General features: G+C 46.9%; 3 protein-coding genes across 15 annotated transcripts; 2 read left to right on the top strand and 1 right to left on the bottom strand.

The window, feature by feature from the left end:
• The first annotated feature begins 53,007 nt into the window (after positions 1–53,007).
• On the top strand, positions 53,008–60,213 carry nrn1a (neuritin 1a). The gene is made up of 3 exons (XM_072510021.1): positions 53,008–53,260; positions 56,206–56,350; positions 58,875–60,213. Exons 1-3 carry the CDS (start codon positions 53,206–53,208, stop codon positions 59,098–59,100), a joined length of 426 nt encoding a protein of 141 aa, XP_072366122.1. The 5' UTR covers positions 53,008–53,205; the 3' UTR covers positions 59,101–60,213.
• A 223,684-nt stretch (positions 60,214–283,897) lies between these two features.
• Positions 283,898–896,233, bottom strand: fars2 (phenylalanyl-tRNA synthetase 2, mitochondrial). 10 transcript variants are annotated; one of them, XM_072510013.1, is made up of 8 exons: positions 896,127–896,233; positions 889,501–889,536; positions 764,357–764,983; positions 762,203–762,362; positions 697,522–697,653; positions 504,312–504,472; positions 409,249–409,400; positions 283,898–285,382 (listed from the first exon to the last, which is right to left on the bottom strand). In XM_072510013.1, the coding sequence occupies exons 3-8, from the start codon at positions 764,966–764,968 to the stop codon at positions 285,244–285,246; spliced, it is 1,356 nt and encodes a 451-aa protein (XP_072366114.1). In that variant the 5' UTR covers positions 764,969–764,983; positions 889,501–889,536; positions 896,127–896,233; the 3' UTR covers positions 283,898–285,243. The 10 variants fall into 10 exon arrangements, with proteins under 10 accessions (XP_072366114.1, XP_072366113.1, XP_072366111.1 ...); XM_072510012.1 differs by lacking the exon at positions 896,127–896,233 and adding an exon at positions 895,723–895,869; XM_072510010.1 differs by lacking the exon at positions 896,127–896,233 and adding an exon at positions 895,719–895,823 and having other exon boundaries at positions 889,501–889,537.
• LOC140425572 (LYR motif-containing protein 4-like) lies at positions 895,835–1,141,164 on the top strand. Of its 4 annotated transcripts, none has more exons than XR_011947895.1 (4): positions 895,835–895,987; positions 931,632–931,752; positions 1,041,030–1,041,121; positions 1,140,130–1,141,164. XR_011947895.1 is itself a non-coding variant. In XM_072510018.1 (4 exons), the coding sequence occupies exons 1-3, from the start codon at positions 895,902–895,904 to the stop codon at positions 1,095,369–1,095,371; spliced, it is 279 nt and encodes a 92-aa protein (XP_072366119.1). In that variant the 5' UTR covers positions 895,835–895,901; the 3' UTR covers positions 1,095,372–1,095,389; positions 1,140,130–1,141,164. The 4 variants fall into 4 exon arrangements, 3 of the variants coding, with proteins under 3 accessions (XP_072366119.1, XP_072366120.1, XP_072366121.1); XM_072510018.1 differs by lacking the exon at positions 1,041,030–1,041,121 and adding an exon at positions 1,095,300–1,095,389; XM_072510019.1 differs by lacking the exon at positions 1,041,030–1,041,121.
• The last annotated feature ends 12,269 nt before the right edge of the window (positions 1,141,165–1,153,433 follow it).

The following is a 1,153,433-nucleotide window of genomic DNA, read 5'->3' as shown; positions in this document are numbered from 1 at the left end:
GCCCAATTCACGCCTGTGTTCATCGACCTTGAAATGGCTGACGTCAGGAAACCATTGAGAGGTTTTACGCACTTCTGGGTCGAGGGTACCCAGCCCAGACCCGTTTCTGGCCATGTAATAGGCTGCACGCAGTTGTACTCATCTTCTAATGACTCCCAGTTACTCGCTCCAAATTTTCTTTGTAGTGACCACAGTGACAGTGGAAGACTATGTACTTTGTACTTTGTACTTTGGCTGGTAATTATTAATGTACTTTGGCTGGTAATTATTAATTTTGACAACAAAATCACTTTCCTAGTAAAGCACTGAAAACACATTTATCTGCACGGGGAAAACCAAACTTTAGTCCATTCAGGGTCAGATCACTAACATGACTCCAACAAGTACCCTTTGCTGTAGATACAGGTCCCTCAGTGTTACACATTGATACAAAAGTGGCAGCATGACTTCACTCTGAAAAACAAATTTGCGATTGAATGGTTCATTCTGGAGAATCTTTTATGTTATTTAGAAAACATGCAAAGAAACTCTGCAACATGGAGATGTTCCCTGAGGTTCGAATTATGCTACACTGGCGCAAACTCAAAGTATTATGGGGAGCTTCCTGGAGGCATTCCCAAACCTAACTATTGTATTGTGATTCGTATGCCTGCATGCCATTATAATGTAAAGGTGTTTGGCACAGCAAGGGTTAATGTGGGACTGTAGCACAGTACTGCCCACGGTATAACGTATAGAGTCACATGGTATTCGGCTCAAAGAGAACACTCTCGAGGCAGCCTGCATTGAGAAGAAGCAGCACGTATTACATCAACGGGGATCTGTAAAAAGCTAAGGATTAACAATAAATGCCTCAAGATCTCAACATTGAGACACCACAGATGAAGCCACAACGTAAAATGGTGCTCACAGGTGGCACCATAACACAACAGTAACAACTATGGTGTAATGAGCAAATCACCAGTAAAACTGTCATTTCTTTGACGACATGCATCCGAAACAACTTTGCCTCAACAAGTAGAGCATAACATTGTCAAAGTGAAATTCGACTGTTGAATATCTTTCAGCAAATAGAACATTTGTTTAACAGAAGCAAACTGTATTTAATCATTGGCCAACTATGTCAGCAAGATTGCATCTTCAAATAAATAATATTATAATCGATTGTAGGCAACAATACTGTTTGACTGAAAAGGGGCATATCACGCCATAGGATGTCCCAAATTTCTTCAGGTACAATGAAGCCTTTTTTTTGAATTGTAGTCACTGTTGTTATTTAGGGACATGCAGGAGCCAACTTGCATACAGCAAGATTGCATAAACTGCAATGAGATTAATAAACTGATCAGCAGTTTTAGTGGTACTGGCTGAGGAATAAGCATTTGGTCAGGATCTCGGGAAGAACACCCTGCTCACAATCATCCACGAAAGGTTAACTTAAATACGATTATTTTCAAGGGAAGAGTAAGGACTGCTTTGTGATAATGCCATGTGTTTTGTGTGAACTTTGAGGGCTGGTTTATGTTAGAAAATCATTCATGCCAGAAATGTACCTGTCAGATCTGGCACTCGGATGTCAGTGGAGGAGATAGAAAGAAACTGGAATCCATTCTGAAGAGAACATTAAGGCTCATAAATAGTAATATCACATACTGCCCAGAATTAGCCAGCTTCAAATTGGACAGGCTGATGGTTAGAAGGACAATTATTTGCACACGATTGTTTGATGATGTGAAAGGCCCAAACCACAAACATTATTGCTTACTTACATCCACACAACAAACATAATTACCTGACTTGAAAACGAATAACTGGCACCAATAGAAAGTTTTGGGAATGCTTACTGCTTTTGTGAGCCATTAACTGTAGTCTAAATGTGTGGCACATAAAAATGAATGTGGGACTGAATATAGTAACACCCACATGTGACCCGCACCAAGGAGTTAGTGTTGGACAGAGCCGTGTGTGAACCCAAGCATGAAATCAGCTGCGAGCTAGTACCCTTACTGTATATTTGGTGACAAAGAACTACAGCTAACCTACATCAGACACGAGGACTTCATTAAAACCTACCTGGTTGTGACCAACACCTCAAAATCTGGTGGCAGCTCATGTAAAAACCTTGCTAAAAGGCAGAGACAAACAAAAATGCTGGGGGACTAAGACAACATTTAGCAAAACTGTCTGACCTAAAAAGAAGCTCCAGAAACAGAGGACAGAGGAACAACAGCCAGGAAAAAGCTTTGAAGAAAGGCTCGGAAGCTTGAGTCAGACATGAGCAGCACAGGGCCATTTTAAGGCGGGTGGACAAACCGTATTGCAGAGGCCAACCTACAGTTCAGCCAGTTAAGCAACAAAGACACAGGGGCACTACAGACTCGGGCATCCAATATCCAAACCGGCCAACAGAGTGACCATGCCAACGCTCTGGAGAAAAGTGCCCCCACAGGTAAGACCAATGCCCTGCCATTTCAGCTCAATGCTTTCAGTGCAACAGGTTTGAACACCATGGAAAACTATGCAAGATAAAAACTCTGAAATGCACAGAAGGCCCAAAGATTATCCACAAGGTTGAGATTGCAAGCCCAAAAGGCACACAGCCATGGATGAGTTCAAAGGTCTTGATTTCCCATTTTGGAACCCAGACATTTCAGTCAATGACCACTTAGCAAATTTTACCTTAAGCACAGGAATGAGCATAACAGTCCTGTTGGGCAAAGAACCGTGACCAAAGGACCTCATGCATCAAACAAAAGGCACATCATTTCATAGGTCCAGAGGAATCCAACGTCCAGTCAGAGGCATGATTCTGGACCCACTAAGGCATGGTCGCAAACAAATCTTGGAGCTGATGTACGTCACCCGCCACCAGCCTTTCTCTCTCTTGAACAGAGGTGCCTGTGTAGCGCTAAATCTTCTCAAAATGGCAGCAGATGTCAAGACAACAACTGTCATTATTCAGACAGAACTGCAAGTTCCTGGGTACTGAAATGAAAAAGAACTTCCTGACGGGGACCTCAGCTCTGAACCGTCTTCTCTCTTCGTAGAGCAGGTTTGTCCATTCTTGTTACAGGCGCTGGAAAAACCTCAGTATCGGACCAGCCAACCACCCAAGAGCTACGCACGACACATCCAGGGCGGCAAGGTGGCACAGTGGCTAGCACTACTGCTTCACGCCGCTGGGGTCCCAGGTGCGATCCCAGCCCCGGGTTACTGTCCGTGTGGAGTTTGCACATTCTCCCGGTGTTTGTGTGGGCCTCACCCCCGAACACAAAAGATGTGTAAGCTGGGTGGATAGGACATGCTAAATTGCTCCTTAATTGGAAAAAAAAATAATTGAGTACTCTAAATTTATTTTTTATAAAAGCACGATGCCGCCAGTGGAGGAAGTAAAGAGGGTGATCGGCAGGCTGATGAGGCTCAAACTCCGGCTCTGATGGCGGTACAGCAGGTCAACACTACAACCTCTGACCATACACTGGGACACCCAGCCTGCACGTCAAAGCCTCAGAAGCTGCTGGAGCCAGAAAGCAGCTGTCCATGGCCGACAGCGGAATGCAGAGATGAGCGTATCACTAAACCTCATTCTAGTCACAGGAATGCTCGACCCCCGCCGCAGAGGACATCGGCATGACCCACACAACACCAGAGAAAGCACAAGAAGCGACAAGGAGCTGAGTGCAATGCTCGTCCACACCACAAAAAATGTGTTTGGGTAGCAACCACCAGCCAGCACAACAGCCAAACCGACTGAGTGCAGTTCAACACGCAGGAAGGGAAGGAAAGGATGAAAAGGTTCCCAGACACCAGAACACCCACCGAACCTCCAGAAAGAACCAGCGGCTACAGAGCCTATCTCTCCTCTGACAGTACGAATGGGATGTGGAAGAATTATAAGGCCTCCAGGCTTCCTGAACCTTTGAATTCAATGACTTAAAGGGGAGGATGGAGCAATGATAATGCCGTAATAATTATATGGCAGTAATACTGAGAATGTAGCAATAACAATGTAAGACATGTAGTAAATTAGTATAACACAAAATACATTGGATGAAGACTTGTGGGGGAGGTGTAGTATAAGGGCCTGGCACATATCGGGTGAATGTCAGACTGTGTATAGCACCGCCCACGCAGTGATGTAAAGAACACATGACCCACACCTAGGAGTCAGTGTGATGTTGGGCAGAGCAGTGTGTTGACCCGAGCATGATGATAGATCCCAGTTTATACCCTTTGTTGTGTATTTGTAAACAGTTCCTGTAGTTCATGAAGACTGACAGTTAACCTACTTCAGAAGATTTCATTAAAACCTATCGAGTTGTAACCAACACCACACAACACTAACCTCCAGCAAAATATACACAGCCTTTGATGTTCCGTACAACATGTAAAACTGGCAGGATTTTTACTCTCCTGAGTTCAAGCATTGGGAAATTAACAATGCAAAAAAAGTGAAGTCTTGCTTTGAACTACACCTGGGGCGCCACTCTCCGACCCCCCACCGGACCGGAGAATCGCCGGGGGCCGGCGTGAATCCCGCCCCCGCTGTGTCCCGAATTCTCCACCACCGGAGATTCGGCGGGGGCGGGAATCGCGCCGTGCCGGTCGGCGGGAATCCCCCGGCGATTCTCCGGTCCGCGATGGGCCGAAGTCCCGCCGCTGTCAACCCATGCCAGCCGGCGTGGATTGAACCACCTTTCGAACGGCCGGACAAGGCGGCGCAGGCGGGCTCTGGGGTCCTGGGGGGGGGCGCGGGGCAATCTAGCCCCGGGGGGTGCCCCCACAGTGGCCTGGCCCGCGATCGGGGCCCACCAATCCGCGGGCGGGCCTGTGCCGTGGGGGTACTCTTTTCCTTCCGCCTTCGCCATGGTCTCCACCATGGCAGAGGCGGAAGTGACCCCCTCCACTGCGCATGCGCGGGGATGCCGTGAGCGGCCGCTGGCGCTCCCACGTATGCATCGCCCAGCCAAGTCATTTCCGCGCCAGCTGGCAGGGCGGAAATCAGTCCGGCTCGGGCCTACCCCCTCAAGCTGAGGGCTCGGCCCCTCAAGATGCGGAGAATTCCGCACCTTTGGGGCTGCGCGATGCCGGATTGATTCGCGCCGTTTTTGGCGCCGGTCGGCGGACATCGTGCCGATTGCGGAGATTCCCGCCCATAACTCTGTATTTATCTCAAATATTTATAAAATTGTGTTTAACTTGATTTTGCAATATTTAAAAGAGCTAAAAGAATTACCTGTTGTTTTAGAATGTGGATGTAGTGTGATCCATACTTGGAAAGCTCCGCCAAAGGTTATTTCAGATGGAGATGCTGGACTAGAATGTACGGGCAGCACTGTTAGCACAGTGGGTAGCATATTGTTTCACAGCTCCAGAGTCCCAGGTTCAATTCCCGGCTTGGGTCACTGTGTGTGCGGAGACAATAAAGATTATTATTATTATATATATAAATTCCTGATGCAAAACATTGTTAGTTTCGATGAAGCATCTCACTTTGCGAAATGTGGAGTGCGACAAGTCCCTCAGTGAAGAGGATCTTCACAATTAAAGGAAAAAAGTTGTTAGTTTAATGATCTTTTATATCATTCTGGAGCAGTGATGGGCAATCTGGGCTGGTGAGTGGCTGCATGAGTGTCTCTCCTTCATCTCAATGGGTCACAAGACTGAAATCGGGCATGTTCATTAACCATGACCCCATGAATAAGATTAAATACATTTAATACACGTCAAATATTTCATAACCAGTTATAGAACATAGAACATAGAACAGTACAGCACAGTAGAGGCCCTTCGGCCCACAATGTTGAGCCGACCATTTATCCTAAACTAAGGTCAACCTAACCTACACCCCTTCAATTTACTGCTGTCCATGTGCCTGTCCAAGAGTCGCTTAAATGTCCCTAATGACTCAGACTCCACCACCTCTGCTGGCAGTGCATTCCACACACCCACCACTCCTCCAATCACCTTAAAACTATGTCCCCTTGCGACAGCCATTTCCGCCCTGGGTAAAAATCTCTGGCTATCCACTCTATCCATGCCTCTCATCATTTTGTACACCTCCATCAAGTCACCTCTCTTCCTTCTTCGCTCCAGTGAGAAAAGTCCTAGCTCCCTCAACCTTTCTTCATTAGACATGCCCTCCAGTCCAGGCAGCATCCTGGTAAATCTCCTCTGCACCCTCTCCAAAGCATCCACATCCTTCCTGTAATGAGGCAACCAGAACTGTACACAATATTTCAAGTGTGGTCTAACCAGGGTTTTATAAAGCTGCAGCAAAACCTCGCGGCTCTTAAACTCAATCCCCCTGTTAATGAAAGCAAATACACCATACACCTTCTTAACAACCCTATCAACCTGGTTGGCAACTTTGAGGGATCTATGTATGTGGACCCCAAGATCCCTCTGTTCCTCCGCATTTCCAAGAATCCTGCCTTTAACCCTGTATTCAGCATTCAAATTCGACCTTCCAAAATGAATAACCTCACATTTATCAAGGTTGAACTCCATCTGCCACTTCTCAGCCCAGCTCTGCATCCTGTCAATGTCCTGTTGTAACCTGCAACAGCCCTCAACACTATCTACAACTCCCCCAACCTTCGTGTCATCGGCAAGCTTACTAACCCACACTTCCACTTCCTCATCCAAGTCATTTATAAAAACCACAAAGAGCAGAGGTCCCAGAACAGATCCCTGCGGGACACCACTGGTCACCGACCTCCAGGCGGAATATTTTCCATCCACTACCACTCGCTGTCTTCTTTCGGCCAGCCAATTCTGTATCCAGACAGCCAAATTTCCCTGTATCCCATGCCCCCTAACTTTCTGAATGAGCCTACCATGGGGAACCTTATCAAATGCCTTACTGAAATCCATATACACCACATCCATTGCCCGACCTTCATCAATGTGTCTCGTCACATCCTCAAAGAATTCAATGATGCTTGTGAGGTATGACCTGCCCCTCTCAAAGCCATGCCGACTATCTTTAATTCAACTATGTTTTTCTAAATAATCATAAATCCTGGGCGGGATGCTCCGACCTCCCGCCAGGTCGGAAAATCGCCGGGGGCTGGCGCGAATCCCGCCCCCGCCGGTTGCCAAATTCTCCGGCACCGGATATTCGGTGGGGGTGGGAATCGTGCTGTGCCGGTCGACGGGCCACCCTCGCCGATTCTCCGGCCCGCGATGGGCCGAAGTCCCACTGCTGGAATGCCTGTCCCGCCGGCGAGAATCAAACCATCTCTCTTACCGGCGGGACCTGGCGGCGCGGGTGGGCTCCGCGGTCTGGCCCCGGGGGGTGCCCCCACGATTGCCTGGCCCGCGATCGGGGCCCACCGATCGGCGGGCGGGCCTGTGCCGTGGGGGCACTCTTTTTCCTCCGCGTCGGCCACAGTCTCCGCCATGGCCGACGCAGAAGAGACCCCCCCCCTGTTCATGCGCGGGGATGACGTCAGCAGCCGCTGACGCTCCCGCGCATGCGCGGATTCACGCCGGCCGGCAGAGTCCTTTCGGCCCCGGCTGGCGTGGCGCCAAAGGCCTTCCACACCAGCCGGTGGAGCGGAAACCACTCTGGCACGGGCCTAGCCCCTCAAGGACACTAATGGTGCGGAGAAATCCACACCTTTGGGGCGGCCCGACGCCAGAGTGGCTCCCGCCACTCCATCCCGCCGGGACCCCCTGCCCCGCCGGGTGGGGGAGAATCCCGCCCCCTATCTCTCAGAATCCTTTCCAATATTTTGCTCACCACAGACGTAAGACTGATGGGTCTATAATTCCCAGGGATTTCCCTATTCCCTTTCTTGAACCGGGGAACAACATTCGCCTCCCTCCAATCATCCGATACTAATCCATTGGAGAGTGAGGAAGCAAAGATTTTTTTTTAAATAAAAAAATTTAGAGTACCCAATTCATTTTTTCCAATCAGGGGGCAATTTAGCGTGGCCAATCCACCTCACCGGCACATCTTGGGTTGTGGGGGCGAAACCCGCACAAACACGGGGAGAATGTGCAAACTCCACACGGACAGTGACTCAGAGCTGGGATCGAACCTGGGTCGTCGGCGCCATGAGGCAACAGTGCTAACCCACTGCACCACTGTGCTGCCCTGTGAGGACTGATGCACGATCAATTGCACAAAGACTAAAGTTGGGTACAACTGTGGCTTTATTACAGTCAGATGCGTGGCCTCCTGCTGCAGCTGGCGAAATGGCAGGGCACTGGAGGTCATGCATATTTATACAGTTCTCCGTGGGCGGAGCCAGCCGGCAGGAGCTACCGGCGAACCTGTAGTGCAGGTCCTACCTCACATCTCCTATTACAGTGGTTCACCGCATTCACCCCGTTAAAAATGAGGCCGACGGGGGTGACGTTAAACTATATACAATTAGTGCAATTATGTACAGTGGCAGGGAAAGAAAAGTCCATGTTGACGGTCCCGAGTCCGTCAAAGATTCCGGTGATGGAGGTGGCACCGATGGCTGTGGTGGCGCTGCTGATGCTGGCCAGTGATCGGGGAACTCCGGGAGCGTGCAGAAGTCCTCTTCATCTTCTTGTGCGGAAAAGGGGAGGGGGTGGTCTGGTGGGGTCAATATTGGCGGCGCGGTGGGAGGTGGGGGGGCGCATTGGTGGGGGTGTGTGCTGGGGTGGAACCGGACGGTGCCAGGTCCCTGAGTGAGATAGCATCTTGGCGGCCGTTGGGGAACTCAACGTAGGCATATTGAGGGTTGGCGTGGAGCAGGTGAACCCTGTCCACTAAGGGGTCCGCCTTATGGAGTCGGACGTGCCTACGGAGAAGGACCTGTCCTGGAGCAGCGAGCCAAGTCGGGAGCGACGCCCCGGATGTGGACATCCTGGGGAAGGTAAAAACTCATTCACGGGGTGTGTTATTCGTGGCGGTGCACAATAGTGACCGGATGGAGTGCAGAGCGTCAGGGAGGACCTCCTGCCAGCGAGAGGCTGGGAGGTTCCTGGACCGTAGGGCCAGCTGGACGGCCCTCCATACCGTCCCATTCTCCCGTTCTACTTGCCCGTTTCCCCGGGGGTTGTAGCTGGTCGTCCTGCTGGAGGCTATACCCCTGCTGAGCAGGAACCGACACAGCTCATCGCTCATGAATGAGGATCCCCTGTCACTGTGGATGTAGGCGGGGAAACCGAACAGAGCAAAGATGGTGCTGAGGGCCTTGATGACGGTGGCAGACGTCATATCGGGGCATGGGGTGGCGAAGGGGAATCTGGAGTACTCATCGACCACACTGAGAATGTACGTGTTACGGTCGGTGGAGGGGAGGGGCCCTTTGAAATCCACGCTGAGGCGTTCAAAGGGGTGGGAGGCCTTCACCAGGCACGCATGGTCCGACCGGCAGAAATGGGGCTTGCACTCCTGGTGACTGTCCTTACTTCCTTGACGGAGTAGGGCAGATTGCGAGCTTTGACCAGATGGTACAATCGAGTGACCCTCGGGTGACCAAGCCTGTCGTGTAGGGCCCGGAGTAGGTCCACTTGTGCGCTGGCACATGTACCTCGGGAGAGGGTGTCTGGGGGCTTGTTGAGTTTACCGGAGCGATACAAGATCTCGTAATTATAGGTGGAGAGCTCGATTCTCCCTCGCAAGATTTTATCATTTTTGATCTTGCCCTGCTGTGTGTTATTGAACATGAAGGCTACCGACCATTGGTCCGTAAGGAGAGTGAATCTCTTACCGGCCAGGTAATGCCTCCAATGCCGCACAGCTTCAACGATAGCTTGGGCCTCCTTTTCAACAGATGAGTGTCGAATTTCCGAGGCATGAAGGGTGCGGGAAAAGAATGCCACGGGCCTGCCTGCCTGGTTTAGAGTGGCGGCAAGGGCGATGTCTGAAGCGTCGCTTTCTACTTGGAAAGGCAGTGACTCATCCACTGCGCACATCCTGGCCTTGGCGATGTCTGCTCTGATGTGGGCGAAAGCGTGTTGTGCCTCGGCCGCAAGGGGGAATTGGGTGGGCTGAATGAGTGGGCGGGCCTTGTCCGCATAGTTTGGGAGCCACTGAGCGTAGTAGGAAAAGAATCCCAGGCAGCGTTTGAGGGCCTTGGGGCAGTGGGGGAGGGGAAGTTCCATGAGGGGGCGCATGCGGTCGGGGTCGGGCCCGAGAAGTCCGTTTTGGACTATATAGCCGAGAATGGCTAACCGGGTCGTGCTGAACACACACTTCTCTTTGTTGTAGGTCAGGTTGAGAAGAGTGGCAGTGCGGAGGAATTTATCGAGGTTGGCATCGTGGTCCTGCTGGTCATGGCCGCAGATGGTGACATTATCTAAGTACGGAAAGGTGGCCCGCAAACCGTACTGGTCGACCATTCGGTCCATCTCTCTTTGGAAGACCGAGACCCCATTTGTGACACCGGAAGGGACCGGAAGGAAGTGGTAGAGGCGACCGGCCGCCTCGAAGGCAGTGTATGGCCAGTCCGACTTCCGGATGGGGAGCTGGTGGTCGGCGGATTTCAGGTCAATTGTTGTGAAGACCCGGTACTGCGCAATCTGATTGACCATATCAGATATGCGTGGGAGGGGGTACGCGTTGAGCTGCGTGTACCGATTGATGGTCTGGCTGTAGTCCACACCATCCTGTGTTTCTCCCCAGTTTTAACCACTATCACTTGGGCTCTCCAGGGGCTGTTGCTGGCCTCGATAATACCCTCCTTAAGCAGCCGCTGGACTTCGGACCTGATGAAGGCCTTGTCCTGGGTGCTGTACCGTCTGCTCCTAGTGGCAACAGGCTTGCAATCCGCAGGTAGATTGGCAAAAAGGGAGGGGGGATCGACCTTGTGGGTCGCGAGGACGCAAACGATAGAGGGGGGGGTAAGGGCCCGCCGAATTTGAGGGTGAGGCTCTGGAGGTTGCACTGGAAGTCCAGGCCCAACAGGAGTGCAGCGCAGAGATTAGGAAGGACATAGAGGCGGAAGTTACTAAATTCTACGCCCTGGACCGTGAGGGTGACTGTACAAAAGCCTCGGATCGAGACGGAGTGGGATCCGGAGGCCAGGGAGATCCTTTGATTGGCAGGGTGGACCGCGAGGGAGCAGTGCCTTACCGTATCTGGGTGAACGAAGCTTTCGGTGCTCCTGGAGTCCAGCAGGGACGAGGTCGCGTGGCCGTTGATTTTAACCGGCGTCGACGCGGTGGCCAGGTTGTCCGGGCGAGATTGGTCCAGCGTTATCGAAGCGAGCTGCCGGTAGCCATCGGATGCTTTGGGTGGCGAGCGTGTGCGGTTCCGATGTCGGGGTGTCCGGAGACCCTGTAGGGGACAAGATGGCGGCGCCCATGGTGCGCACATTGTGGGGTTGGGACAAGATGGCGGCGCCCATGGTGCGAACATTGCGGGGTCGGGACAAGATGGCGGCGCCCATTGGTCGCACATGGACCCGGGAGGAGAAGATGGCGGCCCCCATTGGGCGTCTGGCGCGGGGGAGGGGGCGATAGCGGGCACGATCGCAGCGACTGCACGGGCCTGGCACACCGCCGCGAAGTGGCCCTTTTTACTGCAGGCTTTACAAACTGCAGTGCGGCCCGGGCAGTGTTGGCGGGGGTGCTTCTGCTGACCGCAGAAGTAGCAGTGGGGACCCCCGGGGTGCGCAGATCGGCGTGCGGCGCAGGCGTATTGGGAAGGCCGTGCCCCGGCTGAGGAGGTTGTCGGCGGTGTCCAGGAAGGGTAGGAAGGAGTAGAAGGGTGGGCAGCGCGGCGGGTGTGGTACGATTGTACGTTACGGGATGCGACCGTCATGGAGAGCGCCAAGGTTTTCATCTCCGCCAGTTCGAGCGTGGCCCCTTCCAGTAATCGTTCTCGGATGCGGTCTGACGCAAACCCCGTCACGAAAGCGGCGCGCATGAGGAGATTCGCGTGTTCGGCGGCCGTGACGGCCTGACAGTCACAGTCCGGGACGAGTGGAATTAGGGCCCCGCAGAAGTCTTCGATGGACTCACCAGGGAGTTGCGAGCGGGTGGCGAGTACATGCCTGGCGAAGAGCGTGTTTGCCTTCTGCGCGTCGTGTTCCTGAAGGAGTTCCATTGCTTTTGTGTAATTTGTGGCGTCTTGGATCAACGGGAACACGCTGAAGCTCAGTCTGGAGTACAGGACGTTTATCCTCTGAGCCTCCATTGGCTCGGGGTCCGCAGCCTTGATGAAGGCCTCAAAACATGCTAGCCAGTGAGTGAAGTCTTTTCTGGCGTCGGGCGAGTGCGGATCCAGCTGCAGGCGATCGGGCTTAATTCTGATATCCATTCTGTGGAAAATCTGACGGTAATAAATTGATGCACGATCAATTGCACAAAGACTAAAGTTGGGTACACCTGTGGCTTTATTACAGTCAGATGCGTGGCCTCCTGCTGCAGCTGGCGAAATGGCAGGGCACTGGAGGTCATGCATATTTATACAGTTCTCCGTGGGCGGAGCCAGCCGGCAGGAGCTACCGGCGAACCTGTAGTGCAGGTCCTACCTTACATCTCCTATTACAGTGGTTCACCGCAAGGACGCAAAGACCATCGCCAACGGCGCAGCAACCTCCTCCCTCGCTTCCCGTTGTAACCTTGGGTATATCCTGTCAGGCCCAGGGGACTTATCTATCCTGATGCTTTTCAAAATTTCCAGCACATCCTCCATCTTAATATCAACCTGTTCGAGTCTATTGACCTGGTTCACACTGTTCTCATGAGCAACAAGGTCCCTTTCTCCAGTGAATACTGAAGCAAAATATTCAATTAGGGCCTCCCCCATCTCCTCAGACTCTAGGCACAAGTTCCCTCCACTTTCCCTGATCGGCCCTACTCTCACTCTGATCATCCTCTTATTTCTGACATAAGTGTAGAACGCCTTGGGGTTTTCCCTAATCCTTCCCACCAAGGCTTTTTCATGCCCCCTTCTCGCTCTCCTTAGTCCATTTTTGAGTTCCTTCCTGTCAATTGTAACCCTCTAGCGCCAAGCCAGATCCTTGCTTCCTCAACCTTACATAAGCTTCCTTCTTCCTCTTGACTAGAAGCTCCACTTCTCTTGTCAGCCAAGCTCCTTCACATTACCATTCCTTCCTCGTCTCAGTGGGGCAAAACTATCCAGCACCCACGGCAAGTGCTCCTTAAACAACTACCACATTGCTGGTGTGCATTTCTCCAAGAACAATTGTTCCCACTTCATGCTCCTGAGCTCCTGTCTAATAGCAGTATAATTTCCCCTCCCCAATTAAATACCTTCCCATAATGTCTGTTCCTATCCCTCTCAATGACTATGGTAAAGGTCAAGGGGTTGTGGTCACTGTCACCGAAATGCTCTCCCACCGAGACATCTGACACCTGGCCTGGTTCGTTGCCACGCACCAAGTCCAATATGGCCTCCCCCCCTAGTCGGCCTATCTACATATTGAATCAGGAAACCTTCCTGTACACACCTGACAAAATCTGCTCCGTCCAAACCATTTGCACTAAGGAGGTTCCAGTCAATATTAGAGAAGTTGAAGTCACCCATGACAACAACTCTGTTACTTCTGCACCTTTCCAAGAGCCGCCCAATCTGTTCCTCTATCTCTCTGCTGCTATTGGGGGGTCTATAGAAAACTCCCAATAAAATGACTGCTCCTTTCTTGTTTCTGACTTCCACCCATACTGACTCATAGACAAACCCTCCTCAACTACCTCCTTTTCTATAGCTGTAATGCACTCCCTAATTAACAGTGCCACACCCCCTCCTCTTTTACCTCCCTCCCTATTCTGCTGAAAACATCTGAACCCCAGAACATCTAACAACCATTCCTGCCCCTGTGAAATCCATGTTTCCGTAATGGCCACAACATCATAGTTCCAAGTACTGAACCATGCTCTAAGTTCATCTCCCTTATTCCTGACACTCCTTGCATTGAAACAGACACACTTTAACCCATTCCACTGAGTGCAACTTTGCCCTATAACTTCTCTCCTTCCTCACAGATTCGCTGCATACGATTCCTACCTGTTCAACAGCAGCTCTATCCTCTGATCCATAGCTCTGGTTCCCATCTCCCTGCCAAACTAGTTTAAACCCTCCCGAAGAGCTATCGCAAACCTCCCACCCAGGATATTGGTGCCCCTCCAGTTTAGGTGCAATCTGTACTTCATGTACAGGTCCCACCTTCCCCAGAAGATAGCCCAATGATCCACATATCTGAAGCCTTCCCTCCTGCACCAGTCCTGTAGCCACGTGTTCAGCTGCACTCGCTCTCTGTTCCTTGCCTCACTTGCACATGGCACCGGTAGCAATCCTGAGATCACTTCTCTGCTTGTCCTGCTCTTTAACTTCCGACTTACTCCCTAAAACAGAAAGTGTTTCATCATTTATTTATTAATAGAACTCTAATCAACCTCAAATGGTAAAAACAAGAGAAATATTTACACTTTGGATACAGAGGGAGTGCACGGCTCTCACTGTCAATGTTGTGAGCAATCAGCACGCACCTCACGTCACTTGTCCTGCTTTACGTGCCTATCACTTCGGTCATACTGGTAGGAGAAAAACTGACACGGATAGAAATCATCAGAATGTGGCAACCCTGAGCGAGGGCAAGGGTCAACAAAGTGTCTCCTGGGCCGCACTCAGAATCCAGGTGGGCCACATGTGGCCCCCAGGCCACAGGCTGCCCACCATTGCTCAGCTTTCCAAGTTGGTAATTTCACTTTTTTTCCCAGGAGAATATGTGGTTGCAGGAGTGAATGTATAATTGTGTGTATTTACACAGTTTTTGTATGTAGGATTTGGATGTTCCTCATTGCGTTTTCCTGTTCTTTCTGTATGTTTGTATGTATTACCTTCAGGCTTATTGACTATACTACAGTCTTCCTCCCAAATCCCCAAATTTCCCAAGCGCGCGTTCAATTTTTTCATCTTTTTTAAAGGCCGTGTTTTCCTTGATATGGGGGTGGAAAGCATTTCTGGTTACGTTAATTTTGCTTTTGAAAATTTCAGGTTCGATTCCCGGCTTGGGTCACTGTCTGTGCGGAGTCTGCACGTTCTCCCCGTGACTGCGTGGGTTTCCTCCGGGTGCTCCGGTTTCCTACCACAAGTCCCAAAAGACGTGCTTGTTCGGTCATTTGGACATTCTGAATTCTCCCTCTGTGTACCCGAACAGGCGCCGGAATGTGGCGACTAGAGGCTTTTCACAGTAACTTCATTGCGGTGTTAATGTAAGCCCACTTGTGACAATAAAGATTATTCAAATTACTTCAAGAAATTTCGGCGCACAATGGAATTATTCAAAGTTATAGAACTCAGCTTTTTGGGAACCGTAATATTAATAATTTTGAAAATCCTGCCGTGACAATACAGATTCAGACGTCGCTCTAGTACAGATCGAAACTCGTGTGGGCCATCGTGCCCAAATTGATAAAGAAGACCGCCTACTCCTACCTCTGTCACCTCGCCCATCTTCTGCCCCAACCTCAGCCCAGTCACTTGAAACCTTCACCCTATCATATGGCAGTTCTAAACAGATGATTCCAATACTGTTCCAGACTGCCTCCCAATCTCCCGCCTCCATAAACTGCAGCTCATTCAAAACTCTGGGGCGAGATTCTCCGACCCCCCGCCGGGTCGGAGAATCGCCGGGGGCTGGCGTGAAAGTCTCCGGCACTGGAGATTCGCCGGGGGCGGGAATCGCGCCGCGCCGGTTGGCGGGCCCCCCCGCGTGATTCTCCGGCCCGGATGGGCCGAAGTCCCGCCGCTAAAATGCCTGTCCCGCCGGCGTAAATTAAACCACCTACCTTACCGGCGGGACAAGGCGGCGCGGGCGGGCTCCGGGGTCCTGGGGGGGGCGCGGGGCGATCTGGCCCCGGGGGGTGCCGCCTGGCCCGCGATCGGGGCCCACCGATCCGCGGGCGGGCCTGTGCCATGGGGGCACTCTATCCCTTCCGCCTCCGCGACGGTCTCCACCACTGCGCATGCGCGGGAATGCCGTCAGCGGCCGCTGACGCCCCCGCGCATGCGCCGCCCGGAGATGTCATTTCCACGCCAGCTGGCGGGGCACCAAAGGCCTTTTCCGCCAGCTGGCGGGGCGGAAATTCGTCCGGCGCTGACCTAGCCCCTTAAGGTTGGGGCGGCGCGATGCCCGACTGATTTGCGCCGTTTTGGGCGCCAGTCGGCGGACATCGCGCCGCTTCCGGAGAATTTCGCCCCTGTTGTCTACTGTCGATCGTTTGACAAGCTGTGTTCCCCCGTCACCACCAAACAGCTTTCTTTTCTTCTTCCTCTTTTCCCTTCCCATGAATAGTGGCTTCTGAAGCAGACAAAGTATGTGTTTATATCTGTTTCCACAGCTAGATTTTCCAGGAACAGGGTGCAAAGCTGTCGCCAGGGGCTCGAACCAAACAGACAAACTGCTCATTTATTTAATTTGCTACTTCTGGGATCTTGCTGTGTGCACAGTGCCAGTAAAATAAGAGCATCTAACCATCAAAGTAATTTGTCCACTGATACGTTCTTTCTAAGGATGTGAAAGACACTCCAGAAACACAAGTGTTTTCCTTCATTAAGTGTGGAGGGTATGGACCCTATCATCCATGGAAGGGCCTTACATCTGTTTTAGTTGGAAATCGCCAATACCAATTACAGGTTGGATAGGTGCCCTCAGGATGCGGAATTTTAGTCCCCAGAATTGAGCCTTATTACAGCCACATTATCCGTACGATGGGTGCAATGTGCTCCTTTTTCTGCCCTGCAATCCTCGAGGTAAAGTAGCCAAGCAATTAATTGAACCAAATATTGTCAGTCTGTCTTTCGAAAGATTGGAGAGGTGTATGTGAGGATATATTGGAAAGATATTAGCCTTGATTTACGAGGAGACAGGGAAGATGCAGGAAAAGCCATAAAATTTGGCACAGCTGGGGTCATGATGGTGCTGCCAAATTTAACGGCAAATCTTCATCAATATTTTATTCTCCCATTTACTGCCTCACAACAGGACACGTGAACAATCTGGCCAGCTGCCTGGCAGTAAAGCCAGGAGCAGGAGGCCAGAGCCTTCCCTGGGGGCAATCCCTGACAGTTGCAGTGGTTAGGGTTTGGGGCTGGGGTATGTTACACCTCAGATCTCCTCACAGAGAGAGATGTAATTGGCGCTGTTAGGGGGAACAAGGGGTAGGTCAGCGATTACAACAGCCTGGAGAGCGCGGCCTTGATCAGTGGTGGGATGGGGAGGTCAGAGGCCTCTGTGAGGAGCCTGGAAAACCACGCCTGAGGCTTCTCCTGAGGGGGATGCTGAGAAAGGCATTTAACTAGGGTTGCCAACTGCCACTAAATATATTCCTGGAGGTTTAATCATATGACCTGCCTCCACGCTCCAGCCATTAGTTGGCCAACACCTTCAACCTTGTGATGCACTGCCTTCCTACACCAATTAGAAGGCAAAAAGATTAATTATCCAATTGAATGATGCTTGACTATGAGCCAAAAAACTATTTTATCCCATTTTGAATATTTTTGTATCTGGTTAGGAGAAATGTTTTTTAAAAAAGTTTTTTTTAAAAACTCTCTCTTAATGCCTGATGACATTTCTCAGGAATTGCACGTGGCAGTGTCCTGGAGATTGATCTCCAATTCCTGGGGACTCCAGGCCAACCCTGGACGGGTGGTTTCCATACATTTACCTCATGGACCTGGCCACTCCCCACCTCCCTCTCACTTCCGGGTTTGACCATTCCTGGGAAACCCAGCGCAGCAGCAGCAGGGAGTTTTAAATGAGGCTCCCCAATATACTGGAGGAGCTGACAGGAGGGCACACAGACACTGTAGAATTCTGTGTAAAGTTAGCGACAGACAGCGATGTGACAGGTAAGAATTTTATTCCCCGGTTTTTAATTTTCAATCCTCTCCCACGTTTTCTCCTGTCTGGGGAAGGGGTGTTGAGGGGGATGGTTCGAAGTAATATTGAGGTCACGATATTTAACCAATTGGCATCTGTATCTAAGAGAATATTCAAGTAAACCTTAAAGGAACATCTACACCCAGTAGCAAAAGGGAACAATTCCTATAAAACAGTGTTGGGCAACCATAAGACCAGAAGACACAGGAGCAGAATTAGACCCCTCGGCCCATCGAGTCTGCTCCGCCATTCAATCATGGCTGATATGTTTCTCATCCCCATTCTCCTGCCTTCTGCCCGTAACCCCTGATCCCCTTATTAATCAAGAACCTATCTATCTCTGTCTTAAAGACACTCAGTGATTTGGCCTCCACAGCCTTCTGCGGCAAAGAGTTCCACAGATTCACCACCCTCTGGCTGAAGAAATTCCTCCTCATTTCTGTTTTAAAGGATCGTCCCTTTAGTCTGAGATTGTGTCCTCTGCTTCTAGTTTTTCCTACAAGTGGAAACATCCTCTCCACGTCCACTCTATCCAGGCCTCGCAGTATCCTGTAAGTTTCAAGAAGATCCCCCCCTCATCCTTCTCAACTCCAACGAGTACAGACCCAGAGTCCTCAACCATTCCTCATACGACAAGCTCTTCATTCTTGTGAACCTCCTCCGGACCGTTTCCAAGGCCAGCACATCCTTCCTTAGATACGGGGCCCAAAACTGCTCATAATGCTCCAAATGGGGTCTGACCAGAGCCTTCTCCAGCCTCAGAATTACAACCCTGCTCTTGTATTCTAACCCTCGCCATGAATATTTTTTCTTTAAAAAAAAAAATTTAGAGTACCCAATTCATTTTTTCCAATTAAGGGACAATTTAGCGTGGCCAATCCACCTACCCTGCACATTTTTGTGTTTTGAGGGCGAAATCCTCGCAAACACGGGGAGAATGTGCAAACTCCACACAGACAGTGACCCAGAGCCGGGATTGAACCTGGGACCTCTGCGCCGTGAGGCCGCAGTGTTAACCCACTGCACCACCGTGCTGCCCACACTCTCGCCATGAATACTAACATTGCATTTGCCTTCCTAACTGCCGACTGAACCTGCACGTTAATCTTAAGAGAATCTTGAACAAGAGCTCTCAAGTCTCTTTGTGCTTCTGATTTCCGAAGCATTTAGAAAATAGCCTGTGCCTCCATTCCTCCTTCCAAAGTGCATTACCTCACACTTTTCCACATTGTTCCATCTGCCACTTCTTTTCTCCCTCTCCTAGCCTGTCCCAGTCCTTCTGCAGTCCCCTTGCTTCCTCAAAACTACCTGTCCCTCTACAGATCTTTGTATCATCTGCAAACTGAGCAACAGTGCCTTCAGTACCTTCTTCCAGATCATATATGTATATTGTGAAAGGTTGTGGCTCCAGCACCGACCCCTGAGGCACACCACTAGTCACCGGCTGCCACCTGCAGCCCTGTATTAAATGTGTTTGCTATTATTCATGGGGTCTTAGTTAGTGAACAAGCCCCGATTTCAATCTTGCGCCCACCTGAGATGAAGGAGGGCCACTCCTGTGGCCCACTGACTAGCCTAAGTTGCCCATCGCTGGTATAAAAACTGTCTGAGAAGAATGCATCTTTAAGCAATAGAATGCACACAAGAAAAGATTTCAATTCAGTTAAATAATCTATTCATCTCAGGCAATATACATTAATAATATATGTTGGAGTTCCTTGAGTTAACAGAACATATCTTTTCATAATTTTTCCAATAAAACCTTGCATTAGGAGCTCATATTAAAAATGGACAGTAAAACCACAATGTCTGGAGCTTTTAACAGCATTTAGTAATTATGTCTAGCTGCCATGTAACTAACGCGAATGCCATTTTCTGCTTTTCTTGATGTTAATTTAAGTAAGTCAAGCCATCCAATCTAAAATTAAATGTAATAATGCAAATGAAACAGCTTAACAACTGGTAATGACCCTCTTGACCTTTGTTAATGAGACTGGATGATTTTGTGCAGGACGTAGCTCCTGCAAAATGGGCTTACCAAGCTTCATAAAGCTGCATTTCAACGAGCAGGAGCTTCATCTAATTTGAAATTATTCATTAAAAAGAAGAAATTAGGAGCTTTAAAATCCATTTACCCACAGCAAATAGACTTTGCATTTCCAGGACCAAGTTGCTTCCAAAATGACCAAAGTCAGAGGACCAGAGAAAGTAACAAAATGAACTCAAGGATTGGCAAGGGTAAATCCTAGCATGCTAGAATCACTACAGTGCAGAAGGAGGACATTCGGCCCATCGAATCTGCACCGACCCTTCGAATGAGCACTCTATCCATATCCACCCTGCCCTATCCCTGTAACCGCATAACATCACCTCCACATTCCTGGACACAAAAGGGGAATTTATCACGGCCAATCTACCTAGCCCTCACGTCTTTGGACTGTGGGAGGAAACCGGAGCACCTGGAGGAAACCCATGCAGACACGGGGAGAATGTGCAAACTCCACACAGACAGTGACTCAAGGCTGGAATTGAACCCGGGTCCCTGGCGCTGTGAGGCAGCAGTGCTAACCACTGTGCCGCCCTAAGGGTGAAGCCAAGACAACTCTGCAGCAATAAACACAATCCGGGAGGCAGCGTAAACAGGCTAAGAGTTGGAGCCCTCGGTGAGAGGAAACCCCGCCCTCGAGAGCTGCCGGCTGGGAGTGCAAGTGGGCCCACGAAGATCGAAAGCGGACACCAGGCCCAGGTAAGTTGCGTGGAGGCACCCTGGCGAGGAGGGGGCGAGAGGGTTGGGAGGGAGAGGTTTGGAGGCCAGGCATGAAGGTACAAAGTGGGGGTTAACATCTTTTGAGGGTCTGGAGGCTGCCCCAGCGTACGGAGGGCACATCCCCGAATGATATGTCTCTTTCTTCTCACAAAAGTTGTTCAAAAAAGGCCTTCCCACTCTCATCTGCCTGCCATTGTTCAGTGAATTGAGGTCCTTAACTGGGTGATAATTGGCCAGTAGGGTAATTACCCTCAGTAGGGTCAGGCTTAGGTAGCGCTCTGGGTCACCTGGTAGAGGTGGACAGGAAGATGGTGGGTGAACCACCTGTCGAAACACACCTGGCTGGGTGTCATAAAATCCAAACCGTCATGCCCTCCAGATCTAGAATATTTTTTCAATGGTGTGACCTGTCACATCATCTAAGCCAGTGTTCTTCAATTTTTTTTTCCGGGGACCCATTTGTACCAACCGGCCAACCTTCTGGATCCAACCCAGCTGACCTTCACGACCCACGCCAGCCGACCTTCATGACCCACGCCCGCTGACCTGCGCGACCCACCATTTTCTCATACCTTGTTTGCTGCTGACAAAAATGGAGGAAATGGTTTTGGGTCCCTTTGGCCCTCGTACACGCTCCTTCAATGGAACCTGCTGGATGAAGGTGAAGCCTTCCGGTGTCGGAAAGTATGGAGTCTCCATCTGTCCAAAGTTCTGCATTTTTTCCCGGTAGAATTTTATCAAATAAAATCCCCCCGAACTTGTAAAAAAAAATGAATGAAAAAAATAAAAATTAAATGAATAAAATAAATGAATAAAACCTCTCCGAACTTGTAAAACTAAAAGCTGCGACCGTTTAAAAAATAGCGGCCGCACTGCGCATGCGCACCGATGATCTGGCATGCATGCGCAGTGCGGCCGCATTTCTTTTACATGTTTGCGGCCGTTTTGAAGGCCGCTTGCAGCCGGCGTTATTAACAGCCAGCTGCTGCGGCTGTTGTGTGCAGATTTGCACGATCGGGAGCGCCGCAACGGACGGCTCCGCGACCCTCCTGACGCCCGCCCGCCCGCGACCCACCCACGGGTCGCGCCCCCGAGTTTGACAGAATTGTTCTGGGTTCAGGAACCACTCTGGAGACTTGAGCACAAAACTCCAGTCCAGCACTGAGTGCGGCGGGAGGGGGGGGGGGGGGGTTCCCTGGGGGGTTCCCTGTGGGGTTCTCTGCCAGAAGTGGTGTCCTTTGGTAAGATGTTAAACTGAGGCCCCGCCTCTTCTCTCGGATAGGTATGAAAGATCCCATGGCACTATTTTAAAGAAGATCAATGGAGATAGCTCCAGTATGTTGGCCAATATCTATCCCTCAATCAACATCATGAAAGCAGACTATCCCGTTGCTCTCACATTGCTGTTTGTGGGATCCCGCTGTGCGCAAATTAGCTGCTGCATTTCCTACACGACAACAGTGAATACGCTTCAAAAAGGATGCGCTGAGACCATGAAAGGCGCTATGTAAATGTAAGTCTCTATTTTTCCTTATCACGGACCATTTAGGCCTGTCAACCATTTTTGACTCAGACTACGGTGGTGCAACTATTCAAAATGCTTTAGACAAATATAAAAGCATCTGTATCTTTAGCCAGCATGCTAAAATAGTTCGTAAACAGGGACACTGATCTGTGTCTCACGCACCAATACTTAAAATAGAAACTGATGCAGGTGATGCAGGGTTCAGTGTTACATTTTCGCGGAACGTTTCCAAAGGTGTTGATTGGAGAATAAAAGGGACATCTGTCCCCAACTGTGGAGTTATTAATTACACTGGATGCCAAGTTTGGCTTGGACTGAGTTCTTTAGGATCATGCTGGAAAGGAATGAGAGGTCTTTTGGTCTATCTTGTTGGTCTTATGAAAAGGTCGGACAGCCTGTAATTGGAATCTTTTGATAACCAGCCTGGAAAAATAATTGTGCCCTAATTGCCTCTGTTAGCCTTTTTGTGACTAGTCCCAGGATCTGGTCTTTGAGCACATGTCTTTCTTTAATAGAATTTCATTTCATTATCATTAAGTTGTACCAATTTATTCACACTCTCATTGTAGTGTACAGAGTAACAGTCAAGATGATAACTCCTGATTTCTGCTCAAAGACAAATTGATTCCTTCTGCACAATTCTTCATATGGTTCATTCCCCAGAGCAATGTCTTGACCAATCGGAGTTGACCGGCCTGGTTTGAATTTGAACAAAGCTGGGTAGTTAACTGTTCCATGCTGCATTCTCCTGCACAAATAAGAGTCCACCTGCCAATCAATCAGCACTCTCTTCTCATGCAGTATAAATTGTTGTTCCCCTTTTACTGTTGGTAATTTCTTATGAATTGCCCTGTTGAGTGCAAGAGGAAAAGCTTTGATAGGATGCCTCTTTTTTCAGCAATACACAGTTTTTCTCCATAGAGTTAAATAATAGTTGGCAAGAAAATTGTTATTCATTGGCAAGAGGCTCGGATGCCATGGGGAGATGCAGAATGCACAATCTCTTTAGGTACTGACTTGAATCGTGTAGGTGGGGATATTTCCCAGTTGCAATGGCCGCGAGGCTGTCAACATTATGCTTTCATTGTTTAAAACGCCCCAAAATAGGAGACTGGCTGAGTGGCTTGTACATCTGCTGTGACTATGGAGCATAGCCGATTCTCCTCCTTGAGTTCTCTGCCCCAAGGCAGATCCGACCCACAATGCCATGACTTCCATCACAGAGTGGGGCAAGGAAGCAGGTCCGAAATACACTCAAGCCAGAATGGAGATCAAACCCTATGCTGTTGGCACCAATCAGATCAACACTGGCCATCCAGCGAACTGAACCAACCTGCGCTCTCCACCGCCCCCCCCCCCCCCCCCGCCCCCCCCACCCACATCTCCTTTCCCATCTCCTTCCCACTCCAAGGAGTCAAAGATGCTGTGGCAACATACACTTACAAGCATGTTGTAGTCCTGCAGTGTTGGATAGTGATGGTAAGGACTCTGGGGCGTCATTCTCCGACCCCCCCCAGAGGGTTGGAGAATGGCCGTTGGCCACCGTGAATCCCGCCCCCGCCGGTTGCCGAAGTCTCCGAAGGGACAAAAGTCAGCGGGGCGTTAATGTCGCCGCTGCCGCGGAGAATGTCACGGGTCTGCGCAAGGCAGCCGATTTTCGGCCTGCCGATATTCTCCCTTCCGGATGGGCCGAAGTCCCGTCGACGTGATGACCGTTCACGGCGACGTAAATTAAACCTCCTTTTCATCGGCGTGACCCTGTGCTCCAGGTTCACGCCGACCAGCGTGGAGGTGAGTGACGGCCTGGGGGGTTGGCTCTGGGCAGGCGATGGCGTGGCCGCAGTCTGAATGCGTGAGGAGAGGTGTGTCTCGGGTTGTGTGTGTGTGTGTGCCGCCGGGGTGGAGATTGGGGGGGGGTCCGTGCCGGGGAGGGGGATGGGGGGGTCCGTGCCGGGGAGGGGGATAGGGGGTCCGTGCCGGGGTGGAGGTTGGGGGGGGGTGTCCGTGCCGGGGAAGGGGATGGGGGTGTCCGTGCCGGGGTGGAGGTTGGGGGGGTCCGTGCCGGGGAGGGGGATGGGGGGGTCCATGCCGGGGTGGAGGTTGGGGGGGGTCCGTGCCGGGGTGGAGGTTGGGGGGGGTCCGTGCCGGGGAGAGGGATGGGGGTGTCCGTGCCGGGGTGGAGGTTGAGGGGGGGTCCGTGCCGGGGTGGAGGTTCGGGGGGTCCGTGCCGGGGTGGAGGTTGGGGGGGGTCCGTGCCGGGGTGGAGGTTGGGGGGGGGTCCGTGCTGGGGAGGGGGATGGGGGTGTCCGTGCCGGGGTGGAGGTTGGCGGGGGGTCCGTGCCGGGGAGGGGGATGGGGGTGTCCGTGCCGGGGTGGAGGTTGGGGGAGCGTCCGTGCCGGGGAGGGGGATGGGGGGGGGTCCATGCCGGGGTGGAGGTTGGGCGGGGGGGTCCGTGCCGGGGTGGAGGTTGGGGGGGGGTCCGTGCCGGGGTGGAGGTTGGGGGAGGGGGTCCGTGCCGGGGGGGGCGGGTCACTGCTGGGGAGGGGGGTGGGAGGGCAAGTGAGTTGGTCCACCTGGCCAGGTGCCAGCCTCCAACAGTTGGACCCATGCGGTCCATGCCACCTGGCTGGGGGGAGGAGGGGATATGGGCAATGATGACATGTCGTCGTTCCCCTCCCCCCACCAGGCCGTCATGTTTTCAGATCATCCAGCGATGTTGGCCGCCATGGCGACAGCCGCTCATGTCTATGTTGCCCTGGATGAGGAGGAGGAGGAGGAGGAGGAGCGTGCCAGAGAGGCGGCGCAGGCTGCTGCAGAGGGGCAGGCGGCAGCCGCCCAGGCTGGAGGGACACCCGACTGACAGGACGAGGAGGGGGAGGAGGACGTCGCGGCCCCACGGCAACGGAGGCACCCGAGGGCGCCCCGTGTGTACCGGCCCAGGCAGTCATACCAGGACCTCACGGACCGGGAATGCAGGAGGAGACTCCGGATGAGCCGGGAAACCGTGGCACACATCTGCCACCTGCTGGCACACATGTCACCGCGTGGCACTGGCGGGGGACACCCTCTCCCCGTGTCCGTCAAGGTTACGGTGGCCCTGAACTTTTATGCAACGCGGTCATTCCAGGCACTGAGTGGGGACCTGTCCGGCATATCGCAGACATCGGTGCACCGGTGCATCCGGGCAGTGACAGATGCCCTATATGCCATGGCGCACCGCTACATCCGCTTCCCCGATGACCGGGCCAGCCAAGATGCCCGGGCCGTGGGCTTCTCTGCCGTGGCCGGGTTCCCCATGGTCCAGGGCGCGATCGATGGGATGCACGTCGCCATGCGGCCACCTGCAGATAACAGGGCCGTGTTCACTAATAGGAAGGGGACCTATTCGATGAACATACAGGTGGTCTGCGACCACCGCATGATGATTCTGCACGTCTGCGCCCGTCACCCAGGCACTGTACACGACTCATTCATGTTGTCGCGGTCATCCATCCCCTGCATGTACGAGGGACGCCATCCCCGGCTGAGGGGCTGGTTGCTGGGCGACAGGGGCTACCCATTGCGATCGTGGCTGATGACGCCTATACGGAGGCCACGCAATGAGGCGGAGACCTGCTACAATGATGCCCATGTAGCGACAAGGGGAGTGATAGAGAGGTGCTTTGCCGTGCTGAAGATGCGTTTCAGGTGCCTGGACCTCTCTGGGGGCGCCCTCCAGTATCGGTCAGATAGGGTCGGCCGCATCATTGTGGTGTGCTGCGTCCTGCACAACATAGCCCAACAGAGGGGCGATGTGCCGCAGGCAGAGGAGGGCGGAGTGGAGGAGCAGCAGGAAGAGGCACAGTCCTCCCCAGATGAGGGGGATGGGGGTAATGGTCAGGGCAGACGGGATAGACACAGGCGGGTGGCTGTCCACCGTTACCGGCTGGCCCAGCGGGCACGGGACAGACTGATAGACGCCCGCTTCACTGACTAGATGGGCGTGGGAATCGGGTAGTATGGCCACAGACTGCACACCATGGCAACAGCCGACCACCCACACCCCCAACCCATCCACCCACCCAGCACCCTCACCCCCCTCCCCAACCCCACCCACCCCACCCGCATGCACACCACCCCCCCCCCATTGCCGATCCACCTGCGGCACAACGGGCCGGGCTCACACAGTTGCGGGTGGACGCGTGTCTATCGCAGGCCATGGAGGATGATGACAACCCGCCCTGCGGTGAGCTCCTGGCTCTACATCGTTGGACTATGTCTGACCCATGGCCACAGTACCACCATCCACCCGGACCATCCCTGCATGCGGCTGTGACACTGCAGCGCACGGTCCCGTCCTCTGCCCGGGGGATGTTGATGGCGGCCCAGGGGGAAGGGGGCAGACTCACCTGGGCTGAAGTAAGACCACCCCTCACACACACACTTGCGCTCAACGTTCATGACACCCCCGCACACTTTGGACAGAGCACAAAGGCAGCTTCTGTAGGTGTAACATTGACTTTAATAACCAAAGGAGTTCATGCACGTGCCCTAGCCCCTAAAACTCATCTGTGCCCTGCAACCGTGCCAACTTACTCAGTGTCTAATTGTTTGGCCTTACGGGCCCTTTGACTACGTCTACGTGGTTCCCCAGACGGTACAGCAGAACTGGAGGTGGACTCCTGTGATTCCTGCCCTCTGACACTGGATCCCTTTGGCGGCCGTTTCCTGGGGCGTCCTGGCCTAGATGGGCCAGGCTGCGGCCCGGGCGACTGGGATGGCGAGCTGCCAGCCTGTCCTGCCCGTTGCCCACCCGATGCACCTGGGACGGAAGGGGGGGAGTCCGAGGTGTCGCGGTGTACCGGGACCTCCCCTACAGAGGGAGCCGGGACGGACCACACCACCTCCTCCTCCCTCGGGGTGCCCGATGGCCCCTAGGCCTCTACATGGGTGGGGGATGCGAACGGACTGGCCATCCGATGCCCCCCCCCGACATCTGGCGCTGCCAGTCCTGGAGGCCCGTGCTGGTATCGACAGGGGTCTGCAGGTTTGCAGCCATGGAGCCCAGGGGGTTGGCAAACCCTGTTTGTGACAGTGCGACGCCGGCTCGCACATGGCCACTGGCGCCGATGCCCTCAGCGATGGCCTGCAGAGACTGGGCCATGGCCTGCTGAGACTGGGCCATGGCCTGCAGAGACTGGGCCATGGCCTGCTGAGACTGGGCTATGGCGTTGAGCGCCTCTGCCATCTGGCGCTGGCACTGGCTCATGGCCTCCTGTGAGAGGGCAGCCATTTCCTGGGCCACAGACGCCACCTGCACGGAAAGCCCCAGGTCTCGCAAACCGTTCCCCATGTCTGACACCATCGCACTCATTGCCTCCACCGCGGACGCCACCCGTGCGGTGTCGGCCTGGGTGGCACCCATGACCGGCACCACTCCCAGCTCCTGGACGCAGGTGGACTCCTCCACCTGCGACCGCAGCCGCCGCAAGCCGCCCGTCACCCTCTTCGCTTGTCTCCGGGTCGGTGGTTGCATCGGATCTATGTGTGGGTGTGGTAACTCCAGGAACCCGGGATCCATCTGGGCGGCAGATGTTCGCTTGGGCTGGGCTGCCCTCCGACCGCCCGTCCCCTCTGCTGCTCCTACCTCCACCTGCTGTACCGGGACGGCTGTGTTGTGCGCACCAGTGAGTGTACCAGACGCCTCATCACTAAAGTGCCCAACCGAGGTAAGTGTGTCTGCGATGGTGGAGGGTGTTGGTGACAGCAGTGGCGTTGTGTCGTGCTCTTCGTCCCACTCTGAGTCCATGGCACTTTGGGGTGGGGGTTCGTCTCCACCCATCCACTCTGAGTCACTGTCCGGTATTTCGTCTTCCTGGGTAGTGCTGTCCCGGGTACTGCTGTCCCGGGTAGTGGTGTCCTGGGTAGTGGTGTCCTGGGTAGTGGTGTCCTGGCTCGGATGTGACGGGGGCCTGTGGCTGCCCCCCTCATCACTGGGTGGTCGCTCCCGCACGTGACGGGGGTGTCGTCTCCCTGTTGCTCCAGGTCTCTCCGTCTCCCGTGGTGTGCGGGGGCATCCTGCGGGCGTCGCATGCTGGAGGGTGCGGGTCTCTCCGTCTCCCGTGGTCTCCGAGGGACATCCTGCGGGCGTCGCATGCCGGAGCGTCCGGGTCTCTCCGTCTCCCGTGGCCTCCGAGGGGCATCCTGCGGGCGTCGCATGCCGGAGGGTCCGGGTCTCTCCGTCTCCCGTGGCCTCCGAGGGGCATCCTGCGGGCGGTCTGCATCTGCGGGGATGGGTGCCTGGACGTTTGGTCCTGCGATACACAATGAAGCATGCATGGTTAGACATCAGGCAGTGATCAGGTGATACGGGGAGGGGGATATAGGGGAGGGGGGATATGGGGACGGGCTGTCGGTGGCTCACTTGCTACTACGCCCCCGACCTCTGCATCAGCAACCTCCCGGTCGTCAGGTCCACCAGCCAGTTCCAGGGCCCTTTCCTCGTGTTCGGTCAGTGGCCTCTCATCAGCGGGGCCTCCTCCAGTCCTCACATGCTCCCTATTGTTGTGTGCGCGCTTCTCTTGTGGGGGGGGGGTGGCAGGGATAAAAGGCAACACTGTTAGGCAGGTATATGAATGCACGCCATCGGTTGCGCGTGCATTGCAGAGGTTAAGGTTAGGGCTGGATTCACTTGGGGATATGGGGGAGGGGGGATATGGGGGAGGGGGGATATGGGGAGGGGGGATATGGGGGAGGGGGGATATGGGGGAGGGGGGATATGGGGGAGGGTGGGATATGAGGAGGGGGGGATATGGGGGAGGGGGGATAATGGGGAGGGGGGATATGGGGAGGGGGGATATGGGGAGGGGGGATATGGGGAGGGGGGATATGGGGAGGGGGAATATGGGGGAGGGGGGATATGGGGGAGGGGGGATATGGGGGAGGGGGATATGGGGGAGGGGGGATATGGGGGAGGGGGGATATGGGGAGGGGGGATATGGGGATGGGGGGGATATGGGGGAGGGGGGATATGGGGGAGGGGGGATATGGGGGAGGGGGATATGGGGGAGGGGGGATATGGGGGAGGGGGGATATGGGGGAGGGGGGATATGGGGGAGGGGGGATATGGGGGAGGGGGGATATGGGGAGGGGGGATATGGGGGAGGGGGATATGGGGAGGGGGATATGGGGGAGGGGGATATGGGGGAGGGGGGATATGGGGGGGGTGTATGGGGGAGGGGGGATATGGGGGAGGGGGATATGGGGGAGGGGGGATATGGGGGAGGGGGGATATGGGGGAGGGGGGATATGGGGAGGGGGATATGGAGGAGGGGGAATATGGGGGAGGGGGGGATATGGGGAGGGGGGATATGGGGGAGGGGGGATATGGGGGAGGCTCACCCTGCCTGCTCTGACGAGGTCGTTCACCTTCTTGTGGCACTGGGTGCCTGTCCGTGGTGTCAGGGCCGCAGCGGTGACGGCCTCTGCCACTTCCCTCCACAGACGCCGGCTGTGGCGTGGGGCAATTCTGCGGCTGTGCCCGGGATACAGGGCGTCCCTCCTCTGCTCCACCGCGTCCAGGAGCACCTCCACATCGCGTGACTCGAACCTCGGGGCTGAGCGGCGGCCAGCCATCCAGTCGGGTGTTGCGGTCGGGTGTTCCAGTCGGGTGGGGGGGGAGCAGCGCGGCCTTATGAGCCGTCACGCCGTGCGGCGAGTATGACGCTGCACGGCGTGAACCACTGCGCAAGCGCGGATCCCGTTACGTCGCTGCTAGCCCATTTTGGGCCGGAGACTATCGACCCATTTTTCCGACGTGACGCAAGTCGGATTTGCGCCGTTTTTTGCGCCGATCGGCGGACTTTCCGCCGATAACGGAGAATTTCGCCCCTGATTTCTGTCCATCAAGTGCATCTGTGTTCCTTGTGGAGAAAGATGATGTGGGTATAGAATGGAAGGGGGGAGGGGGGGTGGCTGTGATATAATTGAACAGATTAGCATTGAGAGGGAGGAGGTGCTCGCAGTTCTAGTGGGCTTCAAAGCAGATAAACCCCCAGACCCAGATGAGATGTATCCCAGGGTGCTGTGTGAGGCAAGGGAGGAGGTTACAGGAGCTCTGATGCTAATTTCCAAATCCTCTCTAGCCACAGAAGAGGTGCCAGAGGGATTGGAGGTTCGCCAATGTGGTACCATTATTCAAGAAGTGATGTAGAGAAAAAACAGATATTTACAGGCCAGTGAGTCTAACATCAGTGGTAGCAAAATCATTGGGAAAAGGTGCTGAGGGACAGAATTAATGTCCAATTGGAGAGGCAAAGATTAATCAGGTACAGTCAGCATGTACAGATGTACAGATCACACTTATCAAATTTGATTGTACTTCTCGAGGAGGTGACTGTATGGGTGTGTAAATGAGGGCTGTGCAGTTGATGTAGTCTACATGGACTTCAGTAAAGCTTTTGACAAGATCCCACATGGGAGACTGGTCAAGAAGGTAAGAACCCATGGTATTGAGGGCAAATTGGATCCAAAATTGGCTTAGAGGCATGAAGCAGAGGGTGATAGTTGAAGGTTGTTTTTGGCTGGAAGCACGTATCCAGTGCTGGATCCCTAGCTATTTGCAGTGTACATTAATGATCTGGCTGTGGGGGGTATGATCAGTAAGTTCACAGATGACATGAAAATTGGTGGTATGGTAAATAGCGAGGAGAAATGCCTTAGATTACAGGATGATATAGACGGGCTGGTCGGATGGGCAGAACAATGGCAAATGGAATTTAACCCTGAAAAATGTGAGGTGATGCATTTTGGGAGGACTAACTAAGCAAGGGAATACACAGTGAATGGTAGGACACTAGGAAGTACAGAGGTCTGGAGGGGCAGTGGGGTGCATATCCAAAGATTCCTGAAGGCAACAGCGTAGATACATGAGTTGGTTAAGAATGTATATGGGATATTTGCCTTTATTAGTAGAGGCTTAGAATTAAAGAGCAGGGAGGTTATAATGGAGCTGTGTAAAATGCTGGTTGGGCCACAACTAAGTCTGTGCAATTCTTGTCGCCACACAATAGGGCGGATGCGACTGCACTCGAGGGTGTAGAGGAGATTCACCAGGGTGTAGCCTGCTCTGGAGCATTTCAGCTATGGAGGGAGGTTGGTTAGGCTGGGGTTGGTTTACTTAGAGTAGAGAAGGCTGAGGGGGGTCCTCATCAAGGTGTACAAAATTATGAGGGACATAGATAGGGTAGATAGAAAGGAACTTTTCTCCATAGTTAATGGGTCAATAACCAGAGGACATAGATTAAGATAAGGAGCAGGGGATATGAGGTGCCTTGAAGGAAAATATTTTCACTCAAGAAGGTGGTGGGACTCTGGAACTCACTGCCCGAAAGAGTGTTAGAGACAGGAACCCTCACATTTAAGAAGCATTTCTATGAGCACTTGAAACGCCATAGCATAGAAGGCTATGGACCAAGTGCTGGGAAATGGGATTAGAATAGATAGGTGCTTGATGGCCGGCACAGACACAATGGGCTGGAAGGTCTCTGTGTTGTAAAACGCATGACTCTATGGCTGACCAGGAATTACTCCCACTCTTACCATCTGCCGCTATCAGCACTTGCTTTAGTCTTCAACACCACCATTAACACTCCCTTTTGTCTTGTGTGCATGATAACTTTGTCAAATCTCTCCTGAGCTCATTACTGTACCTGGCCTTCTATTTTGCTCCACCCCCTCTTAAACAGTATAAAATCCAACACATTTCTCCCTCTCTTTACCTCTGAAGAAAAGTAATACGGACTCAAAACGTTAACTCTGTTTCTCTCTCCACAGATGCTGCCAGACCTGCTGAGCTTATCCAGCATTTTCTGTTTTCATTGTTCATTGCTACCCTCGAAAGAAACAAGGATTTATAGGTCTTTCACAGTGTAAGGAGGATGTTGCAAAGAGCTTTAAAGCCAGTGAAGTACTTTGTGAAGTGTAGTCACTGTTGTGATGTAGGAAATGCAGCGGCCAGTTTGCGCACAGCAAGCTCCCGCACACAGCAATGTGATAATGACCAGACGATCTGTTTTTTGCAACGTTCACTGAGGGATAAATATTGGGCGGGTCACAGAGAATAATTCCCCTGCTCTTCTTTGAAATGGTGATCGTTTACATCCATCGGGTAAGACAAGACAGGGTTTGGTTTGATGTTCCATCCAAAAACCAGCACCCCTGACAGTGCAACCCAACCTCAGCAATGTCAGGCTTGCCAGATAGATGTCTGGGCTCAAATCCCTGGAACTGGACTTGAACTCACAATTTTACAGCTGAGGGACGGGAGTAAACCAGCCGAGACACAGCTGACACATTCGGAGACAGTGCAACGTCCAGTAAGTATCTACCAAAATCTTTGCAGTTCATTTGGTCTTCAATCCTAAAACACTTCTTCAGTTGCATCATCGCGAATGACAGCAAATGCCAATAGTTCATGGCAAGCTTTCATGTGATGTAGAATGTGGCAGGCTGCAGCTGCATATTTTAGAGAAGGGTCCTATTCAACGCGACCTCTAAAAGCCATTATAAGGACAACTTGATTGCATTTGCAAGGAAGATGAAACATCCTATATTGGCTGATTACAGCTAGATTTTACTTTTAATAACCAGGTCCTTTATCTCGTATGACTTTGCAGCTGTGTTCAATTAAATGAAGAAAACATAAGTTTGTCATAATTATTCCAAATGTAGAGCGAATCCCAAAGTAACTAAACTCCTGTAACAGATGGTTACATTAACACTGACAGTGTAACTTCTCCCGGGGGAGGAATTCCTCATTGTTACATTTATCCCACAGCAAAACCTTAACATGGAGGAATATGAAGTATTTACACTCACAAAGCAACTATCCATGCCTCCTCGTATATCTCCTTTGCACAAGCTGGTGTGACAAACAGTTCCAGGGCTAGCTGAACTGAGCTTGCTGAGGTCTTACTGAGGTACAATGAAGGCGAAGACAGGCAAAAGGCCTGCATTTGTGGGCTTCCCCTCTTTTTGGTTTGTAACATAAGCAAGAGCTGGGTTGGCGAAAGGAACTGGCAATGGTGCACCAAGGGGCTGAGCCGCCCAGAACCACGGATGGAGTGTGGCTCCTGGGTGTGTGCATTTTGCAATGAGTATGGCATCAGCATCAGCTATTTACGTTCAACATAGCGAAGCATCCCAAAGTGTCTCACAAACGTAATTTGACACCGAGCTATAAAGAGGTAGCTTTTAAGAATGGAATTGAGTCAGAAAGTCAAAGATGTTTGCACAGGGAATTTTACTTATTGGGACATAGATAGCAGAAATCACAGCAGCCAATGGTGCAACATTAAGTCCAGAGTTAGAGAAGTGCAGAGATCTCAGAGGATTGTAGGGCTGGACGAGGTTACATGTATTGGAGCTGGAGTTTCCATTCCAGGGATTAGGTCCGGTGTGTGTGTGTGTGTGGGGGGGGGGGGGGGTGTGTGTGACTTGCACCCCTGGTGAACACGCCGAATCGTGCGCTGTTTACCTCATTAATTATGCAGCCATGAGCTTCACGTCAAATCTCGTGGCGGCGCAGGCAGGAAGTCGCGCTCGTTGGCCTAGCACCATATTTAAAAGGCACTCGGAAGGCCATTCAGTCATTGCCCCAGGGAAATATCAATGGGAATACAGCAACTTCTAGCCCCACTCTTCTGTGATGTGCCTCCTTGGTGATTCTTCTCCAGGCCGGTGAGGAAAGTCAGGAGGTCGTCTTTCTGAAGGATGACAGCAGGAAGCCCTCCCAGGCCACAGCAGCCTGGGGTGAAGTCGCCAGGGTGGTCAGCACACCTGGGGTTCACAAGAGTAGGGCCCTGTTGGGCAGTAAATGGATGAATGATCTCGTCCACTCTGCTGGGGTAGGTGATCCTTCTACTCCCCCAACTCACATGAACAATGAGTTTTTTTCTCACTTTTCATGGGATGGGGATGGGCCAGCTTTATTGCCCATTCCTAATTGCCCTTGAGAAGTGAGTGGTTAGCTGCCCTCTTGAACTGTTGCAGACCCTGTGACCCAGGAACACCCATCGTGCTTTTGGGGCGGGATTATCCAGTCCTGCCAGGGATGGGCACCATTGCGGGCAGGACGGGAAAGATCTGGAGAATGGCCAAATGTCCAGCCATTCAGGGACAGGATTGTGACTCAGCAGCAATGGGTGCAGCTCCAAGTCAGGACATGTGGCTGGGAGGGGAGCTTGCAGGTGGTGATGTTCCCTTCTCCATCTAGGTTGCAGAGGTCGCAGGTTTGGAAAACGGTATTAAAGCAGCCTTGGTGAGTTGCTGCAGCGCACCTTGCATGCAGTGCTGCTGCCACTGCGTCGGTGCTGCAGGTGGTGGATTGGCTGCCAAACAAGCTGGATATTTGGTCCTGGATGGTATCCAGCTTCCTTATTGTTGTTGGAGATGCATTCATCCTGGCACTTGGAGAGTAATCCATCATTCCTGAATGAAAGATGCTGCACAAGCTTCAGGAAGTCAGGAGGTGAGGTATTCGCCACAGTATTCCCAGCCTCTGATCTGCTCTTCCATCCATTGTGCCAACACCAATTCATCTGTCTACGCGCGGGACTAGATGGCCCACGACAGGGGGGAGAGGGAGGAGACAGGGGGTGAAATGGTGGAGCTGTGCCACCTCACACAATTTGAGCAGTGAGTTGTCGAGCTGGTAGGGGGGGACACAGACCGTGCCTGCACGCTTGGCGAGGCCGGACACTCCCGACAACCCAGTGAGGAATAAGAGACTTCGGACAAGAATGTGAGTCATATCTGTAATGTCTGAGCCAGTCTACACAGGCACTCATTCTCTCTCTTTATCCATTCCAGGTGACAGCAGGGTACAGGGGGACCAATCTCCTCCAGTGAAGAAAGCCCCGGCTGCTCAGGCACCCTGTGGCCAAAGAAGGCCCTTTCACACTGGTCGAACCATCGCTGCCTTCACCTGTAGCCTGTACCGGTGCTGAGACACACGCACATCAATGGGTTACAGTCCAGAGCAGCAAGGGGAGGCAGTGAGAGCAAAGGTCTCTGACGCCTGGAAGACTGCTGGAGAACAGGCCACTGCAATTATACCAAAGACATATGCCGCAGATTCAATTAGACACGGGGGAACATTAGGTGAAGCTGTCAGATGCCTTCAAAGAGGCATGAGAGATGGAGGAGTGCGTCTCCATGTTCTCTGATATTGCGACTCCAGCATGCGAGCATTTCAAGGTCTCCATGGAAAGAGTGGTGGCCGCATTAGAAATCCAGGTCGCGAAGAACACACAGTTTCTGCCAGATATCAAAGAAGGAAATAGATCAATATGTAGACTCTAATGGTGTCAAGGTGTATGGGGAGAGTACAGGGGTATGGGGAGAGGACGGGAGTATGGGGAGAGCACGTGAGTATGGGGAGAGTACGGGGGTATGGGGAGAGCACGGGAGTATGGAGAGAGCACGGGAGTATGGGAAGAGCACGGGAGTATGGGGAGAGCACGGGAGTATGGGGAGAGCACGTGGGTATGGAGGGAGCATGGGAGGTGGGGAGAGCACGGGAGTATGGGAAGAGCACGGGAGTATGGGAAGAGCACGGGAGTATGGGGAGAGCATGTGGGTATGGGGAGAGCGTGGGGATGTGGGGAGAGCACAGAGATATATGGACAGCACGGGAGTATGGGGAGAGCACGGGGATATGGGGAGAGCACGGGAGTATGAGGAGAGCATGGGGATATGGAGGAATCACGGGAGTATGGGGAGAGCACGGGAGTATGGAGACAGCACGGGAGTATGGGGAGAGCACGGGAGTATGGGGAGAGAAAGGGAGTATGGGGAGAGTACGGGGGTATGGGGAGAGCACGGGAGTATGGAGAGAGCACGGGGGTATGGGGAGAGTACGGGAGTATGGAGAGAGCACGGGAGTTGGGGAGAGCACGGGAGTATGGGAAGAGCACGGGAGGATGGGGAGAGCACGGGAGTATGGGGTGAACACAGGAGTATGGGGAGAGCACGGGAGTATGGGGAGAGCACGGGAGTATGGGGAGAACACGGGAATATGGGGAGAGCACGGGAGTATGGGGAGAACATGGGAGTATGGGGAGAGCATGGGGCTGTGGAATGAGCACGGGAGTATGGGGAGAAAACGGGGGTATGGGGAGAGCACGGGAGTATGGGGAGAGCACGGGAGTATGGGGAGACACGGGAGTATGGGGAGAACACGGGAGTATGGGGAGTACACAGTGGTATGGGGAGAACACGGGGGTGTGGAGTGAGCACGGGAGTATGGGGAGTGCACGGGGGTGTGGAGTGAGCACGGGAGTATGGGGAGAGCACGGGGGTATGGGGAGAGCACGGGGGTATGGAGTGAGCACGGGGGTATGGGGAGTGCACGGGGGTGTGGGGAGAGCACGGGAGTATGGGGAGAGCATGGGAGTATGTGGAGAGCACGGGGGTATGGAGACAGCCCAGGGTATGGGGAGGGCACGGGTGTTTGGGGAGAGGACGGGAGTATGGGGAGAGCACGGGGGTATGGGGAGAGCACGGGATTATGGGGAGGGCACGGGGGTATGGGGACAGAATAGTGGTATGGGGAGAGCACGGGAGTATTGGGAGAGCACGGGAGTATGAGGAGAGCACGGGAGTATGAGGAGAGCACGGGAGTATGGGGAGAGCACGGGAGTATGGGCAGAGCACGGGAGTATTGAGAGAGCACGGGAGTATGAGGAGAGCACGGGAGTATGGGGAGAGCACGGGAGTATGGAGCGAGCGCAGGAGTATGAGGAGAGCACGGGAGTATGGGGAGAGGACGGGTGCATGGGGAGAGCGCGGGAATATGTGGACAGCACGGGAGTATGGGGAGAGCACGGGAGTATGGAGAGAGCACGGGAGTATGGAGAGAGCACGGGTGTATGGGGAGAGCACAGGGGGTGTGGGGAGAGCATCGGTATGGGGAGAGGACAGGAGTACAGGGAGAACACGGGAGTATGGGGAGAGCACGGGGGTATGGGGAGTGCTTGGGAGAATGGGGAGAGGACGGAAATATGGGTAGAGCATGGGAGTATGGGGAGAGCACGGGAGTATGGGGAGAGCACGGGAGTATGTGGAGAACAGTGGAGTATGGGGAAAGCACGGGGTTACGGGAAGAGCACGGGAGTAAGGGGAGAACACGGGAGTATGGGGAAAGCACGGGAGTATGGGGAAAGCACGGGAGTATGGGGAGAGCACGGGAGTATGGGGAGTGCACGGGAGTATGGGGAGTGCACGGGAATATGGGGAGAGCACGGGAGTATGGGGAGAGCACGAGAGTATGGGGAGAGCACGGGGGTATGGGGCGAGCACGTGAGTATGGGGAGAGAACGGGGGACTGGGGAGATAACGGGAGTATGGGGAGAACACGGGAGTATGGGGAGTACACAGTGGTATGGGGAGAACACGGGGGTGTGGAGTGAGCACGGGAGTATGGGGAGTGCACGGGGGTGTGGAGTGAGCACGGGAGTATGGGGAGAGCACGGGGGTATGGGGAGAGCACGGGGGTATGGAGTGAGCACGGGGGTATGGGGAGTGCACGGGGGTGTGGGGAGAGCACGGGAGTATGGGGAGAGCATGGGAGTATGTGGAGAGCACGGGGGTATGGAGACAGCCCAGGGTATGGGGAGGGCACGGGTGTTTGGGGAGAGGACGGGAGTATGGGGAGAGCACGGGGGTATGGGGAGAGCATGGGATTATGGGGAGGGCACGGGGGTATGGGGACAGAATAGTGGTATGGGGAGAGCACGGGAGTATTGGGAGAGCACGGGAGTATGAGGAGAGCACGGGAGTATGGGGAGAGCACGGGAGTATGGGCAGAGCACGGGAGTATTGAGAGAGCACGGGAGTATGAGGAGAGCACGGGAGTATGGGGAGAGCACGGGAGTATGGAGCGAGCGCAGGAGTATGAGGAGAGCACGGGAGTATGGGGAGAGGACGGGTGTATGGGGAGAGCGCGGGAATATGTGGACAGCACGGGAGAATGGGGAGAGCACGGGAGTATGGAGAGAGCACGGGAGTATGGAGAGAGCACGGGTGTATGGGGAGAGCACAGGGGGTGTGGGGAGAGCATCGGTATGGGGAGAGGACAGGAGTACAGGGAGAACACGGGAGTATGGGGAGAGCGCGGGGGTATGGGGAGTGCTTGGGAGAATGGGGAGAGGACGGAAATATGGGTAGAGCATGGGAGTATGGGGAGAGCACGGGAGTATGGGGAGAGCACGGGAGTATGTGGAGAACAGTGGAGTATGGGGAAAGCACGGGGTTACGGGAAGAGCACGGGAGTAAGGGGAGAACACGGGAGTATGGGGAAAGCACGGGAGTATGGGGAAAGCACGGAAGCATGGGGAGAGCACGGGAGTATGGGGAGTGCACGGGAGTATGGGGAGTGCACGGGAATATGGGGAGAGCATGGCAGTATGGGGAGAGCACGGGGGTATGGGGCGAGCACGGGAGTATGGGGAGAGAACGGGGGACTGGGGAGATAACGGGGGTATGGGGAGAGCACGGGAGCATGGGGAGATCACGGGGGTATGGGGAGAGCACGGGATTATGGGGAGAGCACGAGAGTATGGGGAGAGCACGGGGGTATGGGGCGAGCATGGGAGTATGGGGAGAGAACGGGGGACTGGGGAGATAACGGGGGTATGGGGAGAGCACGGGAGCATGGGGAGATCACGGGGGTATGGGGAGAGCACGGGAGTATGGGGAGAGCACGGGAGTATGGGGAGAACACGGGAGTATGGGTTCACTGCCCCGTCTGATCCCCGTAACCCCGCACATTGGTCTTGGCCAATCCACCTAACCTGCACATCCTTGGACTATGGGAGGAAACCGGAGGAAAACCACACAGACACGGGGCGAACGTGCAAACTCCACACAGACAATCACTCGTGGTTGGAATTGAACCCAGGTCCCTGGCGCTGTGAGGTGGCAGTGCAAACTACTCTGCCACCCCTGTTGTTGCTGACTGTTGTGTTGGAATGACAGTTTACTTTAGAATTGAGCCCCCTTTCATTGTCAGCTAATTGATGCTAATTGTGATCTGTGGTCTAATGCGTGCATGAGAAAGAATGAACCTCCTCGATGTTGATGTGGCAGCAGGATGTATGTGCACTGCAATCAATTCCCAAGAATATTAAACAGATCATTGTGCACATTTCAGAGGAAGTTTCAGCTTAAGCTTGCATAAGGGCAGTGTGTAGAGGGAAGCAGAATTGAAACACAATGGAGAAAAGATCAGTGTGAGGTGAGGGACTTTGCCTTAAAGTGAGAAAAAGTATTTTATTAAGTGCATAGCGAATAAAGCAACAGCATTAACTTGCCAATAATGCAGATTTGCTACTGACAGGGAATATACAGGGCTGAATTTCATCCTGTGCCAGCAAACTACGCACATCACCCTGTCAGCACCAACTCCTACTTCCTGATGTGGACCTCGTTAGGGTGGGCTCGGAGTGTTGTTCTCGCTCCTGTTGCTGAAGCAGGGAGGGAGGTTACTCTGGTTGAATTTCAGTTGATAAAATGCTGCAGCTACTCATTGAGGCAGACTCATTGAAGAACTCACAACTATGGCAGACGGAGGAGCAGCTTTGAGGATTTCAACACAGCAAGACTCCACAGCTTCTCATCTGCAGCAACGGGGGTTCCTCCAGGCATTCAAGAGGGCAAGCAAGGACCATCTCCTAGGACAGGTCTGAAAACCAGTGAAGAGGCTAGTGTAGATATAATAGAGAGGCAACGCTGAGACCAGTGATGGGCAGCCTAGGCCGCATGGGTGGTCCTCCTTCATCTCAGTGGGTCAGAGATGGAAATCAGCAGTATGTGGCAACCCTGTGTGTGGGCAATGGTCAACAAAATGTCTCATGGGCCAGACTCAGAGCCCAGATGGGGCGCATGTGGCCCCCTGGGCCACAGGTTGCTACCCACTGGTGCAGGTGGTGAATTCTATCTCTACTAGGCCATGCACGGTCATGCTGTGGAAACCTTACAAGGTTAACCAAAATAGGTGAAGGCATAAGTACCCATGCACATCCTGAAACAGTCATTGAAATGTCACTGGCCTCCATAATTACCTCACCACAAAATCACAAACTGGGTTTCACAAGAAATCTCACACTCTGCAGACACACATCCTTCCCACCATGACAATACGTTATCGTTTGGTGTCTGAGAATAAGGGTGGTGAGGTAATAAGGTAAGGAAAGGAATTTTCCACACCTGAAAGAATTTTCAGCAAGGAATGGGTTTGAGTGAAATTTATCATTGTGCCTTTCTCACTCTTCATTCACCTTGCAAAGAAAAGGTTACAAGAGTCACAGGAGGGGAAATGAATACACGGATGCTACTAACTATATTCAAGCAGGAAGCTCACCCCTCAAGAAACAAAGCGTGAGGCAGTAGAAGATGTGGATGTAAGATGTAAGCTAGCGGGAGTAGGTTGGTAATAGCTGGGATTATCTGCAGCTCTGCCAGTATCCATAGTTCCAGTTCAATAAAATTAAATCAGTTCCTTTCATTGCAGAGGATGATTTTCAACCTCAATTCTTAGAGCATGCTGAAAGTCCTCTCATTCGCACTGTCATAGATATTAGCCAGCCAGATAATAACCAGTTTGTGGAGTCAACTGCCTTCTCCACCTCGACAACTGATGGACCTTCTCATCTATCATCGCAGCATCCATCACCAGCCCATTTTTACCCAGGAGGGGGTGTGCTTTGTGAGTCAGAAGGAGTATCATTGAGTAATGCATGGAATACCAATTAACAAGTGCCTGGCTTAAGTGTGGGTGAGTGACTGGTGTTAGCTAAAGAACCTAAGTCCCAAGTCTCAGGGATGAGAGCTAAAAATGACACATCTTAACACTCATCTGTGCATTATTACGACCCCAGACCAGACCCCCAATAATGGCTAGGTTACTGGATAGAAACCCCAAAATTTTGTTTTAATTTTGCAAGACTTTGTGGAAACGATACCTCACTCCAGGAGTGATTGCACGAAGAAATATGAATATGGTATATTAAAACAAAACTTTATTACTAACGCTGTATTAAAATATCTTTAACATCACACCAGATAATAACTTACAATTACCCCGTAAACAATACTACTCAATACAGTGAACACAATACCCTTAACAGCTATCTTTATTCCCACTTAAACAACAACAAAAGAAATATCTCAGCTCCCAATCCACTATTAAATACCACTGGCACTCAGGACTACTTGCTTTACAGAGATGTCCTTTGAGAAAGAGAGATCTCTTGAGATTGTTTTAAAGGCAAGATCTGACTCCTGTCAGACTCATGCAGAAATTCTGCGGTATTTCTTCAGAAGCTATTTCAGCTGGTCTGTTCCCCTTTCCAACCACACTGCTCTTCCGTCTGCAGAGATAGGTTTTAACTGAACTGCAGAGAGCAAACTGCTTGACTTGTAGTTACAGCTTCAGCTAGAACTCCACTGACCTGCTTTCCCTGAAAAATGCCTGCTAACTTAACTCCACCCAGTAATGTCATCATCGTATCAGGCTGAAATTTAATTAACTCCACAGGGAATCCCCTGAATCAAAACAACATTCCATTAGGCCAAGCTTATTATGATGCTTTAATTGCACCCCTGGCTCCCAAAGGCTTTGTTATCTTTCAAACTAGGATTTCTTTTAAAACATGATGGCAGCAGTCACTAACTCAGGCTTTTAACCCTTACTGCACCAAATACCTATAATACAATACAAATAAAATTCCTATATTCATCACAAGGTACCAATGATGATTCCCATGAATGTAGTGCAGATAATGAAGAAATTGGAGGAGCCAACTATCTGGATTTATCAACCAAGAACAAAGAACATTGCAGCACAGGAACAGGTCCTTCAACCCACCAAACCTGTGCGATCCAGTTTCTTTATTTAGATCTACTACTTGTTGCCCAAACGATGTGCATCTCTCCATTCCCCGCTTGTTCATGTGTCTATCATGATACACTGGCAACGCGTTTCAGGCGCCAACCACCCTCTGCATGCAAATCTTTCCCCGCACATCTCCCCTAAACTTTCAATATGGTCTCCCCTCAGCCTCTACCTTTCCAACAAAAACAATCTGAATTTATTCAACCTCTCCTCACAGCTAACACCCTCCAGACCAGGCAACATCTTGGTCAACTTTCATTGCACTCGCTCCAAAGCATCCACATCCTTCTGGTAATGTGGCGACCAGAACTGCATGCAATATTCCAAATATGGCCTAACCAAGGATTTATACAACTGTAACATGACCTGCCGACTCTTGTACTCTGCCCCGATCGATGAAGGCAAGCATGTTGTTTGCCTTCTTGACCACCTTATCCACCTGCATTGCCACTTTCATGGAACTATGGACTTGAACACCCAGATCCCTCTATATATCAATACAATGAAGGGAGTTTGCACTGCAATGCAAATCACCATGGGGAAGGATCTGAATACAGTCATAATCTCCAGATTGACAGTTACGACTGCATTTGTTAATTCCTCAGAAGGCAACCTTAAGAACTTAACTCAAACCTTCCAAGACTTAATCGGGACTATTCGATCTGCTCTCTAGCCTATTAGTGGAGCAAACAACCAATAGAGCCAGTGCCTCATACCATTGGACAGGTAGGTAAAGAAGCCTCTACCTCCGGATACTGAATCAATGGTACCATCTTTGCAGAACTCTCGGATGCCACCACAGGACAGACCTTCCCCCAATGAGCTTTCATACAATCACTTAATCTGTGGCCTCCATTGTGCTCTTATACATTTGGGTAATCATCATTTTTATAATTGTTTCCTTGAGCTGGATCAGAATGGGAATACAGAAAAATGCCAGGGTGGCTAAACTACACCCAAACCCCCACACAGACATGTGCTGGCTGGGTGGGTAACGCTCTGGTGGATGCAGTGTGATGTATTTTTGACAGATATTTGGAGGGGTGGGTAAGGGTTTCCGCTGAATTTCTCCAAGACCCATTTTCTTCCTTGACCACAACTACACAGCCCAAAATTGGAATGTACTCCCAAATAACTCAGATCATTATGTTAGTCGAGATGGAACTAAGGATGCCGCAATTCTAATCGTCTAGCGTTGCCTGTAATTCAGTACAATATGCTGTTTAATTCACCAGTGGTCTTAGTCTCCAGTGTTTAACTTTATTTATGGAGAGGCATCCAGCGACAGATGCCCACTTCCCTACAGAAAGAAGAAAGAGCTTGGAGAGGGAGACGTTTCTTGTGTACACCTCAAAATAGAATAAACAGGAGTCTGAGACAGGGTTCTCACGCCCACAGATGTGTATGTTCCAAAATGAATATGTTCCATGTCCCTCTACATTCAAGTTAAGACTGAACAAATCTGGAGATGTGTATCGTGCAGTCTGAAAACTTGTGTTTGGGCTAATCCATGTTTCAAATTCACAGTGTTATTTACAGAACTTATATAGGCTTCCCTATTATTCTACCCACATGTGACATCAGAAGGGTTAAAGATCACGTATAGGAGAATGAACACAAACATCAGGGTTTAAACTGACCCCTTCCAAGATACAAACTTATGAATAAGGAGTAGGCCATTTAACCCCTGGAGCGAGCGCCGTCATTCATGCCGTAGATCATGGCTGGTCTGATTGGAACCTCCCACTGTGATGAAAGTAGGAATTGTTTATAATTAGAAAATGCTGCTCGCTTGTTCATGGCTAACAGAATTAAAGAGTATTTACTCAATTAGGATTCATTACATAACCTAAACAATGCAAGATGTATTATTCATTAATTACTGAATATCATCTTTCGCTCCATTGCCCATTGTCAAACGTTCTGGTCAGGCTGAAGGGAGTGTAATGGTAAGAAACCATACGATCTATTTTGGTCACAATACGTCCCCCATTTTCAGTAGGAATGGGACAGTAGCAAGAGGAAGATCACCTACTTAACAGCTATTCGCGCCCACTAAGATTATGGAGCAATTCAGAGATTATTGCAAAGCAGGATTCTATGACATTACATAGAGCCATGAAGCAATTTTCATGCTGTAATACACTGCTAAAGCATTCAGAGGGCCTGCACAATGGACAGCAAAGTAGATTAGCAAAACTGTAGATTAGGCTGTTCAGAACGTCCTCCAGGTACTTTTTTGTGGGCCGAGGAGAAGATGGATTTTTATCCCCAGCCTTCTTCTTTCAATTGGTGTTCTCCAAATGGACTGGCAGTTTAACAATACTGAAATCAGACATGAAAATGGTGCAGGCGTTCAATCATGCTCTCACTAATTACAATAATGTCAGTAATAATTCAACTGACACAATCATGCACAGCTCGCATACAGTGGGAAGGAGTTGGCAATTTTGAAGTGGGCTGTATATTGGGCGGGGAGTGGAAAGAGTGATCACAACACTTCTGTCTGATGTAGCTAAAAAGGGCGCAAGAACTATACCAATTTTTGGGTTCCCTTGTGGAAGGAATAGACTGTCCGTATTAGCACTTTTGTGGAGGTGAATAATCCACTGCCGACCTGCAGAAATCAATTGAAGGAAGGGCCAAGCCAAATCAGAAAGGTGGGCAGGGGATGGATGTAAAATTAACTTTTGGGAAGGTTTTTAGTGAACTGCAACTGAAGGATGAAAATGGCTCAGAACAATTCTGCTATTCTTGTGGAAAACATTTAGCAGTTATGGGCAATTATCTGACTTCCCTCCCCGCATTTAATTTTTTTCCCCTTCCACTTCAACTTTCCTTATTTTCCTTCCTCCTCCCCATCCACATTCCCCTCTTCCCTTTTTCCTTCCTTCTCCCCTTCCTCCTGCATCCATCGCCTTCCTTCCTCACTCCCCTTCCTCCAATAAACAGCAACTGGCATTCATATACCAGCTTTAACGTAGTAAAACCTACCAAGGTGATTCGCAGGGAACTTTGCCAAACAAAATTTGATACCCAAGCCACACAAGGGGCAGATGACCAAAAGCAAATAGATAGGTTTTAAGGAGTGTCTTAAAGAAAGAAAGACTTGCATTTCTGCAATGCCTTTCACCATCGTGGGAGATCCAAACACGTTTTCCAGCTAATTAGGTACTTTTTGAAATGCCATCGCTGTTGCAATCTAGGAAACAAAGTACCCAATTTGTGCACAGCAAGCTCGAGCAAACAGTAATGTGATAATAACCAGGTATTTTGTTTTAGTGGTGCTGATTTTTTGAAATAAATTTACAGTACCCAATTCTTTTTTTCCAATTAAGGGGCAATTTAGCGTGGCCAATCCACCTAACCTGCATATCTTTGGGTTGTGGGGGTGAGACCCACACAGACACGGGGAGAATGTGCAAACCCTACATGGACAGTGACCCAGGGCCGGGATCAAAACTGGGTCCTCGGCACCGTGTGGCAGCAGTGCTAATCACTGCACCACCGTGCCACCTTTAGTTGATTGAGGCATAAATGTTGTCCAAGACAACAGGTATAACTTCCCTATTCTTCCTTCAAAATAGAGGCTTGGGCCTTTTACATCCAACTGAGGGAGCAGGTCTCAATTTAACATCTCACTCAAAAGAAAGCACCTCCAACAGTGCAGCATGAACCTGTCAGCTTTGATTTGCTTGCTTAAAACCTCAGTGGACAGACGTAAAGGCAGAACTGCTCACAACTGATCCACAGCTGATCCACACGGAGGAGAGAAGACAATAAGCAAGGTGGAGGTATTTAGGGAGGGACTTCTTGAGTGAGGGGGCAAGCAACTAAAGATGGAGCAATTAAAATCAAAGTTTTTCAAGGGGCCAGAATTGGAGAAGCATAGAGGGGTTGTGGGTCTGGTGAAGATCACAGAGATAGAGAGACATTGGGTCATGGATGGCTTTGAAAACAAGGATAAGGATTTTAAACTAGAAGCATTGCCTAGCTGGAAGTTGAGATAAGTCACGGATGGGTGAATGGGAGTTGGCGCAAACTAGGTAGGGCACCAGCAGCAGGATTTTGGATGACCACAGTTTGTGGAGAGTAGACTATGGCAGAAATGTGTAACCCTGAGTAGACCGTATCCGCGAAACAAGGAACAGCCAACAATGATGATGAACAGCTTCACAGCTCCAGGGTCCCAGGTTCGATTCCCGGCTTGGGTCACTGACTGCACGTCCTCCCCATGTCTGCGTGGGTTTCCTCCGGGAGCTCCAGTTTCCTTCCACAGCCCAAAGATGTGCGGGTTAGGTGGATTGGACATGCTAAATTGCCCTTAGTGTGCAAAAAAGGTTAGGTGGGGTTGCCGGGATAGGGTCGAGGCGTGGGCTTAAGTCGGCTGCCCTTTCCAAGGGCCGGTGCAAACGTGATGGGCTGAATGGCCTCCTTCTGCACTGTAAATTTGATGATTCTATGATAACATGGGGAGTGGGGAGCTAGGAGTGCATTAGAATAGTGAAGCCTAGAGGTAGTATGGTCATGGATAAATGTTTCAACAGCAGATAAGCAGGGGGCGCGGAAATTGGGTAATGTTACAGAGGGGGGAAAGCAGTCGTATTGGTGATGTGGACATGTGCGGAAAAACGCATCTCAAGGCCAAATATGACATTGAGGATGCAAAGAAGTTGACTCAGCCACAGACAGTTGGCAGAGAGAGGGCTGGTGTCCTCTTCTACATTCTCCTCCCTTCTTCTCCCATTTTCATCTTTCCTTTCCTCTCCTTCCCCCTCTCCCTCTTTCTCCCAAGGTCATAGGGATAAAATATGCAAGTTGGGGGGCAATAAACTAGAATACCTGACCAAATGTGCGGACGCTAGATCGTTTTGGAAAGATTATCTTACTGGATGCTGTGGTTAGATTTCGACCTGGGTTCTTCTTTCTCTTATTATTTTAAATGGCTAAAATCCCACAGCAGTATTTTCGTTTGATTTGTTTTTTAAACAGGCATCAGAGGTTGGTTTCTTCTGAATTAATTGCTTTTACGTAAAATTCAGGAGTGGAGCAGGTGGGAGGAACAGGTGGAATCTCAGGCTGACAAAATAGGCTCATTTTATTTTTGATACCCCTGAGCTGGATAATGTTACCCCCAGCGGAGTGCGGAGAGAGAGACAGTGGAAGAGAGGAAGAATGAGGGGGCCTGTGTCACTGGAATTCTATAGAGCAAAAGGGGAAGTAGAGAGCGGGGCTAGATCCTTCAGCGACATCAGGACAGAGCGAGAGAGAGAGAGAGAGAGAGAGAATAAAAGAGTTCAATTCCCCTCTCACTCTGGATCAGGGTGCAGTTGCCTCTCTGTTGAGAAAGATGGAATGACTGAGGGAGGGCAAGAGAAGGAGTGTGCGAGTTTGAGTGGGAGTGCAAATGAGATGAGTCAAAGGAGTGAGTTTGAAAAGACTCACATTTATATAATACTTTTCACATGCACAGGGACTTCCCAAGATGTTGTACAGTTAATGAAGCAGTTTTCTAAATCCAGTCACTGCTGTAATTTAGAAAACGCAGCAGTTAATCTGTGCACAGCAAGATCCCACACACAGCCACGTGATAATGACCAGGTAATCTGTTGGTGCGATGCTGACTGGGGGAATAAATATTGGTCGGGAAGGCAGGGATGAAAGTAAAAAGAACCTTTTATTGTCACAAGTATGAAGTTGCTGTGAAAAGCTCCTAGTTCTCCACATTCCGGTGCCTGCTCGGGTAAGCCGGTACGGGGATTGAACCTGTGCTGCCAGCCTTGTTCTCCATTACAAACCAGCTGCCTAGCCCACTGATCTTAACCAGCTCTTATAACCGCAGATTATTGCAGATGCTGGAATCTGAAGGAAAAACTGAAAATGCTGGACAATCCCAGCAGGTCTGGCAGCATCTGTGGAGAGAGAAGGGAGCTAATATAGACCTTAGTTAGGCCACACTTGAAGTATAGTGTTCAATTCTGGTCGCCACACTACCAGAAGGATGTGGAGGCTTTAGAGAGGGTGCAGAAGAGATTTACCAGAATGTTGCCTGGTATGGAGGGCATTAGCTATGAGGAGCGATTGAATAAACTCTGTTTGTTCTCACTGGAACGAAGGAGGTTGAGGGGCGACCTGATAGAGGTATACAAAATTATGAGGGGCATAGACAGAGTGGATAGTCAGAGGCTTTTCCCCAGGGTAGAGGGGTCAATTACTAGGGGGCATAGGTTTAAGGTGAGAGGGGCAAGGTTTAGAGTAGATGTACGAGGCAGGTTTTTTACACAGAGGGTAGTGGGTGCCTGGAACTTGCTACCGGAGGAGGTGGTGGAAACAGGGGCGATAGTGACATTTAAGGGGCATCTTGACAAATACATGAATAGGATGGGAATAGAGGGATACGGACCCAGGAAGTGTAGAAGATTGTAGTTTAGTCGGGCAGCATGGTCGGCACGGGCTTGGAGGGCCTGTTCTGTACATTTCTTTGTTCTTTGTAGAACATACAGTGCAGAAGAAGGCCATTCGGCCCATCGAGTCTGCACCGACCCACTTAAGCTCTCACTTTCACCCTATCCCCATAACCCAATTACCCCTCCTAACCTTTTTTGGTCACTAAGGGCAATTTAGCATGGCCAATCTACCTAACCTGCACGTCTTTGGACTGTGGGAGGAAACCGGAGCACCCGGAGGGAACCACGCAGACACGGGGAGAAGGTGCAGACTCCGCACAGACAGTGACCCAGCAGGGAATCGAACCTGGGACCCTGGCGCTGTGAAGCCACAGTGCTATCCACTTGTGCTACCGTGCTGCCCAACGTTTCGAGTCTGGGTGACTCTTTATCAAAGCTGAGATCGTCCAACATGCTCTGCTTTTGTTACAGCAGGTGATAACGCCCCGGCCCTTCCCATGGGATATTTCTCCATGCTCCCAGAGAAGGCAGACAGGGGTTCAACGTCTCAGCTAACAAAGATATTTCAACAGTGCAGCACTCTCTTCAGTGTTGGGTGTCAGCCTTGGCTTGTGCCATGAGGTTCTGTTGCTACCAACTGGGCCACAACAGATGATAAATGCGAGTCTGCAGAAGAAGTAATATTGGGCTGGAACTCCCTTGTTTCTCTCTCTCTCCAGATGTTGCCAGACCTGCTGGGTACTTTCAGCACTTTTACTGTTTTTTTTCTGCCAGATTTCCAGCATCCGGAGTATTTCATTTCCATTATTATGTGCAGAGGCGTCGCTGACTGAGGAAGATTGAGACTGATATATATGTGCGAGGGAGCAAGTGGATATGGCAGTAAAGGGACGAGTCACTGAGAGGGTGAGCTGGTGGGGAGGGGAATGAGCCAAGATGTGATTGTACAGACTCCATGAGGGAGTGGGAGGAGGGGGGGGGGGGGGCGGACTGAGAATGAGAGTGGGCGCAGGGAAATGAGTGCGAGTGAGTGGGTGATGAGTTAGGAACAGGTACCGACCCCAGAATTCACCCTCTCACCTCCAAAACCCACACCCACTCCCACAGCCCTGGCTGAGGTGGGGGGGGGGGGGGGGGGGGAGAATTCAGCTCTCAACTATCACTCGTTGTCCCCGGGTGTTACACAATACTTCACTGCAGTTGTGCAGAGGGCAGCTTCGTTTGCAAGTTGTGATGGAGGCCACATATTAAAGTCGCGCGTTCAAGGCCCTTCAGTTTTCCTGACTTTTGCCACCGGTTTATCATGCTGTCAAATCTGTTTCTATCCCCGAGTGCAAACCTGCCTTGTCTAGAGTATACCCGCGAGGATTTGACACCAGATTAGGTGGATCGTATTTATAACCAATTGTCTACCAAACCGAACGCTGACTCTACCTCTCCTGATTTATTGTCAAGTAATTATGTTTGAAGTGCAGTAAATAATATTCTAATTACACCAGGGTTATTGCAATGTTGATATACACACCCTAAGTAACTGCATTTAATTATCTATGATCTGCAATAGCGTTTCTGCAGCAAAACTTAAATATATTTTCTCCCCCCACCCCGATTTTTATTAAATATCAGTAATGAGTAACGCAACTTCCATTCCTAGTCGCTGGGTGAGCTTTTGTTTTGCAATGTTTGCATTGCATTTCCATACAATGCCTTCTTCAAATGTTTCCATTGTGAATACAGCACTGCATTGTTCGCACACAGACCCAGCCTTCAGAGAGTCGCATAAACCATCTCACGCGATTTGAATGGAGGATAAAACATTCTGCTTGGGTGACCCATCATTTTCCCCCTTCTTAATTCTCTGCTTCACCGGCGATCGTTCCAGGGGCGTTTTCGAACGCGCTTCTGCGATCTGAATTTATTTGACTTCAATTCGTTTCGTGGATTTTGATACCAACGTGCAATTTGTAATAAGGAAAAATAAACGAATGAGGGTATTTCGAGGAGTGCCCTGCCCACAATATCACTCAAATTGCTCAAGCCTGGCGGACGATCCGGTTCCTTACTCAAACGCATCCTCGTGGAGGTCAGCAATCCTCCTTCCCCCTGTGTGGATCACTCTCCACTGGACTGGTCCAGAAGTTAAGAGGAATGGCATAAACCCCGTGGTGAACCTAAATGTCACCACACACGTAAACACACACACAAACCCACACAGCCATAAACTCACAGACACAAACACACACACAAACACACGCACAGACAGACACACAAACAGACATACACATACATAAACACGCATAGACACACACGCAAACAGTAGCACACACAAACATAGAGACACACACTGAAAGACACACACAGATACACACAAACACAAACAGTAGCACACACATAGAGACACAGAGAGAGAGGCACACACACAGAAACACACACAGAAACACAGAACCACACACACAGAAACACACAAACAGACACACACAGAAACACAGAACCACACACACAGAAACAGACACACACAGGTACACACACACAGAAACACAGAACCACACACACAGAAACAGACACACACAGGTACACACACACAGAAACACACAAACAGACACACACAGAAACACACACAAACACATAAACATACACAGGCACACACACACAGAAACACACACAGAAACACACACAGATACACACGCACAAATACACACAAGCACACACACAGATACACACAAAGACACACACAGATACACACACACAAACACACAGATACACACAAACACACAGATACACACAACACACACACGCAGATACACAGACAGACAGAGGCAGGGAACCCAGTTCTGATTGGGACTTGGATTGATGGCTGTATTGTAGCATCCTAACCAATCCCTCCCACCCCCGCCCCTGGGAAATCTCTGCGCGGTGGACGTCCTGCTTAAATCGGAATTTAAATTGACAGGAAAATGTATATTTAATGATTTGGTAAAATGTGCCTGGTGAAAGCTGACATCCCTCTGCAACAAAAAATGTCTCCACGACCCTATCCTTGTGAATTAATGTCAGCATTAATCCCTGTGGATGGAGTGACGTGAGAGCGGAGGGGATGGGGGACTGGGACCTGAATTCTGGGGGGGGGGGGGGGGGAGGAGGGTAAAGGGACAGACTTCAGCATCTCCCCCTCTCCAGGCTCTCCGGTAAGAGCTGTGTGTGTGGAGAGAGGGGAGGGGGTTCTTTCAGCGGCTGGCCCATTGCTCGGATTCCCTGTCTGATTATTATTCAGTCCATCAGTTTGTCAGGGGACATGGAAACTGCAAGTGGCGTCAGGGCAGGGGAGAGACTGTACTTGGAATGAGCAACCACAGGTTGACGTCATTGGTTTCTCCAGTAATCCCACCGAGGGATAAATTATTTAAAACGGCAAAGGAAGCAAATAAAGACAGAAAGAGAGAGGGGGGAAAAAACCGGACCCAACCCTCAGGGTTACCCTCCTCCACTGACAGAGTCTTTGGGCTGCTTCCGTTTTGTGCTGTGCCTGTGATTGTGATCCCCGGTTGTGCCCTGTCTGCCACCCCCCGGTTGAACAGTTGTTTCTGGAGGGAGGAGTGGGGGTGGCAGTAAGGGCGAGAGTGGTTTAGGAAGGAGATGAGCACCTTGGTGTGTATTTGAGTTTTTATATGTCTCGGTCCTCCCATTCCTTAGCCCGGTATACACTTCCAAATACCTATTTCAGCATCCACATGGACAACTGTTCGCCTGGGGATAGGTTCGGGGGGGGGGGGGGGGGGGGTATTTGACGGGTTAATTTTGGATGCACCGTGATTTGTGGGAGATGTATTAATCCCCAGAGAGGCCGGCAGTGAAATTAATTAGGGGAAAGTGCTTGCTAAGTTTCGAAGTGGTAAATTCTGCCGTTAAACGTTCTGACTTTACTCCTGCTGCATAGCTGGGGGGGGGGGGGGGGGGGTAGGACAAGCTTGCTTCAACAAAATGACCCTGCAGACCCCAGACCCTGCCCCAGTGCATCGCCGCCTGTCTGAGCGCGTCCGCCCTGAATGCTGAGCACAATGTTTTAAAACACCGCATGATACACGCATGGAAAAGATGAGACCCCCTAAGACGGTTCACGGAATCCGGAGGTGGGCGTTTGAATGTTTAACGCTCGTTTAGCCGGGCCGATTGGGGAAGGGGCGAATGTGCAATCGATGATAATGCGCTCTTTTCCACCACTAAATCGGCGATCGAGCCACTGAAGCTTCACAGGCGCCAAGCATTCCTCGGAGTGGCATCTCTCTCTCTGTGTGCCTCCCTTTGCCCCTGTCCCAATTCTGCCCCCGGTGCTCCAGTCAGTCAATTATCAAGGGGTCAACTCCGTGTATGTGTGTGTGTGGGGGGGGGGGGGGGGGGTTATATAGACCACATTAACGCACAGGTCTCAATAATAGTCTCCAGTGGCTATAAATGGCGCGTCTTCTTTTGCCAACCCCAGTAAGATTCAGTAAATGTATGCCATGCGTCAGGAGTGTGCGTGGCCGGCTAGGCTGAGCCCACAGCCAGCCCCCTCCCCCCTCCCTCCCCCCTCACTCAGACAGGAGTGAACCATTCCACCCCACATCCACTCTGCCGTTCTACTTGTCGGAATTAACTTGTTGGCAATGTGCGGTGTCCGGCCTTTCCCACGTTTTCCCAGATTATCATCTGAAAGCCTTCAGTCTCCAATGGTTCTACTCAATGTAGGATGGGACATACGTTGAACGGAGTGTACCTTGCACTTTCTCTCGCTGTCCAACTCGGTGAGTTAAGAGATCAGAATAATGCCTGCTTCATTCATTTTTTTTTGTGGTTTGTTTTCAGGCGCCAGGAGCAAACCTTTGATCCCCCCCCCCCTTTCCCCGGTCCGCCTTCGCCCCCTTTCCCTGCTGTGGTGTCAAGCCAGCACCGAGATCTCAGCTCTGCCTTCCCGTTCACCCTGATCTCAGGGAAGGTGCTCTTTGACGCAGCGCACAGATTGGTCTCAAACCAATCTCCCCCTCTCGTTCGAACGCAAGAGCGAGTTTCTGATAAAGGGTATTAAAAAAAATCCCAGCGCTCGTCCATTCCTCATTTATTTTCTTTTTTTTGTCTGTAACTTTGAGTCGGTGTCATCTTATTTCCTCTCGGATAAAGGAGTGCTGGTGCCGGGGGTAGGGGGGGGGGATATCAGAATTGGGTTGATATGTAATAATTCTTCTCTAAGAGTTTTTCTCTCTCCCCCCCCCCCCCCCCCCCCCCCCCCACCCCCTCTCTGTCTAGTGGCGTTACACGACCTGCCGGTTGTGCAAAATGTATCTGTCAATTTCTTCAGAGAAAACGGGTGCTGATGAAAGAGGAAAATTCGAGTTTTCCAAATTCGGTTGGAAGCGGCTTGTTCACATTCAGCCACGATTCAACAGTACTAACCCTCTCCCCCACCCCCACCCCCAGTAATACCGCAGTACTAACCCTCCCCCCCCCCAGTAATACCACCCACAGCTACAGACAGTAAACCCCACAGTCCCAGAGTTAGATTGAGAACTGCCTTTGCCCGCAGTTTATTAAGAATTATTTCGAGAGCTGCCTGTTGAAATGGTATGTCCAAAATATATTATCACCCCCCATAGAAAAAATGCAGCAAATCAAAATATATAAATTCATTCGGGGTAACACTAGGATTACTGTCACTCACCCGATGTTGAAAAGGTAATCGGATTAATTCACGGTGTGATTTTTAAATGCTCAAAATGATCGGTAAGGAACACAGGCAAAAAACCCCGAATTAATTTATGATGCTAGGCGAGGAACGGGAAGACGCTGCAAATCCCTCTCTCTCTTAACTAAGTAACCCAGACTCAAAATAAAACCCCGGGGTTCAGGGACCCAGATTGACACCGAGAGCAAACGACACCGGGGCGGGGGGGGGGGGGGGGGGATAATTTGTCCCGTTTGTTGGCGAAGAATCAAAAATATTACCGTTGTGAAATGTATAGGGTGAGAATCTCCAGAACAAGCGGGATAAATACCCCCCCCCCCCCCCAACCCGGGTAAAGATTCCAGGGATTAATTAAGCGATCACTGCACCATCGCCAAGACACGGCATCTCCCCATGCACATTCACAGACAGACCTGCTCCTGGTAATACATCTATTGCATTTTTTGTAAAAGAGGCTGTTAATCACCCTCGTCGTTTTAATGCACTTTAATAAACGCCCCCACGAATACTTCGCCTACGACAGTACAATGTTAGTAAGTGCATTGTAATGTATTAAGAAATGATAGAACAGGTCTCGGATCCACTCTGAATGGTAGCCGGAGACGCTGTAACAAATGGATATCTGTAGGTTTGGTGAATTTCGAAGGCAGAGTTCTTTTTTATTTGGTTAAAATTAATTACTTCCTGAGCTTTCATTGGGACAATTCGCTCACCAAAAAAAAAACACCTGTCAGTTAATAGAATTTAAATCTAAGATGGCGTTGGTCAAAATGCATACCTCAGGCCCTGAAAATCGAATTTTAAAAACACGTTGCAAATGGGCGATGCATTTATTGAGACTCATTTTGAAAATATCATCGACATTTACAATTGGGGGCTTTTCCCAGTAACTTCATTGCAGTGTTAATGTAAGCCTACTTGTGACAATAAAGATTATTATCAGAGGAAGGGGGAGAAAAACACCCTTTGCTGAACAATATCTCCGACCCTCTCTCACATGTCTGTGTGTGAGCCGGTTCCATCCACCAGCTGATTATCAGGCAAGATCTTGCAGCACCATATGGAGCTGGGTTTACCCTTGTTAGCGACGCACATTTGGTCAGGACCCATGGAGCGATCAATTAGGCAAGCACATCCTAATTCTCCAACACTTAGGACAGGATCGAGAGGGAGGAATAACATGTACACGGTTCCGCTCGCAATTCCGCCCAGTCACCCGCGAATTTAATTGAACTTTAAATTAAAATCAATTGAGTGTGATCTGACCAGCCAAGCAGAACAGGGACACAAACGAATCGGGCAGTTTATTGGGGCGGTTAGAGGATTCCGAGACAACAGTGTTTGAAACTTCTGAGTGGACCCTCCCCGGTTGTGGGGGGTCCAATCGCCGTCTTTAAACATTGCCTCTTGGCGAAACCTCTTGTCAGATTATATCTGGGAGCTGTGTCTCTGTGCCCTTATCCACCCTGAAGCAGAAAGCAGCCCCCCCCCCCCCCTCCCCACCACCACCACCAAAAACACCCCAAAACAACTCGAGGACAGGCTGCCCAAATCCTGAACCTTCCAATTTAAATTCCCATCAAATAAAATCCAATAATGTGTCCGGCATGGGAACACGGGGAGGCTGCAGGTTTGTGTAGGTGACAGATTGCAGAGGGAATGGCGGGGGGGGGGGGGGGGGGGGTCACAATCATGCCAACTGGCGCATTGTAAAAATATCGAAGAAAGTTTAAAAATAGACTTTAAGCAGTCGGGAATGTCACGGTGTCTAATAGTAATAGGCTTACTCCTGTCAATATGTAACAGAACAGAGGACATTGCAAGTTTCTGACTTTAACAATGACATATGTATAAATATATTTGCATCACATGACAGATTTTAAAAAAACGTTAGTTTGAAAAAGACCTAAAATGAAAGCAACTATTAATCTTGACTGTTTTTAGTTCTCATAATTGCCTTATTTATGTTAAGATTTTATGGTCACTGTTTGAATTCTCCTTCCTCTGCAGCCTATCTGTTCCATACTGTGCGGGCGGCCGGCAAGTGCGATGCAGTGTTTAAAGGCTTCTCCGATTGTTTGCTCAAGCTAGGGGACAACGTGGCAAACTACCAGCAAGACATGGACGACAAGCAGAACGTGAAAACCATCTGCTCGTAAGTATGGCCCCAGTATGCACACGCACACACTCTCGCCACTACCACGTGGACACTCGGGCAGGGAAACCGGCTCATTCGCCGTCTGGCTCACGCACCACTCTCCCACATGGCCTCCTACACTCCCTCGCTCAGCCTCACGACCTCCCCTCCATTCCCCCCTCCCCCCCCCCCCACACACACACATACTCACGCACCCAGCACATCCCACCCCCTCCCAACGCAACCTCTATCGCGCTCACATGTTGGTGCTATGTTTTCCCAACACCTGTACAGGCAAAGGGTACATTTCCACGCATGGGCAAGGGAACTTTACACCAACAGTACTTGAGTTTCGTCAGAGGGAAGAGGCAAAGCCGTGTGTACCGACCTTTATACGCATAAACAGATCTATCTCACATATACAACCACGCCTATAACTCACATTATACTATTCATGCCTCCAAACTATAAGCTGCAAAGCACAATAGGAATATACGTAAATCTCCTGATTTACCTGCTGCACAGGTGAATAGAGGGATATTTACCCTGTGCAGAAATGTTGCCCACAGTGATTCTCCATTTCCCCACACGGTACAGGCAGACGCAGCTATGTACACAGAATACAGGACAGGCGGCATTTAAAAGCTGTATCTGACAATTTAACAGATAATATTGTGATTAATAAAGGATTGTCTCAGGCTTATTTGAAAAGTCCCGGCTTTATCTATTTAACGTTTTATAAGATTGCAAGTGTCTCCTTTCTCGTTGATTTGAAGTTACGACTGCGGGTTATGACGGTGGCTTGAATGGATAGTAAATTAATATCCACCGGGAACCTTTCTTTTGGCGGCGAATGCGATTATTCTTTGAAATGCCCGATAGCTACTGATTTGTGCAAACGTTATAGACTGCATTGTGTAATGTTACGGACAGGCGGGAGGAAATGAACACGGGGGTGGGGGGGGGGGGGGGGGGGGTGGAGATGCTAAGCAGAAAGCTTTTGGGAATATGTTCCGACCGTGAGTTAAGTGTTGAATTATTCTCTGCAGTTCAGCACATTATAGCTGTTTTCTCCGAGCAAGATTCTATATCATCACCATAAGACCATACGGCATAGGACGAGAATTAGGCCACTCGGCCCATCGAGTCTGCTCCGCCATTCAATCATGGCTGATATTTTCTCATCCCCATTCTCCTGCCTTCTCCCCATAGCCCGATCCCCTTATCCGTAGAGAATAGTTGGTGTCTATGGTGATACGCGAATCAAGCAGCAGAAGTGTGCTTGCTTGCATTTTCCCAGGCCAAAACTATTAATAACCCGATGGTCCACTGCAGCATTCAAACTGAAAACTGCATGTCTTTATATTCGGCATTCTGATCCCCGCTCGCTCCCTGTAACTGGTTAAATCCCCTCTTCTCTGGAAGGAGCGAGAGAGGGAGAGCCAGGGGAAATCAGAAATGATTCAGTTTCCCACTGGGACATGCAATTAGGGCAGAATTACTACCAAAGAAAAACCTTGGCATCTCAATATCTCATTACTTATTACATCTGTACAAAACACGGGCGGCTGCTGGCATTTTGCTCATTAAATAAGCTCTACCATTGCAAGAATCCCGAAAACGATTGTCCTTTATGTTTCTTTCTCGTTTTAAATCCGGAAAGGAAAGCAAATCGCGTTAAAATTGTGCAGCCTGATTTATGAATCAACAACGTATAGCTTGCTATATGCGTGTGTATATGTCTGTGTGTATGTATGGATGTTTGTAGATCTGTGTTTATTTGTTTGTGTGCATGTATGTATTTGTGTGTGTGTGTCTGCTAGTATGTATTTGCGTGTGTGCATGTGTGTGTATATGTCTGTGTGTATGCATTTGTGTATGTATCTGTATGTATATATTTGTATGTGGGTGTATGAGTCTGTGTGTATGTATTTGTGTGTGGGTGTATGTATTTATGTGTGTGCCTGTGTATGTGGATGTATCTGTATGTATATAGTTGTGTGTATCGATATGTCTGTATATGAATGCGTGTGTATTTGTGTATGTGTGTGTATGTGTGTGTGTATTTGTTAGTGTAAAGATATATATGTATGTGTCTTTGTGTGTGGGGGGGGGGGGGGGGATTTCCCACAGAGAGAGATTATTTTGGATTTAAATAGCTGTAAATTATACAGTGGCTTGCACAGTCCGAGAGAGTTTCAGGGGAACCTATGGGAGCAACTACCAGTGAGCACTGGTGTTCAGAAAGAAATGGGAAAACCGTGAGAATTGTAATAGTGCTTCCCCGTGCGGGTGACACATTTCGTGACGATTAAAGACATGTCTTGATCACGAAACGTGGTGGGAAATGTGTGTGTATGTGCAGGGAGGGGGGATAGTGAAAGTAGAATATAGGAGCACTTTACTGTACGTGTGTGTGGGGAGGTGGGGTCATACCTGAGACAGATCATGTCTCTGTAATCTGGGTTTGCTTCAATATCTTGACACACTTTTTTTGATTTCTGAATTCTCCCCCCCCCCCCCCCCGCCCCCTCCCCACCAGATACTGGAATGATTTCCACGCATGCGCCACGACTGCCATCGCAGACTGTCAGGAAGGAGCGACGGATGTTTGGGAAAAGCTCAAAGAAGATTCCAAAAGCCTGGATTTCGAAGGCAGTTTGTTTGACCTGTGCGAAAGGAATAACTCTGCAGAGGCGATGGCGCCCCGTTGCTTCACCTTGGCTGTGTTAACATTGTCCGCTTTACTGACCTGGATTCTAATCTAGAAACGTGACCACAACAGCATCCCGGGAAGCAACACAGACACAGCAGAGACACAGGCAGAGACAAGAGCCAGAGACAACACTCACACAACTCACACACACACATACAGATGGTGGGGATTCTGCAAACCATTTCAGAATTACAGGACCTTGTGATTCACCGGTGACCCAGAAGGTTACTTCCCAGGACTGGAAAAATATCCTCATTTCCTTTTGGTTTTCTCGCAGTGACAACAACAAACAAACAACAACAAAAGCGGTTTTGTTTTCCCTGTTGCTTGCCGAAATGTTAGCGGGCAGCGGCAAAGCTCTCCGAACCACGCCTCAAACTCGACAGGAACCATCTCAACAAGACTACAACCCCGGGAGTTGGGTTTCAAACTCAGGAACGGCTTCGGGCCAAGCGCTAATATATCTGGTGGGTCCTACGGAGGAAGGGAGAGGGGGGGAAATAAAAAGAGGAAAAATAAAACGACAGAGAGACAGAAAAAGCAAAAAGATGTCCACTCTTGCGTGCGATTCCAGGCTGAATAGCTTCTTCATTCTCTCCTTACTACTACCGCCCAGTACGTACTCAGTCCAAGAGTTTTTATAATTTCACAGCTCCCATTAACGACCAGAGAACTATGGCGATCGTCCTTCCAAAACGACTAACACAATAACCATGGTCGCGCTTCGACAGAGAGTCCTAACAATTGTTTCGTAACGTAAAGATATATTGTCATTCTCACCGGCTTTTTAAAAAAATTCTTTATTTGAAATATATATATACATAATATATATGCTCACTTATTTTTGGATGTCGCGCAACAGAATAGATCACAAAGGGTCTTAAATGTATCTCAAACGAAACAGTATGAGAACCAATCATTATTTTAGAAAATTAACAAAAATAAATGAGTACTCTCAAACGCAAACCGGCAAAAAATGAATATAGCTACATTATAGAGAAATAAATATATATATATATGAGTTTTTGTGTTTGAACTGACAGTGTCGCTTGATGTTTGAGCGAAAATTAGACAATATAAAATGATACAAGATGTTAACACTTGCTAGATTATGGTTATAACGCTCCTGTTGTACGATTTGTATTAAAATCATTACTTAAGAATATCTAAATCCCAGGCTCTCTGCTTATCATGCTTCGAGCATCAGATGGGGGCTCCTTTCATAATTAATAAGGCGAGCTACTCAAACCAGAGACCTGGCGAGAATCGATCCCACATAGAAATCCTTCTCAGGTTTCCCATTTGGAGTCTATTGTTGTCCTCAGTTTAAAAATAAATACAAAGTTAGGGCGGGGGGGTGATATTAGTGAGTAGGAGGGGGGCGGAGATAGCGTCAGCGCATCTTACAGGAGAGATAGTTTCAGGTCTGATAGAGAGCGTGAAAGGTCAGGAGACAATTTATTGGAGAAATTCGCACTCAAAAGTGGTTCGGCACTGCAGATCAATCCATTCAATGCCCTCGTGGGCGGTTTGATCAGCTCCCAAATTGGATACTTTTCCCACTAATGGAATATTTCTCCCCCACCAAAAATGTAATGTGCCGGGGTCAGGCGAAATATCGTCCATCAGTTCAGAAATTATCAACAGCCCGATTTGCAGTTTCCCCTCAGCAACAACTGAGGCCTCCTCGGCTGCTAATAAGATGCGAGCTGAGGGTCGGCGTGTCTCCTGAGCAGAGATGCAGGTCCCCAGTCATAGATGTATTGGGGCGGGGACGAGGGAGGGTGGGAGGGGGCTTCGATTTTCCTGACTGTACCGAATGTGTAAAGGGCTGGGGAGTGAAGGGGGTTGTTTCAATTTTCAGAAGAGTTTTGGAGGTAAACCATGATAATCTTCCTCTGAGCCAAAGTGGCGCTGATGTGCTAGCATTTAACATGAATCAGAGAGAAGAAATCCTATCAGAAGTGGTCAGGGTAGATTCAATGAATCGACCGGGCCGACTCGTTCTTTTCGATTTGTGAATCACGTTGCGTTTTTTAAAAAAAATCAGAGCACAGGATTTTATTATTATTCTAAATCCTCTTTTTTTTAAACAAGAAGTTGAGTTTGATTGAATTGGATCCACAAAGTGTTGAACTCGAAGTGCGGCAAAAGGGGAGTTTTTAAACGAAATTAAGATAGTGTTCATCCCTCATTTGGGACGCGGAGATCTCGGTATAACTGGGTGTGTACTTATTCGCTGACTCTCTTGAGAGTTTGAACCTTTTCTGATGAATGGAGGCAGATTTGAACGGGGGCCCTATAAAATAGCCGCGCTGTTTAGGCTGGCTCGCTTGGGGCAGGGTCGTGGCGGGGTCTGAGAGGTACATACACCGGGTAGAACTCGTCTATTTTAATACGGATTTCTATATAAACACATATATATATATATATATATAAACAGGGGAGTTAAATATATTAACAGTATTTTAGATGACAGTCTGCGTTAAACAGAGTGGAATTATTTAGTTTTAAGACGGCAGTAGACGAATGTGATTCAGTCCAGTTGAATTTTAAATCCTCATTCTGATTGTCGGGCGAAATTTTCTATCGACCGGGGCTGTTTAAAAAAAAATCTAATCTGATGTGACTAAAATGAATATTGGTTCAAGCACGGGCTAAAACGTCGCACCCCCTCCCCCCAAAAAATATATATAATCGCCCCCCCCCCCCCAGGTCAATCTAATCCAATCTTCCCTCTGTGCAGCCGACTCCAGAGACGGGCGTGAGTGGAGGTTGCCCCGGGGGTGGGGGGCAGTTACTTCTGTCAGATTCCCCCACCCCACCCAATACACCCCCCAACCACCCCCCCACCCCCCCCCCTCCCCGCCCGCCAAATTCACTTCATTTGCAGAAGGAAGAATATTTAATCCTCAACATGTGTTGCCTTAATGCCTGTGTCATAGTGAACTGCAAAGCACTTGCGTGTTTTCAGCACGAAGGTTGAATCACGCAATTAGCCATTATTTTCGTGCGCTGAACTTGAAAATTTGGCAAGGGGGCTTGACGCTGGAGATTTCGGTGCAGCTCTTGCGCGGAGCTTGAAGCTTTTATGTGCGTGGAAAGATGAATTTCGAAGGGGAATTTCTAGAAAGACGCTAGTTTTCCTTTGCTGGCGGCCACAGTGCCCAAAGAGGAATGCATGGGAAAGAGAGAGTAGTCATTTAATGATTCCAGGTTTCCTGGTTCGTTCTGCAGGCGGGAAGGCATCGTTACCTAGGCGACCACCGCGGGGAGGAGCCTGATGGACACTTTCAGGTGTTGTCTCTTTGAGCAGAAACCAGTGAGTTGCAGGGGCGGGAGGAAGTCAGAGAGATAGGGAGAAAGAAATAATAAACCGTTGCTGCTGAAGAAGCGAACGAACCCTTGGGCTCAACTCAACCAAATGTATTCCCTTGTGCGGCGCCAAAGTGCGGGAGGATCTCCCCCCCCCCCCCCCGTGCTTTTTAATCGCGGCTAATTTTGTGATGTGTGAGGGAAGCTATTTATAGAGCTGGTCCCTGCTGTGCGTATTGAGCCTGACTTGCGTTGGTCTCGGCTTGGACCATTTCAGGTGCATCCAAGAACTATGAGGCAGCATCCCTTAAATCAGCCCGACCAGATTAATTCCAACTACTGGGGGAAAATAGATATGCCGGTTTGCAATTAACATTTAACTGAAAACACACAGTTACAGATTTGTGGTTTAACAGAATATTGTCACGGGGATATCCATGGTGAGGTTTTTCCACAACCACACTGGGTGATTTTTAAATTCCTTTATTAAAATTTAGGATTTTTTTCCTGTAAGTTCCACTTGAACTTTGAAAAAACACCCATTGTTATGATTGTAGCTTTTGTTTTTATTTTCATTTCTGGGCATCGTATGAAAATGTTGGAGCTTTATCCCACACTGTATTTCTGGCTGCAGGTTCGTTAATGGCGCTGGAGGTGATTTGGGTGATAGGTTTATAGCTCGGACTAGTCTAGCACACCTTTAAGGCATATCACCGTGGGGTATGTTTCGTGCAGGCATTGAATTAGCAGAGTGGCAACACTGAGTGAGGCCTCGGGTTGGACAGGATGGCAGCTGCTGTGCCGAGTTCACAGCTTACAGGCGAGAAAACGTGTTCTCCCGGCTCCTGCTCATTTCTGACGGAGACCTGATCCAGTCTGCAGCTATTCAAGCAACTCCTCGCCCAGCCCCAGCGGCGGCCCAACACGATGGTTTTAACACAGGCTGTTGGCCATTTAAAAAATCTTAACATAGTGGGAGTCACAAGACAAATTTTCAGGTATGCAGAAAAAGGTTGAAGTGTTTTTTCAAGAATATGTAACAGCGTCGTTAAACTGGGCATTTAAGCTTCCGAAGTCACACATTCTTCAGTAAAAGTAACGTTGATACCGGACCTAATTTTAAACAAACGCGTTGATGGTGAAAGTTATTCTCAAAAATGTTACAAATCGAATGAGTTTTCGCGCCATTGACTTGCAGAAATCGCTCGGGTGTTAATGCGGTTTATGTATAAATTGCCCCAAATAATTCTGAACCAGTTGCCTGTATTGTGCGAGAGAGAGAGAGTTGGGACATCTCCTCCCAATTGTTGTGCAACTCTGAGCTGCCTTCAACCAACCACGAAGCTAACTTCGATATGTCATTTTAAATAGAGTTTTCAATCGTGTTTGTTATCGGTTTCGTTTTGCATATTTAGATGTCCAGGTTTAAGGTGCACAGACGCCAGCGGCGATATTGCAGGTTGGCATCGTCCTTCCCATCCCCGTGCAGGATATTTCCAGCGTTAGGACTCCCAGACTTTTCCCGTTTTGGGGGAGATTTATTTTTAAATTGAAGTCGACAGCTGAGACGGCGTCCCGAATGCGCCTGTTGTGATTATTGCATTTCTCCTGAAGAGCGTGGATCCCGCTCTGGCCGGGTCTCCGGCCGCCTTCAATCCTGGGGGAATGGCTGAAGAGCAGAAACGGTCTAATGCACAGCTCCGGACCCGCTGTAAACCCATTTAACAATTGGCACAGAAATCCGGAGCTTTGGGTTTGGGGGAATAAATAGTAAATCCCATTGCTGTGCCCAATAAAACAATATCCAAAACAAAAATAGTTACCTCAACCAAACAAAAAAAATAAATAAAGGCAATTCGCAAAACGTGTAGTTTTGCTGCAGTCATTAGTAGCAGGTGAAATGTTGACTGATTTATTTGGTTCTCCTTCTGTTTTTTGAGGTATTGTACTGCATCGAAGTGATATAGATAATTTTTTTTCGTAAATGTTAGGTCTTGTGCGAACAAGTAAATTAAGTGTGTTAACATGATGATTCTGGTAAATTGCTTGCGGCCCATCAAAGGCGATGCCTTTTATTCTTGTCTCACGTAAACCCCTGTGCCCAGAATCATCCCCTGAACGAACCTGTGCAAAAAGTATTGTGAATGTAACGCCTGATGTATTTTCAAGAACAGCCATTGATTATTTATTTAAGATTTTTTTTCCCTTCTCTCTGCTGGACCGTTGTAATAAAATGTGGCAGCGTTACGTTTGGCTTGTCTTTAAGAGACGCGTGTCTCTTAGCTGCAAAGGTGAGATCGGGAGGTCACGCCGGGGCAATGCTGGGTCTCGGCTAGGGTGCTTGTGTTTTTTAAAAAATCATATTCTCTTACCGGAGAGTCTCGAAGGAGCCATCGAGGAAAGATTGCAAGGAAATGACCAATCAGTGGTTTTAACTCCGCTCCTTCTATTGCAATAACATAAATATTTTTTGTTCAAAGAAAAAAACAACTGGGGGTGAAAAGGCCTTTGCAAATCGCCCAGACGCACTCTTCTGCTTCCTGATGAAGATTTCACATGCATGGAACTTTTTCAATTTTATCTGCAGATTCACCCAGTTGCTGCATGTATTATGCACCCAGACCTGGGCGGTGCGCTATACCGACTGTTAAACTGCACAATTGTGTCTCTGTGTCCCTTTGTTCTTTGTAATAATAGAAGGGCGGTGTGGGCTGGGGGAGAAATCAATCTCTTCGGATATAACATTTTCTATCGTTAAAGCCAGGTGTTTTTTCGGGTTTGACTACATCATATACTTTCGTCCACCTAGAATTATAAATAACGTTTTTTCATTTACTTTTTATATATCTATATATATATATATATTAGTTGTGTCATTTCATTTGTATTTTGAGAAATGCATATACAGTATTTTCCAAAATCAAACACCCGTCTCTTTTTGTCAAGTTTCTTTATCATCTTTCCTGCGCGGGTTAAATGGTCACTTGTAACACACCCCGGAACATTAAAACAAAAGATGCACAGCCCTCAGCCAAATGTTGCTGTAGCCGGCACCAACACCCTGATCATTCACACTCCAGTGAGAGAGACAATTTGCAGGCGCCCGGGCCGCTTGCTTCCCATTACATTCACATTTTACATTTGATCAAATTCCCGGAACACTTTCTGCTCTTCCCGTCTCCTCGCTGCTTCGCTGCGGTATACCGTTGGGTATTGATCCGTGCCCAGGGAATGTTGTAATGGGTAGCTCAAACCCCGCCCCGCACATGCAATTGGAATAAGCATTGTCTAAGCACATTGCCAATTTTCTTGTAAAAATGAATTCCAGTTTTCACCCTGCCTGCCTGGCAATTTCTCTCTCCCCCCGCCCCCCGCCCCCCCCCCCCCCGCGCCCCCACCCGCCAGTTTACATCAGGGCACTGATCTCAAAATAATCGATCGAAAGTTCAGAATATACTCAAAAGTGTGCAATGTCCTTTTGTTTTGAGTCTGGAACAGGTGAAAGGGCGGCTTCCTCAGACACTGTTCAGTCACCCAAACTTAAATCCAACACTGAAGCTCGTCCCGCCCCTTTTTCAAACCCCGGTGTACAAGAAACACCAAACTAAATGTGTCTTTGGAAGGAGGACTTCAGTTCGCAAGTGGAACACACACACAGACACACACACAGACATGCAGACACACATAGACAGACAGACATAGGCACACACAAACACACACAGGCACACACAAACACACACAGACCTAGGCACACACAGACATAGACCCATACAGACACACAAACACATGCAGACATAGGCACACACAGAAAACCAAAAACACACACAGTCACACACACAGACACACACAAACGCACTCAGACATAAACACACAGACACACAAACATACATACACAAATACACACACAGACACACACACAAATACACAATCACACAAATACACAGACAAACACACACAAAGAGACACAAACACAGATACACAAACACACAAAGACAAACACAGACACACACACACTGGCACAGACACACAAACACATACAAGCATAGCCAATCCACTATGGGTGGAGGTTTAAATTTCACAGCTACCTGTTTTGAAACTGAAACGTTTAAGTGTGGAAATGTTCCTTTCACCTTCAAAACCCGGTGCCTAAAGATTTAGCTCCTCTCCAGCTTTCTAAGTTCTACTGAACCACAAACTCTTTCAAGTTTAAAGATTTGTTGAAATATTGTTGATCATTTGCCCCATGTTTGTCGAATTGGGCGCAATATCGACCACCCTGTGCAAGAGGAATTGTGCCGCTCTTAATGTAAATCCAGACTGTCCAATACACAGAATAATGTCAAGGAACATCCGCTTGCCTCAGCAAATGACACCGAATTTCCCAGCAAAGCCAATCCATGGCTCTGAATTAGCCTGAATCTGATCAGAAATATTCATAACTGCGGTGGCAAGGCGGGGGTATTATATTTAAGAGCACGGTTAGATTATCGATTATGATTTCAATTAAAGACAAAAAAAAACTGCAGTGTAAATTCAGTCATTGAATGGAGAACGTTTGATAAACTATTGCCCAAAAGGAACCCGGCTATAGATAGCTCCCAGTTTTACACCGTCCCATTGTACTATTGGTGGGAACACAGGCACTTTGCAAGTCAAACATCCAGCACCTTGGGGATGGGACAGGAACCGCTGTGGATAGAATGATGTTTTATTCTGTAAATCTGATTCTAGCTCGTTAACTGGTATACATCTGCGCCACACATCCTGGTAACCCGATGCGCTTTCCCCGTGAAAGTTCAGCAACTCTCAAAATGATAATTTAAAACCGCAGTAATTCCTGAATGTATTCATTGCAGCTACAGGGTTTATGGCCATCAGCGAGAGAGTGAGGGACAAGACATTCATTCCACCGGGTTAGGCTGGATTAAAACTGAAATCTTCCCCAAACCGAAGTGGCAACGACCTAATTAACTCCACACCTAAATCCCAGTCCAAATCTCTCAAAGTTATTTCCTGTGACTGGAGTATTATTAAATGCGGACATGCTGGAAATCCCCCCATGTGGTCAGTTCATGATTTCAATGGTCAATCCCTTCTGCTCTGCGGGAGGCAGAGAAATCCATTGGAGCCAGTTATACTGAGCTGCCGTTTGTGGCACCTTTGCATCAGTATTAACGAAGGCGTAATGAAATGTGAAGCGGGAAGATTGTCTGCAGGAAGAACATATAAGAAGCAAAACGAGACACTCTCCTGCTCCCTCTTGTCTCTATTCTGCACACCATTTGTCAGATTATCACCCGTCATTGTCAATGCTGGAATGTGATCGAAGCCTGCAGGTCTGGTATCTCGCCCCCATGGGAAAGTGTCTCACCTTCTTGCTTCTCCTTGATGGCTTGGCTCAGATTGGTGATTATATAATGCAGCAGCCTACAGGGCTGATTTTTCACTGCCAGCAGGGGACAGGTGGGTGGGAATCCCAAACCACATTTATGGTCCATCAGTGGGCACCAGATGCACCGAAATCAGCCTGCACCCACACTGAGCCGGGCACTCTAGAGGAGCGGGTCTCAGGCCGGCTAGCAGTTCCTCTTAGTGGACCCAGCAGAGACAGTTGTTCTTCCTAGCTCCTCTAAGAAGTATTTCCTGTATAATTTGAGAATGACCATCCATCATCTGTTTAAATTGTAGGTTGGGTTGCTCAATGCCTGGTGAAATAACCACTGCATCCATGTGTGCATTGCAGTTACATTCAGAGCCTGATGTACAGCGTAAGACCCTAATTTATAAATTCCAAATAACCTCCCCACATCAGGATATTCCAGCCACCTACCTCAGGATGGTGCCCAAGTTTGCCATGGGTGGAGTAGCAGGGCATGTCTTAGAATCTCCCAACAGTGCAGAAGGAGGCCATTTGACCCATCAAGTCTGCACTGACCCTCAAAAGAACCTACGACCTGGGCCCACTCCCCCACCCTATCCTCGTAACTACGCTAATTGATCATGGCCAATTCACCTATTTGCACATCTTTGGACTGTGGGAGGAAACCTGCGCAGACACAGAGGAAAAAGTGCAAACTCCACACAGTCACTCAAGGCCAGAATTGAAGCCGGGTCCCTGGCGCTAACCACTGTGCCACCATGCTGCCCATGGGGCAGTCATTTTCAGGGTGACTGCGGCTGCATTCATCCCAGGGACAGGGAATTAGAATCAGGCTTCACATCTTTGAATTCACATACTATCATTCTATGCACCCACATGCTGAACATCAAATATTCTTTGATCCAGTAAAGTACAAGTGGCACGGTAGCACAGTGGGTAGCACTATTGCTTCACAGCGCCAGGGTCCCAGTTTCGATACCCTGCTCAGGTCACCGCCTGTGCAGAGTCTGCACGTTCTCCCTTTGTCTGCGTGGATTTCCTCCGGGTGCTCCGGTTTCCTCCCACAAGTCCCGAAAGACGTGCTTGTTAGGTGAATTGGACATTCTGAATTCTCCCTCCGTATACAGGCGCCGAAATGTGGTGACAAGGGGCTTTTCACAGTAACATCATTGCAGTGTTAATGTAAGCCTACTTGTGACAACAATAAAGATTATTATTAAATAAAGATTATTATTATTTTAAAAATTGTTTTCCGCTTGCATCATATGACGACTTCAGAAAATTGCCTGAGGTTTGACTGGAAAGTAGAGTGGAACTTGAACCAAGCATAATCTCCTACTGATATTGTCCCTTTTGCAACGTGGAGCAAAACCTACCCCCGCCCCCCCTCCCCCTTCCCCACCCCCACCTCCCACCCACCCAGGTATCAGGAATTCAAATTATGAGCAATGGAAGTTAGGCATTCTTTAGACAACAGATGATTTAATGTAAGTCGTTACGATCAGGATGTAAAATTAACACAGGCATCTCGTCCACTTTGGCTAAGGGGTGATATAATCAGGAGCGCAGACATAGAACATAGAACATAGAACGATACAGCGCAGTACAGGCCCTTCGGCCCACGATGTTGCACCGAAACGAAAGCCATCTAACCTACACTATGCCATTATCATCCATATGCTTATCCAATAAACTTTTAAATGCCCTCAATGTTGGTGAGTTCGTTCATAGTTGGTACACATGCTCATCATACTAGCAGCTTGCATTGATATAGCACCTTTAGTGTCAGCAAAAACACCCAAAGATGTTTTCCGGGGGCATTATAGAAGAAAATTTGGCATCAAGCCACATAAGATGTTCAGATGGCTAAAAACAAGTAGGTTTTAAGGAGCACCTTGATGGCGGAATGGGAGGCAGCGATATTCAGGGAGGGATTTCCGGAGCTTTGGGCCTTTGCAGCTGAAGGCACGGCCACTAAGAATAGACAAATAAAGTCAGGAATGCTCAAGAAGCCGGTATTGGAAGAGTGCAGAGATCACAGTGGGTGGGGGGAGGGGGGAGCATTCTCGGACTGGAAGAGATTACACAGAGAGGGAGGGGAGGCCATGGGCTATGGTGGGATTTGAAAGCAGCGATAAGAATTTTTAAATAATCAGAATTGCAGTTTTATTTCTGCAGCAAACATTAGTATAAAATGCTGGGATATTTTTGGAACATCTTCTTTTACAATGCTCCCTCTTTGAGACCTGGAGATGTCTGATAAGGGAATTCCCTCACACACTCCATAATTTCAAACTGTTCAAATTTATGATGCTGGTAGTCTAAAAGTTCCTCCCAGTTATTTGTTTCAACAAACAAGGACCGTGGGCTGGATTCTCCGTTCCTGAGACTGATTGTTGACATCGGCGCAGGATTCGTGGAGTTCCACGACAGCAAAACTGGTGCCACAGCTGGACCGATTCAGCGACTGTTAAGGGGCTAGCACCGGAATCAAGTGGAACAATCGATTCCAATGAGAAACGGTGCTGGACTCGCCGGATTCGGGATTGACATTCAGGAGGCTGACAAGCTGCAGCCGCATATACACACTTCACTCCCCACACACACCGTCCCAGCCAACAAGGTGGCAGCGAGGAGATAGCCCCATGATTTACGGATGCCGAGCTGGAGACCCTCCTGGACATGGTGGAGGGGAGGCAGATGACCCTGTACCGCGGCCCGGGAAGGAGGTGTCAGCCGCCGCCATTTGCCGTGCCTGGGTGTAGGTGCAGAGGTGGTCAGCTCCACCAGCAACACTGTTTGGACCGGCCAGCAGCACCTTTTAAAACTGCACGACCGCTTAGGGCGGCCAGGGTGAGGAGGCAGCACTGTGCTCCTGGCACTAACCCCCACCCCGCACACCCATAACATTGTCCCCTGCTCCCAGAGGGTGGCTGAACCCCCACCCCCACCGAGCCCACCAGATACCCACCCACTGGGCTGCATGCGTAAGACTGTCTAACACTGTGCATTTTCTGTGTCTTTCCCCCACCTGGCCAGGAGAAGGCTGCCCATAAGCGCCGGGAGCGGGATAAGACTAGAGGGGGACCGCTGGACCTGCGGCCCTTCACCATGGCTGAGCAGAGGGCCCTGGTCACCAGTCCAGAGGGAAGGGAGGTCGTCGGGGTGGAGATCGGCCGCGAGGAAGTGAGACCCTGCTGAGTTGCGGTTCCCCGTGACACGTGTGTCAACCCCGCACCCCCCCGCCAAGACCACCTCCACACTCACCCCCCCCTACCCCTACCACCCCCACTCTCTCTCCCCCCCCCCCCCCCCCCCCCACAGTCTAATCATGCGTCGAGTCTTGTGTCTTGCAGGGCCTGCAGGTGATGGGACGGTCCATCTGGTGCCCTCTGCCTCTCAGCCAGTGCCACAGCTGGAGCGCCGGGTGCTGGGCAGCGATGAGGGGAGCAGCACAAACGCAAGCCATGGACCTGTGACCCAAGATGCTCCGGAGCTCGAGTCCGAGGATGACCCAGATTTACGTCACAGCTGTCTCTAACCGTCCTCCAATATCCCAGAGACATTCACCTAGGTTGGGCACCTTTGTGAAGAGGCTCCTGGGACATGATCTGGTGCGCACCATGCAGCTGATCCAGTACAGCAGGTGGAGGTAGGAATTCCCGAGGGGGTGGACGGTCGGAGAGCAGACTGACCCCAGGAACGAGCTGCCGTCCAGCGGGTTTCGGGCTTCTGGAATGAACAGTCCAATTGATTGTGGAGAGGCAGTCGCAGAGCCAAGGACTACATGAGGCATTGTCGGCGAGCATTCAGCACCTGCAGGTGTAGTTCAACCGCGTGCAGGAGATGGTGCCGATCATGCATGACAGCCCGACTAACACCGCATGGGTGGCGTCCGTGGTGGAGGCATTCGGGACGAGGGTTGCGGCTGTGGATCAGCATGTCCAAAGCCTGGACATTCTGTGCAAGTGCTGGCCGAGGCCCAGGACAGGGTTCCTGCCTCGCAGGCAGCCATGTGCGAGAGCCACCTAGATACTGCGGCAGCGCTTCTGAGCGTGGCCGAGTCACAGCAGGCCATGGCTGGGAACGTTGGCGACATTGCCCAGGCGCTGGCCGACGTGGCGAAGACACAGAATGAGGTGGCCCAGCCCCAGAGGGAGATGGCTCAGTCATTGGCTGATGTGACACAGACCCAGAAAGTGATGGCACAGTCTCAGCGTGATGTGGCACAGGTTCACGCTGTTACAACTGCCTTGGTGCTCTGTCAGATGGGTGTGAGGGGTGCGCTGGTCTGGGTTGGCCAGAGGGGAAGTGGGGGAAGGAATAGGCAGACGTTGTGGGTGGGCTGGGCTTACCACCCTCGTCCGCCCCCGACCATCCTCATTACCTTCACCCCAGTGATTCGATGGGACTGTGTGATGGAATGGCCAGCTCGTATGCTGGGATCACCCAGGTGGACAGTGGAATGTGCTGCCTTGGGCAGGGGTCAGACATTGTCAAATGATGCGGAGCAGCAGAGCTGATCGCAGAGCGGGTTGTCATCATCCTCCATCCCATAGACCAGACGTGGTGTTACTGCCAACCCAGAGCTCATACCCTGTAGTGCGGCAGGTACGTATCATGGGGAACATTGCAGGTGAGGGTGTGTGGTGTGGGAGTGTGATGCAGTGTCCGTAAATCTGGCCAGATCCCCCACCCTCCAGTCGGTGAACCTGGAGGCAATCAGAGCATCCCGTGCATGTTGGCTCTGGCGCACACATTGTGCGGCCTCCCATGCCTGCCTGGGCCCCATGTCCTGCCCACCTTCACCCTCCCCCACACCCTCCTTGTCAGCCAAGGCCTGCCGTTCATCCTCCTCCTCCAGCACATCGCCCCTCTGCTGCGTGATGATCTGTCCCCTGTAAGAACACTATTCACGACGCCCTATGCTGCTCTTGCTCATGTATTTGCTTTGGCCCCTTGTTCCACACTGTAACCAATCACTGTTCTGTCGATGTAACATTTGTCAATGTTCTCTGTTGATTTTTCTGGTGTCTACTATGTACATACTGTGTACGTTCCTCGGCTGCAAAAAATACTTTTCACTGTACTTTGGTACATGTGACAATAAATCAAATCAAAATCAAAAAAATCAAATGTTGTGGAGGATGCAGCAGGCTGCTACGATGCGGGCGACTCTGTCAGCATCATACTGGAGGGTCCCTGAACCGCATCTTCAGGAGACCGAAGCATTGCTCGATCACACCCTTGGTCGCTGTATGGACATCATTGTAGCAGGTCTCCGCATTGGTCTGTGGCCTCCGGATAGGTGTCATCAGCCATGACCACAGCGGATAACCCCTGTCTCCCAGGAGCCATCCCCCCAGCCGGGAGGGGGGGGGGGATGGGGTGGGGGGGTGGGGGGGGGGTCTCGAACACGTCAGGAATTCACCCCTACCAATACCCTCTCCATCTCCCCACTGACCACCACCACTACTGCTGGTGCAGTAAAAAAGGGGGTTTGGTTTGCTTACCTGCGACTCTCGACACATGACCTTGGGAACCCGCTGCGCTACACTGGAGGCCTTGTGGCGCAGTGGGTAGCACCCGTACCGCTGCACCAGAAGCGGGCGAGTTCAAGTCAAACGCAGAAGGAGTTTTCATCGTGGTTCAACAGGCTGACATTCTGCTCAAGAATCCTTCCCTCACTCTTTCCCAAAGACTGAAACAACAGCATGTGGGTGCAAACAGACACTAACAAGAACAGGGTTGAACAGCTCCCATATTGTGTGGAAGATGTGAGGTGTGAGACTGTGAGTTGGAAGGGCAGAATGTGAGCAGCAGCAGGAGGAGATGCAGTGAATGAGGCAGAAGAATGAAGAAGAGCAAGGGAGGGAGTATTGTGTGGCGAGAAGTGAGGATGAAAGCGATGCAAATTTGAGGAATGAGAATTGAGCTCAGATTCTTATCTTGACAACCCTCAACTGTATAAAACGTTGGTTAGGCCACAGCGAGAGTATTGTGTGTAGTTCTGGAATCCACATTGTAGGAGGGATGTGATAGAGCTGGAAGTGGTGCAGAGGAGATTTACCAGGACATTGCCTGGGCTGGAGAGTTTTAGTCATGGAGAGAAATTGGATTGTTTTCCTTGGTGCAGAGGAGACTGAGGGAGGGCATGATTGAGATGGATAAAATAACAAGGGGCATAGATAGAGTAGACTGGAAGAAACTTTTCCCCTTGGTGGAGGGATCAATGATTGGGGCATAGATTTAAGGTAAGGGTAGGAGGTTTAGTGGGGATGTGAGGAAAAACCTTTTCACCCAGAGGGCGTGGGAGCCTGGAACTCGCTGCCTGAAAGGGTGGTGGAGGCACAGACCCTCATAACATTTGAGAAGCAATTAGATGTGCATTTGCAATGCCAAAGCATACAAGGTTATGGGCCAAGTGCTGGGAAGTGGGTTTAGAGTAATTAGGTGTTTGATGGCTGGTGCGGACCCGATGGGCAGAAGGGCCTTTTCAGTGCTGTACACCTCGACAAGCCTGGTGAGGTCATTAAAACTGCTGGTCGTGGGAACTAAGCTCATCCCATCCATCTATTTAACCACCTTTTCCTTGCAAGCCATTGTCTGGGGAGGGCCTTGCAACTCAGAAAGGAGGGTATTGGGGAATGAGCCCGTCCAGGTGGTTGAAGTTTCAGTAGGGGAGCATTTCGGGAACAGTGACCACAATTCAGTAAGTTTTAAAGTGCTGGTGGACAAGGATAAGCATGGTCCTAGAGTGAATGTGCTAAATTGAGGGGAGGCTAATTCTAACAATATTAGGCGGAACTGGAGAACCTAGATTGGGGGCGGATGTTCGAGGGTAAATCAACATCTGACATGTGGGAGGCTTTCAAATGTCAGTTGTCCCCATTGCATCCATGGGAGTGGCCTAAAATGCCTTGTCAATGTCTACACATTGACTTTGCTGATCCCTATGAGGGACACATGTTCATGGTCGCATTAGACGCACACTTCAAGTGGCCTGAGGTGTCCTGATGAAGTCACCAACCCCAAAACAAACCATTGAAAAGCTTGAGGAGGTTTTCACCAGATGTGGGAAACCAAAACAAATTGTGAGTGACAACGGTTCACAGCTCAGGAGTTTGAGGACTGTTTAAAGCTTTAAAAAAAAAAAATTTTGAGTACCCAATTCTTTTTTTTCCAATTAAGGGGCAATTTAGTGTGGCCAATCCACCGACCCTGCACATCTTTGGGTTGTGGGGGTGAGACCCTCGCAGACACGGGGCGAATGTGCAAACTCATGGAGGGACACTGACAGTCAGGGACCTATATATGGACGGCAGGATCGCCACACTGGATGAACTGACAGAGAAATTGCAGCTAGCCAGGGGGAACGAGCTAAGGTACCTGCAATTCAAAAACTTCCTATGAAAGGAGACAAGGACATTCCCAGAGCCGCCACGACAGACATTACTGGAAGAGATTTTGGGCGCAAGCATCCTAGATAAAGGGAACTGTAGCGAGATGTATGACCGACTGGTAGAGAGGGCCGACACCGTACTGGACGCAACAAGAAAGAAATGGGAGGAAGACCTGGGGATTGAAATAGGGTGGGGACTCTGGAGCGAAGCACTGCATAGGGTCAACTCCACCTCCACGTGCGCAAGGCTCAGCCTGACGCAACTAAAAGTGGTACATAGAGCCCACTTAACAAGAACCCGTATGAGTAGGTTCTTCCCGGAGATGGAGGATAGATGTGAACGGTGCCAAGGAGGCCCGGCCAACCACGCCTACATTCTGGTCTTGCCCCAGACTTGCTGGGTACTGGACAGCCTTCTTCGAGGCAATGTCCAAAGTGGTGGGGATGAGGGTGGAGCCATGCCCGAAAGTGGCGGTCTTCGGGGTTTCAGACCAGCCAGATCTATTCCTGGGGAGGGGGGCGGACACCCTTGCCTTTGCCTCCCTGATCGCCCGCCGTAGAATCCTGTTTGGCTGGCGGTCAGCAGCACCACCCAAAGCTGCGGACTGGCTGTCCGACCTCCCAGAATCTCTCCAAATAGAGAAAATCAAATTCGCCATCCGAGGGTCAGACGGCGGCTTCCACAGAACGTGGGAGCCATTCACCCAATTGATCCGAGGCCTGTTTGTGGCCAACGAACAAGCAGAAGAATAGCCAGGTAGCCAAGAATCAGGGAAAAGTAGCTAAGGTGTGAGAGGGAGGGATTGACCGGGGGGGTGTGGGAGGGGGGGGGGTGGAGGAGGGTGGCGGGAACAGCTAAACCAAGAGAAAAGAAAGGCGAACCACAGGAGAAGGGGGGTGGGGGAGGGGGGAAGGGGAAGGAGGGAGGGAGTGGGGGAGAAGAGGGAGGAGACAGGGAACAATAGAGGGGCACCAGAGAGGGGGGGGGGAGGCAAGGGAATGATAGCCGGAAGGCGGGCACGGGAAACGGTAACAAACTTGGCAAATATAGGAACAGCGAGCAAGGAAAATACGGGCGAAAGACGGGACAAACGGCCGATGCGGAGGTGAACGCGAGACGACAACGGCAGCGAAAACCGTCTGGGAGAAGCAAGTAACAACACCAATACCAGATCCATTCGCGCATTGCCGTCTCCATATTGGACATAACTAATACAAGGGTTTCTCCAGCACCCAAGTGTATATGTACCACCCCAGATCCCCCCCCCCCCCCCCCCCCCCCCCCCCCCCCCACCACCACCACAAACAGGTACCTACTTATGTGTTAAAAATAATATTGCCAATTGTACAGAGTGGCTGTTGTTGAGCTAGTGCACAATATCCTACCAGTTTTTTAATGTTTTCTTCTCTTCTATATATATATATTTTATTCTGTGTACATAACTGTAAATATACTTTGTTCAAAAACCCAATAAAAAAGATTTATAAAATAAAAGGAATGTGCAAACTCCACACGGACAGTGACCCGGGGCCGGGATTGAACCTGGGTCCTCGGTGTCGTGAGGCAGCAGTGCTATCCACTGTGCCACAGTGCCGCCACGAGGACTAGTTAAAGATGAGTGGTATCCAACACATTAAATCAGCACCTTGCCACCCATCCACGAATGATTTAGCCGAAAAGTTTCTCCAGGCCTTGAAGCAAATGCTGAAAGTTTCTGAGGACCAAGGTTCATTACATCGTCCCATAAACAGTTTCTTGGTGACGTATCACAACACCACACATGCGGTTACACTGAGTTCCCCAGCTTTACTACTAATGGAGAGGAATCTGAGAACTCCATTTGATCTACTCTTATCACAGGAGATGTCCGAGATAGTAGAACATGATTAGCAGGTCCAGATCATGAAAAGAGAAGATAATTTGAGAAGACATTTGTTTGAGTAAGGAGAGAAAGCACTGGTGCACGTTTGTAACACTAGCAAGAATTGGGCTCCTGTAACTCTACTGGCTCAAATTGGCCCAGTGTCTTATACAGTGCAAACTGAAGATGATCTGGTGTGGAGACGACACACAGATCAGTTGTTATCCACATGTATCAATGTGCCTGTACGGTATATACCAGAACTACCTCAGGAGGAAACATCATCCATACAACGTGTGACTATGACTTCCAGTCAATGCGCAGAAACAAGATTGCTGAAGAATCCCCTGTTGCTACTAGTCTCCCTTCTGCAAAACAGACTTGATGTGGAGATGCCGGCATTGGACTGGGCTGAGCACAGTAAGAAGTCTTACTGTGGAAGGAGCAGTGCTCCGAAAGCTAGTGATTTGAAACAAACCTGTTGGACTTTAACGTGGTGTTGTAAGATGTCTTACTGTGCAAAAGAGACGTCTTACTGTGCAAAAGAGACATCCACGGAAGAAACTAAGAACTCATCCACGATCAAGATGTGGGTTGTTGTTGTGTTGCTGAATGGTCACTTTAAAGGTTTAGTCATGTGATAGTCTGTGACATCATCGGCTACTTCACGGGCTTTGAGTCAGTCTAGACCAAGCCTTTGTACAGTTCACAGCTTCATAATAAATCTTTGTTGATTGTTGCGTTCAACCCACGTGCTTCAGCATTTCCATACATTTATCCTGAAAGTACAACACACAACAATGTCCTGGAGCTGAAATGACTGACCTCCAACAGCCACAACTATCTTCCTTTGTGCCAGTTATGACTCCAACCAGCAGAGAGTTTCCCCCCTGATTCCCATTGACTCCAGTTTTGCTGGGGCACCTCGATGCTGCACTCGATCAAACGCTGCCTTCATGTCGAGGGCAGTCACTCTCACCTCACCTCCGGAGTTCAGCTCTTTTGTCCATGTCTGAACCAAGGCTGTAATGAGGTCAGGAGCTGAGCAGTCCTGGCGAATCTCTAACTGAATGTCAGTGAGCAGGTTAGTGCCGCTTGATAACACGGCTGATGACACCTTCCATCACTTTATGCATGATCAAAAGTCCTCCTAGGTGGCTGAGGTCATGGGTTTGGAAGGTTGATGTACCTTCAATCCACAGAGAAGCAGCGAGAGCGAGTGAACATAAGGCGTTATTAGTCATGAACTTGCCTAGCCAGAGTCAGTAGTACAGATGAATGCCGTCCACAAGAGGCCGGCCTATATATGCCCCGGTGTGGGCGGAGCCAGAGACAGAGCCATACCGGGGTCACAGTACAGTACCTGGAAGCAGTTCATATCACCACTTCCAGGTCATAGGTCACAGGTTTTGGTATCATGCGTGCATTATGGTGAATACATTCACCACAAAGATGCTGTTCAAGGAGTCTTGGTAAATTACTGAGTTTGCTGAATAACAACAGTGACTGGTCTTCAAATGTCATCGATTTGCTGTAAAGTGCTTTAGGACATCTTCAGCATATGATAAGGTGCCGTGTAAATGCAGGTTCTTTCCACATCTTAACTTAACAGCAAACAGTTCATTTTTGATTTTAAAAATACCTATACTGAACCATTTAATTGTTTTATTGGTGTATGCTCATCAGTCCCTTGGTAAATTAAATATTTTTTGATGTGGGTTTTCTCTGAAATATGCCTAATAGTGCCGTGTACCAAATAAATTTAGCAAGATTTGAACCAGTGTGGTGCATGCAATCTCACCATTTTGACCGAGGGGAAGGGTCAGTTTGGGGGAAGGGCCTGAATTGGGAGAATTAGATCTTGAACTAGTGTAAAAGATTGCAGAAAATGGAATGTAACTTGGGGCATTATTCACTTAATTTCAGATGCTCTGATCTTTGTTGCTTAGTCGATTCTGCCTTGCACTGTTCTGCTGTGACTAACAGGCGTAAGTGGGTAATGTATCCTCAAATTCGTGAAGGGTATTAGTTAGCAGCCTTGCCCCGGTGGACACATCAGTAGAATTCCTATTGAGTGTAAGATTTTGTAATGCTGAATATATTTTTAAATTTAAAGTACCAAATTCAATTTTTCCCAATTAAGGGGCAATTGAGCGTGGCCAATCCACTTACCCTGCACATCTTTGGGTTGCCTCTTTAAAAATAACTGTTAGAAACGAAACCTGCTCAAAAAAGGAACCACTTCAGAGTTAATGGCCCATGAAGAGCTATAAAAAGAAGCAAAGCTAATCCCTCTGAGATAGCCTGGATCTGTAAATCAAGAGGCTCGGAAAAGGTAATGGACCATGAAACTGAATGTAAGCAATGCAGTTCAAAGCTTGTAGGCTTCTCGGCATGCCCAGAGGCTTGAAACTGGTAAAGGGGAATTAAATTGACTGTGAAAAAAGCACTTCAAAGACTTCCAACACATCAGAGGGAGGACTTACACCTTCTTCTGACAGATGTTTGAACTTGGCAGGGTGAGAGAGATATCAAAGTGTTTCAAACATGCAGAGGGAAGACTTTTATCTTAATCTGACAGATCTTTTAACTTGACATCCTGTGAGAGACATCAAAGGGTTCTAACACATCAGAGGAAGACTTTAAACTACAACTTGACATCTGAAAGATGTTTTAAAGATTTTCAAAGCTAGAGAAGGGAGACCTGCCAGAGGACCCACATCCCAGGAAAGAACCCCGACCTGAGTCCCTCCAACCCGAGACCCCCGACACCCACCTCCCCTGAAGGAGCCCACTCAGCACCCTGGAGGTAAGTGTAGAGAGGGTACTCACGCACTTGTCACCCTCGGAGTCCAAGGTGCCTGGTCACTGCTTGTCAATACCAGGAGAAATTGGTGCCCATTGGACGTTCAGCTGGTGAGCAGGGGGTGCGGGAGCATACCGGGATGCTGGTGCATCCGGCCTCAAACCCGGTAATTATATTTAAATGCATGTAAATGAGCCGTGAGTGGGAGAGAACCTGATTGGGCCAGGCACAGCAGGCCAGGTGTCACGTACTGGGCCGTCTCACCCAATTCAGTGGGCCATCGTGAATCCCAGTTGGGATTAGCGGCCCCGGAGAATCTCCCTCATAAGTGCTCCTGGAGCAGTTCGGAGAAGGTTCACCGGACTCAATTCTGGGACGAAGGGCTTATCTTATGAGGAAAGGTTGAACAGGTTGGGTCTATACCCATTGGAATTTAGAAGAATGAGAGGTGATCTTATTGAAACCCACAAGATTCTGAGGGTGGATCCCTGGAGGTTGCTTCCTCTTGTCAGGAAGGCTAGAACCAGGGGACCCAGTATAAATTAAGACAGAGATGAGGAGAAGCTTCTTCTCCCTAATGTTGGTCGGTGTGAGGAATTCTCTTTCCCAGAAGTCATGGAGGCTGAGCCTTTGAATTTAATTAAGGCAAAGAGCTTTTTCATAGGCAAAGGGAGTCGGGGGTTCGGGGGTACAGACAGGAGAGCGTAGCTGAGACCACAACCAGGTCAACCATGATCTTATTGAATGGTGGAGCAGGCTCAAAGAGCCTAATTGCCTACTGCTGCTCCTATAATTCTATGGCCAGAATTTAACGTTGATTGGGCAGGTACGAGCCCGACCCAGAAATGCGTAAAATCATGTGAGGAGATATCAGGCATGGGTCCCAACGTTATCGCACAATATTTTGGTCAGCGGGAGTTGCCTGTGCTGCCATTAATAATTAAGCAGCCACTTAAGACAATTAAAAATCCAGTTAAGGGTAAATTTATTTTGCAGGTGTGAATTCTAGATCAGTGCCTGAGCAAGATGGCAGGCAGCGATCCTCTTTTTCACTTTTCTCATCGGTGGGTAGGATAAAAGTGGGTAGGAGCACTGGCTATGTGAGTTGTGAGGAGTACAGAGTTTGCTGTAGCGTTACTGTTGCGATTTGAGGTCTCTGGTTTCTTGTGAGGTATTGGCTTTGTTAACCTTGTTCTGAAGACTCTTCTCGCAATTCTGTTTCAGCATTTCTGCCCATTGCAGCCTTCAGTGCACGGGGGCGCGCTGCAACTGCATTTCAGCAGAGGGGGAAGGTGTGCTCCGCAGGAGGGACCTTAGCAGAGGAGGAAGAAGAGGGTTGGTGTCTGCAGGTAGCATCGCAGGGAGAGGCACAGGCACAGTGTGGGCAGGGCCAGCAGGGAGACCACTTCTCCCATTGTCCAACTGTTTCCTTACTGCTATGCCACCCAAGTCCACTACATATAAAACGGGCCCTGGCTTGGGCACGATCTGGCCTGGTAGCCATAGTGGGCGTGAGGCAAAACTTTCTGACACCAAGCAGGTCACCTCCTCGGAAAGATCTTTCCCCTTTTCGCGAAGGGGATGTTTCTTCTGGGAAACCTGCCGTACCTCCATCAACTCCGCCAATTTGGGGAAGATCAAATCCAACTTTGTCCTTAAACAACGGCCCATCAGTAATTCTGCTAGTGTGCTGCCCGTAGTAGCATGGGTGGGGGGGTTCACAATGTGGGACAAAAGAAAGTTGGCCAACCTAAGATGTAATGGTCATCTAGACTGTTTCTTCAGAGCTGCATTGAAAGTTTGTACAACTCGCTTTGCCAACCTGTTTGAAGCAGGGTGATAGGGGGCTGTCCTGGTATGGTGAATGCCATTGGTTCTAACAAAATGCTGAAAGTCCTCACCAGTGAAAGGGGTACCATTGTCCGACACAATTACCTCGGGGAGGCCATGCATAGCAAGCACCCAACGAAAGGCCTCTACAGTGGCCGCCAAGGTCGTCATTCCATTTCTTGAACCTTCAACCACTTTGAATGGGCGCTGCCCTTGAAAGGATCAGAGTATTCCATATGTACCCTCCTCCATGGGCATCCAGGCCACTCCCAAGGATGGAGGTTGGATGTAGGAGCAGTGTCTGCTGTGGCTGGAAAGGCTTACACTGGTGCACCATGCTTTCAATGTCCTCATCTATTCCAGGCCACCAGATGTAGCTATGAGTGAGCATTTTCATTTTTGTCTGGCCGGGTGGGCACTATGTCATTCTTGCAACAAGGGCTCTTGGGCTGGGGTGGCACTGCCACTCAGGAGCCATAGAGTATGACTCCTGAAAGATGCTGTCCGAGATTTAAAAGAATTTCAATCAGTTCAATTTGATTTGGCGCGGCCAATCTCGCCTCATCCAACCTGGTTGATGTCCCTTGACAATGATCATAGGTAACATGGTGGAAGTTCCGAAAAAAATAGTAGTCGATAGAGGACAGGGACTGAAAATCGTCACCAATGTGGTGGCTGGAGGCAATACCAGGTAGGCAGTAGTAATGAAGAATGAACTGTTTATTGGCAACTGACAAGGGGAACCTATGTGCAGCCACTCTGGCAGTCGGGTTCACTTTGACCAGAACCGTGCTGTTCATTGGTTGGGGTTCATGTGCTCCGGTACGATAGAATCATAGAATTTACAGTGCAGAAAGAGGCCATTCGGCCCATCGAGTCTGCACCGGCTCTTGGAAAGAGCACTCTACCCAAGGTCCACACCTCCACCCTATCCCCATAACCCAGTAACCCCGCCCAACACTAAGGGCAATTTTGGACACTATGGACAATTTAGCATGGCCAATCCACTTAACCCGCACATCTTTGGACTGTGGGAGGAAACCGGAGCACCCGGAGGAAACCCACGCACACACGGGGAGGATGTGCAGACTCCGCACAGACAGTGACCCAAGCCTGAATCGAACCTGGGACCCTGGAGCTGTGAAGCATTTGTGCTATCCACAATGTTACCGTGCTGCCCGAGCCATAGACACCGAGCCAGTCATGTGGACTGTGAGGACATGGCCCTTAAAGGGGCCACGGTACTACAGCCGCTTACAAACAAGGAACAGAACATAAAATGGCTGACACAGTTACACAGGTAGCTCGTCTGCCAGCGTGAGGCACATCTAGACCTCCCTGCTCACCAATGATGGATGGGGAGAGAGACTGGGTGCCTCACCCATCTCTCACTCTGGCAATAACCTCCATTCCAACCTGAGCTATAACCACCAAAGTGCCTCTATCTGCACTGGGGCTTGGTGCAGGGAATGGACGAGGGTGTATCGCTTGGTGGTTCCTCCTCAGGTGTCAAGAGGAGCTCCTCGGGGTCTGTGGCACGTCCTGAGGGTGGCGTCTCTGAGGGAAAAACAGATGATACCATTAAGAACATCCTCACTAAGTGTCTGTGCAAACACGGCAGTAGCTTGCCTCAATGGACACATACCTCACTGAGTGACTAATCTATGGAATCTCTGGATTTACCCATCTCAGTCAAGATGCCAGAATCCAGCCTTTCCTGCAGATTCCCCTAGTCTCTCATCTGCCCACGGAACTCTTACCATCCTCCGACTCCTGAAAATCTTTCACTCGCTTGGCCTCCAAGTCCAGGGTGCCCATCTCAAACCTGGACTGGATCAGGATGTTGGGATCCCACCACCCATCCATGTGCACTCTGATGTGTCATGGCTTCTCCTTCTTAGTCCAGGCTTTACCAGCTACCCCATTCCAGTCTCACAAGCCTCCCCAGAAACGGCAGCTTCAAATGGGTGAGAGGGACTTCTCGCCCATCCGCATACACAAGGTGAACGGCTAAGTCTCGCACCCTTGCCAGGCACAGGGATATGTGCTCTTTGGCACTCTGAATCTTTCACCCCTGAGCACCTCACCTTACACCCACCCCCAAGACAACTAACCTCAGTTCCATGCCAGGTTGGTGCCCATCCTTGTGTAGCGCAGAAGATCATTGAACTGCTTCTGGCCCTGGATCCAAGTTTGGCGCACCACATCATTCCTGCTCACCTGTGCAGCCACTTCCATCCGGGCCTTATTCATCTCCTGGGGTTGCCTCCGCTTGCCATCCTGCGCATGAGTATTCCACAGCGGGCACACACTACCTCCACCAGAGCGCAGAGACAGTCATCAGAGAAATGTGGGGCTACGTGACCACCCACATTGCCGTCCTGCCAGCTGTGCCCACCGGGTACTGAGGCCATCACCCTCTGCAAAATTGTGAAGTTGCTCCTCCACAGCTTTGGTTTTCTCCTCCACATCTCCAGACAGCCTTCAGGGAGCTGCCTGGTCTCATTTTAAACCCCCCCCCCCTTACCCGGGGTACCATTGGAGCCAGCATCAGCCCCCGTCCCCACCCGGGCCAGCAGTACTGCATCAGTGACCTGTCGCGTTTCACCGGCTAACCAGCGGGAAATCGAGTTGCTCCTTCATTTGTGGGCAGAAGCAGGCACCGTTGGCATTTCCAGGCCCACAGATTGCATGCGTTCAACGAGTGAAAAATTCACGCCTCTGTTCCCTTTTGAAGCAACTGTTGTATTTATATCCACCACCTTATCAAACAGTGCTTTCAAAACCCTCACCGTTCACTGCATTAAAAAAAGGTTTTTCTCATGTTGCCTCCTTATTTTGTCAGTCACCTTTTATCTGTGTCAAATCTTGAGCCACTGAAAACAGTTTCTCTTCATTTACTCCATCTAAACCCTTCATAATTTTAAACACGACCATTAAATCTCCTCTTCACCTTTACTGCTCTAAGGAGGAAGTATATTCAAATAGTTTGGTTTGTACGTCACAACCAAGATACATTACAATATCATCCCTTTTAAAAGACTTGTTGAGAAGTCAAGGACTTGAACAGTAAAACAGTAAGGTATCTTTTAAAGCCATCTTCAATCACCTAAAGGTGCAGATCATACATTACCCCGACCTTGGAGACAAATAAGGCTGTTAATCTGAACTGGTTTAAACTTGCACGCATGCTTCTGCATGTGTATTTACTGAAGCTACTTAGAATCTCTTTATCTGAACACTCAGGTTCCTGGTATATGTGACAAATAGCCAACACACACATCAGACCAATAAAAAGTAAACACAAGCTTCCCGAGGAGGAGTATCTTGGGACAATCTCTTTGAGAGGTTGCTGTTGATTTCAGACAAAGTTGCCGACACTAATCTCTGTGGAATAGATTTCCCCTTTCTTGATTGTAAGTTTGAATCTGGTGGCAAGTTGAGAGGATCTCCTGGTATCTGACTACACTGATGCCATTCAGCGGCGTAAGCATTCTCACAGACAGCCAATCAGGAGTAAATTGCACTGATCACCCTTCACTTTGAAGAATGAAATGAATGAGTAGGGCATGCACACGGGATCAAAATAGAAGCTGAAATATTATAACCACGATTTAAAAAAATTATTATTTAAAAAATCTATGGAAATGCTTTGTCTTAAATGAATAAATTTGACATTCCACAAATAAAAAAATGTGTTTTTCAGGGCCATCGAAATTGTTCAACAATAATTATGAATTTTGCTGGCTTTGAAAGCAGACCAAGGCAGGCCAGCAGCACGGTTCAATTCCTGTGCCAGCCTCCCCGAACAGGTGCCGGAATGTGGCGACCAGGGGCTTTTCACAGTAACTTCATTTGAAGCCTACTTGTGACAATAAGCGATTTTCATTTCACTTCATTTCATTTCACCATTAAAACACCAGTTCCATCTCAGTCAACTAGGCTTTTTCTATTTTTAAGAGTTTTTACAGTGAAATTAATAACATACAAGTGCAAATTCATGTCAACTCCATAATTTCTAAAGGTCAAAGATTTAAACAGCACAGTCTATGGAGACAGCAACATCTGGATATTCCGCATTTAACTGCAGATGCATGGATGCTGGGAGTTGCTGTTAGTTTCAGAGGAGTGATGACAGTGAACTATGACAGTTTTGCCATCAGTGCTACCACAACATTAAGGCCAATGGTTCTTCATTTTTAATCCAGCGCTCATTCCAAATGTTATGAGATCAATTCTATTTTCCATTGTTAGTTCAACACTTTAATACATTGATTCCATATTTTGTTGGTATATGCTCTCGGTATTTTGTCAGATAAACATAAATCAACAGGTTGGAAAGATTACTCTTTCTCACAAGCACATGCATCTAACAGAAGGATTACAGTAAACCTTTCTGTTTATAGCAGGAAGTTTTAATAATAGCATTGGGCCTCAGACACAGTGGGTATGCAATTTCAGTTCTAGGCTTATGGTATTTTATTAAAATTACAACAGGCCTTCAAGTCCAATGGAAAACAATGATTATAACTGATTGGATTGGATTTGTTTATTGTCACGTGTACCGAGGTACAGTGAAAAGTATTTTTCTGCGAGCAGCTCAACAGATCATTAAATACATGAGAAGAAAAGGGAATAAAAGAAAATACATAATAGGGCAACACAACATATACAATGTGACTACATAAACATTGGCATCGGATGAAGCATACAGGGTGTAGTGTTAATGAAGTCAGTCCATAAGAGGGTCATTTAGGAGTCTGGTGTCAGCGGGGAAGAAGCTGTTTCTGAGTCTGTTCGTGCATGTTCTCAGACTTCTGTATCTCCTGCCCGATGGAAGAAGTTGGAAGAGTGAATAAGCTGGGTGGGAGGGATCTTTGATTATACTGCCCGCTTTCCCCAGGCAGCGGGAGGTGTAGATGGAGTCAATGGCTGGGAGGTAGGTTTGTGTGATGGACTGGGCGGTGTTCACGACTCTCTGAAGTTTCTTACGGTCCTGGGCCGAGCAGTTGCCATACCAGGCTGTGATGCCGCCCGATAGGATGCTTTCTATGGTGTATATGGTCCAGACAGGCCTGTTTTTACAGTACAGAGTTCCGATATGTGTTTATATGCTGCCGGGAGGAATGTCATTTCACAGTAGGAGTGTTGGCTTGAGTACTGCTGCTTCAAGGCATCAACCAAAGAATTATTAATATGCCAGTCAGTAAGTGAAGAAAGACTTTTACACTGAAAAGACAGATCTCTGGCTTACAAATAAACATACCGGAAATCTTTTGTTTCTTTAAAAATTGAATAGTGAGAAAATAAAACATTAGACCAACATTAGACTATGATGCGCTAATGATCTTCCTGTGTCAAACAGCTTTAATAAGTGAATAAATAAATAAAATGTCCATTTAGATGGGACAAAGTCATTGAAACAATGAAATAACTGAAATGTCATCCAGTTTGATGATATTCAAGGCCACAGGTTTACGAGGGTTGTGTGCTGAATTCCATATTCATTGCATGGCAACGCAGGATTCGCTGAGAATTCTTACCAATGTTTTGGGGATAGTAATTCCACAATACTGTCAGATCTTATTTAGGGAGCTGGTTTATGTCAAGTGAATATGTGGAATTCCTTTTTTAATGCATGGGTTTATAGGACTTTGTATTCGGGACACATTTACACAATTCCATTTTAAAGACCCAGGAAACTGAGCGGTAGGGTGAACGCTGGTTTATTCACGGTCATGAGAAATCTGCCCTGCGCAGGAAATCCACACACAGTATAAGTCCCGTTGGGTCAACCAACATGCTGGTCCCTGACCGGGCCAGCATTTATACTAGTGGGGAAGCTCATATTCCATGGGTCCCACGGGGAGATCAATCTGGGCATCCCGGTGGGCCTGGTTTTACACCCATTGATAGAGTCTAGTTTTATTCATATACAGGCTAGTTGAATGCATATAGCTAGAAGAAGCTAAATATTAAAAGTGACTTGACTGTGGGTATCCAGTCATTGTCTCATATAATGAATTAACCATTGTATTCTCGTGTATTCAGCACTATGATTTTATTGTTCTCAGTCTAATCAACTAATCAGTTCTGGAAAGGTCTTTGGCAAGCTGTGTAACATGGAAAGTGTGGGAAACATATCCAGTAATTTTCCTAAGACTGCGCACACAGACACTGAGCTAGTTTTGATAGGCACCATTCAGCCTTAAGTTATGTCCAATGCTTGATTAACAAATCATCCTCTGAGTAACAGACATTCATTTGAACAACCAGGAGGTCTCAGCTAAGAATTAGAAGCCAATGAAAGTAAATGAGGAGTTAAACCAGAGATAAAAGTTCCCTTAAAAGTAGGACCTTGTGGTCAAGGTCTTTGTTCCTGAATTCTTGAATCGTCTATATGTTTGTTTGTGCTTTATGCTTCTTGCCATGTGCTTGACTTTTTTATGTATTGTTTGATACTTTGCTTCTAAGTTTTTAATTCAGCTTTTACTGAAGTGTATTCAAGTGAGTAATTAACAATAATAAAGCCGTATTTTGACACCTCCCACCAACCGGACTACCGATTCTTATTAGAAGGTAAAATAAGAGCCCCACACCCATTCATTCTGTTCCTGTGAAAATCCTAAAGAATTATTATAGGTTAGGGGTTCTCAACTTTTCTGCTTCTGAGACCCACTCCTATATAATTAAAATCTCATGGAACCTCCAATCCAAGTATGATTTCCTTAGAAGCATCCATTATATAATTATATATATATATATATATTGATAATACATTCATTTTACTCAGCACGAAACATCTTGCTTATACCAAGCAACAATTCCATCAACACACAGAGGTTGAATTAAACACTTATTCATATTTGATATTTAAGGTTACAATAATATTTCCTATTCTTTGTCATTGAGTTTGCTCTTTCAGATTTTTCTTTTGGTGGGATTGGCCGAGTGTTATTGAAGCTATCACTGAGGTTTGCAGAGTGCTGCCTGAGATGGTAGTGTTGGAGGTTGGTGAGTTGGAGCTGAGGCTACTCGAGATATTGTGATGTTGAGACAGTCTCCGAGGTTGGCAGAATTCTGCTTGAGTTAGTAGATTGTTGCATAGGGTGGTAGAATTCTACTAAAGTAAGTTAGACTGGCACTAAGGTTGGTAAAGTGTTACTGAAGCTGATAGGTGCTGATGGGACCAATAGTGTTGATGAGTTCTCACTTCTCGTCTTCATTCACTAATGAGCAAAGCAGAGTGCGCCCACTCAGACAGGCCAGCTCGATGACAACACACCGGAGAGATGGCCCTGAGCCTCTGGGGCCGAGCAGCAGTTCACACATCAGACCCAGATGTCATTCAGAGATGTTCCTATAGCAGGTACAGGAATTTATCATTATTAGTGGACTGATGGAAACCTCGCAGACCCGCCCCCGTTTCAGAACCCTTGGTATAGATTACGCTTCAATATTCTACATCTTCACAAGGTGTCTCATCACAAACAATCAGCTTGGGTAAAAATATTTCTCTGAAACAGGGTAATTTAAAAGTAGAGGCTATACTGTAATGCAAGTGTAGAGATTTTGCGCCTCCTGTCAATCTCCCTGTGTTGAAGTGAAGACCCAGCACAACTCCCTCTTACTCAAACTGACTGGGATAATGTTTGATTTGGGTGCACACGGGACAGTCAGCCTGCCTCTCCAAGGTCTCCTATGAGAGGATTGGTTTATTTTTGGGAGTGGGCCTCATTATTGGAAATCCATGCTGATTGGGACGTGGAGAGAAAAACCCGGCAACATTAACGCTACTCCTCTCTCACAGAATCATATAAAAACTTACCTTTTCATGTTTTTAGCCCTGTAAGGACTAATGATTAGGCCACTTTGCATTCAGTAATCAAGGCTTTCCAATCATGCACAATCTAGGGCCTCACACTGGGCAAGATGTTAAATCATTCAAAACCCACCCACTTACACAGTGTTAAAAGTAGGCCCACTAAGTCCACAGTATGCACTTTTGAGAAGGGAGCAAGGGTGATTTTTTCTTAATTAGCTCAGCGATCAATTTATCTTCCCACAAACTGGACTACCGATTCTTATTAGAAGGTAAAACACTGGGAGAACAAAATTGAAACACTGCCCTTTATACATCTTAGAACCCTGACTTCAATGTAATAATGAGATTCCCACCTGTTCCAGGCTTGATCGTGGCCACCCATTTGAAGACCCCTCTGAGAAGTATTATGGGCCAGGGTTTAGAGAACACCAAAGTATATCATGGAGTTCACCTGACCCACAACTTTGAATAGATTTTGGTTATGCGGAGCACAAGGGTCCACTTTACAGGTGTGATGCAACAGAGAACTAAAAGTATTTTTTAAACAAAAACAATGTTTATTCTATGAATCCAGTTAACATTTTATAAACAAGCAGTAAACATCTTATCAACTACCAACCCTGAAACACCCCCCCCACAAAAAAAAAGATACAGTACTCTGTGGATGACCCTTAATAACTTTCCAAACAACATCCATAAGTCAGAAAAACCTTTTAACAAAGACAATAGATTTGCATTCCTTACAGAAACAGGTATTACTTTGAAATCATCAAGTGATCTGGAGACATTCTTTAGATTGCAGTGAGAGAGATAAATACACACATCTGCTTGGTTTGAATGCAGCTCTCCAACTGAAAGCAAAACCAAGACACACTGCAGCTCCCAGCTCAAAACGAAAGTATAAGACAGAATCACATTCCAGCTCCGCCCACACAATGACATCACTGCAGCCATTTGATGCAACACACTTTTCTTAAAGGGACTCTCACATGACAGAAGCCAATTGGTCAGTGTTACATTCTCCTCTTGTGATTTCTGACTTGCCACTACCACATTCTATGATGACAAATAGAACAGGAACAAGGTGGAAGCTGGATCACCTTTCTCAGGCTCTCAATACAATGAAAGTCCCCTTCAGACTTCTCTCCCTCCAAAAGTCTAAAGGTTTGCAAAGACAAAGTTTGACCTAATCACTTAATTCAGTGCTTCCCAAACATTTTCCCGGAGTGACCCCCATTTTAATGCCTCAGACTTCAAGCGACTCTCGAGTAGAAATTTAGGAGGTACAAAAGCTGTTGTGTGTGGGGTGGGGGTGGGGGTGGGGGGGGGGGGTGGGGTTTGTGGGTGGGAGTGGCTTCAGTTACTGATCTGGGGTTCTTGACTGGAAAAGGGGTACAGGAATCATTGAGGAGCATTGTGGGAGTTGATGAAAAGGTAGGATTTGTCCCCCCCAAAAAATCACCTACCTTTTCATAGGCAGCAGCAACCGAGCCTCAGAGAGCAGCCCATTGGGCTACACCCACCAATAGGTGAAAACATGAGATTTAAAGGGGGCCCACAGATGTTAGAATTCAGTCCGAGCTCCATGGACACCATGGTAGTCTAGGAGCATGCAACCTCAAAATCTCATCACAATATCTCACTGGGGGGTCACATTCCACATTTTGGGAAGCTCTGACCTAATTACTACTTAGCATATTACACATTATCTCCTACTCATCCCAGTTTTAGATAGTGTCCTGGGATTTGTACATTTCTCAAAGAACAAGAACAAAGAACAAAGAAATGTACAGCACAGGAACAGGCCCTTCGGCCCTCCAAGCCCGTGCCGACCATACTGCCCGACTAAACTACAATCTTCTACACTTCCTGGGTCCGTATCCTTCTATTCCCATCCTATTCATATATTTGTCAAGATGCCCCTTAAATGTCCCTATCGTCCCTGCTTCCACTACCTCCTCCGGTAGTGAGTTCCAGGCACCCACTACCCTCTGCATAAAAAACTTGCCTCGTACATCTACTCTAAACCTTGCCCCTCTCACCTTAAACCTATGCCCCCTAGTAATTGACCCCTCTACCCTGGGGAAAAGCCTCTGACTATCCACTCTGTCAATGCCCTTCATAATTTTGTATACCTCTATCAGGTCGCCCCTCAACCTCCTTCGTTCCAGTGAGAACAAACCAAGTTTATTCAATCGCTCCTCATAGCTTATGCCCTCCATACCAGGCATTCTCATTTAACTTGGTTTTGCCATTTAAACTATCAGTGAAAGACAGGCTCAATACTTCCATCGGAAAGAGGAGCAGGAGTCGGCCATCCTTTGAACCCGCTCCACCACTCAATAAGATCATAGCTGACCTTTTACCTACACCTTTCCACATTGCCCTCCATTAGATTTCCTTAGAGCCCAGAAACCTGTCAACCTCTTGAATATACTCAATGACTGACCATCCCCGGTCCTGTCGGGTAGAGGATTATAAACATTCACCACTCTCTGAGTGAAGAAATTTGTCCTCATCTCAGTCCTGTGTGGCCGGTCCCTTATGCTGACCCCCTAGCTCTCAGGGAACCGCCCCCCCCCCAAAGCATTTAACTTGCCAAACCCCTTAAGGATGGTATCTGTTTCAATGGGCTCACGGGCTGGATTCTCCGTTTTTGTGACTATGTCTCCATGCCGTCGTGAAAACTGTTGTCTTTTACGCCAGGAAAACTGCCGTCAAGAAGCCACAGATTCCCCGTCTTGCAAGGGGCTAGCAGGCAGCTGTCGTGGAGCTTGCAGCTCCAGCTGCTGATACGGCCCCCTGTACTTCCGGGTCCGAGGGCACGCATGCACATGGTGGCGGTCTCCACGCGGCTGCGCCGTGCTCCATGGCGGACTCAGTCCGCGGACCAGGACCGCCGAAATAGTGCCCCACATTGGCCGCTCACCCGACCCGGACCGCCCACACACATAGCCCCCAGTCCCGAATGTAGTCCCCCTTGCCCTCCGATCGACCCTCCCCCGACTGTGGCAGCCCCGGACTGAGGCCGCAGCTGCCATGCGAGGATCTCAGACAGCAGGATCAGGTTAGAACCACGCCATCAAGAATTCGGCCGGTCGGGGACGGACAATAGCGGGGCGGTAGATACTCGGTGCGGCGTTCTCCCCGAGTCCGCCGCTTTTTGGGGGGCGGAGAATAGCGGAACCGGCACCGGTCCCAATGTCATGCGGGAAAACGGATTCCCTGCCCCGTCGCCGAACGCGATTTTGGCATCCGGGTGCAAAGAGTCCAGCCCCACCTTACTGGGGAATATAACCCTGGTTGTACCCCACAAAGAACATAGAACAGAGAACAAACAGTGCAGAAGGAGGCCATTCAGCCCATCGAGTCTGCACCGACCCACTTAAGCCCTCACTTCCACCCTATCCTTATAACCCAATAACCCCTCCTAGCCTTTTTGGACACTAAGGGCAATTTAGCATGGCCAATCCACCTAACCTGCACGTCTTTGGACAGCGGGAGGAAACCGGAGCACCTGGAGGAAACGCACAAAGGAAAATCCCTGTTGTGTTCCAAATCTCAGCCTCCTCGAAAAAACACATTAGGTGAAAGATCATCATCAGCGATACATGACCAATTGTGCGGGCAGTGCCAGCTTTGGGAAAAATGATTTTTAAACCAATATTACAGATTGCAGAAGCTGCCCCAATTAGCGCTTGAAATAACTTACATTTTAAAATTCCCAACTTTCGCTCTGCCAACTTCACCGGCTTGTGCGAAAAAAACTAGTGCAAATATTACAAATTTTATCCCATGTTGATCTCCTTACTTTCCAGGAAGCTGCTGGTTTTGGTTATCTTGGTGAAATATTTCAATATTGACAGGCGGAGCATAATGTCACTATCTTGTTTTTATTTCTTTCTCATTTCATTTGTTTCTAGTGCACTTGAAATGCCCATCTACTTGAGAGATTTTTCAGTCAGATTAAATGTATTTCTGTATCAACTAGACTGGAGCTTAATTCAATAAATCCATACCTGTTGGGGTGCTTTGCAAATATGAGGAAATTATTTTGAACGTTCAGTCAAATACTAACTCTCCCAGGGTTCCTTTAGCAGCTGTAGTATGTTCATTCGATCGGTGCAATTTGTAACTGCGTAACTGCGTACGGAAATGGCAAGCCCCTCATAAGATCCATCATAAAGAAAGAACTTGCATTTATATAGTGCCTTTAGAACATAGAACATACAGTGCAGAAGGAGGCTATTCGGCCCATTGAGTCTGCACCGACCCACTTTCAAGACCTCAGGATTTCTCAGAGTACTTTACAGCCAATTAGATACTTTTGGAAGTGATTGCTTTAATGTAGGCAACCAAATGATGCACAGCAAGCTCCCACAACAGCAATGTGATAATTGTCCAGAATTTCTAGTTAGTGGTGGTTGGGAGTGCACTTTTGGGTTTTCCAGACCCGGAACCAGCAGGGATCCAGCGGCAAGGAGAGAGGGAGGGGAGGATTAGTCGCAAAGTGTTTGCCTTACATCAGTAGCAGGGAACATCCTGGAATTTGTGATCAAGAATGTGATGAATGGACACTTCGATAATAATCATCTGACTGGGCATAGTTAACATGGATTTATGAATGAGAAATCATGTTTGGCGAACCTGTTGGTGTCTTTTGAGGATGTCATTAACAGAATTGATAAAAGAGAGTCAGTGAATGTAGTGTACTTGGAGAAGGCTTTTGATAAAGTACCCACAGGAGGATGGTTAGCGACAGTAAAAGCACATGGGACAGGGGGCAATTTACTGGATTAAGGATTGGTTAACAGGCAGAAAACACAGAGTAGGAATAAACGGGTCATTCTCTCATTGACAGGTTGGAGTTAGTGGGCTAACGCAAGGTTCAGTATTTAGGCCCCAGCTGCCCACAATATAGATCAATAATTTGGGTGTGGAGACCAAATGTAATATTTCCAAGTTCAAAGATGCAGCAAAGCTGGGTGGGAATGTGTTGTGAAGAAGAGGCAAAGCGGCTTCTTGACGATTTGATCAGATTTATCGAGTAGGCAAGAACATGGTAGATGGAATATAATGTGGAAAAATGTGAGTTCATCAACTTTGGTATTAGTTAAACGGTGAGAGATTAGAAAATGTAGACATACAAAGGGACTTGGGTGTCCTCGTCAATAAGTCACTGTCGACTAACATGCACAGGGAATTAGGAAGGATAATGGTATGTGAACCTTCATTGCAAAAGGATTTGAGTAGCAAGGCCTTGCTTCAATTTTATAGAAACTTGGTTAGAGAGCACCAGGGGTACTATCTGCAGGTTTGGCCCCCTTACCTTAGGAAGGATATTATTTCCATCGAGGAAGTGCAACAAAGGTTCACCAGACTTATCCCCGGGATGGCGGGACTGTCCTATAGAAGGAGATTGGGGAAACTGGACCTGTATTCTATAGTTTCAAATAATGAAAGAATGATCTCATTGAAATCTAGAAAATACTTAAAGGGATAGACAGGGTAGATGCAGCACCGTAGCACAAGTGGATAGCACTGTGGCTTCACATCGTCAGGGTCCCAGGTTCGATTCCCCGCTGGGTCACTGTCTGTGCGGAGTCTGCACGTTCTCCCCTTGTCGGCGTGGGTTTCCTCTGGGTGCTCCGGTTTCCTCCCACAGTCCAAAGACGTGCAGGTTAGGTGGATTGGCCATGTTAAATTGCCCTTAGTGTCCAAAAAGGTTAGGAGGGGTTATTGGGTTACGGGGATAGGGTGGAAGTGAGGGCTTAAGTGGGCCGGTGCAGACTCGAAGGGCCGAATGGCCTCTGTAGTGATCTCTGTATGTGCATCTACATAAGGGGTTAATGTGTAATCAGGAGCACCACATGATCACGAGAGGGCCGGACAAACAGGGGTATAGAGGCAACTACATTGGGTCTTCTCCCTCTCTTTTGGATGGACTGATTACCCCCACATTGTTCGCACCCCCATTACCTTACACTCCCTGCCCCAGGCTCCCTCGACCACACATCCAGACAGTGCTGACTCTGTGGATATCAGCTGGACAGAAGCCAGGCATTCCAAAAGATGAGTCATGAGATGGAGTGTGTCCATTGTCAGGGGATGTGTGAGGGGGTGAACATTGTGTGGGTGTGGGAGGGGTGACCATTGTCAGGGGGTGTGGGAGGGGGTGAGTATTGTCAGGGGGTGTGAGAGGGGGTGAGTATTGCCAAGGGGTGTGGAAGAGGGTGAACATTGTCAGGGGGTGTGGGAGGGGGTGGGTATTGTCAGGGGGTGTGGGAGTGAGTGAGTATTGTCAGGGGGTGTGGGAGGGAGTGAGTATTGTCAGGGGGTGTGGGAGAGGCTGAGTATTGTGAGGGTGTGTGGGAGGGGGTGAGTATTGTCAGGGGGTGTGGGGGTGGGTGAGTATTGTCAGGGGGTGTGGGAGTGGGTGAGTATTGTCAGGGGGTGTGGGAGTGGGTGAGTATTGTCAGGGGGTGTGGAAGAGAGTGAACATTGTCAGGGGGTGTGGGAGGGGGTGAGTATTGTCAGGGGGTGTGGGAGTGGGTGAGTATTGTCAGGGGGTGTGGGAGGGAGGGAGTATTGTCAGGGGGTGTGGGAGTGGGTGAGTATTGTCAGGGGGTGTGGGAGGGGGTGAGTATTGTCAGGGGGTGTGGGAGGGCGTGAGTATTGTCAGGGGGTGTGGGAGTGGGTGAGTATTGCCAGGGGGTGTGGGAGGGGGTGAGTATTGTCAGGGGGTGTGGGAGGGAGTGAGTATTGTCAGGGGGTGTGGGAGGGAGTGAGTATTGTCAGGGGGTGTGGGAGGGAGTGAGTATTGTCAGGGGGTGTGGGAGGGGGTGAGTATTGTCAGGGGGTGTGGGAGGGAGTGAGTATTGTCAGGGGGTGTGGGAGGAAGTGAACATTTTCTGAGACCAAAGCTTTGACAAAGGATCATCTGGATTTGAAACGTTGGCTTTTTTCTCTCCCTACAGATGCTGCCAGACCTGCTGAGATTTTCCAGCATTTTCTCTTTGGTTTCAGATTCCAGCATCCGCAGTAAGTTGATTTGAAACATTTTGTGAGGGTATGGGAGGACGTGAAAATTGTGTGACGGTATGGGAGGGGGGGGAACATTGGGGGTGTGGGAGGGAGTGAACATTTTGTGGAGGTGTGGGAGGGGGGGGGGACGTTGTCTGGGGTTGTGGGTGGAGGTGACAATTGCGTGGGGGTGAGGGAGGGGTGAACATTGTCAGGGGGTGTGGGAGGAGGTGATATTGTAAGGGTCTGTGTAAGGGGGTGAGTATTGTCGGAGAGTGTGGGAGGGGGTTAGAATTGTCAGGAGTTGGAAGGGGGTGAGAATGGTCAGAAGGTGTGGGGAGGGGATCAGCACTTTTCAGGACTTGCGAAGGTGACTGAGCATTTGTCAGGATGTGGCAGGGGTGCTTTGTCAGGGGGAGAGGTGGGTAGGGCTATACATTGTTGGGGTTGTAGCAGGATGAGCATTGTCAGAGGGTGTGCATTATCAGGGTGGGTAAGCATGGGAGGGAGGTGGGTAATGTCAGCAGGTTGCTGAATTGGATCAGGGTTGCTCTGGGTGCTGGATGCATTGACACTCTGCTGCTGAACAGGATTTACACCTGCTGGGAAAAGCTCCAAGTAATGAATGCATAAACTAGTGTTAGTTCTGGGCAAACAGCTCAAGGCTGCGTGGTTATGGCCATTTCATCTCACGCTCATAGGAATAGGGCAAAGTAACCACAGGAGTTCTCATCTTCCCGCCTGCATTTGCATGCATCGGGACTTCCTCGGGATCCTGATGCACATCAGTAGTTTAAATTGAGCCGTTCACTGCTCCCCAGATTGGAAGATTCAGGCCAATGAGTTCGTGTGGAGTGGATCTTGAACCCCAGCCTTTTGATTTGGAAGCACAAGTGTTATTAACTAAGCCATGGCTGAGTCATACTCGGAATGTAACAAAACTCATTGCTAGAATCGGGAAGATAGTTACCCGTTATGTTGTAGTATTGAGCTGTGTAAACCACAAAGGCACCATGTGTAGCATCTGGTTTGCATGGAGTCGACTAATCTCAGAGGAGATTGGGATTCTTAATTCAGTTGCAAGGGAGGGATATTAATCCAGCTACTGCTGATAACTACCACCAATCCCTTTTAGAACGTCCAGATGAGTGGTCTTTGAGTTGGGACATTGCAGCCATTCGTCCTGTTGCCCAGTAGCCTTCTAGCTTACAGTGTACACTGATCAAAACAAAATAGGGAAAAGGGAGTAAAAGTGAGGATTAGGAAAGGGTGACCGAAGGTCATACCTGGAGCACGGGTGTAACAGCAAAGTTATCACCATCCACACAATACAGCCAAAGTTAAGTCAGTTACAACATAATGCAAGGTGCTGTTGGGGAGCTAAGGAGAGAGTTGAGAAATGATTGCTCCAGAGCTAATTTTGAACGGAAGCTCCCGGCCAAGGAATACACTAAACTGAACTTTATACAATACTGTGAAACTAATCTGAGGATGTGGTCTGTGGTAAAGCAATAAAGAGGTTGCTGCTATTGAACATGATTCTGGTAATAGACACATTCTCTGCTGTATATTCCTCCTGTTTCGCAGGAGTCAGTAATTGCTTTACTGGAAGGGACCCAGATGAAAACTGACCTTAAGCAGCGAAAGAGCTACGGAAGTACCGAAAGAGCCATGGAAGGGTATGTGAATCTAGATGGGAAGCACTTAGAGAAGACCATCCAATGGAACCATCAATAATTATAACAGATAATTAAATAACTCTACAGCATGTTGAGAAATGGGAAGAAAGATAATTTTAAAGATGTAAAGTGCGAATGAAAGAGAAGACGAGAAATACATATGGGCTGGATTCACCGTTTTTGAGCCTAAGTGCGGAGGATCTGTGGTGGTTTTACGTCAAAAAAATTGGCGGTGCCCCCTCAACAGCGCTGCGTAAAAGTCCTGGCTCCCACGATAAAAATGGCTGGAGAATGGCTGGGTCCGGGCCACGCATGTGCACGGCGATGACCTGCAGCAATCGCCCGTAAAACATGGCGTCGGCCGTGTGCGGACCTGACCTGCCAGATAGTACCCCCCTGGCCACACCCTGGCCACAGCCCACCAGTCCACCCAACCCTCGCGGAAGCTCCCCCGGTCAGCAGCACGACTGTGGTGGTGCTGGACACAGTCCGCAGCCGCCACGCGGGGTTCCCGACCGCTGAGACAAGTCCCCGCTCGAGCCCTGGAACGATCCTGAGGTTTAGAGGTTGAGGGCTGCAGTGACCTTGACGGCCACAGAGAGTAGGTATCCTCCTCCCTCATGTGGTTCCAAGTCCACACAATGCCCATGTTGAAGTGGAGCCTCCTGCAGCAGACACTGACCTGGGCGAAGGAGAGGACGAAGTGCACCTGGGAAGAAAACATGCTGAGGATTTACCAGACCTGGGTGCAGAGTTGGCCAAGAGGTGGGCCGGGTTCGATCGGATCAAAGCAGCCCTCTGCAAGGAAGGAGAGAGGTTTGCGGTATTTATCCTGTTCGTCTGTGGATCACGTACCAGAATCGAGAGTTCTGTTTTGATACACTGGAGGCGAATGAATTTATGATGCACCATGGATTGGGTGGTGTGTGAGGACATTGAACTTTGGAGATGCTGATGTGGGGACTGTGGGTGTGCACGCCGGGCGGATTGTCGTATTTACTGTGTTTGAGTGCAGAGTGGGTAAATGTGGTTTACTGTTTTGGGGAATTGCGAGTGAATTGGCTGAGGGGGAGGATGGTAGGCGACGGCCTCAAGTGGGGCCACCACGCTAGCTGGCTGGCTAGTGAACGGGAGTGAAGTGGGGGATCAATCTGTGGAGTGAGTGGGGGAGGGGGGCGGTTGGGTTTTGTTTTTCTTTGTTCATGGGGGGAAGGGGAGGGGAGTGGGGGGGGATACTGACTTGTGCCGAAAGGTTGAAGTGGTTGTGACGATGGACATGGAGAAAGCTTTCGATTGGGTGGAGTGGGCGTACGTATTCGAGGTGCTGAAGCGTTTTGGGTTTGGGCAGGGATTCGTGGACTGGGTTCAGCTGCTGCATAAGGCACCTAAGTTGAGTGTTCAGACTCACAAGTTGAGCTCGGAGTACTTTGGGTTGCACCGGGGGACAGGCAGGGGTGCCGTTCTCCCCATTGCTCTATACCCTGTTGGCAATGGTGCTTAGGGGTTCAAGGGGGTGGAGGGGTATTGAACAAGGGGGGGGGTTGCGGTGAGCGGAGGTTTGGAGCACCAAGCGGATGATCTCCTCTGTACATTTAGGACCCGGTTGGGACCTTCGACAGGATCATGGGGATTTCGGGCAGTTTGGCCGCTTTTCGGGGTGCAAGCTTTAACATGGGGAAAAGTGAGATAATCCCAATTAATGCAGGGGATAGGAAAGGCAGTTGGAGGAACTGCCGCTCCAGTTGGGCGGGACGGCTTTTCGTTATCTTGGGATACCGCTGGCAAGGAGTTGGGTCCAGCTGCATAACTTGATTTGGCGCGATGGCGATGGGAATGGTGGCAGAGGTGGGATGTGCTGCCATTGCCGTTGGCTGGTCGGGTCCAGTCATAAAGATTTTTTAAAAATATAAATTTAGAGTACCTAATTCATCTTTTCCAATTAAGGGGCAATTTAGAGTGGCCAATCCACCCAGCCTGCACATAGAACAGTACAGCACAGAACAGGCCCTTCGGCCCTCGATGTTGTGCCGAGCATTGTCCGAAACATCTTTGGGTTGTGGGGGCGAAACCCACGGCAACAGGGGGAGAATGTGCAAACTCCACACGGACAGTGACCCAGAGCCGGGATTGAACCTAGGACCTCGGCGCCGTGAGGCAGCAGGGCTAACCACTGCGCCACCGTGCTGCCCGCCCAGCCATAAAGATGAAGGGGCTGTTGAAATGTTTGCTTGTGTTCCAGAACCTCCCGAATGTTGTGATAATTGCAGGTTTGCGCCAGCGGGGTTGGATGTGAGGTTCCGGAAGTGGCGGCAGGTGGGGATAGAATATTTTAGGGATTTGTTTGTTGGAAGGAAGTTTGAAGACTTGGAGGAGCTGAAGGGGTACGGGTTCAGGTATCTGCAGATTAGTGACTTCATGAGGAAGGAGATGCCACCGTTTCCACTGCTGCAGCCCCCAGTGCTGCGGGTCAGTGTAATTCTGACCTCCGACCACTGGTTGGAGCCCCTGTCTCCCTGAGATTTTACAGAAACTTTGAACCTGGGAATGCTGCACTGTCGGAGGGTCTGTACTGAGGGAGTGCTGCACTGTCAGAGGGTCAGTGCTGAGGGAGTGCCGCACTGTCAGAGGGTCAGTACTACAAAAGGTCTTCACAGATCTGGCTAGCAGCCTTTTACATCGCCTGGCAGAGAGAGAGAGAGCAGCAATGAGAGAGAGTGTCTTGCAGCTACTTCCTGGCCTTCTCAGAACTGAGGACAAAATGGTGCTCTCCAGATGACCCACCTTTCTTCCGGAAGATTCTGAAGGGCTCCACCAATCGCAAGCAACAACGGGAGATAGTCATAGTCCAGAATTTCAGATGCCAAGTCTATCGAACTGAAACCATGGGTTCTGCCACAGAATCTAAAAGAGAAGCCCTGGGTAAGTCAATTAAACCGGGGCTATTTCAGGTTTGCCTAAAGTCAGTCGTTTAAGCAACAATCTCAGTATTGTAGCTGCCAGCAAGATGACAGTAGATCAAAGGTGGTCAGCAGGACAGGGGTTAAGAAGAACACACAGAACAGACAAAGGGTTTGCAACAGTATCCTAACGCTATGCGTGAGTGATTTTGCAGAGGTTTTGCATTTGGAGAAAATCAAGTTCGCCATTCGAGGTACGGAGGACGGGTTTACCTCGAGGTGGAAGCTGCTCATCGACTTCTTTAAGGAGTATTGAGTCGTTGGGGTGGAGGGGGGTTGTTTTTTCTGTTTAGGCTGGCAGGATTGGGTGAAAAACTAGAAAAGGTGCCGGGGTGTCAGCGGGGAGACTGGGGGGGGTGGGGGGGAGTGTAGGGAGTGGGTAGTTGTTTTTCCTGTTGCCATGGTTGGCTTTTGTGTTTCTTCGTTCTGTATATATTTGAAAATCCCTTCAATAAAATGTTTTCTTTAAAAAACGATTGCCAATTCCTTATCAGCAGCCTTCAGCCGCGCAGCCAGAGTTATGGGTGGTCGGCGGGACAGGCAGGCGGGGCAGAGGTTGCCCCCGTTATGGATACACAGGGGGTGGCATGGCAGACCCGCAAGCGCTGGGACACCCACCACCCCCCAGCCCAGGGATGACGGATGACCCCCCCCCCCCCAACGATGGCAGGCCAGCACACACCCCGCAACTGAGGCCGCCCTACACGGGGGCTCTCCCAGCATCCCACCCCCCCGAGCCCGAGCACTGGGACAGCAGCTCCAGTGCCCCCAGGCCCATTGCCCGGGAGTGAAGATGGCTACTCACTTCCTCTGATCCCTGCAGCAGACATTCTGCCAGCTTCACATTTTAATCCGGTACTAATCGGCACCCACGTGAAGATTTGTTGGGAAGGCGGTTAGATCAGGGCAGGCGGTTAGATAGGGGATCACTCCCGTTAATTGTTTGGAGATTGGCTTTAAGTGGTGATCGTTGGTTTCTCGCCGCAGCAGAATCCTGATTTCGCCAACGGGAACAGGTCGGTTACATCGCAAACCGATCGGCGCTCGCGCAGTTCCCGATTTTGACGTTTACGGCAATCTAAGGGCGTCTTTGCGCTCTTGTTCAAGCGTGACAAGGCTGTTAAATCGCCACCGATATTTTTGCTATATTTGAATCCTCAACTGCATATAAGAATTTCCTTATCCACTTTAATGTGCTCCATCTCACGCTGAAATTCACCTTTGAAATGGAGCAGTCAAACCATTTTGACTCCCTTGACATGCTAGTTGTGAAATCCACTACTGTCTACTTCAAGCCTACTTTTACCGTTCAAAATACTTTCTTGGCTTCCGACAACTCTGTTGGCCTTATTATCAGTCTCATAAATAGGCCCTGCGCAATTTATTCACTGTGCAAGCTTATTGCCGAAATAGGGCACATCAAAGTTTTTTTATTCGCTTACGGGATGTTGGCTGTCGCTGGCTAGGCTATCATTTATTGCCCATCCATAATTGCCCTTGAAAAGGTGGTGGTGAGCTGCCTTCTTGAACCATTGCAGTCCATGTGTTGTAGGAGCATCCACATTGCTGTTAGGGTGTTCCAGGATTTTGACCCAGCAACAGTGACGGAACAGTGGTACGTTTCCAAGTCAGGATGGTCAGTGACTTGGAGGGGGACTTCCAAGTGGTGGTGTTCCCATGTGTCTGCTGTCCTTGTCCTTTTCGATGGTAGCGGTGATGGGTCGGACAATGCTGCCTGAGGAGCCTTGGTGAATTTCCTGCAGGGCATCTTGTGCCTTAGATGGTGGATAGGCTCTGGGGAGTCTGAAGGTGAGTTCTTCACCACAGGATTCCTAGCGTTTGACCTGTTCTTGTAGCCATGTTATTTATATGGCTAGTCCAATTCAGTTTCTGATCAATGGTAATCCCCAGGATGTTGATTGTGGGGGATTTCAGCGATGGTAATGCCATTGAATGTCAAGGGTCGACGGTTAGATTCTATCTTGTTGGAGATGGTCATTGGCTGGCACTTGTATGGCATGAATGTTACTTGCCACTTGTCAGCCCAAGCCTGGATATTGTCCAGGACTTGCTGCAGTTAGACATGCTTCAGTACCCGAGGAGTCGCGAATGATACTGAATCTTGTGCTATCAGCAGTGAACATCCCCACTCCTGACCTTACGATGGAGGGAAGGTCATTGTTGAAGCAGTTAAAGGTGGTTGGTTCGAAGACACTATCCTGAGGAACTCAGGGCCTGCAGCAATCTGGAGCCCACACACTGTCCTTAATAAGACAGCAGGTACAGATCGGGGCAGCTAGAGAGAAGATATCCCACTTTGTTTCTCTCCTGACAAGTCTGAGTCCTCAGATAAGTGTGATCTCCATTTGTCCCAACATCAGGGTCCCGAAGACTGTGGGAAAATTCTGGACTGCAGCTGCAAAAAGGAGCCAACTTGTTTATGTCCGTCGTTACTTTCAGACCAAGGTGGGTATTTTCCTCGAGGCACGTGGATTCCTGAAGCAAGTGGGAACCATGTCAAAGTAAGTGGGTTTGAGAGGCTTGGGGACATCCTGCTGTTGAGTTCGGTATCATTTGATAGGTTGGCTTAAAAGTATCAGATAACTCCTCTGCGATCTGTTGCCACAACTCACTCATTACCTTCCTTACGAGCTCCATTCTTTAATACATTGCTTGTCTGTGCATTTAAAAAGACTTTGTTTGTTTTGGGTACAGACTTGGTCTCAGCGCCCACTGTGAAGCATTATTATTCCCTGTTCTCCTCGGACAGATTCATTCTGATCATAAATGGAACAAGATTTGCATGAGCATCATGCAGCCATCAATCTCATTGTGTTGGCAAGGCTTTGACACTTAAATGTAAAGGTTCAGTAACATCAAAACGTAGCGCCATCTTCAAACAATTGACTCAGTTAGTGTTTAAGTGCATGAGCACTAAATGTTTACTGGTAAGTTAAACCCTATTTTCACTTGACAGTAATCTATCAAAACAAATTAATTTCATGGTTGCTTGTGTGAAGTGTAATCATCAAACGTAAACCTTTCATCTATAGGTTGAGAAAGCAATTTTAAAAACTTTTCTACAAGTCTCATGAAGGTTTTACTTTGGGAGATCAGCCTCTTGGCCAGGAGGGCAACCAAAGGTTCAGCTCATAAGAGATAAAGTTAAATGAGAACAGAAAATCCTGCCTGCAAACAGCCAACAAACCAGGCTGTCTCTCTGGACCAAGAAACCAAGTTAACAGTCTGAGTAAGCCTGTGTTGGGAAATCCAATTTCAAACTTGCCAGGCCTTTCCTGCTGATGTCTTGTTCCACAGGAGGTGAAACGTGTTAAATTGTGACCTGAAACACATTTAAAGGGACACAAGATCGTCATTTAAATGCCTGTTCATAATACAATTTTCCCTGAGGTGAGTACTGTCCTCAAGGCAGGAGGGAACCATTCCAAAGTAAGTAGATTTGCGAGGCCTGGAGAATTTCTGCTGTTGATAGGTTAGGTTAAAAGGCCGTGCCAACCAGGTCATGACATAATGGTGTATAATGATTTAAGTATGTTTGAGTGCAATGGTTGATTATCAGGCTCTGTCCTTAAAAGCTGAATTAGCATTAAACTGGACTGCAGTAAGGGGAATTAAGGGTGGCCCAGCATGCAACATTGATATCCCATGGACAAATACTTTTTTAAAAAACTGAGCAGCAGTTTGCAAGTGCTCACATGCATTAGAGTACTTTATCCAATGGATGAAGTCCTCTTCTGCATGCAATATTACTGAAAATCTTATTTAAATGACTCAGCTGGGGACTGTGGTTTGATTATTACTGTAAAATTGAGGAAATGAAGGCCAAGGTTGGAGATGGACAATGTGAAGGTGAAAGTAGGGTATTTGAAGCAAGGTTGATGACGCTTTCGGTATCAGAGTGAGAATTTATTTTAGGTGTCCAGCCTCTGCAGTATTTTTGCTTCTGTGTTCTGCACCTAATTTTTAGTTAATGCTTGCTTGGTCAACTTTGTCATAGTCACAGCCATAAAGATAGTTGGCCAGTGGACTCTGTGCTTTTAAAAAGAAAGCAACATGGACACTGTGCACTCTCAAAATAGTCTTTGGAAGATCAGGTGACTTCTCTTTGTGGTTTCTGGATGGACAGAGACAAAATGTCAGCAAAGCCATAACATGACCAAAGCTAGCCAGAGAGGGGACTAACAACTTATTACTCCACAACTAGAACCCAGCAAGCCAATCTGGGACCGGCAGCGTAGAGGCATTACACCCAGCAAAAGGAAAAGCAACCTGCCTCTAAAAGACAGGCAGTAATCAGAGGCAATTAAAGGGGCTTATTTGTGTCCACCTGCTCAATTAGATTTCATCTCCACAGAAGCTGTAGACCATGTGCCATGTGCTGGTATAGCACTGTTGCTATTTCGAGATTCAGTTCTGTGTAAGGTATGATCGGTCTTTTTTCATTCCTGGGATGTTGGCATCGCTGGCTGGGCCAGCATTTATTGCCCATGCCTAGTTGTCCTTCAGAAGGTGGTGGTGGGCCGCTGCCTATAACCGCTGCAGCCCACGCTGCGTAGGTACACCCACAGTGCTGTTAGGGAGGGAGTTCCAGGGTTTTGACACAGCGACAGTGAAGGAACGGCAATAAGTTTCCAAGTTAGGGTGGAATTACGATCCCAGACCAGACCCCAACAATGGCTTGGATACCGGACAGAAATCCCAATATTTTAATTTTGTAGGACTGTGAGGAAAGGAGACATCACTCCGGGAGTGATTGCACAAAGAAATAGGGATATGTTTTTTTATTATTACTAACACAGAATTACTAACTTTAACATCATAAAGAAAATAACTTACAATTATCCATTAAACAATGCTTATCAATGAAACAATCCGAAGCGGTAGCACAGTGGTTAGCACTGTTGCTTCACAGCGCCACGGTCCCAGGTTCATTCCCGGCTTGGGTCGCTGTCTGTGTGGAGTTTGCACGTTCCTCCCCGTGTCTGCGTGGGTTTCCTCCAGGTGATCCGGTTTCCTCCCACAAGTCCTGAAAGACATGTTGGGCTGGATTCTCCAATCACCAACGGCAAAATCGCATTCAGCGATCGGCCGGAGAATCCCCGTTTATGCCCGGAATCGGGGGCGGCGCTGTGTTTGCGATGCTCCGCCCCCTCAAAAACGGCGTACGTACGCCGCACACTGTGAGGACGGCCTCAGGACGTCACCTGAGGCCCTCCCCCGATGGGCTGAGTCCCCGATGGCGTCGCTTGCGTGTACTCACAACGTTCGGGGACTTTGTGTGGCGGCTGCGGACTGAGTCCAGCGTCGCCACAGTCGGGGGGGGGGGGGGGGGGGAGCCGTTTCACTGGAAGGGGGGGGGTTTCGGCGGGGGCTGGGGGGTCGGGGGGGGTGGTCCCGGGGTGGCGAGGCTGTTTACAGGGGTGCAGTTTGTGGCAAGCCAGGACCACGCGGGGTTGGCACCATATTGCATAGCATGGCCGCGGCACATGCGCGGCCATTGACCCGGCCATTCTCCGGCCGTATCCGCAGGTAAAGCCGGGCTTTACGCTGCACGGCTGCTAGCCTCCCACCGGATGTAGGATCGGTGCATGGTTGACGCTGACGTTCGGATCCTGCAGACGTAGCCGCAGGATCGGAGAAACCAGCCCGTGGTTAGGTGATTTGGACATTCTGAATTCTCCCTCCGTGTACCCGAACAGGAGCCGGGATGTGGCGACTAGGGGCCTTTCACAGTAACTTCATTGCAGCGTTAATGTAAGCCTACTTGTGACAATAAAGGTTATTATTATTGTTATTATTAGGGAGTATAGATACAGGAGGTTAGTCCAGATGAATCCGTGGCTGGAGAAATGGGGCATGAGGGAGGGGTTTAGATTTCTGGGACATTGGGACCATTTTGGGAGGACTGTGGGACCTGTACAAGGCGGGTGGTTTGCACAAGTTAAATTTATGCCTCAACATCTTTCGGAAAGGGACAGAACTGAATAAAATTGAGTTATTCCTCAGCCACGTTCTGTCATTTACTCAGTTACCTGTACCTGCACTTTTATATAAAGAGGTATGAATTTGCCCCCCCAAAAACCTTTCAATGAACCATAAGACATAGAAGCAGAATGAGGTCATTCGGCCCATCGAGTCTGCTCCACCATTCAATCATGGCTGATATGTGTCTCATCCCCATTCTCCTGCCTTATCCCCATAATCCCTGATCCCCTTATTAATCAAAAAATATCGAGCAAAACAAAACTTTCGACAGATTTTTGCAATGACAAGTTCCAACATTTGTGCCAATTTCTTATCATCACATTTCATATAATTCATCAATAACCCGTTCGGTTTTTCCTCAGCAGTTTTCTTTCTGCACGATACTTTGTGAACACACTTTCCGTATTATCAAAAGTTAGTTCACCCCCGCAGTTTGAATGAGAAATCAGCAGCTCCTCCACTGCTGCATGTAAACAGTGTAAAAGGAACATTATCATGACAAAAAAATCGAAATTAAGTGGCAGGGTTAGACTTTAACAGGACACTTCAATGACAGGGCATACTTGCCACTAATCAGTGCTTGATACAGTGCTTTCTTTTTCAGTGTTAATTGAACGGCCTCGGTAGTGAACTGTCTTGGTCCATCTGTCGCTGTGTGGTGCTGTGCCAATAATAGTGACCAATCATTTTTGTGTTAAATAATTGGCTTGAAAGCCTACTACAGCGTATATGAGATGCAAGATTGGTATTTGAAAGTTGTTAGTGGTGTTCAACTAAACTGAAGAGTAATATTTTTTAATTTTATAATTGGGACTCACATTCTGGCTTCACATTACCTCGAAAAGTTTTCGCTCATGACTCAAAAACGTTCTCCAGTGAATAGTTGAGCCAAGACATTTCAATTCTAACAGGAGTTGCACTACATTCACTGATTTTTGGGTGATCGGGGCGCTACAATCAGTTTTGCCATCCTGCATTAAAGCATGGAAAATTTCATTCAGACTTACAACTCTGCGACCTTCCGGAAGCACACATATGGGTATAAGGAAAGGATAGATCTGCGCTGAGCCCTGATATCCCCAGCACTGTTACAAAATCTTCCAAAATTCAGTGTAAAGCTTGTACGTGAATAATGCTTGCTCGGGGGAGGTACCATTGAGGATTCAATGCCATCTGTGAGAAGAGAGAAGGGAAAAACACACAGGCAGGGAAAATCAATTAAGAAAATAAAGAATAAATAGAATCTCCAACTGCATACCTTGCACAATATAGCTCTATGCAACTTTTTTTGGACATGTTTTGAGGTATTGGAAGCTTAGCCACTTCTTGACCAATGGGTACAGACGCTGAATGCTTCAATTAGCAGCACCAGTTTATTAAGCCCACTTAGCATACACAAAATTGATACTTCGCAATGGCAGTGGTGTAACAGTGATTTCTGTCTCTTGCTCTCCAAAATCACTGAGGCATCTTCTTCTGGGCATGCTCTGTTGGCCGTGGTCTTTCTTTGAGTGTTCTGTTGACTGTGGTCTGTCGTCTCTCGATGTGTGCCAACGATATCCTGGAGCATCCTTCTGTTATCCCCAGTTAAGAGACCCTTATTGTGCCATATTAGGCTGTAGTTGCCTCTGGCCAACATGATTGAGCTAGGATTACCTCATTATTGGCCGTAACCATACGTTGGGTTAGCATGGCAGATGTTTCTTTTATTTCCTTTTGCAAGAAACACAAAATTCATATGTTCTCTTACATCAACTAATTCCTGCAGTTCTGCATCGTATCGTTTCTTATTTACTCCATTGTTCTCAACATAGAAGAAAAACATGCATTTGTTCAGGCAAATGCTAGAGTTTTTTCCTGAGTCATACAATAACAGACAGAGACACATTTGTCATAATTGAATACTTCAGCGAAGCTTAATCAGTTTGACTTGCAGTTACATGAGCTGTCTTGACAGCCCTGCTTCACTGCTTTGACTTTTAACTGTATAGTTGCTGATAAAATAAGTATTTCACACTTATTTATTAAAGCTAGCTACCCAGACGTACACTGGATCCTGCAGGAGGGTTTGAGTATTTGGGTCAGGAATCATATTCTGAAGCAAGTATTTTCCCCAAATGGTGCTTCATTATTGCAGCACCATATAACACATCTCAGCTGACCAGTGTCTGAACACTCCAAAACTTTCTGTCAGTTTTGTCCATTTGCATCTCCTACTCCCTTGAAGATCTTGAAGGAAAAATTTAACTTGCTGTTGAAACAGATCTTATGGTTTTGGAATGCTTGGTTCATGGTTAATGGTTTTGGAGCGAACCGGGTTGCTGCTGCTATGGTCAAGGGGGAGCTGGAGCGAGTAGAGGGTGTTGGGACGGGGGTCTGCCGCCGTGGGGAACGGGCCAGACGTGGGGTGCGGGCGCGTGGCTGGCCGAGGAGGGGTTATGGCTAGTCGGCGGGGGAGGGGGGCGGGTAGCCCCCTGATCCGGCTGATAACCTGGAACGTAAGGGGACTGAACGGGCCGGTTAAGCGGGCCCGGGTGTTCGCGCACCTGAAGGGGCTGAAGGCGGATGTGGTCATGCTCCAGGAGACACTCCTGAAGGTGGCAGACCAGGTAAGATTGAGGAAGGGGTGGGTAGGCCAGGTGTTTCATTCGGGGCTGGATGCCAAAAATCGGGGGGAGTGGCAATCTTGGTGGGAAAGAGGGTGTCGTTCGAGGCGTCGAGTATTGTGACAGACAATGGCGGCAGGTACGTAATGGTAAGTGGTAAGCTGTAAGGGGAGAGGGTGGTGCTGGTCAACGTGTACGCCCTGAACTGGGACGATGCGGGTTTTATGCGGCGCATGTTGGATCGGATCTCGGACTTGGAAGTGGGGGGGGGCCTGATAATGGGGAGGACTTTAACACGGTGTTGGATCTGGCACTGGACCACTCCAGGTCTAGGACGGGTAGGAGGCCGGTGGCGGCTAAAGTGCTGAGGGCGTTTATGGACCAGATGGGAGGGGTGGACCCTTGGAGATTTGCAAGGCCGGGGGCTAGGGAATTTTAATTCTTCTCACATGTTCATAAGGCCTATTCCCGGATCGACTTTTTTGTTATGAGCAGGGCGCTGATAGCGAGAGTAGAGGATACCGAGTACTCGGCGATAGCCATTTCGGATCACGCCCCGCATTGGGTAGACCTGGAGCTGGGGGAGGAGAGGGACCAGCTTGGAGGTGGGGCTGTTGACGGACGAGGAGGTGAGCGAGCGGGTCCGAGGAAGCATAGAGAGATACCTGGAGGCCAATGATAATGGGGAGGTCCAAGTGGGGATGGTCTGGGAGACGCTGAAGGCGGTGGTTAGGGGAGAGTTGATCTCCATTAGGGCTCACAAGGAGAGGAGAGAGCAGAGGGAGTGGGAGAGGCTGGTGGGGGAGATGATGAGGGTAGACAGGAGGTACGCGGAGGTGCCGGAGGAGGGATTGTTGAGGGAGAGGCGTAGCCTCCAGGCCGAATTTGACGTGTTGACCACCAGGAAGGCGGAGGCGCAGTGGAGGAAGGCCCGGGGGGTGGTTTATGAATATGGCGAAAAGGCAAGTCGGATGCTGGCGCACCAGCTTCGGAAGCGAGACGCAGCTAGGGAGATCGGGGGAGTTAAGGATGGGGGAGGGAGTGTGGTGCGGAGTGGGGTTGGCATCAATGGGGTCTTCAGGGACTTTTATGAGCAACTGTATTGCGCCGAGCCCCCACTGGAGGAGGGAGGGATGGGCTGCTTTCTGGACCAATTGAGGTTCCCGAAGGTGGAGGAGGCACTGGTGGCGGGATTAGGGGTCCCGATTGGGCTGAAGGAGCTGGCCAAAGGGATAGGGAGCATGCAGGCGGGGAAGGCACCGGGGCCGGACGATTTCCCGGTCGAATTCTACAAAAAATATGTGGACCTGTTGGGCCCGTTGCTGGTTAGGACCTTCAATGAGGCAAGGGAGGGGGGCTTTGCCCCGACGATGTCCCGGGCACTGATCTCCTTTATCCTGAAGTGGGACAAGGATCCCCTGCAGTGTGGGTCTTACAGGCCGATTTCATTGTTAAATGTAGATGCTAAGGCGCTGGCGAAGGTCTTAGCCACGAGAATTGAGGATTGGGTGCCGCAGGTTATCCACGAAGACCAGGCGGGGTTCGTGAAGTGGAGGCAGTTGAACGCGAATGTGCGGAGGCTCCTGAACGTTATTATGATGCCGGCGAGGGAGGGGGAGGCGGAGATAGTGGCGGCGATGGACGCTGAGAAGGCCTTCGATAGGGTAGAGTGGGGGTACTTGTGGGAGGTGCTGAAGGGGTTCGGGTTTGGGGAGGGGTTTGTCAGGTGGGTTAGGCTGTTGTATGAGGTCCCGATGGCGAGTGTGGCCACGAACAAGAGGAGGTCTGAGTACTTTCGGTTGCATCGAGGGATGAGGCAGGGGTCCCGCCTGTCCCCCCTGCTCTTCGCACTGGCGATTGAACCCCTGGCTATGGCACTGAGGGAGTCGAGGAACTGGATGGGGCTGGTGCGGGGTGGGGAGGAGCATAGGGTGTCGCTCTATGCAGACGACTTGCTGCTATATGTGGCGGACCCGGTGGGGGAAATGCCGGAGGTAATGAGGATCCTCAGGGAGTTCGGGGAATTCTCAGGGTACAAGCTCAACATGGGGAAGAGCGAGTTGTTTGTGGTTCACCCAGGGGACCAGGAGAGGGGGATTGGCGAGCTCCCACTAAAAAGGGCGGAGAGGAGCTTCAGGTATTTGGGGGTCCAGGTGGCCAGGAGCTGGGGGCCCTGCATACACTTAATTTCAAGAGGCTGGTGGAGCAAGTGGAGGAGTAGTTTAAGAGGTGGGACGTGTTGCCGCTGTCCCTGGCGGGTAGGGTGCAGTCAGTCAAAATGACGGTGCTCCCAAGGTTTTTGTTCTTGTTCCAGTGCCTCCCCATTCTTATCCCGAAGGCCTTCTTTAGGCGGGTCAACAGGAGAATAATGGGGTCTGTGTGGGCGCGAGGGACTCCGAGGGTGAGAAGGGTGTTCCTGGAGCGGAGTAGGGATGGGGGGGCTGGCGCTGCCCAACCTCTGTAGGTACTACTGGGCCGCCAATGCGGCGATGGTGCGCAAGTGGGTGATGGAGGGGGAGGGGGCTGCATGGAAGAGGCTGGAGACGGCATCTTGTGAGGGTACGAGTCTGGAGGCACTGGCAACGGCACCGCTGCCGCTCCCTCCAATGAGGTATACCACGAGCCCGGTGGTGGCGGCTACCCTCAAAATTTGGGGGCAATGGAGGCGGCACAGGGGGGACGTGGGGGCCTCGGTGTGGACCCTGATACGGGGGAACCACCGGTTTGTCCCAGGGAGAATAGATGGAGGGTGTTCAGGGTGGCACAGGGCAGGGATAAGAAGGTTGGGGGACCTGCTTGTGGATGGGAAGTTCGTGAGCATGGGTGAGCTGGAGGAGAAGTACGGGCTCCCCCCAGGGGACACCTTTAGGTATCTACAGGTAAGGGCGTTTGCCAGGCGGCAAGTGGTGGAATTCCCGCTGCTGCTGCCACGCAGGGTCCAGGACAGGGTGCTCTCGGGGGTGTGGGTTGGAGAGGGGAAGATCTCGGCAACATACCAGGTGATGCAGGAGGAAGAGGCCTCGGTGGAGGAGCTGAAAAGTAAGTGGGAGGAGGAGTTGGGAGAGGAGATCGAGGAGGGGACGTGGGCAGATGCCCTTGGGAGGGTGAACTCTTCCTCTTCATGCGCGAGGCTCAGCCTCATACCGTTTAAGGTGCTGTACAGGGCACACATGACCGGGACAAGGATGAGCAGGTTCTTTGGGGGTGAGGACAGGTGTGTTAGGTGCTCAGGGAGCCCAGCAAACCACACCCATATGTTCTGGGCATGCCCAGTGCTGGAGGAATTTTGGAAGGGCGTAGCAAGGACGGTGTCGAGGGTGGAAGGATCCACGGTCAAACCGGTCTGGGGGCTCGCAATATTTGGGGTTGCAGGGGAGCCGGGAGTGCAGGAGGCGAACGAGGCCGGTATTCTGGCATTTGCATCCCTGGTAGCCCGGCGAAGAATTCTCCTTCAGTGGAAGGATGCGAGGCCCCCAAGCGTGGAATCCTGGATCAACGATATGGCGGGGTTTATTAAATTGGAGAGGGTGAAATTTGCCTTAAGGGGATCAGTACACGGGTTCTTCAGGCAGTGGCAACCGTTCTTGGACTTCCTGGCAGAACGGTAGACAATGGTCAGCAGCAGTAGCAACCCGGGGCGGGGGGGGGGATTCTATTTTACTTTTGTTTGTTTATACTGGGGGATCTGAGGGGGTGTATATATTTGCTATGTTTGCTATGTGTTAATTCGGGTTGTTAATTTATTATTTATGTATAGGGGGGAGGGGGGCACGGGGTTGTCTTGTTTTGTATTTAATTCTATTGGGTTCCTTTTACATTTTGTTGTTGATATTTTGTGAAAACTTTAATAACATTTTTTTTTCTTATTAATGGTTTTGGAGCGACTGTGTGATGATTAGGGCTGGGGTCTAAATATCCAAGGATATGTGTCCTATCGCAAGGACAGGCGGAAGGGCATAGGGGGCGGGGTTGCCTTGATGGTAAAAAATTTAATTAAATCGATAGCAAGAAGCGATATAAGGCATAGAGTCTGTGTGGGTAGAGTTGAGGAATCACAAAGGAAAGAAGACTCTGATGGGTGTTATGTACAGGACCCCTAGCAGTAGTCAGGATGTGGGGCATAAAATAAATCAGGGGATGGAAAAGGCATATAAGAAAGGCAAATTACAATAATCATGGGGACTTCAATGTGCAGGTGGATTGGGAAAATCAGGTTGGTAGCAGATGCCAAAAAAGGAATTTGTGGAATGTCTATGAGATGGATTTTTTAAGCAGCTTGTGAGCGAGCCCACGAGGGAACAGGCAATTCTGGATTTGGTGATGTGTAATGAGGTAGACTTGATTAGGGAACTAAGGTGAATGAAGCCTTAGGGAGCAATGACCACAGAATGACAGAATTTACTCTGCAGTTTGAGAGAGAGAAGCTGGAATCAGATGTAACGGTATTACAATTGAATAAAGGTAACGACAAAGACATGAGGGAGGAGCGGGCCAGAGTTGATTGGAAGGGGAGTCTAGTAGGGAAGACAATGGAACAGCAATGGCAGGAGTTTCTGAGGGTTATTGGGGAGGCACAACAGAAATTCATCCCAAGGAGGTGAAAACATGCTAAGGAAAACATAAGGCAACCATGGCTGACAAGGGAAGTCAGGGACAGCACAAAAGCAAAAGAAAAAGCATACAATATGACAAGGATTAATGGGAAGTCAGAGGATTGGGAAGCTTTAAAAGCAAGCAGAGGACAAATAAAAAGCAACAAGGGGAGAGAGGCAAGAACGGATATTGGACCACTGTACAATGAGGTTGGGGAAGTGGTAACGTGGAACAAGGAAATGGAAGAGGAACTGAATAGGTATTTTGCATCAGTCTTCACAGTGGAAAGCATCAGTTGCATACCAGCACTTCAAGAGAATCAGGGGACAGAGGTGAGTGTAATGGTCATCACTAAGGAGATGGTGCTGGGGAAACTGAAAGGTCTGAAGGTGGATAAATCACCTGGACCCGATGGACTACACCCCAGGGTTCTAAAAGAGATAGCGGAGGAGATTGTGGAGGCATTGGTGATGATCTTTCAGGAATACACTGGAGGCAGTGACAGTCCCAAAGGACTGGAAAGTGGCTCATGTAACACCCCTGTTTACGAATGGAGGGAAGCAGAAGAAGGGGAAATTATAGCCCCGTGAGCCTGACTTCGGTTTTAGAGTCCATTATTAAGGATGAGATGGTGGAGTACTTAGAAATGCATGGTAAAATAGGGCTGAGTCAAGTAAAGGTCAGGCCTGACAAATCTGTTAGAATTCTTTGAGGTGGTAATGAGGAATTGAGTCAAAGGAGAGCCCGTGGACGTGAACTACTTGGATTTCCAGAAAGGCCTTTGACAAGATGCTGTACAGGAGGCTGCTAAATAAGATATGAGTGCATGGTGTTCGGGGCAAGGGACTGGCATGGATAGAGGATTGGCTGATTGGCAGAAGGCAGCGAGCGAGGATAAAAGGGTCTTTTTCAGAATGGCAGCCGATGACTAGTGATGTTCCGCAGGGGTCAGTGTTGAGACCACAATTATTCATAATGTACATTAATGATCTGGAAGAAGGTACTGAGGGCATTGTTGCTAAGTTTGCAGATGATGCAAAGATATGTAGAGGAACAGGTAGTGTTGAGGAAGCGAGGAGGCTGCAGAAGGACTTGGGCAGGCTAGGAGAGTGAGCAAAGATGTGGCAGATGGATTATAATGTTGAAAGGTGTGAGGTTATACACTTTGGTAAGAAGAATAGAGGCAGAGTCTATTTTCTAAATGGGGAAAGGCTTCGTAAATCTGAAGCGCAAAGGAACTTAGGAGTCCTAGTTCAGGATTCTCTTAAGGTTATCAGACAGGTTCAGTTGGCAGTTAGGAAGGACAATGCAATGTTAGTATTGATTTTGAGAGGGTTAGAATACAAGAGCAGGGATGTACTGTTGAGGCTGTATAAGGCTCTGGTCAGATCCCATTTGGAATATTGTGAGCAGTTTTGGGTCCCACATCTAAGGAATGATGTGCTGGCCTTGGAAAGGGTCCAGACGATGTTCAGAAGAATGATCTCTGGAATGAAGGCTTGTCATATGAGGAGCCGATGAGGACTCTGGGTCGGTATTGGTGGAGTTTAGAAGGATGAGGGGATCTTATTGAAACTTACAGAACACTGAGAGGCCTGGATAGAGTGGATGTGGAGAAGATGTTTCCACTCGTTGGAGAGACAAGAGTCTGAGGGCACACCCTTAGACTGAAGGGACGATCCTTTAGAACAGAGATGTTCTTTAGAATAGGGCATCGAATAGCATAGGGCTGAAGAGCTGGCTTTTAAAGCAGACCAAGGCAGGCCAGCAGCATGGTTCAATTCCCGTACCAGCCTCCCCGAACAAGCGCCAGAATGTGGCGACTAGGGGCTTTTCATAGTAACTTCAATTGTGACAATAAGCAATTTTCATTTCATTTTCATTTCAGGTGAGGAGGAATTTCTTCAGCCAGATGGTGGTTAATCTGTGGAACTCATTGCCGAAGAAGGCTGTGGAGGCCAAATCACTGAGTATCTTTCAGGCAGAGATAGATAGGTTGTTGATTAATAAGGGGGTGAGGGGTTATGAGGAGAAGGCAGGAGAATGGGAATGAGAAACACATCAGCCATGATTGAATGGCGGAGCAGGCGAAATGCTCTGATTGGCCTAATTCTGCTCCTCTATCTTACGGTCTTATGATCTTACACCCTCAACCAATGCATTCCAAATCCTAACCACTTGCTGAATGAAGGGGCTTTTCCTTCCGTTGCTTTTGATAACATTCTGTGTGGACTAACAACATGAAAGAATCAAACTTCCCAAACAACCCCAAGGGAAGACCTAAGGGGTAAGATGTCACTTTTTAAAACTTCTATTTTAGCAATCAAACCCCAAATCAACGTCAATTAAACTTGGATTTACAGGCAAATTGCAGTTGATTATTAACGATACATTACACGTTAAATGGCATATCAAACAAAGGCAAATCTCACAGATTTACACATCAGTCCACTTGGCAGATATTAATCTCAGCCCCAAAGTCCTTCAGGAGAGTTTTAGCTCCTCTGCTTCTCGGATTATGTTTAATCCCCAGCCGAGTGCAGTGCACCACCAACCCAAGTTCCACGGGCACAGTCTTCCCCAAAATGGCACATGTCTGCAGAACCTCCTTAACTCTGCTTTTGATGACCTGGATGGCGTCAATATTATCTTCAAGTAACAAAAAGAAACGCAGCCACTGTACGTTTGCCTATTCCCAGCTCCTGGATCCAGCCCTTGTCTATTTCAGCCTGCCGGTACTGCACCACTGGGATCATTATCTGAGCCCTGATGACTCTGTGTCCTTTTATTTGGTTTCAACCAGCGTCAGTTTCCGCAAGATGCCTGCCTCAAAATAATACAGGGCGTGATTAAAGTAAATGGGAACAAAGTCCCATAGCGAGTGCGTTTAGCCGCGTGTTTCCCGATGCTCGCAGCGCCGAGGAACAGGTTAAATGTCACTCGGGTTAGATAGGGGGCTTCAGCGAGGAACATGTGGCTGAGGCCACACATAGCCCCATTGGCTGCACTGAGGAGCTCTGTTTACTGGAGAGATCGGGACGCTATTTTTAAATGGCGTCCCAATCCCTGGAGTCCCTGACACCACCCACGATCCTCCCCAAGCCCCAACTCACTCTGAAGGGGTTCCTGTACTGGGCCACCTGCATCCCACAACACCCATACAGGGTACCCCCAGCCCGATCTCCGCCACATGATAAATACCAGCTTGGCACCTTGGCAGTGCCCCTGACAGCTGACAGTGCCACCTGGACACCATGGCAGTGCCAGGCTGACACCCAGGTGGCACTGCCAAGGTATCAGGCTGGCAGTGCCAGTGTGCCCAGGTGGCACCAGCAGTGCCAGGGTACCCCTGCCCAAAGGGCAAGCACCTAGGGGCCTCCGATCCCCTGGGAGATGCTCATGAGTGTCGTTCTGTCTGATCCCCAATGGAGCCCAGTGCTGAACGGTGCCTGCCCGAGGTCTCCGACGTGAAGGGGATAGATCCCAATACCTTAGGTGCCTCGGGAAACTGCTTATTAAAGTGAGACTAGCTATCTCGCTCTAATATGCAGGTTTGCCAAGAAGTGATCCCATCCACAATGGGTGGGAGCCACATCGCAACATCTTGTGGGATCCCGGGAACGGGGTCTTCCTGCTTCTATCATCCTCATTGTGCCATGGCGCACTGCTTTTCGATCATGCCCACGAACATTTGAAACCATGGATTCAATCACATCTCTGGTTCTTTTGCTAGTCACCTTAAACCTGTGCCCTTTAATTACCAATCCTTTTCCCATTGGAAGTAATTTCTCTGTATTTGCTCTATCAAAACTGTTCATGATTTTGAACAAACCTCTATCAAAGTTCCCCTTAACCTTCCACGCTCTAAGAAGAATAACCCCAGTTTCTCTCATCTCTCCACGTAATTAAAGACCCTCATTTATCCTTGGCACCAGGGATGATTTAATACTTGTGTCATTATCACCTCCTTTCAACTTGGGTCATCGTCGTTTTTGTCTTTATATCACTTCAACCCTCCACTTTATCCCAGGCCTTTCCCTTTTATGTTTTTGCTGCTGCCTTTTCCCTGGTTCTGTTTAAAAGCTGTTCAACACTTAACATCTTCTAATTCCAGTGAAAGGCCACAGACCTGAACCAGCCTCTGATTGAATACTGCCTAACATGCTGAGGATTTCCAACATATTCTGCTTCTATGTGGGAAATTTCAATGCTGTGCTTAACTTGTTTTTCTCTCTCTCGCTATTTGAAGCAGGATTAACATCTGCAACCATTGCTTTAATAGTTAAACAGCTGGCAAACCACTTGAGGAATGCAAAAATGAGCGTTTGTAATCAGTTGCATCTATTACCATTAAAATAATGTACAAGTTCGGGTGTATGGGTTGGAGAAGGCAAGGTTTCGGCGATTTACCAGGAGCTGAAGGAAGAGGAGGTGGCCTCGGTGGATGAGTTAAAGGGCAAGTGGGAGGAGGAGCTTGGGGAGGAGATAGATGAGGGTCTGTGGGCTGATGCCCTGAGTAGGGTTAATTCTTCCTCCTCTTGCGCCAGGCTCAGCCTAATACAGTTCAAAGTTACTCACAGAGCGCATATGACAGGGGCGAGGTTGAGTAGGTTCTTTGGGGTGGAGGACAGATGTGGGGGGTGCTCGGGGAGCCCGGCAAATCACATCCATATGTTCTGGTCGTGCCCGGCACTGGATGGGTTTTGGAGGGGTTTTGCGAGGACTATGTCCAAGGTGGTGAACGCCCGGGTCAAGCCGAGCTGGGGATTGGCATTATTTGGGGTAACGGACGAGCTGGGAGTGCAGGAGGTGAGAGAGGCCGGTATTCTGGCCTTTGCGTCCCTGGTAGCCTGGCGGAGGATTTTGCTACTATGGAAAGATGCGAAGCCCCCTAGTGTGGAAGCTTGGATCAATGACATGGCAGGGTTCATCAAGCTGGAGAGGATAAAGTTTGCCTTGCGAGGGTCGGTGCAAGGGTTCCTCAGGCAGTGGCAACCGTTCCTAGACTATCTCGCGGAGCGTTAGGAGGAGGTCAGCAGCAGCCCAAGGCCGGTGGGGGGGGGGGGGGGGGTAGAGGAGGGGGGGGGGGGGTTCTTTTGGGGTGGCGTTTGGGTGAAGGTGGGGGGGGGGTTCCCTATTTGTGTTTTGAAATGTTATATGGGGGGTTATTGTATATGGGGAAAACCCAATGTATAATTTCTGATTGTTGTGTTCTTGTTTCTTTCTTTTTGTTGGGGGCGGGGGGGGGGTTTTGTTGAAAATTTGTTGAAAAATTTGAATATATTTTTAAAAATAAATAAATAATGTAAAAGTGAGAAGATTAACACCATGATTTCTAAAAGTGGAAAACAGCCCAATAAGGTGCCAATCAAAGTTTGACAGCACCTCGCTATCAACGATGGGGTTTTCTCTTCCGCAGCGACCTCTCAAAGTCAATCACTGTGAGCTAGGAAAGGGCTCAGGATAAAAGACAGTCAGCTTTATCATTCAGATATCACAGCATTAAGAGCAATAATCTGACATTTCTTAAATGACTGTCAGTGCATCCATTGAAGCGATTAGCAGTCTGTTGAGGTAAACCATGACTTCCCATTTCCCAAGAGTAAATTTAAATTCTCAACAACTTTCAAATTCTCATTCCTGAAATGTAACATTTTCCTATGGAATTACATTATAACGATATTCGGTGGATTTTTTTGATATGCATCTGACTGTCTACCCACCGTTAGCAGAAGAAAAATAACATGCTGAATTCATTACAATGTGGCTCAGTGTCAAATTTTCTTTGATAGTCATTCCTGTGAAGCATGTTGGGATAGTTCACTGCATTAAAGGTGCTATATAAATGCAAGTTGATGTTGTAGTACCATATATACTTGTGCAGTGTGAAGTAGGTGATATTATTAAATATGTTTCATCCATTATAATTATAATGGATAACTACACACAATGTTGAATTTTAATCAAAACCAGGGGCAGGATTCTCCGACCCTCCGTGCCGGAATCGAGCCCGGCGCGGGGTGGAGAATAGCCGTTCACTCCGGAAATCTGACGCAACGGCGCTTCCGTGATTCTCCGCGGACCGCGAGTCGCGCGCGCGCGCTGTCGACCTGGCGCCAGTCGGGCGCCGTTGGAACAGACCCCTGCGTTGATTCTCCACAGTCGACCAGCCGAACTCCCGCAGGCGTGATTTACATCTGGTACCACCCGGCGGAAGCTGGGACCCGTGGCCGCGGTGGCGGTCCTGGTGGGGGAACGGGGGGTATCTGACTCTGGGGGGGCCCTCAGCGGTGGCCAGGCCCGTGATCGGAGGCCACCGATCGGCGGGCCACCGCGATCTGGGGGGGACCTATCTTACTCTGCACGGGCCCGCTGTGTGGCTCCGCCATGTCAGTGGCGTCCACGCGGGGGTGGGCCGCCGCGCGCATACGCGATCTGGACAGCAGGGCCCCGCCGGCAGCCAGAGCTGCGGGGCGCACGCCGGGGAGAATCACCCCGGAGTTTCGAGGAAAAAGTCCGGAGTGATTCTCGCCCATTTTCCAGCAGGCGTGGGGACTTCATCCCGAAAAGGGAGAATCACGGTCCAGAAGGATGATCATTTGTGAAGTTTTCTATATATTCACTCGGTTAATCGCTGCACTCATGCAGAGCATTGTTCTTTAACATTTCCTGTAAAATGGGTAAGGGAAGGTAAAGTCGCCATAGTCCCAGATGACCAAAGACTGCTTTCCCCTTTAAGAGGGGGGAGAGCTGACTGGTGGTGATTTAACCTGAGGGTCACCATACCTCAGGCGAGGGGCAGGTTGAGAAGGTGGGGCCTTCATGAATAAGCTCAGTTGGTATGGGAATTGAACCTGTGCTGCCGGCCTTGTTGTGTATCACAAACCAGCTGTCTAACCCACTGAGCTAAAATGTGTGGGGTGTATTCTAGCAAAAAATGATTCTGGGTAGTAGCATCCTCCATTGAGCTGCAGGTGAGGTGAGAGTAACCTGTAACTTCCCTTGACATAATAATAATCTTTATTGTCACAAGTAGGCTTACAATAACACTGCAATGAAGTTACTGTGAAACGCCCCTAGTCGCCACACTCCAGCGCCTGTTCGGGTATACTGAGGGAGTATTCAGAATGTCCAATTCACCTAGCAACACATCTTTTGGGACTTGTGGGAGGAAACCAGAGCGCCCGGAGGAAACCCACGCAGACACGGGGAGAATGTGCAGACTCCGCCCAGATGACCCAAGCTGGGAATCAAACCCAGGTGCCTGCCACTGTGAGACAACAGTGCTAACCACTGTGTTACATCAAGACAGCATTTGACCGACTCTCCCATCAAGGCGTCCGAGCAAAATTGGAGTCAATAGAATCAGGTGGAAAACTCTCCACTAGTTGGAGTCATACCTAGCACAAAAGAAGATGCTTGTGGTTGCTGGAGGCCAATCATCTCAGTTCCAGAATTTCACAGCAGGAGTTCCTCAGGGTAGTGTTCTAGGCCCAACCATGTTCAACTGCTTTATCAATGACCTTCCTTCCATCATAAGGTCAGAAGTGGAGATGTTCGCTAATGATTCCGCAATGCTCAGCACCATTTCCGACTCCTCAGATACTGAAACAGTCCATGTCCAAATGTAACAAGAGCTGGATAATATCCAGGCTTGGGGGGACAAGTAGCAAGTAATATTCACCTCACAAGTGCCAGGTAATGACCATCTCCAATATGAGAGAAGCTAATCTATGCCCCATGACCATCAACAGCATTACCATCGCCAAATCCCCCACTATAAATATCCTGGGGGTTACCATTGACCAGAAACTGAATAGGGCTAGCCATATAAATACTGTGGCTACAAGAGCAGGTTAGAGGCTAGGAATCCTGCAGCTAGCAACTCACCTCCTGACTCCCCAAAGGCTGTCCATCATATACAAGACATGAGTTAGGAGCGTTATGGAATACTCTACACTTGCCTGAATGAGGGCAGCTCCAATAACATTCAAAAAGCTTGACACCATCCAAGACTGAGCAGCCTGCTTGATTGGCAACCCTTTCACAAACATTCAAGTCTTCCACCACTGATGCACAATGTGTACCATCTAAAAAATGCACTGTAGGAACTCACCAAGGTTTCTCATGCAGCACCTTCCAAACCCACAACCTTTATTATCTAGCAGGTTAAGGACAGCAGATTTATGGGAGCACCTCCTCCTGGAAATTCCCCTCCAAGTTCCTCACCATCCTGAATTGGAAATATATCTTTATTCCTTCACTGCCACTGGGTCAAGATCCTGGAACTCCCTTCCTAACAGCACAGCGAGTGTACCTACACAACAAGGACTACAGCGGTTCAAGTAGGCAGCTCACCACCACTTCTCAAGGGCAATTAGCGATGGGCAATAACTGACCTAGCCAGCGACACCCACATTAATGATCTGTTTTAAATGGTGGAACAGCTCATATTAAGATTGGGGAAAGGAGAACCACATCTGTAGTAAGGAATGAATAACTTGAATGAAGCATTACTGTCAATTCCCTGGTTACAGATCATGCTATTCTGCGACTCATGAGAAGTGGAAGTGCACAGATACAAACTGTGAAGGCAAAGCATTTTGCAGCTGGATCTGGAGCAGCAACGCTGGGAGAATACTCCCCCAAACACGAGCCTCTTGGACAGTCCAGGATTGGCAACCATTCTTTCACTGGCATTTATTCAGAGCAAGACATTTGTTCTATCAAAGCACCATCTTGATTTGTATCCAGCAGATTGTGGCTCTCAGTGGTTCGTATTTATGTTTGTGAGTCCGTAATAGTCTTGTCTTTGTAACATGCAGCACTTTTATGTGAACAAACCATTAGGCTGATTCACTGCTCCTAACGCGAAGAACCATGACTGCTTTTAGTCTGACTCCTATCTTCCAACCTATCCAGGAATTATTCTCACCACATCAAAGTGCATTCACTGAGGAAGTGGTATGGTATATGTGTTCTCTGCCCAAGGGCAGGTCATTGCTCCTGATGCTTCCTCTTGAACTCTTTTTCCAGGCAGTTTTCTTTTTCCAAATCAGTGCAATTGCTTCCCACTCTCAGGGGCAGGTGATAAGGCAGTTTCCAAGTCTAGCTCAACCTGAATGGGAATTGAACCCATGCTGTGCGTGTTATTCTGAATCACACACGAGCCACCTAGCCAACTGAGCTGATCGACATCCCAAGGAAGTGGCATTGAGGTGAAATGAGAAGAACCGGAATCCTGATGTGAATGTTTGATTTCTCCTCACCAATGAGCTCATGCTGTTCTATCCCTGTTCACTTAGATTGAAAAGACCCATGGGTGGTATGAGTGGTGCTGGAACCAGTTGAGCAGAATCACTTCAACCCCACTGCAAACGTCCCATTGCACTTTTCTTTCATCATCAATCAAAGACAAGCCAATTGTCAGTCATTTTCAAGACTTTCAAAACGACCCAATAACATGCCATCTTTCATAATTACGATACTGGGTAGTCTAGAGAGTTATGGATAATTTATCTCTTTTATCTCTTTGATTTAGGAAGCGAAGATTAATTTTTGATATCATTTCACCTCCCCAGTTAACAATGCAACTTGAAGAATTGTTTCCCCCCCCCAATTGTAAGTACATTCTGTAACATGAATATTAATCTGAATGGAACAGGCACAAAACTGTTTTTTCTTTCAGAATATCTGCATCGGTCACCGTTTGTTGCTAAAAAGTGCTCGTGGGATATTAATTATCCCAAGATATGATCCGCACAGCGTCTCTGGTTCAAAGTGGTTCACAAGGGAAAGTGCAGAGACAGTTTCCAAGGAAAGGGAGAACATTTTGAAAGGTTTCTGTCTGCTGTTGTAACGCATCTACCCGCTTTCAATCAAAGGGCAGTCTAAACTGCAGCCTGTGCAGTGGGACAGGGTTTGGACGGACCAAACAAGGTGATGAGAAACGGAACAAAAATGCCCACATGTCCATCATTGGCCTGCTGAAATGCTTCCGTGAAGCCCGTACAAGCTGGGGGGCAGCACCTCATCTTCCGATTAGGCACATTAGGACTCAATATTGAGTTCAATAACTTACACTGTGACCTCTCACCTCCATCTTTTTTTATATCCCACACAGTTTTTTCTCAATGCAAAAACGCTCCTTCCCCCTCCCCTACCTGATCATCCAACTCTTGTTCTTAAATTTGCTACACTTGTGTTGCAATCTCTTCCAACTACAGTATGGTATCTATCAAAATTTCCCTCTCAGTTCTGATGAAGAACAAATTAACTCGAAACGTTAACTCTGTTCTCTCTCTGTACAGACCTGCTGGATTTTTCCAGCACTCTGTTTGTTGGAGTAGGGACAGATTTGGAACTTGCATTTACAGTTAGAAACAATTGAATTAGTGACTGCTATTGCAGTCACTCCCTACAATTCCAGAATTGTGACCTCATCTTGTGCGAAAGGAAAGCATGAAAGACCTACATTATTCAGGAAAGAAGAAAAACATGAGTTGTATTTATATTGCAGTTCAGCTTGGAAATGTCTCAAAACACTTCACATATAATAATGAATTCAATTGAAGTGCTGTCACTATGTTGAATGAAAGAATATCCTATTTTTGAAAAACAGAGGCTACAAAATTGAGTCCCATCAAACCAAATAACACCTAATATCAGAAAACAGCATATGCAGCACTTTCAGCCACTTTGATGCAAAACCACACAGCGCCCTAAACTGGGACGCGAAATCACGCGATCTTCTGTAGCTGCACCAGGAGCTGTCAATACGGCAATGGCTGCACCCTGGTTTTAGCAAAGTTGTGAAACACACAGGGGACCAGAACAAAGATGGAAACCTGTGTTCTGTAATGATCCCCTGTGAAGTCTAGGTTGCAGAACCATTGTTTTCTACCTGCTGTATGGTGTTTCTGGTGGCAGCATGGGTCTCATTGCCTGCCTTTTGCCCTTAACATGGTGAAGCATTGGAGGTGGGGAGATGGGGAGGGGGTGGAGGGGGGGGGGGGGGGGGGCGGGGGAGTCATCTGGTAGAGGTGGTATCCCTTTCCCCAGAGTAACCAGTCTCTGGTACTTTGTAGTGGCCCAAAGACAGTGAGAACCACATACTAACAGCGAGAGGTACAGTGATTGCAAAGTTACCAATTCCATTGATGGGTAGTTAGTGGGTGACCAAGCATAAACCCTCATGATGGTGATTGCCCACACTCCTGGCGGGCATCGTGCTGCTTTCATCCTAGGGCTGTCTTCCGAACACCACAATGAACCAGCAGCTGTCTGCTCGAAGAAGGGTTCCCCACACTATGCCCGGCTGATGACCAACGCTAATCCCTATTAGTGCCATCATGGAAAGGAAAATGAAATGAAAATCGCGTATTGTCAGAAGTAGGCTTCAAATGAGGTTACTGTGAAAAGCCTCGAGTCGCCACAGTCCGGCACCTGTTCGGGGAGGCTGGTACGGGAAGTCATCACTGCCCCTGTTAGTGCCATCATGGAGCATCATTGACGCTGTTAGTGCCGTCATGGAGCATCACTGACCCTGTTAGTGCCGTCATGGAGCATCAATGACCCTGTTAGTGCCATCATGGAGCATCACTGACCCTGTTAGTGCCATCATGGAGCATCACTGACCCTGTTAGTGCCGTCATGGAGCATCACTGACCCTGTTAGTGCCATCATGGAGCATCACTGCCCCTGTTAGTGTCGTCATGGAGCATCACTGACCCTGTTAGTGCCGTCATGGAGCATCATTGACCCTGTTAGTGCCGTCATGGAGCATCAATGACCCTGTTAGTGCCAACATGGAGCATCATTGACCCTGTTAGTGCCATCATGGAGCATCACTGACCCTGTTAGTGCCGTCATGGAGCATCATTGACCCTGTTAGTGCCATCATGAAGCATCATTGCCCCTGTTGGTGCCATCATGGAGCATCATTGACCCTGTTAGTGCCATCATGAAGCATCATTGCCCCTGTTAGTGCCGTCATGGAGCATCATTGACCCTGTTAGTGCCATCATGAAGCATCATTGCCCCTGTTGGTGCCATCATGGAGCATCATTGACCCTGTTAGTGCCATCATGAAGCATCATTGCCCCTGTTAGTGCCATCATGGAGCATCATTGACCCTGTTAGTGCCGTCATGGAGCATCATTGACCCTGTTAGTGCCGTCATGAAGCATCACTGCCCCTGTTAGTGCCATCATGGAGCATCACTGACCCTGTTAGTGCCGTCATGGAGCATCATTGACCCTGTTAGTGCCGTCATGGAGCATCACTGACCCTGTTAGTGCCGTCATGGAGCCATCACTGACCCTGTTAGTGCCGTCATGGAGCATCACTGCCCCTGTTAGTGCCATCATGGAGCATCATTGACCCTGTTAGTGCCATCATGGAGCATCATTGACCCTGTTAGTGCCGTCATGGAGCATCATTGACCCTGTTGGTGCCATCATGGAGCATCACTGACCCTGTTAGTGCCGTCATGGAGCATCACTGACCCTGTTAATGCCATCATGGAGCATCATTGACCCTGTTAGTGCCATCATGGAGCATCACTGACCCTGTTAGTGCCATCATGGAGCATCACTGACCCTGTTAGTGCCATCATGGAGCATCATTGACCCTGTTAGTGCCGTCATGGAGCATCACTGACCCTGTTAGTGTCATCATGGAGCATCACTGACCCTGTTAGTGCCATCATGGAGCATCACTGACCCTGTTAGTGCCATCATGGAGCATCACTGCCCCTGTTAGTGCCGTCATGGAGCATCATTGACCCTGTTAGTGCCGTCATGGAGCATCATTGACCCTGTTAGTGCCATCATGGAGCATCACTGACCCTGTTAGTGCCATCATGGAGCATCATTGACCCTGTTAGTGCCATCATGGAGCATCACTGACCCTGTTAGTGCCGTCATGGAGCATCACTGACCCTGTTAGTGCCGTCATGGAGCATCATTGACCCTGTTAGTGCCGTCATGGAGCATCATTGACCCTGTTAGTGCCATCATGGAGCATCACTGCCCCTGTTAGTGCCATCATGGAGCATCATTGACCCTGTTAGTGCCGTCATGGAGCATCATTGACCCTGTTAGTGCCGTCATAGAGCATCATTGCCCCTGTTAGTGCCGTCATGGAGCATCATTGACCCTGTTAGTGCCGTCATGGAGCATCACTGACCCTGTTAGTGCCATCATGGAGCATCACTGACCCTGTTAGTGACGTCATGGAGCATCACTGACCCTGTTAGTGCCATCATGGAGCATCATTGACCCTGTTAGTGCCATCATGGAGCATCATTGACCCTGTTAGTGCCATCATGGAGCATCATTGACCCTGTTAGTGCCGTCATGGAGCATCATTGACCCTGTTAGTGCCATCATGGAGCATCATTGACCCTGTTAGTGCCATCATGGAGCATCACTGACCCTGTTAGTGCCATCATGGAGCATCACTGACCCTGTTAGTGCCATCATGGAGCATCATTGACCCTGTTAGTGCCATCATGGAGCATCATTGACCCTGTTAGTGCCATCATGGAGCCATCACTGACCCTGTTAGTGCCGTCATGGAGCCATCACTGACCCTGTTAGTGCCGTCATGGAGCATCACTGCCCCTGTTAGTGCCATCATGGAGCATCATTGACCCTGTTAGTGCCATCATGGAGCATCACTGACCCTGTTAGTGCCATCATGGAGCATCACTGACCCTGTTAGTGCCATCATGGAGCATCACTGACCCTGTTAGTGCCATCATGGAGCATCATTGACCCTGTTAGTGCCGTCATGGAGCATCACTGACCCTGTTAGTGCCATCATGGAGCATCACTGACCCTGTTAGTGCCATCATGGAGCATCACTGACCCTGTTAGTGCCATCATGGAGCATCACTGACCCTGTTAGTGCCATCATGGAGCATCACTGACCCTGTTAGTGCCGTCATGGAGCATCACTGACCCTGTTAGTGCCGTCATGGAGCATCATTGACCCTGTTAGTGCCGTCATGGAGCATCACTGACCCTGTTAGTGACGTCATGGAGCATCATTGCCCCTGTTAGTGCCATCATGGAGCATCACTGACCCTGTTAGTGCCGTCATGGAGCATCACTGACCCTGTTACTGCCATCATGGAGCATCATTGACCCTGTTAGTGACGTCATGGAGCATCATTGCCCCTGTTAGTGCCATCATGGAGCATCACTGACCCTGTTAGTGCCGTCATGGAGCATCACTGACCCTGTTAGTGACGTCATGGAGCATCATTGCCCCTGTTAGTGCCATCATGGAGCATCATTGACCCTGTTAGTGCCATCATGGAGCATCACTGACCCTGTTAGTGCCGTCATGGAGCATCACTGACCCTGTTAGTGCCATCATGGAGCATCACAGACCCTGTTAGTGACGTCATGGAGCATCATTGACCCTGTTAGTGCCATCATGGAGCATCACTGACCCCGTTAGTGCCATCATGGAGCATCATTGCCCCTGTTGTGCCGTCATGGAGCATCATTGACCCTGTTAGTGCCATCATGGAGCATCACTGCCCCTGTTAGTGCCGTCATGGAGCATCATTGACCCTGTTGGTGCCGTCATGGAGCATCATTGACCCTGTTGGTGCCATCATGGAGCATCAATGCCCCTGTTAGTGCCGTCATGGAGCATCACTGCCCCTGTTAGTGCCATCATGGAGCATCATTGACCCTGTTAGTGCCATCATGGAGCATCATTGACCCTGTTAGTGCCGTCATGGAGCCATCACTGACCCTGTTAGTGCCGTCATGGAGCATCATTGACCCTGTTGGTGCCATCATGGAGCATCACTGACCCTGTTAGTGCCATCATGGAGCATCACTGACCCTGTTAATGCCATCATGGAGCATCATTGACCCTGTTAGTGCCATCATGGAGCATCACTGACCCTGTTAGTGCCATCATGGAGCATCACTGACCCTGTTAGTGCCATCATGGAGCATCACTGACCCTGTTAGTGCCATCATGGAGCATCACTGACCCTGTTAGTGCCATCATGGAGCATCACTGCCCCTGTTAGTGCCGTCATGGAGCATCATTGACCCTGTTAGTGCCGTCATGGAGCATCATTGACCCTGTTAGTGCCATCATGGAGCATCACTGACCCTGTTAGTGCCATCATGGAGCATCATTGACCCTGTTAGTGCCATCATGGAGCATCACTGACCCTGTTAGTGCCATCATGGAGCATCATTGACCCTGTTAGTGCCGTCATGGAGCATCATTGACCCTGTTAGTGCCATCATGGAGCATCACTGACCCTGTTAGTGCCATCATGGAGCATCATTGACCCTGTTAGTGCCATCATGGAGCAGCATTGACCCTGTTAGTGCCATCATGGAGCCATCACTGACCCTGTTAGTGCCGTCATGGAGCCATCACTGACCCTGTTAGTGCCGTCATGGAGCATCACTGCCCCTGTTAGTGCCATCATGGAGCATCATTGACCCTGTTAGTGCCATCATGGAGCATCACTGACCCTGTTAGTGCCATCATGGAGCATCACTGACCCTGTTAGTGCCATCATGGAGCATCACTGACCCTGTTAGTGCCATCATGGAGCATCATTGACCCTGTTAGTGCCGTCATGGAGCATCACTGACCCTGTTAGTGCCATCATGGAGCATCACTGACCCTGTTAGTGCCATCATGGAGCATCACTGACCCTGTTAGTGCCATCATGGAGCATCATTGACCCTGTTAGTGCCGTCATGGAGCATCACTGACCCTGTTAGTGCCATCATGGAGCATCACTGACCCTGTTAGTGACGTCATGGAGCATCATTGCCCCTGTTAGTGCCATCATGGAGCATCACTGACCCTGTTAGTGCCGTCATGGAGCATCACTGACCCTGTTACTGCCATCATGGAGCATCATTGACCCTGTTAGTGACGTCATGGAGCATCATTGCCCCTGTTAGTGCCATCATGGAGCATCACTGACCCTGTTAGTGCCGTCATGGAGCATCACTGACCCTGTTAGTGACGTCATGGAGCATCATTGCCCCTGTTAGTGCCATCATGGAGCATCATTGACCCTGTTAGTGCCATCATGGAGCATCACTGACCCTGTTAGTGCCGTCATGGAGCATCACTGACCCTGTTAGTGCCATCATGGAGCATCACTGACCCTGTTAGTGACGTCATGGAGCATCACTGACCCTGTTAGTGCCACCATGGAGCATCATTGACCCTGTTAGTGCCATCATGGAGCATCACTGACCCCGTTAGTGCCATCATGGAGCATCATTGACCCTGTTAGTGCCATCATGGTGCATCATTGACCCTATTAGTGCCATCATGGAGCATCATTGACCCTGTTAGTGCCGTCATGGAGCATCACTGACCCTGTTAGTGCCACCATGGAGCATCATTGACCCTGTTAGTGCCATCATGGAGCATCACTGACCCCGTTAGTGCCATCATGGAGCATCATTGACCCTGTTAGTGCCATCATGGAGCATCACTGACCCTGTTAGTGCCGTCATGGAGCATCACTGACCCTGTTAGTGCCGTCATGGAGCATCACTGACCCTGTTAGTGCCGTCATGGAGCATCACTGACCCTGTTAGTGCCGTCATGGAGCATCACTGACCCTGTTAGTGCCGTCATGGAGCATCACTGACCCTGTTAGTGCCGTCATGGAGCATCTCTGACCCTGTTAGTGCCATCATGGAGCATCACTGACCCTGTTAGTGCCGTCATGGAGCATCATTGACCCTGTTAGTGCCGTCATGGAGCATCATTGACCCTGTTAGTGCCGTCATGGAGCATCATTGACCCTGTTAGTGCCGTCATGGAGCCATCATTGACCGTGTTAGTGCCATCATGGAGCATCACTGACTCTGTTAGTGCCGTCATGCAGCATCACTGACACTGTTAGTGCCGTCATGGAGCATCATTGACCCTGTTAGTGCCGTCATGGAGCCATCATTGACCGTGTTAGTGCCATCATGGAGCATCACTGACTCTGTTAGTGCCGTCAAGGAGCATCATTGACCCTGTTAGTGCCGTCATGGAGCAGCATTGCCCCTGTTAGTGCCATCATGGAGCATCACTGACCCTGTTAGTGCCGTCATAGAGCATCACTGACCCTGTTAGTGCCATCATGGAGCATCATTGACTCTGTTAGTGCCGTCAAGGAGCATCACTGACCCTGTTAGTGCCATCATGGAGCATCATTGACCCTGTTAGTGCCGTCATGGAGCATCATTGACCCTGTTAGTGCCGTCATGGAGCATCATTGACCCTGTTAGTGCCGTCATAGAGCATCACTGACGCTGTTAGTGCCGTCATGGTGCATCACTGACCCTGTTAGTGCCATCATAGAGCATCACTGACGCTGTTAGTGCCATCATGGAGGATCACTGACCCTGTTAGTGCCATCAGGGAGCATCAATGCCCCTGTTAGTGCCAACATGGAGCATCACTGCCCCTGTTAGTGCCGTCATGGAGCCATCACTGACCCTGTTAGTGCCATCATGGAGAATCAATGCCCCTGTTAGTGCCATCATGGAGCATCATTGACCCTGTTAGTGCCTTCATGGAGAATCAATGCCCCTGTTAGTGCCATCATGGAGCATCATTGCCCCTGTTAGTGCCGTCATGGAGCATCATTGCCCCTGTTAGTGCCGTCATGGAGCATCATTGACCCTGTTAGTGCCATCATGGAGCCATCACTGACCCTGTTAGTGCCATCAGGGAGCATCAATGCCCCTGTTAGTGCCAACATGGAGCATCACTGCCCCTGTTAGTGCCGTCATGGAGCCATCACTGACCCTGTTAGTGCCATCATGGAGAATCAATGCCCCTGTTAGTGCCATCATGGAGCATCATTGACCCTGTTAGTGCCTTCATGGAGAATCAATGCCCCTGTTAGTGCCATCATGGAGCCATCACTGACCCTGTTAGCGCCATCATGGAGCATCATTGACCCTGTTAGTGCCGTCATGGAGCATCAGTGCCCCTGTTAGTGCCATCATGGAGCATCATTGCCCCTGTTAGTGCCGTCATGGAGCATCATTGACCCTGTTAGTGCCATCATGGAGCATCACTGCCCCTGTTAGTGCCGTCATGGAGCATCATTGACCCTGTTAGTGCCGTCATGGAGCATCATTGACCCTGTTAGTGCCATCATGGAGCATCATTGCCCCTGTTAGTGCCATCATGGAGCATCATTGACCCTGTTAGTGCCATCATGGAGCATCACTGCCCCTGTTAGTGCCATCATGGAGCATCACTGACCCTGTTAGTGCCATCATGGAGCATCATTGACCCTGTTAGTGCCGTCATGGAGCATCATTGACCCTGTTAGTGCCATCATGGAGCATCACTGCCCCTGTTAGTGCCGTCATGGAGCATCATTGACCCTGTTAGTGCCATCATGGAGCATCATTGCCCCTGTTAGTGCCATCATGGAGCATCACTGACCCTGTTAGTGGCATCATGGAGCATCATTGACCCTGTTAGTGCCGTCATGGAGCATCACTGACCATGTTAGTGCCATCATGGAGCATCACTGACCCTGTTAGTGCCATCATGGAGCATCATTGACCCTGTTAGTGCCGTCATGGAGCATCATTGACCCTGTTAGTGCCGTCATGGAGCATCATTGACCCTGTTAGTGCCGTCATGGAGCATCACTGACCCTGTTAGTGCCATCATGGAGCATCACTGACCCTGTTAGTGTCATCATGGAGCATCATTGACCCTGTTAGTGCCATCAGGGAGCATCACTGACCCTGTTAGTGCCGTCATGGAGCATCACTGACCCTGTTAGTGCCATCATGGAGCATCACTGACCCTGTTAGTGCCATCATGGAGCATCACTGACCCTGTTAGTGCCGTCATGGAGCATCACTGCCCCTGTTAGTGCCGTCATGGAGCATCATTGACCCTGTTAGTGCCGTCATGGAGCATCATTGACCCTGTTAGTGCCATCATGGAGCATCACTGACCCTGTTAGTGCCATCATGGAGCATCATTGACCCTGTTAGTGCCATCATGGAGCATCACTGACCCTGTTAGTGCCATCATGGAGCATCATTGACCCTGTTAGTGCCGTCATGGAGCATCACTGCCCCTGTTAGTGCCATCATGGAGCATCATTGACCCTGTTAGTGCCATCATGGAGCATCATTGACCCTGTTAGTGCCGTCATGGAGCCATCACTGACCCTGTTAGTGCCGTCATGGAGCATCATTGACCCTGTTGGTGCCATCATGGAGCATCACTGACCCTGTTAGTGCCGTCATGGAGCATCACTGACCCTGTTAATGCCATCATGGAGCATCATTGACCCTGTTAGTGCCATCATGGAGCATCACTGACCCTGTTAGTGCCATCATGGAGCATCACTGACCCTGTTAGTGCCATCATGGAGCATCATTGACCCTGTTAGTGCCGTCATGGAGCATCACTGACCCTGTTAGTGCCATCATGGAGCATCACTGACCCTGTTAGTGCCATCATGGAGCATCACTGACCCTGTTAGTGCCATCATGGAGCATCACTGCCCCTGTTAGTGCCGTCATGGAGCATCATTGACCCTGTTAGTGCCGTCATGGAGCATCATTGACCCTGTTAGTGCCATCATGGAGCATCACTGACCCTGTTAGTGCCATCATGGAGCATCATTGACCCTGTTAGTGCCATCATGGAGCATCACTGACCCTGTTAGTGCCATCATGGAGCATCATTGACCCTGTTAGTGCCGTCATGGAGCATCATTGACCCTGTTAGTGCCATCATGGAGCATCACTGACCCTGTTAGTGCCATCATGGAGCATCATTGACCCTGTTAGTGCCATCATGGAGCATCATTGACCCTGTTAGTGCCATCATGGAGCCATCACTGACCCTGTTAGTGCCGTCATGGAGCCATCACTGACCCTGTTAGTGCCGTCATGGAGCATCACTGCCCCTGTTAGTGCCATCATGGAGCATCATTGACCCTGTTAGTGCCATCATGGAGCATCACTGACCCTGTTAGTGCCATCATGGAGCATCACTGACCCTGTTAGTGCCATCATGGAGCATCACTGACCCTGTTAGTGCCATCATGGAGCATCATTGACCCTGTTAGTGCCGTCATGGAGCATCACTGACCCTGTTAGTGCCATCATGGAGCATCACTGACCCTGTTAGTGCCATCATGGAGCATCACTGACCCTGTTAGTGCCATCATGGAGCATCATTGACCCTGTTAGTGCCGTCATGGAGCATCACTGACCCTGTTAGTGCCATCATGGAGCATCACTGACCCTGTTAGTGACGTCATGGAGCATCATTGCCCCTGTTAGTGCCATCATGGAGCATCACTGACCCTGTTAGTGCCGTCATGGAGCATCACTGACCCTGTTACTGCCATCATGGAGCATCATTGACCCTGTTAGTGACGTCATGGAGCATCATTGCCCCTGTTAGTGTCATCATGGAGCATCACTGACCCTGTTAGTGCCGTCATGGAGCATCACTGACCCTGTTAGTGACGTCATGGAGCATCATTGCCCCTGTTAGTGCCATCATGGAGCATCATTGACCCTGTTAGTGCCATCATGGAGCATCACTGACCCTGTTAGTGCCGTCATGGAGCATCACTGACCCTGTTAGTGCCATCATGGAGCATCACTGACCCTGTTAGTGACGTCATGGAGCATCATTGACCCTGTTAGTGCCATCATGGAGCATCATTGACCCTGTTAGTGCCGTCATGGAGCATCACTGACCCTGTTAGTGCCACCATGGAGCATCATTGACCCTGTTAGTGCCATTATGGAGCATCACTGACCCCGTTAGTGCCATCATGGAGCATCATTGACCCTGTTAGTGCCGTCATGGAGCATCACTGACCCTGTTAGTGCCGTCATGGAGCATCACTGACCCTGTTAGTGCCGTCATGGAGCATCACTGACCCTGTTAGTGCCGTCATGGAGCATCACTGACCCTGTTAGTGCCGTCATGGAGCATCACTGACCCTGTTAGTGCCGTCATGGAGCATCACTGACCCTGTTAGTGCCGTCATGGAGCATCTCTGACCCTGTTAGTGCCATCATGGAGCATCACTGACCCTGTTAGTGTCGTCATGGAGCATCATTGACCCTGTTAGTGCCGTCATGGAGCATCATTGACCCTGTTAGTGCCGTCATGGAGCCATCATTGACCGTGTTAGTGCCATCATGGAGCATCACTGACTCTGTTAGTGCCGTCAAGGAGCATCATTGACCCTGTTAGTGCCGTCATGGAGCAGCATTGCCCCTGTTAGTGCCATCATGGAGCATCATTGACCCTGTTAGTGCCGTCATGGAGCATCATTGACCCTGTTAGTGCCGTCATGGAGCATCATTGACCCTGTTAGTGCCGTCATAGAGCATCACTGACGCTGTTAGTGCCGTCATGGTGCATCACTGACCCTGTTAGTGCCATCATAGAGCATCACTGACGCTGTTAGTGCCATCATGGAGGATCACTGACCCTGTTAGTGCCATCAGGGAGCATCAATGCCCCTGTTAGTGCCAACATGGAGCATCACTGCCCCTGTTAGTGCCGTCATGGAGCCATCACTGACCCTGTTAGTGCCATCATGGAGAATCAATGCCCCTGTTAGTGCCATCATGGAGCATCATTGACCCTGTTAGTGCCTTCATGGAGAATCAATGCCCCTGTTAGTGCCATCATGGAGCATCATTGCCCCTGTTAGTGCCGTCATGGAGCATCATTGCCCCTGTTAGTGCCGTCATGGAGCATCATTGACCCTGTTAGTGCCATCATGGAGCCATCACTGACCCTGTTAGTGCCATCAGGGAGCATCAATGCCCCTGTTAGTGCCAACATGGAGCATCACTGCCCCTGTTAGTGCCGTCATGGAGCCATCACTGACCCTGTTAGTGCCATCATGGAGAATCAATGCCCCTGTTAGTGCCATCATGGAGCATCATTGACCCTGTTAGTGCCTTCATGGAGAATCAATGCCCCTGTTAGTGCCATCATGGAGCCATCACTGACCCTGTTAGCGCCATCATGGAGCATCATTGACCCTGTTAGTGCCGTCATGGAGCATCAGTGCCCCTGTTAGTGCCATCATGGAGCATCATTGCCCCTGTTAGTGCCGTCATGGAGCATCATTGACCCTGTTAGTGCCATCATGGAGCATCACTGCCCCTGTTAGTGCCGTCATGGAGCATCATTGACCCTGTTAGTGCCGTCATGGAGCATCATTGACCCTGTTAGTGCCATCATGGAGCATCGTTGCCCCTGTTAGTGCCATCATGGAGCATCATTGACCCTGTTAGTGCCATCATGGAGCATCACTGCCCCTGTTAGTGCCATCATGGAGCATCACTGACCCTGTTAGTGCCATCATGGAGCATCATTGACCCTGTTAGTGCCGTCATGGAGCATCATTGACCCTGTTAGTGCCGTCATGGAGCATCATTGACCCTGTTAGTGCCATCATGGAGCATCATTGCCCCTGTTAGTGCCATCATGGAGCATCACTGACCCTGTTAGTGGCATCATGGAGCATCATTGACCCTGTTAGTGCCGTCATGGAGCATCACTGACCATGTTAGTGCCATCATGGAGCATCACTGACCCTGTTAGTGCCATCATGGAGCATCATTGACCCTGTTAGTGCCGTCATGGAGCATCATTGACCCTGTTAGTGCCGTCATGGAGCATCATTGACCCTGTTAGTGCCGTCATGGAGCATCACTGACCCTGTTAGTGCCATCATGGAGCATCACTGACCCTGTTAGTGGCGTCATGGAGCATCATTGACCCTGTTAGTGCCATCAGGGAGCATCACTGACCCTGTTAGTGCCGTCATGGAGCATCACTGCCCCTGTTAGTGCCATCATGGAGCATCACTGACCCTGTTAGTGCCATCATGGAGCATCATTGACCCTGTTAGTGCCATCATGGAGCATCATTGACCCTGTTAGTGCCATCATGGAGCATCACTGACCCTGTTAGTGCCATCATGGAGCATCACTGACCCTGTTAGTGCCATCATGGAGCATCACTGACCCTGTTAGTGCCATCATGGAGCATCATTGACCCTGTTAGTGCCATCATGGAGCATCATTGACGCTGTTAGTGCCATCATGGAGCATCATTGACCCTGTTAGTGCCATCATGGAGCATCACTGACCCTGTTAGTGCCATCATGGAGCATCACTGACCCTGTTAGTGCCATCAGGGAGCATCACTGACCCTGTTAGTGCCGTCATGGAGCATCACTGCCCGTGTTAGTGCCATCATGGAGCATCACTGACCCTGTTAGTGCCATCATGGAGCATCATTGACCCTGTTAGTGCCATCAGGGAGCATCATTGACCCTGTTAGTGCCATCATGGAGCATCACTGACCCTGTTAGTGCCATCATGGAGCATCACTGACCCTGTTAGTGCCATCATGGAGCATCACTGACCCTGTTAGTGCCATCATGGAGCATCACTGACCCTGTTAGTGCCATCATGGAGCATCATTGCCCCTGTTAGTGCCATCATGGAGCATCATTGACCCTGTTAGTGCCATCAGGGAGCATCACTGACCCTGTTAGTGCCATCATGGAGCATCACTGACCCTGTTAGTGCCATCATGGAGCATCATTGACCCTGTTAGTGCTATCATGGAGCATCATTGACCCTGTTAGTGCCATCATGGAGCATCATTGACCCTGTTAGTGCCGTCATGGAGCATCACTGACCCTGTTAGTGCCATCATGGAGCATCATTGACCCTGTTAGTGCCGTCATGGAGCATCACTGACCCTGTTGGTGCCGTCATGGAGCATCACTGACCCTGTTAGTGCCATCATGGAGCATCACTGACCCTGTTAGTGCCATCATGGAGCATCATTGACCCTGTTAGTGCCGTCATGGAGCATCACTGACCCTGTTAGTGTCGTCATGGAGCATCATTGACCCTGTTAGTGCCGTCATGGAGCATCACTGACCCTGTTAGTGCCATCATGGAGCATCATTGACCCTGTTAGTGCCGTCATGGAGCATCATTGACCCTGTTAGTGCCGTCATGGAGCATCAGTGCCCCTGTTAGTGCCATCATGGAGCATCACTGACCCTGTTAGTGGCATCATGGAGCATCATTGACCCTGTTAGTGCCGTCATGGAGCATCATTGACCCTGTTAGTGCCATCATGGAGCATTATTGCCCCTGTTAGTGCCATCATGGAGCATCATTGACCCTGTTAGTGCCGTCATGGAGCATCACTGACCCTGTTAGTGCCATCATGGAGCATCACTGACCCTGTTAGTGTCGTCATGGAGCATCATTGACCCTGTTAGTGCCATCAGGGAGCATCACTGACCCTGTTAGTGCCGTCATGGAGCATCACTGCCCCTGTTAGTGCCATCATGGAGCATCACTGACCCTGTTAGTGCCATCATGGAGCATCATTGACCCTGTTAGTGCCATCAGGGAGCATCACTGCCCCTGTTAGTGTCGTCATGGAGCATCACTGACCCTGTTAGAGCCATCATGGAGCATCATTGACCCTGTTAGTGCCATCATGGAGCATCACTGACCCTGTTAGTGCCATCATGGAGCATCACTGACCCTGTTAGTGCCATCAGGGAGCATCACTGACCCTGTTAGTGCCGTCATGGAGCATCACTGCCCCTGTTAGTGCCATTAAGGAGCATCACTGACCCTGTTAGTGCCATCATGGAGCATCATTGACCCTGTTAGTGCCATCAGGGAGCATCACTGCCCCTGTTAGTGTCGTCAAGGAGCATCACTGACCCTGTTAGTGCCATCATGGAGCATCATTGACCCTGTTAGTGCCATCATGGAGCATCACTGACCCTGTTAGTGCCATCATGGACATTCCTGACCCTGTTAGTGCCATCATGGAGCATCACTGACCCTGTTAGTGCCATCATGGAGCATCACTGACCCTGTTAGTGCCATCATGGAGCATCACTGACCCTGTTAGTGCCATCATGGAGCATCATTGACCCTGTTAGTGCCATCAGGGAGCATCACTGACCCTGTTAGTGCCATCATGGAGCATCACTGACCCTGTTAGTGCCATCATGGAGCATCATTGACCCTGTTAGTGCCATCATGGAGCATCATTGACCCTGTTAGTGCCATCATGGAGCATCACTGACCCTGTTAGTGCCATCATGGAGCATCATTGACCCTGTTAGTGCCATCAGGGAGCATCACTGACCCTGTTAGTGCCATCATGGAGCATCACTGACTCTGTTAGTGCCATCATGGAGCATCATTGACCCTGTTAGTGCCATCATGGAGCATCATTGACCCTGTTAGTGCCATCATGGAGCATCACTGACCCTGTTAGTGCCATCATGGAGCATCAGTGACCCTGTTAGTGCCATCATGGAGCATCACTGACCCTGTTAGTGCCGTCATGGAGCATCATTGACCCTGTTAGTGCCATCATGGAGCATCACTGACCCTGTTAGTGCCATCATGGAGCATCATTGACCCTGTTAGTGCCATCATGGAGCATCATTGACCCTGTTAGTGCCATCATGGAGCATCACTGACCCTGTTAGTGCCATCATGGAGCATCAGTGACCCTGTTAGTGCCATCAGGGAGCATCACTGACCCTGTTAGTGTCGTCATGGAGCATCACTGACCCTGTTAGTGCCATCGTGGAGCATCATTGACCCTCTTAGTGCCGTCATGGAGCATCATTGACCCTGTTAGTGCCATCATGGAGCATCACTGCCCCTGTTAGTGCCATCATGGAGCATCACTGACCCTGTTAGTGCCGTCATGGAGCATCACTGACCCTGTTAGTGCCGTCATGGAGCATCATTGACCCTGTTAGTGCCATCATGGAGCATCACTGACCCTGTTAGTGCCATCGTGGAGCATCATTGACCCTCTTAGTGCCGTCATGGAGCATCATTGACCCTGTTAGTGCCATCATGGAGCATCACTGCCCCTGTTAGTGCCATCATGGAGCATCACTGACCCTGTTAGTGCCGTCATGGAGCATCATTGACCCTGTTAGTGCCATCATGGAGCATCACTGCCCCTGTTAGTGCCATCATGGAGCATCACTGACCCTGTTAGTGCCGTCATGGAGCATCATTGACCCTGTTAGTGCCGTCATGGAGCATCACTGCCCCTGTTAGTGCCGTCATGGAGCATCACTGACCCTGTTAGTGCCGTCATGGAGCATCATTGACCCTGTTAGTGTCGTCATGGAGCATCACTGACCCTGTTAGTGCCGTCATGGAGCATCACTGCCCCTGTTAGTGCCGTCATGGAGCATCATTGCCCCTGTTAGTGCCGTCATGGAGCATCACAGACCCTGTTAGTGCCGTCATGGAGCATCACTGCCCCTGTTAGTGCCATCATGGAGCATCACTGACCCTGTTAGTGTCATCATGGAGCATCACTGCCCCTGTTAGTGCCATCATGGAGCATCACTGACCCTGTTAGTGCCGTCATGGAGCATCATTGCCCCTGTTAGTGCCGTCATGGAGCATCATTGACCCTGTTAGTGCCATCATTGAGCATCACTGACCCTGTTAGTGTCATCATGGAGCATCACTGACCCTGTTAGTGCCGTCATGGAGCATCATTGCCCCTGTTAGTGTCATCATGGAGCATCACTGACCCTGTTAGTGTCATCATGGAGCATCACTGACCCTGTTAGTGCCGTCATGGAGCATCATTGCCCCTGTTAGTGCCGTCATGGAGCATCACTGACCCTGTTAGTGTCATCATGGAGCATCACTGACCCTGTTAGTGCCGTCATGGAGCATCATTGCCCCTGTTAGTGCCGTCATGGAGCATCATTGACCCTGTTAGTGTGATCATGGAGCGTCACTGACCCTGTTAGTGTCATCATGGAGCATCACTGACCCTGTTAGTGTCATCATGGAGCATCACTGCCCCTGTTAGTGCCGTCATGGAGCATCACTGACCGTGTTAGTGTCATCATGGAGCATCATTGCCCCTGTTAGTGCCGTCATGGAGCATCATTGACCCTGTTAGTGCCATCATGGAGCATCACTGACCCTGTTAGTGTCATCATGGAGCATCATTGCCCCTGTTAGTGCCGTCATGGAGCATCATTGACCCTGTTAGTGCCGTCATGGAGCATCATTGACCCTGTTGGTGCCATCATGGAGCATCACTGACCCTGTTAGTGCCGTCATGGAGCATCACTGACCCTGTTAGTGCCGTCATTGAGCATCACTGCCCCTGTTAGTGCCATCTTGGAGCATCATTGACCCTGTTAGTGCCGTCATAGAGCATCACTGCCCCTGTTAGTGCCGTCATGGAGCATCATTGACCCTGTTAGTGCCATCATGGAGCATCATTGACCCTGTTAGTGCCGTCATAGAGCATCACTGCCCCTGTTAGTGCCGTCATGGAGCATCACTGACCCTGTTAGTGCCATCATGGAGCATCACTGACCCTGTTAGTGCCGTCATGGAGCATCACTGCCCCTGTTAGTGCCGTCATGGAGCATCACTGACCGTGTTAGTGCCGTCATGGAGCATCACTGACCCTGTTAGTGCCATCATGGAGCATCACTGACCCTGTTAGTGTCGTCATGGAGCATCATTGACCCTGTTAGTGCCGTCATAGAGCATCACTGACCCTGTTAGTGCCGTCATGGAGCATCATTGCCCCTGTTAGTGCCATCATGGAGCCATCATTGACCCTGTTAGTGCCGTCATGGAGCATCATTGCCCCTGTTAGTGCCGTCATGGAGCATCACTGACCCTGTTAGTGCCGTCATGGAGCCATCATTGACCCTGTTAGTGCCGTCATGGAGCATCATTGCTCCTGTTAGTGCCGTCATGGAGCATCATTGACCCTGTTAGTGCCGTCATAGAGCATCACTGACCCTGTTAGTGCCGTCATGGAGCCATCATTGACCCTGTTAGTGCCGTCATGGAGCATCATTGCCCCTGTTAGTGCCGTCATGGAGCATCACTGACCCTGTTAGTGCCGTCATGGAGCATCATTGACCCTGTTAGTGGCATCATGGAGCATCACTGCCCCTGTTAGTGCCGTCATGGAGCATCATTGCCCCTGTTAGTGCCGTCATGGAGCATCACTGACCCTGTTAGTGCCATCATGGAGCATCATTGACCCTGTTAGTGCCGTCATGGAGCATCTTTGCCCCTGTTAGTGCCGTCATGGAGCATCACTGACTCTGTTAGTGCCGTCATGGAGCATCATTGACCCTGTTAGTGCCGTCATGGAGCATCATTGACCCTGTTAGTGCCGTCATGGAGCATCACTGACCCTGTTAGTGCCATCATGGAGCATCATTGACCCTGTTCGTGCCGTCATGGAGCATCACTGACCCTGTTAGTGCCGTCATGGAGCATCACTGCCCCTGTTAGTGCCATCATGGAGCATCATTGACCCTGTTAGTGCCGTCATGGAGCATCACTGACCCTGTTAGTGCCGTCATGGAGCATCATTGACCCTGTTAGTGCCGTCATGGAGCATCACTGACCCTGTTAGTGCCGTCATGGAGCATCACTGACCCTGTTAGTGCCATCATGGAGCATCATTGCCCCTGTTAGTGCCATCATGGAGCATCACTGACCCTGTTAGTGCCGTCATGGAACCATCACTGCCCCTGTTAGTGCCATCATGGAGCATCACTGACCCTGTTAGTGCCATCATGGAGCATCATTGACCCTGTTAGTGCCATCATGGAGCATCATTGCGCCTGTTAGTGCCGTCATGGAGCATCATTGACCCTGTTAGTGCCGTCATGGAGCATCAATGCCCCTGTTAGTGCCATCATGGAGCATCATTGACCCTGTTAGTGCCAACATGGAGCATCACTGCCCCTGTTAGTGCCGTCATGGAGCATCATTGACCCTGTTAGTGCCATCATGGAGCATCACTGACCCTGTTAGTGCCAACATGGAGCATCACTGCCCCTGTTAGTGCCAACATGGAGCATCATTGACCCTGTTAGTGTCGTCATGGAGCATCACTGCCCCTGTTAGTGCCATCATGGAGCATCATTGCCCCTGTTAGTGCCGTCATGGAGCATCATTGACCCTGTTAGTGCCATCATGGAGCATCACTGACCCTGTTAGTGCCATCATGGAGCATCATTGACCCTGTTAGTGCCATCATGGAGCACCATTGCCCCTGTTAGTGCCATCATGGAGCATCACTGACCCTGTTAGTGCCATCATGGAGCATCACTGCCCCTGTTAGTGCCATCATGGAGCATCATTGACCCTGTTAGTGCCATCATGGAGCATCATTGACCCTGTTAGTGCCATCATGGAGCATCATTGACCCTGTTAGTGCCGTCATGGAGCCATCACTGCCCCTGTTAGTGCCATCATGGAGCATCATTGCCCCTGTTAGTGCCGTCATGGAGCATCATTGACCCTGTTAGTGCCATCATGGAGCATCATTGACCCTGTTAGTGCCATCATGGAGCATCACTGCCCCTGTTAGTGCCATCATGGAGCATCACTGACCCTGTTAGTGCCGTCATGGAGCATCATTGACCCTGTTAGTGCCGTCATGGAGCATCATTGACCCTGTTAGTGCCAACATGGAGCATCACTGCCCCTGTTAGTGCCGTCATGGAGCATCAATGCCCCTGTTAGTGCCATCATGGAGCATCATTGACCCTGTTAGTGCCAACATGGAGCATCACTGCCCCTGTTAGTGCCGTCATGGAGCATCATTGACCCTGTTAGTGCCATCATGGAGCATCATTGACCCTGTTAGTGCCGTCATGGAGCATCACTGACCCTGTTAGTGCCATCATTCAGCATCATTGACCCTGTTAGTGCCGTCATGGAGCATCATTGACCCTGTTAGTGCCGTCATGGAGCATCATTGACCCTGTTAGTGCCATCATGGAGCATCACTGCCCCTGTTAGTGCCATCATTGACCCTGTTAGTGCCGTCATGGAGCATCATTGACCCTGTTAGTGCCGTCATGGAGCATCACTGACCCTGTTAGTGCCGTCATGGAGCATCATTGCCCCTGTTGGTGCCATCATGGAGCATCATTGACCCTGTTAGTGCCGTCATGGAGCATCATTGACCCTGTTAGTGCCGTCATGGAGCCATCACTGCCCCTGTCAGTGCCATCATGGAGCATCATTGACCCTGTTAGTGCCAACATGGAGCATCACTGCCCCTGTTAGTGCCGTCATGGAGCATCATTGACCCTGTTAGTGCCATCATGGAGCATCACTGACCCTGTTAGTGCCAACATGGAGCATCACTGCCCCTGTTAGTGCCGTCATGGAGCATCATTGACCCTGTTAGTGCCGTCATGGAGCATCATTGACCCTGTTAGTGCCGTCATGGAGCATCACTGACCCTGTTAGTGGCATCATGGAGCATCATTGACCCTGTTAGTGCCATCATGGAGCAGCACTGACTCTGTTAGTGCCATCATCAAGCCATCATTGACCCTGTTAGTGCCATCATGGAGCATCACTGCCCCTGTTAATGCCATCATGGAGCATCACTGCCCCTGTTAGTGTCGTCATGGAGCATCACTGACCCTGTTAGTGCCGTCATGGAGCATCATTGACCGTGTTAGTGCCGTCATGGAGCATCACTGACCCTGTTAGTGCCATCATGGAGCATCACTGACCCTGTTAGTGTCGTCATGGAGCATCATTGACCCTGTTAGTGCCGTCATAGAGCATCACTGACCCTGTTAGTGCCGTCATGGAGCATCATTGCCCCTGTTAGTGCCATCATGGAGCCATCATTGACCCTGTTAGTGCCGTCATGGAGCATCATTGCCCCTGTTAGTGCCGTCATGGAGCATCACTGACCCTGTTAGTGCCGTCATGGAGCCATCATTGACCCTGTTAGTGCCGTCATGGAGCATCATTGCCCCTGTTAGTGCCGTCATGGAGCATCATTGACCCTGTTAGTGCCGTCATAGAGCATCACTGACCCTGTTAGTGCCGTCATGGAGCCATCATTGACCCTGTTAGTGCCGTCATGGAGCATCATTGCCCCTGTTAGTGCCGTCATGGAGCATCACTGACCCTGTTAGTGCCGTCATGGAGCATCATTGACCCTGTTAGTGGCATCATGGAGCATCACTGCCCCTGTTAGTGCCGTCATGGAGCATCAGTGCCCCTGTTAGTGCCGTCATGGAGCATCACTGACCCTGTTAGTGCCATCATGGAGCATCATTGACCCTGTTAGTGCCGTCATGGAGCATCATTGCCCCTGTTAGTGCCGTCATGGAGCATCACTGACTCTGTTAGTGCCGTCATGGAGCATCATTGACCCTGTTAGTGCCGTCATGGAGCATCATTGACCCTGTTAGTGCCGTCATGGAGCATCACTGACCCTGTTAGTGCCATCATGGAGCATCATTGACCCTGTTCGTGCCGTCATGGAGCATCACTGACCCTGTTAGTGCCGTCATGGAGCATCACTGCCCCTGTTAGTGCCATCATGGAGCATCATTGACCCTGTTAGTGCCGTCATGGAGCATCACTGACCCTGTTAGTGCCGTCATGGAGCATCATTGACCCTGTTAGTGCCGTCATGGAGCATCACTGACCCTGTTAGTGCCGTCATGGAGCATCACTGACCCTGTTAGTGCCATCATGGAGCATCATTGCCCCTGTTAGTGCCATCATGGAGCATCACTGACCCTGTTAGTGCCGTCATGGAACCATCACTGCCCCTGTTAGTGCCATCATGGAGCATCACTGACCCTGTTAGTGCCATCATGGAGCATCATTGACCCTGTTAGTGCCATCATGGAGCATCATTGCGCCTGTTAGTGCCGTCATGGAGCATCATTGACCCTGTTAGTGCCGTCATGGAGCATCAATGCCCCTGTTAGTGCCATCATGGAGCATCATTGACCCTGTTAGTGCCAACATGGAGCATCACTGCCCCTGTTAGTGCCGTCATGGAGCATCATTGACCCTGTTAGTGCCATCATGGAGCATCACTGACCCTGTTAGTGCCAACATGGAGCATCACTGCCCCTGTTAGTGCCAACATGGAGCATCATTGACCCTGTTAGTGTCGTCATGGAGCATCACTGCCCCTGTTAGTGCCATCATGGAGCATCATTGCCCCTGTTAGTGCCGTCATGGAGCATCATTGACCCTGTTAGTGCCATCATGGAGCATCACTGACCCTGTTAGTGCCATCATGGAGCATCATTGACCCTGTTAGTGCCATCATGGAGCACCATTGCCCCTGTTAGTGCCATCATGGAGCATCACTGACCCTGTTAGTGCCATCATGGAGCATCACTGCCCCTGTTAGTGCCATCATGGAGCATCATTGACCCTGTTAGTGCCATCATGGAGCATCATTGACCCTGTTAGTGCCATCATGGAGCATCATTGACCCTGTTAGTGCCGTCATGGAGCCATCACTGCCCCTGTTAGTGCCATCATGGAGCATCATTGCCCCTGTTAGTGCCGTCATGGAGCATCATTGACCCTGTTAGTGCCATCATGGAGCATCATTGACCCTGTTAGTGCCATCATGGAGCATCACTGCCCCTGTTAGTGCCATCATGGAGCATCACTGACCCTGTTAGTGCCGTCATGGAGCATCATTGACCCTGTTAGTGCCGTCATGGAGCATCATTGACCCTGTTAGTGCCAACATGGAGCATCACTGCCCCTGTTAGTGCCGTCATGGAGCATCAATGCCCCTGTTAGTGCCATCATGGAGCATCATTGACCCTGTTAGTGCCAACATGGAGCATCACTGCCCCTGTTAGTGCCGTCATGGAGCATCATTGACCCTGTTAGTGCCATCATGGAGCATCATTGACCCTGTTAGTGCCGTCATGGAGCATCACTGACCCTGTTAGTGCCATCATTCAGCATCATTGACCCTGTTAGTGCCGTCATGGAGCATCATTGACCCTGTTAGTGCCGTCATGGAGCATCATTGACCCTGTTAGTGCCATCATGGAGCATCACTGCCCCTGTTAGTGCCATCATTGACCCTGTTAGTGCCGTCATGGAGCATCATTGACCCTGTTAGTGCCGTCATGGAGCATCACTGACCCTGTTAGTGCCGTCATGGAGCATCATTGCCCCTGTTGGTGCCATCATGGAGCATCATTGACCCTGTTAGTGCCGTCATGGAGCATCATTGACCCTGTTAGTGCCGTCATGGAGCCATCACTGCCCCTGTCAGTGCCATCATGGAGCATCATTGACCCTGTTAGTGCCAACATGGAGCATCACTGCCCCTGTTAGTGCCGTCATGGAGCATCATTGACCCTGTTAGTGCCATCATGGAGCATCACTGACCCTGTTAGTGCCAACATGGAGCATCACTGCCCCTGTTAGTGCCGTCATGGAGCATCATTGACCCTGTTAGTGCCGTCATGGAGCATCATTGACCCTGTTAGTGCCGTCATGGAGCATCACTGACCCTGTTAGTGGCATCATGGAGCATCATTGACCCTGTTAGTGCCATCATGGAGCAGCACTGACTCTGTTAGTGCCATCATCAAGCCATCATTGACCCTGTTAGTGCCATCATGGAGCATCACTGCCCCTGTTAATGCCATCATGGAGCATCACTGCCCCTGTTAGTGTCGTCATGGAGCATCACTGACCCTGTTAGTGCCGTCATGGAGCATCATTGACCCTGTTAGTGCCATCATGCAGCATCATTGACCCTGTTAGTGCCATCATGGAGCATCACTGACTCTGTTAGTGCCATAATTAAGCCATCATTGACCCTGCTAGTGCCATCATGGAGCATCACTGCCCCTGTTAGTGCCATCATGGAGCATCACTGCCCCTGTTAGTGCCATCATGGAGCATCACTGACCCTGTTAGTGCCGTCATGGAGCATCACTGCCCCTGTTAGTGCCATCATGGAGCATCAATGCCCCTGTTAGTGCCGTCATGGAGCCATCACTGACCCTGTTAGTGCCATCATGGAGAATCAATGCCCCTGTTAGTGCCATCATGGAGCATCACTGACCCTGTTAGTGCCGTCATGGAGCATCACTGACCCTGTTAGTGCCATCATGGAGCATCATTGACCCTGTTAGTGCCATCATGGAGCATCACTGACCCTGTTAGTGCCATCATGGAGCATCATTGACCCTGTTAGTGCCATCATGGAGCATCATTGACCCTGTTAGTGCCATCATGGAGCATCACTGACCCTGTTAGTGCCGTCATGGAGCATCACTGACCCTGTTAGTGCCGTCATGGAGCCATCACTGACCTTGTTAGTGCCATCATGGAGCATCATTGACCCTGTTAGTGCCATCATGGAGCATCACTGACCCTGTTAGTGCCGTCATGGAGCATCACTGACCCTGTTAGTGCCGTCATGGAGCATCACTGACCCTGTTGGTGCCGTCATGGAGCCATCACTGACCTTGTTAGTGCCATCATGGAGCATCATTGACCCTGTTAGTGCCATCATGGAGCATCACTGACCCTGTTAGTGCCGTCATGGAGCATCACTGACCCTGTTAGTGCCGTCATGGAGCATCACTGACCCTGTTAGTGCCGTCATGGAGCCATCACTGACCTTGTTAGTGCCATCATGGAGCATCATTGACCCTGTTAGTGCCATCATGGAGCATCACTGACCCTGTTAGTGCCGTCATGGAGCATCATTGACCCTGTTAGTGCCATCATGGAGCATCACTGACCCTGTTAGTGCCGTCATGGAGCATCACTGACCCTGTTAGTGCCGTCATGGAGCATCATTGACCCTGTTAGTGCCGTCATGGAGCCATCACTGACCTTGTTAGTGCCATCATGGAGCATCATTGACCCTGTTAGTGCCATCATGGAGCAACACTGACCCTGTTAGTGCCGTCATGGAGCATCACTGACCCTGTTAGTGCCGTCATGGAGCATCACTGACGCTGTTAGTGCCGTCATGGTGCATCACTGACTCTGTTAGTGTCGTCATGGAGCATCATTGATCCTGTTAGTGCCATCATGGAGCATCACTGCCCCTGTTAGTGCCGTCATGGAGCATCATTGATCCTGTTAGTGCCATCATGGAGCATCACTGACTCTGTTAGTGTCGTCATGGAGCATCATTGATCCTGTTAGTGCCATCATGGAGCATCACTGCCCCTGTTAGTGCCGTCATGGAGCATCATTGCCCCTGTTAGTGCCGTCATGGAGCATCATTGACCCTGTTAGTGCCGTCATGGAGCATCATTGACCCTGTTGGTGCCATCATGGAGCATCACTGACCCTGTCAGTGCCGTCATGGAGCATCATTGACCCTGTTAGTGCCGTCATGGAGCATCATTGACCCTGTTAGTGCCATCATGGAGCATCATTGCCCCTGTTAGTGCCGTCATGGAGCATCATTGACCCTGTTAGTGCCGTCATGGAGCATCATTGACCCTGTTAGTGCCATCATGGAGCATCACTGACCCTGTTAGTGCCATCATGGAGCATCATTGCCCCTGTTAGTGCCATCATGGAGCATCATTGACCCTGTTAGTGCCATCATGGAGCATCATTGCCCCTGTTAGTGCCATCATTAAGCCATCATTGACCCTGTTAGTGCCATCATGGAGCATCACTGACCCTGTTAGTGCCATCATGGAGAATCAATGCCCCGTTAGTGCCATCATGGAGCATCACTGCCCCTGTTAGTGCCAACATGGAGCATCACTGCCCCTGTTAGTGCCATCATGGAGCATCATTGCCCCTGTTAGTGCCGTCATGGAGCATCACTGCCCCTGTTAGTGCCGTCATGGAGCATCATTGCCCCTGATAGTGCCGTCATGGAGCATCATTGACCCTGTTAGTGCCGTCATGGAGCATCATTGACCCTGTTAGTGCCATCATGGAGCATCACTGACCCTGTTAGTGCCGTCATGGAGCATCATTGACCCTGTTAGTGCCGTCATGGAGCATCATTGACCCTGTTAGTGCCATCATGGAGCATCATTGACCCTGTTAGTGCCGTCATGGAGCATCATTGCCCCTGTTAGTGCCGTCATGGAGCATCATTGACCCTGTTAGTGCCGTCATGGAGCATCATTGACCCTGTTAGTGCCATCATGGAGCATCACTGACCCTGTTAGTGCCATCATGGAGCATCATTGCCCCTGTTAGTGCCATCATGGAGCATCATTGACCCGGTTAGTGCCATCATGGAGCATCATTGCCCCTGTTAGTGCCATCATTAAGCCATCATTGACCCTGTTAGTGCCATCATGGAGCATCACTGACCCTGTTAGTGCCATCATGGAGAATCAATGCCCCGTTAGTGCCATCATGGAGCATCACTGCCCCTGTTAGTGCCAACATGGAGCATCACTGCCCCTGTTAGTGCCATCATGGAGCGTCATTGCCCCTGTTAGTGCCGTCATGGAGCATCATTGACCCTGTTAGTGCCATCATGGAGCATCACTGCCCCTGTTAGTGCCGTCATGGAGCATCATTGACCCTGTTGGTGCCATCATGGAGCATCAATGCCCCTGTTAGTGCCGTCATGGAGCATCACTGCCCCTGTTGGTGCCATCATGGAGCATCACTGACCCTGTTAGTGCCGTCATGGAGACATCACTGACCTTGTTAGTGCCATCATGGAGCATCATTGACCCTGTTAGTGCCATCATGGAGCATCACTGACCCTGTTAGTGCCGTCATGGAGCATCATTGACCCTGTTAGTGCCATCATGGAGCATCACTGCCCCTGTTAGTGCCATCATGGAGCATCATTGCCCCTCTTAGTGCCATCATGGAGCATCATTGACCCTGTTAGTGCCATCATGGAGCATCATTGCCCCTGTTAGTGCCATCATTAAGCGATCATTGACCCTGTTAGTGCCATCATGGAGCATCACTGACCCTGTTAGTGCCATCATGGAGCATCAATGCCCCTGTTAGTGCCGTCATGGAGCCATCACTGACCCTGTTAGTGCCATCATGGAGTATCAATGCCCCTGTTAGTGCCATCATGGAGCATCACTGCCCCTGTTAGTGCCAACATGGAGCATCACTGCCCCTGTTAGTGCCATCATGGAGCATCATTGCCCCTGTTAGTGCCGTCATGGAGCATCATTGACCCTGTTAGTGCCATCATGGAGCATCATTGCCCCTGTTAGTGCCATCATGGAGCATCACTGACCCTGTTAGTGCCATCATGGAGCATCACTGACCCTGTTAGTGCCGTCATAGAGCATCACTGACCCTGTTAGTGCCGTCATGGAGCATCATTGCCCCTGTTAGTGCCATCATGGAGCATCACTGACCCTGTTAGTGCCATCATGGAGCATCACTGACCCTGTTAGTGCCATCATGGAGCATCACTGCCCCTGTTAGTGACGTCATGGAGCATCATTGCCCCTGTTAATGCCGTCATGGAGCATCATTGACCCTGTTAGTGCCTTCATGGAGCATCACTGACCCTGTTAGTGCCGTCATGGAGCATCAATGTCCCTGTTAGTGCCGTCATGGAGCATCACTGACCCTGTTAGTGCCATCATGGAGCATCACTGACCCTGTTAGTGCCATCATGGAGCATCACTGACCCTGTTAGCGCCGTCATGGAGCATCACTGACCCTGTTAGTGCCATCATGGAGCATCACTGACCCTGTTAGTGCCGTCATGGAGCATCACTGACCCTGTTAGTGCCGTCATGGAGCATCACTGACCATGTTAGTGCCGTCATGGAGCATCATTGACCCTGTTAGTGCCATCATGGAGCATCGCTGACCCTGTTAGTGCCGTCATGGAGCATCATTGACCCTGTTAGTGCCGTCATGGAGCATCACTGCCCCTGTTAGTGCCATCATGGAGCATCATTGACCCTGTTAGTGCCGTCATGGAGCATCACTGACACTTTTAGTGCCGTCATGGAGCATCATTGCCCCTGTTAGTGCCGTCATGGAGCATCACTGACCCTGTTAGTGCCGTCATGGAACCATCACTGACCCTGTTAGTGCCGTCATGGAGCATCACTGACTCTGTTAGTGTCGTCATGGAGCATCACTGCCCCTGTTAGTGCCGTCATGGAGCATCATTGCCCCTGTTAGTGCCGTCATGGAGCATCACTGCCCCTGTTAGTGCCATCATGGAGCATCACTGCCCCTGTTAGTGCCATCATGGAGCATCACTGACCCTGTTAGTGCCGTCATGGAGCATCATTGACCCTGTTGGAGCCATCATGGAGCATCACTGCCCCTGTTAGTGCCGTCATGCAGCATCACTGCCCCTGTTAGTGCCGTCATGGAGCATCATTGACCCTGTTGGTGCCATCATGGAGCATCACTGCCCCTGTTAGTGCCGTCATGGAGCATCACTGACCCTGTTAGTGCCATCATGGAGCATCACTGACCCTGTTAGTGCCGTCATGGAGCATCATTGACCCTGTTAGTGCCGTCATGGAGCATCATTGCCCCTGTTAGTGCCATCATGGAGCATCACTGACCCTGTTAGTGCCGTCATGGAGCATCAATGCCCCTGTTAGTGCCGTCATGGAGCATCACTGCCCCTGTTGGTGCCATCATGGAGCATCACTGACCCTGTTAGTGCCGTCATGGAGCATCATTGACCCTGTTAGTGCCATCATGGAGCATCACTGCCCCTGTTAGTGCCATCATGGAGCATCATTGCCCCTGTTAGTGCCATCATGGAGCATCATTGCCCCTGTTAGTGCCATCATTAAGCCATCATTGACCCTGTTAGTGCCGTCATGGAGCCATCACTGACCCTGTTAGTGCCATCATGGAGAATCAATGCCCCTGTTAGTGCCATCATGGAGCATCACTGCCCCTGTTAGTGCCAATATGGAGCATCACTGCCCCTGTTAGTGCCGTCATGGAGCATCACTGCCCCTGTTAGTGCCGTCATGGAGCATCACTGCCCCTGTTAGTGCCGTCATGGAGCCATCACTGACCCTGTTAGTGCCATCGTAGAGCATCATTGACCCTGTTAGTGCCATCATGGAGCATCACTGACCCTGTTAGTGCCATCATGGAGCATCATTGACCCTGTTAGTGCCATCATGGAGCATCACTGACCCTGTTAGTGCCATCATGGAGCATCACTGACCCTGTTAGTGCCATCATGGAGCATCATTGACCCTGTTAGTGCCGTCATGGAGCATCATTGACCCTGTTAGTGCCATCATGCAGCATCATTGACCCTGTTAGTGCCATCATGGAGCATCACTGACTCTGTTAGTGCCATAATTAAGCCATCATTGACCCTGCTAGTGCCATCATGGAGCATCACTGCCCCTGTTAGTGCCATCATGGAGCATCACTGCCCCTGTTAGTGCCATCATGGAGCATCACTGACCCTGTTAGTGCCGTCATGGAGCATCACTGCCCCTGTTAGTGCCATCATGGAGCATCAATGCCCCTGTTAGTGCCGTCATGGAGCCATCACTGACCCTGTTAGTGCCATCATGGAGAATCAATGCCCCTGTTAGTGCCATCATGGAGCATCACTGACCCTGTTAGTGCCGTCATGGAGCATCACTGACCCTGTTAGTGCCATCATGGAGCATCATTGACCCTGTTAGTGCCATCATGGAGCATCACTGACCCTGTTAGTGCCATCATGGAGCATCATTGACCCTGTTAGTGCCATCATGGAGCATCATTGACCCTGTTAGTGCCATCATGGAGCATCACTGACCCTGTTAGTGCCGTCATGGAGCATCACTGACCCTGTTAGTGCCGTCATGGAGCCATCACTGACCTTGTTAGTGCCATCATGGAGCATCATTGACCCTGTTAGTGCCATCATGGAGCATCACTGACCCTGTTAGTGCCGTCATGGAGCATCACTGACCCTGTTAGTGCCGTCATGGAGCATCACTGACCCTGTTGGTGCCGTCATGGAGCCATCACTGACCTTGTTAGTGCCATCATGGAGCATCATTGACCCTGTTAGTGCCATCATGGAGCATCACTGACCCTGTTAGTGCCGTCATGGAGCATCACTGACCCTGTTAGTGCCGTCATGGAGCATCACTGACCCTGTTAGTGCCGTCATGGAGCCATCACTGACCTTGTTAGTGCCATCATGGAGCATCATTGACCCTGTTAGTGCCATCATGGAGCATCACTGACCCTGTTAGTGCCGTCATGGAGCATCATTGACCCTGTTAGTGCCATCATGGAGCATCACTGACCCTGTTAGTGCCGTCATGGAGCATCACTGACCCTGTTAGTGCCGTCATGGAGCATCATTGACCCTGTTAGTGCCGTCATGGAGCCATCACTGACCTTGTTAGTGCCATCATGGAGCATCATTGACCCTGTTAGTGCCATCATGGAGCAACACTGACCCTGTTAGTGCCGTCATGGAGCATCACTGACCCTGTTAGTGCCGTCATGGAGCATCACTGACGCTGTTAGTGCCGTCATGGTGCATCACTGACTCTGTTAGTGTCGTCATGGAGCATCATTGATCCTGTTAGTGCCATCATGGAGCATCACTGCCCCTGTTAGTGCCGTCATGGAGCATCATTGATCCTGTTAGTGCCATCATGGAGCATCACTGACTCTGTTAGTGTCGTCATGGAGCATCATTGATCCTGTTAGTGCCATCATGGAGCATCACTGCCCCTGTTAGTGCCGTCATGGAGCATCATTGCCCCTGTTAGTGCCGTCATGGAGCATCATTGACCCTGTTAGTGCCGTCATGGAGCATCATTGACCCTGTTGGTGCCATCATGGAGCATCACTGACCCTGTCAGTGCCGTCATGGAGCATCATTGACCCTGTTAGTGCCGTCATGGAGCATCATTGACCCTGTTAGTGCCATCATGGAGCATCATTGCCCCTGTTAGTGCCGTCATGGAGCATCATTGACCCTGTTAGTGCCGTCATGGAGCATCATTGACCCTGTTAGTGCCATCATGGAGCATCACTGACCCTGTTAGTGCCATCATGGAGCATCATTGCCCCTGTTAGTGCCATCATGGAGCATCATTGACCCTGTTAGTGCCATCATGGAGCATCATTGCCCCTGTTAGTGCCATCATTAAGCCATCATTGACCCTGTTAGTGCCATCATGGAGCATCACTGACCCTGTTAGTGCCATCATGGAGAATCAATGCCCCGTTAGTGCCATCATGGAGCATCACTGCCCCTGTTAGTGCCAACATGGAGCATCACTGCCCCTGTTAGTGCCATCATGGAGCATCATTGCCCCTGTTAGTGCCGTCATGGAGCATCACTGCCCCTGTTAGTGCCGTCATGGAGCATCATTGCCCCTGATAGTGCCGTCATGGAGCATCATTGACCCTGTTAGTGCCGTCATGGAGCATCATTGACCCTGTTAGTGCCATCATGGAGCATCACTGACCCTGTTAGTGCCGTCATGGAGCATCATTGACCCTGTTAGTGCCGTCATGGAGCATCATTGACCCTGTTAGTGCCATCATGGAGCATCATTGACCCTGTTAGTGCCGTCATGGAGCATCATTGCCCCTGTTAGTGCCGTCATGGAGCATCATTGACCCTGTTAGTGCCGTCATGGAGCATCATTGACCCTGTTAGTGCCATCATGGAGCATCACTGACCCTGTTAGTGCCATCATGGAGCATCATTGCCCCTGTTAGTGCCATCATGGAGCATCATTGACCCGGTTAGTGCCATCATGGAGCATCATTGCCCCTGTTAGTGCCATCATTAAGCCATCATTGACCCTGTTAGTGCCATCATGGAGCATCACTGACCCTGTTAGTGCCATCATGGAGAATCAATGCCCCGTTAGTGCCATCATGGAGCATCACTGCCCCTGTTAGTGCCAACATGGAGCATCACTGCCCCTGTTAGTGCCATCATGGAGCGTCATTGCCCCTGTTAGTGCCGTCATGGAGCATCATTGACCCTGTTAGTGCCATCATGGAGCATCACTGCCCCTGTTAGTGCCGTCATGGAGCATCATTGACCCTGTTGGTGCCATCATGGAGCATCAATGCCCCTGTTAGTGCCGTCATGGAGCATCACTGCCCCTGTTGGTGCCATCATGGAGCATCACTGACCCTGTTAGTGCCGTCATGGAGACATCACTGACCTTGTTAGTGCCATCATGGAGCATCATTGACCCTGTTAGTGCCATCATGGAGCATCACTGACCCTGTTAGTGCCGTCATGGAGCATCATTGACCCTGTTAGTGCCATCATGGAGCATCACTGCCCCTGTTAGTGCCATCATGGAGCATCATTGCCCCTCTTAGTGCCATCATGGAGCATCATTGACCCTGTTAGTGCCATCATGGAGCATCATTGCCCCTGTTAGTGCCATCATTAAGCGATCATTGACCCTGTTAGTGCCATCATGGAGCATCACTGACCCTGTTAGTGCCATCATGGAGCATCAATGCCCCTGTTAGTGCCGTCATGGAGCCATCACTGACCCTGTTAGTGCCATCATGGAGTATCAATGCCCCTGTTAGTGCCATCATGGAGCATCACTGCCCCTGTTAGTGCCAACATGGAGCATCACTGCCCCTGTTAGTGCCATCATGGAGCATCATTGCCCCTGTTAGTGCCGTCATGGAGCATCATTGACCCTGTTAGTGCCATCATGGAGCATCATTGCCCCTGTTAGTGCCATCATGGAGCATCACTGACCCTGTTAGTGCCATCATGGAGCATCACTGACCCTGTTAGTGCCGTCATAGAGCATCACTGACCCTGTTAGTGCCGTCATGGAGCATCATTGCCCCTGTTAGTGCCATCATGGAGCATCACTGACCCTGTTAGTGCCATCATGGAGCATCACTGACCCTGTTAGTGCCATCATGGAGCATCACTGCCCCTGTTAGTGACGTCATGGAGCATCATTGCCCCTGTTAATGCCGTCATGGAGCATCATTGACCCTGTTAGTGCCTTCATGGAGCATCACTGACCCTGTTAGTGCCGTCATGGAGCATCAATGTCCCTGTTAGTGCCGTCATGGAGCATCACTGACCCTGTTAGTGCCATCATGGAGCATCACTGACCCTGTTAGTGCCATCATGGAGCATCACTGACCCTGTTAGCGCCGTCATGGAGCATCACTGACCCTGTTAGTGCCATCATGGAGCATCACTGACCCTGTTAGTGCCGTCATGGAGCATCACTGACCCTGTTAGTGCCGTCATGGAGCATCACTGACCATGTTAGTGCCGTCATGGAGCATCATTGACCCTGTTAGTGCCATCATGGAGCATCGCTGACCCTGTTAGTGCCGTCATGGAGCATCATTGACCCTGTTAGTGCCGTCATGGAGCATCACTGCCCCTGTTAGTGCCATCATGGAGCATCATTGACCCTGTTAGTGCCGTCATGGAGCATCACTGACACTTTTAGTGCCGTCATGGAGCATCATTGCCCCTGTTAGTGCCGTCATGGAGCATCACTGACCCTGTTAGTGCCGTCATGGAACCATCACTGACCCTGTTAGTGCCGTCATGGAGCATCACTGACTCTGTTAGTGTCGTCATGGAGCATCACTGCCCCTGTTAGTGCCGTCATGGAGCATCATTGCCCCTGTTAGTGCCGTCATGGAGCATCACTGCCCCTGTTAGTGCCATCATGGAGCATCACTGCCCCTGTTAGTGCCATCATGGAGCATCACTGACCCTGTTAGTGCCGTCATGGAGCATCATTGACCCTGTTGGAGCCATCATGGAGCATCACTGCCCCTGTTAGTGCCGTCATGCAGCATCACTGCCCCTGTTAGTGCCGTCATGGAGCATCATTGACCCTGTTGGTGCCATCATGGAGCATCACTGCCCCTGTTAGTGCCGTCATGGAGCATCACTGACCCTGTTAGTGCCATCATGGAGCATCACTGACCCTGTTAGTGCCGTCATGGAGCATCATTGACCCTGTTAGTGCCGTCATGGAGCATCATTGCCCCTGTTAGTGCCATCATGGAGCATCACTGACCCTGTTAGTGCCGTCATGGAGCATCAATGCCCCTGTTAGTGCCGTCATGGAGCATCACTGCCCCTGTTGGTGCCATCATGGAGCATCACTGACCCTGTTAGTGCCGTCATGGAGCATCATTGACCCTGTTAGTGCCATCATGGAGCATCACTGCCCCTGTTAGTGCCATCATGGAGCATCATTGCCCCTGTTAGTGCCATCATGGAGCATCATTGCCCCTGTTAGTGCCATCATTAAGCCATCATTGACCCTGTTAGTGCCGTCATGGAGCCATCACTGACCCTGTTAGTGCCATCATGGAGAATCAATGCCCCTGTTAGTGCCATCATGGAGCATCACTGCCCCTGTTAGTGCCAATATGGAGCATCACTGCCCCTGTTAGTGCCGTCATGGAGCATCACTGCCCCTGTTAGTGCCGTCATGGAGCATCACTGCCCCTGTTAGTGCCGTCATGGAGCCATCACTGACCCTGTTAGTGCCATCGTAGAGCATCATTGACCCTGTTAGTGCCATCATGGAGCATCACTGACCCTGTTAGTGCCATCATGGAGCATCATTGACCCTGTTAGTGCCATCATGGAGCATCACTGACCCTGTTAGTGCCATCATGGAGCATCACTGACCCTGTTAGTGCCATCATGGAGCATCATTGACCCTGTTAGTGCCATCATGGAGCATCATTGCCCCTGTTAGTGTCGTCATGGAGCATCATTGACCCTGTTAGTGCCATCATGGAGCATCACTGACCCTGTTAGTGTCGTCATGGAGCATCACTGACCCTGTAAGTGCCGTCATGGAGCATCATTGACCCTGTTAGTGCCATCATGGAGCATCATTGCCCCTGTTAGAGCCATCATGGAGCATCACTGACCCTGTTAGTGCCATCATGGAGCATCACTGACCCTGTTAGTGCCGTCATGGAGCATCACTGACCCTGTTAGTGCCGTCATGGAGCATCATTGCCCCTGTTAGTGCCATCATGGAGCATCACTGACCCTGTTAGTGCCATCATGGAGCATCACTGACCCTGTTAGTGCCATCATGGAGCATCACTGCCCCTGTAAGTGACGTCATGGAGCATCATTGACCCTGTTAGTGCCGTCATGGAGCATCACTGACCCTGATAGTGCCATCATGGAGCATCATTGACCCCGTTAGTGCCATCATGGAGCATCATTGACCCTGTTAGTGCCATCATGGAGCATAACTGACCATGTTAGTGCCGTCATGGAGCATCAGTGACCCCGTTAGTGCCATCATGGAGCATAACTGACCATGTTAGTGCCGTCATGGAGCATCACTGACCCTGTTAGTGCCATCATGGAGCATCACTGACCCAGTTAGTGCCATCATGGAGCATCACTGACCCTGTTAGTGCCGTCATGGAGCATCACTGACCCTGTTAGTGCCGTCATGGAGCATCACTGACCCTGTTAGTGCCATCATGGAGCATCACTGACCCAGTTAGTGCCATCATGGAGCATCACTGACCCTGTTAGTGCCGTCATGGAGCATCACTGACCCTGTTAGTGCCGTCATGGAGCATCATTGACCCTGTTAGTGCCGTCATGGAGCATCACTGCCCCGTTAGTGCCGTCATGGAGCATCATTGACCCTGTTAGTGCCGTCATGGAGCATCATTGACCCTGTTAGTGCCGTCATGTAGCATCATTGACCCTGTTAGTGCCGTCATGGAGCATCACTGCCCCTGTTAGTGCCATCATGGAGCATCACTGACCCTGTTAGTGCCGTCATGGAGCATCGCTGACCCTGTTAGTGCCGTCATGGAGCATCATTGACCCTGTTAGTGCCGTCATGGAGCATCACTGCCCCTGTTAGTGCCGTCATGGAGCCATCACTGACCTTGTTAGTGCCATCATGGAGCATCATTGACCCTATTAGTGCCGTCATGGAGCATCACTGCCCCTGTTAGTGCCGTCATGGAGCATCACTGCCCCTGTTAGTGCCGTCATGGAGCATCATTGACCCTGTTGGTGCCATCATGGAGCATCACTGCCCCTGTTAGTGCCGTCATGGAGCATCACTGCCCCTGTTAGTGCCATCATGGAGCATCACTGACCCTGTTAGTGCCGTCATGGAGCATCATTGACCCTGTTAGTGCCATCATGGAGCATCACTGCCCCTGTTAGTGCCGTCATGGAGCATCACTGCCCCTGTTAGTGCCATTATGGAGCATCATTGACCCTGTTAGTGCCGTCATGGAGCATCATTGACCCTGTTGGTGCCATCATGGAGCATCACTGCCCCTGTTAGTGCCATCATGGAGCATCACTGACCCTGTTAGTGCCATCATGGAGCATCACTGACCCTGTTAGTGCCGTCATGGAGCATCATTGACCCTGTTAGTGCCGTCATGGAGCATCATTGCTCCTGTTAGTGCCATCATGGAGCATCACTGACCCTGTTAGTGCCGTCATGGAGCATCAATGCCCCTGTTAGTGCCGTCATGGAGCATCACTGCCCCTTTTGGTGCCATCATGGAGCATCACTGACCCTGTTAGTGCCGTCATGGAGCATCATTGACCCTGTTAGTGCCATCATGGAGCATCACTGCCCCTGTTAGTGCCATCATGGAGCATCATTGCCCCTGTTAGTGCCATCATGGAGCATCATTGCCCCTGTTAGTGCCATCATTAAGCCATCATTGACCCTGTTAGTGCCATCATGGAGCATCACTGACCCTGTTAGTGCCATCATGGAGCATCAATGCCCCTGTTAGTGCCGTCATGGAGCCATCACTGACCCTGTTAGTACCATCATGGAGAATCAATGCCCCTGTTAGTGCCATCATGGAGCATCACTGCCCCTGTTAGTGCCAACATGGAGCATCACTGCCCCTGTTAGTGCCGTCATGGAGCATCACTGCCCCTGTTAGTGCCGTCATGGAGCATCATTGACCCTGTTAGTGCTGTCATGGAGCCATCACTGACCCTGTTAGTGCCATCATGGAGCATCATTGACCCTGTTAGTGCCATCATGGAGCATCACTGACCCTGTTAGTGCCATCATGGAGCATCATTGACCCTGTTAGTGCCATCAAGGAGCATCACTGACCCTGTTAGTGCCATCATGGAGCATCATTGACCCTGTTAGTGCCATCATGGAGCATCACTGACCCTGTTAGTGCCATCATGGAGCCATCACTGACCCTGTTAGTGCCATCATGGAGCATCATTGACCCTGTTAGTGCCATCATGGAGCATCACTGACCCTGTTAGTGCCATCATGGAGCATCATTGCCCCTGTTGGTGCCATCATGGAGCATCATTGACCCTGCTAGTGCCATTATAGAGCATCACTGACCCTGTTAGTGCCGTCATGGAGCATCACTGACCCTGTTAGTGCCATCATGGAGCCATCACTGACCCTGTTAGTGCCATCATGGAGCATCATTGACCCTGTTAGTGCCATCATGGAGCATCACTGACCCTATTAGTGCCATCATGGAGCATCATTGACCCTGTTAGTGCCATCATGGAGCATCATTGACCCTGTTAGTGCCATTATGGAGCATCACTGACCCTGTTAGTGCCATCATGGAGCATCATTGACCCTGTTAGTGCCATCATGGAGCATCACTGCCCCTGTTAGTGTCGTCATGGAGCATCATTGACCCTGTTAGTGCCATCATGGAGCATCATTGACCCTGTTAGTGCCATCATGGAGCATCATTGCCCCTGTTAGTGTTGTCATGGAGCATCATTGACCCTGTTAGTGCCATCATGGAGCATCACTGACCCTGTTAGTGTCGTCATGGAGCATCACTGACCCTGTAAGTGCCGTCATGGAGCATCATTGACCCTGTTAGTGCCGTCATGGAGCCATCATTGACCCTGTTAGTGCCATCATGGAGCATCATTGCCCCTGTTAGTGCCATCATTAAGCCATCATTGACCCTGTTAGTGCCATCATGGAGCATCACTGACCCTGTTAGTGCCATCATGGAGCATCACTGACCCTGTTAGTGTTGTCATGGAGCATAATTGACCCTGTTAGTGCCGTCATGGAGCATCACTGCCCCTGTTAGTGCCGTCATGGAGCATCATTGACCCTGTTAGTGCCGTCATGGAGCATCACTGACCCTGTTAGTGCCATCATGGAGCATCACTGACCCTGTTAGTGCCGTCATGGAGCATCACTGACCCTCTTAGTGCCATCATGGAGCATCATTGACCCTGCTAGTGCCATCATGGAGCATCATTGCCCCTGTTAGTGCCGTCATGGAGCATCACTGACCCTGTTAGTGCCGTCATGGAGCATCACTGACCCTGTTAGTGCCATCATGGAGCATCATTGACCCTGCTAGTGCCATCATGGAGCATCATTGCCCCTGTTAGTGCCGTCATAGAGCATCACTGACCCTGTTAGTGCCGTCATGGAGCATCACTGACCCTGTTAGTGCCATCATGGAGCATCACTGACCCTGTTAGAGCCGTCATGGAGCATCACTGACCATGTTAGTGCCGTCATGGAGCATCATTGACCCTGTTAGTGCCATCATGGAGCATCACTGACCCTGTTGGTGCCATCATGGAGCATCACTGCCCCTGTTAGTGCCGTCATGGAGCATCATTGACCCTGTTAGTGCCGTCATGGAGCATCACTGACCCTGTAAGTGCCATAATGGAGCATCACTGACCCTGTTAGTGCCATCATGGAGCATCACTGACCCTGTTAGTGCCATCATGGAGCATCACTGCCCCTGTTAGTGCCATCATGGAGCATCATTGACCCTGTTAGTGCCATCATGGAGCATCACTGACCCTCTTCGTGCCATCATGGAGCATCATTGACCCTGCTAGTGCCATCATGGAGCATCATTGCCCCTGTTAGTGCCGTCATGGAGCATCACTGCCCCTGTTAGTGCCGTCATGGAGCATCACTGCCCCTGTTAGTGCCGTCATGGAGCATCATTGCCCCTGTTAGTGCCGTCATGGAGCATCATTGACCCTGTTAGTGCCGTCATGGAGCATCATTGACCCTGTTGGTGCCATCATGGAGCATCATTGACCCTGTTAGTGCCATCATGGAGCATCATTGACCCTGTTAGTGCCGTCATGGAGCATCATTGACCCTGTTGGTGCCATCATGGAGCATCATTGACCCTGTTAGTGCCGTCATGGAGCATCATTGACCCTGTTAGTGCCGTCATGGAGCATCACTGCCCCTGTTAGTGCCATCATGGAGCATCATTGACCCTGTTAGTGCCATCATGGAGCATCACTGCCCCTGTTAGTGCCATCATGGAGCATCACTGACCCTGTTAGTGCCGTCATGGAGCATCATTGACCCTGTTAGTGCCGTCATTGAGCATCATTGACCCTGTTAGTGCCATCATGGAGCATCACTGACCCTGTTAGTGCCGTCATGGAGCATCACTGACCCTGTTAATGTCGTCATGGAGCATCACTGACCCTGTTAGTGCCGTCATGGAGCATCACTGACCCTGTTAATGTCGTCATGGAGCATCACTGACCCTGTTAGTGCCATCATGGAGCATCACTGACCCTGTTAGTGCCATCATGGAGCATCACTGCCCCTGTTAGTTCCATCATGGAGCATCATTGACCCTGTTAGTGTCGTCATGGAGCATCACTTACCCTGTTAGTGCCATCAGGGAGCATCATTGACCCTGTTAGTGCCATCATGGAGCATCATTGACCCTGTTAGTGTCGTCATGGAGCATCACTGACCCTGTTAGTGCCATCATGGAGCATCACTGCCCCTGTTAGTGCCATCATGGAGCATCACTGACCCTGTTAGTGCCATCATGGAGCATCACTGACCCTGTTAGTGCCATCATGGAGCATCACTGACTCTGTTAGTGCCATCATGGAGCATCATTGACCCTGTTAGTGACGTCATGGAGCATCACTGACCCTGTTAGTGCCATCATGGAGCATCACTGACCCTGTTAGTGCCATCATGGAGCATCACTGACCCTGTTAGTGCCATCATGGAGCATCACTGCCCCTGTTAGTGCCGTCATGGAGCATCGCTGACCCTGTTAGTGTCGTCATGGAGCATCACTGACCCTGTTAGTGCCTTCATGGAGCATCATTGACCCTGTTAGTGACGTCATGGAGCATCACTGACCCTGTTAGTGCCATCATGGAGCATCACTGACCCTGTTAGTGCCATCATGGAGCATCACTGCCCCTGTTAGTGCCATCATGGAGCATCACTGCCCCTGTTAGTGTCGTCATGGAGCATCACTGACCCTGTTAGTGCCGTCATGGAGCATCACTGCCCCTGTTAGTGCCATCATGGAGCATCACTGCCCCTGTTAGTGTCGTCATGGAGCATCACTGACCCTGTTAGTGCCATCATGGAGCATCATTGACCCTGTTAGTGTCATCATGGAGCTTCATTGCCCCTGTTAGTGCCGTCATGGAGCATCATTGACCCTGTTAGTGCCATCATGGAGCATCACTGACCCTGTTAGTGCCATCATGGAGCATCACTGACCCTGTTAGTGTCGTCATGGAGCATCACTGCCCCTGTTAGTGCCATCATGGAGCATAACTGACCCTGTTAGTGCCGTCATGGAGCATCACTGCCCCTGTTAGTGCCATCATGGAGCATCATTGACCCTGTTAGTGCCGTCATGGAGCATCACTGACCCTGTTAGTGCCATCATGGTGCATCACTGCCCCTGTTGGTGCCATTAAGGAGCATCACTGCCCATGTTAGTGCCATCATGGTGCATCATTGACCCTGTTAGTGCCATCATGGAGCATCATTGCCCCTGTTGGTGCCATCATGGAGCATCACTGCCCATGTTAGTGTCGTCATGGAGCATCATTGGCCCTGTTAGTGCCGTCATAGAGCATCACTGACCCTGTTAGTGCCATCATGGAGCATCATTGCCCCTGTTAGTGTCGTCATGGAGCATCATTGACCCTGTTAGTGACGTCATAGAGCATCACTGACCCTGTTAGTGCCATCAGGGAGCATCACTGCCCCTGTTAGTGCCATCATGGAGCATCACTGCCCCTGTTAGTGCCATCATGGAGCATCATTGCCACTGTTAGTGCCATCATGGAGCATCATTGCCCCTGTTGGTGCCATCATGGAGCATCACTGACCCTGTTGGTGCCATCATGGAGCATCATTGACCCTGTTAGTGCCATCATGGAGCATCATTGCCCCTGTTGGTGCCATCATGGAGCATCACTGCCCATGTTAGTGCCATCATGGAGCATTACTGCCAATGTTAGTGCCATCATGGAGCCATTACTGCCCCAGTTAGTGCCGTCATGGAGCATCATTGCCCCTGTTGGTGCCATCATGGAGCATCACTGACCCTGTTGGTGCCATCATGGAGCATCATTGACCCTGTTAGTGCCGTCATGGAGCATCACTGCCCCTGTTAGTGCCGTCATGGAGCATCACTGACCCTGTTAGTGCCATCGTGGAGCATCACTGACCCTGTTAGTGCCATCATGGAGCATCACTGACCCTGTTAGTGTCGTCATGGAGCATCACTGCCCCTGTTAGTGCCATCATGGAGCATCACTGACCCTGTTAGTGCCATCGTGGAGCATCACTGACCCTGTTAGTGCCGTCATGGAGCATCACTGACCCTGTTAGTGCCATCATGGAGCATAACTGACCCTGTTAGTGCCGTCATGGAGCATCACTGCCCCTGTTAGTGCAATCATGGAGCATCATTGACCCTGTTAGTGCCGTCATGGAGCATCACTGACCCTGTTAGTGCCATCATGGTGCATCACTGCCCCTGTTGGTGCCATTAAGGAGCATCACTGCCCATGTTAGTGCCATCATGGTGCATCATTGACCCTGTTAGTGCCATCATGGAGCATCATTGCCCCTGTTGGTGCCATCATGGAGCATCACTGCCCATGTTAGTGTCGTCATGGAGCATCATTGGCCCTGTTCGTGCCGTCATAGAGCATCACTGACCCTGTTAGTGCCATCATGGAGCATCATTGCCCCTGTTAGTGTCGTCATGGAGCATCATTGACCCTGTTAGTGCCGTCATAGAGCATCACTGACCCTGTTAGTGCCATCAGGGAGCATCACTGCCCCTGTTAGTGCCATCATGGAGCATCACTGCCCCTGTTAGTGCCATCATGGAGCATCATTGCCACTGTTAGTGCCATCATGGAGCATCATTGCCCCTGTTGGTGCCATCATGGAGCATCACTGACCCTGTTGGTGCCATCATGGAGCATCATTGACCCTGTTAGTGCCATCATGGAGCATCATTGCCCCTGTTGGTGCCATCATGGAGCATCACTGCCCATGTTAGTGCCATCATGGAGCATTATTGCCAATGTTAGTGCCATCATGGAGCCATTACTGCCCCAGTTAGTGCCGTCATGGAGCATCATTGCCCCTGTTGGTGCCATCATAGAGCATCACTGACCCCGTTGGTGCCATCATGTTGCATCATTGACCCTGTTAGTGACGTCATGGAGCATCATTGCCCCTGTTAGTGCCGTCATGGAGCATCACTGACCCTGTTAGTGCCATCGTGGAGCATCACTGACCCTGTTAGTGCCATCATGGAGCATCATTGCCCCTGTTAGTGCCATCATTGAGCATCATTGACCCTGTTAGTGCCATCATGGAGCATCATTGCCCCTGTTAGTGCCATCATGGAGCATCATTGACCCTGTTAGTGCCGTCATGGAGCATCACTGACCCTGTTAGTGCCATCATGGATCGTCATTGACCCTGTTAGTGCCATCATGGAGCATCACTAACCCTGTTAGTGCCGTCATGGAGCATCACTGACCCTGTTAGTGCCGTCATGGAGCATCATTGACCCTGTTAGTGCCATCATGGAGCATCATTGACCCTGTTGGTGCCATCATGGAGCATTATTACCCCTGTTAGTGCCGTTATGGAGCATCACTGACCCTGTTAGTGCCATCATGGAGCATCACTGACCCTGTTAGTGCCGTCATGGAGCATCATTGACCCTGTTAGTGCCATCATGGATCGTCATTGACCCTGTTAGTGCCATCATGGATCGTCATTGACCCTCTTAGTGCGGTCATGGAGCATCACTGACCCTGTTAGTGCCGTCATGGAGCATCACTGACCCTGTTAGTGCCATCATGGATCGTCATTGACCCTGTTGGTGCCATCATGGAGCATCACTGACCCTGTTAGTGCCATCATGGAGCATCAATGACCCTGTTGGTGCCATCATGGAGCATCATTGCCCCTGTTGGTGCCATCATGGAGCATCAATGACCCTGTTAGTGCCATCATGGAGCATCATTGACCCTGTTAGTGCCATCATGGAGCATCTTTGACCCTGTTAGTGCCATCATGGAGCATCACTGCCCCTGTTAGTGCCGTCATGGAGCATCATTGACCCTGTTAGTGCCGTCATGGAGCATCACTGACCCTGTTAGTGTCGTCATGGAGCATCACTGACCCTGTTAGTGCCGTCATGGAGCATCATTGACCCTGTTAGTGCCATCATGGAGCATCAATGACCCTGTTGGTGCCATCATGGAGCATCATTGCCCCTGTTGGTGCCATCATGGAGCATCAATGACCCTGTTAGTGCCATCATGGAGCATCATTGACCCTGTTAGTGCCGTCATGGAGCATCATTGCCCCTGTTGGTGCCATCATGGAGCATCATTGACCCTGTTAGTGCCATCATGGAGCATCATTGCCCCTGTTGGTGCCATCATGGAGCATCACTGACCCTGTTAGTGCCGTCATGGAGCATCATTGACCCTGTTAGTGCCATCATGGAGCATCAATGACCCTGTTGGTGCCATCATGGAGCATCATTGCCCCTGTTGGTGCCATCATGGAGCATCATTGCCCCTGTTGGTGCCATCATGGAGCATCACTGACCCTGTTAGTGCCGTCATGGAGCATCATTGACCCTGTTAGTGCCATCATGGAGCATCACTGACCCTGTTAGTGCCGTCATGGAGCATCATTGACCCTGTTAGTGCCATCATGGAGCATCACTGCCCCTGTTGGTGCCATCATGGAGCATCATTGACCCTGTTAGTGCCATCATGGAGCATCATTGACCCTGTTAGTGCCATCATGGAGCATCATTGACCCTGTTAGTGCCGTCATGGAGCATCATTTACCCTGTTAGTGCCATCATGGAGCATCACTGACCCTGTTAGTGCCGTCATGGAGCATCATTGACCCTGTTAGTGCCATCATGGAGCATCAATGACCCTGTTAGTGCCATCATGGAGCATCACTGACCCTGTTAGTGCCGTCATGGAGCATCATTGACCCTGTTAGTGCCATCATGGAGCATCAATGACCCTGTTGGTGCCATCATGGAGCATCACTGACCCTGTTAGTGCCATCATGGAGCATCATTGACCCTGTTAGTGCCGTCATGGAGCATCACTGCCCCTGTTAGTGCCATCATGGAGCATCAATGACCCTGTTGGTGCCATCATGGAGCATCATTGCCCCTGTTGGTGCCACCATGGAGCATCATTGACCCTGTTAGTGTCGTCATGGAGCATCACTTACCCTGTTAGTGCCATCAGGGAGCATCATTGACCCTGTTAGTGCCATCATGGAGCATCATTGACCCTGTTAGTGTCGTCATGGAGCATCACTGACCCTGTTAGTGCCATCATGGAGCATCACTGCCCCTGTTAGTGCCATCATGGAGCATCACTGACCCTGTTAGTGCCATCATGGAGCATCACTGACCCTGTTAGTGCCATCATGGAGCATCACTGACTCTGTTAGTGCCATCATGGAGCATCATTGACCCTGTTAGTGACGTCATGGAGCATCACTGACCCTGTTAGTGCCATCATGGAGCATCACTGACCCTGTTAGTGCCATCATGGAGCATCACTGACCCTGTTAGTGCCATCATGGAGCATCACTGCCCCTGTTAGTGCCGTCATGGAGCATCGCTGACCCTGTTAGTGTCGTCATGGAGCATCACTGACCCTGTTAGTGCCTTCATGGAGCATCATTGACCCTGTTAGTGACGTCATGGAGCATCACTGACCCTGTTAGTGCCATCATGGAGCATCACTGACCCTGTTAGTGCCATCATGGAGCATCACTGCCCCTGTTAGTGCCATCATGGAGCATCACTGCCCCTGTTAGTGTCGTCATGGAGCATCACTGACCCTGTTAGTGCCGTCATGGAGCATCACTGCCCCTGTTAGTGCCGTCATGGAGCATCACTGACCCTGTTAGTGCCATCATGGAGCATCACTGCCCCTGTTAGTGTCGTCATGGAGCATCACTGACCCTGTTAGTGCCATCATGGAGCATCATTGACCCTGTTAGTGTCATCATGGAGCTTCATTGCCCCTGTTAGTGCCGTCATGGAGCATCATTGACCCTGTTAGTGCCATCATGGAGCATCACTGACCCTGTTAGTGCCATCATGGAGCATCACTGACCCTGTTAGTGCCATCATGGAGCATCATTGACCCTGTTAGTGCCATCATGGAGCATCATTGACCCTGTTAGCGCCATCATGGAGCATCACTGACGCTGTTAGTGCCGTCATGGAGCATAACTGACCCTGTTAGTGCCGTCATGGAGCATCACTGCCCCTGTTAGTGCCATCATGGAGCATCATTGACCCTGTTAGTGCCGTCATGGAGCATCACTGACCCTGTTAGTGTCGTCATGGAGCATCACTGCCCCTGTTAGTGCCATCATGGAGCATAACTGACCCTGTTAGTGCCGTCATGGAGCATCACTGCCCCTGTTAGTGCCATCATGGAGCATCATTGACCCTGTTAGTGCCGTCATGGAGCATCACTGACCCTGTTAGTGCCATCATGGTGCATCACTGCCCCTGTTGGTGCCATTAAGGAGCATCACTGCCCATGTTAGTGCCATCATGGTGCATCATTGACCCTGTTAGTGCCATCATGGAGCATCATTGCCCCTGTTGGTGCCATCATGGAGCATCACTGCCCATGTTAGTGTCGTCATGGAGCATCATTGGCCCTGTTAGTGCCGTCATAGAGCATCACTGACCCTGTTAGTGCCATCATGGAGCATCATTGCCCCTGTTAGTGTCGTCATGGAGCATCATTGACCCTGTTAGTGACGTCATAGAGCATCACTGACCCTGTTAGTGCCATCAGGGAGCATCACTGCCCCTGTTAGTGCCATCATGGAGCATCACTGCCCCTGTTAGTGCCATCATGGAGCATCATTGCCACTGTTAGTGCCATCATGGAGCATCATTGCCCCTGTTGGTGCCATCATGGAGCATCACTGACCCTGTTGGTGCCATCATGGAGCATCATTGACCCTGTTAGTGCCATCATGGAGCATCATTGCCCCTGTTGGTGCCATCATGGAGCATCACTGCCCATGTTAGTGCCATCATGGAGCATTACTGCCAATGTTAGTGCCATCATGGAGCCATTACTGCCCCAGTTAGTGCCGTCATGGAGCATCATTGCCCCTGTTGGTGCCATCATGGAGCATCACTGACCCTGTTGGTGCCATCATGGAGCATCATTGACCCTGTTAGTGCCGTCATGGAGCATCACTGCCCCTGTTAGTGCCGTCATGGAGCATCACTGACCCTGTTAGTGCCATCGTGGAGCATCACTGACCCTGTTAGTGCCATCATGGAGCATCACTGACCCTGTTAGTGTCGTCATGGAGCATCACTGCCCCTGTTAGTGCCATCATGGAGCATAACTGACCCTGTTAGTGCCGTCATGGAGCATCACTGCCCCTGTTAGTGCAATCATGGAGCATCATTGACCCTGTTAGTGCCGTCATGGAGCATCACTGACCCTGTTAGTGCCATCATGGTGCATCACTGCCCCTGTTGGTGCCATTAAGGAGCATCACTGCCCATGTTAGTGCCATCATGGTGCATCATTGACCCTGTTAGTGCCATCATGGAGCATCATTACCCCTGTTGGTGCCATCATGGAGCATCACTGCCCATGTTAGTGTCGTCATGGAGCATCATTGGCCCTGTTCGTGCCGTCATAGAGCATCACTGACCCTGTTAGTGCCATCATGGAGCATCATTGCCCCTGTTAGTGTCGTCATGGAGCATCATTGACCCTGTTAGTGCCGTCATAGAGCATCACTGACCCTGTTAGTGCCATCAGGGAGCATCACTGCCCCTGTTAGTTCCATCATGGAGCATCACTGCCCCTGTTAGTGCCATCATGGAGCATCATTGCCACTGTTAGTGCCATCATGGAGCATCATTGCCCCTGTTGGTGCCATCATGGAGCATCACTGACCCTGTTGGTGCCATCATGGAGCATCATTGACCCTGTTAGTGCCATCATGGAGCATCATTGCCCCTGTTGGTGCCATCATGGAGCATCACTGCCCATGTTAGTGCCATCATGGAGCATTATTGCCAATGTTAGTGCCATCATGGAGCCATTACTGCCCCAGTTAGTGCCGTCATGGAGCATCATTGCCCCTGTTGGTGCCATCATAGAGCATCACTGACCCCGTTGGTGCCATCATGTTGCATCATTGACCCTGTTAGTGACGTCATGGAGCATCATTGCCCCTGTTAGTGCCGTCATGGAGCATCACTGACCCTGTTAGTGCCATCGTGGAGCATCACTGACCCTGTTAGTGCCATCATGGAGCATCATTGCCCCTGTTAGTGCCATCATTGAGCATCATTGACCCTGTTAGTGCCATCATGGAGCATCATTGCCCCTGTTAGTGCCATCATGGAGCATCATTGACCCTGTTAGTGCCGTCATGGAGCATCACTGACCCTGTTAGTGCCATCATGGATCGTCATTGACCCTGTTAGTGCCATCATGGAGCATCACTGACCCTGTTAGTGCCGTCATGGAGCATCACTGACCCTGTTAGTGCCGTCATGGAGCATCATTGACCCTGTTAGTGCCATCATGGAGCATCATTGACCCTGTTGGTGCCATCATGGAGCATTATTACCCCTGTTAGTGCCGTTATGGAGCATCACTGACCCTGTTAGTGCCATCATGGAGCATCACTGACCCTGTTAGTGCCGTCATGGAGCATCATTGACCCTGTTAGTGCCATCATGGATCGTCATTGACCCTGTTAGTGCCATCATGGATCGTCATTGACCCTCTTAGTGCGGTCATGGAGCATCACTGACCCTGTTAGTGCCGTCATGGAGCATCACTGACCCTGTTAGTGCCATCATGGATCGTCATTGACCCTGTTGGTGCCATCATGGAGCATCACTGACCCTGTTAGTGCCATCATGGAGCATCAATGACCCTGTTGGTGCCATCATGGAGCATCATTGCCCCTGTTGGTGCCATCATGGAGCATCAATGACCCTGTTAGTGCCATCATGGAGCATCATTGACCCTGTTAGTGCCATCATGGAGCATCTTTGACCCTGTTAGTGCCATCATGGAGCATCACTGCCCCTGTTAGTGCCGTCATGGAGCATCATTGACCCTGTTAGTGCCGTCATGGAGCATCACTGACCCTGTTAGTGTCGTCATGGAGCATCACTGACCCTGTTAGTGCCGTCATGGAGCATCATTGACCCTGTTAGTGCCATCATGGAGCATCAATGACCCTGTTGGTGCCATCATGGAGCATCATTGCCCCTGTTGGTGCCATCATGGAGCATCAATGACCCTGTTAGTGCCATCATGGAGCATCATTGACCCTGTTAGTGCCGTCATGGAGCATCATTGCCCCTGTTGGTGCCATCATGGAGCATCATTGACCCTGTTAGTGCCATCATGGAGCATCATTGCCCCTGTTGGTGCCATCATGGAGCATCACTGACCCTGTTAGTGCCGTCATGGAGCATCATTGACCCTGTTAGTGCCATCATGGAGCATCAATGACCCTGTTGGTGCCATCATGGAGCATCATTGCCCCTGTTGGTGCCATCATGGAGCATCATTGCCCCTGTTGGTGCCATCATGGAGCATCACTGACCCTGTTAGTGCCGTCATGGAGCATCATTGACCCTGTTAGTGCCATCATGGAGCATCACTGACCCTGTTAGTGCCGTCATGGAGCATCATTGACCCTGTTAGTGCCATCATGGAGCATCACTGCCCCTGTTGGTGCCATCATGGAGCATCATTGACCCTGTTAGTGCCATCATGGAGCATCATTGACCCTGTTAGTGCCATCATGGAGCATCATTGACCCTGTTCGTGCCGTCATGGAGCATCATTTACCCTGTTAGTGCCATCATGGAGCATCACTGACCCTGTTAGTGCCGTCATGGAGCATCATTGACCCTGTTAGTGCCATCATGGAGCATCAATGACCCTGTTAGTGCCATCATGGAGCATCACTGACCCTGTTAGTGCCGTCATGGAGCATCATTGACCCTGTTAGTGCCATCATGGAGCATCAATGACCCTGTTGGTGCCATCATGGAGCATCACTGACCCTGTTAGTGCCATCATGGAGCATCATTGACCCTGTTAGTGCCGTCATGGAGCATCACTGCCCCTGTTAGTGCCATCATGGAGCATCAATGACCCTGTTGGTGCCATCATGGAGCATCATTGCCCCTGTTGGTGCCACCATGGAGCATCATTGACCCTGTTAGTGCCATCATGGAGCATCACTGACCCTGTTAGTGCCGTCATGGAGCATCATTGACCCTGTTAGTGCCATCATGGAGCATCAATGACCCTGTTGGTGCCATCATGGAGCATCAATGACCCTGTTAGTGCCATCATGGAGCATCATTGACCCTGTTAGTGCCATCATGGAGCATCACTGACCCTGTTAGTGCCGTCATGGAGCATCATTGACCCTGTTAGTGCCATCATGGAGCATCAATGACCCTGTTGGTGCCATCATGGAGCATCATTGCCCCTGTTGGTGCCATCATGGAGCATCATTGACCCTGTTAGTGACGTCATGGAGCATCACTGACCCTGTTAGTGCCATCATGGAGCATCACTGACCCTGTTAGTGCCATCATGGAGCATCACTGCCCCTGTTAGTGCCATCATGGAGCATCACTGCCCCTGTTAGTGTCGTCATGGAGCATCACTGACCCTGTTAGTGCCGTCATGGAGCATCACTGCCCCTGTTAGTGCCGTCATGGAGCATCACTGACCCTGTTAGTGCCATCATGGAGCATCACTGCCCCTGTTAGTGTCGTCATGGAGCATCACTGACCCTGTTAGTGCCATCATGGAGCATCACTGACCCTGTTAGTGCCGTCATGGAGCATCATTGACCCTGTTAGTGCCATCATGGAGCATCAATGACCCTGTTGGTGCCATCATGGAGCATCATTGCCCCTGTTGGTGCCATCATGGAGCATCATTGACCCTGTTAGTGACGTCATGGAGCATCACTGCCCCTGTTAGTGCCATCATGGAGCATAACTGACCCTGTTAGTGCCGTCATGGAGCATCACTGCCCCTGTTAGTGCCATCATGGAGCATCATTGACCCTGTTAGTGCCGTCATGGAGCATCACTGACCCTGTTAGTGCCATCATGGTGCATCACTGCCCCTGTTGGTGCCATTAAGGAGCATCACTGCCCATGTTAGTGCCATCATGGTGCATCATTGACCCTGTTAGTGCCATCATGGAGCATCATTGCCCCTGTTGGTGCCATCATGGAGCATCACTGCCCATGTTAGTGTCGTCATGGAGCATCATTGGCCCTGTTAGTGCCGTCATAGAGCATCACTGACCCTGTTAGTGCCATCATGGAGCATCATTGCCCCTGTTAGTGTCGTCATGGAGCATCATTGACCCTGTTAGTGACGTCATAGAGCATCACTGACCCTGTTAGTGCCGTCATGGAGCATCACTGACCCTGTTAGTGCCATCATGGAGCATCACTGACCCTGTTAGTGCCATCATGGAGCATCACTGACCCTGTTAGTGCCATCATGGAGCATCACTGACTCTGTTAGTGCCATCATGGAGCATCATTGACCCTGTTAGTGACGTCATGGAGCATCACTGACCCTGTTAGTGCCATCATGGAGCATCACTGACCCTGTTAGTGTCGTCATGGAGCATCACTGACCCTGTTAGTGCCTTCATGGAGCATCATTGACCCTGTTAGTGACGTCATGGAGCATCACTGACCCTGTTAGTGCCATCATGGAGCATCACTGACCCTGTTAGTGCCATCATGGAGCATCACTGCCCCTGTTAGTGCCATCATGGAGCATCACTGCCCCTGTTAGTGTCGTCATGGAGCATCACTGACCCTGTTAGTGCCGTCATGGAGCATCACTGCCCCTGTTAGTGCCGTCATGGAGCATCACTGACCCTGTTAGTGCCATCATGGAGCATCACTGCCCCTGTTAGTGTCGTCATGGAGCATCACTGACCCTGTTAGTGCCATCATGGAGCATCATTGACCCTGTTAGTGTCATCATGGAGCTTCATTGCCCCTGTTAGTGCCATCATGGAGCATCATTGACCCTGTTAGTGTCATCATGGAGCATCATTGACCCTGTTAGTGCCATCATGGAGCATCACTGACCCTGTTAGTGCCGTCATGGAGCATCACTGACCCTGTTAGTGCCTTCATGGAGCATCATTGACCCTGTTAGTGACGTCATGGAGCATCACTGACCCTGTTAGTGCCATCATGGAGCATCACTGACCCTGTTAGTGCCATCATGGAGCATCACTGCCCCTGTTAGTGCCATCATGGAGCATCACTGCCCCTGTTAGTGTCGTCATGGAGCATCACTGACCCTGTTAGTGCCGTCATGGAGCATCACTGCCCCTGTTAGTGCCGTCATGGAGCATCACTGACCCTGTTAGTGCCATCATGGAGCATCACTGCCCCTGTTAGTGTCGTCATGGAGCATCACTGACCCTGTTAGTGCCATCATGGAGCATCATTGACCCTGTTAGTGTCATCATGGAGCTTCATTGCCCCTGTTAGTGCCATCATGGAGCATCATTGACCCTGTTAGTGTCATCATGGAGCATCATTGACCCTGTTAGTGCCATCATGGAGCATCACTGACCCTGTTAGTGCCGTCATGGAGCATCATTGACCCTGTTAGTGTCATCATGGAGCATCATTGACCCTGTTAGTGCCATCATGGAGCATCATTGACCCTGTTAGTGTCATCATGGAGCTTCATTGCCCCTGTTAGTGCCGTCATGGAGCATCACTGACCCTGTTAGTGTCATCATGGAGCATCATTGACCCTGTTAGTGCCATCATGGAGCATCACTGACCCTGTTAGTGCCGTCATGGAGCATCACTGACCCTGTTAGTGCCATCATGGAGCATCATTGACCCTGTTAGTGTCATCATGGAGCATCATTGACCCTGTTAGTGTCATCATGGAGCATCATTGACCCTGTTAGTGCCATCATGGAGCATCACTGCCCCTGTTAGTGCCGTCATGGAGCATAACTGACCCTGTTAGTGCCGTCATGGAGCATCATTGACCCTGTTAGTGCCGTCATGGAGCATCATTGACCCTGTTAGTGCCATCATGGAGCATCACTGACCCTGTTAGTGCCATCATGGAGCATCACTGACCCTGTTAGTGTCGTCATGGAGCATCACTGCCCCTGTTAGTGCCGTCATGGAGCATAACTGACCCTGTTAGTGCCGTCATGGAGCATCACTGCCCCTGTTAGTGCCGTCATGGAGCATCACTGACCCTGTTAGTGCCGTCATGGAGCATCACTGCCCCTGTTAGTGCCATCATGGAGCATCATTGACCCTGTTAGTGCCGTCATGGAGCATCACTGACCCTGTTAGTGCCATCATGGTGCATCACTGCCCCTGTTGGTGCCATTAAGGAGCATCACTGCCCATGTTAGTGCCATCATGGTGCATCATTGACCCTGTTAGTGCCATCATGGAGCATCATTGCCCCTGTTGGTGCCATCATGGAGCATAACTGACCCTGTTAGTGCCGTCATGGAGCATAACTGACCCTGTTAGTGCCGTCATGGAGCATCACTGCCCCTGTTAGTGCCATCATGGAGCATAACTGACCCTGTTAGTGCCGTCATGGAGCATCACTGCCCCTGTTAGTGCCATCATGGAGCATCATTGACCCTGTTAGTGCCGTCATGGAGCATCACTGACCCTGTTAGTGCCATCATGGTGCATCACTGCCCCTGTTGGTGCCATTAAGGAGCATCACTGCCCATGTTAGTGCCATCATGGTGCATCATTGACCCTGTTAGTGCCATCATGGAGCATCATTGCCCCTGTTGGTGCCATCATGGAGCATCACTGCCCATGTTAGTGTCGTCATGGAGCATCATTGACCCTGTTAGTGCCATCATGGAGCATCACTGCCCCTGTTAGTGCCATCATGGAGCATAACTGACCCTGTTAGTGCCGTCATGGAGCATCACTGCCCCTGTTAGTGCCATCATGGAGCATCATTGACCCTGTTAGTGCCGTCATGGAGCATCACTGACCCTGTTAGTGCCATCATGGTGCATCACTGCCCCTGTTGGTGCCATTAAGGAGCATCACTGCCCATGTTAGTGCCATCATGGTGCATCATTGACCCTGTTAGTGCCATCATGGAGCATCATTGCCCCTGTTGGTGCCATCATGGAGCATCACTGCCCATGTTAGTGTCGTCATGGAGCATCATTGGCCCTGTTAGTGCCGTCATAGAGCATCACTGACCCTGTTAGTGCCATCATGGAGCATCATTGCCCCTGTTAGTGTCGTCATGGAGCATCATTGACCCTGTTAGTGACGTCATAGAGCATCACTGACCCTGTTAGTGCCATCAGGGAGCATCACTGCCCCTGTTAGTGCCATCATGGAGCATCACTGCCCCTGTTAGTGCCATCATGGAGCATCATTGCCACTGTTAGTGCCATCATGGAGCATCATTGCCCCTGTTGGTGCCATCATGGAGCATCACTGACCCTGTTGGTGCCATCATGGAGCATCATTGACCCTGTTAGTGCCATCATGGAGCATCATTGCCCCTGTTGGTGCCATCATGGAGCATCACTGCCCATGTTAGTGCCATCATGGAGCATTACTGCCAATGTTAGTGCCATCATGGAGCCATTACTGCCCCAGTTAGTGCCGTCATGGAGCATCATTGCCCCTGTTGGTGCCATCATGGAGCATCACTGACCCTGTTGGTGCCATCATGGAGCATCATTGACCCTGTTAGTGCCGTCATGGAGCATCACTGCCCCTGTTAGTGCCGTCATGGAGCATCACTGACCCTGTTAGTGCCATCGTGGAGCATCACTGACCCTGTTAGTGCCATCATGGAGCATCACTGACCCTGTTAGTGTCGTCATGGAGCATCACTGCCCCTGTTAGTGCCATCATGGAGCATAACTGACCCTGTTAGTGCCGTCATGGAGCATCACTGCCCCTGTTAGTGCAATCATGGAGCATCATTGACCCTGTTAGTGCCGTCATGGAGCATCACTGACCCTGTTAGTGCCATCATGGTGCATCACTGCCCCTGTTGGTGCCATTAAGGAGCATCACTGCCCATGTTAGTGCCATCATGGTGCATCATTGACCCTGTTAGTGCCATCATGGAGCATCATTGCCCCTGTTGGTGCCATCATGGAGCATCACTGCCCATGTTAGTGTCGTCATGGAGCATCATTGGCCCTGTTCGTGCCGTCATAGAGCATCACTGACCCTGTTAGTGCCATCATGGAGCATCATTGCCCCTGTTAGTGTCGTCATGGAGCATCATTGACCCTGTTAGTGCCGTCATAGAGCATCACTGACCCTGTTACTGCCATCAGGGAGCATCACTGCCCCTGTTAGTGCCATCATGGAGCATCACTGCCCCTGTTAGTGCCATCATGGAGCATCATTGCCACTGTTAGTGCCATCATGGAGCATCATTGCCCCTGTTGGTGCCATCATGGAGCATCACTGACCCTGTTGGTGCCATCATGGAGCATCATTGACCCTGTTAGTGCCATCATGGAGCATCATTGCCCCTGTTGGTGCCATCATGGAGCATCACTGCCCATGTTAGTGCCATCATGGAGCATTATTGCCAATGTTAGTGCCATCATGGAGCCATTACTGCCCCAGTTAGTGCCGTCATGGAGCATCATTGCCCCTGTTGGTGCCATCATAGAGCATCACTGACCCCGTTGGTGCCATCATGTTGCATCATTGACCCTGTTAGTGACGTCATGGAGCATCATTGCCCCTGTTAGTGCCGTCATGGAGCATCACTGACCCTGTTAGTGCCATCGTGGAGCATCACTGACCCTGTTAGTGCCATCATGGAGCATCATTGCCCCTGTTAGTGCCATCATTGAGCATCATTGACCCTGTTAGTGCCATCATGGAGCATCATTGCCCCTGTTAGTGCCATCATGGAGCATCATTGACCCTGTTAGTGCCGTCATGGAGCATCACTGACCCTGTTAGTGCCATCATGGATCGTCATTGACCCTGTTAGTGCCATCATGGAGCATCACTGACCCTGTTAGTGCCGTCATGGAGCATCACTGACCCTGTTAGTGCCGTCATGGAGCATCATTGACCCTGTTAGTGCCATCATGGAGCATCATTGACCCTGTTGGTGCCATCATGGAGCATTATTACCCCTGTTAGTGCCGTTATGGAGCATCACTGACCCTGTTAGTGCCATCATGGAGCATCACTGACCCTGTTAGTGCCGTCATGGAGCATCATTGACCCTGTTAGTGCCATCATGGATCGTCATTGACCCTGTTAGTGCCATCATGGATCGTCATTGACCCTCTTAGTGCGGTCATGGAGCATCACTGACCCTGTTAGTGCCGTCATGGAGCATCACTGACCCTGTTAGTGCCATCATGGATCGTCATTGACCCTGTTGGTGCCATCATGGAGCATCACTGACCCTGTTAGTGCCATCATGGAGCATCAATGACCCTGTTGGTGCCATCATGGAGCATCATTGCCCCTGTTGGTGCCATCATGGAGCATCAATGACCCTGTTAGTGCCATCATGGAGCATCATTGACCCTGTTAGTGCCATCATGGAGCATCTTTGACCCTGTTAGTGCCATCATGGAGCATCACTGCCCCTGTTAGTGCCGTCATGGAGCATCATTGACCCTGTTAGTGCCGTCATGGAGCATCATTGACCCTGTTAGTGCCATCATGGAGCATCAATGACCCTGTTGGTGCCATCATGGAGCATCATTGCCCCTGTTGGTGCCATCATGGAGCATCAATGACCCTGTTAGTGCCATCATGGAGCATCATTGACCCTGTTAGTGCCGTCATGGAGCATCATTGCCCCTGTTGGTGCCATCATGGAGCATCATTGACCCTGTTAGTGCCATCATGGAGCATCATTGCCCCTGTTGGTGCCATCATGGAGCATCACTGACCCTGTTAGTGCCGTCATGGAGCATCATTGACCCTGTTAGTGCCATCATGGAGCATCAATGACCCTGTTGGTGCCATCATGGAGCATCATTGCCCCTGTTGGTGCCATCATGGAGCATCATTGCCCCTGTTGGTGCCATCATGGAGCATCACTGACCCTGTTAGTGCCGTCATGGAGCATCATTGACCCTGTTAGTGCCATCATGGAGCATCACTGACCCTGTTAGTGCCGTCATGGAGCATCATTGACCCTGTTAGTGCCATCATGGAGCATCACTGCCCCTGTTGGTGCCATCATGGAGCATCATTGACCCTGTTAGTGCCATCATGGAGCATCATTGACCCTGTTAGTGCCATCATGGAGCATCATTGACCCTGTTAGTGCCGTCATGGAGCATCATTTACCCTGTTAGTGCCATCATGGAGCATCACTGACCCTGTTAGTGCCGTCATGGAGCATCATTGACCCTGTTAGTGCCATCATGGAGCATCAATGACCCTGTTAGTGCCATCATGGAGCATCACTGACCCTGTTAGTGCCGTCATGGAGCATCATTGACCCTGTTAGTGCCATCATGGAGCATCAATGACCCTGTTGGTGCCATCATGGAGCATCACTGACCCTGTTAGTGCCATCATGGAGCATCATTGACCCTGTTAGTGCCGTCATGGAGCATCACTGCCCCTGTTAGTGCCATCATGGAGCATCAATGACCCTGTTGGTGCCATCATGGAGCATCATTGCCCCTGTTGGTGCCACCATGGAGCATCATTGACCCTGTTAGTGCCATCATGGAGCATCACTGACCCTGTTAGTGCCGTCATGGAGCATCATTGACCCTGTTAGTGCCATCATGGAGCATCAATGACCCTGTTGGTGCCATCATGGAGCATCAATGACCCTGTTAGTGCCATCATGGAGCATCATTGACCCTGTTAGTGCCATCATGGAGCATCACTGACCCTGTTAGTGCCGTCATGGAGCATCATTGACCCTGTTAGTGCCATCATGGAGCATCAATGACCCTGTTGGTGCCATCATGGAGCATCATTGCCCCTGTTGGTGCCATCATGGAGCATCATTGACCCTGTTAGTGACGTCATGGAGCATCACTGACCCTGTTAGTGCCATCATGGAGCATCACTGACCCTGTTAGTGCCATCATGGAGCATCACTGCCCCTGTTAGTGCCATCATGGAGCATCACTGCCCCTGTTAGTGTCGTCATGGAGCATCACTGACCCTGTTAGTGCCGTCATGGAGCATCAATGACCCTGTTGGTGCCATCATGGAGCATCATTGCCCCTGTTGGTGCCATCATGGAGCATCAATGACCCTGTTAGTGCCATCATGGAGCATCATTGACCCTGTTAGTGCCGTCATGGAGCATCATTGCCCCTGTTGGTGCCATCATGGAGCATCATTGACCCTGTTAGTGCCATCATGGAGCATCATTGCCCCTGTTGGTGCCATCATGGAGCATCACTGACCCTGTTAGTGCCGTCATGGAGCATCATTGACCCTGTTAGTGCCATCATGGAGCATCAATGACCCTGTTGGTGCCATCATGGAGCATCATTGCCCCTGTTGGTGCCATCATGGAGCATCATTGCCCCTGTTGGTGCCATCATGGAGCATCACTGACCCTGTTAGTGCCGTCATGGAGCATCATTGACCCTGTTAGTGCCATCATGGAGCATCACTGACCCTGTTAGTGCCGTCATGGAGCATCATTGACCCTGTTAGTGCCATCATGGAGCATCACTGCCCCTGTTGGTGCCATCATGGAGCATCATTGACCCTGTTAGTGCCATCATGGAGCATCATTGACCCTGTTAGTGCCATCATGGAGCATCATTGACCCTGTTAGTGCCGTCATGGAGCATCATTTACCCTGTTAGTGCCATCATGGAGCATCACTGACCCTGTTAGTGCCGTCATGGAGCATCATTGACCCTGTTAGTGCCATCATGGAGCATCAATGACCCTGTTAGTGCCATCATGGAGCATCACTGACCCTGTTAGTGCCGTCATGGAGCATCATTGACCCTGTTAGTGCCATCATGGAGCATCAATGACCCTGTTGGTGCCATCATGGAGCATCACTGACCCTGTTAGTGCCATCATGGAGCATCATTGACCCTGTTAGTGCCGTCATGGAGCATCACTGCCCCTGTTAGTGCCATCATGGAGCATCAATGACCCTGTTGGTGCCATCATGGAGCATCATTGCCCCTGTTGGTGCCACCATGGAGCATCATTGACCCTGTTAGTGCCATCATGGAGCATCACTGACCCTGTTAGTGCCGTCATGGAGCATCATTGACCCTGTTAGTGCCATCATGGAGCATCAATGACCCTGTTGGTGCCATCATGGAGCATCAATGACCCTGTTAGTGCCATCATGGAGCATCATTGACCCTGTTAGTGCCATCATGGAGCATCACTGACCCTGTTAGTGCCGTCATGGAGCATCATTGACCCTGTTAGTGCCATCATGGAGCATCAATGACCCTGTTGGTGCCATCATGGAGCATCATTGCCCCTGTTGGTGCCATCATGGAGCATCATTGACCCTGTTAGTGACGTCATGGAGCATCACTGACCCTGTTAGTGCCATCATGGAGCATCACTGACCCTGTTAGTGCCATCATGGAGCATCACTGCCCCTGTTAGTGCCATCATGGAGCATCACTGCCCCTGTTAGTGTCGTCATGGAGCATCACTGACCCTGTTAGTGCCGTCATGGAGCATCACTGCCCCTGTTAGTGCCGTCATGGAGCATCACTGACCCTGTTAGTGCCATCATGGAGCATCACTGCCCCTGTTAGTGTCGTCATGGAGCATCACTGACCCTGTTAGTGCCATCATGGAGCATCATTGACCCTGTTAGTGTCATCATGGAGCTTCATTGCCCCTGTTAGTGCCGTCATGGAGCATCATTGACCCTGTTAGTGCCATCATGGAGCATCACTGACCCTGTTAGTGCCATCATGGAGCATCACTGACCCTGTTAGTGTCGTCATGGAGCATCACTGCCCCTGTTAGTGCCATCATGGAGCATAACTGACCCTGTTAGTGCCGTCATGGAGCATCACTGCCCCTGTTAGTGCCATCATGGAGCATCATTGACCCTGTTAGTGCCGTCATGGAGCATCACTGACCCTGTTAGTGCCATCATGGTGCATCACTGCCCCTGTTGGTGCCATTAAGGAGCATCACTGCCCATGTTAGTGCCATCATGGTGCATCATTGACCCTGTTAGTGCCATCATGGAGCATCATTGCCCCTGTTGGTGCCATCATGGAGCATCACTGCCCATGTTAGTGCCATCATGGAGCATCATTGCCCCTGTTAGTGTCGTCATGGAGCATCATTGACCCTGTTAGTGACGTCATAGAGCATCACTGACCCTGTTAGTGCCATCAGGGAGCATCACTGCCCCTGTTAGTGCCATCATGGAGCATCACTGCCCCTGTTAGTGCCATCATGGAGCATCATTGCCACTGTTAGTGCCATCATGGAGCATCATTGCCCCTGTTGGTGCCATCATGGAGCATCACTGACCCTGTTGGTGCCATCATGGAGCATCATTGACCCTGTTAGTGCCATCATGGAGCATCATTGCCCCTGTTGGTGCCATCATGGAGCATCACTGCCCATGTTAGTGCCATCATGGAGCATTACTGCCAATGTTAGTGCCATCATGGAGCCATTACTGCCCCAGTTAGTGCCGTCATGGAGCATCATTGCCCCTGTTGGTGCCATCATGGAGCATCACTGACCCTGTTGGTGCCATCATGGAGCATCATTGACCCTGTTAGTGCCGTCATGGAGCATCACTGCCCCTGTTTGTGCCGTCATGGAGCATCACTGACCCTGTTAGTGCCATCGTGGAGCATCACTGACCCTGTTAGTGCCATCATGGAGCATCACTGACCCTGTTAGTGTCGTCATGGAGCATCACTGCCCCTGTTAGTGCCATCATGGAGCATAACTGACCCTGTTAGTGCCGTCATGGAGCATCACTGCCCCTGTTAGTGCAATCATGGAGCATCATTGACCCTGTTAGTGCCGTCATGGAGCATCACTGACCCTGTTAGTGCCATCATGGTGCATCACTGCCCCTGTTGGTGCCATTAAGGAGCATCACTGCCCATGTTAGTGCCATCATGGTGCATCATTGACCCTGTTAGTGCCATCATGGAGCATCATTGCCCCTGTTGGTGCCATCATGGAGCATCACTGCCCATGTTAGTGTCGTCATGGAGCATCATTGGCCCTGTTCGTGCCGTCATAGAGCATCACTGACCCTGTTAGTGCCATCATGGAGCATCATTGCCCCTGTTAGTGTCGTCATGGAGCATCATTGACCCTGTTAGTGCCGTCATAGAGCATCACTGACCCTGTTAGTGCCATCAGGGAGCATCACTGCCCCTGTTAGTGCCATCATGGAGCATCACTGCCCCTGTTAGTGCCATCATGGAGCATCATTGCCACTGTTAGTGCCATCATGGAGCATCATTGCCCCTGTTGGTGCCATCATGGAGCATCACTGACCCTGTTGGTGCCATCATGGAGCATCATTGACCCTGTTAGTGCCATCATGGAGCATCATTGCCCCTGTTGGTGCCATCATGGAGCATCACTGCCCATGTTAGTGCCATCATGGAGCATTATTGCCAATGTTAGTGCCATCATGGAGCCATTACTGCCCCAGTTAGTGCCGTCATGGAGCATCATTGCCCCTGTTGGTGCCATCATAGAGCATCACTGACCCCGTTGGTGCCATCATGTTGCATCATTGACCCTGTTAGTGACGTCATGGAGCATCATTGCCCCTGTTAGTGCCGTCATGGAGCATCACTGACCCTGTTAGTGCCATCGTGGAGCATCACTGACCCTGTTAGTGCCATCATGGAGCATCATTGCCCCTGTTAGTGCCATCATTGAGCATCATTGACCCTGTTAGTGCCATCATGGAGCATCATTGCCCCTGTTAGTGCCATCATGGAGCATCATTGACCCTGTTAGTGCCGTCATGGAGCATCACTGACCCTGTTAGTGCCATCATGGATCGTCATTGACCCTGTTAGTGCCATCATGGAGCATCACTGACCCTGTTAGTGCCGTCATGGAGCATCACTGACCCTGTTAGTGCCGTCATGGAGCATCATTGACCCTGTTAGTGCCATCATGGAGCATCATTGACCCTGTTGGTGCCATCATGGAGCATTATTACCCCTGTTAGTGCCGTTATGGAGCATCACTGACCCTGTTAGTGCCATCATGGAGCATCACTGACCCTGTTAGTGCCGTCATGGAGCATCATTGACCCTGTTAGTGCCATCATGGATCGTCATTGACCCTGTTAGTGCCATCATGGATCGTCATTGACCCTCTTAGTGCGGTCATGGAGCATCACTGACCCTGTTAGTGCCGTCATGGAGCATCACTGACCCTGTTAGTGCCATCATGGATCGTCATTGACCCTGTTGGTGCCATCATGGAGCATCACTGACCCTGTTAGTGCCATCATGGAGCATCAATGACCCTGTTGGTGCCATCATGGAGCATCATTGCCCCTGTTGGTGCCATCATGGAGCATCAATGACCCTGTTAGTGCCATCATGGAGCATCATTGACCCTGTTAGTGCCATCATGGAGCATCTTTGACCCTGTTAGTGCCATCATGGAGCATCACTGCCCCTGTTAGTGCCGTCATGGAGCATCATTGACCCTGTTAGTGCCGTCATGGAGCATCACTGACCCTGTTAGTGTCGTCATGGAGCATCACTGACCCTGTTAGTGCCGTCATGGAGCATCATTGACCCTGTTAGTGCCATCATGGAGCATCAATGACCCTGTTGGTGCCATCATGGAGCATCATTGCCCCTGTTGGTGCCATCATGGAGCATCAATGACCCTGTTAGTGCCATCATGGAGCATCATTGACCCTGTTAGTGCCGTCATGGAGCATCATTGCCCCTGTTGGTGCCATCATGGAGCATCATTGACCCTGTTAGTGCCATCATGGAGCATCATTGCCCCTGTTGGTGCCATCATGGAGCATCACTGACCCTGTTAGTGCCGTCATGGAGCATCATTGACCCTGTTAGTGCCATCATGGAGCATCAATGACACTGTTGGTGCCATCATGGAGCATCATTGCCCCTGTTGGTTACATCATGGAGCATCATTGCCCCTGTTGGTGCCATCATGGAGCATCACTGACCCTGTTAGTGCCGTCATGGAGCATCATTGACCCTGTTAGTGCCATCATGGAGCATCACTGACCCTGTTAGTGCCGTCATGGAGCATCATTGACCCTGTTAGTGCCATCATGGAGCATCACTGCCCCTGTTGGTGCCATCATGGAGCATCATTGACCCTGTTAGTGCCATCATGGAGCATCATTGACCCTGTTAGTGCCATCATGGAGCATCATTGACCCTGTTAGTGCCGTCATGGAGCATCATTTACCCTGTTAGTGCCATCATGGAGCATCACTGACCCTGTTAGTGCCGTCATGGAGCATCATTGACCCTGTTAGTGCCATCATGGAGCATCAATGACCCTGTTAGTGCCATCATGGAGCATCACTGACCCTGTTAGTGCCGTCATGGAGCATCATTGACCCTGTTAGTGCCATCATGGAGCATCAATGACCCTGTTGGTGCCATCATGGAGCATCACTGACCCTGTTAGTGCCATCATGGAGCATCATTGACCCTGTTAGTGCCGTCATGGAGCATCACTGCCCCTGTTAGTGCCATCATGGAGCATCAATGACCCTGTTGGTGCCATCATGGAGCATCATTGCCCCTGTTGGTGCCACCATGGAGCATCATTGACCCTGTTAGTGCCATCATGGAGCATCACTGACCCTGTTAGTGCCGTCATGGAGCATCATTGACCCTGTTAGTGCCATCATGGAGCATCAATGACCCTGTTGGTGCCATCATGGAGCATCAATGACCCTGTTAGTGCCATCATGGAGCATCATTGACCCTGTTAGTGCCATCATGGAGCATCACTGACCCTGTTAGTGCCGTCATGGAGCATCATTGACCCTGTTAGTGCCATCATGGAGCATCAATGACCCTGTTGGTGCCATCATGGAGCATCATTGCCCCTGTTGGTGCCATCATGGAGCATCAATGACCCTGTTAGTGCCATCATGGAGCATCATTGACCCTGTTAGTGCCATCATGGAGCATCACTGCCCCTGTTAGTGCCGTCATGGAGCATCATTGACCCTGTTAGTGCCGTCATGGAGCATCATTGACCCTGTTAGTGTCATCATGGAGCATCACTGACCCTGTTAGTGCCATCATGGAGAATCAATGCCCCTGTTAGTGCCATCATGGAGCATCACTGACCCTGTTAGTGCCGTCATGGAGCATCACTGACCCTATTAGTGCCATCATGGAGCATCACTGACCCTGTTGGTGCCATCATGGAGCATCATTGCCCCTGTTGGTGCCATCATGGAGCATCAATGACCCTGTTAGTGCCATCATGGAGCATCACTGACCCTGTTAGTGCCGTCATGGAGCATCATTGACCCTGTTGGTGCCATCATGGAGCATCAATGACCCTGTTGGTGCCATCATGGAGCATCATTGCCCCTGTTGGTGCCATCATGGAGCATCAATGACCCTGTTAGTGCCATCATGGAGCATCACTGACCCTGTTAGTGCCGTCATGGAGCATCATTGACCCTGTTAGTGCCATCATGGAGCATCAATGACCCTGTTGGTGCCATCATGGAGCCTCATTGCCCCTGTTGGTGCCATCATGGAGCATCATTGCCCCTGTTGGTGCCATCATGGAGCATCACTGACCCTGTTAGTGCCGTCATGGAGCATCATTGACCCTGTTAGTGCCATCATGGAGCATCATTGACCCTGTTAGTGCCATCATGGAGCATCACTGCCCCTGTTGGTGCCATCATGGAGCATCATTGACCCTGTTAGTGCCATCATGGAGCATCAATGACCCTGTTGGTGCCATCATGGAGCATTATTGCCCCTGTTGGTGCCATCATGGAGCATCACTGACCCTGTTAGTGCCATCATGGAGCATCAATGACCCTGTTAGTGCCATCATGGAGCATCATTGCCCCTGTTAGTGCCGTCATGGAGCATAAATGAACCTGTTGGTGCCATAATGGAGCATCATTGCCCCTGTTAGTGCCATCATGGAGCATCATTGACCCTGTTGGTGCCATAATGGAGCATCATTGCCCCTGTTAGTGCCATCATGGAGCATCACTGACCCTGTTAGTGCCGTCATTGAGCATCACTGACCCTGTTATTGCCATCATGGAGCATCATTGACCCTGTTAGTGCCATCCTGCAGTTCATTCTCGTTGACCCAACATATGCAGATCCTGACTCTCTATTACCCTCGAAAGTCCTCGTGGTTCTAGTCTCTGAAAGCTATGGGGCCTCTTCATCAGAGGTGTGCTGGTACTCAAGGCCTTCTTCCTGAGCCCGCTGAGGTTGGGCATGGGTCAGTTTTTGGGTGTCAATAGGCAGGCAATCTGAAGAGGAGGGTTAGGTTGCCAGAAGGTATGGTGGAATGGAATGCAAGAGGTCCACAGTGATACCATCAGCACGTTGCTCATCCTGTAAAAGAGCAGCATGAATGTGAGCTGGAAGTTGACAAGAAACATGATGCAGGAACATACCATTATCCCCACTCTTCCCAGTGAAGTCAGACGCAGTGGGCTGCATCAGCCAGACCCATGGTGCAGAGCACCATTTACTGCATAGGATTCAGGAGCTGCCTGTCTGTCCCTCATCATTTTCTCTGCCCCCTGAGATTATGTGTGAACTTGTCCTGCTGGTTGATGGAAGAACGTCAGTGATTGTGCTGCACTGTGATTGGGTAAGGTACCCAACATAGCTGATTGTCTGGGATATCTGGAGTCAGCGAGAGGTGGGTGTCAGCCTGGCAGCATTGGAAGGTGTGCGAGGGTGAGGTGGAGTATCTACTGCTCGTACTGCTGATGAGTGAGTGATTGGGGTGGGTGTGGTGGTAGGAGGTGTCCTTTGAAGCATTCACTGAGCCTTGACCACTTGTGGGAGATCATTAAACTTCTTAACCAGTTTCTAGGTTCTCAGGGCCAGACATTGGGTGTTACCTCCCTGTCCATCTGCTTTCATTCCCTTTGGAAGGTGTTCCTTGAGAGTCTCACTGAATTCCCCCCCCCCCCCCCCCCCCCCATTGAAACAAGGCCACTCTACTCCTCCCAACCTCCTTCATGAAGGCCCCCAGCACCTGGGGCCCCCTCTCTTTCCACTAGTTTCATTTCTGTTTACAGTCACCTGCACGACAGGCATTCAGCAGCAGCTTCCTCGTAATGAGTGTGGCTTCCCTTTAAGAGGGGCAGGCTGTCTTTAAGAGTTGCAGGCTATCTAGATCATACACTGGTCATGCACACTGCGAGGCCTCCTGTTCAACGCTCGACTAACCAGCAGCTTAGGATACGCCCAGCTGATCCCAGGAAATCACCATGCAAGTTGTGGGATCACCAATGCAAACAAAACCAAAAATATCCAAGTCATCATCTATCTCAATCATGCATGTGTAGCCAAGGCAGAATTCCCTTTCTCATCATTCTCTCTTCTGACATCTAACTGCATGCACAGTTGGAACCCAGACAAAGAATTGAAATGTACCATATCATTGTCAATTCCCTCCCGTTGCAGAAAATTCCTGATCCTGGAACAAAAAATATTGCCCATTTTTTCCATTTCTCAATAAACTGCAATATTCTCAGCGCAGAATATTTTAGCCACAATAATAGCAAATATCTGAAAATTTCCAACATGAATATGTTTTAATTTAAACTCAGTCAGAGCATGAATATGTAATCAAGCAAACTGACGTGACTATAGTTAGTATCAATGCATTTTTAATGCAGCCACGTATAGATTACATTCAGGGTATGCTGCAGTCACCTTTGTACTTGATTCACCAATGTCGCTTGAGAGCAGCTACTTTCTATCTGCTTCATTACTTCAGACCTGTCACTGCAGGGGTGTGTTTAAAAATGAGATGCTGCCAATATATTCGAATGAGGCAGCAGCAAAGCAGAGCTGTTCTTTTGTCCAAGTTTTAATCATTAAGAGTTCAAAGTTTTTAATTCAATTGATCATTCTGAATATAGCTATTCTGTTCCTCGCACTACTGACGTTAACATGGCAACCCTAACCTGGTTTCTCAGAACCTGAAGTGTGAGCGTTTAATGCGTTTTAAACATCCCTTGCCTCTTGCCACAAGGTCAGGATGCTTTCGTGAGAATGGACTCCCGCTGATCCGCAATAAAAGCTTTGGTGTAAATGCAGCATCTTTTCATGCTCAAAGTGATCACAGTGCTTCAGGGCAGATGTGATCGGTGCCAAATCCTTTCAAAAACAGGTGAGTTTTACTTATTTAACATAATATAGGTTTGGCTCAGTGGGGAGCAGATCTCAAATTCATATCAATGAGACGTTTACTCAAAGGCAAGTTTTATTCTATTTTAACTTCTACTATCGTCAGATATCACCACCAGCACATACTGATGGACAGCCACCTGAAGTGCATTGTGGGAATTACAGTCAGAAATCTGGGTCAGACGGATGGCAAAAATTCACAGAATGGCACAGATGTTACAGCGTCCATACAGGTCTTTCAGCCCACCCTGCCCATGCTGGGGAATTGGCCTAGTGTGGGTAGCACGCTTCCCTCCAAGTCACAATGTTCTGGATTCAAGTTGCACTCCAGGACTTGAGTAGAAAAACGGAGGCAGTACTGAGGGCGCCCTGCACTGCTGCAGGTGCTGTCTCCTGGATGAAATGTTAAATTGGGACTCTGTCTGCTCCTCAGGTGGAAGTAAAGGATCCCACGGCAGTAGTTTGAAGAACAGTAGGGAGTGTCCCAATGTCATGATCAATATTTATCCCATATTCAACATCAACAACATAAAACAGATTATCATGTCAATGTCACATTGCTACATGTGTGCAAATTGGCTGCAGTATATTACAACAGAGACAACACTTCAAAACTACGTCATTGACTTTGGGATGACCTCTGGATCTGAGAGATGCTATATAGATGCAAATCTTTCAATTCCTCCCCCTTACTTCATCTAGTCTGATCAATAAATCCTCTATCCACTCTCCCTCATGTGCTTATCTAAAATAGGAACATAGGAAGAAGAGTGGGCCATTCAGCCCCTCGAGCCTGTCCCATCATTTAATGTGACCTAACTCCATATATTTTTTTTAAATTTAGAGTACCCAAATCATTTTTTTATTTTCCAATTAAGGGGCAATTTAGCATGCCCAATGCACCTACCCTGCGCATCTTTGGGTTGTGGGGGCAAACCCCTCGCAAACATGGGGAAAATGTGCAAACACCACACAGACAGTGACTCAGACCCAGGATTGAACCTGCGACCTCGTCGCCGTGAAACAGCAGTGATAACCACTGCGCCACCGTGCTACCCTCTAACTCCATATATATTCCTTTGGCTCATATACCTTAATGGGCAAGACCTACCGGCCGTGGTGCGCCCGGAAAGCAGCACGGCGTGGCTGGTAATTGCCGAGAGATCCCTCTTCTGGGATCTATCCAGCTTGCCACGTGAGATCCAATGCAATCTCACGAGATGTTGCGATGTGAATCCCGCCCATTATGGGCGGGATCAATTTCTGGCAAATATGCATATTAGAGGGAGACAGCTAGTATGATTCCCAATATCTAACCAAGGTGCGGGATCTAACTCCCTCGCCTTGGAAATCTTGGGAGAGGGCCGTTCCGTGCTGGTCTCCACAAATGGGGACCATACAGAACAACACTTGTAGGGGTGTCCCAGAGGATTGGAGGCCCCCAGGGGCTTGCCCTCTGGGCAGGGTGGCACCCTGGCACTGCTGGTCCCACCTGTGTACACTGGCACTGCCAGCCTGGCACCCTGGCAGTGCCATCCGGGTGTCAGCCTGGCACTTCTAAGGTGCCCAGGTGGCACTGCCAGCTGGCAGGGGCATGGCTAGGGTGTCAGACTGACAGTGGAAAACTGGCATTTTTTGCGGGACTGTATTTGGCCTGGGGGTGCCCTGTACAGGTACGGGGGGAGGGGGGTTGCTGAAGACCCCTTTGAAAGTGAGTTGGGGCTGGGGGGAGGGATTCGGGGATCAAGTTGGGGGTCGAGAGATGGGGACGCCATTTAGAAATGCCGTCCGGATTTCTCCCTGCACTGAGAAGTTCCGGCGAGTGGAGCTCCTCAATGCAGAAAACGGGACTAAGTACACCCTCGGCTGTGCATTTCCCGCTGAGACCCCCAATCTACCTGAATGGCCGTTCAATAGCGTGATGTTTCTCAGCGCTCTGTGTGCCAGGAAACGCCCGACTACTCACACCCGCAATGGGACTCTGTTCCCACTTGGGTAGATGACGCCCAATATCTCTGCTTAACATAAATCTATCTATCTCGGATTTAAAATTAACAACTGTTCTAGCTTCATCTGCTGTTTGTGGGAGAGAGTTCCAAACCTCTACCACCCTTTGTGTGAAGAAATGCTACTAACATCTTTCCTGAACGGTCGGGCCATAATTTTTAGACTATGCCCCTTAGTTTTGAAATCTCCAACCAGTGGAAATAGTTTATCTTTATATACCCTGTTTTTCCTTGTTAATATCTTAAATAATGCGATTAGATCACCCCCTAAACTTCTGAATTCTAGCGAAAACAGGCCTAATTTGTGTATTCACTCCTCATAACTTAACCCCTGTAGTCCAGGTATCATTTTAGTAAACCTACAGTGCACTCCCTCCAGGACCAAAATATACAGAAAATCTCGCTTTCCTTTAGCTGGAACGATGCTATTTGCCTCGATCACTGACTGTGCTAGTAGGTACCACAATCTCACCACTCTTTAAGTTAAGAGGTTTCTTCTGAATTCTTTGATTTATGAGTGACCACATATTTCTGGCCCCTAGTTTTGGACATCCCGCGTGCGGGAAACATCTTTTCTCATTTGCTTCATAACTTCTTTCCATAAATAATATAGAGAAATCGTACCTTAATCAGAAAACCAGGAGAGAATCCAAAAGAAACGACTTGTGTGGTGTGGTGAGAATGTGAAACTCACGGCGACAGGGAGTGATGAATAGTAAATGCATCAAGGGCAGTTGGACAAGGATGTGAGGGAGAAAAGGAATGAATCATTCCTGATGGTTGCACGCTCTCAATTCTGGTTTCGTTATTGCCAATGAATTGGTCGTCTGATACTGATCCTGAGGACCTCCGGAAGGATGGAATTCCATTATTTTTATGCTGATGTGAGAATGGGTTGGGGGGGGGGGGGTTTAGATGGGTGGGGGGGGGGGGGGGTAGATGGGGAGGGGGAATGGGGGAATTAAATGGACAATGGAAATCCGTATTTTCGGTGAGTGCAAAATACAGGTCACACAGGTACAAATTTCGGATTGCAAACAAAACACTGGAAATGAACAGTAAATTGGATTGTTCCTGAAGGATGGATTAATGTTTCCTTTATCAGAACCTAGCCTTTACCCAAACTAGAATATTAGGCCAATCGACAAAACTGACAATTTAATACAAAGTTAAAAGAAACCCAGAGTAGCGATAAGAATGGGGCTATTGCCACGCCAGAGGAGAAACTGGGCAACTGAGTTCCAATGCTCCCCATCTCCCCCCAGTGAGACAGCCCTTTAGGCCATTTCATTTAACCCTTTCAGAATTCCAACCTGTATTTTGCAGATCCTAGCTGATTTGAAATCAATCCAATATTCGGGTCTCCACTGCTTTTCCTGGTCCAGCTGGTGAGCGCCATCTCCGTGAAGCGAAATGTCCTAACCTCTTCTCAAAATGTTTCCCGTCACAATCCTGGACATATTCTCTCTTGTTCTGTGATACTTTGTCTCTCTAGTTTGGACACATTTTCTCTGTCCCCATTATGCTTAAATATGAAATGTCACCTTGACAGAGATCGTTGGAGGAAAATCTATTCCTTCTGAGGCAATGTGGTTGTCATTAAAGAGGAATATGAAATGAACAGGTGAAATTTAATGCAGAAAAGTGGGTAACTGTGCATTTTGGAAGGCGAGGCAATATAAACTAAATGGTACAATCTTAAAGGGGCTGCAAGGATCAGAGACACCTGAAGGTGCGCACACACGAGAAACAAATGGGTTACTTGGCTTTGAGAAAGATAAAGAGCACAAAATCAAATAATTTCTGCTAAATATTTATGAACAACTGGAATATTGTGTTTAATTTTGAGCACCGACCCTTAGCACGGATTTCAAGCCCTTGCAGATGCTGCACAGGAGATGTACCGCCATGATTTTAGGGATGAGGGATCTAGTTATGTGACTGGAGGAGTTGGCATTGTTCTCCTTAAAGCAGAGAAGATTAAGGGGAGATCGAATGGAGTTTTGATAGAGTAAATAGAGCTACAACCCACAACCGGCTCAGTAAACAGAAGGCGCAGGTTTAAGATAATTGTCAAAAGAATCAGCGAGGAAATGAGGAGATTTTTGTTTTACATACATGCAGGTTGCTGTGATCTGGAATGCACTGCTTTATAGGATAGTGGAAGCAGATTCAGTCATACTTTCGAACAGACATTGGATGAAGGCCTGCCAGGAAAGAATTGCAGAGGTGCAGCGAATGAACGGTGAGGTGTGGGGTTAATTGGATAACTCATTCAGCGAGGGACATGATGGGTCAGATAACTTCCTTCTGTGCTGTATCATTCTATGGTTGTATGACCGTGTCTATGGAGATGACATAATGCACACATTTTGCATTTGAAATTAAATAAGACAATTGCAAACCAATACGCCTAAAATTAAGAATAAGTACGAGAATGGAACTGTAGTTGCACAATATAGGAAGAACTTACAAGATTAAGTGGGAAAGCACAAGAAAGTATAAATTGGACTCAGAGAGAAGTCTCATTATCCATTGGTGTTAGATGAGCTTGCAAACTATTATTGTGCTGTGAAAATCCAAATTTTGACAGCCCTAGTTTCTAGAATTTAACACATTTCTAGAAGCTCAATAATAATGTTCCTTCCGGGAATCCATATCATACTTTTGGTGTGAACTGCATTTCAATTGGACCTCTAAATTTGCTCAAATTATCCATGTGCTTTGCTATGGAATCAGATCTGGGTCAATTCAATTGAAATGAGGTGATTCGCTTCTAATGGAATTCACATGGAGTTTTAGACTTAGGTGTAGTAAAAGGAATACGACCCGGATAGGAAGTCTCTTAAATAAAGAACTTGCACTTACTCGGCGCCCTTCATGACCTCAAGATGACCCAAAACATTTTACAGCCAATGAAAATGCTTTTGAAGTGTTGCACAGAATTCAGCCAAGTTTTCACATACTTATTGGTTTCAATAGGATAATTACCTGGGTTCACTTAATGTCATTTGTCGGTGGTTCGTGCCTTAGATTGCAATCTAGATAATACCAGTTTTCCCAAAAATAATCTTAAAGGAAGAGGGCAGGGGTATTTACCTAGCAATGAATGTAATCAATATGCTAGGTAGAGAAATGCTGCTATAGAGGTGCATTTGCTCCAATATCATCATAGATATTCTGTTATTCATCATATCACTGAAGACACAATAGTTTATAGGGGTTTCTATCAGTCATGTCGATGCATGTCTTTATAATTAATCTATGCAGCTCCCCTTGGAAATATTGGTTTGTAATTAGCTTTTTTCCCCACATTCAGTTGTGTTGAAGATCATACAACTTCAACAGAATTACAATGAGCATTTTTTTTTAAACTTCACATTCCTAGTGATTGCTAAAGGAGGGCAATTTGCTGGCCTTTGCCCCTGGGGTTGCTTACTTCTCCAGGGGAGGGGAAAATGTCAGATAAATGAAGCCAGAGATGAATTATGCCAGCTCCTAGTCCATTTATGTTACTCAGAGATTTCTGGGGTTTTCTTGTTGGGGACGGCAGCACAGAGCCTGAACGTAAAGTTAGCTCAGCCCCCGTGATGATAGGATATTAAAACTGGAAGGATGTTCCTGGCCCTCCTACTGCATTTTCTCATTTCTGCAGGCATACAAGGCCTGGATGCAAGGGCGCCTGAATTGGCGGTGGGGACATTCTCTGAGGCCCTCCTCAAATTAAAAAGAAGCTTCAAGGAAAATTTCAATCCTGAACATGGGATTTCTTGGGCTTTGTGACTCGACTGGTTGCTGTCCAGAGATTGGTGACCGGGAAGGCAGTTGCAAGCCACTCAGACTTCCAACAGTAGGCCCAACAGCCCAATACCGGCACGGTAGCACAGTGGTTAGCACTGTTGCTTCACAGCGGCAGGGTCCCAGGTTCGATTCCTGGCTTGGGTCATTGTCTGTGCGGAGTCTGCACGCTCTCCCCGTGACTGCGTGGGTTTCCTCCGGGTGCTCCGGTTTCCTCCCACAAGCCCCGAAAGACGTGTTTGTAGGTGAATTGGACATTCTGAATTCTCCCTCTGTGTACCCGAACAGGCGCCAGAATGTGGTGACTAGGGGCTTTTCACAGTAACTTCATTGCAGTGTTAATGTAAGCCTACTTGTGACACTAATAAAGATTATTATTAATAATCTGGAGGGCCTGCTTTGCATTTCCCCTCTGCTTTAATGTTGTTGCCACTGGCTTTGGACAGCGCTTTGAGTGTGATACCACCCGTCCAGGCTAGGGATGTCTTCACTCTGATCAATATCCTAACTGGGAACCAGATGTTGATCATCTCCCATCCAGATTCCATATAGTTTAGTATAAAATATGAAAAGTACAGGGCTTCCGCATTAGCCATCATAATGTTCCTTGCGCCAGTAACAGTATAGCACAAATTTTCAGATCAATTGCTGGCAGTTTCAGCATTTCACTTTCAAGCATTGACTCCATATAGAGACTGACTCAGTAAGGAAATGCACCAAAGGAAGAAAGTACATTGCTAATGAGACAATTCTAAAGTTACAGTGAGTTAAATTTAGCCAACACTAATTGGCCTGAATGATTTAACAAGTGAATCTTTTGAAGAATATTCCGGAAACACAAACTTTCCAGGGGGGGCGGGGGGGGATCTATAGAGTTTATGCTTCCTTAACATTCCTAAAAGAAAGCTGAAATCAGATTAGTGACAAGCAGATGATTACCTGGGCCTCTCTTTTTTAAACAAAGAGTGAAAATATTCCCACGTGAGACACCGAGTGAGATTTCCCTGCTGGCGGTAACCAGGCAGTATGACATCCGTGGTATTGAACGGTCTTTGAAAATTCAATTTGGAGGAGTAATACATCTTATATTTTTGACATACTTGAGCTAATATTCATAACAGGAGTGCCCTGTTGACAATACCTTCATTGAAATTGCTCCTGAAAGAGTTCTACCCATAAGCTCAGTGAGCTTTGCTTGATAATGTGCTGTTTTTTAGCTTGGTGATTTTAAATATAACTAATTTTAAATATTTCAACCTTGCAAGTATGCAGTTTGTGTTTTGCTGTGCTGCTCAAGCAGAAGGTTAAGAGTAACAATGCAATACTGGTAACTGAAGGTCAGAGATCATAGAATCCCTACAGAACAGAAGGAGGCCATCAAGTCTGCTAGCCTTGCTGGGATTCCACTGGGCAGATCTTGGTCCAGCTACAACTCATCATAGAAAGCTATCCTGCCTGATAGATAAGAAGGGTGGATCTTTCTCATTTACTGTAATGATGCACTTTCACTGACTTCATTAGAAACTCAAAAGGATTTATTGATAAGAATTATAAAGCTGCCGCACCAAATCCCCTACAAAAGGGACGGTCAATAGAGAATTAAAGGTGCTATATTTAAATGCGCGCAGTGTACGGAACAAGGTAGATGAGCTTGTGGCCCAGATTGTGACTGGCAGGTATGATGTGGTAGGCATCACAGAGACGTGGTTGCAGGGGGTTCAGGACTGGCATTTAAACATCCAGGGATTCACAACCTATCGAAAAGACAGAGAGGTGGGCAGAGGGGGCGGGGTTGCCTTGTTAATTAGGAATGAAATTAAATCAATAGCACTAAACGACATAGGGTCAGGTGATGTGGAGTCTGTGTGGGTAGAGTTGAGGATCCACAAAGGCAAACAAACCATAATGGGAGTTATGTACAGGCCTCCTAACAGTGGTCAGGACCAGGGGCACAAAATGCACCACAAAATAGAAAGTGCATGTCAGAAAGGCAAGGTCACAGTGATCATGGGGGACTTCAATATGCAGGTAGACTGGGTAAATAATGCTGCCAGTGGACCCAAGGAAAGGGAATTCATTGAATGTTTACAGGAGGGCTTTTTGGAACAGCTTGTGATGGAGCCCACGAGGGGACAGGTCATTCTGGACTTAGTGTTATGTAATGAGCCAGACTTGATTAAAGATCTTAAAGTAAAGGAACACTTAGGAGGCAGTGATCATAATATGGTAGAATTCAATCTCCAATTTGAAAGAAAGAAGGTAGAATCAGATGTAAAGGTGTTACAGTTAAATAAAGGTAACGACAGGGGTATGAGGGAGGAACTGACGAAAATCGACTGGGAGCAGAGCCTAGTGGGAAAGACAGTAGAACAGCAAAGACAGGAGTTTCTGGGAGTAATTGAGGACACAGTACAGAGGTTCATCCCAAAGAAAAGAAAGGTTATCAGAGGGGGGATTAGGCAGCCATGGCTGACAAAGGAAGTTAGGGAATGCATCAAAGCAAAAGAGAAAGCCTATAATGTGGCAAAGAGAAGTGGGAAGTCAGAGGATTGGGAAGGCTACAAAAACAAACAAGAGGATAACAAAGAGAGAAATAAGGAAAGAGAGGATCAATTACAAAGGTAGGCTAGCCAGTAACATTAGGAATGATAGTAAAAGTTTATTTAAATATATTAAAAACAAATGAGAGGCAAAAGTAGACATTGGGCTGCTCCAAAATGACCCTGGTAATCTAGTGATGGGAGACAAGGAAATAGCTGAGGAACTAAATAAGTACTTTGCGTCAGTCTTCACAGTCGAAGACATGAGTAATATCCCAACATTCAGGAGAGTCAGGGGGCAGAGTTGAATATGGTAGCCATCGCAAAGGAGAAAGTGCTAGAGAAACTAAGAGGTCTAAAAATTGTTAAATCTCTGGGCCCAGATGGGCTACATCCTAGAGTTCTAAAGGAGATAGCTGAAGGAATAGTGGAGGCGTTAGTTATGATCTTTCAAAAATCACTGGAGTCACAGATTGAAAAGAATAGGAAATGGCAAGAGATGCTGGGAGTTGAGCTCTTCAAAACATTTAGTTATCTAGTTGACCAAGGTTGAGAGGGTTGTTAAGAAGGCATACGGGGACTTCCGGTGACGGCGGGCGGGAGGCGGCCGCACAATGGAGAGCCCCCGCTCGGGAACGGCAATTTTGGGGCTTTAAGCCAGGTCCCAGGGTCTACAGAGGCGGCAGAAGCAGGGAGAAGGCACGGAGGAGGCACTGAGAAGACACAGGAGGGAAAAAAACCCAAAGAAAAATGTCGAGGGTGAGCAAAAAAACGGCTGAAAAAAAACCAGCTGGAGGTCCGTCGGGGAGTGGAAAGGTCACCGCGGGGTCACCAGGAGAAATGGAGGCTGGAGCACCAGGGAAGGCCGCACTGCTTACGGCTGAAGAAATAACCAAGGTGATGGCTGCGGAATTTGCAAAGCAGTTGGCGCAGATTCCGAAATGCATGGAGACGGTGAGGAAGGAGATGAGGGAGGTTTTGAGTTTGCTGGTGGATGCGGCGGTCTCCCCGGTGAAGACGGAGGTGGCGAGCGCAGTGGCGGAGGTGCGAGAGCAAGGGGAGGCGCTGAAGGAAGTGGAGGAGATGTTATTGCAGCACGGTGATCAACTTGCCTCGATGGGGAAAGAGATGCGGAAGGTGATGGATACTAACAAGGATCTGCGAGGAAAAATGGAAGACCTGGAAAATAGATCCAGGCGACAGAACTTGAGGATTGTGGGGCTGCCCGAAGGAGTTGAAGGACCGAAGCCGACTGAGTACTTTGCCGCGATGCTGGCAAAATTATTGGGGGAGGGGGAGGATCCCTCCCGATATGAACTGGATCGGGCTCATCGGTCGTGGAGGCCTGTACCAAAGGCGAGTGAGCCGCCAAGGGCAGTGACTCTGTGCTTCCGTAGGTACAGGGTGAAGGAGAAGGTCCTGAGCTGGGCCAAGCAGAAGCGGGTGGTGCAGTGGGCTGGAGCTGGTATATGTGTATACCAGGACTTTACGGTGGAGCTGGCAAGGAGGCGGGCTGCCTTCAACCGGGCGAAGAGGGCACTGTACATTAGCAAGGTGCGGTGCGGCATTGTATATCCAGCGAAGCTGAGGGTGACTTACAAGCTCAGGGACTTTTATTTTGGAACGGCGGAAGCAGCGGAGGAGTTTGCGAAAGCAGAAGGACTGTGGCAGAACTGACAAATTGAGGAATGGCCATGTGCCGATGTAACCTCATGACTGTATTTTCTTCTTTTTTATATCACTGCGCGCGGGTGTAGAGATTAAAGGAGCCAAGGTGGTATATATTTGGACAAGGGAAGGGACGGGACTTTCACTCAAAATGAGAGTTCTTTGGGGTGTAGGTGGATATGCGGGGTTTGTGTGCTAAAAGGGGATCTTTGGGCTTTCGTGGGGCCGGGCAAGTGGGAAAGGGACCCGGGCGGGGGCCTCCACTCTGGCCGGTTTAAGCCGGCCAGTGAACGGGAGTGAGGTGGGGGGAGGGGCTGCGGCCATCGGAGCCTGGCAGAACAGGGTCCGAGTGGTCTAGCCGGGGTGGAAAGTTGGGGGGGAAGGAACCGAGGGTAGGGGGAGGAGTTTTACAAGAGGCAGTGGACGGGAGGAGCTGGAGACCTGGGGTGGGGGGGGGTGGGAGCTGTGTAAGATTAAGGGTGACTACGGGTAATCCCTGATTCCTTTTTGTCATTTGTTTATGTAAACATGCAGGTTGAGGTTTGGGGGTTGGTGGGTAGATGGGATCATTGTTAATATGGGGACTGACATATCTTGCTGATTATTGTTTATTGTTGATGGATGTAAATGTGGGAGGAAATGTGAAAATGGAGGAGAATAAAAAAAATTTTTTTTAAAAAAGTCACTGGAGTCAGGGAAAGTCCCAGAGGATTGGAAAATCGCTGTTGTAACCCCCCTGTTCAAGAAGGGAACAAGGAAAAAGATGGAAAATTATAGGCCAATTAGCCTAACCTCGGTTGTTGGCAAGATTCTAGAATCCATTGTTAAGGATGAGATTTCTAAATTCTTGGAAGTGCAGGGTCGGATTAGGACAAGTCAGCATGGATTTAGTAAGGGGAGGTCTTGCCTGACAAACCTGTTAGAGTTCTTTGAAGATAAAACAAATAGGTTAGACCAAGGAGAGCCAATGGATGTTATCTATCTTGACTTCCAAAAGGCCTTTGATAAGGTGCCTCACAGGAGACTGCTAAGTAAAATAAGGGCCCATGGTATTTGAGGCAAGGTACTAACATGGATTGACGATTGGCTGTCAGGCAGAAGGCAGAGAGTTGGGATAAAAGGTTCTTTTTCGGAATGGCAACCGGTGACGAGTGGTGTCCCGCAGGGTTCAGTGTTGGGGCCACAGCTGTTCTCTTTATATATTAACGATCTAGATGATGGGACTGGGGGCATTCTGTCTAAGTTTGCCGATGATACAAAGATAGGTGGAGGGGCAGGTAGTATGGAGGAGGTGGGGAGGCTGCAGAAAGATTTAGACAGTTTAGGAGAGTGGTCCAAGAAATGGCTGATGAAATTCAACGTGGGCAAGTGCGAGGTCTTGCACTTTGGAAAAAAGAATAGAGGCATGGACTATTTTCTAAACGGTGACAAAATTCATAATCCTGAAGTGCAAAGGGACTTGGGAGTCCTAGTCCAGGATTCTCTAAAGGTAAACTTGCAGGTTGAGTCCGTAATTAAGAAAGCAAATGCAATGTTGTCATTTATCTCAAGAGGCTTGGAATATAAAAGCAGGGATGTACTTCTGAAGCTTTATAAAGCATTAGTTAGGCCCCATTTAGAATACTGTGAGCAATTTTGGGCCCCACACCTCAGGAAAGACATACTGGCACTGGAGCGGGTCCAGTGGAGATCCACACGGATGATCCCAGGAATGGTAGGCCTAACATACGATGAACGTCTGAGGATCCTGGGATTATATTCATTGGAGTTTAGGAGGTTGACGGGAGATCTAATAGAAACTTACAAGATAATGAATGGCTTAGATAGGGTGGACGTAGGGAAGTTGTTTCCATTAGCAGGGGAGACTAGGACCCGGGGGCACGGCCTTAGAATAAAAGGGAGTCACTTTAGAACAGAGATGAGGAGAAATTTCTTCAGCCAGAGAGTGGTGGGTCTGTGGAATTCATTGCCACTGAGGGCGGTGGAGGCCGGGACGTTGAGTGTCTTTAAGACAGAAGTTGACAAATTCTTGATTTCTCGAGGAATTAAGGGCTATGGAGAGAGAGCGGGTAAATGGAGTTGAAATCAGCCATGATTGAATGGTGGAGTGGACTCGATGGGCCGGATGGCCTTACTTCCGCTCCTATGTCTTATGGTCTTATGTCTCCTGCCTAAGAGAGGTCTCCACCCTCCTGGGGTGATTACCCGCTCCCCATCACAATTTGTCACCCAGGTCAGATGACCCTTACTCTTCTGTGTTGCCCTTAAAGTGATAATCACCACATTACATTTGCAGAAAACTTGTTGTGGTTGGCTGGTGTTATACATTGCTGGTTTTGAGTGCTCATGTGTACTTTCCAAAGGAAAATGGACTGAGAAGAAATGTCACTCAGGTTGAAACAGAATGGGTCGGATTTTGGCAAATAAAACAACCTAAAATTCAAACACTGGGTGCGATTCTCCCAGCTCCACGCTGGGCCGGAGAATCGCCGCAACCGCGCCACACCACTCCGATGCTGGCGCGCAATTCTCCGAGCTGTGGAGAATCGGCGCCATTTGCGCTGGCGCGTTTGGTGCGGCGCCGGTCGTGGGCCGCAGTTCGACGGCCGGGCCGCAGTTTCTCCGGCCCGGATGGGCCGAGCGGCCGCGTGGAAACGGAAGAGTCCCGCCGGCGCCGTTCACCCCTGGTCGTTGCCGGCGGGAACTCTGCGCGAAAGGTCGGAGGGTGGCCTGTGGGGCGGGGAAAAGCGCTCCTTCCCCGGGGGGGCCTCCGATGGGGTCTGGCCTGCGATCGGGGCTCGCCGATCGGCGGGCCGGCCTCTCCCCCCCCCAGGGCCTACATTGTTCCGCTTCCGGCCCCAGAACCCCCGCGCCATGTTGCGTCAGGGCCGGTGCGTTGAAGAAGTCCCCCACGCATGCGCGGGTTGGCGTGGCGCCCATTTGGCGCCGGGGAGGCTGGAGCGGCATGAACCGCTCCATCGCCGTGCGGCCCAGAATCGGTAGTCCCCCCGCCCGCTTCACGCCGCCGTGAAATGCGATGGCGTTCATGACGGCACAAACACTTAGTCTCCATTTTGGAGAATCGCGCCCACTGGCTCAGATTTGCTTAAGGGCGGCATCTGATGGCTTGTCTAATCAGTTAGAATTATTCCTCTTCTCTTTAGCTGAAAAGTTTTGTTGCCCCAAAAAGTTGATGCAGATGAGAATTGACAACAGGAAGTGAGGGCATCTGGGACTGCTGAACAAGAGGGCAAACGTGGAATAAAAACAGGAAGAATGGAGATGGATAGTGAATTACAACAGGTGAATTCAATGCCAAATCAGGTCCAGAAAAAAAAGTAAAGAGAGGAAAAGGAAGAGAGGATTAATAGGGAGAGAAACAAAGAAACATCAAGGACAAGTTTTTTTATTTCAAATTCATCATTATAATCTCTAGCAGCAATTCACTATCTGAGGAAATGATATATCACCCTTTTAATTGTTACCTTTCTGGGCAAGATAGGATGATTGGCAGTCATTAACAATTATCACGTTGTTAAAAGCCTACTTAGAATTAATTGCTAGACTTAACTTTCAATGGCAAGCTTAAAATATAGAATTTAGAATTTACAGTGCAGAAGGAGGCCATTTGGCCCAACGAGCCTGGAAAGAGCACCCCACTTAAGCCCACACCTCCCCCCTATCCCCGTAACCCAAATCTTTTTTGGACACTAAAGGCAATTTAGCATGGCCAATCCACCTAACTTGCACACCTTTGGACTGTGGGAGGAAACCGGGGCACCCGGAGGAAACCCACGCAGACACGGGGAGAACGTGCAGACTCCGCACAGACAGTGACCCAAGCCGGGAATCGAACCTAGGACCCTGGAGCTGTGAAGCAACTGTGCTAGTCACTGTGCTACCATGCTACCTGTAATGTGCAAACACAGCAACTTAACAAAAACCACAGGGAGGTGAAGGAATTGATACTATTTTCTGAAGGATGATGATTAATTATCGAGTGAATGCAAATCCCGAAACCAGGTGAAAGCCTCTTCACCTGCTCAGTTTAAGGTGATTAGTCCACCACGTAGGCTGTAGAAGGGAGTGTGTAACATCATTTGCACAAGTGTGTCAGGAGAATAAGACGTAGGGTGCAATCCTCCGGTCATGCTGCTCCGGAAGAGCATCTCGCTGCAGCGTGGCCGTTAAAAGCTGGGAGACCCCTCTCCTGGGATATACCCGGCTCGCAATACCTCGTGAGATTCAATGCAATCCCACAAAACATAAGGGAAATCCTGTCCACTTATTAGCAAATCGGCATATTAGAGATAATGCGCAGATTCCCAAGGTACCTGAGGCTTTGGGATTCAAACCCTTCGCCTCGTGGCGCTCGGGCAAGTGCTGCTTGGTACTGGTCCCCACAAACAGGGACTGGATGGAACGGTACTTGTCGGGGTCTCCAAGGGGATCAGAGGCTCATGGCAGCCTGGCACTGCTAAGGTCCCCAGGTTGGCACTGCCAAGGTGGCATTTTTTGCACGTGTGCAATCGGCCGGGGTTGCCCGGTGTGGGTGTTGGGGGGAGTCGGGGCGGGGCCCCCCTATTACGTCGTATTACGTTCAGACGGGGGGGGGGGGGGTCGGGGATTCTTTTGGACTTTCAATTCCAGATTTTTTATTGAATTCACTCTTTTCAAGTGAGGCAGTGCTTCACGTGCACCTTCTTCAATCTGGTCTATCGCATTCGCTGCTCCCAATCTGATCTACTCTACATTGAAGAGACTAAATGCAGACTGGGCAAAAGCTTCGCAGACCACCTTCGGTCCGTCTGCAAACTGGACCCAGGCCTTCCTGTCGCTTGCCATTTCTGCTCACCATCCTGTTCTCAAGCCTACATAAGAAGCCCAGCCCAAACTGGAAGAACAGCCCCTCACCTTCCGAATAGGCACGTTACAGCCTTCCAGACTTAGCATTGAGTTCAACAACTTCCAACTTTGACCTCTCTCCGCTACCTTCACCCTATTTTTATTTCGATCAATTTATTTTCATTTCTTCCATCAATCTGCTTTTTCCTCACCATTGTCCTCCCTCCCCATCCCACCCAGACCATCTGTTCCTTTTTCCCAGTTGTCCTTTGACACACAGTTTACCTTTGTTCTGCCATTAACACATTCTAATCTCTTAATGTACCACAACCAGCCCTCTTCTCAGTTCTGCTATCCCCATTCACTTTCCCTTTCTGTCCATGACATCTTTATCAATCTCTACCTATCGCTGTCCCACTGCTCCACCCGCCCACCGCCCCCCCCCCCCCCACATTATAAATTTGACCCTATTTCCAGTTCTCTTCAGTTTTGACAGAGTCAGACTCGAAACATTAGCTCCCTTATCTCTCTACGGATGCTGTCAAATCTGCTGAGATTGTTCAGTATTTTCTGCTTTTGTCCCCAAAACCCTAGATTCCCTTACTAATTAAAAATCTGCCTATCTCAGCCTTGAACATATTTACTGCCCCAGCCTCCACAGGTCTCTGCAGTAAAGAATTCTTCAGATTCTCTATCCTCTGAGAGAAGAAATTCTTCCTCACCTGTCTTAAATGGGTGACTCCTTACTCTGAGATTATGCCCTCTGGTCCTAGACTCTCCTGCAAGAAAAAATAACCTATCAGCTTTTCCCTTGTCAAGCCCCCTGAGAATCCTATATGTCTCAATAAGGTCGCCTCTCATTCTTCTAAACTCCAATGGGTACAGGCCCAACCTACTCCACCTCTTCTCATAAGAAAATTCCTCCATACCCAGGGCCAACCTAGTGGACCTTCTCTGGACTGCCTTCAATGCCAGTATATCTTTCCTTAGATAAGGGGACCAAAACTTTTCACTGGGAGTTTGCACTGAGGCCCCAGCAGAGGTTGGCTGCACAGAAGCCCTAGCCTGACCTGAATCGATTTAGCAAGGACCACTGTCACTGTGGCAATTCAAAGTCTGCTATTCCACAGCTGGCATTTGTCAAACGGCACTTGTTAATAACTACCCATGTTTCCCATTCCTTGATCCAAAGGATGTCTGCTGATCGATCTTGCTCAGGAAAGGTGCTCCGTTTGGGCTGCCAAGATGGAAGGTGGGCAGTCATCATGGAATGGCTAATGGTGAAGTGGCACAATTTGGCCAGCAACCTGTGGTGATTCGTAATGAATGCATGATCTCAACTCGCTACAAAGTGGTTGATTTGTACATTAATGACGGAAAATACCTTTCCCACACTGCTACTTTTTTTTTCGCAAATTCGGGCCCAATTTGTTTTTCTGAAATCACATGGAATTAATCCTTGCTGCAGTACACAAGGAAACATCTTGGGAACCAGAAGACTATTCCAGGAACAAAATGTACCTGAAAACTACCTAACAGATAACAATGCTGCTTCAATTGTATACTGAGCAAAGCTCCATACAATGGAATTTGGGAAGGATTGAAAAGGAAAATCAAAATACAGTACCACAGATTGTTCTCAGTAAATGTTAAAACATGTGAGATGGACGTGTTAGACTACTAAGCTAATGATGTTGTGTTAGATATTTAAGCAATAGAACTCTGAAAGCAAGGTGGGGAAGGATGATAGACAAGGCAGAACAAAGAAGCTCTGACTGTACTCCGTCCCAAAGTTAGACCACTTGCTTGAAATGTGGTAACATAGGGACATTATCTGCTGGGAGGCAGGATAATGGGTGCTTCTCAATGGTTAGGGTTGCAATATTTCCTGAGTATGGACACATGTTTCCTGATGTAGCCGCACCCCTCTGGTTTGGGAAACATGGACGAAAAATAAATGTGGGCACATTTTACAGGGGGACATATTTGTCGTCCCTCACCCCTGCTCGAAAGTTCGGCCGGCACCGCACCAACTTTCAATCCAGCTGCCCATCAACAATATTACACTGGGGCTGACCTTAATAGGCTGAGAGTGGGATGGGAAGTCTCGCCCTCGACAGCTGCCAGCCCCTGGAAGAAAGAACATGGATAATGGACATGAAAGTAAGCCTGGATATTTTGGTCAGGCCCGGATTAGAGACCCCAGAAAAGTGTGGGAAGGGAGGGGGGGGGGGGGTGCCACCTTGGCATAGGAAGGACACAGGGGATTCCCCCAAAGGAGGTACCTCGCTGTCCTTCTCGCCTTTAGCATGTGTAGTGAAATCTGCAGGTCTGGTCACCTACCTTCCATCCTCCCCAGCCGAGCACAGTACAGCGGCCGAGGCAGAAGAATGTCCTTGAAAGACCATTAATTGGTTGCTTAAAGGTCTAATACCAAAGGGTGCGGGCTGCCTGATACCTGAGCTGCTCACTATAATTTGAGGGACAGGTGGATTGGAAAGGCAGTGGGCTGGCCATCTGATTTATTTTATATGCGCCCCCCCCCCCCCATTGGCTCTAAAGCCTTCAAATTTGTCAGTGGGGTGGGGCTGGTGATGGGCTTTTAAATTCACCTATGATGTAAGGGGAGGGGTTCCTGGATTTGAAGCTAAGAAAATTAAGACATTATGTCGATGCTGCCTCTATAAATGGATAATGGGATTTTAGTTATAGGCCACAAGGGGGTCCTCACCGAGAAATTCAAGGAAACTTAGGTTTACTCACAATACCACCCCTAATATGGGGAGCTGCTGGCGTAGTGGGATTGTCACTGGACTAATAAACCAGAGCGTAATGCTCTGGGGACCCCGGTTCAAATTCCGCCACTGGAGATGGTGAAATTTGAATTCAATAAAAATCTGGAATTGGAAGTCTAATATTGACTGTGAAACCATTGCTGATTGTCGTAAAAACTTACCTGGTTCATTAATGTCCCTTTGGAAGGAAATCTGCCTTACAGGTGACTCCAGACCCACAGCAATGTGGTTGGCTCTTAATTGCCCCCCTCAAGGGCAATTATGGATGGACAATACCCATGAATGAATAAAAAAATGAATATGAATATGGTAGCCTGCCTAACTGACCAGCTGACCGTACAACTAGACATTGTCCCTGCGCCCACCTGCGCCCACAAGGGCTCGTATTGTGGAAGGGTCACGGGGATGTTAATTGTTACCGCCCATAAGTGGGTTATAAGCTACGTAGACTGTGCTCTCAGACCCTCACTCGAGAAATAAATATTTATATCCATCTACTTCCAACATGTCATCTTCAGCAGCTGAAGGAGTTGTTGATGGGAATCAGTAAAACTAAGCCAAAATAAGGAATCAGCAGAGAAGGTACTTTAAATCCACCATTGACTTGGATGGGCTTTGCCTTATCTATTTTATCCTGAAGGCTAATCTGAACTCACCCTTTGGTCCAGTATGAGGCACTATACTACTTACTTTGTTCATCCCCGACAAACAAAATGATCTAAAGTGGAGTGTGCTTTTAACGACATTTCAGTGGCCTTCAGGGGAAAGTTGACAAGCTGACTTTCTCTAGAGTTGTGTAAACCAAGTGTTTTCGGGAGGAATCTACCAGCTAGCTCTAGCAATAAATTGTGCAAACATTCTCATGTTGACAGGAGGTTAAAAGACGTCTCCACTTCCCCTTACTATTGTGGATAAGCTGAGTGTTCTCTCCACCGGAGTATTTCAGTTTTGAATTTGTTGCTCTGAGCAAAGCTTCTGGTGTCAGGAAGAGCAGTAAATTCTCTCGGGTGCCCGGGTGCCTGGCTACAAGAAGCAGATCTCTGCTGCCTTTCTTCTGCACAGCTGCATTCGTGCTTTCTCTTCCTGTGGTAGACTGAAAATAGTTGCTGTCAGATCTCCTATTCCCCTTTCCCCGCACGAACGTCCTCGTCATTAAAGTCATCACGTCATATATTAAAAATGATGAATCAACAGCACAGTGGGAGTACCATGCACTGCGTTAAACTAGCGGCGAGGCATGAGATTGCCTTCAAATTCCCTCCGCTACTGACCCTACATTTTGATTGTGACCTTGGAGGGAGTCATCTGGGCCAGGCCAGTAACTTTCCCATTCAGAGGAGGAAATGACATTTCTCCAACCAGCCGTACCAAACTTGTCATATTCACCTCTCAAGGTCTGGCTTAGGCGTTGCCCTGCCAAGAAATTGCCATCTGTCGGCGAATCATGCGTAAGTAAAATGTATTCATGAAACAGGAAGAAGAAAAGATCCAAATGTCGATGACAAACCTGAATGATTCGGCACAAATGCAGGGGTGTCAGAGATTCTGGCTGTCTGAGCTATTCATGTAAAGTACTCCAGGTGGTGACACGTTCCATTGTGTTATCAGTCTCTGGGTAAAGACATTTCTACGAAATTCCCTTTTGGTTTGATTGCTAACTATCTTATATTTATGACTCCAGCCAGGATTTTACAGGGTTCTGAGTCTGGGGTGGGAGCAGGATTCTGGAAGAGATTCCCTTCAGGTTATGCCCACCCTGACCTTGGAATGATTTTATGCTTGACAGATAGAAAGTCCACATCTGCCCCAATCAACACCCTTAAATGCCACTTTAAAAAAAAATATTCCCCTAAAGTGCCACTTATGGGCTGTTTCCCACCCAGCCTCAATTTCTAGGCAGGTGGGTCGATAACAGGTCAGGGGAGAAGGCCAGAAACAAAGGGAGTTGGACCTAGGGTGGGGAAGGGGGTAGGGGGTGAGGGGCGCCTCCATCACCAACCCCCTTCTGACAGGGGATGCCTTCTCAGGCCTTGTGGCCTGGAGGCCTCCTACCTCCTGCTCTATCCGCAGGGCCCCCATTCCCCCCCTGCCGACCCTGTAGGCTTTACCTACTTTCCCGCTCAGACTCCTTGCACTTACCTGTTCCCTGGACTTCGACTCATGAAGCTTCTTGCAGTGCCTTTTCTGGTCACTGCAGAGCTGTTCCTGGAGAGACAGGGGAACTGCTGGTCAACCTGATTGGCTGCAAGGTCTCCCAAGATGGGCTTCCTCCTGAATGGACTGGGAGAGGGGAGGGAGAGGGGAGAGGGGAGAGAGGGGGGGAGGGGGAGAGAGGGGGAGGGGGGGGAGGGGGAGATGGGGGGAGATAGGGGGAGGGGGGAGGGGGAGAGAGGGGGAGGGGGAGGGGGAGGGGGAGAGAGGGGGAGGGGGAGAGAGGGGGAGGGGGAGGGGGAGAGAGGGGGAGGGGGAGAGAGGGGGAAGGGGGCGAGAGGGGGTGAGGGGGCGAGAGGGGGTGAGGGGGCGAGAGGGGGTGAGGGGGCGAGAGGGGGTGAGGGGGCGAGAGGGGGGGAGGGGGAGAGAGGGGGAGGGGGAGAGAGGGGGGAGGGGGAGAGAGGGGGGAGGGGGAGAGAGGGGGGAGGGGGAGAGAGGGGGAGGGGGGAGGGGGGGGGAGGGGGGAGGGGGAGAGAGGGGGAGGGGGGAGGGGGGGAGGGGGAGAGAGGGGGAGGGGAAGAGAGGGGGAGGGGAAGAGACTGGGGGAGGGGAAGAGAGTGGGGGAGGGGAAGAGAGTGGGGGAGGGGAAGAGAGTGGGGGAGGGGAAGAGAGTGGGGGAGGGGAAGAGAGTGGGGGAGAGGAAGAGAGTGGGGGAGAGGAAGAGAGTGGGGGAGGAGAAGAGAGGGGGAGGGGAAAAGAGGAGGGGGAGGGGAAAAGAGGAGGGGGAGGGGAAGAGAGGGGAGGGGGGAGGGGGAGGGGAAGAGAGGTGGAGGGGAAGAGAGGGGAGGGGAAGGGGGGGAAGAGAGGGGGAGGGGAAGAGGGGGGAGGGGAAGAGGGGGGGAGGGGAAGAGGGGGAGGGGAAGAGAGGGGGAGGGGAAGAGAGGGGGAGGGGAAGAGAGGGGGAGGGGAAGAGAGGGGGTAGGGAAAGAGAGGGGTAGGGAAAGAGAGGGGGAGGGGAAGAGAGGGGGAGGGGAAGAGAGGGGGAGGGGAAGAGAGGGGGAGGGGAAGAGAGGGGGGAAGCGAGGGGGCGGGTGGGAGGGGAGAGGAGGGGGAGGTGGCAGGGGAGGGGATGGGGGAAGGGGAGGGGATGGGGAGGGGATGGGGGGATGGGATGGGGGAGGGGATGGGGGAGGGGATGGGGGAGGGGATGGGGAGGGGATGGGGGGTTGGGGGGAGGAGTAGGGGATGGGGAGGGGGGATGGGGGGGGGAAGTCCCGTCTCCTGCCAATTAATGCTTGTTAGAACGTAAAATGGCTGCGGTGCCCTCTAGCAGAATAGTGTTCCCCATCGACTCTTCGGATGTCGGGATCAGAGCCCCTGCCGCCCCTCACATTCTGGCTCCCTAGTTCTGAACTCCCAAAGAGTGGAAACATCGTCTTTCTGCCTACTCTTGTCAGATACCATCTTAATTTTAAAGGCCTCTATTTGGTTCGGAACACCCCACCACTTGACATGTGGTGGAGTGGATTCTCCATTATTGGGACTATGTCCCCACGCTGGTGACAAAAGGGTGGAGTTTCACGTCAGAAAAAGTGGCATGAAAGGGACACGAATTCCCAGCCCTACAGGGGGCTAGCAGGGACCGGTGTAGATCTAGCAATTCTTGCTGCAGATACGGGCCTCCGCACGTCCTGAGTCCGCAGCTGCCACGGGAGTATCCCGACCGGCTGGTCCATATTAGATCCATGCTGTTGGGACTTCGGCCGGTCAGGGGTGGAGAATGGCAGAGCGGGCCTCAGGCGATGGCCCCATGTAGGTCCCAGGCAGCGCAGCCTACTCCCCGAGTACCCCGCTTTTTGGGGCCCGCAGAATTGGGGAACCGGTGTCGATCCCGATTCGTGGAAAAATGGATTTTCCACCCCCGTGCCGTCCGCGATTTTGGTGTCGGGGTGCAGAGAATCCAGCCCATCATCTCACAGTTTTGGGGATCATCCTTGTAAATCTTTCTTTGCACTCTCACTTGCCCATATACTCCACTTGTAATGTCAGAGTTGTTCGCAGTGCTCTAAATGTAGTAGCGTTTGGCACTTCTGAGTCAATAGCACAATAAATAAAGTTGTTTTCAATCTTCTGGATCTACAAAATTCAAACAGAAGAAATCAATAGATACAAAATACAAGATCAAATCAAACTTGTGTTGCCTGGCCTTCAAAAGCTCAGGGTCTGTGTGCAGCTATGGTTTGAACACCTTCCCCTCATCCCTCTGAGATTCGAAGCTGTGTTATAGATTAAGCAAACATTCATGAGGCAGAAGGAAAACTTGAAAGTTTCAGCAATGCGAATCTCAGAGTCAAACAGCATTGAAAAGATCCTTCCGCCCCATCAAGTCTGCGATGGTCAAAAACAACAACCAACAATTCTAATCCCGTTTCCCAGCACTTGGCTCATAGCCTTGTACACCTTGGAATTGCAAGTGTACATCTAAATACTTCTTAAATGTTATGAGGGTCTGTGCCTCTACCACCCTTTCAGGCAGTGACTTCCAGACTCCCACCACCCTCTGGGAAAAAAGGTTTTTCCTCACATCCCCTCTAAACCTCCTGCCCCTTACCTTAGATCTACCTCCCCTGATCATTGACCCCTCCACCAAGAGGGAAAGCTCCTTTCAGTCTACTCTATCTATGTCCCTTGTTATTTTATCCATCTCAATCATGTCCGCCCTCAGTCTCCTCTGCTTCAAGGAAAACAACCCCAGTCTGTCCAATCTCTCTTCATAACTAAAGCTCTCCAGCCCAGGCAACATCCTGGTAAATCTCCTCTGTACCCCGTCCAGCTCTATCACACCCCTCCTATAATGTGGATTCCAGAACTGCACACAATGCTCCAGCTGTGGCCTAACCAACATTCTATACAGTTCCAGCATAACCTGCCTGCTCATAAACTCTATACCTCGGCTAATAAAGGCAAGTATACCATATGCCTTCTTTTTTTTTAATAAACATTTTATTGGGTTTTTTTTGGCATTGTAACAGCAGCAGTATAAATAATGTACATGAGACTATAAACATAGTGCAAATACCACCTCCCTCCCTAACAGGTCCCACCATTAATTAACCCCCTAATCTACGCTAACCTACTCCCCCCCCCCCCCCCCCCCGCCCTTCTGCTGACAATTAATTCGCTGCGAAGAAGTCAATGAATGGTTGCCACCTCCGGGCGAACCCCAACAGTGACGCTCTCAGGGCGAACTTAATTTTCTCGAAGCAGAGAAAGCTACCCATGTCCGATAGCCAGATCTCCGACTTCGGGGGCCCCGAGTCCCTCCATGCTAGTAATACCTGCCTCCGGGCTACCAGGGAAGCAAAGGCCAGAACGTCTGCCTCTTTCTCCTCCTGGATTCCCGGGTTTCTGACACCCTGAAAATCGCCACCTCTGGACCCAGCGCCACCCTTGTTTTTAACACCGTGGACATGACATCAGCAATCCCCTGCCAAAATCCCCTAAGCTTCGGATAGGCCCAGAGCATGTGGACATGGTTCGCTGGTCCTCCCGCACATTTTGCACACCTGTCCTCCACCCCAAAGAATCTGCTCATCCGGGCCACTGTCATGTGAGCCCGGTGAACGACCTTAAATTGAATCAGGCTGAGCCTGGCACATGTTGCGGTCGCATTGACTCTACTCAACGTGTCCGCCCAAAGGCCCTCCTCTATCTCACCTCCCAGCTCCTCCTCCCACTTGCGCTTCAGCTCCTCGGTCTGCGTCTCCTATGATTCCATAAGTTCCTTGTAAATGTCAGAGACGCTCCCTTCTCCGACCCACCCTCTGGAAACTACCCTGTCCTGAATCCCCCTTAGCGGCAGGAGTGGGACGGTTGATACCTGTCTACGCAGAAAGTCCCGCACCTGCAGATATCTAAATTTGTTTCCCCTCACCAACGCAAACTTCTCCTCCAGCGCCCTCACACTCGGAAAGCTCCCCTCTATAAACAAGTCCCCCATCCTCTCAATCCCCGCTCTCTGCCAAATACGGAACCCCCCGTCCATACTCCCTGGGGCAAACCGGTGATTATGACAGATTGGGGACCAGACCGATGCTCCCTCTGCTCCCACATGTCTCCTCCATTGCCCCCAGACTCTCAGGGCTGCCACCACCACCACGGGGCTGGTGGAGTACCGCGCCGGCAGGAACGGCAGAGGCACAGTTACCAGCACCCCCAAACTTGTACCCTTGCATGAAGCCGCCTCCATACGCACCCATGCCGACCCCTCCCCAACACCCACTTCCTAATCATGGCTATGTTAGCCGCCCAGTAATAGTTGCTAAAATTCGGCGGCGCCAGCCCGTCCTCTCCCCGACTCCGCTCAAGCATTACTCACCTTATTCGCGGGGACTTGCCCCCCCCCCCCCCCCACATGAAGCCCGCAATATCTTTGTTGACCCGCTTAAAAAAGGGCCGCGGAATAAAGATGGGAATACATTGAACTACAAACAGGAATCTCGGGAGGACCGTCATTTTCACCGTTTGGACTCTACCAGCTAGAGACAACGGGAGCGCATCCCATCTCCGGAAATCATCTTTCGTCTGATCACCCTATGCCTTCTTAACCACTGTATCCACCTGCTGTGCTATCTTAAGGGACCGGTGTATATGCTCACCAAAATCTCTCTGATCCTCGGTGTTTCCCGGGGTCCCTCTGATCCCATGAGTTCATAGATGATTTGGAGTTGGGGACCAAGGGCAATGTGTCCAAGTTTGCAGACGACACTAAGATGAGTGGTAAAGCAAAAAGTGCAGAGGATACTGGAAGTCTGCAGAGGGATTTGGATAGGCTAAGTGAATGGGCTAGGGTCTGGCAGATGGAATACAATATTGACAAATGTGAGGTTATCCATTTTGTTAGGAATAACAGCAAAAGGGATTATTATTTAAATGATAAAATATTAAAACATGCTGCTGTGCAGATAGACCTGGGTGTGTTGGTGCATGAGTCGCAAAAAATTGGTTTACAGGTGCAACACGTGATTAAGAAGGCAAATGGAGTTTTGTCCTTCATTGCTAGAGTGATGGAGTTTAAGACTAGGGAGGTTATGCTGTAATTGTATAAGGTATTAGTGAGGCCACACCTGGAGTATTGTGTTCAGTTTTGGTCTCCTTACTTGAGAAAGGACGTACTGGCGCTGGAGGGTGTGCAGAGGAGATTCACTAGGTTAATCCCAGAGCTGAAGGGGTTGGATTATGAGGAGAGGTTGAGTAGACTGGGACTGTACTCGTTGGAATTTAGAAGGATGAGGGGGGATCTTATAGAAACATATAAAATTATGAAGGGAATAGAAAGGATAGATGCGGGCAGATTGTTTCCACTGGCAGGTGAAAGCAGAACTAGGGGGCATAGCCTCAAAATAAGGGGAAGTAGATTGAGGACTGAGTTTAGGAGGAACCTCTTCACTCAAAGGGTTGTGAATCTATGGAATTCCTTGCCCAGTGATGCAGTTGAGGCTTCTTCATTAAATGTTTTTAAGATAAAGATAAATAATTTTTTGAAGAATGAAGGGATTAAGGGTTATGGTGTTCGGGCTGGAAAGTGGAGCCGAGTCCACAAAAGATCAGCCATGATCTCATTGAATGGCGGAGCAGGCTCGAGGGGCCAGATGACCTACTCCTGCTCCTAGTTCTTTTGTTCTTATGTCCTGCCATTTATCATGTATTCCCTTGCCTTGTTTGTCCTGCCCAAGTGCACCACCTCACACTTATCCGGATTAAATTCCATTTGCCACTGATCAGCCCCTCTGACCAGCCCGTCTATATCCTCCTGTAATCAAAGGCTATCCTCCCCATTATTTACCACCCCGCCAATTTTTGTATCGTCCGCAAACTTACTGGCCAACCCTCCTGCGTCATTGGACAGTAACTACAAAGAGTGGCATCTGTGGTGGTCCGGACACAAGTTGACTGTCTGCCATCTTGGGATGCCGGAGGTACTGGAACCAAATAAATAAGGAGATACTGTTTCCATTAGCAGGAGGGTCAGTAACCAGAGGGTGCAGGTTTAAGGTAAATGGTAAAAGAACCAGAGGGGAGAGGTCGGATGTTTTCTTTACGTATCATGAATTTTGATGGCCTGGGCAGCACTGCCTAAAAGAGTGGAAGAAGAAGAATCAATGGCAACTCTCAACAAGAAATTGGCTAACTATTTTAAAAATTGAAGGAGAATGGGGAAAGAGCAGAGGAGCGTGACTAATTGGATAGTTCTGACAAAGAACAGGTACAGGTAAGATGGGTTGAATGATCTCCTATTGTGTTATAAGATTACATGGAAGTGAAAACCTATAAAAGTGGATCACAGCAAGAGAAAACAGTGTGCGGTCATCTTGGGACCTGCACCCTGGAGAAAGAAAGCGTTGTAAATTCTACTAAATTGTTTGGAACAAACTAAATCGTGAGCAAAGGATATAAGATCTGTCTATTTATTGTAAAATAACTTCTGCCTGTTCATGCTCTTCCAATTCTGAATGTTGGAGGTTTTGTTTAGAGGAATACAAATAAAAATGATTATACATGCAAGTCACCTTTCCGCTTATCCACAACCATAATTAGGGCATCACTGTATTTTGAGGATCTGGTTAGAGTGTAAATTAGCACAAGCCTAGTTCTTTAATTGAAAAGACAAAATAAAGCAAGACCAGCAATGATTACTTTTAAAAGGTATTGTCTTACCAATAAATAGATTCTAACAGAATTTATTTTTACAAACCAGTAATGGACCAGTAATAAACTCCAACCATTATTTTTTTTTTTAAATAGAAATTTAGAGTACCCAATTAATTTTTCCAATTGAAGGGAAATTTAGCGTGGCCAGCCCACCTACCCTGCACGTCTTTGGGTTGTGGGGTTGAAACCCACGCAGGCACGGGGAGAATGTGCAAACTCCACACGGACAGTGACCCAGGGCCTGGGATCCAAACCGGGTCCTCGTCGCCATGAAGCAGCCGTGCTAACCACTGCGCCACCGTGCCACCCCATATAGCACACTTCCAACCATTATAGGCATATGTCCCACCGGTCAGGTTGGATCTTTAGCTAAAATGTTAAACTGTCTTTTCTCTTTAAAGATGTTGGTAATTTTAAATCTGTCTTAATTTCATATTTATTATTTTAAAGAAGACTGAAAAGGGTTCATTCCTAAATAAAACTCAGATATACAATATTTAGTAACTGCTTTCAAATTAACAATAGCCGCTCAGTTTTATCTTCATTATGAAGATTACATGTAAATTATTTAGCATCGTCAGCTTTTATGTTACTTTTTAATGAAGACCAAAATAAACAACATTTTACAGGAGAGAAAGCACACAGCCTCAGTTACAAATTACTCCAAGGGAACATTTATTTGCTGTTGAAAGGGTTGAAAACTAGCATTGAAACAAGTAGGGGAAGGTATATGTCACATACTCTCACATCGTGCTGTTTCCCATTCAATATATCCTCCATTTGAGGCACTTCATTGCAACAATAAAATTAAGCACCAGCATTCGGGGAAGTCATTGCTTTTGTTTCCCAGGAGCCCACATTGTTGCCTCCACAGTAGCCCGGCCTCCAGCCTCGAATCCCCTCCTTTTCGTTTCCATGTTGAATGTCAGAGACATTAAGCAGCGTCCACGTTGCAGAAAGTAAACTTGGCTCTGCATTTCCATCACCCTTCTTACCCGCACGGTGACCTCAGTTTGTCTGGCCGACTGCCGGACATCTTTGAGCTGAAATATTTCACAGTTGAGGGCTTAGAAAACTGAAGGTACCTTACTTCTTCCTCACCAAGAAAACTCTGTGTCCTTCCATCTTTCTGCCAGTTGCTCAAATGCGGAATCGCTCAGAAGTTACAGCGCAAACATCCCATGTTGCTCTTCAGGTTCCATATGCCCTAACCCAGTCTACCTGTCCTGTTCTGATAGCCCGTCATCTCCGCCATCTATCTTCAGTCTCCTATTCCACAGCCGTACAACTCTCCTGGTGGAAGGAGGTTCTCCTGCTATCTGTCCTAGACCTCTTTTGTATTCGATACTGTCCACTCATATATTGTTAAACACCTCACCCCATAACCTCCAATGTTCCAAATAAAAAAGCCAAATTAACAGGTTTTTCTTCCTATTTGTACTTATGGAACATCTCCCTCCCTCACATTTGTATCTTGTTCTTCAAAGAGAAATACAAAGAGCTGGATTCTCCGTTCCCCCTGTAATCGGCAATTGGACAGAGTATCCCTTTTTACGAAGAAATCGGGGGCGGCGCCTGTTTGATGCAGGTTTTGCATGCCCCTCCCCCTCCAAAATGGTGTCATCGCGGCAGGCTCCACAAGCCGCGTCACCTGGAAGCCCTCCCCGGATACTCCGACCTCGATGGGCCGAGTTCACAATGTCGCGGTTCTGGTCTAAGCCGCGCGGGAACTCGGCATGGCGGCTGCGGACTGTGTCCATTGCCGCCACAGTCGGGCGGGAGCCATGCTGCTGGCCGGGTGGGGGAGCTTCAGCAATGGCTGGGGGGGGGGGACTGGTGGGCTGTGGCCAGGGAGTGACCAAATCTCTATCATTGGTGAACCCCCAAGGGTCGGAGCAGAGCTGGGAACGTTGCCGTTCAAACTGGCCCAAAGCAAGTTCAGGTGTCTGGGGATCAAAGATAGCCCACAGCTAGGCATAGCTCCACAGTGGAACCTGTTCAACTTAGTGGAAGAGGTGAAAAAGGGTCTGCAGAGGTGGAACTCGCTCCACACAGAATTTGGCTCTCCCGTCACGCAGACCTTCAATCCCCACTACCGTTGCATTTAAAATCTCTATCATTGTTGATAACTCTCTCCACAACCTTTCCCCAACCCAACTCTGCAACTCTTCCAGACCACCAATGTCATTAGAATGTAAGAAATAGGAGCTGCAATAGGCCATTCAGCCCTTCTAGCCTGCTCTGCCATGCAATAAAAACATTACTGGTCTTCTATTCAATGCCACCCTCCCCCACTATTAGTATCCAAAAATCTATTGATCTCTGTCTTGAATATACTTAAACCCCCAGCTCTTTGTGCACTCAGCACATTAAGATTCACAAATCTCTGACTGAGGAAATGTCTTATCATCTCAGTCCTAAATGGTGACTCTCTTATTGTGGACACAGTGACCCCTAGTGCTAGACTGTCCAGCCAGGGAGAAAAACCTCCCGGTGGGCGCGGTGGTCGCAGTGGTAGTGCAGCGAGGGGGAGCTGGGGAGCGGGGAAAGTAAAGGGGAAAATACACGGGCAGAGGGGCTCGGGGGTTGTGAGGAAACAGGATGGGGAGGGGTAGAACGATGGTTACACAGGTCACTCGTGGAGATTGTTGGAAAGAGGAAGGTGGCGGCGGCCATCATGGGCTGCCCAAGAACACTGGCGAGCCCCGGCATGTAGGGACATGTCCACGAGGTGAGAATGGCTGGCCCCAGAGGAAGGGGGGAACTGAAACCCCCTGTCAGGATATTCACCTGGAATGTGAAGGGACTCAACAGACCAGTGAAAAGATGCAGAGTCTGAGGGCCGACGTAGTATTTCAAAAGACCATGACAGAGACACCCAACCTCGACTCCCACCGACTGATCATGGGGCGAGACTTTAGCTGCATACAGGACCCGAAGGCAGATACGTCCAGCCCCAGGTCAGGAGCCCATTAAGGAATGGCGAGGGAACTAACCGCCTTCATGGAGCAGATGGGGGGGGGGGGGCGACCCGTGGAGGTTCAAACACCCGAGGGAGAAGGAGTTTTCCTTCTTTCCCCATGTCCACAAAGCCTAATCCCGAATAGACTTCTACGTGGTAGGAAAGTCGGTGCTCTCAGGGCTAGTAGGAGTGGAGTACTCGGACCACGCACTACTCTACGTGGATGTGAGGTTGGTGATGGGCCAGGCCATGTGCCCCGATGGAGGCTTAACCCAGCCCTCCTCGCCGAGAAGCACAATTGCTTCACAGCTCCAGGGTCCCAGGTTCGATTCCGGCTTGGCTCACTGTCTGTGCGGAGTCTGCACGTCCTCCCCGTGTGTGCGTGGGTTTCCTCCGGGTGCTCCGGTTTCCTTCCACAGTCCAAAGGTGTGCAGGTTAGGTGGATTGGCCGTGATAAATTGCCCTTAGTGTCCAAAATTGCCCTTAGTGTTGGGTGGGGTTACTGGGTTATGGGGATAGGGTGGACGTGTTGACCTTGGGTAGGGTGCTCTTTCCAAGAGCTGGTGCAGACTCGATGGGCCGAACGGCCTCCTTCTGCACTGTAAATTCTATGTCTATGACAAGACCTTATGTGAAAGAATGACACAAGTCATCGATGGGTATGTAACCTGCAACCAGAATGGGGAGACCTCCCCCTCCACATTCTGGGAGCCACTGAAGGCAGTGATCGGGGGAAATAATAGCATAAATGACACTCAGGGACAGAAAGGGTGGGTGGTCAAATAGCTGCTGATCATCTCTATATTGGAAGTGGATCGGTGGAACTACACACCCCGACGGTGGAATTGATGGCAGAAACTGACGGAATTTGACCTGCTCTCCACTGGGAAAGCAGTGAGCCAGCTTTGCCAGGCACTGAGGACCTTGATGAGCACAGGGACAAAGCCAGCCGCTTACTTGCACACCAGCTGAGGAAACAGGCGGCCACAAGAGAGATAGCGCAGATCAGGGTCAGGAACGATAGGGTGGTCACAGCTCCAGAGGAAATCAACAGAGTTATTGTGACTTTCTACCAGGTGACTTTCTCCCTGGAGGGCCCTCGGAAATGAAGGAGTTAATGGACGAGCTAGACATCCCAACTGTGTGGGAGGAAAAGGAGATAGGGACTGGAAGCACCTCTGGGTCTTAGTCATGGAATCCATCAATTACACAAAGTCAGGGAAGGCATCGGGACTGGACGGGTTCCCAGTAGACTTTTACAAAATGCACGCAGCAGTATTGGCCCCGCAACTCCGGAGTTGTTCAATGACTCGCTGTCAAGCGGGGCCCTGTCACCCACGCTGGCACAGGCCTCGATCTCGTTGGTCCCAAAGATCTGAGGGAGTATGGGTCACACAGACCCATCACACTCTGAAACACTGACGCCAAAGTCCTGGCGAAAGCTCTGGCGAGGCGATTGGTGAGTTGCTTGCCAAAAGTAATCGAGGAAGATCAGACCGGGCTTGTCAAGGGCAGACAGATAACGGTGAACATCAGCCGCCGGCTGAACGTGGTCATGTCCCCACCCAGGGAGGAGACACCAGAGGTGATCATCCCCCTGGATGCAGAGAAGGCCTTTGACCGAGTAGAATGGAAGGTACTGGAACGGTTTGGGTTTGGGCCAGCGTTCCCCTGTACAGCACTCCCATGGTGAGCGTATGCATGAACACCACCAGCTCTGATTATTTCCGACTGCACAGAGGCATGAGTCAGGGTTGCCCACTGTCCCCACTGCTGTTCACTCTGGCAATTGAACCACTGGCCATCACACATAGATCAGCGAAGGGGTGGAGGGGCATCCAGAGGGAGACAGGGAGCATAGAGTTTCACTCCATGCAGACAATCTGCTCCTCTACGTCTCGAGCCCCCTAGCCAACATGGGTAAGATTGTGCAACTCCGGAGGGAGTTTGGAGCCTTTTCAGGATACAGCTTAACCTGAGTAAGAGCAAAACCTTCCTGGTGAACCCCCAAGGGGGAGGAGCAGAGCTGGGAACGTTGCCGTTCAAACTGGCCCAAAGCAAGTTCAGATGTCTGGGGATCAAAGATAGCCCACAGCTAGGCACAGCTCCACAGTGGAACCTGTTCAACTTAGTGGAAGAGATGAAAAAGGGTCTGCAGAGGTGGAACTCGCTCCCGCTTTCCCTGGCGGGTAGAGTGCAGACGATACAAATGAACATGCTGCCAAGGTTCCTCTTCATATTTAGATCACTCCTAATCTTTCTCCCCAAATTCTTCTTCACCAAGGTGGACAAGCTAATTACGGCTTTTGTGTGGGCTGGGAAGAACTCCAGGATCCGTAAAACCATCCTACAGAGAGGGTGGCACAGGGATTGCAGCAATTTATTTCTTCTTCAAACTGAGATCCAAGAGGAAGGAACCAGTGACAATCACAGAAAAGACATGACGTGGTTCTCCGCTGGGGCAGGGCAAGTGGAATTTAAGGACCAGCATGTGAAATCTGTGTGAATATTTGAAACCTCTGCAATCGTGTCACTATAATGGTGTGTTATCAATCTTCGGGGCAGCATGGCGGCGCAGTGGTTAGCACAGCTGCCTCACGGCGCCGAGGTCTCAGGTTCGATCCTGGCTCTGGGTCACTATCCGTGTGGAGTTTGCACATTCTCCCCGTGTTGGCGTGGGTTTCACCCCCACAACCCAAATATGTGCAGGCTAGGTCGATTGGCCACGCTAAATTGCCCCGAAATTGGAAAAAGTGAATTGGGTACTTTATCAGTCTTCACAAATAAAACTCATGGGACACCATATGCTGTTTAATAAAAAAGAGAATGCAATCCACATGCATGCCTTCAGGCAGATCCGGCAGTGCACAGGCCTGGTGCCCAGCTGGGCAGCATGCCACCTCCTGATGTCAGCGCGTTATCCCAGTATCGTCTTGTCCTAATATCAGCGCGCTGTCCCAGTACCGCCTCCCTCTGATGTCAGCATGCATTCCCAGGACCAAATCTCTTACTAAAAATGGCAGAGTCTTCGTACATACCAGAAGTGGTGAGAGAGAGAGCCGGTTACATGTTCGGCACGGACACAGATGTCACCTGATTCCTCCATTTTGTAGCTGCCAGCAAGCAAGCAACAGGATCTCACAACTGAATCTGCTGGAGAGAGCTGCTCAGTAGAGTCCATGGCAGGACAAAGCAATGCTAGTGTGAGCTCCAGGGCCTCTGATGAGCAACCCATTAAGAAGAAGCTGAAATCAGAAATAAAGCAGTATAAAGATGATTTCTTGAGGTATGGATTTATTAATTGTGGCAATGCACATCAGGATGCGAGGACCATGTGTGTTTGTGCAGGGAAGTACTGGCAAATGAAAGGTTAAAATCCTCAAAACTTCAAAAGCATTTGAAGGCAAATGCTTTTGGGGGCAAACCTCTTGATTTTTTTTCAAAGGGTGGCAGTGAGAACTTAAATGATCAGCTGAAGCTCTTAGCTGAAATGTTACAAAGTGAGATTGTGAGGACCAAACAGGCTCACTTATCACATTAAAGGTGAGCAAAAAAGTCAGTCGCGAAGTTCGGGTAGCATGGGTCACGAAGGTCGGCCAGTGTGGATCGCGAAGGTCGGCCGGTGTGGATCGCGAGGGTCGGCTGGCTGGCATGGGTCGCAAAGGTCGCTTGGCGGGGGTTGCGAAGGTCAGCCGGCGTGGGTCAGGAGGGTCGGCTGGCTGGCGTGGGTCCGGCAGAATGGCTGGTTAGTAAAAATGGATCCCAGCCAAAAAGGTTTGAAAAACACTGTGTTACAGAATACATTTATGTCCCAGAACGTTTTACACTAGCATACTTGTCAACTTCATATGCAACTCACAAGGCATATTTTAGATTAGAATTAAGCCAAATAGAACTTCCCGAAATGATTAATTCTCTTCAAAATAAAATCCCCCTTTTCTCCATCATTCTGTTCCGCATTTGAAACAAATCAATGGCGATGGGTCAGCACTAATCACGCCATCAAGAAAAAGCGTTAATTGTTGAGCGGCAGGCAGCCACATCACACTGCTCAGTGACATTCAAATGGATTTGGCACGGCTTGTACAATGCATCATCTGCTCCAAGATAAATCAACCTGTTTGCTCGGAAAGTAATCTGAATGGGAACAGTTCTCTGCCAGGGTTAACTCCGAAGCCTGACATTCAATGAGAACCCTTACTTTAAAAAAAAAAGATGATCTTTGTTGCCTCCAGAAGTCATATATTGAAAAGCGATAGAACACATTAGATGGGAGCAAGTAAGTGAGGAACGGCACTGGAATATTCTGTTTCCATGGCAACTAGTTTTAGTGTCTGCTCCGTGTAATTAATGGATGGCTGCCCTGCTTTGCTTTTCCAGAAACGTTACTTTTCCCTTACTGCACTGCAGTGCACCATATCATTTCCCCATTCATAAATATTTCATAACTACTGGCTGCTGCATTTCATCATAGCTGATAACTGTTAGGCTAATCCTGTCATTACTGAATTAATTCAGTTGCAATGGAATAGCAAGCCTCTCTTCCCATCTTCACCTAAGAGAACTGCTGGGAGGCTTAATTGTCCGAGCTGAACTGCAGGGCACCTTAGGGATATTGTTCAGCTGATACATGCACAGATGACCTTTTTTCACCTCTGCATACACAAAGGTTATGCATTTAGAATAGATTTTACTATTAAGTTTGTAAAAAAAAAAAATGTTACATTGCGGAGAATGACTAGTAGGTATACAGGAATTTCTGTTACTCTAGATTTAAAGCAAGGGGTCAGGCCGGGGGGGGGGGGGGGGGGGGGGTTGTTGATTAAGCAATTGGTTTGCTGCCATATAAGTTACAAACATTTTACTCGTAGAATGGAATTGATTGCAGAATATTGGAGGCCATTGTGCGAATTCAAGGCAGCAAACTAATCAGGCAGTTCAGGAGATGTCACTGAACACTGTAAGCCACGTTGTTTATAAACATCATCTGAACTCCTATAATTGGGACACAGTCTTGAAATCTCTTCTTGGCTGCCTGTTGTTGAATATATATTGTTTCAGTTTTGCAGGCAGAATTTCATATGAGTCTGTGCCAGCAGCGGTTGTCCGTCCAAATATCAACTTGGTATCTGTGATGCAGCATGACAGACATATTATACACGTCAGCTGCCTCTCGGTTGGTAGCATCATCGCCTCTGAGTCAGAAGGTTGTGGGTTCAAATCCCATTGTAAGATGTGAGCACAAATTGATAGGCTGACTCTCCAGTGCGGTACAGAGTGCTCCATCGTCAAGAGGGGGACAAAGCCCCTTCTGCTCTCTCGGCTGGGTGTACTAGATCCCGCGGCGCTGCTTTGGAGACGGGCAGGGAAGCTATCCCCGGTATCCTGGCTGACAATTATCTCTCAATCGATATCACAAGGTCGTTATTGCTGGGAGCTTGCTGAGTGCAAATTGGCTAGCGCCTTTCCTGCATTTCAACAGTGGCCACACTTCAAAACCATCTCATTGGCTGCAAGGTGCTTTGGGGCAATTGGGAAATATAAGGCCAGGATTTTTCGGCCCTGCTACCGTGTGACTCCCGCCAGAGGATGTGGTGGCCATTTAAATTCCGCGTACTTTTGTGAGACTGTAATATCCTGCCAGGCGAGAGTGGCCGTAATATCCTGGCCTATATTTCTGCTAGTTGGGGAGTCTAGGGGCGTGATTTAAAAAAATGATATGTTTATTCCAACCTTCCCCATTTTATACATAATAACAAAACAACACAACACCCCCAAACACACATCCCCACCCGCCCAGCGAGAGAAAAAGATAAACAAAGGAACCAACCCCCTAGCTGCCACCCATCCCCCCCAAAAAAGGAACGGTGACCAACTCTTTAAGTACAGGGTAAACAGCTGCCATCTTCGGTAGAACCCCTCAGTTGCTCCCCTCACAGTTTACTTAACCTTCTTGAGGTATAGAATCTCCATAAGATCTGCCAGCCACACTGAGGCACTGTGTGGAGAAGCTGACCTCCATCCCATCAGCATTCATCTCCGGCCAATCAGTGAGGTGAAGCCCCCGTCTGCAGCTCCTGCAAGTCTGACACCCCAAATATGGCCCCTGAAGAACAGGCCTCTAGTTCAATCTGCAGAATTGCTGAAATGGTGTGTAAGACGTAGACCCAGAACCCCATGAGCTTAGAACACAACCATAACATGTGCACATGGTTAGCTGGACCTCGATCACAACACTCGCACTTGTCCTCCACTCCCATCAGGAACCTACTCGCCCTAGGCCGAGTCAAATTAGCTCCCTGCATTACCTTGAGCTGTATTAAGACAAGCCTTGCACATAAGGATGTGCCATTCACCCTCTGCAGGGATTCACTCCACATCCCCTCCTCCAACACCAGCCCCAATTCCTCCCACCACTTGGCCTTGACCCCCTCCACCAACACTGAGAACGGGAGCGAGGCTGTTGCTAATGCCTTCAGCCCTGACCCTCTACATGATTTCAACTCCATCCGTACCTATGCAGTCTCTGGATCCCTACATCACCCCAACACCTTCTCCGCATTCGCCACCCAGTAATTATACACCAGATTTGACAACGCCAAGCCTCCTGACTGCTGGTCCCGCTGAAGGACAGTCTTATGAATCCTCGCCACTCTACCAGAGCAAATAAAGGACAAAATCACTTTCTCAACGCCCAGAAAAGGACTTTGGTAGATAAACTGGCAAATAAAGGAAAAGGAACAGAAATCTTAGTTAAATATTCATCTTGACTGACTGAATTCTGCCCGCCAAGGACAATGGGAAACTATCTAGTGGCACGATTTAACGGAAACATTTTGAAGTGTCATTTTGGGCGAGTTTGGTGGAGTGGTTCTCGAAGGCTGTGTTGGCGTGATCGCGGCCCGTGTTTAACGGCACTTAGTGCTGGTGTCATGGGAATGTCACTTTAAGAAATGTTTGTCTTCTCAAGTGGCTGCAGTGATGTCATTGTGTAGGTGGAGCTGGGCTCTGGCTCTGCTTTTTACTTTAGTTTTGAGCTGGAAGCTGTTTCTGGCTCTGAGTTTTAGTTTCGGTTTCAGTTGGAGAGCTGCATTCAAGCCAAGGAGGCTCTCTCTCCGAATGCTAAAGAATGTCTCCAGATCACTTGATGATTTCAAATCTAATACCCGTTTCTGTAAGGAATGCAAACCTACTGTCTTTGACTTATGGATGTTGTTAGGAAAGTTACTAAGGGTTACCTATAGAGTACGGTATCTTTGGGGGGTATCAGGGTTGGTAGTTGATAAGATGTTTACTGCGTGTTTATAAAATGTTAACTGGATTCATAGAATAAACATTGTTTTTGTTTAAAAATACTTTAGATCTCTGTTGCATCACACCAGTACCAAATAACCAAAATCTATTAAAAGTTGTGGGTCAGGTGAACTCCATGATATATTTTGGCGTTCTCTAAACCCTGGCCCATAATACTGGAAATGAGCCCCACGAGCTTCTCCCCAAAATTGGCTGTCTCGCTGTCTGATTTGTCAGACTCACGCCTCAGCATCTCGCTTTAAAACGCTCCCTCACCACTCACTCCCAGTTGACACAAAAGCATGGCAGCGCAGCCTGCTCCTCGCTTTGGCGATATCGACCTGGACAGTCTTCTCAACGCTGTGAATGAGAGATGGGACATCCTGTTCACTCGAGGGGATCAGAGGACCAGCAGCTGGACCACCAATGCTGCCTGGGAGGCAATGGCCGTTAGTGCGGGCAGCATGACCAGGAGGACCAGCATCCAATGTCGGATGAAGACCAATGACCTCCACTGAGCTGCAAGGATAAGTTACCACCTCTCTCCTGGCATCAGTTCCGCCTGCCATCTCTCAAATTCCCAAACCCCCCCCACAAATCACTGGCCGACACCTCACACACTCCTCACGTCCGATCTTCATGTTTGTTCCTCCGCATCTCTGACACACACCAGCACAACCTCCTCATGTCCAGTTGCTGTGCCTACACGTGACATCTGCTATAGACATCCCTAATCCAACAAGCGCACGGCTCACAAAGCCCTCTCTTTGTCCCCACAGGAGAAGAAAGGGCCAAGACGGTGGGTGGAGCCCAGAAATCTGAGTCCTCACTACCTATGAGGAACAGGCCCTGAAAACAGCGGGTGAGTCCGAGAAGGGATCAGTCACTGACAGCGAGGTTGGCCTGTGTCAGAGAGGTGAGGTTCCACAGCCCCTACACCCAGATGGCCTGTCTCAAGTGAGTTACTCAAGTCACACGAAATGATCGTTCCCTCTAACTGACCACATGGCCATTCTCTTGCAGGATCTCCATCCGATGGGGCCGAGACATTCGGCGTCATTCCTCCCCGCCCCCCACCGAGAGACCACCTCGGAAGAGAGCTTCGAAGAGACCACCATCGAGGTGTTACAGCTATCACCCACACCTTCCACCAGCGTAGCGACACACACCTTGGTAGGTGACATTAGTGGACAGGCTTCTGGGGCACAATCTCGTGAGCACCACACAGTTTCTGACGCACTGAGTCAGCAGTCAGAGATCTGCTGGATTCCAGGACTTAGCTGAGTCCCAGTCAATTGCCAAGCCTCTGGACAAGGTTATGTCAGAGCTAATGCAGATGCTAGGACACACCGTGAGATTCAGGATGAGATATCGGGAATGTTCCAGCAAGCGTAGAGCTGATTGGAGGAGTCCCAAAGGCAAAAGGCACAGGATATGATGCCGACAATGTGGTGGCAGTGAGGTCAACTGTGAGGGTGGAGACCGCAGTGGAAAGCCTGCAGCATAAGGTCAGAGTCTTGAGTGATGCTATCCAAGGCATTGCTCAGTCTGTGATGACCATGGCTGAGGGCCTCGGCATCATGCCCCAGTCACTGAGGGACACATCATATTTGCAGGTGGTCATCGCCGAGGCACTGCAGAGCATGTCCCAGTCACTGAGCAACGTGTCCCAGATACAGGTGGAAATTGTTGAGGTACTGCAGAGTGTGGCCCTGTCACTGAATAACATCGCTGAGGGTGTTGACACCATGGTGCAGACAGCTGGGAGGCACCAGGACTGGCAGAGCCAGATGATGCAGAGGCTTCTGGAGCCTTCTCCAGCAGCCCCTCCATCCCATTGGGAGACCCAGTTCCCCACGGGCACAATCCAGGGAGGAGGAAGTGTTGGAGGCCAATCCAGACCCTGCCAGCAAGGAGACGACGGCAGTCTCCAGTTCTTCTGAATCCCCCCTTCCTGACACTGGCACATCTCAAGGGCAGCGAGCAGAACAGGGTGGCATGGTGATACCAGTGACACTGGTAGGTCAGCCGGGGCCCTCCGGCTCCAGGCCCTCTGGAGGACATCCCCCAACGGCACCAACGGCCACAGCGTGTGAAAAGCAGCAGGCTGTCTCCACCTCTGATGTGCATCCTGGGGACACACCTAGACGTAGCAGTTGACCATGTAAGACCAAGAAGATTGAGGATCACTGATTGGACATGGTGGGGGTGGGGGGCTCTATCTGCAGCTAGGGAGAATGGAAATGCCAAATGTTCACAAGTAAAACATGTTACGCCTGTGAAGCCTCCATCAAGTTAATCTTCACAGTGGGCCTGCCTGCACCCCCACCCCCTGTTGCCCTCCGCTCCCCCACCCCCTGTCCTCCCATGCACAGACGTCCCGGAGAAAGAGCCCCGATGCAGATCCCAATCAGGGGATGGGTGTGTGAGTGCTGTCAGCAGAAAGACAGCAGTCAGACTTTGGCAGAAACTGAGAAGCACCAGAGCTAACCTCACAGCGACTGATCATCACTCTCCCGACGCCTGATGAGTGGCCAGGTCTTCAGGGTGTGCGGTGGCCCCCTGCACATGGGGCGCCGCCTCCACACTGTGTTGTTGCTGCTGCCTCCTCCGACATCTGGCTGCTTGGGCTGCCAGCAGCACCGCGAGGGCATCCTCTATGGGACCAATATCACCATATCTGTAAGGAATTGGAGAAAGAAAGCCCAACAACGTCTCTACTTCCTACGAAGCTAAAGAAATTTGGCATCGACTCTCACAAACATCGACAGATATGCGATAGAGAGCATCCTATCCGGCTGCATCACAGCCTGGTATGGCAATTGCTCGGCCCAAGATCACAAGAAACTGCAAAGTGCGGTAAACTCAGCCCAACACATCACACAAGCTTGCCACCCTCACATTGATTCTGTCTACACCTCCCACTGCCTCAGGAAGGCAGACAGCATCATCAGAGACCCCTCCCACCCAGGCATTACCTTCTTCCAGACCCTTCAACAGGGAGAAGGTACAGAAGTCTAAAGACCCGCACATCCAGCCATAGGAACAGCTTCTTCCCCACAGCTACAAGACTCCTCAACGACTCCCCCTCGGACTGATCTGTTCCCTGTAAGAACACTATTCACGATGCCCTATGCTGCTCTTGCTCATGTATTTGCTTTGTTTGGCCCCTTGTTCTGCACTGTAATCAATCACTGTTTGTCGATGTACCATTTGTCAATGTTCTCTGTTGATTATTCTTTTTGTCTACTATGTACGCACTGTGTACGTTCCCTCGGCCGCAGAAAAAACTTTTCACTGTACTTCGGTACATGTGACAATAAATCAAAATCAAATTAAAGAGAGGGACGGCAATCAGCTAGGGCTTCTGCGCCGGGCTCCCAAATCCCCCAAGCCTCCCATCCTTATGCGTCCTGCTTCTCTCAGAGTGCGATCCATTGAGCCAGTTGTGCTGGAAAACCTCGCTCTGCACACTCACCCCCTGTCCGCAGCAGGAACCCAGACGCCTGCCGGGAACATTACAGAGACTGTGCTCAGCTGCCCTCCCCTGATCCACACACTTACTCTGTGGTCGCGAGAATATCCCCAGTGCTGAAGCCCAGCTCATGAGTGTTTGACTGTTGGCTGCTGTCTCTATGGTGCTGACGCCAGGGGTGGATCTACTATGAAACTAATAAAGCTTAAGCTTAGGGGCCCCAGAAGCGACTTTAGTCCACTTTGCTTAAAAATTTTGGGTCTACTGTATGAGAAGGAGTTTAAAAAAATAAATAATATTAATATATTGTAATTCAATACAAAATAATAGTTAAAATAAAAATTAAAAGTTTATTAAAGTATCATGTAGGCTAGCCGTAAACGAAAAAACGTTCAAATTAAGGATGTTTCATTCTAAATCTTTTTAATATAAAATAATTATAAATAATTTAAAACACTATTAACATTTATGACAGAAATACAAACAGTAGATGACATGTCGTAACAAAAAAGGGGAGCCGTTGAAAAGGCAATCACGGGCCCGCTCCTGCTCGGCATGGCCAGCAGCAGCTCGAGCCACGGCGGCCCAATAGCACCTCCTGGATTTCTGCCTCTCGGCACCAGGTGAGTCTAGCACGGATTAGCCGGAGCAGACAGCGCGGGCCCTGAGGCAGCGAGTGCTGGGCTCGGGAATCCTGCACGGTGTGAGACCCAGCCCGAGGGTGGGTGACGGCCTGCCACAGGGCCCGGCTGGCAGAGTGAGGCAGGAGCCCGGGTCGGAACCCGGCCCAGCGGCCTGGCAGCCTGCAGTCCCCCGGGGGCCCCGCGCTCACTGCCGGCCGCAGCGTGGGCTCCGGATGCTGCAGAACTCCCCCCTCCCCCCAAACACTCCCCCACCCCAAACACTCCCCCCTCCCCCCCAAACACTCCACGCTCCCCCCCAAACACTCCCCCCTTCCCCCAAACACTCCCCCCAAACAATCCCCCCTACCCCCCCAAACAATCCCCCCCAAACACTCCCCCTCCCCCCAAACACTCCCCCTCCCCCAAACACACCCCCCTCCCCAAACACTCCCCCCTCTCGCCCAAACACCCCCCCCAAACACTCCCCCCTCCCCCCAAACACTCCCCCCCTCCCCCCAAACACTCCCCCTCCCCAAACACTACCCCCTCCCCCCAAACACTACCCCTCCCTCCCAAACACTCGCCCCTCCCCCCAAACACTCACCCCTCCCCCAAAACACTCCCCCTCCCCCAAACAATACCCCCTCCCCCAAACACTACCCCCTCCCCGCCAAACACCCCCCTCCCCCCAAACTCTCCCCCAGCCCCCAAACACTCCCCCTCCCCTCAAACATTCCCCCTCCCCCCAAACATTCCCCCCTCCCCCCCAACATTCCCCCCTCCCCCCAAACATAAAAAAGAAAAGGCAATCATAATGCTAACGTGAATTTTCAACGTGATAGCACTCGTGATAGTGCTAGACAAGAATTCTTTTCAATAAAGTGTTCATAAGGATACAATATTTTAATTACCCCGACTCAAAAATAAATGTTATATTTAGAAAAGTAAGGTAAGTATTAAGGTGAAATAGTGTTAGATTAGCCTAAGCCTATTGTTTTTATGAAGAGGTGAACGGAAGGTACCCTACGACCGCATAGCCGAGGCTAATACTGTATTACAAGTATTTATGAAAAAGTAATAAAAGAGTGAATTTGTGTTAACTTACAAGTGTTCAAATAATGGTAAAATTGTGTTACATTACCTTAGCCTATGAGTTTTGGTGGCCAAGTCTTGCCTAACTTAGTCTAGCCTAGCGTAGGCTAGCTTGAACATCGCCTAGTTTAGCCTATTTAGCTTATTTATTATAAATCTTAAAAAATGGTGCTTTCCTTTCTGAGAAGGAGTTTAAAAAAAAACCTTTTCCAGAAAATCGACCTAAATTTTTTTCCTTTCAAAGCATGTGACAATAGTCGCACGACTCAAATTGATTAATTTTTTGTTGTACATATTTCAACAATCCCAAAGTTTGAGAGTCGGTCACACAGATGTTGTAAAGGTGGAGTGTCACGGTAAGTTGGCTGTTCTGCTGTGGCTAATGTAATTTTTTCCCCCTTTTTAACAGAGGTCAAGACCCTAGAGGAATAACAATGAGTTCACGAAAGTACTTAAGTGGATACCAAAAACGCAAACTCAATGAAAAGCGATCTGATGAAATTTCTAAATGTCAAAAACTAACAAACTATTTTGCAATGTCAAGTTTGTCAACGCCTACAGTTGAAGCAAGCCAAGCAAACACCATTGAAGCCAGTGATAGTGCACAAACCGTGGGAGCTCTTTCTAGCAATATTCAACCTACTGTTGACACTTTTGATTCAGATGACGATCACAGTGGTCAACATGAAAGTACCGTGGAACAAGCAGAGACTGAGCAGAAACATGAAACAGGAAGCAAATTCAGTGATTTCAAAGAATACAGTGACCTCGAAAACTGGCCCATAACAGTTGATAATGATTTCATACAGAATTGTTTAATGCAAGACATAGGTTTTTTTCAAAATAAAAAAACAGATGATGTATATACCGAATCAAGCAGGGTTTACAAGGAGCAAAACAGAAGTTTCTCAAACAAATATTTTGAAAAAAGATTGAAAAATGGCCAGACTGTGATGAGTTCCTGGTTAGTTTACTCAAAGAGCAAAGGCTGTATATACTGTTTGGTTTGAAAACTCTTTTCTAAATGCCAAACATCACTTACACCAGGTGGGTACTCAGAACTCTGGAGAATCATGAAGACAGCATGGAACATAAGAGGGCGATGTTGTGTTGGATAACAAGAAAGTCAAATAAAAATACTGTGGATCAGCAACTTGAAGAACAGATGAGAAAAACCATACAGTACTATTTTGAAGTACTGAAAAAAGTTGTAGCTGTTATAAGGTTTTTAAGTGAAAGAGGTTTGGCATTTAGAGGTCATGAGGAGAAGTGGGGTTCACCAAATAATGGAAACTTCATGGGGGCCATTGAGCTTATTGCAGAGTTCAACCCATTTTTACATGAACATCTCGAGAAATATAAAAATGAAAAAGTAAATGCTACTTACCTATCCAAACCCGTGTATGAAGAATTGATAGAAATCATGGGAAAACATGTGCAAGATGAAATTGTGAATCAAATCAACAACCTAGACACCAAATACTACTCTATTATTGTTGACTCTATGCCTGACCTGACACATATTGACCAGCTGGTAATTGTGGTTCGATACTGCTATAATGGAAAACCCTGTGAGAGATTTTTAACACTTTTACCGATAGAAAACCATTCATCCACGACCTTGTTCAACAAAATACAACAAGTCCTGGGTGAACATAAGCTTTCACTTGAAAATATCCGTGGTCAGTCCTACGATAATATATCTAACCTGAAGGGCTCAGAGAAAGGGCTGCAAGCACTCTTTAAAAACATTAACAGGTATGCAGACTATGTACCATGTGCAGCTCATTCACTTAACCTTGTTGGAGAAAAGGCAGTGTCTACTGTTCCTGAAGTTGTTGACTATTTTGGCATTTTGCAGGAGCTGTATGTTTTCTTTTCTGGATCTCCACGAAGATGGGGGATTTTAAACACACAGGGCAATCTACATTTTTCTTTAAAGAGCTTAAGTGTAACTAGATGGTCTGCACACTATGAAGCAGTCCGGGCAATTAAAAATGGATATATGGGTGTTTTACAGACTCTCAAACATATTTTTGAAGACTCAGAAGAGAAGCCTGAATGTAAACGAGATGCAAAGAATTTATACCACAAGTTGGTAAAGCTGGAATATGCTATTTTAACAGTCGTTTGGGAAGAAGTGCTGGAGCGTTTCAACAAAACAAGAAAGAAACCATCTTTACTTTTGTTTGTTAAAGAACTCAGAGAAAATTCAACCGATAGGATTGCACACTATGAATCAGAAGCAAAAGGTTTGTGTGAAGATATCACCTCAAGCTATTCTGATGCTTCCAAACGCATTGTTACAAGGAAATTTTCAGATGGAACAAGTGGTATTGCTTCTTTGAGAGGAGCTGACAAATTTAGGAAGAAGTTCTATATCAACTCTATGACTGCTTGATAATCCAGTTACGCAAGAGGATTGACCCATATGAGCAGATTGCGAAAAGGTTCAAGTTCCTCTCAGAATTGAACAATTCTGAAATTGATGAGGACAGTATTAAACTTATAATATCGTATTACAAAGATGATATTGACCACAAATTAGTAAACGAGCGTTATCAGTTCAAAGAATATTTGCACCTTAGGAAATCCCAGTACACAGAAGAAAACACGCCATCTAAAATGCAATGCGCAGAAGTTCTTCAGCTTATTTGTGAGCAACACCTAATTGAAGTGTTCCCCAATATTACTATTGCGCTTAAGCTGTACTTGACAATGCCTATCACAAGCTGTGAAGCAGAAAGGAATTTTTCAAAGCTATCCTTTATAAAGAACAAATTTCGGTCTACCATGACTGAAGAGCACTTAAGTTCTTTATGCATATTGTCTCTAGAAAATGACATTGCAAGGAGGCTCTCATATGACAAAATTGCACGTGAATATGTTGCAAGAAAAAACAGAAAAAATAGTATTTTGTAAAATGTTTTTCATGTAGTATGTATTCTCATAGGTGTCTAAAATAAAAGATTATATTGACTGTGGTCTTTTCTATGTTTCATTTCATCATTCTATGATGCATCATGCATGTATATAACATTTCCTTAATTTCCATCCCCCCATAACTCCAAAACTATAAGGCATAGGATTTTTTTATTCACACCAGTTACTTTGACATATGAGATAATCCAGTGCAGCAATTTTAATCAAAATCTGAGATGTAGTGGTTAAATTTTTAAAAAAGTTGTGGTGATCTGTCGTGGAACAACCCCATTGAAGAAGATAACAGTGGTTACCCAGACCTCGTTGCTGGTTGCGAAGGGGCCCCCATAACAGTTCAAGCTTCAGGGCCCCAAAAATGTAGGTCCGCCACTGGTTGACGCTTCTGGAGTTCAGGCCCACTGTTCAGGCTTCAAAGTTTGATTGAAATGCAGTGCAATAGTTAGATTCTGAGACGTGGCCACAAGTAACCACTTGTAAATATTTTGTTTATTAAATGGTCAACATTAACAAAAATTTGAAAATCAACTACGTAACATTCCACATATCACACTAACCAGTGAACAACTGGCACTGTTTCATATTGCCACCAATACAAAGCTACATTAGCTCATTTCACAAAGAAACCAAACTCACGGGATCACCCCTCGCAGGTTCCTCAACAGAAATGGAGGATAAGCCTGAGAATGTGATATATCCAGAATTTGTCGTAGAAATGATCTGTCAATCAATGTGTGACTTGTTCCACGTATCAGTGCCATTCTCTGTCCAGGAGCCGCAGCTGTGCAGGCCCCTCCCACACGGCCCAAATCTCACCAGAATCAAATCCTGGCATCCACATATTCCACTGACGCTCAAGGTGCAGTTGACCATCCTTGACTTCCAGCGTGTTTGACCCGCTGTGAGGTGCCAGTTACATGCAGCACTCACCACACCAGCACAAAAGCATCAGCAATCTACAAAAGCATTTCTTCGGTGGTCTCATCAGGTGGCTCATTTGGATCAATGTCGCGCACCAGGTCCCTCAGCGTCTTCTTGCTTCAAACCGGGTTAGGGTTAGGGTTAGGGTTAGGAGGAGAAGGAGGCCATTCGGCCCTTTGAGTCTGCACCGGCTCTTGGAAAGAGCACCCTACCCAAACTCAACACCTCCACCCAACACCAAGGGCAATTTGGATATTAAGGGCAATTTATCATTGGCCAATTCACCTAACTTCTGGACTCATAAGTCCCTCTAAGCCCTGTGTTCCAGGGCCCAGGTATCTTAGAAAAAATTGTCCTTCTTTCCGGCTACAGAAATGGAAGGAAACAGCAACAGCAGTCTCCAGGCATTGCAGCCACCAGCAGGAGCAAGCAGCAAACACAACCTGCAGCTGTGAAGTTCTCTCACAACTCACAAGGACAATTCCTTATTAACAATAGCCTTTAGCTGGGCAGCCAGAAGCTGCTCACAGTCAAAGGGAGTTAAAATGATCTTCAGCATATAACCAAGAACAAGGCTCTGTCCTGGAAGTGTTTGGTAGAATAGACAGGCAGCAGCTATAGCTGCCCGCCATGAGTATACACAATATTTAAAGATGGCTTGAAGGCCTCACAGGCAGAACGTCTCTCAACATCCTCCCACCAATTCCCACCCTCTCCAGTCCAGGGCAACCCATGACCTGGAACGTTTCAACCCCCTGACCAAGCCCAAGCCCCCTCGGGGTGTGCCTTCCCGGCCGGGGGCTGGGGCAGTAGCTCCAGTGTCCTTGAGCTTAATGCCGGAAAATGGAAATAGCTGCTCACCTGCTCAGTTCCCCTCAGCTGCCATTGCGCCTGCTTCACCGTTTTAAAAAGGAGTACTAAACTATGACCATGTGATTTCTTGCTAGGGATCCGGTTAATTCCTGGGAGGCGGTTGCATTCGACTTCAATCTCACTAATGAGATGGAAATGAATGCAAATGAGGGTTAATGATATGCTCGTCATGGTGGGTGAAATCCGAACTTGCAATCAGAGGCAGGCCGGGTGGGGTCTGGCCCGCGATCATAGAACATAGAAAATACAGCACAAAACAGGCCCTTCGGCCCACGATGTTGTGCCGAACCTTTGTCCTAGATTAATCATAGATTATCATTGAATTTACAGTGCAGAAGGAGGCCATTCGGCCCCTTGAGTCTGCACCGGCTCTTGGAAAGAGCACCCTACCCAAACTCAACACCTCCACCCAACACCAAGGGCAATTTGGACATTAAGGGCAATTTATCATTGGCCAATTCACCTAACCCGCACATCTTTGGACTGTGGGAGGAAACCGGAGCACCCGGAGGAAACCCACGCACACACGGGGAGGACGTGCAGACTCCGCACAGACAGTGACCCAAGCCGGAATCGAACCTGGGACCCTGGAGCTGTGAAGCAATTGTGCTATCCACAATGCTACCGTGCTGCCCTTGAGAACAAATAAATCTACACTATATCATTTTACCTTAATCCATGTACCTATCCAATAGCTGCTTGAAGGTCCCTAATGTTCCCGACTCAACTACTTCCACAGGCAGTGCATTCCATGCCCCCACTACTCTCTGGGTAAAGAACCTACCTCTGATATCCCTCCTATATCTTCCACCTTTCACCTTAAATTTATGTCCCCTTGTAATGGTTTGTTCCACCCGGGGAAAAAGTCTCTGACTGTCTACTCTATCTATTCCCCTGATCATCTTATAAACCTCTATCAAGTCGCCCCTCATCCTTCTCCGTTCTAATGAGAAAAGGCCTAGCACCCTCAACCTTTCCTCGTAAGACCTACTCTCCATTCCAGGCAACATCCTGGTAAATCTTCTTTGCACCTTTTCCAAAGCTTCCACATCCTTCCTAAAATGAGGCGACCAAAACTGTACACAATACTCCAAATGTGGCCTCACCAAAGTTTTGTACAGCTGCATCATCACCTCATGGCTCTTAAATTCAATCCCTCTGTTAATGAACGCGAGCACACCATAGGCCTTCTTCACAGCTCTATCCACTTGAGTGGCAACTTTCAAAGATGTATGAACATAGACCCCAAGATCTCTCTGCTCCTCCACATTGCCAAGAACTCTACCGTTAACCCTGTATTCCGCATTCATATTTGTCCTTCCAAAATGGAAAACCTCACACTTTTCAGGGTTAAACTCCATCTGCCACTTCTCAGCCCAGCTCTGCATCCTATCCATGTCTCTTTGCAGCCGACAACAGCCCTCCTTACTATCCACAACTCCACCAATCTTCGTATCGTCTGCAAATTTACTGACCCACCCTTCAACTCCCTCATCCAAGTCATTAATGAAAATCACAAACAGCAGAGGACCCAGAACTGATCCCTGCGGTACGTCACTGGTAACTGGGCTCCAGGCTGAATATTTGCCATCCACCACCACTCTCTGACTTCTATCGGTTAGCCAGTTCGTTATCCAACTGGCCAAATTTCCCACTACCCCATGCCTCCTTACTTTCTGCATAAGCCTACCATGGGGAACTTTATCAAATGCCTTACTAAAATCCATGTACACTACATCCACTGCTTTACCTTCATCCACATGCTTGGTCACCTCCTCAAAGAATTCAATAAGATTTGTAAGGCAAGACCTACCCCTCACAAATCCGTGCTGACTATCCCTAATCAAGCAGTGTCTTTCCAGATGCTCAGAAATCCTATCCTTCAGTACCCTTTCCATTACTTTGCCTACCACCGAAGTAAGACTAACTGGCCTATAATTCCCAGGGTTTTCCCTAGTCCCTTTTTTGAACAGGGGCACGACATTCACCACTCTCCAATCCCCTGGTACCACCCCTGTTGACAGTGAGGACGAAAAGATCATTGCCAACGGCTCTGCAATTTCATCTCTTGCTTCCCATAGAATCCTTGGATAAATCCCGTCAGGCCCGGGGGACTTGTCTATCCTCAAGTTTTTCAAAATGCCCAACACATCTTCCTTTCTAACAAGTATTTCCTCGAGCTTACCAATCTGTTTCACACTGTCCTCTCCAACAATATTGCCCCTCTCATTTGTAAATACAGAAGAAAAGTACTCGTTCAAGACCTCTCCTATCTCTTCAGACTCAATACACAATCTCCCGCTACTGTCCTTGATCGGACCTACCCTCGCTCTAGTCATTCTCATATTTCTCACATATGTGTAAAAGGCCTTGGGGTTTTCCTTGATCCTACCCGCCAAAGATTGTTCATGCCCTCTCTTAGCTCTCCGAATCCCTTTCTTCAGTTCCCTCCTGGCTATCTTGTATCCCTCCAATGCCCTGTCTGAACCTTGTTTCCTCAGCCTTACATAAGTCACCTTTTTCCTCTTAACAAGACATTCAACCTCTCTTGTCAACCATGGTTCCCTCACTCGACCATCTCTTCCCTGCCTGACAGGGACATACATATCAAGGACACTTAGCACCAATCGGCGGGCCGGCCTCTCCTGCCCCGGCACTATTTCATTACGCAGCCGGCCCCTGAACCCCCTCACCATGTTGCGTTGGGGCCGGCATGCTGAGGAAGTCCCCCGCGCATTCCCGGGTTGGCGCGGCCCAACTGCGCATGCGCGGGTTGGCGTGGTGCCCATTTGGCACCGGGAAGGGAGACGGAGCAGCGTGAACCGCTCCAGTGCCGTGCTGGCCCCCTGTGGTGCCCGCGCCCGTTTCGCGCCGTCGTGAAACGCGATGGCGTTCACGACGGCGCGAACACTATGTCTCCATTTCGGAGAATCGCGCCCTGTGTGTTTATTTTTTATAGATTGCATGTTTCTTTATTGGAAATTGTGGGGTTTTTTGTATTTCTGAAGCTTATGCCAATGTTTGTGTCGTTTGCTCTTGTCACAAAATCCTATTTGTGTAATTGTTTAATGTAACTGCTTCACTGTCTTGCTCTTTGACTAACGCCTTTGGCATGGCTCAATAATAGAACGGATGCAAGGTTTATGCAATATGATACTATGTATCCAATGTTCTGCAAATATACTTTGTTGATAGCTCGATGTGCCTAGACGGTAGAAATATCAACTGCACATCCTTTTCTCTATCACGCTATTCAATTTCTGCCTCTTTGTTTTTATTATTTGCTGATCATGTCAGCGCACTATCCTATTTTGAAAGTAATGTGTTTAACATTTGTGATTTTATTAGACAAAAGGCAATTGAATGGGACAGCAATAGTACCGAAGATTTGTGCTAAGAACTAGCCACGCCCTTAGCCAAGCTGTTCCAGTACAGCTACAACCCTGGCATCTACCCAGCAATGTGGAAAATCATCCAAGTATGTCCTGTACACAAAAAGCAGGACAATTCCAACCCAGTCTATTACCAGCCTATCAGTCTCCTCTCGAATATCAGCAAAGTTATGGAATGTGTCATCGACAGTGTTATCAAGCAGCACTTTACTCCGCAATAACCTGCGCACAGACGCTCAGTTGGGGTTCCACCAGGGCGACTCAGCTCTTGACCTCATTACTGCTTTGGTCAAAATGTGGACAAAAGAGCTGAACTCCAGAGGTGAGGGGAGAGTGGTTGCCCTGGACATCAAGGTAGCATTTGACCGAGTATGACATCAAGGGGCCCCAGCACAACTGACGACAATGGAAATCATGGGGGAAACTCTCCACTGGTTGGAGCCAAACCTGGCACAAAGGAAGATGGCTGTGGTTGTTGGTGGTCAATCAGTTAAGTCCCAGAGAATGACTGCAGGAGATACTGAGGGTAGTACCCTAAGCCCAATCATATTCAGCTGCCTCATAAGTTCAGATGTGGGGATGTTCACTGATGATTGCACGATGTTAGCACAATTCGCAACTCCTTAGACATTGTAGAAGTGCACCTCAATATGTAGCAAGACCTGAAAAGCACTGAGGCTTGGGCTGATAAGTGGCAATTAAGTAACATTCAAGCCACACAAGTGCCAGGCAATAACCATCTCCAATAAGAGTGAATCGCCCCTTGAAATTCAATGGCACTTCCATCACTGAACAATTATCAACATCCTGGGGGTTACCATTGTCCAGAAACTGAACTAGACCAGCCATATAAATACTGTGGCTACAAGAGCAGGTCAGAGGCTGGGAATTCTGTGACAACTAACTCACCTCCTGATTCCCCAAAGTCTGTCCACCATGTATAAGGCACAAGTCAGGAGTGTGATTTTTGTGAGGGCCACGAAGAATCCAGCACGAGTTTTAATGCAGCTGGCAGTCGTCCTCCGTCTCCACGTCCTCAGGAGTAGTTTACGCAGGTTCATCCACATGGAAGGTATGGCCCCTGGTTTCTCCGCCCCCTTCATTGGGGAAGCTCATACTCCCACAGGATTGTGGGATTGTCATTAGTCCCCAGCCAATGGTAAGAAGGCAGGTTATAACATCCCTCCCCCCCAAAGTCCAAGGAATCCACTGAAGACCCTGGCGAAGGAGGACGTCGGACTAGTTTTGCCGCAGGCCGGACACCATTTGCACGCGGCGCTGGATCAGGCGGCGTGTAACGAGACGGAGACCGGCACTTCCATGATGAACGGCACAACGGTTGTACATCCACGGCCCGTGGACCCGATGATTCCCCCTCTGATGCGTCCTGTGTCTCCATCTCGGAGTCAGAGTCTGCTGCCTCCGTCATGTCAGCGTCTCTATCTCCATTCGGTTCTGTAACGACCTGCGCAGGCTTCGAGTGAGGCACCAGTGGAAGATTGTGAGGACTACCTTCCCTCGTCTCTGGTCTCTGCGGCTGTAGAAATGAGCTCCGGGGGCGGGGAATCCTTTGAGGGGATAGTCTTCTTGGACCGAACGTGATCTACATGTTTGTGCTGGAGACGACCCTGGGCTTGCACCTGGTAAGATATAGGGCCCGTTTGGTGAAAGATTACGCCAGGAACCCACTGGGCACCACCAGCAAAATTCCGAACGAACACTGGGTCACCAGGCGCAAACTGCCGAATCGGCCGATGCTGAGAAAATCGCTGTCCCTGCCATTCTTGTGTGCGGCGTACTTTTGCGCCAATGTCCGGGAAAACCATACTGAGGTGGGTGCGAAGTCTCCGTCCCATTAGGAGTTCTGCGGGAGCTACCCCAGTCACCGCATGGGGGGTGGTCCTATACGTAAACAAAAAGCGAGCCAGTCTCGTGTCCATTGATCCGGAAGACTGCTTCTTTAGGCCTCTTTGCCAGCTCTGCGCGCTCTGCCAACCCATTTGAAGCCGGGTGGTAAGGGGCAGTGCGGATATGGCGTATGCCGTTCATCTTCATGAACCTCGCAAACTCCTCACTCGTGAATGGAGTGCCGTTATCCGTGACCAGCACTTTGGGGAGGCCATGCGTACTAAAAGACAAACGCATCTTTTCAATTGTTGCGCAGGACGTTGTCCCCTGCATCTTATGCACCTCTAGCTATTTAGACTGGGCGTCGATTAATAGAAGGAACATGGATCTTTGAAAAGGGCCTGCGAAATCCGCATGCAAGCGTGCCCAAGGCCGCCCTGGCCATTCCCAGTGATGTAGGGGCGCGGCCGGCGGAAGCTTCTGATGCTCCTGGCAAATGGAGCAGTTTTGGGCCACCTTCTCAAGGTCGGTGTCGAGGCCTGGCCACCAGACATAACTCCGGGCCAACATTTTCATTTTGGTCACACCTGAATGCCCATTGTGCAAGTCTCTTAGTATCAGCTCCTGTCTTTTTTCCGGGACAATCACACGCGTCCCCCACAAGAGGATGCCGTCTTCCACGCTGAATTCTGACAGCTTGGAGGAAAATGCCCGCAACTCGCCTGGGCGCTGTCTATGCTGCCCACCATACAGGACTATGTGCCGAACCTTTGACAGGACTGGCTCCGTCTGGGTCCACTCACGGATCTGTGATGCCGTGACAGGCAAGGTGTCCATAAAATTTAGGGTTGCAACCACCTCACCGGTCGTGGGGGTCGACATGGGGCCGGTCGATAAGGGCAATCGGCTCAGTGCGTCGGCATTTGCTATCTGCGTTCCTGGTTTGTGCTCCAGAGAATACTCATATGCAGCAAGCAACAAAGCCCAGCACTGGATCCGTGCGGAAGCAATGGGCGGTATTGGCTTATCATCTCTGAAAAGTCCCAGCAGAGGCTTATGATCAGTCACGATAGTGAAATGGCGGCCATACATGTACTGGTGGAAGCGTTTCACCGCAAAAACCACTGCCAGGCCCTCCTTCTCGATCTGCGCGTACTTTTTCTCCGCTGCAGTCAATGTGCGGGAGGCGAAAGCTATCGGTCGCTCGGCCCCGTTCTCCACCTTGTGGGACAGGACGGCCCCAATACCATACGGGGATGCATCACATGTGACGAGCAAAGGCTTTCCAGGATCATAGTGGGTTAGTAACCCAGACAACGACAATTGTTGCTTTACCCGCCGGAAAGCGGTTTCTTGCAGCTGACCCCAAACCCTGGGGGGATTTTTCTTTCGCAGAAGGTGCAACGGGGCCAGCGTAGTTGCCAGATTGGGGAGGAACTTCCCGTAATAGTTTACGAGACCGAGAAAAGAACGAAGATGCGAAGTGTCAGTTGGGGCGGGGGCCTGTTGAATCGCACGCACTTTCTCTGCGACAGGGTGCAAACCTTTGCGGTCCACCCGATAACCTAGGTAGACTACTTCCTTAGCCTGAAATACGCACTTTGTGCGACGTAAATGGACTCCAGCCTCCGAAAAGCGTCGAAGGACAGCCTCCAGATTTTCCAAATATTCCTGCTCCGACGTCCCTGTAATCAAAACGTCATCTAAGTAGACAGCGACATGCGGTAAACCTCTCAAAATGCCCTCCATAACTCGTTGAAAAATAGCGCAGGCAGAGGATACTCCAAAGAGCAACCGTGTATATTCATACAGGCCCCGGTTAGTATTAATCGTTACATATGGTCGGGAGGCAGGGTCCAGCTCCAACTGCAGGTAGGCGTGACTCATTTCTAATTTTGTGATCGAGAGTCCACCTGCAAGCTTCGCGTAGAGATCCTCTATGCAAGGCATTGGATATCGGTCGAGTCGGGAAGCCGTATTCACTGTAAGTTTATAGTCGCCACACAAGCGAACTGTGGCATCTGGCTTCATTACAGGTACATTTGGTGCTGCCCAGTCAGCAAAACGGACGGGCCTGATAATATCCAAACTCTCCAAACGAGTGAGCTCCCCTTCTACCTTCTCGAGCAAGGCATAAGACACCGGGCGCACCCGGAAATAGCGCGGCGTGGCTCCTGGTTCGACTTGGATACGGGCTACGGCCCCTTTTATTTTCCCCAAACCAGGCTGGAATACATCTGGGTATCATCCTAGCACCTCAGTCAACCCTTCAGAAACTGTCCAGAGGATGTGCTGCCATTGCAACCGCAAATGGCGCAACCAGTCCCGACCCAACAGGCTGGGCCCATGGCCGCGCACCACGATAAGTGGGAAACGCCCCTCCTGGCGTCCATAAACAACAGGGGTCATTGTAGTTCCTGCAATGTCCAGTGGTTCCCCCGTGTAGGTGGCCAACCTGGCTTGTGAGTCAGTTAATGTAAGGGTCTGTATACCCTGCTTGATGCGGTCGAATGTCCTCTGGGCGATCACGGAGACCGTTGCGCCAGTGTCCAACTCCATCTCAAGCGGGTGACCATTGGCCCGCACTGTCACCTTAATGGGGGCCACACGGGGAGCTGCCACACAATGCAGCTGCAGGCAGTCGTCCTCCGTCTCCACGTCCTCAGGAGTAGTCGCCGCAGGTTCATCCACATGGAAGGTATGGCCCCTGGGCTGGTCCCAGTTTCGGTCGGAACGACGGCGCCTCTGGCACCCCCAGGACCGCCGTCCGCGACGGGGTCGGCGCCTACAAGTCTGACACGGACATGGCTCCTCATCCATTGGTTATGGAGAAGGCTCCCTTCGGGGAGGAATGTCCGACTGCCACTGCCGTCGGTCCGGACGTCGCCTCGCCCAAGGCACCGCAGGAGTGCGGCGGGACGTTTTCGGACGGAAGGGGTTGCGCCCCAAGGCATGCACTTCCATTCCCTGTAGCTCCTGCACTCCTCGTTCTGCGCTCTCTCGGGACAATACTATTTGAATGGCCTGTTGAAAAGTCAATGTTGGCCCAGCTAACAACTTTCTCTGGGTGGCCGCATTGTTAATACCGCAAACCAAACGGTCGCATAATATTTCTGACAAGGTCTCACCATAGTCACAGTACTCCGCAATCCTGCGTAGCCTGGATAGAAAATCGGCAAGGGATTCTCCAGGGGTCCTCTCAGCGGTATTAAACCGGTAACGCTGGACTATCGTGGACGGGGTTGGGTTAAAATGTTGCCCCACTATATTCACAAGTTCATCAAACGTTTTGGTGTCCGGCGCAGCTGGGTACGTAAGGCTCCTAATCACCCCAAACGTATGCGGGCCGCAGGCGTTGAGCAATATGACCACCTGGCGCTCGTTTTCGGTGATGTTGTGTGCCCGGAAATAGTAACGCATCCGTTGTGCGTACTGGTTCCAGCTTTCCAGCGCAGCATCAAAAACATCCAAACGTCCGTACAGATGCATGGTATAATAGAAAACAACTTCCAACCTGTATCCAACAAAAATCCAGGGAGGTGGCTTCAGCAGTGTGGACAGCTATTCACTTTAACCCTCGTCACCAGTTTTGTGAGGGCCACGAAGAATCAAGCACGAGTTTTAAGGATACAAAGTAATAACATTTATTTACAACAACCTATATATATAACAGCAGCAGCAACTTCCCTTGCTGCACTCTCCTTCCTGCTGGTTCCAAACTGGCCAGCTTTATTTATACTTGGAGTTTACTAATGGTTTCTCCGCCCCCCCTCATTGGGGAAGCTCATACTCCCACAGGATTAAAATGCTGATCAAGCAGGCTACATCCAGGTCCTGTGAAAGAATGAAAAAATAAAGGACCCTGATTTAAATATTCCAATAAGGCTTTTGCCTGGTCAGATGGGAAAGCCCCCCCCCCCCCCCCCCCACACCTTTTTCAAGGCCCACTCAATTTTTGGTGGGTAGTGAGCAGAAGGATTTTGCTCAAAGTTTCCACCTGCCCATTGCCATTTTATTCAGCTTTGACAGGTTAATAGAAATATAGAAGTCACATGTCCCCACCCACTCCCATGTATCTGAGAATGGCTACAAGCATTGTATCGCATGTCAGTTGGGAAGGATCAATTGCATTCAGCACAGTGCTAGAAAAGGATGCAGGCATTGGATCTATGTTAGAGACATTACAAATACAGAGGATCAGCTTGAAGCTGTGCCTTGGCTGACTAATGAACATTGTGCAAAAATAACAATCCTTGGCTTTGGACAAGTGAAACTGTGCTAAAAGCTAGCACTGTTTGCAGAAATATTTACAAAAATTTCTGTAAAATAAGAGATGCTACACCATTTTACCACAGAATCAATGGAACAGAAAGAAGTTTATTTGTTTACTTGGGCACCAATCAAGACTGCTACAGGCAAGCTAATAACAATGGAAACGCAGTGCAGGGTAAGGTGGAATACAAGGGTGGGCTTAACAATCTGAGAAGGAGTAGTAATCAGCAGACCCAACACGTTTTAACAAGAACCCCTCCCACTGTATTTCCTTCTCAGGGGGTTGGGGTTGGGCGCAACAACTCTGGAGGCAGTTCAGAGGTGACCACGGAGGTGGGACAGTGGCCCAGGCAGGCTGGTTAGGAGGCCCATCTCGGTTTCTGGGACTTCGGCCCAGCTGAATTAAAGGCCGTCAGGCATTCTAATCCTCAGCCCTCGACCGCTCCACCCATCCTCCGATACCCCTCAGAACCATTTCCATGCCTCTTGCATCCTCCATGCCCACTCACCCAGTTTTCTATGTACAGAAACAGTGAGCCACGTAATAACAATGGCACTTCTTTGAAATGATCATAAGAAACGCACTTATTCAAAACTCTCCTTTGCAAAACAAACTACTGCTCTTATACCTTTATAAAACTGTCAGTCGCATAGAATCCCTACAGTGCAGGAGGCGGCCATTCGGCCCATTGGGTTTGTGCCGACCCTCCGAAAGAGTACCCCACCTCGTCCCACTCCCCTGACCTATGCCTGTAACCCCACCTAACCTACACATCTTTGGACAGTCAGACAAAGCCGTTCACAGTATCAGTAACAGAAACTTAGGGGACTCCTGGACCAATTGAGGTTCCCGAAAGTGGAGGAGCAGGAGGTGGCAGGCCTGGGGGCGCCGATTGAGGTGGACGAGGTTATTAAGGGACTGGGAAGCATGCAAGCAGGGAAGGCCCCGGGGCCAGACGGGTTCCCGGTGGAGTATTACAGAAAATATGTGGACTTGTTGGCCCCGTTGATGGCGAGGACGTTCAATGAGGCCAGGGAAGGGGGGACTCTACCCCCGACGATGTCGGAGGCGACGATATCGCTAATTTTGAAGAGGGACAAAGATCCGTTGCAGTGCAGGTCCTATAGACCTATTTCACTATTGAACGTGGACGCCAAATTGCTGGCAAAGGTACTGGCATCGAGGATAGAGGACTGTGTCCCGGGGGTGGTGCCCGAAGACCAGACAGGGTTCGTAAAAGGGAGACAACTGAATGTTAACGTGCGACGACTATTAGGGGTGATAATGATGCCCCCAGTGGAGGGGGAGGCAGAGATAGTGGCGGCAATGGACGCAGAGAAGGCATTTGATAGGGTGGAGTGGGAGTATTTATGGGAAGTGTTAAGGAGGTTTGGGTTTGGGAATGGGTTTATTAGCTGGGTTAGACTTCTTTATGGGGCTCCAACGGCAAGCGTAGTTACAGGTCGACATAGATCGGTGTATTTCCGATTATATATAGGAACAAGACAGGGATGCCCGCTGTCTCCATTGTTGTTCGCGTTAGCAATTGAACCTCTGGCCATGGCGTTGAGAGACTCCAGGAAATGGAGAGGGGTGATTAGAGGGGGAGAAGAGCACCGAGTCTCGTTATACGCAGATGACCTATTGTTATACGTGTCGGACCCAGCGGGGGGGATGATAGAGGTTATGCGAATTTTGAGGGGGTTCGGGGAATTCTCGGGGTATAGGCTAAACATGGGGATGAGTGAATTATTTGTGATACATCCAGGGGACCAGAGTAGAGAGATAGAAGAATTACTGCTAAGGAAAGTGGAAAGAAACTTCCGATACCTGGGGATTCAGATCGCTAGGAGCTGGGGAACCTTGCACAGACTTAATCTGACACGGCTGGTAGAACAAATGGAGGAGGACTTCAAGAGGTGGGACATGCAGCCTCTATCGCTGGCGGGCAGGGTGCAAGCAATTAAGATGATGGTCCTCCCGAGGTTCTTATTTGTATTTCAATGTCTCCCTATACTAATCACCAAGACCTTTTTAAATAAAATAGATAGGAGCATCACGAGCTTCGTGTGGGCAGGGAAAGTTCCGAGAGTAAGGAAGGGGTTCCTTCAGCGCAGTAGGGCAGAGGAGGACTGGCACTACCGAACTTGGGTGATTACTATTGGGCCGCCAATGTGGCAATGATACGTAGATGGATGATGGAGGGTGAGGGAGCGGCGTGGAAAAGACTGGAGAGAAAGTCCTGTAAAGGGACGAGTTTAGAGGCGCTGGTGACGGCGCCGCTACCGTTCTCACCTAAAAAGTTTACCACGAACCCGGTGGTGGCGGCAACACTGAATATCTGGGGACAGTGGAGGCGACAGAGAGGGGTGCGGGGAGCCCTGGTGGGGTCCCCTGTCAGGAACAACCATAGGTTCGCCCCAGGAAGAATGGATGGAGGATTTCAGAGCTGGTACCAGTTGGGAATTAGGAGGGTGGGAGATTTATTTATAGATGGGACTTTTGCGAGCTTGGGAGCATTGGAGGAAAAGTATAAGTTGCCCCGGGGAAATTTTTTGCGATATATGCAGGTGAGGGCGTTTACTAGACAACAGGTGAGGGAATTTCCGTTGCTCCCGACACAGGGGATACAGGACAGGGTGCTTTCAGGGGTGTGGGTCGGAGAGGGCAAGGTGTCAGAGATTTATAGAGAGATGAGGGAAGAGGGGGAGGAGTCGGTGGGCGAACTAAAAAGAAAGTGGGAAGAAGAATTAGGGAAGGAGATAGAGGAGGTTATGTGGGCTGATGCCCTAAGCAGGGTAAATTCCTCTTCCTCATGCGCCAGGCTTAGCCTGATTCAATTTAAGGTGCTACATAGAGCACACATAACGGGGGCAAGATTGAGCAGGTTCTTTGGAGTGGAGGACAGATGTGGGAGGTGTGGCGGGAGCCCGGCAAACCACGCACATATGTTTTGGGCGTGCCCGGCACTGGAAGGGTATTGGAAGGGAGTGACGGGAGTGATTTTGCAGGTGGTGAAGGCCCAGGTCAAACCAGGCTGGGGGTTAGCTCTATTTGGAGTTGCGGAAGAGCCGGGAGTGCAGGAGGCGAAAGAGGCCGATGTCGTGGCCTTTGCGTCCCTCGTAGCCCGGCGCAGGATCCTACTCATGTGGAAGGAGGCGAAACCCCCCGGACTGGAGGCCTGGGTAAACGATATGGCGGGGTTCATTAAACTGGAGCAGATAAAGTTTGCCCTGAGAGGATCGGCTCAAGGGTTCACCAGGCGGTGGCAGCCATTTCTCGACTACCTAGGGGAACGTTAGAGGGAAGACAGATGACCAGCAGCAGCAACCCAGGGGGAGGGGGGCTTTAGTTTAGTTTAGGTCAATAGATAATGGGGTTTTGTTACTTGTGTATCGTTAATAATCTCTGTTTTGTTATTGTTTCGTTTGCTTTGTAAGAGGGAAAAATTGTTGTTTGGAAAAGTTTTCAATAAAATATATTTAAAAAAAAGAAACTTAGGGGACAATGGACATGATCCATCAGCCTTGTTGCGCCCGACATGGGACCTCTCACGAGATTCACTGGCCTCATTATGCCCAACATGATCTCGTTAGATCTTGCGAGGCGTCGCAATCTGGATCCTGTCCATTGAGGCTGGGACTCAGGTTTGCATATTTCAGTGAGCAGTTAGCTTCGCTTGAAATGGATCTACCCAGTGCCCAGGATAGAACAGCCTCACCTTGGAGACCCCAAGGGAACACTGTTTAACACTGGTTTCCACAAACGTGGACCATGTGTACCAGCACTTGAGGGGGTCTCCCAGGCAATCGGGGACCCCTGGGTGGTTGGGCTGTGAGCAAGCTGGTAACCTGGCACCCCCGATGTCACCTGGGCACCTTGACACTGCCAGCCTGGCATATTGGCAGTGCCATCTGGGTGCCCAGGTGGCACTGCCAGGGTGCCAATCTGATAGTACGAAGGTGTCCAGATAGCATCTTGCCAGTACCAGAGGTTGGGCCTGAGGGTGGCCTGCCCTTATGAGGTTGAGTGCAGGGATTTCAATGACCCCCTTATTTGTGAGTTAGGGGTTCTGGATGTGGAGGCCACGGTGGGGGGGGGGTTCAGAGATCGGGGTGTCATTTAATAATGGTGCCTGATCTCTTCCCGCACTGGCGAGCAAAGCTCGTTAGTCCAGGAAATGAGACTGAGTGTCAATTTCCAGCTGACCACTTCAAAATCACTGAAGGATGAAGGGACGTGATTAGAAAGCACTTAACTCTGTTTGAAGTGGTTAATATTTATAAACATTGCGGTTACAGCACTCCAGAGTTACTCAAGCGTGAAGGAAGATGAATGGAGTAAAGATGGCAGCTGAGGGAAATGAATAAATAGTTTGCAGCTCAAGCATCTGAGTGGGTTGAAACACGGCTGACTGCTTTTCTCTTTCCAGGAATTGACACGTAGTGCTTCCTGCGTCTGGTGTATTGCCCAGGTGAGTGCTACAACAGTATTTATTTCACTGCTTCTGTCAGGACTGCTCTTTAGTTTCCAGACAGGGGTTTCTTGTCTTGGGGGGAGGGAGGGTGCTTCCTTAAAAGGGGTATTTTTATTTATTTAGGGGGGTGTCTTTATTTAGGGGGTATCTGGAGGGTCTCTGGGAGTCTCTATGTTTAGAGGGTCTCTTTATTTAGGGGTTTCTGTGGGGAGGGCTCTCTTTATTTTGGAGGTTTCAGGGGGCAGTGGGAAGGGCCTGGTGGAGGTGGGGTGAACAGGTCTCACATTGTGGCGTGTGGGGGAGTGTGGCCCTTGGATGGATTTTGGGGGTAACTCGCTTAAGAAGGCCCATCGCGCCAGGTACACGTTTGACAGGACCTGTCGTCATTCTCACCCATGTGATTCTGGGCCCAGAGAATCGGAGAATCACGTGTGTCATAATATACACAAGTATATCATGGTGCAGATACACACACGCTGATGGACACACAGCAAGACCAATCAACACACACAACACCACAGCCAATCACCAGTTAGAGCACACTCACTATAAAGACAAAGGGCATCAGTTTTCCCGCTCATTCGGGATGCAGCCTCTCAGAAGGACAGAGCTTACAGCTTACAGCACAGATCTTCACCGTGTGCTGAGTGCATAGGCTAGTTAGGACAGGCATAGGTCTTTAGTTTAATCTAACATCATGTTAACCCACAGTGAAAGTATGTTCAACAGTTTCTAGCTTAATAAAATAGTGTTGTACTATTACAAGTGTTGGTAGCCTGTCTATGTTACTGCTAAGATAAACGCAGTCTCCACAGATCCAGAGCACCCAACACATCATGGTACCAGTAGGGATGTTAGAACTTCTTAGACCTACCGGCAAGTGATCTGTCTTCCACCAGCATACAGCCATCCTGCAAAATGGACAGCGTCCACCCGCCGCCGCCGCTCCGCATCACCGGTAACTTAGGGGCCAACTGGAAGATATTCAAACAACGCTTCCAGCTCTACCCTGAAGCCACAGACCGGGAAGCTGCCTCAGACACCAGGATGATCGCTCTCTTCCTATCCACGGCCGGGGAACATGCCATCCACATTTTCAATTCACTCACCTTTGCTGATGGTGAAGATAAATCAAAATTCAAGACGGTCCTCCTTAAGTTTGACAGTCACTGCGACATCGAGGTGAATGAAAGTTTCGAGCGATGTGTATTCCAACAGCGTTTGCAGGGTAAGGATGAACCTTTCCAGTCCTTTCTCACCTACCTCCGCATCCTTGCGCAGTCCTGTAATTACGGGTCCACATCCGACTCCATGGTATGCGACCAGATCGTTTTCGGTGTTCAGTCGGACCCCCTACGCCAGCAGCTCCTCAAGGTGAAGCAGCTCACCCTAGCGACCGCCATCGAGACTTGCGTGCTACACGAACACGCCACTAGTCGGTATTCCCACATCCAAGCGGCTGAAACGGCGCGGCAAGGTCCCCACGAGGCAGAACGGGTCCAAGCAATCGAGCAACTCCAGGGCCTCAGCCTGGATGAGGGCGGCCATTTCACGCGCTTTTCGCGGACTCCCACGCTTGTGTGCACCGAACGAGAGGACGGCAACGTCGACGAACGTACTATGCAGGCACGCACCACATACGGCCGCGCCATGCATGCGCGGTGGCACAGTGAGCGTACTGACGCTACAACGTGCGGCAACTGTGGCTCCGCCCATTTAAAGCGGCAATGTCCTGCCAAGTCCTGACGATGCCTGAGATGTGGCAAACTTGGCCACTATGCTGCTTTATGCAGATCAGCTCAACCTGCCAACTCTCGTCGCTCCAGCCAGCCTCGCAGGAATGTCCGGACCATTCAACCCACGGTCACCGAGCCCGATTCGGACCTGCTACCCGACATTGACACCGAGGACCCGAAGGCGCCTTTTCGAGTCGGTATCATTACAAAAAACAGGGTGTCCCGAAGCAAAGAATCCAGCCTCTGTCGGTATACAGCATCGAGCCGGACGATGAGTGGTGTGCCACCCTTGCGGTCAACCGGTCCCAAATACGATTCCGCCTGGACACCGGTGCCTCCGCCAATCTCATTGCGCGGTCTGACCCCCAAAGCCTTCGGGTCAAACCAGGTATCCTGTCATCAGCCTGCCAGCTATTAGATTATAATGGCAATGCCACTGCTGCCAGCGGCTCGTGCCATCTTGAAGTGATGCACAGGTCACGCAAACCCATCCTTCCCTTTGAAATCGTGGGCTCCTCGAAAGCCTCCCTGCTTGACGCGCAGGCATGCAAGCTGTTGAACCTAGTTCAGAGAGTTCACTCTCTCTCTCCTGCTGACGCGTCTGCCTTTCAGGACACTGACTTCAGGGCGCAGCTCACGCCATTATCAACCAGTACCACAACGTCTTCGAGGGCATGGGCACGCTCCCGTACACCTACAGGATTTTATTAAAACCGATTGCCATACCTGTGGTGCACGCACCTCGCAGAGTCCCAGCACCCTTTAAGGACCGCCTCAAGCAGCAGCTGCAGGTCCTCCAGGACCAAGGAGTGATGGTGGAATACAGGGGTTACAATCAGATCAGCCATGTTCTTATTCAATGGCGGGAATTCTGGAGGCACTGGACTGGGAATCAGCGGACACAAGGGTGTGGGTGAGGAAGATTTAATGCAAAGCTAAAATATTGGCAGCAGGGTTTTGAATGACCTTGAGCTGGATTCTCCGATCGGCGACGCCAAAATCGTGTTCAGCGATCGGCTGGATAATCCCTGTTTAGGCCGGAATCGGGAGCAGTGACGTTTTGCAAAGCTCCGGGAGTACACTGCACGCCGTATGGATGGCCTCAGGACGTCACCTGAGGCCCGCCCCGATGCTCCGCCCCGATGGGCCTAGTCCCCGACGGTGTCGCTCGCTTGTGCTCACACCGTTCGGGGACCTCGTGTGGCGGCTGCGGACTGAGTCTACAGTCGGTGGTGGGGGGGGGAAGGGGGGGGGAGCCATTCCGCTGGCAATGGCAGCTTCGGCGAGGGGGGCTGGCGGGGGAGTGGTCCGGGGGTGGCGAGGCTGGTTACAGGGGGGCAGTTTTGGGCTGGCTGGGTCCACGCGCGGCTAGCCTGCCATGTTGCATGGCATGGCCATGGACCCAGCCATTCTCCGGCCGTATACGCAGGTAAAGCCGGGGGCTTTAAGCTGCGTGGCTGCTAGCCCCCCACTGGATGGAGGATCGATGTGGGGGCAGCATCGACTTTCTAGTCGTAAGACCAGATGGATTCTGCGGACATAGCCGCAGGATCGGAGAAGCCAGGTCCTTAAGTTTGAGGAGGATAATACAGTAGCCATCTGAGATGGCCACCTGCAAAGGACCATGGGAATTATGGCCAACCCAGGACTCAGACAGATATAGAGCTTCTGTGTATTTGAAGTGCAGGTACCTAGACCTGATCGAAACCCCCGCTCGTTTGCATTTTAATGGCCTGTTCCCCAGAACAATAGGACTCCAATCAAGAAACCGATACAGCCACAGATTGATCGGCGCCACTCCCTTTATTCAGAGAGCCCAACTGCCAAGGTCAATGACCGCTAAGGACCCGCCCAGCCACCAAGGCACTCGCCCCTTTATTGGCCAAAATCGAAGGGAGTGATCAGAGCCCTGTCGAACTATTGGGTCCAAGATTAAGGACCGCCCCAAAGAGCGTGAAATTCCAGAGGGCTAAAAGAGGACACAGCCCTGTGTTCTGCCTCCTTTGAATCTGGTCCGTGCCGGTCAACTGTAGCAGGAACAGCCAGCCAAGTTCAAGACCAACGATCACTACCTGACGGATGAGCCCAGCAGAGACAGAGCCACTTCTTCAAACCAGCCACGTGAGATCAAGACAAAGGCTTTATCCACTTGCACAGTGCCGGTCATCCTGAAGTTAAGTATAGGTTATTGTAGCTGATAGGTGTAGTTTAACTTGTAGTATATTGTGTTTGCATGTCAAAGTAACTCCTGTGTGTAAATAAATCATCTTCGAACTTGAACTGACTAACTGGTTGTGTGGTCATTTGACCGATAAACGGGAAAGCCTTGTGGTTCAGTAAGAGAAATAGAAACACCCACAGTATTGGCGACATAAAGAGCAACAATACAATGTGGCCGAGGGATATTTTTTGATAATATTGCAACACTTCAATAAGAAATCAACGTAGTATAATTTGAAAGGAGCTATGTTGCCGGAAAAGTTTGTATGACAAAGACATGTTAACCACAAAAATGATCTGAGAATATCGATCTATTAATGTAACCAGGCTATAACACACTGTTGAAGTCTGTGTAAGTTGTCACTTAAAACCATTAATTACCAATCCAGGGGGGGGGCTAGCCCTCCCAAACCTACAATTCTACCACTGGGCGGCGACGGCCGAGCGAATAAGGGGATGGATCAAGGAGCCAGAAGCCGAGTGGGTGCGCGAGGAAGAGGCCTCCTGCATGGGGACCTCCCTCCGGGCCCTCGCCACGGCAGCACTCCCATCCCCACCCAAAAAACACTCCAGCAGCCCGGTGGTGATAGCCACCCTCCAGTCCTGGAACCAACTACGGCAGCAATTTGGCCTGACCAAAATGTCGGACAAAGCTCCCATCTGCAACAACCATAGGTTCACACCAGCACTGACTGACGCCACCTTCAAAAGGTGGGGACAGGACGGAGGGACACTGACAGTCAGGGACCTATACACGGACGGCAGAATCGCAACACTGGACGAACTGACAGAGAAATTCCAGCTAGCCAGGGGGAACGAGGTAAGGTAGCTACAACTCAAAAACTTCCTACGAAAGGAGACAAGGACATCCCCAGAGCTGCCACGACAGATATTACTGGAAGAGTTACTGGACGCAAGCATACTAGATAAAGGAAACTGTAGCGACATGTATGACCAACTGGTAGAGAGGGCCGACACCGTACTGGACGCAACAAGAAAGAAATGGGAGGAGGACCTGGGGATTGAAATAGGGTGGGGATTCTGGAGCGAAGCACTGCATAGGGTCAACTCCACCTCCACGTGCACAAGGCTAAGCCTAATGCAGCTAAAAGTGGTACATGGAGCCCACTTAACAAGAACCCGTATGAGTAGGTTCTTCCCGGAGGTGGAGGATAGATGTGAACAGTGCCAAGGAGGCCTGGCCATGTTCTGGTCTTGCCCCAGACTTGCAGGGTACTGGACAGCCTTCTTTGAGGCAATGTCCAAAGTGGTGGGGATGAGGGTGGAGCCATGCCCGAAAGTGGCGGTCTTCGGGGTATCAGACCAGCCAGATCTATTCCTGGGGAGAAGGGCAGACGCCCTTGACTTTGCCTCCCTGATCGCCCGCCGTAGAATCCTGTTCGGCTGGCGGTCAGCAGCACCACCCAAAGCTGCGGACTGGCTGTCCGACCTCCCAGAATCTCTCCAAATGGAGAAAATCAAATTCGCCATCCGAGGGTCAGACGGCGGCTTCCACAGAACGTGGGAGCCATTCACCCAATTGTTCCGAGACCTGTTTGTGGCCAACGAACAAGCAGATGAATAGCCAGGTAGCCAAGAATCAGGGGAAAGTAGCCAAAGCATGAGAGGGAGCGATAGACCGGGGGGGACCAGCTAAACCTAAGAGGAAAGAAAGATGAACCACAGGAGGGGGGAGGGGGCGGAAGCAGGGGGGGGGGGGGGGGGGCAGGGATCAAGAGAGGAGAACCAGGGAGGTGGGGGAGGGGAGGCAGGGAAATGACAGCCAGAAGGAGGGCACAGGATACGATAACAAACTTGGCATCTCCAGGAACAGAGAACAAGGAGAATACAGGCGAAAGACGGGAGGAATGGCTGAAGCGGAGGTGAGCGCGAGACGACAACGGCAGCGAGATCCGTCCGGGAGAAGCAAGTGACAACACCAAACCCATTCGAGTATTGCCCACTGGAATTGTTTCTCCGGCACCCAAATGTATATTTACCTTCCCAGTCTCCATCCCCCCCTCTCCCCCCCCGCCCCCCCCCCCCCCCCCCAAACAGTCGCCTACTTAAGTGTTGTAAATAATTTTGCCAGTTGTACAGAGTTGCTGCTGTTGAGCTGGTGCACAATACCCGACCAGTTATTCCATTTTATTTTAAAAAATTTTATTGTTACTTTTTTTTGTTGGTATGTTTGGGTTTGCCCTTCTCTTCTATACATGTATTATTATATATATATATATTTCTTATTCTGTGTACATAACGGTAAATATACTTTGTTCAAAAACCCAATAAAAAAACATTTATTAAAAAAAAATTAATTACCAGGATGCAAGGCGCTAAAGTACTTCAAAAATGCTACTTGATAAATAAACTTAAGTTGAAAGTGTCCGGCAGGGAAGAATATTCTGCAATTTCCCACATCTTAAATACATAGATGAAATTTAACATTCTACAACAAGTTTTTGACATGCCATTCTTGTTTCTATGGTCACTAATAAAATTGGGTTATAAGGCAGTTTTACTACTGCATTCAATTTTTCCTTCATTTTCAATTAGATTTAGGTGCTCGGTTAATTGGAGTTGAAGGAGGTACTACTGCCCATGTGTGTATGTGTGTGGAGGAATGTTTACAGCTGTCAGGCTTGGTTGGATATCACAGTAAAATGTTGTGAACATTGTTGGCTAATTAAGCCTCCGAAGGATCTGCTGGTGGAATTTAAGAGCAAGATTCATGTTCTCTGCAAGATTAATAAGCACATGTAGCTTACCGGTGATGCACAGTAATATCAGTAGGTGGTAGAGTGAGAAGACCAACCAAAGGCTTTCTACAAAGGGCGAACTGACAGAGGGAAAGGAGTGCGACAGACTAGTAATTAGTGGCTGGGTTAGAAGGCTGTTAGAGAGGAGTAGGGAATTTGTGAGGAAAGGAAGGGGAACTGCAATGTCTAATAAATCTCAGTGCAATTGTTCTCTGTGCGACATAACATGGAACAGGTACATCTGTCTGATGAAGCCTGAAAGAAGTAAAGTCAGAGATAGGAGTGGAGAAATAATGGCAATGAGAGAGATTCGGGGTTCTCATTTTACAGCAATGATTCTACTAAAGGCGGGTGATTTTTCTATCAAGGACCAAGGTTGTGGCTATCAGGGAGAGAAATGATAAGTTAATTCAAAAAGAAAGCCACAAATGGTTGTGCATTTTGGAATAAATGGTACGAGACAGGACTCAGGTGCTGAAGAGGACATTGAGACACATCGCCTAGATATTACAGATAAAAAGATGAGCAGTTGTATTTCCTATGATGATATAGAGAATTACCTGACCGGTTTGTTAACCGAATGAAAGAGAAAGATACAAAGGAGATTGTCTGGAATCAAAGGATGCCTGTTTGCAAGTAAATATTCCAGGAAGAAAATGCAAAGACAAAAGAGAGAAAAATGAAGCACTAAAGTGGGAATATTTTTCTATCAATGCTTGACTTTTGCATCACACGTCTCACTCTGCAATATATTGAAAGTCTAGTGTTAAACCTGATGGAGCAAAGCCTAAATTAATTCAGAGTGGTCTTAGCCTAAAGCAGACCGATAGCAAACTTAGCATCTGATTTGACCCTGAGATGAGCTTATGACTGCATATTCATTCCCTCAACATGTAGCATCCTACAGATTTCCTAATTCCACCCCTGCCTCAGCCTATCTGCTTCTGAAAGCCTCATCCATGCCATTGTTATCTCAATCCTCAACCATTCCAATGTTCATCTAGTTGGTTTTCCATAAAGGGGAGTGTGAGGAATGGGTTGATTCTGCTCACTGTGAGGATACCTGGCAGCCTTCCAGGGCCAGGATGTTTACTGGAACATGAGGCACCAGGGGCTGGATTCTCCGATTTGAAGGCTAAGTGCTGACGCCAGCGTGGGAACAGTGGCGTTTTACGCCCTAAATTACGGCGCAAAAGCTGCACCGATCCGCCATCTGGTGGGGGGGCTAGCAGGTACAAAGCGTACAACCCCTGGATTTGCCTGTGGATATGACCAGAGATTTGCCGGGCCGGGGCCGCGCATGTGAATGGTGGCGGCCCGCAGAACGGCTCCCGCCCGACTGTGGCGGTACTGGACTCAGTCTGCAGCCGCCACACCAGGTTACGAAAAACAAAAGGACAAGTGTTCCATGTCATAGGGAACATGGCCCATTGGGGGCGGAGCATTGGGGTAGGGCCTCAGGTGACATTCTGAGGCTGTCCCGATGGCGTGTGGCGTACTCTTCGAGTATGCTGTTTTCGAGGGTCGGAGCATTGCAAAAGCAACGCTACCCTCGATTTCGACGCAAACGGGGATTCTCCGGCCGATCGCTGAACGTGATTTTGGCGTCGCCGACCGAAGAATCCCGCCCCAGATGTCCAGACTCAGGCATTGTCATGTATCTTGCTGACTTTCCCAAGTGCTTATCCTATCTATTAGACTTACGTACTTCACTGTATAAATATCAGGCCCTGTTGCTCATTCGTTGGACTTCCCTCGGACCTGAGTCGCGACAGGTGCAAGGAGCGGAATCTCGAAGCCTCCATGACCCCGGGGTCCCCAGCGAACAGATGGGTGAGGGATTCTTGTGTTATCTTCTTGTTTTATATTATATTCTTATTTGTATTATTCTTTGCTAATAAAGTAAAGTAGACCATAAGACCATAAGACATAGGAGCGGAAGTAAGGCCATTCGGCCCATCGAGTCCACTCCACCATTCAATCATGGCTGATTTCAACTCCATTTACCCGCTCTCTCTCCATAGCCCTTAATTCCTCGAGAAATCAAGAATTTATCAACTTCTGTCTTAAAGACACTCAATGTCCCGGCCTCCACCGCCCTCTGTGGCAATGAATTCCACAGACCCACCACTCTCTGGCTGAAGAAACTTCTCCTCATCTCTGTTCTAAAGTGACTCCCTTTTATTCTAAGGCTGTGCCCCCGGGTCCTAGTCTCCCCTGCTTATGGAAACAACTTCCCTACGTCCACCCTATCTAAGCCATTCATTATCTTGTAAGTTTCTATTAGATCTCCCCTCAACCTCCTAAACTCCAATGAATATAATCCCAGGATCCTCAGACGTTCATCGTATGTTAGGCCTACCATTCCTGGGATCATCCGTGTGAATTTCCGCTGGACCCGCTCCAGTGCCAGTATGTCCTGTGCCAGTATGTCCTTTCTGAGGTTGTTCTCTTTATTACATTGTGGCCGGATCATAAAGCACCATTGGAGTAATCCAAGACAGGGAGCTCAATCAAAGCATCGGTCCAGTTCACCCCCAGTCCTTGTGCTTGCTGACCTACATTGGTTCCTGGTTTGGCAATGATTCAATTTTAAAATCGTCATCATTGTATTCAATTCCTACCTATCTTTATAATCTCCTCCAGCCCTACACACCCTCTGAGATATCTGCACTCCTCAAATTTTCATCACCCCGCCATTGCCAACCATGTCTTCAGCTACTTATGCTTTAAGCTCTGGAATTACCTCCCTAAACCTCTCTACCCATTTCTCTTTCTTAACACCTACCTCCTTGCCCAAACATTTAGTCAGTTGCTCGAACATCTGCTTACGTGATTCAGTCTTAAATCTAATTTGATAATAATCCTTTGAAGAACCTTATGGATGATGTTTTACTATGTTAAAGGCGCCACATAAATGCAAGTTGTTGTGATTAAAGCAGAACATTTGACTAGTGCTACAGCTCAAGATATCTTGGCTCTTTGTTATACATTAACAATGGTTGCTCTAAGCTGACCACATTCCTTCATTCAAAGAGAAGAGGGGCCCACGGATAGTTGTGCATTTTGGAATAAATGGCATATGAGACAGGACTCGGATATTGCCCGAATTTGGATAACCCATCACCCATGAGTGTTTGAAAGAGTGGATTGTTCTCTCAGAAGCCTTTGGAAAACTCTCGGAGAAACAGACTTGGGCTACACTACACAAGTTTCCTATTCAGAGCATCCTGAATACTGTGCTAAAAGTTGCCCATGTTTAATATATTCAAATTCTTTGATGTACGAGCAATTTCTTTAAAGATAATAAAAGACACAGAATCTTCTCATTCCAACATCGTAGTAAACAATGGGAGGATGGTTTGGACCTGGAATGCCATCATCTATATGTTTTATGTATCTCAACTAAACTGACATTCATCAAATATTCCACTTTAGACTGTTATACCAGGCTGGGTATGTATACCATATCCATGTTGGTCATCAAATCTTAGACTTCCAGTAATAGTTAGCAATCAATGGGTCGTATGGCCTCCTTCTGCACTGTAAATTCTATGACATAATTTGAAGCTGTTGACAACTTATTACCTGTCAAAGGAAGATATTGATGCTAATTGTGAATGAAATGCTTAAGCCTATTTGCAGAATGAAATACTAGTCAACTGGATATTTTTCTTACTAACAGCACCTCCTCCAGGTACAATACCCTAAGAGGGTATTGATGACCATGGGTTTCCATTGGATTGGTGCAAGATAATGTTTCGCAAGGTTCTGCAGGCGTTTGCTGTTGTCTTCTGCAGGATTGTCAATGAGGAAACTTTCCTATCCTGTCCAGTTGTCATCAAGGGCATTAGAAGGATTTACAGGCTGGTAATCAACCTGGTTGGCCATGTTATGAATGCATCTTCCGAGGCCACCTAGTCCTGAAGTGGCACCTGAACCCGGAGATCCTGGCTCAGACGAAGTGATGCTACCCACTGTGCCACAGGACTTCTCACACAGATGTGCCACCCTATTGAAACTGACTATCAGCCCAGTGCCACTTTTTGGGGAGTTGAGCACTGAGCCTGTCTGCTTCAGGCGGTAGGGAACTTTTAGGTTTCAAACCGGGGACATAGATAGAAACCCGACTGCCAAATTCAAACCATTAGAAACCCGCATCACAGCAGGAGGACACTTGGCTCATTGTGTCTGTGCTGTCTCTTTGAAAGAGCAATTGTGCTTAGCCCCGCATTCGTGTTTATTGCTCTAACTCTAAATGCCTCAATCTGTTTTAAAAATTCATTCTGGAAGCTGCTTCAAACCTCACAGGTCGCCCTTACGGAAATAACCCCCTCACCAGCTCCCACCACCCCTTGTTGGAGGCTGCCTGGTTAATCCCGGCGGCCACGCATTCACCCCACTTACCTTGTGGGGAGGTTGATGACATTCTTTGAGAGCTGCAGTCCCAGCAATGGCCACCGCTCCTGGTAATACTGCCTCAACTAATGAGCGCTGACCCTCTGGTAGTGGGCAGCTGTAAGAGATAGAGGTCTGCCCAGACAGTATTGCCCCTGGATCAGAATGAACTCATTGAACATGCTCAATGGGTTGAATAGTCTATGCATGTGTCTATTTGTTGGTTCTCATTTGTTGCTTTAGTTTCCCCGAAATGCACTTCCGAGTTTCTAAGTGAAGATGAGAGATTGAAATGCAAGTCAGCTGAGTTACATTAAGTTCAATGGGGATCGTTTGCAAAGCACCTGCTGGCATAGTAAGCTAATGAAGAGCAGTAACACAAAAGCAAAATATTGCAGATGCTTGAAATCTGAAATAAAACAGAACATGCTGGAAACGCTCAGCAGGTCTGGCAGCGCACTTGCTGTTTTTAAATCAAGGGCAGCTCTGGGAACTGGTCACTTCCTTACCTTTTTGGTCAGGGAACACTTCACAAATGGGGGGGGGGACTCTTTCTTCTTTGCCTCCTCGCCTGAAGATCATGATCCCTGATAAAGTGCAAGAACTCTCTGCTCAACTGGCCATTCTTCAGAAATGGGCCAAACAGGGGAATATTAACATTCTCTGGCCAGCACAACCTGAAGGGCTGGGAGTTTAAATCAACACAATCCACTTACTGCCCTGTCGTGATTTTAACATCATTGTTTTCTTGGGAGATTTGAGGCACATCCTGGACTCATAATCACCTTATGAATAAATGAAAACCAGGGACCTGTGGTGTTATTAGGGCGCTGTTGCCATTTTATGGGCCTTCTGAGCAGAGCATCCACCATCTAGAACATAGAGTGCAGAAGGAGGCCATTTGGCCCATCAAGTCTGCACCGACCCACTTAAGCCCTCGCTTCCACCCTATCCCCGTAACCCAATAACTCCTCCTAATCTTTTTTGGTCACCAAGGGCAATTTATCATGGCCAATCCACCTAACCTGCACGTCTTTGGACTGTGGGAGGAAACCGGAGCACCCGGAGGAAACCCACGCAGACACGGGTAGAACGTGCAGACGCCGCACAGCCAGTGACCCAGCGGGGAATCGAGCCTGGGACCCTGGCGCTGTGAAGCCACAGTGCTATCCACTTGTGCTACCGTGCTGCCCCCATCTGAGCAGAATTCCTCCAGGCCTTGCGGAAAAAGCTCAGACCAATGCTATCCAAGATATTCCTCGGAACCCTCCCTGCCCTATCACTCCCTACCCAAGCAAGTTACCCAAAATCCCAGCCCAGGATTGCAATTCCTCCTGAATCGCGCCCAATGTTATTCTAACAGCCAGTGAACGTTTAAAACGTTCAATTACGGTAAATACTTGCGCAGCACAAATGTTTTTGTTGAAAAAATACAACTCCGTTATGAGCGCAAGAACAATTTCAAAATATATTAAACTGAAAAGAGCTTCCTGTAACAATGTTTAGTTTCTTTGAGGTGACAGTACCTGGTACATACATATTTCTAAATTTCTGAGGCTGTTTGAAAAATGAAAGACGCACAACCTTGATTCAAGGCTGTCAGCACTGAAGCAATGATAGCGAGATTTATGATCAGAAAGAGTGAGGCAGATTGCCAACTCTTTTAAACAAATAGAGCTGTGATGATCTCTAAAAGTAATATATACATCAAAGTAGCCTCCATTTTTAAACCAAAACGAGTGAGTCATGCCTACTGAACGAAATGTAACTAGTCAGCTTGACTGGAGGAGGCACAGTAATAAAAGGAAACAGAGACATGCTGTACAGCTTAATGGTTACCATTTTCTGCTTTCACACACTGCAATATTTATACTGACACTTTAATGTTATAGTTTTTAGGTCAAATTCTGACGCAAATGGAGATTGTGCAGCATAGGCATGACAATGCCTTCTGCATAAGCAGAATGTTAGGAACAATTCAAGGCACACTAGGGTATGAATCGGGCTGTGATGGCCCTTAAATTGGAGTGCTGTGTTTATTGCTCTAGTTCCACTTCAATCATGTCCACCTCCACAACCATTTTGTCCACAGGCTTTACAAGGATGGCCTGGATGTACCATAGAAAACATCGTATCTGGCTGCATCACAGCCTGAAATGGCAACTGCTCGGCCCAAGACTGTAAGAAACTAGTCGTGAATACAGCCCAGTCCATCATGCGAACCCGCCTCCCATCCACTGACTCTGTCTACACCTCCCGCTGCCTTGGGAAAGTGGGCAGCATAATCAAAGACCCCTACCACCCAGGTTATTCTCTCTTCCAACCTCTTCCATCGGGCAGAAGATACAAAGATTTGAGAACACGCTCTAATAGATTCAAGAACATCTTCGTCCCTGCTGTTACCAGACTCTCGAATGACCCTCTATGGACTGAACTGATGTCTCCATGCATCTTCTCTAGAACATACAGTGCAGAAGAAGGCCATTCGACTCATCAAGTCTGCACCGACCCACTTAAGCCCTCACTTCCACACTAATCCCCGAACCCAATAACCCCTCCTAACCTTTTTGGACACTAAGGGCAATTTAGCATGGCCAATCCACCTAACCTGCACGTCTTAGGGCTGTGGGAGGAAACTGGAGCACCCAGAGGAAACCCACGCAGACACGGGGAGAACGTGCAGACTCCACACAGACAGTGACCCAGCAGGGAATTGAACCTGGGACCCTGGAGCTGTGAAGCCACAGTGCTAACCACTATGCTACCATGCTGCCCTCTACTTTTGTTAGCAGTAAACTTCTTATGGTTCACCCAATGTCTATGCCTATGTGAAGCCTACTTGTGACAATGAGTGATTATTATTATTTCATGCATGGAATGATCTGCCTGGACTGTACGCAAAACAATACGTTTTACTGTACCTTGGTACACGTGACAATAAATCCAAATGTAGGCGCCCACCTCAATCTGGGAAGAGGCTCATTAAATTATGCAAGCTGGCGTACATACCACCACAACTGCATTTCTCAGGCACAGGCGGACAGAATATGCAGCATGCTCTGTCCATTTGTAGTGGGCAGTGAGTGATCTAATCAGCTTCAGAAATATCCATTTTGTTATGGTGGCGTTCAGCAAGAGCTTTGGACCAGAAAAAAAAACCCAGGCCACAACTGAGACTCACCACAGGATTGCCTCCCTCACCTGACTAGGCCTCAACGTTTGGTATGGTCAATTGCCCGACTTCACGGAACTGGAGAGCTGCATCGGCGCACCCAGTTGGTGGTCACCCTAATGAAATTAAACAAGGTTGGGGTCTCCCAAGAGGTTAAACGCCTGCTGCCCGCCCATAGTCTGCCAGTGGCTAAAAATAGCCCTGGTGATACAAGTCTGAGAGGTCACAATAAACAAGGATAGCAAATTCTGAACTGCATGTCATTTACTTTGCAGAGTCTTTAGCTGCAGCAGCTTATAATGTAGCTCCGGCTTGTTGCTCTGGAGTAGTCTCCCTCGCATCTCTCAATGTGGGGTGGGGGGGGGGGGGGGGGGTGGAATCAATTCTTGCTGCAATCAATAAAATCTTTAGTGGCTTAGAACCAGGCAGAGTCACAGAGCAGATTAGTGGAGCATTGCTGCTACGAAAGAGCTCTCTTTCTAATTGGAAAGAAAATTGTACAAACAGATTAATGAGATTCTAATAGCAGCCTTTTCTGTACATGATATTAATCATATTAAGAATGTTGCCTTGCGATTACCAGTCATGTTATTCTATAACCATGCTTATTCATTCAGAGGTGCATAATTATAATGTAATTAGGTTCTCAGATAATTCAGAACTGGTTGCCAATGCAGGATTTCTTTGTACCTTTGGAAACACAGCTTTAAGATATACAATAACAAATGATTATCTGATAAAAGTATTCCCTGAGGCAGGGCAGAAGCACTCACTCCTTCCTGTCATATGATTCCAATTTTAGGCATACAATAGCTTTGAACTAAATTAATCCCTGATTTTCTTGGCAAAACAAAGTTTATTTCACTTAAAGTTTTCATGTATTTAACACACAAGTTCTTATATATATGTCCAAGCTTCTGAAGTGATATTCACTGTCAAATCAACTGTTTGATGAAAGAACTGTGAAGCCGACTTTGCTACTTCTGTTGCGGAGTCTACCAGAGAAGAATATTCTTGTATATGAAGAGATCCATTGACTTAGACAAACTTAGCGTCGACCTACATAGAATGATTTGAAGGTACTGTGTAACAACCAGCTGCAGAGACCGCTCATTGCATAAATTCAAACATTTACAGTCTGCAACATCTTCAGCTCAGTGGGGAAAAAAAACTTTGGCGGCGAAATGGGGCTCTGTAGCGGGCATTAAGGAAACTGGAGCAACTGAAAATGGCAGACAATCCACTTTTGGCTGGGTAGGATGGTCTAGGCAGCGCATCATGCTTGTAAGGGTGCTAGCACCTTGTGCTATGCATGTGCCACAAGGCAAGGCAGTCCCAGACTTGTCACAGACAGGAGACAGACAAACTCCATTTTTTTTATCCTCTCCTCATCTCCTTCATAAGCAGAGGTGTTTTTCGAAGTAGGCTGTGACGTGTTCCCCAAACCCTAAGTTTGAGTGATCCCATTTAGTAATAACTCACAGCAAACCTGCATTATGATTAGCTCAGCAGGTTAGTTTACTCACACTCAAACCCAGGGCGGGATGTGGTGAGTCTTCACATCCTCACATACAGTCTGGGGGGATAGAAAAGAGGAAGATTTAGAACTGTGGGCAAAAACAATAACTAAACCACAGGAATGAATATTAGTTCCTGTGATTTCCAAAGTCCGAGAAGTCAAAGGTCTCCAGGATGTTTCCTTTGTGGCGGAGTTCAGGTTGGAAACAACAACAGTAAAATCTCTGAAATGAAAGATGCTACACTATGGTGATCTTTCGGTGCTCAACCCGCTTGGCAGGTAATGATCATAGACTTTTAAAATCAAACAAGCTTCAAAAAGTGGAGGGATGGTAGCCAACTGCTTGTTCAGCTGGGGGTTGCTGAGGCCCTGCTGCCGAGCGTGCGTGGGCTGGGCGTACCGGGTGGGGCAATGGAGGGTCCCGGGTGGGAGCCATCGCTGTTCGTCAAGCAAGCACCCTCTCCCAAAACCTTCCAGATATTGAACGATATGGACGGTAGTTTGGACCCTGTTGAATTTACCCTGGTGGTGCTGCTGGCAGCCAGACGCCAGAGACAGCGCCAGCATCGACAGAGACTCGAGGTGGCAGACCATGTACAGGGCCCTGCCCCACACCCTGAGGGCCCAGCCGCCCATCAGGCCAGTGTGAGACCCAGAGGGGGAGGCCATGGCCCAGGGTGTACAAGCATCGCTGGTCTGACAAGGAGAGGACAGACAGCGCGTGCTGCAGGAGGCTCCGCCTCAACAAGGGGACGGTGCGGCACCAAGCCGTGCCCTTGCAGCTTGGCACCACGTGGAGGAGGGGGTCACCCTCCCTCAGTGGCCATCAAGGGCACCGCAGCCCTGAACTTTTACGCCTCGGGATAGTTCCAGTGCTTGAGCGGGGACCTGTGCGGTATCTCTCAGGCCACAGACCACAGGTCCATCCGAGAGGTCACAGATGCCCTGTTTGCCCAGGAGGAAAGTTATATAAACTTTGACATGGACCAAGCCCAACAAGATGCCCGGGCAGCAGGATTCTCCGCCATTGCAGGGATGCCCCAGGTCCAGGGGCTGATAGACTGCAAGCACCGGGCCAGCTGGGAGTGCCCTACATTAACAGGAAGGCGTTCCACTCCCTGAATATCCAGCTTGTGTGTGATCACCATCTCAGGATCTTGCAAGTGTTGCACGCTTCCCAGGGAGTGTGCACGACAGCTACATCCTGACACAGTCAGACATCCTCGGCCTCTTCGAGGACCACCCCAGGATGGTTGGCTTGCTCCTGGGGGCTAAGGGGTATCCGCTTAGGACCTGGCTAATGATGCCAGAACGGAGATCGGTGACCGATGCGGAGATCTGACATAACGAGGCCCATGTGGCCACCGGGGCTAGCCATTGAGCGATGCATCAGTCTGCTCAAAATGCAGTTCCAATGCCTCAACTGCTCGGAGGGAGGCAGTACACCCCCCTGAGGATGGCCCACTTTGTGGTGGTCTGCTGTGTCCTCCACAATCTGGCACAGCAGTGGGAGATGTGCTGTAGGTGGAGGATGAGGAACATGTGGCCACTTCCCAGGAAGAGGAGGAGGATGATGATGAGGCACCGGGCCAGCAGGGGCTGAAGGATGATCCTGGGGAGGAACTGGAGGACCAGCCGAAGGATGCAGGATAGGTCGGCGCGCCTGGAGAACCAGGGAGGCCCTCACATGTGCTCAATTCACTTAGGCCGTGGCCTGGTCTGCCAACGCTACTCTCCATTCCCCCCACCCTTCCATTTCCCACCCACCCAGGGTCTGTGTTACATCACTCCAGGATGGTGGGACTGTGTCGGCACTGTCATTGGGTCACTATCGAGGGCAGGGGGGTGATGATAACCCACAGAGATCTGAGTTCTGGTGCCCCTCAATTTATGACACAGTCTGACCCTACCTGTCTGCTGCGTGCTCGCTCACACCCATCACCTGTGTGCCGTGGGGAAGGGGGGGGGCATGCTTGGGGAGATGGGGCAAGGATTCAAAGGTCAGCCCGCATTGCGGAAGAAAGTGACAGAAGTATCAGACTGGTTGTGGTGAAGGGTGTTCAATGTTTCACACAAGTGTCCAACACTGACCCACTCTCCCAATGGTTCCCTCCCCCTCTCCCCACCACCCTCTCACCGCCCCAACGCACACTCCCCCAGCAACCTGTGATCCTCGATGTGCTTGGCATTCCTTTCTCTATCACTGCATTAGGTGTGACCCCAGGGTGCACATCAGAGATAAAGGCAATCTGTTGCTTACCACGTCCCGAGGCCTTCGATTCCCCTGGTTGGCATCCTCTGGCGGCTCTGGGGCCCCCTCCTCCCAGTCGGTGCACATAGGGCCCTGGGGTTCATCTTGGGGCAGAGGGGCAGACTGAGTCCCGGTTGCCCCTGCCAGTCCTGGCGGCTCCCCAATGTCTGCACCCTGGTGCCGACGCCCTTAGCGATGCTCCTCAGTGACTGGAAATGCTCCGCAATGCCCACCTGCGATTGGGACCAGCTCCACAGCACCTCAGCTATTCCCAGCTGAGACTGGGACATGTCCTGCAGCACCTCATCAAGGTCAGCCTGGTACTGGGTCACGTTCCCCATTGAGTTGGACAGTCTACCGAGGCGCTCAGCCATGGCCATCATTGACTGCGCCACGCCTTGGACACCTCCACTCATGCTCCTGACGTTGTGCACCAATCTCTCCACTGCGGTTGCCACCCTATCAGTGTTGGCCTCAGTGCCATGCATAGCCGACACCATCTCCTTAGCCATTGGGACACCTCCAATTGGTTATGGACCTGCTGGAGGGTCACTGACCACTCCCTCTGAACATCATGACGGCACCTTTATGTATGCATCAGCTCTGATTGGGGCCCAGCTGGTTCCTGGGAGCCAGCAGACCACCGACTGGTGTCTCTCCTGGACGTTCCTGCCTCCACCTGATGAACATCAGCGACTGTGTGGTGCTCACCAGAATGTGCCCCGGAAGCCTGTCCACTAGTGTTGCCCACCGAGGCGCATGTATCTGTGCTGGTGGAGGGTGGGGATGACAGCTGTGATGCATCGATGGTGGCAGCCTTGGAGCTCTCCTCTGAGGTGTTCTCCTGGAAGGTGCTGGGGGGGGGGGGGGGGGGGCGGGGGGGGCAACACCGGATGGGCTGGCCCTGTCGGCTGGTGGTCCTGCAGGAGAATGGATATGTGGTCAGTGGGAGGGATGGATCATTCAGTATGGCAGTAACAACTCACAACTCATTAATTACGTTAATGATGGAAAGGGATAAGTATACACCGCAGGGCAAGAGTTATAGCTGGGGGAAGGGCAATTATGATGCCATTAGACGTTACTTGGGGGGGATAAGGTGGAGAAGTAGGCTGCAAGTGTTGGGCACAGTGGATAAGTGGGGCTTGTTCAAGGATCAGCTACTGCGTGTTCTTGATAAGTATGTACCGGTCAGGCAGGGAGGAAGGCGTCGAGCGAGGGAACCGTGGTTTACCAAGGAAGTGGAATCTCTTGTTAAGAGGAAGAAGGAGGCCTATGTGAAGATGAGGTGTGAAGTTTCAGTTGGGGCAATGGATAGTTACAAGGTAGCGAGGAAGGATCTAAAGAGAGAGCTAAGACGAGCAAGGAGGGGACATGAGAAGTATTTGGCAGGAAGGATCAAGGAAAACCCAAAAGCTTTCGAGAGGTATGTCAGGAATAAGCGAATGACTAGGGAAAGAGTAGGACCAGTCAAGGACAGGGATGGGAAATTGTGTGTGGAGTCTGAAGAGATAGGCGAGATACTAAATGAATATTTTTCGTCAGTATTCACTCAGGAAAAAGATAATGTTGTGGAGGAGAATGCTGAGCCCCAGGCTAATAGAATAGATGGCATTGAGGTACGTAGGGAAGAGGTGTTGGCAATTCTGGACAGGCTTAAAATAGATAAGTCCCCGGGACCTGATGGGATTTATCCTAGGATTCTCTGGGAGGCCAGGGAAGAGATTGCTGGACCTTTGGCTTTGATTTTTATGTCATCATTGGCTACAGGAATAGTGCCAGAGGACTGGAGGACAGCAAATGTGGTCCCTTTGTTCAAAAAGGGGAGCAGAGACAACCCCGGCAACTATAGACCGGTGAGCCTCACGTCTGTAGTGGGTAAAGTCTTGGAGGGGATTATAAGAGACAAGATTTATAATCATCTAGGTAGGAATAATATGATCAGGGATAGTCAGCATGGCTTTGTGAAGGGTAGGTCATGCCTCACAAACCTTATTGAGTTCTTTGAGAAGGTGACTGAACAGGTAGATGAGGGTAGAGCAGTTGATGTGGTGTATATGGATTTCAATAAAGCGTTTGATAAGGTTCCCCACGGTAGGCTATTGCAGAAAATACGGAGGCTGGGGATTGAGGGTGATTTAGAGATGTGGATCAGAAATTGGCTAGCTGAAAGAAGACAGAGGGTGGTGGTTGATGGGAAATGTTCAGAATGGAGTACAGTCACAAATGGAGTACCACAAGGATCTGTTCTGGGGCCGTTGCTGTTTGTCATTTTTATCAATGACCTAGAGGAAGGCGCAGAAGGGTGGGTGAGTAAATTTGCAGGCGACACTAAAGTCGATGGTGTTGTCGACAGTGTGGAAGGATGTAGCAGGTTACAGAGGGATATAGATAAGCTGCAGAGCTGGGCTGAGAGGTGGCAAATGGAGTTTAATGTAGAGAAGTGTGAGGTGATTCACTTTGGAAGGAATAACAGGAATGCGGAATATTTGGCTAATGGTAAAGTTCTTGAAAGTGTGGATGAGCAGAGGGATCTAGGTGTCCATGTACATAGATCTCTGAAAGTTGCCACCCAGGTTGATAGGGTTGTGAAGAAGGCCTATGGAGTGTTGGCCGTTATTGGTAGAGGGATTGAGTTCCGGAGTCGGGAGGTCATGTTGCAGCTGTACAGAACTCTGGTACGGCCGCATTTGGAGTATTGCGTACAGTTCTGGTCACCGCATTATAGGAAGGACGTGGAGGCTTAGGAGCGGGTGCAGAGGAGATTTACCAGGATGTTGCCTGGTATGGAGGGAAAATCTTATGAGGAAAGGCTGATGGACTTGAGGTTGTTTTCGTTGGAGAGAAGGTTAAGAGGAGACTTAATAGAGGCATACAAAATGATCAGGGGGTTGGATAGGGTGGACAGTGAGAGCCTTCTCCCGCGGATGGAAATGGCTGGCACGAGGGGACATAACTTTAAACTGAGGGGTAATAGATATAGGACAGAGGTCAGAGGTAGGTTCTTTACGCAAAGAGTAGTGAGGCCGTGGAATGCCCTACCTGCTACAGTAGTGAACTCGCCAACATTGAGGGCATTTAAAAGTTTATTGGATAAACATATGGATGATAATGGCATAGTGTAGGTTAGATGGCTTTTGTTTCGGTGCAACATCGTGGGCCGAAGGGCCTGTACTGCGCTGTATTGTTCTATGTTGTATGTTCTATGTTCTATGTGACAGTCCATCTGGGTGGGGCCCGGTGGATCCTCACCTTTGCGGCGTGCGCCGACCTCCATGTTGGTGACCGCTCTGTCCTCGGCCACCCACGTAACCTCCAGGGCACATTCCTCGCAGGTGGCGAGGATTCTGATGTCCGGCACTCCGCCGCCAGTCTGGGCCTTCTACTGGCGTTTGTGGGGCAGTCAAAAAAAGGGTATTGTTAGCTGCAGGTGCGATTCAGCGTGTGAGGGGCTGATTCTGGGGGGCGTGGTTGGGAGGGGGATTGGGGTGTGCGGGGGCGAGAAGATTTTGTGGAGTGGTTTGGGAAGGGGGGGGGCATGGGCAGGCCAATGCATGGCATTGTGCTGGGCGGAGGCGGTACAAGGTGCAGGCTCATGGGAGTGGAGGCAGTGCCAACTCAATGCTGCAATTTGTAGGTGGTAGTGTTCCACTGTACCTGCTGCCCTTGACCTTCTGGTTGGTAGATGTTGAGAGAATTGGTTAGCAGTCAGGAAACAGAGAGCAGGGATAAATGGGTCTTTTTTGAAGTGATAGCATGTGACTAAATATGAGGTTATCCACTTCAGACAGAAAAACAGAAAAGCAGAGTATTATTTAAATAATGATAGATTGGAAAATATTGACGTACAAAAGGCCTTGGGTGTCCTGGTCCCCCGGTTATTAAAAGCAAGGATGCCTTACTGCAGCTGTGCAGTGCCGTGGTGAGATCACAACTGAAATGTTAGGGGCGATTCTCCAATATGGAGCCCAAGTGTTCGCGCCGTCGTGAACGCCGTCGCGTTTCACGATGGCGCGAACCGGGCCCGGGTACGACCGATTCTGTCCCCCACAGGGGGCCAGTATGGCGCTGGAGCGGTTCATGCCGTTCCAGCCTCCTTTCGTGGCACCATTTGGGCACTGCGCCAACCCGCGCATGCGCAGTTGGACCGCGCCAACTTGCGCGGACTTCTTTAGCGCGCCGGCCCCGACTCAACATGGCGTCGGTGTTTAGGGGCCGGCCGCACCAGAAAGTAGGCCCGTGGGGGGTGAGGCCGGCCCGCCGATCGATGGGCCCCGATCGCAGGCCAGACCCCATCGGAGGTCTCCCCGGTGAAGGAGCCACCCTCCACAGACCGCCCCCTGACCGTTCGAGCAAAGAGTTCCCGCCGGAAGCGACCAGGGGTGAACGGCGCCGGCGGGACTCTGTCGTATCGGCGTGGCCGCTCGGCCCATCTGGCCTGGAGAATTGGCGGCCCTGACGATTCCAGCGGCCCGCGGCGGGTGCCGCGCCAAACGCGCCGGTGCAAATGGCGCCGATTCGCCGCACCTCAGAGAATCGCGCGCCAACGTCGGGCGTCGTGGGGCATTTGCGGCGATTCTTCGGCCCAGCGCGGGGCTCGGAGAATCGCCCCAGTTATGTGCAGATTTGGTCTCCTAATCTAAGAAATTATATGCTTGCCATTGAGGAAGTGTGGTAAAAGTTCACCAGACTGACTCCTGGGTGGCAGGATTGTGTGAGGAGAGATTGGCTTGACTAGGCCTGTTTCAGTGGAATTGAGAAGAATGAGAGGGGATCTCATTGAAACGTGTAAAATTCTGACAGGGCTGGTCAGACTGGAAGCAGAGATACTGGGTGAGATTTTCCGACCCCCCCGCCGGGTCGGAGAATCGCCGGGGGCTGGTGTGAATCCCGGGGGCGGAAATTTGTCCGGCGCAGGCGTAGCCCCTCAAGGTTGGGGCTCGGCCCCCAAAGATGCGGAGCATTCCACACCTTTGGGGCGGCGCGATGCCCGACTGATTTGCACCGTTTTGGGCGCCAGTTGGCGGACATTGCGCCGTTTCCGGAGAATTTCGCCCACTGTTTCTTCTGGCTGAGGGTCGATAACAAGGGGCCACAGTCTCAGGATAGGCCATTTAGGTCTGAGATGAGGAGACATTTCTTCACTCTGAGGGTGGCGAACCTGTGGAATTCAGTAGGCTGTGGAAGCCAATTAATGAAATATATTTAAGAAGGAAATAGATAGATTTCTACACTTTAAAGTTGTTGAGGAGTCTGGGGAGAGCGTGGGAGTATGGTGTTGAGATAGGGGACCAGCCATGATCATATTGAATGGCAGATCAGGCTAAAGGGCTACGTCTGCTCATATTTTCCGTGTTTCTCTGTTTGGAAGATACACACTGCTGTTGAAGGTGGTGGAGGGGGTGCAAATCATGCAGGCTGCTTTTTCTTGGCTAGTGTCAAACTTCTTGGGTATTGTTGGAGCTGCACTCACCCGGGCAAGTGGAGGGTATTCCATCACACTCCTGGCTTGTGCCTTATAGATGTTGGATGGACTTTGGGGAGTCAGGAGTCAGAATTCCCACAGAATTCCCAGCCTCTGACCTGCTCTTGGAGCCACAATATTTATATGATCAGTTCATTTTAGTTTCTGGTCAATGGTAACCCCTAGGATGTTGATAGTGAGGTATTCAGCAATGGTAATGCCATTGAGAGATGATCAGATTCTCCCTTGCTGGAGATGGTCAGTGCCTGGTACTTGTGTAGCACTAATGTTACTTGCCACTATTAGCGCAAGCCTGAATATTGTCCAGGTCTTGCTGCATATGGACACGGACTGCTTCAGATAACCAAGTATCCTGGTTGTTAAGGTCACCACCACACTCAATAGCTATGCTAGTGTATCCACCCAGCTGGATGCAGGTGACATAAACAATGGTTCATAGTTCACCTGCTGTCCAATTATCATCATCGAGGTGACACAGACCCTGTACACCAAGGGAGGAGACTTCATCATCTTCTCTCATACCAGAGAGAATAAGGAGGAGCGGGTACATGGTTTTGTCAGGGTAGTGTGATTCCCAATGGTGCAGTAAGCTATCAACTGTATTCCTGTGGCAGGGCCCACATGTAAACGGGAACATGTACCAGAACGTCAGGGAGCCCTCTTTCTTGTCTGTTGCTCTATTGGTGGTGTGTTACTTGTATCTAATTCCTTCACAGATAGTCAGCAGCAGCTTCTGTATAATGAATGCAGCTCTCTGTAAAGACATCCAGACTAGCTGTAGTCTGTGATAGCCACAAATACTGCTGGACTCTCTTTCAAGCATGCTGCCAGTTAGCAGTGTGTTCTGTGCTGGGCGACACGCTACAATCATTGTAATGAGGAGACAATGTAAAGTTTGCATGCTGCCTAACCTGGACTGGGGTAATGTGCATTATAACCCTTGCGCCTGAAAATAGGCCTAAATCCAATTTTTGTCCCCTTAGTCTCCCCCAGTGCTGATTTTTATGCACATCACAGGAAAAAAGACTTATTGCTGTATGGCTTACAAATGGGAATAAAGAGAATTTGTACCTACAAGTTTTCATAATATTTACCATTGGAATCCATGATATGTGTTTGAAAGATTTGTTAAACTAAATAAAAGGCTTGCAAAACAAGACTTTTTAAACCGCCTTTAGAAAGATGGAATGAACATTAATTTAAGATATTGTGACCGGTAAATCTCGTGAAAGGCCTCTCGCGAGATTTACCATCTGGCTCGCTACACATCGCGAAATGTAAAGAATCTTGCGAGATGTTGCGATCTGGATCCCGCCCACAATGGGTGGGACCTAAATGTACATATCTAAGTGTGCAGTTATGCACATTTGAATATGCACTCGCTGGATCTAACCAGCGCCCAGGATCAAATCCCCTCGCCGAGCAGACCCCAGCCGGCGCCGTTTAGCACTGGTCTCCAAAATGGGGACCAGGTGGAACGGTACTTGGGGGTTACTCAGGCGATCGGAGGCCCCTGGGTGGTTGGCCTCTGGGCAGGGTGGCTCCCTGGCACTGCTGATGGCACCAAGGCACAGCTGGCACTGCCCAGGTGACTCTGCTGGGCTGGCAGGGGCACTGCCAGGGTGCCAGGCTGGCAGTGCTATGGTGCCACAGTGGCATTTTTCTCACACCAGTGATTAGGCCAGGGTGTGCCTGGCCCTTATGAGGTGGTGTACAGGGGGTTTGAGGGCCCCTGACAGGTAAGTTGGGTCGTTGTGGGGGTCTCGAGGTCGCGTTGGGTGATCGAGAGATCGGGCGCCATTCGGCAGGGCCTTCTCCGCTGAAGCTCGAAAAATAACAGATTCCCATACGATAGCAGGGTCGTTTCCAACGCTTAAACACCCCACTAAACTCACCCTCAATGGGACTGTTTTTCCCCCATTAAATCGCTCCCAATATTATCGCATGGAATAGGGTAGATGTATTCATTAACACAACAGCAAATTAATCTGTGGTCACCAAAATGCTGGCAATGGAATATTTAACCAAATGTTTGTGTCAAAGAGACAATATTTTGCTCCTTAAGAATTTATCGCCATTTATTATCAATTTATCATCAGTTTTCTTACTTTGGACTCACCTGGAAATAGAATCATATTATTCAAATTCACTTAGAACCACAGAACTGTAACTGTAGAAGACAGAAGGTATTCATCCTCTAGACTGGGCTGGTTTGAACAACAACTTGTGTTTTCATAGCTTCATGTGCAAGAAGATGTTTCAATGTTCTTAACATGAGAAGGACAAAACTGTGGGCGCTAAGCAACAGGGGGGAGGGGGAAAGGGAGAAGGAGAGAGAGTTGTCAAGAGAAGGATTTTAAAGAGATTTTTGAAAACAGGAACAGAACGACAAAGGGATGGAAAGAAATAGAAATTCCTGAAATGTTAAATGCTTCTACTTCACTGACAAGAATAGTACTTAATCGAGTCCAGGCTATAGATTGGTAACCAATTACGATTTTAATTATTCTATTAAAATGCAATCTTTGCAGATAGAGAAATTGCATAATGGAAATTCCTGTGATGAGAATATTTTAAGTAATTCTGATACCTCTGTAAGCAGGGATCAATGAGCCTGCTCTACAATGGACATCTTAAATCAATCTTCAAAAAACATGTCGTGGCTTGATTATTAACATAAATTTGAAACAATCTTGCCCACATCAACTCATTACATCTATTCTCCTGCAGTATTGCACTGTTTAAAAACCTCAAATTTCTTTGCAAACTCTTATTAGTTGTTTTATTTTAAAAAAATATAAAATAATGAATGATTTCAGTCTGGTGACGGTGAATTTAAAATTAAATTGGCGGGGTCACCGTTAAACCAAGATTATATATATTTTTAAAAATATATATATTTATTAAAGTTTTTTAACACAATTTTTCTCCCTTACAAACAATAACCCCCCCCCCTCGTAACAAAAAAAACCCGAGAAATCGCCAAGATTATATGTTATGAATCTTCAATGTTATTCCTTTTCGAGCTTTGTAACATTCTGCAGACCCACATCCCCCATACTCGACCCCAATACTCTGTGTTACTATGAGTCTGGTTTCTTGAGCATATCCCATTCTTTAACTCATCACTAACAGCTATGCCTTTCAGCTACCTAGGTTCCACTTCCTGTCATTGCCAACCCCTAATCCTGCCACCTCCTTCTCCTACTTTAAACAAATCCCTTTAACAAATCTCTGACGAAAGACTAACCTTTCCTCATCAGTTGACTATGTTTTTCTTATACCACTGTGAAGTGTCTTGGGGTATTTTACTATGTTAAAGGTATTAGATAGGTGTACGTTGTTGTTGTAACGTTTGGATCAAAGATTTTTGCATAACTCTAACATGGCATAAAGTCAACAGAAATAAAACAATTCTTACTGGCTATTGTCCACTGATTTTCAGAAAGGAAAATGAAACATCAAAATCAAATACATCTCATTCTTCTCCTTGCATTATCATCTAATAGAGACAAGCATTCGCAAGACATTTTATTCTTGACCACATTCCTTAAATAACTTACTTCTTTCCAATGCTGTATATGAACTCTACCATGGGTGCATCCCAAATGTTTAATTTCCTATTGTGGGTCTAAGGTGTTTTGATTCTTCACCTGATAACATTGGCATTGGCAAGGGTGGCACGGTAGCACAGTGGTTAGCACTATTGTTTCACAGCTCCAGGGTCCCAGGTTTGACTCCCGGCTTGGGTCACTGTCTGTGTGGAGTCTGCACATTCTCCCTGTGTCTGCGTGGGTTTCCTCCGGGTGCTCCGGTTTCCTCCCACAGTCCAAAGATGTGCAGGTTAGGTGGATTGGCCATGCTAAAATTGCCCTTAGTGTCCAAAACGGTTAGGTGGGGTTACTGGGATAGGGTGGAGATATGGGCTTAAGTAGGATGCTCTTTCCAAGGGCCGGTGCAGACTCGATGGGCTGAATGGCCTCCTTCTGCACTGTAAATTCTATGGTTCCATTGTCAAATCTGGCTGAGCAAGTTGATGGATCGAGTTCATTTTGCTAAATAGCTACGGTCCATAATTAGGTACAATTCTACAATCTGAAACTGGGTTCAGAGGACGATCATGCTTAAAGTAGGGATGCTGAGCATGTGCAAAATATTATTTTTGTTAAAGATGGAGAAATTCATACGAAGTATACAATCAGTTTTCCCTATCTGTCTTTCGTACAAAGAATTCTCACCCAGTAAGGATGGAACAACAAATCTGCGGCCATTAGATTCAACTTTTAAACTCGAAGTGCTGCCCTTCCTGACTTCAAATCTTGTTTTCTGACCAGCCCAAGTGTAGGTGTATCATATATTTTAATACTTTTACTTCACTGAGCCTCTGTATGCCACTTATGGACCCCTTTCTGAAGTTACCTCACAAATTGGATCTATTTGAATGTTCCTTTCACCTCCTCCATGACTTGATACTTGGCAATTGATAACAGTGCAACATTCAGACCAAACATCTTATCAGTTTTTGTTTAATAATAGGCTTACCGATTATGTCTGTTGTGTGAATATATAAATGCCTCAATAAAATATTTTTCAAAAAAAAATAATCGGCGTACCAATCATCCAAGCCTCACAGATCATGAGCAACTATTTCAACATTTTGTTGTTCTCTATGCAGGTCACATAAGAAACTTGTGCTTACCCTTACTGTGAAAACTAATGGGACTAAAGGCTGACAAGTAGCTGGACCTGATGGCCTACCTACTAGGGTCTTAAAAGAAATGGCTGAAGAGACAGTGGATGCATGGTTGTCATCTTCCAAAATTCTCTTGATTCTGGAAAGATCCCAGTGCAATGCAAAATCTTATTCAAGAAATGAGACAGAAAGAAAAATGCTATAGGCCAGTTGGTTTAACATCTGTTACTGGAAAACTGCTGGAATCCATTAAGGAAGCAGGGACAAGACATTTAGAAAATTAAGATACAATCAAGCAGAAAGATCATGGTTTTATAAAAGGGAAATTGTGTTTGACAAATTTATTAGAGTTCTTTGAGGATGTAACCAGCAGAGTGGATAAAGGAGAACCTGTAGATGTAGAGTATTGGGATTTTTAAAAGGCATTTGATCAGGTGCCACAAAAAGGTAATACACAAGGTAAGAGCTCATGTGTTATGTAGGTAATATATTAGCATGGTTAAAGGATTGGCTGCAAGTCTTGTGACACAGTGGGTAGTGTCCTTGCCTCTGAGCCAGAAACTCTTAGTTAAAGTCCTACCCTCGGGCGATGCATTCAGAACATGGCCAGACAGGCTGAGGGTCAACTTGTAAATCCATCCAAAAATGCTAATGGCAGGCAGTAAGAGCAGCAGAGATTCCTGGTCAGCCATGTGATGGAAATAAATTGGAGCATTTATCATTGCTATCCATTGCTCCACACTGCAATGTGCATGTAAAGGAATATGCTGCCACATCAACTCAGACTTTTTGGGGGCCAGTCGGTTGGACAGTCTGGATAGTGTAGATCAAATTGGTGCCATCTGTATGGAGTTCGATCCATGTTCTGACAGGGGTGGATTCAAGACCTTCCTCCTTGCTCTATCGGAGGTTGTGGTGTTGCTGGTCGAACATGCCTTTAGGTAAAGAACTCAAGAAGAAGAAAGGATTGGCTAACTAACAGGAAACAGAGGGCTATATTTTACACTGTGGCCCTTTAATTAGTCTGAGATAGGACTCCTCTCTGTCTCCATGAAGAAGTGCCGCCTCACTTCACTTCTGGGCAATCTGAGGCACCCTCCCTTTCGCTGGCCAGCAGCCCGCAGTGTTAAACCCGCCAGGCTGCATGTTGGGTGCAGACATCTCCTGCTGCCAATTTTTATCACAGTAGCAGCAAAATAAAGCCCTTAATTGTGTGTTAATTGGCCACTTAAGGGCCATAATTGGACAATGGGCAGGTGACCCACCTGACGCCTCCCCCGTCAGTTGTAAAATTACGGCGGGGGTAGGTTGACTGGCAGCGGGTACAGTGGGTATGCCGCTGATGGCTCAACACCCAAATATATTGGCCCACCTGACTAATTACCCGCTGCAAGTGGCCTGTAAATTTCAGTCCAGAGTGTTGGGATGAGTCATGACAAAATGCAACTATTAGAATGCGAAATTTGCTAATGATAGAAAGAAATGTAGGAAAAAGCATTGTGAGAAGGACACCAAAAGCTAGCCCACCGGCAGGATCTTCTGGTGCCACCATAATCCCAGCCAAGCTCATATCAAAGCTCGAAAACCTAGGACTTGGCTCCCCACTCTGCAACTGGATCCTCGACTTTCTGACCCACAGACCACAATCAGTAAGAATAAACAACAACACCTCCTCCACAATAGTCCTCAATGCCGGGGCCCCTCAAGGCTGCGTACTTAGCCCCCTACTCTACTCCCTGTACACACACTGGACACACCCCTGTCAGCATCAACGGGGCCAAGGTGGAGATGGTTAGCAGCTTCAAATTCCTAGGGGTGCACATCTCCAAAAATCTGTCCTGGTCCACCCACATCAACGCTACCACCAAGAAAGCATAACAGCACCTATACTTCCTCAGGAAACTAAGGAAATTCAGATTGTCCACATTAACTCTTACCAACTTTTACAGATGCACCATAGAAAGCATCCAATCTGGCTGCACAACAGCCTGGTATGGCAACTGCTCGGCCCAGGACCGCAAGAAACTTCAGAGAGTCGTGAACACAGTCCAGTCCATCACACGGACCTGCCTCCCATCCATTGACTCCATCTACACCTCCGGCTGCCTGGGGAAAGCAGCAGCATAATCAAAGACACCTCCCACCCAGCTTACTCACTCTTCCAACTTCTTCCATCGGACAGGAGATACAGAAGTCTGAGAACATGCACGAACAGACTCAAAAACAGCTTCTTCCCCACTGTCACCAGACTCCTAAATGACCCTCTTATGGACTGACCTCATTAACACTACACCCTTGTTGCTTCACCCGATGCCTGTGTTAATGTAGTTACATTGTGTACCTTGTGTTGCCCTATTATATATTTTCTTTTATTTCCTTTTCTTTTCATGTACTTAATGATCTGTTGAGCTGCTCGCAGAAAAATATTTTTCACTGTACCCCGGTACACGTGACAATAAGCAAATCCAATCCAATCCAATCTGGAGAGGGCTTGACAGGGTAGATGCAAAGAGGATATTTCCCCTTAAGGCAAAATTTAGGACGAGGGAGCAGTCTCCTAGTTAAGACAAAGATGAGGAGGAATTTCTTCTCAGTGGGTTGTGAATCTTTGGAATTCTATACCTAGAGAGCAGCGGAGGCTGGGTCATAAAATATATTCAAGATGATTTAAACAGATTTTTGATCTACCAGAGAGTCAAGAGGGGGGCGGGCAAGAAAGTGGAGTTAATAAGGCCACAATCAAATCAGTTATTATTTATTGAATGGCAGATAAAGCCTGAGAGGTTTCATGGCCTATTCCTGCACCTATTTTTATATTCTTATCCCTCCAAGCTTTCTCCCACCTATACTTCACCACAGATTTGCATGGCTGGACCAGTGGTGTCTTAAGAGTATAATTCCCCCAAAGGCTTTGGGAGTCATTTGAGATTAAATCTGAGAGTGTACTGTCATCTCACTAAATGAATGCAGTCGACAACCTGCTCAGCTTTTATGCAGTTGAAATGTCAGTGGCAATTTTCCAGGTGAAGAACTGAAGCTCAAAGGATTTTATAGAGTCCAAGGGGAAAATAAAGCATATGCTCAATTTAGTACCAAATTAAGATCCCATAACAGATAAAAATAAATTTGAGATTTGCGTATCTCTCTAATTTTGGGATATTCATTATTAATTACTCAATAGGGATTCGGAGCGTTGCGTTTACTCCTGACGCAATTGAGTTAAAGTCCTTCAGCAAGTACTTGGAAGAAACTGCAGCAGCATAATATCCCCTTAATATCCCCATAATAATCCCCTTCCACTGGTTCTACATTTTCTTGGTGGAATATTTTCCTGGCTGGCATGCAGATTTTTCGCAGATGTAGTTGCCCCTGTAACAGTAGTCTTTTCCCGAGGCCATAGGTCAAAATGGCATTAGCCTTCATTTACTTTTGACTCCCTCGTAGATCAAAAATCTGTTTAACTTGCCTTTTGTGACCACGAGAAGTCGAACGCACTTTATGTGGTGGTATGTATTAGGGGTAATACGGTACACCACGTGTCGACAGGCTATTGGTGGAGGGATGCCAGGTCCTGATAGGATCTGCCACCTACTGGACTCCACCCAGAAATGCCGGTATAAGAACCCAGTGTTTCCCTCCATTTCTCTCAGCAGTTGCATTCTGTAACCACGCTGCTGGGGATAAAGTTCTGCTTAATAAAGCCTTCAATTGACATTACCTCAACCTGCCTTGCGTCGTATTGACGGTGCTACACTTTACAGCTAATGAAGTACTTTTGAAGTATAGTCACTGTTATGATGTAGAAAACATGGTTGCTAATTTGGGCACAGCAAGCTCCCACACACAGCAATGTGATAATGACCAGATAATCTCCTTTTCTGTTGTTGATTGATGGATAAATATTGGCCAGTACACTAGACATAACTCACCGGCTCATCTTCAAAATAATGCCATGGGATCTTTAACATTCAAAACAGGTTGAAGGGTTTTGTAAGAATAATCTTTATTGTCACAAGTAGGCTTACATTAACACTGCAATGAAGTTACTGTGAAAAGCCCCTAGTCGTCACACTCTGGCGCCTGTTCGGGTACACAGAGGGAGAATTCAGAATGTCCAAATGACCTAACAGCACATCTTTCGGGACTTGTTGGGAGGAAACCGGAGCACCCGGAGAAAACCCACGCAGACACGGGGAGAACGTGCAGACTCCACACAGACAGTGACCCAAGCCGGTGTTATGGGCCAGGGTTTAGAGAATAAAACCGGGAATAAAACCTGGGACCCTGGAGCTGTGAAGCAACAATGCTACCCACTGTGCTAATTAACATTTTATGCAAACAATAGCCCTTCCTGTAATACAGCACTCTCTTAGTACTGCACTGATGTTTGTGCTCAAGCCTTGGAGCAGGATTTGATCCTGGAAGCTTGTGACTCAGAGAAGAGAATACTGCCAGCTGAGAAGACAAGTTCAATTTGCAATGGGTTCTCACAATTGCATGCCGTAATGTTCATAGAAATCAGTGGAATCCCCAGAGAAACAGTGGAATTGACCAATTTCAGTTATTTATATTGCTTCTCCGGATTTTATGCTGATCGCTCACCAGAGTTGTGGCAGGCGATTGGCAGAAATTTAGGGGCACGACATACATCTCGAATGAAACGCTCAGATTTGATTGTCCAATTGGTAAATATGTTTCAGTTTTTCACATGTTCTGAACTGCTTGAGATGATCATGCAATTACATGAAACATTACTTATTTTCATATTACTTAGAAAGTACAAAATCAAATCTATCCAAAACAGGATCAAACATCAGAAACAACCTATTGTGAAAGGATCTTTAAGGCATAAGTGATGCTACTTGAATTGTTTAGACCAAATTGTGTTCTGTTTTTTCCTGCATCGATTATTGCAATAATTTAGTGTACATGATAGCAAACATTTCTGATTCTTTCTAAACCAGGAAAGCTCCATTCAATTTGCTAGATGTGGAAACGATGTCAGTAGAAGCCTAATTTGGTCTGATGAATGAATGACATGCTGGGTACTTTACTGAAGCAGGTTAACTCGTGGGAGCCAATTAACATGGACCACAGCATAAGACGGAAAGAAAAACCTTTCTGTTTTACAAATGATGGCTGGGGTCTCTGTCTCTGCACCAAAAACGCAACAACAAAAATCAGCAGACATATTCATCCAAAATGCTGAGCTTTACTGAAATCAAATATAGCCTTAATTGCAACTCCATTTCTATTTCATCATTTGTTGAGCACAATGATAACTGACGAGCAGACTTCAGCAAAACCAGAAAAATTCATTCTTTTCCAAAATTTAAAATCTGCCTTCTACTCCCATTTTCTCCACGGTCATTTCTTCAATTGCTTGATGAATGGTCCGCACCTCTTCCTGGGTTAATGTTCTTTCCATGTGGCGGTAGGTAATCCTGTAGCAGTGGCTGACCTTTTCAGTCCTGGACAGAGAAATAACCATCAGTTTATCAGCTCTAAATGCAGGCTGCATACACCCAAGCTGCCAGATATTTACACACAAATATATGGGGTCGATTTTGTTTCTAGTCCGGTCATGTGAACCCTGCACAGTTTTGCTATAAACTGATTAATTATTCCAATCATCTACTTTTTTCTCTTCTTCACTGTGAATGTGGATCTGCCAAGTAGGCACAGTTCTTAGAGTTTAACCTTGCAAGGGCCGATTTCTTATCTATTTGTACTGCTCTTTGACGCTGTGCTCTATTTTTAGCATACTTGTTAATGCATTGATGTCAAATTCCTGAATGCAATATTTGAACAATTTGTTAACCTATTTTAGCACAGATAAATTTCAACCATCCGAATCATAAAACCTCACAATTCTTAACAGATCACCACTTTTTAAAATTAACTTAATCGTAGTTTATTCCATATTTGGAACATTGTGCATTGAATAATGAAAAAGTAAATTATTTTTCCTTTCCGTCTCAATTTTCTTTTCATTCCTTTCTCAATACTGATAAAGGTTATTCCCGTACACCAAAGGATAGATGCCTACAAGCCTGATTGAACTTCACCCAACAAGCTATCCTTCATGCATAAACCTGGCAATGAGTGTGAGCAAGTTATTATTACAGCCAAGCCAGATTCTGTTCCTACTTGCCATTAGGTTACTGCGCTGTGGTAGAGCAATCTACCTTTATATAGACAGTTATCATAAAAAGAAAGCAGGATTGATCTTTTTCCTTCTCTTGTTCAACAATGTTGAGGTTGTAGTTCCCCCATTGTTGCTTTGGCCGAGAGCAACAAAACCAAATGCTGATTTTGAATATTGCAAACTTTTTTATCCTTGCTTATGTTGGTTGTTGTCTTTTAGACCATGCCGTTGGCGGTGTTCCAACTTCCAAGCCTTTATTAGTGCCCATCTCTGCCTGCAACCCTTTGAAAGGGTTTGAGAGCATGTTCAAGTTAATAAATAGCAAGTCCTGTTTGTTAAGTGCAGTGGTTCAAGAAGAAGGCACGCTATAACCTTGGCAAGACAACTTGGGATGTGGCAATAAATGCGGCACGGCTGACTGCTAAGCTTCCTTTAAATGAAGGTCGAGTTTAATATGGTAAGTACCTGAATGCCATTAGACATGATTTGCTCCTCTGATACATCACCACGATGTGCAATTAAGCCTAAACCTTCCTGGTATGTATCACATATTTACGCACTCAGTCATTAAGGCACCTGAAATATGTTATCATATAATGGTTACTTAGTATATATGGTTAATTAAGTATTACTGGCACCTTGCAATCTGGCATTAGATGAGCCAGAAAATGATCTAGTGATACCAACTTCATTAGGTTATTAGGCATCTGACTACACCTGGTTTTACGGCACAAATGAAAACCACGACTCATGAACTTTTTGATTCTTCATTGCTAAGTGGTTCAAGATGAATACAGAATGTACTGCTCTTTTTGATATGCTGCAACAACGAGTGGAACAAAACATAGAAACACAGAAAATAGAAACAGGAGTAGGCCATTCAACCCTTCGATCCTATTCCACCATTCAATATGATCATGGCTGATCCTCTATCGCATTGCCATACACCAGCCCTCTCCCCATACCCCTTTAGTGTCTACAAATCTATTTCTTCCTTAAATATATTCAGCGACTTGGCCTCCACAGCCTTGTATGGTAGAGAATTACACAGGTTTATCACCTTCTGAGTGAAGAAATTTCTCATCATCTCAATCCTCAATGACCTACCCTGTATCCTGAGACTGTGACCCCTAGTTCTAGACCCCCCAGCCAGAGGAATCAACATCTCTGCATTCAGTCTGTCCAGCCCTGTAAGGATTATATACGTTTCAATGAGATCCCCTCTCATTCTTCAAAATTCAAGTGAATACAGGCCCAGTCGACCCAATTTCTCCTCAAATGACAATCCCGCCAGCTCAGGAATCAGTCTGGTGAACCTTTGCTGCACTCCCTCTATTTCTTAGATTAGGAGACCAAAACTGCATACAATAATCCAGTGTAATCTCACCAAGGCCTTGTACAGCTTCAGTAAGACACTGTGCTTCTGTAATCAAGTCCTCTTGCAATGAACATACCATTTGCCTTCCTAACTGCTTGCTGTACCTGCGTGCTTGCTTTCAGTGACTGGTGTACTAGGACACCCAAGGTCCTTTTGTACGTCAACAATTCCCAATCTATCACGGAAAGTTAATCTTGTTCATTTCAGGCTAAGTGCTCTTTCATTGGCAATAATTAAGATTTATCTTAATTATTGCCAATTAATAACTTTGGCACTGAAAATTGACAATTTCAAGTGGGGAGTCTCAGTCAGTCAGATTTTAATGGTTAGAGTTCTAAAAATGTCAAAGTTAAAAAAAACCTTTGCTTTTTGTCCCATTTTCTTCTCGCTCTGTGAATTCAATGAATCTTTCATTCTCTTTATTTCTTCCTGTGCCTGTTATGACATTGAACCCACACTCTTACTTTCACTTTCTTTTCACTCTTTGCAATGTTACTTTCACAATGTTCCAATCTGATTGGTTAAGGAGATACCCTATTGGTTGACCTGTTCCCTTAGGTCCGGGATGCCCTATTTGCCTTGCTGTACCCGTATCTGCTTGTTCATTCAGCAGCCTGCCATGCCAAAGTTTTAAAAATGTGCAAGAGCATGTCTGCCACCAGATGCTTTTCCACACAAACTAAAGCCCTAAGTGTTCAAAATGAATAGTTTAAAAAACAGCTTGTACCCCCTTGCAATTATACTCAGTAAAAGCCACATAAGATTATCGATAATTGGCACTCGAGTAAATAATTCCACCCATGAGAAAATCCACGGAAATTCACGTCGTCCGGTTCTTTATGGTGCTGCCACAATGCTCAATTTCAGAACCGTGTTTCTGGATCTGCCTCTTTAGCCCAGAGCATGAATTTGGGACTGTAGAGGGAGGGGGGAATCTGAGATATCAATGCAACTGAGTACTAATGAAATCTAAATCAAAAACAAGACAGAAATGCATTGTACATTTAAGATTTGCTGCTTTTTCCTTTCCTCACAATTAGTCTCTGCTGCAAAATCCTACAAAATTACTTGCCAATAAACATAGTTTGAAACAGAGGGTGGAATTCTCCAGCCACGTTCGCCCGGCGACCGAAGAATCCTGCCCGAGGTCAATGGATTTCCCCATTCTACGCAGCTCGCCCGTGGGACTCTTGTGGTAGGCAGAGCGGGAGAATGCAGCCCAGAGTTTTATTTCACAGGAAATCTTTAGCTCTAACATAGACATAATAAAGTAATTTGAATATGAGACAATTGCCATCTCTTCACCTTTGCACGCTGTCAAAATTAATTTTTCATTACAAACCTTTCTGAAGTTTTATCTAGTTTTTCATTTTTTAACTAATAACACCTGGGGCGTCATTCTCCGCCGGCGGGAGTCTCCGTTTTGCCGGCGCCCGGGGGTTTCCCGACGGCGTGGGGCTGCCCCACAATGGGAAACCCCATTGACCGGCCGGTGTTACGGAGACTCCCGCCGGCCGGTCGGGGCAGAAATGTGGCGGGGCGGGTAGGAGAATTTCGCCCCTTACCTTTGTCTAAGCCGTCAATGTAGAAATATGTGTTGTGATCCCCTTGGGGGGGGGGGAACCATAAACCACATTTACTGAATGACCCCCAAATGACGAAATTATCAACAAGGTTCCACCTTTTGCTGCTTTTACTTGAACACGAATCAGAACCAAGACAAATTAAATATGAATTAACAGGAGTCAACTTCAAATAAGAAGGTAAATTTCACTTTAAAAATAGTTGATACAACAAAGGTATGAATTACACAATCACAAACAACCACTTCACTTACTGCATCAATGTGGCATTATGTAGCTACACAGTTCCATAATATGGTATTCTTTATTCATGCAGGGAGGTCAGGAATCCATCCGACAATGGTTTCCACCTTCAAATTTCATGAGTATGATTATCTACAAACACTCTCTCCCTCATGCCAACTCAAGAGGGTTTAGCTTACCTGAGTTCCTTTTCAGTCTATCAAGCAATTGCAACCTCGTTCATGGTTTGGCCACTTTTGAGAAAATACCCAGCTCTTCAGCGTCTGACCGATTCACACAGCTTTCTAGTTTTTAGATCTTTTTAGTCAACTCGCAGAGTAGCTTCAAGAGCTTATCTGCTCTCAGCCAAAACAAAAAACAGGGGCGAAATTCTCCGGAAACGGCGCGATGTCCGCCGACTGGCGCCCAAAACGGCGCAAATCAGACGGGCATCGCGCCGCCCCAAAGGTGCGGAATGCTCCGCATCTTTGGGGGCCGAGCCCCAACATTGAGGGGCTAGGCCGGCGGGGGACGAATTTCCGCCCCGCCAGCTGGCGGAAAAGGCCATTGGTGCCCCGCCAGCTGGCGCGGAAATGACATCTCCGGGCGGCGCATGCGCGGGAGCGTCAGCGGCCGCTGACGGCATTCTCGCGCATGCGCAGTGGAGGGAGTCTCTTCCGCCTCCGCCATGGTGGAGACCGTGGTGGAGGCGGAAGGGAAAGAGTGCCCCCACGGCACAGGCCCGCCCGCAGATCGGTGGGCCCCGATCGCGGGCCAGGCCACCGTGGGGGCACCCCCCGGTGCCAGATCGCCCCGCGCCCCCCCCAGGATCCCGGAGCCCGCCCGCGCTGCCTTGTCCCGCCGGTAAGGTAGGTGGTTTAATTTACGCCGGCGGGACAGGCATTTTAGCGGCGGGACTTCGGCCCATCCGGGCCGGAGAATCGAGCGGGGGGGCCCGCCAACCGGTGCGGCGCGATTCCTGCCCCCGCCGAATATCCGGTGCCGGAGACTTCGGCAACTGGTGGGGGCGGGATTCATGCCAGCCCCCGGCGATTCTCCGACCCGGCGGGGGGTCGGAGAATCTCGCCCCTGATCTCTTCCCGAGTGATTTGCTTATTCTCCTCACGAACCTTGTGATCTTTCTGTCTCTGTCTGCTTTCTTATTGTGCTTGTTTTTATGCGGTGATTGCCTTTATCCTCCAGCTCCTCTGTTGACAGCATTCTCTTGTGTCTGCAGCTCTTCTTTGTAGTTGCTAGCCACACAGTTTATTTCTTAACTTCCTTCCTGTTGTACTGTTTCCAGGTCAAGGGTCACATGGGCCAGTATTTTTCATTATCCAAGAAAATTACAATTGATTCAAACATTCTTAAAAAGAATTACAGATTCCACAGTCCTATTATCAGTTTTGTCTAGACCTCTCATGATTTGAAAACCTCTATCAAATCTCCTCCCAACCTTCCCTTCTCTTTAAAGAGAAGAACCTCAGCTTCTCAACTCTATCCTTGCAACTGAAGTCTCTCATTCCGACAACCATTCTCGTAAATCATTTCTGCACCTTTGTATTGTCTCTTAAAAAAGAAATGATGTGCTTGGCTGGGAGAAGAATCCGAAGCAATAATGAATTTAAACTGACAGTCAATATTTGTCAATCAATGACATGTAGCAAAATTGTAAGCAGGATAAACACCTTTAATTAGCAGCTTGTATAGCTCCTGGCATCATATAGGAAAAATAATTACTTGGGTTCTCCATGCAATCTTTGAGGATTGCAGTAGCAGTTTCAATAAACTGAAAACAGTACTGGAGATTATAGTTTCTTCCAAATATTATTGTTCATGGGATGTGGGCTGCGCTGGCTAGGTCAATATTTATTGCCGATCCCCAATTGCCCCTGAGAAGGTGAGTTACTTTCCTGCAGTTCATGTGGTGCAGGCACAGCCATAGTGCTCATAGGGAGTTCCAGGATTTTGACCCACCGCAATGAGGGAATGGTGGCAATGCAATATCGTTCCAAGTCAGGACGGTGGGTGGTTTGAAGAGGAACTTAATGGTGGTGGTGTTCCCATGCATCTGCTGCCCTTGTCCTTCTAGTTGGTCGAGGTCACGGGTGCTGTAGAATGAGCCTTGGTGAATTACTTCCACTGAGCATTGGTGGTGGAGGGTACGAATGTTTATAGTGGTGGATGGCATGCCAATAAAGCGGGCTGCTTTGTCCTGGATGGTGTTGAGCTTCTTGTTGTTGCAACTGCACTCATCCAGGCTATCCTAGTACCCTCTTCCTAAGGGGCACTGTGGCTGTGCCTGCATCACATGGACAGCGGCGGTATTCCATCTCACCCCTGACTTGTGCTTTGTAGATGGCGGACAGGCTTTGGGGAGTCAGGACCTGAGTTTTTCTCCACACAATTCCCAGCCTCTGACTTGCTCTGTAGCCACAGCATTTATATGTGTGGTCCAGTTCAGTTTCTTAATGGTAACCCCCAGAATATTGATAGTAGGGGATTCAGCGATGTAATGTCATTGAATGTCAAGGGAAGGGGAGGTCATTGATGAAACAGCTGAAGATGGTTGGGTCTAAGACATTTCCCTGAGGAATTCTTGCAGCAATGTCCTGAGATTAAGATGACTGACCTTCGACCATTTTCCTTTGTGCTAGGTATGGCTCCAGCAACTGGAGAGTACTCTCCTGATTCCCAGTGACTTCAGTTTTGCTGGAGAGACCCCTGATGGCACACTTGATAAAATGCTACCTTGATACCAAGGGCAGTTACTCTTAGATCACGTATTTTGACTCAGCTCTTTTGGTTATGTTTGGACCAAAGCTGTAATAAGGTCAAGAGCTGAGTGACCCTGGAGGGACACTGAGCATCAGTGAGCAGGTTATTGCTGGGTAAGTGCTCCTTGATAGCCCTGTCAACCACATCTGTCAATCACTTTGCTGATGATCGAGAATAGACTAATGGGGAGTAGTTGTTCAGAATGGGTTTGTCCTCCTTTTTGTGGACAGGAAATACATGGGCAATGTTTTGCATTACCGAGTAGATGTCAGTGTTGTAGCTGTACTGGAAAAGCTTGGCTAGGGGTGTGGCAAGTTCTGGAGCACAAGGCTTCAGCACGATTGCCAGAATGTTGTCATTGCTAGCACCTGGGTGGCACTGCCAGGGTGCCCAAATGGCACTACCAGGGTGGCAAGCTGGCAGTGCCAAGGTGCCTGGGTGGCATCAGTAGTGCCAGTGTGCCACCCTGCCCAGAGGCCGACCACCTGGGGGCCTCCAGTGGATTGCCACTCCCCCTCTCCCCAACTGCACACTTAAATATGCAAATTTAGATCCTGCCTATTGTGGGCGGGAACCAGATCACGATGTCTCACAAATCCCGCTAGATCTCACAAGGCATGGTGAGCCGGGAAAATGTCATGTGAGGCCTCTCGCGAGATTTACCAGCCGCGACGTATTCCACGTCAGGCATGACTGACCGTTAGATCACACCTGTAATGAATGTCTTTCATGTACAATACCCATTCCTGTTGCGTGCAACAGGATTCTGCCTGAACTAAATGAGACCTTACAAGTGCTTTGGTAATGTTGGATAAGTATTGTAAGAACACCTTCCATATCATTGTACTGCCATTTTGCTGAATGAACTTCCAATTACTTAGTCCATAAATGAACATCCAGCATTGTTAGATTGGAGATTTGGATACAACGGTTAAAGAAACATTAAGAAGTTTCATGCAGCAAGTTTGAAGCCATTTTGACTCATTTTTCTATTACTGTTCTGTAGTACATAAGGGTGTGATGAGCAAGTAATTAAAAAGATTGGTCCCAACTTATTGCTGAAGCTTCATTTTTCAGTGCTCATCAGTTTGCCAGCCCTAATTCAGTGCTAGAAGTAATTTTTGAGGTTATATTCCCGATAATCTAGTCCAAATTACTTAAACACGCAGACAACAAAGTTACTTAGCACCTTGAGTACACCTCTTCTAGCCTTTCTCAAGTTTGAGCAACACCCTAATTTGGTTTCATGCCTGTTGATCAACTTTATCCATGCTTTTGCATTTCCTATCATATGCTTCTGAATTATTTTTTAAACAATTCTCTTGTGAGAGAACCTAGTGAAAGCTTTCTGAAAATGTTACACAATAATTGCTTTACACAACTACTGCAATCCCTTTATTGAACCAACTGGTCACTTCATCAAAAAAGTCACAAATTGGTTAAACATGCCTTGTCTTTAACAAAGCCATCTTGGTTATCTTTGATTAACCCATACAATTCTAGTTGCCCAGTAACTTTATTTTAATTTTTGATTTTAAAAGATTTCTCACAATTGATGTTATAATAACAGGGTCTCCTGTCTCATCCCGAGCTCCTCTTCAGTTCCATGTCACAATCTACATTAGGGCTGGTTTAGCTCAGTGGGCTAGACAGCTGGTTTGTAATGCAGAACAAGGCCAGCAGCGCGGGTTCAATTCCCATACAAGCTTACCCGAACAGGCGCCGGAATGTGGCGACTAGGAGCTTTTCACAGTAACTTCATACTTGTGACAATAGAAGATTATTATTACATTATGTAAAGAAGGATTGAGAAGTTATGGCCAAAACCTCTGCTATTTCCTCTCTGATTCCTTTCAATCGGCTAGACACTGAGACGATTTAATAGGGAAAGAGTTACAAAGCCACATGTAATGGGATACCAAATACAAAATAGATTCTGCTGGATAATTTTTGTAAGGTTGAATAATCAGATCTGTGCTGTATTTTGTATTTTTGCTGATGAAGTCAATAAAGTATTAACGGAGTAAAGGAATGTATTTCACTGTCTGCACAGAATTGAATAAGACCAACTAAACACTGAACATTCCTTCCCTGTTACAAGAATATTACAGTAGTAGTAAGACACTGAACTCATTTATTGTTAAATTCTTATTTTTCCATCCCTTTATTTCCTTCATGGATCCTGAGCAGTCATGTGCCACTACAATTTACCTCACTCCACAGAAAATGCGGAAGAAGTTAGCATTATGCTTCACTGAATTACTGTAGTTATATTTATAGCAAATAACTGCACCTGAATACTGAACAAGTACCATAAACTGGTTACTAACAATTCAGTTAATATTCTGCAATTTTGTTCCAATACGTGTTAAACACTTTAATCGGAAACTACCGCGATCATTGGCTTTTAATTGCAACATGCCAAAATAATTACTGCCACCTGTTGTTGATGCATGAATTGGCAACAGGATCCCAGAATTAAGCTTCTCCTCTGAGGTGTTCAAGTAAAATAAAACAAATTAACCATTTCTGTGCCCAGGTATACCACATAATTGTAGGTTTTAAAATCTGTTTCTTTGTATTGCCTTAAAAGAGACTATCAGCAAAATGTTAAAAAGACATTGGACATGATATTGGGCCCAGTGGGGAAAGTTCGTGAAGCAAAATGGTGTCCATTGCCTGCTGTAAATTATGCTGGATAACATATTGGTAAGCGTGATAGTTACGGTCTGCCGTGGCGCTGAGGGCCCAGGTTCGATCCCGGCCACGGGTCACTGTCCATGTCTGCGTGGCACTCGCCCCCACAACCAAAAGATGTGCAGGGGAGGTGGATTGGCCAAGCTAAATTGCCCCTTCATTGGAAATTTTAAAAAAAAGATTTCAATGTCAATTAGTGGGCAACAGTGTGCGAGTGAGATGCTTGCATTTCGCTAAGCATGTCCTGACTGAGATCTGCCATGCCTAGCAGCCACAAGACTAACTTTAGAGCAGGGTGAGGGCCGCAATGCCAATGACTGGAGGTGACAGTGTGGACAAAATTTTATGCTGCAGGATTAAGGCTTTATGACTGTTGCCAAGATACCAGGCATTAACCTGCACTTGCACAATTGGCTGCCTATGGTCACATATCAGCTTAACGTTAGCTTAACGTTGAGGGAATTGAACCCCTTTCAATTCTGGCATATGGCTGGGATACTGTGCAGCCACCTTAAAATGATTAATGAGTAGTCAATAGCGCCCTGCAATATGTAAAGCCACGTCTACAGTCCATCTGCTGGTCTCGGGAATGAGAGAATCATATGTAGTTAGCTCCTATTGAATAAAGAGCCTCAGACATATCCCTTTGACAACAGTGGACAGCAAATTGTGCAAACATTTTCAGTTCCAGCCTGCATTTCAGTCAATATTGCATGGGTTAACTGGGCAATACCATCTTTTTGGGGGTTATCCAATTCAGTCCACTTCTTCTCATCTTCCAACCTCTCACAAATAACACACACCTAACAGTGTAAATGATGTTAAGAGTACAATGACAACTGAGTGAATGCTTCTGGCAGCAAGTTCACAAATTCATGACAGCACGTCAGTCTTACATTAGTATCCAGTTCACCTTTTAATTAGCTCCCATTTTTGTCTGCATTCTAATGTTGAGGGAGGGAGGGAGCTGCCATGCGAGGCAGAAACAACTGTCAAAAATAGCAGGCATGATAAATACCTGGGTTAATGTTAACAAGTACAACAGTGCCAACAAATGTGCAGTAATGTCTGTAATATATCGGAATTCCTCCCCATTTCTAGACAGACATCAAAATCAGAATGGAAGTTGCTGCAATGAATTGAGGCCATGTTGCATGGGTGACCATGCAGCTCGCTTCTTGAGAAAGGGGGTAGTCTGACACATGGAGTTTTCTACAACCATAACCATGTAGTGCTATGATCATTGAAGCAAGGCAAATCTGTTCTATTTTTCCTCCCTTTCCCCTCACATGCAGAATCAGTAGAATCACAATTGATGGGACTCACTCCACCAATGTTCTTACTTTAAGTTGCAGACAGCCCACAGAAGTTGATAACTGTCAATGATTACTAAGGAAAGAAAATGAAAGTAAGGATACTGTAAAATTATTAGGCCAATAAGATCGATAGGGATGTTTCACGTAGCAGGGAGAGGATATAAGTTGATGCCTCGAATAGTAAAAAAAAACTGCAGTACCAGATATTAATTCTACTCCCAAGATTTTTTCTAAATAAATTCTAGATTTCTTTGTTCAGGTAGATGTCAAATATTCCCATATCAGGAGCAAATATGCCATTATTGACTGATTGAATTTAGTCAAGATTAATACTAATAAGATAATGTATTATCATTTTCTTGAGCTATACTCTTATATTTTTTGATTAAATGTACCCCTTTTTACTGCAGTCTTAAAGCCTTTCCTTACCAACTGGCCAGACAGCTCTGCAGCGAGAAGTGAGTGAACAGCCAGTGCCTCAATATGAACACCACAGAGCAGGCCATTGCCAGCGTTTTTCCTGCAGCATGTTGCCAGGAATGGCTTAGGTATGACTCTCCCATACAATGACCCCAATCCTCTCCATTACAGACCTGAAGTGACATGTCCAACCTTGTTATCGCTCAACACAAAATAAATTGCGAACTGAGCAGAGTGGACTGCAATCTGGGGTCATGCAGTTTGCCCCATGACCCATATATCCCCACCATTTGTCCCATCGTGTCGGTGTTGATTCTTCGAAAGAGTTAGCCAATTAGTCCTCCTACAAGGCATTGCATTCCAGACTACAAGAACACATTGCATGAAAGGAATTCTCCTGACCTAACTATATATGTAAAATATATTAAATATGTGTTACAACCTTGCTGAAGCTGGAAACAGTTTATCCCTATGTACTTTCCCCAAAAACCTAAACTATGTACTTTCCCCAAAAACCTAACGGGTTGGATTCTTTGTTGCCCGACGGTGAAATTGGGAACGGTGATCGGGCAGAGAATAGCTCCTGATGCCGAAATTGCGGCAGGCGCCGGTTTGACGCCGAATCGCGATGTTCCGTCCCCTCGAAAACGGCATAATTGTGAAGCACGCCGGGCGTAGTAGCAAACTCGTTCATATCTCATTAGGGGGCCCACCCACGATGCTCCACCTCCGATGGGCCGAGTTCCCGACGGTGCGGTTCACATGTGCTCTCAACAGTCGTGAACCTGGCGTGGTGGCTGCGGGGTGAAAGAGGGCATACGGACAGTTTCCAGCACTGCCATACTTTGCCAACAGTCGTGCCACTGCGATTCTCCGGGCCCCAATGGGCCGACGGGTTTGGCCGAGTCCCGCTGGCTTGGGTTACTCAGGTCCCACACAGTGGGACTTGGGGAAGGTGAGTCTGCGGGGGCCGTCCTGGAGGGGCGGCAGGGGGATCTGACCCCGGTTGGGGGGGGGGGCGCCGCCACGGTGGCCTGGCCCGTGATCGAGGCCTACTGATCGGCAGGCGAGCTGGTTTCGTGGGGGCCTATTTTACTCCGCACCGGGGCCCCTCTAGGGCTCCGCCATATTGCCCGGGGGCCGGCGCGGACAAGGGAACTCCGTGCATGCACGGAAATACGCCTGCTGTAGCACGCATGCGCTGAAATACGCCGGCCGATCAGCACATGGCGGAATCACGTGGGTCGTTCTGCGCATGCGCGGACTCACGCGGGCCGTTCCGCGCTGGCTGGAGCTGTGGGGACCACTCCGGCGCCAACCTAGTCCCCTAGGAAGAGGAGCATTCCCCATTATTGGGGACCGTTGACGCCGGAGTGGTTAGCGCCGCTTTTCACGCCGGCATGGGGACATAGCCCCATTATTGGAGAATCCCACTCTGTGTGTTTTATATGAAATAATTATATGGTAGCCCCCCACTGGTCGGAGGGTCGGTACTGGGGCCTCAATGATTTTTTCATCGTAGATCTAGACTCTTCCTCCAGAAATAGCCTCAAAATCGGAGAATCCAGTCCATAGTCTCCCAAACGGAGAATTCAGCCTTTGAAGTCCATTATTCCAGGTAGCATTCGAAGAAATCTCCATTGCAGCCACACCACGGCTTTGACATTAAACATTTCAAACAAAGCACTGTGAATTTGTTAAAAAACACCTTGCAGTGAATGCAGATTTCCTGCAGCCTAACCTTAAAACCTTTAATACAATGTTTATGTCAATTAGCTTCAACTTCTCAGTCACTCTTAACTTTTAATTCTTGTATCTTCAACTTCCCCTCTTATTGATTCCTTCGTTCTGATGAGCCTGACAATTGCTCTTGCTTATCCGTTAAGCATTGATCATGTACAGGACAGCAGTGCCTCCTATCAGTTAAACAAGTCATTTACATAAGTAAATAAATTGATAGGCTATTAGCGATCATTTGATGATTCTGACAACGCAGTTGGTTTAATAAGCAAGCGTTTCTTGAATGTGATCATTAGCAGGGGACTTCAACCCAAGAGACAAACAAGCAGCTCTGCTAACCTGACACCATATGTGACAGGGATGGGGGACACATCATTGAAACAACCATATAGCATCAGCACTAATTGGTATTGTAGAGACAGAATATGCCATTTTATATAAGACTTGAATGCAGATATAAGTTTCTCTGTGCGATTTCCATTATGGAAAACAAAATAAGATCAACAAAAACTCCCATCTCCCACCCCTCAAAAAGGAATTCAGCAGCAATTTAGGGGCAGCACGGTAGCATAGTGGATAGCACAATTGCTTCACAGCTCCAGGGTCCCAGGTTCGATTCCGGCTTGGGTCACTGTCTGTGCGGAGTCTGCACATCCTCCCCGTGTGTGCGTGGGTTTCCTCCGGGTGCTCCGGTTTCCTCCCACAGTCCAAAGATGTGCAGGTTAGGTGGATTGGCCATGCTAAATTGCCCTTAGTGTCCAACATTGCCCTTAGTGTTGGGTGGGGTTACTGGGTTATGGGGATAGGGTGGAGGTGTGGACCTTGGATAGGGTGCTCTTTCCAAGAGCCGATGCAGACTCGATGGGCCGAATGGCACTGTAAATTCTATGATAATAAGAGAAAATATTGCTCCTGAAATCGCACCATGCATTTCACTGGTTGTGTACTGAAATTTAGTTGCAAATTGGAAAAAACCCCAGAGAAGTATTCTAAAAGGCTGTTTTCAGCCATTGAGACAGTTTTTTTGAAGATGTGATTAACCAGAAGAGGCCTATAATGCAGGCTGAGCAGCCATCTGTGGTGTCTGGATGACAGGCACCCAGACCAAAACATAATAGTTTGAATTCTCTGTTCGGGAGAATATGTTCTCCTGCTGGAGTGGAATTGCTCCTGGTCTGCGGTGGCGCTAGTCGCGGCACCCAGGAGCGATTCCCTCGCCCTTCCTCAGCACCCTGGAATCTAGCTACCATTTTGAGCAGGCAGCCTGATACCGCGGTCCGGCGGCAGGCCCCCCCTGCCCCTACAACACAAATTCTGCTGCCCCCCACTGTTAGGTACAGGCAGGAACCCCCCCCCGCCCCCAAACACCACCACAAGACTTACGGGACCCCCCCCCACAAGACTTACGGGTCCCCCCCCCACACAGCATGTACGCATGAGAGTGACCTCACCCCTCCCCACTGACCCCGCACCAGACCCACAACAGGAACTCCCATGTGAGAGACCACCTCAACAGAGATCCTCCTACCATCAATCACCTGCCGGAAGCCAAAGAGCAGTTCAGCCGGATACAGTGAAAACTCACTGCTTTTTCACTTACCAGTCACTTACTATGCTACCCTGCTGCCTCAGACAGAGATTTTGAAAGCAGTAGTTCTTACAGGTGTCCTAGGTTTCATAGAAAGCCATAGGGCAGCAGGGTAGCATAGTGGTTAGCACAGTTGCTTCACAGCTCCAGGTTCCCAGGTTCGATTCCCGGCTTGGGTCACTGTCTGTGCGGAGTCTGCGCGTTCTCCCCGATCCTGCGCGGGTTTCCTCCGGGTGCTCCGGTTTCCTCCCACAGTCCGAAGATGTGCAGGTTAGGTGGATTGGCTATGCTAAATTGCCCTTAGTGTTCAAAAGAGGTTAGGTGGGGTTACGGGGATAGGGTGGAGGTGAGGACATAGGGTAGCGGTATGGGCTTAGGTAGGGTGCTCTTTCCAAGGGCTGGTCCAGACTCGATGGGCCAAATGGCCTTCTTCTGCACTGTAAATTCTATGGAAACACATCACAAGGCTTTAAACCCCCACAGATCCTTTGATCTGTGAGGCTTCTCTACTTTCAAAGAGAAATAATGTTTAGTAGGCTGTAATTGACAGAGTAATATCTTCCCGACAACCAGGTGCCTGGATTGTTCATTTTCATCTCCCTTCACACTTGAATGCATTTCAGCACCCAGCTGTGAAGCTAACCACAATATTTATAAACATCTGGGAAATAAATGCATTCACTTTTTCTCAGCAGAAATTACTTAACTTTTTTGATGTGGTCAAGAGCTGTCAATCATAGCTAGATATTCCAGACAGAGGTGGCTGATGGGGTGGGTCCTGATGGGAGTGTTTCTGATATGGAGGTCTCTGATTGGGGGGGGGGATCTCTATTGGAGGTCTGATTGTGGTTCTAATGAGAAGGCTGGGGTGGGCAAGATTCACGTTGTGAGGGGGCAGGAGGCCCTCCGATGGACTTTGGTGGGCACCTACATTACATATTTACCACCTTGACCCACCGCGGGGTCCACTGCGTCTGGGCCATGCTTGATAATCCTTGCACCAATCCACACCTGCGTGAATCCCAGCTGAGAGGGCTGGAGCATCCCGGTGGTGTGGAAAATCGGACTTCCGGTCTGTTAATCAGATGCAAATGGGTTAAAATGGCCCATTTGCATCCTCCCGCTGGTACGGGGCATGTAGCTCGCTGCCATCACCGTTGGAGGGCCGGAGAATCAGACACAAACCTGGTTTTAGCCCGACGCTCGATTCTCCCCCAGATCTGGAACCTCGCCACCGGTGGTGGAGAATCTACCCCAATGGCTCAATGTCAATCATGGCCTAAAATATACATACTTCTTTCGTTCATGTCTTCTGACCTGGCAGCAAAGATAAGCAGGTCAACCACATGACAATAGTTTGAAAATAGTTTAGTCTAAACTGTCAGCTTAATTAAAAATATTGGAGACCTTTAAATGAAAGAGGAGCAATAAAGTGAACTGCAGATCTATAGTATTCCACATCACAACATTTACAATAGATAGTTTTGCAGATGGAGTGTGACAATTAATTCTCAATAAGTAAATGCAATGTGACTTTATTGGCTGGTGAAAGTCACTGAATAATGTGTCCATATTGGTTGATTTTGAGAGATTAATGACACCTACAATTGATCACATATCCCAGCCTTTCATGGTCAGTGATACATTTGAATGCTGCTGTCGAACATAAGCAATCATAAAGATAGTTTCCCAGTGGAATGTTTTTTTAAAACTCATAAATTACAACATATTTGTGCAAAAACAGACCAAGTTGCAAATTGAAATCCACTGGCTTACAAAGGATCTGTGGTGTTGTTTGGTGTGCAAGCAACTGTTTAAAGTTTCCAGCTACCAATGCTGAATACTATTTTGCACATTTGTTACTGGCATTTATTACTATCATCCGATCAGTTTTCGAAGTTTAGAAGTCATGGCTGTAAATGGTTTACTGTCATGAGGTTGAGAAAGCTGCAAGATTCCCATGAAGCTACAGATATCCGTGAAGTTAGATTAAGATACATTCATGGAAACTACAAGAGAGAAATGCTCTTGCAGTATTTCAATCATAGGATTGACCACTGATTTGTCTTTAAACTGGATCACTCAATATGTAACACTCTAAATTTAAAGATCCAAAAATAGAATGATTCCCTTGAATGTAGCTGGGGCAGCCGTGATTGACATTGACTCATTACACGTCGGCTGGGTACCTGGTATCCCTACACCACAGCTGGTCACTTGGCGCACATTATTTGGCCTTATCTAAGTAAGCAGATCCTCAGGAACACAGCATAAATGGCTGAAAACACTTCTCGAGTCTTCAAATGCATATGACTTCCCAGCATTTGGCATGCATAGTGAAATGCTAAACTAAATAAGCAACACTTTTGGAAGATGCAAACATTAGGTTATAACAAATAGACAATCATCTTCCAACAGATCTGTTCAACAGGAAATCATAGTTGGTCTGACTCTGTTGCTAATCTCTATTAATGATACAGCGAACTTGCACCGTAGCACTTTTAACAGAAAAAAGGCAAAGTGCTTCAGAGAAACATAATCTGACATAATTGACATTGAGCTAAAGAAGATGTTACGAGGGGTTCATAAAATCTTAGTTAAGGTAAAAAGATATCAAGGAGGGTCTTAAAAGGAGGGTTTTGGGAAGAAATTCCATAGGTTAGGGGTTTGGCAGCTGGTGACATGTATTAGTTCGGACAGCTCTTCACTAAGGGAAGAAGACAAAGATGAGCAGGAGAAGTCAGCAAGCTGTGGCTCCCCACTTGAGTGACGCATCCCTCGAGCATCTATTGGGAGCAGTTTGGGAAAGGTGCGTCGTTATCTGCCACAGGGATGGCTGCAGGAAGCCAGCACAGCTGACAACTGTAGCCTGGGCTACAGCCTGGGTAGTCAGGGCGATCAACGTCGGTGGGCTGCAGAGGAGGACCATCCAGCATTGCAGGAAAAGAGTCAACAATTGAATCCGCACTACTAGGGTGAGAGAACCTTTCACCCTTCCAACCCACCTCATCACATTTGTGTTGTCTCACGGAACCTAGGTGTCAGTAGCAAGGCCAGCATTTCGAGCTGGCAGGGGAGGACCGTGATGTATCTATGCTGACATTGAGTTCATCATTCCCCAAACACCTAGTGAGGAAGCATGCATAATTCAGCCAATGTTAGAAGATCAAGGTGAATGATGAGTGCCACTTTTTGCCAGCCCAGGCAGTCCCTCATTCTCTCCTCTCTCTATTAGGGGGTTGGTTTAGCTAACTTGGCTAGACAGCTGGTTTGTGATGCGGAGCGAGGCCAGCAGCGTGGGTTCAATTCCCGTACCGGCTGAGGTTATTCATGAATTCTCCGCCGTCTCAACCTTGCCCCTCGCCTGAGGTGTGGTGATCCTCAGGTTAAACTACCACCAGTCAGCTCTCCCCCTCAAAGAGGAAAGCAGCATCTGGTCATTTGGGACTATGGTGACTTTACCTTTCCTCTCTCTATTATAGGAGCCAACTGGAAGTGTGCTCACACCTGGAGATAGATTTTCCAGTCCTGCCCACTGCGGGAATCGTCGCAGGCAGGATGGGAAATTTGATGGGCCGTTTAAAGGCACATTGATCTCAGGAGGTTCAATGTGGGTGCGATCGGAAGATCCCACCACTGAAGTCAATCCCAGCCTGCAAGACACATCAGCAGGAAGAGGCTGACTTCTCACCTATACTGCCGTCACAGTATTCACCTGCACCCTCCACCAGCTCAGAGACACACACCTTGGTGGCTCATAGATCTATTATAGGCTTGGGCTCACTCTCTGGTGGTCACGGTACAGATAGGTGTCCACAGGAGGAGGGGGCAGTGACACTCAAACTCTCTGGCACTCAGATCATTGCTGGAGAAGACGTGTCTGAGTCAGATGATGAGCTTCTGGATGCAGTCCTGGAGAGGATGCTGGAGTAGCATCGAGATGCAGAAGAACATCAGGCAGACATGTCAACACACCCAAACCCACCATTACAGCTTCCGAAGTCAGATCGGCCTTCCTAAAAACCCTTGGAAGGTAACAAGTCCGGATGGGATCCCTGGTCGTGCACTCAGAGCCTGCGTGGACCAGCTGGCAATATTATAAAAATATAAAAATAATATGCTTAATGCTATTTTAGGCTCTCTCGTAGAAACTGGATCGTTCAGCAGCTGCAGCCTAAACCAATGAAAGGTAATTTTTTACATAAGAAATTTCAAAACATGTTGCTGTGGAGACTACACAACCAGCGTCTCCCCCATTGCTGCTTCAACTTCTCCGCTGGACCTTCCTGCTGCTGAAGCGACTGAGTTAGCGATCATCTATTTAAAATGTGCCTGTGGAGGATCAGCAGGTCCCATTGACTTGTTCAAAAAATGCAAATGAGGTCCAGGGTCCAATTTGGGACAGCCTCCCAATTCAGGCGGGCGCTGACAATATGCTGCCAGCTGTACATTCAAAAGTGGGGCATAGCCTATTTTTACTCTGTAGAAATAAGGACTTGCATTATGTAGTATTTTTCATGACTTCAGAATATCTCAAAGCGCTTTAAATTCAATGAATTACTTTTGAAATGAAGCCATTGTTGTAATGCAGAGAACTCGAATACCTGGAGCACGCAGAAGCCTAAATTACTCATTTCTTTCCCGAAAGGTCCACTTGGATGTCACTTTTTTAATCTCCATTAGGATTCTAAGACCGACGGTTTCCAGCCCTGACGGATGCAGTGGGCCAGCCAAACCTTTGGCAGGACTGGACGATCGCGCCGGTGATGAGGCTGGGAAAATCAGTCCCAAGGAAAAGATTTGCAAACTGGGAGTCTTTTGGTGCCAGTTACCTCATTGGAAAATTTCCCAAGTCATTTCCAGTACAATCAATTAGATTCTTTAGTTTGTGAATCTCAATTGATGCGCATGAGCAAAATGACTGAAAATCGATACATGATGGAAACCTTCGAGTCCTACCTGCCACTATTGACAACTTCAGAGTTAGAAAACCCATTGATGGAACACCTCAGCATTATCTGGCAGGCTGGGATTCCGCATGGTCCAATGCCAACTAGTCCAGTGAATTTAATGGCCTACTACTTGCCAGCAACTATCTTCGTTAGTGCTTAAGACATGGTTGTGCTGTCAGTTCCCTGCATGATTGCGGCTGCAACAGATCTTATGGTGCTTAAGCCTGAACCTTCTGTCTTTTGAAGGAACTCAAAGCCTGCTGCAGCTCAACATTTTACATCAATCCAAAAGGTTTGCACAGAATACCAGCAATAAAAGTTAACTGACCATTTTTCCAGCATGTGGAACTCTTCCTTAGTATCTCTTCATAAATCATTGGCCCAGAAATTTAAATGTCCAGTCTTTGAATGCGAGTGAATGAGTATGTAGTTGATTGGAAAGTGAGGCAAGTTGATAAGTAGGGTGGTTAGGTAAGTGAGGTGAGTAGCTGGTTAGGATGATAGGTGTGCAGGTGGGTTAGTGGATAGATGGGTTCCAGGATGATTGGATTGGGAGATAGTTGGTTTGGGAGTGTAGTTCGGTAGATAGCAGGGGCGGAGTGTAGTCAGGTGTTGTTGGGCTAGTCAGGTGGTCAGGAGATAGTCACTTCTGGTTGGAGTGCAGTCAGGTCTGATCAGGGGTAGTCGGATGCAGTTGAGGGATGAGGAGGTCAGGTCGGGGTAGTCGGTCTAGTCCAGGGAGGAATAGTTGAATCAAGGGGTAGTCACGTCTGGTCGAGGGGTAGTCAGGTGATAAGGGTGGTTGGATTGGGGATCGTAGTTGTGCTGGATCTGGGGAGTAGGAGAATAATTGGGTGGTTGGGAGGGTAGACGAGTCAGGTTGAGGGTTAGTTGGGAGGTCAACGTGTTAAGGAGTAATCCGTGGAGTCGCGTGGTTAGGGGATTTGGTGGTGGTGGGGACAAGGCTGGGGAGGGGGTCTGTGTGAGTGATTAGGGTGTCAGTTCTGAAGTAACCCAGGAGTTAGACTAGGCTTTAATCTATTTAACATTTACCTAGGTAATTATTCAGGTTACGTATCACAGAACTGTCCAAGGTCTCGAACTCTAGCTCAGAGTCAAAAACATTTATGGAGGGTCCTGGGGAGCAGGGGAGTTTCCCACCTGAAGTTGAAAATTCCTGGGTTATTCCCACAGAGGTCTTAAGTCAGAACTTCCACAGCTGCTGGACATGCATCTTCAGTTATATGTCTGGTTTCTGATGATCAGGAGACCAGAAGATTTGGCCCATTATGTCTTGTACAGAAATAGTTAAATGTAGAGCTAATTATGCCTTGCAAAATGAATATGCTGAAGTGTATAAATGGCTAAGTGAAACATACTCCTGGATAATAATTCTACAGTTTTTTTTCATTGATTATAACAATTATACAGCACACTAAACTGAAAAATGCTCCAAAGACAATTCACAGTGGCCCGTGGAAAGTGAATGCTGAACTGTAGGAGGAGAGATTAAGAGAGGTGAACAGACATTCAGTCAAATAGACCAGTATTAAAGAGGGTTCGAGAGTGGATTTTGATCAAACAATCTGACAAACAGAGGCAGTTGAGGGGCTGAGAAAGATAATGGAGATGTGAAACTAGGTTTCATGAACATTAAGGTCGAAGTAATTAATGAGAGCTTCAAAAACTTTGGGCAGCACGGTAGCACAAGTGGATAGCACTGTGGCTTCACAGCGCCAGGGTCCCAGGTTCAATTCCGGTTTCCTCCCAGTCCAAAGACGTGCAGGTTAGGTGGATTGGCCATGATAAATTGCCCTTAGTGACCAAAAAGTTTAGACGGGGTTATTGGTTTATGGGGATAGGGTGGAAGTGAGGACTTAAATGGGTCGGAGCAGACTCGATGGGCCGAATGGCCTCCTTTTGCACTGTATGTTCTGTGTTCTATAACATTGTCACGAATAAGGAATAAGGAAACCCAATAAGGAATTCAGGAGAATCCTCTTTAAGCAATCAATACTTAGAATGTGTAACCACATGAAATGGTTGAAGTGAAGTTAAATCTGTACATTGGGGAGAAAGGAAATTAGGTGAGATAACGTGCGGTGTGCAGGAACCTGAATGCAGCATAAACACTGGCACACATCTGTTGGGCCAAAAGTCCTGTTTCTGCGCTATAAATTATTCATAAGCTGTCTGCAGCTGAAACCACCCAGTGGGAAAATGTGGAAAAGAAAGAGAAGGGGGTAAGGGGGTGGGGGCAAGGATTGTTGGTTGGGTGACTCCCAAGGTGATGATGTGGTAATAGTAAGAGAAATAATTAGCAGGAATGCTGTGGATACAATCAGTAAGACTGAAATGAAGCAATGGTAGCCCCACTGAGCTCAACAACTGAGAGGTTTTGGAGAGGATGGCATGAACTTGAAGAAACACTTTAAATTCTGGTCAATGAGACATACTATTTAACACTAATGAATCCCAGTCGTAACAACTTTACTGGACCTTAAAGCGCAGTGAGATATTGTGGCATCTTCCTTTCTGGATAATATTAAATCAACAATACAAATACTGCCTTCGTATTTGTAAAGATGAATAATCCACACACCGAGAGCTTTTATAAGTATATAAAGAGGAAGAGAATAGCTAAAGTAATGTAGCCCCTTTAGAGGATGATTCTGGTGAGGTAATAATGAGGAACAGATATGGCGGATGCACGGAACCAATATTTTGCCTCTATCTTCACGGTAGAGGATAATACATTTTTTCCAAGAACTGCAGTTAATGCAGAGGAACTTAGTGCAATAACCATCACTAGGGAGGAGGTATTGAATAAACAAATGGGACTAAAGGCAAATAAGTCTAAGGTATTGAAGGAGGCGGCAGCAGAGATAGTGGATGCATTGGTTATGATATTTCAAAATTCCCTGGATTCTGGAAAGGTCCCGGTGGATTGGAAACACGCTCATGTAACTCCCCTATACAAAAAGGGAGAGAGGCAAAAAGTAGGAAACTATGGACCAGTTAGCTTGATCTCTGTGGTGGGGAAGTTGCTGGAATCAATCATGAAGGAGATGACAATTAAACATTTGGAAAAACAAAGCTCAATCCATCATTGTCAGCGTGGTTTTATGAAGGGTAAGTCATGCTTGACAAACTTGCTTGAGTTCTTTGAGGATGTAACCAGCCAGGTGGAAAGTGGGGAACCTGTGGATGTGGCATATCTAGACTTCTAGAGGGTGTTTGATAAGGTGCTGCATAAAAAATTGATCCAGGGGGTTAGGTGATAGGATGGTGTTGTTAGGGGAGGTGGGGGGGGGGGGGGTCGTTCGGCTGACGGGGATGGAAACTGGGCATAGCAACAGTGAGGAGATCATGGGTGGAGACGGTCAGGACGCAGGCCAGATGAAGCGCGACACATGGCTGGGGGGCTGGCCAAGGAAGGGGGATGGCGGATCGGCAAAGTGGGAGGGGGCGACGTGCCCAACCAGGCTGATCACCTGGAATTACCTGAAAGTGGCAGACCAGGTTAGGTTAAGGAAGGGCTGGGTCAGTCAGGTCTTTCATTCAGGGCTTGATTCTAAGACGAGGGGGTTTGTGATCCTGATTAATAAAAGGGTACAATTTCAGGCGGAGGGCACAGTCGTGGATGGGGGTGTCAGGTTCGTTATGGTGAGGGTAAGCTCGAAGGGGTGAGAGTAGTCCTGGTCAGTGTGTATGCCCATAATTGGGACGATGTGGATTTTATTAGGATGACGCTACTGAAGATCCCCAACTTGGACCCGTGTAAACTGATCATGGGCGGGGACTTTAATACAGTCCTGGACCCGAGCCTGGACCAGTCATGCTCAAGAACGGGCAGGTTGCCAGCGATGGCAAAGGAACTGAGAGGGTTCATGGAGCAAACGGGATGAGCAGATCCATGGAGCTTTAGCCGGCCGACGGCGAGGGAGTTCTCGTACTATTCCCACGTCCACAAGGTATATTCCCGAATTGACTACTTTGTGGTGAGTAGGGAGCTGCTGGCCGGAATTGTGGGGGCAGAATATTCGGCAATTGCCATATCGGACCATGCTCCATACTGGGTAGACCTGCAGTTTTGTAAGGACAGCTTTCAGAGCCCACCATGGAGGCTGGAAGTTGGATTACTCGCGGACGAGGCGGTGTGTGAGAGGCTGAGGAAATGCATGCAGAATTACCTGCAGGTGAACGATACTGGAGAAGTCTTGGCAGCGTTGCTCTGGGAGGCACTGAAGGCAGTGGTGAGAGGGGAGCTGATTTCAATCCGGGCGTACAGGGACAGGACAGACAGGGCAGAGACGGCCGACTGATTAAGGAAATTCTACGGACGGACAGGAGTTACGCGGAACCCCCGGGCAAGGTTACTCAGGAAACGACAGGGGCTGCAGGCCGCATTTGGGGTGCTGACTACAGGCAAGGCTGTAGAGCAGCTTAGAAAGGTAAAAGGCGCGATTTATGAGCAGGGGGAGAAGGCCAGTAGAATGCTTGCGCAACAACTAAGGAAGAGGGAAGTGGCTAGGGAAATAGGGAGGGTAGTGGATGGGGAGGGTAATCTAGTGGGTGACCCGGCAGGGCTGAACAAGGTCTTTCGGGACTTTTATAGGAAGCTGTACACTTTGGAACCCGCCGGGGACCGGGGGGGATGAGGTGATTCCTGGACAGACTGACCTTCCCAAGAGTGGGGAGGGGGTTGGTGGACGGACTGGGGGCCCTGGTCAGGATCAAAGAGGTATTGGGGGGCCTGAAGGTCATGCAGTCGGGTAAAACCCCGGGGCCGGACGGGTATCCGGCGGAGTTTTACAAAAAATTTGCCGGGATAGTGGGGCCGGTGCTGGTCAGGGTCTTGAACAAGGCAAGAGACAGAGGGACTTTACCGCCGACGATGTCGCAGGCCACCATCTCGCTTATTCTGAAACGGGATAAGGGCCTGGAGGCCTGTGGGTCACACAGGCCGATCTCTTTGATCAACGTAGACCCCAAGTTACTGGCCAAGATCTTGGCGACTAGAATTGAGGACTGTGTACCGGATGTAATTGTGGAGGACCAAACCGGGTTTGTAAAGGGGAGGCAGCTGGTGGCCAACCTAAGAAGGCTGCTCAACGTGATTATGATGCCCCCGGAGACTAGGGAGGTAGAGATAGTGGTAGCCATGGATGCTGAAAAGGCTTTTGACCGGGTCGAGTGGGATTATCTGTGGGAGGTACTAGGACAGTTCGGGTTCGGGGCGGGGTTCATTGACTGGGTTAGGCTATTATATCAGGCCCTGGAGGCGAGTGTAAGGACGAACAGGACGACATCGGACTACTTTAAACTGCACCGTGGGACAAGACAGGGCTGCCCTCTCTCCCCACTGCTGTTTGCACTGGCCATAGAGCCGCTGGCAATTGCACTGAGAGCTTCTAGGGGCTGGAAAGGGCTGGTCCGGGGGGGAGTGGAACATAGAGTCTCGTTATACGCAGACGATCTGCTGTTATATGTATCGGACCCAATGGTGGAGATGGACGGTATTATGGCAACCCTGAGGAAATTTGGCTGGTTCTCCGGATACAAACTGAACATGGCTAAGAGCGAGTTGTTTGTAATTCAGGCGAGGCGGCAGTAGAGTGGGCTGAAGGGGTTGCCGTTCAGGCTAGTGGGGAGAGTTTCCGATATTTGGGGATTCAGGTGGCATGGGACGGGGGCAAGTTGCATAAGCTCAACCTGTCCCGATTGGTGGAACGAGTGAGGGAGGAGGTCCGGAGGTGGGATGCGCTCACGCTGTCATTAGCGGGGAGGGTGCAGACTGTTAAGATGACAAATCTCCCACAGTTCTTGTTTGTTTTTCAGTGTCTCCCCATCTTTATCCCGCGCCCCTTCTTTAAGAGGCTAAATAAAATTATTCTGGGATTTATATGGGCAGGGAAGTCCCCGCGGGTGAAGAGGGTGATGCTTAAAATGGAAATGGATGGTGGATGCGGGGCCAGTTTGGGAGCGGATGGATGCTGCTTCGTGCAGGGGCACTAGCTTAGCAGTCCTGTCACGGTGTCTCTGCCGCTTCTGCCGGCACGGTACTCCACCAGCCCGATAGTGGTGGCGGCTCTTCGGATCTTGGGCCAGTGGAGGAGGCATGTAGGGGAGGTAAGAGCATCGGTGTGGACCCCAATCTGCGGCAACTACCGAGATGGAGGACGGTATCTGGGCAGAAGCCCTGAGCAGAGTAAACGCGACTGCAACATGCACCAGGCTCAGCCTGATCCAGTTTAAGCTCGTGCACCGGTCCCACATGACCGTGGCCCGGATAAGCAGATTCTTCGGGCTGGAGGACAAGTGTGCTAGATGCGCCGGAGGGCCGGCTAACCATGTACACATGTTTTGGTCGTGCCCTAAACTCAGGGGGTACTGGCAGGGATTCGCAGATGTCATGTCTCGGGTATTGAAAACTGGGGTGGTAATGAGCCCTGAGGTGGCAATCTTTGGGGTTTCGGAGGACCCGGGAGTCCAGGAGGAGAGAGAGGCCGATGTTCTGGCCTTTGCTTCCCTGGTAGCCCGGCGACGAATACTGTTAGCATGGAGGGACTCAAAGCCCCCGAGGGCTGAGGTATGGCTATCGGACATGGCGAGCTTTCTTGGCCTAGAGAAAGTCAGGTTCGCCTTGAGAGGTTCGCTATTAGGGTTCGCCTGAAGGTGGCAGCCATTTACTGACTTCTTCACAGAGGAGTAAGCGTCGGGGGGGGGGGGGGGGGGGGGGGGGGGGCGCTAGGGTAGTGTAGAGTAGAGTAGGGGAATATTGAGGCAGGTCCTTGCGTGAACAGAGCCGTGGTTTGCACTATGTTTAATTTGTGCCTTGACTTCTTTTTTTTGTACTGTACAATGTCACTTTTTCTTTATGCCTAAAATACCTCAATAAAATTGTTTGTTAAAAAAAAATTGATCCAGAAGGTGAGATCGCAGTGGGTTGGGGTTAGAATGCTAAATTGGATTGAGGATTGGCTGACTGACAGAAAGCAGAGGGTCAGGTTAAATGGGTCCTTCTCTGGCTGGCGAACTGTAACTAGCGGGGTGCCGCAGGGGTCAGTCTTCAGAGCTCAACTGTTTCCAATTTATAGAAAATGATCTGCAAGCAGGGACAGAGTGTAACATAGCAAAATTTGCAGATGATACTAAAAAGGTAGGAAAGCAGGCGTGAAGAGGAGATACAGATTTTACAGACGGATATAAATAGGCAAGGAGATTGGGCCAAGATTTGGCAGTTGGAGTTTAATGTGGATAAGTGTGAGGTTATCCATTTTTGCTGTCAAATAGTCAGGCAGATTATTACCTAAATGGAAAGTAGATTCAAAAAGCGTCTGGGCAGAGGGATCTCGGTGTCTTTGTTCATGAATTGCAGAAGGTCTGTTTGCCATTACAAAATGTAATAAGAAAGGCAAATGGAATGTTACCATTTATTGCAAAAAGACTGAGTATATAATAGAGAGGTATTGTTGCAATTGTGTAGGGTGCTGGTGAGACCACATCTGGAATATTGTGTCGAGTTTTTGGTCTCCTTATTTGAGGAAGAATGTGGTGGCATTGGAGGCAGTTCAGAGGAGGGTCACCAGATTGATTCCGGATGAAGGAGTTGACGTATGAGTAGAGATTTAACAGTTTGGGCTTATACTTGCTGGAGTTTAGAAGGACAAGATGGGATCTGATTGAGGTATATAAAATACTGAAAGGGATTGATAAAGTAAACGTAAACCAAATTTTCCCCCTTATCGGGCAGTCTAGTACAAGAGGTGACAGATATAGTTTGAATGGCAGTAGATTTAAAAGTGAAATGAGGAGGCATTAGTTCTCGCAGAGGGTGGTGAATTTGTGCAACTTGCTGCCTCATAGTGCGATGGAGTCCGAATCAAGAGGGAGATAGATATATTTCTGATTTTAAAAACGGGTTAAAGGGATATGGGGAATAGGTAGGGAGGTGGTTTTGAGACCAGGAAGAGATCAGCCATGATCTGACTGAATGTTGGAGCAGGCTCGAAGGGCTGAATTACCTATTTCTGCTCCTAATTTCGAGGTTCTGATGTACATCATTGACTTGCCATGTTGTAGGAGACCCTTCCTTTTTGGGGGTAGGTGTTACTATGATGGTGGCCAATTAAAGGAAGCTCAACAGAACCTGTCAAAAGCAGAGATCTGGGAACCTGGATATTTTGCTATTGAGTAGTATTTCACATATTTTCAACGTCTTGGCAGGCTTCTTTGACACAATTTACTTGTTCCTTTACTTGTCGCATTACCACTTCCTTTGAGCTTACACCATGAAACGTTTTGTCATTTAATTTCTCTTGTCCTCCACCCTATCTCAGACCTTCCCTTCTTTTTCTTCGTCCTAACCCTGCCCCTTTCTCTTGTTCAAAGTTCATTACAGGCACGATTCAGTGACATAAATTAAAGTCTGCTTTCGGGTGCGTTTGGTGAGTGTTTCTCAGCGACTGCAGCCACTGAGATTCACTCCACTATTCACCAACACTTTGCTGTTATTTTGGGCCTTGGGGAGTTTCTCCCCGCCGAGGCCACATTTTAGTGAATTTCCTGCACTGGTGAGACTGGCTCCTCGTAGATCAGGGTGCCATTTTGACCGGCAGTCCTGATCTCAACACCCCCCCACCCCCATTCCTTTCTGGCCACGCCACATTCTGGAAGCTCGCTCCCACCTTTCACCTCCCCAACCTTCTCATGGCCCCTCATCCCCACACCCTGGGCCCAACCCCTGGCAATGTGAACCTGGCATTTGGGCCCTTTGTCACTGCCAGGGTGCACGGATGGCACTGCCAGTGTGCCAGGCAGCAGTACCAAGTTGCTCAGGTGTCAGAGTATCATCCTATCCTGTCCCCAACCACCCAGCAGTCTCTAATCACCTGTGAGACCCCCCACCTCCTCACCAAGATGCCATTTGTGGAAACCAGTGCTAAATGGCGCCTGGTCAAGGACTTGCAGGTGCGGCTGTTGACTCCAGGGTGCCAGGTGAAAGCGGCGTCCATATATTTTAATGAGCCTAATGGCTCATTTAAATATGCTGATCTGGATCACACCCAGCGAGGGCGAGATCCAGATTATGCCAGGCAGAGCGAGTCAGATGACCCGCGATCGATTCAGCGCCCAAGGTGCAGCCCAATTTGGGGCTCTTGGGACATTCACCTGTTGCGCCCGGCACAGTGGCTGAATCGTGCCCTACCTTTTTGGCTTCTCCCAGTTCTTTTGAAAAAGTTATCGATCTGAAACGTTAACTCAATTTCTCTTTTCATTGACATTGTCAGATTTGCTGAGCATTTCTGCATTTTCTGACTTTTACATTTGCTAAACATGACTTGTGTTCAACAAATCTGTACTGGATTTCCTTAATCAATCCATACTTCTCCAAGTGACTGTTGATTTTGTCCCCGATCATTTCTAAGTTTTCCCAACATCGAGGTTAAGCTGTCTAGTCTGTAGTTGCACAATAAAGTTGATGAGTCCAACAGGGGCACCAAATAAGATGGATAAATATTGGCGTTTTGACAATCCTTCATATGCACAAAACATGAAGAAGGAAATTCTAATATCTCATGACTTGGACGGGAATGAAATTAGATTTTACCAAAGTGGACAAGGTAAGGATGTAAGAACATAAGAAATAGGAATAGGAATAGACCATATGGCACATCGAGCTTGCCCCGCCATTAAATATGTGCGCGATTTAATGGAAAAGCATCTAAATGTGGTAGCGAGCGGGAACTGCCGCGAGCTTCCCAAAGCTCAGCCCGCTGAGGCCGTCACTACTGTAAAATGTTCATTGGAGCAATTAATGCGGCCCCACGGGTTCCACGCCGCAAATAACTGTCCCGCCGGCTGATCCGCTTGTAATGCGCTCGCCAACCTCCAGCTAAGAAGGGAGCGCAGCACTTAAACCGTTCCTGCACAGCCAACCCCACACAGCTCACAGCCATGCCATGAGATTTTTGTAAAAGAGCATGTAACTCATTACCATTATTTTACATCCTCATCAGAAAATGTGAACTGATGATAATTTGGTCAGAAGTACTCTTATTTCCTTTTCTAACTGGGTAATAAAATTGCAACAAGTTTAAAAACGTTATCTGTAAGCGCGGCATGTGGCGCAGTGGATAGCACTGGGACTGCGGCACTGAGGACTCGGGTTCGAATCAAGGTACTGGGTCACTGTCTGTGTGGAGTTTGCACATTCTCCCCATGTCTGTGTGGGTTTCACCCCCACAACCCAAAGATGTGCAGGTTAGGTGGATTGGCCACGCTAAATTTCCCCTTAATTGGGAAAAAAAAATAATTGGGTACTCTAAATTTATTTTAAAAAACGTTATCGTTGATTTTGACACACTGACAAAACAATCACTTGCCAGGCCATAAAGTAAGCGGCAAACAAACCCAGATATCTCAGTCAGACTGAGTCAGGTGCTGCACACTCTTATCAAAGAGCAAGGTCCTGACGAGCAGTGAACCACATTTGGATCAGAAATGACAGATGACAAGGTGAAGTACTCATATTTGAATCACAATCTTATTTGTTGCTGAAAAGTTGTATTTGCCCTTTAGAAACTAACTGATACATTCTGAATAGTAATTAGGGCAGTGAAATTAAAAATATATTTATCATAGTGAATGACAAGTGGAAATATTCAATTTTACTAGTGCAGACACTGTTTGTTCAATTCCCAGACTCATAATCAGCACTAACATAAAATCATCTTTTCTAACTGAATTCCTGTGTGCATAACCCTTCCTGCTTTTGTGGTCATCTATATTTGGCAGTGCAAAAAAAGTACTGAATTAGGCCAAATAATTAAAGTTTGATACTTCATCAGTAAATAATATTGATATAGTGCTATTATATTGCTTACAGTACATATTAATACCAATTTCTTTGTAAAAGTTTACAATTTTTTATTCATAGAATCGTAAATATTAAAGAATAAAATGTTCTTTTTGATTTGACATTCAGTTTAATAATACTGACAATGGATCTTATTCAATATTAATAGGTAGATTAATGGAAACAAGTGATCCAATTGGCTCAGACCTCAGGGCATTAAACTATGGTAAAAGTCTTCAATTTTTAAGCCAGTTCGGTTGATCACAAAAGGTATCATGGCACAGTTCTACTAGGACCACAACATTGCAACAATTTTTTGAAAATTGTCCTTTTTACCAATACCATCACAAAAAAAAATCGCCGGGATGTTTTATATTTTTCCCCAACTTTCTCTGCTCCTAAAGATCTTGACTCCTCCAATTGAACGCCTTTTGATTCCTTGCTTAAATAACAACTTTTTTGCATGAACTGAAACAGTGAGTACTAAAACTGTGAAGAGGTACCACAAGTAACTGAGCCCAATATTATCCTCACCTGACATTTACAGAAGCATGCAGAGGTCATTGAAGTATGAACAAGAGCAGGAGACTTGGCTGAATTCAATCCAACCCAGAAGATCTGAGGTTATTTGTAAAATGCAAAGGTTCCACTTGTGCAGTTGAGCAACAATGGTCAGCAGATGAGAAAAGAGACAGAATCAATTTAACAGAAAAGGTTTGCACAATGCAAGACAAAGTGGAAATCCAGCAAATGGGACAGCTATTGAAAGCAAAAAGTAATACCAGAGGAAGTAATAAGAGGTGCATGAAGGGAATGCAAAAAAACAAAATTCATTGATATCGAATCTGACAATGGAAGATTTTATAAATATACAATGTGGAAGAGGTGCTAAAGGAGATTCTGGGCCCATTAAATACAGATGCACTTGAAACTATTGGACAATAAAAATAAAAGGCAGACTAGTTAAATGAATACTTTGTATTAGTTTCCATTGTCAGAAAATGGGCACAATGCCAGTTGTGCAAGGGAACTTAAAAATAAGGCATAGGGAGAACTTATTGGATTTGATATAAGTTTTGAAAAATTGTAATGGAGAAAATAATGGGAATTAAGATACAAAACATATCTAAGACTGAAATAAGTAGAGGAACTGCAAACACATTAGTTATGATTTTCCTAAGCCCTTTAGAATCAAAAATTGTGCTTTTGTATTGAAAATTGCAAATATCACCAGGTAATTGCAGACCAAAATTGAATCAACATTGAGTTAGTCACAAGTAGTTGAATTTTCTTGGAAATCGCTTGTGCAGTATCTGCATGTTGTCTATAGGGACTTCCAGAAAGTTTCTGCAACAGTCCCATTCACGAGAATATTAGCAAAAATCAAATGTGCGCAATTGGAGATAACCTTGGGACTTACACTGGTAATTGATTTGGAGGTAGGTGACAGAGAGAAGGACTAAAGAGAACATTATCTGATTTTCCGGATGGAAAAAATGGTATTCTCCAGGGATCTGAAATGATGATCAAATGTTTATAATACAAAAATCACAAGAAAGAGTTGTACATCCAATTAGTTACACTAACCTACGAAGCACAGTAGATTGTGCAGATGAGAGCAGAAAGTTACAAAGACATAGACAGACTAAGTGAGTAGCCAAAGCTGTGGCACCTGGTTAAGAGCAAAGTCATCCACCATGTTAGACAGATTTTTAATTGGTAAAGGGTTGAATGGTTATGGAGAATGGGCGGGACGGTGGAGTTGAGGCCAGGATGAGATCAGCCATGATTGAATGGTGCAGCAGACTCGGTGGGCCGAATGGCCTACCTCTGCTCCAATATCTTAAGAAAATGCCATTTGGCCAAACCGGTCAAGTGCCGCCCTTTATACTTTACACGAGTATACTCCCATTCTATTTGCTTTATCGCAGCCTTTCAGTATATCTTTATATTACTTTTTGTTCATGTGTTCATCTTTTGAAAGCATTTAGATTGTTTGCCTCAACCACTTCTTGTGGTAGTGTGTTCTATAAGTTGCTATAACAACGGGTAGAATTTTCCCCAAATCTGGCAGAGTGTCAGGTTCAGACTGGACCCGACCTGTATTTCACAGATGCACAGCCAAGCTTTCTCTCCAGATTTTCTGGCACTCAATGCACAGAATATCTGGGGGTGTGGTTTGTGCCGTCACTCTAGTGGGATCTGATAGAATCAGCTAGGCTGGCTCCAAAGAAATTGCGGCGCAGTTTTTAAGGGGCACCAAGATATGCAATAAAAATAACCTCCCTCACGCAACCCCAAGACCACAGAGGACCTCCCCAGGAATCCTGAGATGATTCCCCCCCCCCCCCCGCCCCACTCAAGGATCTGGGCAACCCCCCACACCCGTAAAGTATCAGGGAATTTCCCTCGCAGGCATCACCCCTTCCCCCCTTGTAGGCATTAGGTGGAACAGCCAGGTTGGTACTGCCAGGGCACTGCCCAGCCATGTCCCTCACCACCCAGGGGCTATACTTATGTATGCAGACCGGCATGGTCATCACCACTGGTTTTTGATTTTGAAAACCAATCGTGATTTGCGATGGTGAGACATCACGCCTGTTGGGTGGTCCGGTGCAGAGAGGGGGGAAATATCGGTGTCATGGCCCCATAATTAGATTTAAATTTATGTTAACATATATTAATCAGACTCACGCCCTTCCTGGGTGTGAAACTGATCCCGTCAGCGGAAGGAGGCTGGGAAGGTCCCGTTCTGGGACCTCGCTGGCACATATCCCTTTTTGGGCCTATTGCAAGAAATAGCGGACATTATGGGACTTGGCTAGCATGGCCGCTAGATCACGGCCAAAGTATATGAATAATCTTATGATATTGTTTAATTTTTGAAGTGCTATGATAAATCTTGTGGCATACATTTAAGTATATGTATAATATGTATGTATATGTAGGGAAGGTGAAGAACAGAGATGGGTTGATGTAGCTAGGAACAGGCAAACCTTTTCATGGTCATACAGATTTTTATTGTATGAAATGGAAACCTTTTCAGCCATCAGGGTATGAGATGCCGTTGCAACATAAAATGAACACCTATTACTGGGACCAGTTTTACTTTGAACTTGGGTATGCTCTTCATATGACCTGGAATGCCCGATGCTGATACAGACACCAAAAGTGGAAATAGTGTCCTATTTCACATCACTGACATTTTCACCTTGAGGATCGACAAACAAGGTGTTAAATGTCCAGACTCATTTAAAAAACCTGAGCAGAAATATTCACCAAAAATAAACTTGGCTTGCACCAAACTGTCAATTAATATTGGATATCTTTAAATTCTCTACGCAAGGCTAATCTGTCAATCATGACTGTGATAGTCCTCAGAAAGACATCACAATACATTTCAGCACCTTCACAGTCGCACAGCTATCAATGATGCTGTTACAATTTCACTGCGAGTTTATTACAAAATTATAGATGGGACAGAATGAGTACTAAAACTGTAACTGAATCATAATTTATTAATTAATTAACTTAATGGACCAAATAAATCTATGAATTGCTTGAGCTTCACTCTCGTGATTTATACGTTGCAAGCAACCTGACTTTCTAGGAGAGTTCTGGGTCACCTGTGCTAGTCCAACCTCCAATGCTGCAGATCAGTCTCCCGAATGTACTGCTGCATTGCCTGGAGAGAGTGGTGCTGTCAGCGATTTTCCTGCATTGTCAAAACTGAAGGCGGCACAGATGATCCAGGATCCTCCAAGGAGAATGGAGATACAGTGGCTTCTGATGTCATCTGAATTCCTTTGCTAAACTATTCTGAACCATGTATAATTATATAAATAGATACCATAAATCAGGGACTGAAACACACTTGTAAAGTTATTGAAGCACACAGAAACTATAATGTTAATTTAATTGGATGTTTTAAAATCTTATACTGAATTTATTTTGAAAGTTAAATGATGAGCTGCCAGCAATGGAGATGGAAATTAAATGGGTCTGCTGGTTGTATGTCTGTAGTCATTGTTGTAGCCATCTGGGATGGCCACGTCCCGGTTACAAAATGGACACTCGCAAAGAATGCAGGGAAAATTGGACAATACTAAGAAACGAGCAGGTGCAAGGTCTGTCTGTTGATTAGAACCTTAAGCTCTCAGACAGGACAGAAACTGCCAAGCAATCTACATACTAATGAGCCATCTCCGGGGACAAAAGGGAAACATTTAGATACACAATGTTAAGGCAGACACCCCGGCGCCAGAAGAGACTAAAACAAAGCAGACCAACGGTCACTAGGACACGCCCAGCGATCAGGGAACCATCCCTCTATTGGAGAAAGATCGATACAAATGATTGGGGAAAGGCCCAATTAATTGAGGCCAAGTTCAAGGTCCGCCCAAAAGCGCGCAAAGCCCTTTTTAGTATAAAACGTATTCCCCAAGGGAGAATCTTTCTTCTTTGGCTTTGGTTCTCAGCGAAGAGAGAGACCAGCCTAGCAGCTACATCAGACCAAGTAAGTTCCAAGTCAACGCACGCTACGAGATAGACGCTCCTAGTTGCTACCCTGTAAACAGCTCAACCCAGCAGCCTCAGAACCGAGCAACGGCCATTGTTCCTCTGACTGAGTGGGCACCCGAAGCTAAGTATAGGCTTTAGTAATAGTGGTAGTTTAGTTTGTAGAGTTTATGCATGAGTAGATTTGACTGTGTGTAAATAAATGAGCATTGCTTTTGAACTTACTAACTGGTGTATCGAGTCATTGATCAGTATTCGGTTCTGAACCTTGCGGCGGTGTCGAAAGATACCTGGCGACTCTTGAGAAAACTTAATTAAACAGAGCCAAATTAAGAAACAGCTAAAGTTAGCAACATTGTGTCCTGACCATAGTTAATTGGGAACCACGGGCTAGGATTTTCTGCTCCCATTTCACGTTGGGCGGGTTCGGCGATGAAAGTGGGAAAGTGCAAAGTCACGTTTTACATTGGTGTGAAATCACGAATCATAATCCCTTCCCCCCCCATCTGTGACAGGCCACATTTCCGGTGTTGAACGTTGGGAACATCATTATAATAAATTAACATATTATCGAGACCATACACCGGAATCAGCCCCCATGTCAAAAAATCCATCCACGGCGGCATGATGGCAGAATGCCGCGAAGTGCGGCTGATCTCCGAAGGTGTACACCTGGCGAGTAGACCTCCCAGGGGAGTTCAGGTAAATGCAGCTCAAGGAGGAAAGGGTCATGACTGGGTAGTGCCAGGGTAGTGCCCAGATAGTACCAGCTTGATGCCCGGGTATTGTCAAGGTAGTGCCAGCTTGATGCTCAAGTCGTGCCAAGAGGATGCCAAGGTAGTGCCGGGGGTGTACTTGGGTGAACTGGTTTGCTCACTGTGTGCTGGAGCAGCCTTTACAAATGGTTTTCTGAATCATTGAGTATCTATGTTGATGGTGGGGTGGACTAATCAGAGGCTTGCCCGTGAGCAATACGCTGTGGGACTAAATGGCGCACTATATGGTGCAGAAAGCCGCCATTGCAGACGGTGGCTTAAATGCTGCTTTTCCCGCCCAACATAGGCCTTTGCCAATATCGGGGGGGAAACCCAGCCATGGTTATTTTTAAATTTGGAACATACCATTTGCTGTACTGCTGTTCCGTATCTATTGTACCACTTGCTGTCTGCAATCTAGACAGTTTCTGACAAGGCAGAGCTATTACAACTCCCAACAGTCTTCGTTACTGGCTCATTACTGGTCTAAAAGGTTCAGCAATTGAGATGATGAATCAGTAATTTGTAAAGAATTTCTTTAACACTACTGCAGTATCTGAACTGTCGAAATAAAAACATAATTCTACACCGCCCAGTTCATCACACGAACTTGCCTCCCAACCACTGACTCCATCTACACCTCCCGCTGCCTGGTGAAAGTGGGCAGTATAATCAAAGATCCCTCCCACCCGGCTTACTCACTCTTCCAACTTCTTCCATCGGGCAGGAGATACAGAAGTCTGAGAACACGCATGAACAGACTCAAAAACAGCTTCTTCCCCTCTGTCACCAGACTCCTAAATGACCCTCTTATGGACTGATTTCATTAACACTACACCCTGTATGCTTCATCCGATGCCAGTGCTTATGTAGTTACATTGTATATGTTGTGTTGCCCTATTATGTATTTTCTTTTATTCCCTTTTCTTCTCATGTACTTAATGATCTGTTGAGCTGCTCGCAGAAAAATACTTTTCACTGTACCTCGGTACACGTGACAATAAACAAATCCAATCCAATCCAATCCAGTTAATCATTCAATCTAGGTCCTTGGTCTTAAAAAATGAACATCGTTATTCTAATTCAAACATAATACAGTTGCAGGTAGAATTTGAACACGATCCCAAGAATTGTTCTACTTTCTGTATTCATTTCTATTGGGCACATATAAATGACTGTGCCTCTATTCCACTTCAGTTAGTGGAATATGAAAGGATGGAATCAGCTATTGAAGGTGGGAGTAAGTTTTGTCCACCATTCCACTGGGCCACTGCCCTGAGCACACCTGATATTCTGAATTGTGCACAATGAAAGTATCGTCACAGACATCTACATTCTGTGCATTAACATGAAGGATGTACAGCTGAGCATTGTAGGCAATTCACACAGGAGTGGAACACCTTCCCCTTCATGTAACTTTGTTGGTTCTAAAGTCCAGCCTTCAGTCAAGTATTCTCAGTTGCCCATTTAAGATGAGGAGAGTTTTTCTTCTCTCAGAGGGATGAGAGTCTTTGCCACTCTCTTCTTCAAAGGTGGAAGCAGGGTCAATTAGTATTTTTTAAGACAAAACTATATAGATTTCAATAAGTAAGAGGTGAAAGGTGTTGGGGGTAGGTGGGGAATGTGGAGTTGGAATTACAATCAGATCAGCTATGACTTTATTGAATGGTGAAGCAGACACAAGGAGCTTACTCCTGCTTCTATTCATAGATTTGTATGTTCGGTCGGAGCGGTACGGTGGCGTAGTGGTTAGCACTGCTGCCTCACAGCACCAGGGACCCATGTTCAATTTCGGCCTTGGGTGACTGTGTGTGAGGAGTTTGCACCTTCTCCCCGTGTCTGCACGGGTTTCTTCCAGGTATCTGGTTTCCTCCCACAGTCCAAAGATGTGTAGGGCTGGTGGATTGGCCATGCTGAATCGTCCCTTAGTGTCCACAGATGTGTAGGTTTGGTGGGGTTATGGGGAAATGGCGGGGGGAGTGGGCCAAGGTAGAATGCTCTTTCAGAGGGTTGGTGCAGACTCGATGGGCCAAATGGTCTTCTTTGCCACTGTAAGAATTCTATGGTCAATCACCCAAGTGCTCTGGAGAAGCCAAAAATGTACAGAAGTTCAGAACCCTCTTCCATTGCTCCACCGGGGACATTCCGTACATGAATTCTCCTGTGGATTAGGGCCTTTGGATCAGTCACTTGTAAAAAGATACCCTTTATTTCTGCTTGACTGACCAGCACAGGTCCCCCATGGGTGTCTCCAAGGATCCAGATCATTTAAAATTGAGGGTTATGGTAGTAGAAACCCAACTCTTTTTTTCCAATTAAGAGACAATTTAGCATGGCCAAACCACCTAGCCTGCACATCTTTTGGGTTGTGGGATGAGACCCATGCAGACACGGGGGGAATTGCAAACTCCACACGGACAGTAACCCAGGGTCGGGATCAAACCTGTATCCTCAGCGCCGTAGGCAGCACTGCTAACCACTGTGCCACGTGCCGCCCTATGTTCCAGTATATTATGAAATATCAGTCAATACATGGACATTTTGAATATAAACAGACTATTAAAATGGCAATGCAATTCATATTATCTTTAACATTTCGAGGTCCGGACAGTCCTGAGATTTGAGAAAATACCTAATTAAATATGGATATTCATAGTCATCTGGGGAATTCACACATCCTTTGTTTTAGGACGTAGCATCAACAATAGAACTGTAGCATTCCAGTTGGCTTGTCTTTTTCTTTATTCATGGAATTCAATATGCATTAGATGAACATGAATGGATTCCATCGACCCTCCATTGCATTATGATGGTCTCTTATCCAAACTAGTGAAATTAGAGGTGTCATACGTCAACACGGTATGTGTAATCAACATGTCACCTCTTTTTGGAAGGGCTTTGAACTTGTACAAGTCAAATAGTGAGGAAGCCATTTTGTTCAAAGCATCTGCAAGACACCTAATCAGTCAAGGTAATAAACAGCAATACTTTAAAAGTGGTAGAAGGACTCCTCTCAACCTGTTCCAACTTCAGGGTCATCTGAGAACCAGTCTCTTGGAAATTCAACGAGAAGTTGCTTGAAACTTACTGAGAATTATCTGCTTTACAAGTACAAGTCCTTCATTTCAGCGGAAGCAACAACCCATCTAAGAAACAACAGACCTGCCAGAAAAAAGGCTGAGAGAATTATAAATTGTTATTGTATTATTTTACTTTCATCTGTATTTGATCTTTGTGTGTGTGATCAGTGTAGGAGAGTCAGGTGGGTGAGACGTCATGTTTTAAACCTCTGGGCAAGTGTGAAATAATAAATAATTTTCTTTAATTTAAAAAAATCATGGAAAGCTTGCTGCTGGGATTCTTTAAATTATGACAATCATTCTGAGGGTTAGAAAAACCACGTTTTGATCAGGGGCAATAAAAAGGAGTACATACATTATATCTGTGACAAAATTGGGAGCTGCAGGGCGGGATTCTCCCATTCGGCAGCAGAGTATCCACGCCGTCGGAAACGCCGTCGTGTTTCACGACGGCGTGAACAGGCCGCTGGTAGTACCGATTCTGGCCCCTACAGGGGGCCTGCACGGCGCTAGAGCGGTTCACGCCGCTCCCTTAACGCGCCGGCCCCGACCCAACATGGCGCGGGAGTTCAGGGGCCGGCGCGGAAGAAAATTGGCCTGGGGAGCGAAAGGCCGGCCCGCCTATCTGTGGGCCCTGATCGCAGGCTAGGCCCTATCGGAGTCCCCCTCCCCCCCCCCCCCCCCCATAGGCCGTCCCCCGACCCTGCGCACAGAGTTCCCGCCGGCTGCGACCAGGTGTGGACGGCGGCAGTGGGATTTTGCCTTTTCAGAGCGGCCACTCGGCCCATCCAGGCCGGAGAATCGGCGGCCCGGCCACATGCAGCGGCCCGCGACCAGCGCCGTGCCAAAAGCGTGGCCCGGTTGTGGGGATTTTCCGGCCCGGCCCCAGGCTGGGAGAATCCCGCCCGCAGTCTTGGATGGGGGCCTCCTTTGTTCCGCGCCGGCCCCTGTAGTCCAACGCCATGTTGCGTTGGGGCCGGTGCGGAGAAGGGGGACACCGCGCATGCGCGGAAATCGCGCTGGTCCCACTGCGCATGCGCAGACCCGCGGCGCCCATCTGACGCCGGGATTGGCAGCTGGCGCGTTGTGGGAGTCGCTCGTGTCGTGCTGGCCCCCTGTAGTGGTCAGAATTGCTGCTCCTAAGGCCATGTTGACGCCGTCGGGAAACGCGACGGCATTTACAACGGCGTCCATACTTAGCCTCAGGATCGGAGAATCCCACCCATTCCCAGTTCCGATGAACTTGTAACAGAGGCATCCGCCAACAATTCTGAAAATCCCATTAAAAGCCTATCCTGACTTTCTTCAAATTCAAGTTAAACAGCTAACATTTGACCGGTGGGCCCAAGCTCTAAAAATCGACATACTGTACTGAGGATTAAGAGAAATAGTACAGCTGGAGGAACTTAAAAACGGTCTCTCATAAAGTCTCAAAACTGGTTAGCTGACACCTTGCATCAGGATTTAAATAAGGGCAGAAGAAATCAAACCAGCAGAAAGACAGTGAGGGAGGGCAGTGCAGCAGAAACTGGCCAAACAGCTGTGGGCAGTAGTGTCCCAAGGACAGAGGGGATATTGGGAACAACCCAAGATATTAGAAAAGGGGAGATCAATACCCTGTGACGTGAACAGCATTTGTGAAAACCACAAGGAACGTAAACGTGCAGCAAACACAGAATTAACCACAAAACCATCACACAATCAGGTCCTGAAGAGGGGGCCCCGAGGAACCGCACAGCAGGGTGTCGGGTAATGCCCATGTGTGCGGGGGTGACAGAGTCCATGGGTGGGGGACTCAAAAGCACACTGAGAGATCAGGGCAGCCTTTCAAATGGCGGCCTAATTTCTGAGTTCAGCTGCCCAGTATTGAAAAAAATTCTAAGTGTGGACTAAACCAGTGAGAAACTCCCCAGGGCCCAAGAAAGTGACTAGGTGTCGTTTGATAGTGGTGGGGAACTTGGCAAAGCCAGCGAGAAACTCCCTACAAAATCCACCAGAAATTAACTTCAAAATTTTTCTGTTAAATTCCGCCCATCGAAATTGGTGGGTACGATGTTGTGGGCATCACGGAGACGTGGCTGCAAGAGGATCAGGGCTGGGATCTAAATATTCAAGGATATGTGTCCTATTGAAAGAACAGGCAGATAGGCAGAGGGGGCGGGATTGCACTGTTAATAAATGAAATTAAATCAATAGCAAGAAGTGATATAGGATCAGAAGACGTAGAATCTGTGGGGGTAGAGCTGAGGAATTGCAAAGGAAAAAAGACCCTGATGCGAGTTATATATAAGCCCTCAAGCAATAGTCAGGATGTGGGGCAGAAATTAAATCAGGAGATAGAAAAGACATACAAGAAAGGCAATATCACCATAATTAGGGGGATTTCAATATGCAGGTGGACTGGGAGAATCAGGTTGGTGGTGGATCCCAAGAAAAGAAATCTGTGGAATGTCTAAGAGATGTTTTTTTGGAGCAGCTTGTGACAGAGTCTACTAGGGCAGGCATTGTCAAACTCAGGGGCGCGGCCCACAGGCGGGTGTCGGGAGGGTCGCAGAGCCGCCCGTCGCGGCGCTCCCGATCGCGAAAATCTGCACGCAACAGCCGCAGCAACCGGCTGTTAATAACGCCGGCTGCAAGCAGCCTACAAAATGGCCACGATCATTTAAAACAAAAGTGCGGCCGCTTTTTTTTAAAACGAGTTCGGGGGGGGTTTTATTCATTTATTTTATTCATTTAATTTTTATTTTTTTCATTTATTTTATTCATTTCATTTTTCTTTTTCTTTACAAGTTCGGGGGGGATTTAATTGATAAAACTTTACAGGAAAAAAATGCAGAACTTTGGACAGATGGAGACTCCATACTTTCCAACACCGGAAGGCTTCACCTTGATCCAGCAGGTTCCATTGGAGGAGCGTGTACGAGGGCCAAAGGGACCCAAAACCATTTCCTACATTTTTGTCAGCAGCAAACAAGGCAAGAGAAAATGGTGGGTCGGTCGGCGTGGGTCACGAAGGTCGGCTGGCGTGGGTCCCGAAGGTTGGCCGGTTGGTAAAAATGGGTCTCCGGAAAAAAAGTTTGAAGAACACTGCACTTGGGAACAGGCAATTCTGGATTTGGTGATGTGTAATGAGGCAGACTTGATTAGGGAACTTAAGGTGAAGGAACTCTTAGGGAGCAGTGACCACAATATGACAGAATTTACCCTGCAGTTTGAGAGGGAGCAGCTGCAATCAGATGTAACTGTATCACAACTGGATAAAAGTAACTAGAGACATGAGGGAGGAGCTGGCCAGGGTTGATTAGCAGGGAAGACAGTGGAACAGCAATGCCGGTTTTTGGGGGTTATTCGGGAGGCACAACAGAAATTCATAAGGGGAGGATGAAGCAACCATGGCTGAGAAGCGAAGTCAAGGACAGCATAAAATTAAAATAAAAAGTGACCAGAACTTGGCAATGGTCTTCGATTCAGTGAGGAAAAACCATCTTTTGTACAATGGCTTCAGCCTTCAGCACTGAGCTTCAGCACTTCTGGCTGAGCTGTTTCCTGAGGATGGCTGTCCCCATCTCTATTTCTGTTGCTTCTTCAGCACCTCACCTGGGTCTGACTGCTGCTTCCTATCTCACAGTCGTCTGGCTACTAAAATGTAGCAATTGTAAAGAGCACCTTGTTCTCTATTCTTCTCGTTTCTTTCCTTTTCAACTATTTGCTGCCCAGACTTGGTTACAAAATACACGGCAGTTTGATTTTATTTATGCAAAAAAATCCATTTTCATTTTCATAATATCCTCCCATTTTGTGATAGTAGTGGTGACCATGAAACCATTGTTAATTGTTGTACAATCCCATCTTGTTCACTAAGGCAGCACGGTAGCTCAGTGGGTAGCACTACTCCAGGGTCCCAGGTTTGATTCCCGGCTTGTGTCACTGTCTGTGTAGAGTCTGCACGTTCTCCCCGTATCTGCGTGGGTTTTCTCCGGGTGCCCCGGATTTCTCCCACAAGTCCCGAAAGACGTGGGTCTGGATTCTCCATTTCAGGGACTATGACCCACGCTGTCGTGAAAACTGTGGTTCTCTGAGCCCGCGCTGGGTCAGCGAATCCCCGGGGGGCTGCGCGAAGCCCACCTCACCGCTCCGACACCCCCCGGCGATTCTCGGCCGGCGCCGTTCTAACCTGGTCTTACCCGGCGGGACCTTGGCGTGAATGGATTCGGGGGCAGCCTGGTGGAGGGGGATGTCCAACCCCAGGGGGGCCTCCACTGTGGCCTGGCCCACGATCGGGGCCTACCGATCGGCGGATCGGGCTGAGGGTCTCTTTTGTTCCGCGCCGGTCCCTGCAGCACTACGCCACGTTGCGTCGGGGCCGGCGGGGAGAAGGGAGCCACCGCGAATGCACGGCAATCGCGCCGGTCCCACTGCACATGTGCACATGGCGCCCATCTGACGCCGGGATCGGCAGCTGGAGCGGCGTGGGTCGCCGTACAGCCACAATTCATGCCTTCTGCACAAGCACCGACCAAAGAATGGCTGCATATGTGCAGTTAGCGGTGTCTCACTGTCTTTCAGGCCAGGTGTCACTCTAGGATCTGACTTGTCCAGTATTAACATCAGCTGGGATCGTATCAGACTACAATTTAGAAATGACTGAAGATGTTTTTGCATTTTATCTAGTTTTTGGTGGCATGGTCTAAATAGGGTCAGAGTTCAATCAGAGTTTAATTGCTTCATGGTGAGACAGGTTTCCAGATGCCAAGTGCATAGGGCTGGTTTAGCACAGTGGGCTAAATAGCTGGCTTGTAAAGCAGAACAAGTACAGCAGCGTGGGTTCAATTCCCATACTGGCCTCCCCGAACAGGCGGCGGAATGTGGCAACTAGGGGCTTTTCACAGAAACTTCATTTGAAGCCTACTTGAGACAATAAGCGATTTTCATTTCATTTCAGTTGCCCTTATTTCACTCTATGCTGAGGAGATTTGTTTCTTTTGCACTGCCATTGTTAACAGTAAGGCCCTGGATTCAATCATGTGGAACTGTTCATCTGAATTATACTGCCGACAATAATCTGACATTACAAATTAGGTTATATTTGGTTTATCCATGAACAGCTGGTTTGCATAATGGAGTGAAGTTGATGGAGAACGTGTGTGTGTGTGTCTGTGTGTGTATGGGGCGGTGGGGGGTGGCAGGGAGGGGAGAGGTACGAGGTTGGGTGGAGGGGAACTCTGGTCGTGTAAGAGTACCTGGAATGAATCAGGCTTTGAAGGATGTGACTTCCTAGCATTTCAACTTTCGGAACACAGCACATCTAGTTAGACAATTATGTTTTAAAGATGGTGGGGTGGTGTTGGGTAGAAGTGGGAGTGAGAAACCTGTTAACACGTTCACACATTTACATGTAATGCTCTTCAATGCGCCGTCGTAAACGCCGTCGAGGTTCACAACGGCGTGAAACGTCCCCTATCCCGACCGATTCAGGGCCCTATAATGGGCTAGGAGCGGCGCCGTGTCATTTACGCGTGCCAGGCCTTGGCGCCGCGTAAAGGCGGCGCCGCATACATGACGCGGCCGGCGCTGCATAACTGGCGTCACCCGCACATGGGCGGGTTGGCCGGCGCCAACCTGCGCATGCGTGGTTGCCGTCCTTTCCGAGTCCGCCCCGCAAGAAGATGTCAGACGGATCTTGTGGGGCTGCGGAAGAAGGGAGATCCTCCTTCAGAGAGGACAGCCCGCCGATTGGTGGGCACCGATCGTGGGCCACACCCCATATGAGGCCCCCCCCCCCGGTGCAGGGTGTCCCGTCCCCCCAGCGTTCCCGCGTTGTTCTCGTCGGCAGTGACCAGGTGTGGACGGCGCCGGGGGGAACCCGCCGTTTTGGGCTGGCCGCTCAGCCCATCCGGGCCTGAGAATAGCAGGGGTGCCGGAGAATCGCCATTTTGGGTGCCTCGGGCGATTCTCCGGCCTGCGCCGCGTGGAACTCGACGGGCCCATTCTCTCCGCTTGGGAGAATCGCGGGAGGGCGTCGGACCAGCGTCGCGGGAAAATTTGGTGACCCAGGCGATTCTCCCAACCGGCGCGGGAGCGGAGAATCGCGCCCAGGGTCTCTTGCATTCTGGTGACAATTGCATCTATGGTTACCTAATAATGAGAGCCTATGAATACTTTATAGGCTACACGTTGCTGCCACATTCTCTCAGGGGATACTACTTCAATTACCAAACAAAGAAAAGGTTAAATATATAAAATATATACACAGGTGTTGCACCTTTTGAATGACATGCTGCTTTGTAGTTAATCATTGCTGTTGATCGATAAGGAATTGTGCAACGATTTAGAACATTGTGAGTACAGACCAGCAACTACGTTAACTGTCAGCATGATCACAACTGTAACACTGGTACTCACTACTGGCAACAACTTTCCCCAAAAGCTTACTTAAAAGAAATAATGAATTGCGTAACATTTATCTTTCAAAGTCTCTCTTCCCCATGCACCACTTGGAAATTCTGAAAGCCTAAATATTTCAGGAGTTTGCGATTATATGGGCTGTAGAGTATTACTTAAACGAATAAATTGACAATGGCAATCTAGTTTCATTGGTATTATGTGAACTTATTTTTATGCATGATAAGACATGCTTTACTCACTACTTGGCGTATTTACATTATCACAAACACCCCAAAAATACACTTAATTGCACAGACAAGAATGAAAAGGAGGCTGAGAAAACACATAACATTAGTGGCAGTTAGGAAACATGCTGAAAAAAGAAAAAACATTAATCTTTCATTTCCAAGGACCCAGATTTATCTTTGGCTTCTAGCTGCATGTTATAAAACCAACTGCAAGAGCTTCATTGAAGAAGACAGTGACATAATGTAAATGCGAAGCAGCCAGTTAAGTTCACTTCCCATACATCATGATCAACAAGGCCTGTTCTGTTTCATGAAAAGCACAAAGGTTTTTAAAACTGTTAAAGTAGTCAATAGTTCATTGTGTTATGGGCCAGGGTTTAGAAACTCCAAATTGTATTATGAAGTCAACCTGGCCTATAGCTTTTATGTTGAATTTGGCTAGAATCAGCACAAAATCCTTCACTGCAGGTGTGATTCATCAGACTTCCTAGACTCTTTAATAAAAACAAGGTATATTTTAAGAATATAGTTAACATATATATATATATATATATATATATAAACACAGCAAGAATTATCAATTACAAACATAAAGACACCACACAGCTACAGTAATCTATGTACATAACACTTAATGAGTTCCTCCTTAGCTGTTCAATAACAAAATCCAATTAAACCAAAACCCCTTTTCAAGGGCGTGGCCCAGCACACTGTATTCTTAATTGAATGGGACTTGTCCTTTTTCTGATCAGCTCCAAACAGCAGATTCAAACTTCTTCCGGAAAACAACTATATTTTTAAAGTTACCAAGGCAGTTAGCCACAACTAATGGGCTTATTACTGGAACAGCTTTTAAAGTGAAAACAGAGAATAACAGGGAAAAGACTTCTTTCTCCTTCTGCAGTCCAAAGCAGCCAAACTGAAACTGAGACCCCCTCTCACCTCACAGCCCGATGTGCTGCAAGTCACATGATAAGAGACTAAACCTTTCTTAAAGGGATACTCACATGACAATTGGCACAGGAGTTTTGTAAGATATTTATGCATAAGGAGTACTATGGTTGTATTCAAATTCAAAAGAACCCAGAGTAAACAGTCAATAAACCCGCTGGTTTAACTTTCTAATAGATTTTAGTACTTTCCCTCTCAACCCATTATTCTGTTGATGGACTTTTATTGTGTAAGTTTTCAGTTAAATTGACAAAATGTATTGGATACATATTTTATGATTCCTCAATTCCTGGAATGAATGCAACTCATTTTGAATGCAATTAAAGGTTAGGAACTGTATTGCTACAGAAGACAAAGTTTGCTTTAGCTTCGCATGAGGTGATACATTCACAGCTGGTATTGCTCCGTTAGCCGTGTTAAAACCTGAAGCCATTTCCACAATTTTAAAAAGAGGTTTTGGCCACCAGTCAGGTTCTGATACAAGTACTTTGGCAGACAAAAAATTGTTTCCTTCTTTTTCTCTCTGCCACATTGGAACTTTCAACAGTTCACCTCCCCAAATCTTACTACGGGTTTGCTCTCTTTAAGATAGAACAGTGAGATACTCTCAATTACAACTCAGGAGAGGAGAGGAGTTCGATAATACAAAGGCTTTAATAACCAGAAAACCAGACAGCTGCCGAGAAGTGTGCTCACTGCACGCTGCCTACTGAACGTAACCTTATATACAGCTTCCTGGGGGCGGAGCCCCCCAGGGTTCCAAACCCGGTCTTAAAGGGGCCTACGCATTAAGGGTACATGTGTATACAGATATCATTCACCACATTACCCCCTGTTTAAAAAAAACACATAGTCCGTCGGGGGTGAAGTGGAATTACAAGTTCAGTCTTTTGGGTGGTCTGATTGCCCGTGTCGACCTTCTCAGCTCCGGCAGTAGTGCGGCGGATACGGTCGTCCTCGCTGGTGGTGTATCCGGGAGCACGGTTGTCTGAGCCTTTGCCCGTGTTGGAGCAGGGGGGTTATCCGGGATGTCTAGGGTGATTGGTGCTGGCGCCGGCTGGGGGGCGCTATGGGGGGGCCGCTGTCGGAGTCGACCGCCGGTGCGGGGAGGGGAGCGTCGGTGGAAGGGGGGGGCGTCGGTGGAAGGGGGGGGCGTCGGTGGGCGAGCCAGCGGGTGCCAGGTCTCGCAGGGAAACGGTGTCCTGCCTGCCGTCGGGGTGCTCGACGTAGGCGTATTGAGGGTTTGCGTGTAATAGTTGGACCCTCTCGACCAGTGGATCTGTCTTATGGCTCCTCACGTGCCTCCGGAGTAGAATTGGTCCCGGAGTCGTCAGCCAACATGGAAGTGGGACCCCAGAGGTGGACTTCCTGGGGAAGACAAACAAACGGTTGTGCGGGGTCTCGTTCGTGGCCGTACAGAGGAGCGACCTAATGGAGTGTAAGGCATCGGGTAGGACCTCCTGCCAGCGGGCGATTCAGAAACTTCTTGACCGTAGGGCTAGAAGAACAGCCTTCCAAACTGTTGCGTTCTCCCTCTCCACCTGCCCGTTTCTCCGCGGGTTATAGCTGGTTGTTCTGCTCGAGGCGCTGCCCTTGTTGAGCAGATACTGCCGCACCTCATCACTCATGAACGATGTACCCCGGTCGCTGTGGATATAAGCGGGGAAACCAAACAGGGTGAAGATGCTGTGCAGTGCCTTGATTACGGAGGCCGAGGTCATATCGGGGCAGGGGACAGCGAATGGGAAGCAGGAGAATTCGTCGATGACGATGAGGAAGTGTTGCGGTTGGTGGACGGGAGGGGCCCTTTGAAGTCCACGCTTAGTCGCTCAAAGGGCCCAGAGGCCTTTACCAGGCAGGCCTTGTCTGGTCGATAGAAGTGTGGTTTGCACCCCGCACAGATCTGGTAAGCCTTGGACATGGCCTTGACCTCCTCGGTGGAGTAAGGTAGGTTGTGGAACTTGATGAAATGGGCAAGCCGGGTGACCCCCGGGTGGCAGAGGTCATCGTGGATGGCCCGCAGACGGTCTTTCTGCGCGTTGGCGCACGTGCCGCGGGACAGGGCATCTGGGGACTCGTTGAGCTTCCCTGGACGATATGTAACATCGTACGTGTAAGTGGAGAGTTCGATCCTCCACCTCAGAATTTTATCATTCTTTATTTTGCCCCGTTGTGCGTTATCGAACGTAAAGGCGACCGACCGTTGGTCGGTGACGAGGGCGAACCTCCTACTGGCTAGGTAGTGCCTCCAGTGCCACACGGCCTCCACTATGGCTTGCACCTCCTTCTCGACTGCAGAGTGTCGAATTTCCGAGGTGGTGAGAGTTCGGGAAAAGAACGCTACCGGTCTGCCGGCCTGGTTGAGGATAGCAGCCAGGGCGACGTCTGATGCGTTTGAGTGCCTTGAGGCTACGGGGGAAGGGAAGTTCCTTAAGGGGGCGCATGCAGTCGGGATCTGGCCCTAGGACCCAGTCTTCCACGACGTAGCCGAGGATGGCTAACCGGATTGTGTGGAACACGCATTTCTCTTTATTGTATGCCAGATTGAGGGCCCGGGCGGTCTGGAGGAACTTCCTCAGGTTTTTGTCATGGTCCTGCTGGTCATGGCCGCAGATGGTGCAGTTGTCCAAGTACGGGTATGTAGGCCGTAAGCCGTACTGGTCCACCATTTGATCCATTGCCCTTTGGAAAATGGAGACTCCGTTTGTGACACCAAAAGGGGCCCTGAGGAAGTGGAAGAGCCGACCGGCTGCTTCGAAGGCTGTATAGGGGCGGTCCTCTGGGCGGATAGGGAGTTGATGATAGGCCGATTTTAGGTCGACCGTGGCCTGTGGTCCCGGGAGTTCGATTTCTGGGCCCGATGAGACTTTTGTTTCTGGCCTTTGGGCCCAGCCAGGCAGACCTTCGCAAAGTGCCCCTTCTTTCCGCATTCGCTGCAGATAGCGGAGCGGGCCGGGCAACGTGGCGTGTGTGCTGGCCTTGCCCACAGAAATAGCATTGGGGGCCCCCGGTGTGAGCGGGTCGCCGTGCGGCGCAGGCCTGAAGCATGGCCGAGTCTGGAGGGGATCGAGAGGGGTCCGCAAGGTCCGCGGAGTACGTGCGGAGATTATGGCGTGCGGGGAAGAGGCGAGCGTTACCGTGCCTTGGAGGTCCTTCGCTCCGTCTTCTAGGAGCCGCTGCCGGATGTACGTGGATCGGATACCGGACACGAAAGCATCACGAATATGTAAGTTCATGTGGACTTCTGCCGTCACCTCTTTATGGTCGCAGTTCCTGGCGAGCGCGGTGAGTCTCTCCAAGTATTCATCTAGCATTTCCCCGGAGCACTGGCGGCAGGTCGAGAGCAAATGTCTGGCGTGTACCTCGTTTATCGGCTTTACGAAACGCTTCCGTAGGATTTCGACCGCTGTTTCGTACGTCGTAGCTTTCTCGATCACGGAGGATAGTCGGTGGCCCACCCGGGCATGTAGTAAGCTCAGCTTGTGAGGTCCGCCAACTTCAGTTTCTGAGGAATTCAGATAGGCCTCAAAGCACCGGAGCCAGTATTTACATATTTCAGTGGCTTCTGGCGACCGAGCATCCGGCTTTAGACTGCTGTCCATCATGATGTAGTCTGGTTATTAAATTGAGATACCCTCAATTATGACTCAGGAGAGGAGTTCGATAATACAAAGGCTTTAATAACCAGAAAACCAGACAGCTGCCGAGAAGTGTGCTCACTGCACGCTGCCTACTGAACATAACCTTATATACAGCTTCCTGGGGGCGGAGTCCCCCAGGGTTCCAAAACCGGTCTTAAAGGGGCCTATGCATTAAGGGTGCATATGTATACAGATATCATTCACCACAAACAGTAGCTTCAGTAAGTAATTTTGTGCATGTCTCACTGAGGGCAGTGGCAGAGGAGGTACAACTTTTTATATACACTGCACTCTTTTTCATCTTTACCAAAAACCAATATTTAGTATTTACCTTCTAGCTGGCTCTGCTTAATTTAATCGTTAAATTCAGGACTCTTATTCAGAACCTCCCTCCAAACTTGAGTGATGGTACAGTTCATCAGGAACTATCCAGCTTTATTAATTTTTAAATGATTGCTTCGGGTTTTCTATCAAACATATAAATAAAATAAATGTGACTACGTTAACCATTTATAATACCATGTAAAATGTAAACACATATAAATAATGGCAACATTTCAACGTATAATGTTTTATTTGGGTTATATATGTAATATACTGTATTTGCTAAGTAAACAAACCCTTTAATATATTAGTTGAGCAGGTGTCTCATAAAAATTGGAATTTATAATTGATCTTAGACGTAGAATTTACAGTGCAGAAGGAAGTCATTTGGCCCATCGAGTCTGCACCGACCCTTGGAAAGAACACCCCACACCTCCACCTTGTCCCCGTAACCCAGTAATCCCACCTAACCTTTTTTGGACACTAAGGGCAATTTAGCATGGCCAATCCACCTAATCTGCACATCTTTGGATTGTGGGAGAAAACTGGAGCACCCGGAGGAAACCCACGGAGTCACGGGGAGAGCATGCAGTCTCCGCACAGACAGTGACCCAAGCTGGGAATTGAACCTAGGACCCTGGAGCTGTGAAGCAGCTGTACTGACCACTGTGCTACCATGCTGCCATCTTACTTTGATGCATACCTTCACTGAAAATTCAAGTGATTTAATCTTTTGTCCTCTCTAATTTCACAATGCACAGGAGCAGCATCTATATGGTTTACAGGTAGCAGGCATATCTTTAAATGGTCTTCTGGTCATCAATTGTAAAAAAGCCATTCCAAGGGTTCTTTTCAGTGGGTAGTGATACTCTGTGAGTATCTTTAACTTTACTTAAATGTAAAGTTTCTCAGAGTGCTACTCAAGAGTCCTATAACAGAACACATTTGTGGAGGCATTTTGAACACAGAAACAGTTTCTATATCAGTAAGGTTGATCATTTTCTTTTAAGCCTTGCACTGTTTATATCTTTATTATTGTGCTAACTTGATCACAAAAGGTGGTCGAATGCATTGTGAAAGTTCATTCTTCTTTACTTATAAAAATATCAAAATAACAGTAGAGCCTGGATTCAGAAACTAGCAGCAGCTTTACACAACTGTACACAACTGTACACAACTGTACACAACCCCTTGTGGCAAATCCCGAAAACCCGTGTAAACCCACATACTGATAATTATTCACATATGCTCACACTTGCTAAAGACATTGACATATATAATCAAATAGGAAGATGCTTACTATAACACTCTATAACAATTATGTGAACACCAATTCAGCAGGTTAGTTTTTGAATAATCCTTGGACTGATTTCATGTGTTTCCACCTTTATTGGTAGTTTATTCTGCCTCTCAGTGTCAGTTAGTGGTCTCTATACATTTTTAATATAAATTTATATATTGCTTTTGATTTGTATATTCTACTTGTTTAGTTATGATTTGTTGTCATTTCATGAATATTACATTTTATCTAATAATGTGCAAGTATGCAGCAATTTACATACACATCAGGTATGACAAATCAGAACACATAAATGACTTTAGACTTTTACACAAATACGAATGAATCTTCCACAGTGTCACTGATGTGTTATTGTGTAAGGATAGGAGCTCCGCAAAATGTATTTCACAATGTATTAATCTGCAGTTAAAGAGTAAACATGCGTCCTCTTAGGCTGTGAGGCACATGGCCTGGTAGCTCAGATGGTTAGAGCGTAGTGCTAATAACACCAAGGTGGCGGGTTCGATCCCTGTACTGACCAACGATGCAAACCTGTCACAAGATCACCTCCCCCCTCTTAGACTGTGAGAGAGTGTGAGTGTGAATGAGTGTGAGAGAGAGGGAGCAAGTGTGTGTGAGTATAACTGCGAGTGAGAGAGACACAGATTGTGAGTGAGAATGCAAATGAGAGAGTGAGTGAGAGTGCAATTGAGCGCATGTGATTGAGCGGGGGTGAATGCAAGAGACTAAATGTGTGGGGGCTTGAGTCTGCCTTATGCCCAGTCTTAGGTTTCTAATGCACTCCACCACACACCCACTCACACTCCCCACCCACATGCTGATCATTTTTCATTTTTGTTTACTCTTTTTAAAAATGTAACCACTTATTGCTCTTGCATTGTCTGACTTTTGCTCAGAAATTGTTTCTTTCCTTAAAACCCCTAACTTTAAAAAAAATTCAGTTTATTGATCTGCCAAACCTTTTCTTTCCGAAATGTTCTCACCATTCCATTGAGTGAGGATAAATGCACATATGGCTCCCTGAGCGAAAAAGGTTAGGCAAGCCTATCTTCAAGCTACATGGTGAAGCTGCATTCTTGAAATCGATATTCATGTTAGTTACAGGTCAGACTAGCTTTCCCTTTATTTGAACTTTTGAAGACCTCAGGCACTAATTGCCAAAGAACCAAAAGCTAGTGCAATTCTGAATTTAAGCAGTGTTTCATCAAGAAATTTTACATATTGTACTTGTTGGTCCATGTCAGGTGTGGATTAGAAACTGGGAGCATTCTGTTCCAGGCTTTTCTTTATTTTAAAGTTTGTTTTAAATCTAATATTGGAATGAGTTATTTGCGTAAGAATTACTGACAATCATGCATAGACAAAGATGTAGTACGTGAAATTGGATCTTGTTTGGCCATGAAAAACAAAGGTGCTGAAAGAAGTTCAGTTTAGGGGGCTTTCCATCCCCGAACTGTACAGAAAATGTATCCAATGCCTTTTTGGTTCAGGCACTCGAGAGGCGTTAGCCTAAAACAAGCATTCGGTCTCTTGTGTATGCAAATGAGAATCCTAACACCTGTTTGAGGACTCAATTCAGGAAATCGGCTTGCCCTGAGGAAAACAAGCATTGAGCTTCCTCTACTCACGGATACTTGGCCTCCACATGGTCTAATTAGTGGTGCTTGAATGTTCCAATTTCTATCTCAGAGGATTAAATATCAGAAAGCAGGGTGACATAATTGTCTTTTTAAAAAGTAATGCAACGTTGACAAACTGTATTCAATTTAGTTTTCTTTGTAAGGTTAATGGGCGATTATTAACCCTCTCCATTTGATATTTCACGTGTGCTCAATATCAAAGCAACTTTGAGAAGTAAAGTAAAGGATAAGTTTGACTGTAGAATCGTGCTGACCTGATATTTATTCTCTAAACTATTTAGTCCTTTCCTTTCAAATCAAACCGCTAAGAATATGGTAGCTGAGATCTGAGAAGTCACTTACATTTCTTTTGTACGCACTAAAAGATAACTTTAAAAAAAATTAATTTTTACGGTATAGGGCGGCACGATAGCACAGTGGTTAGTATTGTTGCTTCACAGTGCCAGGGTCTCAGGTTCGATTCCCGGGTTGGGTCACTGTGCGGAGTCTGCATGTTCTCCTCCTGTCTGCGTGGGTTTCCTCCGGGTGCTCCGGTTTCCTGAAAGATGTGCTGTTCGGTGAATTGGACATTCTGAATTTTTCCTCAGTGTACCCGAACAGGCACTGGAGTGTGGCAACTAGGGGCTTTTCACAGTAACTTCATTGCAGTGTTAATGTAAGCCTACTTGTGACAATAATAAAGATTATTATTTTGAACCAGCGACACTTAGAAAATGGTGATATATTTCCAAGTCAGGATGGTGAGTGACTTGGAGGGGAACTTCCAGGCAGTGCTGTTCCCATAAGTCTGCTGCCCTTGTCCTTCTAGATAGTAGTGGGCGTGAGTTTGGAAAGTGCTGCCGAAGCAGCCTTGGCAAGGTCCTGCAGTGCATCTTGTAGATGGCACACACTGTGGCTACTATTCATTGGTGTTGCCGGGAGTGAATGTTTGTGGAAGGGGTGTCAATCAAGCAGGCTGCTTCGTCCTGAATGGTGTCGAGCTTCTTGAGTGTTATTGGAGCTGCACTCATCCAGGCAAGTGGAGAGTATTCCATCACATTCTTGACTTGTGCCTTGCAGGCGGCAGACATGCTTTGGGGGTTAAGGAGGTGAGTTACTCGCTGCAGGATTTCTAGCCTCTGACCTGCTCTTGTAGCCACAGTATTTATATGGCTAGTCCAGTTCAGATTCTGGCCAATGGTAATCCCCAGGGTGTTGATAGGGTTTGATTCAGTAATGGCAATGCCATTGAATGTCAAGGGGCAATGGTTTGATTGTCTTTTATTGGAGATGGCAATTGCCGGGCACTTGTGTGGCATGAATGCTACTTGCCACTTGTCAGCCCAAGTCTGGATATTGACTAGCATGCTGCATTTGCAAGTGGACTGTTTCAGGAGTCGTGAACGGTGCTGAACATTGTGCAATCATCAACGAACATCGCCGGATTTGACCTTATGTTGGGATGAAGCAGTTGAAGATGATTGGGCTGAGGAAACTACCCTGAGGTACTCCTGCAGTGACGGCCCAGGACTGAGATGACTCACCTTCAACAACCACAATCAACTTTCTTTGAGTCAGGCTCCAACTAATAGGGAATTTTCTCCCTGATTCTCATTGACACAATCTTTGTTAGGGCTCCTTGATATCATACTTGGTCAAATGCTGCCTTGATGCCAAGGGCAGTCACACTCACCTCAGAGTTGAGTTCTATTGTCCATATTTGAACCAAAGCTGTAATGAGATCAGGATCTGAGTGACCCTGGCGGAACCCAAACTGAGTGTCAGTGAACAGATTATTGCTAAGTGCCGCTGGCCAACACTCTTGATGACCCCTTCCATCACTTTACTGATGATTGAGAGTGTTGCTAACTTTTGGTTGGCTCTTAATTCGTAATTTGCTCTGTTTGTTTCACCTTTGCTCTAGAGTCGCCAGGTATCTTTATGATACCGCCACGAGGTTCAAGTTCAAGTAATGATCAATAACTCAACACACCAATTAGTAAGATTCAAATCAAAACACATTTATTATACACAGTAAATCACTACTCATGCATAAACTCTACTTTCTAGGCTATTCCTATCACTAAAAGGCCTATACTTAGCTTCGGGCTGGTCCACCAGGTCAGGGGAACAAATGGCCTTTCGTTCAGGTCCTGAGTCTGCACGATTCAAAAGCTGGTATGGACTTGTAGCTAGGAGCGCCTATCCTGTAGCGAGCGTTGACTTGAGACTTACTTGGTTGTTGCGGCAGCGAGGCAGGTCACTGTCACGGGTTGATTCAAGTTGCTGAGTGACCCTGCCAAAGAAGGACGATTTGAACTTGGGGGCTTTACTTTATAGTCCCCAGGGGCTTCCCGCCCTTCGGGGTGGACCCCGTACCTGGTTCCAAGTGATTGGACTGCATTCCGATCACTTGGATCGATTTCTCCAGTACTGGAGTTGTTCCCTGATCACTGGGCGGTCCCTAAGTGTCCGTTGGCCTTCCTTTGTCTTGGCTCCTGCTGGCGCCGAGGAGTCTGGCTTGGCTTTATTCACCTTAACTATTGCAATTGTGCCTTGGAATTGCTCATTACTATGCAGATGGCTGCTGGTTTCAGTGCTGTCTGGTTTCTTACTGGTTTCAATACACATGATTTCTGTATTTGCCAGTCTTTGCCTGTGTTGGCTGAATTTCCCTTCAGCCTTTGCGGTTCTCCATTTTAAGTCGGGAAGTGGCCAACCCAGGTGGCTACAAGAGTAGACTAATAGGGCGGTGAATTGTTGGGTTGGATTTGTCCTGCTTTTTGTGAACAGGACATACCTGGGCAATTTTCCACATTGATGGGTGGATGCCAGCGTTGTAGCTGTATTGGAACAACTTGGCTGGGGGCACGGCAAGTTCTGGAGCACAATGCCTTTTGACGGAATATTGTCAAGGCGCGTAGCCGCTGCAGTATCCAGTGCCTTCAGCCATTTCTTAATATCATGCGGGTTAAATTGAATTGGCTGAAGACTGGCATCTGTGATAGAATACTACAGAATTCTTACAGTACAGAAGGAGGCCATTTGGCCCATCGAGTCTGCATCGACCCTCTGAAAGAGTACCCTACCTATGCCCACTCCCGCCCTACCCCCGTAACTCCACCTAACCTGCACATTTTAGGACACTAAGGGGCAATTTAGCATGGCCAATCCGCCAACCTGCATATCTTTGGATGTTGAGGTCCTCTGGAGGAGACCGAGATGGATCATCCACTCGGCACTACTGGCTGTAGATTATTGCAAATGATTCAACCTTATCTTTCGCACAGATGTGCTGGGCTCCTCCATCATTGAGGATGGGGATATTTGTTGAACCTCCTCTTCCAGTGAGTTGTTTGATTGTCCACCACCATTCACAACGGGATGTGGCAGGCCTGCAGAGCTTAGATTTGGGGCGGGATTCTGTGGGAATTGAATCCTCCGCACCTTCAGGGGCTAGGCTGGCGGCGGAGTGGTTTGTGCTGCGCCGGCTGGCGCGGAGGCTTGGCGCCACGCCAACCGGCACGGAAGGGCCTCCGTCGGCACGAGTTGCCGCATGCGCGGGAGCACCAGTGTGTGCTGGCGTCATCCCAGCGCATGCGGGTTCATCTCCGCGTCGGCCATCGCGGAGATCCACAGCAGCTGACGCGGAGGAATAGAGTGCCCCCACGGCACAGGCCCGCCCACGGATCGGTGGGCCCCGATCGCGGGCAAGGCCACCGTGGGGGCACCCCCCAGGGCCAGATCCTCCCGCGCCCCCCAAGGCCGCCCGCAGAGCCAGGTCTCACCGGTAAGTACCTACTCTAATTTACGCCGGCAGGACCGGCCTTAAACCGGCGTCCACTCGGCCCAATGCAGGCCGGAGAATCGCCGGGGGGGCCGCTGCCAGCGGCTGCCGACCAGCGCGGCGCAATTCCCGCCCCTGCCAAATCCCCGGCGCCAGAGAATTTGACAGCCGGTGGGGGGCCGGATTCACGCCGCCCCCCTGGCGATTCTCCGACCCGGCTGGGGTTTGGCGAATCCCGCCCCTGATCTGTTGGTTGTGGGATCGCTTAGCTCTGTCTATCACTTGCTGCTTATGTTGTTTGGCATGCAAGTAGTCCTGTGTTGGAGCTTCACCTAATTTTTCGGTATGCCTGGTGTTGTTCCTGGCATGCCCTTCTGCATTCTTCATTGAACCAGGGTTGATCCCCTGGCTTGGTGGTAATAGTATAATGGGGGATATGCCGGGCCATGAGGTTACAGATTGTGGCTGAGTAAAATACTGTTGCTGCTAATGGCCCACAGCACCACATGGATGCCCACTCTGGAGTTGTTGATGACCACTTATATGCAATAAGAACTTGCAGATAGCCAGGTTAACTGAAGAATGATACACACATTTGTGAAGTACTTCAGAAATATTTCTTAACATTAATGATGCGGTATAAATGCAAGTTCCTGTTGCTTGCCCTTCACTCTTGTCCTTCATCCCAGAAATTGGTTGCTTGGTACTGTTAAATTATCCGTTTTTTAATTGGTGTGAAAATTAATTAAAAACATATAATATGATTGGTTGGCCAGCATGCAACAAACTGTATTACATAAATCACTTAATTTGCAAACATGCTTTGAATTTCCAATATAGTTCAGAACAGGTTCTATGCCTTACTGTCTCCAGATGGTTCGACAGTGGAATAGGAACCTGTACCATACATTATCCTATATCTAATTATTTTTTCTCTATTTCTATGTTGGATTAGCCTATTGAGTTGGATGATCAGCCATGATCATAACGAATGGTGGAGCAGGCTTGAAGGGCTGAAGGGCCTCCTCCTGCTCCTATTTTTTCTATGTTTTTTTTCTATTGCATCGGGCTCATAATGATTTCCTTAAACAATAGAGTCATAGGGTGCAAACCTCCGGTCACGCTGCGCCGGAAAAGCAGCTCGCCACGGCACAGCATGGCTGCTAAAAGCAGGAAGACCCCGCTCCTGGGATCTACCCGGCTCGCAACACCTCGTGAGATTCAACACAATCTCGCGAGGTGTTGCAAGGTGAATCCCACCCATAATGAGTGGTATCATTTTTTGGCAAATTTGTATACCAGAGCGAGGCAGTAAGCCTTCCTCTAATGTGCAGATTCCCGAGGTACCTGAGGCTTTGAGATTCAATCCCTTCACTTCGGGGACATCGGGCGAGCCCTATTTGGTACTGGTACCCACAAACGGGGACCAGACGGAACAACGGAACAGTGTTCGTGGGGGTCTCCAAGGAGATCGGAGGCCCAGCTGTATACCATTTGTGCAGGGCGGTGTCCTGGCACTGCTAGTATCACCTGGGTATCCCATGGCACCCACCCTGTAGAGGGTCACCTACTCCCAGCCGAGCGTCCCCCACCCCCCACCGAGCACTGGGGTGACAATCCAGTGGTCCCCCCTCTTCAGGCCCCCCCAAGCCCTCTTACAGCATCCCTTGTCTTCCAGGACCCCCACCCGTCACCCCTCTAACCTCCCGGAGGCCCCTACTTACCTGCCCTGCACACTCCCACCATTCAAACCCCCCTCCACCATCATTTTGTGCACATGGCCCCCCTCGGTCTCTGACCCATGGCAGTGCCACCCTGGCAGTCAGGCACCCTTGTACTGCCACTCTGGCACTCGGGCAGTGTTCCTGTCAGCTTTGCAGTGTCATCTGGGCACCTTGGCAGTGCCAGGTGGCAGTGCCAAGGTGCTAGCTGGGCAATGCCAAGGTCCCACGATCCAGGGGGAAGGTCAGGGAGCCACCCTGCACTGACCCTGATCATCCAGAGGTCTCCGATGGCCCGGGAGATCCCCGCCGGGTGCCGTTCCACCTGGTACATGTTTGTGTGGGCCAGCACTGATTTGTGCATGGCTGCAGGCCAAAGAATCGAGGGAGACTGGTGGATTCCGGGCAGGTAAGTCGTAAGTAGGTTTACGACCTACTTCCACGAGCGTCATTCGGACCCGCCCATCCGGAGTTCTGACTCGGACATTTCGCGGGTCTTTGGTGAAACTCACGAGGCGCGGAGCCTGTTAGGAGTCCTCTCCCAGAATTCTCTGGCCATGTTATGCTCTTGCTTGAGCGCAACGTGGCAAGAGAATCGCGCCCATAGCTTTTTGAACAGAAGAACTCAGATTTATTGGAAACCGAGAGATCGGAGGAATTTGTTTTGATTGGCTGCCTGGTGGCCAATGAATTGACAAAAGGCCTTATTCTGCCTGGCGTCAGGTGGTGATTGGGCCTTACCCAAATGGGCTGATTGTTAGAGGATGCAGGGAGTGACAGATGGTCCTGGACGCTGAGAAGAGCAGCTGTGAGTGTCTGTCTGATTCTCCCCCTCTCTCTCCAGAAATACTGCCGAACTGCTGGTTTCTGAACCTGCAGAGAATTTGGATGAATTTACAGAGAAAACCTTGACAGACAGAAAACAAAAACCTCTAACTAAGGCCTAGATTGAAGAATGGTGTACTGGAAGATGTCCACCTGAAACAAAATCTCCTCTCCTTTTACTTTCATCATTTCTTAAATCCCTCTTTCCCTTCTGTGTTAGTCTGTCTTGTGTGGGTGTATAAGGGGTGGGGCGAATTAAAGGGGGGGGGGGTTAGGAATTACATAATAGTTAACCAGTTGTATTTGCTGCATATTTAATTATAATTAGTTATTAATAAAAAACTATTTGTGTTTAAATTTACAAACCTGGCGACTGTAAATATTGGGCAGCCAGAGACCAAAGACTTCAGGTATTTCCTAAGAATTAATTGTTCGTTTCAATTGTGTTGCGACTCCGGATCAAGTGAGGCTGGAATTGACCGCACAATAGTCCAGGTGTCATTGCAATATTTTAAATAAGAAAAGACTTGCTTTTATATAGCACCTTCCATGACTTCAGAATCTCCCAAAGCACCTTACAGCCAGTGAAGTTGATTTTTAATTATAGTTTCTATTTTACTGTAAATAACAAAGTAATATGAATATATTAGTTCATATATCTAAATAACAGCTGAGAATTCCATGTTTAATCTAGTTCATTCAGGATTCAAAGGACCCAAACAGTGCCTTAGAATCTGGAACTTCTTCAGCTGGTGTGCCATGGTTCAGCAAATACTGTACAGTTTGTGCCCCGACAGTTATACTCTGGAGTTTTATGTGACTAGTGAAGACAAAGGACATTAATTATCATGCCACTAGTGGAAGAACATAAACAGTGCTAGGGACAAATTGTCCTTTAACTCCAGGCTATATGGTAGACTAATGCCCAATCAACTGCCAGCACAAATAAACAGCATGTTAAACCTGCCACGCTCACACTTTAATCTTTGTTTCCTATTAAGAGATCAAACACAGAAAGCCTAGCGTTTGAGAAGACACATAGAAATTTGTACATCCTAACAGAAGAAGCCAGAGCGGCAGTTTATAAGGGTGTTATAACCTGCCTGCTTACCATTGGCTGGGGACTAATGACAATCCCACAATCCTGTGGGAGTATGAGCTTCCCCAATGAGGGGGGCGGAGAAATCATTAGCAGACTCCCTGTATAAATAAAGCTGGCCAGTTTGGAACCAGCAGGAAGGAGTGAGCAGTAAACGAAGTTGCTGCTGTGTATATATGTTATTGTAAATAAATGTTATTTCTTTGTATCCTTAAAACTCATGCTGGATTCTTTGTGGGCCTCACAAAACTGGCAACGAGGGTTAAAGTGAATAGCTGTCTACACTGCTGAAGCCACCTCCCTGGATTTTTGTTGGATACAGGTTGGAAGTTGTTTTCTATTACACCATGCCTCTGTATGGACGTTTGGATATTTTTGATGCTGCGCTGGCAAGCTGGAACCAGTACGCACAACGGATGCGTTACTATTTCCGGGCAAACAATATCACCGAAAACAAGTGCCAGGTGGTCATATTGCTCACTGCCTGCGGCCCGCATACGTTTGGGGTGATTAGGAGCCTTACGTACCCAGCTGCGTCGGACACCAAAACGTTTGATGACCTTGTGAATTTAGTGGGGCAACATTTTAACCCAACCCCGTCCACGATAGTCCAACGTTACTGGTTTAATACCGCTGAGAGGACCCCAGGAGAATCCCTTGCCAACTTTCTATCCAGGCTACGCAGGATTGTGGAGTACTGTGACTATGGTGAGACCTTGTCAGAAATGTTACGCGACTTTGGTTTGCGGTATTAACAATGCGGCCACCCAGAGAAAGTTGTTAGCTGAGTCAACATTGACTTTTCAACAGGCCATTCAAATAGTATTGTCCCGAGAGAACGCAGAACGAGGAGTGCAGGAGCTACAGGGAATGGAGGTGCATGCCTTGGGGCGCAACCCCTTCCATCCGAAAACGTCCCCCTGCACTCCTGCGGTACCTTGGGCGAGGCGACGTCTGGATCGACGCCAGTGGCCGTCGGACATTCCTCCCCGAAGGGAGCCTTCTCCAGAACCAATGGATGAGGAGCCATGTCCGTGTCAGACTTGTAGGCACCTATACCGTCGCGGACGGCGGTCCTGGGGCCGTACCTTCTATGTGGGTGAACCTGCGTCGACTACTCCTGAGGACCTGGAGACGGAGGACGACTGCCTGTAGCTGCATTGTGTGGCAGCTCCCCGTGTGGCCCCCATTAAGGTGACAGTACAGGTCAATGGTCACCCGCTTGAGGCGCAGTGGTCTCCGTGATCGCCCAGAGGACATTCGACCGCATCAAGCAGGGTATACAGACCCTTACATTAACCAACACACAGGCCAGGTTGGTCACCTACACAGGGGAACCATTGGACATCGCAGGAACTACGATGACCCCTGTTGTTTATGGACGCCAGGAGGGGCGTTTCCCACTTATCATGGTGCGTGGCCATGGGCCCAGCCTGTTGGGTTGGGACTGGTTGCGCCATTTGCGGCTGCAGTGGCAGCACATCCTCCAAACAGTTTCTGGAGGGTTGACTGAGGTGCTAGGACGATATCCAGATGTATTCCAGCCCGGTTTGGGGAAAATAAAAGGGGCCATAGCCCGTATCCAAGTCGAACCAGGAGCCACACCGCGCTATTTCCGGGCGCGCCCGGTGCCTTACGCCTTGCTCGAGAAGGTAGAAGGGGAGCTCACGCTTTTCGGAGACTGGAGTCCGTTTACGTCACACAAAGTGTGTCTTTCAGGCGAAGGAATAGTCTACCTGGGTTATCGGTTGGACCGTGAAGGTTTGCACCCCGTCGCAGAGAAGGTGCGCGCAATTCAACAGGCCCCCGCCCCGACTTGACACTTCGCATCTTCGTTCTTTTCTCGGCCTCGTAAACTATTACGGGAAGTTCCTCCCCAATCTGGCAACTACGCTGGCCCCGTTGCACCTTCTGCTAAAGAAAAATCACACCTGGGTTGGGGTCAGCCGCAAGAAACCGCTTTCCGGCGGGTAAAGCAACAATTGTCGTCGTCTGGGTTACTAACCCACTATGATCCTGGAAAGCCTTTGCTCGTCACATATGATGCATCCCCGTATGGTATTGGGGCTGTCCTGTCCCACAAGATGAAGAACGGGGCCGAGTGGCCGATAGCTTTCGCCTCCCGCACATTGACTGCAGCGGAGAAAAAGTACGCGCAGATCGAGAAGGAGGGCCTGGCAGTGGCCTTTGCGGTGAAACGTTTCCACCAGTACATGTATGGCCGCCACTTCACTATCGTGACTGATCATAAGCCTCTGCTGGGACTTTTCAGAGAGGATAAGCCAATACCGCCCATTGCTTCCGCACGGATCCAGCGCTGGGCTTTGTTGCTTGCTGCATACGAGTATTCTCTGGAGCACAAACCAGGAACGCAGATAGCGAATGCCGACGCACTGAGCCGATTGCCTTTATCGACTGGCCCCATGTCGACCTCCACGACCGGTGAGGTGGTTGCAACCCTAAATTTTATGGACACCTTGCCTGTCACCGCATCACAGATCCGTGAGTGGACCCAGACAGAGCCAGTCCTGTCAAAGGTTCGGCACATAGTCCTGTATGGTGGGCAGATAGACAGCTCCCAGGCGAGTTGCGGGCATTTTCCTCCAAGCTGTCAGAATTCAGCATGGAAGACGGCATCCTCTTGTGGGGGACGCGTGTGATTGTCCCGGAAAAAGGACAGGAGCTGATACTAAGAGACTTGCACAATGGGCATCCAGGTGTGACCAAAATGAAAATGTTGGCCCGGAGTTATGTCTGGTGGCCAGGCCTCGACACCGACATTGAGAAGGTGGCCCAAAACTGCTCCATTTGCCAGGAGCATCAGAAGCTTCCGCGGGCCGCGCCCCTACATCACTGGGAATGGCCAGGGCGGACTTGGGCGCGCTTGCATGCGGATTTCGCCGGCCCTTTTCAAGGATCCATGTTCCTTTTATTAATCAACGCCCAGTCTAAATGGCTAGAGGTGCATAAGATGCTAGGCACAACGTCCTGCGCAACAATTGAGAAGATGCGTTTGTCTTTCAGGCCACATGGCCTCCCCGAGGTGCTGGTCACGGATAACGGCACTCCATTCACAAGTGAGGAGTTTGTGAGGTTCATGAAGATGAACGGCATACGCCATATCCGCACTGCCCCTTACCACCCGGCTTCAAATGGGTTGGCGGAGCGCGCAGTGCAGACATTCAAACAAGGCCTAAAGAAGCACCCTTCCGGGTCAATGGACACGAGACTGGCTCGCTTTTTGTTTTTGTATAGGACCACCCCCCATGCGGTGACTGGGGTACCTCCCGCAGAACTCCTAATGGGCCGGAGACTTCGCACCCGCCTTAGCATGATTTTCCTGGACATTGGCGCAAAAGTACGCCCCACACAAGAACGGCAGGGACATGGTTTTTCTCGGCATCGGCCGATTCGGCAGTTTGCGCCCGGTGAGCCAGTGTTCGTTCGGAATTTTGCTGGTGGTGCCCAGTGGGTCCCTGGCGTAATCTTTCGCCAAATGGGCCCTATATCGTACCAGGTGCAAGCCCAGGGTCGTATCCAGCGCAAACATGTAGACCACATTTGGTCCAGAAGACTATCCCTTCCAAAGATTCCCCGCCCCCAGAGCTCATTTCTACAGCCACAGACACCAGAGACAATGGAAAGTAGTCCTCTCAATCTTCCTCTGGTGCCTCACTCAAAGCCTGCGCAGGTTGTTACAGAACCGCGTGGAGATAAGGCCTTGTACGAGATCTCTTGTTTGTTAAGGTCACATTTTGCCGTTATGAATTTCGATATTAGACATAAGCAACTCTTTTGGACAGCATTGTCTATCAATCAGTAATTCCCCTATTATAACTTCAAACATAATCACAGAAAACACTTTCCACCAAGCTGCACTGAATGAATTTTTCCATTCAGGCCTTTAGGGCCACAGCTCCCCTTCCCAAAACTATAAAGACGATCATTCTCTCTTGTTCTGCTGTGTAGCCACTTTTGTAAAGCCACGCTCAGTGTTCTCATAAAGCTTCCTTCTGTGACTATTCCCAATGGAATGCCGGCATCTGAAATGCAGGACATTAGGCTTCTCAACTCCAAATCAAATGAACAATTGTTTTCTCTGTTTAAAGTCCTGAATACAGGATTTATTACGAGATTGATTGCAGTCCTGAATGCAGTAGAAAGATCCCTATTATTTTAATCTTTCAATGTTTTTTAAAAAATATATATTTTATTAAAGTTTTTCAATCACAATTTTTTCCCCCTTACAAATCAAAAAAAAGATTTTTAAAATACAAGTAACATGATAACTACAATCTAACATTGAGTAACTAACTAACATGGTAAACTAACCAAATAACATAAATAACATCCCAGAACCCGAACATCTTACCCCCCTCCCTCCCTTCCCCCCCCTCCCCCCCTGGGTTGCTGCTGCTAGTCATCTATCTTCCCTCTAACGTTCCGCTAGGTAGTCGAGGAACGGTTGCCACCGCCTGGTGAACCCTTGAGCCGATCCTCTCAGCGCAAACTTAATCTGCTCCAGTTTTATGAACCCCGCCATATCGTTTATCCAGGCCTCCAGTCCAGGGGGTTTCGCTTCCTTCCACATGAGTAAAATCCTACGCCGGGCTACTAGGGACGCAAAGGCCATGACATCGGCCTCTTTCGCCACCTGCACTCCCGGCTCATCCGCAACTCCAAATAAAGCTAACCCCCAGCCTGGTTTGACCCGGACCTTCACCACCTTCGAGATCACTCCCGTCACTCCCCTCCAATACACCTCCAGTGCCGGGCATAACCAAAACATACATGTGTGGTTTGCCGGGCTTCCGCCGCACTTCCCACACTTGTCCTCCACTCCGAAGAACCTGCTCAACCTTGCTCCCGTTATGTGTGCTCTATGCAGCACCCTAAATTAGATCAGGCTAAGCCTGGCACACGAGGAAGAGGAATTTACCCTGCTTAGGGCATCAGTCCACAAACCCTCCTCAATCTCCTCCCCGAGCTCTTCTTCCCATTTTCCTTTCAGTTCGCCCACCAGCTCCTCCCCCTCTTCTCTCATCTCTCGGTATATCTCTGACACCTTGCCCTCCCCGACCCACACCCCCGAGAGCATTCTATCCTGGATCCCCTGTGTCGGGAGCAGCAGAAATTCCCTCACCTGTTGTCTTGTGAACGCCCTCACCTGCATATACCTAAAGAAATTTCCCCGGGGCAGCTTATACTTTTCCTCCAACGCTCCCAAACGTCCCGTCTATAAATAGGTCTCCCACTCTCCTGATTCCCAACTGGTGCCAGCTCTGGAATCCTCCATCCTGCCTCCCTGGGGCAAACCTATGGTTGTTCCTAATTGGGGACCCCACCAAGGCTCCCAACACACCTCTCTGTCGCCTCCATTGCCCCCAGATACTTAATGTTGCCGCCACCACTGGGTTTGTGGTAAATTCTTTTGGTGAGAGCGGTAGTAGCGCCGTCACCAGCGCTTCTAGACTCGTCCCTTTACAGGACTTCATCTCTAGTCTTTTCCACGCCGCTCCCTCTCCCTCTATCATCCATTTACGAATCATCGCCACATTGGCGGCCCAGTAGTAGTCACTCAAATTCGGCAGTGCCAGTCCCTCTCTGTCTCTACTACGTTGTAAGAACCCCCTCCTTACCCTCGGGACCTTCCCTGCCCACACGAAGCTCGTGATGCTCCTGTCTATTTTTTTGAAAAAGGCCTTAGTGATCAGTATAGGGAGACACTGGAACACAAATAGGAACCTCGGGAGGACCATCATCTTAATTGCCTGCACTCTGCCCGCCAGTGACAGCGGCTGCATGTCCCACCTCTTGAAATCCTCTTCCATTTGTTCCACCAGTCGTGTCAGATTAAGTCTGTGTAAGGGTCCCCAGCTCCTGGCTATCTGAATCCCCAGGTATCGAAAGTTTCTTTCCACTCTCCTTAGCGGTAGGCCATCTATCCCTCTACTCTGGTCCCCAGGGTGTATCACAAAAAGTTTACTCTTTCCCATGTTAAGCCTATATCCCGAAAAATCTCCGAACTCCCTCAATATCTGCATGACCTCGGTCATCCCCTCCACTGGGTCCGCCACATACAGCAGTAGGTCATCCGCGTTTTGTGACGCTCGGTGTTCCTCTCCCCCTCTAATCACCCCTCTCCATTTTCTGGAGTCTCTCAGCGCTATGGCCAGTGGTTCAATTGCCAACGCGAACAGTAATGGGGACAGCGGGCATCCCTGTCTTGTTCCCCTGTACAGTCGAAAATACTCCGACCTTTGCCGACCCGTGACCACACTTGCCGTTGGGGCCCCATAGAGGAGTTTGATCCAGCTAACAAACCCGTCCCCGAACCCGAACCTCCTCAGCACCTCCCATAGATACTCCCACTCCACCCTATCAAATGCCTTCTCTGCATCCATTGCCGCCACTATCTCTGCCTCCCCCTCTACTGGGGGCATCATTATCACCCCTAATAGCCGTCGCACGTTGACATTTAGTTGTCTCCCCTTTACGAATCCTGTCTGGTCTTCGTGCACCACCCCCGGGACACAATCCTCTCTCCTCATTGCCAGCACCTTTGCTAGCAGCTTGGCGTCCACATTTAGCAGTGAGATAGGCCTATAGGACCCGCACTGCAGCGGATCTTTATCCCGCTTCAAAATTAGCGATATAGTCGCCTCCGACATTGTCGGGGGTAGGGTCCCCCCTTCTCTGGCCTCGTTAAAAGTCCTCACCAACAGCGGGACCAGCAAGTCCACATATTTTCTATAAAATTCCACCGGGAACCCATCTGGTCCCGGGGCCTTCCCTGCCTGCATGCTCCCCAGCCCCTTGGTAACCTCGTCCATCCCAATTGGTGCCCCCAGGCCCTCCACCTCCTGCTCCTCCACCCTCGGGAACCTTAATTGGTCCAAAAACTGCCGCATCACCTCTTTTCCCTCCGGAGGTTGGGACCTATAAAGTCTTTCGTAAAAGGTCTTAAACACCTCGTTTATCTTCCCTGCTCTCTGCACCGTAGCTCCCTTTTCATCTCTAATTCCCCCTATCTCCCTCGCTGCTGTCCTCTTTCGCAGCTGATGTGCCAATAGGCGACTCGCCTTTTCCCCATATTCATATCTCATCCCCTGTGCCTTCCTCCACTGCGCCTCCGCCCTCCTAGTGGTCAGAAGGTCGAACTCCGTCTGGAGTTGTCGTCTCTCCCTGTATAGTCCTTCCTCCGGGGCCTCCGCGTATTCTTTATCTACCTTTAAAATCTCCCCCAGTAATCTTTCCCTTTCCTTGGCCTCTATTTTCCCTTTGTGGGCCCTGATGGAGATCAGCTCTCCTCTGACCACCTTTAGTGCTTCCCATACTACTCCCACTCGGACCTCCCCGTCGTCATTGGCCTCCAGGTATCTCTCGATACATCCCGCACCCTTCCACAGACTCCCTCATCCGCCAGCAATCACACATCTAATCGCCAGAGTGCACGCTGCTCCCTCTCCTCTCCTAGTTCCAGGTCCACCCAATGTGGGGCATGATCTGAGACAGCTATGGCTGAATACTCAGTTTCTTCCACCCTCGAGATCAGCGACCTTCCCAAAACAAAGAAATCTACCCGGGAATACACCTTGTGAACATGGGAGAAGAAGGAGAACTCTTTGGCCTTCGGCCTAACAAATCGCCATGGATCCACTCCCCCCATTTGGTCCATAAACCCCTTAAGCACCTTGGCCGCTGCCGGCCTTCTTCCGGTCCTAGATCTAGATCTATCAAACCCTGGGTCCAGCACGGTGTTGAAGTCTCCCCCCATTATCAGGTTTCCTACCTGCAGGTCCGGGATACGTCCCAGCATCCGCTTCATGAATCCCGCATCATCCCAATTTGGGGCATATACGTTAACCACCACGACCTCCGTTCCCTCCAGTCTGCCACTCACCATCACATATCTGCCTCCGCTATCTGCTACAATGCTCCTAGCTTCGAATGATACCCGTTTCCCCACCAGTATGGCCACCCCTCTGTTCTTTGCATCCAGCCCTGAGTGGAACACCTGTCCCACCCATCCTTTCCTTAACCTAACTTGGTCCGCCACCTTCAGGTGTGTCTCCTGAAGCATAGCCACGTCTGCCCTCAGTCCTTTCAAGTGCGCGAACACTCGGGCCCTTTTAATCGGCCCATTAAGGCCTCTCACGTTCCATGTGATCAGCCACACTGGGGGGCTACCTGCCCCCTTCCCGTGTCGACTAGCCACCACCCTCTCTAGGCCAGTCCCGCGTCCGGGTTCCGCGCTCCCACCCGTTCCCCAGGTGGCGCACTCCAGCCCCGACCACCCTTTCTTTAACCAGTTCCTCTTTGATTTCTGCAGCAGCAACCCAGTTATCCTCCCCCCCCCGTCCCGCTAGATCCCTATCTAGCATGATTGCTCCCCCCATATTACTTCCGAAAGTCAGCTGACTTCAACTGACCCTGGCTTCTCCCGCTCACTCCTTGACCCCACCGTGTGGGGAACTCCCATCTACCTTGCGCCTATCTTCCCGCCATCACCTTTCTGGCACCCACATTTCTTAGTGTCCCCCCCTTCCCAATTTACATCCCTATATACATCGGCATTTTCATATCCCCTCTAACATCAGTCCCTCAGTTCCGATCCAGTTTCTCGTTTTTAATAAAGGTCCATGCTTCTTCCGCCGTTTCGAAGTAGTGATGTCTCTCCTGGTACGTGACCCACAGTCGCGCCGGCTGCAGCATCCCGAACTTCACCTTCTTCTTGTGTAGCACCTCCTTGGCTCGATTAAAACTCGCCCTCCTTCTCGCCACCTCCGCACTCCAATCCTGGTACACCCGTACCACCGCATTCTCCCATCTACTACTTCGTACCTTTTTGGCCCATCTCAGAACCACTTCTCTGTCATTGAAGCGATGAAATCGCACGATCGTCGCCTAGGTGGTTCTCCCGCCTTTGGTCTCCTCGCAGGGACCCGATGAGCCCCTTCCACTTCCAAGGGGCCCGAGGGGGCCTCAGCTCCCATTAGCGAGCTTAGCATCGTGCTCATGTAAGCCCCACAGTCCGCTCCTTCCACTCCTTCGGGGAGACCCAGGATCCAAAGGTTCTTTCTCCGTGCTCTATTTTCTAGGGCTTCAATCCTTTCAATGCACTTTTTGTGAAGCGCCTCGTGCGTCTGCGTTTTGACCGCCAGGCCCAGGATCTCGTCTTCGTTGTCCGTCACCTTCTGCTCCACCACGCGGAGCTCCGTCTCCTGGGTCTTTTGTGCCTCCTTAAGCCCCTCAATTGCCTGTAGCATCGGGGTCAGCACCTCCTTCTTAAGCAGCTCCACACACCGTCTTAAAAATTCGTATTGGTCCGGCCCCCATGTCGCCTGGGCTTTCTCCGCCGCCATCTTGCTCCTTTTTTCCTCATGTCCCTATCCTCGAGGATTCTTCGCGATCTGGCCGCCGCCGCCGATATTTTTCTCTTTTGTTGGGAGGGACTCCCTGTTGTCTCACCCCACACCGGGTTTCGTCCTGAAAAAATTCCCCGCTGGGGCTCTTAAAAGAGCCCGAAGGTCCGTTTGAACTGGAGCCGCCGAAACGTGCGGCTTAGCTGGACATCGCCGCAACCGGAAGTCTAATCTTTCAATGTTAAGAGTTATCATCATTCTATATGTATGAATTTTAAAAAGATATATTTTTATTTGTTTTTAACATTTAATACATAAAATAAAACAATGCAAAATCTCAAGAACAAAGAACCCCACCCCACTCCACCAACCAACACGCCAATAACTCAAAGGCCCCCCATCCCTATCTCTCCTGCCACCAACTCCCTCCCCTTAGCAGCTGATGGTAACCAACTCTTTAAAGCGCAGAATAAACAGACCCCATCTCTTGTGGAACCCCTTCATTGCCCCCCTCAAAGCAAATGTAACCGTTGCCAAATATCGGGGGCAGGATTCTCCGCCGTCGGGATTCTCCGTTTTGCCGGTGGCCGGGGGTTTCCCAATGGTGTGGGGGCTGCCCCACAATGGGAAACCCCATTGACTGGCTGGAGTAACGGAGAATCCCGCCGACGGGTCGGGGCAGAAATGTGGCCTGGCGGGGCGGAGAATCCAGCCCAGAACTCCATCAAGTCCCCTAGCCACACGGAGGCACAAGGCGGAAAAGCTGACCTCTGCCCCAACAGGACTTGCCTGCGAGCGATCAACAAAGCGAAGGCTAAAACATCTGGCCCCGCTCCCGTCTGCAGCTGGTGACATGGTTCTGAAAAAGACCTCCAAAATTTCTCCAACTTCAGGCAGGCTATATGTATGAATATTGTTTTTATTTTTGTGTGCTTTTAAACAAATATGTCTCCAATTTTTCAAAAAAATCATTTACAGGATGTGGGCGTCGCTGACTAGACAAGCATTTAATACCAATCACTAGCTTCCCTTGGGAACGTGGTAGTGAGCTGCCTTCTTGAACTGCTGCAGTCCCTGAAGTGTAGGTACATTCACAGTGCTGTTAGGGGGCAGTTCCAAGATTTTGACCCAGCGACACTTAAAGAATGGTGATATATTTCCAAGTCAGGATGATGAGTGACTTGGAGGGGAATCTCCAGGTGGTGGTACCCAGGTATCTGCTGTTCATGTCTAGAATGGGAGTGGTTGAGGGTTTGGAATTTACACCTAAGGAACCATGGTGAGTTCCTGCAGTGCATCTTTCAGATGTGATGTGGAGATGCCGGCGTTGGACTGGGGTGAGATCAGTAAGAGGTCTTACAACACCAGGTTAAAGTCCAACAGGTTTGTTTCGATGTCACTAGCTTTCGGAGCGCTGCTCCTTCCTCAGGTGAATGAAGAGGTATGTTCCAGAAACATATATATAGACAGATTCAAAGATGCCAAACAATGCTTGGAATGTGAGCATTAGCAGGTGATTAAATCTTTACAGATCCAGAGATGGGGTAACCCCAGGTTAAAGAGGTGTGAATTGTGTCAAGCCAGGACAGTTGGTAGTTTTTTGCAGGCCAGATGGTGGGGGATGAATGTAATGCATCCCAGGTCCCGGTTGAGGCCGCACTCATGTGTGTGGAACTTGGCTATAAGTTTCTGCTCGGCGATTCTGCGTTGTCGCGCGTCCTGAAGGCCGCCTTGGAGGCCGCAATACGCCAACATCTTCATGCACAAGTTTGAACAAGACCTACTCACCGCACAGGACCTTCAACCGACTTTATACACCAGATACATCAATGACATTTTTTTCCTTTGGACCTACGGCCAAGAATCACTGAAACGACTACACAATGACATCAATAAGTTCCATCCAACCATCAGACTCACCATGGACTACTCTCCAAAATCAGTTGCATTCTTGGACACACTCGTCTCCATCAAGGACGGTCACCTCAGCACTTTGCTTTACCGCAAACCCACGGATAACCTCACGATGCTCCACTTCTCCAGCTTCCACCCTAAACACATTAAAGAAGCCACCCCCTATCGACAAGCCCTCCATATACACAGGATCTGCTCAGACGAGGAGGAGCGTAACAGACATCTACAGACATTGAAAGATGCCCTCGTACGAACAGGATATGGCGCTCGACTCATCGATCGACAGTTCCAACGCGCGACAGCAAAAAACCGCACCGACCTCCTTAGAAGACAAACATGGGACACAACCGACAGAATACCCTTCGTCGTCCAGTACTTTCCCGGAGCGGAGAAACTACGACATCTTCTTCACAGCCTTCAACACGTCATCGATGAAGATGAACATCTTTCCAAGGTCATCCCCACATCCCCACTACTTGCCTTCAAACAACCGCGCAACCTCAAACAAACCATTGTTTGCAGCAAACTACCCAGCCTTCAGAACAGTGACCACACCACACAACTCTGCCATGGCAATCTCTGCAAGACGTGCCAGATCACCACATGGATACCACCATTACACATGAGAACACCACCCACCAGGTACGCGGTACATACTCGTGCGACTCGGCCAACGTTGTCTACCTCATACGCTGCAGGAAAGGATGTCCCGAAGCGTGGTACATTGGCGAGACCATGCAGACACTGTGACACCAGGCAGGAATGTTCCCTTCCAGTCGGGGAACACTTCAGCAGTCAAGGGCATTCAGCCTCTGATCTCCAGGTAAGTGTTCTCCAAGGCGGCCTTCAGGACGCGTGACAACGCAGAATCGCCGAGCAGAAACTTATAGCCAAGTTCCGCACACGAGTGCGGCCTCAACCGGGACCTGGGATTCATGTCGCATTACATTCATCCCCCACCATCTGGCCTGTGAAATCCTACCAACTGTCCTGGCTTGGTACAATTCACACCTCTTTAACCTGGGGTTACCCCATCTCTGGATCTTGTAAAGATTTAATCACCTGCTAATGCTCGTATTCCAAGCATTGTCTGGCATCTTTGAATCTGTCTATATATGTGTTTCTGGAACATAACTCTTCATTCACCTGAGGAAGGAGCAGTGCTCCGAAAGCTAGTGACATCAAACCAACCTGTTGGACTTTAACCTGGTGTTGTAAGAATTCTTACTCATCTTTTAGATGACACACGTGACTGCCACTGCTCTTCGGTAATGGAGGGAGTGACTGTTTGTCGAAGGGTTAGCAAACAAATGGGCTGCTTTTTCCCAGATGATGTCCAGCTTTTTGAGTGTTGGTGGTGGTGCACTCATCCAGGCAAGTGGAGAGTATTCCATTCCACTCCTGACTTATGCCTTGTAGATGGTGAATAGGCTTAGGGGAGTCAGGAGGTGAGTTACCTGCCATAAGATTCCTAGTCTTTGACCTGTTCTGGTAGCCACAGTATTTATCTGGCTAGTCCAGTTCAGTTTCTGGTCAATGGTAACCCCCAGGATGTTGATAGTGGGGGATTCATCGATGGTAATGGCATTGAATGACAAGGGGCAATGATTAGATCAATGATTAGATCGTTGTGAATGCTTCAGATTTCTTACAGCCCTACAGCACAAGGATCCACCATACACACGAAAATCACTAAATATGAGAATGGGAACAGAAACCACTGATCTCCTCCCAGTAGTCATCTAAGAGGGATGACTACCTCAGGGGCAAGTAGGATCTGTGATATGCCCCTCATTCTGCAAAATCCTAGGAATTAATCAATCTATCACAAATTCCAAACAACGCACAGTTCCAAATCCATGCACAACCACAATGACAACCTGAAAGTCCCAATGCATACTCTGTATGTACTGTGCATCTACGCTGTACAGTGAGTTTACAACACAAAATTGACTGCTGTTTTGTACTGTGGATTTATGTTCACTGGAAACCAGCTGAATTTATATAAATTTGGGAGGTGGGACTCTTAACCACAGATATGGAGGATCACCCACTCAAGCTTTGGGAAGATCCTCCCACTATGGAAGTATTGGGAGCCCTCTCTCCCCCCCCCCCCCCAACATACATACAGGGTTACCCCTCCCCACCATAGAGGAGGGTTACCCCCCACAGTAGCCTTTTGGCACTACCGGGGGCATTGCATAGGGGCAATGCCCAGCTTTGGCCCTCAACCCTTGTCGCCTCCAGGCACCTCAGTACCTCAGCATGGTCATCACGACTGGTTTTTGCTTTTGAAAACCAGTAGTGATTCACGCCGGCGTGGTGTCTTGGTCGGAAGCTACGGCGTATAGCTGTTTAAGTACACTTACATTTATTCAAATGAATGGAAATCAGGTGCACACTTTGGGACAGGGAAAGTCGCAGACTGTGGTCTCACCGGCACAAATGCTGTTTTATCCCTCTCTCTCTCGATTTAGAGGCCATACCGGGATTTGTTCCCTCAGTGGACAGGGCTCCTAGATCTTGCCCAGTTTGTTCTAACCCATTTTACAACAAATGTCCCCTTTAAGGAAGTTTCTGTTTTTCAGATTTCCCACTTCCATACAGCCTCTGGGAAGACATTACCTTAAGTTATATAATGGCCTATAGTTTGTAACCTCAAAAACAAGGGCCAAATTTACTTAATTTACTGTTTCAGGTACACAACAGCAAATCCAGCATTATCCCTATCAGAAGGTTTTGACGTGATTTGAATTCAACAGTGTTCATTTGTGGTCATTAGACATCAATTGCCTCCAAAAGCAATCATTTAGTCATCATTTGACATCAACTATGCTCAAAGGCAATCATTCAGCCATCATTTGATATAATTTGCACTCTAAAGTATGCATTTCACACCACAAATAGCAATCAGCTAACACCATAGTCATCAATCGCCATCAAACTGCAATGCTCAAACATCTGTGATTAACAAAATTAGTAAAAGCATAGTGCTTGTTCTCACATTTCTGATTTTCTAAGACTTCAAACATTCTAAAATCGAGCTAGCTTTAGAAAAAGCAGACAGTTTTAACATATATTTTGACCAGCTATTATTATGGAATTTGAATTCCTACAGTGCAGGAGGTCATTCGGCCCATTGGGTCTGCACGGACCCTCTGAAAGAGCACCCAACCTAAGCCCACTCCCCCGACCTATCCATGTAACCTCATTACCCCACCTAACCTGCACATCCCTTCATACTAAGGGGAAATTTATCATGGCCAATCCACATAACCAGCACTTCTTTGGACTGTGGGAGGAAACCGGAGCACCCGGAAGAAACCAACACAGACACGGGAGAAAGTAACGCCACACATTCAGTCACCCAAGGCCGGAATTAAACCCAGGACGCTGGTGCTGTGCAGCAGCAGTGCTAACCACTGTGCCACCCTGCCGCCCCATTATTATGTTTTTCCTCATTACCTGTAATTAGTGCAGCCCTACCCCCACCTACACTCTCTATGGATTGCAGTAGTTTCCTCACTCATCACTGCATGACCATTACACCCCCCACCCGCGCCCCCCATCCCATAGACGGCAGCAGTTTTTTATTCCCTCATTTCCTCCTCCTTCTTATCCCTCTTCTCCCCCCCAACCCTTTTCTCCCCTTCACTTTCCTGTCTCCTCCCTCTCCTCTCTTTCCCAGCTCCACTCCACTCTCCTCCACCGCACCCCACCATCCTGCGAGTGTTCAGGTTGTGGGGCAGGCCAGAATTGGAAGTGAGGGTGAAGGGGGTGCAGGTAGACCCAAGATTGGGGTGGGGTGCGACTTGGAGGTATATAAAGCCACATCCATGTTGACAAAAACCATGGAGACTGAAATACAGTGCTTGTTGGATATGTTGTGGAAACAAGCAAAAACACTGGGGGAATAGAAAGCGAGGTAGAGTTTGGGAGATTGAAGGCCATGTTAATTAATGGGCAACAGGTGCTGGCCACCCCAAACCTTTCAGAACATTTAAAATGGCCACAGATGCCAGTGATCTGGGGATAGGGGCAGTGCTATTAGCTCTTGAGCATTTTGATGTAAATGTCCGGCATGACCATAAACAAATCTTAGTTTATACGGACCATAATCCGCTTGCGTTTATAGAGAAGTTTAAAACCCAGAACCCAAAATTGTTGCGTTGGGAGTTTATTATTACAACAGCTCAATGTTAAAATTGTACATATTCCCAGAAAGGATAATATGATTGCGGATGCTCTGTCATAATTTTAAGGACTGACTAGATTCTAACATAGAGACGGGGAAGAGAACTTTTATAATGGGAATGAATGAATGGATGTGATTTGTGTCTGGCATATCTCATAATGAAACATCCTTGCCCTGACGTTACATTCATTTAGGGAGGTATGTAAGGGTCTTTCCTGTTGATTTCCTTCTTTCCCCTTCTTTTTTTTGCTGTTATCATTTTGATCCATGGATGCATAATGGACATATGTCTTTAACTCGATCAAAGGAAATGAGGAACTTGAAAGTTGCATCATAATACTCTCATTCCCTCTTGTTTCCTCCAGAAAAGCTGTATAGCTGTACACGGAATCTGAATGAATCTACAGTGAAAACCTCAAATTAGAACATTTTATGTCAAATGATCATTGATTGTTTTTGAGAGCTTTGATTGCATTTGAATGCAAAAACAATGTCAAAACTTTCTGGTAGGAGGCTTCCGTTGAAGGCCAAGATAATGGAAACTTCTGACATACCGAGATTCCTTCTCCTAGTCCTCACCTCATTACACCAATGATCTTGCTTAAATGGACAGAGATTTTGCCCCTCTCTCCCTTCACATTTTCATCCTGGAAACTGCAGATGTCAAACTGCAGAGATAACAGGTACCAACGTAGACTCAAGCTCTTCCACCAGGTACCCACTGATATTTTGACAGAAGTAGGTTCGAGAATTAAAATAGCAAGCTACACCAAATGTGGGGTCAAGCTTGTGGACTGAAAAGAGATCCACAAAGCAATCACTCAACCTGCTTTTGGTATCGCGATTTGGAATAATCTTGCATTGTGAGCAGCGACTACAGCCTACGAAATTAAAAGAAACATACGTAAATCACTCTTTCACCCTGAGAAGTGCTTTGGGTCTTGGATGGGGAGGAAAGAAAAGGTAACAGGACAGGTATCGCATCTCCTACACATGAAGAGTAAGGTATGTGGAAAAAGGTGGGAATGTTGTGGGTCACTGAGGAATGGACTAGGGTGTTACAGAATGAATGATGCCTTTGGAATATGGAGGAGAGTGAAAATGTTGATTAAAATGAGCGGCTAGTATCTTTTTTTTTGACAGGTGCAGACACAATGGGCTGAATGATCTCATTGTGTGCCATTGCATTTCTATGGTTCGATGTGTTTGGTGGTGGCATCACAATAGAGGTGATATAAATAATGAAATCAATGCTCCTCAAACTTGGTCATTTTAAAATAAATTTAGTGTACCCGATTCATTTTTTCCAGAAAAGTGGCAATTTAGCGTGGCCAATCCACCTCACCTGCACATCTTTTGGGTTGTGGGGACGAAACCCACGCAAACACGGGAAGAATATGCAAACTCCACACGGACAGTGACCCAGAGCCGGGATCGAACCTGGGACCTCGGCGTTGTGAGGCAGAAGTGTTAACCACTGCGCCACCGTGCTGCCCCCAAACCTGTTCTGCCACCCTATTCCACCATGGCTGACCTGGTGGGTTGATCAGGGGTCAGACCTGGTCAGTGGCCTTTTGTGCGGAATCCTTGGTTGAGAAAAAAACAAGACACATCAGAAATGCTGGTGTGGAAAGTTGCATCAGTAGAACAGATGCAGCAGAGATAGAGAAATTGGGAGAATGGAGGGCAGGATTCTCTCAGCCCAGGGCCGGGCCGGAGAATCCCCGCAACCGGCACGAATCGCGCCTCGCCGCCCTGACATGATTCTCCGCAGAGCAGAGAATCGGCGCCGGCATGGTCGGCTCGGCGCCGATCGGGCCACTCTACGTGCCCCCCCCCCGCCGATTCTCGGCTCAAAATGGGCCGAGCGGCCGTCGTAAAAAACCCGAGTCCCACCGGCGCCATTTACAGCTGCTCTCAGCCGGCGTGACCTCGCCGTGGAAGGGTCCGGGGGCGGCCTGTGGGGAGGGAGGGGGGATCGACCCTGGGGGGGCCTCCATTGTGGCCTAGCCCGCGATCGGGACCCACCGGGCCGGGGATCTCCTTTCTTCCGCACCGGCTCCTTTAGCCCTACGCCATGTTGCGTCGGGGCCAGCGCGGAGAAGGGAGCCACTGCGCATGCGCGCGTTGGCGCCACTGCGCATGCGCGGACCCCGACGCACCCAGTTGATGCCAGGATCAGCAGCTGGAGCGGCGTGGGCTGCTCCAGTGCCATGCTGGCCCCTTATAGGGGCCAGAATTGCTGCTCCTGAGGCAAAGTTGGCGCCATTGAGAAACAGAATGGCGTTTCCGACGGCGTCAACATTTAGCCTCAGGGTCAGAGAATCCGCCCGGAATGAGGTCCGTGCAGGAAGTAGGGTATGACTACGAGTGGTCCAGCTGGCTGTGGGTGTCAATGGGCTTATAAGGAATATTTATTGTGTCTATCTCTATAAATGGAGGCAGAGGAGTCAAGGAAGGGAAAGGAAGAGTCAGGGAGGGACCATGTGAGGGTGAGAGATGGGTGGATATTAGAAGCAAAGTTGATGACGTTCTCCAAGGACAGGGAATAATACAGTCATCAATGCACTGGAAAAACATATTCACTTCTTAGCTTTTCTGGTACTGGAATATCTGTTTTTTTGCTACTTTTTTTCTTAGTTAGCTAAAATCTCTGTTTGTTTTTCAGTTCTGAGGAAGGGGTTACAGTGTGAACTTGTGATAGGTCCAACAGTCGGCCATTCAGCCCCTCAAGACTGTTTTGTCACTGTTTGACCATGGCTGAATTCCACCTCAACTCCATTACTCACCTATCTCCTTGTCTCCTGATACCATTAACAGAAATCTATCAATCAGAGCCTTTTGGCTGGACAGAATTCCAGATTGCCACTACCCTTTGTGTGAAAAAGTGTTCCCTGATTGCACTGCTAAATGACCTAGCTCTAATTTTAAGGTTATGCCATGCTCTTTAAAAAAAATGAATTTTTAAAATAAATGATTCCTTGGATGTGTGAATTTGTTGACCCTCCCTAATTACTTTTAAGAAGGTTGTGGTAAGCCATCTTGTTGACCAGCTGCAGTGCTGTTGGGGTGGGAATTCCATGATTTTGACCCAGCGATAGTGAAGGAATGGCGATGCAGTTCGAGCTGTGTGGCTTGGAGGGGAGATTTCAGGTGATTGTGTCCCCATGTATTTGCTACTCGTATTCTTCGAGGCGTTAGAGGTTATGGGTTTGGAAGGTGCTGTCAAATGAGGATTGGTGAGTTGGTGCATCTTGCAGACAATACACACTGCGACCACCTGTGCCAGTGGTGGAGGGACTGAATATTTAAACTAGTGAATGGGTTGCCGATCAATTGGGTTGCTAAATTTCCATTGTTACAGAGATCTGAATCCCCGATAGTATATCCAGCAATGTGCTGTGATTTGCAACTTGCAGCACATCTCTTTCTTGTAACAAATTGCTAAATGATTTGCACATCAATAATAGCACACAGTAAATTCTCTGATATTTCGCATGCAAATTCTGTCCAATGGTTTTGGCAGCATGCAGGATGAGGCACGAAATTAAGGCATCAAATAGCAATAGCAGTGAGTATAGTTAACAATAATGGTAGAAGATTGAAGAAAATCCAGGCTTGCATTTGTCCCGTTGCTACCTGTCAGCATCATTTAAAACCTCCTGTGGTTGGCAGTGTAACAGGGTTGCCGCTACTGCCATGGAGATATCACTTCCATTTACAATAAATTGGAGGTTGTTGATAGTTATTAGCAAGCTGGTGGGTATCCAGGACACTATTCTGAAGAAAAGATTGAGAGAAAATCTTTGGTACTGTCTATCACGCCAAACCAAACCTTACATTTTGCCACTAAAAACACGATAATATAAGGACTTATATGATACAGTATTAGAAATAGTTAGTCAGAGATAAACTTAAAAAATGGAAAAAGTCATTACAGCAACACCGTAAGTGAACCAAGGACTTCGAATTGAATACACTATCTGTTCCAAATTTGCTCTGAATAGGTCAGTGTCTGAATGAAATAAGCCGCTTGGAGAAACAGCAACATGACGGTCGATAACAGTAACTGTAAAAATACAAAACACATTTTTCTCAGTGAAATCTGTTCTTCCTGTCAGCTGACTGCACTATTAAAGTGGTAAAGGCACCATAATATTGTCAGAGTATTATAGACCTTCCTGACACAATAGGTGGAGCTACATAAAGCAGACATTAAATGCAACAGTTAAACATAACTTCAAAATGCATGTGTTCTGAACACTAAACTGAGTCTGCCATCCCGTCTTGGTGCGATGACCATGTGAAACATTCAACCTTCAATTTTGAGTTTTGTAACATCATTAGAGAGCCTGTCAGGTGTATTATCGTCTTGTAATACAAACAACATTCTCTTATTCTTAGAGAACAATACTTTCGCAAAGCAATGCTCTGAGTGGTATTTGATAAGTTTACAAATTATATAATTTCACATTAACCTTTTTGGGCTTGCTTAGCTTACAAACCTCAGACAGCAACGAATGAGACCTTAAGGTGAAGGGAAGTGAACAGGAATTAATATTTTTTCAGCCTATTTGTCTATTTAATAATAAGCTTATTCTCACAAGTAGGCTTCAATGAAGTTACGGTGAAAAGCCCCCTAGTCGCCACATTCCGGCACCTGTTTTGGGAGGCTGGAACGGGAATTGAACCCGCGCTGCTGGTCTTGTTCTGCATTACAAGCCGGCTAGTCAGCCCACTGTGCTAAACCAGCCCCAATACAATAACTAGTTAGCTTCAGCTAAAAGTTCTTGGGCGAGATTCTCCGACCCCCTGCCGGGTCGGAGAATCGCCGGGGGCTGGCGTGAATCCCGCCCCCGCCGGTTGCCGAATTCTCCGGCACCGGAGATTCTGAGGGGGCGGGAATCGCGCCGCGCCGGTTGGCAGGCCCCCCCCCCCCCGGCGATTCTCCGGCCCGGATGGGCCGAAGTCCCGCTGCTAGAATGCCTGTCCCGCCGGCGTGGATTAAACCACCTCTCATACCGGCGGGACAAGGCGGAGTGGGCCGGTTCCGGGGTCCTGGGGGGGCGCGGGGTGATCTGGCCCCGGGGGGGGTGGTGCCCCCACGGTGGCCTGGCCCGCGATCGGGGCCCACCGATCCGCGGGCGGGCCTGTGCCGTGGGGGCACTCTTTTCCTTCCGCCTTCGCCATGGTCTCCACCATGGCGGAGGCGGAAGAGACTCCCTCCACTGCGCATGCGCGGGGATGCCGTGAGCGGCCGCTGACGCTCCCGCGCATGCGCTGCCCGGCAATGTCATTTCCCCGCCAGCTGGCGGGGCACCAAAGGCCTTTCCCGCCAGCTGGCGGGGCGGAAATCAGTCTGGCGCGGGTCTAGCCCCTCAAGGTCAGGGCTCGGCCGGTCAAGATGCGGAGGATTTCGCACCTTTGGGGCGGCGCGATGCCGGACTGATTTGCGCCGTTTTTGGCGCCGGTCGGCGGACATCGCGCCGATTACGGAGAATTTCGCCCCTTAGCTTTACAAAAAAAAAAGGTTTATCACTGCCATTCATTTTCACCCCCTGCTCGGGCACTCCTCTGATATCAGATACGTGGGGCTGGATTCTCCCAAAATAGGACTATGTCCCCACGCCGGGGTAAAAACCCTGGCGTTTCACTCCCGCGTTTCCAATAATAAAAATTAGTTGATTCACCCACCTGCAGGGACCCAGAGTGTTACACGCAGCTTTGGTTGTGGATACGGGCCCCCGCACTTGAAATGAAATGAAAATCGCATATTGTCACGAGTAGGCTTCAAATGAAGTTACTGTGATAAGCCCCTAGTCGCCACATTCCGGCGCCTGTTCGGGGAGGCTGTTACGGGAATTGAACCGTTCTGCTGGCCTGCCTTGGTCTGCTTTCAAAGCCAGTGATTTAGCCCTGCTCTAAACAGCCCCTCTTACAGCTCCAGACTTACGGTCTGGAGTCCGCGCATGCGCATGGTGGCAGCCTCCAGCGGCCGCGCCGAGCGCCGTGGTGGACTCGGATCGCGGAGGCTGCTCCAAAATGTAGCCCCCCTGATCGGCACCGCGCCCGAAGATCCATCCAGCCCAATCTGTCCCGCGGCCGCCCATAAGGCGGTGCCCGATCCCCCTGCCCCCCACCAGGGCGGCCACGGACTGAGTCCGCAGCTGCGATGCGAGGTTCCCGAACGGCGATAGGTGGTTAGAACCACGCCGTCGGGAACTCAGCCGGTTGGGAGCAGAGCATCGCTGGGCGTGCCTCTGGCAATGGCCCCCCCCAGACGCGCGGATTACTCCGCGAACACGCTGATTCTCGGGTCCCAAAGAATCGTCGGACCAACACCGGGCCTGATTTTGGCGCGAAAGTTGATTCTCCGTCCCCGCGCCAAACGTGATTGCGGCGCGGGACTGCGGAGAAGCCAGCCCGTGGAATCTCACTCTATTGGCAAAACGCTGCAGATGCTGGAAATCTGCAATAAGAACAGAACATGCTGGATAAACTCAGCAGCTCTGGCCGCATCTGTGGCGAGAGAAACAGAGTTAAAGTTTCAAGTCCAGTTGAGCTTTCTTGAACGTATCATATGGACTCGAAACGTTGGGCGGGTTTCTCTGCCCCACCGCGCCTGATTTCTGGTTCAGCACGCAGTCGGGATTCTCCATTTCGCCGGCTCGTCAATGGGGTTTCCCACTGTAGGGCAGCCCCACACCGTCGGGAAACCCCCGTGCTGCCGGCAAAACGGAGCATCCCGACGGCGGAGAATTCAGCCCGTTAACTCTGTTTCTCTCTCCACAGATGCTGCCAGACCTGCTGAGTTTATCCAGAATTTACTGCTTTTATTTCAATAATTCTTTCTTAGTTTGTTGTGATTTTCATCATCAAAACTTCTGGAAAAATATATTTTACAGTTTTGAAGTTACAAACAGCTTTTGAGTGCTCAGAACCTAAGAACTGGGAGCAGGAGTCGGCAATTCAGCCCCTCGAGTCCACTCCGTCATTCAATACAATCATGTCTAATCTCCTCTCAGCCTCAACTCTACTTTCCTGCCTGTTCTTCATAACCCTTCAACCCATTACTAATTACCAATCTGCAAAATTGTCTTTAGTACCTTCTATTGATGCATCCAAGTCATTAATAAAGATTATAAATAGTTGGGGCCTGAGGACTGAACCCTGGGCACCCCACTAGTCACATCTTGCCGACCAGAAAAAGACCCATTTACCCCAACTCTCTGCCTTCTGTCGGTTAGTCAGCCTTCTACCCAAGCTAATAAATTACCCCTAATCCCATGTGATCTTACCTTGTGTATTAACCATTTTTGTGGCACCATATCAAATACCTTCTGGTAGTCCAGATATACTACGTCTATAGGATGCCTATTATCTTCTTGGCTTGTTACAGCTTCGAAGATGGGCAGCATGGCAGCACAGTGGTTAGCACTGTGGCTTCACAGCACCAGGGTCCCAGGTTCGATTCCCGGCTTGGGTCACTGTCTGTGCGGAGTCTGCACAGTCTCCCCATGACTGCGAGGGTTTCCTCCGGGTGCTCCGGTTTCCTCCCACAGTCCAAAGACATGCAGGTTAGGTGGAATGGACATGCATATTGCCCTTAGTGTCCAAAAAGTTAGGAGGGGTTATTGGGTTACGGGGATAGGGTGGAACTGAAGGCTTAAAGTGGGTCGGTACAGACTCGATGGGCTGAATGGCCTCCTTCTGCACTGTATGTTCTATATGTTCTAAGAACTGCAGCAAATTAGTGAGACATGATTTACCCTTCTTAAAACAATGTTGGCACTGATGGATTGCATTTTGACTTTCTAAATGTCCTATTATTACATCCTTAATAATGGATTCTAAGCATTTCCCAATGACAAATGTTAATCTAAATGGTCGATAGTTTCCTACTTTCTGCCTCCTTCCCTTTTTGAATAAGGGCATTACAATTGCATTTTTCCAATCGACTGGAACCATTCCGAGTTTTGGAATATTAAAGCCAATGGATCCACTATTTCCACTGCCACTTCCTTTAAAACCCTAGGATGTAGGCCATGAGGCCCTGGGGATCTTTCTGACTTCAATCCCAATAGCCTGTTTAGTACATTTTCCCTATTGATGGTGATTGTTCATAGTTCCTCCATTTGTATTATATCTGCGTTACCTGTTACTATAGGGATGGTACTAGTGTCCTGCACCATGAAAACTGAGACAAAATATTGATCTAGCATCTCTGCCATTTCTGTGTTCCCCACTATTAACTCCCTGGTCTCATCTGCCAAGGGACCAACATCCATTTTAGCTACTATCTTCCCTTTTACATACTTATAGAAGCTTTGGCTTCCTTTTGTTACACATTTTGTGCTAGTTTTCTTTCAGAATTTAACTTTGCTCTTTATTATTAAAATTTAAATTTTTTTAAATACAAAACCTACAAAAACACATAATAACAATTAAACAGTAAGAGTCCCCTCCCTACCCCTTACAACAGTAGAACCTAGTTATTAAGTGACCACCCCCCCCCCCCCCACCCATCTTGTCCTCCCCCTATCAGTTAACAGTGATCAGCTCTTTAAAGTACAATGTAAATGGCCGCCATCTGCGGTAAAACCCTTCCACTGACCCTCTCACCGTAAACCTAACCTCTTGAGATGTAAAATCTTCATCAAGTCACCCAGCCACGCAGAGGCACTTGGCAGTGTAATTGACCTCCAGGCCATGAGGACCAACCTCAAACTTAGCTCTTTTCATCACTTTTTTAGTAACCCTTTGTTGATCTTTAAAAGTTTCCCAATCTTCCAGCCCACCACTGGCATTTGCAATGTGGTATGCCTAAGTTTTTATCTTTATGTTATCTTTAACTTCCTTGCTTAGCCGTGGATATTTCTCCCCCTCTTACAATCTTTCTTCATCTCTGGAATATATTTCAGTTAGGAGGAATTGAATATCTCTTTAAAGAATTGCCACTTCTCATCAACTATCCTACCTTTTTGGCTCCCTGCCCAGTCCACTGGGGCCAAATCTGTCCTCATGATCAGGTAATTACCTTTGTTTAACTCCAGAACATAAGTGTGGGACTCCAGTTTCTCACCTTCAAACTGAATTTGAAATTCTACCATGCTATGATTACTCTTCCTTAGAAAATCTAACTATCAGGTCATTAATCAATTCCTCCTCATTACACAATATCAAATCCAGAATAGCCAGCTCCCTGGTTGGTACCACAACATATTGCTTCAAGAAACAATCTCTAATACATTCAATGAACTATCCTTCTAGGCTATCCGTGCCAATTTGATTAATCATGGGTGATTTTAAAATGCATATAATCTGGATTAGTCGTACCTTTCTTACAAGTCTCCAATATTTCCTGCTTTATAATGTGCTCTACTGCAGAACTACTATTTGGGGACCTATAGATTACTCCCACCAGGGACTTCTTTCCTTTGCTGTTTCTTATTTCTACCCAGGCTGATTCCACGTCTTGATCTCCAGTGCCTTTATCATTTCTCACCAAAGCACTGATCCCTTCCTTTCCCAGAAACGCTAAATTACCTCCTTTACTTTTCTGTCTATCCTTCCGAAATACTGAGTACCCTTGGATATTCAATTCCCAGACTTGGTCTTCTTGTAGCCATGTCTCAGTCATCGCCACCAAATCATATCCTTTTGTTTCTAGGTACGCTGTTAACTCATTAATTTTGTTCCAAATGCTTTGTGCATTCAGACACAAAGCCTTTAAGTTTCTTTTATTTTCAAATTTTCCTACTCTTGTCTGATTTCTTGGTGCAATATTACTATTACATGTTCTGCTCCTTCCTTTTATTTTCTAGCAACATAGTAGCTAAGTGTAGTAACATCTGAAGCTCTACTTTTGATGGATGCCATTCAGCCTTGAGTCCATGTAGAACAATCCAATATTCCTGCTCTATCCCCATTGTCCTGCATGTTTGCTTTCCTCAAATGCACATTTAATTTTGTAATTTTGTTTGAAATAATGATCATCTTACTTCCCACCATCCTCATAGGCAGATAGTTCAAGGTAATTACCATTCAAATAGGCTCGCTATGATCTGATAAAATTGACATTTGTGAAAAGTAGAAGACATCTGACAGACAGTGTTTATATTCTGCAGAAATGCAAAATTCCGGGAAGAGAGTTTAGTCTTAAGTAACTAGTGGCAAAACCTTGGAAAAGTTCATTAATTCATTCACCAACCTAATTCCCTTACCCAGTCTACAGGAAAGCACTCGGCGCCTCTGCTTTGAGAACGTGGTTCAGAATTGAACTGACCAACTGTGAGCAGGAACCTATGCCCACAACTTGACCAAATGGCATGTTGACATATCAATTCACCATTTGTAGCTCCTTTAAAGATTCTTTATTTCACACTATCCTCAGAATTAAGTGGAACTAAACAATGTGGTCATATTTTCTTCTGAAAAATAATTCCTTTATCAAACGTTATCAGGCCCCAAACATCACGTGATAAACTACATCAGAAAATGTAATTTGCAGCAAATAAATCACCATTTATGTAACCCACATAACTCACTCACGCTTGTGGCATTTCAATGATTTATTTAACATAATTCATTGCTTCCTGGTGCATATCTCTGTATATCTAGTCACTTTCTGACAGAATGGATTCAACTGACGAATATAGTTTCCCGTAATGTAATTGTTTAGGTTTTCTGGTCATTAACAAACACTAAAGCTATAATCCTATAAAGTTGGGCGAGCCCAGACTAATGACAAATTTTTTCATTCATCTAGGAACAACAACAAAGCAAAGCCAACAAAGCAATTCCAGTATTGATTGTTGGCTCTAGATTAGTTATTGCAACTTGAAATACTGGCAGCTACTGCCTACTTTTCTTTTCATAAAACCAGCACAAGGCCCATTGTGTTTTATGCAGTGAATCAGACATTACGCTGCTGCAAAGAGTACATGCTGTCTTTTGATTGGTTCTTGGAAGGTAAATATTTTTGTTTTACACCACAGTAGATAAATTAAAACATACTGTACTTATGTAAATCAATGAATCTCTAAGTAAGTTCTTCACACTTGCCCATCTACTTCAAGTGTGGGTTTGAATACTGCAAGACAAAGACAAAGGCCTGGAAATTCTGTGTGAATTTTCTCAGTAAATGATAGGACCCTCAAAGAAATGGGTAATTGTCTTTTCTCCAGGTTTCTCTACCTGTAGAATTATGCTGGGGGATCAGAAAAACTGCCATGAAATTTCAGGACCATAATTTTGGTAGACTCCACGGTTCTTCGAGTATGTGGGTCCCCTCATGACTAAAGAGTCCAATGCAGAATTGGCATGGACAGTCACAGAACTAGCAGTTCATGTCATGTTACTTGCAGGGCACTTCTACAGCTGCAGTACTTCTGGCCTTCCTCTGAGCGAGTTTGGAGCACCTCATTCACCCATGGAATTTCGGGTTCTATTTTGTCATGTAGAATTAAAGAAATCAAGAGACTGGCAGATTTTACATTTGGTTCAACTCAAATTTTGGTGCTGAATGAGATACCAGTTTCAACTCAGCCGCAGAAATAACTACAGTAGAGACCAACTCCACTGAAAACTTGCGAAAATAACACTTTTTTATGAAGAGATGTAATTTCTCTCTTGGAATCTCATTAGTTTATCCTGATTCTGAATCTGCTACAGTAAATGTAGCATGGCAGCACAGTGGTTAGCACTGCTGCCTCACAGCTCTAGGGTCCAGGGTACAATTCCAGCCTTGGGTGACTGTTTGTGTGGAGTTTGCACTTTCTCCCTGTGTCTGTGTGGGTTTCCTCCAGGTGCTCCGGTTTTCTCCTACAGTCCAAAGATGTGCAGGTTAGGTAGATTGGCCTTGCTAAATTGCCCCTTAGTGTCAAAAAGGTTAGGTGGTGTTACAGGGATAGGATGGAGGTGTGGGTTTAAGTAGGGTGCTCTTTCCAAAGGCCAGGGCAGACACGATGGGCCGAATAGCCTCCTTCTGCACTGTAAATTCTATGAAGTAAACTATGAAGACAGGTATGCTTGATCTAGAGCAGGGAGCTGGAAAAGATGCTACTTCGCCCTCTGCCCAATAGAGCAATACCGCTTCAAAGTGCTGAAAAATCTACTGACCTAAATACTATTAAGCAGCTCAAATTCATAGAAAAAAAACATTTTAAGGGTACACTAGAGACCTTTGCTGATTTGATTTACCTCTTACTGAGCACTGCAGCTTGAAGAAAATGATTCTCAAGAAAGACTGCTGAACATGCAGGATATTGATTTGTCAATACAGCTGATATTATGTTTTATACTCATTAAAGTAGCTTTTTTTATTCAAGAAGTTCTATTTTGTGCAAGTCAGTTTCCTCCGCTTCCCTTTGTCACTTGAAATTATTGACCCATTAATGGAACATAGTTCTACAATCATTGGTTACCTTCCAGGGCTTCAGTAACAGGATCATTACTGATGTGCAAGGCTCAACAATGAAGGTCAACAGGTTATTTGACTATGTGAGAACATTCCAGCTAAGTCGGATTCTCCCTTCACCCAAAATTCACACATGTACCTCTAAAGATGGAATGACTAACTAGCGATTGGGGAGTCAGAATACTGGGTGATTTCTCCTTTAAATTCCAGGGATACTGAAGTATCCCAGATGCACGTTTATTGAAATCAGCTAAATTAACGTTAAAGAAACACTGAACCAGAGATATTCCTAATAATAATAATCTTTATTGTCACAAGTAGGCTTACATTAACACTGCAATGAAGTTACTGTGAAAAGACCCTAGTCGCCACATTCCGGCGCCTGTTTGGGTACACAGAGGGAGAATTCAGAATGTCCAAATTACCTAACAGCACATCTTTCGGGACTTGTGGGAGGAAACCGGAGCACCCGGAGGAAACCACGCAGACAGGGGGAGAACGTGCAGATTCCACATAGACAGTGACCCAAACCGGGAATCGAACCTGGGACCCTGGAGCTGTGAAGCAACTGTGATAACCACTATGCTACCATGCTGTCCAGCTCCTGGTGTCACTGCTCACTAAATGATTTATTTCTTACTGAGCACTGCAGCTTGAAGAAAATGATTGGATACTAAAGAGATTCACCAAGATACTGCCTGATCTGGAGGGTATTAGCTATGAGGAGATGCTGGATATGTGGTGATATGCATCACTGTAAATACACAAGTGGTTAATGTAAATACACTACGACTAAGTAAACACTAGAGGGAGCACCAGAGACGTTATGACATGCAGACATACAGCTAATGAACACATAGAATAGGACACGACCAATGTGCAATCAAGACACCCAGAGGTGACACTACCACAAGGGGGCATTGCACAACCCATATATAAGGACAGGGCACACATGCTCTGTCTCTTTCCACAGGCGACACTTAGAGAGTAGGACAGGGGCAGATCAGAAGCATCACACCCACCAAGTGGCTGAGAGTAGACTGGTTAGTTAGACTGAGCTACTATAACAAGATTAACAAGAGAGTCAAACTCATAGAGAACTGTGCTAATGGTTCAATAAATCACACTGAACTTACTTCAAAGTCTGGAGTATCTTTTGGTCAAAGCTGCATCGAGTTGCAGCCTGTGTTATCCCAGAGTACATAACACAACATGGTACCAGTAGTGCCTGTTGAATCTATATAGTTCAACTCAGCAAGATCCGTGACTACCAGCAACAGCACCCAGGCAGGATGATCGAGATTCCGGTTCCTCAGCAGCTCAGGTACCACGGCAATCTCAGTGCTAACTGGCGTGCATTCAAGCAGAGATTTGAGATTTACATGGTAGCATCCGACCTAGATGGCGTGGCCGATGTTGAGAGGATAGATCTTCTACTCACCATTGAGAGTGAAAGTGCAACAGAAATCTTCAACTCCTTCAAGTACTCCAAAGGGAGTACTTCCAGACAGTCCTGGACAAGTTTGAAAACTACTGCGAGGTGAACACAACAGAAATCGGTAAAACTGGAGCCTATACTCACCACGAGGCAAAGGTAGGCTTTCAACAAAAGCAAACGGCAATTTTGATTGGCAGCCATCTTGCGAGAAGACGCGCATGCGCAGTTGCGAAAAGAGCGCACAGTGAAGGAAAAGCGATCTGCGCATGCGCAATCCATTCCTATGCTCTACGTCACAAGCGTCATGACGTCAGAGGCCCAGGACCACGCCCAATTAAAGGGGAAATGTCTGAAAATAGTGAAAAAAAATTTAAAGCCAGAAAACACAATTCTTTCAGCTGGAACGACAGCACAATGCCTGAACTTCGACCAGTAGCTGAAAGTAACCTCTGCAGAACCCTGCAATAAGCAGTTAGCACCGCCCTAAGAGATGATTTAGTCCTTGAAGACTACGACTCAGACGATGATTTCATCATTGGACGTGGCGACCTCAGTACCAAATCCGAACCGCAACAAGATGTGTTGTACATTGAAGCATCCGACACAGTCATGGACAAGTTCTTCGGATTTGAGGATCCTCAGCCCAGCATAGACGACATCCCGACCCATGAGTACAAGATTCTGCTGCGGCCTGACGCCAAGAGACAGAGAGCGGTACAAGCCCACAGAGAGCGGCCTGACGCCAAGAGAGTGGTCCACACACCACAAAGAGTCCCCAACTCCGCACAGAAACTGATGACAGACTCCACAGCAAGACCACTGCATGACTCCGCACAGGGAACGATGCTAGACTCCACAGAGAGAGCGATACAAGCCTCCACAGCGAGCACGTTGACGGATTCTACGATGGAAGCAACGCAAGACTCCAGAGCGCAATCCTTGCATGAACAAGACCATGAAGGCCTAGCAACCTTCTCTGAGCAACAAGCAGCAGACGATGCAAGTCTGCCACGCTCAAGAGCATAGCAAGACGACTATGACAGTCTACCACGCTCACGTGAACAACAAAAAGACTATGACAGTCTACCCAGATTATTTGAGCCACCAGAAGAAGACTGACAGTCTACCCAGCTCATCTAACCGACAAGAAGACACGGAAGGTCTACCCACTGTATGTGCGACAAGTGACAAAGGCTTCACAATTCCCATACAAGATGTGCGACATCTCAGCGAGACTCGCAGATCTCAGCTAGTATGTACAGAGGCACTCGACGATCAAAGTGAGGCTACTAGTGACTCCAGTGACACCACGTTAATTCAAACCTCATCTACTCGAGCCTCTTCCCAAGAACCTGAAATGAATGCAGATGGGGAGCATCAAGAAACCAAAGGTGATTCAGGTGAACCAGAAAGGGCTCCAGACGGGGAGCATCGACAAGCCAAAGATGATTCAAGTGAACCGGACATGACTCCAGACGGGGAGCGCCGAGGAATCAGAGACGGCACGCTCAATGAAACAGCAGATGCCACAAAAGACACTGACACAAGTAACTTTGTGAAGGACTCGAATTCTCCACTCGGTGTGGTCATTGAGCGCAACAAACACAACAACAAAACCTACAAAAACAACATAGACAACAACAAGAAGCGTACCAGAGGCAACAAACACAACAACAAGCACGTCAATAACAACAATGACAACAACAATAGAACAACAACTGGTACGACATGGTACAACTCTGCCCATGAAGGACAATGTTACTGCTCAGCTCAGAACAATGGCGAGAGTGCAAGCATACCATGGCATGTCAACGCATCTTACCAATTCACGTTTGCTACACTACGGACAAGCAAACCAGCTTTCAGGAAAGATGTTATCAAGAATTGCTAACTCAAGCATAAAAAAAAAAGAGTCCACCTCAGACCATGAAGTGATTTGACCATTTGAACATCTCCTGATGACTTCTTGGTTACGTAACCCCCAGGACACTGACAGCATTCACAAGGGAATGACAACATTAACATCGACATTTCCATAACAGCACAAGAAAGCCACTCAACCGTGGAAATTAATGAACTTTGGACTTATAACTATTATTTGGTACTGTATAATCCTCAACCTCAACCTCAGGGGCTGTTTAGCACAGGGCTAAATTGCTGGCTTTGGAAGCAGACCAAGGCAGGCCAGCAGCACGGTTCAATTCCCGTAACAGCCTCCCCGAACAGGCGCTGGAATGTGGCGACTAGGGGCTTTTCACAGTAACTTAATTTGAAGCCTACTTGTGACAATAAGCGATTTTCATTTCATTCATTTTCATCATAACTATTATTTGGTATTGTATAATCCTCAATGTCGTCATAACTATTCTTTGATCTTGTATCGTCATCACAGTCATCATAACTTGTACATGTCATCACTTATTTACCTGTTTTTGTTCAATTTTTCTTTAACACTGTACAGAAAATATGTAACACGAAAAAGGGGGGGATGTGGTGATATGCATCACTGTAAGTACACAAGGGGTTAATGTAAATACACTATGACTAAGTAAACACTAGAGGGAGCACCAGAGACGTCATGACATGCAGACATACAGCTAATGAACACATAGAATAGGACACGACCAACGGGCAGTCAAGACACCCATAATTGACACTACCACAAGGGGACATTACACAACCCATATATAAGGACAGGGCACACATGCTCTGTCTCTTTCCACAGGCGGCACTTAGAGAGTAGGACAGGGACAGATCAGAAGCATCACACTCACCACGTGGCTTAGAGCAGACTGGTTAGTTAGACTGAGTTACTATAGCAAGATTAGCAGGAGAGTCAAACTCATAGAGAACTTACTTCAAAGTCTGGAGTATCTTTTGATCAAAGATGCATCGAGTTGCAGCCTGTGTTATCCCAGAGTACATAACACAACAGGATAAACACGGATTGTTTTCATTGGAACGACGGAGGTTGAGAGGTGAACTGATAAGGTTTACAAAATTATGAGTGGCATGGACAGAGTGGATAGTCGGACGCTTTTTCCCAGGGTAGAAAAGTCAATTACATGGGGACATAGGTTTAAAGTGCAGGGGTAAAAGTTTAGAGGAGATGTGCAAGATAAGCTCTTTACACAGAGGGTGGTGAGTGCCTGGAACACGCTGCTGGGGGAGATATTGGGAGCACGTACAATAGCGGCGTTTAAGAGACATCTTGACGAATACATGAATAGCATGGGAATAGAGGGATACCGACCCTGGAAGTGCAGACATTCTTAGTTTAGACAGGCATCATTATCGGCGCAGGCGAGAGGGGTTCAGGGGCCTGTTCCTATGGTGTAGTGTTCTTTGTTCTAAATGGACACAGTGATTGATCAACAAAGTTGGGGCATTTTTAACAAAACATTATTAACTCTCTAAATTTGGTCTACTGGGACTCACAGATTTCAGCTACACAAATTAAATGTATCTCATAGATATCAATTCCGAATAGTGATTGAACAGTGAGAGGAAAGAGGCTGATAAAAGAATGAAATAGGAAAAGAAAGAGAACCAGATGAGAATAAAAAATCCCACTAAAGCAGGAAAAGGGGTAGGTAAAAAGAAACAGAAAAAAGAAGGGAAACCAGAAATGGAGAGCATCGCAGAAAATGAGCGACAAAGCCAGAAGGCAGGCAGAGAGCGAAAAAAGAGGGAGAGATTGGAAGGAAAGGAGAGAGAAAGAGGGATACAGAAAGTCACACAGACGAAATGAAAAATGAAAATAGCTTATTGTCACAAGTAGGCTTCAAATGAAGTTACTGTGAAAAGCCCCTAGTCGCCACATTCCGGTGCCTGTTTGGGGAGGCTGGTACGGGAATTGTAGGAAAAGAAGGGAAGAGGCAAACAAAAAAGGAGCTGAGAATGCTAGACAATTTAGACAGAGGTGGCAGATGAAAAGGACACCGCAGAAAGACAAGTAGAAGGAAGGAATATAAAAATTCACAAAAGAGATGTACGAGTCAGAAAAAAAGCAGAGACAGATTAGAAAATAACAGCAAACATGGGTTAAACAAGTGCATCAAGCAAGATATAAAGAAATGGATCTTGAAAGTAAAGAATGCAAATACATACAAATCAATTCTGAACCAGCACAAACCAACTTTCAGAAAGCTCCAACTTTCGGGAGGACCTTTGATCCTGTAATATTTGGGGAGAATATTGCCTCCGCAGTGCCTGAGCAATTAAATTGAAATGATGTGCCAAGGAAATTCAAATCTATTTTTTAGGACTTAATTAGATTATCTTGTGCCTCAGCAAGCATCTCCAGTACTGCCCAACCGAAAATAAAACAGTCTGTACAGTCCTGGCGCAGAATTGGCACAAGGTTGAGCAAAGGTGCATCCAGTCCATCTGTTTGTAAAATTATTACCCCTTTGTAATGTTAACTATTCTCTAGCTTCTGCATTAAGCATTTCTTGTTTCAGAAGTACACTCTCAGCCTGGCATGAATATAGCCCACAGTGGCTAAGTGGCTAAGAATGCTCTAAATGTCACCTGTTTAAAAGGGTAGAAGGTATTGGATTTGATCAATACCAAATGTTTCCCAAGTGAATTCTTTTTTTCAAAGTAACTTCTACTGAACAAGTTTCATTTGTCAGAGCATTGTGATTTTTAACTCCTACTTCCCTCCTTTTATAGAAGCAGAAACAACATAAACAGATTTGCTCACTTAGGGCAATGTGAGGGCAATTACACATATCCTGATATACTCTTACAACATGGCCAATGACTACCAAGGAATTGACAAGTCAGTAAACCTCCAATGATGGATTTTAATTGAATTTAAAAGGAGCAAGCAGATGAACTGAATTTCTGACGAAACATAACTACATTATTTCTGATCTCAAAGCTCATAAGCCAGCAAAAAGGGACATGTCCACATTCAATGATGCTCACAGATGCTTTGGTAAATCAGGATAAGCTATAAAGGTACTGCACTAGGAACAGTTTGGTATTATAAAACAACTTGTTTCCTAAACAATTCCAAATTCTTTCTGCATTCAGTACCCCTGCTTGTTTCTAATGCACATCAATCTGAATTGGTTTTTCTGTGCAAACGCAGAACAAATCAAATTTCATTCTGGAGTGGCCTATCTTAAGATGAGCCCATCTGATGTACATCCATTTTATGCTAGTCTAATATAAACCCACTTAAGAGCATGCTCATAATAAATTAATCTGAACTAGACACCACTCTTGGTGTATTGCAAATACAGCCAATTAAGATCGATCGGAAACAGTTTACTGCTACAGTGTGTGCTGAGCCTATAATGGAAGTATCAATGATAGCATTATAAAATACAAAAAATAGTGTCACTTCCTGACAGCTCCAGGCTTATTTATACACTTCTCCAATTATAACCATTCAGCAGGAATTACTCAAAGAGGTTTCATCTATGAATTCACCATATTTATGGAGGCCCTTTGAAGATGGAAAAATAATAAGGTTTGTAGAAGCAGAGATACTAGCTTATCAATCCACTTCTGCTCTAAATGGCCTTGATGCCTAAGTGACTGAAGAATCATCCAGAATGCTTTATCTTATCTTTCTGAAACCATGATGAGAACTCTGCAAGTATAAAATGCTCAGAGAAAGTACCAGCAAATTGTAGAATCCTCTAAATGGCTCCATTTTCATAGGCGCCAAAATGTGCATTACATAGTCATTCTCTTCTCTTTTCAAAATGATCAGAACGTTTTGTCAGTGCTCCTGAAATAGTAGCTCTTGCTTCCCTCTCCAAAATAAATCATTATTATTTAATTGTAGATATAGTCACATAAATGCACCTTATTGATGTCCTGAGGTAAAACTGCTGCTGTCAGAGAAGAGAGAGACTGGACACATGGGGAAAACAGGTACTGCTGCAAAGCTTTGAACCTTCCAAATAAAGACAAGTCTGAGTGGCACATCATCACAGTAAGTATTGACCATGAGTGGATGCTTAGAAAATCACAAGTTTAACTCATTTGACCCAACAATAATATTAACCCACAAAAAAGCATCCATAAAGCCTCTGTAATTCTGGACAACACTGCTATTTATCTATGTTAATGATTCAATGTTGTCAAAAATTATCAAAGTTTTTCCTATCATCCAACACCTTGACCTTTTCCTAAAGCAAAAAACTGCAGATGTTGGGGGATTTGAAATAAAACAAAAGATGCTAGAAATGTCCGGCAGATCAGAAGGCATCTGCAGAAAGAGAAACTAAGGTCAACGATTTTTCATTTGAATATTTAACTGGCAGTTCCTCTCGCCGATAATGTCCTCAACATTTCTGTAATTTCAATTCATTGATGACAAGAAACTAAAAATGAAACTGGACATATGTTCAAACTATTCAACAATCATAGAATCCCTTCAGTGCAGACAAAGGTCATTCAGCCTCCCTGCACCAACCCTTTGAATGAGTACTCCACTCATGTCCACTTTGCATCCACCCCACCCCTATCCCTGTAACTGCATAACCTAACCTGCGCATCCCTAGACATTAAGGTGAAATTTATCATAGCCAATCCACCTAACTAGCACATCTTTGGACTATGGGAGGAAACCGGAGCACCCGGAGGAAACCCACGCAGACACGGGTGGAATGTGCAAACTCCATACAGACAGTGACCCAAGACAGGAACTGAACTCGGGTTCCTGGCGCTGTGAGGCAGCAGTGCTAACCACTAATAATAAATACATTTTTTTTTTCAAACGATGAACATAATGTATAATTAGAATTCAAAGTGGCAAAAGAAGCAGGCGAGTTCTGCAGGATTTCTGTGAGGTCAATTCTTGAAGTTAACTTGAGTGTTTGAGGAGATGTTTATAGACTGAAGGAACGGAAGTCTGATAACGGGCTATCCCTGACTGACTGTCATTTCCGTGCACTAAAGCAACACTGGCAAAGGAGCAGTTCGCCCTGATCAGGTGACAACCTGCACCACAGGGATCTAAATGACTTTGGAAGCAAACAGGTGCAAGTAATTTTGCTTTTTGGCTGCAAGTTCTTCTTGTGACATCTCATTTATTTATCAATCATATGGCATTTAACAAAAGTTAAACATTACAGCTTGAAGATAATTCCACTGTGGCGCTCCCAGTGAGAAGCTGAATCCATAATGCTTAACCCTATCTCTGGCCCACAGTTCTTGCACAGAATTACTCCTGTTTTGTTCTTCGTTCAAAATCAGGAAAAGAGCAGTCAAAGACACTGGTATTGAATTGAAAGTTAGCTCATTTTAATGGGTGGAAAGAAACTTTGACTAAGGGTAATTGATTTCTTGGGGGAAATATTTTTATTACAATTTTTAAACAAAGCATACAATAACACAGAATAACAGCCAAACAGTAAGAAACTCCCATTCCCCACTTCCCCTTACAACACTATAGCCTTGCCACTAAACCCCTCCACCTACCCCCTCAACAGCTAACAGTAACTAACTCTTTAAAGTACATTACAAACGGCCACCATCCAGGGTAAAACCCTTCCCCCGACCCTCTCACGATAAACCCGACCTTCTCGAGGTGCAAATCATCCATCAAGTCACCCAGCCATGCCGAAGAGCCCAAGAGTATCTGCCTCCTTGCCACAAGCGAGGCAAAGGCCAGGGCACCTGCCCCCACCCCTATCTGGAGCTCCGGCAGATCCAAAACACCCAAAATCACCACCAGTGGGCAAAGCTGCAGCCCAATGCTCAGGATTGCCATATAGTATCAAAGAAAGAGCTCGCGAAGCCCACCTGCTTTGAGCACGACCAGATCATGGTGCGTTGGCCCCTTCCATCCCATTGAAAAACGGACTCATTCTCGCTTCGTGAGGTGTAATCGAAACACTGCCTTTAGCTGAATGAGACTCAGCCTCGCACAGGACGAGGTTGCATTCATCCTCCTCAGTACCTTGCTCCAAATCTCCTATTCCAAGATCGGCCCCAGCTCCTCTGCCCACTTTGCCTTCACACGCTCAACCGAGAATGATTCCTCCCTCATTATCCGCTGGTATATGCTCGTGTGCTGTTACCTCCGACTCTGAGCAGGATAAAATCTGCTCGAGCAAGGTAGAAGGCTGCTTCACCGGGAAGGCTGGAAAATGCCTTTTGACCCAGCTGTGCACCTGGAGATACCTCAGCCCACCGGCATCGTAGCCCATATTTCTCCTTCAGTTCCCCGAGGTAAGTAAGCACACCTTCTAAAAGCAAATCTCCCATCTTCTCCAACCCCTTTTCCTTCCATTCCGTAAACTTCACATCCAACCTAACAGGCTCAAATAACCGGTTGGCATAGATGGAAGTAGCCTTCAAACTGAAATGTTGACGGAATTGCCTCCAAATTCTTAACAAGGCTACTACCATCGGGTTACACTCAGTAATTATTTAGAAATTTATCAGTTTTTACAGTGAACTGGCAGTGGGAGCTACTTAAATATAAGAGGTTAAACACCAGCTTGAAAAGAGCAGGAATTGGGTTTTGGATTGCTGCAGCAGATAGCAGGTATAATAGCCAATTGTCCTCTTCCTATGTTGTAAAAATTTGGTTTGAGGAGTGAATGCCTTTTATCAAAGTCCAGGGTTCTGCGGATGGCGGATACAAACCCTAAATATCGCATTGCATCTCACCTATTTTCTGCACAGATGCTTTATATTTCCTTCATTTTCCAATTTTATTTTCCAATTATAACTTAAACAGACAAAATCTATTAGTTTGCCACATAGAAATGCTGAAATCAAACAATATTACCTTGCAAAAATTGTCATTACTATAAAATGTGCAAGACATACAAAAATTGTAAGGGTAGAAAAGAGCAAAATTAATTTTGCACCCAACCTCATCCTGGTCTAAAGAACGATATATCACTGCAGGAACCATAAACAAGGCATATTTCAGCTGAGGGGGATAATAGGGAAAGCAAAAGAACCATTCTCCATACCAATTCCAATGTAAATAAAACTCAGTTAAGATTCTTTGACATCTTCCAATGACTGGGGGGAGATAATCAAATCTGTTTCTGGCATGAAACCTAACATCACAAACTCCTTATGAGATGTACAAATTCAATTACCAAACCTAAGGCAGAGTTGGGTAGATTTTAATTTTGCAGGATACTGTATTTTAGCGATTCTGAATTTTAATAGAAACACAAATTGGAAGAGATGCGAAATGGACTGCCAGTTCACCATCATCCATTTTACACTATCACACCAAGTCAAGATCGACCTTCCTATTTGCTGTGGAGTCATCTAAAAGCCAAGGTCAGTTACCAATGATTGCCTTGAACTGAAGTAATCCGGACAACTGAATCAAGAATAAGGCTTTCAATACTGGAAAATGGCGCATGTAGACAAGACATGATGAACCCTACCAAAGAGAAAGGGAAAAGAGAGGGATTGATTATTAACCATTCATAGAAATTATCCTGTGAATGTGCAGGTGTTACCAGTATGGCTAGTTGTGCATTGGGATGAATCTCAAAGATATTTAATGTGAGAACAGTCTAATTTTACCCAGACCATTGGTGCGGTCACATTGGAATAACGTGCAAAAATCTGGGCATCTGACTTTCAAAATAAAACCGATACATTGGAGAGGATTTGGAGAGGCGAACTATAAGAAAAGACTCAAATTATTGGTGAAGGTTTGGGTTTTTAAAGTACTGGGAAGAATGCATTGTGTAGATAGAAGCAGCCTATTTAATTTGACCTGTCAGCACAGGCTATGGGGAAGAAAATAAAAAAACTAACCTCAAGCTGTAATTATATGACTTTTCCTCATTTGGAATTGGTGTGTGGAATGGCCACCCAGCTAAAGCAGCTAATATTTTTGAAACTAATACTTCACTATTGCTGAAAAAAGAGACATGCCGTTTAAGCTTTTTGTCTTGCACTCATCAGGACAGATGCAAGAATACCAATTGCAAATGCATGATTGGTATTCGTGCATCTGCCCTGATGAGTACAAGATGAAAAGATTCAACAGCTCATCTCTTTTTTTTAACAATACTTAATTCTGTACTACCATTCACTATAAACTAATACTTTTTCAAGTTAATCTAATAGATGTCTGAAACAATTGTGCGTTCCAGAGGACATGAAAGCCTGTTTCTGATAACTGCAGCCTGGTACTCTGACTACCAATCATGCTGAAGCACTTGAAAAGCACAGTAGCTAAAAATTGGTGGAGAACAGCTCCATCACAACAATTTGTTAGTTGGTCATCAGTCTGGTTTCAGAGAATGGCCTGAATCAAGCTGCATCTGTTATATGCACTCTGAAGTCAGGTGAATCTGATTGTTGCTGATGCTTGTAGAAAAAGTGAATAGAGGAATTTGAAAGGTGAAAAGGAGCATGACATAATCATACTTAAAGAAATAGATATCCTGAGGGCTATGCTGCACTGGAAGAACATCCAAAATTCTGGCAGTGGAGAAGAAAATAATTTTTTTGACAAATTCCCATTATATCCACTTTTAGATAAATGCAGAGATCAGCCCACAGCTTATAAAAACAAGTGAAACTTGATAACACTAAATTTTTCAGAGACCCAAATTATGATCTAAAGTAAGAACAAATTTAATTAGGTTTCTTCCCCTATTTTACCAAAAATAGAAATAACACACGATTTAAAAAACCTGAAACATATTGAGATATAAAAGATGACCATAGCTAAATGATCTGACAACCAACGGATGAATGAGATCAAAGTGGTTAGCACTGTAGCTTCACAGCGTCACGGTCCCAGGTTCGATTCCCGGCTTGGCTCACTGTCTGTGCGCTGTCTGTGCGGAGTCTACATATTCTCCCCGTGTCTGTAAACTCCTGGCACTCTTCTCACTCTTTGCGGAAATGTAGGAAACAAAATGAAAGGAGCACCTTACTCCCCCCCAATAGTAGCAGAGATGTGGAGGAACAGATTGAGAAACAGATTTTGCAAAGGTGCAGAAGTCACAGGGTAGTAGTCATGGGTGACTTTAACTTCCCAAACATTCAGTGGAAACTCTTTAGATCAAATAGTTTGGATGAGGTGGTGTTTGTGCAGTGTGTCCAGGAAGCTTTTCTAACACAGTATGTAGATTGTCCGACCAGAGGAGGGGCAATATTGGATTTAGTACTTGGTAATGAACCAGGGCAAGTGATAGATTTGTTAGTGGGGGAGCATTTTGGAGATAGTGACCACAATTCTGTGACTTTCACTTTAGTAATGAAGAGGGATAGGTGCGTGCAACAGGGCAAGGTTTACAATTGGGGGATGGGTAAATACGATGTTGTCAGACAAGAATTGAAGTGCATAAGTTGGGAACATAGGTTGTCAGGGAAGGACACAAGTGAAATGTGGAACTTGTTCAAGGAACAGGTACTACGTGTCCTTGATATGTATGTCCCTGTCAGGCAGGGAAGAGATGGTCGAGTGAGGGAACCATGGTTGACAAGAGAAGTTGAATGTCTTGTTAAGAGGAAAAAGGAGACTTATGTAAGGCTGAGGAAACAAGGTTCAGACAGGGTGTTGGAGGGATACAAGATAGCCAGGTGGGAACTGAAGAAAGGGATTAGGAGAGCTAAGAGAGGGCATGAACAATCTTTGGCGGGTAGGATCAAGGAAAACCCCAAGGCCTTTTACACATATGTGAGAAATATGAGAATGACTAGAGCGAGGGTAGGTCCGATCAAGGACAGTAGCGGGAGATTGTGTATTGAGTCTGAAGAGATAGGAGAGGTCTTGAATGAGTACTTTTCTTCTGTATTTACAAATGAGAGGGGCGATATTGTTGGAGAGGACAGTGTGAAACAGATTGGTAAGCTCGAGGAAATACTTGTTAGGAAGGAAGATGTGTTGGGCATTTTGAAAAGCTTGAGGATAGACAAGTCCCCCGGGCCTGACGGGATATATCCAAGGATTCTATGGGAAGCAAGAGATGAAATTGCAGAGCCGTTGGCAATGATCTTTTCGTCCTCACTGTCAACAGGGGTGGTACCAGGGGATTGGAGAGTGGCGAATGTCGTGCCCCTGTTCAAAAAAGGGACTAGGGATAACCCTGGGAATTACAGGCCAGTTAGTCTTATTGAATTCTTTGAGGAGGTGACCAAGCATGTGGATGAAGGTAAAGCAGTGGATGTAGTGTACATGGATTTTAGTAAGGCATTTGATAAGGTTCCCCATGGTAGGCTTATGCAGAAAGTAAGGAGGCATGGGATAGTGGGAAATTTGGCCAGTTGGATAACGAACTGGCTAACCGATAGAAGTCAGAGAGTGGTGGTGGATGGCAAATATTCAGCCAGGATACCAGTTACCAGTGGCGTACTGCAGGGCTCAGTTCTGGTTCCTCTGCTGTTTGTGATTTTCAGCTGCCGGAAAGACCAGATGGTACCACATAAACCAGATGAAGGCATACAGCTCCCCAAAAAATAACCACCAGTTCCACATATCCCTGGAGGGAGTCAAAACAGCGACCTCAGATCCTGACCCCTTGCCAACCACAAATCCTGAGCCCTTGCCATCAACTCTACTCTCACAGAATGAGAAAACAAAACCCCAAACCAGAGGCTAAAGGAGAAAGAGACAGGTAGTGATCCGCCCATGGAGTAAGGGGTGCACATGGCACCGAGACCCACGGAAGCGTCTGGTTCAGCGCTCCAATGAGGAGGCTGTGGAGGAACCAGTCCCCGGTAGCCAGGGCCCTCCTACGTAGGCAGTTAACACCTTCCAGAAAACAAAAAAACAAGTTTTCACGTAGCGCCAGTCAGTTTTAATCATCTCCCTCGTCCTACATATGTGCGAGTAATATAAGGGCCCAGTCCCCATCCTGCCACTGAGAGATGACTTCTGTAGCCTTCTTCAATGCTCTCCTTCAAGGCTCTCAGTTTCACCTCATGTATTCGTTTCTTCACATCAACTTCTCTGTTAAGGTTGAATGCAGCATCCTGCACGTGTCGCAAATGAACCCTGGCTTCCCTGCTCAAGTCGTTTCCCAACTTTAATACCAGGAATTATGCTTTGTTTTCGGCTTCCCGTGACTTCTCCTCAGTTATTTTCATTAGATGCTCAGTTTTTCATTTCCTGTTCTGCACAGGTCTTAAACTGATTCGTCCGTTCGTGTAAACAAGCAACAGCACAGTCTTTTAATTTGCACCTTGTGACCCTGGATAAAATTTCTCATCCGAGGGTCAATGCACAATACAGCTGAGTAAGCCCTGAAGGAGCGCTGTTCTGGTTTTATTCCTTCAAGTTGTGGTCCTGGCAATAGACTTGTAGACAAGTTCAGTTTTGATGGCAAATTTCCTAGGATTATCAGTGATGGTTCTGGAATTCCATGTTGGAAGTAGAACTATCATCTCATCTAATCCCTTCCTCTTCCTGGAATTTTTGTGAAGGGAAAACTCAGGTCATCGTCTTCTCTTTGTGAACCAAATGAAGTCTTTCCCAATTGGCATTGAGCCAGACGTTTTTTTTCTTTTATAAATTTAGACTACCCAATTATTTTCTTTCCAATTAAGGAGCAATTTAGTGTGGCCAATCCACCTAACCTGCACATCTTTGAATTGTGGGGGTTAAACCCACGTAGACATGGGGAGAATGTGTAAACTCCACACGGACAGTGACCTGGGGCCGGGATTCGAACCCGGGTACTCAATGCCGTAGTCCCAGTGCTAACCACTATGCCACATGCCACCCTGCATTGAGCCAGACTTGAGTCCATTTCCATACTGCCCAATCTGCATGGATTCTGAAGTCCTTTTCGCAGGTTTCTCTAACTGGGTGATGCTGGCAGCCTCATTGCAATCTATTCCAGCTCCATCATCCAGAAAGCATAACATGAATATTCCTTGTAATTCTTTCTTCTCACAGCGTAAATGTCCATTCTTGTAGCAGCTACTTCCCTGGCATTGTCCACTAGCTCTGCCAAAGCTCCAAAGATAAACTCATGAGTGGTTCTCCAAGGTTTACAGCTTCTTTTGCTGTGCTTGTATCTTCTCCTCATAAGGTTTCACCTCTTTTCGGAATACACGGGCGGGATTCTCCTCTACTCGGTGGGGCGGACCGTACCGGCACTGAGGAGTGGAGTGAACCACTCCGGCGTCGGGCCGCCCAGAAAGTGCGGAATCCTCCGCACCTTCAGGGGCTAGGCTGATGCTGGTGTGGTTGGCGCCGCACCAGCCGGCGTAGAAGGGCTTGGCGCCGCGCCAACCAACGCCGAAAGGTCTCTGCCAGCCGGCGTGAGTTGGCGCATGCGTAGGAGCGCCAGCGTGTGCTGGCGTCATCCCAGCGCATGCGCAGGGGGGTTCTTCTCCGCGCCGGCCATGGCGGAGGTTGACAGCAGCCGGCGCGGAGGGAAAGAATAACCCCACGGCACAGGCCCGCCCACGGATCGGTGAGCCCTGATCGTGGGCCAGGCCACCGTGGGGGCACCCCCGGGGCCAGATGACCCTGAGGACTCTGCAGGCCGCCCGCAGAGCCAGGTTCCGCCGGTAAGGACCTGGTTTGATTTACGCCGGCGGGACCGGCTGAAAACGAGCAGCCGCTCGGCCCATCGTGGGGCGGAGAATCGCCGGGGGGGGGGGGGGGGGGCTCTGCCAACTGCCCCCGACTGGCATGACGCGATTCCCGCCCCCACCGAAAAACCGGCGGTGGAGAATTCGGCAGCCGGCGTCGGAGCGGGATTCACGCCGCCCCCCGGCAATTCTCCGACCCGGCGGAGAATCCCGCCCCACCTTCAGAATATACCTCTTGGTACATTTTGCTCCTGTTCTGGAGAATCACATCCATTCTCAATTGTTTGAATATTCGGTACCGGCACCACCTACTCTGCAGGAGGGCCCTTTAGCACGCTTGTGGCTGCGAAACTCTCCGTATCATTAGCTGACACTTTTTCCAATTTACGCAGAATAGTGGAAGGACCAAGTCAAGTGGTCCTGATCCCAGCAGCAAACTCCCTTGTCCCAACTTAAACACAGGTGCATGACTGCTTAATGCTCCAAACTCCAAATTTGGATTAAACCCTCAAAACATCTGGTCAGGCCTGAATTTATACTTGACTAAATTGACGTGGTAAAAGAAAAGGGAGTTGAGAGAATTGATTCCAAAAACTGTTTTCAGGGAAAGATTCGACAAATGAGCACGAGTCAGCATCTGGTATGTTTTGTGAAAACATTCCTCTGTAGTATCTCCACAGGTGGAAAAGAGTTGGAGGGATATTTAGTCAAACAGATATTAATTTAAGAATAACAGCTGCTGCCTTGATCATTTCTTTTAGAGTGATCGAAACATGAGGTATCACGGCGGTCATCCTTGTGAGTCTGATGACAAGTGTGCAGTCTTTGAAGGAACCAACCAGACAAGAACTCACACCGAGCTACCCAAGATACATGTGGCTCACCCCACCCGGACACGGATGAATGTGAGGATGGAATCCTATTGGTTCACCCCAATAAGTGTGATGTTTGGGTGTAACAATCAGAGGGTCGTGTATAATTAATGCTATCGGAGTGAGGAACCCACAGGTGATTGGTGGGGATTCTGCACTAGTGGGTGCACTGATGCTTGGCCACTGGTGAGAGAAAATGACTGGAATTAGGTCAAAGATGCCCAGAAAAACATATAAATGAGTAATTTAAGGCCCATGAAATAAGAAATGGGCTAAAACCTGCCCTGAGAGCACCCCTCCCCATTTGTCCTGAAACCACCCCAGGACCACAAGTGGGTTAGTTTTAAAACACACAGGCAAATCCCTGTACGACAATATCCACCACAAACTGGTGCCTATGGTGGCAGACATAACTGGGATTCAGCTACCACGGTGGTTCCCTCTCCAACTTAAGAAACTATGGACGCGATTCAACCAAGTCATTTCTAATAATAATAATTGCTTATTGTCACAAGTAGGCTTCATTAAAGTTACTGTGAAAAGCCCCTAGTCGCCACATTCCGGCGCCTGTTTGGGGCATTGAACCCGCGCTGTTGCTTTGTTCTGCATTACAAGCCAGCTGTTTAGTCCACTGTGCTAAACCAGTCCCTTCTAAGGGCGGGATTCTCCGGCCATGCCAGCCCGGCAACCGAAAATTCCCGCCCGAGGTCAATGGACCTTTACATGGTCCCACCTGTGGCAATCGTGCGGTGGGCGGCGTGGAAGAATCCAGCCCTAAGTGTCATTTTGGGTGAGTTTTGCAGGGTGTTTCTCGCTGGCATTTTGGATGAGATCCACACCGCTACTCAACCATACTTAGGGTGTGATTGAACAGCCACGCTGTGCCTGCAAAGCAGCGTGCCGTGGCGCGACGTGGCCAATAGAAGCCGGAAGACCCCACTCCTGGGAAATATCCAGCTTGCATTGCCTCCCAAAATCTAATGTGTTCTCGCGAGATGTTGCAATGTAAATTCTGCCCAATGTGGGCGGGATCACTTTTTGGCAAATTTGCATATTAGAGCGAGACAGCTAGTCTCAATTTAATTTGCAGTTTCCCGAGGTACCCAAGGCGTTGGGATCTATCTCCTTTGTTTCGGAGACCTCAGGCGAGCGCCGTTCAGTACTGGTCTCCACAAACGGGGACCAGACAGAATGACACTGGTGGGGGTCTCCCAGGGGATCGGTAGGTCCCCAGATGCATGATCTTTGGGCTGGGTGATACCATGGCACTGCTGGTGCCACCTGGGCACACTGGAACTGCCAGTTGGCAGGGGCACTTCCAGGCTACCAGGTTGGCACTGCCAAGGTGTCAAGCTGACATTTTCCATGTGGCGACGATTGGGCCAGGGTGCCCTGCGCGGGTGTTCAGAGGGTGCGGGGGCCTAGGGACCCCTTATAGTGAGTAGAGGCTTTGGGGGGTTCGGGGGTCACATCGGGGGCTGCAGAGACCCATACGTCATTTTAAAATGCTGTCCCTATCTCTCACTACACTGAGAAGTTCCGCTGAGCAGAGCTTTCCAGTGCAGAAAACGGGGCTATGTGTGGCCTTGGCCCTGCCTTCCTCGCTGAGGCCCGATATCTAACTCGAGTGACGTATAATAGCACTGTGAACACTGGAAAACACGTGGCTAAATGCACTTGCAATGGGACTTTGTTCCCATTTGGTTAAATTGCGCCTTTAGTCATTTTCTTTGGGCAATGGGGACTTTCTCCCCAGTCAAGCCCACACTTAGAAATGTTTTCAACACTGGGGAACTGAACTCGCAGGAGAGACCGGCTCCTCAGAGATTGGGGCACCATTTTGAAAGGGTTCCCTGATCTCTGTGAGCTTGGGGGTGCCCTGCACCCTCCACCCACAGGCAACGTCATCCCCAACATACATGCACATTACCCCACACTTCCCCAAGTGAGGCCATCCCGCCATGACATTTCTGAGGACCCCCCTTTTGGGCCCACCCCCATTCAAGACCCCCACCCTTAACCCCCCCAACCTTTTTGAGGCCCCTTCATACCCACCTTGCACCCCCCCACTCTTTGTACACCCCTCATTCCCCCCTTCCATGGGCATGGCCCCCTTCAGACCTTGACCCTTGGCAGTGCCACCCTGGTAGTGCCCCACCAGCCTGGCAGTGCCACACCTTGGCGCTGTCAGGGTGGCAGTGGTAAGGTCATAGATGGGATAGACTGATAGGGCAGCAAGATAGATGATGACAGCAGGCAACAGAACCGAACCATGTGTAATATCTATGGACAGTGGATGATGGAGCGGTTGAGGGGGAACCTCGAGCAAGCTAGCAATAGAAAAGTCCTGCCCTAGATCATAACAAGCAAATAAAACACCTGTTCCGCGGGAAGAAACACCCAAAACATATCGAACTGTTAGTTGCGGCAACTGACCACGGTCTAGTTTAACGACAGCTGCAGAGGAACCCTAGGTAAAGCCCTAAGAATGGTATTAGGGATTCCGATAATCTCAAGAAATAAAACGGGTTAAAAATCTTTGAGGTTGAAATTATAGATTTATCCAAGAAGGAATGTGAATAGGCTACAATGGCATCTTATCGTATGCTGCTGAGAAAAGCTTGTAGGTACCGCTCTGGACCAAGTAATAGCGTGTCCATACCCAGTATATCTGAATGAACATGCCCTGTGTGGTTTCCGGACAAGGACAAATTGAATTTTACAATAGAGGCCCGGAACCTTGACACTGATGTACTGCATTACAATCTCTCTCAAGAAATATCAGTATGGGGCATCAACATATGGCCTCACCAACACAATTTGCTGTTAGCCTCACATATTAGCCAGGATAAGCCGAATTGACAAAGAGTCATCTGGAATTGAAACGTTAGCTCTTTTCTCTCCCTACAGATGCTGCCAGACCTGCTGAGATTTTCCGGCATTTTCTCTTCGGTTTAAGCCTAATTGAATTGATTGACATACAGAGAAGGGAAAAGACCCTTGTTAATGCGAGTGACAAACTCCGGCAGGCCTTAGGAGAATATTTTGAGAAATACAACAGTTATTAAACTCCTGGGGAAGCTGCAACAAATCCGGGCACAGTTCGCCAACGTCTACAAAACTCTCACCAAGGAAACAGAAGGGTAAATTGAGAGATCAAAGTCACTATGGTGATATGCATCACTGTAAATACACAAGGGGTTAATGTAGATACACTACACCTAGCTAGACACTAGAGGGAGCACCAGAGACATCATGACACACAGACATTCAACCAATAGGTCAGTAAGATAGGACACGACCAATAGGCATTCAAGACACATCCAGACGTGACGCTACCACAGGGGGGCATTACACCAACCCATATAAAAGGACACAGCACACATGCTCGGTCTCTTTCCAGTGGAGACACTTAGTGAGTACAGACAGGGTTGATTGAAACACATCACACCCGCCACGTGGATTGTAGCAGACTGGTTAATTAGTCTGAGTAGCTATAGTAGGATTGACAGGAGAGTCGAATCCAAGTAGGAGAATTGTTCATAGTTTAATAAATGTGTTAAAGCTATCTCCAAGTCTGAACCTTCCTTTGTCAGAGTGTGCATCAAGGAAGCATGCTATGTCAAGAGCATAACAAAACAGTCACCACTTGGTGGGAGAAGTTCTGGGACTGGGGCATGAATATACAGATACACCCATGGGTTAGCATCCTCTCACACCTGCTTATATTCATCTTAATTTATCTAACCATACTCACAGCAAAACTCATCAGATGGAAAAAGAAACAAACTCAGTGAGTAAACATGGAAACAATGCTAAGAAGGCGCGAACAGAGTGTGCAATGACCTTAATCCACCTATGTATTTGCAAAGAATTCTTTCTTTTAAAATTAATTTTGTATTTAAATGTGTTCAAATTTTGCATTGATTGTTTTTTCTTGTACTTTGATAATGTATTTTTTTATATTTAAGATGACGGAATGTTTTAAAATTGCATATCAGTATAACGGGTATTGCAGTAGTGTAATGTTCACGGTTTGTCTATGACCCTGGCATTTTCCTGTGGGAGAGCTTGGTCATGGTTGCGTGATCCTATTCACTGATGCTCCTTGGATCAAGAGAAGCGACAGTAGCCAAGCGGCCAATGCCCTAACAATCTAGGCCAGATACAGAATTGGACAATCTAAATTAAACAGCAGCCAGCAGTTTTAGCAGCCCGGCCTGATTGGAATTTGGACAGGCCGAGTTTCAACACACACTGCTCAGAGGCGAGCAAGGGATTTCCTGGACTTGTCCTGGAAGATTATCCTCAACCTTGACCAAATAAGAACATTATTTTGTGTATTTGCCAGTATCAGCCGGACTCACGGCACCTCAGTTCCAGTCTCGGCCAGACTCAGTTATCATATGGAAAGGATTCTGTGCACCTGAGGATGGGCCCCACGGGGGTTCCTGGCATCTTCCACATATGGAATTGGCAATCCCATTGGATGCTGCCATTGACCCCTCCCCATAACCTCATTGGCTGGAAGTCACAAAACCTTCCAGAAGGAGAGGGTGTACAAGAAAAGACACTTGGAGGCCCCCCCTAGCAAAGACTCAACCACCCAACGAAGACTCGACCAGCTAGTGAAGACTCAGCAACGACGGAAGAGGGCGTGGGAGACCAACGTTCACGGAGATGACCTGGAGTTCAGAGGCAAGGTCATCGGAATTGGCAGAGCTCAGCAAAGACAAGAGGCGGGATTCTCCAGCCGCACCCGGCCGGTAACCGGAGAATCCCACCCGAGGTTAATGGACTTTTCCATTGTCCGTGTCTCGCCTGTGGCGATCTTGCGGTGTGCGGGGCGGAAGAATCCAGCCCTGAGTCGTACCCAGCGGAGCAGCCTGGCCAAGCTCAACTGTGGCTGTCATGGGGCTGTTTAGCACAGGGCTAATTCACTGGCTTTGAAAGCAGACCAAGGTAGGGCAGCAGCACGGTTCAATTCCCACTCCAGCCTCCCCGAACAGGCGCCAGAATGTGGCGACTCGGGGCTTTTCACAGTAATTTCATTTGAAGCCTACTCATGACAATAAGCGATTTTCATTTTCATTTCATTTCAACTGCATTTCAACAAGTAGCATCAGAGTCTCAGAAAGACAGTATAGTGAGTTAATAAGTTTTATTAAGAGTTATTTGTTTAATAGAGTTTGGATAATAAATTTCTTTAATAAAATTGGGTTGAACCATGAATCCACTCTTGTCCTTTGTTCGTCTCTTAAGTAAGAGCACCTGAGTAAATAAGTTTTAGTACAAACTTGGTGAAGTGTCTATTGCTTAGACAACATACATCTTCAAAAATAAACACACTTACTATGGACAAAAGGGAAAGGAATTGGGGTTTCAGTTTATCTCTCTTCCCCTGTCCGTAACATCAACTGAAAACATTTTCCGAACAGGGATCAAGTGAACTCTTCAGACGTTAGCTGGTCAATAGTTTGCATCAGAACCTATTTACGAAATGTAGATTGGGGTGTTAAGGACAGGAGGGGTTTTAATTTAAGCAGCCCAGATTTCTCCACTTACCACCCATCTGTATACTGAAAGGTTTTGATTATTCTGCTTTACCCCATTATAAGCGGTTGCTCATTTCTCAACCCTTCAGCTTTGATATGATCCAATCCCCTATTAATAATCCATAGCAAAGGGCAGCACAGTGGCACAGTGGGTAGCACTGCTGCCTCACAGCACCGAGGTCCCAGGTCCGATCCCGGCCCCGGGTCACTGTCTGTGGGGAGTTTGCACATTCTCCCCGTGTTTGTGTGGGTTTCGCCCCCACAGCCCAAAGATGTGCAGGGTAGGTGGATTGGCCACACTAAATTGCCCCTTAATTGGAAAAAATGAATTGGGTACTCGAAATCTATTTAAAAAAATAAGAAAAACAAGAAAATAATCCATAGCAAACTCGAGATAGAATAAACTAAACGGGTTAGTTTATTTGCACAAATTCAAACACAAAAGAACAGTAGCAACGTGGTCTCCTTCTCATTCATCCAATGAAGGTGGATTAGAAAAAAGAAAGAGGCCAAAGACCACGGACAAAATAAGAATCATTTGCTGGGGTTTTCTGCTCCTGTTCAGGTTGAGCAGGTTCAGTGACGGGAGTGGAAAATATCACCAGAGTGCAAAGATGCATTTTAAGTCGGCATGAAAGCATTACACGATTGTCCTTCTCCCCCACCGCCCCCAGCACCTGAGTGACGGCGGGTGTTTACAACGTTCAACATCAGGAACATCATTATAATAAATTAACATATCATTATCAGGCCCATACATTGGAATTATGCCCCAATGTCAAACAATCCAAACACGACGATCTAATGGCACAATGGCCTGAAGCATGACTGGTCTCTGAAGGTGGGAACCTGGCGAACAGCACTCCCAGGGGATCTCAGGTGAGTGAAATCCCTGTGGGTCATGCCCAGGTATTGTTAGCTTGATAACAGGGCAGTGCCTGAGCAGGTGCCAGCTTTATGCTAGGTTAGTGCCTGGGTAGTTCCAGTTTGATGCCAGGGTAATGTCAGGTAATGCTGGGGTGTGGTGGGTGCACCTACATGAACTTTTTTGCTCGCCTTTAAAATTGGTGCCCTGGATCATCGAATGTCTAAGTTGTTGGCAGGGAAGGGGGATCAGAGGCCACCCCACCCATGATAGGTCGTGGGACCCATGACTTTAATTTATTTTTATAAGTGCCACATTATAAGATGGAGAAAGCCTTCATTGCTGACAGTGGCTTCAACGACATTTTTCAAAGCCGACATCGCTCTTTACCGACACTGGGGAAAATCCTGGCCATTGATTTGTGAGTCCAGAATCAAAGTTCAATGGCCTATTGCTTCAAAGAAAATACAAAGCCCCTTCCACAGTTGGGTCAACAACCCTTGCTGAGCTAAATCCATTAGTGGGGTTTGGAACTCAACCGTGCATTCATAATGGGATTCCGCTGCACAACTGAAAAGAAAATCCTTTCAAGAGCGAACTACAATAGACTATAATCCAGAAATTATTGCCCTTAATTGGAAAAAATGAATTGGGTACTCGAAATCTATTTTAAAAAATAAGAAAAATTTAGAACAAAACGTCAACTCTTTCAGCAGGGCTTCCTCCCTGTTCCTACCTATGTCATGTATTAAAATGGACCATGACAATTGGTTATACACCCCTCCCTTAGTAAGTTGATTTTCAGCCACCAAGAGCTATCCCTTATCCTCACACTGGATAAGCAACACATCCTTCAGAATTCTTGCTCTTCGCTGCAAAGGGTGCTATCTATTCTCTTAATTATTGAGACCCAATTATTTACCACATTTCTATTCAAAATGTCAATTAAATCAAACTCAGATTTTCCCTAGAATCACCCTGTGAGGAAGGGGTGATTCACTGCTCCTGTGTCCCTCGCCCAAACAACCAAACCCTCAATTCCGACTTGAAGTCAAACTCGGAGCAGGTCTTTCCCTTATTGCTACATAGTAATAAATACAGAATACAATTTTGCCAAAAGAAATCATTCACGTGATATATTTTTCCTATTTAAATAATTAGACTTGATGGATTTAAATTACTCAGGATAATTCTTCAGTGTGAAAATTTGTGTTCAGCTGATTCATCTCATATCCATCAATAATCAAAAGTTATAAAATAAATGGAGCTTAGGATCAGCATATTAAAATATCCTTCATTCAGCTCAGCCATTTGCACAGAGATCTTTGAACAGTTTATCTTATTTTAATTCCCTTTTAATAATACAAACCCATATATCAGTCTAACTTAAAGCTGGCCTGCAGCTAGATGTAAATTATCCTTTATTGCTTTACCGTTCTGTTTCAGTGTGTATTGATTAAAAATGATCCTGGATGGGTGAGAGGAGACAAAAGCTGATGACAATAAGACAACACATTTTAAATTCCTCCCCTTTAAAAGCCTCAAGTAAAAGCACCAAAGATATTCCTACAACATGGAATTTAGAAAGGCCATCATTTAAGCAAAGGATTAGTTCTCAACTGGACCTCAAGTAAATAATTAATGGCTTGCAAAAAGAAAAATGAGGCATTTTCCTGTCCAGATAAAGTAAACAGCTGAAGCAGAGTGCCATGGGACACAGCCTATAAATAATAGAAGAAGTCCAATGAGGTAGCCATTATTCAGCATTCTTACATTATCTCCTTATTCTCTGTCAAAGTGGCATCAAGTTAGTAGTTAAATCTACAAATATTAAGTTGTAGTTATCTGGAGTTGCCAAAGATACAAAGCGGCACAAAGTATAGAGATTAATTTGTTAACTTAAGACACCAAGAAAGCTTCAATTTTCCTCAGTTTGATAGCCCTCCAACACGTTTTAGTAACTTTTATATTTGTCATTGAAAGAATAAGAACCTTAACTGATTTGTACTCCAAACATGAACATTTTTAAAATTTTTTTATACTGTGCTGAAATGTTTCCCTGAAAAATAATGCTGCTATTAAAGTGATTAGAAGCTAATTTCAGTCACGTGGATTACTGTTGTAATTCAAAAGTGAACCATAAAATAGTTGCAAACAAATCCTAGGGTTTTTGTTAACTGAATTAATTAATAAGTAGGCAACTGCTTCAAAAAGCTAGCAATTGAAGATATAAGAGATACTGGAGGCTGGATGACAGTGGCAAAGTATATAGAGGCTGGTGTGGACAGCAAGAAGGAGTAAGTGGAGGAGCCTTAACACTTGCAATTGTCCAAAAGGTTTGAGGTGTATACAAACTGTATGGACAGAAGCAGGGGCTTCAGGCTGGATGAGCAAACTGACCATGGCACCTTGGTACAGAAAACCATTCAAACTGTTTAGGTTAATAGGAATGTAGTGGTAATGTGGGACAGTATAATCAGGGGGATAGACACAGTTCTCTGTCTTTGTGAGCGTGAGTCCAGAGGCTCTATTGCCTGCCTTGAGCTAGGATTCAGGACACCTGCTCTGGGCAGGAGAGGAACTTACAATGGAAAGGGGTTCCACGTAGATACTAACAACATAGATATGACTAAGACAGAGGTTGTGCTTTGAGAGTATGAGTAGCTAGGGTTAAATTAAAAAGGAGGTATGAGCAAATTAGGAGGAGTAAATAAGATTAGAGTTAAATGCATTGTTCAAAGATTGGTGTGGAAGAAATGGGTTTGAATCATGGGGCAGCAGTGCTGGAGAAAGTGGGAGTAGTAGCGTTTGGACAATCTTCACCGGAACTGTAATGGGAGAAGTATTCTGTCGAGTCAAATAACTGAGGTGGTAAACTGAATAGTGGGGCTGATGGATCAGGTGAATGGAGGTGTGATAAATCGAAGAGACAGGACCAGTAAAGACTGCAGGGTTCAAGGGTATTCAACATTTAGGAAGAAAAAAGAGGTGGGGTAGCACTGTTAATAAAGGATGACGTCAGTACATTAGTGAGGGACTATCTTAGATCAGAAGAAAGAGATGCAGAATCAATTATGGGTGGAGCTAAGAAACATCAAAGGCCAGGAAAATTTGGTAGTTGTTGTTTACATGTCATCAAAACGTAGAGGATTTGTGGGGCACAGTATACATTCTCCCATTCTCTCCCTCCCCCCTCCATTCCTCCCTCTCTCTCTCTCCTGTCTTTCTCTCTCTTTTTGCTTATTATGTTCACCCCTCTCCTCCCCTCTGTGTTTTACTGTCTTGTGTGTACGATATGGAGTGGGGGCAAGTTAATGTGGGGGATTAAGAATGAGATAATAGTCAACCAGTTGTATTTGCTGCATATTTCATTATAGTTCTTGTTATAAATAAAAAGTAATTGAGTTCAAATTTTCTAACCTCGTGACAGTAATTATTGGACAGCTAAGGTCCAAAGACCGGGTATTTTTCTAAGAATTATTGGCTAATTCAATTATGTTGCAACTCAGGGTCAAGTGGGCCTGGAATTGACCGCGCACTAGCCCAGGGTGACATAACAACATGCTGTTCAATCCAAAACTAGGGTCTTGAATCTAAACAAAAGAAACCACAATGGTATGTGGGGCAAATTGGCTATGGAATATTACATTAAAAGTTCAGATGGTAGACAGGCAATGGCTAGCATTTAAATAATACATGGATTACATCAAATTTACATTCCTTTGAGGCACAAAAATCCAGCAGGAAAGGTAATAATAATAATCGCTTATTAGAACATAGAACATAGAACATACAGTGCAGAAGGAGGCCATTCAGCCCATCGAGTCTGCACCGACCCACCTAAGCCCTCACTTCCACCCTATCCCCGTAACCCAATAACCTCTCCTAACCTTTTTTGGTCACTAAGGGCAATTTATCATGGCCAATCTACCTAACCTGCACGTCTTTGGACTGTGGGAGGAAACCGGAGCACCCGGAGGAAACCCACGCACACACGGGGAGGACGTGCAGACTCCGCACAGACAGTGACCCAAGCCGGGAATCGAACCTGGGACCCTTGCGCTGTGAAGCCACAGTGCTATCCACTTGTGCTACCCGTGCTGCCCTTATTGTCACAAGTAGGCTTCAACGAAGTTACTGTGAAAAGCCCATAGTCGCCATATTCCGGCGCCTGTTCGGGGAGGCCGGTACGGGAATTGAACCCGTGCTGCTGGCCTTGTTCTGCATTACAAGCCAGCTGTGTTGTGCTAAAATAAATAAATTCCTGGATAAGCAGGTCTTGAAAAACATTTAAATATTTCACTGGTCAGAAATTGCTGTTTGGAACAGCACGGTGATGCAGTGGTTAGCACCGCTGCCTCACGGCGCCGAGGTCCCAGGTTCGATCCGGCTCTGGGTCACTGTCCGTGTGGAGTTTGAACATTCTCCCCGTGTCTGCGTGGGTTTTGCCCCCACAACCCAAAAAGAGATGTGCAGGGTAGGTGGATTGGCCACGCTAAATTGCCCCTTAATTGGAAAAAATGAATTGGGTACTCTAAATTTATTTTTAAAAAAGAAATTGCTGTTTAAAATTATTGGAATAACCAGATTCCCAATTCGGCACCTGTCGATGCTCACTCCAAAAAGGAAAAAGATTAATTAATTGGTTCAGACCAGCAAAGGCCAAGATTTGACGTTTTCACAAAGCTAAAGCATAACGCTGAAACAGAGAGGTCTGCAGCTAGTCGATCCAAGTAGCCATTGTTTAAAATTACTTTAAGGGTAGTGCTTGAATGCCATTACAGCTGGAGCCTGCAAAGACCAGCAGGCATGAGTAAACTCTATGTTTTCAAACAAGCGGCGTCGCCATCTTGAATTTCAGCAATTTCTTAAAGCTGAACCTACACTTGAAAGTTTTAAACTATGGATCAGAAATCCACTTTTCCAGGTCCATTTGGACTTATCCAAGACTCAGATCAATCACATAATTGGGGACTTAGGAGAAAACAAATCCTTAGATACATGGCTGCTTCAGGTCTGGATAAAAGTACAGAAGCTGAACAATTAACACACAGTTTTACAGCCAGATAGCAGACAACATTATTGGTCGAGAAGGATCTGAACTTAACAAGTCTAAAATAGTTGTAACAGCGGACGAAGCACTCTCAGACATGCTGCAAATGAAAGAAGATCTAACCCTTGAGAAAGCTATCCAGATTGTTAGACAGTCTGAACTTTGCAGAATAGGTCCATTTTAAGATAAAGTAAACTGTGGTACTGAAGAAACCTCACAAGTCCAGTTAATTAAACAACAGAGAAACAGGGGCACTGCCGGCCAAGGGAAGTAGCACAGCCATGCCACCCTTTGGAGCGAAGAGCCTCCACAGTCGAGATCAATGCCCTGCAATTTCAGGCCAATGCATTTAATGTACCAGAATTGGACACTTTGACAAACTGTGCAAGGCCAAACGTTCTAATTGCCACAGTAAAGCCAAAGTTGATTCATGAGGTCAAGACTACGCACCAAGAGGATGCACAGCCATATTTCTTGGGTGAGGTCAAAGTTCCAAGATTTTTGTATTGGACTGCGGACATTTCAGTTAACGATTATCTCACAAGTGCTAAATTGGCGTGGGAGCCAACTTTATGATCCTATTGGACAAGAACTGGAGCCGAGAGATCTCTGGCTCCAGACAACAGGGGCAAAATTCTCCCCCAACAGCGGGATGTCCGCCGACTGGCGCCAAAGACGGCGCCAATCAGACGGGCATCGCGCCGGCCCAAAGGTGCGGAATGCTCCGCATCTTTGCCGGCCTAGCCCCTCAATGTTGGGGCAAGGCCGACGCCGGAGGGATTTCCGCCCCGCCAGCTGGCGGAAATGGCGTTTGTTTCCCCGCCAGCTGGCGCGGAAATGCGGCGAATGCGCGGGAGCGTCAGCGGCCGCTGTCAATTTCCCGGCGCATGCGCGGGAGCGTCAGCGGCCGCTGTCAGTTTCCCGCGCATGCGCAGTGGGGAGAGTCTCTTCCGCCTCTGCCATGGTGGAGGCCGTAGCGGAGGCGGAAGGGAAAGAGTGCCCCCATGGCACAGGCCCGCCCGCGGATCGGTGGGCCCCGATCGCGGGCCAGGCCACCGTAGGGGCAACCCCCGGGGTCAGATCGCCCCGTGCCCCCCCCCAGGACCCCGGAGCCCGCCCACGCCGCCTGGTCCCGCTGGTAAATACCAGGTTTGATTTACGCTGGCGGGACAGGCAATTTCTGGGCGGGACTTCGGCCCATCCGGGCCGGAGGATCCAGCGGGGGGTCCCGCCAACCGGCGCGGCCGGATTCCCGCCCCCGCCCAATCTCCGGGAGCGGAGACTTCGGCGGGGGCGGGATTCACGGCGGCCAACGGCCATTCTCCGACCCGGCAGGGGGTCGGAGAATGACGCCCCAGATGTATGACTTAATGAGCCTGGAGGAATCTGACCTCTGGTCATAAGAATGATTCTGGAACCACTAATGTACGGCGGCAAACAAATCTTGGAGCTGATGCATGTCATCTGCAACCAATGTTTTTCTATTTTGAGTAGAGATATCTGTGCACCCCTGAAGCTCCTCAAAATGGCAGAAAAAGTCAAGACAACCACTATCATAAATTATACAGAACAACAATTTCCCACAAACTCAAACACGAGAGAGTATCCTGACCGGGACTTCAGCATCTGCCTACCTTCTCCCTTTGCAGAACAGGATTGTCCATTTTCATTATACATGCCAGAAGGCCCTCAACTGGTTTCCCGCAGTGACAGAGCCTACCACTTCTCCCAACAACAATGCAAATGAGATATGGAAGCATTATAAGTCATATAGTCATAGAGTTTTATAGCACTGAGAGAGGCCTTTCGGCCCATCGTGTCAACGCCGTAGATCAAGCACCTATCTATTCTGATCCCATTTTCCAGCGCTGGGGCCGTAGCCTTGTGTGCTATGGCAATTCAAGTGCTCATCTAAATACTTCTTAAAAGTTGTGAGGAAGTCCTTCATATCCTTTGAACCGATGAACTCAAGAGACTTGAAAGGGGAAGGAGATGGGGTAGTAATAATGATGTACATAAATGGGGTAAACTAGAATAACTTGAAATACATTGGATAAAGACTTGGAGAGAGGTGTATTATAAAAGTCTGGCACATATAGGGTTAACGTGAAGTTAGAAAACACATGACAGCACCTCGAGGTCAGTCTAGTTAGTCAGATCCACATGCAAAGCCAAGCAAAGAGACAGCTCCCAGCTTGAAATCTTTACATAGTCCTTGTAGTTAAAAATGCATACAGTTAACCTACTTAAGATTATGAATACTTCACTAAGACTACCAAATGATATCCAACCTCTATAACACAAACTAATATGAGCATGTTGGATTTCTACCATTGGAGTATATATTCTATAAATTCTCCCTACAGTATTCGGAAATGATGTCCGTAAAAGCTTCTTATTTGTTCAGACTTTCTTGCAGTTGCGACTAAAGACCATTATTTTATGGGAATAGTTTTACAACAGGCACAGCATATTTGTTAATAAAAACATCTTACAGGTAAAATCAGATGACTTCAAATGTGTATATGCTACACACACTAAACGCTTCACAGTTTCCGTCCTTCTTTATGATGTCAAGCTGCAAATAGAGTCGGATAATTAACCCTTACCATCGTCATGGTATGTTCATGGTCAATGCGATGTGCCTTTCCTGATAATGTTCTCACAAAATGAGGATACATGCTTGTCCAAAAGAGGTTTATTAAACCTCACCCCCGCTGGCTTCTTTCCTTTGTTGTATATCAGGTGTTAGGCAGAATTCTTCATCTCTGAAACTAAGTGTTGATGCCAATGCAGAATTCATTGACATTCACGACAGCAAAACTGGCGCCACACCTGGACCGATTCCGCTTCGGTTAAGGGTCTAGAACCGGCACCACGTGGAACACAATCGATTCTAATGAGAAATAGTGCTGGATTCACCGGTTTTGCGATTGACACTCAGGAGGCTGACAAGCTGCAGCCACATATACACATTCCACCCCCCCACACACATCATCCCAGCCAACAAGATGGCAGCAAGGAGAGCAGCTCCACGTTTCACTGACACCGAGCTGGAGATCTTCCTGGACGCTGGGGAGGAGAGGAGGGTGACCTTGTACCCCAGCCAGGGAAGGAGGCTGCCAGTTGCCCCCGTTCATCGTGCCTGGGCGCAGCTAGCAGAGACGGTCAGCGCCACCAGCAACACTGTCTGGACCACACAGCAGTGCAGGCAGAAATTGCGGCCAGGGTGAGTAGGCAACACTTTGCCCCTGGCACTAACCCGCGTCCCACACACGTAACCCGAACCCCCCTGCCCCAACTCGCAGGGCGGCCGAACCCCACCCTGCACCACATGCCGGCACCCATACCAGCCGCCATGGCTGGGTGCCCTGGCTACCAGCTGCCCACCACCGGGGGTGCAGTCGTCACACTGTCTAGCACTGTCGGTCTTCTGTTTCTCCCCCTCCCTCACAAATAGGCTTCACAAAACCGCCGGGAGCATGAGAAGACAGCAGGGGGACTGCCAGACCTGTGGCCCCTCACTGTGGCCGAGCAGAGGGCCCTGGACGTGGTTAGTGGCCCAGAGGAACAGGAGGTCGCTGAGGTGGAGCTCGGCTACGGGCCAGGAAGTGAGACCCCAGCGGTTCCCCATAATACATCTGACAACCCCCCCCCCCCCAACACCATCTTCACCCCCACATCGCCCTCACCCTCACATCACCCTAACCCCCACATAACCCTCACCCTACACCACCCCCATACCACCAGCCCTCACCCGACACCACCACCCCCCATTCCACACCACCACCCTCACCCTCACCCCCACCACTCCCGCGGTCTAACATGCATCTTGCCTTGTGTCTTACAGGACCTGCTGGTGTTGGGTGGGTCCATCTGGCGTCCCCTGCTCCAGTCCACTGCCACAGCGGGATCCCCCCCCCCGTGAGCCGAGCAGTGACGCTGAGAGCAGCTTGGATACCAGCTTCCAGCCTGAGACTCAGGAGATCTCGGGATGGAGGATGATAGTGATTTGACATCATAGCTGCCTCCAATACCCTCCACCATCCCAGAGACACTCGCCTCGGTAGGGCACTTCAGTGAAGAGGCTCCTGGGACACTCTCTGGTGTGCACCACACAGCTGCTCCAGTAAAGCAGGTGGAGGTAGGAACTCCCGAGGGGGCGAACGATCAGAGGGCAGGCCGACCCGAGGAACTGGCTGCCGTCCAGAAGGTTCTCAAGCTTCTGGAACAAACAGTCTCATCCATAGTGGAGAGGCAGTTGCAGAGCCAGGGACTATTTGAGGGGTTGTCGGCGAGCATCCAGCAGGTGCAGTTGGCGGACTCCAACCACGTGCAGCAACACGAGGAGGTGTCAACAATGCATGCCAGCCAGACCAACACCGCACGGGTGGCGGCATTTGGGGCAACGGTTTTGGCTATGGATCAGCATATCCAAGGCCTGGGGCAATCTGTGTAGGCGTTGGCCGAGGGTCAGGGCAGGGTAGCTGTCTCACAGGCAACCATGCCCCAGAGCCATCTGGAAATCGTAGCCGTGCTCCTGAGCATGGCCCAGTCAAAGCAGGCCGTAGCTGGGAACGTCGGCGGCATTGCTGAGGCACTGACCAACGTGGTGCAGACACAGAGGGAGGTAACCCAGTCCCAGAGAGAGATGGCGCAGTCACTAGCTGATGTGACACAATCCCAGAAGGTAGTGGCATAGTTGCAGCATGATGTGGCACAATCCCAGACGGAGATGGTCCACTCCTGTGCTCCATGGCCGCGAGCGTGCGGAACCTGGTCGAGACCAGAGTGGGCCACCAGGACTGCCACCAGCAGGTGGTGGGGGAGCCTCAGGGTATAGCTCAGCTCGCACCCCCATCCCATGGAGTTGCCCGGGGGCTATCGGGCACCCCGAGGGAGGAGGAGCTGATGGGGCCTGTGCCGGTGACTCCCGCAGGGGAGGTGCTGGAACACCGCAGCACCTTGGACTCCCTCTTCCAGGCGGCACCACGCCACCTGGGACACCCGTGCAGCAGCCGGGCCCAGTCAGGCCCATTCGCTCCAGGAGATGATCGCCAACTAGGTCACAGGGCAGGAATCATAGCTGGCCGCCACCACTCCTGTTGTACCGTCTGGGGAATCACCTAGGCGTTGCGTTACGGCTACTGTGAGCGGTGCCCTGAGAGGGCCACTGGCGGGTGGCGGCCGGGTCGGGGTGCGGGGATGTTGGCACCCACACGGCCGGTGTAACTCTACAGAACCTGGGGTCAAGGTGGGTGATCAGTGTGGTGCGCACAAGATGGTCACGATAATGACGGTCCGTGCCCGGGCACCGCCCAGTCCCCTGTGGGGTTGCATCGCCACTTGCCCCTACACCACCCCCCCTCCCCCCCGGCCCTGGCAGGGCCCCACCACACCCCAGCAAGCGAGGCCAGTATCCAGCCCAGCATCCCACAGTCACTCCTGTGATGTGCAGGGTAGGTGGATTAGCCATGATAAATTGCCCCTTAAGTGGAATTTTTTTCAGCAAGCAAGCTAAGAATTTTTTTTTTTTTTTAATTCCACTTAAGGGGCAATTTATCATGGCCAATCCACCCACCCTGCACATCTTTGCGTTGTGGGGCTGAGACCCACACAGACATGGTGAGAATGGGCAAACTCCACACGGACTGTAACCCGGGGCCGAGATTGAACCCGGATCCTCAGCGACAAGAGGTAGCAGTGCTAACCACTACGCCACCGTGCCGGCCAGGCAAGCTAATAATCTCACCACTGAGATTACATTTGTTACCAAACATGAAAAATCGGCCCGATAATGGGTATGATATCAACCGTCATGATTTAGTTTTTAATTTAATCCATCTTTAAATTGCAACTCAAACTTAAACGTCTGATTTTCTGAAATCAAATAATTTATATGCACTTGTCTTTATTTTCAGCAGCCATATGACACTGGTGTAAAATTTTTGTGCGCGATTGTTATTGGAAAATTATTCCTGAAATTAAGTCCTTCATAGGGCCAATTTCCTGCTTTGAATACAAAACGAACATTTTGCATGGTAGATACAACATGTCCTAAAACATGCAATCATGAAAACGTTTCCATTTTTAATGTGACTCCCACTGATGCCACACAAATGCATTAAAAGAAACAGAAAATGCAGTCGAGTCTCTGTAAGAATAAACTTTAAAGATTTCTCAAATCACAATACAACATCAGAAAAATGCCTTTGCTTCTTACCGAACCTAAAATTCTGGTTGTAGTTTGACACCTGTTTTGAATCATCATATTAACAGGAAGTTCATGGGGGCGATTCTCCGAGCCCTGCGCCGGGCCAGAGAATTGCCGCAACCACGCCACGCGCCCCGACGCGCGATTCTCCGAGGTGTGGAGAATCGCCGCCATTTGCGCCGGTGCGTTTGACGCGGCGCCGCCCGCGGGACGCTGGAATCGGCGGGGCCGCCAATTCTCCGGCCCGCATGGGCCGAGCAGATACGACAGAGTCCCGCTGGTGGCGTTCACTCCTGGTCGCTGCCGGCGGGAACTCTGCGCGAAGGGTTGGGGGGGGGGCGGCCTGTGGGGCGGGGAAAAGCAATCCTTCACCGGGGGGGGGGGGGGGGGGGGGGGGCTCCAATGGGGTCTGGTCCGTGATCGGGGCCCACAGATCGGCGGGCCGGCCTCTCCCCCCCCCCCGGGCCTACTTTGCTGCGCGGCCGGCCCCTGAACACCGACGCCATGTTGAGACGGGGCCGGCGCGCTGAAGAAGTCCCCTGCGCATATGCGGGTTGGCGCGGCGCCCATTTGGCGCCGGGAAGGGAGGCTGGAGCGGCGTGAACCGCTCAAGCGCCATGCTGGCGGCGCCTTCTGGGGGTCAGAATCGGTCGTACTCTGGCCCGTTTCGCGCCGTCGTGCACTTGGTCTCCATTTTGGAGAATCGCCCCCACGTGTGCAGCTTTTTATCATGAAGACAGGACCATTTTAATGAGTTCAGATGTGTTTGGCCATAGGGATTGATATATATATGTAAAAGAGTAAGGAAATTTAGGTGTAGTGTAGTCATGTATGTAATGTACTTGCATCCAGATTTATTTGATTGTTTATGCTGAGTATTAGCTTTATGCTCCAATAGCCCATGTCTCTGGGCACAAATACACAAGAAATTCCACCCCAGCATCTGACTAACCCCAGCATCTGTCAGCGCCGATATTCATTTCTGAAAGGTAATGAGGTACCTACTTTGGATGTGTGAAATGGTCAATGAGGCTGACCTTCTCAACCAGGTCACCACCAATATTTCGCACCAAATCGTAGAAATCATTTTTTTCATATCCTTCTTTTGGAATCCAGAAAGAGATGTCATTTACTAATGGTGGGTATTTGCTAAGGGGCTGCAAAACAAACAAAAAAAATTCAGAAATAGTTAAAAACAGGTACGTTATTTCACTAAAACAGAAAATGATAGAAAATATTCAGCATGGCAGGAACATCTACGGTGAGAAACAGTTTTCATTTCAAGGCAATAGCCTTTTGTCAGAATTGGAAGATGTGAGAGATTAAGTAACTTTTAAGTACAGATCCAGGAATAAGTGGGGTGGGAAGTAATGGGGAGAGGACGGAACAAAGGATCGGTTTCCCTTAACTTCTTCACTGACTTGAACCTTTGTATTCTCCTGCACCATCATCCCTCCCCTTTCGCTGGATCTGTACTTGTTTATAGACGGTTAACCTCTCACCTGCACCTTCCCAATTCATGAAAGGTAATTGACTTGAAACATTTGCCCAGGTTTTGCGGTCAACAATAAGCAAACAGCGCCAGCATTTCATCACGCTTATACTTGCCCACAGACTTTCTATGGGTTGCCGAAGTTAAAATTCCATTTTACACGGTGCCCTCTGAAGGGGATTTGGGACCTATTTGAATAGGGCAAACAATTGTGTATCTCCTTCGCCAATTAGATAAAGAATCCTTACTGATGGAGGTAGGGCATAAACCTTTCTATCTCCCTATTCATTTAGTGTACGAAATGGATGTCAAGGTTGATACATATTCTTCTGAATCAGTTTACTGTTTTATATACTAAATCTACTGAATGATCAAATTTTAAATTGGCTGAATTTACCTCATTTCTTTGTCTGGAGTCCTGAACTAATTCAGACATTAATGTAAACATACACTTGGGTCTCTTCTGAATCTAGGCTTGTTTACTATTCATGCACCACTGAATCGTGTTTTTTCCTTGTCTGACTCTGCCCACTATTTTTATAAGTAATGTATATAATGCAGGCATTTTCAAAGTGGGGTTGCAACCTGCGGGTGGGTTTTCAGGTGGCTTTGAAAATGACTGAAGCAACCATATAAAAAAATTGACGGCGTACTGCGCATGCGTGCCCGCTCATCAGTGTGCATGCGCGCCACCCAGCGAGAAGCACCGCCTCCTCCTGACGTCAGTGCGCTGAAGCAGGAGAAGATTGTTTTTAAAATTCAATGTTATCTTTCTGCCTGAAGCGTGGCAGAGAGCAGGTCACGCGTCCCAAACGCTGACGTCATATGCTTTGGGCGCGATTGCGATTCCTCCATTTTGTCAGCAGCAAACAAATAAAATTTAAAATGGATTGTTTTGTTATAAGGAAGAGAGGGCCAGAGACACAAACAGGCCAGGATCTCACAACTAAACCTGCTGGAGAAAGTGGCTCAGGAGCATCCACAGCAGGACAAAGCAGTAGGGTCCACAACATGACAAAGCAGTGCTGGTGTGAGCTCCAGGGCCTCTGGTGAACAGCCCATTAAGAAGAAGCTGAAATCAGGCACAAAGCAGTACAAAGACGATTTTTTAAGGTATGGATTTATTAATTGTGTCAATGTTGGCCGGCATGGGTTGCGAAGGTCAGCCGGCATGGGTCGCGAAGGTCAGCTGGCCTGGGTTGCGAAGGTTGGCTGGTGTAGGTCCCGAAGGTTGGCAGGTTGGTAAAAATGGGTTCGCGGAAACAAGTGTGAAAAACACTGATATAATGTATATAAGTAATGTATAATGCAAAAGAATCAAAAGATAAAGCCTTTGTGTTAGTGGCCCATATAAAAAATGCATAAAATTAAAAAGAATCCTCACTGACTTTAAATCTGACCTGTGCCCCAATATCTACCAATTTACAGAATGCTAGACATTCCTCTGATCGTTTATTTTCTAACTCTGTTGCATTAATGAGGCCTAGTCTCACCAGATAGATGCACACACCCAAAACATTGCAATACTGAGTCTCCTCCCCAGCAGTCTCACAAACAGTAATATTGGGGTCATGTATACTATCGTTGTTGCACTTCGTAAATTCTGCAATTTGTTTTGTTTTTACCACACTGTTCATTAATTATTGCCTGACTGCTACAGATCACGTTACCCCGATTAGAAGCTCTTGGATAGATTCACTTCAGGAGCATAGTGTATCCGGCAGCTATACTGGAATAGGAGCATCTTTTCAAATAAAAGGGCTGAATATTAATCCTTTTCACAATGCGATTCTCAGAATTGAATGTAAGGATTTTTTGAGATGAGAGACAACGGGTGCGATCTAACGGGACAAGCACAAAGTACAGTAGCGAGCGAGAATTGTCGGGTGCGTTTCAACAGCCGACCCGGCGAGATTGCCAACGGTATCTGTGGGGCCGGTAAAGATACCCCACAGGCTTCACGCCAGAAATGGCTGTCCTGCCAGCTGATTCTCCTGGGCCGCGGCCTGGCAGCTACCCACTAACGAGGGGGAGCAAACCCCAGACAGCATGCAGCCATGCCACTGCACAGACCAGCTCCTGTCCCGGCTGTTGGACACAATGGTCTTGAGACGGGACACCCTGTTCCCCCGAGTGTCAGTCACAGGTCAGCAATGCCGCCTGGGAAGCAGTGGCCGCGGCAGTCAGTGTGGGGAATGCTACCAGTAAGACTGGCACCCAGTGCTGCAAAAAGCTCAACCACCTCCACAGGGCCACACGGGTGAGTTGGTATCGGTCCCCTGGCATTGATCCCGCTCATAATTCCCCCTCTCTGTTCCCACAGGAGAAGCTGGCCCATAACTGGCAGGAAAGAGTCCAGACGGGTGGCAGGACATCAGAGTCCTCACCCCCTACATGGAACAGGCCCTGGAGGTCGCGGGGGTGACCGAGGACTGAGCAGTCCCCAACATCGAGATTGGCCTGTGCCGCAGAGGCAAGGACCCACTGGACCCCATACAGATGAACTGTACACATGTGAGTTGTACATGCCAGACATAATAATCCTTCCCTCTCACTGACCACAGGTCCATTCTCCTGCAGGATCACCATGCGATAGTGCCTGCCCATCCATGGTGCCCCATACGCCCTGCACCCCACCCCCCGCCTTCCAAGAGAACACCTCAGAGGGGAGCTCTGTGGATGCTGCCATTGAGGCGTTCCAGCTGTCATCCCTATCCTCCACCAGAGTCGAGACACACATATTGGTGGGCGAAAGTAGTGGACAAGCTTCTGGGGCATATCCTGGTGAGCACCACACAGTTGCTGATGCACATCGGGCAGGGGCAGGAACGTCCCGGTGAGACAGCAGTCGGAGGTCTGCAGGATCCTAGGACCCTGCTGGATCCCAGTCTGATGCCGAGTCTTTGGACAAGGTTATCCTGGAGCTGGGTGTGGCACCACTGGTAGCTACAGACAGGGTCACGAATGTACACCATTAAAACATATTGCCCCTGAGACACGTGAAGCTTCTGTTATGTTATTCCGCATTGCGGGTCCACCTATTACCCTGCACCCTACACCAGGCCAAGCCCCTCGGACACTCTGGTCCTGGATGCCTTATGTCAGGAACATTACTTGGACTGGGCTCAGGTTTCCTCCTCAATCCACACACCCACCCACTGGCCTCAGGAATATTCTAAATCATGGGAGAAAAGTGTTGAACATCCCTGTTTGGATCATTGTCTTATAATAACTGAGAGGAGTCTGGTGTTAATGGTATGGTGCACATGGAATGTTCAGTATCACAGCTCTTAGGTTTATTTGCATTGCACTGGGCCTGACAGATCACTGATTTGCAATGCATAAGATTACAAATTACTCATTCACGATGTAAGAACTCAAAGATTGCTGACATGCTTTGCAAAATATTGACAAAGTATTTGCAGAGGGTCAGCACCAACTCGCAGACTCTTCTTCCTACCTCCCGGAAACTGACCCTACATCAACCATCGCTTCCAGGACCTTCACTGACCTCATCTTGTCTGGAGATCTTCCCTTCACAGCCTCCAGCCTCATAATCTTTCAATCCCATAGAGTCCACTCTACCTCTTTCCTGAAATCCACAAACAAGACTATCCTGGTAGACCCATCATTTCAGCAAGTTCCTGCCCCCCTGAACTTATTTCCTTCCATTTTCACTCCATGTTTTCTCCCCTTGCCCACTCTCTTCCCACCCACAGTTTTATTCTTCTGATGTCCTACGTCATTTCAACAATTTTCTCTTTCCTGGCCCTAACTACTTCCTCCTCGGTATGAATGCCCAACCTTCTATCAGACCAGAAGACATAGCAGAATTACGCCACTCGGCCCATCGAGTCTGCTCCGCCATTCAATCATGGCTGATATGTTTCTCATCCCCATTCTCCTGCCTTCTCCGCATAACCCTGGATCGCCTTATTCAGGAATCTATCTATCTCTGTCTGAAAGACACTCAGTGATTTGGCCTCCACAGCCTTATTCGGCAATGGGTTCCACAGATTCACCAACTCTGGTTGAAGAAATTCCTCCTCATCTCTGTTTTAAAGGATCGCCCCTTCAGTCTGAGGCATTGCCCTCGGGTTCTAGTTTCTCCTACTCGTGGAAACATCCTCTTCACGTTCACTCTATCTAGGCCTCGCAGTATTCTGTAAGTTTCCTTCTAAACTCCACTGAGTACAGACACAGAGTCCTCAATCGCTCCTTATGTGACAAGTCCTTCATTCTGAGAATCATTCTTGTGAACCTCCTCTGGACCCTCTTCAAGGCCAGCATATTCTTCCTTAGGTATGTTGCCCAAAACTGCTCACAATATTCCAAATGGGGTCTGACCAGAGCCTTCTACAGCCTCAGAAGTACATACCTGCTTTGTCGAAATGAATGCTAACATTGCATTTGTTTTCTAAACTGCCAACTGAACCTGCATGTTAACCTTAAGAGAATCCTGAACTACGACTCCCAAGTCCCTTTATGCTTCTGAGTTCCGAAGCCTTTTCCCATTTAGGGGCAGCACGGTGGCACAGTGGTTAGCACTGCTGCCTCACAGCTCCAGGATCCCAGGTTCAATTCCGGTCTCGGGTGACTAACTGTGTGGAGTTTGCACTTTCTCCCCGTGTGTGCGTGGATTTCTTCCTGGTGCTCCGGTTTCCTCCCACAGTCCAAAGATGTGCAGGTTAGGTGGGATTGGCAATGCTAAATTGCCTCTTAGTTTCCAAAAAGGTTAGGTGGGGTTACTGGGTTATGTGGATAGGGTGAGGCATGGGCTTAAGTAGGGTGCTCTTTCTAAAGGCTGGTCCAGACTCAATGGGCCAAATGGCCTCCTTCTGCACTACAGATTCTATGATTTAGAAAATAGTCTATGCCTCTATTTTTCCTAGCAACGTGCACAACCTCACACTTTTCCACAGTGAATTCCATCTGCCACTTCTTTGCTCACTCTCCTCGCCTGTCCAGGTCCTTCTGCAGCCTCCCGCTTCCTCAACACAACCTCTCCCTCTTCATATCTTGGTATAATCCGCAAATTTAGCAACAATGCTTCCAGTTCCTTCTTCCAGATCATTAATGTATATCGTGAATAGCTGTAGTCCCAACACCAACCCCTTCGAAACACCACTAGTCACTGGGTGCCATCCTGAAAAGGACTCCTTTATCCCCACAGTCTGCCTTCTGACAGTCAGCCAATCCTCTATCTATGCCAGTACCTTGCCCCTAGCACCATGGACTCTAATCTTATTCAGCAGCCTCCTGTACGGCATCTTGTCAAAGGCCTTCTGGAAATCCAAACAGATCACACGCCCATTAGTTCTCCTTTGTCTAGCTTCCTCGTTACCTCCTCAAAGAATTTGAACAGATTTGTCATGCATGACCTTCCCTTGACAAATCCGTGTTGACTCAGTCCTATTTTACCATGCATTTCTAAGTACTCCACAATCTCATCCTTTGTAATAACCTCCATCCCCCACCAGGATGGTCTGAGGGATCTCCACTTCTTTCCTTTTTTTTAATAAATATTTTAATTGAAAATTTTTGGTCAACCAACACAGTACATTGTGCATCCTTTACACAATATTATAACAACACAAATAACAATGACCTATTTTATAAACAAAAAATGAATAAATAATAAATAACAAAAATGAAAACTAACCCTAATTGGCAACTGCCTTATCACAAGTAACACTCTCCAAAAATATAATTTAACAGTCCAATATATAATTATCTGTCGCAACGACCTATACATATTATACAGTATATATTAACAACCCTGAGAGTCCTTCTGGTTCCTCCTCCCCCCCCCCCCCCCCCCCACCCCCCCCCCCACCCGATCCTGGGCTGCTGCTGCTGCCTTCTTTTTTCCATTCCATCTATCTTTCTGCGAGGTATTCGACGAACGGTTGCCACCGCCTGGTGAACCCTTGAGCCGACCCCCTTAGAACGAACTTAATCCGCTCTAGCTTTATGAACCCTGCCATGTCATTTATCCAGGTCTCCACCCCCGGGGGCTTGGCTTCTTTCCACATTAACAATATCCTGCGCCGGGCTACTAGGGGCGCAAAGGCCAAAACATCGGCCACTCTCGCCTCCTGCACTCCCGGCTCTTGTGCAACCCCAAATATAGCCAACCCCCAGCTTGGTTCAACCCGGACCCCCACTACTTTTGAAAGCACCTTTGTCACCCCCATCCAAAACCCCTGTAGTGCCGGGCATGACCAAAACATATGGGTATGATTCGCTGGGCTTCGCGAGCACCTCGCACACCTATCCTCCACCCCAAAAAATTTACTGAGCCGTGCTCCAGTCATATGCGCCCTGTGTCATACCTTAAACTGAATCAGGCTTAGCCTGGCACACGAGGACGACGAGTTTACCCTGCTTAGGGCATCTGCCCACAGCCCCTCCTCGATCTCCTCCCCCAGCTCTTCTTCCCATTTCCCTTTTAGTTCATCTACCATAGTCTCCCCTTCGTCCCTCATTTCCCTATATATATCTGACACCTTACCATCCCCCACCCATGTCTTTGAGATCACTCTGTCCTGCACCTCTTGTGTCGGGAGCTGCGGGAATTCCCTCACCTGTTGCCTCGCAAAAGCCCTCAGTTGCATATACCTGAATGCATTCCCTTGGGGCAACCCATATTTCTCGGTCAGCGCTCCCAGACTCGCGAACTTCCCATCCACAAACAGATCTTTCAGTTGCGTTATTCCTGCTCTTTGCCACATTCCATATCCCCCATCCATTCCCCCTGGGGCAAACCTATGGTTGTTTCTTATCGGGGACCCCCCCCAAGGCTCCAGTCTTTCCCCTATGCCGTCTCCACTGTCCCCAAATCTTCAGTGTAGCCACCACCACCGGGCTTGTGGTGTAGTTCCTCGGTGAGAACGGCAATGGGGCTGTCACCATAGCCTGTAGGCTAGTCCCCCTACAGGACGCCCTCTCTAATCTCTTCCACGCCGCTCCCTCCTCCTCTCCCATCCACTTACTCACCATTGAAATATTAGCGGCCCAATAATACTCACTTAGGCTCGGTAGTGCCAGCCCCCCCCATCCCTGCTACGCTGTAAGAATCCCTTCCTCACTCTCGGGGTCTTCCCGGCCCACACAAAACCCATGATGCACTTTTCAATCCTTTTAAAAAAAGCCTTCGTGATCACCACCGGGAGGCACTGAAACACAAAGAGGAATCTCGGGAGGACCACCATCTTAACCGCCTGCACCCTCCCTGCCAGTGACGGGGATACTGTGGTGTTGGGTGCTCTGGTGCACAGATGAGCCAACACAGTTGTATGTGGTACAACTCTATTTTATTTTAACTCTTATAATACAGTTCGTTCTGGATACTCTGCACGTGCTGTCTCCCTGAGTGTTTCGTGTAGTAGGTCTGTCCTGGTCCTCCTCTGCAGCTAATACTGACCACCGGGGGTCGTGTCTGTGCTTTTATATCTTTCTGTCATTGGTTGTGGTGTTGTGTGTTCTGATTTGTCTGTTGGTGTGTCTATCATGATGTGTGTGTTTGAATATCATGACATCCCCCTTTTTTACAAAGATATGTGCCTACGTGGTTATAAATATAATTGTGTCGTGAGTGCATCTAAGAGTGTGTGTGTGTGTTGTGTACAGCGTGTGTATATGACGTAACTATTTACATGGGGCGATGTCGGGTGCGTCACACTAACAAGGTTGTACCATAACAAAACATGGATGCGAGAGAGAAAAAAAAAACTTGAACATTGGTCCGGTCAGACGATATCTGGAACAATAAACAACAACAGGTTATAATACAGAAGTGTTTGACTTTTTGAACGTATGAACAGCGTTATAAGTCCAGTCTAATGGGTGACCGCCTCAAGAATGGGCTGGTCCTCAAGCCGGTTCAGCTGTGGAGATTTGTGGTCACACTGGTTCACCTTGGACTGTTGGAGGTGATGCTGTTGCCGAAGTCTCTACTTTACCATTTGTTGTACTTCGTGCAGTGCTTGGTTTTTTCATTCGTGCAAATATAACATTCAACATCTTTGTTAGTGTTGCCTTGGCTGTGGTTTGGTTCTGGTGGCGATGGAAGGGGCATGATCCGTGGCATCTCCACGAAGTCATCCTTGGGAACCAGTGGAGGATCCGGCGTGTGCGTACGGTTCAGTTGCGAGCGTGGAAGGCGGCGCAAAGCTCGCTGATTGCGCCTACGCACCAATCCATCCGCCCTGCATGCCAGGAACAAGGTGGAGTCTTTTTTCTTTTTATGTTTGTGGTGGATGGCATCTTGTAGCCGATGGGTCGTTGCCATCTAAGTAGCACCATCACTAATATCATGCAAGGCGATGACTGTGCCAGATGTGGAAGTTGGCCGAGACCGTGCACGCTGGTTCCGGCCACCTGCTGTGCCGGAAGGGCGACTCCGCAGAGAAACGTCGAAGCATGTCGCCTTGGAGAGAGAATTGTTGCTCGCATCAACGTCTGGCGATGGCGCGAATTGGTGTGTCCATCTTGGACCGCCGGTGCTGGTTGCCACTGCCGACCCAGTGGGACTGCCACGCGATCCATTCCCTGTCGCCGTGGCATCCGCCGTCACCCTGAGCGTGCCATCACCGAGGCCGCGACACCGCCCGTCCGGAGCAAGGTCTGGCGTGCGCGAATCAGAGTCGGCGCTTGGCTGCTCCCCATCTGGAGTCCGGTCTGCCTTCCGTCGATGCCCCCCGTCCGGAGTCCCAACAGGTTCACTGGAGGCAGCCGAGATTCCCTGAAGCTGCACTTCTGGAGTCGGAACATGCAGGAATGCACCAACCAGTGGAGAGGCTCGAGCCATCGAGGGTGGAAGCGGTGCGCCGCCACCGCAGTCGTCAGTGGTCCCACCGTGATCGTCGAGTGCCTCGGTACGCACTAGGCGAGGTCTGTCACCTTGCACCTTTTGCATGGGAAGTGGGATGCTGTCGTCACTCGTCTCACATCCCGTGGATAGATCCTCATTAGCAGCTTGCTGTTCACTAGGGTTGGGTAAATTGTCAAGAGTTTTCATCTGGTGGTGCACACCATGTCGGTGGACTGTCATTGTCTTGCCGTTGTCCTTCATTTGGGCTTTTCTTCTTTGGAATTTTAAATCTTCCCCCAGACATTGCAGAACCTTGTTTATTATCCCCAAATTCTCCCATATGTATGGTCTCGAATATAGGATCCAATGTTTCTATCGACATTGTACTATTTTCCAAAGAACATTCCGTTTCACTTTTCTTCTCAGGTACCTCATATGTATCTTTGTCTAATGTACATGCCTTCATGGTCTCTGGGTCTGATTTTGCTGGGACTGGCATGGTCACAGTCTCTCTTTTACTGTTCTCAATTGCCCACATTATACTCCCCACATTATAGAAACACATTATACATAACTGCTTAATCACTGGGGTTAGTGTGGTACAATGGATAATCGGGTCGACCTTATCTGCATCTTCACCATTAGTGGAAAGCACACTTGATTCACTTGAAACTGCTGTGGGTTTTAAATTCGTTATCTGGCTACTCGATGTCGGTGTCCTCAGGATTCTTGCTCCAATGTTCTGCTCATTTATCAGTGGAGTGTGTATAGGTTCAATGCAATTAATGTTCCCCTCAGGGTTTGAAGAGTCATTACTGACTAACTGCTGGTCTTCGAAGTTGGGACTTTGCGGCGTTGTGTTGAAGGGAGACATTTGTCCCTGCTGTAGATATGATTCAGGTTGTGTTATTTCCATTAACTGAGGATCAATGTCTTGTCCATTTTTTCGATCCGTACTAAAACACTGGCAATTCTCAGTCTGCTCCTTGCAAGTTAAACAGTCAATTAATTTCTTTAGCAAATCCTCAGCATCCTTCTGTGGCCGTGCAGCATTATTCATCTCTGTTCGGCTATAATGATCCTGAAGGTCAGCGCATAAACCTTTTTTCTTCGGGCTTGGACGAGGCGATTCCTTTGGCTTGTCTTCAGTTGGGCTTGAACAGTCTTCAGCGCTGTGCCCTTCATTGTAGCATGAGAGACCGTCATGGTCATGCTGCTGTGTAGTGGAGCATGGTAGGCTGTTATAGCCTTCTTGCTGTTCACGTGAGCATGGCAGACTTGCATCGTCTGCCGCTGGTTGGTCAGGAGAGGTTGCTAGACCCTCATGGTCGTGTTCCTGCAAGGACTGCACTCTGGAGTCTTGCGTTGCTTCTATCGTGGAGGCTGTCCACGAGCTCCCTGTGGAGGCTTGTGACTCTGGAGTCACTTCTTGTTCATGCAAGGACTGCGCTCTGGAGTCTTGCGTTGCTTCTATCGTGGAGGCTGTCCACGAGCTCTCTGTGGAGGCTTGTGACACTGGAGTCACTTCTTGTTCGTGCAAGGACTGCGCTCTGGAGTCTTGCGTTTCTGCAATTGTGGAGTCTGTCCACGAGCTTGCTGTGGAGGCTTGTGACACTGGAGTCACTTCTGGTTCATGCGAGGACTGCGCTCTGGAGTCTTGCATGTCTTCTTTCATAGAGTCGGGAACGTTGAGCGGGACGTGGACCACGCTCTGTGTGGCAGCAGGGCGCTCTCCGTGTGCTTGCAGCACTCCCTGTCTGTTAATGTCAGGCTGCAGCATCATCCGGTACTGATAAGTTGGGACGTCATATCTGCTGGATTGAAGATCCTCAAATCCGAAAAATGAATCCGCATCTGCGTCGGATTCAATGTGGGGGCCGCCAATGTGCAACACGAAAGGTTCGTCCGAGTCATAGTCGTGTAGGACCACGGAGCTATCATTGGGCTCGCGAGGTCCGGAAACACTGTAAAGATCATCATTGAAGTATTCGAGGTCGGAATCATCGGCTTGTGCGGAGGTAACTGCTTGTCGGAGGGTTCTTCGGAGGTCAAATTCATCTCCTGGGTCAATTTGCGGCAATGTGCTGTCATTCCAGGTGAGGGAAGGTTGTTTTACAGCTTTAACAGATTTTTGTTTTTTTGATTTGGGACGTTTCCCTTTTAAATTGGATTTGGGACGTTTCCCCTTTAAATTGGTGCGGTCTGGGGCCTCTGACATCCTGACGCTCGGTATGTAGCACGTAGGAAGCGACTGCGCATGCTCAGATCGCTGTTCCTTTACCGATGGCCGTTTTCTTGACTGCGCATGCGCAGCATCTCGCGCATGCGCAAACGAAACTTCCGGTTCTGCGCACTGCTCGCGCAACTGTGCTAGCGTGATACCTTTAGCAAGATGGCCGCCGACCTCGACCCAGCCCTCTCTCAGGCCCGGGATTTTGGCCTCTGGGAATTCGGGCTCCGGGATCCCAGCCACGAGGTGAGTACTGCAGCTTTTCTTACCTTTACTTGCCGATTGGATTGCGTTTTCTTCACAGTACTTGGAGAATTTGTCCAGGACTGCCTGGTAATCGTACCTTTGCTGCCTCCTGAAGAACCTGAACCTTGTGAATATTTCTCTTGCCCTTGCACCGGCGATGGTGAGGAGAAATTCAATTTTTTCGCTATCATCCAGGTCTTTGAGTTCAGCTGCCACCAGGAACAATTCGAACATTTGCCGGAATCGCCGCCAGTTTTCGCGGAGATCGCCGTAGCACTGGAGCGGCTGCGGAACCGGGAGCTCTATCATTTTGCCTGGGCACTGCTGGTTGTCTGTGTACACGGAGGTATGCCGGCAGGTATCGATCCACTCCTGTACCATGTGGTGTTGGGTGCTCTGGTGCACAGATGAGCCAACACAGTTGTATGTGGTACAACTCTATTTTATTTTAACTCTTATAATACAGTTCGTTCTGGATACTCTGCACGTGCTGTCTCCCTGAGTGTTTCGTGCAGTAGGTCTGTCCTGGTCCTCCTCTGCAGCTAATACTGACCACCGGGGGTTGTGTCTGTGCTTTTATATCTTTCTGTCATTGGTTGTGGTGTTGTGTGTTCTGATTTGTCTGTTGGTGTGTCTATCATGATGTGTGTGTTTGAATATCATGACAGATACCATATCCCATCTCTTGAAATCCTCCTCCATTTGTTCCACCAACCGCGTTAAATTTAACCTATGCAATGTGCCCCAATTCTTGGCTATCTGGATCCCCAAGTAGCGAAAGTCCCTTGTTACCTTCCTCAACGGTAGGTCCTCTATTTCTCTACTCTGCTCCCCTGGATGCACCACAAACAACTCACTTTTCCCCATGTTCAATTTATACCCTGAAAAATCCCCAAACTCCCCAAGTATCCGCATTATTTCTGGCATCCCCTCCGCCGGGTCTGCCACGTATAGTAGCAAATCGTCCGCATACAAAGATAGCCGGTGTTCTTCTCCTCCACTAAGTACTCCCCTCCACTTCTTGGAACCCCTCAACGCTATCGCCAGGGGCTCAATCGCCAGTGCAAACAATAATGGGGACAGAGGGCATCCCTGCCTTGTCCCTCTATGGAGCCGAAAATATGCAGATCCCCGTCCATTCGTGACCACGCTCGCCATCGGGGCCCTATACAACAGCTGCACCCATCTAACATACCCCTCTCCAAAACCAAATCTCCTCAACACCTCCCACAAATAATCCCACTCCACTCTATCAAATGCTTTCTCGGCATCCATCGCCACTACTATCTCCGTTTCCCCCTCTGGTGGGGCCATCATCATTACCCCTAACAGCCTCCGTATATTCGTGTTCAGCTGTCTCCCCTTCACAAACCCAGTTTGGTCCTCGTGGACCACCCCCGGGACACATTCCTCTATTCTCATTGCCATTACCTTGGCCAGGATCTTGGCATCTACATTTAGGAGGGAAATAGGTCTATAGGACCCGCATTGTAGCGGGTCCTTTTCCTTCTTTAAGAGAAGTGATATCGTTGCTTCAGACATAGTCGGGGGCAGTTGTCCCCTTTCCTTTGCCTCATTAAAGGTCCTCGTCAGTACCGGGGCGAGCAAGTCCACATATTTTCTATAGAATTCGACTGGGAATCCATCCGGTCCCGGGGCCTTTCCCGCCTGCATGCTCCTAATTCCTTTCACCACTTCTTCTACCTCGATCTGTGCTCCCAGTCCCACCCTTTCCTGCTCTTCCACCTTGGGAAATTCCAGCCGATCCAAGAATCCCATCATTCTCTCCCTCCCATCCGGGGGTTGAGCTTCATATAATTTTTTATAAAATGTCTTGAACACTCCATTCACTCTCTCCGCTCCCCGCTCCATCTCTCCTTCCTCATCCCTCACTCCCCCTATTTCCCTCGCTGCTCCCCTTTTCCTCAATTGGTGTGCCAGCAACCTGCTCGCCTTCTCCCCATATTCGTACTGTACACCCTGTGCCTTCCTCCATTGTGCCTCTGCAGTGCCCGTAGTCAGCAAGTCAAATTCTACATGTAGCCTTTGCCTTTCCCTGTACAGTCCCTCCTCCGGTGCTTCCGCATATTGTCTGTCCACCCTCAAAAGTTCTTGCAGCAACCGCTCCCGTTCCTTACTCTCCTGCTTCCCTTTATGTGCCCTTATTGATATCAGCTCCCCTCTAACCACCGCCTTCAATGCCTCCCAGACCACTCCCACCTGGACCTCCCCATTATCATTGAGTTCCAAGTACTTTTCAATAGACCCCCTCACCCTTAGACACACACCCTCATCTGCCATTAGTCCCATGTCCATTCTCCAGGGTGGGCGCCCTCCTTCCAGTCCTGGACTTCGACCTTTCCAGCCCTGGTTCCAACGCCGTATTAAAATCTCCCCCCATTATCAGCTTTCCCATCTCTAGTTCCGGAATGCGTCCTAGCATCCGCCTCATAAAATTGGCATCATCCCAGTTCGGGGCATATACGTTTACCAAAACCACCGTCTCCCCCTGTAGTTTGCCACTCACCATCACGTATCTGCCCCCACTATCTGCCACTATAGTCTTTGCCTCGAACATTACCCGCTTCCCCACTAATATAGCCACCCCCCTGTTTTTCGCATCTAGCCCCGAATGGAACACCTGCCCCACCCATCCTTTGCGTAGCCTAACCTGGTCTATCAGTTTCAGGTGCGTTTCCTGTAACATAACCACATCTGCCTTAAGTTTCTTAAGGTGTGCGAGTACCCGTGCCCTCTTTATCGGCCCGTTCAGCCCTCTCACGTTCCACGTGATCAGCCGGGTTGGGGGGCTTCCTACCCCCCCCCCTTGTCGATTAGCCATCCCCTTTTTCCAGCTCCTCACCCGGTTCCCACGCAGCTGTATCTCCCCCAGGCGGTGCCCCCCCCGCCCATCCCCTCCCATACCAGCTCCCCCCTCTCCCCAGCAGCAGCAACCCAGTAATTCCCCCCTCCCACCCCCCCCGCTAGATCCCCCGCTAGCGTAATTACTCCCCCCATGTTGCTCCCAGAAGTCAGCAAACTCTGGCCGACCTCGGCTTCCCCCCGTGACCTCGGCTCGCACCGTGCGACGCCCCCTCCTTCCTGCTTCTCTATTCCCGCCATGATTATCATAGCGCGGGAACCAAGCCCGCGCTTCTCCCTTGGCCCCGCCCCCAATGGCCAACGCCCCATCTCCTCCACCTCCCCTCCTCCCCCCATCACCACCTGTGGAAGAGAGAAAAGTTACCACATCGCAGGATTAGTACATAAAACTCCTCTTTCCCCCCTTTTTAACCCCCCTCTTCGCCCCCCACATTCGCCCCACCACTTTGTTCAAATGTTCTTTTTAATAACCCGCTCATTCCAGTTTTTCTTCCACAATAAAAGTCCACGCTTCATCCGCCGTCTCAAAGTAGTGGTGCCTCCCTCGATATGTGACCCACAGTCTTGCCGGTTGCAGCATTCCAAATTTTATCTTCTTTTTATGAAGCACCGCCTTGGCCCGATTAAAGCTCGCCCTCCTTCTCGCCACCTCCGCACTCCAGTCTTGATAAACGCGGATCACCGCGTTCTCCCATTTACTGCTCCGAGTTTTCTTTGCCCATCTAAGAACCATTTCTCTATCCTTAAAACGGAGGAATCTAACCACTATGGGTCTGGGAATTTCTCCTGCTCTCGGTCCTCGCGCCATCACTCGGTATGCTCCCTCCACCTCCAACGGACCCGCCGGGGCCTCCGCTCCCATTAACGAGTGCAGCATCGTGCTCACATATGCCCCGACGTCCGCTCCCTCCGCTCCTTCAGGAAGACCAAGAATCCTCAGGTTGTTCCTCCTTGCGTTGTTCTCCAGTGCCTCCAACCTTTCCACACATCGTTTCTGATGTGCCTCATGCGTCTCCGTCTTCACCACCAGGCCCTGTATGTCGTCCTCATTCTCGGCTGCCTTTGCCTTCACGACCTGAAGCTCCCGCTCCTGGGTCTTTTGTTCCTCCTTTAGCCCTTCGATCGCCTGTAGTATCGGGGCCAACAGCTCTTTCTTCATTTCCTTTTTGAGCTTTTTGAGCTCTTCCACACAGCATGTCAAGAACTCTTGTTGTTCAGGGCCCCATGTTAAACTGCCACCTTCCGACGCCATCTTGGTTTTTGCTTGCCTTCCTTGCTGCTGTTCTAAAGGATCCACTGCAATCCGGCCACTTTCTCCTCCTTTTTTCATCCGTATCCAGGGGGGATTCCCTTCTGGTTTACCGCACAGTGTTTTTAGCCGTCAAAATTGCCGTTGGGGCTCCTATCAAGAGCCCAAAAGTCCGTTTCACCGGGAGCTGCCGAAACATGCGACTCAGCTGGTCATCGCCGCACCCGGAAGTCCACTTCTTTCTTGAACAGAGGCCTGAACAGTCCCCAGCACCACCGACCTCCTCCACTTGGCTGAATTTGTTGCCTCATTGAACCATTTCTCCTTTAACTGTCTCACCTCCTCAAAATAAAAGATGTGGCTGTGGGTCCTGCATGGGCCCTAGTATGCCTGTCTTTTTTGTGGGGCCTGTGGAACATTCCTTATTCCAGTCCATTCCCCTTCCACAACTCCTTTTCTGATATGTCAATGACTGTATTGGTGCTGCTTCCTGCCCTTGTCCAGAACTGGAAAAATTAAGTCAATTTTGGCTCCCAAATTCCACCCTTCTTCCCCCTTCACGTGGTTCATCTCCAACACATCCCTTTGTTCCTTGACTTCTCTGTCTCCATTTCTTGCGATAGACTATCTATTAATATTCAGTCGGGTTCACCAACTCCCAAATGTACCTTGATTTCATCGCCTCACACTCTGCCTCCTGTAAGGATTCCATTCAATTCTCCCAGTTTCTCCACCTCTGTCATATCTGTTTTGATGAGGCTATCTTCCACAATACCACTTCTGATGTCTTCCTTTTACTTCAACCGAGGATTTCCCTCCTAGTATGGTTGGCAGGGCGCTCACACACGTCTGACCCATTTCCTGCACGTCTGCCCCGTAGTCTTATTTGTTTCTGTTTTTTTGCATGTACTAGTCTTTTTCTAAAATAAATTTAGAGTACCCAATTCACTGTTGTTTTCCAATTAAGGGCAATTTAGCATGGCCAATCTGCCTATCCTGCACATCTTTGGGTTATGGGGGTGAGACCCACGCAGACACGGGGAGAATGTGCATACACCACATGGACAGTGACCCAGAGCCGGGATCGAACCTGGGACTTCGGTGCATGAGGCAGCAGTGCAAACCACTGTACCACCGTGCTGCCCTTGCATGTACTAGTCTTAATCTTGTTTTACATCTCTCTGTTTTACATCTCTCTGTTTACATAAATTATTGTTCATTATGTGTCGCATGCGTGGCCACAGACCCAGCAATTCTCCGGGGCGTATCGGCAGCTAGAGCCGGGTGCTGTACGCTGCCGTCCTGATAGCCCCCAGTAAAACGAGGACTTAGTGGCACGGTGGCACAATGGTTAGCACTGCTGCCTCACAGCTCCAGAGTCCAGGGTTCAATTCCGGCCTCAGGTGACTGTGTGGAGTTTGCGCTTTCTCTCATGTCTGCGTGGGTTTCTTCTGGGTGCTCCGGTTTCCTCCCACAGTCCAAAGATGGCAGGTTAGGTGATTGGCCATGATAAATTGCCCCTTAGTGTCCAAAAGGTTAGGTGGGGTTACTGGGTTACAGGGATAGGGTGGAGGCTTGGGCTTAAGTGGGGTGCTCTTTCCAAGGGCCAGTGCAGACTCAATGGGCAGAATGGCCTCCTTCTGTAAATTCTATGAATACGCTGGACAAATCATTTGTTTCTTTACTGCAACTATTAACACTCCTTTTGACTTTTGTACCACAAAAGCTGTTGTTCGTTGATCTCTCTTGCCCTCCAACCTATCTCAGAGCAACCCTTTTATTTTTCCTACCCCTCACCCCTTTCACCTTTTCAACACCTATTAGGCATCAGGCATCATCAGCATACGGTGGCAAGCGATGTTGGCCAAGCCAGGGTCCAGAGAAACCGAGTTACCGACAAAATTGTGGGCGGCGCCTCTTTCGCGATTCTCCACCCCCTCCAAGGGAGTACTCTAGGAATATGCCGTGCCACGTATCCACGGCCACAGGCCATTGCCTGATGCCCGCACCCCGATGCTCCGCCCCTGACCGGCCGATTTCTCGATGGCGTGGGACACGTGTGGTCTCACCCACCGGGAACTTGGCGTGGTGGCTGCAGACTCAGTCCAGTGCTATCACAGCCGGGGGAGGGCCGATCCGCGGGCAGGGCAGAGGACATTATTCGGGGCTGGGGGCACTGTGGGGGGGGTGGTCTGCGGCGTGCTAGCCGGCCGAAGGGGGGGTCTATTTTGCAGGCCGGGTCCGCGAGTGGCCGGCACCATGTAGCACGGCGCAGCCGCCGCCGTGCGCATGCACGGCCACAGACCCGTCAATTCTCCGGGGCATATCGGGAGCTAGAGCCGGGTGCTCTATGCTGCCGTCCTGCTAGCCCCCAGTAAAACGGGGATTTAGTGGCCGTTTTACGCCATTTTTAGGCATAACACGCCTCCGTTCCCATGCCAGTGTGGTGACATAGCTCCAGAATCAGAGAATCCAGCCCCAGATCTTTGTCTTTAAGGGGCTTATATTGACACAGTTAAACATTATTCAGTTAAATCATCTAATACAATCACAGACGATTATATGATTCTCTCGTATTGAGTTCACAATTCCCTATAAGAACTCAAGTACCACACTTCACAATTCCAGCATGGCTACAGCGGGAACAGTGGTTTCCTCAAAACACTTATACCAATTCAACCTTTGGTCTCCACATTTGATGGATTCTAAGACTAAATTATAATACATAAAAGACACCAAATAGACTCCATAACATGGCACCAAAAGACACACTGATGTCAATTCCGCTAATGATTCTGGCACCATAGTTATAAAGTGCATTTACGCTCTAAAATCACTTTATTATTATAAACATTAACCAAACCATGTTCCAGACTTGCATGACATGGATAAATTACCTTTCTTCAATTAGGACTGCTTCACAAAGCATCACTGCTCAGCAAAAACTGATAGATGTTTTAACTAATCATGCACGGTAGCATTGTGGATAGCACAATTGCTTCACAGCTCCAGGGTCCCAGGTTCGATTCCGGCTTGGGTCACTGTCTATGCGGAGTCTGCACATCCTCCCCGTGTGTGCGTGGGTTTCCTCCGGGTGCTCCGGTTTCCTCCCACAGTCCAAAGATGTGCAGGTTAGGTGGATTGGCCATGCTAAATTGCCCTTAGTGTCCAAAATTGCCCTTAGTGTTGGGTGGGGTTACTGGGTTATGGGGGTAGGGTGGAGATGTTGACCTTGGGTAGGGTGCTCTTTCCAAGAGCTGGTGCAGACTCGATGGGCCGAATGGCCTCCTTCTGCACTGTAAATTCTATGTGCTAATTCCACAAACAAAGAAGTATATTGAGAAACAAGGTTTAAATTCACATTCCCAAATGAGTATCTAAATACTTCCTCCCATCCTACCCAGATGTCTGTTCTACCTCAAATCACTCAGTTTGAAGAAGACCTTCCCCGAATCAGTTGTTAATTTACATTCTAGTAATTTAAGCCTTGTCCTCGGGTTTTGGTTCTGTTTGAAATTGTGTTCCAGGTCTACCTCTCAATACTCCAGTTTTCTCTTAACTTAATCATATCACTCGGCATCAGCTTGTGGTTCTTCTATCCATCACTTCTAATAGGTCTTTTTGATTGCATATTTACAGCTTTTTACACATCTACAGACAGATAGATTGATGAAAAATTCCCTTGTCTGATACGAGGCCATTTAGGGGAATGTCACTGATGTTTCTGCCAGGCAGCTATTGGCAGCAAGAATGGGAATTAATTTTGGAAAATGTCCCTGATTCAGCCTCTTTACATTCCCAGGCTGGGCAATGTTCCATAGTATCTTGATCAACATTACCAGAAGCTTGTCTCATCAGACAGAATACTTGGAAACACAGGAATCATTCATGCCCAGTTCCTGGGAGCAACCATGGGTAGGTTCAGACAGCAGTAAGATAGTTTGACTGAATTTTCAACAATCCTTGTATTCTATGCAGCAGATTTTGTCAGTCGAACTACAGTTTAAGCACTGGAGACACTTTGTGGTGAATATATAGTACTAGTGTAATTCACCAGTGTATTAGTATCATGTTCTGCCATTGTGTTACAGCTATGTTATGTTGGTGACCTTGTGGGCTCCACCTATGGGCCATTGTGTGGCTTCACCCACAGGGGGTTATGTTGGGGCGTGTACGGGCTCCGCCCATGGCTCCTCCCCTTGAAAGGAAGTATAAAGAGCAGTTGACCTGTAGGCGGTTCACAGTATTGTACCAGTCGCAGGCAGGCACTGTTCTAAGCTGATTAAAACCACGGTTTACTTCTACTCGTGTCTTTGAGTGAATTGATGGTCGCATCAATTTAATCAGCTTAAACACAACTATGGATTCAGCCCTCAAACCTGATCGACTGGAACTCGATCCGCAGGCTACGGAGGCGAAATAAATTTTTTCGCACTGGCTTCGCTGCTTCAAGGCCTATCTCGCTGCCTCTTCCACACCTTCCGTCACCGATGAACAGAAGCTGAGCCTCCTCCGCGCACGGGTGAGCCATCGCATTTCTGTTCAGCTCGACGAGGCCTCCTCCTATGCAGATGCTCTCGCGATGCTCGAACGCCTATACGTATGGCCCGTGAACGAGGTCTACGCGCGACACATCTTCACCACTCGCCGTCAGCGCCCGGGGAGTCGCTAGATGACTACCTGCGCGACCTCAAAGCCCTCGCACGCAACTGTAATTCCCAGGCCGTTACGGCCACTCAGCACATGGAGCTCGCCGTTCGAGACGTCTACGTGGCAGGAGTCCGGTCGAATTATGTGAGACAGCGCCTGCTCGAAAAGGGGGCCCAGGATCTGGACGACACGGTAAAGTTAGCCACCTCTCTAAAGGTTGCGTCTCAGAGCCTGCGTTTCCAGCTGACCACGCGACCCCCTCGTGGGCCCCCGACCAAAGACTACCCCAGGCCTGTGCCGTGCGGCCGTCCGCCCATCCGTCCTACCCTGCAATTTTTGCGGCCAGTCTCAACACCCCCGACAGCACTGCCCGGCCCGCAACGCGAACTGCAGCAGCTGCGGGAGAAAAGGACATTTCGCCATAGTCTGCCTGGCCAGGTCTTAAGAACTCTAACTCACAGACCCGATCCTCAGACTCACAGGCCCGCAGACCCCGCAGGGTGGCAGCGTGTCTGCCGACTCCGCCCCTTGCAGATGCCTCAGCCTCGTGCTATCAGTGGGGGCAGCCATCTTCCAGCCCTCACAGGACATGCGACTCACGGGGGCCGCCATCTTGGCCACTCTCCCCCATGCGGCCAGCCACATGCGATCCATGGGGGCCGCCATTTTGGACGGCATCTTCTTCACCGCCCGCCACGCTCGACCACCTTGGCCGCTGTGGTAGTATGCATTAGGGGTCATGTGGGACTGTGAAGCCGTGGTGTCATTGGCTGACAGATCCCGGGTCCTGGTTGGCCGTTGACCTCTAGCTCCGCCCTGAAGGCGGAGTATAAGAACCAGGAGTCCTCCCCCGCTACAGCCGCCATCTGCTACGCCGCTCGACGCGCACGATCAATATGGACAGTCATTGCGGGGCCGGCCCGGCACCTCCGACCATGCCGCCGGCTACCAGCAGCTCAGCGCGGTCACCCTAGACCAGTTCGACCCAAGCACCTCCGGAGCTCCATGATGGCCGTCCGGGTTAACGGGCACGAGACGCCTTGTCTCTTCGACTCCAGGAGCACAGAGAGCTTCATTCACCCGGACATGGTAAGACGCTGCTCGCTCCCAATTTTCCCAGCGCAACAAAACATCTCCCTCGCCTCTGGGTCGCACTCCAAGGGTGTAGTACTGCAACCCTAGCAATACAGGGCGCTGAGTACGCTTACTTTAAATTATATGTGCTCCCAGACCTCTGCGCTCCTCTCCTATTGGGACTCGACTTCCAATGTAACCTCGGGAGCCTCACCCTGAGGTTCGGGGGGGCCCCTGCCCCCATTCACCATATGCAGCCTCGCGACCCTAAAAGTCGACCCTCCACCTCTCTTCGCAAACCTCATCGCCGACTGCAAGCCAGTCGCCACCAGAAGCAGGCGGCATAGCATGCAGGACAGGACGTTCATTAGATCCGAGGTCCAGCGTCTCTTGCGGGAGGGTGTCATCGAGGCCAGCAATAGCCCCTGGAGAGCTCAGGTGGTGGTTGTCAAGACCGGGGAAAAGTTCCGGATAGTGGTTGACCATTAACCGGTATATGCAACTCGATGTGTACCCCCTTCCCCGGATTGCAGACATGGTAAACCAGATCGCACACTACCACGTGTTCTCCACGGTGGATCTGAAGTCTGCAGACCACCAGCTCCCAATCCGCCCGGAGGACTGCCACTACACGGCTTTTGAGGCACTCGGCCGCCTTTTCCATTTCCTTCGGGTCCCCTTTGGCGTCACGAATGGGGTTTCGGTGTTCCAAAGAGCAATGGACCGAATGGTTGACCAGAACGGGCTGCGGGTCACATTTCCGTACTTGGACAATGTCACCATCTGCGGCCATGATCAGCAGGACCACGACGCCAACCTCCACCGATTTCTCCAAACCGCCCAAACCCTCAATCTCACCTACAACAAGGAGAAATGCGTTTTCCACACAACCAGACTAGCCATCCTCGGCTACATCGTGGAGAACGGGGTCCTTGGGCCCGATCCTGACCGTATGCACCCCCTCCTGCAACTCCCTCTCCCTCACTGTCCCAAGGCCCTGAAGAGGTGCCTTTGGTTCTTTTCATATTACGCCCAATGGGTCCCCAATTATGCGGACAAAGCCCACCCACTAATCAAGGCCACCATCTTTCCACTGGCAACTGAGGCCCGCCAGGCCTTCAGCTGCATCAAGGCGGACATTGCCAAAGCCGCGATGCGCGCGGTGGATGAGTCTGTCCCCTTCCAGGTGGAGAGCAACGCATCAGAGGTCGCTCTCGCCGCCACCCTCAACCAAGCAGGCAGACCGGTAGCGTTCTTTTCGCGCACCCTCACCTCCTCTGAAATTCGACACCCCCTCGGTCGAAAAAGAAGCCCAAGTCATCGTGGAAGCCATGCGGCACTACCTCGCTGGTAGGAGGTTTACCCTCATCACCGACCAACGATCGGTAGCCTTCATGTTCGACAATACGCAGCGGGGCAAAATCAAGAACGATAAGATCTTGAGGTGGAGGATCGAACTCTCCACCTATTACTACGATATAGTATATCGTTCTGGGAACCTCAACGAGCTCCCAGATGCCCTGTCCCGCGGCACATGCGCCAGCGCGCAAGATGACCAACTACGGGCTATCCACGATGACCTCTGCCACCCGGGGGTCACCCGGCTCGTCTATTATATCAAGGCCCGCAACCTGCCCTATTCCACCGAGGAGGTCAGAGCTATGACCAGGGACTGCCAAATCTGTGTGGAGTGTAAACCGCACTTCTATCGACCGGATAAGGCCCACCTGGTAAAGGCATCCCGGCCCTTTGAATGCCTCAGTATCGATTTCAAAGGGCCCCTCCCCTCCAATAACCGCAATACATATTTCCTCAACATCATAGATGAGTTCTCCCACTTCCCATTTGCAATCCCCTGCCCCAATATGACCACGTTCACTGTCATTAGAGCCCTGCATAGTGTCTTCACCCTGTTTGGTTTCCCCAGTTATGTCCACAGCGACCGGGGCTCGTCGTTCATGAGCGACGAACTGCATCAGTACCTGCTCAGTAAGGGCATTGCCTTGAGCAGGACGACCAGTTATAACCCCAGGGGAAACGGGCAGGTGGAGAGGGAGAACGCGACGGTCTGGAAGACCGTCCTACTGACCCTGTGGTCCAGGAATCTCCCAGTTTCTCACTGGCAGGAGGTCCTCCCCGATGTGCTCCACTCTATCAAGTCCCTCCTTTGCACGGCCACAAACGAAAGCTACCTCAGGGGCCTCGCTTCCGTCCTGGCTGAAGACACCGGGGCCCGTCCTCCTCAGAAAACACGTCAGGAGCCATAAGACCGACCCTCTGGTAGAGAGGGTCCAGCTCCTACACTCCAACCCCCAGTATGCTTATGTCGAACACCCCGATGGCCGACAAGATACCGTCTCCCTCCGGGACCTGGCACCCGCAGGCTCCACCACCACCGCAGCCCCCCTACTATATCCCGCCCAACCTACCATGTCCAGCGCCCCTGCCCCTATATGGCTCCCGCCTCCCTCCCGCCCGCCACACTGGTCCACAGGAATGAAGCTCCAGAAGAGATGCTCCCGGAGTCCATGCTTGTGCCCGCACCGGCCCCACTTCCGCTGCCAGCACGGATGAGCCCGACACCTGGACCAGCAGCAACACCAGTGCTTCGGCGATCGCAGCGCACAATCCGTGCGTCGGACCGGCTGAATTTATGAGCCCGTCACCCCCGCCGGACTTCATTTTTTTTAACAGGGGGTGAATGTGGTGAATGTATAGTACTAGTAATTCACCAGTGTATTAGTATCATGTTCTGACATTGTGTTACAGCTATGTTATATTCTTGACCTTGTGGGCTCCACCTATGGGCCATTGTGTGGCTTCACCCACAGGGGGGTATGTTGGGGCATGTATGGGCTCTGCCCATGGCCCCTCACCTTGAAAGGAAATATAAAGAGCAGTTGACCTGTAGGCAGTTCACAGTATTGTACCAGTCGCAGGTAGGCACTGTTTTAAGCTGATTAAAACCACGGTTTACTTTTACTCGTGTCTTTGAGTGAATTGAGCACACTTGAAATCGGGGGTACTGGATTCTCCGTCCAGTGCCTGTGGAATTGGGAAACGCGATCGGGTGGAGAATCGTGTGTCAGCTGAAAATCGAGGCTGGCACCAAGTGCCCGACAGAATGCCATGCTCCGGTGCCTCGACAGCAGTGTGAATGTGTTCCACACAGCATATACAGTAAACGGCGTTGATATATCATTAACGGGCCCAACCTGGCAATTTCCGGGCCCCCTGCAATGGTCCGCCAGGAGGAATTACCGACAGCGAGGTTCACCTGTGGTCTGCCAGGAGGAATTACCGACAGCGAGGTTCACCTGTGGTCCGCCAGGAGGAATTACCGACAGCGAGGTTCACCTGTGGTATTGAAAATTGGGAAACAGGCACCGTGGCTACTGAGGGAGAGAGAGGGGGTATGAAAAGTGTCTGACATCGCTATAGTGTGCTGACAGTTGTGCTGCTGCTTCTGTCAGGGCCAGGAGGAGTAGCGGGGGGCAGCCAGGAGGTGGGCGGTGGGCACGTACTATCATTTCCGCTGCCTGCAACGCAGCAGTGCTGCTCCGAACGCCGCTAATTCCCACTGGGAACTTAGTGCCACGGGTGGTATGGGTGCCTCCCCAGACCACCCCCCTAGGTACCCTCTGGCCCCAGCAGACCCATCAACGGGATGGGCATGCACCAGCTCAACCGGTGCCATCTTATTGGCTCGGATGAGGGTGTGTGGGGAGTGGAGTGTTCATATGCAGCTGCTGCTTGTCAGGCTCGTCAGTGCTAATCCCGAGAAATCACAAGCCAGCGCTCGTTGGAATTGCACTAGTTCAATGTGGCGCCTGTGCTAGCCCATTAGGATGTCCTGAATCGCTCCAGGACGGGCGCCGCTTTCGGGGCTGTAGAACTTGCGGGATTCAGTCCTGGCGTCAGCACTTAGTCTCTGAAACGGAGAATCCGTCACAACCTCCCAGCATTCCCTCTAGGCATCGGGGGTGGGGGGGATGGGCAAGTTCAAATGTTAACTTCAATTTCACCTTTAGAGCTGTAGCTGGCAAAAAATTGTTTGTCACAAATGGACTTGCACAAGATGGTAACTAATTAAGATTTCTCTCCTGCGTAGCTTTTACTGTATTTGTATTGTCTGTTCGCATCGAAGTAAAGGTTGCATGTTCTTCAGAAATTAGTTTCTCTGAGTCTTTATAAGATTTGAATAGGTTACTATGTCTAACGATGGCCAAGTAACTATTGCCCAGTTGCCTTGATCATATAGGAGGTGTTTCATTTGGAGAATGCAAAAGGTGTTACTCAATTGAGTTGTAATTGAACTCAGAAGGTGTGAAATGTTTTAGTGGCTCCTTTGTGAATTAGCTGTGAGAACCATTCAGAGGCCTTGGTTTTTCCAGTTGCATTATCTCGCTGCTGGAATATAGGTCAGTACTGACTTTACATCATACGGTTGATGATGTTGACAGCCATTGTGAATGTAAACCTGAATTGCTACACTCTGTTGTCACCATCCGATAACCCAGGCAGGGTTGTAGATGAACCTGCAGTGTACAATTATTGTTCCATTATGTCTCAAGAGCAATTTGCAAGGTATTTGTAGATGATACTGTTGTCTCAATTTATGCCATCCAGCAGCATTAAGAGTGGTTGGGGAGATGGGGGCGCGATTCTCCCATCGAGCGTCCAAGTGCCGACGCTGACGTAAAAACGGGAGTGTTTTACTCCGGCGTCGGCGCCCGTTCTGAGACCCGATTCTCTGGGCCACAGTGGGGTAGCACGGCGCTGGAGCAGCCCACACTGCTCCAGCTGCCGATCCTGGCGTGAACCCGGCGCTGTGGGGTCCGCGCATGCGCAGTTAGGCCGGCGCCAACTAGCGCATGCGCAGTGGCCTTCTTCCCCGCGCTGGCCCCAACGCCAAATGGCGCAGGGCTACAGGAGCCGGCGCGGAGGAAAGGAGGCCCCCCAACAGAGAGGCCGGCCCGCCAATCGGTAGGCCCCGATCGCGGGCCAGGCCACTACGGGGGCCCCCCCCCCCGGGGTTGGACCCCCCCCCCCCCCCCCCCCACAGGCCGCCCCCGGACCCTTCAACGCCGAGGTCTCGCCGGCTCAGAGGATATTAGAACGGCGCCGGCAGGACTCGTCTTTTTGGTCACGGACGCTCGACCACGCCGGCCCCAGTGGCGCCGGTTCTCTGCTCTGCGGTGAATCGCGTCCCGGCATCGGGGCGGCGTGGTGCGATTCGCGCGGCCCGCCGGCGATTCTCCAACCCGGCGGGGTGTCGGAGAATTCCTCCCCGAGTCTCCTCTGATTTCTGGGTATCTGCAATTGTTTTAACTTGAATTCTCTAATTTTCTACTCCAAATGAATCTGTTAGTTCAGCAGATTCTTTCTGTGGGAATCTGAATTGTTCTGAAATGTTCAGTCTTGGTTGAATGATGATAAACAAAAAATGCTATCGTCAACCACGCAGATTTGCATCATTACTTGGATTACGTGAGATATATATTTCTGATAAAAACGGGTTAAAGGGCTCTGGGAACAGGTGGGGAGGTGGATTTGAGACCAGGAAGAGATCAGCCATGATCTGATTGAATGGTGGAGCAGGCTCGAAGGGCTGAATTGCTGACTTCTGCTCCGAATTCCCATATTCCTATGTTACTATTTTCACATGGCCTTCTGTCAGTAGGGTGGATTGAAGAATTTTGTTTTCTTGTTTGCCAACTGCCGTTTACCACTACTATAAATCCTCTGAGCTTGCCTGCAAGTACCCAGAGGGCGCGATTCTCCGGCTGCGTTGCACTCAAGCGAGATTCTCCGAAGTTCCGTGAGACATTGGAGTCGTATCTCAGCCCAAAATGGGCGTGGCCAAACAGCACTCCCGGAAGTAGGTCGTAAACCTACTTACGATGTACTCACGCTGATCTACCAGCCTCCCTCGATTCTTTGGCCTCTCCAGGGAGGCTGCAGCCAGGTGCCGATCATAGATTATCATAGAATTTACAGTGCAGAAGGAGGCCATTCGGCCCATCAAGTCTGCACCGGCTCTTGGAAAGAGCACCCTGCCCAAGTTCAGCACCTCCACCCTATCCCCATAACCCAGTAACCCCACCCAACGCTAAGGGCAATTTTGGACACTAAGGGCAATTTATCATGACCAATCCACCTAACCCGCACATCTTTGGACTGTGGGAGGAAACCGGAACACCCGGAGGAAACCCACGCACACACGGGGAGGATGTGCAGACTCCGCACAGACAGTGACCCAAGCCGGAATCGAACCTGGGACCCTGGAGCTGTGAAGCAATTGTGCTATCCACAATGCTACCGTGCTGCCCACATCAGTGCTGGTCCACACAAACGTGGATCAGACGGAACGGCACTCGGGGGTATCCGGGCCATCGGAGACCCTGGGTGGTCAGGGTAAGTGCAGGGTGGCTCCCTGGCCCTCCCCTTGACACCTTGACACTGCCCAGCCGGCACCTTGGCACTGCCACCCTGGCACTGCCAAGGTGCCTGGATGGCACTGCCAAAGCCAAAAGGAGCACTTCCTGGGTGCCAGGGTGGCAGTGCAAGGGTACCTGAGTGCCAGGATGGCACTGCCAAGGGCCAGGGGGCGAGAGGGGCCATGTTCATAAACTGAGGGTAGAGTGGGGGTTTGAAGTTTGGGATAGTGCAGGGCAGGAAAGTAGGGGCCTCAGGGAGGCTGGAGGGGTCTTGGTCCTGGAAGGGAGGAGGGGCTGTAAGGGGACTTGGGGGGGGCCTGATTAGGGGGGACCCCCAGGAACGCCACAGCAGGGTGTCGTCACTTGGAGGGGGGGTCATGTCCATGTGTGTGTGGGGGGGGTGACATTGCCATGAGTGGGAGGACCCACAAGCTCACTGAGAAATTGGGGCACCCTTTCAAAATGGCAGTCTGATCTCTGCGTTCAGCTTCCCAGAGCTAAAAAAAATTGGAAGTGTGGGCTAAACAGGTGAGAAACTCCCCAGGGCCCAGAAACGTGACTAGGTGTCATTGAATAGTGGCGTGGAACTCGCCAGCCGAGCCAGCGGGGCACTTCCTGAAAAACCCACCACAAATTAACTTCAAAGGTTTTGTGAGAATCACATAGTATTCAGTGGGTTGTTTCCAGGTGGGGTCAGGGTGGCATACAGGAGAGCTCTGGGCCTCAGTGAACCTGCTGCAAGCGTCAGCTGAATTTACGGTTGTGCTATTTATCTTAATGTGAGGCTGAATTTATTGTGCATGGCCATGATTGCAGCAGCAGACCTGGAAGCAGGTACCATTGCTATATGGAAGCAATGCGACCAGCTGAACATGGTCAAAAGGCGGCCGGCAAATAACAGCCTCGAGGCGTGGGGATCATCCAATACTGTGGCACAGATGGGCCATGAGATGCTACTCGGCATCAGCTGATACAGAAAGAGGTGCTGGTACCATTGTTAAAAGCCTACCAGAAATGTATTCAGTCCTTCCTTGGAAGCTGCAAATGGCACAGCAGCAATCCCCAGAGGGATCTTGCTTCACAGTGAGTCCCTGGAACCTGAGGGCTAACCACTCCCGAGTGGGAGAATCTGAAGGCTGACCACTCCAGAGTGGGAGAATCTGGGGCGGAATCTGGGGCGGGATCGCCAGGGTCTGGCGCGAGTCCCGCCCCCGCCGGTTGCCCAATTCTACGGCACTGGATATTCGGTGGGGGCGGGAATCACGGCGTGCCAGTTGGCGGGCCCCCCCCCCCCGCGATTCTCCGGCCCGGATGGGCCGAAGTCCCGCTGCTGGACTGCCTGTCCCGCCGGCGTGGATTAAACCACCTCTCTTACCGGCGGGACAAGGCGGCGCGGGCGGGCTCCGGGGTCCTGGGGGGGGGGTGCGGGGCAATCTGGCCCCGGGGGGGGCCCCCACGGAGGCCTGGCACGCGATCGTGGCCCACCGATCCGCGGGCGGGCCTGTGCCGTGGGGCACTCTTTTCCTTCCCACCATGGCGGAGGCGGAAGAGACTCCTCCACTGCGCATGCGCGGGGATGCCGTGAGCGGCCGCTAATGCTCCCGTGCATGTGCCGCCCGGCAATGTCATTTCCGCGCCAGCTGGTGGGGCACCAAAGGCCTTTCCCGCCAGCTGGCGGGGCAGAAATCAGTCCGGCGTGGGCCTAGCCCCTCAAGGTTAGGACTCGGCCGCTCAAGATGCGGAGGATTCCGCACCTTTGGGGCGGCGCGATGCCGGACTGATTTGCGCCGTTTTTGGTCTTATCTCCTCATCGCGACATCGCGCCGATTACGGAGCATTTCGCCCCTGAGGGCTGACCACTCCCGAGTGGGAGAATCTGGGGCGAAATTCTCCGGTATCGGCGCGATGTCCGCCGGCTGGCGCCCAAAACGGCGCAAATCAGTCGGGCATCGCGCCGCCCCAAACGTGCGGAATGCTCCGCATCTTGGGGGGCCGAGCCCCAACCTTAAGGGGCTAGGCCCGCGCCGGTCTAATTTCCGCCCCGCCAGCTGGCGGAAAAGGCCTTTGGTGCCCCGCCAGCTGGCGCGGAAATGAAATCTCCGGGCGGCGAATGCGCGGGAGCGTTAGCGGCCGCTCATGGCATCCCCGCGCATGCGCTGTGGAGGGAGTCTCTTCCGCCTCCGCCATGGTGGAGACCGTGGCAAAGGCGGAAGGGAAAGAGTGCCCCCACGGCACAAGCCCGCCCGCGGATCGGTGGGCCCCGATCGCGGGCCAGGCCACCATGGGGGCACTCCCCGGGGCCAGATCGCCCCGCGCCTCCCCCCAGGACCCCAGAGCCCGCCTGCGCCGCCTTGTCCCGCCGGTAAGGTAGGTGGTTTAATCTACGCCGGTGGGACAGGCATTTTAGCAGCGGGACTTCCGGAGAATCGCCGGGGGGGGGGGGGGCGCCAACCGGCGCGGCGCGATTCCCGCCCCCGCCGAATATCCGGTGCCGGAGAATTGGGCAACCGGCGGGGGCGGGATTCACGCCAGCCCCCGCCGATTCTCCGACCCGGCGGGGGGTCGAAGAATCTCGCCCCTGATCACTCCCGAGTGGGAGAATCTGAGGGCTGACCATCGCTGATTTGAATCCAAGGATTGGTGCTCAACAGTCAGTCAAGGAGTCAGCCAGGAGGATCCAGGAGACATGCTGGAGGTTCAGCAATGCCTTACTACGGGTTCTCCTCCAGGTTGCAAAGGAAGGGGGGCTAATTTTCCCAAAGGACAGAGAGAAGAGGCCCTCTTGTCTGACCAAGATGGTCTGGACGGAGGTAGCAATGGAGGTCAGCAGCTGTGGTGTTACTTCTTACCCCTCTGTTCCTCGGTGCAATGGCACAAATAGCTCCACCTAAGTAAGTCCTACCTATTGTTCTCCTCATCGGGGTTTGCTATTTGTAACCAAGATAGATTGGCATATGGGGAAGGTAAGACCAATGGGATTCGAGCAGTGGTGAGTGCCAACAATGGCTGCCTGATGATTCACAGCAGAGCTGGATAGGAGGAGGAGATATGAAGCTCTAACCCTAATTGCTTGCGTTTCTCATGCAGTTTATGCATTCCAGAAGGACAGGCAGCCCACCTCTGAGAAGGAGGATTCCTTCAAGGATGCAGTGTCACATCAATCCCTGCACCCACCAACAGTGCAGATACTTTCATGTCAGTGGGTATCAATTCACTATTAGACTCAAGGTCAGAAGCTGGCGAGCGCATCATAAATGCACCAGACCAGCTAACGGAGTCAGTAACAACCAGAGCAAGGTGAGAGGTCAGGCCCACTCTGAGACCCAGGCTGATAAAGGACCTCTGGAATTGGCCACATGGAACCTTTTGGAGTTGCAGCAAGTGATAGGGAAACACCTGTTACCACAGGTAGTGGGGTTGTGGAACCTTGGTCCATATCAGAATACCCTGACAGGAACACCAAAAATGCAGACAACAGCTCCTCCACCCGAGGCACACTTGCACCTCGCTGCTGCTGGAGCTGGAGGAGACTAAGGGCGTATTCCCTCCTTGTGCCTTACCACTGTTGGCCAAGCCATAAGTGCTGCCATAGCGACTGCTGCTTCCAGATGTGGAAAGGGAGGGAAGAATTGGGGGTATGTATAAGTGGCTGGGGAGCAGGGAGACTAGTGGGTGGTGAAGATCAAGCGGAAATGGGAAGCGGAGTTGGGAGGGGAGATTAATTGGGGAGTATGGAGTGAGGCATTGCGTAGGGTAAACGGGACCTCCTCTTGTGCAAGGATGAGCATGATACAGTTTAAGGTGGTGCACAGGGTGCATGTGACTCGGGCGAGAATGAGTGGGTTCTTTCAGGGGGTAGCAGATGAGTGTGAGAGGTGTGGGCGGGGCCAGCGGATCACGCGCACATGTTTTGGGTTGTTAAAAATTGGGAAGATTCTGGGCGGGAGTGTTCGCGGTTTTAGCCAGGATAGTGGAGGAGGGAGTGGACCCGGACCCTTTGGTGGCGATATTTGGGGTTTCAGAGAAGCTGGAGCTCATGGAGAGGAGGAAGGCCGATGTCGTGGCCTTCGCCTCTCTGATTGCACAACAGCGAATTTTGCTGGAATGGCGGTCGGCATCGCCACCGGGGGTAGCAGCATGGTTGGGGGACCTGCGGTTGGAGAAAATAAAGTCTGAGTTATGGGGGGTTTGATAAAAGGTGGGGGATGTTTGTGACCATGTTTGAGGAGCTGTCCGTCGCGGGGGAGGAGTGGAGGGGAGAAATCTGTACAGACTGTATAGGTAATTGCTGCGAAGTATGTTTCCCGAGGTGTTTATTTGCTGTAACCTGTTTTGATACATGTTTGTAATAAAATACATTTTTAAAAAAATAAGTGCTGCCATGTTTCAGCCATGTGCACACTTGGCTTCCCCCAATGAGAGGTTGGTGACTGTCATGAAAAACCAGATCCTGAGGACCAGTCACTGGATGCCAGAAGGGTGCATTGACCTGCACACCATCGCTTTGGCCATGAGTAGCTTTAAGTTCTCTAATTAATTCTCTTAGTTTACAGATTTTTGTTACTGTTAATTATGCAAGGAGCTCAATGTCCAAAACCCAATGCATCTGAGCAACCCAAAGGTGTATTTCCAATGTATTTTTCATTTCTTACCAACACTGAGAATGCTGCCACTATATTGTAAAGTTACACACATTGCAATTTGCCTATCACCGCAACCGCTATCTCCCTGGCTCTACAATCAACACTCGAACACCTCGACAACAAGGACACTTAGTGAGACTGCTGTTCATTGACTACAGCTCCGTCTTCAACACCATTATCCCGACAAGACTTATAACCAAACTCTGCAATCTTGGACTTGACCCTCCCTGTGCAGCTGGACCCTTGACTTCCTCATCAATCGACCACAATCTGTCAGGATAGGCAACAGCACCTCCTCCACAATAGTCCTCAACACCGGGGCCCCACAAGGATGTGTGCTTAGTCCTCTACCGTACCCCCTATACACACATGACTGTGTCAAGATTTAACTCCAACTCAATCTATAACTTTGCGGATGAGACGACTGTGGTGGGTCGCATCTCAAACAACGACGAATCAGACTACAGAAGGGAGAAAATCACTTGGTTATATGGTGTAGCGAAAACAACCTCTCTCTAAATGTCAGAAAGACCAAGGAACTGATCGCCGACTTCAGGAAGTGTAGCATGACATACACTCCTGTCTGCATCAATGGATCCGAAGTGGAGATGGTCGATAGCTTTAAGTTCCTGGGGGTCACCATCACCAACAGTCTGTCATGGTCCACTCATGTTGATGCAACAATGACCAACAATGACCCTACTTCCTATGGAAGCTAAAGAAATTTGGCATGTCTGCATCGACTCTCACAAACTTCTACAGATGTGCCATAGAGAGCATCCTATCCGGCTGCATCACAACTTGGTATGGCAACTGCTCGGCCCAAGAACGCAAGAAACTGCAGAGTGTGGTGAACTCAGTCCAACGCATCACACAAGCTTGCCACCCTCACATTAATTCTGTATACACTTCCCGCTGCCTCAGGAAGGCAGACAGCATTATCAGAGACCCCTCCCACCCAAGCTTTCCTGATCCTACAATTATACTTTGTTGCAGCCTTGACATCCGCAGCAGAGCTGGAGGCAGCATTCTGACTGCTACATCCTGATGCCTGTGATGACCTTGGCGGACATCTACCCGTAGCCCGAGGCCTGGAAGGAGCCGGCCTAATAAGGGTCTGTTGCTCAGCAGCAGAATCTCCCTTGGTGGTTTGTGCTGCTGGAATGAGGGACGGTACAGGCAGAGGGGACTCTTGAGTGGCTACACCACATTGGAGTGTCCTGCGTGGATGCCCCCAAGGTTTCTGACTGATGCTCATCCTCCAGTTGGGTGCCAGAGGGCCCTGGTCTCACCCCAGCAGGAAATGGGGCACCTGGAGGGAGGACAAGGTCCCTTGTCCCCATGGCACTGACATCTTGATGGTGCTCAAGGTGTGTGCGACCATGGAGTGCAAATCTTCTTGGACCATAAGACCATAAGACATAGGAGCAGAATTAGGCCACTCGGCCCATCGAGTCTGCTCCGCCATTCAATCATGGCTGATATTTTTCATCCCCATTCTCCTGCCTTCTCCCCATAACCCCTTGTCCCCTTATTAATCAAGAACCTATCTATCTCTGTCTTAAAGACACTCAATGATTTGGCCTCCACAGCCTTCTGTGGCAAAGAGTTCCAAGAGTTCCACAGATTCACCACCCTCTGGCTGAAGAAATTCCTCCTCATATCTGTTTTAAAGGATTGTCCCTTTAGTCTGAGATGGTGCCCTCTGGTTCTAGTTTTTGCTATCCTTGAGGTGGCCCTGAGGCACTCGCATTTCAGAGCCACAACATCAAACAGAACGCGGACACGCTTCTCCTTTCATTTGCTTGGGCCTGCTGAGGGATTCTTGAAACTCTGCCTGATGTTCCGCTGTCTGCCGTTGCATCTCCGCCATTGAAATGGCCTGTATGAAGGTGTAAGACAGAGGTAATGGAGCAGAGATTGTGTTAACTGCATGCCCCCTGTGTGTGGTGAAACCTCCTCAGGGGATGGAGTGTGAGATAGATGTGAGGTGGCAAAGTTTGCATGAGAGAATGTGTGTTGATATGTGTCTCCCGCTAATAGATGTGTGAGATCTGTGAAGAGTGTAGCCATTTGAGTATATGATGCCATGGTGAGAGTTTGATAGTGGAAGGGGATGAGAGATGATTAAGCCTGGCGGAGAGGATGAAATCATTCATCTGCTTCCTGCACTGTATTGCACTTCTGGTGAAGTTGCCAGCTCGGCTGACCTCCTGGGCAATGGCCTCCCAGGTCAGAGATGTGACACTGGGGTGCTTCTTGGAGCCTTTCCTCTGAGGGCATGCCTCTGAGCCCGGACTCCACGGATCAAGGCGTCAATGGCCTGGTGGCTGAATCGGGGTACTGCCTTCTTCTTCAGTGAGGTGGCCTTTTGCTTCTGGCTTCCAGGCATTGTGGATGATCTCCTGAGGACAGGTGGGCTGAAGAGAGTGATATGCATGTCTTGACTGGAGTTTAACTTTGGCGCCGGGACCTTCAAACCCATTGGCAGACAAATCAGCTTCCAACATACCAGGTGATTCAGAAAGATACTTGCTGGTGCATAATTAATGAGGCTTAAAGCATGGAATTGGGCACGGGTTCATGCTAGTCCAGTCAGTGGCAACAGTAATGCTGGAACTGCCGATTATTGCATTTAGACAAAAAAATAGATCATTCCGCCCTCTGTGTTGTAGGGTTATGCCAGTAAACCGAGGTAGATTGAGTAAATTTGGGTTCACTTAGTGGGGCCAGATATGCAATGCCATGTCAAATTTTCTATATAATTTAAAAAAAAAGTATTTATGGTCCAAATTGTTTGCGTCAATGTTCAAAGGCTTCATTAGACAAAACCATAGTCTAACTGTTGAGATGGCAACCCAAAGAAATTCAAAGTCCAAATATCCTTCGTGATTTTACATGGTAGTGCTGGTAGAAGATAGAGTGCTGGCGATGTGAGGATATCATCAACGCAGGACAGACAGGTTGTAAAGGGTTTCTAGGCAACAGAAATCACTGACAAAGCAAGCCTAGTTTGAAGGTACAAAATTACCACAGGATCAAAATCAGGGATTTTTTATTATGCAGGCTTTCTTTCTTTTTTTAATTGTTCCCAATTAAACATCTTTTGTGTTCATACTGAAGTAATCTTAAAATAAAATTTACAGACTCAAAGTGCTTGCAATTGAATTTGCAATGTTTGGAATACTAGCGCACAATAATAGACACAAATCTAAACATGCTGTGAGACTCTGTTAGCCACTGAGCTGTCTTGGTGCTAATATGCCATACATCCTCACAGTGTGGAGAACAGCACTGCAATGCGGCGCTTTGGTTCTTTAATCCTAATCAGTGGCTGGGGCCGGGGCAACTCTGAGCAGAAAGAATAGCAGACTGCCGAACCTTAGGGATAGCAGCTGACACTCATGTCACACTAACATAGCTAGCCCAGAAGAACATTTTTGAATAATTTGGAGCCTGTTCCCTTCTTCCTACCCCACTCCCCCCTCCCAGAGGGGGAAGAAGTGTTGCAGTGACCGTGACATTCATCTCCACCCCTTGCCAAATAGAAAATGCAACTGAGTAAACACAATACTCCTTGAACATCTATCTAGTCATGGTTCATTAGAGATGTCTATGGCCAATTGATTGGAGCAGGAAGTACAACGCCGTTAAAATGACATTGAACAATGAAGATGTATAACAAGCAAAAAGACAGCTAGTCAAAAAGGACACTGGTTTTCTGTTGAGGGTGGGTGGGAAGGGTTGGTCCATTTATTTTTGTACGTCACAAATTCATTAACGGGAAGGCAGTGATACTGAGGAAATAGATAGAAGTGAGTGTTGGACACAACAATCTATTTGTGGAATATAAATATCTGGGCAAATACTCAAAATGGGACAGCAGGAAAAGCTTGGGTTGTAAAGCTGTAGGCTCTGAGTGCAGTACAGTATTTCACCACACCGCAGAATAAAATCTTTGCTGTTGTTTAGTTAAATAGTCAACAATAAATGAAAACTCTGACAAGGAAGTAAATTGCTCTTTCGGATACTGAATTTCTTGTACATTGTGTTACTAAGCAACAAGATTTATTTTGCAAAGTAGCTTTAAAATATTTACGCTATTGTTTTTAGTCAGTACTTGAAATGCAGTGAAGTATTTTTTTTCTCTGATCACATCCACCTAATGTATTCATGAGTTTAGTCTTTAGTTCTTGCTAAGTAAAATATCCTTGGAAATTCCCTCTGGAAAGGATGACAGAGTGCGGGCTATATTTCTCATTGACTGCTGAGAAAACTGGTTTGGCAACGGTCAGTGGAAAAGTCTGCAATCCAAAGGAGGATACAAGCCAATGGACAACAGGGAAAATATAGAAAATCAATATTTCTTCTTCCTTCAAAACTTCCGTGCAAGACAGATTGAACACCCCTAAAGCACCTGACCTGAACTCAGCCAGATTTGCATGTTTAGGTATTTACTTTAGGTTCAATGAACCCCAAGGAACCACACTCCCCCCTCCACCCTGTCCAACAGAGCCTTTCCTTTGGAAAGAGTGACAACCAGCAGTAATGGCCAATGACTTCAGGACAATCTGGGTGCTGCCCAAAAATGAGCATCCACTTCCAATGCCTGCTGGTCCTGGGGATAATAAGGGTTTTACTTTTCTCGATTTGTAGTGCTTTGTTCTCCTCTGCTTTCGGAGTATTTACATCTTTAAAACAGTAAACCATCCGAAGGCACTGTGCAGAAATATTATGATCGTTTGACACCATGCCACATCTGAGTGGTGCTAATATGCACCTGACTAGGACTTCCACAGGCAAATCAGTCAGGAAGCCCAATTACATCTCTTTTGTCTCATTTGCTGTGGACCTAACTGCCCCCAGCCTTCGTTCAGCGACACCAGTAAAGTTCTAGGTGACAAAAAACAGAGATATGTTAAATGGGTCTGTGATCCTTTTTTCCTTTGGTTTATCCCTGAGCATTTTCCAAATGCCAATCAGTGAAAAACCGATCCCATAATTTATTCTCTAAATGATATATCAATGGTTAAGTATTGTATTGTTCAAGTTAGCTCTGACACTAATGTTCTTCCTTTTCTGGTGCAGGTACTGACATTTTCTGGGTTGTATTTTCAAAGGTGCCTGCTATTCTCTGCCACCTCGCACAAGTGGCACAGCGTTATGTTCAATCCAAGTGGGAGTACATTATTTGATCACAAGGGTTATCACGCGGCAAATCCAATTACGTTGTCCTCTGACACTGAGAAAGTATTGAATACTTTCTTTTGATAAAGTGCATGGGTAAGCAATAACGTTTTTTTAAAAAGCTGAAAAAGATTAAGGGTGCAATGCACTGTGTATTCATGAGTCTCAATGGATAATTTCTGCAAGAAGCTGCAGTTCAATTGCCAATTGGTGGCCCAAATCTTCCGATCAGCATCGGAAGCACCGCGTCCGAGGTTGATCTGTCAGAAAACTGCGCACTTGCCTGGTTATGTTTAAAAGGATCCAATTTCTGATGCAGCATCCAAGAGGACTCCCTCAGTGCAGGAATCCATGCACAGACCTGCAAAGAGGATCCGCGCAGAAGACACGTTCCTATTTTATGGCACTAGCTGTTGAATGATAAGTGAAAATGTCCAGTTTGAATGTTTGTGAATGGTTGTAAGGATATCCCCAGCAATTACAGGCTAGCCAGTTTAACATCAGTAGTGGGCAGGCTGCCAGAAACAATTATTCAGGATAGAATTAGTCGTCAAATGGAAAAAATGTGTTGATTTGGAAGAGCCAGCATGGATTTCTGAAGGGAAAATAGTGTTTAACTAACTTGGAATTTTATAATAATAATAATCATCTTTATTGTCACAAGTAGCTTTACATTAACACTGCAATGAAGTTCCTGTGAAAAGCCCCTAGTCGCCACACTCCGGCGCCAGTTCGGGTACACTGAGGGAGAATTCAGAATGTCCAAATTACCTAACAGCACGTCTTTCGGGACTTGTGGGAGGAAATCGGAACACCCGGTGGAAACTCACACTGACACGGGGAGAACGTGCAGATTCTGCACAGACAGTGACCCAAACCGAGAATTGAACCCTGGTCCCTGGCGCTGTGAAGCAACAGTGCTAATCACTATGCTACCGTGCGGCCCATATGAGGTGGTATCAGAAAGGGTCGATGCGGGTAATGCAGTTGATGTTGTGTACTTGGACTTTCAGAAGACAGTAGATATTGTGTCACACAACAGATTTATGAGAAAAATTATAGCTAATGGCATAAAAGGGAAAATAGCAACGTGGATACAAACTTGGTTGAATAATAGAAAGCAGAGAGTAACAGTCAATGGATATTTATCGGGCTAGAGGAAGGTTTGTAGTGGTGTTCCCCAGGGGGCAGTTTTGGGACCCTTGCTTTTCCTGATATATATTAATGATCTAGATCTTGGTATGCAAGGGACAGTTTCAAAGTTTGCAGATGATACACAAATTAAAAGCATTGTAAACCGTGAGGAGGACAGTGTAGAACTTCAAAAGGACATAGACAAGTTGGTGGGTTGGGCAAACAGGTCCAGATGAAGTTCAATGTGAAGAAGTGTGACATGGTGCATTTTGGTAGGAAGAACATCGAGACACAATTATAAAAAAAGGGGCAAAATTCTAAAAGGGGTCATGAGCAGAAGCACCTGGGTGTATATGCGCATAGATCATTGAAGGTGGCAGGACAGATGGAGAGAGAAGTTAATAAAATGTATAGTATTCTGGCTTTATTAATAGAGTCATAGAGTAGAAGAGCAAGATGATTATGCTGAATTTGTACAAGACACTAATTAGTCTTCAGCTGGAATACTGTGTACAGTTCTGGGCGCCACACTAAAGGAAGGACATGAATGCACTGGAGAGAGTGCAAAAGAAGTTTACAAGAATGGTTCCAGGGATGGCACAGTGGTTAGCACTGCTGCCTCACAGCGCCAGGGACCCAGGTTCGATTCTGACCATGGGTGACTTTGTGGATTTTGCACATTCTCTCCGTGTCTGTCTGAGTTTTCTCCAGGTGCTCCGGTTTCCTCCCACAGTCCAAAGACTATTTTTTTAAATTTCCAATTATGGGAAAATTTAGCATGGCCAATCCACTTACCCTGCACATCTTTTTGGGTTGTGGGGGTGAGACCCAAACAGGCATGGGGAGAATGTACAAACACCACACAGGTAGTGACCCGGGATTGGGATTGTACCCGGGTCGTCAGCGCTGTGAGGCAGCAGTGCTAACCACTGCACCACTGTGCCACCACCCACAGTCCAAAGATGTGCAGGTTAGGTGGATTGGCCATGCTAAATTGCCCCTTAGTGACCCAGGATGTGCAGGTTAGACAGGGTTGTGGGCCTAGGTAGGGTGTTCTTTCAGAAGGTCGGTGCAGACTCGATGGGCTGAATGGCCTCCTTCTGCACTGTAGGGATTCTTTGGATTTTCTGGATATGGATGAGAAACCTCAGTTATGAGGATAGATTGGAGGAGTTTGGACTGTTCTCCTTAGACAGAAGAAGGCTGAGGGGAGATTTGATAAAGATGTTCAAAATGATGTGGGGAATAGACAAAGTGGACGGGGAGAAACTGTTCCCACTCGGAAAAGGATCACGAACGGGAGGGCACAGATTTAAAGTGATTTGCAAAAGAAACAAATGTGATGTGAGAAAAAGCTTTGCACAGAACGAGTGGTTTGGGTCTGGAATGCAATGCCTAGAGTGTGCTGGAGGCAGGTTCAATGAAGACATTCAAGGCGGCATTCGATAATTACTTGAATAGAAACAATGGTCAGAGGTACAGGGAAAAGGCAGAGTATTGGCACGAAATGATAATGCCCGTTTGGAGAGGTGATGTAGACACGATGGGTTAAATGACCTCCTGCTGCACTTTAACAATTCTGTGGGTGAATGGATAAGGTAAACAAGTGGGTGGGTGAGGTAAATGGGAGAGGTGGGTGAGTGGATAATCGTGTTGGGGTAGTTAGGTGGCGTTGGATTAGGAGGATAGTTGTGTGTTCGGAGGTAGTCAGATGGTGGGAGGGAAGTCGGGTTGGGTAGCACAATGGTCGGACAGGTAAAGTAATCAGGAGGTGGTTGGGTTGAGACACAGTTTGGGGTTAGTTAGGTCATGCCGGGTGGTAATCAGATCGGGTCAAGAGGATAGTCAGGGGTCTAGCCAGGTTGAATCGGTCGGGTAGTTGGGTGGGCAGTTAGGTTTGTGGTCAGGTTGTGAGTAGTCAGGGCAGGGATGATAGTTTGGGTGGTCAGAGGTTAGCTGGGTGTTTGGGAGGGTAGCTGGGAGTCAGTGTTGTAGCTATCCAGATGCTGGACTAGGTGTTAATCCTATCTAACATTTTATGGGTAGCTAATGCACGGACCTCTCCCAAGTCGCTGGGGCTGGTTTAGCTGGTTTAGTGGGCTAAACAGCTGGCTTGGAATGCCAGTAGCATGGGTTCAATTCCCGTACCGGCCTCCCTGAACAGGCTCCGGAATGTGGCAACTAGGGGCTTTTCACAGTAACTTCATTGAAGCCTACTTTTGACAATAAGCAATTATTAATATAGGTCAGGGTGTCAGGAAATTCAACGAGTTTTGACGTGCATTTCAGTATTAAGTACGGTCTCTGGATCATTGGAGAAAGGAAGATTTGGCCCATAAACTTCACTTTTGGAAGTGCAGCTTTTCTACTGTAGTGCCTAATGGCAGTAATCTAAGCATCTTTGTTAGCAGCCAATGCCTGAAAAATTTCCAACAATATTACAAGTTAAGAATGAGGAAAGTTTGGGCTGCTATTTTTCACAATGCTGGCACGAACACAATGCTGCCACTGGACTAGGCAGAGGAGAACAATCCAGTAGGGAATCCCATTCCTGATTAGGATCCAGCCATTCATGCTTGAAAAAGCATTTATGTAAACGTTAGATGATGGACAGAGCTTTCAACTTCAGTGGGAGCGTAAAGTGAGAGATCCTGGGCGCGATTCTCCGATGCCGTGCCGTCTGGGAGAATCGCCTGGGGCGCCATTTATTCACGCGGCGAGAACGGCAATATCGTGTTCTGCGCGGCGCAGTCCGGTGAATCACCCAAGACACCCAAAATGGCGATTCTCCGCTATCCCCACTATTCTCCTGCCCGGATGGGCCGAGTGGCCTGCCCAATACGACGGGTTCTGTAGCCACCTGGGTTGGCCACTTCCCGACTTTAAAATGGAGATCCGCTAAGAATGCAGGGAAATTCAGTCAAATGCATGAAAAACAAGCAGGTGCAAAGTTCCTGTATATCAGAACTTGCAGGAACCCAGACATCACTGAAATTAACAACCATCTACATATATCCCCGGGAACAATTGGAAACAGTTAAGGTAAACAAGGCCAAGCCAGACTCCTCGGCGCCAGCAGGAACCAAGACAAAGGAAGGCCAACGGACACTTAGGAACCGCCCAGCGATTAGGGAACAGCTCCAGTATTGGAGAAATGGATCCAAGTGATCAGAACCTAGTCCAATCACTTGGAACCAGGTACGGGGTCCACCCAAAAGGGCGCGAAACCCCTGGGGACTATAAAATAGAGTCCCCAAGTTCAATTTGTCCTTCTTGGCAGGGTCTCCCAGCAGCTCAAAACAACCCTTGACCGTGACCTGCCTAGTAGCTGCATCAACCAAGTAAGTCTCCAGTCAACGCTCGCTACGAGATAGGCGCTCCTAGCTACCAGTCTATGCCAGCTTTGAAGCCTGCAGACTCAGAATCGAACGAAAGGCCATTTGTTCCCCATACCTGGTGGGCCAGTTCCAAAGCTAAGTAAAGGCCTTTTAGTGTTAGAGATAGTCTAGTAAGTAGAGTTTTATGCATGAGTAGTGATTGACTGTGTATAATAAATGTGTTTTGATTTGAAGCTTACTAACTGGTGTATTGAGTTATTGAACAGCACTTGAACTTGAACCTCGTGGTGGTATTATAAAGATACCTGGCGACTCTAGAGCAAAGGTTACAGAAACAGAGCAAATTAAGTAAAGACACAACGAGCAACATTTAAGAGCCAACCAAAAGTTAGCAACATTTACTTGCAAAATCTGACGGGACCCGACTTAGAAGTGGCCTAACCACTCCGGGAGAACCCAAAATTTGAATCGAGAACCCAATTGGGAACAGAAACATTCACAAGTGTTCAAGCAGTTCTGATCAATCCTCATAATTCGGAAGCGTGTTAATGCATGCGTAACTAACAGGGCTATAAGGTAAAACTGATAGATTTTGTTGCGAAAAACTGTCGGGAGTTTGTATTCCGGAAAATAGCGAACGCCGTACCCGTGTTTACAGCACCGCCTTAGTACCCCCGTTCCAAATTTTAAAAGAGAGCATTCAGATAGGAAAAATGGCAATGAAGGCAATGGAACGCCTCATGAACCCTCAAGAATTTGTGGTCGCAGCGACCAGCAGCAGAGTAGGTCAGTGTCCCATTTGGGAAGTTGAGATTAGAAGGTACCTCAAAGGGAAGGGATGGCTCCTTTGGAGTGACTTTTGTTCAAATGAGGAAACAGGTCCCGGGAGTATAGGACATACTTGTGGGAGAACCTGAGCGAGATCCATAAGAAGAGCTTAGGGAAAGCTTGCAAGCCGATGGCAATCGTGTCCTGTCTGGCACAATTGCGAGGCACAGAGGAGGTCGTTCGGACGCTCCGCAAAGAGATAGAAGAGAGACATCGAATGAGCAAGGTCGATGTTAGTGAGATCGAGAGAGAGAAGGTTGAATTGAGAAGGAAGTTGGCAGCAAAGGACGGAGAGGTGGATGATGCCAAGTGGGCACACCAGTCTTGTCTAACGCATCTGAGCAGCTTCCAAACCCAATACGATAAGGCCTATCAGGACACAATACGTGCAGTCCTGGTAAGAGAAGAGACAGAGAAACAGGTAAAGGCATTGCAAAGGCAGTGCAGCGATCTAAAAGCAGCGTTAAGAGCACTCCATGATGCCACCAAGGAGCACAGACAAAGCTCAGTGGATCATGAAAAATGTCGGAAGCAGATTGCGGAACTGCAGTCTTTGCTTTCAGTGCAAAATGGGTTTCAAAGCACCTTTGGATCCCAGTTAGATGAAGAAGACGGCCCTGATTGGCAAGAACTAAACAAAACCACGCATAGATATGTACAGGGAACATGTGCGCAAGGAAAGCCCCAAAGGAGAAAAGCACCCCAATCCCCCACAGAGCAGATAGATCAGGCACCCATGAATCCAGTAACTACCCACTGCACCGTCACATCGGACGGAGACGCGGAATTCCTTTACACCACCCCCTTAACCGTGACCCAATTACGGGACGCGTGCGAAAAGATCACACCGTTCCTCCCCACCTCAGACCCCCACCACTTCTTTGCTAGAGTGAAGCAGCAGGCAACCATGTATGGCCTGGATGAGCGTGAGCAAGTGAAGCTCACAGTTTTAAGCTTAGACCCTTCTGTTGTAGCAGCCCTTCCCGACCCACAGAATGCAGGAGGAGGCACCATTGCAGAGATGCACACGGCAAACCTAGACGCGATCGGTTATAACAGAGGTGACCCAGTAGAAGGCCTGAATAAGTGCAGGCAGAAGAAAACAGAACACCCCACAGCGTTTGCTGGATGCCTGTGGATCTATTTTACAGCCGTTTTCGGAAACTTAGACCGCGCCCATTTGTCCCCAGACAAAATGGCCAAATGGACCTATCTCCCATGCCACAGAGGCAGGACAAAAAGCTTGTATTAATTATGATCCCTCGGAATAAACGCACAATGAAAAGTGGGTTTTAAAAAGGTTGTCCCGCTCCTGGGAGCAATCTGTCCACAACAAACCCGCGCTTAGAAAACCCGAAGAACTGCAGGAAGAGGCAGATATTCAAGCAGTTAAAGTGGAAAACAAAGTGGTATATTTGGGAACGATTATCACGCATGGTAAACGCGAGATCGAGCATAAAAGAATTGACTCGATTGTCAAATTGCCCCTTCCCCAGAATGTTTCCGCCCTCCGGTCGTTTTTAGGACTGGTTGGCTACTGCCGAAACCATATTGACGGTTTCGCCACCAAAGCAGCACCGCTCTCGGAACTCCTAAAGAAAGGAGCCCCTTGGGAATGGCTTCCGCGTCACACGGATGCTGTAGATGCTTTAAAGCGCGCACTCATTGCAGCCCCCGCACTACAGGTTCCAGACCCGCTTTCCCCCTATGCTATAGAGATAGCTAGCACAGATCGTACCCTTTCGGCCGTGCTCCTCCAGGAACGGCACGAACAGTTAAGACCCGTGGCTTACACCTCCAGAGTTTTAGATCCTGTGGAGCAGGGATTTTCGGCCTGTGAAAGGCACCTGCTCGCAGTTTTCTGGGCAGTTCAATACTTTTCATATATCACCGGACTAAACCCCATCACAATCCTCACGGAACACCCCCCCACCCAACTTTTACTAGACGGACGACTTAAGGACGGTACAGTAAGCCACATCAGAGCAGCCAGATGGACCTTTCTTTTGCAGGAACGGGACATCACTGTTAAAAGGACCAAGACCCACACTTTCCTAGCTGGCAACCTTCAGTACCCAGGCACCCCCCACGAATGTGAAATCATCTCACCGCACCACAACACAGGCCCCTTTATCGCGAACCCCCCCCCCAAAAAGATAGGTAGTTCACCCCAGAGCCCCCAGCACACAGACACGTGCGCACCCTTGAGAACATATGTGGATGGTTCTTCCACTATATTAAACGGGAAGCGCATTACAGGATGGCATCTATGCTGAGGACGCGTAGGGATGCGCCCTAGAAGAAATCTCATTAAAACTGCCAGGACACTTAGGCGCGCAGGCGGCAGAACTAGCAGCCATTGCATACATTGTAGATCACCCAGATTCCTTCCCCAGCCCAGCAGACATATACTCGGACAGCCTCTATGTCTGTAACAGCCTCACAGAATTCCTACCCCTGTGGAAAGCAAGAGGATTTGTTTCCGCGGATGGAAAACCCCTCCCTTCAGCCCCATTGCTCCGGCACATTTTGGACAAAGCACAGGACAGGATATTTGGTATCATTAAAGTACGAAGTCACCATCGTTCCTCCCCACCTGGAAATGTAAAAGCTGACGCACTGGCTAAAGCAGGTTCCAGACATGGATATTTTTGGAACCCCCCCGAAAGCGCCCCAGTGAATGCAGTTCAGTCTCACAGACAAATATCGAAGATTTAGTGCAGGCCCAGAAGCAAGATAGTAATCTCAGGGAGATTTTAAAAGGAAAATTTCCAGCCCCATACGATAGGTTTAAAAATACACTGACCACACATGACGGCGTAGTCCTAAAAGACACCCTCTATGTGGTTCCTGAACAGGACAGGAATCAGCTTATTTGTTTGCTCCATGATAGTCATGGGCATCAGGGAATTGACCCCACTACAGCCCACCTCAGGCAGCTCTGTTGGTGGCCGAATTTAAAGGAAGACGTCACGCACTATGTAGAAAATTGCCTTATCTGTGCCCAAAACAATCCGGACAGATATGCGAAGAAAGCTCAGCTTAGCCACACCCGCCCCGTTAATGGCGCCTGGACTAACCTCCAGATTGATTTTATAGGACCATTGCCCCCTTGCAGGAATGATCACAAGTATGTGTTAGTTGTTATAGACACGTTTACGAAATGGGTAGAAGCATTCCCATCTAGAACAAACACGGCAAAGACTACAGCACAGATTTTAACCCACCACATCTTTACGAGATGGGGACTCCCCCGCAGCATTGAATCCGACCAAGGTTCCCATTTTACGGGATGTGTCATGAAGAACGTCCTCACGATATTTGGCATGACCCAAAAATTCCACATCGCATACCACCCCCAGTCAAGTGGTATCGTGGAGCGAATGAATCGGACCCTAAAGACAACCCTCAGGAAAATGGCCCAACAAAACAGCACCACTTGGGATTCAGTCCTCCCTTTTGCACTAATGTTTTTGCGTAACACTGTTTCGACATCCACAGGATACACCCCACACACTCTCATGACCGGACGCCCCATGAAAGGCACAACATTTTTATTAGGACTTGACTTGACCAGCCCCGAAGTGACGGCCCTCACATACGAGAGCGCAGTGAAACAATTAGTAGAGAATGTAAAGACGGCTCAGCTAGCAGCCGCAGTAAAATTAGGCACCAGGAAGAAACAGAGCAAGGCCTGTTTCGACAAGACAGTGCATGCGACTGAGTTTGATGTAGGACAGCAGGTCATGCTCTCCATTTACAACCCCAGCACGTTCCTGTCACCTAAGTATTCGGGTCCGTACTCCGTTGCGGACAAAGTAAGCCCCTCCGTTTATAAGATTAAGTACCCCAACGGGAAGACCGCGTGGTTTCATATTAACCAACTCAAGGCATATGGCTTGCAGTCTAACCACGGACACCACGTCATGCTCGACGCAGCAGACCACGCCCCTCCCACAGCCAACGTGTCCCTACCCTCCCCCAACATGTCCACCCCATCCACGGACTCGACCTCGACTCCACCCCCGAACTCTAGACTCCGCCCACAGACAGCAGCAGCAGCGACAGCGACTGTGACACAGACAATAGCCACAGCACGCCTCCCTACTCTCCCCTTGCAACAGGCCCCACACCCAGCGAATCTGAACACGATTCGAGTGAACCCTTCCTGATCACATTCCTTAACAAACCTCACGAAAGACCACCGCCCTACGATGACGACCCTGACTCCATCTCCACAGAATTAGACACAACTATTTGGCACCGTGACAATTCGTACAGGCTCGTCCGAAACGACAAGATGGACCCTAAGTCACACCATGCAGCTTTAGCAACCCTCATCCATTCAAGAGTATGGCATCCGGGAGATGATGATGACATTGAGTCTGACTCCCAAAACGAGAACCCCTTTGCGACCCTGTTCGCAACTGATAACTGAGGTGTTCAGATGATGTTTTAAAAGGAACCGCTAGGGAGTAAACGGTGTCCTTTCTGATGGAACCTGCACCATGTTTGTTGAATGCTTGTTCGTTAGTGTTATCGTTAAGTGTTGTGTGTAAACTCGGAAAGTTTTTCCACGACCCTACGTCACCACTCCTTTAACGCCCCCCGGCTGTTAATGGAACAAGTTTGTCCCAGACAATAGTTCAGAGGAACTAGTCTGTCGACAGAACCTGACTCATAGGTACAAGTTTGTCTCAGACAATAGTTCAGAGGAACTAGTCTGTCGACAGAACCCGACTCATAGTTGCTCTCCTAATTCGAGAGGCAGCCCCCCACGACGACCATATTCTTACCCGTTCTTGCCGGTTGCTCAGGCAGTGGAGAAACGGCATTGGTCCCCGCCCTGCCTGAGGACCCCCCTCTGGTCATCTATGCTTGGGTAGAGCACATACTGCATTGATCACCGTCCTACCCGGGGATTCCATCCAAATCTTACCCACCGCGGCCCATACGCACCTCATTTTGGCTCTTTACGTTCAATATTCTTTTGTTTGGTTTTGGCAACCCTTTGGTTGCTTCCCTATGCTATTTGCATCCTCAAACACTGGGATGGTAAACCACACAGGCTGCGAGATGGCCCGCAGTCTGGCAGTAATTTCTTAGATGTCTAGTCCAAATATTCGGTTTTTAAAAAAAAATGAGGGAGTCACACATGGTGACCAATTATAAAGGGAAATTGGCACTAAAAGACAGACATGCTAACGTACAAGATATTAAACAAGATAGTAACAGAAACTATGCTTGATCCACAGAATTCCAGAAGCTCCAGGAAGAGAGAAGAGACGAAAAAGAGAGAGGAGAAGAAAGAAGAGAACAATGAAGACATCATGCGTGTTTTTTGTTATCATTATAGTTTGCATTCAGTTATGCGCGAACGCGAACTCCCTGACCCCAACCCCCCCGCCGGCCGTCAATGATTCACTTCCCCACAGCACCCAGAGCCCAGTGACAAGTAATAACACACCATCATGGTGTGATAGGTTTATAACGTGGTACTGTCATTGAATCCCTTTTAGCATTGGCGATATTCTGCAGCATCGTGCAGACTATCCGCATGAGGAAATGGCGAAGGAGAGCCTACCGCTCTCGCACCCCGGTATACAGGATGAGATCCCCTATGTTCGGTTTTCACCAGGCCCCCGAACCCCTTGATCTGCAATAAAGGACATTTGTTTTGCGTCATTTGTGAATAAAGAAACATGTCTCATTTGCAACTGAAAGACTGTACAACTCTGTGCTTGACCGCAAGCCAGAGGAAAATGTGAGTGCTGATATTACTTTTGTATTGTTAGGAAGTTAGTATGATTGGATGTTTAAGTGAGTGTAGTTTATGGAAGATAGTTAGAGATACCTTTTTTAAAATATGTTGTACTGCATGTTCCTGTTGTAACGTAGCGCCACTTAGAACTGTCAGTTAAAATTTTCTTGCATAGTTATGGTCAGAGTAGAGGCCATGGAAGAGTGCTCGCTGGGTCAGGGAGTGAAGGCGACGCAGTTATGTGACCCTTCACACTTCGCGTTAGGGATCACAAGGAGGGTGTGTAGCCACCTGTGTTGGCCACTTCCCGACTTTAAAATGGAGATCCGCTAAGAATGCAGGGAAATTCAGTCAAACGCAGAAAAAACAAGCAGGTGCAAAGTTCCTGTATATCAGAACTTGCAGGAACCCAGACATCACTGAAACTAACAACCAATCTACAATTGGAAACAGTTAAGGTAAACAAGGCCCAGCCAGACTTCTCGGCGCCAGCAGAACCAAGACAAAGGAAGGCCAACGGACACTTAGGAACCGCCCAGCGATCAGGAAACAGCTCCAGTATTGTAGAAATGGATCCAAGTGATCAGAACCTAGTCCAATCACTTGGAACCAGGTACGGGGTCTGCCCAAAAGGGCGCGAAGCCCCTGGGGACTATAAAATAGAGTCCCCAAGTTCAATTCGTCCTTCTTGGCAGGGTCTCCCAGCAGCTCAAAACAACCCTTGACCGTGACCTGCCTAGTAGCTGCATCAACCAAGTAAGTCTCCAGTCAACGCACGCTACGAGATAGGCGCTCCTAGCTACCAGTCTATGCCAGCTTTGAAGTCTGCAGGCTCAGAATCGAACAAAAGGCCATTTGTTCCCCTGACCTGGTGGGCCAGTTCCAAAGCTAAGTAAAGGCCTTTTAGTGTTAGAGATAGTCTAGTAAGTAGAGTTTTATGCATGAGTAGTGATTGACTGTGCATAATAAATGTGTTTTGATTTGAAGCTTACTAACTGGTGTACTGAGTTATTGATCAGCACTTGAACTTGAACCTCGTGGTGGTATCATAAAGGTACCTGGCAACTCTAGAACAAAGGTTATAGAAACAGAGCAAATTAAGTAAAGACACAACGAGCAACATTTAAGAGCCAACCAAAAGTTAGCAACAGTTCCCACCGGCGCCGTCCACACCTGGTCGCTGCCGACGGGAACAGCGCGGGAATGCTGGGGGGATGGCCTGTGGGGGGGGGGGGGGGGTTCCTGCACCGGGGGGCGCCTCAAATGGGGTCTGGCCCGCGATCGGTGCCCACCGATCGGCGGGCCGGCCTCTCTGAAGGAGGACCTCCTTTCCTCCGCGCCCCGCAAGATCCATCCAACATCTTGCGGGGCGGCCTCGGGGAGGACGGCAACCACACATGGGCGGGTTGGCGCCGGTCAACCTGCGCATGTGCGGGTGACGCCCGTTACGCGGCGCCGGCTGCGTCATTTACGCGGCGCCAATGCCCAGCGTGCGCTGATGACGCTGCTTTCGCGACACGCCCCCCGTGTTTCTTGCGGCCCCGATCCTAGCCCATTTTCGGGCCCTGAATCGGTCGACATCGGGGCCGTTTCGAGCCGTCGTGAACCTCGATGGCATTCACGACGGCGTGGGCACTTAGTCGCGGGAGCGGAGAATCGCATCCATTGGATCAACGACTCTTTATGCATGCTTCCCATTGACTTTAACAGAGGGGAAAATTGAGTGGCTTGTACATGGCCAGCCGATCCAATGCCCACTGTTTCACAGCACCAGTGAAGGTGAATATTCTGGCCAAAGACTGGATTGGGCTCCTATGGGATTTCTCCTCCACAACCTGCAGAACCACCTGCTGTCATTGACTGCTCAAGGTCACAGGTGACTTCAATATGAGATCTGCTGGTAACCATCAAGCCTAGTGTGGAGGCCTGGCAGCAAGTACCCTTGAGCCGGAAGGATTCTGTCACACTCAGAACCTGAGTGAAATAAATCAAAGCAGGGGTAAGAAATTAAAGGAACATTCAAAAATCTGGTTAAATCAGATTGAATGTACATTCATTTGCATCCTATTAACAGACTAAACACCAGGGGCGCGATTCTCTGATGCCGTGCCGTTTGGGAGAATCGCCTGGGGCGCCCTTTTTGAACGCGACTCCGGTCCGACGCCCTCCCGCGATTCACCCAAGCAGCGAGATCGGCACTATCGAGGTCTGCGCGGCGCAGCCGGTGAATCGCCTGAGACACCCAAATTGGTGATTCTCCGTTATCCGCGCTATTCTCTGGCCCGGGCGGCCTGCCCAATATGACGGGTTCCCACCAGTGCCGTCCACACCTGGTCGCTGCTGGCGGGAACATCGCGGGAATGCTGGGGGGATGGCCTGTGGGGAGAGGAGGGGGTTCCTGCACCAGGGGGGGGCCTCAAATGGGGTCTGGCCCGCGATCGGTGTCCACCGATCGGCGGGCCGGCCTCTCTGAAGGAGGACCTCCTTTCCTCCTCGCCCCGCAAGATCCATCCGACATCTTCTTGCGGGGCGGACACGGGGAGCACGGCAACCACGCATGCGCGGGTTGGCGCTGGCTGGCGTCGGCCAACCCGCGCATGCGCGGGTGACGCCAGGTCAGCCGCGTCGGCCGCGCCATTTACGCGGTGCGCGTCGACAACGCTGCTTTCGCGACATGCCCCCCGAGTTTCTCGCGGCCCCCATCCTAGCCCATTTTCGGGCCCTGAATCGGTCGAGTTCGGGGCCGTTTGGTGCCGTCGTGAACCTCAACAGCGTTCACGACGGCGTGGGCACTTAGTCGCGGGAGCGGAGAATCGCGCCCCAGATTCTACACGCCTCCATGATTCTCTGGCTCTCTGGGCCGTTATTCATGCAGGCATGGATTGGTACAAGTATTTGCCAGCGTGGCCCTGATGTGGTGGACCTTGCGGTGGACCTAGCGGTTGAGTATTTAAGGTAGGTGGGTGTCCCTAAAGCCCACTGGTGGGTTCCCCCCCCCCACACACAATGCAAATCCTACCCACCCCAGCCTCCCCCCCCCCCCACAAAACCCCCCCATCTAGGAGTTGAGTGCTTTCACTTTCTCTTTTTCTCAGCAGAAAGTACTCAACTGCTTTTGATGTGGTCATGAGCTGTCAATCATAGCTAATATTTATAAACAATCTGGTTAGTTTCATAGCAGGCTAGTTGAGATTCATTCATGCATGAAGGGAACTGAAAATAATCAGTCCAAACATTGGAAAGCGATTAAATACAGGCTACTAAAAGCTATTTCTATTTGAACTGAATAGAAGCCTTGCAAATCAACGATCTGAGGGGGTTTAAAGTCTTATGATGTGGTTTTGGCTTCTTATTAAGTTACAGCTGCTGCTTTCTAGCTGTCTGAGGCAGCAGCTGTAAATCGCAGGTGAGCGATAAAGCAGTGATCTGTTTTCACTGTTTCTACCTCGACTGCTCTTTGGGTTCCAGGTTGGAGTGACTGATGGGGAGGGCGGGGTTCTCTACTATGGGGATGGGGGGAAGGTTCCCTGTTATGGAAAGCTCCCTGTTATGTGGGAGTTCTGCTATATGGGGGGTTTCCTGTTATGGCGGGGGGGGGGGTTCTGCTGTGGGGGGGAGGCTCCCTGTTATGGCGGGGGGGGGGGTTCTGCTGTGGGGGGGAGGCTCCCTGTTATGGGGGAGTTCTCTGTGTGGGGGAGTTCTCTGTTATGGGTGGTGGCTCTGGTGGGGAGGTCTGGGGGGTAGGATTTGCTTTGCAGGGGGAGGGGGACCAGCCGCCAGCATAAATTTGCAAGGCAAGGGCAGTGAATCGCTTCTGGGTGATGCTCTCAGCACCAGTGCTAAAACCAAAGTGATTCTGCTCTAGCGGGAGAACATAGGGCTGGATTCTCCGTAGCCAGACGGCGAAATCGACGATCGGCTTGACGCCGTGCGCCATGTACCGCCCCCTCCACACTGGTGTCATTGTGACGCGCGCTGCACGGCGTTTCAATGCTGTTGGCGCGTCATTGGCCGGCCCACTCGCGATGCTCCGTCCCTGATGGTCCGAGTACCCGACGGCGGGTGTGGTCCCAGCGGTTGGAAACCCGCCGTGCCGGCTGCGAGCAGTATCTAGAGCCGCCACACTCGTCCGGGATCCGTGCCGCTGGCCGGAGTGGGCTTTTGCTAGGGCTGGGGGGCTGGTGGGGGGTGGCCAGGGTGGTAGGCTGTGGGGTCGTGGTTGGCAAGTTAGTGTCCAAGTTCGGCCAGCGCCATGTTTTACATCGTGACCGGTTCAGGTCGTCAGTCCTGCACATGCAGGAGATTCATGCGGCTCCAGCCTCCTTACGCGGCGCCAAATGGGCAGTTGGGGCAGCTCAATTCTGCGCATGCGCAGTTGGGCCGTGCCATCCTGTGCATGCGTGGGGAACCTCTTACGCGCGCCGGCCCCGACCCAACATGGGGTCGGTGTTCAGGGGCCGGCCGCGCCAGGAAGTAGGCCCAGGAGGGGGGGGTGGCCGGCCCGCCGATCGGTGGGCCCCGATCACGGGCCAGACCAGCGGAGGCCCCCCCGGTGAAGGAGCCCCCCCCCCCCCCACAGGCCACCCCCCCCCCCCCCCCGAGCGTTCCTGCAGATTTCCCGCCGGCAGCGACCAGGGGTGAATGATGCCGGCGGGACTCTGTCGTGTCGGAGCGGCCGCTCGGCCCATCCGGACCGGAGAATTGGCGGTCCCGCAGATTTCAGCGGCCCGGAGCTGGGGCCGCACCAAACGCGCTGGTGCAAATGGCGCCGATTCTCCGCACCTCGGAGAATCGCGCGCTAGCGTCGGGGCGCGTTTGCGGCGATTCTCCAGTATCTTCAAGATCTGAACAACTTAGCAAAAGCATGAAGCAAGTTGCAATATATCCTAGCCACAGATTACAACCTCAGTGCAATCTATTGGTAATAACCTAATAAAAGCCACAGACGACAAGACCTCTACCACTGAAGCTCAACCTTTGAGTACATCAATTACCATGGCATCTAATTGCATTGTGAGTTACCCCAATGTTTCTGCTGTTGTTTTCTTGCTCTAAGCTTCAGGAAGGCAGGAACAGAAGTAGGTCATTCAGCCCCTTGAGCTGTTCTGCCATTCAATTAGATCACAGCTGATACGTATCTTAGCTCCATCTAAGTGTGTGAAACTGTTAATATCCTTGCCTAACAAAGATCAATCAATCTTAGTTTTGAAAGTTTCAACTGACCTAGCCTCAGTGGCTTTCTGGGAGACAGAATTCCAGATTTCCGCTACCTTTTATCACTCTTATTTCCCAGATCAGCCTAGCTTTAATTTTAAGGTTATACCCCCTTGTGTCGGATTGTCCTACCGCAGGAAATCGCTGTTCTCTATCCATCCTATCAACTCCTTTAATTACCTTAAACACATCAATTAGATCATCCCGTAATATTTTAATCACAATTTTGGCTAAGATCGAGTCCAAGATGAGTTGCAATGCCGTTTCTTGTCAGCTTGAATCTTGTTTGTCTCTCTTGTGGAGACCATGAATTTGAATTGGTTTTTGGAGCAAGCAATGAGATGGATTAAGGGTTTGGTCTGTCCATTCTGCGCATTGGCTTTGTAACTTTAAGGATGGTATGAAAAAAAAATTGAGTCTAATCTATCCAAGTAGTCCTCACAATTTAACCCTTTTACCCCCTTCAGTGCCGATTTAGTTTTCCTATTGAATCTAAATGTGGCCGAACGAGAGCTTTATTTACAGTCAAATCCTGATAAGTTGAATCCTGGGGAATTCACCCCCAAATCTGAGCTAAGCAGATCATCATAACCGAGGAGGCCCCATTCTCACATGAATGCATCTCTATGTAACGCTACAAACCATATATATGCCGACCAACATGGTCCATATAAAAAGCAACAGATTCAAGTGTCAAATGAGAATACAATAAAGCAGTAAATATGTGAAAAAGTCTTCATGCAATTTGTTCACACCTTTCAATGGCCTGACCTTGAAAAAAGATTGGGTCAGAGATGAGAGCGTTCTCTGCCTTGAAGCCTTGAACCTTTATCAGCAGAACTTCTTCAGCGTCAGGATAGGCAGGCATTCTCATCCTCTTTCATGCTGGAGAGAATGCCTGCTTGTCGAACTGTTACAAGATGCTTGCTTTGTGGTTCATAATCATGGACAAACTCGCTGGTAGAACCTCCCTCTCCTTCACGATATATGCTTGTCATAATTCCAGGGGAAACAGGTTCGAAGCCAAGGAAGATATTCTGGAAAAAAGTAAAGCCATAGCAACGGCATACAGATCAGCTCTGTCCGCTCTGGGTATGGGTAGGCATTTAAAGCCCAGCTACCGATTCTATATTGGGCGTGCCTCCGCCTGCTTAACATGGAAACTCGTACTTCATGAAGCCCAATTAGAGATCCCCCTTAATCTTCTTGGGGTTAAAACATCCCTCCCCCCTTAAGTTTGTTTCATTACTATTACTACTATTATGATGAGGCCCCTTCTGCCTTTTAGTGCTCAGCCTCGAGTCGGTGGCAGGTGGAAGCGGATCAGGCGGTGTTAAGTGGACAAATGCCTGAGGGTCACTGATGCTGGTTCGTCCTTGGCACTGACCTCGAGAGGCAGACCACTCTCTAGAGGCAGACCACTCTCCTCTAGAGGCAGACCACTCTCCTCCAGAGGCAGACCACGCTCCTCAGCCTCCATATCAGATCCCGAGTCTTCGCTGTGGAGAGAGATGACCCTAGGGTTCCCCATGGGCTGAAGCCCAGTGCCAGAGCACTGGAGCAACAGGAGCTGGAGACGTGGTTTGACTGGAGCAGGTTCCCTATTCCTAAAATGGTCCAGGTGTTTTTTAAAATAAACTTAGAGTAACCAATAATTTTTTTTTCCAATTAAGGGGAAATTTAGCGGGGCCAATCCACCTAACCTGCACATCTTTGGGTTGTGGGGGTGAAACCCACACAGACACGGGGAGAATGTGCAAACTCTACACAGACAGTGACCCAGGGCCAGGATTCAAACCCGGTCCTCAGCGCTGTGGTCCAAGTGCTAACCACTGCGCCACATGCCGCCCTCCAGGTGCTTTTATAAGACTTTTTCTTGGACCATAACTTCATAGGAGACAGATTCGGTCTTCTCCAATATAAATCCAGGGATCCAACTGGAGCCGCCCCTGAGGTTCCGTATGTATACGGTGTCCCATGTCTTAAATGCTCTCTCGCACCTCCTGGCGTCGTAATTTCTCTTTTTGCTCTCCTGTTTGGACTTGACCTTCCCTGCCAAATTGGGAAATAGCAGGCTCAGCCTGGTGCAAAGCCTTTGTCCGATCAATAATTCCGCTGGGAAGGTGTGTGGTGTGTTTCGGTAGTCGAACAAGAAACGAGCCAACCTTGTTTCCATGGAATCAGTCAATTGTTTCTTCATCCCATTTTTGAAAGTCTGTACAGCCCGTTCTACTAGGACACTGGATGATGGATGATGTGATGCCATTTGGGTTGCTTAATGCCATTTAATTTCATGAACATCTTGATCTCGCTGCTGGTAAAGGCTGTACAATTGTCAGATGCCAGGACCTCAGGTATGCCGTGAGTACAGAAGTTTTGCCGGAGTTTCTCTATTGTGGTGATAGAAGTCGTTGAGGGCCTACGGTGCACTTCCATCCATTTGGAATGGGCGTCTATCATGATAAGGAACATTGACACTAAAAATGGACAAAAATTCCCTGGACATGGGAACGGTTCCAGTGGATTGATAAAATGCTAATGTAATGCCCTTTTTCAAAGGGGAGGGAGGCAGAATGTAGGAAATAACAGACATCAGGGGCAGGATTCTCCGACCCCCCCACCAGGTCGGAGAATCGGCGGGGGCTGGCGTGAATCCCGCCCCCGCCGGTTGCCGAATTCTCCGGCACCGGAAATTCGGTGGGGGTGGGGATTGCGCCGCGCCGGTTGGCGGCCCCCCCCCCCCGGCGATTCTCCGGCACGGATGGGCCGAAGTCCCGCTGCTCGAATGCCTGTCCAGCCGGCGTGGATTAAACCACCACTCTTACCGGCGGGTCAAGGCGGCGCGGGCGGGCTCTGGGATCCTGGGGGGGGTGCGGGGCGATCTGGCCCCGGGGGGTGCCCCACGGTGGCCTGGCCTGCGATCGGGGCCCACCGATCCGCGGGCGGGCCTGTGCCGTGGGGGCACTCCTTCCCTTCCGCCTTTGCCACGGTCTCCACCATGGCGGAGGCGGAAGAGACCCCCTCCACTGTGCATGCGCAGGGATGCCGTGAGCGGCCGCTGACGCTCCCGCGCATGCGCCGCCCGGCAATGTCATTTCCGCACCAGCTGGCGGGGTGGAAATCAGTCTCGCGCAGGCCTAGCCCCTCAAAGTTAGGGCTCGGCCGCTCAAGATGCGGAGAATTCCGCACCTTTGGGGCGGCGCGATGCCGGACTGATTTGCGCCGTTTTTGGCGCCGGTCGGCGGACATCGCGCCGATTACGGAGAATTTCGCCCCATGAGTGGGATTCTCCAACCACCCCGTTGGGTCGGAGAATCCCCGGGGGGGTGGCGCGAATCCCGCTCCGACGCCGGTTGCCGTATTCTCCAGTGCCGTTTTTTGGGCGGGAGCGGGGTTCATGCCACGCCAGTCGGGGGCCGTTGGCAGCAGCCCCCCCCCAGTAATTCTCCGGACCCGATAGGCCTAGCGGCCGTCCGTTTTTGGCCAGTCCCGCCTGCATGGGTTACTCAGGTCCCACACGGCGGGACCTGGCAGGTAAGTCGGCTGGAGCGGTCCTCGGGGGGGGCGCGGGGGGATCCGACCCTGGGGGCAGCCACCACGGTGCCCTGGCCCGCGATCGGGGCCCACCGATCTGCGGGCGGGCCTGTGCCGTGGGGGCACTCCTTCCTTCCGTGCCGGCCCCTGTAGCGCTCCGCCATGGCCGGCGCGGAGAAGAGAACCCTCCGCGCATGTGCCAAAACACAGCAGCGGTTCCGCGCATGCGGGTGATCACGCCAGCCCTTTGGCGCATGCGCGAACTCACGCAGTCCCTTCGGCTCCGGCTGGAGCGGCGCCAACCCCTCTGGCGCCCACATAGCCGCCGAGATAGGTGAGAACTTCCCACCTTGGGGGCCCGTTGACGCTGGAGCCATTGGCACCGGTTTTCCCGGCAGCGTGGGGACTTAGCCCCCGGAAAGGAGAATCCTGGCCCTGTTGTTGGAAAATTTTTAGAATTAATTATCAAGGATATAATATCAGCACATTTGGAAAGCCAAAGTACTATCCATCAGAGTCAGCATGGTTTTGAGATGGGCAAATCATGTTTGACCAATTCGCTAGAGTTCTTTGAAGATGTAACAAGCAAATTGGATAATGGGGATCCTGTAGATGTAGTATATCTGGATTTCCGAAAAGCGTTAGTTAAGGGGCCACACAGAAGATTAATTCACAAGGTCAGATTACATGGGATAGGGGGTAACTTATTAGCTTGGATAGAAGACTGGCTGACAGACAGGAGACAGACCGTCAGGATAAATGGGTCTTTTTCTGGATGGCAAGATGTAACTAGTGGGGTACCGCAGGGCCCCAGCTAGTTACAATCTATATTAATGACTTGGATACAGGGATAGAAGGTTCTGTAGCCAAATTTGCAGATGACACAAAACTGAATGGGAACAAAATTAAAATGGAAGTAGATACAGAAGTAGCTGTATCTTTCACCGCTGAAAATTTATATCAAACTAAAGCTCAAGAATGTAGCATTAAAACCGCCTGATATAATCTTGAGAATCTACATGGAAGAGGCGGTTCCAGTGAAAGGTCATTTCATGGTGCAAGTCGAAGTAAATGGTCAATCTGAGAAATTGCCATCAGATGTAGTAAAAGGAAATTTTCCTCCACTTTTCGGAAGAGCATGGATGAACAAACAAAATTGGCAGCTGTGAACCAATCGGTTGATGGAAAGAATACATCACAAAAACTGTTAGAAAAGTACAAGAATGTATTTGGAAACATTTTAGGAGAAATGCCAGAGTCAAAGCACGACTTGAGATAAAACCTGATAGCATCCCTAAATGCTTAAAGGTAAGAACTGTGCCATATGCTATCAAACCAAAAATCAAAGTGGCAAATTTATCAAAGATAGAGTGATCGAGAATATGACAACAAGCGTTTGGACAACCTCAATTGTTCCAGTTATCAAGCCAGATGGCTCAGTAGGAATCTGTGGTGACATTAAAATGATAATCAACCCAGAGCTGTATGCCAAGAATTTAGAAGACACGTTGGAGCATCTTGAAAGACACAACCTTTGTGCCAAAAGAGAGAAATACAAATTTTCAATCATCAATAAGCTATCTTGGCCAAGTAATTGATAAGAATGGGCTCCACAAGGAACCTAAAAAGATGACTGTGATTTTAGATGGACCAAAACTGCAGAATATATTGCAACTAAGATGTTTTCCGGGACTCATCAATTCCTATCAAAAATTTATTCCAAATAATGTGTGAATCAACAATGGACTTGAACAAAAGAATGCAAAGAGACATATAATTAAGTAAAAAATGCGCTGAAGAAATCGGAAGTCTTAGTTCCTTTCGACCCTGATTTAAAAATACAACTCACATATAATGCATCTTTCAATGTGCTGGGTGCAGTTATATCTTATATAATGCCAAATGGAGATTTACATTGAATTTACAGTGCAGAAGGAGGCCATTCGGCCCATCGAGTCTGCACCGGCTCTTGGAAAGAGCACCCTACACAAGGTCAACACCTCCAACTTATCCCCAGTAACCCCACCCAACACTAAGGGCAAATTTGGACACCAAGGGCAATTTTCCATGGCCAATCCACCTAACCTGCACATCTTTGGACTGTGGGAGGAAACCGGAGCACCCGGAGGAAACCCACGCACACACGGGGAGGATGTGCAGACTCCGCACAGACAGTGACCCAAGACCGGAATCGAACCTGGGACTCTGGAGCTGTGAAGCAATTGTGCTATCCACAATGCTACTGTGCTGCCCTGAAAGATGAAAGATGAAAGACAAATAGTGTTCGCTTCAAGAACATTGACAAGCGCTGAATAGAATTGTGCTCAAGTGGAAAAAGTAGCCTTGAGTATAATATTTGGAGTCAAATAGTTTCATCACTACTTGGATGGAAGACATTTTACTTTTTTAACAGATCACAGGCCTTTGACAATGATTTTTGGTTCATACAAAGGAATACTGTCTCTAGCTGCGAGTAGTTTACAGACATGGGGCGAAATTCTCCGGAAAAGGCGTGATGTCCGCCGACTGGCGCCCAAAACGGCGCAAATCAGACGGGCATCGCGCCGCCCCAAAGGTGCAGAATGCTCCGCATCTTTGGGGGCTGAGCCCCAACATTGAGGGGCTAGGTCGGCGCCGGACGAATTTCCGCCCCGCCAGCTGGCGGAAAAGGCCTTTGCTGCCCCACCAGCTGGCGCGGAAATGACATCTCCGGGCGGCACATGCGCGGGAGCGTTAGCGGCCGCTGACAGCTTCCCACGCATGCGCAGTGGAGGGAGTCTCTTCTGCCTCCGCCAGACCGTGGCGGAGTCGGAAGGGAAAGAGTGCCCCCACGGCACAGGCCCGCCCGCGGATCGGTGGGCCCCGATCGCGTGACGACAACAAAACCAAGTTACTCACCGTGAACAAACATCAAAACCAAGAGGTTTTGACCAAGGGGAAAGGTTTTACCATGAAATTACTCACAAGTGAGAAGTGGGCACCTGCCACAATATCCATAGAAACCATACAACTCGCAATATTTCTTATATGGTACAAATGATGAGAGAGCTTGGAGGAGGTCAATTGAATCCTCGCTTCAAAAATAGAAACTGCAGAGTCGGTATTTGAAAGGCCAACATCTGACACTCAAGGTTTAGAAATCCCTGAACCTATGATTACGACTAAGTCGAATTCAGATTTGACACCAGTAGAACCAACAGCATCAGTAGACGTTGAAGAAGAATCAACTTTATCAGATGATGTGCTGGAGCAAAGTTTGGAACAGACCACCGTGAATGTGAAAACAAAGATTTCTGAATGACAGATTCTGCCTAAGCGGAATAAGCACATATTTTGTATAATGATACTTGGTTAAATAATTACTGTTCACCATGAGTAAAAGTTACAAGTCATATTGGTTGCTGCGCAACAGGAGTAAAGTGGGAGGGATGTTGGGCGGGATTCTCTGATCCTGAGGCTAAGTGTTGACGCCGTCGTAAACGGCGTCACATTTTACCAGGGCGTCAACAGGCCCACAGGAGCAGCGATGCTGAGCCCTACTGGGGGGCCAGCACGACACTGGAGCGACTCACGCAGGTCCAGCTGCCGATACCGGCATAAAATGGGCGCCGCGGGTCTGCGCATGCATGCTGCGGCCGGTGCGAATCCACGCATGCACGCTGCAAACTCGCGCATGCACGCTAGCTTCCTTCTCTGCGCCGGTCCCGATGCAACATGGCGGAGTGCTACAGTGACCAGCGCGGAGTAAAAAAGGCCCCCACCAGGAGAAGCCGGCCCGAAGATCGGTAGGCCCCGATTGCAAGCGAGCCCCCCCCCCCCCCCCCGAGGTCGGATCTACCCCACCAGGCCGCCCCCCCTCAGGATGGACGCCGAGGTCCCGTTGGGCAAGACCACATGTGAACGCCGGCCGTGGGACATGGGCTATCTTGGCGACCACTCGGCCCATCCCACGCGGAGAATCGCTGGGGGGTCGTGAAGAGTGGCCTCCGACCAGCGCTGCGCCGGCGCCAATGGCGTCGATTCTCCGGTCACCGGAGAATCGGCGGCATCGCGAGAATCGCGCCTGGCCCAGCGATTCTCCGACCCGGCCCCGGGGTCAGAGAATCCCGCCCATTGTGTATTGTAACCAATGCCCTCTTATAGTGCATCACGTGATTATGTGGTAGCATCACCAGAGGCACTTGGGAGATTTTCCCTCTCTTTCATCATAGACTGTAAGCAAACAACATCTGTGTAAATAAAATCTGACGACTGGTTAAGTAATCTACACTGTGGCACCTTGGTTATCCTTTATCACTGCTGTGAAGTAAAGCCAAAACCCCTTGAAACATAACAAAATCCAAATCATGGTGCACAAATGAGGGACATAGAAGATCCAAGAACTGAAGCAACTAACCATTCTTTACAGCTCAAAAAGCTGACCTAAAAACCTTTCTTGACAATATCAGCCTTTCTCTTTAAGGTGACACTTACCTATGGCAACTCTGGAAGCAGTATGCCAGAGCTTTATGAGGAGCGATCTGCCCCTGATCTGCAATTGGGGCTACCAGAAGAATGTGCGTACAGAGCCATCTGACAACTATTTACAAATAACTTATATTGTTCAGCCGCAGCCAGGTGCTGCAACTTGAAAAATCATACAGGGAATTTAGGGGAAATGCAATTCAGATGCAGAATGGGACAAAAGATCAACAACCATTCTTCCTGAATGTAGCAGAGATTTTCAGATTTTTGGCACTAAACCTGTATATCCTTTTTGTGGCGTTAATTGAGAAAATAATTCATAAATTGGTAAATGTGTCTAAGAAAGCATTCATGGACATATATGCGGTCTTGTGAATAAAAGTCTGATTTTCCAAAAATGAGTACCAACTAAAATTGTCTTAGTAAATTTAAAGCAAATAGAGGCAAATGCATTTACGCTATTCAGTGATTAGTGTTTTTAATATATTTAAAACCAATTTTACATTTGCAGTAATATTTTTAGAATGGTGGGATTTCTGGGGCAGCAAAGACTGAAAATTAACAATCACTCAAATCAATTTAACGCTTTTTAAAAAAACAAATTAAGTGTCCATTGGGACAAATCATTTTGACAGAAAATTATGAAAGTCTTTCAACTGAAACAGTGAATGGTGGATATTGCTCTTCATTTACAATGTCACTGGAGCAGAACTTCATAATGTTACTTTAGCAAGTGGCCCATATCAAATGTCACCTCCAAGGCTGTCTTTAAGCAGCAGTTCTGAGAGTATAAAACATAAATCATACTAACAATATGACTACTGAGATAACTGCTAAAGTTCCAGATGTCTCACTTTATATGGGAGTACCATCATTGCAAGAGCTACAATGGTTCAAGGGGAAAGGCCACCACCACCTTCTCAGTGCATCTAGGGTTAGGCAACATGTATGGCCTTGCCAGCACCACTCATTTCCCAAGAATAAATTTAATTTTTAAAAACTCTCACAGTTTGAGGTAACTCATAACTAAATTTAGGTTTGGCTTCAGCAATAAGCAATCTTGTTTTCGGTTTCCATCATTTTACGTTTTCTTTTAAATGCCAGTTATTTTTATGGTAATATTATCATTGACCTTTTTTTGGCATTTATTTTTGATTTACTCCTCTTTTTGGCCATCGCCTTCTCAAGCTGCCTACCTCTAGCTCCTTACATCTATATACATCTGTCCCATTAACTTCCCATTGGCATTAGACTGCCAATGCCCACTGACCTCGACTGCAGCAAGAGTCTGAGGGGTTCTGCCTGGCAAATTGTTGCCAAGGAAACACTGTTGCACTGCCTGGTTCGCCAATCACTCGCTTGTTTTGTTTGTTCTCCTTTGTAAAAATGCAAATGATGACATGGATTCATTCCAGAAGACTGGCGGGGCCATTTTTTCTGAAACAACAGCAGAGTGAGTGGGATTAAATTTTACTTGGGTTGCAGTAAGTAATCTGGGGCACATAGGAATCCTATGGGTAAACTCAAAAGTCACAGACAGAAATCTAAATTATCATATGAAACTGGTATAACCGAGGAACTCGAATAATGACATGATAATTCAGATTTTCAGCACTTTCCACCTGCCCATTGGATTTACATTTCCTTCAAGTTTTGCCAGTTCCTGCTCTAGGGTATAAAATTGAAATCTCATCTGATTTCTCTCATCCTTAGTCAGTCACAGGGTTTAAATGAAAATAGCCACTTCCAGGAATTAAACTGACATTATCAATGATATTTAGAAAATGGAGTAGGGCCAGAATAAAAATTGAATAAGTAACAGAGACTAGGCGGTGCTGCAGTACTTCCATGGAAACCAAATGCCAGTTCCCTTATGCCACTGTTACCAAATTTAGTATTCTGAAGCTGCAGCTACAAGGGAACATCTCCAAATGCATTTCTGAGGTTTTGTGTTGCACAGTGAATGGAAAACATTGCAGTTCTGAAAAAAAGATCAGAGCTATCAAAATAACACATTGATTACTACAGATAGACAATTAGGATATAAAGATATCCCTGTAGAAAGGCCTCAAAGATAAGGATTTCAAAATGTTTCAATAGTCCATGGTCATGTTTTACATGAATACTGGCATTCTGGAACTGGGAAATTCTGGGCACGATTCAACTAAATGGGAACAAACTCCCAGAGCAAGCACGCTTAGCCGTGTGTTTCCTGGCACTCGCAGCGCTGAGAAACACACGGCTATAAAACGGCACCCATGATCAATAAGGGGCCTCAGCAGGGAATGCGCAGCCAAGGCTGCACATGGCTCCATTTTCTACACCGAGGAGCTTCGCTCGCCAGAACTCCATTGTATAGCGATTTTTAAATAGCGTCCCAATCTCTGAGGTCCCTGACGTGACACCCCGCCCCCCCCCAACTCCTGCACAGGGCACCCCCAGCCTGATCACCAGCACACAAAGACAAGCTAGCGTGGCACCTTGGAAATGCCAACCAGGCACCCTGGCAGAGCCCTTGCCTGCACCACCTGGGCAATGCCAGGCTGGCAACCAGGGCTCCTGTGTGGCACCAGCAGTGCCAGGGTGTCACCCTTCCCAAAGGGCATGCAACTGGGGTCCTCCGATCACCTGGGAGACCCCCACAAGTGCCGTTCCGTCTGGTCCTCTTCTATGGCGATTTCTACAGAACGGCGCTCACCTGAGGTCTCCGAGGCGAAGGGGATAGATTCCAATGCCTCGGGTATCTCGAGAAACTGCATTTTAAATTAAAACTAGCTGTCTCGTTCTAATATGCAGATTTGCTAAAAAGTGATCCTGCCCACATTGGGTGGGATTTACATTGCAACGTCTCGTGAGATTGTGTTAGATCTCGCGAGGCGTTGCAAGCTGGGTAGATCCCGGAAGCGGCGTCTCCCACCTCTATCAGCCACACTGCAATTACGCCCATAGCAATTAAAGTAGAAATGAAGAGAACTAGACATTTATTTGAAAAGGAGGACTATGGGTAAAAAGACGAGGGGCGGGATTCTCCACTCCCACGCCGAAGTGGCCGCACCGCCGTGAAAGCCGTCGAGGTTCATGACGGCGCGGAACGGCCCCGGTCCCGACCGATTCAGGCCCTGACAATGGGCCAGGATCGGGGCCGCGTCATCTACACGCGCCAGGCCTTGTCGCCCGCGTAAAAGCGGCGCCGCATAGATGACGCGGCCGGCGCCGCATAACGGGCGTCATCCGCGCATGCGTGGTTGCCATCCACTCTAAGTCCGCCCCGCAAGAAGATGGGGGACGGATCTTGCGGGGCCGCGGAAGGAAGGAGATCCTCCTTCAGAGAGGACGGCCCGACGATCGGTGGGCACCGATCGCGGGCCACCCCACATTCCAGGTGAAGCCCGGTGCAGGATCCCCCCTCGCCCCCCCCCACAGGCCGCCCCCCCAGCGTTCACGCACCGCCCATGACTGCAGCGACCAGGTGCGGACGGCGCCGGGGGGAACCCGCCGTTTTGGCCTGGCCGCTTGGCCCATCCGGGCCTCAGAATAGCGGGGGTGCCGGAGAATAGCCATTTTGGGTGTCTCCGGCGATTCTCCGGCCCGCGAAACTCAACCGGGCCGTTCCCGCCGCTTGGGAGAATCGCGGGAGGGCGTCGGACCGGCGTCCCCGGAAACTTTGGCGGCCCAGGCGATTCTCCCAACCGGCGTGGGAGTGGAGAATCGCGCCCGAGGAGTTCAACCAATAGGATAGCTCTTTCAAAGAGGCGACAAGCGTAATAGGCAAAATAGGTAAAATGGACTCTTTCTGTGCTGTGTGATTCAAATTCAAGTCCCGCTCCCTTCTATTATCACAATTGTACACAACCTTTCTCATGAAGCCATAACCCTCTGGTACCGTGCCTAAATGTGAGCTGGAAATTGAAATCTAATAGATTATTAAAGTAAATAGATGAATGGGGGAGTTTGTGGGCATGTCTGTTTTATTGCATGTGGTGCGCGGAGGGAGAAATCATTGCTACATATCCCTAACTTCACCTAACATCTATGGGTGCGATTTAACCAAAAGATTTCTCTGTCCGGCTTTGGCCGCGTTTAGTGGGGTGTTTCCTGGTGGCTGCCGAGAAGAAATACCCCTCTATTCCATGGCACCTTGCTATTTTTTTGGCATTGGGGAGTTTACCACCCCCAAGGCTGCACATAGAGTGATTTTGTGTAGGCAAGCTGAATGGAAAGGTTCCTCGCAGATCGGGGCACCATTTTGGAAGGCTGCCCCAATCTCTCGCCTGCCCCCCCTTTTAGGATCCCATTCCTAACCTCCCCTCCCCACTCAACCTTGGGGAGACCCGTGGGAACACCCCTTCCCATCTGGTAAGGCCCCTCTCCCAGGTGTCACTCCGAGGGTACCAGACTGGCAGTGTCAAAGTGCCTGGGTGCCAGAGGGAGAGCCAGTGTGCCACCCTGTCCTGTCCCCCACCACCTGGGGATCTCTAATGGCCTGGAAGATCTCCCAGGTGCCATTACAACTGGTCCACATTTGTGTGGACCAGTATTAAATGGCACCCAGGAAGGTGTCCCAGGCGCAGCCGTTGAGTCCCGGGAGCCAGGAGAATCCATCAAACGCATATTTAAATGACCCTAATGGATCACAAACTCCCCCATTCATCTATTTACTTTAATAATGCTGATCTGGGTCACGCCCAGTGCAGGCAAGATCCAGATCATGACGTCTTGCGAGATTTCATTGGATCTCGTTTCAAGCGTTGCAAATCTCACGAGAGGGCCTCGGTCTGACACAAAGTTAGGCGTGACGAGGCCGCTGAATTGCGCCACCCCACTTGTATTCACTGTGCAACCTTTCTCTCAAGAGGGTAGCAAATCTGTGGAATTCGTTACCGCAGAGAGATGTAGAAGATGGGTCATTAAGTATGTTGAAGGCTAAGGATAGATAGATTTTTAATCAGTAAGGGAAACAAGGTTTATGGGGATAAGGCAGGAAAGTGGAGTTGAGAATTATCATATCAGATCAGTCATGATCTCATTAAATGATGGAGCAGACTCAATGGGTCAAATGGCCTACTTCTGCTGCTACATCCTATGGAGCAACTGGACAGCAATTAGGAGCACTGCTAGCTTTTTATTATACCTAATGCTGAGAAAACATCGAGGCCTAACCAATGGGTTAAATCACTGCAGTCCAGAGATGGAACAGCGGATCATTCTGTTCTTCTTGGATCAGTAACATAGAGCATCTCAAAGACACTGCAAGGCTTTTTTCCATGTATTTTCTTCATGTATTTTTCAAGAAATTACATGTAACATGTATGGGAGAGTGTCAACCACTCCTTGCTTAAGAAGTTGGAAACTGGGAAACCTGGTCTCTTTGGTCATTTTGATTTTTTTGGGTGATATCTCAAGTGAGAACTAAATGAATAATTTTAGGGTAGTTTCAGCACAGTTGCACCATCTAAATTTCAATGAAACAGTTATCCTGTCCCTTCACTCTCCTTAATAACACAAAGCAAATGAAAAGGGATCCTTTTGAAAGACATGGCAATTTGAGATATTTAGGGATAGTTGAAACACCTCGCATTGATGTGACACGTCAAGTGCATTAGTGTAGAGGGTGTTGCATGGTAGCTACTCTGCTTGTCACCTCTTGCTTTCAGCTCTTGCTATTGGTTGGTGGCATAGCTATTGTGAAAAGAGAGCCAAGTGCTTAAGCCTCTCCTGCCAATACACAGCCTTTTCATCAGACTGCCCTATGTAGTCTCTGACGGACCCAGGCTAAATTACAGGTGATTTGGAGGAGGCCTGGCTCCCAGACACGTGACATAAAGGCCCATTGGCATGTGGTTACACATTGGTGCCATTAACCAGACTACCAGCTTTAGGTAAAAAGCCTCACTGCCTTCTGAGTATCTCGGGAGAGAAGGTTAAGGGAGTGGAGTCTCCCATAGGCAGTAATCTGTCATCTATTAGTCAGCTTTCCAGCAACTCCTGTAGCAGAACTGGTACCAAACAGTACTGGTTTCATCCTTTCCTTTGAATAATACTAGCAATGATGAAAGTGGGGCCCTGATGCTTGGGAACTCAGGGTCTCCATACTACTTCCCCAGGCCTGCCTCCTGGAGATAACACTCCAGTTTTGTGATTTACATTGGCACAAGACAAAAATAAACAGTTACTGGCTATAATCTCTTACTTGGCTGGCGTAGAGCACAAGCACCAGAGATTACTTCCAATGGTAGGAGAGATCATCGCATGGCATTGGATAGTTACTATCCATCTCAGGCTGGGCAGCCTCAAGTCAGTTGGGTGCTGTGCCATCACAACCTGCTTGCTTCAATGGGTGCTTGGAGCTCAGAGCATTATCTCTCGACTGGAGGGTTGCTAAGACAAACTGAACAAAGAAGATACCAGTCCTTCGCCTCACAAGCTGGAAAATAAGGACCATAAGTACTGGCCTTACCGACAACCTTCTGCAGGTTGATGATGCATGCAATGGCTACGATCAATAAAGAACTCAAAAAGCTCAAAGTGGACATTGCTGTGCTGTAGCAAACTAGGCTCGCTCAAAGAGGATCCCTTAAAAACTACACATTTTTCTGGGAGGGGAGCCTCAAATATGGAGTGAATATGGAGTGGGTGGGTTTCACAGTAAAAAGCACTCTGCTCATGATGATCGAAGAGACAGCCATCATGAACTACAAGCAGGTCCCCAGAAAACAAAACATAAATGCTCACAGACCTGTCAAAACCAAGTCTCAGCACACTGCTCAGCACTGAGCCAATGAATTTGCTGCTGAATCTGGTATGCTTGCAGCACAAGCTTGTGGGGGGATAGGGGAAGTCTCGGGATCGGCTGCGGAGGGGTTCCACGCTGCCTAGGGGGCTGCTGCGCGGTCGGGAACGTAAGCGTGGGCGTTTCGGGAGGCCACATCCAGGGAGCCTGCAAGGGCCCGTGCCTCCTTGAGGCCTAGGGTGTCTTTTTCCAGCACTCGCTGGCGGATTTGGGAGGACAGCATACCTGCCACGAAAGCATCCCGGATCAAGAGTTCTGTGCGGTCGCTCGCCGAAACTTGCGGGCAGCTGCAGTTTCTCCCCAACACCAGAAGCGCACGGTCGAATTCTTCCAGCGATTCCCCAGGGATTTGTCGCCTCGTTGCTAGCAAATGTTGGGCGTAGATCTGGTTTACCGGGCGAATATAATGTCCTTTTAGCAGCTCCATTGCTGCATCGAAGTCGTCCGCGTCCTCGATGAGGGTGTAAATCTCCGGGCTCACCCTCGAGTGCAGGACTTGCAATTTCTGTTCTTCCGTGGGTGTGTTTTCGGCCGTTCCGAAATATCCTTTAAAACACGCCAGCCAGTGCTCGAAGGTTGCCGCTGAGTTCGCCGCGTGGGGGCTGAGATGCAGACACTCTGGCTTGATTTGGAGCTTCATCCTTTTAAATCTAGCTTATTAAATTGATGCACGATCAATGACCACTAAAGCGAGGTTGTAGTCCAACTGAAGGCTTTAATAAGCTAGATGTTTCCCCCAGCAGCTCAGGTACAGAAAGAAGGCTGCTGGGGCGGCACGGGTTCTTATACCCCGCCTAGCAGGGCGCAGCTACCATACAGCTTGACCAATAGGAAACATACAATATCTACCAATGGTGTTCCAGCATTACCAGGTACTGTAATACCTCTACACAGACTATCACAGTGGGTAAGTGGGGCACTATCTCGAACCCGACGCAACAGAGATCACTGTCATGGAAGAGCTCTCAGCACCATTCCAGGCCTTCCTGTCATGGAGGAACTGCACAGGAAGCTCACTGTAGGAGAGCTCAACAAGGCTACTGACCATCTTGTGAGTGGTAAAGCCGCAGGAAACAATGGCATTCCACCTGAAATCATCAAAAGTGGAAAAGCAGCGCTGCTGTCACAACTCCATGAACCTTTGTGTCTTTGCTGGAAGAAGTATTTGTGGCTCCACACATGTGTAATACAAAAATATTCAACACTAAAACAAAGGGGATTGCAGTGACTGTAATAATTACCCAGGCATCTCCTTGTTAAGTATTGTGGGGAAGGTCTTTGTCTGAGTTGCTCTGACCAGATTGCAGACCATCATGCGTCTACCCTGAGTCCCGATGCGGCTTCAGAGATAGCGTGTCAACAGGTGACATGGCTTGCTCATTTTAGCAGTTACAGGAGACGTGCTGTGACTAATGCAAACCACTTGACTTTGCCTTTCATAGACCTCACCAAGGCCTTCGACATTGTCAGCAGAAATGGACTCTTCAAATTGCTGTAGTAAATAGGCTGTCCACCTAGACAACATTTCTTCTTTCCATGAGAACATGTAGTTTAATCAGCTACAGTGGAGCATCACAGTAGGCGTTAAAGATCAGCAATGTAAATAATAACAATAATAAAGCAGCGCTGCATCCTGATGCCAGCTTTCTTTGGCATATTGTCTCCATGCTGTTGTTGTAAAAGTAAAGTAACGTCGCCATAGTCCCAGATGACCATAGGCTGCTTTCCCCTTTGAGGGGGAGAGCTGGCTGGTGATGATTTAACTTGAAGATCGCCACACCTCAGGCAAGGGGCACGGTTGAGAAGGCGGGGCCTTCATGGGTAATCTCAGCCGATACAGGAATTGAACTCGAGCTGCTGGCCTCATTCTGCATCAAGAACCAGCCAACTGAGTTAAACCAGCCCCCAGTATTATTGTACGCTTTTAGTGACTCAAGTAAGTGTCTCTACCTTCATGCCAGAGCTAATAGTAGCTGTTCAACTTGGCAAAGCTTCTCACCAAGACCAACGTATGCAATGTCCTAGTCCATGAGTTACAGTTTGCTGATGATGCTGTGCTGGAATCCCATACTGATGTTCACTTGCAACAGCTTGTGATTGATTCTCCAAGGCCTGCAACAGGTTTGGACTGACAATCAGCATCAAGAAGACCAAAGTTATGGGCCAGGATGTAGAGTCTCCACCTTCCCTCGACACTGACAACCTCACTCTGGAGGGTTGTCGACAACTTCACATACCTTGGATCAACAATTACCAGCCAGCTGTCCCTTGATGCTGAAATCAGCAGGAGGGTTGCCAAGGCCACAACTCATGTCAAAGCTGAGAAATCGTGAGTGGAGCAACAGCAAACTAACCGAAAATAACAAAACTCCATGTGTGCCAGGCTTGTGTTCTCAACACCCTCCTTCACAGCAGTGAGGCATGGACAACTTATGCAAGCTAAGAAAAGTGGCTGAACAGAATGCACCTTCACTGCCTCAGATGAATATTAGGCATCTCTTAGCAAAGTAGAGTAATCAGTGTGCAGGGTTCCCAGTATATTTGCTCTCTTGAGTAAGCGGAGACTCAATTGGCTGGATCACGTGAGCTGAATGGATAGAACATAGAACTTAGAACATTACAGCGCAGTACAGGCCCTTCGGCCCTCGATGTTGCGCCGACCTGTGAAACCACTCTAAAGCCCATCTACACTATTCCCTTTTCAAACATATGTCTATCCAATGACCATTTGAATGCCCTTAGTGTTGGCGAGTCCACGACTGTTGCAGGCAGGGCATTCCACGCCCTTACTACTCTCTGAGTAAAGAACCTACCTCTGACATCTGTCCTATATCTATCTTCCCTCAAGTTAAAGCTATGTCCCCACGTGCTAGACATCACCATCCGAGGAAAAAAGCTCTCACTGTCCACCCTATCTAATCCTCTGATCATCTTGTATGCCTCAATTAAGTCACCTCTTAACCTTCTTCTCTTTAACGAAAACAGCCTCAAATCCCTCAGCCTTCCCTCATAAGATCTTCCCTCCATACCAGGCATCATTCTGATAAATCTCCTCTGCACCCTTTCCAATGCTTCCACATCCTTCCTATAATGCGGCGGCCAGAATTGCACGCAATACTCCAAATGTGGCCGCACCAGAGTTTTGTACAGCTGCAACATGACCTCATGGCTCTGAAACTCAATCCCAGCAGCAGCGGCTGCAGGAAAGGATGTCCCGAAGCGTGGTACATTGGCGAGACCATGCAGACGCTGCGACAACGAATGAATGAACATCGCGCAACAATCACCAGGCAGGAATGTTCCCTTCCAGTGGGGGAACACTTCAGCAGTCAAGGGCATTCAGCCTCTGATCTCCGGGTAAGCGTTCTCCAAGGCGGCCTTCAGGACGCACGACAACGCAGAATTGCCGAGCAGAAACTTATAGCCAAGTTCCGCACACATGAGTGCGGCCTCAACCGGGACCTGGGATTCATGTCGCATTACATTCATCCCCCACCATCTGGCCTGCGAAATCCTACCAACTGTCCTGGCTTGATACAATTCACACCTCTTTAACCTGGGGTTACCCCATCTCTGGATCTGTAAAGATTTAATCACCTGCTAATGGTCGCATTCCAAGCATTGTTTGGCATCTTTGAATTTGTCTATATATGTGTTTCGGGAACATACCTCTTCATTCACCTGAGGAAGGAGCAGCGCTCCAATAAAAGTTAACACACCGTACGCCTTCTTAACAACCCTCTCAACCTGGGTGGTAACTTTCAGGGATCTATGCTCATCCACACTACCAAGAATCTTACCATTAGCCCAGTTCTCTGTCTTCCTGTTATTCCTTCCAAAATGAATCACCTCACATTTTTCTGCATTAAACTCCATTTGCCACCTCTCAGCCCAGCGCTGCAGTTTATCTATGTCTCTCTGTAACTTGTAATATCCTTCCGCACTGTCTACAACTCCACCGACTTTAGTGTCATCTGCAAATTTACTCACCTATCCTTCTACGCCCTCCTCCAGGTCATTTATAAAAATGACAAACAGCAGTGGCCCCAAAACAGATCCTGTGATACACCACTAGTAACTGGACTCCAGTCTGAACATTTCCCATCAACCACCACCTTCTTCCAGCTAGCCAATTTCTGATCCAAACTGCTAAATCACCCTGAATCCCATGCCTCCCATTTTCTGCAGTAGCCTACCGTGCGGAACCTTATCAAACGCTTTACTGAATCCATATACACCACATCAACTGCTTTCCCTCATCCACCTGTTTGGTCACCTTCTCAAAGAACTCAATAAGGTTTGTGAGGCATGACCTACCCTTCACAAAACCGTGTTGACTATCTCTAATCAAATTATTCCTTTCCAGATGATTATACATCCTATCTTTTATAAACCTTTCCAAGATTTTGCCCACAACAGAAGTAAGGCTCACTGGTCTGTAGTTACCGGGGTTGTCACTACTCCCCTTCTTGAACAAGGGGACAATATTTGCTATCCTGCAGTCTTCTGGCACTATTCCTGTAGATAAAGGTGACTTAAAGATCAAAGCCAAAGGCTCAGCAATCTCCTCCCTCGCTTCCCAGAGAATCCTAGGATAAATCCCATCCGGCCCAGGGGATTTATCTATTTTCACACTTTCCAGAATTGCTAACACCTCCTCCTTATGAACCTCAAGCCCTTCTAGTCTAGTAGCCTGAATCTCAGTATTCTCCTTGACAACATTGTCTTTTTCCTGTGTGAATACTGACGAAAAATATTCATTTAGCACCTCTCCTATCTCCTAGGACTCCAAGCACAACTTCCCACTACTGTCCTTGACTGGCCCTACTCTTACTCTAGTCATTCTTTTATTCCTGACATATCTATAGAAAGCTTTAGGGTTATCCTTGATCCTACCTGCCAAAGACTTCTGATGTCCCCTCCTGGCTCTTCTTAGCTCTCTCTTTAGGTCCTTCCTAGCTAACTTGTAACTCTTGAGTGCCCTAACTGAACCTTCATGTCTCATCTTTACATAAGCCTCCTTCTTCCTCTTGACAAGTGTTTCGACTGCTTTAGTAAACCACGGTTCCCTCGCTCGACCACTTCCTCCCTGCCTGACAGGTACATACTTATCAAGGACACGCAGTAGCTGTTCCATTGTGCCCATCCCCTGTAGTTATCCTCTCCATCCAATGCATCCTAAGTCTTGCCTCATCGCATCATAATTGCCTTTCCCCCAGATATAACTCTTGCCCTGCGGTATATACCTATCCCTTTCCATCACTCAAGTAAACGTAATCGAATTGTGGTCACTATCACCAAAGTGCTCACCTACCTCCAAATCTAACACCTGTCCTGGTTCATTACCCAGTACCAAATCCAATATGGCCTCGCCTCTCGTTGGCCTATCTACATACTGTGTCAGGAAACCCTCCTGCACACATTGGACATAAACGGACCCATCTAAAGTACTCGAACTACAGCGTTTACAGCAATATTTGAAAAGTTAAAGTCCCCATAACAACTACCCTGTTGCTTTCGCTCCTATCCAGAATCATCTTTGCAATCCTTTCCTCTACATCTCTGGAACTTCTTGGAGGCCTATAGAAAACCCCTAACAGGGTGACCTCTCCTTTCCTGTTTCTAACCTCAGCCCATAGTACCTCATCAAACATCTTTTCTGCCACCATAATACTTTCCTTGACTAACAATGCCACCCCTCCCCTTCTTTTACCACCTTCCCTGAGCTTACTGAAATATCTAAACCCCGGCACCTGCAACAACCATTCTTGTCCCTGCTCTATCCATGTCTCCGAAATGGCCACAACATCGAAGTCCCAGGTACCAACCCATGCCGCAAGTTCACCCACCTTATTCCGGATGCTCCTGGCATTTAAGAAGACACACTTTAAACCACCTTCCTGCCTGCCGGTACACTCCTGCAACTTTGAAACATTACTCATGACCTCACTACTCTCAACCTCCTGTATACTGGAGCTACAATTCAGGTTCCTAAGCCCCTGCTGAACTAGTTAAACCCTCCCGAAGAGCATTTGCAAATTTCCCCCCCAGGATTTTGGTACCTCTCTGGTCCAGATGTAGACCATCCCTTTTGTAGAGGTCCCACCGACCCCAGAATGAGCCCCAATTATCCAGAAATCTGAAACGCTCCCCCCTGCACCATCCCTGTAGCCTCATGTTCAACTCCTCTCTCTCCCTATTCCTCGTCTCGCTAGCACGTGGCATGGGTAACAACCCAGAGATAATAACTCTGTTTGTCCTAGATCTAAGTTTCCACCCTAACTCCCTGAATTCCTGCCTTACATCCCTATCCCTTTTCCTACCTATGTCATTGGTACCTATGTGGATGACGGCTGCATTCCCAAAGATATGTTCTATGGTGAGTTTGCTATTCGCATGAGGCGGCAGGTCACCCACGCCTGCGATACGCTGGTGTCTACAGTGAGACTTCAAATTGAGTGGGATTGGAGTCGATACATAAGAAGTCTTTGCTGCTGACTGGAGTGCCTGGAGCCAAGCAGTCAGGAAGGGTGTAGAAAAAGCAGAGGGAAAAAGAAATGATCAGATGGCAGAGAAGAGAGTGTATCGGGAGGAAAGAACATCAGTCGACCTTGGGTCAACACTAATCTTCTGTGCCAAATTCGGGAGGGACTGTCCACTCATGAATTGGCCTCTACAGCCACAACAGACGATGTTTAACACAGAAATAACATACACCCTGGGTGGAGTCCATTGTCTCCTGAGGTGGAAGGATGCTGAACTCAGGGACAGTTGAGGCCCGTGCAAACAGAAGTCAAATGTTGGTCAAAATTTCACTTAATATCCAGATATAAAATTCATCAGTGTAATGTTTTCCCCATTCTATAGCTCTCTCCTGACTTTCCTTTTAATTTAACAAGTTATATTTATACAGCACGTTTAATGCAATAAAACATCTCAGGGTTCCTAGTGGAGGCATTATAAAGCAAAAGATGACACCAAGCCACATAAGGAAATATTCAGTCAAATATGACACCAAGATTGCGAACAGTTTGGTTAGGTCTCAGACAGTTATCAGAGATGGAGTTGGGAGCTAGAGAATGGAGTTTGTAGCATGGACCGAAAACTATGAATTCAGTTTTCCCAACATTCAATTAATATTTTATATAATGGTGCTGTAAAGGTTATGGAGCAAATTTAGGAGAATGATACCAAGGCTGGGTTAAATTATGAGAACGATTATGGAAATCTGAATCATAGAATTTACATGCAGAAGGAGGCCATTCAGTTGAGTCTGCACCGGCCCTCGGAAAGAGTCCACTCCTCCACCCCTCCCCATAACCCAGGAACCCCACCTAACCTTTTGGACACTAAGGGGCAATTTAACATGGCCAATCCACTTAACCTGCACATCTTTGGACTGTGGGAGGAAACCCACAGAGACAGGGGAGAAAGTACAAAATCCACAGTGACCCGAGGCCGGAAATGAACCGGGGACTCTGGAGCTATGAAGCAGCAGTGCCCCTGTGCCGTAAAACCAGAAGTTATAATTTTATAATTTAACCTGGGACATTTAGGAGTAAAATGAGGAAGCAGTTTTTACATAAATGATGCTGGAAATTGAGAACACTCTCCCCAAAAGGCTGTGTATAAAGGTCAATTGTAATTTTCGTGACTCAGATCGATAGATTTTTGTTAGGTAAGGCTATCAAAGGATATGGAACAAAAGGGAGTTTAGACACAGAACAGTCATGATCCACCTGCATAGTGGAACAGGCTCGAAGAGATGAAGGACCTATGATTAGATTCTCAAATTAAGGATAATGGAGAGGAGAGTACGTGCAGAGGTGAGCCAGCAAAATTCAGCACTCTCAGAAGAGAAAGGAAGAACCCCCAAAAAATGGATTAAAGATTTTTTTAAATGTTTAATTACAACTAGAGTGTATCTCGTGAAGAAAGGTCAAGTATCCACTTAAACACAAGAAGACAAAGAGAACCCTGAAAAAAAAGCTGAATAAATATTAAAGTCAGTTTGTTTAAACACTTGATTAAAGTATGGGCAGTTATTACCAGGCTAATGAAATAGGTACTAGTACAGGCCGATGCAAAGAAGACAAATATTATCAAACCAATTAAAGTGAAATAAACGTTTTCTTAATTAGAAGGAAAAGCAGATTCCATGAAACCCAACTTTCCTGAAGCACACATGCATTCTCGATTAGTATCAACTGTAATAAAGATGCATGCTGCTAATGCAGTTGCTGAATCTATACGAGATGGTTGGAAAATAATGCCTGTAGATTCACCAACCAGCGCAGCTTACTGCGCTCCCAAATACCAAACTCTCTGTTTTGGTGTGATACATGTAACTATCAGTAGAGAACAGATATGCACAGGAGATGACAATGAGATCTACCTGAGCCTGGAAGGAACAGATTGTTTTATTGTATTGTGTGAATCAACCAGGTAGCTGAGTAAGGAGGAAGAAAAAGTTCATGGGTGCTAAAGTGTGAATATATTCAGCAAATCATATTCATTGCTCTCTTATTCACTATGTTAAATCAAGAATTCTGATAATGTCAAAGAAACGATTTTGAATGTTATTGCTCTTTCAACTGTACTAAAATATTCACTACTGTCATTGAAGAGAGCACTTCCAACTTTATTACTGTCTGAATAGAGCACTTTAAACCCACCCATGTCTTCACATGAAGTATCTTCCTTAAAAATTTGGTGTGTCACTTTACAACTCTCGCCATCAACGCTTGAAGACAAACATGACAGGAAGGTATATCTTGCAACAACCTCAATAACTTGTCTTGGACCTGATTTAAATTTCTAACTTCTGGTGATTGTGTAGTCTCTGACATGCAATTTGCATGATTCTCTGAGGGGAAGGCTGAATATTTGGCATGTACCACTGTTTTAAGAGGCACTTACCTGGTGGATGCGCCCTTGCACTCCGGCGTTTCCCTTTGTTTAGGGGGCAATCCAAAATGGCCACAGTCGGCGTTCTACCATGATGCCAGATCTCTGCGCTCCGGGGTTTCCTTTGTCCAGGGGACACCCAACATGGCCGCCAACTGTGTGTACGCCAAGCGGGTGAGCCCCTGCACTCTGACGTTTCCCTTTGTTTACGGGCCCTCCAAAGTGGCTGCCTATGTCACCATCTTGTTCCTTCAACCTGAACCTTACCTGCTGAAGCCAATCTAAAACCCTTCCCTTCCTTCTCATTCCTTCCGACTAAGTTGCCCAGCAACTGGGCCACATTGTCTCTGGCAGGCCCACAATTCGGATGTTATGGCGTCGAGACTGGTTCTCCTTATCCTCGACGTTCCCCTTCAGGCTCCCCTGGGTTGCCACCAACCTGTTTAATTCGGCCTCCAGAGCAACAATCCTGTTACTCTGGTCAGTCAACACCGTTTCAAGTTCTGGATCGTCTTGCCCTGAGTTTCCAGCTGTCTCCCCATTCCAATGATTGCCTTCTGCATGGCGGTCTGGATCTCCACTTTGACTGCCTCTCTCATCGCGGTCAATTCCTTCGTCAGGAATATCTTCCATCCATCTCCAGGCAGGAGGGGGGCCGTTGTCCGAGTTGTCAGTCTCGCTCTCTCCGGGGTGGCCGAGGACTCCATACCTTGTGGGTCTGCTGACTCGATCGCTCGCTGTCCTTTTCCCTCTGATTCTACCTTTACTGCAGCCTCTTGAGCTCCCATTTGCTGGCATGTTGCATCTCTCTTCTTCCTTTCCTGTTGCAGGTAGAATGAGTCTGAGTTTTTGGGCTAAATTCATCCTATTTTGTTGTGTTCTGTAGGAGAGTCACCTGATGTGCGACTGCTCAGCGCATCCCAGTCACCGGAAGTCCTTAAAAGATTACATTTTCATTGCTCCAATGGCCTTTACCTACAGTATGAGAACAACAATTTTATGGTGGGGCCCTTTCATAATTGAAGAAAAGTCTGCAGCTTTCAGAAACCCGTTGTTGGAGTGCCCTGATTGACAGACTATCTGGTGTTGCTTAGAAAAAGCCATTAGCCATCTGTTTTTGCAATTTCAATTGACTCAATTGTTTAGATTTCCCAAGATTTATTATTCTAGTTGAACCCAATGATAATGCTTAACTGAGTTCCAAAAGGGCCAGAACCATTTATCTCAGCAGGAGGGTGTACTCACATTTTCATTGACAGTTTGAAGAGGCTATTAAAGGATTATATGACCTTGATGTGGCAAGTGAAATAGATGTTAGTTTTTAAAACAGATTGACCACTTGAGGGGACTTAATTTTATTTGAATAGGTTCTATGAGAGATTTTTTTCATGTGAAGTGTATTTGACTAAGAGTTCTATTAGATTATTAGGAGTTTAATTTATTTAAATGTCCATTTCAAAGATATGGGGCGGGATTCTCCCCTACCGGGCGGGGCGGGGGGGTTCCGGCGTAATGGAGTGGCAGGAACCACTTCGGCGTTGGGCCGCCCCAAAGGTGCGGACGTCTCCGCACCTTTAGGAGCCAAGCCCTCACCTTGAGGGGCTAGGCCCGCGCCGGAGTGCTTTCCGCTCCGCCGGCTGGCGGGAAAGGCCTTTGGCGCCACGCCAGCCAGCGCCAAAAGTTCTTCGCCGGGCGACGCATGCGTGGGAGCGTCAGCGGCTGCTGACGTCATTCCCGCGCATGCGCAGGGGAGGGGGTCTCTTCCGACTCCGCCATAGTGAAGACCATGGCGAAGGCGGAAGAAAAAGAGTGCCATCACGGCACAGGCCGCCCGTGGATCGGTGGGCCCCGATCGTGGGCCAGGCCACCGTGGGGGCACCCCCCGGTGCCAGATCGCCCCGCGCCCCCCCCCCCCAGGCCCCCGGAGCCCACCCGCGCTGCCTTGTCCCGCCGTTCAAAAGGTGGTTTAATCCACGCCGGCGGGAGAGGGTTGACAGCGGCGGGACTTCGGCCCATCGCGGGCCGGAGAATCGCCGGAGGTGGGCTCGCCGACCGGCGCGATTCCCGCCTCCGCCGACTGGCGCGGCGTGATTCCCGCCCTTGCCGAATCTCTGGTGGCGGAGAATTTGGGACACGACGGGGGCGGGATTCACGCCAGACCCCGGCGATTCTCCGAACCGGTGGGGGGTCAGAGAATCGCGCCCATGGTTCCTGAAGTTTGACCATAGTGAGTACAGGGTGAGAGGTTATGAAGGTCATGGGCTGGAGTTTCCACCCCGCCATGCCACATTTCTGCCCCGACCCATCGGCGATCTTCTCCGTTACGCCGGTCGGTCAATGGGGTTTCCCATTGTGGGGCAGCCCCACGCCGTCAGGGAACCCCCGGGCACTAGCAAAACAGAAAATCCCGCCGGCGGAGAATACCGCCCACTATGGGGACATGGAGGGGTTGTAGAGGTGGCATGGGGAATATTAAGAGGCATGGGGAATATGAGGGGGCATGGGGACTATGAGGAACATGGGGCATATGGCGGAGGCATGTATGGGTTATGGGGGTGGGGGTGGTTGAGGAGATGTAGTGAGGACTAGATGGCCTAATGGCCCTTAATACAACTGGGTTGGTCACTTTGAACCAGCCCGTCTCAGCATTCGCATGCCTCTGGGCCACTGCTGAACTGCCTCTAGAGACAGTGGACATGGCTCCATCTTGGCCCATCTCTCCAGAGCAAAAATGTGGGACCCTCTTATAGGACATAAATCTGCCAAGTTGGGAAGTTTCCTGACTCCATCCTCCCCCTGCCTCCTCACAAATCCAGCCTTTGTGTTCAGTGGAGAAGGATGTGCTAATGGTCCTGGCCACACCTCGTATTTGAGTCTATTACAGATTCTAATGAAACAGTCACATCCTCCATTAATGCCTCCAAAATGGAGAAAGCTTCCCTGATGTTGCCGCAAATGAGGAATGCATGCTCCAGTCACAGCTGCATTCTGCCACCATTTCTCCCTCTCCCAATTGACTCTCACCAACCCCTCAGGACTCTCCCTCTGATCTTGCCCAATGACCAAGTCAGTAGTGCCTTTTGGGACCAGAGAACTCTTATGGGGAAGCAAGTGATGCTTGCAGCTCCACCATAGTAAAACAAATATGGCCACTGCATCCATTTCCCATTTCTTGCCACAGTCCCCCTTAGGTTTGTTTGATGGCCAAGGAATCATTTTCGCATCCTGATTCAGGTGCAATCCAATTTCCAGAACACAAACATTTAGCAACAGGAACATTTATCAGTCCCACTTGACTACCTTCTCACCATAATCATCAGTTTCACTTCTCTTCAGAAATATACTCAGTTGCTCTTGTATACATTTTTACTCTCTATTTGAATAGTATTCCTTGGTAACTTCAATCTTATTAGCACCTTGGTGAAAAGTTCTGCCTAACCCTCCTCATATACCCAAAGGCACTAATTTTGTACCTGTAATATCTTAGTAATTGAACCTATCACCATTGTGAACAAATTTGCCCACTTTAATTTTGTTCATTCCCTTCATAATCTTAAAAACTTCAGTTAGATCACCTCAAAATCTCTTTTTTGAAAAAAAATGAGATCAAGGTTCCGAAATTTCCCTCATAATTTAACATCCCATTGCTCAGAACAAGTAAAGCCTCAAGCACATTAATACCTTTCACAGTAAGGAGAACAGAACTGCACAGAGCATTTCAAACAGAACATGACCACTGCTTTGTAAATTTGTCACCAAGCTATCTCTGCTCGCTCTGATTTCTTTGCAAATAACTATACGAGGAAAAGATTAATCAGTTAAGTCTCACGATCCTTATTGCAACAACCACTAACAGGATACCAACTTCAAATTGCCACTTAAAAAATATATTACAGAGTCAGTGTGTCATAGCGAAAGATACTTCGACTGGACAAATTATTAAGCTGAGCTGTTTTCAGAGTATCATGAGAAGCGTCACTGAATGGAGAATGAAACTAATCCAAGCCCCTGAATTCATTATGCAAATAAGAAGAACAAAAGTTTAGTTAACATCCCTTCCCCATTGGACAGAATTGGTCTAAAGCAAACTAAGTACACAAAATATTATTAATGCATTGAATAAAACATCTCATTATCAGAACAAAAAGAGATAAAATCTGACAAAAACAAAACTTGAAAAAATAGATCAAGAAATAAAAGTCAGATAGAAAGAAATTAAACTGAGAACAATAAGGGAACAAAAATATGTTTCAATATATTATACTTAGCAGATTGTTTGTGGGTTTAGGGCTGGTCAGGGAGGATGAGGGAAGGTGTGGAACAGTTGGTGCAGTAAACAGATATGGTCAGGCTGTGTTTGATTAAGCTGTGATAGCAGGTAAGGTAAAGGTAAAGTCATCATAGTTCCAGATAGCCATAGGCTGCTTTCCCCTTTGAGGGGGAGAGCTTACTGGTGGTGATTTAACCTGAGGATCAGCACACCTCAGACGAGGGGCAGGGTTGAGATGGCAGGGCCTTCATGAATAGCCTGCTGTAATAGTATCACAACAGTGACAGATGGTTCTGTCAGAGATTCAGGTTTCCGCTAAGCACATTGAAACTGCTTCTGCTCTACCTCAACAAATTCAAAATTCTCTACGGAAGGCCAACAATAAAAACACCATCAGTCTACTGGTGGAAGTCTCCCCCATCACTTGTGATGCTGCTTCTTGTATGTTAAAGATCACAAGAAAAAAACAGGTACCCATTCAGATCCCAATCCCAACTTTTTCAATGATTGTAGGAAATAATTGACCCTGCTGTGATTTTGTCTGCCTCCATTTTGTTGTTCTCACCTAATGATGAACAGGAAATAGGTGGCACAGTGGATTAAGCACTGAATCCGCTACAGAAGCGCGAGATAAAGGTTTCTCTCTCTATGGTGGCTTTAAGAGCTCAAAAGGAGTCGAGTTTGAGCAGTTTCAACCCAGTTCTAAGTCAATATAGGTCCACGGCCCATAATTTAGCACAAATTGTCCATCTCACTCAGAAAAGTCACAAGGACAAGAGGAGCGGAAAATTGAAAAGTTCACTCTGGTGCTGTCGGGTGTGCTCATCTGAGGTTAAACTTTGGAGAATAGAAAAAAATCTACTCTATATGTGACTGTGTCATGTCTGATCTTAGAATCCCATTCCTCAAAATGGCTATCTCTCAAATTCAGAAGAAAAAACACAAACCTTTCGAACATGGAAAGGATGAAATCAATGAACAAAGATTTCCTTTATTTTCTCAAAGCCAAGCTATTAATTAAATAATATTTAGGCAATTCATGGATACAACTATATCCAAATGTCACCTTAAAATGAAAAAAAAAATAATCTTGCAAAATAAAATTAAAGCTCAGTTTCAATCTGACTATCTTCTTTGGTTTACACTGCCTTCGGAATGTTGGGAGGAGGAATGGCACGTTAGATTATTTAGAATGTCCCCAGCATAGAAACAGCCCATTCAACCCCACTGGTCCATGCCTCTGCTTATGTTCCACACAAGTCTCTTCCCACCCCTTTCACTAAACCCTATAAGCATTACCTTTGATTCCTTTCTTGCTCATGCGTTTATCTGTCTTTTTGTGGGGTATGTGGAAAGTTCCTTGTTCCAGTTCTACTCAATCCCGCTCCCACAACTTTTTTTCCGTCACATCAATGGCTGTATTGGTGCTGCTTCATGCTCTCGTTTGGACCTGGAAAAATGTATTGATTTTGCTTCCAATGTCCATCCTTCTCTCACTCCAAATGGTCCGCCTCCGACAATTCCCTTCCTTAACCTGCTCTGGTCTCCATTTCCAGTGATAAACTGACCACCAATATTCATTACAAGCCCCCTGAATCCCACACATATCTCGACTACAGCTCCTCACACCCTGCTTCTTCGAAGGACTTCTCCCAGTTTCTCTGCCTCTGTTGCATCTGCTCCGATGCTATTGCCTTTGAAAATGTCTCTTCTGAAATGTTTGCCTTTTTCCTTAACCGCGGTTCTCCCACCTCTGTGGTTGATGGGGCACTCAAACAAATTCGATCCATTTCCCGCACATTTGCCCTCACCTCTTCCTCTCCCTCCCATAACCATGATAGGGTCCCACATGCCCTCACATTTCAGCCCACCAGCCTCTGCAATCAAAGGATCATCCTCCAACATTTCTGCCAACTTCAGCATGATGCTACCACAAAACACATCTTCCCGGCACCCCTCATCAGCATTCTGCAGGGATCACTACTCTCCCTGACACCCTGGCCATTCCTCCATCAGCCTCCACTCCTCACCCACTTTTCTACGATTTCTACTCTTACAACCGCAGAAGGCGCATACCTGGTCCTCTACCTCCTGTTCGAGGCCCCAAACACTCCTTTCAGGCGATGCAACATTTCACTTGCACCATCTTCAATTTGGTCTACTATACGTTGGGGCGACTAAATGCAGACTGGGTGACCGTCTTGCAGAACACCTTTGCTCAGTCCGCAAGCATGACCCCAAGCTTGTTTTCGCTTGCCATTTCTACTCAGCATCTTGCTCTCATGTCCAGATGTCTGTCCTTGGCCTGCTGCAATGCTCCACTGAAGCCCAACGCAAACTGGAGAACCTGCACTTCCATCTTTCAATTACGCATGTTACAGCTCTCACGACTCAACTTTGAGTTCAACATCTTTAGTCTGTGACATTTCTCCTCCATCTTGACCTTTTCTTTTATATCCAAAACATTTTTTGTCTCAATGTAAACCTCACCCCCGCCACTCTGCCCTCCCCACAGGGCCATCTGTCACTTGTTCTTTAGTTTTGCTTCCGTTGAACACTGACCTTTGTTCTCCCATTAACCCATTCAGGGGCGTCATTCTCCGACCCCCCGCCGGGTCACTGAACCCTCTACAGAAGCGCGAGATAAAGGTTTCTCTCTCTATGGTGGCTTTAAGAGCTCAAAAGGAGTCGAGTTTGAGCAGTTTCAACCCAGTTCTAAGTCAATATAGGTCCACGGCCCATAATTTAGCACAAATTGTCCATCTCACTCAGAAAAGTCACAAGGACAAGAGGAGCGGAAAATTGAAAAGTTCACTCTGGTGCTGTCGGGTGTGCTCATCTGAGGTTAAACTTTGGAGAATAGAAAAAAATCTACTCTATATGTGACTGTGTCATGTCTGATCTTAGAATCCGTGAATCCCGCCCCCGCCGAAGTCTCCGGTACCGGAGATTGGGCGGGGGCGGGAATCGGGCCGCGCCGGTTGGCGGGACCCCCCGTTCAATTCTCCGGCCCGGATGGGCCGAAGTCCCGCCCAGAAATTGCCTGTCCCGCCGGCGTAAATCAAACCTGGTATTTACCGGCGGGACCAGGCGGCGTGGGCGGGCTCCGGGGTCCTGGGGGGGGGCGCGGGGCGATCTGACCCCGTGGGGGTGCCCCCACGGTGGCCTGGCCCGCGATCGGGGCCCACAGATCCGCGGGCGGGCCTGTGCCGTGGGGGCACTCTTTCCCTTCCGCCTCCGCAACGGCCTCCACCATGGCGGAGGCGGAAGAGACTCCCCTACTGCGCATGCGCGAGAAACTTTCAGCGGCCGCTGATGCTCCCGCGCATGCGCCGGGAAACTGTCAGCGGCCGCTGACGCTGCCGCGCATGCGCCGCATTTCCGCGCCAGCTGGCGGGGAAACAAACGCCATTTCCGCCAGCTAGCGGGGCGGAAATCCCTCCGGCGTCGGCCTAGCCCCTCAATGTTGGGGCTAGGCCGCCAAAGATGCGGAGCATTCCGCACCTTTGGGCCGTGGCGATGCCCGTCTGATTGGCGCCGTCTTTGGCGCAAGTCGGCGGACATCGCGCCGTTGGGGGAGAATTTCGCCCCTGATGACTTATCTTTATGCTAATGCTCGCACCTTCGATAACATTTCGCACCACCATTAACACTTGCTCTGTCTCGTGAACTACACATCTTTGTTGCAATCTCTCCTAGCTCCCACCTATCTGTGACCTTCTGCTCCACCCCCCCCCCCCCCGCCCCCCGCACCCCCCCCCTATACAATAAGTAATCCAATTAATTTCTCCTTCTTTTTAGCTGTGAAGAAGCATCACATGGACTTGAAATACTAACTCAGTTTCTCGCTCCACAGACGCTGCCAGACCTGCTGGAGTTTCCAGCATTTTCTGTTTTTGTTTCTGTCATTTCAATTGTCCATTAACTCTATTTCTGAAGAGTCATACACCTTTTCAGAATAGACGTCAATAACTGTACCTCAAACATTTGTTTCTCCTTTATGGGTTTAAATCCTGTACCGTGTCATCCCAAGTGTATAGTCCCTATTTAAGCACAACTATCAATACAACCTTTCCATCCCCCATGCATGCACATTGCTAGCCACCTACAGATAGATTAACTCTCCAGCGATTCTTGATTACTGTTTTGTGTTCCAGGATTTGGATTTGGATTTATTGTCACATGTACCAAGGTACAGCGAAAAGTATTGTTCTGCATACAGTCCAGACAGATCGTTCCACACTTGAAAAAACATGGGATACACGATAAATACACAATGTGGTTAGCACAGTTGCTTCACAGCTCCAGGGTCCCAGGTTCGATTCCCGGTTTCGGTCACTCTCTGTGCAGAATCTGCACGTTCTCCCCGTGTCTGTGTGAGTTTCCTCTGGGTGCACCGGTTTCCTCCCACAATCCAAAGATGTGCAGGTTAGGTGGATTGACCGTGATAAATTGCCTTTGGTGTCTAAAAAGGTTAGGTGGGGTTACGGGGATGGGGTGCAGGTGTGGGCTTAAGTAGGGTGTTCTATCCAAGGGACGGTGCAGACTCGATGGGATGAATGGCCTCCTTCTGCACTGTAAATTCTATGATTCTATGACTAATATAAATACATTGATGCAGCTATCAGAAGCATACAGGAGTGTAGCACGACTCAGTAGAGAAGATGCGTGGAGAGATCAGTTCAGTCCATAAGAGGGGCATTCAGGAGTCTGGTAACAGCAGGGAAGAAGCTGTTTTTAATCTGTTAGTGCGTGTTCTCAGATATTTGTATCTCCTGCCCGATGGAAGAGATTGGAAGAAAGAATAACCTGGGTGGGAGGGGTCTTTTATTATGTTGCCCGCTTTCCCAAGGTAGCAGGAGGTGCAGACAGAGGCAATAGATGGAAGCGGGTTCGCGAGATGGACTGGGCAGTGTTCACAATTCTGTGTAGTTTCTTAGTCTTGGGGAGAACAGTTGCCATACCAGGCTGTGATGCAGCCAGATAGGATGCTTTCTATGGTGCATCTGTAAATATTGGTACGAGTCAATGTGGACATGCCGAATTTCCTTAGTTTCCTGAGGAAGTATAGGCGCTGTTGTGCTTTCTTGTTCATAGTGTCGACGTGGGTGAACCAGAACAAATTGTTGATGATGTGCACGCCTAGGAATTTGAAGCTGTCAGCCATCTCCACCTCGGCACCATTGATGCAGACAGGGGTGTGTACAGTACTTTCCTTCCTGAAGTCAATTACCAGCTCCTTAGTTTTGCTGACGTCGAGGGAGAGGTTGTCGTTACACCACTCCACTATGTTCACTTTCTCCCTTCTGTACTCTGACTCATCGTTGTTCGAGATCCGACCTACTATGGTCGTGTCATTACCAAACTTGTAGATGGAGTTGGAGCCAAATTTTGCCACACAGTTGTGTGTGTATAGGGAGTATAGTAGGGGCTAAGTACGCAGCCTTGCGGGGCCCCGGTATTGAGGACTTCCGTGGAGGAGGTGTCGTTGTTTATTCGAACTGATTGTGGTCTATGGGTCAGGAAGTCGAGAATCCAGTTGCAGAGGGATGAGGCAAGTTCTAGATTTTCGAGTTTTGATATGAGGTTGGCTGCGATTATGGTATTGAAGGCGGAGCTCTAGTCAATGAGTAGGCGTCTGACATAGGAATCTTTGTTGTTGAGATGCTCCAGGGATGACTGTAAGGCCAGGGAGATAGGGTCAGCTGTGGACCGGTTGTGGTGGTATGCGAATTGCAGTGGATCAAGGCATTGTGGGAGTATGGAGTTGATCTCCTTATGACCAACCTCTTGAAGCACTTCATAATGATAGATGTTCAAGGCCACCGGACGGTAGTCATTGAGACACGTTGCCTAATTCTTCTTTGGCACCGGTGTGATGGTCATCTTCTTGAAGCAGGGTGGGAACCTCAGAATGAAGTAGGGAGAGGTTGACGATGTCCACGAACACACCCGCCAGTTGGTCCGCCAGTTGGTCTGAGTGCATGACCAGGGACTCTGTCAGAATCTGTTGCTTTCTGAGGGTTCACTTTCCAGAGGGCCGAACTGAATTCTGAGGCTGTGATGGTAGGTGTGGGTGTGTCCAAGGCTGCTGGGACAGTTGACAACGGTTTGTTGGTTTTCTGCTCAAAATGAGCATAGAATGCATTCAGTTCATCGGGGAGATTCCGGAGATTCTACGCAGCTTTGCTTTGTAGCCCGTTATCTTCCCACGACAGTTGAGAGTCTGTGTTGTTAGTTTTTGACTCTAGCTTAGTCTGGTATTGTCTCTTGCAACCCTGATGGCTTTGCAGACATCATAGCTAGCTTTCTTGTACAGGTCAGGGTTGCATGTCTTGAATGCCTCAGACCTGGCCTTCAGTAGGGAGTGAATCTCCGGGTTAAACCCATGGTTTCCAGCTGGGAAATGCACGTTGGGGAACGCACCTTCTTTGGCATTCAAAACTTGAACCCAAGGCTCAAGCTCCATTGCAATATTGCAATATTGAAGGATTGTTGCACTGTTGGAGGTGCCATCTTTTGGATGAGATATTATACTGCCGTCACATCTGGCTTCTCAACTGGGTGTAATAGAAACCATGGCACTATTTCAAATAAGAGCAGGGGAGCTATCCCCAGTGTCTTGTCCAATACTTAACCCTTAAGCAACAGCACAAAAACATATTAACTGGTCATTATTACATTGCTGTTTGTGTGAGCTTGTTGTGCGCAAATTGGCTACCGTGTTTCCGATATTACAACAGTGACTACACTTCAAGAGTAATTAATTGGCTGTGAAGCACTCTTGGTGTCTGTTGGTTGTGAAAGGCATTTTCTTTTCTTTATTTTCTCTTCAGAAAAACTTAATTCAATTAGAAATGTGAGATCAGTGGCATGTGAAGCCTAACCTGGATTTGGTTACATTCCAACATAACGTGTCACTGAGGTCACCACTGAATTTCCCAAGCTGAAATTACATCTGCACTACATGTTATAGCCACCGCAATCTGTCCTCATGCAGTGTTCTCCTGCTGTCATTTTCAAAACTGTTTGAAAAAGAAATGCAGTTTCCACATGCACATGTCTGACTGAATGCACACTGTGGTTGGTTGTCAATTGTGCTGTGGGGAAGAGGGGTCAGAGGCAAGGGCAGTGGGATGTCTTCCAATGGCCATCTCCCCTACCATACGTCCGGTCCCTCAATAGGGCACAGTGCGCCTGATAGCGAGGCATCCTCCACCCCAGGAAGCTGCTCAAACATGGTGGCCTTCCGAGGTCGAGGGAAAGCCAGAAGTCGCCACTTATTCCTTGTGCCACTACCAAATTGAGATGGACTCAAGGATAATTGATGAACATTGAGCCTAAGTGACCCCCCCCCCCCTCCATGGCTAGCCCCTTCTGTCCTGTGACTTAAGCATGGGGGTTGGAGTTTCTGCAACCACTGGGAAATGCTGTGGGTCTGGCCGCCATATTTCCCTCCACAATGGGCTGCATTGCATTCAGCCCTGTGTAAATGGAGCAATTCCACAAATCTCTCTCAGCAGTTCCACAATCTGAATCTGGATTTTAAAATAACAGGCCTCCATTTAACTGAAGCATAGATTTCTTGGGAAGCAATATAAGTGGGTTACTAATAAAAAAAATTAGGGCCTTTTTTCTGCATATTTTCTTAGAGCTTACTGCTTCTCAGCAGGATCCATCATGAGCAAATCGAATTATACTGTAAGAGTGAACTCTGCAAAAAGAATGGGGAAGCCCACAAGTTTCTCTCATTTTTTTTCTGAATTGAATCCACCCCATTCAACTGATGTGAAAAGTGTGGAGACGGTGGCATAGAGGTAATGTCACTGGGTTAATAATCCAGAATCCAGGCTATTGCTCTGAGTCATGGATTCAAATTCCACCACGGCAACTGGTATAACCCACAAGCCGTTGTCTACTAAATCTGTAATGGAGAGCTCGTTATCAAATGTTGTAAAAGCCCCTCTAGTTCACCAGGGTCCTTGAAGTTGGGAATGTTTTGTAATGTTTGAAAAGGGAGGTGGTAGGCATTAGTGATTATTCAAGGCTGAAATAGGGGAGGAATCTTTTTACTCAGGGTTGTGTATATTTGGAATTATCGAGCATAGGACTGTGGTGAATGCTCAGTCTTTGAATAGATTCAAGGTTGAACTTGCTAGCTTTTTGGTTCTAAGGCGGCACAGTGCCACAGTGGTTAGCACTGTTGCCTCACAGCTCCAGGGACGCAGGTTTGATTCCAACCTTCCGTAGAATCCATAGAATCCCTACAGTGCAGGAGGCCATTCAGCCTATTGATTCTGCACCAACCCTTTGAAAGAATACCCTACCTAGACCCACTCCCCTGCTCTATCCCCGAAACCCCACCAAAACTACACATCTTTGGACACTAAGGGGCAATTTTAACATGGCCAATCCTCTTTACTTGCACATCTTTGGACTGTGGGAGGAAACCGGAGCACCCGGAGGAAACCCACAGAGACATGGGAGAACGTGCAAACTCCATACTGACAGTCACCCAAATCCGGAATTAAACCCAGGTCCCTAGCGCTGTGAGGCAAAGTGCTAACCACAATGCCACCGTGTCGCCCAGAAGCAGCTTTGGGTGACAGTCTGCATGGAGTTTTTTTTCATTCTCCCTGTGTCTGCGTGGGTTTCCTCCAGGTGCTCCAGTTTCCTCCCACAGTCCAAAGATGTGCAGGTTAGTAGGGATTATGGGGATAGGACATGGGAGGGCCGGCGCAGATCCGATGGGCCAAATGGCCTCCTTCTGCACTGTTCCATGGTTCTATGATAAGGGAATTAAGGGATACGGGGATTAGACAGGAACGTGGAGTTGTGGGCTAAACAGCTGGCTTGTAATGCAGAACAAGGCAGCAGCGCGGGTTCAATTCCCATACCAGCCTCCCTGAACAGGTGGCGGAATGTGGCGACTAGGGGCTTTTCACAGTACCTTCATTGAAGCCTACTTGTGACAATAAGCGATTATTTATTGATTTAGTTAGACTATCACTCATGATTTTATTGGATGATGGTGCAAGCTCAAGCGACCATATGACCTGTGGCTGCTCCCTATTACTTATAAATACCCTTTAAAGAATTATATATTATTGAAATTGAAAGCTAGTCTCAGTAATAGTGACCGTGAAACCATTTGCAAAAATCACTAATTTCCTTTAGAGAAGGAAATCTGCCGTCTTTATCCTGTCTGGCCTGCATGCGACTCTATACCTGTAAGCAATGTGCTGACTCTTAAATACTTTCTGAAATGGCCTGACAAGACACTTGATTCAAAGGCAATTAAGGATTAACAAATCCAGTTGTAAAATCTGAAATAATAAACATGATGGAAAATCCCAATAGTCTTCTAATGTCAGACTACCAAGATATAGTTGAGCTACTAAATTTCAAATCTTAAATCTTGTTCAGTTAATCATTGTCATTACCATTATTGTTACAACAAATATGCTATTTGATCTTGGGCCAAAAGTAGAGAAGACAATAGAAAGGCAAAATGTGTTATACTATAAATTGGGTGACTTTATGGGTAGTTTGTTCAGCGGGGTACCTGTAATGATGTTAAATTTGATCTTGGATATTAGTAAATGTTGGTACCTTAAGTCTCAGACTGAATATCTGTTATCACATTTCAGTGTTAGAGTTAAATTTCAGGAAAATAGCAGTACTGCACTATTCAACCATGATTTACGGAGAGAAATTAATATTTATTAAGTTCTTGCTTCTCAGGAGTAAAAGCAGACGAGCAAATATTCTTGAAACTTCTAACCTTGGGTACTTTAACACAATCTTCAGATAGAACATTTTCAATAATTTAAATTACTTCCACTTTCCACACTGCATTCCTGAAGTACACGCTCCACTTTGCACAGATTCCACTGTTGCTACATTGAGACATTTTCCCTAAATCGAGCCTTTTTTGTCATTATTTAACCAGTAGCCCAACCTCCCCACCAGTTAATATGTAAACTACTGACAGGATGAAGCTCCATTTATAGCTCCATTACAGAGGGATATAGATAAGCTGCAGAGCTGGGCTGAGAGGTGGCAAATGGAGTTTAATGTCGAGAAGTGTGAGGTGATTCACTTTGGAAGGAATAACAGGAATGCGGAATATTTGGCTAATGGTAAAGTTCTTGAAAGTGTGGATGAGCAGAGGGATCTAGGTGTCCATGTACATAGATCCCTGAAAGTTGCCACCCAGGTTGATAGGGTTGTGAAGAAGGCCTATGGAGTGTTGGCCTTTATTGGTAGAGGGATTGAGTTCCGGAGTCGGGAGGTCATGTTGCAGCTGTACAGAACTCTGGTACGGCCGCATTTGGAGTATTGCGTACAGTTCTGGTCACCGCATTATAGGAAGGACGTGGAGGCTTTGGAGCGGGTGCAGAGGAGATTTACCAGGATGTTGCCTGGTATGGAGGGAAAATCTTATGAGGAAAGGCTGATGGACTTGAGGTTGTTTTCGTTGGAGAGAAGAAGGTTAAGAGGAGACTTAATAGAGGCATACAAAATGATCAGGGGGTTGGATAGGGTGGACAGTGATAGCCTTCTCCCGCGGATGGATATGGCTAGCACGAGGGGACATAACTTTAAACTGAGGGGTAATAGATATAGGACAGAGGTCAGAGGTAGGTTCTTTACGCAAAGAGTAGTGAGGCCGTGGAATGCCCTACCTGCTACAGTAGTGAACTCACCAACATTGAGGGCATTTAAAAGTTTATTGGATAAACATATGGATGATAATGGCATAGTGTAGGTTAGATGGCTTTTGTTTCGGTGCAACATCGTGGGCCGAAGGGCCTGTACTGCGCTGTATTGTTCTATGTTCTATTTAAATGCGATAAATGGGTTATCTAATGTGGCTCAAACTTGAAAGTTGATTGTTCCCAAATCAGCTTTTAGTAATAACATGGATTCTTATCAACAACTGTTTTCACTCAATATGAAATTGACAAACTCATTTGTTACCAAGATCAAAGGTCAGTGGCAACCAACATGCACAAGAAGACCCACAGCTGTTTTTTTATACATTTATATACATATAATTAATCTTTCTGATTCTATTGTTTTTGAGCAGTCATTCTGTTACTTTTAAGAAACCACCTGTTTGATAGATTTTTGATAAGCCAATCAAAGTTCCTCAACTGTCAAGTATGGCAATTCACAAAGAGCACAGAACAGCTATAGTCCTGGCCATACTTTGACAATGATTATTTTTGATTATTTGTAGGCCCACATTCCTCCATTCATTTTCCATAAATTTTTACTTGTTTTCTATTGATTCAAGTTTACTATTATTACATTATAAAAAATAGTCCAAAGAACTTGGAACCACCAGTAGAAGATGTAATGTAATAAATAAGAAGGAATTAAATAAGAGAAAGAGTAATGCTTCATTTGCTAGAGGTACACAATGTCACAGATGGTTCAAACATCATGAGCCATGCATACCCACATTTCTTATATGTACAAATTCACCAGGCTAAGCTCCTTGCTGGGTGTAAAGGTTGTGAAAACTGCTATTGTATTGTAGAAATTTCAAGCCAGATTCTTAGTCAACCTTGCTAATCTAGGCAGACTGCACTAACATGACTGCATTAAATTTGAGGTGGAATTTTTCCAATGCCTTGATTTCCATACACTTAGCTTCTACTATTTAATTATGCGTGCATTCATAGGTATTGTAAAGTTACATAAGGATGACTTCAATTATTTAACTTAGATTATTTGGACTCACGACTCTAATTATGTAGAACATTTTAAATTGATAGAAAAGGTGAACCAGCTTTTAATAGATACAATTTGTGGAGTTCAAATAAACAGTGGCCCAGGAGTTGTGGTTTCTTGTATTTTACAATTACTGAAATGGAATGATACAATGTTTGGAGCTATTCGACCCTACAGCATTCACCTGTTTCACATTGGTATGATAGTGAGCAGAGTTATATAGGCTAAATTATAGTCCTTGAATTATGGTGATGCAAAGCTCCATGCCTGTCCGAGTTTATTTTTGCTATGACTTCTAAAATGGTAATTGAGGTGCAAGAACAAATGTGAAATTGAGTGGGCTGGCATGTCAAAGTCTCAATTTGCTTTATCATAGAGTGGCAGCATACAAGTAGATGATCGAGTTGAGTTCTCGATCAGGTTAAGTGTGGGACAGTACTGAGTGAAAGTCAAGTTCTGCCCACAGAGGGAGAGAAATTCATGGGACAGATTTCATTGCCTATTATCAGGACCTCCAACAATTCTTTATAAACCAAATGGATGCAGCCTAATACCACAGTGATTTTCTGCTTTGACTGGCAAGGGGTTCCAAGAAAAATGGAAGGAAGGGAGAAATATGTGCAATGGTATGAAACAGATGATATCAAATCAGCAGGCCATTTTACATTTCTCAATTTTCATTTCTAATGACTTCAAAATTGGAAATAAAAATTAAGAGAGATATACAATACAAGGGGCTGGCAATTTGCTACCACTGATTTTACAGTGTCACAAAAAGTTAAAATTACCCCCCCCCCAATGTGTCAACCTGGATTTTCCTCGCAAACCTCCTTGGTCTAAGGGCCAATTAAACAGCAGTTTAAGCAGTGATCTGCAAGTTGTTTTTTGCTGTGATAATTTTATTGCAAATGGGTCAATTTCTTGGGACTTCTAATTACACTGTGGAAATATCATCCCAAAGGACTGTAGCGGTTCTACGAATACTATCCCCAGGAAGTTATGGAAGGGCCAGTGTCACCGGCATCCTAAAAACAAATCATTACAATTGCAAAGGTTAACAACAAGCAGACAATTGGCTGGAAAAAAACAAATCATAACTGATTAATTATAAACATTGGTAACTTATGGCACACTACTTCTGTTACAAATCATTGATGCAATAGTGTGTGCTTTTAACCTGAAATGTGACTTTCTGGTCCATATGGGTAACCTGGAACTGTTTGGAGAATCGTTCATCTTCACTCCAGAACAAACGGATGTCTGGTATTGCATACAAAATCATCGCTAGCCGTTCTAGCCCCAGGCCAAAAGCATATCCAATCCTGTCTTGAGCACCAGCTGCAATCAGAAAAAGAACGAAACAAAGGTCTTGTCAACATTAATGACAAAACATCCAGTTACCTTTCAGACTACTTAAAAAGCGTAAGGCACAATCTTGCCAATAACCGATCAGGTGATCGACTAAAGTATGAGTAGGTAAAGGGCAGAAGCAAGTATAATCTTGACCAGACTTCTTTACACACAGCAACATAAACATGTTTGACAAGAGGCTTTATTTTATCTGTTATGAATAATTAATATGGCTCTATCATCTGGTCTGACACCATTTTCTTAGATTTGCTCAGGTTAACCCGAGTGGGTTTACAATATCTTTTACTTGCCATAAATTGACATTTTGTGATTGACTTAAAGTTAGGTTTAGTCAATATGTACTAAATTTCTTTTTACGAAAGGTAAACCATCTGAGGAAAGTTTTCAGTGAGTACAGCATTATTTTATTTCAATTATTTTATTGTGGTCCCTCTACAGGAAATATTTTGCAATGGTATTAGCAATTAATATTACTGTACACAATGAGGAGAAAGGAATACATTGTATCTCATTAACCCCCCCAAAAATAAGTTGTTCCAGTGACAGTGAGGCTAGTTAATGAGTAGCTGATCCATACACACCTAAAGTCCCCACACTAGTATCCTGAGTTAGCTGATTTCAGCTGAGGTAGCAGTTGAGGCTGTACAATTGACTTCAGCATTGCTGGACTGGGGAGTGTGAAATTAGGTATTCAAAGTTTATCTTTATTACTATTACTTAGAATTTTACAGCATTGGAACAGGCCATTCGGCCCAACAGGTATGTACCAGTATTTATGTGCCACATGAGCTTCCTCCCACTCTACTTCATCTTACCCTATCAACATGTATCTTCCTCATGTATTTATCTACATTCTCCTTCATTGCATCTGTGATGTTCATCTCAATCACTCCATGTGCTAGAACATAGAACATACAGCGCAGAAGGAGGTCATTCGGCCCATCGAGTCTGCACCGACCCACTAAAGCCCTCACTTCCACCCTATCCCCGAAACCCATTAACCCCTCCTAACCTTTTTTGGTCACCAAGGGCAATTTATCATGGCCAATCCACCTAACCAGCACGTCTTTGGACTGTGGGAGGAAACCAGAGCACCCGGAGGAAACCCACGCAGACACGGGGAGAATGTGCAGTCTCCGCACAGACAGTGACCCAGCGGGGAATTGAACCTGGGACCCTGGCGCCATGAAGCCACAGTGCTATCCACTTGTGCTACCGTGCTGGTGAGTTTCACATTCTCACCACTCTGAGTGTAGAGCTTTTTCCTGGGTTCCTCGTTGGATTTATTAGAGGCTGTATTAAATTTATAACCCCTAGGTGTGGACTCCCAGAGGGAATTAGTTGCCTTATACTGGCGAGTTTGGTGGCTGGATGAGGGGACGTTTAATCAGGCAGGAGAGTGGTGAGTGGGGACAATGCCCCCTTTCTGTTTTCACCCCAATTAAGTCTGTGCTGGGAAGGCCCAGAGGTGGCCATACCGTTCAGCCACCAACTAAGGCCCATGCCCTGCAAGTAGACCGGCCCTCAGAGGACAAAAAGGAACTGTATCGTTACTACCAAGGTCGCTCCGATAAGGATAAGGCTGCTTGTCAATGATCATTCCTTAGAGATGGAGGTGGATACAGGAGCTGACGTTTCTGTCATCGGGGAACAGATGTTTCAGCATCTCTGAACAGGTATTGTGCCCTTAAGCCTAATGGACACCACGGCCAGATTAGCCTCGTACACAGGAGAACCGTTGAAGATTATGGGGTCCATCACAACCCCGGTGTTTTATGGATAGCAATCGGCAAGACTCCCACTCATAGTCGTGCAAGGATCAGGACCAAGTCTCATGGACAGGGATTGGTTCCAGAAGATCCAACAGGGCCCGCTGGAAATGTTGAAATTAGGGATCGGTGGCTTGTTATTAACAAATATCCCAAAGTATTTCAAGAGGGCTTCAGTAAAATGAAAGCAGCAGGGGCCAAGGTATATGTGGATCCCGAATCTTTACCAAAATATTTCAGGACTCAGTCAGTCCCATACTCTTTGCTTGCAAGTGGAGAGATGGAAATCGAGCATTTGGAAAGCCGCGGAATGTTATAGCCAGTACAGTTCACAGAATGGGCTGCATCAGTCGTTCCTACCCTCAAGCCTGACAAGTCAGTTCTACTTTACAAACTTTTTTCTTTCTTTGTTCTTTCAAGTTTTCTTTGTTCTTTCAGGTTTTCTTTGTTCCTTCAGGAAGTGTAGAATATTGTAGTTTAGTCGGGCAGCATGGTCGGCACGGGCTTGGAGGGCCGAAGGGCCTGTTCCTGTGCTGTACTTTTCTTTGTTCTTTATTGTTGACAAAGCCTCACGACTGGATCGATACCCCATGCCATGTGTAGAGGATTTGTGTGTCAAATTGGCAGGTGGTCAAACCTTCACAAAACTGAATATACGTCATGCCTACCTCCAGTCGAACTAGATTAAATATCCAGAAAATAAATCACAATTAACATCCATATGGGCCTGTACAAATATACACACCTGTCATTCAGAGACTCGTTGGTATGTGCTATCTTTCAGCGTTTCATGGAAAATATTTCCCAAAGCTTGCCTAGGGTGGCAGTGTATCTCAATGACATATTAATCACAGGGGCCACTGAACAAGAGCACCTAGCAAACTTGAAGGAGACCTTGAAGCGATTTTCTAATACAGGCGTATGTCTCAAGAGAGAGAAATGCATCTTCCAGGAAGGCAAAGTGATCTACCTCGGGTACCGGGTAGATAGGAAAGGCCTACACCCCGTGGAGAATAAAGTCAAGGTCATCAAGGAGGAGCCGACCCCGCCAAATACAACAATTGAAATCTTTTTGAGGACTGATAAATTACAATGGAAATTCATCCCAAATTTGGCCATCTTGTCACCCCCACACAAGTTACTGAAAAAACAGCAAAGGTGGTCATGGCAGGCACTGCAGGTTGAAGCCTTCATGAACGTTTTTGTGAGGGCCACGAAGAATCCAGCACGAGTTTTAAGGATACAAAGTAATAACATTTATTTACAATAACATATATATATAACAGCAGCAGCAACTTCCCTTGCTGCACTCTCCTTCCTGCTGGTTCCAAACTGGCCAGCTTTATTTATACTTGGAGTTTACTAATGGTTTCTCCGCCCCACCTCATTGGGGAAGCTCATACTCCCACAGGATTGTGGGATTGTCATTCGTCCCCAGCCGATGGTAAGAAGGCAGGTTATAACAAACGTAAAACAGCAACTGCTGTCCTCGAATATACCAAACCATTATGACCCCAAAAACATCTAATGCTGACGTGTGATGCCTCTTCATCTGGAGTGCGTGCAGTCCTCTCACATCGATGGGACGATAGCACGGAGAAGCCAATTGCATATGCATCCAGGATTCCGCTGGATACTGAGCGGCATAATCGCAGATTGAAAAGTAAAGGCTGGCTGTTATCTTTGGTGTGGAAAAGTTCCACCAATATGCCTTTAGCCGATGTTTTGTAATCATAACAGACCACAAGCCTTGGCTGGGACTTTTGGAAAAAGATAAAGCAATTCTCCCCATCGCCTCGGGAAAACTCCAACTAAGATTTTGTACCCACGGCATACCTGACGCCTCGTATTCGATAATGGTACTGTCTTTACCAGTGGGAAGTTCCAGGCATTCTTGAAGTCAAATGGCATCAAGCACATCCAGATGGTGCCGTACCACCGACGTCCATTGGGCTGGCAGAGCAGGTGGTACAGACATTCGAGAATCGAATGAAGAAATAGCCAGCTGGTTCCATGGACACAAGCTTGTCTCGATTCCTGTTTGACTACTGAACCACACCTCAAACCACAACGGGAGTTGCCCTGGTGGAGTTACTGATGGGATGAAAACCACACACCAGGCTGAGTCTATTGCCCAATTTGGCAGGGAAGGTGGAATCGAAGCAGGAGAGCCAAAAGAGGAATTACGATGCCAGGAGATGCTGTGTATGTATGGCACTTTGGGAATGGCTGCAGTTGGATCCACGGAGTTGTGTTGGAGAAGACAGGACCCGTCTCTTATATTAAAAGTCAAAATCCAAGGAAAGGCCGCAAAATGCACTTGTGCACCTGGACCACCTGAGGAGAAGAGAGCTCACTACAGTGGAAACTCCATTCCCAACGCCAGTCGTGACCACAACTGGCACAGGGTCTCTGTCCATGGGGGCCCCTGGATCATTCCCCCCGATAGTGAAGACTTTGGATCTGAGATGGAGGCTGAGGAGACTCTAGAGGTCAGCACCGAGGACGAGCCCCTTCCATAACCCTCAAGCGCTAACTGAAGAAGCGGAGGTCTCATGTCCATTTCACGCCTCCTGATCCGGCTCCGCCTGTCACACAGACTCAGGGCCCAGTGCCAAAAGGTAGAAGAGGTTCCATTGCCACGGGAATGAAGGGGAAGCAATGGAATTGAGTGGGGAAGGATGTTATAACCCTCACGAAGACCAGCGGGGAATCGCTGATTGATCAACCCGTGTGCTTTGTAGAGTATAAGTTCCCGTGTTGAGTGGGCAGAGGCCTTCCCAATAGGGGCTCACTGGCGGGGCCTTAAATAGCGACCCCAGACCGGCAGCTTCCGATAGTCTCGGACTGGGACATTTGTTCTGTACGGCACGGCCGCAGCTTTGTTTGCGTTGGAAAATTAACCTGTCCTGTCTTTTAGCCTGCGCCTCCTGGAATTATTACCGTTAGCAGCTTGTTGTCTTTCTCAGTGTTAACTACACCCCAAATTTAGTATTCTCCACAAAGACTGGTATTATACTTCTGATTTCCAAGTCAAATTATTTATCTAAATGGTGAACAACAGTGGTCCCAGCATTGTAAATCACCACTTCCCATTGTTGCTCGTCTGAACTATCTTTAATCCCTACTCTGTTTTCTGTTTCATAGTCAATTTGTAATCTATTCTGCAAATTGACCTCAAACACATTCTCTGATCTTTGTCATGAGTCTACTATTTGGTATTTTATCAAAGGCCCTTTGAAAATCCATGTATATTTCATCCATTACAGTACCCTAGTCAACTCTTTCTGTTACTTCAAAGAATTCAATAACGTTTTTAATTCTTTTGTCATATACGAACATTACTGGATAGGTCAGCATTTGTTACCCATTCCTAATTGCCCCATAGAAGGTGTTCATGAGCCACCTTCTTGAACCGCTGCTGCCCATATTTTGGTACACTCAATGCTGTTAGGAAGGGAGGGTTTCAGGATTTGGTTTCACGGACAGTGAAAGAACTGTGATACAGTTCCAAGTCACGAGTTCCAAGTGGTATTGCCATGAATCTGCTGCCTTTGTCCTTCTGGCTCATAGAGGTTGAGGGTTGCTATCAATGCATGCAATATACACAGCTGCCATTGTGCGCCGATAGTGGATGGCATGAATATTTAAGATGATGCTCACTTTTGAAATTTGTGGTGACGATTCTGCATTACATTTTCGGTACCTGGATGTTTTTGTATTACACCTTCTTTACCACGCTAAGCTAACTGGTGGATAGCTCCCTGAAGTTAGCATCCTTCTTGAAAGTAAGGGATAGCATTCGCAGTTTACCAGATTTTATGACACTATTCCCTTTTCTATTGAACTTCCTTACACACACATGCACACATATATTTTATGTATATTATGTAGAGATACATAGTCGTGCCTCTGCTACTGATTGTTATCTTCATATGAATTAATGCAATTCATCCATTCTCTAAGTTTGACTTGTTAATAAATGATCCCTTTTTTATCTTATATATCTTTTTTCAAAAGCTGTTTTCTAATGTCATGTCCACTCTAGTCAAAATGAGTCAATATTGAACGGCAGTATTTAATATTGAGGAGCCGTACGTCAGTGGTAGGGAAATTACTGGAGAGAATTCTTCGACACAGGGTCTGCTCCCATTTGGAAGCAAGTGGTCGTATTAGCGAGTGGCAGCACGGTTTTGTGAAGGGGAGGTCGTGTCTCACTAACTTGATAGAGTTTTTCGAGGAGGTCACAAAGATGATTGATGCAGGTAGGGCAGTGGATGTTGTCTATATGGACTTCAGTAAGGCCTTTGACAAGATCCCTCATGGCAGACTGGTACAAAAGGTGAAGTAACACGGGATCAGAGGTGAGTTGGCAAGATGGATACAGAACTGGCTAGGTCATAGAAGGCAGAGAGTAGCAATGGAAGGATGCTTTTCTAATTGGAGGGCTGTGACCAGTGGTGATCCGCAGGGATCAATGCTGGGGCCTTTGCTGTTCATAGTATATATAAATGATTTGGAGGAAAATATAACTGGTCTGATTAGTAAGTTTGCGGACGACAGAAAGGTTGGTGGAATTGCGGATAGCGATGAGGACTATCAGAGGCTACAGCATGATTTAGATCGTTTGGCGACTTGGGCGGCGAAATGGCAGATGGAGTTTAATGCGGACAAATGTGAGGTAATGCATTTTGGAAGGTCTAATACAGATAGGGAATATACAGTGAATGGTAGAATCCTCAAGAATATTGACCGTCAGAGAGATCTTGGTATAAGGTCCACAGATCACTGAAAGGGGCAACACAGGTGGAGAAGGTAGTGAAGAAGGCATACGACATGCTTGCCTTCATTGGCCGGGCATTGAGTATAAAAATTGGCAAGTCATGTTGCAGCTGTATAGAACCTTAGTTAGGCCACAATTGGAGTATAGTGTTCAATTCTGGTCGCCGCACTACCAGAAGGATGTGGAGGCTTGAGAGAGGGTGCAGAAGAGATTTACCAGAATGTTGCCTGGTATGGAGGGCATTAGCTATGAGGAGCGGTTGAATAAACTCGGTTTGTTCTCACTGGAACGAAGGAGGTTGAGGGGCGACCTGATAGAGGTCTACAAAATTATGAGGGGCATAGACAGAGTGGATAGTCAGAGGCTTTTCCCCAGGGTAGAGGGGTCAATTACTAGGGGGCATAGGTTTAAGGTGCGAGGGGCAAGATTTAGAGGAGATGTACGAGGCAAGTTTTTACACAGAGGGTAGTGGGTGCCTGGAACTCACTGCCAAAGGGGGTGGTGGAAGCAGGAACGACAGTGACATTTAAGGGGCATCTTGACAAATACATGAATAGGATGGGAATAGAGGGATACGGACCCCGGAAGTGTAGGAGATTTTAGTTTAGATGGGCAGTATGGTCAGCGCAGGCTTGGAGGGCCGAAGGGCCTGTTCCTTGCTGTACTTTTCTTTGTTCTTTAATGGGTGTGACAGGGGTCTCCACCAAGTGTTGCCCCTTTTAGGGAAGACCCGGCATAATAAGTGCCACTCCTCAGTTACAAGGACCATGGGGGTGAAAGTCCAGCTCGTGGAGACCTCCCAGAATGGCTGTGCCATCAGGAAAGTGGTGGTTGTCATTGTTATGACACCCATCCGAGGCCCAGAATGACTGCTGGATCCAAGGCCACAGGTGAGTGATGATGGGGGATTGGTGTTGGTGGTGTTGTGGGGAGGGAAACAAGGGCGTCAGCGGCAAAGTTCGTGGGTGTCTCTTAGTCCCCTACTTCCGATGTCACGTCCTTTGATCACATATCGACTGCCTTTGAATGAAGAAACCTTCCGTAAGTCCACAAGCAACTCTGCCAGGTTGTACTCAACATGCTCCCCGCATGGTGGTTCCCACACCTGCCTTTAAAATAATACCAGTGACAGCAGTATGAGGGCCTTAAGTGGGCATTAATTTACCATCTTAGGTTCACGAGTGGTGATGGGATGGGAAGGCCGTCCACAGGCCTTGCACCACAAACTTAATTGGGGTGAGACAGGTAGGCGACAGGCAACCCCATCTGCCACCCTTCCTCTTGATTAAATGGCCCCGGCCACCAAAGTAGCCACGGGGAAGGGTATAAAATTGCACCCAATAATGTTTACCTTTCTTTGGCATTACCTGAGCTTATCATGTGTTTTCCTCAATGGTCCTATCCCTTTTGTTATTTATGTGCCTGGAGAGCACTATTTCTTCTTGCATTCTTTGATATCAATTGTAATTCCTCTTTGACTTTCAGAACCTGTAAATGCCCTTCTCAGTTCTGTTGCGTGTGAGATACGAAAAACCCTGGGCTTCGGCAAGACCTCTCCCATGCAAATTAGCTGGAGTTGCAACTTTGCAAGAAGCAGTCGTGCACCACCAAAAGTGTTCTTTTCTCACTGTGCTATTGGAGCTGGCAGACCCCAAATGACAATATTAATGAGGAAGACTCAGACAGAAGAAAAGCCATCCTTGTGATTTTCAAACAACTATTGTTCGGCAAGTGGAAACGATCACATGATATTAGGTACTTTAGAAGTTTAATTGTGTGACAATTTGCAGAACCGCTGACTCCCAGTCTTAATTCCCATTGTTTCAGAAACCAGATTGTTTAACTTGCAGGACAGTTTTTATAGCAGTTAGAGCCTCTTTAAAAGGATGATTTTGGAAATGTGTGTATACAGTTGTTCAACAGTCACAAATAGTGATTGTATTGGAGTCAGTGTTTTTCCCAGGGGAAAAATGTTTCAGCTACTCAGCTAAAGGCAGTAATATTTTTTGGTGGCCAAATTATTGCATCTTCCACTTGTGACTGAAAACCAATTTGCACTCATGGCTTTGCTGACTGAGAAAATCCTGCCATTGGAGGATTGGTAGAAACCACGGGCTGGATTCTTCGATCTTGCGGCTATGTTTGCAGGATTGGTCTGGTCTTACCAGAAAGTCAGCGACGCCGCCGCACCGATCCTCTGTCTGGTGGGGGGCTTGCAGCCGTGCAGCGTACAGCTCCCGGCTTTACCTGCAGATGCAGACGCAGAATCGCATGCGCACGGTGGCGGCCTGCAGCGGCCGCGACATGCAACATGGCGCCAGCCGTGCATGGACCCGGCCTGCCAAAAGCTGCCCCCCTGTAACCAGCCTCGCCATCCCCGAACCACCCCATGAGTCCCCCAGCCCCAACGAAGGCCCCCCTGCCAGCGGAATGGCTCCCCCCGACTGTGGCAGCAGTGGACTCAGTCCGCAGCTGCCATACGAGGTCCCCGAATGGTGTGAGCAGACGCGCCCCACGCCGTCGGGGACTCGGCCCATTGGGGGCAGAGCTTTGGGGGAGGGCCTCAGGTGACGTCCTGAGGCCGTCCATATGGCGTGCAGCATACTCCCGTGAGCATCGCTTTTAAGGGGCTGGAGCATTGCAAAAATGGCACCGTCCCCGATTCCGCCGGAAACGGGGATTCTCCGGCAGAACGCGATTTCGGCAATCCCACCCCACCTCTTTCCTTAAAGTGCCATGTTTTATATACTCACGCTTGCCTCTGCATTTGGAGCTGCTTTCAAGCTCAGGACATGAATTTAAATTCAAGTTAAATTCTCAACATGCATCAAAATATTAAATAGACCAATGCTATATAATAGTGTGGGAAGCATTGGGTCGTTGGTGCCCCGATCATACCTGTCTATATTCCTTACTTACGAATCTATAAATGTTAGCAGGCTTTTTGCCATGAGGTCATAGAAAGGGTATACCCTATCCATACTTGATATTTAGATTTGCACAATTGATAGTATAGGATCAAGAACACACATGTTAGCTTATTCATCTCCTTCTTGACCTGGGGAAGCTGTGGCAAAGCTATGGTTAATTACAACATTCACATTGCCACCCTAGCTGAGACTAGCTAATTAGCACAGATCACTGAGCTATTGCCATGCTTTTATTAGACAAGAATATTCCAGTAAAATACAAGGACATTGGAGTTTGATAATGAAGTTTAATATACCTCAGTGACCCATAGCGACGTGTTCTAAATAGGATAAATTGTTTTACAATTTTGGGGATTAGGGTTTCAAATATGGCCACATTATCTGCACCATGACTGCCAGAGCAGCCTAAAGATGTGGAGAATAAGTTTGATCTTAAATATTCCAGTAATTTCAAAGGGTTATATGCCATGTATGCTCTGTCAAGTTGTATCAGGCAATGAAGCAGAAAGGACTTCAAAAGTAACGGACTCCTTTGGGCTCCACAAGAATGCAGTGAGGTTTTGCTGTCCCTCGGATAATCAGTTCGCTTTCCCCCCAACCTCCTCTCATCACCTGCCAGCTGTCTTGGTGGCCAGACTGTCCAATATTGTTCAGGCCTGGAGCTGTCAAGCTGTGGTGGATAGTCCATTTGGGGTATTTAAGTTTTCTAGTCACATGGTGGTGAGACGTAGCCACTGAAAGGACTTGTAATTCTCATGGGCAAGGATGCATGGGTGACTGATGCACTCTGTCGGTCCGCTGCCTGAAAGTCAGAAGCTACCCCATTTTGCTCAGATAGTCTTACTATGAGAAGCACAGTAGCTAATGTCTATAGACCTCCATCCAGAGAGGAGTTTACTTATTGAACTAGCACTCTTACAACAACCATCGTGACATGGAGGATTAAGGGGGGAATCAGAAGTCCTCTCCAGCTAGGAAAAAGAGGAGAGGTAACACTTGGCCTCGGTCAGCTTTTGAAAAGATTCACTGGAGAAAGGCACGAAAGACCAAGCATAACCTCCTGAAGATACAGCCAGTTAGAATAAGTGCAACTCAATACAAAGCCCACTAACAGGAACAGCATGGGAAACCCTAATACTGTCTTCCTTAAGAGAAATGAAATAAAATTAAGCTGTGCACTGTAAGATTTCTTATAAATATTTTTTTGCTCGTTCACTAACCAATTATAAAATAAACATATTTAAAATTTGTATTTGGCTTCATCTCCAAACGTTAGCCTTTTGGAAGGCTCAAGATGCGCACATAAAGCTTCTTGCAAGATTTTTTTTTTTTTAACAAATATTTTATTGAAATTTTTTGGTCAACCAACACAGTACATTGTGCATCCTTTACACAATATTATAACAACACAAATAACAATGACCTATTTTATAAACAAAAAATGAATAAATAATAAATAACAAAAATGAAAACTAACCCTAATTGGCAACTGCCTTATCACAAGTAACACTCTCCAAGAATATAATTTAACAGTCCAATATATAATTATCTGTAGCAACGACCTATACATATTATACAGTATATAATAACAACCCTGAGAGTCCTTCTGGTTCCTCCCCCCCCCCCCATCCTGGGCTGCTGCTGCTGCCTTCTTTTTTCCATTCCATCTATCTTTCTGCAAGGTATTCGACGAACGGTTGCCACCGCCTGGTGAACCCTTGAGCCGACCCCCTTAGAACGAACTTAATCCGCTCTAGCTTTATAAACCCTGCCATGTCATTTATCCAGGTCTCCACCCCCGGGGACTTGGCTACTTTCCACATTAACAATATCCTGCGCCGGGCTACTAGGGACGCAAAGGCCAAAACATCGTCCTCTCTCGCCTCCTGCACTCCCGGCTCTTGTGCAACCCCAAATATAGCCAACCCCCAGCTTGGTTCGACCCGGACCCCCACTACTTTTGAAAGCACCTTTGTCACCCCCATCCAAAACCCCTGTAGTGCCGGGCATGACCAAAACATATGGGTATGATTCGCTGGGCTTCTCGAGCACCTCGCACACCTATCCTCCACCCCAAAAAATTTACTGAGCCGTGCTCCAGTCATATGCGCCCTGTGTAATACCTTAAACTGAATCAGGCTTAGCCTGGCACACGAGGACAATGTGTTTACCCTGCTTAGGGCATCTGCCCACAGCCCCTCCTCGATCTCCTCCCCCAGCTCTTCATCCCATTTCCCTTTTAGTTCTTCTACCATAGTCTTCCCTTTCGTCCCTCATTTCCCTATATATATCTGACACCTTACCATCCCCTACCCATGTCTTTGAGATCACTCTGTCCTGCACCTCTTGTGTCGGGAGCTGCAGGAATTCCCTCACCTGTTGCCTCGCAAAAGCCCTCAGTTGCATATACCTGAATGCATTCCCTTGGGGCAACCCATATTTCTCGGTCAGCGCTCCCAGACTCGAAAACTTCCCATCCACAAACAGATCTTTCAGTTGGGTTATTCCTGCTCTTTGCCACATTCCATATCCCCCATCCATTCCCCCCGGGGCAAACCTATGGTTGTTTCTTATCGGGGACCCCCCCAAGGCTCCAGTCTTTCCCCTATGCCGTCTCCACTGTCCCCAAATCTTCAGTGTAGCCACCACCACCGGGCTTGTGGTGTAGTTCCTCGGTGAGAACGGCAATGGGGCTGTCACCATAGCCTGTAGGCTAGTCCCCCTGCAGGACGCCCTCTCTAATCTCTTCCACGCCGCTCCCTCCTCCTCTCCCATCCACTTACTCACCATTGAAATATTAGCGGCCCAATAATACTCACTTAGGCTCGGTAGTGCCAGCCCCCCCCTATCCCTGCTACGCTGTAAGAATCCCTTCCTCACTCTCGGGGTCTTCCCGGCCCACACAAAACCCATGATGCTCTTTTCAATCCTTTTAAAAAAAGCCTTCGTGATCACCACCGGGAGGCACTGAAACACAAAGAGGAATCTCGGGAGGACCACCATCTTAACCGCCTGCACCCTCCCTGCCAGTGACAGGGATACCATATCCCATCTCTTGAAATCCTCCTCCATTTGTTCCACCAACCGCGTTAAATTTAACCTATGCAATGTGCCCCAATTCTTGGCGATCTGGATCCCCAGGTAACGAAAGTCCCTTGTTACCTTCCTCAACGGTAGGTCCTCTATTTCTCTACTCTGCTCCCCTGGATGCACCACAAACAACTCACTTTTCCCCATGTTCAATTTATACCCTGAAAAATCCCCAAACTCCCCAAGTATCCGCATTATTTCTGGCATCCCCTCCGCCGGGTCTGCCACGTATAGTAGCAAATCGTCCACATACAAAGATACCCGGTGTTCTTCTCCTCCTCTAAGTACTCCCCTCCACTTCTTGGAACCCCTCAACGCTATCGCCAGGGGCTCAATCGCCAGTGCAAACAATAATGGGGACAGAGGGCATCCCTGCCTTGTCCCTCTATGGAGCCGAAAATATGCAGATCCCCATCCATTCGTGACCACGCTCGCCATCGGGGCCCTATACAACAGCTGCACCCATCTAACATACCCCTCTCCAAAACCAAATCTCCTCAACACCTCCCACAAATAATCCCACTCCACTCTATCAAATGCTTTCTCGGCATCCATCGCCACTACTATCTCCGTTTCCCCCTCTGGTGGGGCCATCATCATTACCCCTAACAGCCTCCGTATATTCGTGTTCAGCTGTCTCCCCTTCACAAACCCAGTTTGGTCCTCGTGGACCACCCCCGGGACACATTCCTCTATTCTCATTGCCATTACCTTGGCCAGGATCTTGGCATCTACATTTAGGAGGGAAATAGGTCTATAGGACCCGCATTGTAGCGGGTCCTTTTCCTTCTTTAAGAGAAGCGATATCGTTGCTTCAGACATAGTCGGGGGCAGTTGTCCCCTTTCCTTTGCCTCATTAAAGGTCCTCGTCAATACCGGGGCGAGCAAGTCCACATATTTTCTATAGAATTCGACTGGGAATCCATCCGGTCCCGGGGCCTTTCCCGCCTGCATGCTCCTAATTCCTTTCACCACTTCTTCTACCTCGATCTGTGCTCCCAGTCCCACCCTTTCCTGCTCTTCCACCTTGGGAAATTCCATCCGATCCAAGAAGCCCATCATTCTCTCCCTCCCATCCGGGGGTTGAGCTTCATATAATTTTTTATAAAATGTCTTGAACACTCCATTCACTCTCTCCGCTCCCCGCTCCATCTCTCCTTCCTCATCCCTCACTCCCCCTATTTCCCTCGCTGCTCCCCTTTTCCTCAATTGGTGTGCCAGCAACCTGCTCGCCTTCTCCCCATATTCGTACTGTACACCCTGTGCCTTCCTCCATTGTGCCTCTGCAGTGCCCGTAGTCAGCAAGTCAAATTCTACATGTAGCCTTTGCCTTTCCCTGTACAGTCCCTCCTTCGGTGCTTCCGCATATTGTCTGTCCACCCTCAAAAGTTCTTGCAGCAACCGCTCCCATTCCTTACTCTCCTGCTTCCCTTTATGTGCCCTTATTGATATCAGCTCCCCTCTAACCACCGCCTTCAACGCCTCCCAGACCACTCCCACCTGGACCTCCCCATTATCATTGAGTTCCAAGTACTTTTCAATGCACCCCCTCACCCTTAGACACACCCCCTCATCTGCCATTAGTCCCATGTCCATTCTCCAGGGTGGGCACCCTCCTGTTTCCTCCCCTATCTCCAGGTCTACCCAGTGTGGAGCGTGATCCGAAATGGCTATAGCCGTATACTCCGTTCCCCTCACCTTCGGGATCAACGCCCTTCCCAGCACAAAAAAGTCTATTCGCGAGTAGACTTTATGGACATAGGAGAAAAACGAGAACTCCTTACTCCTAGGTCTGCTAAATCTCCACGGGTCTACACCTCCCATCTGCTCCATAAAATCTTTAAGTACCTTGGCTGCTGCCGGCCTCCTTCCAGTCCTGGACTTCGACCTATCCAGCCCTGGTTCCAACACCGTATTAAAATCTCCCCCCATTATCAGCTTTCCCATCTCTAGGTCCGGAATGCGTCCTAGCATCCGCCTCATAAAATTGGCATCATCCCAGTTCGGGGCATATACGTTTACCAAAACCACCGTCTCCCCTGTAGTTTGCCACTCACCATCACGTATCTGCCCCCGTTATCCGCCACTATAGTCCTTGCCTCGAACATTACCCGCTTCCCCACTAATATAGCCACCCCCCTGTTTTTCGCATCTAGCCCCGAATGGAACACCTGCCCCACCCATCCTTTGCGTAGCCTAACCTGGTCTATCAGTTTCAGGTGCGATTCCTGTAACATAACCACATCTGCCTTAAGTTTCTTAAGGTGTGCGAGTACCCGTGCCCTCTTTATTGGCCCGTTCAGCCCTCTCACGTTCCACGTGATCAGCCGGGTTGGGGGACTTCCTACCCCCCCCCCTTGTCGATTAGCCATCCCCTTTTTCCAGCTCTTCACCCGGTTCCCACGCAGCTATATCTCCCCCAGGCGGTGCCCCCCCGCCCATCCCCTCCCATACCAGCTCCCCCCTCTCCCCAGCAGCAGCAACCCAGTAATTCCCCCCTCCCACCCCCCCCCCCCCGCTAGATCCCCCGCTAGCGTAATTCCTCCCCCCATGTTGCTCCCAGAAGTCAGCAAACTCTGGCCGCCCTCGGCTTCCCCCCGTGACCTCGGCTCGCACTGTGTGACGCCCCCTCCTTCCTGCTTCTCTATTCCCGCCATGATTATCATAGCGCGGGAACCAAGCCTGCGCTTCTCCCTTGGCCCCGCCCCCAATGGCCAACGCCCCATCTCCTCCACCTCCCCTCCTCCCCCCCATCACCACCTGTGGAAGAGAGAAAAGTTACCACATCGCAGGATTAGTACATAAAACTCCTCTTTCCCCCCTTTTTAACCCCCCTCTTCGCCCCCCACATTCACCCCACCACTTTGTTCAAACGTTCTTTCTAATAACCCGCTCATTCCAGTTTTTCTTCCACAATAAAAGTCCACGCTTCATCCACCGTCTCAAAGTAGTGGTGCCTCCCTCGATATGTGACCCACAGTCTTGCCGGTTGCAGCATTCCGAATTTTATCTTCTTTTTGTGAAGCACCGCCTTGGCCCGATTAAAGCTCGCCCTCCTTCTCGCCACCTCCGCACTCCAGTCTTGGTATACGCGGATCACCGCGTTCTCCCACTTACTGCTCCGAGTTTTCTTTGCCCATCTAAGGACCATCTTTCTGTCCTTAAAACGGAGGAATCTCACCACTATGGCTCTAGGAATTTCTCCTGCTCTCGGTCCTCGCGCCATCACTCGGTATGCTCCCTCCACCTCCAACGGACCCGCCGGGGCCTCCGCTCCCATGAACGAGTGCAGCATCGTGCTCACATATGCCCCGACGTCCGCTCCCTCCGCACCTTCAGGAAGACCAAGAATCCTCAGGTTGTTCCTCCTTGCGTTGTTCTCCAGTGCCTCCAACCTTTCCACACATCGTTTCTGATGTGCCTCATGCGTCTCCGTCTTCACCACCAGGCCCTGTATGTCGTCCTCATTCTCGACTGCCTTTGCATTCACGACCCGAAGCTCCCGCTCCTGGGTCTTTTGTTCCTCCTTTAGCCCTTCGATCGCCTGTAGTATCGGGGCCAACAGCTCTTTCTTCATTTCCTTTTTGAGCTCTTCCACACAGCATTTCAAGAACTCTTGTTGTTCAGGGCCCCATGTTAAACTGCCACCTTCCGACGCCATCTTGGTTTTTGCTTGCCTTCCTTGCCGCTGTTCTAAAGGATCCACTGCAATCTGGCCACTCTCTCCTCCTTTTTCCATCCGTATCCAGGGGGGATTCCCTTCTGGTTTACCGCACAGTGTTTTTAGCCGTCAAAATTGCCGTTGGGGCTCCTATCAAGAGCCCAAAAGTCCGTTTCACCGGGAGCTGCCGAAACGTGCGACTCAGCTGGTCATCGCCGCACCCGGAAGTCGGCTTCTTGCAAGATTAAAGTATCCACTTAATGCAACAAGATTTTTGCCCATGGTCACATTATTGTTGAATTAGATATGGAGCAATTAAGATGAACTGCACATGCAGGATCTGCCGACAGGAAAGATCAGTGACATTGGCCCAAGAGAACATCCAGACCTAAAATTTCTACTAGTTCCTAATTTTGATGATGGATCGTTCCCCAATCTACACCTGCCTTTTCTAGGTTAACAATAAAGTGGGCAAAACCACTGTTGACGTCAGGGTGTATGATACTGAATCACAGACAGTAAATAACATCTTCACTATGCTGAACATTACTTCTTACAGTCTATCCTCGGGGACCAATGCAACATAATTAAATTCAGCCACGTCCTATGTGTCTAGCATGTATATTTTAAAGCAACAACAAATAAGAATGTTCCTTCTGTAATGGGAATTAGGTACGATCAAGTAGTCTTTTTCTGATTTTGTTACCCTAACTGCTGTAAACTCTAGTTTACAATGCATAGAGTTTTCTCATAGCTACATTGCTCCAAAATAATTGGTGCACTCTTGCATTTCTTGCTTCTTTCTTATTTTTCTGATTAAGTTCTTGAACATTTTGTTGTACGTTTTACTCAATACACCACTGAAGATTTGCTCTCATGGATATGTACAGCAAAATGATAAAACACTCTTTCTGAATGCATTTACAATGTGGCCACACTCTTAGGCAGTCCCTCCAGATTGAGTGAGGATGACCTCTTCCACTCTGGGGTTGTGGTTCCTCAGGTGACTTAAAGCACTCTGCCACTGGTGGGGCAGGTAATGTTTGACGAGGTGGGTGTGATGCTCAGATTTTGTTGCGCTTGGCCTTCACATGGGCCTGTCGGAAATGGTTGGCAACTTTGTGAATGTTTCTTCTCCAGTTGGATGATCTCAAGCAACAGATTCACACAAATCAGTGGGAATGTAGCACTTTTTCAGGGAGGCTTTCAGGGAGTCCCTGAAAGGTTTCCGTTGCCCTCCTGATAACCGCTTGCTGCGACAAAACTTGGGAGTAGACAGCTTGGTTTGGGGGGGCGGTGTCAGGTATGTGGATGATGTGGCCTGCCCAACATGGCTGATTAGCCATAACCAGTGCCTGTCCACTGAAGATGTTGGCCTGAGAGAAGACACTGATATTAGAGCGCCTATCCTGCCACTTCCATTTTGTGGAGGTATGGCTGGTGATAATTTTCCAGGGATTTAAGGTGCCTGGTGTATTTTGTCCATGTTTCTGATGCATACAGGAGAGCAGGCAGCACTGTAGACTATGAGCCTGATGCCAGGTTTCAGGTTCTTCTCATCAAATACTAATTTCCTCAGTCGGCCAAATGCTGCGCTGGCACATTGGAGTCAATGTAGAATTGCATCATCAATGTCTTCCCTGACTGAGAAGAGGTTCCCAAGGTATGTGAAATGATCCATGTTGTCTCATGGTTCATCATGAATCTTGATAGCTGGGAGCAGCGTTGCACAGCAGGAGCAGGCTGGTAGAGGACCTTTTGTCTTCTAGCCTAAGGCCCATTCTTTCAAACACATCAGTGAATGCAACGATAGTTTGGAGATCGGCCTGTGAATTTGTACATGTGTCATCGCACACAGTGACCAGGGCAATAAAGGAACTGCACCAGGAAACATAAGGGAGCATTCAGAAATCTGAGATGATATAACTCCGAAGTATTGTAATGCAGTCTGTTATTCAAATAATGAATTAGCCCTTTCATGAAGTTTCTGTGGTCTATACAACTTGTGGTGCTATTTAATATTCTGAAAACACAAGGCGGTAAATCGGAAATTAAAGGTGTAATGGCAAGAGTCAAAATCCAATTGATTTGATGATTCAGCCATTCTTATTCCTGGGCCTAACGCATGTTTTCACCAGTTATAAGATGTTCTATACAAATTGGAACATGAAAATTATTAAGTTATCCTGTTAGCTGTGGCATGGTTCGCTTATTTGCACATTGTAATCAGCTCCATTAGTTTGGCATCTATCCATCTTGGGAGATAATGGACTGCACTCAGGGTGATGTTGCTTCTGCATTGAGCATCGTCTGTTGTGGCTGGAGTGGCTGATTCGTGAGTGGCAGTCCCTTCTGCAGCAGGCACAGATGCAAAGTGTTGGCCCGAGGTCGACTGATGAATATTCCCTCCAGCAGAGCAGGCTCTCTTTACGGTCATCTGGTCATTTCTTTTTCTCTGTTTTTTCAACAACCTTCCTCACTTGTCTCCTGGGACTCCGGTCAACAGCAACGACCATCCCAATCAACTTGAAGTCTCACTTGCAGACATCCTTGTATCACAAACATGGTGTCTTGCCGATAACAAGCTCGCCGTAAATCATGTCTTTGGGCATGTGGCCATCGTCCATTCAGCTCACATGAACCAACCAATGGGGCTGCCACTGACTCAAGACAACAAACATATTGGGGATCCCTGCACACTAATACACATCCACATTCAGCACACTTTCTTGCCAGGAGATGCCCAATATCCATCTGAGGTTGCAGAGGTGGAAGTTGTTCAGCTCCTTTTCTTGGCTTGCATAGGTTGTCTGTGCCTCACTAATCTAAAGGAGGGTGCTCAGAACATAAGCCTAGTACACACAGTTTGCTGTGATCAACGTGCGACTTCTCAAGTTTGACATGACAGCTGCAGCCTTGGTACTCCTGGTGCTAATTTCTGCATCAAGGGACAGGTAAGCTGGTAATTGTTGTTCCAAGGTATGTGATGCTGTCAATGGAAGGTGCAGTCTCTACTCCCTGGCCCATATCTTTCTTCATCTTGACACTGATTATCAGTCCAAACCCCTTGCAGGCTCAGCAGAACTCATCTGCAAGCTGTTGCAAGTGAACTTCAGTATGGATGCCAGTGCAGCGTCATCAGCAAACAGCAACTCATGGACTAGGATATTATTCACTTTGGTCTTGGTGAACAGTCTTGTCAAGTTGAACAGTTTGCTGTCAGTTCTGGCTTACAGGTAGACACCATCATTTGATTTGCTAAAAACATACACTAGCAGCATGGTGAAAAATATGCCAAAGAGAGTTGGTGTCAGGAATTGGTGTTAGCCCGTTGCTGAATTTGACAGCTTGTGATGATACTTTGTTGAGCCCAAATGTGGTGGACTTGCTGTCCAATTCCTCCATTGCAGAAAAGGCTGGAAAGGCACTGAGAGTTTCTTCTATGACGATGTTCTCCATTTCATCGAGTTCAAGATAGTGCTCCATCCACCTTTTCATACTGAACTAATTTCAAATGCTCTTTCCTATCCCTTCTGGGTTTTTTGTGTGCAGACTTGTTATGTTTGCATCATTTTAGAATATCTTAGGTACTTTGTACCCATCACTTTGTTCTACCTGCAAAACCTCACAAAAGTGACCCAACGTTTTATTTGTGAGTTTAGCCAATGAGTGTCAGAAATTTTTGATCAAGTAGAACATCACATCCATTCCTGTTCCTGTCTTTACCAGGTACACTTTCTAGCAGCCGACACTGCCAGCAATCAGTAGTGGAGCCATGGTTAATCTATTTTCAAATCCAAGGTTGTCAAAGTCAACTGCAGCATTTCAACTGTTGCCTCAGCAGAGATCACTTAACCAGTACAGATCAGGGTGAAATTGGGATTTTCTCACCTGCATCCCTTTGGGGAATATCTCATTTAAAAATGTTTTGATTATTTGATTTATTTTGTAACTAGCTATTTCTTAAGTTGTTTTTGACATTCCTAAGATTCAACTTTTAGATAGAAGTGTTGTCTTTTTTTAACGATTAAGCCAAGAGCAGGGATTAGATTAGAAAGAATTTTGATGGTACACCTTATTCAAACTCATTGTGCTCATCCTAGCCAAATTCAACATAAAAGCTACAGGCCAGGTGAACTTCATAATTCAATTTGGAGTTTCTAAACCCTGGCCCATAACACCATCTCCTACAAAAGAGGATCTAACCACCGCCCCTTGACATTCAATGGAATTACCATCGCTGAATCCCTCACAATCAACATCCTGGGGGATTACCATTGATCAGAAATTGAACTGGACTAGCCATAGTAATACTGTGGCTACCAGGGCAGGTCAAAGGCTAGGAATTCAATGGCAAGTAACTCACCTCCTGACCCCTCCCAAATTCTGTCCACCATCTACAAGGCACAAGTCAGGAGTGTAATGGAATACTCTCCGCTTGCCTAGATGAGTGCAGCTCCAACAACACTCAAGAAGCTCAACACCAATCAGGACAAAGCAGCCCACTTGATTGCTCCCCCTTCCACAAACATTCAAACCCTTCACCATCGATGAACAGTGGCATCCATGTGTACCATCTACAAGATGCACTGCAGTAACTCGCCAAGGTTCCATAGACAGCACCTTCCAAACCCACGACCAATACCATTAAAAAGCACAAGAGCAGCAGATACCTGGGAACACCACCACCTGGAGGTTCCCCTCAGGATAGTGTCTTGGCCCAACCATCTTCAGCTCACCATCCTGACTTGGAAATATATCACGTTCGTTCACTGTCATTGGGGCAACATCCCGGAACTCCCTCCCTAATAGCACAGTGGGTGTACCTACACTTCAAGGACTGCAGCGGTTCAAGAAGGCATCTCACCACCACCTTCTGAAGGGCAACTAGGGATGGGCAATGTGCTGGCCTAACCAGCGATGCCTACATCCCATAAATGAATTTTTAAAGAGCCAGACAATCAATCACCTGCAATGTTTTTTTCCCACCTGGATCACTGCCTCTGGTGTCATCCAAGAATCTATCCTTGTCTCCCTGCTATTTCCCATCTACATAATCTCAAGCGCAGGGTGGAATTCAATGTAACTGTTGTGGGTTTAGCCCACTAGTTTGAGAACTAGTGGGAAACATATGTTATTTTTGAGGGGGAGGCCCAACCAGATTATGTGCATGCCAGATGCTAAACTGGCCAGTTCAAACCTTCCCCAGGATTGAGTATCCCCGGGCAGAAATTTCGCCAACTAAGTGCTGCCAGCCAACATAGGCAGTGTCATCAGGAGCAGTGGCTGCAACGGGTAATGTACCCAAGGAATGACCACAGTTGAGTGAGGGCAGAGGTGTGGGGGCAAGAGAGAGGCTTGTGGACCGGGGATGGAGGCAAGGGCAGGCAGAGGCCTTCAGTGGTCATCCCTGCCCTATGCTGGGTCCCTTGATCATGTATTTAAGTGTCTTTGAAAGAGTGACCCCCTTGAGAAGGCCTCTGGCAAACCTAACAGGGTTTACATGGCAGCCTCCTGGAGGTACAGAAAAGTTGTGCCTCTTGAACATAATCTCTGAGCCACCATATGAACGCTGACAACACGCCACTCTACCTCAGCACAGCCTCTTTCAGCAGCTCAACTGTCGCTACGGTGTTTGCTGCTTACTGGATGAGCAAGAATTTCCTCCAACAAAATATTGGGAAGACTGAAGTCATTGGGCGCGATTCTCCAGCCGTGTTGTGCTCTCACTTGAGCGCAACGTGGCCGGAGAATGCCAGGAAAGTCCTCCAGCGGGCCTCCCGACAGCCTCCGTGAATCCTGGGATTCTCCGGAGTCCCGTAAGGTGTTGGAGTCGTAATCCCGCCCCAAATGGGCGGGAATGAATAACGCTTGCAGAAATAGGTCGTAAACCTACTTACGACCTACCAGCACGGGATCTAGCAGCCTCCCTCAATTCATTGGCCTCCCCAGGGAGGCTGCAGCCGGGCGCCGATCAGTGCTGGTCCTCAGAAACGTGGACCAGGCTTCTGGGTGCGGCGATGACCAGCTAAGTCGTACGTTTCGGCAGCTCCCGGTGGAACGGACTTTTGGGCTCTTAATAAGAGCCCCAACGGCAATTTTAACGGCTAAAAGCACTGTGCGGTAAACCAGAAGGGAATCCCCCCTGGATACGGATGGAAAAAGGAGAGGAAAGTGGCCGGATTGCGGTGGATCCTCTAGAGCAGCGGCAAGGAAGGCAAGCAAAAACCAAGATGGCGTCGGAAGGTGGCAGTTTAATATGGGGCCCTGAACAACACGAGTTTTTGAAACGCTGCGTGGAAGAGCTTAAAAAGGAGATGAAGAAGGAGCTGTTGGCCCCGATATTACAGGCGATCGAAGGGCTAAAGGATGAGCAAAAGACCCAGGAGCGGGAGCTTCGGGTCGTGAAGGCAAAGGCTGCCGAGAACGAGGACGATATACAGGGCCTGGTGGTGAAGACGGAGATGCACGAGGCACACCATAAACGATGTGTGGAAAGATTGGAGGTGCTGGAGAACAACGCGAGGAGGAATAATTTAAGGATTCTTGGTCTTCCTGAAGGTGCAGAAGGAGCAGACGTCGGGGCATATGTGAGCACGATGCTGCACTCGTTAATGGGAGCGGAGGCCCCGGCGGGTCCGCTGGAGGTGGAGGGAGCATACCGAGTGATGGCGCGAGGACCGAGAGCAGGAGAAATTCCTAGAGCCATAGTGGTGAGATTCCTCCATTTTAAGGACAAAGAGATGGTCCTTAGATGGGCAAAGAAAACTCGGAGCAGTATGTGGGAGAACGCGGTGATCCGCGTATATCAAGACTGGAGTGCGGAGGTGGCGAGAAGGAGGGCGAGCTTTAATCGGACCAAGGCGGTGCTTCACAAAAAGAAGATAAAATTTGGAATGCTGCAACCGGCAAGACTGTGGGTCACATATCAAGGGAGGCACCATTACTTTGAGACGGCGGATGAGGCGTGGACTTTTATTGTGGAAGAAAAACTGGAATAAGCGGGTTACTAAAAAAGAACGTTTGAAACAAAGTGGTGGGGCGAGTATGGGGGGCGAAGAGGGGGGAAAAAGGGGGGGAAAGATGAGTTTTATGTTATTAATCCTGCGATGTGGTAACTTTTCTCTCTTCCACAGGTGGTGGTGGAGGGAGGAAGGGAGGTGGAGGAGATGGGGCGTTGGCCATGGGGGGCGGGGCCAAAAGGGAAGCGCGGGCTTTGTTCCCGCGCTATGAAAATCATGGCGGGAATAGGGAAGCAGGAAGGAGGGGGCGTCGCACGGTGCGAGCCGAGGTCACGGGGGGATGCCGAGGTCGGCCAGAGTTTGCTGACTTCTGGGAGCAACATGGGGGGTGTAACTACGCTAGTGGGGGATCTAGCGGGGGGGGGGGGGAGTTACTGGGTTGCTGCTGCTGGGGAGAGGGGGGAGCCGGAATGGGGTGGGGTGGGCGGGGGGGCGCCGCCTGGGGGGGACACAGCTGCGTGGGAACCGGGTGAGGAGTTGGAAAAAGGGGATGGCTAATCGACAAGGGGGGGTAGGGTAAAAAGCCCCCCAACCTGGTTGATCACGTGGAACGTGAGAGGGCTGAACGGGCCGATAAAGAGGGCACGAGTACTCGCACACCTTAAGAAACTTAAGGCAGACGTGGTTATGTTACAAGAGACGCACTTGAAACTTATAGACCAGGTTAGACTACGCAAAGGATGGGTGGGGCAGGTGTTTCATTCGGGGCTAGATGCGAAAAACAGGGGGGTGGCTATATTAGTGGGGAAGCGGGTTATGTTTGAGACAAAGACCATAGTGGCGGATAGCGGGGGCAGATACGTGATGGTGAGTGGCAAATTACAGGGGGAGGCGGTGGTCTTGGTAAACGTATATGCCCCGAACTGGGATGATGCCAATTTTATGAGGCGCATGCTAGGACGCATTCCGGACCTAGAGGTGGGAAAGTTGGTAATGGGGGGAGATTTTAATACGGTGCTGGAGCCAGGGCTGGACAGGTCGAAGTCCAGGACTGGAAGGAGGCCGGCTGCAGCCAAGGTGCTTAAAGATTTTATGGAGCAGATGGGAGGAGTAGACCCGTGGAGATTTAGGAGACCTAGGAGTAAGGAGTTTTTGTTTTTCTCCTATGTCCACAAAGTTTATTCGCGAATAGACTTTGTTGTTCTGGGAAGGGCGTTGATCCCGAAGGTGAGGGGGACGGAGTATACGGCTATAGCCATTTCGGATCACGCTCCACATTGGGTAGACTTGGAGATAGGGGAGGAAACAGAAGGGCGTCCACCCTGGAGAATGGACATGGGACTAATGGCAGATGAAGGGGTGCGTCTAAGGGTGAGGGGGTGCATTGAAAAATACTTGGAACTCAATGATAACGGGGAGGTCCAGATGGGAGTGGTCTGGGAGGCGCTGAAGGCAGTGGTTAGAGGGGAGCTGATATCAATAAGGGCACATAAAGGAAAGCAGAAGAGTAGGGAACGGGAGCGGTTGCTGCAAGAACTTCTGAGGGTGGACAGGCAATATGCGGAGGCACCGGAGGAGGGACTGTACAGGGAAAGGCAAAGGTTACACGTAGAATTTGACTTGCTGACAACGGGTACTGCAGAAGCACAGTGGAGGAAGGCACAGGGTGTACAGTATGAGTATGGGGAGAAGGCGAGCAGGTTGCTGGCCCATCAATTGAGGAAAAGGGGAGCAGCGAGGGAAATAGGGGGAATGAGGGATGAGGAAGGAGAGATAGAGCGGGGAGCGGAGAGAGTGAATGGAGTGTTCAAGGCATTCTATAAAAGATTATACGAAGCTCGGCCCCCGGAGGGGAAGGAGAGAATGATTTGCTTCCTGGACCGGCTGGAATTTCCTAAGGGGGAGGAGCAGGAGAGGGTGGGACTGGGAGCACAGATCGAGATAGAGGAAGTAGTGAAAGGAATTAGGAGTATGCAGGCGGGGAATGCTCCGGGACCGGATGGATTTCCAGTCGAATTTTATAGGAAATATGTGGACTTGCTTGCCCCGATACTGATGAGAACCTTTAATGAGGCGAAGGAAAGGGGACAGCTGCCCCCGACTATGTCGGAGGCAACGATATCGCTTCTCCTAAAGAAGAAAAAAGACCCGCTGCAATGCGGGTCCTATAGACCTATTTCCCTCCTAAATGTAGACGCTAAGATTCTGGCCAAGGTAATGGCAATGAGGATAGAGGATTGTGTCCCGGGGGTAGTCCATGAGGACCAAACTGGGTTTGTGAAGGGGAGACAGCTGAATACGAATATACGGAGGCTGCTAGGGGTAATGATGATGCCCCCACCAGAGGGGGAAGCGGAGATAGTGGTGGCGATGGATGCCGAGAAAGCATTTGATAGAGTGGAGTGGGATTATTTGTGGGAGGTGTTGAGGAGATTTGGCTTTGGAGATGAGTATATTAGATGGGTACAGCTGCTGTATAGGGCCCCGATGGCGAGCGTGGTCACGAATGGACGGGGGTCTGCGTATTTTCGGCTCCATAGGGGGACGAGGCAGGGATGTCCTCTGTCCCCATTATTGTTTGCACTGGCGATTGAGCCCCTGGCAATAGCATTGAGGGGTTCCAGGAAGTGGAGGGGAGTACTCAGGGGAGGAGAGGAACACCGGGTATCTCTTTACCCGGACGATTTATTGGTGTATGTGGCGGACCCGTCGGAGGGGATGCCAGAGATAATGCGGATACTTGGGGAGTTTGGAGAATTTTCAGGATATAAGCTGAACATGGGGAAAAGTGAGCTGTTTGTGGTGCATCCAGGGGAGCAGAGCAGAGAAATAGAGGACTTACCGCTGATGAAGGTAACAAGGGACTTTCGCTACTTGGGGATCCAGATAGCCAAAAATTGGGATACATTGCATAGGTTAAACTTAACGCGGTTGGTGGAACAGATGGAGGAGGACTTCAAGAGATGGGACATGGTATCCCTGTCACTGGCAGGGAGGGTACAAGCGGTTAAAATGGTGGTCCTCCCGAGATTCCTCTTTGTGTTTCAGTGCCTCCCGGTGGTGATCACGAAGGCTTTTTTCAAAAGGATTGAGAAGAGTATCATGAGTTTTGTGTGGGCCGGGAAGACCCCGAGAGTGAGGAAGGGATTTTTGCAGCGTAGTAGGGATAGGGGGGGGCTGGCGCTACCGAGCCTGAGTGAGTACTACTGGGCCGCCAACATCTCAATGGTATGTAAGTGGATGGGAGAAGAGGTGGGAGCGGCGTGGAAGAGATTGGAGAAGGCGTCCTGTAGGGGGACTTGCCTACAAGCCATGGTGACTGCGCCATTGCCGTTCTCACCGAAGAAATACACCACAAGCCCGGTGGTGGTGGCTACTCTGAAAGTTTGGGGGCAATGGAGACGGCATAGGGGAAAGACGGGAGCCTCAGTGTGGTCCCCGATAAGAAATAATCATAGGTTTGCTCCGGGGAGAATGGATGGGGGATTTGGAACATGGCAAAGAGCAGGAGTAACACAATTGAGAGATCTGTTTGTAGATGGGACGTTTGCAAGTCTGGGAGCGCTGGCCGAAAAATATGGGTTGCCCCAAGGGAATGCATTCCGGTATATGCAACTGAGGGCTTTTGCGAGGCAACAGGTGAGGGAATTCCCGCAGCTCCCGACGCAGGAGGTGCAGGACAGAGTGATCTCAAAGACATGGGTGGGGGACGGTAAGGTATCAGACATATATAGGGAAATGAGGGACGAGGGGGAGATTATGGTAGATGAGCTGAAAGGGAAATGGGAAGAAGAGCTGGGGGAGGAGATTGAGGAGGGGCTGTGGGCTGATGCCCTAAGTCGGGTAAACTCATCGTCCTCGTGTGCCAGGCTAAGCCTGATACAATTAAAGGTGTTACACAGGGCGCATATGACTGGAGCACGGCTCAGTAAATTTTTTGGAGTAGAGGATAGGTGTGTGAGATGCTCGAAAAGCCCAGACAATCACACCCACATGTTCTGGTCATGTCCGGCACTACAGGGGTTTTGGGTGGGGGTGACAAAGGTGCTTTCGAAGGTAGTGGGGGTCCAGGTCGAACCAAGCTGGGGGTTGGCTATATTTGGGGTTGCAGAAGAGCCGGGAGTGCAGGAGGCGAGAGAGGCTGATGTTTTGGCCTTTGCGTCACTAATAGCCCGGCGCAGGATACTGTTGATGTGGAAGGAAGCCAAGCCCCCGGGTGTGGAGACCTGGATAAATGATATGGCAGGGTTTATAAAGCTGGAACGGATTAAGTTCGTCCTAAGGGGATCGGCTCAAGGGTTCACCAGGCGGTGGCAACCGTTTGTCGAATACCTCACAGAAAGATAGAGGGAATGGAAAAGAAGAAGACAGCAGCAGCAACCCGGGGGGGGGGGGGGGGGGGGGGGGGGGAGGAACCAGAGGGATTCTCAGGGATGTTAATATATAAGTATATAAGTATAATATGTACAGGTTGTTGTTATAGATAATTGTATATTGGACTGTTAAAACATATTTTTGGAGAATATTTATCTGGGACAAGGCAGTTGCCATTTAGTTTTGTTTTTGTTTATATATTATTTATTTCTTGTTTATAAAACTGGCCATTGTTATTTATATTGTGATATTACTGTGTAAAGGACACACAATGTACTGTGATGGTTGGCCAAAAATTTTCAATAAAATATTTTTTTTAAAAAAGAAACGTGGACCAGAAGGAACAGTGCCCTTGGGGGTCTCTTGGGCCATCGGAGACCCCTGGGTGGTCAGGGTAAGTGCAGAGTGGCTCCTTGACCCTCCCCCTGGAAAGTGGGCACCTTGGCACTGCCCAGCTGGCATCTTGGCACAGCCACCCTTGCTCTTTCCAGGTGCTTGGATGGCATTGCCACGCCAGCAGGAGCACTGCCTGAGTTCCAGTGCAAGGGTGCCTGAGTGCCAGGATCAGGGTCAGGGGGTGAGAGCGGGGCCATGCCCATGAAATGACGATGGGGGGGGGGGGCGGTTGAAAGGTAGGGTAGTGCAGGGCAGGTAAGTAAGATCCTCCAGAAGGTTGGGTGGGTGATGGGTGGGGTCTTAGAAGGGAGGGGGTGCTGTAAAGAGACTTGGGGGCCCTGAAGAGGGGGGACCCCCCCAGGGACCCCATAGCAGGGTGTCCTCACTTGGGGTGTGGGGTAGTGTCCATGTGTCTGGGGGGGGTGACATTGCCCATGGGTGGGGGGTGTGAAAGACCCACAAGCTCACTTAGAGATTGGGGTACCCTTTCAAAATAGCGGCCAGATCTCTGCGTTCAGCTCCCCAGTGTTAAAAAAAATTCTAAGTGTGGGCTAAACCGGTGAGAAACTCCCCAGGGCCCCAAAAAGTGACTAAATGTCATTGAATAGCGGTGTGGAACTCGCCAGCAGGAAGCTCCCTGAAAAATCCGCCACAAATTAACTTAGAAATTTTTTGGGAGAATCGCGCCCATTGTCTTCAGATCGCACTAGAATCATAGAATTTACAGTGCAGAAGGAGGTCACCGGCCCTTACAAAGAGCACCCTACTCAAGCCCACGTATCTACCCTATCCCCGGAACCCCCACTTAACTTCTTTGGACACTAAGGACAATTTAGCATGGCCAATCCACCTAAACCGCACATCTTTGGACTGTGGGAGGAAACCCACGCACACGGGGAGAACGTGCAGACTCCACACAGACAGTGACCCAGCCGGGAATCAAACCTGGGACCCTGGAGCTGTGAAGCAATCCTACTAGAGTGCATACCCCAAACATCGACTCTATCCCTTTCCCAGACAACTGTCTGAGACTGAACCTGATTGTTTTCAATCTTAATATTTTATTTGATTCTGAGATGAACTTCTGGCTACATATCTGTGCCATCACAAAGATTGAGTAACTAAGATTGTCTATTTTCAACTAGTATCTGTCCTGCGTCAGCTCATCTGCTACTGAAGCACTCAACAATGCCTGTTTTAACTCTGGACTTGACTATTCCAATGCTCACCTCCCTTCCATTTTCCACCCTCCGTAAATATATCATCCAAACTCTGTGTGTCCTAACCTAAACTAAGTCCCATTCATCCTTCTGCTTGCTGACCTACAACGGCTCCCAGCTGAACAATGTCTTGATTTAAAAATTCACATTCTTGTTTTCAAATCTCTTCATAGCCTCAGTTCTCCTTATCTCTGTCAGCCCTACATCCCTCAAAACGTCCAGCTACGGCCTTTACACATTCTCAATTTTGATCACCATTGACAGTTGAGCCTTCAATTGCCGAAGCTCTAAGCTTGGGAATTGTCCCCTAAACCTCACTACCTCTCCTTCCTGCTTTAAGGTGCAGCTTAAAACCTACTTCTTTAACTATGTTAAAAGAGCTATAGAAATAATGTACAAGTTTTTGTTACTCACTCCAGCTGCTGTAGTCAGTGACTGTGCATAACATCAAATATCTCTTTCTAATATGTTTCGTTCCCCACTATCACATCTGTTGAAGTGGCCCGTTATTTGAAGATGAGATATTATATGTCACCCACATCCAGGATTCAAACACAGCAGGATAGCTCTGCCACAGACTTCCCTCCCCCACACTCTGAGACTTGTTGAAATTACATTAGTCCAAGCAATGTAGTTCATTTCATCTGGGGTCACAGAACAGTGAGTGAAAGGCAGGTGAAAAATACAAAGCAATTGAGTGAGAAAGCTTGTCATTGGGGGAAGAGCTGGCAAATGAGGCTTCACAGAACATTGGAAAAGTAATTAGATGTATATCATTAATTTATTGGGTTGCAAGAATTTAATCAGGTGATATGTTGAAGACCTAACAGAAAATTTGCTGTGGCTGAATGATGTGAATACTAAACTACCAGAGGCTCATTGTGATCGGAGCTGGATCATGTATACTCAATCCTCTGCTCCTCATAAAAAAAATTAACAAGGTTATATCAGATTTTTAAGGGGGAGGGGAAGAGGAGCAGCTGTATCACTCATCTACTGAGCCAGCAGGAAGTCACATGAGATTCATAATGAGCAAAATAGGCTTACACTGTAAAACATTATATGTATCTGTTACTGTTGCAGACACGTCAAAAATGTTAATACTTTCCCCCTTTTAAGTACTAGTTCTGCAGGGCTAGGCTATTTAAAAAAAGATTATCTTTATTCCACTTCTCCCCACATGGGGTATAGTGCTCTCAGTGCAAAAGCAGCCTCACACCCAAGCTTCCTATATTGTATTGTGTAAATAGCAGCAAAATGATACCTAAGAACTGCCTGAACTGACATGCCCACTGATCATCCCTCGCTTTCTCTCCATGAGACAATGAGCCTTCATTCCCTGCCGTCCTTGGGAATGTGCTGAGTTAAGGAACCAACATCATGCCTTGCCTCGCACAAATTTCACTGAAGCACTGTGTGCCACTGGAATCATAGAGCTTAAATCAAAATAAAAGAAACACGCACGCAAATTGAAATATGATATGCAAATTACATACCCTGCCATCTAGTGGTCAACTATATTTTTAGTGAACACCCACTGTGAATTGCATAAAATATAACAAAATCCCCACATAATCTATAATTTCCTGTTTTTTTTATGGGAATTTTAAAAAATTCCATGCCCTTTTAAAATACAATAGATTTCCTTCCTAATGTTGGGATTTGACTATTCTCTGAGAGCGATGTTGCAATAAGGCTCAAGACTTTTTCTTTGCCAGATCATAAATATCTGTACTCTTGAATTTTCAGAATGAGTGCCATAACGTTTAAGTTTTGTGGGTCCACTTTAGCTCTTTCTGGCTAATAACACATATTGGGTCAGCGTAGTCAGCAACATTGTGTGGGGTGTATCATGAATGTTTTTCACCACTTGCCTGTTTTCCACCATTACCAAAGTTGATAAATTACTTCTCACTCCCTGCCCCCCCCGCAATGAATCATGTCAAGGACTCTTCTGCATTGTATAGTTCCATTCTCATCACAAGGTACGCTCAGCCCTGAATTGGGCTAGCTGCTTTAAAATAAACCAAGTGCAATAAGTTCGAGCTGGTGGTGCAAAATGGCAAGAGCTGAGCTTAGTTTAAGTGAGTGGGCAAGGGTCTGGCAGCTGGAGTACCTGGTTGGTAAATATGAGGCCATCCATTTTGGCAGGAATAACAGCAAAATGGACTATTATTTAAATGGTAAAAAACTGGCAGCATGCTGCTGTACAGAGGAACCTGGATGTGCTTGTGCATGAATCGCAATAAGTTGGTTTGCAGGTAATTAAGAAGGAAAATAGAATTTTGTCCTTCAATGCTAGAGGGATGGAGTTTAAAAACAGGGAGGTTATGTTGCAGCTGTACAGGGTGCTGGTGAGGCCACACCTGGAGTACTGTATACAGTTTTGGCCTCCTTACTTAAGAAAGGATGTACTGGCAGTGGAGGGGGTGCAGAGGAGATTCACTAGGTTGTTTCCAGAGTTGAGAGGATTGGCTTATGAGGAGAGATTGAATAGACTATGCTCATTGGAATTTAGAAAAATATGGGGAGATCTTACATAAACATATCATAGTATGAAGGGAATAGATAAGATTGAAGCAGGAAGGTTGTTTCCACTGGCGGGTGAAACCAGAACTGGAGGGCATAACCACAAAATAAGGGGTAGCAGATTTAGAACTAAGCGGAGGAGGAACTTCTTCACCCAAAGGGTTGTGAATCTGTGGAATTCCTTGCCCAGTGAAGCAGTTGAGGCTACCTCGTTGAATGCTTTTAAGGCAAAGATAGATAGATTTTTGAACAGTAAAGGAATTGCGGGTAAGTGGAGCTGAGTCCACAAAAAGATCAGCCATGATCTCATTGAATGGCGGAGCAGGGCCGAGGGGCCAGATGGCCTACTCCTGCTCCTAGTTCTTATGCAAAACTTTTAACAGTTTTCTTTATCTAGATGTTCAATGAATCTCTTGAGAATTTCGCCATTACTTGAATTACATAACCAAATTTTATTCTGGTCTATCACATGATCTTTGAATTAATGTGTAATTTATTCTGACCTTTTCAAAAGCAAAAATCAAAGCAGTGACCTTTATTTTTGGCACCTGGGCTTTCAAAAATATATTAACTTAACAGACAATTATCAATCTATTATCAATTTGGTTGCCCAGCCTACATCGGTTTCATGCTACTTCACTCATTTCATGACAAGAGGTTGATACTTTAATCTTTCATGTACCATATTACCTATGACATGAGATACATGCTATGGAAGTGTCAACATTCTAATTCCTTAGTACAAAATCTTACAATAATAGTTTAAACTTTTTGACTGAGTTTTCTTCTCTATATTACTCGTTCTAATTCCTTGTGAAATACTGTATTGTGATTTAATATTTTTGCAAATTTGTATGTTCTGTGCCACCTGAAGTGTGGATAGTCTAAGTCAAAGGGACTTAAAAAAAACTCAGCTGGCAAGTATGATAAGACTCTGAGGCAGGTTTATCCAACCTTTTTGTGTGAGGAGCCACATTTCAATTTTTCTTCTCACTCAAGGGGCCGATGTGAAAATTTCGAAAAGATAAGGGGCTGGATTCTCTGCTGTCGGGATTCTCCGTACGCCGGACGCAGGTGGGAATTTCCCGACGGTGTGGGACTGCCCACAATGGGAAACCCTACTGGCCAGCTGGTGGGACGGAGAATCCCGCTGCCGGCGGGGGCGCGCCGAGCCAGAAAACTGGTGCGGCGGGACGGAGAATCCCGGCCAAGGTTTGACGCAACATTAAACATGAATTTCAATAATTTTTTAAAAATTTGTTCATGGGATGTGGGTGTCGCTGGCTGGGTCAGCATTTATTGCCCATCCCGGAGTGCATTTTAAGAGTCAACCACATTGCTGTACGTCTGAAGTGACATGTAGGCCAGACCAGGTAAGGATGACATATTTTCTTCCCGAAAGGACATTAGTGAACCAGATGGGTTTTTATGACAATCGACAATGATTTCCTTCATACTTTTAATTCCAGATTTTTATTGAATTCAAATTTTACCATCTTCCATGGTGGGATTTGAACCCGGGGCCCCTGAGCATGACTCTGGATCTCTGGAATCCTAGTCCAGCGGCAATACCACTATGCCCCTGCCTCCCCTAGAATGTTGATGTGTGAAGAAAATAAACAACTTGCTGAGCATCTCCCCCCTCCCCCTCAACCAGTGGCCAGTCTCTACTCCCAACCCCACCAGCAGCCAGTTTCTTTCACCCACCACCCCAACAGCAGCCAGTTTCTCTCCCCGCCCCAGCCAGTCTTCTCTTACCCCCCTTCAGTAGCAAGTTTCTCTCCTCCCATCAGAAGCTAGTTTCTCCTCCCCCTCCCCCTCCAAGCAGCCAGTATCTTCTCCTTCCCACCAGCAGCCAGTTTCTTCAACCCCACAACAGGAGACTGTCTCTTCTTCACTCACCAACAACCAGTCTTTCCCCCCCATGTCTCTCCCACATTTGCTGCTGATTGGCTCACTAGTGATCCTAGCAACAGCAAACACGGGAGAGAAACGTCCTGTGATTGGTGGAGCAGTTCTTTAAAGAATTTTCAAATTCAGTTACCGACATTTTGAACACTGGGTCTGTGGGCCAAATAGAGAGTCCTGGTGAGCAGGGTGGAGGCCCATGTGCCGTGGAGTTAGACAAACATGTTCCTCTGGGAAATGAATGTATAGCCCCTAATATCATCTTAAATGTTTCCCATTGCTGTTCTACACCACTGTTTGCCAATATTATTGACCATTTCATGGCTGCAGGAATGGTGTAGGAGGGAGGGCTTCAGGTATTTGGATAATTGGAGCGCATTCTGGGGAAGGTGGGACCTGTACAAGCAGGACGGGTTGCATCTGAACCAGAGGGGCACCAATATCCTGGGAGGGAGGTTTTCTAGTACTCTTCGGGAGGGTTCAAACTAATTTGGCAGGGGAATGGGAACCGGATTTGTAGTCCAGCAACTAAGGTAGCTGATATTCAGGACCCCAAAGCGTGTAATGAGGCAGTGGGGAAGGGAACACTGACAAAGGAGAGTACTTGCAGGCACGGAGATGGGTTGAAGTGTGTAAGTGTGTATACTTCAACGCAAGAAGCATCAGGAATAAGGTGGGTGAACTTAAGACATGGATCGGTACTTGGGACTACAATGTGGTGGCCATCACGGAAACTTGGATAGAAGAGGGGCAGAAATGGTTGTTAGAGGTCCCTGGTTATAGATGTTTCAATAAGATTAGGGAGGGTGGTAAAAGAGGTGGGGGGGTGGCATTATTAATTAGAGATAGTATAACAGCTGCAGAAAGGCAGTTCGAGGAGTATCACCCTATTGAGGGAGTATGGGTTGAAGTCACATATAGGAAAGGAGCAGTCACCTTGTTAGGAGTTTTCTATAGGCCCCCCAATAGTAGCAGAGATGTGGAGGAACAGATTGGGAAACAGATTTTGGAAAGGTGCAGAAGTCATAGGGTAGTAGTCATGGGCGACTTTAACTTCCCAAATATTGAGTGGAAACTCTTTAGATCAAATAGTTTGGATGGGGTGGTGTTTGTGCAGTGTGTCCAGGAAGCTTTTCTAACACAGTATGTAGATTGTCCGACCAGAGGAGGGGCAATATTGGATTTAGTACTGGGAAATGAACCAGGGCAAGTGATAGATTTGTTAGTGGGGGAGCATTTTGGAGATAGTGACCACAATTCTGTGACTTTCACTTTAGTAATGGAGAGGGATAGGTACGTGCAACAGGGCAAGGTTTACAATTGGGGGAAGGGTAAATACGATGTTGTCAGACAAGAACTGAAGTGCATAAGTTGGGAACATAGGCTGTCAGGGAAGGACACAAGTGAAATGTGGAACTTGTTCAAGGAACAGGTGCTACGTGTCCTTGATATGTATGTCCCTGTCAGGCAGGGAAGAGATGGTCGAGTGAGGGAACCATGGTTGACAAGAGAGGTTGAATGTCTTGTTAAGAGGAAAAAGGAGACTTATGTAAGGCTGAGGAAACAAGGTTCAGACAGGGCATTGGAGGGATACAAGATAGCCAGGAGGGAACTGAAGAAAGGGATTAGGAGAGCTAAGAGAGGGCATGAACAATCTTTGGCGGGTAGGATCAAGGAAAACCCCAAGGCCTTTTACACATATGTGAGAAATATGAGAATGACTAGAGCGAGGGTAGGTCCGATCAAGGACAGTAGCGGGAGATTGTGTATTGAGTCTGAAGAGATAGGAGAGGTCTTGAACGAGTACTTTTCTTCTGTATTTACAAATGAGAGGGGTCATATTGTTGGAGAGGACAGTGTGAAACAGATTGGTAAGCTCGAGGAAATACTTGTTAGGAAGGAAGATGTGTTGGGCATTTTGAAAAACTTGAGGATAGACAAGTCCCCCGAGCCTGACGGGATATATCCAAGGATTCTATGGGAAGCAAGAGATGAAATTGCAGAGCCGTTGGCAATGATCTTTTCGTCCTCACTGTCAACAGGGGTGGTACCAGGGGATTGGAGAGTGGCGAATGTCGTGCCCCTGTTCAAAAAAGGGACTAGGGATAACCCTGGGAATTACAGGCCAGTTAGTCTTACTTCGGTGGTAGGCAAAGTAATGGAAAGGGTACTGAAGGATAGGATTTCTGAGCATCTGGAAAGACACTGCTTGATTAGGGATAGTCAGCACGGATTTGTGAGGGGTAGGTCTTGCCTTACAAGTCTTATTGAATTCTTTGAGGAGGTGACCAAGCATGTGGATGAAGGTAAAGCAGTGGATGTAGTGTACATGGATTTTAGTAAGACATTTGATAAGGTTCCCCATGGTAAGCTTCTGCAGAAAGTAAGGAGGCATGGGATAGTGGGAAATTTGGCCAGTTGGATAACGAACTGGCTAACCGATAGAAGTCAGAGAGTGGTGGTGGATGGTAAATATTCAGCCTGGATCCCAGTTACCAGTGGCGTACCGCAGGGATCAGTTCTGGGTCCTCTGCTGTTTGTGATTTTCATTAATGACTTGGATGAGGGAGTTGAAGGGTGGATCAGTAAATTTGCAGACGATACGAAGATTGGTGGAGTTGTGGATAGTGAGGAGGGCTGTTGTCGGCTGCAAAGAGACATGGATAGGATGCAGAGCTGGGCTGAGAAGTGGCAGATGGAGTTTAACCCTGAAAAGTGTGAGGTTGTCCATTTTGGAAGGACAAATATGAATGCGGAATACAGGGTTAACGGTAGAGTTCTTGGCAATGTGGAGGAGCAGAGAGATCTTGGGGTCTATGTTCATACATCTTTGAAAGTTGCCACTCAAGTGGATAGAGCTGTGAAGAAGGCCTATGGTGTGCTCGCGTTCATTAACAGAGGGATTGAATTTAAGAGCCGTGAGGTGATGATGCAGCTGTACAAAACTTTGGTAAGGCCACATTTGGAGTACTGTGTACAGTTCTGGTCACCTCATTTTAGGAAGGATGTGGAAGCTTTGGAAAAGGTGCAAAGAAGATTTACCAGGATGTTGCCTGGAATGGAGAGTAGGTCTTACGAGGAAAGGTTGAGGGTGCTAGGCCTTTTCTCATTAGAACGGAGAAGGATGAGGGGCGACTTGATAGAGGTTTATAAGATGATCAGGGGAATAGATAGAGTAGACAGTCAGAGACTTTTTCCCCGGGTGGAACAAACCATTACAAGGGGACATAAATTTAAGGTGAAAGGTGGAAGATATAGGAGGAATATCCGAGGTAGGTTCTTTACCCAGAGAGTAGTGGGGGCATGGAATGCACTGCCTGTGGAAGTAGTTGAGTCAGAAACATTAGGGACCTTCAAGCAGCTATTGGATAGGTATATGGATTACGGTAAAATGATATAGTGTAGATTTATTTGTTCTTAAGGGCAGCACGGTAGCATTGTGGATAGAACAATGCTTCACAGCTCCAGGGTCCCAGGTTCGATTCCGGCTTGGGTCACTGTCTGTGCGGAGTCTGCACGTCCTCCCCGTGTCTGCGTGGGTTTCCTCCGGGTGCTCCGGTTTCCTCCCACAGTCCAAAGATGTGCAGGTTAGGTGAATTGGCCAATGATAAATTGCCCTTAATGTCCAAAATTGCCCTTGGTGTTGGGTGGAGGTGTTGAATTTGGGTAGGGTGCTCTTTCCAGGAGCCGGTGCAGACTCAAGGGGCCGAATGGCCTCCTTCTGCACTGTAAATTCAATGATAATCTATGATTAATCTAGGACAAAGGTTCGGCACAACATCGTGGACCGAAGGGCCTGTTCTGTGCTGTATTTTCTATGTTCTATGTTCATTTTCCCAAGTTTTATTCTCAGTCTCCCAAAATCAGCTTTCTCTAATCTATTCCCAGTTTCCATTATATTTACATCATTCTATATCATTTCTTAAAGTGTATATTATGATCAATATTGCTGAGAGATTCCCCTACTTTTACTTCTGTTACCCTCTCTGATTTTTATTTAATATTCAATCCAATAGGAAATCTTCTCGTCAGACTTTTCACATACTAGGTTAGAAAGGAGTCCTGTATACTCCATTGTATAAACTCCATTCCCTTATCTTCTTTACCTACCTCATTTGTCCAATTAATATCTGAATATTTCGAGTTCCCCATGATTATTATTCTATATCTTTTACTCAATTCCCTAAATTGTCTGCATATTTCTTCCAACACCTCCCTTCCACTATTAGGTTGACTGTATACACCCATTAGTGTGATTGATCCTTCATTATCTTATTTCTATCCATATGGATTCTATTTTTATCCTGTGCCCCTTCTTGTACTACCATGTTACCCCTAATAGTACAACTGTTTCACCTCCCCATTTCCGTCCATTATCTTTTCTAAATATGTTATACCACACAACGTTTAATTTCCAGACCTGACTTTTCTGTAGTCATGTCTCAGAAATCCTTACTATGCCCAGTTCCCATTCCTCCCAACACGGTTGTCTCCAGCTCCCCTGTTTCAATTCACACACGGTGTGCATTGCTGAACAGACATTTAAACTCATTTAAATCAAATTTCCTCTCACTTTATGTTTCACCATCTTTTTAGATTTCTGTTTTAAAACTATATTCCGTTGTCATCTATGTTCTCTCGTACGTTATTCTTTCTTATACTCTCTTGGCCTGTTTTGTTTACATTCAGGCTGCTCATGTTCCTTTGCAGATGCCTCACTGTCTCCTATTACTTTAAAGCCTTACTTTTGCCACCTTATTTACTTCTTCTGATACGACATGGGTCCCATCCTGGTTCAGAAGCATTTTAAATTGCAGTTCAAAAAATGACCAAAGTCAACTCTAAAGTCAGATGCAATCTTGTTTGAGGATTTGATCAGAGTGGATTTAAACTTGGCTCCAGTACACATGGTATGCTTGTTCCTCCACAACTCCGCATGAGAACTGCCAAAGAGGTCATTCAGCAGACACAGCTGGAGACTTCAAAAGTCAACCAATACTACAACCAAGGTTATTGTTACACTGCAATCTTTAGAAATTTTCTGCCCTTCAAGCATTACCAGGATTTTACTTTTTAAGAATGTAAATTGTAGCACAACATAATAAACAGACCAATACAGTTGGCTACCATCTACAAATTCTGCGATTTGAAACTAACCCTATCCCTAAAATGTTATCATGGGTTATTCCCAATAAGACTTTTGCAGTCTAGCGAAGTCCAGATGTGGATATAGAAATGAACATAAGTATTACATTAGTAATGTTCCTTAACTAAAAGTGAATAGCTTTTCAAATAAGCAAAGTCCACAGCCATTTTGTTCTGCGGTAACACAGCTCAAGTTTCATGGACTGATGTTTAGAATTTTAATGGAGTTAAGTGTAAGTATTTTATGCGGCAAATAAAACAATTGACATTCTGCCTACTACAGTGTTTCAATGAAGCTCAATGCAAGCTCGAGCAATGACACTTCAAGGAGCGATTCTCCAGCGCTGTTATCCTAGCCAGGGTTCCTGATGGCCTGTTGAATTGGGCGTGAGGCCCAAACTGGGATTCTCGCCATGAGTCTCATGGCCCACCTCCCTGGACAAGATCAGGTTCTCACCCAGAAACGGCAAGAACCAGGGGCGGGATTCTCCGCAATCGGCTTGATGCCCGCCGACCGGCGCCAAAAACGGCGTGAATCAGTCCGGCATCGCGCCGCCCCAAAGGTGCAGAATTCTCCGCATCTTGGGGGGCCGAGCCCTCACCTTGAGGGGCTAGGCCCGCACCGGAGTGATTTCCACCCTGCCGGCTGGTGGGAAAGGCCTTTGGCACCCCGCCAGCTGGCGCGGAAATGACTTTGCCATGCGACGCATGCGTGGGAGCGTCAGCGGCCGCTCACGGCATCCCCGCGCATGCGCAGTGGACGGGGTCTCTTCCGCCTCCGCCATAGTGAAGACCATGACGAAGGCGGAAGGAAAAGAGTGCCCCCACGGCACAGGCCCGCCCGCGGATCGGTGGACCCCGATCGCAGGCCAGGCCACCGTGGGGGCACCCCCCGGGGCCAGATCGCCCCGCGACCCCCCCAGGACCCCGGAGCCCGCCCGCGCCGCCTTGTCCCGCCGTTCGAAAGGTGGTTCAATCCACGCCGGCTGGCGTGGGTTGACAGCGGCGGGACTTTGGCCCATCGCGGACCGGAGAATCGCCGGGGGTGGGCCCGCCGGCCGGCGCGATTTCCGCTGACCGGCGTGATTTCCGCCGACCGGCGCAGCACGATTCCCGCCCCCGCCGAATCTCTGGTGGTTCAGAATTCGGGACACGGCGGGTGCGGGATTCACGCCAGCCCCCGGCGATTCTCCGACCCGGTGGGGGGTCGGAGAATTGCGCCCCAGATCAGAACTCATAAGCACCATTTCAATCTCATTACTGAGAGTGAAGTGAAATGCTGTGGCATCCCAGGATTCAGCTAAAAGTCCTGCGGATGCGAATCACTAGGTCCCTGAAAACAGGGACACTAAGGGGAATAAGGGAGGTGGGGTGGCCTTCAGGGGAAGTGAACATCGGGGGGAGGGGCTTGGCTGGGCTTGAGGAGCACAGAAATAATAGAATACCTACAGTGCAGGAGGCTTATTGAGTCTGTACTGACCCTTCGAAAGAGCACCCTACCCCTGTAACTCCAATCCACCTAACCTGCACATGTTAGGACAGTGGGAGGAAACTGGACTAGTCGGAGGAAATTCACTCTGACATGGGGAGAACGTGCAAGTTCCACACAGTTACCCAAGGTCAGAATTGAACCCGGGTCCCTGGCGCTGTAAGGCAGCAGTGCCAACCACTATGACACCAAAGGTCAGGTTGGTGGTCTTTCCCAGGATGGGGGTCATTTGACAAATCTTCCCTTTGTCGCCTTGAAAACCTTAAAACTCTCTATCAGGTTTTTCAATTTCCATGATCTGCCAGATGAAGGTAAAAGTCTTCCCTCTGTATCCTTCACACCTTTAAAAAAAAAAATTTAGTGTACCCAATTAAATTTTTCCAATTAAGGGGCAATTTAGTGTGGCCAATCTATCTAGCCTGCACATCTTTGGGTTATGGGATCGAAACCCACGCAGACACGGGGGAGAATGTGCAAACTCCACACGGACAGTGACCCAGAGCCGGGATCGAACCTGGGACCTCGGCGCAGTGAAGCTGCAGGGCTAACCCACTGTGCCACCGTGCTGCCCTTCGTTCACACCTTTGATGTCTCTCCCAGCATTTCAAGTTCAAGGAACTGTCAGGGGTAGCTAAAACTCTTCCTCTTGGATAGTTATAAACCTTTGAAGTTCTTTTTTCACATTCAATTAAATTCCCTATTAACTTTTTCAAGCTTCTCGGCTTTCTGAGAAGTCTAAAAGCTTTGAACTCCATTGTTAACATTCAATTTCAGTTTTTCAAGCCTCTTGATTGACAGGTACAGGCTATTTCAAAGGAGGGCTATAATTTTATTTGTTTTATAGCTTGTCATGGTCCATTAACTCTGAAGTGCTTCTTCTTTTGAGCAGGTGCTGTTTGTAGATGCAATTTTTTTTAAAGAGTCCGTTTGTTCTGAAGTCCTTCCTAGAAATCCAGGTGCTCTGTTCGACTACATTTATTTCTGCTGGGATTTCTTCTGTTCTGAAGTCCTTCCTAGAAAGACCTGTCAATTTTTCTGACTGCATTTTTATGTTGGGATTCCTCAGTTCTTCCTCGAAATATCAGGTGCTCTGTCGGAGTGCTGCCCTTTAGTAGTTACAACCTGTAGCATCCCCCTGGCATCCAGGCAGTGCCAGATTGACACAGTCAAAGGGCAGGGCCTGAAGGGTGGGACTGACGGGGATGGCCTGAAGAGGAGACAGGCTGAAAGGGAGCCCCCCCTTTGGCAAACCCATTGTGGTGCACTGCTCACTTGGGTGGGGGGCTTTCCATTGATGGGGGAGAGGCGGCAGGATCTCTGAGGATCCAGCCTTTCCAGCCTCTTCAGGTCCCATGGCGCGAATCACCCCTGGTTCCAAAAAGATTTCTAAGTGTGGGTGGATTGCAATCTGGATCTCATTGATCCACCCGGCGGGAATCATAGAATCCCTACAGTGCAGCAGGAGGCCATTTGGCCTCCGAAAGAGCACTTTACCTAGGCCCACTCTCCCTCCTTATTCCCATAACCCCATGCATTGATCATGGCCAATCCACCTAACCTGCACATCTTTGGACACTAAGGGGAAATTTAGCATGGCAAATCCACCTAACTTGCACATCTTTGGACTGTGGACAGAAACAGGAGCACCCGGAGGAAATCCAGGAAGACATGGGGAGAAAGTGCAAACTCCACCCAGACAGTCACCCAAGGAATCTAACCCGGGTCCCTGGCGCTGTGAGGTGGCAGTGCTAACCACTGTGGCACCATGCCATCCTATCATAGATTCCCTACATAGCAGAAGGACGCCATTGGGCCCATCGAGTCTGCACCCAGACTCTGAAAGAGCACTCTACCTAGATCAACCACCCTGCCAAATCCCCGTAAGGTCACTTGCACATCCCTGGATACAAAAGATAATTTAGCATGGCCAACCCACCTAACCGGCACATCTTTGGACTGTGGGAGGAAACCGGAGCACATAGGGGAACCAAATCAGACACGAGGAGAATGAGCAAGCTCCACACAGACACTGACACAAGGCCGGAATTGAACCCAGGTCCGAGGTGCTGTGAGGCCGAAGTGCTAACTACTGTGCTACCAATCGCACATTGTTTTCCGCCGGAGACCACACACAGAAATTCTTTTCGGAGAATTGCACCCCTCATCTTTCGACTTGGAATTTTATAATCTTCTGGAATCAACATTGAGTTTCAATAATTTTAGATTATAACCTCTGCCACATTTTTTCAGCCTCCCTGGAGGCCGGGCCCGCACTTCCCAAGAAGCGGCTGGCTTGCTGGGCGGTGAGAGCTGCTGGGAGGCGGGACCGGTTCGGAGGCAGGAGAGGACAATGGAAGCAGTGCGGATCAGTCCTAAGGGAGTGAGGCCTGCGCGATATGGCAGCAGGCCAGCCTGACCGGGCCTGGACTGGGCAGCTGGAGTGAAAAGATCAGAGAGCTGATTGAGGGAATCGGACCAGCTCTTCCTCTTCCTGACTGACATCAGGCACAAAAAAACAACAGGCTGCAGCTGGATTTAAAACATTTTTAAGAAGCTATTTTTCTTTCCAAGATGGCGCTGGAGTGTGGCGACTCTCTGTGAGCTCTCTCCTACAGATCCTCTTCCTACATTTTTTATAACTGTTATTGTAGTATGTTCTATAATATTAAGTATTATAGTATGTTATATGTATTCATGTATGGAACGATCTGCCAGGTCTGTAAGCAGAACAATACTTTTCACTGTATCTCGGTACATATGACAATAAATAAATAAATCAAACCAAACAAATCAAATTCCAAATCAAATTTGTATTTATTTTTTGCTGTTTCTTTCAGCTCTTGTCTTTTCCTGAATTACTTGGCATTCAGACATTCCTGACATTCACACCACCTCTCGATACTTCTTTTGTTTCTTGGCTTGTCTGAATGCCATTCCCTTTGGTTTCACATAATGAAAGCTTTTGCCATACAATTCTCCTCTTCTCCACTCTATTGTGGACCATACCCTTTTTTGTTCTTCTTCCCACCTTCATTTGTTCATGACCTGGAAGAGGGGGATGCACATGGGGGTAATCACTGGGCCCTGTGCCTTCAGGGGGTGGGTTTAGGCTCAGGAAGCACCGCCCTTTGCCTCAAGTGGTCGCCTCACGCCTCAACGCTATGCCCTGGGAAAAGGTAGTATAAGAGGTTATTGGAACGAGAGCCTTACTCCATGAGGCCATCTGTTTTTTCTCAACCAGGGTACACTCGGAGTTATTCAGTCTGCCCTTGGTCGTGCTCAGGCCCTCTCACACAGATACCGGTCCACTATAGGACTACAGTAGTCAAGATGGTAGAGCTGGCCAGTCTGGCCAGGAGGAGCAGCAGTTGCAGCAATGGTGAGACTCAACACAGAAAAGCAGCTGATGTATTATACAGGGCCGAGAGGAAGCATGTCTTACCACCGTCGCAACTGCCTCGAACATCTCAGAGATATTAATCTCCAAACCTCTTGGGTTGGGTTGGGGAGCAAGTGAGTGCCGGCTGTGAATGGCTGTAGCAGGGCACACTAGTAGGATGCAGGATGGGTCAGAGATTGGGCAGATGCAGTTCAATGTAGAAAAATGCAAAATGATAGATTTTGGATGTAAGAATAGGGAAAGGAAATACTGACCTCAAAAATGGCGCCCCGATCTCTTTCTGAGCTCGAACTCAGCTCGTCAGTTCAGGAAATGAAGGTAAGTGGGGCCTCGGCAGGGCCAAAAAGAACAGTCCCGTTTGATAGCAGGGTCATTCTCAGCATTGCAGTGGCCGAGAAATATCCTGCTACTCGCGCCCAAAACGGGACTCGTTTTTGGGCATTAAATCGTGCCCATAGGTTTCATCTGGGATTGAGTATAGTACTACCCACACAGTGATAGAAAAGAGCACATGACTTGCATACATGATTAGTCTAGTGTTGGGCATTGCCGTTTGCACCAGCAAACATGGAGGCAGCTCCTAGCTTTTACTGTGCATTGTAAATAATTCTAACAGTCAATAACGCCTTACAGCTCTTCTATCTATGAATATGAAGACTATTCAGACCAGCCAAACTGCAAACAACACTCTTCAAAATGGTGACAGCTTGTGGAAAAATTCAAGAAAAGGCAGAGAAGATCTAAAATACTGGAATACCACAAAAATATGCAGTAAAGCAGTCTGACCTGAAAATAAGTTCCAGAAGCCAAGGCACAGATGAAACTTAGCCAGAAAAAGCTCCAAAGAAAGATTTGAAAGCTGGAGGCAGAAATTTATCACTTATTACTGTAGCAGAAGACTCCACTGAATCTCTTTGGAAGTCAATCTTCTAATCCCAGAGACCCAGCAGGATAGGCTAAATGTTTTCAAACTGCAGGCTACAGCAAGTTCTGAGAAATCTTTGAATAATCCACAATCAGAAGCATTGCTAAAAGCCGATCCCTGAGACGGCACCTGAACCTGGCGTCCAAGTTCTCTCCGAAACAGAAATAATATTTAATTAATTAATCCAGGAGAATTGAGACTTCTACATTTATCTGAGAGAAAGCATTCGGCAAATTCGCAACAATAAAGTAAAATGCTGACCAAGCGAACTCTATAATAATAATCTTTATTATTGTCACAAGTACGCTTACATAACACCTCAATGAAGTCACTCGGAAAATCCTGTGAATGGAGGGTCCCGGGGTGGGAATCACCACTGTCTGTCGGTCGAACACCCTCTCCCAATTCATTACAAATATTGAATGCTATGGCAGGGATATTGGAAGCAGATGTTGCCCTAGTGGTGCTGCTGCACGGCAATGTAGCCAGACGTGGAGCCAGCCTTATGATTACCATGCCCCATGGGCTTCGATGCCCCTGGCGGGTGTCCTCTGAGGCCGGAGGGCCCTGGCGCACTTGTCGGCGGCACATGCACAGCCGTGCCATCACCACTCCATGTGACCGGTCCGAGTTGGCACCCAATGCCCCCTCCTCCCGCAGTGCCCATAGGGCCCTGGGATTCACCTTGGAATGGAGGCACAGTTGGTTCAAGCCCCGACTGACCCTGCATCATCTGGCTCTTCCAGCCCTGGTGGTTCCCGATGGTCTGCAGCATCGTGTCGGATGTCCTGCGGGAGAATGGACATGTGGTCAGTGGCAGGGATGGGTCGGTCAGTAAGGCAATAACAGCTCACAGGTTCCTCGGGTGGAGCTTGGTGGTTCCTCACCTCTGCGATGTCAACCAGCCACCTCGTGGGTGACCACCCGGTGCTAGGCCACACCAGTCGCCTCCAGGGCACGCTCCTCGAAGGAAGTGAGGATTCTTAATGCCGGCACTCCATCGCCAGTCTGGGCCCCCTGCTGACGATTATAGGAGAGCTTTCCCTGAGGGGACACAGAGGAGTTAGCCACACTCATGGTTCACAATGGTGGGAAGGGGGTTATGGAGCTAGGGGTGGTTAGTGGTTGAAGGTGGGGGGGGGGGGGGGGGGGGGGGTGGAGGGAGGGTTGAAGGGGGAGGGGGTGGAAGGACGGTTCGATCACATGGGGAGTTGGGGGATGGATGCTCCCTTGGGGGGGGGGGGGGGGGGGCATTGGTGTCTACTCACCTGTGCTGCCCGGTGTAAGTCATTGACCTTTTTTCAGCATTGGAGGCTAGCCCTCCTAGTCACATGCCCCGAGCTCACAGCTGCTGCCACCTCGTCCCAGGCAGCACTGGCTGCCCTCTGGTTCACCCTCCGGGACCCTTGGGGGAACAGGATATCCCTCTTGGCTTCCACTGTGTCTCGGACCCTCTCCAGGTCAGCCTTCCCGAATCTTGGGGCCGGTCTTCTTGGTGCCATTATTGTGAGCTGGCTGGGGTTAGCTGAGCAAGTGCAGCTTAAGTGCTGCTCGACCTTGTTAGCGGGGGGGGGGGGGGGAGGTGGGGGCTGATGAGCGCGAATCAGCTGGCGGACATTCATTTGTGGCGAGAAGCCCCTGAGGCCTTGTTAAGTGGATCAATTAAAGTTGAATTGCGTTGCCGCCCTCGCTGGGCCGAGCGGCGGGAAGCTCACAGCAATTCCCGCTCGGTATCACTTTGAAATGTTTTCGGAGCATTGCGCCCAAAGTCTCCTTCAGGCCTGTGTTCCATGACCTATATTGATGTCCAGCCCCTAAAATTTTACATTCTCAGCCTTGTGTTCAAATGATTTCCAGGTCTCATCCCATCCATTCCTTTTCACCTTCTGCAGCTCTGCAACCCTCCAAGAACATGGCATTCTTCCAACTCGGGTCTCTTATGCAATCTCCACTTCCTTTCATCGGAAGCCCAGCCTTCAATCATCTAGTTCCTAAATTCAGAAATTCCATTCCTAAATGCTCCACCTTTGTTAAATGATACCATCAAATCTTGACACGCTAGAGGCTACTTGCTGTTACCACCGTGTTAAGTAATGGGTTAAGAGTTAAGTAATGCGTTAAGAGACATTGCAATTAGTTGCCTCATTTATGTTAAGTATCCAATGATTGACACTGATATGTAAAGGGGCTTCAGGTGGCCTTTGGGTCGGGTGATGTGTTGTTAGAGTTTTGTGCAGAGGCTGTGGAAGTGAAATAAATGGTGTTTGGTGAAAAGGAACAGGACTTTTGACTCTTCATACAACGGTAACTAAAATATCTAACAATGGTAGCAGAGGATGGTGCTGTGCAAATGTGAAGGTATGAAAGATACAACTTTTCCTGATCAAACCAAGGAGTGAGTGAGAAGGAAAAAAAAAGGGATATATGGCTGAACCCAGGATAAAGATGGCTGGATATGACTATCCCCCCTTATTTTCTGAAAGGGAATCATACGACCAATGGAGAAGTGCAGTAGTTATGTGGACTAAGGTAACTGCCTTGGGAAAGAGAAAACAAGGTATGGCATTGGCTCTTTCTCTACCATATGGCAGTAAAATCCGAAACAAAGTGTTTTCTGAGCTGGAATTGGAAGAGTTAGACTCAGAAGAAGGTCTGGAGACTCTATTTCAATATATGGATAAGATTTATACGAAAGATGACTTGTTAAGTGCGTATGAAGCATGGTCGGATTTTGATAAGTTCTGGAAAATAGAGGAATTCTCCATGGAAGACTATATAATGGAATTTGGCAGACTATATAAAAGGCTGCAGAAACACAACCTGGAATTTCCACAGTCTGTGTTGGCCTTTAAATTACTTGACTGTGCTAGAGTGAGCAACATGGATAGGCTCCTGGTTTTGACAAGAGTTCAGTTTACGGATGAGGATACCTCATTTGATTAGATGACAAAAGCTTTAAAGAAGTTTCTGGAGAAACATTCGATTCCGATGGCTCTGATGACTCAAATAGGTCAGCCTGCAATAAGGCAGAATATGGAACTCTACGAACAGGATGGCGAAATTGTATGGCTACGAACAGGGCCCAAGACTATAGAAGGAGATCGAGACAAGGAAATTATGAAGACAGAAACCCAGTTAGAACTTACAATAGGATGATGAACCCCAGAAATGCACGGGGCATGATAAATAGATGTTTTCGATGTGACTCTCAATACCATTATGTCTTCAACTATCCAAAACGTTATGATAGAGTGTCTGAAGCGACGCATGATACAGAAGAGGAGTCAGAAGAGGAAAAAGTGTTCAGAGAGAAGACATTGTCCTATTAACAAGCAGTTTTAAGCCAGTAATGAGGGTGTTGGTTGCAGAATCCTTCAATTGTGCTGTATTGGACAGTGGCTGCACATCTACTGTGTGTGGAATTGACTGGTTAAAATGTTACCTGGACTCCTTGAATTCTGAAAGTCGTAACAAGGTTAAGGAATTGAAAGTTCCACAAGTTTCAGGTTTGGGGATGATAATATTCTGAAGTCGCTGAAAAGAGCGGTGATCCCTTGCAATATTGCCAGAGTGAATTATTTCATTCGCACGGATGTTGTATCAAGTGAGATACCTTTGCTTCTGAGCAGACCGTTGATGAAGAAAGCACACATGAAACTGGATATGGAACAGGATAAGGCAACAGTTTGTGGAAAGACAGTGAACTTACAATTTACACAGTCGGGACACTATTGTATTCCATTACTGAGAAATAATATTTCAAGTACAGCGGTTAAGGATGTGTTAATGGCAGTTTAAAATGGGACTTTCACTGATAAAAAGCTTGTTGTATTAAAACTGCATAGGCAATTTGCACATCCGTCTCCTTGGAGGCTGAAAAATTTCTTAAAGGATGCAGGGGTAAGGGATGAAGACTATACTAAACTGACAGAACAGGTTAGTGATTGCTGTGAAGTTTGTAGGAAGTACAGAAGGACACCAGCACGACCGATAGTAACCCTACCTTTGGCCAGGGATTTTAACGACATTGTTGCCATGGACCTTAAGATCTGGGATAAGGCCATTTTTCCGAAAGGACATCCCACAGCAGAAAGGAAAGATCAAGCAGTAGCAGTATAGAACGAGATACCAGGCGGGAGAGGGGACGTAGTTTATCAAGGTCTCGGAACATGAGTAAGACTACGAATACTAATAGGAGTAGAAGCCCACATGCACGTGAGATTTTGGTGTCTTCCAATAAATTCAATGAAAAGTTATCAAAGATGCTAAACAGCAAGAACTGCATAGTTGGAGTGAATTTGGGGTATACACGGAAGTACCGGATAGGGGACAAAGATCTAGCCCACAGATGGATTTGCACAGAAAAGGTTCTTCAGGATGGAACTTATAAGGCAAAGGTCAGGCTTGTGGCAAGGGGATTTAAAGAAAGCTTAGAAGATCAGGATTTAAGGGTAGATTCATCTACAGCAGGAAAGATTAATTTTATAGATCTTCTTGGCTCTATTAGCCACAAAGGCATGGGAATGCAAATCTATAGATATAAAAGCTGCCTTCTTGCAGGAGCATCAGCTCCAGAAAAACATTTTTCTCCGTCCTCCTAAAGAAGCAGCTAACACAGAAGGGGTACTCTGGAAGTTGAACAAATGTGTATATGGATTAAATGATGCATCTAGAGTCTGGTATTTTTCGGTAAGGTCAGTTTTGTTAAAGTTAGGCTGTTGCCAGTTGAAAGCAGATCCTGCAATGTTTTACTGGCACGATAAAGGAAATCTTTCTGGCATCTTTATGATGCATGTCGATGATTTTTTGTGGGGTGGGACTAGTGATTTTGAAGCTATTGTAATCTCTGGTTTGAGGAAAGAAGGGTTGGAAGTCAGGCTTCCGCTGCATTTAAATATATTGGACTGGAAATTGGACAGACTAAGTTAGGGGCAACTTTACGTCAGCAATCTTATTTGGAAAGCATCAGCCCAATAGCAATTAGTCATGGCCGAGTTTCACAAAAAGACGCAATGGTTTTAAAGATGGAAAAAGAGCAACTGCGAAGTTTAATTGGGCAACTGACTTGGTTAGGTAGACAGACTAGACCGGACGTGAGTTTTGATGTCTTAGAGTTGAGTACAAAAATGAATGATCCCAAAGTGGAAGACACAATAAGAGCAAATAAAGCGTTTGGCCAAACTAAAAATGTAGGAGTGTGTTTTGAGGTTCCCGGTTTTAGGTGACCGTAGGCACTTGAAACTCATAGTTTATAGTGATGCATCCTATGCAAATTTATGTGATGGGATTCAAGCACAGGAGGTTTTATAATTTTCCTCTTGGGGAACAATGGTAAATGTTGCCCTCTTGTGTGGGAAACAAAGAAAATAAAGAATGTGGTCAAAAGCACTTTGGCTGCTGAGACGTTAAGCTTTGCGGTGGATATGGCCTTTTATATGTGTCATACATTGACAGAAATTTAACTTTTGGATATTGTTAATGAAGGGCGCCTGTTTCTGTGACTGTTTTTTTTTCCAAAATTGAAAAAAAAAAGAAGGGGGGAAATTGCTTGTGTGTTTTTGAGTTTCTTGAAATTTTGTTTTCACCTAATTATTTATTTTCTCCACGGAAGGGGAGACTGTTAAGTAATGGGTTAAGAGTTAAGTAATGCGTTAAGAGACATTGCAATTAGTTGTCTCATTTATGTTAAGTATCCAATGATTGACACTGATATGTAAAGGGGCTTCAGGTGGCCTTTGGGTCGGGTGATGTGTTGTTAGAGTTTTGTGCAGAGGCTGTGGAAGTGAAATAAATGGTGTTTGGTGAAAAGGAACAGGACTTTTGACTCTTCATACAACGGTATCTAAAACGTCTAACACACCGGACGATTCTCCACCTACTGCTGACTACAGCACAGCGCAGTGTGATTTGAATCGCCCAGCTGTGCCTGGTGTAAGCTTTTTCAGCTGATGCTACATCATCTTTTCTTTCCTGAATTCTTCTACATTTGTACAGTATGCAATTCCTAATTTTCAAAAAAGCCCACTTATTTCAATGACCCTCTCTGAAAGAATTGTTGAGCTTCCCTATTTGTTCTTCGAGACTAAGCATTGAACTCACAATACTGATTGACACTTTGGCTAGCTGAGTATTCAGTTTATTTCTCTCTCTCAGCCTCCCCCAGTATTTAGTCCCATTCGTTTTGTGCTTCTTCCCAGCAGGCACTGACTTGGGTGTTGGGAATTTTGATGGTATCAATAGAGGAACCACTTGCGAATGGTCAAAGTTACACAGAATCCAACTCAATGAGTACTGCTTCAACAGAGTACTTAACTTGGATTTGATGGGTGACCGAAGAGGAACTTTTCTGGTCTCTTACAAAACAAGGAGCGGTCCAAGTAAGGGAGTGGGAGACAGTGAGACCTGACAGCAGCTGATACATCAGTGTGGGGGAATGATATTTTCCAAAACAGCGAAGAGTGCAATCAAAGGACTGCAGGTAAGTAATTGGATGGTGAGTTTTTAAGGTCTTTTTTCATGTAGAAACTGGGGCAATGGTGAAAACTAACAATGGGAAATTATAGTTTGCCACTCACCATCACGTATCTGCCCCCGCTATCCGCCACTATAGTCTTTGCCTCAAACATTACCCGCTTCCTCACTAATATAGCCACCCCCCTGTTTTTCGCATCTAGCCCCGAATGGAACACCTGCCCCACCCAACCTTTGCGTAGTCTCACCTGGTCTATCAGTTTCAAGTGCGTTTCCTGTAACATAACCACGTCTGCCTTAAGTTTCTTAAGGTGTGCAAGTACCCGTGCCCTCTTTATCGGCCCGTTCAGCCCTCTCACATTCCACGTGATCAGCCGGGTTGGGGGGCTTTTTACCCCCCCCTTGTCGATTAGCCATCCCCTTTTTCCAGCTCCTCACCCGGTTCCCACGCAGCTGTGTCCCCCCCCAGGCGGTGCCCACCCGCCCATCCCACCCCATACCAGCTCCCCCCTCTCCCCAGCAGCAGCAACCCAATAATTCCCCCCTCCCACCCCCCCCCCACTAGATCCCCCACTAGCGTAGTTACACCCCCCATGTTGCTCCTTGAAGTCAGCAAACTCTGGCCGACCTCGGCTTCCCCCCGTGACCTCGGCTCGCACCGTGCGACGCCCCCTCCTTCCCGCTTCCCTATTCCCGCCATGATTATCATAGCGCGGGAACCGAGCCCGCGCTTCCCCCTTGGCCCCGCCCCCAATGGCCAACGCCCCATCTCTGCCACCTCCTTTCCTCCCCCAACCACCTCCTGTGGAAGAGAGAAAAGTTACCACATCGCAGGATTAATAACATAAAACTCCTCTTTCCCCCCTTTTTACCCCCCTCTTCGCCCCCCATACTCGCCCCACCACTTTGTTTCAAACGTTCTTTTTTTAAATAACCCGCTCATTCCAATTTTTCTTCCACGATAAAAGTCCACGCCTCATCCGCCGTCTCAAAGTAGTGGTGCCTCCCTTGATATGTGACCCACAGTCTTGCCGGTTGCAGCATTCCGAATTTTATCTTCTTTTTGTGAAGCACTGCCTTGGCCCAGTTAAAGCTCGCCCTCCTTCTCACCACCTCCGCACTCCAGTCTTGGTATACGCGGATCACCGCGTTCTCCCACTTACTGCTCCGAGTTTTCTTTGCCCATCTAAGGACCATCTCTCTGTCCTTAAAACGGAGGAATCTCACCACTATGGCTCTAGGAATTTCTCCTGCTCTCGGTCCTCGCGCCATCACTCGGTATGCTCCCTCCACCTCCAGCGGACCCGCCGGGGCCTCCGCTCCCATTAACGAGTGCAGCATCGTGCTCAGATATGCCCCGACGTCCGCTCCCTCCGCACCTTCAGGAAGACCAAGAATCCTTAGGTTGTTCCTCCTCGCGTTGTTCTCCAGCGCCTCCAGCCTTTCCGCACATCGTTTATGGTGTGCCTCGTGCATCTCCGTCTTCACCACCAGGCCCTGTATGTCGTCCTCATTCTCAGCAGCCTTTGCCTTCACGACCCGAAGCTCCCGCTCCTGGGTCTTTTGCTCCTCCTTTAACCCTTCGATCGCCTGTAATATCAGGGCCAACAGCTCCTTCTTCATTTCCTTTTTGAGTTCTTCCATGCAGCGTTTCAAAAACTCGTGCTGTTCAGGGCCCCATATTAAACTGCCACCTTCCGACGCCATCTTGGTTTTTGCTTGCCTTCCTTACCGCTGCTCTAAAGGATCCACCGCAATCCGGCCACCTTCCTCTCCTTTTTTCATCCGTATCCAGGGGGGATTCCCTTCTGGTTCACCGCACAGTACTTTTAGCCGTTAAAATTGCCGTTGGGGCTCTTATTAAGAGCCCAAAAGTCCGTTCCACCGGGAGCTGTCGAAACGTGCGACTCAGCTGGTCATCGCCGCACCCGGAAGTCAACAATGGGAAATTATAAAGTGCTGATTAGATTTACAACCCCATGGAAAAGGAAGAGGAAGTGAAATGGAATGTGGCAGCTGTAGTGAATTCAATAATTGGGGTTAACAAATAGCATCCTTTAAAAGTGGGATGGAGAGCACTAGATACTTGTCACCTGAGACGGAAGATTTCATGAAATATATTCAGGAACTTAAAAGGATTATGACATTGTCCTGTCATAGCTGACCTTACCCGTCATGTTGTCATGTAAAGAGGAGATCACATTGAGCAGCTTCGGCAAGCAGCCAATTCTCTCCACTTGTTTAAATACATGACCTCTGCTAACATGGTCAAATGCCTTGGTGAGATCGCTAAAGGCAATATATAGTGGTCTCCTTTGTCCACAGCATTTCTCTTCCAGCCACCAGATCGAGACAACCATGTCAACTGAATATCTTCCAGTTCTGAAACCACAGTGGGATCTGGGATAGATGCATTCAGCCAGGATTTGCAGTCTGACCACAGCAACAGAGACAAGACCTTTCCCATGATGCTCAGCAGGGAGATGCCTCAATGGTTGTGGTAGCTCTTGTTGTACAGGGTCACATATCCTGGGACACTGTCCCCCTCCCTCCAGCAGAGACAGAGAAGTTTGTGCAGATGTTGTAGGAATGCCAGTGTCCTGTACTTAATGAGTGCAGACTATATAGCTTTGCCCATGGCAAGCGAGCCAATAACTTTGCTAAGCTATTTGATAACTAGTTTTGCCATGATAAACAGGCTTTCTATGGTGTCCAGACCTTCCTTGGTGACAGTGTTCTTCCTACCGTATAACTGAAGTAGTGTTCCACCAAAACAAGGTGGGATAACTACCATTTACAAGAAAAATCTATCCACAACCCATACAGCACCCCCCCCCCCCCCCCCGGCTTGCTGCTGCTGCTGACCTCCTCACTCAACGTTTCGCGAGAAAGTCAAGGAACGGTTGCCACCGCCTGGAGAACCTCATCAAGGACCCTTTCAAGGCAAACTTTATCCTCTCCAAACCTAGAAACCCAGCCATGTCACTGACCCAAGACTCCACACTTGGGGGTTTCGCATCTCTACACATTAACAAGATCCGTCTCCGGGCTACCAAGGAGGCAAAGGCCAGGACTCCGGCCTCTTTCGGCTCCTGCACTCCCAGATCTTCTGACACCCCAAATTTCGCTATCCCCAGACTCGGCTTTACCCGAGTGTCCAAGACCTTGGACATAGCCTTTGCAACGCCTCGCCAGAATTCTTTAAGTACCGGGCATGCCCAAAACATATGGACATGATTTGCTGGGCTCCCTGAGCATCGCACACACCAATCCTCCACCCCAAAGAACTTGCTCATTCTTGCCGTTGTCATGTGCGCCCGGTGTACCACCTTAAACTGAATAAAGCTAAGCCTGGCACAAGATGAGGAGGAATTGACCCTGCCCAGGGCATCTACCCACAGGCCCTCATCCAGCTCCTCACCCAGCTTCTCCTCCCACTTGCCTTTCAGCTCCTCCGCCGAGGCCTCTTCCGCCTCCTGCAGCTCCTGGTATATGTCTGATACCTTTCCGTCTCCTATCCGCATGCCGGAGACCACCGAGCAGCGGAAATTCCACCTCCTGCTTCTTCAAGAAAGTGTGGACTTGCAAGTACCTAAAGGTATTCCCCGGGGGCAAGCTGAATTTCTCCTCCAGCGCCCTCAGGCTCGCAAAAGTCCCATCTATAAACAAGTCCCCCATCCTTTTGATACCTGCTCTGTGCCAGCTAAGAAACCCTCCATCTATTCTACCTGGGACGAACCTGTGGTTGTTTCGTATCGGGGTCCAGACTGGGGCCTCTACCTCCCCCCTGTGCCTTCTCCACTGACCCCAGATCCTCAGTGCCGCCATCACCACCGGGCTCGTGGTGTACCGTGCTGGCGAGAGCGGCAGCGGTGCCGTTATCAGTGCCCCCAAGCCGGTGTCCCTGCAAGACGCCGCCTCCAGCCGTTTCCACGCCCCCACCCCCACTACCCATTTCCGAATCATGGATATGTTCGCTGCCCAAGAACAACCGCAGAAGTTCAGCAGCGCCAGCCACCGCCCCCCCCACCCCCGACTGCGCTCTAAGAACAGTCTTTTAAATCGCGGGGTCTTGTTTGCCCACACAAATCCCGTGATAATCCTGTTCACCAGCTTGAAGAAGGACTTGGGGATGAGGATGGGAAGGCACTGGAAGATGAGCAAGTATCTGGGGAGGACCGTCATCTTCACGGACTGCACCATGCCCGCCAGGGAAAGCGGTAGCATGTCCCACCTCTTAAAGTCCCCCTCCATCTGATCCACAAGCCGCGTTAGGTTGAGCTGGTGCAGGGCATCCCAACGCTTAGCCACCCTGATGCCCAAGTAGCGAAAGCTCCTCTCCACCATCTTGAGCGGGAGCTCTCCCAGTCTCTTTTCCTGGCCCCTCGCATGGATCACAAAAAGCTTGCTTTTCCCGACATTCAACTTATACCCCGAGAAATCCCCGAAATCATTTAGGATCTGCATGACCTGTCCCATCCCCTCCACCGGATCTGAAATATACAGGAGCAGTTCATCCGTGTACAATGAAACACGATGCTCCTCCCCCCCTCGGACCAGCCCCCTCCAGTTTCTAGGCTTCCTCAGCGCCCTGACCAATGGCTCGATAGCCAGGGCAAACAGCAGGGGGGACAGGGGGCACCCCTGCCTCATTCCTCGATGCAGCCTAAAGTACTCCGACCACAGCCAATTCTTGGACACACTCGCTACGGGGGCCTGATACAGTAATTTGACCCACCCTATGAATTCCTCGCCAAATCCAAATCTGCTTAACACTTCCCACAGGTACTCCCACTCCACCCGATCGAAAGCTTTTTCCGCATCCATTGCAGCCACCAATTCTGCATCCCCTCCTTCCGAGGGCATCATGATCACGTTCAAGAGCCTTCGCACATTCGTGTTCAGCTGCCTGCCCTTGACAAACCCCATCTGGTCTTCATTGATCACCCCCGGGACACAGTCCTCAATTTGCCTTTGCTTTTAATGGTGCCATTTTCTTTGCTCATGGTCTTGTTGCCTTTTGAGTCCCTTCATACATGCACCCAGAATTCCTCATGTTGGAGAAATCAGAATATTTTGTAATCAGTAGTCATTGGCACACCGCCTAGCGTTTTGTTGGAATTTACTTTGAGTGGCTCTTAGTGCATTCAGAGTCTTCTCTCTCCTGTACTTAATGAAAACAGCCCACTTTGCATGGCTTCAATGACAGGTTCCATCACAATGATGTGAGCCTTGAACCAATCAGCTTTTTCCCACAGGTTTCTCATATGTTGAGAATATGGTATTTTGAACAGTGTCTCTGATTATGTTCCAGTTCACTTCTGCATGATGTATGGGAAGGCTGGCATGCTCCTGTTCAATTCAGTTGAAGGACTGTTGTTTTTTTTTATCTCAGTAGACAGTATAGCCTACGTAGATAGGAGAACAGCATTTCTGCTTGCAATGGAAAAATCTTCATTGGTTGCATTCTAACCGTGGTGCACAGTAGGTCGTGATTGCTGTTCACAGTCACGTCTGGGATGATCAGATCGAGTTGGTGCCAATGTTCTGATCTTGGATGTCGTCAGGCCACCTTGTGGCAAGATTTGGTCTGAAGAAGGTATTTGTTACACAAAATTTGTGGTAGCAGCAAAGCTCAAGTAGTCTCTGTCCATTCTCATTTATCTTTCCCTGGTCATGATGTCTGATGTAGGAGGGGCATGCCTGATAGTCCATGTCCACTTTTCTGTTGAAGTCCCGCAGAACGTAAAGATGTTCTGACTTAGGATCCCACTGATAAGAGTTAATATCCTAATTGAACTGGTTTATCATCTCTGTAGTGGAGCACAGATATGAATGATATTAACTGACCCTGTTTGAGTTGAAAGGTGGATGGAGAGAATACCTACTGAACTATTTGTTGGGGAGTCATCTATCATCACAAGTTCTTTACAGTGACGCCTACACCTTGTTCTTGCGCTTCCTCTGAACTCTTCCCCTGCAGATGAATGTGTAATATCTTTATGTCAGTAAACTGCTCCCAACGGCTTGGTTTCTTGCAGAAAACTATGTCAACATTCAGCTTATCAAGTTCCATGCCAATCATGGCTGTCATGCATTAAAGACCATCTACAAGTTGTCTGTCAATCCTGGGCACCTGGTCCATGTTACAACTTCCCAATTCTTTCTTCTTGTTTGTTTATTATCTGTGTCACATGCAAATTGGAGTAAGTATAAGATTAGGGAAGTGAATACATGGCAGAAGGAGGTTTGTGAGAAAGAGGTTACATTTCATAGGTATAATAACTCATAAGGAAACTGTCATAAGGAAGGTGAATTTATTTACCTATATACAAGTTATCCTTTACATAGCATCTCACTCCCAGTGCAGACTCTGCTGGGAGGATAGGTCTGGGCCTGATTTTATCCCCTGCCTTAACGAGCCCTGAATGCTTGGCCTCCGCCCCCTATCTAGGGAGTTCATATACCATGAGTCCCACAGGGACATCAATTATTGTTTCCCCATTAAGGTTATAAGAATGGGACATCAGTACCATTATTGGGACAGGAAGGAACTGTAATGTTGAGACAGTCCCTCCTTAAAACTTACATCTTTAACTAAGCCTTTAGTCAATCCTCTTTTTAAAGCAACAAGGGTCTATGTTGTCTGAGTGCACATATGTATGTGTATGCATTTTAAATCTCAAAAGTTGATATAGGAAAGCCGTTCCAGCTTTTGTTTTGTTCAGATTCTAAACAAACAATCCTTTTAGTAGAATAGTCAAATTGACTTTCTGTGCCTAACAGTAGTTCGGTTGTGTGTTCTTGAAAATTATTTGAATACATAATTAATAACTAATTTAAAAAAATATTTTTATTCTCCTTTTTCACATTTTCTCCCACATTTACACCCATCAACAATAAACAATAATCAGCAAGATATGTCAATCTCCATAATAACAATGATCCCATCCGCCCACCAACCCCCAAACATCAGCCCGCATGTTTACATAAACAAATGACAAAAAGGAATCAGGGATTACCCGTAGTCACCCTTAATCTACACAGCCCCCCTCCCCCCCACCCACCCCCCAACTAATGTTCGATGTTATCCAGTTCTTGAAAGTGCATAATAAATAGTGCCCATGACTTGTAGAACCCCTCCGAGCTTCCCCTCAGTTCGAACTTAACCTTCTCAAGGGTCAAGTATTCCAACAGGTCCCCCCGCCACGCTAGGGCACTGGGTGGAGAGGCTGCTCTCCATCCCAGCAGGATCCGCCTTCTGGCGATCAACAAGGCGAAGGCTATGATATCTGCCTCCACTCCCGTTTCCAACCCTGGCTGGTCCGACACCACAAATATGACCTCCTGGGGACCCGGGTCCAGTTTCACACGCACCACCTTGGAAATTACCCAAAACACCTCCTTCCAGTACTCCCCTAGCTTTGGACAGGACCAAAACATATGAACGTGATTCGCGGCCCCCGCCCCCGCAACGCTCACACACATCCTCTACTCCTTCAAAAAATCGGCTCATCCTCGCCCTCGTGAGGTGCGCTCTATATACCACCTTCAGCTGTATCAGCCCCAACCTCGCACATGAGGTGGAGGCATTCACTCTCCGGAGCACCTCACACCAGACCCCCTCCTCTATAACCTCTCCGAACTCTTCCTCCCACTTTGCTTTGATCCCTTCCAGTGGTGCCTTATCCTCTTCCAAAATAGCTCCGTACACCGCTGACACTGCCCCCTTCTCCAGTCCCCTTGTCATCAACACCTCCTGCAGCAATGTGGAGGCTGGTTCCTCTGGGAAGCTCTGTATCTCCTTCCTGGCAAAATCCCGAACCTGCATGTACCTAAACACTTCTCCCTGCTCTAGCCCATACTTCGCTTCCAGCTCCCTCAATCCTGCAAACCGACCCCGAAGAAACAAATCTTTTAGCGTCTTAATCCTCTTCTCTTCCCATTTCCGAAAACTTCCATCCCACCTCCCTGGCTCAAATCTGTGGTTCCCCCGAATCAGCATTTCCCTTGACCCTAAACCCAACCCGAAGTGTTGGCGAAACTGCCTCCAGATTGTCAATTAAGCTATTATTACCGGACTCCTTGAATATTTCCCCGGAGCTATCGGGAGCGGCGCTGTTGCAAGTGCCTTCAGCCCCGACCCCCTGCACAAACTCTCCTCCATTCTGACCCACTGAGAATCAACCCCTCTGACCCAGCTCCGCACTTTCTCCACATTCGCCGCCCAGTAGTAGTACAACAGGTTCAGGAGACCCAAATCCCCTGCCTGCCTTCCCCTCTGTAGCAGCACCTTTCTCACTCTGGCCACCTTCCCTCCCCATATGAATGAGGTAATCCTTCCCTCAATCTCCCTGAAAAAACACTTTGGCAGGAAAATCGGTAGGCATTGAAAAATAAACTGGAATCGCAGCAACACATTCATTTTAACCGCCTGTACCCGACTCGCCAGTGACAGAGGAAGGCCATCCTACCTTGGGGCCAGATCAGCTTTCACTCTCCCCACCAAACTAGTGATGTTGTACCTGCTAAGCCTCCCCCTCTCCCGGGCAACCTGCACCCCCAGATACCTAAAATTAGTCCCTGCTCTACGGAATGGCAGCCCCCCCTACCCCTGCCCCCACCCCCAGCCGAGGCACCACAAAGTACTCACTCTTGTCCAGGTTCAACGTGTACCCCGAGAAAGACCCAAATACCCGCAGTAGCTCCAATATTCCTCCTATCGACGCACTCGGCTCCGACGCATACAGCAGCAAGTCGTCGGCATATAAGGACACCCTATGCTCTATTCCCCCCGCCCCCCCCCCCCCCCGCACTATTCCTTTCCATGCTCCCGAACTTCTCAATGCGATGGCCAACGGCTCAATCGCAAGTGCAAACAGCAGGGGGGGACATAGGACATCACTGTCTCGTCCAACGGTGGAGAGAAAAGTATCTCGAACTGATATTATTTGTGTGGACACTCGCCTTCGGTTCCTTATATAATAGCTTTACCCAGTTCACAAACCTTGGTCCAATCCAAAACCACTCCAGCACTGCCATCAGGTACCCCCATTCTACCCGATCAAACACCTTCTCGGCGTCCAATGCCACAACTATCTCTGTTTCCTTTCTTTCCGCCGGTGCCATAACAACGTTCAAAACCCTCCTAATGTTCGAAAACAGCTGCCTCCCTTTCACAAACCCCGTTTGATCCTCCCCTATCACCTTCAGGAGGCACTCCTCCAGCCTACCCGCCAGTACCTTCGCCAACACTTTTACGTCCACATTCAGAAGTGATATGGGCCGATACGACCCACACGCTGTCGGATCCTTATCTTTTTTTAGTAACAGGGAAATCGATGCCTGCCCCAAGGTTTGCGGCAACACCCCCTTCCCTATCGCCTCCTCAAACATCCCCACCATCAGGGGTGCCAACCTATCCTTAAATTTTTTATAATATTCCACCGGAAACCCATCCGGCCCTGCCACCTTCCCCGACTGCATCCTCCCAATCGCATCCTTTATCTCCTGCTCCACTATTGCTCCTTCTAATGTAGCCCTGTCCCCCTCCCCTAGCCTCGGGTACTCCAACCCATCTAGAAATTCCTGCATCTCACAGTCTCCTCAGAGTGGCTCTGACTTGTACAACCTCTCATAAAACTCCTCAAAAACCTTATTAATCAGCACTGGGGCCACCACCAACTTCCCTGCCCTATCCTTCACCTGAAGAATTTCCCTTGCCGCTGCCTCCCTCCGGAGCTGACCTGCTAACATACCATATCTCCATGTTCATAAACTGCACCCCTTGCTCGTCTCAGTTGGCGCACCGCCTTCCTGGTGGACAGTCGGTTGAAGCTCGCCTGTAGTTCCTTCCTCTTTTCCAGCTTCGCTGGGTCCCCATCCTCTGCATACCTCCTATCTACCTCCAACATCTCATCTATTACCCTCTGCCGCTCCAACCTCTCCTCTTTATCCACCCTGGCCTTAAACAAAATTACCTCACCTCTCACCACCGCCTTAAGAGCCTCCCAGACGACTGCCTTCGACACCTCACCCGTACAATTAAAACCTACATATTCCTTAATTACCGTTTCAATTTTCTCACAGAATACTTGGTTCCCCAAAAGCCCCACATCCAGTTTCCACCCCGGTCTCTGCGTTGCCCCCTTCTCCAGCACCACATCCACCCAATGTGGAGCGTGATCTGACACTGCAATTGCAGAGTATTCCGACCCCTTGACTCCAGCCAGCAAAGCCTTCCCCACCACAAAAAAGTCGATCCGCGAGTATACCTTATGGACCGCTGAGAAAAACGAATACTCCCGTTCCCTTGGGGGAGGGAACCTCCAAGGGTCCACCCCTCCCATTTCCACCATTAGCCCAGCCAGCGCCTTCGCCCCCTCTGATGGGACCAGCGAGCGCGGCCGTGATCTATCCAACCTTGGCTCCTGCAACAAGTTCCAGTCCCCCCCCCCTCAATCAGCTCATGCATGTCCAAGTCGGGAATAGCCCCAAACACCTTGCTCGCGAATCCCACATTGTCCCAATTGGGACCGTATACACTTAACAGCGCCACTATTCTCCCCTCCAGTGCCCCTGTCACAATCACATATCTATCCCCCTGATCTGCCACCACCTTCTCCATCTGGAAGCGTACCCTTTTGCTGACCAGCACCGCTACCCCTCGAGCCCTTCCATCAAATCTGGAGTGAAACACTTGGCTAACCCAGCCCTTTTTAAATCTGACCTGGTCCTTCACCCTCAAGTGAGTCTCCTGCAGCATTGCTACATCGGCTTTCAAACTTTTAAGATGGGCAAGCACCCTTGACCTCTTGACTGGACCTCCTAGCTCTCTCACGTTCCACGTGACTACCCTTACTGGGGGTCCCTCACCCTCCTCACTTTTCTTATCCACCATCACCCATACCACCGGGCCCTGCCCCATAAGCCTGACCCGCCCCTGTCCATTGTTAACATCGAACCCCTTCCCCCCCCGCCCAAGAACCCCCCCTACAAAAACATTCCCCAACATCCATCCCTCCACCCACTCTTGCTCGCCTCGCAGGCCCATTGAAGCCTGCTATCCAGGCTCCAACGTCTGCAGTCCTCCTCTCACCTCACCCCCGTTCACTAACTGACTTTAGTTAGCTAGCACAGGTGGCTCCCCCCGCCAAGACCTCTCGCCCCCTTCCGCCCAGTCCCAGAGAAAGAAACACCAAAACAAACCCAACAATCCCACCCCTACAATTCACTAACATAACATTTAACCGTCGCAACACAGAACGCCATTAACTTAAACTCTGTAACAATGCAAAGAGAAGTAAATTTCAATACAAATCAGTAAAAAGAAAGTTGTAACATTTGTGCATTTTTCAGCCGCTCAAACACAGTCCACAGTCTCTCTTCCAGTTCCGCTCTTCACGTCTGTCCCAAGCCTTCTGCCCTCACGAACGCCTCAGCCGCCTCCGCTGTCTCAAAATAAAGGTCTTTGGCGTTATATGTTACTCTCAACTTCACCGGGTACACCACACCAAATCGCACCCCCTTCTTGTACAAAGCCGCCTTCACTCGCCCAAACGCCGCTCGTCTTTTTGCCAACTCCACCATCCAGTCCTGGTAGATCCGAACCGCAGTACCATCCCACAGCACCTCACGCTCCTGCTTCGCCCAGCTTAATACTTTCTCCTTCATGCAAAACATATGGAAGCAGATAATTACTGCCCTTGGCGGCTCGTTCACTTTGGGCTTCAGCCATAATGACCGATGAGCTCGGTCTAGCTCGTACAGGGTGGGGCTCTCACCCTCCCCCATCAGCTCCGCCAACTTCTTAGCGAAGTATTGCGTTGGCCTTGGGCCCTCTGTCCCTTCGGGCAAGCCCACAATTCTCAAATTGTGCCGCTTTGAGCGGTTTTCCAAGTCTTCCAGCTTTGCTTGGAATCCTCTGTTAAACTCCACCACCCTCCGCAGCTCGTCCCCCATCGAGGTGACCTGGTCGCTGTGTCGTGTCACGGCCTCCTCCACCTCCTTCATCTTCCCGCCCTGCTCTCTTACCTCGGCCAATGCCTTTGCCACCTCCACCCTCATCGGGCCGATTGCCTCTTCCAACAATGACCTCAACACGACCGTCATCTCTTTCCGCAGGACCTCCATGTGCCTCACCAAACGTTTTTCCAGCTCCACCACCATCACCTCGGTCATCTTCTCCACCGTAAGTAGTGCGGCCCCGCCTTGCAGTTCGGCTTCCGCCATCCTGTCAACACTTTTGCTTTTGCTCGTCTTCTCCTTCGGCGGCGAACCCGCGTTTCCTCCTTTCTTCGACGCTGCTTTTCACATCCTTTAGCGGCTTATTGTTTTATTGTTTTTTATCTTCTTTCCTTTCTCCTCTCTCCCCCTTCATCCTCCTGCCCTTCATCAATCTGACATTCTTCTTTTTTAAAAAAAAAACTTTCACCAAACTTCCTTAAATATTCTTTCTTTCTCCTCTACATTCACCTGGGACCAGGCTTCAACCTTCTTTCTTCTTCCTAGGTGGGAGCCATCCGATGTGTAGCACCCTCCCTACATGGTGCCCTGGCCTCGGGCCTGCCGCCTCGGCCTCCTCGTAGCTCTGCCCCCGCTGCTCTGACCTGCCGGGCCCGGCGCCTCAGCCCCCGCCGCCCGACACCCGCGTGGGGTTCTTCACCGGTTTTTAAACCGTCCCCGCTGGCTGCTCGTGGCAGCCCCAAAGGCCGACGATAGTCGGGGAGTGCGTGAGGACTCGGGGATTTCCCCGAAATCGCCGCGAATCGCGGCCACCGGCGGGAGCTCTTGTTATTGCGGCCGCCCTGCTCGCCCACGCCACCGGAAGTCAATTTATAACTAATTTGAGCGATGTTTCTAACTGACCCTTTAAACTAAAACTATTCATTTGTATTTCCAATAATTTGGCGGGATAGAAAACGGAGCTTGCACGGTGGCAACTCCAGTATCGTCCTTTTAGTATATTGCAAATATGAAAATCTGAAAGTAAATTTAATAATTAATCCAGATGAAATAGTTTAAATAGAGATTTGGAAATCTGGCCGTTTAATACATTTAACAAAAGCGTAACAAAGGGAGGTCCAGGATTTAATGCCCATACTGATAATGACATTTGACTTAAAGACAATGAAATCTAGTCATTTCGTAAGTATTATAAATACAATGACATGGTGAGCAGGATCTGGATGCTCTGCTTTCCGGAGAGCGTGAGCACACTAATTTGAAAGCTCCAGGTTTGAATCTGGTCTACCAAAAACACACATGTCTCACAGTATAAAGTGACTGATGTTAATTGTGAAATCGATGGTGGCAACTATTTGTAGAATAATTAAGATACAACACAACTTGGCAAAAAAGGGCTTGAATCATCTGAACATGACTAACCTGGTGAATGATTCTCGGAAAAAGCAGCAGATTTTCAGATCAATACCAAACAGTAGAAACTGTTGCATACATTCTGTTTGTTATGTATTATTGTGCTAAGCTAACAAAATTTATGTTTCTGCATAACTGAAATATTTTGGGGAAAGGATTAAATACCTGTGCCAATTAGAGGGTATATGCCTGCAAAGGAAGGATGTGGGTTGTAGTTGCAATGGCTCCAGTGCAGATTGTACTAAGAACTCTCAATATAAAGATGAATGTTCAAAGCTCTGATATGTAAAGTCACTTAGATAAAGATGCGTTTGTGGTTAAAAATGCATTCGAGGGTTGTGCTGATGTGGCAAATCTTAGAAGAGTAATGAAGGATATCAGAGGCATGTGAAGGAGAGTGCAAACAGAAAAACATCTGCACTTGTTAAGCATGTGATCCACTCTTGCAAACAAAGGACTCCTCTAACAAGCAAAGAGACCTTCAGGATTGTTAGAAAAGAGCAGGAAGATTAACAGAGCTAGAAATTGGATTGTGTTAAATTGGGTAGTGCGCACTGTATGGATCTAATCAGGCAAATGGCAAAACCAATCAAAACCAGTCTGCTGGCCTCATTTATTTTTGCTGGTGCCAGTCATTGCTCTGGTAACAGCTTGTCAGTCCCAGGAAAATGAATACCTGATGACTGAAATGCTAAGCAAAGGCTGGGACTAGTGGTGAGAGAGGCAATAGGGAAGAGGATGAATGATGGTCTTACAGCAGTCTGTGGATTTAACTCCTGCACCTCCCAGCTCCACATGAGGTTATGTAAAAACTAAAAACCTTAAGGCCCATTAGTATGACGGACAAGCACCCTATGGTGAGTTGTAAGTGTATTTTATAATGGAGGCGTCATAAACAGGTGCCACTCCCCTTTTTACATTTGTAAAGCTCCTAATGCCTTTCTCTACATGAGCCCAGGATGCCTATAGAGGACAGCTTACCAATACGCTGGACCTCGGGCACTTGTGCATTGGCATTTGTGTGCCCATTTTACAGCAATAATATGTGATTGAATAATACTTGCAGATCTGGCAAATCATGTAACGCTTTCTGTTCTTGGGTCCAAATGAATGGGAAATTAGTTATTCACTAGTCTGACACTTCTGATCGAATTTTTGGTCTTCACGAGTATCTTATGGATCCGATGTCAAATCAACAACAAATTATGTTTTTTAAAAAGATTTAGACTACCCAATTCATTTTTTCCAATTAAGGGTCAATTTAGCGTGGCCAATCCACCTACCCTGCACATCTTTGTGTTGTAGGGGCGAAACCCACGCAGACATGGGGACAATGTGCAAATTCCACACGGACAGTGACCCAGAGCCGGGCTTGAACCTGGGACCTCGGCGCCGTGAGGCTGCAATGCTAACCACTGTGCCACCGTGCTGCCCAACAAATTATGTTTGATGCACTGAAACAGCCCTGGGTTCTCTGGATTGATACCGTCAAACAATCAGAGGTGGACAGCAAGCCCAAAGTGTCTTTAACTTAGAAAAGCCGAATGGGCCTGGGAAGTTTGTGAGCAGGCTGACCAACATACACATGCACCCTCTGTCGGGTGAGGGTGAATTGTGAGCACCCTGAGAGTGGCAGTGAGCCTGGCACACACACTCTGACCCTCTCATGCTCTGGTCATTTTCATTAATTGCTTTTTTTAAGCTAACAATTTATTGTTTTGATATTGCTTTAATTTTGCTCCGTAATTGTTTCTTAGTACCTCAACTTTTAAAATTTGTGCCAATCCATATTTTCGGTAAGTTGCTAATTTGCCCCTCAAGTGAGAAAGAATTGGAACTGTGACACAAAGTTATGAGCATGTGCTTTTCAAACTGCAGGTCGTGACCTGTGGGTGGGTCATGGGCGGGTGTCAGGAGGGCCGCGCAGCGTTCAGTTGCGGCGTTACTGATCACAGGAGAAGCGCCCAACAGCCGGAACCGGCTTTTAAGAATGCTGGCCGCGACCGGCTTTTAACTTGAGAATGCCAGCCGTGACTGGCCTTTAAATGCGAACAATGCAGTCCTCCTGCCGGAAGCGGCAGCAGAGAGCAGGTCATGCACCCGGCAGGTATGCTGGAGCCACACGCCCTGTACATCTGTGCTTTTGGTGAGAAATTATGAAGGGGCGATTCCTCCATTTTCTAGCTGCGAACAAGCAAGGCAACAGGACTGTGAAGAACTGAAGGTGGATCGCTTTGTTAGAAGGAAGAGAGGGCCAGAGACACAAACAGGCCAGGATCTCACAACTGAATCTTCTGGAGAGAGCTGCTCAGGAGAGTCCAGGGCAGGACAAAGCAGTGCTAGTGTGATCTGCTCTGGAGAGTCCATGGCAGGACAAAGCAGTGCTAGTGTGATCTGCTCTGGAGAGTCCAGGGCAGGACAAAGCAGTGCTAGTGTGATCTGCTCTGGAGAGTCTAGGGCAGGACAAAGCAGTGCTAGTGTGATCTGCTCTGGAGAGTCCACGGCAGGACAAAGCAGTGCTAGTGTGATCTTGTCTGGAGAGTCCAGGGCAGGACAAAGCAGTGCTAGTGTGATCTGCTCTGGAGAGTCCAGGGCAGGACAAAGCAGTGCTAGTGTGATCTGCTCTGGAGAGTCCAGGGCAGGACAAAGCAGTGCTAGTGTGATCTGCTCTGGAGAGTCCAGGGCAGGACAAAGCAGTGCTAGTGTGATCTGCTCTGGAGAGTCCAGGGCAGGACAAAGCAGTGCTAGTGTGATCTGCTCTGGAGAGTCCACGGCAGGACAAAGCAGTGCTAGTGTGATCTGCTCTGGAGAGTCCACGGCAGGACAAAGCAGTGCTAGTGTGATCTGTATACAGAGCTCCAGGACCTCTGGTGAACAGCCTATTAAGAAGAAACTGAAATCGGGAACAAAGCAGTATATTCTTGAGGTAAGGCTTTGTTAATTGTGCGAATGCAAATCAGAATGAAACGCCCATGTGGATTTTACAGGGAAGTACTGTCAAATGAAAAATTAAAACCCTCAAAACTTCAAAGGCATTTGAAGACTAAGCATGGCGGGTTCAAGGACAAACTTCTTGAGGATGCAGCAAGAACTTAAATCATCAGCTGAAGTCCTTAGCAGAAATGTAACATTGAATGACAACCAAGTGAGATCATGAGGACCAAGCAGGCTCACCTGTTGCATAAAAGGTAAGCAAAAATGGTGTGCTGCAAAGGCCGGCTGGCGTGCATTGTGAAGGCCAGCCGGCGTGGGTTGCGAAGGCCTGTCAGATTGGGTCGCGAAGGTCGGCCGGCATGGATTGCAAAGGTCAGCCAGCGTGGTAAAAGTGGGTCCCGGGAAGAAAGTTTGATAAACACTGTAATAGGGGGATAAAAGCTTGGGGGCACTAGTGTAGTATAGATTAAATAAGAACTTGAGATAACTGCAAGTGTCTTCAAATTTATACCATGAATGCAAAAGAGTGTATTAATTAATTGTTGATGATGATCAATTTTATTCTGGATCCCTGGGAATTAGTGCTTCAAGCTCATATTTTCAACAGAATGCATTTGAAAATTTGAGCATTGCTAAAAAAAGGGACATGCTGCCGAAGCATTTAATCTTGCATTCATCAGAACAGACGCAAGAAGACCAACTGTAAAGGGAACAATTTATACTGTAAGAGGAAAGTGCTAATTGGTTGGCAAGTGGATTCTGATTGGTAGAGGTGTTGCCTATAATTGGTCACTTATGGCCTCACTTGGGGTGAAGGCAGATAGATGGGTGCAAAATTGTGGACATGAGGGCAGCAGGAAGGCCACATGTTAAGGACCTGGCCATCTGCAAACCCAGGTCGGAGTGCTGCCAGACCGGAGTATTTCCAGCATTTTGTGTTTATATTCCCAATTTGATTTTTTTGACCGTCTTTTATAGATAGCCTCTAGTTTTACTCTTCCACGCATTGGAAACACCAACGCTGTGTCCAGTCTATCAAAACATTTCCTAATTTTACAGCCACCTGTTAGGTCAGACCTCAGCCTCTGTATTTTCTGTTCTTTTAATAACATCGACAGAGCCACCTAATTCGATCCTTAAAACACCAGTAGAAAATACAGAACGGCAAGTGATAAAAGTGGAATTTGATTTAGTCAGTAACTGTAAATGCACAATTGGGTTTATTATTAGAAAACAGTGAATCTTCGGAGAGGAACATTATTGGAGCTCTGCTTGTTAAACTAAAATGCCTTCACGTAAATATAATTTGTTGGAGTAAAAATTGTGCATCACATTTCGATTACAATCCCAGTGCAGATGCTTTACACTATCATGTTCTTAGCCCTATTCAACAAAGTAAATCAGAACTTAGTTTTTGACAACAGAAATGGAAACCGAATAGTGACAAGCAAGAAGAAAAAACTATCGAAAGACAAAATGCTTCTACGGGTTTTTCCCTGATTATTCTTGGAACGGTAGGGAAAGTACCTCACCGCAAACCCCCTCCTCCCACCCGCTTTCTGCCTTCAGCAGTCAATTCTAGACAGAGATTTGTAGCACTGTAGATAATAGACACGACCATCACTCTATTTGCTAAATAGCATCTGTCAAAGGAAGAACAGGGCTTGATTGCCTCAGTGCCATCAGCAAAATCCATCTCATGTTCAGTGACCATTACAGAAAATAGATTTAGTCCCTGACTGGGTGGAACAGAATTTATCACCCAAAGAATGTCACACAGCAATCTATATCTAAATAATCTTGTTCGATTTGTGTTTAGATATAAATGTTTTAATTGGAATAGCAACATCAAAAAATGATGCAAATCACATTAACGGGGAGGGCGTGGGCAGAAGGAGCCTGGGCAGATTAGTGAGGAATCGAAATGAAAAGTTAGTCAAAGCAATAATCAAGTATTAAAAATAGCTATGGAAATGCAATGTTAAATATATATGTATATAATGCTTTAATATCTCTTTGACTGAGCTTTCATTCTGGTTCACCCACTACGCATTATAGATACACTTTTAAAATGCCTGGAAGTAGCGGGTTCAATTCCCATACCAGCCTCCCCGAACAGGCGCCGGAATGTGGTGACTAGGGGATTTTCACAGTCACAGTAACTTCATTGAAGCTACTCGTGACAATAAGCGATTATTATTATTTTACTGAAATTATTTGGAATTACATAATTCTCAAAGAATGGTAAAATGCCAGCTGCAATAGGTTCTGTTATATATGTGGGTTATTGTGGTTGTGTGAAATGTCTCTTTTCGAATTGAGTCATGTGACATGCATGATGTCATTGGCTACTTTGCAGGCTTTTGAGGACTCGAGTACTGTGAAGAGCTATTCAATAAGCCTCTGTTGATCTTGTTATGGGTCAGGGTTTAGAGAATCTCAAAGTGTATCATGGAGTTCACCTGACCCACAACTTTCAATAGATTGTGGTATGGGGAGCACATGGCTCACTCTACAGGTGTGGTACAGCAGAAATGGAAAGTATTTTTTTAAAGCAAAACATTGTTCATTCTATGAACTCAAGTTAACCTTTCTAAAACAAACTGAACATCTTAGCAACCAGTAAATCAAATACACCCCCCAATGAATACAACACTAAGTAATCTGTATGCTGTCCTTTTCACCCAGAAGACTTAACAAACCTTCAAACAGAAGCATGTCAGAGTTCACATTCAATACTCAAAACATTTATAATTCTGAATTCACCAAATGAACAAGAGATAGTCTTTTCATGGCAGAGATATCAACAGTACACCTGCTTTGGCTGACTTCAGCTACAACACACTGAAAAACGAAACCAAAAAGACAGAGGCACACCCAAGCTTTTCTCAAAGAGAAACTAAAAAGCGAACCAGAGCTCAGCTCCACCCACACTCTGACATCACTGCAGTAACATGAGCACTAACCATTTCTTAAAGCGACATTCTCATGACAATCTTGCATTAAACCCACATGTTTCAGCAATCTATTTCTTCTGTACGGTTAGTCTAAAGATATAAAACTTTAAAAGAAGAAAACTGGCAACGAGAATGGGATCAGAAGGAAAAAAACATTTTTCAAAAAGAAAAAAACCCTTCAGGTGGAGCAGCTTCAACAGATTGATAGCTTCAACAGATGAATCAATCAGCAGATTAACAAAGGTTTGAAATCGCTGGCATCGGAATCGACAAAAACTGAAGGGGAGGCCCGCACCGATTTGATACAAGTAATCTGAGGAGTCAGGTTGTAGACTCGCAACATGCAGTACAGTAAGATATGGAGATAGAGTGGAGCAGAGGACAAAGGATTACCATAACTTGTATGCAAGTTAAAGCTCTAACAAATTGGTAATCCATCTTGAATGAATTGGACCACTGAATTAAGCTAAGTGAGGGAGCATTCAGCTACCGTGAAAAATGGCGGGAAATGTTGGTGCGATGGACTCTTTTGATGAAGATTCAGAGAACTGGAAATCATATCCGATAAAATGTCAGAAAAGATTAAGGTCCCAACATTCCTAAGTACAATTGGAAGCAAAACTTTTAAGTTGCTAGTTCAGCCTGAGAAACCTGAGATAAGACATATCAAGAATTGGTTAAAATATTAGAAGACCATTATTCACAAAAGCCATTGATTAAGCAGAAAAGGTTTGATTTCTTTGAAGGAATCAGTTAGGAGGGGAAAATATTGGGCAGTTTGTTGAAACCCAAAAGTGACCTACAGAGTTATGTGGATTTGCCGACTCGTTTAGTCTGTGGTTTGAAAAATTAGGCTATTCAAAGAAGATTAACAAAACAAAATCTAAAAGTCTGAAGACTGCATTAGATATTGCTGTTTCAATAGAGCTTGCAGCTAAGAAGGCTTCTCAGCTTGGAGTAAGCACACGGATCCATAAACTGGCTGCCACACCGAAGAGGTCTCCTCAGCAACAGTCATCGCTGTGCAAAAAATGGGCCATTCACAGGCTGATTGCTGGAGCAAGGACAACCAATGTAAAAATTGTGACAGAACTCGCCACACAGCAAGAGCTCGCTGGAGTAAAATAACTTCACAAGGGCAAAATGCTCAAAGAAAGATACAGAACTCATTCAAAGGAAGAAACAAAACAAATTCAACCAAGAAAATTTACATTGTGGAAGAAACCCCCCCCCCAAAATGAAACTAAAGCAATGCATTCTTACAAAGAATTGAAGTTGATTGTGCTCTCAGCCCAGGGTTAGTCACATCATTTTTGGGTAGTGTCCAAGCAAAATGGACAACCTATTAAAATGGAGGTTGATGCTTAATTCCTGAGACCATCTATGAATGGAAACTTAATCACCTGCCCTTGAAACCAGCAGATATGATCTTGAGGACCTATACCAAAGGGATAGTGCCACTAAGCGATTACATCACATTAAGGTTGAGCTAAGTGGACACAGCACAGAGTTTCCACTCCAGATGGTGGGAGGAAATTTTCCAGCCCTCTTTCGCCACTCTTGGCTGGAAAGATTTTTTTAAATAGAATATTTTTGTGGAAAATTTCTCATTGATAACAATCATGGCATTAACATCAAACAGCCCAGAAAACGAATATCAAATATTGCAATATCCTACAAAAGGAAACAATAAAGAAAAAAGTAATCGACCAAACTTATAAATTCCACCCAAAGGAAGACCAGACTAACACACTGCCAAAAATAATAAGTACCTCCCCTCCTCAACAACTGATGGTGTTCAACACTTTAAAGTAGAAAATAAATAGCTGCCACCTCAGGTAGAACCCCTCCACTGAATCCCTAATGATGTACTTCCCAGATATAAAAATTCCATGAGGTCACCCAACCAGGCCAAGGCACTGGGTGGAGCAGAAGATCTCCATCCCAACAGAACTCACCTCTGAGTTATGAATGAGGCAAAGGCAAGAACATTCATCTTCACCCCAGTCTGTAGTCCCAACGAGTCCAACGAAAATGGCCACCAATAGTCAAGACTCCAGATCAGTGACATGGTGCCAAAGAAGGCAGCCATCCTTGGACATGACCAGAACCATCCCATTCTGCAGTCTGGTCTGATCTCTTACCTGCAAGTGATCCTTCTGTAAAACCATGTCAGCATTTTGATTCCTTAGGTGAGCAAAAACTCTCGACCTCTTCGCTGGGCCCCCAAACCCCTCATGTTCCAGGTAATCAACCGAATTGGGGGTCTCCCACCCCACCTCATCCCCGAATCAGCTACTTCCATCATCAAGAGCTACAAGGTAAATATTTCAAAGTACAAGCCAGAGGCCCCTCCAAAATGGCCACCAATCCCACCCCATGAATAAAACAAAGAAAGTCCTACCACCACCATCAGCAAACTAACCCCATCCTCTTCCCCGACTCCCACCTAACACCCCGCCTAAATACACAAACTGAAACCAAACCCAACGTCCAAACTGTACTGTATATTCTATGTCTGTTAACATCTAAAATTGCGAATGACAATGTCCTAGAAGTACGCTGGCAGCCAGTAAGAAACAGATGCCCACCTGATCGTCCATTTATTGACTGTGTTGTGGCACTGTAATAATATGATGCCTGCATTTGTATGTAAATGTCATTGACTATGTTAATAGACTAGTTATTAGTTGAGTTGTACCTTAGAAGTAAAGGGGGAGGGAAATTATATATGTGGGTTATTGTCTCTTTAAGAACTGAGTCACGTGACATGCGCGACATCATTGGCTACTTCACGGGCTTTTGAGGAGTCCAGTGCCATAGAACATACAGTGCAGAAGGAGGCCATTCGGCCCATCGAGTCTGCACTGACCCACTTCAGCCCTCACTTCCACCTTATCCCCGTAACCCAATAACCCCTCCTAACCTTTTTGGTCACTAAGGGCAATTTATCATGGCGAATCCACCTAACCTGCACGTCGTTGGACTGTGGGAGGAAACCGGAGCACCCAGAGGAAACCCACGCAGACACCGGGAGAACGTGCAGATTCTGCACAGAGAGTGGCCCAGCGGGGAATCGAAACTGGGACCCTGGCGCTATAAAGCCACAGTGCTATCCACTTATGCTACCGTGCTGCCTTGTACAGTGAAGAGCTATTCAATAAACCGTTGTTGATATTGCATTAAACCCACGTGCGTGTTAATCAATTATTCCAGGGGAAAACACCAGTTCCGTTTTCTGATGAAGGATCACACTTGAGGAAACCCACGCAGACACGGGGAGAATGTACAAACTCCACACAATGACCCAAGGCAGGAATTGAATCCGGGACCCTGGCGCTGTGAGGCAGCAGTGCGAACCACTGTGCTACCATGACACCAATTGTGGTTGCCGTTGTGGAGTTTGCTTTGTTAGTTGAGGATAATGTATCGAAAATCCTAATAATGAATTTCCATTTGTCATAAGCCGTAAATCGATGTGTGCCAACAAAATGGACTTCTATTTTTCAAATCAAACTTTACTGTTTGGTCCTGAACTTTTTAAGTTGTGCACATTTTGCCATCTGATTGATGCCTCTTCTAGAATTTGTAAAATTAGTCAACATTAGAAGATAATTTGTCAATTGCTAATGACCCAGCGCACGCCCCTCTCATCACCTCATGATCTCCTGTCCATTCATTTTATTCTGGATGTGTGCTCTTGGTGTACAGGCTTCTGTGATGGGAACACTAATGTTTCAAACTTTACTCTAAGGAGTGTTGCAAAATCTCACACTCACTAGCATTCTGTTTAGCCATGGCAGAGAGAGAGAGCAGATGTAACAGGTACTAAAGAATCCTACTATGTATTGAGATCTTATACGCATCACAGATGCAATCTACAACAATATTGCTGAGGGGAGAACTAAAGCTGCAACTCAGTTTCTGGCACTCGTGGCTTTGTGGGTAGCATGTTTGCCTTTGAATCAGAAGGCTGTGGGTTCAAGCTCCACTCCTAAAACTTGAGCACGAAAATCTAGGTTGACACTCTAGCCCAGTACTGAAGGAGTACTGTACTGATCCAGATACCATCATTTGGGTGAGACGTTAAACCAATACTTCGTCTGCTCTCTTAGGTGGATGTAAAATATTTCATGGCACCATTTGGAAGCGGTCTTACAACACCAGGTTAAAGTCCAACAGGTTTGTTTCGAATCATAATGATTCAAACCTGTTGGACTTTAACCTGGTGTTGTAAGACTTCTTACTGTGCTCACCCGAGTCCAATGCCGGCATCTCCACATCATCACCATTTGGGAGAGGAGAGGGGGAGTTATCCCGGTGTCCTGGCCAATGTTTTCCCTCATCAACATCAGCAGAAAAAAAGTAATTTCTGGTCACCGTCATATGGATGTTCATGGGAGTCTAATGCCCATTTCCTACATTACTCAAAAGTACTTCATTGGCTGTAAAGTGTTTGGAAAGGTTCTATATAAACACAAGTCAGGCTTTCTGCCTTTCAGTCTGTCTATCTCTTTTCTGGGAATCTGCTGCTGCTTTGAGAGGAAATATGTAGAAGATCATTTTCAATTACAATTTTATCACTAATCTACAGCCCAGACTTTTACAGAAAACAGACTTTCTTTACACATTGACAAGGAAATGACAGCAATGCTCCCATGAGTTTCAGATATGATCAGAAAGAATACAGAGATATGATTCATAGTGATGAAATAGTACAACAGAACAATTCAATTAAAATCAAACATTCTGAAAAAGCATTGCACATAGACCAGTTTCTGAAAGACAAGTAGAAATGAACATTTCAGGCAAGATCTTTTTTAGGACTGTTTGATGAAGAGTCACATTTGAACGGTAACCTGTCTTTCTCCTTCAAATGACTGACTGACCTGCTGTTCATTTCCAGTCTTTTGTCTTTTATTTCAGATTTCTATTTCTTTGTGCTTTCGTTTCATGGTCGTAAAATTGCTGCCAAAGATAAATTAACAGCATGCGCTGTTTTGTAAAAATGATGCAATAACTCCAGAAATGGTAGTCAAATAGTTCATGTCTGAGATGCACTTTCCACTATTAGCTTTGCAAAATCAGTATCTTATTGACCATGATTCCTCATTCAAATGCATTGTGTGCAGTTGCTTTAATTGCAGGTACCAATTGCTTTAGTTTTGCAGGTACAAACTAATTTCATCACAGAAAAGTAAGTAAATTCAAGTCTATGAACTCTTTTCATGATGTGGTAAGTATTGCTAAATGCCAGTCAACCTCTCTGGAGCTGAAAAGTAACTAGCACAAATGTGGAGCTCATTCCTTCAGATTATTGCTTTCTTTTGCAGCTCTATTAATCCAATATTTCTTTCCCTCTCTTTATTTCACTTTCTGCATGTGATTTGGCACTTAATTCACTCATTCTAACTTATAATTGGTTCTGCCATTGTACAGCTGATTTTGCAATCCTTAAATCTGACTGGTTAAGAAAATACACAGTTGCATGTCCTGTACACTCAGGTCCTAGATGCCCTTAAGAGGGCATTCGTGCCATTTTCACCTCATACTTCCAGCATTTACAGCATTATTGTCCTTAAATGGATAAGGGCAAATCTAACCAACACTGGCTCTGCAGTACATTTTTGGGCCATTAACTTTAGAAGATGCTGCACCACCGCTGAAAACTAAATAACATGATATTCAGCCACATTACCTGTGAGAAGTGTAGACTTTTTAAAATCTCACTCCTCTTCAGAGAGCTTTATAATTTGTTGGTAATCACGAGCGTGAATTTTCTTCCAACTCATTTGTTCCACAGCATGTCATCACGAGTAGAAATTAAAAGGTAAGATTTTCCTTGGTTAGCACCAAATGCCCTGGAACATCTGGGGCTTGATTCTCCGCTGGCGGGATTCTCCATTACGCCGGCAGCACACCCGCGCCCTGGGATTTCCCGATGGCATGGGACTGACCACAATGGGAAATCCCATTGGGTGGCTGACGGGACAGAGAATCCAGCTGCCGGCGAGGGCGCGCCGCACCAGAAAACGAGTGCGGCGGGATGGAGAATCCCGTCCCTGGGCTCAATGAATTTTTTTTTGAATGTATTTTATTCTAAACTTATATAAAACATAAACAATTCGGGAAGCAAACTCCCCAACAAACTATACAGTTTGTACAGATTTTGCCCTCAAACACGGCCATGAACATACCCCACCTTGCCTCGAAGACCTTTGCAGAACCCGGTAATTCATACTTGACCTTTTCCAGTGGATGAAGATCATATAAGTCCCTCGTCCAGGCCGCCAACCCCGGCGGCGTTGCTGACTGCTACTCCAACAAGATTCTTCGCCGGCAATTAGAGAGGCGAAGGCCGCAACGTCGGCTTTCCTTCCCATCATCAGCTCCGGCTTCTTCGATACCCCGAATATTGCCACCATAGGGTCCGGCTCAACCTCCTCCCCCACTATTCTTGTTAGGGCCGCGAATACTCCCGCCCACAATCTCTCCAACTTTTCGCAGCCCCAGAACATATGCGTGTGATTCACTTGTTCCCGCCCATACTTCTCACACTCGTCTGCCACTCCCTGGAAGAACCCACTCATTCTTACCTGCATCATATGTACCCTATGTACTACCTTGAACTGTATCAGGCTCATCCTTGCACACAAGGAGGTCGCATTTACCCTTCCTAGCGTCCCGCTCCACACTGCCCAGTTTATCTCCCCTCCCAGCTCCCCCTCCCATTTCCCCTTAATCTTCACCACCTGCTCACCTCCCTGTTCTCCCAGCCACCTGTATATGTCTCCGATCCTGCCCTCCCCTTCCCCATGCGGAAGCAGCAGTCGCTTCAACAGGGTGTACCTCGGCCATCTGGGGAACTCTGTCAAAACCTTCCGCGCAAAGTCCCTTACCGGCAGGTACCTAAACCCACTTCCTCTCGGGAGCTCTACCCTCTCCTTCAGTTCCTCTATACTGGCAACCGCTCTTCCAGGTACAGATACCTCACCTTAACCAGCCCCACTTCTCTCCACTTCCTATAAATACCATGTATTCCCCCACTGGCTCGGAAACATGGTTTTCGCACAGCGGTGTCGGCACCAACATCCCTTCTAACCTGAAATGCCTCCTCAGCTGGTTCCAGACCTTTACTGTGGATTGCACCACTGGGCTTTCGCGTATTTCCTTGACGCCAATGGCAATGCCGCCATCACCACAGCCCTCAAGCTGGAGCACACAGAATTCTTCCTCCAACCTAACCCATTCTGCCCCCTCTCCCTCCCACCACCACCTCACCTTCTCCACGTTCGCCGCCCAGTAATAGTGTAGCAGATTCGGCAATACCAACCCTCTCTCCTGCCTCTGAAAAAGGGTCCTCTTAACCCTTGGCACATTCCCTGCCTATTCAAAGTCTGAGATAATCATATCTAGTTTTCAAAAGTAGGCCTTCGGTACAAAGATCGCAAGTGTCTGGAATATGAACAGGAACCTCAGCAGGATGCTCATCTTCGCCACTTGGACCCTCCCTGCCAAAGTCAAGTACAGTGTGTCCCACCTCTTCAGATCCTCCCTAACCTCCTCCAACAGCTTTGTTAGATTTAATTTATATAACTTTGGCTAGTCCCTCGCTACCTGAATCCCCGGGTAAACCTATCTCTGGCCACCTTGAATGGCAACCCCAAGGTTGGCTCGCCAACATAACTCATTCATTGGGAGCACTTTGCTTTTCCCTACATTTAATTTATTTCCCGAGAATGCCCCAAACTTTCCCAACAAGCCCATGATCCTATCCATGCTCTCCAGCTGGTCCGAAATATACAATAGGATGTCATCTGCGAATAGCAACACCTGGTGCTCCCTTTGTCCCCTCGTAGTCGCTCACCACTCTGCCGACCCTCTAAGAGCCATTGCCAGAGGCTCTATCGCTACTGCGAACAACAGCAGTGATAGCAGGCACCCTTGCCTTGTTCCCCTGTGCAGTTCAAAGTTTTGTGAGCCCATGGTGTTGGTCCGCACATTCGCCTTTGGTGCCAGGTATAACATGCCACAAACCTCGGCCCAAATTCGAACGTTCCCAGGACCTCAAACAGGTACCGCCACTCCACCCAGTCAAATGCCTTCTCCGCGTCCATGGATACCACTACCTCCGGTACTTGAGCTCTCAAAAGGGTCATGATCACATTTAACAGCTTCCCGATATTACTAGAAAGCTTCCTGCCCTTTACGAAACCTGTCTGATCCGCCGCCCTCAGGACACATTCTTCCATCATTCCTGCCATCAACTTAGCCAGCATTTTCACATCCGTATTTAACAGCGATATGGACCGATATGATCCACATTCCAAAGGCACTTTCCCCTTCTTTGGTTAATGTGATTGTTGCCTGCGTCATCGTCTCCGGCAGCTCCCCCTTCTCCAAAGCCTCATTAAACGCCCCCAAGAAATGTGGTGTCAGGTCCGTCGCAAACTCCGTATAGAATTCCACCGGGTAACCATCGGGCTCCGGGGCCTTCCCTGACTTGATACCCCTTATACTGTCCAATACCTCCCATGCCCCAAGGGCCCCTCTAGTGCCTGCCTCTTCTCTTCCTCCAACTGTGGAAACTCCAGTTAGTCAAAAAACCGTCTCATGTCCCCCTCTTCATCCCCCCAGGTCTGCCCTGTACAGCTCCTTATAATAATCCCTAAATGCCTTGTTTATCTTCCCCGGCTCCAACACCACATCCTCTGCCCTAATACGTATCTTCAATATTTCCCAGGATATGGCCTGCCTTCGTAGCTGATGCACTAACATTCGGCTCATCTTCTCCACGTATTCGTACTGCAGCCCCCTTGCCCTGCACAGCTGTCCTACCGCCCTCCCTGTCGTCAACCTATCGAATTGCCCCTGTAATTGTTTCCTCCTCGCCAATCCCTCTGTGGTGGGCGCCATCGAGTACTCCCTATCGCCCTCCACTATCTTGTTCATTAGCCATTCATATTCCTCCCTCCTTTCCCTATCCTCATGTGCCTTGAATGAGTAAATCGCCCCCCGGAGTTCCGCTTTTAGCGCTTCCCAAAATGTGGCCTCCGACATCTCCCAGTTTTGGTTCAATTCTACATAATCTTTAATCACAGCCCGCACTTTATCACAAAACCCTCTTTCTGACAACAACACCGAATTAAGCCTCCAACTCGGCCTCTGCTCCTGTCCCGATCTAAGCTGAATCTCCAGCCAATGGGGTGCATGGTCCGAGATTACTATCCCTGCGTACTCTGCCCCCTCCACCCCCAACCAAAACCTCAGGCTCACCACAAACGTTGATTCTTAATACCCCCTGTAAACATGTGAGAAAAAGGAATACTCCCTTCGCCCTGGGTTCTTGAAGCGCCACGGGTGCAGCATTCCCATCTTTTCCATAAACCCGCCCAACTCCTTTGCCATTCGTAGACTACCCATTGACTGGGGCTGGATCTATCTACCCTCGGCTCGAGGACACAATTAAAATCCTCTCCCATAATCAACTGGTACGTGGCCAAGTCCGGGATCAATGCCAGCAAGTCCCTCATAAAGCCTACATTGTCCTAATTTGGTGCACACACATTCACCAGTACCACCGGCTTCCCCTCTAATACCCCACTCACAATCACATATCTCACACCCTGGTCCCTTACTTCCTTTGCGCTCCCAAACTCCGTTTTCTTGCCCATCAAAATGGCCACTTCCTGTGACTTTGAATCAAACCCCGAGTGGTAAACCTGTCCCACCCATCCCCTTCTTAGTCTAACTTAGTCCTTCACGCAGAGCTGAATCACCTGCAGAAAGACCACCCCCACTTTTAAACTCCTTTGGTGCGCAAATCACCGGCTAATTGAACCCTTGCATGTTCCATGTTTTTAGCTTCACCGGGGCTTGCGCCTCCATTCCCCTCTACCGTCTGCCATACTTCCCTTTTGGCTCTAGCCCCGTTAATTTCGTCCTACACCTGGCCCATTCAAGATAGCCCCTTTCTTCACTCCGACCATGTTTCTTCGCCAATATTGCCGCATCACATCTCCCCCCCACCAGCCCCATCCCCATCCCAAGTCCGCCTCTCCTTGGCCTTCTCCCCCACCTCAATTCCGTTTACCAGCCAGCTTGGCAACTCCTGCCCAAAGGCTCCTTCCACTGACCCCCCACCTCTCCCCAACCCTCACCTCTTTGTTCTTGAAGAAGGCTCCCCACTGACCTCACCCTTCCTGGTCTCAATGAATATTAGAGAAGTGGCAAGTTTCGTCAGATGGGTCAGACCACACGGCCGTAAAGAAACCCACCCAAATTTCTAATATTCTTTGTGCCAGAGTGATCCAGTGCATCTGGGAGCAAAAGCAGAAAAATCCGCTTTGATGAGTTGGGAAAGGTTGCTTAGACTAATGATTACTAACAAAATGTAAAGCTTGTTGACAGAGAAGCTGGTTAAAAAAATAACGCTGCATATTTTGCAAGCAAATGTGTATTTTGGCTGTATTTCCTACAAAGCACCAGAGAACTGACTGCAGCATTTGCTCCACAGGTACTTGATTTATTCCAGATAATAATGTCCCAGACCACCAGAAATAGAATTAACGGGGACATGCCCTTAATATTCACCACAACCCATACAAGCGTCTTATTAGTTATGGCAGCAGCTACTGCTCGCAAAGTATAAAAAGAATGCAAATAAATCTGGAACAAAAATCGGATGATAAGGAATAGATTGATTTCAGTGTGATTAATTTCGTGTCAGATTAAAATTGATAGTACCAGCTGTACCCAGCCTTTCTTGTGTTATCCTCCTCCCCCCCCCCCCCCCCCCCCCCCTCACACACACACTCCCTCCATCCCCCATCCCCTTTTCACTACCTTCTCAACTAAATAAAGCTAGAGGAGAGTTAATTGCCATATACATGGATTTAATCACATTGCCAGAGTGTTCCGACCCTCCCTTTAGCAATCCATGTCTAATTGTTGTGGTAATTTTTTCATCATTAACACCAGCGCATATGTTACAGACAAATCCCTTAGCACCATTATTCCCAATGGTCTATGGCTGACTCCTGAATAAATAATGTGCAGCACAGCAGGCTTTCCTGAGCTTGGCTGGAAAAACAGGCATCAGTAAAACATTACTTCAGCATGTTAAATGTGTAACTCCTTCCAACGACCCTATAAACAGGTTAGCACTCCATCTGGGACTCCCACACTAGTTTAATTCCTCACTGTATCTCTGGTGGTTAAACTCCTCCAGTTTAACAATTGCCCTTTTGAGTTTCAGCTGTATTTGTTATCTCCATGGCAACCTTGGTACTCATCTGCCACACCATACTGCAGCCTCAGTCAGCTGAATTCTCCTGTCACCCCAAGTGTCAGACAAAGTCTGGTACATGGACTGGTGGGACAGGACCTTGCCTTGGGGAAAATTATTTGACTGATGAAAGACCTACTTTAATCACCTAGCAAAATGCATGAGGAAGATCACATAAATATCATTTCCCCTCTTTCAAGCCAGAATCAGATGGCCAGAGTGATGAATTTATAACATAAACTTTTCAGGTTGCATGAACTAAAATGTTGTCTGATCATTTATTGTTGTAGCGGGAAAAATTAAGTTCTGAAGTCATTTGTAAACATTTACATGTCCCTTCAATACAAGAAGGTGGCAAAGATGCAATGCTTTTGCGTTATTTTCCTTTTCAAGTTGCTCTGGAACAAGCAGATGAGATTGTTTCTTGGTGCTGAATATCGGAACATTAAATTAAGCATACTCTACATAATCAAACTGCCTACCAATTAGAGAAAGAACAATTTAAACTGAACTCTGCAAAGGAAACTTTATAGACTCATAGAATCCCTACAGTGCAGAAGGAGGCCATTCAGCCCATAGAATCTACACCGACCCTCTGAAAGAGCACCTTATCTAGCCCCCCCCCCCCCCCCCCTTAGGCAGCACAAGTGGCTAGCACTGTGGCTTCACAGCGCCAAGGTCCCAGGTTCAATTCCCCACTGGGTCATTGTCTGTGCGGAGTCTGCACGTTCTCCCCGTGTCTGCGTGGGTTTCCTCTGATTTCCTCCCACAGTCCAAAGACGTGCAGGTTAGATGGATTGGCCATGCTAAATTGCCCTTAGTGTCCAAAAAGGTTAGGAGGGGTTATTGGGTTACGGGGATAGGGTGGAAGTGAGGGCTTAAGTGGGTTGGTGCAGACTCGATGGGCCGAATGGCCTCCTTCTGCACTCTATGTTCTATGTACCCTTGGAACCTAACCTTTGGTCAATGAGGGTCAATTTAGCAAGGCCAATCCACCTAACATGCACATCTTAGGACTGTGGGAGGAAACCGGAGCACCCAGAGGAAACCCATGCATACAAGTGGAGAATATGCAAACTCGACACAGTCGCAGTTATAGAAGCTTTCACTTTTTAGAAGCTGTTGGCATTTGTATTGTATTAAAATTGTGTCTTTAGAATTATTCAATGCCCACGTGTTTTATAACTCTTTCCTGATCAAAAACAAACTATTGTAGGGCTCAACATAAGCATGGACATTGAAGTTGGGGATTACTAAGAATGGGGTTATAACTCCCACAAAAGGACCTGACGTCCAAAGCAGTACCACAAAAGGCAAAACAGTTTGTCTGAACCAGGAAGAAAGATCTCAATCACAAATTGCAACTTTTGGCCTTTTGAGAATGACATTCACTTTTTAAATTGTTTTTTTGTGCCAAATGTTCCATGTTTTTCAGAATGGTCTTTACTCATAAGCATTGAAAGTTTAGTGTTATTATTTTGTCACTTTTACTATGTCCCAGGTTAGGAACATATTCATGATGGATTAAAGGAATACAGGTGCAGAGACGTTACCAGGCCTTTTGAAACAACTTCCAGAGGCTTTGTGAACTTTTTCACCTTTTCCAATAACACAACATTCGATCAAGCAATTTGTTCATTTTATATATTCTTTTAAGCAAACAAGAGTTCATCCCTTGATAATGAAGCAACTCGCAGCCAGCATAATTATTCAACACTGATGAAAATGAACATTGTATTCGGAAGATTTGTTGTGGGTTCTTTGCCTGGGAATGTTTTGTTTTTTGTTCCCTGGGCATCCTTGACTAAACTGGGCACTGAGTATTAAATTAAACTAAGGTGAGGCTCTTTTGTCTGACCTGTTCTTAATCTGGTGCCGAATTATTTATTTTTAATATTTTTTCTGCTGAACTTTAAGAAATTGTCTCGTCAGTTGTTTGGATACGAAACAAAGCTTTGATTCAGAATGTTATACCATATTTCTTAAATTAATTTTAATATTCTTTTAAGTAATTAACAGGAAAGTGGCACACTGGTTAGCACTGTTGCCTCACAGTGCCAGAGACCCGGGTTCAATTCCAGCCTCGGGTGACCGTCTCTGTAGAGTTTGCACGTTCTCCCTGTGTCTGCATGGGTTTCCTCCGGGTGCTCTGGCTTCCTCCCACAGTCCAAAGATGTACGGTATAGGTGGTTGGCCATGCTAAAATTGCCCTTTAGTGTTCAAAGATGTGCAGATTAGGTAGGGCCACGGGGATACAGCAGGGGACTGAGCCTAGGTAGGATGCTCTTTCAGAGAGATGGTGCCGACCCGATAGGCCAAATGGCCTTCCTCTGCACTGTAGGGATTCTATGGCAGGTGGGTGGTTTTATTGCTCAGGTGCTGGAAGCTTGGTTGCAAGGACTGAGGGATTTATCAAATGAAAAAGGTATCTTCCCTGCCTCAACTCCTTGAAGTCCCTGGTGTAGCAGGTATAGCAGGACCAGTTTGTCATCAAATTCCATGTCTGCCAACTCAAATGCAGAAGCATTGCAATACACAGTACAACGAGATATAGGACTTTCAAATTCAGGAGGGTAGTAGTTAAACCATACAGCCAGGTATTGCCAATTTTGCTTAAAAGAATCACTCTGTAAGATGCAGTGGCGTAGTGGTATTGTCACTGGACTAGTAATCCAGAGACTCAGAATAATGCTCTGTCATCCCGGATTCGAATCCCACCATGGCAGATAGTGAAATCTGAATTTGATAAAAATATGGAATTAAAAGTCTTGTAAAATCCCTTCTGATTCACTAATGTCTTCAGGCAAGCCAACTTGCCGTTCTTACCTGGTCTGGCCTACATGTGACTCCAGACCCACACAGCGATGTAGTTGACTCGTAACTGCCCCCCCACTGAAATGGCCTAGCAAGCCATTCAGTTCAAGGCTGAAATTCTATGGTTCTATGATTAGGCTCAAAATGATGGGCTCAAAATATTGGCCCAGCCAGTGATCTCAAGAACGAATAAAATAAAAGTTTGACAGCAATGCACAGGCACAGAGGAGCATCAAGGTAGAAAATCAGGGTCTCAGCATTTGCATACCAGGTAAAGGGTTAATAATTGCACTAAAGTCCAGCTTAAGGTGGCAATAAATGATAGTGATGGATCACTGCTCTTCTTGATCTCTATGAATGACCTTGACCGAGTCCTGAGTGTACAGGCATAATTTCAAAACTTGCAGATAGCACAAAATTTGGAAATATTATGAATTGTGAGGAAGATAGTGATAGACTTCAAGAGAGCATTTATAGGCTAGTAGACATGTGGCAAATGAAATGTAATGCAATTAAATGCCAAGTGATACATTTTGGAAGGACGAACGAGGAGAGGTAATGTAAAATAAAGGGTACAGTTCTAAAGGTGGGGTGGAAATAGGGACCTGGGAGCATCAATGCACAAATCATTGGAGGTCGTAGCTATATTCTAATGCTGACACATCGCCCTGATGATGTGTCAACATTGGAATATAGTATGCTATGATCTTACAAAGCTATTGTGGTGACCATCAGGGGTTTGATGACTGTCACACAGATCCAGTAACTTACTTTCCACTACAAGTTTGGACTAGACTCACTACTGTTTATTAATCTCCCAGTACCACAACTGCTATGCTTAAAGACAATAGCAATTTCTCTGTGATCTAAGTGCTACAAAATATTATTCTTTCAGGTTTTTAATTAAACCTCTAGGTCTGGGAGGTTCACTTGAATTTTATTAACAAACTACTGTCTGTCACTCTATGTCTTTACAGTGTCCAATCTTGTTGCCAATCATTATGGTAGAAATAAAATCTCATGTGGACATAGACAGGTTGGGAGAATAGGCTGACAAGCTGCAGATGACATTTAATGCAATGTGTGAAGTGATTCACATTGGTAGAAAGAATGGAGACACAATATAAATTAAAGGATACAATTCTAAAGTGGATGCAGGAGCAGAGGGACCTAGGTGTATATGTGCATACATCATCAAAGGTGCCAGGGTAGGAGAATGGTTAATAACACGTACTGCATCCCAAGATTAATTAATCGGGGCATAGAATACAAGAAGAAGTTAAACTTGTGTAAAACACTGATTTGGCCTCAACAGTTCTGGGCACCACTTTTGTAGACCTCGAAGGAGTCCACACCAAGTCATTAAATGAAATAAAGTTTTATTACAATAAACTCCAAGTCACAATTCATGAAAGATTTTTGCTGGGTCTCTCCCATCGGTACCAAAATAGGCCAACTTTACACAAGCGATAATTGAATCTGGTTTAGAGTTCTCCATGCCCTTAACAGGGGGGGGCAAAGATAGAGGAGTCTGGAACTAGGCAGGGGGGGGGGCAAAGGTAGAGGAGTCTCGAACTAGAGGGCATTGGTTTACGGTGAGCGGTGGGAGACACAAAAGAGACCAGAGGGGAAATTTTCACAGAGGGTGGTGAGCATCTGGAACGAGCTGCCAGAGGCAATGGGAGAGGCAGGTACAATTTTTTACTTTAAATAACAGTTAGACAGTTACACGGGCAGGGTGGGTATAGAGGGAAATGGGCCAAATACGGGCAAGTGGGACTAGCTTAGTGAAAGAAACTGGGAGCCATGGACAAGCTGGGCCGAAGGGCCTGTTTCCATGCTGTAAACATCTATAACCCTATGAGCTCGTATTCAGCGAGGTTTATCGTGAGTCTAATTGATGCCACCCCGTAAGCTTGTGCTGGTTATTACAACCACACATTAGGAAAGGTGTGAAGGGATTAGAGAATGTGCAGAGACGATTCACAAGATTGGTTCCAGGGATGAGAAACTTCAATTGCATAGATAGATTGGAGACGTTAGGAGGATTTCCCTTGAAGAAAAGATTGGGAGGGGATCTGATAGAGGTAATCAAAATCATGAGGGATCTAGACAGAGTAGATAGGGAAAAACTGTTCCATTGGTCGAAGAATCGAGAACCAGAGGGCAAAGATTTAAGGTGATTGGCAAAAAACACAATGGCAACATAGGGATTCTCCATTCAACAGGTAGCATCCAAAACAAACATGCAGATTTGTAATGGGAATCACCCCAGGAAGAGGGAGAAAAATAGACCATGGGCGTTCCGAGCGTCCGCGTCGAAATCGTGATCAACGCGAGGCCGGAGAATGGGCGTCAAACCCGAGATCAGGTCCGATGCCGATTCTCCGGTCCCCGGAGAATCGCCATCAATCAGGCATGCGCGGTCGACACGGTGCCGGTCGGGGGCCATTGAAAGATGCCCCCGCGGCAATTCACCGACTGCAGCTGGCCGAGTTCCCGCCGGCGCGGTTCTCTCATGGTTTCACATGGCGGCAACTCACCGTGGCGGCTGCAGACTCATTCCGCAGCCGCCCTGTTGGGGGACGGGGGGATTATTCACGGGAGGGGGGCCTCCAGGATGGCCAGGCTACTGATCGGGGCCACCGATCCACTGACCCGTGCGATCTGGGGTGGGCATATCATCTTGGTGCTGGACCGCGATGTGGGTTTGCCATGTTTCACAGGGCGGCCGATGCAGGCCGCCGCCGTGCGTATGCGTGGACCCCCGACCAGATGTGCAGCGCCTCGTATCGGCAGCCGGGGCTGCGAGGGGCGCTCCGGGGCCCTGATAGCGCCCTGCACATCCGAGAATCACCCTGGACTTTCTCCAAGTAAGTCCAGAGTGATTTGCACACGTTTTTTCGCGGGCGTGGGTACATTGCCCCATTATTGGAGAATCCCGCCCCATATTCTCTAAAACATGGAATGGACTTGTGGGAATTGCAGAAAAAAGTACCTGATGCTCCATGGCAACGACAGAACACGAGGCAGCCATTCACACAAACTACAATAACCATTTGATTCCGAGACAGTGATTAACAATCTTTCTTCACAACAATGGAACAAGCTGTCAAAATAAGTTGTCATAGCTTTAGATTATTTGTATTTAAATGATCTCATTATTAGAACTACCATTTCAGCAGATCAGGCTGGTTTAGTGAGCACTTTAAAAACATTTGTTCATGGGATGTAGGCATCGCTGGTTGTGCCAGCATTTATTGCCATTCCCTAATTGCCCTTAAACTGAGTGGTTTGTTACGCCATTTCAGAGGGCATTTTTGAGTCAACCTCATTGGGCAGGTTGGCCGAGCAGCTAAGAGTCACATGTCGGCCAGACTGGGTAAGGACGTCAGATTTCCTTCCCTAAAAGACATTAGTGAACCAGACAGGTTTTTACAACAATTGTTTCATTGTCATCATTAGACTTTTAATGAATTCAAATTCCACCATCTGCTGTGGTGGGATTCAAATCCTGGTCCCCACAGCATTACCCTGGGTCTCTGGATTACTAATCCAGTGATACTATGCCACTGCCTCCCCAATCCTATATAAATATTGGCAAAATGTGGATATTGCTCTATGATGCCGACACAACTGAAGCAGAAACAGAAGAAACCGTTTTACACAGTGAATGGTGAGGCTCTGGAATGCACTACTTGAGAGTGCGGTGGAGGCAGGATCAGTATTATCTGAAAAGGAAGAACGTGCAGGAGAAGGCCGGGGAGTAGTATTAGTATTAGGTGAACTGCTCCTTTAGAAAGCCAGCACAGGGACTTCCGGTGGCGGCTGTGAAGGAGTAAGTCACACATTTGGTGGCTCCCGCTCGGGTTGGACATTTGGACCTGTTTCCCCGATTTTCTACTGGACTTGAACTGCAAAACTGAAGACAGAGGCAATTGTGTACTGAATTCCCACATGGAGAGAAGGACTAGAAGTGCTCGTAAAGGCAGAAACAGAAAGACAGAGAAGGCTTGGGCTGATGCTGCAGCGGGAGACAGCATGGCGGAGGACCGGACCTCTGGTTTGTCGACCCAGCAGTCAACGGAGCCGCTGATGCAAGTTATTCAGGAAGGCTTTGGTCAGCAGAAACGGGACTGCTTGGACCCGATAAAAGAGTCGATAGGCTGGAGCTTAGATTGGACGCCCAAGATCGGGCGATCCAGAAGGTGGAGAAGGCGCTGGCTGAGCAGCAGGGGCATCAAACAGCAGTGAAGTTGGAGGTGGGGATGCTGAGAATAGGTCCAGCCGGCAGAACTTGAGAATCGTTGAGCTCCTGGAGATGTCCGAAGGAGTGGACGCTGGGGCATACATCGCAGATATGTTTAAGAAGCTGCTGGGGGATGGGGCATTCTGCGAACCCTTGGAGGTGGACAGGACTCAGAGCACTCGCGAGGAAGCCGCGAACAGGAGACCCCCCGAGGTCAATGGTGGAGAGATTTCACAGGTGCTTGGATAAGGAGCGCATTCTACAGTGGGCCAAGCGGACACGGAGCTGTAAGTGGGACAATACCAAGACCAGAGTGTGGAGGTGGCCAGGAGAAGAGCAGGCTTCAACCAGATTAGATTGATCCTTTTTAAGAAAAAGGTGAAGTTCGGCCTGTTGTATCCGGCCCATCTCCAGGTCACGTACGAGGAACAGAACTTTTATTTTGAGTCGCCTGAGGACACGCTGGACTTCGTGAAAAGGAAAGGACTGGTGGTGGACTGAGAACTCTTGAACTTTGCTGCAGCATTCATGTTTTTTTTTCTTTTTGTTTCTCTGTTTCTAAAAAAAACGTTTCTCGTTTTTCGTTTTGTGGAAGCTGTTTGTAATGCCTTCTGTATTGATTTGGGACCAGTGGCAGAGCTGAGAGAGTTAAGATTTTCATTTGCACTGTTGGGGGATGGAGGTGTGCTTGTCTAGATTTTGGTGTTTTTCTGTCGGGCAATTGTGTGGGGATTGTTTGATGTTGGATATGTTTGCATGGGCGGGGGGGGGTAACAATAGGTGGGAGACTACCTGGTGCCAGGGATGGGGGCCACCAAGCTAGCTGGGCGGGCTAGCTCATGAAAGCGCAGTGGGGGGTGTGCATATGTTTGGTTTATCAAAGGAGTTGGGTTACAGAGCGTTGGTACTGGGGGGGGAAATGTTCTGCTGACGAGGGAGGGTCTTGGGCCAAGGGACAGAGAGGAGGTTGGGGGCGTAGGCTGCCTGGGGGCGGGCCGGTGGAGGCACAGAGCACGGGCTGGGGGCGGGCCCAAAAAAGGGGATGGCTTATCGGCAAAGAGAGTGGGCAATGAGCCCCCCAACTGGGCTGATCACATGGAATGTTCGAGGGTTAAATGGGCCGGTCAAGAGGGCACGTGTGTTCGCACATCTTAGGGGACTGAAGGCGGACATGGTAATATTGTAGGAGACGCACCTTAGAGTAATTGACAAGATTAGATTGACGAAAGGCTGGGTCAGTCAGGTCTTTCACTCGGGACTGGATTCAAAGACTAGAGGGGTCGCGATCCTGATCAATAAGCGGGTGGTGTTTGAGGCGGGTAGAATAGTTTCGCATATGGGAGGTCGGTACATTATGGTCAGTGGGAAACTGGAGGGGGTGCAGGTGGTATTAGTAAATGTGTATGTGCCAAATTGGGAAGATGTGGAGTTTATAAAGAGGATGCTGGGGATGATACCGGACCTGGAGTCGCACAGGTTGGTCATGGGAGGGGACTTCAACAGTTATTGACCCCGGCTTGGACCGGTCATGCTCGAAAATGGGCAGGGTGCCAGCAATGGCAAAGGAACTAAAAGGGTTCATGGAGCAGATGGGGGGGTGGATCCATGGAGATTTGGGCAGCCGAGGCTGAAGGAGTTCTCCGTCTACTCACACGTGCTTAAAGTGTACTCCTGGATCGATTTCTTCATTTTGATCAGGGCCTTACTGGCAGGGGTGTTGGAAACGGGGTATCCGGCGATCACAATCTCAGACCATGCTCCGCACTGGGTTGACCTGCAGGTTAGTAAAAACAGTAACCAGCACCCACACTGGAGGTTAGATGTGGGGCTTTTGGCTGACGAAGGGGTGTGCGAGCGGCTGAGGAAATGTATTCAGAACTACCTGCAGGTCAACGACACAGGGGAAATTTCAGCAGCGATGGTCTGAGAAGCACTGAAGGCGGTGGTCAGAGGGGAGCTGATCTCGATACGGGCCCATAGGGAGAAGGTAGACAGGGCAGAGACGGACCGACTGGTTAAGGAGATACTACAGATCGATAGGAGGTATGCGGAGACCCCAGAGGCAGGGGTTTTTAGGGAACAGCGGAGGCTACAGGCGGAGTTCTGCTTGTTAACCACAGGGAGGGCGGTGGAGCAGCTGAGAAAGGCGAGGGGGACGATCTATGAGTATGGAGAGGCCAGCAGAATGCTTGCATGGCAGTTTAGAAAGAGGGAGGCAGCCAGGGAGATAGGGAAAGTAAATGACGGAGATGGAAACTTGGTTGTACATAAACATGTACATTGTTTATTGTGTTGTTGTTATAATACCAAAAAATACCTCAATAAAATGTTTATTAAAAAAAAGAAAGCCAGAACAGAGACGACAGGCAGAATGGCCTCTTTCTGTGCTGTAACCATTCTGTGATTCTGTGGAATCATTGTGTCACTTTCCCCACTGGAAAGGATATATTTCTGCAGGAAAGTTTTACACATTTACTGAGAAATCACAAAGTGATAAAAAAAAGTCAGTGTAGGAAAACTTCACAGCCACCTCCCTCGATGTGCTGCCAAGGCCAAGAGGACCATACAGTAACCTAGTAACAAGAGGAATAAACCTGCTTGGGAAACCAAAAAGGCATGGTTGGAATGAGCACAAGGAGGAGTATGGCGCCATGTTCCTGGAACCAGTGCAGAAAGTGGGTGACTAGCTGCTTCAGGACAGAAAATGTGAGAACAGTGACACACATAGATACTGGCATTGTATCGCTTCAACCCCCTCACATTTCCTTCTCAAGCCTACTCCAGAAAATCATTCTGTGCATTATCTGCTCGCTAAATCAATCCCCCTCTCTGTCTAAGCACTTCCTCACATCCCCATTTATCTAACCACACCCTCACTTTTCCACCTCGCATTAGAAGGCAGCGGAAAACACAAGGGAGAGGCAGAGTGCCAGAGATCGTCCTCCAGCCATTTTGCAATGAACAGCTACAGAGGAGGAGGAAGTCGAGATCAATAGAGTCTTGGTGTACCTGGCTATCAGGGTTTAAGTGATAAGAGCGTCCCAGCTCGTGGTGACAGGAAAGTCCCAGCTCATGGTGACAGGAATGTCCCAGCTCATGGTGACAGGTGTGTCCCAGCTCATGGTGACAGGAATGTCCCAGCTCATGGTGACAGGAATGTCCCAGCTCATGGTGACAGATGTGTCCCAGCTCATGGTGAAAGGAATGTCCCAACTCATGGTGACAGGAATGTCCCAGCTCATGGTGACAGGAATGTCCCAGCTCATGGTGACAGGTGTGTCCCAGCTCATGGTGACAGGAATGTCCCAGCTCATGGTGACAGGAACGTCCCAGATTATGGTGACAGGAGTGTCCCAGATCATGGTGACAGGATTGTCCCAGCTTATGGTGACAGGATTGTCCCAGCTCATGGTGACAGGTGACAAGAATATCACAGCTCATGGTGACAGGAGACAGGAATGTCCCAGCTCATGGTGACAGGTGACAGGAATGTCCCAGCTCATGGTGACAGGAATGTCTCAGCTCATGGTGACAGGAATGTCTCAGCTCTTGGAGACAGGAGTATCCCTGCTCATGGTGACAGGAGAGTCACAGCTCATGGTGACAGGAATGTCCCAGCTCATGGTGACAGGAATGTCCCAGCTCATGGTGACAGGTGTGTCCCAGCTCATGGTGACAGGAATGTCCCAGCTCATGGTGACAGGAACGTCCCAGCTTATGGTGACAGGAGTGTCCCAGATCATGGTGACAGGACTGTCCCAGCTTATGGTGGCAGGAGTGTCCCAGCTGATGGTGACAGGATTGTCCCAGCTCATGGTGACAGGAGTGTCCCAGCTCATGGTGACAGGAGTGTCCCAGATCATGGTGACAGGAGTGTCCCAGCTCACGGTGAAAGGAATGCCCCAGCTCACGGTGGCAGGAGTGTCCCAGCTCATGGTGACAGGAGTGTCCCAGCTCATGGTGACAGGATTGTCCCAGCTCATGGTGATAGGAATGCCCCAGCTCATGGTGACAGGATTGTTCCAGCTCATGGTGACAGGAATGTCCCAGCTCATGGTGACAGGAATGTCCCAGCTCATGGTGACAGGAATGTCCCAGCTCATGGTGGCAGGAGTGTCCCAGCTCATGGTGACAGGAGTGTCCCGGCTCATGGTGACAGGAGTGTCCCAGCTCATGGTGACAGGAGTGTCCCAGCTCCTGGGGACAGGTGTGTCCCAGCTCATGGTGACAGGATTGTCCTAGCTCATGGTGACAGGAGTGTCCCAGCTCATGGTGACAGGAGTGTCCCGGCTCACGGTGGCAGGAGTGTCCCAGCTCATGGTGACAGGAGTGTCCCAGCTCATGGTGACAGGATTGTCCCAGCTCATGGTGATAGGATTGCCCCAGCTCATGGTGACAGGATTGTTCCAGCTCATGGTGGCAGGAATGTCCCAGCTCATGGTGACAGGAATGTCCCAGCTCATGGTGGCAGGAGTGTCCCAGCTCATGGTGACAGGAGTGTCCCAGCTCATGGTGACAGGAGTGTCCCAGCTCATGGTGACAGGAGTGTCCCAGCTCCTGGTGACAGGTGTCCCAGCTCATGGTGACAGGAATGTCCCAGCTCATGGGTGACAGGAATGTCCCAGCTCATGGTGACAGGTGTGTCCCAGCTCATGGTGACAGGAATGTCCCAGCTCATGGTGACAGGAATGTCCCAGCTCATGGTGACAGGTGTGTCCCAGCTCATGGTGAAAGGAATGTCCCAACTCATGGTGACAAGAATATCCCAGCTCATGGTGACAGGAGACAGGAATGTCCCAGCTCATGGTGGCAGGAGTGTCCCAGCTCATAGTGACAGGAGTGTCCCAGTTCATGGTGACAGAATTGTCCCAGCTCATGGTGACAGGAGTGTCCCTCTTGCTGACAGGAATGTCTCAGCTCATGGTGACAGGAGTTTCCCAGCTCATGGTGACAGGAATGTCTCAGCTCAGGGTGACAGGAATGTCTCAGCTCATGGTGACAGGAATGTCTCAGCTCATGGTGACAGGAATGCCCAGCTCATGGTGACAGGTGACAAGAATATCACAGCTCATGGTGACAGGTGACAGGAATGTCCCAGCTCATGGTGACAGGTGACAGGAATGTCCCAGCTCATGCTGACAGGAATGTCTCAGCTCATGGGGACAGGAGTATCCCTGCTCATGGTGACTGGAGAGTCACAGCTCATGGTGACAGGCGACAAGAATGTCCCAGCTCATGGTGACAGGTGACAAGAATATCCCAGCTCATGGTGACAGGAGACAGGAATGTCACAGCTCATGGTGACAGGTGACAGGAGTGTCCCAGCTCATGGTAACTGGTGACAGGACTGTCCCTGCTCATGGTAACAGGTGGTAGGAGTGTCCCAGCTCATGGTGACAGGAATGTCCCAGCTCATGGTGACAGGAACGTCCCAGCTTATGGTGACAGGAGTGTCCCAGATCATGGTGACAGGACTGTCCCAGCTTATGGTGGCAGGAGTGTCCCAGCTGATGGTGACAGGATTGTCCCAGCTGATGGTGACAGGAGTGTCCCAGCTCATGGTGACAGGAGTGTCCCAGCTCATGGTGACAGGAGTGTCCCAGCTCACGGTGAAAGGAATGCCCCAGCTCACGGTGGCAGGAGTGTCCCAGCTCATGGTGACAGGAGTGTCCCAGCTCATGGTGACAGGATTGTCCCAGCTCATGGTGATAGGAATGCCCCAGCTCATGGTGACAGGATTGTTCCAGCTCATGGTGGCAGGAATGTCCCAGCTCATGGTGACAGGAATGTCCCAGCTCATGGTGACAGGAATGTCCCAGCTCATGGTGGCAGGAGTGTCCCAGCTCATGGTGACAGGAGTGTCCCGGCTCATGGTGACAGGAGTGTCCCAGCTCATGGTGACAGGAGTGTCCCAGCTCCTGGGGACAGGTGTGTCCCAGCTCATGGTGACAGGATTGTCCTAGCTCATGGTGACAGGAGTGTCCCAGCTCATGGTGACAGGAGTGTCCCGGCTCACGGTGGCAGGAGTGTCCCGGCTCATGGTGACAGGAGTGTCCCAGCTCATGGTGACAGGATTGTCCCAGCTCATGGTGATAGGATTGCCCCAGCTCATGGTGACAGGATTGTTCCAGCTCATGGTGGCAGGAATGTCCCAGCTCATGGTGACAGGAATGTCCCAGCTCATGGTGGCAGGAGTGTCCCAGCTCATGGTGACAGGAGTGTCCCAGCTCATGGTGACAGGAGTGTCCCAGCTCATGGTGACAGGAGTGTCCCAGCTCCTGGTGACAGGTGTCCCAGCTCATGGTGACAGGAATGTCCCAGCTCATGGGTGACAGGAATGTCCCAGCTCATGGTGACAGGTGTGTCCCAGCTCATGGTGACAGGAATGTCCCAGCTCATGGTGACAGGAATGTCCCAGCTCATGGTGACAGGTGTGTCCCAGCTCATGGTGAAAGGAATGTCCCAACTCATGGTGACAAGAATATCCCAGCTCATGGTGACAGGAGACAGGAATGTCCCAGCTCATGGTGGCAGGAGTGTCCCAGCTCATAGTGACAGGAGTGTCCCAGTTCATGGTGACAGAATTGTCCCAGCTCATGGTGACAGGAGTGTCCCTCTTGCTGACAGGAATGTCTCAGCTCATGGTGACAGGAGTTTCCCAGCTCATGGTGACAGGAATGTCTCAGCTCAGGGTGACAGGAATGTCTCAGCTCATGGTGACAGGAATGTCTCAGCTCATGGTGACAGGAATGCCCAGCTCATGGTGACAGGTGACAAGAATATCACAGCTCATGGTGACAGGTGACAAGAATATCCCAGCTCATGGTGACAGGAGACAGGAATGTCCCAGCTCATGGTGACAGGTGTGTCCCAGCTCATGGTAACTGGTGACAGGACTGTCCCTGCTCATGGTAACAGGTGGTAGGAGTGTCCCTGCTCATGATGACAGGAGTGTCCCAGCTCATGGTAACTGGTGCCAGGAGTGTCCCTGCTCATGGTGACAGGTGGCAGGAGCGTGCCAGCTCATGGTGACAGGAGTGTCCCAGCTCATGGTGACAGGAGTGTCCCAGCTCATGGTGACAGGAGTGTCCCAGCTCCTGGTGACAGGAATGTCTCAGCTCATGGGGACAGGAGTATCCCTGCTCATGGTGACAGGAGAGTCACAGCTCATGGTGACAGGAATGTCCCAGCTCATGGTGACAGGAACGTCCCAGCTTATGGTGACAGGAGTGTCCCAGATCATGGTGACAGGATTGTCCCAGCTTATGGTGACAGGACTGTCCCAGCTCATGGTGACAGGTGACAAGAATATCACAGCTCATGGTGACAGGAGACAGGAATGTCCCAGCTCATGGTGACAGGTGACAGGAATGTCCCAGCTCATGGTGACAGGTGACAGGAGTGTCCCAGCTCATGGTAACTGGTGACAGGACTGTCCCTGCTCATGGTAACAGGTGGTAGGAGTGTCCCTGCTCATGATGACAGGAGTGTCCCAGCTCATGGTAACTGGTGCCAGGAGTGTCCCTGCTCATGGTGACAGGTGGCAGGAGCGTGCCAGCTCATGGTGACAGGAGTGTCCCAGCTCATGGTGACAGGAGTGTCCCAGCTCATGGTGACAGGAGTGTCCCAGCTCCTGGTGACAGGAATGTCTCAGCTCATGGGGACAGGAGTATCCCTGCTCATGGTGACAGGAGAGTCACAGCTCATGGTGACAGGAATGTCCCAGCTCATGGTGACAGGAACGTCCCAGCTCATGGTGACAGGAGTGTCCCAGCTCACGGTGAAAGGAATGCCCCAGCTCACGGTGGCAGGAGTGTCCCAGCTCATGGTGACAGGAGTGTCCCAGCTCATGGTGACAGGATTGTCCCAGCTCATGGTGATAGGAATGCCCCAGCTCATGGTGACAGGATTGTTCCAGCTCATGGTGGCAGGAATGTCCCAGCTCATGGTGACAGGAATGTCCCAGCTCATGGTGACAGGAATGTCCCAGCTCATGGTGGCAGGAGTGTCCCAGCTCATGGTGACAGGAGTGTCCCGGCTCATGGTGACAGGAGTGTCCCAGCTCATGGTGACAGGAGTGTCCCAGCTCCTGGGGACAGGTGTGTCCCAGCTCATGGTGACAGGATTGTCCTAGCTCATGGTGACAGGAGTGTCCCAGCTCATGGTGACAGGAGTGTCCCGGCTCACGGTGGCAGGAGTGTCCCAGCTCATGGTGACAGGAGTGTCCCAGCTCATGGTGACAGGATTGTCCCAGCTCATGGTGATAGGATTGCCCCAGCTCATGGTGACAGGATTGTTCCAGCTCATGGTGGCAGGAATGTCCCAGCTCATGGTGACAGGAATGTCCCAGCTCATGGTGGCAGGAGTGTCCCAGCTCATGGTGACAGGAGTGTCCCAGCTCATGGTGACAGGAGTGTCCCAGCTCATGGTGACAGGAGTGTCCCAGCTCCTGGTGACAGGTGTCCCAGCTCATGGTGACAGGAATGTCCCAGCTCATGGGTGACAGGAATGTCCCAGCTCATGGTGACAGGTGTGTCCCAGCTCATGGTGACAGGAATGTCCCAGCTCATGGTGACAGGAATGTCCCAGCTCATGGTGACAGGTGTGTCCCAGCTCATGGTGAAAGGAATGTCCCAACTCATGGTGACAAGAATATCCCAGCTCATGGTGACAGGAGACAGGAATGTCCCAGCTCATGGTGGCAGGAGTGTCCCAGCTCATAGTGACAGGAGTGTCCCAGTTCATGGTGACAGAATTGTCCCAGCTCATGGTGACAGGAGTGTCCCTCTTGCTGACAGGAATGTCTCAGCTCATGGTGACAGGAGTTTCCCAGCTCATGGTGACAGGAATGTCTCAGCTCAGGGTGACAGGAATGTCTCAGCTCATGGTGACAGGAATGTCTCAGCTCATGGTGACAGGAATGCCCAGCTCATGGTGACAGGTGACAAGAATATCACAGCTCATGGTGACAGGTGACAGGAATGTCCCAGCTCATGGTGACAGGTGACAGGAATGTCCCAGCTCATGGTGACAGGAATGTCTCAGCTCATGGGGACAGGAGTATCCCTGCTCATGGTGACTGGAGAGTCACAGCTCATGGTGACAGGCGACAAGAATGTCCCAGCTCATGGTGACAGGTGACAAGAATATCCCAGCTCATGGTGACAGGAGACAGGAATGTCCCAGCTCATGGTGACAGGTGACAGGAGTGTCCCAGCTCATGGTAACTGGTGACAGGACTGTCCCTGCTCATGGTAACAGGTGGTAGGAGTGTCCCTGCTCATGATGACAGGAGTGTCCCAGCTCATGGTAACTGGTGCCAGGAGTGTCCCTGCTCATGGTGACAGGTGGCAGGAGCGTGCCAGCTCATGGTGACAGGAGTGTCCCAGCTCATGGTGACAGGAGTGTCCCAGCTCATGGTGACAGGAGTGTCCCAGCTCCTGGTGACAGGAATGTCTCAGCTCATGGGGACAGGAGTATCCCTGCTCATGGTGACAGGAGAGTCACAGCTCATGGTGACAGGAATGTCCCAGCTCATGGTGACAGGAACGTCCCAGCTTATGGTGACAGGAGTGTCCCAGATCATGGTGACAGGATTGTCCCAGCTTATGGTGACAGGACTGTCCCAGCTCATGGTGACAGGTGACAAGAATATCACAGCTCATGGTGACAGGAGACAGGAATGTCCCAGCTCATGGTGACAGGTGACAGGAATGTCCCAGCTCATGGTGAGAGGAATGTCTCAGCTCATGGTGACAGGAATGTCTCAGCTCATGGTGACAGGAGAGTCACAGCTCATGGTGACAGGAATGTCCCAGCTCATCGTGACAGGAATGTCCCAGCTCATGGTGACAGGAATGTCCCAGCTCATGGTGACAGGTGTGTCCCAGCTCATGGTGACAGGAATGTCCCAGCTCATGGTGACAGGAACGTCCCAGCGTATGGTGACAGGAGTGTCCCAGATCATGGTGACAGGATTGTCCCAGCTTATGGTGGCAGGAGTGTCCCAGCTCATGGTGACAGGATTGTCCCAGCTCATGGTGACAGGAGTGTCCCAGCTCATGGTGACAGGAGTGTCCCAGCTCACGGTGACAGGAATGCCCCAGCTCACGGTGGCAGGAGTATCCCAGCTCATGGTGACAGGATTGTCCCAGCTCTTGGTGACAGGATTGCCCCAGCTCATGGTGACAGGATTGTTCCAGCTCATGGTGGCAGGAATGTCCCAGCTAATGGTGACAGGAATGTCCCAGCTCATGGTGACAGGAGTGTCCCAGCTCATGGTGACAGGAGTGTCCCAGCTCATGGTGACAGGTGTGTCCCAGCTCATGGTGAGAGGAGCATCCCAGCTCATGGTGACAGGTGTGTCCCAGCTCATGGTGAGAGGAGCTTCCCAGCTCATGGTGACAGGAGTGTCCCAGCTCATGGTGACAGGATTGTCCCAGCTCATTGTGACAGGAGTGTCCCAGCTCATGGTGACAGGAATGTCCCAGCTCATGGTGACAGAATTGTCCCAGCTCATGGTGACAGGAGTGTCCCAGCTCATGGTGAGAGGAGCATCCCAGCTCATGGTGACAGGAGTGTCCCAGCTCATGGTGACAGGAGTGTCCCAGCTCATGGTGACAGGAGTGTCCCAGCTCATGGTGACAGGAGAGTCACAGCTCATGGTGACAGGAGTGTCCCTGCTCATGGTGACAGGAATGTCCCAGCTCATGGTGACAGGCGTGTCCCAGCTCATGGTGACAGGAGAGTCACAGCTCATGGTGACAGGTGATAAGAGTGTCCCAGCTCATGGTGACAGGCGATAAGAGTGTCCCTGCTCATGGTGACAGCAGTGTCCCAGCTCATGGTGCCAGGAATGTCCCAGCTCATGGTGACAGGAGACAGAAATGTCACAGCTCATGGTGACAGGTGATAATTGTGTCCCAGCTCATGGTGACAGGAGGGTCACAGCTCATGGTGACAGGTGATAGGAGCATTCCAGGTCATGGTGACAGATGATAGGTGTGTCCCAGCTCATGGTGACAGAATTAAACATCAGACACATGGCACACAACACTCAGCTAATTTGATTTGATGGCTTTTTTCTATTCTTTCATGGGACGCATTCATCGCCAGCATTGTTATTGCCCGTCCCTCATCACTTTTGATAAGGCAATGGAGGGTTAATTACTTGAACCACTGCAGTCTAAGTGGTGTAGGTACACCCACAGAAAGGAGCTCCAGAATTTTGACCGAGTGACAGTGAAGATATAGTGATCCCATGAATCTGCTGCCCTTGTCCTTAAATGTGGTAACGGTTTCGGGAATGGAAGGTGTGGTCGAAGAAGACTTGGTGAGTTGCTGCAGTGTATCTTGTGGAGGGTACACACTGCTGCCATGATGAGTCAGTGGTAGAAGCACTGGAAGTTGAAGGTGGTGGATGGGGTGCCAATGAACCAGACTGCTTTGTCCTGGATCGGTTGAGGAGCTGCACTTATCCAGGCAAGTGGAGAATATTCCATCATAGTCCTGATTTGTGTCTTGTAGAAAGTAAGCAGGCTTTGGGGAGTCAGGAGATGAGTTACTTTGTGCACAATTCTCAGCCTCTGACCTGCTTCTGTAGCCTCAGTATTAAAATGGCTCATCCAGTTTAGTTTTTGTTCAATGGTAACCCCCAGCATGTTGATAGTGGTGTTTCAGCAATAGTAATGCCATTGAATGTCATGGGAAGATGGTTGGATTCTCTCTTGGGGAGATGTTCATTGCGTACTTGTGTGGCGCAAATGCTACTTGCCACTCAATCAGTCCAAACCTGAATGTTGTCCAGGTCATTCTGCATATGGGCACAAACTAGAGTATCTGAGGAGTTGTTAATGATGTTGAATGTTGTGCTCGGCGATGTCCCGGGACTGAGATGCTTGGCCTCTAAAAAACCCAATCATCTTCCGTTGTGCTAGGTTTGACTCCAACCTGTGGAGAGTTTTCCCACTTGATTCCCATTGACTCTATTTTTGCAAGGAGTCCTTGATGCTACACTCAGTCAAATGCTGCCTTGATGTCAAGGGCAGTCACTCGCACCTCAACTCTTGAATTCAGCTCTTTTATCCATGTTTGGACTGAGGTCAGGAGCTGAGTGGGCCTGGCAGAACCCAAACTGAGCCTCTGTAAGAAGGTTGTCACAAGCAAAGTAGTTTGAAATGCAGAATAACTTCAAACATATCTATCTTGAAAATACTGAGTCATGTAAATCCCACAGGATGTTTATGAGTCCAGCAGGGTTAGGCTGAGGCCAACTTCTCAGAGGAACGCAACCTCTTTCAGCATGCACAGTCACAGGATATATGCAGACCAGGCACCATCTTAGATACTCACATTTTGTGGGCTGATAAGACAAATAATTGTGTTTTCATTGGGTGACTCACATCACGAGTGAGCAGGAGCAGATGATGGTGTCAGGAATATTAGTGGAGAATTTGTAACGCACGGCACAGGCATCACAAAACTCTGCTCAGCTGGACGTATATTGCATGCTGTATTCTGGGAGTCATTGATGAAATAGACAATCATTAAGAGGTACCAAAGGCGAGACCTCCGGTGATGGCGGGCGGGAGGCAGCCGCATAATGGAGGGCTCCCGTTCGGGAACGGCATTTTCGGGGCTTTAAGCCCGGTCCCAGGGTCCACGGAGGCGGCAAAAGCAGGTAGAAGGCACAGAGGAGGCACAGTGAAGAAAAATGTCGAGGGTGAGCAAGAAAACTTCCGTAAAGAAAACAGTTGAAGGTCCGTTGGGGAGTGGAAAGGTCACCGCGGGGTCACCAAGGAAAATGGAGGCTGGAGCACCAGGGGAGGCCGCATTGCTTATGGCTGAAGAAATAACTAAGGTGATGGCTGCGGAATTCGAAAGGCAGTTTACAAGATACATGGAGACAATGAGAAAGGAGATGAGGGAGGTTTTGAGTGCGCTGGTGGAGGAGGCGATTTCCCCGGTGATGACGGCGGTGGCGAGCGCAGTGGCGGAGGTGCGAGAGCAAGGGGAGGCGCTGAAGGAAGTGGAGGAGACGTTATTGCAGCACGGTGATCAACTTGCCTCGATGGGGAAGGAGATGTAGAAGGTGATGGACATTAACAAGGATCTGCGAGGAAAAATGGAAGACCTGGAAAACAGATCCAGGCGACAGAATTTGAGGATTGTGGGGCTGCCCGAAGGAGTTGAAGGACCGAGGCCGACTAAGTATTTTGCCGCGATGCTGGCAAAACTATTGAGGGAGGGGAAGGATCCCTCCCGATATGAACTGGATCGGGCTCATCGGTCGTGGAGGTCTGTACCAATGGCGAGTGAGCCGCCAAGGGTAGAGACTCTGTGCTTCCGTAGGTACAGTGTGAAGGAGAAGGTCCTGAGCTGGGCCAAGCACAAGCGGGTGGTGCAGTGGGCTGGAGCTGGTATACGTGTATACCAGGACTTTACGGTGGAGCTGGCAAGGAGGCGGGCTGCCTTCAACCGGGTGAAGAGGGCACTGTACATTAGCAAGGTGCAGTGCGGCATTGTATATCCAGCGAAGCTGAGAGTGACTTACAAGCTCAGGGACTTTTATTTTGGAATGGCGGAAGCAGCGGAGGAGTTTGCGAAGGCAGAAGGACTGTGGCAGAACTGACAAATTGAGGAATGGCCATATGCCGATGTAACCTCATGACTGTATTTTCTTCTTTTTTTTGTTTCTCTGCGTGGGGGTGTATGGGCTAAAGGAGCCAATGTTGTATATATTTGGACAAGGGAAGTGATGGGGCTTTCACTCGAAATGAGGGCTCTTTGGGGTGTAGGTGGATATGCGGGGTTTGTGTGTTAAAAGGGGATTTCTGGGCTATCCTAGGGCCGGGCAAGGGGGAAAGGGACCCGGGCGGGGGCCTCCACTCTGGCCGGTTTAAGCCGGCCAGTGAACGGGAGTGAGGTGGGGGGGGGGCTGTGGCCATCGGAGCCTGGCAGAACAGGGTCCGAGTTGTCTAGCCGGGGTGGAAAGTTGGGGGGGGGGGAAGGAACCGAGGTTGGGGGGAGGAATTTTACAGGAGGCAGTGGACAGGAGGAGTTGGAGGGGGGGGGGGGTGTTTACAATTCTTGGGTATCATGTACGGTACTCTTTCAGAGGTTGAATGGCGTTGAGTGTGTGGTGGTGGGGGGGGGGGGGGGGGGGGGGGGTGGACTCTACAGGTTAATGGTGACCATGGGCGGTCCCGGACTCCCTTTTCTTTTTCTCCTTTGTTTTTTGTTTCCACCGTGGGAGGGTTTGGTTTATTGGATGTATATATTGACAGGTGGGCCGTTGTTTGGGGTGGTGGGAGGATGGGATCGTTGTTATTGTTAAGGGGATTGATTTTGCATTTGTTACCGTTTACTGTTTGTGGGTGGGGTGTAAATTTTGAAGGAAAATGTGAAAATGGAGAATAAAAACATTTTTTTAAAAAAAGCACCAAAGGCTGTTCAATATGCTGGCAGGCATTAAAGGCACGCTGTAGAAGATTGCAAAGATTGAAGGAGTCTGAATCAGACATGAGTGGGATGCTGTCGCACGACAATGCGATGATGTCTTCTTCCATAGCGTGGCCAACTGCAGTCAGCTTCAAACAAGGCAATCGATTGAGTATACGCAGGCCTGCAAGTAGATCTTCCACACTCTTGATATCATTTTAACTAGGATGAATGATACACAAATTTTGCCCTTTCATAACCCCACTGATTAGCAGCAACGTAATCTTCAGCACAGGGAATTTCAGCTGGGCCATGAGGGTAAGATGGTGAAAGGGGACATGAAAGTGAGATTGTGCTTAAAGGGCTTCTATTTTGTGACAAGATGGACGTGGATAGAATGCTTCCTCTTGTGGGTGAGTCCAGAACTAGGTGGCACTGTTTTACAATTAGGGATCGCCAATTTAGGGCAGAGATAAGCAGAAACCTTTCTCTCAGAGGGTTGTGCAACCTCGGAACTAACTCTCTGCCTCAGAAGGCGTGGAGGTGGGGTCATTGAATATTTTTAAGGCAAAGGTAGATAGATTCTTGTTAGGCAAGGGAGCCAAAGGTTATCAGGAATAGATGGAGTTCAAACACAAACAGATCAAGCATAATCTTATTGGCAGAGCAGACTTGAGGAGCTGAATGGCCTACCATTCTGTATGATTGTATGTTCTCCCCTTAGTGTTCCCCTCTTTCAGTACCCAACGTGTTGCATCACAACCTGGTCGCCAAGTCTAACCTTTCACAAATGCAACTGATTTTGGATGGCCCCCAATGGTTCCAAAACCATGGGGACATTAGCCAAGAGGAACTCTACAGCCAGAGCAGGGAGGTGAACAGCTTGCTTCAACCTGTGCCAAAGTCACAGGTGTTCCACTCCTCAGAAACAATAGAAAAAGGGAAAGTAAAGAATTGCAGTTGCACAAGGGAGTGTACGTGAATGTGTTACATATTTTGTACTGTTAAGTGTCACTTCTTCAACTGATACACATATATCATTGTTTTGCACCATGTTCCTGTTGCCTGCTCTTCGTTACTGGTTGGCAAGTGTCCTTTTCAGTTGTTTGATGATGAATGAGAAGATAAGAATCAACAGTGACCGAAAGAGGAAAGTTAAAGGGATGCTTGGTTCTTTGCAGGATTGATTTATGTTAGTGGAATTGGGCAGTAAATGGCTTTTGCATGAGATTGTGAAATGTGCACTGTTGAAACTTAAGTAAACAAATGTACATTGATCAAGATATTGTGGGCGGCAATGTGTTCTGCTGGTGGTTTGAGCTCATCACTTCCTGCCTCTTTCTCTTTCTCGTCCTCTGAAGAGGCCTGCACCTTAGTCCTTCTACAGGTCCAAACCTCACTGCTAGGCAGTGTGGTGCAGAATTCAGCACCATCGGCATTTTTGGAGATCCTGGCAGTTGTATAATGAATGTCACCTCCAGAACTGTCCACAACCAGAAGCATATCTTCATCATGCCAATGGCTTGTTCTACGGCATAGTTGGTGGTGATATGGCATTGTAGAGCTCCTAGCTCTCATTTCTGGGTTTCAGAGAGGTGTTATGAGCCACATTTTAAATGGGAATTCCTGGTCTCTGAGCCTCTACTTTTAGGAGCAACAAAGTCTGGGATAGTGGACTGCTGCACAACGTAAACATTATGGCAAGTATTTTCTGCACATCTGCATAAAGATCTCCTCGTGTAAGCACACCAGCTGCACATTTATGGAATAGAAGCCCTTGTGGGTGAGGAACACTCCTGGGTGATCTATGAGTACCTTCATTGCATGCCCTCCACCCAAGGATAGCCAACCAATGTCGCAAGTCAGAGCAGCTGCTCATTCTGACTGGCTTCACTGCACTCCACGGTCTTATTAATTTGTAGGCCACCAAATGCGAGATTCTACAATATCTCTGGCAAAGCCCTGGAGGGATCCAGAGGCACAAACAATTGATGGTAGAACTTTGACAAAAACTGATACAGCATGGCTTCCAGCAAGCTGCAAAGGTTGCCAACACCTCATTTGACACCCTGAAACTCCTGGACATTGATGGTCAGACTTAGCGAGGAAGCTTACCCTCTGGCTGTACGCCATATGTGCAGGATATGGGCCTCCTGTGAACTGCACTCTCTTCCTCCCTGCTGGCCTATGGAACTACTGGTCTACAAAGCAGCAGTTACTGCTGCGTTTACTGCTCATTCTGGCCTCATCTAACATTCAATCTTATGCACCAAAAGTGGCACCTGTGCTGATCTAATCGATCAGAGCTTCAAAGTGTAGGTCACAGCTTCATACCATAAAAGTGTAGATGACAGTAACAAAGTGTGTAAAACCTATTGGCATATTTCCTGGAATAACTGGAAAGTCATAGACATAAAGTTAAAGTTAAAAATTCACATCAATATCACTTTTCTTGAGGGATTAATTTTGTTAGTTACGTAATGCCGACAAGAAACTGATTGACTGAGAGCTGCCTACAACTTTACCAGTTGACCATAGACATATTGACCCGTTTAAAGACCTGTTTAAAAAAAAATACAAGAGACATTGATCAAAATTGCCTGCCACGAGTCATCTGATGGCCAATACTGTAAAGTTAACCACTTCTCTGGAAAGTCTATACGAATTACACTGTAGTTCTATTTCATGAGATTTCACACCTGTGGGGTGACAAGGTCCAATTCAAACATGACACTCTTGAAAGGAAGGCATTAAAGATGTTTTGTGAGGGCCACGAAGAATCCAGCACGAGTTTTAAGGATACAAAGTAATAACATTTATTTACAATAACATATATATATATAACAGCAGCAGCAACTTCCCTTGCTGCACACTCCTTCCTGCTGGTTCCTAAACTGGCCAGCTTTATTTATACTAGGAGTTTACTAATGGTTTCTCCGTCCCCCTCATTGGGGAAGCTCATACTCCCACAGGATTGTGGGATTGTCATTAGTCCCCAGCCAATGGTAAGTAGGCAGGTTATAACAAGATGCAAAGTGCTGGACTTTGATCAGATACTCAACAGACACTCAAAACCCTTGTGGACAATGAAATAACCCCCATATCCTGTTGATTTATATCTTAAAATGTGAAAATGGTTTCAGAGATGAAAAGATCAAAACATTGAATTACTTGGTCTACAACAATGAATGCAAGACAAGCTAATTGAATTCCCCTCTGGGAATATATGGATAGGAGTTTAAAAACTTGTTCTGCCAAGCAGAATGAAAAAAGAAAAAACAGGAGGAGAAAGAAACACGACAGCCATCTAAAACACTGAAAGTAGCAGGAAAACTTGCTCTCGCTTTCTGGAAGCTAAAAGTGTGCCTTCAATAAAGTGCAGCCCTGAACAAAGTCAACTTCAGAATTCTACAGGAAACCAACCAACTTCAAACAGCCGGAACGTTCAACAATCTGTGTGTGCATTGTTATTCTTTTCTTCTCAGGTTTAGTAACTAAAAAAATAATCTTTTCTTTGACTCAAGAAATCCCAGTTTGATTGACTCTTTATTTACAAATAAATACATTTGAATTAGAAAAAGGTATTTACAGGGGGATAAAACTTTGAAACCCTTTGTTGCAATCAACCATGGGGGCTGACTAAAAGGGGAGCCAGCTCACTCCTCACCCGGTCCTACCAGATAGCAGCATTGCTCTCATGAGAGGGCTGCTTGCACATTGCCTAACACGCTGCAGTGAAACCCAGGAGTCAGCGGGTTTAGTCGGCTTCCTGACATGGTTAATTTCACAATATTTACCTCCCCTATCCATTCCCATACCCACCTGCTGCGCACATTAAAATCCAGCCCAGTAATGTTTCCCTTTCTCTTGTGCTGCACAAATGTCAAAACCATATGGTACAGTACTGAACATTTTGTACTGGCATAGGTTTCTGTTGGCATGCAAATAAAACTTGAGACTTCCATGATTAAAAATAATTTTTCATTTATGGCTATAGTTGTTAGCCTTGATATAGCAGTAGTGCTCTTGCCTCCGAGATAGGTCATGGATTCAAATCCCATTCCAGGCACTTGAGCACATAATCAAGGTCATTCAGTGCAGGACTGAGGCAGCACTGCACTGTCAGAGATGCCATTTTTTAAATGAAGCATTAAATTGAAACCCCACGTGTGTCCTTCATGTGATTTCTACTTAAAGAAGAACTAGGTCCCAGCCAATATTTAACTTTCATCCAATATCGCAAAATGATAATATAGTCATTTATTTTATTGCTGTTATATGGGACCATGTTATGTGGAAATTCCTACATCACACTTCTTAGGCCCAACACTACTTTAGGACATCCTGAGGTTGTGAAAAATGCTATATAAATGCAAGTCTATTCTTTATTTACAAAAATTTACATCAAACTTAAAATATTAGATACATTGTTTAAGAAAATACATTGCCACTAGATTTAGAAATGTTTATAAGCATCACCACTCAATAATGTGAAGTCTGGGAACCTGGTGAAAGAAATTATGCCGTAAACCTATGCTCCATCAAAATGATGTTAAAATGACCACATTTTTGTTACTCCTTGTGGCTCAAGCCTATTATTGTACCATCACTTAAAATAACAGGGTAATACATTTGTTAAAACAGCAGAGGATTTTGGTACAACCGTTTAAAGCAGCCTTCAATATCAGGGAGTATAATTTCCAGGCACTGGTTGTTTATCAGCATTAATTTAGTCTTGATTTATAAAACTAGTGACCCAGTGGATCTCTATATCTTTGATCATGAATAAAAGCTAAAAATAGATAAAATTGAGCACCGAAATAAATAAATAGTGGTGTCCTCACTCACTGTACCTTGGCAAATGAAGAAATCAATTTGTGCCCTTTCACATTTTATATTTCCATAAATAAATAATCTGTGGATGCAGCATGCTGTACTTACAGAAATAAAGATGCATTGCTTTTATATAAATGATCTCTTGGTCTCATCCACTTACATGCTCATATAATTATTAGAAATGGGACAGATCAACATGAGAGCATGCCAAATATAAAGTACATACATACACTGTACTATACATAATTGCATATTTCATATTTACTGGCATTTACATATCTGTTACCCTCAAAATATCTGTAGACAGCAGAGGTGTTGGATATATCTCTCCCATTTTCTCACTTCGCAACTGATGTATTTTTGAGGAGTGCTTTAACCCTTTTGAATGCTGTCACTTCAAAGAACAGACACAAACAGCCTTTCTTGTAAGTTTAAATGAAAAGAAAGGATAAACGTTTATTTTCACAACACCCAAAAGCTAAAATGCAACAAACATGCACTCCCAAAACACATAGGCACACACACACACACACAAATGATTTCTAAAGATGTAACATGCAATTGTATTACTAACAGAATATCAAGAAACGGGACACTTGTTTATTATGGTGATTCAAAACAATGCAGGCCTTAGGGATTCTTTCCTTTTCCTTGAATACAAATGGAGATTGGAGGGTTCTGCCTGTTTCAGATGAAATTGTGGCTGAGCTCTTGTAGTGAAGAAATATAATCTTACAGATAAAACAAATTAACACTGTTTCACTGCCTGAGATAATTGTCTTTTTAAAGCTGGGTGTGTTCTCGCCATCTGAAAATGTTGGTTCCAGACTGTCTTGCTGAGTTGCTCTTCTTGATTAGTAAGTATCGGATCCCTTGCCTGCCAGTTTCAATCATGTGATGGCAATATCAAGGTGTTCCACTGTCCACACAATGGGTTGAAATTGAGGTAATTGAAACACAATGGGAAAATGTTTCCGATGAACATTCCAGTTGCGTTCATCTCACTCAATAACGTTATTTGAAATCCCATCTTCATGGGCTTTGCAGGTCTAGCAACCTGGTGAGAGGTAGTCATTAGCACGTGAGAAACCATTTGCATTTTAAGTAACTTCCCAGATATATTAGAACAAGAACAAAGTACAATACAGCACAGAAACAGGCCCTTCGGCCCTCCAAGCCTGTACCGGTCATGATACCAACCTTTGCCAAAACCCTCAGCACTTCCGAGTGCCATATCCCTTTATACTATTCCTATCCATGTGTTTGTCAAGGTGCCTTTTAAATGCCATTAAAGAACAAAGAAAATTACAGCACAGGAACAGGCCCTTTGGCCCTCCCAGCCTGCGCCGATCCAGATCCTTTATCTAAACCTATCGCCTATTTTCCAAGGATCTATTTCCCTCTGTTCCCCGCCCATTCATATATCTGTCTAGATGCATCTTAAATGATGCTATCGTGCCCGCCTCTACCACCTCCGCTGGCAAAGCGTTCCAGGCACCCACCACCCTCTCCGTAAAAAACTTTCCACGCACATCTCCCTTAAACTTTCCCCCTCTCACCTTGAAATCGTGACCCCTTGTAATTGACACCCTCACTCTTGGAAAAAGCTTGTTGCTATCCACCCTGTCCATACCTCTCATAATTTTGTAGACCTCAATCAGTTCCCCCTCAACCTCCGTCTTTCCAACGAAAACAATCCTAATCTACTCAACCTTTCTTCATAGCTAGCACCCTCCATACCAGGCAACATCCTGGTGAACCTCCTCTGCACCCTCTCTAAAGCATCCACATCCTTCTGGTAATGTGGTGACCAGAACTGCACGCAGTATTCCAAATGTGGCCGAACCAAAGTCCTGTACAACTGTAACTATTGGGCGTGATTTAACCACCGCGTTGCACCTGCTGCGGATGTGGGCGCGCCACCTAAATAGCAGGAAAGGCCAAAATTGAGATTTGCACCTTACAGGCCCACTCCCCATGGCGAGTTCCAGATCATGATCAAATATGGCAAACATATCAATAACCCTCAGTTGACTTCACTTCCACCTCAATAATGAGATTGAAGTTGAATGCAACATCCTCCAGGGAATTAACCAGCTCCCCAGCGATAAATCACGTGGGCATAGTTTAGTATTCCTTTTTAAAAAGGTGAAGGTGGTGCAGTGGCAGCTGAGGGGAACTGAGGAGGTGAGTAGCCATTTCCGTTTTCCAGCATGAAGCTCAAGGGCACTGGGAGTGCCCTTCATTAACAGGAATTCCACTTCCTGAATGTTCAACTTCTGTGCGACCACCACCTCTGGATCATGCATGTGTGTGCCTAATTCTAAGGAAGCGTGCATGATAGGTACATCCTGGGACACTCCGAGATTCCCGACATCTTCGAGGACCACCCCAGGATTATGGGTTGCCTCTTGGGGATAAGGGGTACCTGCTGAGGTCCTAGCTAACAACACCAGAATGGAGGCCGGAGACCGAGGCTGAGGTCCGATAAAACAAGGCCTATGTGGCCACCTGGGCTGCATTGAGCGGTGCACTGAGCAGCTGAAAATGCAGTTCCTATGCCAGGACCGCTCTGATGGTGCACTGCACTACACCCTCCAAAGAGACTCCTGCTTTGTGGTAGTCTGCGCTGCCCTCCACAATCTGGCACAGCAGGTGGGCAACATACTGGAGGAGGAGGGACATGTGGCCTTGTCTGAGGAGGAGGCAGACCAGAATGGGATGGAGGATGAGACCAGGGAGGACCGGCAGGAGGGGCCAGAGGATGGAGGACAGGCAGCAGCAAGGGTCCAGCATGCCCAGAGAACCAGATATTCCTCATGCTCACCCAATTCTCAGAGAACAAGGCTTTGTCTGTCAGCTCACCCTCTACCCCCAATCCCTCTTTTCCCCAATCCCCCTTTTCCCGCATTCCCTTCCTTCCCACCAATCCTTCCTTCCCCAATCCCTCGAGTCCCTCCAATCTCTCTACTCCTCAATCCATTCTCCCCCTTCCCTCCACCCCCCAATGCATCCTTCCTCCAATTCTCGCTTCCTCCATTCTCCTTCTCCACACCCCCCCCCATTCCCTGATCCCCTCCCTTCCTCCTCCCCATTCCACCCTCCAAGGGTATGTGTAATATCACCCTAGCATGATGGGCCTGTATCAGCGGGTCTTTTTACAAGGCAGGAGGGTGATGATAACTCGCTGTGAGGTTAGCTCTGGTGCTCCTCAGTTTATGCCAAAGTCTGACTCCTGTATTTCTGCTGACAGCACTCACACACCCATCTGAATGAGATGTGCATTGGGGGCATTTGATCTTGGACCACTGTGCCCAGGGGGAACGGAGTGCAACAGTTGGTCGGGGTGCAGGCAGGCCCGCTGTGAAGATTAGCGTGACAGAGGCTTCACATGTATCCGGTGTAATCAGTTTTAATTTTGAAATTTTCATTCCTCAAGGTACACATAGGTCACTGGCATTGCCATGCCATCCTGTTCTGCCCGCTGCCCTTGAGATGTGCTGGTGTCAGGAATTTAGAAAAACTGGCGACTGCCGTCGCCTCCATGGTCGCAGGGCCCCGGGTTGGCCTCCAGTGCTTTCTCAACCCTGACACTGCCTGTAGGGTCCTGGGGGTCTCCATGGGACAGAGCGGCGGCTGGAGTGAGCTCCAGAGGACTCTGATTCATCAGGTTATGCCAATCCTGGCGGCTCCCATTGTCTACACCATGGTGTCAACGCCGGTAGCGATGGTCCTCAGTGACTGGGCCAGTCTCTGCAGTGCCTCGCCAAAGTCCACCTGCGTCTGTGACAGGTCCCTCAGCGACTGGGACATGCTCTGCAGCGCCTCGGCAATGTCCACCTGTGTCTGCGACAGATCCCTCAGCTACTGGGACATGTTCTGCAGCACCTCGGCAATGTCCACCTGGGTCTGGGACATGTCCCTCAGCGACTCAGACATGATGTCAAGGCCCTCGGCCATGGTCATCACAGACTGAGCCATTCGTTGGTCACCACTACTCAAGACGCGGATGTCGTGCTCCAGGCTTTCCACTGTAGTCACCACCCGAGCAGTGTTGTCCTCGGTGCCCAGTATTGTTGTCATCATCCCCTGCGCCCATAGCTTTTAGGACTCTTCCAATCGACAATACACTCGCTAAAATTTCATTGACATCCCCTCCTGAATCTAACGGCTGTGTCCCATCATCTGCATCAGCTCTGAGAGAACCTTAACCAGAGGCCCAGCCTCTGACTAGAACCCAGCTGAGTCCTGGGATACAGCAGACCCTCGACTGCAGATATCCTTGGATGTTCCTGACTCCATCTGATATGTGCCAGCAACTGTGTGGTGTTCACCAGGTTGTGCCCCAGAAGCCTGTCCAATAATGTTGCCCATTAATATGTGTATCTATGCGCTGGTGGAAGGTAGGGGTGACAGTTCTGATGCCTCGATGGTGGTCTGCTCGGAGCTCGCCTCCATGGTGGATTCCTGGGTGGCGAGGGCGGGGAATGGCTCTGAATGGCTCGACTTTAACAGATGGAGATCCCGTGAGACAATCGACATGTAGTCAGTGAGATGGAAGGATCATCTTGTCTGACAATGAATAACTTTTTTTTTCCATTTCACTTGAGACAGGTCATCTTGGCAAAAGGGGCAATGGATCCTCGCCTCTGCGGCGCGGGTCAACCTCTCTCCTCGGTCAACCCTGCAATTTCCAGAGCCTGTTCCTCACAGGGGGTGAGGACTCAAATCTCTGGTATTCCGCCCCCTGTCTTAGCCCTTTCCTGCGGGGAGAAAGGGAGGGCATTGTGAGTCGCATGCTTGATGGGTCGGGGAGTGGAGGTGTCTATAGTAAGTGGCATGTGTGGGTACTGCATCTGGACATGAAGGGATAGTGCTGGTGGGTGCCAGTGGGTTCTGAGGAGCAAGCACATTGTATGGAGGTCCTCCTGGTCATGCTGCCCGCACTGACAACTGCTGCCACTGCCATCGGTGATGTTGGTGACCCTGCTTCTGGTCCTCCGACCCCCTTGGAGGAATAGGATGTCCTGTCTCGCATCAACGGCATCAAGAAGCTTGGCCAGGTTGGCATCCCCAAAGCAAGGAGCAGTCTATGTGTGTGTTGACTGGGAGTGAGTGGTGAAGGAGCATTTAAGAGCAGTTCCCTCTTGTTAGTAGCGAGATGCTGAGGCGTGAGTCTGGCAAAACAAATGGCGAAACAGCCAGTAATCATAGAATTTACAGTGCAGAAGTAGGTCATTCGGACCATCGGCTCTGCACCGGCCCTTGGAAAGAGCACCCTACTTAAGCCCATGCCTCCACCCTATCCCCGTAACCCAGTAACCCCACCTAACTTTTTTGGACACTAAGGGGCAATTTTAGCATGGCCAATCCACCTATCCTGCACATCTTTGGACTGTGGGAGGAAACCGGAGCACCCGGAGGAAACCCACGCAGAGACAGGGAGAATGTGCAGACTCCACACAGACAGTGACCCTAGCCGGGAATCGAACCTGGGACCCTGGGGCTGTGAAACAACTGTGCTAACAACTGTGCTACCGTGCTGCCCCCACGAGAAGCAGCCGTTGGGAAATACCTTGCCAAACGCACCCAAAATCACAGGTAGAAATGTTTCTGTTAAATTGCGTCCATCGTCTCTGTTCAGAAACCACAACAGAGGTCTACTGACTTTCCGGAGTCCACTTGTGAAAGGGCCCAGTTTTGCAAAAAGTAAAGATGTTCCATTAGCTTTACGAGTGTGACATGACTGTTAAACACCCCGCAAAAAGGAAATAACATTTTCTTTTCACTTTTTTCTTACATCACAGAGAGTAAGAAGAAAACTCAAGAGCAATCATTCACACATACTTTGTCCCATGCATTCCCCAAAAAACCATCGTCACTTTGGGCAGCACGGTTAGCACTGCTGCCTCATAGCGCCAGGGTCCCCAGGTTCAATTCCAGCCTCAGGTGACTATCTGTGTGGAGTTTGCACTTCACCCAGTGTCTGCGTGGGTTTCCTCCGGGTGCTCCGGTTTCCTCCCACAGCCAAAGATGTGCAGGTTAAGTGGATTGGCCATGCTAAATTGCCCCTTAGTGTCCAAAAGGTTAGGTGAAGTTACTGGGTTACGGGGATAGGGTGGAAGCGTGGGTTTAAGTTGGATGCTCTTTCCAAGGACCGGTGCAGACCTGATGGGCCGAATGGCCTCCTTCTGCACTGTAAATTCTATGATTCTAAGCCTGCCATAACACTTGCTGATTTAGCAGTTTGGGTTCTACATCATCCTATACGTAAGGCACGAAAATCTAAAAGATTCTCTCCTGTGTTTGGTTGGGGTGCTTTGGTAGCTAGGAAGGGTAGAAAATGAAAAGAAACTTGACAACTTCCATACCTTTCCTACCTTTAAGCTTTGCCAAAAGGCATCACATTTTCACTAACACACATTGTTGGTCTTTCCAATAGATACATGGGGCAGAATAATATGAGGGGGGGGGGGAATGATAAGCCTCTCACCCTCCTGAAAACCACGTGATCGTGGAACCAAAATGCTTTATGTCAACCCGTCCTGTAGCCATAAAACAGGGAATTCCTGCCCTCTGGAGCTGCTGGCCAATTGGATAGACCGGCATCCCCATTAGTCCCTGCAGCGCCAGGAAGATGTCAGTGGCAGCTGCCAGAACTACAGGAAAAGAGGAAATCAAGGCCAGTGGACCTCGGAGTAGGTAAGTACAAGGTCTTGTGTTAGAAGGGTAGGTTAGGTAGAGAGGCAGGAGGGGAGTGGGTGGTTGGGTTTAAGGGAGGGTGTGGGTGTGTAGGAAGGGGGTATTCGACTGAAGGGGGGGGGGGGGGGGGGCGCCACCCCGCATCAGCCAAAGGCTGCCATGAAAAACCTGCTTCCCACTCCCAACCTGATGCCCATGCCAAATGCTTTATGGTGTGGGCAGCATATTATTAGGGTCAATTGGCTGGAAAAGAAGCCTAATTGACCCTTAATTAATCATTTAAATATGGGGGAACAGGCTGCCGATTTCAATAATTTGCAGGAATGTTGTATAAGAGGGCATAGCATAGTTTTGCGATGGGGCAAAGCCTTTTCTCAGTTTAGATTGATCATTACACAAAGCAGAGAAAAATTACACAAGGTTCAAATTGACTGTACCTGTTACATAAGCAATGCTAGCACTCACAGCAAGCACATGACTACCATTCATCATCCTCAGCCCAAGTTCGACCAGACTAGCTGGGCACCCGGAGAATTGAAATCTTATGAGAGATGGAGCATTAAGGCAGCGTGAGACGGATCTTGATGAACGGGCCTGGTTAAGTACAAGCTCAGCAGGACTCAAGGGTCCAGTGTAAATCCACAAAGAAATATAATTTCATTACTGGTGGGGGAAGAGCTAGAACTTATAGAGCCAATGCATTGCAAAAGTGTTTAATTGGAACTTTAATGTGCAACGACTTATCAGTGGCAGAAATTTGTACATGTTGGAGTTCATGGAGATTTTAGCTGAACAAGCAATGGAGAATTTTATCTGGAAGCGACTAAATTATGCATTACATTTGGAGTAAAGTAGCAATGGTGGCACATATTTTTGGCAAGGTAAAAGCTGCCTTGATGCTGGTCAGAATATGGGAATTCAGCTCTGGGACTAGTAGGGTAATAAAGCTGCAGCCTAAACAAGCAATTGAGGTGGGAGAGGGGGTTAATTGAACGTAGTCAGAAATTCTGGTGGGAAGCAAGAACGTTTTATAGGGCCCAATCAAGTGAATAGAAGAACACTAATTAATTGGTAGACAAATTAAAAGGGGCCCCTCCCGAAGAACCAATGGAGCACAGCCCAAAAGGAGGAAAGAGGAAACGGAAACTTAAAAACCATCAAACGATGATGTGAAAATCGGGGTCGCTAAGGCAGTCCAATCCCTGCGGTGCCACCTAGCACGGAAGACTTTGAGTGTGTCCATGCAGACAGTCGGCTGGATGACCCCCGTGGTCGCCCGCTGCCTGGACCTATTTATGGCAAGTTTGGCCAGGCCCAGGAGCAGGTTCACGAGAAGGTCCTCTGCTTTCCCCGCCCCCCTTCTCACCGGATGCCCGTAGATCAGGAGCGTGGCGCTGAAATGCAAACAAAACTTCAACAACAACATTGTCAAGAAACCAAAAAGGGAGTGCAACCTAGGACATTGAACATAGGCGAGGCTCACGGACTCCACAAGGCTGCAAAAGTGGCAAGGCTCTTGGACGTTCATGAACCGGTGCAAACGGTGGTTGCACGGTACTGCCGCGTGTATCACCCTCCCAGGTCCCCAGGCTTTATGGGGAGGACACTTCCATAGAGGAAACTTCAGCAGGGACCTCCGCCGCCGGGTGGCAACGAGGCGTGTACGGATGCCGTGCGAGGACAAGGAAGTGGAAGGTGTGCAGCAGCAGACCGTACAAGAAACCCTTCCGCGCGGTACGAAAAGGCAGGGGGGATAGATGGGAAGCAAGTACAATGGGCTGGATTTTGCCAGGGCAGAAGGGGCTGATCGTGAACGGCTGCTGTTCATCATCATTACCCTTCTAAAAGTGACTGCAACACTTGCATGGGTTCCGACATAAATTCTGAATGTGGTCTGTCACTCAGGGTTCCAAAACACAGCCTCTGTTGTGTCCCACCTGTCATGACATGCAAACATGCAACCAATGAACACTCAGAATAGGACACAACCAATGGGCAGTCAGGACACTCAGAGGTGGCATCATCGCAAGGGGGCATGACATAAACACTATAAAAGGGATGAGGCACTCACACCCTGCCTCTTTCCACAGACAGGCATCTAGAGAGTTAGACAGGATTGATCAGCAACATCACAACCCAGCACGTGGCTTAGAGCAAGCTGGTACAGTTAGACTGAGTTACTACAGTTAGATAAACAGAGAGTCGAACTCATCTGAGAACTGTGTTAATAGTTCAATAAACACGTTGAACTCATTTCAGAGTCTGGAGCATCCTTTAGTTAAGACTGCATCAAGTAGCAGCCTGTGTTATCCGAAGCAGCATAACACAACACCACCTTCCCTACAACCAACGAGCACTGAAATTAGTGAGAAGTTCAGTTTTCCTACCCAACATCACCATTTGAAACCCCTTAAAAAGCTACGCTTCGTTCAATCAGGCGTAATGGGGTTTTTAATGGCAATGTGATTAATAAAATTTGCTGATCAAAAAACCTGGCCCTGAAAAAGGAATTGTAATTGTGGAGTGCTGGTAAATGATTAATTAGAAGATTTTTAAACTAAAAGTTTTAAATTATTTTTTTTAAATTTAGAATGTTTTAGCTTATACTTCACCCCATGGGTACTTCCTCACCTTCGATTTGCTCATTTTCAACATTTCTTTTGCTGAAAAATATTTTTACTCAAATTTTCAACACTTTAACAACAAATCAACCCAATCCCAACACCCTCACCGCTTGACGGCAACAATACGACAAGCAAACCCCATCTCTTGTGGAACTCTCATCTGCTCCTCTCAGAGCAAATTTCACCTTCTCCAAATACAGGAGCTCCATGAGATCGCTCAGCCACATTGAGGCACAGACGGGAGAAGCTGACCTCCACCCCTGCAGGACCCGCCTGCGAGGGGTTAACGAAGCGAAGGCTAAGACATCTGTCCCCACACCCATCTGCAACTCCGGCAGGTCTGACATCCCGAATATGACCTCCAGGGGACCCGGCTCCAAATCCACGTGTGGAACCTCAGCCATGTGCTGAAAAATAACCCCAACATTTCTTCAACTTCGGGCAGGACCAGAACATATGGCCTTGATTGGCTGAGCCCCTCCCACACTGCTCACAGCTATCCTCCACCCCTTCAATCAGCCGGCTCATCCCCGCCTTCGTTAAGTGCGCCAATTTTAATTGAATCAACCCCAGCCTCGCGACCGAGTTGAGGCATTGACCCTTCCTGGCACTTCGCACCATAATACCTCCTCCAAAACCATCCCCAATCCTTCCTCCCACTTGGCCTTAATCCCTTCCATGAACACCTTATCCTCCTCCATGATCCTACCGTAAATCGCCAAAATGACCCCACTCTCCAGCACTACCACTTCCTCCAGCATCGAGGAGGATGGTGTCACCAGCAGGTTTGGGAAGACCTTGCCTGTGAAATTCCGTACCTGCATATGCCTGAAGCCCTCCTCACGCTGGAGCCCATACTTTACCCCCAACTCCTCCAAGCTTGGGGACCGCCCCCCCAAAAACAGATCCTTCATCTCTTTCATCCCTCTCTCTTCCCATCCCTGGAACCTCGCATCCAGCCTCCCTGACTCTGTCTAACCCATGGTTCCCTCTTATCGGCATCACCCTCAAGCCAGACCTCAAGTGCTGTTGGAATTGCCCCCAAATCTTCAGCGTGCTTACCACCACCTGAATACTTCCCTGGGGGCGAATGGTAGCGGCACTGTTGCCCGCGCCTGCAAATGTAAAACATTTTTAAAGTAATTTAATTTTAGTTTCCTCTGTGGGGTGTCTGCGAAAATCATTTAATGTGAGTGGCTGCTTGGACAGTCTGATGACACCATTCCAGCTCCATGCTGGGAATGCTCAGTAAAGAATCAGTTACAGTACCACCAAAGGGTGAAAGAAATGGAATTCTCATGGTTAGCGGTAAGTTCCTTTATTCCGCTGCTGACCACAAAAACTAGCCTAATAACTTTGCTTCATTGTATTTTATTTGGAAACAACATTAAGTAAGGCCTTTGGGTTTTTTGAAACCATCCTTCTGTATTCTTTACCAAAATCTTTCTGGGTCAAGAACACTTCCTCAGCCAAACATGTGGGCTACTCACAGACTACCGTTAATGCAATCAGTTACTGGTTGCCAGGGGGTATACAAAAGCAACCCAATGACAACGTGTGTTCGGATTTCACCACCCTACCTTTCTGCTTAGCAACTTACAATATTATATAGGCATTTAGAGTGCTTTAGTTTGCACTGCAGTTAAATCGGAGCAAATACATAGTGTACCGTAGTGCAATTCAAAGCATTGTAGAATTGAATTGTGTAAACCATTTGCCATTTAAACTGATTGTGATAAATTCTTTATCCTAACAATAAATTGCATAATTATCAAGAGCTGAAAGGGAAGGGGGACGGTTGTGTGTGTTGTTGCTAAGCATACTAAACATGGTTAATTGACTTCCAAGGTTCCTCAAGAGACTACAGCGCATTTTACAAGTCTAATCGTTTCTGTGCCTTTTTCTGTTGCCCAGTTGATGCCTGTTGTTATACAGTTACTCCATCGATGATTAAATGGTTTGTGGCACCAAGATTTCAAACTTAGTTATTTTATCTGAAATTCTCGGTAAATTTGATCCAACAGTCGCATTTTGTGCATTGATCACAGAATTTGGGATTCTGAAGCCTATCGTAGTATGTGTTTTAGATGCATTTCCACAGGTACAGAGTAGTCACAAAAATTAATGTTTGATTAGCAATACACTTGATGTTATACTGTACAACAAAGATACACTGAAGAGCTAAGGGCTAGCACATTATCATTTAAAGCAGGAGTTTTCAAATTGTGGGTTGTGACCTGCAGGTGGATGTCAGAAGGGTCGCGGAGCTAAGGGTCGCAGAGAAAGATGTATTTCTTCTCGCTACAACGTTCAGCCGGTAACAAAATTTAAAATGAGAACCACTGCATAATCAGCCGTTCAGTCTTCCAAACATAAGAGGCAACAGTGAGCAGGTCAGCACACCGTACTGGCCGCCAAGCACCCTGTAGGATGTACTTTGGTGCCAAATCACATGGAGGTGAGCTTCTTTCACTTCTAGTAAGGCAAGAATACTGTAAACATGGATCGTTTTGTTACAAGAGAGTGACGGCCAGAGACACAAACAGGTAATGTGTCTATTGGCAAAGATCTCACATCTGAATCTGCTGGAGAGAACTGTTCTGGATAGTCTATGGCAGGACAGAGCAGTGGTAGTGATAGCTCTGTTAGTGTACAGAGCTTCAGGGCCTACGGTGAACAGCCTATGAAGAAAAAACTAAAATTGGAAACAAAGCAGCATAAAGTTGATTTCTTGAGGTATGGTTTTGTTATTTGTGCCAATACAAATCAGGATGCAAAGCTCATGGGTGTTATATGCAGGGAAGTACTGGTGAATGAGAGTTTAAAACCCTCAAAACTGCAAAGGTATCTGAAGACAAAGCATGGGGAGATCGAGAACAAAACTCTTGATTTTTTTCAAAAGATGCAGCAAGAGCTGAAATCATCAGTTGAAGCACTCGGCAGAAATGTAACATTGAGTGACAAAGCACAATTAGCCTCTTTCATGTTAGCTTACCATGTAGCAAAAGAGAAAATTCCCCACACTGCAGCAGAGATTAATTCTCCTGTTGCATTAGACATGGCTCACACAGCTCCTAGATGAGAGGTCAGCTGGAAAACTGAAATGCATCCCACTTAGTGATAACAATGACTTGCCAAATTTGTGATACTTCAGAGAATTGAGAAGTACAACTTATTTCTCGTTAAAAGTCAGCAGAGGAGTTCTCAGTACAACTAGATGTACAGACATTTCAGATTGTGAAACCGTGCTAGCTTACTTTAGGTATGTTTGGCACAATAAATTTGTTGAGGATTTGCTATGCTGCTTGGCATTACCAACCAGTTCGACTGGCACACAGATCTTTGAAGCGTTGAATAGTTCCATGGTTGGAAAGTGCGGGCTCAACTGGGTTCATTGTAGAGGAATCACAAGCAATGAAGCAGACAACATGACTAGGAAAAACAGTGGAGTTAGAATAAGGATTAAGGAGGTAGCTGGTCAGGATGTTGTTTGGAATCACTGCTTTATTCACCATGAAGCATTGGCATCAAAAGGAATTCCTTCCGATCTTGAAGTGGTGTTGAAAGGAATTGTGAAAGTTGCGAATTTCATTATATGCAGCCCATTCAATATCAGGTTTTTCGAGGTTGTGTGTTCCGATATGGGGGCTGAGCACACACATTTACTCCACACAAAGGTCCGTTTGCTGTCAAGGGGCCAGGTGTTTTGGCAGAGTTTATGAATTGAGGTATGAAATCCATGCTTGAAAATCCGTCCCCTCTGGCTGATTCGTTTGGTGATGAAAGTTGTATGCTAACTATGTCTTACCTTGGAGACATATTTTCAATTCTAAACGAATTGAACCTCAAATTGCAAGGGAAGGATGATGATTGAAAAAATGAAAATCGCTTATTGTCACAAGTAGACTTCAAATGAAGTTACTGTGAAAAGCCCCTAGTCACCACATTCCGGCGCCTGTTCGTGGAGGCTGGTACAGGAATTGAACCGTGCTGTTGGCCTGCCTTGGTCTGCTTTCAAAGCCAGCGATTTAGCCCTGTGCTAAACAGCCCCTAGTGCTTTTGGCACTGTGAAGAAATAGATGCTTTTCAAAAGTAATTGAAAGTTTGGTAAGTGCGAATACAGAACCAAAACTATTCCAAACTACGACTGCATATTAAAGAAAACCGTGTTAGTAAGGGAAGCGTCAATAGACAGACAAGCCTTTTTCAGTTGCACCTGGCTTCCCTGATCAACAGTTTTTGGCCCTACCTTCCAGAGGAGAAGTTTCAGATTTTGAAAGATAAGGGGTGGGTGGGAAATCCTTTTGAGTTTGAGACCCCAATGTCAGGTATGAACTCACAGCTGACACCAAATGAGGAGACTGACTCGATGCCATTACTTGTGACCACACAAGCCAAAGGTTGTCAGCATTTTGGAGCAGCATCTCCCAAGAGTATCCAGTGGCGAGTAAGATGAGCATTTTGTTGCTATTGCCCTTCACGGCAACCTTGATGTGCGCGGTTGGATTTTCCGTTCTCACAATAAAGAAGGCACAAAGGAACGGGCTGAACTCTGCACCTGATGTGCACGTTGCTTTCTCCTCCTGTGAACCTGATTGGAGTGAAATTGTGAGGACCAAGCAGGCTCGCCTGCCACATTAAAGGTAAGCGAATTTGGAGTGGGTCGGCCAGCGTGGTTACAAAGATCAGCTGGCGTGGTTCCCAAAGTTCTACCAGTGGGCAAAAGTATGCTGCAGGGAAAAAAAATTTAAAACACTGATTTAAAGGGAGTGTGTTGCTGCATTGGCTATTCAGTTTGGCCTATTCAGTTTATCCCAATCAATTTTTAATCACAATTTTATTTTACACTGGAGAGGTACTGCTGGAATGACAGGTCACAAATTTTTGGGGTTGTACTCAGGCGTCAGCTGTGAACTACATTTTATTGCTAATAAGATTGTTATTAGAGAATGCATCTCATTTTACATTAAATGCCTGCAGGATGAACTTATCATGTGCTGTGCACAATATCACGTGTAATAAGAAAATGATCAATAGTGCAGAATCATTTTTCAAAAATATAACTGCCTAAGGGCAGTTTCAAGTGCTGAGATGTGAATCAAAGAATCTTAATTATGGGGGAATGAACATTTCATGAGGTCAGATAATGGAATCTTGGTGGAGGGTTGACACTTGCACTGTGTGTTGTACAATTAAATGAATAGTCTCTAAATGGTCAGATTAGTAGAGAATGTTTCCCGGATTTGTTTTTGACATGCTGAAGCTACATGTCTCAATTTAAGAGTCCTGATCAGTTGAATGCTGAACTTAAAACTCAAATAAAGGGCAGGTGGGATTAAGACCACCTTTAAGAAATAGTCTCATCATTTATACTTGTTAAGTAACTCTTTGGGTTATAGTTTGGAAGACCCTCTGTCCCAACCGCTGTCTTCGGGCACCTCTGCCACCATCCCGGACCTGTTTCCGGAGTTATTTGCGGGGCCTTCCAGTGACCAGCGGGGGCATAGCAGGCATCTGCACCACCGCCTCCCGCTGGCCTGGGATCCCGGGAGGAGCCTGAGGAGATCCCGCCTGTCGACGATCCCAGTGGCGGGATCAAGGCAGGCCCCGGGTTGGTTGGTGGGCCCGTGTCGCCCACCAAACTCAGTGTGGTGGAGGATTCGGGCCCAGAGGGTGACTGTCCGAAGGTTGTCAGCCGTCCTGTGTCATGAGCGAAGGGTGCTCATGAGACTCTCTGCAGTGGGGTGCAGGGCTCACTCGTGCCTGACACTGTGTCGCCCCTCACACGCTCTGGGGGAATCCCGGAATCTGGCACATCTTAATTGAATGTTGTTTTGTTTTTCTGCCTCCGTTGATGTCCAAAGATGTGCAGGTTAGGTGGATTGGCCATGATAAATTGCCCTTAGTGTCCAAAAATTGCCTTTAGTGTTGGGTGGGAATACTGTGTTATGGGGATAGGGTAGGGTGCTCTTTCCAAGAGCCGGTGCAGACTCGATGGGCCGAAAGGCCTCCTTCTGCTCTGTAAATTCTATGATAATCTATGCCCTATTGGGCCCCACCCCTCCACCAACACCCCGACTCCCTCCCTCCCCACCACCCTCCTTTCCTCTCTCTCCCCACCACCACCCCTGCTTTTCCCTTCTGTTGGTACAGCGAGCGGCAAGGGTATTGCAGCGCAAAGTTTAGTGCATGTACCCTTTGTTTTTTAATACAACTGTGTTGTGAACTGTTTTAATAATCAGAGTATGCTACCCCTCATCCCCATACATTGTACTGAGGGGAGGGTACCCTGTTTCTCCAACACAAAACTAGTGTTTGTACCGTTTGACCTTGTATATATTTTTTACTGTTTTAATAAAAAGATATGGCCAATCCAAAAAAAACTAGAAGAATATTAAAGGATCACGGTTGCAGGTGTTTTGTAATGAGCAATTTTGTTGTTCTTGCTAATCAAACTGAATTCTCAGCAAGAACACAACTTAAAGCCATAAATTCTAACAATTCTATTGGCAGATTATAAATAATGAAAATAAAGCAAGCACTTATACTTTTTCTGTGTTACAACAGTGACTACACTTCCAAGGTACTTTATCAGTTTTAACACACTTGGGAAAATCCTGCGACGGCATGGTAGCACAGTGGTTAGCACTGTTGCTTCACAGCGCCAGGGTCCCAGGTTCAATTCCTGGCTTGAGTCACTGTCTGTGCGGTGTCTGCACATTCTCCGTGTCTGCATGGGTTTCCTCCCACAGGTCCCGAAAGATGTGCTTGTTTGGTGAATTGGACATACTGAATTCTCCCTCAGTGTACCTGAACATGTGCTGGAGTGTGGGAACTAGGGGATTTTCACAGTAACTTCATTGCAGTGGCCTACTTGTAACACTAATAAAGATTAATATTATTATGAATGATGCTGGACTTTTTTTCCTTCTTATTCACACATTTAATCCTACCTATCTATCTGTTAAGATGTCTATGTATTTTGAAACTGTCTCTCACATTACAGTTATCCTACAAGCATCCAATGTCCAAAAAAGAAAAAAAAATTTTTGACCTGGATCCAGACATTCACATACTAATAATCGCTTATTGTCACAAGTAGGCTTCAATGAAGTTACTGTGAAAAGCCCCCAGTCGCCACATTCCGGCGCCTGTTCAGGGAGGCTGGTACAGGAATTGAACCCACGCTGTTGGCCTTGTTCTACATTACAAGCCAGCTATTTAGCCCACTGTGCTAAACCAGCCCTATGCACTTGGCAATCTGGAAACCTGTCTCACCATGAAGTAATTAAAGTCTGATTGAACTCTGATCATATTTGGACCATACCACCATCAGGAGTACTTGAAAAGTGGTGTTAAAAGGAAAGTCTAATCCAACATCAGGCATCATGATCTGTGTTCAAGACCCCTAATTGCTCATGCGCAGTGCTTTTACAGATTAACTATTATTTTAAAATCAAAATTTACACGGCTAAAAAAGTTTTAATTTTGGCCCCTCAACAAATATCACTTTGTATCTTGGAGAAACAAAAACTGTTTTCATTTATAGACAGACATTTTCAATCTTTTTTGAAGTTTCATTATTTCAATAATGAAGCCATTCATTTGTACTACTCAACCACAGAATCTTGTTATAATTTAAACCAATTTAATAAACATAAAATTAGTTCCAAATGGTCAAATGTTTAAGAAGTGTCATCCCCAAGAATTTGTACTGCAATCCCAGTACGCCAGGATTTCACTTGCCACTGTCGTCGGCACCAATCCCACCAGAGTTTGCAAGGTCGATGTGATGGCGCCTCACATGATGAGTAGTGAGGAGATAGTAGAACTGAAGACTGCCATGTGAGTAAACAACTTGACGTATGACTGGAGGAAACTATATCCAGTAAGGTGGGGCCTCGGAAAGGCAGAAGTTACAGGTTCAGATCTCAAAAGATGGGGAATAAATCATACATAATTCTCTTCCATAAGGAACCACGGTGGGTGGTTTGTGTAGGAAGGGGACTGCATGGGATTCACGGGAGATGCTTGACCCCCAGATTGCCATATGTGGTGGCTTAATACCAGCTTTTGCATTAATAGAGGACAGGCTGCAGTCCCCAGAGGGTTGGGGGCCCAAGCATCTTCCATGAACCCCTAAGATCCATGTGGTCTCCCCCCCCCCCCCCCCCCCCTCTCCCATACTACCCACCTTGGCTCCTTACATATGAGGATTCTGTATGATTTGAAGATTTGAGCCTGTCCAACTTCTGTCTTTCTGGGGCTACATCTTACTGGACATAGTTTCTTCCAGTCTTACATCAAGTTGCCTAGAGTCCCTAGTTCTACTCTCTGCCTGCCGCTGTCCTTGTAATGAGCAGGGTAGGGACGTCATTCTTTGCAAGTAGGAAATCATAATTCAGATTAGGACCCAAGTGACTTTTTCCATAGAATCCCTACAGTGCAGAAGGAGGCCAGTCGGTCCATCGGGTCTGCACCGACCCTCTGAAAGAGCATGCTATCTAGGCCCACTCCTCCACCCTATCCCTGTAACCCCACCTAAACTTTAGACACTAAGCGGCAATTTAACATGGTTCGCAGCTTTACTGGAATATTGCCTGGTATAAAGAAATACAAGTATAAAGAAACTTTTGGAAAATTGGGATTATTTTTATTACATGTACATTTTGGGTGATGATTCAGCTGTGCTTAAAATTAGGGAATGATGGAATAGATGCAGACTGTTTCTATCCCCACTGTGGGGTCAAGAATGAAGGACTACAGATATAAAATTACATGTAGTATTTAGAGTAGAAGGCAGGAGAAACCTCTGAAAATGCAAGACGTAAGGCTGTTGAATTAACATTCAGGGTTCATGGTTGAAGCAGAAACCATGTCAACATTCAAGATTAGATTGGTTAGATGCAGGAAGGAAAATAGGTTAAAGGGATAGGGGCACAACATGGATAAATTTGATTCGGACTATTTACGTGTTGTGGAGGGTAAATGCTGACATGCACCAGTTAAGTTGAATGGTCTGTCTCCATGTTGTAACGTTTTAATAAGATTTACTATCATTACCTTGTGAGCACTGTCAATACCACAAAGTATCTTCCGTAGTAAAGTAACAAGATGCAACCTCATTTCATTCAAACTGATTAAAAGTGCAAATTTCAAACATGAACACTTCTCGGCAGTCTTAGAAGATGTGAGCATGTGTATTAATACTCCAATACATCTTCATTGCAGAAGGTGCATTATTTTGTGATTAAATTGTCAACACACAAATGCTTTTTTCATTCAGAATTCTCAATTTCAAACTCTCCTTGAACCACACTCTGGCTGAGACAGTTTGCAAGCAATTTGTTCTGCTCAGGCTGTGCTGCAACTAATATCAAAGATATGTATAAGAGCTATCCGAGTTAGTATGCCTCGGATCTCTCTGACCTCTAATGAGGAAGTACATGAGGATGATTTTTGAGGATTATTTATGTGCTAAAGATTCTCAAAGGTGGTCAATATGGGTCCTCAGCTGAAAAGCAGTTTTAACCCATGATCAACACATCATACCATCTTGGTAAGGAGCTGAAGGGCATATCAGTATCCTCCAAGTGGGTGATCCTAAGTGGCTGACTGACACTACAATTTCCCATTAGTCCTAATTAAGAAGCCCACACAGCATATTGGTGGATAGAGCTCATAGCCTTATAGCAACCTTCTGATTGGAAGTAAAGAAGAATTGCAGGGGATTTTGAGTGCTACTTAAAAGTAAATCACATTTTATTGTTCACTGGCTGCTGGAGATTTGAAGATGACTTTTGAAACACAAAATGGGAATAGGAGGACATGGTCTCAGGCAGCACAGCTGCTGCAGTGAAGGGGACATAAGGGAAAGGCAGACTCCTTCCCTCCTGCATGTCCAGGACATTGCTCCTCCTCTGGACCTCCTCCACTAAGAGTGCTGTGTCTGAGAATCTGTCCAGTCTCTCCTTCAGTCCCTGAGCCATCCTAAAACCGTATGCTGTGTGGCATAGAAGTGGCTGCATTGAGTCCACATATACTGCTCCAAAAAAGTTGCTTTTAATCAGTGCTTGAGTGCTAAACCGGCAGGTATTTTCTTTAGCACCTACAGGCAAGTTCAAATTATGGTAATCAGCAATTAGGATCAAAATTGTATGCTGAAATTAGACTTTTAAACCGTTGTGTCTTATTATAACAGCATAGCATTTAAGTGCCTGGTTTCATCCTTTCTCCAATATTCTCATGTTCTTAACCCTCATAAATCTCCTAACAGCTTGATGTTTTTCCCCAATGGTCTGGTGAAGATTAAGAGCTCGTTGGACAGAGATATGTGGTTCAAATTCATAAATTACCACTCTGATTTCGCACATCACTTGACATATGAGCAGTGTCCAGGCTGCACAAATTTTCATTGAAAATCTCTTGACAGTGTTACCATGCAAATTTAGTGCATCTCCATAACCATGACTTGTTTTCAAGATCATTTTCCATTTCACAAGTTAAAATAATTTACATGGAGTTTTTCAGTATCCTCCAGTAGCTGGACTGTTAATGAATAATGAAGCATAACAGATTTATAGTATTCTCTGGATAGTGTGCACCATCTACAATGAAAATTAGCTGATAAAGTTCCTGCAAACCTGACTGCCCCGCTCTCTCTCGAAGGGCTTCCACTGGCCTGTTGATGTCAATAACATTAAGGTGTCAGTAACACTGACCACTTGCAGTGTTGAAATTCTAATCTGCATTGATGATTTTAAGAGGCTCTTAGGAATATTTCAAACAACAGTGTCTTGGAGAAATCTATAACCATTTCCCCTTATAATAAAATTAGGAATAGACAATAATGTGATTTTGCATGCCCATGCGTTAAATATCTGCTATGTAGGCAGAAAACAAACCACTATGAGTTAATAATGATGTAGAAATAGTGAGAAAAAATATGTTTAAAACACATTTGACCAATGTGGAAATTAAGAGCAAAGAAGGAAACAAAGAGAAGCAGAGTGACTCAAATTAAATTACCAATAGATAACGGGCAGGATTTACCGACCAATCCGCCGTGGTGCTTTTTGGCAACGGAGACGGCCCGCCAACGGGATCTACCGACCCCGCCATTGTCAACGGGATTTCCCGGTGACTGCACTCCTGGTTGCCAGGAAACCCATGCCCCAGCGTTGGACCAGAATTTTCGCTGGCATGAACAGCCGGTAAATCCCGCCCAAAGAATATAAACTCTTGTAATATTTATGAGAATGGCAGCACAGCTATGTGTTTCCTGAAAACAGAAAGTGCTGGAAATACAAATTGACCAATGCAAGTTTGGCACGATTGGGAAAGAGAAACAGAATTAACATTTCAAGTCAAATATAACTTCAGAGCTGAAGGAAGGGTTTTACGCCATTGAAAGGGAGGGAGGCAGAGGAAGAACAAAAGTAAAGATTTGGAATGGAGCAGAGGGTGAGAGTGATAAAATAACAAAGATGTCATGGAACAAACGGCAATGTGTGGTATTGGGTGGAGTAAAGAATCAGTGCATTAAATTGAGTATGAATAGCAGAATAATGAACAGTGCTGTCCGAAAGCAAAATCATTAAAAACAAGATTCAGATTAGCACGTGGCAAAAAAAGAGAATCAAACTGAGGGACAGAGTTCATGATCTGAAATTGTTGAGTTTAGTGTGAAGTGCAAAAGGCTGCAGAGTGCATAATTGTAGGATGAGGTGCTGTATTCTGAGCTTGTATTGAGCTTTAATGAAACACTACAACTGGCCAAGGACTGAAATGAGAGCACAAGGGGAAGGTGGTGAATAAAAAGCAACCAGAAACTCGGGGTTATGCTTGCAGATGAAGCAGGGGTGTCTTTCACTTGGTGTTTGGTCACCTCAAATGTTGAAGCATTGTGAGCAGCTAATACAGCAGGGCTGGACCAACTGCAGCTCACAAGCTGCATACTGCTCTTTTACAGATAAAGTGTGGCTTCTGGTTTTACATATAACGTGTGGCTTTCCCTTTTACTGATAAAGTGCAGCTTTAAAAATAAAACAGTTGTTACAGCAGGGAGATTAATCTGGTTCATTTTGAGGAATCGGGCAGGGCTGCACCCACTGGCCCAACTCTAACCTGACTGGTCCAGTCCAATTTCTGTGATTCAAAGACCATGCCCCTAGTAGCTACTGCACCCATGTGTAATAATAATAATTGTCATGATATTCAAACACACACATCATGATAGACACACCAACAGACAAATCAGAACACACAACACCACAACCAATGACAGAAAGATATAAAAGCACAGGCACGACCCCCGGTGGTCAGTATTAGCTGCAGAGGAGAACCAGGACACATCTATTGCCAAACACACTCAGGGAGACAGCACGTGCAGAGTATCCAGAACGAACTGTATTATAAGAGTTATAATAAAATAGAGTTGTACCACATACAACTGTGTTGGCTCATCTGTGCACCAGAGCACCCAACACCACATGGTACAGGAGTGGATCGATACCTGCCGGCATACCTCAGTGTACACAGACAACCAGCAGTGCCCAGGCATGATGTACAAGCTCCCGGTTCCGCAGGCGCTCCAGTGCCACGGCGACCTCCACGAAAACTGGCGGCGATTCCGGCAAAATTTCGAATTGTTCCTGGTGGCAGCTGAACTCAAAGACCTGGATGATAGGAAAAAAATTGAATTTCTCCTCACCGTCGCCGGTGCAAGGGCAAGAGAAATATTCAGAAGGTTCAGGTTCTTCAGGAGGCAGCAAAGGTACGATTACCAGGCAGTCCTGGGCAAATTCTCCAAGTACTGTGAAGAATACGCAATCCAATGGGCACTTAAAGGTAAGAAAAGCTGCAGTACTCACCTCGTGGCTGGGATCCCGGAGCCCGAAATCCCGGGCCTGAGAGAAGGCTGGGTCGAGGTCGGCGGCCATCTTGCTAAAGGTATAACGCTAGCACAGTTGCGCGAGAAGTGCGCAGAACCGGAAGTTTCGTTTGCGCATGCGCGAGATGCTGCGCATGCGCAGTCAAGAAAACGGCCATCGGTAAAGGAACAGCGATCTGAGCATGCGCAGTCGCTTCCTACGTGCTACATACCGAGCGTCAGGATGTCAGAGGCCCCAGACTGCACCGTACGCACACGCCGGATCCTCCACTGGTTCCCAAGGATGACTTCGTGGAGATGCCACGGATCATGCCCCTTCCATCGCCACCAGAACCAAACCACAGCCAGGGCACCACTAACAAAGATGTTGAATGTTATATTTGCACGAATGAAAAAACCAAGCACTGCACGAAGTACAACAAATGGTAAAGTAGAGACTTCGGCAACAGCATCACCTCCAACAGTCCAAGGTGAACCAGTGTGACCCCAAATCTCCACAGCTGAACCGGCTTGAGGACCAGCCCATTCTTGAGGCGGTCACCCATTAGACTGGACTTATAACGCTGTTCATACGTTCAAAAAGTCAAACACTTCTGTATTATAACCTGTTGTTGTTTATTGTTCCAGATATCGTCTGACCGGACCAATGTTCAAGTTTTTTTTTTTTCTCTCGCATCCAAGTTTTGTTATGGTACAACCTTGTTAGTGTGACGCACCCGACATCGCCCCATGTAAATAGTTACGTCATAAACACACGCTGTACACAACACACACACACACACACTCTTAGATGCACTCACGACACAATTATATTTATAACCACGTAGGCACTTATCTTTGTAAAAAGGGGGGATGTCATGATATTCAAACACACACATCATGATAGACACAACAACAGACAAATCAGAACACACAACACCACAACCAATGACAGAAAGATATAAAAGCACAGACACGACCCCCGGTGGTCAGTATTAGCTGCAGAGGAGAACCAGGACACATCTATTGCCAAACACACTCAGGGAGACAGCACGTGCAGAGTATCCAGAACGAACTGTATTATAAGAGTTATAATAAAATAGAGTTGTACCACATACAACTGTGTTGGCTCATCTGTGCACCAGAGCACCCAACACCACAATAATAATCTTTATTAGTGTCACAAGTAGGCTTACATTAACACCGCAATGAAGTTACTGTGAAAATCCCCTAGTCACCACATTCCGGTGCTTGTTCGGGTACACTGAGGAGGAATTCAGAATGACCAAACGATCTAACAGCACGTCTTTTGGGACTTGTGGAGGAAACCGGAGCGCCCGGAGGAAACCCACGCTGACACGGGGAGAACGTGCAGACTCCGCACAGACAGTGACCCAAGCTGGGAATCGAACCTGGGACCCTGGTGCTGTGAAGCAACAGTGCTAACCACTGTACCACCGTGCTTCAGGATGGCAGCCTGTAACTAGTGGAGTGCCGCAGGGACCAGTGCTTGAGCCACAATTATTTACAATATATATTAATGACTTGGACGAGGGAAGTGAATGCACAATTACCAAATTTATGGATGTCACAAAAATAGGTGGGAAGGCAAGTGGTGAGGATAAGACAAAGAATATACAGAAAGATATAGACAGGTTAAGTGAGTGGGCAAACATTTGGCAAATGAAACATGGAACATAATGTAGGAAAGTGTGAAGTTATGCACTTTGATACGAAGAGTAAAGGAGATAAATATTATTTAAATGGAGAAAAACTGCAGAAAACTGCAGAACAAAGTGATTTGGGGTCCTCGTGTATAAATCACAAAAAGCAAGCATGCAAGTTCCGCAGGTCATGAGGAAAGCAAAAGGAAGGTTGGCCTTTATTTCAAAGGAAATGGAGTATAAAAATAGAGAAGTCTTGCTGAAACGATACAAGGCACGAGTTAGACCACATCTGGAATACTGTAAACAAGTGGCACTGCCAAGGTGCCAGGCTGGCAGTGCCAGGGTGTCCAGGTGGTACCAGTGCTAGGTTTCCACCCTGCCCAAAGGGCCTGCACCTGGGGGCCTCCGATCCCCTGGACGACCCCCATGAGTGCCATTCCATCTGGTCCCAGTTTGTGGACACCAGTACTGAACAGCGCTCGCCCGAGGTCTCCGAGGTGAGGGAGATTGAACCCAATGCCTTGGGTACTTCGGGAACCTGCACATTAAAGTTAGACGAGCTGCATCGCTTCAATATGTCGATTTTCTTAAAAAGTGATCTCGCCCACAATAGGCGGGATTCACATCACAATGTCTTGTGAGATCGCATTAGATCCTGCGCGGCATTGCGAGCCGGTAGATCCCGGGAGGTGGGGTCTCCTGGCTTCTATCAGCTTGCTGCGCCGTGGCAGCTGCTTTTCGATTGCAGCGTGGCCATTAAATTGAACCCATGATTTCTGTTTTTTTTTTCACTGGCTGGATTTTAAAGTGGAACTCTGTGCAGACAATTATGTTTTTTTAAAGCAACAGGCCAGACGGGCCAAACTGCTGCAAAACAGAGCACAAACTCCACAAAGTTTTAGTGTGAGACAGACAATCAATCCCCTGAGGAGCATGAAAGACCCCATTTCCTGCCTAGTCACAATACACTGAGACTTTGCAAATGTTTTTGAAATGTGACATCAAAATTCAATTACCTGTTCTGAAACAATAACTGCAGCAGACATGAATTAATCAAGCCCTCTGGAATACACAACAAGCAAGGTATTTTAAGAGAATCCCTGCCAAGCAGGAGAGAAGAGGTGAAAAGGACAATGCTGTACTGAAATAGACTATTGGAGCCTTGCGCCTTTTCTCTCTCTGTCTCTGGGAATACTATACCTGGTTGTTAAGTAACCTTTTCATTTTATCACTCTATGGGTTTCTAGTCAGCCTACATCTAAAGTACCAAGCCCTGCTTCAAGGAGGGTGAAATGGTGGCTTTAGAAAACGTTTCCCAGGAGAGTTACAAGAACGATTTCAATCTTGAAGAATCTCAGCTACTTAGATAGACTTAAGAACTTGATCTATTTACTTTAGAACAGTGTACGCTTAAAGATGAACTGTAAAGGGCTTTATTGCATGCAACCTTTAGATTATTCTATTCTAACAGATTGAGAAGGGGTCTTACAACACCAGGTTAAAGTCCAACAGGTTTGTTTCAAACACTAGCTTTCGAGCACTGCTCCTTCCTCAGGTGAATGAAGAGGTATGTTCCAGAAACATATATATAGACAAATTCAAAGATGCAAGACAATGCTTAGAATGCGAGCATTTGCAGTTAATTAAGTGTTTACAGATCCAGAGAGAGGGGTAACCCCAGGTGAAAGAGGTGTGAATTGTCTCAAGCCAGGACAGTTAGTCGGATTTCGTAGGAAGGAGCAGTGCTCCGAAAGCTAGTGTTTGAAACAAACCTGTTGGACTTTAACCTGGTGTTGTAAGACTTTTTACTGTGCTCACCCCAGTCCAACGCCGGCATCTCCACATCAAGATTGAGAAGGAGCGAATGTTCCGGTTGCGGTGATGCCTTGCTAGCCGCACGTTTCAGCGGCTCCAGCTCCGACGGACCTTCGGGCTCTTTTAAGAGCCCCAACGGGTAATTTTATGACGACGCAACCCGGTGTGGGGTGAGTGAGAAGGGAGCCCCCCCCCCCTAACGAAGGAGGAAAAGACCGGCGGCGGCGGCTGCAGCGCGAGGAATCGTCGACCAAAGGGTCAGAAAGGGAGAAGCACAAGATGGCGGCGGAGAAAGCGCAGGCGACATGGGGGCCTGAGGAGGATGAATTTTTGAGACGGTGCATGGAGCTGCGGAAGAGGGAGGTGCTGACCCCGATGCTACAGGCAATTGAGGGGCTCAAGGAGACACAAAAGACACAGGAGACAGAGCTCCGCGTGGTGGAGCAGAAGGTGACAGATAATGAGGACGAGATCCTGGGCCTGGCGGTTAAGACACAGACGCACGAGGCACTTCATAAAAAGTGTACTGAAAGGATCGAGGCCCTGGAAAACGGAGCGCGAAGGAAGAACCTTCGGATACTGGGTCTCCCTGAGGGTGTGGAAGGAGTGGACTGTGGAGCTTATGCAAGTACGATGCTGAGCTCACTGATGGGTGCTGAGGCCCCTACGGGCCCCTTGGAGGTGGAGTGGGCACATCGGATCCCGGCGAGAAGACCAAAAGCGGGAGAACCACCCAGGGCGATAATCGTGCGATTTCACCGCTTTCAGGATAGAGAAGAGGTCCTGAGATGGGCTAAAAAGGTGCGGAGTAGCAGATGGGAGAATGCAGTGGTACGGGTGTACCAGGAGTGGAGTGCGGAGGTGGCGAGAAGGAGGGCGAGCTTCAACCGAGCCAAAGAGGTGTTGCATAAAAGGAAGGTGAAGTTCGGGATGCTGCAGCCGGCAAGACTATGGGTCACGTATCAGGAGAGACACCATTATTTCGAGACGGCGGAGGAAGCATGGACCTTTATCAAAGAGGAGAAATTGGATCGGAACTGAGGGATTGATGCTGCAGGAAATGTTATTGTTAATGTTATGGTTGAAGTTAATTGAGAAGTAAATTGGGAAGGGGGGAGACATTGGGAAATGTGGGCGCCGGTGAGGGGGGAAAGACGGGACATAGTTGGGGAAGGGGAGGGGGAGGGGAAAGGGAGCTCCGCCATAAGAGGCGGGTCAGGTAAAGGGATGTTTCCGCGCCAGAAAGAATATGGCGGGAAGACAGGCGCAAGGCGGATGGAAGTTCCCCACACGGGGGGGTCGAGAAGTGAGCAGGAGTAGCCGGGGTCAGTTGAAGTCAGCTGACTTACGGAAGTAATATGGGGGGAGCAATCACGCTAGAAAGAGATCTAGATGAGGGGGGGGGGGGAGAGAGGGGGAGGGGAGGGGGGGAGGGGGAGGGAGGGGGAGGGGGACGACAAATGGGTTGCTGCTGCGGAAATCCAAAAGGAAATGGCTAAAGAGTGGGTGGACGGGGATGGTATGCGACGCTGGGGGAGCGAGTGGGAGCGCGGAGGCGGGATATGGGACTGGCCTAGAGAAGGTAATGGCTAGTCGACACGGGAGGGGGGCAGGTAGCCCCCTAGTGAGGCTGATCACGTGGAACGTGAGAGGCCTGAACGGACCGATAAAAAGGGCCCGAGTGCTCGTGCATTTGAAAGGACTAAGGGCAGACGTGGTTATGCTCCAAGAGACGCACCTAAAGGTGGCGGACCAAGTTAGGTTAAGGAAAGGATGGGTGGGACAGGTGTTCCACTCAGGACTAGACGCAAAGAACAGAGGGGTGGCCATTTTGGTGGGGAAACGGGTAGCATTTGAAGCAAAGAACATCGTAGCAGATAGCGGAGGTAGATATGTAATGGTGAGTGGCAGGCTGGAGGGAATGGAGGTCGTGTTGGTTAATGTGTATGCCCCAAACTGGGACGATGCGGGATTTATGAGACGGATGCTGGGGCGTATACCGGACCTGGAGGTAGGAAACTTGATTTTAGGAGGGGACTTTAATACTGTGCTGGACCCGGGGCTAGATAGATCCAGCTCAAGGACCGGAAGAAGGCCGGCAGCGGCCAAGGTACTTAAGGGGTTTATGGACCAAATGGGGGGAGTGGATCCATGGCGATTTCTTAGACCTAGGGCTAGGGAGTTCTCCTTCTTCTCCCATGTCCATAAAGTGTACTCCCGGATAGATTTTTTTGTTTTGGGAAGGTCGTTGATCTCTAGGGTGGAAGAAGCTGAGTACTCAGCCATAGCGGTTTCGGACCATGCCCCACATTGGGTGGACCTGGAATTAGGAGAGGAAAGGGAGCAGAGAGCACTCTGGCGATTAGATGTGGGATTGATGGCGGACGAGGGAGTGTGTGCAAGAGTGCGGGGGTGTATTGAGAGATACCTGGAGGTCAATGACGACGGCGAGGTCCCTGTGGGAGTGGTATGGGAAGCACTAAAAGCGGTGGTCAGAGGAGAGCTGATCTCCATTGGGGCCCACCAAAGGAAAACAGAGGCCAAGGAAAGGGAAAGATTACTGGGGGAGATTTTAAGGGTGGATAGGGAATTTGCAGAGACCCCGGAGGAGGGACTGTACAGGGAGAGGAGACGACTCCAGACGGAGTTTGACCTTCTGACCACCAGAAAGGCGGAGGTACTAGGCACAGGGGAGGAGGTATGAATATGGGGAAAAGGCTAGTCGCCTGTTGGCTCATCAATTGCGAAAGAGGACAGCAGCGAGGGAGATAGGAGGAATTAGAGACGAAAAGGGAGACACGGTGCGAAGAGCAGGAAAGATAAATGAGGTGTTCAAGACCTTCTATGAGGGACTGTATAGGTCTCAACCCCCAGAGGGAGAGGAGGGGATGCGGCAGTTCCTGGACCAATTGAGGTTCCCGAAAGTGGAGGAGCAGGAGGTGGTAGGCCTGGGGGCACCGATTGGGGTGGACGAGGTTATTAAGGGACTGGGAAGCATGCAAGCAGGGAAGGCTCCGGGACCAGACGGGTTCCCGGTGGACTATTACAGAAAATATGTGGACTTGTTGACCCCGTTGATGGTGAGGACGTTCAATGAGGCCAGGGAAGGAGGGACTTTACCCCCGACAATGTCGGAGGCGACGATATCGCTAATTTTGAAGAGGGATAAAGATCCGTTGCAGTGCGGGTCCTATAGACCTATTTCATTATTGAACGTGGACGCCAAATTGTTGGCAAAGGTACTGGCATCGAGGATAGAGGACTGTGTCCCGGGGGTGGTGCACGAAGACCAGACAGGGTTCGTAAAAGGGAGACAACTGAATGTTAACGTGCGACGACTATTAGGGGTGATAATGATGCCCCCAGTGGAGGGGGAGGCAGAGATAGTGGTGGCAATGGATGCAGAGAAGGCATTTGATAGGGTGGAATGGGAGTATTTATGGGAAGTGTAAAGGAGGTTTGGGTTCGGGAACGGGTTTATTAGCTGGGTTAAACTTCTTTATGGGGCTCCAACGGCAAGTGTAGTTACGGGTCGACAAAGATCGAAGTATTTCCGACTATATAGGGGAACAAGACAAGGATGCCCGCTGTCTCCATTGTTGTTCGCGTTGGCAATTGAACCTCTGGCCATGGCGTTGAGAGACTCCAGGAAATGGAGAGGGGTGATTAGAGGGGGAGAAGAACACCGAGTCTCGTTATACGCAGATGACCTATTGTTATACGTGTCGGACTCAGCGGGGGGATGATAGAGGTTATGCGAATGTTGAGGGAGTTCGGGGATTTCTCGGGGTATAGGCTAAACATGGGGAAGAGTGAATTATTTGTGATACATCCAGAGGACCAGAGTAGAGAGATAGAAGGCCTGCCTCTAAAGAAAGTGGAAAGAAACTTCCGATATCTGGGGATTCAGATCGCTAGGAGCTGGGGAACCTTGCACAGATTTAATCTGACACGGCTGGTAGAACAAATGGAGGAGGACTTCAAGAGGTGGGACATGCAGCCTCTGTCGCTGGCGGGCAGGGTGCAAGCAATTAAGATGATGGTCCTCCCGAGGTTCTTATTTGTATTTCAATGTCTCCCTATACTAATCACTAAGACCTTTTTTAATAAAATAGACAGGAGCATCACGAGCTTCGTGTGGGCAGGGAAAGTTCCGAGAGTAAGGAGGGGGTTCCTTCAGCGTAGTAGAGACAGAGGAGGACTGGCACTACCGAACTTGGGCGATTACTATTGGGCCGCCAATGTGGCAATGATACGTAAATGGATGATGGAGGGTGAGGGAGCGGCGTGGAAAAGACTGGAGAGAAAGTCCTGTAAAGGGACGAGTTTAGAGGCGCTGGTGACGGCGCCGCTACCGTTCTCGCCAAAAAGGTTTACCACGAACCCGGTGGTGGCGGCAACATTGAATATCTGGGGACAATGGAGGCGACAGAGAGGGGTGCAGGGTGCCCTGGTGGGGTCCCCAATTAGGAACAACCATAGGTTCGCCCCAGGAAGAATGGATGGAGGATTTCAGAGCTGGCACCAGTTGGGAATTAGGAGGGTGGGAGATTTATTTATAGATGGGACTTTTGCGAGCTTGGGAGCACTGGAGGAAAAGTATAAGTTGCCCCGGGGAAACTTCTTGAGATATATGCAGGTGAGGGCGTTTACTAGACAACAGGTGAGGGAATTTCCGTTGCTCCCGACACAGGGGATTCAGGACAGAGTGCTTTCAGGGGTGTGGGTCGGAGAGGGCAAGGTGTCAGAGATATACCGAGAGATGAGGGATGAGGGGGAGGAGTCGGTGGGCAAACTAAAAGGAAAGTGGGAAGAAGAACTAGGGGAGGAGATAGAGGAGGGTATGTGGGCTGATGCCCTAAGCAGGGTAAATTCCTCTTCCTCATGCACCAGGCTTAGCCTGATTCAATTTAAGGTGCTACATAGAGCACACATAACGGGAGCAAGATTGAGCAGGTTCTTTGGGGTGGAGGACAAATGTGGGAGGTGTGGCGGGAGCCCGGCAAACCACACACATATGTTTTGGGCGTGCCCGGCACTGGAAGGGTATTGGAAGGGAGTGACGGGAGTGATTTCGAAGGTGGTGAAGGCCCGGGTCAAACCAGGCTGGGGGTTAGCTCTATTTGGAGTTGCGGATGAGCCGGGAGTGCAGGAGGCGAAAGAGGCCGACGTTGTGGCCTTTGCGTCCCTCGTAGCCCGGCGTAGGATCCTACTCATGTGGAAGGAGGCGAAACCCCCCGGACTGGAGGCCTGGGTAAATGATATGGCGGGGTTCATTAAATTGGAGCAGATAAAGTTTGCCCTGAGAGGATCGGCTCAAGGGTTCACCAGGCGGTGGCAGCCATTTCTCGACTACCTAGGGGAACGTTAGAGGGAAGACAGATGACCAGCAGCAGCAACCCAGGGGGGAGGGGGGAGGGGGGGGGGTTTAGTTTAGTTTATGTCAAAAGATTATGGGGTTTAGTTATTTGTGTATTGTTAAAAATTTCTTTACTGTTACGTTTGCTTTGTAAGAGGGAAAAAATTGTTGTTTGGAAAAAATTTTCAAGAAAATATATTTTAAAAAAAAGATTGAGAAGGAGCAGGGGACAGGAGTTTAAACTATGAAAGAGTAGGATTAGACTGGATTTAAGGGTTTTTTTTCTCAGAGAACTGTGAGCTTTGGGAATTCACCATCGGCTAGGATGGTGGGTTTCTGCATGCCGTCAAGATGGAGATAAACAAATTCTCGACTAAGGCAGTGCTTGCACCATATAGAAGATGATTTTCTTTATAGATAACACCTGGTCCACTCCTGAACTGGTTCCAATCGCTTAAGAAGGATGGAGAAGAATTTTCCAGGTTTTATTTCCCCTTACTGCTCCCAGGAGATTACATGCCTGTGAGGGGTGAGAGAAGGGTGTAAATTATGGTCTTGATAATATGTTCAGTCATGATGCTTCAGTTATCATGGTGCGTGCAACAGGTCTGATGACCCAACTGGCCATTCCCTCTCCATCAATTTCTTACGCTTGCAACAAATGACTGAACTATCAGCCACCTGACACAAAGGCACACCTCCAACTTTCTAACTGAAAGTTTGGATTAATTAAAAAACAGGAACTGACCATTCAGCTAATTGGCCACACTAAATTGCCCCTTAATTTGAAAAAATGAATTGGGTACTCTAAATTTATGAAACAAAATTTTGTTTTAAAGATATTTACAAAATGTAATTTTAAACAAAATAGTTATGCTAAATACAAGGAAGTAAGAATTAATATGCTTTGTTTTCCAGTGCTTTATTGGCTAAATGCAGCATACAATGTGACAGACAAACTTGGAAGATCCCAGGTTTGATCTCAATTTATACCAATAACTACATTTATTAGATTGAAACATTTAATTGCTGTTCACAATGACTGCTCAGTTTGTTCGAATACAATTCAGTTCAGGTAAGTAGTTGAGCGGCATGGTGACACAGTGGTTGGCACTGATGCCTCACAGCTCCAGGGACCCGGGTTAAATTCCGGCCTCGGGTGACTGTGTGGAGTTCGCAATTTCACCCTGTGTCTGCGTGGGTTTCCTCCGGGTGCTCCAGTTTCCTACCATAGTCCAAAGGTGTGCAGGTTAGGTGGATTGGCCATACTAAATTGCCCCTTAGTATCACAAATGGCATTCATCAGTAAAAAGTGTGTGGGGCCACATAAACCTACTGCAATAGACGGAGGGAACAGAGCGAGAGAAATTTAAGTAGCTCAAGGCTACCAGGAGGGAGTGAATTTATGGGGCTAGATTTTAATTTGAGAGGTGGGAATAAGGACACGGTATTAATCACTGTGTCATGATCCCACCTCTGTTACCAGGCTGCCAGAAAACAGTATTTTGCAATAGCCATGGCCTTAGCTGGCCTGGAGAAACTGATTGATTAAAATGTTCGCATCCATTCTCAAAAGTCATCAGCCCAGTTCTGCCAATGGATTCATTGGCAGGAAGGTCTCACAATATATCAAGGTTTAAACCTTCTTGGCACAGTGGGTTAGCCCTGCAGCCTCGCGGCGCCGAGTTCCCAGGTTCGATCCCGGCTCTGGGTCACTGTCTGTGTGGAGTTTGCACATTCTCCCCATGTTTGCGTGGATTTCGCCCCCACAATCCACAAATGTGCAGGATTGCTGAATTGGCCACGCTAAATTGCCCCTCAATTAGAAAAAATGAATTGGGTAATCTAAATTTTTTTTTTTTTTAATTAAACCTTCTGATTAATTTGAAACAACCCTCATCCCACCCCGCTCAGCAACCCCCCCCTCCATTATCCATTTTATAATCAGAACTCACAAACACTCTTATAACAGCTGAAAGTCGATAGGCCGAGACCCCCAAATTCTTTTAAAAAGTACCTGGATTTGCACCTTAAGCCCTGCAAGCTACAGGGCTATGGACCAGGTACAGGAAGGTAAGACTGTGCCACATCCTTTAATTTCAAAAGAGGCAAAGGCAGTTTTAATTACCGTTTAAACTCTTCCCGCCTCCAATCCATGGTTCAAGCCTCCATGCAACTTGTGTAAAACTCAACAGCTGCTAAAGTCCACCTGCCTTCCTACAATTTCGAAAACCTACTCAGAATGTGACCACACCTCTGTTAATTGCCTCTTTAATAGGAGTGGGTGGGGTCCGAGGCCCAGTCCCACCCGCCCTCATGAAAAGGACCCATGGTGGAAAGGGAGGCATCTGGGTGCGGCACCTGTTGGCCATTTTCATCCCGTCTTGCCTCCATTTGGTCTCGATTAGGACCATGAAAATCAAGTTCACAGGGTGCGATTCTCCCAAAAGGGAACAAAGTCCCATCGCGAGAGTGCTGAGAAACATTTGGCTATTCAACGTGACTTGCGTTATATAAAGGGCCTGAACGGGGGACACACATCCAATGCCGCATATAGCCCCATTCTGTACAGTGGGGCGCTCCTCGCTCCAGAACTCCCCAGAGAGATCGGGACGCCAAATCTAAATGATATCTCGAGCTCCAAGTCCCCCAAAGCGATCCCCAACCTCCCCACAGCCTGAATGCACTCTGGGAGGGTGCACCCAGTTCTCCCCCTCTATCCACACCAACACCCACGTGGGGCAGCCCTGAACCGACCGCGTGCGCAGAAAATGCCAGCTTGGCAACTTGGCAGTACCCACCTGGCACCCTGGAAGTCCCCATGCAGCTGGAAGTGCCACATGGGCGCATTGGCTGTGCCAAGCTGGCACGCAGGCAGTGATGTATTGAGTGTTCTGGATCACATACAGGTCACCAACACTTGAAGTAGTGCAACACTATTTTATTAAAAGGTTAACTATTTAAACATACTTGAACTGTGGGTAAATACGATACCAGCTTTAACTAAAGACCTTTGCCTTGTCCTAACCAGTTGATGCACTCAGCACATGATGAATGTCTGTGTTGCAGGCTGTGAGCTCTGTGCTCCTAGCTAGCTGCTACTCGAATCAGCGGAACTCTGATGTCCCCTGTCTTTATAGTGCGTGTGCTCTCACTGGTGTTTGGCTGCGGTGTTGTGTATGTTGATTGGTCCCACTGTGTGTCCATCAGTGTGTGTCTGCACCATGATATACTGGTGTATATTATGACATCCCCCCCTTTTATATAAAAAAATGTGCCTGCGTGACAATAAATAGTGTGTGGTGAATGTTCCTGACTACGTGTGTGTGAAATATTTACAGGACTATGTACATAAAACTAAGCTATTTACATGGGAAGGTGTCTGGTGCAGAAAAAAACAGTGTGTCACACAAATAACGAGATGAACACTATATACAAACGACTTGAATGATTAAACGGAAGAACAGAACAGATCAGAGAATCCATTAGTGCAAAGTTCACAAATTAAGTTTCTGAGGTGGGCGACGAATTCTGGTTGACCGCCTCAAAGGTGGGTCAGGAGCCACCAGCTGAGGAGCGGGCTGGACTGCGTCAGAGTGAGGAGGATGCAGAGTAACCGGAATCTGTGCATAGTCCAGGTCAGGGGCAACAGGAGGGCGTGGCACTGGCGGAGGATCATGTAGTGAGCGTGGAATGAGACGAAGAGCACGCCGATTACGGCGCAGAATGGAACCATCCGGTAGACGAACCAGGAACGTGCGGGGTGCCACCTGCCGAAGAACCACAGCAGTTGCAGACCAGCCACCATCTGGAAGATAGATGCGGACTTTGTCATCTGGAGCCAGAGCAGGGAGATCAACTGCACGGGCTTCATGAGCCACCTTGTGCTGTGCACGAGACAGCTGCATTTGTTGAAGGACCGGAACGTGGTTGAGGTCTGGGATGTGAATGGACGGCACCGTCATCCTCAGAGTGCGACCCATGAGCAGCTGGGCTGGCGACAGGCCAGTGGACAGTGGGGCCGAGCGATAGGCCAGCAGGGCGAGGTAGCAGTCAGATCCCGCATCGGCAGCCTTGCAGAGGAGCCGTTTGACTTTGTGGTGCCCTTCTCTGCTTTGCCATTGGATTGGGGGTACAGGGGACTGATTGTCACTTGCACAAAGTTGTACCTCCTGGCAAAGTTGGACCATTCCTGGCTTGCAAAGCAGGAGCCATTGTCCGACATCACAGTGAGTGGGGTGCCGTGACGAGAAAAGGTGTCCTTACAGGCATGGATGACTGCAGACGATGTGATGTCGTGCAACCGTACCACCTCCGGGTAGTTTGAAAAATAGTCTACAATCAGAACATAGTCCCTGCCCAGCACGTGGAACAGGTCGATGCCGACCTTGGACCAAGGGGACGTGACCAACTCATGGGGCTGTAGGGTCTCACGTGGTTGGGCCAGCTGGAACCGCTGACAGGTGGGGCAGTTGAGCACTGTGTTGGCAATGTCGTCAGTGATGCCGGGCCAGTACACTGCCTCACGGGCTCGTCGGCGGCACTTCTCCACGCCAAGATGACCCTCGTGTAGCTGTTCCAAGACGGGCTGGCGCATGCTGTGCGGGATAACAATGCGGTCCAGCTTCAGGAGGACACCATCAACTACCGCCAGATCGCCTCTGATGTTGTAGAACTGCGGGTATTGGCCCTTGAGCCACCCGTCTGTTAGGTGGCGCATGGCACGCTGTAGCAGGGGGTCAGCCGCAGTCTCGTGGCGAATTTGGATGAGGCGTTCATCCGTGGCCGGTAGATTGGAGGCCACGGAGGCCACATGGACGTCAACCTGGCAGACGAATCCCGCTGGGTCACACGGGGTGTTAACTGCCCTGGACAGAGCGTCAGCTATGATCAGGTCTTTGCCCGGGGTGTATACGAGCTGAAAGTCGTATCGCCGGGGTTTGAGCAGAATGCACTGGAGGCGAGGCGTCAGGTCGTTCAAGTCTTTTTGTATTATATTGACCAGCGGGAGATGGTCGGTCTAGACGGTGAATTAGGGAAGGCCATACACATAATCATGAAATTTGACGACACCGGTCAACAGGCCCAGGCACTCCTTTTCTATCTGCGCATAGCGCTGTTCTGTGGGGGTCATGACGTGTGATGCATATGCAACGGGGGCCAATGATGAGGCCTCATCGTGTTGCAGGAGCACTGCCCCAATGCCAGATTGGCTGGCATCGGTCAAAATTTTTGTCTCTTTCGCTGGATCAAAAAAAGCCAATACCGGGGCTGTGGTAAGTTTGGTTTTAAGTTCTCTCCGTTCGCGCTCGTGGGCAGGAAGCCATTGGAAGTCTGTCGTCTTCCTGACCAGGTTCCTGAGAACTGTGGTATGAGAGGCGAGGTTAGGGATGAACTTCCCTAGGAAGTTGACCATGCCCAGATATCGAAGAACCATCTTCTTGTCCTCTGGCTATTTCATGGCTGTGATGGCAGCCACCTTGTCCGCATCCGGCCGCACACCCAACTGGGAGATGTGGTCCCCTAGGAACTTGGGTTCCGTCTGGCCGAAGGAACATTTGGCTCTGTTGAGGCGTAGGCCCTGCTCCCGTATGCGTTTGAACACGCGCTGGAGGCGACTGATATTCTCCTGCGGGGTGGTGGACCAAATTATTATGTCATCAACATAGACGGGAACACCTTCAATGCCTTCCACCATTTGTTCAATGATCCTGTGGAATACTTCTGACGCCGATATGATCCCAAATGGCATCCTGTTGTAACAATATCTGCCAAAAGGGGTGTTAAAGGTACACAGTTTCCTGCTGGATCTGTCTAGTTGAATTTTCCAGAATCCTTTCGAGGCGTCAAGTTTGGTGAAGAGCTTGGCCCGAGCCATCTCACATGTGATCTCTTCGCGCTTGGGGATTGGGTAATGCTCCCTCATTATGTTGCGATTCAGATCCTTTGGATCAATCAGATTCTGAGCTCGCCAGAAGGCTTCTTTACACACACCATGGAACTGACCCAGTCGGTTGGTTCCGTAACTCTGGAGATCACGCCTTGGTCTTGGAGGTCCTGCAGCTGCTGCTTGAGAGGGTCCTTGAGGGGTGCTGGGACTCTGCGAGGTGCATGCACCACAGGTGTGGCGTACTGTTTGAGTATGATCTTGTAAGTATATGGGAGCGTGCCCATGCCTTCGAAGAAGTCGCGGTGCTGGTCGATGATGGCGTTGAGTTGCGCCCTGAAGTCAGCATCCTGGAAGGCAGACGTGTCATCAGGAGAGAGAGAGTGAACTCTTTGAACGAGGTTTAGCAATTTGCACGCCTGTGCACCAGGCAGAGTCCTTCGAGGAGCCCACGATCTCGAAAGGAAGGATGGCTTTTCGTGACTTGTGCGTCACTTCGAGTTGGCATGAGCCGGAAACAGGAATGATGTTGCCATTGTAGTCCAATAGCTGGCAGGCCGACGGGAGAATGGTTGGTTTGACACGAAGGCTTTGGAAAGCAGACCACGCCATGAGATTGGCAGGGGCACCAGTGTCCAGGCGGAATCGTATTTGGGACCGGTTGATCGTCAGGGTGGCACACAACTCATCGTCTGGATCGATGCTGTATACCGACAGCGGCTGGTGTCTTTGCTTCGGGGACAGCCTGTTTTTCGTTACGACACCGACTCAAAAAGGCACCTTCGGGTCCTCAGTGTCACTGCTGTGTGGGAGGTCGGAATCGGACTCGGTGACCGTGAGTTGAATTGCCCGAACAGTCCTGCGAGGCTGGCTGAAGCGATATGAATTGGAAGGCTGAGCTGCTCGACAGCAGGCAGCATAGTGGCCAAGTCTTCCACATCGTAGGCATTGTCGGGATTTTGCGGGGCATTGCCGCTTTAAATGGGCATAGCCAGTTGGCGCACATCGTGTCGTCAGCACGTTCGCTGCGCCACCGTGCATGCGTGGTGCGGTCCTGCGTGGTGTGCGCCTGTGCATTACGTTCCTCTATGTCGCCGTCCCCCCGTTTGGTGCGTACAAGCGTGTGAGTCCGCAAAAAGCGCACAAAATGGCCTCCCTCCTCCAGGCTGAGGCCCTGGAGGTGTTCAATCACTTGGACCCACTCCACCTCGTGGGGACCTTGCTGCGCTGTTTCAGCTGCTTGTATATGGGAGTACCGACTGGTGGCATTTTCATGTAGAACACAGGTCTCGATGGCGGTCGCTAGGGTGAGTTGCTTTACTTTGAGGAGCTGCTGACGTAGGGGGTCCGACTGAACACCGAAAACGATCCGGTCGTGTATCATGGAGTCGGAGGTGGGCCCGTAGCTGCAAGGATGCGGAGGTGCGTTAAAAAGGATTGGAAAGGTTCGTCCTTACCCTGCAAACGCTGCTGGAACACGGAGTGTTCGAAACTTTCATTCACCTCTGCGCTGCAGTGTGTGTCAAATTTGAGGAGAACCCTCTTTAACTTCGTCTTGTCTTTGTCATCTGCAAAGGTGAGAGAGTTGAAAATATGGATGGCATGGTCCCCGGCCGTGGAGAGGGGAAGAGCAATCTTTATGGTGTCCGAGGCGCCCTCCCTGTCCGTGGCTTTGAGGTAGAGCTGGAAGCACTGTTTGAAAATCTTCCAGTTGGCTCCGAGGTTGCCGGCAATGCGGAGCGGCGGCGGGCTGATGTTGACCATGTTGCAGAATGATGGAATGCTGGCGGAAGGCAGATCACTTGCAGGTAGGTCTAAGAAGTGCTAGTATGCAACTACTCCTGGTACCATGGTGTGTTGGGTGTTCTGGATCACATACAGGTCACCAACACTTGAAGTAGTGCAACACTATTTTATTAAAAGGTTAACTATTTAAACATACTTGAACTGTGGGTAAATACGATACCAGCTTCAACTAAAGACCTTTGTCTTGTCCTAACCAGTTAATGCACACAGCACATGGTGAATGTCTGTGTTGCAGGCTGTGAGCTCTGTGCTCCTAGCTAGCTGCTACTCGAATCAGCGGGAACTCTGATGTCCCCTGTCTTTATAATGCGTGCGCTCTCACTGGTGATTGGCTGCGGTGTTGGTCCCACTGTGTGTCCATCAGTGTGTACTGGTGTATATTATGACAGGCAGCACTGCCAAGGTGTAAAGCTGGCACTTCCAGGGTGATCAAGTGGCACTGCCAGGGAGCCCAGGTGGCACCAGCAGTGCCAGGGCACCACCCTGTCCAAACGGCATGCAACTGGGGGCCTCTGATCCCCTCGGAGAGCCCCACAAGTGCCGTTCCATTTGGAACCCGTTTGTGGGACCAGTACTGAATAGCGCTTGCCCGAAGTCTCTGAGGAGAAGGGGATGAATCCCAAAACCTCAGGTACCTCAGGAATCTGCAGATTAGAGTGAGGCTAGCTGTTTCACTCTAATATGAAGATTTGCCAAAAAGTGATACTGCCCCGCACCCTGCTGAAAAATCACCAATGTTTGTGCCAGACACAAATTCAGAAAACTCATTTATAGGGCTCTCTTTAGTTTTGGGTCAGGGCCCTGACATTGGGTCAAGTTCTAGGTCCTGACTTTGCGTCAGCAACAAATACCCGACTCCGGTTCTGTAGGAAACTTTGACAAAGTTTTGACAAAGAGTCATCAGGACCTGAAACTTTAGTTCCTTTCTCTCTCCACAGATGCTGTCAGACCTGCTGAGATTGTCCAGTATTTTCTGCTTTTGTTTCAGATTCCAGTATCCGCAGTAATTTGCTTTTGTCAGTTTATGTAGGGATGGACAATTAGTACATGTAAGAGAAAGAACCTCTAAAGAGAAGGGAAGAAAATGAATTTTAAAAGGGCCATAGTTGCCAGGCTGTCATCATCGAGGTGGAACCCCACCACTAGATGGCCAGTGCTACAGCTGCCACAAAGTCAATTGTAGAGGGGCTCCCTGGATGAATGAAGCAATGTCCCTCATCCCCGTTCTGCTGCTGGGAGACCGCCTTCATCTCCTCTCCGTGTTTAGGCCCCAGTTGGGTGTCCACATGCCAAGTGGAAAATTACAGTCAGCTTCAGCTGAGTGGCATTAATCGGCCATTTAATTGGCCTAATATGCAACCTGCTGCTTTGGGCCAGTAGTTGTTAAGCCCCACAGACTGCCCCCTGACACCCCCTCCCCCAACCCCCCCCGCCGCCGCACCCCCGTCAGGTTGGAATAAAACGTCAAAGGTTGGAACATACCAGCAACCTGATATGTAACTTTCTGACGCCAATATTTGGTCCTTCCCACCACTGACGCAAATCCAAAATTCTGTCTACAAGGTGAGTTCAATGTGAAGAGCAATGAAGACTACAATTTGAAGTGGTGAATGCAAGCTCTGTGCTGCACAAGCATATGTAGCTCAAGTGTCCTGGAGTCTGATGAAATAGCAGAATTTCAGACATGTTTTATCATATATTGTTATTCTTTATCACAATCGATATTCCTTATTTTTCATCAAGTACAATATTTATAAACCTAAATATGTTTCACATATGAATATGCTATCAGCATATTTAATTCTCATTACAGATCTATTTTTAATCTGCGATTCTCAAATTCAATTATGATAAATATGACAGAACATTTACAAACCAATATCTAACAAATACATGATTTCAAAAATAGGAAAGATATTATATAGTTATATAAAGAAGGCTGACATTTTCACTAGAAACAATTATTCAGCGAGCACTGAAAGGCTATGGAACCACTTTAACTTTTAAATGTTGCAGAAGTAATTCTGCATCAAATCAGAAAACAATAAGTCAGAATATTAAATTTTATCTGCTGTACTTTCCAGTGTTGAGCACATCTTATGCTAACATCTCATGATCTACAATTACAGCCCAGTGGTCTTTCTTAATAAACATTTGGAGGTGAAATTCAGCTGCGGCAAGTGGGTAAAATGAATGGATTGATCTATCATGCAGTGCGTCAAATTTTCCTCTGCATTGGCATTTGTCAGAAAAATATGATGAGGTTCATATTGGATAGCTGATCCAGCACCACCAGCTTTACCCTGCCACCAAAGTTAAATTTCACCTCCACATATCTACAGTTTTGTTAGAATCTAATAGGAGTCGTGTACCCTTTATCTGAAAAACGAAGGCCTCCAAAAACCACATTTGTTTCTGAACCTCATCGACCTTTAGCGCAGGAAGTTTAGTTGTTTGTCTGCACTGTTTACCTTGGGATTTTTGTGGTGAGGGTTAACCTGTCAAAAAGAAACTTATTACAGGTACCTCGGGCGCGATTCTCCGACCCCCCACCGGGTCGGAGAATCGCCGGGGGCTGGCGAGAATCCCGCCCCCGCCGTGTCCCGTGTCCCGAATTCTCTGCCACCAGAGATTCGGCGGAGGCAAGAATCGCGCCGCGCCGTTCGGCGGGGGCGGGAATCGCGGCGCGCCGGTCGGCGGGCCCACCCCCGGCGATTCTCCGGCCCGCAATGGGCCGAAGTCCCGCCGGTGTCAACCCTCTCACGCCGGCGTGGATTAAACCACCTTTTGAACGGCGGGACAAGGCGGTGCGGGCGGGCACCAGGGTCCTGGGGGGCGCGGGGCGATCTGGTCCCGGGGGGTGCCCCCACGGTGGCCTGGCCCGCGATCGGGGCCCACCGATCCGCGGGCGGGCCTGTGCCGTGATGGCACTCTTTTTCTTCCGCCTTCGCCATGGTCTTCACTATGGCGGAGGCGGAAGAGACCCCCTCCCCTGCACATGCGCGGGGATGACGTCAGCAGCCACTGACGCTCCCGCGCATGCGTCGCCCGGCGAAGACCTTTCGGCGTCGGCTGGTGTGGCGCCAAAGACCTTTCCCGCCAGCCGGCGGAGCGGAAATCACTCCGGCGCGGGCCTAGCCCCTCTAGGTGAAGGCTTGGCCCCTAAAGGTGCGGAGACCTCCGCACCTTTGGGGCGGCCTGACGCCGGAGTGGTTCCTGCCACTCCATTATACCGGAACCCCCCGCCCCGCCGGGTAGGGGAGAATCCCACCCCATGTATTTGTTATTCAGTGATACATCTTTACTAGCCATTTTATTTATTTCAGACTATAAAGGATACTCGACCTGTAAGTCTATCAAGGCTCATCCGAACCACATGACGACTCATCTCTTGGCTAGGGAAAGAAAACAATGCAATGGTCAAGATACTCTCACCTCCTCAATCTCTGCAGATTCTGCCCTTTTACACTTTACTTCAGATTTCAAGGAAGTAAATGAATTTCTCCTTAAATTCCTCTGAACTAGTAACACCCTCAGCCAACTAGAGCTCATCAAACAGGAAGTTGGGCTGAGACTCCCAGACTTTATAACTGAGCAGCCAAACTTTAGTGATCATTTTATTGAACATAGGTTCTCCCCAAAAACAATCTCAACTTGGAAGGAGAAACCTCAAGCAATACCTGTCTGGAAATATGGCATCCACGTGAGGCTAACCATATTAACCAAAGGCTGTGGGGCTGGTAACCACAGTGAATTCCTGACACACCTAAAACATTCAATATGTATTATACTTCGTACAATTTACAATACAAAGGTTTCTCAAACCCAGAAGATTTGACAACCTCTTCAGTCACTGCCTCCTATTTCAGGACAGCTGATGTATTTCTGGGCAGAAAACGAGGTCCTAACGAAACCATTTCGGGACACATTTTCCCAGGCTTATCTGCACCTATCTAAGATATTTTGGATATCGTCATATTGAGAAAGGCAGCTTTACAGGTGGCCTGAGCAGTTGCCTTAAATAGCTGTTAGGCCTATTGCATATATAAATTATTTTAACATTTGTTTTAGGCATTCTTTCAGAAACATGTTGGGATTGAGCATAGCAGGATTCTTCTAGCTAAGCAGTGGTCACCATCAATCTTAAATTTTAAAAGAATGTTCCTATGGAGCCAGGAGGAACAGCAGTGCTCATTCAACTCTGTAGACCTTGTGATTCCATCCCCTCCATTGATGCTCCAACACCACCCATTCCCAACACCCTTCCAGACTTATCCTAGGGCTGCTGCTGGCAAGACAAGTGGACCGATATCAAACAATGTAAAATGTATAAGCTGCCTTTGGAGATGAAACAAGTGCCAGCAACTTGCACAAAACATGTTAATGAGGCTCGAACGCCAATTTTCTGGCAGCTCTAGAACTCTTGGTTGGGACACTCACTGTAGTGTGCTGCTGGTTATGGACTTGAAAAAGGACTTAAACCAATTTCCACCCCTATCTTTGTACATGCAACGGAATCAATACTTCAACACAAAATATAATTATATTAGCCCCGCAAACCATTGTATGAACAAAATATATCCTAATGCCAATGCAGAAAATGGAATAACAGTCTTGTCACACAGAAGAAAAACACTGATGATGGAGCAACAATGAAGGCAGCCATATTAACAGCCAGTCGAACTGTGCTCACAGAAGGATGAGGAAATGCAATGATGAAAGGCAGAAGTAAAAATCTAATGGAGAATAAATTATAGGTAGGGAAATTTCAAAAAGAAAATATTACACAGCATGTTCAAGGGTTATGGAGTATACTATTGTTTCAACTATTCTAAGTAGTTATTTTGATTTGAAGTATTGGTAATCATAAAATCCCTACGGTACAGAAGGAGGCCATTCGGCCCATCAGATCTGTGCCGATCCTCCGATGGAGCAACCTACATGGGCCCGACCCCTCACCCTATCCGCGTGCCCCCACCTAACCGTTGGACACTAAGGGGCAATTTAGTATGGCCAATCCACCTAACCTGCACATCTATAGACTGTGGGAGGAAACTGGAGCACCCAGAGGAAATCTACGCAGACATGGGGGGGGGGGAGAAATTGCAGACTCCATACAGACAGTCACCTGAGGTCAGAATTGAACCTGGGTCCCTGACGCTATGAGGTAGCAGTGCTAACCACTGTGCCGCCTCCTTTTTTGATATGCCTAAGTATTCTTGTATTCTCGTTTCTTCTTTTGAGATATAGGCCATAACCTAAAGTCACAGACCAAACAGCTCCCATTTAACGTCAGGGAGTCATTGGGCTGAATTTTTCCAGGCCCATAATGGCAGGCTTGGCAGTTGGGGATGGGAGGGATATAAAGAGGACCACATTAGCACACCTCTCTGAGCATTCCATCCAAGGGGAAATTTTTTCAGGGTGAGCTAGGGAGTAAATCAACAGCCGCTCTATGGTGGTTGCCAGCTAATATGCATAATTAAGGGTCAATTTTAAGGCCTCCCCAGCATTTTGCCAGTAGCAAAGTGGATCCCCTGCAATTCAATGTAGATAGCGGCCGGGGGCTTGACCCAGAAGTCTCATGCCCTCATTAGACCGTGGGCAGGAAAGACTGCGCTGGTGTCCCAAATAATCCACCTGGAGGGGTTTCTCTTCCTCTCCAAGGAGCCTAATGCATTTGTCCTTATAACGTTTTCACTTATTTAAATGCTTCCATGTTGGGGAGCTTTCACAGTGACCAGTACCTGCCTCAGCAGTGCCCAACTCTTGGTGGAGCTGCCATGACTCCAAAGCGGCCCTCTGACTGGATTAGCAACATCGAATGCCCACCTGACATCCTTAATTTGACAGTGAAATTAGAAGAAAATTAGGAGGTGATGTCTGGGACAATTGTGATGCTGGTCTGACTACTGTCTGGTGAAGGTTAAGGAACCCTATTTGGTCCTGAAACCTGCATAAAATCCAGCCCATTGAAAAATTGGATTTAACAGGGTATGAAGAGACCATTCAGCTTTCTTATGAATCTTAGATGAGTAGACTTTTGCTAGCCAAGGGTAGTAAAGAATATAGAGCCATACAGGTGGAAGGAGTTATGATGTGAACCAGTCATGACATCATGGACGGCAGAAAAGGCTCAAAAGGGATGAATGGTGTTCTCCTGTTCCTATCACCATGTAGCAAATTGCTTTTTTTTAAATTTAAAGTACCCATTTCGTTTTTTACCCAATATGGGGGACATTTAGCGTGGCCAATCCACTTACCCTGCATATCTTTTAGGTTGTGGGGGTGAGACCCACACAAACACGGGGAGAATGTGAAAACTCCACACGGACTGTGACCCGACGCCAGGATCGAACCCAGGTCCTCAGCGCCGTGAGGCAGCAGTGCTAACCACTGCACCACCGTGCCGCCCCTATGTAGAAAATTGTTGAGACAAATTCTGATCACTCTGTGCCACATTATATATATATAAAAAGGCAAATTTGTCTGCGATTTTACTCATAATTACATAATGGAAATCTGAGAGGGTAATCTTAATCTTTAATCTTTTTTATTATTGTCACAAGTAGGCTTACATTAACATTGCAGTGATGTTACTGTGAAAATCCCCTAGTCACCACATTCCGGCGCCTGTTCGAGTACACTGAGGGAGAATTCAGAATGTCCAATTCAACGAACAGCATGTCTTTCGGGACTTGTGGGAGGAAACCGGAGCACCCGGAAGAAACCCACGCAGACACGGGGAGAACGTGCAGACTCTATACAGCCAGTGACCCAAGCAGGAATCGAACCCGGGGCTATGAAGCAACAGTGCTAACCACTGTGCTACCGTGTCGCCCATACCCAAGCTTGTGTAAAAATATGGTTTTAATAGGAGAATATCAATAAACATGTAATATTTAATAATCAGACGCAATATAGAAATTGAATGAGCATAGAAACTGCGCGGGATTCTCCGCTGCGCAAGTTGCGTTTTCCGGCGCACCCGCCGGCAGCGGGATTCTCCGTTCCCGTTGTGGCCACCCCACACCATCGGTAAACCTGTTGGAGTGGGTGTGCTACCGGCAGACCGGAGGATCCTGCCACCGGAGAATTTCACGGAGTATCTCTCTTTGTGGCTGTATGAACTCTAGACTATTGGCAGAAATTTCAAAAGTAGCTTGTGACCTTGATTTACCAGCCAAAGGTACCCCAACATCAACAATTTGCATTTATATAATAGGCGCGATCTAATGAAAAAAAGCAGATTCGGTTGATGGTGGGATTAGAGGGGTCATTCCCAGCGCTTGTAGCGCCAGGAACGACCCCGCCATCTAATGGCACTCTGTTATTTTTCGGGTCTCAGCGGGGAAATGTCCCGTCGAGGCTGCACTCAGTTGCCTTTCCTGCACTGAGGAGATCCTCAGTATGACCCCCGGTCCTCCCCAACGCCCCAACTCACCTGAGCCCCTCGCACCCCAGCTCATTTGGCAGGGCACCCCTTGGCCTGATCCCCAGCATGGAAAGAATGCCTCCTATGCAGCTTGGCACTGATAGGCTGGCACCCAGGTGGCATTGACAGAGTGCCAGGCTGGCAGTGCCAAGGTGTCTGCGCAGCATCAGCAGTGCCAGTGTGCCATCTTGCCCAGATACCAACCATCTAAGGGACTTTATGAGGCAGATCCAGGAGGAGAGGAGGTGGTCATGGGGTGGTTTCTGGATGAGCTGGAATTTCCCCAGGTGGAGGAAGCAAAGAGGCAGGCATTGGAGGAGCCCCTGGGGCTGAGGGAGGTGCTGGATAGTATCAGGGGTATGAAGTTGGGGAAGGCCGCTGGGCCGGATGGGTACCCGGCAGAATTTTACAAGGAATTTGCGGCGGACCTGGCACCACATCTGTCGGGGGCGTTTAATGAAGCACTGGAGAAGGGGGAGTTGCCGGAGACGATGAAGCAGGCAGCAATCACACTAATCCCCAAAGAAGGGAAGAATACGGTGGAATGTGGGTCGTATAGACCAATATCACTATTGAGCACGGATGTGAAAATACTGGCTAAGTTGTTGGCGGGGAGGATGGAGGATTGTATCCCGGGGGTGGTTGCAGAAGATCAAGCAGGCTTCGTGACGGGCAGGCAGCTCGCGAGTAATATAAGACGGCAGTTGAATGTGGTGATGGATCCGTCGAGAGAATGTGGTGATGAATCCATTGGCGACGGCTCTCAGGGGTTCAGCAGAATGACAGGGGATAATGAGGGGACAGAGGGAGCATCGGGTGTCGCTCTATGCCGATGACCTCTTGCTGTATGTTTCGGATCCGTTGGAGAGCATGGGAAGGATTATGGGCCTGTTGGGATAGTTTGGAGGGTTCTCGGGATACAAGCTGAATGTAGGGAAAAGCGAGGTATTCTCAGTAAATGAGCTGGCACAGCGGGCTAATTTAGGGGGGATGCCATTTACGGTAGCAAGGGATAGGTGTAGGTACTTGGGGATTCAGGTAGCGAGGGAAGGCACGGGGCTCCATAAGTGGAACTTAACAAAGCTGGTGGAGGAGGCCAGGGAGGATCTTAAGAGGTGGGATACACTGCACTTAACGTTGGCGGGGAGGGTCCAAGTGGTGAAAATGAATATTCTGCCAAGGTTCTTGTTTATCTTTCAGGCTCTCCCGATTTCTAGACCAAAGGCCTTTTATCGGAACATGGACACAATTATCTCTGACTTTGCATGGGCGGGGAAGGTGCCGAGGATGGGGAGGACCCTGCTACAGAGGCAGAGGCAGCAGGGGGGGTTGGCGTTACCAAACTTGCTTCATTTTTATTGGGGGGCGAATGTGGACAAGGTGAGGCGGTGGTGGGAAGGAGAAGGGGTAGAGTGGGTTAGGATGGAGGAGGGATCTTGAAAAGGGTCTAGTTTGAGTGCTATGGTGATGGCAGCGTTGCCAATGGCTCTGAGTAGGTATTCAGGGAGTCCAGTGGTGCAGTCCACGGTGAAGATATGGAATCAGCTGAGGAGGCATTTTAGGGTGGAAGGGATGTTGGTGCTAACGCCGCTGTGCGAGAATCATGGGTTTGAGCCGGGGGGGATGGATAGTGTATACAGGAGGTGGAGGGAAGTGGGGCTGTTCAAGGTGAGGGATTTATATTTGAAGGAAGGGTTCGCCATTCTGGAGGAGCTATGGGAGAGGGTAGAGCTGCCGATGGGTAGTGAGTTCCGGTATCTACAGGTTAGGGACTTCGCATAAAAGGTCTGGAGGGGGTTCCCTAGGTTCCCTGCTGGAGCGACAGCTGCTTCCGGATGTGGAAGGGGAGGGAAGAATTGGGGATATATATATAAGTGGCTGGGGGAGCAGGGAGGCGAGAGGGTGGTGAAGATCAAGGAGAAATGGGAAGCGGAGTTGGGAATGGAGATCAATTGGGGAGTATGGAGTGAGGCACTGCGAAGGGTAAACGGGACCTCCTCTTGTGCAAGGATGAGCCTGATACAGTTTAAGGTGGTGCACAGGGTGCATATGACTCGGGCGAGAATGAGTAGGTTCTTTCAGGGGGTAGCAGATGAGTGTGAGACGTGTGGGCGGAGGCCAGCAAATCGTGCGCAGATGTTTTGGGGTTGTGAAAAATTGGGAAGTTTCTGGGCGGGAATGTTCGCAGTCTTAGCCAGGATAGTGGAGGAGGAAGTGGACCCGGACCCTTTGTTGGCGACATTTGGGGTTTCGGAGAAGCCGGAGCTCATGGAGAGGAGGAAGGCCGATGTCTTGGCCTTCGCCTCTCTGATTGCACAAATTTTGCTGGAGTGGCAGTCGGCATTGCCACCGGGGGTAGCAGCATGGTTGGGTGACCTGTATGACTTCCTGCCGTTAGAGAAGATAAAGTATGAGTTAAGGGGCTCAGCAGGGGAGTTTGAGAAAAGGTGGGGGATGTTTGTGACCGTGTTTGAGGAGCTGTTCGTCGCAGGTGGGTGGGGGTGGGTGATGGGGAGGGAGGGGATGAAAAAGGAGAAAAATCTGTACAAACTGTATAGTTGATTGTTGGGAAGAACGCTTCCCGAGGTGTTTATTTGCTGTAACCTACTTTGATACAAGTTTGAATAAAATGCGTTTAAAAAAGAAGATACCAACCATCCTGGGGTCTCCGATCATCTGGGAGACCCCCACCCCCCCCCCACCCAAGTGCCGTTCAGCCCGTCCCGATTTGTAGGGACGAGTGCTAAATGGCTCCGGCAGGGGTCTCCTTGGTGAGGCCAGTAGATCCAGGGAGCTGGTTTGATTTGGTGTTGGCAGAGTTCTTAACTCTGCAAGTCTCAGTCCCGCCCATTGTGAGTGGGATCCAGATCGCTACGTCTCGTGAGATCTCGCGAGGCATAACGACCGTCGGGAAACTCAGAAGATGCCTCTCGTAGGATCTACCAGCCGCGTCCTGTCCCGATTCCGGCAGGACGCGGCCAGTAAATTGCGCCCAATTTCTTTAATGTAATTAAACAGGCAAGATAATTAATAATGGTTACTTGGATGCATTATGGAGGGAGTTGAACATCCAGCTCAGAAAACTAGACAACTCAACTTTCCAGGATTGGGGAACTAATTGACTTGTTCGCAATGCTCGGATTCCAGTCAGACAGAATTAGAGCTGATAATTGAAAAGGCACCAATAAAGATCATAAAATGATACATTACAGGAGATAATTATTTGACCCATAATGCCAATGCTGTCTTTTTGGTAGAGCTCTCCAATTAATTCCTCTATTCCACTCTTTCCTGTAGCCCTGTAAAAGAAAATTTCCTCAAATACTGTTGAATCTGCTTTCACAACCCCCAGTTTGCCTTTAACAAATCTATGCTGACTTTCATTCATTAGTCCATACTTTTCCAAATGCCAGTTAATTCTGTTCTGAATTGTTATCTACAAAGGTTCCCCGTTGACAACTTACCCCATTTTTGTGCAGGGGCATAACATTTGCAGTCCTCCCGTCCTCTGGTATCATTCCTATATCCAAGAAAGATTTGAAGGTCGTGAGCCAACCTTGTAGCCAGGAATATTAAGTTCCTAATCTCTACATCCTTTGAGTCAGGCCTCTGTTACTACCATTATATCATAATCCCATGTGATGATTTGTGCCTGTCGCTCACCAAAATTATTTGTCATGCTATACTATTTCCAAACTATAATTATATCCAACCTTACTTTCCTCAGTAACCTCAGATTACTTTTCTACTTTGAGGACTTATTAAGTAGCTCATATTTATCCATTTTTATTCTATCCAACATCAAAGCTGTCTTCTCAGTAACTGCTAAATTGGCAGCATTCTCTTTTCTAGCTAAGACAGATGCAAACGTCTCTTTAGTACCACTGTCTCTGCAATGATATCTCCTTTCTGTTCACTAATTGGCCCTACCTTTCATTTGATTAACCTTTTAGTATTTCTGTATTTTAGAAGAGTTTGGGGTCCCTTTTTACATTAGCCACTGATCTATTCTCATACTCCTGCTCTGTGCCTCTCTTTCCTTTTTTAGATTTCCGCTATACTTGCAGAGTTCAGTAAATAACCAAGCTGAATAATGAAGATACCTGTCATATGCTTCCTTTATCTGTTAACATTTTAACCTCTAATTTCAGTGATCGAAGGAGCTCTGGCTTTGGTGCCCTTCCTTTCCCCATCATGGGAACGTGCCTGTTCTGTAACCAAACCATCTCCTTTTTGTGGGCCTTCCAAAATTCAATTACTGTCTTTCCTATCAATTTTTGATTCCAATCCAATTGAGTTAGATCCTTCTTTAACTCACTGATGTTAGCCTTCCACCAAATAAATATTTTATGCTTGATTGTAACTTGTGCTTTTCCATAACTATTGTAAACCTGATGATATTATGTTCATTGTTCTCCAAATACTCTCTCACTGAAACATGAGCCACTTCAATCCCAACGACTGGATCCAGCAGCATTTCTCTCCCCGTTGGGCTGGAAACATACTGATCAAGAAAGTTTTTTTAACTCAATTCAGAAACACCTTTTAAAAAAAAAAAAATCGCCTCAAACGGGGAAGACAAACTTGCTGAACATTTCAAAATTGAACAGGGCCATTGCCAAGTTTTTAAATTTTCAATACATGGCTTTTTTGCTCAGAGACTCTCCCTCTGTCGTATACAGATACCACAATTTGCTGCACAGTAACTGTCATGATATCCACATCAGCATATCATGGTGCAATCACACACACACTGATGGACAGGCAGTTGGACCAACCAGCACATACATAACATCGCAGCCAATTACCAGTGAGAGCACACGCACTATGAAACAGGGAACACCACAGTGCCCGCTCATTCTACCAGGAGATAGCTCAGAGCACAGAGCTCACAGCGCGCCACTCAGACATAGACCATGTGCTGAGTGCCTCACTAAGATAGTGATAGGGCTGGGTCCACAGGTTAGCTGGTGAAGCACGTACCCAAGCCAGTAGTTAGTTGTTACAGTTGTTTAGACAATAGAACTGAGTTGTACCATCTACAGCCGTGTTGGATCATTTGTGTATCAGAACACCCAACACGACAGTAACTGCACAAATCAATGCTGCCCTTGCATTGCTGGATCCTATCTGATTGACCCCCATTAAAAAGTATGTTCATCATTTGCAATTTCACTGTTTGCAGGATTTCAAGGGAACGTAACCCCTGCAAACGGAGGGTCTTTACTGCATTCCTAGAATCACTAGCTCAACTTGAAAAGTTAGGGAGTGAGTCAAGGGAAATAAAACTGAAGCTACTGCAGCAAATTTGGAAGAGGTAATAATTTTGAAACAGGTAGATCCTCATTATTGCTATAGTGGAAAATATAAAGAGAGTCCTGTTGAAATTGATACTTCAGAGTTTGAATAGGATTGACCAGCCAACACCCTCAAACTCAAAATCTGTGATGCAGTAAATTTTGTCGATATGGGGTGTTTTGAGTGTGACCCTGTTCTATTCCAGAAAGTCAGTTGGTACGAGAGTCAATCTTTACTCAGTCTTACATTTATTTACAGTGAAACATTACAAGCATACATCTCTCAACTTGACCAGTTTCAAGAGGTGTTTCTTTTTTTGTGCCAAGTGATAGTCCAATTAATGCTTTGCACCTGCTTATAATTAAATATAAGCGGTATACAATTTTTTTTGTTCATATTTTTATCGAACATTTTTCAATTTATATACAGACACAAAAACATGAACAGCCCCCCCAAATCCACTCCCCTGCCAACAGCTGAAAGCAGTTCTTTAAAATACATAACAAACAGTTGCCATCCTATATAGGAACTCTCAATCGACCCCCTCAACATGTATTTAACTTTCTCCAAATACAAAAATTCCAGGAGGTTCCCCAGCAACAAGGCACTGGGTGGAGAAGCTGTCCGCCATTCCAGCAGAACCTGCCGACGAGTAATCAGCGAGGCAAAGGCTAAAACATCTGTCCCCACTCCCGCCTGCAACTTCGGCAGCTCTGATACCCCAAATATGCCTTCGGGGACTCGGCTGACATGGTGCTGAAGAAAGAGCCCCAAACGTTTGCTGGCTTAGGACATGCCCAGCCATATGTTTGTGATTCACTGAACCCCTCCCACACTTATCTTCTACCTCTCAAACACCAAACTCATACTTCCCCTCTTTCAGATGCACCACCTTCAGTTGTAAGAGCCCGAGCCTCGCACACGATGGCATGGCGTTCACCCTCCTTAAGGCCTCACACCACACCCCCTCCTCCACTTCACCCCCTAGCTCCACCTCCCATTTTGCCTTAACCCCCTCCAGTGAGGGCTTGTCCTCTGCCAACAGCCTCCCATAGATACCTGAGGTATTATCCTCCTCCAACCCGGCCAGCTACAGCAGTGTTTTTCAAACTTTTTTTCTGGAGACCCATTTTTACCAACCGGCCAACCCTCGGGACCCACGCCGGTCGACCTTCGCCGGCCATCCTTTGGGACCCACCATTTTCTCTTACCTCGTTTGCTGCTGACACAATGGAGGAATCGCAATCGCGCCCAAAGCACGTGATGTCGCCGTTCGGCGGACGTGACCTGTTCTCTGTCTCCTTTCAGGAAAATTACATAGAATTTGTTTTAAAACCTTCTGCGTCTCTGATTGCGCAAATTTGCGGGCAACAGCTGTAGCAGCCGGCTTTTAACCTTCTTTTGTTGTATTCCGAATTCTGGCCTCTTGTGCATTATTTCCTTTGCTCCACAATTGGCGGCTGTACTGTCGGCTGCTATTGCCCTAAACTCAGGAAAATCGTCCTTAAACCACTCTGCCTCTTTAACTCTCTCTCCCACTCTCACGTCCTTTAAGCCTCTCCGTCTGTCGCGGCACTCCCGATTGCGCAAATTGGAGCGCAGCAGCTGGCTTTTAACAATGGTGGCTGCGAGCGACCTTCAAAAAGGCCGCAATCATATTTTTAAAATGCGGCCGCACTGAGCATGCATGTCCACTCATTGTTAAAAGCCAGCTGCTGCGACTGTTGTGAATTTGCGTAATCGGGAGCACTGCGATGGACGGCTCCGCGACCCTCCCAACACCCACCCGCGACCCACCTGCAGGTCGCGCCCCCAACTTTGAAAATGCCTGAGCTACAGTACTCTTTCCACCAGCAGGCGGCACAACTGGAAACCTCAAATAAACCTTCCTTGCAAAATTCCAGACTTGCAAGTACCTGAATGCTTCCGACTGCCCGAGCCCATACTTCTCCACCAACTCCCCCAAACTACAAGCGATATATAATTAACAGACTCACAGGTGCAAGTAATATTAACAAAGCTTATTAAGGCATTTTATTATTCTTTCATGGAATTAGTTGCTAGGCCAGCATTTGTTGTCCATCCCTAATTGCTGAAGAGAAGGTGTCAATGAGCCACATTCCTGAACCACTGCAGGTGGTTTGGGTACTCCCACAGTGCTGTAAGGAAGTGAGTTCCAGGATATTGATGCAGTGACAGTGAAGGAACAGTGATATAGTTCCAAGTCAGGTTGGTGTGAGGTTTAGAGGGGAAGTTGCGGGTCGTGATGTTCGCATGAGGTTGCTGCCCTTGTCCTTCTAGGTGGTAGAGGTCACAGTATGAAAGGAGAAGGCTTGGTTAGTTGCTGAATTGCATCTGGTATATCTGGTTTATACATTATTTACAACCTCAGTATATAGTACGCACTGCTGCCACTTAGCTTCGGTAGCGGAGAGAATCATTGTTCAAGTTGATGGATGGGGTGTCAATCAAGCTGACTGCGTTGTTCTGGATATGTAATTGTTGTAATAATGGTTATCATTGTATGCTTAATAATGCTATTCAAATGCCTTTGAATTCATTGTATTTAATGGAATAGCACAAATTATGAGTAAAAAGATTAATTTCCTTGAGTTTGAGTTACATGAAGATCTGCAGCTTCAATTTAACGCAAGTATGAAGACTTTAGTTTTGACCATTCTGATTCACCATTCAATTTTTTAGCGTTTTCTGCACATCTCTTTTTAAGTCATTCCCTAAATCGCATGTGTAATTCTTAATCTTTATTACGCTTCCTGTATTTCATTTAAATCTAATTTATATTTACACCTCTATACATTCTGGTTTGGTATCTGCATGTCTCGGTGAGGATCCCTCAATCTGATAAGTTGAAGATGTTAGACATTTAAGTTGCTGTGATATGAAAAGCCTAAAGTTCTGTTCCTTTTTCACAAACACACATTTATTTCCTTCCAACAGCCTTTGCACAAAACTCTCCGTATACATCACCTGACAGAGGCCTTCTGAAGTCCTTTTACATATCAGTGTCAATTAATGGACAACATAAATGAGACAACTAATTGCAATGTCTCTTAACCCATTACTTAACAGTCTCCCCTTCCTTGGAGAAAAAAAAAATTAGGTGAAAACAAAATTTCAAGAAACTCAAAAACACTCACATGATTTCACCACTTTTTATTTTTGTTTGTATGAGAAAGAAAAAAAAAACAGTCACAGAAACAAGCGCCCTTCATTAACAATATCCAAAAGTTTCTGTGAACTCGCCCCTCTTTTCGTAAAACAGTCTGACAGTTGATCGCTCCTGTCGACCCATTTAATTTTTGTTATTTCCCCTCTGTCCAACATCTGCTTCAAACTATCCGCAACCTCTTTTCATTGACACTTTTTGTAGAGTGCACATTTTTCCACAGGGATTTATTGTCAATGTGACAGTCAATAAATATATTATCCAAATCCCCTAATCCCAAAATTTCTGTCAATATCATACTTATATAAAAGACCATATCCACCGCCTCTACAAGGCTTAACATCTCAGCAGCCGAAGTGCTTTTTACCACTCTCCTTATTTTCTTTGTTTCCCACACAAGAGGGCAACATTTACTATTGTTCCCCAAAAGGAAAATTGTAAAACCTCCTGCGCTTGAAACCCCATCACATAAATTTGCGTAGGACGCATCACTATAAACTATGAGTTTCAAGTGCCTACGGTCACCGAAAACCAGGAACTTCAAAACACACTCCTGCATTTTTAGTTTGGCCAAACGCTTTATTTGCTCTTATTATGTCTTCCACTTTGGGATCATTCATTTTTGTACTCAACGCTAAGACATCAAAACTCACATCCGGTCTAGTCTGTCTACCGAACCAGCTCAGTTGCCCAATTAAACTTCGCAGTTGCTCTTTTTCTATCTTTGAAACCATTGCGCTTTTTTGTGAAACTCGGCCATGACTAATTGCTATTTGGCTGATGCTTTCCAAATAAGATTGCTGACGTAAAGTTGCCCCTAACTTAGTCTGTCCAATTTCCAGTCCAATGTATTTAAATGCATCGGAAGCCTGACTTCCAGCCCTGAATTCTTTCCTCAAACCAGAGATGACAATAGCTTCAAAATCACTAGTCCCACCCCACAAAAAAATCCTTTATAGTGCCAGTAAAATATTGCAGGATCTGCTTTCAACTGGTAACAGCCTAACTTTAACAAAACTGGCCTTACCAAAAAATACCAGACTCTAGATGCATCATTTAATCCATATACACATTTGTTCAAATTCCAGAGTACCCCTTCTGTGTTAGCTGCCTCTTTAGGAGGACGGAGAAAAATGTCTCTCTGGAGCTGATGCCCCTGCAAAAAGGCAGCTTTTATATCTATAGATTTGCATTCCCATGCCTTTGTGGCTAATAGAGCCAAGAAGATCTTTAGAATAACCTTTCCTGCTGTAGGTGAATCTACCGTTAAATCCTGATCTTCTAAGTTTTCGTCAAATCTCCTTGCCACAAGCCTGGCCTTTGCTTGAAAAGTTCCATCCGGAAGAACCTTTTCCGTGCAAATCCATCTGTGGGATAGAGCTCTTTGTCCCCTATCCTGTACTTCCGTGTATACCCCAAATTCTCTCCAACTATGCAATTCTTGCTGTTTAGCTTCTTTGATAACTTTTTCATCTAATTTATTTGAGGCCACTAAATCTCACGTGCATGTGGGCTTCTACTCCTATTAGTATTCATAGTCTTACTCATGTTCCGAGGTCTTGATAAACTACGCCCCCTCTCCCGCCTGGTATCTCGTTCTGTACTGCTACTGCTTGATCTTTTCCTTCTGCTGTGGGATGTCCTTTCACTAGTTCTCGACCTTTTCCTGCGGACCTGTTCAGTATCCGAAGTACTGTCTGAACTGGCACCGCGTTTCTGTGCCCTCCATTTTTGAACTTCGTTTTTCCAATCCATTGGCTTGACTCCTTCCCCTGAATGCTGTACATTCAACCAATGTTTATACTTTCTAGTGGCCTTCCCTGCTCTACTAATAACAGTTGCATCCTTCCATTGACTAGACCCTTCAGGCAAGTATGTCACTTTTGTACCAACTTTTGGTAGTTGCCCTTTCGGAAAAATGGCCTGTTCTAATTCATCAGAAGTGTTGTGTTACTTCACAGAAACCCTGTCTCTATCAGTTAATTGGTCCTCGTAGTTTTGTAACACATGCGTATCAGATGACTCTGGTTCCTCGTCATGTCTGTCTGCGCTGTCTAAGTTTGAAAATTTGTAATCTGTACACATTATCCTTGATGAATGTACCCTAACAGTTTGATTACCATGTTGCAAAATAATTGTTTTGCCATCTATGCCTATGATCTTCCCTGGGACTTTCCATTCATTAGAATTGTCTCTCTTATAGTATACCATGCCTCCTTGCTGAAAAACGGCATCTGATGGCCGTACGTTATGTCTTAAAGCTCTGCGGAATTCTTTCAGAGACTTCTACTTCCAAAAAAGCTTTTCTACTGCGATGCAACGCATTTAAATATTCAGCAAAACCAGAGCTAATTGTAGTCCCCTCCCAAGGTGGATGCTGGTCATCCAAAATGGATGGAATTTTAGGATTTCTACCAAATACTAATTGATAAGGAATATAGCCCCCAACCATCTGCAATGAATTCTTTGCATATACTGCCCATGCTAAAGCTGAATTTAGCCTGCAGTTTGGTCGATCTGCCAAAATTTTCCAAAGCATGTCATCGATGACAGCATGATTTATTTCACAGACATCTTTACTAAATGGGCTTTCTGCAGCCGTATTCATAATTCTGATATTCATGTTTTCACACATATCCCTTAACTCATCATTAGCAAATTCTCCCCCATTGTCCGTAAGGAATTTTGCCGGTGGACCCATTCCTGTCCCTATCCATTTTTCCACGATTTGATCCAGAATTACTCTCTTTTCTTTACTTTGTACAATCATTGACTAAATCTGGTTGCTAAATCTACAAAATGCAAAATAAATATATTATTTGCTTTATCCCAGATTTTAAGGTCCATGGCCGCAATGTCGTTAAAATCCCTGGACAAAGGTAGGGTTACTATCGGTCGTGCTGGTGTCCTTCTGTACTTCCTACACACTTCACAGCAATCACTAACCTGTTCTATCAGTTTAGTATAATCTTCATCCCTTACCCCAGCATCCTTTAATAAATTTTTCAGGCTCCGAGGAGACGGATGTGCAAATTGCCTATGCAGTTTTAATATCACAAGCTTTTTACAAGCTAAAGTCCCATTTTCAACTGCCATTAACACATCCTTAACCACTCTACTTGAAATATTATTTGTCAGTAATGGAATACAATAGTGTCCCGACTGTGTAAATTGTAAGTCCACCGTCTTTCCAAAAACTGTTGCCTTATCCTGTTCCATTTCCAGTTTCATGTGTGCTTTCTTCATCGACGGTCTGCTCAGAAGCAAAGGTATCTCACTTGATACAACATCTGTGCGAATGAAATGATTCACTCCGGCAATATTGCAAGGAATCACCACTCTTTTCAGCGACTTCAGAGTATCATCATCCCCAAACCTGAAACTTGTGGAACTTTCAAATTCTTTAACCTTGTTACGATTTTCAGCATTCAAAGAGTCCAGGTAACATTTTAACCAGTCAATTCCACACACAGTAGATGTGCAGCCACTGTCCAATACAGCGCAGTTGAAGGATTCTGCAACCAACACCCTCATTACCGGCATAAAACTGCTTGTCAATAGGACAATGCCTTCTTTCTCGTCACTATCTTTTTCCTCTTCTGACTCTTCCGTGTCATGTGTCGCTTCAAACACTCTATCATAATGAGTTGGACAGTTGAAAGCATAATGGAGAGTCACATCGAAAACACCGATTTATCATGCCCCGTGCATTTCTGGGGTTCATCTTCCTATTGTAGGTTCTAACTGGGTTTCTGTCTTCATAATTTCCTTGTCTCGGTCTCCTTCTATAGTCTTGAGCCCTGTTCGTAGCCATACGATTTTGCCATCCTGTTAGTAGTGTATCTTCCATATTCTGCCTTATTGCAGGCTGACCTATTTGGGTCATCAGAGCCATCGGAATCGAATGTTTCATCTTTTGTCATCTGTTCGAATAAGTTATCTGTTATAACCTGCCTACTTACCATTGGCTGGGGACTAATGACTATCCCACAATCCTGTGGGAGTATGAGCTTCCCCAATGAGGGGGGCGGAGAAACCACTAGTAAACTCCTAGTATAAATAAAGCTGGCCAGTTCAGGAACCAGGAGGAAGGAGTATGTAGCAAGGGAGGTTACTGCTACTGTTATGTATATATGTTATAGTAAATAAATGTTATTACTTTGTATCCTTAAAACTCGTGCTGGATTCTTCGTGGCCCTTACAAAACTGGCGACGAGGATGGGATTTTCTCGGCATCGTCCGATTCGGCAGTTTGCGCCCGGTGACCCAGTATTCGTTCGGAATTTTGCTGGTGGTGCCCAATGGGTTCCTGGTGTAATCTTTCGCCAAACGGGCCCTATATCTTACCAAGTGTAAGCCCAGGGTCGTCTCCAGGGAAAACATGTAGACCACGTTCGGTCCAGAAGATCATCCCCTCAAAATATTCCCCGCCCCCGGAGCTCATTTCAACAGCCGCAGAGACCAGAGACAAGGGAAGGTAGTCCTCACAATCTTCCACTGGTGCCTCACTCGAAGCCTGCGCAGGTCGTTACGGGACCGAATGGAGATAGAGACGCTGACATGACGGAGGCAGCAGACTCTGACTCCGAGATGGAAACACAGGATGCATCAGAGGGGGAATCCTCGGGTCCACGGGCGGTGGATGTACAACCACGCCGTTCATCACGGAAGCGCCGGTCTCCGTCTCGTTACACGCCGCCTGATCCAGCGCCGCGTGCAAATGGCGTCCGGCCTGCGGCCAAACGAGTCCGACGCCCTCCTTCGCCAGGGTCTTCGGTGGATTCTTTGATCTTTGGGGGGGAGGGATGTTATAACCTGCCTACTTACCATTGGCTGGGGACTAATGACTATCCCACAATCCTGTGGGAGTATGAGCTTCCCCAATGAGGGGGGCGGAGAAACCACTAGTAAACTCCTAGTATAAATAAAGCTGGCCAGTTCAGGAACCAGGAGGAAGGAGTATGTAGCAAGGGAAGTTACTGCTACTGTTATGTATATATGTTATAGTAAATAAATGTTATTACTTTGTATCCTTAAAACTCGTGCTGGATTCTTCGTGGCTCTTACAAAAGTATCCTTATCAGTAAACTGATCTCCTGTCAAAACCAGGAGCCTATCCATGTTGCTCACTCTAGCACAGTCAAGTAATTTAAAGGCCAACACAGACTGTGGAAATTCCAGGTTGTGTTTCTGCAATCTTTTATATAGTCTGCCAAATTCCATTACATAGTCTTCCATGGAGATATCCTCCATTTTCCGGAACTTATCAAAATCCGACCATGCTTCATACGCACTTAACAAGTCACCTTTCTTATAAATCTTATCCATATAATGTAATAAAGTCTCCAGACCTTAGTTAAGCATAGAGCTTCTTCTGAGTCTAACTCTTCAAACTCCAGCTCAGAAAGCACTTTGTTTCGGATTTTACTATCATAAGGTAGAGAAAGAGCCAATGCCATACCTTGTTTTCTCTTTCCCAAAACAGTTACCTTAGTCCACATAACTACTGCACTTCTCCATTGGTCGTACGATTCCCTTTCAGAAAATAAGGGAGGATAGTCATATCCAGCCATATTTATCCTCGGTTCAGCCATATATCCCATTTTTTTTTTCTTTTCTCATTCACTCCTTGGATTGATCTGGAAAGTTGTATCTTTCAACCCTTCACATTTACACAGCAACCATCCTCTGCTACCAATTGTTAGACGTTTAAATTGCAGTGATATGAAAAGCCTAAAGTTCTGTTCCTTTTTCACAAACACACATTTATTTCCTTCCAAAAGCCTTTGCACAAAACTCTCCGTATCCATCACCTGACAGAGGCCACCTGAAGCCCCTTTACATATCAGTGTCAATTAATGGATACTTAACATAAATGAGACAATTAATTGCAATGTCTCTTAACCCATTACTTAACAGAAGATCCTCGTGCTTCTTGCCACATATCCCCGGTAGAGGGTGTTGATCAGACAATACCAAGCCCACAGTCTTCAAGGTCTGAATTTTCATTCTCGTCTTGGGTGTGCAGAGTTGGGAGAATTCCCGCCTCTCTGAGCCCGACATCCATTAGCGGCCCCAAATGTCAGATTTTCAGTCAGGCAGATGGCAGGCTGGAATCCAGACAGGAGACCCTGAAATAAGAGTGAATTTAGAGGTGGGCCAAATATGGGTTGGGTAGCTCGGGTTGATACAAAAAGCAAGCCTTCAATAGGCCCGTTTCAGAGACAGGGGCCGGGATTCTCCAATCCTGCAGGCAAGTTCTTGACGCCAGCATGAAAAGCAGCGCGAGCCACTCCGACGTCAACGGGCCTCAAGTGGCAGGTATCCACCTCTCCCTAGGGGGCTAGTACGGTGCCGGAGTGGTGTCCGCAGCTCCGGTGCCTGAAAGACGGTGCGCCACGGCCGGCTCGAGTCCGCGCATGCGCGCCACGGCCGGTGCGAGTTCGCGCATGTGTGCCATGGCCGGCGCGAGTGCGCGTGGTTTCCCGTCTCCACGCCGGCCCCGTTGCAATATGGCGGAGCCCTACTGCGGCCCAGCGCGGAGGAACACAGGCCCCCACGAAACTAGCCCGCCCGCCGATCGGTAGGGCCCGATCGCGGGCCAGGCCACCGTGGAGGCCCCCCTGGCATTGGATGGGACCATACGTAACCCATGCCGGCGGGACTCAGTGGAGAATAGTCGGAAGGGCCGCTTTCAACGGCCCCCGACCGGTGCGCGACGATCCCGTGGGCGCCTGAAAATCGGCGCCGGAGAATCAGCGAGCTGGCATCGGGGCGGCATGGCGTGATTCTCGCGCCCCCCCCGGCGATTCTCCGACCCCCCCGGCCAGGGAGTCCATAGTGAAATCCCTGTGGCTCAGAGGATAATAATTCGGCAGGAGTGGGAGCTCTGTAAAGTTTGTCCCAAGGACAAAATTGTCTTTGTTGCTGCTTATTCACAGTGCACTGCGTTGAAGCACTAAAAGCATGGCATGCATTCACAAGTCAACCATGGAGATAGCATCATCTTTACACCACTACCTGGAAACGATATCCTGTAATAATGTAGTTAGCTGTGATGCCTCAGTTGATGAATGATAAACAATGCCATGGTTATTAGCCCATCCACTTGTCACCCATCTATCAGGATGTGACCACACATCTGATCCTTGGTCAGGTCCTGCATACTGTCATGACAGAACGGTCAATGCTTGTGGAGCACAGTATGCTACTTTGGAGTCACTGCCACAACATAGAAGGCACCAAGCATTTGTGCGGAGCAATTTCCTCCACTGTACCTTTGCAATACTCATTTATGATATGCTGAAACTGATTAGTACATGGAAGCATACAAGTGAAAGAGAGCATTCACTGTGAGCTGCATTGGCTCATGACCTTTCTGCCTTATATTTGTATTGATAAAATATCTCACAGAGGAGATGTTGGGGAAGGGATGGATCCAGCTGCTCCACGCTTCACAGATCTGGATTTGCAAATTTTAGTCAAAGATGTCCGGTAGAGGACAGCAGTGCTGTACCCTGCAGGATGGTGCAATCCTTCAGCCGTCACAAAAAAGGCCTGGCTCCGAATTTCTGCTGCAGTGAAAACAGCAGAAGAGCAGCAGAGATCTTGGATACAGTGCCGGAAAAGGTTCAATGACCTGCTACGTTCCGGCAAGGTTAGTAGCTTGGCTCATCCACACAGATTTCTAAGTGAAGTGTCACATCTGTATGTTGCCGCTATGGTGTGCAACCTGGAACATATCTTCGCTGCATTAAGGCTTGTATGTGTAAGCTGCTCATTTAGGTTCACACAGAACAGATGTGAAAGATCATTGTGAAGCACTGACACATCAAGCAAAATTATCCCAGCATGCACTGTGTATCAGGCTATCATAAATTTGTACTGTATTTGCAGTGGGAGACAGTGAAGAATGTCAAGGAGATGGCCCAAGCTTGGGTGGGTCACCTTGGTGGCAACTGATAGATCAGCGGAACAGGTGATCATGGAAATAACCAGGATTGTCTGGCCAATTGTCTGTCGGTGATGGTAAATTCACGGTAGAGGTGAGAAAGGCGATGGTAAATGCACTTTGGAACATGGTGGTAATGGTGGACGTCATGCTGTCAGTTCAGAGCTCGAGGGGGCATTTGCATGAGAGGAAATGCAAGGATAGGACTGCATCATAAGGACACCACAAACATGGTTAAAGGCAGCGGTGTGCATCAGAGCATGCTTTCACAATACAAAGGGTGCCTAAATACCCTGGGTTTGTGTACCATACAGGTCCCCCGCTCTGCTGACTCGCTCCCCCCCACTGGATTACGTCATTCCTCGGGCATCAGGAGGAGGAAGAGATGTCCAAGGAGGAAACACTCCACCAACTAGCCCACGCTCCACCAACTCAGATGTAGCACGCGTGCAGTCGGTTGCAGAGGGTGAAGGACACTGCACCAAAGTGCAGGAGGAACTGTGGGAGCTGAGACATTTGTACACACCCTCCAAGAAGGGAGAAAAGTCACATGGAAGCTCCAGTGGGCAGAAATGTGGAGCCAAAGGTGTCAGCTTTCGGGGCACAGTATTAGGACAACCAGAACCAGATGTGTGGACAGCTGGTAGAGTTACCTGAGGCAGTGGGAGCTCTTTGACTGAGTGGAGGAGTCCATTGCTGTCATGGGCTCCTCATTGTCCCAGGCGCTCAACCAAATGAGTTCTGACCAAGAGAGATTGGCCAATCTCACAGAGAGCTACATGCAGCAGCACTCAGAATTGATGCAAGGACAGCATCTCGCCCTGGATAGGATGCAAGCCTCCCTCAGTAGCCTTATTGAGCCCGCTCAGAGTATGAGCCCAGTCACCCATGGCATACATGAGAAGCTGTATGTCCTGAACAGGATGATTGTATGGTTAGCACACTGGTCCTGCAGTGCTCCAACAGCCATCCCTGAGAACTGTACCTAAAGGCAAATCCATGACTGTGGAGATCACTGAAGAAGATGAAGGTATGAGAGTTTCACAACAGCCTCATGTCTTCCACCTACCCATTGTCTCCATCAAAGCTCTCGCCTGCTCTGCAGGTCTCAGTCACCACAGCTGCCCATGCAGAGATGTAAAGGCCGCATTCTGAAGGAAGTTCCCAATGGGTGCCTACACGATGGTGGCACGGTGGCACAGTGATTAGCAATGTCACGTTCTTACCAGTGACACTAAAGGTGGCATGCTAAGGTCTATCTCACATTGATGTCATCAGGAGCAAGAATGTGGCCCGGTTTGTGAGGCAATGGAAAGATTATTTCATTGAAAGTTGCTCACCACAGACTGGCTGATGGCAAATGAATGCTCATTGAAAAGCCACCAGGCCAGAATTACATTTCCCCTCCAAAGTAAGTGCCTCTCTCAACAGATAAATAGAAGGAGCTATCTTACGATTGTATACGAGTGGAGCCCACCTGGCGGACTTGAGTTCGTCACTGTCCTGGAGGTCAGTAGAAGGAACAGAGTGTAAGAGTGAAAGGCTGTCCTGGAGCAAGAGGTAAAAGACTGTCCATGGAAGAGCCAGAGTGTGTCCTGGGGTTAAGGCCACGCTGCTGGTTCCATATATCAGAGATTGTCCAAGGCAGCACAGTGGCACAGTGGTTGCACTGCTGTCCCACGGCGCCAAGGTCCCAGGTTCGATCCCGGCTCTGTGTCACTGTCCATGTGGCGTTTGAACATTCTCCCCGTGTTTGCCTGGGTTTCGCCCCCACAACCCAAATATGGATTGGCCACATTAAGTTGCTCCTTAATTGAAAAAAATGAATTGGGTACTCTAAATGTATTAAGAAAAGAAATATCAGAGATTGTCCGAGAACTGAGGCCATGCTGCCTGGAGCATATTTCACATACCTAAGAGTGTTAGAGAGCTCAGCATGTCATGCATGTCGTGGTCCTAGTCTTGGGTGAGGGAACGGTCTCTCTGGGAAGTGACAGAATGTTGTGTAGGGCAAGGTCAGCCACCTAAGAGATTTGACCCTGGAGTTGGAGTCATGGTATTGTGGGAGAGAGGGCTCAGTAACATTCAGGGGAGGCATCTCGATTCTGTATGTCGGTGGCTGAAAAGTATTTGGGCTTATTGGATGGTCTCATGGTGTGGGGTTCTGAAGAGTTAGGGTGTATGTTATGGGGTCAAGGGCAGAGGGTTGGCTGGATAGTGACAGGAGGAATGGGAATGAGGAGGTTCTGACTACTGATGAAGATGAGAGTTACTTGGTGGGTGACAGGGGAGGTTGTAAGCTGGTCCCACTTACAAAGTTAAGAACACCATTTTTATGATTGTGAAGGATGACGCAGTCTGAAAAACAAGTTTGAAAAGCTTTGAATGGGAGGGGTCTGTGAGCATGTGGGAGGAGTTCAGCAAAACAATTTTTGGCCGATTGAAGAACACCCTATAAATCCCCTACTCAAACCATGGAGAGTGTGGCTCGGCTGATAGCTGAACTCAAGGTCTCATGTAGAATGAGCTTGGCCCCTTTACTAATGATGTGCATTCAAGTTAAGATCCATTAAGTGCTGCGATGCATTTGGCTTTAATTGGCATCTGGTCATTACAGAGCCATGTGAACTGGGTTGTAGGGTAAAACAATCAAGGGCAACGGCTGTTGCACAGAAGCAAAATGGACCCTACATTCCTCAGAATGGCTCTGCCCAAACAGAATATCTGGCCCAAACAATACTGTTTCTGCAGGAACACCTGCAGAATCGCTTACAAGACTGGTCCGCCTCTGTGTGCCTATCTCCTTGTGTGAAGTCACCTCCACTGGGAAAGTGAATTATCCAGCATCAGTTTACACCCTGCCAACATTTGTGAAGGAAAACGTCATTGGACTCTGGACACATGTGAACAATCATTATTTTGTCTGTGGTTCTTGCCCAGTAAATCTTTTTCTCTATCCCTGTTTTACGTAAGAGTGCATCAGGGTCTACGTAGCAACCCCCCGCCCGCGTTTTGAGTGTGTGCAAATAAATTAACCCTTTGAGATCACCCTACTATGAGTTTGCTGTGGGCTTTTTAATAGAAATTGGATCACACCAAAATTATAATAATAATAATCTTTATTGTCACAAATCGGCTTACATTAACACTGCAATCAAGTTACTGGGAAAAATTGAGAGATTGGGAAAAACGCCACTGCTTATAAAGGGGAAAGCTAACCAAAAATACCTTTCTGCTTACGGAGGTTTAGTAAGAGAGACATCAAGGCTGTTTAAATTAATTGCCCTCCAGTCCATAACAGCTTCAAAGTGCAACTGAGGAAAGATACAATGCAGAACATTCTGCCACAAGATCCTTAATAGATAAACTATTGGCCTCCAATTGATACGTTTCCAAAGCTTGGAGAGGTCAGACAGGACTCTCCAATACTCACCACAGAGAATGTCCCGCATCATCTTTGTTTGCTGTGCCCTGTACAGCCTTACAATGCGAAGAAGGGATATGTTGTCAGTGGGAGTTATTGAGGAGCTAGTCTCTCCTCGGACAACGAGGATTTGAAAGGGGATGACTCTGAAGAGAATGAGGATTTAGGCGAGCGACATGTGGATGCCATTGCAAGGGCACGATGCGGCAGACATGCCCATGACAACCTCACAGCTACAAGATTCCCGGAAGAATAAGGTGAAGACAAATTTTCACAATCAAAGTTCTCCTCATTCTTCGATGAAGGGGACACAACAGCACCTTCATTTTCAGCGTGAATGTATCGCGAAAGGTCAGAACTCTCACAATAATCTTGGAAGTAGCATAAGTCACCATATGCGGGCGGAATGGTGGCACAGCGGTTAGCACTATTGCTTCAAAATGCCAGGGTCCCAGGTTCAATTCCCGGCTTGGGCCACTGTGCGGAGTCTGCACGTTCTCCCTGTGTCTGCGTGGGTTTCCTCTGGGTGCTCCGGTTTCCTCCCACAAGTCCCGAAAGACGTGCTTCTTAGGTGAATTGGACATTCTGAATTCTCCCTCAGTGTACCCGATCAGGCGCCGGAGTGTGGCGACGAGGGAATTTTCACAGTAACTTCATTGCAGTGTTAATGTAAGCCTACTTGTGACAATAATAAAGATTATTATTATTATGCCTCAATGATAAGGTAATTCTTGGAAGACATAGTTGCCTTGGTGACATGTGGCGACCATGGGATGTGATTAGCACTCCATTAACACACCTCCTTAAGTAACTCTACAATCCGTTCAACCATGACGTTAACTAGTCAGTGGGCATGGGAGCTTTAAAGCAGATGTCAAATCAACGCACTGGTGGTTGCACTCACGTCAGTCTGATACCAGCTAAGCAATGCGGCCTGAACATAAAAATATTCAATGGTTTGCGCTTGGACATCTCAAGAGGGAGCAGCATCCAGAGAACACCACCTTTCCAATCGCGAGCTCTCATGAATGAATAATACAGAGGCATTATCTTGCTACCGACCCTCAATATTCCTTCGCACATCAGGACGCAGTGACCTGTAACTCTGAGTCATGCACACAAAACTGTGAGCTTTGTTTGCATTGGCCTCACAGAAAGCACTTCACCAGGACCTTGCATTGTTGAAAGCCTGCCAAGTTTATGTCCTGGATGGCCTTGGCATTGAGAAGAAACATGGTGCAGTAAGTATTGACACAGAAATCAATGACAACTTCTTCATAGACCCTGTTGAGGAGTTAAGCATTGAGGAAAAAGCATCATTTTCAGAGTATGACAATCCTTGACGTTTTCTAGCTCACAAAGGCCAATCCTTTCTATATACCCTATGTTAATGAGTGCACTGTCGTGCAACAAATTCCATATCGAGGGTTGTATGCTGTGCCTTTACACAATGATCACGTAAAGCACCGTTCGGGAGCCATTCAAGAGCAAACTAAGATCCCCACAGTTACGCAGACAGCTTCATTAAGATGAGCACATACCTCTGACATCACATATTCATATCCCTCTTGCAAGCATTTGTAATATTCCAGATTGATCCCTACTTCCCAGCTCAGTGTCATGCATGGGGAGAGTGGGAACTTTGAATTGAATGACAGTTACAGACTCCTTATAATTTTGACCCAGCACTGGCTCATGGGAAACATTCCCAGCCCGCTAGTGGGTTTAAATGAGGTTTAATTGTCCTCGGGCTGGGATGTCATAATTGCCAGTTTTGTACTGGCGAGGATCTACTGCAAGCATAAACTCAGATATCTGCCAAACTAATAATGTATTGAAATACCCACTGAACCTAACCCTACCTGTGATTAAAAACGTCTCAACACAAGAGGTGGGCTGTGAAGTCATACTGTTTTCTGAAATTAATAAAATTTTGAAATTATACCCTCTGGTCACTGTTTTGTGAGATTAATAAACTTTACTAACAATGAATGTCAGGGGAAATTATCTTCCAATATAGAAATCAAGTCAGGGCTGTTGACCTAAAATCCACCACAGACAAATATGCTACTGTCTAAATCATTATTAACTACTTCTGATTAGGAATATGAAAATATTTTTCAAATTATGGAGTAATATGATCTGTCAAAGTGTGAACTTTCATGGGATTCCTTAACACACAAAGGATTTCAATAGTATTTCTGCGCAAAATAACATTTTTATCAAACATATTGATCTTTTTGGAATAGTAAATTGAAAATAAGTTGGATTCAGTACATTTCTTGCTCTGAATTTGCAAAGTAGAACCTAAGAAATAGTTGTTTTACAAAATATATTTCTCAAGTTTTATGTTTTAATGATCAGAATTAGAAATGCACAGTCATCATTCTTTTTTATTTCCTTGTTAGAAAATAGAAAGTAATTTTAGACAACTATAAAGCTTAATCAGTACTGAAATTTACTGACCTCGAAACCTTCAGTACCTGGTTAATTAGTTTATATCATTTTAACGTATATTTTTTCAGGTGTTTTCCTGAAGTTTTCCTTTCAAATTAAAGAAAGTAATTTCCCATTGTCTATATGGAAGTTTATTTTTGACACCTGTATAATATTTTAAGTCCATGGGTGCTGCTTTGTAGTTTTAGGATCGCAGTTGAACATATGGACAACACATCTCCAGGGCGTTTGCCAACCAGGGCAGCAAAATGTGGATAAGGTTTGGAAAACATCGAGATATATGAGCCAAAGGGCAGCACGGTGGCACAGTGGTTAGCATTGTTGCCTGCAGAGCTGAGGACCCGGGTTCGAATCCCGGCCCTGGGTCACTGTCCGTGTGGAGTTTGCACATTCTCCCTGTGTCTGCGTGGGTTTCGCCCCCACAACCCAAAAGATGTGCAGGATAGGTGGATTGGCCACGCTAAATTGTTCCTTTATTGGAAAAAATAATTGGGTACTCTAAATTTTAAAAAAAGGAAAAAAAAGATGAGCCAAGCTTTCTGCTCAAAATACCCCCACCTTAAGTCTTCACAATGGGGGTGATTTGGGAACCAACAGAGGATTGAGAAGGAATAAAAACAGAAAATGCTGGATAAACTCAGCAGGTGTGGCACCATCTGTGGAGAGAGATACACAGTTAACATTTTGAGTCCATATCGCCCTTCAACAGAACTGTCGGTGATAGGTCAGGGTGAAGGAGAGATTGACAAAGATGTCATGGACATGTGACATTGGGACTGTTAATGGTGCCAGTAAGAATTGAAGAGTGTTAATAGTGGCAAAGATAGGATAACACAATGTATTAATAGGTGAACAGAGGCAAGTGCTCAGTGGGGTTGCTGGGATTGAGGGACTCGGAGCCCCCGAAGGCAGGAGTGTGGTTCAGCGATATGGCAGGGTTTCTCAGTCTGGAAAAAAATCAAGTTCGTCTTGAGAGGATCAATTCAGGGGTTCGCCCGGAGATGATAACCTTTCATCGATTTCTTCAAGGAAAATTGAACGTCAGCAGTAAGGGGGGGGGGGGAAACAGGAGGCATAGACATGTTAGATAAGGACAGGGAACTTAGTGTTGTGTTATGCTGCTTCGGATAACGCAGGCTGCTACTTGATGCGGTCTTAACTAAAGGATGCTCCAGACTCTGAAATGAGTTCAACGTGTTTATTGAACTATTAACACAGTTCTCAAATGAGTTCGACTCTCTGCTAATCTAACTGTAGTAACTCAGTCTAACTGTACCAGCTTGCTCTAAGCCATGTGCTGGGGTGTGATGTTGCTGATCAATCCTGTCTAACTCTCTAGATATCTGTCTGTGGAAAGAGGCAGGATGTGAGTGGCTCATCCCTTTTATAGTGTTTATGTCATGCTTCCTTGTGGTGATGCCACCTCTGAGTGGCCTGACTGCCCATTGGTTGTGTCCTATTCTGAGTGTTCATTGGTTGCATGTTTGCATATCATGACACTTAGTATACGGGTAATTAAGGGATAGGGCAGGGGTGGGTAGTAGGGATGTTGTTTTCTGTTTTTTGTTCGTTTAGGTGTTTTGTGTGTGTCGGCCCGCTCGGTTGTTTAAGAAATGTTAATGTGTTAAACTGTGAAAATTACAAATGCTTCAGTAAAATATTTTCTTTAAAAAAAGTGCTCAGTGGGGGGAAAAAAATGATTTAAAAGGGACAATGGCCCTGTGGTTTTGTTGGGACAAGCTAGGGTAACTGAATAACAGAAAACAAAAGGGGAAATCAAGATGGAGGCGAAAGTTCACATTCTAAAGTTGTTGAACTCAATGTTGAGTCCAGGAGATTGTAACGCAATGGGTTTCCATGGAGCATTGCAGCTGGCCGAGGATGGTCATGTGGGCATGAGAGCAAGATGCTGAGTTGAAATGGCAAGCGCTCAGAAGGTTGGAGGTTATGCTTAGAGAGGGAACGAAGATGTTCCACAAAGCAGTCACCCAGTCTGCGGGGAATGCTAAGGCTCTGGTACGCCAATGTCCTTTCAACACCGACAAGAACTTGGCACTACTACACTCCAATGCCCAAAGATATCTTCCCTCCTTTTTTGTTTTCTCTGCACTTCTGACTAGGAATGAGCCCAGGTCTACAATCAAACCAATATCGCAGCAGTGCCAGCGCATTGGCATTATAATGTTGCCATTGAAATTGAAATTATTGTCACTGATATTTCTGCAATTACAGAACCAACCTGTAAAAAGGGAAGAGGAAATGCAAAAAGTTCTCCATATATGTACCTGCAAGTACTGCAGAATCTGTAATCAAGCAAGTATTTATTCCATGTCGTGAGCACGCTTGTAAACTTACTATAAACAGGATAATAAAATAAATTCATTAAAAACTCAATTTTGCCACCTTTTCTGGCTCTGAAACCCTTGAAACATTGGGAGAAATTGTACGCGGGTCACAATGTGAACACCACATTGTTAATCTGTGCTTGTAGCTCTAAAAAGTGCTGACTGCTAATATTTGTTACCATCGGTGCTGCTCGCTCCAGAAGAACCTTGAAAAAACACTTCCGAATATAATTCTAGGCTCTTCCAGCAGCAATGCCTTCTCATTGACATTATAGTATTTCTATTAAAGTTATGACTGGTCATTTGTATTGCTGTAACGTAAAATTATAAAATAGGTATCCGTCTCAAACAATAACTAGGATAATGGCAGTGAATTTTTGGGTGCAATTTTTCCTAAGATTGCAGTGTGTTGGATCTGGTACAAAACTCACCGGCTTCATAGACGCCTTTTCTCCCCTGATTTAACAGCCGCCTGTGCAACTTCAAAGTGCTGCCGAGGATCACACAGCCAGTTGGAGGGGCAGAGCCTAAACAGGCCAGCAAAGCTGATTTTCTGAGATTGGGGTGCCATTTTTAAAGAGCGTCCCAATCTCAAAGTTAAATTTAAGGACCCTCCCACTCCCAACACTAACATTGGGGCACCCTTTTGCAGGCATCGGGGCTCTCTCTTCTTTCTCCACCCACCCCACAGGTATTGGAGCCCCCCCACCCCCCCAACCATACATAAGGGGAACCCCACCCACCGATGGAAGTTAACACCCCCTGTCAGAGTCCTTATGGCACTGCCCCTTCATGTGCACCCTTGACACTGCCAGGGGCAATCCCAAGGGCCAATGCCCAGCATTGTCCTATAACCCCCAGGGCCAACAGGCACCTCTGCAAGTGGCCATAATGATTAGTTTTGTAATGATTTGCACCGTCATGACATCACACTGCTGGGGGTGCAGTGGGGTAGATTTACCCTTGGCTGGACACTACGGCATCAAGACCTTTAATATGTAAAATTATGTTAATATATTAAAATTTCCGGGCATGAACATGATCAAGTCACCAATGGGGAGGGCAGGGAAGATCTCAAAATGAGATCTCGTCGGCACAAATGCCAATTTTTTGCCACTGATGAGATTTAGTGGCCATTGCGGAATTTGCTTCATTGACCAACTAGGCCGCTAGATCACGTCCCTTGTTTCTGAGAAAATAGTTTGTTTGAATCTTTACTAATCACTCTCAGCAAGTAACTGCATTCATGAGTAGGAGTGGACAGCAAAACAACGGCAGTTATCTAAAGACGTAATAAAGCAAGGGTTTATAGCCTGCCAAAAATGGGTTTCAAATGCCATGTGGTTCACTTGTTATTTTTGAACAAGAGAGCTGCTTGATTGAATGCTACTTCTGAAAATATGTTTATGTTGTCATTTTTATTCAGCAGCAAGACTTTTTGCAATTTTCAAAGCTATGCCATGGGATCTTTAGCTGTTTCCATGTAGTCTCAACATCGTGCACCAACTACAACACAAAGGTAGCTAGATTATCACCATTGCTGCTCTGAACTTTGGCTGTGTGAAAGTGAATGAGTGTGCCCTGGCAATGGTTCTCACATAGATCTTTTGTTTCTGCTTTTAAGAAAGTATTTGGACTTCACAGAGTCCTTTCCCAAAGCAACAGGGCAAAGAATATGAACTCAGTGGTGTAGGTGAATCATGAATATAAAACCATACCCTACTATACGATAGTGTTGGTTTTCTTATTGCTTTAGGCGTCACAATTATAATACATACAGTATGGTATGAGTGACTCAGGATTTGTAAGTATATGGCAATAGAATCTAATTTATAATAAAATCAGGCTGTTTTCATAAGAAAATTACAGGGCGATACACATTCCAAACCTTGAGGTATAATGAATGCTATCTATGTAAACATTCCTGCTCTGCTAACATACGGTCGGTCGCTGGTCATACTGTGGTACAAGTCACACAGTGCTGTACACATTCAGGCTCAACCCGCAATCATAATCTGTATTATTCATTCTCTTGCAGCTGAAGAAAAATAACCTCCTTATGAACATAAAACTGAATAAATCTTTATATTAAATAGGGAACATGCCTGTTTATTTTTGTAACAAAGTGAAATGTTTGAAAGAGGTAAATGGCAGTAATTTTGATATCAAGATTCCAATTAAAAAAATATTGACTGACCGACCCTGCCTCAGGGCATCTGCTGCTAAAACTCTCAGCAATGTGTTTATTACCTGCAGACTTGACTCCCATCTTCCAATTTCTGTGAACTTGAGCTCATCCAAAACTATTTCCCATATCTCAACTTGTACTCTTGTGTTCCATGAACTTCATTAAACTGATGGTTCGGCAATGCCTTGATTTAAAAACTCTTATCCTCATCTTCAAATTCCTCCATGCTTTGCCCATCCTACTTCAAAAGTCTTCATCAGCTCTGTAACTCCTACCCTTGGTCAATCTGCATTTGTCGCGTTTTGGTCCTTTGTGCATGCTTAACTTCTTTCGCTGCAGCCTTGGCAGCCATGCTTTCAATTAGCTCGGCCTTATACCTGTTGGAATTCCCTATCCAAAACTCGGGTGTCAAATCTGTCTGATAATACTTCTGTGAAGTGCCTTGGAATGTTTTTACCACATTAAAGGCCGTTTTGCTCAGTCGGCTAGATAGTTGGTTCATGATACAGAGTGAAGCCAGCAGAGCGGGTTCAATTCCTGTACCGGCTGAGGTTATTCATGAAGTCCCACCTTCCCAATCTCGCACCTTGCCTGAGGTGTGGTGACCCTCAGGTTAAACCACCACCAGTCAGCTCGCCCCATCAAAGGGGAAAGCAGCCTATGGTCATCTAGGACAATGGTGACTTTACCTATAAGTACAAGTGCTAGTTGTTGTGACTTAACCAAAGCCTCCATAAATCAATTACTTTCTTAGCTGTCTGATTTATTATCTGTTTATGAAAGGATATTAGCACAGCAAAATGGAATACTGTACCAGTTCAGGCACCTGGTGGAAGCATCAAGACCAGCGCCCCCCCACCAACCCCCTACAGCCCCTGGTCACCAGTCAGGAACAGCTGATCAGCTTTCCCTCCACTCTCTCTCAATAATGACCCTGACATTCCACAGGTCTCAAATTGTTTCTGTTGGGGGAGGTCCACCAACCACTGCTGTATATTTTCAGGGAGTTGTCACAAATCTGTTCACTCATGGTGCCATACAACAACAAAGGATTACATCAGCATTTGCAAATCACTTTTGCAGCTTTAGAATGTTATTTATTTATTAATGTGTGCCCTAGACATGTTGTTTAAATTGATCATATTGTCAATAATATTGTATTTTAAATAATTTAGGTTAATCATGTCAAAATGAGTTAGGTTTAGGGTAGCATGGTGGCGCAGTGGTAGCACTGCAGTCTCATGGTGCCGAGGTCCCAGGTTCGATCCCGGCTCTGGGTCACTGTCCGTGTGGAGTTTTCACATTCTCCCCGTGTCTGCGTGGGTTTCGCCCCCACAATCCAAAGATGTGCAGGTGAGGTGGATTGAACACGCTAAATTGCCCCTTAATTGGAAAAAATGAATTGGGTACTCTAAATTTTTTTTTTAAATGAGTTGTGTTTGAGTATTATTTTAAACAACTTCTTTGATTTTGATGAAATATAAGTGACTTGCTAAACATAAAGCGTGTGTAGTCATTAAATGGGGTTTTAGTATTGTTCAATGGACATGTATGAACAACTATTACACTCCATTATCAAACTCAGCATTCACTAAGCACCAGATGTATTGCTGGAAGCACTTACCCACAATGCATAGTACTACTGGTGCGCTCAGTGGATTAATCAAATAGCACATTTATGTCATTTTTCAAACTTGCTTTAATTTTAATTACCGGCTGTTAAATATAAACATGTCCTATGTGAAAAAGTTAATTCATTTCAATATCTAAAGCACCAACATTTCAATCAGAGAGATTCAGGAGGGTTTTAAATTTGCTGAGTGCACACACACACACACAAAAAAAAAATTTTTGGCACATCTGTTCATATGGTATATTACCAACAATTAAAGATACAATAAAATATCTTGCAGAATTAATTTGGCAGATACAAAAGAGGTAAATTATAGGATGGGCATCACATTTCTTACCTCGAAAATATATCCAATCTTCAGAAATTTGAATGAAAACTCTGCATATGGGACATTTAAGGGATATTTATTGATGTAATTAGTAAAACTAGCTAGAAGGTACTATTAAAAAGATTCCTCTATTAGCCAATATATCATAACTTATTAAAGATTTTTTAAGGCTTTGGTTATGTACCCTCAAAGCCTGGACCCATTGAAGGGTTAAGAATCCATGCTGTCATTTGTCTTTAGAAACTGTGTTTTATGACCTGTAAAACCAATAAATATTTTAACGTGCTACTGCTATATAGGTTGCAGATGATGAAAATTTCATTTTATAGTAGGTAGTAGTCTACATGAGTGCAACATTTCTCTAATAAATTAATCTCCATTCCCTGAACATAACCCCCACTCCAATTTTAGTCTTACAACTCAGCTGTAATCCATTTCCAACCAGCAATGCAGTTATCCACTGAACATATTTAAAGTTGTACTGCCAACTTTCCAGTCATATATAAATTTCAATCCAGTTTTTGCTTTACATTTTATACTCAGCATTCTACTCCATTTAAACCACACTTTGCTAGGAATGTACAATAGTGCAACCCATGGAGGGTGTCAATACCATCATCTGGATGACTTCTGCCAGCTAATTTTCATTCCAGGCAATTTTGCTGAGACCGGCAGGTTTACCTTCCGGAGGAAGCCGATGAACAAATATTATCTGAGACTTAAATGCTCAGATGTTGTAGAAGGCACCAGCTTAATTACAGGTCAACTGCACAAATAAACAAGCAGGGATGTACTGTTTATGATGTTGATAACTTCCATGTCAAATACTATTATGCAAATCGTGTGATGCAGTGTGCCAGCTGCCAATGTGCACAAATGTAATGAAGGGAGGATCAGACGTTCCTGGTCACTGGAGTACTGAGATTGCACACACTAGCACTTTACAACAATACTGTGCTGCTGAAGCTCGATTGAGTTTGTTCCCACAACAGCAGCTAAACTCATTAAAGATTCTTGTTGATGAAAGCGGGGCTTTCCTACATGTGAGTTTGCATGTTTGGATCTACAGTACCGTAGCAGTTCTTCTAGAGAAGAAAAAACCTGGGTATTTTTAATCTAATTTTCAGACCTTTGAGATGACGTTTAAGAAAAGACATTTTTTTGAGTGCAGCTGAGATTTATTTTGGCTCTTTACGTTGTTTTTGCTATGTTAGTTTGTTTTTTCCTTTATTTGTATGTATTGATTTTTCTTTTTCACCTATTACCCTTGAAAGGTGTGTAACACTCTATTGAAGCATGTCCAATCGGCAGTTTGGACATGGTAGTTTGTGGATGAGAAGCAGTAGCCGAGGAATGAGCAGAGGTCACATGCACTTGATAATAGTAATAATCTGTAATAGTGTCACAACTAGGCTTACATTAACACTGCAATTAGGTTACTGTGCCATACTCCGGCACCAGTTCGGGTTCACAGAGGGAGAATTCAGAATCTCCAATTCACCGAACAACACATCTTTCAGGACTTGTGGGAGGAAACCGTAGCACCCGGGGGAAACCCACGCAGACATGGGAGAACGTGCAGACTCTGCACAGACAGTGACCCAAGCCAGGAATCAAACCTGGGTCCCTGGTGCTGCAAAGCAACAGTGCTAACCACTGTGCTACCGTGCTGCCCAAAGGTCTACAGTTCCAGGTTACCCATATTTTCAGATCTGTAGACAAAACTAGAGATCCTTCAGATAGAGAAATGTGCCTTCATCAGCAATAACTTATTAAAGAGACCTTTCTCCTTGTTGGGATTGCACACTTGAACTATGGATCATCCTTGCCATAGAAGCAGAAAAATAGTCTTGAGTATTGGAAATGACAATGTTTTTTAAGGGGCAATTCACCTAACCTGCACATCTTTGGGTTGTGGGGGTGAGACCCACGCAGACACGGGGAGAATGTGAAAACTCCACACAGGCAATGACCCAGGGTCAGGATCAAACCCGGGTCTTCGGCACCGTGAGGCAGCAGTGCTAACCACTGCACCACCGTGCTGCCCTGGTGTCATGACAATTATTTATAGCCCTGAATTACGTATGGACATTTTGGGCTTTTCAATAAGATGTGTTTTTTTTAAAAAGGATATGCAAGCAAATAATGGCTGAGATTGCAAAGTAACCATTCACTGGAATTTCTCTGGGGATTATACTCAGTCCCAAGAAAGACAGTGGAAACCTTTTTTAGAGGGAGACATTTCAATGGAAGAAATGCAAAGCAAACTGAACTGCAATCACCTGTGGAGATAATGGAAGCTGATTACAACTCCGCAGAAATAAAATTCTTGTTGAGTTAAATCCCAGACATGTTTGTGTTTTCCCCTTCCAGGAATACACAAGAAATTGGGTTAAAATCCAATTGCAACTCTGGAGTCTGTGTACTAGTCTGGTGTTCTACTTCTACTGGGCTAGTGTGTGCTGTGTACATCACAGCTAAGGCTGGGTGTTCCTGCTGCTGGCAGGTAAAGTCCCTCTCTCTCTCTGATTGTTGGAAGCAAGTCAAGTCAGCAAAGCCACAGTTGATCAGGAAACAGGACAACTCCTTTAAGATAACCTGTACAACCAGAAATGTCCAAACCAACTGCTCAATTGCCAAAGTCAGCAAAACCAAATTCACCCAACTTAATGCCCATAATGTTTCACCATCTACTTCTCACCAAGAAGCCTAACATTGATTTGTCTTTTTTTAAACTTTTATTTTTAGATTCTTTATTTCTAATATGTGTGTATGTATGCTGTGTTCTATTATTTTATTCTTGCGTTTCAGTAACTAATAAATTCACTCTTTCTGTAACTCAAGAAAACCAGGTTAAATCGGTTCATTTTAAAACATAAATACATTTGGATCGGAAAAGGTATTCAAAAAGGAAGGGATCCTTTTTAAATTAACTTGTTGCAACCAGCTGAGGGAGCTGAAAGACGGGGAGTCAATTCATCTCTCCTCACCCGGGAGCATAACAATTTGGTGATATCCTGTCAGGAACTTTACCAATTTTGGGACTTCACCCAGGGACCAGTTGTAACAGCAGTAACTGACATGTGCCCAACATGCAGACTAACCTTGTATCAGGCATTAATGCAACAAACAGTATTAGAACATAGAACATAGAACAATACAGCGCAGTACAGGCCCTTCGGCCCACGATGTTGCACCGAAACAAAAGCCATCTAACCTACACTATGCCATTATCATCCATATGTTTATCCAATAAACTTTTAAATGCCCTCAATGTTGGCGAGTTCACTACTGTAGCAGGTAGGGCATTCCACGGCCTCACTACTCTTTGCGTAAAGAACCTACCTCTGACCTCTGTCCTATATCTATTACCCCTCCGTTTAAAGTTATGTCCCCTCGTGCCAGCCATTTCCATCCGCGGGAGAAGGCTCTCACTGTCCACCCTATCCAACCCCCTGATCATTTTGTATGCCTCTATTAAGTCTCCCCTTAACCTTCTTCTCTCCAACGAAAACAACCTCAAGTCCATCAGCCTTTCCTCATAAGATTTTCCCTCCATACCAGGCAACATCCTGGTAAATGTCCTCTGCACCCGCTCCAAAGCCTCCACGTCCTTCCTATAATGCGGTGACCAGAACTGTACGCACTACTCCAAATGCAGCCGTACCAGAGTTCTGTACAGCTGCAACATGACCTCCCGACACCGGAACTCAATCCCTCTACCAATAAAGGCCAACACTCCATAGGCCTTCTTCACAACCCTATCAACCTGGGTGGCAACTTTCAGGGATCTATGTACATGGACACCTAGATCCCTCTGCTCATCCACACTTTCAAGAACTTTACCATTAGCCAAATATTCCGCATTCCTGTTATTCCTTCCAAAGTGAATCACCTCTCACTTCTCTACATTAAACTCCATTTGCCACCTCTCAGCCCAGCTCTGCAGCTTATCTATATCCCTCTGTAACCTGCTACATCCTTCCACACTATCGACAACACCACCGACTTTAGTATCGTCTGCAAATTTACTCACCCACCCTTCTGCGCCTTCCTCTAGGTCATTGATAAAAATGACAAACAGCAACGGCCCCAGAACAGATCCTTGTGGTACTCCACTTGTGACTGTACTCCATTCTGAACATTTCCCATCAACCACCACCCTCTGTCTTCTTTCAGCTAGCCAATTTCTGATCCACATCTCTAAATCACCCTCAATCCCCAGCCTCCGTATTTTTTGCAATAGCCTACCGTGGGGAACCTTATCAAACGCTTTGCTGAAATCCATATACACCACATCAACTGCTCTACCCTCGTCTACCTGTTCAGTCACCTTCTCAAAGAACTCAATAAGGTTTGTGAGGCATGACCTACCCTTCACAAAGCCATGCTGACTATCCCTGATCATATTATTCGTATTATGTTGACTTACTATTTTCACAATCCCCTGTGCAAGGTGAATTCCAGCTCCACTCGACCCGCAGTCGCAACGCAATTGAACTGACCAATAATTCTTAGAAAAATATCCAATGTCTTTGGCCCTCGGCTGCCCAATAATTACAGTCACCAGGTTTGTAAACTTAAACACAATTACCTTTTCTTAATAACATGAACTATAATGAAATATGCATCAAATGCAACTGGTTAACAATTATATAATTCGTAATCCACCATTTTAACTTGCCCACCCTCTACACACATACACACACACAACAGATAAACACAGAGGGAAGAAGAGGAGTATAAAAATAATAATAAAAGGGATAAAAGTCTTTGTTTGCACACTATTCTTTAAACCAGACTTTCAGGTCAAGCATTCAGCTTTCCAGTCCGTTTGTAATGGTTTTTACTGTAGATTCATTCAGATGTCTGCAGTTTAGAAATACAACAATTCAATATTTCTGTTCCTTTTCTCTGTGTGTCGAGGTCTCCGAAAATCAGCTAACTCAGGCAGGACCCAATCACCACCTGTCATCGGGCAGAATATGGCCTTTTGGCCAATGCATTGGCCACCAGCCAACCAATCAAACCTAGTCCCACATCATCTCTCGAGTGTTAAGAAGTTTGAGTTTTGTTGTCTAAAGTTAGCAGAATGTACTATGTGGTAACTTTTTGAATTTCTTATTCTCTCTGCCCCTTGATTTAAAGATACATGTCCATTAAGCATTCATGGGTCAACATGATAACAGCAAAAATAAAGAAAGGGGAAATAAGGGAATCACCAGGAAGGGCCCTTACACTATACTGTACGCTCAGCAAAATTATCAACTGTATATTGCATCTTGAAGGTTTTTCCGCTGTGCTATGTAATGCATGAGATGCAATGAAAGAGTTGAAAGGTTCTATGAGGTTGGCATCTGTGAGCCATATATCTGGAACACATTGGCAGCCAATACGTGTAGCATGTAATTTTGATTGCCTCATCAATACATGGTAAAGTTCGACAGTCTTACTTTGTCGGGTTCCTTAAAGTATTATCTTCTGCAGAATCTGTACATTGCACTGAGCCTGCTAGGCATTGTACAATGCCATCCTCTAGGAAACATGACCAAGAGTATCAAATAGGGCCATCTTTCTAGAACCCACCACTCTTACTTTACCAGGAACTGAACGGGGGGGGGGGATGTGCATCACTCCATCATTCACTCACAGATTCTGTTTTGTCACCAACATCAGGTTTCCCTTCACTTTATTTTTCCCCCCTGCTATTTCCTTTCAGCTGAAATAATGCTTATGATTTTGTATAGTCATTTGCCTTTAAATTTCAACAAAAGTCTGATTTTAGACTTTTCTCAAAAGACTAACTCCTTGCACATGCAGTTATGAATACTGATACAAATATATTGCCCCTGTAAAATTGTAGCTGGCCAATTAGTTCTGTACCAACAACTGGGCATTCAAGCCTAAACATAGTTTTGTAAGTAAAAATGCCATTAATATTTCTTGTTGAAATTAATATAATATTTAGACACATCTATTTAACAATGACAAATTGTCCAGAGTCAGATCTGTTTCCTTTATTACATTCTAAAGATAGAAAACAGCGTACTGGCTACTCACAATGAAAAGTTTGCACTTTAGAAAAACTACTTTTGATTATACGTTCTTGTTATTCTATTGAATTTATAGTATATTTCCATTCCACTATTTGTTAAAGGAAAAGTTTTAAGTTATAAATGCATAGAAATGACAACATAGAAAGAAGCTATTAGGCCTATTGTGCATATAGATATGTAGAACACAGAACATACAGTGCAGAAGGGGGCCATTCGGCCCATCGAGACTGCACCGACCCACTTAAGCCCTCACTTCCACCCTATCCCTGTGACCCAATAACCCCTCCTAACCTTTTTGGTCACTAAGAGCAATTTATCATGGCCAATCCACCTAACCTGCATATCTTTGGACTGTGGGAGGAAACCGGAGCACCCGGAGGAAACCCACGCAGACACGGGGAGAACGTGCAGACTCCGCACAGACAGTGACTCAGCGGGGAATCGAACCTGGGACCCTGGCGCTGTGAAGCCACAGTGCTATCTACTTGTGCTACCCTAATCTGAAAGGAGAGTTTGAAGCTATGAATGCTGAGGGGGGAGGTAAAGGTGTTGCACCTTCTGCGATTGCAAGGGATAATTTGCAAATTATTTTACAGGAGTTATTTACCCCAATCCTATTTTACTTCCCGTTTCCATATTTTTATTATTTAAATACATATCTATTGTAATTCATTACAAACCCACAAATTCCTACAGCTACCTTGACTACAGCTCCTCACACCTCACTCCCTGTAAGCACTCCATCCCATTCTCCCAGTTTCTCCGCCTCCGTCGCATCTGTTCTGATGATGCCACCTTTGAAATTGGTATATCTGACTTTTTTCATAACTAAGGATTCTTCCTGCTGTGGTTGACAGGGCACTCAACCAGATACAACCCATTTCTTGCACCTCTGCCCTCACTACTTCCCCTGCCTCCCAGAACCATGATGTGGTTTCCCCTTGTTCTCACTTTCCACCCACCAGCTTCTGCATTCAAAGGATCATCCTTTGCCATTTCCGCCAACTCCAGCATGATGCCACCCTGTCAACATTCAGCATTGACTGCTCCCTCTATAATACTCTGGGTCACTCCTCCTTCATGTCCAATTCCCCATCCTCTTCCCATAGCACTATCCCTTGCAATCACAGAAGGTGCAACACCTTTACCTCCCCCCTCAGCATTCAAAGCTTCAAACACTCCTTTCAGGTTAAGCAGCGTTTCACCCGCACTTCCTTCAATTTGGTCTATCGTATTCGCTGCTCCCAATGCAGTCTCCTCAACATTTGGGAGACTAAACACAGGCTGCGTGACGGCTTTGGGGAACACCTTCACAGTCCACAAACATGACCCCAACCTTTCCTGTTGCTTTCAATTTTAACTCAGCACCTTGCTCTCATGCCTGCCCATATGTCCATCCTTGGCTGTTGCAATGCTCCAGTGAAGCCCAATGCAAGCTGGAGGTGCAGCATCTCATCTTTCAATTAGGCACGTTACAACCCTCAGGACTCAACATTGAGTTCAACAACTTTAGACAGTGACCTACCTCCTCCATCTTAAACACTTTTTAAAATATCCCATACATTTATTTCTCAATGCAAAATAATCCTTTCTTGCCCTCTCCCCATACCAGGCCAGCTGTCTCGTGTTCTTAACGTTGCTACATTTAGTTGCAATCTCCCACAGCTATAGTTTGATATCCAACACATGTCTTGCTCTCTTTGGTTCTGATGAAGAATCATACGGACTCAAAATGTTCACTATGTTTTCTCTCCCTACAGATAAGCCAGACCTGTTGGGTTTTTCCAGCATCTTCTGTTCTTGTTTTAGTTCCAGCATCTGCAGTATTTTGCTTATTTTAGTTAGCCCTAGTGTCCTGGCCAAATTTTATCCCTCAACCAACATCACAAAAACATAATATCTGATCGCCATCACAATGCAGTTTATGGGAGTTGGCGCTGTGCAAATTGGCTGGTGCATTTTCTACCTTACACAGTGACAACACTTCATGAGTACTTCACTGGTTATAAAACACTTTGGAGGCATCCGGTGGTAGTGAAAGGTGGTATATAAATGCAAGTCTTTCTTTCTTTTATTAAAGAGCACACTCACTCTAACATTTCATGTTGCCAGAAAAATCATGGGGCGGAATTCTCCGAGCCTCCACGCCGAAATCGCGATTGGCGCGGGGGCGGAGAATGGGCGTTGAAGCCGAAATCCGGCATGATTCCGCTCCCGCGATTCTCCAGTCCCTGGAGAATCAGCATGAATCGCACGCGCGCGGGGTCTATGCGGCGCGGGTAGGGGACCATTGACAGAGGTCCCCGCGCCGATTCTCCGACGAAAACTGGCCAAGTTGCCAACGGCGTGGTTCTAACCACGTTTTGCCTGTTGGGAACAGCCAGTGACGGCTGCGGAGTCAGTCTGCGGCTGCCCTGGTGGGGGGCGGTGGGATCCTTCACAAGGTGGGGGGCCACATGGACGGCCAGGCTAGTGATCGGGGGGCCACTGATCCGTGGGCGCGCGCGATCTCGGGGGGGCCCATATTTTCGGGGACGCTCTGCGGTGCGAGTCCGCCATGTCGCACGGGGCGGCCGCCAAAGGCCGGCGCCGTGCGCATGCGCGGACCCCTGACCAGAAGTGCAGGGCCCCGTATCGGCAGCCAGGGCCAGGAGTACTCCGGGGCCCTGCTAGCCCCCTTCAGATGGGAGAATCACTCTGGACTTTCTTCAGGAAAATCCAGAGTGAAGCGCCTGCATTTTGACGCTGGAATGGGGACATAGCCCCATTATTGGAGAATCATGCCCATGGTTTTTCAGGAACCATGCTGTCTTCTCTCCTTCTTAAATATTTTATCTCACTTGTTCCAAATGTTACCTCAGCTGTTCCAAATGTTACCAAATTCCTTAAGATCATGCTTAAGAATTTAGGGATCAAATGTTTAGCTCATTGTTGTGAAAAGGAAAGTAACCAAAGTAAAGCCCAAGTGCCTCCAACAGCTCATTTCTCAATCGACTGAATTGCTTGACTGAGCATTGAGCAGCTCGGATACATCTAATGCTCTGGTGAACAAGCAGGGTCAGGGAGGGTCTTGGAAACAAAAACATGAAATTTAATGTCAATACATTGGCGGGGTCAGGAACCAAGTGAGAACAAGTTTGATAGGTAGGCAAGAATTTATGTGAGATTTGGATACAAGCTGTTCATTTCTGGGAGATGATTTAAAATCAACTAAGATGAAAATCTGCACTTTCTGGTGCCAATAAAGGCACTAATTGAAATGAGCTTAGGTTGCCCCAAGCCAATTTCTAGTGGGCATTGGACTACACCATAAAAGCATCGGTTGAATTGGAAAAATTAATTTAGATGTTGTAAAGGGTGCTATTGTGAGGGGGGGTTTCTGGTAGAACAGAAGGAACTCTACTCTGCACTTTGTCTATGCTGAAATTCAGTGGTCCTCAAACGTTTTCATCTGTGGACCAATTGAGCAGGGCAAAAGACCTCTCGACCTAATTACCTGTCCTATACACCTGCTTTCACTTGCCACCGCAAAATAATGTATTATAATTAATGGGAATATTTACACTACTTTTGATGAGAAAGCAATGAGGTGTTGTCTGCTGACAAGCTGGAGAGTTTCAGTCTCATGTCAGGCTCCACATCAGGTCTCTCCTCTCTGTTTTCATCCTCAACAAGCATTGAAAATTCTATCGCACAGTTGTGTGTTGTAACAGTAACATAAATCTTTTGATTAAAACCTTATTGTAGTTGCTTGTGGTTGTGATGTGCACATGCTGGCCAACTGAGTTAACTGCCCCCAAGGTATGAATTGGTGCATTTCCTACCTTACACAGTTTAAAAATTTCACATTTTATGTGAAGTACTGCTTTTAAGTGCAATCATCCTTCACCTTTCTTCAGCAGAAATTTTCAAATTATTTTAAAATGTGGAAAGAAAATCAGGGCAAAAGTACATTTAGAATAACTCAAGAGATTTAAATGAATAATCAAAGAAGGCTTCAAAAACTCCAATGTCAATTGTTCTGGACTATTTAATTACCTGAGTTTACCAGCTGCTGCTCCATGATCCCACAGCCAAGGACCTCCATCCACTCTCCTTGGAATTTGATCTCCATTTCAAAGGAAGGGTGTGTAAATGGGAAATAGCAATCCACCCATCTAATTTCTAATCCTGTTACAAAGTAAAAACAACAGCATTAGGGATTTCTGTTAAAAAATTACCCTTTAGCTAATGACACCAATTACTGAATTCCAGGAAAATAAATAGCAAACAAACCTATTTACAACAGTTTTGCACAAAGCAATAAATCTTTAAATAGAGGAAAAAATGACCATGTCTTTTCCAATATGAAAAGTGCTTTGTGCAGTTCAGGCCCCCTCCAAAACCAAATCAATCACTTGTCAAAATCTCAGCCACCTGGCGGATAAGGAAAATGAGTCAAGATCACTGGGAAGCAGGCAATCTTATTTAAAATCTTAACTGGCAGCGACTATTAACTTCTGAAAAATGATAAAGTAGGCTTAGCCTTCATGAGGACTGGATAGCTCTTAATTTGTAAAACAATCACTGGTAATCATCAACCCTTTTATGAGCCTCTTGTTTTAGAACAAGAAAATGAATATGTAATTTCATTCCAAGAATATTAACAGAACAAGGAGTTGTGTGTTAGACAAACTCATGTCTTGAATTATAGCTGCACTTCCTTAATCTTCTGTATTTATCATCAGTTTATTGTTTAGGACCTCATAAAATGTTGCACCTGTAAGCTAGATGACTGCTGAATTGCATTAAGATCCTTGTGGTCTTAGTTTGGCTTTTGCTTAGTTGCTGTTCTGTAGGGAAAGTGGAATCACAGAGATCTGTGTACTGTCTTGCCAAAATAGATCGACTTGTTTGATTAGATTTCATTCAAAGTACAGCACATACTTTAGTAAAAAGCTTTGCGTTTTTATTATTTTTTTCCCCTAAGCTTTTAAGGACGAAACAAGAATTATTTTCTTTAATACGACACCAACAGTTTCATAAGAGTGAGATGTACCATTCATCAATACAGCTGAATATATAAGCATTATTGGAGTAGAGTTTACCGAGACATTGATAAAATCCTGTGATAGTAAAAGTGAACGATTAATATTTTGTTTAACTATGATCTATACCCAGATTAAAGAACATAATACTCATTTTATGTTAATAAATATACAAGCAAGCATTGGGATTTTCACTCTCAGTCTGGCACTATCTTAAGAAGTAAGTGATATTCTCATCATGTAAGCAGAATGCAGTATGAAAGCTATGTCAACCCAGAACAATGCTATGAATAAAAATCTAATCACCAGCACCTCTTTAAAAAAACATCTGCAGATTTTCCAAGGCTTTGCTCACAGGTAAGTCAGGTCCTTAACTACATGTTTATTGTGGTCCCACCAAGGCCCAAATATATTCAAGAGGCAGCTAGATATAGCACTTGGGGAGAATGGGATCAAAGGCTATGGGGAGAAAGCAGGATTAGGCTATTGAGTTGGATGATCAGCCATAATCATGATAAATGGCGGAGCAGGCTCGAAGGACCAAAAGGCCTCCTCCTGCTCCTACCTTCTATGTATCTATGTAAATGTGGCAGCATGGTGCATTATGGCAATGGATACAAAGTTAAAATGAAGCAACATATACTGACAGTGACAACACTGACACAATGTGCAGGGATTAAACAGTCGACTGGTGCTGAGACATGCAGTTTTTACAGATAAGGGGCGGGGGGGGGGGGGGGGTTTACCCAACGAAAATAGGCGTTTGTGGGTCAGTTGGAATAAATTAAAGTCTTTAGAATCAGGTCCCCAACCCAAACATTTTTCAGATCTTAGCTTGAGGTGGAAAGGTGAGCAGACAACAACCAATTCCAAAGCAGCAGGTGGGTACTTTAAATTGCTAATGAGCTGTGAGTCTCGCGGACATTTGCCTTTTTGAATTTAACTGCTATCGGCCGGATTTGAAGCATGTAAAGGACGGGATCATTTTAATTACTCCTCTTTACCCCTCCTCTCCTTACTGTTTTTCACAATTCTTTTCTTCCTAAATCCTCCTCTTTCAAATCTTTCTGTTTCCTTGCAGCTCAGTTGAGGGGGATGGGGGGGGGGGGCATTACATTTGACTACTTTACCTGTTCTTTACATTTCTAACACATAATGCTGATGCAGCCTATAGTTCCTTGAACAGTTGGGTAGGCATATGTGGTGTTTACTTCTCACAGGAGCTAATTGGGTGACCTCCCTCTGAGTCATGAGGAACAGAGGCATTGAAAAGGGACAAAGTGGGCACAGATAATGCTTTTGAACATGAAGACAGGGATCCCTTTTCCTAGATCATCATAGCCCAAGAGTTGCCATTCCATTTGGAATTTCAACATTTGATATTTTCTGGATCTTTGCTAAGTGTTTATCAGCAAGATATTCGCCAATGACCAATGTACTGTGGATTGAACTACAATTTTTTTGCAGTAACCAGTACACAAAAGAAAATGCAACGGAAAACAAGTTGAGTTTAAACTGTAATGCAGATTTTCAGGGATGAGGCTCCATCAGCCCACCACGCCCCACTCTGAGGAAACAATCAGTGAAGTCAATTGATTTGACAAGAATTTCCCTTTTCCATTTCCATACTGCTGATAGAAACCTCATTAAAAGTTAAAACAGTATAACTGGGTTTTCAAACAGCAATAACGCTATGGGCCTTGAAAAAATAAGTGGAATGTTGTTGAATTATTAATAACTAGATTTTTAAAATAACATTTTAAAATAATCAACATTTTAATAACTTTTGTTCTTATTTTAGCTTCTTCCTTAAGCCTCTGTGTCTGTCTCCGTTTTTATTTCGCTCTGGAAAAGCTTGAGAAGTGATTTGATTATTAGTGCTTTCATTGATTGGTTGGCTGTCTACAGGAATTCTTTAATGTTATTGGCTGCTTTGACAGTTTGATAACTGTTACGTCACCCTGGGCTAGTGCGCAGTCGGGTCTAGTCCCACAGGCATGGAGTCCCAACACAGTTGAATTAACCAATAATTCATATAAAAATTCCTGCAATCTTTGGCCCTTGTCTCCCCAATAATTAGTCACCCAGGTTTGTAAGTTGAAACATAATTACTGTTTATTCATAACAGAAATAAAGATGAAAAATACAGTAATTACAACAGAATGGCAAGCTAATCTACTACCCCCCCCCCTTTGTTGTCCCACCCTCTACTCACACACACACACAAGGCAGACAAACACAGAGGGGTGGAAGGGGATAAAATAATAAGAATGAAGGTAAAATGATAAGAGTCCTTTCTTTCAATGTTGAATTATTTGCAGCAGGGTGTCTTTCCAGCATGCTGATTGAGCAAAGCCTCCAGTGAACAGTTGGTGATAGTCTTCTTGCACAAACGTTCATTCACAGGCAGTAGGGGTTCTTCTGGAGAGACACCGTAGCCTTTATTGAACTGGGCCTTGAACTCAAAGATCCACCTTTGAGTCTATTTCTCTTTTAGTACTCTTTGTCTTCCTTCAAACCCGGCATCCAGCCCGAGTTCTAATCACAATCCTTTGTAGTTTCACTAAAATGACATCCAGTCTTACTGGGGAAAGAGGAGTTCCTACACTGGATTTTCGTAAAGAGATTTCATCATATCAGAAAGAGAAAATCAGAGGTGCTTCTTCCAGCTTTGGAACCAGAAGTAAAACTAAAACAATCCAGGCTTACTGGGGAGAGAGAAACATTCCAGAGAAATCAGAACCAATCAGCACTGGTTCTCAGCAAAGCCCAGCATTTTGAGTCAGCTCATTGGACACCAGCCAAGTCAGTCAAACTGAGTCATCACTGATCTCTCCTGCTTTAATTAAAGGCAAAGTCTGCATTATCACAGGCCCATTAATCACCCATGGATAAAAATTGTAATAGCCACAAAAAAAGGGGAAAACAGGAAACAAACAGGGTTTAAGTAGGAGAATACTAACATAATATTACTGTAGCTCAACACTGCGAATCGCCATTAAGCAATGCTACATCATTTACATGTCAAGAGAGGGAGAGTTCTCGCTAGAGAGGTTGTTAGGTCTTTCAGTGCAGTCTTCTTCAAGGTTAGAGGCATTCTTGCTTCACCCCTTCCTGCAAAATCTGAGCTATTCTTTCTTTGTTTTATCTCCCAGAGTGGATTTGCAGTATTTGGTTATGCTGCAAATACTTAGGGGGCGATACTCCGAGCCGGGCCGGAGAATCGGCGCAACCACGCCACAACGCCGGCGCGCGATTCTCCGAGGTGCGGAGAATCGGCGCCGTTTGCGCCAGGGCGTTTGACACGGCGCCATCCGCTGGAATCAGCGGTGTCGCCGATTCTCCGGGCCGAGCGGCTGTGCGGATACGACAGAGCCCCGCCGGCTCTGTTCACCCCTGGCTGCTGCCGGCGGGAACTCTGCGCGAAGGGTCGGGGGGCGGGCTGTGGGGTGGGGAAAAGCACTTCTCCTCCGATGGGGTCTGGCCCGCGATCGGGGCCCACCAATCGGCGGGCCGGCCTCTCCCCCCCCCCTCCCCCCGGGGCCTACTTTGTTGCGCGGCCGACCCCTGAATCCCCACCCCATGTTGCGTCAGGGCCGGCGCACTGAAGAAGTCCCCCGCGCATGCGCAGGTGGGCTTGGCCCAACTGCGCATGCGCGGGTTGGCGCGGTGCCCATTTGGCGCCGGGAAGGGAGGCTGGAGCGTGAACCGCTCCAGCGCCGTGCTGGCCCCCTGTGGGGGACAGAATCGGTCGTCCCCGTGCCCGTTTCACGCCATTGTGAAACGCAACGGCGTTCAAGACGGTGCGAACACTTCGTCTCCATTTTCGAGAATCGCCCCCTTAGTTTAGTTGTAATTCTCATAAGATTCTAAAATATTTTTCTCCCTTTACTTCACAGAATGATTTTGTAGCTTGAAATAGTTGCTGCTTTATTTGTAGATCAATGAGCTTGTATTCCCACCAGGTTTCCACTGACTAGCAACATGAATAGGTGGACATTCATCTTCCCGAGGCCTGACTGAACCTAGCTGTAGTGCCTGCACTCAGCATGATGGTGTCTCCAGAATATGTTCTCCACCTTCAGCACAAACATCTATTTATCACATTGCTACATCCCTCATCCTAAATAACCATTAGTTCATAATTTTTATTCAGCAGCTTAATGTATATAGAAAAGCTGGAAAATAGACATGATAAATAACTATCCCTTATTCTGGACTCTAAATGTTTACCCACAGCTTTGGTAAGAGTAATTGGCCTCTAAATCTTGGAGTTATATGTTTCTTGAACAGCAATGTAAAATTTATCACATTTCAATCTTTTGACACAATTCTCACTTGTAAGGATCTTTGAAAATTATCATTGATAACTTGCTTTTTCCCAACCAAACTCACTCAGTGCTCTGCATTGTGTGCATACTCCAACAAGCAGAGCAACTCAGCCAAATTGGTGTTGATATTAATGAACAATGTGTACGACTCCCAAGACATATTTGAAGAAGTTTTACATGAAATATTAACAGTTAAGCTCAAAGATGTGTCGACTCAGGGCAAAATAGCAATAGTTAAGAAATTGGCTGAAGAGTAGAAAATAATGGGCAGAATTTTCCCCAAATCTGGCAGCGTCAGGTTCAGACTGAAAACCGGCATGTAACACTCCAGATGCACAGCCGAGTTTTCACTCCAGATTTTCTGGCACTCAGTGCACGGAGAATCTGGGGGCGTGGTTTTCATTGTCACTCAGGCAGGGCGGGGTCTGACAGAGCCGGCTCCACAGAGATTGGGGTATCATCTTTAAAGGGCACCCCCATCTGCACTGGAATTAAATTTCCCCTCCACAAGCATTTGGGTGACTGCGTCCCACAACACAAGCATCGACCCTCCCCGCTCAAAGGGATCAGCCACCCCGCCCCATAGGCATCGGCCATCCCCCCACACAGGCATCAGTTCACGTGCCCCCACCGCCCCCCCCCCCCCCACCCCACCCCCACCAGACATAAGGGGGATCACTAATGGGCCAGTCCCTGGAAGTGCTAGCATCTCCAATTCCCACAGCTAGATTGCAGCCAATGTGTGTCGGTGGAAGAGTCATGATGGAATGGGGCCGGTTTGCAGAATGGGCTGCCCCAGGCTTGCTGGTGGACCAATGTTGGTGTTCAAGTTATATCAATGGCTTATATTCGGACACTAAATATATTATTGGTCAAATTTCAAACAATACCAAGTTAGGAGGGTAGGTGAAATCAAAAAGACAAGAAAGTGCAAAATATATGGGTGGCCTAAAGAATAGCAGATGAAATTTAATGCAGAGAAGTGTAAAGTATTGCACATAACAAGGAAAAATAGGTGCCTACATACTCCTTGAAGGATGCTGAAATAGCTGATGAAGTTGAAAAAGACTTATGGAACTTTGTAAACTCAGAAATTAACATGTGCAACTAATGCAGATCAGTAATCAACAAAGCCATTGTTAAGGTAAAAATTGTACATGGAGAAGTTAAAATTAAGGGTCTCTCTGTTTCGATTATGCTTGCAATAATGTAATTGGGATTCTGCAAAGATCTGGTGCAGCTTGCAATAATGTGATTGGAAGATTCTGCAAAGTTCTGATACAGAGCGCAACAAACTAACCGTTTATTGTTGAGACACCTGCTATTCTTGGTAACTGAAAACTAGGAGTTGTAGACATCAGTTATCGAATGTTTTCAGAAGAATGTGATTGGAAGCTAATTGTTGCTAGGGGAACCTAATTGGTCATATATGTAACCCCTTCAAGCTAATGAGGAACATGTATAAAAAAGGCTAACTGCCACTGTGAAATTGAGAAGGTGACTGCGAGCACCGCATGTGGAGTGCAGGCTCTTCTCCCAGAAGCTTTTGCCAATAAATGGACTTGACTCAACTCTTTGGTGTGGACAGGTTATTACCCACTTCTCCATTTAGATGGTGATCAATATAGACAATGGAGTAAAATACAAGTCACAAGAAGTTGTGATCAAATTGCACAATGTTCTGAACAGGACACAGTTTGCGTACAATACCATTTTTGGTATTTATAAGCGTTGGAGAGAGCGGAGAGAAGAGCCACAAGATTTATCCTTTTTGTGAGGGGTCTGGGGTAAGAGGAAAGACAGGCTTTTTAGCCAGGAAAGGAGGCACCTAAGAGATTAACTTATTGGCTGTACTGTTAGTTCTGGAGTAACTCCAGAATCTATCCTTGGTCTCTTCCTACGTCCTCTTTAGCACCCCTCCAACCACCCAGCCACCCTCATCTTGGTCATTCATGACTCAGCAAAAGTATTACCCACTTTCCCGACCCCCTCCCTTTCCCCTCGGTTTTCAGAAATCAAAAATGCACAGGAACAATAGAGCATTTCACCAGGTCGGGGGGAGAGGTGCCAAACCCCGTAAATCGATTGAATCCAGCAGCATGAACACAGGAGCACATACCAGTCTATTGTCATGGGCTCTTTCAGTGAAGAGTAGATACCTGATATACATAAATAACCCATTGGAGGGTTTTTAAAAGTGCGGGTCGAGACCCACAGGTGGGTCGTAGGCGGGTGTCAGGAGGATCGCAAAGCAATCGGTTTGGACATTCCGGCGGTGTTCCCAATCGTGGAAGAAACACTCAACGGTGGCTCCCAGCTTTAAAATAAGAACAAAATGAGGTTGTGTGCAGTCTTCTGTTGTCATGCACCCTGAACGTACACTTGACATCAAACACTCTGTACATACATGCTTTTGGCGCAAAATCACATGGGCGAGCTTCTTCTATTTACCATCTGCTAGAGAACAGGGCAAGAGAACTGTGAAGACAGATCACTTCATTACAAGGAAGAGATGGTCAGAGGCACAATTAGGCAATGTACCTATTGCTATGATCCCCTTGGCGAATGCGCCATCAATTCCAGCCCCACTTGAGATCGGGAGTCGCAACGCAATGGAAATTAACAAATAATTCTTAGAAAATCACCCAAAGTCTTTGGCCCTTGGCTGCAAAATAACTAGTCACCAGGTTTATAAATTTAAAGACAATTAATTTTATTAATAATACCGATAATTAAATATACAGCAAATACAACTGTTAACTATTATCTAATTCCAAACCCCCCCACTTTGAACTAGCCCCACCCTCTACACACACGCATGACAAACAAACACAGAGGGGAAAAGAGGGGTGTAAAAATAATAGTAAGAAGTCCTACTAATACCAGGTTAAAGTCCAACAGGTTTGTTTCAAACACTAGCTTTCGGAGCACTGCTCCTTCCTCAGGTGAATGAAGAGGTATGTTCCAGAAACATATAGACAAAGTCAAAGATGCAAGACAATGCTTTGAATGCGAGCATTTGCAGGTAATTAAGTCTTTACAGATCCAGAGATCCACCAACCGCAACATCGCCATCAAACCAGCAAAGGATGGGCCACCGTCATACTGAACAGAACGGACTACTGCAAAGAAGTGTACCGACAACTCAACAACCAGGAACTCTACAGACAGTTACCCGCAGATCCGACCAGGGAACACACCCGCCAACTCAACAGACTGATCAAGACCTTGGACTCAACACCGACAACTGCCAATCTCCAGAAGCAATTCTGCAACTCATCTGCTTTATTCTGGATCACAATGTCTTCACCTTCGACAACAAGTTCTACATCTAAACGCACGGAACAGCCATGGGGACCAAATTGTCACCTCAATATGCCAACATCTTCATGAAAGTGAAAGTGAAGTGAAAATTGCTTATTGTCACAAGTAGGCTTCAGATGAAGTTACTGTGAAAAGCCCCTAGTCGCCACATTTTGGCGGCTGTTCGGGGAGGCTGGTACGGGAATTGAACCGTGCTGCTGGCCTGCCTTAGTCTGCTTTCAAAGCCAGCGATTTAGCCCTGTGCTAAACCAGCCCCTGTGCACAAGTTTGAACAAAACCTCCTCACCGCACAGGACCTTCAACCGACGTTATACACCAGATACATTGATGACATTTTTTTCCTTTGGACCCACGGCGAAGAATCACTGAAACAACTACACAATGACACCAATAAGTTCCATCCCACCCACCATCAGACTCACCATGGACTACTCTCCAAAATCAGTTGCATTCTTGGACACACTCATCTCCATCAAGGACGGTCACCTCAGCACTTTGCTTTACCGCCAAGCCCACGGATAACCTCACGATGCTCCACTTCTCCAGCTTCCACCAAAAGCACATTAAAGAAGCCATCCCCTATGGACAAGCCCTCCATATACATAGGATCTGCTCAGACAAGGAGGAGCGTAACAGACATCTACAGACACTGAAAGATGCCCTCGTACGAACGGGATCTGGCGCTCGGCTCATCGATCGACAGTTCCAACGCGCCACAGCAAAAAAACGCACCAACCTCCTCAGAAGACAAATACGAGACACAACCGACAGAGTACTCTTCGTCGTCCAGTACTTCCCCGGAGCGGAAAAACTACGACATCTTCTTCGCAGCCTTCAACACGTCATCGATGAAGACTAAGACCTTGCCAAGGTCATCCCCACACCTCCACTACTTGCCTTCAAAGCAACCTCAAACAAACCATTGTTTGCAGCAAACTACCCAGCCTTCAGAACAGCGACACAACACCACATAACCCTGCCATGGCAATCTCTGCAAGACGTGTTCAGCAGGGATCAGTGTTTGGACTTTTGCTGTTCATAGTATATATAAATGATTTGGAGGAAAATGTAACTGGTCTGATTAGTAAGTTTGCAGACGACACAAAGGTTGGTGGAATTGCAGATAGCGATGAGGACTGTCAGAGGATACAGCAGGATTTAGATTGTTTGGAGATTTGGGCGGAGAGATGGCAGATGGAGTTTAATCCGGACAAATGTGAGGTAATGCATTTTGGAAGGTCTAATGCAGGTAGGGAATATACAGTGAATGGTAGAACCCTCAAGAGTATTGAAAGTCAGAGAGATCTAGTACAGGTCCACAGGTCACTGAAAGGGGCAACACAGGTGGAGAAGGTAGTCAAGAAGGCATACGGCATGCTTGCCTTCATTGGCCGGGGCATTGAATATAAGAATTGGCAAGTCATGTTGCAGCTGTATAGAACCTTAGTTAGGCCACACTTGGAGTATAGTGTTCAATTCTGAAATGAAATGAAAATCGCTTATTGTCACAAGTAGGCTTCAAATGAAGTTACTGTGAAAAGCCCCTAGTCGCCACATTCCGGGGCCTGTTCGGGGAGGCTGTTACGGGAATCGAACCGTGCTGCTGGCTGCCTCGGTCTGCTTTCAAAGACAGCGATTTAGCCCTGTGCTAAACAGCCCCAGTTCTGGTCGCCACACTACCAGAAGGATGTGGAGGCTTTAGAGAGGGTGCAGAAGAGATTTACCAGGATGTTGCCTGGTATGGAGGGCATTAGCTATGAGGAGCGGTTGAATAAACTCGGTTTGTTCTCACTGGAACGAAGGAGGTCGAGGGGCGACCTGATAGAGGTCTACAAAATTATGAGGGGCATAGACAGAGTGGATAGTCAGAGGCTTTTCCCCAGGGTAGAGGGGTCAATTACTAGGAGGCAGAGATTTAAGGTGCGAGGGGCAAGGTTTAGAGGAGATGTACAAGGCAAGTTTTTTTACACAGAGGGTAGTGGGTGCCTGGAACTCGCTGCCGGAGGTGGTGGTGGAAGCAGGGACGTTAGTGACATTTAAGTGGCATCTTGACAAATACATGAATAGGATGGGAATAGAGGGATACGGACCCAGGAAGTGTAGAAGATTTTAGTTCAGAAGGGCAGCATGGTCGGCACAGGCTTTGAGGGCCGAAGCGGCTGTTCCTGTGCTGTACTTTTCTTTGTCCTTTTTGTTCGTTGTGCCAGATCATCGACATGGGTACCACCATTACACGTGAGAACACTACCCACCAGGTACGCGGTACATACTCATGCGACTCGGCCAACGTTGTCTACCTCATACACTGCAGGAGAGGATGTCCCGAAGCGTGGTACATTGGCGAGACCATGCAGACGCTGCGACAACGGATGAACGGACATCGCGTGACAATCGCCAGGCAGGAATGTTCCCTTCCAGTCGGGGAACACTTCAGCAGTCAAGGGCATTCAGCCTCTGATCTCCGGGTAAGCGTTCTCCAAGGCGGCCTTCAGGATACGCGACAACGCAGAATCGCCGAGCAGAAACTTATAGCCAAGTTCCGCACACATGAGTGCGGCCTCAACCGGGACCTTGGATTCATGTCGCATTACATTCATCCCCCACCATCTGGCCTGGGCTTGCGAAATCCTACCAACTGTCCTGGCTTGAGTCAATTCACACCTCTTTAACCTGGGGTTACCCCATCTCTGGATCTGTAAAGACTTAATTACCTGCAAATGCTCGCATTCAAAGCATTGTCTTGCATCTTTGACTTTGTCACCGAAGCAAGACTCACTCCCGACACCCCAAAAATGTCCACCAATGGACAAGGCTCCAGTTCGACATTAAGAATCTCTGACGTGGTGTTAAAGAAGGAGGCCCAAAAACTTAACAACTTGGGACACGATCAGAACATGAGTATGATTGGTCTGCCCCCGAGAACACCGGGTTCCAACTGTCTTCCACCCCTGAAAAAATCCACTCATCCTCACCTTGGTCAGATGAGCCCTATACAGTGCCTTGAACTGGATCAAACTGAGCCGAGCACACAGGAAGATATGGAGTTTACCCTATGAAGAATCTCACTCCACACCTCCTTATCCAAAATAGAACTCAATTTACCCTTCCACTTTGTCTTCACCTTGTCCAATGGGCTGACTCCGCTGATCTGTCCATAGATACCTACAATACTCAAATATTCCCCCCAACAGGCCCGGCCAAAGATAAAATCATCTTCCGCAAGGAGGATGGGGTGGTGTCACGGGAAATTAAAGAAAAGTCTTCTACAAAAAGTCAAGAATCTGGAAGTAACAAATCATATTAATAACAAATTAAGTAAAGCTAAGCCGCCTGACTGTCTATCCCTCTGGAGAGATACCCATGAATCCTTGGGGTCCTGTCCACCTAAATAAAAGAGGACACAATTTGTTCACTCTAACAAAAAAGGATTTAGGGAGAAAAGTGTGGAGGCAATGAAAAAGAAATAAAAATCTCAGGAGGACATTCATATTAATAGTCTGAACCCTGTCCTTCACGGTCAAGGGGAGGTTATCCCAATTTTGATAATCATATTTGACCCCACTCACCAGACTAGCATAATCCAATTTATGAAGCGATGCCGGGGGATTAACCGGGGAGCATTCGCTCTTATCCAGATTCAAATCATACCCAGAAAAGGAGCCAAAACTCCTAAGTAGCCTCATTATTTCAGCCAGAGTGAAGACTGGGTCTGTAGCATAAAGAAGCAGATCATCTGCTTACAAGGACACCCTATGTTCCCTCCCTCCCCTACTTCTCCCCTTCCACTTATCGGAAGATCTCAATGCTTTGGCCAATGGTTAAATCGCTAAAGGGAATAGAAGCGGAGACAGTGGACATCCCTGCCTCATACCACAGTTCAACAAAAAAATAATCCTAGCTCAAGGCATTAGTGCAACACGAGCAGTGGGGCCCTATACATTAACCAAACTTAAGGTATGAACTTTTGCCCCAAACCAAACCTCCCAAGAATCTCAAAACGATGTCCCCATTCCACCCTATCAAATGCTTTTTTGGCACACATGGATACAATCACTTCTGGCTCGGGCACAGGAGAGTGGGAAAGAACAATATTTAACAGCTAGTGTATATTAGCCGACAGTTGCTGACCCTTAACAAAGCTTGCCTCGTCTTCCGCAATCACTTCTGGGAGTCAGGGCTCCAATCGCATCGCCAATACCTTGGCAATTTAGCATCCGCGTTCAAAAGTGTCAGACCAAAGGTTGATACGACCCACATTCCGTAGGGTCCTTGTCCTTCTTCAGGATCAGAGAAATAGAAGCCTGTGTAACGTGTTAAGATTTAAGTAATACATTAAGAGACATTGCAATTAGTTGTCTCATTTATGTAAAGTATCCAATGATTGACACTGATATGTAAAGGGGCTTCAGGTGGCCTTTGGGTCGGGTGATGTGTTAATAGAGTTTTGTGCAGAGGTTGTGGAAGTGAAATAAATGGTGTTTGGTGAAAAGGAATAGGACTTTTCAGACAACGGTAACTAAAATGTATAACAATGGCAGCAGATGGTGGTTGCTCTGCAAATGTGAAGGTTTGAAAGATACAACTTTTCCTGATCAAACCAAGGAGTGAGTGAGAAAGAAAAAAAAAAGATACATGGCTGAACCCAGGATAAAGATGGCTGGATATGACTATCCCCCCTTATTTTCTGAAAGGGAATCGTACAACCAATGGAGAACTGCAATAGTTATGTGGACTAAGGTAACTGCTTTGGGAAAGAGAAAACAATGTATGGCATTGGCTCTTTCTCTATCTTATGACAGTAAAATCCGAAACAAAGTGCTTTCTGAGCTGGAGTTGGATGAGTTAGACTCAGAAGAAGGTCTGGAGACTCTATTACAATATGTGGATAAGATTTACAAGAAAGATGAATTGTTAAGTGCGTATGAAGCATGATCGGATTTTGATAAGTTCCGGAAAATAGAGGGATTCTCCATGGAAGACTATATAATGGAATTTGGCAGACTATATAAAAGGCTGCAGAAACACAACCTGGAATTTCCAGTCTGTGTTGGCCTTTAAATTACTTGTCTGTGCTAGAATGAGCAACATGGATAGGTTGCTGGTTTTGACAGGAGTTCAGTTTACGGATGAGGATACCTTATTCGATCAGATGACAAAAACTTTAAAGAAGTTTCTGGGGAAACATTCAATACCGATGGCTCTGCTGACTCAAATAGGTCAGCCTGCTATAAAGCAGAATGTGGAAGATACACTACTAACAGGATGGCGAAATTGTACGGCTACGAACAGGCCCAAGACTTTAGAAGATCGAGACAAGGAAATTATGAAGACAGAAATGCAATTAGAACTTACAATAGAAAGATGAACGCCAGAAATGCACGGGGCATGATAAATCGATGTTTTTGATGTGACTCTCAATACCATTATGTCTTCAACTGTCCAAAACGTTATGATAGAGTGTTTGAAGCGACACATGACACGGAAGAGTCAGAAGAGGAAAAAGATAGTGTTCAGAGAGAAGACATTGTCCTATTAACAAGCAGTTTTACGCCGGTAATGAGGGTGTTGGTTGCAGAATCCTTCAATTGTGCTGTATTGGACAGTGGCTGCACATCTACTGTGTGTGGAATTGAATGGTTAAAATGTTACCTGGACTCCTTGAATGCTGAAAGTCGTAACAAGGTTAAGGAATTTGAAAGTTCCACAAGTTTCAGGGTTGGGGATGATAATACTCTGAAGTCGCTGAAAAGAGTGGTTATCCTTTGCAATATTGCCGGAGTGAATCATTTCATTAGCACGGATGTTGTATCAAGTGAGATACCTTTGCTTCTGAGCAGACCGTCGATGAAGAAAGCACACATGAAACTGGATATGGAACAGGATAAGGCAACAGTTTTTGGAAAGACGGGACACTATTGTATTCCATTACTGACAAATAATATTTCAAGTAGAGTGGTTAAGGATGTGTTAATGGCAGTTGAAAATGGGACTTTCGCTGATAAAAAGCTTGTTGTATTAAAACTGCATAGGCAATTTGCACATCCGTCTCTTCAAAGGCTGAAAAATTTATTAAAGGATGCTGGGGTAAGGGATGAAGATTATACTAAACTGATAGAACAGGTTAGTGATTGCTGTGAAGTTTGTAGGAAGTACAGAAGGACGCCACACGGCCGATAGTAACCCTACCTTTGGCCAGGGATTTTGACGACATTGTGGCTGTGGACTTTAAGATCTGGGATAAGGCCATTTTTCTGAAAGGACAACTACCAAAAGTTGGTACAAAGGTGACATACTTGCCTGAAGGGTCTAGTCAATGAAAGGATGCAACTGTTATTAGAGCAGGGAAGGCCACTGGAAAGTATAAACATTGGTTGAATGTGCAGCATTCAGGGGAGGGAGTTAAGACAATGGATTAGAACATAGAACATAGAAAAATACAGCACAGAACAGGCCCTTCGGCCCACGATGTTGTGCCGAACCTCTGTCCTAGATTAATCATAGATTATCATTGAATTTACAGTGCAGAAGGAGGCCATTCGGCCCTTTGAGTCTGCACCGGCTCTTGGAAAGAGCACCCTACCCAAACTCAACACTTCTACCCAACACCAAGGGCAATTTGGACATTAAGGGCAATTTATCATTGGCCAATTCACCTAACCCGCACATCTTTGGATTGTGGGAGGAAACCGGAGCACCCGGAGGAAACCCACGCAGACACGGGGAGGACGTGCAGACTCCGCACAGACAGTGACCCAAGCCGGAATCGAACCTGGGACCCTGGACCTGTGAAGCAATTGTGCTATCCACAATGCTACCGTGCTGCCCTTGAGAACAAATAAATCTACACTATCATTTTACTGTAATCCATGTACCTATCCAATAGCTGCTTGAAGGTCCCTAATGTTTCCGACTCAACTACTTCCACAGGCAGTGCATTCCATGCCCCCACTACTCTCTGGGTAAAGAACCTACCTCTGATATCCCTCTTATATCTTCCACCTTTCACCTTAAATTTATGTCCCCTTGTAATGGTTTGTTCCACCCGGGGAAAAAGTCTCTGACTGTCTACTCTATCTATTCCCCTGATCATCTTATAAACCTCTATCAAGTCGCCCCTCATCCTTCTCCGTTCTAATGAGAAAAGGCCTAGCACCCTCAACCTTTCCTCGTAAGACCTACTCTCCATTCCAGGCAACATCCTGGTAAATCTTCTTTGCACCTTTTACAAAGCTTCCACATCCTTCCTAAAATGAGGCGACCAGAACTGTACACAGTACTCCAAATGTGGCCTTACCAAAGTTTTGTACAGCTGCATCATCACCTCACGGCTCTTAAATTCAATCCCTCTGTTAATGAACGCGAGTACACCATAGGCCTTCTTCACAGCTCTATCCACTTGAGTGGCAACTTTCAAAGATGTATGAACATAGACCCCAAGATCTCTCTGCTCCTCCACATTGCCAAGAACTCTACCGTTAACCCTGTATTCCGCATTCATATTTGTCCTTCCAAAATGGACAACCTCACACTTTTCAGGGTTAAACTCCATCTGCCACTTCTCAGCCCAGCTCTGCATCCTATCTATGTCTCTTTGCAGCCGACAACAGCCCTCCTTACTATCCACAACTCCACCAATCTTCGTATTGTCTGCAAATTTACTGACCCACCCTTCAACTCCCTCATCCAAGTCATTAATGAAAATCACAAACAGCAGAGGACCCAGAACTGATCCCTGCGGTACGCCACTGGTAACTGGGCTCCAGGCTGAATATTTGCCATCCACCACCACTCTCTGACTTCTATCGGTTAGCCAGTTCGTTATCCAACTGGCCAAATTTCCCACTATCCCATGCCTCCTTACTTTCTGCATAAGCCTACCATGGGGAACTTTATCAAATGCCTTACTAAAATCCATGTACACTACATCCACTGCTTTACCTTCATCCACATGCTTGGTCACCTCCTCAAAGAATTCAATAAGATTTGTAAGGCAAGACCTACCCCTCACAAATCCGTGCTGACTATCCCTAATCAAGCAGCGTCTTTCCAGATGCTCAGAAATCCTATCCTTCAGTACCCTTTCCATTACTTTGCCTACCACCGAAGTAAGACTAACTGGCCTGTAGTTCCCAGGGTTATCCCTAGTCCCTTTTTTGAACAGGGGCACGACATTCGCCACTCTCCAATCCCCTGATACCACCCCTGTTGACAGTGAGGACGAAAAGATCATTGCCAACGGCTCTGCAATTTCATCTCTTGCTTCCCATAGAATCCTTGGATATATCCCGTCAGGCCCGGGGGACTTGTCTATCCTCAAGTTTTTCAAAATGCCCAACACATCTTCCTTCCTAACAAGTATTTCCTCGAGCTTATCAATCTGTTTCACACTGTCCTCTCCAACAATATCGCCCCTCTCATTTGTAAATACAGAAGAAAAGTACTCATTCAAGACCTCTCTTATCTCTTCAGACTCAATACACAATCTCCCGCTACTGTCCTTGATCGGACCTACCCTCGCTCTAGTCATTCTCATATTTCTCACATATGTGTAAAAGGCCTTGGGGTTTTCCTTGATCCTACCCGCCAAAGATTGTTCATGCCCTCTCTTAGCTCTCCTAATCCCTTTCTTCAGTTCCCTCCTGGCTATCTTGTATCCCTCCAATGCCCTGTCTGAACCTTGTTTCCTCAGCCTTACATAAGTCACCTTTTTCCTCTTAACAAGACATTCAACCTCTCTTGTCAACCATGGTTCCCTCACTCGACCATCTCTTCCCTGCCTGACAGGGACATACATATCAAGGACACGTAGCACCTGTTCCTTGAACAAGTTCCACATTTCACTTGTGTCCTTCCCTGCCAGCCTATGTTCCCAACTTATGCACTTCAATTCTTGTCTGACAACATCGTATTTACCCTTCCCCCAATTGTAAACCTTGCCCTGTTGCACGTACCTATCCCTCTCCATTACTAAAGTGAAAGTCACAGAATTGTGGTCACTATCTCCAAAATGCTCCCCCACTAACAAATCTATCACTTGCCCTGGCTCATTACCCAGTACTAAATCCAATATTGCCCCTCCTCTGGTCGGACAATCTACATACTGTGTTAGAAAAGCTTCCTGGACACACTGCACAAACACCACCCCATCCAAACTATTTGATCTAAAGAGTTTCCACTCAATATTTGGGAAGTTAAAGTCGCCCATGACTACTACCCTATGACTTCTGCACCTTTCCAAAATCTGTTTCCCAATCTGTTCCTCCACATCTCTGCTACTATTGGGGGGCCTATAGAAAACTCCTAACAAGGTGACTGCTCCTTTCCTATTTGTGACTTCAACCGATACTACCTCAATAGGGTGATACTCCTCGAACTGCCTTTCTGCAGCTGTTATACTATCTCTAATTAATAATGCCACCCCCCGCACCTCTTTTACCACCCTCCCTAATCTTATTGAAACATCTATAACCAGGGACCTCCAACAACCATTTCTGCCCCTCTTCTATCCAAGTTTCCGTGATGGCCACCACATCGTAGTCCCAAGTACCGATCCATGCCTTAAGTTCACCCACCTTATTCCTGATGCTTCTTGCGTTGAAGTATACACACTTCAACCCATCTCCGTGCCTGCAAGTACGCTCCTTTGTCAGTGTTCCCTTCCCCACTGCCTCATTACACGCTTTGGCGTCCTGAATATCGGCTACCTTAGTTGCTGGACTACAAATCCGGTTCCCATTCCCCTGCCAAATTAGTTTAAACCCTCCCGAAGAGTACTAGAAAACCTCCCTCCCAGGATATTGGTGCCCCTCTGGTTCAGATGCAACCCGTCCTGCTTGTACAGGTCCCACCTTCCCCAGAATGCGCTCCAATTATCCAAATACCTGAAGCCCTCCCTCCTACACCATTCCTGCAGCCACGTGTTCAACTGCACTCTCTCCCTATTCCGAGCCTCGCTATCACGTGGCACCGGCAACAAACCAGAGATGACAACTCTTTCTGTCCTGGCTTTTAACTTCCAGCCTAACTCCCTAAACTTGTTTATTACCTCCACACCCCTTTTCCTACCTATGTCGTTGGTACCAATGTGCACCACGACTTCTGGCTGCTCCCCTCCCCCTTAAGGATCCTGAAGACATGATCCGAGACATCCCTGGCCCTGGCACCCGGGAGGCAACATACCTTCCGGGAGTCTCGCTCGCGACCACAGAATCTCCTATCTATTCCCCTAACCATTGAATCTCCTACAACTATTGCTTTTCTATTCTCCCCCCTTCCCTTCTGAGCCCCAGAGCCAGACTCAGTGCCAGAGACCTGGCCGCTAGGGCCTTCCCCCGGTAGGTCATCCCCCCCAACAGCATCCAAAACGGTATACTTGTTTTGAAGGGGAACGGCCACGAGGGATCCCTGCACTTTCTGCCTGTTTGTTTTTTTCCCCCTGACTGTAACCCAGCTACTCTTGTCCTGTACCTTGGGTGTGGTTACCTCCTTGTAACTCTTCTCAATCACCCCCTCTGCCTCCCAGATGATCCGAAGTTCATCCAGCTTCAGCTCCAGTTCCCTAACACGGTCTTTGAGGAGCTGAAGTTGGGTGCACTTCCCGCAGGTATAGTCAGTGGGGACACCGGTGGTATCCCTCACCACCCACATCCTACAGGAGGAGCATGTAACTGGATTGGGAACACAAAGTTCAAAAATGGAGGTCACAGAAACGCAGTGCCAGTTCAGATAGCACATCGGTTAGTGAACAGGTCCGCAGGAAAAGGTCGAGAATTTTGAAAGAATATCCCACAGCAGATAGGAAAGATCAAGCAGTAGCAGTATAGAACAAGTTACCAGGCGGGAGAGGGGATGTAGTTTATCAAGGTCTCGGAACGTGAGTAAGACTACGAATACTAATAGGAGTAGAAGCCCACATGCACGTGAGATTTTGGTGGCTTTCAATAAATTATATGAAAAGTTATCAAAGATGTTAACCAGCAAGAACTGCATAGTTGGAGTGAATTTGGGGTATACATGGAAGTACCGGATAGGGGACAAAGAGCTCTGTCCCACAGATGGATTTGCACGGAAAAGGTTCTTCCGGATGGAACTTATAAGGCAACGGCCAGGCTTGTGGCAAGGGGATTTGAAGACAGCTTAGAAGATCTCAATTTAAGGGTAGATTCACCTACAGCAGGAAAGGTTAATTTTCAAGATCTTCTTTTAGCCACAAAGGCATGGGAATGCAAATCTATAGATATGAAAGCTGCCTTCTTGCAGGGGCATCAGCTCCAGAGAGACATTTTTCTCTGTCCTCCTGAAGAAGCAGCTAACACAGAAAGGGTACTCTGGAAGTTGAACAAATGTGTATGTGGTTTAAATGTTGCATCTAGAGTCTGGTATTTTTCGGTAAAGTCAGTTTTGTTAAAGTTAGGCTGTTACATGTGAAAGTAGATCCGGTAATGTTTTACTGGCACTATAAAGGAAACCTTTTTGGCATCTTTATGATGCATGTCAAATAATTTTAGTGGGGTGGGACTAGTGATTTTGCAGCTTTTGTAATCTCTGGTTTGAGGAAAGAATTCAGGGTCGGAAGTCAGGCGTCCGGTTCATTTAAATATAGTGGACTGGAAATCGGACAGACTAAGTTAGGGGCAACTTTATGTCAGCAATCTTATTTGGAAAGCATCAGCCCAATAGCAATTAGACGGGGCCGGGTTTTCACAAAAAGATGCAAGGTTTCAAAGATGGAAAAAGAGCAACTGCAAAGTTTAATTGGGCAACTGAATTGGTTAGGTAGATAGACTAGACCGGACGCGAGTTTTGGTGTCTTAGAGTTGAGTACAAAAATGAATGATCCCAAAGTGGAAGACATAATAAGAGCAAATAAAGTGTTTGGCCAAACTAAAAATGCAGGAGTGTGTTTTGAGGTTCCCGGTTTTAGGTGACTGTAGGCACTTGAAATTCATAGTTTATAGCGATGCGTCCTATGCAAATCAAGCACAGGAGGTTTTATAATTTTCTCTTGGGGAACAATGGTAAATGTTGTCCTCTTGTGTGGGAACCAAAGAAAATAAGGAAAGTGGTCAAAAGCACTTTGGCTGCTGAGACGTTAAGTTTTGTAGAGGCGGTGGATATGGCCTTTTATATATCTCAGATATTGACAGAAATTTAACTTTTGGATATTGTTAATGAAGGGCGCCTGTTTCTGTGACTTTTTTTTCTTCCAAAATAAAAAATGTGAAAAAAAAAGGGGGAAATCACGTTGTGTTTTTGAGTTTCTTGAAATTTTGTTTTCACCTCATTATTTTTGATTCTCCAAGGAGACTGTTAAGTAATGGGTTAAGAGTTAAGTAATGCATTAAGAGACATTGCAATTAGTTGTCTCGTTTATGTTAAGTATCCAATGATTGACACTGATATGTAAAGGGGCTTCAGGTGGCCCTTGTGTCAGGTGATGTGTTGTTAGAGTTTTGTGCAGAGGCTGTGGAAGTGAAATAAATGGTGTTTGGTGAAAAGGAACAGGACTTTTGACTCTTCTTACAACAGTAACTAAAATGTATAACATAACGGGAGACAGTGGACATACCTGCCTTATACCCCTGTTCAACAAAAAAATACCCTCAGCTCAAGACATTAGTGTGAACACTAGCCTTGGAGCCCCTACCCAGGGTTAAAAAAAAACCCAAAACATACTGCCCAGAACGAAAACGCAAAGTAGAACAAAACCCTTTCAAACATCATTTTCCAACCCAGAGCTATATATTCCGCATAACAATACCACCCCTCATAATATTAAGCCCCCGACCAACATCCAACATATGAACCAATCATCGCACCCAAGAACAATGAAATACAAACATGTATGTACAATGAACCCCAACAATTCTCCACACCCACTTGCCCACCCCCAACAACCAAAGCCTCGCAAAAACACGATCAACACAAAACAAATTCATGTTTTTATACAAAGGCGTCTGTATCCTCTGGCTCATCAAAGTAATAGTCCTTTGTCTCATAAGTCACTCGGAGCCATGCTGGGTACACCACCCCAAACTGAACTCCGCTCTTATACAGGGCAGCTTTGGGTTTCAGCAGTTTGGCATCAAATATTTAGAACTTTAGAACAGCTAGATACACAATCAAGCTTTGTTCCAGACCCAACTTCAACGTCACTGGTGTGACATTATATTTCATTTCCCACATGAACCATCCTGGAGAATCTCTGAATGAGATTGCCAATTACACTCTGCAAGGGACTGGACTGAGACTTTTCAAATTCAGCGAACCCTTATAGACAGCAGGTAGACTTAATTTCTGCAGCACTTAATGCAGCACGGTAGCATTGTGGGTAGCACAATTGCTTCACAGCTCCAGGGTCCCAGGTTAGATTCCGGCTTGGGTCACTGTCTGTGCAGAGTCTGCACATCCTCCCCGTGTGTGCGTGGGTTTCCTCCGGGTGCTCCGGTTTCCTCCCACAGTCCAAAGATGTGCAGGTTAGGTGGATTGGCTGTGATAAATTGCCCATAGTGTCCAAAATTGTCCTTAGTGTTGGGTGGGGTTGCTGGGTTGTGGGGATAGGGTGGAGGTGTTGACCTTGGGTAGGGTGCTCTTTCCAGGAGCCGGTGCAGACTCGATGGGTCGAATGGCCTCCTTCTGCACTGTAAATTCTATGATAAATTCTATGATAATCTATGATAAACTGTATTTCAACCCAAATCCAAGAGGTACGCATCCAGTGCCCAACACAACGCATCATCCATTCCCTTTGGGAATTTTTCTAGTTTATTAAGAATGATTGTTGATGATTGCACAATGTTCGGTACATTTCACAACTCCTCAGATACTGAAGTCATCTGTGTTCATATGCCACAAGACCTGGACAATCTCCAGGCTGGGGTTGATAAATGACAAGTAACATTTTCACCACACGACTTCCGGTTGCAGCGATGCGCTGCTAAGCCGCACGTTTCGGCAGCTCGCGTTCTAACGGACTTTTGGGCTCTTTTCGGGAGCCCCATCGGAAATTTTTTCAGACCAAACCCAGTGTGGGGTGACGAAGGAAGGTGTCCCCCCGGGTGTGTATGGAAAGGACCAGTGGCAGTGGCCAGATTGCGAAGGATCCTTTGGAGCAATGGCAGAGAAGAGAAGGGAGAAGCAAGATGGCGGCGGATGGAGCCCAGACGACATGGGGCCCAGCAGGAATTACTCCGACGGTGTGTGGAGGAACTAAAGAAGGAGGTGCTGGCGCCGATGCTATTGGCAATCGATGGGCTGAAGGAAACACAAAAGGTCCAGGCGATAGAGCTCCGTGGAGTGAAGGCAAAGGCAGCCGAAAATGAGGATGAGATACAGGGCCTGGTGGTAAAAACGGAGACGCATGAGGCGCTACATAAGAGGTGTATCGAAAGGCTGGAAGCCCTGGAGAACAGCTCGAGGAGAAAGAACCTCCGGATTCTGGGTCTCCCCGAAGGAATGGAGGGAGCTGACGTTGGAGCTTATGTGAGCACGATGCTCCATACGCTAATGGGAGCTGAGGCCCCAACGGGCCCCCTGGAGGTGGAAGGAGTGCACCGGGTCCTTGTGAGAAGACCAAAGGCGGGTGAAATACCAAGGGCGATAGTGGTGAGATTTCACCGCTTCATGGACAGAGAGGCTGTTCTGAGCTAGGCCAAGAAGGTACGGAGTAGCAAATGGGAGAATGCGGTGATACGAGTGTATCAGGACTGGAGTGCGGAGGAGGCGAGAAGGAGGGCGAGCTTCAATCGGGCCAAGGCGGTGCTTCACAGGAAGAAAATAAAATTTGGGATGCTGCAGCCGGCGCGATTGTGGGTCACGCATCAGGGCAAGCACTACTACTTCGAAACGGCGGATGAGGCATGGACCTTCATCCAAGTAGAGAAACTGGACTAGAACTGAGAGTTTGATGTTGGGGGGGAAACAACGAGGTTGTGGTACAGAAATGTAAATTGGGGAATGGGAGGTTTACTATATTGTAACGTTGGATGGGGAATTTCTCTCCCCTTGATGGGGGGACACGGAGAAATGTGGGCGCCGCTGGAAAAAGTGAGAGAGGAGGGATGGGGAATGAGGGAGCTGCGCCATAGGGGGCGGGGCCGACAGGAAAGCACGTTTTTCCCGCGCTATGGAGATGATGGCAGGAAGATAGGCGCAGGAAGGAAGAGAGCCCCACACGCAGGGGGGTCAAAGAGAGAACGGGGGAAGCCGCCGGGGTCAGCTAGAGTTAGCTGACTTTCGGAAGCATTATGGGGGGAGTAGCCATGCTAGATGGGGATCTAGCGGGGGTGGGGGGGGGACTAACTGGGTTGCTGCTGCTGAGTGCAAGGGGGAGCTGGCAAGAGAAGAGGTGGTCAGGAAGGGAAGGCGCCGCCTGGGGGATAGGTGGGTGCGCGGGACCTGGATGGGGGGCTGGCCCAGAATAGGGGATGGCTAGTCGGCGGGGGGGGGGGGGGGGGAGGAGAGAGGCGAGTGGGCCCCCCCCCCCCAATCCGGCTGATCACATGGAATGTGAGAGATATAAATGGGCCTATTAAGAGGGCCCGGGTGTTCGCGCACTTAAAAAGACTGAAGGCGGACGTAGTCATGCTCCAGGAGACGCATCTGAAGGTGGCGGATCAGGTTAGGTTAAGAAAAGGATGGGTGGGACAGGTGTTCCACTCAGGGTTGGACGCGAAAAACAGGGGGGGCGGCGATACTGGTGGGGAAACGGGTGTCGTTCGAGGCTAAGAATATAGTGGTGGATAACGGGGGCAGATATGTGATGGTGAGTGGTAGATTGCAGGGAGAGGCGGTCGTGCTGGTAAATGTATATGCCCCGAACTGGGATGACGCGGGATTTATGAAGCGGATGCTGGGACGTATCCTGGACCTGGAGGTGCGAAGCCTGGTAATGGGGGGGGACTTCAATACTGTGCTGGATCCAGGGCTAGACCGGTCTTGATCCAGGACCGGAAGAAGGCCGGCAGCGGCCAAGGTGCTTAGGGGGTTTATGGAACAAATGGGGGGAGTGGATCCGTGGATATTTGCTAGGCCGTTGGCCGAAGAGTTCTCCTTCTTCTCCCATGTCCACAAGGTATATTCCCGAATAGACTTCTTTGTTCTGAGTAGGGCACTGATCTCGAAGGTGGCAGGAACGGAGTACTCGGCCATTGCCGTTTCAGACCATGCCCCGCACTGGGTGGATCTGGAACTAGGAGAGGAGAGGGAGAAGCGCCCACTCTGGCGACTGGATGTGGGACTATTGGCGGTGAGGGGGTCTGTGGAAGGGTGCGGGGGTGTATTGAGAGATACCTGGAGGTCAATGACGATGGTGAGGTCCAGGTGGGGGTAGTATGGGAAGCGCTGAAGGCGGTGGTTAGGGGAGAGCTGATCTCCATTAGAGCCCACAAGGAGAAACAAGAGGGCAAAGAAAGGGAGAGATTAGTGGGGGAGATTTTGAGGGTGGATAAAAGATATGCGGAGGCCCCAGACGAAGGACTATATAGAGAAAGGCGAAGACTTCAGACGGAGTTTGACCTGCTAACCACAGGAAAGACAGAGGCACAGTGGAGGAAGGCACAGGGGTTGAGATATGAGTATGGGGAAAAGGCGAGCTGGCTGCTGGCCCACCAACTTCGTAAGAGGATAGCGGCGAGAGAGATTGGGGGAGTTAGGGATGAAACGGGAACTATGGAGCAGAGAGCAGGGAAGGTAAATGAGGTGTTTAAGACCTTTTATGAGAGGCTATATAAGTCCCAACCCCCGGAGGGAAAAGAGGGAATGCTACGCTTTCTGGACCAACTAAGGTTCCCGAGGGTGGAGGAGCAGGAGGTGGCAGGTCTGGGGGCGCCAATCGAGGTGGACGAGGTGACTAAGGGACTGGGGAACATGCAGGCAGGGAAGGCCCGGGAACCAGATGGGTTTCCGGTGGAATTCTACAGGAAATATGTGGACCTGTTGGCCCCGCTGTTGGCGAGAACCTTTAACGAGGCCAGAGAAGGGGGGACACTACCCCCGACAATGTCGGAGGCGACGATATCACTAATCCTGAAGCGGGATAATGATCCGCTGCAATGCGGATCATACAGGCCTATCTCACTCCTAAATGTAGACGCCAAACTGCTGGCAAAAGTGCTGGCGACAAGGATAGAAGATTGCGTCCCGGGTGGTGCACGAAGACCAGACAGGGTTTGTAAAGGGGAGACAACTGAATGTCAACGTTCGATGGCTGCTGGGGCTGATGATGACGCCCCCAGCGGAGGGGGAGGCAGATAGTGGCGGCGATGGATGCGGAGAAGGCATTCGATAGGTTGGAGTGGGAGTATTTGTGGGAGGTGCTGAGGAGGTTTGGGTTCGGGGAGGGGTTTGTCAGATGGGTCAGACTCCTATATGGGGCCCCAGTGGCAAGTGTAGTCACAAACAGGCAAAGATCGGAGTATTTTTGGCTACACAGGGGAACAAGAGAGGGGTGCCCCCTGTCCCCATTACTGTTCGCGTTGGCAATTGAACCACTGGCCATAGCGTTGAGGGACTCTAAGAAATGGAGGGGGGTGGTTAGAGGGGGAGAGGAGCATCGAGTGTCACTCTACGCAGGTGACTTACTGCTATATGTTGCGGACCCTATAGAGGGGATGCCAGAGGTTATGCAGATATTGAGGGAGTTTGGAGATTTCTCGGGATACAGGCTAAATATGGGGAAGAGCGAGCTTTTTGTAATACACCCCGGGGACCAGGGAAGAGGAATAGACGCCCTGCCGTTAAGGAGAGTGGAAAGGAGCTTCCGATACTTGGGGATCCAGGTAGCTAGGAACTGGGGAACTCTACACAGACTTAATCTGACGCGGCTGGTGGAGCAGATGGAGGAGGATTTCAAGAGGTGGGATATGCTGCCGCTCTCATTGGCGGGCAGAGTGCAGGCGGTAAAAATGATGGTTCTCCCGAGGTTTCTTTTCGTATTTCAATGTCTCCCCATTCTGATCACAAAGGCCTTTTTCAAAAAAATAGACAGGAGCATTATGAGCTTTGTGTGGGCAGGGAAGACCCCGAGGGTAAAGAGGGGGTTCCTGCAGCGCAGTAGGGACAGAGGGGGACTGGCGTTGCCGAGCCTGAACGACTACTACTGGGCCGCCAAGGTGGCGATGGTTTGTAAGTGGATGAGGGAGGGAGAGGGGGCAGCGTGGAAGAGGCTGGAGATGGCGTCCTGTAAAGGGACGAGCCTAAAGGCGCTGGTGACGGCGCCGCTGCCGCTCTCCCCGAAAAGGTATACCACAAACCCAGTGGTGGTGGCAACCTTGAGGATCTGGGGGCAGTGGAGGCGACACAGGGGGGTGACAGGTGCCTCGGTGTGGTCCCCGATCAGGAATAACCACAGGTTTGTCCCAGGAAGTATGGACGGGGGGTTCCAGAGCTGACAACGAGCAGGAATTAGGAAACTGAGGGACCTGTTTATAGACGGGACGTTTGTGAGCCTGGGAGCGCTGGAGGAAAAGTATGAGTTGCCCCGGGGAATATCTTTAGATATATGCAAGTGAGGGCGTTTACGAGGCAACAGGTGAGGGAATTTCCGCAGCTCCCGACACAGGGAATCCAGGATAGAGTGATTTCGGGGGTATGGGTCGGGGAGGACAAAGTGTCCGAAATATATCAGGAGATGAGAGACGAGGGGGAGGCGCTGGTAGAGGGGCTGAAGGGAAAATGGGAAGAAGAGCTGGGGGAGGAGATTGAGGAGGGGCTGTGGACTGATGCCCTAAGTAGGGTAAATTCCTCGTCTTCGTGTGCCAGGCTTAGCCTGATTCAATTTAAGGTTCTACACAGAGCACATATGATGGGAGCAAGAATGAGCAGGTTCTTCGGAGTGGAGGACAGGTGCGGGAGGTGCTTGGGAAGCCCAGCGAACCACACACACATGTTCTGGTCGTGTCCGGCATTGGATGAGTACTGGAGGGGAGTGGCAAGAGTGATTTCAAAGGTGGTGAAGGTCCGGGTCAAGCCAGGCTGGGGGTTAGCTATATTTGGGGTAGCGGAAGAGCCAGGAGTGCAGGAGGCGAAAGAGGCCGATATTCTGGCCTTTGCGTCCCTGATAGCCCGGCGAAGGAGCCTACTTTTGTGGAAGGAAGCGAAACCCCCCGGCGTGGAGGCCTGGATAAACAATATGGCAGGGTTCATAAAGCTGGAACTAAAGAAATTTGCGCTGAGAGGATCGGCTCAGGGGTTCTCCAGGCGGTGGCAACCGTTCCTTGACTATCTCACGGAACGTTAAGGGAAAATAGATCGACAGCAGCAGCAGCCCGGGGGAGGGGGGGGGGTGGGGGGGAGCACCAATTTTTGTCACTTTGTTAGTTCACTATATTAGTTAAATAATGTTATCTATAAGTTATTGTATTATTTTTATGTTGATATGTAAAAACGGAAAAAGTTTGTTTGAAAACTTTAATAAAATATATATTTTTTTAAATTAAAAAAAACATTTTCACCACACAAGTACCAGGCAATGACCACCTCCAACAAGAGAGTATCCAACCAACTCCCCTTGACATTCAATGGCATCGCCATTGCCACATTCCTCACTATCCACACCCTGGGTGTTACCAAACACCAGAAATTGAATTGCAACAGCCATAAAAATGCGGTCGCTGCAAGAGCAACTCAGAAGCTGGGAATTCTGCAACGGTTAATTCATCTCCTGACTCCCCACAACCAAATCAGCAGTGTGATGGAATACTCTCCACTTGCCTGGATGAGTGCAACTCCAACAACACTCAAGAAACTAAATACCATCCAGGACAAAACAGTCTTCTTGATTGGCACCACAACCACTATCTTCAGCATTCACTTCCTCCACCACTGGCACATAGTGGCTGCAGTGTTTACCATTTACAAGATGCACCGCAACAACTCACCAAGGCTCCTTTGACAACACCTTTCAAATCTGCAACCTCTACCACCTAGAAGGACAAAGACAGCAGATGCCTTTCAAGTTCCCCTCCATGTCAAGCACCATCCTGACTTGGAGCAATACTACTTCACTATCACTTGGTCAGAATTTTGGAACTCTCTGCCTAACAGCACTGTGGGTATTTCTGCAACACATGGACTGCATCAGTTCAAGAAGTACCTCAAAAGACAGGTGGACAGATGGATGAGCAGTCTAATGTGGTAAAAAGGGCAATGCCATGATTGTTAAAAGGACAATCAGGGTTGGGCACTATATGCTGGCCTAGCCAGCAATGCCCACATCCCATGAAAATAAAAGCAAATTACTGCGGATGTTGGAATCTGAAACGAAAGAGAAAATGCTGGAAAATCTCAGCAAGTCTGCAGCATCTGTAGGTGTGGGTCATCGGACTCGAAACGTTAGCTCTTTTCTCTCCTGAGATTTTCCAGCATTTTCTCTTTCGTCCCATGAAAATAAATTTTCTGTTAAAAAATGCATCATTAATGGCTCAAAAAACAACATGGTTGCTATAAAAGGTTGGAGCAATATGTTTTGAGCAACTCGATTGTTTGGTTTTTAAGTATTGGTGGCTTTGTCACTAGTGGCTTTGAAGAATATGAGCTATTTGACTGCTTGGCTTTATAGTGATTGATGCTTTGTAGCTTTCCATGCCTGTTTGGTGAACAGAATTGATTTTTGACAGGTCGAAATTTCCAATTGAATGTATGTGAATCAATCAGCATGGTGAACTTACTGTGTAATGGTTATTTGCAGATGTGGACCAGACACATAACTTTTAATTACATAGATGAAAATTCAATCACAGGTACCTTCCATTAACTGACCCCAATATGTTTATGGATTTATAAGCAAGGAGCATCTTAGTCAAATAGATCTGATTCACCTATTGTGAAGTTTCGCTCTTCGTAAAACTTAAGTGACTAGATTATATCTCATCTCCCATTTCACTTAAGCCCTCTATAAAGAGTCCAATAAATTTGCAACCAAAGCCCTTAGAATCGAGAAAGTTTCCTTTTAGATTTAAAAAAAAATTACTTTTCTTTGATGGCGGCAAAAAAAATCTGAAGTGGGTCGACCGGACATCTCCTCCAATCATCAGAAACAAATTTCCTAGCAGTGTCTTTGAGTCCCCTTTAGGGGAGAGGTTTTCAGAGTGGTAATATCGGTGGACTAGTAATCCAGAGGCCCAAGCTAATGCTCTGGGTACATGGTTCAAATCATGGAAGCTGATGGAATATCAATTCAATTTTTAAAAATTGGAATTGAAAGCGAGTTTCATTAATGTGACCATGAAACTATCACCGATTGTCATAAAAAAACATTTGGTTCACTTATTGCCCTTTAGATATGGAAATGTGCCACCCTTACCTGGTCTGGCCCACATGTGGCCCACATTCATAACAATATGGTTGACTCTTAACTGCCCTCTAAAATAGCCTAGAAAGCCAATATGTTCAACGGTAATTATCGATGGACAAGACATGTTGGCATTGCCAGTGACACTCACATCCTATGAAATAATAAATTAAAAAAAATAATATATGCAGTGCAGCATCATGACTAAATTTGTCAGTGTTGTGTTGAAATGTCTCCTCATCTCTGTCCTAAATAGTTTACCACGTATCCTCAGACTGTGACCCCTGGTTCTGGAAATACTCACCATCGGGAACATCGGGATCATAAATATAAAAGAGTTAGTTATAAACCAATGGGTAATTCAGGAGAAGCTTCTTTATCCAGAAAGTGATTATAATATGGAACATATTGCGACAGGAATGGGTGAGGTGAGCAGCACAGACTTACAAAGTAGCTAATCAGCACGTGAGGGTGAACGGAATAGACAGTATAAATGCTAGCATGAACAAGCTAGACTGAATCGTCTGTTTCTGTGCTGAGGACACAATGTAAGTCAGGTGAAAGTTTGACACCTAGCCCATTAGGTGATTGGCATGGGCAGGTGCATAGTAGCTCCTGCACCTGGCATAAAACATTGATTACAACCGTTTCCCTATGGAGAAGGGCATGATCTTCTCTTGAAGTATTTTCTTGTCTGGCTGAGTAACAGTTTACTGCATGGCAAATCTCAGATTTGGCACAATGTCATAGAGTTATAGATGTTTACAGCAAGGAAACAGGCCCTTTGGCCCAGCTGGTCCATGCTGCCCAGTTTCGATACTAAGCTAGTCTCACTTGCCCGCATTTGGCCCATATCCCTCTATACCCACTCTGTCCATGCAACTGGCTACTGTTTTTTAAAGGAGAAAATTGAACCCACCTCTACCACTGCCTGTGGCAGCTCATTCCAATTGCTCACCACCCTCTGTGTGAAGAAATTTACCCTCAGGTCTCTTTTGTATCTCTCCCCTCTCACCTTAAACCTATGCCCTCTAGTTCTAGACTCTTCTACCAATGGGAAAAGATGCTGATTATGTACCTCATCTATGGCCCCCATTATTTTATAGACTTCTATAAGATCACCCCTAAGCCTCCTACACTCCAGGGAAAAAAGTCCCAGCCTATCCAGCCTCTCCTAATAGCTCAGACCATCAAGTCCTGGTAGCATCCTCGTAAATCTCTTCAGAACTTTTTCTAGTTTAACAATATTCTTCCTATAATAGGGTGACCAGAACTAAACACAGTATTCCATGTGCGGTCTTACTAATGTCTTGTACAAACTTCAACAAGTCGTCCCAACTCTATTTCCTTGAAATCTGCCTGTTCAGCCGCAGCCAGGTGAGAGGGGGAATGGATAAGAGAACCCAGTGCGGAATGGATGAGGCTGGAGGAGTCCTCCTGCAAGAGAACGACCCTCCGGACATTTGCCACAGCAGCGCTCCCATCCCTCCCGGCAAAATACATATCCTGCCCAGTGGTGGTAGCCACATTGAGGACATGGAACCAAATAAGGCAGCATTTCAGTCTAACCGAGATGTCTTTCTTGGCCGCCATCTGCGGCAACCACAAATTCCCACCAGCCATGCTAGACACCACCTTTAAGAAAATGGAGACAGGACGGGGGGACGCTAGCAGTCAGGGATATTTACACAGGGGACAGACTTGCGACCTTGGGTGAACTGTCGGAAGACCTGGAGCTACCGACAGGACCGGAACTCAGGCACCTTCAAATTAACCACTTTCTCCACAAGGGGATGGAAAGTAACCACAGGGCAGCGAGAGACACATTGCTGGAAGAGTTAATAAACACGGACAATAAGGAGGGGGGGAACAGTGGGGACATCTATGGATGGTTGCTTGAAAGGGCAAGAAAACCACTAAACAGAGCCAGGCGAAAATGGGAGGACAAACTGGGGACAGTGGATTGGGAACTCTGAAGCGAAGCACTGAGTAGGGCCAACTCCACCTCCTCCTGCGCTGGACTACGCCTTGTGCAGTTCAAAGTGGTGTACAAAATCTACCTAACCAGAACCCGAATGAACAGGTTCTTCCTGGAGGTGGAGGGTAAATGTGTACGGTGCCAGGGAGGCCTGGCCAACCACATTCACATGTGCTAGGCCTGCCCCAGACTTGTCGGGTTCTGGACAGCCTTCCTCGAAGTGATGTCCAAGGTTGTGAAGGTGGGGGTGGAGCCATGCCCGACAGTGGCAGTCTTCGGGTTTTCGGACCACCCAGAACTACATATAGGGAAGAGGGCCAATGCCTTGGCTTTTGCTTCCTTAATTGCACGCTAGAGAATTCTGCTCAGTGGCGATCTGTAGCACCATCCACAGCTGTATACTGGCTGGCAGACCTATCTCTACCTGGAGAAGATCAAGTACACCATCCGAGGGTTGGAAGGGCTTCCGCAAAGCATGGGGGCTATTCGTCAGCCTGTTCCAAGACCAGTTTGAAGCAAACAGCTTGTTCCATAACAAAGTCCTTGTTTAGGATTCAAGTTTCATAGCTACATTATAACAGCTCCTTCCAACATGCCCATTGGAAGTAGACTGTGTAGAAACTCTGGAGGGTATAGACAATCATCTTCTTTGAGTACAGAATCAAGACTGCTATAGTTTTAAAATTAATCTGGCATCTTTTGTAAGGACATTTTCATTCAAATCTAGCAAATCTCAATTTTTAGCACAAAGTATAGCTTTTGAACAATATGTTCTAAGAAATAATTGTTCTCGTCATTTTGCTGCAATTAACCAATTTCATAAACTCACCCAACCCTCCTATGCCATCCCCTTCTTCCCATGCCTCTCGTCCCTGCTCTTTCATGCCCACCCCTCCCATCAATTGCATCCCATCCCCCATGGAAGCAATCTCTCCAGCTCAGATAACTGTGTTGTTGGGCTCACTTTACCTTCTGCTTTTTCTGCTCTTTATCAAGGCATCCATGCTGGTGCACCACCATCAAATGTTGGCAACAGCACATATACCCCAGACCTCCATCCACTGCCCACCAAATAAACCCATGAAGAAAAGTACTCCTTGGAGTAATCAAAACTGTGCATAAACTTAAGGACTTAATGGTCTTACTCTACCCTAGAAGCGAGGCATGATAATCCAACAAGGCACAACGAAACAGTAATAAATACAAATCACATTTTTAGAGGCACAGTAATGCACCATTTAAATGAAGAGTAGATAAGCTACAGAAGTAGACGGAGATCTAGGGCTATGGGAGAGGGCAGGGAGTTGAAATCCACTGTGAATTGCACAGCCAGCACAAACAACATAGGCGCATGGCATCTTTATTCACTGCAAGCTTAATACTACAGAGCTTTACAGCCTAAGGAGGTAATTGAGCCCATCTCACTACTGCTGGCTCTTTCAAAGAGCTATATATTTTGTCCTATTCCCTTGCCCTTTCCAAATAAACGTTCTGTTTTTCAAATATCTATCAACCTCCTTTTTGAAAAGCTATTGGAAATTCTGCTTTTGCCAGCATCTGGTTGAGCACTGCCAGAGCAAGAAGTTTGCATTTACTTCAGTATAATTTTGAACGCCTCCATTCGATCTTTCAATTTTTAAAAAACATTTTTATTGGTTTTCACATTTGATTTTGACAACATTGCAAAAAAGAATAAGAAATACAAAAAAGAATAAGAAATACAAACAGAAAATTAAAATGACGAAAGTGTAAACCAAGTAATCAGATATGAATACATAGGAAACATATATAATAATCTTTTATTGTCACAAGTATGAAAGTCACTGTGAAAAGCCCCTAGTTGCCACATTCTGACGCCTGTTTGGGTAAGCCGGTACGGGAATTGAACCCGCGCTGCTGGCCTTGTTCTGCATTACAAACCAGCTGTCTAACCCACTGAGCTAAACCAGCCCATATATACAGCTACGAGGCATGTTAACATTGGGCCTCCAGTAATCGGTTACTACAACCGTTCTCTTCTATTTACATGTGGCCCCATGGTATTAAAACATACATGGGCGTCACCAAGGCGTACTCCATTGATTTGCTGTGGTCTCACCCATGGGCTCCCTTTTCTTAAATACCGTTTGGGTCCTCCCTGCCCTGCTTCTCCTGAAGTCTGGGTGGTGCCTTCCCTCCTCCCATCTCCCCCCCACCCCCCCACTTTCTCTTCTTCCTTTGTCTGTTTCAGCCACTCTTTCCCCCCCCCCCCCCCCCCCCCAACCACTCCTTATTTGTTGCTGGTCACGAACAGGTCCTCAAACATTTTGGTAAATTGCTTCCATGTACTGTGGAAGCCTTTCTCCAATCCGCCGGTGAATTTTATATTTTCCAATATTTTCCTTGGGTGGCGCTGCTGTTCTCCAGCAGACAATCAGGGAGGCGATCAAGGAGGCAAAGGCTAGGGCATCTGTCCGTCTCCCCCTAAAAAGCTCTCGCTGTTCCGATACCTTGAAGACCCACTCGCAGGGACAGGACCAGCATGTGGGTCTGGTTGGCCGTGCCTCCCTGGCCCCATTCACATCTGTCCTCCACCTCCGGGAAGAACCTGCTCATACATGTTCAGGTCAAGTGAACCCTGTGCACTACCTTTAGCTGTGTTAGGCTCAGCCCTGTGCATGAGGAGATGGGAGTATGCCCTATGCAGTGCTTCGATCCAGAGTCCTCCTCCCATCTCCGTGCCTAGTTCTTCTTCCATCTTTCCCTATGTCTCATCCAGCGGTGCCCTTACCTCTTCTAGCAGTCATCCATTCATGTCGGTGCAGCTATCGTCCCCCAGTTCATCCAATGTCAGAGGTCTGTCCAGTACGGTGTGTCCAGGTCACTGGGGGAACTTTGCAGTCTTCTTGTCCTACCACTCCATGTCAGTGCACAGCTATCCTTAGTTCAGCACTCCTAATAAGTTCCTAAAAAAGTGTGCTAAACCAAAATGTGAACGAAAATTACTTTTCCATAAGATATCATGCAATAATGGTAGACCTATAATTTTACATTAAAAACCTATTGAACTTAATTAGCCCCAAAATCTTACTAATTCTTAATTATTTACTAACACTTAGTAACTAGCGAACTCTTTCAACTTAACTCAGCATGATTGTATTCTACCCTCAGTATGCCACCTCTTCCAACTTGCTGCCTTTCCCGATTCGCTGCCTCTTCACCTTGCCACTTTTCTCAACTTCCTGCTTTCCTCCTCAACCCACCTTCTCGCCACTTCCCTCTCCAGAACCCTCACTGTGAATGAGGGCCTGGGGGAAGGGTAGCGAGAAGGTGGTATGGAGGAACCAGGAGGAACTGCGAATGGGAAGGATGGATCAGGAGGATAAAGGAAATGACCTGCAGGAGGGTCGGGAGGGAAGTGACACTGGGAAGGGTCAGGGAGAGGCAATGAGGGGAAGGGTTGGGGAGCAGGAGGGTTGGGAACGGAAGCATTGAAGTGGGAGCGACAGAGCAGGAAACATGAGCAGGAAGATCGGGGAGGAAAGCATTGAAGCAGGAGGATACGGGATGGAAGCATTGGAATAAGAGGGTTGGGGAAGGAAGCTGAGCAGGAGGAACAGAGGGGGAGAGTCAGGAATCAATGAGCAGGAGGGAATCGGTAAGCAGAAGAGTCATGGAGGGAGGCGAGGAAACAGCAGTGTGTTTTTTTAAAAAAACTTAGCATGCTCAGTATCCACACGAAAATGAAAATGGCAGAAGTGCTGTTGGGGAATGTCCTTAATTTATAAACTGCACCAAAATGAAAACTTGCTATGAGAACATACTTTTAACAAAATATACTTGTACTGGAACACTAATTAACTGCCTCATTTATGGGTATCTCACCCTGTATAAACATGATCATATCAAATGAAAATAAGTTGTTTTTTTTGTTGAGTACATTTTACCCTTTTTGTGAGGGTTAAACTCTATTTGTTTTGTCTTGGGATCCTCTGCACACACATGACCCTTCTGAGAGGAGATACTACCTATTCATACTCTTTTCTCTGAATTTGTTCTCTCGCCAGTGTATTACAATATCTCAAATAGTTTTCCTTCCAATTCTCCAATGCCTACAGTGACAGAGTGTCTTGCCTTCCACTTAACATTTTTCATGACACAGTTGAGGTTGGTATTTCACCATCGGGAAGATTGTCCAAACTTATGTCCCTATTACTCTGTGGTACAGTTCTTCACTGCTCCATTATGTTCCACTATATGCTAATATATATTTCATATGGAGTGACAATAATGGCTTTGGTTTTGCAGTCGTAATGATGGGGAAACTGTCAGCATTTGGCATCATTACTCCACTGAAACTCACAGCAACTACAGCAGTCTGTACATGCTCAAGATAATGCAGAAATCCAGAAATCCTATCAGTGATTCTATGCTTCTACCGAGGTTCGTTGTTGAGGCAACCCCAGACTGCAATCAATGGGAAATCTATGAATTGATGAGAACTTCCACATTTGTAATTTTAGTGTTATGTAAAACCCCTTGAAAACGTTGTACCTTACTGAATGAGGTATAACTGAGTTTTTAATACATGCTAACTTCATAATTACGGCTAAATACCCTCACCGATCTTGCAAAAGCTAATTTTATATTGGTGCAATGTCATTCATCCCCATTAAAATTTAAAGTTTCCACATATTTTTAAAGTTTCTGTTGATGCTTTAGCTTCCAGTTAAATCTAATTATCAGCATTTATTTTGCTGTTTGAAAATTTAAATTAAGAGTGAAGGCTATTAAGTGCTTTTAACTATTTAGTTTGCGGTTTGTAAATTCTTCAATGTGATTGGCTGCTTACCTGTTAAAAGGTGCCCTTGACATAGCATCAGATTTGAACTCCCGTTAGGAAAGGGGTAAACTATGCCACACAGATTACTACATTTTTGTGAGCTGCTTTCTTCTAGATCAATGGCGACTGCAAAATCCACTCCATTGACGTGGTGAAATCCAGCACCATCTTCATTTCTTTTCTCTGCTTATATACTGCACGGAATTCTTAAACATTCTTTCACTAACATATTTACTTTTCAAATTACATGAACGTAAGTGAAACTGGGGGTATTTCGGAATTCTATCTCCAAATTTTTGAAGTTCTTATCTAGATGATTTTACTGACATGTCTATCACAACCATAGCACATACATTTCTGTTTTGTAGTTATTCCAGAAACAGCCTTACCCTGGGGCTAGTAGTTAAGGCCCATGTCTTTGACTCTTGCATACGAGTTAATCAACTGAAACAAACTCTCCAGGAGATTAATTTGCGAACCAAGAATCAGTTTGTCAAACTATCCACATATTATAAGGCATCTGTCTTATCATGACTGACAGCTCCTGTAAACACTGGAAACCATACCTTATACTTGTTCATTATTCAATCTCAAAATAAGCCAGAGTTGGTTTTAAAGATGTTCAGAAACCAGAAAAAAGTGAGTGGAACCATTTTAATAGCAGAGTGACTCTCTAGTACAGTACTAATCTAAAACTTCAAAATAGCTCTAATTTATTAAATTAGATTTCATTTTGTTTATTTTTATGGTGGAAATTTGGTTTTTAGTTTATTACTCTAATCATAGAATTGACAGTGCTCAAGGAGGCCATTCGGCCTATCGAGTCTGTACTGGCCCCTGGAAAGAGCACTGCATTTAAGCCCACACTTCCAAGCTATCCCTGTAACCCAGTAACCCCACCTAACCTTTTTTTTTAGGAAACTAAGGGCAATTTAGCGTGGCCAATCCACCTAACCTGCACATCTTTGAACTGTAGGAGGAAACCGGAGCACCTGGAGGAAACCCATGCAGACACGGGGAGAATGTGCAGACTCCGCTACCAGGCTGCCACAGTTTGGAATTTTAGAGTTTGGAATTTTCAGCCACATCCAAAAGTGGACCTTACAACTACATACCATAACTCGGAGATTATAATAGAGAGCTCTTCTACTTTACACTGACTTTTAGAATTTATCATGTGTTGCTACGTGACTGAAAGGTTTTATTTATTTATTTTTTAAAAATATATTTATTAAAGTTTTTTAACACAATTTTTCTCCCTTACAAACAATAACCCCCACCCCCCGTAACAAAAAAAACCCCGAGAAACCGCGCAGAGCAAGATATATACATGGCAAAATGATATATTTACACAGCTTTGTACACTGGCCCTCACCCGTACGTGCCAGTTTCCCCAACCCTTCATGTTATCTCTTGCTCATCCTCCCCCCCCCCCCCCCCCCCCCCCCCCCCAGGGTTGCTGCTGCTGCTGACCGACCTTCCTCTAACGCTCCGCGAGATAGTCTAGGAACGGTTGCCACCGCCTGCAGAACCCCTGCGCAGACCCTCTCAAGGCAAACTTAATCCTCTCCAGCTTTATGAACCCAGCCATATCATTTATCCAGGCCTCCAGGCTGGGGGGCCTCGCCTCCTTCCACATTAGCAAAAACCTTCGCCGGGCTACTAGGGACGCAAAGGCCAGAATGCCGGCCTCTTTCGCCTCCTGCACTCCCGGTTCGTCCACTACTCCAAATATTGCTAGCCCCCAGCTTGGCTTGACCCGGACTTTCACCACCTGAGATATTGCTCCCGCCACTCCCCTCCCGAGCCCCTCCAGTGCCGGGCATGACCAAAACATATGGACATGGTTCGCCAGGCTCCCTGAGCACCTTCCACATCTGTCCTCTACCCCAAAGAACCTACTCAACCTCGCCCCCGTCAAGTGTGCTCTGTGGACCACCTTAAATTTTATCAGGCTGAGCCTGGCACACGAGGAGGAGGAATTAACCCTACCTAGGACATCAGCCCACAGACCTTCCTCGATCTCCTCCCCCAGCTCCTCCTCCCATTTACCCTTCAACTCTTCTACCAGCGCTTCCCCCTCTTCTTTCAACTCCTGGTGTATTTCCGACACCTTGCCCTCCCCGACCCATACACCCGAGATCACCCTATCTTGAACTTCTTGTGCCGGGAGCAACGGGAATTCCCTCACCTGTCGCCTCACAAAATCCCTCACCTGCGTATATCTAAAGGCATTTCCCGGGGGTAACTCGAACTTCTCCTCCACTGCCCCTAGGCTCGCAAACGTCCCGTCGATGAACAGGTCCCCCATTCTTCCAATCCCCGCCCGATGCCAGCTCTGGAACCCCCCGTCCATCTTCCCAGGGACAAACTGGTGGTTACTCCTGATCGGGGACCACACCGATGCTCCCATTGCACCCCGGTGCCGTCTCCACTGGCCCCAGATCCTTAGCGTTGCGGCCACCACCGGGCTCGTGGTATACTTTGTCGGCGAGAGCGGCAGCGGTGCCGTCACCAACGCCCCCAGGCTCGTTCCTTTACAGGACGCCATCCCCATCCTCTTCCATGCCGCCCCCTCTCCCTCCATAACCCACTTGCGGATCATCGCCACATTTGCTGCCCAGTAGTAGCTCCCCAGGTTTGGCAGCGCCAACCCTCCTCGGTCCCTACTGCGTTCCAGGAACCCTCTCCTTACTCTCGGGGTCTTATTCGCCCACACAAACCCCATAATACTCCTGCCTACTCTCTTAAAAAAGGCCTTAGTGATCACGATGAGAAGGCACTGAAACACAAACAGAAACCTCGGAAGGACCACCATTTTGACCGACTGCACTCTACCCACCAGCGAGAGCGGTAACATGTCCCATCTTTTGAAATCCTCCTCCATTTGCTCCACCAACCTAGTCAGAATCAGTTTATGTAGGGTCCCTCGGTACAGTCGAAAGTACTCCGACCTCTGCCGGTTTGTCACTACACTCGCCATCGGGGCTCTGTAAAGGAGCTTAACCCAATTGATAAACCCTACCCCGAATCCAAACCTACGCAGCACCTCCCAGAGGTACTCCCACTCTACTCGGTCAAAGGCCTTCTCCGCGTCCATAGCTGCCACTATCTCCGCCTCTCCCTCCTCCGATGGCATCATTATCACGTTTAAGAGCTGCCGCACATTGGTGTTTAGTTGCCTGCCCTTTACAAATCTCGTCTGGTCCTCGTGGATTACCCCCGGGACACAGTCCTCGATCCTCGTGGTCAGCACTTTTGCCAGCAACTTTGCATCCACATTGAGGAGCGAGATCGGCCTGTACGATCCACATTGCAGTGGGTCCTTGTCCCGCTTTAGGATCAAAGAAATTGTCGCTTCCGACATTGTCGGGGGCAGGGTCCCCTCCTCTCTTGCCTCATTAAAGGTCCTCACCAGTAGCGGGGCCAACAGGTCTGCGTACTTCCTGTAGAACTCCACCGGGAATCCGTCCGGTCCCGGGGCCTTCCCTGCCTGCATGCTCCCCAAACCCTTGATCAGCTCCTCCAACCCAATTGGTGCCCCCAAACCAGCCACCTCTTGCTCCTCCACCCTTGGGAATCTCAGCTGATCTAGGAATCGTCTCATCCCCTCTTCCCCCGCTGGGGGCTGGGATCTGTACAGCTCTTCATAAAAGGCCTTGAATACCTTGTTTATTTTCGTCGCACTCCGAACCGTGGCTCCCCTTCCATCTTTGACTCCCCCTATTTCCCTCGCTGCCATCTTCTTACGGAGCTGGTGTACCAGCATCCGACTAGCCTTTTCCCCATACTCGTAGGTCGCCCCCTGCGCTTTCCTCCACTGTGCCTCCGCCTTCCCTGTGGTCAACAGGTCAAACTCCGTCTGGAGCCGTCGTCTTTCCCCAAGTAATCTTTCCTCCGGGGCCTCTGCGTATCTCCTGTCCACTCTCAAAATCTCCCCCACTAACCTCTCCCTTTCCATACCCTCTGTCTTCTCCCTATGAGCCCTAATGGAAATTAGCTCTCCCCTGATCACCGCCTCCCATACCACCCCCACCTGCACCTCCCCGTTGTCGTTGGCCTCCAAGTACCTTTCGATACACCCCCTCACCTTCCCACACACCACCTCATCCGCCAGCAGTCCCACATCCAGCCGCCACAACGGGCGTTGGTCTCTCTCCTCTCCCAGCTCCAGTTCCACCCAGTGCGGGGCATGGTCCGAAACGGCTATAGCCGAATACTCCGTCCCCTCCACCCTCGGGATGAGCACCCTACCCAGAACAAAGAAATCTATCCGGGAGTAGGCTTTGTGTACATTGGAGAAGAAAGAAAATTCCCTGGCCTGCGGCCTTGCAAACCGCCATGGGTCCACTCCCCCCATCTGACCCATAAACCCCCTAAGTACCTTGGCCGCCGCCGGCCTCTTTCAAGTCCTTGATTTGGAGCGGTCCAGTGCTGGATCCAACACTGTATTGAAGTCCCCTCCCATTATCAGGCCTCCTATCTCCAGGTCCGGAATGCGCCCCAACATGCGCTTCATGAATCCTGCATCATCCCAGTTCGGGGCGTATACGTTTACCAACACCACCCACGTCCCTTGCAGCCTACCGCTCACCATTACATATCGCCCTCCATTGTCCGCTACAATAGTCTTGGCCCAACAATATTGCCACCCCTCTATTCTTTGCGTCCAGTCCCGAGTGGAATACCTGTCCGACCCATCCCTTTCTTAGCCTAACCTGGTCCGCCAGCTTCAGATGTGTCTCTTGGAGCATGGCCACGTCCGCCTTCAGTCCCTTTAAGTGCGCAAACACTTGAGCCCTCTTCACCGGCCCATTCAGGCCCCTCACATTCCACGTTATCAGCCGGATTGGAGGGGCTCTCACCCCCCCCACGCCCCGCCGACTAGCCATCTCCTTTTCTGGGCCAGTCCCGTGTCCACGCCTCCCTCACCCTCCAGTCCCCCAAAGGGGGGACCCCCGTCCCGACCACCTCTTCTGTGTCCCATTCCCTTTCGGCCAGTGCAGCAGCAACCCTTCCCCCACCCCCCCCCCCCCCCATCCCCCCCTACCCTCTCCCCCGCTAGACCCCTGTCTAGCTTTTTTACAAAGTAATAACATTTATTTACAATAACATTATTTATATATAACAGCAGCAGCAACTTCCCTTGCTGCACACTCCTTCCTGCTGGTTCCAAACTGGCCAGCTTTATTTATACTTGGAGTTTACTAATGGTTTCTCCGCCCCCCTCATTGGGGAAGCTCATACTCCCACAGGATTGTGGGATTGTCATTAGTCCCCAGCCAATGGTAAGCAGGCAGGTTATAACAAAAAGTTTCTACTATTTCTTCAAATTTTGGGAGGGCCTGTATGAATTCAAACACATCACTACTGGGTTCCATTCCAGGAATAAACTTCCCTGTAGATTCTGGCAGTTCCCTTTTAATTTCCAGTGCCTTAAGTCTGAGTTCTACTGTCCAAAGGCTAACATGGTGGTCTCTTTGTAACGTTTGACTTCCTCACTTCCCCTGCTCGACTTGAAAGATGTTTATCCTTTAAGCATCCATGGATCAAAATTATAACAGCAAAAATAAAGAAATGGCAAATTAGGAATTCAACAGGAAAGGCGCTTACAATCCACATTTCCAAAATTATCACCATCTAAATAATATTCTTCCTTTCTGCTTTTCATTCCGAAGTGTTTAACTTCATATTTAGCCGCATTATACTGCATATGTCATGTGTTTGCCCACTCACTTGTCTAAATCATCTTGAAGCCTCCTTGCATCTTCCTCACAACTCACAATTCTGCCCGGTTTTGTGTCATCAGCAAACTTTGAAATGTTCATTTGGTTCCCTCATCCAGGTTATTTTTATATATTGTGAACAGCTGGGGCCAAGCATTGATTCTTGCGGTACCCCACTAGTCGCTGCCTGCCATGAGGAAAAAGACCCATTTATTCCCACTCTCTGTCTCCTGTCTATCACCCAATTCTCGATCTTTGCCAATACATTACCCCCTATCCCATGTGTTTTGATTTTGCCCATTAACCTCTTATCAGGAATCTAATCTAAAGCTTTCTGAAATTCCAAATATACCACATCCACTGGTTCTCCTTTATCTATTCTACTAGTTACACTCTTAAAAAACCTCAATACATCTGATACGCATAATTTGCCTTTCATAAGGCTGGCTTTAACCAACACTGTTAATGCTTTCCAAATGTTCTGTTATCATGTCTTTTATAATAGACTCAAGCATCATCCCCACTACTGATGTCTGGCTAACTGGTCTGTAATTTCCCTTTTCTTTCTCCCTCCCTTTTTAAATAGTAGGGTTACAGTTGCCACCCTCCAAACTGTATAAACTGCTCCAGAGTCTATAGAATTTTGAAAGATGACCATCAACGCATCCAATATTTCTAGGGAGATTTCTTTTAATACTCTGGGATCTAGATTATCAGGCCCTGGTGATTTGTCAGCCTTTAACTCCATTAATTTCCCCAGCACCATTTTCTTAATAATACTGATTTCCTTCAATTCTGCCCTCTCACTAGATCCCTGGTTCCCTAACATTTCTGGGAGGCTATTTGTGCCCTCTTTTGTGAAGACAGAAGCAAAGTATGTGTTCAATTCTTCTGCCATTTCTTTGTTCCCCAGTACAACATCCCTGGTTTATGACTAAGGGGCCTATATAAAGTAGGACCCTGCTCTCATCTGTCAAAACCACGCACTATTTAAGGTAACTCCTAGCTTCTTTTCTCTACTGCAAATCAAGTTCATAAAACCATGTCTCCTCCACCCTCACCTCCAACATCTTTGGATTGACAGGGGTAACTGAGTACTGCAAGGATCATTGCTTGGGCTTCAGCTATTTATAATCCATATTAATGACTTAGGTGAGGCAAGCAAGTATAATGTGTTGATGTTTGCAGGCAAAGAGGTTGCAAAATGATTTTGACAGGTTAAATTAGTGGGCAAGAATGTAACAGTTCAAATATTATGGGTGGGGGGATGTGAAGTTATCCATTTTTGGTAAGAAAAATAAAAAAGCAAAATATTTTTGATTGGTGAGAGACTGAGAAATGTTGGTATTCTTTGGAACCCAAGTGTCCTGGTAGTGGAATTGTATTTCTTTTATAATGCCTCTGTAAAGTGCTGTTGGGCATTCTATTACATTAAAGATACTATAAAAATTGTTGTTGAATTACAGCAAGTTAACATGAAGCTACACCTAACAATTGGGAAAACAGATGGTATGTCAGCCTTTTTTGCAAAGGGATTGAAGTAAAGGATTTTAAAAGTCTTATTGTAATTGTATAGGACTTTAGTGAGTACTCTGTACAGCTTTGGTTTCCTTACCGAAGGAAGGATATACTTGCTTTGAAGAAATGCAACAAAGACTGATTCCTGGGACGAGGGGATTGTCCTCGGCCAATATTCGCTACAGTTTAGATATATGAGAGTGATATCATTGAATCATAACATTTCCAAGTGGCAGATACAGAGAGAATCTTTCCCTGGCTGCGGAGTCTCGAACTAGGTACCACATACTCAAGCAAAGAGGTCAGCTATCTAGAACAGTGACGCGGAGAAGTTTCTTCAAGCAAAGGGTTGTGTACTTTCAAAATTTTCTACCTTAGAGAGGTGTGGAGGCTCAATCACGGAGTTTTTTCAAAGCAGAGAATAACAGATTTTTGGGCACCAAATGAATCAAGGGACGGGGGATAGTGTGGGAAGGTTTATCTGAAATAAAAATCAGCCATGATCTTATTGAATGGCAGAGGGCTGAAAAGTCTACTCCTGCTCCCATTTCTTATGTCGCTTCTAGTTCTCTTGTCAACCACCTTTAATCTGTGTCCTCTGGTTATTAAACCTTCAGCGACTGAAAGGAAATTCTCTTTATTTAGCATACCTAAACCCTTCATGATTTTAAACACCTCTATAAAATCTCCGCTTTGCCCTGTCTGATCTAAGGTGAGTAACCACCGCTTCTCCAGTCTATCCACATAATCGTAATTCCTCATCTCAGGAATCATTCTTGTAAATCTTTTCTGCAACCAGGGTTCCAGGTTCAATTCCCGGCTTGGGTTACTGTCTGTGCGAAGTCTGCATGTTCTCCCCTTGTCTGCATGGGTTTCCTCCGGGTGCTCCGGTTTCCTCCCACAGTCCAAAGATGTGGTTAGGTGGATTGGCCATGCTATATTGCCCTTAGTGTCCAAATATGTAGGGTGGGGTTGCGGGGATAGGGTGGAGGTGGGCTTAGGTAGGGTGCTCTTTCCAGGGACCAGTGCAGACTCGATGAGCCGAATGGCCTCCTCTGCACTGTAAATTCTATGATCTCCGAAGCCTTGAGGTACTTCCTAAAACGTGCTGCCTGGAATTGCATGTTACATTCTCGACAGAGACAGTTAACTTTAAAAAACAATTTACTGTTGATCGCTGAAAGGTTGGCACATTTTACATTTTAAGACCTTTACTCTAAAAACATTTTAAGAGCACCTCTGACTAAACATTATTGTTGTGGCAACTTATACTTTCAATTACAGAACAAAACTTTATCATTTTACTTTTACCAGAACCAATAAACTCACATCACATTTTTTTTTACAGTGCTCCTTATGTTGTAGTTTGATTTTCCTGGACACAGTCCAAAATCATTCGGAGTACCCAAGGGCTTTTCCATTCTTTTCCCAGCCTAATAGACTTTAACCCCAGAACTGGCTTTGTGGTTGTGTGATGAATGTAGGAAATTGTTATATATATATTGTATTATATACCCGTTGCAGTAATATTTTAATAAATCCTAGTTCAAAATACAGGCAGGTGGTGTATCTGCAAAATATGCTATTAAGATGTGGTAAAAGTAGGATAACCATTGATTATAACCATTTAATTGTTTATTTATATGGAGTTAACGGACATTTGTTTATACAAATAAGGTTCCCTTGGGTTTAGATAATTGAGGAGTTGTGTTTAGCCTGAGTAAGATCACCGTAAGACAGTTAATGGGATTCCTCACATAAACCTGATCGCCTATTTCGAATGCTCTTTCTGTTCTTGCAGAATCGTAACTTATTTTCTGGTTCTATTGTTGGGATTCCATCCTTCCCGCCAGGTGTAAGAATAATAGGCTTTAGTCTCATACAAAGCCTCCGTCCCATTAACAGTTCCACTGGGGCAATTCCTGTTGTTGTGTGAGGAGTGGTCCTATAGTCGTGCCAATTTGGTCTCTAGGATGCCACAGGTTCTTTCTTCGTGCCAGCTTAAAAATCTGCACACGTCAGTTCTGCCAGCCCATTTGACGAAGGGTGGCAAGGTGCTGTTCTGATGTATCTGATGCCATTGGAGTGCATAAGGTTTTGAAATTGAGACAAACCTGACACTCGCTCACTAGACTGAATAAACATGATTTGAAGAAGAGTCTGTTCGCCCAATGTAGTTTATAACTTCATTTTGTGTTGTGCCAAAGACTATCTTTACAGCAAAATATACATTTTTTGCCTCTGTTGAGTATTTAAAAACTTGTACTCTTTAAATGCTACAATCAACATAAAGATGAGCTCACATGGTTGCGTCAAATGGGAGAGCCTTCAACTTGAGCCAGCTTGATTGTCTATTAGATTTTCCTCAAGCCACAATTTGGAAGCTCGCACAACACTAATTTCAAGTGTTGAGCAGTTACTCATCCCAAGTGCAAGAAAAGGTCATCGTTATTAATGTTGTGGAAAACACTTACGCAGCGAGTGGTTAAGATCTGGAATGGTTTAACTGAGTGTGCTGGAGGATTATTCAATTGAAGCCTTGGATAATTATCTGAAAAAAAGAGTTGCAGGGCTACAGGGAAAAGGCAGGGAAGTGGGAACAGAACTGGGCTGGAAAAACTGGAGGTTGGAGGGAAAAAAGTGTTGCAGAACAATGTGCTACCTTCAAAAAGAAATGGTTCGGACACAAGCAAGGTAATGGGTAGGGCAAACAAATCCAGAGCTCCCTGGATTAAAAGAAGAAAAGGTGTGCTTATGACAGGCATCAGGTAGAAATTGCAGGGGCACTGGTCATTATCTGTCAGTCTTCCCTAGACTTAGGGGAGGTGCCAGAGGACTGGAGAACATTACACCCTTGTTGTACGGATAAACCCAACAATTAGAGACCATTCAGTTTTACTTGGGTGGTGCGGGAGCTTTGAGAAACAATTATTCGGGAGAGTATTGATAATCACATGGAAAAATGTCAGATGATTAGGAAAAGCCAGCATGGATTTCTTAAGGGGAAATCAGGTTTAACCAACTTGCTGGAGTTTTTTCAAGAGGTAACAGAGAAGATTAATGAGGGTAATGCTGTTAATATGTTGTACATGGACTTCCAAAAGTCATCACTACAGTGTCACACCACAGACTTGTGAGAAAAGTTATAGCTCATGGAATAAAAGGAGCAGTAGGAATGTGCATAACAAATGGCTGAGTAATAGGAAACAGCAAGTCATGGTTAAATGTTATTTTTCGGGCAGAAGAAAGGTTTGTAATGGGGTTTCCCAGGGGTCAGTATTGGGACCCTTACATTTCTTGACATATATTAATGATCCAGATCAGGCTTGTCTAAGGTACGGTCCAGGGGCCAGAAGCGGCCCGTGACGTTTCATAATTCCTATCAGCCAGTCAGTTTCAGTGCAAGATTCCGCTTTGAACAGCTCCTTCAATCATAGGCTGTTTCTCACCTGCGTTTGCTGTGGATAGGCTCACTAGTCAGCCTATCAGCAGCAAATGAGGGAGAGAAACAATCTCTGATTGGTGGAGCAGTAAACTGTGCGCTGAAGGCTGGTGGGGGAGAGACACAAAGGTACGTTGGGGCCGGGGCCCGCAGAGCCAAGCAACGGTGGGGCTGGAGCTCGCAGAGCCAAGATATGGTGGGGCCAGAGCTCGCAGAGCCAAGCAATGGTGGGGCCGGAGCTCGCAGAGCCAAGCAATGGTGGGGCCAGAGCTCGCAGAGCCAAGCAATGGTGGGGCCAGAGCTTGCAGAGCCAAGCAACAGTGGGGCCAGAGCTCGCAGAACCAAGCAATGGTGGGGCCGGAGCTCGCAGAGCCAAGCAATGGTGGGGCCAGAGCTTGCAGAGCCAAGATACGGTGGGGCCAGAGCTCGCAGAGCCAAGCAACGGTGGGGCCGGAGCTAGAAGAGCCAAACAATGGTGGGGCCGTAGCCCAGTGAATCAGGTATGGTGGGGCGGAGCCCACAGGCGAAGCAAAAGCGGTGCTGGAGCCCAGTGAGCCAGGTATGGTGGGTTGGAGCCTGGTGAGCCAGGTATGATGGGGCCAGAGCTCACGGAGCCCAGAAATGGTGGGGCCAGATCTCGCGAAGCCAAAATATGGTGTGGCCGGAGCCCACGGAACCAAGTTCGATTGGGAATGGAGCTTGAGAGTCATGTATGTCGGGGCTGGAAAGGGCGAGGTCTTGGCGGGCCAGGGAGGGCAAAATCACGTTGGGCCCAGTAATACTGAAGTTTTGCCATTTTGGCGAGATCAGGGATGAGACGAGATTGAGTGGGTGTGCGTGTTGGAGTGAGTGACTGTGTGAAAGCGAGTGAGTGACTGTGTGTATCTGTGAACGAGTGGGTGTGGGAGTGACTGAATGTATGGTGTGGGAGTGAGTGACAGAGTGGGTGGGGGTGTGGGAGTGAGTGACTGGGTGGGGGTGTGGGAGTGAGTGACTGAGTGAGTGGGGGTGTGGGAGTGAGTGACTGGGTGGGGGTGTGGGAGTGAGTGACTGAGTGGGTGGGGGTGTGGGAGTGGAGTGTGTGACTGAGTGGGTGGGGGTGTGGGAGTGAGTGACTGAGTGGGTGGGGTGTGGGACTGAGTGGGTGGGGGTGTGGGACTGAATGATTGAGTGGGTGGGGTGTGGGACTGAGTGACTGAGTGGGTGGGGGTGTGGGACTGAGTGATTGAGTGTATGGGGGTGTGGGAATGAGTGATTGAGTGGGTGGGGTGTGGGACTGAGTGATTGAGTGGGTGGGGGTGTGGGACTGAGTGATTGAGTGTATGGGGGTGTGGGAATGAGTGATTGAGTGGGTGGGGGTGTGGGACTGAGTGATTGAGTGTATGGGGGTGTGGGAATGAGTGATTGAGTGGGTGGGGTGTGGGACTGAGTGATTGAGTGGGTGGGGGTGTGGGACTGAGTGATTGAGTGTATGGGGGTGTGGGAATGAGTGATTGAGTGGGTGGGGGTGTGGGGCTGAGTGATTGAGTGTATGGGAGTGAGTGGATGACCGGTTGGCTCTTGGGAGATAAGGGGTAGCTGCTGAGGTCTTGGCTAATGATGCCAGTACGGAGGCCGGTGACGTGACCGATGCGTAGATCCGATAAAACAAGGCCCTTGCGGCCATCCATGCTGCCATTGAGCGGTGTGCCAGGCTGCTTAAAATGCAATTTTGATGGGTCGATAGCTCTGATGGTGCAGTGCAGTACAACACCCAGCATGTTGTCCGCTATGTGATTGTCTGCTCTCCCCTCCACAATCTGACACAACAGCAGGGGTGATGTGCTGGAGGTGGCGAAGGAACTTGCGGCCTGGTCTGAGGATGAGGTGGAGCCAGACCAGGAGAGGGTGCAGGACGAGCCCGAGGAGGACCGGGGGAGCAGCTACTGAATGGAGGACAGTCGGCAACGAGGGTCTGGCAAGCCCAGAGGACCAGAGAGGCCCACATCCTTGCGCCTTCACATAGGACATGACTTCACCCTTCATCTCAACCCCGCCTGCCTTACCACTCATCGCCACACCACGCCTCTCCGTCACCCCCCCGCGCCCCCCCCCCCCCCCGCCCCCCCCCGCCCCCCCCCCACCCAACCATTCCTCATCCACCCATTCCGCGCCCCCATCCCCCTTCCCAATCACCCTGGTCCACCCTCCCAGGGAGGCAGGCCTGCAGTGCAGAATAACATGAGAGACTTCACATGTCTTTGGTCGAACTTTCTTTTTATTGGCGAAGGAGTGCGTCGGACTCGTTTTGCCGCAGGCCGGACGCCATTTGCACGCGGCGTGGATCAGGCGGCGTGTAACGAGCCGGAGACCGGCGCTTCCGTGACGAACGGCGTAACGGTTGTACATCCACGGCCCGTGGACCCGAGGATTCCCCCTCTGATGCGTCCTGTGTCTCCATCTCGGAGTCAGAGTCTGCTGCCTCCGTCATGTCAGTGTCTCTATCTCCATTTTGTTCTATAACGACCTGCGCAGGCTTTGAGTGAGGCACCAGAGGAAGATTGTGAGGACTACCTTCCATTGTCTCTGGTCTCTGCGGCTGTAGAAATGAGCTCCGGGGGCGGGGAATCTTTGGAGGGGATAGTCCTCTGGGCTGAACGTGGTCTACATGTTTGCGCTGGAGACGACCCTGGGCTTGTACCGGCTAAGATATAGGGCCCGTTTGGCGAAAGATTACGCCAGGAACCCACTGGGCACCACCAGCAAAATTCCGAACGAACACTGGGTCACCAGGCGCAAACTGCCGAATAGGCCGATGCCGAGAAAATCCCTGTCCCTGCCGTTTTTGTGTGCGGCGTACTTTTGCGCCAATGTCCGGGAAAACCATACTAAGGCGGGTGCGAAGTCTCCGGCCCATTTGGAGTTCTGCGGGAGCTACCCCAGTCACCGCATGGGGGGTGGTCCTATACGTAAACATGAAAGCGAGCCAGTCTCGTATCCATTGATCCGGAAGACTGCTTCTTTAGGCCTCTTTTGAATGTCTGCACTGCGCGCTCTGCCAACTCATTTGAAGCCGGGTGATAAGAGGCAGTGCGGATATGGCGTATGCCGTTCATCTTCGTGAACCTCGCAAACTCCTCACTCGTGAATGGAGTGCCGACATCCGTGACCAGCACCTCGGGGAGGCCATGCGTACTAAACGACAAACGCATCTTTTCAATTGTTGCGCAGGACGTTGTCCCCTTCATCTTATGCACCTCTAGCCATTTAGACTGGGCGTCGATTAGTAGAAGGAACATGGATCCTTGAAAAGGGCCTGCAAAATCTGCATGCAAGCGTGCCCAAGGCCGCCCTGGCCATTCCCAGTGATGTAGGGGCGCGGCCGGCGGAAGCTTCTGATGCTCCTGGCAAATGGAGCAGTTTTGGGCCACCTTCTCAATGTCGGTGTCGAGGCCTGGCCACCAGACATAACGCCGGGCCAACATTTTCATTTTGGCCACACCTGGATGCCCATTGTGCAAGTCTCTCAGTATCAGCTCCTGGCCTTTTTCCGGGACAATCACACGCGTCCCCCACAAGAGGATGCCATCTTCTATGCTGAATTCTGACAGCTTGGAGGAAAATGTCCGCATCTCACCTGGGAGCTGTCTATGCTGCCCACCATACAGGACTATGTGCTGACCCTTTGACAGGACTGGCTCCGTCTGGGTCCACTCACGGATCTGTGATGCCGTGACAGGCAAGGTGTCCATAAAGTTTAGGGTTGCAACCACCTCACCGGTCGTGGGGGTCGAGATGGGGCCGGTCGATAAAGGCAATCGGCTCAGTGCGTCGGCATTTGCTTGGGCGGTATTGGCTTATCCTCTCTGAAAAGTCCCAACAGAGGCTTATGATCAGTCACAATAGTGAAATGGCGGCCATACACGTACTGGTGGAAGCGTTTCACTGCAAAAAACACTGCCAGGCCCTCCTTCTCGATCTGCACGTACTTTTTCTCCGCTGCAGTCAATGTGCGGGAGGCGAAAGCTATCGGTCACTCGGCCCCGTTCTCCTTCTCTGGGAGAGGACGGCCCCAATACCATACGGGGATGCATCACATGTGGCGAGCAAAGGCTTTCCAGGATCATAGTGGGTTAGTAACCCAGACGACGACAAGTGTTGCTTTACCCGCCGGAAAGTGGTTTCTTGCGGCTGACCCCAAACCCAGGTGTGATATTTCTTTAGCAGAAGGTGCAACGGGGCCAGCGTAGTTGCCAGATTGGGGTGGAACTTTCCGTAATAGTTTACGAGGCCGAGAAAAGAACGAAGGTGCGAAGTGTCAGTCGGGGCGGGGGCCTGTTGAATCGCACGCATCTTCTCTGCGACGGGGTGCAAACCTTCGCGGTCCACCCGATAACCTAGGTAGACTACTTCCTTTGCCTGAAATACGCACTTTGTGCGACGTAAACGGACTCCAGCTGGAATACATCTGGGTATCGTCCTAGCACCTCAGTCAACCCTCCAGAAACTGTTTGGAGGATGTGCTGCCATTGCAACCGCAAATGGCGCAACCAGTCCCGACCCAACAGGCTGGGCCCCTGGCCGCGCACCACGATAAGTGGGAAACGCCCCTCCTGGCGTCCATAAACAACAGGGGTCATTGTAGTTCCTGCAATGTCCAGTGGTTCCCCCGTGTAGGTGGCCAACCTGGCCTGTGAGTCGGTTAATGTAAGAGTCTGTATACCCTGCTTGATGTGGTCGAATGTCCTCTGGGCGATCATGGAGACCGCTACGCCAGTGTCCAACTCCATCTCAAGCGGGTGACCATTGACCCGTACTGTCACCTTAATGGGGGCCACACGGGGAGCTGCCACACAATGCAGCTGCAGGCAGTCGTCCTCCGTCTGCACGTCCTCAGGAGTAGTCGCCGCAGGTTCATCCACATGGAAGGTCCCAGTTTCGGTCGGAACGACGGCGCCTCTGGCGCCCCCAGGACCGCCGTCCGCAACGGGGTCGGCGCCTACAAGTCTGACACGGACATGGCTCCTCATCCATTGGTTCTGGAGAAGGCTCCCTTCGGGGAGGAATGTCCGACGGCCACTGGCGTCGGTCCGGACGTCGCCTCACACAAGGTACCGCAGGAGTGCGGGGGGACGTTTTCGGACGGAAGGGGTTGCGCCCCAAGGCATGCTGCACTCTCGTTCTGCGCTCTCTCGGGATAATACTATTTGAATGGCCTGTTGAAAAGTCAATGTTGGCTCAGCTAACAACTTTCTCTGGGTGGCCGCATTGTTAATACCGCAAACCAAACGGTCACGTAACATTTCTGACAAGGTCTCACCATAGTCACAGTACTCCGCAATCCTGCGTAGCCTGGATAGAAAGTCGGCAAGGGATTCTCCAGGGGTCCTCTCAGCGGTATTAAACCGGTAACGCTGGACTATCGTGGACCGGGTTGGGTTAAAATGTTGGCCCACTATATTCACAAGTTCATCAAACGTTTTGGTGTCCGGCGCAGCTGGGTACGTAAGGCTGCTAATCACCCCAAACATATGCGGGCCGCAGGCGGCGAGCAATATGACCACCTGGCGCTCGTTTTTGGTGATATTGTTTGCCTGGAAATAGTAACGCATCCGTTGTGCGTACTGGTTTCAGCTTTCCAGCACAGCATCAAAAACATCCAAACGTCCGTACAGAGGCATGGTATAATAGAAAACAACTTCCAACCTGTATCCAACAAAAATCCAGGGAGGTGGCTTCAGCAGTGTAGACAGCTATTCACTTTAACCCTCGTCGCCAGTTTTGTAAGGGCCACGAAGAATCCAGCACGAGTTTTAAGGATACAAAGTAATAACATTTATTGACAATAACATATATATATCAGCAGCAGCAACTTCCCTTGCTGCACACTCCTTCCTCCAGGTTCCAAACTGGCTAGCTTTATTTATACATGGAGTTTACAAATGGTTTCTCCGCCCCCCTCATTGGGGAAGCCCATACTCCCACAGGATTGTGGGATTGTCATTAGTTCCCAGCCAATGGTAAGCAGGCAGGTTATAACAAGAACAAAGAAAAGTACAGCACAGAAACAGGCCCTTCGGCCCTCCAAGCCTACGCCGACCATGCTGCGCGTCTAAACTAAAATCTTCTACACTTCCGGGATCCGTATCCCTCTATACCCATCCTATTCATGTATTTGTCAAGACAACCCTTAAACGTCACTATCGTCCCTGCTTCCACCATCTCCACCGGCAGCGAGTTCCAGGCACCCACTACCCTCTGTGTAAAAAAACTTGCCTCGTACATCTCCTCTAAACCTTATGTCCTCTTGTAATTGACCCCTCTACTCTGGGAAAAAGCCTCTAACTATCCACTCTGTCTATGCCCCTCATAATTTTGTAGACCTCTATCCGGTCGCCCCTCAACCTCCGTCATTCCAGTGAGAACAAACCAAGTTTATTCCTCACAGCTAATGCCCTCCATACCAGGCAACATCCTGGTGAATCTCTTCTGCACCCTCTCTAAAGCCTCCACATCCTTCTGGTAGTGTGACAACCAGAATTCAACACTATACTCCAAGTATGGCCTAACTAAGGTTCTATACAGCTGCAACATGACTTGCCAATTTTTATACTCAATGAAGGCAACTATGCCGTATGCCTTCTTGACTACCTTCTCCACCTGTGTTGCCCCTTTCAGTGACCTGTGGACCTGTACAACTAGATCTCTCTGACTGTCAATACTCTTGAGGGTTCTACCATTCACTGTGTATTCCCTACCTGTATTAGACCTTCCAAAATGCATTACCTCACATTTGTCTGGATTAAACTCCATCTGCCATCTCTCCGCCCAAGTCTCCAAACAATCTAAATCCTGCTGTATCCTCTGACAGTCCTCATCGCTATCCGCAATTCCACCAACCTTTGTGTCATCTGCAAACTTACTAATCAGAGCAGTTACATTTTCCTACAAATCATTTATGTATCCTACGAACAGCAAAGGTCCCAGCACTGATCCCTGCGGAACACCACTAGTCACAGCCCTCCAATTAGAAAAGCACCCTTCCATTGCTACCTCTGCCTTCTATGACCTAGCCAGTTCTGTATCCATCTTGCCAGCTCACCTCTGATCCCATCTGACTTCACCTTTTGTACCAGTCTGCCATGAGGGACCTTGTCAAAGGCCTTACTGAAGTCCATATAGACAATATCCACTGCCCTACCTGCATGAATCATCGTTGTGACCTCCTCGAAAAACTCTACAAGTTAGTGAGACACTCCCTCCCCTTCACAAAACCGTGCTGTCTCTCGCTAATAGGTCCACTTGCTTCCAAATGGGAGTAGATCCTGTCTCGAAGAATTCTCTCCAGTAATTTCCCTACTACTGATGTAAGGCTCACCGGCCTGTAGTTCCCTGGATTATCCTTGCTACCCTTCTTAAACAAAGGAACAACATTGGCTATTCTCCAGTCCTCTGGGACATCACCTGAAGACAGTGAGGATCCAAAGATTTCTGTCAAGGCCTCAGCAATTTCCTCTCTTGCGTCCTTCAGTATTCTGGGGTAGATCCCATCAGGCTCTGGGGACTTATCCACCTTCATATTTTTTAAGACTCCCGACACCTCGTCTTTTCGGATCTCAATGTGACCCAGGCTACCAACACACCCTTCTCCAGGCTGAACATCCACCAAATGCTTCTCTTTGGTGAGTACTGATGCAAAGTATTCATTTAGCATCTCGCCCATTTCCTCTGGCTCCACACATAGATTCCCTTGCCTCTCCTTCAGTGGGCCAACCCTTTCCCTGGCTACCCTCTTGCTTTTTAAATACGTGTAAAAAGCCTTGGGATTTTCCTTAACCCTATTTGCCAATGACTTTTCGTGACCCCTTTTAGCCCTCCTGACCCCTTGCTTAAGTTCCTTCCTACTTTCCGTATATTCCACACAGACTTCGTCTGTTCCCAGCCTTCGTCTGTTCCCAGCCTTCGTCTGTTCCCAGCCTTCTAGCCCTGACAAATGCCTCCTTTTTCTTTTTTGACGAGGCTTACAATATCTCTCGTTATCCAAGGTTCCCGAAATTTGCCATATTTGCCCTTCTTCCTCACAGGAACATGCCGGTCCTGAATTCCTTTCAACTGACACTTGAAAGCCTCCCACATGTCAGATGTTGATTTACCCTCAAACATCCACCCCCAATCTAGGTTCTTCTGTTCCTGCCTAATATTGGTATAATTAGCCTTCCCCCAATTTAGCACATTCACCCTAGGACCACACTTATCCTTGTCCACCAGCACTTTAAAACTTACTGAACTGTGATCAGTGTTCCCGAAATGCTCCCCTACTGAAACTTCGACCACCTGGCCTGGCTCATTCCCCAATACCAGGTCCAGTAAAGCCCCTTTCCTGGTTGGACTATCGACATATTGTTTTAAGAAGCCCTCCTGGATGCTCCTTACAAACTCTGCCCCGTCCAAGCCCCTAGCACTAAGTGAGTCCCAGTCAATATTAGGGAAGTTAAAGTCTCCCATCACAACAAGCCTGTTGCTTTTACTCCTTTCCAAAATCTGTCCACCTATTTGCTCCTCTATCTCCCCTGGGCTGTTGGGAGGCCTGTAGTAAACCCCTAACATTGTGACTGCACCCTTCTTATTCATGATCTCTACCCATATAGCCTCGCTGTCCTCTGAGGTGTCCTCCTGCAGTACAGCTGTGATATTCTCTCTAACCAGTAGCGCAATTCCTCCACCCCTTTTACATCCTCCTCTATCCCTCCTGAAACATCTAAATCCTGGAACGTTTAGCTGCTAATCCTATCCTTCCCTCAACCAGGTCTCTGTAATGGCAACAACATCATAGTTCCAAGTACCAATCCAAGCTCCAAGTTCATCTGCCTTACCTGTTGTACTTCTTGCATTAACACATATGCACTTCAGGCCACCAGTCCCGCTGTTTCAGCAACATCTCCCTGTCTGCTCTTCCTCAGAGTCAAACTGGCCCTATTTCCTAATTCACCCTCAATTTTCTCACCTTACGACCTATTGCTCCAGTACCCACCCCTGCCATACTAGTTTGAACCCTCCCATGTGACACTAGCAAACCACTAGACAACCCTACTCATTGTTGTTTTTTGCCAACAGTGGATGTAGGTTTCTATCATTAAACTGTATGGATCACGTATTGAAGTCTACTGTAGCATTTTAGCATTGTAGCATTTATGCAATGTGATCTGAAAATTACAGATTGGGAAGGTTTGGCTTAATCTCTGTGCTGTGCATGAGTTCGCTATGTCAACTAGTGCTTGAGTGGAGTTTTGATGGACAGAATGGCATAAACGGATACAGAAGCAGGGTGGTAGGAACTAATTAGTCAGGGAGAACGCTCATGTGGAGCATAAATTTTGACATAGACCAGTTGGATCAAATATATGAATTCTGTAGTACAGAAGCATGGGATGTAAATCTACTTGTTGTTTCAAGCAATGTGACTTGATTGAGAAAGCCTGGTGTTGACTGATGTTCACCATAACACCAAACTTGAGCCCAGATATAGTAAGACTGTGTACGATTCTTCCCAGAAAATGAACAACACTGCCCCCTGACCACAGCACAGGTTCAAGCATATTACTATGCAGGGGTCTCATCAAGGGATGGTTGGTCATCTGATATTTAAGTTTATTGAAGTTAACAGAAGCTATCAGTAGAAATGCATCATTACCCTCCACCTGCTGCACAATGACATGCAAGCCGTGATCCTTACCAAGGGATCTGCCACAGACCCAGCACGAGTGCAAACTGGGGTCAAGCAACATTGTGTCATCGCACCAATGCTTCTTCCATCGTCCTCGCTGCAACACTCCACAAAACTTCCCGCTAGAGAGGAGCGTCTCTGCAAGATGAGAGCGAAACTACTCAACCTATGACACCTCATTTCAGAACCAGGATCAGCCCAGCCTCTGTTATTAAACTGCAACACAGCACTTATGTGTGCACACTCAGAGGCCGAGCTCCAAACTATCTTCAATGCATTCATGGATAGGCCTTAGGTTAAACATCCAGAAGGCACAAGTCCTCAAACAGCCTGCCTCTGGTGCGCAACATGGCCCCTTGAATATCAAAATCCATAGCAAATCATTGGACAACGTAGACCATATCTCATACCTTCTACATAGCCTACTCCCAGTGAGGGCAAATATCGACAGTGAAACTCAACATCGCCTCCAATGTGCCAGCACCAAACTCATGGTCTATTGATCTGCAGTGCTACCTGTCCTCATGAATGCATCAGACAACATATAACAGTGACCATAAATCCCTAGAAAAATATCACTACTGATACCTCCACAAAATCCTGCAAATTCAGTGGCAGGATAGGCACTCCAATATCAGTGTCCTCTCTCAGTCCAACATTCCCAGTATTGAGGTACTGGTTATGGTTAATAAGTTCCATTTGGCAGGCCATACCGTCTGCATACTGACATAAGACTCCCAAAACAAGCTCCCTACTCCAAATTTCATCATGGCAAGTGGATGCCAAAGGACAGAAGAAACGTTTCAGGGATGTCCTCAAAGCCTCTCTAAAAAAATGCAACATCCTCACCGATTTGTGGGAATCACTTGCTTGAGACTGCCCAAACTGAAGTAGAAAGTTTTGCAAAGGTGCCGACTATTTTGAAAGTTTCTGACAGACTCAGGAGGAAGCCAAGCGCAAACAGTGGAAGGAATGTACCAAAGGCCAAGCATTTCATCCTCTGGACACAACCAACATCAAACCCTACCTGCCTTACCTGTGGCTTGGTGTGTGGATCCAAAATTGGACAATTTAGCCACCTCATGGCCCACAAGTAGAAAAAAATAATTGTCGGTCACAAGGGACTGCCCAAGAATAAGACATGATCGCAATCTTTTGAAAAACCAAGAGCTCAACGGCTGGATAACATTTGTGCCGAGGACATAAACTGTGCACATTTGTATGGTCAGTGTTGAACAGAAATGATTGGATCGCTTGCCAATTCTCAGGTTACATCACAATTCAACCAGTTAATGGATTATATTTCATTTACTGACGTAACAATGTCTCAAACAAATTTAAAAACCATAGGACACCACCAACCAATTTTAGAGTGAGAGAAATGCAATAGCTTTGGATAATGCACACAATATTAGTGACAACAAATCATTGGTGGTTGTTCAAAAATAGTGACAGGTCTTTTTCAGGTACAAAGTAATCCCTCCAAATATGTGATTCCCACTTTATTCTACTCCTGTGAATTACTGTGGGGCAGCACGGTGTCGCAGTGGTTAGCACTGATGCCTCACGACACCAAGATCCCAAGTTCGATCCTGGCTCTGGGTCACTGTCCGTGTGGAGTTTTCACATTCGCCCAGTGTTTGCGTGGGTTTCGCCCCCACACCCAAATATGTGCAGGGTAGGTGGATTGGCCACGCTAAATTGCCCCTTAATTTGAAAAAAAAATCAATTGGGCACTCTAAATTTAAAAAAAAGAGAATTATTGTGAAGAAATCATAACATATAACTTGCCTTCACAATTGCAATTACTATTATGCAGAGGACTGAAGTTTTGATAAAAGCATATATGCGATGATGAACAACTGAGAAACAGTAAGAGTGAATTGCTGCTGGATGTAAAATTGTATTATATACTTTATAGAGCCATTTTCTTCCTCAATTGATCGTCCACACACAAAATATGTGACAAAAAACAGACGTTTTTGTCTTTGGATTGATATCGTTTAAAATAGCAGAACTAAAGAATTTCTGGAAAATAGGGCAGCACGGTAGCACAGTGGTTAGCACTGTTGCTTCACAGCGCCAGGGTCTCAGGTTTGTTTCCCAGCTGGGTCATTGTCTGTGAGGAGTCTTCACGTTCTCCCCGTGTCTGCGTGGGTTTCCTCCGGGTGTTCCGGTTTCCTCCCAAAGTCCAAAGACGTGCAGGTTAGGTGGATTGGCCATGATAAATTGCCCAGCGACGGTAAAGTAACAGCAGTCTATTTCCAAGTCAGGATGGTGTGTGATTTGGAGGGCACTTGAAGGTGGTGGTGCTCCCACATGCCATGGGGCACCAATCATGTGGCTGCTTTGTCCTGTTTCCTAAGTGTGGTTGCAGCTGCACTCATCCAGGTAACTATGGAGTATTCCATCAAACTCGTGACTTGTGCCTTGTGGATGATGAAGTCACGAGGTGAGTTATTGGCTACCAAATCACAGCCTTTGACCTGCTCTTGAATCTGGCTCAATCAAGTTTCTAGTCAATGAGTTCAAATCCCATCATGTCTGTTGGGTAATTTAAACTCAATTAATTAAATCTGGAGTAAAAAGCTAGTATAAATAATGGTAACCATGAAACTACCGGATTGTTATAAAAATCCATCTGGTTTATACAACATACTAATGCACCTGCTTACTTTTCTCCAGCTAGAGGAACGTTGCTCCTCAGAATACTAAACAAGGCTTAACACTCAGGCCAAAGTCTGTAGTATCTCATTGTTAAGATTACCCAAATATTAGCTACCAAGCATGCTATTAATTTACCCTATCTAGATGAGATTTTGTGTTGCTTGTTTAAATTTCCCAGGGTCTGATCTTATTTATGTTTCCCAGGAGACAAATCCATTGGCATCAGACAAAGAACCTTGAGAATATAAGTGTCAACTAATCCTGTACAGGGCAAGTATACAGAAGAATCAAAAAGCTATGGTCTTTAGGTTGTATAGAAAGACCATTATTAACCCATCCTATGTTCCTTAGTTTAGCACGCAGAGCGAACATAAGACTGCTAAAAGCAACTAAATGATCTTTAGAATGTGAAGGGCTGAAGCTCGAATTGGAATTATACAATTAGCATGGAGAATATGCTACGAATGGGACATATTTGTACAGTATCCCCTTTGCATTGAAACACATGTTGCAGTGACTGAATCAAACCAAAACAAAGCATTTTATAGCTGAGGGCACGACAGCACAGTGGTTATGCTACTCGGCCAGTCTCCCAGAGGTCTGGAGTATTGATCTGGAGGTCTGAGTTCAACTTCCACTATGAGAAATTTAAATTTTGAATTAAATAAATCTGAAATAAGAAGTCAGTAACAGAGCATGAAATTATCAGATTGTCATAAAAACCCATCTTGTTTACGGAAGGAAATCTGCCATCCTTACCCTGTATGGCCTACATGTGATTCCAGACCCGGGGATTGCAACCTGCTCTTTAACATCTCATTTATACTTCCTACCTTTTCGGTTGGATCACATTAACATTAAAAAAAGCATAAATAAAACTAAGAAAAGAGATATTTTTATTGTGGGGGCAAAAAGCTATTCAGCATGCCGCACTTTATGGTTTCAAATTATTATTTTAACGGAAAACATCATGGTGCTCAAAATAAACCAGTTTGAATGGTACAGCTGCTCCATAATTGTACATGGTTCAAGAGACAGGTTTATGGTTACGACCATTATTGTTCCTTATACAGTTGAGATGAAAAATTATTCTGAATGTGCTGCCAGAAGCTTTTTTTTAAATCATGAGAATCAATAGCTGAAAAAAACGGTCTTAATTGAAATGAAATGAAATGAAAATCGCTTATTGTCACAAGTAGGCTTCAAATGAAGTTACTGTGAAACGCCCCTAGTCGCCACATTCCGGCGCCTGTTCGGGGAGGCTGTTACGGGAATTCCACCATCTTAAGTTTATTATAAAGATAACTTAAAAATTACATCAAAAATATGACAATTCAGACTTAGATCTATTTTAAATTTGCTTTTTTTTCTGTTGATACAGAAATTAAATGTATTATTACATACGCAAATTATGCATTCTACCAGAGACAATAGACAATTTGCCAAGAATTCTGGTTCAGCGCTCGCTGGTCCCATCAGGGGGGGCGAAGGCGTTGGCTGGGCTAATGGTGGAAATGGGAGGGGTGGACCCTTGGAGGTTTCTGCACCCGAGGGAACGGGAGTACTCGTTTTTCTAAGCAGTCCATAAGATATACTCGCGGATCGACTTTTTCGTGGTGGGAAAGGCTTTGCTGGCTGCGGTTAAGGGGTCATAATACTCGGCAATTGCAGTATCAGATCATGCTCTGCATTGGGTGGATATGGTACTGGAGAAGGGGGTAGCGCAGAGGCCGGGGTGGAAATTAGATGTGGGACTTTTGGGGGAACCAAGGGTTCTGTGACAAAATTGAAAATGTAATTGAGGAATATGTAGGTTTCAACTGTACAGGTGAGGTGTCGAAGGCAGTTGTCTGGGAGGCTCTAAAGGCGGTGGTGAGGGGTGAGGTGATCTCGTTTAAGGCCAGGGTGGACAAAGAGGAACGGTTGGAGTGGCAGAGGGTAATAGATGAGATGGTGGAGGTAGATAGAAGTTATGCAGAAGATGGGGACCCAGCGAAGTTGGAAAAGAGGAAGGAACTACAGGCGGTGCGCCAACTGAGACAAGCAAGGGGTGCAGTTTACGAGCATGGAGATAAGGCGGGCGTATGTTAGCAGGTCAGCTACGGAGGGAGGCAGCGGTAAGGGAAATTGTTCAGGTGAGGGACAGGGCAGGGAAGTTAATGGTGGCTCCGGATCTGATTAACAAGGTCTTTGAGGAATTTTATGAGCGGTTGTACAGGTCAGAGCCACCTGGGAAAGACCAGGAGATGCAGGAATTTCTAGATGGGTTGGAGTACCCGAGGTTAGGGGAGGGGGACAGGGCTTCATTAGAAGGAGCAATAGTGGAGCAGGAGATAAAAGATATGATTGGGAGGATGCAGTCGGGGAAGTGGCAGGGCCGGATGGGTTTCCGGTGGAATATTATAAAAAATTCAAGGATAAGCTGGCACCCCTGATGGTGGGGATGTTTGAGGAGGCGATAGGGAAGGGAGTGTTGCCAAAACTTTGGGGCAGGCATCGATTTCCCTGTTGATAAAAAAAGATAAGGACCCGACGGAGTGTGGGTCGTATAGGCCAATATCACTTTTGAATGTGGACGCAAACGTATTGGCGGAGGTACTGGCAGGCTGGAGGAGTGCCTCCCGAAGGTAATAGGTGAAGATCATACGGGGTTCGTGAGAGGAAGGCAGCTCTTTTCAAACGTTAGAAGGGTACTGAACGTCATTATGGCACCAGCGGAGAGGAAGGAAACAGGTGGCATTGGACACTGAGAAGACGTTTGACCAGATAGAATGGGGGTACTTGATGACAGTTCTGGAGCGGTTTGGGATTGGACCAAGATTTGTGAACTGGGTAAAGCTACTATATCAGGAGACGAGGGCAAGTGTTCGCACAAACAACATCAGCTCGAGATACTTTTCTCTCCACCGTACAACTAGGCAGGGATGTCCTATGTCCCCCCTGTTGTTTGCACTCGCGATTGGGCCGTTGGCCATTGCATTAAGAAGTTTGGGGGTATGGAAAAGGATAGTGCGGGGGGATAGAGCATAGGGTGTCCTTATATGCCGATGACTTGCTGTTATACGTGTCGGAACCGAGTGTGCCGATAGGGGGAATATTGGAGCTGCTTCGGGTGTTTGGGTCTTTCTCGAGGTACAAGCTAAATCTAGACAAGAGTGAGTATTTTGTAGTGTCTCGGCCGGGGGTGGGAGCAGGGGCGGGGGGGCTGCCATTCCGTTGGGCAGGGACTCACTTTAGGTACCTAGGGGTGCAGGTTGCCCGGGAGTCGGGGAAGCTGCGCAGGTACAACATTTCTAATTTGGTGGGGAGAGTGAAAGCTGATCTGGCAAGGTGGGATGGTCTCCCTCTGTCACTGGCGGGTCACGTACAGGTGGTTAAAATGAACGTGTTGCCGCGATTTCTGTTTTTTTCCAATGCCTGCCGATTTTCCTGCCAAAGGCTTTTTTCAGAGAGATTGAGGGAATGATTACTTTGTTCGTATGGGGAGGGAAGGTGACCAGAGTTAGAAAGGTGCTGCTACAGAGGGGAAGGCAGGCAGGGGGTTCGGGTCTTCCGAACCTGATGTACTACTACTGGGCGGTGAATGTGGAGAAGGTGCGGAGCTGGGTCAGAGGGGTTGATTCCCAGTGGGTCAGAATGGAGGAGAGCTTGTGCAGGGGGTCGGAATTGAAAGCACTAGCAACAGCGCCGCTCCCGATGGCCCCGGGGAAATACTCAGGGAGTCCGGTAATAATAGCTTCATTGAGAATTTGGAGGCAGTTTCGCCAACACTTCGGGTTGGGGGCAGGGTCAAGGGAAATGCCAATTCGGGGGAACCACAGATTTGAGCCAGGGAAGTGGGATGGAAATTTTCGGAAATGGGAGGAAAAGGGGATTAAGACACTAAAAGATTTGTTTCTTAGGGGATTGAAGGAGCTGGAAGTGAAGTATGAGCTGGAGCAGGGGAAAGTGTTTAGATACATGCAGGTTCGAGATTTTGCCAGAAAGGAGATACAGAGCTTCCCGGTGGAGCCGGCCTCCACATTGCTGGAGGAGGTGCTGACGACAGGGGGACTGGAGAACGGGGTAGTGTCGGTGGTTTACGCTCACCATGTTCATATGTTTTGGTCCTGTCTAAAGCTAGAGGATTACTGGAAGGAGCTTTTTCGCCTCGTTGATCGCCCGAAGGCGGATCCTGAAAGGTTGGAGAGCAACCTCTCCACCCTGTGTCCTGGCGTGGCGGGGGGACCTGTTGGAATTCTTGACTCTTGAGAAGGTTAAGTTTGAACTGAGGTGAAGGATGGAGGGGTTCTACAATTCATGGGTATTATTCATTATGCAGTTTCAAGAACTGGATAACATCGAACATTAGTTCGGGCGGGTGGGTGGGAGGGTTGGGGGAGGGGTCTGTGTGTGTTAATGGTGACTGTGGGTGATTCCTGATTCATTTTTGTCATTTGTCTATGTGAACATGCGGGCTAATGTTTGGGGTTTGGTGGGAGGATGGGATTGTTGTTATTGAAATGGGGATTGACATATTTGTTACTGATTATTGTTTATTGTTGGTGGGCGTAAATTTGGGAGAAAATGTGAAAAAGGAGCATAAAAATATTTTTTAAAAAAGAATTTTGGTTCAGAAATGGTGAATTTCCATCTTGTGGCTCAGTATAATTTTTATTTTAGGCAACTTAAAAAAAGTCTCTCCAGGTAAAATAAGATGCCCACACCCTTGCTGGACCCACAACAATTTGGTTGACTTAACTACCCTCTGAAATAACCTAGCAAAGCACTCATTTTACTCAATAGAGCAATAAATGCAGTGTCATCACAATGTGAATTAATAAAAGAAAGTCAAGTGAGTCCTGAGAAAGCGTTAAGATCAGGTCACATTTGCTTCCTAAAATTTTACATACCTTTCCCGAAGAGGTGCGCCATGACTTTCTTCAGGGTCTGCTTTAAATCAAACTCAAGTAGTTTAACTGCCTCCAGTGTGTGCATCTCTTGTTTATACGGTGTGCGGCATCCCTTCTCAAAGATGCAAAGCTCTTCGCCATTTTGCACATTAGCAAACAACTGGAAAGAAGAGAAGACCCTCTGGTTAGCTGAAGTGACACAAACTAATTAGAAGTTGTCCATTTAGAGGTTTGACCCATCACCCCATACATTTATCATTATAATAATAATCTTTATTGTCACAAGTAGGCTTACATTAACACTGCAATGAAGTTACTGTGTAAAGCCCCTATTTACCACACCCCAACGCCTGTTCGGGTACACTTGAGGGAGAATTCAGAATGCCCAATTCACATAACAAGCACATCTTTCAGGATTTGTGGGAGGAAACCAGAGCACCTGGAGTAAACCCACGCAGACACGGGGAGAATGTGCAGTCTCCCGTGGACCCCCAAGTGCGGGCCCTTTGGGTAGAGTGGAAGCCTGGCACTGTTGGTGCCATCTGGGCACCCTGGAACTGCCAGCCTGGCAGGGACATTGCCACGGTGCCAAGCTGGCACTGCCAAGGTGCAAGCTGGCATTTTCTGCACCTGTGCGATCGGGCCTGGGTGCCCTGTGTGGGTGTGGGGTCAGGCGGCACTTCAGGGACCATTTGAAAATGGCACCCCAATCTCTCGCTACACTGAGGAGTTCTGGCGAGCAGAGCTCCTCAGTGTACAAAACGCTCTGTGCGTCCTCGGCCACACGATCCCTGTTGAGGCCCCTGATCAAATGCTAGTCGCGGTTTATAGCTTTGTGTTTCTCGGTGCTGCGAGCGCTGGGAAACATGCAGCTAAATGCGCTCGCTGTGGGGCTTTGTTCCCATTTGTAAAATCGTGCCTAATAATGCAACTGGGGCTAAAATGATTTATTTATATGACCTACTGCAACAACAATGTCACCTTGCTGCTCTTTCTCCTTATGATAGTGTTTAAATATTGCTTACCGATATTTTAAAAATGATCCAATTAAGTGACTGGATCAGGCACATTGTCCATTCCGCTGATTAATTAATATTTAACTATTTCTAGTATAGCTGCAACACAATTACTGTGAAAATACCCATGCAGTAACATTCTAAAAGTGCTCTTCAGTTAGTCTCTGCGGTACTGGTGGAAAGAAGAAATTAAATTAGGGATCTCATATGTAAAAATGTAAATTTACAAATCTTGCTATGTTTCTACCCTCAAATTAACTTCCTAACTCACCGAATGGCTTAATACAGATAAGGTAAAGTCATCATAGTCCCAGAGGCTGCTTTCCCCTTTGAGGGGGAGAGCTGACTGGTGGTGGTAAAACCTGAGGATCACCACACCTCAGGCGAGGGGAAGGTTGAGAAGGCGGGGCCTTCATGAATAATCTCAGCTGGTACGGGGATTGAACCCGCGTTGCTGGCCTTGTTCTGGATCACAGACCAGCTGTCTAGCTCACATTTATGCCTCTATTTATATAACCCAGAATCTTGTATGCTTTATTAACCATTTTCTCAACCTGCCCCACCACCTTCATTTGTATGCATTACTCAGGTCCCTCTGCCCCTATGCAACCTTTAGAACTGCTCCCTTTGTTTTATATTGCTTCTCCTCGTTCTTCCTATCAAAATGAATCACTTCACACTTCTCTGCATTAAATTTAACCTGCTCCTTTGCCTGCGCATTCCACCAGCCTGTCTATGTCATTATGATGTTTAACAACACAGTTGTTAATACTTCCAGGTTTTGTGCCATCCTGCGTCCAGCGCACTCAAGTCTAGGCCATTAAATATATATATATGAAGAAAAGCACAGATCCTAACACCAACTCCATGGAACCCCACTTTAAACTCCTTCAGCCTAAAAAACAACGATTCACTCTCCATTTCAAATGTGAAGAATGTCTACTGAGAGGAGATGTCAAGCATCCGCAACCAACAATGGAATTGAACCCCAGCAAGAGTCCCAACTCCAAAAATGAGGGAAGAAAACTGTAAAAGATATTGGGTTTTTTCATCCACCAACATGAGACCAAAGACTAAACATTTGCACAAAACAGAATTTTTGAGAGGTAATTTAGGAATTATGCAAGTCAATTCTCACCTCATGCTTTGAAAATAGTCTGACACCCTCCATTTGATGGAAGACTGGATAGTGGCTGCAGTCAATTTCATCTCGTCGGTAGACATCTCCAACTACCAGAAAGGCATTGAGACCTGCACGAATGAGTTCATGCTGGTGAGCAGATGTGTGAGCCCGGAGCATGTTAGTTTGATTCAGATAGAAGTTATCCCCTTTCCTCCTGCTTGCGTGATCCGGTGGTATAAGTAAACTGTCAAAGTTCTGCTCTGTGGTAACCACAGGGGACAGATTATCATACACTGAAAATAATGGATTCCTATTGCGACTCAAATAATGCGTGTAGAAATGATTCTTAATGCGTTCCTTAATGAGCCATAAAGGGTGGTTTCTTTGGTTCTGTAAGCTTTTCCCCACTTTCGACAAAATCTTTGGCGTAACATTTGTATAGTCATCTCGAAGGTAGAATTTCTCAAAAAGTTCAATCGAGTCAGAAAGTGTTGCCCTGGCTGATGGGCCTGGTGTTATGTTTCTGAATTGCTTTACGTTTCCACTAGCATCTCTTGGTTGTAACTGTAGAGAACGTGAAACCTTTTCAAACTGTAGATATGAGAAGAATTTACATGGGATCCTCATTATTGTCAATCGAACCTGGGAAAAAAAATTGTTCAACTCCTGCATTTAATTTGTATATCATTCTTGTGCATAGTATCACAAAAATATTGCAATTCAACATCCCCAATTAATGAACAGAAACAAAATAACATATCCAAGAACTTCGGACATACTGGTTATAGAGGCTGTCCAAGTAACATTGTTAACGTCAATTTAGCCAATAATAAATTGAGTAAATGAGAAGAATAAACAAATAAAAAGCTCTGAGAGACTTCCAGAGGAATGCCAAATCGTTTTCTTTCATCGCATTCCGTATTTCATTGCAAGTTATCAAACATTTAACTAGAAAATGAATAATGATATCAGAAATTCAGAAAATTGTGCATTAATGAAATTTAGTTATAAAATAATAATGCAAGAGGCTAATTCAAACTAAATAGAAAAGTAAGTTAGTAAGAAGGAAAGGAATTAAAGAAGGCACCTTATTTGCAGCTAGTCACTAATGCAGAAGAGGCCAGAATTGGAGAAACTGAGCGTTCTTGTGGAAGGGTGAGAGAATGTGAATAACCATAGAACGGTAGAAGTTACAGAGGTTAAGGAGGGTAAGGCCATTAAAGGATTTAAACTTAACAGCGAGAACATTAAATTGGATGTAATGAGTGGCTGGAAGCAACATATAGGGTAGCAAGAGTGATGGATAAGCAGGACATGTTGCAGGATAGGAGAAAGGTTGCAGAACTTTGAATGAGTTAAAGTTTATATAGAATAGGGGATGTAAGGTCAGCCAGGAGAGAATTGGAAGTGACAAAGACATGGATGAGTGTTTCAGCAGCAAATTGACTGAGGCAGGAGCAGAGGAGGATGATCTTACAGAATTGGAGATAAATGGCTTTTGAGATGGTGCGGATTTGGGGTTGAACACTCAGCTAGGTGTTGACTAAGATAGCAAGGTTGCAAGCAGTTTGGTTCAGCTTGAGACAGTGGACAGAGAGGGAGCTGGAATTGGTGGCATGGAACATTATTATGGCAGGGGCTTTACACAATGTATTGAGTTTTCCCTATGTACAGGCAAAATAAATTTCAGCTCAGACATGACTGAATATCAGATAAGCAGTCTGATAGAACAGAGACAGTGGATGAGTAGAGAAAAAGCTGGTGGAGAATTAGAACTGGGTTGCATCAGTGCATATGTGGAAGCCAATCCTATGCTTTGGATGATTTTGCTGTGGGATAGCATATAGATAGTAATGAGGCCACGGATAGACCCAGAGGTAACAATGCAGAGGTGGAAAGAGAAACTATTTCTGGAGATGGCATCATAAACACAGTAAGCTCGCAGAGGGAATTTATTGTTGGAGGTGGGAGTTGGGGAAGTGGGGAATGAGTTTAAGAAGATGGTTGGTAATGGAGAAAATGAGCTGGAGATTACATTTGTTCTCCTAATTATTCTCGCATTGTGGCTAGTTTTGGCATGAGAGTGAAGCCTGATATAAACTGGTGGTGAAGCACTGAAACAGTTGTGCACCAGATACGCTCAATCTCCACCCATTGCACTTTGAGAAGCAAAGATGGGACATTACAAAAAGGAATAACCAGATGAAATAGAGTAAAGGACAAGATCATCAAATTTAGAGGTGTGGGAGCAACCTAACAGATTGATAGCTGCAGAACTGCCAGGGAGATAGAACCATAGCATCATAGAATTTACAGTGCAGGAGGCCATTCGGCCCATTGAGTCTACATGGCCCTCAGAAAGAGCACCCTACTTAAGCCCACATCTCCACCCTATTACCCAGTAACCACACCCAACCTTTTGGACACTAAGGGGCAATTTTACATGGCCAATCCACCTAACCTGCATATCTTTAGACTGTGGAAGGAAACCAGAGCACCCAGGGGAAACCCAAGCAGACACGGGGAGAATATGCAAACTCCACACAGTCACCTGAGGCCTGTGAGGCAGCAGTGCTAACCACTGTGCCACCATGCCACCCATGGAAAGTCAAAGCTTGAAAGTGCAAGAGAGAGAGATTTTTCCAGGAACAGTCACAATTCAAAGGAAGCAGAGGATACAGATGATGAGAATTTAGGTAAATGGGCAGAAATGGTAATGTCTCCTATCAAGAAAGGGGCATTAAATAGGTCAAATGAGAATGCAAGATTGAAAATTGAAGGGCATGCTGTTGATATGGATAGAAGAACAATATGAAGTGATGGGTTGAGAGAACAGAAGATATATGAAGTGACAACACAGAGGGTAAGACAAATTAAGATGGAAATTTAAATCACTTAATTAGTTCCCAACAGGTTCATTGGCCAAGAATATCTGAAAGGAAAGAGGATTTTGAGGTTGGGGTTGCTGATCCTAAGGTTGTGGCAAAAAGTACTTTGATTAACCTTTTGCAAAATTCCAACAGATATACAGCAATGGGCTTAATCAAGGTGGATTCCAGCTTAGGTTTCAAAAAGGAATAAAGGCAGAGGAGTAGCAATTTGTCACGGTAGGGATTTGGCAGGTGACGAAGTACATTGAGGCAATAAATTAAGGATGGCATGATTTGGGGATGGAAAAAGATAGGAGACTTGAGAAAGGGGCCATGAGCAAAGATAAGTAGATAAAAGTAATGGGATTTAGGTTAGGCAATGATCAAAGATTAGGGAGCTGTTCTTAATCAGAGCGAGCAATTCCAGTTGTGTATTGAACTCGCATACACAGTTCTCAGAGTTCTGGTGCTGGATTTTCTGGCCCCCGGGTGGGGGTGTTTTCAGCATGGGCAGTAGCTCACCCACCTGTAAAAAACAGCTGTTGGACTGAACTGCAGATGTGGAAATCATGAGCTCCAGCGCTGGCCCATGAAGGAGAAGGTCCAATGGCCACTTGCTACTTGGCAGACAAGTAAGACAACTAAGGTTTATTGTGTGACTAGACAGACTTTACAGGCCAGTAATAATTGGATCAGGTGAGTTTTGATGCCAATTATCCTCGGAAGAGTCGATGGAGGCACTAACCTTATTTTAATACTCAGATGGCTTATGCATTGATGGCCAGAAAACAGTTAAGATCAGCACCAGCTACAAATGCAAAGGGATAGGGCTGTATGATGCTAACTTCACTGGCTGCCGCCTGGCCTTTTGTGATTTGGTTGTGCTCATCCTTCTGACCTAGCTAGAAATGAAGATTTGCTTTTTCATAAAATCCAAGGCTGACAACAATCTACATTGATATGAAGTATCAATATATTGAGTATAAGAATTGGCAAGTCATGTTGCAGCTGTATAGAACCTTAGTTAGGCCACACTTGGAGTATAGTGTTCAATTCTGGTCGCCACACTACCAGAAGGATGTGGAGGCTTTAGAGAGGGTGCAGAAGAGATTTACCAGAATGTTGCCTGGTATGGAGGGCATAAGCTATGAGGAGCGGTTGAATAAACTCGGTTTGTTCTCACTGGAACGAAGGAGGTTGAGGGGCGACCTGATAGAGGTATACAAAATTATGAGGGGCATAGACAGAGTGGATAGTCAGAGGCTTTTCCCCAGGGTAGAGGGGTCAATTACTAGGGGGCATAGGTTTAAGGTGAGAGGGGCAAGGTTTAGAGTAGATGTACGAGGCAAGTTTTTTACGCAGAGGGTAGTGGGTACCTGGAACTCGCTACCGGAGGAGGTAGTGGAAGCAGGGACGATAGGGACATTTAAGGGGCATCTTGACAAATATATGAATAGGATGGGAATAGAAGGATACGGACCCAGGAAGTGTAGAAGATTGTAGTTTAGTCGGGCAGTATGGTCGGCACGGGCTTGGAGGGCCGAAGGGCCTGTTCCTGTGCTGTACATTTCTTTGTTCTTTGTTCTTTGAAGTCTTTAACACAATAAAATGTCCTAAGGTGCTTCACAGGAGCATTATCAAACAAAATATGACATCAAGCCATATCAGGAGATATGTGAGATGACCTAAAATTTGATCAAAGAGGTAGGTTTTAATGCGCCTTTTAAAGGAGAAAAACAAAGTAGAGAGATGTAGATTGAATTACAGACCTTAGGACCAAGGCAACTGAACATGCAGTCACCAATGGCGGAGCGATTAAAATTTGGGATGCTTAAGAGGTCAGAATTTGATTCACGCAGATATGTCCAAGAAGTGAGAAAATATAATTACTATTTAGACTCTTCATGTCATGGTACGTCCATGGAGACCAAGAAAGGCCCTCATGAAGACAGTTTTGGGTTAAAAAAAAAGTGACCACAGAGGAGTAAATGAAGATTCTCTTGGACATTGTAATTTATCAACCGGAGAAGTAATATTACCATCTACAAAATATAATGCCAAGGCTGCATTTTTCAAGGAACAATACCAACACCTTGGATAAAAATCACTGACTACGAGGATAATGCTATTGTATAATTCTGTTATGAAATCGACGTCTGAGAAATAGGATTCAAAGATTTTTATATTAATAAGTGATCCCTCAAGGTCCCCGTGAGAGTTATCACTATAAGATCATGGCTGACCTAACACTCACAAAGTCCACTTTCCTGCCTCATCTCCGTAACTCTTAATTCCCCTACTAATTAAAACCAATCTAATTACATAATTTACCACTGCAAATATAAGCTGGTAACCTGATTCTGAAACTCTACTAATCCACTCATCCAAGTTACCTTCCCTGTTTGTAAGAATCTAGTTGACATTGTGTGATTCATAAAACAGTGGTCTGAAACTCAGCCAATGAAGAGGATCAGGTACTAATTTGCTTTACAATCACTCGAGAGGATAGCATTTGCCATCATGACTTTGAGGTAGATTTGCCCGTTATTGAGCCTGGTTGTATTGACTGACCCAGGAGCAGCATTTGTGGGTAATTCCAGCAGGCAAAGTCAGATGCCAACAACAGAGCCTTATAAGCCGTCAATTCCCCATGTCTGGATTTTTTCTAGACATGACTGTATAGATTTGTTATGGTTTATGTAGCTTTGGGTAACAATAGGAATGCCGCAATTAGCTTCACTGCCCTTGAGTGAGGGAGCAGGAAACCAAAGAAAAAAATCAGCCAGGACATCTGTATCTAATTGCTATCTAGTGACCCCTGCTGGAAAATTCTCATAAACAAACATTAGTACGCAAAATATTAGTTTAACTAGTCACTAGCCAAACCAAGCCTTGATTGCCCATCCTTAGTTTCCTGTGAAGGTGAGGGTGGTATATCTTCTTGAACTACTGGTGGCAGTTTAATATAACTGAGCATGTTGTCGACTACTTCAGTGGATAGTTAAGAGTGAAATACATTGGCATGGAAGTAGAACGACATTTAGACTAGACCACGCAAGAATAGCAGATTTCCTTCCTTCAATTACTTTGTTAAGCAGGTGGGTTTCCAGATTTTTTATTAATTTATGGGATGTAGACTTCACGGCCTAGACCAATATTTATTGCCCATCCCTAATTCCCCTTGAGAAGATGGTGGTGAACTGCCTTCGTGGAACTGCTGCAGGCCATGTGGTGTAGGTACATCCACAGTGCTGTTGAGGAGGGAGTGCCGGGACAACAAAAGAACAGCGATATAATTCCAAGCCAGGATGATGTGGAGATGCCGGTGTTGGGACTGGGGTGGGCACAGTAAGAAGTCTTACAACACCAGGTTAAAGTCCAACAGGTTAATTGGAAGCACTAGCTTTTGGGGCATAGCTCCTTCATCAGGTGAGTTAAGAGGTATGTTACACAAGCACATATATAGACAAAACCAATTATGCGAGATGAGAGTCTTTGCAGGTAATTAGGTCTTTACAGGTCCAGACGATGCGACTGGAGAGAGGGATAATCACACATTAAAGAGTCAGGATGGTGAGTGATTTAGAGCGGAACTTTCAGGTGGAAGTGTTCTCACGTCCTTCTGCTGTCCATGTCCTTCTAGATGGTAGTGGTCATGGGTTTGGAATGTGCTGCCGAAAGAGCCTTGGTAAGTTTCTGCAATGAATCTTGTAAATGGTACACACTACTGCCACTGTGTATTGGTGGTGGAGGGAGTGGCTTTTGGATATGGTGGATGGAGTGCCAATCAAGTGCACTGTTTTGTCCTGGATGGTGTTGAGTTTCTTGAGGGTTGTTCGAGCTGCAATCATATTGGCAAATGGAGGGTGTTCCATCACACTCCTGACTTGAGACTTGTTGATGGTGGACACGCTTTGGCGAGTCAGGAAGTGAATTATGCACGCAGAATTCACAGCCTCTGTCCTGCTCTTCTAGCCACAGTATTTATAGGATTGTTCCAGTTCAGTTTCTGGTCAATGGATGTTAATAATCGAGGATTCAGTAATGGTAATGGCACTGAATGTGAAGGGGAGATGGTTAGATGCCCTCTGTTAGAGATGGTCATTGTCTGGTACTTATGTGGCACAAATGTTACCTGCTGCTTTACAGCCCAAGCCTTAATGTTGTCCAGATCTTGATGTATATGGGCAGACTGCTTCAGTATCTAAGGAGTTGTGAATGGTGCCGAACATTGTGCAATCTAGATGTGGAGGTGTCCACTACTTACATCGATGATATTTGATGGATGTACATCCTGGAATGTGTGGCTTCTAAGGACATCCATTTGTCAGATTGAGCTTTTAAAAATATTATCTGTTTCTACCTTGCACACTCCAAGTGCTGCCATAGAACCGTGGGGTGTTAGATTGGAGAAAAGGATTGCTAAATCTGGTCCTTGGAACCAAGGAGGTTGAAGGTGACTTAATCGAGATGCATAAAATTGATGGGCTTAGATAGAATAAATAGAGCAAAATATATTGAACCTCAGCAGAAGGGTCAAACACCAGGGGGCATAACTTTAAAATAATTGATAGAAGGTTTAGAGGGGATATTGGGAAGCATTTATTTTCACCCAGAGGGAGGGATCTGGAACTCAGTGGTTTAAAAATATTCAATGATCCTACCTTCCCCACTGCTCTCTGCGGAAGACAGTTCCACTGACTAACAACCCTGAGAGAAATTAATTCTCATCTCCATCATAAATGGGAGACCCATTATTTTTAAACTATGTCCCCGAGTTGTAGTCTCTCCCACAAGAGGAAATGGGGATCCTCTCAGCATTCACCCTATCAATTCCTCTCAGGATCATATAGGATCTTCAATAAGATCACCTCTCATTTTTCTAAACTCAAATGGATGTAGGCCCAACCTTTTCTCATAAGATATAACCATGTATCAGGTTAGTGAACTTTCTCTGAACTGCTTCTAATGCAGTTGTATCCTTTCTCAAGTAGGGAGACCAAAACTGTACACATTACTCCAGATGTGGTCTCACCAATCCCCTATCCAACTAGTGTGGCAAAACTTCCTGACTTTTATCTTCCATTCTCTTGCAATAAATGACAACAATACAACATTCCATTTGCCTTCCTAATCACTTGCTGTAACTGGATACTAACATTTTGTGATTCATGAATTAGGACACCCAGATTCCTCTGTATTGAAGATTTTTCAAACTTTCTCAATTTAATTTATCATTTTCTATTCTTCCTGCCAAAGTGAACAAGTTCACATTTTCCAACAAATATACTCCATCTGACAATTTTTTTCCCACTCACTTAACCTGTTTAGATTCCTTTGTAGACTCTGGGCATGATTTAACCACCGTGTTGCGATCCGTGCCGGATAAATAACGGGAAATGCCAAATTGAATCAGTTTTCTATCTAACCGGCCCCTTCCCGATGGTAAGTTCCGGATCATGCCCAAATATGGTGAGCATATCATTTACTCTCATTTGCATTAATTTCCACCATATCAGAGAGATTGAAGTCGAATACAGTAGCATCCCAGGAATTAACCGGCTCCCCAGCGAGAAATCACGTGGGCATCGTTTAGTACTGCCTTTGAAAAACGTGAAGCTGGCACAATGGATGCTAAGGGGAACTGAGGAGGTGAGTAGTCATTTTTGTTTTCAGGCATGCAGCTCAAGGGCACTGGAACTGCTGCCACGGTGCTTGCAGCGGGGCGGGGGACCGATGGGCTTTTCCTCTGTGACGCCTTCAAGCTATCTTTAAATATTATGGACACCCATAAATGGGGCAACTTTGCAGCTGCCTGTCTGCCCTACCAAATACTTCAGCTCCACTCTTGTTTATACGCTGACGGTCACTTTAACTCCCTTTCATGGTGAGCAGCCATTAGCTTCACAGCAGAAGACTACGGCTAATGAGGAATTGTCCTTATGAGTTCTTAGAGAACTTCACAGCACAGTTGCAGTTGTGTTTGCTGCTTGCTCCTGCTGGTGGCTTCAAGTGCCTGGAGGCTGCTGTTGCTGTTTACTTCTTTTTCTGTAGCCGGAAGGAAGGATGATTTTTTTCTAAGATAACTGGAACACCGGGCTCCGGGGGACCTACGAGTCCAGAAGGCAATCAGGTTTAAAACAAGAAGACGCTGCAGGACATGGTGTGTGACATTGACTGAAAAGAGCAACCTGCTGCAGATGTTGAAGAAATGCTTTTGCAGATTGTTGAGGCTTTTGTTGCTGGTGTGGTGAATGGAGCATGTAACTTGCATGTCACCACAGGTCAGACAGCTGGAAGCAAGGATGTTCAATTGCACCTTCAGCGCCAGTGGAGTATCTGGATGCCAGGATTTGGTTCCAATGAGATTGGGCCGTGTGGCAAGGCCTGCACAGCTATGGCTCTTGGAAGGAGAATGGCACTGATATGTGGAACAAGTAACACATTGATGGACAGATCATTTCTACGACAAAGTTGTGGACATGATTAAACATTCTCAAGCTTGTCCTCCGTTTCTGTTGAGCAACCTGCAAGGGGTGATACCGTTTTTCCCCCTGAAAATGAGCTGATATAGATTTTGAACGCTGACATTTCTTTGTTGTTTACTGATTAGTGCGATATGTGAAATGTTACTGCTTTGTTAATGTTGACTATTTTTGCCAATAAAACATTCTCAAGTGGCTTCTTCTGGATACATGTGCCACGTCTCAGACGATGATTATTGCATCACATTTCAATCAAACTTTGAAGCCTGAATAATGTGCCTGAACTCTAGAAACATCAGCACCATAGAGGAATCAGCCAACAATCAAACACTCAAGAGATGGGCTACAGCACTGGGATATCCTCACGACCATAGGGTAAGTTTGTGGATCAGGGGAGGGCACATGAGCACGGTCTCCCTCAAGTTTCCGGGAGGGGTCTGTGATCTAGAGGCCCCTGCTGTGGCTGGGGGTGAGTGTGCAGAATGAGATTTTCCACCACAACTGGCTCGATAGATGGCACTCTAAGAGAAGGTGGGTCACATAAGGGTGGGAAAGGCTTGGGGATTTGAGGGTGTCGGGGAGTAAGGCCTAACTGATTGTCGATCTCTCTCCTTCACCAATCCCTTACAGATATAACAATATGTGCGGTTATATTGGTCCCACAGAGGCTGCTCTCACGGTGCTGGTGGCAGACCAGGCGGCCAGATGGCAGAGAAGACAGCAGCATTGATGTAGGCTGGAATGGCATCCCATGTGCAGGGTGCAGCCGCACACCCTGGAGACCCGGCCATCCATCAGGCCAAGGAGGAACCCAGAGGAACCCAAGGTGTACAGGCATTGTTGGTCTTTCGGAGAGATTATTGTCAGCATGTGCCACAGGCGGCTCTGTCACAACAAAGAGTCAGTGCGGCACCTGTGCCACATCCTAGCGGCCTTGGTACTCCGTGGTGGAGGACACCCGCTCAGGGCAAAGAAGGCCACCGCTCGAGCGGGGACTTGTGCGGCATATTACATGTTGGAGCCCACAAGAGCAACCGTGAGGTAATGGATGCCCTGTATCCCGGGCAGCAGACTATATCAACCTTGAGTTGGACCAGGCCCACCAAGATGCACGAGCTGCAGGATTCTCTGCCATTGCCAGAAAGCCCCAGGTCTAGGGGGTGATTGATGGCGCGCATGTCGCCTTGTGCACACCGAGGCATCAGGGAGTGCTCTTCATTAACAGGAACAGGATCCACTCCCTGAATGTTCAACTTTGTGACCACCACCTCTGGATCATGCACGTGTGTGCCGCTTCCCAGGGAGTTACATCGCGGGATACTCGAGAGAGCCCCGTTGTCTTCGAGGACACACCCCAGGATGACTGGTTGGCTCTTGGGGGATAAAGGGTACCCACTGAGGCCCTGGCTGCTAACGCCAATGAGCAGCGGCAGTAGAGGCGTTTAAGGAGCGGGAACACAAACTCACAGATGTTTAAAGAGCGGGAAAACAGAGCGGCAGTGGTTTAAAGAGCCGGAACACAGACTGGGGGAAGTTTAAAGAGCGGGAAGACAGACTGGGGGCAATTTAAAGAGCGGGAACAAGGAGCATCTGCAGTATAAAGAGCAGGAACACAGATTGGCAGCAGTTTAAAGAGCGGGAACACAGAGCAGCGGCAGTTTAAGGAGTGGGAACACAGATCAGCGGCAATTTCAACAGTGGGAACACAGACAAGCAGCAGTTTAAAGAATGGGAACACAGACTGGCGGCCCATCGAGTCTGCTCCGCCATTCAATCATGGCTGATATTTTCTCATCCCCATTCTCCTACCTTCTCCCCATAACCCCTGATCCCCTTATTAATCAAGAACCTATCTATCTCTGTCTTAAAGACACTAAGTGAATTGGCCTCCACAGCCTTCTGCGTCAAAGAGTTCCACAGATTCACCACCCTCTGGCTGAGGAAATTCCTCCTCATCTCTGTTTTAAAGGATCGTCCCTTTAATCTGAGATTGTGTCCTCTGCTTCTAGTTTTTCCTATAAGTAAAAACATCCTCTCCATTTCCACTCTATCCAGGCCTCGCAGTATCCTGTAAGTTTCAATAAGATCTCCCCCATCCTTCTTTTTAAAAAAATATATTTTTATTAAGAATTTTTCAATAACAATATTTTCCACCTTACAAACAAACCCCCCCCCCCCCCCATAACAAAGAAAAAGAACTCGCGTGGCAAGACATGAACATGGCAAGTCAATAAAATACAGAACTTTGTACATTGGATTCTTCCCGTACATGTCAGTTTCCGGATCATTCATGTGCTTTCTTGCTCACATGCCCCCCACAGGAACCCCCCCTTCCCCCCCCCCCCCCCCCCACGAACGATGCCCCCCCCCCCCCAAACAAACGATGTCCCCCCCCCCTCCCCCCTGGGTTGCTGTTGCTGCTGTCCGACCTTCATCTAACGCTCCGTGAGATGATCTAGGAACGGTTGCCACCGCCTGTAGAACCCCTGCGCAGACCCTCTCAAGGCAAACTTTATCCTCTCTAACTTGATAAACCCTGCCATATCATTTATCCAGGCCTCCACGCTGGGGGGCTTCGCCTCATTCCACATTAGCAAGATCCTTCGCCGGGCTACTAGGGACGCAAAGGCCAGAATACCGGCCTCTTTCGCCTCCTGCACTCCCGGCTCGTCCACTACTCCAAATAGTGCTAGCCCCCAGCTTGGCTTGACCCGGACTTTCACCAACTTAGATACTGTTCCCGCCACTCCCCTCCCGAGCCCCTCCAGTGCCGGGCATGACCAAAACATATGGACATGGTTCGCCGGACTTCCTGAGCACCTCCCACATCTGTCCTCCACCCCAAAGAACCTACTTAGCCTCGCCCCCGTCATATGCGCTCTATGAACCACCTTAAATTGTATCAGGCTAAGCCTGGCACACGAGGAAGAGGAATTAACCCTACTTAGGGCATCAGCCCGTAGCCCCTCCTCAATCTGCTCCCCCAACTCCTCCTCCCATTTACCCGTCAGCTCCTCTACCAAAGCCTCCCCCTCTTCTTTCATCTCCTGGTATATCGCCGACACCTTGCCCTCCCTGACCCATACGCCCGAGATCACCCTATCTTGAATCCCCTGTGCCGGGAGTAGCGGAAATTCCCTCACCTGCCGCCTCACAAACGCCCTCACTTGCATGTACCTGAAAGCGTTTCCCGGGGGTAGCCCAAACTTCTCCTCCAGCGCCCCGAAGTTCGCAAACGTCCCGTCAATGAACAGGTCTCCCATTCTTCTAATCCCTACCCGATGCTACTCTGAAATCCCCCGTCCATCCTTCCTGGGACAAACCGATGGTCGTCTCTGATCGGGGACAACACCGAGGCTCCCGTCGCACCCCTGTGCCATCTCCACTGCCCCCAGATCTTTAGCGTTGCCGCCACCACCGGGCTCGTGGTATACCTTGTCGGCGAGAGCGGCAGCGGTGCCGTCACCAGCGCCCCCAGGCTCGTTCCTTTGCAGGACGCCATCTCCCCCCATCCTTCTAAACTCCAACGAGTACAGACCCAGAGTCCTCAACCATTCCTCATATGACAAGCTGTTCATTCCAGGGATCATTCTTGTGAACCTCCTTTCCTTAGATACGGGGCCCACGTAAGGGCAGCACGGTAGCATAGTGGTTAGCACAATTGCTTCACAGCTCCAGGGTACCAGGTTCGATTCCCGGCTTGGGTCACTGTCTGTGCGGAGTCTGCACGTGCTCCCTGTGTGTGCGTGGGTTTCCTCAGGGTGCTCCGGTTTCCTCCCACAGTCCAAAGATGTGTAGGTTAGGTGGATTGGCCATGCTAAATTGCCCTTAGTGTCCAAAATTGCCCTTAGTGTTGGGTGGGGTTACTGGGTTATGAGGATAGGGTGGGGGTGTGGGTGCTCTTTCCAAGAGCCGGTGCAGACCCGATGGGCCGAATGGCCTCCTTCTGCACTGTAAATTCTATGATTTAAATTCTATGAAACTGCTCACAATACTCCAAATGGAGTCTGACCAGAGCCTTAGATAGCCTCAGAAGTACATCCCTGGTCTTGTATTCTAGCCCTCTTGACATGAATGCTAACATTGCATTTGCCTTCCTAATTGCCAACTGAACCTGCACATTAACCTGAAGAGAATCATGAACAAGGACTCCCAAGTCCCTTTGGGCTTCTGACTTCTGAAAATAGCCTATGCCTAAGTTACTCCTTCCAAAGTGCATAACGTCACACTTTTCCACATTGTATTTCATCTGCCACTTCATTGCCCACTCTCCTTGCCTGTCCAAATCCTTCTGGTGCCCCTTGCTTCCTCAAAACTACCTGTCCCTCTACCGATCTTTGTATCATCCGCAAACTTAGCAACAGTGCCTTCAGTTCCTTGTTCCACATCATTAATGTATATTGTGAAAAGTTGTGGACCCAGCACAGACCCATGAGGCACACCACTAGTCACCGGCTACCATCCTGAAAAAGAACCCTTTATCCCCACTGCCTTCTGCCAGTCAGCCAATCATCTATCCATGCCAGGATCTTACCTTTAACACCATGATTTATTTAGGTTTCCTGAAGGCCTTTGGCAAGGTACAGCATAGAGATTGTTAACAAAGCCATATGGCTCTTAGTGTGCTGTCACAGGTCAGCCACAGAAACTTAGTCTTTAAATTTGGATTAATCTGTAAATTAATAACTGGCTCTGGGGTCTCAACCACAAAAGGAATTTGCCATCCACTACTTCTCTTTCAAAATTTGAAATTTCTCCTCTCATTTGCCAATAGTTCCCTGCATGTAACACAAATGAGCTTTACATCCTTGTTTGCCTAGACAGTTGACAAAACCATACCTCAAGAAATCATCTTCATACTGCATTGTTCCCGTGTTAAGCTTCTTCTTTGCCGACTATTCGCCAGAGGTCCTGCCACTCTGTACAGAGCTAACATTAACACTTCTGTTCTGCCGTGGATTGTCCTGAGCAACTCTCGACAGCAGATTCAGTTGTGAGATCCTGGCCAATAGGTACACTGCCTATTTCTATCTCTAGTCATCAAAACGATCCATCTTTGCAGTTCTCTTGCATTTCTAGCTAACAGCTAGAAAATGGAACAAGTTCTCCTCCGTGCTTTGGCGCCAAAAGCATGCAGATACAGGGCGCTTGATATCTAGGTGCAGGGCGCTACGGCTTTCTCATTGCTGCCGCTTATGATCGGAAAACTGCAGACAGCCTCATTTTGTTCTCATTTAAAAGCTGGTAGCAGCCACCATTCTCAATTTAAATATTGGTAGCGGCCATTGGGCACTTCTACCGTGATCGGGACCACTGCAGAGATGCTGCGACCGACCCACGGGTCATGACCTGCACTTTGAACAACTCTGATCTAAGTCATTCATAGAAGTTGTTAGTAACATGAGCCCAGCACTAATTCGTGCAGAACTATCCCAGTTACAGCCTGCCATGTTGAAAAAAGTTCAGTTTATCCCTACTCTTTGCCTTCTGTCCATTAACCAATACTCCATCCATGCTGATATATTACCACCAACTCCTTGAGCCTATTGCATATTAACCTTTTGCTGGGCAACGTATCGAATGCCTTTTGGAAATACGCCCCTGCCCTTTCCCCACAGCCCTGCCAATTTTTTCTTTTTAAATAATTGTACAATTCTCTTTTGAAAGCCCTGGTTGAATATACCTCTATCACAGTCTCTGGTGGGGCATTCCAGATCCTGACTGCATAAGAAAATATTTTCATCATGTTGCTTTGAATCAGTGCCCTCTACTTCTCAACCCTTCCACCAATAGGAACATTTTCTATCCACTCTACCCAGCCTACTCGTGATTTTTAACATATTTTTCAAATCCTCTCTCAACCTTCTCTTCCATGAAGAATATCCCAGCTTCTCCAATTCATCCATATAACTGAAGTTCCTGGTCCGTGGAACCACTCTCTTTGCTGTATCCTCCCTAAATTCACAGCCTTCCTAAAGTATTGGCACAAAACTCCGTTGAGGCCAAACCAGATTTTGATAAATTGAGACAAAAGTGAAATTATGATATCGCACATATTAAGGACAACTGTTTTAAAAACACATTTGTTTTCAAACCTTTAAATTGAGTTTCAAAGTCTTTTTCAAAATTGAAGTATGAATAGATAATCTGGCACCTTTCTGTGTTCAAACCTTTTCAGATTCTTATCTCTAAAACGGACTGCAAAAAGTCATTAAAATGCAAAGACTTTTCCAGGGATATCCACTGTATTTTCTAAAAGATGTAAAAACTCTGGCGGCACGGTGGCGCAGTGGTTAGTTTCCCTGTGCCTGCGTGGGTCTCATCCTCACAACCCAAAGATGTGCAGGATAGGTGGATTGGCAATGCTAAATTGCCCCTTAATTGGAAAATTTAAAAAAATAATAAATATAAAAACTCTTTGGCTTCTAAAGGAACAGGAGACAGAAGGGACTTCAATGTAATTAACGTCCTTGCTTGTTTGAAGCAATGATTCATTGAAAATTAGCATAACAGCCATTCTGTGCGGTAATGAGCCAAGAACTCAGAAGACCTCAGGAAGTCAGATCCAGCCCACACTTCACAGTTGAACTAACTGTGAACAGCAAGGTCTGTGTTTCACTCTGCCACTAGGAGTTATAGAGTAAGGCATCCAGAAATCATCCCTGGTCCGCTGAGAAGAAACCAGGCAAGCTTCAAGTGTTGGTGGTACCTGCGGTTTCCAGCATCTGTTCCCCTATCAAGTCTATCTATGAAGGGAAACCCCGATTCTTCGGCCTCAGAAGGACAATTACCTTCAAAGATCATTGCTGAAACTGCCACAGACTTCGCTAGTACCCTGTTGAGACAGCAGGCAACTCCTGACCAAACTAATCCCATTCAAACTAAAGATCAGACAAGTCATGAGGCTGCCAGAGGGCATTTTTACAGGCATGAGACTATATAAGGGCATCTTGGAACAGGGTCAAATGATTCATCAAGTGTGTAAGCAGTTGCATGACATGAAATAGGAGGTTAGTGTCCAGCAAATTATCAGGGCTAATTAAATAGATGAGGCAGGCAAAAAAGAAAGGATTCCAGAAGTAGGGGATCAAGTGATGGTTAGGATCCTACCAGCAAAACAAGCTTTAGCAGCCCATTGGCAAGGACCTTATGAGGTCCTGCTGACCAGCTTCACATGTGCATGTGTGGGCATGAAAGGGAAAGGCTGGTGGAAACGCAGAACCGGTACCGATTAAGTATGAGAATACACAATATGGGTGCCTAAAATTGCTCCTTATGTACTCTAAGAGGACCGATACGCGCATACCCAACAGCTAAACACTGTGTTACCACCCAATTGCGACTAATAAGAATGCTGTTGGCCATACCGAGTTTTCAGGAAGGAGCATTCAAAACCCTGTACAAGGTAGAAAATATCTGGATCATAAGAGGTTGCAATTGGTTAAAGTTCCCATGTAAAAGGTTTACAGCCCTTCTTACAGGAATCTCGCTGGTTGGGTGTATGGAGAAAGAGAATGATGTCTGTCCACATCCTGTAAGGATGGAGACAAGAGTCAAGTAATGGTTTTAACAGCACCATAAATTGTACTCTCCTGGGTCTACCGGTTTTCTCTGGAATGAATCATGAATATCTCAGGCGCTTGCTCTTCACATTTTCGATTGCAATAATTGGTGGTGTCGTCAACCATCAGTACTCCCACAGATTGTCACCAAGGAGAACCAGGACCAATGATGTGCCTAGAACAGTCAGGCACCATTCAGAAGGTCAGACGTGAGTAGTTTGTGGGGGATCTGGAGGAAAGAAAAAGATGGGGGATGGAGGTTGAGGAATGGAAATCAGGGGATGGGCAGAGAGATAGGGGGCTAAAATTGAGGGGCAGGTGAAGAGGGAGGGAGAATGTCACTTGGGAATGGGAATCAGAAATAAGATACTGGGAAATGGGTTCAGGGAATGGAGTGAAGGGGAGAGAGGAAGCAGAAAATAAAGACAAGGAAAATGGAAGTGGAAGGGGCAGTGACAGGGAGAGAATGGTTTCCAGAGATGGGTGGAGAGAGAGAATGGTGATCCACAATGGCAAGTAAGGAATGGGGGGGTTGGGGATGAGGGAGAAGGAGAGGGGGGAAACTGGAGAATGGGGGTTGGGGAGAGGGGTTAAGGAAAAAGGTAGAATTGGAACACAGGAAGGAAAGGGTGGGTGAGAGAAAAATGGAGTATGGGGAAATTGAAGAGTCGGGAGAGAAAGGGACCAGCAATTTGTGGGAGTAGGAATGTGGTGAGTGCAGGGCACAGCATGTTATAATAATGCAAAAATGGAAACTGTGCGATAAGAGGAATTGCTGGTAAAGGAATGAATGGAACTGGGGAACTGAACTGTGAAAACAATGAGAGAATGTTGTCAGTAAAAACGTATGGGGAACAAAAGGATGGAGTCATAGAATCATAGAAGAATCATTACATTGCAGGATGCTGAGTGAGTGTTTGAAGAAGGGGTAGCAATCAAGTGGGCTGCTTTGCCTTGGATGTTGTCAAGCTTCTTGGGTTTCGTTGGAACTGTGCTCATCCATGCAAGTAGAGAGTATTCCATTGCACTGATACACCTTTGACTTGTTTTGGTAGCCAGTGTTTATCTTAGAGTCATAGATGTTTACAGCATGGAAACAGGCCCATCGGCCCAGCTGGTCCATGCTGCCCAGTTACTATCACTAAGCTAGTCCCACTTGCCTGCATTTGGCCCATATCCCTCTATACCCACCCTGCCCATGTAACTGTCTAACTGCTTTTTAAATTACAAAAATTGTGCCCACCTCTACCACTGCCTCTGGCAGCCCGTTCCACTTGCTCACCACCCTCTGTGTGAAGAAATTTCCCCTCTGGTCTCTTTTGTATCTCTCTCCTCTCACCTTAAACCTATGCCCTCCAGTTCTAGATGCCTCTACCTTTGGGAAAAGCAGTCGACTATGTATCTTATCGATGCTCCTCATTATTTTATTGACCTCTATAAGATCACGCCTAAGTCTCCTACACTCCAGAGAAAAAAGTCCCAGCCTATCCAGCCTCTCCTTATAACTCAGACCATCAAGTCCTGGTAGCATCCTCGCAAATCTCTTCTGCACTCTTTCTAGTTTAACAATATCCATCCTATAATACGGTGGCCAGAACTGAACATAGTATTCCATGTGTAGTTTGACCAATGTTTTGTACAACTTCAGCAAGACGTCCCAACTCCTGTGTTCAATATTCTGACCAATAAAATCGAGCATGCTGAATGCCTTCTTCACCACCCTGTCCACCTGCGACTCCACCTTCAAGGTGCGATGAACCTGTATTCCTAGATCGCTTTGTTCTGTAACTCTCCCGAACTCCCTATCATTAACCGAGTAGGTGCTGCCCTGATTTGATCTACCAAAATGCATCACTTCACATTTATCCAAATTAAACTCCATCCGCCATTCATCGGCCCACAGGTCCAATTGGTCAAGACCCTATTGCAATCTTATATAACCTTCTTCACTATCCACTATGGCACCAATCTTGGTGTCATCTGCAAACTTACTAACCTTGCCTCCTACATTTTCATCCAAATGATTTATATATATATATATATATCACAAATAACAGTGGACCCAGCACCGATCCCTGAGGCACACCACTGGTCACAGGCCTCAAGTTTGAAAAACAACCCTCCACAACCATGGCTTCGGTCGGCAAGCCAATTTTGTATCTAATTAGTTACCTCACCCTGGACTCTGTGAGATTTTGTTTTATAAATTTAGAGTACCCAATTCATTTTTTTCCAATGAAGGGGCAATTTAGCGTGATCAATCCATCTGGCCAGCACAGCTTTGGGTTGTGGGGGCGAAACCCACACAAACACGGGGAGATGTGCAAACTCCACACAGACAGTGACCCAGAGCCGGGATCGGACCTGGAACCTCGGCGCTGTGAGGCAGCAGGGCTAACCCTCTGCGCCATCGTGCTGCCCTGGATTCCGTGAGATTTAACTTTTTGCAACAACCTACCATGCGGTACCTTGTCAAAGGCCTTGCTAAAGTCCATGTAGACAACGTCGACCGGACTGCCCTCATCTACCTTCTTGGTTACTCCTTCAAAAAACTCAATCAAATTCATGAGACATGACTTTCCCCTTACAAAGTCATGCTGACTTTCCCTAATTAGCCCTTGCCTGTCTAAATGCCTGTAGTTCCTGTCCCTCAGAATACCTTCAAACAACTTACCCACTACAGAAGTAAGACTCACCGGTCGGTAGTTCCCGGGCTTATCCGTACAGCCCTTCTTAAACAAGGGCACAGCATTTGCTACTCTCCAATCTTCAGGCACCTCTACTATGGCTGTCGTTGATTTAAATATCTCAGCTAGGGGTCCGGCAATTTCCTCCCCAGCCTCCCACAACATCCTGGGATACATTTCATCAGGTCCTGGGGATTTGTCTATCTTGATGCGCTTTAATACCTCCAGCACCTCCTTCTCTATAAAATGTACACTCCTCAAGACATCACTTTTTGGTTCCCCAATTTCCCTAACATTCGTGCCTTTCTCAACAGTAAATACTATTATGGGCCCGGGTTCAGAGAACCCCAAAGTGTATCATGGAGTTCACCTGACCCACAACATTTAATAGATTTTGGTTACGGAGAGCACAAGGGCCCACTCTACAGGTGTGATGCAACAGAGATCTAAAGTATTTTAAAACAAAACAATGTTTATTTTATGAATCCAGTTAACATTTTATAAACACACAGTAAACATCTTAGCAACTATCAACTCAAATACTCCCCCCAAAGAATACAGTTCTTTATAAGTAACCCTTAATCTTTCCTAGCAACATCCATACGACAAATACCCTCTTTAACAAAGACAGCCAATTTAAATTCTCTACTGAGAGCAGTTATCAATTTTAAGTTAGCAAGTGATCAGAAGACATTCTTTTCATGCAGAGAGAGATCAAAATTACCCCTTGTTTGGCTGGATGCTGCTCCAACTCTGAAAACGAAACTAAACACACACTGTAACTGCCAGCTCAAAAACGAAAGTAAAAGCAGACAGACAGACCAGCTCCAGCCACACTATGACATCACTGCAGCTATTTGATAAACACCCATTTCTTAAAGGTACATCCACTACAGCTATTTGATAAACACCCATTTCTTAAAGGTACCCTCACATGACAATACTGACAAGAAATATTCATTTCGGACCTCTCCCATCCCTTGTGGATCCGCACATAGATGACCTTGTTTATCCTTAAGAGGCCCTACCCTCTCCCTAATCACTCTTTTGCCTTTCATGTATCTGTAAAAGCTCTTTGGATTTTCCTTTGCCTTATCTGCCAAGACAATCTCGTGTCCCCTTTTTGCCTTCTTGACTTCTCTCTTAACTCTACTCTGATAAGCCCTATACTCTTCAAGGGATCCACTTGATCCCAGCTGCCTATGCATGTCATATGCCTCCTTCTTCCTTTTGACCATGGCCTCAATATCCCGAGTCATCCAGGGTTCCCTACTTCAACCAGCCTTACCCTTCAGTCTAAGCGTCTCGTTGGTCCAGGGATGTGATTCTTGCTTAGGGTATTTCAGAAAGCATGCGAGAGGTCTCAGATTCGAATCCCAGATGAGCCCTTTTCGCCAGGTGAGACATTGTGACTTTACGGTGGGAGTGATTTATATTAGGGGCAGCACAGTAGCATCGTGCTTAGCACTATGGCTTCACAGCGCCAGGGTCCTAGGTTCGATTCCCAGCTTGGGTCACTGTCTGCGCGGAGTCTGCACGTTCTCCCCGTGTCTGCGTGGGTTTCCTCCGGGTGCTCCAGTTTCCTCCTACAAGTCCCGAAAGACATGCTATTAGGTGATTTGGACATTCTGAATTCTCCCTCTGTGTATCCCAACAGGCGCTGGAATGTGGCAACTAGGGGCTTTTCACAGTAACTTCATTGCAGTGTTAATGTAAGCTTATTTGTGACAATAAAGATTATTAATATAAAGAGGAATGTGCTCACCCTGAACCCTAGTTAACACACTTTTGAAAGACTCCCACGTACCAGCTGTCCCCGTGCCTGTAAACAGGCTCCCCCAATCAACTTTTGAAAGTTCCCGCCTAATACCATCAAAATTGGCCTTACCCCAATTTAGAATTTTAACTTTTGGGCCAGAACTGTCATTCTCCATAGCTATCTTAAAACTAATGGAATTATAGTCACCTGTCCCAAAGTGATCACTCACTAACACTTCCGTCACCTGCCCTTCCTTATTCCCCAAGAGGAAGTCAAGTTTTGCCCCCTCTCTAGTCGGGCCATCCACGTATTGAATGAGGAATTCTTCCTGAATACACTCAACAAATTTCTCTCCATCCAAAACCCTAGTGCAATGGCTGTCCCAGTTAATGTTGAGAAAGTTAAAGTCCCCTACTATTACCGCCCTATTTTTCTGGCAGCTATCTGTAATCTCCTTACATGTTTGCTTCTCGATTTCCCGCTGACTATTTGGGGGCCTATACTACAGTCCTATCAAAGTGATCTCACTCTTCTTATTTTTTTCCTTCTACCCAGATAGACGCAGTGGGCGAATCCTTGCATATATCCTCTGGCTAGTCCAGTTCAGTTTCTGGTCAATGTTAACTCCCAGAATGTTGATAGTGGGGGATTCAATGATGGTAATGGCATTGAATGTCAAGGGGCAATGGTTCGATCCTCTCTTGTTGGAGTTCATCAAATGTTACTCGCCACTTGTCAGCTCAAGCCTGGAGATTGTCCTTGCTGCATTTGGACATGGACTGCTTCAGTATCTGAGTCGCGAATGGTATAGAAAATTGTGCAGTCATTCACAAACATCCTCACTTCTGACTTTATGACAGAAGGGAGGTCATTGATGAAGCAGCTGAAGGGGCCTAGGACACTACCCTGAGGAACTCCTGCAGTGATGTATTGAGCTATATAATTGACCCCCAACCACCACCACCACCATTTTCCACTGTGCTAGGTATAACTCCAACCAATGATTGCAATTGACTTCAGTTTTGCGAGGGTTCTTGATGTCACAGTCAATCAAATGCTGTCTTGATGTCAAAGGCAGTCACCCTCAGCTGACATCTTCAGCTATTTTGTCCATGCTTGAACCAAGCCTGTAATGAGGTCAGGAGCTGAGTCGCACTGACGGAACCCAAACTGAGCATCCATGAGCAGGTTATTGCTGAGTAAGTGCCGCTTGACAAAACTGTTGCTGAACCTTTCCATCACTTTACAGATGTCTGAGAGCCGAGTAATGGGGCGGTAATTGGCCAGGTTGGATCTTCCATGTTTCTTATGTACAGGACATCCCTGGGCAATTTTCCACATTGCTGGGTAGGTGCCAATGTTGCAACTGTATTGGAACAGCTTGGCTGGGGGCACGGCAAGTTTTGGAGCACATGTCTTCACTGCTATTGCCGGAATATTGTCAGGGCCCATAGCCTTTGCAGTATCCAGTGCCTTCAACCATTTCTTGATATCATGTGAAGTGAATAGAATTGACTGAAGACTGACATCTGTGATGCTGGGGATCTCTACAGGAAGCCAAGGTGAATCATCCACTTGGCATGTCTGGCTGAAGATTGTTGCGAATGCTTCAGCCTCATTTTTTGTGATGTGCTGGACTCCTCCATCATTGAGGTTAGGGGTATCTGTAGAGCCTGCCACATAAGTTCCCACTAAGGGTTTACTCGGCAATTGTCCAGAAGGACAAACTTCCCCTGGACAATTGCGCTGGGCTGGGAAACATCCAACAGTGATTTAAAATTGCTAACTTTGAATGGTTCTGTCAGTTTTACCCTCATACCCCAGTTGGAACCTGGCCCCTCCCAACACCAGATAACACCCTCCCTCCTGGTCCGACCCGATTTCCCCCCCCCCCCCCCCCCCCCCCCCCCCGCCCCCCCGCCCCCGCAAAGGGCTTTGCAATTCCACCAAAGGCTAGTCCCTCGGAGTGGCAATCCATTAGTGATTGCCACTTCGAGGAAGTTACAGTACTTATTTTCTCAATGTTTTAAAGTTATAATGAACTGACTAAGCTCCTTGCTTGATTTGCTAGATTCTCTTCCCCACCTTCTCCACCGTGAAAACAGACACAAAGTACGTTTTGATAAGGCTGCCCTTTATTAGCCGCTTTTGACGTCTCTGTATCTGTTTTAATGGGCCTACATATACTCTCTCTCAATATATTTATGAATACTTTTGGTGTAAGCCTTGATATTGTTTGCAAAATTGTGTCTCTAGCCTCATTTGTTGTAGATGTTTGCTTAACTATATGGTCCTCTACTATTATCATCCAATGAGGTTGTGAACTAGTTACTGTGTAGTGGATGTAAAGTGATAAACAAGCCACTCAAGGAGAGTAAAGATTATAAATGTACAAATATGAGAGAAAAATGAGTCACAGAAAAAAAAATTCAGGACTGTTAAAAAGGGAAATAGAAAAGAAAACAGTTCTAAAAATGAGAAACTAAAAGGGAGGGTGTGAGGGACTGCAAACACAATTGGGCAGGGAAAGAACAGCAAGCATCGTTTTTCTTTTTCATTTTTCAAATATCTCTGCTGCATGTTCTCACATTACACACACCACATAGAGCTTACGTGCTTAAGCACCTGCCGCAGATTCTAGTAAAGTAAATAAAGCATTCAGTGTAAAGTGCTCTCCAACTGCTTCATTTAAAAAAAACCCACGGGTACCCAAAATGATAGACGAGCGTACCAGCTCAGTCTGTAAGAGTTCTTTTACACCTAACAAAACATTAAAGTACGTAATTCATAGGTCCCCGACCTCTCCCAGTTTTGTGGCATAGAATGTTGCTAACCTCAGCAAAACACCTCACAATTTTATACTCCCGAATATAGTACTGGCGAAAGCAAATACAACTACATTTAAATGTTTGCAATACCAGCTCCCCTTTCACATTCACAGGTTTAGCCTTTCAGAAAATTGTAGGTAAAAGTCAAGAGACCTCAGGGTGGAGATCAACCTCTCCACCCTGTGCCCTGGCTTGGCGGGGGGACCTGCTGGAATTCTTGACCCTTGAAAAGGTCAAATTTGAACTGAGGGGAAGGATGGAGGGGTTCTACAATTCATGGGCATTATTCATTACGCACTTTCCAGAATTGGATCACATCGAACATTAGTGAGGTTGGGGGCTGGGAGAGTTGGGGGGGAGAAGGACTGTGTATGTTAATGGTGACTTTGGGTGATTCCGGATTCCTTTTTGTCATTTGTTTATGCTAACATGTGGGCTAATGTTTGGGGGTTTGGTGGGAGGATGGGATCGTTGTTATTGATATGGGGATTGACATTACATTCATTACTGAAAATTGTTTAGTAATTGAACAAGACATATATGAAATGTGAAATATGTGCATTTATTGTCATGGGCCGAATGTATTTTATCCCTTATGGGCTGTAATCAGTATGTTTTGTTTGGAAAGAGGTGTGATGTTTTTATCATTGGATTGTATATTCAAATTAAACAATTCAGCAGTAGGTTTCAATGAGTTTTAAAATAAAGAAGGTTAATTACTCTCACACAATTTCCCCGAATTAATGGAATGCCACACACACTGTTACACACAACTGGATACAGATAAAGATGAAGGATTTACATATTGCAGTTAATTCAGTCTTTGATTGACGATTTCTGGTCACTCACATGACAGGCTTGTGGTTTCTTGAATGGATTGAGGATTTAAATTTGAAGTAAAGGTCTTGTAAAGCAAACAGTTCCCAGGTTGCATGGTTTCTTGCTATCAAATGTCTAGGAGGTTGTTTCTCAGGTGAACTTTGAAGCTGGAGCAGATTAAGTATTTTGGGTAATTGATGATTTGCAGCTAGTTTCAGGATCTGGTTCTCATATTGGCTGACAATTGTTGGTTCTTGAAAGGCAAAGATAGCACCGCCGTTCTTTGCCGTTCTTGTCTTATCCCTGTTCTTCTGCAGTCTAGCCTGGTCTCTTCTGAATAATAAAAGATCTCAGTATCAAAAGCCAGTATCGGTCAGATGTTCAATGGTCATTATCCACCCAGAATGGCTGAAAACAAAATTGCTATTGATATGTAATAGCAGATAGATGGCGGTGTTTCACAGCTAATTTGTGGATATCTGGTCCTGTCAGTTTTCTTTTGTTCAATTGCATAGCGACAGTGAAGGAACAATGATATAGTTCCAACTCACGATGGTGTGTGGCTTGAAAGGGAGCCTGCAGGTGGTGATGCATCAGCTGCCCTTTGCCTTCCAACTGGTAAAGGTTGTGGGTTTGAAAGGTGCATTTGAAAGACCCTGAGCGGGATTCTATCAGCCCGGGGCAGGGCCGGAGAATCCTCGCAACCAGCGCGAATTGTGCCACGCCGCCCCGACGCGATTCTCCACAGACCGGTTAATCGGCGCCATTAGTGCCGGCATGGTTGGCGTGGAGCCGACCAGCGGCCGCTCTGTGCGCCCCCCCCTGCCGATTCTCGGCCCGGGATGGGCCGAGCGGCCGTCGTAAAAAAAAAAACGAGTCCCGCCGGCACCGTTCACATCTGCTCTCAGCCGTCAGGACCTCGGCGTGGAAGGGTCCGGGGGCAGTCTGTGGGTGGAGGGGGTCCGACCCGGGGGGGGGGGGCCCGATCGGCAGGTCGGCCTCTCTGGCTGGGGGCCTCCTTTCTTCCCGCCGGCCCCTGTAGCCATACACATGTTGCGCGGGGCCGGCGCGGAGAAGGGAGCCACTGCGCACCTCCTTAGTGAAACACTGCAGTGCATCTTGTAGATGGTGCACACTGTTGCCACGGTGCATGGTGGTGGAGGGAATAGCTGTTGAAGGTGGTGGATGAGGTGTGAATCCAGTGAGCTGCTTTGTCCTGATGTCAAAATCCTTGAGCTGCAGTCGTTGGAACTGCAGTCATTGAGGCAAGTGGAGGGTATTCCACCACACTCCCCATTGGTGCCTTGGAGATGGTGGACAGGGTTTGGGGAGTCAAGAGTTGCGTTACTCTCTACAGAACTCCCATTCATTGATCTGCTCTTGTAGGCACAGTATTTATATGGCTGGTCCAGTTCAGTGTCTGGTCACTGGTAATCTCCAGGATGTTAATAATGCAGGATTCAGCGATGATTAAGCCATTGAATGTCATGGGGAGATGGTTGATTATTTTCTTTTTGAAAATATATTTATTACATTTTCAACAATTTATACATAAACGTAAAAAAATACAAAGACACAAAAAGTAACCCCCCCTCAAAACCCATAAACTAGAATCACCTCATTATGCGTGCCGTGTACCACCTTCAACTTATAATACATAAGAAGAGATTCTCTCTTGCTAGAGATGGTCATTGCCTGGCACTTCTGTGGCACGAATGTTACTTGCCACTTATAATCCAAGCTTGGAATGTTGTCCACGTCTTGTTGCAGGCACGGACTGCTTCAGCATCCTAGTAGTCACAAATGGTACTGAAAATAGTGCAATCGTCACCAAACATCTATGATTCTGATTGTAAAATGGAGGGAAGGTCATTAACAAAGCAGCTGAATGTAGCTGGGCATAGAACACTACCCTAAAAAACACCTGCAGTGACATCCTGCGACTGAAATAATTGACTTCCAACAATCGCAACTATCTTCCTTTGTTATCGGTATGACTCTAACTAATAGAGAGCTGTCGCCCAATTCCCATTGGCTCCAGTTTTGCTAGGGTTCCTTGATGTCACATTCGATCAAATGCTGCCTGATGTCTCGGCGGTCACTCTAAATTCAGCTGTGGATTTCAGCTCTTTGTCCACATTTGGACCAAGGCTATAAGGAGGTCAGGAGCTGACTGGCTCTGGATGAACTCAAACTGAGCATCAGTGAACAGGCTATTCCTGAGTAAGTGCCAGTTGATAGCACTGTTGATGACCCCATTAATCACTTTACTGATGACCAAGAGTAGACTAATGGGAGCGATAATTAGCCAGTTTGGATTTGCCCTTTTTGTGGACATGACCTACCTGGATAGATGCCACTGTTGTAGCTGTTCTGGAACAGTTGGATAAGAGGCGCAGACAGTTCTGCAACACAAGTCTTCTGTGCTATTGTTGGGATGCTCATAGACTTTACAGTATCCAGTGCCTTCAGCCATTTGTTGATATCATGTGAAGCGAATCGAATTGGCTGGAGATTGGCATCTGTGATACCAGGGGACCTCAGGCAGAGGTCAATGGTCATTCACTCAGCATTTATGGCTGAACAGTTTTGCAAATGCCTTGGCCAGGACTCTCTGAGCCTCCGGGCTGAAATTGGGCTCGGTGCGGGGGCGGAAAATGGGGTCTCAGACCCGCGGCACTGGGACGCGATTCACAGCGGACTGGAGAATCGGCGCCAGTCGATGCGGCGTCAGTTGGGGAGCGTTGGAAGAAGCCCCTGCGGCGAGTCTTCTCGATTGACCGGCCGAATTCGGCCGGCATATTTCCGTATGGTTTCACCCGGCGGGAGCTCGGACTCACAGCCGAGCTGGCAGTCCTGTTGGGGGGTGGAGAGATCAGACCCCGGGGGGGGGCTCCACGACGGACAGGCCCGCGATCGGGGGCTACCGATCGCCGGGTGCACGCGATCCGGGGGGGGGCCTATATTCTTCAGCGCTAGCCCGCTGTGTGGCGCTGCCATGTTGAGTGGGGGCTGGCGCGAAAACGGCTGCCACACGCATGCACGGACCCACGGCCAGAAGTGCAGGGCACCATATCGGCAGCAGGAGCTACACGACGCACGCCGGGGCCCTCTTAAAACCGGAGAATCACTCCGGACTATTTGAAAAAAGTCTGGAGTGATTCGCGCCCGTTTTCCGGCGGGTATGGGGACATAGCCCCATTTTCAGAGAATCCCGGCCCTTATCTTTTGTATTGATGTGCTGGGTACCCCCATCATGGAGAATGGGATATTGTGGCACCTCATCCTGCTGTAGTTTAATTGTCCACCACCATTCACAACTAGATATGGTAGTTCTGGGGATGGGATTGCTTAGCTCTGTCTATCTCATGCCGCTTTCAATATTTGACATGCTAGGCCTGTGTTGTGGCTTCACCAGTTTGACACCTCATTTTGATGCATGCCTGTGCTGTTCTTGGCATGCCCTCCTGCACTCTTACGTTAGCAGTTTGAGTATATGCAATACTATTTGATTGGTTTAACATTTTTATATTTGTATTTTGTTTATGAGTATTGACCTGACGGTGTAGGCGGCAGAGGCGTTCGTTAAGACTGAAGGACTGGGACTGAGATGAGTGTTGGGATTTGGACTTGGTTGGTGGGAACGGGGATGGTGTTTTTCTTATGGAGGGTTTTCTATTTGATTGTGGTTTGTTTCTCTGTTTCTTGAATGGGGGGGTTCTTGCTTCCATTTGTTTTGGGTTTTGGTTTTCTTTTTTTCTTATGGGTACGATTCTGTATTGTTTTTTGGTATAAGGGAGTATAATTGGGAGTATTTGTTTTTCTCCCCGGTGCACAAGGTGTTTTCGAGGATTGACTTTTTTGTGGTGGGAAACGCGCTGCTGGCTGGGGTTAGGAGGTCGGAGTATTCGGCAATCGTGATTTCAGATCACACTCCGTATTGGATGGATATGGTTTTGGGGAAGAGGGCAGCCCAGAGGCCAGGGTGCAGAATGGATGTGGAGTTACTGGCGGACTAGAGCTTCTGTGACAAGATAGGGAAGATGATGGAGGAGTATGTGGGGCTTAATTGCGTGGGGGGAGGTCTCACAGTCGGTGGTTTGGGAGGTGCTGAAGGCGGTGGTGAGAGTACGTTTTCAGGGTACAAAATGAATTTAGGGTCTCCCCTCCTGTGGCGGAAGCGGTGGTGGGGGGTGGGGTGGTTGCATTTCTCTGATGGCATGTCATTTTAGGTATTTGAGAGTGCAGGTAGCCCAGGATTGGGCAGGTCTTTGGAAGTTTAACTTCACTTTCTTGGTGGGGAGGATGAAGGCTGATTTGCTGAGGTGGGACAATCTCCCTCTGTCGTTGGCAGACCAGGTGCAAGCAGTGAAGATGAATGTTTTGCCGCGATTCCTGTTCCTGTTTAAATGACTGCCGGTCTTTTTCCCAAGATGTTTTTTAGAGGGGTGGCCAGGTTGGTCTCCTTGTTTGTTTGGGCAGGGAAGGTGGCCAGGATTAGGAAGGTTATACTCCAGAGGAGACGACAGGTTTGGGGGGGGGTGGCTCCCAAATTTGTTGAGTAATAATTGGGCAGCGAATGCAGTGAAGGTTCAGGGTTGGAGGAGTGGTGGGGGCTATGTGGATGTGGATGGAGGCGCGCTCTTACAGGGGGTCAGTGGCCCCAGGGAAGTATATGGTGAGTCCGGTTGTGGTGGCCACATTGAAAATCTGGAGGCAGTTTAGACAGTACTTTAGGTTGGGAGCTGGGTGGGGGGGGGCGAATCATATATTCGGGCTGGGGAGAATGGATGCAAGTTTTTGGGGAAGGGAAGGGAGTGGGATTAAAGAAATTAAGGATTTGTTTCTGGGAGGGCAATTTGAAAGTTTGGAGGAGTTGGATGAGAAGTTTTCGGCTGGCGCGGGGTGAAAACTTTAGGTATATGCAGGTGTGGTACATAGCGAGGAAGGTCTTCCCGACAGCTCCTGCCTCCTTGTCGTTGGAGGCGGTGCTGTCGGCGGAGAGTTTGGAAAGGGGGGTTATCTCGGTAATTTATGGGAGGATCTTCAAGGCGGATGGGGTGTCCATGGAGGAGGTTAAGGCAAAGTGGGAGGAAAAGTTGGGCACGGTGCTGCAGGAGAGTCTGTGATGTGAGGTGCTGTGGAGGATAAATGCCTCAACTTTGTGTGCAAGGCTGTGGCTGATAGTTGGACGTGAAGTTCGGCCCCCTAGAAGCCATATTCGGGGTGTCGGACCGGCTGGAGCTGCAGGCGGGTGTGGGGGGCCTTCGTCTCACTGATTGCTCGCAAGAAGGTCTGCTTCTCCACCCAATGCCTTGGTGTGACGGGTGATGGGTTTTCCAATTGTTGAGGTTTGTTCATCATGCATTTTCGAGAATTGGTTACTGTTGACTTTTGAGGGGGATGGTTTGGGTGGGCTGGGGGGAGGGGGCTGTGGAGTTGTTCTGTACTGTAAAATTGTTGAAAATTTGTTTAATAAAAATACTTTAAAAAAAATAAGGGGATTGACCTGCTGCATTGCTCCAGCAAGCTTACAGAGATCTAATTTATTTTGGGAGAATGTCACTGGATTCTACTTCTATAGCAGTGCTTCCCAAACCTTTTTCAACTGTGGCCCTATTTTAATGCCTCAGACTTCCTGTGACCCAGAGGGGGTACAGACTTTGAACATTGTTGTGTTATGTACTCTGGGATAACACAGGCTGCAACTGGATGCAGCGTTAACCAAAAGATACTCCAGACCTTGAAGTTAGTTCAATCTGATTTATTGAACCAGTAGCACAGTTAGCACAGTTCTCTATGAGTTTGACTCTCGGCTAACCTAAGTGTGGTTACTCTGTCTGACTGAACCAGACGAGCTCTTAGCCACGTGCTGTAGGTGTGATACTGTACATACACCCTGACTCACTCTGTAGATGTTCATCAGTGGAACGAGGTGGAGTGTGAGTGCCTCGTGCCTTTTATAGTGAGATACCACCCCTGAGTGTCCCTGCCTGCTCATTGGTCATGTCCTGTTCTCTGTGTTCATTAGCTGCCTGCCTGTGCCTGTCTGTATATCATTATCTGCATGTCTGCATATCACGACATCTCCCTTTTAAAAAAATGTTTTGTTGGCATATGGGAACGTACTTGCATGTGGTGGCATATATTAACAAATTTACAAGCAGTGGCACATGTGAACGTATTTACATGTGAAGACAGCTGTCTAATGTGAGAAAACAGAACATAGCAAACAAAACAAATGTTCATAAGTCCTGTCTCTGGGGCTTGCGTCTGATCCTTGACGACCACCGGAGAGGTGGTGGTGGGGACGACAGCGCCTTGACAGGCGGGATGGAAGCCTGACTGGTGGCCTCGTAGTTCGAGGTATCAGGACGTGGCAAAACAACAGACGGAAATGGAGAAGAAAGCGGTTGCGGGAAGGCAACTTTGAGCAGGGCCCGTCTGTTTCGTTGCACAACAGAACCATCAGCCATACGTACAACATACGAGCGGGGCGCAGCCTGTCGAACAACGACAGCCGGAGCAGACCAGCCACCATCCGGTATCTTGATCCTGACAGTGTATGCCGGGGATAACACGGGAAAATCAGTGGCATGAGCATCATAGTCCTGCTTTTGCTCGTTTCGGAGCTGCTGCACCTTCTGCAGCACCGGGAGGTGTTCCAGGTTGGGCAAGTGTTTGGCTGGAAGTGTTGTCCGCAGATCCCTGTTCATCAGGAGTTGAGCCAGCGACATGCCAGTGGGCAGTGGGGTCGCCCTGTACGCAAGCAGCGCGAGGTAGATGTCAGAAGCAGAATCCGCGACCTTGCAGATGAGCTGTTTCACAATGTGCACCCCTTTTTCACCCTTCCCATTGGACTGCGGATAGTGTGGGCTGGAAGTGACATGTTTGAAATGGTGTGACTTGGCAAACATAGACCACTCGTGGCTGTTGAAGCCCGCCCATTGTCACTCATGACAGTGAGTGGGATACCATGCCTGGAGAACGTCTCCTTACAGGCCTTGATGACAGTCTGAGATGTGAGGTCTGAGAGCTTCACGACTTCAGGGTAATAGGAGAAATAGTCAATAATCAACACGTAGTCACGACCATTCGCGCAAAAAAGGTCGATGCCAACCTTGGACCATGGGGAGGTCTCGATTTCATGCTGCTGGAGCATCTCCTTGATCTGAGCTGGCTGGAAGCGTTGACAGGTCGCAAGGTTGAAGACCATGTTCGAGATGTCCTGGCTAATACCGGCCAGTAGACTGCCTGCCTGACTCTTCTCCACACTTCTCGACCCCAGGTGGCCCTCATGGATTTTGCGGAGCACCAAGCTCTGGAGACTGAGTGGAATGATAATCCGGTCCAGCTTGAGGAGGATACCATCAATCACCGTCAGGTCGTCCTTTACATTGTAAAGTTGAGGGCACTGCCCTTTCTGCCAGCCATTGGCAAGGTGGTGCATGATATGCTGCAAGAGGGGGTCTTTGGCTGTCTCCTCGCGGATACGAACCACCTTCTCATCAGACGCCGGGAGGGTGCTAGCACACAGCTGCACCTGTGATTCAATCTGCCGGATGATTTCCAACGGTTCACGAGGCAATGTGATGAAGCGGGACAATGCATCAGCGATGATGAGCTCCTTGCCAGGCATGTACACTAAGTCAAAGTCATACCTTATGAGTTTGAGGGGGATGCGCTGCAACCGAGGCATCATGTCGTTCAGGTCCTTGTGGATAATGTGGACCAGAGGCCTATGATCCGTCTCGACAGTGAATGTCGGCAGGCTGTAGGCCTAGTCGTAAAACTTGAGAATGCCAGTGAGAAGACTCAGGCATTTCTTCTCTATTTGCGCATACCTTGTTTCAGTGGGCGTCGTGGCCCTCGATGCGTAGGCTACCGGTGCCCAGGATGAAGTGTCATCGCGTTGAAGCAACACCTCACCAATGCCATCCTGGCTCGCATCTGTCGAGAAATTTGTCTCCCTGTCTGGGTTGAAAAATGCCAAGACGGGTGAAGTGGTGAGCTTGGCTTTCAGCTCCAACCACTCTGCCTTATGTGCTGCCTTCCATCAAAGGCAGTGGACTTTTTCACCAAGTCCGTAGGGCCGAGGTGCGTGAGGCCAGGTTTGGGATGAACTTGCCCAGAAAATTGACCATGCCCAGGAAGCGCATCACCGCCTTCTTGTCTTCAGGGACTTTCATGGCTTCGATGGCCTTGACCTTGTCTGTGTCCGGGCTCACGCCCTGCTGAGAGATCTGGTCACCTAGGGACCTGAGTGTCGACATGCCAAAGCAACATTTGGACCTGTTCAGCTTCAGGCCATTGGCATGGACATGGCGGAATACCTGCTGGAGACGGGAAACATGCTCTTCAGGCGTCGTGGACCATATGATGATGTCGTCCACGTACACACGAACCCCTTCAATACCCTCCATCATCTGCTCCATGATGCGATGGAAGGTCGCCAATGCCGAGACAATGCCAAACGGCATGCGATTATAGCAGTATCTGCCAAACGGTGTGTTGAAGGTGCAGCCTTCTGCTGGACTCATCCAGCTGGATTTGCCAAAATCCATATGACGCATCTAACTTGGTGAAAAAACGTGCGTGTGCCATCTCACTGGTGAGTTCCTCCCGCTTTGGGATGGGGTAGTGTTCACGCATTATATTTTTATTGAGATCCTTGGGATCTATGCAGATGTGCAGGTCTCCCGAAGGCTTTCTAACACATACCATTGAGCTGACCCAGTCAGTCGGTTCGGTTACCTTGGATATGTTGCCCTGTTGCTGAAGATCCTTGAGCTGTGCCTTCAGGCGCTCCCTCAGCGGAGCTGGGATCCGGCGTGGTGCGTGGACCACTGGCTTAGCATCAGGTCGTAGCAGAATCTTGTATCGATATGGCAGCGTACGCATCCCGTCGAACACATCTGGATATTGAGCGAGGATGTCGTTAATGCCGACCTGAAGATCCACATTGGAGGATGTCGTTGTGTAAACCCGCTGCACGAGGTTCAGCTGCTTGCAGGCATGCGCGTCAAATAGGGATGCTCTGTCTGGCTTGACAATTTCAAAACGTAACCGTGCATGGGTGCTCCGGTTGGAGACGAGTAGATGGCATTTCCGTTGTAGTCCAGGAGCCTGCAGGCTGCTGGAAGGACCTTGGGGGGCTTCTTGATGCGTTTGAAATTTCCTTGTGAGAGGAGGTTGGCAGAAGCCCCTGTGTTCAGCTCAAACTGGATGGAGCAGTGGTTGACCTGCATCACCACATGCCATTCGTCCGCAGAATCCACAGCGAGGATGGATTGAATTTGCGATAAGTTGGATGTAGCATATTCACATTTGGTAATGATGCCCACACAGTAGGCGGAGTCCAGGCATTCTTCCTCTGGATCCATTGTGCTGCCAGGATCAGAATCCTGTAATCGTTGTTGCACACTCTGAACGCGCCATCGTCGGAATTGGGAGCGCTGGCCACTGACTGCTGGTGCAGACCTGCACAAGGCTGCATAGTGTCCAGGCTTCCCGCAGTTTAAACATCGCCTGCCTCTTGCAGGGCAGTGTTTCTTTAAGTGGGCGTTGCCGCAGTTCGAGCACGTCATGACGTCGGTGTCCTGACGCTCCGTGCGTCGATGCTCCTGCGCAGTGCGGGTGTTGGCCGCTTCGTTATCCCGTTCGCATCGCGCATGTGTGGGGCCCTGGGAAAAGCATGCAAAATGGCCGCTTTTATCAATGCTGAGGCGTTGCATCCAGGAGATGGCCTGCACACTCTCTGCCTCATGGGAGGCAAGTTTCTCATTTTCAGGTGATTTGTACTCGGCATAGCGATTTTTGGCGTGCTCATGCACTGTGCATGTTTCAACCGCGACTGGCAGGGTCATATGCTCGATTTTCAGTAGCTGCTCTCTCAGAGGATCAGAGTGAACTGATCATGGAGTCAGCAATATCACCAAAGTTGCAGGACAGCGCTAGCAGGCGGAGGTTAGTTAAGAAGGAGTTGAAAGATTCATTTTTTCCTTGTAGACGCTGTTTGAATATGTAGCGCTAGAAGATTTCATTGGTGTCCACTTCACAGTGACTGTCAAACTTGTCCAGGATGGTTTGAAACTTTGTCTTGTCCTGGCCTTCAGTGATGTGAAAAGAGTTGAAGAGTTCGATGGCTTGATCACCCGCTGTTGAGAGAAGAAGCGCGATCTTCCTTGCATCAGACGCACCCACAAAGTCTGAAGCTTCGATGTACAGCAGAAACCTTTGCTTGAATGTCCGCCAGTTGGCACTGAGATTGCCGGAGGTCCTGAGCTGGTGAGGAGCCTGAATGTTCTCCATGGTGCCAGGATGCATTCGCTGATCGTCACGGAACAGACTGAGGTAAACCAACTAGATTAAGCAGTCTCCTGGTAGCATGTTGTGTTATGTACTCTGGGATAACACAGGCTGCAACTGGATGCAGCTTTAACCAAAAGATACTCCAGACCTTGAAGTTAGATCAATCTGATTTATTGAACCAGTAGCACAGTTAGCTCAGTTCTCTATGAGTTCGACTCTCTGCTAACCTAAGTGTGGTTACTCTGTCTGACTGAACCAGACTAGCTCTTAGCCACGTGCTGGAGGTGTGATACTGTAAATACACCCTGACTCACTCTGTAGATGTTCATCAGTGGAACGAGGCGGAGTGTGAGTGCCTCGTGCCTTTTATAGTGAGATACCACCCCTGAGTGTCCTGCCTGCTCATTGGTCATGTCCTGTTCTCCGTGTTCATTAGTTGCCTGTCTGTATATCATTATCTGCAGTGCTTCCCAAACCTTTTTCAACTGTGGCCCTATTTCATGCCTCAGACTTCTTGTGGCCCAGAGTGAGGGGGTACAGACTTTGAACATTAGGGGAGTTGATGAAGAGACAAGAGATTTTAAAAAATAAATTAACAACTACCGATTCACAAGCTTTTTTGCAGCAGGAATTAGGTCTCAGGAAATAATCCATTAGGCGATGCACACTAACTAAAGAAATAATGCATTTAATGGGGCTTCACAGTGGGAAGTAATTACTTTGAGTTCCATGTCAGCCAATGTTGCCTCAGAGCTCGCAACTCCAAAATATGATTTCACAACTCAAATAGAGGTTGCAACCCACAGTGTGGTAGCCCTGTTATATAGATTAACAGCTGCAAACAAATGTAGACAAGCCAATGGGCTACAACTCATAAGTTCTTAACAATTACCAGCATCAGGAAATTGGCTTCCAAACCAACAGCTAACATTAAAATTAGAGATCGATTTGAAGCAATAAACTTTCTGAACTGTATTTGGTCCTAACTCATTTGAGTGCACAATTCCTCTTCTGCATTCTTGTACAATTGGCAACCTTGCCTGGTTTTTCAAAAGCTATCCCAAAATAAGCAAATCCTTGAACTTAGTCAAGCAAGCTTTCACTGGCTCAATTTTAGAGTCTTATTGTGCTTGTCCCGATAGCCAGGCACACTTCTACTTCCAACTAACACAACCTGCAGTCAAACAAATGCATAATCACTAGAATTCCAATTGCTCACAAAAACAGATGTTATAAAGGTCACACTCCTGTCCTGCTGTTTTCTAATTACAACAGGTTTCTCAGTGAGGATGTGTACTCCTGCCAGCCTTCGAGATGGAAGTCAAAAGGAAAGCAGTTGATGTGGCTAACCTGTACAAAACAATGCTACAAACACATGTACAAAACCAATCTCCTTCCAACTGTCCGGACTACAATAATTCCTACTTAAATTATGATCCTGCAGCTTCTTTCAACCCTAAATATTTCTTGCAGCATGGTGGCATTCTAAGTTTTCTGATGAAATGCTATTAAAACCAGCAAACAGAGTCAGTCAATACCTATTCCATTAATGTTTGTGGTTGTTTTCTTTTCCCCAGACTGGTATTTACAGCCACTTAAAGCCTGAAGGAGGTCCGGACTTCAAAAAGTAAAATCCATATTGTAAGTTGGATTTTCTTTCCTCAGCTTGAAAGTTTTTTGTGCTGCAAATTGCAAGAAGTACAAGTAGATAATGGCAAGATGAAGATAACATGGAATCTGACACCTTCGTGAACGACCAAATAAACTTAATAGAGAAAGAAGCAGAGGAATGACGGAAAATGAAATACGGTGAATTTGAGTCAAATTAGTTTCGAAAGGGAATGATTGGATTAAGAGAGATAGAAAAAAAGACAGCAAAAGTTTTTTGTTGAATTTATATTAAAAACTCTAACAACAATTTACTAAGGGATTGACTGACAGTTCAAATCGCTGGATAGTAGTGGAGCTGCAAAACTGAATTCAGCTAACTTGAGCAAAAAAGGGTTCCTCCTGTTGACTTCTGTACCTTATTTTACTTGAATTCACTGTATTTCTTTCTCCGTTATACCTGTTTCTTTCTCTATCTTTAAATATCATTAGTTAAGGAGATAGTCAGTTGGACCCATCATTAATTTGGACCCTGGATGCCCCACCATCAACTCACACTTCCAACAATGTATAGTGTGAATATTTTGAGTTGAAGGGTGACAGAAAAAAATGGAGAAAGAGTGGATTGAGAGAGACTTTAATAATAATAATAATAATAATAATCTTTATTATTGTCACAAGTAGGCTTACATTAACACTGCAATGAAGTTACTGTGAAAATCCCCTAGTCACCACATTTCGGCGCCTGTTCGGTTACACTGAGGGAGAATTCAGAATGACCAAATCTCCTAACAAGCACGACACTAACCAAGATTATTATTATTAATTTACTATATTGTTTACAATGCTCCCTTACTTTGTGTCATTGTCAAATTTAGATATGTGACCATGATTTAAGTTGTTCAGAAACATTCTGAATATTTGAGGCCCTAATACAGATTATTGCAGGACATATCCTGCCAAATGGAATACCGGCCCTTTATTCTGACTGTCTCCGACTGGTTAGTCAATTTCCTAACCAGGTTAATACCTTGCCTTCAATTCCATAGCTTCAAATTTTGCTGACACTCTAATAAGCAATTTCATCAAATGTCTTCAAAAAGTTTATAAAAATAGCACATGTTTAAGTCCTCTCCACCTGCTCGTCACCTCTTCAAAATAATTAAATTTCATTTGTCAGACTTTACATAACCATGCAGGCTCTGTCTGACCAGGTGTAGGGCAGGAGTCTCCGAAAATGGGGCTATGTCCCCACGCCGGCGGGAAAACCGGCGCCAACCACTCCGTTAACAGCCCCCGAAAGTGAGGAATTCTCCAATTTTTCGGGGGCTAGGTTGACACCGGAGTGGTTGGCGCCGCTCCAGCCGGCGCCGAAGGGCCGGCGCAAGTTTACGCATGCGCGGAACGGCCAGCGTGATCTTGTGCATGCGCGGACCGGTCGGCATATTTCCGCGCATGCGTAGACCGGCCAGCGTATTTCCGCGCATGTGCGTAGGTTCCCTTCTCCGCACCGGCCCCTGGGCAATATGGCGGAGCCCTACAGGGGCCCGGCATAGAGGAAAGAAGGCCCCGATTACGGGAAGGCCACCATGGGGGCCCCCCTGGGGTCGGATCCCCCCGCACCCCTCCCAGGACCGCCCCCGTACACTTACCTGCCAGGTCCCGCCATGCATGAGGCGAGTAATTCACGGCAGCGAGACTGGCCAAAACTTTAATGCCACTCAGCCCATCGGGGCCCGGAGAATTGCTGGGGGGGGGGGGGGGCGCTGTCAACAGCCACTGACTGGCGTGGCGGGAATACCACTGGCCCCCGGAAAACGGCACTGGAGAATAGGGCAGCCAGTGTTGGGGCGGGATTCGCGCCTCCCCCCGGGGATTCTCCGATTCGGCGCAGGGCTGGAGAATCCCGGCCAAGGTATTCAGTCACTTTATCCTTAATTATAGACTTTAGCAATTTCCTGACAACAGATGTCAATAGAAACTGGTTTATAATTCCCTGGTTTTCCTCACTTGCCTTTTTGAAACAGCAGAGTGACATACAGTTCTCAATTTAAAGGAAACATTTCTGAATTACAAGAACTTTGGAACGTTATAGTTAGCACATAGAGTCATAGTATCATTGAATGATATAAGCTCTTTAATGCAGCAATCCCATTCTGCTAAAAAAATGCTTCCCTTCAACGATTTATCTAAGATAGTTAAAAACACCATACACAAGAATGGATTCTTCTTGAATTCTCTGTGTAAGGTCACTCCGATCCACAGTGCTACAACCTCCCCCATGGGTGGAGGAGGAGGAAAATCCCGAATCCACTCCAGCCAGGATGGGATGGGGATCGAACATCTGTTGGCAACAAATTGATTAACACTGGCCATCAAACTAACCAAACCAACCAGACCCGACCAGTTGGAGTTGTCGCAACATACACTTTTACATGCACACTGTAGCATGGATCTATGGATAGTGATGGTAGAGGCTCTAATTTCTTTCCATCACGTGACTAACCAGGAATCTCTCCTGTTCTGACCACCTGCTCTTGGTGTATGTGGGAAGGGTTTACAAGTTGATTCAACCTGTTTGGTTGTGTTATGAATGCACCTTCCTTGGCTATCATGTTCTGGAGTGGGACTTTAACCAGAGGGCTTCATGCCTCAGAGCCAGGAACACTACCATGCCAACAAGACCTTCTCAGGAATTTACTAGAATGTGTTAACTCACTGAATGAGGAAATTGTGGGTCTAATGTGACATTTAAGCATTCTATTATGATCCCGGCTGGTGCTAATCCTGGACAATTCAGATCCCAGAGTCAACCTGGCTTGATAGATCCTCATTTTTTTTTACAAACGGGGAAGGACAATTACTGAAAACATTCACAGGACTCTGCTAGTGTACTTTTAACACAAATAATAAAATATTTCTTAAACAAAAGAAATTAACTATATTACACTATACAAAAAAAATGGAAATATTTCAATACAAACACCAGTAAATGAGTCAAATCACACTATTCCTTCACCCCAAATATATCTTTACAGGTACATCAAATGCACAAAGATAACACAATTTACAAAATCCATCTTATACTTGAATATTCAGGCTAAGTGTGCGGTACAAGTGAACTAGTAGGCGAACTGTGATCAGAAACACCTAACTCCAAAACAAGTGACAGATGCAACCAAGCCAGATTCCTAGAATTTCTCATCAACTCCACAGAGTTGTAATCCAACAAGTCTCATTGAAACTCTGTCTTTCTCACAAAAGCTTCCAATCGCCATGATTGAAGAATGCACCTTTCAGCTCATTCCCAAACGTCGCTTCCATCAGGATTCACCTCCAAGGTTTCAATCTTGCACTCCGATATTCCTTTCCACTGGATCGCCACGTACACTCAAGCTTTATCTTTCAAGCGCACTTTCAAATATTTAGCTGTGCCAAGCGGAACACAACTGCTCCAAAGACCTGCAGTGAGGAATCACTAATCATCAGCTGCCTCTTTGGATCTTCTGTCTTCTCTCTTGCGTACCTTGCTTCAAATCTACTCCCCGCAGCTTTCTCTCTTTAATTAAGTGGCAATTGCTCTGTTCCTTACTTTTAACTGGACTTAATAGGACCTATTTCAGATTCCTGTCCTTGTCCCTTAACTTGGACTTTCTTCTGGGACCACTTTCTGTCCCACTCCCTGGTTTGGGACCTTCTCCCGGCCTTTCTCCCGTGTCATGCAGTTTGGGATACCTTCTCCAAAATAGTTCTCCTCTTCAGGTCATCTGACCTCCAGTTTCACGCTATTTGACTTCTCATCTTTTCTCCTCTGAGCAGGTGCACAGGACCAGTTCCTGATCTGCAGAACTAAAGAAACAAACTGCAGAGTTAAAGAAATGTGCTTGTGGGCAGGGCCAGTTCCTCCTCCGGTCACCGGAGAATTGCCGCAATTGCTGCTGGTGTGGTCGGCATGGTGCCGGTCGGGAGCTGCTCTACACGGCCCTCCAGGCGATTCTCCACACGTGATGGGCCGAGTGTCCGCCGAGCGCCGTTCACGTGTGATCCTACCCGGCGGGATCTCAGCATTCATGTTGCAGAGGATGGCCTGGTGGTGGTGGTGGTGGGGGGGGGAGGGGGGGGGGGGGGGAGAGAAAGAGTGGGGGGGGGGGGGGAAGAGTGGGGATCCGATCCCGGGGGGGGGGGGGGGGCCTCCACGGTGGCCTGGCCCGCGATCAGTGCCTACCGATCGCCGGGTGGGCTTCTCCTGGTGGGGGCCTATGCTGCTCCGCGCCAGGCCCCTGTAGCTCTCCGTCATGTTGCATCGGGGCCAGCGTGGAGAAGGCCTGAATTCGCGGCAGCTGTAGCACGCATGCACAGACCCGCAGCGCCTGTTCTGACGCCGGTATCGGCAGCTGGAGCTGCGTGAAGCGCTCCAATGCCGTGCTGACCCCCTGTGCGGCGTAGGATTGCTGCTCCTAGGGGCCTGTTGACGCCGTCGTAAAACGCGATGGCGTCAACACTTAGCCTCAGGATCAGAGAATCCTGCCTATTAACTGTGTATGTGCAGCCATTCCATAGCCAATGCATGTGCAGAAATCCCAAGGCCTACTGGGAACTAGAGTTTCCAGACTACTGATTCAAACAAAGCTCTTTTTCTTGGGGGTTCACCACATTTCATTGGTCAGTTTTGAATAGAATGGGTTTAAAAAAGGATAAAATTAAAATGTGATTACTTAAGCAAAGTGCAAACTCACTTGTTGGGAAAAAAAGATACTTGGGCAAAGGGCCAAGTAGTAACAGTTAATATGCTAAGTGAAATATGTTTTCGCCCAGAGAATTAAAATAAGTTGTTAGATTGTGTAGTTATTTGTTAAACACCTTACTCCCATAGTATTAGAACGTCCTTTGGTCTGTATCTGTCTACTGAGTGAGAATTTTGTGGAACAATTAGAATCTTCACATTTGAGTTAATAAGATGATCTACAACTTCCGCCAAATGATTTTCAACATGGAACACCATAAATTGGTTAGTTATAGGAAGGGTGGTAAGAGGCAGTCAGCAGGTTTCCTTGGCTTTGTTTGACCTGAATCAATTAAACTTAATGGAGTCCAAAGTCATGCTGTAAGACTCCTAGGTAACACCCACCTGGCTGTATCACTGAACCTCCAACTCTGGTGCATTCATCTTGCAGTAGGACAGGAGTACCTCGGAATGGTGATCAAGAACCAGGGATAGATATAATTGTGCAAAGATGGGAATGTCACATTGTTGACTGATTTGTCTGTGGGGCAGTCCACCCAACTCAAGCACTAATTGTTACTGAAGAAAAACTTGCAGGTCTACAGGGCTAGGATTGCCTGGAGTCTGGTTCTGATCCAATTCCTGGAGATTAACGTCTATTATTTCTCAATATGTATTTTGTAACAGCAAGAAGGCCACGGAAATCAATGTGTTGAAAATAGGGTTCAACAATGGATGGGATAACAACTATGGAATGCCACCATTTATTAACCAATAAAAAAGGTGAATATGATATCCAAAAGCACACTTCCTCATACTACAGGGGCAATCATTTTGAATCCTTTTCAGGATTTAAACATCAGTGGCAAGGATAGCATTTATTGTCCCTCCCTAGTTGCATTTGAGAAGGTGGTGGAAACTCTCTTTCATGAAGAACTGGTAGCAATTTAATACAACTGAATAGTTCGCTGGATCACTTTAGAGAGTAGTAAAGAGTCAATCATGTTGATGTGGTACTGGATTCATATACAGACCAGACAGGGCAGGGATGGCAGATTTATTTAACTAAAACAGTGTTGTACAATAAGTTCTCAGCGGGTGGTGAATCGGGCACAGCCATGTGGATTATTAATGCTCTTTTATAAGGTGTGAGAATTTAATCAGACAGACATTAGGACCCTGCAGCAGCCCATTCAATTGACGATATGGTTCCCTGCAGATACTTTTTGACACAATCCATGGTCATGTCAGAAGTGGAAAGTCCTGCAGAAAAAATAATCTTGAATATTAAAAATCTGTAGCCTTGCTACATTAAAGTATGTGGTAAAGATTTGCCTGTGAAGGAAGTGAAAGCATGCTGAAATATTTATTTGCTACACCTTCACTGGATGTTTTATAGTGATTAGTTGCTGTCACTAAAAATATTCTTTGACAGATCTGCTGTCACAGTGCCGTGCACTATGATTCACCTTTATTCTAGTCCCTCAAACCTAGTTCATCTCCAGGAGATTGTTACAAGATTCAACAAGAACAACTTATAGGACTTCCGGGTGCGGCGATGACCAGCTGAGTCGCACATTTCGGCAGCTCCCTGTGAAACGGACTTTTGGGCTCTTGATAGGAGCCCCAACGGCAATTTTGACGGCTAAAAACACTGTGCGGTAAACCAGAAGGGAATCCCCCCTGGATACGGATGGAAAAAGGAGAGGGAAGTGGCCAGATTGCAGTGGATCCTTTAGAACAGCGGCAAGGAAGGCAAGCAAAAACCAAGATGGCGTCGGAAGGTGGCAGTTTAACATGGGGCCCTGAACAACAAGAGTTCTTGAAATGCTGTGTGGAAGAGATCAAAAAGGAAATGAAGAAAGAGCTGTTGGCCCCGATACTACAGGCGATCGAAGGGCTAAAGGAGGAACAAAAGACCCAGGAGCGGGAGCTTCGGGTCGGGAAGGCAAAGGCAGCCGAGAATGAGGACGATATACAGGGCCTGGTGGTGAAGACGGAGACGCAGGAGGCACATCAGAAACGATGTGTGGAAAGGTTGGAGGCACTGGAAAACAACGCAAGGAGGAACAACCTGAGGATTCTTGGTCTTCCTGAAGGTGTGGAGGGAGCGGACGTCGGGGCATATGTGAGTACGATGCTGCACTCGTTAATGGGAGCGGAGGCCCCGGCAGGTCCGTTGGAGGTGGAGGGAGCATACCGAGTGATGGCGCGAGGACCGAGAGCAGGAGAAATTCCCAGAGCCATAGTGGTGAGATTCCTCCGTTTTAAGGATAGAGAAATGATCCTTAGATGGGCGAAGAAAACTCGGAGTAGTAAATGGGAGAACGCGGTGATCCGCGTTTATCAAGACTGGAGTGCGGAGGTGGCGAGAAGGAGGGCGAGCTTTAATCGGGCCAAGGCGGTGCTTCATAAAAAGAAGATAAAATTTGGAATGCTGCAACCGGCAAGACTGTGGGTCACATATCGAGAGAGGCACCACTACTTTGAGACGGCGGATGAAGCGTGGAATTTTATTGTGGAAGAAAAACTGGAATGAGCGGGTTATTAAAAAGAACGTTCGAACAAAGTGGTGGGGCGAATGTGGGGGGCAAAGAGGGGTTTTATGTACTAATCCTGCGATGTGGTAACTTTTCTCTCTCCCACAGGTGGTGATGGGGGGAGGAGGGGAGGTGGAGGAGATGGGGCGTTGGCCATTGGGGGCGGGGCCAAGGGAGAAGCGCGGGCTTGGTTCCCGCGCTATGATAATCATGGCGGGAATAGAGAAGCAGGAAGGAGGGGGCGTCGCACGGTGCGAGCCAAGGTCACGGGGGGAAGCCGAGGTCAGCCAGAGTTTGCTGATTTCTGGGAGCAACATGGGGGGAGTAATTACGCTAGCGGGGGATCTAGCGGGGGGGGTGGGAGGGGGGAATTACTGGGTTGCTGCAGCTGGGGAGAGGGCGGAGTTGGTATGGGAGAGGATGGGCGGGGGGGCACCGCCTGGGGGAGATACAGCTGCGTGGGAACCGGGTGAGGAGCTGGAAAAAGGTGATGGCTAATCGACAAGGGGGGGGGGGTAGGAAGCCCCCCAACTCGGCTGATCACGTGGAACGTGAGAGGGCTGAACGGGCCGATAAAGAGGGCACGGGTACTCGCACACCTTAAGAAACTTAAGGCAGATGTGGTTATGTTACAGGAAACGCACCTGAAACTGATAGACCAGGTTAGGCTACGCAAAGGATGGGTGGGGCAGGTGTTCCATTCGGGGCTAGATGCGAAAAACAGGGGGGTGGCTATATTAGTGGGGCAGCGGGTAATGTTCGAGGCAAAGACTATAGTGGCGGATAACGGGGGCAGATACGTGATGGTGAGTGGCAAACTACAGGGGGAGACGGTGGTTTTGGTAAACGTATATGCCCCGAACTGGGATGATGCCAATTTTATGAGGCGGATGCTAGGACGCATTCCGGACCTAGAGATGGGAAAGCTGATAATGGGGGGAGATTTTAATACGGTGTTGGAACCAGGGCTGGATAGGTCGAAGTCCAGGACTGGAAGGAGGCCTGCAGCAGCCAAGGTACTTAAAGATTTTATGGAGCAGATGGGAGGTGTAGACCCGTGGAGATTTAGCAGACCTAGGAGTAAGGAGTTCTCGTTTTTCTCCTATGTCCATAAAGTCTACTCGCGAATAGACTTTTTTGTGCTGGGTAGGGCATTGATCCCGAAGGTGAGGGGAACGGAGTATACGGCTATAGCCATTTCGGATCACGCTCCACACTGGGTGGACTTGGAGATAGGGGAGGAAACAGGAGGGCGCCCACCCTGGAGAATGGACATGGGACTAATGGCAGATGAGGGGGTGTGTCTAAGGGTGAGGGGGTGCATTGAAAAGTACTTGGAACTCAATGATAATGGAGAGGTCCAGGTGGGAGTGGTCTGGGAGGCGTTGAAGGCGGTGGTTAGAGGGGAGCTGATATCAATAAGGGCACATAAAGGGAAGCAGGAGAGTAAGGAACGGGAGCGGTTGCTGCAAGAACTTTTGAGGGTGGACAGACAATATGCGGAAGCACCGGAGGAGGGACTGTACAGGGAAAGGCAAAGGCTACATGTAGAATTTGACTTGCTGACTACAGGCACTGCAGAGGCACAATGGAGGAAGGCACAGGGTGTACAGTACGAATATGGGGAGAAGGCGAGCAGATTGCTGGCACACCAATTGAGGAAAAGGGGAGCAGCGAGGGAAATAGGGGGAGTGAGGGATGAGGAAGGAGAGATGGAGCGGGGAGCGGAGAGAGTGAATGGAGTGTTCAAGACATTTTATAAAAAATTATATGAAGCTCAACCCCCGGGTGGGAGGGAGAGAATGATGGGCTTCTTGGATCGGCTGGAATTTCCCAAGGTGGAAGAGCAGGAAAGGGTGGGACTGGGAGCACAGATCGAGGTAGAAGAAGTGGTGAAAGGAATTAGGAGCATGCAGGCGGGAAAGGCCCCGGGACCGGATGGATTCCCAGTCGAATTCTATAGAAAATATGTGGACTTGCTCGCCCCGGTACTGACGAGGACCTTTAATGAGGCAAAGGAAAGGGGACAACGGCCCCCGACTATGGCTGAAGCAACGATATCGCTTCTCTTAAAGAAGGAAAAGGACCCGCTACAATGCGGGTCCTATAGACCTATTTCCCTCCTAAATGTAGATGCCAAGGTCCTGGCCAAGGTAATGGCAATGAGAATAGAGGAATGTGTCCCGGGGGTGGTCCACGAGGACCAAACTGGGTTTGTGAAGGGGAGACAGCTGAACACGAATATACGGAGGTTGTTAGGGGTAATGATGATGGCCCCACCAGAGGGAGAAACGGAGATAGTAGTGGCGATGGATGCCGAGAAAGCATTTGATAGAGTGGAGTGGGATTATTTGTGGGAGGTGTTGAGGAGATTTGGTTTTGGAGAGGGGTATGTTAGATGGGTGCAGCTGTTGTATAGGGCCCCAGTGGCGAGTGTGGTCACGAATGGACGGGGATCTGCATATTTTCGGCTCCATAGAGGGACAAGGCAGGGATGCCCTCTGTCCCCATTATTGTTCGCACTGGCGATTGAGCCCCTGGCGATAGCGTTGAGGAGTTCCAAGAAGTGGAGGGGAGTACTTAGGGGAGGAGAAGAGCACCGGGTATCTTTGTATGCGGACGATTTGCTACTATACGTGGCGGACCCGGCGGAGGGGATGCCAGAAATAATGCGGATACTTGGGGAGTTTGGGGATTTTTCAGGGTATAAATTGAACATGGGGAAAAGTGAGTTGTTTGTGGTGCATCCAGGGGAGCAGAGTAGAGAAATAGAGGACCTACCGTTGAGGATGGTAACAAGGGACTTTCGTTATCTGGGGATCCAGATAGCTAAGAATTGGGGCACATTGCATAGGTTAAATTTAACGCGGTTGGTGGAACAGATGGAGGAGGATTTCAAGAGATGGGATATGGTATCCCTGTCAATGGCAGGGAGGGTGCAGGCGGTTAAGATGGTGGTCCTCCCGAGATTCCTCTTTGTGTTTCAGTGCCTCCCGGTGGTGATTACGAAGGCTTTTTTTAAAAGGATTGAAAAGAGCATCATGGGTTTTGTGTGGGCCGGGAAGACCCCGAGAGTGAGGAAGGGATTCTTACAGCGTAGCAGGGATAGGGGGGGGCTGGCACTACCGAGCCTAAGTGAGTATTATTGGGCCGCTAATATTTCAATGGTGAGTAAGTGGATGGGAGAGGAGGAGGGAGCGGCGTGGAAGAGATTAGAGAGGGCGTCCTGTAGGGGGACTAGCCTACAGGCTATGGTGACAGCCCCATTGCCGTTCTCACCGAGGAACTACACCACAAGCCCGGTGGTGGTGGCTACACTGAAGATTTGGGGACAGTGGAGACGGCATAGGGGAAAGACTGGAGCCTTGGGGGGGTCCCCGATAAGAAACAACCATAGGTTTGCCCCGGGGGGAATGGATGGGGGATATGGAATGTGGCAAAGAGCAGGAATAACGCAACTGAAAGATCTGTTTGTGGATGGGAAGTTCGCGAGTCTGGGAGCGCTGACCGAGAAATATGGGTTGCCCCAAGGGAATGCATTCAGGTATATGCAACTGAGGGCTTTTGCGAGGCAACAGGTGAGGGAATTCCCGCAGCTCCCGACACAAGAGGTGCAGGACAGAGTGATCTCAAAGACATGGGTGGGGGATGGTAAGGTGTCAGATATATATAGGGAAATGAGGGACGAAGGGGAGACTATGGTAGATGAACTAAAAGGGAAATGGGAAGAAGAGCTGGGGGAGGAGATCGAGGAGGGGCTGTGGGCAGATGCCCTAAGCAGGGTAAACTCGTCGTCCTCGTGTGCCAGGCTAAGCCTGATTCAGTTTAAGGTATTACACAGGGCACATATGACTGGAGCACGGCTCAGTAAATTTTTTGGGGTGGAGGATAGGTGTGCGAGGTGCTCGAGAAGCCCAGCGAATCATACCCATATGTTTTGGTCATGCCCGGCACTACAGGGGTTTTGGATGGGGGTGACAAAGGTGCTTTCAAAAGTAGTAGGAGTCCGGGTCAAACCAAGCTGGGGGTTGGCTATATTTGGGGTTGCACAAGAGCCGGGAGTGCAGGAGGCGAGAGAGGCCGATGTTTTGGCCTTTGCGTCCCTAGTAGCCCGGCGCAGGATATTGCTAATGTGGAAAGAAGCCAAGCCCCCGGGGGTGGAGACCTGGATAAATGACATGGCGGGGTTTATAAAGCTAGAGTGGATTAAGTTCGTCCTAAGGGGGTCGGCACAAGGGTTCACCAGGCGGTGGCAACCGTTCGTCGAATACCTCGCAGAAAGATAGACGGAATGGGAAAAAGAAGGCAGCAGCAGCAGCCCAGGATCGGGGGGGGCGGGGGGGGGGGGGGGGGGGGGGGAGGAACCAGAAGGACTCTCAGGGTTGTTAATATATACTGTATGGTATGTATAGGTCGTTGCTACAGATAATTATTTATTTTTTTTAAATAATATTTTATTGAAAATTTTTGGTCGACCAACACAGTACATTGTGCATCCTTTACACAACATTGTAACAATACCGATAATAATGACCTTTTTTAAATTTAAACAAAAACAACAACAAATAATTAAATATTAAATAACAAAAAAATAAAAACTAGCCCTAATTGGCAACTGCCTTGTCTCAGGCCACCCCCCCCCCATCCCCCCCATCCCTCTCCCCCCCCCAAGTCCTGGGCCGCTGCTGCTGCCTTCTTTGTTCTCCCCTATCTATCTTTCCGCAAGATATTCGACGAACGGTTGCCACCGCCTAGTAAACCCTTGAGCCGACCCCCTTAGGACGAACTTAATCGGCCTCTTTCGCCTCCTGCACTCCCGGCTCTTGTGCAACCCCAAATATAGCCAACCCCCAGCTTGGTTCGACCCGGACTCCTACTACTTTCGAAAGCACCTTTGTCACCCCCATCCAAAACCCCTGTAGTGCCGGGCATGACCAAAACATATGGGTATGATTCGCTGGGCTTCTCGAGCACCTCGCACACCTATCCTCCACCCCAAAAAATTTACTGAGCCGTGTTCCAGTCGTATGTGCCCTGTGTAATACCTTAAACTGAATCAGGCTTAGCCTGGCGCACGAGGACGACGAGTTTACCCTGTTTAGGGCATCTGCCCACATCCCCTCCTCAATCTCCTCCCCTAGCTCTTCTTCCCATTTCCCTTTTAGTTCGTCCATCATAGTCTCCCCTTCGTCTCTCATTTCCCTATATATATCCGACACCTTACCGTCCCCCACCCATTTCTTTGAGATGACTCTGTCCTGCACCTCTTGTGTCGGGAGCTGCGGGAATTCCCTCACCTGCTGCCTCGCAAAAGCCCTCAATTGCATGTACCTGAATGCATTCCCTTGGGGCAACCCATATTTCTCGGTCAGCGCTCCCAGACTCGCAAACTTCCCATCCACAAATAGATCTTTCAATTGCGTTATACCTGCTCTTTGCCACATTCCATATCCCCCATCCATTCCCCCCGGGGCAAACCTATGGTTGTTTCTTATCGGGGACCCCCCCAGTGCTCCGGTCTTTCCCCTATGTCGTCTCCACTGTCCCCAAATCTTCAGTGTAGCTACCACCACCGGACTCGTGGTATAGTTCCTTGGTGAGAACGGCAATGGGGCTGTCACCATAGCCTGCAGGCTGGTCCCCCTACAGGACGCCCTCTCTAATCTCTTCCACGCCGCTCCTTCCTCCTCTCCCATCCACTTACTCACCATTGAAATATTAGCGGCCCAATAATACTCACTTAGGCTCGGTAGTGCCAGCCCCCCCCTATCCCTACTACGCTGTAAGAATCCCTTCCTCACTCTCGGAGTCTTCCCGGCCCAAACAAAACCCATGATACTCTTTTCTATCCTTTTGAAAAAAGCCTTCGTGATCACCACCGGGAGACACTGAAACACAAAAAGGAATCTCGGGAGGACCACCATCTTAACTGCCTGCACCCTCCCTGCCATTGACATGCTACCATATCCCATCTCTTGAAATCTTCCTCCATCTGTTCCACCAACCGCGTCAAATTTAGCCTGTGCAATGTGCCCCAATTCTTAGCTATCTGGATCCCCAGGTAACGAAAGTCTCTTGTTACCTTCCTCAACGGTAGGTCTTCTATTTCTCTACTCTGCTCCCCTGGATGCACCACAAACAGCTCACTCTTTCCCATGTTCAATTTATACCCTGAAAAATCCCCAAACTCCCCAAGTATCCGCATTATTTCTGGCATCCCCTCCGCTGGATCCGCCACATATAGTAGCAGATCATCCGCATATAAAGATACCCGGTGTTCTTCTCCTCCCCTAAGTATTCCCCTCCATCCCTTGGAACCTCTCAGCGCTATCGCCAGGGGCTCAATCGCCAGTGCAAACAGTAATGGGGACAGAGGACATCCCTGCCTTGTCCCTCTATGGAGCCGAAAATATGCCGATCCCCGTCCATTCGTGACCACACTCGCCACTGGGGCCCTATACAATAGCTGCACCCATCTAACATACCCCTCTCCGAACCCAAATCTCCTCAACACCTCCCACAGATAATCCCACTCCACTCTATCAAATGCTTTCTCGGCATCCATCGCCACTACTATTTCCGTTTCACCCTCTGGTGGGGCCATCATCATTACCCCTAACAACCTCCGTATGTTCGTGTTCAGCTGTCTCCCCTTCACAAACCCAGTTTGGTCCTCATGAACCACCCCCGGGACACATTCCTCTATTCTCATTGCCATTACCTTGGCCAAGACCTTGGCATCTACATTGAGGAGGGAGATTGGTCTGTAGGACCCGCATTGTAGCGGATCCTTTTCCTTCTTTAAAAGAAGCGATATCGTTGCTTCTGACATAGTCGGGGGCAGTTGTCCCCTTTCCTTTGCCTCGTTGAAGGTCCTCGTCAGTAGTGGGGCGAGCAAGTCCAAATATTTTCTGTAAAATTCAACTGGGAATCCGTCCGGTCCCGGGGCCTTTCCCGTCTGCATGTTCCTAATTCCTTTCACCACTTCTTCTACCGTGATCTGTGCTCCCAATCCCATCCTTTCCTGCTCTTCCACCTTGGGAATTTCCAGCCGATCCAAAAACTCCATCATTCTCTCCCTCCCATCCGGGGGTTGAGCTTCATACAATTTTTTATAAAATGTCTTAAACACTTCATTCACTCTCTCCGCTCCCCGCTCCGTCTCTCCATCTTCGTCTCTCACCCCCCCTATTTCCCTCGCTGCTCCCCTTTTCCTCAATTGGTGTGCCAGCAATCTGCTCGCCTTCTCTCCATATTCATACTGTACACCCTGCGCCTTCCTCCATTGTGCCTCTGCAGTGCCTGTGGTCAGCAAGTCAAATTCCACATGCAGCCTTTGCCTTTCCCTATACAGTCCCTCCTCCGGTGCTTCCGCATACTGTCTGTCCACCCTCAAAAGTTCTTGCAACAACCGCTCCCGTTCCTTACTCTCCTGCTTCCCTTTATGTGTCCTTATTGATATCAGCTCCCCCCTAACCACCGCCTTCAACGCCTCCCAGACCACTCCCACCTGAACCTCCCCATTGTCATTGAGTTCCAAGTACTTTTCAATGCATCCCCTCACCCTTAAGCACACCCCCTCATCCGCCATTAGTCCCATATCCATTCTCCAGGGTGGACGCCCTCTTGTTTCCTCCCCTATCTCCAAGTCTACCCAGTGTGGGGCATGATCCGAAATGGCTATAGCCGTATATTCCGTTCCCCTCACCCTCTGGATCAATGCCCTACCCAACACAAAAAAGTCTATGCGTGAATAGACTTTATGGACATAGGAGAAAAACGAGAACTCCTTACTCCTAGGTCTACTGAATCTCCACGGGTCCACCCCTCCCATCTGCTCCATAAAATCCTTAAGCACCTTGGCTGCTGCCGGCCTCCTACCAGTCCTGGACTTCGACCTATCCAGCCTTGGTTCCAACACCGTGTTAAAGTCTCCCTCCATTATCAGCTTTCCGGTCTCTAGGTCTGGGATGCGTCCTAGCATTCGCCTCATAAAATTGGCATCGTCCCAATTCGGGGCATACACGTTTACCAACACCACCATCTCTCCCTGTAATTTGCCACTCACCATCACGTATCTGCCCCCGTTATCCGCCACTATAGTCTTTGCCTCGAACATTACCCGCTTCCCCACTAATATAGCCACCCCCCTGTTTTTCGCATCCAGCCCCGAATGGAACACCTGCCCTACCCATCCTTTGCGCAACCTAACCTGATCTATCAGTTTCAGGTGCGTTTCCTGTAACATGACCACATCTGCTTTAAGTTTCTTAAGGTGTGCGAGTACTCGTGCCCTCTTTATCGGCCCGTTAAGCCCCCTCACGTTCCACGTGATCAGCCGAGTTGGGGGGCTTTCCACCCCCCCCCCCCTTGCCGGTTAGCCATCATCTTTTTCCAGCTTCTCGCCCAGTTCCCACGCGGCTGTATTTCTCCCAGACGGTGCCCCCCCGCCCATCCTTTCCCGCACCCACTCCCCCCTTTCCCCAGCAGCAGCAACCCAGTAATTCCCCCCTCCCCCCCCCCCCCCCGCTAGACCCCCCACTAGCGTAATTACTCCCCCCATGTTGCTCCCAGAAGTCAGCAAACTCTGGCTGACCTCGGCTTCCCCCCGTGATCACGGCTCGCCCCGTGCGGCGCCCCCTCCTTCCTGCTTCTCTATTCCCGCCATAATTATCATAGCGCGGGAACCAAGCCCGCGCCTCTCCCTCGGCCCCGCCTCCCATGGCCAACACCCCATCTCTTCTCCCTCCCCACCTCCCCCCATCACCACCTGTGGGAGAAAGAAAAGTTACCATACCGCAGGATTAATCATACAATCCCTCTTCGCCCCCCCCCCCCCCCCACTTGTCCCACCACTTTGTCCAAACGTTCATTTTCGTAGTCCAATCATTCCAATTTTTCTTCTACAATAAAAGTCCACGCTTCATCCGCCGTCTCAAAGTAGTGGTGCCTCCCTTGATATGTGACCCACAGTCTTGCCGGTTGCAGCATTCCAAACTTTATCTTTTTTTTGTGAAGTACCGCTTTGGCCCGATTAAAGCTCGCCCTCCTTCTCGCCACCTCCGCACTCCAATCTTGATAGACGCGGATCACCGCGTTCTCCCATTTACTACATCGAGTTTTCTTCGCCCATCTAAGGACCATTTCTCTATCCTTAAAACGGAGAAATCTCACCACTATGGCTCTGGGAGCTTCTCCTGCTCTCGGTCCTCGCACCATAACTCGGTATGCTCCCTCCACCTCCAACGGACCCGTCGGGGCCTCCACTCCCATTAACGAGTGCAGCATCGTGCTCACATATGCCCCGACGTCCGCCCCCTCCACACCTTCAGGAAGGCCAAGAATCCTCAAGTTGTTCCTCCTTGCGTTATTTTCCAGTGCCTCCAACCTCTCCACAGATCGTTTCTGGTGTGCCTCCTGTATCTCCGACTTCACCACCAGGCCCTGTATGTCGTTTTCATTCTCTGCTGCTTTCGCCTTCACGACCCGAAGCTCCTGCTCCTGGGTCTTTTGTTCCTCTTTCAGCCCTTCAATCGCCTGTAATATCGGGGCCAACAACTCTTTCTTCATTTCCTTTTTTATCTCCTCCACGCAGCGTTTCAAAAACTCTTGTTGTTCAGGGCCCCATATGAAACTGCCACCTTCCGACGCCATCTTGGTTTCTGCTTGCCTTCCTTGCCGTTGTTCCAAAGGATCCGCTGCAATCCGGCCACTTTCCTCTCCTTTTTCCATCCGTGTCCAGGGGGAACACCCTTCTGGTTTACCGCACGGTGTTTTCAGCCGTTAAAATTGCCGTTGGGGCTCCTATCAAGAGCCCAAAAGTCCGTTTCACAGGGAGCTGCCGAAACGTGCGACTCAGCTGGTCATCGCCGCACCCGGAAGTCCGCTACAGATAATTATATATTGGACTGTTAAATTATATTTTTGGAGAGTGTTACTTGTGACAAGGCAGTTGCCAATTAGGGCTAGTTTTCATTTTTGTTATTTATTATTTATTCATTTTTTGTTTATAAAATAGGTCATTGTTATTTGTGTTGTTATAATATTGTGTAAAGGATGCACAATGTACTGTATTGGTTGACCAAAAATTTTCAATAAAATATTTAATTAAAAAAAAAAGAACAACTTATAAATACCTTTAAAGTAATAATATGTTGCAAGGCACTTCACAGGAGTAATATAAAGGAAAATATGACACCAAGCCACAAAAGGAGATATTGGGTGTGATTCACCGGCCGCAGTGCACTCAAGGGAGATCACTGCGAGGCCGGAGAATCTCAGGAAAGCCCTCCAGCGAGCCTCCCAACAGCCTCCGCACCTCGCTAGCTTCTCTGGGGTCCCGCGAAACGGAGTTGGAACCCGGCCCCAAATGGGCGGGACGGAATGGTGCTCGCGGAAGTAGGTCGTAAACCTACTTACGACCATCCTGCCCGGGTTCCAACGCCCTCCTTCGATTCACCGGCCTCCTCAGGGAGGCTGCTGTCCACACAAACATGGATCAAGCGGAACGGCACCTGGGGGGGTCTCCCGGGCCATCGGAGACCCTGGGTGATCAGGGTAAGTGCAGGGTGGCCCCCTGGCCCTTCACCTGGAACATGGGCAACTTGGCACTGCCCAGCTGGCACCTTGGCACCGCCAAGCCAGCTGGAGCACTGCCTGGGTGCTAGGGTGGCAGTGCAAGGTTGCCCGAGTGCCAGGATGGCACTGCCATGAAATGAGGGTGGAGGTGGTGGTGATGGGTGGGAATCCTAGAATGGAGAGGGTGCTGTAAGGGGGCTTGGTGGGGGCTGGAAAGGGGGGACCCCCAGGGACCCCATAGATGGGTGTTCATACTTGGGGGGGGGATGTGAAGTTGTGTCCATGTGTGTGCAGGGTGACATTACCTTTGGGTGGGGTGTGTGGAAAATCCACAAGCTCACTTCGAAATTGGGGCACCCTTTCAAAATTGCCCCTTAGGTTTGGGTGGGGTTGCGGGCTGTTGTGAGGGAGCGGGTATGGACGGGGTGCTCTTTCGGAAGGTCAGTGCAGACTCGATGTGCTGGATGGCCTCCTTCTGCACTGTGGGATTCTACGGTATTATAATTTTTAGTTCAAAGCACAGAAAGCCGAAGACAACAAAACACAAATTTTGCTAAAAACTGACAAAAGATCAGCATGTTTATTAGACAGTCTTGACTGCTTGTCAGCTTATTTATAAACAGCTGTTCGTCATTTTTGTTAGTCATTTTTCTATCATTTCCATGTTTTCTGGCACAGTACAATAACTAGTTTCATGAAAAACATTATATTCTGTCTGCTGAATTTTATCTTCCACATTTCATATTGTTCAATGTTATACCTCAATCTGATGCAAATATGCATTTACTGGTTTTGTACTCCTCCAATAACATTTTAAAACGTCTTCATTTCAACAGTATTCGCATTATACTTGCAATACATACAAAAAACACTTACTGATTTAGTGGTTTTGATAAGAGAAATAAAAGTTTGGAATATAATTTGGAGCCTGGAATAGCAATGTGACATTTGACATTGTAAAATTAAATGCAAACTGTAAAGTGTGTCCAAAATTTGTCAAGAAATTAGATTTGTGGGCAGGAATTGCATGTACTACAAAAGATTTCTATTATTAAATAGATATGTAGTAGATGTATTATACAGTCTTTAGCACCAAATGGGATGAAACAGGTACATACTGATTAAATACAGGGGAGTATTTGTTATACACTGTGCCTTTATTAGACGGTCCTGCTGTCAGTTTCACGCATTACAAGTCCACTGGTCTTCTTTCAATTCATGTCTCAAATTCAACAGTATGATGGCTATAATCAGGACAGCTTTCATTTGTTCCATGTCAAAAACTTGGAAAGAAATGGAATTTTCAGGAGAAAGCGTTGTCCCACCAGAGTCGCCAATAATGTTGCTCTTTTTAATAATGGTGCTTTAGAGTTGCCAGGTATCAAATGATACCACCACAAGGCTTTACCGGATATCGATCAAAGGACCACACAATCAGTTAGTCAGTTCAAGTTCAAAGATGGTTTATTTACACACAAGGATTACTTCACCATGCAACACAAAACATTAACAACACTACACCTAACAACTACAATAACCGATACTTAACTTCAGGGCAACCAGCTATATGCAGATGGACATGCCGTTGTCCGGATCTTGCATGGCTGGGTGGAAGAAGTGGCTCTGTTTCTGCTGGGCTCATCCGTCTGGTAGCGATTGTTGGTCTTGAACTTGTCTGTCTGGTCATTATGCTGCACTTGGGTTGGCATAGGCCGGATCCAAGAGAGACCAAGCACATGGCTGTGTCTCTTCTTCTCCCTCTGGGATTTCGCGCTCTTTGGGGCGGTCCTTAACTTGGACCCAATAATTCGACAGGCTTTGATTACTGCCTTCGATTTTGGCCAATAAAGGGGCGGGTGCCTTGATGGCTGGGCGTGTCCTTAGCGGTCATTGACTTTCCCTGAGTAAAGGGAGTGGCGCAGATTAGTCTGTATCTGTATCGGTTACCTGAGTACAGTTCTTTTGTTCTGGGGAAATGGGCCATTAGAATGCAAACGAGCAGGGGTTTCGATCGCGTCTAGCTATATGGGTTGCAAATACACACACAAGCTCTGAGTCTGTCTGAGTCCTGGGTTGGCCATAATTCCCTTGGTCCTTTGCAGATGGCCATCTGAGATGGCTACAGAACACACTACATTTTGCATTTATCCCGAGAGTTTGCGTGGGCCATGAGAATACACACAAAGGGCAGAGATTGGAAAACAGAAGGTTTAAAGATTATAAATAAAGCAGTTAGACCATAAGACATAGGAGCAGAATTAGGCCACTTGGCCCATCGAGTCTGCTCTGCCATTCAATCATGGCTGATATTTTCTCATCCCCATTCTCCTGCCTTCTCCTCATAACCCCTGATCCCCCTTTCCACCTGGTCCACTATTTTAATGGTGTACTAATTCACAAGTATTGTAATAATAACTACTTTTTTCCCTGAAATGACATTCAACATTTTAGAATCACTGGGCTATTAGATGTACAACGCAATTTATGTATTAATACAGATTCTATACAGTACATAGTGATTTACCCTCTTTGATGTGGATAAGTAAGAGTATTCTTAATTCTTGAGTTATTGCACCACATTTACTAGGTCACATTGCAAACCAGTTTCATTATATCTTCTTGTGCCAGGACTGACAAAAAGTTTTTTTCAAATTGAAAACTGCTAAACCAGCTAAAAACAGAGTACAGCCCAGACAGCCTTCTGATATACATATCTTCCAGACATATCTTAACACATATATTGCATATTTCAAGTTACACTTCCACTTTAACATATCATCAGACCATAAGAAATAGCACAGGCATGCCATTTAGCCGATCAAGCCTGTTTTGCCATTCAATATAAAAGCAAATTACTGTGGATCCTGGAATCTGAAACCAAAGAGAAAATGCTGGAAAATCTCAGCAGGTCTGGCAGCATCTGTAGGGCAAGAAAAGAGCTAACGCTTTGACAAAGGGCCATCTGGACTCAAAACATTGGCTCTTTTCTCTCCCTACAGATGCTGCCAGACCTGCTGAGATTTTCCAGCATTTTCTCTTTGCCATTCAATATCTCATTGTGGCCTTAACCCCAATTCCTTTCCTGCTACCCATGAACCTTGTTTCCATTGTAGATTAAATAACTGTGTAACTCAGCCCTGAAAATATTCAATGATGCAACCTCCACTCTCTGGGGAAGAGAATTACAATTAAGTAACAACCATTTGAAAGAAGAAATTTCTCCTAATTTCTGTTTTAACTGGGAGATCCCAGGCGGGATTCTCTCAGCCCGGGGCGGGCCGGAGAATCCCCGCGACCGGCACGAATCGCGCCACGCCGCCGGCACGTGATTTTCCGTAGAGCGGACAATCGGTGCCATTAGCGCCGGCCTGGTTGGCGCAGCGCCGGTCGCAGGCCACTCTACGCGGCCAGCGCGCTGATTCTCAGGCCGGGATGGGCCGAGCGGCCGTCGTGGAAATGCAGAGTCCTACCAGCGCCGTCCACATCTGCTCTCAGCCGGCGGGAACTCAGCGTTGAAGGGTCGGGTGCCGGCCCAAGATCGGGGCCCACCAATAGGCGGGCCGGCCTCTCTCGTCTCCCAGCCTCCTTTCGTCTGCACCGGCCCCTGTACTCCTGCGCCATATTGCTTCGGAGCCGGCGCGGACAAGGGAGACACGCGCATGCGCGGAAATCGCGCCAGTGGGACTGCGCATGCAGGGGTTCGCACCGGACCCACTGCGCATGCGCGCGTCCCCCGGCGCCCATTCCATGGCCGGATCAGCAGCTGGAGCGGCGTAAACCACTCCAGCACCGTGCTGGCCCCCTGTAGGGGCCAGAATTGCTGATCCTGGGACCATGTTGACGCCGTCAAGAAATACAACGGCGTTTCCGACGGCGTCAACACTTAGCCTCAGGATCAGAGAATCCCGTCCCCTTTATTTTGAAACTATGCATCCTAGTCCACATGGGGAAACATTCTCTCGGCATCTACCCTGTCATGTCCCTTCAGAATCTTCTATGTTTCAATAAGGTCACCTCTCATTCTTCTAAACTTAAATGAGTATAAGCCCAACCTGTTCAATCTTTCCTTATAAGACAAACCCTCATCCCAGGAATCAGCTTAGTGATTTAACTGCTTCCTGTGCAATTATATCCATCATTATGTAAGGAGAACAAAACTCGACACAGCACTTTAAAATAAATTTAGAGTACCCAATTCATTTTTTTCAAATAAGGGGCAATTTAGCATGGCCAACCCACCTACCCTGCACATCTTTGTGTTGTGGGGATAAAACCCACGCAAACACGGGGAAAATGTGCAAACTCTACACGGTCAGTGACCCAGAGTCGGGATCAAATCTGGGACCTCGGCGCCGTGAGGCGGCAGTGCTAACCACAGCGCAACCATGCCGCCCTTCTACGCAGCACTCTTGGTACTGTCTTACAAATGCACTGTACAATTTAGCGCAGTTCGTGGGATAGCTGGTTCATGGCGCAGTTAGGCCAACAGCGCGGATTCAGTTCCCGTACTGGTTAAGGTTATTCATGAAGGCCCACCTTCTCAATCTTGCCCCTCGCCTGAAGTGTGGTGATCCTCTGGTTAAATCACCACCAGTCAGCTCTCCCCCTCAAAGGGGAAATCAACCTATGGTCATCTGGGACTATGGCGGCTTTGCTTACTTACTGTGCAATTGTAGCAAGATTTTTCTACTTCAATATTCCATCCTTTTTGCGATAAAGGATAACATTCCATTATCTGTCCTAATTATTTGCGGTACCTGCAGGCTAACCCTTTGTGATTCATGTACAAGGACACCCAGATCTCTCTAAACTGCAGAATTCTGCAATCTTTCTCCATTTAAATAATTTTCTGCTTTTCTATTCTTCCTATATGATAACCTCATATTTTGTATTCCATCTGACAAATTTTTGCCCGTTCCCATAATCCATCTATATCTCTCTGCAGGCTCTTTGTATCCTTACAATTTGCTTTGCATCAGCAGCAAATGTGGCTGCACTTGGCATCTCGCTGTCATAAAATCACAACTAATTTGTTGATTTTGACTTAATGGCCTGGAATAATCTTGAAGCATAGAATTAACTGCAACATTATCAGTGATAAAGGAATAACGAAAAAGGCACTATATAAAAGAAAACACGGAAGATAAAAACCTTCAACATAATTAGAAAAAACACCAATTGTGCTCCACAATGTATAACTTAGTAACAGAATCATAGGAATGGGCAGATTTTAAACACATAGGGCGCGATCAAACAAAATGGGAACTATGGCCCATAGTGAGCGCGTTTAGACAAGTGATTCCTGGCATTCGCAGTGCCGGGAAACACAACGCTATCTAACATGGCTTCAGTTGAATGTGGGGCCAAAGCGGCTGAGGATGCACTTAGTCCTGTTTCCTGTACTGAGGAGCCCCGCTCGCCATTTAGAAATGGCATCCTGATCTCTCGAGCCCCCAACACTGACTCCGAACCCGGCCCCAATCCACAACTCACTACAAGGGGGTCCCCAGAGCCCCCCCACTACCCCCGCCCATGCAACCACCCCGGTCTGACCACCACAACAAATACCAGCCTAGCACCCTGGCAGTGCCCCTGCCAGTTGGCAGTGCCACGTGGGCATCTTAGCAGTGCCAGGCCGGCACCCAAGTGGCGCTGCCAGGGTATCAGGCTGGCAATGCCAAGGAGCCCAGGTGGAATCAGCAGTGCCAGGGCACCACGCTTCCCAGAGGGCATGCAACTAGGGGTCTCCAATCCCCTGGGACACCCCCACGAGTGTGGTTCCGTCTGGTCCCGGTTTGTGGAAACCAGTGCTGAACGGCGCTCGCCTGAGGCGAAGGGGATAGATCCTAACGCCTTGGTTACGTGACAGAACTGCATATTGGAGCGAGACTAGCTGTCTCGCTCTAATAAGCAGATTTGCCAAAAAAGTTATCCACCCACAATGAGCGGGCTTCACATTGTGATCTCGTGAGGTGTGGTGAGCTATGTAGATCCTGTCTTGGCATTTGTTTAGAGAATTATTCATAACTCTTATGGTATGGATCAGTGCATGGAATTTTCAATATTCAAACACGTTCCAACAATAGCTGAATACATATGTATATTTTGCAATTATGTATTCACATACTTGATTTGCTAACTGTTCCTTCTGGAACATTTTGCACAAATAGAAGGCTTCCTTATAGCAGTTTGCATCAGTAAAATGGCACTTTGATCAGTCCACATCACCACAAGCAAACTTTAGAATAGAAAATAGGCATTATTTTTACAAGGAAGACAATTTAAGTTGTGCCAATATTTATGATCTGTCTCATGATATTAAACCGGACTGAATAGATCACACCTAATTGTAAAATTCCAATTATGTCACTGTAGCTAATCATATTGCAAGTGTAATTAATTATGTTGTCGGTGTTGTCTATTTGTTTAACTTCATCAACAAAGAGAAAAAGCATTGCAGCACCGGTGTTATATTTGTCACATAACTAATTCTCCAGTAGATTTTTTTCAGTCTACTCCACTTAATTCAAAAGGGAGGTAATTTGGATTACTGAATAATTTAAATTTCTTTTTGCACTTCTTTTAATGTTCCCATTTTAATTGAATCAGTTAATTTCATAGAATTTACAGGCAGAAGAAGGCCATTCGGCCCATCAAGTCTGCACCGCCCTTGAAAGGAGCACCGGCCCTTGGAAAGAGCATCGTACCCAAGCCCATACCTCCACCAAATTCCCGTAACCCAGTAACGCCACTCTACCGTTTGGACACTAAGGGCAATTTAGCATGGCCAATCCATCTAACGTGCACATGTTTGGATTGTGGTAGGAAACCTGAGCACCCGGAGGAAACCCGCGCAGACACAGGGAGAATGTGCAGACTCCACACAGACAGTGACCCAAGCTGGGAATCGAACCTGGGACCCTGGAACTGTGAAGCAACTGTGCTAATCACTATGCTACAGTGCTGCCCATTAATGGAATTTACCTGCTGTGGAAACCACCAATGGAAACAATGATATTCCAGAATTTGGTATGTCAGGATAATTAAATCCTGGGAGTACCCCACGAGATGCGCTGGAGGACCCCTTGGAAGGCCCTATGCACTGACTACGTGGACGTTGCCCAGGAGGTGTAGACTTCTGATTACAATAACCCTGTATCTGAGACTCTCCAAAATTCTGAGTTAAAGTTGGAGACATTGGATGGTTCGGACTCACTTACCAGAATAATAACCTTGGAAAGTTAAATGGATTAAATGCAGGTCTAGCCCCTGTGTATGTGTAACAATGGTTCTAACACCAACTCCAGCCCAATGAGACAGAGAAGACACGTCCAGAGTGAGACACATTGAAGAGTGAGTATGGGAGCAAGGAATTTGAAGCTAAGTGGGAATTCGAGGCTGGGTGGGAGAAGGTGCTTTTTATCCCTTGATTTGTTACACTCAAATTTTCAGTGAGTGGCCTTGCCCTGCTGCAGGTGACTACAAGGGAGAGAGCTGATTGGTGAGTAGCAGGTAAGGCAGGTAAGTACTTCACATTGGGAGCAGAGCTGAGCAGGAGAAATCTGGAGTGCAGTCTGGGCAGGTAATTGGTACTCTGTATCTGTCTCTCTGTGTTTCCAAATTGTGTGTGGGGGGGGAGGGACAGGTGGTGGGGGGGGGGGGGGGGGGACTGAGAAGTGATGTCACAGTAAAGCTGTGACCTGATTGGCTGGCAGGGAATCGGTGTTAAATTTGGGGGGAAAATTGAAAAAACTAATTAAATCAAACTAATTAACGAGGTAGAGGAGTAACTAAACCTGAGGGCAGAGATTAGTATTTAGCATTTAATTTTACATTAAAAGTTTAGTGCCAGGGACCATATAGTTAATTGTGACTTAATCTAAAATGATTCAAGTATTTATTTTAAATTAATTAACTGGTACTTAAATATCACTCAGCGAGATGCAGTGCTCTAACTGTGAGATGTGGGAGATCCATGACACTTCCAGCATTCCGGTCGACTATGTCCGCAGGAAATGTAACTAATGGCAGCTCCTCACAGACCGTGTGGTTCAGTTGGATGCACTCAGGAGCATGCAGGTGGCGGAAAGCGTCCTAGATAGGAGTTAAAGAGATGTGGTCACACCCAAGGTGCAGGCAGACAGATGGGTGACCGCTAGAAAGGGCAGGCAGTCAGTGCAGCAATCTCCTGTGGTTGTCCCCCTCTCTAACAAGTGTACCGTTTTGAACACTGTTGGGGGGGGGGGGGGGGGGGGGATAGCCTATCAGGGGAAAACAGCAGCCCAAACAGTGGCACCATAACTGGCTCTGCTGTTCACAGGGGAGGGCAAAGTGTAGGAGTTCGATAGTTATTGGGGACTCTATAGTAAGGGCAGAGAAGCGCTTCTGTGGACGTGAAAGAGACTCCAGGATGGTCTGCTGCCTTCCTGGTGGCAGGATCAAGAATGTCTCTGAACGAACTCAGGACATCCTGAAAGGGGAGGGTGATCAGCCAGAGGTCATAGTTCACATAGGTACTAACGACATAGGCAGGAAATCCTGCAGAAGGAGTTCAGGGAGTTAGGCAGTAAGCCTAGCAGGACCTCTAGGGTTGTAATCTTAGGATTACCCCCTGTGTCACGTGCCAGTGAGGCTAAAAATAGGAGGATAGTGCAGCTAATTACGTGGCTAAACTGGTGGTGTGGGAGGGAGGGTTTCAGATTTCTGGACCACAGGGCTCTCTTCTGGGGCAGGTGTGACCTGCACAAGAAGGACGGGTTGCATCTAGATTGGAGGGGCACCAATATCCTGGCTGTTAAGTTTGCTAGAGTAACTCGGGAGGATTTAAACTAGCATCGCAGGGGGGTGGGAATCAGAGCGTTAATTTAGAAGGTGTAATAACTGAAGGAGAAATAGAAAACAAAAATAAGAGAACAACATCACCCTGTCTGCTAAAACGCAGTGGTTTGAAGTGTATTTGTTTCAACGCCAGAAATATAGCAGGTAAGGCAGATGAACTTAGAGCACTTATTTGTACTTGGAACTTTGATGTTGTGGCTGTCACAGAAACATGATTAAAAGAAGTGCCTTTGTAAATTCTTTGGAAGTTATTTGCAGTTTTATCATGATCAAGATGGTTTTAGTAGATCACACTCTCCAGGAATTTAAACACAAAGTCTACGTTGCCAATTCAATGCAGTCCTTCTGGATTGCTTTTACATGTGTTAAACTGTTTATGGCAGCCATGTTTGCCTATTTAAAAAGAGTAACTGCACTTCAAAACTAATTAATTGTCTGTGAAGTGCTTTGGGTCATCCTGAAGATGCCTGGTAATATGCAGGTGCAGCAAGTAATTCACAAAACTAATAGATTTAGATTTATCACGTGTACTGAGGTACAGTGAAAAGTATTGTTCTGCGTTCGGTCCAGGCAGAGTGCTCCGTACATGAAAAACAGGACATACGATAAATACACAATGTATAGACATAGACATCGGGTGAAGTATACGGAAGAAGCATAAATAATAGAATGTTATTGTTTATTGAGAGGGCTATTGTATACAAGAGTAGGGAGATTATGCTTTATTAATCCGGGGCATTGCTGAGACCACACCTGAAGTACTGTGTGCAGTACTGGTTTCCCAATTTAGGGAAAGATGTAAATGCATTGGAAGCAGTTCAGTGAAATTTACTCGATTAATATCTAGAACGGGCAGGTTTGTCTTTTGGGGAAAGGCTGGACTGGCTGGACATGTTTTGAAACATCAGAGGCAACTTGACTGAAACATACAAGATCCTGAGGGGACTTGACAGGGTGGATGTCAAAAGGATGGGGGAACGGTTCTACCAGTGTTCCTGTCATGGACTTAATCAGGACAATCATGGGGAAGTGACGGGGTCTCCACTACCCTGCTTGATTCTGAATTTACCTAGTCCTTCTTATTTTCCTGGTGTGGAGGTTATATTATTTCTGAAAATATTAGGTCCATATCAAAACTAAAGTTATGGATGGAAAGTTAATCCATACATTCTGCTTGCTTGAGTTTTGTTCCAGAACAGTGAATTATTAAGGAAAAGGGAAACACGCTTCACTGGTTTTGCCAATTACTTGTGTTTTTGATTTTCTTAAGTTGAAAATCAAATCCTATTAAAAGAAGGAAGTAATTCTAGAAACGGTTTGATAGTATTTATTTACGCACGATTACTAATTGCATTGTGATGGCAAAAGGGCAGAAATTACAATCAACAAAAAGTGCCGGTCTTGCAAAAGCAAAATCAAATCCAGACAGTTTGAATGGTTCACTTGAATCTAGTACAAGTCCATCTTACAGTTTACCATAGATAAGACAACAAAACCGCTGACAAAGGAAAAACAGCGCCTTCTGCAATTTTAATCACTGAGGCCAAGCCATGGAAACAGGAAGGTAACTGCACACAATGTAATTAATTGTAAGTTCCAGTCCCACTGCTGCAGAATATAGTATGTCCTCATTTAAATTCACTCCACTTAATGTCGTTTTCCTTTAGTGTCATCTTTTCTTAACGTCCTTTTTTCAATTTGCATCACCATTTTCGGTTTTATGTCATCTGTTCTCTGGGCCCGTACCCCAGTGCCACACTCTGGGCCCATGCCCCAGTGCCACATTCTGGGCTAGCACCCCAGTGCCACACTCGGGGCCAGCCACTTCAATGCTCTGATACTGGAGCCAATGCGCAGTCACCAGAGGAACAGACTTCAGGGAAGAAGCAAGCTTCGAAACCTGGCAGCAGCTCCATCTGCACCCGCCCCAGCTCCATCACCATCAATCAACGACTTGCAGTTCACATTATGATGATCTTTTAAAAAATATATATTTTTATTAAAACTTTTTTCAATAGAATGAAACATAACAATATAACACACAACAGATACTAAAAATACAATCAGCAATCAACACATCCAATCCCCCACCCCCATGAACTAAAACAAAAACCCTCTTAACGACTGACGTTGACTAACGTCTTGAAAAAGGAAATGAATGGCTGCCGTTTTAGGTAGAACTCTTTGACTAACCCCCCAACAGTATATTTGTCCTTCTCTAAATGTTAAAATTGCATGAGGTCACCCAACCAGGCTGAGGCACTGGGCAAAGTAGGAGACCTCCATTCAAACAGAATTCGCCTCCAGGCTAATAACGGGGCAAAGGCAAGGACATCCACTTTAGCCCCCATCTGCAGCGCTTGTGAGTCTGAGACTCCAAAAATATAATTTATGGAGCGAGGCCCAATCGTAGGCCACCTAGATTCCCAGATAACGAAAGCTAGACTTGCCTTGGCAACATTCCCAGATCGGCTCCCCACCCCAGGGGTTAATTGGAAAGTATTCGCTCTTGTCGAAATTCAACTTATACCCAGAGAAGGAGCAAAACTCCTAGGTAGCTTCATTATCTGAACCACAATGGATACTGGGTCCGTAATATAAAGAAGCAAAGGGTGGCATGGTGGCACAGCGGTTAGCACTGCTGCCTCACAGCACCAGGGACTCGGGTTCAATTCCGGCCTTGGGTGGCTGTCTGTGTGGAGTCTGCACGGTTTCCTCCCACAGTCCAAAGATGTGCAGGTTAGGTGTATTGGCCATGCTAAACTGACCCTTGGTGTCCAAAAAGGATAGGTGGGGTTACTGGGTTATGGGGATGGGATGGGAGGGGAGGGAGTAAGGGGGGGGGGGGGACCACGAGGCAAGATCCTCTTTCCAAGGGCCAGTGCAGCCTTAATGGGAAGAATGGCTTCCTTCAGCATGCAAATGTTGTGAAGGAACTCCACATCAATCAATAACTACCTTCATGACTCAAGCATATGGAACACAAGAAAATCCCTTGTTTTTAACACTGCAGTGAAAGCCTTTCTTTCCCATACTTCCAAATGGTGCTTGTCAACATAGGTTCCTTGCACAGTTAAATTACATGGGTGTTAATGACATTTAGAGTAAATTTCCTTCAACTGATGTTAAGGAAGCTTCAGCAGATCGAGGAAACATTCTGCAGTGGTAAAAAATAACATTGCATTGAAATATTTGCATTATACAGAGACAGAATTCATACATTGGTCAGGGGCAAAGCTGGAGCGGTGATTCAACTTGTCATTACATCACAGAATCAGTGTTTATATACCAATGGAACATGATACTACATAACTAGCCAAGCACATTGAAGAAAAATGTATCACAACGAGAAATCATTCAGTCAATCAACTCAGCAATGATCATTGTATGTGCTGACCAGTGTGCAGCAATTTTGGAAAACACATTTGTCAAGTCATTCAGGACCTTTACAAAGATCCACTTGACATGAATAGCTTTGTAGAGAAAGCGCTGGAGACTGTGTTAAATGACAACCGTGCTTGCTCACTGTTGCTGCTCCCACATTGGTTTAATTAAAGGTCTGGCACTTGGACGATCAAACAACCTCTACATGTTGATTATTTTCACCCCAGCGCTGTTCCTCTCGGTGCTGGCAGCCTTGCCATTTCTAATTTGTCTTGTGGGTACTTGTAATCGTCCAATCAATCATATTTCTGACCTTCAGTCCTGGCAGCATGGTCAAAACCTACGCTGAAAGTTGAAAGCATGATCCGGTAGAGATAATTTCCCTTTAGCCAGCAGACCTTAGTGACAAGAAAATCCGATTTTGGAAGAGTAAGATTTCTGCTGTCATTGTTTTGGCTGCCTTCCTTCCGAAAAATACTGCATAGTTGTATAGTACTAGCCATGTTAACGATACTTGGCTGCACACAAAAATGGGAATAGCATTACAACACAGCTTATTTTCATAAATCCTGGAGGAGGTCTTCAACTTTATGTACTGTACAACATTGATGATGAAACCTATTAATTATCTATTGTAGCTTACCCATTGTGACAATGATGTCACTACAGTATATATAGGTTTAATTCTGGATGCCCTCCTGAAGCAATCCAAGTCATCATGTTATGTTGACCATGTTATTGTTAATCTCTCATTAAGACCACAAGATACAGATGCAGAATTAGGCCATTCAGTCCACTGAGTTTGCTCCGCCATACGATAGTGGCTGATATATTTCTCATCCCCATTCTCCTGCCTTCTCCCTGTAATCCCATATCCCTTGATCCAAAGTAGTTAGCACTGCTGCCTCACAGTGCCAGAGACTTGGGTTCAATTCCAGCCTTAGGTGACTGTGTGTGTGGAGTTTGCACACTCTCCCTGCTCTGTGTGGGTTTCTTCTGGGTGCTCCGGTTTCCTTCCACAGTCCAAAGATGTGCAGCTTAGGTGGATTGACCATGCTAAATTACCCTTAGTGTCCAAAGATGTGTAGGTTAGGTTAAGGAGTTAAGGGGTTATTGGGGTAGGGCTTGGGTGGAGTGCTTTTTCAGAGGGTCGGAGCAGACTGGGTGGGCTAAATGGCCTCCCTCAGCACTATAGGTATTCTATGATTCTAATCAACAACTTAACATCTCTGTCTTAAAGACACTAAGTGACTTGGCCTCCCAGCCTTTTGCGGCAAAGAGATTCACCACCCACTGGCCAAAGAAATTCCTCCTTATCTCAGTTTTCAAGGATCATCCACAGCCTCAGACTGTGTTCTAGTCTATCCTACTAGTGGAAACAGCTTCTCCACGTTCACTCTATATAGGCCTCTCAGTATTCTAAGTTCCAGTGAGATCCCTCCTCATACTTCTAAACTCCTTCAAGTACAGACCCATAGCCCTCAATCACTCCTCATAAGACAAGCCCTTCATTCCTGGGATCATTCTTGTGAACCACTTCTGGAGCCCCTCCAAGGTCAGCACATCCTTCCTGACTTACGGGGCCCAAAACTGCTCACAATATTCCAAATGGGGTCTGACAGAGCCTTGCACAGCCTCAACAGTACATCCCTACTCTTGTATTCTAGCCCTCTCAACATGAATGCTAACGTTATATTTGCCTTCCTAACTGACAACTGAACCTGCATGTTAACCTCAATCCTGAACTAGGACTTCTAAGTCCCTTTCTGCTTCTAATTTCTGAAGCCTTTCCCCATTTAGAAAATAGTCTATGTCTCTATTCTTCCTACCAAAGTGCATAACCTCACATTTATTCCACATTGCATTCCATCTGCCATTTCTTTGCTCACTCTCCTAGCCTGTCCAAATCCTTCTGCAGCCTCCCCGCTTCCTCAACACTACCTGTCTCTCCACATATGGTTGTATCATCTGCAAACTTAGCAAAAATGCCCTCAGTTCCATCTTCCAGATCATTAATCTATATCGTGAATAGTTGCAGTCTCAACATTGACCCCTGTGGAACACCACTAGTCAATGGCTGCTATCCTGAAAAAGACTCCTTTATCCCCACTACTCCGCCTTCTGCCAGTCAACTAATCCTCTATCCATGTCAGTACCTTGCCCCGAATATCATGTGCCCTTATCTTATTTAGCAGCCTCCTCTCCAACATCTTGTCAAAGTGGGTGGCACAGTGGCTAGCAATGGTGCCTCACCACGCCAGGGACCCAGGTTCAATTTCGGCCTTGCGTGACTGTGTGGAGTTTGCACATTATCTTTGTGTCTTTGTGGGTTTCCTCCATGTGCTCCAGTTTTCTCCTACAGTCCAAAGATGTGCAGGTTAGGTGGATTGACCATGTTAAATTGCCCCTTAGTGTCCAAAGTGTTAGGTGGAGTTACTGGTTACAGGGCTGGGTGGGGGAGTGGGCCGAGGTTGGGTACTCTTTCGGAGGGCCGGTGCACACTTGATGGGCTGAATGGCCTCCTTCTGCACTGTAGGGAATCTATGATTCTATTCTAAAGGCCTTATGGAAATGCAAATAGATCACCTCCCCTGGCTCTCCTTTGTCTAATGCCTTCATTACCTCCTCAAAGAATTCTATTAGGCATGCCCTCCCCTTGTTGAAGCTGTGCTGACTCAGCCCTATTAAAGGTATAAGAAAATACAAAGTCTTTCATAAAGAAAAACCTCAGTTACAAAAGCTAACATTCAGAATTAAATTAAAACTCTCCCCTACAACATGATAAATGTTGCAATGGCCGAACCAGTAAAAAGGGACAACTCAAAACCCAGGAGTTTATTAGCATTCATCAACTGCTCTTGTTTCGTTTGTGCAGCCAGAATGCCTCTCCCAGGATCTCCTGTAGTCTACATAAATGATTCTTACCTGCTGAAGTTGAAGAGAACTGAACCAGCCATATAAATACTGTGGCTACAAGAGCAGGTCAAAATGGTGGAAATTCTGTGAAGGGTTCACCTCCCGACTCCAAAAAGCCTGCCCACCATCTACAAGGCACAAGTCAGTATTGTGATGGAAAACTCTCCACTTGCCGGGATTAGTGCAGCTCCAACAACACTCGAGGAGCTCAACACCATCCAGGGCAAAGCAGCCTGTTTGATTCCCACCATCTTAAATTGTGAAGAAATGCAGCTATATTTCGGAGTTACAATAGGAGTTATATAGAAGTTAGGGCAGCACGGTAGCATAGTGGTTAGCACAATTGCTTCACAGCTCCAGGGTCCCAGGTTCGATTCCCGGCTTGGGTCACTGTCTGCGCGGAGTGTGCACGTTCTCCCCGTGTGTGCGTGGGTTTCCTCCGGGTGCTCCGGTTTCCTCCCACGGTCCAAAGATGTGCAGGTTGCGTGGATTGGCCATGCTAAATTGCTGTTAGTATCCAAATTGCCCTTAGTGTTGGGTGGGGTTACTGGGTTATGGGGATAGGGTGGAGGTGTGGGGTTGGGTAGGGTGCTCTTGCCAAGAGCTGGTGCAGACTCGATGGGCCGAATGGCCTCCTTCTGCACTGTAAATTCTATATCTATTCTATTATAGAATCCAACTATAAATAAGGAGTTATAAGATTAAAAAGAATGATTCTCTTATGATTCTCGGCTGATGAAGTGATAGCTGCACTCCATTTCATGGATTCTTTGCCGATTATGGCCTCCTGCATCCGCAGTTGGACTCAAACGGACCAGTAGTTGTCCCAGGTGCGACACATAATCCAATATGGGGCTAACACAGCACCTTGTTGGGGGCTTGAAAACGTTCACTAATAAAATTCCCGAGTTGCGCATCGGGGTGGTGTCATATTGTGGGAAACACGCGTGGTTCCCAAGCGCAGAAAGCGGCAGTCTTACAAGGCATCCACAGTGGACATTCAAGAGTGTCAAAAATGAAGATGCCGGCCTGCAGCTATGAATTAACTCAGTTATTGAGAAGGTAGCCCAGCCTTGCACTCCGTGCCAGGAGCACCAGAAGCTGCCGTTGGTGGCAGCACTCCACCCATGTAAATGGCTGGGCCGGCCTTGATCTCATCTTCATATTGATTTTGCAGGAACATTCCAGGGACCGATGTTCCTTACTGTCATAGCTGCCCATTCCAAGTGGCTGGAGGTCTACAAAATGCAAAGCAAGACAGCTCAAGCCACCATCGACAGACTGCAGCAATCTTTCAGCATGCATAGGATACCGGAGATGTATGTGACAGCATTTACAAGTGCAGAGTTTGAGGCTTTCATGGCTGCCAGCGGGATACAACATGTGCACACTGCCCCGTACCACCCAACATTGAATGGATTGGTGGAACAGCCGTCCATACTTTTAAGAATGGAATGAACGCCCTTGACTTTGCCTCCCTGATCGCCAGCCGTAGAATCCTGTTCGGCTGGCGGTCAGCAGCACCACCCAAAGCTGCAGACTGGCTGTCCGACCTCCCAGAATCTCTCCAAATGGAGAAAATCAAATTCGCCAGAGCAGTCGAGGTATCAGAACCGCATTTTGAGGAGTCCGATGCACTGCTCAATGAAAGACCAAGTGGCTGCATGGGCCTCGTTGTATCGGGTCGCCGCATCGTTCACCGATCTCCATCCTGGCGACATTAGCCAGGTCCTAAGCCGGTACCCCTTAACCCGCGAGAGCCAACCGGCCATCTTGAGGTGGTCCATGAAGAGGCTGGGGATGTCTGACTACCCCAGGATGTAGCTGTCAGGCACACTCCCTGGGAAGCTTGCACATGATGTTTTGGGAGTGGAACCCCTTCCTGTTAATGTAGGGCACTCCCTGACAGGCCGGTGAGCACATGCCATCTATTAGCCTCTGGAGTTGGGGCATCTCGTTGATGGCGGAGAATCCTGCTGCCCAGGCATCTTGTTGGGCCTGGTCCATGTCAAAGTTTACATCGTTTTCTGTCCAGGCAAACAGGGCATCCGTGACTTCACAGATGCACTTGTGGGCTGCAGCTTGTGAGGTGTGATACAAGTTCCTGCTTGAACTCTGGAATGATCCTGAGGCTTAGAGGTTCAGGGCTGCGGTGACCTTTATGGCCACCAGGAGCGAGTATCCTCCTCCTCCACGTGGTGCGAAGTCTGCAAAGGCATGGCACGGGTTCCACACCGTCCCCTTGTTCAGGCGGAGCCTCCTGCGGCAAACACCATCCGTCATCTGTTCGAACGGCTAGCGGTGCCTGTACAAATTGGCCCATGACGGGCCTCCCCCTCTGCGTCACTCCCTGGCCTGATGGACGGCTGGGTCCACAATATGTGGGGCGGGGTCCTGCACATGGGCTGTCGCCTGGAGCCTCTTTCGATGTTGCTACTGCCGCCTGCTCTGTCATCTGGCCACCTGGCCTACAGCAACACCACTAGGACAAGTTGCGTGGGGTCTAAAATATCGTCCATACTGTGTAATATCTGTGAGGAATTGGGAGAGGGTGTGTTATAACCTGCCTGCTTACCATTGGCTCAGGACTAATGACAATCCCACAATCCTGTGGGAGTATGAGCTTCCCCAATGAGGGGGGCGGAGAAATCATTAGCAGATTCCCTGTATAAATAAAGCTGGCCAGGTTGGAGCTAGCAGGAAGGAGTAAGCAGCAAGTGAGGTTGCTGCTGGTATGTGTTTGTAAATAAATGTTATTTCTTGTATCCTTGAAACTTGTGCTGGATTCTTCGTGGCCCTCACAAAAGGGTGTGAGACTGACAACCAGCGGTGTCTTCCACCCCGGGACCCTCCAGCTCCCCCATTGCTTCCCCCTCCCCAGCATGCCCTGCCCACGCACACCTGGCCCCTGCTCACCGGACCCCACACCCTGTACCCCAGACACCCTCACGTAATATTAACAGGACCGGGCGTAGATCCCCCCTGGTTCACTCACCCACACTCTGGAATGGAAATGTGCCCAGTGTTGGGACCCAGCCTCTGGATCTTCAGAGGTTGATCACTGCATCCACTGTGCTGCTTCCTGCAGTGTCCAGGCACAAGGTCTGATTACAATGCTAGCCAATAATCCCACATGGTACATGGTATGCTTATCCACGGGAATCCACTTGGTAAATGTGAAGTGTTCACTTAACTACAATTGCCAATTCCCTATTAGCAATAGTCTTCAGCCGCGCAGGCAGAGGCCTCTACGATCAGTGGGGGTTATGTGTGGTCAGTGGGCTGAATTTGCTCCAGAACAGGACTAGGTGGTCCAGGGGTTGGCGTGGTGGACCCACGAGCGCTGAGACACCTCCCACCTCATCAAAGCTGCCCCCCCCCCGGTGGCTCCCCCACCACCCCTCCGAGCAGCTGGGCAACAACCCCAGTGCCCCCGGCCTCTTTGCCTGTGACGAAGATGGCTACTCACCTCCTTGGGTCATCGCAGCAGCCCTTCCACTAGCTTCACGTTTTTTTAAAAGTACTAATCAGTGCACGTGAGACCACTTGCTGGGGAGCCCATTAGATCACGGGAGGCTGTTGGATAGGGGTCACTCCAGTTAATCGCATAGAGATTGGGCTTAGGTGATGATTATTGGTTTCCTGCCACATTACGGCAGGATCCTGATTTTGTCAAGGAAGCAGGCCGGTTAGAACGCAAACAGGATGGCACTGGCGCGATTCTCATTTTTGCCGTCTCCCATGATGTAACGGCCTCATCGCGCTCTCACTTAAGCGTGACATGGCCATAAAATCACGCCCTTCCTCTTTTCCATTAATATTTCCTCTTTCCCAGTGTCAGTTTCAATTTGGGGCATTCTAAAGGGAATTTATGGCATCAAGTGACATTGCAGGCTGAACAGTGAATCATATTGAAGAATTCTCGAAAACAGCAAAACAGGAAGTAAGAATCAGGGAATATAAATTAGATTTAAATTGCAGTAAAGAAAGTGAAATAAAAATTGGGGCATATACATGGCCTGAAGTAAATATGAGGAATTTGTTTTGAAAGCTTGAAAATATTTTCATTAAAAATCTGCAATTTTAAATGTTCTCCAGAAGGGATGAGACAACACACTCATAGAATTAGTTTTTCAGTGCCAGGGAGCATGTTCATCAGCATTATGACTTAGTACATCGTTAAAATGAATGAAAATCGCTTATTGTCACAAGTAGGCTTCAAGTGAAGTTACTGCGAAAAAACCCGAGTCGCCACATTCCGGCGCCTGTTCGGGGAGGCTGGTACGGGAGTTGTCAGTTACTCTGATTGAACAAGCTTAGCATTTCCATTTGTTTTAAGAAAAGTGTGCAAGTTTTTAAGGGGCGTCTTGACAAATACATGAATAGGATGGGAAGAGAGGGATATGGTCCCCGGAAGGGTAGAGGTTTTTAGTTCAGATGGGCAACATGGTCGATAAAGGCTGGGAGGGACAAAGGGCTTGTTCCTGTTCTGTAATTTTTTTTGTTCTAGTTCAAGTTCATGACAAATCTGTGATTTGCACTGATCCCATCGATGAAGGCTGCTACATCACGTTACAACCCCATGGAGGGCAAGGGGTGTGGACCATCCTGTTCCCCGTGACCTCTACCAAGTACGAACTTCCCGGTAATGGGACGAGGCTATACCTTTAATGGGGGTAGGCCCATGAGTATAAAAACCCCAACCCGAGTGTAGGTCAGGAGGGGAGGCCCTTCGGGAAGTGCAGTGGTTAAATGTACGTATTAATAAACAGTTCTTTTTGCGGAATGGATTCGACACTGAACGGATTCTACACATCCCATCCTTTTTTTTTAATTAAATATTTTATTGAAAATTTTTGGTCAACCAACACAGTACATTGTGCATCGTTTACACAATATTATAACAACACAAATAACAATGACCTATTTTATAAACAAAAAATGAATAAATAATAAATAACAAAAATGAAAACTAGCCCTAATTGGCAACTGCCTTGTCACAAGTAACACTCTCCAAAAATATAATTTAACAGTCCAATATATAATTATCTGTAGCAACAACCTATACATACTATACAGTATATATTAACAACCCTGAGAGTCCTTCTGGTTCCTCCTCCCCCCCCCCCCTCCCCCCCCCCCCCCCCCCCCCCCCGATCCTGGGCTGCTGCTGCTGCCTTCTTTTTCCCATTCCGTCTATCTTTCTGCGAGGTATTCGACGAACGGTTGCCACCGCCTGGTGAACCCTTGAGCCGACCCCCTTAGGACGAACTTAATCCGCTCTAGCTTCATAAACCCCGCCATGTCATTTATCCAGGTCTCCACCCCCGGGGGCTTGGCTTCTTTCCACATTAGCAATATCCTGCGCCGGGCTACTAGGGACGCAAAGGCCAAAACATCGGCCTCTTTCGCCTCCTGCACTCCCGGCTCTTGTGCAACCCCAAATATAGCCAACCCCCAGCTTGGTTCGACCCGGACTCCTACTACTTTTGAAAGCACCTTTGTCACCCCCATCCAAAACCCCTGTAGTGCCGGGCATGACCAAAACATATGGGTATGATTCGCTGGGCTTCTCGAGCACCTCGCACACCTATCCTCCACACCAAAAAATTTACTGAGCCGTGCTCCAGTCATATGTGCCCTATGTAATACCTTAAACTGAATCAGGCTTAGCCTGGCACACGAGGACGACGAGTTTACCCTGCTTAGAGCATCTGCCCACAGCCCCTCCTCGATCTCCTCCCCCAGCTCTTCTTCCCATTTCCCTTTTAGTTCATCTACCATAGTCTCCCCTTCGTCCCTCATTTCCCTATATATATATCTGACACCTTACCATCCCCCACCCATGTCTTTGAGATCACTCTGTCCTGCACCTCTTGTGTCGGGAGCTGCGGGAATTCCCTCACCTGTTGCCTCGCAAAAGCCCTCAGTTGCATATACCTGAATGCATTCCCTTGGGGCAACCCATATTTCTCGGTCAGCGCTCCCAGACTCGCGAACTTCCCATCCACAAACAGATCTTTCAGTTGCGTTATTCCTGCTCTTTGCCACATTCCATATCCCCCATCCATTCCCCCCGGGGCAAACCTATGGTTGTTTCTTATCGGGGACCCCCCCCAAGGCTCCAGTCTTTCCCCTATGCCGTCTCCACTGTCCCCAAATCTTCAGTGTAGCCACCACCACCGGGCTTGTGGTGTAGTTCCTCGGTGAGAACGGCAATGGGGCTGTCACCATAGCCTGTAGGCTAGTCCCCCTACAGGATGCCCTCTCTAATCTCTTCCACGCCGCTCCCTCCTCCTCTCCCATCCACTTACTCACCATTGAAATATTAGCGGCCCAATAATACTCACTTAGGCTCGGTAGTGCCAGCCCCCCCCTATCCCTGCTACGCTGTAAGAATCCCTTCCTCACTCTCGGGGTCTTTCCGGCCCACACAAAACCCATGATGCTCTTTTCAATCCTTTTAAAAAAAGCCTTCGTGATCACCACCGGGAGGCACTGAAACACAAAGAGGAATCTCGGGAGGACCACCATCTTAACCGCCTGCACCCTCCCTGCCATTGACAGGGATACCATATCCCATCTCTTGAAATCCTCCTCCATCTGTTCCACCAACCGCGTTAAATTTAACCTATGCAATGTGCCCCAATTCTTAGCTATCTGGATCCCCAGGTAACGAAAGTCCCTTGTTACCTTCCTCAACGGTAGGTCCTCTATTTCTCTACTCTGCTCCCCTGGATGCACCACAAACAACTCACTTTTCCCCATGTTCAATTTGTACCCTGAAAAATCCCCAAACTCCCCAAGTATCCGCATTATTTCTGGCATCCCCTCCGCCGGGTCCGCCACGTATAGTAGCAAATCGTCCGCATACAAAGATACCCGGTGCTCTTCTCCTCCCCTAAGTACTCCCCTCCACTTCTTGGAACCCCTCAATGCTATCGCCAGGGGCTCAATCGCCAGTGCAAACAATAATGGGGACAGAGGGCATCCCTGCCTTGTCCCTCTATGGAGCCGAAAATATGAAGATCCCCGTCCATTCGTGACCACGCTCGCCACTGGGGCCCTATACAACAGCTGCACCTATCTAACATACCCCTCTCCAAAACCAAATCTCCTCAACACCTCCCACAAATAATCCCACTCCACTCTATCAAATGCTTTCTCGGCATCCATCGCCACTACTATCTCCGTTTCTCCCTCTGGTGGGGCCATCATCATTACCCCTAACAACCTCCGTATATTCGTGTTCAGCTGTCTCCCCTTCACAAACCCAGTTTGGTCCTCGTGGACCACCCCCGGGACACATTCCTCTATTCTCATTGCCATTACCTTGGCCAGGACCTTGGCATCTACATTTAGGAGGGAAATAGGTCTATAGGACCCGCATTGTAGCGGGTCCTTTTCCTTCTTTAAGAGAAGCGATATCGTTGTTTCAGACATAGTCGGGGGCAGTTATCCCCTTTCCTTTGCCTCATTAAAGGTCCTCGTCAGTACCGGGGCGAGCAAGTCCACATATTTTCTATAGAATTCGACTGGGAATCCATCCGGTCCCGGGGCCTTTCCCGCCTGCATGCTCCTAATTCCTTTCACCACTTCTTCTACCTCGATCTGTGCTCCCAGTCCCACCCTTTCCTGCTCTTCCACCTTGGGAAATTCCAGCCGATCCAAGAAGCCCATCATTCTCTCCCTCCCATCCGGGGGTTGAGCTTCATATAATTTTTTATAAAATGTCTTGAACACTCCATTCACTCTCTCCGCTCCCCGCTCCATCTCTCCTTCCTCATCCCTCACTCCCCCTATTTCCCTCGCTGCTCCCCTTTTCCTCAATTGGTGTGCCAGCAACCTGCTCGCCTTCTCCCCATATTCGTACTGTACACCCTGTGCCTTCCTCCATTGTGCCTCTGCAGTGCCTGTAGTCAGCAAGTCAAATTCTACATGTAGCCTTTGCCTTTCCCTGTACAGTCCCTCCTCCGGTGCTTCCGCATATTGTCTGTCCACCCTCAAAAGTTCTTGCAGCAACCGCTCCCGTTCCTTACTCTCCTGCTTCCCTTTATGTGCCCTTATTGATATCAGCTCCCCTCTAACCACCGCCTTCAACGCCTCCCAGACCACTCCCACCTGGACCTCCCCATTATCATTGAGTTCCAAGTACTTTTCAATGCACCCCCTCACCCTTAGACACACACCCTCATCTGCCATTAGTCCCATGTCCATTCTCCAGGGTGGGCGCCCTCCTGTTTCCTCCCCTATCTCCAAGTCCACCCAGTGTGGAGCGTGATCCGAAATGGCTATAGCCGTATACTCCGTTCCCCTCACCTTCGGGATCAATGCCCTACCCAGCACAAAAAAGTCTATTCGCGAGTAGACTTTATGGACATAGGAGAAAAACGAGAACTCCTTACTCCTAGGTCTGCTAAATCTCCACGGGTCTACACCTCCCATCTGCTCCATAAAATCTTTAAGTACCTTGGCTGCTGCCGGCCTCCTTCCAGTCCTGGACTTCGACCTATCCAGCCCTGGTTCCACCACCGTATTAAAATCTCCCCCCATTATCAGCTTTCCCATCTCTAGGTCCGGAATGCGTCCTAGCATCCGCCTCATAAAATTGGCATCATCCCAGTTCGGGGCATATACGTTTACCAAAACCACCGTCTCCCCCTGTAGTTTGCCACTCACCATCACGTATCTGCCCCCGTTATCCGCCACTATAGTCTTTGCCTCGAACATTACCCGCTTCCCCACTAATATAGCCACCCCCCTGTTTTTCGCATCTAGCCCCGAATGGAACACCTGCCCCACCCATCCTTTGCGTAGCCTAACCTGGTCTATCAGTTTCAGGTGCGTTTCCTGTAACATAACCACATCTGCCTTAAGTTTCTTAAGGTGTGCGAGTACCCGTGCCCTCTTTATCGGCCCGTTCAGCCCTCTCACGTTCCACGTGATCAGCCGAGTTGGGGGGCTTCCTACCCCCCCCCCCCCTTGTCGATTAGCCATCACCTTTTTCCAGCTCCTCACCCGGTTCCCACGCAGCTGTATCTCCCCTAGGCGGTGCCCCCCCGCCCATCCTCTCCCATACCAGCTCCCCCCTCTCCCCAGCAGCAGCAACCCAGTAATTCCCCCCTCCCACCCCCCCCCGCTAGATCCCCCGCTAGCGTAATTACTCCCCCCATGTTGCTCCCAGAAGTCAGCAAATTCTGGCTGACCTCGGCTTCCCCCCGTGATCTCGGCTCGCACCGTGCGACGCCCCCTCCTTCCTGCTTCTCTATTCCCGCCATGATTATCATAGCGCGGGAACCAAGCCCGCGCTTCTCCCTTGGCCCCGCCCCCAATGGCCAACGCCCCATCTCCTCCACCTCCCCTCCTCCCCCCATCACCACCTGTGGGAGAGAGAAAAGTTACCACATCGCAGGATTAGTACATAAAACCCCTCTTTGCCCCCCACATTCGCCCCACCACTTTGTTCGAACGTTCTTTTTAATAACCCGCTCATTCCAGTTTTTCTTCCACAATAAAAGTCCACGCTTCATCCGCCGTCTCAAAGTAGTGGTGCCTCCCTCGATATGTGACCCACAGTCTTGCCGGTTGCAGCATTCCAAATTTTATCTTCTTTTTATGAAGCACCGCCTTGGCCCGATTAAAGCTCGCCCTCCTTCTCGCCACCTCCGCACTCCAGTCTTGATAAACGCGGATCACCGCGTTCTCCCATTTACTGCTCCGAGTTTTCTTCGCCCATCTAAGGACCATTTCTCTATCCTTAAAACGGAGGAATCTCACCACTATGGCTCTGGGAATTTCTCCTGCTCTCGGTCCTCGCGCCATCACTCGGTATGCTCCCTCCACCTCCAACGGACCCGCCGGGGCCTCCGCTCCCATTAACGAGTGCAGCATCGTGCTCACATATGCCCCGACGTCCGCTCCCTCCACACCTTCAGGAAGACCAAGAATCCTCAGGTTGTTCCTCCTTGCGTTGTTTTCCAGTGCCTCCAACCTTTCCACACATCGTTTCTGATGTGCCTCCTGCGTCTCCGTCTTCACCACCAGGCCCTGTATATCGTCCTCATTCTCGGCTGCCTTTGCCTTCACGACCCGAAGCTCCCGCTCCTGGGTCTTTTGTTCCTCCTTTAGCCCTTCGATCGCCTGTAGTATCGGGGCCAACAGCTCTTTCTTCATTTCCTTTTTGATCTCTTCCACACAGCATTTCAAGAACTCTTGTTGTTCAGGGCCCCATGTTAAACTGCCACCTTCCGACGCCATCTTGGTTTTTGCTTGCCTTCCTTGCCGCTGTTCTAAAGGATCCACTGCAATCTGGCCACTCTCTCCTCCTTTTTCCATCCGTATCCAGGGGGGGATTCCCTTCTGGTTTACCGCACAGTGTTTTTAGCCGTCAAAATTGCCGTTGGGGCTCCTATCAAGAGCCCAAAAGTCCGTTTCACAGGGAGCTGCCGAAACGTGCGACTCAGCTGGTCATCGCCGCACCCGGAAGTCTACACATCACATCCTGTGGAGGGGTGGGATATCAATGAAAGCAACTTCCGGATTTCTACGTTTAACAGTTTTTCGAATCCTTCCTTTTGATTTCCCTTTGTTCTTAAGGGTCTTAAGGCTGTCCTTAGGGAGAAATTATTTCTTATACAGCATACATGCTGAGGACCACCAATACTCGTTCGATTCTACTCCAGAGTAATTGGCAAGCAGGGAAGAATTATAGACCCAGTTCTATCTACTGTCCACTAACAAGGCTGTCTGTCAGTCAGATCATTCCATGGGTACTTTCTATGAGTACGGGGAGAACGTCAGTCATCTCCTAGCACACCAACTCAAACGTCAAGCAGCCTCCCATGAGGTCCCTCAGATAATCAATCCGGGCAACAACCTCATTTCCGCCCCTCTCCAGGTACATGTGGGTTTTGAATCATATTACAGTGGCTGTCTAAATCAGAGACCCTGCAGATAAATGTCTGACTTTCTAGACAGTCTGTCCATCTCAACTGCTGAGGTAGACAGGAGCTGTGATTTGGTCTCCCCCATTACGCCCTGACGAGATTTTATAATGTATTGGGCTGATGCAGTCTGGCAAGGCCCCTGGTCCGAAAGGTTTTGTCACTGGATATGTTTATTAACTCCTTAACTTGGTGTTCATTGTCTCTGACCATCACTCAAGCCTCTTTTTCCTTGCTCCTTAAGAGGGACAAGGACCTAACCAAGTGCAGTTCATACCGACCCCATCTCACTTTAAATGCGGACATTAAGCTGTTTGCTAAGGTTCTAGCGCTCCGGTTGAAGCCTTGCCTCCCAAGTAAATTTAAGAGGATCAAACAGGCTTTGTGAAGGGCCGACAATTATCGGCCAATATATGTCGCCTTTTAAATGTTATTCCTTTCCCTTTCCTGAACCCGAGGTGATAGTATCTCTTGATGCTAAAAAAGGAATATTTGAGATTCTCGGGAGATTTGGATTTGGCCATAAATTTGTCTCATGGATTCGCTTGTTATAAAATGCGCCTATGGCCAGCGTTCACACGAACATGGCCAATCCAGGGTAGGTGGATTGGCCATGATAAATTGCCCTTAGTGTCCAAAATTGCCCTTGGTGTTGGGTGGAGGTGTTGAGTTTGGGTAGGGTGCTCTTTCCAAGAGCTGGTGCAGACTCAAAGGGCCGAATGGCCTCCTTCGGCACTGTAAATTCAATGATAATCTATGATTAATCTAGGACAAAGGTTCGGCACAACATCGTGGGCCAAAGGGCCTGTTCTGTGCTGTATTTTCTATGTTCTATGAACACTCGACACTCAGATTAATTCCCCTTAAAAATTGGCATCAGACAGGCTGCCCTCTTTCGTCACTTTTGTTCGCCTTGGCAATAGAGCCACTTTCTATAGCATTGAGGGCCTCTAGTCAATGGAGAGGTATTAGTCGTGATGGGGTGGAACATCCGATATCTCCTTATGCAACTGACCGACTTCTATATACATATATCGGACCCAACCCCTCCATCAACGGCATAATGAAGACACTTAATACCCTCGGCCCCTTCTCTGGCTATAAGTTCAATTTAGGCAAGAGTGAATGTTTTCCAGTTAACCCCCTCTGGGTGGCCCACAATTGGGACTCACTTCATAAGTTGAACTATTCAAGCCTGATTAATAATGTTGAAACGAAACTACAGAGGTGGAACAACCTTCCTCTGTCTTTGGCGGATAGGATTCAAACAATTAAAATCAATATACTTCCTAGGTTTTTATTTCATTCAATGTCTCCCCATTTTTCTGCCCAAATCCTATTTTATTAAGGTAAACAAACTGATATCTGTACTTATTTGGGCGGGAAGGAATCCCAGAATCAACAGCATTCTACTCCAAAGGGATAGACACTTAGATTCATAGATACATAGAAGATAGGAGCAGGAGGAGGCCTTTTGGCCCTTCGAGCCTGCTCCGCTATTCATCACGATCATGGCTGATCATCCAACTCAATAGCCTAATCCTGCTTTCTCCCCATAGCCTTTGATCCCATTCTCCCCAAGTGCTATATCCAGCCACCTCTTGAATATATTCAAAAAGGGGGCTTGGCTGTCCCAAATTTGTTCTATTACTGGGCTGCTAACATCCAAAACATTTTATTATGGATCAGTGACCCCGATTCTATTTGGGGCCAAATGGACGCGCTTGCACAACTTCTGCTCTCCTTTCCATAGTTCCTGCACCATTGCCTTTTTCTCCTGCTAAATTTCCTCAAACTCAGTTGTGGTCTCCTCTCTTAGGATTCGGAAACAATTTCAACAACATTTTAAATTCCTTTCCCTGTCTTCACTGGCCCCTATTTGTAACAATCACCTTTTCTTACCTTTTGGGTTAGATCCAACATTTAAATCTTGGAAAGCAAGAGTGTCAAAACCAAAATCAGACCCTAGCCATTCCATTAGAGCAGGAAAAGTCAGGTTACAAATTTCTATGTGCTTACCACATTACATACCAATTGATACCAATGATCATCAACAATAATTAATAGGAAGAATATAAATACATCCGTTGAGTTTTCATCCTCTTCCATCCCTATCTAGGTACAATATCTACCAGTCCAGCCAAGAATATGTAAATCTAATCCAGATGGATAACTGAAATAAATGTCATAACTTTAAGTATCAGTTCAAATTGAGACCCTACGCAGGTCCCCAGCATGGAATTCGATACTCCACATTTTATGATGCATCTGATGAATTTCAATTCATCTGAAATTACCAGAATTTCATGTTTTTATTGCAACATATTGTGTATTCAAGATTGTTGTGTATGGGTTGTCAAGTCTGACTAAGGCTTGCATGTTGAAACCCTGTATGTTGATACTCATCGTTTGAATTTTATAAGGAAGAAATACATTTGAAGAGATTCTGTTTCCCAAATCATTTGGGATTCATAAACATAATCTTTCATCTTCTTTCCAATTGTAGACAGCATTTCCCGTTCACTGTCATGTGGGACACACAAGGTCAGATTTCATGAAGGTTTTTAAAGGGACAAACTGTCTCTGTCATGATAAGTAGATTAAAGGAAAAGATATGAAAAATTAACACACAAATATTATTGACATCTAAACCCCTGATAATTTAAAACTGTGCAATTTTTTTTCTGCCGGAACAATTTGAATCCTCAGTTGGGAAAAGTAATTGAGTAGTCAGGGCACATTCCACAGCAGCCGACAGAAGCCAGTTTGTTCACAAGCCATCTGCAGTGTACTTCTGCTTGTGACCATACAAGAGGTTCATAATGTACTGTGCATGTCAGAGCGTTGTTCAAAACCTAATGTAAAAATTGATCATTTAAAAGAAGAAAAAAGGTGGGGGGCATCAAAGGAAGTAGCATGGGCAAAGTAAAACTACAACCCTAAAGATTCTCCATAAATAGTGAAGCAAATATTTTTATGTACATGAGGCGCATCATTTATGCTCTGCAGTGTGAATTTATCAAAACAAATCAACTAAAAATCTGCAATTGTTTATGCCTTTCAAACAAGGGGGCCTCTGGGAAACATATACCTTGTTATTTGTTCTTGGTATCGTTTATCCATTACAACATTTATTAACTAGTATGTTTAATAGGAGGCTGCACTGCTTCATCAGCAACTAAGCGAAAGAGAAATAACAAGGAACATTTTAAAATTCGAAAAGTGTAACTCAGATCCCCTATTTTCTGTCCAATACCCAACACTTTCTAACAACAGCAGTGTGCCAAAGAATGAAACAATAAAATATGTATTGTGTTGGATCATTTTAGCCAGAAAATGGCATGCTTCAATGACAAAAATTGTAACAGCATCAACTTGACACCTACCCAGAAAAAGTCCAACTCGAAATGTGACTCACTTTGTGGGAAAACTGCAGGGACAAGTCAACTCAGAATGCATTAACATACAACATCACAAAGACGCATGTTTGGAACAACAAGAATGCTGAACAGATTACTGAGGAGTACCATTTTTATTTGTTATTCACTTGTATGCTCACTTTTGAGACATTTACTTATTCTCACTTCTTTAGAATATGTATTGAATTTGATGAGACCATGGACTATAACTTGTAGATCACAATTTCAAGCAAAGTTTCTAAGAACTCTAAAGACCATGCTATATGCACATCCATCAACTTGACAGCGGAATGACATGTGATAAGGGCACACCCCAACGTTGTTATTCCATAGACACCATTAGAATCCCTACAGTGCAGAAAGAGGCCATTCAGCCCAGCGAGTCTGCACTGAGCCTCCAAAAGAGCAATTCTACCTTGGCCAATTCCCCCGCCCTATCCCCGTAACCCCGCACATTAATCATGGTCAATCCACCCCACCTGCACATCTTTGGAATGTGGGAGGAAACCGAAGCATCCGGAGAAGACCCACGCAAACAAAAGCAGTGATTTACTTGTACTTCTTTCAATTTAGTACACCATATTTGTTGTTCACAATGTGAAGCATAGACTGGGTGGCCACTTTGCAAAACACATTGATCGGTCCGCAAACATTACCCAATGCATCCAATTGTTTGTCATTTTAGTTCTCCACTTGGCTCCCACTCTGACCTTTCTGCCCATGACCTGCAACAGTGTTCCAATGAAGCTCAACACACTCTTGTTGGACATCACTTCATCTTTTGTCTCGAACTTTACTGCCTTCTGTACTCAGTATGAAGTTCAACAACTTTACATCATTATCTTTGCCTCCTTCTTGTTCTTTTTTTTTGCTGACATGTTTCTTTACCTTTTCATGTTGCATTCTGCTATATAGCTACTCACATGTCACCTTGACACAACCATTCTTTGTTTACTACACCCATACCACTCTTTTTGGTCTTCAAATCTTCAAATCTTTTGTCAGTGAATTTCTCCTGCCTTTCACCTCATCGCAGATCTTTGTCTTTTGTTCTTCTCATCACCTATCCCATTGGTTTAAAAAATTGTATGTTTCTATCTTTCTCCAGTTAGGATGATGGTCATCAACCTGAAATATCAACTCTGTTTCTTTCCACAGATGCTGTCTGGCCTGCTGAGTATGTCCAGTAGTTTTTATTTTTATTTTGCATCCCCTGAATCCTAATATTTTATTTTTAACAACATTTACCCATTTCAAATAAAGTCTTTGATAACCTGTGGACCATAAAAATAAGGCGGCACAAGGAATACTTTTCTTTATTGCTAAGCCAAAGACTATAAAAATAGAGAGGCTGTGTTCAAATTGTATGGCATTAAGGCTGCACTTGGAATACTACATACAGTTCTGATTACTGCTTTACAATGTGATCCCAATAAAGAGGGAACAAATGAGATTTACAAGGATGTTGTCAAGAATGGAGAATTTTGGCTATGAGGAAGGACTGGATAGGCTGGGGTTTCTCTGGCTGTGGGGAGATTTAATAGAGATGTATAAAATTATGAGGGGTGCAGATAAAGCGGATAGAAAGGACCTATTTCCTTAAGCAGAGAGTTCAATAACTTGGGGGGCATAGATTTAAAGTAATTGGCAGGACGTTTGGAGGAGGATTCTTTTCAGGGGTTGGTGGGGGTTTAAACCTCACTACCTAAAAGGATGACAGAAACAGAAACAACATTTTGTAAGGGCCACGAAGAATCCAGCACGAGTTTTAAGGATACAAAATAATAACGTTCATTTACTATAACAATATATATATATATATATATATATATAACAGTAGCAGTAACTTCCCTTGCTACTTCTCCTTCCTGCTGGTTCCTGAACTGGCCAGCTTATTTATACTAGGAGTTTCTCCGCCCCCCTCATTGGGGAAGTTCATACTCCCATAGGATTGTGGGATAGTCATTAGTCCCCAGCCAATCGTAAGTAGGCAGGTTATAACACAACATTTAAAAAATACTTGGAGCACAGTGGTCTATAGGGTCAAGGGCCAAGTGCAAAAATCAAATGGCCTTCTTCTGTGCTATCAATTTATTTGAACTGTTTAGACAGATACTCCACCTACCACCACCAAACTCTGACAATACTTCATCTGCTATAACTAACAATGGCACAACCGTAAAAGTTTACCTGCCTCAGGAGTACAATCTCCAGATATGTCTGCATTGACAGCTGGGTGGCAAGCAGAATTGCCAGAGCAAAGTCAGTAAATTTGCCAGTTTACACAACAGACTGTGAAGGAAACAGGTATCGGATTCACAGCAAACATACATAAAGCTCTGGCAATGCCTTCCTTCCAATTTGCCTGTGAAACATGGACTAGCTACTCTAGACATGTTAAGCAGTTGGACAAGTTCCATGTACAATGTATTTTCAGAACATCATGGGCATTCAATGGTTTCTTTCATCTGTGTTTGATTATGCTAGTCTGATAACTGATCCTTGTATGGTGCCTGATTGCTTAAGCCTGTTGGTAGAGCTAGAGAGTTAAGGATTCTGAGAAAGTTCCAGAAAGGATCTGGTGCTCCCTGCAAAGACCATGAGCGGCATTTTCTGGTCCTGCCTAACGGACTTTCCAACAGTCCATCAGATTTTCCGTCCTGCCAGTGATGAATCCCACGGCAAGCGGGACCAGAAATTTTGCCCCTATGTATGCTGAAATCCTATAAATTCAAAGATATTTGAGATCAATAGGATACACAGCAACCCAACGCATACATCACAATAAGCATCAAATGGGAGGACAAGTGCCCAACACAGAGGTACTTCAAAGAGACAAATGTCTGGAATTGAAGCACTCATCATCAGAGCTCAGCTCTGATGGAGTGGGCATGTAGCAAGTATGACTAAAGATAAATCCCTAAGGCAGTCTTGTATTCACAACTTAAACTTAAACACTGCCTGCAAGGTAGGTTGAGATTAAACTTCAAAGACTCCTTGAAGACAAGCCACATGGCGGCATGCTCCCACCATGAAGTAATAGATGAAAATACATAAGAACGAACTACCTCGAGGCAATCTGAAGTAGTGGCGTTGCTTCCTTTCACCAGCAAAGAATACAGGCAGTTAAGGGCAAAAGGCAAGCTGGAAAGGCTGGGCAGCCCCTACAAAACCAGACAATTTGTCCCTGCCCGCATTGTGGAAAGTTGTGTATGTCTGCAATCGGGCTCCACACCCACTTTAGAATGCACAACAGATGACTGGACTCACACAAAAAATGGCCTTCTTCGATAACGAAGGGAAACCATCAACAACAACAATTGAACCCTTAAAGAGGAGACCAGCTAAAAATAAATTTCAAGATGCCTTAGAGAGGAAGGCAGAATTGCTTTAGAATAAAAGTACATAGGAGCAAAAGATATCGACAACCAAAGTATAATACAGCATTGTTGCATTTAGATTTTGTTTTGTCCCAGATAAAACTAATATTTGTTAATCCAATCAGATCGAGTGTCAGTTTGGCTCAGTTGGGAGTACTATCAAACAAAATCAGAAGGTTGAGAGCTGAGCATCAATTCAGCGATGTAATCTCTAGCTACAATCTAGTACGGGACGGACGATATGGTGCATTTCTGGAGGTGATGTCTTTCGGATAATATGTCAAACCAGGGTTCATGCCACTTTAGTGGTTTAGGATACACAGATAAGGGCACTTCATGTTAAAAGATCATGTAACATTATGGGAAAAAGAGCAGGAAGTGCTGTTCCAATTCCCGGGCCAACTTTCCTCCCTCAACCTACAATTAGACAGAGCTCTGCTCATTGCTGATTATTGTCTATGACCCCTTTCAGGGCACTGAATGGACACCAGGTGAGGACAGGATCGGAAACACTTTCTCTTCCTCCATCTGCCAGTCAGTTGAGCAGCCTGACAACATTTGCTGGCATGTCTCACACATGAATAATGGGCATTTAACTGAGATATTCAAAGGTGATTAGAATCTGTGGAACTCTATCCAAGCAATGCCATCAGGAGGAGAGAAAATTGTCAGAGGCAAAAAAAGCTTATGATTGCATTAATATTGTTACTTTCAAATCCGCTGCTGCTGTGTCACTGATTTCATCTGATACACACAAAGCTTTGCTTTTCATAATCTAATCTGAACTGAAAAACTGTTACATCTCCAAGTAAGGCACCTCATGCCAAATCTTTCTTGATTGTTCAATAATTGACACTTACATACATGCCAACCAAAGATTTCATGTACAAAATCACTGTTTTAGAGTCAGTGTCTGCTTGTCCTGGTTTGGAGTGCCTCCCCAAGCACTATTCTTCTACCTGATGCTAAAGCAGCTATAGAAGATCAAATTCTGCGGTACACTGTGGTTGGAAAATCTGTTTTGTGGCATGAGGAATTCTCAGACACATGCATCAGAATTCCATTTCACAAACAGAAGGTAGAAGGTAGCAAGGGATAAGTACTAAGAAGCCCGCCTTTGAATCAGAAAGTCGTGGGTTAAAGCTCCACAACAAGCTTTGCGCACGTAATGTAGACTGACATATCAGTAGTAACAGAGTGAGTTCTGCGCCCTCTCTGAGGTGCCACCTTTTGAATGAGAGTCAAGTCAATTAAATGTCACAGGTAGGTGTAAAAAAAAAAATTGCACATTTGAGGATAAATATGGGAGTCCTCCTGTGCCCTGGCCAACATATATCGCTCAATCAAAGTCATTAAAAACAGATGATCTGGTTATTTATCTCATTGATATTTTGGGGATCTTGCTGCACACAAATTGGCTGACATGTTTCCCTACATTACAACAGTAACTACACTTTAAAAGAACTTACTTGATTATGATGCTTTGAGATGCCCTGAGGTCTTGAAAGGCACTACGTAAATGCAAGTTTTTTGCTAAAAGGGATGTCACTGTGAATGAGGTTGAGGGATGGGGAAACCAAAGCGATTGCTTGCACATACTAAGGTTAAGAGAATACCGACACCAACGGAGTGGGGAATGGGTGAAGTATCACAAAATCAGATTATCTGGTTGTTTATCTCAGTGATGTTTTAGAGATCTTGCTGTGCACAAATTGGCTGACATGTTTCCCAGCAAGACTTGTTATGTTTCTAACGAATGGGAAAGAGTGAAGAGGATTAGAATGAATTTACATGGAAAAAATACTGTTCATACCTTGGAGAAAGGAACAAAGCTTGTCAGCATGAATATGGGGAGCTAGGAAGCTGCCCTATGTGAATTGGGGAAGGAGGAAAAAGGGACAGTGTCAATAAAATCAGGATGTAGAGGGAGTACAGTGCCATTTTGAACTGAGCAGGAGAGGAGTGTCAGGCTAAACTGCAAGAGAGAGAGCAGACTGACAACTAACATTTGAATTTATGTAACACCTTTAAGTAGCAAAATAGTCCAACGTATCTGACAGCATGAACATGCATGGGAAGAGGGAAAAGAGTAATAGTTGCAACAATTGGAGATGAATACTAGCATGTGGTGAGAAGGAGATGGGGTGGGGAGAGAGAGAGATTTGCTGGTCCATGGGAGAGTAGAGAACCATCACGAACTAGGAGAAATGCGTCAATCTTAAAAGCTACCTTAAAACAATTTAATAAATTAGGTTCAGCAGCAGAGTACTATCGCAGGTCCACAAAGCCCATATTTCCATAAGAAACGAGGGCAATTATTTGCAAATTTTGCCATTGCATCCTGATTTACAAAAGTGAGGGGTTGTTGGGTACCTGCACCTTAAATTAGGATAAGCCAGTGCTCCATGGCAACTTTCGTTTAATCATAGGCTGTTGCCTATATCCTGGGATATATTTGAATGCGCAGTCATTTTGAAGCCTTGTTCCTTGTTTGCCATATTTTGCTTGTTTTCTATGTTGGGATGTTTGTAATAGTGTGAAAGAAATTGAAATAATGTTTATGGAAAATTAGAAATGCAATTTAATTGACAATCTGAAGGGTGTGGAATGTAGCCAAATTTGCAGTGCTCCTTTAAATTCTAAGTGCTGACACTGTCCTGGATGCAATTAGAAACTGACATCTGCAGATGACACAAAGATTTGCCGGGTGGTTAACCGTGAGGTTGAGTGTTTTGGGTTACAGGAAGATATAGACGGGATGGTCAAATGGGCAGAAAAGTGGTTGATGGAATTTAACCCTGAAAAGTGTGAAGTGATACCCTTTGGAAGGAGTAATGTGACAAGGAAGTATTCAACGAATGGCAAAACACTGGGAAGTTCCGAGGAACAGAAGGACCTTGCCGTGTTTCTCCATCGATCTCTGGAGGTAGTAGGGCAGTTTAATAGGGTGATGAGAAAGGTATTTGGGACACTTGCCTTTATCAATTGAGGCATAGATTACAAAAGCAGGGAGGTCATGTTGAATTTATATAGGACTCTGGTGAGGCCACAGCTGGAGTACTGTGTGCAGTTCTGGTCGCCACATTATAGGAAGGATGTGATTGCACTGGAGGGGGTGCAGAGGCGATTCACCAGGATGTTGCCTGGAATGGAACATTTAAGTTATGAAGACAGGTTAGATAGGCTTGGGTTTGTTTTCGCTGGAGCAGAGAAGATTGATGAGCGACCTGATTGAGGTGTACAAAATTATGAGAGGCGTGGGCAGGGTGGATAGGAAGCAGATGTTCCCCTTAGTTATAAACGGACACAAGTTCAAGGTCAGGGGCAGGAGGTTTAGGGGAGATTTGAGGAAAATCTTTTTTACCCAAAGGGTAATGGCGGTCTGGAATGCACTTCCTGGGAGGGTGGTGGAGGCAGGTTGCCTCATATCCTTTAAAAAGTACCCGGATGAGCACCTGGTACATCATAACATCATTGCAGTGTTAATGTAAACCTACTTGTGACAATCAAGATTATTATTATAACATTCAAGGATATGGGCCAAGTGCTGGCAAATGGGATTAGATAGGCAGATCAGGTGTTTTTCATGAGTCGGTGCAGACTCAATGGGGCGAGCGGCCTCTTCTGTGTTGTATTATTCTGTGATTCTATGATATTTATGAATAAAATTGTGTAATTTGAAAATAGCAGTAGGCTGCATCCTTTTTTTTGGCAAGGAGACGTTATTAGCCATTAGTGATCATGAAATGTTTCACAACTGGACACAACCAGAGCTTAACAATGAAATGTGCCAGTGAGAAACCTTCAAAGTAAAATTCCTGTGATTTATTTTTATCAGGCAATTCCTTAGCGATATTTTAAAAGCATTATGACTGGAATGCGTGACATGTTTTTTATGCATTTAAATTGTTGATCAAATGTTGTAGAAAGAATAGTCTACCTATTCAAATATTTCAAAGTTTCAAAGAAGAAGATATAACAAAGTTAGAGAAGTGCCACCAGTCTTATACCAGAGATTTTGGACGCGATTTAACAGGACAAGAACAGAGCCCAGTTTCGGACACATTTAGTGGGTGTTTTTCGGCGCTATTTAACGGAACTTTGCCTTTTTTTGGTCTTGGCAGGGAATGCCCTGCTGAAGTCGCACTTTTCTGCACTGACGAGTTGAAAGACGACTGAAAATTCAACCCCCCCGCCCCCCTCAGTCATCCCATCGTGGCCTCCAGATATCCCACTGCACCCAACTTACCTTTACGGGATGGTCGAGCCATTGAGCCCCGCCCCCCCTCCTTCCGCCGCCTCTATGGGTAGGGCACCCCTGGGCCCAATCACTGGCATGGCCAACCTGGCACCTGGGAACATTGACACTGCCAGCCTGGCAGCATGGTGGCACAATAGTTAGCACTGCTGTCTCACAGCGCTGAGGACCCAAATTCGATCCCGGCCCCGGGTCACTGTCCATGTGGAGTTTGCATTCGCCCCGTGTCTGTGTGGATCTCACCCCCACAACCCAAAAAGATGTGCAGGGTAGGTGGATTATCCATGCTAAATTGCCCCTAAATGGAAAAAACTAAGTGGGTACTCTAAATTTTTAAAAAAGGACACTGCCAGCCTGGCAGTTCCAGCTGGGCACCATGGCAGTGCCAGAGTGGCAGTGTCAAGGTGCCTAATGCCAGTGTGGGTGCCAGGATACCACCCTGCCAATAGTCCGACCATCCAGGGGTCTCTAATAGCCTGGGAGACCGCCCCCCCCATCCAGATGCTGTGACGCCTGGTACACATTTGTGGAAACCGTGCTAAACGGAGAGGCCTCCCCAGTGAAGTCGTTAGGTCCCAGGCGCTGGTTGAATCTGGTGCAGACATATTTAAATTAATCTAATGAATCACTTAAATATGTTAATCTGGATCTCGCTCAGCGAGGGCAAGATGCAGATCGCAATGCCTCGCGAGATTCTATTGAATCTCGCAAGAATTTGAGCGTCGCAAATCGCGCGAGAGACCTCTTGTGAGATTCAACAGCCTTGTTGCGAAGTCAGGCACAACCAGGCCATGAAATTGCACCGTATGTTAATAACTGTAAGCTTCGTAAGTATATTTTTAGAGATCCAAAGCTGCTTTAGTGTACAAACAAAATTCAAGTTAATTTAAACACAGACATTTCCTCATTTTTGTCATAAAGCACTATTCGACTATAAATCGTGTACTAGTAAAATGTTTACCATATAAATAAAACAACAGAATCCTTCTCCACCACTTTACTACAAAACACTTTAGCCTACTGAAAATTAAATGGGGGGTTTTTGTTGACAAGATCAAAATGAAAATATAAAAAATAACTGCTTGTTCAGTTTAATTTGTTAACTGTTACTCTAATATATTACCAAGTTAAAAATGCAGATTTAAAATTCAGTTCTTGAAAATAATTCAATATTTGTGGACAAATGCAAAATATTATGTAACAGTACAAAGAACAAAGAACAAAGAAATGTACAGTACAGGAACAGGCCCTTCGGCCCTCCAAGCCCGTGCCGACCATACTGCCCGACTAAACTACAATCTTCTACACTTCCTGGGTCCGTATCCTTCTATTCCCATCCTATTCATATATTTGTCAAGATGCCCCCTAAATGTCCCTATCGTCCCTGCTTCCACTACCTCCTCCGGTAGCGAGTTCCAGGTACCCACTACCCTCTGCGTAAAAAACTTGCCTCGTACATCTACTCTAAACCTTGCCCCTCTCACCTTAAACCTATGCCCCCTAGTAATTGACCCCTCTACCCTGGGGAAAAGCCTCTGACTATCCACTCTGTCTATGCCCCTCATAATTTTGTATACCTCTATCAGGTCGCCCCTCAACCTCCTTCGTTCCAGTGAGAACAAACCGAGTTTATTCAACCGCTCCTCATAGCTTAAAATGAGGAATTGCAACTCATGGGGCACAGTTTTATAAAACCAGTTTGAATCCTAATCACAAATGGTCCAGTAGAAATAGGCTTCCCTCAATAACCAAATTTACGCACTTGACTAGACAGACTCCATATAGTGAGAGCAAAATACTTAATCTTGGAGCAATGCCCAGGTGCATTTGGGAGAAACCAATTGCCTTTCTATAAAGGAACACTTTCTGTAGGTCAACCATGGTGTGACGTGAGCAGGGTCACACCCATTTTGAAGTTCCTGACACTGCAATGGTGGTACTGATCAAATTTAGATTTTAAAACGATGCAGCAAAAGAAAACAGGCAATGTATTTGCAATCGGGAAAAAAAAGTCACCAGAAAACACTTTCCCATTCTTACACTGAGTGGGTATATGAAATAAGGGATGTATACAGATTAAACCTTGCTGGCACTGGAATTGGCTGATAAGATACAAATATGTCAAGCATATTTGAGAACAATTGCAAGTTGTGTTAAATCTGAGGAAAATATTTTACATATAATTATTTTACCTCAAGTCACATGAGCAGTGTACTTAAGGTATTTTTATGGTCTATTGTTTTCTTTTTAAAACAGCAGTGCAGTTCACTGCAATGACTCAATCCCAAACACTACAAAGTAGTGGTTCTCAAATTTGTGTTTGGAGAATCACTGGTAAAGATTGACACGTTCTGACAGATGCCCACACCTAATTGGAGAGGCAGTTTTTAAAACATCTAATCAGGCCAATTCTGACAAAGTCACATTTACTGCCCATCACAAATTACCCGTCTTAAATTGTTGCAGTCCTTATAGTGACAGTTGTCCCATAATGGTGATTAGAAATTCCAAATAAAATGAAGAAGCAATGTTATATATCCAAGTCAAGATGGTGGAGAGAATCTTGTAGGTGATTGTGCTCCCATGATGTTGCTTCTCTTATACCTCTTGGAGCCAAGGTGCTGTGAAAGCAAGGTTTGCAAATTGCTACAGTGCATTCTGTAGAATTTTCATCCCAGAGTCACAATGCACCACTGGTGGAGGAGCTTGATACTGAACTCAGTAGCAGGGATGCTGATAAAGTGGTCTGCTTTTACTTAGATGGCATCAAGCTTCCTGAGTGTCGTAACTGCACCCATTTAGGCGAGTGGTGAGTATTTAATCATGTTTCTGACACTTGAGAAGCTTTGATGGGTCAGGAGATGAACTAATTGTCACAGAGTATCCAACCTCTGTTCAGTTATTGCTCCTATATTGTTGATAAGGCTGCCCAGTTAAGCTTCTAATCAACAGTAATCCTCATATTATTAATAGTGGGGGACTCAGACATAAGGTAGCTGTTGAAGATTAAGGGATGCGGCAGAAATTTATCTTGCTACAGATTATCATCTGGCACTTGCATGGTATGAATGTTACCTATTTGTCAGCTGCAGCTTGGATGCTTTGCAAGTCCTCCTGTAGGCTAGCATGGATGACTTGATTATCAGAGGAGCTGGCTATGAACCGTAACAATGTGGACTTGTGAGCAAATCGCTATCTTCTCAGCTTTTGATAAAAAGGAAGGCAGCTGAAGATAGGTGAGTCAAGGACTCCAAGATGTTTTCACAGCAATCCTCTGAGCTACGATGGCCTGATCCCCAGAACCACAGCAGCTTCTTAAGATTACAGGGATCTGAACACTGGTTATCCATAAGAATGAAAACTTAAAGCCATACGTATTTAAGTTTGCCAAATAATAAAATGCTTCCCTTGGTTGGTTTTTAAAAACTATTTATCTGAGGAAAGCCATAGGAGAAACAGCAAAAGAATTATTCACAAGAATGATCATTATATATTTTATCAGCTCCTTGAGTCAGGAATGGCTGATCATTGTAGGAATTCCTCCCTTTACCTCAATCAGCTTCAGATTTGTGAGGGTCGCTGGTGCCATACTTGGCTAAATGTAACACTGATATCAAGGTCAGTGAATCACAGGCTCATATCTTTGTTTGGATCAAGGCTGTATTGAGGTCTGAAGCTGAATAGTTCTGGCAAAATCCAAACAGACATTGATTAAGCAGGTGAGTAGGTGTTGCTTTATGAAAATATTAATTACTCTTCAATTGGCTAGATTAGATTTTTATTCTTTGTGAAGAGAACAGTTCTGGGAAATTTCCCACATTTTTAGATAGAAACCACTCTGAAAGTTATACTAGAACAGCTTGGTGAGGGGGAAGCAAAATCCTGATCATCAGTGCTACAGCTGGTATGTTGTCAGGGGCCATATGTTTTGCTATAGCTGATGCAGCAAGTAGCTTCTTAATGTCACCCGGAGCTGGACACCGGATATCCATAATGGTAGGAACTTGAAGCCACACATTACACATTAGCAACATTTGGACATGCCACATAACAAATGCTTCTCTCAGTTTGGCTATTTTTCATAATTATTTGGGGAAAACCAGAGGAAACATAGCAAAATAAGCAATCAATATAAAATTTTACATGTGTGTGGATGTGCAAGAGAGAAAATTAATTACTGGGTTAGCTGGTGTACTCATTAAGGATACTGAAAAGTCTATTGAGCCGAACATAGTGAGACACAGAATGCCTATGCTCATCCTAACTCAAGTTATTTTTTTAGAAAAACAAAGGAGTAGAGTATTGAAAGCAAACAAAGCAACACCTGATTATTATTTGCTTTTTATTAGACAACCAGAAAATATATGTCTTCTATATAAGTCGTTGCTCACCAACTTGATCGAGATTTTCGAGGAAGTGACAACGATGATTGATGAAGGTAGGGCAGTGGATGTTGTCTACATGGACTTCAGTAAGGCCTTTGACAAGGTCCTTCATGGCAGACTGGGACAGACTGGTACAGGATCAGAGGTGAGCTGTGAAGATGGATGCAGAACTGGCTCGCTCATAGAAGACAGTGGGTAGTAGTGGAAGGGTGCTTTTCTGAATGGACGACTCTGACTAGCGGTGTACAGAAGAGTTTTTCAAGGATGTTGCCTGGTATGGAGGGCATGAGCTATGAGGAGGTTGGATAAACTCTGTTTGTTCTCACTGGAACGATGGAGGTTGAGGGGCGATCTGATAGAAATTTACAAAATTATGAGGGGCATGGACAGAGTGGATAGTCAGAAGCTTTTTCCCAGGGTGGAAGAGTCAATTACTGGGGACATAGGTCTAAGATACGAGGGGCAAAATTTTGAGGAGATGTGCGAGGGACAATTTTTTACACAGAGGGTAGTGGGTGCCTGGAACTCACTGCCAGAGGAGATGGTGGAAGCAGGTATGTTAGCGAGGTTTAAGGGGCGTCTTGACAAATACATGAATAGGATGGGAATAAAAGGATACCGACCCCGGAAGTGTAAAAGGTTTTAGGTTAGATGGGCAGCATGGTCGGCGCAGGTTTGGAAGGACAAAGGGCCTGCTCCTGTGTTGTACTTTTCTTTGTTCGTTATTTGTGGGGACCTGTGAAATACAGGTGAACGATAGACAGTCTCTTTCCATGTCCTAATTTGAGTTCTTTAAAAAAAAATGAATTTTAAAAGTAAACAAAGCCTTGAATCAACATCTGCTTTGTTGATAGCTGAACAATGTTAACAATATAATGATCAATACTCTATTTGAAAATGATCAGCATTGAATAGAGCTAGTGCTGTTTTTCAGGTTTTTCAACATATTTTGAAATATTTCATGAAGGATAATCAGAACATTTGTCACTACTGTTTCAGTCTGACATGACAGAGATCAAAATGTTCCACAGATAAAAATGTTGCTTCTAAGAACACAAATCTATCATCTAACTGGCTTGGTTTGTGTTTCTGATTCAGCATAATATGAAAATTTAGCATCTGCTCTGATAGATTGAAAATGTAATATCTGTATTTAACCAATAAAATCTAGAAATGCGCCAGATTTAACCCCCAGTTCATTCTTAGTTACCAGACCTCAGCTGAATAGCAGTAGATATAATTTTTTCGGGGGAAGGGAAATACAACACATTGTTATTGGATTATTAATTCAGACCCTTGGTGACAGGAGTTTGAATCCCACCGTAGCAGGTGGGGGAATTTACATACAGTGAATTAACAAATCTGTAATAAAAACTTAGATTCAGGAATAATCATCATGAAACTCACAGATTGCCTTAAAAACTGCTCCAGGAAAGGAAATCCGCCATCTGTCCTCGACCCGGAAATGACAAAAGTACACGCTGCCCAGGCATCCCCTCAAGGTCCTCCTCGCTAACTGCTGGGGACATACCAAAATTGGAAGAGCTGTCCCACAGTTTAGTCAAGCAACAGCCTGATGCAGTCATACTCACCAAATCATGCCTTAGTGTCAAGATTACAGACTCCTCCATCATCTGAGGTAGTGACATAATGATATACAATAGGGAGATCATAGTCCTGGTAAACCTCAACATTGACTTCAAGCCCTGTGAAGTCTCATGGCATCAGGTCAAACACAGGCAAGAAAACCTTCTGCTGCTTACCCTCCTCCGACAGCTGATGAATCAGTGCTCCTACTTGACCAACCCCACTTGGAAGATGCACTGAGGGTAGCTAAAGTACAGAATATAATCTGGGTGCAGGATGTCAATATCCATCCCCACAAGTGGCATGGTAACCCTGGAGGATAGATCTCCCAGACTTCACCTGTAAAAGATGGCGAGAGAACCAACAAGAGGGAAAAACATCTTGTCCTCATCCTGGCCAATCTACCTGTTACAAGTGTTTCAGTCCATGACAGTATTGGTATGAGTAACTACCGTGCAATCCTTTTGGAGTCACAAGTCCTGAGGACTTGCTCCATCATGTTATGATAGATTTCAAAAGATCTAGCAACTCAAGACTGGGCATTCATGAGTTGCTGTGGGTCATCATCAGCAGTTAAATTGTATTCAGCCACAATCTATAATTCCACTGCCCAGCATATCCTTCACTCGACCAATACCATCAAGCCAGGACCCAACCGTGATTCAATGAGTGAAGCAGAGCATGCATGGAACGGCATCAGGCAACGTGGTGAAGCTAAAACACAGGACTACATGAATACTAAACAGCAGAAGCAACAAAAAGAGCTATCCAATCCCACAACCAATGGATCAAATCAAAGCTCTGCAGTCATGTCACATCCAATTGCGAATGGGATTTGACAAATAAACAACCAGCCAGAAGATGAGGCTCCACAAACATCCTGATCCTTAATGATGGTAGAGCTCAGCATGTCAACGCAAATGATAAGCCTGAAGCATTTGCAACCATCTTCAACTAGAGGTGCCAAGTGGATGATTCATTTGGCCTTCTAAGGCAATAATTGTAAATCTGCAGACGTTATTCTCGGCTTTACATTTAATTGCTTTTTATTCTTTCACAGGACTTGAACATCGCTGGTTTGGCCAGTAGTTTTGTTCCCAATGCCTAATTGACTTGAGAAGGTCGTGGTGAGCCATCTTCTTCAACTACTGCAGTCCATACACTGTAGGAACACCCACAGGGCTCTTAAAGAGGGAGTTCATGATTTTTTTCCCAGCAACAATGAAGGAATGCCAATTAAGTTCCAATTCAGAATGGTGCGTAGCTTTGAGGAGAATCTGCAGGTGGTGGTATTCAAATAATAATAATAATGATCATCTTTATTGTCACAAGTAGGCTTACATCGCAATGAAGCTACTGTGAAAAGCCCCTAGTTGCCACACTCCAGCGCTTGTTCAGGTACACTGAGGGAGAATTCAGAATGTCCAATTCACCTAACAGCACATCTTTCGGGACCTGTGGGAGGAAACCAGAGCACCCGGAGGAAACCCATGCAGACACTGGGAGAACTTGCAGACTCCGCACAGACAGTGACCCAGCCGGGAATCGAACCTGGGACCCTGGAGCTGTGAAGCCACAGCGCTAGCCACTGTGCTACCGTACTGCCCCTGCATCTGCTTTCCTTGTCTTACTAGGTGCAGGTTTGGAAGGTGCTATTTGGTGAGTTGCTGCAGTGCATCCTGCCACCGTGCATCGGTGGTGGAGGGAGTGGAGGTTGAAGGTGGTGGACAGGGTGCCAATCAAGTGGGCTGCTTTGTCCTGGATGGTGTTGAGTTTCTTGATTGTTGTTGGAGCTGCACACATCCAGGAAAGTGGAGAGTATTCCATCGCACTTAAATGGTCTGTAGACAGTGGACATGCTTTTGGGAGTCAGGAGATGGAGTCAGGAGGTAGGGAATCAGGAGGTGGGGAGTCATTCTCCATCGAATTTCCAGCTAATAATTATTAAATTATTGAATGAAGGATGGAACAAGGTGAGTTGCTCAAAGGGAAAGAAAGTGCCCAAGGAGTAGAGGTCAAGCAATCTGTGATCTGGTGATAAGTGCCAGAACGCCACCACAATGGTCTTAACAGTGGAAGATGTAGCCAGGCAGGGAATTTTCATCAAGATGTCATCATCCCACTCCAGGTTTCGATCAAGGCCATGTGTTTGATGCAATCATGCACAATTTGGGGCAGATCTTCCGATGCCAACATCAGCAAATGTTGATGTTCACCAATGTTGCGCAGCATGACCGTCTAGAAGTCCTGACTGTTACCCATGTTTGATAATTCCACGGAAAGTTTAAAACTTTAGAGGACAGATTGGCACTGCCCGTGCACCTCCCAGGCCTGCTGCACGATGCTTAACTGGATACTTGCCCGAGGATTGGCCAACTGTTAATTTCTGCTATAGGTAAATGACTAAAGCAGGCCCCATCCCACCACACTCACATGCACCCTCCCATGCACCCCCGAACCTCTAGGCTTCTCACCCCTACCCCTCCCAAAAATCTCACTGAAACACATAACATTCTGAAACGGTTTGACAGGTTAGATGCTGGGATGGTGTTTCCCTGGCTGAAGTATTCTGAATTGTGGTGTCACAGTCTCAGACTAAGGGGAATAAGTGAGCTGTGAATGCTCAGTAATTGAGTATATTCAAGGTGGAGGTCGATAGATCTTTGGCCACTAGGGGGAGCAAGGGATATGGAGCGCAAGAAAGTGGAGGTAGAAGATCTTGTTGAAAGCCATAGAAGACTGGAAAGGCCAATGCCTTACTTCACTGTTTCTTTTAAAGATAAACATTACAAAAAACTACAAGTAGTGATTTTAATAGTAGTGTGAACAAAAGGTAGTTTTGTCTGTCCATGGAACTTTCCTTATTTTTAAACGTAGCAAAAATTTAATTTTCTTTTGCTGGTCATTGTTCCCCTACTTCCATTTAACTTCATACAATCACTCCAATAATTTAGACAAAGAACATCTTGCTGTTAGTGTTTGTCAGACCAATTAAAAAGTGCAGCAAAATTGACACAGTCGCTTGTGACACCTGTAGCTTCCTGTAACCGGCTTAGGAACAGTTTGGGCAAATGATTGAGAATGGGTTTGGCTGAACAAATATGCTTGCACTGGTAAAAACATAAGTGAATAAAACAATCTAAATACTTGCAAAATAAAAAACAGTAAAATAAAAACTATTAAGTTTAATTCTAGTAAACAGTCTGACAACTCCAAAAACTGGAACCCCAGTGTACAGAGCTCACTAATTGTATAAACAGGTGGTGATTGTGTGATTTGGGATATGTTTGCTTGGAATCCTAATAATGTCATTACATTTAAGAAGACATGGATTTCGAGTTATGAAGATTATTGATGATCAAATTGTACCTGAAGCAAACTGGATTTAACAACATGACAAATGATTCAGAATTACCAGGTGATCAATGCCTGGATTACGACAAATGTTGCCATCACCAAGTCAACACCACAGTAATTTAGATACAAGGTGGACTACCTCATTCCCATCTGGTTTGATGCATGTCTCTGGACCAAAGCCCACAAAGGAATTCTGGTGCATATCCTAATTTGTTACTAACCAGTAGACAAATAATTTCACACTCTAATGAACACTACAAAGGAAATCAATAACAGCAACACAGTTTTCTGTTAAATTAAATAGATAACAAACTTCAAGGGGTGATTCTCCTCTCACAGCTCCCATCACCTATTGACAAGAAATGTTTGCTTTTCACTGGGTTCCCCAAGGGCCTGACATTACAAGCACATTATTGGAGGCAATAAATGAAACAAAGGCAAACTTAATGATGAAAAAAAACCTTAACTGGTCTTCTCCACTTCCAGTCAGAGTACATCTGTTAAGTTTCTGATTTTAGTTAAAAATGTTTTTTTTAATGCCACCCCCACCAATAATTCTGCATGATTCGGTAATAATGAACAGCTTCCAGGTAAAATCCATTAGCCAATGTACTTTAAGAAAGGTTTATGTCGAAAGGAAATGTATAGTTTCTTCATTTTAATATATTATAATTTTATAATCTTAGAGATTATCTTCCCTGCACGGGAAGGGTCTATTTAGATCTCTGTTCTCCACATTGTTTTATTTTTCTGCCCCTTACACATAACCTTTGTTTACTTTTAAATATTTACCCATTCCTTTTAAAAAAAAACTAATGTGGATTCTGTTTCCGTCACTGCTTCTGTACCGATTCGACTTCCGTCACACTTTTGTGTAAATAATTCCTCTTAACTTTGCCCTTTGTTCTTTTGATGTTGATTTGAAATGAATACTCGAGAATTACCAACTCACTAGAACTGCTTCTGCAAATTTACCTGGTCATAAGCCTTCGTAATTTTATCAGATCTATTGTTATCTTTCATTGGCCTAATGAAGGAGCACTTTTTGAAGGGAGCACGTTGTGGTAGTCTGTGTTAGGAGGATTACGGTACCTAGTAATGCCGGAATACCATTGGTGGAGAATGTACTTGTTCCTTGGATAAGCTTGCACGTTAGCTCCGCCTTGCAAGGTGGGGTATAAGAGCCTGTGCTGCCCCAGCAGCTTCCTTCTGTACCTGCGCTGCTGGGGGAAACATCTAGCATATTAAAGCCTTCAATTTTCTCCAATCTCGTTTCTGAGGTTATTGATTGTGCATCAATTCAATACGCTAGATTTAAAAGAATGGAGCTCCGAATCAAGCCGGAGTGTCTGCAACTCAGCCCCCACGCGGCAAACTCAGCGGCAACCTTCAAGCACTGGCTGGCGTGTTTTAACGGATACTTTGGAACGGCCGAAAACACACCAACGGGAGAACAGAAACTGCAAGTCCTGCACTCGAGGATGAGCCCAGAAATTTATACCCTCATCGAGGACACGGACGATTTCGATGCAGCAATGGATCTGCTGAAAGGACATTATATTCGCCCGGTAAACCAGGTCTACGCTCGACATCTGCTAGCGACGAGGCGACAAATCCCTGGTGAATCACTGGAAGAATTCTACCGTGCGCTCCTGGTGTTGGGGAGAAACTGCAGCTGCCCGCAAGTTTCGGCGAGCGACCACACAGAACTTTTGATCCAGAATGCTTTCGTTGCAGGTATGCTGTCCTCCCAAATCCGCCATCGATTACTGGAGAAAGACACTCTAGGCCTCAAGGAGGCACGGGCCCTTGCCGGCTCCCTGGATGTGGCCTCCCGAAACGCCCGCGCTTACGTCCCCGACTGCGCGGCATCCCCCTGGGCAGCGTGGAACCCCCCAGCTGCCGACCCCGAGACACCTCCCATCCCCCCACAAGATTGTGCTGCAAGACGGCCTGGCAACCTCGGGGGGGCCCGCTGCTATTTATGCGGGCAGGCCAAGCACCCCCGACAGCGCTGTCCAGCCCGCGCATCCACCTGCAAGGGATGCCGTAAAAAGGGCCATTTTGTGGCGGTATGCCAGGCCCGGGCGGTCGCTGCGGTCTCCGGTGGCGAATGCGGACTGCCACCACAACCCTCTCCACGGTCCCCGTGCGGCCAGCGCGCGCCGCTATCTTCCTCCTGAGGGCCACGTGCGGCCTCCGGGTGCCGCCATCTTGTCCCGCGGACGCCACCTGCGATGGATGGGTGCCGCCATTTTGTGCACTCCCAGCCATGTGCGACCAATGGGCGCCGCCATCTTGGATGGGCCCCCAGGACGGCTGACCACACACCGCCCGAAGAGAACATTCAACTGCTGCCACGAGTAGCCTCGGTGACCCTGGACCTGTCTCGGCCCCGAACACTATCGACTGCTACGACTACGATGCTCATCAAGGGACATGAAACATCCTGCCGAATCGACTCTGGGAGCACGGAGAGCTTCATACACCCCGACACGGTAAGACGCTGTTCTCTCCCCGTCCACCCCATTAATCAAAAATTCTCCCTGGCCTCCGGATCTCACTCAGTAGAGATCAAGGGTTTGTATAGCTAACCTCACAGTCCAAGGAAGGGAGTTCAAAAACTACCGACTCTACGTCCTTTCCCATCTCTGCGCGGCCACACTCCTAGGATTGGATTTTCAGTGTAACCTCCAAAGTCTAACTTTCAAATTCGGCGGCACTATACCCCCCCTCGCTGTCTGCAGCCTCGTGACCCTCAAGGTCGATCCGCCCTCCCTGTTTGCGAACCTCACCCCGGATTGCAAACATGTCGCCACCAGGAGCAGACGGTATAGTGCCCAGGACCGGATTTCTTTCGGTCAGAGGTCCAACGGTTACTGAAGGAAGGTATCATTGAGGCTAGCAACAGCCGCTGGAGAGCTCAAGTAGTGGTGGTAAAGACCGGGGAGAAGCATAGGATGGTCATCGACTACAGTCAGACCATCAACAGGTTTACGCAGCTCGACGTGTACCCTCTCCCCCGCATATCCGACCTGGTCAACAGGATCGCGCATTACAAGGTCTTCTCCACGGTGGATCTTAAGTCCGCCTACCACCAGCTCCCCATCCGCACTACTGACCGCAAATACACTGCCTTTAAAGCAGATGGGCGGCTCTACCACTTCTTAAGGGTTCCCTTCGGTGTCACTAACGGGGTCTCGGTCTTCCAGCGAGAGCTGGACCGAATGGTTGACCGGTATGGTTTGTGGGCCACGTTTCCGTACCTCGATAATATCACCATCTGCAGCCACGACCAGCAGGACCACGACCCCAACCTCCGAAAATTCCTCCAAACCGCAAAAATCCTGAACGAATACTCCCGGTTCCCTTTCGCCATCCCCTGCCCCGACATGACCGCAACCACCGTCATAAAAGCCCTCCATGGTATCTTTACGCTGTTCGGTTTCCCCGCCTACATACACAGTGATAGGGGGTCCTCCATTATGAGCGACAAACTGCCGTCAATTCCTGCTCAGCAAGGGCAATGCCTCGAGCAGGACGACCAGTTACAACCCCCGGAGAAATGGACAGGTAGAGAGGGAGAATGGAACGGTCTGGAAGACCGTCCTACTGGCCCTGCGGTCCAGGAATTTCCCAGTCTCCCACTGGCAGGAAGTCCTCCCGGATGCCCTCCACTCCATCCGGTCACTGCTGTGTACCACGACCAACCAAACACCTCACGAGCATCTCCTTGTCTTCCCCAGGAAGTACTCCTCTGGGACCTCGATCCTGACCTGGCTGGCAGTTCCAGGACCCGTCCTGCTCCGAAAACACGTGCGGCCGCACAAATCGGACCCATTGGTCGAGAGGGTCCATCCCCTCCACGCTAACCCTTAGTACGCCTACGTGGCGTACCCCGACGACCTACAGGATACGGTCTCCCTACGGAACCTGGCGCCCGCTGGATCCCCACACACACCCCCGCCACCAGCACCACCCTCCCTCCCACCGGCGCACCCCACAGCCGCCCCCTTCCCAGGTGGATCGGTTCTTCCACCGGCCCCGTCTAGGTCCTGCCCACCGGCGCACCCCACAGCTTCCCCCTTCCCAGGCCAGTCGGCCATTCCACCAGCCACGTCTAGGCATGATGAAGCCACCGCAGAAGCCGAAACCAGCTCCCGGAGTCACAGATGCATGAACCTCCACTGACATCACCACCAAAGCTACGACGAGGGCCCCGATCGATTAATCGCTTCCTTTTGAAATGTACATTACTGTTGTAAATAGTTAAAAATTGTAATGAGGCAAAACGCTGTACGGAGGCATTACGGTACCTTCATAACTATAACTTCCACCACGTTGTAGTACGAAGCCACCACCCCCGCCAGACTCTTTTTTAACAGGGGGTGAATGTGGTAGTCTGTATTAGGGGGATTACGGTACCTAGTAATGCCGGAATACCATTGGTGGAGAATGTACTTGTTCCATTGGATAAGCTTGCATGTTAGCTCCGCCTTGCAAGGCGGGGTATAAGAGCCCATGCTGCCCCAGCAGCTTCCTTCTGTACCTGCGCTGCTGGGGGAAACATCTAGCGTATTAAAGCCTTCAATTGTTTCCAATCGCGTTTCTAGGTTATTGATTGTGCATCACACTTTTTTTCAGGGTTTCCTCATTTTAAAAAACAGTCATTACTGGTATCCCTTGGGGCGACACGGTGGAGCAGAGGTTAGCACTGCTGCCTCACAGCGCTGAGGACCCAGATTCGATCCAAGCCCTGGGTCACTCTCTGTGTGGGGTTTGCACATTCTCCCCGCATCTGCGTGGGTCTCACCCCCACAACTCAAAGATGTGCAGGGTAGGTAGATGGGCCATGCTAAATTGCCCGTTAATTGGAAGAAAAAAAAATTGGATACTTTAAATTTTAAAAACAAATTACCGGCATCCCACCAGTAATTCTGTACCATCTCCAAGGCCCTGGCATTCAAAACTGGTCACAATATGTTATCAGTATGGTTTTACATATGATTACATAACTTATACGATACAAAAATAAGCTATTTAGTCCAACCAGTCTATCTTGGTTTTAATGCTCCACTTGAACCTCCTTCTGTCTTCCTCATTTAAATCTACCATCGTAACCTCCCTCAAATAGGGCAGCACAGTGGTTAGCACTGTCGCTTCACAGCACCAGGGTCCCATGTTCGATTCCCGGCTTGGGGCAGTGTCTGTGCCCTCTGAACGTTCTCCCTGTGTCTGTGTGGGTTTCCTCCGGGTGCTCCGGTTTCCTCCCACAAGTCCCGAAAGACGTGCTGTTAGGTAATTTGGACATTCTGAATTCTCCCTCAGTGCACCCGAACAGGTGCCGGAATGTGGCGACTAGGGGCTTTTCACAGTAACTTCATTGCAGTGTTGATATAAGCCTACTTGTGACAATAAAAATTATTATTATAAATGCCTGTCTAGAATCCCCTTAAAATGATGTATATTATTTAGCATTACCTCTTTTGTTTCTGCACCACTATTTACCCCTTTATATCCCTATTTTTGAATACTAGCACGCATTTTCCTTTACACCTCTTTATTAGCTTCCCTTTTTAAATGTGTATGTCTGAACCCTTACATTGTCTGCTTCTTTTTAAAATAAAACATTTTATCATTCAGCAGATGTTCTTCTATTTGTTCTTGCTTTCATCAGCTCACATTTCCCTGTGTTAACATCTATGTGGACAACCTATTAACCTATGCACTCCTGAAGTTGCTTTCAGCGGTATTCACAATTGATTAGGCTCTACTTCTATGTTGTTTTGTCAGTTACTGAGCCCGTATGACTCCTGCAATGGTCCCAACATCGATTGGGTGGGACTGGGGAGCGTTATCCCTGTATGCATCCGTCCAGACTGAAAAACATCCCTTAAGCAATACTTTGTTTTCAATTCGACAGCCAATTTGTAATGAATACTGCTCCATTTACTTGAGTACCTTGCACCTTAACTTTAGGAATGTCTTCTACATTGCAACTTGACAGTGGATAGCACTGTTGCTTCGCAGCTTCAGGGCCCTGGGTTCGATTCCCGGCTTGGGTCACTGTCTGTGTGGAGGCTGCCCATTCTCCCCGTGTTTGCATGGGTTTCCTCAGGGTGCTCCAGTTTCCGCCCCATAAGTCCCGAAAGATGTGCTTGTTAGGTGAACTGGACATTCGGAATTCTCTTCAGTGTACCTGAACAGGCGCCGTAGTGTGGCGACTACGGGATTTTCACAGTAACTTCTTTGCGGTGTTAATGTACGCCTGACTTATGATACTAATAAAGATTATTATTACTTATCAAATGTTTTTGAAAATCCAAACACACACAACGCCCACTGCATTCCCTATATCAATGAACTCATCTAAACTACTCTATTAGATGTCAGAAATAAGCATCTTTAACTCTTCTTTTCATCCCTCATCTACCTCGCCTTTTATTTCAAATAATATTTTTTTGCATGCCTATAAAATCCTTTATAGTTTTCCTCTAGGCTGTCTGATTATCATTCCTATGCACGTTTAGCCATTTTTTGTTCTCTGCTTTATTTTCTATAATTCACTTTATTTTATCAGATAAACCACAGATCTGTCACTCATCTCTTCAGTTTCATTTTAAGCACTCCATTCATCCAAAGAGTTTCAGCTTTTCTACACCTGCTTTATTTCACAAGAAAATGTCATGTCTGTCTTCTGATTATCTTCTGTTTGAAAGTTTCCCATTCTTTGTTAACTGTCTATTTTTCTTTCCAATTTGAGGCTTGTTCACTTCGTAACTCTGTTTTTTTAATCCAGTTCAAGAACTTTTATTGTTAACTTTTCCCTTTCTGTTTTGATTTTTATATGGGATCTAATTATATTATAGTTTTACAGATGTTCCTCTACCCTTACCATCCCAGGTACTCCACTTCATTTATTGCATATACCAGTCTTTTTCTTTCTGAATTAAAAGTCTACTGATTTAGAAAGCAGTCTTGACCAACATTGTAGAATACCACACTCCTATTCCATCACTTCTTTGTCATTTATGTTGCTTTTACATTAATTTATTTGGGTAATTCCAAAGTCATTCATTATTGTAGAAACAGACTTGAGGACCTCAACAATTTAGATTTATATGGAGCCTTTAATGTAGAAAAACATCTGAAGGTGATCTAGTGGCAGAATCAAAAGAAAAAGCCATTAACAATCTCAGTGCAGCTTATCACACTTAAATTTTTTACAAAATCAATAAAATTCTTTCTCCCCTCCTGGAAATAGGAAAGTACTTTCAATAAAAGTATCCTCTGTACTTACATTCTATTTTAATTACCACACACATCACTCTCTAGCTGATGATGGGACATATTAACAACCGCTAATGTGACTCTATACTACGTATTCTGTTTCAGGAAAAGAATAACTGTTTTATATTCTCTAACCTCCTTTGAGGCTAAAAGATTGTCCCCCTATGTTATCTGATCAGACAACCACAGATTAAGTTAAATTTCAAGGGTCCTTCCTTATTTCCTCTTTCTTTTAATTTGCTGTTATTATTTTTCATCCATGGATGATTAATGGACATGCATCTTTAAATCAAGCAGGATTAATGGACATGTATCTTTAGGACAGTCAGGAGAATTCAGAAGTTACAGGAGAGAAGTTCCTCCTAGGTTGAACAGGGGGCTTCAGACTTATTAGCACCAGAGAAATAGATGGGACTCAGTTTGATTGATTAACTGGAGGTCTGAATTGGCCCAAAAGGTTGTACTCTGCCCGGTAATCTGAGGTAATTGGATCTTATCCCAGTGGGATGATTCTCAGAGACCTGAAGATTGCAGGTTGACTCCTGGCAGCTTAGAGGCAAGATCTTACTCTCTTCCCTTTGTATTTCTCCAGAAAGGTTGTATAGCTGGGGCTGCAGAGAACCTGAATGGGGGCCACGAATTGGCCCAAAAGGCTGTACTCTGCCCAGTAACAGGTGGTGATTGGATCTTATCCCAATAGAATGGTTCTGAGAGACCTGAAGGTTTCAGTTTGACTTCTGGCAGGCAAGAACCTACTCACTTCCTTCTGTGTTTCTTTAGAAAGGCTATCTCCCTGGGGTTGCAGAGAACCTGAGTGAGTGAATCCACAGACCTTCTCTCACTCTCTCCAGAAGGTCTGTGGGTGGTGTTTTTTCTGAAATTACAGAGACTGGAATGAACCTACAGTAAAAACCTGGACTGAAAGCACGGCTTGTGGTGGAACAGGGTACTGGAAACACCATTTTTCTCTTTTGCATATGCTTTTTCTAACCCCTTTATTCTCCCCCTCTGTGTTTGTCTGTCCCGTGTGTATGTGTAGAGGGCGAAGAGCAAGTTAAAGAGGCAAGTTAGGAATTAGTTAACAGCTAATCAGTTGCATTTTCTGCATATTTCATTATAGTCCTTGTTATAAATAAACAGTAATTGTGTTTACATTTCCAAACCTGGTGACTGTAATTATTGGGCAGCTGAATGCAACGACTTTGGGTATTTTTCGAAGAATTATTGGCTAATTCACTTGTGTTGTGAGTCCGGGACAAGTGGGGCTGGAATTGACCGCGCACTAGCCTAGGGTGTCGGAACAAAATAAACTGGGGTGTTAGAATAGGTAATATGACAGTTATGGTTTAAAGACCTATCTCCATCTTTTTTTCTCCATTTTAAATCCAAGAATTATGCTTGTGCTCTGAATCCTCCGCAATAGAACAATGCCCTCATACAGTGCTCTTCAAGGTTTACACCATGTTCTTTAGAATTTCAAGAATATGACATGAGCCTTAAATTGAAATAAAAATGAATGCCATTCCAATTGGAGAATGTTGAGTGGAACTGGAGAGAGGGCTTTCAGAATTTGACAACTCCACTAACATCCCATTATGGTGCACCAACTCTCAGTCAGCTTCTTTAGCTTACATTGTGGAGGTAAATTATTTTGTTCTGGCTGATTAATCACCAAAGAAATTACCTGTACCATCTCCTCTCTCACAGCCGTGTAGATACAGCACAGTAGCAAGTCAATTAGCCCATCATGCCAGTGCTGTCTCTTCAGTAGAGCTCTCCAATTTGTCCCACGTCCTGATCTGATACTTTTCCAAATATCTTCAATCTGTGTTTTCTGGTTACTGACTCTCTTTCCATTGAAAACAGTTTCTCTTTACTAGGTACCTTTTTAATACACAGTCCTTGTTTTGAAATACTATCAGTAACATATAGAACAATGCTCTCCGTGTGCACTAAACAATTTCACAAGACAGTTTACTTTCAGATTACATAGAACATAGAACATAGAACAATACAGCGCAGTACAGGCCCTTCGGCCCACGATGTTGCACCGAAACAAAAGCCATCTAACCTACACTATACCATTATCATCCATATGTTTATCCAATAAACTTTTAAATGCCCTTAATGTTGGCGAGTTCACTACTGTAGCAGGTAGGGCATTCCACGGCCTCACTACTCTTTGCGTAAAGAACCTACCCCTGACCTCTGTCCTATATCTATTACCCCTCAGTTTAAGGCTATGTCCCCTCGTGCTAGCCATTTCCATCCGCGGGAGAAGGCTCTCACTGTCCACCCTATCCAACCCCCTGATCATTTTGTATGCCTCTATTAAGTCTCCTCTTAACCTTCTTCTCTCCAACGAAAACAACCTCAAGTCCATCAGCCTTTCCTCATAAGATTTTCCCTCCATACCAGGCAACATCCTGGTAAATCTCCTCTGCACCCGTTCCAAAGCCTCCACGTCCTTCCTATAATGCGGTGACCAGAACTGTACGCAATACTCCAAATGCGGCCGTACCAGAGTTCTGTACAGCTGCAACATGACCTCCTGACTCCGGAACTCAATCCCTCTACCAATAAAGGCCAACACTCCATAGGCCTTCTTCACCACCCTATCAACCTGGGTGGCAACTTTCAGGGATCTATGTACATGGACACCTAGATCCCTCTGCTCATCCACACTTTCAAGAACTTTTCCATTAGCCACATATTCCACATTCCTGTTTTTCCTTCCAAAGTGAATCACCTCACACTTCTCTACATTAAACTCCATTTGCCACCTCTCAGCCCAGCACTGCAGCTTATCTATATCCCTCTGTAACCTGCTACTTCCTTCCTCACTATCGACAACACCACCGACTTTAGTATCGTCTGCAAATTTACTCACCCACCCTTCTGCGCCTTCCTCTAGGTCATTGATAAAAATGACAAACAGCAACGGCCCCAGAACAGATCCTTGTGGTACTCCACTTGTGACAGAACTCCATTCTGAACATTTCCCATCAACCACCACCCTCTGTCTTCTTTCAGCTAGCCAATTTCTGATCCACATCTCTAAATCACCCTCAATCCCCAGCCTCCGTATTTTCTGCAATAGCCTACCGTGGGGAACCTTATCAAACGCTTTACTGAAATCCATATACACCACATCAACTGCTCTACCCTCGTCTACCTGTTCAGTCACCTTCTCAAAGAACTCGATAAGGTTTGTGAGGCATGACCTACCCTTCACAAAGCCATGCTGACTATCCCTGATCATATTATTCCTATCTAGATGATTATAAATCTTGTCTCTTATAATGCCCTCCAAGACTTTACCCACTACAGACGTGAGGCTCACCGGTCTATAGTTGCCGGGGTTGTCTCTGCTCCCCTTTTAGAACAAAGGGACCACATTTGCTATCCTCCAGTCCTCTGGCACTATTCCTGTATCCAATGATGACATAAAAATCAAAGCCAATGGTCCAGCAATCTCTTCCCTGGCCTCCCAGAGAATCCTAGGATAAATCCCATCAGGCCCCGGGGACTTATCTATTTTCAGCCTGTCCAGAATTGCCAACACCTCTTCCCTACTTACCTCAATGCCATCTAATCTATTTACCTGGAGCTCAGCATTCTCCTCCACAACATTATCTTTTTCCTGAGTGAATACTGACGAAAAATATTCATTTAGTATCTCGCCTATCTCTTCAGACTCTACACACAACTTCCCATCCCTGTCCTTGACTGGTCCTACTCTGTCCCTAGTCATTCGCTTATTCCTGACATACCTATAGAAAGCTTTTGGGTTTTCCTTGATCCTTCCTGCCAAATACTTCTCATGTCCCCTCCTTGCTCGTCTTAGCTCTCTCTTTAGATCCTTCCTCGCTACCTTGTAACTATCCATCGCCCCAACTGAAACTTCACACCTCATCTTCACATAGGCCTCCTTCTTCCTCTTAACAAGAGATTCCACTTCTTTGGTAAACCACGGTTCCCTCGCTCGGCACCTTCCTCCCTGCCTGACCGGTACATACTTATCAAGAACACGCAATAGCTGATCCTTGAACAAGCTCCACTTATCCAGTGTGTCCAAAACTTGCAGCCTACTTCTCCACCTTATCCCCCCCAAGTCACGTCTAATGGCATCATAATTTCCCTTCCCCCAGCTATAACTCTTGCCCTGCGGTGTATACTTATCCCTTTCCATCCTTAACGTAAACGTCACCGAATTGTGGTCACTGTCCCCAAAGTGCTCACCTACCTCCAAATCCAACACCTGGCCTGGTTCATTACCCAAAACCAAATCCAATGTGGCCTCACCTCTTGTTGGCCTGTCAACAAACTGTGTCAGGAAACCCTCCTGCACACACTGAACAAAAAACGACCCATCTAATGTACTCGAACTATATCTTTTCCAGTCAATATTTGGAAAGTTAAAGTCTCCCATAATAACTACCCTGTTACTTTCGCTCATATCCAGGATCATCTTCGCCATCCTTTCCTCTACATCCCTAGAACTATTTGGAGGCCTATAGAAAACTCCCAACAGGGTGACCTCTCCTTTCCTGTTTCTAACCTCAGCCCATACTACCTCGGAAGATGAGTCCCCATCTAGCATCCTCTCCGCCACCGTAATACTGCTCTTGACTAGCAGCGCCACACCTCCCCCTCTTTTGCCTCCTTCCCTGAGCTTACTAAAACACCTAAACCCCGGAACCTGCAACATCCATTCCTGTCCCTGCTCTATCCACGTCTCCGAAATGGCCACAACATCGAAGTCCCAGGTACCAACCCATGCTGCCAGTTCCCCTACCTTATTTTGTATACTCCTGGCATTGAAGCAGACACACTTCAAACCACCTACCTGAACACTGGCCCCCTCCTCCGACGTCAAATCTGAGCTCCTGACCTCTATACTCTCATTCTCCCTTACCCTAAAACTACAATCCAGGTTCCCATGCCCCTGCTGCATTAGTTTAAACCCCCCCAAAGAGCACTAACAAATCTCCCCCCCAGGATATTTGTGCCCCGCAGGTTCAGATGTAGACCATCCTGTCTGTAGAGGTCCCACCTTCCCCAGAAAGCGCCCCAGTTATCCAGAAATCTGAATCCCTCCCGCCTGCACCATCCCTGTAGCCACGTGTTTAATTGCTCTCTCTCCCTATTCCTCATCTCACTATCACGTGGCACGGGCAACAACCCAGAGATAACAACTCTGTTTGTTCTAGTTCTGAGCTTCCATCCTAGCTCCCTGAAAGCCTGCCTGACATCCTTATCCCCTTTCCTACCTATGTCGTTAGTGCCAATGTGGACCACGACTTGGGGCTGCTCCCCCTCCCCCTTAAGGACCCGGAAAACACGATCCGAGACATCACGTACCCTTGCACCTGGGAGGCAACATACCAAACGTGAGTCTCTCACGCTCCCACAAAATCTCCTATCTGTGCCCCTGACTATAGAGTCCCCAATTACTAATGCTCTGCTCCTCTCCCCCCTTCCCTTCTGAGCAACAGGGACAGAATCTGTGCCAGAGGTCTGTACCCCATGGCTTACCCCTGGTAAGTCGTCCCCCCCACAAGTATCCAAAGCGGTATACTTGTTTCTCAGGGGAACGACCGCAGGGGATCCCTGCACTGACTGTTTTTTCCCCGTCCCTCTTACAGTTACCCATCTATCTCCAATCTTTGGTGTAACTAATTCCCTGAAGCTGCTATCTATGACCCCCTCTGCCTCCCGAATGATCCGAAGTTCTTCCAACTCCAGCTCCAGTTCCCTAACTCGGTCTTGGAGGAGCTGGAGATGGCAGCACTTCCTGCAGGTAAAATCAGCAGGGACACTAACGGCATCCCTCACCTCAAACATCCTGCAGGAGGAACATTGCACTCCCTTCCCTGCCATTCCTCTAACTTTCTACCAAGATCTGGCTAACAACTAAATTTAAAAAAAAATTTTATATATAAAAAAAAAATAAAGAATAAAAATTATTAATAACAATAATAAAATATTCCATGAACACAAAAGTCCTACTTTGTGTGGTAATACTGGCACAAATCCCCATGCCTAATTTCCGTTAATCAGAGACATCTTGGAATGAAATGTCATTAATTCCTAGCTGTATGAGGCAGAGACTTCATTCACTGCGACTGTTGAAATATTTTGTTACATATGGTCCCAATGCTAACAGAGGATTTCAGTGCACCTGATCATTGTTTTGAGCTTTCTATTCAAAGAAGGACATCCTCTCTGTGTAACAAAACATAACCGTAAACTAGTTCCTCTAGTTTACCAAAGTTATTATTTTGGGTTTTTCACTACTATCAAGCATATTTTTGAAAAAAACCATTGTACCATTCAAGTGGCAGTTAGATGTTCTGATGGGGGATTTTAGGTTTTAATGAAAGGATGACCTAGATGGCTGAAGTCTCCATCTTCTGTCCTTATCTTTTTGATGTACAGTGGGCCTGGGGAAAAGATTGTGGAAATAACATTCAAATACAGAGAATAAATAGAAGAATGGTGACCATACTCCATTAAGGTGACGAGATTACTCTTTCAAGTTTATAACTGACACTTTAATCCAAAAATCAAATTAGTCTTGAAAATACTCTAATATATCCATTCATTCTATTATATGTACTGTGAAGGTCATGGGGTCATCTGATTAAATTTTGTGTCAATTTTCACTCACGTTGGCTGTTATGTCCGCTGCTGACGACCGGGACACACAGTCATTGATGCATAACTACATTCATGTTGAAAGATTGACGACCACACTATAATCTCTACCCTTATCAAGTTTGTCCATAAGATTAGCCTGTCAAAACAATTTCAAGTTTCAAAACAGGCTGAAAATATCCTTTATGGATGGTGGTTTACGAGAAGGCTATGACACTCTGCATTGCAATGAGAAATTTAAAAATGTCACCAATGTAATAGCTAACAGGCTTGGTATTTTTAATGACATCTGTCACAGGATGTGTAGTACTGTAGTAATGATGCCTTTCCCAATAATTTAGTGGCTAAATGCATCATCCATTGTTATTTACATACAGATTGAGAAATAGAGTTAAATGCTTTGTCAGGGCTCAGTTGGATGACCTTAGCTATGGCAGTGAGAGGAACAATACTTGGTGTCAGTGCTAAATTGCAAGTCACAATTTTCTTTCCCGATCACTATCAATTAACCCCTGCAAGAAAGTGCGTACTATGAATATTACAGGAAGATAGGTTTCTATATTGTGTAGGCAAATCCCAATAACCTTCATTGTATATTCTTCATGTGCTAGACTAGACAAACGGGTATGGTACTGGCTGGCTGTTGACACCAGTAACAACATTTAAACACAAGTTAGCCCTGTCAACTGAGGGTGCCTTAAATGGGAAGCAAACTGGAAAAGTGTAAAATTATTGATAAATAACTTTTAATGTTTGCATTGCCAAAATAACCCTGATCATAATGAAATGATACAATTTCAAAATGTAGGTCAAGCATTAGATATTTATATGCAGAGCAGAAAGGGTATATTACAATACAGAAAAAAAAGCAAAAGAAAACAACAAAAGTAAGGCTTTTGTTATATAAAGTGTAACATACTTGGAAGGTGCTCAAGATTATGCTGATCATAGATGCATGATTGGGCCCTACTTTGGCCTAAACAAAGCTCAGGAGATAGAGTTGACAACTCAGGCTAGACATATTGTGGGAGATGCCAGCAAAAGCAACTTGATAAGAAATTGCGGAGGTGATGTCAAGGCATAGGCTGGTTGGATCGAATTGTTTATTTCTATGCTGTATATTTTAAATCGTTCAATGTAATACATGTGAGATTGCTACAAAACTACAGCAGAAAGCAGTTACAGAGTTGTGCTTCATCAAATTTTTCCTTCAAGCTGGTCATCTGATTTCAAGTCACATAACTCTTTTTGTTGACTGTAAACGCTTATTCAGTATAACACAGAGTGAACGGGATTGAATCTGTCGCCACTAAATTCCGCTACTGAATGACAAATTCTTCCCCTGCCAAGTGCTTTCGGTGAATGGAAATCCATAGTGCACCACAGTCCATCCAGTCACCACCAATTCAATCCAACACGAATGAATAACAATAATAACACTAATTAATCACAATATCAGCACCCATCCAGTCTCAGCTGAGCCTAATCTTGGCTGGTAATCAGCACCCTTTCCTTCAGCTCTGCAGCCCAAGTGGGCATCAACTTAACTAACTGGAGCACAGATCATGTGATCTGTAAGCCATCCAAATATTTCCGTCAAGTGGACTCCGCCGAGACAGGCGGTTCCTGGCATCAGGAAGGTAAGCTGGTACACAAGCGCAGGCTGTGATTGGCTGACAGCCAGTCTCCAACATAGGGAAGGTCAGGTGGTACCCAAGCATGAGCAGTAATTTGCCAATACTTTGTCCTGGCCATCTGGAGGAGCAGGTGGTACCCAAGCTTGGGCTGGGATTGGCTGTCAGACAGTCCTGGTCACCATTGCCCGTAGCTTATGTGCTGCTGGAATGCTTTGTTTGTCCACTGGGAGATTGAGGCGAACTCTCAGCCACCCCGGGAGGGTTGGCAACCCCAGAAGAGTTCAAGCTGCAAGCAATTAAGGAATAGCGAGTGCCACACTTCAAACATACCGATGATCTTCTGAAAATAATTAGTGCAGAAGTGATATCCAGCAACACCACGGTAATCAATAACTATTTTATGGAGACTGTAAACATTTAATATGCTGGATATTTAATAGGTGTTACATATATGGCAATACATATTCAACCAGATGAAAAATGTGGCAATTTATTTTTTCTACTAAAGGACATACAACATTGTATTTATGTAGCGCCTTTCACATCTTCAGGAGGTTCCCAAAATTAAACAATTAATTACTTTTGAAATGTGATCATCACTGTTGTGTGAGCAAATCATAGAATCATGGAATTTACAGTGCAGAAGGAGGCCATTCGGGCCATCGGGTCTGCATCGGCCCTTGGAAAGAGCACCCTACTTAAGCCCACGCCTCTATCCTATCCCCTGAACCCAGTAACCCCACCTAACCTTTTTGGACACTACGGGCAATTTATCATGGCCAATCCACCTAACCTGCACAGCTTTGGACGGTGGGAGGAAACCGGAGCACCCGGAGGGAACCCACGCAGACACGGAGAGAATGTACTGACGTCCTACAGACAGTGACCCAAGCCGGAAATTGAACCTGGCACCCTGGAGCTGTGAAGCAACTGTGCTAACCACTGTGCTACCGTGCCGCAGTTTGAATGCAGCATTCAAATTGCAAATAGCAGCATCTCAGCAATGGGTATTTAACCATATAACCTATTTTTGATGGTGTTGGTGAAGGATAAATGGTGACCAGAACCTGGAAAGCTCCCCTCTTTTTCAAATTTTGCCATGGGAGTTTTTTTAAAGCCAGAAGAGGCCTTGGTTTAATATATCATCTGAAAAATAGCATTTCGGACAATGTAGAACTCCCTTAACATAACATCAGTGCTTAAGCTCCTGAGTGTGACGAACCTGTGACGTTCTGAATAAGCAACAAGGGTACTACAACTGAACTAGGTTGACACTTAATGTGCCACTTTACAGATTTAACAACAATCATTTGCATTTATATGGCACCTTTAATGTAGTAGAAAGTCTCAAGGAACTCCAATTTAACATTTGACATGATATCCATTCAAAAAAGCTACGTATGTATAAGCCCACATTGTGAGGGTGACCTGGCTATTTGATGTCCAGAGGTGTTTCACAGCCTGGTTCTGTTCTCATTCCACTTTCACACCCATCGACATTGCAGTTAGAGTCACATAATAATGATGAATGGAAACTGTTGCTGAGTGTCATTTTGAGTATTGTTCATGATTCATGAGGCATAGATTACGTAGACTTTAAATTTCAATGCACAAATGACCATATATATAAGCCTTTCTCCTAAGTAATTGTTTTATTGGTGTCTGTTGAAGGTTGAGAGCATGTGCAATCTTTGCACGTGCCTTTTCAGTCTGCAAGATGGTGCCTGTAAGCAAAACCTGTTTTATGAATAGTTATTACTGTGATCACTGTTCTGCTGAGTTACAGTTACTGTTAAACTTTGTTATTTATTTAGATAACTAAGTTCCTTCTTTTGAACAAAACATTTGACTAACTGCTTTGTGGTCTCAAGTTACCACATCTTTTTGGCGACGAAGAGGAAACAGCTAGAAAAAGAAACAAACTTTTTTTGATGTTCAGCATAACAACACGAGGTTGCATTCAGTGAGTAACTAGTTTTCATCATGGTTTATTCGACGAATTTCAAGTTAGCAGCACTTCTTTTTAGCAAATGGAATAGGTGAGGCAAAACAGCATTCGATTCTCCCGAGTGTGTGTGGAGTGAAGACTTAAGTTGATGAGGAATCTGGCCACGCCTTGGAAGCCAGGGGAGATTGAATTTGCAGTTTTAATTGTTCTGGTCCAGAATCACCCTAACCTGAAACCCTCGGTGATTGGCCAAAGATTCAACTTTCATAACCATTTTCGAAATGCAGGTCAATCGGTCGATAATTTTTACTCCAAATTTCAGAACACTGTGATTTTGGAGAATTTTAAGAAGATATGCTTAGAGATAAAGATTGAGTGAAGAAATGCAGGGGTATGAAAGACAGGGCAAAAGCTGAGCAAGAAAATTTTAATTCGAAGAAGCCTCAAGCAGCTACACACCACTTGGAAAGTTCGAAGCAGGCAGAGGAACATACTTAAAACAAGTTTAATGTGAATGAGGCATGGGCAGCGCCTATTTTCACTACAGTGGTGGTCAATGGGAAACAAATCAAGATAGAGGTGGATGCAGAAGCCTCCCCATCCATAATTAGTGAAGAGATCTACAAGTCGACATTGGACTGTAACCAATCGCCGGCCCTTACTCAGCAGAGATTAATCTTTGACATATACCGGAGAATCCATTCCTTTGCTTGGGGTGTTTGAAGCCCATATTGCGTATAATAGTCAAGAAGTAAGGGCATGCCTCCTTATGATAAAAGAGTAGGGGTGTGCTTGCTAAAGCGTGACTGGCTCAGCAAAATTACATTGAACTGGGGCGAGATCAAGCACGCAGAAGTGCCCGAGGATGTTGTTAAGATGTGTTCAAGGTGAACTAGGTACATTGCATGTTACTGTGAAGTTATATGTAGTTCCTCGCTTTTCCAAGCCCAGGATAGAGCCCTATGCCATGAGAAGCAAAGTGGAGATGTTGGAATGGCTGCAAAGACTTGGAATCATTGAGCCTATTCAGTTTTTCTCATTGAGCAGCTCCAAACGTTCCTGTCCTTAAAAGTGATGTCACGGCACACAGATTTGTTGACTACAAGTTCACCATTAACCAGGTTTCCAAGTTAGATGCTTATCTATTACCTAAGGTGGTAGATTTGATTTCAACTCTTGCGGGAGAAAGACAAAATTGGACATGAGCTAGACATATCAATGCCTTTTGCTAGAGGATGATTCAAAGCAGTGTGTGACCATCAACACGCATAAAAGGTTCTTCAAGTACAATCGTTTGGTTTCTGGTGTATCTTCCAGTTCGCCAATCTTTCAGAGGACATGAACAACCTGTTGCAAGGCATTCCTCAGGTGGCTGTGTACTTGGATGGCATCTTAATTACTGGGAATACTGAGGAGCACCTGATCAAACTGGATCAAGTTTTAAAAAGGTTTCCAGGCAATGTGGCCATGATTAGGAAATGGATGATGGAGGAGAGGGCAGCGTGGGGGCAGCTGGAGGCGGCGTTGTGTTGAGGCTCCAGTCTAGGGGCACTTGTCACGGCTCCGCTGCCATTCTCGCCGGTGCGATACACCACAAGTCCGGTGGTGACGGCGGCACTGAGGATCTGGAGGCAGTGGAGGAGACACAGGGGAGAGGAGGGGGCCTCTGTGTGGACCCCGATATGGAATAACCACAGATTTGCTCCGGGTAGGATGGATGGGGGGTACCAAGGCTGGTATAGGGCAGGTATTAGGAGGATGGGGCCTGTTTATAGACGGGGCTTTTCCCAGCATGCAGGCGCTGGAGGAGAGGTTCGGCCTGCCCCTGGGGGATGCGTTCAGGTACCTTCAGGTTCGGGACTTCCTTAGAAAACAGGTGGGGACATTCACGCTGCTGCCCCCACATAGGATCCAGGATAGGGTGGTGTCTGGCATCTGGGTAGTGGAGGGGAAGGTGTCGGACTTATATCAGGAGCTGCGGGAGGTAGAGGAAGCCTCAGTGGGGGAGTTGAAGGAAAAGTGGGAGGAGGAGCTGGATGAGGGCCTGTGGGCCGATGCCCTGGGCAGGGTGAACTCCTCCTCATCATGTGCCAGGCTCGGCTTAATCCAGTTTAAGGTGGTGCATCGGGCGCATATAACGGCGGCAAGAATTAGTAGGTTTTTTGGGGTGGAGGACAGGTGCCTGAGGTGTGCAGGGAGTCCGGCGAATCATGCCTATGTGTTTTGGGCATGCCCGGCACTTAAAGGATTCTGGCAGGGGTTTGCAAGGGTGATGTCTATGGATTTGGACGCTCGGGTGAAGGCGAGTCCAACGGTAGTGATATTTGGGGTGGCGGAGGATCCGGGAGTGCAGGAAGCGAAAGAGGCCGAGGTACTGGCCTTTGCCTCCCTGGTAGCCCGGAGACGGATTTTGTTAATGTGGAGGGACTCGAAACCTCCGAGCATGGAGACCTGAGTTAGCAATATGGCGGGGTTCCTCAGCCTGAAGCGGATAAAGTTCGCCTTGAGCGGGTCCTTGATGGAGTTCGCCCGGCAGTGGCAACCTTTCCTTGACTTTCTAGGGGAGCAGTAAGTGTCAGCAGCAGCATCCTGGGGGGGAGAGGGGGGGTTCAGGTGGGGGGTTACTGTTGATATAATGTGAGTTGGGCATGGAGACAAAACCCACCTTGTTCTGTTTAAAAAAAAAAAATTCTGTTTTGTAATTAGTTTTATTGTAAGCTTTGGGCTATGCTTATTGTTATTTTTTATTACCATCTGTATTTCTATTTTTGTTATGTAAAAACGCTGATTGAAAAAACTTTAATAAAACATTTATTTTTAAAAAAGGTTTCCAGAGTTGGGGCTGCGCCTGAAGTAGAGCAAGTGTATTTTCCAGTGCGGCGAATATAGACCACAGAATCATTGCACAAGGCTTATCTCCTGTGGAAGGGAATGTTTGAGCAATTAAGGAAGCTCCAGAGCCCTGGAATTTGTCAGAGCTTAGGTCATTTTTAGGGTAAGTGAACTATTATAGGATGTCCTTGCCAGACCTGTCAACAGTGTTGGCTGTATCTAACTCTGCACAAAGAAACCAAATGGAAGTCGGAGTCCGCACAGAAGAAGGCTTTCAAAGATGTGACAGCGTTGCTGCAATCGGCCAATCTGTTATTAATTTTGATCCAGACAGGGAACTTAATATGTCGTGTGAAGCCTCCCCTACAGTGTGGGGGAAGCTCTTTCTCATTATACGGAAAATGGGTGTGAAAAACCCAGCAGTTTCGTAACTAGGACGTTGACAAAGCCTGAAAAAGGGATATTCACAGTTGGACAAAGGGGGTCTAGTTACTGTTTTTGCGGTGAAAAGATGGGTCATTTGTTCACCAAAGTTACTGACCACAAGCCATTGATGAGTCTTTTCAGTGAGTTGAAATGTATTCCTCCCATGTTCTCAGCAAGAATACGGCGCTCGGCGCTGCATTGTCAGCTTATCAGTACAATATCATGTACAGAGTAGGGAAAGACAATGCAAATACAGACGCGTTGAGCCATCTTCCAATGCCGGATTTGTCGTACAAGGTATTGTGTCCTCCCATAACAATTTTCTTAGTCGAGAGACTGGTACATACTCCAGTAAGAGCAAAGCAGATTAAGCAGTGGACAGAGATCCTTTGTCTCGCAAGTTAAAAGATATCTGATGCAAGGATGACCAACTATCATAGATGATGATCAGCTGAAATCTTGTGTGAAATGTAGGGATGATGTAAGTGTGCAGGATGATGCATATTGTGGGGTCAAAAGTGGTCATCCCACCCCCTGGTCATTCACAAGTCAGAGGAAATTCATGAGGCTCATCCAGGCTTTTGGAATGAATAGTCGAGCCAGATCATATTTTTTGTGGCCTAATATGGATCTGAACTTGGAGAACTTGAAGATGAAATCCTGGTTGTGACATATCAGATGAACCAAAAGATCGCGCCACCATCACCACTTCATCCTTGGGAGTGGCCTGATAGGCCGTGGTCCAAACTCCATGTGGACTTTGCAGGACCTTTCATGAACCATATGTTTTTGGCTGTCATAGATGTGCATTTGAAATGGTTGGAAGCATATATCATGAGTAATAATACAGCTCCTGTGACAACTGCGAAGATTCGACTAATTTTTTCAATTCATGGTCTACCAGATTTGCTTGTTTTGGATAATGGCACTACATTTACAAGTGAATTATTTCAATAATTCATGCAGAAGAATGGTACACAATGTGCATACTGCGCCATTTCATCTGGCTTCAACTGGTTTGGTGGATCGAGCTATTCAAACTCTGAAGGAGGGATTGAAGAGAATGGCAGGTGGTATTTTGAGTACAAAGCTCTTAAGATTTTTATTCCAGAAACGCATCACGCCGCAATCCAAAACCAGGCTCTCCAGCTGAGTTGTTGTTAGGTAGAAAGCTGGAATCTCATCTGGATTTGCTTCATCCAAGTCTCAGAGCAAAAGTGAGCAAGAGACAAGAGAAGCAAAAGGAGAGACACGACTACCAGGCCGAGGAGAGGCAGTTCAATCCGGATGATCTGGTTTACATTTAGAACTTTGCTAGTAACCAGAGGTGGTTGCCGGGAATAATTTTAAACCAAAGTGGTCCAGTATCCTGGGTCATGAGATTGCAACACAGAAGATTTGTTCACAGACAACAAGACCATATTCATTTACATTATGTCTCAGAGTAAGGAAAGGTTTCAGAGTCAGCAACCGTTATAGATAACATGGCAGAAGGTAATGCTGCTGTGGGCGTTTATCAGGAAGTTGTTCCTGTGTTTCCAGGTTTGCCATTAGACTCTTTTGGGGGAGTGGAAGAGGAACGTCCATGTTCAGATTCTCAATCCACCTCTTCATCCACACTTCCAGATCAACCATGACAAGGTTCAACAATGGTACAGCGTAGGTCGCAAAGCAATCGCAAAGCTCCTGACAGACTTTTATATAGTTATGACTTTTGTTGTATTCCTGTCCTGATGAGGGATTGAAATTTAAGGGGGGAAAGTGGAACATAGTGTCATTTTGAGGACAGATTGCTCTTATAAGCAAGTAATTGTTTTACAGGCGTTCTGAACACGTGCAAGCTTTGAAGTGGTTCTTTCAGTCTGCAAGAGGATGCCTGTATGTAAACCTGTTTTACTAATGCTCCTGTTTTCATAGTTATTACTGTTTGTATAGTTCTGCTGAGTCACGGTTAAACTTTGTTATTTATTTAGATAACTAAGTTCCTTCTTTTAAATAACACATTTGACTAACTTCTTTGTGGTCTCAAGTTACCACAGCAACCCTGACTGATTTTAGCCTACACCAAAACCAACTGCAGAACTCTCGATTATCTCAATGGCTAAGATCAATTAATTCAGAAAGCGAAGGCCTTAACCCAGGCATTGGCAAACTCCGGCTGCAAGCGGCTTTCAAAATGGCCGTGAACATGTAAAAAAAATGCAGCCGCACTGCGCATGAAACTATGCGCATGCGCGCCAATGATCGGGCACACATGCGCAGTGCAGCCGCTTTTTTAAAACGGTTGCAGCTTTTTGTTTTACGAGTTCGGGGGGGGGCATTTATTCATTTATTTTATTCATTTAATTTTTATTTATTTTACAAGTTCGGGGGGATTTTATTTCATTAAATTTTACAGGAAAAAATGCAGAACTTTGGACAGGTGGAGACTCCATACTTTCCGACACCAGAAGGCTTCACCTTCATCCAACAGGTTCCATTGAAGGAGCGTGTACGAGGGCCAAAGGGACCCAAAACCATTTCCTCCATTTTTGTCAGCAGCAAACAAGGTATGAGAAAATGGTGGGCTGCGCAGGTCGGCCGGCGTGGGTTGCGAAGGTTGGCCGGCGTGGGTCGCGAAAGTCAGCCGGCGTGGGTCACGAAGGTCGGCCGGTGTGGGTCGCGAAGGTTGGCCGGTTGGTAAAAATGGGTCCCCGAAAAAAAAGTTTGAAGAACACTGCCTTAACCTCTTAACTAAATTGGAGTTGCCCAGCATTACACCGCATTTATCCACTGAGTCACTAGGGGGAGCCAGCAATCAAGACTAGAAAATCCACAAAATAATTTCTAGAAAAACCTGTAACTTCTACGTTATTATTCACTATTACGCTCTATAACCTGTTAGAACTTGCAGATGGACTGAAAAGTCTATGTATTGTGCTGTCCATATATACTAGTTTCCAGCCATACTTCCTCAGATCGTCAGCCAGTATAAATAGATTTGTTCAATTCTGAACCGTGATAGCACTTAATTCTAAGTTCAACAGGTAAAGTCATCTTCATACAAATGCAGCAGTATTTCTCTCTCGACAAGTTACCAAATGCACTCTTCATCATTATGGAGGGAATAACATTTTGTGGAAAAAGTACCTTTTTTGTGTCTGTCTTGACTGCAGAAATTCTTTTCTGAAAATGAAAATAAACAGTTTTAATCATGGCTGGCTCGATCATCCCTTCAATTTATGCTTTAAATAACCTCCGTGGACAACTGGATCCTTTTTTGCAGAAATGAGCCCTTTCAGTGTTACTCTGTTACAGAACTTCACCAGAAGCAGCTTTGATGGATCTAACATCCATTTTTGCAAATTGGCAGGGATTCAAATCGGTGATGAGTTTGTGTCATAGAGCAGCGCCACTAGTCATGCAAGGTTGAATCAGTGGCTTTAGTAATTGTTAGTATGGCAGCTTTCAGTACCCTCCAGCTAAGCAGTATCTTTTGACAATATTATATCAGTCCAAATAGATCTTACACTTGTACTAATTAAAGTGTAAAAAGTACCCTGATCACTCCCCCAAATTGCTGGGTTGAAGTGAATGGGACACAAAGAATTAGGAGGAATATTGGAGTTATTAATCATTCAAAAACATCTTAGAACGTCTGATCCAATTTTATAAGATTAGATTTTGTGACCAGCAACAAAAAGACAACACGTGCCACTGACCTCGAAGAAATCTTCCCACAAAGATCTGTGGTGATGATTTCACCTTTCCTGACATTAATTTAATTCTGGAGTCAGCTAATGTGAATCCCTGGCACCCAGCAACAGTGATGTTACTAAGAAACTAATCTGGTTGAAGAATTCTCCCATACAGCAAACCAGGAGGTAACAAGTAGGTTTTATTATTTTTTAAATAAGTTAACAAAAATTAAAAGATTACAACATAAACAAATGGGATTAAGTTAAAGGCTGAAATATCACAAATAAACTTGTTTAAAAAGTATTTTAAAAATCTATGGATTTTGTGTGAAATGGAGAAATTTAATATCAGGCCAGATAAGCTTTTCAGCAATAATTATGATATAGTACGTCATTAAGAATCCAGGATTTGCCTTATTCAACATGGTGTAACATTTTCAAGAGTTTTTTTGCAGTGAGGACACGAGTAAAAGTGAAAGTTTACATCAAATCAGTGATTTCTCATTGACTTCCTTCTTCAAGGACTTCAACAGCACACACTGAAGGATTGGGGAATTACAGACATTGACTTCTGGGTTTCTCAGTTTAACTGCAAAGTGCAAATGCTATAATTTACTGACAATTTCAGTGATTTCAAAGATGGTGAAACCAAGACAGCTTTGCCATCATTATAACCACATAAATCTGGGTTATTAAAACTGTGATTACAGCCCAAAATATCAATCCATTACTTTGCCAAAACTAGTCACCTGGTACAATTTGTACTGAAAGTAATTAAAATGCTTACCATGCAGTGTGAAATTATTTTCCAAATTCCCCCTGCCTTGTTACTTCTACATTTATTAATTATGCAAATGAAATTTGTGTTTTGCAGAAACATTTTACAGATAGTAAACAGAAAGAAAATGCAAAACAATTGTTTTTGAAGTTTTCAATTAACTATTGTTTTCTCACAGTTATGCAATGGCAATAGTTTATATCCTGAGTAAACTGCATTTGAGATGATTGCTAACAAATGCAAATACTAGTACTCCCTTTAACAAGGCAAGAATGGTTGGCGACAAATTATCTACTATGGGCAAGATTCTCCCACAACTGGAAATGAGTTTTAATCTCCACCTTCATGCCAAGTCAATATTCACCATGCCACATATCAAGCCACATTCTGGGCTTCACTCTTACCTTTCAACCTAAGGCAACCCAAGGCTAATGAGAGTTATGAAATATGCAGCAAACTATCAGCTCCAAACACCACAACAGCAGAAGGGGGTGACATTTGAAATTGTTTGTTTTAGTCAATTGAATTTCATTCAAGAATGAAGTTAATAACTAAGGATATTAGGCAATCTATCCTTCTTCCTCATTCATTCATTCTAAATGCTAGACACGTTTCTAACACCTTTTAATTAATAGGTTCTACATTTCCTGACAATAGTATCTATCCATAGATCAGAGTAGGATGGGCAACAGAAGTTTGAGTAATGACTGACAATGACATGGTACTCGGTGGATACTTCCCCAAGTGAAGAGGTAGCAAGGCAGAAGGTATCAGGAAGAGGATTTCAGAGTTATCTAAACATCTATTGCCAACCATGGAAATGTTGGGGTGGGGAGACATACATAGTAAACCAGCCATAACACCAGAGGATACAGTTGAAACATGGGGTTTGGGTTATTGCTGAGAAGGGTGTTGCAATACTATTAATGGATTTCAAATAAGGAGCAATATTTTAAAGTTAATAGGTAGCAGTATGCTAGATTACGTGAGGTTTTTCAGTGCAATTAGCCAAAATATCATGGAATTTAAGTTTAAATTATGTCGAGTGCAAATCTTTTGCTCCAGTTTAATAACAATTGCACAAAACTGGCCTAATCCTCATCAATACAGAAAAGTGCATTTTGGTATGAAGAATGCGAAGATGGAATACAAATTAAATGGAATAATTTTAAATGTGGGGAGGCAGGAACAGAGAGAATTGGGTGTGTATGTGCAGATATCTTTGAAAATGGCAGGACAATTTGAACAGGATGCTAAAAAATCATATGGGATCGTTCGCTTTATTAATAGTGGAATAGAGTATGTAAACAAGAAAGTTATTTTAAACCTTTATAAAACAGTTAGACTAGTTAGGTGGGACAGTAGCACAGTGGTTAATACTCCTGTCTCACAGAACCAGGGAGCCGAGTTTGATTCCGGCCTTAGGTAATTGTGTGGAGTTTGCACTTTTTCCCCCCCGTATCTGTGTGACTTTCATCCGGGTGCTCCAGTTTCCTCCCAATCCAAAGATGTGTAGGTTAGGTGGATTGGCCATGATAAATTGCCCCTCAGTATCCAAAGGTTAGGTGACGTTACAAGAATAGGATGAGAGTAGTGGGCCTAGGTAAGGGTCCACTCTCGGAGATTCAGTGTAGATTAGTTGGGCCAAATGGCCTTCCTCTGCACTGTAGGGATTCTGTGATCTGCTGTTTTCAGTTCTGGGCATCACACTTTAGGAAGGGTGTCAAGGCCTTTGAGAGAAGCGATTTACTAGAATGGTACCAGGCATGAGAGATTTAAATTTTGTGGAGTGACTGGAGCAAAGGAGGCTAAAAAGGGATTTGATAAAAGTGTTCAAAATCTAGAATAGTTTTGACAGAGTAAGGCAAAAGTGTTGGTAACCATTGGAAACATATTTAAGATGATTAGCGAAAGCACCAGAGGCCGCATGAGGAAACTTTTTGTTCACGCATTAAGTTGTTGTTATCTGAAATGGGTTGTCTGAAAGATTGAATAGGGAAAAAAAAAAGAAAATGCTGGATAAACTCAGCAGGTCCGGCTGCATCTGTGGAGCGAGAAATATAGTTAATGTTACCATTGATCCTTCTACAAAGTTTATCCAACATTTTCTGTTTTTATTTCAGGTTTCCAGCATCCACATTATTTTGCTTTTAGATTCAACAGGATAAATAGATGAAGGAAAAAAGATTCCATGGCTATGGGGAAAGAGCAGGGGCGTGAATAGTTCTACCAAACAGCCAGGGCTGGGATAATAATAAAAACAAAATACCTGTGGATGCTGGAAATCAGAAATAAAAACATAAAGTGATAATAATACTCAGCAGGTCTGGCAACACCTATGGAGTGAAAAACATAATTAGTAGCACAGTGGTTAGCACTGTTGCTTCACAGCACCAGGGTCCCAGGTTTGATTCCCGCTTGGGTCACTTTCTGTGCGGAGTCTGCACGTTCTCCCCATGTCTACGTGGGTTTCCACCGGGTGCTCTGGTTTCCTTCCACAAGTCCCGAATGACGTGTTTGTTAGGTGAATTGGACATTCTGAATTCTCCCTCAGTGTACCCGAACAGGAGCCGGAATGCGGCCACTAGGGGATTTTCACAGTAACTTCATTGCAGTGTTAATGTAAGCCTCCTTGTGACAATAATAAAGATAAAGTTCTGTTCCCTCTTCATTGACCTGCTAAGTATTTTCAGCACACTGTTTTTAAGCAAGAACTGACATGATGGGCCAAATTGCCTACTTCTGGGCTGCATCATTGTAAAACATACAATGCTGAAATATGTCCTTACTTAACAATGGATGAAAATTCTGCTTTCTTCAAAGTACCTATTTAAATCAGGTCATTTTTGTCATTGTGCAGGTCAACGTCAGCAGCAGGAATGTGCTAGATTCACATCTTTAAGCCAGAAAGACATGAGAATAACCTTCATTGCTTATGGCTTGATGCAGTGTATAAGCATATTATGAAGCAACAGAAGGGCTTGAAAAAAGGTTTCCTGGGAAAAGGTTAGTAGCATGTCTTGGGCATAAATGGGGTGTTCAGTACAATTGTATAAAGATGCTAAGTATATTGTTAATTTGTGTTATTCAAGAGCAGATTTTCTCACAACTCACTTGGAAGTCATTTATTATCGATGCTACCACAATTCATACTCCGTAATAATGACGCCAGACCATTATGACTGTCACATCAACTTGATGTGGCCATGTTAGATCACAAAGGTAGCAAATATTTAATATGAACTAACTATAGATCAAAAAGCTATACTCGAAAGGTGTGACCTCATAAGAGAACGTGAAGGGAAACTCTTTTTTTCAAACTTACTGATCAATATTTTGAACAAGTTGTCTTTGATTTTTAATAATCTTTATTAGGCTTACAGTAACACCGCAATGAAGTTACTGTGAAAAGCCCCTAGTCGCCACATTCCGCGCCTGTTCGGGTACTCTGAGAGACAATTCAGAATGTCCAATTCACCTAACAAGCACGCACGTCATTCGGGACTTGTTGAAGGAAACCGGAGCACCCGGAGGAAGCCCACACAGACACAAGGAGAACGTGCGCACAGTGACCCAAGCCGGGAATCGAACCGAGGATCCTGGCACGGTGAAGCAACAGTGCTACCCACTGTGCTACCGTATCTACAGGACCTGTAGACTATTCAAAAGGCAAAACATAGAATATATGGCAGAGAAACGAGCCACTGAAGACTCTTCCCATTCCATTTGCCTCATCTCAATGTTTCAGGCTATCCTTTTACTCTACTTTTTTCTCTCAGATGCTCCTCCAGTTTCCTTCGGAAAGCATGAGTTGTTGGCCTCAAAAACGCCTGTGCTAGTGAATTCCCTATATTGTTTTAACATATAGTTTATTTGTTTTAGATCATTTTAAGTATCCATGATTCAGCCTGTCCTCCCTGTGCTGTCTCTTTGAAAGAGCCAACCAATTTAGTCTCAGGCTGAAGAGAAAATGTTGGAAAATCTCAGGTCTGGCAGCATCTGTCGGGAGCGAAACAAATTAACGTTTCGAGTCCAGGTGACAAGCGGACAAAGAGGGCTTTGACAAGGGGTTACCTGGACTCAAAACGTTAGCGCTTTTCTCTCCCTACAGATGCTGCCAGACCTGCTGAGGTTTTGCAGCATTTTCTCTTTGGTTTCAGATTCCAGCATCCGCAGTAGGTTGCTTTTAGTCTCAGGCCGTATCTTTATCCCCACAACCCTGACATTGAACTGCAATGTTGCTTTTTGGAAAGTTCCTGGGGAATCCAATCAACATGAACTAAAAATGATCACCGCCGATGCCTGAAACAAGAGCTGGAGAGGGGGAGGGAGCAAAGTTTTCACGCAGAGGTACTTTGCTCATCTCCCCTCCAGTTCTTGTTTCTTTTTTTCAGGTTTCCCGTATTCGCACTGATCGCTTTCGGTTCACCCTCACTGTGGTGCAGGTTGCTGGAGGGTCAGAAATGACGGAGGGGGAGGGGGTCCCTCAAAACTGCCAGCGTATAAAGCAAGAGCAAAAGCCTGATATTCGTTGACAGGCGCTGCTCGAATGAAGAGAAACTTTGCAATAGGCTGCAACCCTCGACACGCCAGATCAGACATGGCTCCACGACATGCGTCTCTTTCGCTTTGCAGGCCGGAATTTGAACAGAACTCCCCTTTGCAATGATTTCTTTTTTTTTTTAAAAAGGAACCCCACCGGTTATCCCTGTGCTCTTAACGTCCACGCCAACAGCAGCAGCTTCTCACGAGCTCACTCACCTCTTTGCAAATAAAAAAAACCTGACAGCGTCCCTTCCTAAATTAACGCCCCCGCCCCCCGAACTGCCAGTAAATAGTACGACGCTCGCTTGCCAGCGGCGAGTGAGAGAGCAAACGAGCTTTTACAAAACCCACAGGTGCTCGGTGAATCGGACTTTCGGCTCAGCAAGGTGGAAGCGGGACGGTCTCCGCTTTTGAATCCCCAACGGTTCAGGGTTCTGTGGAACGGCCGTTGCCCGCACAACGTTCCATTTCAGGCGCGCGCGCCCGGCCGCCCGGGTCCTGCACGGCAAAGACCGAAGGAAGGAAGGAAGATGGCGGTGCCCGCAAGCAGTCAGGTGTTGTCCTTATACAGGACGATGTTGAAGGAAAGCAAGAAGTTTTCCAGTTACAATTATAGGTAAAAGAAAAACCGAAACACGTTTCTTCTCCCTCCCCCTTTCACCCGGGATGTTCTTTTTTATCGGTTACGTAAAAGTGACCATCACCAACCCGCCAGCCGGCGTCTCGCGCAAACAACTTGCATTTGTTTGACTCGCCTGTTTTAAACGCCTGACCGAGCGCTGAAATAATGCCTCCCGCCCAGAGAAGGTGTTAGGAACGGCGACCAGCGAGGGGGACTTTAAGAGGGCTCTTGAAAAGGGGAATGGGCGGGCGACACACAAGATGAGAGATTCGGGGTGGTTCTAGGGCATGATAAGGTTATGATGTGGCGATGCTGGTGTTGGACTGGGGCGAGCACAGTCTTACAACACCAGGTTAAAAGTCCAACAGGTTTATTAGGAATCATGAGCTTTTGGAGTGTAGCTCCTTCATCAGGATAAGGTTACAGAGAGGAGGAGGAAGGGTGAGGCCATGCAGGGATTTCAACCCAAAAATGGGAATGAAGGCATTTTAAGGACCAGGAGTCAATAAAATAAAGACTTGCATTCATATAGTTCCTTTCACGACTCCAAGGCACCCAAGACTGCTTTACAGCTAATGAACTATAGTCACTGTTATAACATGGGAATATGTCTGCCTGCGTGTGGATCTGTCTCCATGTCTTTATGTCATCTGAGGAGAAAGAGGAGGGAAACCTGTAGTTCAAAAGGTGTTTGTATATGTGGGGTTCCGACTGCTGTCCTATAGCACTTAGGGCTACAATATGAAAAATAAACGAGCCATATGCATAGGGTGTTGCTTAGCCGGGCCACTTCCCAGATGCAAGGGCTTTCCTTTGTTCTTAGTTTTAGTTGACGAGATGAAGTGAGAGAGAAGGCAGCTGTTGGTTCGAAGGCTAGAAAGGGTCAGCTAGAATGTGCTGTTGGTTCGAAGGCTAGAAAGGGTCATATCTCTTGGCCTTGCTAGAAGAAAAGCCATACCAAGGAGCACCAGTTATCTAAAGGCCAGCATAGAGCAGAGGAAACTGGGAACAAGAACGGATTGCTGTTCGGTAAAGTCACAGAGTTAAAGCGGCATTGGTTTGTGAGAGGCCAGAGGATATCTGCAGTAGTTTGGGGATATATGATTTGAAATAATCGAGTAAATTAGTGGCTGGATCTCGGAGCTTGTGTAGAAGCCTGTAAGGCAAATAAATCCTGAGGGTTAGTGTAAAAACACTGAACCCTGTGGCACCCCACTAGCTACTGCCTGCCAATTTGAAAAGGACCTGTTAATTCCTACTCTGTTTCCTTTCTGCTAAATCGTTTTCTATCCAAATCAATACACTTTCCCCAATAAGATGTGCTTTAATCTTGCACGATAATCTCTTATGCGGGACTTTGTCAAATGCTTTCGGAAAGTCCAAATATACCACATCGACTGGCTTTCCCTTGTCAACTGTACTATTTACGTCTTCAAAGAATTTCAATGGGTTTGTCAAGAGAGGCTTTTCACGGTAACTTATTTGAAGCCTACTTGTGACAATAAGCGATTTTCATTTCATTTCAATTAATGCAGTGGGACAGGAGAGGAGGCGGGGGGGGAATTGTCGTTTTGGGTGGTGGGGGCGAGCTTTTGCTATCTTGGGATACAGGTGACGGGGAATTAGGCCCCGCTGCACAAGCTGAACTTGAAGCGACTGGTGGAGTCAATGAAGGCGAGCACCAAGTGGGATGTGCTGCCATTATCTCCGGTGAGGCGGGTGCAGACGGTGAAGATGAAGTTTTTTGTATTTCAGAACCTCCCAATTTTTGTTCCTAAGTTCTTTTTTAGGAAGATGAATGGGTTGATTTTGAGGTTTGTGTGGGTGGGGAAGCCTCCGTGGATGAGGATTGGTCAGTTTGGGATGGATGGAGGAGGCCTTATGTAAAGAGACCAGCTTGAGGGCACTGTTGTTGGGTCCCTACCATTCTCGGCAGTTCGGTACTCCACGAATCCGGTGGTGGTATCAGCACTGATGGTTTCAAACCAGTGTTGACCGAGCTTTGGATTGGAAGGCATATTGCTGTGACAATTATAGGTTTGCGCCACCAGGTGTTGGATGCAAGGTTCCAGAGGTGGGGATAGAGTACTTGTCGTGGAAATTATAATAAAGACACATTCCTCGAGGTTCGATTTAAGGAAATTTATTTACACAAATATTTTGCGGAGAGAGAGTGTTCTGGCTGCATAGCCAGTCCACCACACCCTGAGATTCGATTGAAGAAAGCATATCTTTATAGTCTGAAATAACAGCTTGAAGTAAACAGCCATGTTTATATTATATAGACCGTGGAAAGTACGTAAGATGAAATACATAGTACGTATGTTCTTGCCGTTGGCTAAAAACAACTTGAGTACACATTTTGTCATCTTTCGGAGGACAATGTGTTATCATTATAAGGCCGAGACCAAAATATTAAGCAGTATTTGTTTGTTACCTGACCTACTTATTTACGTTCAAAAGCAGTCAAACATTTCCCAGCATGCTTCTAAGTTGGCAACTCATTAATTTCCCTTCCACAGTACTTCAGGGAGAAAAGTTTGCAGACCTGGAAGAGCTTGAGATGATGTAGCAGTTACCAAAGGGGAATGGGTTCAGGTATTTGCAGATTAGGGACTTTATTAGGAAGGAAGTTCGTCCTTTCCGGCGCTGCCATCTCCGGTCCTGCAGGATATGGTTCTGTCCGAGGATGAAATTGGGGAGCGCAAGGTTGTCGACGTGCATGCGGAGCTGATGAAAAAGGAATGTGCTCCCGTGGACGAGGTCAGGCGCAAGGGGGAGCAGGAGTTGGAGAGGGGGGGCGGCGTAGGGGTTGGAATGTGGACGGAGGCTCTGCAGAGGGTGAATGCGTCCTTGTCGTGTGCTACTTAAGTCGTATCCAATTTAAGCTTGTGCATAGAGTCCACATGACGGTGTCCAGGATGAGTCATTTCTTTTCGGGGGTGGAGAATGAAGGAATCTTAAATTTATGGGAATCTTAACCTGTCGAACTACGCCAAGTTTGGGGGAAGCTTAGTTGATGAATCAAGTCCTGGCGCAATACGACAAGTTGTAAGATTTGTACTATTTCTAGACTGTTAAGTTGTTCGATTCCTTGTATTATTCGACTGTGTATAGTTGAAGGAATTTATATCATCTCTGCTATTCGGTTATCAGTAGCACTTTGCGAATACTGGAATTCAGCAGAAATTTGCAGTATAAACTCCTCGGGTGCCAAAAAGAATTGTTTTATTTGTAGTCGCTTGATTACAATTTGAAAGTCATTTAAAAGGCAATTCGTAGACAATTCAAAGCTTTCAGAGAATTACAGACATTATCTTTCTTTGCTTAGGCAGACAGCTCGAAAGTAACTTTTAAAAGGTCAAAGTCTGGCAATGAAACATGAAAAGAGAGAGAAAGCTAATCTTCAGCTAAACTCAAACTCAAAGTCAAAAGTGGACTAACATCACTGACACAGACTGTTAGGCTGACAGAACCCCCAAAGACAATTACCTAAAAACTAAACACTAAAACAAAACTGGAGACTATAAAGGACAAAATTGACTAAACTAACAGAAAGACAACACAGCACAACACACCTTCAAAGACAATAAAAACCAAAATGGCGGGGAGAAACTTTTTAGTTATACACTTTCATATCTGTCTTAAGTCGTCTAATTACACCCCAATATAATCCTAATTGGTTTGGGTTAGACTCAAACACATTTGATTTGATGGCAAGCCGTCCATCTTCAATGTGCAACATCAGCTTTTCTGACCCAGCTGTTATCTGCATTGTGAACAATGTTGCTGTGTATTCAGTCCCTGTCCTTGACAATTAGCACAAGCAGTGTCAAATTATCTTGCTGTTTTAATGTCACACTGTCTTTGAAAATATGCATTTGCCAGAACAACGGACTTCAGTAAAAGTGAATTATGCTGTATAAATGGGTATTAAAACTGGGGCTCAACATTTATGCTTAAACAGCTATCTTTTACCTATACTAGTTGTATTCGAAATACCTGGCTTCTACAGCGGTGTGCGGGTGGGCTGGCGAACCATGTACATATGTTTTGGGCATGTCCGAGGTTGAGGGAGTTTTGGAAGGGATTTTTGGACCTGATATCAAAGATTTTGGGGCTAGAGGTAGCTCCAAGTCCGGAGGTAGCGATATTTGGAGGATATAGAACATAGAGCATTGAACAATACAGCGCAGTACAGGCCCTTCGGCCCACGATGTTGCACCGAAACAAAAGCCATCTAACCTACACTATGCCATTATCATCCATATGTTTATCCAATAAACTTTTAAATGCCCTCAATGTTGGCGAGTTCACTACTGTAGCAGGTAGGGCATTCCACGGCCTCACTACTCTTTGCGTAAAGAACCTACCTCTGACCTCTGTCCTATATCTATTACCCCTCCGTTTAAAGCTATGTCCCCTCGTGCCAGCCATTTCCATCCGCGGGAGAAGGCTCTCACTGTCCACCCTATCCAACCCCCTGATCGTTTTGTATGCCTCTATTAAGTCTCCTCTTAACCTTCTTCTCTCCAACGAAAACAACCTCCAGTCCATCAGCCTTTCCTCATAAGATTTTCCCTCCATACCAGGCAACATCCTGGTAAATCTCCTCTGCACCCGCTCCAAAGCCTCCACGTCCTTCCTATAATGCGGTGACCAGAACTGTACGCAATACTCCAAATGCGGCCGTACCAGAGTTCTGTACAGCTGCAACATGACCTCCCGACTCCGGAACTCAATCCCTCTACCAATAAAGGCCAACACTCCATAGGCCTTCTTCACAACCCTATCAACCTGGGTGGCAACTTTCAGGGATCTATGTACATGGACACCTAGATCCCTCTGCTCATCCACACTTTCAAGAACTTTACCATTAGCCAAATATTCCGCATTCCTATTATTCCTTCCAAAGTGAATCACCTCACACTTCTCTACATTAAACTCCATTTGCCACCTCTCAGCCCAGCTCTGCAGCTTATCTATATCCCTCTGTAACCTGCTACATCCTTCCACACTATCGACAACACCACCGACTTTAGTATCGTCTGCAAATTTACTCACCCACCCTTCTGCGCCTTCCTCTAGGTCATTGATAAAAATGACAAACAGCAACGGCCCCAGAACAGATCCTTGTGGTACTCCACTTGTGACTGTACTCCATTCTGAACATTTCCCATCAACCACCACCCTCTGTCTTCTTTCAGCTAGCCAATTTCTGATCCACATCTCTAAACCACCCTCAATCCCCAGCCTCCGTATTTTCTGCAATAGCCTACCGTGGGGAACCTTATCAAACGCTTTGCTGAAATCCATATACACCACATCAACTGCTCTACCCTCATCTACCTGTTCAGTCACCTTCTCAAAGAACTCAATAAGGTTTGTGAGGCATGACCTACCCTTCACAAAGCCATGCTGACTATCCCTGATCATATTATTCCTATCTAGATGATTATAAATCTTGTCTCTTATAATCCCCTCCAAGACTTTACCCACTACAGACGTGAGGCTCACCGGTCTATAGTTGCCGGGGTTGTCTCTGCTTCCCTTTTTGAACAAAGGGACCACATTTGCTGTCCTCCAGTCCTCTGGCACTATTCCTGTAGCCAATGATGACATAAAAATCAAAGCCAAAGGTCCAGCAATCTCTTCCCTGGCCTCCCAGAGAATCCTAGGATAAATCCCATCAGGTCCCGGGGACTTATCTATTTTAAGCCTGTCCAGAATTGCCAACACCTCTTCCCTACGTACCTCAATGCCATCTATTCTATTAGCCTGGGGCTCAGCATTCTCCTCCACAACATTATCTTTTTCCTGAGTGAATACTGACGAAAAATATTCATTTAGTATCCCTCCTATCTCTTCAGACTCCACACACAATTTCCCATCCCTGTCCTTGACTGGTCCTACTCTTTCCCTAGTCATTCGCTTATTCCTGACATACCTATAGAAAGCTTTTGGGTTTTCCTTGATCCTTCCTGCCAAATACTTCTCATGTCCCCTCCTTGCTCGTCTTAGCTCTCTCTTTAGATCCTTCCTCGCTACCTTGTAACTATCCATCGCCCCAACTGAAACTTCACACCTCATCTTCACATAGGCCTCCTTCTTCCTCTTAACAAGAGATTCCACTTCCTTGGTAAACCACGGTTCTCTCGCTCGACGCCTTCCTCCCTGCCTGACCGGTACATACTTATCAAGAACACGCAGTAGCTGATCCTTGAACAAGCCCCACTTATCCAGTGTGCCCAACACTTGCAGCCTACTTCTCCACCTTCTCTTTCCCCCCCCCCCAAGTCACGTCTAATGGCATCATAATTGCCCTTCCCCCAGCTATAACTCTTGCCCTGCGGTGTATACTTATTCCTTTCCATCATTAACGTAAACGCCACCGAATTGTGGTCACTGTTGGGAGTTACAGGTGGGGAGAGAGGCTGACGTCTTGGCCTTTGCCTGCCTGATAGCCTGGAGACGGATTTTGCTGTGTTGGCGGGACCCAGAGCTGCCAAAGGCGGGGATATGAGTGAGTGATTGAGGGATATCGGGTGGGGGGGGGGGGGGTTGATAAGTTGGAAAAGAGAGGCGGGTACCAGGGTGGAGCGGGATGAGTGGGGGCTATTGTTGGTTTTGGGGGGGGGGGGCAGTGTTGTTACGTGTTGCCGTGGTTGACTTTTGTATTTTTGTGATTATGTATATATTTAAAATGCCTTCAATAAAATGTTTTTTTTTAAAAAAAGAGTTAATGTACAAAACGGTCAGCAACTTGTAGTGACGAAGCAATATCCAGTGAAAGCTAATGGAGGATCTGGGAATACAGGTGGGGAGGCTGACATCTTGGCCTTTGATAGCCCACATTAATTGGCCATAAAACTTGTCACAGCTGGTATTTACTAAACATCCTTTTGATCACAGTAAGAAGTCTTACAACACCAGGTTGAAGTCCAACAGGTTTGTTTCAAACACTAGCATTCGGAGCACTGCTCCTTCCTCAGGTGAATGAAGAGGTATGCCTCTTCATTCACCTGAGGAAGGAGCAGTGCTCCGAAAGCTAGTGTTTGAAACAAACCTGTTGGACTTTAACCTGGTATTGTAAGACTTCTTACTGTGCTCACCCCAGTCCAATGCCGGCATCTCCACATCATCCTTTTGATGACATGATAATTGGTAATGACCAACCTCTCTCACTCAGAAAGTGAATAATTGTAAGTGTGGAGTCTCAAATTTATAAGGTTGTCAATTGTTTTAGAACATTTTTAAAATGTCAAAACATTTCTGACTTTTCCTTTTTTGTCTTTTTTAACCTCTCTCAATCCTATTTTTTCCCTTCTCCATTTTTTTCTTCACCTGTTTTAGTATTGAATTTATCTGCTCGCATTCACCATTTCTCTCAGTCCTTCCTCGGTTTTTGTTTAATCTTTAAATCTCATTGGTACAAATTTCAAGGTCTTAAATGTGCTTTAAACCTCAGTGTGTCAGCAACCTTTGTGTGTAAAAATGTTAAAATCTAAATATGCGTGAGCAAGTCTAAATAGCAAGGCATGCCATGAGATGTCTAGATGTCTCACTCCAGCAAAACTTGCTCCTGTATCTCAATGTCTTTAATGTTCGTTTAAGTGGGGAAAAGCAATTGTGGAAGATGCAAATGAGGTGCTTTAACATCGCAGTTGAATGAACAGTGCATGAGAATGTTTGGGGCAAAGAGCAAAGTAGTACAACAGAAGGATTTAGGGAGGGAATGCCAGCGTTTAGTCTTGGTGGGTGGGGCAAGATTTTGAAAGAATTGCCAGATGAGGGAGGTGGATCTAGTGCAGGACAAGATATGAGCACCGGAGTTACAACAAGGGCATTGAAGAAGTCCAGCCTCAAACTAGTTAAATTATGAGATTGAGGTGGTCAGTGTTGCAGAAGCAAAAGTAAGTTGTGTTGGTATTTATCAGTATTTGCAATTTGATGCTTCGCCCTGGGTCAAACACAGGCTTGCACATCAGTTCAGCCTGCATGAGCAGCTGTAGAACCTAATGACAAGGTCATGATAATGGGAACCAAATAGGTTGGTGTCGATCTTTTCTCTTTCCAGTGTTCAATTTACAGATAGAGGCAGTCATGAAGATGTGAATCTGTGTCAATTCACATACTAAAGAAAACTGATTCCATGCCCATGAATTATATCACTGAGGGACAATTTGTAAATGAGAAAAAGGAAGAAGCCAAGGATTGATTTATTTTTTGCATCAATGGTCATAAAATGGGGAAAGACATATGGTGAAGGACAAGGAGCTGTGGAATTCGGGGATTTAGGTGTCCATGTACATAAATCACTAAAATATAGTGCACAAGTACAAAACTTAATACTGGAATATTGGCCCACTGTAACATTTGTTGTGGTTGATTTTTAAAATCCTTGAATGGGTGTGGATGTTGCTGGCAAAGCCAGCATTTGTTGTGCATCCCTTGTGCCTTTTTGAACTGAATGGCTTGCTCGGCTATTGTAGAGGGCCACATTGCTATGCATCAGGAGTCACTTGTAAGCCAGACCAGGTGGAGATGGCAGATTTCCTTCCCTGAAAGACATCAGTGAACCAGATTGGGTTTTACAACAATTGATAATAGCTGTCATGGTCACCATTACTAAGATTAGCTTTATATTTCAGATTGTCCTCCAACATCTCTTACCCATCCCAATGGGATGACTCTTCCTCAGTTTTTACATTTTCTTTAATAATTCATTTGAATTTCCCAAGTGTCATACACGTTTTAATTTGTGATGATGAAGCTTTCAATGTAACCACAATGTCATTGGTGGTGGCCTGGATTGTTGAATGTTCTTCCCAATGCTGTCCCAGCCTATACACTGCAGTGTATTTTGTCTGTTTTGTTAATTCAATTTTTTTATCACAAAATCTATTGTACTGATTTGTGGTGCAACCACCGTTTTGCATCATTGCACTTCTCGACCCACTCAAGGTGCAAGAGGGAAGATTAATTCCCCTTGATTTTATGTTGATCCTAGAATACAGCATTCATAAAGCAGTTTTGAACTTATAAATATTTAATTATGGCAGTTGGCCTCTATTGCAGAAATACAAGTTATGATTTATAAGCACTGCTTGGTATTTGGCTGTTTTACTGCAATTGCAGCTTTATGACAGGTCCTGAAGCAGGATTGTACTCCATAATGTCATGATACTACTGTTACTTTCTCATTGCAACCTGGGGAATTAAGTACCACTTTGCTTTGAATGGTGTCATGGGACCTTTTGGTAAGGCAAAAGGGGAGTCAGTTTTACATCAAATCCAAAACATGGCACCTCCAACAGTACACCATTCTCTTATTATTGCTTACACTTGTGTGCTTAAGTGGTGGGACTTGAATGCATAATCTTCTGACTGAGGTGTTATCCTCATCTTCAATTCTGCCTCAAAAACCTTGAAAGATTTTCCACAATAATTAGCGGGTAGAGAAAAGAGCCACAAGACTTAAGTTTAAAACAACTGTACAAATGTTTTGTAGATTTTCTGCTATTCTGGTGCCGTGAAACCTACCCTGTAACTTGAATAGGGTGGAGTGGGCTTGATAATTCCAATGCTTTTCTGGTTGCCCCCTGCGTCCTCTCTAAATTTCAGCTCGTCCAAAGGTTTGCTGTCTGTTTCCTGTCCCACATCAAGTCTCAATCATGCATCACCTCCATGCTCCCTCACCTTCATTGCTCCAAGTCCAGCAGTGCTTCAAATTTTAACTTCTCATCCTCCATGTTTAAATTCATTCATGATATTGCCACACTCTAATCTTCAGTCCTACAATACTGTGAGAACTGCGGTCGAACAATTCTTATCACCTTGTGTTTCACCTCCTTACCTCACCCCCTTTGCACCACCATTGGCTGCTGTGCCTTCAGCTTTTGGACCCCACACTTTGGAATTACATCCCTAAACGACCCTGCCCCTTCATGTCCCTATTCTCCTTTAAGATTTGCCTAAAATCCACCTAATTGACCAAGTTTCATTGGCTGCTAATCAAGTGGGCTGTTTTGCCCTGGATGGTGTCAGATTTCTTGAGTGTTGTTGGTGCTGCACTCATTCAAGCAAGTGGAGAGCATTCCATCAGACTCCTGATTTGTGCTTTTTACATGGTAGACAGGCTTTGGAGGTTAGGAGGTGAGTCACCGGAGTAGAATTCCCTCTGGCCTGTGCTTGTAGCCACAGTGTTTATATAGATGGTCCAGTTCAGTTTCTTGTCCATGATAACCCCTAGGATATTGATTGAGGGGAATTCAGCAATGGTAATGCTGTTAAATATCAAGGGACGATGGTTGGATTCTATCTTGTCGGAGATGGTCATTGGCTGCACTTTTGTGGCACAAATGTTGCTTGCCACTTACCAGCTCAAGCCTGAATGCTGTCCAGGTCGAGAGGCAGCACAGTGGTTAGCACTACTGTCTCTCAATGCCAGGGACCCAGGTTTGATTCTGCCCTTGGGTGACTGTATATGTGGAGTTTGAACATTCTTCCTGTGTCTGCATGGGTTTCCTCCAGGTGCTTTGGTTTCCTCCCACATTCCAAAGATGTGTAGCCTAGGTGGATTGGTCATGCTAATTTGCCCCTTAGTGTGCCAAGATGTGCAGGTTAGGTAGAGTTACAGGGAAAAGGTGGGGCAATGGGACTAGATAGGGTGCTCTTTCAGAAGGTTGATGCGGACTTAGTGGGCCAAATGGCCTCCTTCTGCATTGGAACGATTCTATGCTGCATATGGACATGGACTGCTTCAGTATCTGAGGAGCTGTGAATGGTGTGGAACACTGTAAATCATCAGAACATTCTCTACTTCTGACTTTATGATGGAGAAAAGGTCATTGAAGCAGCTAAACATAGTTGGGCCTCGGATATTACTCTGAGGAACTCCTGCAATAATGTCCAATAACTATAACCATTTTTTTTGTGCTAGGTATGACTCCAACCAGTGGGGAGCTTTTCCCCGATTCCCATTGACTCCAGTTTTGTAGAGCTCCATGATGTCACACATGGTCAAATGCTGTCTGATGTCAAGGGCAGTCACTTTCATGTCACCTCTAGAGTTCAGCTCTTTTGTCCAAGTTTGGACCAAAGGTACATGACACAGGTATCAGATTCTGAATCTATCACAGAGTCTTTCCTTGGTTCTAAATTTCTATTGTTCAGCCTTTAAGCAGCCTAACCCCAAAGAGGTCTCACCTCCCTGCCCTTAAAACAGTAACATGTCTGGGCTTAAGCTCTCTTTGTTGGACAGCAGTACCAGAAGACCACAATGAGTGACCAGATGAATAGCACAACGCAAGAAAATGACAATGAGCATTTCCACCAATTTAACCACAACGTGCAGACACACTGCACCCAAATGGAGGTTGAATAACAGCAGCCTCACTCTCTGAAACCTGATGGTGGAGAGAGCAAGCACGAGATGTATGAAACAAAAACAAACTGCTAGAAACACAGCAATTTAGACACTGTGGAGGGATAATGAGTTAACATTTAAAGTATAGCAATAACTTTTATGTGCATAGCACCTTTAACATGAAACATTCAAAGGTGCTTCACAACAGCAAGATAAAACAACATGTGACAATGAGCCACGTAAGGCAAGATTAGGTCAGCTGACCAAAAGTTTCATCAAAGAGGTAGGTTTTAAGAAATGTTTTAGAGGATGATGGCGGGGTAGAGAGGAGGAGAGTGTAGGGAAGGAATTCCAGTGCTGGCGGAGGATTAAACTTGGATGCGCAAGGCAGAGGTAATGAAGACATGAATGAGGGATAAGCAAATAATTCAGTTGGACGAAGTCGGATTATGTTCCGGAGGTGGAAGTAGGAGGTCTTAGTTATGTCTAAATATGCGGTTGAAGGCTCATCTCTGTCAAATATGATAAGATTATGAACAGACTTTTTTTAGTCTCAAACTGCTATCAGGGAGGGGGAAGGAGTCAGTAGCTAGGGAATAAAGTTTGGAGAGGGAACCAAACTTGATGGTTTCAGTCTTCCCAATATTTGATTGGAGGAAAATTTTGCTCCTCAAGTACAATGCTGGCTAAGCAATCTGATAACTTAGCGACAATGGAGAAGTCCAGAGAGGTGGTTAGGTAGAGCCATCTGATCTATGTGACATCTGACGCTATGGTTTTGGATGTTGCCGAGGGACTGCATCTATATGAGAAGTAGAATTTGTCTAATTGTAGATTCTTGGGGGCCGCCACTGAGATAACAGTGCAGGTGTGGGAAGAGAAGCAATTGCAAGTGATACCCTGGCTACAATTAGCTGAGGATGGAACCAGACAAGAGCAGTCTCTTTCACCACCACCCCCCCGCCCCCAGCTGGACAGTGATAGAAAGGCGTTGGAGGAGGAGGAGAATGTCAAACATCACAGACAGATGAAAAAGGATGAGGAAAGATAATTTATCATTGTCACAATTATATGATGTGTCATTTATGACTTTGATAAGATATAATCCTTCTTAAAACTTGTTGAGAGTTTCCAGAATTTTCTGTTGAGTTGCAGTAACAATATTTTATTTTTTGTTTTATTGGACATCTAAACATGTGGACTTGTAACCACCTTCATCTGCTATATAATCCCTGCATTCAACCTGGTGGAATACATAGAGCAGTATTGGATATTAAGTATCCAATTCAGATGCCACATCCCAAGCTTGCTCATCTCTATTAATCCAGGCCCTCAAGAGGATTTTAATGCATGGCGCCATCTCTTTATCCTGACAGTGAAGAACTGTCTCGAAAGACAAGACACAATAATATATTTTAAACCTTTTTTTTTTACTGGGTAGGTATATAGGCTTATTATACTGAAACAGCATCCCCCCCCCCCCCCCAAAGAGCTGTACATGCGACCTGCAATTACATTGCTTCACATTAGATATAAAATTAAGGGCAGAAATTTAGACACAGCAGGAAATAGTCATTTTTCTGGTGTTTTATTGTGATTTAATTAAATCTGCACCATATTTTATGTTCCTTTCCATGCATTTTTATGGCTTTAATCGGAGTCACACAACGCATTTAAAAGCTTCCACTTTGCATGCTCTTGGGCATAATTGTTTACCCCTGATTTTCACTCGTTTTTGTTGAACTTTACATGCTAATGAGATTGGCAGAAAATATAAGTGTAGATTGATAATGGGAAAATTGATAATTTTGTGTGTAAGTTCTTGCATTATGGTCTTCTTTTCCCTTCACCCCTGATGATCAGTGGGTTATTTTTAAAGAAATTTAGAGTGCCCAATTATTTTTTTTCCCAATTAAGGAGCAATTTAGCATTCCTAACCAGCACATCTTTTGGGTTGTGGGGGTCAAATCCACGCAGACACGGAGAGAATGTGCAAACTCTATTCGGGTAGTGACCAAGGGCCAGGATTCGAACCAGGGTCCTCAGCATCGTAGTCCCAGTGTTAACCACTGTGCCACCGCGCTACCCAACTTGAAGATAATTATGAGAATTTACAATTTTATTATTTTGTATCCTGCATCACATCTTTTACCCCCGCGCACCTCCCAGCATTTCACCAAAAAGAAAAATAACTGGGGCGGCTTTTGAATAAATAGCTTAAACTGAGTATATATCTAAAAAGGCATTACATGGTACCATTTATATTTTCCTATATGCTTAATCTGGAAAAATGTTCATTTCTGAACTACCTTTGGCATTGTCTGTGTTGCACAAATCTACAATATTTTCCAGAGATGTGACTGATTATCCAGGCCATAAGTTATCAACATCCTTTGTGACTATCAGTGGTACTCTGTGTCACCATGTCCTCTTCAATATTTTCATAATATTCAAAACAATTGCAAAAGCAAAAAAACTCTGGATGTTGTGTGTCTGAATTAAAAGCAGAAAATACTGGAAGTATGCAGTTGGCCTGATGATGACTGTGGAGAGCGAAACAGAGTTAACCTCAATGACTTCATCAGGAACAAAGTTGACCACTTTTATTCCAGTGCCACACCTTTTGCTCTATCGCCAAGGCCTGTTTCGGGGTGTAGGAGGCTGCAGGGAGGAGACAGGGTCCTGTTCCCCATGAACTGCCAACCTTTGGCAAAATCTCTTGTAGACCAGGCTAAACTAGGATTTTCACCCTACATTGACAAACTGGTTCAGTTTTGTTTTTTTGGTTCTGTGGAAAAATTCTGCACTCTAGGCCTGACTCGATCTCCTTCCTGGCTACTTATTCAGACTGAACTTGACTGTGTGCAAGCTCAGCCTCCTGTTTGAACCTGAGAACGCATTTCCTTGACTTCGCCAAAGACCATTTCTTTCTGTTTCCACAGCTGTTCACCTTTTTTGAATCACCTTGAGATAAATAGGCTACATATACACCTGTTGCACATTTTGTTGTGATTGAGGAATATACTTTTACTTTTATAAAATTAAGTCTTTCCAATTCTAATGTAATTGTTCTATCCAATGTGATTTTGTAAACTCAGTCACTTATCTGTGAATTCCAGGGTCCCCCAATGCGTGGTTCCATAGGATAAAATGAATCAGTATTGTTTTCTGTCGTTGGTACTATCTGAGCTGGGAAACTGATGTTGACTTAATATTACAAAAATGCTTCTGGCAGAAGCTGGGCTATAATAGACTGTGAATTTAGCCCATCTACACTGCAGGGCAGATTCTACACTACTTGCTCCAAGACAAAAATAACTTTACATGAGGCGGCATGGTGGGTCAGAGGTTAGCACTGCTTTCTCATAGCGTCAGGGACCCGGGTTCATATTCCAACCATGGGTGACTGTCTGTGTTGAGTTTGCATGTTCTCCCTGTGTCTGTGTTGATTTTCTCCGGGTGCTTAGGTTTCCTCCCACAATCCAAAGATGTGCACGTTAGGTGGATTAGCCATTCTACATTGTCCCTTAGTGTCCAAAGGTGAGGTGGGGTTACAGGGATAGGATGGGGGAGTGGGCCTAGGTAGGGTGCTCTTTCAGAGGGCTGGTATAGATTTGATGGACCGAATGGCCTACTGCACTGTAGGGATTCTATGATTTATGCTCTTGTGTTTCTATAAATGTTCGTAAAATAAGGATACATTCTATGAAGAGAAGTATTCTCTTTCATTAACAACGTGCATTTGTAAAGTCAACTTACATAGGAAAATTACTTTCAATGCTTTACTCAGAAGGAAAAAAACTCAAGAAACATCAAGATCAAGTAAGAGTGATAAGAGTTAAACTACATGACCACTCCTGATAAAATTTTAGGAAAGCTTTTATAGGTAAAACGAAGTTCTTGAAATTAGGGCCAAAGTGGCTGAAAGCTCTGCTGGCACTGGTGGATCGAAAAAGAGGATATGCATATATTCAGTTGAAGGTTTTCATTCATCCATGACTTGCTATCAATCAGGAAGGCAAGAGGCACAGTGGTCATGAGATTAAGGGATTTCATGGAGAGATAAAACTGATTGTTGTCAACATACATATGAAAGTTTTAAATACAAGAATGGCATTTTGAATTTGAGGTAGACCAGGATACATTACATGTCAGCAAGGAAGGGGGTGATGGGCAAGCAGGACAGGATATAGACAACAGAGGTTTGGATGTTATGAGGTTTGAGGCCATCCAGGAAGTATTGGAATAGTTGAGACTAGAGGTGACAGAGGCACAGTTCCAGTGATGGGTGTTCTAAGATTGGGACAAAGTGGGCAATGTTAAGGAAATGGAAACAAGCAGTCCTTTCAACAGAATGGAAATTGTCTTGCAAGTTGAGCTCAGACTTGAGTCGAACTTTCAAATTTGCAAACCATCTGTGTTATTGAATGTTTCATTTATAATAAGTATTTCACATATAATTAATTGGAATAACTTACTTTACAAGCAAACACAGCCAATTTCATATATTGGGATCTTGTCGTAGCCATTGGATGAATGGGTAATTAATCTGATATAACATATATCAAAGGGAATATTATGTTATTAATTTAACCAATTGATTTTTTAAGCATGCATAAGTAATGCATTGACCATGAAACAACTGGATTGCATTGGATTTGTTTATTGTCACATGTACCGAGGTACAGTGAAAAGTATTGTTCTGCGTACAGTCCAGACAGATCATTCCATACATGAAAAAAATATAAAAGGCAAACATAAATCCACAATGTAAATACATAGAAACAGACATTGGGTGAAGCATACAGGAGTGTAGTATGACCCAGTAGAGAAGATGTGTAAAGAGATCAGGTCAGTCCATAAGAGGGTCGTTTAGGAGTCTGGTAACAGCGGGGGAGAAGCTATTTTTGAATCTGTTAGTGCGTGTTCTCAGACTTTTGTATCTCCTGCCAGATGGAAGAAGTTGGAAGAGTGAATAAGCTGGGTGGTAGAGGTCTGATTATGCTGCTCGCTTTCCCAAGGCAGCGGAAGGTGTAAACAGAGTCACTGAATGGGAGGCGGGTTTGCGTGATGGACAGAGCTGTGTTCATGACTCTCTGTAGTGTCTTGGGCCGAGCAATTGCCATACCAGGCTGTGATGCAGCCAGATATGTTTTCTGTGGTGCATCTGTAAATGTTGGTAAGAGTCAATGTGGTCATGCCAAATTTCCTTAGTTTCCTAAGAAAGTATAGGTGCTATTGTGCTTTCTTGGTCGTAGCGTCGACATGGGTGGACCGGGACAGATTGTTGATGATGTGCACACCTAGGAATTTGAAGCTGTCAACCATTTCGACCTCTGCACCATTGATGCAGACAGGGGTGTGTATGATACTTTGCTTCCTGAAGTCGATGACCAGCTCTTTAGTTTTGCTGGAATTGAGGGAGAGATTAGTGTCATAACAGCACTCCACTAGGTTCTCCAACTCCCTCCTGTATTCTGTCTCATCGTTGTTCGCGATCTGACCCACTACGTTCGTGTCATCAGCAAACTTGTAGATGGAGTTGGAGCCATATTTTGCCACGCAGTCGTGTGTATACAGGGAGTATAGTAGGGGGCTAAGTACCCAGCCTTGTGGGACCCCGGTATTGAGGACTATCGTGGAGGAGGTGTTGTTTATCCGGTCTATGGATCAGAAAGGCGAGGATCCAATTGCAGAGTGAGGAGCCTAGTCCTAAGTTTTGGAGCTTTGATATGAGCTTGGTTGGGATTATGGTGTTGAAGGCGGAGCTTTAGTCAATAAATAGGAGTCTGACGTAGGAGCCCTTGTTGTTGAGATGCTCCAGGGATGAGTGTAGGGCCAGGGAGGTGATGTCTGCTGTGGACCAGTGGTGGCGTATGTGAATTGCATTGGATCTAGGCATTCTGGGAATATGGAGTTGATATGCCTCAAGCACAGGGCTAAATCGCTGGCTTTGAAAGCAGACCAAGGCAGGCCAGCAGCACGGTTCAATTCCCGTAACAGCCTCCCTGAACAGGCGCCGGAATGTGGCGACTAGGGACTTTTCACAGTAACTTCATTTGAAGCCTACTTGTGACAATCGATTTTCATTTCATTTTCATTTCATGACCAACCTCTCGAAGCATTTTATATTGATCGATGTCGAGGCCACCGGACGATAGCTGTTGAGGCACATTGCTTGGTTCTTCTTTGACACTGGTATGATGATGGTCTTCTTGAAGCAGGTGGGGACCTCGGAACAGAGTAGGGAGAGGTTGAAGATGTCTGTGAACACATCTGCCAGCTGTTCTGCGCAGGAACTTGGAAATTTGTCACATGATGTAATTTTCTGCCTGATCTTTTATCATAAATCCTTACAGCAATATTTCAAGCATTGCGTTATTGTTCAAGAGCCAGGATGCTGATTATTGATGTAGCTATAGATAGAATGGGTGAGGAAAATAACACCACTTGCCTGATACTGCAACATCCAGCTTGTCAAAATATATTATGAAATTAGTCATTTAAATATAACCTTGTAAGAAGTGTCTCTATAAGATTTGTATTATATTAAAGTGCATTCTTTAACTTCCTGACTTGCATTGGTTTATTAATATAGATAATAATGCATATCTCCAAGTGACTTGTAAGACAGTAAATACATTTGAAAGGTCCTCATCAGAAATGATGAGTGCAAAGCTCATTCAGTGCCTGAATTCAGGTAGAATGTTAGTTCATCCTGAAAGATTTTTGTAATTTGACTTTCTTATTATCAAGCAGTTTTCTGGTGGTAAATATGAAAATAAATGCGACATAGCATAGGAGAAAATCTTACAGTTTTCTAATCGAGGATCTGAAATAGTATTGGATCATGTGAAGGAACATTTGGTATTCCTAGATTTATTTTTTGAACAGTTGATTTCAGAACGCGTATTGAACAACGAATGCAGTATATTCCACAACAATTCTGTTGATGTCAAAAAGAAGTTTGGATTGCTATATGTGGCGGACCCGGCGGAGGGGGTGCCAGAGATAATGCGGATACTTGGGGAGTTTGGGGATTTTTCAGGGTACAAACTGAACATGGGGAAAAGTGAGGTGTTTGTGGTGCATTCGGGGGCGCAGAGCAGAGAGATAGAGGATTTACCGTTGAGGAAGGTAACAAGGGACTTCCGGTACTTGGGGATCCAGATAGCCAAGAATTGGGGTACATTACACAGGCTTAATTTAATGCGGTTGGTGGAACAGATGGAGGAGGACTTTAAGAGATGGGACATTTCTTATATGTCATTGGCATTGGCAGGTAGGGTGCAGGCGGTTAAAATGGTGGTCCTCCCGAGATTCCTTTTTGTGTTTCAGTGCCTCCCGGTGGTGATCACTAAGGCTTTTTTCAAAAGAATCGAGAAGAGTATTATGAGTTTTGTGTGGGCTGGGAAGACCCCGAGAGTGAGGAGGGGATTCTTGCAACGTAGTAGGGACAGGGGGGGGGGGCTGGCACTACCGAGCCTAAGTGAGTACTACTGGGCCGCCAATGTTTCAATGGTGTGTAAGTGGATGGGAGAAGGGGAGAGAGCGGCGTGGAAGAGATTGGAGAGGGCGTCCTGCAGGGGGACTAGCCTACAAGCAATGGTGACGGCACCGTTGCCGTTCTCACCGAAGAAATACACTACAAGCCCGGTGGTGGTGGCTACACTGAAAATTTGGGGGCAGTGGAGACGGCATAGGGGAAGGACGGGAGCTTCGGTGCGGTCCCCGATAAGAAACAATCATAGGTTCGTCCCGGGGAGAATGGATGGGGGATTTGGAGCATGGCAAAGAGCTGGGGTAGTACAACTGAGAGATCTGTTTGTAGATGGGGCGTTTGCGAGTCTGGGAGCGCTGACGGAAAAATATGGGTTGCCCCAAGGGAATGCATTTCGGTACATGCAATTGAGGGCTTTCGCGAGGCAACAGGTGAGGGAATTCCCGCAGCTCCCGATGCAGGAGGTGCAGGATAGAGTGATCTCAGAGACATGGGTGGGGGATGGTAGGGTGTCGGACATATACAGGGAAATGAGGGACGAGGGGGAGATCATGGTGGATGAGCTGAAAGGGAAGTGGGAAGGGGAGCTGGGGGAGGAGATTGAGGAGGGGCTGTGGGCAGATGCTCTAAGCAGGGTAAACTCGTCGTCCTCGTGTGCCAGGCTAAGCCTGATTCAATTTAAGGTGTTACACAGGGCGCATATGACTGGAGCACAGCTCAGTAAATTTTTGGGGGTAGAGGATAGGTGTGCGAGATGCTCGAGAGGCCCAGCGACTCACACCCACATGTTCTGGTCATGTCCGGCACTACAGGGGTTCTGGGTGGGGGTGGCAAAGGTACTTTCGAAGGTAGTGGGGGTCCGGGTCGAACCAAGCTGGGGGTTGGCTATATTTGGGGTTGCAGAAGAGCCGGGAGTGCAGGAGGTGAGAGAGGCTGACGTGTTGGCCTTTGCATCCCTAGTAGCCCGGCGCAGGATATTGTTAATGTGGAAGGAAGCCAAACCCCCGGGTGTGGAGACCTGGATAAACGACATGGCAGGGTTTATAAAGTTAGAACGGATTAAGTTCGTGTTAAGGGGTTCGGCTCAGGGGTTCACCAGACGGTGGAATTGAGAGAACAATTGCAAACAACAAGATGCATTAAGGTAGATAATTGATTGATTTATTGTCGCATGTACCGATGTACAGTGAAAAGTATTTTTCTGCGGCCAAGGGAACATACACAGTACGTACATAGTAGACAAAAAGAATAATCAACAAAGTACATCGACAAATTTAGTAATAAGTTACACTGTGGGACAAGGGCCAAACAAAGCAGGATGAGCAAGATGTGGAACACAGTTGGTGTTGTCTTCAGAACAAATCATTGTATAAACGGAATCATTCATGACATCACACGTTTTGACAGAATTATGAATAACCACATTTTGGAAAAAATGAACCCTTTTGGTGCCAAAAATCTACATTTAGGGATGAATGAAAGTGATTGCAACAAGTTAATATTAAACTAGACTCTTGTTCTGCTGTGAGTTTTTTTGCTCGTCTTTGCAACATTTACCATCCATGCAGCATGCTGTAAGTGAAACACAACATACATTGATGCAATTCAAAAGATATTTAACGAAAATTTTTAAACAAATTCATCTGATTAAAGTAGAATGCTTCACTAGCTAGAATTTACGTTTTTTATTTTAGTTTCTGCATCAGTGAACTGAGCTGCAAGAAAGGTCAATCTGTTAATAAATATTACATTTGTAATTTATGTAACAGAGACTTAGCAACAATTTTCATTTCATCGAATAATATGGAATATGGAAATCTGACATTCTGTTCTAATTACAGTAAATTATCTTTCAATAATCTTTATTGGTGTCACAAGTAGGCTTACATTAACGCTGCAATGAAGTTACTGTGAAAATCCCTTAGTCCCCACACTACGGCCCCTGTTTGGGTACACTGCAGGAGAATTCAGAATGTCTAATTCACCAAATAAACACATCTTTCGGGACTTGTGAACAACAAACAAAGAAAATTACAGCACAGGAACAGGCCCTTCGGCCCTCCCAGTCTGCGCCGTCCAGATCCTTTTATCTAAACCTGTCGCCTATTTTCCAAGGATCTACTTCCCTCTGTTCCCCGCCCGTTCATATATCTGTCCAGATGCATCTTGAATGATGCTATCGTGCCCGCCTCTACCACCTTTGCTGGCAAAGCGCTCCAGGCACTCTCCACCCTTTGCGTAAACAACTTTCCACGCACATCTCCCTTAAACTTTCCCCTTCTCACCTTGAAATCATGACCCCTTGTAATTGACACCCCCACTCTTGGAAAAAGCTTGTTGCTATCCACCCTGTCCATACCTCTCATAATTTTGTAGACCCCCCAATCAGGTCCCCCCTCAACCTCCGTCTTTCCAACGAAAACAATCCTAATCTACTCAACCTTTCTTCATAGCTAGCACCCTCCATACCAGGCAACATCCTGGTGATCCTCCTCTGCACCCTCTCTAAAGCATCCACATCCTTCTGGTAATGTGACGACCAGAACTGCACGCAGTATTCCAAATGTGGCCCAACCAAAGTCCTATACAACTGTAACATAACCTGCCGACTCTTGTACTCAATACCCCGTCCGATGAAGGCAAGCATGCTGTATGCCTTCTTGACCACTCTATCGACCTGCGTTGCCACCTTCAGGGTACAATGAACCTGAACTCCCAGATCTCTCTGTACATCAATTTTCCCCAGGACTCTTCCATTGACCGTATAGTCTGCCCTTGAATTAGATCTTCCAAAATGCATCACCTCGCATTTGCCTGGATTGAACGCCATCTGCCATTTCTCTGCCCAACTCTCCACAATCTATCTATACAAAGAACAAAGAAATGTACAGCACAGGAACAGGCCATTCGGCCCTCCCAGCCCGTGCCGACCATGCTGCCCGTCTAAACTACAATCTTCTACACTTCCTGGGTCCGTATCCCTCTCTTCCCATCCTATTCATGTATTTGTCAAGATGCCCCTTAAATGTCACTATCGTCCCTGCTTCCACCACCCTCCGCCGGTAGCGACTTCCAGGCACCCACTACCCTCTGTGTAAATAAACTTGCCTCGTACATCTACTCTAAACCTTGCCCCTCTCACCTTAAACCTATGCCCCCTAGTAATTGACCCCTCTACCCTGGGGAAAAGCCTCTGACTATCCACTCTGTCTATGCCCCTCATAATTTTGTAGACCTCTATCAGGTCGCCCCTCAACCTCCGTCGTTCCAGTGGGAACAAACCGAGTTTATTCAACCGCTCCTCATAGCTAATGCCCTCCATACCAGGCAACATTCTGGTAAATCTCTTCTGCACCCTCTCTAAAGCCTCCACATCCTTCTGGTAGTGTGGCGACCAGAATTGAACACTATACTCCAAGTGTGGCCTAACTAAGGTTCTATACAGCTGCAACATGACTTGCCAATTCTTATACTCAATGCCCCGGCCAATGAAGGCAAGCTTGCCGTATGCCTTCTTGACTACCTTCTCCACCTGTGTTGCCCCTTTCAGTGACCTGTGGACCTGTACACCTAGATCTCTCTGACTTTCAATACACTTGAGGGTTCTACCATTCACTGTATATTCCCTACCTGCATTAGACCTTCCTCACATTTGTCCGGATTAAACTCCATCTGCCATCTCTCCGCCCAAGTCTCCAAACAATCTAAATCCTGCTGTATCCTCTGACAGTCCTCATCGCTATCCGCAATTCCACCAACCTTTTGTGTCGTCTGCAAACTTACTAATCAGACCAGTTACATTTTCCTCCAAATTATTTATATATACTACAAACAGCAAAGGTCCCAGCACTGATCCCTGCGGCACACCACAATCTTAGTATCATCTGCAAACTTGCTAATCAGACTAACTATACCTTCGTCCAGATCATTTATGTATATCACAAACAACAGAGCTCCGAGCACGGATCTCTGTGGAACACTACTAGTCACCTTTCTCCATTTTGGGACACTCCCTTCCACCACTACTCTCTGTCTCCTGTTGCCCAGCCAGTTCTTTATCCATCTAGCTAGTACACCCTGAACCCCATACGACTTCACTTTTTCCATCAACCTGCCATGGGAAGTCCATGTACATGACATCTACAGCCCTTCCTTCATCAATTAACTTTGTCACTTCCTCAAAGAATTCTATTAGGTTTGTAAGACATGACCTTCCCTGCACAAAACCATGCTGCCTATCACTGATAAGTCTGCTTTCTTCCAAATGTGAATAGATCCTATCCCTCAGTATCTTCTCCAACGGTTTGCCTACCACTGACCTGAAAGGGGAAAATGCCCTGAAAAGGCAAGAATTTTTCAATGGTCCGCATTTTTTTTTACATCACTCAATGAATAGATCTGGCACAGGCTCAAAGAGTCAATGTTGTGATTCTATGATAATCCAGGCTGAGACTTTAGTCCAGCACTGATGGAATGCTACACTATTGTCTTTCTAAAGAGACTTGAAACCGATCCTTTAGATTCACCCTATCAGATGGATGTAAAAATAAATCCTGTAACACTGCTGAAAGGGTATTTTTCTTGTGTGTCCTGGCCAATATTTATCCCTCAGTTAACACCTAAAACAGATGATCTTGTCATTATCTGATTTCTTCTGAGACATTTTAATTGTATCTAGGCATGTCACTGGCTTGAGGGGAGAAAATAGGAATGAGGACTAAACTGCACCGAAAACCTGCTTGGTTTGTTCATTTTTAAGCTTTTGTTTGAAATTTCTCATTAGAATTAGCAGTTGCATTTTTACAGAACCTCTTTTATTGGAAGCAAATATCCATATTTGGAAGAAAAAAGTATTTTAGTATTCCGTGGATTGCTTGATGGATGCAGGCATTTTTTAAATTAAGTTTGCAAATTGAAACAATCCCACCTGAATTAAAGAAATTTAAATTGTTTTCTTCCTCCACTTGACCTATGATAGATTTGAAACTTTTTGATGTGACTGACATGCCATCATTGGTGATGAGTCCTACCTGACAGAAGCAGGAATCAGTGATTGTTGACACCTGATACTTCATCCAGCGTTATATTACATTTATGTTTGAAACTCTGTGGAAAATACTAATGTGTGCTATGTGAAAATGCAGTATCCATGGTTAATTTGAGAAATTACATGCCAGTTCTTAAGGTCTAAAATATTTTTTCCCTTCAATGTTAGATTTGTTTCCTCATTACTATTAACTTGCTTGGTAGTGTGAATCAATAAATGGGAGTGATTGAATTATGTTCCTATTAAGTTGCTCTGTAGCAGTACCAAAATACTGCAAGTTTAATAGCGATCCATATTTTTGTTTAGAATCATGTTTAAAGGTTATTTACCCGACCCTTCATCTTTGTAAGATCACTGAAATCCACAAAGTCTGTTGTGATTGAAATGTACTTTCCAATTAAGTGATTTAGAGAGTGTTAGTTCTGAGACATCATAAGAATTTTTGACATGTCATTTGTTTTAATGTCTCTGTCACAGAGCACCATGAAGCTACCAGAGAATAAGCCGTGTGATGCGGACCAGCTGCAAATGAGAATTAGATTTTGTATTAAGCAAATCCTATTAACAATACACTTCCATGTCTCTTTATAGGTGAACAGGCCCTAATTAAAAGCACCACCATCTGCCAGTGTGCAGCAATGGGCTGGCATTCAGTAGCCACCAAAGCCTTATGATTGAAATGTATTATTTATGAGATCTCAGCATTCTGTTAGCAATGGAAAGTAAATGATAAAAACTGATCGGCATGGAACAAATAGTAATTCAGCATCATCCACTGTAAAGATGTAGAAGATAGAACACTATTGTATCTGAATGATGAAAACGACAATGATTTGCTCTTTATAATGAAAAGAAATGTGAGAATAATTGCTTTTTTACTTGTGCAATAATGTTATTGGGTAATTTTAGGGTCTTAAAAAATTTTGTGTAGCAGCCTGTAAGTGGCTACAGCCAAATAGCATATAGAAGGCTCAAACAAAATATGGTCATGTTGAGCTTGTAAATAATAAGATATATGAAGGGAACACAGTAGATGAGGCTCAAAAGATACATGATAACAAGTTATCACAAGGATAGAAAATATACATGGAAGTACAATATGCCCACATAAATAGAGAGTGTTAAGAGAAGGGAAAGCAATGGCTAATGGAAGTTTCTGATTGGGGCAGATTTTATTTACTGTGCACATAGGTAACCCAGGGAAAGGAATTGAGGGAACAACATTGAGAATCTCTCGTACAGAATTGAGAGGTAGGGAAAATGTGACAAGATTACAGGAGGACAATGCTCGGGCAGCAAATGTAATTCAAAGCATAACGTATGAATTCTTGAGCTAAGCTTCCAAGCTCCTGTAGGGTCTGTCACAAAAGACTGTGCTAATTCCATCTCGAACATCATTCACCTCCACCCAAACAATGGCCCACTTGTGCTGAAAGTATTTTATTAAACGTTCATCGCTTCCAGATGCAATTATTTTAGTGCTATATTCCACCTTCCATAAACTCCACCGAGTCCAAAGCTTTGCTACTTGTAACCTGACTCGCATAAAATCCTGTTTGCCAATCAATCCATAGAGTCATAGCTTTACAGCACAAAAGAGGTCCTTTGACCCATTGTGTCTGCACTGACCATCAAGCACCTATCTATTCTAATCCCATTTTCGAGCACTTGGTCCATAGCCTTGTATGCTATGGCATTTCAAGTGCTAATCTAAATGCTTCTTAAATGTGAGGGTTCCTGCCTCCACAACCTGTTCAGGCAGTCAGTTCTAGTTTCCCACCACCCTCTGGGTGAAAAGGTTTTTTTCTCAAATCCCCTCTAAATCTCCTGCACCTTATCATAAATCAATGTCCCCTGGTTATTGACCTTTCTAATAAGGGGAAAAGTTATTTCCTATCAACCCTATCTATGTCCCTCATAATTTTGTACACCTCGATCAGGTCCCCATCAGCTTTCTCTATTCTAAGGAAAACAACCCAGCCTAACCAGCCTTTCTCCATAGCTGAAATGCCCCTAACACAGGCTACATTCTGGTGAATCTCCTCTACATCCTCTTGTGCAATCACATCCTTCCTATAGTGTGGCAACCATAACTGCACACAGTACTTAACTGTAGCCGAACATCCTGAGGTCAGAGAGAATTTGAAAATTGGCGTCAGAGCCCCTGCAGTCTCCTCCTTTGCCTCACACAGCAGCCTGGGATACATCTCATTTGGGCCTGGGGATTTAGCCACTTTTAAGCCCGCTAAAACCACTTGTACCTCCTTCTTCCCAAAGTTAATTTGTTCAATTCTATCACAGTCTCCCGCCCTGATTTCTACACATATGTTGCTCTTCTCCATAGTGAACACATATGCAAATAACTCACTTAAAACTTCACCAAGTCTTCCGACTCCACACATACACATTGCCACTTTAGTCCCTAATGGACCCTACTCTTTCCCCGCTTACCCTCTTGCCCTTAATATACCTCTAAAACACCTTGGGATTTTCCTTTATTATGCCCATGCCCCCTCTTCTCTCTCCTAATTGTAAGTACCCCCTGAATTTTCTATATTCCTTTAGGGCTTCCAATGTTTTGAGCTCCCTGTATCTGCCATAAGCTTCTCTTTTTTTCCTTATCTAGTTTTGTATATCCCTCAAGATCTGGGGTTTTCTGGACTTGTTGGTCCCACCCTTTACCTTTATGGGAACATGTTTACCTTGTACTCACTCTATTTCCTTTTTGAATGACTCCCACTGTTCAGGTGATGATTTTCCTATAAGTAGCTGCTCCCAGTCAGCTTTGGTCAGACCCTGTCTTATCATATTAAAATCAGCCTTCCTGCAATTCAGATCCTTTACGTTCTGTCCACTTTTCCATAACTACCTTAAATCTTACCGAGTTACGGTGACTATCATCAAAATGCTTTCTCACTGACACTTATGATACTTTCCTGGCTTTATTCGTAAAATTAGATCCAGTAACGCCCCTCTCTTGCAGAACTGTTTTTTCCAATTAAGGGATAATTTAGCATGGCCTATCCACCTACTCTGCACATCTTTGGGATGTGGGGGTGAGACCTACGCAGACACTGGGAGAATGTGCAAACTCCACACACACACACACACACACACACACACACTGGGTCGGGATTGGACCCGGGTCCTTGGTGCTTTGAGGCAGCAGTGCTAACCACTGCACCACCCAGAAGTTTCTACATGCTGGCTCAAAAAGCTCTCTTGGAAGCACCTTAGGAATTCCACCCCCTCTAAGCCTTTCACATTTTGAATATCCCAATTAATGTTGGGAAGTTGAAACCCCCCGACAATTATGACCTTTTATTTTACACTTCTCTGAGATTTGCTGACATATTTGCTCTATTTCTCCCTGACTCTCTGGGGTCCTCCAGTACACTCCTACCAAAGTGATTACCCTAATTTATTTTTGGGTTCTACCCACATGGCCCCAATTGAAGAGTAAGCTAAGATACCAGCCCTCCTCACTGCAGTAATTGAACTCCTTGATCTATAATGTGGCACTACCTCCTCTTTTACACACCCTGCCCTTCTCACCTGAAGATTCTATATCCCAGAATATTGAGCTGCCAGTTCTGCCGCTCCCTCAAACATGTCTCTGTGAGAGCAATAATATCATAGTATCATATTCCCATGTTTAATCAATGCTCGCAATTCATCTGCCTTAACCGTAAGACTACTTGCATTAAAGTAAATGCCATCCAGCCATGCATCCCTGCAAGGATGTTGATCCCATTCCATTTCAGGTGCAACTGTCTGACTTGTACAGATCCCACCTTCCCCAGAAATGCACCCAATTAGCCCGGAAACTAAAACCCTCCCTCCTGTACTATCTCTTCAGCCACGCATTCATTTGTTTTATTCTCATTCCCATACTCACTAGCATGTGGTACCAGGAGTAATTCAGAGATTACAACTTTTTGAAGTCCTGCTTTTCAATCTGCTACCTATCTCCCTAAATTCTGGCTGTGGAACCTCATCCCTCTTTCTACCTGTGTAGTTGGCACCAATATGAACCTGATTGTTAATTCTCCCTTTTCAGAATGCCCTACAGCCATTCACTGATATTCTTGAAGGCAACACACCATCCTGGGGTCGCATCTGCTGCTGCTGCAGAAATCCTGTCCGCATCCTTCAGTATGGAGTCTCCGACCAGTATTATTTGTTTCCCCTTTGTGCAGTTGAGCCATTTACAGTGCCATGAACTTGGCTCTGGCTGCACTTCCTAGAGGAACCATCACACTCACTGTTTTCCAACACAGAAAAACTGTTTCTGAATGAGATGTACTCTGGGACTTTCCTGATAACCTCCCTTGTCCCCCTTCTTTTGATTGCACCTCCTTAAGCTGCGGGCTGACCACGTCTAAAAACATGCTTTCCATGCACCGTAAAGCATTAAAGATGCAACATTCAACCTCCAACCAACGCTCAAGCTCTGAAACTGGGAAAACCGGTGGCAATTCTGCAGATGTTGTCATCCAGGTTGCAAGGAGTGTTAAGAATTTCCATCTGCTGCAGGTCATGCAAAACATGGGACCGAGCTGCCCAGTCATACATTTAGCTTACTCTTACCTTGAATTTGTACCAAGTAGAAAATTATTTAAGTTTGTTTTTATAAGTTAGAATTCTTACCTTCCCTAATGTAGCTTTAAAGTGGAGAAAAAACTTACCCATTACCTACCTCCCTGCCAATCAGTTCTCCCTTGTGCTGACATCACTTTTCAAAAATTACATCAGACTTTTGAATTCCGGCGCTGCCGAGTGTCTGGAGTCAGGAGTTCTCTCCTCCAGCCTATGGCTCTCTTACAGGTCAATTCCCGAGTGTGCTTCCTCATAGCAGCTGAAATACTCATCAAACAACTAGCTTGTACTTCTGTAGCAGGATAAGATCACTTACTGTCGATGAAAAAGTTAGAAAGCAAAAGAGCACTGGCAGGATTCTCTGTCAGCTGATGCGGAAATCGGGAAATGCAATTGGGTGGAGAATAGGTGCCGACACCGAAATCGCGGCAGGTGTAATTTAACGCCAAATCGCGATTATCCGTCGCCTCGACAGCGGCTATCGGAATACTTATTTTTTTAAGAAAAGCTCTCCTGAATAATAAAACAATGCAGCATGTTTACTGTGATGGCATTTACCTACCCAGTAGCTGAGCTTGAATCAGGAAAGTCCTAGCTTTGTTCTCTGGTTGGTAAAGAAGTTAAAGTTCTTCTTTACCAATCAGAGACGAAGCTAGGACCTTCCTGTCTGTGTCCTGGGTTAGGGTGGAGATAATTGGACATCCCCCATTCTTGATTGTTGTCAATCATTCTTGCAAGAAATGCGTGAGGAGAATGTCATGTCGGACCAAGTGGGAATTTCCGTGATCAAGTAGCCAGCAGCACTCTGCTTCTCGTATATGAATAATAGCGATACTAGCATGATGCGAGCAAACAGACTTGTCAGGGAGAAAAGGAAGTCGGAGTGACCTTTTATGTAGAATTTGGTAGTCATAACTTGGAAGGAAAATTTATTTGAACCAATAAGTGCTGGGATTAAGGCTCAGATCTGTGAGCAAAATGGTAAAACATTATCACCAAACCCTCCTGACAAGAAGATTATTAGTTACTGTATGAGAAATTATTGTACTGCATCCGTTGCAAAATTTCAGAGAATGAATAGCTATAGAGATCTCTGTGTTCATTGGTAAAACTACACTCTCTCCGAATGGTTAGGGGAACAAACAAAGAACAAAGAAATGTACAGCACAGGAACAGGCCCTTCGGCCCTCCAAGCCCGTGCCGACCATGCTGCCCGACTAAACTACAATCTTCTACACTTCCTGGGTCCGTATCCCTCTATTCCCATCCTATTCATGTATTTGTCAAGATGCCCCTTAAATGTCACTATCGTCCCTGCTTCCACCACCTCCTCTGGTAGCGAGTTCCAGGCACCCACTACCCTCTGCGTAAAAAACTTGCCTCGTACATCTACTCTAAACCTTGCCCCTCTCACCTTAAACCTATGCCTCCTAGTAATTGACCCCTCTACCCTGGGGAAAAGCCTCTGACTATCCACTCTGTCTATGCCCCTCATAATTTTGTAGACCTCTATCAGGTCTCCCCTCAACCTCCTTCGTTCCAGTGAGAACAAACCGAGTTTATTCAACCGTCCCTCATAGCTAATGCCCTCCATACCAGGCAACATTCTGGTAAATCTCTTCTGCACCCTCTAAAGCCTCCACATCCTTCTGGTAGTGTGGCAACCAGAATTGAACACTATACTCCAAGTGTGGCCTAACTAAGGTTCTATACAGCTGCAACATGACTTGCCAATTCTTATACTCAATGCCCCGGCCAATGAAGGCAAGCATGCCGTATGCCTTCTTGACTACCTTCTCCACCTGTGTTGCCCCTTTCAGTGACCTGTGGACCTGTACTCCTAGATCTCTTTGACTTTCAATACTCTTGAGGGTTCTACCATTCACCGTATATTCCCTACCTGCATTAGACCTTCCAAAATGCATTACCTCACATTTGTCCGGATTAAACTCCATCTGCCATCTCTCCGCCCAAGTCTCCAAACAATCTAAATCCTGCTGTATCCTCCGACAGTCCTCATCGCTATCCGCAATTCCACCAACCTTTGTGTCGTCTGCAAACTTACTAATCAGACCAGTTACATTTTCCTCCAAATCATTTATATATACTACAAAGAGCAAAGGCCCCAGCACTGATCCCTGTGGAACACCACTGGTCACAGCCCTCCAATTAGAAAAGCATCCTTCCATTGCTACTCTCTGCCTTCTATGGCCTAGCCAGTTCTGTATCCACCTTGCCAGCTCACCCCTGATCCCGTGTGACTTCACCTTTTTGTACGAGTCTACCATGAGGGACCTTGTCAAAGGCCTTACTGAAGTCCATATAGACAACATCCACTGCCCTACCTGCATCAATCATCTTAGTGACCTCCTCGAAAAACTCTATCAAGTTAGTGAGACACGACCTCCCCTTCACAAAACCGTGCTGCCTCTCACTAATACGTCCATTTGCTTCCAAATGGGAGTAGATCCTGTCTCGAAGAATTCTCTCCAGTAATTTCCCTACCACTGAAGTAAGGCTCACCGGCCTGTAGTTCCCGGGATTATCCTTGCTACCCTTCTTAAACAGAGGTACAACATTGGCTATTCTCCAGTCCTCCGGGACATCCCCTGAAGACAGCGAGGATCCAAAGATTTCCGTCAAGGCCTCAGCAATTTCCTCTCCAGCCTCCTTCAGTATTCTGGGGTAGATCCCATCAGGCCCTGGGGACTTATCTACCTTAATATTTTTTAAGACACCCAACACCTCTTCTTTTTGGATCTCAATGTGACCCAGGCTATCTACACCCCCTTCTCCAGACTCAACATCTACCAATTCCTTCTCTTTGGTGAATACTGATGCAAAGTATTCATTTAGTACCTCGCCCATTTCCTCTGGCTCCACACATAGATTCCCTTGCCTATCCTTCAGTGGGCCAACCCTTTCCCTGGCTACCCTTTTGCTTTTGATGCACGTGTAAAAAGCCTTGGGATTTTCCTTAACCCTATTTGCCAATGACTTTTCGTGACCCCTTCTAGCCCTCCTGACTCCTTGCTTAAGTTCCTTCCTACTTTCCATATATTCCACGCAGGCTTCGTCTGTTCCCAGCCTTTTAGCCCTGATAAATGCCTCCTTTTTCTTTTTGACGAGGCCTATAATATCTCTCGTCATCCAAGGTTCCCGAAAATTGCCGTATTTATCCTTCTTCCTCACAGGAACATGCCGGTCCTGAATTCCTTTCAACTGCCACTTGAAAGCCTCCCACATATCAGATGTTGATTTGCCCCCAAACATCCGCCCCCAATCTATGTTCTTCAGTTCCCGCCTAATATTGTTATAATTAGCCTTCCCCCAATTTAGCACATTCATCCTAGGACCACTCTTATCCTTGTCCACCAGTACTTTAAAACTTACTGAATTGTAGTCACTGTTACCGAAATGCTCCCCTACTGAAACATCTACCACCTGGCCGGGCTCATTCCCCAATACCAGGTCCAGTACCGCCCCTTCCCTAGTTGGACTGTCTACATATTGTTTTAAGAAGCCCTCCTGGATGCTCCTTACAAACTCCGCCCCGTCTAAGCCCCTGGCACTAAGTGAGTCCCAGTCAATATTGGGGAAGTTGAAGTCTCCCATCACCACAACCCTGTTGTTTTTACTCTTTTCCAAAATCTGTCTACCTATCTGCTCCTCTATCTCCCGCTGGTTGTTGGGAGGCCTGTAGTAAACCCCCAACATTGTGACTGCACCCTTCTTATTCCTGATCTCTACCCATATAGCCTCACTGCCCTCTGAGGTGTCCTCTCGCAGTACAGCTGTGATATTCTCCCGGACCAGTAGCGCAACTCCGCCTCCCCTTTTACATCCCCTTCTATCCCGCCTGAAACATCTAAATCCTGGAACGTTTAGCTGCCAATCCTGCCCTTCCCTCAACCAGGTCTCTGTAATGGCAACAACATCATAGTTCCAAGTACTAATCCAAGCTCCAAGTTCATCTGCCTTACCCGTAATACTTCTTGCATTAAAACATACGCACTTCAGGCCACCAGACCCGCTGTGTTCAGCAACTTCTCCCTGTCTGCCCTGCCTCAGAGCCACACTGTCCCTATTCCCTAGTTCTCCCTCAATGCTCTCACCTTCTGACCTATTGCTCTCATGCCCACCCCCCTGCCATACTAGTTTAAACCCTCCCGTGTGACACTAGCAAACTTCGCGGCCAGGATATTTATGCCTCTCTGGTTTAGATGCAACCCGTCCTTCTTATACAGGTCACACCTGCCCCGGAAGAGCTCCCAGTGGTCCAGATAATGGAAACCCTCCCTCCTACACCAGCTGTTTAGCTGCTCTATCTTCCTATTTCTAGCCTCACTGGCACGTGGCACAGGGAGTAATCCCGAGATTACAACCCTCGAGGTCCTGTCTTTTAACTTTCTGCCTAGCTCCCTGAACTCCTGCTGCAGGACCTCATGCCCCTTCCTGCCTATGTCGTTAGTACCAATATGTACAACGACCTCTGCCTGTTTGCCCTCCCCCTTCAGGATGCCCTCTACCCGTTCGGAGACATCCTGGACCCTGGCACCAGGGAGGCAACATACCATCCTGGAGTCTCTTTCACGTCCACAGAAGCGCCTATCTGTGCCCCTGACTATAGAGTCCCCTATTACTATTACTCTTATGCGCTTTGACCCTCCCTTCTGAACATCAGAGCCAGTCGTGGTGCCACTGCTCTGGCTGCTGCTGTTTTCCCCTGATAGGCTATCCCCCCCGACAGTATCCAAAGGGGTATATCTGTTCGAGAGGGGGACAACCACAGGGGATTCCTGCACTGACTGCCTGCCCTTTCTGGTGGTCACCCATTTCTCTGCCTGCACCTTGGGTGTGACCACATCTACATAACTGCGATCTATGATGCTTTCCGCCACCTGCATGCTCCTAAGTGCATCCAATTGCCGCTCCAACCGAACCATGCGGTCTGTGAGGAGCTCCAGTTGGGTGCACTTTCTGCAGATGAAGCCATCCGGGACGCTGGAAGCCTCCCGGACCTGCCACATCTCACAGTCAGAGCACAGCACCCCTCTAACTGACATTGCGTCAATTAATTAAAATTTAAAAAAAAAAATTTTTTTGAATATATATTTTTCTAAATTTCAAAGTTACTGTTGATTATCTGGAACTGGAGGCTGAAGTGGAAGCCCCCTTCAGCCCCATTATCAAGTCAATTTCTCTCATTGCATTCAGAGATATAATGATTGAAGGCCCAGCCCAGGGCAACAATTTACCCCTCCCTCCAACAGAAAATTGTTATTAGTCAAATGTCATGGCATGTTGTTCATATGTATGATTTCAAATTGAAAGACTGAGTATGTTTAACTGGATAACTGAATCTGATACCGATTTGTCATTACATATTTTTTAATTATAAAGGACTTTGACACAAAGCCATAGAAGAGATGTTTTTACATGTAGAGGAGTTGGTAACCAGTAGAGCAGTCAGCAACCAGTGGTCATAACTGTAAGATGGTCACTAACCAGATGGTCGCTAACAAATTCCTCTGGGTGCACATCATCAAAAATCTGTCCTGGTCCACCCACGTCGACGCTACCATCAAGAAAGCACAACAGCGCCTATAATTCCTCAGGAAACTAAGGATATTCGGCATGTCCACATTAACTCTTACCAACTTTTACAGATGCACCATAGAATGAATCCTATCTGGCTGCATCACAGCGTGGTATGGCAACTGCTTGGCCCAAGATCGCAAGAAACTTCAGAGAGTCGTGAACACAGCCCAGTCCATCACACAAACTGGCATCCCATCCATTGACTCCATCTACACTTCCCGCTGCCTGGGGAAAGCGGGCAGCATAATCAAAGACCCCTTCCACCTGGCTTACTCACTCTTCCAACTTCTTCCATCGGGCAGGAGATACAGAAGTCTGAGAACCCACACGAACAGATTCAAAAACAGCTTCTTCCCTGCTGTTACCAGACTCCTAAATGACCCTCTTATGGACTGACCTGATTAATACTACACTCCTGTGTGCTTCACCCGATCCAATGTGTATGTATTTACATTGTGTACCTTGTGTTGCCCTGTTATGTATTTTCTTTTTCTTTTCTTTTATTTTCATGTACTTAATGAACTGTTTGAGCTGCTCGCAGAAAAATACTTTTCACTGTACCTCGGTACACGTGACAATACAAAAATCCAAATTCCAGTAAGAACTTAGAAGAAAATGATTTATTCAGGAAGGGAATTTAGAATGTGGAACACACAACCACAAATTGTTGAGGCATTTAGGAGAAGCTAGATAAGTACGTTGTTGAGAAGGAATTGTAGGATATAAAGGATAGGTTTAGATGGAGGGGAGTGAAAGGAGTCATGGTTGGAGCCATGCTTCAACCAATTGTGCCATATGGTCTGTCTCTGTGTTGTACATTCTATGTAGCATGATAATGTTGCAAGTGTCCATGATGTTGAATGATGATCAACTGGTATGTCATAGCATAAGGGCATTCACATGACAGTTTGTGTTTGGACTATATAAAAGTACACAATTTTTGACTATCCTGAAACCTATGGATATGGATCCAGCAAACATACATATTTTTTAATATTGCTGCAAACCCTCCAATTTTCATCCCTGAGAATAATTGGTCATTGTTGGAGTGCTGATTCACAGGTGCCAGCTGCATTTGTGTAGCTTGTCTTTAAACGTATGTGCTTGGTCTTCAAGTTCTGATAGGCTATTCATGTTGTTTTTTTCAGATGATATTCATAGGAATGCACATCTAAGAGTTACTGGATGGCCAATTTCCCCAACCTTAGTCTAGCCATGTCTATTATTTGGAGATAAAGAAATAAAGAGTGAGCTGATTGTAGTGTTTAACATAATAAAGGGAATTAATGACATAGATAACAAGCAATTCTTCTGTCCTGTAAGGGATTCTTCTGCCCTGTAAGGAAATCCAGAACAAGACGTCCCGATTTTAACTTCTGGATTGAGTCAGTTAAAAATAAACCCCCCAAAATATTTTTACCCAAGTACTGTGAGAATGTGAAATGCATTGCCCTACAGGACCTTAAATGCAAAATCAATGGAAGTGTAAAAATAACTCTTCACTCTGCTTTTTATCGTGAAGGACCTTTGCATTTCGGAGAATTAAAGATGCTTTTCGAGAAAACAAAAATGTGACAAATCCTGAAGTTATCCAACAGCTAATAGAAAAGGCTAAAGTCAACAGAGAAATTATTCAACGACAGGTAAGGCACCTTTGGAACCAAGTTTTCAGACAACAGTTGAATTAAATGATTTATCTAAAGCTGTCCAAGTTCTATTTGAATGTAAGACAACAATTTCACTCTGGGAACTGAAAAATGTCGAAATTCAATGGCAAGTAGTTGAAAGATTTACCCAAAGAGACTGGGCAGGATTCGCCGCCGGCGTGATTCTCTGTTTTGCCGACGCCTGGGGGTTTCCCGACGGCGTGGGGCTGCCCCACAATGAGAAACCCCATTGATCGGCCGGCGTAACGGAGAATCCCGCTGGCGGGTCGGGGCAGAAATGTGGCGTGGCAGAGAATCCCGCCCAGTTGTTTTTCTTAATGTTTTTAATTGTGTGATCTTTTCTGTTTTTACAAATTTAAATTATAGAACTATTCTCCTATATGTCCTATTCTGATGAAATTCACTTTTGAATTTGAGTCTATTTAGGTGTGATGAGGTGGGGAAAATGCATGATCAATGTTAAGCTGCCAACATTTTTAAATTTAAAAAATACTTCTCAATATTAAACTAATCAATACAGTTGTAGTGCTGTAATGCAATAACCTAAGCAAGCACTTAAGTTTACAGCATAAAAACTGTGAGAAAACTCAAGCGATCATATGCAATTCACACAAGTGGAATTGCATTTTGTTTTGTTGCTGACGAGTGCCATCACATATAGGTTCATGGGGTGAATTATGAGATTTGAATTGCACAGATACTGGCTGAAATTCTCCCGTCATTGTGATTTGCTTTTCCAGCTGGCAACACATCTCCACCAGTGGATTTTGCGGTGGCATAGGGTGGTTACAATGAGAAATCCCATTGACAAGTGACAGAAAAATAGGATCCCACCACTAGCGAATTATGTGCCGCTGGGAAACATGTGGCTGGGGGACTGGACAATTTTGCCCAGTTAGTTTTGACTTACTACATGTTGCGGAGAAAGATTATCTTCTTGCAGTATATTAGTAGCAAATGGTATAACAAAGGTAAAATTGGGGACACTAGTTCAAATTAAACTGGCAGTTGGGCAAGGAAAGTTGAAACTAGTAAAAGACAAATTTTGGGATAATGTCAGGAGGTTCTTAACACGAGGTACATTTATCCAAGAACGACACATCAAGGTAGAATAGTAAAGTCAGAAGGTTGGAGTAACTTGAGAAACTGTTAGATTCCATAACTAGAGACATAATTATGAATTAGTCAAGTTGAGCCAAATGATTGATGTCTATTATGATTTTTTCTGCTTTGAAGCTGCCTTCTTCTAATCAAATCACCAGTAGCTTGCATTTATTGAAATCTGAAGTGCTATAATCTGTTGATGTCAAGATGACATGAATATTTTTTATTATGGTTTTAAAGCGAACATGTCGTCAAGCATTTCAGCATTTTCAAGAGGAAAATTGGAGAAATGAGCCATTCTGTTCTCTAGTTCATTCAACAGCCACTCACAGAGAACCATTGATGGAGGTTCAACTAACCTCAGTCAGAATATAGTCAAGGAGAGAAAGTGAATGAGTATTTCAAGCATGGGGGGAAATTGCCCTTTTCTTCACTAACACTGCTATCTGGCTGGCTTGGAGAGCATTGGAGCAGTCATGTCAGGAGTGTTGCCTTTTCTGTGGCTCTGTTCTAATTATGGCAATCAGTGAGTTTGCCCTCTTTTCTTTTGATATCTACGTTCTAATGCTCAGAGTCGCCAGGTATCAAATGATACCACCACAAGGTTCAACCGGCTATCGATCAAAGAGCCAAACACCAGTTTGTTAGTTCAAGGTTTCAAGGGTACTTTATTTACACACACAATGGGTCATGCAACATACACTACTCGTTAACTACACCTATCAACCAAGACAACCTGTACTTAACTTCAGGCACCCGGCTTAGGTCAGAGGAACAATGGCCGCCGTTCGATTCTGGGTCTGTCGAGTCTGGAGAAGTAACTGCTGCTCAGCTAGGCTCATCTGTCTGGTAGCGAGCGTTGAACTTGGACTTGCTTCTGGTGGTGCTGCGATTGGAGATGGTCGTAGCTGGGGTGCCAGGTCCAAAAGAGGACGAACACATGGCGGACTCTCTTCTTCTGCCAGGGGGTTTTTGCGCTCTTTTGGGCGGTCCTTCAATTTGGACCCCACTAATTGGGTGATCCCTGATCACTATGTTCGATTTCTAACCAATAAATAGGCGGGTGCTGAATGGCTGGACGTGTCCCAAGCGGTCATTGACCCTGTTGTTTACGCTTCCCTAGAACAGGGAGTGGCGCCGAAATGTCTGGGACTGTACTGGTCGCTCGAGTACCAGTCCTTTGGCTTGGTGGAGATGGGCCATCAAGTGCTAATCAGTCCATCAAAATGTTAATTGGTCGGAGTTTCGAAACCGTCTGGACTCCTCACTTGCAAATATGCACTTAAGTCTCTCAGCCTGCCTGAATCTTGCTTTGTCCATTTTACCCGCTAGGCTTTGCGAGTTTCTCTGTCCCTAGTTGTAAGTGGCCATCCCAGATGGCTACACTCCGTCCTCTTGATCCTCAACGCGAAGCGTGAAGGATCACAATACTGGGTCTTCTCCTGTTCTCTGAAATGCGGGTACCCTCAGTCAAGGACAAGTTCTATCCTACTCTGTCCCATGGGTCAAAAACATTTACCTAAATTTCCCTAATACAACACATATATCTAAAAATTTCTAAGGGGCCATTTAACATTCAATCCTATATTCCATTCTCCTTATAAATAAAAAAGGGGACCTCTAATTGTCTCTAACTAGACTACACTCATGCTGCTATTCAACAATCAAAGAACTTATCTTACAGTAGAAAAATCCAATAGCAGCATCACATTTCTTCTTATCACTAACATTCATATACAGAAAAAATAGCTTTATTGACGAAACAACAACTGCGGAATTTATTAAAGAGAAAGGTTCAGAAAGAGTGTGATGTTTTCTGGAGTCCGAGGAAAGGGGCTCTAAAGGTGTATACTGGAGGGTGGGAGGCTCTCCTCCATTTCCGCAATCTGATTGTCTGGATGACACTGCACAATATGGCTATCACTAGTAAGGCTTCTACCGTGTATGACAGGAAGTACCATTTAATGAGATTCTCATACCATGTGGGAGTATCGGAGGCTGGGTCTATGTGTGGTGTAGTGTCCGGGCTGGGGGTGTTGTGTTGGGTAGTCGTGTTCGGGGCCTGTGTGGTGAGAAAGATAGAGGTAGGTAATGCGCGCAACTGTACTGTTCCAGCGACGATCATGATGTCTTCATTTTGTCCGTGCTATTCTCCGTCTTTAAGTAGCTTTGTATCTTCCTGGGGTACAAGCATAATATCTGTTGTTATCTTGTTGCTTAACACCTCGTCTGTCTGTCTGTTTCTCCTTAACGTCAATTTCCCATTTAGAATCGCCACCATAAGTAACTCCCTCATTTTTTTTTCTAAACAACCATTTTGGAGACAAAACATCCGGGGGAAAAAAAAAATTCTGTCACAGTGCGAGCACTCTCGCCGCCTGTGTTTGATGGGCTGAGTGGGCGGACAATTTCTCCGTCCTCTGCAAACTCGTTTTTCAACCAAGTGATTATGACATGTAAATGGCAGGTGGGGGGAATAGCAACCGAAGGGTCGCCGGAAAAGGGCAAAAGGTGTGGCAAAAGTGCGTTCTTTAAACCACAGACATGAAAAAGAACAGCAAAAGAGTTTCAAAAACAATTCTCCGAATGGGGTGCGTATGAACCGCGGCAGGGCAAGAATGGGTGGAATCCCTGGGTAGGGCGGTGATCGGTTGCTCCACTACCTGAGCTTGGCTGACCAAATGTATAGGGGGTCCTTAGGCAGGGTGGGGATAAGTGCCGTTACTCCACTGCATGAGTGACCTTCCAAGAGCGGTAAGAATTTTGGAATATATGGGCTCCAACAAACTTGTTTCCTTAACTGCCATGTGGAGTCAGAAGAGTAGATTTTACTGTATCAAGAAATTATTCGTGAGGCTGACACACAAAATCGTACAAGAGAGAACGTACAACATTTAAAAACAAACTAAAGAAGAAAAGCAGGCAGGTTCCATCAGAGTATAGGACACTAAATCACATTTGGCCTGGGGTGTAACTAGCATATAGAGTAGGTGTAGTGTGACCAAAGAAGAGAGGGAGGAGGAGAGAAATAAAAATGAAGTGGCATTGCTGAGGTGTCCCTGCCATGAGAAGTGGCGGGTAAGCGCTCACAGTTTGCATGGGGAAGCTGGGACCTTGTAGCTGCTGTGGGTGGTGTTCTCTTTCATAGGGGGCTAGTCTAGCTGGTGGTGGGGGTATCCTGCAATCTCGGGCGAAGTCTCCTGACTGCCCACAGTTGTAACATGACCCCTGGGGAACGTAAGGTGGAGCAGGCTCTCTGGTATATTGCTCCTTTGGATATCGTTCCCTGGGTGGGGGGTTGGGCTGTTGGTGTCGTTGCTGGTTCGGGGGGGGGGGGGGGGGGTGGGTGCTTGGAATTCTTGGGCGTAATGTCCCTTCTGTCCACAATTATAGCATTCCTGCACTTTAGGATGCTGCGTGTTACTTCTACCTTAATTTACCCATGCGGGGTCTTGGTGTGTCCTTACTGGATTCATGTTGGCGTCTACTCTTTCCTGCTCTGTCTTTCTGTAGGGACTGTTCCCAAGCTCTGGATAATCGCTTTGGTACCCGCACTTCATTGTGTGCCAGGTCTGAGGGGTGGTAGTTGGCACATGCCTTCTGTCCTGCCTCTGTGGCATGGGATACTAGAGTACGGGTCCATTTGGCCGTATCGTCTGCGGATAAAGAGGCGCGGGCTAACTCGCCAAATACAGCTGTAAAGTGGATCCAGAGGCGTCCAGCAAACGCTGTTGGATACTCTCCCTTCTGTCTACACCGGTTGAGTCCTTCTACCGGATCTCCTCTATTGTTGCCAATAGCGTCTAAAATGGCTGTTTTCATGTCTTGGAGGCCATCTCCTCCTACATTTTGTGGGTCAGGAAGGGCTGAACTGACTGACGGGTCAAGGCACATAACTATGAGCTTTACCTCTTCTCATCTAAACCGTACATGAGGGTCAGTTGCTTCACTAGTTCGAAAAAGTGGTGTGGGTCTGATGTGGGGTGGAAAGCCGCAATCTTATTGTTAAGGTAAATATTGGCCCTTTAGAGGATGAGAAGGGAGATTTAATAATGGGAGATGAGGAAATGGCTGAGGAACTGAACAGGTTTTTTGGGTCGGTCTTCACAGTGGAAGACACAAATAACATGCCAGTGACTGATGGAAATGAGGCTATGACAGATGAGGACCTTGAGAGGATTGTTATCACCAAGGAGGTAGTGATGGGCAAGCTAATGGGGCTAAAGATAGACAAGTCTCCTGGACCTGATGGAATGCATCCCAGAGTGCTAAAAGAGATGGCTAGGGAAATTGCAAATGCACTAGTGATAATTTACCAAAATTCATTAGACTCTGGGGTGGTCCTTGGGAGAACGGTGGAGGCGCAGGAGAAATATATTCGACAGAGCACATCCCTGGTAAGGGCCAACTTTGATTCGTAGAGATCCTACTGCATGGTGTGTCATCTATCCCGGCGGATTCAGGAGGGGCCAGACAAGGAGTGTCCATGCGCCCGCTTCCTGGTGAGAAGTGGGAGATGAGTTCCGATTGAGTTTGAAAATTGGCTGCCATGCTTTAATAATCTTGATCTGCAGGCTGAATGTATCAGGTTCAATGGAGCACAGCGTGTCCCATTGAGGCCTGGGGTTGTTTGGGCCCCGGACCAGTGGCTTATATTATCCTGTTCTCAATGCTTGTCGTGGGGGATTCAAGGTGGCCAACCGTGTCGAGCCCCCCTCCTGACCGGGGCCTAGGCTATGGATCGCTTGTTCATTTGAGCGGTGCATGGTAGAGGAACATTTTCCCAAACTGTAACAGGTTTTTCTTTTTTATTATTTTGAATTAAAGAATCTGTGCTTGTTTCCTTTGATGGCTTGGGCAGATCCTGGGGAGTACTGGGTTCTTTCTGACTTTTTCTTGAGTTTGGAGAGGTTTGTTTTGCATCTTTCTCTTTAGAGCTATTGAAATAGGAGGAATTGAGTGGTCGCGCATGTGAGGTTGTTTTTGTCAATCCTTTACTGATTTGTTGAAGAGAGAGTGTTTGCCATGCCTCTACATTGTTGGAACTCTTCTCCCGTGAGGGGGTAGGTTTGATGGGGGGAGTTAAGTGCCCTCCTCCAAGTGGTCTTAAATGGTGGTTTCCTGAGTGTCGTCCTCGTTGCGTTTGACTTTTCATGTGGAAGCAGTATTTGTGTCTCTGTTGAGGCAGCACTGTAATTCCCCTTAATATCCTCTTTGATGGCGTGTAGTGCGGTGTGGTGGCTATTATTCCTTGCTTGGTCAGCTTGGGTGTTCTTCCTTTAGTGGTTCTTTTCTTCTTTTTCATCTGGGTGAGCAGTGTGCTGTTATAAATACTGGTCTGGTCCAGTGGTCTATGGGAGCGGGAGTACCTTCACAATTCTTCTCTTCGGCAATGGAGTCTCCCCAGCTGGTGCTGGAGTAATTTTTTTTCTGTATAAATTGGGGTGGTGCACTGCCCTGGTGGTGGTTGGTGAGGTGCAGGATTAGCTGGGGTGTAGGCTTTGGGATGTGCTGGAGGCCCTGGGGGTACTCATACCTGTGTGTCAAAATGTGGTGGGCTAGGCCAGATCCAGTGTTGTGGTTGGTATCCTGTTGCCTCCAGAAGCTTGGAATGTGTCTTCTCAAAGGCACTTATTAGGGATATCCTGAGAAGCTGGATTTTGCTTCTTCTGTGCACGGGGGCCTGGGGTTGAGCCGAGTACTTTGGTTGATTTCCTGTTGCTGCGACCCCTCCCCCAATAGTCGGGAAGTTTCGTGTTTAAATGAGCAGCTTGTTCTATTCCTCATTACTAGGTGATGTGCCGGGGAAATATGGACTCATAGTGGGGTCCTGACCCTTTGTTATCCTGTGATCCCCTCATGATAGTTCCAAGTTCTCTTTCCATTCTGTTTTTCTTTGGAGGTGTTGACAACATTGATCATAATTTGAACATGTTGTTGCTGGTCCTCTCTATATAAAAAGTATAGAATGACGTTGGTTCTGTACTGGGCCTGAGACTGGATTATGCTGTGTTGTATGATACATATATATATGGAACACCCTTTAAGAACTGGGGTTCTTGCATATTTTTGTTGTATGTTTCTATTTTTAAGGGTGGGTATACAGAATCCGTGATTGGTTCCTGCCTGGATGCAGATGGGTCTGATGTCTGAGGAGAGGAGGTTGAGGTGTGTCATTGGTGCCTCTGGTGCTGCTGGAGTTGAGGGAGATAATAATCTTTATTAATTTCACAAGTAGGCTTACATTAACACTGCAATGAAGTTACTGTGAAAATATATATTTATTGGTGCCCGCTGAACATGGCATAAATATTTATCCTGAACACTCCTGGCAATTGCGAGCAATCACTGCGTGTGAAGGTGTGCATCATTTTCCTGGCCTTACCCTGTTTCTCCCTTGTTCTCTAGTCATGCAAAGGCATCAGGTTATGTTGAATGATTGTATCAAGCTAATTATACTGCTGTTCTCCTGTCCCCCTCTGTCTTCATGTGTGCTGACCCTTTTTTTTTTTTGCTTGCTGTGCTGTATCATCCTTTTGATTTTGTTGCATTGTATGTCAAAATGAAAAACCTTGATAAACATACTTTTTTAAAAAATTGATTAAATGGTACAGAATAAGGGCCTACAATAGCATTATCCTCGCATAATTTGGCAAAAAGAAATGCTGCACCATGGCTCAGAATTGATATATTTTAATGGCACTACTGAACCTGATGAATAATTTACAGTGACTTGTTCACCATCATTTCCTGTTCCTTTGCTCAGCCAATTTCTTCAACGTTACCCACTGCTCCCCTGAAAGAATCAGCATTAGCAGTGTTATATTAACTGCTGCATGATGTGTATAAATTTATATTACCAAGTTAGGCCAGGTCACACAAGGGAAACATAGGGGGCGATCTACCGGCTGTTTACGCCGGCAAGATATTCTGGTCTCATGCCGCGCACGGGTTTCCTAGTGACAAGGAGTGCAGTCACCGGAAAATGCCGTTGACAATGTCGGGGTCAGTAAATCCTGCTGGCGACAGCAAACGTGGGGGGGGGGGGGTTGGACGGTAAATCCCACCCATCAGTACAATGAAACTTCCCCATTGAGAATCAGCTCTCATAAAGTAAATATCCCTAATTGGTTGATTTGATTTAATTCATTTCACCTGTGCCGAAGTACAATGAAAAGTATTTTTCTGCGGCCAAGGGAACGTACACAGTACGTACGTACATAGTAGACAAAAAAAATAATCGACAGAATACATTGACAAATGGTACTTCAACAAATAGTGATTGGTTACAGTGCGGACAAATACACGAGCAAGAGCAGCATAGGGTGTCGTAAATAGTGTTCTTACAGGTAACAGATCAGTCCGAGGGAGAATCGTTGAGGAGTCTAGTAGCTGTGGGGAAGAAGCTGTTCCTATGTCTAGATGTGCGGGTCTTCAGACTTCTGTATCTTCTGCCTGATGGAAGGATCTGGAAGAAGGCAAAGCGTGGGTGGGAGGGGTCTCTGATGATGCTGTCTGCCTTCCTGAGGCAGCGGGAGGTGTAGACAGAATCAATGTGATGGTGGCAAGCTTGTGTGATGCATTGGGCTGAGTTCACCACACTCTGCAGTCTCTTGCGATCTTGGGCCGAGCAGTTGCCATACCAAGTTGTGATGCAGCCGGATAGGATGCTCTCTATGGCACATCTGTAAAAGTTTGTGAGAGTCGATGCAGACATGCCGAATTTCTTTAGCTGCCACAGGAAGTAGGGACGTTGTTGGGCTTTCTTGACTGTTGCTTCAATGTGAGTGGACCAGGACAGACTGTTGGTGATTGTGACCCCCAGGAACTTAAAGCTATCGACCATCTCCACTTCGGTGCTATTGATGCAGACGGGGGTTGTCATGCTACGCTTCCTGAAGTCGATGATCAGTTCCTTGGTCTTTCCGATATTTAGAGAGAGGTTGTTTTCAGTATACCATGCAACCAAGTGATCTATCTCCCTTCTCTAGTCTGATTCGTCGTTGTTTGTGATATGACCCACAGTCATATCATCCGCAAACTTATAGATTGAGTTGGAGTTAAATCTTGCCACGCAATCCAAGGTTGCAGAGTTTGGTTCTAAGTCTTGTCGGGATAATGGTGTTGAAGGTGGAACTGTAGTCTATGAACAGCAGTCTCACGTAGGTATCCTTGTTGTCGAGGTGTTCGAGTGTTGATCGTAGAGCCAGGGAGATAGCATCTGCTGTGGACCTGTTGTGGTGGTAAGCAAACTGCAATGGATCGAGACCATCTGGGGGGCTGGCATTGATCTGTCTTATGACTAGCCGCTCGGAGCATTTCATGTAAACAGACGTCGGGGCCACTGGTTGGTAGTCATTGAGGCAGGCTACCTTGTTCTTCTTTGGTCAGGTGGTCTTCTTGAAGGAGGTGGAAATCTCGAAGAGGAGCGAGGTGTTGAAGATATCTGCGAATACACTCGCCAGCTGGTCTGTGCAGACTGAGTGCTCGCCCGGGGACTCCATTGGGACCAGTCGCTTTCCGTGGGTTCACTTGCTTAATACAGATAATTGCAGGATTGTCACTTTTATCCAATTTTTACAGAAACTTCTAAAATGTAAACTGAAGTCAATGTTCTTATTGAAATTAAAAATCACCACCTACCCCCACATCTTTGTTGCAAAGAAGTGGCTACTAAAAAGTAACAAAGTCTGTATCTTGGAAGGTCCTTTCACCCAGACTGTGACAAATAATTAGCTCTTGCGATTCTCATATGGCCAGTGTCTTCCTGAACCTGGCATTGTTTTGATTATATTTATTAGTCATTGTGGTGATGTGCATCAATGTAAATGCACATGGGCTAACTAGACACTAGAGGGAGCACCAGTGACATCACACACACACACACACACACACACACACTCAACCAATAGATCAGTTAGATAGGATACGACCAATGGACATTCACGATACACAAGGAGGTGACACGACCACAGGGGGGCATTACACCAACCCATATATAAAGGACACCACACACATGATCTGACTCTTTCCAGTGGAGACCGTCAGTGAGTACAGACACAGGGTTGATTCAATATTACACCCACCACGTGGATTGCAGCAGCTGGTTAGTCAGTCTGGGTAGCTATAGTAGGATTAGCAGTAGTGTCGAACCCGAGTAATAGAAGTGTAAATAGTTTAATAAACGTGTTGAAGTTATCTCCACGTCTGAACCTTCCTTTGTCAAGTGCACCACAAGGAAGCCGCTTATGTTACACCTACAACATAACAAATCAGTCATAACAATCAAAAATTTCCAGTGTGTCTGATAAAGCTTCTGGGCTTGAGGTTTTCTCTGGGCTCAGTCGGGCAGGGCAGGGTGTTGTGCAGAATGGCAGAGATCCTTGAAGCACTTTAGTTTTGTTCAATATTCCTGGATGATACAATTATTTCCTCATCTGGTTTTATTTATTTAATGGCATTGGAGGTTTTGAGGCTACAATTTAGACTTTTTCATTAATGATGTGGACCTAACCTATTGCTGGTGATAGTAATGTAAGAAATTGCTTTGGACAGTGGTGTTAGAAATAGACTGTACTAGCGTTAGAATCACTGGTAATATTCTGTTGTGTAATTATACTTTAAAGCCAGAAAGTTTTGTCATTTCTGTGTTACATTAGAATTGGATGAAATGACAAACAATAGTGAACTTTGTGTCTACTCCTGTACAACAGTCAAGGATGAGCATTTCGCCACACAAGGTTAAATACTTTCTTGCATCCTGGGCTTGCGAATATTTTTGACAAGTGACCCTAAGTTAAGTTGAGTGAGTGCTCAAATATTGACGTATTAGTGATAAACATTGTCAGAAAAGCTCAGCAGCAGCGCAGGGAATATCAGAACTCCATGAAACATATTTTTCATACTATAAAGAAAAAATTAATTTATTTCTGCCTTCACAAAGGGAAGACGCAAATAACTTCCCAGAAATGTTAAAGAATCAAGGGTCTAGTGAGAGGAGGAATTGAAGGAAATTAGTATTACTAAAGAAATAGTGCTTGAGAAATTAATGGGACTGAAAGCCGCAACATCCCAGGATACTAAAAGGGCTGGCCATGGAAATAATGGATGCGTGATTGTCATCTTCCAAAATTCTGTAGTTTCTGGAACAGTCCCAGCAGATTGGAGGGTAGCAAATGTAACCCCGCTATTTAATAAAAGAGTGAGGGAGAAAACAATCAATTACAGACCGGTGAGCCTAACATCAGTGGTAGGAAACATACTAGAGTCTGTTACAAAAGGATGCAATAACAGGGCATTTTAAAAATAATCTTTATTGTCACAGGTAGGCTTACATTAACGCTGCAATGAAGTTACTGTGAAAAGCCCCTAGGTGCCTCATTCTGGCGCCTGTTCGGGTACACTGAGGGAGAATTCAGAATGTCCAATTCACCTAACAAGCACGTCTTTCGGAACTTGTGGGAGGAAACCGGAGCACCTGGAGGAAACCCACGCAAACAGAGGCAGAACATGTAGACTCCGCACAGACAGTGACTCAAGCCAGCAATCAAACCTGGGACCCTGGAGCTGTGAAGCAACAGTTCTACCCACTATGCTACTGTGCCACCCTTAGAAAGTATCAACAGGATTAGACAAAGTCAACATGGATTTCAGAAGGAAAATCATATGTTTGCCAATCCAACTGGAGATTTTTGAGGACGTAACTAGTAGAATCGATAAGGGTGAACCAGTGTGTGTTGTGTATTTGGATTTTTAGAAAGCTTTTGATAAAGTCCCACATAAGAGGTTAATGTATAAAATTAAGGTGAAGGTGATTGGGGTAGTATGGTGGCATGGATTAGGAATTGGTTAGCAGACAGGAAACCGAGTAAGGATAAATGGGTCTTTTACAAAGGCAAAGGATCTGACCGGGTCAGTGCTTGGGCCCCAGCTATTCACTATATACATCAATGATTTGATGAGAGAACCAAAACTATATTTCTAATTTGCTAACAAGACAAAACATGGTGGGAATCTGAGTGGTGAAGAGGATGTTAAGAGGCTTCAAGGTGATTTAGACAAGTTAAATGAGTGGGCAAACACATGGCAGATGCAATATATTGTGGCTGAATGTGAAGTTATCCACTTCAGATGGAGAAAAAGACTGCGGTGCTGAGGACCCGGGTTTGAATCCCGGCCTCCCTGGTTCCAGGGTCAAGGATGTTATAGAGCGACAGCAATGCATTCCTGGGGGGAGGGGGGACTACATACCAGAAGAATTGGTGTACGAGGGAGGGCGTCAGATTTGAGACATTGGGACCAATTCTGGGGCAGGTGGGACCTTGGTTACAGATGAACAGAACCTGCACTAACATAGTCACCGAGGTTGTCTGGTGCTATTGGGGAGGGTTTGAACTAGTTTGGCAGGGGATGGGAATCTGAGGGGTAGCTCATTTTGGAATGAAGGAAAGCTGAATAGGAAATATTAAGCAAAATTAGAAGGCAGGTGAGTGAAGGCAAGCATCAAGTCGGATCAGAATGTGGAATAATGTTATAAAGACAAAGTTAAGGGCACTCTATCTGATTGCAAACAACATTTGCAAAAACGTGTATGATTGGAAGGCACTATAAGTATGATTTAATTGCCATTACAGAGACATGGTTACAGAGTGACCCAAGGATGGGAACCAAATATTGAAGGATATTTGTCATTTGGGGCAATAAGGCAAAAAAAAAGATGGGTTAGCACTGTTGATGAGTGACGAGATCAATACATTAGTGCGAGAGAATCTTTGACTGGAGGATCAAAATATAAAATCAGTTTGGGTGGAGCAAAGGAATCAAACATACCGATCAACAAATGTGTAATGACAAAATGTTCATAAATGATCTTGATGTCAAGCTAATCGATGAACATCATTATCAGGACATTTGGTCTGGACATGTTCGATACCAAGAATACACCAAAATGTATTTGTACAATCATGAGGGTGGGGTTTGCGGGCCTCCCCCACACCCGCATGCACAACATAAAATATGGCTAGATTACATTGGGTTGGCAATATAATGTCATCACACAAGTCTCAGAAATTCTGGAACGTGAATTGGCATGGAAATTGGAAGACTGTCTGCCATTTTGGAAGAACAATTAACAAGCCTATTGAGCTATATTTGAACTGTATTTTTCAGATGTCAGACAGGAAAAGGTTTGGGGGTGCTTTATGACAGGTATGAGGAAGTGGCACAAGGGCGGAAGACAAAGCCTGCCATGGGGATCATGGCTGCATGTAGCAGCAAAGTCTGCTGGTGAAGGTGACAGCATCTGTATTTAGACACTGCTTAGAGACAGACATGAGAAGTTAAGAAGAGGGTGAGAGGTCAGGGACTTTTGAATTTATAGCGTTAAGTGTCTTCCTGTTGACGGCATTACCCCTCTTGGAAGCAGAGCCCTCCTTTGCATTGCTAGTTGGCCGCCTTCCTGCCAGGCTGCTGCGAATTGGCCATCCAATACTTGATTCACCATGCTGAGATGGCAGGAGCGAGCTGATCGCTCACTTTCCGTTTTGCCTCCCTCATCCCATGGAAAATCATAAATCCAGCCTATGATTACAATATAGAAGGAAGCCATTTCTCGTATCCACACTGGGTCGCTTGGAAGTGCTACTCCCCTAGTCCTTTTCCCCCTTAGCCCTGCAAATCCTTTTGCTTCAGATAATTATCTCATTCTCTTTTGAAGACGTAAATTGAATCTGCCTCAGGCAAAGCATTCCAATTCCTAACGACACAGTAAATTTATTTCCTCATGCCCATTGCTTCTTTCGTCAGTCACCTTAAATCAATGTCCTCTAGTTCTTGACCCTTCTGCAAACAGTAGTAGTTTCTTCCGATCTACTCTGTCCAGATCCTTCATGATTTTGTAAATCTCCTCTTAATCTTCTCTTCTCCAGGAAAACAGCCTCAGCTTTTCTAATCTATCCACTGAGCTGAAGTTCCTCATGCTTGGAACCAAATTCGTGAACCTTCTGTACACTCCCTATTTTCATATCCTTCCTAAAGTATGTTACCCAGAATGAGACAAAATACTCCAGTTGAGGCTTTAACTTATTGAGTTGAACATTAAGATTCCATTTTAGTTGAAGGTATGTACCTTCTAATGAAAGGTATGTGTCTTCCATTTTCTTCTGACTTCTCGGTTTCCTCACAGTACGTTGCCATTGCTGTACTGAGATGTGTGGTTTGGATCTGGAGAAAACTCTGCAGCTTATATACTTTATAATAACCAGCTTTCGTCACATTTCAACAAGCATAACTATATACCCTAATATAAGTCCTTTGACAAAGAAATTGGAAGAATATTTTACAGTAGCAGAATCAGTTGTGCTTTAAACATTGTCGTTTTGTGAGACATTATTTTGCTGCTGTGCAAACTAAGAAAGAGAAATCTTTCTTGCTTGTCATCAACAGTTAAACTTAAATCAACAGTTGTGGGAGAAGAGTGAAGTTTAAGCCACATTTATTTCAGCTGGAAAAACTATTGTAAGTCACCTCCCCCCACCAAATACATCGGTTGCTAATGTAAAATTTGGACATTAAGTATCTTCGTTCCTCATATTTAAAGTTGAAAAATATAATAATGGAATATAATGACAAAAAAAAAAAAAAACTTCTTTTATGTGATAAGTTATCCAAATATATTTTCTTTTTTGAGATCTGTGGCCTGAATTATGCCACTGGAGAGCTGAGTACAAGACAAACCCTATTGTGTGACATAACCTTGGGTGTAAATCCTTGTATGGGTCAATAACCTATACAGAGTAATTATTCTGTTGTTGAACCCCCAAATAGCTTTTTGCTGTAGAAGGGATCTATATTTTAATAGTATAAGTTAGGTGTGAATGATGGACTGTCGAGACGCAGGTGCTTTTAGCAGTGCCCAAATTAAGAATGGACTGGGTGATTGAGGGATGAGACCAAAGGTCAAGCCTGTAAGTCTTGCAATCTGTCGTCACTTTGACAAGGCAGCACATGCAAAACCTGTTAGTAATGTTTCTTTGAATCTAAATCTGAAATATTTGAGAGGTTTTCTTGTAAATATTTCAGAATTTTGAAGTGGCCTAACACAACAGAAATACTGAAAATCAATTTGTTTATAAGCATGCAAGAGTAAAGCACAGAACATGTGCAGTGTTGTAACAAAATGTGGGTCAAGATCTCTCTCATAGCCTTCAAATATTTTAAATAAAATCAGATTTAAAAGAGCTAAATTCTATTTTATATTTTCAAGAATTTTCTTTGAATAAAAATACTGGTAAAATGGTAAAATATTAGCTGCAACATTGTAGGTACTCATTTGTGGTCCTTTGAAACACATAATTTCATCATCTTATGTTTGACATGTTAACATTTCATCGAACCTCTTTCATGATTATGCCTAATATGTTTTCTCCTCCTTCCTCCACCTACCCTTGGTAGCTGGCTTGATCCATGATTTTGCTTTTATGGTGGTATCAAGTTATTCCCAGTTCAGTAGACTTTATAGCATGTGATCAGTGAAATAATGGTAATTTTTGTATGTTTAGCAGTTTGTTGATACTCCAGCTAACAACAAGATTATGATGCAATTTTTAAGGGAAACCATCGACTGGAGATCGCAGAAACCATCTTTGATAGTGGCATGCATTAGGTAATTGATCATTGCAATTGTTCAATATTATGATTGCCCAAGCTACAGATTATTGAGGGTGAATATTGAACATTGTTTCCACTATGTAACATTAAGTGTTGAGCTATAAGACCAGAAGACAAAGGAGCAGAATTATGCTCTTCGGCATTCAATCATGGCTAATATGTTTCTCGTCCCCATTCTCCTGCTTTCTCCCCATAACTCCTGATCCCATCCATTCTGCTTCAATCTTCTAAAAGATGGAGAATGTCCCTTGATATCCTTCCCACACAAAGGTCCTGGAAAAAGGAAGTCCCCCCCCACACGCCCATGGAGCCAGGTCCCAATGTGCCTCGCCATCTCCAGGATTCTCTGGCAGTCTTTAAATTTTGGAAGCAAATAATTATAGGCCTTGGGCGTTGATTGTCCTTCGGTCTCAAAGACAGGATACGGTGCACCTTTTATAATTTGAACCACCCAGCCCTTTCATCCAGCTTGAGAAAACATGGCAACCAGTTCTCAAAGAACTTCGCAGGAGTATTACCCTCCACTTCTGACAGACCGACAATCCAATATTCTTTCTCCAGCCTCGGTTCTCAAAATCTGCCAGGATTTCTGATTTACCAAATAGCTGGTTTTCCAATGATAAAATACGAACTTTAGCTGAAGAAGCAACATTTTTGACATTCTGGATTCTCTCCTCCATTTCATTAAGCCTCTTATTAGTATTAACATGGTTAAAGGATTGTCACGACTGGGAGTTAAATATCCGAGGGTATCAAACTATTCGGAAGGACAGAGTGGATGGTAAGGGAGGTGGTGTAGCTCTGTTATTTAAGGATGACATCCGGGCAACAGTAAGGGATGACATCGGTGCTATGGAGGATAAGGTTGAATCCATTTGGGTGGAAATCAGGAATAGTAAGGCGAAAAAGTCACTGATAGGAGTAGTCTATACGCCACCAAATAGTAACATTATGGTGGGGCAGGCAATAAACAAAGAAATAACTGATGCATGTAGAAATGGTACAGCAGTTATCATGGGGGATTTTAATCTACATGTCGATTGGTTTGACCAGGTCGGTCAAGGCAGCCTTGAGGAGGAGTTTATAGAATGTATCCGCGATAGTTTCCTAGAACAGTATGTAATGGACCCTACGAGGGAACAAGCGGTCCTAGATCTGGTCCTGTGTAATGAGACAGGATTGATTCAGGATCTCATAGTTAGGGATCCTCTCGGAAGGAGCGATCACAATATGGTGGAATTTAAAATACAGGTGGAGGGTGAGGAGGTAAAATCAAGCACTAGTGTTTTGTGCTTAAACAAAGGAGATTACAATGGGATGAGAGAAGAACTAGCTAAGGTAGACTGGGGGCAAAGACTTTATGGTGAAACAGTTGAGGAACAGTGGAGAACCTTCCAAGTGATTTTTCACAGTGCTCAGTACAGTCCCAGTCTACCAACAAAAAGGAAGGACGGTAAAAAGGGGGAAAATCGACCGTGGATATCAAAGGAAATAAGGGAGAGTATCAAATTGAAGGAAAAAACATACAAAGCAGCAAAGATCAGTGGGAGACTAGAGGACTGGGAAATCTTTAGGGGGCAACAGAAAGCTACTAAAAAAGCTATAAAGCAGAGCAAGATAGATTATGAGAGTAAACTTGCTCAGAATATAAAAACAGATAGTAAAAGTTTCTACAAATATATAAAACAAAAAAGAGTGGCTAAGGTAAATATTGGTCCTTTAGTGGATGAGAAGGGAGATTTAATAATGGGAGATGAGGAAATGGCTGAGGAACTGAACAGGTTTTTTGGGTCGGTCTTCACAGTGGAAGACACAAATAACATGCCAGTGACTGATGGAAATGAGGCTATGACAGATGAGGACCTTGAGAGGATTGTTATCACCAAGGAGGTAGTGATGGGCAAGCTAATGGGGCTAAAGATAGACAAGTCTCCTGGACCTGATGGAATGCATCCCAGAGTGCTAAAAGAGATGGCTAGGGAAATTGCAAATGCACTAGTGATAATTTACCAAAATTCATTAGACTCTGGGGTGGTCCCGGCGGATTGGAAATTAGCAAACGTGACACCACTGTTTAAAAAAGGAGGTAGGCAGAAAGTGGGTAATTATAGGCCAGTGAGCTTAACTTCGGTAGTAGGGAAGATGCTGGAATCTATCATCAAGGAAGAAATAGCGAGGCATCTGGATGGAAATTGTCCCATTGGGCAGACGCAGCATGGGTTCATAAAGGGCAGGTCGTGCCTAACTAATTTAGTGGAATTTTTTGAGGACATTAACAGTGCGGTAGATAACGGGGAGCCAATGGATGTGGTATACCTGGATTTCCAGAAAGCCTTTGACAATGTGCCACACAAAAGGTTGCTGCATAAGATAAAGATGCATGGCATTAAGGGGAAAGTAGTAGCATGGATAGAGGATTGGTTAATTAATAGAAAGAAAAGAGTGGGGATTAATGGGTGTTTCTCTGGTTGGCAATCAGTAGCTAGTGGTGTCCATCAGGGATCAGTGTTGGGCCCACAACTGTTCACAATTTACATAGATGATTTGGAGTTGGGGACCAAGGGCAATGTGTCCGAGTTTGCAGACGACACTAAGATAAGTGGTAAAGCAAAAAGTGCAGAGGATACTGGAAGTCTGCAGAGGGATTTGGATAGGCTAAGTGAATGGGCTAGGGTCTGGCAGATGGAATGCAATGCTGACAAATGTGAGGTTATCCATTTTGGTAGGAATAACAGCAAAAGGGATTATTATTTAAATGATAAAATATTAAAACATGCTGCTGTGCAGAGTGACCTGGGTGTGCTAGTGCATGAGTCGCAGAAAGTTGGTTTACAGGTGCAACAGGTGATTAAGAAGGCAAATGGAATTTTGTCCTTCATTGCTAGAGGGATGGAGTTTAAGACTAGGGAGGTCCTGCTGCAATTGTATAAGGTGTTAGTGAGGCCACACCTGGAGTATTGTGTTCAGTTTTGGTCTCCTTACTTGAGAAAGGACGCACTGGCACTGGAGGGTGTGCAGAGGAGATTCACTAGGTTAATCCCAGAGCTGAAGGGGTTGGATTACGAGGAGAGGTTGAGTAGACTGGGACTGTACTTGTTGGAATTTAGAAGGATGAGGGGGGATATTATAGAAACATATAAGATTATGAAGGGAATAGATAGGATAGATGCGGGCAGGTTGTTTGCACTGGCGGGTGAAAGCAGAACTAGGGGGCATAGCCCCAAAATAAGGGGAAGTAGATTTAGGACTGAGTTTAGGAGGAACTTCTTCACCCAAAGGGTTGTGAATCTATGGAATTCCTTGCCCAGTGAAGCAGTAGAGGCTCCTTCATTAAATGTTTTTAAGATAAAGATAGATAGTTTTTTGAAGAATAAAGGTATTAAGGGTTATGGTGTTCGGGCCGGAAAGTGGAGCTGAGTCCACAAAAGATCAGCCATGATCTCATTGAATGGTGGAGCAGGCTCGAGGGGCCAGATGGCCTCCTCCTGCTAGTTCTTATGTTCCTATTCTGCAGCTCGGCCTCATGAGTACTCAAATTTTCTGTCAGCAAGCAGAGTCTCTGATCTATTACTCGGATGATGTTTACAGTCACCTTTTTCAATGCCTCAACAAACGCTGGCTCAAGGGACCGCTCGAGAATCAAGCCGCCATATTGAAAAGGCGGCTCCACCCCACCCCCGCCGACTCTGACTGTGCCTTTTTTATGGCTGGATTTCTTTGCATTTTTCGGCATTTTTTCTCTTCAATATTTATCCATAAGTCTTCCAGGGATGACTACTAAAAATTAACTTTTGGATTAGGCAAGCATGTGCTGGACAAACAGGAGAAAAATCAGATTATAAAGTGAGTGGCACCAGAGCCCGCAGGAAAGCTGCTAATCCCGCACGCGCATCACTTGGTGTGCCCCCCCCGACCCCCCTTGTCAAATTTGAAATGAAGTTTATAAAAACTGGTGAGAATTGGAAACTTCATGTCTAGAATTGCTGGCAGGCTCCAACTTGGTCTATAAGTTTTCTTCCATGTATACAGACAGCCCCAGAATGCATGTAAGTACTTGGGGGACCATCCATACTCTTTCCTCAAACTTTGTGTAAGTCAGTTGTCTTTCTTGCTAAATTAGAAAAAGACGGTGATGTGCTGGTTCTCAAATTTATTCATGCTGGTCTCCATTGAACCACTCTGAGCATCTCCAACTCTGTGACAATGGTACCTCTATTCTCATCCTCTATTCTCATCCTATATTTTCGCTTCTTGCTGATGTCCTTGACCTTTCTCCTCCCTCTTCTCTGCAGTGCTGATTCGCTTTCCCTATACTTCAAATTTTTTTTTCGTCCTCTCTTTCTCATCTTCCCCTTTTTTTTCTCTCTTAATTTTCCTTTTTTCTCACTTGTGCTTCTGCAACAGTTTCTCTGAAAATCAATTTATGATACTCCATTTTTGAATCTTAATTGAAACGAGGAATGGAAAGCTGTTACTGCAATTGCTCTAATCAACATTTTCTCCTTTTTGTTTATAAGTGGCAATGAGTAATGCATCTCTGAGATTTCATGGAATTGATTCTTCCTTGCAACTTGGCTAGAAGAGTTGCAATCTGGTTTGTGCAATTAAATTGCCATCCTGTTTCACAGATACTTCATTCTTCATTGGGGTGGAATTGTAACGTAGCACGCTGATTCAAATTTTCAGGTTAAAGAAGGTTTTGAGATCACATTGTTCTTCATAACTTGAATATTCATATCCTCCCGTTGAAGAAGTTGATTGTTAAGACATGCCTTTTACCTTTTAGCTTCTGAAAGATGGTCAAGTTGCCACTTTAATGTTGAATGTTTTTCTAGCAGAGCCAATATTTTTGCATAACTATCATAACAATCTTAAATTTTTACTTTCTGAATCGTGCTTTAACTACCGACTGTTATTTATGAAGACACCCCAAAACATGTTAACATCATCAAATTAATTTCTTCAGATTTGAGGTTTGCCTGAAATGTGCACCGTTACATACATTTAAAACATGAGAACTTTGAGGGCAATTTTGTTTTGACTCTGGTGTTTTGGTCTGGCACTATTTTGTCCTATCTTAACTAGTTTTGATTTTGAATCGAAATGTACATGATTAAATGCTAGGGTTTAAAAATTGGTTGAGTCTTAGCCATTCTCTGGTTATGTTATTATAAATTGGAAAAAAGTTAATTTGAACAATCAATCTACTCTCAGCAAAAAGATGTAAAATTGCATTGACAAGGTAGTGCGGAGCAACAAGTGGTAAAATGCACCATTATGACATAAGATCATAAGAAATAGGAGCAAGAGTGGACTAGTCCACCAAACCTGTTCCTCCAATTAATAGTATGGATGATCTGATTATGGCCTTCACTTGCCTGATTTTCCCCCCCCCCCCCCAGCTCCAACCAACCCCAACAGCATGGAATGAAAATTGCTCCTGGAGGAAAGATCAATCGACCCAAATCAGAATTACAGAGAAACCTTTTAAAAAGATGGAGAGTTTTGAGAAATGATAAATGTAGGTGTTGTGAGTGTCTGGGGTAAGGGACTGATCCCCGCTCATCACCTGAAGAGATGTTCGATTAAGAGGGAGAATATCAAATTCTCAGGGAAGAAGAGGAAGTTGCAGAAACAGTCAGAGGGAGCAGGCCGTCATGGATATTGAACCTGCCCCACCGAGGTCAAGGCCAGCAGATAGCATAGAGGTGGCAAGGAAGTCACAGGAGGAACAGTGGTGACTGTAAAAATAAAAGATGAAGAAATGTTGAGTAGTCTGAATGAGAAGACAGGGATGCTTTGAAGGCAGTTGCCACAGCCCAGCGATCAGGCAGATTTTGAGATGGTGATCCAGAAGGATCCTTCAGAATTTACTGTTGTGTTGTGACTGCTGCCACTGCACACACCCTGGCTCCATAAGCGATTTCCATGCCCCGTTCTCCGAATTTGTCAAACTACCATTTGTCTGATTGAGTGTGCATAAACCACTGTTTACTTTAACAGGAAATAAAGAGCTGATTAATTGAGAAAGAAAATCTGGCTAGCCCAACTTTGAACATAATCGAGGACTCCGGACACAATCTTCTCAAAAGGGAACCAAGTTCCTGAGCCACCATGTTTAGCTGTGTGTTTCACGGCACTCGCAGTGCTGAGAAACATTGCTATTTGATGCGACTTGCTTTGAATAAGGGGCCTGAAAGGAGAACGCGCGGCCAAGGCCGCACATAGCCTCGTTTTTTACTATGGGGAGCTCTGCTCGCCAGAACACCCCATTGCAGCGCGAGAGGGGATGTCATTTGTAAATGCCCCAATCTCCGAGGCCTACAAAAAAATCCACAACCTCCCCCCCCAGCCCGAACGTAACAGGGGAAGGTCCCCTGGCACCCCCACCACCCACGCTGGGCAACCCCAGCCTGATCGCACACATGCAAAATATGCCAGCATGTCACCTTGGTAGTGCCAACCTGGCAGTGCCACCTGTGCAACTTGACAGTGCCAGGCACTGCCAGGGTTCCCAGGTTGTACCAGCAGTGCCAGGTAACCACCCTGCCCAAAGGGCATGCAGGTGGGAGCCTCCAATCCTCTTGGAGACCCCCACGAGTGCCGTTCCGCCTGGTCCCAGTTTGTGGGGACCAGTACCAAACGGCGCTCGCTCATAGTCCCCGAGGTGAAAGGATTGAATCCCAAAGCCTCGGGTACCTTGGGAATCTGAACATTAGAGTAAGGCTTACTGCCTTGCTTTAATATGCAAAAACGTATCCCGTCCATTGAAGACGGGATTCCCCTTGCAACATTGCGAGGCGTTGCGAGCCGGATAGATCCTGGGAGCGGGGTTTCCCAGCTTTCACTGGCCACGCTGCATCGCAGCGAGCTAATTTTCCGGTGCAGCATGGATGGAAACCCGCACCCTCAGCCGCCACTACTGTCTGTGGAAGAGAGTTCCAAAGGCTTAACAAATCAAAGAGAAGAAATTTCTCCTCATTGTTGTTTTAAATGGGAGAACCCTTATTTTGAAATTGCGCTGCCTCGTTCTAGATTCCTCTCTGCATCCACATTGTCGAGCCTCTTCAGAATCTTTTATATTTCAATAAGCTTATCTTTCATTCTTCTAAACAGCTGTGGGTATACATCGAATGCACTCAACCCTTCCTCCTAAGACAATCCTTCATCCCAAAATTTAGCCTAATAAACTTTCTATGAACTGCTTCCAATGCAAATATATACCTCAAGTGAGGAGACCAAAACAGTACTTCAGATGCGGTCTCAACAATGCTGTGTGCAGTTGCGGCAGTACTCCCCTGCTTTTATACTTCATCTCCCTTGCATTAAAGGCCAATATTCCATTAACCTTCCTAATTATTTGCTACACATGCGTGCAAACGTTTTGTGATTCATGTATATGGACACCCAGATCCCTCAATACAACAGGAGTCTACAGCCTAATTCCTTTTAAATAATATTCTGCTATTCTGTTCTTCCTGCCAAAGTGGACAACTTCACATTTTCTTACATTATGCACATTTTTGCTCACTCTTTTAAACTATAATCCCTTGTCTGACTCTTTGTACCCTTCTCACAATTTACTTTCCTACCTATCTTTGTATAGTCAAAATGTTTGGCTACAAAATAGTCAGCCCTTCATCCACATTGTTAATATAGATTGTAAATAGTTAAAGCCGCAGTAATAATCTCTGCAGCATGCCACTCATTGATTACCAAACTGAAAATGACCCATTTACACAGACTCTCTGTTTCTTATCAGTTGGCCAATCCTCTCTCTTTGTGCAGTAATCTTTTGTGGCACCTAATCAAATGGCTTTTCGAAAGCGAGATGCACTATATCTCTGGTACCCTTTATCCATCCTGCTTGTTACATCCTCAAAGAACTCAAAGATTTCACGTTTACGAAATCATGTTGACTCTGCTTCATTGTATGATTTTTTTTTTATGTTCTGCCGCTACCTCATTAACAATGGTTTCTAGCACTTTCCCAATGACAGATGTTAGGCTAACCGGTTTATAATTTCTTGCTTTCTCTCCCTCCTTTTTAGACTAATATTGTTACGTTTGGGATTTTTAATTCTGCTGGAACTGTTCAGAAATCTAGGGAGTTTCGGAAGATGGATCCACAATCTCTGCAGCCACTTCCTTTCAGACCCCAGGATGAAGGCTACCACGTCCAGGGGATCCCATTAGTTTTCTTCATCCTTTTTCTCCAGTGATTGTTTTAAGTTCCTTCCTCCCTTTTGTCCTCTGCTTTTCTACTATTCTTTGAATGTGTTTTGTGTCTTTTCCAATGAAGACACATACAAATTCTCTGCTATTTTCTTGATTCCCTTGATTGTTTCTCCAGTTTCATTCTCTAAGGGACTAGTACTCACAGTAGCTACTCTTCCTTTTTATATACTTGTAGAAGCTTTTACTGTTGTTTTTTATATTTCTTGCTAGTTTTCTCTCATACTCTGATTTCTCTCCCTTCAGTATTTTAGTCACCATTGGCTGGTTTCTAAAATGTTCCCAATCTTTTACATTGTACATCATCTCTTTCAATTTGATACCATCCTTAACTAGCGCCAAAGTCACAGGTGCACATATGGATATCTTGTCCATGTATCAGACAAATTACTTCCCAAATTCTATTGCCAACAAACACAAAGATCTGCCAAGAATGCTTGGAATTTAGATTTACTTTCTGTGAGTTAGACTGAGATATAGTAAATATGTACAGGTCCCTGGTTAGCCCCCAACTACAGCATTGTGCCTAATTCTGGGCACCATACTAAGAAGGATGTCATGGTCGCCGAGAATGTGCAGAGAAGATTTATCAATATGGAACCAGGAATGAGGGATCTAAATTATGTGAGGTACTATAGAGACTGGGATTATTCTCATTGGAACATGAAAGGTTAAATTGAGATTTAATCGAGGTATTCAAAATTATGGGGGATTTTGATAGAGTAGATAGGAAGAAACAGTTACCTTCGGCAGGAGAGTCAGTAACCAAAGGACATTGATAAAAGGTGATTGGCACAATAAACATTGAGGACATGAACTTACTTTTGCTTTTGTACAATGAGTTATGCTGATCTGGAATGTACTACCTGAAAGTGTGGTGGAAACATACTTGCGTTATAAGTTTCAAAATAAAATTATATATGCTTGAATAGGAGAAATATGCAAGGCTATGGCAAAAGTAGTAGAGGAGTGGGAATAATTGAATATGTTACCAAAGAGCCAGCACAGGGTAAATGACCTCCATCTGAGCTGTCTAATTCTGTGATTTTTGCACCAAATTCACTTTTTACAAATACAAAGTCACACAATAGCAGTTTTTCATTTTATCTTTGTAATGTAGGTCCAGGTACTTGAGCAGCATTTTGCTGGCAGCAAATGTAGTTTTGGATATCCTAGAATAATAGAAATCGTGTCTGTGCAGGTGATTTTTGTTTACCAGAAGAGATAACATATGTCTCATATTTATTCTGGGTTCCTAAACTGTGCATTCATGAATATCTTTATTCTTTTAATTTTGTTTCATCAGCTTAAATTATAGTACCTTGCAGATCGCCATTTTGAAGCAAACAGCTGGACCGAGATTTATTTTATTGCATAGAAAAGACTTCGGATTTGCAAAGGAAAATGATCATAATTATTTGTCCTTTTCATGTCTCTTGTTGGGGCCACCATATTAAATTTGATAACATTATTAATAATTGGTATACTACATCAGGAGCACAGTGTCATTTTAATAACAATAGAATGTTTGAGTTATGAAGTAATTGGTAATTAATTCTATCCAAATTCAAACTTATTATGTCAAGCCTGTGAGTTTCTGTTCATTTGTCCAAATGAACTTTGATTTTAAGATGAAACATTATATTTGAAACAAAATAAGAAGCTTGTGATTAAAAAAGGAATATGATTCCATAAAGAAAATATCTTGTGCAACCTTTATTTCAAGGAACTCTAAGTCACTTTCTATTTCTCACTTCAGTTATATTTTATGAAGAAGGGTGGTGTACTGTGTTTTTTGAATGTTTTTCAGATTATGCTATGCAAATATGGCAAACTGACTTTGCCAAGACAGTGTTTGGTAGAATGAAAGTAGGCAATAGTAAGTCATTAGATGGAGTCAGAGTAGGGGGGGAAAAGGAATAAAAGCCTAAATCAGGATTTATGTGAATGCACGGAGTGCAGTTAATAAGATTTGTGAATTACAGGCACAGGTTCACAAAATGAACTTTGATATTATTGCTATAATGGAGATTGGCTCAAAGAAGGGCAGGACTGGGCGTTAAATATTCCTGGGGACAAGGTGTTTAGGAGAGATGGGAAAGGAAGAAAAGGCTGGGTGGGGTGGGGTGGTACTCTGGGTGATGGCATTATTGATTTAAAGGGGGTAATACAGTTCTGGAAAGAGAGAGAATGTTCCAGAGGGGACTAGGATGGAATCTCACTCGGTGGAGGTATGATATGAAAACAATGTAATAACATTTATTGGTGTAGTATATAGGCCACCAATACTGGAAGGGATATAGAGTGTTATGGGCCAGGGTTTAGAGAACCCCAAAGTGTATCATGGAGTTCACCTGACCCACAACTTTTAATAGATTGTGGTATGGGGAGCTCACTGCCCACTCTACAGGTGTGGTACAGCTGAAATGGAAAAGTATTTTTTAAAGCAAAACAGTGTTTATTATATGAACTCAAGTTAACCTTTTTAAAACATACAGTGAACATCTTCGTAACCATCAATTCAAATATAACCGCCAAAGAATACAACACTAAGTAATCCTTAAGCTGTCCTTTTGACACCCATAAGACTTTATAAAAAAAAAAAAAACTTTCAACAGAAGCACATCAGGGCAGCACGGTAGCATTGTGGATAGCACAAATGCTTCACCGCTCCAGGGTCCCAGGTTCGATTCCGGCTTGGGTCACTGTCTGTGCGGAGTCTGCACATCCCCCCTGTGTCTGCGTGAGTTTCCTCCGGGTGCTCCGGTTTCCTCCCACAGTCCAAAGATGTGCAGGTTAGGTGGATTGGCCATGCTAAATTGCCCATAGTGTCCAAAATTGCCCTTAGTGTTGGGTGGGGTTACTGGGTTATGGGGATAGGGTGGACGTGTGGACCTTTGGTAGGGTGCTCTTTCCAAGAGCCGGTGCAGACTCGATGGGCCGAATGGCCTCCTTCTGCACTGTAAATTCTATGATCAGGTTAAAGTCACTACTGAGAGCAGTTATTAGTTTTAAATCACAAAGGATCGATTTACAGTCTTTAGATTAGAGAGAGCGACTAATACCCCTTCTGGCTGTGACTGCAGCTATCCAGCTCTGAAAACGAAACTAAAACACACCCTGCAGCAAACAGCCTAAAACGAAAGTAAAAAGCTGGCAGACAGCCCAGCTCCACCCACACTCTGACATCACTGATAAACATCCATTTCTTAAAAGTACATTTCTTAAACACCCATTTCTTAAAGGTACTCTCACATGACACCTCCCCCCCCCCCCCCCCCAAGGAAAAAAAATAAACCATCAACTTCAAGATGGTTTCATTTTTCTCCTTTTCACTATCCTTTAAGAAATGCACACAGTAAATATACTTTTTCGTTTCAAAAAAACAACACACGCAAACAGGTATAATAATATAGTCCATTTTTGTTGTTCTTCCTCCAACTGAAATCCTTCTCGATTGATAGTCTCTTTGATCAAGAAGGTCTCTGCACGATCCGTCCAGTTCTCTACGCCTCGGTATTTCTCTTTAAAGTCAGATACTTTAGTTCAATCTGATCACAGAGTCCCTTGTAATTCTCCAACACGAGCATTGGTTATCACAGCTTTCAAGCAGTCAAATGCCCATTGACACTCCGCTGTCCACTGGAATTTGTTACGCTTCTTGAGCAAGTCCATCAGTGGAGCAATCACGCTACCAAAACCTTTTCACAAATGTTCGATCAAATCCACTCATGCCAAGAAATCGCATTATTTCCCTTCGTCTCGAGGGTATTGAATACTCCTCGATCACTGTTGGTTTCACATCCCGTGTGGCCATTCGACCCTGTCTGATTATATGGCCAAGGAAAGTGACTTGGGCTTTTCCAAATTCACTTTTGGCTAGGTTTATCACCAAACCCGCCTCCTGAAGTCGATCGAATAACTCCATCAGATGTTTTAAATGTTCTTTCCATGTCTGGCTGAAAATTACCAGATCGTCGATGTATACCGCACAATTGGGTAATCCTGAAACAACTTTGTTAGTTAACCGTTGAAATGTGGCTGGGGCGTTTTTCATGCCAAATGACATAACTTTGAATTGGTATATACCATCTGGAGTCACAGAAGCTGAAATCTCCTTCACCCTTCCGGATAAAGGTACCTGCCAGTAACCTTTAAGTAAATCCAGTTTGGAAATAAAAGCTGATTGTCCCACTTTCTCAATGCAATCCTCCAAACGTGGGATAGGAAAAGAGTCCGTTCTTGTAACTGCATTAACCTTTCTATAGTCCACACACAACTGTTGGGTACTGTCTGGTTTAGGTACCATCACTATGGGTGAGCTCCATTGGCTGCAACCCACTTCAATTTTGCCATTTTTAAGCATACTCTCAGTCTCTTTGTTAACCTGTGCCGATTTTAACGGGTTAAGTCTATATGGATGTTGTTTGATTGGAACAGCATTTCCGATATCTGCATCATGTATAAGAACATAAGAATCAGAAACAGGAGTAGGCCATCTGGCCCCTCGAGCCTGCTCCGCCATTTAATGAGATCATGGCTGATCTTTGTGGACTCGGCTCCACTCTCCGGCCCGTACACCATATCCCCGAATCCCTTTATTCTTTAGAAAGGCATCTATCTTTTTCTTAAAAACGTTTAAAGAAGGAGCCTCAACTGCTTCACTGGGCAAGGAATTCCAGAGATTCACAACCCTTTGGGTGAAGAAGTTCCTCCTACACTCCGTCCTAAATCTACCTCCCCTTATTTTGAGGCTATGCCCCCATGTTCTGCTTTCCCCGACCAGTGGAAACAACCTGCCTGCATCTATCCTATCTATTCCCTTCATAATTTTATATGTCTCAATGAGATCCCCCGGCATCCTTCTAAACTCCAATGAGTACAGTCCCAGTCTACTCAACCTCTCGTCATAATCTAATCCCCTCAACTCTGGGATCAACCTAGTGAATCTCCTCTGCACTCCCTCCAGTGCCAATATGTCCTTTCTCAGGTAAGGAGACCAAAACTGAACACAATACTCCAGATGCGGCCTCACCAACACCCTATACAATTGCAGCATAACCTCACTAGTCTTGAACTCCATCCCTCTAGCAATGAAAGACCAGACTCGATTAGCCTTCTTAAACACCTGTTGCATCTGCACACCAACTTTTTGCGACTCGTGCACCAGCACACCCAGGTCCCACTGCACAGCAGCATGTTTTAACATCTTACCGTTTAAATAATAATCCATTCTGCTGTTATTCCTCCCAAAATGGATAGCCTCACACTTGGCAACATTGAATTCCATCTGCCAGACCCTAGCCCATTCACCTAACCTATCCAAATCCTTCTGCAGACTTCCGGTATCCTCTGCACTTTTTGCTTTACCACTCATCTTAGTGTCGTCTGCAAACTTTGACACATTGCATTTGGTCCCCAACTCCAAATAGTCTATGTAAATTGTGAACAATTGCGGGCCCAACACTGATCCTTGAGCCATTTTAGTACTTCTCAATTTATCTCTACAAACTTGCCCACGTGATATCAGTAACTTTCAGGTCAGTCCATTTTTCCTCTGGAAGGTAATTCAACAATTTATCCCAATTTTTAAGAACATCCTCGTTATCTAATTTAATTTGAGGTATGTCAAATTCACAGTCATCTGGATTTGGTTCGTCTCTTTGAGTGAAAATCATTAAAACGTCCTCCTTTTTCTCTCCTTCCCTTTCAAAGTACCTTTTAAGCATATTCACTTGACACACTCGGTGAGTTTTCCTTCTATCTGGCGTTTTTACCACATAATTCACCTCACTTAATATCTTTTCAATCTGATAAGGTCCACAAAACCTTACTTTTAAAGGTTCACCTACCACTGGTAACAATACTAAAACTTTATCTCCACTGGCAAAACTACGAACTTTGGATTTCTTGTCCGTGACCCGTTTCATCACATTTTGTGCAACTTTCAAATGTTGTCCAGCCAATTCACCTGCTGTATTTAATTGTTTGCTAAAATTTGACACTTAATCCAATAATGTAATTTCCGATTTCTCACTCATCAATTTTTCCCTAATCAATTTAAGTGGTCCTCTTACCTCTTGTCCAAAAGTTAGTTCAAAAGAAATAATTTTGGTTGACTCATGAGGTGCATCCCTAATTGCAAACCGTACAAATGGAATTTCTTTATCCCAATCCTCTGGATAATCGTGATAAGCCCTCAACATTGTCTTTAATGTCTGATGCCACCTTTCTACTGCTCCCTGCAATTCTGGATGGTACGCAGTTGATTTCAATTTTTTATTCCTAAGCTATCCATAACTTCTTTGAATAACCTTGAGGTAAAATTTGATCCTTGATCCGATTATATTTCTGTGGGTAGTCCATGTCTAGTAAATAATTTAAGTAACTCCTCCACAACCTTTTTAGCTGTAATATTACATACTGGAATGGCCTCTGGAAACCTAGTAGACACATCCATTATAGTCAAAAGATATTGATTCCCACTTTTCGTTTTAGGAAGCGGTCCTACGCAATCAATTAGGACCATTGTAAAAGGTTCCTCAAATGCTGGAATGTGTATCAAGGGTGCTGGTTTTATCACTGCTTGAGGTTTCCCTATCACTTGACATGTGTGACATGATTGACAAAATTTAACTCCATCTTTACGTAGTCCAGGCCAATAAAAATGTTTCTGGATTTTAGCTTGAGTTTTCCTTATTCCCAAAAAACCTCCCACTGGTACCTCATGTGCAACTCACAACACCTCCTTTCTATACCCTACCGGCAATACTTCTTGATGAACTTCTGTCCACTTCTCATCCACCTGCATATCTAAAGGTCTCCATTTTCTCATCAAGACATCACTTTTACAGTAATAACACTCTGGTGTGATTCCTCTTCCGTATATGCTTTCTGATACATCCGTTTTATTTCTATATCTTTCTGTTGTAACTCTGCCAATTTTCCTGAATTAAAAATATCCACCTCATCCTCCACCTGTTCTTGTTCTTTTTCAACCATCTGATCAAAAATAGTTTCTGATAATTGCACTTCAACTTCATCTTCACTCTTTGATTTCTCCTCTTGTCTTAACCTATGACTTTGCGACCTTGTTACTACACAATCCGGAAAAATCCCAGGATACTCGTCCTTCAACACTTCAGTTGTCTGATTTTCCACTGGTTTATCAACCATCACCCCCACCTGCGATCCAGCTATATCATTACCCAAGATAAACTGTATTCCTGGACAAGATAGTTTCTTTATTACTCCTACCACCATTTCACCACTCTTCACTGGACTTTCCAAGCTTACCTTATATAATGGAACATTACTGCTCTCACCCTGAATTCCACATATCCCACCTTTTCTGGCAATATTCTTCTCAAACTACGTAACTTCTCACCTCCTACCATTAAAGATTGACAAGCTCCTGTATCTCTTAAAATTGTGACTTCTCTACCTGCTCCTCCTGGTACACATGAGTAAATGTTACCCACACAAGTAAATTCTTCAAAGAGATCTGGCACCTTCTTATCAATCACCTCTTGATCAGGCTGTACAATCTTTTGAACCTCCTTCGCTTCACTTGGGCTTTCCTTTACCACTTTAACAAACCCCACTGTCTTATCCTGTTTTACCACATCAGCCTTCCCAGTGATTTTCTTCAACCGCCAACACTGTGACTTTACATGGCCCAGTTTATTACAGTGAAATCATTTGAAACTTTTCATGTCTCTTCCACCCTCCTGGATTTCTTTTTTAGTCTGAGGTACACTCTCCTTTTTATCTCCCATCAAATCACCTTTACCACTTGAGTATTTCTCATGTCCCCAGTTTCTATCCCTCAGAGGCTGAAACTGATGTTGGAAACCAAGCTTTGATTTATGAACTAATTCATAATCATCTGCCATTTCTGCTGCTAATCTCGCTGTTTTAACCCTTTGCTCTTCCACATGAGTTCTCACTACATCAGGAATTGAATTTTTTAACTCCTCAAAGTATAATTTGTCTGAGAGCTTCATACGTTTGGTCTATTTTCAAAGCCCTTATCCACCTATCAAAATTACTCTGTTTGATCCTTTCACACTCCATGTATGTTTGACCAAAGTCTTTCCTTAAATTTCGAAACCTTTGTCTGTAGGCTTCAGGAACTAGTTCATATGCACCCATAATGGATTTTTTTCACCTCCTTATACGTCCCAGATACTTCCTCCGGTAGTGATGCAAACACTTCACTAGCCCTACCTATCACCTTTGTTTGAATCAGTAATACCCACATGTCCTGTGGCCATTTCATTTGTTTAGCTACCTTCTCAAATGTCAAACCTTGGCAATGCTTGGACATATTTAAATAGATCCCCATCAAGCCTTCGACTATAACGCTCTTTCTCATTATCCTCCTGACTATCATCCAGCTGTACGTTTCCCTTTACGTCTGCCAATTTTAACTGACTGTCATGTTTCATGGCCATTTTCTGAAGTTCAAACTCCCTCTCTTTATCTTTTTCCCTGATCTGTATCTCCCTTTCTTTTTCTTTATGTTCTGCTAGGGCTATTCTTTCTTTTCTCCTCTCTTCTCTTTACTTTTCTGTTTCCTCTCTCTCTCTTTCTCTTTCTTTTTCCTCTCTCTCTTTTTCCTCTCTTTTGTATTCAAGCTGCTTTAATTCTTTCTCATGTTCCATTTGTTAAATTTGTAACTGAAATTTTTCCCATTTATAATGAGTCAAACTGTATCTCAGGCAACTTTAAATGCTTAGCCACCGCCATAATTACCTCATCTTTTTACATTTTGTCAGATAATGTTAACGGCAATGTTTTTGCCAAACGTAACAGTCTGCTTTTATTCTCTGTCCGTAAGGTACTGCATGTGACCGTCTCTACCCCCAAAAACTTCAAAGCCTCTGAAAGAGCCATTGTCCACAACACATAGACTTTTATCCTGGACGAACCCCCAATTTGTTATGGGCCAGGGTTGAGAGAACCCCAAAATGTATCATGGAGTTCACCTGACCCACAACTTTTAATAGATTGTGGTATGGGGAGCACACGGCCTACTCTACAGGTGTGGTACAGCAGAAATGGAAAAGTATTTTTTAAAGCAAAACAATGTTTATTCTATGAACTCACGTTAACCTTTTTAAAACATAGTGAACATCTAAGCAACCATCAATTCAAATATAACCCCCAAAGAATACAACACTAAGTAATCCTTAAGCTGTCTTTTTAACACCCATAAGACTTTAAAAAAAACCAAAAACTTTAAACAGAAGCACAATAGGTTAAAATCACTACTGAGAGCAGTTATTAGTTTTAAATCACAAAGGATCGATTTACGGTCTTTAGATTACAGAGAGAGCGACTAATACCCCTTCTGGCTGTGACTGCAGCTATCCAGCTCTGAAAACAAAACTAAAACACCCTGCAGCAAACAGCCTAAAACGAAAGTAAAAAGCTGGCAGACAGCCCAGCTCCACCCACACTCTGACATCACTGATAAACACCCATTTCTTAAAGGTACATTTCTTAAACACCCATTTCTTAAAGGTACATTTCTTAAACACCCATTTCTTAAAGGTACTCTCACATGACGAGATAAATAAATTTGCAAACAAATTACAGAGAGTTTCAAGAATTGTATGGCAAAACTGTGAGAAACTCTTGCCTCTCAAGTGTACATAAAGAACTAGAGAGCACAGATTCAAAATAATTGGTAAAAGGAGTAGAAGTGATGTGAGGAAAAAGATTTTCATCCAGAGGGTGATTGGACACTCAAGTGAACTTCCTAAGAAAGTGATGGAGGCAGGTTAGATTGAGGTATTCAAAAGGGAATTGGATTGCTATCGAAAATAAGTCTGGTTACGGGGATAAAGAAGCAGAATTGGACCAGGTGGAATGATCTTTAAGATGGGCCAAATTGATTCTTTCTGCACTGTAAAGATTCTGTGATTCTTTTGTGTCTGGGGAGCGCCATTTTAAATGCAGGCAGCTACCTGAGATGTTGCTGACAGACATGATGTGTATGCAGGGAGTGCGCTGACTGTGGTTGCGGTGTCAACTTACCCAGCCTTATTAGTTACTTGATGTTGCTAATTTTTCTTCAAGAATTGTTCTGATTAAACCTGAAGCTTTTTCATTAATGGGCATTATTTTCACCTTCAAAATCCATATTTGTTCACAGCTGTTTTTTAATAAAAAATATTGGGCGGGATTCTTTATTTCTGTTGACACCAATGTCGGATTCGTGAACAAAAAAAAACCGACGCCGCCTACCGTTGAGCGGCTAGCACCGGTGCCGCGTGGAACACAATCGATTCTGATGAAAAATGATGCGGGATTCGTCGGGTCCGTGATTGACATTCAAGAAGCTGATAAGCTGCAGCCGCATATGCACGTTACAATCTCCACACACACACTCACCCCAGCCAACAAGATGGCACTGGTTGCTGGAACGTGCCCATCCAGCTGATGGGTCGGCTGGGACCAGAGGACAGCTATACCACCCATGGCACTATGTTCAAAGTGGGCTGTTAGCAGTGTTTATAGCTGCATGGCTGCCTTGCCGCTGTGGCAGTGGTGTTCCGTGCAGGTATCCCTGACCCCACAGCCCACTTCCTGGCCAGCCCCCACTACTGCCCCCCCCCCCCCCCACCCTAACAGAAGCCCTCTGGCCAGCCGCACAACAGTCAGCAAACTATGGCGATGCTGGACACTCTCTGTGACCGCTCTCTCTTTCCTCATCAGCCGCCACGCTGGTTTCACGATTTTTAAAAGCACAAGTGGAACTCAGCCCAACGGTAGCAGAGAATCACGGAGGCCTTGGAGGATACTGGTTCAGGCCCACTAATGACATGCGAATGGTATACGTGCGTTCCGGAACGCATTAACGGCGCTGTCGAGATGCTGGTGTGTTGACATTTTGCCGTTAAATCCCCTCCATTTCCTAGATTCCCTCAGTGCCATGGCCAGCGGCTCAATTGCCAGTGCAAACAACAAGGGGGATAGGGGGCACCCCTGCCTCATCCCCCGGTACAGCCGAATGTACTCCGAGCTCTGCCAGTTCATAGCCACACTCGCCACCGGGGCTTTATATAGCAGCCTGACCCAACTGATGAACCCCTGCCCGAACCCAAACCTCTGCAACACTTCCCAAAGATACTCCCACTCCACCCGATCAAAGGCCTTCTCCGCGTCCATAGCTGCCACTACCTCCGCTTCCCCCTCCACCGACGGCATCATAATCACATTGAGGAGCCTCCGCACATTTGTATTTAGCTGCCTACCCTTCACAAATCCAGTCTGGTCCTCATGAATCACCCCCGTGACACAGTCCTCAATCTTCGTAGCCAGCACCTTCGCCAGCAACTTAGCGTCAATATTGAGGAGCGAGATCGGTCCATACGACCCACATTGCAATGGATCCTTGTCCCGTTTCAAGATCAAACAAATCAGCGCCCTAGACACTGTCGGGGTCAAGGTTCCCCCCCCCCCCTCCCTCGCCTTATTAAAAGTCCTCGCGTGCAACGGGCCCAGCAGGTCCATGTATTTCCTGTAAAATTCATCCAGGAACCCATCAGGCCCCGGGGCCTTCCCCACCTGCATGCTCCCCAATCCTTTAACCAGCTCCTCCAGCCCAATCGGCGCCACCAAACCAGCCACCTCCTCCTCCTCCACCCTCGGGAACCTCAGCTGATCCGGGAATCGTTGCATCCCCTCCTCCCCCGCTGGGGGCTCAGGCCTGTACAGATCCCCATAGAAGTCCCCAAATACCTTGTTTATTCTCACCGCACTCCACACCGTATTCCCCCCTTTTTCCTTGACTCCACCAATCTCCCTCGCTGCCTCCCTCTTACGAAGCTGATGTGCCAGCATCCGACTTGCCTTCTCCCCATACTCGTACACTGCCCCCTGCGCTTTCCTCCACTGTGCCTCTGCTTTCCCCGTGGTCAACAGGTCGAATTCTGTCTGGAGGTTCCGTCGCTCCTGAAGTAGCCCCTCCTCGGGGGGCCTCTGCATACCTCCTGTCCACCCTTAAAATCTCCCCCACCAACCTCTCCCTCCCCTCTCTCTTCTCCCTGTGGGCCCTAATGGAGATTAGCTCTCCCCTGACCACCGCCTTCAACGCCTCCCAGACTAGCCCCACCTGCACCTCCCCGTTGTCGTTGGCCTCCAGGTATCTTTCAATAAACCCCCGCCCGCACACCCCCTCATCCGCCAACAGTCCCACATCGAGGCACCACAGCGGGCGCTGGTCCCTCTCCTCCCCCAACTCCAGCTCCACCCAATGTGGGGCGAGGTCCGAGATGACTATGGCCGAATATTCCGTTCCCTCCATTTTCGGGATTAGCGCCCTACTCAAAATGAAAAAGTCTATCCGGGAGTAGGCTCTATGATGAACGTGGGAAAAGAAGGAAAATTCCCTTGCCTGCGGCCTGGCAAACTTCCATGGATCCACTCTCTTTCTCTCTTCCCCCCCCCCCCCCCCCCCCCCAAAAAAAAATCTGGTCCATAAACCCCCTAAGCACCTCGGCCACAGCCGGCCTCTTACCCGTCCTGGACCTGGAACGGTCCAGTGCTGAGTCCAGCACCGTGTTTAAGTCCGTCCACCCCACCCCATTATCAAGCTTCCTACCTCCAGATCCGGAATCCGACCCAGCATGCATTTCATAAATCCGGCATCATCCCAATCCGGGGCATATACGTTAACCAGTACCACCCGCACCCCCTGCAACCTACCACTCACCATCACATATCGACCTCCATTATCCACTACAATATTCAGTGCCTCGAACGACACCCGCTTCCCCACCAGTATTGCAACCCCTCTGTTCTTCGCATCCAGCCCTGAATGAAAGACCTGCCCGACCCACCTTCAGATGTGTCTCCTGGAGCATAACCACGTCTGCCTTCAGTCCCTTCAAGTGCGCGAACACCCGGGCCCTCTTGACCGGCCCGTTCAGGACCAAAGAACAAAGAAATGTACAGCACAGGAACAGGCCCTTCGGCCCTCCAAGCCCGTGCCGACCATGCTGCCCGACTAAACTACAATCTTCTACACTTCCTGGGTCCGTATCCCTCTCTTCCCATCCTGTTCATGTATTTGTCAAGATGCCCCTTAAATGTCACTATCGTCCCTGCTTCCACCACCTCCTCCGGTAGCGAGTTCCAGGCACCCACTACCCTCCGTAAAAAAACTTGCCTCGTACATCTACTCTAAACCTTGCCCCTCTCACCTTAAACCTATGCCCCCTAGTAATTGACCCCTCTACCCTGGGGAAAAGCCTCTGACTATCCACTCTGTCTATGCCCCTCATAATTTTGTAGACCTCTATCAGGTCTCCCCTCAACCTCCTTCGTTCCAGTGAGAACAAACCGAGTTTATTCAACCGCTCCTCATAGCTAATGCCCTCCATACCAGGCAACATTCTGGTAAATCTCTTCTGCACCCTCTCTAAAGCCTCCACATTCTTCTGGTAGTGTGGCGACCAGAATTGCACACTATACTCCAAGTGTGGCCAACTAAGGTTCTATACAGCTGCAACATGACTTGCCAATTCTTATACTCAATGCCCCGGCCAATGAAGGCAAGCATGCCGTATGCCTTCTTGACTACCTTCTCCACCTGTGTTGCCCCTTTCAATGACCTGTGGACCTGTACTAGATCTCTTTGACTTTCAATACTCTTGAGGGTTCTACCATTCACTGTATATTCCCTACCTGCATTAGACCTTCCAAAATGCATTACCTCACATTTGTCCGGATTAAACTCCATCTGCCATCTCTCCGCCCAAGTCTCCAAACAATCTAAATCCTGCTGTATCCTCTGACAGTCCTCATCGCTATCCGCAATTCCTCCTGCACCCTCCAGTCCCCCAGGCGGCAGACTCCCACCCCGACTACCTCTCCTACTTCCAGCTCCCCTTTGGCCAATGCAGCAGCAACCCATTTCCCCCGCTGGATCCTCATCTAGCCATTTGATGGTAATTTATTTTAAAAGGACGATGCATCACAATATTATAAACTAATAATTGATTTTGCAGTGGAATCTTTTGAAGTATAGTCCAATTAAAGCTTATGATTAGGCAAATGTTATTGTGCTGTGGTGACCAGAAAATGCTTTAAAATATAGTCTTGCAATATGAAGAATGTCCTCTTAGTTCACTGGATCAGCAAAATAAAGTTAATATGTTGAGGTGTTTTCCAGACTCATCGACTCTTTAGATTCAACTAGCCAGCAACATCGCTAAAGTGCCAGGACATAACTGTTCCCTGACCACATGAGAATGCAAGAACAGCCCAGTTGGTTACTCTGTTACATTTTACACCCAATGGCTTTTTCTATCAAACATTTACACCAACATTAGCTTGCAATAGGAGCTAAAATTATTTTTGCAAGCATTTCCAATATAAAAATGTACAGCTGGTTTGCTAACCTTAACTTTTGTCAAAGTACAAGTACTTGTAATTTTTCAGGTAGCCTAAGTTTGCATCCAGTGTTACCTATTCAAGAATATTTTATTGGAATAGCAATTGATTTGTAGTACTTTTATTTTTGTTCTGCTAAATAGGAAGGTCTAGGCATTATAGTTCAATATTTGAACCAAAATCTTTTGAGAACACCCAGTGCGTAGGACTGCAAAACCAGCTGGCAACCTTCGCAATGCTTTGAGAAAAACTCAAACGAGCAGGCATTATTATTCATACATGCTTATTAAATCTGAATTGCTAATGAGCCGAAGAAATGTAGCTGCAGAGTGAAAGAGGTAATGTTATGAATCATCAAAACATAGGATATGTGAAAATTCTCATTTTTACGATATATTTTACATGACTCTTCATTTTCATACAGTAGGAGTATGATGAAACTTTTCAGGTGTACATATTCAAATCTGAGTAGAGGAGTTCTTCCAGTTGGCAGGCACACATTCATCCCCCATCCAACACAGATTACCTGGTCATTTGTCACTTTGGTATTTATAGGATCTTCCTTTAACAGAATGCCAGCAGAGCTTTCGTTCATGACAAATGTAACACTGCTTTAATTCATTCACTGTGGAAAAACTTTGAATTGTCCTGGAAACTTGAAGGGCCTGATATAAATACAATAGATATCATAAACTTGATGGATTCTTGGAAAACCATGTGCTAGCCTTTTGAAGCAATGGCACCCGCTGCTGTCCTTGAATAAAGCTGCATATAGAAATGTTGGGCTGGATTCTCCAATTCTGAGGCTATGTCCCCACGCCAGTGTGGGAACGGTAGCTTTTTACGAAGAAAATTTGGCGTGAAATGGCCACCAATCCTCCGTTTGACTGGGGGCTAGCAGCCGAGCAGCGTAGAGCACCCGGCTCTAGCTGCCGATACGGCCCGGAGAATTGACAGGTGCATGGCCACGCATGCGCAAGGCGGCGGTGTGCAGCAGCCGCGCTGTGCAATACGGCACTGGCTGCTCGCGAACCAGGCCTGCGGAATAGTGTCCCCCCCTTTGGCCGTCTCGCGCGCTCTGGACCACCCCTCAACAGTGCCCCCTTCCCCACGGATCGGCTCTGCCCTGCTGTGGCGATGCTGGACTGAGTCCACAGCAGCCACGCCGAATTCCCGATGGATGATAGCACACCCGACCGAAGCCTTTGGGAACTCGGCCGGTCAGGGGCGGAGCATCAGGGGGTGGGCCTCAGGCAACATTCTGAGGCCATTGGTACGGCGTGCGGTGTACTCTACGAGCATCGTGAAAGTGCCACCGCCCCCAATTTGGTCGGAAATGGGTATTCTCCGGCTGATCGCCGAACGCAATTTCGGCGTCGGCAACCAGAGAATCCCACCCCTTATCTCTAACATGGTTTTCCCCTATACTGATGGCAATTTAAATCTGTCACTGATTGGATTAAGACAGAAGATAAACTAAAATTAAACAAAAGAGGAAAAGTGGCTTTTTAAAAGTAGGAGAATTTGTTATCATGGGAAAATGTTGATGTTTCATAAATATAGAATTAGGGTAATGGAGAGTTTGGTAGTAATTTTGAAATAAGTATGTCATCAAAAAACTAATTACACCTCAATCAACAAACAGTAACTTCTTCAAGGATTTGTTTCAGTGAGATTAACAGGATGCGTGGTAGTTCTTATTAACTCAATTAACTTTTGTTGTTTGCATCTGGTGGTGAATGAGGAGTGTTACGACACCCTAGGTGAATGCACGGTCAATTCCAGTCCTACAGACCCTAAGTCCCAACATAAGTGAATTAACCAATCATTTGTATATTTTACTGAGCTCTTTGACCTTCAACTGCTCCAATGATTTACAGGCACTAGATTTATAAGTAAAATACAAAAAACTGTTTTTTGAAAGCAAGAGAAGAGATAAACATGCAATGGTACTAATAGAACAACGGTCTGCTAATTTAATTATTCCCCTAACCCTCCACCCAGACACCAACAAGACAGACTCAAGGTGGGGGTAGGAAAGGATCGAAAGTAACAAGGATTAAAAAGTGAGATAAATCTTTGATGCTGAGGTGGTAGGCTTTGTAGTCGGTGATCTTCTCAGAATGCGAGGTGTTTAATCATCGGTTGATTTGGATCTTCTAATGTTTGCCTCCAACTAGAACATGCAGACTGTAGAATTCTCTTTAAATCTTAGAATTTACAGTGCAAAAGGAGGCCATTCGGTCCATCGAGTCTGCACCGGCCCTCGGAAAGAGCACCCTACTTTAGCCCACACCTCCACCCTATCCCTCTAACCCAGTAACCCCACCTCCCCTTTTTTGGACACTAAGGACAATTTATCATGGCCAATCCACCTAACCTGCACATTTTTGTACTGTGGGAGGAAACCCGTGCGCACACTGGGAGAACGTGCAAACTTCACACAGACTGTAACCCAAGCCGGGAATCGAACCCGAGACCCTGGATCTGTGAAGCAACTGTGCTACCGTGCTGCCCTTGTGGGGATTCCCTCCCATGTGATTTACCTCCACCTGACTGGCTCTCAGCCTCACTGAGATAATATTAGAATTCTTCACCTGAGGATTTTAAATAGGTTGTCAAACAACCCCCTCCTGCTGCACATGGCACTGGACTGGATACTCCCCCAGGTTGAACTGACTGCAGGGAGAAAGGTCTTTAAACACATGCTATTAGTTGAGAGAAATCAGCTTCAGCTCCCCAGCCTTTTAATCAGACGTGCACAGGCCGGGCTGAGCTGATATTTAAATGCCAGCCTTGACTGATAGAACCTACTGCTTCCTAGGTTTTTACAGAACTGATGGCAGACTGCTTGCAGACTTCTAATTATAGATTAAAGTTTCACAGACCTGGTTGGGTAGAGTGAGTGTTTTAAACCTGCTTCTTGCTGCTCTCAAGGTCTAAGCAGAACTGAGGGTCAAAATAGAATCTGCCTTCTGTTCCAGAATCTTCTGAAGGGCTTTACCAATCACAACTGAAAATAGGATATATCCAGGTCCAGGATTTTCTGGAAAGTCAATTGGCTGCCGGCCAGGTCCATCAAAATGACATTACGGGACCCTGTCACCCAGCACACTGCACGGAGGGGAATCCCCTTGGGCCAGTTCAAATAGCAGCTTTTAGCGGATGGGGGGGGGGGGGGGGGGGGGGGGGGGGGGGGGCATTCAAAAGTATGTAGTTTAAAAGCAACTAGCAGTAATTAAAGACCGTAATTAAAAGGGACACAAAGATCAGACAAGGATTTAAAAGAGGTTCCTTACAGGAGGCAGGTTGCCTCAACAAGGTAACCTCTAGAAAAGAGTAGAATCGGCCCTAGCAAGTTCTGGGTTTCCAAGTTCCAGGAGTTGCTGTCCAATTCAGTGGAGCAATAATGGTGAATGCTGACAGTTCGCTGTAATTATTTACAGCAAAATACAGGCCTGTGTTTTCAGGTCTCCAAGGAGTTTTGACTGTTGATTTAGGTTGGCATAAAGCTTTGAAGACTTATAAATATTATGCCAGTGTATTCTTTACAAGGTGCATATGCAAAGGTGTGTTCTCTCTGCCATAATGTAGAGAGCAAATAAAACATGTTTAAAACACATCAGAGCATTAATTTTCAAATACTTAAGGCACAAATTGGAATTTTATCCTCATTACAATAGTGTGTATACTATTTGACACAGAAGTAATTATTCACTACATTAAACTTAAATTAAGCACTTCCACAGTAACATCCACCACATGCTTTGAATACCGTACAAACAATTGTATTTTCCTAGTCAGTGATGCTTCTGATCATTGTGTGATATGCACGCTGTGTAAATTAAAAGAAATATTCTTAGGACATGGACATTACTGGCAAGGCTACATTTATTGCTTATCTCTTGTCTTCATTTCTGAACCACTGCAGATAATGTTTATAGTGGTTTGGAGAGTCGTTAAGATTCAGGAAGAACAGTAGGTCTTCTTCCCCAAGTGAACAATGAAACAGTTTTCATTTTGCAACAATCCAATATCTGCATGGTCACATTTTATTGGTGCCAGTTATTTACATGTTACATCTAATTACCCCCAAACTGCCATTTCAGGTTTGCGACTAAATTTCTTTGAATTATCAGCCCTCTAATATAGACACAATGCTAGAGTACCCAGACTCAGTATGTTGTGTCCTCTACTTTGCTTTACTTGCATGGCTCGGATGCGTAGTGTTGAATAAAGAATACAAAGCTTTGTTAACAAACAAAACTATAAATTTATTACAATACTAAGATTCGTTCACATTCCTAAAGTAGAAGGTTTCTCTATTAAACTATTCTATCTCTAACTAGCAGACTTTCTCAAGTACACAACTGCTCTCGCTCATGCCTCACTATCTTATCCAGCTCTGTCCTAACTCGTGACTCCCAGAATCCCCAAAGTCACATGATATATATATATATGACTGTTCTGTGGTTCCCTATTGTGGTAAGAAGCATTATCATTAACTTGTTAACTCTTTTCATCCCAGTCAATATACCTATTACACAGTAGATCTTTTGTATAGTACACAATCATAGGTTTGACAGTTACACTTGATATTTGGACAGCTGCCAGCATCTGTGGAACTGTACTGTGGTGTGTGTCAGTGCCTCTAGGATAGGAGAAAGTTGGGGAACAAGGGAAGAGTACACATACAACATCTAATATTTTCCTGTCACTAGATACTGGATACCTTTCCTTAGCAAACACTCTCTGAATGTGTGTAAATGTACATGAAATATGATCCATTTCCTTAAACTACGTTTTTGCAAGAGTGCTATCAGGACTCATCTCATCTATATTTATGATTATCGCTTCGGATTCTACCAAATTGTCCTAACTTTCTGTATAGTCCATAAGAAACCTACACGATAAGATACAACCTCCTATGTGCACATAAGAAACCTTCATGACAAGGTAAATCCTCCTATGTGAGTATGAAAATAAACTACCAATGTGCTTGTTATTAATTTGTCATGCAGGTAAGTCTGCCATTGATTATGAGAGGGGTAACTGGCTGTTATGGACCTATAAATGATCACTATTCAAATCCAAACCTCATGACCAGAATTTAACAATTGAGTAATTAACTTTTTCTCTGATGAAATGCAACAATTATTACATGAAAATGTATTTGATCTTTGGTCCAAATAGCAAATTCCATTACTTTAGGAAACACTTAAAACAAAACACAGTCTCTAAGTAATTGATAATGCAACTTTGCTGGAGAAGCAAGTCAGTCCAATATTTTCAAACTTAATTAAAACTTCAGATCAATGTTAAATTCATTTTATTTCAGTGGATCGTATGATATTGTCTGTAAATGCAGAGAAGAAGTTAAATAAAGGGGCCAAAGTAGGACACTCAACACATTCACATAGAGAGAGGCCTGATGGCAAAAATGAGTTTTATGAAAATGGATCACATTTCATGTACATTTACGCACATTCCTAGAATGTTCATTAAGGAAAGGAATCCAGTATCTAGTGACAGGAAAATATTTAAGGCTAGATAGACACCAGGAATAGAAATGCTTGATAATTTGCATCCCTTTCCCTCACCTACCGTGAATTATTGAACCAGCACTAAATCCCTGCTAGCACCCTGGCTGAGGTAAGATAACTCTATATGGGCCTGGACCCTCTTGATCTGTAACTCAATTACTTACTGGATAGAGGAATGACATTTTGAGAAGCTCGGCTGATGATTTTTAGAAAAATGTTAGTGTGATAAGCAGTAGCAAGAGTGCTGAGAACACAAGCAGTAGCAAGAGGGCTGAGAACACAAATTTACAAAGTGAGAGGGTTCAGTTATAGAAAAGGGGAGTATTTTTGCAATGGTTTGGCAAAGCTCTGTTTTCTTTGGTGTATTCTCTACTAAAAGCAGAAATACTGAGACAGTTCCTATCATTTATTATAAAATGGTTACATCTGTTTGGCGCAAGGTAATTGAAACTTCACAAGAAATCAACCAAATTATGCAATAGTGCTTTATTTCCATCAAGTATTCAACTGTTATGTTTTTTTAAATTTGAACAAAATGCTGTAATTGTTTGTCTTTTGTAAATGTTCTCTGGGTTAACTTGCGTCCCCCATTATCTTCTCAGAAGCTTAATTTCCTTATTTTGGCTTGTTGCGAATTACTATTGATGGTCATTATTCTGCGTCTAGTTATATCAATAAACATCCAGGAGAATAATGCATTTTCAATATTGCATGGCTGGTGTCAATAATGTTCTGAGAATTTCCATTTGTGTTTAATTGCAACATTATAAAAGCATTTTTCTCTGTAAATCAGTAGTAGATATATAAAACAATTAGTGAAAACAAAATTGGTTGCAGTATTTTGAGAATTTCAGCAAAACTGCAATGAGATTCACGGTAGCACAGTGGTTAGCTCTGCTGCTTCACAGTGCCAGGGTCCCAGGTTCGACTTCTGGCTCCGGGTGCTCCGGTTTCCTCCCACAAGCCCCAAAAGACGTGCTGTTAGGTGAATTGGACATTCTGAATTCTCCCTCGGTGTACCCGAAAAGGCGCCGTAGTGTGGCGACTAGGGAATTTTCAGAGTAACTTCATTGCAGTGTTAATGTAAGCCTATTTGTGACAATAATAAATAATGAAAGAAAGATGCAGTGTTACTATTTTAAGACTTCATTGCTTTTGAGTCATGTGTGTTTTATTTAATATTTATAAATTATTCAGCTTTGAATCAGTGACTGCTTGAGTTGTTTTTTTTTAATTGTGCCAAGACACTTAATAGTATCACTAGTTCCAGTTCAACTTTTGTGTAATTAAGTTCAACGCAAAATAACATTTTCCAAATTTGCCACGGCCACTGTCAACAAGACCTGACTGTATCAAATCCCACCAGGTTTACTTTAGGTTTCAGTCAGCTGCATGGAACTCTCGCATTAGGACAGTGATTTCCAAACCATTTTCCAATGTGCTTCCATTTTATCACTTGAAAATTAACATGACCCCAGATGCCAACAAAAACAAAAAGGCAATAAAGCAGCAAAGTAATATTCAGTTTATAATTAATAAAGTTAGTGTATTATAGATCATATAAAGAATTAAACAATTAAATATTTCATAAAAGTGTTCTTAATTTATCTACTCACCAGTCCATTACTTCACCTGAGTTGCTCCAGCTCAGTCATTGGCCAGGAAACAGCGAATACTATTTGCATGTGCATTTTCATTCAACATTACTGATCTATAGCAGCATCACACTTAGTTCCCTGTGGGCCATTTTGGCATAATTGATTTTTAATCTGAAATGAGTCAAGTAAATTTTGAATTTCCTATTGAGGATTGCAAATGACACAAAATAATATCTACAGTCTCAGAGGCTGCAGTTTTCTGTAGATTCTGCTACATAATATAACTTTTAAAATTAAATTAACGTAGTGCACAAGATACCTGAATGTGGAGCCATGTCCTTCTCAACCTGGGAAAAGCGGAAAGTGAAGTGCTTCTGAACAGGAATAGAAAATAATATGCAACAGTTGCCAGCCACTGAGGTTTCAGCCTTGCTTTTCAAAGACTCAGTGAAGCCCATCCCTCTCTCTCCTCCTCTTTTCTCTCTTCCCCCCGCCCTCCTCCATACACACAGCAGCAGCCAGCATGGGACGAGGTGGCTTGGACAGCCTGAGCCCTGCAGAATAAGGGTCTGCCCATACAAGGCTAATGTGGGACCGAGTATCACCCACACAGTGATGTAAGAAGGCAGGTGACCCAGACCTAGGGTCTGTGTGGTGTTGTACAGGGACACGTTAAGACCTAGACATGACGATAGCTCCTTGCCTGTACCTTTTACTAAATATAGGTATAATACTACAAGTAGTTAATAAAGACATGCTGTTAATATACTGAAGACATAGAACATAGAACATAGAAAATACAGCACAGAACAGGCCCTTCGGCCCACGATGTTGTGCCGAACCTTTGTCCTAGATTAATCATAGACTATCATTGAATTTACAGTGCAGAAGGAGGCCATTCGGTCCTTTGAGTCTGCACCGGCTCTTGGAAAGAGCACCCGACCCAAACTCAACACCTCCACCAAACAACAACAATAATTTGGACATTAAGGGCAATTTATCATTGGCCAATTCACCTAACCCGCACATCTTTGGTCTGTGGGAGGAAACCGGAGCACCCGGAGGAAACCCACGCAGACACGGGGAGGACGTGCAGACTCCGCACAGACTGTGACCCAAGCCGGAATCCAAGACTATGAAGAACTCTTTAACAGACATGTTCTATAACCGGCGCCATCCCAACGTAGTGTCAGAAATGGAATTTAACCCATGCCTCAATTGGAGCAGTATCAGAGAATGATCAGCAGTTTGAGGTGCCTCTACCTTAGCTAGAACAATGGTACAGCTGATTGACACAGCAACCACTGTGCACATTGCAACTTCCAGCAGCATGCCACGCCCACAAGGGATGCTGGAACCTGGTAACAGTCTCTCATCATTGGCAGCAAAAAAGCATACCACAGAAACTCCTTCTCATCACAGAACACTTTTCCTCTGCCTCAGAGGACATTGAGATGGCCCATGGAGCGAAAGAAGAAGAAAAAGCAGAGTCAAGGAGGTAAATACCATGTTTATCCACCCGCACGAAACGAGCAACAGCTGAACGGACCAGGATTGGTTCAATATAAAGCAGTGGACGAAAAGAATAAAAACGTACCCAATGCCATACCAGCAGAATGGTTAATGAGATGCAGAAGGATTCTAAGGGCTCCTGGCCACCTGAGCCACTCATTTCAATGACTTGAAGGGGGTAGTTGGGATAGTGAGAATGCTGTAATAATTCTAATACAATAATAACATTAATATTGGGAATAGCATTAATGCAGTAAAGTAAAAGTAAAGTCATCGAAGTCCCAGATGACCATAGACTGTTCCCCTTTGAGAAGGAGAACTGACTGGTGGTGACTCCAGGCAATGTGCAAGATTAAGAAGGCGGGTCTTCATGAATAACCTCAGCCGGTACAGTATGGGGGCCCCGTTTAGCTCAGTTGGCTAGACAGCTGGTTTGTGAAGCAGAGCGAAGCCAACGGGGGGGGGGTTTGGTTAAGACAGTAGCAACAAGGTAAATGTATGAGATGAGTAAGAATGTAAAACATGAAGTAAACCAATGTAATTCCATATCTGTGGTATAAAGACCTGGGGAGGAGGGATGATATAAGAATCTGTCACATACAAGGTTAATGTGCCAAAGCAGTGGACGAAAACGTGAAAAAATGACGCCAAAGCGTGTAATGAGGCAGTGGGGAAGGGAACACTGACAAAGGAGAGTACTTGCAGGCACGGAGAGGGGGTTGAAGTGTGTATACTTCAACGCAAGAAGCATCAGGAATAAGGTGGGTGAACTTAAGGCATGGATCGGTACTTGGGTCTACGATGTGGTGGCCATCACGGAAACTTGGATAGAAGAGGGGCAGAAATGGTTGTTGGAGGTCCCTGGTTATAGATGTTTCAATAAGATTAGGGAGGGTGGTAAAAGAGGTGGGGGGGTGGCATTATTAATTAGAGATAGTATAACAGCTGCAGAAAGGCATTTCGAGGAGTATCAGCCTACTGAGGTAGTATGGGTTGAAGTCAGAAATAGGAAAGGAGCAGTCACCTTGTTAGGAGTTTTCTATAGGCCCCCCAATAGTAGCAGCGATGTGGAGGAACAGATTGGGAAACAGATTTTGGAAAGGTGCAGAAGTCATAGGGTAGTAGTCATGGGCGACTTTAACTTCCCAAATATTGAGTGGAAACTCTTTAGATCAAATAGTTTGGATGGGGTGGTGTTTGTGCAGTGTGTCCAGGAAGCTTTTCTAACACAGTATGTAGATTGTCCGACCAGAGGAGAGGACATATTGGATTTGGTACTTGGTAATGAGCCAGGGCAAGTGATAGATTTGTTAGTGGGGGAGCATTTTGGAGATAGTGACCACAATTCTGTGACTTTTACTTTAGTAATGGAGAGGGATAGGTACGTGCAACAGGGCAAGGTTTAAAATTGGGGGAAGGGTAAATACGATGTTGTCAGACAAGAATTGAAGCGCATAAGTTGGGAACATAGGCTGGCAGGGAAGGACACAAGTGAAATGTGGAACTTGTTCAAGGAACAGGTGCTACGTGCCCTTGATATGTATGTCCCTGTCAGGCAGGGAAGAGATGGTCGAGTGAGGGAACCATGGTTGACAAGAGAGGTTGAATGTCTTGTTAAGAGGAAAAAGGTGACTTATGTAAGGCTGAGGAAACAAGGTTCAGACAGGGCATTGGAGGGACCAGGAGGGAACTGAAGAAAGGGATTAGGAGAGCTAAGAGAGGGCATGAACAATCTTTGGCGGGTAGGATCAAGGAAAACCCCAAGGCCTTTTACACATATGTGAGAAATATGAGAATGACTAGAGCGAGGGTAGGTCCGATCAAGGACAGTAGCGGGAGATTGTGTATTGAGTCTGAAGAGATAGGAGAGGTCTTGAACGAGTACTTTTCTTCTGTATTTACAAATGAGAGGGGCGATATTGTTGGAGAGGACAGTGTGAAACAGATTGGTAAGCTCGAGGAAATACTTGTTAGGAAGGAAGATGTGTTGGGCATTTTGAAAAACTTGAGGATAGACAAGTCCCCCGGGCCTGACGGGATATATCCAAGGATTCTATGGGAAGCAAGAGATTAAATTGCAGATCCGTTGGCAATGATCTTTTCGTCCTCACTGTCAACAGGGGTGGTACCAGGGGATTGGAGAGTGGCGAATGTCGTGCCCCTGTTCAAAAAAGGGACTAGGGATAACCCTGGGAATTACAGGCCAGTTAGCCTTACTTCGGTGGTAGGCAAAGTAATGGAAAGGGTACTGAAGGATAGGATTTCTGAGCATCTGGAAAGACACTGCTTGATTAGGGATAGTCAGCACGGATTTGTGAGGGGTAGGTCTTGCCTTACAAATCTTATTGAATTCTTTGAGGAGGTGACCAAGCATGTGGATGAAGGTAAAGCAGTGGATGTAGTGTACATGGATTTTAGTAAGGCATTTGGTAAAGTTCCCCATGGTGGGCTTATGCAGAAAGTAAGGAGGCATGGGATAGTGGGAAATTTGGCCAGTTGGATAACGAACTGGCTAACCGATAGAAGTCAGAGAGTGGTGGTGGATGGCAAATATTCAGCCTGGATCCCAGTTACCAGTGGCGTACCGCAGGGATCAGTTCTGGGTCCTCTGCTGTTTGTGATTTTCATTAATGACTTGGATGAGGGAGTTGAAGGGTAGGTCAGTAAATTTGCAGACGATACGAAGATTGGTGGAGTTGTGGATAGTAAGGAGGGCTGTTGTCGGCTGCAAAGAGACATAGATAGGATGCAGAGCTGGGCTGAGCAGTGGCAGATGGAGTTTAACCCTGAAAAGTGTGAGGTTGTCCATTTTGGAAGGACAAATATGAATGCGGAATACAGGGTTAACGGTAGAGTTCTTGGCAATGTGGAGGAGCAGAGAGATCTTGGGGTCTATGTTCATACATCTTTGAAAGTTGCCACTCAAGTGGATAGAGCTGTGAAGAAGGCCTATGGTGTGCTCGCGTTCATTAACAGAGGGATTGAATTTAAGAGCCGTGAGGTGATGATGCAGCTGTACAAAACTTTGGTAAGGCCACATTTGGAGTACTGTGTACAGTTCTGGTAGCCTCATTTTAGGAAGGATGTGGAAGCTTTGGAAAAGGTGCAAAGAAGATTTACCAGGATGTTGCCTGGAATGGAGATTAGGTCTTACGAGGAAAGGTTGAGGGTGCTAGGCCTTTTCTTATTAGAACGGAGAAGGATGAGGGGCGACTTGATAGAGGTTTATAAGATGATCAGGGGAATAGATAGAGTAGACAGTCAGAGACTTTTTCCCCGGATGGAACAAACCATTACAAGGGGACATAAATTTAAGGTGAAAGGTGGAAGATATAGGAGGGATATCAGAGGTAGGTTCTTTACCCAGAGAGTAGTGGGGGCATGGAATGCACTGCCTGTGGATGTAGTTGAGTCGGGAACATTAGGGACCTTCAAGCAGCTATTGGATAGGTACATGGATTACGGTTAAATGATATAGTGTAGATTTATTTGTTCTCAAGGGCAGCACGGTAGCATTGTGGATAGCACAATTGCTTCACAGCTCCAGGGTCCCAGGTTCGATTCCGGCTTGGGTCACTGTCTGTGCGGAGTCTGCACGTCCTCCCCGTGTCTGCGTGGGTTTCCTCCGGGTGCTCCGGTTTCCTCCCACAATCCAAAGATGTGCGGGTTAGGTGAATTGGCCAATGATAAATTGCCCTTAATGTCCAAATTGCCCTTGGTGTTGGGTGGAGGTATTGAGTTTGGGTCGGGTGCTCTTTCCAAGAGCCGGTGCAGACTCAAGGGGCCGAATGGCCTCCTTCTGCACTGTAAATTCAATGATAATCTATGATTAATCTAGGACAAAGGTTCGGCACAACATCGTGGGCCGAAGGGCCTGTTCTGTGCTGTATTTTCTATGTTCTATGTGGGACTGGGTACAGTACTGTCCATACAGTGATGGAAGAAGGCACATGACCCAGACGTGTGGTTGGTGTCATGTTGATCAGAGATGTGTTAAGACCTAGACATGGAGATAGCTCCTTGCTTGTATTTTTTATGGAATGTATTATGTCGAAAAGGATTGAAGGAAAAAAATCTACAAGTTGTATTTCTCTTCCATACTCTCCTGGGATTTTTTTTAATGGGTAATTGCTGGGTTGATAAAATGGGCTCAGCTGGTCACATACTGGTAGATCTGGAAAATTCTAAGCAGTTCCAATGGACAAAGGCTAGTGCACCAACCTCCTGGAATGTAACGTGAATTAGTTAGGTTAGCATAAAGGACTAGTAGGTGAGACATCTGCCCCAGCCAGCTCTGGGCAAAATAGAGCAATTTGATTCCTCATCTCCACTATTGTACTAATGGTTCCGTGGTTACCTGCCCAATATACGAAAGGTTTTCATGAGTGTCTTTAAAGTACATCATTAGCTGAATGGTTCAACCTGAAACATCCTATCACATGACCGAAACTTGAACTAAGACTAAGATGTAGAAGCAGAAGTAGCCCATTTGATAGTTTGAGTTAGGGCTAGTGCAGGGCTGGACACCATCTGGACCTTTGTGCAGCTCGTAGTCTCAGGAGAGGAAGCCTGCAACCTCCATCTGCAACCTCATTCATCTTTATTAGGTTTTTAAAAATATATATTTCAATATTCTCTCTCTTTCCACTCTTGATCACCAAGAACCTTCCTTGCCCATGAAAATGTGCAACAACCTGAAACCTCAGCCTCCACTGGTTCTTCATGTAGAAAAGTTACAGCTGTTACTTCAATTAGCATATATCTTTTGTTTCCCCCTCCATGTTGGAAAGCACCACTGCATCAACATCTCAACAAATTGCAACCATCAAAATGTTCATGTAGTATACTGCAGACCCTCCACAGGCCACTGTAAACTGCCGTGCATTGGAGCATCTGCAAACTGTGCTACTTGGGTTATCACCTCCAATGTTAAAAAATTACAGGCGAAATACATAATGAAAATTAATGTTTCAGAAAAGAAGGTATTTTCATGATTATGCATTACCTGAGCTTTAATGGACATTGGGTGAAATTGTAAGAAAGATAACCATTTATTAGAGAAGTAGTGAGAAGGGAAAGCCATTTATTAGAATGAAAGGCAAGAACAAATACCATGGTCTGCTTGGTAAAATTATTTTCGTTCTGTCTTGTGATCAGTGAATTGGATGACCTGTCAAGAAAATCGAACATCTCCAGTTCACTTCAGTATAAATGTTTATCTTTGATGTCAGAGATTGATGAACAATAACAGAAACTAGCATTTGTAACACTAACAACTGTCAAACCTACTCGGGATATCTTTTGTACACTTTCTCATAAAATCTGACGTGTTTGATGCTGAAGTGCAGTTTGAACGATCAGCGGTTCTGTTGGCAGGGCGGCAAACTACAGTTCTTTTCCCCCTAACTGATCCATTTTCTGTTTGTAGTCCAACAGCACATGAAAGCTTTCTTTACTTTATAGCAATTGTGTTGAGCAGCTCACCTATGAACTAATGATTTGGAAAAGAGCCTTTGGTATTTACTCCATTGTTTAATTTTTAAAAATCTAACCAAGCCAGCTGGGTTTTGAGAATTTCCTTCCTTGAATCTAGTGGTTAAACTTCCAGTTGCGGCTATGCAGAGCTAAGTCGCACGTTCGGCAGCTCCCGCTTGGAACGGACTTTTGAGCTCTTTTCAGGGCCCCCAATGGCATTTTTGTTGTGACATTTCCCGGTGTGGGACGAAAACTGCAACATTCCCCCGACAGTGAATGGCTTGGACCAGGAGCGGGGCGACTAAAAAAGTGGTGGTGAAGCCAAAGAAAGTGTGAGGGAAGAAGAGCAAGATGGCGGCGGGTGGGGACCAGGCAGCGTGTATGCAGTGGGCACAGGAGCAGCAGGAGTTTATCCAGCGTTGCTTCAGGGAGCTCAAAGCGGACCTGCTGGAGCCGATGAAGGCTTCTATTGATAAGCTGCTGGAGACCCAGGCGGCCCAGGGGGTGGCGATCCGCGAGGTCCGACAAAAGATCTCCGATAACGAGGACGAGATCTTGGGCCTAGTGGTAAAGGTGGAGGCGCATGAGGCGCTCCACAAGAAATAGCAGGAACGGTTCGAGGAGATGGAGAATCGGTTGAGGCGGAAGAATATGCGGATCCAGGGCCTTCCAGAGGGGCTGGAGGGGTCGGTCGTGGGGGCCTATGTGGTCACCACGTTAAACTCGCTGATGGGAGCGGGATCCTTCCAGGGGCCCCTGGAGCTGGAAGGGGCCCATAGAGTGCTGGCGAGGAGGCCCAAGGTTAACGAGCCGCAGCGGGCGGTGCTGGTGCGGTTTCATCGGTTTGCTGATCGGAAGTGTGTACTCAGGTGGGCCAAGAAAGAGAGGAGCAGCAGGTGGGAGAACACGGAGGCTCGAATATGTCAGGACTGGAGCGCGGAGGTGGCGAGGAAGAGGGCCGGGTACAACCGGGCGAAGGCAGTGCTGCACAGGAAGGGGGTGAAGTTTGGCATGCGTCTGTGGGTCACCTACAAGGACCGACACCATTATTTTGAGTTCCCCGGAGGAGGCGTGGGCCTTTGTTCAGGCCGAGAAGCTGGACACAAACTGAGGGTCGGGATGGGGGGTCGGGCTTGGGGATGGTCGGGGATTGTTGTTGTTGTGTTACATTTTGAGGGGGGGTTCTTTGTTCTTGTTTCTTTTTGGTTCAGTGTGGGTGGTTAGGGTGGGTTGTGCACTGTTTTGGTTGGGCCTGTCGGTTGGGCTCTTGGAGAGGGGCAAGTAAACGGAGTAGGGGGTGGATGGCCGGTAGGGGGGGATGGGACCCCGCGGGGTAGGGGGGGATGGGACCCCGCGGGGGAGGGGGAGGCCCGAGTCGGGGGTGAGGGGACTGGGCCTGTAAAAGGAGCTGCGCCAGAGGAGGTGGAAAGCGCGGTCTTTTTCCCGCGCTGGTGGGGCCGGGGCTGGGAAGCGCGGGTTTTTTCCCGCGCTTGGGATGGAAGGGGGAGGTGGAGAGCCTGCTGGTGGGTAATGGAGGGGGAGGGGAAGTCCCACAATGGGAGGAGTCGAAGGAGAGGCGGGAGTGGCCGGGGTCAGCAGGAGTCAGCTGACTTGGCGGGAGTGCAATGGGGGGAGCAATGCAGCTAGGAGGGAGGGGGGGGAGAACAGGGTTGCTGCTGGTATGGTCAAGGGGGAGCTGGAGCGAGTAGAGGGGGTTGGGACAGAGGTCTGCCGCCGTGGGGAACGGGCCGGACGTGGGGTGCGGGCGCTTGGCTGGCTGAGGAGGGGTTATGGCTAGTCGGCGGGGGAGGGGGGGCGGGTAGCCCCCTGATGCGGCTGATAACCTGGAACGTAAGGGGACTGAACGGGCCGGTTAAGCGGGCCCGGGTGTTCGCGCACCTGAAGGGGCTGAAGGCGGATGTGGTCATGCTCCAGGAGACACTCCTGAAGGTGGCAGACCAGGTAAGATTGAGGAAGGGGTGGGTAGGTCAGGTGTTTCATTCGGGGCTGGATGCCAAAAATCTGGGGGCGGCGATTTTGGTGGGAAAGAGGGTGTCGTTCGAGGCGTCGAGCATTGTGACAGACAATGGCGGCAGGTACGTAATGGTAAGTGGTAAGCTGCAAGGGGTGAGGGTGGTGCTGGTCAACGTGTACTCCCTGAACTGGGACGATGCGGGTTTTATGCGGCGCATGTTGGGTTGGATCCCGGACTTGGAAGTGGGGGGGCCTGATAATGGGGGGGGGGGGGGGGAACTTTAACACGGTGTTGGATCCGGCACTAGACCGCTCCAGGTCTAGGACGGGTAGGAGGCCGGCGGCGGCTAAAGTGCTGAGGGGGTTTATGGACCAGATGGGAGGGGTGGACCCTTGGAGGTTTGCAAGGCTGGGGTGTAGGGAATTTTCATTCTTCTCGCACGTTCATAAGGCCTATTCCCGGATCGACTTTTTTGTTATGAGCAGGGTGCTGATTGCGAGAGTAGAGGATACCGAGTACTCAGCGATAGCCATTTCGGATCACGCCCCGCATTGGGTAGACCTAGAGCTGGGGGAGGAGAGGGACCATTGCCCGTTGTGGCGCTTGATGATGGGGCTGTTGGCGGACGAGGAGGTGAGCGAGCGGGTCCGAGGAAGCATAGAGAGATACCTGGAGGCCAACGATAACGTGGAAGTCTGAGTGGGGATGGTCTGGCAGGCGCTGAACGCAGTGGTTAGGGGAGAGCAGATCTCCATTAGAGCCCACAAGGAGAGGGGAGAGGGAGAGGCTGGTGGTGGAGATGATGAGGGTAGACGGGAGGTACGCGGAGGTGCTGGAGGAGGGACTTTTCAGGGAGAGGCGTAGCCTCCAGGCCGAATTCGACCTGTTGACCACCAGGAAGGCGGAGGCGCAGTGGAGGAAGGCCCAGGGGGCGATTTATGAATATGGGGAAAAGGCTAGTCGGATGCTGGCGCATCAGCTTCGGAAGTGGGACGCAGCTAGGGAGATCGGGGGAGGGTGTGTGGTGTGAGTGGGGTTGGCATCAAGGGGGTCTTCAGGGACTTTTATGAGGAACTGTATCAGTCCGAGCCCCCACTGGAGGAGAGAGGGATGGGCCGCTTTCTGGACCAACTGAGGTTCCCGAAGGTGGTGGAGGGACTGGCGGCGGGTATAGGGGCCCTGATTGGGCTGGAGGAGCTGACCAAAGGGATAGGAAGCATGCAGGCGGGGAAGGCACCAGGGCCGGATGGTTTCCCGGTCGAATTCTACAAAAAATATGTGGACCTGTTGGGCCCGATGCTGGTTAGGATCTTCAGTGAGGCAAGGGAGGGGGGGGGCTTTGCCCCCGACGATGTCCCGGGCACGGATCTACTTGATCCTGAAGTGGGACAAGGATCCCCTGCAGTGTGGGTCTTACAGGCCGATTTCCTTGTTAAATGTAGATGCCAAGGTGCTGGCGAAGGTCTTGGCCACGAGAATTGAGGATTGGATGCTGCAGGTTATCCACGAAGACCAGACTGGGTTCGTGAAGGGGAGGCAGTTGAACGCGTATGTGCGGAGGCTCCTGAACGTTATTATGATGCCGGCGAGGGAGGGGGAGGCGTAGATAGTGGTGGCGATGGACGCTGAGAAGGCCTTCGATAGGGTAGAGTGGGGGTACTTGTGGGAGGTGCTGAAGAGGTTCGGGTTTGGGGAAGGGTTCGTCAGGTGGGTTAGGCTGTTGTACGAGGTCCCGATGGCGAGTGTGGCCACGAACAAAAGGAGGTCTGAGTACTTTCCGGTTGCATCGAGGGACGAAGCAGGGGTGTCCCCTGTCCCCCCTGCTCGTCGCACTGGCAATTGAACCCCTGGCTATGGCACTGAGGGAGTCGAGGAACTGGAGGGGGCTGGTGCGGGGTTGGGAGGAGCATAGGGTGTCGCTCTCTGCGGACGACTTGCTGCTATATGTGGCGGACCCGGTGGGGGGAATGCCGGAAATAATGTGGATCCTCAGGGAGTTCGGGGATTTCTCAGGGTACAAGCTCAACATGGGGAAGAGCGAGTTGTTCATGGTTCACACCGGGGACCAGGAGGAGGGGGATTAGCGAGCTCCCACTAAAAAGGGCGGAGGGGAGCTTCAGGTATTTGGGGGTCCAGGTGGCCAGGAGCTGGGGGGCCCTGCATAGACTTAATTTCACGAGGCTGGTGCAGCAAATGGAGGAGGAGTTTAAGAGGTGGGACGTGTTGCCACTGTCCCTAGCAGGTATGGTGCAGTCAGTCAACATGACGGTGCTCCCAAGGTTTTTGTTCCTGTTCCAGTGCCTCCCCATTCTTATCCCGAAGGCCTTTTTTAGGCGGGCCAACAGGAGCAATACGGGGGTTTGTGTAGGCGCGAGGGACTCCGAGGGTGAGAAGGGTGTTCCTGGAGCGGAGTAAGGATGGGGGGGCTGGCGCTGCCCAACCTCTATGGGTTCTATGGGCCGCCAATGCAGCGATGGTGCGCAAGTGGGTGATGGAGGGGGAGGGGGCTGCATGGAAGAGGCTGGAGACGGCGCCTTGTGAGGGTACGAGTCTGGAGGCGCTGGCAACGGCGCCGCTGCCGCTCCCTCCAGTGAGGTATACCACGAGTCCAGTGGTGTCGGCTACCCTCAAAATTTGGGGGCAATTTAGGCGGCACAGGGGGGAAGTGGGGGCCTCGGTGTGGTCCCCGATACTGGGGAACCACCGGTTTGTCCCAGGGAGAATAGATGGAGGGTTTTTGGGGTGGCACAGGGCAGGGATAAGAAGGTTGGGGGACCTGTTTGTGTATGGGAAGTTCACGAGCCTGGGTGAGCTGGAGGAGAAGTACGGGCTCCCCCCAGGAAACACCTTTAGGTATCTACAGGTAAGGGCGTTTGCCAGGCGGCAAGTGGTGGAATTCCCGCTGCTGCCACGCACGGTACAGGACAGGGTGCTCTCGGGGGTGTGGGTTGGAGAGGGGAAGATCTCGGCAACATACCAGGTAATGCAGGAGGAGGAGGAGGCCTCGGTGAGCAGCTGAAAGGTAAGTGGGAGGAGGAGTTGGGGGAGGAGATCGAGGAGGGGACGTGGCAGATGCCCTTGGGAGGGTGATCTCTTCCTCTTCATGCGCGAGGCTCAGCCTCATACAGTTTAAGGTGCTGCACAGGGCACACATGACCGGGACAAGGATGAGCCGTTTTTTTGGGGGTGAGTACAGGTGTGTTAGGTGCTCAGGGAGCCCGTCAAACCACAACCATATGTTTTGGGCATGCCCAGCGCTGGAGGAATTTTGGAAGGGCGCAGTGAGGATGGTGTCGAGGGTGGTAGGGTCCAGGGTCAAACCGGGCTGGGGGCTCGCAATATTTGGGGTTGCAGAGGAGCCGGGAGTGCAGGAGGCGAAAGAGGCCGGTATCCTGACCTTTGCGTCCCTGGTAGCCCGGCGAAGGATTCTTCTTCAGTGGAAGGATGCGAGGCCCCCAAGCGTGGAATCCTGGATCAACTATATGTCGGGGTTTATTAAATTGGAGAGGGTGAAATTTGCCTTAAGGGGATCGGTGCAAGGGTTTTTCAGGCGGTGGCAACCGTTCTTGGACTTCCTGGCAGAACGGTAGACTATGGTCAGCAGCAGCAACCTGGGGGGGTTGGGGGTGGGTTCTATTTTACTTTTGTTTGTCTATACTAGGGGATCTTAGGGGGTGTATATATTTGCTATGTTTGCTATGTGTTTCGGGTGTTAATTTATTATTTATGTATAGGGGGAGGGGGGCACGGGGTTGTTTTGTATTTAATTCTATTGGGTTCCTTTTACATTTTGTTGTTGATATTTTGTGAAAACTTTAATAAAAAAATGTTTTAAAAAAAGAATCTAGTGGTTAAAATCCCTCCGTCATAATGCGAACAGTAGCTTAAATTGTAATTTTGCCTCCTGCAGTAGTTTTAGAGTCACAAATAGACTCATTGTGATGATACTACTGTTTTCCCCAAAAGCTGATGAAGAATTGCACAAGCCAGTGGAAGGAAAGGAAAATTAGTTAATTAGATGACCTTGTTTCCATAGCTGATATCATCGTTGGCAAGAAGGTTGGCGTTGTGCTGCCATTGAAGAATGTTGAAACTGCCTATTCTACCACTTTCCTGACTCCACAACTTAATTGTGGCAAAAAACTGCTTGTCCTACTGAATCGGCCACAACTTACTACCACTGAACATCAAAAAGAGAAGAGCTTTTTTTTCTTCAACACAAATACTGGCCCCTTGCCACTGTATTCTCCAGCATTGTTAGCCACTCAGGCTGAAACAAACTGCAAAACCTTAGCATCTAGTTCAACGCTTAACTGAACATCAAATTCTACAGGCTTTCCATTCCACCTGGGCAACATGTTTTACTCTGCTCCTGTCCCATCATCTCTACAGCTAAAAATCCACATTTTTGCATTTTTTAGACTCTCTTTCCTAACTTTAAAAACCTTCTCAAACCCCAACTTTCAAATCAGGTTTTTGGTCACCTTTTGTGAACCGTCCCTCCGTGGCTTTAAATTTTTTTTTCTCTCCCCCTCACTCCACACTCCTTACTCCTTAAACCCCAGGGATTTATCTGGATTAAATATTCCAAATAATATGCTGTTACAAGTGATTTTGAGCAGTATGTGCCACTTTTGCTGTGTTATTGTTGACAGTCAGTTACTGGTATACTGAGCTTCAACAACATTATGTAAATTTGTTGAGAACTTGGAATGTAACTGTTCTTCAATGTCCATCCTAGTATTTCCTACATGGTCTTAACAGCAGGTCAGCCGTCGGTTGGAAATTGTAGAGCAGACAAAATATCCCTACGGTTGTGGTCTTGTTTGAAGGTTCCATCATTTTGCATTTTTAAAATCTGAGATACTCTGAAACATTGAAACAAATGATTGCTTGTTCCAATAAGACACTGCCTACACTATGAAGAGTGCAGTGAAAAAGCCAGCTCTCCTTGGATACTGTCTTAAACAGTTGCGAAGGAAAATCTGAAATCGTCTTCATGTTTATATAATGGCTTTGTATTGTACTGAACAAAAATATCACCTCTGTCCTCTGGGTAAAAAGGATGCTGAATGATTTGGGATGGTGAGGATTTGAACCATAGCTCAGTTCTCCTCTGGGGCAGAGATTTGATTCAGTTCTGACGGATTGATAAGCCACACATTGTTTTTATAAAACTACATGATATTTTCCTCTCTATTCTTTTTGCATGCTGGAAGAGAAGTCTCTTTTTCTATCCATTTTGACACAATGCCAAATTTCAAAGTTACTGAACCAAGATTTTCTGTTGTACATGTAACTGAACGTGGTAGTGTAGTGACAGGATCCAAATTCCTGTCCAATGAAACTATTTGATGACTTTGCCAGGCTTATTGTACATCTGCTGGAACCTATGCACAGATGCGTTCTTAAAAAATGAAAAGCTCAGAGATTCCATCAATGTCACTTTAGATAGAGAGAGTCTGGGATGTAGCGCCTTCATGAAACGTGTTTTCTTCACCTGTCGGAAGATAATTTTTAAAAATTGTATTCAGACACAAATGCCATTAGATCTTCAATCTAACCAACGTAGTGACTCGAGTTTTAAGCCTCCAACGATAAAATATCATATAACAAGCTATATATAAAAGCACTTCAGCACTTCAAAATATCTGTCCTTTTTCAAGCAACCTTTACATATCATATAAAAGTGGTTTACAGCCTGCTCAGTTAACAATTTTGTTTTGAAATTTTAAAATGAGAAATAGATTGAATAGGTTCAAAACCTTGAGCTGAGTTGCAATTTTATTTTCTGTTTGTTTTCTCCATTTCACCTCTTGCTAAGTCAAGTTCTTTGGGCAAGGATCGCTTTCCAGAAATTCATTTTTTTAGTATTCCCTCCCCGCCCCCAGCCTGAAGCATGGGCTTTACGCACACAATGCTTAGTGAGTTGTGATGGAAATTAATTTAACAACTGTGAGTGCGGTGTTACCATATAAACTTGAGACGTATTTGACTATCATTTGATTAAGTTAACCATTTTATTTAAAAAGCAATGCAAAGTACAAATATATGCTAAGGAACCGATAAAATCCAAACCCTCCATAAAAAGCAAAATACTGAAGATGCTGGAAATCTGAGCTAAAAACAGGACGTGCTGGAAAAGCCAAGCAGGTCTGGCACCATTTGTGGAGAGAGAAACAGAGTTCATTCAAAGGGCTGAAATGAATATAGTGAGCTCCACTATAAAATCAAAAACCAGGTTGGAAAGGTAGCAAGGAGGACAATTAAAGAGATCTAAAGTAAACATCCTTCTGCAGATTTTTTTATTTTGCAGAGTGTTTGTTTCTCTATTCTGTCATAATATGTGGACGTCATTGGCTCTGCCAGCATTTATTGAGTGGCTTGCGAGGCTATTTCAGAGCGCAGTTAAGAGTCAACCACATTGCTGTGGGTCTGCAGTCACATGTAGGCCAGACCAGGTAAGGACAGCAGATTTCCTAAAGGACATTAGTGAACCAGATGGCTTTTTACAATAATCATCAATGATTTCATAATTCCAGATTTTTATTGAATTAAAATTCCATTTGCTGTGGTGGGATTCTAATCAGGGTTCCCAGAGAATTCCCTAGGTCTCTTAATTACTAGGCTTGTGACAATACCACTGCTCCATTGCATCCCCTGTAGTAATATAATGATATAAAGTTCTATTTTGTCATTAACTGAAAGCTTTGAAAAAAGTTGGGAGATGCATTGAAGTGAAAGAAGTTTTACGATACTTGGTCATCTCTTGAGAACAAAGTTCACGTGAAGTTATGGAACAGGAATGAAGGTCATCTATTCTGATAGCTACGAAAGGTAGCTAAGAACTGAGAAGTTCATTCTCCAATGTTCTAGGAGATCAGACACCACAAAACACCACTAACATAATAGAGTTAGACCATAAGACATAGGAGCAGAATTAGGCCGCTCCGCCCATCGAGTCTGCTCCACCATTCAATCGTGGCTGATATTTTCTCCTCCCCATTCTCCTGCCTTCTCCCCATAACCCCTGATCACCAGTTTGTGAGGTAGGAACATTTAATGCAAAAATATAAGCTTAACCATTCAGTCCAACAACTGCAGGACATTAAGATCCCCATGGAGAAACCATGAATTCAAAATTACCGAATGAGGCCCTAAAGAATAAATTACCAACTAGATTCCACTTCTTGTACCTTTTACTTTAAAATAAATTCGAACCAACGCAAATTACACATGCATTAGCAGACAAATGGTACTTCAATTAAAAATATAAATTTCATTTTAAATAGTCAAAATTACAAAGATACATCTTGCACAACCATGAGCATTTGTTTCACTCCCCATAAAATTGTGATGCTCCTTACCTTCCATAATATGCTGTTCTTTTTTCACGCTGGGTAAGTCCAGCAGTTCTATCCGACAACAACATGCACCTCCGAATTTCACGGTTATGAGTATCATCAGTAAGACACACTTCCACAAACCCTCTTTCCCTTGGACCACAACAATCCAGATGGTGTAGAGTTTATCTTCAACCGACTAATAACACCCATTCATGGTTTGGCAATTTCTAGGAAAACACTTAGCTCTTTAGCATCTCTTGAGATATTTACTGACCCTTTTACCCAGGTGGCGCATTGCCTCCAGAGAGGGGTTTGCTTCTTCTTTTCACAATAATTTGTGCCTACAAGCTACATTCTCTTCGATATGAGCAATTGCGCAGTCATTCACCAGTTTTAAAGGAGCCACGGATAGCAACAAGCCAGCAGCGCATAGCAAGCGGAATTTAGACCAATAATATTGACCACATCCCTTACACAGAGACTTACTGGTTCATAAAAGTCAACCTGGGGCGTCAACCAGTGGCTGCTTCATATCTTTCCAAGAGGAGGAAATGATATAACGGTAAGGAACATTCATATAACTCCTTAGAGAGGCTGACCAGCCTAGAAATTGAAAAGCATACATTTTTGGCCACACAAGGTTGGCAGTGAAGGAGGTGGTACAAATTTATTTGTTAAATGTCTTTGTAGAGAAGTGTCTTAATGTTGATGCCCCATTGAAAAAAGGTGCCTGTTCTGCAGCTCTAATTATGTTATAAATCAGTAAGACACACAGTAAGAAAAAAGGGGCTGTTTAGCACACGGCTAAATTGCTGGCTTTGAAAGCAGACCAAGGCAGGCCAGCAGCACGGTTCAATTCCTGTAACAGCCTTCCCGAACAGCCGCCGGAATGTGGCGACTAGGGACTTTTCACAGTAACTTCATTGAAGCCTACTTGTGACAATAAGCGATTTTCATTTCATTTCATTTCATAAATTCATAACTTTATAATATTGATCTAAATACATGGCACAAGTTCTTTATTCTCATCTGTATGGTAGATAATACAATATTTTGAACATATGCATGATTTCTGCCATTCATGCTTTATATGAGACAGAGAAACTGGATTATTGTTGACACTACACCCAATAATACTGAAAGGAATGGTTAAACTGCATTCCATCTCCAGCATCAAAGTTACTTTACTATGTATAAAACATGATCTTAATGGATCTGAGTACAGCTCCTTTACTTAAGTTGTATGTGCAGTCATAATAGTTTTTGGGAATTGTTATGTAAGGTAAATACAAATGATGTTGGTCATTCATACAAGGAATAAAAATAGGTTACCTAGCAGCATATTCAATAATTTAAGATTTTTGCTTCCACTGTCCTACTCAGAAAACCACTTAAAATGCCAATCATTCTTTGAAGAACCCTTCATGACATATTCCTAATTTGACTTTCATTCATTTTTGCCTTTACTTCTGACATGGCTTACCTCTAATATTGCTTTAGTTTAACTTATTTATACAATTTAATATCTCATAAACTTATAACTTGATTGTTGGAAGACAGCGTCTACAAAATAAAATCTACCAAAGACCATTAAATATGCAATGAGTGGGATTTTCATGCTATCCACGTTGGCAGCATATTACAGTCCTGCCAACGGCGCACCCCAACTGCGGGTTTTGGGACAGAGAGTGGGTGCGTTCAACAGTGCGTTGAAAACAGCAGGACCAGAAGATCAGGCCACTGATGAGCTGTCCTCCACCACTGCAGAAAACGCCGCGGAGGGGGAGGAAATTTTCACCCCATATATGAATTTAGCCCTGAATTTCCACCTATCACTTCTACTTGACATTATGGAGATGTATGTGAATTCAGAAAAAAGTGGAAGAGAATAAGTGATAAATAGGAAATTAAGTGTGAGGCAAAAAGGAAGTCAATTGGGGGGAACAAATGAGAGGCGATAAATCCATGAGTTGAATGCAGGTTTCGTCACCCCTGGAACCTGTTTTCGTGGACACATTTCCGTACCGACAAATTTGGAAAAGCTGGGATTTGCAGAATGGCACAGTTTAGCCTTCACTTGATGCATTGACAGTAACTACCGACTGCTGACAAAGAGGATTCTTTGTGAAATGAGCTAGGGCAATTTCAGTGAAGCTCCTCAAGACATGTGACGGTAGCACAAAACTAGCACTAATTGTCAATTTCACTCAGAGCGATCACAGGCTAGCATGGTGCGAGAAAGTGAAAAGTTGCCCTACTGGGCAGTATGGGATTCTTTTAGAAGTTAAAACTGGCAACGGGGAGCTTTAATTTGCAATCAGCTGCTGAAATACTTAACCTGAGATGCTAATGCTACTTGCTCCAAAAGAGAAGTGTTCCATTTCCCGCTTTAACATATCCTTGATGAATATCAAAAAATTAAAAAGAGAAAGAATTTTAAAACAATTAATGTAGAGTTTGAAAGAGTGCAGAAAAGTACAAGTGATAAAAATAGAAATAAATGGATGAGTAATCGGAATATCATGGTGATGTGTGATTACGGTAATTCCGGTTCATGGCCAACACATGACTCCGATTTCTATTATCAGTTTATTACCCAAAACCAGCTTTAAATATTTTTATCCTCTTCTTGCATACATCTAGGTAGAGGTAGGCCTATGTCATACTTGTCCTAAAGCATGCAATCTTATTCTGCAGGAGCTAGATCACATGTCTAACCTGGTGAAGCAACTGAAGTTTGTGGATAATTGAAATCGTATATGGTATATACTAACATTTTCTTAGTTAAATTGTGAGAGAATGGCATCGATGCAGTAATTTCCAGTTTCTTGAATGTTTAAAAAGCCAATTAAATAACTGATTAGCCAGAATCTATGGAGAGAACAGGCTGATTTAGGTTTCAGACATCGGTCATCATATTGTCTATTCTCTGCACTGATGCTTACTGATGTGTGCTTCCAGGTTTTTCTGTTTTTGTTTCAGATTTCCATAATCTGTAGTTCTTTGCTTTTTATTCATATTGCTGGAACTAGCTTCCTAACCTTGGCCACAGAATTGTTGACCTATATAAAAAAAAAAAGTAGGCCTATAATCTGAAAGGCCTATAATTCCTCACCTGAGGAAGGAGCAGCGCTCCGAAAGCTAGTGACATCGAAACAGACCTGTTGGACTTTAACCTGGTGTTGTAAAACTTCTTACTATAATCTGCAAATATACTGCTGGGTTATGTTGCTGTTTATAATAAATGTGGGAGATCAATTTCCATTCTAATGCTCTATTAAGCAAGCAAGGCTTTGCATGACACTGAAGAATCCAATGTAACCAGTAGCCAACTAGAAAAGATATAGTGGAAAAGTAATATATGAAATTCACCCTCCCTAAACAGAAGTGAAAATAGGCAGCACACCTTCTAAGGAGATATTGCAACCAATTCACATTTTTCACAAGGGATTGATTAGACTAGGGATATCCAACCTTTTGGATCAGTGGGCTGAATCCATGTGTCACAATTTGTCAGTGGGCTGTATGTGATTCAATTACTGTTGAAATCTGCAGGATCATGAGTAAACATTTAATTAAATTTCCAATCTATATTGTGTTTCCAGGAATGATTGGATCAAACATTTTCCTCAACCATTCGAACCTCTGCCTTTCCTCCTCCCTCTCTCCATTACCTTTGTCAGCCTAATTCTCTCAGCTCCCCCCTCCCTTTCATCCTTTCCCTCTTTGCTTTCACCTTTTCTCTCTCCTCTTTTGCTTTCTTTCTCTGCATTATGATATTATTTGTTCCTTGACAGTTTTATCTTCTTTATCTTTGTTAGAATTCTGACCTTAGTGATTCTCTCCCTGGTTTATTTATTCTTGGAATGTACACTAATGTTAGCAATGTAATATTAACTGTTCATCCCAAGTTACACTGAGGGCATGAAAAGTCAATCACACAGTGTGTATTGATGATGCATTTAAGCTAGACTGGGTATTGGGGATAAGTTCTCTTCCCTGACTCAAATCATTTCAACTTTTTCAACAACCTAGCAGCTTTCATGTTTTGTTTATTCTAGGAGTAGTCCACAAGTTACCAGATGTATTAAATTCAATTTCACTACATCTCCACTCCCTTCTGATCTTTGCCAAATACTTCTGTTTCACATACATGCTATTAACCCACTTTTGCCCAAGAAAATCAATTAGAGCACTTTGTGGTCAACAGCAGAAGACCAGCCTGAGCCTGCTCTAAAGTGTTTTCCTGATGGATTGTGCATGAGTTTACATGCAGTTTCTCCTGAATTTCTGCAGTAGGTAATCTGACCATTGCACGTTTATTCAACAACATGTTGCATTTATGTAGTATCTTTAAAATAATAAAACATTCCAAGGTGCTTCTCAGGGGCATAATCAAATAAACGTTGACATCAAGCCACATAAGGGAAGTTTAGGTAAGAAATCCAAAAGACTTGGTCAAAGAGGTAGGCTTTGAGGACCATCTTCAAGGAATAAAGGGAGGTAGAGGCAAAGAGGTTGATTCCAGCATACCTTCCGATGGTGGAATGATGCGCAAGTGACTAGAATCAGAGGAGCACAAATATCTTTGAAATTTGTAAGGCAAGAGGAGCTTGCAGAGGTAGGGAAATCAGAAGCCATGGAGGGATTTGCAAACCAGGATGAGTATTTTAAAACTGAGGTGTTACTTATCATAGAATCCCTACAGTGCATAAGGAGACCAATCAGCTCATCAAGTTTGCATCAACCCTCCGAAGGAACTCTCTACCTAAGCACACGCCCCTCATCCTTTCTCCGTAACCTGCACATCATTGGACACGAAGGGGCAATTTAACATGGCCAATCCACCTAACTTGCACATCTTTGGACTGTGGGAAGAAATCAGAGCACCCGGTGGAAACCCACACCGACACAGGGAGGAATGTACAAACTCCACACAGACAGTCACCCGAGGCCGGAATTGAACCCAGGTCCCTGGCACTGAGGCAGCAGTGCTTACCACTGTGCCACATCTTAATGAGGAACTTAACTAGGAACCAGCGAAGGTCATCAAGCGCATGGGGCTATGGGTGAATGGAACTTAATACAAGTTTGGATATGGACAGCAGAAGTTTTGGAGAATGGAAGGTGGCAGGCTGAACAGGAACACATAAGGATAGTCAAGCCTAGAGGTAAGAAAGGCTTGGATCAGCAGATGAGATGAGGATGGGATGATGTTATGGAGGCGGTCTTTGTGATGGGGAAGATGTGTGATCAGAAGCTCATTTGTAGGTAAGGAAATCTAAATGTCAGAGTACATGTGGAATGTACATATTTTCAGAAGATATTGCCGAAGAGCAGCATGTAGATGAGAAATAGGAGCATAGATCCTTAAGGTATTCCACAAGTAACTGTGTAAGAGAGGAAGAGAAGCTTTTGCAGGTGATTCTCTGGTTTCAGTCACTGAAAAGTTTGTAAGCAAGTTTCAAGTCTATATGACATCGCACAGACACGAAACACTGCCTTGTATTGCATGCTACTATCCCACAATGATTTGCCTCAATTTTTATAGCATGCTGCCATTGTTGGCTAAAACGTGCCTTCTCTAGTTTCTCACACACATTTCTTGTCATCAGAGTGTCAATAAATTGTATTGCAAAAGTTTAGAAGGAACCCTGTGTTGTATCTTGAAACCTCTAGCTGACCATGACATGTAACTGACCACAGGGATGATGTAGAGCAATATCTTTTTAGTTTGGTGATGAATCACAGACTGATGAAATTAAGTGTGGATTGGACGCTGGGTACCCAAAGATTGCTGTTTGTTGACAAACACAACAGATTAAAGCAATTAATCGATTCTAAAGATGTTTATTCACTACTTCCACTAGTAACTAATTTGCCATCAGAGATCAGTTTTGCGTGGAGCTGAGAGGGCTGCATCATTGCAAGCTTTGTAGTACCAGAGTTTGTCCATCCTGAAATATTATTTTGTAGTATTTGTGTGTGTTTTAAGTGAAAATTGCTGCATCCCATTAGTCTCTTGAAAGTTTCAATTATAATTGAATTATCAAAATGTAAGTTGATTTAATGACATCTAAAGAACATTATTCAAAAACGTACTTATTTCAAGACTTGGAAGGACATGAATGTGGTGCTAGAGTTGGATTTTTGTCTCACACTAAAGATCACTGAGCATACTGTTTGAGATGGCCTAAAATAATACATTTTTGAAGGAGTCCATAAAGTGTGGGCATTTAATTGTGTGCCTATTTTTATGTAACTTTGTGGACATTTAATCCAGTTAAAAGTTAATGTCAGATTTTGCAGTCACCAATGAACAAACAGTGCCATTATTTGCACTTATCCTTAGACTGTCTATGAGCTTTTGCACCAAAAGCTCCTGTTAGCCAAATTGTGGTATCCTCTACAGCAGGGTTTTTCAAAGTCGTGACCCTCGGGTGGGTTGCATAGGGGGGTGTCGTGAGGGTCGCGGAGCAATCGCTCACACCATTCCCGCGATTATCCCAATTGCAGGAGAAGCGCCCAACAGCCTCTACCAGCTTTTACACAAGAATTGCTGCCGCCTTTTAAATGGAGACACATTAAGCTGTGTCTTCCGGCCAGAAGTGGCGGTAGTGGGGATGGTCACACACCCTGCACATAGAATTGACGTGAAGTGCCGTCCAGGCACGTGCTTTTGGCGCCAAAACAGGGAGCAGGCAAACGAGGCAAGTGAACTGTGAAGATCAGTGTTTTTCTTAAAAGTAAGAGATGGCCAGAGACTCAAATAGGCAGTTTTCCTATTAGACAAATCTCACAACAGAATCTGCCTGCGTGAGCTGCGGAGGAGAACCAGGGCAGGACAGAGCAGTGGTAGTGTTACAGCTCCAGGACCTCTGGCCCTCAAAAAAGGAACTTAACTCGGAACAAAGAAGTATAATGATGATTTCTTGAGGTATGGTTTTATAAATTGTGACAAGCAAATAAGGAGGCCAAGTCCATGTGTGTTATATGCAGGGGAGTACTTGCAAACGAGAGAGGTTTCAGAATTTGAAAGAGAAGTGATGTGTGAAAAATTTATTTTCAGGTTGAGACTGCAGAGTCAGTTACTAACTTAGAGTTGACTCCATATTTAAAAACTACTTTGCCACAGCCTGCCTGTAATACCACATTAAAAACATGCCAAATGCCCACAAGGCTGGCAACATTCTGGAGTAGCATCTCCCAGGAGTATCGAGTAAAACACTAATTTTGTTGCTATTGCCCTTCATGACGACCTGTATATGTGAGGTTGGATTTCCCGTTTTCATAAAGATGAAGAGGGCGCAAAGGGACTAGCTGAAGTCGGCTGATATGCGCATTGCCCTCTGATCCATTGAACTGGATTCCAGTGAGATTGTGAGGACAAAGCGGGCTCCCCTTTCGCATTCAATGTAAACGAACATAGCGTGTGCCACGAAGGTCGGCCAGCAAGGGTCCCGAAGGTCTGTGACGTGGGTCCCGAAGGCAAGTCATGTTGCAGCTGTATAGAACCTTAGTTAGGCCACACTTGGAGTATAGTGTTCAATTCTGGTCGCCACACTACCAGAAGGATGTGGAGGCTTTAGAGAGGGTGCAGAAGAGATTTACCAGAATGTTGCCTGGTATGGAGGGCATAAGCTATGAGGAGCGATTGAATAAACTCGGTTTGTTCTCACTGGAACGAAGGAGGTTGAGGGGCGACCTGATAGAGGTATACAAAATTATGAGGGGCATAGACAGAGTGGATAGTCAGAGGCTTTTCCCCAGGGTAGAGGGGTCAATTACTAGGGGGCATAGGTTTAAGGTGAGAGGGGCAAAGTTTAGAGTAGATGTACGAGGCAAGTTTTTTACGCAGAGGGTAGTGGGTGCCTGGAACTCACTACCGGAGGAGGTAGTGGAGGCAGGGACGATAGGGACATTTAAGGGGCATCTTGACAAATATATGAATAGGATGGGAATAGAAGGATACGGACCCAGGAAGTGTAGAAGATTGTAGTTTAGTCGGGCAGTATGGTCGGCGCGGGCTTGGAGGGCCGAAGGGCCTGTTCCTGTGCTGTACATTTCTTTGTTCTTTGTTCTTTTGTTTGTTGGCCAGTTGCCAGAAGTGGTTTCCGGGGGAAAAAAGCTTGAAAAACACTGCTCTACAGAGCAGTGATCCAAGGTCAAAGCAAACAACTGTCATTTTTTTAAAAAAGTGCTGGACATGTTAGGCAGGCCAAGCAGCATTTGTGGGAAGAGAAACCGAGTTAATAATTCAGACCTGTTGACCTTTGTTGATCATCAATGAGCAGTGCAGAGTCTGAACCATGAATTGTCAATCAGAATGTTGACTTCATTGTTCAATCAGGTAAGAAAAAAAAGAGAGCGAAATAGAAAGACTGGATTAAGAGGAACTAAGAGACGGAAAGAAAAAAATACTTGACATCTAATTTCCATGTAACTAACGTTGAGCACTGTTAGCTTTGTTGTTATTTCTACGACAGAATCCAGCCCAATAGCTGTTTTTATTTTATTTCAGTCCCTTTTACTCCCAATAAGTGGTAGGCTTCTCTTTCTCGTATTTTACCCCATATCCATTCTTCTTGTGTGGGCCTTGATGGCGAATGTCAGTACATTCTTGAGTAAAATGTTGAAAAGTAATGTTTCCAAGTAAACATACTTCAATGAGTCTTATTAAATAAATATCTGTAAATAAGGGATAATGAAAATGACCATTAAGAGCTCTGACCATTCTGAGGCAAAAGGAAAGATTCATTGATTTTGCCTTTTGAGCTAGGCACTTGTTGGAGTATCCAGAAACACAATACCTTGGATGCTGGAAATCTGAAATAAAAACAGAAAATGTTGGAAACTGACAAAAGGTCAATCTGAAACTCTAACTCTGCTTCTCTTCAACAGATGCTGCCAACCTCAGTGAACATTTTCAGCATTTTCTGTTTTTATTTATTGGTGTATCTAGGGGCCAGCTATTTTACAAGGACAATTTACCTGATGCTGTTGGGGCTGTTCAAGAATGGACACCTGGCGGGCCATATTTGCACACTTCCATGGACATACATGCTGGTATTTATCTTGCAAATCACTAGGCACTTAAAAGCAGGAGCTACAACAGTTTAAGCAGGCAGGGCTGATCTTGCCATCATTGCCTCTTTCTTATATCGTTGATCGCCTATGGAGTAGACAGAACTTTTGCCTTCCTCAGGCCCCAGCAGGAATTCTCCTTTAACGTATCTTTGTTGCATCTATCCACGTTTTTAAGTTCTGCGCAATTCTCTGCCCCCAAAATTGTTTTCATGTTCATTTTATGCCAGAATTGTGTTCCATACAAAGAACAATACAGCACAGGAACAGGCCCTTCGGCCCTCCAAGCCTGCGCCGATCACGTGTCCTATCTAGACCAACCTCCTGTATCCTTCTGTACCCCGTCTGTTCTTGTGCCTATCCAGATAAGTCTTAAAGGTCACTAACGTATTTGCCTCAACCACCTCACTTGGCAGTGCATTCCAGGCCACCACCACCTTCTGTGTTTTAAAAAAAAAAAAAAAAAATCTTCACCTGCACATTTCCACTGAACCTTTCCCCCCCTCACCTTCAACCTGTGCCCCCTTGTAATTGCCATTTCTGCCCTTGGATAAAGCCTCTAACTGCTCACTCTATCCTCCGCCTCCGTCTCTCTAGGGAGAACAATCCCAGTTTATTCAATCTCTCCACATAGCTAATACCCTTCATACCAGACAACATCCTGGTAAACCTTCTCTGTACTCTCTCCAAAGCCTCCATGTCCTTCTGATAGTGCGGTAACCAGAATTGGACACCGTATTCCAAATGTGGCCTAACCAACGTTCTATATAATTGTTTCATAATTTTTGAGCTTTTATACTCGTCCTAAGAAGGCAAGCAGGCCATATGCTTTCTTTACCATCATTTCCACATGTGCTGCCACTTTTAAGGATCTGTGGACCTGCACGCCCAGATCTCTCTGTGTCTCAATGCTCCTGATGATTCTGCCATTTATTTTCTAGCTCCCACCTGAATTGGATCTACCAAAATGCATCACCTTGCATTTGTCTGGGTTCAACTCCAACTGCCATTTCTCAGCCCAATTTTGCAGCCTATCTATATCCTGTTGTATTCTTTGCCAGTCTTCATCACTATCCGCAACTCCTGCAATCTTTTTTTTAATAAACATTTTATTGAGGTATTTATGGTTTTATAACAACAACAGAATAAACAATGTACATGAAAATATAAACATAGTGCAAAAGCCGTTCTCCTCCCTTACAGGTCCCACCTTTACTAACCCCCTAGTCTAAACTAAACTAACCCCCCCCGCTCCCCCCTTCTGCTGACGGTTATTTTTCCCCAACAAAGTCCATACGAATCCTAACATTGACCCTCTCAAGGCGAACTTGATTTTCTCCAGACAGAGAAAGCTAGCCATGTCAGGTCGCCAGGTCTCCAACTTCGGGGGCTTTGAGTCCCAACTTCGGGGGCTTTGAGTCCCTCCAAGCTAATAGTATCTGTCTCCAGGCTAGCACGGAAGCAAAGGCTAGAATGTCTGCCTCTTTCTCCTCCTGGATTCCCGGGTCTTCCGACACTCCGAAAACCACCACCTCCGGACTCTGTGCCACCCTTGTTTTCAACACCTTGGACATGACATCCGCAAACCCCTGCCAGAATCCCCTAAGCTTCGGGCACGCCCAGAACATATGGACATGGTTCGCTGGCCCTCCCGCACACCTTGCTCACCAATCTTCTACGCCAAAGAACCTGCTCATCCGAGCCACTGTCATGTGAGCCCAGTGAACGACCTTGAACTGTATCAGGCTGAGCCTGGCACATGTTGCGGACGCATTGACTCTACTCAACGCGTCCGTCCAGAGACCATCCTCTATCTCTCCTCCTAACTCCTCTTCCCACTTCCGTTTCAATTCCTCGGTCTACGTCTTCTCTGACCCCATGAGTTCCTTGTAAATGTCAGAAACCCTCCCTTCTCCCACCCACATTCTGGAAACTACCCTGTTCTGTATCCCCCTTGGTGGTAGGAGAGGGAAGGTTGAGACCTCTCTGCGTAGGAAGTCCCTCGCCTGCAGGTACCTAAACTAATTTCCTCTCGTCAATCCAAATTTCTCCTCCAGCTCCCTCTGCTAGAAAAGCTCCCCTCTATAAACATATCTCCCATCCTCTCAATCCCTGCTCTCTGCCATCTCCGGAAACCTCCATCCAGCCTTCCCGTGGCAAACCGGTGATTATTGCAGATTGGAGACCAGACCGATGCTCCCTCCACTCCCACATGTCTCCTCCATTGCCCCCAGACTCTCGGGGCCGCCACTACCATGGGGTTGGTGGAGTACCGTGCCTGCAGGAAAGGCAGAGGCGCTGTTACCAATGCCCCCAAACTAGTGCCCTTGCATGATGTCGCCTCCACTCGCTTCCACACCAACCCTCCCCCCACCACCCACTTCCTAATCATGGCGATATTCGCCGCCCAATAATAATTACTAAAGTTCGGCAGCACCAGCCTGCCTTCCCCCTGGCTCCGCTCCAGCATCCCCTTTTTTACTTGTGGGGTCTTAACTGCCCATACAAAGCCAGTGATCACATTGTTGATCTGTTTATAGAAGGACCGCGGAATAAAGATGGGGAGACACTGAAACACAAACAAGAATCTCGGGAGGAACGTCATTTTCACTGTCTGCACCCTCCCAGCTAGTGACGACGGGAGCGCGTCCCACCTTCGGAAATCGTCCTTGAATTGGTCTACTAATTGGGCCAAATTTAACTTGTGTAGCCGATCCCATTCCCACGCCACCTGAATGCCTAGGTACCGAAAGCTTCCCCCTACCACCCGAAACGATAGCTCCCCCAATCGCCTCTCCTGCCTCCTTGCCTGGATCGCAAACATCTCACTTATCCCCATGTTCAATTTCAAAAACCGGCCACATTCCCCCAAAATCCTCAATTTCTTCAATCCGTTCTAGTGGGTCCGAAACATATGGGAGCAGGTCGTCTGTGTATAGCGACACTCTGTGTCATGTCTCTCTCTCTCTCTCTCTCTCTCTCTCTCTCTCTCTCTCTCTCTCTCTCTCTCTCTCTCTCTCTCTCTCTCTCTCTCTCTCTCTTCCCCCCCCCCGCCCTGGACCAGCCCCTTGAGGCTCTCAGCGCAATTGCAATTGCCAGCAGCAAATGGCCAACGCAAACAGCAGTGGGGAGAGGGGGCATCTCTGTCACGTCCCCGGCGCAGCCTGAAATAGTCCGATGTTGACCTGTTCATCCGTACGCTCGCAACAGGAGCCTGATGCAGCAGCTTGACCCAGTCAATGAAGCCCCGCCCAAATCCAAACCGCCCCAGTACCTCCCACAGATATTCCAATTCCACCCGATCAAATGCCTTCTCTGCGTCCATTGCGACCACTACCTCCACGTCCCTACCTTATGGGGGCATCATGATCACATTTAGCAACCTTCTTGCGTTGGCCGCCAACTGCCTACCCTTAACAAATCCCTTCTGGTTCTTCTCAATCACATCCAGAACGCAGTCTTCAATCCTAGAGGACAAGGTTTTGGCCAACAGTTTGGCGTCTACATTTAGTAGGGATATCGGCCTGTAGGACCCGCATAGCTCCGGGTCCTTGTCCCGCTTCAGGATCAATGAGATAGTGGCCTGTGACATCGTCGGGGAAGCACCCCACACTCCATTGCCTCATTGAATGTCCTCATCAACAGCAACCCCAATATCACCGAGAACCTTTTATAAAACTCCACTGGGTACCCATCCGGCCCCGGGGTTTTACCCGACTGCATGGCCTTCAACCCCTCTGCTATTTCCTCCAACCCGATCGGGGCCACCAGCCCTTCTACCAAACCCCCGTCCACCTTCAGGAACTTCAGCCCCCCTAAAAAGTGCCTCATCCCCTCCGGCCCAGCTGGGGGATCCGACTCATACAGTCTGCTGTAAAGCTCCTTGAGCGCCTTATTAACCCCTGCTGAATCTCCGACCAGGTTCCCGTCCCCGTCCTTTACTTTCTCTATCTCCCTGGCTGCCTCCCTCTTTCTAAGCTGCTGCGCGAGCATTCAGCTGGCCTTCTCTCCCTATTCATAAATCGCCCCTCTCACCTTCCTCAGTTACTCTACCGCCTTCCCTGTAGTTAACAAGCCAAACTCCGCCTGTTGCCTCCGTCGCTCCCTTAGAAGCCGTGCCTCTGGGGGTCTCCGCATACGTCCTGTCGACCTGCAGTATCTCCTTTATCAGTCAGTCCGTCTCTGCTCTGTCTGCCATCTCCCTGTGGGCCCGTATCGAGATCAGCACCCCTCTAACCACCGCCTTCGATGCCTCCCTCACCACCGCCGCCGAAACTTCACCCGTGTCATTAACTACCAGGTAGTTCTGAATACATTTCTTCAGCCGCCCACACGCCTCCTCATCAGCTAAAAGTCCCACGTCCAGCCTCCAGTGAGGGCGCTGGCTACTCTCTTTGCTAACCTGTAGGTCAACCCAGCGCGGGGCATGATCTGAGATTGTAATCGCCGAATACCCTGCGTCCCCCGTCAGTAGAGCCCTGTTCAGAATAAAAAAGTAAATTCGGGAGTACACCTTATGCACCTGTGAGCAGAAGGAGAACTCCTTCACTCTCGGCCGCCCAAATCTCCATGGGTCCACCCCCCCATTTGCTCCATAAACCCCTTTAGCTCCTTTGCCATTGCTGGCACCCTGCCTGTCCTTGAGCTCGACCGTTCTAGCCGAGGGTCGATGACTGTGTTAAAGTCCTCCCCCACCCCATGACCAACTTATGCGAATCCAGGTCCGGGATCTTCCCCAACATCCTCTTTATAAACTCCACATCATCCCAATTTGGCGCGTACACATTCACGAATACCACCGACAGCCCCTCCAGCTTCCCACTGACCATAATGTACCAGCCTCCTACATCCACAACTATTCTTCCCGCCTCGAATGACACTCGCTTGTTAATCAGGATTGTGACCTCTCTAGTCTTACCAGCCCCGAGTAAAAAATCTGTCTGACCCAGCCCTTCCTTAATCTAATCTGATCAGTTACTCTAAGGTGCGTCTCCTGTAACATTACCACGTCCGCCTTCAGTCCCCTCAAATGCACGAACATGCGTGCCCTCTTAACCGGCCCATTTAGCCCTCTTGCGTTCCAGCTGATCAGCCTGGTTGGGGGGCTTATCACCTTCGCCGATCAGCCATCACCTTTCTTGGGCCAGTCTCCAGCACGCGCCCCATGCATCCGCCGGCCCGCCCCAAGGCAGCCTCCACCCCCACCTCGTTTCTGTCCACAGCAAAAGTCCCTCCCCGTCAGCAGAACATTTTCCCCCCCCCTCCCTCTCCCCCCTAGTAACAGCACTATGTAAACCAACCCCTTCAACAAGCATAACATCTGCTCACCCCCCACTGCGCTTCCGTGAGCTAGCCCGCCCAGCTAGCTTGGTGACCCCCGCCCATGGCGCCAGACATTCTCCCACCTATTGTTCCCTCCCCCCTCCCTCCCACTCTGACACACATATGCAAAAGAAAAACAATCCCAACACAATTGCCTGAAAAAAACCACGAAAAACAAAGAAAAGATCAAACAGAAGATCCAACATCTAACATTCACACCTCCATCCCCCATCAGTGCAAATGTAAACTTTAACTCACACAGCTCTGCAACAATCCCCAGATCAATACAGAAGGCGTTATAAATAACGTCCGAAAAACAAGAAACTTTTTTTCAACATGAGCGCTGCAGCAAAGTTCAAAGACCTCAGTCCGCCACCAGCCCTTTCCTACCAGCGAAGTCCATCGCTTCCTCGAGCGACTCAAAATAAAAATATTTTCCCTCAAACGTGACCCAAAGACGGGCCGGATACAACAGTCCAAACTTAACCTTTTTCTTGAAAAGAGTCGACTTTATCTAGTTGAACCCCGGTCTTCTCCTGGCCACCTCCGCACTCAGAATCTGATCGATCCGCAGGATACTATTCTCCCATTTACAGCTCCGTGTCTGCCTGGCCCACTGTAAAATACGCTCCTTGTCCAGGTACCTGTGGAATCTCACCACCATTGCCCTCGGGGAGGGGGGGGGGGGGGGGAGCGCTCTGTGAGCCTTGTCCACCTCCAAGGGTCGGGAGAGCGTCCCATCCCCCAGTAACTTCTCAAACATGCCCGCTATGTACGCCCCTGCGTCCGTTCCTTCGAACCCCTCCGGGAGACCAACGATTCTCAAGTTCTGCCGGCGGGACCTATTCTCTAGGTCCTCCACCTTCTCCAGGAGCCTTTTCTGCTGGTCTCTCAGCATCCCCACCTCCAATTCCACTGCTGTTTGATGTTCCTCCTGCTCAGCCAGCGCCTTCTCCACTTTCTGGATCGCCCGGTCTTGAGCATCCAGTCTAAGTTCCAGCCGCGCAATCGATTCCTTAATCTGGTCCAAGCACTCCTGTTTCTGCTTGGCGAAGCCCTCCTGAATGAACTGGATCAGCTGCTCCGTCGACCGCTGGGTCGTCAAGCCAGGATCCCGGTCATCCACCATGCTTTCTCCCGCTGCAGCTTCAGCCCAAGCCTTCTCTGTTCGCCTATTTCTTCCTTTGCGAGCACCACTGGTCCGCCTCTCCATGCACTGATGTAGGGATCCACATCAATTTACCGAATCAAGTCTGACAAAAAATCCAGGGAAAAGGTCCAAAGGTCCAACCCGAGCAGGAGCCACCAAATGTGCAACCTACTCCTTCATAGCCGCCACCGGAAGTCAACTCCTGCAATTTTAGTATCACCTACAAACTTGCTAATCAGACCCGCTACATTTTCTGTCTTCTATGCCAGTTCTGGATCCATCTCGCTAGTTCACCCCTGACCCCATATGATCTAATCTTTTGCACCAAGCTGCCATGAGGGACCTTATCAAATACTTTACTAAAGTCCACGTAAACAACATCCACAGCCCTTCACTCATCAATCATTTTTGTCACCTTCTCAAAAAATTCAATCAAATTAGTCAGACAATCAAATTGACATGACCTCCCTCGTACAAAACCACGCTGTCTGTCGCTAATAAGACTATTCCTTCCAAATGTACATAGATCCTGGGCGGGATTCTGCGGGAATCGCGGTGTGGGCAACTCCGGCACGAAGGAGTGGCGTGAACAACTCCGGCGTCGGGCCACCCCGAATGGGCGGAATCCTCCACGCCTTCAGGGGCTAGGCCGGCGCCGGAGTGGTTTGCGCCGGCTGGCGCGGAAGGGGCTTGGTGCCATGCCAACCGGCGCCGAAGGGCCTCCGCCGGCCGGTGCAAGTTGGCGCATGCGCGGGACCGCCAGCGTGTGCTGGCGTCATCCCAGCACATGCGCAGGAGGTTTCATCTCCGTGTCGGCCATCGCGGAGGTCCACAGCAGCCGACGTGGAGGAATAGAGTGCCCCCACGGCACAGGCCCGCCCGCGGATCGGTGGGCCCCGATCGCGGGCAAGGCCACCATGGGGGCACCTCCCGGGGCCAGATCCCCCCGCGGCCCCCAAGGACCCTGGAGTCTGCCGGCGCAGCCAGGTCCCGCCGCTAAGTACTTGTTGTAATTTACGCCGACGGTACCGGCCTAAAACGAGCGGCCACTTAGCCAATCGCTGGCCGGAGAATCGCCGGGGGGGGGGGCCGCTGCCAGCGGCTGGCGCGGCGCGATTCCCGTCCCCGCCAAATCCCCGGCGCCGGAAAATTCGGCAGCCGATGGGGGCAGGATTCACGCCGCCGCCCCCCCCCCCCCCCTCCCCCCAAGGCGATTCTCCGACCCGGCGGGGGGTCGGAGAATCCCGCCCCCTATCTCTGAGAATCTTTCCCAACAATTTCACTATCACCGATGTCAAGCTCATTGGCCTCTAATTACCCGGATTATCCTTGCAACTCTTCTTAAATAATGGTACAACATTGGCTATCTTCCAATCCTCCTGGATCTCACCTGTGGCCAATGAGGACACAAAGATTTCTGTCAGATGCTCAGCGATTTCATCTCTTGCCTCCCTCAAAAATCTGGGATAGATGCCATCTGGCCCTGGGGATTTGTCTACCTTAATGCTTTTTAACACACCTAACACGTCCTTCCTCGTAATGATGACCTATTCTAAAGTATTTACACATCCCTCTGAGACACACCAATCAACATCTCCCTCTCCTTTGTGAATACCGATACAAAATACTCATTAAGGACCTCACCTACTTCCTCTGGTTCTATACATAGTTTCCCTTCTTTGTCCTTGAGTGGACGAACACTTTCTCTAGCTACCCTCTTGTTCCTAATATACGTATAAAATGCCTTGGGATTCTCCTTAATCCTGCCAGCCAAGGACATTTTGTGACCCCTTTTTGCCCTCCTAACTCCCTGCTTGAGCTCTTTTCTACTTTCCTTGTATTCCTCAAGTGTTTTATCTGCTTTTAGTTGCTTGTACCTCCCATATGCATCTATTTTCTTTTTGGCAATATTCTCAATTTCCCTGGTCATCCATGGTTCCCGAATCCTGCCTTTCCTGTCCTTCCTTTTTACTGGCACATGCCTGTCCTGCACTCCCATCAACTACTCTTTAAAAGATTCCCACATGCCAAATGTGGATTTACCCCCAAATCCTGTCTAATCTTCCCCCAAATTTAGCACCTTAATCCTCGGACAACACTCGTCCTTTTCCATGAGTATCCAAAAGTTTACGGAATTGTGGTCACTGTTCGCCACATGTTCTTTCACTACAACGTTGATGACCTGGCCGGGCTCGTTCCCTAGTACCAGGTCCAATATCGCCCATTCTCTAGTCGGACTATCCAAATATTGTTCCAAAAAACCTTCTTGGACACACTTGAAAAATTCCTCACTATCCAGACCCCTAGCCCCAAGGGATTTCCAGTCAATATGAGGAAAGTTGACGTCTCCCACTACAACAACCCTATTATTTCTATATCTATCCAGAATCTACTTCCATATCTGTTCTTCAACTTCCCGTGGGCTGTTGGGAGACCTGTAGTACACCCCCATCATAGTGACTGCCCCCTTCCTGTTTCTGAACTCTACCCACAATGCCTCGTTACTTGATTTTTCCATGGTGTCCTCCCTCTGTACAGCTGTAATATGTTCCCTAACCAGTGTTGCAACTCCCCCACCTCTTTTACCTTCCTCCCCATCTCACCTAAAACACATATATCCTGGAATATTTAGCTGCCAGTCTGTCTCTTTTTTAACAAAGTCTGTTACAGTAACCTCATCCAAGTTTCACGCAAGAATCAAGGCTTTAAGTTCATCCTCAGGGAATTCTGGACTTATCTCTTTCTTCAACACCCCCCATCTCAAATCCAACACTTTTCCAGGAGTGATCATTTAAGCCAAGAATTGACTTCCGGGTGCGGCGATGACCAGCTGAGTCGCACGTTTCGGCAGCTCCCTGTGAAACGGACTTTTGGGCTCTTGATAGGAGCCCCAACGGCAATTTTAACGGCTGAAAACACCGTGCGGTAAACCAGAAGGGTGTTCCCCCTGGACACGGATGGAAAAAGGAGAGGAAAGTGGCCGGATTGCAGCGGATCCTTTGGAACAACGGCAAGGAAGGCAAGCAGAAACCAAGATGGCGTCGGAAGGTGGCAGTTTCATATGGGGCCCTGAACAACAAGAGTTTTTGAAACGCTGCGTGGAGGAGATAAAAAAGGAAATGAAGAAAGAGTTGTTGGCCCCGATATTACAGGCGATTGAAGGGCTGAAAGAGGAACAAAAGACCCAGGAGCAGGAGCTTCGGGTCGTGAAGGCGAAAGCAGCTGAGAATGAAAACGATATACAGGGCCTGGTGGTGAAGTCGGAGATACAGGAGGCACACCAGAAACGATCTGTGGAGAGGTTGGAGGCACTGGAAAATAACGCAAGGAGGAACAACTTGAGGATTCTTGGCCTTCCTGAAGGTGTGGAGGGGGCGGACGTCGGGGCATATGTGAGCACGATGCTGCACTCGTTAATGGGAGTGGAGGCCCCGACGGGTCCGTTGGAGGTGGAGGGAGCATACCGAGTTATGGTGCGAGGACCGAGAGCAGGAGAAGCTCCCAGAGCCATAGTGGTGAGATTTCTCCGTTTTAAGGATAGAGAAATGGTCCTTAGATGGGCGAAGAAAACTCGGTGTAGTAAATGGGAGAACGCGGTGATCCGCGTCTATCAAGATTGGAGTGCGGAGGTGGCGAGAAGGAGGGCGAGCTTTAATCGGGCCAAAGCGGTACTTCACAAAAAAAAGATAAAGTTTGGAATGCTGCAACCGGCAAGACTGTGGGTCACATATCAAGGGAGGCACCACTACTTTGAGACGGCGGATGAAGCGTGGACTTTTATTGTAGAAGAAAAATTGGAATGATTGGACTACGAAAATGAACGTTTGGACAAAGTGGTGGGACGAGTGGGGGGGGGGGGGGGGCGAAGAGGGATTGTATTGTATGATTAATCCTGCGGTATGGTAACTTTTCTTTCTCCCACAGGTGGTGATGGGGGGAGGTGGGGAGGGAGAGGAGATGGGGCGTTGGCCATGGGAGGCGGGGCCGAGGGAGAGGCGCGGGCTTGGTTCCCGCGCTATGATAATTATGGCGGGAATAGAGAAGCAGGAAGGAGGGGGCACCGCACGGGGCGAGCCGTGATCACGGGGGGAAGCCGAGGTCAGCCAGAGTTTGCTGACTTCTGGGAGCAACATGGGGGGAGTAATTACGCTAGCGGGGGGTCTAGCGGGGGGGGGGGGGGGGGAGGGGGGAATTACTGGGTTGCTGCTGCTGGGGAAAGGGGGGAGTGGGTGCGGGAAAGGATGGGCGGGGGGGCACCGTCTGGGAGAAATACAGCCGCGTGGGAACTGGGCGAGAAGCTGGAAAAAGATGATGGCTAACCGGCAAGGGGGGGGGGGGGGGGAAGCCCCCCAACTCGGCTGATCACGTGGAACGTGAGGGGGCTTAACGGGCCGATAAAGAGGGCACGAGTACTCGCACACCTTAAGAAACTTAAAGCAGATGTGGTCATGTTACAGGAAACGCACCTGAAACTGATAGATCAGGTTAGGTTGCGCAAAGGATGGGTAGGGCAGGTGTTCCATTCGGGGCTGGATGCGAAAAACAGGGGGGTGGCTATATTAGTGGGGAAGCGGGTAATGTTCGAGGCAAAGACTATAGTGGCGGATAACGGGGGCAGATACGTGATGGTGAGTGGCAAATTACAGGGAGAGATGGTGGTGTTGGTAAACGTGTATGCCCCGAATTGGGACGATGCCAATTTTATGAGGCGAATGCTAGGACGCATCCCAGACCTAGAGACCGGAAAGCTGATAATGGGGGGAGACTTTAACACGGTGTTGGAACCGAGGCTGGATAGGTCGAAGTCCAGGACTGGTAGGAGGCCGGCAGCAGCCATGGTGCTTAAGGATTTTATGGAGCAGATGGGAGGGGTGGACCCGTGGAGATTCAGTAGACCTAGGAGTAAGGAGTTCTCGTTTTTCTCCTATGTCCATAAAGTCTATTCACGCATAGACTTTTTTGTGTTGGGTAGGGCATTGATCCCGAGGGTGAGGGGAACGGAATATACGGCTATAGCCATTTCGGATCATGCCCCACACTGGGTAGACTTGGAGATAGGGGAGGAAACAAGAGGGCGTCCACCCTGGAGAATGGATATGGGACTAATGGCGGATGAGGGGGTGTGCTTAAGGGTGAGGGGATGCATTGAAAAGTACTTGGAACTCAATGACAATGGGGAGGTTCAGGTGGGAGTGGTCTGGGAGGCGTTGAAGGCGGTGGTTAGGGGGGAGCTGATATCAATAAGGACACATAAAGGGAAGCAGGAGAGTAAGGAACGGGAGCGGTTGTTGCAAGAACTTTTGAGGGTGGACAGACAGTATGCGGAAGCACCGGAGGAGGGACTGTATAGGGAAAGGCAAAGGCTGCATGTGGAATTTGACTTGCTGACCACAGGCACTGCAGAGGCACAATGGAGGAAGGCGCAGGGTGTACAGTATGAATATGGAGAGAAGGCGAGCAGATTGCTGGCACACCAATTGAGGAAAAGGGGAGCAGCGAGGGAAATAGGGGGGGTGAGAGACGAAGATGGAGAGACGGAGCGGGGAGCGGAGAGAGTGAATGAAGTGTTCAAGACATTTTATAAAAAATTGTATGAAGCTCAACCCCCGGATGGGAGGGAGAGAATGATGGAGTTTTTGGATCGGCTGGAAATTCCCAAGGTGGAAGAGCAGGAAAGGATGGGATTGGGAGCACAGATCACGGTAGAAGAAGTGGTGAAAGGAATTAGGAACATGCAGACGGGAAAGGCCCCGGGACCGGACGGATTCCCAGTTGAATTTTACAGAAAATATTTGGACTTGCTCGCCCCGCTACTGACGAGGACCTTCAACGAGGCAAAGGAAAGGGGACAACTGCCCCCGACTATGTCAGAAGCAACGATATCGCTTCTTTTAAAGAAGGAAAAGGATCCGCTACAATGCGGGTCCTACAGACCAATCTCCCTCCTCAATGTAGATGCCAAGGTCTTGGCCAAGGTAATGGCAATGAGAATAGAGGAATGTGTCCCGGGGGTGGTTCATGAAGACCAAACTGGGTTTGTGAAGGGGAGACAGCTGAACACGAACATACGGAGGTTGTTAGGCGTAATGATGATGGCCCCACCAGAGGGTGAAACGGAGATAGTAGTGGCGATGGATGCCGAGAAAGCATTTGATAGAGTGGAGTGGGATTATCTGTGGGAGGTGTTGAGGAGATTTGGGTTCGGAGAGGGGTATGTTAGATGGGTGCAGCTGTTGTATCGGGCCCCAGTGGCGAGTGTGGTCACGAATGGACGGGGATCGGCATATTTTCGGCTCCACAGAGGGACAAGGCAGGGATGTCCTCTGTCCCCATTACTGTTTGCACTGGCGATTGAGCCCCTGGCGATAGCGCTGAGAGGTTCCAAGGGATGGAGGGGAATACTTAGGGGAGGAGAAGAACACCGGGTATCTTTATATGCGGATGATCTGCTACTATATGTGGCGGATCCAGCGGAGGGGATGCCAGAAATAATGCGGATACTTGGGGAGTTTGGGGATTTTTCAGGGTATAAATTGAACATGGGAAAGAGTGAGCTGTTTGTGGTGCATCCAGGGGAGCAGAGTAGAGAAATAGAAGACCTACCGTTGAGGAAGGTAACAAGAGACTTTCGTTACCTGGGGATCCAGATAGCTAAGAATTGGGGCACATTGCACAGGCTAAATTTGACGCGGTTGGTGGAACAGATGGAGGAAGATTTCAAGAGATGGGACATGGTAGCATTGTCAATGGCAGGGAGGGTGCAGGCAGTTAAGATGGTGGTCCTCCCGAGATTCCTTTTTGTGTTTCAGTGTCTCCCGGTGGTGATCACGAAGGCTTTTTTCAAAAGGATAGAAAAGAGTATTATGGGTTTTGTTTGGGCCGGGAAGACTCCGAGAGTGAGGAAGGGATTCTTACAGCGTAGTAGGGATAGGGGGGGGCTGGCACTACCGAGCCTAAGTGAGTATTATTGGGCCGCTAATATTTCAATGGTGAGTAAGTGGATGGGAGAGGAGGAAGGAGCGGCGTGGAAGAGATTAGAGAGGGCGTCCTGTAGGGGGACCAGCCTGCAGGCTATGGTGACAGCCCCATTGCCGTTCTCACCAAGGAACTATACCACGAGTCCGGTGGTGGTAGCTACACTGAAGATTTGGGGACAGTGGAGACGACATAGGGGAAAGACCGGAGCACTGGGGGGGTCCCCGATAAGAAACAACCATAGGTTTGCCCCGGGGGGAATGGATGGGGGATATGGAATGTGGCAAAGAGCAGGTATAACGCAATTGAAAGATCTATTTGTGGATGGGAAGTTTGCGAGTCTGGGAGCGCTGACCGAGAAATATGGGTTGCCCCAAGGGAATGCATTCAGGTACATGCAATTGAGGGCTTTTGCGAGGCAGCAGGTGAGGGAATTCCCGCAGCTCCCGACACAAGAGGTGCAGGACAGAGTCATCTCAAAGAAATGGGTGGGGGACGGTAAGGTGTCGGATATATATAGGGAATTGAGAGACGAAGGGGAGACTATGATGGACGAACTAAAAGGGAAATGGGAAGAAGAGCTAGGGGAGGAGATTGAGGAGGGGATGTGGGCAGATGCCCTAAACAGGGTAAACTCGTCGTCCTCGTGATTCAGTTTAAGGTATTACACAGGGCACATATGACTGGAACACGGCTCAGTAAATTTTTTGGGGTGGAGGATAGGTGTGCGAGGTGCTCGAGAAGCCCAGCGAATCATACCCATATGTTTTGGTCATGCCCGGCACTACAGGGGTTTTGGATGGGGGTGACAAAGGTGCTTTCGAAAGTAGTAGGAGTCCGGGTCGAACCAAGCTGGGGGTTGGCTATATTTGGGGTTGCACAAGAGCCGGGAGTGCAGGAGGCGAAAGAGGCCGATGTTTTGGCCTTTGCGTCCCTAGTAGCCCGGCGCAGAATATTGCTAATGTGGAAAGAAGCCAAGCCCCCGGGGGTGGAGACCTGGATAAATGATATGGCGGGGTTCATAAAGTTAGAGCGGATTAAGTTCGTCCTAAGGGGGTCGGCTCAAGGGTTTACAAGGCGGTGGCAACCGTTCGTCGAATATCTTGCGGAAAGATAGATAGGGGAGAACAAAGAAGGCAGCAGCAGCAGCCCAGAACTTGGGGGGTGGGGGGGGGGGGGGGGGGGTGTGTGGCCTGAGACAAGGCAGTTGCCAATTAGGGCTAGTTTTTATTTTTGTTATTTAATATTTATTTATTTGTTGTTGTTTTCTTTTGTTCTTGTTTAAATAAAAAAGGTCATTATTATCTGTATTGTTATAATGTTGTGTAAAGGATGCACAATGTACTGTGTTGGTTGACCAAAAATTTTCAATAAAATATTATTTAAAAAAAATTTAAGCCAAGAATTTTTATAAAGCATTAATTCATCTTTCTTGTTAACACTGATTACTGAGCAGAACCAAGATCCTTTTAGTCCCAGTTATATTTTGTTTATAGATGGATGGCTCTTTGATTATGTGATTAGGAGTTTCAAAGAGTCTAATTATATTTATTTCCAGCTTAAAGCCACAGATTTCTGGTTATACTCGACAGAGTGCATCAGGTAAAAAGGTCAAAATTGAAATTCTTTGACTTCAAAATTGAACTGGAGGATCGAGTAAACTATGCTGAGACATTAATGTATTTGATTTTTAAAGCTGCTGGGCAATGAGCAGTTACTCTGCATATGATAGCAATTAATGAGCAAATTTAAATGTGTGTTAAAAGTATATAGAACTTGCATTGGAAAATTTGTCTTTACATAGGATAAAGAACGAATTGTGAACAAAAACTGAACAAAGTAGCCAGAGCACTAATTTATATGTCATAAGAGAATTTTGATTCTTTGGATATGAATTTTGGAAGGTTGTAGCCTTTCTATTCAAATAAGCATACCCCAGCTAGATAAATAAGTCCTGCGCTTAATTTAATTTAAAGTAACCTTTAACTGTTTTGGAGAGGCATAGACGTATACCTTCATAATCAGTGCTCTGCATGGGCTGGTGATAAATTGCATTTTAATGTTTCAGGACTATTAATTCCAGCAACATTACACCGGACCTGGTGGTTTTCAAGTATTTAAATTATTTGTTACTCCAGTAACAAATTGATACATATTTGCACTCTCTGAAAGCTGGTAAACATGTAACTTCTTTCAAGCCCTGATCTTGTCATTTGAACACTTAAGCTGCCTAGCAGAGGTAAATGGAATAGCCAGGCATATTGTGGATTAACATTTCGAATTGATCAGAGCATATTATGTAGATTTCCTTTCCTAGGTGATTTTCTTAAGCATTTAATCTGGGTAATGTATGAAAGCAGAGCATTTGTCCAACAGCTAGTTTAATACACAACATTTAATTTAATCTTTATCACAGTGCACTTGTACACTAAACAGATCAAAGTAACTAAGCAGTTTTTTGAGCAACAGTTACTGTTGTGGTTCATGTTGGAATTGGCTAATGTCATCTGGTGACAGTGATGTCTGAGCAGATGCACATCAGGTGCCTCTCCTTCAGAACATAGCCAAATAGGCACTTTTAGGCGTAATTAGCCCAAAACTTCAATATCATCACACCCTCAATTGAGAAAGGGAAGGAACTGAACCAGCATGCCAGCAAATGGGACCTCGAGAGGCCGAAGAGGCGGTAGGAGTGGAGGAAAAGGACTTAAGCAACAGATGGGTGAGCTGGCGGACCCACGAGGCAAGGAGGCCCTGGCCACCGGGAAGAGTGAGACCGAGCATCAGCCTCCACCAACCTCCCCAACATGGAGATGAATGGAAAGCATTCCTTATGAAGGAACTGGCCGCGATGAGAGAGGCGATAAAGGTGAAAATCAAGGTAGCAGTTACAGAGTCATTGGTCGCCATGCAAACAGCAATCGATAGACTGGGGGAGAAAGTGGAGGTGCAGGGGAAAACAATCCAGGAGGTTGAGAAGGCATCGACGGACCAGAGCGACAGGATTGTCGCCCTGGAGGCCAAAATCGAAAGGTTGGTGGCGAGGGCAGGGGCTCGACGAGCTATGTGGCCCAAATGCTGAGCAACCTAGTCGGGACGGACTGGTTCCCCAAACCCCCGGAGATTGACAGAGCGCACGGGCTGCTCCGGCCGAAGCTCGAGGCGGGGGAACAACCGAGGGTGATTATTGCAAAATTGCATCGGTATCAGGATCATGAGAGGATCCTGAGATGGGCGAGACAGACGAAGGTGAGTAGCTGAGAAGAACACAGAATCCAGGTCTATCAAGACATTATCACCTGGTATGTCAGGGGACTCAATGGCTGTGTACAGAACCCACTGACGGACCGATCAAGCCCCAAAACGGGGAAAAAGACAGGCATGGCTAGGGAATTGGGAACTTACATGGAGCAGATGGAGGCAGTTGACCCATGGCAGTGAGAAGGAATTCTTATTCTTTTTGCCAGTGCACAAGGTATACACCCATACTGACTTCTTTGCAGTTGGGAAATCGGTGCTTCCAGAAATAGTCAGAGCTGGATACTCTCCGATAGTCATCTCCGACCACGCTCCATGTTTCATGGATGTGAGGTTGGAGACGGGCCATGCCCAACACCCCGTGTCGTCCCAGTATTGCATGCCCAACACCACAAGGAGGTTGGACACTGACCTCTTGGCCGACAAGTTCCTCTGCCAGAAAACATCACCGGCCATAGGCGAGTACATGAGTAACAACCGAAATGGGGAAGTCTCACCTTCAACGTTCTGGGAGGCACTGAAGCCGGTGATTAGGGGAGATTACAGCCTAGAGACAGGGAAGAGAAGGTGGCCAAGCAGAACTGATCGACTCCATCCTGGAGCACGACAGAAAATACAGTGAGGCCCCAACCGTAGAGCTTCTGGCGGAGAGGAAAAAGCTACAAATGGATTTTAACCTCCTATCCGCCAGGAAAGCAGTGCACCAACCCCCGTGCCAGACACGGGGGACCTTCTACGAATACATAGAAAAGGCTAGCCGTCTCTGACTCACCAGCTGAGAAAGCAGGCAACCGCGAGTCAGATAACGCAAGTGAAGGACAGCAGAGGCAGACTGGTAGCCAAACCAAAAAAGTCAACCAAGCATTTGAGGTCTTCTACTGGGGACTTTACACCTCTGAGCCCCCGACGGGAACGCGGAGATGAAACGGTGCCTTGAATGACTGGACATGCCAGTTGTTGGGGCCAACCAAAGTGGGGATCTGGAAACTCCAATAGGACTGGGAGAGATCATGGAGAGCATCAACTCCATGCAGGCAGGGAAGGCACCTGGACCCGATGGGTTCCCGGTGGGCTTCTATAAAAAATTCACACTAGCCCTGGCCCCACACCTACGAAACAGGCTTGTAGATTCGCTAGGGAGGGGCACTCTGCCTCCAACGCTAACACAGGCCACGATATCACTGGCACCCAAGAAAGACAAAGACCTGACGGGATGCGGATCATATAGACCCATTTCGCTGTTCAAATTAGACACGAACATACTCTCTCAAGTCCTGGCTAAGAGACTGGAGAACTGCATATCAGACGTGGTCGCAGAGGATCAGACGGGATTTGTCAAGGGTAGACAGCTAATCGCAAATATCAGGTGGCTGCTGAATGTAATAATGACCCCAACTGGGGAGAGCACACCAGAGGTGATCGTCTCCCTGGGTGCAGAAAAGGCCTTTGACAGACTCGAATGGAAGTACCTCATTGAGGTACTGGAGTGGTTTGTGCTTGCGACCGGGTTCACCTCCGGGGTGATATTCCTGTACAACTGGGTGTCATGGTGGTGCAGTGGTTAGCACTACTGCCAACGGTGCTGAGGACCTGGGTTCGATTCCGGCCATGGGTCACTGTCCGTGTGGAGTTTGCACATTCTCCTCATGTCTGCGTGGGTTTCACCCCTACAACCCAAAGGTGTGCAAGTTAAGTGGATTGGCCACACTAAATTGCCCCTTAATTGGAAAAACAATTATTGGGTACTCTTTTCAAAAAAAAAAAAAAAAAAAAATTTTTTTAAAGAAACTCCTGTGCAATGTCCGCAAGGCAAGCGTTCAGACCAACACCACCACTCTGAATATTTCCAGCTACAGGCACAAGGTAGGGATGCCCACTGTCCATGCTTTTGTTTGCCCTGGCAATGGAACCCCTGGCTCTGCATGATGCAAAAAGCTAGAAGGGCATCCGAAGAGGAAGCAGTGAGCACAGAATTTCACTCTATGCGGATGACCTGCCCCTCTACACCTCGGACCCATGAACAGCGTGATAGTAATCAGCTCCTGGAAGGGTTTGAGACCTTCTTAGGCTACAAACTTAACCTGGGCAAGAGCGAGACATTCCCGGTGATCCTCAGTGGGGGAGGGACAGAGCTGGGAGGCCTACCAGTCAAACTAGCCCAAAGCAAATTCTGCTACCTGGGATCCACATAGCCCATGACTGGACAAGGATCCACAAATGAAACCTGACCAGTCTAGCGGAGGAAGTTAAAAAGGACCTACAGAGATGGGGTGCGCTCACGCTTTCCTTGGAGGTGAGGGTGCAGACAATCAAGGTAAATGTGCTACCAAGGTTCCTCTTCTCGTTCAGACCCATACCGATCTACATCCCAAGGCCTTTTTCCAAAGCATAGACAAAACTATCATGGCGTTTGTGTATGTGTGTGGGGGGGGGGGGAAGAGAGGGCGAGAGAGAGAGAACCAAAGGTTCCTCAAGACGACACTGCCAAGGAGAAGAAACATAGAACATAGAACATTACAGCGCAGTACAGGCCCTTCGGCCCTCGATGTTGCGCCGACCTGTGAAACCACTCTAAAGCCCATCTACACTATTCCCTTATCGTCCATATGTCTATCCAATGACCATTTGAATGCCCTTCGTGTTGGCGAGTCGTGAGTGGGTGAGGGGATGGATACGAAAACCGAATACAGAATGGGTGGGGCTGGAGGAGTCGCCCTGCAAGAGAACAACCCTCTGAGCCCTCGCCACAACAGCGTTCCTCTCCCCGCCCCGCGCGGGAGAAGGGGAACTGTGGGGACATTATCAGATGACTTCTGGAAAGGGCAAGAACATTAGACAGGGCTAGACAGAAATGGGAAGACTAACTTGGCACAAAAGTAGGGTGGGGACTCTGTAGTGAAGCACGAAGTAGAGCCAACTCGACCCTCTAAGCCTCATGCAGTTTAAAGTAGTGCACAGAGCGCACCTAACCAGAACCCAAATGAACAGGTTCTTCCCGGAGGTGGAGGACAAAATGAACGGTGCCCGGGAGACGTGGCCAACCATGCCCACATGTTCAGAGCCTGCCCCAGACTTGTCGAGTTCGGGACAACCTTCTTTGAGGCGATGTCCAAGGCTGTGGGGGTGAGGGTGGAGCTGTGCCCGAGAATGGCAGTCTTCGGGGTTTCGGACCAACCAGAACTACATATGGGGAAGGGGGCCGATGCCCAGGCTTTTGCATCCTTAATCGCACGTCGGAGAATCCTGCTCGGCTGGCGGTCAGCAGCACCACCCATAGCTGCTGACTGGCTGGCAGACCTGTCGGAATTTCTCCAACTTGGGTAGATCAAGTACACCATCCAAGGGTCAGACGAGGGCTTCTACAAAGAGAGTGGCTATTCATCAGCCTGTTCCAAGACATGATCAAAACCAATAGTGATTAGGCAGAAAGGGGGGACCTGAGGGCAGATGAGGGCAGAAAAGAGCACACAGAGCAGAGAGGAACAGGGGGACGGGCAAGGAAGGAACCCAGGGGAGTATCAGGGATAAACATGGAAAAAGAGTGAGATGGGGAGGGGGCAGATAGCCCCCCCCCCCCCCCCCCCCCTGCAGCGAACCCACAAGGATAACAGCAAGAATCACAAAGAAAATAAGTATAATAATACAACACCCAGGGTGAAAGCTGGGGCCAAGAGGGAGCCCAACTTTCAACAGGGGAGGGGGCAAGGGGGAGCAAGGAAAGCGGGAGGGTCGATAAAAGGAGTACGTATAAAATTGTACATCAGAAACATCATACTCTGTAATGTGCTTTGTGTCAAATTGTCAAACTGTTAAAATTGGAAAATGCCAATAACAATATTTTTTTTGTGAAAATTAAGTTTTCCCAATTCCAGTTGACATCGAAAAAGACATATGTAGCATCTGCCCAAAACCCTACCTTCCTTGTAAAGCTGGTCAATTAAAGACAATCCATGATCCTAGTTGTGAAGGTAGGCAGTTTGCCCTAAGCAGCCAAACTGGAGAGGAAAAGGGGAGCATTATATAATTGAAATAAACGTGTCTCAACCAAGAACAAAGAAATGTACAGCACAGGAACAGGCCCTTTGGCCCTCCAAGCCCGTGCCGACCATGCCGCCCGACTAAACTACAATCTTCTACACTTCCTGGGTCCGTATCCCTCTATTCCCATCCTATTCATGTATTTGTCAAGATGCCCCTTAAATGCTCCTTTTTGATTTTCCATGTTCACCCAATTACAATAATATTATAACTGCCACATCTCACTCCCCATCCACTTGAGGTGTGAGCTCATCACAATAAGTAATATTAGTCATGAGGAATGAAACCTTTTTTGTGATTTGTAAGTTTAAGTGCCATTAATACCTTTTAAGCTGACATTCGCACAAGAAGATCGACAATTGTGGCATCACTGTACAGGATGTATTTAATTTGTTGTCTGTGTATTTTCACATGCTGGTTTGGTAACTTTTTACAGTAACTGGGCTGAATTCTCCGTTTCAGCGGCTTAGTGCCGGCTGAAACAGAGAATTCGTGGACGTTTTACATTTCCAAAATCGGCGCCGAACCCTCACCGACTCTTGGACAGGTGAAGGGTTAGCAGCAGCACCGAGTGAAACACCCGGCTCCCACGCCGAAAACGCCGGAGAATGGCCGGGTCCCTGGCCGCACATGCGCACGGCGACGACCTACAGCGGTAATCCCGTATAGCATGACGTTGGCCGTACGCGGACCCGACCCGCGACCCCATTGGCCACCCCCCAGCTGCCCTGGCCAGCGGCACGGATCCCGGCCGAGTGTGGCGCCGCTGGACACAGCCCGCTCAGACCACGCGGTCAGGAACTCGGCTCATCGGGGTGGGGGAGCATCGAGGGAGGGCCTGCGGTTGACGCGCCAACGCCATTGCAACAACATGCGGCACGCGGCACGATTACGCCACTTCTGAGGGGGGGTGGATAGAGCATGGCTGACCGGCGCCGCCCCCAATTTGGGCATCGGAGTGGATTCTCCGCCCCACCGCTGATTACAATATCTGCATCGAACTACGGAGAATTCCACCGAATGTCTTTGGTAGATTTTATTATCCAGAGCTTGTAATTTTGTTGACTTGGAGAGAACAACTAAAAAGACCTGGTGCATTGAGCTTCTAATGGATATCTGTTAGAGGTTTTCTCATGTGGTTTTTATCAAAGTAAGAAAGTCTGAATTCAAAATCATTAAAAAAAAATTAAATGACGATCATTTTCACGTTAACTGTTAGCTCCTTTATCATACTGACTGTAAGTGATTTGAAACTTAATTAGTGGACTTTTATTCAGCATCGCATCAGCCGGAATTCCTTGCACCCCCTGTAGTTCAGATGAGAAATAGCAGTTTCTTTTAAATCCAATACTCCGTGTATGCTTTGAACACATATTGGTTTGTTCATTGCAACAAATAAATTAGTTTTTTCTGTTCCTCGTGATTCCTATGCAATGATAGGTGGATTGTCAGACAGTTGTCAAATATTCTGCGTTCACTGGTGATTGTCTTAAACTCAGCAAATAAACACATTAAAGAGAATATTCAGCTGTACATTGAAGTTGTTGCAACACATCTGTGTTAATAATAAATTTACATTTTAATTTGAAATTGAAATGTCAAGCTTGCAAGGTTAAATTTCTGCCTGATGATCCAGTAAACACTTAATTCCATTGTCACCTCAAGACACATGTCCTCGCCGGTTTTAAAAAAATCAAAAGACAGTACTATACTCCTCCCTTTGGGACCAGGAAAGCCTGTGCCATCTGCAGTGCTGCAAGTATGATGGTTCAGAAATAACTAAATGCAGTCACTGAGGTTAACTATCCAGATAAAATAAGCATAATATATTTTCCTTTACATGTTTAACATTTTACGAAATATCTTATATTTTGATGTGAATTTTCTCTTGATACCCACATTAAGTGGCCAGCACTGAGCATTAAGAATTTGAGAGAGCACTCATGGACTAGGGTTTGAACCCAGCCTAGAATTATGGAATAAGGATCTTCTCCCTCAACAACTGAAAAAGAATCATCATGAAATGAGTTTGTTAGTTTCAAGCCAAAGCACAGACATTGAATCCAGAGCTGCCTATAAGAAAATTCCCTTTAAGTTAAGAAAATCAATCCAAATGCTCAGATTCTACCACTAGATCTTGTTTAAAATTCATATTTCACGGGTTAGCGCGGAAGGAGGCCATTTGATCCATTGTGTCTGCACCAGCTCTCCAAATGAGCATCCTGATTTAGTGCCATTCCCCTGCCATTTCACCATACCTCTGCACATTGTTTCTATTCAAATAATCATCTGTTTCCCTCTTGAATGCTTTGATTAAACCCACCTCCACCACACTTCCAAATTGTGCATTCCAGTCCCAAACCACTCATTGTGTGAAAAAGGTTTTTTCTCACATCTTTGCAAATCACTTTAAATTTGTGCCCTCTTGTTCTTGATCCTTTTATGAGCGGGAAAGGTTTCTCTCTATCTACTCTGTCCAGTCCCTTCATGATTTTCCTCCTCTTAGCCTTCTCTCCAAAGAGAACAGCCCCAACCTCTCCGATCTATCCTCATACGTTTCTCATCCCTGGAACCATTCTTGTAAACGCACTCTCGCCAACAAGTTTACATCATTCCTATAGTGTGGCACCTAGAAATGTACACCATATTCTAGCTGAGGTGTAACTCGTGTCTTGTATAAATTTGCCATAACCTCCTTGCAATCTCTATGCCACTATTGATAAAGCCCGGAATACTATGGGTTGAATTCTCCGCCGTCTGGATTCTCTGTTCTGCCGGCAACCTGGGGGTTTCCCGACGGCGTGGGGCTGTCCCACAATGGGAAATCCATTGAACAGCTGATGAAACGGAGAAACCCGACGGTGTGTCGCACCAGAAATCTGGGACGGTGGGAGGCAGAAACCCGCCCTATATCTTTGTTCTCTCCTGTACTTGGACCGCTGCTGTTGCAGGCAGGGCATTCCATGCCCTTACTACTCTCTGAGTAAAGAACCGACCTCTGACGTCTGTCTTAGATCTATCTCCCCTCAATTTAAAACTATGTCCCCTCGTGCTAGACATCACCATCTGAGGAAAAAGGCTCTCACTGTCCACCCTATCCAATCCTCTGATCATCTTGTATGCCTCAATTAAGTCACCTCTTAACCTTCTTCTCTCTAACGGAAACAGCCTCAAGTCCCTCAGCCTTTCCTCATAAAATCTTCCCTCCATACCAGGCAACATTCTGGTAAATCTCCTCTGCACCCTTTCCAATGCTTCCACATCCTTCCTATAATGCGGCGGCCAGAATTGCACGCAATACTCCAAATGCGGCCGCACCAGAGTGTTGTATAGCTGCAACATGCCCTCATGGCTCCTAAACTCAATCCCTCTACCAATAAAAGCTAACACACCGTACGCCTTCTTAACAACCCTCTCAACCTGGGTGGCAACTTTCAGGGATCTATGTACATGGACACCGAGATCTCTCTGCTCATCCACAATGACAAGAATCTTACCATTAGCCCAGTACTCAGTCTTCCTGTTATTCCTTCCAAAATGAATCATCTCACACTTTTCTGCATTAAACTCCATTTGCCACCTCTCAGCCCAGCGCTGCAGCTTATCTATGTCCCTCAGTAACTTGTAACATCCTTCCGCACTGTCCACAACTCCACCGACTTTAGTGTCATCTGCAAATTTACTCACCCATCCTTCTACGCCCTCCTCCAGGTCATTTATAAAAATGACAAACAGCAGTGGCCCCAAAACAGATCCTTGTGGTACACCCCTAGTAACTGGACTCCAGTCTGAACATTTCCCACCAACCACCACCCTTTGTCTTCTTCCAGCTCGCCAATTTCTGATCCAAACTGCTAAATCACCCTGAATCCCATGCCTCCGTATTTTCTGCAGTAGCCTACCATGGGGAACCTTATCAAACGCTTTACTGAAATCCATATACACCACATCAACTGCTTTACCCTCATCCACTTGTTTGGTCACCTTCTCAAAGAACTCAATAAGGTTTTTGAGGCACGACCTACCCTTGACAAAACCGTGTTGAGTATCTCTAATCAAATTATTCCTTTCCAGATGATTATACATCCTATCTCTTATAAACCTTTCCAAGATTTTTCCCACAACAGAAGTAAGGCTCTCTGGTCTATAGTTACCGGGGTTATCTCTACTCCCCTTCTTGGACAAGGGGACAACATTTGCTATCCTCCAGTCTTCTGGCACTATTCCTGTAGACAAAGATGACTTAAAGATCAAGGCCAAAGGCTCAGCAATCTCCTCCCTAGCTTCCCAGAGAATCCTAGGAAAAACCCCATCTGGCCCAGGTGACTTATTAAAATTTTCACACTTGCTAACGCCTCCTCCTTATGAACCTCAAGCCCTTCTAGCCTAGTAGCCTGAATCTCAGTATTCTCCTCGACAACATTGTCTTTTTCCTGTGTGAATACTGACGAAAAATATTCATTTAGCATCTCTCCTATTTCCTCGGACTCCAAGCACAACTTCCCACTGCTGTCCTTGACTGGCCCTACTCTGACCCTAGTCATTCTTTTATTCCTGACATATCTATAGAAAGCTTTAGGGTTATCCTTGATCCAACCTGCCAAAGACTTCTCATGTCCCCTCCTGGCTCTTCTTAGCTCTCGCTTTAGGTCCTTCCTAGCTAACTTGTAACTCTCGAGCGCCCTAACTGAACCTTCATGTCTCATCTTTACATAAGTCTCCTTCTTCCTCTTGACAAGTGTTTTGACTGCTTTAGTAAACCACGGTTCCCTCACTCGACCACTTCCTCCCTGCCTGACAGGTACATACTTATCAAGGACACGCAGTAGCTGTTCCTTGAACAAGCTCCACATTTCCATTGTGCCCATCCCCTGCAGTTTTCCTCTCCATCCGATGTATCCTAAGCCTTGCCTCATCGCATCATAGTTACCCTTTGACACATTGCTTATCTTTGTTCTGCCATTAACACATTCTAATCTCTATGTGCCACTATCGGCACCCTTCTTAGCCTTAATCACACCAATCCTTTCCATGACATTTATGTCAATCTCCACCTATCACTGGCCCTCTATCCAGCCCCACTGCTCCATGCCTCCCTCACAACAGTACAAAGCTGACCCTATTTCCAGTTCTCTCCAGTTTTGACAAAGAATCATCCAGACTCGAAACATTAGCTCCCTTCTCTCTCTGCAGGCGATGTCAGACCTGCTGAGATTGTCCAGTATTTTCTGTTTTTATTTCAGATTCCAGTACCCGCAGTAATTTGCTGTTAACTTTGAAATTGCCCCCTAAAGACCAAGATCTAGATCATGAATATATATCAGGAAAAGCAAGGATCCCAATACTTTCCCTCGGGAACACACTACTTCTTCCAGCCCGAAAATGATCCATGGCCTGTTACTCTCTGCTTCCTATTATTCAGCCAATTTTGTATGAACGTTGCTAATGTCTCTATTCTCTGAGCGATAACTTTTCTCGCAAGTCTGTTTTGTGGCGCTGTACTGAATGCTTTCTGAAAATCCATGTACACCACATCAACAGCACTACCCTCATCAACCCTTTCTGCAACCTCCTCGAAAAACTCCAGCAAGTTAGTTAAACACAATTTCCCCGTTAGAAATCCATGCAGGCTCTTCCTAATTAACCCACATTTTTCCATGTGACTACTAATTCTATCCTGAATAACTGTTTTGAGCACCTTGCCCACTTTAAGTAACAACAGTCTATTCAACACTTCCTCCTGATTTAAAACATTCTTAGACCTGTATCTTCCAAGAGTTTCCCCATCACCAAAGTCAATCTGAGTGGTATGTAGTTGCTGGCTTTATCCTTGCACTCCTTTTTGAACAAGAGTGTAACATTTTGAAATCCCCAGCCCCTTAGCACTATCCCTGTGTCTAAGGAAGACTGGAAGGTTATCTATCACTAGTGCCTCTGAAATTTCCACTCAATTCCCTCAGAATCCTTTGATACATCTTATATGATCATGGTACCTTATCAATTTTAAGTAAAGATAGTCTTTCTAACACCTCCTCCTTCTCAATTGTGAATTCTTCTAGTGTACTAGTTATCCTCTCTCTCACCTCAGCCTGGGTAGTATCCTCTTCCTTTGTAAAGACAGATGAAAAGTTTAATAACTCTGCCATTTCCCCTGCCTCATGTGCAAGTGTCCTATTTATCCCTAATTGACTCTACTTTCTTTTGCCACCTTTTTATTACTTTTATGCTGATAAATTACCTTGATATTCCCTTTTTATGCTAGCTGCCAGTGTCTTTTCATGCTGTCTCCTTGCTTTTCTTATTATTTTGTTCACTTCCCCTCTGGTCCTTCTATATTCTGCCTGATTCTCCACTGTATTTTCTACCTGATATCTTTTGTACACGCACTTCTTCTTTTTCTTCACCTCTCGTCATCCAGGGCACTCTTTATTTGTCCTACCTTTCTCCTTCAATGTACTTCAATGTCCCCCCCCCCCCCCATTATAACCACATTATAATGTTTGCATTGCTCTGTAATCCCCTGCAGATTTGTTGTTCTACATCCTTTTCACTAGTTGGAGGTCTATAGACTACAGCGAGCAATGTAATTGCACCCTCTTTGTTTCTTGGCTCTAGTCTAATTGATTCTGCCCTTGAACCCTCTGCACATGCTCTTCCTCCAGCAGTGCAAAGCTCACCTTGACCAGTGCCGCCACCCCTCCTTTCCTATCTTTACTGAACACGTTGTACACAGGAATATTTAACACCCAGTCCTGTCCTTGCTTGAGCCAAGTCTCTGTTATTGCCACATCATATTTCCACAGCGCAATATGTGGCTTTAACTCCCCAATGTTATTTACTATAATACTCCATGCATTAACATATACCTACAGTAACCCTGATTTAGATGCCATTACTTTCTCCCTTACTCCAACTCCAACTATTAACTTGTTATTCTCTACAGTAGTGCTTCCTAGTATTTTGGGTATCCTGATATTTCCTCTTGGTTCCCACACCCCTGCCAAGTTAGTTTAATGCCCTCCCAACAGCACAAGAAAAACAGCCCGCAAGGATCGTCCCAGCTCTGTTTAGGAGAAACCCATCTGGCTTATAAAGGTTTCATCCTCCCCCAGGGCCAGTCCTGCTGTCCCAGGAATCTAAAGCCCTCTCTACTACACCATTTTTCCACCCACACATTCATCTGCCTTACCCTCCTAATTCTGTGCTTGTTCGCACATAGCACCAGGAGCAATCTGGAGATTACTGCATTTAAGGTTTTGCTTGCTAATTTTCTACCGAACTCCCTAAATTCTGATTGCAGAATCCCTCCCCCAAACTAAATCATTGGCACCAATGTGACCACGACCAATGGCTGTTCACCCTCCCCAGAAGAAGGTCCAGCAGCTGCTCTGTGACGTCTTTAACCCTGGCACCATGGAAACAACATACGATCTGGAACCATACCTACGGCTACAGAAATGCCTTCCTGTTCCCCTAACTCACGAATCCCTTTCCCTTCTTCACCTTCATTCATGATGCCATAAACCTGACTCTGACTGCACTCCTCTGAGGAACCAGCACCCTCACCAGCTTCCTTTATCCTGGCACCAAGGAAACAACATACCATCTGGAACCATATAGATCATAGAATTTACAGTGCAGAAGGAGGCCATTCGGCCCATCGAGTCTGCACCGGCTCTTGGAAAGAGCACCCTACTTAACCCCACACCTCTACCCGTAACGCTACAACCCCATCTAACCTAAGGGCAATTTGGCATGGCCAATCCACCTAACCTGCACATCTTTGGACTGTGGGAGGAAATCGGAGCACCCGGAGGAAACCCACGCACACACGGGGAGAACGTGCAGACTCCGCACAGACTGTGACCCAAGCCAGGAATCGAACCTGGGACCCTGGCGCTGTGAAGCTATAGTGCTAACCACTATGCTACCGTGCTGCCACTCATGATATGTTAAACCTGACTCTGACTGCACTGCTCTAAGGAACCAGCACCGTCACCAGCTTCCAAAATGGAAACTGATTTCTGAGCACGACCTCCGGAAACTCCCGCACTATCTGCCTAATTGTCTTGGACTGCGTGGTGTTCACCCGTCCCCTCTCTACCTCCAGGCCCTTAAGCTGCAGTGTGATCACCTCTCTGAACCTACTATCCACATAGCTCTCAGCCTTGCAGATGTGTCACAGTGACTAAGCTGTTGCTCGAGCGCTGAAACCCAGAGTTCAATTTCCTGCAGCTGGGAGCATGTCCTGCACATAGGTAGTCTAGCATCCATGACTTGGCAAATATTACAAAATGCACATTCCTTTCGACAGAACCGCCTTGCCAAGGCTTAACCTTACTTCTCATACATTCATTTTATTCTACTTTGGATTACTTGTGATACCTTTCTATAATGGCCCTAACTTTGCCTTATTCCAGGCAAAGGTTTTTCACAAACTGCTCCTTACACTGAATATTTAGTGGTCAATCAACTTATTTGTTTCCTGTGATGTCATGGTTGCTTTCTTTTCCCACTGCGACCTCACAACAGCGGAACTACTCGCCAAATAACTAACTTTGTCTCCTGAAGCAGGGTAAGACCACTTGCTGAAGGCTGAAAGTGCTACAGAGCAAAAGAGCACCACTTTCCCCATGACACTGAATTCCCACTTTGAACCCAATTCCCAAATATATTCATCTGGTCTGTGTCTCACTCAGAATGAAGTCTCTCCCCCACTGATCATGCATCACTTACTGTTTGTATGCCAGAGTTAGAAAGGTGCTGCTACAGAGGGGAAGACAGGCAGCGGGTTTTGGTCTTCCGAACCTGATGTATTATTACTGGGTGGTGAATGTGGAGAAGGTGCAGAGCTGGGTCAGCGAGGTTGATTCCCAGTAGGGCAGAATGGAGGAGAGTTTGTGCAGGGGGTCATGATTGAAAGCACTAGCAACAGCACCGCTCCCGATAGCCCCGGGGAAATACTCAGGGAGTCCGGTAATAATAGCTTCATTGAGAATTTGGAGGCAGTTTCGCCAACACTTCGGGTTGGGGGCAGGGTCAAGGGAAATGCCGATTCGGGGGAACCACAGATTTGAGCCAGGGAGGTGGGATGGAAATTTTCAGAAATGGGAGGAGAAGGGGATTAAGACACTAAAAGATTTGTTTCTAAGAGGTCGGGTTGCAGGATTGAAGCTTTTTTGGAAGAGGAGAAGGCAGCACTGGATGGGATCAAAGCAAAGTGGGAGGAAGGGTTGGGAGAGAATATGGAGGAGGGGTTCTGGTGTGAGGTGCTCTGGAGAGTGAATGCCTCCACCGCGCGAGGTTGGGGCTGATACAGCTGAAGGTGGTATACAGAGCACACCTCACGAGGCGAGGATGAGCCGATTCTTTGAAAGAGTAGAAGATGTGTGTGAACGTTGCTTGGGGGGGCTAATCATGTTCATATATTTTGGTCCTGTCCAAAGCTAGAGGATTACTGGAAGGTGGATTTTAGGGTAATTTCTAAAGTGGTGCACATGAAACTGGACCCGGGCGCCTGGGAGGCCATATTCGGGGTGTCGGACCAGGCAGGGTTGAAAATGGGTGTGGAGGCAGATGTTGTAGCCTTCGCCTCGTTGATCGCCCGAAGGCGGATCCTGATAGGTTGGAGAGCAACCTCACACCCTGTGTCCTGGCGTGGCGGGGGGACCTGTTGGAATTCTTGACTCTTGAGAAGGTTAAGTTTGAACTGAGGGGCAGGATGGAGGGGTTCTACAATTCATGCATTATTCATTATGCACTTTCAAGAACTGGATAACTTCGAACATTAGTTGGGGCGTGTGAGTGGGAGGGTTGGGGGGAGGAGGAGTGTTAATGGCGACTATGGGTGATCCCTAATTCCTTTTTGTCATTTGTTTGTGTGAACAGCGGGCTAATGTTTGAGGTTTGTGGGAGGATGGGATTGTTGTTATTGATATGGGGATTGACATATTTGTTACTGATTCTTGTTTATTGTTGGTGGGTGTAAATTTGGGAGAAAATGTGAAAAAGGAGAATACATTTTTTTCAAAAAAAAAACTTACTGTTCGTCTGACATTTGTTCTAGCACTACTTGGAGTTTTATAATTCTAAAAAGAGGTAACAGGATACATAAGGAATACGTGCAAGGTACCAAAGAATATATATTCTGGGTAGGAAAAAGTCAGATAAGAGTATAACAAGTGCAGAGCCAGACTGGTGAGATTTGGATAGACAAGCATGAAAGTTGCAACATTGAGAAAAATATATTCTTGGATGCATTAAGATTAATCATAGCTTCATTTTGGTACTTAGAGAGAATAAAAGAATGTGTGAATTTGGACCCTGATATATGAAAATTGAGGTATGAGAAACTGTGAACAATATAGTGCATAGGAATCTTGCCAGAAACCATGATCCAGTTATCTTGTAGTTGAGGGTAAGAAAGGGACCATAGAAAGTAGCTAATGGGAAAAGAGGGGAGTACATTTGGTTATTTAGGTTAAACTAAAGATGTTAGAAAATCGTTTTTGTTTTTTTTAATAACCATTCTGGCCTTGGGTCATGTTCTGTGTGGAATTTGCATGTTCTCCCAGTATCTGCATGGGTATCCTCTGGGTTCTCCGGTTTCCTTCCACAATCCAAAGATGTGCAGGTTAGGTGGATTGGCCAGGCTAAATTGTCCAAAGATTAGGTGGGGTTACAGGGATCGGCCCACTCCCCCACCCAATGTGGGGTGCTCTTTCAGCGGGTCGGTACAGACTCGATGGACCAAATGGCCACTCCTGCACTGTAGGGATTCTATATTTTGTAATACATTTTGTGTTCACCATTTCAAGAGAGATTAGTGCTTCACAAGTAATCATTGCCCAGGTGGATATCTATGCTGCTTCAACATCAAGCCTTTCCAAGTCAATTTAAACTCATTACAAAATTTAAGTGCCAGTGTGTCAGTTTTCCATTTTCTACACTGGCCATTTTGTGACCTCCTTGTGAGAATGTAAATTTAATGTAAAATTCAGAACAGATTCATGCTGTAGGCCTATTATTATTTAGGAATTAGTTTGAGACAAGGAACTGAGTTGATTTCCAAATGAATTTCATTCAATCAGCAAATATGACTTTCATCCCATTATTTTGAGATTTCATAGATTTCATAGAATTTGCAGTGCAGAAGGAGGCCATTCGGCCCATCGAGTCTGCACCGGCTCTTGGAAAGAGCACCCTACCCAAGGTCAACACCTCCACCCTATTCCCATAACCCAGTAACCCCACCCAACACTAAGGGCAATTTTGGCCACTAAGGGCAATTTACCATGGCCAATCCACCTAACCTGCACATCTTTGGACTGTGGGAGGAAACCCACGCACACACGGGGGAGGATGTGCAGACTCCGCACAGACAGAGACCCAAGCCGGAATCGAACCCAGGACCCTGGAGCTGTGAAGCAATTGTGCTATCCACAACGCTACCGTGCTGAGATGATATGACCTCAGAATTGAAAGGCCAGAATCTAACGGGGAAAGTAACCAATCCAATGAAAATTAGATCAATAAAAAGAAATGAGAGAGTGCTAGAAAAATGCAGCAGGTCTGTTAGTGTACAGGAGGGAGAAACCAAGTTAAAGTTGCAAATGCTGCTTCTATGACTCGAAACGTTAACTCTGTTTCTCACTGCACAGATGCTGCCACACCTGCTGAGTTTTTCCAGCACTTTGTTTTTATTTCAGATCTCCAGCATCGCCAATATTTTGCTTTTAATAAAAAAGAGTGGGTATATTGAGAATTTGAATCCTGAATGTTTATATTTTCTCCTCACTTAAAAGTTCTCTGTGATATTCACCAAATTTCAGAAATAGCTCATTGGTGTGAACAAATTTAAATTGTTTCACATTTTTCTATTTAAGATGTTGTATCACACAGTACTGAATAATGCATTTTCATTTCAAATTGCAAATGAATCACACTTAAATAGGTTCTGTGCTTAATCTATTGTCCAGTCAAGCCTACCAAAGTGAATAACTGCAAAAAGAATAAAATGTTTGAGCATAAAACCTCCAGCCATAAATTCCTTTCTTATCTTTTCCAACAATAGCTATTGCTTTTAACTTGAATTAATAAAATATTTAAATGATTTTCAAAATTAGCTTAAGTGGTAATGGTTCCCCAAAGCTGATGTGTTAAGCCCATTTTGCCAATCAAAGCTCTTTTACAAGCATTTTTGTCTAGGCGTGAAAATTACATGGTAACTAGTGCAGTGATGTTTCCGAGTCTTTTTCACCTTCTCAGGTGTGAGGGTTGAAGGATTTTTGGCAATTAATGTGACAAGTGTTTTTTTTAAGGTGTGAAAAACGCCTAATCAGGTATGAATGCCAAAGATTTGTCAAAGATTTAGCGAGGCTGAATTTGCGCATGTAGAGATGCATGCACGTTTGTCATCTTTATTGGGAGCAATGTGTAGCAGGGTGCATGCACAGTCATGCTGGCCCTGGAATTGCAAAGATTATAGCACTACCAACAAGTTTACACTTTTAACAATCCCTTCCATCTGCAGCTCACCCCAAACCTCACAGACAGGGCTGGAAAGTGCAAGTGGCAAATGGGACCCACTCCTTCCACCCATCTTCACCCCGAACATCCAATTAAAAAGAAATCACGTTTGTATCTTTTTAGAAATGTATTAAAAGATGAATCAATAAAATAGTTTCTAAAAAAAAAAGATGAAATATAGAAATAAATGGTTGATAGAGAGAAAGCAGGTGGACAGAGACAGGGAAATGATGCCCCTAGTGCCAGCCCATCACAGGGCTCAGGAAGCATGGAACTGCTTGAAATTTCAGACTAGCCATTTAATTTGTTCAGAAGGATGGCCCACCTGGTTACATTATTTTTTGGGGAAAGGGATGAGGTGAAATGCTCATTCGGAGACCCAGCGCACTGTAACGATTCTGTGATTAAGCTTATCTGATGAAACCTCTTCTGAACTAAAAACAGAAAATGCTGGAGACACTCAGCAGTTCAGGCAATATCTATGAAGAGAGAAACAGAGTTAACATTTCAAGTCAGTATCCTTTCATAATAGCTTTTTTTAAAAAATCTCCTGGCTCCTTGGCCTCTTCTGACCCTAGCTGCTGTTCCTAGCATGTTTTGCCTGAGAGCGAAAGCCACAGTGGTTCCCCACTCGGGTCGCCAGCTAAAAGAGCAAATTTTATCACAACCTGGACATCATATTAATAGGGGAGTCTGCTTGCCATCTGTCAATAAAAATTGCCAGAAAGAGGAGGGTAAATCCCTCACAGCATTTTAATTGCCACTTAAAAAGAAGATTTTTTTTCTCTTGTTGATATCGGTAAAATAATTTGCCAAATGTGTTGAAGATTTCCCAAATTTCGGAAGTAAAGTTATTGAATAGTTAGGTATACCAGAATCTTTAATTGAAGATTTGTTCTGCTGCACTGCAGTGTGTATGTTGTAATGAAACAAATGTCATAAACGCACTTCGTTATCCATAACAACTGTATCATCATTTTACAGACATCATTGGCAATCCTTCATGATTCTTGTGGATGGCTATGTGCAATGGCAATGTTGGCTGTGGGTTCACCGATAGCTTACGAGCCCTATCTTAACTTTATAAGTTCTCCCACGGTGAAGACATTTGTTGTTGACCGATAGAGTTGGTGGTGGATTCTTGCCTCAAGCAGCTGTCTTCTTTCTATGTCTCTCACTGTTGACTCTCTGTGACAGCTCTTATTGATTGGAAGGTCATGACACAATTTTTGATGCTAGATAGCTATTTTGGTCACGTTTAGGTATCTGTTTTCTTATAAATACCGAGTTCATGGTTCATAGTAACATTTTAGAGGTAGTTTTTAGTTTTGGGAAGATTAAAATTAACTGTAGAAAGTGGGAAATGCAAAAAAACAATTTGAAGACTATGCACTTAAAACATTGGGGCCATATTGATTTAAGGAATTAACAGCTAGAAAAGTGAGATCATAAAACAGCAGGTGGGTTTAATTAACTCGAAAATCAGAGATGAGGTATCAACACTGCTTCCAAAGAAATGCAGTCCAGAAAGCAATTTTGTTTTGGGAGTTAAAGCTACAATTAACTTAAAAGCATTCAGTGAGCCCTAGAGGGCCACGCAACATGGAGATGGGTGAAGCTTAAGAAAGTTCTAGGATTTTAATATGGGTGTATCAAGACCTGGGTGTAGAACTGGCGAAGGTGAGGGCCGAGTTTAATCGTATCAAGGCTGCCCTCTTCAAGAAGAGGGTGAAGTTTGGGGTGCTGTACCGGGCCCGCCTCTGGGTGTCTACTGCAGGAGCAGCAGGAGAAAAGGTGATACCAAAAGGTGCTGCTGTTAGCAGGCTCCAAGCAGCAAATGCGTGACTGTTAGCTGGCTCTATGTAGTTGGGGCTCAGGAGAAGTCCCAGGAACTGATTGATACTCTATACAGTTAGGGCTCAGGAGAGGTTCTGGGGAGCTGAGAAGGTGGTAGAAGGTCACTGGCTCGGACTTCCGGTGGTGGCCATGGAGTGAGCAGTCCCACATTTGGTAGTTCCCACTCAAGGTGGTATTTTCCGGTCCTATCCCCATCTGAGGGGCAAATGTTTGGATTGAAAGAGGTTTAGGAGTACCAGAAGAAGGTGTAACTCCTCTGGTGGATGGATCAACGAACTAGGAGTTGGTTGAGAAGAAAGAAGTTGTGGAGCAGGAGAGTCTTCCTGGTGCACCACAGGTTAAGATGGCAGGAGGCAAAGGGCCTGTTCTGCCCGCCCAGTGGTCAACGGAGCAGCTGGTAAAATTTTTAAATGCTAAGTTCAGCCAGCAGATGAAGGACGACCTGGTCAAGGCGGTGGTGCCGGTTAAAGCAGGTATTGAGAGAGTGGAGCAGAGGCTGGAGTCCCAGGGGCGGGCGATCAGAAAATGGAGGAGGCTATGGGGGAGCACGAGGAGCAGCTGGCCTCGTTGGTGGCTGAGGTGGGGATGATGTGGGAGACCCAAAAGAAGCTGAAGGAGAAGAGGATCTGGAGAACCGCTCCAGAAGGCAAAATTTGAGAATCGTGGGGATGCCCGAAGGTGCGGAGGCCGGTACATATGTGGCCAAAATGTTGGAGCAGTGGATGGAGGAGTGGGCCTTTGATCGGCCCCTGAGGGTCGACCGAGCGCACAGGGCGCTGATGAGGAAGTCCCAATCGGGCGCGACGCCAAGGGAGATGGTAGTGCGGTTGCACCGCTTTCTGGATAAAGAGAAGATTCTTTGGTGGGTGAGACAGGCAAGGAAGTGCACCCGGGAAGGTAACGAGCTGTGGGTGTATCAAGATCTGGGTGTAGAACTGGCGAAAGGGAGGGCCGGGTTTAATCTGATCAAGGCTGCCCTCTTCAAGAAGGGGGTGAAGTTTGGGGTGCTGTACCGGGCCCGTCTTGGGTGACTGGCCAGAAGAGTGAATATTATTTTGGTACGCCACAGGAGGCTTGGGGTTTCTGAAAGACATCGAACTGGCAGAAGAAGGAGGACACTGAACTTTGGAGGCGATGTGAGGAGGTTTCATTGTTCTTGGGAAAGTTTTCCCCTTGAAATGTTCTTTTGATTTTGATAGCGGGGTGTTTGGAGGGCAGGTTCCTCCGTGGGGGGAATATCAAGTGTGAGTGCACCTTTTCTGTTTTTTTTTGTTTGTTGGGGGAGCGTGGATGGGAGGTGGGGGGGAGAGAGAAATTGGAATGGTAGAGGGTTTGGAGACCTTGGGTGGCAACTGCCATGCTAGCTGGTTAACAAAGTGCAGTGGGGGATTGTCAGGAGGTAGGTGTAGGAGAGGGGGATGCAATTGTTGTTTTGTTTGGGAGGTGGGGGGGGGGGGGGGGAAGACGTTGCTGACAAGCATGTGGTCGTGTGTCACAGGCCGGAGGCAGGCCCAAAAAAAGGATATGGTTGATCGACAGGGGAGGTAGGCGGGGAGGCCCCCCCCCCCCCCCCCAACCAGACTGGTTACGTGGAACGTGAGGGGGTTGAATGGGCTAGTCAAACGGTCAGGTGTGTTCGTGCACCTGAGGAATCAGAAGGCAGACGTGGCCATTTTGGAAGAGATGCAGGTGTTTCACTCAGAACTGAACATGAAGACAAGGGGGTTGGCGGTGTTGGTGAATAAGAGGTGGGGCCACTGCTGGCGAGGGCATACAATGAGGCTAGGGAGAGGGGGGAACTCCCCCCTACACTATTGCCATCTCCCTGATATTGAAAAAGGACAAGGGTCCGGAGCAGTGTGGATCATACCGTCCGATATCGCTATTGAATGTGGACGCAAAGTTACTGGCGAATTGAGAGCTGCGTCCCATGGGTGATAGGCGATGATGAAAGGGGATTTGTGAAAGGGAGACAGTTGTCGGTAATGTGAGGAGGCTGCTTAATGTGATCATGATGCCTCCGGAGGGGCAGGAGGTGGAGGTGGTAATGGCAATAAGCGCAGAGAAGGCTTTCGGTCGGGTGGAGTGGGAATATCTGCGAGGTACTGAGGCGGTTTGGGTTTGGGCAGGGGTTTGTGAACTGCGTCCAGTTGCTGTATAAGGCACTGGTCGCAAATGTGCGGGCTACATTGTGTGACGAGACATGGGTTATTCCTCTCCCTGTTACTTTTTGCTTTGGCTATTGAGCCATTGACAATGGCGCTTAGAGCGTCGGGGGATTGGAAAGAGATTGTGTGGGAGGCGTACAGCAAAAGATTTCACTGTACGCGGACGACCTGTTATATATATATATACCACTGGCATTGGGGGCATAATGGGGATTTTGGAGGTTTTTGACCAGTTCTCCAGATACAAGTTGAACATGGGAAAGAGCGACGGGTTCCAGATTGAGACCAGAGGGCAGGAGAGTAGGTTAGGGGAATTGCCGTTCAAGTTAGTGGGGGTGAGCTTTAGATACCTGGGCATTCAGGTGGCGCGGGGTTGGATGCAGCTGCACAAATTAAATTTGACTCAGATAGTGGAGCAGACAAAGGGGGACTTCAAGAGGTGGGATTCTCTAAACTTGACATCTGTTTGGAGGACACTCATATTTGCTCTTTCGCAATCTGACTTGATTCACAAGATCTTTCTAAGACGGTGATGATTTTTATAGCACTGAAAACTCCACACAGACAGTACAACCTTGGGTGACTGCGTGGAGTTTGCACGTTCTCCCCGTGTCTGCTTGGGTTTCCTCCGGGTGCTCCGGTTTCCTCCCGCAATGTGGGATGTTCCGGTTAGGTGACTTGGCCATGCTAAAATTGCCCGTGTCCAGGCATGAACAGGTTAGGATACTGGGATAGGGCGGGGTGGGCAAAGGAGCGGATCTAGGTAGAGTGCTCTTTCGGAGGGTTGGTGCAGACTCGATGGGCCAAATGGCCTCCTTGTGCACTGTAGGGGTTCTATAATTTCAATCAGTTTGCGTTCATTCCATTGTTAGGTTATTGCTAAAGTTGATACAATTGTTAAAACTGATAAAAGAATAGAACTGTTAAGTGAAGAAAACTAGTTCATTTCGCAGTCTTCCTCTGTACCCACTTTAGAGTAGCACAGATGTGTACTATATGTGATTTATTCCAGATCCTATGAAAGATCTGCACTGTTCGCACTCCGCCACGCTCAAGATTTTTAAAAATGGAGTAAATAAGGAATCACAAAAAACTTGGTGTCAGGTTTGCATATTTATTTATTTACACAGACATATAAGTAGATAGAATCCTAATACAAACCACATACCAGCCTATTCAGTCCACACGACGATAAAAATAAGATTTCATTCTTGGTTGAGAAAAGGAATCAGATTGTTAATTTCAATCTGGAGTAAATCGATTTATTCTCTGCTGTAAACTCAGCAATCTGAACCATGCTTTAATCTTAAAATGCGTGCCATTAATATGCTTCTTAAATCCTAGGATGGTAAGTTATATCACCCATCATTGTGTTACACTCTTAAGACTTAGGTATAGTTGTTCTTGCTGATGCTCATCATATGGGAAGGAGAAGATAATTTAAAAGACAATCATTATCTGCTGCAGAATAGAAAGTACCTCTGGGAAAACCTGGAAGGAAGGGGAAATATTTGAAAATTGAAGAGATTTAATATCTATATAAAATCATAATGCCAACAATTGTGAAAGATTTTCCCTGCAATTGCATATAAGAAAATTGTAATCAGTTAATAAAGAACCAGTTACACTTGCACTATGCATGTTTTTATACAAAAGGATATATATAATGCATCTGTATAATATTTAGTATGAAAACATTGTTATGCTTTGTAAATATTTTGTTTCCTTGAAATTGCGTTTTATTCAACATAAAGCGTAATATAAATATGCAGAAGACTGCTGATTCCCCAAATTGACTTTGATGTAAAAGTGTTTCTTAATGCATGTGAAATGCTGCAACAAAATTAATCAAATGCTCTTAAGAATCAGGGGACTGAGGGATGTCTAGCGGTTATATTAACAAAGCCTTTCCCAGACAATAAAACCCTTGGGAAATTGTGCTGCGTTGTTTCTTTCTGTTTGGCAATTCACTGTGGTTTCCAGATCTCATCCCAATAGAGCAAAAATGCAGGTAAATTGAATTTTGTATAGATTAAAATGGGAAAACCATGACTGTGGAGTAGTGACATAAAATGTGACTTACTCCTCTGGAACAGAAAATGATCTGTTGCATAAAACATTTTAAACTTTGCAATTGCAGGGGAATATGGTGAGTCAAGTGCCCTAATTGAATCTATATTATTTGAAGAAATAACACATTAAAGTCTGATACAATATTATATATGTTAACTTGGATAGCATAGAATGATAACTTGATCTGTGAATTACCCAATTCCATTTTCTATAACTGCAGTGAAATACATAGCAATTTTCTTAATATTGATTCTTATATGTAGTCAATCTCCATGCATCTCTTGAGCTTTGAGGAAGATCATTTTACAATCTTGAGCTGATAATTTTACCTGTGTTAATTTACCCATTCGACTTTACCCATCACGGGTACTTACTCATTCAAATAACTTCTGTAAAACAAAAAATCTGAAACCCACATTGTAGCTTAGCTTTCAGCAGCAAAAGCATCTTAAATGATTTGTAGTTTAATTTTTTTTTAAACATGTTATGTATGTCATAATTAACTCTCCACCCCCCCCGCCCGCCCGCCCGCCACCCCTTTCCGTATAAAGGCATGGACCATTAATATCTTGATACCAATTATATGCTCCAAGGCGTTCTTCTGGTCATTTATCTTGGTGAAATGTGCCAGAAAATTGAAAGTGTACAGTGTTATTTATTAACCTTTTCAGTTTTTCTTAAACCATACATATACCAGATAATTTTGGACATTACTGAGTGTTGGTTGGGATTGATCAAAGAAAGTTATACTGAGGTTCTTTTTTTATAGGGAAGGAATTTTGAAAACTACAGCAAATGACAACGCTCATTGAATGTGATGGTCACTGAGCAATTACATAAAAGCTTTGGGGTGGCAAAGGGCATAAAAATGTATAAATAGTAAAAAGAAAGGAAAGAAAAAACAATCAATTCATCAATGCTGTTTTATTTTACAAACATTCCATATGCAATTTACAAGTGATGGACTGTCTCAAATTTAATATTCCGATTAAAATATCCACTGAAATGTGCCCTGTAATTTGTTCTTTCTGGCAGGGATTGGGTTGTATGTACTGGCATGGATTGAGAATTGGTTAGCAGCCAGAAAAGTATTTTGGGGGGGGGGCATGCCCTAGCCAACTGTTCCAGTACACCTACAACACTGGCATCTACCTGGCAATGTTGAAAATTGCCCAGGGATGCCCTATACACAAAAAGCAGGACAAATCCAACCCAGCCCCTTCAGTCTACTCTCTATCATCAGTAAAGTGATGGAAGGGATCATTTACAGCGCTATGAAGTTGCGATATAACATGCAGTCAGTTTGGGTTCCACCAGGGTTATTCAACTCCTGACCTCATTAATGCCTTGGTTCGAACATGGACAAAAAAGCTGAACTCCATAGGTGAGGTAATTTTCCTTGACATAAGACAGCATTTGACTGAGTATGTCACAAGGAGCGCTAGTAATATCGCAGTCTATGGGAATCAGGGTAAATTTCTCCTCTGGTTGGAGTCATACCTAGCCCAAAGGAAAATGGATAGGGTTGTTGGAAGTCAATTATCTCAGTTCCAGGATATCACTGCAGGAGCTCCTCAGGAGAATGTCCAAGGCCCAACCATCTTCAGCTGCTTCAACACTTGCCTTCCTTAGATCATAAGGTCAGAAGTTGGGATGTTTGCTAATGGTTGCACAATGCTCAGCACCATTTGTGCCTCCTCCGATACTGAAGCAGTCCATGTCCATATGCAACAAGACGTGGACAATATCCAGGTTTGAGCTGACAAGCGGCAAGTAACATTCATGCCACACAAGTGCCAGGCAATAACCACCTCAAACAAGGGAGAATCTAACCATCCCCCCCCTTAAAATTTCAATGGCATTACCATCGCTGAATCCCGCACTATCAATGTCCTGGGTTACTATTGACCAGAAACTTTATACAGTGAATGGTAGAACCCTCAAGAGTATTGAAAGTCAAAGAGATCTAGGAGTACAGGTCCACAGATCACTGAAAGGGGCTACACAGGTGGAGAAGGTAGTCAAGAAGGCATACGGCATGCTTGCCTTCATTGGCCGGGGCATTGAGTATAAGAATTGGCAAGTCATGTTGCAGCTGTATAGAACCTTAGTTAGGCCACACTTGGAGTATAGTGTTCAATTCTGGTCGCCACACTACCAGAAGGATGTGGAGGCTTTAGAGAGGGTGCAGAAGAGATTTACCAGAATGTTGCCTGGTATGGAGGGCATAAGCTATGAGGAGCGATTGAATAAACTCGGTTTGTTCTCACTGGAACGAAGGAGGTTGAGGGGCGACCTGATAGAGGTATACAAAATTATGAGGGGCATAGACAGAGTGGATAGTCAGAGGCTTTTCCCCAGGGTAGAGGGGTCAATTACTAGGGGGCATAGGTTTAAGGTGAGAGGGGCAAAGTTTAGAGTAGATGTACGAGGCAAGTTTTTTACGCAGAGGGTAGTGGGTGCCTGGAACTCACTACCGGAGGAGGTAGTGGAGGCAGGGACGATAGGGACATTTAAGGGGCATCTTGACAAATATATGAATAGGATGGGAATAGAAGGATACGGACCCAGGAAGTGTAGAAGATTGTAGTTTAGTCGGGCAGTATGGTCGACACGGGCTTGGAGGGCCGAAGGGCCTGTTCCTGTGCTGTACATTTCTTTGTTCTTTGTTTGTTGTTAACTGGACTAGCTATATAAATACTGTGGCGACAAAAGCAAGTCGGTGACTAGGAATCCTGTGGCGAGCAACTCACCTCCTAACTCCACAAAGCCTGTCCACCTTCTGCAAGTCCCAAGCCAAAAGCATGATGGAATACACCCCTCTTGGCTAGATGAACACAGCTTCAACAACACAAGAAGTTTGGCACCATCAAGACATAGCAGCCCACTCGATTGGCACCCCATCCACAAATATTCACACATTGCACAGTAGCACCAGTGTGTACCATCTACAAGATGCACTGCAGCAACTCGCCAAGGCTCCTTAGACTGCACCTTCCAAACCCACAACCACTGCTATTTGGGAGTACATGGCAGTGGTGAGTATTAATCTTTGTTCCTTGTAGGAACAGGATCACTTGAGGCCCATCACACAATTTATTGATGGCATCAACAGTAGTTTTGGTGAGCTAAGAGTCAAACTATTCTAGCAGCCTGTGAGAAAACACCTTTGCAATGAAGCTCTTGTTTGCTTGTACCTTTATGGTCTGCAAGCCTATCCTTTAAAAATACCACAGACAGCAAACACACAGGAACACCATCACCTGGAACTTTCTCTCTAAGCCAATCACCACCCTGACTTGGAAATATATTGTTGTTCAATCGCTGTCACGGAGTCAAAATCCTGGAACTTCCTCTCCAGCAGCACTGTGGGTGTACCTACACCACATGGACTCAGCGATTCAAGAAGTCAGCTCACCACCACCTTCACGGGCAATTTGGGATGGGCAATAAATGCTGACATAGCCAGCGAGATCCATGTCCCATGGATGATTTTTTTTTTTAAACTATGGAGGAAGAAATTTTTAAGATTTAGAATTGCTTCCTATTTGAACATAAAATCTGAGACTTACCGAGTCAGTACATGTATTATATATCTGGGAATACATTCTTGTTGGTTCTGCATCATACGATGCATAGTGACATCAGCAGAGTATTTGCACAGGCTTTGAGTGGATCACCACCTTGATTGTATGAGCTATATACCCTTAGTGCCCAGAGTTTGGGCACCTCCAGAACCTTTCACTTTGCAGCAACAACAAAAAAAAACATAATTGTACTCTGTTGGAGTAATTGCGGATGATGTTATAGCAAGACCAGGCATTGATGAAACATCAGACAAGTTCAAAGAAATCTTTATCGCCTTTGTTAATTATTGTAATTTACAGACTAACATGCAATTGGAAAGTGCAAGTTTAACAAAAGCATCCAGAAACCAGGTGAACTGGTAGGTGCCTTTATCAGTGACCTATATCGACTGGCTGAAGGTTGTAAATATGGTGATTTTAAAAGTGGGCAGATAATAGACCACATTGTAGTCGGTATTACTGATGGTATTACTCTTTGATTTACTGCAATCCAAAGAAGACGTAACTTTGGAGAAGGCAGTACAGTTGGTGAGACATACAGAGGTCCATAAACAAAATGGAACCATTGTCAGAGGAGGAGACAAACTGTGGCTCAGAAAACCCCCCAATGACTGTACAAGTTAGTAAACTAATCAATGTCAAAGACTCTCCAGGAACAACACTCCTCTTGGATCAAAAGTTCAAGGTGTCATTAAACCTTGCTGCTGTGCAATAAAGCCGCACCGATGCGAATAGTGTCCTTCAAGCACTACAGAATGTTTTCATTGTAAAAGGTTTGGGCAGGTTGAAAGATCCACAGAGGAAGAATCTTCACACATAAGGCCATTGATGAAATTGAGGAACCTTGACAAGAAGAGGAACAACAATGTTTCCCAGGTGAGATAAAATATCTCAGGTACACATTCTGGAATGCAGATATTTGTGTCAATTAACATATCACTAATTTGAAATTGGATACAGCAGCAGGTGTAACAATCTTGTCTAGTAATGGAATGCCTTAAAATATCTACAACTCAGTTAAATGGCCCAGTAGAGATCAAGCTACAGGTCAAAGATATGTTACAAGCAACACTCCAATGCAACGACAAACAGATACAGGAAACATTGTCCTTCGGAAATTCTCTCATCTAAGTCGAAATGTCTGTGTTGACCTCAATCTCACCCAAAAGGTTGAGGAAATCTATCAGCAGGGATTTGGGTTTGACTTCAAAAAGGTCTTTAAAAAAGTATTCACAGGTTCCCGGAGATTGAAGACTTAATACAGCAGTTGAACTGTTAGCTGGAAAAAGTTCTGACCATTAATAATAAGAATTGTGAAAGCATCCATTTGATTTTTAGGCAACATGGGCAGTAGCACTGGCACAATGGCAGACCCACAAAAACAATGAATGATTTTCCAAGGCCTTCATTCATGCCAGATCATCAACAATTCTTTGGCATGGGCGGGTAGCATGGTGGCACAGTGGTTAGCATTGCTGCCTCATGGCGCCGAGGTCCCAGGTTCGATCCCGGCTCTGGGCCACTGTCCGTGTGGAGTTTTCACATTCTCCCCGTGTTTGCGTGGTTGCGTGGGTTTCGCCCCCACAACCCAAAGATGTGTAGGGTAGGTTAATTGGCCAGGCTAAATTGCCCCTTAATTGGAAACAATGAATTGGATATTCTAAATTTTTAAAAATACAATTCTTTGGTATGGTAAATCAATTGGCAAAATTCCTGCCAAACCTAGCATGAATCGGTGGAGCAATTGAGGCACCTATTGAAGAAGACCCCAGCATGATGTTGGGACACGCATCAAGAGCAGCCATTCCACCGGTTTAAAGACATGCTGCTCTCACCAGATATCTTGGTTCATTATGATGTGTTCCTACCAACCGCAGTCACAGGTAATGCCTCATCTACAGGGCTGGGGCTGTCCAGTTTCAAGAGCAACGAAATGGGTGCTGTACACCAGTCAATTACATTTCTTTGGCACTATCTAACGCAAGTGAAGTATGCAGTACAGAGCGAGTCTCTTGCAGTCACATAGGTTGAGAAAAATTCTCCAGCGATGTCATCGGACTAAAAGTAGTTGTCGAGATGGTAATCTCTCTACTAAACAAAAGGGAATTCACCAGAATGCCCACCAGAAACCAGAGATTCGGCATGCAACCAATTAATTTTTTGTATGAGATGGTGCATGTTCGGGGAAAGTTACAAATGATTGCAGACACATTCTCCAGGGCCACAGTTGACCATCCTCCCCACAGGATATTAACCTGGTCAAGGAAATGAAATCTTATTCACAGTTTGCAGCAGCACAATTGTCAGTGAGCTCAAAAAAGCTACAACAAATATGCCAAGAGCAGTGCATTTGCATTCTTCAACACTGCATGGATGTTTCCCTTGGCGGAGGGGTTCCTGAACGAGGGGGGCACAGTCTAAAACTAAGAGGGAGACCATTTGGGAGTAAGATGAGGAGGAATTTCTTCACTCAGTGGTGAATCTTTGTAATTCTCTACCCAAGAGGATTGTGGAGTCTCAGTCATTGAATATATTGAAGACCGAGATTGACAGATTTCTAGACATTAAAAACATAAGGAATAGTGCAGGAAAATGGAACTGAGGTAGATCAACCATGATCTAGTTCAGTGGTGGGGTAGCTCGAGGGACCGAATTACTTACTCCTGCTCCTACTTCCTATGTTCCAAGAAATCAGGTTTGCTTATTCACCAGATCCTGTATTTACTTTCACATTGAGTCTTCATCTAGCTGGGAACAGTACTCTTCTAAAATCCTGTTCTGTGTAAAGCCTGCACAGTCCAGCTCTGTCTGTTTGAGGTAAACTTCAGATTAACATATCATAGTTCTTGCTCTTCCATGCCCAATCAATTAATCACAAGTACGTGTCCATTTATTGCACAATAGCCATGGATGTTCCAGAACCACATGTTAGTCCATCCATCTTGACATTCTATAGGATAAAGGTCACATGTTTTGTCTTGAATTTCTTCCTGAATTGTTCGAGGAGGATGTAAAATTGAAGGGATATTTGGTGAAACTGAAAATCAAATTCCATTGAAGTATCATCGGGCTGAATCTTACAGGTCACACAGATGTAGAATTAGCACTTGGAAGTTCTTGGAAATAGTCTAATCTGCCTCCAAATTCGATCCTTTGGAAGGTTAACAGCCATTAAGTATTTTATGTCCCATTTAGCTATTTTGGTCTAGCATACAGAATCCCTGGATTTGGTAATTTTCAGGGTTATTATGTTCAATACTCATTATTCCTTGCCTTTGCAAACAATCGTTTACCAGTTTGGGGCAATGTCCTTGGAAGTGTCACTCTTAATGCTTTGGAAATGCTTTAAGTTCTAACTTTCTACCTTTTGCTACACACGCTTCAACCATTATTTCCTTTTGATGAGCTATCTACTTGTCATTCTTAAACTTTCAGTTCATTGCTCAATCCTGGATTTACTTGAAGTGACTGTCTTCTTGTGCTTTCCCAAATTTGTCCTACGACACAATATTTTGGATAGAAGCGTAAAATTACAAAGAGACATTGATAGATTAAGTGAATGGGCAAAACTGTGGCAACTAGATTTCAATCTAGGCAACTGTGAGGGTATCCATTTTGGGACTATAAAGGATGAAATAGGGTATTTCATAAATGATGAAAAGCTAGAAACAGTCAAGGTCCAAAACAGCTTATGGCCCTGATACACAGATCATTAAATGTAATGAACAGGTACAGAAAAAAATCAAAATGGCTAATGGTGTGCTGACCTTTATATATAGAGGACTACTGTACAAGGGGTAAAAGTCATACTTCAACTATACAAAGCCCTCGTTTGACCACACCTGAAGTAAGCAGTTCTGAGCGCCACACCATAGGAAGGAGGTTATTGGCCTCCGAGAAAGCACAGCATAGATTTACTAAAGTTACATCAATACTCTACAGATTAATCATTCTGGGGTTGTCTTCCCTGAAATGTAGGCGGTTCAGGGGTGACTTGGCCAAAGTTTCATGATTTTAAGATAAACTAATAATTTTGCCCAATCTACCCCATTTCTGTAGTTGAGGGGTCTAGAGCTAAGGGGAATAGTCCAAAAAATTAGATACAGGCCTTTCATGAATGAAATTATTAAATTCTTTTTCACGCAAAGGGTAATAGATGTTTGGAACGCTTGTCCCAGAACAGCAATTGATGCTACATCATCTGTTAATTTTAAAACTTGAGGTTGCTAAATTTAGTTTGCTCAAGGTATTAAGGAATATCAATGATGTTTATGAATGGAGAAACAGCTGGAGGAGCTGATTGTTCTTTTCTGTTCCTATGTTCCTACATTTTGGCCTTGAATATGCTGGTCAGGATTTGGAAAATCCTGGGTTGGCTATCCACTGACATTCCCAAAGTGAACAATCTCCGAAGCAGTTGCCAGTGGTGTTCAAAGGAATCTATTTTCTTAACCCTGTCAAGTTTCTCTCCTCCCATTCCTTCCCTGAAAGGATTGAGCACATTGCACATACAAGCATGTAGGTACTCAAATCATGGGGATGTCACATTTTAGCCTGATCTAGTCCTTATCTGGGGTCCATATATGTTCATGTCCTGCAAGGGTCGCAGGAAAGCAATCATAAGTAGGAATGCTGACCACGTTTCTTATCTCAATGACAGGTGATAAGGCCAGTTGTATTTGCTGTGCGACTATATTGGCTAAAACCAGTTCACATAGCTTGCATTTGTAGTAACTATAACATAATAGAAAGTTGCAAGATAATTTGCATATGATGGAACAGTTTGAGAGCAAGACTAAAATTAAGACCAAATGAATAACTAAAAATGAGGTGGGAGTGGGAAGTAAACCTGAAGTTTCCTGAGTGACACAACTACTCACTGGGTAAACTTACTGAGGCATTGGGAAGCAAGTGGGCCATTTTTTTACTTTCCGTTTACAGATCCTTCAGAAATGTTTCACATTTGATTATGTATGCAAAAACCTCTACAAGGAAGAAACCCTAAATCCTGAGAGTGGCTCCCAATAAATTGAACACAAGTAGGATGTTGTGCCTCTGTAGCGCTTTACAAATAAAAGGGAATATAAATTTGAGGCAGCAAGTGAAAATATCAGAAAGAAACACAGGCTCACTACTGTCAAGGTGGCCTCAGCAAGTTAGTGTTTGTCGCGATGGATAATAATTAATGAGCTACGGTGCTGTTCTTGGGTTTATGTACAAATGTTGCACAGAACATTCTGCTCAATAGGCAAATATCTTGCATTCTCCTGAGGATTTTCAAGCGAAGCTATAAACAAAAATGATTTTCGGAGGATAGACCAGTAAAGCCAGCCCAAGAGTTACTCCGAAGGACCAGACGACCCTCACTCTAAAGGAAAATATATACTGTTTTTAAGGATCAAAGAGACTCACATGCTTAGTTTACGTGATTTAGATGGGAAATCAGTCTGGTACTGCAGATGTTGAAAATTTGAAATAAAAACAGAAAATGTTGAAAATACTCAGCAGGTTTGGCAGCATCTGTGGAGTGAGACAGAGTTCATATTTCAGATCCATGACTGGGAGCCAAATTCTGACCAAATGTAATTAATTTGAAATATAACTAATTTTCACTCTCTACAAATGTTACCTAACCTGTTGAATATTCCCACTGTTCTGTTTCAATGTAATTGGCTCTTTGAGTTTTCCTATCACCAGCACACTTGAAAATTAAAATAGAATTTCAACATCAAACGCACAAGGGCTGAATCAAGAGTGACCTATTCTTTTTAAAAATCGCTCAAGATCTTTGGAGTAATTGAAGATGTCATTCAACTAACTTATCGCTGGGAGTATGGATCAATACAACTGACCTGTAAGCTGATTGGGAGCAGACTTTGTACTTCACAGTGCAGAGACTTTGAGTGGGCATCCACCAGGATGAGAAACATTGAACCCAAGAAGGAACTGACGAAATTGGCGTGTTCCTGAGCCCATGGGCATCCTGGCCACTCCCATGAGTGTAGAGGTGCTGCCGCGAGCTTCTGGTACTCCTGATAAATGGAGCACTGCTGGGTCAAAGTCTCGATTTCCATATCCAAAGTGGACCATCAGATGTAGCTTTCCGCCAGCATCTTCATTTTGGACACCCCAGAATTTCCGTTGTGAAGATCCATCAACATGATTGCCTGGCCCTTACCTGGGACAACAACCTTCGTGCTCCACAGGAGGATATCATACTTCACAGTCACCTCCAACAATTTGGATGACAAGCCTTCAACTCCCCTGGTAGCTGTTGCTGCTGCCCATATAGCACCAGATGTCGCACCTCGGCAAGTACAGGGTCAGTTTACGTCCAGTTAAGAACACCTGAGACAATGACGGGAAGGAGTCCATGAAATTTAATTCGCTGTGGGGAGGTTTGTGGATTCGTTTTGCAGGGGAAGACGGTTCAACGCATCCACATGCGCAATCCAGGTCCCTGTGCAGTGCTCAAATGTGTATTCATAATAAGCCAATAACAAAGCCTAGTGCTGGATCCTCACAGACACTATTGGCAGGATCACCTTGTCTTCGCGGAAGAGGCCTAGCAATGGCTTGTGAGCGGTGATTATAAAAAATTGGCGGTCATTAACGTATTGATGAAACCGCTTTATACTGAATCCGACTGTTGGGGTGAGTTCCCAGAGCAGAGACACATGCATTATAAGTTATATTAAATGCACGCTGTTTGCTATTCGACTTAAGAATGTATAAATCCTACCTAATATGGAGGATAACAAGTTGCAGAGGCAACATGGGGTTTACTTGGCTACATTCCTGTAGCAGGTCAACTTTTACAGACACAAGCAATGACTCATTCAGCAACTAAGCTAGATCAAACTGACATAATGCCCCATTCAGCAGCTAGACGAGCTTATCATAGAACTTACAGGGCAGAAGGAGGCCATTTGGCCCATCTAGTCTGCACCAGCCCTTGAAAAGAGCACCCTACTTAAGCTCACACCTCTACCCTAACCTAGAAACCGCACCTATCCGTTTTTGGACACTTAAGAGGCAATTTAGCATGGCCAATTCACCAAACCGTCACATCTTTGGACTGTGGAAGGAACACCGGAGCACCCGGAGAGAACCCACACAGACACTGGGAGAAAGTGCAGACTCCGCACAGACAGTGGCCCAAGCCGAGAATTGAACCAAGGACCCTGGAGCTCTGAAGCAACAGTGCTAATGACTGTGCTACCATGCCGCCCCTATTATAATAGGTAGCTTTCTCTGAACAATGGAACCAGCTAATTAAATCAAGATGAGGGAGTCTCAAGCTTGCGAGCTATTGTGAAGACCAAGGGACAGTTGCTAAGGATCTGGATAACATAATTAAGTAACCCTCTGCCTGTCCATGAGTTCAACATGCAGCCCCATCATGTCGAATAACTAATTTAATTGGATCTCTACGTAATCTATAATGGGTACGATTGGCTCGTGTCTTGCTGAAGTAGGCTGAGTAATTGTTTGAAAATGCATAAATATCGATAATTCGCCTTTGTTGAGGGAAGAAGCACTTGCTTTTTCCACCCGCCGGTGCAACTAATAAACTGTTTGACTTTTGGAGCAGACCCGAGTGTGGAGTGATTCTTCCCCGCTAACAATGACTGCCAGGCCTTTTTCGATCTGAACATATTTTCTCTCGGCCACAGCCAGCCCCAATGCTACCCCAACTGCCCCAATGCCATACGGCGAAGCATCGCACGTGACATATAATAGTTTTGAAGAGTCAAAGTGTGTCAACACCCCAAAGAGGACAACCACTACTTATCATAGAATCATAGAATCATAGAATTTACAGTGCAGAAGGAGGCCATTCGGCCCATCGAGTCTGCACCGGCCCTTACAAAGAGCACCCTACTGAAGCCCATGTATCTACCCTACCCCCTTAACCCAGTAACCCCCATTTAACATTTTTCGGACACTAAGGGCAATTTTGCATGGCCAATCCACCTAACCCGCACATCTTTGGACTGTGGGAGGAAACCGGAGCACCCGGAGGAAACCCACGCACACACCGGGAGGACGTGCAGACTCCGCACAGACAGTGACCCAGCCGGGAATCGAACCTGGGACCCTGGAGCTGTGAAGCAACTTTGCTAACCACTGTGCTACCGTGCTGCCAAAGGTGAAAACTTCACCTTTTTAAATGCTGCATCCTGGGCCTGGCTCCAAGCCCAAGGCTGATGCTTCTTCAAAAGCATGTAGGAGGGGCTAGGACCACAGCCAAATTTTGAATAAATCATTCAAAGTAATTAACACTTCGCGCGGCGCAGGCGGGCCCATATTTGGAAAATCGCTTCAATACTGCTTCAAGGTATCAGGGGAGAGCTAATCTCCAACAGGGCTCATAGGGAGAAGACAGAGAGCATGGAAAGGGAGAGACTAGTGGGGGAGATTTTGCGAGTGGACAGGAGATACGCAGAGGCCCCGGAGGAAAGATTACTTGGGGAAAGGCGACGGCTCCAGACGGAGCTTGACCTGTTGACCACGGGGAAGGCGGAGGCACAGTGGAGGAAGGCGCAGGGGGCGACCTACTAGTACGGGGAAAAGGCCAGTCGGATGCTGGCACACCAACTCCGTAAGAGGACGGCAGCGAGGGAAATAGGGGGAATCAAAGATGGAGGGGGAGCCACGGTTCAGAGTGCAACGAAAATTAACAAGGTATTCATGGTCTTCTATGAAGAGCTGTACAGATCCCAGCCCCCGGGGGCGGGGGGAAGAGGGGATGAGACGATTCCTAGACCAACTGCGGTTCCCGAGGGTGGAGGAGCAAGAGGTGGCTGGTCTGGGGGCACCAATCGGGTTGGAGGAGCTGAGTAAGGGTTTGGGGAGCATGCAGGCGGGGAAGGCTCCGGGGCCGGACGGGTTCCCGGTGGAGTTCTACAGAAAGTATGTGGACCTGTTGGCCCCGCTACTAGTGAGGACCTTTAACGAGGCAAGAGAGGAGGGGACCCTGCCCCCGACAATGTCGGAGGCGACAATTTCCTTGATTCTAAAGCGAGACAAGGACCCACTGCAATGTGGATCGTTCAGGCCGATTTCGCTCCTTAATGTGGACGCTAAGTTATTGGCAAAAGTGCTGGCCACGAGGATTGAGGACTGTGTCCCGGGGGTGATTCATGAGGACCAGACGGGATTCGTAAAGGGCAGGCAATTAAATACCAATGTGCGGCGGCTCTTAAACGTGATAATGATGACATCGGAGGAGGGCGAGGCGGAGATAGTGGCAGCTATGGACGCGGAAAAGGCCTTTGACCGAGTAGAGTGGGAGTACCTCTGGGAGGTGTTGCGTAGGTTTGGGTTCGGGGAGGGTTTATTAGCTGGGTTAAGCTCCTTTACAGCATCCCGGTGGCGAGTGTGGTGACGAACCGGCGGAGGTCGGAGTACTTTCGGCTGTACCGAGGAACAAGACAGGGGTGCCCCCTGTCCCCCCTGTTGTTTGCATTGGCGATCGAACCCTTGGCCATATCACTGAGGGAGTCTAATAAATGGAGGGGGGGTGGTCCGCGGGGGAGAAGAGCATCGGGTGTCTCTATACGCGGATGACCTGCTGCTGTACGTGGCGGACCCAATGGAGGGGATGGTGGAGGTCATGAGGGAGTTTGGGGAGTTCTCGGGCTATAAGCTCAATGTAGGGAAGAGTGAGCTTTTTGTACTACAGGCAGGGGACCAAGAAAGAGGGATAGGGGACCTACCGCTGAGGAGGGCGGTGGGGAGTTTTCGGTATCTGGGGATCCACATAGCCAGGAATTGGGGGGCCCTACACACATTGAATCTGACGAGGTTGGTGGACCAAATGGAGGTGGACTTCAAAAGATGGGACATGTTGCCGCTCTCGGCGGGTAGAGTGCAGTCGGTCAAAATGGTGGTCCTTCCGAGGTTTTTGTTTGTGTTTCAGTGCCTTCCCATCGTGATCACCAAGGGCTTTTTCAAGAGAGTAGGTAGGAGTATTATGGGGTTTGTGTGGGCGAATAAGACCCCGAGGGTAGGGAGAGGGTTCCTGGAACGCAGTAGGGACCGAGGAGGGCTGGCGCTGCCAAACCTAGGGAGCTACTACTGGGCAGCAAATGTGGCGATGATCCGCAAGTGGGTTATGGAGGGAGAGGGGGCAGCATGGAAGAGGATGAAGATGGCGTCCTGTAAAGGAATGAGTTTGGGGGCGTTGGTGACGGCACCGCTGCCGCTCTCGCCATCGAAGTATACCACGAGCCCGGTGGTGGCGGCAACGTTAAGGATCTGGGGCCAGTGGAGACGGCACAGGGGTGCAGTGGGAGCCTCGGTGTGGTCCCCGATTAGGGGTAACCACCGGTTTGTCCCGGGGAAGATGGACGGGGGGGTTCCAGGACTGGCATCGGGCGGGATTAGAAGAATGGGGGACCTGTTCATTGACGGGACATTTGCGAGCCGAGGGGCACTGGAGGAGAAGTTTGAGTTACCCCCGGGAAATGCATTTAGATATATGCAGGTGAGGGCTTTTGTGAGGCGACAGGTCAGGGAATTCCCATTGCTCCCGGCACAAGAAATTCAAGACAGGGTGATCTCGGGTGTATGGGTTGGGGAGGGAAAGGTTTCGGCAATACACCAAGAGATGAAAGAAGAGAGGGAAGCCCTAGCAGAAGAGTTGAAGGGTAAATGGGAGGAGGAGCTGTGGGAGGAGATCGACGAAGGTTTGTGGGCTGATGCCCTGGGTAGGGTTAATTCCTCCTCCTCATGTGCCAGGCTCAGCCTGATACAATTTAAGGTGGTTCACAGAGCGCACTTGACAGGGGCGAGGTTGAGTCGGTTCTTTGGGGTAGAGGATAGATGTGGAAGGTGTTCAGGGAGTCCGGCGAACCATGTCCACATGTTTTGGTCATGCCCGGCACTGGAGGGGTTCTGGAGAGGAGTGGCGGGAGCAATATCTCAGGTGGTGAAAGTCCGGGTCAAGCCAAGCTGGGGGCTAGCAATATTCAGAGTAGTGGATGAGCCGGGGGTGCAGGAGGCGAAAGAGGCCGGCATTCTGCCCTTTGCGTCCCTAGTAGCCCGGCGAAGGATCTTGCTAATGTAGAAGGAGGCGAAGCCCCCCAGCGTGGAGGCCTGTATAAACGACATGGCTGGGTTCATAAAGCTGGAGAGGATTAAGTTTGCCTTGAGAGGGTCTGCGCAGGGGTTCTACAGGCGGTGGCAACCGTTCCTAGACTACCTCGCGGAGCGTTAGAGGAAGGTCGGTCAGCAGCAGCAGCAACCCTTGGGGGGGGGGGGGGGGGGGGGGGGAGAACGAGAGATTGTTTGAGGGGATGGATGAGCGGGAGATAACATGAAGGGTGGGGGAAACTGGCACGTGCGGGCGAGAGCCAGTGTATAAAGCTATGTAAATATACCATTTTGCCATGTATATATCTTGCTCAGTGCGATTTTGTGTTATTTTGTTACGGAGGGTGGGGGGGGGTTATTGTTTGTAAGGGGAAAAAATTGTGGTGTTAAAAAAATTTAATAACTATATATTTTTTTTAAACACTGCTTCAAGGTTCTGCAAATGTTCTTGTTCCGTGGCCCTATGACTTAACATGTCACCGAAATAAACCGCAATGTGCGGCAAAGCCCGCAGGTTGTTCTCCATGACACGCTGAAAGACTGCATACACTGAGGATACTCTGAATGCGAGCTTGGTGTACTCATAGAGTCCCTTGTGTGTATTAATTGACCTTCTGGGCGAATTTATCGAACTCCAGCTGGAGATGATTGTTGCTCATGGCCAATTTGTGAATGTACAGCCACTGGGGCCAATGTTGCATACAAATCCTCGATGCGCGGTAAAGGGTAACGGTCTGATCTCAAAACTGGATTCTCTGTCAATTTATAGTCTCCGCAGAAGCGGACTCTCTTATCCGGCTTCATTACGGAGACAACCGGTGCTGCCCAATCAGTGAAGCTCACAGGTCGAATGATGCCCAAACTTCCTAAATATCAAAGTTCCGTCTCCACCTTCTCCACTATATCGTAGGGAACCGTGCGAGCACAAAACTATTGGGACTGGGCTTCCGGGTCCACCTGGAGTTTGGCCACTGCCCTTTAATGGTACCCAAATCAGGCTGGCAAATCTCCAGAAATTTGTTCAGTACTGAAAACAGACCGCCAGATCCCACTTGGAGGATATGCTGCCAATCCAACTGCAGCTGGTGTAGCCAGTCACTGCCCAATAGGCTAGGGCCATTTCCTTGGACAACATTGAGGGGAAGGCGCACAGATTTGTGCCCTTATACCACCGGACTGAGGGTGGACCCCACGATATTTAGACGTGCCCCTGTCTAAGTGGCCAAACAAGTCACTGTGTCAGCCAAATACCAAGTATGCACTCCTTATTTGATGAGATCACTATAAAAACAGCCGTCCCTGTATCCAGCTCCATTTCCATTTCGAGCATATGACCATTCACTTGAATCACAAGAATAGGAGCCACACCGGGTGCAGCCAAACAGCTGCAGACCAAATGGTCGCAGAGCATATCGGACAAAACAGTTACATATTTAGAAAACCCTGCTATCTTCCATGGCCGAGATATGAACTGGGTGAAGGACTCACCGGAGGATCTCTCCGTTGTATTAAACCGATATCTTTGGGCGATTATCAACGGGATTGAGTTAAAGTGTTGTGCCAGGAGTGTCATGAGCTGGTCGAATGATTGCGTATCTGGCATCGCTGGGTACGCGAGACTCCAGATCACCCTGAACATATGCTGTCCACAGGCCATCTAGTATGACCATCTGGCACTCATTATCCGTGATATTGTTGGCCCGGAAGAAATAACACAATTGGTCAGTGTGTTGGTTCCAGTCTTCAACACCTGTGTCAAATGCATCTAATCGCCCACCAGAGGCATGGTGAATCCAAGAAATCCAAACCTGGGTCCAGAAAATCAGGGCGGTGGCTCAACTGACTAAGTCGTAGTGTCGACACCAAACCAGTTTACTCCTTGTCGCCAGTTTAATATGGAAAGGGAGTGGACATTGAATAAAATAAAAACGTTTTATTTACACAAATGATATGTACACTACCCGGTAGATCCCAACTGGGTTCTTCCCACTCTCTGTCGGTGCCTTACTGGCTGACCTATACATGGGTTAATTGAGATACCCTGCCCCGAGCGGGGGAGCTTGTACTCCGACAGGAGCACGAGGAAGTCGAGCATTCCCACTCCAAAGGTTCCGTGTGGGATATTACAGGCACATTCCTCACTCATGCTGACTCAATGTCTGAGACATCACTGACTGCTGTCAGCATCGAAAGCAGTGCAGACCAAACAAAGAGAAAAAAGAATACACAACACATCCCACCCCTTCCTGCCCCCTTTGTCCACCTCCCTTCACTGCTCCCTCCTGCTTCTTTATCGCTGCTTACTGCTCTTTGTTTCCTGCTTTCCCTCCGCTCACTTCTCCCTTTCTTAAATATTCTCTTCACCACTACCCCCACCCTTTCACTTCTTCCTCTCTCCCTCAAACTCTCTTCACTGCTCCCTCCCAGTGGGAGGGAAGGAGCCAGAAGCAGTCAGTGGATGCCTAATAATGATGTCAGCAGCGGGAGAAACCGAGCATGTGCCATTGGATAAAATGGGAGCCAAATGCAGTTTTGGTGGCTTGCGCAATTACAACACAAATACTATTACACTATTAAGAGAACAGGAAAGCAAAACAAAGTTCCTATCTAAGGGATATAATGTAGGATTCATTATTGGTATCGGTTCTGTTGAACATTGATATTTATATATTGTAAATCTATATTCATGATAGTTGTTTTCACAGATACTGCCAAGAAAAAACATTTAACCGTAAATGGTGGCGGATTGAAGTGATATTTTTATCATTCTTTTGCTAGTTTTTAAAATGGCATTGAAAATTGTAAAGTCAACACTTTAAAAATCCTGATTCCATTCTGAAAGCTTTATTTAGAAACATGACACTTTTAACTTGTTTGCTTTTCAAAATCAGCATCTAATGTGTGATCTTGCCCAATACCACATTCTAAGTGTACACAACGTACCTGTAAATGTATATAAAGATGATCATCAGTGGTAAAATGTAATTCTAATGCAATCAACACCTCTTGATTTTCTCAACCTCACTGTTGCAGTTTTTAGATATTAACACATGACTCTTGACTTCACATGTAGGTTTGCCAAAAGTGTTTGACTGAAAATGGAATTTCTATAATCTGTAACCCAAACTAACCAAATTACAATTTTTGTATCATACTCCAATGAATCTTTCATTCAGTAGTTAATATAAAAATCACTTCATCTACCATTGGGTGTATAAATATTAGCCAGGAATGATTCCCAGCTCCCAACGATCAGTACAGTGGACAAAAACTTTGCCTCCTAAGGGAAAAGTACTTTTGAGATTACGCATACATTGTAGTGATATCCAAAATAGAACACTACTTCACTGCTTTGCGTATTGTACCACTTCACTCAATACAATTCTGTCTAAAATGTGTTGCCTTTCACAAAATGAGATTAATTTCCTGTAGTAGACTTAGTTGGCAATTCTATTATTACAACAGTTTGCATTTATATGGAGCCTTTAACACAGAAAAACATCACGATGCATTTAATAGATTTGACACTGATCAAGTTAGGAGATACTAGGATAGGTGATTCGAAGCTTGGTCAGAGGTGGATGTTAAAATGCATCTGAAAGGCAGAATAAGAAGCAGAAAGGCTTAGTGTGGTAGTTCCAGAGTGTAGGGCCCAGGCATGGTGGCACAGTGGTGAGCACTGCTGTCTCACAGCTCCAGGGTCCCGGGTTCAATTCCAGCCTTTTGTCACTGTCTGTGTGGAGTTTGCCTTTTCTCCCCGTGTCTGCATGGGTTTCCTCCCACAGTCCAAAGATGTGCAATTAGGTGGATTGGCCATGCTAAATTTCCCCTCAGTGTCCAAAAGGCTAGGTGGGGTCGCGGGGATAGGGTGCTCTTTCCAAGGGCTGGTTCAGACTCGATGGGTCGAATGGTCTCCTTCTGCGCTGTAAATTATATGATTCTATAACCGAAAGCACAGTCACCAGTGTTGGAACGACGAATATCGAGGATGCCCAATAGGCTAGAATAATAGAAGTGCATAGTTGTAGAGCTGGAGGGGGCTACAGAAATAGATTTAAATTGTCACTTGTACCAAGGTACGGTGAAAAGTATTGTTCTGCGTACAGTCCAGATAGATCATTCCATACATGTAAAACATAGGACATACAATAGATACACAATGTAAATACATAGCCATAGACATTGGATGAAGGATACAGAGTGTAGTGTTGCACAGTAGAGAAGATACGTGGAGAGATCAGTTCAGTCCATAAGAGGGTCATCCCGGAGTCTGTTAACAACGGGGCTAATGTATTAAGACTACAACTAAATAGATTTGACTTGCTTGCTAAGATATAAAAGATAACAGATTAACTAAAACTATGATTCTAACTACAGAGCTCCTGATAACACAGCTATTCTCTCTCTCGCCTAACCGCCTACTCCCCGAACCAAGAGTACCATGTGATCCGTGAGGTCGCGCTTGATCGTCATCTAGTGGTTGGATGTAGTTACAGTAAATTGTTAACCCTTCGTGATTCTTTCAATGCACACATTGTCACATTTCCCACTCGCCACTCCCTCCAGACCCCTTGCTGTGAGCAAAGGCTGAGGATTTGTCATTGTAAGGGAGGGGCCAGAAGGGTTGGGGAGAGGCAGTGAGAAAGAGGGTCAGGGAGCAGGACGGGTGGAAAGGTCAGTGAGCAGAAGAGCTGGGGAGGGGAGTGGCAAAACAACAGTTAGCTTTTTTTTCAGTACTGTGCATGCTCACTAACCACATTAAAACAAAAATGGTGACAGTGCTATTTGGGCAATGTCCCTAATTTACACACACTACTGGGAAAAAAATGACATACTAGAACATATTTCAGATACCAATGTATCATTTTATTAATGAGAACATTTTACAAATACGAGTTACATGTTTGCTGGAATCGTCATCTTATTATGATATACAATTACAAAAATGAATGAAATTTTCACAAAATAATTCATTTTTTAAAAGTTGGCTGCAGGAAATAAAAGTCCAACAGAAACTGAAATTTACTTGCAATTATCCAGATGTGGTTAGCCTCTAATTGGTTCATAGACAAATCTTGACTTGATGGCTGGTGATTAACTGTAAACCTTACGAATAAAATAAGAGACTCATAATTGGCAGCTGACTAAACAAATGACTAACCAAATTTCATATTATAATATGACCTAAAGATGCTTTCAACTAGAAATCCCTTTGTCTCTGATGACAAGGGGGAGGAGTGACTAATACATGTAACAATTCAGACTCATCAGCATATTCAATAAGCACCTGTCCTGAGAAGAATTGTTTTTTTTATCCATTCCTGTATTCAGAAATTTGCTGGCAAAGGCAATTTTTCTTTGCATTGTTAACATACACAGACTATATAGAAGTTATGACATGCAAACGGGCCATTCAGCTCAACCAACACAAATCAGCCTTTACCCTCCACACAAGCAAAATGTATGTGATCATATGGGCAGGTAATAAACTCATGACACCTGAAGCAGGAACAAGAAAAGGAAGTTAATATTTCGGCATTAACATTTCATCTTTGAAAATATGAATCTATTTTAAGAGTGGGCTACAACATGAAGTTCTGAACTGACATCTCTATTTCATGAGCTTTGTATTGCACATATAGAACATAGCCTTGTGAAGATCTACAAAAGCCTCATCACAATGAATTGCATAACTACTTATAGGGATCATTTATTTGCTGCGGAAGTGTAATGTTTGTATCTGTATACATTTACAATGTTTGAAGACCTTTACTGACATTTATTTTTCAGTGGTCACTTTTTTTGGAGTCATTTCCCAAAAGAAGAAGCAAAATTACTGCAATGTCATGCGTCACTGAGTTGCAGTGCTGTATGGCTGAAGTACGTCAGAATACTTCTTGTTTTTACATACCCTGGTGCTATGAAGTATACTGTGGAGCAACATGCCAGTGGTTGATTTATGTTATTCATCTGTCACTTTACATTGTTACTGTTTCTTGATGTTTCTTGAAGCTAGTGGATACATTGCGCAAATCCACTGCTCTTGCATTCCAGCAAACCACCTCCCGTCTCCAAAAAAGCATTCACTTTATGCATTATAGTTAGAAAGTGCAATCCCATTAGATGGTTCTTCTGCTGCCACCTTCCACTTCTATTCATTTGTGTGCTGTAACAATAATAGGCCAATATCTGAAACGCAGCTGTGTTATTGGGTAGCTGCCATGGAATAATGAAAGATGGCAAAAACAAAATACCCATGAGATTTAGTGGAAGAAGCTGAACAGTATAATGCTAAATTATGATGAATTCTTTCAATGCAGGCAGGAATAATATATTTTCATACAACACTGCCATTTTAGTAATCCCTGTGAAATGTTATTCGAAATACAATTTTCTGTAGGTCATGCATAGCTCCCGTGCATGGTACAAGGAGGTATAATGAAGAAAAGCAAAAACACTACTTAGAGGGTGCTGTGCTGCAGCATTTTAAAATGGACAAGATGATCTTAATGCAGCTTTACGAATGCAGGAGCACGCACCTTAAATTACTTTCTGCTCCCTGTAGACATGCGGCAGATGAGAATAAATTGATTAAATGTTTTCAAAATCAGTAACTTATTAGAGAAACAATTTCTGTTTGCAAACTGTACACAGTACAAATGAATGACATTGTCTTTTTGGGAAGTATTCCATTTCAGAGGACAATATATCCCTGAAGACGTTTAACAAATTATTTTGGAAATGATGTTGAGAATTCTGTTATTTTAAAAGTAAAATGTTCATTCACCTTTTATTGCTACATTTAGATATTTCTCGGAACATGTCATTTTCCAACCAGTATTTTTGTTCAGTATAGTGTTCACTTGGGACTTTTGAATACCAGTGTCACTTTGTTAAGAACCAGAAATGTTTGGCAAAAAATAGAGCTGCAAATAAATGATCTTGTCTAAATCGCCCAGAATATAAAACTATACTCTGCTTACCTGATTTCACAAATGCATTGCCTGCTAAGACATAAATACCAAATGGTTCCAGATTGGATTTGTGGTACATGTTGTTATCTGATTTTCAGTTAGAAAGGACTGCAGTTGTAATGCTGCAGTTGGCCTTGGCCTGAGAGAGGGTTAAAGCAGGCAGGTCTGAGTGATCCTGTTGTGTAGCATTCAGAAATATTGTTGACTGCCAGCATCAAAATGGTTTTCTTAAAACGTTTTTGCAAGATGGATCTTGACACGCAAGGATTTTCACAAGTCAGCCTTGGCTCAGTTGGTCACCTCTGAGTCAGAAGGTTATGGGTTCACTCCCAAGACGTGAGCGGAAAGATCCAGGCTGACATTCCAGTGCAGTTACTGAGGGGGTTTTGGAATTGTTTACAGTATCATCATTCAGGTGAAATTTTCTCACCGGACCTAAAGGATTCCATAACACTACTTTACAGGAGAGCAGAGGAACTATGAATGTCATGTCCTATATTTATCCCTCAATCAAAATCACTTATTAAAATACTAGACTACCCAGTTATCTCATTGCTGTTTATGGTAACTTGATTTACGCAAATTGACAGCCGTGTTTTCTACATTTCAACAGCATGCCTCAAAAAATTACTTAATTGATTGTAAAATGCTCTGGGACATGTGGAGGCCACGAAAGGCCCTATATAAATACAAACCTTTCTTTTATGTCAATTAAATGTTCACCACCTTCAACATTCATTCTCTCCATCACTGACACACAGTGGCAACAACGTGTACCATCTACAAGATATACTGAAACAGGGGTATAAAGAGTGAGATAAAAGCAAATTAAAACGGATGCTGGAATCTGAAACAAAAACAGAAAATGCTGGAAAATTTCAGCAGGTCTGACAGCATCTATGGAGTGAGAACAGAGCTAACTTTTTGAGTCAGGATGACTCTTTGTCAAAGAGTGAGACTTCAAAGATGAAAACACGGCTGTAAAGAATGAGACTTCAGCAAGGAAAGCAGGATAGTAATGAGCAAGACATTAACGAAGAGAGTGGCATATAAAGGGCAAAACTTCAGCGAGGAGAGCAGAGTATAAAGCGCAAAACTTTAGCGAAGGAAGCGGTGTATTTCAGTGTAAAGAGCAAAAGTTCAACGAGAAGAGCGGGGTATAAATAACAAGGTTTCAGTGAGGAGAGTGGGCTGTAAAAAGCCAGTCTTCAACAAGGAGAGCGAGTATAAAGAGTAAGACATCAGTGGGGAGTGCAGTGTATAAAGACAGACTTCAGTGAGGAGAATGGGCTATAAAGAGCAAGACCTCATTGAGGAGAGCATGGTAAAAAGAGTGAGATCTCAGCGAGGTGAGCAGACGCCACTGCACTTTATGAACCCCAGAGAGAGAGATCCTGTGGAAAGAGGGTCAGTAGGAGCATATGTACTTTTATATCCCAGGTCCATTTGGCAGAGCCTGGGATATATAAGTATAATTTTAAAGAATTGAGTCTGCACTGGCCCTTGGAAAGAGAACCCTACTTAAGCCCACGCCTCCACCCTATTCCCATAACCCAGCAACACCACCAAACCTTTTGGACACTAAGGGGCAATTTAGCATAGCCAATCCACCTAACCTGCACATCTTTGGACAGTGGGAGGAAACCGGAACACCCAGCAGAAACCCACGCAGACACGGGGAGAAAGTGCAATCTCCACACAGTCACCCGAGGCCAGAATTGAACCTGGGACTCTGGAGCTGTGAGACAGCAGTGCTAACCACTGTGCCACTGTGTCACCTATATTTTATTATATAATTATATTATATTGTATTCCATTGTATTATATTAAAATAATTAATGGACAGACATCTTCCACTCCTTAAAACGAAGTTTGAGACTTGGAACAGAAGGACGCTCATGGACAACCCCTATGATGACAGACCAGAATGGCGTGCTGTTATCATTGCCTGGGAGCTCAGGCATTTCGACGTTGAGCCTGTTGCCCTAAGCGAGACCTGGTAGACGGGAAAGCCAGCTCAAAGAACAAGGTGAGAATTACACCTTAAAGGATCGCCGCCTCCATGGGATTGACTTCACCATTAAAACCAAACTAGGTGGCCATCTCTGAGATTTCCCTGGTGAAATAAATGCATGCTCTTCAGCTCACCCCAGCCCAGCATTCAGTGTGTATGCCACAATACTGGAAACTACAGACGAGTTCAAAGAGGAATTTTACTCCAGCCTCGAACAATGCTTGGCCAGAATTCCAATGGGTGACAAGCTGATCCTCATTCGCAACTTCAGCACCAGAGTTGGAAAGGCCACAGACCTCTTGTGGAGGTGTTGTCGACAGAGAAGGGATACGGAAATCTAACACCAACTCCTGACAAAATGCCTAGAACACAGCCCTGTCATATCTAACACCTTGTTCTATCAGAGAGATGAGCACAAGGCCTCATGGCAACACCCTCACTGCAAGCACTGACAGCTGCTCAACTACGTCATCATCCAATGAGGGACCGCAAGGACGTGTGTATTCCTGCGCCATGACGAGAGCAAAAAACTGCTTGACAGACCATCATCTAATTGACTATGTGATCAACCTCAATGTAGCCCCAAAATAGCAACAGAAACAATACCACAGGAAAATTTATTAATGTGGATGCAATCAAAGGCCCGGATGAGTGAGCCCTTTTCAACCAGTGCCTCACTGCCAACCTGATGACTCCCGGTGACCCAAAGACGGAGAGTGTTCACATTGCCCGATCTGTCCTCAGGGCCTCCATAATCAGCATTTACAATAAGACCTTGGTTAATCGACCAGGAAACACCAAGACTGGTTCGATGTTGTTCTTTAGCTGTCCGATGGCCATTTCCACCGTGTGCTGCATTGGGCTTATGCAGTGATGATGGCGGGTAGAATATTGCAGGATGGAGTCAAGGACACTCATGTTAAAGGCAGAGTCTCTGTTAAGGAGGTCTTTGAAGTGCTCGTTCCAGGTGCCGCTGACATACCAGAGAAGCATTATTCACGTAAATGCATGACCTAATTTGCCTTATTTTTTTTAAAATTTCATAGAATTTACAGTGCAGAAGGAGGCCATTTGGCCCATCGAGTCTGCACCAGCTCTTGGAAAGAGCACCCTACCCAGGCCCACACCCACCCTGTCCCCATAACCCAGTAACCCCACCCAACACTAAGGGCAATTTTGGACACTAAGGGCAATTTTAGCATGGCCATTCCACCTAACCTGCACATCTTTGGACTGTGGGAGGAAAACCCGGAGGAAACCCACGCACACACTGGGAGAACGTACAGACTCGGCACAGATAGTGACCCAAGCCGGGAATCGAATCTGGGACCCTGGAGCTGTGAAGCAATTGTGCTAACCACTATGCTACCGTGCTGCCCTTGTCTGGAAGGAGGAGAACATGCAAGGAGATCGCAGCGACTCCATGATCGTGACCATCTTCATGAAAGGTGACATGTTCGACCACAGTAACTGCTGTCAGCCAAACGATGGTCGTTGCAAATGTCCATCCTAATCGCGCCTCCCTGTGGCTGAAGAGCTCCTCCCAGAATCGCAGTGCAGATTCCATCCACTAAAGGGCACAACAGATATGATCTTCACCACGTGGCAACTACAAGGGAAATATGGGAAACAGCACCAACCCTTGTAAATGGCTTCTTTGACCTCACAAAGGCCTTCGGCACTGTCAACCATGAGGGATTATGGAGCATCCATCTCCATTTCTGCTGCCCCAAAGGTTTGTCATCATCTTCACTTATTTCACTATAACATGACAGCCGTGATCCTGACCAATGGATCCACTACAGGTCCAATTCATGTTCAGACTGGGGTAAACAAGGATGTATTATTGCACCAATGCTATTCTCAATCTTCCTTGTTGCGATGCTCCATCTCACTCTCCGCAATCTCCCCACTGGAGTGGAGCTAAACTACAGAACAAGCAGAAATCTGTTTAACCTCTGCTGCCTGCAGGTCAGACCCAAGGTCACGCCATCCTCTGTCATTGAACTACATACAATATGCAGATAATGATCGCGTCTGCACGCACTCTGAAGCCGAGGTCCAAGCCATCGTCAGCACCTTCACTGAGGGGTGCGAGAGCATGAACCTTGCACTAAACGTCCGTAAGACAAAGGTCCTCTGCCAACCTGCACCCGCCCGCACAGCGCTATCCACTGGTTGTCAAAATCCACAACAAGGCCTTGGACAATGTGGACCACTTTCCATACCTTGAGTCTACTATCAACAAGGGCAGACATCGATGATGAGTTTCAACAAGGCCTTCAGTGTGCCAACACAGCCTTTGGTCTTCTGAGGAAGAGAGTGTTGAAGATCAGGACCACATATCTGACACCAAGCTCATGATCTACAGAGCAGTAGTAATACCTGCCCCCCTATATGGTTCAGAGACATGGACTATATACAGCAGGCACTTCAAAACCCTGGAGAAGTACCACCAGCGATGCCTCACAGGATTCCGTAAATCCATTTTTGTAGGATAGGTGCACAAATGTCATTGTCGCGCTCAGGCCAACATCCTCAGCAAATTGTTCGATCAACTCCACTGGGCGGGCTATAATATCTGCATGCCTGATGCAGGACTTGGAGCTTCGACATGGCAAGTGGTCCCCGGAGGGCAGAGGACACACTTCAAGGACGTCCTCCCAATGCCTTTTTGAAAATGTGCAACATCCCACCGACACCTGAGAATTCCTGGCCCAAGACTATCCGAATTCGAGGAAAAGCATTCAGGAACTAGCTGAACACTTGGATGTAAATTGCCCGGAACAGGCTGAAGCCAAGCGTTGACAGCAAAAGGAGTATGTGACAGCCCGGGCAGCCTACCCACCTGTTTCTCCAACCATTGTCTGCCCCACCTGTGATCATGCATTCGACTCCTCAGTCACCTGAGAACTCATTTTTAGTGTGGAAGCAAGTCTTCTTCAACTCCAAAGGTCTGCCTAAGAAGCAAAGGCACTGCAGCAACTCACCAAGGCCCATTTGATAGCATCTTCCAAACTCACGACCACTACCACCTAGAAAGACGAGGATAGCGGCCACATGGAAACATCACCATCTCCAAGTTCCTTTCCAAGTCACACATCATTCCGACTTGGAAAGAGCACCCTACTTAATCCCATACCTCCACCCTATCCCAGTAACCCCACGCAACCATTTTTGGACACTAAGGGCAATTTAGTTTGGCCAATCCACCTAACTTGCACTTCTGTGGGTGGAAACCGGAGCACCCAGAGGAAACCCATGCAGACACAGGGAGAACATGCAGACTCCGCACAGGCAGTGACCCAAACCGGAATTGAACCTGGGACCCTGGAGCTGTGAAGCAACAGTGCTAACCACTTTGCTACCATGCCACCATTACAAGTGATGAGGGCACCTTGAGAAACCCAACAGTTGTAGAATTGCAGATGGTTACAGCTCAGAAACGTGCTATTTGACTCACCAAGTCCCTGCCAAGAGTTAATCACATTCTCCTCCTCATTTCCCAGACCCTTTAATACTCATTTTTTTATGTCACTAGTCTAAAACACTTGATAAAACACTTGATATTATCTCCAACACCGTTAACGACCTCATTTCCTCCGGATACCTTCCCTCTATGCCTTCCAACCTCAGTCTCCCAACCCCGGACAGCCTGCTTTTACCTACTTCCCAAAATCCACAATAAGGACTGTCCCGGCAGGCCCATTGTGTCAGCATGCTCTTGCCCCACCAAACATATTTCCTCTTATCTTGACTCCATCCTCACTCCTCTGGTCCATTCCCTCCCCACCTACATCCGGGATTCCTCTGGTGCACTGCGTCATATTGACAGCTTCCAGTTCGCGGGCCCTAACCGCATTCTATTCACCATGGATGTGCAATCCCTCTACACCTCCATCCCACACCAGGATGGTCTGAGAGCTCTTCGCTTCTTTCTCGAAAAGAGGCCCAGACAATTCCCATCCACCACCACACTCCTCCGCCTGGCTGAACTCGTTCTATCTCTCAACAACTTCTCCTTTAACTCCTCTCACTTTCTCCAAATCAAAGGTGCAGCAATGGGTAATCGCATGGGTCCTAGCTACGCTTGCCTTTTTATGGGGTATGTGGAACATTCCTTGTTCCAGGCCTATCCGGGCCCCCTCCCACAACTCCTTTACCGATACATTGATGACTATTTTTGTGCCGCGTCATGCTCTTGCCCAGACCTGGAAAAATTCATCAACTTTGCTTCCAGTTTCCACCCCTCCATCACTTTCGCCTGGTCCATCTCAGACACTTCCCTTCCCTTCCTTGATCTTTCTGTCTCCATATACCGGCAATAGACTATCCACTAATATCCACTACAAGCCCACTGCCCACAGCTATCTGGACTACAGCTCTTCGCACCCTACACCCTGTAAGGACTCCATCCCTTTCTCTCAACTTCTTCGCCTCCGTCGCATTTGTTCCGATGATGCCGCTTTCCAAAATGGTGCTTCGAAAATGTGTTCCTTCTTTCTCAACCGTGATTTCCCACCTACAGTTGTGGACAGGGCCCTCAACAGTGTGCGGTCCATCTCCCGTGCCACTATCCTCGCCCCCTCCAGTCCATCCCAGAACAAGGCTAGAGTCCCCCTCGTTCTCACATTTCATCCCACCAGCCTCCATAGGCAAAGGATAATACTCCGCCATTTTCGCCAATTCCAGCGTGATGCCACCACCAAACACATCTTCCCTTCACTCCCTCTGTCAGCATTCCGCAGAGACCGTTCCCTCCGAGACAATCTAGTCCACTCCTCCACCATACCCAGTACCTCTCCCATCACCCATGGCACCTTCCCATGCAATCACAGAAGGTGCAACACCTGCCCCTTTACCTCTTCCATGCTTAACATCCCAGGACCAAAACATTCATTCCAGGTTAAGCAGCGTTTCACTTGCATCTTTTCCAATTGGGTCGACTGCATTCGCTGCTCCCAATGTGGTCTCCGCTATATCGGAGAGACCAAACGCAGACTGGGTGATCGCTTTGCTGAACATCTTCGGTCTGTGCGCATTCAGGACCCTGACATTCCTGTTGCTTGCCATTTTAACAAAAAACCCTGCTCCCATACCCACATTTCTGTTCTTGGCCTGCTGCAATGTTCCAGTGAAGCACAACGCAAACTGGAGGAACAACATCTCATCTAACGGTTAGGCACGCTACAGCCTTCCGGCCTGAACATCAAATTCTACAACTTCAGATGATCAGCTCTACCCCACCTCGACCCATTTGTTTTCATTTCATTTTAACTGTCTTTTACCATTACCATCTTTCTTAATGGGCGGGATTCTCCGACTCCCCCCGCCGCGTCGGAGAATCGCCGGGGGGCGGCGTGAATCCCGCCCCCGCTGGCTGCCGAATTCTCCAGCGCGGGAGATTTGGCGGGGGCGGGAATCGCGCCGCGCCGGTCGGCGGCCTCCTCCCGGCGATTCTCCGGCCCGTGATGGGTCGAGTTCCCGCCTGTTTTTGCCGGGTCCCGCCGGCGTAATTCAAGGTAGGTCCCTACTGGTGGGAACCAGTTCCGTGGCCGGCCTCCGGGGTCCTCGGGGGGCGGGGGAGAGGGTTTGCGGGGCGACCTGGCCCCGGGGGGTGCCCCCACAGTGGCCTGGCCCACGGGCGGGCCTGTGCCATGGGTGCACTCTATTCCTATGCGCCGGCCGTGTAAGCCTCCGCAATGGCCGGAGCGAAGGTGAACCCCCCTGCGCATGCGCGGGGATGACGTCAGCAGGTGCTGGCACTCATGCGTGGGCCGGCGGAGTCCCTTCGGCCGCGGCTGGCACGGCGCCAATGGCCTTCCACGCCGGCCAGCGTGGCGCAAACCACTCCGCCGCCTTCCTAGCCCCTGAAGGTGCGGAGGATTCCACCCCTTCGGGGCGACCCAACGCCAGAGTGGTTCCCCCCATTCTACTGCACCGTTTCTGCCCGCCCTGCCAATTCCCGGACAATCCCGCCCAAGATATATTTAATTTACCCCCCCCCCAATCTTATCCACCTTTCCTTCATCCTTCTCCTCTTTGCTTCCCCGTTCCCCCACATCTACAGTTCATCCTCTGATGTTAGTTTCCCTGCTGTTTGACCTTTCACATCTTTTGTCCTCTCTGGGGACTGCCATTAGCACTCTTTCCCCTTAGTTTCTGTGGCCATTAGCACACAGTTTCCCTGGGTTTCTGTGGCTATGACTCATCTTTCATGCTCACTTCACAGTATAAATATTTCCCACTTTCTCTGTCTGTTGGCTTTGAGAAAGAGACATCGGACTCAAAACGTTAGCTCTTTTCTCTCCCTACAGATGCTGCCAGACTTGCTGAGATTTTCCAGCATTATCTCTTTCGAGTCTAAAACACTTAATGGGCTTTGCTTAAATAGTGCTTTGTGCTATAAATTATACATTTTAACTAGCATCTAGCATCTATGCAAGAGTTATTTTTTTAACTTCCCTTCCTTTTCTGATGATGATGCTTAATTGGGCCTTTTCACTATTGGGCATTATCCAACGGCCATACTGCACCCGAAAAGCAGCTCGCTGCGGTGCTGCGTGGTTGTTGAAAACTGTGAGACCCCACTCCCAGGATCTTCCCGGCTCGCAACACCTTGCGAGATTCAACGCAATCTTGCGATGTGAATTTGGCCCACAATGCGCTTTTTAGCAAATCTGGAAATTAGAGCGAGCAGTAAGCCTCATTCTAATGTGCAGATTCCCGAGGTAGCTGAGGCTTTGGGATTCATATCCTTTGCCTCAGAGACCTTGGGCGAGCGCTGTTCAGCACTGGTCCCCAGAAACGGGGACCCAACAGAACAGCACTCGGGGTCTCCAAGGGGATCATAGGCCCCCAGCTGCATGCCCTTTGGGCAGGGTGGTACCCTGGCACTGTTGGTGCACCTGGGCACCCTGACCGTGCTGGCCTGGTACCCTGGCAGTGCCAAGGTGCCCAGGTGACACTGCCAGCTGGCATGGGCACAGCCAGGTTGGCACAGCCAAGGTGCAAAGCTGGCATTTTTACACGCGCATATTCTGGCTGGGGTTGCCCAGCATGGGTGTTGGGGAGGTTGGGGGGGGGGGGGTGAGGAGTCTCCCATATTGCCTTTGGGCTAAGGGAAGGTCGGGAATTGTTTCAGGGACCTGGGAGATTGGGACACAATCTCTCGCTACAATGGGGAGTTCCCGCGAGCAGAGATCCCCATTGGACAAATCGGGGATATATGTGGCCTCAACCGTTCATTCCCCATTCAGGCCCCTTATTCAATGCGATTCGCATTGAATAGCCATGTGTCTCTGGGCACTGCATGTCAGGAAACACGCGGTTGAACGCACTCGCTGGAGGATATTGTTACCCTTTGGGAGCACCAGTGACTATTTATCCATTCATCCCGAGTCGGTCGCGACGAGGCCTTAACTTCTCATGTCTCTCTTCATAGCTGTTCTCTGCTGACAACATTCTAGCAACTTACCTCTCCTGTTGCATTTATGTGCTGTCTGTTACAGTGTACCCAAACTGTACACGGGTCATGGCCTGACCCAAGTTCAGCTTGAATTCTTCACTTTTATATTCTGTGCCACTGGGTAGAAAAACAAGAAATCTCTGAATAATTGCATACTATGTCCTCTAGGTTACCCAGATACAAAGGCAGAAAACTATTAGATGGTCCATTCTTCGCAGTAAACTTTCCTCTGAGCACAGTAATCTTTCCTCTGAGCTGTTAGAAATCCATTAAGTGGGACTTGTATTGAAAATTAACAACAAAAGTTCACCCCCTTAGAGTCCCTTTATATACAGTGTGTCTCTCTTTGTAACTTAGTTACTTGTAATGACACTTAAATTGTTGAAGTGGTTTTCAGCCTTTTTTTGCAGGGCTTCTGAATGTAGCTCCATTTAACTTTTTATTATCAGATCCACTATTGATTTTCAGAGCAAACAATTTTGTTCTCTGTGGGGCTGTTTCCAAAATAATGGTAGAATCCCCCAAATTATATTTATTTTACAAATGGTTGGGGGAATTCCAATATGGCAACCAAACAGTAACTTGAGGTGAAAACACTAGTCTGGTCAGAAAGCTATTTAATAAGCATCAACAAGTTTTTGCAGGCATGAGGGTTATTCTGACCACAGGAATGGTATCAATATACAATGCACTTTGGATAAAATATTTATTTTTGTGTTTATAATGGTTCTGGCAACTTTCAAGAGAAGGTCCTATTCTTCAGAGAATAAAGTGGATATTAATGTAAATCAATAAATTTTACAGATTTAAATTTCCCTTTAGTTAGTATCCCCTCTTCAAAAAGAAAGCTGTATTTAAGTTTCTGTATTCTTGTATAATGAACTGCTCGAATAAGTTTGTTTTTACTGGTTCAGTTTTACTGGTCATATCTAGCTATTCCAAAGATAACATTTTGCAGAATTTAAATTTTTTTACATTTGAGGGAAGGTAGAACATTTCCTTGTCAGATTAAATGGATTTCATAGAATCAATGGTGTGTATTATACAGGAACGTTGCTCTTTTTTCCTCCCTTTCTCGATTGGTTTTTCCTCTTCTGAAAGTATTAGTGCTTTGCTAAGTTGCAAGTCTCTTAGGCACCAGGCATTTTATTAGTGTCATTAGTTTTCCAAGTGTAAACTAATTTCCAGTTTCAAACATTTGTTCCTGTTTTAACTTTTCTATGTTGTTGACAATTTTCCCAACTTTGAGGTGGTAGTCTTGCTTACCTTTTGTGAGGTGGTCTACCAATTGCTCCCATTAAATTCTGGAATATCCAAGTTTTCCCTGCTTTTCCTCATATCAGAAAGGTTATACTTGCATAATTCTATATTATGAATATAATATAGATTCATCAGAAGGAAAGCATGGCTTGGAATGTTAAATTATGAGGATGGGTTGGATGAACTTTATTCAGAGAAGATATATGAATCTGTCGCAGGACAAGGTCTGTGAAACCTGTTTTGCCATTCAATTGGGTCATAACTAATCTGTACCTCCACTCCTTTGATTCATTTCCCTTGGTACCCTTACCTAATAAAACTCTATTCATATCTTTGTATTTCCTTGAGTTTAAAAGATTTTTTTAAATGCTAGAGAGATTCAATAGGGTCGATACAAAAAAATGATTTCCTCAGGAATCCAGAACAATAGGGCGGCAGGTGACGCAGTGGTTAGCACAGCTGCCTCATGGCGCCGAGGACCCAGGTTCGATCCTGGCCCGGGGTCACTGTCCATGTGGAGTTTGTACATTCTCCCTTTGTCTGCATGGGTCTCACCCCCCACAATCCAAACATGTGCAGGATAGGTGGATTGACCACACTAAATTGCCCCTGAATTAGGGGAAAAAAATTTAATTTAACAAAAAAAAATTTAGAAAAGGAATCCGGAACAACAGGGTGCAATCCTAACATTAGAGCAAGGCCATTCTGGAGTGAAAACAGGAAGTACCTTTGCCCACCACAAGTAGTGGAAATCTAGAATGATCTCTCAAAACAGCTTTGAATGCTGCATTAATTAAAGTTTTCAAGACTGATATCAATAGATTTTTATTGGGTAGGGGTACCAAGGGAAATGGATCAAAGGAGTTGAGATACAGATCAGTTATGACCAAATTGAATGGGAAAACAGGTTTCACAGACCTATTCCTGTGACAGTTTCATACATCTTCTTTGAACTGCCTCCTGCAGTAAAGTGTGTCCTTTGTTGCTTAATGGCCAGAATATTCGATGGGCAGTTTTACAAATCTAAGTCATTGTGTTAATGTAAGCCTACTTGTGACAATAATAAAGATTATTATTATTATTGTTATTGTTGCTAACTGGTTGGCTCTTAATTTGTTGCCCGTTGGGTCTTTACTGAATTTGCTCTGTTTCTATAACCTTTGCTCTAGAGTCGCCAGGTATCTTTATGATAGCGCCACGAGGTTCACGTTCAAGTACTGATCAATAACTCAACACATCAATTAGTAAGATTCAAATCAAAACACATTTATTATACACAGTAAATCACTACTCATGCATAAAACTCTACTTACAAGACTATCTCTATCACTAAAAGGCCTATACTTAGCTTCGGAACTGGCCCACCAGGTCAGGGGAACAAATGGCCTTTCGTTCGATCCTGAGTCTGCAGGATTCAAAAGCTGGTATGGACTGGTAGCTAGCAGCGCCTATCTCGTAGCGTGCGTTGACTGGAGACTTACTTGGTTGATGCGGCAGCTTAGGCAGTTCACTCTCAAGGGTTGATTCGAGTTGCTGAGTGACAAGAAGACCGATTTGAACTTGGGGGCTTTACCTGATAGTTCCCAGGGGCTTTGCACCTTTCGGGGCGGACCCCGTATCTGGTTCCAAGTGATTGGACTACGTTCCGATCACTTGGATCAATTTCTCCAATACTGGAGTTGTTCCCTGATCGCTGGGCGGTCCCTGAGTGTCCGTTGGCCTTCCTTTGTCTTGGCTCCTGCTGGCGCCGAGGAGTCTGGCTTGGCCTTATTCACCTTAAATGTTTCGATTGTTCCCGGGGATCGCCCATTAGTATGCAGATGGCTGTGAGTTTCAGTGCTGTCTGGGCTTTTGCAAGTTCTAATACACAGGATTTCTGCACTTGCTAGTTTTTGCCTGTGTTGGCTGAATTTCCCTGTAGTCTTTGCGGTTCTCCATTTTAAGTCGGGAAGTGGTCAACCCAGGTGGCTACATTATTAATCTCAATACTGATCCTTTGGGCATGTCACTCAACATTTGCTTCCACCTCCTGCGACTCCTCTTTAAAAATTACCTGTTGCTTCCTATACTTGGAATTTTCCCTGATTATACCTTGAGTAATCCTGATATGTAACATTGCAGGACATTTTTTTAAAAGTCTAACTTGACAGGTAGAAATTCAGCAGCAATGTATTTTTTTTAAACTAATGATGCACCACGACTGTCCTGGCCAACATCAGCTATTTTACACAGTGTTTGGACCCACTGTTTGTGTGGTTTTCACTGCCTCATTCCACTGAACCACTGGAGGAAACTGGATTTTTTTTCAAATTAAACTTGCAAATGATGGAAATTAATTTTCCTGGACAATAATACATAGAGCAGTTTTACCTGCAATCTACAACAGTGAGGTTTCTAAAATACAGTTAAACATTTGGTGTTTTGAATTACATGTTTGAATTTCAAAGCAGTTTTAACAATTTTCAAGTAGTTTTGGGTAACTGTAAATTCTTATTTGAACTTTACAATGCATTCCTAACCATTGTTTCTTTGAATTCAAGAAATTAAAATGATACAAATATGCCTTCAGAGCCAAAACACAGCATCATATGGTGTTTCCATACACAACCTCTGGAGCAACATACTAATGCCAACAAACAAAAATGATTGCCACACTAACTATCCAGACCAACATTTTGTTCTAGATGCAGACAGTAGAATATCAGGCATTGTCTGTTTTTACCAGTATTTTCTTCCCTCAAAGTGTCTGTTCTGTAACACTGCCAAAAGAATCAACAAAACGGGCCTAATTTATATTGTGGATCTACTGTACTTCTGATGCTAGTTATTCCCCAATATGAAACAGCTGCCTGTGTTCCAAATTCATTGTTAGTTGAATTTAGAGACTGGTGACATCAGAACATCTGCGCATGTGCAGTTAATTTTGAGGTCATATTATCAACTTATTGCTTCTGGCTGCTGACTTCTCACAGTGTTGGAAGATGCTACAGATTAGCAACTTGAAAATCTTCTTACTGGTTTGTAAGGTGGCTGAGCATAGGTCCACAATATAAAAAGGTAATAAATACTTCAAACTCTATTTCAACCATCTGCTGCTTAAAAGGTACTATTTAATTTGTATTGGGTGCACTTTTCTTTCTAGGCAAATGACACTGATGGGATGGGTGTCAGCCTACAACCTCATCTCAACAGGTGATGTTCATAATAAAAAGAAAGGCATACATGTACATAGTGCCTTTCACAACCTCAGGATATCCCAAAGTGCTTTACAGCCAATGAAGTAAAGGGTAAAAAAATTACTTGAATGTTAACGATGACATGTAACTGAGTTATATTTAGTTGTGGTTTGTATCAGTATTTTCCAACATATTGGGTGTTAAAAAGCATTATATTTTTGAAGTCTAACTTAACTTGAAGTTAAATTACCCAATTAAAACTTGAAAATGACCTGAATTTGGAAAAGAGATAATTGAACTTGCATTCAGCCCTGTGGCAAGGTCTCAGTTGCTAATTGAACTTGACAGATAACATTCTTTTTGTTGATTTTCAGCCAAGATGCATTTGATAGCTTTATAGGAGCAGAACATTTTGAGGGAAGGAAATGTTGTTGGGAGCAGGCATTTTGTCTCAGTCCACTCCATGTACTGACATTGATCAAGATTAACATTAAGGTTGGTTAATGGAGGATATCCTATTTGTGACGGTAATGGCCTTTGAACCTGTCCTTCATTGTGGTTGATCGAAGACATGTGATGAATCAGAACATTATTGGGAGACAGTGTAATAGATTAATATTACATATTATTTTGAAATGTTTTATGTGAGGATACAACTTGTCCTTTTGGCTATCATATGGATAGAGCTAAAAAATAATGAAGGAACAATCACACCAACGGATGTAGTCTACAGAGCACCTAATAGTGGAAAGGAGGTGGAGGAAGAAATATACAGACAAATGTGGGAGTTGAGTTTAAAAAAAAATGATAATCATGGGAGATTTCAACTGACGTGCTATTAATCGGTTAGGCAAAATAGGTAAAGAGGATAAATTATTGTAGTTCCTACAGTATTACAGCACCCTTTCTAACCCAGTATGTAAACGCCCATAAAGGAAAGATTTGCTATTGGATCTAGAAATGGAATGAAGTATGGCAGATATGAGAAGTAAAACTAGGGGATCATCTCAACAGGAGTGAGCATATTATAATATGCTTTAAGATTATGAAAAAATCTAGGTTGATAGATGAAAGAAAAGATGATTTTGAGTGGATGAGGGAAGAACTTGGTAAAATAAAATGGACATCAATATTGGCAAGCAATGATGCAGAAATATTTAATGGGAAATATTTAAAACACAGTGCAGGAAAAATATATTCCGCTGAAAGGAAAGGAGAAACTAAACACTAGTCAGACTCCATGGATGAATAAAGACAAAAGAGAACATGTGCAGATTAGGAAAGAAGCATAGATTATGGGCGGGATTCTGCACTCACACGCCGGAGTGGCCGCGCCGTCGTGAACGCCGTCGAGGTTCACAACGGCGCGGAACGGCCCCGGTCCCGGCCGATTCAGGCCCTGACAATGGGCCAGGATCGGGGCCGCGTCATCTACACGCGCCAGGCCATGTCGCCCGCGTAAAAGCGGTGCCGCATAGATGACGCGGCCAGCGCTGCATAACGGACGTCATGCGCGGGTTGGCCAGTGCCAACCCGCGCATGCGTGGTTGCCGTCCTGTCTAAATCCGCCCCGCAAGAAGATGGGGGACGGATCTTGCGTGGCCGTGGAAGGAAGGAGGTCCTCCTTCAGAGAGGACGGCCCGACGATCGGTGGGCACCGATCGCGGGCCACCCCACATTCCAGGTGAAGCCCAATCCCCCCCCGCAGGCCGCCCCCCCAGCGTTCACGCACCGCCCACGACTGCAGCGACCAGGTGTGGACGGCGCCGGGGGGGAACCCGCCGTTTTGGCCTGGCCGCTCGGCCCATCCGGGCCTCAGAATAGCGGGGGTGCCGGAGAATCGCCATTTTGGGTGTCTCCGGCGATTCTCCGGCCCGCGAAACTCGACCGGGCCGTTCCCGCCGCTTGGGAGAATCGCGGAAGGGCGTCGGACCGGCGTCCCCGGAAATTTTGGCGGCCCAGGCGATTCTCCCAACCGGCGTGGGAGTGGAATGTACATAGACAGCATAAGAGTGCATGATAGGAGAGAATACAGAGAGATTGGGAAAGAGTTTAAAAAATAATTAGGAAGGCAAAGAGAAACAATTAAATTAATTTATCAAGGAACGTAAGACAAGATAGTAAAATATTTTACAGGCACATCAATAAAAATTGGAAAGAACGGTCTGTACAATGTTTCAGATTATCATGATTTGTTTTTTGTGGAACTGCTACAGTTTATCGAGAAAATAATGCTCACAAAAGCAACGTTAAAGATGAGAGGGTTTTAATAGTCCTTCGGAACAGCTATTAGCATTTTAATATAGTTAGTGAGCCATCAGTTTAATAGTCTTTTTCATGACTTGTCTACTGAGGAAGTGGATAGGACTTGTAATTTATGCACAGTTGTTACAACATTCTCAGGCAGTCATTGCTGGGTAAATTTTATTAATTTGAATACTAGAATCTAATGCACAGAAGGAAAAAATAAACAAAACAAAACTTAAGGTCCAGCCAAGTCTTCAAAAGAGCTTGGCAGACATGATGAGAATTGGACTATCATGGAATGGCAGGATCATAATGCAGGTTAATGGTAGAGAGGTGGCAGAAATTTAAATAACTATTTTGTTTTGATGTTTAAGGAAAATAGAACAGGTAGACATGACATTGGGAATAAGATACAAAATGAGATAAGTGCATTGAAAATTTAAAATGGGGGATTAAATTAATCAAACTCAAAGAGGCTAAAAGCCTCTGGTTCAGATAGATTTCACCCAAGTATTCTAAAAGAATCTGGGGAAGAAATAGCAGAACCATTGTGGCACATATTTAATAATTTATTAGAAAAATATGTAGAGCCAAAAAACTGGTGGATAGCTAATGTAATTCCTATATTTAAGAAGGGGGTTGAAACATTTCCAGGGAATTATAGCTTAAAACCTTAACATCTGTGGGAGAAAATATAATTAATCCCTACTAAAGAAACTCACCAAGGCTCCTTCAACAGTATCTTCCAAACCTGTGACCTCTACCACCTCGAAGGACAAGGAAGGACAGCACATACATTGGAAAAACGCCACATGCAAGTTCCCTCCAAGCCACGCATCACTCCTGACTTGGAACCATGGGTGGAATTTTCAATAAACAATTGCAGTGTCAGGTTCTGACTGAAAACCAGCATGTTCCTTTTCAGAAACACATCCAGTTTTTGTTGCTTCACAGTGTCAGGGATCCAGGTTCAATTCCCAGCTTGGGTCACTGTCTGTACGGAGTCTGCACGTTGTCCCCGTGTCTGGGTGGGTTTCCTCCGGGTGTTCCACTTTCACACCACAAGTCCCGAGAAGATGTGCTTGTCGGAGTGTGGCAACTAGGGAATTTTTACAGTAACTTCATTGCAGTGTTAATGTATAATAATCTTTATTAGTGTCACAAGTAGGTTTATATTAACACTGCAATGATGTTCTGTGAAAATCCCCTAGTCGCCACAATCGGCGACTGTTCAGGTACACAGAGGGATAACTCAATATACAATTCATCTCACAAGCACGTCTTTCGGCATGTACTTGTGACGCTAATAAAGATTATTATTATTCTGCCACTCTTAAAAAGAAAGCCCTGGGGGGATGCTGCTCCACAGAGATCAGGGCGCCATTTTAAAGGGTGCCCCGATCTCCTAAAAAAAATAAACTTCCTCACATCCCCCACAGCCATGGAGGACTCTCTACACAAGCTTAGAGACGACCCCTCCAACCACGGAAGTATCGGCGGGTTCCTTCACCTCCATCCAGCCCCGGCCACATTCTGGGAGGCATTAAAGGCGGTGGTTTGGGGGGAGTTTATCTCGTCCAAGGTGCATGAAGATAGAAAAAGGAAAGAGGATTACGAACGAATACTGGGTGAAATAGTCGGGATAGACAGGGAGTATTCAAGGGCGCCCACCGAGGATGGATTGGCAAGAAGGAAAAAGCTACAGGGACAGTTTCGCAGTTTGACGAAGGGGAGGGTGATGGGTAGTGGAAAGATAAATGAGGCATTTAGGGAATATTACAAGGAACTGTACAGGGCGGATCCAGGGGGCAAAGAGGGAGATATGGGGTGGTTCTTAGATGGGTTGGAGTTCTCGCGGCTGGAAGAAGAAAAGAGACAGGTGCAATGTAAGCCTTTAGGGCTGAGGGAGGTAATGGAAAGCATAAGGGGGATGAAGTCAGGGAAGGCCTCGGGCCAGACGGTTACCCAGCGGAATTTTATAAGAAGTTTGCGGCGGAATTGGCACCGCATCTACTGGGGGCGTTCAGCGAGGCACTGGAGAAGGGGGAGCTGCCAGAGACGATGACACAGGTGACGATTATGCTTATACCAAAGAAGGGGAAGGACCCATTAGAATTTGGGTCACACAGGCTCATATCACTGTTAAACACGGGTGTTAAAGTGCTGGCCAAGCTAATGGTGGGGAGGATGGAAGGATGTGCCCCATGGATGGTTGAGGATCAAACAGGCTTCATAAAAGGCAGGCAACTCGCGATGTTGTTAAACGTGATTATGACCCTGTCGAGAGGATGGGTACTGGAGGTGGTGGTGTCCATGGATGCGGAGAAGTCATTCAACCGGGTGGAGTGACGGTACCTGTTCGAGGTCCTGGGAAGGTTTGGGCTCGGTCTGAAATTTGTGGCATGTGGCACCTGTTGTACGTGGCCCCAGTGGCGCGCGTACGGACCAATGAGATTATTCACAAAGTTTTGGATTGTACAGGGGAACGAGGCAGGGGTGCTGACTTTCGCCGCTACTATTCGCATTAGCAAAAGAGCTCTTGGCAATGGTCCTTAGGGGGTCAGTAGAGTGGCAGGGGATTAGGAAGGGGAGCAGCGAGCACCGAGTGTTGCTATACGCAGACGACCTGCTACAATATGTGTCAGACCTGCTGGAGAGCATGGGGAGGATTATGGGCCTACCAGAGGGGTTTGGAGTTTTCTCATGTTATCAGCTGAACGTGGGGAAACGTGAGGTGTTCCCGGTGAATTAGTTAGGTTGGAGAGCCAGCTTAGGGGGGGCTACCATTCAAGGTAACCAGGGATAGGTTCAGGTATCTGGGGATCCAGGTGACGGGAGAGTGGGTGACGGTGCATAAGTGGAACCATACAAAGGTGGTGGAGGAGATCAGGGAGGACTTTAAGAGGTGGGATATGCCGCATCTGTCTCTGGCAGGGAATGTCCAAGTGGTGAAAATGAATGTCCTGCCAAGGTTCTTATTCATACCAGACGCTTCCCATTTTTGTTTCGAAGGTTTTTTTCGGATATTGGATACAGTTATTTCAGCGTTCGTGTGGACGGGGAAAGTGCCACGGTTAAAGAGGCCCCCGTTGCAGAGACTGAAGGGGGGGGGGGTGATTGGGCATTATCAAACTTTCTGCATTATTATTGGATGGCGAACATGGAGAAGGTGAGGCGATGGTGAGAGGGAGAGGGGACAGAGTGGGTTAGGATGGAGGAAGAGACCTGTAGGGGGGGTCCAGCCTGAAGGCTATTGTGATGGTAGTGCTACTGCTACCATCAAGGAGATGCACAGAGAGCCCGGTTGTACAGTCCACGATTCAGCTGAGGAGGCATTTCTGGACAGAGGGGATGCCGCTAAGTAAGAACCAAGGGTTTGAGCCAGGCGGGATGGACGGTATGTGCAGGAAATGGAGAGAGGTGGGGCTGGTGAGGGTGAGGGATTTGTATCTGGAAGAAATGTTCGCAAGCATAGAGTAGCTGAGGGAGAGGGTAGTGCTCCTGAGAGGAAGTGAATTTAAGTATTTACAAGTAAAGGACTTTGCACAGAAGGTGTGGAAAGGGTCCCCCAAGCTGCCGAAGCATGCCCGATTGGAACAGTTGCTGCTTCCGGACGTGGAAGGGGAGGATAGGATTGGGGACATATATGGATGGTTGAGAGAGCAGGGGGGTGTGCAGGTGGTGAGGATCAAGGAGGAGTTGGGAGAGGAGATGGATTGGGGAGTGTGGAGTGAGGCATTACGTAAGGTGAACTTGACCCTGTGCTAGGATGAGCCTGATACAGTTTAAAGTGGTACGTAGGGTGCAAATGATTCGGACGAGGATGAGCGGGTTCTTTCAGGGGGTGACAGACGAGTGCGAGAGGTATGGGTGAGGACCAGCGAACCATGTGCAAATGTTTTGGGGTTGTGAGAAGCAGAAAGATACTGGGCGGGAGTGTTCGGGAGGCTATCAAAGATTGTGGGCACAGTAAGAAGTCTTACAACACCAGGTTAAAGTCCAACAGGTTTGTTTCGAATCACTAGATTTTGGAGCATTGCTCCTTCCTCAAGTGTTCAGACATTCACCTGAGGAAGGAGCAGTGCTCCGAAAGCTAGTGATTCGAAACAAACCTGTTGGACTTTAACCTGGTGTTGTAAGACTTCTTACTGTACTCACCTCAGTCCAACGCCGGCATCTCCACATCAAAGATTGTGGGGGAAGAGGTCGGGCCGGACCCTCTGGTGGTGATCTTTGGGATATCGGAGAAGCTTCGCCTCTCTGATTGCCCAGCAGAGAATTTTATTGGAGTGGCGGTTGGCGGCCTGGCTGGAGGACCTGTATGACTTCCTCCAGTTAGAGAAAATCAAATATGAACTGAGGGGCTCAGCGGATGGCTTCGAGACAAGGTGGGGACTGTTCTGGCCATGTTCGAGGAGTTGTTCGTCATATGGGGGTGGGGGGGAGAGGTGAAAATGGGGAACAAACCTGCAGCGACTGTAAAACTTGAGTTGGGGAGCATATTCCCCGGATTATTTATGTTTTGTAACTGAGTACGGTTGGAATAAATTACATTATTTTTAGAAAAGTGGAGCATACAAATCAGCATGGACTGGTTGGGCCGAATAACCTGTTACCGCTGTAAAATCTATGTAATGTAATACCATTAGATTTTAGAATAGATTTATTGTCACATGTACTGAGGTACAGTGAAAAATATTGTTCTGTGTACAGTCCAGTTCGTTCCATACATGAAAAACATGGGATATATGAAAAAGTGATGTAAATACATAGACATCAGTGAAGCATACAGAGTATAGTGCTCTGCGTTTCATTATCTTAATGCCTACAACATTGTTTTCTCCATTTTGTCAGTTTGCCTTTTCCCTTGCTCCATAAAGTATGCATTAACCTTACAAGTTCATTGCACTTGGTAATTGTTCTACCAATTTCTACAGATATAGAGATTAGCCGATAATTCTCCTCCTCGGGGCTTTTATGTGGAGGGGGAGTTTTGAACTTTCAAGATTAATTCAGTGGAATGGAAGGAACATTTACTACTTGGTGGACAAGTAGACTGGATTTAATAGAACTTGCAACCTGGCTGGATCAATAAACGTCATGTGTGAAAAATTATGGTCTGAAGATTAGACAGCATAAGATTGGGAAAATCTCTACATCCAAAAATATCTTCTGTTTGTATGTATGTTTAGTGCAGCAATCGATGTGGATGAAGTGTGGTGTATCTTTTGCCCAATTTCCACCCCCACAGAACGTTTTGCCCACCGTTAAATTTATTATTAATGAAAGAACAAAGAACTAACCTGAAATAAAATAGAAAATGCCAAAGATAACAGGTTGATCATTATCTCTGAAGAAGCATAATGTTTTGAATACAATCCTTTATCAGAACAGGGGAGTTCTCTCCAGTGTTCTGGCCAATATTTATCCCACAACCAAATTACTGAAAAATATATATTATCTGTTGCTGCTTGAGGGACCTTGACCTTTCTGTGCATAAATTGGCTGCTGCATTTCCTACATTACAAATGTAAGCTTCAAAAGTACTCATTGGTTGTGAAGTTTTGGAAAATCCTGAAGTTGTGAAAATCACAAAGTAAATGCAAGTCTTTCTTTGATAATGGATTGATCTACCAAAAAATATTACTGGCAATCTAAAAGTTGCAAGAGGTTTTTATTTCTGGAACATAATGATTATCTTCACAATAACGTGATCCCAAAAGCATACAATTTTGTTTAATTGCGTAGCTTACACTTTATTTCATAGATTCTGTATGCACTATTAAAATCCTGAAATGAAAATTGATTATTTTAGTGATTCTTGAATTGATTCATGCATTTAACTTCCAGTAGGTGAAGACTCCTTAAACAGTAATGAATTTAACTAAACCAATTTCCTTGTTCAGTTGCTATCTGCTTCCCCTTGAACTGTTTTATCTCTAGGCTACTTTGCTGAAATTTCAAGAGTGTTGTCATACATGCCTTGGCACAGTTGGTAAATGATGATTGATAGCATGATAAACTGCTCCTAGAGTCATGCTTGCTTATTTTTGGTTGTTCCTTCCTTACTATGTTTTTAGTTATAATTTTCCCTGATTGCTTACATACTTTTTAAAAAATCAGCAATGACTGCAATTTAAACTAATTTTCAAGGGAAGAAACTTTTATCCAATTTGTAAGGAAAAATTACTATAAGAAATACATTTCTAAATTATTGGTTGACCTGACAAGTGAACCAGAATGTGTAGGCAGTCATTCAAGACTTGTTTCTTTGTAATAATTTCATGAGCTGGGCATGTAACATAAAGTACATACTAGGCACAAATACACTTGAGCAATTTAGTGTTATTCTGATAAGGATGTTAATACTGTACATTTAAACGAGATGTTATATAATTTTGCTGGTGATTCACAACATAACTTTGTATCTGCAATTACGGTAGCAAGCTTAAAATTGTGCTGGATCATAGTCCAAAATTACCAAGTCATCTTAAAATTCCAAAGATGTAACAGAAATTGCTTACCGTACCACAGTCCTTACAATAAACAATGAGGATCCTTGGAGTCAACTGATATTGGTATGTCGGCTGTTACAATTTATGGGACAGAATTCTGCCCCAAAATTTCCAAGTGTTGCCTCTGGTGGGAAACTGAGTGAGATTCCTGCCAGATGGATCGGCACGATCCAGGTCACAATCCACCCACATTTAGAAAATTTTTGGAGCCAGGGGCGAAAGCTGCCAAAATGGGACCGGAAGAAGCCAGCAAACCTCTGAGATCAGGCACTGTATTTAAAGTATGTCCTGATCTCCAAATAATCCTACAGCCCCTCACCACAATCGCTGGCATAGCCCTTCCTCAATTGATGGCAAGGCCATAGCCCCCCCCCCCCTCCATGACTGGCAAGCCCCACCTGCCCTTCCCAATCGCTGATGAGGGGTCCCTCAATTGCTGGCAAGGTCGCTCTCCCCCAATTCGCTGGCAACCCCTCCTCCCCTGTCCCTCCCAATGATTGGCAAGCCACACCTGCCCCTTCCAATCACTGACAAGGCACCCCAAATTGCTGGCAGGGTTCCCCCCCCCCCCCCCCCCCGATCGTTGACAAGCCACCTCCCTCAATCAGTATGGTTGGCCAAATTACCCTCCCTCCCCCCCCCCCCCCCCCCCACCAGTCCTCCCTTCAGACCATGCCTCTTGGCAGTGCCAACCTGGCAGTGGCAACCTGGCACTCCGATAGCAGGCCTGGTCTTTCTGGGAAAGACTTCAGAACATGGAAACACCAGCAGAAAAAAAACCAGTCAGATGGAGCATTTGGTCTTTCTAGGAAATATTTCAGGACAAAGAAACAGCCTGTATGAAAACATTACAGTTGGACCGTGAAGAGCTATCAAAACAAACAAAGCTAATCCCTCCTTTGAAATAGCCTGGACATCAATCAAGAAGCTTGTAAAATGTAATGGACCCAGAGGCTTGAAAGGGTTAAAGTGGAATGAAATTGAATGTGAAAAAGCACTTCAAAGATTTCCAACACATCAGAGGAAAGAATTAACCTTCATCTAACAGACCTTTGAATATTACATGCTGGGAGAGACATTAATGGTTTTCAAGGCTACAGAGGGAAGGTGGGAAGCCTTTTATCTTCATCTGATAGATCTTTGAACTTGACATGCTGAAAGAGAGTTTAAAGGTTTTCGAGGCAACAGAGACAAGACTTGTCACACAGCAACCTAACCCGGGTAAGAGCCCGCCCAGCCCAAGCCACCCCTCTCTGACCCCTACCTCCCCGGAAGGATCCCCTTTGGCACACTGGAGATAAGTGTAGAGAGGGTATTCACCCCCTAGCTCCCCCTCAGTTTTTCTGATGCCTGGTCACCATTTTTTGGGACTGGTAGTGCTTTGCGCCCGAGTGAGTTCCTACTGGGGAGGTGGGAGGCTGCTGTACTCAACTTTAATCTCGCTGATGAGATTAAAACAAGTGCAATTAAGTTGTGATCCAGTTCTCGCCCAGATCCTGATCACGCCAGCTTGAGCAGACCTGGAGAATGTGAAACTGGTCTGCACCTGGCACACATTGCGTTTCGGGGCTCCCCTGCAATTCTCCTGACATGGTGGGATTGTGCCAGGCTCAATGCGGCCAGAGAACCGCCCCCATGAGGTTTATAAGATTGTTATGTTTTGGGCCTGTCTTTAATTTAGGGTAAAATGAACGGAGTCATAGGAACTGTTATAAAGTCTACCTAACAACTGGCCTGGGTGATGTAGCTGTTAAAGATTGAAGGGAGACCTGGGTTGTTGTAAGTTTTTCACGGAGGCAATGGTAACAGCATTTCTGCTCATAGTAATTAGATTGGTAGTTTCCAAATTCCCAGGAAGGCGTTGAGAAGTCTGGTTGTAATGGGAAATGAAATGAAATGAAAATGAAAATCGCTTATTGTCACAAGAAGGCTTCAATTAAGTTACTGTGAAAAGCCCCTAGGCGCCACATTCCAGCGCATGTTCGGGGAGGCTGGTACGGGAATTGAACCATGCTGCTGGCCTGCCTTGCTCTGCGTTAAAAGCCAGCTATTTAGCCCAGTGTGCTAAACCAGGTTTAGGCTGTGAATTGTCTATTTGATTCCAGCATAGGATAGAGTTGGGACATAATGGATAGCTAATCAGCATTTTCTACCTGCATACCAGAACCAGGTGATTCACATTGTCATGGAGATGGGTTTTGAGGGGGGGAAGAGTTTCTAAGATATTCCTGAAAATTCTCAGGCACAGGTAATCTGCCAAGATCTGGAAGGGAGAGGGAGCTGCTTGAGATCGATGTTTCACCATGCAGGACTGCAGGTGGGAGCTGACACTCCGATTGAAAAGACCCAATTGTGAGGATTTGAAACAAGGCTGAATGATTTGTTTAGTGTGCACTACAGGGTTAATCACTACGAACAACCCTCAAGGCAGTACATTATAGTCCAGCCAGAAAAAGATTCAATTCTCAACTTGCAACTCTGCCATCTTGTGCTATCTTCTGCCATCCCATCTTTGATGTCAGATTTCAGTTGCCTTGCCCTTCTCTGTCTCAAAGGCAAATCTCCCAAGTATTTGACTTTCATCAAGCAGAGATGACTTTGTTGGCTCGGGCACATTTGCAGAATGGAAGGCTGACGTATACCCAAGTATGTTCTGTATGGCAAGGTAGCCAGAACCAGAAGACGAATAGGATGCCAAAAGTTCTGCTTTAAAAATTCTTACAAACCTGACATGAAGGCCCTAAACATCGATTTTCACACCTGTAGTCAATAGCCAACGGCAAGAGGGAAATGGGAACATTTCCTGATATTAAGGATGGCTACATCTCTTGAGCCAACATCTCCAGAATGTTGACCCTGCGACAGCGAAGGAACGGTGATGTAGTTACAATTTGGATGCAGTGGGACTTGGTGGTGGTGGTGTTCCCATGCGCCTGTTGTCCTTGTTCTTCTAGATGGTACAGATTGAGAGTTTGGAAGGTGCTGTCGAAGGAGGCTTGCAGAGTTGCAGTAGTGCATCTTGTAGCTGGCATAGACTGCTGTTACTATGCGCCGGTGATGGAAGGAATAAATGTTTAAGTAATAGATGGAATGTCGATCAAATGGACTGTTTTGTCTTCTATGGTGTTGAGCTTTCCTAGTTGCATTCATCCAGGCAAATGGAAGGTAACCCATCACATTCTTGACTTGTGGATGGTAGACCGGGTTTGGGGAGTCAAGAGATGAGTTGCTTGCTGCAAAATTCCCAGCCTTTTAGCTATATGGCTAGTCCAATTGAGTTTCTGATCAGTGGGAACTCCCCAGGATGTTGCTGAGGTTTCAGCAACATTAATGCAATGAAAGGTCAATGGGAGATAGTTAGATTAGTCTACAAAATTATGAGGGGCATAGACAGAGTGGATAGTCAGAGGCTTTTTCCAAGGGTAGAGGAGTCAATTACTAGGGGGCATAGGTTTAAGGTGCGAGGGGCAAGGTTTAGAGGAGATGTACGAGGCAAGTTTTTTTTACACAGAGGGTAGTGGGTGCCTGGAACTCGCTGCCGGAGGAGGTGGTGGAAGCAGGGACGATAGTGACATTTAAGGGGCATCTTGACAAATACATGAATAGGATGGGAATAGAGGGATACGGACCTCGGAAGTGCAGAAGATTTTAGTCTAGACAGGCAGCATGGTCTGCACAGGCTTGGAGGGCCGAATTGCCTGTTCCTGTGCTGTACTTTTCTTTGTCCTTTAGAGAAAGATTAGCCCAGTGGGCTAGGGGAAGGGAGGCAGCCAATAGGATGGTCTCAATCTTGATAACAAAGAAGTCCATGAGCTCCTTATTGTTGGACAAGAGGATGGAGAGACAGGGAGAGGGGTTTCATAAGATAGTTTGTTGTCGAAAAAGAAGCTGTTATTTTTATATTCCAGGATTATCCTGGAAAAGTAATATACCAAGAAAATACATTCTGGTGACTTATAAATCACCTTGTTGGTATCTGTAAATTTCATTCTCAGTGCTTGTTTTTAATAAATAATGTACTCCAATGTCATAGAATAGCGTCATCTCCTCCAACTACTTCAGTCGCACAAGATATTCATGTACGTTGATTTTTTTTTTTAAAGTCTTGTGTCTACATTCACTTTCTGTCACGTTTTTGTCATATGCTATGTCAAATCTTCTCCACTATAAATTTATTTGTCCACATTTATAACAATTTTTTCCCATTAAACATGTCCAGCTGGATTTACACAATCTGGTTGCAGGGTAATGGTGGGCTCAATTTCAGAATCACAATGTTACAGTTTACAAGGAGGTCATTTGGCCCATGTCTGCACCAACATGCGTAATGACTTAGCCCAAGTCCCCTGCATTTTACCTGTAACCCTGCACAGGTTTCTACTCAAGGAATCATCTAATGCCCTCTTGAATGCCTCGATTGAACGTGCCCATACCACACTTCCAGGCAGTGCATAACCACTGGTTGTGTGAGGCTTCTCAGAGTCCTGCTACCGTCCTGTTTTTCCTTCAACTGAGCTTTCTTGTCAGATACTTTTTCTATGTTGCTTTGTCTATTGATTCTTCTTTGCTAGCTTTCTTCCTCTCCCATTGGCTTGTTTTGATCCACTATGGCAGTGTTTTTCAAGCTTATTTTCATGGGACCCATTTTTACGAACCGGCCGACCTTTCGCGACCCATGCCGGCCGATCTTTGCGACCCACGCCGGCCGATCTTTGCGACCCACGCCGGCCGACCTTTGCGACCCACGCCGGCCGACCTTTGCGACCCACGCCGGCCGACCTTTGCGACCCACGCCGGCCGACCTTTGCGACCCTCGCCGGCCGACCTGTGCGACCCTCGCCGGCCGACCTTCGCGACCCCCGCCGGCCGACCTTCGCGACCCCCGCCGGCCGACCTTCGCGACCCCCGCCGGCTGACCTTCGCGACCCACGCCATCCGACCTTCGCGACCCACGCCAGCCGATCTTCACAACACACCATTTTTGCTTATGTTTAATGCAGCAGGTGAGCCTGGGTCCCTGGCGCTGTGAGGCAGCAGTGCTAACCACTGTGCCACCGTGCCACACTGCTTTGTCCTGCCATGGACTCCTGAGCAGCTCTCTCCAGCAGATTCAGTTGTGAGATGCTGGCCTGTTTGTGTCTCTGTCTCTGTCCCTCTCTTCCTTATAACAAAAATCCATCTTCAGTTCTTCACAGTCCTGTTGCCTTGCTTGCTCGCAGCTAGAAAATGGAGGTACCTCTGATCCATAATTTTGTGCCAAAAACATGTGCCATTCATGTGCCCTGCTCTCTGCCGCCTCTTCGGGCGGGAAGACTTCATCGTTTGCATTTAAAAGCCAGTCATGGCCGCCATTGTTAAAAGCTGATAACGGCCAGCATTCTTAAAAGCCGGTCCCAGCTGTTGGGCGCTTCTCCCGTGATCAGGAACACCGCAACCGATTGCTCCACAACCCACCCGACACGTGCCCACGACCCACCTGCAGGTAGCGACCCACTGTTTGAAAAACCCTGCACTCCATTGTATCGAGCTCAAACGTCTCTGGGCTTTCTGTGTGCTATTTTAATGGATTGCATGGCTGACAATCATACAGGACATGTACCCTTTCTTCCCTCAATCCTGAATTCAACTGCCTTGTCTTCACCAGAAAACCAAGACCTGATACCACTGTTCTTAAAATAATTTTGAATGCTTGAGGCAGTTTTAGAGTGTGGCAAGCTTTGCTGTAATACAAATGTGATGAAATTTAAATGGCCACTTTTTCAGTTCATGTATTTTTCCAGTTTTCTGATCCTATTTTCTCTCCTCGAATCATCTTGTCCTCACTCTTTGGCCCCACATCACTTCCTTACCACTTACTAGTTTCCATCTCCCCAACTCTCTTCCTCCCCGCTTACCATTAACCCTTCTTTCCCTTCATCAGCTCTGCTCTCTCCAGGCCTATTCTACTGGTGTGACTTCTTCAGCAGCTCGACTTTTAGTTCTAGAGCAGTCCCATTGTGGTGACCTTTGACAGCTTTCAAACTTTCAATGATCATATTTTCCCCACCACCCTCCCCTGTGCCCCCCTTCCCCTCCTGAATGAACAATACACATTTTTTGGCCTGATGTAAACATAAAGTTCTTCCACAGAAAACATTTATTGGATCCCTTTTCCTCCCCAAATTGAGGTATCATATCTTAGGAATACAAAAGTACCGTGACTATGAATACCTCCGTTTTAAAGGCAAATTAGTGTTATCAAATTGGAACTTTATTTTTTCAGAAGTTATCAAACCTTAAGTAGCTTATCTGATTGTCTTCAAATTGCAAGTGCATTTCTGTTTCCCCCCAGCTATTGAGGAATGCATGAATTGCCTGCTTGCTGTTGCAATGTATTTCATTGAGTTTAAACTGGCAGCATCTAGAGCAGGGGTTTTCAAACTCAGGGTCGCGACCCGCAGGTGGGTCAAGGGTGGGTGTCGGGAGGGTCGTGGAGTGATCCGTTGTGGCGTTCACGATCACGGGAAGAAGTTCCCAACTGCCGGGACCGCGGGCAGTCCCCGATTGATTGCGCCATTTGAGGGGGTGAGCGGCGCGAGGCTGGGCTGTGTGCTGGTCACCGCACGCGGAGTGGTGGGCGGGGGGGGGAGGCAGACTGGGGCTGACGGGTGTCCACGTGGACGCGATGCTAACAGTGGTGGCCCCAGCATGGCGCTCCGCTCAGGTGCTCGTCCTTTGCATGCGCTGCTTGGCTCATCCCCCGCCATTGATCGGCAGTATGCAACCTGCAGCTACTTGGTCAATCTGTTCAACGGCGAGAACAATGTCCGTTTGCACTCTCTCAACGGCAAGTGTTGGTCGGGAAATGGCCTGTGAGTGGGGTGGGTACAGTGAGTGGAAGCCAGGCCAGTTTTCTCGGAATACTGATCAACTGATGTCAGTCAATAGGGCTGACATATGTGAACACTGAAAGAAATCTACAGTCATTACTTTGTGTCGACACTCTCTGGAAACTAGGAAGTCAGGGCTTTTGGTGAGAATGGAAAAGGAGGTGACTTGGATGTTTGGATAGTGCAATGCAGTGGAACCAGTAAGAAATAGTGTGACGTTGTGTGTGATTGACAAGTTACAAATCTCCCCTAAAGTCGGAGTTTTTAAAGTAAAAACAAGATTGTACTTTTTTCTATAATTGGTTAAATTTCTAAAGAAATGTTAATATATATAAAACAAAGTTTGTGTGTAAATGTAAAGATGCACAAGTTCAACTGAAGTTGTTTTAATTTTTAGCAGTAAAAAGTCATAAATTTGGATAAATTAGGTCTGAGAAATAAAGTTTCAAAGTTTAAAAAAAAGAATGTCGGCCATGTCCGGCCTTTAAATAAGAACGATGAGTCTTTCTGCAAGAGGCAGCGGCAGAGAGAAGGTCATGTATCTGGCACGTCAATGCTTTGGGTGCAAAATCATAGAGGTGAGATTTCCCCACTTTGTAGCTGCCAGCAAGAAAGTAACAAACAGACCAGGATCTCACAACTAAATCTGCTGGAAAGAGCTTGTCAGGAGAGTCCACGGTGGGACAAGGCGCTGCTGGTGTGAGCTGTATCTCGAGCTCCAGGGCTCCTGGTGAACAAACAATTAAGAAGAAACTGAAATCGGGAACAAAGTAGCATAAAAATGATTTCTTGAGGTATGGCTTTAATTGTGCCAATGGAAATCAGGATGCAAAGCCCATGTGTGTTATATGCAGGGAAGTACTGACACATGAAGTTTAAACCCTGAAATCTTCAAAGGCATTTGAAGACTAAGCATGAAGTGTTCGAGGACAAACCTCTTGATTTTTTTCAAAGCATGCAGTAAGAACTTAAATCACCAGCTGAAGTTGTAAGCAGAAATGACGAAGCAAGTGAGATTGTGAGGACCAAACAGGCCCACCTGCCACATTAAAAGTAATAATGGTGTATCGCGAAGGTCGGCCGGCGTGGATCGTGGACGCCAGCAGGCATGTCTCGCAAATGTCGACCAGCATGGGTCCCGAAGGTCCACCGGTTGGTAAAATTGGATCCCAGGGAAAAAAGTTTGAAAAACACTGATCTAGAGGCTGCAAAACTAATTCTTTTGATGTCACAACCCACAAATATGAAGACTGGGAAATGTAGAATTGTAACTTCGTAACTTCCCTTTATGATAGTCGGGCTCAAATGTTTAATATTATTCAGTTTAAAGACAACTCCCTCAATGTCTCAGAATCTATACAGCTAAATAAATATGTTATATATGCTAAATGATGCACCAGTGCTGTATTTTGCCAGAAAAGATTAGAATGAAATTGTTTCTTGAAATGTTGAGTTTTAACACAGTAAGAATTGTAATATTCTGGACAGCTGTAGATTTAATGAATTTCAGATTTTCAGTGTACACTGGCCACAAGACGGGATTGTTGAATACTTTTATAAGGTATGGGCCCAATAACCTTTTCTATATCATATTATAAAGAATTGTGGTTCTTTCCAGAAAGAATAAATATCTTTGTTTGCCAAAGTGGCAATGTGACCAAGTTTATTGATGTATGCATGGAAGTGAATACTTAGTGTGTGCAGATGTAATTTTCATTTTTGTTCAGTTATTTTTCACTTCAAAAGTTGGATCGATCTCCCTTGCTCAGAGACTGAACATTTAAAAGTGGGGAGTCTCGTGAATTATTGTTAAGAGATTTTTAAAATGTCAATTTTTAATGTTTTTTTTCTTTACCTTTCTGTTTCTTTGCTCTCATCTTCAATCCAATTTTTCTTTTATTTCTGTATTTGATTTGATATTGAGTTCTGATGAAAGATCATTGACCTGAAACATCAGCTCCAATGACCTGAAACATCAGCTCTGTTTCTTTCTCCACAGATGCTGCCAGACCTGCTGAATATTTCCAGCATTTTCTGTTTGCATTTGATATTGAAACCTAAATGTGCATGATGAAGCCTAACTAACAAGGTACAGAGTGGGATTCTAGTCTAACAAAGTTTAGGCCAATGAAGTAATAGATCTCATTGCTTAAGTCTTACCAGGTGCTCCTCACGTTGTGGTAACGTATTCCACGGTATTCTGGACATTCACTCAACTGATATGTTGTGGGAGCCTTTATGGAAAATAAACAAGTAAGAATTTTACAAGCAAAATATGAAGCAAATAAATAATTTATACAGAAAACCATATTCAATCGTGTAAACCGAATATGAATAAGACATTATCCAATTCAGAATAATGGTTATCCAATTCAGAATAATGGTAACTAGACCTGTAAATTGCACTGGTCCGTGTGTATAGTCCATGGCAGCAAAATCTACAGAATACTTAAATCTATTTCAGCCGAGTTCTGTCTTCGAGATATTTTTACACACCCACTCTCCCAGTTTTAATAAGCCTTTAATGGTCTTACATCTATAGCAGTGGACTGCTCGTGCATCAGTCGCTGAAAGTAAGCACCCAGGTATAGCAGGCAGTAAAGAAAGCAAATGGTATGCAAGAGGATTACTGCAATTGTATAGGGCATTGGTGAGGCCACACCAGGAGTATTGTGTGCAGTTTTGGTGTCCTTGTCTGAGGAAGGATATTCTTGCTATGTAGAGAGTGCAACGGAGGTTTACCAGGCTGATTCTTGGGATGACTGGACTCTCATATGAGGAGAGACTAAGTCAGTTAGGTTTATATTCATTGGAGTTTAGCAGAGTGAGAGGGGACCTCATAGAAACTTATAAAATTCTAAAAGGATAAGACAGGGTAGATTCAGAAAGAATGTTTCTGATCGAGGGGGAGTCCAGAACTAGGGGTCATAATTTGAGGATAAGGAGAACCTTTTAGGACTGAGATGAGCAGAAATTTCTTCACCCAGAGAATGGTGAATCTGTTGAATTTGCCACCACAGAAAGTAGTTCAGACCAAATAGTTGTGAAATGTCAAGCTCTTGGGGCTAAAGGGATATGAGGGGGGGGGAAAGTGAGATCAGGGTATTGAACTTGATGGTCAGCCATGATCATAATGAATGGGCCGAATGGCCTCCTCCTGCTTTTATTTTCTATGATATTTTTATGTATGACTAGATCAGAGTATTTTTAGATATCATGTTATATTGCATTTAATAAAATGCCCTGTATTGTACATAGCAAATGGGAGTGTTAAGTACTGTGAATTTGCCCATTTAACATGAATAAGGTTTCTCTACCATATCGCTGTCACTCTCCACAAACATCACTGTTTGCCTTTTGACATTTTTTATGCTTGTATAATATACGTGGAGTTTCTTTTGGGATAAAAATCTGAAATTTCTATGAAATCATAGTGTTAATTGGTCAAGGGAAAGCGAAATAAAGGGCACGATTTAACCATCATGCTGCGCCTGGTGCGGATCCAGGCAGCCAGTTAAAAAGCTGGAGAGGCCAAAATCGGGATCCGTGCCAGGCACGAATCAGTTCGCAATCTAAATTTCCGGTGGTGGGTGCCAGATCATGCGAGCACAATTTTGCACTGGTCCACAGAAACATGGACCAGCGTAACAGCATCTGAGAGGGTCTCCAAGGCCATTGGAAATCCCTAGGTGGTCAGCAGCAGGGCAGGTTGGCACCCTGGCCCAAACTCTGAAACCCAGGTATCTTGGAACTGCCACCCTAGCACTGCCAAGGTGCCTGGGTGACACTGCCATGGTGGTACTGCCAAGGGCCGGGACCTGAGGGTGGCCATGTCCATGAACGAGGGGGAGAGGGAGGATGGGTGGCAGGGGTGAAGAGTGAGGGTCCTGAGAGGAGGAGAGCTGAAAAAGGGGTGGGGAGGCCTGAAAAGGCGGAAGGCCATCAGCGACACCATAGTGGAGGGACCTCACTTGGAGGAGTGTTGGGTAATGCCCATGTGTGCGGGGGTGGTGACATTGCCCATAAGTGGGGTGTGGGGGACCCTCAAGTTCGCTTAGAGATCGGGGCACTCTTTCAAAATGGCCCAACCTCTGAGTAGCCGATCTCGCAAGCGAGTTCAGCTCCCACTGCTGAAAAAAAAATCTAATTGTGGGGTAGACGGTCTCACCCCCACAACTCAAAAATGTGCAGGGTTGGTGGATTGGCCATGATAAATTGGCCCTTAATTGGAAAAAAAAACAATTTGCCACTTTAAATTTATATTTTTAAAAATTGTTGGATAGACTGGGGAGAAACTGCCCAAGGCCCAAATAAATGACTTGTGTGGATAAATACCAGTGTGGATCTCACCGAAAAAGCTGTGGGAAACATCCCGCCAAACCCACCCAAAATAACCTAGAGACTTTTCTGTTGAATTGTGCCCAAAGGATTCATAAATGGAAGAACAATGAAATGAGCCGAAATGTTATTATAAGGTATATTCTTCTCCATTTTCTGTTTTTCTACACCCTGAACCATCCATCGCGCAAGAGAATGGGTTGAAAATCTGTTCCCAAACCTTCTGTCCAGTAGGCTGCTGTACAAAATGTGCAAAATTTTCCTTGAGTAAATCACCTCTTAAATTTTCTCCTCTACAGAGATATTGGTACTCACTCACTGATTATTCCCTGACGATCGAACAAATTATTAGATTCCAGCATGTATCACAGAAGTAAACCAATGCAGTAGCACTCTAGATACAACATGCTTGAGCATTAATGAGAGGCATTGTCCCAAGTGTATATCCAAGTACCTATTAAATGTTATGAAGCTTTTGCGCGGGATTCTCAGATTGCCGAAATCGCGTTCGGCGACCGGCCGGAGAATCCATTTTTACGCCAAAATCGGGGGCGTCGCTGTTTTTCCGAAATAGTTTCCCTTCAAATCTCCTCTAAACTGCCTGCCTCTTACCCTAAATCTATGTTCCTTGGATATGGATCCCTCAAATAAGGGAAATTCCTATCCACTTTGTCGCAGCCTTCAGAATTTTATGCATTTCAACGAGCTTTCCCCTCAACCTCCCCTGTTTCAAGAAAACAACACCAGCCAATCCATCCTAATAATTAAAATTATCCAGTCTGGCAACATCTACGTAAATCTCTTCTGGACTCCCTCTCAAACACCTTTCCTCTAATGCCGAACTGCACACAGTACTCAACTGTGGCCAAGTGTTTTATACAGTTGCAGCATAACCTTCCTGTAACCTCATAACCTCAGCTAATAAAGGCTGCTTTCTTGACCACCTTATCTACCTATTCGGCCACCTTCAGAGATCTGTGGATCCGCACGTCAAGGATCCTTTCTGTACCTCAAACCTTCTAAGTATCCTGTCAGTTATTATCTGTTACTTTACCATGTTAGCCTTCACCTCACACTTCTCCAGATTGAGCTCCATTTTGTCACTGTTCCATCCACCTGACCAGTCCATTGATAACTTCCTGTGGTTATTTATCAACCAAAAGGCTATTTTCGTATCATTCAAGTTCAAATCATTTATATATATCACACATCATTTATATATACCACAAAAAGCAAGGGGTCTAGTACTGACCCCACTGAAATCAGCCTACCAGCCACAAACCATCATTAGCTTCCTGCCTCTTGAGTCAATTTTGAATCCACCTTGCCATTTTGACTTGGATTTAATGGACTTTTAGTTTCATGGCCAGTCTGCCATGTGGGACCTTATCAAAGGTCAAAAAGAAGAACGGATAGAACAATGCTCCATTAATGTTGGAAATGAACTAATAGGTCATAAAACATAGAAGAATAACAGAAGTACAGAATGAAATAATGGAAGGTGGCAGAAGAGATAATTGAGCAGCCACATTGAGACAAGCAGCTGGCTACATAAGCCGATGCAAAACTGATTACTCAATACCCACCTAATTAAACTCACTGCAAGGATTGCGTGAGAAACCTCTGACATGATGGACCATTTTGCAGAATTAATAAAACTTGCAATGGACAAGCCTCCATAGAACCACAAGTTAGGAATCAGCAATGAACTAATTGCATGTGCTGAGTACATTTTGATTTTTTTAAAGGAGAATCTAAGAAAACAAAGAAAAGTCTACGGTGAAACGAGACAATTTGGCCCAGCTAAGCTGATTACTTTGGTCCCTCAACTCACCCATCGTACAATTGAAATATGTTTTGAACACCATGGTAGCTTTCATTTTACTATTTTATCCAGTAAATGTTTCCAAATGGTTATTCATCTGAGCAAATAATTTTTTCTAATATCTTTTAAATAAATTTCTGATTTATAACCTCTTCCACACCTGCTAGAATGACATTGGTAGCAATGTAAAATTTAGGAATTGCGTGCAGTAAATCTGCCTCTTACCTCTCAGAAAATTGGGTAAATATTTGAAAAGATAATTTGAAAGACCCTTTCCTTACTCTCACCTGGATGCTTGCGAATTCTCAGAGTAGTGTCCCATTGACATTGCTAAAGAAGAAGTGCTTCCTATGTAAACGTTTTGTTTCAAATTCATTCACAGGACATGGGCGTTGCCAGAAAGGCTAGCATTCATTGCCCATCTCTAATGCTCTGAGGAGATGACATTGGGTCACCTTGAACCGATAACAACTTGATGCAAATGAGTAGATAGCTACACGATACCAAGAAGTTAAGAGTAAATCTGATTGGTGTGGGACTGGAATCACCTATAGGCTAAAGTGTATAAAGATAAAAGTTTCCTTCCCTGAAGGACATTCGTTAACCAGTTGGTCTGTTACAACAATCTGATAGCTCAATCACTTTTACTGGTAGCTTTTCGTTTCCAGATTTTAAAAGCTAAATTCAATGTCTCAAACTGCCATTGTGGGATTTTGAACTGTATTCTATGGTTTATTAATCCAGCCCACTAAAGTACTCTGTTCTTGTTTTGAAAAGATGTCAAATAACCCCAGAAAATCTCACATGAAATAAGTTAGGAATATCAGAATTAACTTTTATAAAGTTCTTTAAATAATTAACTCTTAACTAAATTTATATTGGGACAGTAACTTGAAAATTGGGGCTTTGAACGTATGAATTTCACTGTGAAATTGTTTTCGCGCTTTGCTCTCCATTGTCATATCTGTGCATGTGAACTTTTCACCTCTCATAACCTAAAATTTGGGGTCTTTAGTTCTTTGGTGCCAGATAAAAGCAGTCATGCAAAAGGGTAGAAAAATGGTCAGGCACAAAGGTGATGGATGCAAAGTTAAAGAAGGAACAATCTGAATTAAACTAGAAGAGTACATAATATGATGTAGAATTTCTCTCTTAGAATACAGGTCAGAATTTGTCAGTTAAACATGTTGTCAGTTCAACTGACATGTTCAAATATTCTAAGTTTCTACTTTGCAGAGCAGTGCTTAGGGATAACCCCTGGAGTTCCTTCTTTATGCCACATGAGTTGCAATATGAAAACATTTAATGTTTGAGAAAATAATTCTGTCACACCACGTACCACTCTATCTAAGGGGGAAAATGTGTGCATCTTGATCATAAAGTTCATGTGTATACCTGAGAAGCAAGTTTTGGCCCTGGAGCAGATCTGCCCTTTCAAACTGGGGTAAAATGCAATCTCATCTAAAAGATGGATGGCAATGAATTCCAACTAAAAATATTAATGTCCTTGGCTGTTTCTGCAAAGGGATGGTTGACACTACAGGAGAGTAGATGGTGCCCCCTTGTGGTTAAAGGTAAGCCTTGAGTAAATTTAAAGAAGGTTGGGAATGCTTGTGCTCATGTTGCTGATGTTCTTTGTTTACGGATGGAAAAACCTGCAATTTGTCATGATCAAGTATCTGCGCAATTTGTTCCATCTTTTGACACCTAAACTGAACACTGTAAAATGTGCTATTGACTTTATATTCATGAGTAAGTTCATGGATCTTCAACCTGGTCACTCAAATAAAATCGATATCCTGCCACAATTTCAGTACCAATATTATTGGAAATTTTACAACTCAATTTTCTTTTCCCGAGAAACACTTTTTTATTCCTCAGCCAATGCTGAGGAAATAAGTTGAATTATTTTAAGTACATTTTATTGTTTATCTTCACCCTTGTTGCTTCAGGACCATGATTCATACTTCATTGATGTATTTGTCCTCTGGAACATTCCCATCAAGTCTAAAACTGTCCTCGCCTGCAGTCCTCTAACTCTAATAGTCGGTCACTGACTGGGTAGCAATTAGTAGAGAGGACATTGGTTGATTTTTCTGCCTAGCCTGAGGCTGCTGAGAGCAGTTGCAACATTCCTAGTGCTGCCCTGACTGAAAATAAACAGTAATAATAACAACTTGCATTTAAGGAAAGGTGTAATTCTATGGTATTAACTTTTGATAAGGGAAACTTGCAAATTGACCTCAGCTGGATATTTACAAGTGCTTGAAAATCAGCAGCAATTAACCTGTAAATTGACCTCGAGGTCCATTTAGATAACTTTCCCACAGGAAATATCAGAAAAGTACATTTAAAGGGAATTCCACAGACCACAATCTAATCAGCTATATCATAGGATATCAACTAGTAAATATATTTTTTATTGGACATTGAATACCTCTTTTTAGCTAGCTGGTCCCCACCAGCCATGTGACTGAGAAAAGTAATTGCTACAGTTCAAGTAGGTGCAAGAAACACAGCAATAACAAAGTGGTCATATTTGTGGCCTCTTCCAAATTCTTTACTCGCAGACTAATTCTGGATGCAACCTTTTCGGTCCCTCGTGACTGTGGACTCAGCTTCTCTCCTCCTGTGCTGACCAGCCTCAATCGCCTGGCTTCTTACCAATTATCACCTAACCTGAGTGCTATTTGTGTCCCTGCTGTCAGACCTCAGCTCCCCTGTCCACTCTTAAACCTCGTGTCAAGCCTCCCAGATTTGACCTTGGCTGAATACTGCAGGTGCTAAAAATCTGAAATAAAAGCAGAAAATATTGGAAATACTCAACAGGTCAGACAGCATCTGTGGCGAGAAACAGAAGTAGAGGCTACGAGGGAGAGAGCGGATTGGTACTTTTATCATTTATAGTCTATAAGGTCTTTTGTGGTTCATAGTTTGTAAGGGCTATATTCTGTAGTAGCAAGGACAAGGGAAGAAGGACCCTAGACTAGAACTGGATATAATCTCATGAAGAATCTTCCAAATATTTAATTGAAAGGGGTAAATCATGGCAGGAGAGCTCCTAGCCGTACATGCTCCTCATGGGAAGCTGGATTGGAAAACAGCCAATGTGACACCCCTATCCAAAGAAAGAGGGTGGCAAAAAGTGGATGACTATAGGCTGATAGCCTAACATCTATTGTTGAAAATATGTTGGAATCAATTATTCGGGAAGTAATAGCAGCACATTTGGAAAATCATAATCTAATAAAGCAGAGTCAGCATGGCTTCATGAAAGGGAAATCGGGTCTGACTAATTTATTAGAGTTTTTTGAGGAAGTCTCAACCAGAGTGGATAGAAGGGCTCCAGTAAATATGTTGTATCCGCACTTCCAGAAAGCATTTGACAAGGTACCTCACAAAAAGTTAAGCCATAAGATAAGAGTCCATTGTGTTGGAGGTAGTACAATGGCATGGATAGATAATTGACGAATGGGCAGGAAATAGTGAGTGGGGAGAAGGGATTCTTTTTCAGTTTAGCGACCTGAAACCAGTGGGGTTCCACAGGGATCAATGCTGGCACTGCTACTGTTTACAATGGGCTGAATTCTTGGTCGCTGGTAGCGGAGTTCCAGATGTGGCGGAGAATCCACTGTTGGGGGAAAAAAACGGGACCGCAGCGGGCGCCGATCCGTTTCGGATGCACTGGCTCCCGCTGGAGGTGGCATTGAAATTCATGCCCGCAGAGGCGGAAGGGTGCAAATAGGTCAGATTGACTCACTTGAATACTATGAACAGGCTGGATACTGGATTTTCGCCACGGCTCCATGGGAAATTGCTTGTGATAGGCTGTGATTGACAGCTTCCAAATGTTTAATCTAGCTGTCTGGATTGTTTAATTTAATTTCCCTTCATGCTTGAATGGATCTCAAGTAGCCTGCTGTGAAACTAACCGCAATGTTTACAAATATTTAGCTATGATTGACAGCCCATGACCACACAAACCAGCAATGTTTATAAATATCTAGCTATGATCGACAGCCCGTGACCACATCGAAAGCTGCAAAGTGTTTTGTGCGGAGGAAAAAAGGAAGTGAGAGCACTTAACTGCTTTTGATGTGAATCAAAGCCTTACAGATCAAAGATCTGAGGGGGTTGAACACTAGAGATGTGGTTATCACTTTCTATAAGAATGTATAGCTGCTGCTTTCTCTGCCTGAGGCAGCAGGTGTAGGGCATAGGTGAGTTTTAAAGTAGTGATATTTTCTCTCTGCCTGTACTGCTGGCTGGCTTCCAGGCAAGGGCTCTATTATGTTGAATGGGAGGGACTCTGGTGGAGTGATCTGTTATGGCTGGGGTCTCTGATGGAGGGCTCTGTTATGGGGGTCTCAGGTGGGGGGGGGGGAAGGTCGGTGGGGGGGCATTCAGTTAACCCTCATACTGTGGGGGGGAGAATGACCCAGCAACTCCTGTGGTGGGGGTGGGGCGGAAATGTGTTGTCGGGGTGGAGGGGTCCAACTGCCAGACCTCGCTACTAATCTGCCTGCTCAATATGGTGGCCCGATAGCAGGATTTGCGAGGGACTCCCCTGCCATGCATAAATTCACAATATGTGGAGATGCTGGCGTTGGACTGGGGTGAGCACAGTAAGAAGTCTTACAACACCAGGTTAAAGTCCAATAGGTTTGTTTCGAATCACTAGCTTTCGGAACACTGCTCCTTCCTCAGGTGAATGAAGAGGTGGGTTCCAGAAACATATATATAGACAAAGTCAAAGATGCAATATGATACTTTGAATGCAAGTCTTTGCAGGTAATTAAGTCTACAGGTCCAGCTCCAGGAGCAACTGGAGAGAGGGATAATCACAGGTTAGAGAGGTGTGAATTGTCTCAAGCCAGGACAGTTGGTAGGATTTCGCAAGCCCAGGCCAGATGGTGGGGGGTGAATGCAATGCGACATGAATCCAAGGTCCTGGTTGAGGCCATACTTATGTGTGCGAAACTTGGCTATAAGTTTCTGCTCAGTGATTCTGCGTTGTCACGCAACCTGAAGGCCGCCTTGGAGAACGCTTACCCAAAATCAAAGGCTGAATGCCCTTGACTGCTGAAGTGTTCCTCGACTGGAAGGGAACATTCCTGCCTGCCGATTGTCGCGTGATGTGCGTTAATCCTTTGTCGCAGCGTCTGCATGGTCTCGGGACATCCTTTCTGGCAGCGTATGAGGTTGACAACGTTGGCCGAGTTGCGCAAGTATGTACCATGTACCTGGTGGGTGGTGTTCTCGTGTGTAATGGTGGTACCCATGTCGATGATCTAGCATGTCTTGCAGAGATTGCCATGGCAGGGTTGTGTGGTGTCATGGTCGCTGTTCTGAAGACTGTCTAGTTTGCTGCAAACAATGGTTTGTTTGAGGTTGTGCAGTTGTTTAAGGCAAGGTGTGGGGATGACCTTGGCAAGATGTTCATCTTCATCAATGACGTGTTGAAGGCTGCGAAGAAGATGTCGTAGTTTCCCCGCTCCGGAGAAATATTGGACGATGAAGGGGATCTCATAGAAACTTATAAAATTCTAACAGGATTAGGCAGGGTAGATTCAGAAGAATGGTCCCAATGGTGGGGGAGTTCAGAACTAGGGGCCATAGTTTGAGGATATGGGATAAACCTATTAGGACTGAGGTGAGGAGAAATTTCTTCACCTAGAGAGTGGTGAATCTGTGGAACTCACTTCCAAAAAAAGTAATTGAGGTGAGAATATTGTGTAACTTCAAGAAGGAATTAGATATAGCTCTTGGGGCTATAGGAATCAAGGGATATGCGGGGGAAGGTAGGATCAGGGTATTGAGCTTGATGATCAGCCATGGTCATAATGAATGGCAGAGCAGGCACGAAGGGCCAAATAGCCTCCTCCTTTTCTATTTTCTAAGTAAGTCTTGCTGCAACTATACAAGGTACGGGTGGGACCACATCTGGAATACTGAGTCGTTTTGATCCCCTAATTTAATGAAAGATATTATTTCATTGGAGGCAGTTCAGCGAAGGTTCACTAGGATGATCCCCGGTATGGGGGGGATTGTCTTATGAGCAACGGTTAAATAGGTGGGGACTTTACTCATTAAAATTTAGAACAATGAGAGGTGATCACATTAAAAATATAAGATTCTTAAGGGGCTTGACAAGGTAAATGCTGAGAGGATATTTCCCCTCATGGGAGAGTCGCAGACCAGAGGGAATAGTCTCAGAATAAAAGTGTGCCCATTTAAAACTGAGATGAGGAGGAATTTCTTCTCTGGGGGTTGCGTGTCTTTGGATCTCCTTGCCACAGAGAGCTGTGGGGGTAGAATCATTGTGTATATTTAAGGTTGAGATAGATATTTAAGGCTGAGTCTTGATCAGTAAGAGAATCAAGGGTTATGAGGAAAGGGCAAGAAGGTGGACGTGATGAACATCGGATCAGCCATTGAATGGCAGAGCAGCCTCGAGCGGCCGAACGGCCTACTCTTGTTCCTATTTCTTATGGTCATTTCAGAGTAATTTGATTAAAGGTTGCAGTTTATTGGTACCATAACAAATGTAATTCTGTTGGAACAGTTGAACTACAAATTAATATTTGATCAAATTACCTTTGTTGCATTGTGATGCATTATAGTCCAGTACTATAAAGAGGCAGGGTAAGTAGACTTGACATTTCTGGAACTATCGGTGTGCAATGTGTGGTATATCAACTTGGGTATGTGAAGTAATTTCTGCGGAGAAGGCAAAGTGTTTCAATGAATAGATACTTTTGATTATTGTTTTTCCATCTCTTTGGTCTGATTTTGTGTGCTCAACTAGGGAAGCTATTTTGGAGAGGTGTGATCATAGAGTCATAGAGGTCTATAGTACAGAAAATGCCCTTCGGCCCATCACGACTGCACCAGTGAAAAACACACCTAACTATTCTAATCCCATTTTCCAGCACTTGGCCCATAGCCTGATATGCCTTGGCATCGCAAGTGTGCATCTAAATACCACTTAAATGTTATGAGGGTCTGTGCCTCCACCACCCTTTCAGGCAGTGAGTTCCAGAGTCCCACCACTCTCTGGGAGAAAATGATTTTCCTCACAACCCCTCTAAACCTCCTGCCCCTTACCTTAAATCCATGCCTCCGGTGCACCAAGGGGAAAAGTTTCTTCCTGTCTATTTATGTGCCTCATAATTTTACACATCTCAATCATGTCCCCCCTCAGTCTGCTCTGCGCCAAGGAAAACAACCCCAGTCTATCCAATCTCTCTTCATGACTAAATAATTCCCCAGCTCCGGCAACATCCTGGTAAATTTCCTCTGCACCCTTTCAAGTGCTATCACATCCCTCCCATAATGTAGATTCCAGAACTGCACACACTCTTGTTGTTGCCTAACCAACATTTTATACAGTTCCAGAATAGCTTCTCTGCTCTTAAACTCGATGCCTCAGCTAATAAAGGCAAATATACCATCTGCCTTCTTAACTACTGTGCCCACCTGCTCTGCGACCTTAAGGAACAGGTGTACATGCACACCAATGTTCTTCCGATCCTCGGTGTTTCCCAGGGTCCTGTTTATCATGTATTCCCATGCCTTGTTTGTCCTGCCCAAGTGCATCACCTCACACTTATCCGGATTGAATTCCATTGATCAGTCCATCTATATCTTCCTGATGTTTTGACCAGTGCCAATCAAGCTCTCCCCTGCCAGGTGTGACATAACCAGCTATGGCTATTTGTTCAGCCCAAAAGATTATAACCAGCTATGGTAAAGCTTACTTAATTCTGTGCCTGTAACTTGATTTAGCCTCAAATTAAGATATGCGTAATCCATCCACCTATGTGAATTTCAAATCCCTCCAACAAGACATCAATAACTGTCTGAATTAAATAACTTAATTGTGCTGAATTTGTACCTGTGGACACCAAGAAGCTGAGCTGAAATTACAAAATCTTGTTTCATATTGCTTTTATAGAGCCAACATATTGAGACGTTTTCAATCCATCAGTTTAGCCTGGGTACAAAGCCAGAAGTGAAAACCAATATGCTGATCCACTGCACCACCCAGTTCCTGCACATTCATCATCTAAATACTTAAGCAGAGGACTTGCTAGCACAACATGAATGATCCAACTTTGTTTTTATTCTTTGTCAGTGACCAGGTGGTTGTAATTAACTGTGACAGTCTATGCTGATGAAAAAGCCCTCTTCAGAGGGATTTGGAGAGCATATTAAAGACAGAAGCAATGAACCCAGATGAGCAGGTCAAGTGCAGCAGCTGTGCTAAGGCAGATGGAAACTTTGGAAAGAAGAATCTGAAAGTGTTGTTGGACATGGACCTGCAAAATGTGATTGAAGAAGAAATGGACAGAGAAGAGTAGAATAGGGAAGAAATTCAAGAGCTTTTGTCTATTGGGGGTGGCAGATCAGTGGAGAATAGACATTCTTTGCCCCAAGATGAGTAGTTTAGACAGCTCTTGTGGAAGAACCATGATGAACATGGCATAGGATGACTTCCGAGAGTAACTTGTTCTTGGGATGGTGGTAGGAAAACAGATCTGAGACAGAGTAGTCGCAAATGAATTTTCTAAGTCAAAATTTCATTGCATCCTTTTTGGGCAGATATGGTCATATTTTACCTATTGTAAAACATGTATACATATAACAAATCTATTTTGCTCCCTTCGAAATTCTGTGATAGAAACATAGAAAACAGGAGAAGGAGTAGGCCATTCATGCTTTAGAGCCTGCTCCGATATTCAATATGATCATGGCTGATCTTCTTTCTCGACACCATACTCCTGCGCTCCTCCCATACCCTTTGACACCTTTAGTCTAGAAGTCTATCTAATTCCTTTTTTAAATATATTCAGTGATGACCTCCACAGCCTTCCGTGGTAGCGAATTTCACCGGTTTACCACCCTCTGAGTGATAAAAGTTTCTCCTCATCTCAGTCCTAAATGGCCGACACCGTATCCTGAGATACACCGTACCCATTGTTCTAGGACCACCCCCCACCCCTCCCCCAGCAGAGGAGACATCATCCCTGCATCCAGTATGTCCAGCCCTGTCAGAATTGAATCCGTATCAATGAAACCTCCTCGCATTCTTCTGAATGCCAGTGAATACAGGCCTAGTCAATCCAATCTCTCCTCATACAACAATCCTGCCATCTCTGCTGGGCTTTTGCTGCACTATATGGCCAGTACCACCTTCCTTCGGCAAGGAGACCAAAACTGTACCCAATACTCCAGGCCGAGGCCCTGTACAACTGCAGCGAAACCTCATCCAAATCATTGATGTACATTGTGAATAGCTAGGGCACTGATCCCTGAAGGACTCCACTAGTCACTGGCTGTCACTTATAAAATACCCATTTATTCTTACCCTCTGCTTCCAGTCTGGTCTGCTCACAAATTCTCAATTCATGCCAAAATATTACCCCCAATCCCATGGGCTTTAATTTTGCACACTAACCTCTTATGTGGAAGCAGCTGAAGATGGTTGGGTCTAGAACACTACCCTGATGAACGCTACTGTGATGTCCTGGGGCTGCGATGACTGATGTCGAACAATCACATCCATCTTCCTTTGTGCTAGGTATGAATCCAATAAATGGAAGTTTTCTCCCTGGTTCCCATTGACTCCAGTTTTGTTACGGCTGCCTTGTTGTCAAGGTCCTCTTACCTCATCTCTGAAGTTCAACTCGTTTGTCCATGTTTGAACCAAGGTTGTAATGAGGTCAGTAACTGGTCAGGAACCCTGGTGGAATCCGAACTGAGCGTCAGTGAGCAGGTTATTGCTAAGTAAGTACCGCCTGCTAGCACTGTTGATGACCCCCTTCCATCACTTTACTGATAATTGAGAGTAGATTGATAGTGTTGGATTTGTCCTGCTTTGTGTGTACAGAACATACCTGGGCACTTTCCCACATTGCCAGGTAGATGCCAGTGTTATGGCAGTACTGGAACAGCTTGGCCAGAAGCAATTTCTGGAGCACAAGACTTCAGTACTATTGCTTGAATATTGTCAGGGCTCGTAGTCTTTACAGTATCCAGTGCCTTCAGCCATTTCTTTTTATCATGTGTGGTGAAGCGAATTGGCTGAAGACTCGTATCTGTGATGCTGGGGGCTCCTGGGCGAGACCACAGCATGGACTAGTAAGCGAAAGGCCCGGCTGGTTTAGCACAGGGCTAAATCGCTGGCTTTGAAAGCAGACCAAGGCAGGCCAGCAGCACGGTTCAATTCCCATACCAGCCTCCCTGAACAGGCGCCGGAATGTGGCGACTAGGGGCTTTTCACAGTAACTTCGTTTGAAGCCTACTTGTGACAATAAACGATTTTCATTTCATTTTCATTTTTCATCCTCTGGGTGTACAGATTCAAATACACCACGGCAGCTGGTCGAGTTTAAATTAAATGAATAAAATTTGGAATATAGAGCTAGTCTCAGTAATGATGGCCATGAAGCTATTCTTGATTGTTGTAAAAACCAGGGAAGGAAATCTGCCATCCTTACCCAATCTTTCCTTCACATGACTCCATAGATAGATAGATAGAATTTACAGTGCCGACCACAACAATGTGGTTAACTCGTAACTGCTGCCTGAAATAGCCAAGCAAGCCACTCAGTTCGAGGGCAATTAGGGATAGTCAATAAATGCTGGTCTTGCCAGTGACATCGACATCTCATGAAAGAATAAAGAAATAAACCTGCATAGAGCTGTCATGAGGTGCTAAATCCTTTTAAAGCAAGATTTAACTCAAAACACATTTTAAAATCATTCTTATCTATATCCTATCTGTGGAGAATGGCAAAGAATTCTCAAATTCAGCGACACCTGATTCTCTTCCTTACTCTCTTCCTGGGTGGATGTGGAAAGGATGTTTCCTCTTGTGGGAAAATCTAGAACTAGGGGTCATTGTTTAAAAATAAGGGGTCATCCATTTAAGGTGGAGGTGAGAAGAAAAAGAGGATCATGAGTCTTTGGAACTGACTTCCTCAAAAGCTGGTAGAAACAGAATCTTTGAATATTTTGAAGGCAGATATAGATAGATTCTTGATATTGGGAGTAAGCAGGAATGTGAAGTCGGGGTTACAATCAGATCAGCCATGATCTTGCTGAATAGCGGAGGAGGCTCGAGGGGCCGAGTAGCCTACTTCTGCTTCCTAATTTGTACGTTCCTGTGGCTTTGTCCTGTTGCATCCTTGCATTAATCGGATAAAGATCAGTAACGTGGGGAATCGTGGCAGGAGCTGCATCTTAGCATTACTGTCTTGCATTTCTTACAACACCAGTATGGTACATCACCAGTACAGATGTCACTGAGAGCATTTTTACTCTTTTAAGGATTACAGTGGGCGAGATGGCATTTATGAATAGAGTATATTGAAATATTGTTAATAGAAAATGCATAATAATGTGAATAATATTATGCACAGTGCTGTCAACCTCAATGTTTTCTAACTGTAAGATGTGAACTGTAAAACCAGAACAAGTTGATCATCCATTTTTCTTTCACAAGAACGCATGTATGTTACTCTCTACACTGAGAAGTGAGTGAATGTTGGGAAGTCTGTGATATGATGTAGTTTGTAGTCCAAAATGGTTATTAATGATTTAAATGTGTAGTAGTTTAGAATTGCATCACCTTCCAACTGTGTTCCCTAGGCTGCATGCACAGCAATTACAATAAGAAGAAGCAATTTTTAATATGGCACCCAAAGAAAGAGTGGGAAAGTTAAACAGTAACAGAATACTTGAACACAAATGGCTATCTACGGCATATTGACACTTATTAATATCATTTATGTGAGGTAATATTGGCGTGCTGTGGCTAGCTGTTATGAATATCCAACATCACGAGCAGCCCGCTTGATTGCACCCCCTCATAGATTATCATAGAATTTAGCATAGAATTTACAGTGCAGAAGGAGGCCATTCGGCCCATCGAGTTTACACCGGCTCTTGGAAAGAGCACCCTACCCAAGGTCAACACCTCCACCCTATCCCCATAACCCAGTAACCTCACCCAACACTAAGGGCAATTTTGGACACTAAGGGCGATTTATCTTGGCCAATCCACCTAACCTGCACATCTTTGGAGTGTGGGAGGAAACCGGAACACCCGGAGGAAACCCACGCACACACTGGGAGGATGTGCAGACTCTGCACAGACAGTGACCCAAGCCGGAATCGAACCTGGGATCCTGGAGCTGTGAAGCAATTGTGCTATCCACAATGCTACCGTGCTTCCGCAATGACTACTGTGCATGACTGATTCCAATCTATTAGGGGTTGCAAGTGAGATTTGACACCACAAAAAATGACAAAAAAACCTCAGCATTGAGTGATACGACACCCTGAGCTAGGACGTGGTCGTTTCCATCCCTCCTTGACCCAGAGTCACAACAGAAGTGAATTAACCAATAATTCTTATAAAGGTTTTGAGATCTTTGCCCCTTTGACCGTCCTACCCTCTACCCAACACCTATAGGATGCACAAAGGAGGAAGGGAAAGCGGTAAAATGATAGGAGATTAAAATATGGAAGTAAGAGAGATGTGTTCTTATTGCTGATGTTGAAGTTGTTGTAGTCGGTTATCTTCTCGGGGTGGAGTGTGAAAAACACCAGTTGGATTGGATTTTCAATCAGAACCTGCAATTATCAGCCTCACTGCGGTAAGACTAGAGTTCTCCAATTATCAGATTTTAAAAGTAGGTTTTTAGTCAACCCAGCCTGCCTACAGCTGGTGTTGGTCTGAATCTTCCTACTGGCTGTGCGGAGAGAGAGAGAGAAAAGCCTTTTCTTCAGGACCTTAGAGAGGTCATCAGGAGAGAGTTAGAGAAATGAGAACTGGGCTGTCCAAACCTAATGGAGTGTTCCTGAGTTTGGCAGAACATTCCGCAGCACCAATCATCATCGGGAACCAGTCAAGTCACGGGAAATCAAAGTAGTCGACTGGCTGGCAGCAAAGTCCATCAAAATATGTCATCACTGGGCCAGACCAAATAGCACTGGTACTGGATGTGTTCTGAGGTCAGATCAAATGGCACCTCTGCTGGGGGGGTATCTGTTTTGTTTAAAAATTTGTTTAAAAATTAAAAGTGTAGTGATTCCCAGCAACTGTCCAGGCACAAAAGATATAATAGCAAAGAATAACAGAAAATAAAGGGAATACACCAGGGAAACCAGGTTTATACAGGAGGATCCTTATATGAGGGAAAATGATAAAGGTCACAGCCAGCTCCAGGTCTCAGTCTTGGTCAGTCTCTCTTCTGATTGTCACATACATTTTAATCAGCAGCCTGTGCCATTGTTGTGCCTCTCTGTTCCAATAAGACTGAACAAAGTTTACAGTACTGTCATGTGAGAGTACCTTTAAGAAATGGGTGTATAAGAAATGTACCTTTAAGAAATTGGTGTTTAAGAAATGCACCTTTAAGAAATGGGTGTTTATCAGTGATGTCAGAGTGTGGGTGGAGCTGGGTTGTCTGCCAGCTTTTTACTTTCGTTTTAGGCTGTTTGCTGCAGGGTGTGTTTTAGTTTCGTTTTCAGTGTTGGAGCTGAAGCCAGACCAAGCAGGTGTACTGCTGTTCTCTCTGCCATCAAAAGACTATCTCTTGATCATTTGGTGAATTCAGAATTATAACTGTTCTCAGTAGTGAATGTAAACCTAATGTACTTCTGTTTAAAGGTGTTTCTTCTGTCTTCTGGATGTTGTTTGGGATGTTATTAAGGATTACTTAGTGTTGTATTCTTTGGGGGTTGTATTTGAATTGATGGTTGCTAAGATGTTCACTGCATGTTAAAAAGGTTAACTTGAGTTCATAGAATAAACATTGTTTTGCTTTTTAAAAATACTTTTCCATTCCTGCTGTACCACACCTGTAGAGTGGGCCGTGTGCTGCCCATACCACAATCTAGTAAAAGTTGTGGGTCAGGTGAACTCCATGATACACTTTAGGGTTCTCTAAACCCTGGCCCATAACAGTACTGTCACATCTGTCCTTGCACTCTGCATATGTTCAGCTCCACTCTCATCATTGGCATGGTGTTAAAATTAGAATGCAAATAAGCATGCAGGTGAATAGAGTTGAGCTGCACATACACAGAATGCAAGGCTAGCTGATGCAATAGCCAGTTAACAATGTCCTTCAATATTAGATAAGTGGAATGAGGCAAAATGGAGGAATTAAAAATGTAGACTGTTGATTATAATTAAACTATCACTGAAGAGAGAATCTAATCATGTTATAGGGGGAAGGGGAAAATGTGATGTTCACGGCATATGTCTTACGAGGTCATCACCAAAGGAGAGTAGGCTGTTTGCATAGTAAGAGAAGGGGCATTGAGCAATGGTTCAGCTTCATGCATATGAAATTGCAGCATGCAACATTATCCCCACAAAAAGCATACTGTCTTTTTTCTTTGCCAACACAGCAAGGTACATTTTATACATTGTTTCTGAAATTGGATGCTCATCTGAAAATGAATCCCTCCTGATTCAGAATGTACACTGTCTCTTGCACTGAATGACCTTTTAAAATTATCGTCTGTTTATGCATAAAACATTTATTCAAATATAAGGGGAATAGCCCTTTTGTTTATTTTTAGAAGCTTCTTTTTTATATTAAACTACTGCGGAATGGAAGCTGGTTATTAGTCAGCTGTCACACCTGTGGTTCGGCAGAGGTATCACCAGGTGTCATTGTGTAGTACGTGTATTTACTATGGCAACTTGACTTGTATATTTTTAGTTCTAACACAATACCAGAGGTCGCAACAGTTTTGTAATACCACTGTGCAGTACCATGAAGATGGTGATAAGATAGTCCTTTTCTAAAAGCATTGTAAAATAGAAGTGATCAGTGACAAATTGTGACGAAAATTGCTTATGGACTGACCTTTATGATGGCTCAGCCTGACATCCTCCTTGAAGGCACCGACATATTTATAGATTTTCTTTTGAAAATACTATGTATAGTACAATGTTACACTCCCTCCTAAAACACTCTGTAGGAGCACAGTCCAATCTTCTCTGGGTCATTTTAGTTTTGTAGCAACTTTCTCAAATGGCACAGTGTTCTCTACTCCTTCCTCACTCCTTTTAGAATATTCTTTGCCAAAGCAGAAGTACAAGGTGTTGCCTCTGTGTCATCCTTACCTTTCCCATCCATTGATTGCGTTTTCAGCCTTTCTTTTTCCCATTCTAATTCAATTTTTTTCATTACGCTTTCCCATTCTAACTTTTCCTTTCTAATGTTTCTCTTGTTCCCTTTCAAATTCATGTTTTTGCAGTTCTCTCTCAAATTTTGTTTTCTCTAGTACGAGTTGTCACACCTCCCAATTTTAGTTAGATCCACATGAGCCCCGTAGGAATATCCTTTTCCTCAAGCTTCCAAGTGCTGAGCCATTAATATTTCAACAATCTCTGCTTTCCTAGCTCCTGATTTCAAGTTGAGCACCAACTCGTCTGCTACAGATTTCAAATTGACCTTTGTCACCTGTTATAAGGCACTAACAAACTATTCACCGGCATGCTTATCCTCTCCAAATATGCCTGAGAATGTTGATTTTTCATTGAACACAGCAAAAGTAAATGTGAAATCTTGTTTGTTTAAATTCTGGAAAATTCTACTGTACCCATTTACCTGTCTGTTTCGAGGTCTGGGCTGAGCCCCCAGCTGGTTAAAATTCAAGTAGAGACCGATAACTTTTTAAAAAAATGGAATCCCCACAACATTAACCAACGGACAAGATTTTCCTTTTTTAAATCTTTACTGTAACATACAAGCTAAAAGCAACATAATTCAAAAATTAACAAGTGAAGAATATTTCAAATACAAAGGTAAGTTTCACTTTAAATTGCCAGTACAACAAAGATACTTCTCAAGTAGTTACAAGCACCTGCACTATTTCCCACACAAATATGTTACTATGTGCAATCTCTCACTCTCTCCAATTTGGCATTCGTTATGTAGGATCTGTCACTTCGCACCCATTGTTTCTGCCATAGTCACATTCACTAGCAGCTATATTCCATGTGAAGTCCCTGGGCACGGTCAACACCAGCAAGGCACATGTCTACAAACCCTCTCTCAGTTGAGTCACAACAGCCCTGATGTTAAAGAATCCCCAGAGACTCTCTTCTCTGACCTCATTAAATGGTCATGTGGGCTCTGGCAACACTGAAACAGCACCAGTTGATTTTATCCAACCCACAATCCCTTGCTCTTCATGTCTTCAGGTCTGTCTTTTCCAGCTGTATAACAGAGAGTGACAAAGGCCTGAATATGATGCTCCCCTCAGGTGGATTCTGAGGCGAATTTAACGAATTTCCACCTCGGGCAGGAAGTGCATCAATCTGAGCGCTCCTTCAAATTTGGGATGCCTTCACCTCTGGGACCTGGGGGCTCTGGCACTCCCTCGCCCCCTGACATTAAGGTAGCAGCCCCCCCACCCCCAGCCCAGAATTTACCTACAGTGACAGCTCTGTTAATACCTCTTCTAACCAGTGTAGTGCTGTGCTTTGATGGGCTGTAGAGCTGCTGGCCAGTCAAATTGGCTGACTGCACTCCAAACTGGGACTTCCTTCCAAGAGCAGTCAGAGGTCCTGCCGACTGCTAATCAACTCAATTGAGGATGAAATGGCAGTGGGCCTGTCGGGATCAGAGGGGACTGGTTACGTGCTGACTCAGAATCATCCTGAAAATTCAGGTCAAAGTCTCTGTGATATTCTCAGAGCCCTGCTTCAACATCAAGATCTGTTCTAAATTGCCAAACAGAAAACTCATCCATTCTTGGAGATTCTTGGAAGAAGGAAATCCTCACTCCACTGTGGTGCCAGGTCACACCACCCCTCGCCATCTCCAGGACCTTTTGATGATCTTCAAAATTGTGGAAGTGAATGATTTCTAGGACTGGGATGAAGATTGTACCTAGGCCTAGACAGGATATGGTGCGCCCTTTCCGATATGAAATGCCCAGCCTTCACATCCAACTTAAGTAATCGTGGTGGACAGTTCTCAAAGAACTGCCTTACCTTCCACTCCCTCAGGCAGAGCAACGACTTGGATATTCTTTCTCTGACCTCGGTTCTCCAAATCTTCCAGGATTCCTGACTTACCACATAGCTGGTTTCTTCCGCCGAGAAAGCAACGTTTTCAACGTTCAGGATTCTTTCCTCCGTTTCATCAAACCATTTATTAATATTCTGCAACTCAGCCTCCTAAGCACATAGATTTTTGAGTCAGCACGGCAAACCTCTGATCAATGACAGCGGTCATCATTTTCACCTACTCTGAGAGAGCCTTGGAGAGCTCTGGGTCAAGAGATCCCTCGGGGATCAATCCGACATGTTGAAAGGACGGCACCAACCCAACTGCATCCACCTGCACCCCGTTACCCCTGGATTTGTTGACATTTTTCAGCATATTCTTACTAGTACTCATCCAGAAACCTTCCAGGGCCATAATGTCAATTACTAATTCAAAGATTAGGTGAACGAGTGCTGGGTAATCAGGATAAATGATGGATTATAAGCCAATAGCGCCAGAGCCCGCGGAAAAACGATTCCCGCACCTGCATCGCGTGGTCCCACCCACCAAAGAATTTTTTAAAAAATGTTTTAATGTCCAATAATTTTTCTCCAGGGTCACACACAGCATTGTCCTGAAGAGTGATCCTTAATTCATGGAAACTCCAGGCCAATGCTGGAGGGATGGCAACATTAATTGGCAGACGTTTATCTAACATTTTTGCCCATATAACCTGTGCTGTAAATTCATTGTAAAAACAGTACTATACTCATCGCAGTACTCCGAGATGGTTTCTACTTCCTGAAGGCATGGGCTATGATCATTACCATTAATAGTTTCCCGTGGTAGCCTTGGAGATGTCTTTGAAGTCTAATTGGTCTCTATGTGAAAGAGAATTGTGGTCTGATTACTTGAATTAGAAAGATTGCCATGCACGTGGCCTGCTTAGAATAGACCTGAGTTCAGGACTTCAAGAGCATAGTTCTTGATGCGATCTTCCCAAAAGGGAACAAAAGTCCCCGAACAAGCGCATTTAGTCTTGTGTTTCGCAGCACTCGCAGTGCCGAGAAACACATTACTATTCAACTCTACTCGCTTTGAATAAGGGGCCTAAACGGGAAATGCACAGCCAAGGCCGCGTATAGCCGCCATTTTTACAATGGGGAGCTCCGCTCACCGGAACTCCCCGTTGTAGCAAGAGATCGGGGTGCCGTTTTTAAATGGCGTCCCGATCTCCAAGGCCAACAAAAAAATCCCCGACCTCCCCCAACTCGAATGCAACATGGGAAGGTCGCCTGGCACCCCCAACACCCAATCCGGGCAACCCCGGCCCAATTGCACCCACGCATAAAATGCCAGCCTATCGCCTTGGCAGTGCCAATGTGGCAGTGCCCCTGCCAGCTAGACTGGCACCCAAGTGCCACTGGCAGGTTGGCACTGCCAGGGTACCTAGGAGGTACCAGAAGTGCTAGGGCACTACCCTGCCCAATGGGCATGCAGCTGGGGGCCTCCGATCCCCTTGGAGACCTCCACAAGTGCTGTTCCATCTGGTCTGTCTGTGGGGACCAGTACCAAATGGCATTCGCCCGAGGTCCCCTAGGCAAAGGGATTGAATCCCAAAGCCTCAGGTACCTTGGAAATCTGCACAGTAGAGTAAGGCTTACTGCTTTGCTCTAATATGCAGATTTGCCAAAAACCGATCCCGCCCATTGTAGGCGGGAATCCCATTGCAACATCTCGCGAGATTGTGTTGCAAGCCGGGTGGATCCCAGGAGTGGATCCTGCGCCGTGGCGAGCTGTTTTTCCAGCGCTGCGTGGCTGGAAGATTGCACCCATTGTTTTTGGTGGGAAGGCCTGCTGGGTCAATGACCTGCTCAGTAAAGAAGTATTTTCCTGTGACGAGGAAATTTGATCATTATTAACTCTTGGGCAGGAGAGGTGTGAATGGTCTTGGATTTCTGATGTCTGCCCTGATAAGGTGAGAGCACAGCTGGTTTTTCCTTCAAGTGATAGAATGAAAGAGGGAAGAATTCCAAGAGGCTCCAACTGCATTGGCAGTGAAGGTTTGTTTGGGAAATTCTTTAATGTGGATTAAGCTTTTGAATGTTCCACTTTCCCTTCACCACTTTCCCTCTCACCAAGGCTGAAAATTAATGTAGGAAGCAGAGTACACATAGAAATCCAGTGCTTTAACATAGTTGTGTCTTTACCAAAGCTATTTATTTTAGATGTATATGAGGTCTTTGAAAGTGTTTTCCCCTCTTCAAGTATTTACTGCCGCATCCACTTTCCAGCCTGCTAGTAGTAGCTGGACAGCAGCAACTGGGAAAAAATTCTACCTACCAACCCAGTATCAAAGCAGACACTAGAAATTCAGTGAAGTAGAGGAATTACCCTGTGGCCTACAGCAGCACAAACTGGTCCTCTGGTGTACTTTTCTGTCCTATCACCAACTTATACTGATTGAGTGAAAGATACTCATTCCTCAGCACGATTGGCCTTTTCACTTTTGGCACCTCCTGTTCAGGTCAAGAATTCACAAACTGTGAAATCTTAAGTGAGATCTAAGAGGTAATTTTGTGATTCCGCATTCCTAATGAGAAAATAATGCTCAAGTAGAGCATGGGTCAGAAATGGGGATATAATGCCTTCATTATCTCACTATGAATGTGACTCTGGAGGAATTGCAAAATCAAAGAAGTAGCCCCATTAAGTTCCTCTCATCACAGAAATATTCTCAGGGACAGCAGTGTCAGTTTATATTAATGTTTTAATTCTGGTAAGTAGTGAAGTAAAGTGAGCATAACATCACTGTTCTACTGTCCCATATCAATTTGAGCATTGTAACATCAGAAAACAAGTAGCGAGAATATTTCTGCAGCACTTTCACTAACTAGGACAACTAATGATGAATTAAATGAAATATATGTTTCATGTTTGCACCTGTCACTTCCTTAGCTAGACTTTGGGACGGCTCACAAATTTTTCAAGCTACCCTCCTAACTTATTTCTTACTTAGTTTAGCTTGTGTTTTTAATTCTCGAGATGTGGGCAGTAGTTTCCTTCAGAAGTTAATGGTCAGTCTTCTGCGTGAACCGCTACAGGCTATGTGAACAAGATGATCCCATGGTGCAGTTAGGTAGGTACCTTCAGGATTTTGAGCAAATAGCAATGAAGAAATAGAAATCTATGACTTGGAAAACTGCCAATATAACACCCTTTTTCAAAAAGGAAGGGAGACAAAAAAAACAGGTAGCTATAGCCCAGTTAGCTTCACATTTGTCATTAGGAAAATGTTATGAGTCCATTATAAAGGATGTAATAGCAGAGCATTTAGAAATACATAATACAGTCGTGCAGAGTTCTCATGGCTCCATTTTTTAATATAAATTTAGAGTACCCAATAATTTTTCCAATTAAGGGGCAATTTAGCATGCCCAATCCACCTACACTGCACATCTTTGGGTTGTGGGGGTGAAACACATGCAGACACGGAGAGAATGTGCAAACTCCACACGGACAGTGACCCAGGGCCGGAATTGAACCCGGGTCCTTGGCGCCATGAGGCAGCAGTGCTAACCACTGCACCACCATGCCATCCCAGAGTTGGCATGGTTCACGAAGGGGAAATCATGCCTGACAAATTTATTAGAATTCATTGAGGTGATAACGAGCAAGATAGATAGCGGGGAACCATTAGATGTAGTATACTTCGATTTCCAAAAAGCGTTCAATAAGGCTACTTAATAAGAGCCATGGTTATTTTGGGTAGTATATTGGGACATGAAAGGAGGAGTGATTAACTAATAGAAGATGACTTCCAGTGGCGGCTATAAGGTGAATGGTCACACACAAGGTGGCTCCTGTTTAGGGATTTGGTTTTTGACCCTTTTTGCCCATTTAACGGGTGCTGTTCAGGTGGAAAAGTGTTGTAGCTGGAGAGTCTGGATTCCTCCTCCGGCACGGGTTCCAGCACGGGATGTCTGGAGGTTAAAACACGAGGAATAAAACGAATAAGGGGCCCTCGTCTGACTTACAAGGCCCTCGTGTCGCAGAAGGGGAGAAAATGGTAGAGGTCTCGGTGTCATAGACATAGAATTTACAGTGCAGAAGGAGGCCATTCGGCCCATCGAGTCTGCACCGGCTCTTGGAAAGAGCACCCTACCCAAGCCCACACCTCCACCCTATCCCCATAACCCAGTAACCCCACCCAACACTATGGGCAATTTTGGACACTAAGGACAATTTAACATGGCCAATCCACCTAACCTGCACATCTTTGGACTGTGGGAGGAAACCGGAGCACCCGGAGGAAACCCACGCGCACACGGGGAGGACGTGCAGACTCCGCACAGACAGTGACCCAAGCCGGGAATCGAACCTGGGACCCTGGAGCTGTGAAGCAATTGTGCTATCCACTATGCTACCGTGCTGCCCCTCGTCGCTGCCCTCTCAATGGACTACTGAGAGGCTGGTGGAATTCCTGGCGGAGGAGTTCAGGGAACAGGCAGGTGGTCATGGATGATCTGGCAACGGTGATTGAGCCCATTCGTGCAGGTCAGGACAGGGTGGAACAACTGCTGTAGGTGGAGACGGCTGTCACGGACCAGTGATCGGATCACCTCCCTGGAGGCAGGGATGGCAATGTTCATGAAGGAGCAGAAGACATTGATATCCAAGGTCAACAACCTGGAGAATCACCGCAGACATCAAAATTTGAGGAACGTTGGGCTGTCAGAGGGCTTAGAAGGTGTGAATGGCAGGGATTATGTGGTAAAGATGTTTGTGAAACTGGTGGGGGAGGGGGTTGTTTGGTGATCGGGGGGGGGGGGCAGGGAAAGGGGGGAGGGACAGATTACTGACGATGAAGGTTTCTTTGTTGGTTTTCTTGCAGGAGCACACCTGAGAGTTCGAGATCAGACAAGGTTGCCGAAGGGGTCGGTGGGGCAAGTGTTCCACTTGAGCTTTGACACAAGGACAAGGGAGACCACGGTGGACTTGCTGGGGCTTCAGGAGGGGGAGAAGGCTGATGTCTTGGCCTTTGCCTCTCTGATAGCCATGGGACGAGTCTTGCTATGATGGAGGGCATCGGCACTGCCTAAGGCTTCGGCATGGTTGGGGGATTTGTCTGAATTCCTGCAGTTGGAAAAGAGAAAGTATACCATAAAGCAATCGGAGGAGCGGATTTACTCTGGTGGATGCTGTCCATTACCATCTTCAAGACGCTGGTTGGTTATCCTCAGCATTTGGGAAGTGGGGTGGTTAGGAGGAGGATGAGAGAGGGGGGCTGGGGGGGTTCTGGATAAGTACAGGAAAGGTGGGGCTGGGTTGTGGGGATAGTTTTATAAAATCTGTATACATCTGATTGACCTTTTTGTATTATAAATTAAAACATTTCTGCATAAAAATATATATTTTTAAAACTACTAAGACAGAGATTTGGGATAAAAGAGACATTTTCAGGATGACAACCTGTAACTAGTGGTGTGCCACAGGGATCAGTGCTGGGACCACAAGTATTTACAATATATATTAATCATTTGGACAAGGAAAGTGAATGTACTATTGCCAAGTTTGAGGATGACACAAAAATAGGTGGGAAGGCAAGTAGTGAGGATGATACAGTCAATATGGACCGGTTAAGTGAGTTTTGGCAGATGGAATATAATGTCGGAAAGTGTGAAGTTATGTACTTGGGTAGGAAGAATAAAAGGAGCTGAATACTAAATAAATGGAGAAAAATTGCAGAATGTGGCAGCACCGAGGGATTTGGGATTCCTTGTGCATAAATCACCAAAAGCTAGCATGCAAGTTCAAACTGTAACAGGGAAGGCAAATTAAATGTTGGTCTTTATTTCAAAGGAATAGAGTATAAAAATAAGTAAGTCTTGCTAAAACGATGTGAGGCCACACCTGGAATACAGTGAACATTTTTGGCCCCTTATTGAAGGAAAGAAATACTGGCAGTTGAGACAGTCTGGGGAAAGTTCACTAGATTGATCCCTGGTATGGAGGAATTTTCTTATGAGAAGAGATTGAGTAGAATGGGCCTGTTCTCTTTGGAGTTTAGAAGAATGAGAGGCAGCCTTATTGACACTTATCGGATTCTCAGGGGGCTTGACAAGGTAGATGCTGAGGTTGTTTCCCTGTGTGGGAGAGTCAAGGATCAGAGGGCATCATCTCGGAGTAAGGGGTCACCCATTTAAAACAGATTAGGAGGAGTTATTTTCTCTCAAAGGATAATGAATCTGTGGAATTCTGTACCGTAGAGGCTGGATCATTCTGTGTAAGGCTGAGTTAGACATTTTTAATCAGTAAGGAAATCAAAGATTATGGATATCAGACAGGAAAGTTGAGGATTATCATTTCAGTCATGATTCCACTGAATGGCGGAGCAGACTTGATGGACCGAAAGGCCTACTTCTGCTCCCATGTCTTATGGTCTTACGGTCTAAGTCAGGGCTTAGTGAGAACTTGAAGATGATGATGTTCCTTGCTCTTGTCTTTCTAGGTGTTAGAGGTTGAAGGTTTGGGGTAAGCCTTGGTGAGTTGCTGCAGTGAATCCTGAATAGTACATACTGCAGCTTATTTTGGAGGAAGTAGATGTATTTCTGTTTTGTTCTGTTGTAATCAATCAGCTGAAAGGGTGGCCAAATGGATTTGTGGATTGCAGCAACTTCCTACAATACATCTGTGTTCTTCTTCACCCGCCTCAGAGGTGTTTTACTTATGATAGTGTTCTAACACTTCACCCATCCTTATTTCAAATAATTGTAGGATGTTTTATTTTCATTAGACTGGCTGATATTTCTCTGAGATTATCGTGTAAAGCAGCTGGTAAATTTGTTTTAATCTGAAGACATGAATCACACTTACCACAATGATCGAAGTAACAATCTTATCATTTTGTTTATGAAATGATGACTGCTTTAGCATTGGTTAGTGGAGTAATGCAAAGTGCAGAGCTGGGTCATGGTTCATAGAGTTGAGTCTAAAAGGGAGTGGGAAGAGGAACTGGGCTCTAAAATATGTAAATTCCTGTTCCAGGATCTTTGCGTTATATTGTACATCTCTTTTCCAGTCTCTTTAGGAGAGTGTATGATAATGCAAACCCTTGTAGTTCATTCATCCAGTTCATAACATTGGTATAGATGGAGTTGCGTGCATTAAGTGTGATAATTTTAGTTTAAATTAGTTTAAACTAATGTGGCAGGGGGATGGGAACCAATGCAGGAAGTTGGAAGGTAGTAAAACAGGGACAGAAATAAAAGGCAGTAAGGGGGAAAGTGTAAGGCAGAGAAGCCATAGTCAAAAATCAAAAAGGGCGACAGTACAAGGTACAGTGACTGAGGGGAGCTCAGTGAATAGGACCAGGAATACTAAAAGAAATAAAACGGGAAGTGAAAACATTAATGGTAAGCGACGCAGCAGGTTGTTACAGGAAGATATGGGTTCGACGACAAGGAAAATTAGGAGAAAGGTTAAGAGGAAATATAACTTAGGAGAGGTTACTGATCGAGGTGTTAAGATTAAGAACAGAGGTAAAAAAAAAAAGCCAACATAAGTGTACTTTACCTGAATGCTCGTAGTATTCGGAATAAGGTAAATCAATTGATGGCGCAAATCATCGTGAATGACTATGATTTAGTGGCCATTACTGAAACATGGTTAAAGGATGGTCACGACTGGGAGTTAAATATCCAAGGGTATCAAACTTTTCGGAAGGACAGAGTGGATGGTAAGGGAGGTGGTGTAGCTCTGTTATTTAAGGATGACATCCGGGCAACAGTAAGGGATGACATCGGTGCTATGGAGGATAAGGTTGAATCCATTTGGGTGGAAATCAGGAATAGTAAGGCGAAAAAGTCACTGATAGGAGTAATCTATAGGCCACCAAATAGTAACATTATGGTGGGGCAGGCAATAAACAAAGAAATAACAGATGCATGTAGAAATGGTACAGCAGTTATCATGGGGGATTTTAATCTACATGTTGATTGGTTTAACCAGGTCGGTCAAGGCAGCCTTGAGGAGGAGTTTATAGAATGTATCCGCGATAGTTTCCTCGAACAGTATGTAATGGAACCTACGAGGGAACAAGCGGTCCTAGATCTGGTCCTGTGTAATGAGACAGGATTGATTCAGGATCTCATAGTTAGGGATCCTCTCGGAAGGAGCGATCACAATATGGTGGAATTTAAAATACAGATGGAGGGTGAGAAGGTAAAATCAAGCACGAGTGTTTTGTGCTTAAACAAAGGAGATTGCAATGGGATGAGAGAAGAACTAGCTAAGGTAGACTGGGAGCAAAGACTTTATGGTGAAACAGTTGAGGAACAGTGGAGAACCTTCCAAGTGAATTTTCACAGTGCCCAGCAAAGGTTTATACCAACAAAAAGGAAGGACGGTAAAAAGAGGGAAAATCGACCGTGGATATCTAAGGAAATAAGGGAGAGTATCAAATTGAAGGAAAAAACATACAAAGTAGCAAAGATCAGTGGGAGACTAGAGGACTGGGAAATCTTTAGGGGGCAACAGAAAGCTACTAAAAAAGCTATAAAGAAGAGTAAGATAGATTATGAGAGTAAACTTGCTCAGAATATAAAAACAGATAGTAAAAGTTTCTACAAATACATAAAACAAAAAAGAGTGGCTAAGGTAAATATTGGGCCTTTAGAGGATGAGAAGGGAGATTTAATAATGGGAGATGAGGAAATGGCTGAGGAACTGAACAGGTTTTTTGGGTCGGTCTTCACAGTGGAAGACACAAATAACATGCCAGTGACTGATGGAAATGAGGCTATGACAGGTGAGGACCTTGAGAGGATTGATATCACCAAGGAGGTAGTGATGGGCAAGCTAATGGGGCTAAAGGTAGGCAGGTCTCCTGGCCCTGATGGAATGCATCCCAGAGTGCTAAAAGAGATGGCTAGGGAAATTGCAAATGCACTAGTGATAATTTACCAAAATTCACTAGACTCTGGGGTGGTCCCGGCGGATTGGAAATTAGCAAACGTGACACCACTGTTTAAAAAAGGAGGTAGGCAGAAAGTGGGTAATTATAGGCCAGTGAGCTTAACTTCGGTAGTAGGGAAGATGCTGGAATCTATCATCAAGGAAGAAATAGCGAGGCATCTGGATGGAAATTGTCCCATTGGGCAGGCGCAGCATGGGTTCATAAAGGGCAGGTCGTGCCTAACTAATTTAGTGGAATTTTTTGAGGACATTACCAGTGCGGTAGATAACGGGGAGCCAATGGATGTGGTATATCTGGATTTCCAGAAAGCCTTTGACAAGGTGCCACACAAAAGGTTGCTGCATAAGATGAAGATGCATGGCATTGAGGGTAAAGTAATAGCATGGATAGAGGATTGGTTAATTAATAGAAAGCAAAGAGTGGGGATTAATGGGTGTTTCTCTGGTTGGCAATCAGTAGTTAGTGGTGTCCCTCAGGGATCAGTGTTGGGCCCACAACTGTTCACAATTTACATAGATGATTTGGAGTTGGGGACCAAGGGCAATGTGTCCAAGTTTGCAGACGACACTAAGATAAGTGGTAAAGCAAAAAGTGCAGAGGATACTGGAAGTCTGCAGAGGGATTTGGATAGGCTAAGTGAATGGGCTAGGGTCTGGCAGATGGAATACAATGTTGACAAATGTGAGGTTATCCATTTTGGTAGGAATAACAGCAAAATGGATTATTATTTAAATGATAAAATATTAAAACATGCTGCTGTGCAGAGAGACCTGGGTGTGCTAGTGCATGAGTCGCAGAAAGTTGGTTTTCGGGTGCAACAGGTGATTAAGAAGGCAAATGGAATGTTGTCCTTCATTGCTAGAGGGATGGAGTTTAAGACTAGGGAGGTTATGCTGCAATTGTATAAGGTGTTAGTGAGGCCACACCTGGAGTATTGTGTTCAGTTTTGGTCTCCTTACTTGAGAAAGGACGTACTGGCACTGGAGGGTGTGCAGAGGAGATTCACTAGGTTAATCCCAGAGCTGAAGGGGTTGGATTACGAGGAGAGGTTGAGTAGACTGGGACTGTACTCGTTGGAATTTAGAAGGATGAGGGGGGATCTTATAGAAACATATAAGATTATGAAGGGAATAGATAGGATAGATGCGGGCAGGTTGTTTCCACTGGTGGGTAAAAGCAGAACTAGGGGGCATAGCCTCAAAATAAGGGGAAGTAGATTTAGGACTGAGTTTAGGAAGAACTTCTTCACCCAAAGGGTTGTGAATCTATGGAATTCCTTGCCCAGTGAAGCAGTAGAGGCTCCTTCATTAAATGTTTTTAAGATAAAGATAGATAGTTTTTTGAAGAATAAAGGGATTAAGGGTTATGGTGTTCGGGCCGGAAAGTGGAGCTGAGTCCACAAAAGATCAGCCATGATCTCATTGAATGGCGGAGCAGGCTCGAGGGGCCAGATGGCCTACTCCTGCTCCTAGTTCTTATGTTCTTATGTTCTTCTCATCACATTTTTCATTGGTTAATTTGCTCCTGAGAAATCATCTGCTATGTCTTTTGTTAACACTTAGTGAAGGTAAAGGGGAGACCCAATTTCTAAACAATCTGATAATATTGATAACAGTTTCACAAATTAAATGCAGTGGAAGAGGTTGTTATTTTTATACTAAAATCAATACATCCCAACCTTTAGCAATGAAATATGCAATAACATTTGGGATTAGGATTTTGGATACATGATAAATAGTTCAGCTTGTCTGAAAGTAGCTGTTCTTTTCCTCAAAGATAACTATTTCGAGCACTTATTCCCTATAACTCACTTTTAAAATTTGATACAGGTCAACAGTTAATGTCACTTTTTTTCCTTAAGTTATAAGCTACTTTATTAAGCAGCTATTGCTATAAAGGATCATGTTTGATTTGTTCACCACTTCAGTGTGATCCTAACACTTGTTCAGATACTCAATAAATAAATTATCTGCTTTAATCCTTCTTTTATGGCAACTGAGGAGGGATAAAAATGACTCCCCTATGTTACAACCCCAGGTCTGACCATAACAGGTTTCTTGCAGGATGAAGGTACTTTTTACTCTCTCTGTGTTTAACCATTTACATACCAATTGCAAAAAACATCTGACTCGCTTTCTTGAAGTTTAAAATAAAAAAGGGTTTTTTATTGAGTTAAAAAGCCACCCAGGTAACAGAATACCTAAAATGCAGAAGGAGGCCATTCAGTTCATCGGGTCTGCACTAACCCTCCGAAAGAGCAACCTACCCATATCCACTCTACCCAGCCCTTTCCGCACAAAAGGCTACTGCATAAGATAAAAGTGCACGGCATTATGGGTAATGTATTAGCATGGATAACTAACAGAAAGCAAAGAGTGGGGATAAATGGGTGTTTTTCTGGTTGGTGATCAGTGGCCAGTGGTGTGCCTCAGGAATCGGTGTTGGGACCACAATTATTTGCAATTTACATAGATGATTTGGAGCTGGGGACCAATTGTAATGTGTGAAAGTTCAAACCTGAAACGAAAATGAGTGGTAGAGCAAAGTGTGCAGAGAACACTAAAAGTCTGCAGAGGGATATAGATAGTTTAAGTGCGTGGGCAAGGGTCTGGCAGCTGGAGTACAATGTTTGTAAATGTGTGGTCATCCATTTTGATAGGAACAACAGCAAAATGAACTATTATTTAAATGGTAAAAATGCAGCATGCTGCTGTGCAGAGGAACCTGGATGTCCTTGTGCATGAATCGCAAAAAGTTGGTTTGCAGGTGCAGCAGATAAGAAGGCAAATGCAATTTTGTCCTTCATTGCTAGAGGAATGGAGTTTAAATACAGAAAGGTTATGTTGCAGCTGTACAGGGTGCTGGTGAGGCCACACCTGGAGTACTGTGTACAGTTTTGGTCTCCATACATAAGAAAGGATGTACTGGCATTGGAGGGTGTGCAGAGGAGATTCACTAGGTTGATTCCGGAGTTGAGAGGATTAGCTTATGAGGAAAGACTGAGTAGACTGTGTCATGTGAGAGTACCTTTAAGAAATGGGTGTTTACTACTGCAGTGATGTCAGAGAGTGGATGGAGCTGGGCTGTCTGTCATCTTTTTTACTTTCGTTTTAGGCTGTTTGCTGCAGGGTGTGTTTTAGTTTCGTTTTCAGAGCTGGATAGCTGCAGTCACACCCAGAAGGGGTATTAGTCTCTCTCTCTCTGTAATCTAAAAACTGTAAATAGATCCTTTGGTGATTTAAAACTAATAACTGCTCTCAGTAGTGACTTTAACCTGATGTGCTTCTGTTCAGAGGTGTTTTTTTTTAAAGTCTTATGGATGTTAAATGGACAGCTTAAGGATTACTTAGTGTTGTATTCTTTGGGGGTGGTATTTGAATTAATGGTTGCCAAGATGTTCACTATGTTTTAAAAAGGTGTACTTGAGTTCATAGAATAAACATTGTTTTGCTTTAAAAATTACTTTTCCATTTCTGCTGTACCACACCTGCAGAGTGGGCTGTGTGCTCTCCGTACCACAATCTATTAAAAGTTGTGGATCAGGTGAACTCCATGATACACTTTGGGTTCTTTAAAACCTGGCCAATAACAAATTGGGGGCTCGTCCGGGATAAAAGTCTATCTATTGGATTGGCTTAGTGAACTTAAAGACAGTGAGGGGTGAGCATATTGTGGTTGCTTTTCAGGTGTGGTATTCTAGTTTAAGTAGGGAGTGTGTTGTGGACAATGGCTCTTTCAGAGGCTCTCAAGTTTTTGGCGGTGGAGTCGGTCACACGCAGTACCTTACGGACAGAAACTAAAAACAGACTTTTAGATTTGGCAAAAACATTGCGGTTAACATTACCTGACAAAATGCGAAAAGATGGGGTAATTATGGCGGTGGCTAAGCATTTAAAGTTGCCTGAGATACAGTTTGACTCATTGGAAATGGCAAAAATACAGTTCCAAATTAAACAAATGGAACATGAGAAAGAATTAAAGCAGCTTGCTTGCTGAAGCCCATGTAACTGCAATTGAGGGGGGGGGGGATTTATTTTTTATCCATGTCTTCCAGAAGGCGGTGAGTTTTGCATCTCAGATTCCTTTTGAGTGAAAATTCACTATCTCTGTGCTGGATTCTTAAGCTGTAAGAGGGCCTTAACTTGGGTTGTGAAAAGAAGGGCAGCTCCTTACTGTTTCATTGTCAGCTTTTCCAGGGAACTGAACTGCTTATGCCTTTAGCCGCTAGTATTAAAGAGATTTCAAAATGGTTACTTTAGTTACATGACTTTTGTCTCCATATGATTTCAGAAAAAACATGTTCATCTGATGTCTGAAGCTACAGTTTCTTTTATTCATGGCCGGGGTCAAGTAGATTCTATAATGTCCTAACCATTAACTGCTTGAATGAGTCATTATCCATCTTGATGCAATAGAAAGACTTGTCTCCATTTGACCATTTTTGCAGTAATGGTCTGTCTCCACTGGAGAGGTAGTCTTATAGAAATATAAATATTAGATCCGGTACATTTTTCAGTAAATTTCTTTTAAGTACTTCTTCACATCCTCAGGCTTGGAATTCCTTGAGGGTTTCTGGGCATGTCTGAATTGTATTCCACATTGGATCTTTGCAGAAACTGGTCACTAGCAATACCAGACATCAGGTAACCTCTGGCAGTCATCGTTCATCAATATTTGTCTTTTAAAAATCATTTTTAAATAGTTCAGTATATGTTTGGTCAGCCACTAAAATTATAAATATCACTAATGCACAAGTCACACCGTGTGACAGTGTCTTTTCTAGACTATCTTTTCTCGTACGTTTACCATTCACGTTTTGAATATTATTGGAAATTAAATGTGTTCTGCACCGTGCAATAGATGTAGGAAGCAGTAGAACAATGTTTTTTTTAATGTTTCAAATATGGTAAATTCCGTAGAAATGTTCATAATTTGATTATCACAAAGTTTTGATTTTGCATGTACATTTTGAAAAATGTTTAACAACCCGGTATCGATATAACCCACGTTTCTTTACAATAAGGGAATGATTTGGCTGACTGGCAGAAGGCAAAGAGTGGGGATAAAGGGGTCTTTTTCAGATGGCAGCCGATGATTAGTGGTGTGCCTCAGGGGTCTGTGTTGGGACCACAACTTTTCACAATATACTTTAATGATCTGGAAGAAGGAGCTGAAGACACTGTTGCTAAGTTTGCAGATGATAGAAAGATCTGTAGAGGGACAGATAGTATTGAGGAAGCAGGGGGGCTGCAGAAGGATTTGGACAGGCTGGGAGAGTGGGCAAAGAAGTGGCAGATGGAATACAATGTGGAAAAGTATGAGGTTATGTACTTTGGAAGGAGGAATGGAGGCATAGACTATTTTCTAAATTGGGAAATGCTTACGAAATCAGAAGCACAAAGGGACTTTGTTCATGATTCTCTTAAGGTTAACGTTCAGGTTCAGTTGGCAGTTAGGAAAGCAAATGCAATGTTAGCATTCATGTCGAGAGGGCTAGAATACAAGACCAGGGATGTACTTCTGAGGCTGTATAATGCTCTGGTCCGACCCCATTTGGCGTTTTGCCAGCAGTTTTGGGCCCCATATCTAAGGAAGGATGTGCTGGCCTTGGAAAGGGTTCAGAGGAGGTTCACAAGAATGATCCCTGGCATAAAGAGCTTGTCGTATGAGGAACGGTTGAGGGCTTGGGGTCTGTACTCGTTGGAGTTGAGAAGGATGAGGGGGATCTTATTGAAACTTACAGGATACTGCGAGGCCTGGATAGAGTGGATCTGGAGAGGATGTTTCCACTTGTAGGAAAAATTAGAAGCCGAGGACACAATCTCAGACTAAAGGGACGATCCTTTAAAACAGAGATGAGGAGGAATTTCTTCAGCCAGAGGATGGTGAACGTGTGGAACTCTTTGCCGCAGAAGGCTGTGGAGGCCAAATCACTGAGTGTCTTTAAGACAGAGATAAATAGGTTCTTGATTAATAAGGGCAGTACGAAGTCTTACAACACCAGGTTAAAGTCCAACAGGTTTGTTTCGATGTCACTAGCTTTCGGAGCGCTGCTCCTTCCTCAGGTTCACCTGAGGAAGGAGCAGCGCTCCGAAAGCTAGTGACATCGAAACAAACCTGTTGGACTTTAACCTGGTGTTGTAAGACTTCGTACTGTGCTCACCCCAGTCCAACGCCGGCATTTCCACATCATGATTAATAAGGGGTTCAGGGGTTATGGGGAGAAGGCAGGAGAATGGGGATGAGAAAAATATCAGCCATGATTGAATGGAGCATACTTGATGGGCCAAGTGGCCTAATTCTGTTCTATGTCTTTTGGTCTTATGATTTCGGACAACCTTGAGCTTAAGTAATAGTTATACCAGAAAGCATGCCTTAGTATTTTGATGAACAGTTGACAGGTGAACATTTGCAACATTAAGCTAGGCTTATCAGATACACAGCAGCAAGTGACTTTTGCAGAAATAAAAACAGAAACTTAAGCTTTTTCAAAAATGACCATTTAATCGGAAGTGTAGTGCTTCAATATTGAACCATGTTCTTGATTGTAATCAGTACCAAAATGGAAACAATACTTCTCGCTAACATATTTTCTGCTAATGATGATGTAATTTTAGAATTGACAACATGGAGGACAGGCTGGCAGCATGTTAGCGCCATGATAAGCTGTGCCATGGAGTGGAAAATTAAAGATTTTTATTTGCGATTTCATCTCCTAAATCTCAAAACGATTGAAATCTTGATTGTGTCAGTGAAGGAATGTACAAAGTGCAGTGGTTCTTTTTTTAACATTTAGATTACCCAATTCTTTTTTTCCAATTAAAGGGCAATTTAATGTGGCCAATTCACCTACCCTGCACATCTTTTTGGGTTGTGGGGGTGACACCCACACAGGCACGGTGAGAATGTGCAAACTCTCCACGGACAGTGACCCGGGATCGAACCTGGGATGTCGGTGTCGTGAGGCAGCAGTGCTTACCACTGCACCAAGGGTAGTAGTTCTTGCCAACGAATGTAAAAGCACAAAGCAGCTCATTGGAGGTATCTTTCCAGAAACAAGATCTCCAATGTGAAAGAGCCTTGAGTGAGCTTGTTAACTTGGACTTATGTTGAATACCTCCATGTCGCTGATTCGAGCAACAATGGCAAAAACTTGAGGGCAGGGTGCCTATTTGCTGTCACTCTTGACTGAATAATTGTAAATGAAGAAATAGAGTCGGCAGAGAGACATGGGAACACATTTTCAATAAAGGGTTGTTGGCACAAATGTAATACATACAGATTGGGTAATATTCTTAGGAAACTTGCACCACAAGTGAACTTGTTCCTTATTATTCATGATTGCATAAAACATGAGTGAGTAAAGCTTTATTTTCAAAGTTTAGTGAGTGCCACTGCTGGTTTATGTATCTCCTTTTTATCGTGCGTCAAATTCCTTTTGTTTGTTTAGGCTTGGATTGCTGATACTGTAAATTTGGGTTTTAACATTATTTTAAACTGAATTTTATGTTAATACTGTTGATACATCAATGATTAAATTGAACAAAAAATGTCAGTTTCTTAAGAATATAGAGAATGAGAGTTCTTGATTATCATGTCTTTGATGGCTCCCAGGGTATATGTCCCACAAAATGTGGATCAGCCATACATACCAAATTTGCTACGTTATGGTATTGTGGTAAGGATACTGAATTTCCCCTTGTGGCATTCTGAGATTGTAGAGGAAATAAATTGCTAAAGTACTTTGAATTAAATCTAGGAAGATCTATTCCTTGAAGGAACACAAGAAATGGGAGCAGGAGTAGGCCATGTGGCCCCTCAAGCCTGCTCCGTCATTCAAAATTGGTTAGACTTGAAAGCTATGGTTGGAAGACAATATTGCATGTATTTCCTCAGAGTTGGGTTAAGTAGTTATGTAACTGCAGCACAGGAACAAAGTGCATATTCTTGAGTAGGTCATGCTGTGATACGTATTTTTCCCTCTAGAAGAGAAAATAGTTAAAATATTAGAGGGCCACATCCTTCATTGGAAATATGTTGGAATCAGGAGGAAGAAACTCTACCAAGTACATAATAGAATTTAAAGTACTGCAGCTTACCCAAGAAGCCATTTTTATTATGTCAATCCAGTTTCCTTATTCGTGCACTTTCTCAATCTTCTTGCCATTCTTGGGCTATGGAAAAGAAAATCAGCCAGCATGCTTTCCATAAATAATTGTGCAGTATCTGCCTGCTGAAACATGTACGAAGTCTTACAACACCAGGTTAAAGTCCAACAGGTTTGTTTCGATGTCACTAGCTTTCGGAGCGCTGCTCCTTCCTCAGGTGAATGAAGAGGTCTGTTCCAGAAACACATATATAGACAAATTCAAAGATGCCAAACAATGCTAGGAATGCGAGCATTAGCAGGTGATTAAACCTTTACAGATCCAGAGATGGGGTAACCCCAGGTTAAAGAGGTGTGAATTGTCTCAAGCCAGGACAGTTGGTAGGATTTCGCAGGCCAGATGGTGGGGGATGAATGTAATGTGACATGAATCCCAGGTCCCGGTTGAGGCCGCACTCATGTGTGCGGAACTTGGCTATAAGTTTCTGCTCGGCGATTCTGCGTTGTCGCGGGTCCTGAAGGCCGCCTTGGAGAACGCTTACCCGGAGATCAGAGGCTGAATGCCCTTGACTGCTGAAGTGTTCCCCGACTGGAAGGGAACATTCCTGCCTGGTGATTGTTGTGCGATGTCCGTTCATTCGTTGTCGCAGTGTCTGCATGGTCTCGCCAATGTACCACGCTTCGGGACATCCTTTCCTGCAGCGTATGAGGTAGACAACGTTGGCCGAGTCGCACGAGTATGTACCGCGTACCTGGTGGGTGGTGTTCTCACGTGTAATAGTGGTATCCATGTTGATGATCTGGCGCGTCTTGCAGAGATTGCCATGACGGGGTTGTGTGGTGTCGTGGTCACTGTTCTGAAGACTGGGTAGTTTGCTGCACACAATGGTTCGTTTGAGGTTGCGCGGTTGTTTGAAGGCTGAAACATGCAAATGTAGAAAATGTAACTTGTTTTAAACCACACTATCTCTGAACCACAACACCGGCAGGTAATTTTTAAAAAAATGTTTGAAACTGCAGACAGAAAAATGTGTCTGGAATCAAGCTCCTAACCGACCTTACGATGACATTGATTTAATTTGTCAATGAATGTGATGACCACAGGCAAGCACAATGCAATACCAGTGAAGAGGGCTCTCAGTAGAGCATGTACATCTGCCACACTGTTAACATTAACATTATTACAATTACACAGTTATTCCTTGAGGCTTGTTCCTGTCTGGGTGATCCTCTATAACTACATAGCTGAAAAAATAAATATTTTTATTAAGAACTTATATCTCACTGAGGAGGCGTCGAGCTGATTCACATCCAACAATCAGCTCTGAAAACTCTGCACCCATTTTGACAGCTGCAATTCCACCACAGCAGATGAGACAGTCCACAATATTCAAAGAAGAAGTCAATTCTCCCAATGTTAATGGATCCTTTAAAAAAATTCTAGTACCTGGATCTACATCTTGGCGTAAAACTAATCAGTTCTTCCTTGGGCCATATCCTATCTGTGCAGCAAGCGTTGTTGAAATCTGTCCATTAATTGTAATGTTTTGTTTACAGACTAAAGGGATAAACATTACCTCTGCTTACTGTTACAACCAAAACCAATGTTATTTGCTGAGCAAGCTAAGTCCCAGTGGGAAACCTGTTTTCTGATCAGAAACTTTTTTTTTAAATCGAGGAGGAAAGAGCTACTAATCCCAGAAGCCATGAAACTCTAGTAGCACTTTTAGGATTTTAAAAATTGAAAGATTTATTAGCAAGAAGCAAATAAATTGAGCACACAAAACATTCCACCCCTGGCAACCAGTGCCAGGGAGGGAGGGGGAAATCTTTTTCACTTTAAAAAGGGTGTCTTACTTTTTTTTAAACGTACATAGCTTAAATTCAACCTACATTTTTAAACATTTTTTTTTAAAGAAAGAAAACCATATATATGTTGCCTTATGGAGGAATGCAGAAGGGGGTTAGAAAGTATTTCGGCCAGAAGTCTCTGAGTGAAGTGACCATAGATGAGTATCTGAGTAGTAAGGGACTGTATCGAAAACTCACCGCTAAGGATGGCTCCTGTCTCTTCAGGACTGTCTCTGAGCAGCTGCTCATAATGCAAATGTAAACAAAAAGTGAGCAGCACGGTAGCACAGTGGTTAGATCAGTTGCTTCACCGCTCCAGGGTCCCAGGTTCAATTCCCAGCTTGGGTAACTGTCTGTGTGGAGTTTGCACTTTCTCCCCCCTTGTCTGCGTGGGTTTCTTCCGGGTGCTATGCTGGTTTTCTCCCACAGTCCAAATATGTGCAGGTTCGCTGGATTGGCCATGATAAATTGCCCTTAGTGTTCAAAAAGGTTAGATGGGGTTACAGGTTAGGGTGGAGGTGTGAGCTTAAGTAGGGTGCTCTTTCCAGGAGCCAGTGCAGACTCGATGGGCCAAATGGCCTCCTTCTGCACTGAAAATTCTCTGTATGTCTACATAACCAAAACACACAAATTGTTTGGCAATAACTCCTTTATAATTTTTAACTATAATATCCCAGTAATATTACCCAAGGCAAAAACTGCCATCACTTTAGTAAAGATATCCCACATTCTCAAGATATTCCACTCTGCTGTGGAATTCCACAAAGTTCATAAAGCAAACTGCATTCTGAAACAAAACGTTTTCTAGTCACATTGGTTGGCTGGTTCAGATTTCAGACCTTCTCTCAGCACAGGGCTGGTCTCAGGAGATCTCCTCCAACACAGCTACCATAACTTAGCTCAAAACTTTTCTTAGATGTTTCCTCTTCATTCTCTGATTCAATTGTACCCCGCACCTCTTTGAATCAACTTTACCAAATTATAAAAACCTTTCATGTTTTCCTCTTGCCTCCACTTCTGGGTTGAATAAAATGTAATAATGTTCCGTTGTTTACTGAGTAACCTATGTGTTGTAAAAGTCCCTTTCAACGCCCCTTTGAAATTTAACAGCTGAAAAGCCAAGTCCCTATATATTTCCTAATGTGCACACATATACTCACACACACAATCTCCCATACAGAATACCCCAATATTCTCAAAATTAAAAAACAATCCATCTCACACTATCTTCAGAGGCAGGGGTGAACATGGTAAATTATCTCCATCAGTTTAAGTTTGCTAATATACAGTGAACAAATACCCACTTCACAAAGTAACTGATTTTTGGCAATAAATATGTGTGGAATATGGTGAACTTTTCTTAATGGCTGGTCAATTTCGGAACCCATTTTCACATCATCCCAAAGATGAGTAGCCACCTACTGCAGGTCTCAATTGATCTCAACACTGCTCAAACTGGGTCTGACTGTTGTTGGCTTTGAACCCTTCAGCTCATGTTTATAGTCTACTATTTTGTTATTGTGATGTATGGTACTGTGGGAGAATACTTATCTGATGGCCTGGCCCTGCTCTTCTGTCTCCTCAATTGACCAATGCTGACTTTCTGCACTTCCATCTACTGAGTTCATGTTAACTGTCCCTCGCACACTTTGTCTGTGCATAAATATGACTATTGATGCAAGACTGGAAAGTAATCTTTTATTGTCACAAGTAGGCTTACATTAACACTGCAATGAAGTTACTGTGAAAAAACCCTAGTCGCCACATTCCGGCGCCTGTTCAGGTACAGAGGGAGAATTCAGAATTCTCAGCTGGTACGGGAATTGAACCCACGCTGCTGGCCTTGTTCTGCATCACAAACCAGCTGTCTAGCCCACTGAGCAAAACCAGATGGAGAAATGAACAGAAATGAGGCAGGAGCAGGGAGACTCAGTCTGAAAGAAACCAGACTACCACAGAAGCCTATAGCCAAGAGTTTTCCTGGCTGCTTAAAACAGATAAGGCAAGGGCAATTCTTAATTTCTTCCCTGAAACAGGTGTATTTTGAATGCACAGAATTACTATATGCAGAACATGGGTCTCCAATCCAAACCACATGTGGCTCTTATCAATGCTCGGTCCCAAACAATTTAGATCTGCAATATTTGGCTACAAATTAAACAGCCTTGGTCAACTATGAATTGGAAACAAAAAGTCAAATAATTTATATAGTGTGTTCTTGTGCCAATAAATTCAAATACGACAATTGTTAGTAAAACATTGATTCCCACAACTCAGAATGTGAAATTTCAGCACTCTCAGTCCAGGTGGAATGTGTCTTTCCTTGGGGGCACTAAATTGTAACTCCCCTTCAGTGAAATCTGTGACTATGATGTTAAACAGGTCTGCATCTATATGACCACTGTTCACAATATTATGGGAAAATAATCTTGCTAGTAAGTTCCAGGAGCTTTTTCTTTGAGAAACTAAGCGTGTAGGTTAAGTATTTTAATTAGAGAAATAGAAAACCTTCTTGAAAGGGGATCATGGAAACTAGCTTACAGGGGGAATGCTCCACTTTTTAAATCTTTCCTGCTAGTGAGATACAAATGAGAAAGGAAGAGAGTAGTACTCTTGGCTGTCTCCTTAGAATCCTTAAAGTGCAAAAGGAGGCCATTCGGCCCATCAAGTCTGCACCAACCTCCGAAAGAGCACCCTACCTAGGCCCACTCCCCTGCCCCATCCCCATAACCCAATCTGACCTGCACATCTTTGGACACGCTGGTGCCAAACTTTTTTTTAAATCACCCCATACACACGACCGTAATGACAATCTGTCTGAATCAATTATTCACCCCTCTTTTGAATAGGAGGTGAAATAGAAATGCATGTTAATAGAAGCCATGAACAGATACAGATGTTGCTCCGTTTGGTTTTGGCAAAGCCACTTTATAATCCCCTTAAGTATTGTGTCAAAGAACCAGAAATAAAGAATATTGGAAGCACTACCCTGCTCTTCAATGCTGTGGAATCTCGTTTCCACCTGAGAGGGCTGATGGGGGCTCTAGTTTAACCTAATTCAGTGGTGTCTTGCTCGTTCAGTACTGCAGTGAAGTGTCAGCTTAAAATATGTGCTCAAATCTTAAGACTGAAATTTGAATATACAATATTTTGAATAATAGACAAGAGTGCTATTACTTAACCAGGGCTAAAACCTACCAGACATTTATGTGTGGAGCATATTGAAAATATAAATGCTACAACGTTTTGAGTTAGATTTACAGCTGTGTTGTGTGTCCTAAGAGTGTATATGGCCAGCAGTTAAATAGCTGTATGGTTATCTGCATGTAGGCGTAGGTGAGCAGCAAATTTGAAGTCCGGTACTCAGCAATATTCATGGTATGCATTTTGTTGCTTATGTACATGCCACCTGATTTAAGTTGTACCTTTTTCTTTCACGGCTGTTCCTAGGTCTTTCAGGTAGTGCACCCAGTGTTATGGCAAACTACTACCTACTGCTACTTCAAACTAGACTGAAAGTATGCTCAAAAACTGCTGGACTGATGTATGCAGTGGCCAGCAAACAGCTCCCATTAGAAAATTCTTCATGGTACAATCGGAGCTGGCACTTCCTCAGTACATTTATAAACTGGTTGACTGTGTACTTTGAACAGTTGAGGAAAATAAGATCTAGTACATTTTGTAACCTTGAGTTGGTTGTACTATATCAATTTGGCAAAAGTATATCAATGGGCAACATTTTCCAGTCCTGAAATTCTTACCCGAAGTCAATGGACCTTTTGCTGAAGCGTCATTGTTTCTGTCCCCCACCCCCCCCAACAATTCCCACAGTGGGCAGGAAAGGAAAATCCCACCCAATGTGTTTACAGAACCCGAAAAAAAAGAGGCATTTCCTGATGAAACTCTCAGTAGACATCTATTTTTTTTGTAAATATTTTAATTCTCCTTTTTCACATTTTCTCCCAAATTTGCCCCCAACAATAAACAATAACCAGCAATGAATATAATGTCAATCTCCATATCAATAACAACGATCCCATCCTCCCACCAAACTCCAAACATTATCTTGCATGTTAACACAAACACATGACAAAAAGCAATCAGGAATCACCCAGAGTCACCATTAACACACACACAGTCCCTCTCCCCCTAACCCTCCCAGCTCCCCCCAATGTTCGATGTGATCCAATTCTTGAAAGTGCATAAGAATAACGCCCATGAATTGTAGAACCCCTCCATCCTTCCCTCTGTTCAAATTTGACCTTTTCAAGCGTCAAGAATTCCAGCAGGTACCCCCGCCACGCCAGGGCACAGGGTGGAGAGGTTGATCTCCACAGGATCCACCTTCGGGCGAACACCGATGTGAAGGCTACAACATCTGCCTCCGCGCCCATTTCCAATCCTGGCTGGTCCGACAACCCGAATATGGCCTCCCGAGGGCCGGGGTCCAGTTTCACCTCAGTAGACATCTATAATGGGGTTCTATTTTGAGGTTTAAAATTCTCTATTACCTCTCCCTCTTTTTCTTCCTATGCTAATTTTTCCAGGCCATATACACTCTGAGGTTAAAAGAGCAGATAGGTGACTTGCTCTCAGGCTAAGAGGCGAGGAGCCACATAGCACTAACTTTGCAACAGGTATGCTGATGAATTAAAACTGTGTTTCTTTATCAGAATGTTAATATGCAACTTCTGTTTTATTCCTCAGGCGCTCATCAGTCATTTGTACACCACGGAAAAGCTCATAATTGAAAATCAGTGAAACCGTGCATTGAGAGGCAACAAAAGTGTTTTAAAAAAGGAGTCAAAGAACTAAAGCTTCTTTCTCACTGCGTGTTGTAAAAGGTTCTTATGGTAATACTTGCACATCAATGTCATCTCTTCATTTAATTGCACTGACAATTTAGTTATATAGTGTCAGTGATCCCCAATATTTTAGGATATTGGAGCAATTGCACATGTCAGCTAGACAATATTAAATGTATACAATTTTGTACAATTCTAATGCTTTGGGCTTTTTTCAATGTTGCATCTTCTAATGGGCAATGACAAGACAATGTATTTTTGGTTAAAGCTCGTGCTCTGCATAACCAATAAAATAACTGAAAATAAATGCACGAATGACGTATTTGAAGTGTATACACTTGGTTAATGTTTTGCACTAGAATAATCTCTGCAAATACTTACATTGATACGGTAGTGTCCTAGTTTTGAAATGGGGCAATTTATTTTTAAACCTGCCCTTCGCACTATTGATGGCATGGTACTGCGTCAAAATATCCTGATACTTTAAATAAATAACCTTCCATAATTACAAATACTGAATTAATTTTTAACTCAGTACCATTGGAATGAATATAAATCACCAACCATAAGTGACTCAGGCTCTTTATCATTACGTGCTTGGTTAGCTCACATTGCATTCAAATACTGCTTTAATTAAGCTTTTGTGTCTCATTAAAAATAGAAAGTAAACAAACATTGTTACATTGCAAAGTTGTTTCTTGAAGGTTTTTAGAAGCGAAAATAATTTACCCTGTTCAATTACAAATCCATAGTATATAACCAATATTGTACAATGCCAAATGTATTTTTGCGCTGGCCACATGAATAATCACTTGTAAATGTCTGCATTTACTCAGATACTAACAGGTATTGTACAGCATGTCACAGCTAATTAACATGCAATGAAGATACATATCCAAACGTGGTGTTAATAAATGTTCATTTGCTGCCAATCATACTTCCAAGTATTGCACCAAATATCTTTTTTTTTAAGTAGAAAGAAACTACAAGAACAGAAAATATGAAGCTTGAATATCTGCACCCTCTTATTGACCTCAGTGTATGCTCAACCCAATGTTTATTTTACAGCAATTGATTTTGTAACTGAAGAAAGGTTTGTTTAATGCAAGAATGATGCATTCTTACATGGTATGATGTTACTACACTTATAAAAAGGAATCGTCTGACTTAATTTGAGCAATACGAGATGGGAGTTGCCACCAGAAAGAAAATCTTGCAAATAATGTACATCTGTCCCACTCCAGATGCTGCACTTTGATATAGATGCAAAACAATATTTTTCATAAAAGCATGATTCTGAGCTATATAAATAGAGACAGAGCGTGCAAAATCAAGGAAGTTTTGCAAAGCTATTGCAAGTCACGGGATAGACCTCAGCCAGAGTATTGTTTCCAATTCTCTGCATCACACTTCAGGAAAGATGTCAACCTTCAAAAGGAGTTCAATATGTCATTGTAAAGGAAACAAATGCAGGGCATTGGGAAAGAGTGGGGAGTGGGATAATTGGGTAGCTCTGTCAAAGCACTGGCACAGGCAAGATGGAATGAATGGCTGCCTTTTATGCTGTATGTTTCTGAAAGAGAGTGAAAAAAGATGGCCAATTGACCGTGGGTTCTAGTGCAGGGCTTGAAAATTACAAGAGAGTTATTGACCTCTTGCACACTGACAGTGAGTCGTCACCCAACATGAACAGGCTGAGTTTGCAATTAAACATCGCCATGTTCGAGACATGAGACTATCTCCAACCAATGTGATGGTAGATTGACTGACAAGAAGAAATTTGTCACCATATTTGACAGATTTGTCATGTTATCACATTAGCAGTAAGGCACATGGATTTCAAATGGGTCACCTGCCTGCTATAATATTTCAAGAATTTATTTAACATTTTTCACAGAGAGCATGTAGGAAGAGTTACAGTAAATCCTCATTTTAAGTTGCCCCATTTTGAGTCTTATCGCTTTAATATCGAAAGTGGGTAGTGTGGATTAACTCCAACACCTAATGGGTCTGGGGTGAGAAATTTAACTCATTTGCATCTTGTTTTGCATGCTAGGATCTCTCACAGAGTCCCAAAATTATGCTTTCAGTACATGCACATCCTTGTGGGGTGAATTTTGCCAGGCACTACATTGGTCAGGAGGTTAGCACATGCACAGTAAACCTTCTCTGGAAGTACGCAGAGTTGACAAAAGCCCTACGATGCTATTTTGGAGTTCAGTACTTCAGTTACCTCCCTCTCATAACCTCACAAAACTAAACCGAGATTCAGCAGTAGAAAGGACACTCCCTGACCATTGGTATTTAACGTGATCATTAGCTACGTACAGGTTAGTTGCTGGTTGTTGCTACAATTCTGAGTGATTGGTGTTTTCTATAATTGTTCCAAGTTTCATAAGTCGACAGGAAATGGTGTGACATGTACTGAAGAACATTTTTCTGATTGCAAAATGTTTCCACATACCAAATGCATCTTGGATCACAGTGTGATAGGGAGAACAGAGTAGGACAAATTACTGTAACAGGAGGGGGAGAACGGTACTCTGCAGAACACCATACTCATCTAAGATGGGTTAGGAACCAGTAACCTTTTGTTTAAAATAGACAAAGTTTGAAATCCCAGTTACCCAGGAGTAGAATGGAGTCACCAGATTCCACTGTTTTAAACAAACAAAATAAACTTTACTATACAAAATCTGAAAAGTAAAAGGTTTTTAATATCTAATTTATATTCTAACATTCAGAATTAACATGACATAAATATAAATTAACAAGCTGTGGTTGAACACTTCGCATTGCATATTAAATGGCAGATGCAACTGAGACAGATCACACAAATTTCTCAGTGAACCACTCGGGTGTCAGAGGCCACTGTGAGTCACAATATCTTAAATCTTGTCTCATGAGGTATTCCAACTCACCGCTTCTCGGCCATTTGGCTACGGTCAAGTGTCAGATCAAGCCCAAGATGAGGTGCAATGCCTTTTCTTGTCAGGTTGCATCTTGTATGTCTCCTTTGTGGAGACCAAAAACATTTCTTAAATGGTAGAATTGGTAGCATGTTGTCTACGCTGCTTGCAAAGATGTGAGTTACCTCCCTCTCATAACCTCACAAAACTAAACCGAGATTCAGCAGTAGAAAGGACACTCCCTTGCAGTGGTTCCTAAGTTGGCACAGGGCGGGTATCAAAAGGATGGGGGACTTGTTCATTGATGGGACTTTTGCTAGTCTGAGGGCGCTGGAGGAGGAATTTGGGCTACCCCCGGGGAATACCTTTAGGTACATGCAGGTCCGGGCGTTCGTGAAAAAACAGGTGGGGGAATTCCCGCTGCTGCCTGCCTGGAGGATACAGGGCAGGGTGGTCTCGGGCGTGTGGGTAGGGGATGGCAAGATATCGGAAATATATCAGGATCTGCAGGAGGCCTCGGTGGAGGAGCTGGGTGAGGAGCTGAATGAGGGCCTGTGGGCTGATGCCCTGGGCAGGGTCAATTCCTCCTCATCTTGCGCCAGGCTTAGCCTGATTCAGTTTAAGGTGGTGCATCGGGCGCATATGACAGTGGCGAGAATGAGTAAGTTCTTTGGGGTGGAGGACAGGTGTGTGAGGTGCTCAGGGAGCCCAGCAAATCATGTCCATATGTTCTGGGCATGCCCGGCACTTACAGGATTTTGGAAAGGCTTTGCAAAGGCTATGTCCAAGGTCTTGTACACTTGGGTAAAACCGAGCTGGGGATAGCGATATTTGGGCTATCGGACAATCCGGGAGTGCAGGAATCGAAAGAGGCCAGTGTTCTGGCCTTTGCCTCCTTGGTAGCCCGGATGAAGGCTCTTGTTAATGTGGAGGGACGCGAAACCCCCAAGCGTAGAGGCTTGGGTTAGTGACATGGCTGGATTTCTCAGGTTGGAGAGGATAAAGTTTGCCTTGCAAGGGTCCTTGCAGGGGTTCTCCAGGCGGTGGCAACCATTCCTTGACTTTCTCGCGCAATGTTAGGTGGAAGTCAGCAGCAGCAGCAAACCAGAGGGGGAGGTGGTTTGGGCGGTGGAAGGATTTCATTTGTAAAGGGTAGATACCCCACCTTGTTTTGTTAAATGGTTAAGTTTTCTGTTTTATTGCTATATTTTCTTTTCGTTTTTCTTTTTGTAGTGGTTTGTAAAAGTTATTGAAAAATTTTGAATAAAAACAGGTTTTAAAAGGAAAAGGAGAGGAAAAAGAAGAGAGACTTTGAAATGGCCATGAAACGTGACAGTCAGTTAAAATTGGCTGATGTAAAGATAAACGTAGTTTGAGGAGAGTGATGAGGATAATGAGAAAGATCGTCATAGTCGAAGGCTTGGTGGGGATCTATTAACATATGTCCAAGCTTTGCCAAGGTTTGATGAGAAGGATGTAGAAGCTTTTTTCATCTCATTTGAGAAAGTAGCTAAACAAATGAAATGGCCACAGGACATGTGGCTATTACTGATTCAATCAAAGTTGGTAGGTAGGGCTAGTGAATTGTTTGCATCACTATCAGAGGAGGTATCTGGGATATATGAGGAGGTGAAAAATTCCATCTTAGGTGCATATGAACTAGTGCCGAAGCCTACAGACAAAGGTTTAGAAATTTAAGGAAAGAACTTGGTCAATGATACCTCATTCATGAGTTTGAAAGGAACAAACAGAGTAATTTTGATAGGTGGAGAGGGGCTTTGAAAATAGACCAAACGTATGCAGCTCTTAGAGAAATTATAATTTTGGAGCAGGTTTAAAAAATCAATTCCTGATGGAGTGAGAACTCATGTGGAAGAGGGTTAAAACTGCAAGATTAGCATCAGAAATGGCAGATGGTTATGAATTAGTTCACAAATCAAAGTTTGGTTTCCGACATCAGTTTCAGCAGGTGAGGGGTAGAAACTGGGGAAAAGAGAAATACTCAAGTGGTAAAGGTAAAGGGGACCTGATGGAAGATAATAAGGAGAGTACCACAGATTAAAAAAGAAATCCAGGAGAGTGGAAGAGAACTCAAAAGTTTCAGATATTTTTACTGTAATGAACTTAGGCCATGTAAAGTCACAGTGTTGGGGGTTGAAGAAAAACACTGGGAATGCTGATGTGGTAAAACAGGATAAGCCAGTGGGGTTTGTTAAAGTGAGAAAGGAAAGCCCAATTGAAGCGAAGGAGGTGCAAAAGATTGTACAGCCTGATCAAGAGGTGATTGATGAGAAGGTGTCAGATCTCTTTGAAGAATTTACTTGTGTGGGTAAAGTTTACTCGTGTACCAGGAGGAGTAGGTAAAGAAGTCAGAATTTTAAGAGATATGGGAGCTAGTCAATCTTTGATGGTAAGAGATGAGGAGTTATGTAGTTTGGGAGGAATATTGCCAGAAAAGGTGGTAATATGTGGAATTCAGGGTGAGAAAAGTAGTGTTCCATTATATAAAGTAAGGTTGGAAAGTCCAGTGAAGAGTGGTGAAGTGGTAGTAGGAGTAATAGAGAAACTATCTTGTCCAGGAATACAGTTTATTTGGGGTAATGATATAGCTGGATCGCAGGTGGGAGTGATGCCTATTGTGGTTAATAAGCCAGTGGAAAATCAAACAACTGAATTGTTGAAGGACGAATATCCTAGGATTTTTCCTGATTGTGTAGTAAAAGGTCGCAAAGTCACAGGTTAAGACAAGAGGAGAAATCAAAGAGTGAAGATAAAGTTGAAGTTCAATTATCAGAAACTATTTTTGATCAGATGGTTGGAAAAAAACAAGAACATTTGGAGGATGAGGCGGATATTTTTAGTTTAGGAAAATTGGCATGGTTACAACAGAAAGATATAGAAATAAAACAGATGTATCAGAAAGCAAACGCGGAAGAAGAATCTGAGTGTATACCAGAATGTTATTGCCTTAAAAATGATGTCTTAATGAGAAAATGGAGACCTTTACATATGCAGTCGGGTGAAAAGTGGGCGGACGTTTATCAAGTGGTATTGCCGGTAGGGTATAGAAAGGAGGTGTTGGGAGTAGCACATGAGGTACCAGTAGGAGGTCATTTGGAAGTAAGGAAAACTCGAGCTAAAATACAAAAACATTTTTATTGGCCTGGACTACATAAAGATGTAGTTAAATTTTGTCGATCATGTCACACATGTCAAGTGATAAGGAAGCCTCAAGCGGTGAGAAAACCAGCACCCTTAATACCCCATTCCAGCATTTGAGGAACCTTTTGCAAGGGTATTAATTGATTGCACTTCCTACAACGAAAAGTGGGAATCAATATCTTTTGACTATGATGGATGTGTCCACTAGGTTTCCAGAGGCCATACCAGTTCGCAATATTACAGTTAAAAAGATTGTGGAGGAGTTACTTAAATTCTTTACTAGATATGGATAACCACAGAAATGCAATCAGATCAAGGATCAAATTTTACCTCGAGGTTATTCAAGGAAGTTATGGGTAGCTTAGGAGTAAAACAATTTAAATCAACTGAGTACCATCCAGAATCACAGGGAGCATTAGAACGGTGGCAGACGTTAAAGACAATGTTGAGGGCTTATTGTCAAGATTATCCAGAGGATTGGGTTAAAGGAATTCTATTCATACTGTTTGCAATTCGGGGTGCACCTAATGAGTCAACCAAATTCAGTCCTTTTGAACTAATTTTTGGTCATGAGGTAAGAGGACCATTAAATTGATTAAGGAGAAATTGGTGAGTGAGCAGTCTGAAATTACATTATTCGAATACATGTCAAATTTCAGGGAACTATTAAATAGAGCAGGTGAATTGGCTAGACAACTTTTAAAAATTGCACAGCATGTGATGAAACGGGTAGCAGACAAGAAAGCAAAAGTTTGTAGTTTTGCCAGTGGAGATAACGTTTTAGTATAATTACCAGTGATAGGTGAACCTTTAAAAGCAAGGTTTTGTGGAACTTAAAATTGGCACAGGTTCAAGAAGAAATTGAAAGTATGCTTTAAAATGGCATAATTGAAGTGGGTTGCAGCCAATGGAGCTCACCCATAGTGATGGTACCGGAACTGGATGGTACCTAATGATTATGTGTGGACTATAGAAAGGGTAATGCAGTTGTTAGAACAGGCTCTTATCCTACCCCACGCTTGGAGGACTGCGTTGAGAAGTTGGGACAATCCACTTTTATCTCCAAACTGGTTTTGCTTAAACGTTACTGGCAGGTAGCTTTATCCGAAAGGGCAAAGGAGATTTCAGCTTTTGTGACTCCAGATGGTATATACCAATTCAAAGTTATGCAATTTGGCATGAAATAAGCCCCAGCCACATTTCAATGGTTAACTAACAAAATTTCAGGATTACCCAATTGTGCAGTTTACATAGACAATCTGGTGATTTTTAGTCAGACATAAGACCATAAGACATAGGAGCAGAATTAGGCCACTTGGCCCATCGAGTCTGCTCCGCCGTTCAGTCATGGCTGATATTTTCTCATCCCCATTCTCCTGCCTTCTCCCCATAACCCCTGATCCCCTTATTAATCAAGAACCTATCTATCTCTGTCTTAAAGACACTCAGTGAATTGGCCTCCACAGCCTTCTGGGGCACAGAGTTCCACAGATTCACCATCCTCTGGCTGAAGAAATTCCTCCTCATCTCTGTTTTAAAGGATCGTCCCTTTAGTCTGAGATGGTGTCCTCTGGTTCTAGTTTTTCCTACAAGTGGAAACATCCTCTCCACGTCCACTCTATCCAGGCCTCGCAGTATCTTGTAAGTTTCAATAAGATCCCCTCTCATCCTTCTAAACTCCAACGAGTACAGACCCAGAGTCCTCAAACGTTCTTCAAATGACAAGTTCTTCATTCCAGGGATCATTCTTGTGAACCTCTGGACCCTTTCCAAGGCCAGCACATCCTTCCTTAAATATGGGGCCCAAAACTGCTCACAATACTCCAAATGGGGTCTGACCAGAGCCTTATACAGCATCAGAAGTACATCCCTGGTCTTGTATTCTAGCCCTCTTGACATGAATGCTAACATTGCATTTTCCTTCTTAACGGCTGACTGAACCTGCACATTAACCTTAAGAGAATCGTGAACAAGGACACAAAAGTCCCTTTGTGCTTCTGCTTTCCAAAGCGTTTCCCCATTTAGAAAATAGACTATGCCTTAATTCCTCCTTCCAAAGTGCATAACCTCACACTTTTCCACATTGTGTTTTATTTGTCACTTCATTGCCCAGTCTCCTAGCTTGTCCAACTCCTTCTGCAGTCCCCTTGCTTCCTCAATACTACCTGTCCCCTACAGATCTTTGTATCATCTGCAAACTTAGCAACAGTGCCTTCAGTACCTTCTTCCAGATCATTAATGTATATTGTAAAAAGTTGTGGTCCCCCCTGAGGCACACCACTAGTCACCGGCTGCCATCCTGAAAAAGACCCCTTTATCCCCACTCTCTGCCTTCTGCAAGTCAGCCAATCCTCTATCCATGCCAGGATCTTACCCTGAACACCATGAGCTCTTATTTAACAGTCTCCATGGAAAGAACATTTGAAGCATCTGATGGAGTTATTTGATCGACTTCAGGAGGCGGGTTTGGTGGTAAAACCTAGCCAAAAGTGAATTTTGAAAACCTAAGTTACGTTCCTTGGCCATACAATTGGACATGGACAAATGGTCCCATGGGATGTGAAAACAAAGGTTATTGGGGAGTTTCCAATACCCTCGACACAGGGAAATAATGCGATTTCTTGGCATGAGTGGATTTTACAGAACATTTGTGCCGAATTTTAGCAGTGTGGTTGCTCCGCTGACGACTTGCTGATGAAGCATAGCAAATTTCAGTGGACCAGGGAGAAGCGAACCTGCGACTGGGAGAGGAATGAGGTCCGAATTTATCAGGACATCGGAACTCAGTTGGCGAAGCAAAGGGTAACCTTCAAAAAGGCCAAGGTGTTGCTGGACTAGCGGCAGATCAGGTTTGGAGTGCTCTACCCGGCGAAATTATGGGTGACATTCAGAGGCCAGGAGTATTACTTCGAGACTCCATAAGCGGCCAAAGACTTCATTAAGGAGCATAAACTGGGGGAGAACTGAGCGGACAATGCTTGGGAACCGGGGTGCTGGCACTTTGTTATTGTTAGGAGCATGTTTGAAGTGGGAGTAGGGATTGGGGGATTTTCGTCCTTTTTTGGGGGTAGGAGGTTGCTGTTTACTGTTGGGATTGTAGGGGTGAAAACTTATGTGGGGATGGATGTTCCCGCACACCCCCCCCCCCCCTAATAGGTCCACTTGCTTCCAATTGGGAGTAGATCCTGTCTCGAAGAATTCTCTCCATATAGACAACATCTACTGCCCTACCTGCATCAATCATCTTAGTGACCTCCTCGAAAAACTCTATCAAGTTAGTGAGACACGACCTCCCCTTCACAAAACCGTGCTGCCTCTCACTAATACGTCCATTTGCTTCCAAATGGGAGTAGATCCTGTCTCGAAGAATTCTCTCCAGTAATTTCCCTACCACTGAAGTAAGGCTCACCGGCCTGTAGTTCCCGGGATTATCCTTGCTTCCCTTCTTAAACAGAGGAACGACATTGGCTATTCTCCAGTCCTCCGGGACATCCCCTGAAGACAGCGAGGATCCAAAGATTTCTGTCAAGGCCTCAGCAATTTCCTCTCCAGCCTCCTTCAGTATTCTGGGGTACATCCCATCAGGCCCTGGGGACTTATCCACCTTAATATTTTTCAAGACGCCCAACACCTCGTCTTTTTGGATCTCAATGTGACCAATGCTATCTACACACCCTTCTCCAGACTCAACATCCACCAATTCCTTCTCTTTGGTGAATACTGATGCAAAGTATTCATTTAGTACCTCGCCCATTTCCTCTGGCTCCACACATAGATTCCCTCTCCTGTCCTTCAGTGGGCCAACCCTTACCCTGGCTACCCTCTTGTTTTTTATGTACGTGTAAAAAGTCTTGGGATTTTCCTGAACCCTATATGCCAATGACTTTTCGTGACCCCTTTTAGCCCTCCTGCCTTAAGTTCCTTCCTACTTTCCTTATATTCCACACAGGCTTCATCTGTTCCCAGCCTTCTAGCCCTGACAAATGCCTCCTTTTTCTTTTTGACGAGGCCTACATTATCTCTCGTTATCCAAGGTTCCTGAAATTTTCCATATTTATCCTTCTTCCTCACAGGAACATGCCTGTCCTGAATTTGTTTCAACTGACATTTGAAAGCCTCCCACCTGTCAGATGTTTATTTACTCTCGAACATCCACCCCCAATCTAGGTCCTTCAGTTCCCGCCTAAATTGTTATGATTAGCCTTCCCCCAAATTAGCACATTTACCCTAGGACCACTCTTATCCTTCTCCACCAGCATTTTAAAACTTACTGAATTGCGATCACTGTTCCCGAAATGCTCCCCTACTGAAACTTCGACCACCTGGCCGGGCTCATTCCCTAATACCAGGTCCAGTACAGCCCCTTCCCTAGTTGGACTATCTACATATTGTTTTAAGAAGCCCTCCTGGATGCTCCTTACAAACTCTGCCCCATCCAAACCCCTAGCACTAAGTGAGTCCCAGTCAATATTGGGGAAGTTAAAGTCTTCCATCATAACAACCCTGTTGCTTTTACTTCTTTCCAAAATCTGTCTACCTATCTGTTCCTCTATCTCCCGCTGGCTGTTGGGGGGCCTGTAGTAAACCCCCAACATTGTGACTGCACCCTTCTTATTCCTGATCTCTACCCATATAGCCTCGCTGCCCTCTGAAGTGTCCTCTGCAATACAGCTGTGATATTCTCCCTAACCAGTAGCGCACCTCCTCCACCTCTTTTACATCCCCCTCTATCCTGCCTGAAACATCTAAATCCTGGAACGTTTAGCTGCCAATTCTGTCCTTCCCTCAACCAGGTGTCTGTAATGGCAACAACATCATAGTTCCAAGTACCAATCCAAGCTCCAAGTTCATCTGCCTTACCTGTTATACTTCTTGCATTAACACATATGCACTTCAGGTCACCAGTCCCACTGTTTTCAGCAATATCTCCCTGTCTGCTCTTCCTCAGAGCCATACTGGCCCTATTTCCTAGTTCTCCCTCAATGTTTTCACCTTCTGCCCGATTGCTCTGGTACCCACCCCCCTGCCATACTAGTTTAAACCCTCCCGTGTGACACTAGCAAACCTCGCAGCCAGGATATTTATGCCTCTCCAGTTTAGATGCAACTCGTCCTGGTATTGGGGAATGAGCCCGGCCAGGTGGTAGATGCTTCAGTAGGGGAGCATTTCGGTAACAGTGACCACAATTCAGTAAGTTTTAAAGTACTGGTGGACAAGGATAAGAGTGGTCCGAGGATGAATGTGCTAAATTGGGGGAAGGCTAATTATAACAATATTAGGCGGGAACTGAAGAACATAGATTGGGGGTGGATGTTTGAGGGCAAATCAACATTTGACATGTGGGAGGCTTTCAAGTGGCAGTTGAAAGGAATACAGGACCGGCATGTTCCTGTGAGGAAGAAAGATAAATACGGCAATTTTCGGGAACCTTGGATGACGAGTGATATTGTAGGCCTCGTCAAAAAGAAAAAGGAGGCATTTGTCAGGGCTAAAAGGCTGGGAACAGACGAAGCCTGCGTGGAATATAAGGAAAGTAGGAAGGAACTTAAGCAAGGAGTCAGGAGGGCTAGAAGGGGTCACGAAAAGTCATTGGCAAATAGGGTTAAGGAAAATCCCAAGGCTTTTTACACGTACATAAAAAGCAAGAGGGTAGCCAGGGAAAGGGTTGGCCCACTGAAGGATAGGCAAGGGAATCTATGTGTGGAGCCAGAGGAAATGGGCGAGGTACTAAATGAATACTTTGCATCAGTATTCACCAAAGAGAAGGAATTGGTAGATGTTGAGTCTGGAGAAGGGGGTGTAGATAGCCTGGGTCACACTGTGATCCAAAAAGACGAGGTGTTGGGTGTCTTAAAAAATATTAAGGTAGATAAGTCCCCAGGGCCTGATGGGATCTACCCCAGAATACTGAAGGAGGCTGGAGAGGAAATTGCTGAGGCCTTGACAGAGATCTTTGGATCCTCGCTGTCTTCAGAGGATGTCCCGGAGGACTGGAGAATAGCCAATGTTTAAGAAGGGTAGCAAGGATAATCCCGGGAACTACAGGCCGGTGAGCCTTACTTCAGTGGTAGGGAAATTACTGGAGAGAATTCTTCGAGACAGGATCTACTCCCATTTGGAAGCAAATGGACGTATTAGTGAGAGGCAGCACGGTTTTGTGAAGGGGAGGTCGTGTCTCACTAACTTGATAGAGTTTTTCGAGGAGGTCACTAAGATGATTGATGCAGGTAGGGCAGTAGATGTTGTCTATATGGATTTCAGTAAGGCCTTTGACAAGGTCCCTCATGGTAGACTAGTACAAAAGGTGAAGTCACACGGGATCAGGGGTGAGCTGGCAAGGTGGATACAGAACTGGCTAGGCCATAGAAGGCTGAGAGTAGCAATGGAGGGATGCTTTTCTAATTGGAGGGCTGTGACCAGTGGTGTTCCACAGGGATCAGTGCTGGGACCTTTGCTCTTTGTAGTATATATAAATGATTTGGAGGAAAATGTAACTGGTCTGATTAGTAAGTTTGCAGACGACACAAAGGTTGGTGGAATTGCGGATAGCGATGAGGACTGTCGGAGGATACAGCAGGATTTAGATTGTCTGGAGACTTGGGCGGAGAGATGGCAGATGGAGTTTAATCCGGACAAATGTGAGGTAATGCATTTTGGAAGGTCTAATGCAGGTAGGGAATATACAGTGAATGGTAGAACCCTCAAGAGTATTGAAAGTCAAAGAGATCTAGGAGCACAGGTCCACAGGTCATTGAAAGGGGCAACACAGGTGGAGAAGGTAGTCAAGAAGGCATACGGCATGCTTGCCTTCATTGGCCGGGGCATTGAGTATAAGAATTGGCAAGTCATGTTGCAGCTGTATAGAACCTTAGTTAGGCCACACTTGGAGTATAGTGTTCAATTCTGGTCGCCACACTACCAGAAGGATGTGGAGGCTTTAGAGAGGGTGCAGAAGAGATTTACCAGAATGTTGCCTGGTATGGAGGGCATTAGCTATGAGGAGCGATTGAATAAACTCGGTTTGTTCTCACTGGAACGAAGGAGGTTGAGGGGAGACCTGATAGAGGTATACAAAATTATGAGGGGCATAGACAGAGTGGATAGTCTGAGGCTTTTCCCCAGGGTAGAGGGGTCA

This window comes from Scyliorhinus torazame, chromosome 6 (genome assembly GCF_047496885.1).
Source record: "Scyliorhinus torazame isolate Kashiwa2021f chromosome 6, sScyTor2.1, whole genome shotgun sequence".
NCBI classification, from domain to species: domain Eukaryota; kingdom Metazoa; phylum Chordata; class Chondrichthyes; order Carcharhiniformes; family Scyliorhinidae; genus Scyliorhinus; species Scyliorhinus torazame.
This window is presented reverse-complemented; position numbering and strand designations above follow the sequence as displayed.

Bases quoted from the DNA above. Each gene is read 5' to 3' on its own strand.
- nrn1a (XM_072510021.1), top strand. From the start codon at position 53,206: ATGGGACATACGTTGAACGGAGTGTACCTTGCACTTTCTCTCGCTGTC. The intron at 53,261-56,205 runs GTGAGTTAAGAG...CTTCCTCTGCAG, and splicing joins TTCTCTCGCTGTCCAACTCG to CCTATCTGTTCCATACTGTG. The intron at 56,351-58,874 runs GTAAGTATGGCC...CCTCCCCACCAG, and splicing joins AACGTGAAAACCATCTGCTC to ATACTGGAATGATTTCCACG.
- fars2 (XM_072510013.1), bottom strand. From the start codon at position 764,968: ATGAGGATCCCATGTAAATTCTTCTCATATCTACAGTTTGAAAAGGTT. The intron at 504,473-697,521 runs GTAATTAAATAG...TTCTGATTGCAG, and splicing joins GCAGCAGCTGGTAAACTCAG to CTGGTGCTCAAGACAGGATT. The intron at 285,383-409,248 runs GTAGGTACCTCA...TTCTCTGTCCAG, and splicing joins GACCATTTCACACATCCAAA to GACTGAAAAGGTCAGCCACT.
- LOC140425572 (XM_072510018.1), top strand. From the start codon at position 895,902: ATGGCGGTGCCCGCAAGCAGTCAGGTGTTGTCCTTATACAGGACGATG. The intron at 895,988-931,631 runs GTAAAAGAAAAA...TTTATCGTGAAG, and splicing joins TTTTCCAGTTACAATTATAG to GACCTTTGCATTTCGGAGAA. The intron at 931,753-1,095,299 runs GTAAGGCACCTT...CTTTCTCCACAG, and splicing joins GAGAAATTATTCAACGACAG to ATGCTGCCAGACCTGCTGAA.